This window comes from Neoarius graeffei, chromosome 19 (assembly GCF_027579695.1).
Source record: "Neoarius graeffei isolate fNeoGra1 chromosome 19, fNeoGra1.pri, whole genome shotgun sequence".
NCBI lineage: Eukaryota > Metazoa > Chordata > Actinopteri > Siluriformes > Ariidae > Neoarius > Neoarius graeffei.
This window is the reverse complement of record NC_083587.1, coordinates 6,432,848-7,368,780: the sequence shown is the minus strand read 5'-3', so window position 1 is coordinate 7,368,780 and position 935,933 is coordinate 6,432,848. Positions and strand designations below refer to the sequence as shown.

General features: G+C 43.7%; 2 protein-coding genes, 2 non-coding genes and 8 pseudogenes across 27 annotated transcripts; 6 read left to right on the top strand and 6 right to left on the bottom strand.

Annotated features, from left to right (window-relative positions):
- Positions 1–50,724: 50,724 nt before the first annotated feature.
- trnae-uuc (transfer RNA glutamic acid (anticodon UUC)) lies at positions 50,725–50,796 on the bottom strand. The gene has a single exon. It is a non-coding gene; the product is annotated as a tRNA-Glu (tRNA).
- A 26,708-nt stretch (positions 50,797–77,504) lies between these two features.
- LOC132867671 (zinc finger protein 271-like) lies at positions 77,505–883,615 on the bottom strand. Of its 24 annotated transcripts, none has more exons than XM_060900645.1 (9): positions 420,617–420,725; positions 391,279–391,891; positions 390,756–391,064; positions 390,098–390,194; positions 384,392–384,563; positions 378,248–378,519; positions 359,444–359,511; positions 359,095–359,273; positions 77,505–79,578 (listed from the first exon to the last, which is right to left on the bottom strand). In XM_060900645.1, the coding sequence occupies exons 2-9, from the start codon at positions 391,341–391,343 to the stop codon at positions 77,555–77,557; spliced, it is 3,186 nt and encodes a 1,061-aa protein (XP_060756628.1). In that variant the 5' UTR covers positions 391,344–391,891; positions 420,617–420,725; the 3' UTR covers positions 77,505–77,554. The 24 variants fall into 24 exon arrangements, with proteins under 24 accessions (XP_060756628.1, XP_060756627.1, XP_060756626.1 ...); XM_060900644.1 differs by lacking the exon at positions 420,617–420,725 and adding an exon at positions 392,585–395,563; XM_060900643.1 differs by lacking the exon at positions 420,617–420,725 and having other exon boundaries at positions 391,279–395,563.
- trnaq-cug (transfer RNA glutamine (anticodon CUG)) lies at positions 462,209–462,280 on the top strand. Its single transcript has one exon. It is a non-coding gene; the product is annotated as a tRNA-Gln (tRNA).
- LOC132868139 (5S ribosomal RNA) lies at positions 515,627–515,745 on the top strand (annotated as a pseudogene).
- On the top strand, positions 515,843–515,961 carry LOC132868113 (5S ribosomal RNA; annotated as a pseudogene).
- Positions 516,056–516,174, top strand: LOC132868144 (5S ribosomal RNA; annotated as a pseudogene).
- Positions 564,808–564,926, bottom strand: LOC132868129 (5S ribosomal RNA; annotated as a pseudogene).
- LOC132867670 (zinc finger protein 585A-like) lies at positions 662,319–772,229 on the top strand. The gene is made up of 6 exons (XM_060900642.1): positions 662,319–662,541; positions 693,202–693,373; positions 732,609–732,880; positions 763,051–763,118; positions 763,289–763,467; positions 769,477–772,229. The coding sequence occupies exons 2-6, from the start codon at positions 693,214–693,216 to the stop codon at positions 772,143–772,145; spliced, it is 3,348 nt and encodes a 1,115-aa protein (XP_060756625.1). The 5' UTR covers positions 662,319–662,541; positions 693,202–693,213; the 3' UTR covers positions 772,146–772,229.
- Positions 883,616–914,904: 31,289 nt separating the features above from the next.
- On the top strand, positions 914,905–915,023 carry LOC132868126 (5S ribosomal RNA; annotated as a pseudogene).
- A 4,350-nt stretch (positions 915,024–919,373) lies between these two features.
- On the bottom strand, positions 919,374–919,492 carry LOC132868140 (5S ribosomal RNA; annotated as a pseudogene).
- Positions 919,493–919,590: 98 nt separating this feature from the next.
- On the bottom strand, positions 919,591–919,709 carry LOC132868107 (5S ribosomal RNA; annotated as a pseudogene).
- A 93-nt stretch (positions 919,710–919,802) lies between these two features.
- LOC132868134 (5S ribosomal RNA) lies at positions 919,803–919,921 on the bottom strand (annotated as a pseudogene).
- Positions 919,922–935,933: the final 16,012 nt, after the last annotated feature.

Here is a 935,933-nt window from a genome sequence, read left to right as displayed (position 1 = left end):
ACGGTCCTGTGGAGGTCGGCGTAGACCAGCCGGCTGTCGGCGGGGAGCTGTAGCGCGGCCAGCTGCGCCTCACCCATTAGCAGGGGGAAGCGGCGCACCATGCGCTGTTCCACCGGCCAACCCCATGCCTCTGCTGCCTGCTCAAAAAGAGCAAGGAAGGCTTCAGGGTCATTGTGCAGACCCATCTTCGTTAGGGTGAGGTGGGGAGGGTCCGCGGTGGCGGTGGACCCCACCGACGCAAGCAGGTGCCGGAATGCCTGGCAATCTTCCTGCTGTGCCCGCACCAGGGCTTCGAACCGTTGTTCTTGCTCCTTCTGGAGGGCGACCAGTGCCTGGTGCTGGCTCTGTTGGGCCGAGGCAAGGGCATAGACCAGGTCCTTGAAGGGGGAGGACTCCATGGAGCTGTCTCCTTCTGCATTCCATCCCGGGTTTCTGCACCACTGTAGAACCAGACCAAGTGGGTGGAGCACAGAAGCATGGCAGGCCAGAACTGAGTTTTTTTTTTTTTTATTGAAGGATTTAAACAATACAGGTAATATCAGAAAATATTTTTCCTCCAGGTTTTTCTTTTAAAAAAACACACAAAACACGAACACAACCCTCACCCACTCTCCTCATTCACCTTTTGCAGCAAATATAGTAATAGAAGCAAAAATAAATCCAACATATATACAAATACAAAAAAAACATTAAATAAAAAAGTAAAACAATGTACAGTATACATTACTGTGTACAGTTCCATCTCCCAAATGTAGATATATTTTTTTCACAGTCATGTGTCAATATTCATTTTAAGCATGGGTCCATATATGTCCATAACCAACTAAGTGGTATAATGACAGTCATTGCCATCCCATGAGGCATTCAAAGATATATACATAGTATATCTACACATACATACATATGTACTGAGGAATTAGAAAACCAGATGAGAATAAACATTAAAGAGAAGAGTAAAGAAAAGATAAACAGGTATGAGGGATACTCAGTCCATGGGCAATTCTTTCAGATTGTCAAAATATGACAAAAATGGTTCCCATTTGGAATAGAACTTTTCCACAGACCCTCTCAGTGTAAATTTAATCTTTTCCAGCTTTAAGAAATACATTACATCTTCTAGCCAAGCAGAAGCTGACGGGGGAAAGGGGGATTTCCAACCTAACAAAATTCTCCTACGGGCCAGAAGGGATGTGAAAGCTATGATGTCAGACTGGTTTGTATTTAAACTCAAAGCCTTATCTGCCTCACCAAATATTGCTACAAGAGCAGAGGGTTCCAACCTCAGTCCAAGCACCTCACTAAGTGTTTTGAAAACGATTCCCCAGTAGTGCGAAAGTTGCGGACAGGACCAGTAAGAATGTGTTAAGTTGGCTGGAGAGAGAGAGCACTTATTACAACTATCGTCTGTCCCAGGGTGTATGTGGCAGATCACAGAATCCAGGGACACATGTCGGCCTGGGGGCATTTTGAGTTATTGACAGATTCAGAAAGTACAGTTTCTAAGTTTTCCAATGATGCCTTCCATGTGGAGATCTGACAATATTTGAAGAATGTGTGGCCTTTTGAAAGTGTATACTTCTTAAAACAGAAAAGGGAGAAAATCGCCCTCAAAGTTTTCCATCTCAGCTACTCTGGGTGTAGGGCGGGCACATAATGGTGCTCATCTGCATGACATTAAGGAAAGCCCTACCCCCTATGAGCTAGCACGATACTACTTTCATGTAAACAAAGATCACCACGTCAATTTTCCTTCCATGCAAAGTATGCCCAACACAATTATGAAGTACAAAAATAAGTCCTAAAGTATACTTTAACGTTTTGTGGTTGAAAAATTACTCACACCGTAAGAAAGAAAGATAGCACGATGATGACACAACTAACACAACACTAGTTTCATGTAAAGCCTCGGTCACAACCGGCCATATGTGCTCCTACGGCCGGTCTACGTGCAAAAAATGCAAGAAACACATGGAGAGCGCGCATGAAACGCACGAGAGCGCACGTGTGATGTGCTGATTTTTGAGCCGCAGACCAGCCGCAGAGGTTCTTTGTCATGTCAAACAAACTCTATGGGCGCTTATGTTTTTTTCAGGTTGCAAGACAAACTTACGGCCAATGCGCGTCTTTCTCCGTGAACAAAAAAAAAACGCAGCGATTTGGGAAATGCCAAAAATCACACGGCCAAAAAATCGTACGTCCGGTTGTGACCTAGGCTTAACCAAACCACAACACTCTCCGTTACATACAAAAATAACCACACAGCCTTAGATTAATAAACTTACCCCATCAGAAAGAGAAACGGCGCCTTGCACACACCAATGCCTCTGATGGAATGTAATCCTAGAACGGTCCGTGTATCATCCAATCATTCAAGTATTCCATTCAATCTGGAAAACGAGGTTGCGTTTTTTTTTTTGCTAGAAATGGTGATCTCCGATGTAAATACCGTGTGTCTGTTTGCTTCGCGGTGTTTGCTCCTCTGCGCTCTGTTTAGTAACTCATTCCATAGTGAAATCACACGCCTGTATGCAGTTAAGTAGCCATGCGCTCAACTCGGATCATACAGCTGATTCGCGGAAAAAAAACAACAAATGACTTAAATCATCATGTGAATGGCCATATGGTAATTTACCCACACCCCCCAGCAGGCTACAGTCCTGACAAAAACGAGACAATTTGCAACAAAAAATGTATGCTTTTCCAACAAAACAATCTATTATCTGAAATACTGATTGCATTCTTCAAGATCTCAACTTGCACATGATGGAAAAAAAAACAAAAATCACAAATTTCGAAAAAAAATGCTTCTTTTGAGATTATCTCGGATTCGTTTCGGCCGACATGTGTCCCTGGATTCGGTGAGGGGTCACATATGTTTGCAAGTCTCGCCTTGCTTAAGTGAACTCTATGTAGAACTTTGAATTGTATAAGTCCCAATCTAGCACATGAAGATGAGAAATTGACTCTCATCAGTGCCTTTTCCCAATATTCCTCAGGTACGTCTATACCCAGTTCCTCCTCCCACCTGCTTTTAGATTTATTTGGACTTTGATTTTGAAGAGACATCAGTTGGGAATATAACAATGAGATGAGTCCTTTATTCACAAAGTTTTGCATGAGGTTCTCCAATACTGTGTCAGCTGGGAGGTCAGGGAAAGGAAATTTACTCTTAACAAAGTGGCGAATCTGTAGATATTCAAAAAAACAACGGCGGGGGAGGTCATGTCAACCACACAGATTGTCAAAACTATCAAATATGTCATCTGTATATAAATCTTTTATGTATATGAGACCCTTCAAAGTCCATTGTCTAAATGCTGAGTTGACTATGGAGGGAGGGAAAAGGTGGTTCTTATAAATAGGACCATTAACTGATGCTGATGTCAGCTTATAGTGACGCCGAAATTGATTGAAAATTTGGAGAGTGGATAGTACTACTGGATTAGATATATATCTAGAGAGCTGTACTGGTAAGGAGGAATATACTAATGCTCGAAACCATGTGGAACGGCAGAACTGTGCTTCAAATAGACACCAGCTTATATCTGGTTGATGGAGCCAGAATAATATCTTTTGAATATTTGAAGCCCAGTAGTAGTGGATAAAGCTTGGAAGACCCAATCCGCCATCCTTGTGATGTTTTTGGAGAGTGGTCTTATTAACCCTCGGGACCCTATTCCCCCAGATGAATGAAGTTATAGATTGATCTATTGTCTTAAAAAAAGACTTGGGTATAAAAACTGGTAGACATTGAAATAAGTAGAGAAATCTGGGAAGTATTGTCATCTTCACTGAACATACTTTCCCTATCATAGTAAGTGGTAAACTGCGCCATCTTTCAAAATCAGCCTTCATTTGTTTGACCTGAGGGCCATAATTAGCTTGAAACAAAGAGAAGAAGGAACGAGTAATATGTATACCTAGATACTTGAAGCCATCTGGAGATACAGGAAAGGGAAATGATCCAGACTGAATGTGTAGAGCTAGATTATTGATGGGAAAGCATGAACTTTTTTGAAAATTTAATTTATACCCAGAGAAAGTCCCAAACCTTTTTAAAAGTGACACAATTCTGGGAACACTACTCATAGGATCATTGATATAGAGCAGAAGGTCATCTGCATATAAAGACACTTGATGCTCCATGCCCCCCCCCCTTCAACACCCTGAAATACAGGCAATGATTTAAGTGCAACAGACAGTGGCTCAATTGCAATGGCAAAAAGGAGGGGAGACAGAGGGCAACCCTGACGGGTGCCACGTTTTAATGGAAAGTAATCAGACCTAGAGTAGTTTGTTTGTATGCATGCTACAGGTGAATTATATAATAGCTGTACCCATTTCACAAATGTACTCCCAAATCCAAATCTCTTCAAAACTTCAAATAGGTAAGGCCATTCCACACGATCAAACGCCTTCTCCGCGTCCAGGGATACAACTACCTCAGGAGACGGAGAGGCACTAGGTGAATAAACTATAGCTGTCAGTCGTCGAATATTAGAGAAAGAATGGCGATTTTTAATAAAACCTGTTTGGTCGTCTGATATTATTTGAGGAAGGAGATTTTCCAGCCGACGAACTAATATTTTAGCCAGAATTTTGGCATCCACATTCAAAAGTGAAACAGGGCGGTAAGAACCACACTGAGTAGGATCTTTGTCTTTTTTAAGAAGAAGAGATATGGAAGCCTGTGAGAGGGTGGGAGGTAGACAGCCACATTCCAAGGATTCCTGAAACATTTTCATGAGAACTGGAGTGAGCTCTTTCTTAAATTTCTTATAGAATTCTACTGGGTATCCATCCGGGCCTGGGGATTTATTACTCTGCATTGTGATGATGGCATTTGTTAACTCCTCTGTTGTGAAATTTTGGTCTAATTTTTTTGATTCCTCAGAACTAAGACTAGGTATTTCTAAACTATCCAAAAAGTATTCCATATCTGTGGTATCAGAGGGGAATTCAGAGGTATAAAGAGAGGAGTAAAACTCTTTAAAAATACTATTAATTTCTCTTGGCTTATTTGTGGAACATTGATTAGTATCCTTTATCAGGGGAATATGCCTGGATGCAGCTTGACGCCTCAATTGGTGGGCCATCAAGCGACTTGATTTGTCACCATATTCATAGTAGAGACCACGTGTCTTAAGAATGAGTTGTTCTGATTGTTTGGTAGTGAGATAATTAAATTTTGCTTGTAAATTAACCCGTTCCTTATATAGTTCAGCAGAAGGCTTCTCTGAGTATTTTTTATCTAGTACTGAAATAGACTGTATTAGAGCTTGTGTTTCTTTCTTGCATTCCTTATGAACAAATGAACTATATGATATTTTCATGCCTCTCAAATATGCTTTTAAGGTCTCCCACAGCACAGAATATGACATAGTCTCAGTTTCATTCATCGCCAAAAATAAATCTATATTAGATCTAATAAACCTACAGAATTCCTCACTTGAGAGTAGAAGTGGGTCAAGCCTCCATGGGGGTCGTTGTCTAATGTTTAGAGGGAAGCCCAGGTCTAATATTACCGGTGAGTGATCGGATATAATGATAGCAGCATATTCAATCCGTCTAATCATAGGAATAAAAGAACTATCAATAAAGAAATAGTCTATTCTGGAAAAGAAATGATGGACATGGGAAAAAAAAAGAAAATTGTTTACTGTGTGGGTTCACAACCCTCCAGGGATCCACAAAACCATTTTGCTGCATGAAAAGTGAAAAGGATTTGGCCATACCCGAGGATAGTTGTTTGGGATTGGACCTGTCTAATAATGGGTCAATAACACAATTCAAGTCTCCTGAAAAAATTAGTTGGTGAGTATTTAAATTGGGTATTAAGGACAATACCTTGTTTGCAAAGTCGACATCGTCCCAACTGGGGGCGTATACAGTACATTTACCAATATAACAGGTTTCTGATAAAGGGAACCACAAACTATGAGAAAACGGCCATTGGGGTCACTGATTACACTAGAGGAAGTTAACTGAGTGCTTTTTGCAACTAATATAGCCACACCTCTGGACCTATTTGTGAATGTAGAGTGAAAGATCTGGCTAATCCAATTCCTACGGAGTCTGTTATGGTCCCCCATTCTGAGATGCGTTTCTTGTAAAAATAATATGTCAGGTTTGAACTGCTTTAAATGAGAAAAAACTTTGGTCCTTTTAACAGGACCATTAAGCCCCTTAACATTCCAAGATATGAACCTCACAGGATGGTAGTCATCATCAGTCATCGATGTTTACAAACTTAGAAGACACACAGGACCTGGAACTTAGCAATGTACGCACAGACTGTTTTAGGAACATATAATGGGTTAAAAAATATATAAAAATAAAATGAGCTGCCTAGGTGATTTCCCTGAACATCCCTTAAGAACATACCCCCCAAACATAGATCTCCTTCCCCAACTGAAGATGATCGCAGGCATCACACAATTACAAACTTCCAAAGTCAATCCTTAACCAACAAAAACATTCTGATTGAGAGTGGCTCTCCGTTAAGGGATATGTGCTATGTTTTACCACCTTCAAAGTGAGGTCCTAGCTTAAGAAAACATTATTTAAATATAAGAAATATTCGCTGTTTGACAGACATAATTATTATTATAACCCACAAATAGTCAAAAGGTAAAGTTAACTAGATTGTAGGAAACCGATGAGAAAGAGAAGAAAAAAAACTCTATGGTTATACTAAAACAGTGGGCTATCACTAGAAAAGAAGATTAACTTAGCCATGGCAGTGGATTTTGCAGTCAGTCGTCATGTTGTCCCCAGTTCAAGTCATAAAATTTTTGAGCTGCCTCTGGCGTGTCAAACCGGTGTTTTCTACCTTCATACGTGACCTGGAGCTGGGCTGGATATAGTAAAGCAAACTTGATCCTTTTCTGGTAGAGCAAAGACTTCACATCCTTGAACGCTGCTCACTTTCTCCCCACCTCAACACTGTAGTCGTTGTGGAAAAACACTCGGTGACCATGGAAGACTAGCTCCTGCCTCAGCATACTAACGCTATGCTTGTCATGGTAGTAGTGAAAGTGGACCAAGAATACCCTTGTTCTTGCCGGCTGACCATCAGCTGGTTTAGCTCCCACTCGGTGTGCCCTGTCGAGCAGCAGAGGTCTCGAAAAGAACTCAGCCCCCAGCACCTCCAGAAAAAAATCAGTCATGAATTTAACAGGGTCTGAACCTTCCAGTTTTTCAGGGATGCCGACCACTCTCTGGTTGGATCTCCGCAACCGGTTCTCCAGGTCATCTAGTTTCTTTTTCAGCCACGCATTCTCGTCTTGTAAAACAGTGATGGCAGTCTCTGCACTCACCAGACGATCGCTGTATTCACTCAGGTGATCCTCAACTCCACGAATGCGCTCCTCGTGTGATTCGTAGTATGTCTTTACTTGTTCCAACGTAGCATTTACTGGAGTCAACGCAGCTTCGAGTTCGCTTTTAAGAGCAGACTGTACTGTTTTTGTCATGTCGTTCACAAGGATCGATCGGAGTTTCCCCAGGTCGTCCGGTAATGCATCAGGGGAGGCAGCCGCTATGTTTTCCGTTTTGGTTAAGACTTCATCTTTTCCACCAGTTTTTGATTTCTGAGTTTTGAGTTTAGTTGTCATTTTGGTAGCGCTAAACAGCGTTGCACTAAGCGCATTGGCAGAGTCAAAATGAATGTGTGTAGTATGAAGGTAGATCTAATTTTAAAACAATAAAAGGAGAGCCACTCTCAGACACCTCCTCTCACTCCATGGCCCAACCCCCAGAACTGAGTTCTCAGAAACTTTTTATTTTCTGTTTTATAGGTGGCTTTTCAGCTCATTCACTCTCGCACACACATGCATTCGGGTTGGGAGAGAGCTCCCTTTCTCTGCTCTCTCTTTCCTTTTATAGGGCGCGGTCACTGGGGAAGACACACAAGCACAGGTTAACTCACATCAGGTGCAGTGATTCTGCCACTTACCTTCCCTGACTCCACCCTCCATTCATAGATTGATGCTTGACCATGCCCCCGCTGCCACATCCAATAATAAGAAGAAACCTTTATTCGTCACATGCACACTTCAAGCACAGTGAAATTCATCCTCTGCATTTAACCCATCTGAAGCAGTGAACACACGCACACACTCAGAGCAGTGGGTAGCCACACCAGAGCGCCTGGGGAGCAGTCAGGGGTTAGATACCTTGTTCAAGCAAACTCCACACAGAAAGGCCCTCACCAGCCACTGGGTTTGAACCTGGAACTTTCTTGCTGTGAGGCGACCGTGCTCACCAGTACACCACTGTGCCACCCAATAAGTGCATAAACAAGCTCCAGTTAGTTCAAAATGCAGCAGCAAGAGTCCTTACTAGAAGATATGACCACATCACCCCTATCTTATCCACATTGTATTGGCTCCCAATCAAATTTCACATTTGATTATAAAATACTTCTATTGACTTTTAAAGCACTGAATGGTCTCGCACCACAGTACATGAACGAAATTCTGGTCCTTCTGGACCCACAATGCCAACTTGGATCAAAAGGTGCAGGCTACCTGTTGGTACCTCATATAATAAAGACTACATCAGGGGGCAGAGCCTTTTCTTACAAAGCCCCACAGTTATGGAACAGCCTTCCAAGTAGTGTTTGGGACTCAGACAGACACAGTCTCAGTGTTTAATGCTGAAAACATATCTTTTTCATCAAGCTTTTTGCTAATAGTTATTAGTTAAAGGAGTACATCTGGAGGGTCCTCAGGCATACAGTGTTTTGGTAAACTGGGATGTATGGATGCTGTCGTCCCCCCCCCCCCCCCCCACTCTCACTTGGGTTTGTTGACATTGGAATAGCTGCTGCTTTATGTTCCAGGGCTCCCTCATGTCTGTGTTACTTTCTGGCTCTCCATTTCAGTTATGCTGTTATTGTTAATCTTGCTGGAGTCATTGCTTGCACTTGGAACACAACGTTTTCTTAACTATAGGTGACAATGGGCAAATGTAACAATGTCCATTTCTCTCTCTGTGTGTGTCAAGTTACATGTCACTCCTTGATATACTAGTGATGCTGACCTCTTCTGCTCTTTGGACCTGCCTGATTCATCCTGCTGCCATACTTCTGGCTGGAGTTCTCATCACTTCTCTCCTGTGGAGGATGGCCCCATATGGACAATCTAAATATACACTTTAGGACAGCAGTTGTCATGAAAAGTTTTGCACTCAAGTCTCCGTCAATGAACAGTTGATAATGTCAACAAAATAGACTTCATGTTAAAATGCTAATGAATTTCCTGGTTATACAATTGCATTTTTTACCATATAGGACACACTTATAGAAGTGAGTTATTTATAGTCATGCAGTGTCATCACCCAAATAAGGATGGGTTTCTTTTTGTTGTTTCAGGGAGTTTTTCCTTGCCACCATTGCTTCAGCCTTGTTCATTAGGGATATATTTATTCATTAATTAATTTAAAAATCTGTATTTTTCTGTCAAGCTGATTTGTGACAAGGCCTATTGTTAAAAGCATCATACAAATCAAGTCAATTTATTGGGAAAAAAAAAACCTGCACCAAAAACACAACCTCCTTGGCAGAGGTAATAGCAACGCTTTCCAATATTTCCTTTTCCACATGAGCCAAGACAAAACATGATCAGTTACGACATGATTAGGGTGACCCTCAGTGGAGGATCTACACATCTTAGGACATGTAATTTATTTTGTAAAGAGAAGACAGAATGGCAGATGAAGAATAGCAGCAAGCAGACCAACATCCTGAAAGAAGCATCAAAGCAGTGGAGATACAAATATGAATGAACCCTTTATTAAATCACTGTTGCCAGTGAAATTGACCATCAACCTGTTCTTACAGAAGGGGAACAGGACAGGAAGACAGGGATAAACGAAAACACAATAATAACATGAGGAGAGATGAGGAAAAAAAGAACCCCCACCCCACTATGCTCCTGTCAGGAGTATAGTGTGGAAACATTTAAAAACCTCTGCACATAAGCACACAATAACACAAGTACACTTTAAGACACGGGACTTGAGGAGGTAGAGGTAATCCAGCACAAGCAAGCAGCCGTCCGCTCCTGCAGCCATGAAGGCGCTGGTCACGCACCCGCTTATCACACTGGGGGTGAAAATGGCGCCAAATCATTTCTGCTCACAACTTTAAGAATAAAACCAGTGCAAAAACAGGATACAGAGCATTGTGAGTTGGGCCTTTAGCCTTGAGTTAAAGTAATAGGTTTCATTGCTGCCAAAGCTAGTTGTTAGATACACTTCTCTCTCTAAGGATCAGAGGCTTTGAGCTCAAAACCATACAATTCTTATACTGTACACATTTGAGTAAAACAGTATAAATACTGTATCTCTCAGTCTCATTCAGTACATGCAACCACAAACATGGAGAAGACTGCCGAGTTAACAGTTTTCCAGAAGACAAATCACCCCCACCTCTACAAGGAGGGTAATCCACAGGAGGTCACTGTTGAAAAGGCTGGCTGGAAAAGCTATACAAGCAAGAGGGATGACCACAGCCTTGAGAGGATTGTCAAGAAAAGTTGATTCAAGAACTTGGAAGAGCTTCACAAGGAGTGGACTGAGGCTGGGGTCAGTGCATCAAGAGCCATCATGCACAGATGTCTTCAGGAAAGAGGCTACAACGGTCACATTCCTAATGTCAAGCCACTCCTGAACCAGAGATGATGTCAGAAGTGTGTAACCTGGGCTAAGGAGAGAAAGAACTGGACTGTTGCTCAGTGGTCCAAAGTCCTTTTTTCAGATGAAAGTAAATTTTCTTTTTCATTTGGAAATCAAGGCCCTAGAGTCTGGAGACAGAGAGAATAGGCAAAGAATCCAATGTGTCAGAAATGGCAAGCTGAAGTGAAGTGAGGACCCAAGAGCAGACTCAAGACAGGCAGTGTACAGGGGAAGAGACACCCTTCTTTAATGAAGTCCAGGGCAGAGGTACAGTAGGGCTCAGGCAAAAAAGTCAGCAGTCAAAGAACAGGCCAGGAGATCAAAAACACAGAGGAGCAGGTAGACACAGTCAGGGACAAAAACAGGACAGAAAAATCTTCACCAAAACTGATGAACACAGGGATAAGGGAAATCCAGGCAGAGGAAGCAAAACACAATCCAAAAGAACAGGCAAGTAAAACAGGGGCAAACAACTGGATGGAAAATTAGACAAAAAAAAAAGGAACAATACAGGTAGGGGACCTCAAGAGCCACAATACCAACAAGCTGAAGTGAGGTGAGGAAAGTCTACTAAACACAGTCTGACAACTGGAGTAGCTCCAAACAGTTCTTATAAAGGCTCGGGCTGATGGGAGAGGAGTGGTAGCAGGTGTGGGAGTGCCGCTTCAGGAAAGTGGCCTTCAGCAAGGCAGGACTGAATTCCTGTCCCGGATCCAGCCTGGAGCCGGCGTGGAAGTCCCACAAACTCGGGCATGGATGGACTGGACCGGACTGTGACACCAATGTGTTTGAAGGCCAGTGTGAAGTTTCCACAGTCTGTGTAAATAACTCCCTGAAAGATTTATTATTTCAAGTTGATTACCTGTGCAATATTTCTGAGATGATTATTTTTTGATATTTGCATAAAGGATTGCTCATTAGTTAAGATTTCTCAGAGTACAGAGGCCTTAAGCCACCCTATGGATTAATGTGAAAAGCAGGCTTTTATTTTGATAAGGGTCAACATCATTTTGTTTACTTTTACTTGCTATGGAATACTCAGTAAGGTTATGGCGCTCATCAGAGACAGATGCATAAAGTTGAACAGTTTTACAAAGTTCTATCTAATCTAATTTACAGACCCATAAGGAGGCACAAGCTCTTATGGTGGTTGTTGTTTGCCAAGTTTATTGAAAGTGTACTGTGTTAAGAAAAAAATAAACCATGAACTTCACCAGCAGTCAAGATCATTGCCATCACATACTTATGGGATCCGTACAGTAAGAGCTTCACCTCTCCAGCTAACCTGCTGCATCGAACACTTCAATGGAGGAAAGGACTATTCCTCCGGATGAAAAGGACAAGAACAGTGGTCAGTTGAAGATGGTGTGGTGGTAAAAGGAGCGACACGGATTAAAGGACAAAAGGACAAAGGATAACGAAAATGGAGGGAAACGATGCTAATCTGCCCAGCAAGGATAAGGAGGAGCAGATCGCCATCCTTCGAAAGGTAATAGAAGAATGCAAGGAAATGCTTGAAAAGGAAAGAAAACAAGGTGCTGTCAGACATGATCTGAAAGAGACTTTACAAACCAAGCAAAAACTTCTTGCTGAACTGTTAAATGATGAACAAGATGCTACAGATTTAGCTAGGCGCTCCGAGCACACGCGAATTCCCACTGAAAAAATGCTAGCATATCGTAGAGAAGAACAGAGCAAAAGGGAAAAGAAACTTGTTAGCCTTTATGAACAGTGGAAAGCCCAAGCTCATAAAACATGGCAAGAACTAAAATCTGAGCTGACAGAAAAGCACCTGGCATTCCTTGCTGACAAGCTGGAAAAAAGCAAAACGGACATTATGAAAGTTTATGATGAACTGAGAGCGCAAGGCACACCAGACACAGAGCTAAAGTGCAAAGTTGATGCTTGCACTGCTGTAACGAGTGACATTGTTAAAATTCTGTATGAAAGACTGACTGGCGTAAATGATGCAGAACATGAAGAAAGGCACTTGCGTGAGCTGCTGGAGCCTGACTACTCCCGGTCCATTTATGGTTCTGCTTCAAAATTGAACTCTAGTTGTCACTCCAAGCACTCCAGTGTTGCAGCCAAGTGAGCAGAAGCGGCCACAGATGTAGCTGAAACGGAGGTTGAGTATAAGGTGTTACTGGAGAAAAAGAAACAACAGGAGAAGATAAGAACCCTGGAGGAGGAACAAAGGAGGGAATGGGAAAATACAAAGCTGAATTAAAATGTATGCAAGTTGAAAGAGACCTAAAGGCTGCTCAGGCCAGACTTGAAGCCTGTAAAAGAGGAGTCTGATAACCAGTCTTTTCAGTCCTTGCATGACCCTGTGCCACACAGCTACATTCCTCATCTGGCCACAACACATCTTCGGACAGCCAACGCTCCATCTTCTCCCATCGACATCGCTTGCCTAGCACAAGCCGTTCATGACAGCATCGCTATTAATAGGCTTCCAATGCCAGAGCCCACTGTGTTTAATGGCAATCCAATTGACTTTGTTGAGTGGAAAGCTTCATTTATGTCACTCATAGATAGAAAGAACATCTCCACTGCTGATAAGCTGCACTACCTCAAACGATACGTAGGTGGCTCTGCTCTCAAGTGTTTAGAAGGGACTTTCTATCACAGTGACAGTGAAGCGTACAGTGATGCTTGGAACAAGCTCAATCAGAGGTATGGGTAGCCGTTTATCATCCAAAAGGCCTTCAGAGAAAAGTTATCTAACTGGCCCAAAATCCAGTCAAAGGATGCTGAAGGACTAAGAAATTTCTCTGATTTCTTTTTTTTTTTAGTTCTCAAAACCCTCTTTTATTGTAGCTTTTCAGCTTTTACATTCACTCTCCCAGGCACCCACGTGCGCACACACACAAGTGTTCTGGTTGAGGGAGAGCTCCCTTTCCCTGCTCTCTCGAATGTCTCTATCTTATCGACATTCGGCTCCCTGAACAGCACTGGCCTTGATCAAGGCCGTTGCTAGGGCAACATTTCCCCCAGAAGGTCACTGCTGGGAGACACTCTCGCTCTTTGCATTCCTTCCCCAATTTTCCGCGGTCGCCGTTTTTCACCCCCAGTGTGACAAGCGGGTGCGTGACCAGCGCCGCTTGCATGGCTGTAGGAGCGGACGGCTGCTTGCTTGCGCTGGGTTACCGCTACCTTCTCCCCTCCCCTCCTACCCCCTTACCCCTTCCCCCCACCCCTGATTGCCCCCTCCTTCCCCCCTTTCCCCCCCTCAAGTCCCATGTTTTAAAGTGTACTTGTGTTATTGTGTGCTTATGTGCAGAGGTTTTTAAATGCTCCCACACTGTACTCCTGATAGGATCATAGTGGGGGGGGGGGGGGGGGGGGGGGGGTTCTTTTTTCCTCATGTTACTACTGTGTTTCTTTTTCTTTTCTTTTATCCCTGTCTTCCTGTCCTGTTCCCCCTCTGTAAGGACAGGTTGATGGTCAATTTCACTGGTAACAGTGACAATAAAGGGTTCATTCATCTCTCTCATTTTATTTATTTATTTTTTAATTCGTATACAATACAATTATACAAAACAATCACAATACAACTACACAAAAAACCAGAATTCAAACACAACACCGAATTTAAAATTGAGTGAAAAACCAAAATTAACAGTGAGGAATAATATGTATATGGAGATGTCCATGTGTGTGTGTGTGTGTGTGTGTGTGTGTGAGTGTATATAAGGAGTAGTACTGACTTACTGTTGGACTGGGGAGATGGAGGCTAGATCGCAGAGAAGGAGGGTTTCAAAGGAAATGAGTATTATTATCTTTATGTAGGATAATAATAAGAGAAATAAGAATAGGGATAAGAATATGAATAATTTGATTAACCGACTGATTATACAGATTGCCTGGGCACCCAAGTATAACCATGGTGTCGTCCCGATCCCACACAAGATATACCACAATGAGATGGCAGAGGGAAGGCCCTGCGTGCTAACCAGCCCATGGCCCAGGGCCCCCAGCACCCCACCCCCCCACAACCCACCACACCTCGAATCCAGACCATCACATGCCATATTTGTCCTATGTAAGACATGCCATATTTGTCCTATGTAAGAATGTAAATGGCTATATTGTGGGCTTTCTCTAATGTATTGCATTAAAAGAAGTGTGCGCGCAGGGTGAGTCTCTGCCCAGATTTCCCCCTGCACACTGCAACAACCCTGCATACTCATAGATATATGCCTCCTCTAAATTGTGTTAGCATTAAAAGAAGCGAGGTGTGCAGTGAAACACCTGCAGAGGCATCTGCATGCATGCCTCGCTTGCCCTAGTCTATTTGTTGTTCTTGTTATTGGTAGATGTATGATGTATGCAATCTAATGTGTAGTGCATTTAAAAGAGAATAAGGCATGTTGCATATTGCCAGGAAGAGGTATATGTGTGTGCGCAAAGGGCGAGTGCGCGGCGGGGGCCCAGAAACCACAAATACCCCACAGCACCGACCAACACCGGTCCCACATGGCAACCCGACAGGACCAGGCCACCCGAGCCACCCATGGGGCCCAGGCAGAACAGGGATGAGTGAAGTAGAGAGAGGCAGAGAGAAAGAGAAGGGAGGAAAGGAGAGGGAAATAAATAAATAAATGTAAATAAAAAAAGGGAGGGGAGAGGGAGATTATATATAAAGTAATAATAATAGTAAAAATCATTGTTCCAGCTACCATCCGCCACCCTATTATACAGTATATAGCTATTGACAGTGCCTTGAAAAAGTATTCATACCCCTTGAACTTTTTCACATTTTTCCACCTTACAACCACGAACTTAAAAGTTTTTTTATTGAGATTTTATGTGATAGACCAACGCATAGTACCACATAATTGTGAAGTGAAACGAAAATGATAAATGGTCTTCAAGATTTTAAACAAATAAAAATCTGAAAAATGTGGTGTGCATTAATATTCAGCCCCCCTGTGTCAATACTTTGTAGAGCCACCTTTTGCCACCTTTTGCTGCAATTAAATTCTTTTGTGGTATGTCTCTACCAGCTTTGCACATCTAGACACTGAAATTTTTGCCCATTCTTCTTCGCAAAATAGCTCAAGCTCAGCCAGATTGGATGGAGAGCATCTGTGAACAGCAATTTTCAAGTCTTGCCACAGATACTCAATGGGATTTAGGTCTGGACTTTGACTGGGCCATTCTAACACATGAATATTCTTTGATATAAACCATTCCATTGTAGCTTTGGCTGTATGTTTAGGGTCATTGTCTTGCTGGAAGGTGAATCTCCTTCCCAGTCTCAAGTGTTTTGCAGCCTCCAACAGGTTTTCTTCCAGGATTGCCCTGTATTTAGCTCCATCCATCTTCCCATCAACTCTGACCAGCTTCCCTGTCCCTGCTGAAGAAAAGCATCCCCATAGCATGATGCTGCCACCACCATGTTTCACAGTGGGGATGGTGTGTGCAGGGTGATGAGCAGTGTTAGTTTTCTGCCACACATAGCGCTTTGCATTTAGCCCAAAAAGTTCAACTTTGGTCTCATCTGACCAAAGCACCTTCTTCCACATGTTTGCTGTGTCCCCTACATGGTTTCTGGCAAACTGCAAATGGGACTTCTCATGCCTGTCTTTCAACAATGGCTTTCTTCTTGCCACTCTTCCAAAAAGGCCAGATTTGTGGAGTGCACGACTTATAGTTGTCCTGTGCACAGATTCTCCCACCTGAGCTGTGGATTTCTGCAGCTCCTCCAGAGTGATCATGGGCCTCTTGGCTGCTTCTCTGTCCAGTGCTCTCCTTGCTCGCTCTGTCAGTTTAGGTGGATGGCCATGCCTTGGTAGGTTTGCAGTTGTGCCATACTTTTTCCATTTTTGAATGATGGCTTGAACAGTGCTTCTTGAGATGTTCAGAGCTTGGGATATTTTTTTATAACCTAACCCTGCTTTAAACTTCTCCAGAACTTTATCCTTGACCTGTCTGGTGAGTTCTTTGGTCTTCATGATGCTGTTTGTTCTTCAGTGTTCTCTAACAAACCACTGAGGCCTTCACAGAACAAGTGTATTTATGCTGAGAGTAAATTACACACAGTAGGACTCTATTAACTAATTAGATTACTTCTGAAAGCAATTGATTGCACTGAATTGTATTTAGAGGTATCAGAGTACAGGGGGCTGAATACTAATGCACATCACATTTTTCAGATTTTTATTTGTTTAAAATTTTGAAGACCATTTATCATTTTCGTTTCACTTCACAATTATGTGCTACTCTGTGTTGGTCTATCACATAAAATCTCAATAAAAAACTTTTAAGTTCGTGGTTGTAAGGTGGAAAAAGGTGAAAAAGTTCAAGGGGTATGAATACTTTTTCAAGGCACTGTACATGTAGATGTAAAGTCGTGAGTTGGATCTCAGGCACAGAGGGTCAGGTCATAACTGTCAGAAGGTGATGAAGGGTGTCAAAGGGGAGGGTGTATCCTGAGGGTTGTTTAAGTTTGGAGTGGATATATTGTCCAATGATATATAATCCGTTAACAAATTTTTCCAGTGAGTGATGTGTACAGTGTTCCTTGATTTCCAGTTCATGAGGATTGTTTTCTTGGCGATAGTCAGCACTACTAGCAGTATTTTATTGCATGAGGTGCTTATATTGATAGCGGTTGTATCACCAAGTATACATAGGGAAGGGGTTGCTGGGATGTGACAGCCAAGAATGGTAGAGAGTGATTCTGTGACACTTAACCAAAACCTGTTGATTGGAGTGCAATGCCAGACAGCATGAATGTATGTGTCTGGGTTATTTTGCATGCAGTGAAAACACAAGTCAGAGTCAAAGCACATTTTATATAGTTTCTGTGCAGTGAAGTGAAATCTTGTTAGGGCTTTGCTGGGATTCAAACCTGGTTCATTGGTGTGATAATCCAGCAAACCCCCACTAGGCCACCAGGGGGATGACTCAAATGCAGAGGCGTGAGGCAGAAGTAGAAAAAGTATCAAAAGGTTTATTTACAATATGTACACAAAAAATCCAAAAAGTAAAAATCCAAAAACGCTCAGAAGATATAAGGGGAAAAAAAATCCAAAAGTACAAAAGCCAAAAAACCAGAAAAGAAAAGGCAAAAATACCAAAGCTCAGAAGATCCAAAAACACAGTAACTACTAGGTCCAAAAGAAAAGCAAAATGCAAAACAAAGAACACGGTACAGAGGAAACTGGAGATAAATATAACAGCACAAAGACTCCGTGACAAGAGGACTGAACTCAGGGGGTATAAATACACAAACTAAATTGAACACAGGTGAAAATAATCAGGACTAAACAGCCAATTAACACAAACACAAAACACAGGAACAGTGGCGGCCTCGAGAGGCCAAAACAAACATGACACGAAAAGGAAATAACAGCGGCCTCTAGAGGCCAAAACAGTCCCAGTCCTAACAGGACCCCCCCCTCTAGGAGCGTCTCCTGACGTTCCCAGGGTGATCCGGATGGGCCGAATGGAAGTCCCGACACAGTTCTTTATCTAGGACATCCCGAGCAGGAACCCAGCAGCACTCCTCAGGACCATAGCCCTCCCAGTCCACCAGATATTGCAACCCACCGCGGACCCGGCGGGAGTCAAACAGGTGATGCATGGCGAACACAGTCTGACCCTGGAAGATGCGGGGGGGGGTGTTCCTAGGGGCAGGGGCATACGTAGACGTCAGTACAGGCCGCAACAGGGAAACATAGAAAGTGGGGTTGATCCTCAGAGTCCGGGGCAACTGGAGCCTTTAGGAGACAGGGTTCACCCTGCGCACCACCTTGAAGGGGCCAATGTAGCGAGGAGCAAGCTTGCAGTTCTCCACCCGCAGCGGAAGGTCCTTAGTGGACAGCCAAACCCGCTGCCCAGGGCGGAAAGCGTGTGCAGGTCTTCTATGGCGGTTGGCCTGAGTCTGGTTGGTTCTGGAGGTCTGGATGAGGGTCTTCCTGACCTTGCTCCAGGTCTTGCGACACCGTCTCACATATTGGTTGACTGAGGGCACCCCCGCGTCCTCCTCCTGGTCCGGGAACAGAGGTGGCTGGAACCCGAATTGGCACTGGAATGGCGACAGCTTGGTGGCCGATGACTGCAGGGTGTTGTGGGCGTACTCTACCCATGGCAGCCAGGTGCTCCACGATGTCGGGTTATCCATAGCCAGGCCTCGCAGGGTGGTTTCCAGGTCCTGGTTGAGCCTCTCCGTCTGACCATTGGACTGTGGGTGAAACCCAGAGGAGAGGCTGGCAGTGGCTCCGATGACCTTGCAGAACCCGTGCCACACTCGGGAGGAGAACTGGGGCCCTTGATCTGAGACGATGTCCTGCGGGAGACCAAAGACTTGGAAGACATGATTAAACATAAGTTTTGCTGTTTCAAGAGCAGAGGGGAGTTTGCACAGTGGTATGAAGCGGCAGGCCTTGGAGAATCTGTCAACTATGACCAAAATGACCGTGTTACCTTGTGACTCAGGGAGACCTGTGATGAAGTCGACTGCCACGTGGGACCAGGGACACCGGGGAATGGTCAGAGGATGCAGGAGACCCTGGGGATGCTGTCGTGGGTTCTTGGTTCTGGTGCAAACCTCACAGGACAGGACAAATGACCTTACTTCCTTCTCCATGTTAGGCCACCAGAAGTGTCTTTTCAGGAAGTCCAGGGTCCTCTGAGCTCCCGGGTGGGCGGTGAGAGGGGAAGAGTGACCCCACTGGAGAACCTTGGCCCGGGCTTGATGTGGGACGTACAAGAGGCCCGGTGGCCCCGTCCCAGGACCGGAGTCCTGGCGTTGGGCTCGTCGGACAGCCTCCTCAATACCCCAGTGGACAGGGGCCACAATCCGGGACACAGGGATAATAGGCCTGACTTCACTCTCCCTGTTAGTGGCAGAGAACAGCCTGGACAGTGCGTCAGGTTTGGTGTTCTTGGAGCCGGGGCGGTACGAGAGGGTGAAGTCAAACCGACTGAAAAACAGGGCCCACCTAGCCTGTCGAGGATTCAGTCTCTTGGCTTGCTGGAGGTACTCCAGGTTCTTGTGGTCAGTCCAAACCAGGAATGGATGTTGCGCTCCCTCCAGCCAGTGCCTCCACTCCTCAAGGGCCAGTTTGACCGCTAGCAGTTCTCGATCCCCCACATCGTACCGGGACTCCGCAGGACTCAAGCGGTGGGAGAAGTAAGCGCAGGGGTGGAGCTTTCCTTCCGAACGTTGAGAGAGCACCGCGCCGACACCACTGTCCGAGGCATCCACCTCCACGATGAATGGTTGGGAGGTGTCCGGGAGGACCAGAATAGGTGCCATGCAGAAGCGGTCCTTGAGGTCTTTGAATGCCTTTTCCGCCTGAGGAGACCAGACATAAGATCCACCTGTCCCTTTGGTGAGGTCCGACATGGGTGCTGCTACAGAACTGAAGTTCCTGATGAACTTGCGGTAGAAGTTAGTGAATCCTAAGAACCGCTGAACCTCCTTAATGGACTTGGGAGTAGGCCAGTCCCGGATGGCCAGGGTCTTGTCAGGGTCCATTTGGAGTTGGCCTGTCCGTACAATAAATCCCAGAAAGGAGACCTCGGGAACATGAAATTCGCATTTCTGGGCCTTGGCGAACAGATTGTTCTGTAGCAGCCTCTGGAGAACCTGGCGGACATGGTGGTGGTGCTCCTGCACGGTCTTGGAAAAGATAAGGATGTTGTCGAGGTAGACAAAAACATACAGGTTAATCATGTCCCTTAAGACGTCATTGATTAGGGCCTGAAAAACAGCTGGTGCGTTGGTGAGTCCGAAGGGCATCACCTGGTATTCGTAGTGCCCAGACGGGGTGTTAAAGGCAGTCTTCCACTCGTCTCCCTGTCGGATACGGATGAGGTGGTATGTGTTCCGTAGGTCCAACTTGGTGAAGACGGTGGCGTCTTGGAGCAGGTCGAAAGCAGTGGACATCAGCAGAAGGGGATATCGGTTGCGCACAGTAATCTTGTTCAGGCCCCTGTAGTCAATACATGGTCGGAGCCCCCCATCCTTCTTGCCGACAAAGAAGAAGCCGGCACCAGCAGGTGAGGTGGAGGGTCGAATGAACCCAGAGACCAGGGCGTCTTTGAGGTATTCCTCCATGGCCTTGCATTCTGGCTGAGAGAGGGAAAACAGTCTGCCACGAGGAGGTGTAGTCCCAGGGAGCAAGTCGATGGCACAGTCATAGGCCCGGTGCGGAGGAAGAATGGCGGCCCTGCTCTTGCTGAAGACCTCCTTGAGATCCCAGTACGCTGTGGGAACTTGAGATAACTCGGTGAGATCAGGGGGCTTGGCAGGGGACACAGGAGAGCTAGAGAGCAGACAAGAGGCATGGCATGCAGGGCCCCATTCCACAACCTGGCTAGTTACCCAGCCTATGCGAGGGTTGTGGCGAGTAAGCCAAGGAAGGCCTAGAATAACTGGGAACTCAGGTGAAGGAATCAGGTGCAGGGATATTTCTTCCTTGTGACCTTGAGACTGGAGGAAGACTGGAGAAGTAACTTGGGTGACTCTTCCATCACCTAACGCTTGGCCATCGAGGGCAGACACAGACAGTGGGACTTCAAGAGGTGCAGTCGGAATCTTGATGCTTTGGGCGAAGTGAATATCCATAAAGTTCCCAGCTGCCCCTGAGTCTAACAAAGCTTGACAAGAGTGGACAGACTCACCCCAGGACATGGAGACCGGGATGTAGATTCCTTGGCCAGGGAGTCCGGGAGAGATGGTAGGCCCCGTCACAACCCTCCCTCGGCTGGATGGGGCGGTCCTTTTCCCGAGAGTTCGGGACATGATGCTCGGAAGTGACCAGGCTTGACACAGTAGATGCAGCACTTGTCCCTCCTTCTGCACTCCCTCTCAGATGCGGAGAGGCGAGTACAACCCACTTGCATGGGTTCTGGACAGTCACTGAAGGAGGTAGACAGTCTCCAGGTAGAGGTAGGGAGGCTGGGGGGGCTCAAGGCTTGGCAGCGTTCTCTAATCCTGTTGTCCAGACGAATAGCATGTGAGATGAGGGTTTCGAGGTCACTTGGGCATCCAATAGAGGCCAGACCGTCCTTGATGGGGTCAGACAAACCATGGTGGAAGGCTGACACCAGAGCAGTCTCGTTCCATCCACTTACTGCTGCGAGCGTCCGGAACGAGATGGCGTAATCTGCGACGCTTCCTCCTTGCCGGATGGACATGAGCTTTCGGGCTGCATCGGTACTGATGTCCGCCTGATCGAAGACCCGAAGCATCTCTTCAGAAAACAGCTGGAAATCAAGGCACTCAGGTCCCTGTCTTTGCCAGATAGCAGTAGCCCAGACTCGTGCCTTACCAGCTAATAAGGTTATCACAAAGGCAATCTTGCGGCGATCCGTAGTGTAGGTGGTAGGCTGAAGCTCAAAGGTGAGTTGACACTGGGTAAGGAACTCTCGGCACTCACTGTGCTTGCCGTCATACCTCTGTGGTGCAGGAAGACTGGGTTCGCGAGGTGAAGAAGGCAGCATGGCAGGAGGCACTGGAGCAGGAGCTGGATCAGGAGATGAAGGCAGAGATGTCAGCTGTGCCAGGGTTTTCCCAATTTGCTGAAGCAGTTCCTCGTGGCGAGCAAGGGCCTCACATTGGCTGGTGAGCGTACATCCATGAGCGTCCATGGTCACTCCGAAGCGTGTCAGAGCTGCCATAATTCCCTGAAGGTTGGCCGGGTAGACAGTTGAAGCAGCCTCTGCTGAGTCGGTCATGACGGAGTCTTTCTGTTAGGGTTTTGCTGGGATTCAAACCTGGTTCGTTGGTGTGATAATCCAGCAAACCCCCACTAGGCCACCAGGGGGATGACTCAAATGCAGAGGCGTGAGGCAGAAGTAGAAAAAGTATCAAAAGGTTTATTTACAATATGTACACAAAAAATCCAAAAAGTAAAAATCCAAAAATGCTCAGAAGATATAAGGGAAAAAAAAAAATCCAAGAGTACAAAACAAAAGCCAAAAAACCAGAAAAGAAAAGGCAAAAATACCAAAGCTCAGAAGATCCAAAAACACAGTAACTACTAGGTCCAAAAGAAAAGCAAAATGCAAAACAAAGAACACGGTACAGAGGAAACTGGAGATAAACATAACAACACAAAGACTCCGTGACAAGAGGACTGAACTCAGGGGGTATAAATACACAAACTAAATTGAACACAGGTGAAAATAATCAGGACTAAACAGGCAATTACAGTTTTTTTCAATTGCTAACAAGCGTTTACCCATACTTATGATACTTTTTCTAAACTCTTAACACAGACTGACACCTACGGCACACAATTGGCCAAATGGTTAATTTTCTTCTCAAAAGCACATACTGTTAAATATATACCAAAGATTCTTTTCAAAATAGAGCAAATTTTTTTTCTGTACATACTAACTTCCCCAAAACACAAGAATTCTGACTCAAAATTAAATACTTATGTCAAACAATAACATTTGTTTTCACTTCACAAGTTACATGGAGTCTATCAAAGTACACCAGGTTTCAAAATACTGGATATTGTTGACATTACAAAAAGTGCATAGACTTTTCTGTTTCAGTTTTACATAAATGTACTGTATTTGCATGCAAAAATGCAATCCACTGTTTTACCCCAAATATCTTGTATGTTGACATGTAATAGTCACATTCAAAAGAATTTCAGTAAAAAGCAAATATATTTTTTTCCTTTACTGTTTACAGTACATTCAGTAGGTACATTTGAAATACTGTGACAGAACAGAAAAACAAACAAACAAACAAAAAACACAAAAGATCAATACTTCCAAATAAAAATGCCCAGATACGTAAAGCAGAGAAACAATCAAACAATACAGCAAAAAAATCTGTCTCTAATCTCTTCTATCATCTGGGTTTGGCCACATGTTTTCATCTACATCACATCTTATGTCTTCCAAGGCAATACACCTAAGGTAAAAACTCTTTGAGTGCCGGATCCAGCCTTGGCAGTCTTCCGCTGTTATGTCCCTACAGCCAGCATCCATGGCATCCAGGAGGGTCATTTGATCATTTGGCCGATGGTCATACACATTCCACCTCCATGCCGAGAAGAATTCCTCTATCGGATTTAGGAATGGTGAATATGGTGGAAGGAAGAGGCGTACAAATCTTTGGTGGTCCCTGAACCATGCCGTCACTGCCTGTGAGTGGTGGAAAGCAACGTTATCCCACGTGATCACGAAGGTGCTGATGTTGTCACCCTCATCATATTGTTTTGGAACCAGTTGCTGGTGAAGGTCATTCATGAATGCAATGAGGCGCTCTGTGTTGTAAGGCCCGACCTGAGACCTGTGCAGAAGTAAGCCTGTATGTGCTATTGCTGCGCACATAGTGATGTTGGCACCCCTCTGCCCTGGTACATCAACTGTAGCCCTTTTTCCTATTACATTTCTTCCGCGACGACGCCTTTTTGACACATTGAAGCCAGCCTCGTCGATGAAGATAAATTCGTGAGGGACCTGGTTGGCCTCCAATTCCATGACTCTCTGAAACAAAGTTCATTTACGTAAGTCAAATTACAGTATTACTGTATACCATACTGTATTGTAATGATTACAGTAGTGGTCAGCAAACAGAATTGAATATAAAATTGAAAATACAGTATACCTGAACATACAGCCTTCGTAGATCCTTCACTCGATCACTGTTCCGATCGAACGGTGCAGTGTAGAGCTGCTTCATTCGCACTCTGTGTTTTGATAGTGTGCGTGCAATGGTAGTGAGACTGATGCTGTTGATGTTCTCAAACACTTCATTTTCGTCAACAATTCTGGCCTGAATTTCGTGCAGTCTGATTTCGTTGTTTGCAACAACCATTGCCACAATGGCCAGCTCTTGGTCATTGTTCAGGAGCCTTCCTCTTCCCCCAGAGTGAGGAAGGCATTCCATCCTTTACAGTAAAATACAGTAAAGGGAAAATACAGTATGTAAAAACACAAAATTACCACAAATACTTACTGTATACAGTAATTTACCAATGAAAATAGACACAATCCATGTAAATACGTACCTGTTGGTTTGTTGAAATATGCGAACAATACTGGCAACTGTTGACCTTGGCACATTGGGCTGCACCCTTTCACCTGCCTCTCTTAGGGACAGACCATGATTTACCACATGGTCAATGACAGTGGCACGGATTTCATCAGTCACCACCATTCGTGCAGCTCTTCTAATGCCTCCACCACGCATCCTGACCCCTCTACCATGCCCTCTCCTCTGGCCTGCTCCTCTTACTGGGCCCACACCTATTACCGGGGCTGCACCTCTCACTGCACCGGCACCTCTTCTTGCAACATGTGCCCTTCTTCCTGCAGCTACCCCTCTTCCTGCATCCCTTCCTGGGCCTGCACCTCTCCCTTGGCCCCTCACTCTTAGTCTTCCTCGTCCAGACATTCTCTTTCTACTTACTCCATTACAAGCATTACTCCACAAAGGCCTCCTTTTGTAAGTGTCTACATTTGAGCCATACTATGATCAGCTGTGGTTGGTCCAATTTACCCAATAAATATCTGCTGTCAATTATTCAATTACATATTTGTCAATCAGCTGAGATATATAGTTTTTGAACTGATATCATTGCTGAGGGAAGTGTATTTATGCTGTATGTATAGTTTGGAATATTGTTTTTGCTATTTTGAGAAGTTGTGTGTTAACAATTGTAAATAATACAAAAATAGTCTATCATTTTGTTAAGAGGCATATCTTGTCTGTTATGAAAATGTAAGCAATGAGGAAATGTGTTTACTGACTGCAAATTGTGTGAAAATGTCATGAAACGTCTGAATGGTATGGCCACAAAAGTGTGGTGGTGTGGTGATTGTGTGAAGAGTTTTGAAAATGTGCCAAATGAGTGGACGAACGCTTGTTAGCAACTGAAAAAAACTGTAACACAAACACAAAACACAGGAACAGTGGCGGCCTCTAGAGGCCAAAACAAACATGACACGAAAAGGAAATAACAGCGGCCTCTAGAGGCCAAAACAGTCCCAGTCCTAACAAATCTGTGAAGTACCTTGTATTGTATTAACTGTAGATTGCTATTTTTTGTCATGACGTAGATGTTTTTACAGATTTGGGTCCAGAAGTCGGCACCGGGAGTAATGGACAAATCTGATTGCCCAAAAATGTATTAATATTAAATAGTTCATAAAAATTACACAAAGTTCTATTTATCAAGTGTTGACATCACCTACAATATTACATTCCACCAAAGAAAATTACTTGAAATATAACAACAGTACTAAGTAGGTATGTTAATTAAAATAGTAGGTTACATGTAATAATGCATCATACCCTTAAGGCATACTTATCACAAGATGGCTGACACTCAAAAGTGTGGCCTGGCAGGTGCTGCGTATTGTTTGTTTAAACCATCCAAGCCATCTAAATTAACATCGCATCACTGGCTCATGATGCTGTATGCAACATACAGCATCATGAGCCAGTGATGCGATGTTAATTTAGATGGCTTGGATGGTTTAAACAAACAACTACTCTGCTTTTGATATCTGTTCAACATCGTTTTACCAAAGAAAACAGCAATTATGTCCTCCCTTCTGCTCAAAGGAGTTTACATCTGTTATACTCGAAGTTCTTGATCAATGGACAAATGAGGGTGCCTCCAAAGTTGTGCGAGACATCTAGCTCACAAGGACTCTTCCAACTCGCTGCAATATTATTACTGGCTGGTGATGTTGAACTAAACCCAGGCCCACAACCTACAGATGCTGCGACCATATGTTTACAGGAATATGCGATGAGGTCTACCATGTTATGGTGTTCAACTCGTAAATCCTAATAATAATCCTTTCATCAATGCGGCCATGATTTACTTACCCCCTACATTGCCAGCAACTTCAACCCTCGCTTTTGTTGGAGGGTGTTTTTCTTTGGCTGGGGGTGGGGTGGGGGGTGGAGGCTTTGTGGTCATTGGCTGTACCTGGATTGGGCCTATTAAACAGTGGGGAAGTGAGCTCGACACCGGAGCAGTTTGGCGTTACTCAGGCTTCCAGTGGTGAGTTTCCAATATTTCCATTCTTGGATTGCCATGCCACATTAAGCCCATATATTAACGCTACACCGACTAAAGCCAGGAATCCTGTAATGAAAAAACACCTTCTTTTCAACATTGAATCATGCTAAAACTGTCTGGGAGCCACGGTGTAAAGACAAAGGCTTATTTGGCGGACATTTAAATATCTGGAGTATGACATCCAAATGTGAACAACTGGAACATTTACTTTGTGACTCCAATATTGATTTTTTTTTTTGTCTGACTGAAACTTGGTTAACTTGCTCATCTCCAGAAGCCTTAATATCTATGCCAGGATATGACGTTTTTAGAAGAGACGGAGATCGAGGTAAGGGAGGAGGTGTTCTATTATATGTGAGAAATACTTTAAAATGTAAGCAAATTGAATGGCCAAGACAATGTAATATTGAATGTGTTGGTGTGTCACTGTCTACTGAAATGTCATTTACCTTAATTTGTTTATACCGAAAACCCTCGTCAAAACTAGATTTTTATGATCAATTGCAAGTTCTTCTTCTCATCTCATTGTCTCTAGCTGCTTTATCCTGTTCTACAAGGTCACAGGCAAGCTGGAGCCTATCCCAGCTGACTACAGGCGAAAGGCAGGGTACACCCTAGACAAGTCATCAGGTTATCACAGGGCTGACACATAGACAACCATTCACACCTACAGTCAATTTAGAGTCACCAGTTAACCTAACCTGCATGTCTTTGGGGGAAACCGGAGCACCCAGAGGAAACCCACGTGGACAACATGCAAACTCCGCACAGAAAGGCCCTCGTCGGCCACAGGGATCAAACCCGGACTTTCTTGCTGTGAGGCGACAGCACTAACCACTACACCACTGTGCCGCCCGAAAGTTCTTCTTAGCCATTGTAATTTTAACAAAGAGGTCATTATAATGGGTGATTTCAATATAAATTGGAATTATAACAATGCAAGGAAAAACCTCAAGAAAATAATTTATTATAATCTTACTCAGCTAGTAGAACAATCTACAAGAATAACCACTTGCTCTGAAACAAGAATAGATCTATTGTTTACAAATAGACCTGAAAGGATCATTAAGACATGCAATCTTTTGACTGGCTTGTCAGATCATCATGTACAACCGAGATTCCAAAAAAGTTGGGATAAAGTACAAATTGTAAATAAAAACGGAATGCAATAATTTACAAATCTCAAAAATTGATATTGTATTCACAATAGAACATAGACAACATATAAAATGTTGAAAGTGAGACATTTTGAAATTTCATGCCAAATATTGGCTCATTTGAAATTTCATGACAGCAAAAAGTTGGGACAGGGGCAATAAGAGGCTGGAAAAGTTAAAGGTACAAAAAAGGAACAGCTGGAGGACCAAATTGCAACTCATTAAGTCAATTGGCAATAGGTCTGTGGCAGCAGGGGTGTGGTCAAGCGTCGGTCTGTGACTGGAGGGCGGAGTCAGGGAAGGTAAGTGGCAGAATCACTGCACCTGATGTCAGTTAACGTGTGTTTGTGTCTTCCCCAGTGACCGCGCCCGATATAAGGAGAGAGAGAACAGAGGAAGAGAGCTCTCTCCCCAACCAGACGACTTGTGTGTGTGCGTGCGTGGCTGGGAGAGTGAATACTACACTGAAAAGTGCAAAATAAAGAGTTTTTGGGAACTCAGTTCTGGCCTGCCATCCTTCTGTGCTCCACCCACCCGTCCGAATTGCAATAGTGGTGCCAAAACCCAGGATTGGAGCACAGAGAAGAACAGCCCCATGGAGTCCTCCCCCTTCACAGACCTGGTCCACACCCTCGCCATGGCCCAGCAGAGCAAGCACCATGCGCTGGTCACTCTCCGGAAGGAGCAGGAGCAAAGGTTCGAGGCCCTGGTGCTGGTGCAGCAGGAAGATTGTCAGGCATTCCGGCACCTCCTCGCGTCGGCGGGGTCCACCACCTCCACCACCGCGGGCCCTCCCCACCTCACCCTAACGATGATGGGCCTGCACGATGACCCCGAGGCCTTCCTCATGCTCTTTGAGCAGGCAGCAGAGCCCTCGGGCTGGCCAATGGAACAGCACGTGGCGTGCCTCCTCCCCCTGCTAACAGGTGAGGCACAGCTGGCCGTGCGACAGCTCCCTGCTGACAGCCGGCTGGTCTACACAGACCTCCGCCGGGCTGTCCTCCAGCGTGTGGGGTGCACTCCCAAACAACACCGACAGTGCTTCTGCGTCCTGCGCCTGGACGAAATCGGCCAGCCGTTCACGTTTGGCCAGCAACTCCAGGACGCCTGCTGGCGGTGGCTGAGGGCTGACAACCGCAACGCCGTGGAAATTGTTGATCTGGTGGTACTGGAACAGTTCAACTCCCGACTACCTGAAGGGACTGTGGAGTGGGTCCAGTGCCATTGCCCGGTGTCACTGGATCAGGCCATCAAGCTGGCGGAGGACCATTTGGCGGCTGTTCCAATGGCAGGACAGCAGATCTCCTCTTCTCCCCTCTCTCTCTCTCCCCCTCCCCTTCTGTGTCTTGTCCTCACCCCATTCCCCCACCGCGGAGGCGGGGGCCGGCTCCACCCCAGCCGGCCCGCCGCACCCACGGTGCCCTCCCGTTTCCATGTCTGTCTCTTCCCCCCCTCAGGTGAGTGAGCCCCAGAGCGCCGGTGCAGAGAGAAAGCCCGGGCCGGTTTGCTGGCGCTGCGGGGAGCCGGGGCACCTCCAGCAGCAGTGCTTGGCAATGGAGGTGGGCACGGTGGTCCGGATCCCTGACGCACCAGGAGCTGCCCTCGATCGGGCCGGAGCGTATCTCATACCGGTGAGTGTCCAAGGGGATACATATCAGGTGTTGGTGGACTCCGGCTGTAATCAGACCTCAATCCACCAAAGCCTGGTGCAAGATGAGGCATTGGGGGGAGCACAATTGATGAAGGTGTTGTGTGTGCACACGGATGTTCACAACTACCCTTTAGTATTGGTCCACATTCTATTTCGAGGGGAGAAATTTAGTGTAAAGGCGCAGTTAATCCTCACCTTACCCACTCGATAATTTTGGGGACTGATTGGCTGGGATTTCGGGGAGTTAATGACTCATTTAGTGAAGAATGGGGCCTGCCATAGTTCAGCAGGGGGAAGTCCCGGTGTGGCATTGGTGGGAGCAGCTGTCACAGAGCCGTCTACATCATCTCTGCATCAGAGCGAGGAGCTGCAGGCTCCTCCTCCTTCTCTCGGGAATCCCTCGCGGATTTCCCATTAGAACAGTCGCGGGACGAGACTCTGCGGCATGCGGTTTGACCAAGTGATGGTAATCGATGGTCAAATGCTCTAGCCAAATGCCACCCCGTCCTTCTCCTATTTCTCCATTATGAGAGATAGATTATACCGAGTGATGCAGGACACTCAGACTAAGGAGACGATTACACAGCTTTTGATTCCAAAGAGCTGCTGGGAATTTATTTTCCAGGTGGCTCACTTTAATCCCATTGCTGGACACTTGGGGCAGGATAAGACACTCGCCCAAATAATGGCCCGGTTCTATTGGCCAGGGATTTGCGGCGATGTCCGTAGGTGGTGTACGGCATCCCGCGAATGCCAGTTAGTAAATCCAGTGGCCATTCAAAAAGCGCCTTTGCACCCTCTGCGATTAATCAGGACCCTGTTCAAAAGAATTGGGATGGATCTCGTTGGGCCATTAGATCGGTCAACACAAGGGTATTGCTTTATTTTAGTTCTGGTGGACTATGCAACACGATACCCGGAAGCAGTGCCTCTTCGCAATATCTCAGCACGCAGTATTGCAGAGGCGCTCTTCCGCGTCATCTCCGAGTTGGATTCCCCAAAGAGATTCTGACTGATCAAGGCACCTCGTTTATGTCACGCACACTAAGCGAACTGTATGGGTTATTGGGAATTAAGCCGATCCACACCAGCGTTTATCACCCACAAATGGACGGTTTAGGTCGAACGGTTCACTCGCACACTCAAGAATATAATTAAAAAGTTTGTTCGTGAGGACACACGAAATTGGGATAAATCGCTCGAACCCCTGTTATTTGCAGTGTTGAGAGGTCCCACAAGCCTCCATGGGGTTCTCCCGTTAGAATTATTTGGGCGTAAGCCGCGCGTCATCCTAGATGTACTGCGAGAAAATTGGGAGGAGGGACCTTCCCCGAGCAAAAATGAAATTTAATACGTTATGGACCTGTGCGCAAAACTCCACACACTCACACACCTAACCCAGGAGAATTTGTGGCAGGCCCAAGAATGGCAAACCCACCTGTACGACAGGGGTACGTGCCTTAGGGAGTTCGCACCGGGAGATAAAGTACTCGTACTGTTGCCCACATCAAGCTCCAAATTGATCGCCAAGTGGCAAGGACCCTTTGAGGTCACACGGCGAGTCAGGGACGTCGACTATGAGGTGAGGTGAATGGATAGGGGTGGGGCACTACAGATTTACCACCTCAATCTGCTCAAACTCTGGAACGAGGAGGTCCCCCGTGGTGTTGGTGTCGGTGGTTCCGGAGAAGGCAGAGCTGAGGCTGGAGGTTCAAAAGGGAATATTGACATCGCGTACCTCTCTGGTCCCCTGTGGAGACCACCTCTCCCCGACCCAACTCACGGAGGTTGCCCAGTTGCAGACCGAATTTTCGGATGTGTTCTCGCCCCTGCCCGGCCGCACCAGCCTCATAGAACACCACATCGAGATGCCCCCGGGGGTGGTAGTGCACAGCCGCCCTTACAGGCTACCTGAACACAAGAAAAAAGTGGTTTGGGAAGAACCCAAGGCAATGCTCGAAATGGGCATCGTCGAGGAGTCCCACAGTGACTGGAGCAGCCCGGTGGTCTTGGTTCCCAAGGCCGACGGGTCGGTCCGGTTCTGTGTAGACTATGGAAAAGTCAAAGCGGTGTCTAAATTCAATGCATGCCCAATGCCTCGTATTGACGAGTTGCTGGATCAAATAGGCATGGCTCGCTTTTACTTGACACTGGATTTGACAAAGGGTTATTGGCAGATCCCCTTGACTCCACTATCCCAAGACAAAAAATGGCCTTTTCCACACCGTTTGGCTTACACCAATATGTTACACTTCCTTTTGGGCTGTTTGGGGCGCCCGCTACGTTCCAGCGGCTTATGGATAGGGTCCTCCGCCCCCACGCCACCTATGCGGCTGCGTACTTAGATTATATCATAAGCTATAGTAATGACTGGCCGCAGCATTTAGAACACCTAAGGGCCATCCTTAGGTTGCTGAGGTGAGCGGGTCTCATGGCCAACCTGAAGAAGTGTGCGATTGGGCAGGTGGAAGTATGGTATCTGGGCTTCCACTTGGGCAATGGGCAGGTGCGTCCCCAAATTAACAAGACAGCAGCGATTGCGGCCTGCCTGAGGCCCAAGACCATAAAGGGGGTGAGACAGTTCCTGGGGCTGGCTGGCTACTATCATAGGTTTATACCTAATTATTCGGACGTCACCAGCCCACTGACTGATCTCACTAAAAAGGGGGCACCAGATCCGGTCCAGTGGACGGAGCAATGCCAGCGGGCTTTTTCTGAGGTAAAGGCTGCACTGTGTGGGGGGGCCACTTTGACACTCCCCTGACTTTTCTCTCCCCTTTGTGTTGCAGACCGATGCGTCGGACAGAGGGCTGGGGGCGGTTTTGTCCCAGGAGGTGGAGGGAGAGGACCGCCCCGTCCTGTACATCAGCAGGAAGCTGTCAGTGCGTGAGGGGCGCTACAGCACCATAGAGAAAGAGTGTCTGGCCATCAAGTGGGCGGTCCTCACCCTCCGGTACTACCTGCTGGGGAGCCCTTTCACCCTCTTTTCGGACCACCCGCCCCTCCAGTGGCTCCACCGCATGAAGGATGCCAACGCGCAGATCACCCGTTGGTATCTGGCACTCCAACGATTTAATTTCAAGGTGGTCCACAGGCCGGGGGCGCAGATGGTCGTGGCGGACTTCCTCTCCCATCGGGGGGGGGGGGGGGGGGGGGGGGGGAGTCAGCTGCAGGTCGGACAGCCGCCCGGCCTGAGTCGAGCGGTGGGGGTATGTGGCAGCAGGGGCATGGTCAAGCGCCGGTCTGCGACAGGAGGGCGGAGTCAGGGAAGGTAAGAGGCAGAATCACTACACCTGATGTCAATTAACCTGTGTTTGTGTGTGTGTCTTCCCAGTGAGGGGGAGGACCGTCCAGTGCTGTATATCAGCGAAAGCTGTCTGTGCATGAGGGGCGCTACAGCACCATCAAGAAAGAGTGCCTAGCCATCAAGTGGGCGGTCCTCACCCTCCACTACTACAGTGGTGCTTGAAAGTTTGTGAACCCTTTAGAATTTCTATATTTCTGCATAAATATGACCTAAAACATCATCAGATTTTCACACAAGTCCTAAAAGTAGATAAAGAGAACCCAGTTAAACAAATGAGACAAAAATATTATACTTGGTCATTATTTATTGAGGAAAATTATCCAATATTGCATATCTTGTGAGTGGCAAAAGTATTGTGAACCTTTGATTTCAGTATCTGTGTGACCCCCTTGTGCAGCAATAACTGCAACTAAACGTTTCCGGTAGCTGTTGATCAGTCCTGCACACTGGCTTGGAGGAATTTTAGACCGTTCCTCTGTAACGAACAGCTTCAACTTTGGGATGTTGGTGGGTTTCCTCACATGAACTGCTCGCTTCAGGTCCTTCCACAACATTTCGATTGGATTAAGGTCAGGATTTTGACTAGGACATTCCAAAACATTAACTTTATTCTTCTTTAACCATTCTTTGGTAGAACGACTTGTGTGCTTAGGGTCATTGTCTTACTGCATTACCCACCTACTCTTGAGATTCAGTTCATGGACAGATGTCCTGATATTTTCCTTTAGAATTTGCTGGAATAATTCAGAATTCATTGTTCCATCAATGATGGCAAGCCGTCCTGTCCAGATGCAGCAAAACAGGCCCAAACCATGATAGTACCACCACCATGTTTCACAGATGGGATAAGGTTCTTATGCTGGAATGGCAGTGTTTTCCTTTCTCCAAACATAACGCTTCTCATTTAAACCAAAAAGGTCTATTTTGGTCTCATCCATCCCAAAACATTTTTCCAATAGCCTTTTGGCTTGTCCACATGATCTTTAGTAAACTGCAGATGAGCAGCAATGTTCTTTTTGGAGAGCAGTGGCTTTCTCCTTGCAACCCTGCCATGCACACCATTGTTGTTCAGTGTTCTCCTGATGGTGGACTCAGGAACATTAGCATTAGCCAATGTGAGAGAGGCCCTTCAGTTGCTTAGAAGTTACCCTGGGGTCCTTTGTGACCTCGCCAACTATTACATGCTTTGCTCTTGGGATGATCTTTGTTGGTCAACCAATCCTGAGGAGGGTAACAATGGTCTTGAATTTCCTCCATTTGTATACAATCTGTCTGACTGTGGATTGATGGAGTCCAAACTCTTTAGAGATGGTTTTGTAACCTTTTCCAGCCTGATGAGCATCAACAACACTTTTTCTGAGGTCCTCAGAAATCTCCTTTGTTCGTGCCATGATACACTTCTACAAACATGTGTTGTGAAGATCAGACTTTGATAGATACCTGTTCTTTAAATAAAACAGGGTGCCCACTCACACCTGATTGTCATCCCATTGATTGAAACACCTGACTCTAATTTCACCTTCAAATTAACTGCTAATCCTAGAGGTTCACATACTTTTGCCACTCACAGATATGTAATATTGGATCATTTTCCTCAATAAATAAATGACCAAGTATAATATTTTTGTCTCATTTGTTTAACTGGGTTCTCTTTATCTACTTTTAGGACTTGTGTGAAAATCTGATGATGTTTTAGGTCATATTTATGCGGAAATATAGAAAATTCTAAAGGGTTCACAAACTTTCAAGCACCACTGTACCTGCTGGGATGCCCTTTCACCCTCTTTTCGGACCACGCACCCCTCCAGTGGCTCCACCGCATGAAGGATGCCAATGCGCGGATCACCCATTGGTATCTAGCACTCCAGCCCTTTAACTTCAAGGTGATCCACAGGCTGGGGGCGCAGATGGTCATTGCGGACTTCCTCTCCCGTCAAGGGGGGAGGAGTCGGCTGCAGGCTGGATGGCCGCCCGGCCTGAGTTGGGGCGGTGGGGGTATGTGGCAGCGGGGGCATGGTCAAGCGTCGGTCTGTGACCAGAGGGCGGAGTCAGGGAAGGCAAGTGGCAGAATCACTGCATGTCAACTGATGTCAGTTAACGTGTGTTTGTGTGTCTTCCCCAGTGACTGTGCCAATATAAGGAGAGAAAGAGCAGAGGAAGAGAGCTCTCTCCCCAACCAGATGACTTGTGTGTGTGTGGTGCATGGGCTGGGAGAGTGAATACTACACTGAAAAGTGCAAAATAAAGAGTTTTTGGGAACTCAGTTCTGGCCTGCCGTTCTTCTGTGCTCCACCCACCTGTCCGAATTGCAACAAGGTCATTAACATGACTGGGTATAAAAAGAGCATCTTGGAGTGACAGTGGCTCTCAGAAGTAAAGATGGGAAGAGGATCACCAATCCCCCTAATTCTGCGCCGACAAATAGTAGAGCAATATCAGAAAGGAGTTCGACAGTGTACAATTGCAAAGAGTTTGAACATATCATCATCTACAGTGCATAATATCATCAAAGATTAAGAGAATCTGGAAGAATCTCTGTGCGTAAGGGTCAAGGCTGGAAAACCATACTGGGTGCCCGTGATCTTCGGGCCCTTAGATGGCACTGCATCACATACAGGCATGCTTCTGTATTGGAAATCACAAAATGGGCTCAGGAATATTTCCAGAGAACATTATCTGTGAACATAATTCACCGTGCCATCCGCCGTTGCTAGCTAAAACTCTATAGTTCAAAGAAGAAGCCGTATCTAAACATGATCCAGAAGCGCAGATGTCTTCTCTGGGCCAAGGTTCATTTAAAATGGACTGTGGCAAAGTGGAAAACTGTTCTGTGGTCAGACGAATCAAAATTTGAAGTTCTTTCTGGAAATCAGGGACGCCGTGTCATTCGGACTAAAGAGGAGAAGGACGACCCAAGTTGTTATCAGCGCTCAGTTCAGAAGCCTGCATCTCTGATGGTATGGGGTTGCATTAGTGCGTGTGGCATGGGCAGCTTACACATCTGGAAAGACACCATCAGTGCTGAAAGGTGTATCCAGGTTCTAGAGCAACATATGCTCCCATCCAGATGACGTCTCTTTCAGGGAAGACCTTGCATTTTCCAACATGACAATGCCAAACCACATACTGCATCAATTACAGCATCATGGCTGCGTAGAAGAAGGGTCCGGGTACTGAACTGGTCAGCCTGCAGTCCAGAGCTTTCACCCATAGAAAACATTTGGCGCATCATAAAACGGAAGATATGACAAAAAAGAACTAAGACAGTTGAGCAACTAGAATCCTACATTAGACAAAAATGGGTTAACATTCCTATCCCTAAACTTGAGAAACTTGTCTCCTCAGTCCCCAGACGTTTACAGACTGTTGGAAAGAGAAAAGGGGATGTCTCACAGTGGTAAACATGGCCTTGTCCCAACTTTTTTGAGGTGTTGTCATAAAATTTAAAATCACCTAATTTTTCTCTTTAAATGATACATTTTCTCAGTTAAAACATTTGATATGTCATCTATGTTCTATTCTGAATAAAATATGGAATTTTGAAACTTCCACATCATTGCATTCTGTTTCTATTTACAATTTGTACTTTGTCCCAACTTTTTTGGAATCGGGGTTGTAATTTTCTTCACAAGAAAACTAACAAAACAGCGTTTCTCCTCAAGTAAAACTAGATCTTGCTATAATATAGTCCCAGTTAGGCAACAGCAAAATCTTGGGGCAGCTTTAAGACAGGTTGACTGGGATAAACTCCTTTCTGAGGGGAATATAGAGAGTGACAGTGATCAATTTATTTCAACAGTTAACGAAACTATGATGCCTTTTATCAAAAATATTAGCAAAAAGAAAGCAAAGGGAAATAATCTGCCCTGGTTAACTGAGGAATGTTGGAAGTTAATGAGAGAAAGGGACCAATTATTGAAAAAAAATCCCTAAAATCAGGTTTGTCAACAGACCGGCAAAAATTTACCTCCGTAAGAAACAAAGTAATACAGACTATCAGATGTTCTAAAGTCAATTTTTTTATGAACATCACTGAAGAGGCTAAAGGGAATGGGAAAAGAATTTGGCAAAATATTAACAAATTAATAGGGAGAGATAAAAACCATAATAATAAAGGACTTGAACTTAGAATTAAGAATGAACTTGTGACAGATACAACCATCCTAGCCAAAGAACTTAATATATTTTTTTATTGATTCTGTTCATGAGATAACTAAAAAGTTCAGTTCAACCATCCACACACTTTCTCCTATAAACCATGAACAATCTGTTTTTAATATAGAAGAAATAACAGAAACAGAGGTGGCTAATATTATCAATGCACTGAAAACCTCCAAGGCTAAAGATGTCTATGGGCTTGATACAAACTTTTTAAAAATATACAAAGAGTCTCTAGTTCACCCAATAACTTACCTGATTAATCTTTCCTTTAAACGTTCTGTAGTCCCATCAGCTTGGAAGGTGGCCATGGTTACACCAATATTTAAATCAAGGGAAAGAACAGAAATGGCCAATTATCATCCTATCAGCATCCTTCCCATTGTGTCTAAGATTGCAGAAAAATGGGTTGCTAAATTATTGATCAAATATCTAAATATAGGACATAATCCTTTGCACCCCATGCAGTTCGGTTTCTGTACTCATCATTCTACAGATACCATAAATTGCTTTTTATTAGAGAAGATAAAATGCCTTTTGGATAACAACTCCTATGTAGATGCTGTGTTTTTGGATTTAAAGAGGGCATTTGATACTGTTAACCACCAGGTTCTTTTGTCTAAGTTAACTTATTTTAATTTTTCTGAGAAAGCTATTCAGTGGATGAATTCTTACTTGTCTTCCAGGAAGCAATGTGTGTATGTTGGTAATACCAAATCTCCCCTTCTTGATTGCCTTGTAGGAGTCCCACAAAGCTCCATACTTGGTCCAATTCTATTCACATTATATATAAATGATCTACCTGATGTCTGTCATAGTGTTAACATCCAGATGTATGCAGATGATGTAGTAATTTATACGCATGCTAAAAACATCCAAGAAGTTACATCGACTTTAACATCTGTAATGACTCATATTCAGGACTGGCTAACTGAATCATGCCTATATCTGAACACCAAAAAAACAGTCTGCATGATGTTTTCTAAACAGGCTACTAAGTTGACACATTCAAATGTGTTCCTTAGAGGAGAAGAGCTTGATCTTGCTAATGAGTTTAAGTATTTGGGAGTAACCCTGGACTCCACATTAACCTTCAAAAGTCATGTTAAAAGGGTGCCAAATAAAGTAAAATTCAACATTCACAATTTTAGGCAAATTAGGCCATTTCTCAACATGAAAGCTGCTAAGATGTTTCTACATTCTATGATTTTCTCACATATTGAGTACTGCTTCATAAATTGGCCATTAACTAGTACAGCAACACTTAATCCAATAGAATTGCTTTTTAAAAAGGCTATAAAATATTTGCTAAGAAAACATTATCATTTCATTATTGTGATATTTAAAAAAACACAATCTTTTGGGTTTTGAGAATTTCAAGAATTATAAGTATACATGTGGCGGCACGGTGGTGTAGTGGTTAGCGCTGTCGCCTCACAGCAAAAAGGTCCAGGTTCGAGCCCCATGGCCGGCGAGGGCCTTTCTGTGCGGAGTTTGCATGTTCTCCCCGTGTCCGCATGGGTTTCCTCCGGGTGCTCCAGTTTCCCCCACAGTCCAAAGACATGCAGGTTAGGTTAACTGGTGACTCTAAATTGACCATGAATGTGAGTGTGAATGGTTGTCTGTGTCTATGTGTCAGCCCTGTGATGACCTGGCGACTTGTCCAGGGTGTACCCTGCCTTTCGCCCGTAGTCAGCTGGGATAGGCTCCAGCTTGCCTGCGACCCTGTAGAAGGATAAAGCGGCTAGAGATAATGAGATGAGAAGTATACATGTTTTATATGTAGAGCCTTATATGGGCTTGCTCCACCTCCATTAAATGAATTTTTTTAAAAGAGGTGATGGTGGCATTACAAGGGCTTCAAAAAAAGGTGACTGTATAATACCATTCAGACATAGTACTATTTGCCCAAAAGTAGTATCTGTAAAGGGTTGCAAATTTTGGAACAGCTTACCACTTACATTAAGGGAGTACCCTACATACCATCAATTTAAAGTCCATGTCAAATTATGGCTGATGGTAAACCAGAATTGCACTCATTTTTAATATGTCATATATCTGATACAGTTTTTTATTTTTTTTTAATTGCTGTTTTTGTCCTGTTTTGTTTTTTATGTTGTGCATTGTGGTATTGTTATTTTTTGGTTTTGTTTTAGTAAATGTTTAGTTGTAATGTGTGTCTGTAGATAGGCTATTTTTTGTCAACTGCCTAGGGACAACGGATGAAAATTAGCAGTTATGCTAATTCCGACGTCTTTACACTATGTATTCATACTAATGTTCATTAAGATGTAATGTCCCTATCAAATAAACCAGTAAACCAACCAATAAACAAATAAATTATATATAATCATGTCAAACAGTAAGTGAAGGTTAGTAAAAGTTCCATTTGAGAAAAAAGTGTTGACACCACAAGCAGTGTTGGATCCAACTAAAGATGACTGAACCACATCAAGTATATTATGTAAACAAGGATAAGTGAAAATATTAATAAATTATGAAGTTAAATTGAAAATCTTCCCAGTAATTTATAACAATAATTTAAATCTTATTCCTTTTTGGAGTGTTCTTTGCTGTACAAAGATGTTGCAGATTTGGCACTAGCTATAATATCATTGCTTGGGTAGCAGTTGTAGCACTCCTCATCACAGTTCATTTTAATTTGCAGATATGCAGTTAATGTGTCTGCAGACATATTTTTTCTGTAGTCAGTTTGAATTTTCCTAACCAAAGAAAAAGCCCTCTCACTATCTGCATTGCTCTGTGGGAGGCACAGCAAAGCAGTAAAAAGTTGTTTCAGCATTGGAAACCTGGCAACACCCAGAGCAGCTTTTACATCGAAGACCTTTCCCCAATATACATCTATTATTTTTCTGGTCAATAAAAGAAAAATCAGAGCACAGCAAACATGTGTTAAATTGCTTCCATCCCCTACTACACATTTTAGAGACAAGTTACCAACGGGCGTTACCACCATTACTCTTCATTCAATACTTTTCCAGTTTACTGACGACTGATGGTAGTAACGGGTGTTGGTCATCTGTGTCTACATATAATGTCTATCAGCAATTAAAATGTTTAGGGAAGCGAAACCAGAAATCGCCAGGTAACTACATATGCCGTTGTATAAACGGCGACTCTCAGGCCCTGTCCACACGGCAACGGATTCAGGTGACTCCGATACAATTGCTTATCGTTTAGGCCTGGCGTCCACACGGCACCGGCGTTTTGGGTGCCCAAAACGCAATCTTTTTGAGAACGGGTTCCAGAGTGGAAAGATCTGGCAACGTTGCCGTTGTGAAGTCGTCTGGATGAGTAGAACGGATTTGTTTACGATGACGTCACAACCACATGACTGTGAGTGCTTCACGCCGGGTAGAAGTGTAACGAATATCACCAGGATATCACCAGGAAAAAGCCTTACAGAGCACTAGTGAGAGTGAAACACGAGCTTGGATATTATTATTATTATTATTATTATTATGTTCAGTGTTAGTTCACAGTAGTAATGCAAGAAGCAGAATAGTGACAGTAATAGTGAAGCAAAAACATGCAATTGTACAAACACTGCAGCTCTACAGCAAAATATTCATTTATGAAATGGTCTGATTCTTAACACCAGTAGTGCCAATGATCTTCTCATTGCGATGCGAGTTGTCAACAAATCCTATAACTTGGTTCATGAAACGCGCTTACAAAATATTTTCACTGTGAATATTTATTGTGTAATGGTGCAATCCTGCCAGCAAAAATAGGGGAAAAAAAGGAGCGATCTCACCTCTTCAGATGTTGATTTAAGTCCGACAATACATTCCTTAAAAAGGGCGTAGAGGAGCAAATTAATCCAATTTATTCCGGACCATTAAAGACGCCGCCTTCCGCGTAGAATCATACGTCATCCTCGCCGCCATATTGGAGAGGTCAAAGCGGAGAATAAAGATTAGCTGCGTTTAACTGTACCAACAGGTTTACTGTCCAAACGAGATCATATGGGATTACCTTTCACAGGTGAGAAACAACAAATTAATTCCATCAACGTGTATCATTCACTTTATTCCGGACCATTGAAGACGCCGCCTTCCGTGTAGAATCATATGTCATCCTCGCCGCCATTTTGGAGAGGTCAAAGCGGAGAATAAAGATTAGCTGCGTTTAACTGTACCAACAGGTTTTCTGTCCAAACGAGATCACATGGGATTACCTTTCACAGGTGAGACTGGAAAAATACTTTTCATTGTATTTGGTCATTATAATGTAATTTTACAAACAGATTTTCCTGACTTTGTGGCTAATATGAAGTCTCGCGCATAATAGTTTATGCGCATGCGTCGTTACTACTTCTATTGTTCTGGTGTCTCCGAAGGGACCGTCTTACAGCGCCCCTAGGGGTGTGTCATGTGTGTCATCATTTTCAGCAAGCGTTGCGTTGCCATATGGACCTGATATTTTACTGATTGTTGCCCATTTGGACGCGATATATTTTTAAATAACATCTCGTTGCCATTGTCGTGTGGATGTAGCCTCAGTACTGTCTCCCTAAATTATCATGATAATGGAGGAAGCTTTCCTACATGCAAACAGTAAAAACTTAAAAAAAAACCCCACAATTTTCCATCCTTTTTTGGTTATGTTGTTTTCAGGACAGGAGAAGCCTTTTCCTGTTGAGGGAAGTGTTGTTCAAAAGAAGAGATTCTATAGTTCTTTTGCAAAATGGCAATTGATTCCTTGTATCTGAATGTGCCATTGAAATAACACAACTGATTGCAGGACACAGGAACTTCAAATACACACATGAGATTGCCTCAAAGAGAAGCGCTTATGAATGTTTTAAAAACTAGTGCTCCTTTTTTAATTCATCTAATTGTGCCTCATTTTGAAAGTAACTTCAATTTCATAAAATCTAAAATGTATCTTTACTTGCTTGAATCACTCAAAACCATTCAAAATAGCAGAGGGACGTTGAAACGGCGCCGATTCTTGGTCAGAATGGTCGGTTTCCGTCGTAAGTCAGAAAATCAACGCTGAAACGGCGCCGTGAAACGTCGATTTCTCCGCCGTCGGAGAAGGTCGATTTATCACTGTTGAATCACCGTGGGTAAAGGTTGATCTGTCGACCGTCAGAGAAGGTCGAATATACGATGTTGAACCATCGTCACTTTTGCCGGCCAGTTTTCAACATTGGTAGGATGAGCAACTAATTCTGGCCCGTAGCCAGGGGGGATCGGAGGGTTCGTTCGATCCCCCCCGCAACACCGCGCCCCGGACACACACGCCCCTCAAGATTAAGATTTATTCATTTGTTCATGTCCGATGAATATACATTGATTCACATTTAAATTTACAATATCAAATCCAGACTAATCAAAAAAGAAAAGTAGACTAAGTGAGGACGAGTTAGAAAAACGGGTTCATTTCTCCTATGTTTATGTTTACACGTTTTGTTCAGACTGCTTTACACCCCAATCCAGTGGGTGGCGGTAATGCCCCCATTTGACCCCTTTCACTGACGTCACCCGAAACCGGAAGTAAACAAACCCTGCGCCACATTGGAAGACCAACAAACTCGTGATTAGGGGGAAATAACGGCAGCGCGCGGTATGTGAACCCACGAGGCACTTGGTTCATCAAAAACCTACAATGGTAAACTTTTGTGCTGTGTTAGGGTTCTAACAAAGCTGATGGGAAAGGTGAAAAGAAGTCTTTCTACAGAATACCAGCTGTGATTGAGACACAAGCAAACCAAGGAGCTTTCTGCCAGGAGACAGAGAGAGGATTTAGCTGCTTTATGCAGAGCGGATCTGAATACTTCAAGTCTGTTTTGTTACTGGTAAGTCACTAGGCTAGAGTGTTGTAGAACATTTTTTTAAATGTTTACTGAATAAAAACATCCTTAATTTTATCAAATATTCTCTACTCTATATTTCATTTCTTTCTTTTGTTTTAATTTTCCTCCCTCCATCCCTCTTTGGATTTTAAATATAGTTTTTCCCCATGTCCAAATAATGAGGTAGGGTGGCATTTAGAAACCCACAGCCTACTGCTGACTTTCTTTATCAATGCTGCATCAAATTAATTTTGGTTATGTTTTTCTGTTTCCATGTACAGGTGTCTGCACCGCAGGAGGAATAGGCCACAATTATAAATTATAAATAAATCATAAAATGTTTCTAAGAACTTGTTCAAGTGTGTTCTGTTCCTTATAAATGTTAAAAGTTATGCCTCATTAGATAGCTTGACAAACATTAGGAGAGGTGCATTGTTGCATGCATTTTTATATCCTGTTGTACATTAAACAGGACGTAGCCTACGCACATTGATATAAATTAAGTTTCACTTTCATGGTTGAAGTATGCATGTGTGTGTTCATCCTAGGCAAGAGCCCCGATGCTTTATTGTTAGCTAGTTTAATTTAGCCTGTTTTGCTTAATTTGTAGCCTTCCTGTTGTACATAAAACAGGAAGTAAAGTTGGATGAATCATCGCCAAAAATTAAACTATAAATCGACCGAAATCCGTAGTTGAATAAAGGGTGAAAGGGGGTCTATTCTCTGTCGGCCACCATCCACTTTTCAACGTCGTTTCAACGCAAACTCGTATGAGCAAAGCGGTGTTGAATCAACGCCGGTGATCCACGATGATTCGACGGCGTATGGTCGAAGAACATGCCGATGATTCCCCGTCGAATCAATGCCCTTTTGCTATCTGGGATAGCGCTTACCAAAGATTCAGAAAGGTAGTAGACATTTTTAGGGTATCATTTGTGACAAAATCACAGACAGATGGTCTTCTTCTTTGTATCTTCTCTTCTTTTATCCAGCATGAATAAAAATAATAATAAAAAGTCCCAAGACAAGGAATGATCCTTTCAGCCTCGAATTTGCTCCATTTTGGCAACCACTCAGGGATTAATGCATTGGACCTGAAATGCACTGGGGTTCTTTTCAGTGCAAGTTGAAGCCTGCCTTTATGGTGTTAGCTGGTGGTGTCAACTGACCCTTTTATAGTGTTTGCCAATTAATTTCACCAAGGGTGTCATCTATTTCATTTACGTTACAGAACTTTGAAAATGAGAATGCTGTCAGATTTGTGGAAATCCCAGTTTCACAAATGTGGTCCCAGAATATGTTCGGTGCAGGACATTTGATATTGTTTTCTCATCAAATGCATGCACTTCCCCCAGAACTGCTGGTAATTAGCAGAATAATAGAATGAGGTGTGTTGGGAGAAGAGAAAAAAATAATAGAGTGCAGCACAAGTTGCTTGGAAACTGTCCATGAAGGCCAAAAACCCTTTTGCTTTCTTACACTCACAGCTAATATACCCTCCGAATCAGGGAATCAAACCCTGGGCTTCTGCGTGACAGGCAGAGATACTGGCCACTATACAAACAAGGATAAAGTTCACCACCTTGTATAGATGATGGACAGTTCCAAAAATTTTTAAAAACCAGCCCCAAGACAAGGAATGACACTTTCAGCCTTGACTTTGCTCCCTTTTGGCAATCACTCAGGGATTAATGCACTGGACCTGAAATGCACTGGGGTTCTTTTCAGTGCAAGTTGCCTTCCTTCAAGGTGTTAGCTGGTGGTGTCAACTGATGTTCGGTGCAGGAGATTTTATATTGTGTCTTTACTGACCGTTTGTCCCTGCTCAGAGAAATGCTGAAGATTGATTACTAAATTAAATAATAATGGGTCTTTTAGACAGTGCTGCATGTTGTTCTGCATGGCTGCTGACTCCCATCATGGACCCCAAACACTTTGGCACTGGCTAAAAATGGTCTTCAGAGGCTCCATTTCCTGAGGACTCTGAGGAAAGCAAAACTGCCTCAACAGCTGCTGATGAACTTCTACAGGTGCACAATACAGTCACTGATCACACACTGCATCACTCGGCCTGCACCTTGGAAGATAAGAAGACCCTGCAGCACATCATAAAAACAGCTCAGTGGATCACAGGCACTCCACTTCCATCACTGGAAGAAATCCATCACTCCCGGTGCACCCGCAGAGCCAAAAACATTATCAAGGACCCAACCCATCCTGGACACAGACTCTTTACCCCCTGCCCTCTGGAAAGCGCTACAGAACTCTGTACGCCCGCACAACCCGGCTGAGGAATAGTTTTTACCCCATAGCTATCACACTACTGAACTCACAGCACTCACTGCCTCCACCAACTAATCCACAGGTCTGAACAGCACACCTCCACTCACTTACTGCTGCTATACTACTGTGCAATACAGCCCATGGCATTTGACCGGTTCTGTATATTCTCATCTCATCTCATTATCTCTAGCTGCTTTATCCTGTTCTACAGGGTCGCAGGCAAGCTGGAGCCTATCCCAGCTGACTACGGGCGAAAGGCGGGGTACACCCTGGACAAGTCGCCAGGTCATCACAGGGCTGACACATAGAAACAGACAACCATTCACACTCACATTCACACCTACGGTCAATTTAGAGTCACCAGTTAACCTAACCTGCATGTCTTTGGACTGTGGGGGAAACCGGAGCACCCGGAGGAAACCCACGCGGACACGGGGAGAACATGCAAACTCGACATTGAAAGGCCCTCGCTGGCCACGGAGCTCGAACCCGGACCTTCTTGCTGTGAGGCGACAGCGCTAACCACTACACCACCGTGCCGCCCTCTGTATATTCTGTGCTGTATATTATTATATCAACACTAATGCAATAACATACTAGTACAATATTCCTCTATGTGCAATACTCATGCACTTTATCATATACATAATCTTACTCCTTCATTTGTACATATTACCTCAATAATTCTGAACATCAGCACTATTTAATTTCTCCTAGGTTTGGTGAGAAAAGCAAATGCTAAACATCTTTTGCAATGCTCAGCTGTAATTGTCGGGGTACAGTTTTGGTTTACCTATGATATTTTGGTCAAAAGAGAGTGTACATGTATATTAATTTATTGTAACACAGATTTGAAAAATGATAGGCTTTAACACACCATTTATTGTGAGCATTGTGTTTATAGAAGAGAAAAGGCCTGGGAGTAGACAGTGCTGAGTATGTTCATTAGAGCGCTGGCTTTATTTTGACAGATGGGTTTGATGTTTTGCATGTTGGTTTATTTTGCCCAACTGGTGAAATGAATAAGATTTCCCTGTAAATGAAACTTGGAGTTTAAGAATGAGGTCAGTGTTGGCAAAAAATGCAGCTAATTTAGAACTTTATAGATTCAGTATTAAATTTTGCATTTGAGAGAGCTGATAAAGTAAGGTCTGAGTGCAATGCTGGGTTAAACTTAACAAATCAACAAGTTGTTGTTTTTTATTGGCTCCTTGTTGTCCTTAATTAGTCATTAGCCTAACCATTGTTTATTCATTGTTAATCATGGCTAATCTTTAATGATAAATTATTGTTGGTCACTATTAAATTAAACGTGTTCAATCTGTAAGTGTTTACAGGTATATTAGATATACAGCTATACTGGCCTGTGCCAAATACTCTAATGATCTGATCAAATTGTGCAAGACATTAATTTCATTGTACCAGAAGTTTTCCCTCTCCTTTATTATTATCCAAACAAAATACATCTTATTGTGATTTCCTATAGACCCTTTGCGCACAACCTGACGCATCACGTGATAATTTCACCTGGGTGACAAACAAACACAGTCTTTTGTGCAAGCGAGGCCTGATCTGTCTTCAATATGGTTCATTTTTGCTTTTTTTTTGGTTGTTCAAATCATTCAAATCAAGAAATAGATAAAAAGGTTTATCATCTGCCTGCTATCAAGAAAAATGTTAACAAAGAGAAGCAAATGCTTCAAGAACAATGAAGAAATGAGTGGTTAAAAAGAATGCAACAAGAGGATCTAAGCCTGTGCAAATACCCACATTTGTATCGAGCATTTTATTTCAGGTAAGAACTTGTATTAAAAAAATAAAAATAGAAAGTTGTAAATCAGTATGGAAGAGTTTGCATAAGAATCTCATTTTATTTCTGTTCGCATTCAGGTTAGCTTCTTCATGAAAGTGTTCAAATTTCTTATAGGTGAACCAGCTTCCTTATTCGACAAGGAAAACCCAGATTGGGCAACAAGTGAACAACTCTTTCAAAAATTCACTTTTGTTTAATTGTATTGATATAGTGCTTTGAGCGATGAATTGACATAAATGCAACACCAACAATTCAAGAGTTCCATCAATGACCACGTTCAGATTCTGTTAAGGAAATGGTCATACGTGTCCTGTCTTTCATTTGCGATGTGATTTGCTGAACATTTTGCACATTTGTTTGACATTTGAGCATTTACAAGACAGTACATTCCTTGAGGAATATGCAGATTGGTGTATGAGAAAATGACCCTGTGGCACTCTGAACTAACATAGCTTGATATATATATACACATACAGTTTATTCCAAAGATACCATTTATTGAAATAGCTGAATGAATTAGTGAACTAATACTGATCAGATATAGCAACGATAGTTGGAACCCAAGGAACAGTTCAATATAAATGGTGATACAATATGTACAAATAAGAATCAGTAGTGTATATGATGATAACTAAGGCAGTAATGGTGATCAGAAGTAATAAGCTACAGTGGGGGCAAAAAAGTATTTAGTCAGCCACCAATTGTGCAAGTTCTCCCACTTAAAAAGATGAGAGAGGCCTGTAATTTTCATCAAAGGTACACTTCAACTATGAGAGACAGAATGGGGAGAAAGAATCCAGGAAATCACATTGTAGGATTTTCAATGAATTAATTGGTAAATTCTCATTCTCATCTCATTATCTCTAGCCACTTTATCCTTCTACAGGGTCGCAGGCAAGCTGGAGCCTATCCCAGCTGACTATGGGCGAAAGGCGGGGTACACCCTGGACAAGTCGCCAGGTCATCACAGGGCTGATACATAGACACAGACAACCATTCACACCAATGGTCAATATAGAGTCACCAGTTAACCTAACCTGCATGTCTTTGGACTGTGGGGGAAACCGGAGCACCCGGAGGAAACCCACACGGACAACATGCAAACTCCACACAGAAAGGCCCTCGCCGGCCCCAGGGCTAGAACCCAGGACCTTCTTGCTGTGAGGCGACAGCACTAACTACTACACCACCGTGCCGCCTAATTGGTAAATTCCTCGGTAAAATAAATATTTGGTCACCTACAAACAAGCATGATTTCTGGCTCTCACAGACCTGTAACTTCTTCTTTAAGAGGCTCCTCTGTCCTCCACTTGTTATCTGTATTCATGGCACCTGTTTGAACTCGTTATCAGTATAAAAGACACCTGTCCACAACCTCAAACAGTCACACTCCAAACTCCACTATGGCCAAGACCAAAGAGCTGTCAAAGGACACCAGAAACAAAATTGTAGACCTGCACCAGGCTGGGAAGACTGAATCTGCAATAGGTAAGCAGCTTGGTGTGAAGTAATCAACTGTGGGAGCAATTATTAGAAAATGGAAGACATACAAGACCACTGATAATCTCCCTCGATCTGGGGCTCCACGCAAGATCTCACCCCGTGGGGTCAAAATGATCACAAGAATGGTGAGCAAAAATCCCAGAACCACACGGGGGGACCTAGTGAATGACCTGCAGAGAGCTGGGACCAAAGTAACAAAGGCTACCATCAGTAACACACTACACCGCCAGGGACTCAAATCCTGCAGTGCCAGATGTGTCCCCCTGCTTAAGCCAGTACATGTCCAGGCCCATCTGAAGTTTGCTAGAGAGCATTTGGATGATCCAGAAGAGGATTGGGAGAATGTCATATGGTCAGATGAAACCAAAATAGAACTTTTTGGTAAAAACTCAACTTGTCGTGTTTGGAGGAGAAAGAATGCTGAGTTGCATCCAAAGAACACCATACCTACTGTGAAGCATGGGGGTGGAAACATCATGCTTTGGGGCTGTTTTTCTGCAAAGGGACCAGGACAACTGATCCGTGTAAAGGAAAGAATGAATGGGGCCATGTATCATGAGATTTTGAGTGAAAACCTCCTTCCATCAGCAAGGGCATTGAAGATGAAACGTGGCTGGGTCTTTCAGCATGACAATGATCCCAAACACACCGCCTGGGCAACGAAGGAGTGGCTTCGTAAGAAGCATTTCAAGGTCCTGGAGTGGCCTAGCCAGTCTCCAGATCTCAACCCCATAGAAAATCTTTGGAGGGAGTTGAAAGTCCGTGTTGCCCAGCGACAGCCCCAAAACATCACTGCTCTAGAGGAGATCTGCATGGAGGAATGGGCCAAAATACCAGCAACAGTGTGTGAAAACCTTGTGAAGACTTACAGAAAACGTTTGACCTCTGTCATTGCCAACAAAGGGTATATAACAAAGTATTGAGATGAACTTTTGTTATTGACCAAATACTTATTTTCCACCATAATTTGCAAATAAATTCTTTAAAAATCAGACAATGTGATTTTCTGGATTTTTTTTTCTTATTTTGTCTCTCATAGTTGAGGTATAACTATGATGAAAATTACAGGCCTCTCTCATCTTTTTAAGTGGGAGAACTTGCACAATTGGTGACTGACTAAATACTTTTTTCCCCACTGTATATGTTAGGGGTGGTGGAGGTGTGTTGAGATTAGGATCCAGAAGCAGAACACACCGACAGTAATCCAATAAATAATGAGATTTAATCCAGGGAGAGGGCATGGCAAAAAGGGTATACAAACAGTATAGAAAAAACAAATAGCAAAATAATCCAGGAAAAAAGAGACAAAAAACTTGACAAAAAACGAGGCAGGCAGGACAAAAAACACTGACTATGTGAAGACAGTTCAGTTGATTGAATGAGCCAAGTCAGGTGTGCTGCTGCATGGCTGGAATGAAAACCTGCAGCCACACGGCCCTTTATGGATCAGTTTGGACACCCCTGATCTAGAAGGAATCTTGTTTTTAGTTCATCGACATTGAAAAAGGGAAAAGGAATCCAGTTGCCTTTTCTCTTTGAAACACTGCGTGGGCTGCAGTAACTAACTGGTTCAATTATTATTACAACTCTGCGAAGGTCAAATACATTGAACTTTGGCTAAAGTCTGGTATCAATAGCTGGTTCTTTGTTCTCTGTCCTTCTGTACCGCCAATGCACGGCTTCTCTCTTTCAAGTATGGAATCCACCACCAGAGAGGGGATCCACCGCCAGAGAGACAGAATTTCGGTGCCGCCACGGGTTTAAAGCAGTCATGACATCACTGTATTTGGTATCTGGCATCGTCTCTGTCCAATACCGTTATGGGGAGTCAGAAGAATGGGCAGAGATAGAACATGGCATCGAGTACAGAGATTGGTGTGTTTAAACTGTACTGTGAAAGGGTTACTATGGTTACAGGCATGGCAGCTGCCCCTACATCAGATGTTGGAAGAACAGCTGGATGCACTGGCACCCATTTGGTCTGGTGTAGTGAAAACCCGGATGCTTACCCTTTCCCTCTGTACAGGTTTGAGCCTACAGTGTTAAAAAATAGCTGTAATGCTGAACACCGGCTGCTGTGGTCAGATTCAGAGTACAGCCTTTGTGCTTTGTTGGAGTTAACAAACAGCCAGGCCCAGGACCTTAGATGGGGTAAGAGAGAGCTAAGCTGAGTAAGCCAGGAGTGAATCCTGGAATCTTCTGCACTGTCATCAGACTTATTGTCCCATCATGACACCAAAAGGACTCATGAAAGCAAGAGCCTATAGAATGAAGATTTCACTCAAGGTCATGTGACTTGCAACTAGAGTGATACAACAAAGAAACATTCCCATACTGGGAGTTGAACCCAGGCCACCTGGGTGAAAGCCAGGAATCCTGACCACTAGCCCATATGGGACAGCCTTGGTGCATAAAGGCCACCTTTGAAGTGCTTTGGCCATTGGTGAGAACTCAGGCATTTTCCAGAAAAGTAGCTGTCAATTTTTATTTTATTTAGTCAGGCTAGAAAAGATTACAAAACCATCTCTAAATCGTTTGGACTCCATCAATCCACACTCAGACAGACTGTGTATAAATGAAGGAAATTCAAGACCGTTGCTACTCTCCCCAGGAGTGGTCGACCAACAAAGATCATTCCAAGAGCAAAGTGTGTAATAGTCAGCGAGGTCACAAAGGACCCCAGGGTAACTTCTAAGCAACTGAAGGCCTCTCTCACATTGGCTAATGTTCACAACAATGGTGTGCATGGCAGGGTTGCAAGGAGAAAGCCACTGTTCTCCAAAAAGAACATTGCTGCTCATCTGTAGTTTCTAAAGATCACTTGGACAAGCCAGAAGGCTATTGGAAAAATGTTTTGTGGATGGATGAGACGAAAATAGAACTTTTTGGTTTAAATGAGAAACGTTATGTTTGGAGAAAGGAAAACATTGCATTCCAACCTAATAACCTTTGGCTCTTTTTGAGATGTGCACATTTCTATGACAGGCATTGCCAGGCCTAGATTTAATAATGATAAGAGGGGTCCAGTGATAAAAATCCAAAACACTGATCTAATAATATAGATTCTATATATCTAAATCATAATTTATTTTTTTTCTCAACATTTTACAACTTATACAAAATATAGACCAGGCTCAATTAATCCCATCTACATGATCAGACATTCAGCGCATGTACATAATAGTTAGGCCTGCGTGGGTAGCATTATATTATACATTGCTTGGCTGCCATCAGCACACGACTTTCTACCAGATGCTGAAAGTGCATATCACGGGTAAATTCAGGAGCAAGATCAATGTAATTCTCCTATTTTATATTAAACTTTGGTCAAATATCTGTAACATTCTGCATTCTCTGCAATTTTTTTTACCTTGTGCAATACCAGAAAAAATCAGTTGAAATCAAGCCATTTGAGGCGAATTGGTCCGCCTCTGAAAAAACTTGGCATTTGGATTTTCCGGGAAACATTGATTTTCGTGACGTCATCTGCGGGACGCCTCCCTCTGAATCCTACATCAGTGCTGGTTTGTTTATGAGAAAACGACCTGGTAGTTTTCTGCAAATTTCTTCAATGTTATAGCATAATCATTAAAATGGTTATTGTAGGAGGGTGTAGCAACACCAATCTTGATGGGATTAGTACTCATCATTTTCCAAAAGACCAGACACTGAGAGAGAAATGGGAGCGCTTGGTCTACACAGGCTGTGCACTGAAACTGTGCAAGCTTGTGCTGGCGCTTCACAGGTGATGTCACGAATCTGGCTCCAGACTCCCTTGGGATTTTTCCAGACTAGTTTTATTATTTTATTTTTTTCTGCTGTAGACAGATGGCCTTGTGCAAAATTACCCTTCTGGATGAGTGTGTAAAGGGACATACTTTCATATAAAAAAAATGAAATTGGTCCAGAATATGCCCTTGAAGATCCCGTACCCAAGTACATCCAAAATAATTGTACCACGCAAGAGATTTGTAAGCCTTGGGATCATCAAGTGTGTAGTTACTCTGAGTAATTACAAAATAGTTGATGATGGCAGGATATGAAATGGATGGCAGGCGTGCGAAGTCACTGCAGAAGGCAGCTTTATCCACTTGGTCTGGGTCGATTCCTCCAGTTAGAGCAAGTTTTGATTTCTGTCCTTGTCTCGAAATGTCAAGTGTCTATGTATGCCTTAGCTGGATTTATGGTCATTGTTATGCATCTCTGAAAGTTGTGGAATGTTATTTGACAATGTAGCTACAGATAATGAAAATCCTCTTGTTATCAAAAGGCACACGTTTTCTAGCTGGTGCACAGAATCAAACTGGTGACCTTTTGGCCTCTAATTTGCTTCTCCAAGCCATAATTTAAACTCCAGTATCATTAAGAGAAGAAAACACAGATTTATTAAATGAAAGGGAACCTGTCAGGCCATTAAGAGAAGAAAACAGATTTATTAACTGAAAGGGAACCTGTCAGGCCATTAAGAGAAGAAAACACAGATTTATTAACTGAAAGGGAACCTGTCAGGCCATTGGTTTTTTGCTACCCGGGTGCTTGGTGTGGCACGGCTCTGCTCGGTGTAAGGGAGACCCTTGATACTACCCCAAACAAGCACCCAGGAACTGAAGTGAAACGAGGTTTATTTATAGTACTGAGTTCGGAAAGAATTCACCTTTAGGGAAGATAAAAAAAACCCCTTTTTAAACAGGTTTATAGGCTAAAACATGTATCCCAATGATATTTTCTGTAAAAACTAATTTGAAATTTGGACTTCTTTTGTTGTTTTTATTTCCTCCCCTGGTGTATTGTGGGCACGGGCGCAGATAGAGGGGGGACGGGGGGGATTCGTCCCACCCAGATTTAAATTCACCTCGTTCGGTCCCCCCCACTTATAGGGAGGAAAAAACGTCTATGCTGTCTTTCTTTGCATAAGGTAAACCTCACGGAAAAATCAAAAGACTAATTACCATTCGGTTTATTGAGGTGCACAGCACCCACGTGCAATGAACCGGTGCTACAGGTGCTCTAGCCCCTGCCCCTTTTCTGTTTGCTGTCCAAAGTGCCTTTTCATAGGGACTGTTTTGTTGTTGTTTTTTTAATATTTGTAAAAGATAAGTTAGCTCCAACATCAATATTCTCTACAATTTGACAATAATATATGAAATTATAGATTTATAAAATAACGTATTTCTATGTAAATGCGGGCATCAATCCGTGACGTCATGCATTCAGTGAGCCTCCGTGCAGAAAGCGCATGCAGGCGGTTGGCAGTGGGAGACAGTGCGAGGAACGGCATGGTAAGGTCACACTGAAAGTCTCCTTTCATTTCTTATCTGAACATGCAATACTGTGCAGCTTAGAACACAACAGTAAATGCGTAGGGTTGTTTATCATTTAATGAAGCCGCCTAGGCTATAACCGTTTGCTCCATCCATTTGATTAACGTGGCAGATTCGGAAACTTTGAACGACGGCGTTAATAACATATTCTAGCAGCTTCGAAAACTTAAGGCTGAATGACGACGTCCACAACATATTCTATCAAGACTATTATGTTATAGTAGCTTAGGTTAGTTGAGTTAAAACATAGGGAAACGTTTTCTAAATAAGTGAAAACCTGCATTATGCAAAGATGCCAAGGAAAGAGAGGATAAAGAAGCAGAAAGAGAAGGAGCTGCGGGAGGCAGCAAAAGGCAGTGGATCTCTGTCCAGTTGGGTCAGAAAGAAAACTACCTGTGTCAACTGCAACTGTAGAGCGTTCCTTTTCAAAGTTAAAGCTAGTGAAGACAAAACTCCGCAGCCTCATGAAGAAAGGCTGTCAGACCTTCGTCTGCTGGCAATTGAGAAAGATATCCATATTGAATACAGTGTCATAGACATTTTCAAGAACATGGCAAACCGAAGACTGCTGCTTTGAAGAATACTGCAGCATTTAGATGGATCTCACTCTCTCACACACACACACACACACACACACACAGAATGTTCATTTGCAATTGAAATTTAGTTTTGAATAAAGTTAATTTGTGTGAAAAATTTGTTCCAAGTGCCCTTTTTTGAACGTTGAGCCCCTGCCCCTCCAAAGGTCTTTGCACGGCCCTGGTGCACAGCAGTACAGACATAGTTGCAACTGTGCAGACTGCACAGGTTGCGAGCTTGAGCTTGGTTGCTATGGTTACCCACAACAAGTTTGACAGGTATATCGGGGACAGCGCCTCCTAGTTCAGGACCCCAACACGGCATGATGAAGGGTGCCAAAAGGCAGAAAACGATTGCATCGTTTTTTAAAAAAAAAAAGACTGTAAGTAATCTGTGCCTTACTTTATCATATCACCTTGCAATTTTTTGATAGTCTGTTCAAAGTAATGTCGTAGTGAAAGTAAAATCGTACGGAGTAGAGATGCCTTTCTGGTAGCCTCCTTCTTTTGGTGGTAGCCTGTAGATACAGTGCTCAGAAGGCAGTTTTAATGTTTAATCTGGCGTTCCCTGCCATAATTTCAGCGAACATATTGTTTCATAAGGAAACTTTGCGAAGAGTTGTTGACTGACTGCTGCTCACGCAACACACAGGCATAGTTAGAAAGTCAGGACACTGGTTTACACTTTACACACACACACACATAGCCCAGCCTCTCGCTATGTTTAACAGTTGGAACTTAGCGTTTTTAAAACTAGTTTTGCAGTTTCTGTGCGTGATGATAATGTGTAAACTTTGGATTTCCATAGGCTATGTTAAAATGTTATCATTGTCCTGGCCTGGAGGTAGTTCCTGGTGATGGCAGTGAGGGAGGTGAAATAACATGTATACACACTACCGTTCAAAAGTTTGGGGTCACCCAGACAATTTTGTGTTTTCCATGAAAAGTCACACTTTTATTTACCACCATAAGTTGTAAAATGAATAGAAAATATAGTCAAGACATTTGTCTGGCCATTTTGAGCATTTAATCGACCCCACAAATGTGATGCTCCAGAAACTCAATCTGCTCAAAGGAAGGTCAGTTTTATTGCTTCTCTAAAGAGCTAAACTGTTTTCAGCTGTGCTAACATGATTGTACAAGGGTTTTCTAATCATCCATTAGCCTTCTGAGGCAATGAGCAAACACATTGTACCATTAGAACACTGGAGTGACAGTTGCTGGAAATGGGCCTCTATACACCTATGGAGATATTGCACCAAAAACCAGACATTTGCAGCTAGAATAGTCATTTACCACATTAGCAATGTATAGAGTGGATTTCTGATTAGTTTATATATATATATATATATATATATATATATATATATATATATACACAAAATGGAATCATTTGCTGACAGCTCAGTCCCCCCCAGTTCAAAAATCCTATCTGCGCCCCTGACTCTGCCAATGCGTTTAGTGCAATGCTGTTTAGCGCTACCAAAATGACAACTAAAGTCAAAACTCAGAAATCAAAAACTGGTGGAAAAGATGAAGTCTTAACCAAAACGGAAAACATAGCGGCTGCCTCCCCTGATGCATTACCGGACGACCTGGGGAAACTCCGATCGATCCTCGTGAACGACATGACAAAAACAGTACAGTCTGCTCTTAAAAGCGAACTCGAAGCTGCGTTGACTCCAGTAAATGCTACGTTGGAACAAGTAAAGACATACTACGAATCACACGAGGAGCGCATTCGTGGAGTTGAGGATCACCTGAGTGAATACAGCGATCGTCTGGTGAGTGCAGAGACTGCCATCACTGTTTTACAAGACGAGAATGCGTGGCTGAAAAAGAAACTAGATGACCTGGAGAACCGGTTGCGGAGATCCAACCTGAGAGTGGTCGGCATCCCTGAAAAACTGGAAGGTTCGGACCCTGTTAAATTCATGACTGATTTTTTTCTGGAGGTGCTGGGGGCTGAGTTCTTTTCAAGACCTCTGCTGCTCAACAGGGCACACCGAGTGGGAGCTAAACCAGCTAACGGTCAGCCGGCAAGACCAAGGGTATTCTTGGTCCGCTTTCACTACTACCATGACAAGCATAGCGTTAGTATGCTGAGGCAGGAGCTAGTCTTCCATGGTCACCGAGTGTTTTTCCACAATGACTACAGTGTCGAGGTGGGGAGAAAGTGAGCAGCATTCAAGGATGTGAAGTCTTTGCTCTACCAGAAAAGGATCAAGTTTGCTTTACTATATCCAGCCCAGCTCCAGGTCACGCATGAAGGTAGAAAACATCGGTTTGACACGCCAGAGGCAGCTCAAAAGTTTTATGACTTGAACTGGGGACAACACGACGACTGACTGCAAAATCCACTGCCATGGCTAAGTTAATCTTCTTTTCTAGTGATAGCCCACTGTTTTAGTATGACCATAGAGTTTTTTTTCTTCTCTTTCTCATCGGTTTCCTACAATCTAGTTAACTTTACCTTTTGACTGTTTGTGGGTTATAATAATAATTATGTCTGTCAAACAGCGAATATTTCTTATATTTAAATAATGTTTTCTTAAGCTAGGACCTCACTTTGAAGGTGGTAAAACATAGCACACATCCCTTAACGGAGAGCCACTCTCAATTAGAATGTTTTTGTTGGTTAAGGATTGACTTTGGAAGTTTGTAATTGTGTGATGCCTGCGATCATCTTCAGTTGGGGAAGGAGATCTAGGTTTGGGGGGTATGTTCTTAAGGGATGTTCAGGGAAATCACCTAGGCAGCTCATTTTATTTGTATTTTTTTTAACCCATTATATGTTCCTAAAACAGTCTGTGCGTACATTGCTAAGTTCCAGGTCCTGTGTGTCTTCTAAGTTTGTAAACATCGATGACTGATGATGACTACCATCCTGTGAGGTTCATATCTTGGAATGTTAAGGGGCTTAATGGTCCTGTTAAAAGGACCAAAGTTTTTTCTCATTTAAAGCAGTTCAAACCTGACATATTATTTTTACAAGAAACGCATCTCAGAATGCAAGGACCATAACAGACTCCGTAGGAATTGGATTAGCCAGATCTTTCACTCTACATTCACAAATAGGTCCAGAGGTGTGGCTATACAGTATTAGTTGCAAAAAGCACTCAGTTAACTTCCTCTAGTGTAATCAGTGACCCCAATGGCCGTTTTCTCATAGTTTGTGGTTCCCTTTATCAGAAACCTGTTATATTGGTAAATGTACTGTATACGCCCCCAATTGGGACGATGTCGACTTTGCAAACAAGGTATTGTCCTTAATACCCAATTTAAATACTCACCAACTAATTTTTTCAGGAGACTTGAATTGTGTTATTGACCCATTATTAGACAGGTCCAATCCCAAACAACTATCCTCGGGTATGGCCAAATCCTTTTCACTTTTCATGCAGCAAAATGGTTTTGTGGATCCCTGGAGGGTTGTGAACCCACACAGTAAACAATTTTCTTTTTTTTTCCCATGTCCATCGTTCCTTTTCCAGAATAGACTATTTCTTTATTGATAGTTCTTTTATTCCTATGATTAGATGGATTGAATATGCTGCTATCATTATATCCGATCACTCACCGGTAATATTAGACCTGGGCTTCCCTCTAAACATTAGACAACGACCCCCATGGAGGCTTGACCCACTTCTACTCTCAAGTGAGGAATTCTGTAGGTTTATTAGATCTAATATAGATTTATTTTTGGCGATGAATGAAACTGAGTCTATGTCATATTCTGTGCTGTGGGAGACCTTAAAAGCATATTTGAGAGGCATGATAATATCATATAGTTCATTTGTTCGTAAGGAATGCAAGAAAGAAACACAAGCTCTAATACAGTCTATTTCAGTACTAGATAAAAAATACTCAGAGAAGCCTTCTGCTGAACTATATAAGGAACGGGTTAATTTACAAGCAAAATTTAATTATCTCACTACCAAACAATCAGAACAACTCATTCTTAAGACACGTGGTCTCTACTATGAATATGGTGACAAATCAAGTCGCTTGATGGCCCACCAATTGAGGCGTCAAGCTGCATCCAGGCATATTCCCCTGATAAAGGATACTAATCAATGCTCCACAAATAAGCCAAGAGAAATTAATAGTATTTTTAAAGAGTTTTACTCCTCTCTTTATACCTCTGAATTCCCCTCTGATACCACAGATATGGAATACTTTTTGGATAGTTTAGAAATACCTAGTCTTAGTTCTGAGGAATCAAAAAAATTAGACCAAAATTTCACAACAGAGGAGTCAACAAATGCCATCATCACAATGCAGAGTAATAAATCCCCAGGCCCGGATGGATACCCAGTAGAATTCTATAAGAAATTTAAGAAAGAGCTCACTCCAGTTCTCATGAAAATGTTTCAGGAATCCTTGGAATGTGGCTGTCTACCTCCCACCCTCTCACAGGCTTCCATATCTCTTCTTCTTAAAAAAGACAAAGATCCGACTCAGTGTGGTTCTTACCGCCCTGTTTCACTTTTGAATGTGGATGCCAAAATTCTGGCTAAAATATTAGCTCGTCGGCTGGAAAATCTCCTTCCTCAAATAATATCAGATGACCAAACAGATTTTATTAAAAATCGCCATTCTTTCTCTAATATTCGACGACTGACAGCTATAGTTTATTCACCTAGTGCCTCTCCGTCTCCTGAGGTAGTTGTATCCCTGGACGTGGAGAAGGCGTTTGATCGTGTGGAATGGCCTTACCTATTTGAAGTTTTGAAGAGATTTGGATTTGGGAGTACATTTGTGAAATGGGTACAGCTATTATACAGGGAGTGCAGAATTATTAGGCAAATGAGTATGTTGACCACATTACCCTCTCTATGCATGTTGGCCTACTCCAAGCTGCATAGGCTTGAAAGCCTCCTACCAATTAAGCATACCAGGTGATGTGCATCTCTGTAATGAAAAGGGGTGTGGTCTAATGACATCAACACCCTATATCAGGTGTGCAAAATTATTAGGCAACTTCCTTTCCTTTGGCAAAATTGGTCAGAAGAGGGATTTGACGGACTCAGAAAAGTCAAAAATAGTGACATATATTGCAAAGGGATGGAGCACTCTTAAAATTGCCCAGCTTTTGAAGCGTGACCATCGAACAATCAAGCGCTTCATTCAAAATAGTCAACAGGGTCGCAAGAAGCGTGTTGAAAAAAATAAGGCGCAAACTAACTGTCCGTGAACTGAGGAAAGTCAAGCGTGAAGCTGCCAAGATGCCACTCGCCACCAGTTTTGCCATATTTCAGAGCTGCAACATCACTGGAGTGTCAAAAAGCACAAGGTGTGCAATACTCAGGGACACGGCCAAGGTAACAAAGGCTGAAAAACGACCACCACTGAACAAGACACACAAGATGAAACGTCAAGACTGGGCCAAGAAGTATCACAAGACTGATTTTTCTAAGGTCTTATGGACAGATGAAATGAGAGTGAGTCTTGATGGGCCAGATGGATGGGCTCGTGGCTGGATCAGCAAAGGGCAGAGAGCTCCAGTCCGACTCAGACGCCAGCAAGGTGGAGGTGGGGTACTGGTATGGGCTGGTATCATCAAAGATGAGCTTGTGGGACCTTTTCGGGTTGAGGATGGCATCAAGCTCAACTCCCAGTCCTATTGTCAGTTTTTGGAAGACACCTTCTTCAAGCAGTGGTACAGGAAGAAGTCAGCATCCTTCAAGAAAAACATGATTTTCATGCAGGACAATGCTCCATCACACGCATCCAAGTACTCCACAGCATGGCTGGCCAGAAAGGGTCTAAAGGAAGAAAGATTAATGACGTGGCCTCCTTGTTCACCTGATCTGAACCCCATAGAAAACCTGTGGTCCCTCATCAAATGTGAGATCTACAAGGAGGGGAAACAGTACACATCTCTGAACAGTGTCTGGGAGGCTGTGGTTGCTGCTGCACGCAATGTTGATCGCAAACAGATCAAAACACTGACCGAATCCATGGATGGCAGGCTTTTGAGTGTCCTTGTAAAGAAAGGCGGCTATATTAGTCACTGATTTGTTTTTTTTTTTTTTTGAATGCCAGCAATGTATATTAGTGAATGTTGAGTTGTTATATTGGTTTCCCTGGTGAAAATAAATGAGTGAAATGGGTATATGTTTGTTTTTTGTTAAGTTGCCTAATAATCACGGCCAGATTAAAAGAATGGGCTCAAAGGGCTGCAGCCCCAGGCCTCACCACCAAGGGGGGCCTCCGGTTGCTGATGTCAAGTGACTAAAGTTAGTAGAAGTAGAGTAAAAAACAAGCGAAAATGTCGGGTCAAAGGAAACATGAGAGCGGGGCCAAAAAAAGAAAAGTACAAGCAATAAAACATGAAAGAGTGACAGAATTACTTCAGAAAACACCCAAACTAACCAATATGTGGAGTACTAGTCAGCCTGCTGTAGCGGCTACCAGCAAAGATGCAACTGTCAGCGATGGACAGCAACCAACGGCCACTAGCCAACTAACCAACACAACTAGCCAGTCTGCTAGCAATACAATCTCCTCTGAAGAAACAAGTGATGGAGAAGAACCAGCGGCAGGTAATGTAGCGGAGGAGCCTGTTGATTCTGAGGCAGGGGCAAAAACAGATACATCGACTGATGTTGCATGTTGGGGAGAAGTTAATGAGGAGATGCGTACCTACTGGGTCAGAAAGGGAATTACGGCACCCACACTTTGTCAACATAAAGATGACAATTTTTCAGCTTCTGAAAGGACTTATAAAAGTCAGAAACGATGTCTGAGCAAAACATTGTTCAGCCACTCGCTCAGAAACAGAGAAAAGGTAGCAAGAGAATGGCTTTCTTACTCCCCATCCACTGGAAACGTGTTTTGCTTTTTTTGCAAACTATTCGGTCATGAATCATCCACTTTCACACATGGATTTTCAGATTGGAAGCATTCCGTTGACCGGGTGGAGATGCATGAAGCGGGCCAGCCTCACCGAAATGCAGTGCTCACTTGGCTTGCACGCACGCAGGTACGTGGGATAGACGCGGAGCTGCAGGATCAACTCAAAGATGAGGCTAATTACTGGAGAGAAGTACTGTGGAGAATTGTGGCAGTAATTAAATTTTTGTCAGAGCGTGGGCTCACATTCCGTGGAGACAACGAAACACTGGGCTCAGTGCACAACGGCAACTATTTGGGAATTTTAGAGTTGCTGGGCAAGTTTGACCCCTTTCTGGATGAACACTTGAAAAAATACAGAAATAAGGGGTGAGGGACACCCTCATATTTGTCATCTACTATATGCCAGGAGTTTTTTGGTCTCATGGGTCAGCGAGTTCAAGCAGAGATCATTATGCAGCTGCAAAACGCGAAGTATTTTTCTCTGATAGTGGATTCTACACCGGATTTGAGTCACATTGACCAGTTAACGTTTGTGGTGCGTTATGTGTCTGAGGAGGGCAAAATCTTTGAGAGATTTTTGAAATTTCTGCCCATATTTAGCCATACAGGCGAGTCCCTTTTTGACTCTGTCACAAGTGTGCTGCAGGACATGCACATCGACATCAGAAATTGCAGGGGACAGTGCTTTGACAATGCGTCCAACATGTCAGGTGCGTACAAGGGATTGCGTGCTCGAATTAGGGAAAGAAACCCCGTTGCTGATTGGATTCCATGTGTGGCCCACTCCCTGAACCTTGTTGGGGTCTGTAGTGTGGATTGTTGCCGTGACGCCAGTTCTTTTTTTAGGCTGATTCAATCCGTTTTCACTTTTTTCGCAGCTTTGCCTAGCCGCTGGAAAATATTAATGGATGGACTTGAGTCTAACGAGAACAAACGCATGGAGACGGTGAAGGGACTTTCATCTACGCGATGGGCGGCACATGCACGGGCTACAAAATCTATCCGTTTAAATTTCAGAAATGTCCACGACACTTTAAAGGAGATAGCGGAAGATGACAATCAGAAATCAGCCACACGCGAGGAGGCGAAATCCCTGGCAAATAAAATGAATAGATTCGAGACAGCATTCCTCACCATCATATGGGATACTGTGCTGCAAAGATTTGAAATCACAAGCCCGGCCCTGCAGACAGTGGATTTGGACCTAGTTACTGCTGTGGAATTACTCCAGTCCCTCATAGACTTTGCGTCCAATTTACGCTCCCAGTTCAAACACTTGGAATCCCAGGCCAAATCACTGTCATTGTCACAGCAGTACACAGTGACTCGACCAGTGAAGCGCACCACCCGAGCCGATGACACTGACGAACCTGACCATGTGCACAATGCAGGAGAAGACCAATTTCGGGAGACATTCTTTGTCATAATAGACAAACTGATTAGTGCATTACAGCAGAGACACGCAGTGTACAAAGAAACCTGCACATACTTCGGATTTCTAATGCAACTAGACAAATTGTCCCTCAGTGAAATACGCGAGAAAAGTGTCAACCTGCAGGCAAAATACCATGAAGACCTGGCGGATGATTTCCCTGACGAACTGGGGCAGTTTGTGCATTTCGCAAAAGTTTCCACTGAAAACAGAAAGCCAAGGAACTTACTGGCATTCATTCGAGAGAGGCATCTACAAAATGTTTTCCCAAATGTCGACATAGCACTCAGGATTTACCTTACATTGCCTGTCAGCAATGCCAGCGGGGAGAGGTCATTTTCCAAACTGGGCATTATCAAGCATAGACTGAGAACATCAATGTTGGAGGAGAGACTGAACAATCTGACTTTAATGTCAATAGAGCATGACATACTGGGCCAACTGGACTTTGAGGAGCTCATTGATGATTTTGCATTGAGGAAGAGCAGAAAATGGGCCTTTTGAAATCACTTGGTGAGTCATGTTTTTTTACTGACGGGCCGCCGCTGCCTACTCAATATGCTCCATTAATTGTAAAATAGTTTTTAGCGTGTTTGTGTGCACATTTCAAATAGCCTACCCCGAATATGTTGCACCATAAATTTGCCTGTCTGCCTTCTTGCTTGGGTTTGTGAGTAACCTGGACATGTGTGTATTTTGAACATGTATTCATTGAGCTTTTTAAAAATGTTTTTAAATACTGGTCAATTACAACTTTGTGAATTACATATAATCTCTATTGACTTGTTTCACGAAAAAGGTTTGTGGCTTTTAAAATGTGGGTCACCATGAAAAAAAGTTTGTGAAACACTGGTCTACAGTACCTACAGGCTATACATATTGATTTATGCATTTATTCATTTAAAAATATTATTATTACTACTATACACGATAATGTTTCCTTTCATTCTATCTGACTAAGCTACAAGTATTGCAAAACTTCCCTTTTTTTAAATCTAAATCATACCTTAAGATAAGTTTTCTTCTATCTACCACAAATACATTTTATTACCTTTTCTGGGATGATTAGCCTAATACAAGTCACCATAAGTTTAATTTCTTAGTTTCTTTCTTCCTACATTTTTAAGTATAGGTCTATTCAGACGTATATTTTGTTTTCCATCATTATTCTGTCAGCTTTGTCAACACTACTGCAATGAGTCATGGCAATAAATCTACCCTTGAATTGAATTGAATTGAATTGAATTCATATTGCCAGTTCGCTTTAAACGGTAGTGTGTCATAGATTGGTACTGTGTGCGCTGATGTGTCAGTGCACCTGTCGTGGGTTTGTGTGAGGTCATGCATTAGGACACGGTATGAAGGGCCTCATCCTGGTAATTAGCCCCGGGCCTCAGAAAGTGCTAATCTGGTCCTGCTAATAATTATGCACAGTTATAGTCACCTGCACACACAGATATCCTCCTAAGATAGCTAAAACTAAGAAAGCCCTACTCCAACTTCCAAAAATACTCAGCTTTGATATTTATGAGTCTTTTGGGTTCATCAAGAACATAGTTGTTTTTCAATAATAAAACTAATCCTCAAAAATACAACTTGCCTAATAATTCTGCACTCCCTGTATAATTCACCTGTAGCATGCATACAAACAAACTACTCTAGGTCTGATTACTTTCCATTAAAACGTGGCACCCGTCAGGGTTGCCCTCTGTCTCCCCTCCTTTTTGCCATTGCAGTTGAGCCACTGTCTGTTGCACTTAAATCATTGCCTGTATTTCAGGGTGTTGAAAGGGGGGGGGGGGGGCATGGAGCATCAAGTGTCTTTATATGCAGATGACCTTCTGCTCTATATCAATGATCCTATGAGTAGTGTTCCCAGAATTGTGTCACTTTTAAAAAGGTTTGGGACTTTCTCTGGGTATAAATTAAATTTTCAAAAAAGTTCATGCTTTCCCATCAATAATCTAGCTCTACACATTCAGTCTGGATCATTTCCCTTTCCTGTATCTCCAGATGGCTTCAAGTATCTAGGTATACATATTACTCGTTCCTTCTCCTCTTTGTTTCAAGCTAATTATGGCCCTCAGGTCAAACAAATGAAGGCTGATTTTGAAAGATGGCGCAGTTTACCACTTACTATGATAGGGAAAGTATGTTCAGTGAAGATGACAATACTTCCCAGATTTCTCTACTTATTTCAATGTCTACCAGTTTTTATACCCAAGTCTTTTTTTAAGACAATAGATCAATCTATAACTTCATTCATCTGGGGGAATAGGGTCCCGAGGGTTAATAAGACCACTCTCCAAAAACATCACAAGGATGGCGGATTGGGTCTTCCAAGTATCCACTACTACTGGGCTTCAAACATTCAAAAGATATTATTCTGGCTCCATCAACCAGATATAAGCTGGTGTCTATTTGAAGCACAGTTCTGCCGTTCCATATCGTTTCGAGCCTTAGTATATTCCTCCTTACTAGTACAGCTCTCTAGATATATATCTAATCCAGTAGTACTATCCACTCTCCAAATTTTCAATCAATTTCGGCGTCACTATAAGCTGACATCAGCATCAGTTAATGGTCCTATTTATAAGAACCACCTTTTCCCTCCCCCCATAGTCAACTCAGCATTTAGACAATGGACTTTGAAGGGTCTCATATACATAAAGGATTTATATACAGATGACATATTTGATAGTTTTGACAATCTGTGTGGTTGACATGACCTCCCCCGCCATTGTTTTTTTGAATATCTACAGATTCGCCACTTTGTTAAGAGTAAATTTCCTTTCCCTGACCTCCCAGCTGACACAGTATTGGAGAACCTCATGCAAAACTTTATGAATAAAGGACTCATCTCATTGTTATATTCCCAACTGATGTCTCTTCAAAATCAAAGTCCAAATAAATCTAAAAGCAGGTGGGAGGAGGAACTGGGTATAGACCTACCTGAGGAATATTGGGAAAAGGCACTGATGAGAGTCAATTTCTCATCTTCATGTGCTAGATTGGGACTTATACAATTCAAAGTTCTACATAGAGTTCACTTAAGCAAGGCGAGACTTGCAAACATATGTGACCCCTCACCGAATCCAGGGACACATGTCGGCTGAAACGAATCCGAGATAATCTCAAAAGAAGCATTTTTTTTTCGAAATTTGTGATTTTTGTTTTTTTCCATCATGTGCAAGTTGAGATCTTGAAGAATGCAATCAGTATTTCAGATAATAGATTGTTTTGTTGGAAAAGCATACATTTTTTGTTGCAAATTGTCTCATTTTTGTCAGGACTGTAGCCTGCTGGGGGGTGTGGGTAAATTACCATATGGGCCATTCACATGATGATTTAAGTCATTTGTTTGTTTTTTTTCTGCGAATCAGCTGTATGATCCGAGTTGAGCGCATGGCTACTTAACTGCATACAGGCGTGTGATTTCACTATGGAATGAGTTACTAAACAGAGCGCAGAGGAGCAAACACCGCGAAGCAAACAGACACACGGTATTTACATCGGAGATCACCATTTCTAGCAAAAAAAAACCCCGCAACCTCGTTTTCCAGATTGAATGGAATACTTGAATGATTGGATGATACACGGACCGTTCTAGGATTACATTCCATCAGAGGCATTGGTGTGTGCAAGGCGCCGTTTCTCTTTCTGATGGGGTACGTTTATTAATCTAAGGCTGTGTGGTTATTTTTGCATGTAACGGAGAGTGTTGTGGTTTGGTTAAGCCTAGGTCACAACCGGACGTACGATTTTTTGGCCGTGTGATTTTTGGCGTTTCCCAAATCGCTGCGGTTTTTTTTTTGTTCACGGAGAAAGACGCGCATTGGCCGTAAGTTTGTCTTGCAACCTGAAAAAAACGTAAGCGCCCGTAGAGTTTGTTTGACATGACAAAGAACCTCTGCGGCCGGTCTGTGGCTCAAAAATCAGCACATCACACGCGCGCTCTCATGCTTTTCACACGCGCGCTCTCGTGCGTTTCATGCGCGCTCTCCGTGTGTTTCTTGCGTTTTTTGCACGTAGACCGGCCGTAGGAGCACATACGGCCGGTTGTGACCGAGGCTTTACATGAAACTAGTGTTGTGTTAGTTGTGTCATCATCGTGCTATCTTTCTTTCTTACGGTGTGAGTAATTTTTCAACCACAAAACATTAAAGTATACTTTAGGACTTATTTTTGTACTTCATAATTGTGTTGGGCATACTTTGCATGGATGGAAAATTGACGTGGTGATCTTTGTTTACATGAAAGTAGTATCGTGCTAGCTCGTAGGGGGTAGGGCTTTCCTTAATGTCATGCAGATGAGCACCATTATGTGCCTGCCCTACACCCAGAGTAGCTGAGATGGAAAACTTTGAGGGCGATTTTCTCCCTTTTCTGTTTTAAGAAGTATACACTTTCAAAAGGCCACACATTCTTCAAATATTGTCAGATCTCCACATGGAAGGCATCATTGGAAAGCTTAGAAACTGTACTTTCTGAATCTGTCAATAACTCAAAATGCCCCCAGGCCGACATGTGTCCCTGGATTCTGTGATCTGCCACATATACCCTGGGACAGACGATAGTTGTAATAAGTGCTCTCTCTCTCCAGCCAACTTAACACATTCTTACTGGTCCTGTCCGCAACTTTCGCACTACTGGGGAATCATTTTCAAAACACTTAGTGAGGTGCTTGGACTGAGGTTGGAACCCTCTGCTCTTGTAGCAATATTTGGTGAGGCAGATAAGGCTTTGAGTTTAAATACAAACCAGTCTGACATCATAGCTTTCACATCCCTTCTGGCCCGTAGGAGAATTTTGTTAGGTTGGAAATCTCCCTTTCCTCCGTTAGCTTCTGCTTGGCTAGAAGATGTAATGTATTTCTTAAAGATGGAAAAGATTAAATTTACATTGAGACGGTCTGTGGAAAAGTTCTATTCCAAATGGGAACCATTTTTGTCATATTTTGACAATCTGAAAGAATTGCCCATGGACTGAGTATCCCTCATACCTGTTTATCTTTTCTTTACTCTTCTCTTTAATGTTTATTCTCATCTGGTTTTCTAATTCCTTAGTACATATGTATGTATGTGTAGATATACTATGTATATATATCTTTGAATGCCTCATGGGATGGCAATGACTGTCATTATACCACCTAGTTGGTTATGGACATATATGGACCCATGCTTAAAATGAATATTGATACACGACTGTGAAAAAAAAAAATCTACATTTGGGAGATGGAACTGTACACAGTAATGTATACTGTACATTGTTTTACTTTTTTATTTAATGTTTTTTTTTTAATTTGTATATATGTTGTATTTATTTTTGCTTCTATTACTATATTTGCTGCAAAAGGTGAATGGGGAGTGTGGTTGAGGGTTGTGTTCGTGTTTTGTGTGTTTTTTTAAAAGAAAAACCTGGAGGAAAAATATTTTCTGATATTACCTGTATTGTTTAAATCCTTCAATAAAAAATATAAATAAATAAAAAAAAGAACTCAGTTCTGGCCTGCCATGCTTCTGTGCTCCACCCACTTGGTCTGGTTCTACAGTGGTGCAGAAACCCGGGATGGAATGCAGAAGGAGACAGCTCCATGGAGTCCTCCCCCTTCAAGGACCTGGTCTATGCCCTTGCCTCGGCCCAACAGAGCCAGCACCAGGCACTGGTCGCCCTCCAGAAGGAGCAAGAACAACAGTTCGAAGCCCTGGTGCGGGCACAGCAGGAAGATTGCCAGGCATTCCGGCACCTGCTTGCATCGGCGGGGTCCACCACCACCGCGGACCCTCCCCACCTCACCCTAACGAAGATGGGTCTGCACAATGACCCTGAAGCCTTCCTCGCTCTTTTTGAGCAGGCAGCAGAGGCATGGGGTTGGCCGGTGGAACAGCGCATGGCGCGCCTCTTCCCCCTGCTAATGGGTGAGGCGCAGCTGGCCGCGCTACAGCTCCCCGCCGACAGCCGGCTGGTCTACGCCGACCTCCACAGGACCGTCCTCCAATGTGTGGGGTGCACCTCGGAGCAGCAACGGCAGTGCTTCCGCACGCTGTGCCTGGAGGAGGTCGGCCGGCCATTCATGTTTGGCCACCAACTCCGGGACGCCTGTCGGCCGACAACCGCAACACCGAGGGAATCATTGACCTGGTGGCACTGGAACAATTCACCGCCCGACTTCCAGAAGGAAGAGCGGAGTGGGTCCAGTGCCATTGCCCGGTGTCGCTGGATCAGGCCATCGAGCTGGCGGAGGACCATTTGGCGGCTGTTCTGACGGCAGGACAGTGTGTCTCCTCCCCTCTCTTCCCTCTCTCTCTCTTCCCTTCTGTTTCTCGTCCTCACCCCAATCCCCCACCATGGAGGCGGGGGCTGGCTCCACCACAGCCGACCCGCCACACCCGCGGTGCCCTACCAGTTCCTACTTCCATGTCTGTCTTCCCCCCCTCAGGTGAGTGAGCTCTGAAACACCGGTGCAGAGGGAGAGCCTGGGCCGGTATGCTTGCGCTGTGGGGAGCCGGGGGCACCTCCAGCATCAATGCTCAGCGATGGAGGTGGGCGCGGTGGTCCGGATCCCTGACACGCCAGGAACCGCCCTCAATCGGGCCAGAGCGTATCGCATACCAGTGATTATCCAAGGGGATATGTATCAGGCTTTGGTGGACTCCGGCTGTAATCAGACCTCAATCCACCAAAGCCTGGTGCAAGACGAGGCATTGGGGAGAGCACAATTGGTGAAGGTGTTGTGTGTGCACAGGGATGTTCACAACTACCCTTTAGTGTCAGTCCACATTCTATTTCAAGGGGAGAAATTTAGAGTAAAGGCGGCGGTTAATCCTCGCCTTACCCACTCGATAATTTTGGGGACTGATTGGCCGGGATTTAGGGAATTAATGGCACATTTAGTGAGGAGTGGGGCCTGCCATAATTTAGCGGCGGGAGGTCCCAGTGTGGCATTGGCGGAAGCAGCTGTCACAGAGCCGTCTACGTCATCACCACATCAGAGTGAGGAGCAGCAGGCTTTCCCGTTAGAGCAGTCGTGAGATGAGACTCTGCGGCATGCATTTGACCAAGTGAGAGTAATCGATGGTCAAACGCTCCAGCCAAACGCCACCCCATCCTTCCCCTATTTTTCCATCATTAAGGATAGGTTATACCGAGTGACGCAGGACACTTAGACGAAGGAACCGATAACACAGCTTTTGATCCAAAAGAGCCACCGGGAATTTATATACCAGGCAGCTCACTTTAATCCCATGGCCGGACACTTAGGGCAGGATAAGACACTAGCCCAAATAATCTCCCAGTTCTATTGGCCAGGGATTCGCGGCGATGTCCGTAGGTGGGGTACGGTATGCCGCAAATGCCAGTTAGTAAATCCAGCGGCCATTCAAAAAGCGCCTTTGAGCCCTCTGCCATTAATTGAGACCCCGTTCGAAAGAATTGGGATGGATCTCGTCGGGCCATTAGATCGGTCAACACGAGGATGTCGCTTTATTTTAGTTCTGGTGGACTATGTAACACGATATCCGGAAGCAGTGCCTCTTCATAATATCTCAGCACGCAGTATTGCAGACGCACTCTTCCACATCATCTCCCGAGTCGGAATCCCCAAAGAGATTCTGACTGATCAAGGCACTACGTTTATGTCACGCACACTGCGCGAACTGTATGGGTTACTGGGAATTAAGCCTATCCGCACCAGCATTTATCACCCACAAACGGATGGCTTAGTCAAATGGTTCAACCGCACCCTCAAGAACATTATTTGAAAATTTGTAAGCGAGGACGCATGCAGCTGGGATAAATGGCTCGAGCCCCTGTTATTCACAGTGCGAGAGGTCCTACAAGCCTCCACGGGTTTCTCCCCGTTCGAATGATTATATGGGCGTAAGCCACGTGACATTTTAGATGTGCTGTGAGAAAATTGGGAGGAGGGACCTTCAACAAGCAAAAATGAAATTCAATACGTTATGGACCTGCACGCCAAACTCCACACCCTCATGCACCTAACCCAGGATAATTTGCGGCAGGCCCAAAAATGTCAAGTTCGTCTGTACAACAGGGGCACACGCCTTAGGGAATTCACACCGGGAGATAAAGTATTCGTGTTGTTGCCCACGTCGCGCTCCAAATTGATCGCCAGGTGGCAAGGACCCTTTGAGGTCACACGGCGAGTCAGGGACGTTGATTATGAGGTGCGGTGAATGGACAGGGGTGGGGCGTTACAGATTTACCACCTCAATCTGTTAAAACGTTGGAACGAGGAGGTCCCCGTGGCATTGGTGTCGGTGGTTCTATAGAAGGTGGAGCTGGGGCCGGAGGTTCAAAAAGTACAATTGACATCGCCCACCACTCCGGTCCCCTGTGGAGACCACGTCTCTCCGACCCAACTCACGGAGGTCGCCCAGTTGCAGACGGAATTTTCTGACGTATTCTTGCCCCTGCCCGGCCGCACCCACCTCATAGAACACCACACTGAGACACCCCCGGGGGTGGTAGTGCACAGCCACCCTTACAGACTGCCCGAACACAAAAAAAAGGTGGTTCGGGAAGAACTCGAGGCCATGCTTGAAATGGGCATCGTCGAGGAGTCCCACAATGACTGGAGCAGCCAGTCGGCCTTGGTTCCCAAGGCTGACGGGTCGGTCCAGTTCTGTGTGGACTATAGAAAAGTCAACGCGGTGTCTAAATTCGATGCGTACCCAATGCCTCGTATTGACGAGTTGCTTGATCGACGAGGCACAGCTCATTTTTATTCGACACTGGATTTGACAAAGAGATATTGGCAGATCCCCTTGACTCTGTTATCCCGAGAGAAAATGGCCTCCACACCATTTGGCTTACACCAGTTCGTCACACTTCCTTTTGGGCTGTTTGGGGCGCCCGCTACGTTCCAGCGCCTTATGGATAGGGTCCTCTGTCCCCACGCCACCTATGCGGCCACATACTTGGACGACATCATTATTTATAGTAATGACTGGCCGCGACACCTAGAACACCTAAGGGCCATCCTTAGGTCGCTGAGGCGAGCGGGTCTCACGGCCAACCTGAAGAAGTGTGCGATTGGGCGGGTGGAAGTACGGTATTTGGGCTTCCACTTGGGCAATGGGCAGGTGTGTCCCCAAATTAATAAGACAGCAGCGATTGCGGCCTGCCCGAGGCCCAAGACCAAAAAGGGGGTGAGACAGTTCCTGGGGCTGGCTGGCTACTATCATAGGTTTATACCTAATTATTCGGACGTCACCAGCCCGCTGACTGATCTCACTAAAAAGGGGGAACCAGATCCGGTCCAGTGGACAGAGCAATGCCAGCGGGCTTTCTCTGAGGTAAAGGCTGCACTGTGTGGGGGCCACTGTTACACTCCCCTGACTTTTCTCTCCCCTTTATTTTGCAGATGGATGCGTCAGACAGAGGGCTGGGGGCTGTTCTGTCCCAGGAGGTGGAGGATCGTTCAGTGCTGTACATCAGCCGAAGCTGTCGGTGCATGAGGGCCGGTACAGCACCATAGAAAAGGAGTGCCTCGCCAAGTGGGTGGTCCTTGCCCTCCGCTACAACCTACTGGGATTTCCTCTCCCGTCGAAGGGGGGGGGTCAGCTGCAGGCCAGACGGCTCCCTGGCCTGAGTCGGGCGGTGGGGGTATGTGGCAGTGGGGGCGTGGTCAAGCGGCGGTCTGTGAATGGAGGGCGGAGTCAGGGAAGGTAAGTGGCAGAATCACTGCACCTGATGTGAGTTAACCTGTGTTTGTGTGTCTTCCCCAATGACCACGCCCTATAAAAGGAGAGAGAGAGTAGAGAAAGAGTGCTCTCTCCCGACCCAAATGCATGTGTGTGCAAGAGTGAATGAGATGAAAAGCCACCTATAAAACAGAAAATAAAAAGTTTCTGAGAACTCAGTTCTGGCCTGCCGTGCTTCTGTGCTCCACCCACTTGCTCTGGTTCTACATTGGAATATCCAGACAGTCAGGTATTACAATAATCCAACTTAAAGTTAACAAAAGCATGAACTAGTTTTTCTGCATCATGTAGTGACATTATATTTCTTAACTTAGCAATATTTAAGAAGAAGAAGCTATTATTTCTCACATGCACAATCAAGCACAGTGAAAATTCATCCTCTACATTTAAACCATCTGAAGCAGTGAACACACACACAGAGCAGTGGGCAGTCATACTACAGCACCTGGGGAGCAGCTAGGGGTTCGGTACCTTGCTCAAGGGCACTTTAGCCCAAGGCCACCCCATGTGAACCTAACTGCATGTCTTTGAACTGTGGGGGAAACTGGAGCACCCGGAAGAAACCCACACAGACATGGGGAGAACATGCAAACTCCACATAGAACGCCCCCCCATCAGCCACTGGGCTTGAACCCAAAACCTTCTTGCTGTGAGGTGAGAGTGCTAATCACTACATCATTGTGCCACCCTATATTTCTGAGATGAAAGAAAGCTACCCGGGCTAATGTTATCAATATGAGTTTCAAACCAAAGACTGGAGTCAATGATCACCCCGAGGTCTTTTACTGCTCCTCATGAAGAAACTGAAAGGCCATCCACAGTTCTTATGTAATCCTACAACCCCAATTCCAAAAAAGTTGGGACAAAGTACAAATTATAAATAAAAACGGAATGCAATGATGTGGAAGTTTCAAAATTCCATATTTTATTCAGAATAGAACATAGATGACATATCAAATGTTTAAACTGAGAAAATGTATCATTTAAAGAGAAAAAATAGGTGATTTTAAATTTCATGACACCACATCTCAAAAAAGTTGGGACAAGGCCATGTTTACCACTGTGAGACATCCCCTTTTCTCTTTACAACAGTCTGTAAATGTCTGGGGACTGAGGAGACAAGTTGCTCAAGTTGAGGGATAGGAATGTTAACCCATTCTTGTCTAATATAGGATTCTAGTTGCTCAACTGTCTTAGGTCTTTTTTGTCGTATCTTCTGTTTTATGATGCGCCAAATGTTTTCTATGGGTGAAAGCTCTGGACTGCAGGCTGGCCAGTTCAGTACCCGGACCCTTCTTCTACGCAGCCATGATGCTGTAATTGATGCAGTATGTGGTTTGGCATTGTCATGTTGGAAAATGCAAGGTCTTCCCTGAAAGAGACGTCGTCTGGATGGGAGCATATGTTGCTCTAGAACCTGGATATACCTTTCAGCATTGATGGTGTCTTTCCAGATGTGTAAGCTGCCCATGCCACACGCACTAATGCAACCCCATACCATCAGAGATGCAGGCTTCTGAACTGAGCGCTGATAACAACTTAGGTCGTCCTTCTCCTCTTTAGTCCGAATGACACGGCGTCCCTGATTTCCATAAAGAACTTCAAATTTTGATTCATCTGACCACAGAACAGTTTTCCACTTTGCCACAGTCCATTTTAAATGAGCCTTGGCCCAGAGAAGACGTCTGCGCTTCTGGATCATGCTTAGATACGGCTTCTTTGAACTATAGAGTTTTAGCTGGCAACGGCGGATGGCACGGTGAATTGTGTTCACAGATAATGTTCTCTGGAAATATTCCTGAGCCCATTTTGTGATTTCCAATACAGAAGCATGCCTGTATGTGATGCAGTGCCGTCTAAGGGCCCGAAGATCACGGGCACCCAGTATGGTTTTCCAGCCTTGACCCTTACGCACAGAAATTCTTCCAGATTCTCTGAATCTTTTGATATTATGCACTGTAGATGATGATATGTTCAAACTCTTTGCAATTTTACACTGTCGAACTCCTTTCTGATATTGCTCTAGTATTTGTCGGCGCAGAATTAGGGGGATTGGTGATCCTCTTCCCATCTTTACTTCCGAGAGCCGCTGCCACTCCAAGATGCTCTTTTTATACCCGGTCATGTTAATGACCTATTGCCAGTTGACCTAATGAGTTGCAATTTGGTCCTCCAGCTGTTCCTTTTTTGTACCTTTAACTTTTCCAGCCTCTTATTGCCCCTGTCCCAACTTTTTTGAAATGTGTTGCTGTCATGAAATTTCAAATGAGCCAATATTTGGCATGAAATTTCAAAATGTCTCACTTTCAACATTTGATATGTTGTCTATGTTCTATTGTGAATACAATATCAGTTTTTGAGATTTGTAAATTATTGCATTCCATTTTTATTTACAATTTGTACTTTGTCCCAACTTTTTTGGAATCAGGGTTGTACTTCTAGCTGCATGTGGTCCTAATACAGGTACTTCTGTCTTGTCAGAGTTAAGTGAGATGCCCTGAGACCGAGATGCTGATCTCTTCTGCTGCTCGGCTCTGCCTGATCCATCCTGATGCCCTATGTCTGGGTGGAGTCTCATCACATCTCTCCTGTGGAGGACAGCCCCATAAGGACAGTTGAAAGTCACACTTGGAAGATGTTCTGGACACTTACAGTAATGCTTTTATGGCTGAGGACTACAGTTGACTTGCTAACTTTAGGACTGCAGTTGTCATGAACAGGTTTGCACTCAAGTTTTCATCAGTGAAGAGTCTATAACATCAACAAAACTGACTTCATGTTAAAACTGTTAAAATGTTATAATCATGTTGTCTGTTATCACCCAAATGAAGATGGGTTCCCTTTTGAGTCTGGTTCCTCTCAAGATTTCTTCCTCATGTCATCTGAGGGAGTTTTTCCTTGCCACTGTCACCACAGGCATGCTCATTGGGAATAGATTAGGGATACAATTAGCTCATGTTTGAAGTCATTAAAATTCTGTAAAGCTGCTTTGCAACAATGTCTATTGTTAAAAGTGCTATAAAAATAAACTTGACACATTCCTTAGTTTTATTAAGCTGGTGTCTCTCATCTGGCTTTGCAGAAACATATAACTGTGTGTCATCAGCATAACAGTGGAAACTAATACCATGCTTACAAATAATATTACCCAGAGGTAACATATAGAAAGAAAAAAAGCAATGGGCCTAAGACGGAACCATGTGGAACACCAAACTTTACCTTAGTATGCAAAGGAAAATTGCCATTTACATCAACAAACCGACAGTGATCAATTAAATAAGAGCTGAGCCAGGAGAGGGGTGTTCCCTTAACTCCCACATTTTCTAGTCTATCCAGGAGAATGGAACGATCAATGGTGTCAAAGGCTGCACTAAGGTCAAGCAATACAAGCAGCGAGACACAGCCCTGATCAGATGCCAACAGTAGGCTGTTTACTACTTTAACCAGAGCTGTCTCTGTGCTATGATGCTGCCTAAATCCTGACTGATACATTTCATGGATGTTATTCCTATGTAAATATGAGCATAACTGCTGTGCGACAACTTTTTCTAAGATCTCAGAGATAAAGCAGAGGTTTGGTATTGGCCTATAATTGGACAGCTGACAGGGGTCAAGGTCAGGTTTTTTTTTTTTAATCAAGGGTTTGATAACTGCTAGTTTAAAGGATTTGGGTACATTGCCACTGCTAAAAGAATATTTTTTAGAAGAGTTTTGATTGCTTCTAGTGTTCTGTTTGAAGAATAATGTAGGTAAGAGATCTAGTACACAAGTTGAAGATTTTGATGAAATAAGTGAAATTATTTCAGACTCTCAAAGGGGAGTAAAAGATGAATCATTGCTCTGATGTGGTTATAGTGTTCTGTCCACGGATACTTATCAAATTGGCTGGCTTTAAATTGATATTTTTGCCTGATATTTTAAATTTTGTTCTTGGGGGGGGGGGGGATCATGATCATTGCTACTACATATTGAAGGTGTGCATGTGTCTGTGGTGGTCTTATTCCTAGTTCATATTGCCAAAGTATAAGGATCTAGGATTATTTTTGTTATATTCTATTAGAGTAGAGAGAAAAACACTGATCTACTGCATTAAGAGCTTGTCTATATAATTCAAGAGGCTCTCCTTCCATGCTAATTGGAATACTATCAACTTTGACACCATTTTCTAACTTTGTTTTAAGCTGCATGTGTGATTATACCAGGGTGCGATTTTTTTCTCTTGAACTATTTTCTTTTAAGCGGAGCTACATCATCTAAAGTATCGCAGAGTATTGACTCAAAGCTGATAAAAGTTCTGTGGAGTTTGATGGTGATCCAAACAAGTTGATAACTAGGGGAAACTTCTGATAAATCTTCATGCAGTAGTTGGTGTAAATGTAATTTTGATGCGATGGTGTGGCAAGCTGCATACAGAATATTATTGCTCAGACATATTTTGAATCAGAGGAGAGTCTGACGCTACCTCAGATGATGTGGAAGTCAGACTATATTTTCTATATTTAATACAAGTATTAGATCAAGAGTGTGACCACCATTATGGGTCAGTCCTATGACGTTCTGATTAAACCCTAATGAATCTAAAATGGACACGAACACTGTTTTCAGAGGGTCTTCAGGGTTATTAAAGTGAATATTAAAGTCGACAATAATTAATTTTTTTGTCCAAAGAAACAACCAGTTTGAGATGAAATCCGCAAATTCAGAAAGAAATTCAGAACACAGACCACAGATCTGTAAATAATTAGCTGAATTGACTGGGTAGACTTTTTTTTTTTGCTATGTATGTTAATATAAAGACCTTCAATCATATTGAAATTTTGTTCAGGTTTTTGTATGATGTCTAGGTTATCATAAATAACTATGACGCTTTGTCCACTACCAGTTAGACAAAGCTGATACATATAGCTGAGGATGAAGCATATAGCTTCATTTGAATGTGACATTCATTTGGTTTGGTCCACATTTCCGTTAAACATAGTACATTAAACTCCTGCTCCGTAATAATTCTATGAAGAATTAGTCTCATCCTACAGTACTACACTGATAATAGTGGTACAGTTGAATCATTATTTATATGGTGGTAATTAATTACTACTTAACTACATAAGATCAAAAGAAAACATGAATAGTCTTGTTTAAAAATCACTAAGATTGTTTTAAAATATGTAGTCCTTTAATAATATGAACAATTAGGATCAAAGTACAGGACATTTTCAGCAAAAGCATGAATAAAAAAAATTTAATTTGACAACTTTAAATCATGCAATGTCTCGGAATTATTGCACTTGTGGGTTTTAAATGTAACTGAATAAGTAAAACTCTTCCCACACTGTGAGCAGTGATACGGCTTCTCTCCTGTGTGAATGCGCTGGTGTTGCTGGAGATGACTCTGACGAGTAAAACTCTTCCCACACTGTGAGCAGTGATAAGGCTTCTCTCCTGTGTGAATGCGCTGGTGTGTTTGGAGAGCACTTTGATGAGTAAAACTCTTCCCACACTGTGAGCAGTGATACGGCTTCTCTCCTGTGTGAATGCGCTGGTGTGTTTGGAGAGCACTCTGATGAGTAAAACTCTTCCCACACTGTGAGCAGTGATACGGTTTCTCTCCTGTGTGAATGCGCTGGTGTTGTTGGAGATTACTCTGCTGAGTAAAACTCTTCCCACACTGTGAGCAGTGATACGGCTTCTCTCCTGTGTGAATGCGCTGGTGTGTTTGGAGAGCACCCTGTTCAGTAAAACTCTTCCCACACTGTGAGCAGTAATACGGCTTCTCTCCTGTGTGAATGCGCTGGTGTTTTCGGAGATCACTCTGACGAGTAAAACTCTTCCCACACTGTGAGCAGTGATACGGCTTCTCTCCTGTGTGAATGCGCTGGTGTTTTCGGAGATCACTCTGACGAGTAAAACTCTTCCCACACTGTGAGCAGTGAAACGGCTTCTCTCCTGTGTGAATGCGCTGGTGTAGTCGGAGAGCACTCTGATGAGTAAAACTCTTCCCACACTGTGAGCAGTGATACGGTTTCTCTCCTGAGTGAATGCGCTGGTGTTGTTGGAGATCACTCTGCTGAGTAAAACTCTTCCCACACTGTGAGCAGTGAAACGGCTTCTCTCCTGTGTGAATGTGCTGGTGTCGTTGGAGATTACTCTGCTGAGTAAAACTCTTCCCACACTGTGAGCAGTGATACGGCTTCTCTCCTGTGTGAATGCGCTGGTGTGTTTGGAGAGCACCCTGTTCAGTAAAACTCTTCCCACACTGTGAGCAGTGATACGGCTTCTCTCCTGTGTGAATGCGCTGGTGTTTTTGGAGAACACTCTGACGAGTAAAACTCTTCCCACACTGTGAGCAGTGATACGGCTTCTCTCCTGTGTGAATGCGCTGGTGTTTTTGGAGAACACTCTGACGAGTAAAACTCTTCCCACACTGTGAGCAGTGATACGGCTTCTCTCCTGTGTGAATGCGCTGGTGTTTTTGGAGATCACTCTGACAAGTAAAACTCTTTCCACACTGTGAGCAGTGATACGGCTTCTCTCCTGTGTGAATGTGCTGGTGTCGTTGGAGATTACTCTGCTGAGTAAAACTCTTTCCACACTGTGAGCAGTGATATGGCTTCTCTCCTGTGTGAATGCGCTGGTGTTTTTGGAGAGCACTCTGACGAGTAAAACTCTTCCCACACTGTGAGCAGTGATACGGCTTCTCTCCTGTGTGAATGTGCTGGTGTCGTTGGAGATTACTCTGCTGAGTAAAACTCTTTCCACACTGTGAGCAGTGATACGGCTTCTCTCCTGTGTGAATGCGCTGATGTTGATGGAGATGACTCTGACGAGTAAAACTCTTCCCACACTGTGAGCAGTGATAAGGCTTCTTTCCTGTGTGAATGCGCTGGTGTGTTTGGAGAGCACTCTGTTCAGTAAAACTCTTCCCACACTGTGAGCAGTCATGTGGCTTTACTCCTTTGTGACTGCACTGGTTCCATTTGAGTGCATTCTGATGACCAAAACTTTTTCCACAGTCTGAGCTGTGGTGAATTTCCTTCTCCACATCATTATGAGAAGTGTCAGAACTGAAAGTATCAGTTGATGTTGGCTGACTACTGGAGTATTTGGAGGGGATTTGAAGTTCATATTTAATCTCTCTTGATTCCTGAAGTCTCACAGACTCTTCATCGTGGCATCTCTGGATGCACTGGTCAAGGTAAATTTGAGATGCACAGGAACGAGGACATGTGGAGCAGGAAAAGACTTGCAGCAAAGTGTTCTTTACTTCTGGGGAAGTGAAAGGACAAAAGTATCAGAAATTTTACATGAAATGCAACAAGATTATATAATCTAACCACAGTAACCTAATGTAAGGGAGCATTTTTACTAAACCTCAAACTTTCAAGATTCTACATGAAGACTGAGGAGAAAAAAAAAAGTATCTTTGAGGACAAAGATACAGCAGCCTCTAGCTAGGAATACTTGTAGATTCAATAAGGTGCTGGTACAACAGCTAGGCACAGCACTGGTCATAGCCCCGTGGGTCAGACTGACTAAGGGTGAGTAGTTGGTTTCTGTTTGATATAATGTTAAGTCTAGGTAATGGCAAGCCTAGCCTTATTTACATCTCGTCCAGGATTAATAAGGAGACTCAGCCCGAGCATTCAAGGTTCTGAAACATACAACAATGGGCCTTATTTATCAATCTGGTTATGAATAGATAACCTTTAACTTAGAAGTATTTACACAAGGTCTTTATTTTTACATATGGATTGTCATATTTAAAATGCTTATTAATTTAAATGAAACACACAGTTAATTAAATTAAATTTTGTGGGATTTTGTGAAACCCACTTGATTCATATTAATGTAAATGGTGAAAGAAAGAAAGCCAGCATCCATAAATTAAGACATAAGAATGGCCATACAGAATTGCAGGCATATAAAAAAAAGGGACACACTGCAACAGTTCAAATGGCATTCAATTCAGTCTGCAGTAGTATAGAGGTTTTGCACCATCACATGACCCCCATAGCAATGGTAACTACACCGCCATGACAGTAAGCATGCTTGTAGTGCTTCATTCAGATGAGTTAGTTGTTATTGATCAGTATGGGAAGGTTTTGCTGTGTTTTTGTATGTGCAAATTGTTCTGAATGAAACAGACATCAAATGTTTTAATTTACCAAAAGTAATTTTTCATCGGGGGAAACAAAATAGGGAGATTTCTACATAGAGATGAAAGGGGAGCAAAGGAAAAAACCCTGAGATGGGGGGGGGGGGGGGGGGGGGATAACATAACATGCAAAACCCTGCATTCTAGTGCATTTTAGTACTCATTTTCACTAAAACAAGTTATAACTTTTAAGGCTTTTTCTTTTATGTACATTAATGATTAACATGTCAAAAATATCAAATTTAATTCCCCTAGTTAATGAGTAATTTTCAGGAGTGCATTTAGAAAACGCAGTGATTTTCCTGGCTACACAGTTAATTACTTTGAAAAAAAAAATCAGACAGTTGAAGGTAAACTCAGCAAAATCCCAAAACGCTACTGTTAAAAAGTAAAGGTCTGTTAGAGTTTCTAAAGCTTTCAAGTTTCAATGTTGGGGACATTGAGCCTCGTTTATCAACCTTTTAGTAGAGTTGTGCGTTTGCATAAGCTAAAGTGAACTAAAAATTTCCAATTCATATTTATGTGAGTTGAAGCCAATTGTTTACATTAGTTTGTATTGTCTGTAAATTTAAACACACCAATGAATACCACATTTCTCATATAAATCAGGGGCGTAGGGTGTGTGTGTGTGTCACACACTGACTGGCAGCCTGAGTACATTATGTAACAAAACATAATTACCATTGCTAGTTTTAGGCAGCTTAGAAACCGTCTCCTCCATTCTTGCTGTTTCTTCCACGTTTTCTTGATGTTGTTCTAGAAACGGCACTAAAACTTAGCTTCCAACCCACAAAATGTAACTTTGATGGGGGGGGGGGGGATAAATAAATAAATAAATAAATAAATGTAATAAATTGCTTACCTCTCTTCACGTCGAAAGAAGGAGGAAAGTTTTGCTTGTTTTGACATGGCGAATTAACAAGAGAAAATACTCATAATTCGCAACTGAAAAGACTGCAGCTACACCGGCAGCTTGAACATGCTTTCTAGTGCGATTATGTTGCACTTGCACAGAACGGTGTCAGTCCTGAAGGCGCGCGTGCCTAACGAGCTCCGGCATGTGCGCCGTTAACAAAGAATACCTGTCTTTAATCAATGAACTATGTTTGGGCTATTTAAGGACTGCGCCCATGCAAGGATGATGCGAAGTATTACGCTGCATCTAGGAACACGAAAAATCCGAAAAATAAATTTCTCCATTCGGAAAACTGGAGATTTAAGAGTTTTGTCAAATATCCGGATTTCCGGGTCATTAGCAGAAAAAATCCGGCGGAAAATCTAAAAACCCGTAATTCCGGGAAATTCCGCAACACTTTCATGACCAGGGTTGTAAATGTAAAAGGGAAAAATGGTGCACAAACATTGGGCGGAACTCTGTCGAATGGAGAGGTAAAAAATACGATCATATGCTCACTTCATTTCCACAAAGGTAAGAATTCCAAAAATAAAAACAATTTCAAAACTGCAGCAAGGTGCTCATTCTTATACAGTGAAGTGAACATGAGCGTCAACACAGCAGCTTGTCATTGCCTAACCTTCACTGAGACTTTAAAAGTGCATTTACATTCAGGGGTCCTTTGGAGCACGTTGCGTGCGCACTTGGGACCTTGTCATTATGGGAAATGCCCGATGCTGATTTGACTGCAATCAGCATGCACATATAAGGATGCTGTTTTTTACAGAGACTTTGCAAGTATGCGGTGGTAGACAGATCTAAGTGCAGGAATAGTGTTTATTAGCAAGCATGATATTTGCAAAAATATAACACAAGCAAAACCAAAAGCTGAGTCATAAACATGGCTCAAATCATGACAGTGATTTAAAAAAAAAAAAAAAAACATTCAAAAGACTGCGTTCTTATATGGGTGTGCCGATTGTTCTCAAATCAGCATCAGGTGTTTCCCATAACAACTGGGGCCTGTGAGCGAGCGCGGCTGCTTGAGCGTGTGTAGGCGTGACAGTCAAGAGTTCACCTGCTGTGTGACCACAACTTTTAGTTTGCCTGTATATTGCCAAGCATCATCACCAAAACACCTATTTTTCATTGATAACCCATCGCAAAGCATTGCGAGTTGTAGTGTGACTGTAGCTTTACGCCCATGTTCACGTCACTGTACAAGAATAAGCACCTTGCTAGACTTTGTCTCTTATGCTCAACTCTCTGTACAAGATGAGCGCCTCACTGCACTTCATATGTTTACGAGCCATTTTCCCTTCTATGTTTTCAAATCTTTCTCATTTTTTCCCCCCGATAATGAATTACTTTTGGTAAATTAAAAAATCTGATGTCTTTTGTTTCATTCACAATGATTTACACATCCAAAAACACAGCAAAATCTTCCCATACTGATCAATAACAACTAACTCGTCTGAATGAAGCACTACAAGCATGCCTCCTGTCATGGCGGTGTAGTTACCATTGCTATGGGGTCATGTGATGGTGCAAAGCCTCTACAGGAATTTCCTTACTGTATTATGCAAAGAATGCCACGGTGTGGTTTGTAGTAATAAAGTAACCACTTACTACTTGTCCCTGAATATGTTGAAATTTTCGAGCTGAAAGAGTTTAAGGAGTTAAAAATAAACATAAAGATTCTTTCTGTATGGCATGACTTGTGGAATTATTGAATTTAATACTAAAATTAATGTTATTGCTTATTAAATTGGTTGATAATATAAATACTGTATCACGTGCTCCTGAAATAAAGCAAATGTGTTTGAATTGATTTGTATAATGCTTGATGGGTTTGACAGACAACTGCATTAGCCAATTTACAACTTTACTTGGTTCAGGCATGCTGCATGTGCGTGTTCAACTAACTTCTATCCAGCCAGCTGGTTATATTGCACTGAAGATATTATAAAATGTTTTTTTTTTTTGTCCCTCCCTCCTGTGTGTTTCTGTAATATGGGGAGGTCTGAAAGCATTGTCCTATATTGTGTGTTTGTTGTGATAGGGCATGTGTTTATTTACTCTGATTTTCTCCCTAATTTAGCCATGGCCAATTCCCACCCATCAGGCTACTCTTCCGTATCACACAACAACACCCAACCAGGGAGGGCTAAAGCTACCATGTGCTTCCTCCGAGGCAAGTAACACCAGTTGACCGCATCTTTTACTCATACAATGTCAGTGGGTGGCATAACACACTCAGAGGAAAGCCCAATCCACTCACTTCCATATGAATGTGCATGAGCTCACAGACACCCGTGACTCACTGGTGTAATTAACAGAGGAGAAAGAGAGCGCGCATGTCACCCCTCCCTCCCAGAGAGCCTAGCCAATTTTTCTCTCTTGAGCTCCCGACCACAGATGACTGTGGCATTATCAGGATTAGAATGTGGCAATCTCCCGAAAATAGGGAAGCTGATGGGGAGGATATTTTTCTGCTGCGCCACTCAGGAGCCACAGGGAATGCATTTTACGCTACTTCTGGTTAAATTGTGCATGATGAATAAAAATACAGCAGTATTTTGTGGTTTACTATATATTCAGTTTCAAACAAGTAACCCTAGAAATGGGTTATGATTTTCAAATAGTCATGAAAACATTTAAAAAAAAAATCAATTAGTTTATGCGACAATCCTTTTTTCTTGCTTTGAAAAAAAAGAAGTTTCCCCTGTGTTCGCTTGGTGCCCACTATCATCATGACCTTTTTGTTCCATTTGAGTTTTGTGAATTTTGGTTAAAGGCAGAACATGATCCTCATCAGGAAATGGCTCGAAACACAAATACAATCAACGGTATTTCAGAATAACCACCACTGAGTTTATTCAGTATGTTGAATGGAAGATGTTTGGTTATTTTTCTTCTGTCATCAGTATTAAGTTGTACTCATGAGAAATGTCAATTAATTAGCACTCTTGTGGAGAAAAGCCAGACTTTACAAAGGATTCGCAATAGCAAGAGATGTAGTGGGCTGACTTCACGTGTCTCAGAGGAAGCCGACAGACTTCACCCTCTCTGGTTGGTCATTGTCATATGATAGACAAGTCCTACCTGGTTGGTAGAACTGGCCAAAATGAGTTCTCTGGGGGAGTGCTCTGGTTATTGTAGACTCCATTGTACAACAGTATTCATCCCAGAAACAATATTAGGCTAAGAAACAGGTCACTAGATGATGCAGAAAATAACCTCTATAATCTCTTAGACTATAGTAACACCTTTCTGTCTGGTTGTTCCTGAAGGTGCAGGACTGAGTTCTTTGGTGCCCTCCTCTTCATACCACACCAAGAGCTCCTGTCCTGGGTTAATGGGTCGACAGCAACGATACAGAATTCCCCCTCGATACTGAAATGCCACAAGATTCTGTTCTTTATTATTATGGGCACAATTCACATACCTAAAAGAATGAGGCAAGATTCCAGAAAAGGTAAAAATCAGATCAGCATTACAAACTTAGAGAAAGCATGGCAGAGATACCAGTGACAGCAAGAAGATAAAGTTCTTCCAACAAATTATGAGCTGTAAAATCAAATCACTAAAAAGATCCAACAACTGGTGTATTTCTCACCTCATCCAATTCACATGCATCTCTCTTTTGGTGTCAATGTATTTTTCACACTGCATACTCCTGTATAGCTGTAGAAAAATACCACATTTACATTTTCTTCACTAAATCAATCAATCAATCAATCAATCAATCAATCAATCAATCTCTTTAAATGAGGGATACAGAAATGAGAACGATGGCTCGTGCCAATATTACATTAAGGCTCATGAAGGTTGAATTAAAGGTTCTTGACTGTATCTTTAGATTCACAAAACAGCTGACAAGCTCTGAGATGAATTTAGTAACTACAGGAAAATGCAGGCAAGGCTTTATCAGAATTTAGGCAAAGGAAAGGTTTCTCATAAAAGGCTTTACATCTGACATGGCAAAGCTGCGCTGTGAATCAAACCTCTCTGATAAATATCTGCCCATTGTGTTTTGGTCTCTAAACAGACAGCTAAAAAAAACAAAACAAAAAAACCCACACAACTATAAAGTCAGTTCTGCCACTAAATTGGTTTTATAGAAAATATTTTGGATTTGTACAAGTCATTGTTATTTGCCATAAATGTTCAGTAGGTAATGTTGGTTTAGTTCAGTATTGCAGTGTTAATTTTGAATTTAAAGAATTTTAAATTGAGACTTCATCTTGTACTGAAAATTGTAGTTTCATTTTAGTCTTTTTATTTTATTTATAAATTTTTTTTTTTCGTTTTCATCAAGATTTAAGAAGTGGAACTCAATTTTCATTTTAGTCTAACTTTAGTCAAAGTTTTAGTCATAATTTTCTCACACAGTTGCATGGTACTTGTAAAATGTTTTAAGAGGGGCTGTTGCATGAGGGGTATTGTGGGATGACCCCCCAGTATGTGTCTGTTTTTTAATTATTTTTTTTGCTATGCAGGTTATGTGGAGTTAGCCACGACTGTAATGGTGATGACCGCTATTTTCATATGAAGATGTTACTTTGTTCAGACCAATGCCATGTGTATCTGTGTCCTGATGCATATATCTGTTAGAATCGAGGAGCATTATGAAAGCCATGCGAGTAGGTGAGTGAGTCTACCAAACCAGATTCACTTCTTCCTAACTATGGTCAGGAACCTGAAAAAGAGGGAAGGCAACATACTGGAATTAATTTTGCTAAAGGATATTTCTCCTGGCTGGAAAATTCCCTCAAGAAATACGTTAGGATGTCTGTATGGACAGACCAGCTATTTTGGCTCATCTTTATTCGCCAGGGCATAATGACCAGAGATTTTGCTTTGCTGTCTTTTTTACTGGCCCTCTCTGTGGGCTGGTCATTTCGGGTTCGCATGACAGCATGCTGTGGGCATGTTCTCACTGGTCAATCACAACCATGTTAGCTAATGCAACTTAACATTCTAAACTAATGCAAAAGCAGTGCGCAGCAATGAAACAAAAGCCATGGACAAAAAAAAGGTCAAAAATTAGAGGGGCCAAACAAATTTCAGAAAAAAGCAGGCATTAGGAGGCATAGGCTTTCAAATTTAAACAAGAGTGCTCTGAGTGCACAATATCCCCCACTGGCAACTATGTCATAACTCTGGTAAAATGCGATGGAACTGAATGAAATTGCAATATGCATATTACCGACATATACAAAGAATCCTGTCAAGTTCCGTGAAATTCCACCAAAAATTGAGAGAGGAGTTGATTTCAGAAGGTGAGTATCCTTCCCAGATGGAAGGATGGACATTGCCATGACAATCCCCCTTCGGGCATTTCGGACAGTGGGAGATTTATTAAAATAATAAATAAATAATATATATATATATATATATATATATATATATAGAGAGAGAGAGAGAGAGAGAGAGAGAGAGAGAGAGAGAGTGCTGCTTGAAAGTTTGTGAACCCTTTAGAATTTTCTATATTTCTGCATAAATATGACCTAAAACATCAACAGATTTTCACACAAGTCCTAAAAGTAGATAAAGAGAACCCAGTTAAACAAATGAGATAAAAATATTATACTTGGTCATTTATTTATTGAAGAAAATGATCCAATATTACATATCTGTGAGTGGGAAAAGTATGTGAACCTCTAGGATTAGAAGTTAATTTGAAGGTGAAATTAGAGTCAGGTGTTTTCAATCAATGGGATGACAATCAGGTGTGAGTGGGCACCCTGTTTTCTTTAAAGAACAGGGATCTATCAAAGTCTGATCTTCACAACACATGTTTATAGAAGTGTATCATGGCACGAACAAAGGAGATTTCTGAGGACCTCAGAAAAAGCGTTGTTGATGCTCATCAGGCTGGAAAAGGTTACAAAACCATCTCTAAAGAGTTTGGACTCCACCAATCCACAGTTTGTGAAAGGGTTCACAAACTTTCAAGCACCACTGTGTATATATATTATATATATATATATATATATCTCAACATACTGTTTGGGCATCAGCATTTTCCTCCAGGTGCTCTGGTTCCCCCCCCCACAGTTCAAAGACATGCAGATTAGGTAAAATATCCAGCCACTGGGGTTGCACAAGCTAGTACATACTTAGTGCTGGTCCCAAGCCTGGCTAGTTTGGTGAGGGTTGTGTCAAGAAGGGCATCCAGTGTAAAACCTATGCCAAATCAAATATGCGGAACAGATCTGCTGTGGCCACCCCTAATGGGAGCGGCTGAAAGAAAAAAGTAGTTTGGGCACTAGCATCCTTAACTGACCGCAATGCTATTTTCGAGGAGCAGAATGAAGAGCTCAATATGGACATTAAAACATAGCTATAGGCTAGGCTGCATGTTCATTTAAAACTGCTGTAATTTGCCCAACCATAACTGACTCTCATATGTACCAGAGGTTTTCAAGCTTGTTGGGGCTGAGGCACACCAAATTAAGGTTGATTATTGATTATGAAGAATGTCACACACATTATGATAGGGTTTAAGGTCATTAGCAAGATTTGACCCACAGTGTACTACAGCAGACTGTCATAATTATTAAACTGATAGGTAAATCAGACAGGCCATTGTATAATTTATTAAAAACATGATGCAACGCTCATTACAGTGTTTCCCATTAGTTACAGTTGTGGTCAGACGTTTACATACAGTGACAAATGTCATGATATGAATGTCATAGCAATATTTGGGCTTTCAATGATTTCTCTGAACTGTTCTTATTCTGTGGCAGAATGATTATACAGCATACATCTTAAAGAAGAAAAAAAGGCAGAGAATTCAGTGCACAATTTTCTTTGGGTTTTCTGAAATCAACACAGGGTCAAAATTTTACATACAGCACACCTAATATTTGTTTCTTCGCAAGATTGACTTCGACCAAACATTTTTTGTTTACCATGAACAAGCTTCTGGCATAATTCTGGTTGGATATTTCATGACTCTTCATGGTAGAATTGGTAGAGTTCAGTTCATTTTTTTTCCCCCTTGGCATGGACTTGACTTTTAAGCACGGGCCATATATTTTCAATAGGGTTGAAGTCAGGGCTTGTTTTAAGCTTAAATGTTAGCCTGCTTTATCCTCCACAACCAGCTCTGATGCATGTTTGGGTTCATTGTCCTGTTGTGACTCCCAATCATATTCAAGTTTCCAATGGTTTGAGGTTATGCTGAAGAATTCTAAGGTAATCCTCCTTCTTCATTATTCCATCCACTTTGTGCAATGAACCAGTTCCACTGGCAGTAAAACAAAGTTTGTGTTGAAAGTTTGTGAACCCTTAGAATTTTCTACATTTCTGCATAAACATGACCAAAAACATCATATTTTCACACAAGTCCTAAAAGTAGATAAAGAGAACCCAGTTAAACAAATGAGACAAAAATATTATACTTGGTCATTTATTTATTGAGGAAAATGATCCAATATTACATATATGTGAGTGGCAAAAGTATGCGAACCTCTAGGATTAACAGTTAATTTGAAGGTGAAATGAGAGGTGTTTTCAATCAATGGGGTGACAATCAGGTGTGAGTGGGCATGTGATAGGTTGATTTTGATCCAGCTAAAATAATTAATTTCTTAAAAACATGAAAAGAGAATTCATTAATTCATTTAGTAAATAAATAAGTTATGATTCATAACTATATACACAGTTTTTATGTAAACATTCCGGTCCTGTAAAATAAGTTAAAAGGATGAACAAAGATGAAAAAGATCGGTGATTCTGCAATCTACTAATTCAGTCCTGGTGTCTGAGATCGATTGGTCGAGTCTACAGGGGAAGAAGGGGGCTTTCGCGCGCACTTTGCTCCATTCTCAATGAAGCTAACAGAGAAGAAGCACTGTGTCCAGCGTCTTTATTGAGATTCCCCCTTTTTCAGGTATAAAACGAGTATTTCTGCCCTTACATGATTATATGTATTGTTAAACTGTTGTGTCCAGTTTGAGTAACTTTGACCGAACTTTGAGTGATTTGGAGCATTATTTTGATTGGCACATTATTCACTGGTTCATTGCACAATACAACAGGTAGCTATTATGGCGTGGTGTGCGTTCTGATTGTGTTTAGCACTTTAGCAGATACACGTAGTGGATAACGTTGTTAATGTGTGTTGTTGAGTTACATGCATTTGAGGTAATTCTTTAAGTAGCTATTTATGATTGGGATCAAACACCATCAGAGAGAAAGATAAAATGGTTAATTGTGTTTACAATGCTTTAATTTATTTCAAATGCACTTTATTTTAGTTTAAGGTTATGTTGAATTATTAAGATTTGTACACACCTATGTTTACCTGTAGCATTTTTCCTGTAAGAAAGGGAAAGAAAAAGAAATGGGAATGTACTTACCTGAGTACTCACCTGATTGAAATCAACCTACAAGACAATTTAATAAATGACAATATACTTACCTGATTAAATGTGACCTGTAGCAAAAAAGGAGAAATGTTATTATGATACTTACCAGTGTGTTTACCTGTGAAAAGAAAAAAAAGGCTAATATTCAAATGAAACAAAATTGTGATTATGTAAATATTTTCATTCCATATTCTCAGTGAAGCTAACAGAGAAGAAGCACTGTGTCCAGCATCTTTATTGAGATTCCCCTTTTTTCAGGGTGTAACAGGCACCCTGTTTGATTTAAAGAACAGGGATCTATCAAAGTCTGATCTTCACAACACATTTGTGGAAGTGTATCATGGCACGAACAAAGGAAATTTCTGAGGACCTCAGAAAAAGCATTGTTGATGCTCATCAGGCTAGAAAAGGTTACAAAACCATCTCTAAAGAGTTTGGACTCCACCAATCCACAGTCAGACAGATTGTGTACAAATGGAGGAAATTCAAGACCATTGTTACTCTCCCCAGGAGTGGTCGGCCAACAAAGATCACTCCAAGAGCAAAGCATGTAATAGTCGGCGAGGTCACAAAGGACCCCAGAGTAACTTCTAAGCAACTGAAGGCCTCTCTCACATTGGCTAATGTTAATGTTCATGAGTCCACCATCAGGAGAACACTGAACAACAATGGTGTGCATGGTAGGGTTGCAAGGAGAAAGCCACTGCTCTCCAAAAAGAACATTGCTGCTCATCTGCAGTTTGCTAAAGATCATGTGGACAAGCCAGAAGGCTATTGGAAAAATGATTTGTGGATGGATGAGACCAAAATAGAACTTTCTGGTTTCAATGAGAATCGTTATGTTTGGAGAAAGGAAAACACTGCATTCCAGCATAAGAACCTTATCCCATCTGTGTAACATGGTGGTGGTATCATCATGGTTTGGGCCTGTTTTGCTGCATCTGGACCAGGACGGCTTGCCATCATTGATGGAACAATGAATGCTGAATTATACCAGTGAATTCTAAAGGAAAATGTCAGGACATCTGTCCATGAACTGAATCTCAAGAAAAGGTGGGTCATGCAGCAAGACAACGACCCTAAGCACACAAGTCATTCTACCAAAGAATGGTTAAAGAAGAATAATGTTTTGGAATGGCCAAGTCAAAGTCCTGACCTTAATCCAATCGAAATGTTGTGGAAGGACCTGAAGCAAGCAGTTCATGTGAGGAAACCCACCAACATCCCAGAGTTGAAGCTGTTCTGTATGGAGGAATGGGCTAAAATTTCTCCAAGCTGGTGTGCAGGACTGATCAACAGTTACCGGAAACATTTAGTTGCAGTTATTGCTGCACAAAGGGGGTCACACCAGATACTAAAAGCAAAGGTTCACATACTTTTGCCACTCACAGATATGTAATATTGGATCATTTTCCTCAATAAAAAAATGACCAAGTATAATATTTTTCGTCTCATTTCTTTAACTGGGTTCTCTTTATCTACTTTTAGGACTTGTGTGAAAATCTGATGTTTTAGGTCATATTTATGCAGAAACATAGAACATTTCTAAAGGGTTCACAAACTTTCAAGCACCACTGTATTTGTTTTCAATACTCATACACCAAGTTGCCAAGTTTTCCAATATATTATTATTTGCTTATTATATTATGGTGCTCTGTGTTGTTCTCATTTATGTATTTAACAACAGTATCAAAATACTCAGGTCTTGAAATAAATGCACGTTAGTCATGAACAATGGTAACTCCTCTCTTTTGCGTTATTTTTCACATTCACATCACATTATCTCTAGCCGCTTTATCCTTCTACAGGGTCGCAGGCAAGCTGGAGCCTATCCCAGCTGACTACGGGCGAAAGGCGGGGTACACCCTGGACAAGTCGCCAGGTCATCACAGGGCTGACACATAGACACAGACAACCATTCACACTCACATTCACACCTACGGTCAATTTAGAGTCACCAGTTAACCTAACCTGCATGTCTTTGGACTGTGGGGGAAACCGGAGCACCCGGAGGAAACCCACGCGGACACGGGGAGAACATGCAAACTCCACACAGAAAGGCCCTCGCCGGCCCTGGGGCTCGAACCCAGGACCTTCTTGCTGTGAGGCGACAGCGCTAACCACTACACCACCGTGCCGCCCTGCGTTATTTTTGACAGAAGTAAAATTCATACATGAACAAATTTTGGCTAGTCGATTTTCTGTTTGGCTAGTTACTTTGAAAGGTAACTAGTCCAGTTGGCTGGTGAAAAAATATATGAATTTCGAGCCCTGGTTATACATCTTACCTTTCACTTTTGCTGGGACTTTCCTATCATAAATGACTCCCAAAATCCTTCTCCAACTGCTCCACCCTGCCTGCACTCTCTTTCTCACCTCACTATTGCAGCCCACATTTTCCTGCACAGTTGACCCCAGGAAATTGAATTCACCAACTTTCTTTACATCATCTCCTTGAATCTTCACTCCACTCTCATCCCCATTCTCATTGATGCACATGTATTCTGTTTCATAGTCAAAACACACTTTTATGGTTTTCAATTTAAGACAGCAAACAGAAAATGTCAATGCAGAAGTTAGCATTGATAATTAGCATTCATCAAACTTTAGCTTAGTTAGGGAACGTTAACATCAACGTATCTGAATCTTATCTCATTTTAAAACAACACACTGTTGAATTTCTAGAGTTTGTTTCTAAGTCAGAAAACTGCTAACATGTCCGGTGGCACATATTTGTCATTCAAAATACAAGTGCATGTGTGGCAGCAAGGGTGTGGTTGAATGTTGGCTGTGAAGGGTGAGGAGTCAGTTTGAACCAGCAGGTAACATGTCATGAGTGACACCTGTGTCTCATTACTGGCTATTTATTAACATTTGTCTGTGTGTCTTTCAGATGGCCAGTAATGAATATGAGAGAGAGAGAGAGAGAGAGAGAGCGCCATGTTCCCCAACGTGTGTGTGTTCACAGCTTGGTAGTCACTGAAAAGTGACAATAATAAAAGTGCACCTGGAATTGTAGTGCCTGTCTCCAATTTCTCATTGTCCAGAAGTAAAGAGTTCTTACAGCATGCTCTAACCAAAGTTCAAAATAGGTCTATTTTTGGCTAAAATTAAATTGTGTGTTCTCTAGTCAATATTTTATATTTTCTAAAAAATAAACATCAACTAGTGGAACACAAGTAACCACTTCTGCTTTATTTCTTTGAGGGCTGAAATGCATGCTCCAGTTTTTTTTGTTTTGTTTTTTGACTGTTTATGAACTGTTAAACTCCTTTATCATGCTTTGTGGGTGTGACCTTTTAAGTATGGCATCATTATTCATACCTATACAATTAGGGTGTTTATGTTTAAATTACTCATGCACAAAATTATGTCAAGCAAGTTCTTCATAAATCTAAACTTTTAATTTTGCCCTCAAAGTGCACCAGTTTGATACATTTAACTTTAAAAGTGCACATCACGGGTAAATTCAGGAGCAAGATCAATGTAATTCTCCTATTTTATATTAAACTTTGGTCAAATATCTGTAACATTCTGCATTCTCCGCAAAATTTTTACCTTGCACGATACCAGAAAAATTCAGTTGAAATCAAGCCATTTGAGGCGAATTGGTCCGCCTCTGAAAAAACTTGGCACTTGCATTTCCCGGCAAACATTGATTTTCGTGATGTCACGTGCAGGATGCCTCCTACCATACATCAGCGCTGGTTTGTTTATGAGAAAACGACCTGGTGGTTTTCTACAAATTTCTTCAACATTATCACGCAATTATTAAAATGGTTAACAGATGTATCATAGGAGGGTGTAGCAACACCAATCTTGATGGGATTAGTACTCATCATTTTCCAAAAGACCAGAGAATAAGAGAGAAATGGGAGCGCTTCGTGCGAGGCACCCGGAAAAAGCCGAGGACCAAGCAGAGCCGAGAAAAAGACCAAGAAAATCGGCAATTCACATGTTGACTGTTGCCAGGGTAAGAAATAATTCGGACATCTCATTATATTCTTCATCCAAAGGTGAAGTAACGTTGCGCTCAGGTGGCGATTCCATATTTCAATGCAAAATTGCTAGCTACTAAACTTGGTCTACACAGGCTGTGCACTAAAACCGTGCAAGCTCTCGCAGCCTGCTGGCGCTTCCGCAGGTAACGTCACGAATCTGGCTCCAGACTCCCTTGGGATTTTTCCAGAAGCGTTTTATTTTATTTTTTTCTGCTGTAGACAGATGGCCTTGGCAAAATTACCCTTCTGGATGGGTGTATGAAGGGACATACTTTCATAAAAAAAAAAAAGAAATTGGTAAAGGATATGCACTTTAAAATGTACAAAATTTTCTTACAGGGGAGCCTGCCCCCAGACCCTGCAGAGCGAGGTTCACTGACCATAGTTTCACAAAATCCTGTGGGAAACACTACTATTCTGCCTGTGCAGTTTATTTATTTATTTTTTAACTGTTACTGGAACATCTCCCTGTTCTTTTGCAGGTTAGGGTGGCTGTGGAAGAACTCACTCTCTCAACTCAAAACGTAAAAGTAGGTGACCGTGATTATGCGACATACCCGAGCAAGCATGGTGATGGGTAGTGATCTACCGTGGCGAATGTGTTGCGAGACAAAGATCTCAGCTTCCCATGTAATATTTTGTGGTCTGTACATCTCATGGATTGAGGTGAAGTCGTTTTATTTTACTACAAGATGCATGCCTATCAAAATTTTGGCCAGAAGTGATCAATTACGGCAGGATTCTCTGTCATGGTGAGTCATTGCTCTTTAGTCCCTAATGCTCCCCAGCCCCTAATCCTCTCCAAGCTTAAACATTAACAGTCCTGTGGTAAGATGATTGTTAGGTTAAATCTTCTGGTATCGTAGAACGTACTAATCGAACATTGAAAGACAAACTAACTAAGGCTATGCAGACCACAGGTTCAAAAAATTGGGTAGACCTATTGCCAGCCACACTGGCTGAAATACGCATGACATCGAAACCTAGTCTCGGCGGCTATTCCCCCTACGAGATTATTTTTGGACGACCTTTCCCTCTCCCCTGGAGGAAGGGGACTCCGGCTCTGGGTACCTCTGATTTGAAGACACATATGGATGAGTATTCTGCAGCCCTTATCGATAAATTGCATGAAATTTGTACTAAGGTCAATAGTACAATATCATTTCCACCATCAGCAAACACACACCCCTTCCAAGTGGGAGACAAGGTGCTGGTGCGACTTTTTAAACGATTTGGACAATTGGGAGAACCTAGATATAGTGAGCCTGCAGAAATAGTCGCCATTACTCGTACTGCTGTCTTAACTGACCTTTTTCCACAGTGGATCCATGCCACATGACTGAAGAAGGCTCCATAACAAAGTTGTGTTACAATGATCAGTTTGCTATTAACGCTTTTTGTGTCCCTATCCAGTCTGTTTCTCTCTCTGTGCTCTACATAGATTTGACCTGTGTGCAGCCCTGGCTGACTGAGAATCGGGTTGCTGCCTGCGAGACGTTGTGAACAAAAAGGGAAGAGATCTCACGCCCAGTTTGGAACCAATCCTCCTCACTACAACCATGATGGTCCTCATCGCGGGTTTCGTGACTTCGTTGTTGCTCGGGGCAGGGCTACCCGCCCGAGCTTTTGTGGCTGCTTCATCCTTGCTCGGGGCAGGGCTACCCGCCCGAGCTTTCGTGGCTGCTTCATCTCTGCTCAGGGTAGGGCTACCCGCCCGAGCCTTCGTGACTATTTTCTTATTGCTCGGAGCAGGGTTACCCGCTGGAGCTGGACCTCGAGACAACATCTTCTGGCAATTCGCTAACTGGACTGCACGGACTCACACAAACGAAAGTTATGTATGTCATTTGATGCTGTCTTCTACTATTATTACACGCCCACCTTTGCCGCTATGCTCTGAAGCTTTATATTATGCTTGGGGCTCAAAAGGCCAACCTTTTACATTTTGGGGCCCTTTCTGTAATTACTCTCTGCACCCTTCTGCGGTAGCAAGGTTAAACCAGACTTCTTTAGCATATGGCACAGATACCCCCGATATTATACTGCAAGATTCTATCCTCACTACTCTGCAAGTAGATATGCCTTCCAATTTCACTTTCCCTCACTGTTTTAGAACGAATTACTCTAAAAAAAAAAAAAAAAAAAGTAACGTTTATTTGGGACACATTCCTAAGTCTCAATGTAAGCAGATATATGATCAGAATTCCGCCACCTCTCCATGTCCTCGCTGGGTCCCGAATTCATGCCAATGTAACCCTCCGCTAACTGATTGTACACGCAACAGTATCGGGTATATCAATAATACATGTAGGGCTCATCCTAATTGTGTTCCACCACACCCTAATAATTATCCTGGTGTTAAATTAGCATTAAACTGGTACTGCGGTAATAGTAATCTCCTTGTTTCTTTTCCCACCAAGTGGTCAGGCATTTGTGCTCCCATACGACTCAAAAACGCTATCACTGCTATCCATCCTCTCTCTGCTCATCGCCCAAAACGAGATGTCTATCATAATTTTCCACCCTTGGAACATCATCTTACTACTAGGTGGCACCGTTTTTGGACATCAATGTTTCCTCATTTTGGCGTAGCTGATCTATGGAGGAATGTAGAATTAACACATTATCGCTTAGCCAGCTTTGTTAATGAAACCATTAGAGCTGTCAATGGTATTAGGACTGAGCTAATCGCCCTGCGTCTAATGACTACTCAAAATCATATGGCTCTTGATATTTTGTTAGCAGAAAAGGGGGGTGTTTGTGCTATGGTCGGAGACAGCTGTTGCACCTTTATTCCTACTAATGATAACCCAGATGGTGAAATAGGTGCAGCCGTACATCAAATGAAACAGATCGCTCAACAACTAGAGCATGATGAACATGGGGATACGGCAGGGTGGGTGTGGTTTTCTAGACTGTTTGGTAAATGGTCTGCTATTCTTTCTATGTGTATCCCTGTAGTGGTGATTTTTCTCTTGTTTATTTTCCTGGGACCTTGCATTTTGAAATGCTTAATGGACAGAATGCATAAGATGATAAATAGTCTTACCCGCAAACCCCTGCAGAGAGAAAACAATGTATATTATCGTCCTGCTAGGGTGTAACACTAATCTAATTAAAATCTAGTTAATACTGTAATTAGTATTAAAGGGGGGAATTGTTAGGTTAAATTTTATTATATGTAGGTTATATATAGGTTTAGTTAAGTATTAATTCTTGGCCAAGAATTTAGCAAATTATTCTGTGACAAAATTATATTATTAGTTGAAATGACCTTATGTCTCGGCTGGACATTGTTTGGGAACATTTTGTTTATTTTGATATGAATGTGTATTTTTGATCAGAGATGTGTCTGAAAGATCCGCCAAGGTCTGTTCTGATGTCAGATCGACCCACACACTCACTTTGAATCTGAATTAAGTAATTCATGTTAGTTAAGACTTAGGTTTTAAAGCTGTTTTAAAGATCCTTTTTTGGACTATTGCATATACTATGGTAGTGATTTGGATTTAATCGATGCATTTCGTGATTGATGTTAGTTTTATAGTTTTAAGTTAGTTTCATAATTACATTATAATTATTGTTAAGACTTTATGATTCTAAGGGTTTTAGTTTAAAAGCATTAACCTAATTTAGTTATGAGTTTAATTCTGAATCCTGTTAGTTGTTTAATTGTTTTCTCTTTCAGACATATTCTCATTTTTCTTATGTTTCGTATGACTTTCTTGTTTAAGTTTGCTCTTATTTTTTTGTTTATTTTCTTATAACATTCTTTGTTTTAACATTGTTAGACATTTTTGTTATTTTAGTTAAGACTTAACTAATGAAATCAAGATGTAATTTACTGACTTAGCACACATTCATGTGTTAAGAAATTATGTTAGCTATTAGATCCTTTTTTGTGTAAACTGATGTATTTGACCTTCTTTGAATAGACTCCATAGACGAGACATTATCTGTGTTTAAAAATTCCATGCCCCATGTTATATCTGACCTGAAGGGGTGTACGTAGGCAGAGACTTTTAAAATCTGTCTGTACCTTGCTATCATGTCATATGATCAGAAATATATTATGATTGGTTCAAGATTTATACACACACTGATGGAGATTATTATTTTCAGATCAAGGTCCCCTCAATTGCACGCAAGTGAGGAGACGAACATAGCTGATGTCATAGGTTGACATCCCACACACACACATTTCTACACAGACGCGCACACATGCTCACACACAGGCACATTACACACACACACACACACACATATATGAAGACAAAACAAACACAGAGATAAATGGATGCTATAAGATGTTTTCAAGAATGTTTTCATTTCGACGAAGTGACTGTGAATAAACTGGCATGTGAAACCTTTCTGGTTTTCCTGTCTGTTTCTCTCGTGGTATTTCGTCCCGGATCCGAGGGGCACGAAGGCATTGGGGGTCTCGAGAAGTAAGTTGACCGTTTCCGACTGGGTGAACCCCAACAATGATTGGCGGATGAGTCAATGAAAGAGGCAGAAACCGTTTTCCAATAAAAGTGCACCTTTTTTTAACTGTCTTTTTTAAAATATTTTTTTCTTGAAAAGGTGCAAATATAAACAGTGCAATAACAAAAAATGTCAGGAAAAAAAGGCAAAATAAAAACAATACAAAACAAAAATAGCCATAAAGTTGCTAGGCTATGCTGCTAAAGAACCTTGCACAAACTTTTCACCACCTTACAGACATGCCTTACTGAGGCGATGAGGCTTAATACAGCCTAAAGCTAGCTGTAACCCCTCCAAACTGGCTTACACCATTCACAATAATCAATGAACTCAATGTCAATTCTCACAAAATAATGACTCAAATAAGAAAACAAAAACAAGAAAATAATTTTTCATTCAAAACATTTCTGTACAGTTACAGAAATGGCTGTAATATGCTAAATATTGTAATGGCTGTAAATATGTAAAATATGGCTATTTTTTAGAAGGGGAAAATACCCCTTCTAAAAATGGACCATTCCCTCAGTTCCCCGCGAAACATGCCTATTTACAGTGAAATGTTATGGTCCTTCGGTTTCCCCCCGGAACCAGGAAGTGGATGCTGGAATGAACTGTGTAGAACTTTGTACGGGTGGGTGGAGCACAGAAGTACGGCAGGCCAGAACTGAGTTTTCAAAAACTCTATTATACCACTTTTCAGAGTATTCACTCTCCCAGACACTCAGACACACGCACATCAGCCTTCTGGTTGGGGAGAGAGCTCTCTTCCTCTGCTCTCCTTATATAGGGCGTGGTCACTGGGAAGAGACACAAACACAGGTTAATTAACATCAGGTGTAGTGATTCTGCCACTTACCTTCCCTGGCTCCGCCCTCTGGTCACAGACCGACGCTTGACCACGCCCCCGCTGCCACATACCCCCACCGCCCGACTCAGGCGGGGCAGCTGTCCGGCCTGCAGCTGACTCCCCCCCTTGACGGGAGAGGAAGTCCGCCATGACCATCTGCGCCCCCGGCCTGTGGATCACCTTGAAGTTAAAGGGCTGGAGTGCCAGATACCAACGGGTGATCCGCGCGTTGGCATCCTTCATGCGGTGGAGCCACTGGAGGGGTGCGTGGTCCAAACAGAGGGTGAAAGGGTGTCCAAGCAGGTAGTAGCAGAGGGCAAGGACCACCCACTTGATGGCTAGGCACTCCTTTTCTGTGGTGCTGTAGCGCCCCTCACGCACTGACAGCTTCCTGCTGATATACAGCATGGGGCGATCCTCCCCCTCCTGGGACAAAACCGGCCCCAGCCCTCTGTCCGACGCGTCCGTCTGCAACATAAAGGGAAGAGAAAAGTCAGGGGAGTGTAACAGTGGCCCCCCACACAGTGCAGCCTTCACCTCAAAGAAAGTCCGCTGGCATTGCTCCATCCACTGGACCGGATCTGGTGCCCCCTTTTTAGTGAGATCAGTCAGCGGGCTGGTGACGTCCGAATAATTGGGTATAAACCTACGATAGTAGCCAGCCAGCCCCAGGAACTGTCTCGCCCCCTTTTTGGTCTTGGGCCTCGGGCAGGCCGCAATCGCTGCTGTCTTATTAATTTGGGGATGCACCTGCCCATTGCCCAAGTGGAAGCCCAGATACAAGTACTTCCACCCGCCCAATTGCACACTTCTTCGGGTTGGCCGTGAGACCTGCTCGCCTCAGCGACCCAAGGACGGCCCTCAGATGTTGCAAATGCCGCTGCCAGTCATTACTATAGATTATAATGTCATCCAAGTATGCGGCCGCATAGGTGGCATGGGGGTGGAGGACCCTATCCATAAGCCACTGGAACGTAGTGGGAGACCCAAACAGCCCAAAAGGAAGTGTGACAAATTGGTGTAAGCCAAATGGTGTGGAAACCACCATTTTTTTCCTCAGGATAATGGAGTCAAGGGGATCTGCCAATAACCCTTTGTCAGATCCAGTATCGAATAAAAGCGAGCTGTGCCTAGTCGATCCAGCCATGGGATTAAAGTGAGCTGCCTGGAATACCAATTCCCGGTGGCTCTTTGGAATCAAAAGCTGTGAGACCGTCTCCTTAGTCTGAGTGTCCTGCGTCACTCGGTATAATCTCTCTCTCATAATGGAGAAATAGGGGAAGTTTGGCTGGAACGTTTGACCATCAATTACTCTCACTTGGTCAAACACATGCCGCAGAGTCTCGTCTCGCCTCGCAACTGTTCTAATGGGAAATCCATGAGGGATTCCCCGAGAGAGGGAGGAGGAGCCTGCTGCTCCTAACTCTGACACGAAGATGACGTAGACGGCTCTGTGACAGCTGCTCCCGCCAATCCCACACCAGGACCTCCCCCTGCTGAACTATGGCAGGACCCACTCTTCACTAAATGAGTCATTAATTCCCGAAATCCCGACCAATTAGTCCCCAAAATTGAGTGGGTAAGGCGAGGATTAACCGCCGCCTTTACACTAAATTTCTCCCCTCGAATATTGCTGGAGCGCAACTCTGCCTTTAGATCTGAAAACAACAATCTCTACAGCACTGCCAGGACGGTGCACTCTCGAGAGAGCCATCAGGAGGGCCAAGGCAGACTACAGGCAGAGGATAGAGGGATACTTCAGTGGTGGAGACCCACAGCAGACATGGTGAGGTTCTGAATGCCTTTCTAAGTACAAAGGCAGAGGTGATATAACAACAAGCAGCAGTGATTCTCTTCAAGAGGAGCTGAATCATTTCTTTGCTCGATTTGAGGTGGGTGATGCAGAGACTAGGAAGAAGCTGATACCAACAGCGGTCACTGACACTGAATGTCAACACTGATGATGTCAGGAGAGTGCTCCATGGTGTGAACACCAGGAAAGCTGCTGGTCCCGATAGTATACTAGGGGGAGCACTCAGAGACTGCACAGACCAACTGGCAGAGGTATTATGCAAAATCTTTAATCTCTCCCTGTCTCTATGCACTGTCCCAAAATGTCTGAAGTCTGCCACTATTGTGCCCATACCGTACCTAAGACGACATATACTGTATTAGCAGCCTAAATGACTTCAGACCAGCTGCTCTTACCCCCACTGTTATCAAGTGTTTTGAGAAGCTGGTCTTGAGTTATATCAAAGCAGCTCTCCCACCCACCCTGGACAAGCACCAGTTCGCATATAGAGTAAACAGGTCAACAGAAGATGCCATTAGTACAGCACTACATACCAATCTGTTCCATCTGGAACACCCTAAAGCATATGCGAGGATGCCGTTTCTGGACTTTAGCTCAGCATTTAACATGATCGTTTTTCACTGTTATACAAGCGAGATGGCGGCAAGCACAGACACTGCGGCTCTGAGCTCTCCGTCAATGTGTAATGCACTAGTATTGTTTGTATGTGTAGTGTGCTTTAGAACATGGTGTCATGCCACACACGTCTACAGTCACACAGAACTCCTGAACATTGGACTACAATGCCAGATTGCAGTCACGAACGACTTCCAGCGGACCCACAATATTCTGCTAGACATAGCAAGAGCTCCAGCGTTTCCATGGATTGTTGTCGGCCCCTACAAGTGGCGCAGGCGGTGGAGGGAGCGCAAGCAGAAGCGGAGTTGCCGAGCGGGCCTGCTAACTAGGCTAAGGAAGTAGCCATTCAAACCCCCATTACCCAGCATCTTCTTGACCAATGCAAGATCCTTCATTTACAAGATCGACGAGCTGGAATTATATCTTGCAGTAAACCCCTCTGTTCGTGATTGTTGTGTGCTGATCATCATGGAGACCTGGCTACATCAACTGATCCCAGATACTACAGTACAGCTAGCGGGCCGTACCGCTCATCGCTATGACAGCAACGGAGACTCCGGTAAGAGCAGAGGAGGGGGACTGTGTGTGTATGTTCACAATGACTGGTGTACAAACAGTAAGATCACACACACCCATTGCTCTCCTGACATAGAAGCAGTGACCATCATTTGCAGACCTTTTTATCTGCCCAGAGAGCTGACAGTGGTACTCATTACTGCTGTTTATATTCCACCAAATGCTAACATTAGCATAGCTCTCGCCCACCTACATGACATTGTTAATAGACAGCAGCAAGTTCATCCTGAGGGAGTACAAATCATTTGCTGGGGATTTTAATCAAGTATGCTTAAAGAAAGACTGTCCTTCCCAAATTTGTACAGTATGTACAGTGCTCCACCAGAGGGATTAACACACTGGACCATGTCTATTCTAATCTGAAGCATGCTTACAGAGCAGTCCCCCTCCCACATCTGGGTCTGTCTGACCATCTCTCACTGCTCCTCATCCCTGTATACACTCCCCTCAGAAAGAAAACTAAGCTGGTCATAAAGACTAAAAACCTGGCTGGAGGGTGCACTCTCCAAGCTGCAGGACTGCTTCGCTGTCACAGAATGGGATACCCTTGAACAACAGGACTTACAGGGCTTTACTGACACTGTTTTGTCTTACATCAAGTTTTGTATGGATAATGTCATGGTGGACAAGCACATTCGTGTTTATCCAAACAGAGAAACCTGGATGACAAACGAAGTTCAGTTACTCCTGAGGGCCCGTAACTCTGCCTTCAGGACAGGTGACAAGGCCCTGTACAGCATGGCGAGAGCAGATTTAAGGAAGGGCATTAAAAGTGCAAAGGAGGCCTACAAAAGGAAGGTGGAGGACCATCTGTCAAACAACCACCCACGTCAAGTGTGGCAGGGACTAAAACACCTTACAAACTATAAAGACAACACCTCTGTGACCATCAGTGCCAACGCCTCACTGGCAGAGGAATTAAACCATTTCTTTGCCCGCTTTGAGGCAATGAGGCCTCACACAGTCACACACCCCTCACAGGCCGCAAGCTCTCACACACTCTCCAGGAACATCAAGTGAGGCATGTGTTCAGATCTGTGAACACAAGGAAAGCTGCTGGACCAGATGGAGTACCTGGTGAAGTACTCAAATTCTGTGCTTACCAGCTCTCAGCAGTCTTCACAAAGACCTTTAATCTCTCCCTGACACATGCCACTGTCCCACCTTGTCTCAAGTCGGCTACTATAATCCCCATCCCCAAAAACTCAACCACCAGCAATCTCAGTGATTACAGACCCATTGCCTTGACACCAGTAGTTGCTAAATGCTTTGACTGACTAAGGTCACATCACATTAAAGACTGCCTCCCTCCTGCCTTTGATCCATATCAATTTCACATACAGAGCAAACCAATCTACTGATGATGCCATTTCCACAGCCCTCCACACTGCTCTGAGCCACCTGGAACAGCCGGGGACCACCGTAAGGATGCTCTTCATTGATTACAGCTCAGCTTTTAATACCATCATCCCTGACATCCTTGTAGACAAGCTGGCTGCCCTGGACTTTCCCCCAGCCACTTGTGCCTGGATCAAAGACTTTCTTACAAACCGCCCACAGACTGTCAAGATTGGTACCCACAGCTCCTCCACCCTCACGCTTAGCACTGACTCTTCACAAGGCTGTGTGCTGAGCCCTCTTCTGTATACCATCTACACCCATGACTGTTGTAGCAGTTCCTGATGTGGGTGGAGCACAGAAGCACGGCAGGCGAGAGTTGATGTTCACACACAAACACTTTATTGAGCTTTTCAGCTTTCACTTACTCACTCAACACACACGCATGCGTTGTGGTTGGGAGGGAGCCCCTTTTCTCTGCTCTCTCCCTCCTTTTATACTCTATCCCTGTAACAAACAAACAAACAAACAAACACACATTAATTGACAGCACGTGGAATGACTTAGCCACTTACTTTCCCCGACCCCGCCCTCCATTCACAGACTGCTGCTTGGCCACGCCCCCGCTGCCACATACCCACACCGCCCAACTCAGGCCGGGGAACTGTCCGGCCTGAAGCTGACTCCCCCTCCGACGGGACAGGAAGTCCGCCACCACCGTCTGTGCCCCCAGCCTGTGGATCACCTCGAACTTAAATGGCTGAAGGGCGAGATACCAACGGGTGATCCGCGCATTGGCTGCGTGATTTGCTAATTGGCATTCACAGCACACCGCACACACCCGACGGACATCCCTGCGAATCCCTGGCCAATAGAACCGGGCCATTATTCGGGCTAGTGTTTTATCTTGCCGCAAGTGTCCAGCCATGGGATTAAAGTGAGCCACATGGAATAGGAGTTCCCTACGGCTCTTTGGGATTAACAACTGGGTCACTCGTTCACTAGTTTGAGTGTTCTGCGTCACTCGATACAATCTATCTTAAATAACAGTAAAATAAGGGAAGGTCGGTGCCGCACTTGGCTGAAGAGTTTGACCATCAATTACTCTCACTTGGTCAAACGCATGCCGCAGAGTCTTGTCTCACGACTGCTCTAATGGGAAATCACCAAGGGAATCCCTGAGAGAGGGAGGAGGAGCGGGCTGCTCCTCACTCTGATGCGGTGTTGACGTAGACGGCTCTGTGACAGCTTCTCCAGTCAATGCCACACCGGGATCTTCCCATGACCTACTAGTGCAGGACCCACTACGTGTTAAATATTCCATCAGTTTTTAAACCCTGGCTAATCAGTACCCAAAATCAATGAGTGGGTGAGACGAGGACTAACCGCCGCCTTTATGCATTTGGCCCTGGAAAAGAATACTGACAGACACTAAGGGATAATTGTGAACATCCCTGTGCGCGCACACACCACCTTCATCGCTTGTACTCTCTCCAGTGCCTCACCTTGCACCAGGCGTTGGTGAATTGAGGTCTGATTACAACCAGAATCCACCAAAGTGTGATATGTATCCCCTTGAACACTTACTCGTATGCGATACGTTCAGGCCCGATCGGGGGCGGTTTCTGGCGCATCGGGGATCCGGATTACAGCTCCCACCTCCCTTGCGGCGCTCTGACTCTGGAGATGCTCCGATTCCCCGCTGCGCCAGCACACCGGCCCAGGCTTTCCCTCTGCACTGGTGTTATGGGTGTCACTCACCTGAGGTGGAGACCACACAGACATGGAAGAGGGAGATGGGAGGACACCACGGGTGCAATGGGCTGGCTGGGGAGGAGCCAGCCACAGCCTCTGTGGCAGGGGAACGGGGTTGGGAGGGGGGACAAGAGGGAGAGAGAAGAGAAGCAAGGAGAGGCACCTTGTCTGCCTGTCGTTGGAGCCGCCTCCAGATGGTCCTCCACCAGCTCGATGGCTCATTCCAGCGACGCCGGGTGATGACACTAGACCCATTCCGCTGTTCCTTCCGGAAGTCGAGAGATAAACTGTTCCAGTGCCACCAGATCGATGATCTCGTCAGCGTCGCGGTCTTCCGCCCTCAGCCACCACCGGCAGGCGTCCCAGAGTTGCTGGCCAAATGCAAATGGCCGGCTGACCTCCAACGCCAGCGTCCGGAAGTGCTGGAGATGTTGTTCCGGGGAGCCGCCGACCCGCTGTAGGATGACTTTCCTCAGGTCAGCATACATCAGTCAGCTGTCAGCAGGGAGCTGCTTGTGCTGCGAGCTGTGCCTCGCCAGTCAAGACCGGGAGGAGGCGTGCCGCGCACTGCTCCAGCGGCCACCCCCACGCCTCGGCTGCTTGCTCGAAGAGGGCAAGGAATGCTTCTGGATCATCCTGCAGTCCCATCTTCCTGAGGGTGCTGGCAGCGGTGGTCGACGCCCCTACTGATGCTGAGCAGGTGCCGGAACGCCTGGCGATCTTTCTGCTGGGCCAGCATCAAGGCTTCGAAGCGTTAATCTTGTTCCTTTTGGAGGGTGATCAGCACTTGATGCTGGTTCTGCTGGGCTGTAGCAAGGGCAAGGATGAGCGCTTCGAATGGGGAGGACTACATGGGGTGGTTCCCTTCTGTGCTCCCGGGTTTCGGCACCACTGTAGCAGTTCCTGATGTGGGTGCAGCACAAAAGCACAGCAGGTGAGAGTTGATGTTCACACACAAACACTTTATTGAGCTTTTCAACTTTCACTCACTCAACATGCACACATGCGTTGTGGTCAGGAGGGAGCCCCTTTTCTCTGCTCTTTCTCTCTCCCCTTTTATGCTCCATCCCTGTAAAACACACACACACGCACGCATTAATTGACAGCAGGTGGAATGACTTAGCCACTTACCTTCCCTGACCCCGCCCTCCATTCACAGATTGCTGCTTGGCCACGCCCCCGCTGCCACAACTGTACTCCCACCCACCCCACCAACACAATAATTAAATTTGCGAATGACACCACCTAGGTGGGGCTCATAATTGGAGGGGACAAGTCGGCCTACAGGGACGAGGTGCAACAGCTGGCAGAGTAGTGTGCCAAAAACAACCTGGCTCTCAACACCAAGAAAAGAAAGGAGGCGGTCATGGACTTCAGGAGGCACAAAGCTGACCCCACTCCCCTCTACATCAATGGAGACTGGATGGAGGTGGTCCGCACCTTTAAATTGAGGACCTCGCCTGGTCAGCTAACACAACAGCCATGGTGAGGAAGGCCCAACAGCGAATCCACTTCCTGAGAGTCCTCAGAAGGAACAGACTGGAGGAGAGGCCATTGGTGACCTTCTACCACTCCACCATCGAGAGTGTGCTGGCTTTCTCCATCACGGTGTGGTATGCTGGCTGCACAGAGGCTGACAAGAAAAAGCTGCAGAGGGTGATAAGGTCAACTGAAAAGACAATTGGCTGTCCTCTGCCCTCCCTAGATGACATCGCTAACTCTTGATGCCTCTCCAGAACCAGGAAGATCATTTGTGACCACCTCCATCCCGGACACCGCCTGCTCAGCCTGCTGCCCTCTGGAACGAGGTACAGGAGCATAAAGAGTAGAAGAAACAGCCTGAAAAACAGCTTCTTTCCATGGGCTGTGAGGACACTTAATACACACATGGGTTGCTAAAATGTTCTTTGCTATTTTTATGAAGTGCAATAACTTGACTACCGTGATCTTATTCATTTGTTCCATTTTCATGACATGACCAATATTTTGTTTTTGTGTTCTGATGTATTTTTATATGTTCTCGCTTTTATGTATGCTTTTAATACAACTTCAGTTGTGGCAAGTCAATTTCATTGTATGGGTGACTGTGCAATGACAATAAAGGCCATCTTATCATACCCAGCAGAATGGAGAACAAACTGCTGGACCTGGGCGTGGATCAGCACATGTGCAGCTGGATCAGAGACTTTTTAACCAACCGTTCTCAGGTTGTCAGGATGGGGACTTATCACTCCTCCTCTCTGACAATCAATACTGGGGCCCTGCAAGGGTGCATGCATACTGAGTCCTCTCCTGTTTTCCCTTTATACACATGACTGCATACCAACCTATAGCACAAATACCATTATTAAATTTGCAGATGACACTACTGTAGTTGGTCTGATACACAATGGTGTTGAATCTGCATACAGGGACGAGGTCCGCAGACTAACAGAGTGGTGCTCCATGAACAACCTAGAATAGAATAGAATAGAATAGAATGCCCTTTATTGTCATTTTACAATCAATTGTATAACAAGATTAGAAGCTTCTCCCTTTCCAGTGCAAAAAAAAAAAATCTTAAACCCTCACACAAACATTACAAAAATTGAAATACGTATAAAAAAAAAAAAAGGTGTCTTATATCCAAGTATGAATATGGATGGCTATGTACAGAATAAATAAATTATTTGTATTGCACAGAATGTAAAAGCAGCAGTGACTTGCGTAATGTCGAAATTATATTTGTTTTCTCTTAGAGTTCAATATGGTGATGGCTCTTGGGAAGAAGCTGTTTTTCATTCTAGTAGTCCTTGTTTTAATACATCTGTAGCACCTCCCAGAAGGAAACAGCTCAAAGCTGGGAGGCAGGATGTGAATTGTTCTTAATGATGCTCCGAGCTCTGCTGATGCACCGGGTGGTGTACATGTCTGTCAGGGAGGGGAGAGGGCAGCCAACAATCCTCTGCACTGCTGCGACTGTCCTCTGAAGCCTCCCTCTGTCTGCAGCAGTGCAGCTCCCGTACCAGGTGGACAAGCAGTACATCAGCAAGCTTTCAATGGAAGAACAGTAGAAGGCCAGCAGCAGCTTCTGGTCTAGACTGTTCTTCCTGAGGACTCTCAGGAAGTGTAGATGCTGCTGAGCCTTCTTTATAACAGCTGAGATATTGATTGTCCAGGAGAGGTCGTCAGGACTCCCAGGAATCTGAAATCATGAACCCTCTCCACACACTCACCGTTGATGTAGAGAGGGAGGTGGTCAAAGTCCACAATGATCTCCTTTGTCTTTGTAGTGTTTAGAGCCAGGTTGTTTACTGAGCACCAGGTCGCGGGCCTCTGAACCTCCTCCCTGTAGGCTGTCTTGTCTCCATCTGAGATCAGCCCAACCACTGTGGTGTCATCAGCAAATTTGATGATCATGTTGTCGCCATGAACTGGACTACAGTCATAGGTGTAGAGACAGTACAGGAGGGGACTCAGCACGCAGCCCTGTGGTGAACCAGTGCTCAGTGTACGTGTGGAGGAAAGGTGGGGGCCCCAAGTCTCACAGTCTGGGGCCTGTTAGTCAACAAGTCCTTAATCCAGGTGCACATGAGAGGGGGGAGGCCTAAAATGTCCAGCTTTGTGATCAGAATGTCCGGGAGATCGTATTAAATGCCGAGCTGTAGTCTACGAAGAGCATTCTTGCATAGCTCTGCTGCTGTTCCAGATGGCTCAACACAGCATGCAGAGCTATGGCGATGGCGTCCTCCGTAGATCTGTTCGCCCGGTATGCAAACTGGTGGGGGTTGAGTGTGGGGGGGGAGACAGTCTTTGATGTGCTGAAGGACCAGTCTCTCAAAGCACTTCATAATTACCAGGGTGAGGGCAACAGGGTGGTCGTCATTGAGGCTGGTTATGGGTGACTCTTTTGGGATGGGAATTATTATGGCTGACTTCAGGCAGGTAGGGATGACTGCTTGAGCCAACGAGAGGTTGAAGATCCTGCAGAGGATGTAGGACAGCTGATGGGTAGATGCTATGAGCACCTTGCCAGGTACTCCGTCCGGACCGGCAGCCTTCCTGGGGTTCACTGCCTGGAGCACACACCTCACCTCCTGCTCCTCCAGTGGAGGGGTGCTGGGATCTGATGGGGGTGGGGGCAGGGCTAGAGCAAGTGAGTGTCACTGCAGAGATTCGAAGTGAGCAAAGAAGCAATTGAGCTCCTCTGCCAGCGACTTACTCAGGACTCCTGATGTCACATCACCACCTCTGAACTACAGGACATGGTGCTTCCGCCGCGCAACCAACATCATTAGAGACTTATCACACCCTGGTTACCATCTTTCCATTCTGTTGCCCTCCTCTGGGAGGTGCTTCACGTCCTTAAAAACTCACACCTCCAAACTTAAGAACAGTTTTTATCCAAGTGCTCTTAGAGAACTAAACTCTAAGAACTGATCTTTTGGGGTGTGCAATATGTCTTTGGATGTGCAATATGATCAGTCCTGTGAAATATGCGCTTTATTTACTGTTCTTGTGATTGTCCCCCATTTATGGCTTTTACCTCACCTTTTATTGTCTTATGGTGTTTTATTAGGGCCCGAGCCCTATGGGCGAAGGCCCTATTGTTCTTGTAAGAGTTCACTATTATTATTCTTCTTCCGTCTTCTTCTTCTTCTTCTTCCGTCTTCTTCTTCTTCTTCTTTATTTTTCTCCGCTGTTGGGCCATTTTCGGGGCGCTTGCCATGGGCGAAAACGCACGAAATTTGGCGCCAGTTCCGAGAATTGCCACCGCTACTCAGATCCAGAAGCCCAACCTTGGCCAGGGCTCAGGGCCTCTATAGCGCCCCCTAAGTCGTTGTGATTTTGGCCTCCCGCATTAAGGTGCCTGGGTGCCATGTAGTTTGTAGTAGTGGCATGCCATTTGGTATGCATATGTATCTCTCTAAGCCGGACAAAAATGTAATGCCAATGCATTAGCCACGCCCAACAGGAAGTGAGGTAATTTCACTTTTGTGCGAAATGCATGGCCACGAAGACGGCGCAACTCCTCCTAGACTGTTCATAGGAATGACACCAGAATTGATACACATCATCTACAGACATGGCTGACAAAAGTTACTAAATACGTTTCACGTAGGATAAACCGTTCAGAAGTTATACGTCAATCAATTTTCGATGCAAAATTTTACATGCTTAAAAATTCATAACAAATCTTCTGATTGCTCAAAACTGCTCATACTTCACACGCAAATCACTCATTGGGCTTCTGACATGTTACCCAATTTCTGTGATATTTCGCCACTGGGGGTGCTATTTTTGGGCAAAAATTCCAATCTTTCCTCAAATTTGGTCAAACTTCACGGCCACCCTCTTACTACCTCCCATGTCATGTATACCACGTTTTGGAAATTTTCGTCCATGGGGGGCGCTGTTTTTGGCCGACGCAATTGCTCCAAAACGGGTTTTTGGTAAATAATTCCATAATGCTTTTCCTTCACACCACTACCTTGTGATAGTACGTTGCTGTTGTAGACACTTATTTTTCCAACTCATAATCGCTCATGTACAGCATAGCGCCACCTACTGACATGGGAAAAACCAAAAAATTTATTCTTCAAAAATCTATATCTCATCTTCTATTTACTCAATTGTCATCAAACTTCATACGCAAACTCTTCATAGCTCACCTGACGTCTACGCCAAATTTTGTGCACTTTCGCCCCTGGGGGTGCTGGTTATGGCAAAAATGATATTGCAGCTTCTGATTTGTCAAACTTGCCAAGCAAACTCTTTACAAGACCCTTATTGGGGTGCTTGCCATGGTCGACAACGCACGAAATTTGGCTCCTTTTTCTTAGACTGCCACCGCTACTGAGAACCAGAAGCCCAGATCCAGGCGGGCCTCAGGGCCTCTATAGCGCCCCCTAAATCGTTGTGATTTTGGCCTCCCACATTAAGGTGCCTGGTTGCCATGTAGTTTGTAGTAGTGGCACGCCATTTGGTACGCATATGTGTCTCACTAAGCCGGACAAAAATGTTATGCCAATGCATTAGCCACGCCCAACAGGAAGTGAGGTAATTTCACTTTTGTGAGAAATGCATGGCCACGAAGACGGCGCAACTCCTCCTAGACCGTTCATAGGAATGTCACCAAAATTGATAATCATCTACAGACATGGCTGACAAAAGTTACTAAATAGGTTTCACGTAGCATAAGCCGTTCAGAAGTTATACGTCAATCACTTTTCAATGCAACATTTTACATGCTTAAAAATTCATAACAAATCTTCTACTTGCTCAAAACTGCTCATACTTCACACGCAGATCACTCATTGGGCTTCTGACATGTTACCCACTTTCTGTGATATTTCGCCACTGGGGGCGCTATTTTTGGGCAAAAATTCCAATCTTTCCTCAAATTTGGTCAAACTTCACGGCCACCCTCTTACTACCTCCCATGTCATGTATACCACATTTTGGGAATTTTCGTCCATGGGGGGCACTGTTTTTGGCCGACGCAATTGCTCCAAAACGGGTTTTTGGTAAATAATTCCATAATGCTTTTCCTTCACACCACTACCTTGTGATAGTACGTTGCTGTTGTAGACACTTATTTTTCCAACTCATAATCGCTCATGTACAGCATAGCGCCACCTACTGACATGGGAAAAACCAAAAAATTTATTCTTCAAAAATCTATATCTCATCTTCTATTTACTCAATTGTCATCAAACTTCATACGCAAACTCTTCATAGCTCACCTGACATGTACGCCAAATTTTGTGCACTTTCGCCCCTGGGGGTGCTGGTTATGGCAGAAATGATATTGCAGCTTCTGATTTGTCAAACTTGGCAAGCAAACTCTTTTCAAGACCCTTATTGGGGCGCTATTATTATTAGGGCCCGAGCACCGTACAGTGCGAGACCCTATCGTTGCCATGTGTCCAATTCTGTGCTTTGTCGCCATTGCGGGAGTAATGTCTCTTGCCGAAGAAGCTGTGGAAGGTATTTCGCGGGGACGCATGCCCCCGCCCCCCTTGGCCGCTGGCGCGAGGGCCCGTCGAGGCCGCTTGCGGCATTAATTACTATTACTACTACTAATAATAATAATAAATAATTTGTTTTTATGTGTTTTTTATGACCCATTTATGTTTTTATGTCTTTTTATATGATCCACTAGAGAAATAGAATTTCGTTGTACATTGTGCAATGACAATAAAAAGGATATTAAATAAACTTGCTTTAGGGTCTTGCTCATAAAGTTGGGGCCTTGGTCTGTTAGCACCTCATTGGGTATACCAACTCTAGAGAAGAGCTGGAGCATGGCAGTGACTAAATGTCTGGCTGTGATTTCTCTTAAAGGAAAGGCTTCAGGGTATCTTGTAGCATAGTTGCAAATGACCAAGACAAACCTATTTCTTGATCTACTCCTCTCCAAAGGTCCAACTATGTCCACCCTAATTCTCTCAAATGGAGTGTATACGGGGTATATAGGGGAATTAAACGGGCATGATTAAAACATTTACCACCTGACACTGAGGACAGGACTTACAGAAACTCTTCACAAAGCCCTGGCCAATAAAACCGCTTACTGATTCTTTGCAAAGACTTCATGTAAGTCAAGTGACCTGCCATGGTACAGTGTGACCAAGCTCAAGCACTTCCTTCCTGCACTTCTGTGGGACCATAAGCTGCAAACCTCTTCACTCTGTCTGTACAGAAGGCTATTCTGCAGCAAGTACACCTCCTTTCCCAGTGCAGGAGCAAAGACTGTACCCTCACATGTCTTCTTAAAACATGGGTCTAATGTGATGTCTGAACACTGTTCCTCAGCAAGGTCACTCAAAACATCAAATCAGCTTCAGTTAAAGGTCCAACATCAGACTCTGGCTGAATGTCTGTCTGTTTTACAATCTCCCCAATAGTCCTTCTGTGCCTCTCACCTCTCATCCCTTGTCCGAGAGGGCTCGGCTGGAACATCTTCCCCACAATAAGGCACATAGCACACCAGGTATATACCGGTACTGTACAAATCTAATCAATCCTCACTGAACTGATGTTCAAATTATATTTTGTTTGCATGTGTGAATTAATGTAAATGAAATCGATTGTGTAAAATGTCATACCAACTGCATACCCCAGCATCAAATCAACTCGCATTGTGGTAAATTTTGTGGTATCAAAAATCATTGGCCTGTTGGTGTGGTAACAAGTTTTATATTAACTTCAGCATTAATTATAGTTAACAGTATCTGTTCAAATCCTCTAGTGTCATGCTTCTCTGTTTATCCTCAATGTTTAGAAAAGAAAGTTGTTGTAAGGTGTGAATGTGTTGGGTCAAATTTTATTATATGTAGATTATGATCAGAATATGAATCAGAATCAGTAGGTTAAATCAGGATATATGTAGATATATGTAAGTTCAGTGAAATAGTAATTCTTGGCTTATTCTGTTGAAACGACCTTAGTCCGGCTGGACATTGTTTGGGAACATTTTGTTTATGAATGTGTATTTTGAACAGAGAAGTGTCTGAAGGTCTGTTTTAGTGTCAGATCGACCCATACACACTCTGAAATGGTAGAATTAAAGTTCATGATCATGTTAATTCATTCAGTTGAACCTTAGGTCATAGCTTCATAAAAAGCTATGAAATATACTGAAATATATTGAAATATACTATGGTAGTGATTTGGATCCCATAATTAATGAATGCATTCTGTGATTGTTAGTTTTATAGTTCTAGATTAGTTTCATAATGACATTATAATTATAATTAAGATCTTATGATTCTAAGGATTTTTAGTTTAAAAGCATCAACCTAATTTAGTTATGAGTTTAATCCTGTTAGTTGTTCAATTGTTCTCTCTCTTTCAGACATATTCTCATTGTTCTTGTGGTTAAGTTGTTCTTATTTTTTTATGTTTATTTCCTTATAACATTCCTTGTTTTAGCATTATTAAAAAGACATACTGTTATTTGTTATTTTACTTATGTTGATGGAATCAAGATGTAATTTACTGACTTAACACACATTCATGTGTTAAGAATTATTCCTGTTAATTATTAAGATCCTTTCTGTGCAAACTAGTGTCTTTTGACCTTCTCCGTAGACGAGACATTATCTATGTTTAACATTCCATACTATTCCATGAAAATCAGACATATTGATTATAAGCCAAAACTCTGATATCTATCTGTACCTTACTGTCAGCAAAAATGTTATTATATTATGATTGATTCAAGATCATTACACATAGACGCACACCCATTACACACACACACACACACACACACACGAAGACAAAAACACAGAAACACTAAGACGTTTCCAAAAATGTTTTCATTTTGACGAAGTGACTGAGCGAATAAACTGGCATGTGAACAACACGTGTTCCCTTGTCTGTTTTCGAGCTGTTGATTCGTCCTCGGGCCCAAGGGAAAGGCGTCAGCACGAAGGAATCCAGGGTCTCTTTCTGGGTGAACCCAAAAATTTGGTGTCAGAAGTACGATACTGCCAACCAGGTGAGTAAATTATTTTAATTTTAATTTATAATTTGATTGGTTATTGATTGGTTGCCGCCTGGTTGGTAGTAATTTCAAAAAAAAAAAAGACACCCATTATAATTCAGGTTGGTAAATCCTCGTGTGGAGGCACGGGACGTTTTGGGGAACCTTGTAGACTTTTTAGATTTTAGACTTTTTAGACTCTTGTTTACGGGACGAGACGGGGCTGGTAGAGCCACGGGATTGGACTGGTAAACCTCGTAATTTGTTTACGGGACGGTGAGCCTCGTGAAGACACTCTACGGGAGAGCTGTCACGAGAAGAGCGCGCTTTTAATCTTTGATTCCTTCGTGCAGCCATGGGGGGTAGTTGTTGTAGTAAAGAGGTACTCAGACCCGATTCTGAAGACACTCCATGGGATTGGATGAATCAATGTGATTTGGAACTCTATACTGCTCCTTGGTTAGACCTTTTGGCCGATTGGTCCGGGAAACAATTTCAGTCTCAGTTAATTTATCCTCGTGCAGGGACTTTTAGACCAGAGTATCTTGTTTCAGCACATAAACAGATATATGAAGGATTTGACAACCCAGAATGGGATTATGATTACATGACCAAAGGTTATTTAGCGTGGATTAAAATGAAGCCAATTTGGGATAATTTTCATGGAATTAAAGAGACAAAAGAACAAAAGAATTCAATATCACATCCTAAGCGTAATGCAGAGGTGAAACCTGCTTTATTTTGTAACAACCTCTGCCTTTGAAAATGCCATAGTTGTTTTCTGAAGTTTATTTCTGTTGAAGCATTCTGGCAGATTTCTCTGGTTTTTCAGTGTAATGCCTAGATCAACTACATATTGGAGTGGCGCTGTTGCGCTAAATGGCCTCCCCACTTTTGTATAAAGACGAAGATGATGCCGGTTTAATGGTGAAGCCAAGTATCCAGTTAGATGTCTCTGGAGAACTTTCCCCGTGTGTTTTTTTTTGTCGCCAGTTGTCACGATGCCATTGTCCTGGGGCCAACCGCTTCTCTGGGGATTATGCAGTATTAAAAAAAAACAAACAAAAAAAAAAACTAACCGATAATTCTGTTGTCTGCCTGGAATACGGATTATACCAGAGGAGGAAAGTTGTTGCTTGCTGCTGAAATCCTGGACTGGAGTAAGCTATGCTACGGATTTGGTAGGCTTTTTGACACTGACTGGCGTTAACACTGACTATTTTTCTTCATTTTTATTGTTGCTCCGTCTTTGAAGAGTTGACTTGCGGGGGGGTTGAGTAATTTCTACTGATTGTGGATGTAAAGACTGTGGAATGACTGTGTTTATTACGAAACGGATTTTTGGGTGAAGGACTGAATTGTATGGCTGTGAACTGAACGAACTTTTGGGTGAACTGAACAATATATTGCAAGTGTGAAATTGGGTTGCATGGCTGAGTATTCTTTCCTTGTTTATGTATTATCATTGTGTGTTGTCTTGCAAATTTCTGAATTGTTGATAAAAAAAAAAAAGGGTACATGTGGATTTCCTGCTATTTAAGCTGTATGCATTCATACATGTAATCTTGTGACGGTTTTCCGACCTGATGTGACTGAAACTCACTTTCCAAAAAAAAATTATTGGCAGTTTTAAGCTGCCTGGCACCCCGGCAAACTTTTAATACGGAAAACCGTTACATAAAATGGCACCCCAGATAATTTAACCCACTTGGTGAAGGAAATTATATTGCAACGTTTATTTTTTATATTTTAGTTTACCAGCACTATTCTGTACATTTCAGTATATTACTTTTTTTTCAGTGGCTCTCTCAGTGAGTAGCATGCCCAAATGGCTTCCAAAATGGGGTCTGTCACTCAAAGCAGCCAAGTTGCAGCTCAAGCCCCACAATTTCAGGGCTCTATTGTGCCACCTATTTTGTATCAATTACCTATTGTTCAACACTCATCTACTGCTCATCAGCCATCTGCGTTTCAATTACCATCCGCTACTCACCATGTACTCCGGGCCCCTATACCTACCTCCCTATCTTCTATTCCAGCTTTAGAAAAACAAACCATTCAACCGCCACTTTCTCAACAATCACCGCTTGTAGCTGGAGCAACTGTTGGGAATGGTCGCTATGCTACCAATCACTCTGTTGTGGATATGGAATTGCTGGATGAGCATGATACATCGATGCACTTTACAACTTCGGCCTTACCTACGTCTCAGCACTCTTCTACTGTTAACTTCCCTGCAGCACAAAACTCTTTTTCGAATTTCAGTGTACAATTGCTTTTGGATGCATGTACACAAATTGCGAACATGTCTGCAAAAGTGGCCGAGGAGATGAAACAGCAACTGGATTATGTAAGGACAGAAATTACAGCAACCTTGAATTGGCGTCTGAAACACCATCATACTGAAGTTCTTAAAGACTTTAATATGGTGCTTGCACCTTTATCCACATCATTACAGGAGATTCACTCAGGCCTTCATGATTGTTCGAGACAACTCAGTTCACTATCAATGAATGCGAGTTCCTGGAGCCCCCTGCAGGCTAACCTTGGGCACTGTACACAACGCCTGGAAGGGTTGGCCCTGGATATTGCTCAGCTCAAGTCTACAATTAAAATAGGGGAAAAAACGCATGTGTCAGTGCAGACAAATTTTTCCGCACCATGTATATTCACAACGGATGACCAATCACCAGGGAGTCAGCCCCTACAGTCTACCATGCATTCATTTCCTTCATGTTGCCCTTCTGATGACTCCATCACAACTAAGGCACCGCGAGGGCCTTATGTTGGGAAGAAACCAATTAAAATTCAATTCCCTTGTTTTGGAAGAACAAAAGACACCTCAGATCCGCTATTGTATCTTGAAAAGTGCCATGATTATTTGGCTTTACATCCCCTTTCTGATGGGGAATTGCTTGCCACACTGAGGAATGTCCTACATGGAACTGCAAGAGATTGGTGGGATGTTGGTAGGGTCGAGATTGCAACGTGGAGAGTTTTTGAGCGCAAATTTGTGTCTGCATTTCTCTCGGAGGATTATGAGGATGAACTTGCAGAGAGAGTGCGAACCCGTATTCAACGGGATAATGAGACTATTCGAGACTTTGCTTATATGTATCGTGCATTGTGTAAGCGTTGGAAGCCCGCAATTGGGGAGCAGGAAATCATTAAGTTGATCCTAAAAAACATTAACCCTCAATTTGCGAGTCAGTTGCGAAGTAACGGTGTTAAATCGGTGGATGACTTGGTCCGCCTGGGACAACAACTAGAGCAGGGGTGTCAAACCTGATCCATAAAGGGCCATGTGGCTGCAGGTTTTCATTCCAGCCATGCAGCAGCACCCTGATTTGGCTTATTCAATCAACTGACACACCCACCCTTTAATCAAGGGTGGGTGTGGCTGCAAGTATTTGACTGTGTGAAGACAGTTCAGTTGACTGAATGAGCCAAGTCAGGTGTGCTGCTGCATGGCTGGAATGAAAACCTGCAGCCACAAGGCCCTTTATGGATCAGGTTTGACACCCCTGAACTAGAGAGAGACAAGGAAAATCAGCAACAATATGAGCAAAAGGTTCAGTCTGCTCGTCAGCCCAGGTTACACAACCCTGCACCGAGTTTGCCACCCACGGCTAAATCATCTCAGCCCTTCTGTTGGCGGTGTAAAGGGACACACTCCCCTGTCTCTTGTTCCCAAATGATTCCTAGTCATAAAAAGTCTTTTAAGTCCCCTCCACCCCAACCTGGCCCGAGTGCTCCTGACACGCAAACTGCTGTTTCAGTGGGTCACGACAGTATTACAGATGACTCCCCTCCATCTGGGGCTTGGACTATGCCGTTGCAGTTAACGGTCCCATTGACAATTGGATCCTGGAAGGGCCCGGCAATTCTGGACACTGGGTCATCCTATACCCTGCTTAATGAAAAGCTGTGGCTTAATGTGCGTAAGCCAGGTGAGGAGCTCAAACCGTGGATGACAGGCCCTATTTATCTGGCAGATGGTGGTGCCCGTGAACCCCTGGGGTGGGGTGAAGTGGAATTGATGGTGCAGTCTGTTCCAGTTACTCGGCCGGTGGCAGTTCTCAGTGCACAGACACTTGCTTTTCCTGCTGTCCTTGGGCTGGATTATATTTTCTTTACTGGCCTGCAAGTGGATGTCAGGAACAATGTGTACTGGTTTGAACATCATGAAAGGTTTCCCTTTCAGAGGGAAGGCGCCTCACTCAAAGGGTGGCACCCCTCCGTTGCACTCTTTTCAGCCATGGCCCCATATCCTTTGTTTGCTGATGAAACGGATCTACTTAGCATTGCCTGCCGTGATGCTTGTCTTGAAGGGGGGGAGAGACAACAGCTAATGTCGCAGTTGAATCAGAACCGTGATGTGTGTACCAATGCTTTGGGTCAAACCAATGTGCTAAGCCACAAAATTTACGTCACGCAAAACATTCCAATTAGGCAAAAGCCTTACCATGTTTCTCCGGTGAAACAAAAAATCATGGAAGACCTCATTAGGGAAATGTTGGAGGCAGGTGTCATTGAGCCTTCATCTTCGGCATGGGCGTCACTGGTAGTTCTAATACCCAAGAAGACTGGTGGATACCGATTCTGTGTGGATTACAGAAAATTGAATTCAGTCACTCACACCGATGCCTATCCCATCCCAACAATGCAGGAAATTCTTGAGTCCCTTAGTGGAGCGGTGGTCTTTTCCACTCTTGACCTCAACAGCGGGTATTGGCAAGTCCGAATGGATGGAAGTTCTCAGGATAAAACGGCCTTCATAGCCCGCTGTGGTCTCTACCATTTTAAGGTTATGCCTTTTGGACTCAAGAACGCCCCGGCTAGCTTCCAGCGATTAATGGAGAGAGTGTTGGGTGAACTGCGAGGGAAAATATGCTTTGTTTACCTGGATGATATAATAATATACTCACCCTCCATAGAGCAGCATTTTCTGGACATCCAGGCTGTCCTTGATAAACTGCGAGAAGCCCATCTCACAGTGAATATGAAAAAAACTCACTTTTTCCGTCCCTCTTTGAAGTTTCTTGGGCATGTAGTGTCCTCAACTGACATCACCGTTGATCCTGCCAAGACCCAGGCTGTCCAGGAATTTCCTGTTCCTAGGAACCTGAAAGAACTTCAGAGGTTTCTTGGAATGGCTGGTTGGTACCATCGTTTTGTACCCAATTTTTCACAGCTTGCAGAGCCTTTAAATGCACTTAAGAGGAAGGGCGTGAAATTTTTCTGGACCCCCCAGTGCCAGGCCTCCTTTGATGCCCTAAAACAGCATCTGGTCTCTCCACCCATCCTGGGTCACCCCAACCTCAGTCTGCCATTCACTGTGTATACTGATGCAAGCGATGTTGGTTTGGGGGGCGTGCTTGTGCAGCGCACAGGATTAGGAACGGAAGAGATCTTGGCCTTTGCTAGCCGAGCCTTAAATGCAGCTGAACGTAATTACTCAGCCACGGAAAAGGAGTGTTTGGCAGTGGTATGGGGCCTTGAAAAGTGGAGATATTATCTGGAGGGCAGACATTTCATTGTGGTAACAGATCATTCATCTCTCATCTGGGTCTTTAAGACCCAAAAACCAAGCACCCGTCTCATTCGTTGGGCTCTGAGACTGCAAGAATTCTCCTTTACTGTGGAATACCGGAAAGGAAAGTATAACAACGTACCTGATGCCCTCTCCAGAGCTCCAGTTACACAGCTTGAGCTAACTGCCCTGACATGCGCTGCAGTCAGTCCTGCAGTGAAGGAGGAACGAGAGGAGCTGCCTATAACTGATGATGTCCTTTGGCGAGCCCAACAAACTGATCCAGAGATCATGAAAGTTTATGATGAAATCTCGACCTCTGGGGATGTGGCTGTTAGCTGTGCCACAAGATTTACTATCATTGAGGATAAAGTGTTCTGGGTGGTCACCTTACCTCACAAAACACTGTACCAAGCCTACATTCCAGAGGGCCTTAGACTCCAGCTCCTTGAGTTTTTTCATGCAAACCCCTTGTCTGGCCACTTGGGGCGGTTCAAGACCTGCAAACGACTACAGGCTCTGGCGTATTGGCCCAATCTTAGTGTTGAGGTGAAAAAGTTTGTCCAGGATTGCCACATCTGTCAGCTGTACAAACCTGAATGTAGGCGCCCCTGTGGAAAACTTGAGCAAACCGTTGTCAGCCGGCCCTGGGAGATGTTAGGTGTGGACTTGATGGGTCCTTTACCCAGGAGTTCAGCCAACAATATCCATCTAGTGGTTTTTGTGGACTACTACTCCCGTTGCGTGGAGTTTTTCCCTCTTCGTGCCGCCACAGCAGAGACGGTGTCTCGGGTTCTTATCAAAGAGATTTTGACTCGCTGGGGCGTTCCAGACTACATTCTGTCAGACCAAGGGTCTCAATTTGTCTCTGACCTTTTCCAAAATGTCTGCCGTCAGTGGGGATTTCTGCACAAAATGACAACGGCATATCATCCCCAGACCAACATGACGGAGAGAGTAAATCGCACATTAAAGACCATGATCTCCTCTTATGTCGGCAACCACCACAAGCAATGGGATAAACATCTCCATGAATTTCGGTTTGCATTAAACACTGCAGTTAGTGAGTCTACAGGAGTGACCCCTGCAGAAGCTAACTTCAATCGGCTACTCCATGGACCCCTGGATATGTTGTTGCAGCCTCTGGGAAGCAGCACTACTGCATGTCCTCCGGATAATCCAATCTATAAAAAGGTTGCAGAAATGAGCCAGATGAAAAGCTATGTGGATCAGAAGCTAATTAAGGCTCGGGAGAAACAAAAGGCTCATTATGATAAATCTAGGAGGGATGTGCTCTATGAGGAACAGGATCGAGTCTGGATGCGTTCACATCCCTATTCCAAGGCAGAAAAAGCCTTCTCTGCCAAATTAGCACCCAAATGGCAAGGACCTTATCGCATTGTAAGGCGATTAAGCCCTCTCAACTATGAGATTGTTTTGGAAGAAACTGTTGAAGATCTCAGAGTGACGCATGTGTCCCGCTTGAAACCTTGTTATCCTACTGCTAAAGAAATGGAAAAAAAATCAGCGAACCAAATTGTTGCAGCTCTTTATGGAAGAAAGTGAGGACGAAGAGTTTCTTGGATTCAATTCCACTCAGGTTGATGTTAAAGATTCTTTTCAACTAGGTCCTCCTCTCTCTAAGTTTGCTGATCCTATGACAAAAAATTATCTTACTGACAGGAAACGGGTATGGGAAATTCTTGTGGAGAGCAGTGACGAAGAATTTTTGGGATTTCTGAGCGAGGACCTTGATTAACACGCCTTACCATATGGTGCGCCTTTTTCCAGGAGTGGAGGAATGTAACAACCTCTGCCTTTGAAAATGCCATAGTTGTTTTCTGAAGTTTATTCCTGTTGAAGCATTCTGGCAGATTTCTCTGGTTTTTCAGTGTAATGCCTAGATCAACTACATATTGGAGTGGCGCTGTTGCGCTAAATGGCCTCCCCACTTTTGTACAAAGACGAAGAAGATGCCGGTTTAATGGTGAAGCTAAGTATCCAGTTAGATGTCTCTGGAGAACTTTCCCCGTGTGTTTTTTTTTGTCGCCAGTTGTCACGATGCCGTTGTCCTGGGGCCAACCGCTTCTCTGGGGATTATGCAGTATTAAAAAAAAAACAAAAAACAACTAACCGATAATTCTGTTGTCTGCCTGGAATACGGATTATACCAGAGGAGGAAAGTTGTTGCTTGCTGCTGAAATCCTGGACTGGAGTAAGCTATGCTACGGATTTGGTAGGCTTTTTGACACTGACTGGCGTTAACACTGACTATTTTTCTTCATTTTTATTGTTGCTCCGTCTTTGAAGAGTTGACTTGCAGGGGGGTTGAGTAATTTCTACTGATTGTGGATGTAAAGACTGTGGAATGACTGTGTTTATTACGAAACGGATTTTTGGGTGAAGGACTGAATTGTATGGCTGTGAACTGAACGAACTTTTGGGTGAACTGAACAATATATTGCAAGTGTGAAATTGGGTTGCATGGCTGAGTATTCTTTCCTTGTTTATGTATTATCATTGTGTGTTGTCTTGCAAATTTCTGAATTGTTGATAAAAAAAAAAAAGGGTACATGTGCATTTCCTGCTATTTAAGCTGTATGCATTCATACATGTAATCTTGACGGTTTTCTGACCTGATGTGACTGAAACTCACTTTCCAAAAAAAAAATTATTGGCAGTTTTAAGCTGCCTGGCACCCCGGCAAACTTTTAATACGGAAAACCGTTACAATTTAGATCCATAGCCTCTGCTCCCCCGCTGATATCCGAGGAAGCAAGAAACATTCCTGTAGATACACCGGCGAACACTTCATGTCCCGCTGATAACGTTCCTAGCGTATCTCATAACACAGGCGCTAGAAGAAAAACTGTAATGAACAGAAGAAACGAGACGAACGAATCTAATACGGATTCTGACGATGAAATAAACACAGCTTGTGTGTGGGCGCGAAGAGGAAAAGGATTTAAGATCAATCCGCCTTCGGCATCAGAATTGAAAGATATTATCAAGTTGTTGCCTTCGATAAACAACCCAATCAACTTTGTAGACATGCTCGTAAGAATGTGCAGGCACAAACAAATGGTTGGTGCAGATTATCGTTTTATCATGCATGCTGTTCTCAGTGATAGATATGATGAAAATGCATTGCTAGCCGCCGTACCTTGCTTAAAGCCCGAGAATGATGAATATGAAGTAACTGAGATGAAGGTGGAAGAAGATGGTCAAACCACGACTAAACATGTGATTAAGTTTTACTGGAAAGAGACTGATAGAGCTATGGCAGAATTAAAGGACCAATTGACGCGTTATCTGCTCTCACGAAGACAGGCTAGCCGTGATCTTTCACAGGTTACTAATTGTAAACAGGAGAAGGCTGAACTCACTTCCAAGTTTTTGACACACTTTAGCGAGACGTGGACTTGTTTGGGAAATATGCCACTGAACCAGCAGCAAAGCAATCCTCTCTTTATTTCGACATTTCTGAATAATTGTCGTCCTGATGTACAGAAGGTTTTGAAACATCATTTGAGTGACCGGAGTAATATGATAGTGAGGGCTCTAGGGGAAAAGATTAGAGTTTTGGAGGGAGATGATCTTTTGGACACCAAGCAGGTGGCCTGTCTTTCCGTTGCTAGTGGTTACTCACAACAGAATTGGGGTGATCCACAAGGCAGGGCGGGGAATAAGGGATTCCCGGGTGATAGATTGTGCTATTATTGTGGTAAAGAAGGACATTGGAAACGCGAGTGTCGAAAGAAACGAGCAGATGAAGACAGGGCACGGCAAAGAGCTGCTTCTTCTTCTTCTAATCTTCAGCGTGGTGTCTCTTCCTCCTCCTCCTCCTCTTGCTTTGCCTACGGCAAGCGTAGGCCCATATCGAGCATAGAGCTGCCTACAGAGCTGTGACCCCATGATGCTACATTGTTCTTTCGACTCTTATCTAGCTAGTGATTTGCCTGTTGTAGAATTAGCTGTGAATGGAAAGGTGCTCCCTTTCTTAATTGACACTGGTGCTACAATGTCCTCGGTGGGAAAGTCATACGAGGGTCCGATGTCTAACAAAACCATTCACTCTGTGGGAATTGATGGGGTCCCTTTTTCTTCCCCTTGCACTCCTCCGTTACTGGTAACCTGTCCCGCTGACCCAGCACTTCATAAACCTCACTCTTTTGTGTTGATGTCACAGTGTCCTTTTAACTTAATGGGACGGGATCTAATGAGTCTGTTACATTTATCCATTTCATTTCAGGGATCCAAGATGACTATTTGCACTCCTGACTCGCTGCCTCCTGCTTTATCTTATCTTTCTTCACATGTGACTGTGCCAAATATCTCTGCTGTTTGCATGACTTCTGTAAACCCTGTTATTTCCTCTACTGACCCTTCTACGGCTTTGGCTGAAATTCCCTCCTCTCTTTGGGCTGAACAGAAGGATGAGGTAGGCCTAGTTCATCGTGTTCCTTATGAAGCTAAGCTGAAACATCTGCTCCCTGTCTATGTTAACCAGTATCCTCTCTCTGAGGATAAAGTCAAAGGAATTGATGTCATCTTACAGTCTCTCCTTGAACAAGGTGTGGTGAGAGAGTGTACTAGCCCGTACAATACACCTGTCAACCCCGTGCCCAAGCCGGACGGTACCTGGTGTTTTACGCAGGACTTGCGTAAGATTAATGAACTGATTGTTCCTGTAGCACCCATTGTACCTGATGTTTCCTCTGTAATATCACAAGTTCCTGCTGATCATTGCTGTTTCTCCATCATTGATCTCTGCTCTGCTTTTTTCAGCGTTCCAGTTGGAGAAAACACACAGCCTTTGTTTGCGTTCACGCACAGACGGAAGCAGTATACTTGGACACGCCTACCACAAGGTTTTATTGATTCTCCAGCTGTGTTTTCAGCTGTAATTCGTAATGCACTTTGTGACCTCTCCCTCCCCCAGGGCTCTGTGATCCTGACCTACGCCGATGATGATCTGATATCCGCTGAGTCACCGGAAATCTGCCAAGACGCATCATTGCGCCTGCTCCAACATCTGGTGAAAAAGGGTTTCAAGGTTTCCAGAACCAAGCTCCAGTTCTGCAAGGACACTTAAGTATCTGGGCTTTGAACTTTCACAAGGTTGTTGTAAGCTGTCAGCTGATCGGGTGCAGGCGATTCTAGACACAAAACGCCCTGCCACTAAGCATGCACTCATGTCTTTTTTGGGTCTTATCAACTATTGCAGACAATGGATCCCTGACTGCTCCTCATATGACAAGATTCTCCGTTCTGCAATCTCTCATCAAGATCCACAGCGACATCCTTTGACCTGGACTGACACTATGATTAACGCTTATCACTCCCTCAAAAGCGCTCTCTGCTCCGCCCCAGCTCTGGGTTTACCTGACTACTCAAAGCCCTTTCATCTCTACGCCTGTGAACAACAAGGTACGGCGTCTGGTGTTTTGGCTCAGGAGCATGGAGGGGGGATTCGTCCGTGTGCGTTCTTATCTAAAACATTAGACACTGTTGCTCAAGGCTTGCCTGCGTGTCTAAGAGCTGTCGCCGCCTGTGCTATGATGGTTTCAGATGCAGAGAAATTGGTTTTGTCTCACCCACTGATCTTGCACTCGTCACATCAAGTTAAACAGGTACTGCAAAATTTACAGACTCAACATATGACTGTGCAGCGACGCTCCGGATATGAAACCATTCTCTTTTCTACTGACAATCTCAAAATTCGTGCCACATCCTCTAATACTGTAGGTCACGCTCTCGCACGCCTTCTTAACTCTCAGGGCGACACCTTAGAGGACACCGATCATGATTGTCTATCTGAAATCTTGCATACTACCAGTATCAGGCCTGATCTTTCCTCCAGCCCTCTGGAGACGGGGGAAGTAATCTTTGTTGATTGCTCTTGTTCTAAACCTTCAGATGGTGTTTTCCTCTGTGGCTATTCTGTGTGTTCCCTGCCTGACATTGTACACGAGGCCTATGCTCTCCCGTTCTCTTCCGCTCAGGCAGCCGAATTGTATGCACTAATGCGTGCTTGTATTTTGTCTCAGGGCAAGGACGTCACAATCTACACAAACTCTCGTTATGCCTTTGGGGTGGCTCATGATTTTGGGAAGATTTGGCAGTCACGGGGCTTCCATGCCGCAGATGGGAAGCCCATTTCACACTCAACCTTAGTACAAAACCTTATTGATTCTTGTCATCTCCCTAGGTCACTCGCCATAGTTAAGACTAAAGCGCATGCCTCGGGAAACACCCCTGAACGCATGGGTAATTCTCTTGCTGATCATACGGCAAAACTCGCTGCTGCTTCTGGTGTCATGTCTCCTGGTCTAGACCCTTCATCATGTAATGCATCTTGTCTTGCTAGTAGTCTGATCCCAGATTTAGACCTTATCTCTTTACAGGCTTCAGCTTCTCCAAATGATTCTGCCTTTTGGCAGCTACAAGATGCTTATGTCGCCTCTGATGGCCTATGGTACAGCCAAGATGGCCGCCTTTGTCTTCCATCACATTGCCTTCCCTTCCTCGTGCGTGAATTTCATGGCGTGACACACCGTGCACGAAGGGGGGGGGGGTAAAGGGGGACATGAACAAACTTTTCTGTATAGCCAATCTAAACAGTTTGGTGGATTCAATTCTCGAGAGATGCCTCATCTGCGCACAGAACAATCACTCCAAAGCAGTCGCGAAACACGAGTGTTTACCCATACTGACATCTCCATTCCTAGAATGGCAAATCGACTTCACACACATGCCTCCCTGTGGGCCGTTTAAATATCTCCTGGTGATTGTGGACAAATTCTCTAAATGGGTAGAAGCCTTTCCGTGTTCTAGAGAGAATGCAAAGGTAGTGACTCATATGCTGGCAAAAGAAATAATACCTCGTTATGGGGTTCCAGATGCCATAGACTCAGACAAAGGTACCCCTTTCGCCTCAAAGGTCACACAAGATCTGTGTAAGTATCTTTAACTAAACTGGCGTTTTTACATTCCATACCATCCTCAATCTTCTGGTATCGTAGAACGTACTAATCGAACATTGAAAGACAAACTAACTAAGGCTATGCAGACCACAGGTTTCAAAAATTGGGTAGACCTATTGCCAGCCACACTGGCTGAAATTCGCATGACATCGAAGCCTAGTCTCGGCGGCTATTCCCCCTACGAGATCATTTTTGGGCGACCGTTCCCTGTCCCCTGGAGAAAAGGGACTCCGGCTCTGGGTACCTCTGACTTGAAGACACATATGGATGAGTATTCTGCAGCCCTTATCGATAAATTGCATGAAATTTGTACCAAGGTCAATAGTACGATATCATTTCCACCATCAACAAACACACACACCTTTGTTGGTAACTCGCCAGCGCCCCCTATAACGATCCCACAATTCCTTGCGTGCTCCACCCGGATGTGACGTAAAGTGGAACTGCTTTAACTGTATCGAGAGCGCCTCGATTCGTCCTCTCGTGTTCTGACTACTGGAGTGGTCGGACGGACTGTAGGCACGCTCGCCTACAGTGTTGAGACTAACCGCTATTGTCTGAGAACAGCCTGTTCAAATTAGTTTCGGCCGAACTTTTGAACGACCCGCTAAGTTTCAGCGATATAGTGGTTTTGATTCTAAACCTTTGCAAAGTTTAACTACAGTTAAGTAGTTTTCCACGCTAAGAGGCATTTGCGGACAGCTTCGCTCCTCTCAGCTTTTTCTCGTCGACGCATCACCGGAGGTTTCTCCTGAAGCACCGTGGGCCAGCTAGGCCTCCCTCTCCCTGCTTCGTTAGCCGCGGTTGGACGCAACGCGCCGCTAACCTCCTCTCCTCGGACTGCGACCCTCAGCGCGGACATCGGAGAAAGAACTTCCATCGCATTGAGTAGGCACTTGGGCAAAATTTTAATTTGTAGCTTATTCAGATGGTTGTTAGGGTCATGTTTAAGCTTTGAGCTATTTAGCATACCCGCTCAGACACGGAAGGTGTTTGTTTTTATTGTTTGTTTGTTTGTTTTTATTGTTTGTTTTGGTTCTGTTTTTTTTTCTTTGAACTTGTTAGACAGGGTATCTTGCATGATATCTTTCCTTAACTCCATTGCTAGCTTCCCTATCTGATTAGCAGCGCAGCGACAAGTTTGTTATTTTAAGCTCCGAGGCTAGACCGCTACAAGGCCTAGTTCTCTCCATCCAACACATATACACACTCTCTCACTCTCTCTCTCTCTCTCTCTCTCTCGCGTTGAGTTCTTTGCCTAGATAGTCTGTTGGAAATTGTTAAGTGCAGTGTTTGGATCCAGCTGTAGCGTGGTCAGATTCTCCTTAGCAACTTATTGCTAGCTACCTCAGGGTGATACGCTAGCTCGTAGGCTTGTGTTCTCGACTAGGCCTGCCGGCGCCATATTTCCCGACGCCATTTTGTTACCTCCCTCATTGAGTTACCTGTGATACGACACCTAGGCACTGACCGCCATTTTGTTTAAGCATTGCCAAAGTGGCTAGTCATTAGCATCTGCCCACAGATACCTACACAAAGCACACATTAGCCACAGAGCTAATCCTTTGTTCTATTTAGCTAACATTCCTTTGTTTTAGCTAACATTCCTTTGTTTTAGCTAACGACAAGCTAGGTCACACACACACACACACACACACACCTCCACACACACGCACACACAAGGGATTCTCTTCTTCTCTCTCTTTCCCTCAACTTTATAGTCCAGGTGTAATTGTTCCATTGTTTTGTCTTGTTATTACCTTTGCCGACATTGAATGTATTTTGAGATTATTATTATTAGTGAGTAGTAGACAAATAAAAGCTAATAAAATTGAATTGCATTTTACTTGTTCCTGTTGTTTATTCACAAGGTCAACTATTTAGAACTCCTTTTTCCTTCAGAATTTAGCTTTTGTATACAACTGGGTTTCCCATCTAATACAGAGCTACCATTAATCTTGAATGTAACCATTCACGGTGAGTGTTAAGATTAATAATTTAAGATTTTATGAGACTGATCTTTATTTATAAATTGATTAATTTAATTATCAATTATTACATAATTTATAATTTAATTAATCCCAATTCAACCTACATTAAAGTGGTGCCCCGTGTGAGGAATAGTTTAATGACCTTGTGAATTTCTCAACAATAACTTGTAAACTGCTGTATACCCAAAATCAACTGCCAAGGTATAACACAGATGACTTTAATGGTGAATCATTAACAGTGTGTTAATCACAGAACTGAAATTCAGCTGCCAACCACAGTTAGCTGATAAACTGGTTTAATTGATTAGTACATTAGAGTAATATCTAATCCAAGTACTTAATTAATATTATTAATAATAATCATTATTATTAACTAATTATTAATTGAGCTAATTAATACAAGTGAAACATTAGTGAAAACAAAGTAGCTAAGAAACCACATCAATTATTTAGCAACTTGGATTGAATTAAATTCTAACCTAATCAATCCCTAGTATTAATTTCCTTTAAGTTAATTAATACATTTCGAACAAAATGTCGCGTTCCCCATCAAGGGAGTCAGAAGGGCCCCTCCTCTCGTTCTTCGACGTTGTAGGCGATTTAGGCCAAGTCCCGGAGGATAGGAGAAATTACTTCTGTGATCTGGACCAAAAGGCTTGCTTTGATGAGATACACATAGTCGTTAGGGAACTTAAGGAGCGTACTATGACTCTCCCAGAAGGGCTACCCAAATTGTTCATGATCTACTATAAGGAAATGGAACATGTGTGTATGACCCTCGAACAAGAGAAAAGAACACTAAAACGACAACTGGCCGAAGCTCAAAGGAGAGCAGAAAGCGCGGAGAGTAGCCTCGTGGGCCTGAGAGCCACACAAGATGAACTAAAGCGCGAAATAGAATACCTCAGAGAAGAAGTGACGCAAGCACGTCGCTCAGATGAGGGATCGGCCAAACCCTCCCAAGAACAGAGTTCCGCTCTGGAAGAGGAAGAACCTGAGCTTAGAACGGTAGATCAGACACCGCACTCAAGCTCAACTCGCGTGAAAGCCGCGCGGTCGCCACCTCGTGGCGCTGGGAGTTTTTACTTTACTCCCCACTACACCCCCTCGCGCTTCAATATCGCTGCAGCCTCTAGCCCGCAGAAAACGCCGCGCTACGTACCCTCAGACTCCTCTGACGGAGAGGCCGCCTACAAGCCGAAACGCAGACATAGGCGATATGAGAGCAGCTCAAATAGCGAAGACAGCGAGGACCCCTACGGGTCAAAATCAAAACGCCTCGTCGCAGAACGCAAAACTAGGATCCGCCAAATCGACGTCCTTGCGAAAGACATAGAGCGTTTTGAGCCGGAAAATCATAGACACCGAAGCGTTGATTATTTCCGGGAAATCGAGCGTAGCCTCCTGGACCTGCCAGAGGCTACGTCGCATGAAAAGGCCAGACTAGTCTGGAAAACTTTAGGTAGTGGCGTACGAGCATTCGTTGAGACCCTACCGCAGTCAGTCCTCGACAACTACAAGAAAATACGCAAGTACTTGAAAGAGGAATACTCGTTGTACGAGGACGAGACTGCTGCGACGATGGGTGCTATTCTGATCAGACAGAAACGAAGCGAACACCCTCGCGAGTACTACCGTCGGCTCCGCGCAGCGTACTTTCAGGGCAGAAGCGAGCCCGGGCTAGAGGAAGATCGCAACTTCAAGTCCCTCTTCCTCCATAACCTTCACCCGTGCATCCGTAACCAAGTAACACTCGCGTGTCGCCAGCGCCCCCATACTATGAGAGAAATGCGTCGCACCGCACAACTAACGTGGGAGACGTTCGTCCGACCCACGGACCGCCACGAGGACGATCCCAGAGTCCTCAGCCTATATGAGCAGGAAGGTCAGTCCTTAGGCCTAGAAGGGGGTGAAGCCCCAAACCGCGGGCCCCCTTGGGCGAACCCAAACCCCGGCCACCAGACGTCGAGTCAACCCAAAGGTAACTGGAAAGTTCGACAAGCTGGAGCCAAGGGGGAACAGGGCCCCAACGCCAAAGGGCAAGGTAACCGCAAACCTGGCAGTCACGGCCCTAAATCTCAGAATAGCGGACAGTCAAGGCCCCATCGCAACTCCTCTCGAAGGGAGCGGAGCCCTAAGCTAGCTACCGCTAAACAAGCCAACCAAGAGCCGCTTGGGATGGCAGAACTGATGGCTGAATTAGCACGGATTAAACAAGCCAACCAAGAGCCGCTTGGGATGGCAGAACTGAGGACCGAATTAGCACGAGTTAAACAACTGCTGAGCAATAAGAACAGGAAGGGTAAGCCGAGCAAGGACAGGGACGAACCGTCAGCATGACTAGGCCGGGACCCATCCCCACCACCACCGCGTGTCTACCTTGTGGGGTGGGGAAAGGACCCCTGCCCAATAGGCAGCGATGAGTTGAAACCACCCCCTCCGTTAGTGAAGCCTGACCCGCAGGATGCACCCCTGACGCAGTTTCTTGGAGATTTGGTTAGGAAAGGCAACGCCAAGCGTATCTATACCCCAGTTGTGGTAGAAGGCAACGTTTCCCTCCAAGCTCTCTTGGATACCGGGTCGGAAATCACCCTGATGTGTTCTAAAGTCTTCACAGAGGTTTCTGATGCGCGGCGCGCGCAAGGTAGACCCATCAGAACCGAACGTTGTGACGTCAACTTGGTTAGCTTCACCCAGAATCAAGCCCCAGTAATAACCATTGCATGGTTAGAACTCACCTTCCAGGGCATGTCCATCACTCACCCCACTTACATCTGCTCTGTTGGGGTAGAACCGTTCCTCATTGGCCAAGACCTACTAGATAGGCTAGCGCCCCTCATTGACTGTCGTCGTGGGCAACTGTGGGCCCAGGTCGCGTCCCCACAGACCCCAGATCCTCGTCGTCACGATCGAGCCTGTTGCGATGAAGTTAGCGTGGAGGCTACTCCACCGATAGCTGAGTCAGGGCAGGTCCCCGAGAACCTCGAGACCATTCCGCTCCACCCTGAGCCGAGTCAAGACGCACCAAACTCAACCGACACTCTTCTCAACTGCAACGCGCTTGATGGCCACCCGTCTTTCCTTTGCTTTCTTGGCGAATCTGCCCCAACCAGGTACTACCCCTGGATATCTGGCAACATTACTGTCAACGGCGTCACGGCACCTGGCGTCAGGTTAGCGCTTTGGTCAGAGAAGTCAGCCATCAGCCAAACGTGGTTTGACATAGTGCGTCAGAGCACTCCTTCCCCTGTCTTTGTGCAGAAGAGCCACCGGCTACTGTCAGCCGAACAACCCCAGAGCCCCATCAAAGCCACGGGCGTCTGCGCCGTGTCGCTCGCCATCGGTCAGAGAGAATTCCTTCATTTCTTGAGTGTCGTCCCCGGACTTCCTGACCCACTGGTCATTGGGGCAGACATCTTGGTCAGACTGGGAGCCCAACTGGACCTAGTCAACCGGGTCATCTGGACCCAAGCCGACGCTGCTAAGCACCCGTTCCAAGCTGACCCGGAACAAATGCGGTCAGGACAAACGATTCCCCAAGCCTGCCATGTCGCTAGCGAATTTGACATCGTCATTCCCGCTAGGACTGCTGGTTCCCCTCTTAAGCTGGTCATCATGAAAGACCAACAGTTTCGTAGCTCCCAGGCGTTCTTCCAGCCTCTCAGATTCTTCATGGAGCTTGACTTAGCCGTGTGTGGGACTCCGCTGCTTGAAATGAGTCATCGTTCCGCTTACCTCCTGGTTCAAAACTCCACGCGGGACGCCATCACGATCCCCGCCCGTCGGCCTTTAGGCCTTCTGATAGACCAGGCATTCCATGACTTTGAACTCACCATTCCAGTCATTGGTGAGCTGCCAACGCCGGACACTCATTCCGATCCAGTGGAACCGCCCTGGATCACTCTTCCTTTCCACATGATCCGCGTCGAACCTCACGACATGCTTCGCGATGAGCGCATAGTCATGACCAAAACTGACACCCCGAAACACATGCTGGTGCACGCTCTTGCCACGCAATCGAGCAACGACACCCCTGCAACTGAGGTCGTCGATTCAGCTCTAGGTGAACCGTACCCAGGCTTCGAACGAGAAGTTCAACAGCAGCTGGTGAAAGCTGACAGCCTGACCACGGACGCCCAGAGACGACAGCTCCGTGAACTGTTCTACGACTTCAAGGCGATCTGGGTGCGAGATTCTAATGACTGCGGAGTCACGGACATCCACACCGTCCGAATCCCCACAGATCCGAACGCTCCACCGACGTTCGTGCGGCAATACAAAATCCCGTTAGCCGCATACGACTCAATACAAGAAACACTGGACACTCTGCTGGAAAAGCAGATCATTCGTGAGTGTAACTCGACTTACAACTCCCCCTTATGGCCAGTGCTGAAACCGAACGGCAAGTGGCGTCTCACCATTGACTATAGGCAGCTGAACAAGCAAGTGCCCTTGTCAAGATGGCCCATGATCCATCTGGATCAAGAACTTGCCAAGGTGAAGGGTGCAAAGTTCTTCTCTACCGCCGACGTGGCGAGTGGATTCTGGACCATGCGCGTGGATCCAGCTGACCAACACAAGCTGGCCTTTTCCTTTGGGAACCGCCAGCTAACTTTCAACCGATGTCCGTTCGGCTACGCGAACTCCCCCGCTGAATTCAACATCATCTTGCATAAGGCAATGAGCGATGCCGCAGCTCGTGGCAACTTGATCTATGTCGATGACATCCTCATTAGGTCACAGACTTTTGATGCACACCTCGAAGAGATACGCCATGTTCTGTCTCAGCTGTCCAGAGCAGGAGCGAAGCTCTCTGTCACCAAAGGGCAGTGGTGTCGCACCAAAGTCGAATACGTTGGGCTGTGCGTTGGGCCAGATGGCATTGAACCCCAGTCAGGGAGGGTGCGGGCTATCCAAGACATCAAAGCCCCATCCAACGTACCCGAACTCAGGAGCTTCTTAGGGGTCTGCAACTACTCCCGACAGTTCATCGAGGACTACGCGGAGATAGCACGACCGCTCACCGAGCTCCTCCGAAAGGATAAACCCTTCCAGTGGAGTGAGCCTCAAGAACTCGCGTTCAAGAACATGAAGCAGAAGCTCTGCTCCGCTCCCTGCCTCGCGTATCCCAACAAAGACAAACCGTTCTTCTTGGAGGCTAGTTTCTCCACCCACTGCCTGAGCGCTGCACTGTCACAGCAGCATGACAAAGATCGCCGTGTCGTAGCATACGCCAGTCGGCCCCTCAGTGCTGTGGAGTTTAAATTTTCAGACTGCGAAAAAGCCCTGCTGGCCACGGTCTGGGCCGTTGAACACTTTCGCAGTTACATTGGTGGCCAGAAGGTGGTGATAGAGACCAATCATCAACCGGTCTCGTTCTTGAACAGCCAGAGGCTGAGAGAGGGAAGAGTTTCGAACAGTCGCATCGCAGCTTGGATGATGGCATTACAGGGCTACGACGTCGAGGTGAAGTACGCCCAGAACCACAAGATGGCGCTTGGCCGAGGCCTGGCGGAATGCCAGCATTGCGACTGCGAGAATAGTCCGGATCAAACCGAACTAACAACCGTACCTGCTCTCCCCTCCGACCACCACTACTATGACGAGAACGTCTGCAAAGACCTCCCCACCGCTTACATAGATGGATGCTCATTCCATCATGAACGCAAAGTCCAAGCCGGTGTCGGTATCGTATGGGCGAACGGCCCTATACAAGGGAAATACCAACATCGACTCGGTGCTAAGACTAGCCAATATGCGGAGGTAGCAGCCGTGCTCATCGTCCTGCAACAAGCTGCCCGTGAGAACATCAAGCGGTTAGTCCTCTGCTCTGATTCAAATTATGCCAGGCATAGCTTCGTCTCACACTTTCCCTCGTGGAAGGTGCAGGACATGAAAAACGCAAGGGGCAAGGAAGTGAAACACTCCGAACTCTTCCTAGCATGCGATCGACTCGTAACCGAACAGGGAATGTGCGTCTATTGGAAGAAGGTGAAGGGACATTCTCAAGTCCCAGGACCTGACAAAGTCGGTAACGATGAGGCAGATGGCCTCGCCAAAGCGGGAGCCGTAGACGGCCCCCTTTGGGAATTCCAGCCGTCATGGCTTCCCGAGACGCCACGCCATGACGTAACCGCCATTACTCACCGACAGGCTAGAGCAGGTCAAACTGACGCAGTACCCCAAGCAGGAACAGTGCAACTCGGCCGACTGCCCCAGGATGCCGACCTGGTGTCTATGCAGGAAAGGGATCCCGTGATCCACCAAATCCGTAAGTTCCTTGCGGACCCCGTGGCGTCCCCAATTTCCCCACAAGAGTTGCAACAGTCCCGAGACTTAAATCACCTTCACAATCTCAAAAATGGCTTAAAACTCGAGAAAGGACTCCTGGTGTACACACCACGCAACCAGGGACCTCCCCGGTGGGTCGTGCCCACAGATCATAGGGGGGTCATGTTGCAGTACGCTCACGACAGCCCGTGCGGGGGCCATAGGAACGCTCAGGCGACCTACCAGACACTCCAACAGATTGTCTATTGGCCCTTCATGATTCAGGACGTTACCGAGTATGTCAAAGGGTGCTTGATTTGCTGCCAATTCCGACCAGCCCAACCGTTGAACCGCGCCCCACTGCAAAGCAAAGGCATCTCATTCCCCTGGTCTAATCTCCAGATAGACTGGGTTGGACCGGTGCCGAAATCGGCTCGAGGTAATAAGTACCTCCTGACCGTCACTTGCGCGTTCACGAAGTGGGTGGAATGCTTGCCCGCCCCAAACGAAACCGCAGAGACCACCGCTCTCCTTCTTATGAACCATGTGTTCAGCCGTTGGGGCTTGCCCCTATCCATTGATTCCGACCGAGGTACTCATTTCACCGCAGAGGTCATGAGAGTGTTGTGGGAGATGCTCGGAGTCGAGGCAAAATTCCACATCGCGTATCATCCTCAGTCTTCCGGTCAGGTCGAACGCGCCAACCAAACCATCGTGAGCATGCTTCGCAAGTATGTGAGTCACCATGGCAAAGATTGGGACATCAAACTCCCTCTGGTGCTGATGGCCATTCGGTCCACTCCTCACCGCACCACCGGAGTCACCCCGTTCGAAATGATGACTGGCCGTGAAATGGTTCTTCCCTTACACCTCCTCTACCGACCAGAGGACCTAAGCGTTGCCACTGCGTACACCGCACACCAGTACGTCACCGACTTGCAACGCCACTTGCAGGCCACATTTGCGTGGGCCCAGGAACACCTCGAAAAGAGTGCGAAAGGACAGAAAGCTTACTACGACAGAAAGGCGACACACCGTGAGTACGAAGTAGGCGACAGAGTCCTATACTTCAATTTCACCAAACTTCAGGAGTAGCCAGAAAATTCTTACCCCGTTGGTCCGGCCCTTTCGAAATCATCGGTAAACTGTCCCCCGTCGCCTACCGCATCAAAACTTCGAAGCCCAGCCAGGCGCCTTCGTATAGATGGGTCCATAGCAACCAAATAAAGCTCTTTGAGCAGTCCACACTCCATAGGGGGGTGGACAAACAATAAGTTATAGCCTCCCCAACTTAGTTGCATGCCTCTCAATCCATAAGCGTGCATCTATAAGTAACCACCCTTGTTACCACTCAAATCGGAACAACAAACTCCTGTATGTTGCAGAATGGCCCCTCTCTGGATCCTCGGCATCTTCCTAGTCCTGCAGACCACATTGGCCGGTAACATAGTGGAACCAGGTCCGCCAAGTGGCATCGTTCTCCAAGATGCCCCAGGACTGCTCCTCACCAATTGCCGCGTCCATACCCAGCGCGTGTACACCCGCCTCGATCCTTGGGACGTGTACCGTAAGCATTTTAGATCGCCCACACAAACAAACCTCGAAACCGGGCCTGACTCCGAGATTGGGTCCAACATCGAACACGCCAAGCGTACCACAGTTCACATGCTCGAACAGTTACAGAAGTTCATAGTCACTGAGGAGGAACTCAGCGGCAAAACACGCCCTAAACGGTTCCTCGGAGGACTACTTACTGCTGCATCCGCCATTGGCTCTCTGTTCTCAATGGGCCTGTCTGCCGTTAACACCGTTAGCCTGACCGCGGTCAAACGAGAAATGAACATTCTTAAGGAAGAAATGCCAGAAATCCAGGGTAGACTACTAACTCAACAGGAGGAGCTGCAGGGCCTAGGCAAAACCCTGCAGGGAACCATACTAACCGTTAACATGCATTCTACATTAATCAAGAACACAGTACATGCCGTAGACAGGCTAGCAGCAATCATGAGAAGCGAAGTCAAGTATGTCCGAGTAATCCGAGACCTAATGCAGGACCTGATGAGAGAAGTAAGTAGCTCTCTCAGCACCCTGAGTGGAGGTAAAATCCCACCATATTTGATACCCCTCAGCATGGTTGACAGCATACTCCGATCTACTACCACGACTAACGTTTACTCATCACAGATTCATCTGGCTTATAGTCTTGGCAGTGCTATCCCCATTTTTGTGAACCCTCAAAACCTAGAAATAGGCTTTATCCTCAATCTCCCCGTTATTGAACGGCAAAACATATACAGGATCAAATCTGTCCTTAATGTAGGTTTCTGGAACAACGACGTACACGTACGTTTGCAGACACCTCCCACCATAGCCTATCACGATGACAACCCCTCTATCTACCTCGTCCCTAACTTAGACATGTGCACCTCTACCAAAGATATCCACTGGGTCTGCCCCAGCAATCCCTTTATCCGAGACACCACAGACCGTCTCTGTGGATTGACAAAAGTCCCCGAGCAGAAGTGTGCAGGCAAATTGTCTATTAAAGATGAAGGAATAGGAACTAGAGTAGAAAGAGCTGGTAATCGGTGGCTAATCAACACTCCCCAAACTGAGATTCTGGTATCATATGATCAACATAACACTGCCACTAGAATGAAGATCCCTAACGAAACCTCTCTCCTAAGTGTCCCACTAGGAGCCACTGTTCACGTGGGTGACATCACCCTCCATCACCTTAGCGCTGACCAGTATGAGACCGAGATAGAAATGCCCGATGCCTTCCCAGGTCACGAACTTGAGATAAACTCCACCCTCCAAGCACAACTACTGCTGGAAGGGACCAAAACCGTGCAATTCGATCTTAAGCCCACTGGCATCGCTACCACTTTCTTGAATAACCGCGCAAACCCTTCGTCCGATCAAGGATCTTTAATAAGCCGAATTGCGCTGGGATTTCTAGCTAGCGGTTGGGTTATCACAGTCTTCATAGCCATCACTCTACATAGGTACATACTGACACTACACCGCAAACTGGACAAAACGATCTACGCACCTGAGAAATTAGATCGTGGCATTGTCCGATTCTCCATCAGGCCTAAGGCCTCCACTAACTTTCTTGAAGAGTAGGCTTGCTAACACGCTAACTAACCCCTCTTTTCCATTTTCCTTTATGGAGTTTTGATTATTTTTGTTTGCTGTGTGAAATATTGTATGTAGAAGGTAGTTAAGTAGCCATAGTGTAATTGTTTTCATGTCCAAGTGCCTATGCTTTCATGCCCAAGTGCCTATGCATCTTATGGACTGTATGAAATGAATTGAACTGTTGAACTGTGTCTGAAAGACTTTTCACAGAAAGGACCCTTGGAACTACCTCATTGTGGAACTACCTCATTGTGGAACTACCTCATTGTGGATTACTAGGGACCGTGGGTCGCAGACTAAACACCATGTGCCCATAGGGTATCACTCCTTTCAGCGCCTATGGCCAAGGGGGGAATGTTGGTAACTCGCCAGCGCCCCCTATAACGATCCCACAATTCCTTGCGTGCTCCACCCGGATGTGACGTAAAGTGGAACTGCTTTAACTGTATCGAGAGCGCCTCGATTCGTCCTCTCGTGTTCTGACTACTGGAGTGGTCGGACGGACTGTAGGCACGCTCGCCTACAGTGTTGAGACTAACCGCTATTGTCTGAGAACAGCCTGTTCAAATTAGTTTCGGCCGAACTTTTGAACGACCCGCTAAGTTTCAGCGATATAGTGGTTTTGATTCTAAACCTTTGCAAAGTTTAACTACAGTTAAGTAGTTTTCCACGCTAAGAGGCATTTGCGGACAGCTTCGCTCCTCTCAGCTTTTTCTCGTCGACGCATCACCGGAGGTTTCTCCTGAAGCACCGTGGGCCAGCTAGGCCTCCCTCTCCCTGCTTCGTTAGCCGCGGTTGGACGCAACGCGCCGCTAACCTCCTCTCCTCGGACTGCGACCCTCAGCGCGGACATCGGAGAAAGAACTTCCATCGCATTGAGTAGGCACTTGGGCAAAATTTTAATTTGTAGCTTATTCAGATGGTTGTTAGGGTCATGTTTAAGCTTTGAGCTATTTAGCATACCCGCTCAGACACGGAAGGTGTTTGTTTTTATTGTTTGTTTTGGTTCTGTTTTTTTTTCTTTGAACTTGTTAGACAGGGTATCTTGCATGATATCTTTCCTTAACTCCATTGCTAGCTTCCCTATCTGATTAGCAGTGCAGCGACAAGTTTGTTATTTTAAGCTCTGAGGCTAGACCGCTACAAGGCCTAGTTCTCTCCATCCAACACATATACACACTCTCTCACTCTCTCTCTCTCTCTCTCTCTCGCGTTGAGTTCTTTGCCTAGATAGTCTGTTGGAAATTGTTAAGTGCAGTGTTTGGATCCAGCTGTAGCGTGGTCAGATTCTCCTTAGCAACTTATTGCTAGCTACCTCAGGGTGATACGCTAGCTCGTAGGCTTGTGTTCTCGACTAGGCCTGCCGGCGCCATATTTCCCGACGCCATTTTGTTACCTCCCTCATTGAGTTACCTGTGATACGACACCTAGGCACTGACCGCCATTTTGTTTAAGCATTGCCAAAGTGGCTAGTCATTAGCATCTGCCCACAGATACCTACACAAAGCACACATTAGCCACAGAGCTAATCCTTTGTTCTATTTAGCTAACATTCCTTTGTTTTAGCTAACATTCCTTTGTTTTAGCTAACGACAAGCTAGGTCACACACACACACACACCTCCACACACACGCACACACAAGGGATTCTCTTCTTCTCTCTCTTTCCCTCAACTTTATAGTCCAGGTGTAATTGTTCCATTGTTTTGTCTTGTTATTACCTTTGCCGACATTGAATGTATTTTGAGATTATTATTATTAGTGAGTAGTAGACAAATAAAAGCTAATAAAATTGAATTGCATTTTACTTGTTCCTGTTGTTTATTCACAAGGTCAACTATTTAGAACTCCTTTTTCCTTCAGAATTTAGCTTTTGTATACAACTGGGTTTCCCATCTAATACAGAGCTACCATTAATCTTGAATGTAACCATTCACGGTGAGTGTTAAGATTAATAATTTAAGATTTTATGAGACTGATCTTTATTTATAAATTGATTAATTTAATTATCAATTATTACATAATTTATAATTTAATTAATCCCAATTCAACCTACACCTTCCAAGTGGGAGACAAGGTGCTGGTGCAATTTTTTAAACGATTTGGACAATTGGGAAAACCTAGATATAGTGAGCCTGCAGAAATAGTCGCCATTACTCGTACTGCTGTTCTAACTGACCTTTTTCCACAGTGGATCCATGCCACCCAACTGAAGAAGGCTCCATAACAAAATTGTGTTACAATAATCAGTTTGTTATTAACGCTTTTTGTGTCCCTATCCAGTCTGTCTCTCTCTCTCTCTCTGTCTGTGCTATAGATTTGACCTGTGTGCAAACGCTGACTGAGTTGTGCAGCCCGGCTGACTGAGAATCAGTTACTGCCTGTGAGACGTTGTGAAAAAAAGGGGAAGAGATCTCGCGCCCAGTTTGGAACCACCCGTGAACCGTTTGGAACCGTGGAACCGAACCACCTCATTACAACCATGATGGTCCACATCGCGGGTCTCGTGACATCACTGCTCGGGGCAGGGCTACCCGCCCGAGCCTTCGGGATCACTTCCTTGCTCGGGGCAGGGTTACCCGCCCGAGCCTTCGTGGCTGCTTCATCTCTGCTTGGGGCAGGGTTACCCGCCCAAGCCCTCGTGACTATTCTCTTATTGCTCGGAGCAGGGTTACCCGCTGGAGCTGGACCTCGAGACAACATCTTCTGGCAATTCGCTAACTGGACTGCACGGGCTCACACAAATGAAAGTTGTTTGGTAATTGGTCTGCTATTTTTTCTATGTGCATCCCTGTAGTGGTGATTTTTCTTTTGTTTATTTTCCTGGGACCTTGCATTTTGAGATGCTTGATGGACAGAATGCATAAGATGATAAATAGTCTTACCCGCAAACCTCTGCATAGAGAGAACAATGTATATTATCGTCCTGCAAGGGTGTAACACTAATCTAATTAAAATCTAGTTAATACTGTGATTAGTATTAAAGGGGGGGATTGTTGGGTCAAATTTTATTATATGTAGATTATGATCAGAATATGAATCAGAATCAGTAGGTTAAATCAGGATATATGTAGATATATGCAAGTTCAGTGAAATAGTAATTCTTGGCTTATTCTGTTGAAACGACCTTAGTCCGGCTGGACATTGTTTGGGAACATTTTGTTTATGAATGTGTATTTTGAACAGAGAAGTGTCTGAAGGTCTGTTTTAGTGTCAGATCGACCCATACACACTCTGAAATGGTAGAATTAAAAGTTCATGATCATGTTAATTCATTCAGTTGAACCTTAGGTCATAGCTTCATAAAAAGCTATGAAATATACTGAAATATATTGAAATATACTATGGTAGTGATTTGAATCCCGTAATTAATGAATGCATTCCGTGATTAATGTTAGTTTTATAGTTCTAGATTAGTTTCATAATGACATAATTATAATTAAGATCTTATGATTCTAAGGATTTTTAGTTTAAAAGCATTAACCTAATTTAGTTATGAGTTTAATCCTGTTAGTTGTTTAATTGTTCTCTCTCTTTCAGACATATTCTCATTGTTCTTGTGGTTAAGTTGTTCTTATTTTTTTTATGTTTATTTCCTTATAACATTCCTTGTTTTAGCATTATTAAAGACACTTATTTGTTATTTTACTTATGTCGATGGAATCAAGATGTAATTTACTGACTTAACACGCATTCATGTGTTAAGAATTATTCCTGTTAATTATTAAGATCCTTTCTGTGCAAACTAGTGTCTTTTGACCTTCTCCGTAGACGAGACATTATCTATGTTTAACATTCCATACTATTCCATGAAAATCAGACATAATATTGATTATAAGCCAAAACTCTGATATCTATCTGTACCTTACTGTCAGCAAAAATATTATATTATGATTGATTCAAGATCATTACACATAGACGCACACCCATTACACACACACACACACGAAGACAAAACATAAACACAGAAACACTAAGACGTTTCCAAAAATGTTTTCATTTTGACGAAGTGACTGAGCGAATAAACTGGCATGTGAACAACACGTGTTCCCTTGTCTGTTTTCGAGCTGTTGATTCGTCCTCGGGCCCGAGGGAAAGGCGTCAGCACGAAGGAATCCAGGGTCTCTTTCTGGGTGAACCCAACAGAATGGATAAGTTCTTTTTTTGTGTGTGTGTGTGTGTGTGGGGGGGGGGGGGGGGGGGGGGTTTGTATGAAGCTACCATGTTGCCATGGATGCAGCAGAGTCAAGGAAAACTTGGGACAGTTTTTCTCAGCTGCATTTGGGAAAACAGACTATTATGTAATGTTGATGGAAACTATGATGATGAATAATATCTTGTGTAATAGAGGAAGCTGACCATGCTTAGAAGTAGTTATGGGAGGACCTATGTTAATGACTACCTGGGCTTGTGATTTTGTGTGATTCTTCATGAATAATTACTTTAAAATTATACAATAAATAAATATTTGCTTGAGCATTATTTCAGATGTTACTAGTATTTCTAATAGGGCTGTGCGATATATCGAATATACTCGATATATTGCGAAAATTCTGTGTGCGATACATAAAATTATTATATCGTGACTATCGAGTATTTTATGGTCATCTTCCGACTTGCGTTTGTTTCGTGTTTGTTTAAAACCTTTTCCGGTGGTTTTCTCCCTGTCCCTCAGGCAGTAACGCGAGAGGCTGCCTAAGGGTAAAGAAAACAATAACATCACGCACTCGCCAACCAATCCCGGGCGACATCTCGGTGCTGAAAGGAACTTCCGGGAAGATTTTCTAGCTTTGGTTGTGTTGCCAGATTGGGCGGTTTTAAGTGCATTTTGGCGGGTTTTGAACATATTTTGAGCTGGAAAACGTTAGCAGTATCTGGCAACACTGCTGGCGGGAAGATTTCCTGGTTCCGGTTTACAGCGCTGACTCAGTTCATGCAATCGCTGGTGTTGCATAGGCTACTGTGTAAGCTCTGGCAATTTCAGCGACAAATTACTTCCTAAAAGAACTAGTAAGGGGTCAGTCAACTGGCATTTTTTGGATATCGCGAGGAGGACGTGGAACAGCAAATGCCAGTTTGTAAAGTGTGCAAAAAAAAAAACCTGTCATCACGAAAGGCAGCAGCACTACAAATATGTTCCATCACCTGAAACTCACCCGGTACAGTATGAAGAGTCTCTTAAACTCTGAACTACTTGCCCACGAGCTAACCCCCCCCACACACACACACAAGCTAAACAAATGACCATAGCAGCCTCGTTCTCCAAAGCCACCCCATATGAGAAAACGAGTCAGAGATGGAGAGCTATAACGGATGCAGTCACTAACTCCATTGCCGAAGACATGATCCCAATTAGTATAGTGGAAAAACCAGGCTTCCAAAAATTACTAAACACACTCGATCCCAAATATATGAGTTGCCTGGTCGCAGACATTTTACAGAGAAGGCAATACCGGAATTATATACATCTGAGAAGCAGAGCCAGAAAACATTCAGTTCAAAAGTGTGCAAAGAGAAAAATTATGTTTTGCAGATCTCTCTCTTCTCTCCCTCAATCTCTCTCTCTATTGTGAATGTTCCAGTAGTTCTCAGTAGTCAGGTTAATAGCTTGGAGATCTATTTTTTAAAATAATTTAATGAAAGAGCACTTTTCTTATTTAGGCTAAATGTCTCAGTGTTGAGCTTGCACTTTACTGGTTTGAGCTCTGAGCAGCTCTGTATTGTGTTGCCCCTTTGTTGCAATTTTCAAGATTGTTTTTGCAGTTTGTGCCACATCTTTGTTGAATAAAAATAGTCTTATTTCAACGCAATTGTGATTAATCACTAACATGAAAATTTAAAATGCGTTGTTGAAAACCACCTGTAAAGTTAACCAAGAATGTTATTTAATCTGCAGGGATTGTAGTGAAAACAGTAAAGAGTAAAAGTTAGATTTCATGGGTTCCTTTAGAGGAGATTTAAATATATCGAGATATATATCGTATATCGTGAAATGGAGAAAATGTATCGGGATATTCATTTTTTCCCATATCGCACAGCCCTAATTTCTAACAGGTGAATTTCCACCATACTGGCTAAAAGAATCGATGTAGGAACTTGTGATTTAAACCCCTACTCCACATATCTTTGGCAAGAAGAAATTGATATTAACTGGAGCTACCTTCACCTAGTTGTTACTTACAAATATACAGTCTTTATAATAAATTTGTGAGAAACTCACAACCCAGGAGTCTCCACTTTTCCTGGCTTCCTCTCGGCTTACCAGCTCTCCCTGGTAGGGTCCAAAGTGTGCACCTACTGGAATCGTCTCCCCCTTATTAAACACTCCCGGGCCTGCGTCAGGAATACTGGACTTCTTGATTTCTAGCCCAGGAGGAAGAGTTTGTCTGGCTCGGTCAGAGACTCCCATGGGAACAGGAGTATCTGAGATGAAGAGGGGCAGTCCATGAACCTCACATTTGTTGAAGAAGAAGGATTTGCAAACTTCACAGTCTGGGCGTAGAGAAAACACAATAGGAAGAAATGAGGCCCAAATGTATGTACAGTGTGTGTGTGTGTGTGTGTGTGTGTGTCTCTAAGACCATATATACAGTACATTAGTATGGTACAAAGATTATCTGAAGAAAGCTTGCCAGTAAGGTTCATTGAGCATCTGGTTGAGACTAGAGGTGTCCATCAGGATTGAGATCTCACAGGACATGAGGTACAGGAGTACAAATTTTTTACTTCCTTGTGGGAGTAAACAAGGGGTCAGATATCAGTCTTGCAGGGCAAAATAAAACAAATGTTCATTAACATGAGTGTGGCACTGTGATATATTTACGGCATCCTTAGGACCTGCCTGGTCAGGGTCATGGTTGTTTTAAATTTGGCTACTTGTTTCCTTATCTTCTGGGAAACAGAATTTCCCAAATTTGTCAGGAAATTACATGCAGGTACAATCAAAAATAACTATGCACAGAATTAAAAAATAAGTAAAATGTCTCATGCACATCTTTATTTGAGCTTGCTGACAATTCTGCCATTTCTAGATCTAGGCATTTTTTCCATTCGGGTCAGCCACAATCAGATGTACCTACTTGTTTGAGATCATGTAACACTATGTAACAGCCTTCTATTTATGTTTATTAAACTATTTCATATGTTGTAATGGTAGACTATCATTGCCAATGTATGACGTTTCAAAGCCAGATCATAATTTACCACCACTGAATCCATGTTTCAGTTTTTTTTTTATCAGACAAACTCTTCCTATTGCACATTTTCACCATGTAACGCATGTTCATTTGATTTAATACCCCAGAATGCATCATTGCTGCTTAAACTTGGCAATAATTTGTCAAACACTAACTGTTTTAGTAAATCAGCAGATTTTTGAGGAACAAATTGACAGCTGAATCACAGAATTCCGATAAAAATGAAATCTTTCACAATAGTTTTGTCAATGGGGGGTGCTGAACCTAATTTGTTTTCTTTGTCACTGCAAAGTTGAAAATGGCCTGCGAAATCTTATTTAATGCATTTTAATAAACACTTTAAATTAAATACAGACATTTTATGTAGTATGTGATATGATTTGATACAAAAACCTTGTTGCTGGGGGCAGATGTTTGCAAAATTCACATGCCAAAGATTTTGCGTGTCATTTCCGTTGTTTTCTGTAGTGTCCGTAACGGTCTTGCTATAACAGAACGCTGCAGAATTTACCATTTTTGGTGATTATGACATGCATTGGTCCTGTTGGCCTCACGTAGGGCTCTAGTTACATATTCATACGTCTTTAGTTGTTATATTAATAGATATATTTGCAATATGTAGTGTCCGTAACGGGTGTAGTGTCCGTAACGCCAAATTGATATTTTGGTAAAGCCAGTTAATTGAGACTTCTTGACAAATTTAAATGAAACCTTCATGTGAGAATGACGCAAATTAATCATATTCTTCTCTCAAAGTTGTAATTGATTGAATTAAGACCCCACAGGCCAACTATTTGAACACTAAATTACTATAATCAAGATGTTACCAAGACATATTTTGACCATTCAAAATACAGCCCTGGCTTGTTAATAACATTTTTTTTTACATAATGTGCTTTTTAACACTTTTGTTTTTGAGACGGCTATTCATGTACAGTTGAACCTCGTTTGAGTGGCCTCCCCTATTGCCGGCCAAAAGTGGCCTTATAAATGGGGTGGTTGTTCACGAGAGGTCCAAATGCATCCGTGAGACAGCCAAATGTGGCCTTTCATAAGAGGTGGCTGCTCACATAAGTGACCTCTCTAGAGAGGTATTACAATTACTAGTATTTTCCAAAAGCGTGTTTAAGTATGTATAACATGTGGTGTTGATCCTGATATACTAGTATTACCTGGTAGGTTTCGCCCTGCTGCATGATGCAATGTTCGAGTAGTCACCCTTGTTTTTTAATAATTCGTTAAGATGTAATGTGTAGTAGATGCAGTGTGTCATGACTAATTGTACTAAAAACATTTCTCTGAAACACGTCCCATGTTGTGACTTTGGGAATAACCCAAGACACATTGTGTAGTGTCTGTAACGTTATGTGTAACATTGTTCAACAAGTATATAAGCTATGTAATCTTTGATGGAAAGGACAACCAACTGTCAATTAATTAAGGAACTAGTATAATAAGCCGATACTATGCATAAAATGATGTTTTGTGAGCCCAATAATTGGAGCTTTAATAAAGTGTTGTGAAATTTTGTGTTTCTCTGTCTAATATCGGGGTCCCTGATAACGTGTCACATAACTAGAAGACCCAGCAAATATATGTAACTATACTCAATTGTAACATTCGACAGGGCACTTTATGGCATAACAGTTTGTTGCCCCATCAACATTTGCTTTTGAGGTGTTTTAAGTGGATCTATCCCGTTATATCTTTTAATGTAGTGTCCGTAACGTCAACAACCTAGCAGAATGGGGCATGTATAAAATGAGGTATATTTTCAAAACGGAAAGAGAATGCTACATGAAATTTTAGGTATGGGACCCCAATATGTTCAAGCCCATATCATCACAGTTTTGACCATTTTGGGTAACCTTGGGTTTTTTGTTATTTATTTTGGAACCTATAAGGTCCATCTGATCTTGGCTGACCCGAATGCCATACATTTGGATTCAAATTTAATTACAAAAAAAATCATATCTAGTGGCAATTTAAGCATAACCAATTTGTTTAAGAAGAAACCAGTGGACCCAGAGGAAACCCATGCAGACAGGGGGAAAACTTGCAAAACTTCACACAGACAGCAACCCAAGCTCAGAATCGAATCCAGAACCTGTAATGCCCCTAAATCCGTATACAGATATTTGGACACCTGTCCATCACATCCCTATGTGCTTATTGAACATCCCATTCCAGAGGAATACTAAAGGGGCGTTCTCTCTTTCCTGTATTAATCACAGCCAATTGGGGTCTTCTGCGAGCTCATGCATGTGGAGTAGAGCCCTGCACTCCCGCGGGACCCGCCGCAAAGCAGTGCAGCGCGGGACAAATTTTGAAAGCTCATTGCGGGCGCGGGCGGGACCGGGGGTGCACATATGCAGGCGCGGGCGGGAGCGGTGATGAGCTGCAGTCCCGCTAACTAAAAACGTGTTTGAAATAAAATGTATAAATTATTAATTTATGTCTATCATATATAATTTGTGCTGGATATTTTATTTGGCATTAATAAAAACATTTTAAGATGCCTAAATTTGCAGAGAGAGTCAGATTGCCAGATTGAGTGAGGAATGGCATGTTAAATTTGCCATTGATCACCCTAACGGGAAATCCTCTGATCACTCTAATGACTCGCCGTTCACACCCAGCCTCCAGTGACCCACACTAACATGATGCCTCAATGACACCTTAGATGAGCTGGTCATCAGAATTCTGATTCTGATCCAGGAGAGGATAAATAACTCTCGTTCGTTTCTCGATTCCTTTCCTCTTCCGTGTTTGAGATCTCCGATCATGGCAGAAGAGCAGAGCTCCTTTACTGAATTGCACAGTGCTTCAAAAGTAAGTGCTGCTTTAAAAAGAGGTACATTTACCGTTAAAAAGTCAAGAGTCCTGAAATCTTAGGATGATCAATGCAAATGAAAGACAATACGTGACGGAAGCTGTGAAAGAGATGACTGAGGAGTTGGGGTTTGATGTCCAAACTGATGAAAGCGTGGAGCCACCTCCACCTAAAAAGGTCACTTTTTGTGAGTTTGAGGAATGGGAGGATGTCGGTGCTACGGGTGCTGAATCTAAGTCTTTAAACTCCGAGATTGATGATTATCTGAAAGTGAAACTCATTGGATCCGAATCACACCAATCTAAAGATATCCTGCTGTGGTGGAAAAATCACTGCTATGACTTTCCCACACTTGCCAAACTGGCACGGCATGCACTGGCCATTCCAGGTTCCAGCGCACCATCCGAGCGCGCGTTCAGCATATGTGGTCGCATACTGGAGGAAAGGCGCAGTATGTTGAAGCCCTCAACAGTGAACAATTTGCTGTTTCTCCATAGCTGTTCAAAGAACCCAATAGCCTAAGCAATAGGCTTAGTTGTTTCGTTTACCTGCGTTTGATTTTCTCGTTTTTCTTATTCATATTCAAACAAGGTCAGCTATGTTATATTGAGTTTAACACTTGCACGGAGGCTCAAGCCCAAATAGTTTTAGAAATGTGCAACCATAGCCCTATAATGGCTACAGTAGCCTATACTGTTGATTTTTTGTTGTTGTAGGCTAGGACTGTGTTTTGTTATAACATTTATATATGCTATGCTTATAGGGTATTCTATAGGATATTCTAGTTAGAAATGCTTAACAAATGTAAACTGGGTTAGCCTAATGTTTTGTATGGCTGAACAATAAATGTACCAAATTTCCACTTGGAATTATGTGCTCGCCTGTCTTTTATTATTAGGGCCCGAGCCCTATGGGCGAAGGCCCTATTGTTCTTGTAAGAGTTCACTATTATTAGGGCCCGAGCCCTACTGGGCGAAGGCCCTATTGTTCTTGTAAGAGTTCACTATTATTAGGGCCCGAGCCCTATAGGGCGAAGGCCCTATTGTTCTTGTAAGAGTTCACTATTATTAGGGCCCGAGCCCTATGGGCGAAGGCCCTATTGTTCTTGTAAGAGTTCACTATTATTATTCTTCTTCCGTCTTCTTCTTCTTCTTCTTCCGTCTTCTTCTTCTTTATTTTTCTCCGCTGTTGGGCCATTTTCGGGGCGCTTGCCATGGGCGAAAACGCACAAAATTTGGCGCCAGTTCCACGAATTGCCACCGCTACTCAGATCCAGAAGCCCAACCTTGGCCAGGGCTCAGGGCCTCTATAGCGCCCCCTAAGTCGTTGTGATTTTGGCCTCCCGCATTAAGGTGCCTGGGTGCCATGTAGTTTGTAGTAGTGGCATGCCATTTGGTATGCATATGTATCTCTCTAAGCCGGACAAAAATGTAATGCCAATGCATTAGCCACGCCCAACAGGAAGTGAGGTAATTTCACTTTTGTGCGAAATGCATGGCCACGAAGACGGCGCAACTCCTCCTAGACCGTTCATAGGAATGACACCAGAATTGATACACGTCATCTACAGACATGGCTGACAAAAGTTACTAAATACGTTTCACGTAGGATAAACCGTTCAGAAGTTATACGTCAATCAATTTTCGATGCAAAATTTTACATGCTTAAAAATTCATAACAAATCTTCTGATTGCTCAAAACTGCTCATACTTCACACGCAAATCACTCATTGGGCTTCTGACATGTTACCCAATTTCTGTGATATTTCGCCACTGGGGGCGCTATTTTTGGGCAAAAATTCCAATCTTTCCTCAAATTTGGTCAAACTTCACGGCCACCCTCTTACTACCTCCCATGTCATGTATACCACGTTTTGGAAATTTTCGTCCATGGGGGGCGCTGTTTTTGGCCGACGCAATTGCTCCAAAACGGGTTTTTGGTAAATAATTCCATAATGCTTTTCCTTCACAGCACTACCTTGTGATAGTACGTTGCTGTTGTAGACACTTATTTTTCCAACTCATAATCGCTCATGTACAGCATAGCGCCACCTACTGACATGGGAAAAACCAAAAAATTTATTCTTCAAAAATCTATATCTCATCTTCTATTTACTCAATTGTCATCAAACTTCATACGCAAACTCTTCATAGCTCACCTGACGTCTACGCCAAATTTTGTGCACTTTCGCCCCTGGGGGTGCTGGTTATGGCAAAAATGATATTGCAGCTTCTGATTTGTCAAACTTGGCAAGCAAACTCTTTACAAGACCCTTATTGGGGCGCTTGCCATGGTCGACAACGCACGAAATTTGGCTCCTTTTTCTTAGACTGCCACCGCTACTGAGAACCAGAAGCCCAGATCCAGGCAGGCCTCAGGGCCTCTATAGCGCCCCCCGAGCACCGTACAGTGCGGGACCCTATTGTTACCATGTGTCCAATTCTGTGCTTTGTCGCCATTGTGGGAGTAATGTCTCTTGCCGAAGAAGCTGTGGAAGTTATTTCGCGGGGACGCATGCCCCCGCCCCCCTTGGCCGCTGGCGCGAGGGCCCGTCGAGGCCGCTTGCGGCTTTAATTAGGGCCCGAGCCCTATGGGCGAAGGCCCTATTGTTCTTGTAAGAGTTCACTATTATTAGGGCCCGAGCCCTATAGGGCGAAGGCCCTATTGTTCTTGTAAGAGTTCACTATTATTATTCTTCCGTCTTCTTCTTCTTCTTCTTCTTCAGTCTTCTTCTTCTTCTTTATTTTTCTCCGCTGTTGGGCCATTTTCGGGGCGCTTGCCATGGGCGAAAACGCACGAAATTTGGCACCAGTTCCGAGAATTGCCACCGCTACTCAGAACCAGAAGCCCAAACTTGGCCGGGGCTCCGGGCCTCTATAGCGCCCCCTAAGTCATTGTGATTTTGGCCTCCCGCATTAAGGTGCCTGGGTGCCATGTAGTTTGTAGTAGTGGCATGCCATTTGGTCCGCATATGTATCTCACTAAGCCGGACAGAGATATAATGCCAATGCATTAGCCACGCCCAACAGGAAGTGAGGTAATTTCACTTTTGTGTGAAATGCATGGCCACGAAGACGGCGCAACTCCTCCTAGACCGTTCATAGGAGTGTCACCGAAATTGATACACATCATCTACAGACATGGCTGACAAAAGTTACTAAAGACGTTTCACGTAGGATAAACCGTTCAGAAGTTATACGTCAATCAATTTTCGATGCAAAATTTTACATGCTTAAAAATTCATAACAAATCTTCTGATTGCTCAAAACTGCTCATACTTCACACGCAAATCACTCATTGGTCTTCTGACATGTTACCCAATTTCTGTGATATTTCGCCACTGGGGGCGCTATTTTTGGGCAAAAATTCCAATCTTTCCTCAACTTTGGTCAAACTTCACGGCCACCCTCTTACTACCTCCCATGTCATGTATACCACATTTTGGAAATTTTCGTCCATGGGGGGCGCTGTTTCTGGCCGACGCATTTGCTCCAAAACGGGTTTTTGGTAAATAATTCCATAATGCTTTTCCTTCACACCACTACCTTGTGATAGTACGTTGCTGTTGCAGACGCTTATTTTTCCAACTCATAATCGCTCATGTACAGCATAGCGCCACCTTCTGACATGGGAAAAACCAAAAAATTTATTCTTCAAAAATCTATATCTCATCTTCTATTTACTCAATTGTCATCAAACTTCATACGCAAACTCTTCATAGCTCACCTGACATGTACGCCAAATTTTGTGCACTTTCGCCCCTGGGGGTGCTGGTTATGGCAGAAATGATATTGCAGCTTCTGATTTGTCAAACTTGGCAAGCAAACTCTTTACAAGACCCTTATTGGGGCGCTTGCCATGGTCGACAACGCACGAAATTTGGCTCCTTTTTCTTAGACTGCCACCGCTACTGAGACCCAGAAGCCCAGATCCAGGTGGGCCTCAGGGCCTCTATAGCGCCCCCTAACACGTTGTGATTTTGGCCTCCCGCATTAAGGTGCCTGGTTGCCATGTAGTTTGTAGTAGTGGCATGCCATTTGGTAGGCATATGTATCTCACTAAGCCGGACAAAAATGTAATGCCAATGCATTAGCCACGCCCAACAGGAAGTGAGGTAATTTCACTTTTGTGCGAAATGCATGGCCACGAAGACGGCGCAACTCCTCCTAGACCATTCATAGGAATGTCACCAAAATTGATACACATCATCTTCAGACATGGCTGCCAAAAGGTACTTAAGTTTCACGTAGCGTAAACCGTTCAGAAGTTATACGTCAATCAATTTTCAATGCAAAATTTTACATGCTTAACAATTCATAACATCTTCTAATTGCTCAAAACTGCTCATACTTCACACGCAAATCCCTCATTGGGCTTCTGACATGTTACCCAATTTCTGTGATATTTCGCCACTGGGGGCGCTATTTTTGGGCAAAAAATCCAATCTTTCCTCTTTTCCTTCACACCACTACCTTGTGATAGTACGTTGCTGTTGTAGACACTTATTTTTCCAACTCATAATCGCTCATGTACAGCATAGCGCCACCTACTGACATGGGAAAAACCAAAATATTTATTCTTGAAAAATCTATATCTCATCTTCTATTTACTCACTTGTCATCAAACTTCATACGCAAACTCTTCATAGCTCACCTGACATATACGCCAAATTTTGTGCACTTTCGCCCCTGGGGGTGCTGGTTATGGCAAAAATGATATTGCAGCTTCTGATTTGTCAAACTTGGCAAGCAAACTCTTTACAAGAACCTTATTGGGGCGCTTGCCATGGTCGACAACGCACGAGATTTGGCTCCTTTTTCTTAGACTGCCACCGCTACTGAGAACCAGAAGCCCAGATCCAGGCGGGCCTCAGGGCCTCTATAGCGCCCCCTAACGTATTGTGATTTTTGCCTCTCGCATTAAGGTGCCTGCTTGGCATATAGTTTCTAGTTATTATTATTATTATTAGGGCCCGAGCACCGTCCAGTGCAAGACCCTTTTGTTTTTGAAGGATTATTATTATTATTTTTATTATTGGGCCCCGAGCACCGTACAGTGCGAGACCCTATTGTTGCCATGTGTCCAATTCTGTGCTTTGTCGCCATTGTGGGAGTAATGTCTCTTGCCGAGGAAGCTGTGGAAGGTCTTTCGCGGGGACGCATGCCCCCGCCCCCCTTGGCCGCTGGCGCGAGGGCCCGTCGAGGCCGCTTGCGGCTTTAATTAGGGCCCGAGCCCTATAGGGCGAAGGCCCTATTGTTCTTGTAAGAGTTCACTATTATTAGGGCCCGAGCCCTATGGGCGAAGGCCCTATTGTTCTTGTAAGAGTTCACTATTATTATTCTTCCGTCTTCTTCTTCTTCTTCTTCTTCAGTCTTCTTCTTCTTCTTTATTTTTCTCCGCTGTTGGGCCATTTTCGGGGCACTTGCCATGGGCGAAAACGCACGAAATTTGGCACCAGTTCCGAGAATTGCCACCGCTACTCAGAACCAGAAGCCCAAACTTGTCCGGGCCTCAGGGCCTCTATAGCGCCCCCTAAGTCGTTGTGATTTTGGCCTCCCGCATTAAGGTGCCTGGGTGCCATGTAGTTTGTAGTAGTGGTATGCCATTTGGTACGCATATGTATCTCACTAGGCCGGACAAAAATGTAATGCCAATGCTTTAGCCACGCCCAACAGGAAGTGAGGTAATTTCACTTTTGTGCGAAATGCATGGCCACGAAGACGGCGCAACTCCTCCTAGACCGTTCATAGGAATGTCACCAAAATTGATACACTTCATCTACAGACATGGCTGACAAAAGTTACTAAATACGTTTCACGTAGGATAAACCATTCAGAAGTTATACGTCAATCAATTTTCGATGCAAAATTTTACATGCTTAAAAATTCATAACAAATCTTCTACTTGCTCAAAACTGCTCATACTTCACACGCAGATCACTCCTTGGGCTTCTGATATGTTACCCACTTTCTGTGATATTTCGCCACTGGGGGCGCTATTTTTGGGCAAAAATTCCAATCTTTCCTCAAACTTGGTCAAACTTCACGGCCACCCTCTTACTACCTCCCATGTCATGTGTACCACATTTTGGGAATTTTCGTCCATGGGGGGCGCTGTTTTTGGCCGACGCAATTGCTCCAAAACGGGTTTTTGGTAAATAATTCCATAATGCTTTTCCTTCACACCACTACCTTGTGATACTGCGTTGCTGTTGTAGACACTTATTTTTCCAACTCATAATCGCTCATGTACAGCATAGCGCCACCTACTGACATGGGAAAAACCAAAAATTTTATTCTTCAAAAATCTATATCTCATCTTCTATTTACTCAATTGTCATCAAACTTCATACGCAAACTCTTCATAGCTCACCTGACATGTACGCCAAATTTTGTGCACTTTCGCCCCTGGGGGTGCTGGTTATGGCAGAAATGATATTGCAGCTTCTGATTTGTCAAACGTGGCAAGCAAACTCTTTACAAGACCCTTATTGGGGCGCTATTATTATTAGGGCCCGAGCACCGTACAGTGCGAGACCCTATCGTTGCCATGTGTCCAATTCTGTGCTTTGTCGCCATTGCGGGAGTAATGTCTCTTGCCGAAGAAGCTGTGGAAGGTGTTTCGCAGGGACGCATGCCCCCGCCCCCCTTGGCCGCTGGCGCGAGGGCCCGTCGAGGCCGCTTGCGGCTTTAATTAGGGCCCGAGCCCTATGGGCGAAGGCCCTATTGTTCTTGTAAGAGTTCACTATTATTATTCTTCCGTCTTCTTCTTCTTCTTCTTCTTCCGTCTTCTTCTTCTTCTTTATTTTTCTCCGCTGTTGGGCCATTTTCGGGGCGCTTGCCATGGGCGAAAACGCACGAAATTTGGCACCAGTTCCGAGAATTGCCACCGCTACTCAGAACCAGAAGCCCAAACTTGGCCGGGGCTCAGGGCCTCTATAGCGCCCCCTAAGTCGTTGTGATTTTGGCCTCCCGCATTAAGGTGCCTGGGTGCCATGTAGTTTGCAGTAGTGGCATGCCATTTGGTACGCGTATGTATCTCACTAAGCCGGACAAAAATGTAATGCCAATGCATTAGCCACGCCCAACAGGAAGTGAGGTACTTTCACTTTTGTGCGAAATGCATGGCCACGAAGACGGCGCAACTCCTCCTAGACCGTTCATAGGAATGTCACCAAAATTGATACACTTCATCTACAGACATGGCTGACAAAAGTTACTAAATACGTTTCACGTAGGATAAACCGTTCGGAAGTTATACGTCAATCAATTTTCGATGCAAAATTTTACATGCTTAAAAATTCATAAATCTTCTGATTGCTCAAAACTGCTCATACTTCACACGCAAATCACTCATTGGGCTTCTGACATGTTACCCAATTTCTGTGATATTTCGCCACTGGGGGCGCTATTTTTGGGCAAAAATTCCAATCTTTCCTCAAATTTGGTCAAACTTCACGGCCACCCTCTTACTTCCTCCCATGTCATGTATACCACATTTTGGAAATTTTCGTCCATGGGGGGCGCTGTTTTTGGCCGACGCAATTGCTCCAAAACGGGTTTTTGGTAAATAATTCCATAATGCTTTTCCTTCACACCACTACCTTGTGATAGTACGTTGCTGTTGTAGACACTTATTTTTCCAACTCATAATCACTCATGTACAGCATAGCGCCACCTACTGACATGGGAAAAACCAAAAAATTTATTCTTCAAAAATCTATATCTCATCTTCTATTTACTCAATTGTCATCAAACTTCATACGCAAACTCTTCATAGCTCACCTGACGTCTACGCCAAATTTTGTGCACTTTCGCCCCTGGGGGTGCTGGTTATGGCAAAAATGATATTGCAGCTTCTGATTTGTCAATCTTGGCAAGCAAACTCTTTACAAGACCCTTATTAAGGCGCTATTATTATTAGGGCCTGAGCACCGTACAGTGCGAGACCCTATCGTTGCCATGTGTCCAATTCTGTTCTTTGTCGCCATTGCGGGAGTAATGTCTCTTGCCGAAGAAGCTGTGGAAGGTTTGTCGCGGGGACGCATGCCCCCGCCCCCCTTGGCCGCTGGCGCGAGGGCCCGTCGAGGCCGCTTGCGGCTTTAATTAGGGCCCGAGCCCTATGGGCGAAGGCCCTATTGTTCTTGTAAGAGTTCACTATTATTATTATTCTTCCGTCTTCTTCTTCTTCTTCTGTCTTCTTCTTCTTCTTCTTCTTTATTTTTCTCCGCTGTTGGGCCATTTTCGGGGCGCTTGCCATGGGCGAAAACGCACGAAATTTGGCACCAGTTCCGAGAATTGCCACCGCTACTCAGAACCAGAAGCCCAAACTTGGCCGGGGCTCCGGGCCTCTCTAGAGCCCCCTAAGTCGTTGTGATTTTGGCCTCCCGCATTAAGGTGCCTGGGTGCCATGTAGTTTGTAGTAGTGGCATGCCAATTGGTACGCATATGTATCTCATTAAGCCGGACAAAAATGTAATGCCAATGTATTAGCCACGCCCAACAGGAAGTGAGGTAATTTCACTTTTGTGCGAAATGCATGGCCACGAACACGGCGCAACTCCTCCTAGACCGTTCATAGCTATGTCACCAAAATTGATACACATCATCTACAGACATGGCTGACAAAAGTTACTAAATACGTTTCACGTAGGATAAACCGTTCAGAAGTTATACGTCAATCAATTTTCGATGCAAGATTTTACATGCTTAAAAATTCATAAATCTTCTGATTGCTCAAAACTGCTCATACTTCACACGCAAATCACTCATTGGGCTTCTGACATGTTACCCAATTTCTGTGATATTTCGCCACTGGGGGTGCTATTTTTGGGCAAACATTCCAATCTTTCCTCAAATTTGGTCAAACTTCACGGCCACCCTCTTGCTCCCTCCCATGTCATGTATACCACATTTCGGACATTTTCGTCCATGGGGGGCGCTGTTTTTGGCCGACGCAATTGCTCCAAAACGGGTTTTTTAGCCACGCCCAACAGGAAGTGAGGTAATTTCACTTTTGTGCGAAATGCATGGCCACGAACACGGCGCAACTCCTCCTAGACCGTTCATAGGTATGTCACCAAAATTGATACACATCATCTACAGACATGGCTGACAAAAGTTACTAAATACGTTTCACGTAGGATAAACCGTTCAGAAGTTATACGTCAATCAATTTTCGATGCAAAATTTTACATGCTTAAAAATTCATAACAAATCTTCTGATTGCTCAAAACTGCTCATACTTCACACGCAAATCACTCATTGGGCTTCTGACATGTTACCCAATTTCTGTGATATTTCGCCACTGGGGGCGCTATTTTTGGGCAAACATTCCAATCTTTCCTCAAATTTGGTCAAACTTCACGGCCACCCTCTTGCTCCCTCCCATGTCATGTATACCACATTTCGGACATTTTCGTCCATGGGGGGCACTGTTTTTGGCCGACGCAATTGCTCCAAAACGGGTTTTTGGTAAATAATTCCATAATGCTTTTCCTTCACACCACTTCCTTGTGATAGTACGTTGCTGTTGTAGACACTTATTTTTCCAACTCATAATCGCTCATGTGCAGCATAGCGCCACCTACTGACATGGGAAAAACCAAATAATTTATTCTTCAAAAATCTATATCTCATCTTCTATTTACTCAAATGTCATCACACTTCATACACAAACTCTTCATAGCTCACCTGACATCTACACCAAATTTTGTGCACTTTCGCCCCTGGGGGTGCTGGTTATGGCAAAAATGATATTGCAGCTTCTGATCTGTCAAACTTGCCAAGCAAACTCTTTACAAGACCCTTATTGGGGCGCTATTATTATTAGGGTCCGAGCACCGTACAGTGCGAGACCCTATCGTTGCCATGTGTCCAATTCTGTGCTTTGTCGCCATTGCGGGAGTAATGTCTCTTGCCGAAGAAGCTGTGGAAGGTATTTCGCGGGGACGCATGCCCCCGCCCCCCTTGGCCGCTGGCGCGAGGGCCCGTCAAGGCCGCTTGCGGCTTTAATTATTCTTCCGTCTTCTTCTTCTTCTTCCGTCTTCTTCTTCTTCTTTATTTTTCTCTGCTGTTGGGCCATTTTCGGGGCGCTTGCCATGGGCGAAAACGCACGAAATTTGGCGCCACTTCCGAGAATTGCCACCGCTACTCAGAACCAGAAGCCCAAACTTGGCCGGGGCTCAGGGCCTCTATAGCGCCCCCTAAGTCGTTGTGATTTTGGCCTCCCGCATTAAGGTGCCTGGGTGCCATGTAGTTTGTGGTAGTGGCATGCCATTTGGTACGCGTATGTATCTCACTAAGCCGGACAAAAATGTAATGCCAATGCATTAGCCACGCCCAACAGGAAGTGAGGTAATTTCACTTTTGTGCGAAATGCATGGCCACGAAGACGGCGCAACTCCTCCTAGACCGTTCATAGGAATGTCACCAGAATTGATACACGTCATCTACAGACATGGCTGACAAAAGTTACTAAATACGTTTCACGTCGGATAAACCGTTCAGAAGTTATACGTCAATCAATTTTCGATGCAAAATTTTACATGCTTAAAAATTCATAACAAATCTTCTGATTGCTCAAAACTGCTCATACTTCACACGCATATCACTCATTGGGCTTCTGACATGTTACCCAACTTCTGTGATATTTCGCCACTGGGGGCGCTATTTTTGGGCAAAAATTCCAATCTTTCCTCAAATTTGGTCAAACTTCACGGCCACCCTCTTACTACATCCCATGTCATGTATACCACGTTTTGGAAATTTTCGTCCATGGGGGGCGCTGTTTTTGGCCGACGCAATTGCTCCAAAACGGGTTTTTGGTAAATAATTCCATAATGCTTTTCCTTCACGCCACTACCTTGTGACAGTATGTTGCTGTTGTAGACACTTATTTCTCCAACTCATAATCGCTCATGTACAGCATAGCGCCACCTACTGACATGGGAGAAACCAAAAAATTTATTCTTCAAAAATCTATATCTCATCTTCTATTTACTCAATTGTCATCAAACTTCATACGCAAACTCTTCATAGCTCACCTGACAAATACGCCAAATTTTGTGCACTTTCGCCCCTGGGGGTGCTGCTTATGGCAAAAATGATATTGCAGCTTCTGATTTGTCAAACTTGCCAAGCAAACTCTTTACAAGACCCTTTTTGGGGCGCTTGCCATGGTCGACAACGCACAAAATTTGGCTCCTTTTTCTTAGACTGCCACCGCTACTGAGAACCAGAAGCCCAGATCCCGGCGGGCCTCAGGGCCTCTATAGCGCCCCCTAACTCGTTGTGACTTTGGCCTCCCGCATTAAGGTGCCTGGTTGCCATGTAGTTTGTAGTAGTGGCATGCCATTTGGTACTCATATGTATCTCGCTAAGCCGGACAAAAATGTAATGCCAATGCATTAGCCACGCCCAACAGGAAGTGAGGTAATTTCACTTTTGTGCGAAATGCATGGCCACGAAGACGGCGCAACTCCTCCTAGACCGTTCATAGGAATGTCACCAAACTTGATGCACATCATCTAAAGACATGGCTGACAAAAGTTCCTAAATACGTTTCACGTAGCATAAACCGTTCAGAAGTTATACGTCAATCAATTTTCAATGCAAAATTTTACATGCTGAAAAATTCATAACAAATCTTCTACTTGGTCAAAACTGCTCATACTTCACACGCAGATCACTCATTGGGCTTCTGACATGTTACCCACTTTCTGTGATATTTCGCCACTGGGGGCGCTATTTTGGGGCAAAAATTCCAATCTTTCCTCAAATTTGGTCAAACTTCACGGCCACCCTCTTACTACCTCCCATGTCATGTATACCACATTTTGGGAATTTTCGTCCATGGGGGGCGCTGTTTTTGGCCGACGCAATTGCTCCAAAACGGGTTTTTGGTAAATAATTCCATAATGTTTTTCCTTCACACCACTACCTTGTGATACTGCGTTGCTGTTGTAGACACTTATTTTTCCAACTCATAATCGCTCATGTACAGCATAGCACCACCTACTGACATGGGAAAAACCAAAAATTTTTTTCTTCAAAAATCTATATCTCATCTTCTGTTTACTCAATTGTCATCAAACTTCATACGCAAACTCTTCATAGCTCACCTGATATGTACGCCAAATTTTGTGCACTTTCGCCCCTGGGGGTGCTGGTTATGGCAGAAATGATATTGCAGCTTCTGATTTGTCAAACTTGGCAAGCAAACTCTTTACAAGACCCTTTTTGGGGCGCTATTATTATTAGGGCCCGAGCACCGTACAGTGCGAGACCCTATCGTTGCCATGTGTCCAATTCTGTGCTTTGTCGCCATTGCGGGAGTAATGTCTCTTGCCGAAGAAGCTGTGGAAGGTATTTCGCGGGGACGCATGCCCCCGCCCCCCTTGGCCGCTGGCGCGAGGGCCCGTCGAGGCCGCTTGCGGCTTTAATTAGGGCCCGAGCCCTATGGGCGAAGGCCCTATTGTTCTTGTAAGAGTTCACTATTATTATTCTTCCGTCTTCTTCTTCCGTCTTCTTCTTCTTCTTTATTTTTCTCCGCTGTTGGGCCATTTTCGGGGCACTTGCCATGGGCGAAAACGCTCGAAATTTGGCACCAGTTCCGAGAATTGCCACCGCTACTCAGAACCAGAAGCCCAAACTTGGCCGGGGCTCAGGGCCTCTATAGCGCCCCCTAAGTCGTTGTGATTTTGGCCTCCCGCATTAAGGTGCCTGGGTGCCATGTAGTTTGTAGTGGTGGCATGCCATTTGGTATGCATATGTATCTCACTAAGCCGGACAAAAATGTAATGCCAATGCATTAGCCACGCCCAACAGGAAGTGAGGTAATTTCACTTTTGTGCGAAATGCATGGCCACGAACATGGCGCAACTCCTCCTAGACCGTTCATAGGAATGTCACCAAAATTGATACACATCATCTACAGACATGGCTGACAAAAGTTACTAAATACGTTTCACGTAGCATAAACCGTTCAGAAGTTATACGTCAATCAATTTTCAATGGAAAATTTTACATGCTTAAAAATTCATAACAAATCTTCTACTTGGTCAAAACTGCTCATACTTCACACGCAGATCACTCATTGGGCTTCTGACATGTTACCCACTTTCTGTGATATTTCGCCACTGGGGGCGCTATTTTTGGGCAAAAATTCCTATCTTTCCTCAAATTTGGTCAAACTTCACGGCCACCCTCTTACTACCTCCCATGTCATGTATACCACATTTTGGAAATTTTCGTCCATGGGGGGCGCTGTTTTTGGCCGACGCAATTGCTCCAAAACGGGTTTTTGGTAAATAATTCCATAATGCTTTCCCTTCACACCACTACCTTGTGATAGTTCGTTGCTGTTGTAGACACTTATTTTTCCAACTCATTATCGCTCATGTACAGCATAGCGCCACCTGCTGACATGGGAAAAACCAAAAAATTTATTCTTCAAAAATCTATATCTCATCTTCTATTTACTCAATTGTCATCAAACTTCATACGCAAACTCTTCATAGCTCACCTGACATATACGCCAAATTTTGTGCACTTTCGCCCCTGGGGCTGCTGGTTATGGCAAAAATGATATTGCAGCTTCTGATTTGTCAAACTTGGCAAGCAAACTCTTTACAAGACCCTTATTGGGGCGCTTGCCATGGTCGACAATGCACGTAATTTGGCTCCTTTTTCTTAGACTGCCACCGCTACTGAGAACCAGAAGCCCAGATCCAGGCGGGCCTCAGGGCCTCTATAGCGCCCCCCGAGCACCGTGCAGTGCGAGACCCTATTGTTGCCATGTGTCCATTTCTGTGCTTTGTCGCCATTGTGGGAGTAATGTCTCTTGCCGAAGAAGCTGTGGAAGGTATTTCGTGGGTACGCATGCCCCCGCCCCCCTTGGCCGCTGGCGCGAGGGCCCGTCGAGGCCGCTTGCGGCTTTAATTATTATTCTTCTTTATTTTTCTCCGCTGTTGGGCCATTTTCGGGGCGCTTGCCATGGGCGAAAACGCGCGAAATTTGGCGCCACTTCCGAGAATTGCCACCGCTACTCAGAATCAAAAGCCCACACTTGGCCGGGGCTCAGGGCCTCTATAGCGCCCCCTAAGTCGTTGTGATTTTGGCCTCCCGCATTAAGGTGCCTGGTTGCCATATAGTTTGTAGTAGTGGCATGCCATTTGGTATGCATATGTATCTCACTAAGCCGGACAAAAATGTAATGCCAATGCATTAGCCACGCCCAACAGGAAGTGAGGTAATTTCACTTTTGTGTGAAATGCATGGCCACGAAGACGGCGCAACTCCTCCTAGACCGTTCATAGGAATGTCACCAAAATTGATACACATCATCTAGAGACATGGCTGACAAAAGTTACTAAATACGTTTCACGTAGGATAAACCGTTCAGAAGTTATACGTCAATCAATTTTCACTTCAAAATTTTACATGCTAAAAAATTCATAACAAATCTTCTAATTGCTCAACACTGCTCATACTTCACACGCTAATCACTCATTGGGCTTCTGACATGTTACCCAATTTCTGTGATATTTCGCCACTGGGGGCGCTATTTTTGGGCAAAAAATCCAATCTTTCCTCAAATTTGGTCAAACTTCACGGCCACCCTCTTACTACCTCCCATGTCATGTTTACCACATTTTGGGAATTTTCGTCCATGGGGGGCGCTGTTTTTGGCCGACGCAATTGTTCCAAAACGGGTTTTTGGTAAATAATTCCATAATGCTTTTCCTTCACACCACTACATTGTGCTAGTACGTTGCTGTTGTAGACACTTATTTTTCCAACTCATAATCGCTCATGTACAGCATAGCGCCACCTACTGACATGGGAAAACCCAAAAATTTATTCTTCAAAAATCTATATCTCATCTTCTATTTACTCAATTGTCATCTAACTTCAGACGCAAACTCTTCTTAGCTCACCTGACATATACGCCAAATTTTGTGCACTTTTGCCCCTGGGGGTGCTGGTTATGGCAAAAATGATATTGCAGCTTCTGATTTGTCAAACTTGGCAAGCATACTCTTTACAAGACCCTTATTGGGGCGCTTGCCATGGTCGACAACGCACGAAATTTGGCTCCTTCTTCTTAGACTGCCACCGCTACTGAGAACCAGAAGCCCAGATCCAGGCGGGCCTCAGGGCCTCTATAGCGCCCCCCGAGCACCGTACAGTGCGAGACCCTATTGTTGCCATGTGTCCAATTCTGTGCTTTGTCGCCATTGTGGGAGTAATGTCTCTTGCCGAAGAAGCTGTGGAAGGTATTTCGCGGGGACGCATGCCCCCGCCCCCCTTGGCCGCTGGCGCGAGGGCCCGTCGAGGCCGCTTGCGGCTTTAATTATTCTTCCGTCTTCTTCTTCTTCTTCTTTATTTTTCTCCGCTGTTGGGCCATTTTCGGGGCGCTTGCCATGGGCGAAAACGCACGAAATTTGGCACCAGTTCCGAGAATTGCCACCGCAACTCAGAACCAAAAGCCCAAACTTGGCCGGGGCTCAGGGCCTCTATAGCGCCCCCTAAGTCGTTGTGATTTTGGCCTCCCGCATTAAGGTGCCTGGTTGCCATGTAGTTTGTAGTAGTGGCATGCCATTTGGAACGCATATGTATCTCACTAAGCCGGACAAAAATGTAATGCCAATGCATTAGCCACGCCCAACAGGAAGTGAGGTAATTTCACTTTTGTGCGAAATGCATGGCCACGAAGACGGCGCAACTCCTCCTAGACCGTTCATAGGAATGTCACCAAAATTGATACACATCATCTACAGACATGGCTGACAAAAGTTACTAAATACGTTTCACGTAGCATTAACCGTTCAGAAGTTATACGTCAATCAATTTTCAATGCAAAATTTTACATGCTTAAAAATTCATTACAAATCTTCTAATTGCTCAAAACTGCTCATAATTCACAAGCAAATCAGTCATTGGGCTTCTGACATGTTACCCAATTTCTGTGATATTTCGCCACTGGGGGCGCTATTTTTGGGCAAAAAATCCAATCTTTCCTCTTTTCCTTCACACCACTACCTTGTGATAGTACCTTGCTGTTGTAGACACTTATTTTTCCAACTCATAATCGCTCATGTACAGCATACCGCCACCTACTGACATGGGAAAAACCAAAAAATTTATTCTTCAAAAATCTATTTCTCATCTTCTATTTACTCAGTTGTCATCAAACTTCATACGCAAACTCTGCATAGCTCACCTTACATATACGCCAAATTTTGTGCACTTTCGCCCCTGGGGGTGCTGGTTATGGCAAAAATTATATTGCAGCCTCTGATTTGTCAAACTTGGCAAGCAAATTCTTTACAAGACCCTTATTGGGGCGCTTGCCATGGTCGACAACGCACGAAATTTGGCTCCTTTTTCTTAGACTGCCACCACTACTGAGAACCAGAAGCCCAGATCCAGGCGGGCCTCAAGGCCTCTATAGTGCCCCCTAAGTCGTTGTGATTTTGGCCTCCCGCATAAAGGTGCCTGGTTGCCATGTAGTTTGTAGTAGTGGCATGCCATTTGGTACGGATATGTATCTCACTAAGCCGGACAAAAACGTAATGCCAATGCATTAGCCACGCCCAACAGGAAGTGAGGTAATTTCACTTTTTTGCGAAATGCATGGCCACGAAGACGGCGCAACTCCTCCTAGGCCGTTCTTAGGAATGTCACCAAAATTGATAGACATCATCTACAGACATGGCTGACAAAACTTCCTAAATACGTTTCACGTAGGATAAGCCGTTCAGAAGTTATACGTCAATCAATTTTCAATGCAAAATTTTACATGCTTAAAAATTCATAACAAATCTTCTAATTGCTCAAAACTGCTCATACATCACACGCAAATCACTCATTGGGCTTCTGACATGCTACCCAATTTCTGTGATATTTCGCCACTGGGGGCGCTATTTTTGGGCAAAAAATCCAATCTTTCCTCAAATTTGGTCAAACTTCACGGCCACCCTCTTACTACCTCCCATGTCATGTATACCACATTTTGGGAATTTTCGTCCATGGGGGGCGCTGTTTTTGGCCGACGCAATTGCTCCAAAACGGGTTTCTGGTAAATAATTCCATAATGCTTTTCCTTCACACCACTACCTTGTGATAGTACGTTGCTGTTGTAGACACTTATTTTTCCAACTCATAATCGCTCATGTACAGCATAGCGCCACCTACTGACATGGGAAAAACCAAAACATTTATTCTTCAAAAATCAATATCTCATCTTCTATTTACTCAATCTTGATCAAACTTGATACGCACACTCTTAACCGGTCACCTGACATATCTCCCAAATTTTGTGACGTTTTGCAACTGGGGGCGCTGTTTTCAGGCAACAATTTATATCTCGGCTTCTGATTGGTCAAACTTGATCAAACTTGACACAACAACTCTTCATAGGTCCCTTGACATGTATACCAAATTTGGTGAACTTTCACCACTGGGGGCGCTCATTGCGCTGCAGCAGTTGCAGGAGAGGTGTTTACAATCATGAGGCACCAGGAGTATGTTGTTTTGGTTGCCTTTAACACACATGACTTGTGGGGAATGGGTAGGCAGTCGGGAGCAAGTGTTGTAGCGTTACATACAGACTAATAGATGTCTAACAGAAAATAATCCTATGTAGCTATAGCTTGGTGACTGATGAGGTCAATACATTAATTTGGTTGGAAAGCCATGGCATAAAATGTTCTGTCCATGACAACATCTCAGCGCACCGTGTACTCTGTGTCCAATTCTGTGCTTTGTCACCATTGTGGGAGTAATGTCTCTTGCCGAAGAAGCTGTGGAAGGTTTTTCGCAGGGACGCATTCCCCCGCCCCCCTTGGCCGCTGGCGCGAGGGCCCGTCGAGGCCGCTTGCGGCTTTAATTAGGGCCCGAGCCCTATGGGCGAAGGCCCTATTGTTCTTCTAAGAGTTCACTATTATTAGGGCCCGAGCCCTATAGGGCGAAGGCCCTATTGTTCTTGTAAGAGTTCACTATTATTATTCTTCCGTCTTCTTCTTCTTCTTCTTCTTCCGTCTTCTTCTTCTTCTTTATTTTTCTCCGCTGTTGGGCCATTTTCGGGGCGCTTGCCATGGGCGAAAACGCACGAAATTTGGCACCAGTTCCGAGAATTGCCACCGCTACTCAGAACCAGAAGCCCAAACTTGGCCGGGGCTCCGGGCCTCTATAGCGCCCCCTAAGTCGTTGTGATTTTGGCCTCCCGCATTAAGGTGCCTGCGTGCCATGTAGTTTGTAGTAGTGGCATGCCATTTGGTACGCATATGTATCTCACTAAGCCGGACAAAAATGTAATGCCAATGCATTAGCCACGCCCAACAGGAAGTGAGGTAATTTCACTTTTGTGCGAAATGCATGGCCACGAAGACGGCGCAACTCCTCCTAGACCGTTCATAGGAATGTCACCAAAATTGATACACATCATCTACAGACATGGCTGACAAAAGTTACTAAATACGTTTCACGTAGGATTAACCGTTCAGAAGTTATACGTCAATCAATTTTCGATGCAAAATTTTACATGCTTAAAAATTCATAAATCTTCTGATTGCTCAAAACTGCTCATACTTCACACGCAAATCACGCATTGGGCTTCTGACATGTTACCCAATTTCTGTGATATTTCGCCACTGGGGCCGCTATTTTTGGGCAAAAATTCCAATCTTTCCTCAAATTTGGTCAAACTTCACGGCCACCCTCTTACTACCTCCCATGTCATGTATACCACATTTTGGGAATTTTCGTCCATGGGGGGCGCTGTTTTTGGCCAACGCAATTGCTCCAAAACTAGTTTTTGGTAAATTATTCCATAATGCTTTTCCTTCACACCACTACCTTGTGATAGTACGTTGCTGTTGTAGACACTTATTTTTCCAAATCATAATCGCTCATGTACAGCATAGCGCCACCTACTGACATGGGAAAAACCAAAAAATTTATTCTTCAAAAATCTATATCTCATCTTCTATTTACTCAATTGTCATCAAACTTCATCCGCAAACTCTTCATAGCTCACCTGACATCTACACCAAATTTTGTGCACTTTCGCCCCTGGGGGTGCTGGTTATGGCAAAAATGATATTGCAGCTTCTGATCTGTCAAACTTGCCAAGCAAACTCTTTACAAGACCCTTATTGGGGCGCTTGCCATGGTCGACTACGCACGAAATTTGGCTCCTTTTTCTTAGACTGCCACCGCTACTGAGAACCAGAAGCCCAGATCCAGGCGGGCCTCAGGGCCTCTATAGCGCCCCCTAACTCGTTGTGATTTTGGCCTCCCGCAATAAGGTGCCTGGTTGCCATGTAGTTTGTAGTAGTGGCATGCCATTTGGTACGCATATGTATCTCACTAAGCCGGACAACAATGTAATGCCAATGCATTAGCCACGCCCAGCAGGAAGTGAGGTAATTTCACTTTTGTGCGAAATGCATGGCCACGAACACGGCGCAACTCCTCCTAGACCGTTCATAGGAATGTCACCAAAATTGATACACATCATCTACAGACATGGCTGACAAAAGTTTCTAAATACGTTTCACGTAGCATAAACCGTTCAGAAGTTATACGTCAATCAATTTTCACTGCAAAATTTTACATGCTTAAAAATTCATAACAAATCTTCTAATTGCTCAAAACTGCTCATACTTCACACGCAAATCACGCATTGGGCTTCTGACATGTAACCCAATTTCTGTGATATTTCGCCACTGGGGGCGCTATTTTTGGGCAAAAAATCCAATCTTTCCTCAAATTTGGTCAAACTTCACGGCCACCCTCTTACTACCTCCCATGTCATGTATCCCACATTTTGGGAATTTTCGTCCATGGGGGGCGCTGTTTTTGGCCGACGCAATTGCTCCAAAACGGGTTTTTGGTAAATAATTCCATAATGCTTTTCCTTCACACCACTACCTTGTGATAGTACGTTGCTGTTGTAGACACTTATTTTTCCAACTCATAATCGCTCATGTACAGCATAGCGCCACCTACTGACATGGGAAAAACCAAAACATTTATTCTTTAAAAATCAATATCTCATCTTCTATTTACTCAATCTTGATCAAACTTGATACGCACACTCTTAACAGGTCACCTGACATATCTCCCAAATTTTGTGACCTTTTGCCACTGGGGGCGCTGTTTTCAGGCAACAATTTATATCTCGGCTTCTGATTGGTCAAACTTGATCAAACTTGACACAACAACTCTTCATAGGTCCCTTGACATGTGTACCAAATTTGGTGAACTTTCACCACTGGGGGCGCTCATTGCGCTGTAGCAGTTGCAGGAGAGGTGTTTACAATCATGAGGCACCAGGAGTATGTTGTTTTGGTTGCCTTTAACACACATGACTTGTGGGGAATGGGTAGGCAGTCGGGAGCAAGTGTTGTAGCGTTACATACAGACTAATAGATGTCTAACAGAAGACAATCCTATGTAGCTATAGCTTGGTGACTGATGAGGTAAATACATTAATTTGGTTGGAAAGCCATGGCATAAAATGTTCTGTCCATGACAACATCTCAGCGCACCGTGTACTCTGTGTCCAATTCTGTGCTTTGTCGCCATTGTGGGAGTAATGTCTCTTGCCGAAGAAGCTGTGGAAGGTTTTTCGCAGGGACGCATGCCCCCGCCCCCCTTGGCCGCTGGCGCGAGGGCCCGTCGAGGCCGCTTGCGGCTTTAATTATTCTTCCGTCTTCTTCTTCTTCTTCCGTCTTCTTCTTCTTCTTTATTTTTCTCCGCTGTTGGGCCACTTTCGGGGCGCTTGCCATGGGCGAAAACGCACAAAATTTGGCACCAGTTCCGAGAATTGCCACCGCTACTCAGAACCAGAAGCGCAAACTTGGCCGGGGCTCAAGGCCTCTATAGCGCCCCCTAAGTCGTTGTGATTTTGGCCTCCCGCATTAAGGTGCCTGGTTGCCATATAGTTTGTAGTAGTGGCATGCCATTTGGTATGCATATGTATCTCACTAACCCGGACAAAAATCTATTGCCAATGCATTAGCCACGCCCAACAGGAAGTGAGGTAATTTCACTTTTGTGCGAAATGCATGGCCACGAAGACGGCGCAACTCCTCCTAGACCGTTCATAGGAATGTCACCAAAATTGATACACATCATCTACAGACATGGCTGACAAAAGTTACTAAATACGTTTCACGTAGGATAAACCGTTCAGAAGTTATACGTCAATCAATTTTCACTTCAAAATTTTACATGCTAAAAAATTCATAACAAATCTTCTAATTGCTCAACACTGCTCATACTTCACACGCTAATCACTCATTGGGCTTCTGACATGTTACCCAATTTCTGTGATAGTTCGCCACTGGGGGCGCTATTTTTGGGCAAAAAATCCAATCTTTCCTCAAATTTGGTCAAACTTCACGGCCACCCTCTTCCTAACTCCCATGTCATGTATACCACATTTTGGGAATTTTCGTCCATGGGGGGCGCTGTTTTTGGCCGACACAATTTCTCCAAAACGGGTTTTTGGTAAATAATTCCATAATGCTTTTCCTTCACACCACTACCTTGTGATAGTACGTTGCTGTGGTGGACACTTATTTTTCCATCTCATCATCGCTCATGTACAGCATAGCGCCACCTACTGACATGGGAAAAACCAAAAAATTTATTCTTCAAAAATCTATATCTCATCTTCTATTTACTCAATTGTCATCAAACTTCATACGCAACCTCTTCATAGCTCACCTGACGTATACGCCAAATTTTGTGCACTTTCGCCACTGGGGGTGCTGGTTATGGCAAAAATGATATTGCAGCTTCTGATTTGTCACACTTGGCAAGCAAACTCTTTACAAGACCCTGACTGGGGCGCTTGCCATGGTCGACAACGCTCGAAATTTTGCCCCTTTTTCTTGGACTGCCACCGCTACTGAGAACCAGAAGCCCAGATCCAGGCGGGCCTCGGGGCCTCTATAGCGCCCCCTGACGTGTTGTGATTTTTGCCTCTCGCATTAAGGTTCCTGGTTGCCATGTAGTTTGTAGTACTGGCATGCCATTTGGTACGCATATGTCTCTCACTAAGCCAGACAAAAATGTAATGCCAATGCATTAGCCACGCCCAACAGGAAGTGAGGTCATTTCACTTTTGTGCGAAATGCATGGCCACGATGACGGCGCAACTCCTCCTAGACCGTTCATGGGAATGTCACCAAAATTGATACACATCATCTTCAGACATGGCTGACAAAAGTTACTAAATATGTTTCACGTAGGATAAACCGTTCAGAAGTTATACGTCAATCAATTTTCACTTCAAAATTTTACATGCTAAAAAATTCATAACAAATCTTCTAATTGCTCAAAACTGCTCATACTTCACACGCTAATCACTCATTGGGCTTCTGACATGTTACCCAATTTCTGTGATATTTCGCCACTGGGGGCGCTATTTTTGGGCAAAAAATCCAATCTTTCCTCAAATTTGGTCAAACTTCACGGCCACCCTCTTACTACCGCCCATGTCATGTATACCACATTTTGGGAATTTTCGTCCATGGGGGGGCGCTATTTTTGGCCGACGCAATTTCTCCAAAATGGGTTTCCTGTTAATAATTCCATAATGCTTTTCCTTCACACCACTACCTTGTGATAGTACGTTGCTGTTGTAGACACTTTTTTTTCCATCTCATAATCGCTCATGTACAGCATAGCGCCACCTTCTGACATGGGAAACACAAAAAAATTTATTCTTCAAAAATCTATATCTCATCTTCTATTTACTCAATTTTCATCAAACTTCATACGCAAACTCTTCATAGCTCACCTGACATATACGCCAAATTTTGTGCACTTTCGCCCCTGGGGGTGCTGGTTATGGCAGAAATGCTATTGCAGCTTCTGATTTGTCATCCTTGGCAAACGAACACTTTACAAGACCCTTATTGGGGCGCTTGCCATGGTCGACAACGCTCGAAATTTGGCTCCTTTTTCTTAGACTGCCACCGCTACTGAAAACCAGAAGCCCAGATCCAGGCGGGCCTCAGGGCCTCTATAGCGCCCCCTAACGTGTTGTGATTTTTGCCTCTCGCATTAAGGCGCCTGGTTGCCATGTAGTTTGTAGTAGTGGCATGCCCTTTAGTGCGCATATGTATCTCACCAAGCCGGACAAAAATGTTTTGCTAATGCATTAGCCACGCCCTACAGGAAGTGAGGTAATTTCACTTTTGTGCGAAATGCATGGCCACGAAGATGGCGCATCTCCTCCTAGACCGTTCATAGGAACGTCACCAAAATTGATACACATCATCTACAGACATGGCTGACAAAAGTTGCTAAATACGTTTCACGTAGGGTACACCGTTCAGAAGTTATACGTCAATCATTTTTCAATGCAGAATTTTACATGCTTAAAAATTCATAACAAATCTTCTAATTGCTCAACACTGCTCATACTTCACACGCAAATCACTCATTGGGCTTCTGACATGTGACCCAATTTCTGTGATGTTTCGCCACTGGGGGCGCTATTTTTGGGCAAAAAATCCAATCTTTCCTCAAACTTGGTCAAACTTCACGGCCACCCTCTTACTACCTCCCATGTCATGTATACCACATTTTGGGAATTTTCGTCCATGGGGGGCGCTGTTTTTGGCCCACGCAGTTGCTCCAAAACGGGTTTTTGGTAAATAATTCCATAATGCTTTTCCTTCACACCACTACCTTGTGATTGTACGTTGCTGTTGTAGACACTTACTTTTCCAACTCATAATCGCTCATGTACAGCATAGCGCCACCTACTCACATGGGAAAAACCAAAAAATTTATTCTTCAAAAATCTATATCTCATCTTCTATTTACTCAATTGTCATCAAACTTCATACGCAAACTCTTCATAGCTCACCTGACATATACGCCAAATTTTGTGCACTTTCGCCCCTGGGGGTGCTGATTATGGCAAAAATGATATTGCAGCTTCTGATTTGTCAAACTTGGCAAGCAAACTCTTTTCAAGACCCTTATTGAGGCGCTTGCCATGGTCGACAACGCACGAAGTGCGAGACCCTATTGTTGCCGTGTGTCCAATTCTGTGCTTTGTCGCCATTGTGGGAGTAATGTCTCTTGCCGCAGAAGCTGTGGAAGGTATTTCGCAGGGACGCATGCCCCCGCCCCCCTTGGCCGCTGGCGCGAGGGCCCGTCGAGGCCGCTTGCGGCTTTAATTATTATTATTGCTGTAAAAAATGTTGCGTTATTATCGCGTTAACTTGACTCAATTTTAACGGCGATAATTTTTTTTAGCGCGAGATTAACGCTCTGTGACATGATGTAGGTTTTTCATAAGCTTTTGAAACTAGTAGAGATGGGATTTATGGCTCTTTGATGGGATCCGCATCTTTGTGATCCGTTCTTTGAAAAGAGCCGTTCAAAAGACTGGCTCATTTGGCTCTTTTTAAATATTTATTCAGTTTTAAGAAGACAGCGTCTGTAAACTCAATGCTATCCCAGAAATCCTTCCTGTAATATGCAAATTTGGTCGCCTCTGATTGGACAGCGCGACGCATCAACAGGCAGAAAGTGTAAAAAGTACAAAATGTGTTAAGTGAGCTGAAACAGTAAAGATCAGATTCAATGCAATATTTATCAACGAACAACTTAAAGTTAATATAATAGTGTACTTTATATTATAATCAAGCATGTCAAGCCTACCGTCACTGTGTAACCTGTCTCTCTGATTAGAGTTGTAGACTAACTCAAGCAGTAAGTCACTTCACTGATGGTTCTCTTGCTAGCTCTGCTTTGCAATAAAAACAAACAAACAAACATTGGTACAAAGCAAGCCCATTCACTTTATGCTGATCAGAGAATTATAATGTTTTCTCATGTGACAAAAATGTGCGATTCACGATTAAATATTTTAATCGCTTGACAGCACTAATTATTATTATTATTAGAGACACTGCATGCTGAATTCAGAAACAAGGTAATTAATAAACGTTAGCTGTAGATATTTATGCTCAAATCCACTCAAAGTAGGGGGCAGGGCACCATCACGCTGTGACAAGACAAGAACTTTCCTGAGAAATAATGCGAACGTCTGCATCATGCGGGATTTGCGGGCGGGAGCGGGACAAAATATGGCAGGCGCAGGCGGGAGCGGGACTGAAAATCAATTCTTTGCGGGCGCGGGCGGGACAAAATATGGCAGGCGCAGGCGGGAGCGGGACTGAAAATCATAATTCTTTGCGGGCGCGGGCGGGACTGCACAATGCGGGCGGGAGCGGGACTGAAAAATCCGACCTGCGCAGACCTCTAATGTGGAGAAGAGAACACATAGCACTTTCCTCTGGGTGTGTTTTGCTACCCTTTGATGGAGCATGAGCTGCATCTGTAAAAGAGGAGGTTGATGGCTTCACATGTCTGGGAGGAAGCATGTGTTAGCCTTTACTCACATGGTTAGAGAGACCTGGCTGGTGGGTGGGTACTAGCAGGTGACAACATTGGGGAGAAAATGGGTGGGAAAAAAAAACTATAATCTTCTAATGTGGTGAAGACATTAGGACAGGTTTATTTAACATTTACTGAAGGAGACCCAGATATCAGTCAGTAAGTTTCCCATGATAGGGGAGTCTTCAGAACAGAGGAGTTTGTGCTTTCTGGTTTCCTCAGTCACACAAGAACTTGTATTTTTTTTTTTTTTTTGTCTCAGAACAAAACACAGGAGTGGCTGGAGAGAATGACAGACATTCTGTAATATTAAATGTAAACAGACAAATAAAACATGCAACATGTCATTCATTAATAAATTAAAAATTTAAATTGTTGGCAAATCACTGTGGTATGAGGGGAATAATACACTTTGGGCTGTTCTGTTATATGAAAATAAAAATCACCCGCCATAGATTTTTATATAACAGCATGACCCATGGGTGTGATATTCCACACTTTTTTGGTTCAGGTTAACATCTCTTCATAATGACAAATGTATTTTAAGGAAATTAAAATATTATATATATTAGGGCTGTCGAAGTTAATGCGTTATTAGTGCGTTAATGCAATTTAATTTGATCGCGCTTTTAAAAAAATGGCGTTATCGCAGGGTATTTAAACAACAGTGAATTGGGCTCATCTTGGTAAGGAACAATGCAGATTTTAGCGGGTGACTAACATGCAAAATAAAGCTAGTTATAACATTAACTTTGTGGTAAAACGTAGCTCTACAACTTGTCAAATAAACCAGCAACATGTGCCCCTTTTCCACCAAAGCAATTCCAGGGCTGGTTCGGGGCCAGTGCTTAGTTTGGAATCGGGTTTTCTGTTTCCACTGACAAAGAACTGGCTCTGGGGCCAGAAAAACCGGTTCCAGGCTAGCACCAACTCTCTGCTGGGCTAGAGGACAGAACTGCTTACGTCAGCAGGGGGGGCCGAGTTGTTAAGACCAACAACAATAAGACCGCGAAAGATTGCCATTTTTAAGCGACGAGAAGCAGCAGCTGTACAAACACGAAGTCATCCATTATTATTATTGTTGTTGCTGCTGCTTCTTCCGTGTTGTTTTTGCTTCGATATTTGCGCCAAGGTTTATGCAAATGTAGCGATGTAACTGACGTATACAGCGATGTAATGACGTATACAACGATGTAACTGACGTATACAGCGACGTAATGACGCGTCTTCCCTTAGCACCGCAAGCTATGGAAAAGCAAACTGGTTCTCAGCTGGCTCGCAAGTTGAATGAGTTGTGAACCAGCACCGGCCCCGAACCAGCCCTGGAACTGATTTGGTGGAAAAGGGGTAATGGTCAGTTAAATTGTAGTCTGCATATGCGATGCGAGTTCCGTTTACTTTCACTTTACCGGGTGAAATGTGTTGATATCTGATGGGCTACGATCGGGAATGCGCGCATTCCCTTATCTCCACCTGTAGATTGTAGGTAGCCTAGCGATTTCCAAATAGCCTACTGCTTCACTTGAATGAACTTGCAGGAGTCAAGCTACTTCCTCTTTGCTCTTCGAAATGTACCTTGCAGCTATTACAGTTGAGAAAAAAATATATAGTCTGTTATTTCTCCAAATCGTATTTTGCACATGGCCTATGCCCAACAGATGTCTAATAGGCTACATTGGAAAGAATATGCTGCATGCCTAGATCTAATATCAAAACCCGAATGCCAAGTATTTGTGAATTAGGCCTATATATTCTGTCATAGAGAAGATGAGCCTTATAATTGACATGGAGCATCAGAGCATATATTCAAATGTTTGCTCTGATGTAGAAATGTATTTGAGTACAATTTAAACTGATGTTTAAAGATTTTTTCTGCGATTAATCGTGATTAAAAATTTTAATCGTTTGACAGCCCTAATATAAAATAAAATTACTTAGTTCCTCTCACTCCTTGCTACCATATTACACTCTCTATAGACAAAGTTCACACCATCAATAAAAATATCAAATTCAATTTAATTTTGTCATAGTTTGTTGATTAAATAATCAGAGACTGAGGCTACATCCCAAATGTACTGTATTGGACTTTAAGTGCACTAGTCAGTGTGTAGGGTAGAATAAACAGTGAGTGTTACTGAGCACCAGAGAGGGCTGATGTCTTACAGAGGTGGTCTTTATTGTCATGATCTTCCATGTTAATGGAAAGACATTCAGGTGGGTTGTTGAGGTCGTCTCCATGGTTGGAGATATTCAGCTCCAGCGTCTCCTCTTTCTTCACACGGACTTCTGACGTCCCTCCATCTTTGGATGTCTGTGTGTTCATGTCTTCACACAGCTAAAGATCAAACAACAAATTTGTTAGGGCAGGACGGTATCCATCCCACTCGGGAAGGTGCTGCTCTCATTTCTCACAGCATAGCTCATAGTCTCAGAACAGGCCTAGTTAATCTGTGACAATCCAGAGCCAAGGACAGGGAGCAGACAAACAGACTAAACGAACTGTCTGCTAGCTGCACAGAGCCATCACTCAGGTTCCACTATGTTGAGACTGTGTCTGTTCCCCGAGCTATAGAAAAAAGGAGAAATACTCAAAGTTTGTTCTAGTAGTCTAATTAATATAAAATTAGATCATACTGACTGTACAGCCACTGCCAGCACCTTTGATCTAAATGTAGAACGATTAAAGGACATGGGACATGGATTTTTTTCTGGGTATAATTATGTATAAAGGACATAAGAAATGCCATCTAAATCACTGCAGGGTGCCAAAAATGTGAAAATCACCACATTATTCAACTTTTTTTATACATCAGCGTAAAACAATGATTCGTTAATTAGCTAGGTGGTCACGTGACCCGTGACGTCACAAAAACTTTCCAAGGAGCCAGCGCTTGGGAATCTAATGTAAACAGGTTACCGAAATGGACACCATCGACAGTGACATTCCCGATGTTTCACAGAGATGTGAGGTTAGACCCTATCAATTCGAACCGATAGCTGGAAATTCACATGAACATAGATCTTGTCTTTACTCTGACGGGTCAGATGATTCTGAGAGTGAGAGTTCATTCAATCCCCATGAAACTGAAAGCGGTCGGCTCGATAACACTTCCTGGTAAGTTAAAAACAATTCTGCTCAAAGGCTAATGATCTGTTGAAAGAAGTATTATTTTTGTATCATACATTGAAAGTTCATCATAGATCTAGCTAAAGTCCGTTGCAAGCTAGGTTTTTTTTGCTGATATTTTTCGAGATTGATTGAGATACAATGCTTCCAGAGTCCGAGATGAAAACATTCAAAATGGCGAAACGAGTCAGAATTATGATAATCAATACTTGATACACCCAAAATTATAATACTAATCCTTACCTCGGCTTTCAGTCGCTTAGCGAATGCACCTCGGCATTTTTCCACATGAGGCCCATGGTAAAACCACACTTCCAGGAGGGGCTGCCGTCTGCCTCCCAAGCCGGCCGAGAGCGCTCCTCATCGGGCACGGCCAGGCGGGCGAATGCCCTGGTCCGTCCGCCCTGTCTAAAAAATAATGGTACAACTCCGAGTGAAGGTATCAATGCGCTGTCGAAGCGCGCAGAAGGTGTTAGTACGCCTGTCATTATAGTGCGGACTTTCCATAGCCTAGAAAATCGCTACGTTTCAATTTGTGTAACTGAACTTGTTTCATGTCACTGGTCATATAAACCTATGTAAACAGGAAAAACGCGGAAGAGAGTTTGGTCGCATCTAACTACAGTCCCAAAAAATACCATTGGCCATGCTGAGCCTAGCTACATTGCTAACAGGAGTGACAGCGCGTCTGACTGACTGGGAGGTCGCACAAAGCTCGGAGAGGTACGGAGCAGCTCGTCTCAATTCAGATAAGAGCATATTTCATTATGGAAGTACGGGGGACTGTTCCTATTTAAATGTCCATTAATGTTACAGGATTTCTTGACTGTCTCTACAGTTGTAGGAATGTTAGGCCCTGTATATTATGGCGCTATCACTGCCTCCATGAACCCGGCTATACGGCCTCTTAAATTTGGTTTGGCAATTAATATCTCTCAGTACCTGAGTATTAATGTTGAAAGAATCCTCAGTGAAATGGTCCGAACACAGTTTGTGGGAAACAGTAGGTGCAAAGTATTTTCTATGGCAGTAGTGAGCCCACACTTTCCTCAGCTTCGGGTCCTTGGGGAATGCAAAAAAAACTTGCTCCAGGGCATTTCCCATTGGAATTATTGCAACCATAAGCAGCACAATACACCATGATGTTCAATGTACGTTAAAAGACTATAAAAACAATTTTCTTGTCATTCACTTCTCCATTCATCTACCCGCTTGTGCTGTGCCCGAAAGTTTTTGTGACGCATGATCACGTGACAGCGGTTCTTCCGGTTGCAAAATATGCATATCGGAGCTCGAGCAGAAATGCCATATAATCACGAATATAACGATTTTGCTGAATTTAATAGATGATTTTGTATTTGTTGATGCAATTAATTCACATTTTTAATGTAAAGAAACTGATATAGCGTGCATTTATGTTTCATGTCCCATATCCTTTAAATATTAGATCTCTTATATCTGAAGCGCTAATTGTTAATGAACGTATCACTGATCAGGAGTTTAATGTACTGTTTAACAGAAACATGGATGAAAACAAATGAGTATACAGCATTAAATGCAACTAGTCATCCTGGTTACAGTTATATACACACCAGCCTTGTCTAACTGGTAGAGGAGGAGGCGTCGCAGTTATTTATAATGATTATCTAGGTGCAACACAAAAACCTGGACATAAATTCAATATGTTTGAAGTTCTTCATGCTAACAACATATGTATTACAGTTAAATTATGTTAATTACTGTTAAAAATTGCATTCGGTACACATCTGCACCATACCAAAAGTCCTGTACCGAAACAGTGCGGTACGAATACATGTACCATTACACCCCTACAAGATGGTAAACTGGAGCACAGCAGGAGACAGACATAAGAAGCTGTTGCCTCCAATCAGCCACACCTGGTCCTTTCCTAGCTAGGTATTTATCGTTCCCTTGGACACAATACACTCCAGGCCAGTAGAAGGTGCGCGCGCACACACACACACACACACACACACACACACACAAAGGGTAAATACTGGCTCCAACACGTATCACTGCTCACAATGTGGAAAAAGTTCTTCTCATCAGAGCAGTCTCCGAATACACCAGCGTGTTCACAAAGGAGAGAAGCCATATTACTGCTCACACTGTGGGAAGAGTTTTACGATGCAGAGCCATCTCCAAATATACCAGTGCATTCACACAGGAGACAAGCCAGATCACTGCTCACAGTGTGGAAAAATGTTGACTTATTCAGTTACATTTCAGGCACACAAGTACACTAACTCTGAGACATTCCATGATTTAAAAGTTGTCAAATTAAATATGCTTATTATGTGTTTGCTGAAAATGACCTGTACTTTTATCCTTATTGTTCATATATGACCACATATATTAAAACAATCTTATAGTAATGTTTTCTTTTGATCTTATGTAGTCATTTCAGGGTTCTCCACTTTTCAAAAATAAAAGGTGGTGGCAGAGCCCCGGTGTGGGGCCAGGGAGGCAAAGCCCCCCTGGAGCTGACGGACTTTGGGCTTTTTTGACAGTGAAGCTGGCCAAAAAATGTATATGAAATGCTAAATCATTGTTAAAATCATTTTACAAAAAAAACAATTCTTACTGTACATATCTTTGTCAATGTGAGACTCATAACAGTGACATTTCAGTTGAGACTGATGCGTCTGTCTCCTGATGAGCAATTCCAGCGTTATGGACGTGACACTTGAACTCAAAATGGCAACAAATGACCCAGTGCATGTTTTATTGTCTCCCAGTATTTAAACAGGTGTTGCATATTTTAAGGCTGTACCATACTGGAGAAGTGATAGAACAAGAACAATTCCCATAGTACATCTAGGGCATGCCAGAAAATGCCAATAAAAGATGCGTTAGGGATGTGACAGAAAAAGTATCACTTTTCTTGGGTGACTGTACATTTTTATCAAACTCTGTGAAATTGTAAACCTAATGTCGAAATGGAGATATCCATTTGATAGAGGGGTCCAAGGTGAATATTAAAAAATCTTTGTTTAAAATATTTTGTATTTCATGCAGAGTTTCGGAAGGAAAAGTCAGCATTATGGATGTGACGAAATTCCGTTATGGATGTGACGCGTCTGAAATAGACATGGCATATGTTTAGAAAATCAGCAATTTAACCACCATAACCCTTTGGAAAAACTCTCTAAATATCAGCTAAAACTATCCAAGTTCTTAAATAATATTTAGGATGGCTATTGTTTTGCTGTTTTGTGGATTTTAACATACATTTCTGTGGCTTGTGGCAATAATATAGAATTGTACATGATCAAAGTTGATTTTAGCTTGGGTTTTACATTATAAGAAAGAAAGACTGACAGTGACATATTAGGTTGGTTACAAATTGGTTCAACTTATTCACATCTGTAAAATACAGGCCTAGGTGATATCTCTGGGAGTGGTTTTGATGTTTTACATGTTGCTTTATTTTTGCATGGTGAGGTTGACATTTACATGGAATTGCCCTGATGGGCTTCCATCACAAGTACTGACTGCCTTCTGTTTAGGTAGATTTGATGCAGCCTCTTCATTAACCCTTTTCTCCCCCTTTTTCACCAGCCATTGGCACAAATCCATTTTCAGATCTTACTTGATTAAAAAAAATGTTGGTTTTCAAAGTTTACACAACAATACTCCAGCCAGCTAGAGGCTGACTTTTTTTTTTTTGATGTGTGCTGCCTAACCTCTAGCATCTTAACGTTAAAAATAAGGAGCAAATTTTCACGCATCACAATATCGCTGAAAAGCTGCAAATATGCTGTCAGTTTCAAATATAAAACATACATTCTTGATTATTTCTGGAGCAGTTGATAATTATTTATTGATCCAAATCATGTTCTAAAATTGCATTATTTTAATGTAATAAACATTTTATTCTTGCAATGAACAGTGAACCTCCTACACATGCTGCAATCCAAAAGCTGTGGTAATTACAAAATGCAGAATCCGTAATGTATTGAGCGAAACGAGTATGACATAGCATATGTTTACACGTAAATTTTATTTTCTAAAATTATTTTTTCTGTGTGAAAAATAAATGAACTTCCATGCAAATACATACGACAGCGATAATCTCCATAAAAAAAATTTCATGGACATGCCTTCGCTCAAAACTGTTTTGCTTTTTCAATTAACCGGAAGTAATGAAATTTGCATACACAATTTCATGAGAAATTTGACTGGATATTTTTGTCACTTTGAAATTTAATGATAACGTTATTGTTTTTCATAAACCGTTCCTGTCTATGAAATTCAACAATATTTGGTCACGTTAGTCTGAAATTAATGATTCAATAAAGAGCAAGTTTACCTCTTCCAGCTACTGCAAGTTGTCTGCTTCCAAATACTTGTGCGAATTTCGATTGTTTTAACTGTAGAATGCCCTCGTATATCTGTATGCAGTCGGCTGGATGTTTTTCTATTGCAATCGCGTGGCCACTTCAGGTAGCCCCGCATGCATTTGTTTAATGGTCTGTGTGTTAAATAGTTACAAAATTATAATAAAGTGAATACGATTTATTATAATGATGAAGTTACTTTTTTTGGGTTTTTTTGACCACGGGAAGGGTGGCGGGCCAGAATTATAACGTGGCGGTATACACCACTTTAAAAAGGCCCATGGAGAACAATGTATTTAATTGTCCTTAATTATCACCATACAAGTAATAATTTAACTATAACACTATCAGTGTAGTACTGCTGCATGAGTTCAATGTACTATGTTAAACGGAAATGTGGATCAAACCAAACGAGTATGTCGCATTTAAATGAAGCTATATGCTTCATTCTCAGCTATAGTGTATGCATTAGCCTCATCTAACTGGTAGAGAAGGCATCACAGTTATTTATAATGACAATCCAGACATCATACAAAAACTTAACCAACTTTTGAACATGTTTGAAGTTCTTTATACTAACATGTAGCCAAAAAAAAAAATCTACCCAATCAATTCAGCTAATTAGAACCCCAGTTCCAAAAAAATTTGTGATGCTGTGTAAAACAAATAAAAACAGAATGTGAAGATTTGCAAAATCATGGAAACCCTGTATTTCACTGAAAATAGTACAAAGACAACATATCAAATGTTGAAACTGAGAAACTGTTTTTTGAAAAATATATGTTGGTTTTGAATTTGATGTTAGCAACCAGGCCTGGAATTTCATCATTTTAGGGGCAAGGCCACTTGGCCTTTTGTGCTGTCAATTTTTTGAGGGCACGAAGGCCAAAAGCCAGGGCACCAAGGCCATGAAATAAAACAATGATTTTAAGTTCATGTCTATAATGAATTTAATTTAAGGACTAATGACTCTTCTGAGGAAGATTGGAGTCTCAGTCGAAACTATCAAGCAGGTAAAGAAACATCTCCTACACTTATGTCTGAAGATAAGAAAATATTGAACATATCTAAACTCCTCAATCCATCACTCACTTCAAAAATTGTAAAACTATATCCTTCCATAATTTTTGTTCAATTGACACCGAATCTGCAAGAGCATCTTCAGACTACTGTACTACTACGCAGATTTTTGATTAATCAAAATTGAGCCAGGAGTACATCAAAATGTTTGACTGTAAATGGAACATATACTAGCATGCAGGCTACTGATTAACCCATAAGAGCCCAGACCGATTTCTCAGTCAAGGAAAATTATTGAGGAAATAAAATGAACTAAATAGATGACAAAGAAAACATTTCTGACCTTTTATTTTTTAAAATAGCACTTTCATGTCTCAAGATCTGAAACATTAAATTGCAAATTTGCAGAACACTGCAACACTATTACACTGTTAACCTGAAAGTTCACAAGAAACATACAATACTAGTAACAAAACAATGCTAACTGCATAGATTAAAAAAGTGGCTATGAACAGACAACAGCACATATCATGCATCATATTACGGCAAGAACAAGCAGTAGTAACATCCATGACCTTACGCTTAAAGCTCGACAAAGGAACAACTTGACAGCAAGCTAATTAGCATTTGTTACCGGCTATAGTCGGTACTCGGCACGTTAAAAGTGGGTCAATGTTGTAACGACATAACGTTACTGTACAAGCAATGCTTATTTAATGGTAACAAACTTAAGCCCTACATGTTGAAATTCCTATCTTATTCGTTCATTAATTTATCACACAGTCTTACCTCAGTCAACTTCTTTCCTCCTTCTGTGAAAATTCCACGTCTCAGACGCGGACACAAGTGGGCGGGGGATGCGTTTGATTAAGTCTCCTGGTTGGCTGGTGATAGATTGGTGTCATTATAGCACGTTGGAGCGGTTCATGCCAGGCTCGAGTCCGATCCACCACTGATGAGTTGCCCAATAAGAACCCAGACTGTCATTAAAAGACGTATTTTTTTTCTCAATAAATGCAAGTGATGTTAAAGCCTATTGGCAGTCACGAGGTAGACTACAAAACTGCAAAACCGCAGGGCATCAAGGCCACTGTGGCCTTACGGCAGATTTTTTTTTCCAAGGGCACAGGGCCAAATTGAGAGGGCACAAGGGCCATGGCCCTCGTGAAATTCCTGCCCTGTCAGCAACACATTTCAGAAACGTTGGGACGGGGCAACAAAAGAATGAAAAAGTTGTGTAATGCTAAAAAAAAAATTCATTTTATAAAATCATTTGGTTAATTGGCAACAGGTTAGTAACATGATTGGGTATTAAAAGAGCATCCCAGAGAGGCGGAGTCTCTCAGAAGTAAAGATGGGGAGGGGTTCACCACTCTGTGAAAGACTGCGTGGGCAAACAGTGCAACAATTTAAGAATAACGTTCCTCAATGTAAAACTGCAAAGGATTTGGGGATCACATCATCTATGGTACATAATATCATTAAAAGATTCAGAGAATCTGGAGATCTCTGTATGCAAGAGACAAGGCTGAAAACTGACATTGGATGCTTGTAATCTTCAGGCGACACTGTATTAAAAGCAGAAATGTGTCTGTTGTGTAAATCACTGTATGAGCTCAGGAACACTTCAGAAAAAACAGCGTCTGTGAAAACACTTCACTACTACATCCACAAATGCAAGTTAAAATAAAATAAACCCAGAGCATCAATGAAGCAGTTGCTCCAACAGCTGTACCATGAGAAACCAGACTCATTTATAACTAGCCAAGTTGCTCTTCATGAGAACAATCAGATCTTCCCAAACGTTTATAGAGTATTGTTAAAAGTAGACATCATGCAACACAGTGGCAGTGTTCTCCCCAGAGCACTTTTGTGTTTCAGGGCTGATGCGCTTTAATTTCATGCCCACACACACTAAATTTGCCAACACGCTATTTTTTTTACTCCGACACTTGCTGAAAAATCACATCAGATTTCTACCTTATGATGTTTGGGCCATATGTTGAAGGAAAATCAGTGTTTTGGACTGGTTTGCTGCCATGATGCACTCAGGCAGACCAGAAATACCCCTGGGAAATCCCCAACCACAACAAAATGCCCTCAAGCAGTTTGCTGTTGCACTGGTACCATGACACTTCAGTGCATGGGCAAGCACCACTGCAATGACATCACATTTACCTTAGCAACTGTAGCTAGGCTATGCCTGGGGGGACAAGCAAACTTTGCTTACATACTGTTCACATACTGAAGCCAAGCGAACATGTCCGGTGTCTATTGCCTGTAGAAAACTACAGCTTAAAAAAAAAAAAAAAAAAAAAGCTGTACTACCGTATTACTTGGATAATCTTTGTCAGAAAGAAGCAAAGGATAGATATATGGAGAAATTAGAGTTTATTAGTGGTTATGATCCATACAAAATTCCTCGAAATGATTGGAGTGATGGTGCAGATTTGTGGCCTAGCGTTAGCTACATGTTGGAATATACCTTCCCCCCCCCCCCCAAGAGTCCTGACACGGAAGAACAGTTTAGAAAAAAAAACAACCACACAACAGAACGTTGCAAGAGCCAAAGCATTTACTCTCAAAGGACTCCTACCTGAACTGTTGGCAACTCCTGAAAAAGTGGTCAAAGCTTTATGTTCCACTTCCTCCATGTAAAGGTTGGCCACAACAGGGGATACCGGTGAGCCCATGGCGCATCCATGCTTCTGTCTGTAGAAACTTTCATTAAACTGGAAATAAGTGGTAGTCAGGCAGAGGTCAAGCAGGGTGCAAATCTGGTCCGTGGTGAGGTTCGTTCTATCCAATAAGGTGTTGTCTCGAAGCAGTTGAGTCTGTTAGAAAATGACTCCTTCGAGACAACACCTTATTGGATAGAACGAACCTCACCATGGACCAGATTTGCACCCTGCTTGACCTCTGCCTGACTACCACTTATTTCCAGTTTAATGAAAGTTTCTACAGACAGAAGCATGGATGCGCCATGGGCTCACCGGTATCCCCTGTTGTGGCCAACCTTTACATGGAGGAAGTGGAACATAAAGCTTTGACCACTTTTTCAGGAGTTGCTCCCAGCCACTGGTTCAGATATGTGGATGACACCTGGGTTAAAATCAAAACCCATGAGGTGGAAGCCTTCTCTAAGCACATCAATGCAGCGGATATTAACATCAACTTCACTCGGGAGGATGTCAGTGGGAATAATCTACCCTTCTTGGATTGCGATGTACACATTAGACAAGACAGAAGCCTGAGCATCGAGGTCTACCGGAAACCCCCACACACAGACCAGTACCTACTCTTTGACTCTCACCACCCACTGGAACACAAATTGGGGTCATTAGGACTTTGCAACACAGGGCTCAGAATATCCCTACAATGATAGAGGGAAAAGAGAAGGAGCAGAATCACATCAAGAAAGCACTTCAGAACTGCGGGTATCCCAACTGGTCTTTCCTCAAGAGCAGAAAAAGGAACAGAACAGACAAGGAGGATAACAGGAACAAACGCAAGAACATTGTCATTCCCTACATTTCTGGTCTATCTGAGAAACTCAGGAGGATCTTCTACAAACACAACATTCCGGTACATTTCAGACCCAGTAACACTCTGAAGCAGAAACTGGTCCACCCTAAGGACAGAATACCCAGACACAAACAGGACAACGTAGTGTATGCCATTCAGTGCAGTGAGGAATGCATGGACTCGTATATTGGGGAGACAAAACAACCATTTCACAGGCGCATGGCTCACAGGAGAGCCAGTTCCTCAGGCCAGGACTCTGCTGTCTACCTTCATCTTAACAAAGGACACTCATTTCAGGATTGCAACATACGCATTTTAGCCAGAGAGGATCGTTGGTATGGGCGAGGAGTTAAAGAAGCCATTTTTGTCAACCTGGAACGGCCATCACTGAACAGAGGTGGAGGTCTAAGACATCATTTATCAGCCACCTACAATGCAGTCCTTGGCACACTTCCCAGACAACTGAATGCACACCAAAACCCAGCTGTTTTCAGTGACTCACAGGAGGACAGAGAGAATCAGCATTCCATTGATCACCCTAACGGCCAATCTATTGATCATCCTAACGACTCTCTCGAGGCTGTTCACAACCAGCCCCCAGTGACCCACACCAACAGGATGACTCAATGACACCTTAAGCTGGGCATACACTGTGCGATTTTTGGCCCGATTTTGACACGATTTTCACTCGTGCGACTATTTTGGAGATCAGGCTGAGTTTTGGCTCAATTGTACGTCTCGGATCGTGTAGTATACATGGGGTAACGACAAGCGATTAACACCTCACGACCCCCTCCCGATCGATCGGATGAAAATCAAACCTGTTTGAAATCCTGAGCATCGCATGCGAGCATCGCATCCAAGCATCGGATCGTATAGTGTGAGAACAGGAATCGTAAGCTGCATGCTGTTTACCCCTGCGATTCACTCGTACAGTGTGAGCAGCAGCTGAATACCGCAATTGAAAAAAAAAAATTATATATTATATATAAAAAATCTCCTTCTCACCCCCGGCGGGGGGGTGGTATCCATGTCATCCTCAAGCTCGGGTCCTCTACCAGAGGCCTGGGAGTTTGAGGGTTCTGCGCAGTATCTTCGATGTTCCTAGGACTGCGCTCTTCTGGACTGAGGCTTCAGATGTTGTTCCTGGGATTTGCTGGAGCCACTCTCCCAGTTTGGGGGTTACTGCTCCAAGTGCCCCCACTACCACGGGGACCACGCAACCCTTGACCTTCCACATCCGTTCCAGCTGCTCTTTCAACCCTTGATACTTCTCAAGTTTCTCATGTTCCTTCTTCCTGATGTTGGCGTCAGCTGGGATCGCCACATCTATCACCACCACCCTCTTCTGCTCTTGGTCCACCACCACTATGTCCGGTTGGTTAGCCAGGATCTGTTTGTCAGTCTGGAAGCTGAAGTCCCACAGAATCTTGGCCCTGTTGTTCTCAGCCACCTTCTGTGGTATGGCCCATTGGGACTTGGGTACTTCTATTCCATACTGGTTGCAGATGTTCCTGTATACTATCCCAGCCACTTGGTTGTGCCTCTCCATGTACGCTGATCCAGCTAGCATCTTACACCCTGCTACTATGTGCTGGACTGTTTCAGGGGCTTCTTTGCACAGTCTGCATCTTGGGTCTGATCTACTCTGGTAGATCCTGGCCTCTATGGCTCTTGTGCTTATGGCCTGTTCTTGCGCTGCCATGATTAGTGCCTCTGTGCTGTCTGTCAGTCCTGCATTATCCAGCCACTGGTAGGATTTCTTGATATCAGCCACTTCCTCTATCTGACGGTGGTACATGCCATGTAGGGGTTTGTCCCTCCAGGTTGTCCGTTCCTCCTCCTCCTCTGCACTCTCATCAGGGTTCTGCTGCCTGAGACATTCACTTAGCAGTTCATCCTTTGGGGCCATCTTTCTGATGTATTCTCGGATTTTCGATGTTTCATCCTGGACCGTGGTCTTGACGCTCACTAGCCCTCGGCCTCCCTCTTTCCGCTTAGTGTATAGTCTCAGGGTGCTGGACTTGGGGTGGAACCCTCCATGCATGGTGAGGAGCTTTCTAGTCTTGATATCTGTGGCTTCTATCTCCTCCTTTGGCCAGTTTATGATACCAGCGGGGTATCTGATGACTGGTAGTGCGTACATGTTGATGGCTCGGACCTTGCTTTTACCATTCAGCTGACTTTTCAGGACCTGCCTTACTCTCTGGAGGTATTTGGCTGTGGTTGACTTCCTTGTGGCCTCTTCATGGTTTCCATTAGCCTGTGGGATGCCAAGGTACTTGTAGCTGTCTTGGATATCACCTATGTTGCCCTCTGGTAGGTCAATCCCTTCAGTCTGGATCATCTTGCCTCTCTTTGAGACCATCCGGCCACACTTGTCCAATCCGAATGACATCCCTAGGTCATCGCTGTAGATCCGGGTGGTGTGGATCAGCGAGTCTATTTCTCGCTCGTTCCTGGCATACAGCTTGATGTCATCCATGTAGAGCAGGTGGCTGATTGTTGCCCCACTACGGAATCGGTACCCGTAGCCGCTCTTCGTGATGATCTGACTGAGGGGGTTCAGGCCTATGCAGAACAGCAGTGGTGATAGCGCATCTCCTTGGTATATGCCGCACTTGATGTTGACTTGGGCAATGGGTTTTGAGTTGGCCTCTAGGGTTGTCTTCCACATTTCCATTGAGTTCTGTATGAAGGTCCTTAGGTTCCTGTTGATCTTATACAGTTCCAGACATTCCAGTATCCATGTGTGTGGCATTGAGTCGTAGGCTTTCTTGTAGTCAATCCAGGCAGTGCACAGGTTGGTCTGTCTCTTCTTACAGTCTTGGGCGACTGTTCTATCGGCCAGTAGCTGGTGCTTGGCTCCTCTGGTGTTACTGCCAATTCCTTTCTGTGCCTCGCTCATGTATTGAGCCACATGCTTACTCATTTTTGCCGCAATGATGCCTGACAGGGCCTTCCATGTTGTGCAGAGACAGGTAATTGGCCGGTAGTTGGATGGGATGGGTCCCTTCTGGGGGTCCTTCATGATTAGGACTGTCCTGCCTTGGGTTAGCCTCAGCAGCTGGTTCATCTGTGCTGCTAGGCGTTCATGGAGTGCAGTTAGCTTCTTCAGCCAGTCCGTATGGATCATATCGGGGCCTGGTGCTGTCCAGCTCTTCATCTTTGACACTCTTTCTTGGACGTCTGCCATTGAGATGGTTACTGGTTCTTGTTCTGGGAGGTTGCTGTGGTCAGCTCTTAGGTCCACTAACCATTGGGCATCGGTGTTGTGTGATGCCTTTCTTTCCCATATGTCTTTCCAGTATTTTTCCACCTCAGCTCTTGGTGGGTCTGACCGGTTGTTGTTCCCCTGCCATTGAGAGTACACCTTGGCTGGTTCAGTGGAGAACAGCTTGTTTATTCTCCTGGCCTCTCCTTCCTTGGTGTATCTCCTCAACCGGGTGGCCAGAGCTGTTAGTCGCTGTTTGGCAGTTTCGAGTGCCTCTGGTATGGAGAGTGAGTTGTACTTCCTGGGCGCCCCTTTATTCACCATGTTCCCTTTCTGTAGTTCAGCTAGCTGGCTAACTTCTCTCCTTGCTGCCTTTATCTTGGCCTCTAATCGTCTCTTCCATGGTGGATACTGTTTGTTATGTCCCGAGCCCACCTTGTGTCCAAGCATCTCCATGATTACTGTTGCTGTACTGTGTATCAGCTTGTTGGTCTCAGTGATGGTTCTTGTGGAGATTGTCTTCAGAGCAGCATTCACATCTACTAGTAGATCTTCTGAAGGTACTTGGCAACTCAGCTTCGGTAATCGTCGGGGGCTCCAGGTTTCCAGTTGGGTCACGATCTTCCTTCTCAGGTCAGCAGCTCTTGTGTTGAGGCTGTTAGCTGTTGGGGCTTGGTACCCAATCTCTGGTTGTGGGGATGATGACATCTCCCCGCTGACCTGTCTTCCTGGCTCCCCCTTGCCGTAGCATCGTTGTTGTATTTCATTAATCTCTAGTTGTGATAGCAGATTTCGATTATGGATGTTGGAACACTGGGCTAATAGCTGTTTCTTTGTTAGCCTTGATTGTGGGTTTCGAAGTATCCAATGGTCCCACATTCTCTGCATGTATCCCCTCTCTCTGGGATTGCTTGTATAGTAGCATTCCAGCAAATCCGTATTTTCTGTCCTCGTCCATCGATGTCTTGTTCCAGTAGCCCATTTCTCATCAGTTTGCCCTGGTTCCCTAGCAACTGACGCAGACCTTGTTGACCCGGGCGACGTCTGAGCCGGTATGACTCTTTCAGTTATGTTTTCACTCATTCCTGAGGTAGGCTGATATATCATGAGGGGTTTTTGCCTAAGGACCCTTACTGGATGATGTTTTTGCCCCGACCGGGATTCGAACCCCGATCTCCTGCGTCATAGTCAGTGAGCATTACCACTGTACTATCCAGCTGATATATATATATATATATATATATATATATATATATATATATATATATATATCGCACAGTGTCTGCCCAGCTTTAGATGAGCTTTTCATCCATGAGGGGATAAATACCTGATGCTCCCTACCAGTCAGACAGAACTGAAGAAGCCTTTCGGATGAGGAGGTGAAACGTCTTCAAGAATCTTCAAGCAAGTCCAGTTGCTCTCTTTTACCACCCACAGTTTACCATGACCTGGATGACTGAGAATCTTCACAGACATGACTGAGGAATGTACATCACCATGGGATCCAAACCAGACATGCAATTAGGTTAACATGGGGCAGCCTTGGGCTGAAGTGCCCTTGTGCAAGCTACCTAACCCCTAACTGTGTCACAGTCTGGCCCAGTCCACCCATGCCTTAGATTGTGGGACTACCATGCCGGCTCCAGGCCAGATCCAGGACAGAAATTCAGTCCTGCCTTGCTGAAGGCCATTTCCTGAAGCAGCACTCCCACACCTGCTACCACTCCTCTCTCATCAGCCAGGGCTTTTTAAGAACTGTTTAGAGCTACTCCATTTGCCAGACTGTCCCTAGTAGACTTTCCTCACCTCACTACAACTCCTTGGTATTGGGTCTCTTGAGGTCCCCCTGCCTGAATTTCTCCTTGTTTTTTGTCAAGTTTTTCTGTCCATTTTTTTGTCCCTGTTTTTTGCCTGCCTGTTATTTTGAATTGTGCCTTTTGCAACCTCTGCCTGGATTTCCCTTGTCCATGTGTTCATCAGTTTTTGTGAAGATTTTTCTGTCCTGTTTTTTGTCCCTGATCATGTCTACCTGCTCCTCTGTGTTTTTGACCTCCTGGCCTGTTTTTTGACTACCGATTTTTGCCTGAGCCCTACTGTACCTTTTGCCTTTCTGCCATATACTTCATTAAAAGAAGTTTTCTCTTTACACTACCTGTTTTCTGAGTCTGCTCTTGGGTCCTCACTTCACCACTCCTGACAAACTGATCCCCTGGGTGCTGTAGTATGGCTGCCCACTGCTCTGGGTGTGTGCGCGTGGGCATGTTCACTGCTTCAGATGGGTTAAATGCAGAGGATGAATTTCACTGTCCTTGAGTGTGCATGCGACAAATAAAGGCTTCTTTTTCTTTAAAGAGCTCTTCCAAACGCTCGCCAAAAACCTCCAGCACCAGCAGCACGCCCTTGTTGCACCGACAGTCGATCAGGGCTGGTGCTTCCAGGCTCTGCTCGAAGCTAGAAGCAAGGACCCGCAGGTGATATGGAGCTGGATACAGTCTGCGGGTGCTCCAGCGATCGTCCCTGCAGCCAGCGTACCCATCCAGCTGGTGAAGATGGGCCCCCAGGACAATCCCAGCGCCTTCCTTGAACTGTCTGAGTGTGTCATGGAGGCAAGCTTGTGGTCAACCTCTCATTGGGCAGCTCGCCTTCTGCCACTCCTGTTGGGGGAAATCCAGCTCGCGGCTCGACAGATCCCGGCCACCAGCAGGCTGGAGTACCCCCACCTGAAGCAAGCCATCTTTCCCACAGTTGTGGGAGGGCATTGAGTAGCGCTTGTCCAAGGTGTTGATCATTTTCCTAAATCCCTCGTTTTGTACGGTGTTAATGGAGGCCATATCTTTGGCCAAGTGATGTGATCGCCTCTGTTATCTCCTTATACCTATGGAAGCTTGATGGGTATGGTGATGCATTGTGCAAGGTTTCGGCCATCAGTGTCTGTGCTGTCGGGCAACAGACATTGTTTCACTTGCTGTTTTTTTGTCCTTTACAGCTTCGTCATATTGCACTCTGTGGTGACGTTTAAGGTGATTGTATAAATTGGTGTTGTTACCATGTGGTGTTGATGTACCATGGTGGTGTAGTGGTCATCGCTGTCACCTTATGGCATGAAGGTTCCGGGTTCGAACCCCGCGACCAAGAGGGGCTTTTCTGTGTGGAGTCTGCATGTTCTCCCCGTGTCTGCGTGAGTTTCCTCTGGGTGCTCCGGTTTCCCCCACAGTTCAAAGACATGCAGATTGTACAATGGGGCCAGTGTAATTGGCGCAAGCTGTAGTGGTTTCCAAGCCTTAATGTATGTACACACAGTACTCAGCGTAAATGAGTAACATTTTAAACAATATCTCAATGAACACAATTATCAAAATGTTGACAAGACAAAAAGTTTAATATAACATCTGTTTAACTTATAAGGTGAAAGTAAGAAAGCACAACTTGATTCATCACACACTTGTGAAATTTCCTCTCTGCATTTAACCCATCTGAAGCAGTGAACGCACACATGCACGTGAGCAATGATCACACACCCATACCCAGAGCAGTGGGCAGCCATGCTAACAGCACCCAGGGAGCAGTTGGGAATTAGGTGCCTTGCTCAAGGGCACCTCAGCCCAAGGCTGTCCCATAAATCTAACCACATGTCTCTGGATTGTGCGGGAAAACAGAGCACCTGGAGAAAACCCATGCAGACACAGGGAGAACATGCAAACTCCACACAGCAAGGCCCTTGCCGGCCGCTGGGTTTGAACCCAGAACCTTCTTGCTGTGAGGCGACCGTGGTAACCACTACACCACCGTGCCGCCCACAGTTAATAATAAAACTTAGATTACACATTTTTTCAGTTTTACTCAAATTAGGGTGGTGCAAAAATGAATACACCCCACAACAAAAACTACTACATCTAGTACTTTGTATGGCCTCCATGATTTTTAACGACAGCACCAAGTCTTCTAGGCATGGAATGAACAAGTTGGCGACGTTTTGCAACAATCTTTTTCCATTCTTTAACAATGACCTCTTTTAGTGACTAGATGCTGGATGGAGAGTGATGCTCAACTTGTCTCTTCAGAATTCCCCATAGGTGTTCGATTGGGTTCAGATCAGGAGACATACTTGGCCACTGAATCACTTTCACCCTGTTCATCTCAAATCATCTCTAGCTGCTTTATCCTGTTCTACAGGGTCGCAGGCAAGCTGGAGCCTATCCCAGCTGACTACGGGCGAAAGGCGGGGTACACCCTGGACAAGTAGCCAGGTCATCACAGGGCTGACACACAGACACAGACAACCATTCACACCTACGATCAATTTAGAGTCACCAGTTAACCTAACCTGCATGTCTTTGGACTGTGGGGGAAACCGGAGCACCCGGAGGAAACCCACGCGGACATGGGGAGAACATGCAAACTCCGCACAGAAAGGCCCTCACCGGCCATGGGGCTCGAACCTGGACCTTCTTGCTGTGAGGCGACAGCGCTAACCACTACACCACCGTGCCACCTACTTTCACCCTGTTCTTCAGAAATCCAACAGTGTCCTTAGATGTGTGTTTAGTCATGTTCGAAAAGTGCATGACGACCAAGGGCACGGAGTGATGGTAGCATCTTCTCTTTCAGTATAGAGCAATACATCTGTGAATTCATGATGCCATCAATGAAATGCAGCTCCCCAACACCAGCAGCACTCATGCAGCCCCACGTAAGGACACTGCCACCACCATGTTTCACTGTAGGCACCATGCATTTTTCTTTGTATTCCTCACCTTTGCGACACCATACAGTTTTGAAGCCATCAGTTCCAAAAACATTTATCTTGGTCTCATCACTCCAGAGTATAGAGTCCCAAGTAGTCTTCATCTTTGTCAGCATGGACCCTGGCAAACTCTAGGCAGGCTTTTTTTGTCCCTGGGCTTTAGGAGAGCTGCTTTTGTGGACGGCATCCATGCATGCCATTCCTCTGCAGTGTACGCCATATTGTGTCACGGGAAATAGTCACCCCAGTTTGGCTTTCTACTTCTTTAGATAACTGCAGTGAACTTGTATGCCGATTTTCTTCAACACTTCTCATCAGAAGACGCTCCTGTTGAGGTGTTAACTTCCATGGATGACCTGGACGTCTGTGAGATGGTTGCAGTTCCAGCTTTCTTAAATTTTTGTACCACTTTTGCTACAGTATTCTGACTGATAAGTAAAGCTTTGCTGATCTTCTTGTAGCCTTCACCTTTGTGGCGTAAAGAAATTATTTTCTTTGGGGAATTCTGAAGAGACAAGTTGAACATCACTCTCCATCCAGCATCCAGTCACTAAAAGAGGTCATTGTTGAAGAATGGAAAAAGAAATGTTGCAAAATGTCGCCAAATTGTTCACTCCATGCCGAGAAGACTTGGTGCTGTCATTAAAAATCATGGAGGCCATACAAAGTACTAGATGTAGTAGTTTTTGTTGTGGGGTGTACTCATTTTTGCACCACCCTAATTTGAGTAAAACTGAAAAAAAATTGTAATCCAAGTTATATTATTAATCTTACTTTCACATTATAAGTTAAACAGATGTTATATTTAACTTTGTCTTGTCAACATTTTGGAAATTGTGTGTGTTCATTGACATTGTTTAAAATGTTACTTTTCAAAGGGGGTGTACTCATTTATGCTGAGCACTGTATATAGAGCTTGCTATGGTAAAAAGCTAATTAAAAAAATTGTGTCAAAACACTGCTTACAATGTATTTGAGATTGACTATCATCATCTTGCCTAAATCTAAAATATTTCCAGAACACTGAATGGAACCTTTTTTTGGTATGAGCACAGTGGGATTGTTCACTTGGTTTGCATCACTATCAGTTGGGTTTTCTTCTGGATTCATTTCAGGTTTTTTTTTTTTTTTTATTTCCTCTTACCATAAACTTTTCTCTGCTTCTCTCTCACACTCATTCGCTTTGCTCCTCTACTACCACCTTTCTGCTACACTGCACCACATGGTGAAAAGCTGCATTGTCATTGGTTGAGGGAGAAAGCCAAGATGATGCAGAATTAGGGGGCGCTTGAGATTCCCTTTGGAAAAGGAGCACTTGTTTTGATGCAGCTTATGTAATAAACTGCAGAAGAATCGTTGACATTTAGAAATGAGATTGCATAGAGGTGTGAATCAAGATTGCGATTTTATTATGATTAATTGTGCAGCCCTAGTCTGTACTGCCATTAACCCTCTCAAATGAACTCATCCATGCCCGTCAGTACCAGGCAGGTCTGTAAATGTGACGGGAAAGTGGGGAATTAGCACTTCCGCAAGGAGGCGGGGCTACTGGTTTGCATCCCCGATGCACTTCAGGCTTCCCCTGATCGAGCAGGGGTGTACAGGATAGCTGTGAGTATTCAAGAGGGTACACATCAGGCTTTGGTGGATTCAGGTTGTAATCAGACCTCCACACATCAAAGCCTGACTCCATGCGGGGCACTGGGCAATGAACGTTTGGTGAAGGTTAAGTGTGTGCACAGTGATGTACAAAAATATCCGCTGATGCCCATCACTATCCACTTGTGTGGAGAAAAGCATAGCATAGAGACCACAGTTAGTTCGAGTCTCACTCACACTGATCCTGGGGACCGACTGGCCAGGGTTTAAAACATTAATGAAACAAATAATCGTGGGCGAGTCCGGCAGTAGCATAATTCCTGGAGGATCCTGCCGCAACATTGGCTGGGGAGGCGGCCTCAGGCACTTCTGCGTCAGTTCCACGTCATGACAACACAGAGTGGGGAGAGCCCTCCTTCCTCTCTGGGGAATCCCTTAGGGAACTTCCCATTGGAGCAGGCTTGTGACGAGTCTCTGAGACACACCTTTGACCAAGTGAAAGTAATTGATGGTCAAATCCTCCAGCCTAACATTGCGCTTTCCTGCCTGCATTTTTGTATCATCAAGGATAGGCTGTATTGAGTGATGCAGAACACTCAAACTAAGAAAAAGATAACACAGATGTTGGTCCCAAAGAGCCACAGGGAACTTTTATTCCATGTGGCTCATAATCCTATGGCTGGGCATTTGGGGCAGAATAAAACACTAAATCAACTCATGGCCCGTTTCTATTGGCCAGGGATTAGTGCCGATGACCGCAAGTGGTGTGCGGCTTGTCGTAAATGTCAGCTGGTAAATCCAGTGGCCACACCAAAAGTGCCATTAAGCCCATTGCCACGGATGGAGATCCCCTTAGAAAGAACTGGCATGGATCTCATCAGGCTGAAAATTCGGACAGGTGGCTTGACCCTCTGTTGTTTGCAGTGCACGAGGTCCCAAAGCCTCCACCAGGTTTTCCCTATTTTAATTGCTGTATGGGCACAAGCCCCATGGTGTCTTAGACATTATTAAAGAAAATTGGGAGGAGGAGCCTTCTCAAAGTAAAAATGAAATTCAATAAATGTTCTTGACCTGAGAGCAAAACTCCATGCACTGAGTCACATAACCTAGGAGAATTTGCTCCAGGCCCAAGAATGTCAAGCTCACCTGTACAACAGAGGGGCACGGCTAAGGGAATTTGCACCGGGAGATAAAGTCTCCCGTTTTACTGCCCATGGTCACATGGCAAATTAGGGAGTTTGACTATGAGGTCAAATGGCCAGATAGAGGCGACGCGTCAAATTTACCACCTCAATCTCCTGAAACCTTGGAGAGCGGAGGTTCCTGTCACTCTGGCGACAGGAGTTATGGAGAGGGTGGAGCTGGGACTGGAGGGAAGTCCAAAAAGCGCAGCCCAATTCATCCCAGTCTCCTGTGGAGACCACCTCTCACCGTCCCAGAGAGCACAGGTAGTTAGGTTGCAGGAGGAATTCTCGGATATGTTCTCACCCCTCCTTGGTTGCACCAACCTCATAGAACACCACATTGAGACTCCCCCAAGGGTGGTGGTGTGCAGCCACCCATATCAGCTCCCTGAACCAGCGGTCTCAAAAGTAGCCGGTCACCGGCGGCAAATCGCCGGCTATGGCTTGTTATGCCGCCGGCTATCATCAGTCGAGTCACAAAATTTAATATTAAATATTTCTGACAGCAAAAAAAGTTGTGAACGTAAATTACATCCACTATGTCATGCATGTGCGTTGCCACATCAACTGTGTTTACATCCTCGACACAAGTGCAGCCATTCCTGCCACCTGTGTTGCCAGATTGCGCGTTTTCCCGCCCAATCTGGGCGGTTTTAAGTGCATTTTGGCAGATTTTGAACATATTTTGGGCTGTAAAATGTCAGCAGTATCTGGCAACATATTTGTTTTTACTTAATACAAGAAATTAATGGATGCCAACGTTTTTGCCAAAATGGTATTTTATTTTCCATTGTTTAGGCAGCTTCAGCATCATACTGTGAGATTCTGTTCAAATTGTTTTTTTCTTCTATGAAGCCTGAGCCATTTATTTTATTAGTTCATAACTATTGTTTAATTTAGTCTTCAGGAGAGACTGCCTGCACACAGTACTAGTATTGTGTTTTTTTCTTACATGAAAGCTGAGGCATTTATATAATATTTTAAGGTAACTTCATGTTGTGCTGTGAGGTTCTATGCACTTTAACTTTTGAACCAACAGGAACATTTGGATAAGTAAAGCCTATTTTTCTGCATTTTTGTAGTCCTGCTAATCTTTTATATTGGTAAAGTTGTTTATAGGACCATTTCTCAGTGTCTGTTTTTTTAATCAATAGTTTTTCAGTAATAACTTAATATTTAACATATCACTCAATTTTAAACAACCCCCGCGCCTCCCCCATGGCTTGCCCCTATAGTCTCCAAAATTCCTGTGGGAAACACTGGCGTGCGTAACAATGCTAATCAAGCTTAAGCTAGACGACCCGCCTCAAATACCTGTCCCGGGTAAATGTTATCCCAATTTTAGATGGCCTGTTCCAAACCTTCCCGCCCCATGAAAAATTCGTACTTGCATAGCTCTCATATATATATCTCCATCCATCCATATCCCTGCACGCTTTGCTTGCATTATGTCTGCCGCTGGCAGACATTTTACCATTTTGCACCCTGCTGTAAATTATTTGTACCCTGCTATTCTCCCAAACTTTGAAGCCCCTGCTGAACACAAGAAAAATGTGGTGCGGGATGAACTTCAGGCTATGCTTAAGATGGGAATAACTGAGGAGTCGCACAGCGACTGGAGCAGCCAAGTGGTCTTGGTACCCAAGACCGATGGGCTGGTCCAGTTTTGTTTAGACGATAGAAAAATCAACTGTGTGTAAACTTGACGCATATCCAATGCCCCGCATTGATGAAGTGCTCGATCAGTTAGGCGCAGCTCGCTTTTACACAACACTGGATTTGACAAAGGAATACTGGCAGATCCCCTTGACTCCATTATCTTGTGAGAAAACAGCCTTTTACACACTATTTGGCTTACACCAATTTGTCACCCTTCCTTTCGGGTCGTTTGGGGCTCCAGGGATGTTTCAGCGTTTCATGGACCAAATTCTCCTTCCCTACAATGCGTATGCAGCAGCCTACTTAGATGATATAATCATTACTATAAAATGACTGGGAGCGGCACCTACATCATCTGAGGGTAGTTCTGAGGTTGCTGAGCTCACAGCAAACCCCCCCCCCCAAAAAAAAAAAAAATACAGTATCTGGGCTTCCACTTGGGTCATGGGCAGGTCCATCCAGGGGCGCAGATAGGATTTTTGAACTGGGGGGGACTGAGCTGTCAGCAAATGATTCCATTTTGTGTGTGTGTGTGTATATATATATATATATATATATATATATACACACACACACACACACTACCGTTCAAAAGTTTGGGGTCACTTTGAAAAGTCCTTATTTTTGAAAGAAAAGCACTGTTCTTTTCAATGAAGATCACTTTAAACTAATCAGAAATCCACTCTATACATTGCTAATGTGGTAAATGACTATTCTAGCTGCAAATGTCTGGTTTTTGGTGCAATATCTCCATAGGTGTATAGAGGCCCATTTCCAGCAACTGTCACTCCAGTGTTCTAATGGTACAATGTGTTTGCTCATTGCCTCAGAAGGCTAATGGATGATTAGAAAACCCTTGTACAATCATGTTAGCACAGCTGAAAACAGTTTAGCTCTTTAGAGAAGCGATAAAACTGACCTTCCTTTGAGCAGATTGAGTTTCTGGAGCATCACATTTGTGGGGTCGATTAAATGCTCAAAATGGCCAGACAAATGTCTTGACTATATTTTCTATTCATTTTACAACTTATGGTGGTAAATAAAAGTGTGACTTTTCATGGAAAACACAAAATTGTCTGGGTGACCCCAAACTTTTGAACGGTAGTGTGTATACATGTTATTTCACCTCCCTCACTGCCATCACCAGGAACTACCTGCAGGCCAGGACAATGATAACATTTTAACATAGCCTATGGAAATCCAAAGTTTACACATTATCATCACGCACAGAAACTGCAAAACTAGTTTTAAAAACGCTAAGTTCCAACTGTTAAACATAGCGAGAGGCTGGGCTATGTGTGTGTGTGTGTGTGTAAAGTGTAAACCAGTGTCCTGACTTTCTAACTATGCCTGTGTGTTGCGTGAGCAGCAGTCAGTCAACAACTCTTCGCAAAGTTTCCTTATGAAACAATATGTTCGCTGAAATTATGGCAGGGAACGCCAGATTAAACATTAAAACTGCCTTCTGAGCACTGTATCTACAGGCTACCACCAAAAGAAGGAGGCTACCAGAAAGGCATCTCTACTCCGTACGATTTTACTTTCACTACGACATTACTTTGAACAGACTATCAAAAAATTGCAAGGTGATATGATAAAGTAAGGCACAGATTACTTACAGTCTTTTTTTTTTGAAAAAACGATGCAATCGTTTTCTGCCTTTTGGCACCCTTCATCATGCCGTGTTGGGGTCCTGAACTAGGAGGCGCTGTCCCCGATATACCTGTCAAACTTGTTGTGGGTAACCATAGCAACCAAGCTCAAGCTCGCAACCTGTGCAGTCTGCACAGTTGCAACTATGTCTGTACTGCTGTGCACCAGGGCCGTGCAAAGACCTTTGGAGGGGCAGGGGCTCAACGTTCAAAAAAGGGCACTTGGAACAAATTTTTCACACAAATTAACTTTATTCAAAACTAAATTTCAATTGCAAATGAACATTCTGTGTGTGTGTGTGTGTGTGTGTGTGTGTGTGTGTGTGTGTGTGTGTGAGAGAGTGAGATCCATCTAAATGCTGCAGTATTCTTCAAAGCAGCAGTCTTCGGTTTGCCATGTTCTTGAAAATGTCTATGACACTGTATTCAATATGGATATCTTTCTCAATTGCCAGCAGACGAAGGTCTGACAGCCTTTCTTCATGAGGCTGCGGAGTTTTGTCTTCACTAGCTTTAACTTTGAAAAGGAACGCTCTACCGTTGCAGTTGACACAGGTAGTTTTCTTTCTGACCCAACTGGACAGAGATCCACTGCCTTTTGCTGCCTCCCGCAGCTCCTTCTCTTTCTGCTTCTTTATCCTCTCTTTCCTTGGCATCTTTGCATAATGCAGGTTTTCACTTATTTAGAAAACGTTTCCCTATGTTTTAACTCAACTAACCTAAGCTACTATAACATAATAGTCTTGATAGAATATGTTGTGGACGTCGTCATTCAGCCTTAAGTTTTCGAAGCTGCTAGAATATATGTTAACGCCGTCGTTCAAAGTTTCCGAATCTGCCACGTTAATCAAATGGATGGAGCAAACGGTTATAGCCTAGGCGGCTTCATTAAATGATAAACAACCCTACGCATTTACTGTTGTGTTCTAAGCTGCACAGTATTGCATGTTCAGATAAGAAATGAAAGGAGACTTTCAGTGTGACCTTACCATGCCGTTCCTCGCACTGTCTCCCACTGCCAACCGCCTGCATGCGCTTTCTGCACGGAGGCTCACTGAATGCATGACGTCACGGATTGATGCCCGCATTTACATAGAAATACGTTATTTTATAAATCTATAATTTCATATATTATTGTCAAATTGTAGAGAATATTGATGTTGGAGCTAACTTATCTTTTACAAATATTAAAAAAACAACAACAAAACAGTCCCTATGAAAAGGCACTTTGGACAGCAAACAGAAAAGGGGCAGGGGCTAGAGCACCTGTAGCACCGGTTCATTGCACATGGGTGCTGTGCACCTCAATAAACCGAATGGTAATTAGTCTTTTGATTTTTCCATGAGGTTTGCCTTATGCAAAGAAAGACAGCATAGACGTTTTTTCCTCCCTATAAGTGGGGGGGACCGAACGAGGTGAATTTAAATCTGGGTGGGACGAATCCCCCCCGTCCCCCCTCTATCTGCGCCCGTGGGTCCATCCCCAAATTGATAAGATTGCAGTGATTGCAGCCTGCCTGCAACCCAAGACCAAAAAGGGGGTGAGGCAGTTCCTGGGGCTGGCCGGCTATTATAGGTAGGTCGTGTCTAACTTTTCGTACATCACCAGCCTGCTGACTGACCTCACTAAAAAGGGGGCGCCAGATCCGGTCCAGTGGATGGAGCCATGCAAACGGGTTTTTGCTCAGGTAAAAGCGGTTATGTGTGGGGGCCCGCTGCTGCATTCTCCTGACTTTTTGCTCCCTTTTGTTTTACAGACTGATGCATCGGACAGAGAGCTGGGGGCCGTTTTGTCCCAGGTGGTGGAGGGGGAGGAGCGTCCAGTGCTGTCCATCAGCCGCAAGCTCTCCATGTGAGTCGAAGTCCAGCACCATAGAAAAGGAGTGTTTGGCCATCAAGTGGGCAGTACTCACTCTCCGCTACTACCTGCTAGGACGCCCATTCACCCTCTGTTCTGACCATGCCCAGCTCCAGTGACTCCACCGCATGAAGGATACCAACGCGCAGATCACTCATTGGTCTCTAGCCCTTCAGCCATTTAAGTTCGAGATGGTCCACAGGACAGGGCCACAGATGGTTGTGGCGGATTACCTAACCCGCCTGGGGGGTGGGGGTGCCAGCTGAAGGCCGGACGGCTCCCTGGCCTGAGTCAGGCAGTGGGGACAGGCCTAGACATTAGCACTTGCCCGATAGCCCGGCGGTGTTTATGTCTTTCGGGCCACTAAATTTGGCCAAACAGTGGTCCGGGCGGGCCAGTACATTTTCGATACAAATTAATTTTATTACTCATATTTTACCCAGAATTGTGAAGAAATTGTTTGTAAAATGCACCTTTTCAATATGAGGTCTGCCATCTTTGTTTTCGTCACCCTCCGCTCCGCGGCAGGAGTGTGTCGTCTTCGTGCATCTTTGGAGATGTTCGGTGCTGTTCGGAAGCGTCATTTTGGTGGGAAAATAGCATCTTGTAGATGAAGACTGTTGCAGCAAGGAGACCATCAGAACGGTGAAATTCAAATAGAAATATGTTCAAACTCCACGCTCCCCAACCTGGCCAAAGGCCAGGTAAACAGCTTGAGCTAAAAACAAACAAACTTTTCGTCCAATCGTCACCATCTTTATACCACTTTCTGCCTCTTCCGCTAGAGAGTTCAGTGGTGTCATTCATTCATAAATACGATCGTGCATAATTTAACTATCGGGTGTTAACGAACGGTTTCATTTTGAACTCGGCAGCCAATCAGAGTGTGCGATGTCACGCTCAGTTTACAACTTGCCGAATATGGCGCCAAATCGTAAAACAGCATTTCAACACGTGCTTTAGCTTCAGATGGTGTAAAATCGTTCAGACTTTGTATATTAATATCAGAATTTCAGGATACACTGCCAAGAAATATGGCTACACATGTATATCAACTTTTAGTGATTAAAGAATGAAGTATAAATGTTGGTTGCTATGACTGAAATAGAAGAACAGATAAAATAAATGTGATAAATTAGATCTGATCCCAAATATTATTCAAATATCCAAAGATGATGAAATCTATCAAAATAGCCAAACAAAGGTCTACATTAGTTCATTACAACAAAAATAATAACTATTCTGACCCTCTCTGGTACAACCAGACCATGCTAAACCCAGTATACCCAGACATGCCAACCCTGTATGATAGCAAACTGTAATGGTTGTTTTGAGATATTTGTCCATGTCTGCCAATGGCAGACATAATGCACGCAGAGCGTGCATGGGGGGGTTCCAAAGGGGGGTGCGCCCCCCTTTGGGCTCGGAAAATTTTACAGAATGCATTCAGAAATGGTGACCTCTGGTGGCTTTTTACAGTGAAAAAGGGCAATCAGTACCATTTGAATACTTTTAATATTAAATCATACAACTTCAGTTATTCTGTCAAACTTCAAAAATATTTGCAAATGAACATAACTTTTTTTAGAATATATATTCTGAAAAGAAATCAAATGATTATCAAAAAATAACTGAGAAAACTATTCTATAACTTCAAGCAACAAGAAGTGTTTTCTCTCAAAAATGACAAATTACAATATAAAAATATCAGCAATTAACAAAACATTGGTTCAAACAGTACATCTATTCCAGTTCTACGTGAATTTGATAGACATGATCCCCATCATAACATTCTTCAGACCTTGATTAGCTAAAAAGCATGCAAACCTACTGTAAAACTTTCCACATTCATATATATATATATATTCATATATATATATATATATATATATATATATATATATATATTCATATATATATATATATATTCATATATATATATATATATATATATATATATATATTCATATATATATATATATATATATATATATATATATATTCATATATATATATATATATATATATATATATATATATATATATATATATATATATATATGTGTGTGTGTGTGTGTGTGTGTGTGTGTGAGTAAATTGAAAATGGAAAAATGCTTGAATTTGAGTACATATATAAATGAATCATAAATTAAAATCTAAAGATATACATATTGTAAGTATGACTGGTCATGACTAGAGCATCTTGTATTGCAGTCATTCAACCAAACTAAAATATAAAAACAAGTATTTGAAAAACAAGTATTTAGTATAAAACACTGTGGCAGCGGGGGCGTGGTCAAGCGCCGGTCTGAGGCACTCTTCCGCGTCATCTCCTGAGTTGGAATCCCGAAAGAGATTCTGACTGACCAAGGCACTACATTTATGTCACGCACACTGCGCAAACTGTATGGGTTACTGGGGATTAAGCCGATCCGCACCAGCGTATATCACCCACAAACGAACGGTTTAGTGGAACGGTTCAACCGCACCCTCAAAAATATTAACAAATTCGTAAGTGAGGACGCACGTAATTGGGATAAGTGGCTCGAACCCTTGCTGTTCTCAGTGCGAGAGGTCCCCCAAGCCTCCACGGGGTTCTCCCCATTCGAATTATTATATGGGCGTAAGCCGCGCGGCATCCTGGACATGCTGCGGGAAAACTGGGAGGAGGGACCTTCACAAAGTAAGAACGAAATTCAGTACGTTATGGACCTGCGCGCAAAACTCCACATGCTCACCCACCTAACTCAGGAGAATTTGCGGCAGGCCCAGGAACGGCAAGCCCGCCTGTACAACAAGGGTACACGCCTTAGAGAGTTCACACCGGGTGGGCATCGTCGAGGAGTCCCACAGTGACTGGAGCAGCCCGGTGGTCTTGGTTCCCAAGGCCGATGGCTCGGTCCGGTTCTGTGTGGACTATAGAAAAAAGTCAACGCGGTGTCTAAATTCGACGCGTACCCAATGCCTCGTATTGATGAGCTGCTCGATCGACTAGGCACGGCTCGCTTTTATTCGACACTGGATTTGACGAAGGGATTTTGGCAGATCCCCTTGACTCCATTATCCCGGGAGAAAACGGCCTTTTCCACACCGTTCGGCTTACACCAGTTCGTCACACTTCCGTTTGGGCTGTTTGGGGCGCCCGCTACGTTTCAGCGGCTGATGGACAGGGTCCTCCGGCCCCACGCCACCTATGCGGCCGCGTATTTAGACGATATCATTTATAGTAATGACTGGCAGCGGCACCTGCAACACCTGAGGGCGGTCCTTAGGTCGCTGAGGCGGGCAGGACTCACTGCCAACCCAAAGAAGTGTGCGATTGGGCGGGTGGAAGTACGGTATCTGGGCTGCCACTTGGGCAACGGGCAGGTGCCTCCCCAAATTAATAAGACAGCAGCGATTGCGGCCTGCCCGAGGCCCAAGACCAAAAAGGGGGTGAGACAGTTCCTGGGGCTGGCTGGCTACCATCGTAGGTTTATACCTAATTATTCGGACGTCACCAGCCCGCTGACTGACCTCACTAAAAAGGGGGGTGCCAGATCCGGTCCAGTGGACAGAGCAGTGTCAGCGGGCTTTCTCTGAGGTAAAGGCTGCACTGTGTGGGGGGGCCACTTTTACACTCCCCTGATTTCTCTCTCCCTTTTACGTTACAGACGGATGCGTTGGACAGAGGGCTGGGGGCCGTTTTGTCCCAGCAGGTGGAGGGGGAGGACCGCCCGGTCCTTTACATCAGTCGGAAGCTGTCAGTGCGTGAGGGGCGTTACAGCACGATTGAGAAGGAGTGCCTGGCGATCAAGTGGGCGGTCCTCGCCCTCCGTTACTACCTGCTGGGGCACCCTTTCACCCTCTGTTTGGACCACGCGCCCCTCCAGTGGCTCCACCACATGAAGGATGCCAACGCACGGATCACCCGTTGGTATCTGGCACTCCAACCCTTCAACTTCAAGGTGGTCCACAGGCCAGGGGCGCAGATGGTCGTGGCGGACTTCCTCTCCCGTCGGGGGGTGGGGGGGGGAGTCGGCTGCAGGCCGGACAGGCGCCCGGCCTGAGTCGGGCGGTGGGGGTATGTGACAGCGGGGGCGTGGTCAAGCGCCGGTCTGTGACAGGAGGGCGGAGTCAGGGAAGGCAAGTGGCAGAATCACTTCACCTGAGAGCAATTAACCTGTTTGTGTGTCTTCCCAGTGACCGCGCCCTATATGAGGAGGGAGAGTGAGAGCGGAAGGTCTCTCTCCCCAGCCAGACGTCTTGTGTGTGTGTGTGTGTGTGTGTGTGTGTGTGTGTGTGTGTGTGTGTGCATGGCTGAGAGAGTGGTGTTTTGCGTCTGAAAAGAGCAATAATAAACGAAGTGGTTGAACTTTATTCTGGCCTGCCGTCCTCTGTGCTCCACCCACACATAGGGAACCCTACAAACACATACAACTAATCTGACTAGAGACAGCAGATATTGAAAAAGTTTACCTGTACATATACCTTGATTTTGGAAAGCACCAAAAACTGGATACAAGGTACTGTATTCCTCTTTAAATTTTTGGTACACGGTCTTAGTTTTGCCGATCGTTTTTCTTGCTTTTTTCGGCGGCGGGTCAGACAGATCGGCTAAACTGTCAGCCATTTTTTGCTTCTTCTAAAGTACAAAATGTGCGCGGGGCTCCTATTGGTCGAAATTTGATAAAATTGCTGAGGTTAACCAATCAGAGACCGTGTTTCTAAAGCATTGGCTGACATTCTAGTAAGAGCGCCCTCTGCCGGGAGACTGGGAAATCACAAGTGTGGGAATTCTGACGGCAAATTTGAAAATATCAATTATGAGCAAAAACCGTAATAATCGACTTCAAAGTCGTAATAGCGTAATTGGACCACCGAAACCGTAATGATTAGGGGCAAACCGTAATGGTTGGCATGTCTGTATACCCCCAGTTGCTAGGGTATCTGCTGCTGCCATGGCAACGGTTTATGCAAAGGAGCTGAATTTGCAAAAATTTACTACTAGTTCCCCCAAGGACATATCCTGAAAATTTGGTGTTTATATCTTGTCTTATTAAAAATAAAAAATACAACATTTCACCCCTTTTTGGCTCACCTGAGCATACCTGTTAACTAGCTAAATAACAGGTAATTAGGGTTATGAATTACCCCCGAGCAGGTAAGGCTTTGCAAAAATCTCACTAGATTATTCCCCAAATTCCACCCTTTCAGGAAACGTATAGTTTGTCAATGATTCTCATGATATTTTATTAAGAAATAAAACTTCATGGGCAATAAAAATGCCCATTTAAATCCAGCATGATAAGGGTTAGTATGCCACCCTCACCTTTCATCCAGACTTGGGACTGGCCTGTGTGTGTGTGTGTGTGTGTGTGTGTGTGTGTGTGTGTGTCTTGTGGCTATTATATAAAGGTGTATTTAAAAAGTTCATTGTACTTCTATTTCTATTAGAATATCTACAGCGATGAGAATATCTACAATGTTGAGAATATATGAGCCAAACTTGAAACCATGACAAAAAAGGAAAATATATGTCTACATCACACAGGGTGGGTTACAGGCAAAGCTTATTCTATAAACAAGTTAGTTGCATGGTGATGCAAAACTTAGCTTATTCTAAAACTTATACAAACAATTGTTAATGTAAAACAGTAATCAACAGCGTGTTAAATGAACAGAGAACAAGAACAAAGGAAATTTTTAAATGTAGCTAAGAAATTGATAGAACAAGAAATGCAAACAAAGATATAATAATGTTAGCAAAAATATGAATACTTATTTTCATTAATTTCACCTTAAAATGCACCAGAATGCACGAATATGAATTGAAAAATCAAAATTGTCCATGGCAGCCATGGTTCGGGTACCGTGCGCATTCGGGCCACCACATTTTCCATTTGGGCCAGTAACTTTTAAATTCCACTGGCCTAATGGGCCACCAGTGATAAATGCTTAATGTCTAGGCCTGGCATCTGACATCATGTCACCCTCACAGTCCCCGCCCCAAAACACACACACACACACACTGAACTCAGGGACTGCATATTTCACTTTACCTCGCTCAGTTGCACTATTCCACACTACCTCACCTTAACAGCTATTAGTTTATTGTTTATACTGTTTATTTCATGTTTACCTGCTATACCTCAAGTGCCCTTGACTGTTTATGTCCCTTTGCTCCAATTTATTTATATATCAGGGCTTTACATTAGCACCCGCCAAATGCGGGTAAAATTCGGCTTTGGCGGGTAATGATTTTAGTCCCACTAGCCACTTTGGCGGGTGGTTTATTCTGTGGTATGACAATATATTTTAATTGTAGTTTTCTCTGAAGGCATCTGATATAAACAACACATTGCAATGTAATATTACGTGCCTACAACTCCCATGAGCACCTGCATAAACATTCTGACATGTTAGAATTGTTTAGAACGTTCGGTAATGTCTCAGATAAAATCAAATGATGCGGTAACCTGCGGTTAATGAACGAAGCGACAAAGTTGCTGACAACTGACAAGCGCACTGTGGCGGCATATAGTTGGAGTTTCAAACCCTGCTGCTCAGGGAAAAAGGGGCAGAAATGAGCAGGGCTGGAGGCAGCATTTTAAAATCACTGAGGTCCGTGATGTGCAAAGCGCGCGCCGAAAACTTTTTTCGGCATATTTAAATGAGAGGGGTGAATTACATGCCACACAAGAGATCGATTCCTGAAATTACTTTTAATGGTGTTTGAACTGAATATCATCAGTTTTGAAAAAAAAAAAAAAAATCATGTGGCAAGAGTAAGAATAATTTAAGCTTGTTTAATGGTTTGATCTGGCCCAAGCAATGAGGACAAAAGATACCCTAACCATGTAGCCTATAACAATCTGGCATCTGTTACACCTACACAAAAAAAAAATTCTGGGGGAGGAAAAAAAAAAAAAAGTAGTATACACCACCATGTTTTAGGCAAAGTTATCCAAGGCAAACATAAGTTGAAACTTTCCACTCTATTGCTTTGGCTTATCGAATGATTTATTTTTAAAATCACAAACAAGGTAGCAGAGGCAATTCTAGAGTCTGTTGTGTCCCCAAGCAAATATTTCCAGGGGGCCCTTCTGACCAGTGTTCATCACCAATATGTTATAAATAATCTGACACCAACGAAAAATGTATGAAACCAAAAAGTTTTTTAAATTTCAAATGTGAAAATACAATGGTAAAGAACAATAAAAAACAAAATAAATAAGCCCTCGGGCCCCGACTCTCGGGGGGCCCCAAGCAGTTGTCTGCCTTGCCTGTTCACAAGCTTCGTGTCTGCAAGGTAGGCTATAACTGCGCCGCTTTGAAAATGTAAACTGAACAGCTTGATGAAAGCGCGCTGATGGTTACCATGGAAACCCCGTGTCTCCTGCACTGCGTTCCTCCCCCGAGTCGCGCACTCATTCGCTTTTGTGTTCTTGGTCTCAGAGCCGCATGCACCAAACAGACACAGAAGACAGAATCAGCGTTTAACATAATTAACAATGCACTTTTTATGGAGACGTTTTAATGTTATTCTTTATTTTTTTTATCCAGTTGAATATTTAGCGTACAAATGTATTTTCAGCTCTTAAAAATGACCGAGGTCCGGACCGCGGGGGCCTCAGAGCTGGCTGCGGCCATGGAGATGAACAAGACGCTAATAGGAAGATAAAGACAGTTCAATGACAAATGGAAGTTCGGGCAAGATTGGCTAGTTCATAGCAAAAACGAAAATACCCTGTACTGCGAAGACTGTAGAAAGTCTGGCAAAGACAGGCACCAGCAATTTTAAACTCAAAACTATAAAGGACCATGAAAAGTCAAATGCACACATCGGTACTATAACATCAAAATAGGCGAAGACAGCTGGTTCACTACAGGACCGCATTGCTTACAGTCCCTGGCGGTCATGAAGTCGGCTGAGCTGGAGAGGATGGAGCTGCTGTTTAGAAACGTTCACACGATTGGAAAGAAGTTGATCTCGCCCCAGCTATCAACTTATAGCCTGCTAGAAGCCTCAGGTCACGAAGACCATTTTTCATGGACCATTCAGACTCATCTGATGATGAATGTAATGAGGACATTTAAATGTCTCTCTCTACACACACACACACACACACACACACACACAATTAATAGACAATACATAATATACATAATGCTTGATAATACACAATATTTGCATATCAAAACATCAAATGTTTTTCAATGATAAATGTTTTGAATTGGACTTTTAATATTAGAATCAGTTCAGTTGTACTGAATGTTATTTTTCATATTATATGATATTTCATATTGTAAGGGGCTTGAATCTGAGTTCAATAAACAGAATACTCTGTTTATATTTTTGTCTGAATTGGTTGCATGTTTTCATATAGGGAGCTACCTTAACAGCACTGAATACTTGAGTGCTACTGTAGAGATACATTATATGCTGCCATTCATAATTAAATCTAGATCTTCCGAACTTTAATGTATGATGGTGAAGAAAAAACTGCAATTTCCTGGCAACAAAATTGTGGCTAGTGAAAAGGCTGAATGGCTAGTGACTCGGGAAAACCACTAGCCACAGTGGCCGGTGAGCAAAAAAGTTAATGTAAAGCCCTGATATATATACACACATACATACATACGCTAGTGCATCTCAAAAAATTAGAATACGCTATGCACCTAAATTTATTTTGGGAGATTTTAACCACTGTGATTTGAGTAAGACTATGAGAACTTATGATCAATATGTTACTTGTACTACAACGCAGAAAATGACCTTGATTGATCTGTGCTATGGGTCAGTGGACGGTGCTTACAGCTCCATACCTATGCCTTCCTTGGGAGCTTCCTATCATAACAGTATTTACCTCATGCCAGTGTACAAACCTTCTTTCAGACGCCTAGAACACAATGAGAGAACTGTGAAACTGGTCAGAGGATAGTATCTCTTCACTTCAAGCATGTTTTGAGTGTACGGACTGGGAGTGCTTTCAGGAAGGGTCTGAGAACATTGATGAACTTGCAGACACGGTATCATCATATATCACATTTTGTGTGGATATGGTCATCCCAACTAAGACTACCGTCACTTTTCCGAACAACAAACCATGGATGACGAAAGAACTAAAATCTGTCATTAACAAGAAAAAGAGGACTTTCTATACTGGTGACATTTGGGAGATTAAAGCGGTGTGCAAAGAAGTAAAAAATGAGATTAGGAAAGCTAAAATGAAATATAGAAGAAAAGTAGAAGAGCAATACAGGGGAGGGGATCTTAGAGCCGCCTGGCGAGGAATAAAGTCAATGGCATCATTAAACCAACAAGCCGAATACGGCAGAAGGACTATTACTATCCAAGGTGTTGAGTCATGTGATCTTCCAAATGCTTTTAATTTATTTTACTCACGTTTCGAATCCGATGACTTTGGTAACAATATTTCTATGTGGAGAAACACTCTGGTTCCTAATCATGACCTAATAATATCTCAGGAGCAAGTAACAACCCTGTTTAAGAAGGTCAATATTAGGACAGCTGCTGGTCCTGATGCTGTTTGCGGACGCACACTACGTTATTGTGCAGAACAACTAAGTGGAGTTTTCACCTCCCTCTTCAATGTGTGTGCAACAAAAGGGCTGATTCCCCAAATATGGAAGAGCTCCACTATAATACCATTAGCTAAATTAAATAAACCTAAGGAGCTGAAAGACTTTAGACCTGTAGCCAGCGCTCGAAACTAACGGTGTCCCGATGTCCCGGGGACCATAAAAAATGTCATCGGGACACAAAATTATCATATCTGGGACAATGGAAAAAAATAGATCTAGAAAAAAGTTCTACATTAATATTATTTACAAAGCCGTAACACATACGTAGACATTCTCCTAATTTGTCGATTTTAATTTTAAAACGTAACAGCGAAAAATACATAGTAGCTACACTTTCGATGCACCTGCATCCGTAGGCTACAGAGCAGCGCATTCTGTTCTAGAATCTTCGGCCGGAGTCCGCATTATATGGACTTGGAATGGAATTGCTACCGCACACGCTGCGCTGACTCTTGCCAGAACAAAAATGCTTAAGTGGTTGAAGCGGACCGACCGCGGGGAAGAAACCGAAAGCCCAGACATAACGTCTCCGGGACCTTCAGGATCCAAAGTGTCCTCGCCTGGTCTGCAGGCAATGCTAGCAACTGAATGAACTTAATGAACACTGTTAGACACGTTATAAAATACAACAGGAATGATGTGGATGATATTGACGGAAGATACCGTTCAACAGAATAAGTGAGTTTTCTTGGTGTCTTTCTAGTTCAGAAAGTTTAGTCAGTCAGCAGCACAACTAGGCTCGGACCTGGCAGGTCCGTGTATCATCGTTTTCCAGATTGAATGGAATACTTGAATGATCGGATGATACACGGACCCTGGCACTATGCTGATGTTGCTAACGTTTGCACCCGGCAGCGAAAGTTCATAAAATGGATAACGGAAAGTTCATAAAAATGGATAACGGAAAGTTCATAAAATGGATAACGGAAAGTTCATAAAAATGGATAACGGTAATGGATAACGGAAAGTTCATAAAAATGGATAACAGTAATGGTGAAAATTATAAGTTGGCCTTATAAGTGCCAACAGATATTCAAGGTATAAGTAGATGAAATGAACATAAAAGGGGTCTTATTTTCAACTAAAGTGTACTGCAGATGTAGGGAGTTGAAACATTTTCTGAATGAGCTAGTTGGCCCCTTTAAATAAACAGGTATCTATTCATACAATGAGATCGCCAAAGTTTAATAAACTGAAAATGCAATAACTGTAATTTTGAAGTAGATGATGTATAGGACATGTGTCGCTTGTGTCTTGTGACTTATTGTAAAAATGATATAAAGGGTTCAAAATCGCATAGTTACAAACATAATAGTAACTTCATATGATGGGCGGCACGGTGGTGTAGTGGTTAGCGCTGTCGCCTCACAGCAAGAAGGTCCTGGGTTCGAGCCCCGGGGCCGGCGAGGGCCTTTCTGTGTGGAGTTTGCATGTTCTCCCCGTGTCCGCGTGGGTTTCCTCCGGGTGCTCCGGTTTCCCCCACAGTCCAAAGACATGCAGGTTAGGTTAACTGGTGACTCTAAATTGACCGTAGGTGTGAGTGTGAATGGTTGTCTGTGTCTATGTGTCAGCCCTGTGATGACCTGGCGACTTGTCCAGGGTGTACCCCGCCTTTCGCCCGTGGTCACCTGGGATGGGCTCCGGCTTGCCTGCGACCCTGTAGGGCAGGATAAAGCGGCTAGAGATAATGAGATGAGATGAGACTTCATATGATAATATTAACCACTGGTTATTTCAGAGTTGAAAAAAAATGGGGACACTATTGCTTCCATTCGGGACAATACAACACAGAATTCAGGACCACTGGGGGACACAAAGAAAAAAAGTTAATTTCGAGCCCTGCCTGTAGCTCTTACATCCTTGGTGATGAAGAATTTTGAAAAAATCCTCAAAAATGAAATTTTGTCCTTGGTCACTGGGAAGCTGGATCCACTACAGTTTGCATATCAAACAGGCAGAAGTGTGGATGATGCAAAACTTTTTATTTTAGATAAAATATATAAACACTTGGAGAAACCTGGCTCCCATGCCAGGCTTTTATTTGCAGATTTTTCTTCTGCTTTCAATAAAATGCAGCCGCATATTTTGATTGAGAGACTGAAAAATGACTTTCAATTACCAAATCAATTACTGCTTTTGATTTTAAATTTCTTAATAGATAGAAGTCAGAGAGTCTTAGTAAATGGTCATTTGTCTCAACCAATCACTTCAAATACTGGCTCGCCACAAGGATGTGTACTCTCTCCCCTGCTATTTATTCTATATACAGACAGCTGTAGGTCTTCCCAGCAAGGAAGCTACCTGGTTAAGTTTTCAGATGACACTGCACTGCTATCCCTGTTCCAAGGTCCACATTCCACTCATGGGCCAGCACTGACATCATTTGTGAAGTGGTGCGACGATAACTTTCTAGACTTGAACGTAGGAGCTCATAATAGATTTTAGGAGAGCAAAGGCCGAATCAAAGGCAAGTGTCATATATTGGGGGGGGGGGGGGGGGTTGAAATAGTTGATTCTTACAAATACTTAGGCACAATATTTGATAGTGACCTGAACTTTCATTTAAACGCATAGACAATTGTTAAAAAGGGACAGCAGAGAATTCATCTACTGAGGAAGCTTAACTCCTTCAGTGTCTCTAAAACCATTTTGTGTAATTTTTATCAGTCTTTTATTGAAAGTCTTTTAACGTTTTCTTTTTTATGTTGGTTTAACACTATCAGTCAAAGACAAAAACAGTCTTAGTAGTATTGTTAACACCTCATCAAGGATTATTGGAACACACCTTAACGGTTTGAGCGCTCTGTTTAACAAACAGGCAGTCCAAAAGGCTAGAAGTATCATTAGCCAACCTGACCATGTGTTAAGTGGTCAGTTTTCTTTAATGCCCTCTGGGAGGCGCTATTACTCGGTCAGAGCGAAAACAAATAGGTACTCAAATTCTTTCATCCCTGTAAGTATTAGATTATTAAATAGGATGGTAGGGATAGAGTACACCAATGAGAACTTGATTTATTAAATGCTGGCTATCACTGTCAGGGTAGGGTATGATGTTTGACTGGATGTGTGTATATTGGATGTATGTGTATATGTCTTGTGTTCTCTTAATTATTTTTAATTTATTGTTGTCTGATGGAGACTGAGCTGTAAACTAAATTGCCCATTGATGGGACAAATAAAGTAATCTTGAACTTGAACAAACTGCAATTTCCTGGCAACAAAATTATGGCTAGTGAAAAGGCTGAATGGCTAGTGACTCGGGAAAACCACTAGCCACAGTGGCCGGTGAGCAAAAAAGTTAATGTAAAGCCCTGATATATATATATATACACACACACACACACACACACACACACACATACGCTAGTGCATCTCAAAAAATTAGAATACCATGAAAAAGTTCCTTTTTTTCATAATTTAATTCAAAAAGGTAAACTTTCATATATTCTATATTCATTACATGTAAAGTAAAATATTTAAAGCCTTTTTTGCTTTAATTTTGGTGATTATGGCTTATAGCTCATGAAAATCAGAAATCCAGCATCTCAAATTATTAGAATATTCCCTAAGATCAATTAAAAAAAGGATTTACAATACAGAAATGTCCAACTTCTGAAAAGTATATTCATTTATACACTCAATACTTGGTTGGGGCTCCTTTACCATGAATTACTGTATCAATGCGGTGTGGCATGAAGGTGATCAGTCTGTGGCACTGCTGAGGAGTTATTGAAGCCCAGGTTGCTTTGATAGTGGCCTTCAGCATATCTGTATTTTTGGGTCGGGTGTTTCTCATCTTCCTCTTGACAATACCCCATAGATTCTCTACGGGGTTCAGGTCAGGCAAGTTGGCTGGCCAATCAAACACAGTAATATCATGGTCAGCAAACCATTTGGAAGTAGTTTTGGCACTGTGGGTAGGTGCCAAGTCCTTCTGGAAAAGGAAATCAGCATCTCCAAAAAGCTCGTTGGCAGATGGAAGCATGAAGTGCTCTAAAATCTCCTGGTAGATGGCTGTGTTGACTTTGGACTCGATAAAATACAGTGGACCAACACCAGCAGATGACATGGCATCCCAAATTATCACAGACTGTGGAAACTTCACACTGGGCTTCAAACACCTTGGATTCTGTGCCTCTCCATTCTTCCTCCAGACTCTAGAACTGTGATTTCCAAATCAAATGCAAAATGTACTTTCATCTGAAAAGAGGACTTTGGACCACTGAGCAACAGTCCATTTCTTTCTCTCCTTAGCCCAGATAAGACACTTCTGACATTGTCTCTGGCTCAGGAGTAGCTTGATATTAGGAATGCGAAAGTTGTATCCCCTTTCTTGAAGATGTCTGTTCGTGATGGGTCTTGATACACTGACACCAGCCTCAGTCCACTCCTTGTGAAGCTCTGCCAAGTTCTTGAATCAACTTTTCTTGACAATCCTCTCAAGACTGGCCATCCCTGTTGCTTGTGCACCTTTTCCAGCCACCCTTTTCAGCAATGACCATTTGTGGCTTACCCTCCTTGTGGAGGGCATCAGTGATCATCTTCTGGACAACAGTCAAGTCAGCAGTCTTCCCCATGATTGTGTGTACTGAACTAGACCGAGAGATACACTGTGTTCATACTGTTCTACTCAAACTCGAAATGAAATATTCTAATATTTTGAGACGGGTTTTTTATGTTTTTGTACTGTATGCCATACTGATTAAAATTAAAATAGAAAAATGCTTGAAACATTTTAGTTTGTGTAGTGAGTCTATAATATAATAACTTTCACAATATTCTAATTTTTTGAGATGCACTATATTATATACACACACACACACACACACACACACGAGTCTTTAGTCTACAGGGTTTCCCATACATAGACCATTGTGTGGCGCAGCGCCACACAATGGATTCCTATCGCCACACAATCAGACTCGCGATTTTGAAAAAAAAATTCCGTTGCCTATCGTTCCGTTCATTCATAGAGCTCTTTCTTCTCGTGCGCGCGCATACACCCACACAGAGAGAGAGAGAGAGAGAGAGAGAGAGGCGTGTACACAGGCCTGCCGTTGCGCATATACCCGGACTGTAAGTAGGCCTGTTAGGCTAATTAAAAATAACGCAGCCGTCCCGATTCGCCTTCCGACCCCTTATTTTAAAAAGGTAGCCTACGTCATGCTCGTGATGAGCTTTATCATAGCCTTCTTGGCTTACAAGAAACGGACATCCCTGAGTCAGGCTAGAAACCAATTTTGATGCATACAGTAGCAGCTTGACGCGAGGAACCGGCCTTATTGCATTATCCCATTTATCCCACTTCAGCATTCATGCAAGTTATTAATAATGGCTTGACATTCACAATAAATAAGGATTTCCCACGAGCCTAAATAAAATGTTATACTTGCGGAACGCCTAGTTGATGCTATCTGAAGCATAAAATCTGAATATTTTAAGAAACATCTTTATTAGCGAAGTAGAATTGCAAGCGGGATTTCTCAGCTATGAATAGGGCAAGCACATAAAAATTCAGTATTCCTTTATATATTTTTTTGATGTAATGGAAATTTTTAGTGCTTTGATGAAGAAAATGTACTTTTTTATCCATAGATTAAAACAGACCTCAGGAATAGGCTCCAAGGGGAACACCTGGCAGCCTGCTTACGAATCTCCATAAATGGTCCCGAACCCAATGACTTCCCTTACGATAGGGCATTTGAGTTTTTTTTTCAGGAAGCCACGTAGAATTAAATGTTCTGATAGGGCATGCAGGCTTTGCACCAATTAGGGTAATGCTTTTTCATTATTGTTAGTTGCCTTGGTGTTACCTCAGGGTGTCTACAGGTTTGTCCAAGTTAAATTTAAGACTTTTTCATACCATGTTCCAAAAAAAATTAAGAGCAAATCTAAAAAGTCACGCAAAAACGTACTCTTTTGGGAAATATATATATATATATATATATATATATATATATATATATATATATATATATATATATATATATATATAAAGGGCTGTAACAATATGCATATCAAAATCGCGATACGCAGAGCCACGATCCGTGTCGCGATACAAGGCAGAATCGCAGTACACCCTTTCAAACTTCTCAGCCCAAAAACAGAGGTGCTTCCAAACTTCAATTTATGAATACTTTACTTTTTATTTAAATTACATTTTAAACTTACTTAAATTACTTTTATTTTTTTATATCTATTAGTAAGTCGTTTTTTCGCCGACCTGCGACAATCTTCTGCGAGTCATGCAACGTCCACACTCGCCACTGGCAGAGCATTCATTTCTTTTAAGCGGTCGCCATTCTGGTTGCGACACGGGGAGCGAATCTGTAAACAAGCAGCTCATTGGCTGGCTAGGTGTGCCACAAGCCAATCACAATCACTTGACCGGAAAGGCATGTAGTGTTGCCAGATTGGGCGGGTTTAGGTGCTTTTTGGCTGGTTTTGAACATATTTTGGGGTGGAAAACCTTAGCAATATCTGGCAACACTGAAGGCATGTCTGCTTGGGCGGAAGCCTTCTGCGGTAGTTACATTTTGACACGCGAGCAATGTTCATCTCGTTATCTCTAGCCGCTTTATCCTTCTACAGGGTCGCAGGCAAGCTGGAGCCTATCCCAGCTGACTACGGGCGAAAGGCGGGGTACACCCTGGACAAGTCGCCAGGTCATCACAGGGCTGACACAGACAACCATTCACACTCACATTCACACCTACGGTCAATTTAGAGTCACCAGTTAACCTAACCTGCATGTCTTTGGACTGTGGGGGAAACCGGAGCACCCGGAGGAAACCCACGCGGACACGGGGAGAACATGCAAACTCCACACAGAAAGGCCCTCGCTGGCCACGGGGCTCGAACCCGGACCTTCTTGCTGTGAGGCGACAGCGCTAACCACTACACCACCGTGCCGCCCACGAGCAATGTTTCACTATAAAAATTCCATAATTTCCATCTGTTTTCCGCGATCACAGAAAATCATTGGCCCTATGAGAGTGAGACAGTGAGAGAGCCAATCCCCCAAAAAAATCTTAACGGATTTACACAATTTGGAAAAATGACTTTTTCAGAACCGAAAAAACACAGAGCTTCCGGCTCAACAGTATTATTTTTAGAAATAAAACAGTCTTTGGATATACATTTGTTCATTTTTGCATACATATTACTCATTCTCTGCAGTGGTCTGAATTATTTGTTATTAAATAGTTAATGTAAGTAAGTAAATGTTAAGTCAAATTTACTACTTTAAAAATACATTTAAAAAAAAATCGTGGGTCAAAAATCGCGATACGAATGGAATCGTGAGTTGGGTGTATCGTTACAGCCCTAATTATTTATTATATATATAATTTAATGTAACTTATTGCCCTTGTAAACTGTAGGTATCATGCTGCCATCTTGTGTCAGAACTACAATTCCCAGTCCACTTCCGTGTGACCTACGTCACGCGTGGGCGGGATCATCTACGTCATCATACAAGGAAACATAAAACAATGGGACAACGCTTCCATCTTTGTCTCTCACGTCTGGCTTCCGATGAATCTGGACGTATAAAGAGGCGCTCTCCACCCAGAAAGACGTCTTCTTTCTTGCAAGATCCATCACTCAGCGCGATTTTCTTTCTTACCCTTGGCAAAGGTAAACTCTAGAGTCGCGCGATCTTTAAACTCAACCTGAGTTACAACTGGTTTACTTGCATTAGAAGTGACGTCACGACTGCAGCCCAGGCAGTCAAAAGTTAAGAAGCGATTGAATCCTTTTTAACTCAAAGCGCTGTGCATCTTATTCTGATCAGAGACTTTTCCTCACGAACGCTGAGGTTCGGAACAAGAATCCTCTGCTTTCCACGGGAACCACCCAAGTGCTCCGCTGGACCAGAAAGTTTCTACGCCTCCATCACGAGCGGCTCACGTGCTCCCACGGCGAGGCCCGAGACTACACCGGCGAATAGTTCTTCATATCTTGCTAAAGGCAGGATTAAGTAAGATTTTGGCATTTGGGCATAATTAGGATAGTCTTAGGAATTTGCTTTTATTGAAATAGTGTGAATTTAAACCCAGGTTTATTGTTACACTGTTGAACACGCAGCGTGTTGATTTATTTTGGATCTATGTTCTCTCAATTGTTTTTTTTTAATAGATAGGCTGTGCATGCTTTTCTTTACTACTAACATATAGTTTTCTTATTATACATCTTGATCTCAAGATTTCAGTGGATTCAGTATGGTTATGAGCTAGTGGGTTAGCTACAGCTTCCCTTTTGTCTGCTTAGCAACACAAAGCTAATCAAGGCCTACCATGTGCTCAGCAGGCCATCAGGCCTGATAAACCACACCTCAGCTAGAAATCTACAAGCTAGCTTTTAGTTAGCTACGGCTAATACCCTTGTCTTTAGCAACACGTGCTCAGTAGGCCTCACCAGGCCTAACAAACACACTTTAGCTAGGCCATAGGGCCTTTAGCAAACTCACACTAGCAACACAAGGCTAAACACAGAGCTAATCCTTTGTTCTGTTTAGATAACATTCTTTTGTTTAGCTACCAACAAGCTAGGCCTCCACCACGTGTAGTTAGCTACACGAGGCTAAACACATGGTCAAGTCCTACACACACACACACACCCCTCACTGCTTGTATATATTGATTTATTATTTTTCTTTTTATCTTTGTATAATAAATTCATTTATTAAACAAACTGTTTATTTGTGTGAACAACAATATATACATGAAGTCCCCAATCTCCCTCGAATTCAAAAGGGTGCATATAAAAGTTATGTAATGTGGTAAGTGATTGTAATAATTTGGAAATATACCATAATTTAGCTGTTTGGTAATTTATTATTAAGCACCAGGATTAATGGTATGATTCACTAAATGATTCATTGAACGATTCACCAAATGATTCACTAAACGATTCACTGAATGAGACTGATTCTATGGTATGATTCAATTCAAACGAGTCAAAGTAAATGATTCAATGGGATTGGTTCATTTTAATTATTAACCTTCAAAATTTAATGAGACTGATTTAATGAGATTGATCACTTAATTTCAATAATTAACTGATTGCACCCACATAAACATTCACCGGAAAACACTATTCTAGTAGAAGTACTTCATTTCTTTTCCTTGACAGACATTCACACACTCAGAACACAATATAAGGATAGGATAAACTTGTAACTATGTGATGATCAGAATGCAGTCGCAACGTTTGAATCCAATGTAACAATGTGAAAATGTGAATGAAGTCTCACACAGAATCCAATGCAACAGTTTTTTTTAAATTATTTTCTCTGCTTGGGGAGTCACATTGTAAGCAGAATTGTTCAATTCCATATTTGGTCAAACAGCAATGCAGAAAACAACAGTTAAACAATGTGAATGCACATACACCTGAAACTTCGGCTCACTCACTTGAAAGGTATGCTCACTTGCACTTCTTAAAACGATACCCACACACAATACTATTCTCTCACATGCACGCAATAGAATATATTCTCTCTCTCTCTCACACACACATACACAATATTCTCTTACATAAACAACACTCTTACTCATTGTACAGTACAATACTCACTGACAATGCAACATGCTCACGCTCACACTATGGCATTTTCCTAAGATTTTCCGTTTCTTGATCCAGCTCACTCTCAAGGTCTTTCAGTTCAGCTACTTCTCCTTTGAAACGCTTTCTAAGAACATTTGATTTTGTTATTAGCTGGGCCATGAGGGTTCCCAATTTCTCCTCTGCTTGTTCAGTGCTGAATCGGGAAACATCGCCTTAAACATGTCGTCAATTCCGTCATTGGATCTATATGAATGGTGGCCATTGATAGTCCTGAGTACCCAGATCACTTCTGCCCTCAGTGTCGGAGTAGAGCCACACATTGTTCGAATGTCGGACGACGGTAGCCTCGCAGATCCATCCTCTTCTCCACGACCGTTAGTGGTGGCAGCGCTGAAGTCGGATATTTGAGGCTGATGCTCGCGGCCTTTAGCAAAAGCAACGTGCTTGGCGCTCTTCATACGAGAGTCCACCGCTCTTATCCCCATTGTGCCCAACTTAAAAGTCTTACAGCATGCTACACAGTATGCCTTGTTGGCATCTTTGGGTACAGCTTTCAGCCACCACGAGTATTTTGCATCTTGCAGCCAGTTATCATTAAATTTACATTTACCCATTGTGGCTCGGACTACCCTCCATCAACAGATCAGGCACTGAGTGGTTGTCAAGCACGCGTGTGTCTATCAACCGGTGGATTCGGAGCCTGCGTGGTATAATTGTGAGCATCAAAAACAATTAAACTTTTTCCCCGTCCAAAGTGTACCACATTTTAACGATTATGGCTGAGTAAAATCTCCATAAATTTAAGATTGAAAATTTAAGACCATGGGGTTTGAAATTTAAGACTTTTTAATGGCCTTATTTTAGGAAAATTAAATGTAAGACTTTTTAAGGACCCGCGGCCACCCTGTACCTCAAGTGGTTTCTTACATCTAATTATGATATTTTATTTTATTATTATTTTGTTGTTACATTATACTATTTATTTCATTTTAGTATTGGTTGAGGTAAGTGTGGAGTTCAATATTTAAAATAAAAACCTCCAGCTTGTTTTTTGCAATTTATTCCTTGAATGTCAACTAAAGAATGATTGAAAGATTGCCACCAAAAAGGCAAAAAAATAAGGTAAAAACTAAACTTTAACTTCAATTTTGGTGAGTAATTTTCATAAATTTAAAAAAAAGACAAGTTTTCCACCAACATCAAGCCCAGCAAACTAATGGCCTGCCCTGTAATGTAAAGTTGGGTCGAGGAATGAAATCAGGCAGGGTTCTGGTAAAAATTGTTTTAGCTGTCTTCTCTTAAAGAACTTTAAAGAATTTAGATTGAACTGAATAATCTCATATGCTTCTTGCAGCTTTAAAATAGTCCCAGCAGGTGACTCTGAAGAAAAATACTGTGTGTTTGAACACCACCCGCTGTAAACACTTTGCATACACCCCAATGACCGACTCCACCGACCGCCACGACACCACCGCGCACGATTCCCTCATCGGCACAGTGGAGCATTACAAATTGCTACCCGGTCTGTGGGAAACACTGGTCTATGTCTATTTCTTATCTAGAGTGTTTATACTGTTTATTTCAGTTATTCTATTTTTATTTATTGCATTGCCTGTTTGCACCGCGGGTCAGAGAGGACTGAAATTTCATCCGTGCTGTATGTCGAGCATGTATAGCATATTTGACAATAAAGTTGACTGGACTTGACGACAGCAATTTAATTGATCAGTCAGTTTGTTGATGTAAACTGCGATTTTTCTATGCATACTAAGGTAAAGTTTGGTGTTCCACAAGGTTCCGTCTTAGGCCCACTGCTTTTTTCTTTTTGCATGTTACCTCTGGGTAATGTTATTCACAAGCAAGATATTAGCTTCCACTGTTATGCTGATGACACAGTTGTATGCTTCTGCAAAGTCAGATGAGAGAAAAAAAAGCTTAATTAAACTGATGAATGTGTAAGAGACATTATATGCTGGATGCTTATTAACTTCCTTTTACTTAACTCTGACAAGACAGAAGTACCTGTACTAGGACCACATGCAGCTAGAAGTAGGTTTTCTAATTACATAGTAACTCTGGATGGCCTTTCTGTTTTTTCATGTGCAGCAGTAAGACCTTGTAGTGCAGCAGATAACATTTCAGAGGAATCTTTCAAATTGTGATACAAGCACCAAATTCGGCACAGATACTCCTTAGACATTATTCTTTTGAAAAAGTACGCAGGCCACTTGAAATTCAAGATGGCTGCCCATTTTAAAGATGGCCGCCATGTCCAGTACAGAAATGTATCGTTTTGCCATAACTATGCGCATACTTGTCCGATATGGATGATTCTGGCATCAAATTATACATTTTTGACCATGTAGAATCCAAATCTGGGAGAATAAAATCACTCAGAAGCTTACTTTTGCCTTATTCTTGGCCTTTTGTAAAATAGTCCACTAACATAGCTAGCATGCATGTTTGTATAGACTGTAGCAATAATTATAGTTTGGGGTGTAGGATGTAGCAGTAGAGGTAGAGGATGTCCTCATCATAGCAATCAGTGTTCTGCCTCTCCTTCAAGGGATTGGTCTGCACCAGTTGTGGGTGGCCTTTGGCCAAGGACGGAACTTGAGATGGATTCCTGTACATGACCTGCACCTCTCTTTAGGACTGGAGAAGAGCAAAGGAATACTCTTCTTCCATGCCTTCACTGGTTGCGATGTTGTATCAGGCTTCCGCAGCAAAGGGAAGAAGTCTGCATGGCAAACCTGGGATGTGTATGCTGAAGCTTCTGATGTCTTTGCCAAGCTCAGCCAGTACCCACCAACAGTAGATGATGATCTGGAGGTCCTGGAGAAGTTTGTGGTGACAATGTATGACAGGTCCAGTACAGTTGCACGTGTTGATGATGCCAGGCTGGATATGTTTGCTCGAAAGCAGAGGCCATATGAAGCCATCCCTCCAACTCAAGCAGCATTACTTCAGCATGCAAAGCGCGCTGCCTATCAAGCAGGCTGTATATGGAGTCAGTCAACACTGCGCCAACCAGACACACAAAGTCCTGCTGACTGGGGATGGACAAAGAGTGGAGACACATGGAAGGTCTTCTGGACAATGCTTCCACCTATTGCCGAGAGTTGCCAACAGCTGACCAAATGTGGATGCAAATCTGAATGCCGTGGAAGGTGCAAATGCTACCGATTCAGTCTCACCTGCACCGGACTATGTAGCTGCAAATGTGAGGACAAGTGAAACCATGCAGCTCACTGCTGGGGTGAACAGTGCATTTGTGAGCTCTGTATTTGACTCATTGCATTCTGCAGTGACAAACATTTACTATAACTAAACATTCCAGTTGTGCATTTAAAAATAAATAAATAAAATAGTTTGTAGGATATGTTCTGGTCTATGTACATTTTTCATCATATTTTTGCTAGAAATGGCAGAAAGGAGCTCCCTAGAAGGTTAAGAGTGGGATTTTTAGATTTCTCATAGTCAAAAACCTACTTTTAGACACCAAGATCATTCAAATCGGTCAAAGTGGCCAGATTATATCCCATTTTCAAGTCTGCAGCGGCGGCCATCTTGAAAATAAGCAGCCATCTTGAATTTCAGGTGGCCTGCGTACTTTTTCAAAAGAATAATGTCTAAGGAGTATTTGTGCCAAGTTTGGTGCTTGTATCACCATTTGAAAGATTTTTCAGTTATCTGCTACACTATTGGGGTGATCTTTGACTCCAGTCTTTCATTTGAAACTCATTTTGATAACATGACAAAGATGGATTTATTTCATCTCAGAAATATTCATAAGAAACAATGTCTTTACATGATGCAGAAAAACAAGTTCATGGATTTGTTCCCTCTAGGTTGGATTATTGTAACGCCTTAATGTCTGGATGTTCCAATAAGTGCATATACAAGTTCCAGTTAGTTCAAAATGCAGCAACAAGAGTCCTTACAAGAACTAGGAGATATGACCACATCACCCCTATCTTATCCACATTGCACTGGCTCCCAATCAAATTTCATATTGATTATAAAATACTACTATTGACCTTTAAAGCACTGAATGGTCTCGTGCCACAGTACGTGAGCGAACTTCTGGTCCTTTATGACTCACCACGCCTACTTAGATCAAAAGGTGTTTGCAGTCTGTTGGCACCTCATATAGTGAAGGCTCCATCAAGGGGCAGAGCCTTTTCTTACTAAGCCCCACAGTTATAGCACAGCCTTCCAAGTAATATTTAGGACTCAGAGAGACAGTCTTAATGTTTACGTCTTGACTGAAAACATATCCGTTTAGTCAAGCCTTTTGTTTGTTTGTGTATATGTATGGATGCTGTCTCCCCCCATCACCACCACTCTCGCACATTCATTCGGGTTTGTTGACTGTAGTGGCTGCTGCTTTATGTCCCAGGGCTCCCTCATGTCTGTGTTACTTTCTGGCTCTCCCTTTTAGCTTTGCAGTTATAGTTGGTCTTGCCGGACTTCCTGCTTGTACTCAGAACACAATATACACCGTTTTCTTAACAATTAGGTGACAATGGGCAAACCTAACAATCTGTGTTTCTCTCTCTCGAGTTACATGTCACTCCTGAGATACCAGTGATGCGGACCTCTCCTGCTCTTTGGACCTGCCTGGTCCATCCTGATGCCTTATGTCTAGCTGGAGTTCTCATCACTTTGCACCTGCAAGGATGGCCCATATGTACAGCGCCTGATCCATCCTGATGCCCTACTTCTAGCTGAGGTTCTCATTACTTCTCTCCTGTGGAAGATGGCCCCATATGGACAATCTAAATATATAATTTAGGACTGCAGTTATCATGATCCGTTTTGCACTCAAGTCTCCATCAATGAACAGTTGATAACATCAACAAAATAAACTTCATGTTAAAACTCTGAGTTTCCTGGTTATACAATTGCATTTTTTTGACCATATCGGACACACTTATAGAAGGGAGTTATTTATAATCTTGCAATCGGTCATCATCCAAATAAAGATGGGTTCCCTTTCAAGGTCATCTCAAGGAGTTTTTCTCTTTCCACTATCACCTCAGACTTGCTCATCAAGGATACATTTATTAAGTAATATATTTAAAATCTGTATTTTTCTGTCAAACTTGTTTGCAACAATGGCTATTGTTAAAAGCATTATACAAAAATCAAGTAAATTTATTGGACAAAAAACTGCACTGAAAACACAACCTCCTTGATAGAGGCAATAACAATGCTTTCCAATCTTTCTTTCTCCACATGAACTCAGCTAAATCATGATCAGTTATGACACAATTAGGATGACCCTCTGAACAATCTACACTTCTTCGAGGTGTAACTTTTTTTGTGAACAGAAGACAGCATAGCGGATGAAGAATAGCAGCGAGCACACCAACAGCCTGATAGAAGTATCAAGGCAGTGGAGATACAAATCACTTCTGGTCACAACTTTAAGAATAAAACCAGAGCAAAAACAGGACGCAGAGCTTTGTGAGTTGGGCCTTTAGCCTTGAATTAAAGTAACAGGTTTCACTGCTGCCAGAGCTAACTGTTAGACACAGTTCTCTCTCTCTCTCCAGGGATCCGAGGCTTAGAGCTCAACACCAAACGATTCTTCCAGTAGCGAGATCTCCAGGTTTAGGAAAACATGCCTAAAATAGTCCGCTATGATTTCATCCGTTTTCATTTTCAACGTGTAAAGCTTTCGGCTTAACATCCTGCAGAGGGGATGACGCTGCCTGACTGGCTTATATATAAATTAAAAAAAAAAACGAGGGGAAAAAAAAGTCTGTAAGAAATCAAGCTGAGAAGTAAAAGCTGTAATTGAGAGGAAATCACAATTTAGCAAAATTAATAATAATAATAATAATAATAATAATAATAATAATAATAATAATAGTGATGGAAATTAACTTTAAGTGAAGATTATTTAAATACTTTCAATATACAACTAAGCAGGTTAGCCAAACTACAGATCTCTCCTGAGTGGATGAGTAGTGCACTACCGAGAGTGCACACGGCATTATTTTATACTGAACGGAGTTCACTAAAACAGGAAAGTGAAGATATATTTGGGATCGGACCACATACCTTCAGTTTAACTTACCTCAGGGTTTTAAATCCTCAGAGTCAGACACAATAACGTGTTTTTATTTTTATAACTCAAGGGGCTAAAGCTGTTCAGGCGAGCAGCGGTTTTTTCTTCTCCAGTGTTTTCTAGCGGTTGAAGAAGCAGCTACTGGACGCGTTACCGCCACCACCTGGACTGGAGTTTCAGGGTGGAGGACGCCTATCCCAACCCAACCCTTACACACTTCTACTAACAACAATTAAAATGTCGTTTTAAAAAGTGTAATATTACATGCCTGGACCCATTTGGTTGTCTGTGCTGTTTGTTTTTTTCTGCTAGAAGCTAAAATTCTCTGTGGCTGGTTTGCTTCCAGTGGTGCAAAGCACAAAGTAGGCAGAATAATAAAGACTCCTCTAAGGCACAGAAAGCCAGCATCTATTTGAACTGCTGCTCATGTAGCATAACACTTCCCTACATATGAGCTCACAGACACTTGTTGCTTGACACCCCTCCCTTCCTGACTTTTGACAATATCAGTATTTGAAGTCACAATTTCCAGATGACAAGGTGAATGTTTTTCTATTGCACCAATGCCCAAGCAGCTTTCTATCAAAATCTTGATGTCTACAAATGGTGTCTGTCCAAGGTGCACTGTAAAAAAAATATTTGTTGTTTTAACTTAAAAAAGTTAGTGCAAGGGCTGCCTTAAAATTTTGAGTTCACTGAAATTCACATAGTAAGTTAAATTGTTGTGAACTTACTATATTAATTTCAGTGAACTCAAAATTTTAAGGCAGCCCTTAAGGCAGCCCTTGCACTAACTTTTTTAAGTTAAAACAACAAATCATTTTTAACAGTGTGATATTTAAACAAATATTAGGGATGCTGTGTGTATATGTATAAAAGTATACCCTGGAGGTATACTTTTAGGGCAGCATGTTGGTTAATGCTGTTACTCCACAGTAAGAAGGTTCTGGGTTCAAGCCTGGTGGGAGGGGCCGTTTTGTGTAAAGTTTGCATGTTCTGTCTGTGTGGGTCTTCTCTGGGTGCTCTGATTTCCTTTAAAGACATGTAATTAGGTTAACTGGCTACTCTAAATTGCCCAGACTGTAGGTGTGCATGAGTGCACAGAAAGGAACTGACCACCCAACTGCTACAATTCTGGCCACATCAACCAAACATGGCTTGGCTCAAGCTTAGATCAGGTTCAGTAGTTGACTTCAGAAAACTCAAAATAAATTAAAAGTTGTGGACCAGATTATTGGTTGGTGTCCCCCTCCCCCATTAAAGATGTATGTTGTACCATCATTGTACCACAGAAGAAATCCTTGAAAGGCTGATATTGCTATCACATTCATGTCCATGATGAGAGTACAACCCCTGGCAAAAATTATGGAATCACCAGACTTAGACAATGTTCACCCAGCTTTTTTTTTTTTTTTTTTTCGAGCAAATATGACACAAAACAAAATTTTAGCAGCTGAACTTTCTGGCTTCATGAAACATAACTCAAAATCATAAAATTAAATTATTTTAATTAATGGCATTTTCCCAGTTAAAGTAGATGGGGAAATTATGGAATCACTCAATGTCGAAATTCAAGCTATGTTTCACCAGGTGAGGGTTGCTGGGGAAGACCAAGATTTTTTTTTTCGCTTTCTCTGGTGGCCTAACGGAAACATCAGTAAGGACCATGGGCTATGACCAACAACCCTTTGAGAGAGGGAACATTTTTATTACAGATAACATCTCCACTCAGTTCTGGATGTTTTTGGTCACGATATCACTCCTGCAGCCCCTTAGAAATGGGACAGTGTAAAGTTGTTTGAAACTCCAACAAAAATCAAACCTGGGCATGGATGTGAACTTTGCCATGGAGAAATCAGCTGAGTGAAGCAAGAGATATTGTGTCTTGTTATGGATGAGAAGATTCTAGGTGTGGCTGGCGCAGCTCTCTTTTATCCCATGCAATATTCTGGATTATATACTTGCTAACAACAACAAATTTCAACCTGCTAGCCACACAACTAAATAAAATAAAAATTGACAGCTACATTTCTGGAAAACTCCAGGGTTCTCACCAATGGCCGAAGCACTTCAAAGGTGGCCTTTACACTTCAAGGCTGTACCATATGGTCTAGTGGTCAGGATTCCTGGTTTTCACACAGTTGGCATGGGATTGACTCCTGGTATGGGAATGCATCTTTGCTGTGTCACGCTATTTGCAAGTCATATGACCTTGAGTGAAATCCTCATTCCATAGGCTCTTGCTTTCATGAGTCCTTTTGCTGCCAGGTGTTGTGATGGGACAAGAAGTCTGATGACAGAGCAGAATATTCCAGGATTGACTCCTGGATTACTGAACTTACCCCATCTAAGGTCCTGGGCCGGTTGTATGTTAACTCCAACAAAGCACAAAGACTGAACTCTGAATCTGACCACAGCAGCCACTGTTCAGTGTTAAAGCTATTCTTAACACCATGGGCTCAAACCTGTACATGAGGAAAGGGTACGCATCTGGGTTTTCACTACACCAGGCCAAATGTGTGCCAGTGCATCCAGCTGTTCTTCCAACATCTGATTTCCTGGCAAAGTTTAAAAAAAAAAACATTATCAGGCTATGTTAGTTCAGAGTGCCTCAGGGTCATTTTCTCACACACCAATCTGCATATTCCTAAAGGAACATACTGTCTTGTAAATGTTCAAAATGAGCAAAATGTTCAGCAAATCACTTGGCAAATGAAATACAGGATGCGTATGACCATTTCCTTAACAGAATCTGAACATGGTCATTAATGGAACTCCTGAATTGTTGGTGTTGCATTTATTTCAATTCATTGCCCAAAGCACTATATCAATACAATTAAACAAAAGTGAATTATTGAAAGTTGAATTGAAGCTTGTTGACTGCAAACTGAGACATAGTCTCTCTGCCTTTTATTTCTGTCTGTATTTGTGAGTGCAATTACCAAAGTGGAATTGAACCAAATATGCAATGGGTTGTGGCATATTTTTCTTCATTAAAAATGAAGTGTAGAACTGATATGTATGGGGTCATCTTTATCTCATTATCTCTAGCTGCTTTATCCTTCTACAGGGTCGCAGGCAAGCTGGAGCCTATCCCAGCTGACTACGGGCGAAAGGCGGGGTACACCCTGGACAAGTCGCCAGGTCATCGCAGGGCTGACACATAGACACAGACAACCATTCACACTCACACTCACACCTACGGTCAATTTAGAGTCACCAGTTAACCTAACCTGCATGTCTTTGGACTGTGGGGGAAACCAGAGCACCCGGAGGAAACCCACGTGGACACGGGGAGAACATGCAAACTCCACACAGAAAGGCCCTCGCCAGCCCTGGGGCCCGAACCCAGGACCCTCCTGCTGTGAGGCGACAGCGCTAACCACTACGCCACCGTGCCGCCCGGGGTCATCTTTATATATGACATTAATATATAGTATTATTTGTGTCATCTTTCCCATCAAAATCAAATCAGGTTGCAAGATCTTAAAATAATTTAGGTGCAAATTTGCATTTAATAAGTACAAACTTTCTTGTTATGAGCAGAGAGAATGCAATCATAATGAAATATTTCATGATTCCATGAGCCAATGACCATTTGCAGGTGGATCTTTGACTTTCTGACAGGCAGACCCTAGGTGGTGATAATCGATAGCCACACTTCCTCCTCACTGATCCTGAACACAGGTGCGCCACAGGGCTGTGTGCTCAGTCCCCTCATGTACTCCTTGTTCGCCCACGACTGTATTGAAAAAAACAATGCCAACATCATCATCAAGTTTGCTGACGACACAACCATCTTGGGCCTCCTTATGGACAACGATGAGATGGCATGCAGAGAGGAAGTGAAGGCGTTAGCCAGCTGGTCTCAGGACAACAACCTCTCTCTCAACGTCAGTAAAACTAATGAGATGATAGTGGACTACAGGAGACAGCAAGGGAGGGCACACTAGCCCATCTCCATCAACGAAGCTGAGGTTTAAAGGGTCAGCAGCTTCAAGTTCATTGGTGTGAACATCACAGAGGACCTCTCTTGGACAATACACAGACAGTGTGGTAAGGAAAGCTCGCCATCGGCTCTACAAAAATAACCCTAGATTCCTATTTAAAATTGTTGCAAAATTAACCAGGAATAAGACCACAATAGACACATTCAGACCTGCAGTATTTAGTAGCAAGGACTTCATGAATTTTTTCAATGACAAAACTGAAAATATCTAACAAAAAATTCAAACTACTCATTTAAGGTCAGACAACTTAAGTGACAATTTACGTAACCCTGTAGATAACAATTGTAGTATGTTGAGCAGGTGGGTGGAGCACAGAAGTACGGCAGGCCAGAACTGAGTTTTCAAAAACTCTTTTATTTAGCTTTTCAGCTTTTACTGACACTCTCCCAGTCACACATGCGCACATACACTCAAGCGTTCTGGTTGGGGAGAGAGCTCCCTTCCTCTCCTCTCTCTCTCTCCTTATATAGGGCATGGTCACTGGGGAAGACACACAAACACAGATTAACAGACATCAGGTGCAGTGATTCTGCCACTGACCTTCCCTGACTCCGCCCTCCGGTCACAGACCGATGCATGACCATGCCCCCTCTGCCACATACCCCCACCGCCCGACTCCCTTGATGGGAGAGGAAGTCCGGCACAACCATCTGCGCCCCCGGCCTGTGGATCACCTTGAAATTAAAGGGCTGGAGTGCCAGATACCAATGGGTGATCCGCGCGTTGGCATCCTTCATGCGGTGGAGCCACTGGAGGGGTGCGTGGTCTGAACAGAGGGTGAAAGGGCACCCCAGGAGGTAGTAGTGGAGGGCGAGAATCACCCACTTGATGGCTAGGCACTCCTTTTCTATGGTGCTGTAGCACCCCTCCAGCACTGACAGCTTCCTGCTGATGTACAGCACAGGGCGGTCCTCCCCCTCCACCTCCTGGGACAGAACGGCCCCCAGCCCTCTGTCCGAGGCGTCCGTCTGCAACATAAAGGGGAGAGAAAAGTCAGGGGAGTGTAACAATGGCCCCCCACACAGTGCAGCCTTCACCTCAGAGAAAGCCCGCTGGCATTGCTCCGTCCACTGGACCGGATCTGGTGCTCCCTTTTTAGTGAGATCAGTCAGTGGGCTGGTGACATCCGAATAATTAGGTATAAACCTACGATAGTAGCCAGCCAGCCCCAGGAACTGTCTCACCCCCTTTATGGTCTTGGGCCTCACGCAGGCCGCAATCGCTGCTGTCTTATTAATTTGGGGACGCACCTGCCCATTGCCCAAGTGGAAGCCCAGATACCGTACTTCCACCCGCCCAATCACACACTTCTTCGGGTTGGCTGTGAGACTCGCTCGCCTCAGCGACCCAAGGACAGCCCTTAGGTGTTGCAGGTGCCGCGGCCAGTCGTTACTATAGATTATGATGTCGTCCAAATACGCGGCCGCATAGGTGGCGTGGGGGTGGAGGACCTTGTCCATAAGCCGCTGGAATGTAGCAGGTGCCCCAAACAACCCAAAAGGAAGTGTGACAAATTGGTGTAAGCCAAACAGTGTAGAAAAGGCCGTTTTTTCTTGGGATAGTGGAGTCAAAGGGATCTGCCAATAACCCTTTGTCAAATCCAGTGTCGAATAAAAGTGAGCCATGCCTAGTCAATCCAGCAACTCATCAATATGAGGCATTGGGTATGCATCGAATTTAGACACTGCATTGACTTTTCTATAGTCCACACAGAACCGGACTGACCCATCGGCCTTGGGAACCAAGACCACCGGGCTGCTCCAGTCACTGTGGGACTCTTCGACGATGTCCATTTTGAGCATGGCCTTGAGTTCTTCCTGAACCACCTTTTTCTTGTGTTCAGGCAGCCTGTAAGGGCGGCTGCGCACTACCACCCTCGGGGGCATCTCAATGTGGTGTTCTATGAGGCGGGTGCAGCCGGGCAGGGGCGAGAACACGTCCGAAAATTCAGTCTGCAACAGGGCAACCTCTACGAGTTGGGTCGGGGAGAGGTGGTCTCCACAGGGGACTGGAGAGGTACGCGATGTCAGTGTTCCCTTTGGAACCTCCGGCCCATCTCCACCTTCTCTGGAACCACCAACACTAACGCCACGGGGACCTCCTTGTTCCAGAGTTTGAGTAGATTGAGGTGGTAAATCTGTAGTGTCCCGCCCCTGTCTGTCCGCCTCACCTCATAGTCAATGTCCCCGACTAGCCGTGTGACCTCAAAGGGTCCTTGCCACTTGGCAATCAAGTTGGAGCTCGATGTGGGCAACAGTACGAGTACTTTATGCTCCGGCCCGATCAAGGGCAGTTCCTGGTGTGTCAGGAATCTGGACCACCGCGCCCACTTCCATTGCTGAGCACTGATGCCGGAGGTGCCCCGGTTCCCTGCAGCACCAGGAAACCGGCCTGGGCTCTCTCTCTGCACTGGCGCTCTGGGGCTCACTCACCTGAGGGGGGAGAGAGACAGACATGGAAGTGGGAAATGGGAGGGCACCGCGGGTGCGGAGGGCTGGCTGGGGTGGAGCCGGCCCCCGCCTCCACAGTGGGGCAATGGGGTGAGGACTAGACACAGAAGGGGGGGTAGAGAGAGGGAGAGGAGAGAGAGAAGGAGAGAGAGAGAGAAGAGGAGATCTGCGATCCTGCTGTGGAAACAGCTGCCAAATGATCCTCCACCAACTTGATGGCCTGATCCAGCGATGCCGGGCAATGGCACTGGACCCACTCCGCGGTTCCGTCGGGGAGTCGTGCGATGAACTGTTCCAGTACCACCAGATTGACAATTCCCTCGGCGTCGCGGTTGTCAGCCCTCAGCCACCGCCGGCAGGTGTCCCGGAGTTGCTAGCCAAATGCGAACGGCCGGCCGACCTCCTCTAGGTGTAGAGCACGGAAGTGCTGGCATTGGTGTTCAGGGGTCTGCCCCACATGCTGGAGAACGGCCTGGCGCAGGTCTGTGTAGACCAGCTGGCTGTCGGCGGGGAGCTGTAGCACGGCCAGCTGTGCCTCGCCCGTTAGCAGGGGGAGGAGGCGTGCCGCACGCTGTTCCACCGGCCAACCCCAGGCCTCTGCTGCTTGCTTGAAGAGCGCTATGAAGGCCTCGGGGTCGTCATGCGGGCCCATCTTCATTAGGGTGAGGTGGGGAGGGCCCACGGCGGTGGAGGTGGTGGACCCCGCTGATGCGAGGAGGTGCCGGAACGCCTGACGATCTTCTTGTTGTGCCAGCACCAGGGCCTCGAACCTTTGTGCTTGCTCCTTTTGGAGGGTGACCAGCGCCTGGTGCTGGCTCTGTTGGGCCATGGATCAGATCCGCGAAGGGGGAGGACTCCATGGGGCTGTTCTCCTTTGTGCTCCATCCCAAGTTTCAGCACCGCTGTAGTATGTTGAGCAGGTGGGTGGAGCACAGAAGCACGACAGGCCAGAACTGAGTTTTCAAAAACTCTTTTATTTAGCTTTTCAGCTTTTACTGACACTCTCCCAGTCACACACGCACACATACACTCAAGCGTTCTGGTTGGGGAGAGAGCTCCCTTCCTCTGCTCTCTCTCTCCTTATATAGGGTGCAGTCACTGGGGAAGACACACAAACACAGGTTAACAGACATCAGGTACAGTGATTCTGCCACTTGCCTTCCCTGACTCCGCCCTCTGGTCACAGACCAACGCTTGACCATGCCCCCGCTGCCACAACAATATAACTGTATCAGATTCAGATTAGCTTCTATTGTTATGCTGATGACACACAGTTGTATGTTTCTGCAAAACCAGATGAGAGACACCAGTTTAATAGAATTGAGGAATGTGTAAAGGACATTAGACACTGGATGCTTATTAACTTCCTCCTGCTTAACTCTGACAAGACAGAGGTACTTGTACTCGGATCACATGCACCTAGAAGTAGGTTTTCTGATCACACAGTAACTCTGGATGGCTTTTCTGTTTCTTCATGTGCAGTAGTAAAAGACCTCAGGGTGAATATTGACCTCAGGCTTTCATTTGAAACTCATATTGATAACATTACCCAGATAGCTTTCTTTCATCTCAGAAATATTGCTAAGATAAGAAATTTAATGTCATTACATGACACAGAAAAACTAGTTCATGCTTTTGTTACCTCCAGGTTTGATTATTGTAATGCCTTCTGTCTGGATATTCCAATAAGTGCATAATCAAGCTCCAGTTAGTTCAAAATGCAGCAGCAAGAGTCCTTACTCAAACTTGAAGATATGACCACATCACCCCTGTCATATCCACACTGCATTGGCTCCCAATCAAATTTCATATTGTTTATAAAATACTACTATTGACCTTTAAAGCACTGAATGGCCTCGCAACACAGTACCTGAGCGAACTTCTGCTCCTTTATGACTTGCCACGAGTACTTATTGTAGATCAAAAGGTGCAGGCTATTTGCTGGTACCTCGTATAGTGAAGGCTACATCAGGGGGCAGAGCCTTTTCTTACAAAGCCCCACAGTTATGGAACAGCCTTCCAAGTAGTGTTCAGGAAACAGACACAATCTCAGAGTTTCAGTCCAGGCTGAAAACATATCTGTTTCATCAAGCCTTTTGGTAATAGTGTTTATGAGGTAAGGGGAGTAGATCTGGAGGTTCCTCAGACAGAATTTTTGGTAAACTGGGATGTGTGGATGCTGTCAGTCCCCCACTCACTTGCTCACTTGAGTTTGTTGATGGTGTAGTGGCTGGCTGCTTTATGTCCTGGGGTGCCCTCATGCCTGTGTTACCTTCTGGCTCTCCCCTTTTAGTTATGCTGTCATAGTTAGTTTTGCCGAAGTCCCTGCTTATGCTCAGCACAAAATGTATAGTGTTCTTACTCATCAGGTGACTTTGGGCGTACCTAACAACCTGTGTTTTCTCTTTCTCCCCCCTCTCCCCCCATCTGTCTATCCCTCTGAGTTACATGTCAATCCTGAGATTGAGATGCTGACCTCTTCTGCTCCTCAGACCTGCCTGATCCATCCTGATGCCCTATGTCTGGCTGGAGTCTCATCACATCACTCCTGTGGAGGACGGCCCCAAATGGACAGTTGAAAGTCACATTTGGAAGATGCTCTGGACACTTATAGTAATGCTTTTACAGCTGAGGACTACAGTTGACTTGCTAACTTTAGGACTGCAGTTGTCATGAACAGTTTTACACTCAAGTTTCCATCAGTGAAAAGTTATAACATCAACAAAGCAGACTTCATGTTAAAATTCTTAAAATGTTCTAATCACATTGTCTCTTATCACCCAAATGAGGGTGGGTTCCCTTTTGAGTCTGGTTCCTCTCGAGGTTTCTTCCTCATATCGTCTGAAGGAGTTTTTCCTTGCCACTATCACTACAGGCTTGCTCATTGGGGAGAGATTAGGGATAAAATTAGCTCATGTTTAAAGTCATTAAAATTCTGTAAAGCTGCTTTGCGACAATGTCTGTCAAGTGTATGAGCATCATGGGTTTCCCACACTTGAAAGGGAAGGACTCGGACTAAGGATTCCACTCATCTTGTGTTTTATTGATTTTCATTAGAAAAGTAGAAGTAGAAGAAGAAGAAGGTGAAAAACCTTTAAACATACAAACATAAAAATAAAATGATTAACAAAAGTCCATTGTTCAATGATTCATTATTTACACTCAGCATGTATGAATAAATGCCTGTTTTTCCACAACAAAGCCCAAGTTAATTAGGCAACAAAGGCAAGTATAAGGTAAGTTAAGTATATATTAACCATTTACATTATTTATAAACCAGGCAGTTTTAACCTTTTTTAATCACTCTGGTCAATATGTTACTGAACAAACAAACATTCAACCAGGTCAATATTTCCCTAAACAAACATAAATGAACAGAAAACCATTTCTAAACTAAGAACCATTTACTTCTAACCATTTTAACCATTAGCCTTTTAACTGGCAGTTTGTGCACTTTAACTGAAGATATTTACTGCACGCCACTGAGAAAGGAAACTAATGAAATTAAACTCATCTCATCATCATTATCTCTAGCCGCTTTATCCTTCTACAGGGTCGCAGGCAAGCTGGAGCCTATCCCAGCTGACTATGGGCGAAAGGCGGGGTACACCCTGGACAAGTCGCCAGGTCATCACAGGGCCGACACATAGACACAGACAACCATTCACACTCACATTCACACCTATGGTCAATTTAGAGTCACCAGTTAACCTAACCTGCATGTCTTTGGACTGTGGGGGAAACCGGAGCACCCGGAGGAAACCCACGCGGACACGGGGAGAACATGCAAACTCCACACAGAAAGGCCCTCGCCGGCCCCGGGGCTCGAACCCAGGACCTTCTTGCTGTGAGGCGACAGCGCTAACCACTACACCACCGTGCCGCCCTGAAATTAAACTAATGTAATGAAATGAAGGACACACATTAGCAACTACCAGCAAGCTATAAGTTTACTAAACATGCAAACGCCAGAGATTCTGCCTGACTGCATTGGCGATTGAGAAGTTTAAACCATTAAACCAAACACAGGTAAGAAACAAACATTTCTCATGCCTGCGGATTACTGCGAGCGCAGTGTTTGTATTTGCAGATAAAAAAAGTTCAGTAGGCTTACCGGTAGCCTTTTTTCATCCTTTTTTCCCCGATGTGCTGTAAAGTTTGCGTTAGTAGTGAATTCTCTTTGCAACTGCTGTGCTGCTGCTTCGTTACAAACTGAACGCCAACTCTACCTATTTCTAGAAAGACCGCTGCCCTGCTAATTAGCGTTGTGATTGGCTTTACCTATTCAGCGCAGCGTGCTGCCAAGCCGTGCGCCGGCAGCATAGCACTGCGATTCAGTGTTGCAGGGAGTAGCGGAGGCAGCTGTCAATCATGTGAGCCTGCGTTCAGACACTCCTCGCAGCAGATCGCCGTGACACCTCCCACTCGATCTTGGCGTGGCGCGACATGGGAAGATCACACCCATCAGGTGAGCTGGTCTCTGCTGATTTGTTCTTCCACTGGGAGGAGGACGATGAGGCACCACACATCCCGATGCAGTGTGGTACCTTGTGGGTCCCAGGACTTTTTGGTTGGTTTTGGAGTCTTCACCTGAGCACATCCACCTGGGGGGACTTTCACATGGACATCCCGGACAATGCCTTTGGAGTCTGCATTCACGCTGACCACTCTTGCAAGCTTGAATTGCCCCCTCAGTGCGTTTTGGTCGCAGAGCCACACTATATCTCCGACGGCAACATTTCTTTTTGCAGTGTGCCACTTGCTGCGGATGAACAGGTTCAGACCTGCAAGTTGGCTCCAGGACCTCCAGAAGTGGCTAACTTGTGTTTGCATTTCTTGCAGTCTCTTGAAGGGGTAGGTGGTGTAGTCTACTGTTTTGAAGTCTCCAGTTTGTGTGGCTCGGCCAAGCAACAGTGTATTTGGGGTTATGTAGTTGATGCGGTCCTCACGGCTCTGAACTCTGGCATCGATTGGCCTTTCATTGGCAAGGTTAGCGGCTAGCTTAAGCACTGTCAGGAACTCACTGAAGGTAAGGCCTCCTCCGCCACCAAGGCTTTGCAGAGCTCTTATGGTGACTTTGACAGCAGCTTTGGCAGCACCATTCCGGTGGGGTGAGTCAGCTGGAAGGATTTTCCATGCCCAGCAGGTACCGTTTTTGGCAGCATACTCTTCAAGTGATTCTTTGTTCAGTTGTCTCAGGTAAGTATACATTTCTTCCAGGACAGGTTTCGCTCCAATGATGTTTGCTCCAGGATCGGACCAGATCTTCTGCGGATGACCACGGACAGAAGTGAACTTCTGGTAAGCAAGGAGGAAGCTCTCTGTTGTTAGAGTGTTTGCCAATTCGACATGGATGGCTCGGCTTGATATACAGCAGAATAGTACGCCCCATACTTTCATGCTTGCTCTCCTTTTGACATCAACCTTCACTTGATATGGTCCGAATAGGTCGACGGATGTGAACTGGAATGGCGCAGCTGGATTAACACGCTCTTCAGGTAAGTCACCTATGATTTGCTGACAGGTTTTTGCTCTTTCCTTCTTGCAGATGATGCAGTTGTTGACAACTTTTTGGGCCAGAATTCTTCCTCTGATCACCCAGGCTCTCTTTCGCATCTGCAGCAGAGTTCCTGCCACTTCGTCATGTCCCTCACTGTGTGCTTCATGGGCCAGGAGAGTGGAGACCCAGGCTTGGTATGGTAGCAGGGGAACAGCTTTATGTTCCTCTTTGAAGGCCTGTATCCGCCCTCCACACATCAGGATCCCAGTTACTTGATCTTTGTATACAACAAGCCTGTCAGTAGTTGTGTTTGGGAAGTTCACACCTTCTTGCGCTGCCAGGCATAGTTTCAGGAACACGTTTTTCTTCTCACTGACAGTGATGACGCCAGATGAAGGTATTGCCTCCCACTTTCCTTCATCTCCCCTCCTGGCATGCAAGAACTTCTTAGCCGCCCTCCAAATCCATACAACCGTCCCAACCAGCCGTCTTAGACTGCTGAAGCGCCTTTCGTCCAATAGATTTTGGACTGCTGCTACTGTCGGTGGTGGGTTTCTGGACTTGGATTGTGCTTTGTCCTGGACTGCAATTGGGCTCTGTGCTTTCAGCTGACTTTGGGTGAGTACAGCAGTGAATGTTTTCTTCTGCATTTTCATGACGTTGTCTCTTGCCTGTGCAGCAACATCTTTCGCTGACTTTTTTGGCCACTCACCCTCAGGAAGCTGAAGGAACTGCGGATCTGACTGCCACTCGGATTTCTCGATTAGGTCATCAGGACTGGCCCCTCAGGTGATGATGTCTGCAATGTTCTCGGCACCTGGAATCCACCACCAATCTCGGATGTCAGTGCTGCTCTGGATCTCACCAATTCTGTTTGCTTAGAAGGTTTGGTATCCATAACTTTCACGCTGTATGGCACCCAAGATGGTCTGGCTGCCGACTAGATGATACCACCTCTTGACCTTGATTCAGCAGTGCTTTTGGAAGTAGTTCTTCAGCCGTGCTGCAAAAATTGCTCCGCACATTTCTGCTTTCACAGGGTCACCTTTATGGCCTCGACTAGCCTTACGACGACACCATGGCTGCAGCTCCAACGCAGGTACAGCATGGCACCATATGCACGCTCACTGCCATCAGAGAACGTGATTGCACATGGTCTTTCAGCTGGATCTGGCAGTGTGAGAGCTCTGGGGAATCTGACTTGGCTCAGCTCAGCATACTCTTCGAGGAGCTTTATGGCATCATCTCTGAGCTCTCTGGACAAGGCAGCATCCCAGGTGTCTTCTACGCAGTACATGACTTTTGCCTCTTGGAAGGCCCTGCGGATCAGGATGGCTCCCTTCTGTTTTGCTGGGGCCACAAGGCTGAGAGGGTCATAGAGACCAGAGACTTGGCTTAACAGCTCTCTTCTGGTGAGTGGGTCGGGGGTTTGTTCTCTCACTTGTTCTTTTAGCAAGTCCTGGCCGAGGCGCATTTTTTTCTTCTTCTTCTTCTTGGAGAAGTTCACTGCAACCATGACATGTAACTTGTCATCGTCAATGGTGTAGCCGAGGCCCAGGGCTTTGTTATCCTCTTCAGTGAGTTGGTTTGGCAGGATCATGGTGTTTGACTCAATCTTCTCACCTCTCGACTTGCTCCTCCCACTTTGATCCGAGTAGATCCAGGGCTTCATGGAGAACCCTCCTGCTTGAAGGATCTGCTCAATGTTGGATGTGAGGCGTTTCAGGTGGTCGAGGTTGTTGTGGGAAGTCAATATGTCATCGACATAGGCATCCTCTTCGAGGACATGTCTCTCCTCTTTGAAGTGGTTGAATGAAGGCAGGCTGGTGGTCTCTCGCATGGCAACTTGGGCTATGCAACCAGCAGGTTTGTCTCCGATGTTGACTCTTGTTATGGCGAATTCTTCGATCTCTGCATCTTCTGTGTCGCACCACAGAAATCTGTGCAGGTGGACTTCTCTTTCCTCAAGCCAGACAGAGTTATACATTTTGCGGATGTCCCCTAAAGCTGTGAAGACACCAGTGCGGAACCTTAGCAGGACACCTCTGATTGGGTTCAGGACATCAGGGCCTTTGATCAGGATGTCATTTAGGCTGAGGCCACTGTACTTCTGGCTGCTGTTCCATACCAGTCTCACTGGGGTGAAGATTGAATGTGGATTTGGGGCTATCAGGTGACTTATATACCACACTGGCCTGGTCCAGCTCTGCAGAACCTCTTTGGACAACTTCACTGCAGCTCTGTGGCTCACCATTTCATGGACTTGTGAGGCGTAGGCCACTTTCCACTCTGGTTCCTTCGCCAGCTGCCTCTCAGTTCTGCGGAACGTGGCTTCAACTGCTCTCTTGTTGTTGGGAAGAGATGCTGGGTCTTCTTTCCATGGGTTGGCGTGCCAGTGTGGTTCAGGGCTGTGGTGGTCTCCGGCCACATGAGTCAAGCCATCCCTCACCATCTCCAACTCCCTTTCTTCAGCCAGCATCATTTCTTTCCCACCAGGCTGACAGTTCCTGCAACGACATCCTCCACATCTCGGTTCACAAAGTCAAAAGTCAAAGTAAACTTTATTATCCCAGAAGGGAAATTCAAGTGGTCAAGGTGCTTACATATACAGACAAGACGTAAGACAAAGTCGACAAAACTTAAGAACAGATAAATAAATGAAAAATAAAAAGATAGATAAATACCCCCCTCTAATTCTATTCCCCTACATACCACACATACACACACACGCACACACACACACACACACACACACCAAATCACAGTATCAAGTCCTCTGCAAGGAACTGTGGCCTTCATTAACAATTCTAATTGCAGAGGGGACAAATGACCTGCTGAACCTAGTTGTTCTTATTTTTCTTTGTAGTAATCTCCCCTTACCACATTTACTTAACTGAAATCTATCATGTAAAGGGTGGGTAGTATCTCCAATAATACTTTCAGCCTTATGTCGTATTATATCTTGAAACAGCTGAGCAGCTGATGTTAGATTGCATCCAATTATCCTACTAGCTGTTTTAATAATACGTTGCAATTTATCCTGATCTTGTTTTCGCGTACTACCAAAGACACAGACCAGGCCAAAGGACAAGACACTCTGAAGTACAGACTTATAAAATAACTCTAAAATGCAGGTGTCAACATTAAAACTATGTAATTTCCTTAAAAAAAAATTCTTTGCTGAAGTTTCTTTACTTTGACAGTGGCACATTTGTCAAACCTCAACTGATCATCAATCTCAACCCCCAAATATTTGTAGGTGTTAACTCTGTCTATCTGTATTATTGACGACTGTATTTGGTACTACTTCTGTAATATGTCTGAAATCGATAACCATTTCTTTTGTTTTGCTTGCATTAACATTAAGAAAATTGTCAGAACACCATTTTATAAAGCTCTCTACTTCCTCTTCAAAGCTGGCCATTGATGCCTCCCCTGTTTTTAAGAACCCCACCAGGGCAGTGTCGTCTGCATACTTAAAGTAGGAGTGTGTAGTCTCAAGAGCACGACACTCGTTGGTGTAAAGTGTATAGAGTATGGGGGACAACACACATCCCTGGGGAGCCCCAGTATTAATGACCTTAGCTGTTGAGATAGCCTGATTAAATCTGACCTGCTGAGTCCGGTTTAACAGAAAGTTGTTAATCCATGTGATAAGCCTTGGGTTAACACCTAACTTAATCAGTTTGTCTACTAGTAGGTGGGGTTGGATGGTGTTGAATGCACTGCTGAAGTCAATGAAAACAATCTTAACAAAGCTGTAAGCCTCCTCTAGATGTTCAAATATGCTATTAGTCATAGTCAGCAGTGCATCCTCCACCCCCCGCCTTGGCTGGTATGCAAACTGGAAAGGGTCCAAAGATGGTGCTACCTCACTAAGCAGATGTTTCAATATAATTTTCTCCAAGCATTTCATGGGCACTGAGGTTAATGCAACAGGTCTCAGATCATTCATCTCTTTGGGCCTGTTATTCTTAGGTACCGGTACAATCAGAGACTGTTTCCACTGCGCAGGGATTAATCCTGTTTCTACTGACTTCTGAAACAGCATTTGAAAAGGAAAAGCAAGAGAATGGGCACATGTACGCAGCAACTTACAGCTAATACCATCTGGACCTTGGGACTTATTAATATTAACACGTAAAAACAGTTCTTTAACCTCCTCAGTGCTGATTTGTATGTCACGAAATAGCATAGTTCTGACAGCATCCATTGCCAGTTCCTGCTGAGTTGAGTAGTCGACATTGTCAAACCTACAATAAAAAGTGTTTAAATCATCTGAAAAAGCATTGTCATCTAAAACAGTCAAGTTCTGCATTTTAGGTTTATATCCAGTCATAATTTGTAATCCCTGCCAAGCCTTTCTAGCGTCATGGTTGAAAGATGACTGAATCTTGTTCTTATAAGCAGTCTTGCAGTCCAGTATTTTCTTTTTAATATTTTTCTGTACCGATCTAATGTCCTCCTTTGAGCCTCCAGATTTGAACAGCCTCTTTTTATGGTTTAATAGTTCTTTAAGTTCAGGAGTAATCCATGGTTTATTATTTGGATAAAATTTCACGATCTTTTTTGGCACAATAATGTCCTCGCAAAAGTGAATGTATCCCGAAACTGCCAGCGCGGCATCATTAATGTCCGACGAAGCGTCAATCAGAAGTTCCCAATCAGTGCAGTCTAGACAGTCTCTTAAAATATTACATGCATCAGTGGTCCAACACTTTACCTCTTTTTTCTTTATTTTCTCTCTGCGCAACAGAGGTTGATACATTGGTGTTAGACGGATCATGTTGTGGTCCGACTTTCCGAGTCCCGGCAGGGCCGTCGCGTAGTGGGCTTTCTCCAGGTTGCCATAACATAGGTCTAGGCACGCCCCCTCCCGTGTGGGGCATGACACGTATTGATGGTAAGTGGGTAGACTCTCCGCCAGACAACAAAGATTAAAATCCCCAAGTATCAGTTTTGCAGCGTCGGGCGCTTTTGCTTCGGTCAATGTCACTAGTTCATGTATAATGTTGCCAGCTTCCTTAATGTCCGCCGAAGGTGCAATGTAAACAATAAAAAGGCAAATCTGATGTATTTCACGGGGCATATAGTAAGGTCTTAGATTTACCGATAGCAGTTCAATATCTTTAGTACAAAGTTTATGTTTCACGGTGATGTGCGCTGGGTTGCAGTACCTGTTATTAATGAACACGCACACTCCTCCACCTTTTGTCTTCCCGGAGTTTGAGTCACGGTCTGCCCTCAACAGCGTGAAGCCTTCAAGTTCAACAGATGAATCGGGGTCCGACTCAGTCAGCCAGGTTTCTGATAAACTAATCAGGCATGATTGCCGGTAGTCAGCCAGGTGTTGCGCACAGGCACGAAGTTTGTCGGTTTTATTATGAATGCTTTGTACATTCCCAAACATAATGGTCGACAAAGGTGGCCTGAATGGCCTCCTTTTAAGTCGAGCTCGCACTCCCCCTTTCCGCCCACGTTTTCGCCTTGGTTTGTTGCCTGGAGAAGATGATTTCGGTAATCCAATAAGTTCATCTCGGGGAAGAGAGGGAACCGCTTCTCTGATGTTTAGCAAGGCCTCTCGACTGTAGGTGATTTTAAGTTGAACACTCTCTGAAAGCCCAGTCGCCAGCACCGTCGCCAGCACCGTGTAGTCCAGGAAGCACAATATTAAAACTAAAAGAAGAAACACTTCAATGTTTCGCCTCATCTTGAAATAATGTGAATGTTTATACTCAATTCACACAGTTTAAAACACTTCAATGTTTCGCCTCATCTTGAAATAATGTGAATGTTATACTCAATTCACACGGTTTAAAACACAAACTAAGTCAAACAAAATGAGCAGATATACTACAAACAAGACGTACACCTGACCGTGTCGCCGCAATGAGCATGCACCAACGAGTTCCAATCCACATCCAATCCACAAGCTGCTCCAATGCTTTCCCATTTCCACCACTTCAGGAAGTCTCTGTTGCTAGTGGTTGTGTTGGACTGGGAGCTGGGATGTCTGGGAGACTGGGACTTTGCAGGTGAGTTCGGTGTATCTGACCGCTGCAGTGCGCATGGATCTTGCGAAGTGAGTCTTGGAGGTGTGGGCCGTTAAGATGACTTCTTCAAAGAGGTCCGGGTGTGTACCTCCAATGGTCTTGCCAAGCGGGCCATCCCAGAGCACCAGGTCACTGACGGAACGAACCTTCTGGGGTACCAACTGCCCTTCTTTGTGACTGATGAGGAGTTGGATCTCCTTTGATCTTGACAGATCTTCCAGGGAGATGTCTGAGAAGATTTTCTGCAGTTTTTTTGCCGGGACATGTCTGTGGACTTCTGCTATTTTGTCAAGTCCATAGCAGATGAGTTGGTGTGCTTTGAGTGTCCCTCTTGGGGTGCTGACAAGCAGGTAGCGCTTGGTTGCAACAGACACCTTCATCCCTCCAATGCCATGAACCACCAGTGTAACGTCTTTACTTCTCAGGTTCAACTTGCTTGCAGCTTTGTGCGTTATGTAGTTTGTGTCTGATGCCAGGTCAATGAGGGTCCTGACACTCTGTCCATCATTGGCAGTGACATTGAGGAGCATTAGGATGACTGGGTACTCAGTGAGGCAGTGTTCATCTAGAAGACCTCTCTCAGCAGCATTGGAGTTGAATGCCCTGGACGCTATGTTGCAGAAGGCATCTCGACACTGCTGTGCCAGCTCTGGTGTGAGTTTGGAGAGGCTCCTGGGTGTCAGTGAGTCTTCTGCCCTCAGCCCTCACTGGACTGGACTTGGGTGTTCTTTGGGACTGGGGTCTGGCAACTGGACAGAGGAGGTAGTGGTGTTGATCTTTGCATTCTGAATTCCTGCACAGGTAAGTGGTTTTCTTGCAGCTTTCACCAGTGTGGACTTCGAGGCATCTTTTGCAGGCACCGAGTTGTTGTGCTGCATCCCTCTTCGCCGATGGCTTTAGGTTGGTTCTAAACTTTCTGCAGAAGTACAGTTTTCTTCTGTGCTTTGGGTCACCACAGACAATGCAGCTTGCTGCGTCACTGTTGGACGACACTGCCGGACTGCTGGTTGCTTTTGTTCTGGCTTGCTTCAGGAACTTGGTCTTGTCCTTGACAGGTTCAACTTTTAGCTGGTCAAGTTGCTCATATATGGCTTCCTGTGACGTTAGGTAAGCCAGCAGCTTGTCAAAGCAGTTGTGACGGTCCACAGCATTACTCACGTCAGCAGCATAGGTGAGCCAGTCTTTCTTTAAAGTTTCTGGAAGCTTGCCCTCAATGGATCTGGTCACAATGGGGTTCTTTATGGCCTCGGCATTGTCCAATTCACTTAAGTTGTAGAGAGCTTTTTCCACTGTTTGGATGAACTCAATGACTTTTCTTGGCTGGCCGGCTTTGACTGGAGGAGTTGCTTGTAGATCTTCAATGATCTCGAGCGCGATGTTGGCTTGGTTCCCAAACCGGTTATCCAGAACTCTGAAGATTTCATTTGAGGAGCTGTAGGTCGACAGGTGTAGGTTTCCAGCCACCTTTTCATCGATGCTATCGAGCAGCTGGAATTTCTTGACCTCTCTAGACCCTGTCGGTTCACCCTGCTTCTGTAGAGCTTCCCACTCCTTCTTCCACCTGTAGTAACTTCGATGGTTGCCAGCAAACTTTGGAAGGGCTGTGGCTTTCAGCTTTATTGCTGGCACTGGAGCTGTACGGCAGACAGTGGGCTCTTCAGAGTCTGTCTTGATTTTTGCAGCTTTGATGAAGTGCACCAGCTGGGGAAGTTGCACTTCGAGCTCTGTCATGTGGTGATCAAAGTCTCTTTGCTCTGCAGCAGGAGCCCAGCGGTTCCAGTCATGGTGCGCTTCTTTTGCCTTCAGCACCAACATCTCGAAGTGCTTCAGCATGAACTCATATGCCTCCAGAGTCACATCGAGCTGGGCAGAGGAGATGTTCTTGCAGTCAGCTTCAGCGATGTGTAGGGCAAGGGGCAGCTCTTTCTCCCCATATGAGTCCCAGAGTGTTTGTTGAATTAGGAGGAGCTTTGCTTCTTTAGTCCTCTGCTTACAGTATGCCTCTGTCTTCTCCAGGTCGGCTTTCTTCTCAGCGCCCAGGTCCACTACAGTGGCTGCGTCTGCTTCTGCCATGTAGGCGGCCTCAATCTCTTCGTTCGCCTCAATGACTCTCGAGCTCTCTGCTGTAAGTTTGTTGAAGTTTTGCTTTAGCTCCTCCACAGTCATCTCTGAGTGTGTTCTTGTAATGCAGTTAGCAAGATGGGAGAAAAGTCTTTTGGCTGTGGTTCACTCTGTTTTCAGTTCTTCTAATGACTTCACCATTTTGTTTCTTTTTTTCCAGATGACTTCAAGCTTTATCCTCCAGGCCCCCAGGTGAAGTGTCTTCCCTCTCTATTGGGTTGTGGCATGAGTGGAGTCTTGCTTCTTGGTCATGCGGTTTTTCACTGTCAAGTGTATGAGCATCATGTGTTTCCCACACTTGAAAGGGAAGGACTCGGACTAAGGATTCCACTCATCTTGTGTTTTATTGATTTTCATTAGAAAAGTAGAAGTAGAAGAAGAAGAAGGTGAAAAACCTTTAAACATACAAACATAAAAATAAAATGATTAACAAAAGTCCATTGTTCAATGATTCATTATTTACACTCAGCATGTATGAATAAATGCCTGTTTTTCCACAACAAAGCCCAAGTTAATTAGGCAACAAAGGCAAGTATAAGTTAAGTATATTTTAACCATTTACATTATTTATAAACCAGGCAGTTTTAACCTTTTTTAATCACTCTGGTCAATATGTTACTGAACAAACAAACATTCAACCAGGTCAATATTTCCCTAAACAAACATAAATGAACAGAAAACCATTTCTAAACTAAGAACCATTTACTTCTAACCATTTTAACCATTAGCCCTTTAACTGGCAGTTTGTGCACTTTAACTGAAGATATTTACTGCACGCCACTGAGAAAGGAAACTAATGAAATTAAACTAATGTAATGAAATGAAGGACACACATTAGCAACTATCAGCAAGCTATAAGTTTACTAAACATGCAAACGCCAGAGATTCTGCCTGACTGCATTGGCGATTGAGAAGTTTAAACCATTAAACCAAACACAGGTAAGAAACAAACATTTCTCATGCCTGCAGATTACTGCGAGCGCAGTGTTTGTATTTGCAGATAAAAAAGTTCAGTAGGCTTACCGGTAGCCTTTTTTTGTCCTTTTTTCCCCTATGTGCTGTAAAGTTTGTGTTAGTAGCGAATTCTCTTTGCAACTGCTGTGCTGCTGCTTCATTACAAATTGAACGCCAACTCTGCCTATTTCTAGAAAGACCGCTGCCCTGCTAATTAGCGTTGTGATTGGCTTCACCTGTTCAGCGCAGCGTGCTACCAAGCCGTGCGCCGGCAGTGTAGCACTGCGTTGCAGGGAGTAGCGGAGGCAGCTGTCAATCATGTGAGCCTGCGTTCAGACACTCCTCGCAGCAGATCGCCGTGACACCTCCCACTCAATCTTGGAGTGGCGCGACACGGGAAGATCGCACCCATCAGGTGAGCTGGTCTCTGCTGATTTGTTCTTCCACTGGGAGGAGGACGATGAGGCGCCACACATCCCGATGCAGTGTGGTACCTTGTGGGTCCCAGGACTATTTGGTTGGTTTTGGAGTCTTCACCTGAACACATCCACCTGGGGGGACTTTCACATGGACATCCCGGACAATGCCTTTGGAGTCTGCATTCACGCTGACCACTCTTGCAAGCTTGAATTGCCCCCTCAGTGCATTTTGGTCGCAGAGCCACACTATGTCTCCGATGGCAACATTTCTTTTTGCAGTGTGCCACTTGCTGCGGATGAACAGGTTCGGACCTGCAAGTTGGCTCCAGGACCTCCAGAAGTGGCTAACTTGTGTTTGCATTTCTTGCAGTCTCTTGAAGGGGTAGGTGGTGTAGTCTACTGTTTTGAAGTCTCCAGTTTGTGTGGCTCGGCCAAGCAACAGTGTATTTGGGGTTATGTAGTTGATGCGGTCCTCACGGCTCTGAACTCTGGCATCGATTGGCCTTTCATTGGCAAGGTTAGCGGCTAGCTTAAGCACTGTCAGGAACTCACTGAAGGTAAGGCCTCCTCCGCCACCAAGGCTTTGCAGAGCTCTTATGGTGACTTTGACAGCAGCTTTGGCAGCACTATTCCGGTGGGGTGAGTCAGCTGGAAGGATTTTCCATGCCCAGCAGGTACCGTTTTTGGCAGCATACTCTTCAAGTGATTCTTTGTTCAGTTGTCTCAGGTAAGTATACATTTCTTCCAGGACAGGTTTCGCTCCAATGAAGTTTGCTCCAGGATCGGACCAGATCTTCTGCGGATGACCACGGACAGTAGTGAACCTCTGGTAAGCAAGGAGGAAGCTCTCTGTTGTTAGAGTGTTTGCCAGTTCGACATGGATGGCTCGGCTTGACATACAGCAGAATAGTATGCCCCATACTTTCATGCTTACTCTCCTTTTGACATCATCCTTCACTTGATATGGTCCGAATAGGTCGACGGATGTGAACTGGAATGGCGCAGCTGGATTAACACGCTCTTCAGGTAAGTCACCAATGATTGTCTATTGTTAAAAGCGCTATAAAAAATAAACTTGAAAACTTGACTTGACTTCCTGAGGAGGCTGAAGAAGTTTGGCATGAAGGCAAATATCATTTCAAACTTCTACAGGTGCACAATCGAGAGCTTGCTGACAAGCGGCATTACAGTATGGTATAGGAGCTCCTCTGCCTACAGCCCAAAATCACTTCAGAGGGTAGTGGAGGCAGCACAGCACGTCATTGGCAAGAGCCTCCCTGCCATTCAGGACATCTACCACCAGTGTTGCCTGCAGAAGGGACAGAGCATCGTTAAGGATCACAGTCACCCAGCATGACAGCTGTTTTTCCTGTTACTGTTTGGAAGGCGATGCAGAAGCGTGACTGCACGGACTACCAGACTTAAGAAGAAGTTCTATTTTCAGGCCATCAGAGTTCTTAACTCTAACACTTAATTTTTCCACACAGCACTGTATATTCCACACAGCACTGGATCGCCTGGACTTTTCACTTTTACTGTTTACTGTATCACATTACATGTTTATCAACATATCACAAGACTCTGTTTACATCACAAGACTCCATTTATATATTGCCAACATTATCTCAAGACTCTGTTTACATATCACCAACAGATTTACATATTTACTGTTTCCACATTTACCGACACATCTCAAAACTCTGTTTACACAGTCAGTACTTAATTTGTCTTCAACAATGTGCAGTTATTGGTTGTCGCACGTGTCAATTTTTCCAAGGTGCAATATGGGTGCTTATAGTTAGCAAGTCAATTGTAGTCCTCAGCCATAAAAGCATCCCTGTACTGGCCATTTCTATCCTTTATTGGTTGTGTTGTTTTCAGGACAGGAGAAGCCTTTTCCTGTTGAGGGAAGTGTTGTCCAAAACAAGAGATTCTCCAGTTGTTTCACAAAATGTCAATCAATTCCTTGTATCCAAATCTGCCATTGAAACAACTCAACTGATTGCATACAAATGTTTGCTGCTTTGCAAAAAAAGCAGGCAATGAACAGGTTCCCGAACTGTGGTTACTGCCCATGTTGTTGCTTTCTGGGACCATGACTGAGGAAGCAATTTTTTATTTTTAATTTATCTATTTATTTATTTTTAAATTGACAGTTGGCCAGAAGCCATTATTGATTCTGGGTGAGTGTCTTTGAATCCCATGGATAAGAAGATTTAAGTAGATGATCTTCAAGGCTATAGTCTTTTAAAACTACCTAATTTCCTGACATGGGATCCTTGGCCTGCTTCTCATTTTTTGATGCATGTTTCAGGAAGCAGATGTTGTTTCATTGTTCAGTGAGAGCAATTGGGGCAAGGTTGGAGAGAAGTGGTTCTTCAGAGCACATGTTGGCTTTTGGACCACCATGTTGAAGAAGGGAAGGCTGGTATGCATCGTTTTTTACATCTCATCTCATTATCTCTAGCCGCTTTATCCTTCTACAGGGTCACAGGCAAGCTGGAGCCTATCCCAGCTGACTACGGGCGAAAGGCGGGGTACACCCTGGACAAGTCGCCAGGTCATCACAGGGCTGACACATAGACACAGACAACCATTCACACTCACGGTCAATTTAGAGTCACCAGTTGACCTAACCTGCATGTCTTTGGACTGTGGGGGAAACCGGAGCACCCAGAGAAAACCCACGCGGACACAGGGAGAACATGCAAACTCCACACAGAAAGGCCCTCGCCGGCCCCGGGGCTCGAACCCAGGACCTTCTTGCTGTGAGGCGACAGCGCTAACCACTACACCACCGTGCCACCTCATTTTTTTTACATTGTTAAAGCTATTCAAGTTGACTTTGCTCAGTAGGTTGAATAAGTTTTTCAGACTGGATGCTGGGATTTTCATCCCCTTGTAGAAATAGTTGAGTGGGTTGAACTGATGGCTTCAAAACAATAATCAAGAGAAAAGACATCTGTTCAAGGGAAAGTCACCACCTCATCACTATTTAATGGAGCACCTCAGCAGACATATATGCTTTTGTCTTGGCCAGTTAGCTCAGTTGGTTATAGTGTGGTGCTAATAACACCAAGGTCACAGGTTCAAGCACTATACTGATCAATTTTGTTCTTTACATGTTGTGTTGTTTTCAGGACAAGAGAAACTTTTTTCTGTTGAGGGATGTGTAGTCCAAAACAAGAGATTCTCCAGCTGTTTCACAAAATGTCAATCGATTCCTTGTATCTGAATGTGTCATTGAAATGTATCTTCAGGCTACGTTTACATTACATAGAATCAGCGGATCATCAGATTAACGTTCTTAAAATGATTCGCGTTTACACTAAAACCGTTAGCCGTGCACACAGCAACGCCAATACGCGGATACGCTCGGCTCCGCAGGCATCCTGCGCTCCAAATCACTCCACCCTGAACAGCAAGTGCCCTCTGGAGGGTGCGCACTCCGGCCCTGCGCAGCTCACACAGCGCGCGAGTGAAGTGCACAAGCCACGATTCGGGACTGAGCCGCTGTGTGTGAGATCCCAGCACATATCACTTACTACTTGCAAGTGGAAGGATGGCAAGCCTAAAGACAATCATAACTACACAATGGGCAGTATTTGCATCAGTATTTGCAGTATTTTCATACTTTTATACTCTTTAATGAAAGGTGATACAAGGCGGAAGTCCGCGCCGTTTTTCAGCAGTCGCGTCACATGACCAACGCCAGCGAATCAGGAAGGTGGATGTCACAGTGACGTTGTCCAATGAGATGCCAGCTAGAGCTCAGCACAGCGTATCCGCGTATTTTGAATGTTTACACAGCACCGGAGCTGACACGATCTGGATTGAATACGTGGACACTGGCGGATTCCCGTTTCCAGGCGTTTCCAGGCGGTTTAATGTAAATGGACAGTGCATCCGCAAAGAAAACGAGATAGATACGGTCTAGTGTAAATGTAGCCTCAGTTGCTTGAATCACTCAAGACCACTCCAAAAAATAGCACTTACCAAAGGATTCAGGAAGGTAGTAGCCATTGTTAGGGTATCATTTTTGACAAAAAGACAGATAGATGGTCTTCTTCTTTGGATCTTCTCTTCTCTTATTCACCACTAAATAATACAATCGTTAGCTGGCTGCTTTTCTAGAAAGTCTGCAGTGAGAATTCACCAGTTGACCATTATTTCATTCTGAGGGGTCTGACTCAGGTGTTTTTTATTTAAAGTGCACAGGATCTGATCAGAATTTGAGATCATTCGCAGCCCAAATAAAATCCTATGTGGCAACAGAAGGTACAATGGATGGTCCATCACACCATGTGAAAGGACCAGGTGAGTTACACATTGATGGGCAGTTATCACTCTGGATTGGTTCTAGGGGAACAGCCCATTATGGTTTCCATCTATCCAGCCATTATTCTTCTCTGTGCTCTCATGGAAGGTGGTCGCATTTCTCTGCCTCTCCCTTCCCTTATCTTTCCTGCTTCTGTTGTCTCATCTGTCCATTGTCTATACTTTTGAGGCAAGGATCCCTGGAGGAGTAATACCTTTCCTGGTGGCCCTCGTGATGTCCTAGACTGCTCTCCCCATATCCAGCATTTGGTGAAGTGAACCCTGGACATGCTGTCTTGGTAATTATGGCCAACTCAAGCGGCCACTAGCCTCTCCTTAACAAAGACCGTCCGTGCGTGGTGAAGAGCCACATCCTACAAGAGGTGCCCCTGTTACCATCACAGAACACGGCGGATCTAGGGGAGCATACCCCAAAAATAAGCCCAACACGTTGTTGGTAAACGTCATCCTGGGTGGCATGTCACCCTGCAGGATGAAAACAAAACCTGTCAAAGGGCGGATGAGCTCTTCTGAGCCAACGGCCAGCATGCAACCTTAGGTAGTAGCGGCGACACACCTACGGTAAAATTTTAGCTATCAAAAGGATGGAAAGCACAACAAAAAAACACACCAGGGTTTCAGTCCGTGCCACTTCAGGTCCCACCTTGAATCAGTTCCCATGGGAAATGAATGAACGAAATCCCCTAAACCCTTCTGGGCGGAGTTTTTGTGAAAGAAGAGGAGAAACAGGACCCAAACGCTTGCTGAAATGCAAAACTTCAACAATTTACAGTACACTAAATGTCCAGACACTGTATAAAACTGGCAGATATGAGGAATTAATCCACTGCACAAAGAAACAGTGGATTGATGTCATGAGCATTCAAGAACAGATACAGAAATCCAGTATAAAACAAACAACCAGCGGATACCATCTAATAACAATTTCTGCATGGAAGAATGACCAGGGCTCAAAGATTGGAGGTGTAGGCCTACTACTGTCGCCATGAGCATCAGACAACTTACTGAAAGTGGAAAGGACATCTCCATGTATAATGATAGCAGACTTTGGCGGAAACCCAAAATCTACCGTAATTGCCTGCTACAGCCCAACAAACGTCTCCGCCGAAGCAGAAGTCACCCAATTCTACCATGAGCTGAAGGTTACGACCGATGCAGTTCCAGCACACAATGTTCTCACTGTAGCAGGGGACTTTAATGCACAAATAGGTCCAGGAGACATTGCCTTTACCTACAACCATGCAACTAATTGTAATGGGGAAATGCTGGTCGATTATGCCAAAGAGTTCCAGCTGATGGTTGCAAATACCAACTTTATGAAGCCACCTACCAAGTTATGGACATTTCAACATCCGTCTGGAAGCCGCTCACAAATAGACTATATTCTTATTAGGAAGAAGTGGAGAAACAGCATCAGGAATTGCCAGTCCTACTCGACATTTAGTAGCATTGGTTCTGACCAGGACCAGATTAACACTTTCTGAGGCCCGGGGCTAATTACCAGGATGAGGCCCTTCATATCGTGTCCTAATGCATGACCTCACACAAACCCACGACAGGTGCACTGACACATCAGCGCACACAGTACCAATCTATGACACACTACCGTTTAAAGCGAACTGGCAATATGAATTCAATTCAATTCAATTCAAGGGTAGATTTATTGCCATGACTCATTGCAGTAGTGTTGACAAAGCTGACAGAATAATGATGGAAAACAAAATATACGTCTGAATAGACCTATACTTAAAAATGTAGGAAGAAAGAAACTAAGAAATTAAACTTATGGTGACTTGTATTAGGCTAATCATCCCAGAAAAGGTAATAAAATGTATTTGTGGTAGATAGAAGAAAACTTATCTTAAGGTATGATTTAGATTTAAAAAAAGGGAAGTTTTGCAATACTTGTAGCTTAGTCAGATAGAATGAAAGGAAACATTGTGTATAGTAGTAATAATAATATTTTTAAATGAATAAATGCATAAATCAATATGTATAGCCTGTAGGTACTGTAGACCAGTGTTTCACAAACTTTTTTTTCATGGTGACCCACATTTTAAAAGCCACAAACCTTTTTCATGAAACAAGTCAATAGAGATTATATGTAATTCACAAAGTTGTAATTGACCAGTATTTAAAAACATTTTTAAAAAGCTCAATGAATACATGTTCAAAATACACACATGTCCAGGTTACTCACAAACCCAAGCAAGAAGGCAGACAGGCAAATTTATGGTGCAACATATTCGGGGTAGGCTATTTGAAATGTGCACACAAACACGCTAAAAACTATTTTACAATTAATGGAGCATATTGAGTAGGCAGCGGCGGCCCGTCAGTAAAAAAACATGACTCACCAAGTGATTTCAAAAGGCCCATTTTCTGCTCTTCCTCAATGCAAAATCATCAATGAGCTCCTCAAAGTCCAGTTGGCCCAGTATGTCATGCTCTATTGACATTAAAGTCAGATTGTTCAGTCTCTCCTCCAACATTGATGTTCTCAGTCTATGCTTGATAATGCCCAGTTTGGAAAATGACCTCTCCCCGCTGGCATTGCTGACAGGCAATGTAAGGTAAATCCTGAGTGCTATGTCGACATTTGGGAAAACATTTTGTAGATGCCTCTCTCGAATGAATGCCAGTAAGTTCCTTGGCTTTCTGTTTTCAGTGGAAACTTTTGCGAAATGCACAAACTGCCCCAGTTCGTCAGGGAAATCATCCGCCAGGTCTTCATGGTATTTTGCCTGCAGGTTGACACTTTTCTCGCGTATTTCACTGAGGGACAATTTGTCTAGTTGCATTAGAAATCCGAAGTATGTGCAGGTTTCTTTGTACACTGCGTGTCTCTGCTGTAATGCACTAATCAGTTTGTCTATTATGACAAAGAATGTCTCCCGAAATTGGTCTTCTCCTGCATTGTGCACATGGTCAGGTTCGTCAGTGTCATCGGCTCGGGTGGTGCGCTTCACTGGTCGAGTCACTGTGTACTGCTGTGACAATGACAGTGATTTGGCCTGGGATTCCAAGTGTTTGAACTGGGAGCGTAAACTGGACACAAAGTCTATGAGGGACTGGAGTAATTCCACAGCAGTAACTAGGTCCAAATCCACTGTCTGCAGGGCCGGGCTTGTGATTTCAAATCTTTGCAGCACAGTATCCCATATGATGGTGAGGAATGCTGTCTTGAATCTATTCATTTTATTTGCCAGGGATTTCGCCTCCTCGCGTGTGGCTGATTTCTGATTGTCATCTTCCGCTATCTCCTTTAAAGTGTCGTGGACATTTCTGAAATTTAAACGGAGAGATTTTGTAGCCCGTGCATGTGCCGCCCATCGCGTAGATGAAAGTCCCTTCACCGTCTCCATGCGTTTGTTCTCGTTAGACTCAAGTCCATCCATTAATATTTTCCAGCGGCTAGGCAAAGCTGCGAAAAAAGTGAAAACGGATTGAATCAGCCTAAAAAAAGAACTGGCGTCACGGCAACAATCCACACTACAGACCCCAACAAGGTTCAGGGAGTGGGCCACACATGGAATCCAATCAGCAAGGGGGTTTCTTTCCCTAATTCGAGCACGCAATCCCTTGTACGCACCTGACATGTTGGACGCATTGTCAAAGCACTGTCCCCTGCAATTTCTGATGTCGATGTGCATGTCCTGCAGCACACTTGTGACAGAGTCAAAAAGGGACTCGCCTGTATGGCTAAATATGGGCAGAAATGTCAAAAATCTCTCAAAGATTTTGCCCTCCTCAGACACATAACGCACCACAAACGTTAACTGGTCAATGTGACTCAAATCCGGTGTAGAATCCACTATCAGAGAAAAATACTTCGCGTTTTGCAGCTGCATAATGATCTCTGCTTGAACTCGCTGACCCATGAGACCAAAAAACTCCTGGCATATAGTAGATGACAAATATGAGGGTGTCCCTCGCCCCTTATTTCTGTATTTTTTCAAGTGTTCATCCAGAAAGGGGTCAAACTTGCCCAGCAACTCTAAAATTCCCAAGAAGTTGCCGTTGTGCACTGAGCCCAGTGTTTCGTTGTCTCCACGGAATGCGAGCCCACGCTCTGACAAAAATTTAATTACTGCCACAATTCTCCACAGTACTTCTCTCCAGTAATTAGCCTCATCTTTGAGTTGATCCTGCAGCTCCGCGTCTATCCCACGTACCTGCGTGCGTGCAAGCCAAGTGAGCACTGCATTTTGGTGAGGCTGGCCCGCTTCATGCATCTCCACCCGGTCAACGGAATGCTTCCAATCTGAAAATCCATGTGTGAAAGTGGATGATTCATGACCGAATAGTTTGCAAAAAAAGCAAAACACGTTTCCAGTGGATGGGGAGTAAGAAAGCCATTCTCTTGCTACCTTTTCTCTGTTTCTGAGCGAGTGGCTGAACAATGTTTTGCTCAGACATCGTTTCTGACTTTTATAAGTCCTTTCAGAAGCTGAAAAATTGTCATCTTTATGTTGACAAAGTGTGGGTGCCGTAATTCCCTTTCTGACCCAGTAGGTACGCATCTCCTCATTAACTTCTCCCCAACATGCAACATCAGTCGATGTATCTGTTTTTGCCCCTGCCTCAGAATCAACAGGCTCCTCCGCTACATTACCTGCCGCTGGTTCTTCTCCATCACTTGTTTCTTCAGAGGAGATTGTATTGCTAGCAGACTGGCTAGTTGTGTTGGTTAGTTGGCTAGTGGCCGTTGGTTGCTGTCCATCGCTGACAGTTGCATCTTCGCTGGTAGCCGCTACAGCAGGCTGACTAGTACTCCACATATTGGTTAGTTTGGGTGTTTTCTGAAGTAATTCTGTCACTCTTTCATGTTTTATTGCTTGTACTTTTCTTTTTTTGGCCCCGCTCTCATGTTTCCTTTGACCCGACATTTTCGCTTGTTTTTTACTCTACTTCTACTAACTTTAGTCACTTGACATCAGCAACCGGAGGCCCCCCTTGGTGGTGAGGCCTGGGGCTGCAGCCCTTTGAGCCCATTCTTTTAATCTGGCCGTGGTTCTGACCACCGCACCATCTCCTGCACCACTTGCTTAAGTCTTAGATCGTCTAAAAGGCCAGAGGTCAACCCAATGAAAAATATCGACTGGAAGCTGGTTTCTTCAAAAACAACCATCCGTCAACAATTTGTTATTGATGTGAGAAACCACTACGACATGCTTTCACAACCAGAGGACGATATTGAGACAATTTATAATAACATCACCAAATGTACTGAGGAGGTTGCTCTATCAACTCTGCCCAAAATGAAGAAGCAAAAATCTCTGCCACTAAACGCTCATGTTTTGGTTAAGGAAGCACAAAATGCTGTCATCGCCGCCAGAAAGCAACATCTGGGTAAACCATTATTGGCTTCACTTTGAAAGATCAACAAAGCTCAGAGACGGCTTGACGAAGCTTATGCCAATGCTGAAGCAGAATATATCCAGGGCAAAATTGATCGACTGCCACCCAAGAATGTAAATCATCAGCATGTCACTGCCTGGGATACTATCAAAGACCTTACAGGACACAAGAGCAAACCATTAATTCGTGTAAAAGGCGGCTCGGCTTCGGAAAGGAAAAAGAACTGGTTAGACCATTTCAAAAACCTCCTAAGTGCAACTCCACCAACCTCGAGTGAACAGGAGCTACCAAAGATCCAGATCGCTGACACTCTTAACATAAGCACGGAACCCTTCATCATGGAAGAGCTCAAAGCAGTAACTAGTACCTTAAAAGACCAAAAATCACCAGGTCTTGACAATATTCCTACGCTTATATGGAAAGACTCAACCTTCCATGACCTTTTGCTGCACATCTGTAACCACACATTTCTCCACCTAAACCCCCCGTCAGCATGGCGGAAGACCGGCATCATTCCCCTACCCAAAAAAGGAGATCTGACCCTACCATCAAACTATCATGGCATAGCACTGTCTGCGATAGCTTCCAAGATCTACAATAAGCTCCTATTATGGCATGTTGTCCCTGAAGTTGATCCTTTGCTGCACAAAAATCAAAACGGATTCAGAAAAGGACATTCAACAATCTCCCAAATCTTATCACTACGGCGTATCATTAAAGAAATGTGGAAGCATTGTTAGGGTTTTGCTGGGATTCGAACCTGGTTTGCTGGTGTGATAATCCAGCAAACCCCCACTAGGCCACCAGGGGGATGGCTCAAGTGCAGAGGCGTGAGGCGGAAGTAGAAAAGTATCAAAAAGTTTATTTACAAAATATATACAATCCAAGGGAAAAAACAAAAAAGAATAATCCAAAGCTCAGAAGATATACAAAAATAAAAATATCCCAAGGTTCAATGTCCAAAATCCAACTAAGAAAAGAAGAGGCAAAACCTCAAACACTCAGAAGATTAAAAGGTCAAAACAAAATCCACAAAGTCCAAAAGAAAGAAGCAAAAACCAAGAATACAAAGACACAGGCAAGGTAGATGGGACAGAGGGAACTAGCACCAACAGCATAGCATAGGAAAAAGACTCCGTGACAAGGGAACAAACAGAGGGGTATTTATACACACAATAAATTGAACACAGGTGACACTAATGAAGACAAAACAGGCAATGAAGACAAACACAAAACACAGGAACAGTGGCGGCCTCTAGAGGCCAAAACAAACATGACAAGAAAGATAACAGTGGCCTCTAGAGGCCAAAACAGTCCCAGTCCTAACAGGACCCCCCCCTCCAGGAGTGTCTCCTGACGTTCCCAGGGCGATCCGGATGGGCCGAATGGAAGTCCCGGCATAGTCCTTTATCTAGAATGTCCCGGGCGGGGACCCAACAGCGTTCCTCAGGGCCATAGCCCTCCCAATCTACTAGATATTGAAGCCCGCTGCGGACCCGGCGGGAGTCAAGCAGGCGATGCACGGTGAACACAGTCTGACCCTGGAAGATGCGGGGGGGTGGGGGGTTCCTAGGGGCAGGGGCATACGTGGACGTCAGTACGGGCCGCAACAGGGAAACATGGAATGTGGGGTTGATCCTCAGATTCCGGGGCAACTGGAGCCGGTAGGCAACAGGGTTCACCCTGCGCACCACCTTGAAGGGGCCAATGTAGCAAGGAGCAAGCTTGCGGTTCTCCACCCACAGCGGAAGGTCCTTAGTGGACAGCCAAACCCGCTGCCCAGGGCAGAAAGCGTGGGCAGGTCTTCTATGGCGGTTGGCCTGAGTCTGGTTGGTTCTGGAGGTCTGGATGAGGGTCTTCCTGACCTTGCTCCAGGTCTTGCGACACTGTCTCACATATTGGTTGACCGAGGGCACCCCCGCGTCCTCCTCCTGGTCCGGGAACAGAGGTGGCTGGAACCCGAATTGGCACTGGAATGGCGACAGCTTGGTGGCTGATGACTGCAGGGTGTTGTGGGCGTACTCTGTCCATGGCAGCCAGGTGCTCCACGATGTCAGGTTATCCATAGCCAGGCCTTGCAGGGTGGTTTCCAGGTCCTGGTTGAGCCTCTCCGTCTGGCCATTGGACTGTGGGTGAAACCCAGAGGAGAGGCTGGCAGTGGCTCCGATGACCTTGCAGAACCCGTGCCACACTCGGGAGGAGAACTGGGGCCCTTGGTCTGAGACGATGTCCTGCGGGAGACCAAAGACTCGGAAGACATGAGTGAATAATAGTTTAGCAGTTTCAAGAGCAGAAGGGAGCTTGCACAGTGGTAAAAAGCGGCAGGCCTTGGAGAATCTGTCAACTATGACCAATATGACAGTGTTACCTTGTGACTCAGGGAGACCCGTGATGAAGTCGACTGCCACATGGGACCAGGGACGCCGGGGAATGGTCAGAGGATGCAGGAGACCCTGGGGATGCTGTCATGGGTTCTTGGTTCTGGTGCAGACCTCACAGGACAGGACAAATGACCTTACTTCCTTCTCCATGTTAGGCCACCAGAAGCGCCTTTTCAGGAAGTCCAGGGTCCTCCGAGTTCCCGGGTGGGCGGTGAGAGGGGAAGAGTGACCCCACTGGAGAACCTTGGCCCAGGCTTGATGTGGAACGTACAAGAGGCCCGGTGGCCCTGTCCCAGGACCGGGGTCCTGGCATTGGGCTCGTCGGATGGCCTCCTCAATACCCCAGCGGACAGGGGCCACAATCCGGGACACAGGGATAATTGGCCTGACTTCACTCTCCCTGTTAGTGGCAGAGAACAGCCTGGACAGTGCGTCAGGTTTGGTGTTCTTGGAGCCGGGGCGGTATGAGAGGGTGAAGTCAAACCGACTGAAAAACAGGGCCCACCTAGCCTGTCGTGGGTTCAGTCTCTTGGCTTGCTGGAGGTACTCCAGGTTCTTGTGGTCCGTCCAAACCAGGAATGGATGTTGCGCTCCCTCCAGCCAGTGCCTCCACTCCTCAAGGGCCAGTTTGACCGCTAGCAGTTCTCGATCCCCCACATCGTACCGGGACTCCGCAGGACTCAGGCGGTGGGAGAAGTAAGCGCAGGGGTGCAGCTTTCCTTCTGAACATTGAGAGAGCACCGCGCCGACCCCGCTGTCCGAGGCGTCCACCTCCACGATGAATGGTTGGGAGGTGTCCGGGAGGACCAGAATGGGTGCCGTGCAGAAGCGGTGCTTGAGGTCTTTGAACGCCTTTTCCGCCTGAACGCCTGCTCCTCCTACTCAAGCGAGTAGGACGCTTCTTTGCTTTGCTCCTGCTTTCTTAATCTTTATTTCTATACTTTACTTTCTCATTGACTTTCCACTATTTTATTCTTTTTTTATTTTTTATCTTTATAAGCTTTTAATTTAATTATAATTTAATTTCCACCTTTTTTTTTTTTTAAATGCCAGGAAGCAAAAAATCCTGCAGAAAATGCATGGAATTAGAACAGAGGATTTCTATTCTGGAATCAAAGATTTATGCTCTGCCAAAGACGGACGAATTAAAAGCGATATCTTAGGAAAGGAGTACTGAAACAGTGGCTGAGAATGCAGAGATTACGCTCCGACAGATTGAGGACATTGCAGACCAAGTGGAAGAATTCATAACTCAACCTGTAAGTACTGAAAACTGGCAAATGATGGGTGCTAAGCCAAAAAACAAAAACAGAAGAGTAATTACTTCAACACCAGCTCGTTCTACAAATTATAATAGGATCTACAATCCTATGGAAAATCCACAGCCTATAAGGCTTCAGAACAAATTTGAATGCCTCAGGGATGTGGAAGAGGATTTGTCAAGTGGACAAACACATAGTAAAAAGAGATCACACCAAGATCGAAGAGCTGTGAGAAGAGGCAAAAAGCAGCTCGTAACACCACCTGATCCCACAACCCTTGTTCTTGGTGATTCCACTGTAAGACAATTAAAAGGTTATGAGATGATTATTTGTTGTCTTCCAAATGCATCCATCTCTGACACCAAAGACAGCATTTTGAAACTCATGTCCGAGCATAAAACTATAAAACGTATCGTTGTACATGTGGGAGCAAATGATGTTTTCAGAGAACAGCTGTTTGTCCAAGATGATTTCAGAAAACTTTTTTCTGAGCTCTATAAGACTGGAATTCAATCTTTTATCAGTGGCCCACTCCCAGCGAGAGGAAGTTTTGCTTTTTCTCGACTCTTCAGTCTTAACACCTGGCTTGGAAAAACTTGTTCTTCATTTGGTATGAATTTCATTGACAATTTTAATCTTTTTTGGAATCGCAAAGAATTTTACAAGCCAAATAGCACTGAACTCAGCTGGATTGGAGCCAAAGTCTTAGCAGACCACTACAAACTTGCAATCTTTTCTCAGCCAGCACCGAGGAAAACAGTTGATAAGATGTCGCAGACTGACATAGTTACAAAGCCTAAACAATCATCTTTGCAAGTCGTCATCAAGGACACACAAACATCTGATTTGCAGGCCTCCCAACATTCAAGGACAGATGATTCCACTTCTCCTCGGATGGATTTCCCAAATAGCATGAAAAAACTGCTCCCAATGGCTACACTTTCCTTTTCCAGCCCAAATCTGTCACGACAAGCAGTGTATCCAGTACATCAAAATTGTGTTCGTCCAGGACTTTCAGCTGGCTACAAATCTTTTTCACCATCCAAAAGATACATGTCATCTCCAGTCCTTTCACCCTCAAACCAAATGGAACATTTACAAAGTCTTGTTTGATGTAGTCTGGGTCCCTGCAAATGGATGTAATGTTGAAAAAAAGTTGGGACCCGATGTTGACACTATTCCTGTGTTGATAAGAAACAGAAAACATAGAGCACATTTAACCCTGGGGGTGAACCAATCTAATCTCCTTCCTGTTTTAAAACAGCATCAGAGTGCACAACCAAATATTGCTTCTAGAATTTCTGTAAAGCTAGCACTTCTGAACATTAGATCACTTTTAAACAAGTCATTTTTAATTAATGATCTTATTTGTAAACACAATCTTGAGTTTTTGCTTCTAACTGAAACCTGGCTGGATCAAGCAAATAGTGCTACCACCCTTATCGAAGCAGCTCCCCCAAATTTTAATTTTTTGGATGTTACCCGACAAGGAAAAGGTGGAGGGATCGCAAATATATTCAAAGTCTCTTTTCAATGTAAACAATCCTCACTTGGTGATTTTACATCCTTTGAACACTTATGTGCACTTGTTACATGCTCTCCTAACATATTATTATTAACTATTTATAGGCCTCCGAGACATTCAGCCAAAGTCTTTCTTGAAGAGTTTGGTGAACTGTTATCAGTCATTTGCTTAGAGTTTGATTGTCTTATTATATCTGGGGATTTTAACTTGCATGTAGATAATACTGATAACATTTATGCCAAAGAACTATTTGCAATTATTGATAACTTTAACCTGGTACAACATGTACAGGGACTGACCCACTCTCGTGGTCATACTCTTGACCTCGTCATCACAAAGGGTCTTACTGTTTCTTATACTGTTGTTGACCTGGCATTATCTGATCATTTCTGTGTTTTCTTTGAAGTTTCTATGTCTCCTCACATTCAGAATAGCTCAACGACTATAGGTAGGAGAGTCATAAATGACAACATGTGTTCTTTTTGAGCAAGCTCTCTCACAGAACTCAACCAAAATGTCAGACTCTGTAGATGATTTACTGGAATTTTTTAATTTAAATATGACCCAAATTATGGATAATATTGCTCCATTCAAAATAAAGAGTCAATGATAAGCAGAAAGCACCATGGAAGCAGTACCCGGCTGTTAAACTGCTAAAGAGAGAATGTAGAAAGACTGAAAGAAAATGGCGCAAATCTAAACTTCACATCCATTATCAAATCCATAAAGAGATGCTTTGTAATTATAATTATGAAATTCGTAAAGCAAGACAGTCTTTTTTCTCCAACATCATCAGCAGGAATATGAACAATGCCCGTGTGCTATTTTCAACAGTAGAGAAGCTAACTAATGCCCCACCACAATTAGCACCTGAACTTCTATCAGTTAATAAATGCAATGAGTTTGCATCATTTTCAAAGGTAAAATTGATAAAATAAGGCAGAATATTTCTCATAATATATCTCAGTTGCAAAAAATTGAAAAACTGCAATCACCAATGACACAGATAGATAACTTCAACACAATGTCAGAATTTTGTTTAATTGATTATGACACTCTTGAAAAAACTGTACAAAATCTCAGTTCTTCAACATCTGAACTGGACATTCTGCCCACCAACTTTTTTAAGTCTGTTCTTCATCTTATAATTACAGATGTGCTTCAAATTATAAATACATCCTTGGAGACTGGCGTTGTTCCTGTGTCCCTGAAAAAAGCTGTTGTAAAGCCCCTTCTTAAAAAAAATAATCTGGATCCTTCAGTGTTAAATAACTACAGGCCAATATCAAATCTACCATTCATCGGGAAAATCCTGGAAAAAACTGTCTTCAATCAATTAACTGCCTTCTTGATATCAAACAGCCATTTTGATAATTTTCAGTCAGGATTTCATGCCAATCATAGCACTGAAACAGCGCTGATTAAAGTTATAAATGACATACGTCTTAATACTGATGCAGGCAGAACATCGGTCCTGGTATTACTGGACCTCAGTGCAGCTTTTGATACTGCTGATCACAACATACTGCTATATCGACTTGAACACTGGGTTGGATTGACTGGTAAAGTTATCAATTGGTTAAAATCATACTTAAAAGATAGAAGCTTCTTTGTTACCCTGGGAAATTGTTCCTCAACGTCAATGCCCTTGACCTGTGGTGTCCCCCAGGGGTCGATTCTTGGACCATTACTTTTCAACCTTTATATGCTCCCACTTGGGCAAATTATCAATAAAAATTCAATTTTGTATCACTGCTATGCAGATGATACCCAAATTTATTTTTCTTTATCACCAAATGACTATGCCCCCCTTGAATGTCTCTACCAGTGCATCGATCAAATCAATAGCTGGATGTCACAAAATTTTCTCCAGTTGAACACAGATAAAACAGAAGTAATTCTAATTGGAAAAAAAGATGAAAGACTCAGGATTACCACTATTCTTGACACAAAAGGGATTAAAACTAAAGAAATGGTTAAAAATCTTGGTGTTTTCATTGACAGCGAGCTAAACTTTGACAGTCACATGAAAGCAATCACTAAAACGGCATTTTATCACATAAAAACATTTCCAAACTAAGAGGACTTATGTCAAAAAATGATCTGGAAAAACTAATACATACCTTCATCTCTAGTAGGGTTGATTACTGCAATGGCCTTTTCACAGGCTTGCCAAAAAAGGCCATCAAACGACTTCAGCTGGTTCAAAATGCAGCGGCGAGGGTTCTCACATGAACAAAAAGAACAGAGCACATTACCCCAATTCTAAGGTCCCTTCACTGGCTTCCAGTAAGCTACAGAATTGACTTTAAAGTATTGCTGCTGGTGTATAAATCTCTAAATGGTACAGGGCCCAATTACCTCTCTGATATGTTGCAGCGGCCTAACCCAATCAGATCTACCAGATCGCAACAGAAAAATTTACTATTAAAACCAGTTGTTAAAACAAAGTGTGGTGAAGCAGCTTTTAGCTACTATGCAGTACATTTATGGAACCAACTGCCAGAGGACATTAAAAATGCTCCTGCTGTTGGCAGCTTCAAATCTAGGTTAAAGACCAAGCTGTTCTCAGATGCTTTCTGTTAAATAATTAATATTTTTACATTTTTTATAACCTTTACTTTCTCTGCATGTTTTAAATTTACTTTAATTTTATTCCGCTGGTTTCTTTTTCTTTTTCTCCTTTTATCTTTTTGGCATTTTATTATTTTATTTCTACTATTGTTTAATTCTTATTATTTTCTTTTAATTCTTTTAATTAATTGTTTTAGATTAAAAATAAAATTATTTTATGTAATTTTATTTCTCTATTGTTTACTGTTTTTGTTTTTGCTTCTGTAAAGCACATTGAACTGCAATTGTGTATGAAATGTGCTATATAAATAAACTTGCCTTGCCTTGCCTTGCCTTGCCTGAGGAGACCAGACATAAGATCCACCTGTCCCTTTGGTGAGGTCCGACATGGGTGCTGCTACAGAACTAAAGTTCCTTATAAACTTGCGGTAGAAGCTAGCAAATCCTAAGAACCGCTGAACCTCTTTGACGGACTTGGGAGTGGGCCAGTCCCGGACGGCCAGGGTCTTGGCTGGATCCATTTGGAGTTGGCCTATCCGTACAATAAAACCCAGAAAGGAGACCTCGGGAACATGAAATTCGCATTTCTGGGCCTTGGCAAACAGATTGTTCTGTAGCAGGCTCTGGAGAACCTGGCGGACATGGTGGCGGTGCTCCTGCACGGTCTTGGAAAAGATAAGGATGTCGTCGAGGTAGACAAAAATGTACAGGTTAATCATGTCCCTCAAGACGTCGTTGATTAGGGCCTGAAAAACAGCTGGTGCGTTGGTGAGTCCAAAGGGCATCACCTGGTATTCGTAGTGCCCAGACAGGGTGTTAAAGGCAGTCTTCCACTCGTCTCCCTGTCGGATACGGATGAGGTGGTATGCGTTCCGTAGGTCCAACTTGGTGAAGACGGTGGCGCCTTGGAGCAGGTCGAATGCTGTGGACATCAGCGGAAGGGGATATCGGTTGTGCACAGTGATCTTGTTCAGGCCCCTGTAGTCAATACATGGTCGGAGCCCCCCATCCTTCTTGCCAACAAAGAAGAAGCCGGCACCAGCAGGTGAGGTGGAGGGTCGAATGAACCCAGAGACAAGGGCATCTTTGAGGTATTCCTCCATGGCCTTGTGTTCTGGCTGAGAGAGGGAAAACAGTCTGCCACGAGGAAGGGTAGTCCCAGGGAGCAAGTCGATGGCACAGTCGTAGGCCTGGTGCAGAGGAATAACGGTGGCCCTGCTTTTGCTGAATACCTCCTTCAAATCCCAGTACTCTGTGGGAACTTGAGATAGCTTGGTGAGATCAGGGGGCTCGGCAGGAGACACAGGAGAGCTAGAGAGCAGACAAGAGGCATGGCACGCAGGGCCCCATTCCACAACCTGGCTTGTTACCCAGTCTATGCGAGGGTTGTGGCGGGTAAGCCAAGGAAGGCCTAGAATCACTGGGAACTCTGGTGAAGGAATCAGGTGCAGGGATATTTCTTCCTTGTGACCTTGAGACTGGAGGAAGACTGGAGAAGTAACTTGGGTGACTCTTCCATCACCTAACGCTTGGCCATCGAGGGCAGACACAGACAGTGGGACTTCAAGAGGCGCAGTCGGGACATTGATACTTTGGGCGAAGTGGATATCCATAAAGTTTCCAGCCACCCCTGAGTCTAACAAGGCTTGACAAGAGTGGACGGACTCACCCCAGGAGATGGAGACTGGGATGTAGATTCCTTGGCCAGGGAGTCTGGGAGAGAGGGTAGGCCCCGTCACAACCCTCCCTCGGCTGGACGGGGTGGTCCTTTTCCCAAGAGCTCGGGACATGATGCTCGGAAGTGACCAGGCTTGCCACAGTAGATACAGCACTTGTCCCTCCTTCTGCACTCCCTCTCGGCTACGGAGAGACGAGTACGGCCAACTTGCATGGGCTCTGGACAGTCACTGGAGGAGGTAGATGGGCTCCATGTAGAGGCAGTGAGGCCGGGGAGACTCAGGACTTGGTGGCGTTCTCTAATCCTGTTGTCCAGACGAATAGCATGTGAGATCAGAGTTTCGAGGTCACTTGGGCATCCGATAGAGGCCAGGCCATCTTTGATAGGGTCAGACAAACCATGGTGAAAGGCTGAAACCAGGGCTGCTTCGTTCCATCTGCTGACAGCTGCGAGCATCCGGAATGCGATGGAGTAGTCCGCGACGCTTCCTTCTTGCCGGATGGACATGAGCTTCCTGGCTGCGTCTTTACTGGTGTCTGCCTGGTCGAAGACCCGAAGCATCTCTTCAGTAAACAGTTCAAAATCAGAGCACTCGGGTCCCCGTCTCTGCCAGATAGCTGTTGCCCAAGCTTGTGCCTTACCAGCTAACAAGTTTATCACAAAGGTGATCTTGCGGCAATCCGTAGTGTAGGTGGTAGGCTGGAGCTCAAAGGTGAGTTGGCACTGGGTAAGGAACTCCCGGCACTCACCGTGCTTGCCGTCATACCTCTGTGGTGCAGGAAGGATGGGTTCGTGAGGTGAAGGAGACAGTGTGGTGGGAGGCACTGGAGCAGGAGCTGGATCAAGAGATGCAGGCAGAGGTGTCAGCTGTGCCAGGGTTTTCCCAATTTGCTGAAGCAGTACCTCATGGCGAGCAAGGGCCTCATGTTGGCTTGTGAGCGTTCATCCATGAGCATCCATGGTCACTCCGAAGCGTGTCAAAGCTGCCATAATTCCCTGAAGTTTGGCTGGGTAGACAGTTAAAGCAGCCTCTGCTGAGTCGGTCATGACAGAGTCTTTCTGTTAGGGTTTTGCTGGGATTCACCTGGTTCGCTGGTGTGATAATCCAGCAAATCCCCACTAGGCCACCAGGGGGATGACTCAAGTGCAGAGGCATGAGGCGGAAGTAGAAAAGTATCAAAAAGTTTATTTACAAAATATATACAATCCAAGGGAAAAAAAACAAAAAGAATAATCCAAAGCTCAGAAGATATACAAAAATAAAAATATCCCAAGGTTCAATGTCCAAAATCCAACTAAGAAAAGAAGAGGCAAAAACTCAAACGCTCAGAAGATTAAAAGGTCAAAACAAAATCCACAAAGTCCAAAAGAAAGAAGCAAAAACCAAGAATAGAAAGACACAGGCAAGGTAGATGGGACAGAGGGAACTAGCACTAACAGCATAGCATAGGAAAAAGACTCCGTGACAAGGGAACAAACAGAGGGGTATTTATACACACAATAAATTGAACACAGGTGACACTAATGAAGACAAAACAGGCAATGAAGACAAACACAAAACACAGGAACAGTGGCAGCCTCTAGAGGCCAAAACAAACATGACAAGAAAGATAACAGCGGCCTCTAGAGGCCAAAACAGTCCCAGTCCTAACAAGCATAATAAGGAACTGACACTATGCTTCGTGGACTTTCGTAAGGCATTCGATTCGATAAGTAGACAAGCCATATTCGACATTCTACCACTCTATGGAATTCCTGAACCTATTGTTGAGGCTATAAAAAGTCATTATATATTAATACCGAGGCTACTGTTATTTCGCCAGATGGAGAGACAGAGTTTTTTGAGATCTCAACTGGGGTACTCCAAGGCGATACCCTCGCTCCTTTCATCTTCGTCATTGTCCTCGACTACATACTTCCCCTATCCCTTGACAATCTGAACATCAGGGGTCTACAGATCCAACCTAGGCGTAGTCGAAGACACCCGGCACAACACCTAACAGACCTTGACTTTGCAGATGGCTTGGCACTGATCACAGAACTAGTCGAAGACACTGAAGCGCTGCTCCAGTCCCTAGAAAAGGCAGCCGCCCTTATTGGGCTTTATTGTAATGAGAGCAAGACAGAGTACATCAACACTACTGAAAGCTCCCACAATCTGAAATCTCTTTCTGGAGCAAACATTAAAAGAGTACAAGTCTTCAAATATCTTGGAGCATGGATAATGGACTCTGAAAAGGACTTTAAAGTTTGAAAATCGCTAGCCTGGGCAGCTTGTAACAAGCTTCAAAAGCTCTGGCACTCAAAGTTGCCAAGGGATTATAAAGTCTTCCTGTTCCAGTATCTAGTTGAACCACTTCTTCTCTATGGTGCAGAGACCTGGACTTTAATAAAATCAACTCAAAGAAGACTGGATGGGACATATACAAACCTTCTTCGCCAGGTGCAGAATATTCATTGGTCTGAGCACGTAACAAAAGAGAGAATTTATGGAAACCTACCCTCTATTTCAGATACTCTAATGCGTCGATGTCTCCAGTTTGCCGGACACTGCTTAAGATCAGAGAGCGAGGTCATCTCAACTCTTCTGCTATGGAACCAAAGTCTCCCAATCCATAACCGCAAAATGACATACCCACAAATGCTATCAAGGGACTCGGGCATCAAAGTTGGTGAACTGATACCCCTTTTCCACCAAATCAGTTCCAGGGCTGGTTCGGGGCCAGTGCTGGTGCTGGTTCACAACTCATTCAACTTGTGAGCCAGCTGAGAACCAGTTTGCTTTTTCATAGCTCACGGTGCTAAGGGAAGCTACGTCATTACGTCGCTGTATTTGTCAGTTACATCGCTACATTTACATAAACCTTGGCACGAATATTGAAGCAAAAACAACACGGAAGAAACAGCAGCAGCAGCAACAACAACAATAATAATAATGGATGGCTTCGCGTTTGTACAGCTGCTGCTTCTCGTCGCTTAAAAATGGCGATCTTTCATGGTCTTGTTATTGTTGTTGGTCTTAACAACTCCCCCCCCGCTGACGTAAGCGGTTCTTTCCTCTGGCCCAGCAGAGAATTGGTGCTAGCCTGGAACCGGTTTTTCTGGTCCCAGAGCCAGTTCTTTGTCAGTGGAAACAGAAAACCCGGTTCCAAACTAAGCACTGGCCCCGAACCAGCCCTGGAACTGCTCTGGTGGAAAAGGGGCATGAGTCAGGCCATGAGAGACCATGCTGTGTGGCATGCTATTGTTGCTGACATCCCGGCCTCGGTTGCCGAAGGATGATGATGATACTTTTGAGAGACTCTCTCCACACTGCTCTCCAAACTAAAAATCATGGAATCGATAAACTGGTCTCTTCACGCAATTGACACAATCTTTTCGACGAGAAGCCTGGGTTCGGGGGAACCAGCCTGTCCTGCTGGAACGTTTGCAGCTGGCTACACAATGGACGCATGGGAGAGGTGGCTGGTCATGTGCCTGGTGGTTCTTTCTGTGGAGGACATTGAAGACATCTACCTATTCAGAACCATGATTACAGGACTTTTGCTGATTGGATTAGGCATTGCCCTGGTTTATTGAGGAAATCAGAAAACGGTGACAGCTGTCCAAAGCCCCATAAAGCTGCCCGACATGATTGAAGTGGTGGGCAGTGCTGTCGGCACTCAGACTGTGGCTATTCAGAACTTGAACCGCAACATGGATAACATCATGGAGAAGCTTTTGGCTTTGCAAAGGAAAATGGATCGATTCGGAGACCAGAATGGACAAACAGAGTAGTCGTGTAAAGGAATGCATCTACTCGCCCCAAGACCAAACAATCCCAATCTTATCTGCTTTCGGCTCCCTCACACAGCACTGGCCTTGGCCAAGGCCTTTGCTGGGACAACAACTCCCCCTGAAGGTCACTGCTGTGAGACTCTCTCGTATTCCACTTCCCATGGTCACCGCTTTTACCCCCAGTGTGACAAGTGGGTAAGCGCCGTCTTCAGCTGCAGGACTGGACTGCTTGTTTGTGCTAGGTTACCTATACCTCTGCCCCTCCCCCCTTACCCCCTCCCATGATTGCCCCCTCCCTCACCCCCTTCCCCCTCGAGTCCCGAGTTTTCATGTTGTAAAGTGTACTGTGTCATTTTTGTGCTTATGTGCTGAGGTGTTTTTTTTTATGTTCCCACACTGTACTCCCCACAGGAGCATAGTGTGGGGGTTGCTTTTTTTCTCCTCCCCTCCCTTCATGTTACTCTGTATTTTTCATCCCTGTCTTCCTGTCCTGTCTACTCCCCCTGTGGCAATTGTAGGTATGTGTATATGTCCGGACAGGTTGATGGCTAATTTCGCTGGTACTTGTGACTAAGTGACAATAAAGGGTTCATTCATCATCATCATTATCTGTAACTGCTTATCCTGTGCAGGGATAAGCAAGCTGGAGCCTATCCCAGCTGCCTATGGGTGAGAGACAGGGTACACCTTGGACAAGTCACCAGATCATCACAGGGCTGACACATAAAGACAAACAACCATTCACACCTACAGTCAATTTAGAGCCACCAAATAACCTAACCTGCATGTCTCTGAACTGTAGGGGAAACCAGAGCACCCAGAGGAAACCCACGCAGGCACAGGGAGAACAGACATTCTCCACACAGAAAGGCCCCCATCGGCCACTGGGCTCAAACCCAGAACATTCTGGCTGTGAGGCAACAATGTTAACTGCTACACCACCATGCCATTTCCAATTATGGTTTCACTCTTGTATTTGCAAGGTACTGCTTTATCACTCGAAGAAGGTCTGGCATGTTTTGCACTGAACGGATTGTGGAACTTTTTGAATAAATGTTCATATATATATATCTGATTATTCTAAAATTTCAAACAATGATTGAGATAATGGATTCACACTCCAGGTTGGTGACGTCAAAATTCCCTGAAACTTGCCACAAACTTGTTAGCACTGATGTTAAAATGACAGTAAATGTGCTAAAATCTGGGTAACATTCAGAGATATATTGCAGTACTCAGACAAGTTAGTAGCAGCAAATACACAGATGAGAAGTCTTCTTCCGACAATAATTAAGAAACTTGTGGAAAGACTTTGCAGCTTTCACTGGTATTTCTTCCATATAGCGTTCCAATGCTCTCCCAACTGAGCTGCTTTGCCCAAAAATCAGTAACATCTGAAACAAAAATCAGATGCTTGGTCCAGGAGCAAGGTGAATCCAATTTTATCTGATGACCACATTTGTAGAACAAGCCCAACCCTGCCACCATCAGAGCTCTGTTCTAATGCTCCCCAAGCCACCATATTGCATCCAGTGCACTGATTTCTTTAACTGCATGGGCCAAATTTCACAGCCATGACCCATTTTCATCTTTAAGAAAAGTTATTTCTTTGTCCATCATTCAAAGTGGGCAAAAATTTTTAAAGGTTCCACTGAGAATTGGACTCAAATGACTGGATTCAAAGGCCAGAGTACTAACCGTTACATCATGGAACCAAGTTATGCTCCACTTTTATTTTTCAGAAGATGAATACAGACCCAGGGCATTGCTAGTCATAAAGCTCTACTGGGGCACAGCCCCCCCATATCAAAGGTTTATGGTAGTTATTTATTTTCACCATGGCAAAACTGCATAGTTTTTGTAGCTTATATACATGCTAGTTGTTGTTGCTGTAATTTCAAAACCGGATTAATTGCGAAAGGCAAAAGGACCAGATGAATACTTTATACCATTGGAAATGTTAGAGATTGTTGTTTATTTTGATGGATGGTTTTTTGTGTAAACTCAGGAGTTAGTGAGGTATTGTGTCGACAAGAAGGATGTGGAGATGGATGCAGAGCTGTATGCAGAATATGATTAAATTTGATGTGAATTCATTGATGTTAATTTTTGCAAACCATTGATCACAGCAACTAGTGGGTAGCACCGTTGGGAAGCTCAAGTCATGTGGTTTCACATGATATATGTGTGTGATGAGTATTCCACCAGCAATTTAATAGAGACGAATGGGTGCGGTTTGATCGCATCAGTCGTATAGTCTACAACCCCTGGCAAAAAATATGGAATCACTCCTGGAGGATGTTAATTCAGCTGTTTTACTTTGTAGCACAAAAAAAAAAAATCACATATATGACACAAAATTATTTAATTTAACAGCTGAACATTCTGGTTTTGTAAAATATACCTCAAAAAAATTAAATGAATTTTTTGTAATTAATGGCACATTTTTTTCAAGATCAAGTAGAAGAAAAAATTATGGAATCACTCAATAATGAGGAAAAAATTATGGAATCATAAATAAAAATAAAAAAAATCACAATTAGTACTTTGCTGCACCTCCCCTGGCTTTTATGACAGCTTGAATTCTTTGAGGCGTGTACTTCACTAATGAAAAACAATATTCTTTATCAGTCAGGTTCCAACTTTCTCTTATAGCAGTTGACAGACCAGCTTTGCAGGATGGAGCCTTGTCATGGACTTTTTTTTTTTCCAACTTCCACCATATATTTTCAATTGGATTGAGATCCAGACTGTTTGCTGGCCATGCCATTGAGTTGATCTGCCTTTCCTGAAGAAAAGTTTTAATGCTCTTTGCTCTGTAGCAAGATGCATTATCATCCTGAAAAATCACTTAATCACCACCAAAAGTACTTTTGATTGATGGAATGAGAAAATGTCCAAAATTTCAATGTACACCTGTGCATTTACTGTAGAGGTAATGACTGCCATCTGCCCAGGTCCTTTACCTGACATCCAACCCCATATCATCAATGACTGTGGAAATTTGCTTGTTTTCTTCAGGCAGTCATCTTTATATGTTTCATTGGAACAGCACCAAACAAAAGTTCCAGCATCATCTCCTTGGCCAATGCAGATTAATGATTCATCACTGAATATAACTTTCATCCAATCACCCACAGTCCATGACTCCTTCTCTTTAACCCCTCTGTAACCTTGTTTTCTTCTGTTTACAGTAGGTGTTAATGATGGTTAACGTTTGGCTTTTCTGTATGTAAATCCCATTTCCTTCCGCCGATTTCTTACATTTTGGTCACAAACATTGACTCCTGTTTCTGCCCATTTGTTTTTCATTTCTTTTCTTGTGCATTGTCTATTTTCAAGGCATCTTGCTTTGAGTTTCCTGTCCTGATGCTTTGATCTACCTGTATGTTTCCCTTTTACAACCTTCCCATTTTGTTTGTACTTGCTCCAAATTTAGACACAGCTGACTGGAAACAACCAACATCTTTTACCACACTCCATGTTGAATTACCTTCTTTAAGGAGTTTTATAATCCTTTCCGGGGCGGCACGGTGGTGTAGTGGTTAGCGCTGTCGCCTCACAGCAAGAAGGTCCTGGGTTCGAGCCCCGGGGCTGGCGAGGGCCTTTCTGTGTGGAGTTTGCATGTTCTCCCCGTGTCCGCATGGGTTTCCTCCGGGTGCTCCGGTTTCCCCCACAGTCCAAAGACATGCAGGTTAGGTTAACTGGTGACTCTAAATTGACCGTAGGTGTGAATGTGAGTGTGAATGGTTGTCTATGTGTCAGCCCTGTGATGACCTGGCGACTTGTCCAGGGTGTACCCCGCCTTTCGCCCGTAGTCAGCTGGGATAGGCTCCAGCTTGCCTGCGACCCTGTAGAAGGATAAAGCGGCTAGAGATGATGAGATGAGATAATCCTTTCCATTGTTTCAACTGACAGCTCTCTTGTTGGGGCCATGTTTTCTGTCAATCAGCCAGGTGCAACAGCTCATTCAAGTCTACAAGCAGTCTCTTTTAACTGCAGACTAATTTGTACATTTAGGCTTGTGCGGATATTTGTTTTAGAAATGCAAGTTATAGCTTGATTCCATAATTTTTTCCTCATCATTGAGTAATTCCATAATTTTTTCTTCTACTTGATCTTTAAAAAAATGTGCCATTAATTACAACAATTTCATATAATTTTTTTTTAGGTATATTTTACAAAGCCAGAATGTTCAGCTGTTAAATAAAACAATTTTGTGTCATGTCTGTGATTTGTTTTTTTGCTACAAAGTAAAACAGCTGAATGAACATCCTCCAAGAGTAGTGATTCCGTATTTTTTGCCAGGGGTTGTATATTCCACAGTGCCAAAGACATTACTGGTTCTGAAATGTGATCAGGAATTTTTACTGGGGCACAGCAGGTATATACTGGGGCATGTGCCCCAGTAAAATGGGTTTGGCGACACCAATGATAAAGACGCATAGTGCATTATATCATTGAAGCTGCAAAGATACCGCAATAAACCCCAGGTCCAAAATTGTAGAACTTGCCCATACCCATCTTGAAGAGAACTTGTTCTATGTTAAAGTGCTAGTCTAATGAAAATTACATCAGAAAATCCCAGGTTTTCTGTGTGTGATATGCTCAAATAGGTTGTAAAGTTCACGGATAAATAAAAATTTGATTCAAAAAAAAATTTTTTTGCATCTGAATTCTGTTCCAAAAATCAATAAAAGCTTATCCGCCATAATTAGATCACAGCAATTTTCAGGTCAGTGGCACTGCCTGTGTGACATCATTTTTTTTTTGTTTCCGTTTCCGGTTGAGAGTACGTCGTGCACGTTCTGGCTGCCGCTTCTCACCGGAGCTTTTTTGTTTTATTTTATTTATTTTTCTATTTTTTTTTCTGTGTGTTTGTGTAGTTTGATGTTTGTTTGAGTGTTTTCTCCACCGGTGGTGGTGTAGCTCCGGACCTAGTTTTGGGCATCAGTTCCCTCCAGGCCTTGGTTCGCCGTGCGTGATGCCTGTGCTCCCAGCTGTGGACTGCAGTGAGCTCGTTGCTCATTTTCATCATGGTTGTCCAGTGCTCTGCGCTTTAACGCTTGGCGTGATGTTCCGAGCGATGTTGCTTGGTGGTGTCACGGTGGCTGTGCAGGCGGTTTGGGACACACCAGTGCTTTGCGTGGCGGAGCTTCTCTGCTCGCTTTGTGGATCCATGGCATGATGTTCTGAGCAATGTTGCTGACGGCGTCGTGGCGGCGGTGCTGGAGATGTGGGACTTGTTTTCGTGCGCCTTTTGGTGGGACTGTGGCTGCTACACCACGGGAATTACATCCTGACCCCTACTTGGTGGACTTTTTACTTTTTATTTTTATTTATTATTATATTTTTATTTATTTATTTATTTTTCTTTCTTTGTCTACTATTGTAAAACGTCCTTGGGTTTCTTGAAAGGCGCTATATAAATTTAACTTATTATTATTATCATTTGCACCGCTGCCTTCTTTTGTGTTCTTGATACTGATTCATACTTGCCAACCCTCCCGATTTCTGCGGCAGGCTCACGATTTTAGCCTCCATCTCCCGCCTCCCCAATCATATTTGTTAAAAACTGGATAATCTCCCGGTTTGGGGAAATCCCTACCACCAAGTTAAAAATACTCCCCATTATGTCCAATCAGAATTGTATGAGAAACACTGCTGACGTCAACTGATTTTTAACCAATCAATGAACAGAACGACAGTCACTTCCATAATGTAGGATTCACCCAGGCTGTCCGACATTTTTTACAAGCAGTCATTCATCATGGCCACTAAACCCAATATCAAACGGCAAAAATATGAACGCAAATACCAGGTTGCATGGGAGAATGAATTTCCATGGATAAGCAAATGTTCGACCAGCCAGTTACACATTTTAAGGTAAAGATACCTTAAATCAGAATATAATGGACATTCGAGTGTGAAATTAAACTAGTCTTCCATACCATTTCAGAAACAAACTGTACAACTTCTAAAGTGTTTAGTGAAATTTTGCAGGACAGAGAATGTGTTTGGTGAGTGTATTTGAATCATGTGGTAGTGTCTTAGTGCTATTTTGAATTTATGTTTGAAAGTTTTAAGTGAAAGTTTACAAGTAAATTATCTGGAAAGTGATTGATTTTGATAGAGTTTTGAGGTTTTAAGTGAAAGATTACTAGTGAGTGTATTTTGGTTGTACTAAAATTTTGCATTCAAGTGAATTTCTTTGTGGAGTATATTTTGATAGTATGGTAGTATTTATAGAGCCATTTTTACATTTTGTTTGAAAACTTTCAGTCAAAGTTTGCAAATGAGCAAATTCCTTTGCTGCATTCCGATAGGATTTTTAAAGGATTTCTAGTGCTTTTTAAAAATTCTGTTGGAAAGTGTTTAGTGAGAGAGATGCATTTTAGTAGTACTCAATTATTTATTTAATTGAGTTGTTACTATTTTGGTTAAATCTTATTAAAATGTAATTTATATATGATATTATAGTTCTCTGTATTTTTACATGACCTTACAGAAGGAAAACACATTTGATGCAATCCAATAATACTTTCATTCACTGTGACGATTTGAAGAAATGATAAACATTCTTCTAAAGCATCACTTGTGTTATTTTCTGTGGGTCTCTTCTGTATGTATACAATATTCAGGCATGAGATTTTTCAGCTCAAAATCTGATTTCAGACTTCCCTTTCATTGTTATGATATTAAAATTCAAGACAAGAGTATTATTTCAGATTTTTCACTCTGAGCTCTCTCATGCCTGATACATGAATCCCATAACCTATAGGAACTGATAGAACAATATCAACAATTCAAAAACTCTTTAATTGTATAAATTTCAAATGGTTTGCAGTTAATTGGGATCCACTATTTTTATCGTTTCAGCCGCGCATCAGACCCTCGGCCAACTGAAAATGTCGTTCACGCACTTTTCTCCCCCATGAGAATTTTGAAAAGTTGGCAAGTATGCGGATTCTTTTGAAAAAGACACGAAAGCTCTTCAAATTCATCCTCAATCATTGGTTGGTTGTCTGAGGACAATTTAGAACCTATAGCCAAGGAGAAAGAGGTGGACAAATCCACAAGCCAAGTCATTCGTGAGCAACAGCTGCTCCAGCGGTTTTCTGGAACCCAAGAAATTAATATCGTACATGGTACAAATCATCGTTTGCTTACATATAATTTTTTTTTTTTAACTGATTTGGTGTTCAACAGTTATGAAAAAGCAGTGTCTCTTTCTAATTGTCATCTTTATAACCTCACTTGGTAAGCATAAGGTGGTAGTGGGGGGGGAGTCAGCGCGCTATTACCGTTTTTTTTTGTTTGTTTGTTTTTTATTTTTTACTAAAATCATTGTATCTCTGCAACCATGATTTTTTCCCAAAAAATTCCAAACCCTATGATCTTCTTGCGGTGTCCCTTTACAGAGAGCTGATTTTAAGGTGAATTGAACCTGTTAGAAATTTTAAGGTAAAGTCCCTACAGTAATCACGGAATTGGTGTGAAGGAAAAAGCCATTGCAAGATTAATTTATAATTTATCACTCTGATAAACTTCCTGTGTATTTCTGAATGACATTATATTGCATCTAAAAACATGATTTCAATATCAAATGAATGGATACGCCATAGCTCTCTCAAATAACTCATCATTTTTTCTGTTTTTATAGGCTCTGAAAGAGATTCTCTCACATCCGAGTGTGCTATAGCCAGAACAGCTGGAGCATCTGTGTCTACTGTAGTACAAATAGCAGCTCCTCCTTCTTCAAAGACTGCATCAGGCACAAACAGAAACAGCCTTTCCACCTTCAACTACAGCATCGGGATTTTAGAGAAAATAAATAACGGTAATTGCGCACTGACCCCCAGCCACCACACACACACACACCTATACTTCACATTGTAACATCAAACAGAAAGGGTCTACATGGTCCTAATTGGTTCTGTTAGAACCAGAAAAGTTTGGTAGTTTTATGAGCGACTTAGTTTTGGAGGTGAATCCTAACAAATTCCTGGGGGTTCCGCGCCACCTGCTCCTGCAGCTCCAGCACTGAAAGGGAAAGTAAGTGTCTATTTACTGCTATTATTGAGCCTTGTATAAAACTTCAGAAATCAGTGAAAAGGATAAAAGAAGGACAACTCATAAATTCAAGCAACGGGCTAAATGCAAGCTTGACCGTTGCTGTGTGGTGAGCTCTTTGGGATGGAGCTTCTGACTTCTGTTTCCAGATGGTAGGAACTGCTCCACGTACCAGATGAAGCTCAAATCCTTCTGTGTGAATCTGCCTCACAAATTTATCTTTGTTAAAATGTATGGAACAGACACCAAACCGTCCTGTCGGCTTGAAGTTACCTCTCTGTCTGTACAAATCAAACCCATTAATTCCGCAAGTGTCCTGCTGACTTTGGGCTATAATGGTCAACATTCTCCTTTTTTTTATCAGCTTCACTTGAACAGCCTTGACAGACACACCTCTGAGGAGACATGCTTTGGTTTTAGTTTTATGAAAAGAAAAAAAAAAAAAGTTAAAACATGCTACACTTTGCAAAGCAGACGAAGGCAGAAATGCTGCGAACTTTCAAGCGTTTCGAATATGACATCATTTCCTGTGAATTAACAGTAACTTACCAGGAACGCGTTCATGTAATGGCGGACTCAAAGAGCCAAACTTACCGACGAAATAGAACATGTTCCCAGTCTTGTATTAAAATACAATTTAGAAAGTTAACTATTTAATATGGGGTGGCACGGTGGTGTGGTGGTTAGCACTGTTGCCTCACAGCAAGAAGGTCCTGGGTTCGAGTTTCAGCGGCTGGCGAGGGCCTTTCTGTGTGGAATTTGCATGTTCTCCCTGTGTCTGCATGGGTTTCCCCCCATAGTCCAAAGACATGCAGGTTAGGCTAATTGGTGGCTCTAAATTGACTGAGTGTGAATGGTTGTTTGTCTCTGTGTCAGCCCTGCGATGACCTGGTGACTTGTCCAGGGTGTACCCTGCCTCTCACCCATAGTCAGCTGGGATAGGCTGCAGCTCACCTGCAACCCTGTAGAATAGGATAAGTGGCTACAGATAATGGATGGATGGAACTATTTACAGTGGTGCTTGAAAGTTTGTGAACCCTTTTGAATTTTCTATATTTCTGCATAAATATGACCTAAAACATCATCAGATTTTCACACAAGTCCTAAAAGTAGATAAAGAGAACCCAGTTAAACAAATGAGACAAAAATATTATACTTGGTCATTTATTTATTGAGGAAAATGACCCAATATTACATATCTGTGAGTGGCAAAAGTATGTGAACCTTTGCTTTCAGTATCTGGTGTGACCCCCCTTGTGCAGCAATAACTGCAACAAAATGTTCCCAGTAACTGTTGATCAGTCCTGCACACTGGCTTGGAGGAATTTTAGCCCATTCCTCCATACAGAACAGCTTCAACTCTGGGATGTTGGTGGGTTTCCTCACATGAACTGGTTGCTTCAGGTCCTTCCACAACATTTTGATTGGATGAAGATCAGGACTTTGACTTGGCCATTCCAAAACATTAACTTTATTCTTCTTTAACCATTCTCTGGTAGAACAACTTGTGTGCTTAGGGTCGTTGTCTTGCTGCATGACCCACCTTCTCTTGAGATTCAGTTCATGGACAGATGTTCTGACATTTTCCTTTAGAATTCACTGGTATAATTCAGAATGCATTGTTCCATCAATGATGGCAAGCCGTCCTGGCCCAGATGCAGCAAAATAGGCCCAAACCATGACACTACCACCACCATGTTTCACAGATGGGATAAGGTTCTTATGCTGAGATGCAGTGTTTTCCTTTCTCCAAACAGAATGCTTCTCATTTAAACCAAAAAGATCTATTTTGGTCTCATCTTTCCACAAAACATTTTTCCAACAGCCTTCTGGCTTGTCCACATGATCTTTAGCAAACTGCAGACGAGCAGCAATGTTCTTTTTGGAGAGCAGTGGCTTTCTCTTTGCAACCCTGCCATGCACACCATTGTTGTTCAGTGTTCTCCTGATGGTGGACTCATGAACATTAACATTAGCCAGTGTGAGAGAGGCCTTCAGTTGCTTAGAAGTTACCCTGGAGTCCTTTGTGACCTCGCCAACTATTACATGCCTTGCTTTTGGAGTGATCTTTGTTGGTCAACCATTCCTGGGGAGGCTAACAATTGTCTTGAATTTCTTCCATTTGTACACAATCTGTCTGACTGTGGATTGGTGGAGTCCAAACTCTTTAGTGATTGTTTTGTAACCTTTTCCAGCCTGATGAGCATCAACAACTCTTTTTCTGAGGTCCTCAGAAATCTCCTTTGTTCATGCCATAATACACTTCCACAAATGTGTGTTTTGAAGATGAGACTTTGATAGATCCCTGTTCTTTAAATAAAACAGGGTGCCCACTCACACCTGATTGTCATCCCATTGATTGAAAATACCTGGCTCTAATTTCACCTTCAAATTAACTGCTAATCCTAGAGGTTCACATACTTTTGCCATTCACAGATATGTAATATTGGATCATTTTCCTTGATAAATAAATGACCAAGGATGATATTTGTGTCTCATTTGTTTAACTGGGTTCTCTTTATCTACTTTTAGGACTTGTGTGAAAATCTGATGATGTTTTAGGTCATATTTATGCAGAAATATAGAAAATTCTAAAGGGTTCACAAACTTTCAAGCGCCACTGTAATATGTCTCGTTTTATAAGGTATAATTTCCAGGAGCAATGTCATTTTCATAAGATTTGCACTTTAAGAATTTCAAATCCCAGAGGACCCCTTGATCTTCTCTAACAGAGGGTGGTTTTGCTTGGACATTTTTCAAGTAATCCCCCTTTTCACAGAATTTGCAATTTTGGGATTACTCTGCCTCTTGTATATACATATTAGCATACCAATTTCCACAATAAGAACTGTAGGTGCATTTGGTAATTATTAAGTGATCTCATTAATTCAGTCTCATTAAATTTGAAGGTTAATAATTAAAATGAATCAGTCTCATTTGAATCGTTTGAAGTGAATCACTCAAGTGAATCACTCAAGTGATTCGTTCAAGTGAATCGAATCAGGGAATCATTCAAAGTGAATCAGTGAATCATTCAAAGTAGTGAATCATTCAAAGTGAATCATACCATTCATCCTGGTGCTTAATAATAAATTACCAAACAGCTAAATCATGGTATATTCCAAATGATTACGATCACTTACCATATCACATAACTTATATGCACCTCTTTGAATTCTTTGGGAGACTGTGTGACTTCGGAAATATTATGCACACAAATAAATACACAGTTTGTTTAATAAATTAATTTATTATAACAATGATACTAAATCAGCAGCAAAACAGTGAGGTAGTGCATGTGTGTGTAAGAGCGCGCATGTGTGTGTGTGTGTGTGTGTGTGTGAGAGAGAGAGGGAGAGCAAGGGTGTGTGTGTGTGTGTGTGTGAGGGCTGTAAAGTTTGGAATGTTATCTGAGGTGTTGGGGGGAGGTGAATCACCTCGTGGTTTGCCTTGAGAGAAAGGAATTCCACCTACTTATGACATTATCAAATCCCCTGAAATCTTGATAATAATGAAACTAAGAGTGTTGGAAAAGATAGCAAAGAAGCATGCAGCAATCTATCTATTAAAACAACGGAGAGAGAACAATTGTAGAACACAATGATCAACTCAACACACTAAGTGTCTACAGTGTGCACAATTAAGCAGTTTGAGTTTAAATTCACACTACTTCATAAAGCTAATTCCTAAGACTAGTTTTATTATGCCCAAAATATGCCTAGCCTTACTGAGTTTTTCACCGTAAGGCAAGGCAAGTTTATTTATATAGCACATTTCATACACAGTGGCAGTTCAATGTGCTTTACAGAAGTAAAAGCAAAACAGTAAACAATAGAGAATAAAATTACATAAAATAAATGGGAAGAAATATAATAAGAATTAAACAATAGTTGAAATAATATAATAAAATGAAGTAGAAGTTCAAATAGGGGAAAAAAACCCAGCAGAATAAAATAGAATAAAAGTTAAGTAAAATTTGAAACATGCAGAGACTGTAAAAGTAAAGATTATAAAACATGTAAAGAAGACAATATAATTATTTAACAGAAAGCATCTGAAAACAGCTTGGTCTTTAACCTAGATTTGAAGCTGCCAACAGCAGGAGCATTTTTAATGTCCTCTGGCAGTTGGTTCCATAGCTGCACTGCATAGTAACTAAAAGCTGCTTCACCACACTTTGTTTTAACAACAGGTTTTAATAGTAAATTTTTCTGTTGCGATCTGGTAGATCTGATTGGGTTAGGCCGCTGCAACATATCAGAGAGGTAATTGGGCCCTGTACCATTTAGAGATTTGTACACCAGCAGCAATGCTTTAAAGTCAATTCTGTAGCTTACTGGAAGCCAGTGAAGGGACCTTAGAATTGGAGTAATGTGCTCTGTTCTTTTTGTTCGTGTGAGAACCCTAGCCGCTGCATTTTGAACCAGCTGAAGTCGTTTGATGGTCTTTTTTGGCAGGCCTGTGAAAAGGCCATTGCAGTAATCAACCCTACTAGAGATGAAGGCATGTATCAGTTTTTCCAGATCATTTTTTGACATAAGTCCTCTTAGTTTAGAAATGTTTTTTAGGTGATAAAATGCCGTTTTAGTGATTGCTTTCATGTGACTGTCAAAGTTTAGCTCGCTGTCAATGAAAACACCAAGATTTTTAACCATTTCTTTAGTTTTAATCCCTTTTGTGTCAAGAATAATGGTAATCCTGAGTCTTTCATCTTTTTTTCCAAATAGAATTACTTCTGTTTTATCTGTGTTCAGCTGAAGAAAATTTTGTGACATCCAGTTGTTGATTTGATCGATACACTGGTAGAGACATTCAAGGGGGGCATAATCATTAGGTGATAAAGCAAAATAAATTTGGGTGTCATCTGCATAGCAGTGATACAAAATTGAATTGTTATTGATAATTTGCCCAAGTGGGAGCATATAAAGGTTGAATAGTAATGGTCCAAGAATCGACCCCTGGGGGACACCACAGGTCAAGGACATTGATGTTGAGGAACAATTTCCCATGGTAACAAAGAAGCTTCTATCTTTTAAGTATGAATTTAACCAGTTGATAACTTTACCAGTCAACCCAACCAAGTGTTCAAGTCGATATAGCAGTATGTTGTGATCAACAGTATCAAAAGCTGCACTGAGGTCCAGTAATACCAGGACCGATGTTTTGCCTGTATCAGTATTAAGACGTATGTCATTTATAACTTTAATCAGCGCTGTTTCAGTGCTATGATTGGCACGAAATCCTGACTGAAAATTATCAAAACGGCTGTTTGATATCAAGAAGGCAGTTAATTGATTGAAGACAATTTTTTCAAGGATTTTCCCGATGAATGGTAAATTTGATATTGGCCTGTAGTTATTTAATACTGAAGGATCCAGATTATTTTTTTTAAGTAGGGGCTTTACAACGGCTTTTTTCAGGGACACAGGAACAACGCCAGTCTCTAGGGATGTATTTATAATTTGAAGCACATCTGTAATTATAAGATGAAGAACAGACTTAAAAAAGTTGGTGGGCAGAATGTCCAATTCAGATGTTGAGGAACTGAGATTTTGTACAGTTTTTTCAAGAGTCTCAATCAATTAAACAAAATTCTGACATTGTGTTGAAGTTATCTATCTGTGTCATTGGTGATTGCAGTTTTTCAATTTTTTGCAACTGAGATATATTATGAGCAATATTCTGCCGTATTTTATCAATTTTACCTTTGAAGAAGGATGCAAACTCATTGCATTTATTAACTGAGAGAAGTTCAGGTGCTAATTGTGGTGGGGGATTAGTTAGCTTCTCTACTGTTGAAAATAGCACACGGGCATTGTTCATATTCCTGTTGATGATGTTGGAGAAGAAAGACTGTCTTGCTTTACGAATTTCATAATTATAATTACAAAGCATCTCTTTATGGATTTGATAATGGATGTGAAGTTTAGATTTGTGCCATTTTCTTTCAGTCTTTCTACATTCTCTCTTTAGCAGTTTAACAGCCGGGTACTGCTTCCATGGTGCTTTCTGCTTATCATTGACTCTTTTGATTTTGAATGGAGCAATATCATCCATAATTTGGGTCATATTTAAATTAAAAAATTCCAGTAAATCATCTACAGAGTCTGACATTTTGGTTGAGTTCTGAGAGAGAGCTTGCTCAAAGAGAACACGTGTTGTCTTTTATGACTCTCCTACCCATAGTCGTTGAGTTGTTCTGAATGCGAGGAGACATAGGTGGGGTTTACATTAGACTGTATCAGCGGATCATCAGATTAACGTTTTTAAAACGATTAGTGTGCACACAGCAACGCCAATACACGATTCGCGTGCACACAGCAATGCCAATACACGGATACGCTCGGCTCCGCAGGCATCCTGCACTACAAATCACTCCGCCCTGAACAGCGAGTGCCCTCTGGAGGGTGCGCACTCCGGCCCTGCGCAGCTCACAGAGCGTGCAAGCAGTGATTTGGGACTGAGCCACTGTGTGTGTGATCTCAGTGCATGTCGGGCATGCGCGTCACTTACCACTTGCAAGTGGAAGGATGGCAAGCCTAAAGACAATCATAACTACACAATGGGCAGTATTTGCATCAGTATTTGCAGTATTTTCATACTTTTATACTCTTTAATGAAAAGTGATACAAGGCGGAAGTCCGTGCCGTTTTTCAGCAGTCGCATCACATAACCAACGCCAGCGAATCAGGAAGGTGGATGTCACAGTGACGTTGTCCAATGACGACGCCAGCTAGAGCTCAGCACAGCATATCCGCGTATTCTCAATGTTTACACAGCACCGGACCAGACACAATCTGGATTGAATACGTGGACCCTGGCGGATTACCGTTTCCCGGCGTTTCCAGGCATTTTAATGTAAATGGACAGTGCATCCGCAAAGAAAATGAGACAGATATGGTCTAATGTAAACTTGGCCTTACTCACACCCACACACACACAACACATTATAGTTCTCTCACACACACACACCAGCAAACGTACAACCAATAGGCATCTTTCCATATTCATACAGCCATCCATACATCTGTACATCAATGTACTGTATAAATCCACACATATATTCAAATTAGACAAATGCAAGGAGATTGTGTGCAGTCAGTAGCAGTGTAGTCATTCAACTACTTTCTCTCTCTCTCTCTTTGTGTGTGCTGGGGGATAGGATGCATTTGCATAGACTACCTACTGAGTAGTGGGGGATGAGGGTGAGATGCCTTTTAGCTTACCTGCGGTTAAAGTCTGTGTCTTTGACAAAGCTTCTTTTTGTCGTCTGCCAGCCTTGACGACATATTTGCAGGTTTTCTTGCATATTATACAGATGGCAGGAAGGACGGGGCCAGAGCTCAAGATGGGCAGACTTGATCTGGAATGAAGTTTCCTTGTCGGAGTCATGCCAGTCACTGTTGCAGGGATAGCCTCGCTGGTCTGGGGGTCTTATCATCTCCCCGCGATTTCTCTCGCACGAGACTCCTTTTTGCTCTTTCAATTTTGCGCTTGTCAATGAACCTCCACTAACATGTGGGATGGAAAGCCGCGTCTTCGGGAATTTTATCAAAATCCAAGTCAAGACAGTGTTTGTAATGTTCGGATACGTCTCTGCACTCACCCTCAACTCCAGCCACTGCCGAAGGCTGTTTCGGTAAGTATTCCACCGTATGCTGGTGAAATTCTATGTTTTTTCATGCTTCACAGAAGATATGTGCATATAACAAGTCTTACGTGTCGAAGATTTAGTTTTTTCAACAGTTTCGGCCGAGTTTTCTTCTTCTTCGGTACTGCTGGATGATAGCACTGCTACTCCGGTGGCTGCCATGCTGTTTCTGTTTACCAAACACAGCTGGTAGCTACCAGCTACCCGATTCGTCCAGTCTGACGACATTTCAACCGTGGCACCTCTCGCGAGCCAAAGTGTTATTACACCTGCCGAATACGTACATACACCTTGGAGATACTATTTCATTAAATGTTGCGATTTAAGAAATGAGCGCGATTCTGTGACGCAAACTTTTTGTTGTAATCTTACCACAACTCATTCTTTTTTATGAACTGAAGCATGTGCGGTTCGGAGAGGTCGGAGCGGGATCCCTTTTCGGAAGGACTTTTCGAGGTTCACCTTACGGCCTAATATGGTGGTGGTGGATGATCTCTCCTGCCAGGAGTGGGGAGTTTTATAGATAAAATTAGGGCTGTTGAAGTTAATGCAAATTCCTTTTAACGCCACCATTTTTTTCCCACGTGTGATTAACGCGTGCATTTTCTGTGCCTCTCCACTGTTGTTTCAGAAATCAGGAAGTGATGTAGAGAGAGCGAGCAATGTAGTGAGTGGCTGGTCGGCGTAAGTCGTGATAAAGTGCACTTATGTACAGAATCAACTTATATTGTTGCATTCTGACTGTTTATATAAAATGTGTGTATTTTTATATGCTTTTGATGGTCCAATGGGGAGAAAAGATGTGTTAAGGTGTGTGTGTGTGTAAGTGCACAGGCTGCACACTGGAGTGAGAGTGTTTTATTCTGAGAGATTTGAGAGTTATTTAAAAGTGTTTATAAATGCAGTTTTTGCTCATGAATGTTCTGTACATTTACCAGTTATTGCATTTTACTAGAAAGCATCTTTATGGGCTGTGTAGTTTAAAAAATGCATTTATTTGGGTTTTGTATTTTTATTTTCTTTATTTAAAGAGTTCCAGTATTGTTGTCCAGAGTCCACATCACATAGTTTCTTTATTTTATTGCATAGTTTGAGGTTGGAAGCTAATGTGGGTGCATTTGGGTAATTGAGTGATCAATCTCATTAAATCAGTCTCATTAAATTTGAAGGTTAATAATTAAATTAAATCAGTCTCATTTGAATCATTCAAGTGAATCATTCAAAGTGAATCATAGCATTAATTTTGGTGCTTAATAATAAATTACCAAACAGCCAAATTATGGTATATTCCAAATTATTATGATCACTTACCGTCAGGGCCGTTGACAGCTTTGGCTGGGCCCGGGACAAAATAATCTGAGTGGGCCCCCCCCCCAAATAATCTGAGTGCCCCCCCCACACACACACACATACGCGCGCACGCACATCGCCACACAGCAACCACCCACACCCAACCCCTCTTTTCACAGTCTCCATTCACTCCACCCCTTAAATAACAGGTATTCCAAGCCCATTATAACAGTCAACCATTTTATTTCAACATATTTACAGTTTGAACATTTCCTTAGTCTGCAACTATTCAGGTGCAAAATGCAATGCGCCGGACTTTTGCTGTGGCAAAGTCGTCAATAAGGTCATTGAAGTCCAGCTTCTTTGCAAGTTCGCGCTCTATAGAGAGCATAGCCAGCCCATTGAGCCTCTCTTGTGACATGTTTGAGCGCAGGTAGTTGATAAACCAAAATGATTGTTTACGGGATGGAACTGGGCCTCAATGAGAACGGAATTATGGCTTTCCCAAAATCTGAACATAGAAGCATCACCACTAGTGATGTGTACAGTGAGTTTTTCAGTATATTTTTTTGTCTTGTTTTTCATAAACATCCTTTCCGTACTCGATTTAGAATGTTACAAAAAAAATTGACACCCTCCCAACCACGTAACATTAGCCTATCTGACCTGGGGGCTGACACGTTTATTACGGATAAACCAAAAGGATTACAACGTTCCCTGGATATAGAACTGGACCGAGAAGATTTCAAAATCTTAACGTGTAAGCAACAACAATAAAACAGAGTTTGTTTTATTCATTTAGGGCTTATTAGGCTACTTTCATTAATTGCGCTTTTCATACAGGCCTATCATTTTTCACTTGAGCAAGGGAATTGTTTGAAGAGTATCCAGTCTAAGCGAAAGTTTAATGTTTTGCAACAGACTAACCTCAAAACACCCCATTTTAAGCCCATTCGTTACATTAAACTCTATCTAGCTGGCAATTTCACATGCCGTCATATCTACACGGGATGATTTCCAACAAAATAAGCTTTAATTAACAAGAGGCAGCGTTCCACGGGCTTTCAGCTAACCGGAGTCCAGCTCAGCGCAGCTCAGCAAGCGTGCCTAAAACATTTGGATATGATTGCGGGCCAATGTGCTATTCTTTGCTTCATTGAGATATATGCAACACAGTGTTATTAAACCGATATGTTTATGAAATAATTCAATGCCCTGTGCATTTCAGTGTTCACTCAGTGTACCCTGCTATCCCCTACTTTATAATTATGAATGGCGCGTTGCGCGTGCTGGGGTTACATTACGGGGCTGGAAAAAAGTTATCTGTGTCTTACCTGGCTCAGCTGCCCCACTGCCTTCACCACCTGCTGCATCATCTGAATCTTTTCTAAAATATCTATGCAGTGAGCCCCTGAGGCTCTTGGCTTCTTCATCTCCTTTTCTCTTTTCTTTGCTCCTGACTTGTGCATGTTGGCAAACGGGCTCGCACGCTTATTGTCGAAGCGTTATGATGGAATAGTGCCGTGTTATTTGGCGCCTTAATCAAAGACCAAACCATTTCTGCATTAGGGGTGGTAGGTGGGTTCTTGAATCTATTTTCGAAGACAATAAAGGCAAAAGAACCAGAAATCATTCATTGAATGCAAATATAGCACATTTTTCTCCCCCAAATCAACACATTTTGAAATGAAACAGAATGATTAATGGCATCTTCATGAGAGACCAGTTCTGGGCCCCCCCTCATGCCTGGGCCCGGGACAAAATACCCGGTTGTCCCCCCCTGTCGACGGCCCTGCTTACCGTATTACATAACTTATATGCACCTTTCTGAATTCTTTGGGAGATTGGGGACTTCAAGATATTATGCACAAATAAAACACACAGTTTCAACAATAAATGAATTTATTATAACAAAGATAAAAATGGATAATAGCAGATGGAATATATACAAACAGTGAGGGGTGTGTATATATGTGGGCTGGCTGAGTTATTAGCAGGGTGTGGTGACTCATCTAGTGCAGTTTGCTAAGCGAGCCATTGCATGTAGGGATGCCTGCAATTCCCCTCCTTAAGCCTCTGCCGCTGACCGCCCCGATGGGGTCCAGGAAGCAGTTAGTAAGTCTTCTGTGGTCAGTACATAGCCTCCCCCTCACCAAGACTCTCACTATGCCTCCTAGTGGCAGCCCACGGAAACTGGGGCCTTGCGGCCCCAGGCTGAATTGGTGAGAGATCTCGGAGCTGCAGTGGTCCCTAGAGGTGTTTGTGCCAAACACTGCCCCACTGCCACGTGGGTAAACCCTGGAAGGTGTGATGGCTAGGGGAGTAAACCCTGAACACAAATCTGCAGATGGGGACCGGCAATAGGCAGAGCCCAACAGACTGGACTACCGGCAGTCCCCTGCAGCTCGAAACAGATTGAAGGTCGTCATGAGTCTCTCATGCCACTGGAAATTATTCTGCTAGAGCGAAGAATGGTGGGAGTGAGGATTGCGCACCCACACCCTCACCCTAAACTCTTTCCTCGCGCAAGCTCCTTGCTTGCTTGTCACAAACACCACCTTCCAGATGAAAAAACACCATAAAACCACCTGGCAACATCCGAGATCTAAACACTGGCACCTTTTGGACTACATCATCGTCCGCCAAAGGGACAGACAGGACGTGATGATCACCAGAGCCATGCGTGGCGTGGAGTGCTGGACTGACCACCGCATGGTCAGATCCAAATTACACCTGGTCATTCCACCTTGCCGCCCTAAGACAGCCCCAAACAGAAGATTGAACACCACCGCTCTCTCCAACCCAGACACGATTAATGATCTCCTTCGCCACCTTGCATGCAACCTCGCTCATATCCCGGAGGAAGCTGATGCCAAAGACTGGCCAGCTCTATCTGTAGCCATCCACTCTGCAGCCTCAACAGACCTTGGCGCCAAGGCCAAACAGCATCAGGACTGGTTTGACAATAACTCTTCCCATATCCACATGACCCTGCAAGAAAAACAGCAAGCCCACAAAGCCCTGCTCTCCAACCCACAATCCTCCATGCTAAAAGTCAATTATACCAAGGCTAGAGCCAAAACACAACTGGCACTAAGGGCCATGGAAGACACCTGGTGGCTGGAGAAAGCAAAAGAAATTCAACATCTTGCTGATTGCAATGACACGCATGGCTTCTACGATGCCATCAAAGCTCTCTATGGACCAAGGAAGCAAATCTTCACTCCTGTTCGATCTGCTGCTGGAGACAGCCTCCTAAAGGACCGCCAAGAGATTCTTGAGCGCTGGGCCAAACACTTTAAAAGTCTCCTCAATCACACCAACCCTGCAGACCCAAACATCCTTGACAAACTGCCAGTTATGCCTCAGATGCAACATCTAGGCATCCTACCACACTTCTCAGAAACATGCAAGGCTATCAGGAGCCTAAAAAACAACAAAAGCCCAGGACCTGATGGTATCCCAGCGGAGGTGTTCAAACATGGGGGCTATCTCCTCACGCGCCGTGTACACCTCCTGATCACCCAGATCAGGCAGTCTGAGAAAGTACCACAGGACTGGAAGGATGCCAACATCATTGTCCTCTATAAGCAGAAAGGGGACAGAGCAGACTGTGGCAACAGTCGAGGAATATCACTCCTCTCTACAGCAGGCAAAGTCCTAGCAAAGATTATGCTCTCCCGGCTGGTGGAATAAATCTCAGAATGTACTCTCCCTGAAACACAGTGTGGCTTCCAGAAGACCAGATCCACAACTGACATGATCTTTGCTCTACGGCAGCTACTTGAGAAAAGTAGAGAGCAGCGCAAAGACCTCTACATCGCCTTCATCAACCTCAGCAAAGCCTTTGACACCATAAACCATGACATGCTCTGGGAACAACTCTGCAAACTTGGTGTACCACCCAAATTCCTCTCCATCCTGCAACAACTACATGATGGCATGCAAGCCAGAGTTGTTATGGGAGGACTCCAGTCTGAGCCCTTTAAGGTCAATGTTGGGGTGAAGCATGGCTGTGTCCTGGCACCAGTACTATTCAACCTCCTCCTCTCAGCAATCACCCGACTGTTCCACCATGCCCTGCAGCACAAAGATGGTATAGACCTGGAATACCACCTTGACGGTAACCTGTTTAACATCCGACGGCTCCAAGCTCATACCAAAACATCAACCTGCCACATCCATGAGCTCCAGTATGCAGATGACTGTGCTGTCCTGGCACACAGCCCAGACTCCTTGCAGCATGCCTTGGACACCATCTCAGTGCTGTGTCAGTCCTTCGGTCTTCAAGTAAACACCAAGATGGAGGAGGTCATGGCACAACTCTGTGCTAAACCCCCCTCATCTGTTGGCTTCCATATCAATGGCATTCCACTCAGATTTGTTCACTATTTCATGTACCTGGGCTCCACACTCTCTGCAGACTCCTCCCTTGACAGAGAAATACACTACCGGATCAACAAAGCCTCATCAGCCTTTAGGCGCCTTAGGAAAAGAGTATTTGACAACAACAACTTAAAAATCAGCACCAAAGTAGCAGTCTACAATGCAGTCTGTGTCTCCACCCTACTCTATGGGGCAGAAACATGGACCCCATACAGATGCCACATAAATAGCCTGGAGATGTTTCACATCAGAAGCCTCCAAAAAAATACTCAACCTGTCCTGGAAAGACCGCATCCCCCACACTGACATTCTGACTGCGACTGGCACCACCAGTATGGAAGCAGCTCTGGCCAACAGGCATTTACGCTGGGTTGGCCACACCATTCGCATGCCTGGCTATCGCCTCCCACGCCAAGTCCTGTATGGACAGTTGCTCAACTCCAAGCGGGCTGCTGGTGGCCAGAAGAGGCGATACAGGGATTTTACAAAAGAACTCTTGAAGCGCTGCAACATCAACCCTGGCCATCTCGAAGCACTAGCATCCAATAGACCAGCCTGGAGAGCCACGTGCAACAAAGCAGCTGAACAAATCAAGGACATCTTCATCCAAAGGAGGACCGCAAGATGTGCACAACGACACCGGCAGGCAGACCCCACCCCCCAAACATCAGGGCATGCCTGCTCCATCTGTGGAAGAGTGTGCGGCTCCAAGATTGGCCTCCATAGCCACATGAGGTGGCATCAACGCCAACAACATTGAACCCTCCCCCTCAACCCCTGGAGCAAGCGTCATCATCGGACACGATGGACAGCTTTATTTATATATATATATATATATATATATATATATATATATATATATATATATATGAGAGGCCTTGTGTGGGTGTGGCCCACACAAGAGAATTAGCTTTGTGTAGCTAACTCCACGTGTGTGGGGGGGAGGAGTTGACCATGTGGCTAGGCCTATGGCCTAGCAAAAGAAAGGCTAGCGTGGGTTGCTAAGTAGACAAAGGAATTAGCTTTGTGTAGCTAATGTGTGCTTGTGTGTGTGCCTGTGAAAGGCCCTATGGCCTAACCAAGGTGTGGTTGAGTGTGGGGGAAGGAGTGCAACGTGTTCCCTTGAGACAATACCCTTAGCCCTGGAGGCTAATGGGACAAAAGAATTAGCCATAGGCTAATTTCACTAGCTTATAACAATACTGAAACCACTGAAATCTTGATGCGGTCAAGATGTATAATAAGAGAATTATGTTAGTAGGAATAAAGAAAAGCATGCACAGCCCATCTATTAAAAACAATTGAGAGATTAACAAAATATAACAATCATCAATTCAACACGCTGCGTGTTTAACAGTGTAACAAATAAACCTGGGTTTAAATTCACACTATTTCAATAAAAGCAAATTCCTAAGGCTAGCTTAATTATGCCCAAAATTGCTAAGTTTTACTCAATATCTTCCCTCTAGCAAGGTTCTGAGAAGATGTCCGCTGTTGGAGTTTCACCGTTTGTGAAGCACGAGTCGCTTCTGTAGAAAGCGCAGAGAATTTCTTGAGTCCGGCGTGCGGTTGCTCGTGATGAAAAGAAAGTCTCTGATCAAAGTAATATGCACAGCGCTTCAATCAGGAGGAATTCTGGTCGCTCCTGATTACAAATTAACTGCTTTGACTGCAGTCCGTACGTACTTAATGAATGAAACCGGTTGTAACTCACTGAGTTTAAAATCACGTGATCTTAGAGTCTACCGTGGCCAAAGGTAAACAAAGAAAAGCGCGAAACTCTGATTCTTGCAAGAAAGAAAAGAAAAGACGTCTTTATCTGGTTTGCTCGTGGAGCGAGCCTTCCTCCTTGTGTCTGTGTTGACTCACGGCGCCAAAAGAGAAAGATATGGCGGATTTCCAGGTCCTTTACGGAATCATGGAGGATGTGATGAAAGTGATCCCGCCCCGGCGTGACGCAGGTCAACGCGGAAGTGGGCTGATGGGAAATGTAGTTTCTTAAAGAGACAGTGGATGTACCTACACTAAATAGAGAACTCCAGGAAAATATTATATTGTTTTGTTCACACTGAATTGTGCTAAACCCTCAAAATTATTAAGTTAACACTGCTTTGGGTTTGTTTTTTTTTAAATGCAGTGGGGGAATAAAATACCCACAAAAATAATTTTTGATGTGTCCAGCCTTATCCTTCCTGTCCTGGCCACATATTTGTCCAAAACTTGAAAAGTATCCCTTAAAGGTATATTTAGAACATACACACACACATTTTATATATATATATATATATATATATATATATATATATATATATAAATAAATAATGATTAATTTGAAATTAATTGCGAGTTAACTACCAATCAAAACTTGTATTCAATCAAACCCAACTCAGGAAGATAATCTAGGAATTGATTGTGAAATTGTTGTTGTGAAAATTCACATGAGGCTAAACAAAGTTAACCTCATCACTTCATCCATTTAACCACATTAATACAACATTATATCATTAAAATAATCTTTTCTCAGGACTTGTTCTCGGTTATTAAATTGCACCGAATAATACGATGTGCAATCATTTAAGTTTTCACAATCAATGAATTCTTTTGCCAAGATAAGGTACAACTATTTCATCAGCTAATAAATCTCTGTTCAGCTCCAAGGTTTCAGAAATCTGATATTCAAAGCAATGTAAAAGATGAATTAACAACTAAAATATTTTGTTTTATCAATCCAAAGACAGGCAATGCACCATTAAGTTCAGCGATAATCAGAGTCTTAACCATTAATAAACTTGTTGCCATAAAGGATGAGCCACTTGACAGAGACAACATACTGAATTTCATCAACTTCTAATCTTTGACTGAATGTATTCTAAATTTGACACCTCAGAGACAGGACCCAATTCCTTTTCCTGTGCAAAAATGGCATGGCCAACACTTATTTCATTTTATATACTTTCTGTAATTTGATTGTGGTCTACAAATGATTTGCATATATTTGTGTAGTTCAATTTTTAAGACCACTTAAAAAAATGGTGCTTAGAATGTTCTTAAAGATAGAAAACAAAGGCTCGTTTTTAGGGGTAATACTTATCAGTGGCATTTTGTTAATAAGGGAATGACTCAAGGAAGTGTAAGTCACCTACAGCTTTTTAATCTGTTTATTATTGTTCCCATTTCCAGTTGAGAGTACGCTGTGCATGTTTCGGCTGCCGCCTCTCACTGTAGCTTTTTATTTCCCCCCCCCCCTTGTTTTTGTATAGTTTGATGGTTGTTCTTTGTTTGAATGTTTTGTCCGGTGGTTGTGGCGGACCTCCAGACCCAGTTTTGGGTGTCAGTTCTCTTCAGGCCTTGGCCTGCCATGGGTGATGCCTGTGTTCCTCGCAATGGACTGCAGTGAAGTGGTTACTCTTAACATCATGGTCGTCCAGCGCTCTGTGCGGTGGTGCTTCTGTGCTCGATGCGCTGTTCTGAATGATGTTGCCTGATGATGTTGTGGTGGCTGTGCAGGCAGTGTGGGACATACCTTCGTGCGCTTTTTGGTGGGACTGTGGGTAGCGATGCCACTGGAATTACATCCTAAGCCTCTTTTGGTGCTTTTTTTTTGTAGTTGTAAAGTGGCCTTGGGTGTGAGAAAGGCACTATACAAGTTGAAATTATTATTAACGATCTTGATATTGTTGAAAATGAACTGAGTCATATAGTTAAATATGCGGATGATATTACCATCCAAGTTAAGGTATGCAAGAGCAAGAATGCTAATACTAATGAGCAGATATGTAAAGAAGTTGTTGAACAATATTTTGATTGGTTTAGGGACAATTGCCTGCCCTACAATATTAATAAAAGTAATTAATTAGTTATTTATCAGAAAACTAAGGGAGATATGAATTCAGATTGTAGCAAAAAGCAAGTAGAGAAGCTTAAAGGGCATATCATTGGTAAATGCAGGAGCAAGATCAATGTAATTCTCCTATTTTATATTAAACTTTGGTCAAATATCTGTAACATTCTGCATTCTCTGCAATTTGTTTTACCTTGCGCAATTCCAGAAAAATTCTGTTGAAATCAAGCCATTTGAGGCGAATTGGTCCGCCTCTGAAAAAACTTGCCATTTGGATTTCCTGCCAAACATTGATTTTCGTGACGTCGCGTGCGGGACGCCTCCCTCTGAATCCTACGTCAGCGCTGGTTTGTTTATGAGAAAACAACCTGGTGGTTTTCTGCAAATTTCTTCAACATTATCATGTAATTATTAAAATGGTTAACAGATGTATCGTAGGAGGGTGTAGCAACACCAATCTTGAGGGGATTAGTACTCAGCATTTCCCAAAAGACTGGACAATGAGAGAGAAATGGGAGCGCTTGGTCTACACAGGCTGTGCACTGAAACTGTGCAAGTTCTCGCAGCCTGCTGGTGCTTCCGCAGGTGACGTCACGATTCTGGCTCCAGACTCCCTTGGGATTTTTCCAGACGTTATTTTTTTTCTGCTGTAGACAGATGGCCTTGTGCAAAATTACCCTTCTGGATGAGTGTATAAAGGGAAATACTTTCATATATATTAAAAAAAAAATAAAATTGGTCCAGGATATGCACTTTAAAATAATAAGAGTAACTTTTCAGAGTAATAATAAATTTAAAGAGCATGTTAAGGGAAAACTCATAGAAGCAAACAAGTGTCTATATGACTGTAGCGCGGACAATGAGTGGGTGGAGCACAGAGGACGGCAGGACAACGTTTGGAGGTAGTGACAGCGTATTTATTAGTAAACTTTTCAGTCTAATAATCGCAGCACACAGACACACACTCAGCCTCCAATCCCAGGTCGCGCTCCCTCTGCTCTCTCTCAGCCTCCTAAAATAGGGAGCGGTTTACTGGGAAAACACACACAAAACACAGGTTAATTACAGTCAGGTGTAGCGAATCTGCCACTCACCTTCCCCGGCTCCACCCTCCTGTCACAGACCGATGCTTGACCACGCCCCCGCTGCTACATACCCCCACCGCCCGACTCAGGCCGGGCGCCCGTCCGGCCCGCAGCCGACTCCCCCCCCCTTGACGGGAGAGGAAGTCCGCCGCGACCATCTGCGCCCCCGGCCTGTGGATCACCTTGAAGTTGAAGGGTTGGAGTGCCAGATACCAATGGGTGATCCGCGCGTTGGCATCCTTCATGCGGTGGAGCCACTGGAGGGGCACGTGGTCCGAACAGAGGGTGAAAGAGCGCCCCAGCAGGTAGTAACGGAGGGCGAGGACCGCCCACTTGATCGCCAGGCACTCTTTCTCAATGGTGCTGTAGCGCCCCTCACGCACTGACAGCTTGCGGCTGATGTATAGGACTGGGCGGTCCTCCCCCTCCACCTGCTGGGACAAAACGGCCCCCAGCCCTCTGTCCGACGCATCCGTCTGCAACAAAAAAGGGAGAGAGAAGTCAGGGGAGTGTAAGAGTGGCCCCCCACACAGTGCAGCCTTTACCTCAGAGAAAGCCCGCTGGCACTGCTCCGTCCACTGGACCGGATCTGGCGCCCCCTTTTTAGTGAGGTCAGTCAGCGGGCTGGTGACGTCTGAATAATTAGGTATAAACCTACGATAGTAGCCAGCCAGCCCCAGGAACTGTCTCACCCCCTTTTTGGTCTTGGGCCTCGGGCAGGCCGCAATCGCTGCCGTCTTATTAATTTGGGGACGCACCTGCCCGTTGCCCAAGTGGAAGCCCAGATACCGTACTTCCACCCGCCCAATCGCACACTTCTTCGGGTTGGCAGTGAGTCCCGCCCGCCTCAGCGACCTAAGGACGGCCCTCAGGTGTTGCAGGTGCCGCTGCCAGTCATTGCTATAAATGATGTCGTCTAGGTACGCGGCCGCAGAGGTGGCGTGCGGCCGGAGGACCCGGTCCATCAGCCGCTCAAACGTAGCGGGCGCCCCAAACAGCCCAAACGGAAGTGTGATGAACTGGTGTAAGCTGAACGGTGTGGAAAAGGCCGTTTTCTCTCGGGATAATGGAGTCAAGGGGATCTGCCAATATCCCTTCGTCAAATCCAGTGTCGAGTAAAAGCGAGCCGTGCCTAGTCGATCGAGCAGCTCATCAATACGAGGCATTGGGTACGCGTCGAATTTAGACACCGCGTTGACTTTTCTATAGTCCACACAGAACCGGACCGACCCGTCGGCCTTGGGAACCAAGACTACCGGGCTGCTCCAGTCACTGTGGGACTCCTCGACGATGCCCATTTCGAGCATGGCCTGAAGTTCTTCCCGAACCACCTTTTTTTTGTGTTCGGGTAATCTATAAGGGCGGCTACGCACTACCACCCCCGGGGGCGTCTCTATGTGGTGTTCTATGAGGTTAGTGCGACCGGGCAGGGGCGAGAACACATCCGAAAACTCGGCCTGCAACTGGGCGACCTCCGCGAGTTGGGTCGGGGAGAGGTGGTCTCCACAGGGGACTGGAGAGGTACGTGATGCCAATGACCCTTTAGGGACCTCCGGCCCCAGCTCCGCCTTCTCCGGAACTACCGACACCAACGCCACGGGGACCTCCTCATTCCAGAGTTTCAGCAGATTGAGGTGGTAGATCTGTAGCGCCCCCTCCCTGTCCATTCGCCTAACCTCATAGTCGACGTCCCCGACTCGCCGTGTGACCTCAAAGGGTCCTTTCCACTTGGCGATTAATTTGGAGCTCGACGTGGGCAACAGGACGAGTACCTTATCTCCCGGAGTGAACTCTCTAAGGAGCGTGCCCTTGTTGTACAGGCGGGCTTGCCGTTCCTGGGCCTGCCGCAAATTCTCCCGAGTTAGGTGGGTGAGCGTGTGGAGTTTTGCGCGCAGATCCATAACGTACTGAATTTCGTTTTTGCTCTGTGAAGGTCCCTCCTCCCAATTTTCCCGCAGTACATCTAAGATGCAGCGCGGCTTACGCCCGTATAATAATTCAAACGGGGAGAACCCCGTGGAGGCTTGGGGGACCTCTCGCACTGCAAACAACAAGGGTTCGAGCCACTTATCCCAGTTACATGCGTCCTCACTTACGAATTTTTTAATAATATTCTTGAGGGTGCGATTGAACCGTTCAACTAAACCGTCCGTCTGTGGGTGATAAACGCTGGTGCGGATCGGCTTAATACCTAGTAGCCCATACAGTTCGCTCAGTGTCCGTGACATAAATGAGGTGCCTTGGTCAGTCAGAATCTCTTTCGGGATTCCAACCCGGGAGATGACGTGGAAGAGGGCCTCTGCAATACTGCGTGCTGAGATATTGCGAAGAGGCACCGCTTCCGGGTATCGCGTTGCATAGTCCACCAGAACTAATATAAAGCGGTACCCTCATGTTGACCGATCTAATGGCCCGACGAGATCCATCCCAATTCTTTCGAACAGGGTCTCGATTAATGGTAGGGGGCGCAAGGGCGCTTTTGGAATGGCCGCTGGATTTACTAACTGGCATTCATGGCACGCCGTACACCACTTACGGACGTCGCCGCGAATCCCCGGCCAATAGAATCGGGCCATTATCCGGGCGAGTGTCTTATCCTGCCCGAGGTGTCCAGCCATGGGATTAAAGTGGGCCGCCTGGAATACCAATTCCCGGCGGCTCTTTGGAATTAATAACTGGGTGACTCGCTCTTTCATCTGAGTGTCCTGCGTCACTCGGTATAATCTATCCTTCAAAATGGAAAAATAGGGGAAGGACGGGGTGGCGTTCGGCTGGAGCGTTTGACCATCGATTACTCTCACTTGGTCAAACGCGTGTCGCAGAGTCTCGTCTCGCGATTGTTCCAGTGGGAAATCCACGAGGGATTCCCCAATAGAAAGAGGAGGGGCCGGCGGCTCCTCACCCTGTCGCGGAGATGACGTAGACGGCTCTGCGACCGCCGCTCCAGCCAAAGCGACACCGGGACCCTCCCCCGTCAACCGGCAGGACCCACTCTTTACTAGGCGTGCCATTAAACCCCGAAATCCCGGCCAATCAGTCCCCAAGATCAAAGAGTGGGTAAGGCGAGGATTAACCGCCGCCTTCACTATAGATTTTTCCCCTCTAAAATATATGTGGACCGACACCAACGGGTAGCTGTGAATATCCCCGTGCACACACAACACCTTCACCCCTTGTGCTCCCCCCAATGCCTCGTCTTGCACCAGGCTTTGGCGGATCGAGGTCTGATTGCAGCCTGAATCCACCAACGCATGATATGTAGCCCCTTGTACACTTACCGGTATGCGATACGCTCTGGCCCGATCGAGGGCAGCCTCTGGCGCGTCGGGGACCCGCACCACCGCCCCCACCTCCATCGCTGCACATTGTTGCTGCAGGTGGCCTGGTTCCCCGCAGCGCCAGCAAACCGGCCCGGGCCTTCCCTCTGCAGCTGTGTTCTGGGGCTCACTCACCTGAGGGGGGGGGAGAGACAGACACAGAAGGGAGAAACGGGAGGGCACCACGGGTGCGGCGGGCCCGCTGGGGTGGAGCTGGCCCCTGCCTCCGTGGTGGGGGAATGGGGCGAGGACGGGACACGGGAGGAGGGGGGGAAGACAGAGAGAGAGAAGAGGAGACAGAAGACGATGTCATCCGTTGTCCTGCCGCCGGAACAGCCGCCAGATGATCCTCCGCCAGTCCTACGGCCTGATCCAGCGACGCCGGGCGGTGGCACTGGACCCACTCCGCGGTTCCGGCTGGTAAGCGGGCAACGAACTGTTCCAGCGCAACCTGGTCGATGATTCCCTCGGCGTCGCGATCTTCGGCCCTCAGCCACCGCCAGCAGGCGTCCCGGAGCTGCTGGCCGAACGCGAACGAGCTGCCGACTTCCTCCATCCGCAGCGCGCGGAAGCGCTGGCGCTGCTGCTCCGGCGTGCGCCCCACGCGCTGGAGGACGGCCCGGCGAAGGTCAGCGTAGGCCAGCCGGCGGTCGGCGGGGAGCTGTAATGTGGCCAGCTGCGCCTCTCCAGTCAGGAGGGGGAGGAGGCGCGCCGCGCGCTGCTCCATCGGCCACCCCGAGGCTTTGGCGACCTGCTCAAACAAGGTGATGAAAGCCTCGGGGTCGTACTGCGGGCCCATCTTGGTCACAGTGAGGGGAGACGGGCCCGCGGCCGGGGTGCTGGTGGACCCCGCCGACGCGAGGAGCCGCCGGAACGCCTCTCGATCTTCCTGTTGAGCCAGCACCAGGGCTTCGAAGCGGCACTCCTGCTCCTTTCGGAGCGTGACGAGTGCCTGGTGCTGGCTCTGCTGAGCCGTGGCAAGGGCGTGGACCAAGTCCGCGAATGGGGAGGATTCCATGGAGCTGCAGCACTGGTGCTCCACCTTTTCCCGGGTTTCGGCACCACTGTAGCGCGGACAATGAGTGGGTGGAGCACAGAGGACGGCAGGACAACGTTTGGAGGTAGTGACAGCGTATTTATTAGTAAACTTTTCAGTCTAATAATCGCAGCACACAGACACACACACAGCCTCCAATCCCGGGTCGCGCTCCCTCTGCTCTCTCTCAGCCTCCTAAAATAGGGAGCGGTTTACTGGGAAAACACACACAAAACACAGGTTAATTACAGTCAGGTGTAGCGAATCTGCCACTCACCTTCCCCGGCTCCACCCTCCTGTCACAGACCGATGCTTGACCACGCCCCCGCTGCCACAATGTCCTTAGATCCTTACATAAGGAAGGTGACCAGCAACCAGATATGAATTTTATGCTTTTTTAATTATCTATAGTTTTACCAAAAATTAACACAATTTATTTAGCGCCTATACAAATATGCTCTAAGCACTTTACAATCACAAACTAATAAATAATTCAATAACTAATTAAAAAGGCTAATAACTAAACAAAAAATACATTTACAACCCCAATTCCAAAAAAGTTGGGACAAAGTACAAATTGTAAATAAAAACAGAATGCAATAATTTACAAATCTCAAAAACTGATATTGTATTCACAATAGAACATAGACAACATATCAAATGTCGAAAGTGAGACATTTTGAAATTTCATGCCAAATATTGGCTCATTTGAAATTTCATGATAGCAACACATCTCAAAAAAGTTGGGACAGGGGCAATAAGAGGCTGGAAAAGTTAAAGGTACAAAAAAGGAACAGCTGGAGGACCAAATTGCAACTCATTAGGTCAACTGGCAATAGATCATTAACATGACTGGGTATAAAAAGAGCATCTTGGAGTGGCAGTGGCTCTCAGAAGTAAAGATGGGAAGTGGATCACCAATCCTCCTAATTCTGCGCCGACAAATAGTGGAGCAATATCAGAAAGGAGTTCGACAGTGTAAAATTGCAAAGAGTTTGAACATATCATCTACAGTGTATAATATCATCAAAAGATTCAGAGAATCTGGAAGAATCTCTGTGCGTAAGGGTCAAGGCCGGAAAACCATACTGGGTGCCTGTGATCTTCGGGCCCTTAGACGGCACTGCATCATATACAGGCATGCTTCTGTATTGGAAATCACAAAATGGGCTCAGGAATATTTCCAGAGAACATTATCTGTGAACACAATTCACCATGCCATCCGCCGTTGCCAGCTAAAACTCTATAGTTCAAAGAAGAAGCCGTATCTAAACATGATCCAGAAGCGCAGACATCATCTCTGGGCCAAGGCTCATTTAAAATGGACTGTGGCAAAGTGGAAAACTGTTCTGTGGTCAGACGAATCAAAATTTGAAGTTCTTTATGGAAATCAGGGACGCCATGCCATTCGGACTAAAGAGGAGAAGGATGACCCAAGTTGTTATCAGCACTCAGTTCAGAAGCCTGCATCTCTGATGGTATGGGGTTGCATTAGTGCGTGTGGCATGGGCAGCTTACACATCTGGAAAGACCCCATCAATGCTGAAAGGTATATCCAGGTTCTAGAGCAACATATGCTCCCATCCAGACGACGTCTCTTTCAGGGAAGACCTTGCATTTTCCAACATGACAATGCTAAACCACATACTGCATCAATTACAGCATCATGGCTGCATAGAAGAAGGGTCCCGGGTACTTAACTGGCCAGCCTGCAGTCCAGATCTTGCACCCATAGAAAACATTTGACGCATCATAAAATGGAAGATACGACAAAAAAAAGACCTAAGACAGTTGAGCAACTAGAATCCTACATTAGACAAGAATGGGTTAACATTCCTATCCCTAAACTTGAGCAACTTGTCTCCTCAGTCCCCAGACGTTTACAGACTGTTGTAAAGAGAAAATGGGATGTCTCACAGTGGTAAACATGGTCTTGTCCCAACTTTTTTGAGATGTGTTGTTGTCATGAAATTTAAAATCACCTAATTTTTCTCTTTAAATGATACATTTTCTCAGTTTAAACATTTGATATGTCATCTATGTTCTATTCTGAATAAAATATGGAATTTTGAAACTTCCACATCATTGCATTCCGTTTATAATTTGTACCTTGTCCCAACTTTTTGGGAATTGGGGTTGTATTTTAAAAAAAAACCTATAGATTAAAAGCAAGCCTACAAAAATGTGTTTACTGAAAGCAAAGGTTCACATTTTGCCACTCACAGATATGTAATATTGGATCATTTTCCTCAATAAATAAATGACCAAGTATAATATTTGTGTCTCATTTGTTTAACTGGGTTCTCTTTATCTACTTTTAGGACTTGTGTGAAAATCTGATAATGTTTTGGGTCATATTTATGCAGAAATATAGAAAATTCTATAGAGTTTGTCTGTAGTATTTCTATTATTTATTATTTCTATTATTATTTCAGTTTGTGACTAGTCCTTTTTTTCCCTGCAAGCATTGGCATTAATTACTAATCTTTTTTTTAAATTTTCTTTTTTTTCTACAAATAATTTTCCAGTATTATCTTCATTTTTATTGTACTGTCGCTTTCCTTTTTGTACTTTCCACTTTCGCTTTCCTTTTTCCTTCGGAAGAACGCAGAGACCGGAAGCTTTCTTTTTCTTCTCCTGCATAAAGACCACAAGCGGAGGCCATCCACATCGGATCTGCTTTAATGTCGACAGATCTTTGATTAAGGTACATGAATCTTTTCATGATGGCACACCTTCAGCCTGTTCAGTGTGCCGAGTGCAGGATGTTTAGTCATTCTTCCTCCGTTGCTAGCGATAGCTTTATTTGTGATAAGTGCAGATTAGTTAGCTCTCTGACGGAGAAGATTACAGTGCTAGAAGCGTGTGTCCAGGCTTTAGAGAAGGCCAGTGAGCGTGAGAACAGTGTAGTTTCTGTAGGGGAAAGTCTGAATGCTCTAGGTGGAGTTAGTAATCCCCCAATTCCGGCATTAGAGCCCTTACAGCGGGGCGAATGGGTGACAGCTCGGTGGCATAAGCGTAGAGCCAAAGCTACCGTTGAGGCTCGCCCATGGGAGCACCACTCCTCTCCGCGTCACGTGTCGAACAGGTTTGCTCTCCTTAGTGACACACCCACTAAGAAACCTGAAAGAACTCTGGTTATAGGGGACGCTATCATACGGCACGTGAAATTAGCTCAGCCTTTAGGGGCACCAGCAGCTTTAGTCAGGTGTATACCAGGAGCCAGGGTGCCAGACATAGCAGGTAATCTTAGGGTCCTAGGCAAGCACAGGTTCTCAAAGATAGTTATCCATGCAGGAGCTAATGATATACACCTTCATCAGTCTGAGGTTACTAAGAGTAACTTTGTAGAGGTGTTTAAAGTAGTGAAGGCGATGTCCAATGCTGTAGTATGTTCTGGCCCCATCCCAATGCGGCGTGGCGATATAGCTTACATCAGGTTATGGTCGCTGAACTGCTGGCTGTCCAGGTGGTGCTCTGAAAACAGTGTGGGCTTTATAGATAATTGGGCTAATTTTGAGGGCACTGCTGGCCTGTTAGGGCGGGACGGTATCCATCCCACTTAGGAAGGTGCTGCTCTCATTTCCTGCAGCATAGGTCATAGTCTCAGAACAGGCCAAGTTAACTTCTGAAAATCCAGACCCAAGGCCAGGGAGCAGACAAACAGGCTAAACCGACTGTCTGCTAGCTGCACAGAGTCGTCACTCAGGGTCCACTACATCGAGATGGTGTCTGTTCCCCGAGCTCAACAAAAAGGTAGAAATTTTAAGTTTGTTCCAGTAACCTTATCAATATAAAATTAGATCATACTGACTGTACAGCTGCTGCCTGCACCTTTGATCTAAAGGTGGGGCTATTAAATATTAGATCTCTTACATCCAAAGCGCTAATGGTTAATGAACTCATTACTGATCAGAAGTTTAATGTACTTTGTTTAACTGAAAAATGGATTAAGCCAAATGAATATATAGCATTAAATGAAGCGAGTCCTCCTGGATACAGTTATATACACCAGCCTCATCTAACTGGCAGAGGAGGAAGCGTTGTGGTTATTTATAATAATTATCTAGGTGCAGGGGCATAGCCATCATTTTAGAAGTGAGGGGGACAAATTGTTCAGAGGTCTATTGAGTGATTTAACATCCTCTTGCATTCAATTGCACCTCTCCTTAGCAGCTAAAGAACCACATAACCACAAACAGCACAGCACCAGGGAACCAACTTTAGTTCTTTAAAATGATATATCAAAATCTAAAAAGTCAATCTATAAATCTAGAAAGTAAAATTTATAAATAGAATTAAGAATAGTAGTAGTGACATAGCTAGTTATATTCTCTTCTCACCTGTGACCCTGCATAATCATCCCTGTTGGCCTCTGGTCCACTGTCTCCTCTCTCACCCTGCTCTTTCTATTGTGGCAATAAAAGATTAAAAAATATGTGGAAAGCAACATTGTGAAATAGAATTAGGAATACAGTAATAATAATCAGCAAATTCATGTGTTTTAAACTTTAACTACCACAAAAATAAATTAAATCTTTACAAAAATAACAGTCAAAGGAACACAAATACATTTATATTCTTATTTTCTACCCAGAAGTGAGTAATCTTAGAGTAGCCAAAATAGTAATGTTACTCAAGTAAGAGTATTGTTACTTTAGAATAATATTACTCAAGTAAAAGTAAAACGTATTTTGCAACAAAACAACTCTTAAGAGTACAATTTATCTAAGAAGTTACTCAAGTAAATGTAACAGAGTAAATGTAACTAGTTACTACCACCTCTAAGTTGGCTAGCTAGCTTAACTAAATAAATTGAGATCTACAGTGGTGCTTGAAAGTTTGTGAACCCTTTAGAATTTTCTATATTTCTGCATAAATATGACCTAAAACATCATCAGATTTTCACACAAGTCCTAAAAGTAAATAAAGAGAACCCAGTTAAACAAATGAGACAAGAATATTATACTTGGTCATTTATTTATTGAGGAAAATGATCCAATATTACATATCTGTGAGTGGCAAAAGTATGTGAACCTCTAGGATTAGCAGTTAATTTGAAGGTGAAATTAGAGTCAGGTGTTTTCAATCAGTGGGATGACAATCAGGTGTGAGTGGGCACCCTGTTTTATTTAAAGAACAGGGATCTATCAAAGTCTGATCTTCACAACACGTTTGTGGAAGTGTGTCACGGCATGAACAAAGGAGATTTCTGAGGACCTCAGAAAAAGTGTTGTTGATGCTCATCAGGCTGGAAAAGGTTACAAAACCATCTCTACAGAGTTTGGACTCCACCAATCCACAGTCAGACAGACTGGGTACGAATGGAGGAAATTCAAGACCATTGTTACCCTCCCCAGGAGTGGTCGACCAACAAAGATCACTCCAAGAGCAAGGCGTATAATAGTCAGTGATGTCACAAAGGACCCCAGGGTAACTTCTAAGCAACTGAAGGCTTCTCTCACATTGGCTAATGTTAAATGTTCCTGAGTCCACCATCAGGAGAACACTGAACAACAATGGTGTGCATGGCAGGGTTGCAAGAAGAAACCCACTGCTCCAAAAAGAACATTGCTGCTCGTCTGCAGTTTACTAAAGATCACGTGGACAAGCCAGAAGGCTATTGGAAAAATGTTTTGTGGACAGATGAGACCAAAATAGAACTTTTTGGTTTAAATGAGAAGCATTATGTTTGGAGAAAAGAAAACACTGCATTCCAGCATAAGAACCTTATCCCATCTGTGAAACATGGTGGTGGTAGTATCATGGTTTGGGCCTGTTTTGCTGCATCTGGGCCAGGACGGCTTGCCATCATTGATGGAACAATGAATTCTGAATTATACCAGTGAATTCTAAAGGAAAATGTCAGGACATCTGTCCATGAACTGAATCTCAAGAGAAGGTGGGTCATGCAGCAAGACAACGACCCTAAGCACACAAGTTGTTCTACCAAAGAATGGTTAAAGAAGAATAAAAAGTTAATGTTTTGGAATGGCCAAGTCAACGTCCTGACCTTAATCCAATCAAAATGTTGTGGAAGGACCTGAAGCAAGCAGTTCATGTGAAGAAACCAACCAACATCCCAAAGTTGAAGCTGTTCTGTACGGAGGAATGGACTAAAATTCCTCCAAGCTGGTGTGCAGGACTGATCAACAGTTACCGCAAATATTTAGTTGCAGTTATTGCTGCACAAGGGGGTCACACCAGATACTGAAAGCAAAGGTTCACATACTTTTGCCACTCACAGATATGTAATACTGGATCATTTTCCTCAAGAAATAAATGACCAAGTATAATATTTTTGTCTCATTTGTTTAACTGGGTTCTCTTTATCTACTTTTAGGACTTGTGTGAAAATCTGATTATGTTTTAGGTCCTATTTATGCAGAAATATTGAAAATTCTAAAAGGTTCACAAACTTTCAAGCACCACTGTATTTGTCATCTTTTAGCTAAACATTATCTACATTCAACAGCATTACTCAACTTACACGGTTTGTTTGGAAAAAACTGTCTAAAGTCTTTAGCCTCTTGGCTGGTTTGCTGAACATACAGAAGCGCTGCCCAGATCTGAATCACACCAAAGATACTCATACAATATTTTCTAAAGTGTCTCTGATCACACACAACAGCAGTGTTTGTTTGCCGCCTTAGCTCCACCTGCTCATGATGCGTTTAGAGGCGGCTCGGAAAAACACGTTTCCACATGTTAAAAATGAATTGAGTGGTTGTAATGGCTGTAAAAAGTGCCGGGGACAGAGGGCACAAATACGGGAAGTGCGGGGGACATGTCCCCCACGTCCTCTACGCCCATGTCTAGGTGTAACACAAAAACCTTGTCATAAATTCAATACATTTGAAGTTCTTCATTCCCATATAATGTATGTAGCCTCGAAAAATGAGTCTACCCAGTTAATTCCATTAGGCAGCTGGGCCATAGAAGGTTCACGCTGCACGCTGCATGCTGCACGCTACACGCGTGTAAAGAAAAGTGGACAAACGTAGCATGACTTGCTCTGGGCCATAGAACGGCGTTCACGTTGCACGCTGCACACTTCACGCGTGAAGCGAGAAATGAACATGCACACTTTTTTCTAGGCGTGAAGATGGAAATTCCAGTCAATGCATGCGGTCACCGCCGCGCCAGCCAATCAGAACGGGTCTAGGGAGATAACTCTATGCTTTCAGGGGAAAACTTCAGAAAAAATATAATTGAATGGTATAATTGAAAAATAGTTCTTCATCGGGATTGTCAAGCAGATTATAGAATGTTCGGTGAAATTCACCACGGGTTTCTCTCAGAAGGAAGTGTTCTCGGCTCCAAATTCTGTTCCTTTTTCTCTTCCTCTGTCTCAGTAAAAGCAGAATGAGGCAATCGTCGTCATCTGAAGAGTCCATATTGTTGGTTACTCGGTCAAAGTAGAACAGACGCAACACGTGAACATCCAAGCATGAAGTTTAATGGCCCAGGGTCCGGTTCTTCACGTGAACGTGTAGCGTGTAGCGTGCAGCATGCAGCGTGAACCTTCTATGGCCCAGCTGCCTTACTTATTATTTACAGGCCCCCGGGGCAATATTCTGAGTTTCTTTCCGAATTTGCAGATTTTATCTCAGATCTGGTTATTTCCTTAGACAAAGCTTTAGTTGTCGGAGATTTTAATATTCACTTCGATAACCCAGAAGACCCTTTGAAACAGTGTTTGTGTCCATTTTATATTCAGTAGGGATTAATCAGAATGTCATAGGACCAACCCATAATGGTGGTCACGCCCTCGATCTAATACTAACATTCAGGTTAAACTTAGAAAATAGTCATATTTCCACAGTCTGAAGTTATCTCCGATCATTATCTCATCTCATTCAAACTATGAGTAATAATATGCACCTCACCACGCTACTGTATTAAACGTACATTCATGTCAACTACTGCACAGAGCTTTATAAATGATCTTCCAGAGTTATCAACTTTGATTGGGTCACTGTCAGCCCCTGCATAACTCGTCCACTATAGACACATGCACACCTGTAGTAGCAACGATTTCATGATTTTTTTTTTAATGACAAAATTGAGAATATCTGACAAAAAATTCAAACTAGTAATTTAAGGTCAATGTAAGTGACCCTGTAGTTAACAATATCAGTCAATCACTTTTTTATTGTCATTGTCATAAATAACAACGAAATTCCATTGGAGCAACCCAACCATACATAGTAGGTGTAAAAGTGCATAATGTAAAAAGTGCATAGTAGTGCAAAGTTCTATAATACCCATTATAAATAGAGTCCAGTGCAGGCACAAAATGTAAACGGTCATAGTCGTAGCAGCAAAAGGTATATCGGAAAACAAATCAAGAACAGGGGCACCAAAAACAGAGAGCATGGTCAGATGTGGAGTTAATGTAATGTTGCAGCAATGCAGAGTCCAGTTCACAGTTATTGTAGGGTGAGGTGTGGTCTACTGTCCATGGGAGGAGGGGAGAGGGGCACTGTTCAGCAGCCTCACTGCCTGAGGGTACAGGCTTTGGGCCATTCTGGTTGTTCTGGCTGGTAAGGCCCTGTACCTTCTGCCTGAGGGCAGCAGGTGGAACAGGTGATGGGCCGGGTGGTGTTGGTCATGGAGGATGTTACACACTCTCCAGACAGCAGGAGGTGTAGATGGTACTGATCTCTGGTAGAGTGGTCCCCGTGATTTTACCCACTGTTTTTACCACCCGCTGGAGTGCCTGCTGTTCGGCCTTAGTGCAGCTGGAGAACCACACAAGGAAACCATACGTCAGAACACTGCTGATGGCACAGTTGTAAAAGTTCACCATCAGCTGTTTCTGGATCCTGGCATTCTTCAGTTGCCTCAGGTAGTAGAGCTGTTGCTGGGCCTTTCCTATAGCTGAGGTGGTGTTGATGCCCTAGGACAGGTCCTCAGTGATGGTCACTCCCAAGAATTTGAAGTACATCACCCTCTCCACCGCCTCATTGCCAGTAAAGAGTGGAGGGTGGTTGTTTTGTCTCTTCTTGCGGGGGTCCACAATCATCTCCTTGGTCTTCTTGATGTTCAGTATGAGATTATTACCCACACACCATGATGCTAGATGTTGCACTTCAGCCCTGTAATCCGTCTCATTATTGTTGTTGAGAAGTCCGAGTACTGTGGTGTCGTCAGCGAATTTAACAATGAGATTGGAAAGAGAAGAAGCAGAGCAGTCATGTGTAAACAGGGTGTAGAGCAGAGGGCTAAGCACACACCCTTGGGGGGCCCCAGTATTGATTGAAAGGGTGGAGGAAGTGTGCTCGTCTACTCTCACATTCTATGTTCAGTTTGTCAGAAAGTCCACAATCCAATTGCACAGTGAGATGTTCAATCCAAGGTGGTGTAGTTTGACTTGGAGCTTGAAGGGCCGGATTGTATTAAAGGCCGAGCTGAAATCGACAAAGAGGAGCCTCACATAGGTGTTCTTCTGCTCGAGATGCTCCAATAGTGAATGGAGCATGATGGCAATAGCATCCTCAGTCGACCTGTTCTGTTTGTATGCAAATTGGTATGGGTCAAGTGTTGGTGGTATTGCGCCTTTAATGTGTTTGATGACCAGTCTCTCAAGGCATTTGGCAGGAATGGAGGCGAGTGCCACAGGTCTGTAGTCATTCAGACATGTGACATTTGACTGCTTGGGAATGGGAACTACTGTAGCTGCCTTAAAGCAGGTGGGGACCCATGATGTGGACAGCGATGTATTGTAAATGGAGGTGAAGACATCTGTTAGCTCCGTAGCACAATCTTTCAGCACACGGCCCAGCACACCGTCCGGTCCGGCTGCTTTTCTGGTGTTGATGCTGTGGAGGACACGTCTCACCTCATGAGAGCTCAAGACTGGAGCAGGGTCAGAGGAAGGGGGGGGGGGGGGGGGGGGCAGCACTGGGTCTGTGTTTTCCCTGTCAAAGCGGGCATAAAAATAGTTTAAAATCCTCAGCTAAGGTGGCATCAGCTGAGGAAGATGTTACTGTTGCTTTGCTTTTGTAGTCCGTGATGGCCCTGATGCCCTCCCATACCTGCCTGGGGTTTATAGAGTTGTTGAAACAGGCTTCAATATGCCTCCTATGTTGTTGGTTGGCAGTATTGATACCTTTCCTCAGTGCAGCCCTGGCTCTGCTGTATGCCCCAGAGTCCCCAGAGTTAAGTGCCGCCATTTTCCTACATTATAACTGTATCAGATCAGCAATTAGAACGTTTTACTCCCCTAAAAGAAACTGAATTACTTTCATTAATCTCAGCATCAAAAGCCTCAACTTGCGTACTAGATCCCTTACCTACATGTCTATTCAAACAGATAATACCTGAAGTAATTGAACCGCTTCTAAAAATAATAAATTCTCTTAGGATTGGCTATGTACCCAAATCCTTTAAACTAGCAGTTATCAAACCCCTGATTAAAAAAAACCTGACCTTGATCCCTGTCAGCTGTCCAATTATGGGCCAATATCAAACCTCCCCTTTATCTCCAAGATCCTTGAAAAAGCTGTGGCACAGCAGTTATGCTCATATTTACATAGGAATAACATCCATGAAATGTATCAGTCAGGTTTTAGACCTCATCATAACACAGAGACAGCTTTGGTTAAAGTAGTAAATGACCTACTGTTTGCGTCTGATCAGGGCTGTGTCTCGCTGCTTGTGTTGCTTGACCTCAGTGCAGCATTTGATACCAATGATCATTCCATTCTTCTAGATAGACTAGAAAATGTTGTGGGAGTTAAGGGAACGGCTCTCTCCTGGCTCAGCTCTTATTTAATTGATAGCTATCAGTATGTTGATATAAATGGTGATATTTCTAGATGTACTGAGGTAAAAGTTTGGTATTCCACAAGGTTCTGTCTTGGGTCCACTGCTTTTTTCTTTATATATGTTACCTCTGGGTAATATTATTCATAAACATTGTACAACCCCGATTCCAAAAAAGTTGGGACAAAGTACAAATTGTAAATAAAAATGGAATGCAATAATTTACAAATCTCAAAAACTGATATTGTATTCACAGTAGAATATAGACAACATATCAAATGTCGAAAGTGAGACATTTTGAAATTTCATGCCAAATATTGGCTCATTTGAAATTTCATGACAGCAACACATCTCAAAAAAGTTGGGACAGGGGCAATAAGAGGCTGGAAAAGTTAAAGGTACAAAAAAGCAACAGCTGGAGGACCAAATTGCAACTCATTAGGTCAATTGGCAATAGGTCATTAACATGACTGGGTATAAAAAGAGCATCTTCGAGTGGCAGCGGCTCTCGGAAGTAAAGATGGGAAGAGGATCACCAATCCCCCTAATTCTGCGCTGACAAATAGTGGAGCAATATCAGAAAGGAGTTCGGCAGTGTAAAATTGAAAAAAGTTTGAACATATCATCATCTACAGTGCATAATATCATCAAAAGATTCAGAGAATCTGGAAGAATCTCTGTGCGTAAAGGTCAAGGCCGGAAAACCATACTGGGTGCCTGTGATCTTCGGGCCCTTAGACGGCACTGCATCACATACAGGCATGCTTCTGTATTGGAAATCACAAAATGGGCTCAGGAATATTTCCAGAGAACATTATCTGTGAACACAATTCACCGTGCCATCCGCTGTTGCCAGCTAAAACTCTATAGTTCAAAGAAGAAGCCGTATCTAAACATGATCCAGAAGCGCAGACGTCTTCTCTGGGCCAAGGCTCATTTAAAATGGACTGTGGCAAAGTGGAAAACTGTTCTGTGGTCAGACGAATCAAAATTTGAAGTTCTTTATGGAAATCAGGGATGCCGTGCCATTCGGACTAAAGAGGAGAAGGACGACCCAAGTTGTTATCAGCACTCAGTTCAGAAGCCTGCATCTCTGATGGTATGGGGTTGCATTAGTGAGTGTGGCATGGGCAGCTTACACATCTGGAAAGACACCATCAATGCTGAAAGGTATATCCAGGTTCTAGAGCAACATATGCTCCCATCCAGACAACGTCTCTTTCAGGGAAGACCTTGCATTTTCCAACATGACAATGCCAAACCACATACTGCATCAATTACAGCATCATGGCTGCGTAGAAGAAGGGTCCGGGTACTGAACTGGCCAGCCTGCAGTCCAGATCTTTCACCCATAGAAAACATTTGGCGCATCATAAAACGGAAGATACGATAAAAAAGACCGAAGACAGTTGAGCAACTAGAATCCTACATTAGACAAGAATGGGTTAACATTCCTATCCCTAAACTTGAGCAACTTGTCTCCTCAGTCCCCAGACGTTTACAGACTGTTGTAAAGAGAAAATGGGATGTCTCACAGTGGTAAACATGGCCTTGTCCCAACTTTTTTGAGATGTGTTGTTGTCATGAAATTTAAAATCACCTAATTTTTCTCTTTAAATGATACATTTTCTCAGTTTAAACATTTGATATGTCATCTATGTTCTATTCTGAATAAAATATGGAATTTTGAAACTTCCACATCATTGCATTCCGTTTTGATTTACAAGTTGTACTTTGTCCCAACTTTTTTGGAATTGGGGTTGTCTTAGTTTCCACTGTTATGCTGATGACACACAGTTGTATGTTTCTGCAAAACCTGATGAGAGACACCAGCTTAATAGAATTGAGGAATGTGTGAACGACATTAGACACTGGATGCTTATTAACTTCCTTCTGCTTAACTCTGACAAGACAGAAGTACTTGTACTCGGACCACATGCAGCTAGAAGCAAGTTTTCTGATTCCACAGTAACTCTGGATGGCCTTTCTGTTTCTTCACGTGCAGCAGTAAAAGACCCCGGAGTTATTGACCCCAGTCTTTCATTCGAAACTCACATTGATAACATTACCAGGATAGCTTTCTTTCAGCTCAGAAATATTGCTAAGATAAGAAATTTAAATGTCACTACATGACACGGAAAAAACTAGTTCATGCTTTTGTTACCTTCAGGTTGGATTGTTGTAATGCCTTACTGTCTGAATGTTCCAATAAGTGCATAAACAAGCTCCAGTTAATTCAAAATGCAGCAGCAAGAGTCCTTACTAGAACTAGAAAATATGACCACATCACGCCTGTCTTATCCACACTGCATTGGCTCCCAATCAAATTTCGTATTGATTATAAAGTGGGGGCGGCACGGTGGTGTAGTGGTTAGTGCTGTCGCCTCACAGCAAGAAGGTCCTGGGTTCGAGCCCCGTGGCCGGCGAGGGCCTTTCTGTGTGGAGTTTGCATGTTCTCCCCGTGTCCGCGTGGGTTTCCTCCGGGTGCTCCGGTTTCCCCCACAGTCCAAAGACATGCAGGTTAGGTTAACTGGTGACTCTAAATTGACCGTAGGTGTGAATGTGAGTGTGAATGGTTGTCTGTGTCTATGTGTCAGCCCTGTGATGACCTGGCGACTTGTCCAGGGTGTACCCCGCCTTTCGCCCGTAGTCAGCTGGGATAGGCTCCAGCTTGCCTGCGACCCTGTAGAAGGATAAAGCGGCTAGAGATAATGAGATGAGATTATAAAGTGCTACTATTGACCTTTAAAGCACTGAATGGTCTCACATCACAGTACCTGAGTGAACTTCTGCTCCTCTATGACCCGCCCCGCCTACTTAGATCAAAAGGTGCAGGCTATCTGCTGGTACCTCCCATAGTGAAGGCTACATCAAGGGGCAGAGTTTTTTCTTACAAAGCCCCACAGTTATGGAACAGCCTTCCAAGTAGTGTTCAGGAATCAGACACAGTCTCAGTGTTTAAGTCTAGGCTGAAAACATATCTGTTTAGTCAAGCCTTTTGTTAATGGTGTTTATGAGGTAAAGGTGTAGCTCTGGAGGGTCCTCAGACATAGTGTTTTGGTAAACTGGGATGTATGGATGCTGTCAGTCCCCACTCGCTTGCTCACTCAAGTTTGTTGACCGTGCAGTGGCTGGCTGCTTTATGTTCTGGGACTCCCTCATGCCTGTGTTATCTTCTGGCTCTCCCCTTTTAGTTATGCTGTCATAGTTAGTTGCCAGAGTCCCTGCTTGTACTCAGTGCAATATGTATACTGTTCCTACTTATTCAGGTGACATTGGGCATACCCAACAAGCTGTGTTTTTCTCTCAGTCCCCCCCCCCAAATCTGTCCCTCTGAGTTATATGTTGGTCCTGGGATCGAGACACTGAACCTCTTCTACTCCTCGGACCTGCCTGATCCATCCTGGTGCCCTGTGTCTGGTTGGAGTCTCATCGCATCGCTCCTGTGGAGGGCGGCCCCATGTGGACAGTTGGGGGTCGCGCCTGGAGGACGCTCTGGACTCTTGCAGTGGTGCTTTTGTGGCTGGGGACTGCAGTTGACTTGCTGACTTTGGGACTGTGGTTGTTGTGAACAGTTTTGCGCTCGGGTTTCTGTCGGTGGGGGGTTTATAGCATCAACAAAGCTGACTTTATGTTTGGACTGTTAATGTCATAGTCATGTTGTCTGTTGTTGCCCAAATGAGGATGGGTTCCCTTTTGAGTCTGTTTCCTCTCAAGGTTTCTTCCTCATGTCGTCTAAGGGAGTTTTTCCTTGCCACCGTCACTACAGGTGTGCTTGTTGGGGATAGATTAGGGATAAAATTAGCTCATATTTTAAGTCATTCAAATTCTGTAAAGCTGCTTTGCGACAATGTTTACTGTTAAAAGCGCTATACAAATAAACTTGACTTTCAGGAAATCCACCTTCCAAGAGCAATCCTATTCAGCCATGTACCAGAAGGGGGAAATTGGAGGGTCTTGGATGCAGATCACGAATGCAAAATTCCAAGTTCCTTCTACTTAATACTGGCTTCCTTTGCATTCTTTGTCTCATCCTGGGACTTGACCATGTCTCAGTAAAATAAACAAACAAATTAATAAATAAGTAAATAAACAAATGACTGATAAACTTAGTCTTCTGGGCAAATGCTGATATTTTTAAAAATATTTCCTTTTATTGTGAAGGATAATGTTTATGTCCAATTTATCATAGAATTAACTGAGATGAGACTGAATTGGGGGCGGCACGGTGGTTAGCGCTGTCGCCTCACAGCAAGAAGGTCTGGGTTCGAGCCCCGTGGCTGGCGAGGGCCTTTCTGTGCGGAGTTTGTATGTTCTCCCCGTGTCCGTGTGGGTTTCCTCCGGGTGCTCTGGTTTCCCCCACAGTCCAAAGACATGCAGGTTAGGTTAACTGGTGACTCCAAATTGACCATAGGTGTGAGTGTGAATGGTTGTCTGTGTCTATGTGTCAGCCATGTGATGACCTGGCGACTTGTCCAGGGTGTACCCCCCCTTTCGCCCGTAGTCAGCTGGGATAGGCTCCAGCTTGCCTGCGACCCTGTAGGACAGGATAAAGCGGCTAGAGATGATGAGATGAGACTGAACTGGCTGCATCAACTGCTAAATTGGCTGTATTGCAGGCCTCAGATCTGTAAAGTTCTTCTCAAGCACCCTCAGATGGCATGAACTATCTCGAAAGGGAAAAACGGAAATGGCAATCCATCAATGTCTTAAATCCTATAGTGAAGGAATACAATCTGTGATTTTGGAAGCCAACAAAACAAATCAGTGCGATGAAGAGATCATTTCCATCTAATGACCCACAATTACCAGATGTGCAAAGAAAGGAAATGGAACAGTGGTCTGAGGCTGCCTCAAAGCAGTGGGACAATCCCAATGAGCAACAGCAAGAAACCAATACTATGGGAACATAAATTTGTCGCCAGCCAACAATGGCACCAATGGAGGGTGAGCAGAGGCAATTCTCATATCAGCAAAGTGGTCAATATTCATCTAGTGACCTCCTTACCATCATGCACAGACAAAATGACATAACTGCATCTTTAGTGTGACAACAGTACATTGTCCCTGCCACCCCAAGAAATTCCCATATTTGAAAGGAATCCACTCCAGTAAAGGGCATTTATCAAAGCCTTTGAACAAGGAATGGAGCAAAAGGCAGGGAAGGCAGACTGCTTGTACAATTTGGAGCAGTTTACAAGAGGACGACCACAAGAACTAGTGCGCAGCTGTCAGCAGATAGCTCCTGAGCGAGGCTACAGTGCTCAGAGAAAATGAGTACACCCACTTTGAAAAGTAACATTTTAAACAATATCTCAATGAACACAAACAACTTCCAAAATGTTGAAAAGACAAAGTTTAATATAACATCTGTTTAACTTATAACGGGAAAAAGTAAGGTTAATAATATAACTTAGATTACACATTTTTCAGTTTTACTCAAATTATGGTGGTGCAAAAATTAGTACACCCCACAACAAAAACGACTACATCTAGTACTTTGTATGGCCTCCATGATTTTTAATGACAGCACCAAGTCTTCAAGGCATGGAATGAAGAAGTTGGCGACATTTTGCAACATCAATCTTTTTCCATTCTTCAACAATGACCTCTTTTAGTGACTGGATGCTGGATGGAGAGTGATGCTCAACTTGTCTCTTCAGAATTCTCCATAGGTGTTCGATTGGGTTCAGATCAGGAGACATACTTGGCCACTGAATCACCTTCACCTTGTTCTTCTTCAGAAATCCAACAGTGGCCTTAGACGTGTGTTTAGTCATGTTGGAAAAGTGCATGACGACCAAGGGCACGGAGTGATTGTAGCATCTTCTCTTTCAGGATAGAGCAATACATCTGTGAATTCATGATACCATCAGTGAAATGCAGCTCCCCGACACCAGCAGCACTCATGCAGCCCCACATAAGGACACTGCCACCACCATGTTTCACTGTAGGCACCATGCAGTTTTCTTTGTATTCCTCATCTTTGCGACGCCATACAGTTTTGAAGCCATCGGTTCCAAAAACTATCTTGTTCTCATCACTCCAGAGTATAGAGTCCCAGTAGTCTTCATCTTTGTCAGCATGGGCCCTGGCAAACTCTAGGCGGGCTTTTTTGTGCCTGGGCTTTAGGAGAGGCTTCTTTCGTGGACGGCGTCCATGCATGCCATTCTTCTGCAGTGTACATCATATTGTGTCATGGGAAATAATCACCCCAGTTTGGCTTTCTACTTTTTTAGATAACTGCAGTGAACTTGCATGCCTATTTTCTTCAACCCTTCTCATCAGAAGACGCTCCTGTCGAGGTGTTAACTTCCATGGACGACCTGGACGTCTCTGTGAGATGGTTGCAGTTCCATCTTTCTTAAATTTTTGTACCACTTTGTCTACAGTATTCTGACTGATAAGTAAAGCTTTGCTGATCATCTTGTAGCCTTCACCTTTGTGGTGTAAAGAAATTATTTTCTTTGGGGAATTCTGAAGAGACAAGTTGAGCATCACTCTCCATCCAGCATTCAGTCACTAAAAGAGGTCATTGTTGAAGAATGGAAAAAGATTGATGTTGCAAAATGTCACCAACTTGTTCATTCCATGCCTAGAAGACTTGGTGCTGTCATTAAAAATCATGGAGGCCATACAAAGTACTAGATATAGTAGTTTTTGTTGTGGGGTGTACTCATTTTTGCCCCCACCCTAATTTGAGTAAAACTGAAAAAAATAGTGTAACCCAAGTTATATTATTAACTTTACTTTCACGTTATAAGTTAAACAGATGTTATATAAAACTTCGTCTCGTCAACATTTTGGAAATTGGTTGTGTTCATTGAGTTATTGTTACTTTTCAAAGGGGGTGTACTCAATTACGCTGAGCACTGTATATTGTGGCAAGGGATCTTTTACAGGAATGCTTTGGGAATCCATAGAAAATTGCAACTGCCTATATGGAAAGAGCTCTGGCATGGCAAACAAAATCTGAGGATGTTAAATCACTTCAAGCCTACTCCTTATTCTTGCATGGTTGCTGTAATGTAATAGAGGAGCTGCCATATGTGCAAGAGCAGGACATGCCAGTGAATATGAGGACCATCATCTCAAAGTTACCTTTTAAGATGAGGGAGCAATGGAGGACTAAAGCACATGAAATAATGGAAACAACTAACCATAGAGCTCATTTCAGTGATCTGGTTACATTCATTGAACGAAAAGTCAAAATTATTTCCGATCCTTTGTTTGGTGACGTAGAGGATCCATCATTTGGTGCCATAGGGGAAAAGAATCCCAACAAGTTTAAATTGCAGCCCAGGGATCGAATAAAAGGAAATATTGTCACCACAACAGTAACATCTATGGATTTGTCTGAGGGAGTTCTTGAACCAACTTCAGATTTAGAGACATCTAAAGGAGTTGAATGTCTTTTTTGTGCTTGTGGTCACACTTTGGATGAGTGTAAGAAGTTTCAGGTGGGGTTTACATTAGACCGTATCAGCGGATCATCAGATTAACATTTTTAAAACGATTAGCGTGCACACAGCAACGCCAATACACGGATACGCTCGGCTCCGCAGGCATCCTGCGCTCCAAATCACTCCGCCCTGAACAGCGAGTGCCCTCTGGAGGGTGCGCACTCCAGCCCTGCGCAGCTCACAGAGCGCACGAGTGAAGCGCACGAGCAGTGATTCGGGACTGAGCCGCTGTGTGTGTGATCCAAGTGCATATCAGGCATGCGCGTCACTTACCACTTGCAAGTGGAAGGATGGCAAGCCTAAAGACAGTCATAACTACACAATGGGCAGTATTTGCATCAGTATTTGCAGTATTTTCATACTTTTATACTCTTTAATGAAAGGTGATACACAGAGCTCAGCACAGCGTATCCACGTATCTCAATGTTTACACAGCACCGGACCAGACACGATCTGGATTGAATACGTGGACCCTGACGGATTCCCGTTTCCCGGCGTTTTAATGTAAATGGACAGTGCATCCGCGAAGAAAACGAGACAGATACGGTCTAATGTAAACTTGGCCTCAGAGAAAGGGGCACAAGGAAAAGATAATCTTCCTGAAGGAAAGGGGAGTTTGCTTTGCATGTTTACGTTCTCGGCTTATGAGTCATAATTGCCAGCAGTGCTTGATGTCTAAAGCATGCAGTCAAACTCATCCTACTGTGCTTCATGTTAAGGGGCATCTTGCAACTCTGGAACAATCAAAGGAACCATCCAATGATCAGTTGGCCCCACTCAAAACATGTAGCCCAACAGGGGCCGGTAAGGACCGAGGTGCTCTATCCATTTTACCTGGAAAGGTGAAATTAACAAAGGGGAATCAAATTATACATACATATGCCTTCCTGGATGCCGGTAGCTTGGCTACATTTTACTCAGAACATGTAATACAGAAATTGAATGTTACAGGCAGAAGAACTAGCCTCCTGTTGTGGACTATGGGTACGAAAAGATCGTTCTAGCTTATTCTTTGACTGGTTAAGAGAGAACTGGTCTGGACAGCAATGATTTTCACATCCTTCTCAAGGTTTTTACACAGAAGGAAATGCCTGTCACTGTAGATGATCTGGTAACTCCTGAAGACCTGACTAATTGGCCATATTTGTCAAAGGTGCACATCCCAAGCATTGAGGCAAATGTTGTGCTGTTAATTGGTATCAATGCTCCCAAGATAATGGAACCTTGGGAGGTCATCAACAGCTGTGGGAATGGTCCATATGCCATTAGGACATTGCTGGGATGGGTCATCAGTGGTCCACTGGCTAGAATCGATGACAACTTGGAGCAACGGTTTCTTTTTGCTACAGCAAACAGGATTTCTCTGTCCAAATTGGAGAAAATGCTGACTGATCAGTACAACTTTGTAATAAAAAGGGGGTACATTTCTGTTTTATGTATTTTGATCATGCATTCCATAAAAAGTGGGATTTTCCTCACTGAAACAAAATTGCCTTGTTTATCCATCATTCAAGTGCAGGCACAATCTTTTACAGGTTCCACCAACATTTGAACTCAGATGCCTGGATTCACCATCCAGAGTGCTAACCATGACACCATGGAGCCAAATCATTCAGCACTTGTGCTTTTTGGAAGATCAATACAGACACATAGTGGCCAATACCATTGAAGCTGCAATGATATTGCAATAAAGCCCAGATTCAAAATTGCAGAACTGGCCCATACCCATCTTGAAAAGAAGTTGTTTCATGGTGACGGACACAAAGGGTTTGGGACATAAAAGGGCAATTCCAGCATTATGGACGTGACACTTGAACTCAAAATGGCAACAAATGACCCAGTGCATGTTTTATTGTCTCCCAGTATTTAAACAGGTGTTGCATATTTTAAGGCTGTACCATACTGGAGAAGTGATAGAACAAGAACAATTCCCATAGTACATCTAGGGCATGCCAGAAAATGCCAATAAAAGATGCGTTATGGATGTGACAGAAAAAGTATCACTTTTCTTGGGTGACTGTACATTTTTATCAAACTCTGTGAAATCGTAAACCTAATGTCAAAATGGAGATATCCATTTGATAGAGGGGTCCAAGGTGAATATTAAAAAATCTTTGTTTAAAATATTTTGTATTTCATGCAGAGTTTCAGAAGGAAAAGTCAGCGTTATGGATGTGACGAAATTCCGTTATGGATGTGACGCGTCTGAAATGGACATGGCATATGTTTAGAAAATCAGCAATTTAACCACCATAACCCTTTGAAAAACTCTCTAAATATCAGCTAAAACTATCAAAGTTCTTAAATAATATTTAGGATGGCTATTGTTTTGCTGTTTTGTGGATTTTAGCATACATTTCTGTGGCTTGTGGCAATAATATAGAATTGTACATGATCAAAGTTGATTTTAGCTTGGGTTTTACATTATAAGAAAGAAAGACTGACAGTGACATATTAGGTTGGTTACAAATTGGTTCAACTTATTCACATCTGTAAAATACAGGCCTAGGTGATATCTCTGGGAGTGGTTTTGATGTATTACATGTTGCTTTATTTTTGCATGGTGAGGTTGACATTTACATGGAATTGCCCAAAAGCTGGCTTGACCAAAAGGAGCCTTCTGTTGAGACAGTCTGTGCATGTTAGTTTGGAAGCTGCAAATGAAGGATTCACAGGTTCCACTGAGATTTGAACTCCGATCACTGGATTCAGAGTGCTAACCATTACACCATGGAACCAAAGTCAAACAGTGTGATTGTTTTAACCATCAAATTACTGGCATCAACCTGGCAAAAAAAAAAAAAAAGCACAGACCAAGATGGACACAAGCCACAGTCCTTGATGCTGAAATCTGGGCTTGAGCCAAAGATGCTTAGATTTTCAGTCTAACACACTCCCAACTGAGCTATTTCAGCAACTCCTGGGGCAATTATGTCACAGCTCTATCCAAACAGCTGGATACAAAATTTGTCCCTCGTCAAATACATACAGCAAGCTGAAATTTTGTTTTGAGATTACATTAGAATATGTTACAGGCATTTAGCAGACGCTCTTATGGGACTGTGGTCACAACAGCTCCAGTTCAAATCTGTGTGACAGCACTGCTTTTTCCAGGTCACTCTTGAATGCTGGATGAGTGGAAAATATCGATGGACAAAGTGTTTGCCCATCAAGTGGGCGGTCCTCACTCTCCGGTACTACCTGCTCGGACACCCGTTCACCCTCTGTTCTGAGCAGTGGGACCACCGCGTGGATCACTCTGGAGATCACCCTTCAGCACTTTAAATTCAATTTGGCCTACAGACTGGGGGCTACATATGATGGTGGCAGATTACCTCTCCTGCCAGGTAATGCCAGGAAAATGACAAAAGGGAGGTCATCAAGATTGATGTCCATTGACCTTCTCAGGGCTCCAAACCGGGCTTTTAGCCTACCAAACACACATTCTATTACCATCCGTGCATGGCCCAAAGACAGTCTGAAGTACTGCTCTTGGGCAGTGCTCCCCCCATTGGCATATTCTTTGATCAGATATGGGAGCAGTGAATACACGGGGTCGCCCAGTAGGTAAATTGGTATGGCCTCTTCATCAATAATTTGCCTGGGACAGGGTGGAATATTTCCATTTTTCAGGTATGTGTTTAGATTAGAATTTGCAAATATACGAGCATCATGGACACTCCCCAGCCATTTATTTTAACATGATGGTGGCACTGGTAATGGTGACAGGCAGCAGTAGCGGTTTGTGAGCGTATGAATGTCAGTGCACGTTTAAGCTCTAACCTCCTTGTTTTTTGTCTTTATCGTCATTACTAACAAGTTCGGACTATCGTTACTATTTACTGCAACAATTACAATGACTTACCGCGGTATGTTGGGCCTTCTATTTCTCATCACTTTCTTCTGTCACCTACTGAGTGGATTATGTGACCACCGAGGGCCTCTCCAATATGGCCGCGATTTCCTGCTGCTTCTACGGGACAACAATGCTGGCAGTGTGGATCCCTCATCCACCTTCCCTGTGGAGATCATCCGTCCAGTATACATCAGTGGTAACCAGGGCTGGGGTCCCAGGCCATTGAGGAAGAGGGGGAGATGGGGTAGTGTGCGCCAGAGACTGAAGAGGCAAGGCCACCGCCGGATTCCTCTGCCCACTGTCATCTTAGCCAACGTCCAGTCACTTCACAACAAGATTTGACGAGCTCCAGGCAAACGTCAATTTTTCACATGAGTATAAGAACACTTGTCTCCTTGCCTTGACTGAGACATGGCTCAAAGATCATGACCCCCAGTCCGATTTGGGGATTGACAGCTTTGGGGAGCCTGTTCGCTTGGACAGAGATCCCTCGGTGACAGGTAAATCACTGGGGGGAAGCTTATGTCTATGTTAATAAGAACTGGTGCAGCACGGTGATGATCAGAGAGTCACTATGTACCCCTGACATTGAACTGTTGTCTGTGTCCCTTCATCCATTTTATTTACTAAGGGAATTTCCACAGTTATTTGTAACACTTGTCTACATTCACCTGAAAGCTAATGCCGAGTTAGCAACCCAGGTTATAGTCAAGGTGCTGCAGTGGCTACAAGGGATTTCCCCGGATGCACCGGTCCTTGTCATGGGCGATTTTTAACCATTGTAAACCAGGGAAGTCCCTGTGCAATTTTTACCAGTATGTGACTTGTCCGACTCGCCATGGAAAATGTCTGGACCTCTGTTACAGTTCTGAGAAGGGTGCTTACAAGTCCTTGTGCAGAGCCCCACTTGGTTCGTCGGATCACAATGCCATGTATGTACTTTCGTCCTATAAACCAGTCCTGAAGGAACACAAGCCAGTGAAACATTTGATTCCGGTTTGGTCGGCGGAATCAATCCAAAGTCTACAGGACTGCTACAGCTGTACAGACTGGGCCTTGTTTAAGGAGGTCTGTACTGATCTAGATGATCTCACAGAGACTGTGTCAGCATATGTAATCTTCTGTGAGGACTTGGTTATTCCACTCAAACAGGTTTCTTTCTTTCCGAACAACAAACCATGGATTTCAAAATCAGTTAAAAACTTAATAAAATCAGCGTAACATTTGTTTTTATCAGGGGGACACTACTAAGTATAGAGAGCTACAAAAACAAGTTAAGAAAGAACTTAAGCTTGCCAAGTGTAGCTGTTCGGTTATCCCACCGAAAAGGGGCATCAAGACGCAGTAGATCGTAATAACTCTTTGTGGTTCTTTATTCCTTTTCAATTCAAGTTTAGTTCCACGTTTTCTTTAGTGGTTTCACACTTTCATTAGCTGAATTCATGTTCATTTCCACATTTCTTTAGTTGAATTCAAGGTTTACTTCCACAATCTTTAGGTTATTAACCTATAAACACAAGAGGCCATAAGGCCATGATGTAAGTGAAAGCCAAGTCCACTAAACAACAACATCAGAGTACACAAACATATATAGCAATAGACTAAAGATGAAATATGTACCCAGAATTATAAATATTACAGTTAAATTAAATCACATTATACTACATGTCTATAATGTCAACATATCAGTAAATGCACATTTAACTGAATGAGGAAAAGGCCACAATACAACAACAGCCTTGCTCTTTAACTCTAGCCACACAAGTTTAGCATTGCAAATAAACCACATAGCATAGCAGAGTTAGCACAGCATAGCAGTTAGCAATGTAAATAAACAGCATAGCACAGTTAGCACAACATAGCAGTTAGCAACATAACACAGCCATTACCAGCAAGTTTAACACTATATTTACACACTATATTTACACAAGACAAGCCCACAAATAATACTTATCTGCGCATCCAAGAGCACAAAGCCATAAATGCAATTATCAGTAAACTAATTCATTGTCAACGCAAACGTCGGATCAAATCAGATACCGCGACCAGCGCCAAGCTTACAAACAGTGGATTTCACCCAGTGGACTAAAACAGCCCAGATAGCAAAAGGGCGTTGATTCGACGGGGAATCATCGGCATGTTCTTCGACCATACGCCGTCGAATCATCGTGGATCACCGGCGTTGATTCAACACCGCTTTGCTCATACGAGTTTGCGTTGAAACAACGTTGAAAAGTGGATGGTGGCCGACGGAGAATAGACCCCCTTTCACCCTTTATTCAACTACGGATTTCGGTCGATTTATAGTTTAATTTTCGGCGATGATTCATCCAACTTTACTTCCTGTTTTATGTACAACAGGAAGGCTACAAATTAAGCAAAACAGGCTAAATTAAACTAGCTAACAAAGCATCGGGGCTCTTGCCTAGGATGAACACACACATGCATACTTCAACCATGAAAGTGAAACTTAATTTATATCAATGTGCGTAGGCTACGTCCTGTTTTATGTACAACAGGATATAAAAATGCATGCAACAATGCACCTCTCCTAATGTTTGTCAAGCTATCTAATGAGGCATAACTTTTAACATTTATAAGGAACAGAACACACTTGAACAAGTTCTTAGAAACATTTTATGATTTATTTATAATTTATAATTGTGGCCTATTCCTCCTGCGGTGCAGACACCTGTACATGGGAACAGAAAAACATAACCAAAATTAATTTGATGCAGCATTGATAAAGAAAGTCAGCAGTAGGCTATGGGTTTCTAAATGCCACCCTACCTCATTATTTGGACATGGGGAAAAACTATATTTAAAATCCAAAGAGGGATGGAGGGAGGAAAATTAAAACAAAAGAAAGAAATGAAATGTAGAGTAGAGAATATTTGATAAAATTAAGGATGTTTTTATTCAGTAAACATTTTAAAAAATGTTCTCCAACACTCTAGCCTAGTGACTTACCAGTAACAAAACAGACTTGAAGTATTCAGATCCGCTCTGCATAAAGCAGCTAAATCCTCTCTCTGTCTCCCGGCAGAAAGCTCCTTGGTTTGCTTGTGTCTCAATCACAGCTGGTATTCTGTAGAAAGACTTCTTTTCACCTTTCCCATCAGCTTTGTTAGAACCCTAACACAGCACAAAAGTTTACCATTGTAGGTTTTTGATGAACCAAGTGCCTCGTGGGTTCACATACCGCACACTGCCGTTATTTCCCCCTAATCACGAGTTTGTTGGTCTTCCAATGTGGCGCAGGGTTTGTTTACTTCCGGTTTCGGGTGACGTCAGTGAAAGGGGTCAAATGGGGGCATTACCGCCACCCACTGGATTGGGGTGTAAAGCAGTCTGAACAAAACGTGTAAACATAAACATAGGAGAAATGAACCCGTTTTTCTAACTCGTCCTCACTTAGTCTACTTTTCTTTTTTGATTAGTCTGGATTTGATATTGTAAATTTAAATGTGAATCAATGTATATTCATCGGACATGAACAAATGAATAAATCTTGAGTAATCTTGAGGGGCGTGTGTGTCCGGGGCGCGGTGTCGCGGGGGGGATCGAACGAACCCTCCGATCCCCCCTGGCTACGGGCCAGAATTAGTTGCTCATCCTACCAATGTTGAAAACTGGCCGGCAAAAGTGACGATGGTTCAACATCGTATGTTCGACCTTCTCTGACGGTTGACAGATCAACCTTTACCCACGGTGATTCAACAGTGATAAATCGACCTTCTCCGACGGCGGAGAAATCGACGTTTCACGGTGCCGTTTCAGCGTTGATTTTCTGACTTACGATGGAAACCGACCATTCTGACCAAGAATCGGCGCCGTTTCAACGTCCCTCTGCTATCTGGGAGTGGATTAAGGCCAAAAGTACAATTTAAAACCGCAGCTTGAATGAATGAAGGAAAGATGACTTACCAGTGGTGTACTGCTGTCTCGATGGAACGCCATCTTAAAACTTTGGATCTCGCGCTGGTTTAAAGCGCATGTGCAGCTCCAATTGGATGCCAAATCGGCAGCTTCAGATCGCATTGGCTCGCGTCACAACAGTTAAATTTGCCCTGCACACCAACCAGGGAAGACATCTCTCTCGCTCATTTTCTTGCGTTGCGTTGTTTTCAATTTCATTTGCCGCTTGCAACCTAGTGAACCCCACCCACTATCTCGGCCACGCACCGTGAGCAAAACAAAACAAAAGCTATAAAGATAGAGTGGAGAATCTGCTTTGTGCTGGTCGCTCCCACCCTGCATGGGAAGGGGTGAAATCCATGATGGGTATGAAAACCAAAAAAATGTCCTATTTCCCATGGCAACATGTTTGACAATGAACTGAATGTTTTTTATAACCATTTTAATACACACAACTTTGCAGTGGAACAATCCCATTTTAAGGCTGTGACAGCGGACCAAAATCCCGTCCACATTGAGGAGGGTATGGTCCGGAGACTTTTCCAGGGTGTGAAGGAGAGGAAAAGTCCAGGCCCTGATGGTATCAGTGGCCGCTTACTCAAGAATTGTGCAGATCAGTTGTCTGATATTTTTTGTTATATTTTTAGATGCTCCCTCCATCTCAATAAGGTCCCTTGCTCATGGAAAGATTCCATTATTGTCCCCATCCCTAAAAACAGAGCTCCAAAACAGCTGAATGACTACAGGCCCGTTGCCCTTACATCCCTTGTTCTGAAGTCATTTGAGAAGATGGTTAAGAATGCACTATTATCCACTGTGAAAACCGGCTTGGACCCATTGCAATTCACCTATAGATAGTTTTCACTGACGTCATGGCATTCCGGGGAACGCCCCCCAGCCACCATCTTGGTGGGCAAACAAAACGGACCATCGCCACTACTGGCTACGTTATCTCGGACGAATTTATGAAGTTATATAGTCAGTTTTCTAAAATAAAGATCAATGTCGGCAAAATCAAGCAAACAGAAGTATATAGATACATTAGACGACATCTCACAACAACGGTATGCAGCCAAACTGGCCTTGATTGGGGGAATTGACCCCTACGAAGTGGACAAAGATGCATTTTCAAGTGACTAGGGCTGCCAAAGCCTGAAACTGCCAAAGCCTGCTCCAAAACCTGAAACTGACTTCATCAAACTTTAAAGGCTGTCTGATATATACAACTTTATATATTCACAGCACGCCTTTTGGAGGATGCCGCCTGAATCGCGCAGATCCGATTTTTTTTTTAGGGGGGGCGTTGGAGTGTCTGATTATAATTTCAAAGTAAATTCTGTATTAAAATTACTAAATAAGCAAATCCGTTACAGTCCATGAAACAGGAAGTATAAGGATGAGAAAAAAAACAGTTTAAATTGGAAAGCTGCACACCACTCGGGCTGCGCAAATGTGTGCAGCTTTCTGATTTAAACTGTTTTTTTCTCATCCTTATACTTCCTGTTTCATGGACTGTAACGGATTTGCTTATTTAGTAATTTTAATACAGAATTTACTTTGAAATTATAATCAGACACTCCAACGCCCCCCCCCCCCCAAAAAAAAAAATCGGACCTGCGCGATTCAGGCGGCATCCGCCAAAAGGCGCGCTGTTTGCATCCCAAACACAAATCAAATCATACAGAATAGACCTAAAATGTTTTTCAAAAATGACCCTTGCATGAGTGAAGTGACAAGTGTCAAATAGAAACGTGACAAACAAGCGATATTAAGTGTACATTACAATGTAAACGTACACTCAGCGGTTCCAGTTAGGCATTCTCCAGAGATTGTTTACATGATGTTTTGGTTTCCAAAAACAAACTTAAACAATTGTTTATTTAAACAACTTACCACTTATAAAATGATCGGAGCAGACTTTGCTGTGTTTGGAAGGCTGATAATCCTTGCGGTTGATTCTCGCAAGCCATAGATTTCTCCTTTGTATGCTGAGTTTCTTTGTTTGCTCACCTTCGTGCTCCCGTACAGTGGAAATTCCATAAAAGCTCCACTTGACTTCATCATTTGACCTATTACGACAGCCGTGAATACAACAGGTGTACACCATTGCTAGCTTTAAATAGCCTGCTTGGGTTCTTTTGAAGACTTTGTACTCATGCGTTACAATGTGTGCTCAGTGACCCGTACGGTAAGCTAGCCCACCAAGATGGCCGCCACCAGGGAATCCCCGACTCTGTGACGTCATGTGAAAACTATCTATAGGCCAGGTAGAGGGGTGGACGATGCCATATACACTTTACTGAACTTGGTGCTCTCACCCCTTGAGGCAGCTAAGGGCCTCTGCATGCTCTTGCGACAAGGCTTTCACAGACAGCTTTTCGCAGACAGTTGTAATTTATCGTTGAGCTGGGAGTAATAGGCATGCGCGATGTTATTCACCGCCACAACGCAAGGGGGCGCGAAGTCGCGAAATCGCTAGGAGTAGCTAGTGGGTGTGGTTAGTGGAGTGTTTATCCTACGGTTACTTATAATGACTAGAACTGGAGTCGTATAGATGTACGTACTTCTTCACTTCCTCGATCAACCGCTCTTCGTGCTGCTCCATCTTCGCTCGTGTTTTTAAAAATGGCGGTCATGAAAACAAAAACCGGGAAAGTAGGGAAGCGGGAGTGCGTGTACAGCGGATGTAGAGTGGACCAATCAGAGCCCTCTTGTCTGCGACACTGTCTGCGAGGCTTCTGCGGTGGTCACAATTTTTGGGAGGTGCACGCAGAGCATCTGCGAAGGTGGGGGGGGCTACGCAGACACCATCTGCGATGCTATCTGCGAGGACTGGGTTGTCAGCATAAATTGGCCTTAACACCTTTGCATGTCTTGTTTTTATTGACTTTTCCTCTGCTTTTAACTGTATCCAGCCACATATTTTAGCTAATAGGTTAAAGAACACGCATAACATTTGACCCTGGTCTTATTTCTTGGTTGATGGATTTTTAAACCGCCAGATCCCAATGTGTCAGGGTCAACGATGTTTAATCTGATGCTCTGCTCTCCTCCACTGGTTCACCGCAGGGTTGTGTTCTCTCCCCCCTTTTATTTGTTTTATACACAAATTTGTGTCAAAGCCAGCACACAGGACGGCATATTTTGAAATTTGCTGACGACTCTGTTATTGTCTCTTTTAAAGTCAGATGATCCTGATTATGGCTCAGTGGTGTCTGATTTTATTAACTGGTGCAAGTCATCCTTTTTAGATATAAACATCAGCAAAACTAAAGAAATGATCATTGATTTTAGAAAAAACAAATTTGTCATCTCCCCTGTATATACTAGTGATCAGGTAGTTGAAGTTGTGGAGGAGTATAAATACTTGGGTACCATAATCGACTACAGATTTACTTTTGACAAACATGTAGACACTGTATGCAAGAAAGCTCACCAACGTATGCATTATCATAAACTGAGGAATTTTAACATGGACAGCAGTTTTATGAGAATGTTTTACAGTTGTTTTATTGAATCTGTTCTTACTTTTTATCTTCTGGTTTGGGTTGCTGACACAGAAAAACAAGAACCGTATTTTTAACATTATCAGTCTCTGTAGCAAAATTGCCAATACTCCCCTGAACAATATCTCCACTCTCCATAAAATCAGGTCACTCGAAAAAGCACAAGCAATTTTAGCTGACCCCAGTCACCCCCTGTTCTCAGAGTTCTCCCTTTTACCATCCAGACACAGATTTGTTTTAAAAGGTTGTAGAACCAACAGATTCAAAAACTCATTTTTACCTGCTGTAACCGTCCTTTTAAAACACTTCTTGATGAATGTTTTTATTGCTCTAATTATTTATGGTTGGTTTATGTCTCAATTGTGACTGTATTTATTGTTGGTGTGTGCTTTTTCTGCTGGCTGCAAAATTAATTGCCCTCAGGGGACATTAAAAATACCTTGAACCTTTCACCACCACGTCCATGAATGGATATTTGTAGTCACAGGTAGCTTGAATATTTAAAGTATACCTGCCTTTCCTGTTAATGTAATCTGTCGAATTGGCTGAAGGTTGTTTTATCTCTGTGTGTGCACCATCTACAGCACCTAGACACTGGGGGAGGCCGTGCACTTGCTGAAATCCGTGCACAAGCTGCTGGACAGCAATTTCTGTTGTCGGCAGTCGTATGTACTTAGGACCAAGATGTACAGTAATCGCTTTACACACTTGTCTGATTATTATGGAAACCATCGACCTAGAGAGCCCGAATGTATTTGCCATTTTCCGTATTCTACCCTCATCAGCTAAATAATATAGGGTGAAGGCTACTTTTGTCAATACACTGACTGGGCTCCGCATGACAGTTGTCTGGCCTTCAGTGTAGAGATGCAGTAACTCCGCAAGTGAGAGCAGCGATGACTGCAACATTCGGAAGTTCTCGTGCCATTCCTCCGGGAGAACAACTTCATTTGTGAAGTTTAGCCACCAGGCAGCAGTTCGCCCGGGTCGGATCCAAAAGCGGCGGTGATGTTGGTAAGCAGCAAGCCTTTGTCTTGGTGGGAGGAAAAGTGCCTGAAAAACTGTGACCCTCCTCGCAGTTCTTCTCCTCCACTCCTCATAAAGCAGTTGTAGTCCTATTTGCAAATATGTAAAAATGACAACCACCTGTGTTGCATCCATGAGACCATCAGACCAAAATATTGAGCGCCTGATGCAAATATTGTTCTGTGATGCATATCGTGACATCGGGAAAACCTAAAACTCTGTAGGTGCAATTGGTAATTGAGATCAATCTCATTAAATCAGTCTCATTAAATATTAAATCAGTCTCATTAAATAATACCATTAACTGTGGTGCTTAATAATAAATTACCAAACAGCTAAATTATGGTATATTCCAAATTATTATGATCACTTACCATATTACATAACTCATATGCACCTTGGAATTCTTTTGAGATTGGGCAACTTCAAAAATATCGGGACAACAAATAAACACACACAGTTTCAATAATTAATTGAATTTATAATAGCAAAGATAAAAAAAGAATAATAGCAATTGAAATCTTCAGCAAACAGTGTGTGTGTTGTGTGTGAGAGAGTGATTGGAATCTTATCTGAGGTGTGTGTGTGTTATCTGAGGGGTTGGGGTCACCACGTGGGAGAGGTGACCATGTGTTTCTAAATGGAACAAAAGAGTTAGCTTTGGTTGCTAGCTAAGATGCGTTTGTGAGGCCTGTGGCCACATGTGGAGACAAAGATTAGCTTTGTATTGCTAGCTAAGACGTGTTTGTGAGGCCTGTGGCCACGTGTGGAGACAAAGATTAGCCTTGGTAGCTAACTCCACTAGCTTATAACACTACTAAATCCACTGAAATCTTGATAAGGTCAAAATATGTGTAATAATGAAATTAAAGTGTTAGAAAGGAAAAGAGAGAGAGCATGCAAACCTTACCTATTAAACAAATGACTGAGAGAACATAGAGCAATTATGGAACACAAAATCAGTGTGCACACTTAAACAGTTCCTGAGTTTAAATTCACACTACTTCATAAGCTAATTCCTAAGACTAGTCTTTTTGCCCAAAAATTGCCAGTCTTACTTCAGTATCTTGCTTATAGCAAGATTATGGAGACATGTTCCAAGACTTTTGGAGTTTCACCGTTGTGAAGCACGCGAGTCGCTTCCGTGGAAAGCAGAGGATTTCTTGGTCTGAACGCTTCGTAGTTCGTGATGAAAAGAAAGTCTCTGATCAAATAATGTGCACAGCACTTTAATTAGAAGGATCCGGTCACTTCTAACCTTTTAAATTAAACTGCTTGGGCGGCAGTTCGTAACGTTACTATAATACGAATAAAAAAAAAAAACAGTTGTAACTCAATCTGAGGTTAAAATCGCGCGATTCTAGAGTTTACCATGGCCAAAAGTAAACAAAAAGAAAAACCTGCTGAATCTTTCTTCTTGCAAGAAAGAAGTCGTGGTTTCGGATGATCCGATGAGAGAGTGCCTCTTTGTATGTCTGTTCCCGCGTGGTTACAGAAGCCAAAGAGAAAGTATGGCGGATTTCCAGGTCCCTTATGGAGTCGTGGAGGAAGTGACGTAGATGATCCCGCCCAGGCATGACGTAGGTCAACGCGGAAGCTGGTTGATGGGAAATGTAGTCTCTTAAAGAGACGGGCTGTTGTAGTTCTTAGACTGTGTTACCTACATAGGTAGGAGAGTCATAAACGACAACACGTGTTCTTTTTGAGCAAGCTCTCTCTCAGAACTCAACCAAAATGTCAGACTCTGTAGATGATTTACTGGAATTTTTTAATTTAAATATGACCCAAATTATGGATGATATTGCTCCATTCAAAATAAAAAGAGTCAATGATAAGCAGAAAGCACCATGGAACCAGTACCCAGCTATTAAACTGCTAAAGAGAGAATGTAGAAAGACTGAAAGAAAATGGCACAAATCTAAACTTCACATCCATTATCAAATCCATAAAGAGATGCTGTGTAATTATAATTATGAAATTCATAAAGCAAGACAGTCTTTCTTCTCCAACATCATCAGCAGGAATATGAACAATGCCCGTGTGCTATTTTCAACAGTAGAGAAGCTAACTAATGCCCCACCACAATTAGCACCTGAACTTCTATCAGTTAATAAATGCAATGAGTTTGCATCTTTTTTCAAAGGTAAAATTGATAAAATAAGGCAGAATATTTCTCATAATATATCTCAGTTGCAAAAAATTGAAAAACTGCAATCACCAATGACACAGATAGATAACTTTAACACAATGTCAGAATTTTGTTTAATTGATTATGACACTCTTGAAAAAAACTGTACAAAATCTCAGTTCCTCAACATCTGAACTGGACATTCTGCCCACCAACTTTTTAAAGTCTGTTCTTCATCTTATAATTACAGATGTGCTTCAAATTATAAATACATCCTTGGAGACTGGCGTTGTTCCTGTGTCCCTAAAAAAAGCTGTTGTAAAGCCCCTTCTTAAAAAAATAATCTGGATCCTTCAGTGTTAAATAACTACAGGCCAATATCAAATCTACCATTCATCGGGAAAATCCTTGAAAAAATTGTCTTCAATCAATTAACTGCCTTCTTGATATCAAATAGCCGTTTTGATAATTTTCAGTCAGGATTTCGTGCCAATCATAGCACTGAAACAGCGCTGATTAAAGTTATAAATGACATATGTCTTAATACTGATGCAGGCAAAACATCAGTCCTGGTATTACTGGACCTCAGTGCAGCTTTTGATACTGTTGATCACAACATACTGCTATATCGACTTGAACACTGGGTTGGATTGACTGGTAAAGTTATCAATTGGTTAAAATCATACTTAAAAGATAGAAGCTTCTTTGTTACCCTGGGAAATTGTTCCTCAACGTCAATGCTCTTGACCTGTGGTGTCCCCAGGGGTCGATTCTTGGACCACTACTTTTCAACCTTTATATGCTCCCACTTGGGCAAATTATCAATAAAAATTCAATTTTGTATCACTGCTATGCAGATGACACCCAAATTTATTTTGCTCTATCACCTAATGATTATGCCCCCCTTGAATGTCTCTACCAGTGTATCGATCAAATCAATAGCTGGATGTCACAAAATTTTCTTCAGCTGAATACAGATAAAACAGAAGTAATTCTATTTGGAAAAAAAGATGAAGGACTCAGGATTACCACTATTCTTGACACAAAAGGGATTAAAACTAAAGAAATGGTTAAAAATCTTGGTGTTTTCATTGACAGCGAGCTAAACTTTGACAGTCACATGAAAGCAATCACTAAAACGGCATTTTATCACCTAAAAAACATTTCCAAACTAAGAGGACTTATGTCAAAAAATGATCTGGAAAAACTAATACATGCCTTCATCTCTAGTAGGGTTGATTACTGCAATGGCCTTTTCACAGGCTTGCCAAAAAAGACCATCAAACGTCTTCAGCTGGTTCAAAATGCAGCGGCGAGGGTTCTCACACGAACAAAAAGAACAGAGCACATTACTCCAATTCTAAGGTCCCTTCACTGGCTTCCAGTAAGCTACAGAATTGACTTTAAAGCATTGCTGCTGGTATACAAATCTCTAAATGGTACAGGGCCCAATTACCTCTCTGATATGTTGCAGCAGCCTAACCCAATCAGATCTACCAGATCGCAACAGAAAAATTTACTATTAAAACCAGTTGTTAAAACAAAGTGTGGTGAAGCAGCTTTTAGCTACTATGCAGTACAGCTATGGAACCAACTCCCAGAGGACATTAAAAATGCTCCTGCTGTTGGCAGCTTCAAATCTAGGTTAAAGACCAAGCTGTTTTCAGATGCTTTCTGTTAAATAATTAATATTTTTACATTTTTTATAATCTTTACTTTCTCTGCATGTTTTAAATTTACTTTAATTTTATTCTATTTTATTCCGCTGGTTTCCTTTTCTTTTTCTCCTTTTTCTTTTTGGCATTTTATTATTTTATTTCTACTATTGTTTAATTCTTATTATTTTCTTTTAATTCTTTTAATTCTCTTAATTGTTTTAGAATAAAAATAAAATTATTTTATGTAATTTTATTTCTCTATTGTTTACTGTTTTTGCTTCTGTAAAGCACATTGAACTGCCATTGTGTATGAAATGTGCTATATAAATAAACTTGCCTTGCCTACATTCCCCCTTTTGGTCTCAGGGGTATGACGGAGTCGTAGCACTGAGAGCACAGTACTGTCCAGTCCACATGTCCATAATCCTTAAGGCAGCCTTGCTCTGTACAGTCCATGGTGTCCTGTGAAAACTGTGTAAACTCATGAGTTCCAGCAAGACAGTTGGAGGCAGAGGCATTGTGGGCATATAATCACTCTATAGGCATTTGGGCATATAATCACTAACTAGGTCAAAGTCACATCTATTAAAAAAAACATTAAACATTACATAGTTATTTCATTTCCTATGCATAAAAAACAAGAAAAGAGAAGAAATGAAGGAAAGAAAAGAGGTATTAGTGTTTGGGTTGGTAAACCTAATCTTCTGGAGAGGTATTGGGTTGGTAAATGTGACTGGGAATGTCAGTGTACGCTTATGGTGAGTGAGGCGTACAAGCTAGGTGGACAGGATGGGCCTAACTATCGTTCCCCCCCCCCCTTTTGGAGTGAGGACTGTTCAAAAGGCTTGATTTGATTGTTATGGAAATCGATATGAGGGCATTTGATTAGGCCTGGATGTCCTAATGCGATACGCGACGGGGGACAGTTTTCCACAATCGAAAGGTCCCAACCAGTGTGGTAGGAACTCATATCATCTCTAGCAGCTTTATCCTGTTCTACAGGGTCGCAGGCAAGCTGGAGCCTATCCCAGCTGACTACGGGCGAAAGGCAGGGTACACCCTGGACAAGACGCCAGGTCATCACAGGGCTGACACAGACAACCATTCACACTCACATTCACACCTACGGTCAATTTAGAGTCACCAGTTAACCTAACCTGCATATCTTTGGACTGTGGGGGAAACCGGAGCACCCAGAGGAAACCCACGCAGACACAGGGAGAACATGCAAACTTCGCACAGGAAGGCCTTCGCCGGCCACGGGGCTCGAACCCAGACCTTCTTGCTGTGAGGCGACAGCGCTAACCACTACACCACCGTGCTGCCCCGTGGTAGGAACTTTTTTAGAAAAAAAAAAAACTCCTACCAGCTTGGTAAAGTTAAAATATAGGACTTTGTCGCCTATTTGATATTCGTGATGGGAGGCTTTTCGGTCGTAGTAGGCCTTTTGCCCTTTTACGCTCGCTTCTATTTATCTGTTGAGGGGTCTGACCTCTGTAACAGTCTTTTAATCTCAGCCAACTGGGCTTTTAAAGAATCCAGCTCTGAGCGGAACTCACCAGGTTGGTCTGAGTCACTGTGTCGGTCATCTCTACTCCTACGTTTAGAGCTATGGTCGGAATGCTCCTGCCGTTTCTGGCCAGAGCAGGGATGACGGTCTTGCTGCCAGCCGCCTTGTTCCCTACAACCCTTCTCACATGATGAGAGGCGGTTGCCATAGTCACTGTGGACTTGCCTTCGGTCCCTCCTGGCCTTACCTTGCCGATTCTTCCACTCACCCTGGTGATGGCTCGGCAAGGGGCGGTTCGGACCGGGATTTCTCCAGGGGGGTCCCCCTTTTGGAGCTTCGCCTCCTAAGGCTAGCAGGGGCCCGTCTGCATCCTGGAGCCTAAGGACTCTGGGTTCATCATCGTTTCTGTCTGTGGTTTTGACAATGGTCTCCCAGGTCATTTGGGCTAATTGCCTAGTTTCCCTCATCGAGTAGAAACCTTGTCGACACGCCAGTGTGACTTGAGTCTGCACGCTTGGGTGGAGGTTATGTAAGAAGAGGGATTTGGAGCCTCTATCTTCTTCCAAGCCTGGTGTGCTACTACCCTGGAAATAGGCAGTACGTAGCCGTCTATAATATTCCCGAGGCGCCTCAGACCATTTCTGTTTCATTTGTATGGCACACGATATCGCGGAGGTTTCATCCGTGTATGGCGCATATTCTTCCCTCATGCAATTACGAAGTTTCGAATAACTATCGCGAACGTTTGGGGTAGAGTCTCTAAAGAGGCACGAACGCTGCTACTGGAGGTCTTCCAGATCAGTTTAAGTTTCTCTCGCATTGTGGCTTTCAGTACGTCCATCAGGCATCGGTCAATTTCTCGTAAATAATCATTTACATTAGTTCTTTTATTGTCGGGATCGAATCGCTCAACATCTTTGGCAAGTAGGTCAATTTGCCGTAAGCGAAGGGTTTGGTGCACGCCCTTGTGCGACCTTCTTGGCTCTCCTGAGTACTCACTATCTAGGCTACTCTGGTGTTGCTCCCATTTCACACTAGATTCATAGCCTGATTCATCCGAAGATGGATCAGGGATACTGTAGCACACTGACCTGGGTGTGCTATGGTTCTGGGCTCAGGGTGAGCACAGTACGGCTCCACCCTGGCTAAACGACGAAGTCGTGTAGCGAGTTGATGGAGTTTGGCGGGGTGTCTGGTCCTCGACCAGGTAATCTACGGTGTCCGGTTCGGACACCTCTTCCCGCTCTGAGCTTCGGCGCATTGTTGGGCATCTTTCATGCCCCTCGTGCTCTTCTTTGGGGGTCTGCTTCTCAGCAGCCCTCTTGGCAGCCTTTTCGGCTTTCTCTAGCCTTCCGGCGCAATCATCAAGGGAGGTTTTCAAGAGCTCACACTCCCTATGTAAATCATTATTATCGGCTGCCAGCTTGGCGTTGCTGGTGGTCAGCCGGTCAACCTCTCCGTGGAGGCGTCTGATTTCTGAATCAGTACTTTGGAAGTATGACAGGAATAGCTTGCCTAGTGCCGCTTGGACACTAATAGTTGTTCCTTTTGGATTTCTCATATGTTTTATTGAGTTATCTATGGTTATTTTGGCATTCACTCTTACTCATGTTCCTAATGTTTGCCTTTTCGGAGGCAGAGCAGTGAATGAGGTCTGCGATGACCTGAAGGAGAGACACGTCTTGAGCATTGTCTTCAATTTCTGAGACACGAGGGGATGCCATTTTACTTAGATTGGATGTTATGTAATTAATTATTCAATGAGTTAATTTATTAATTAATTTTTATTAATTAATATTAACTATGTAATTAATTAATCAAAGTTTGGTTTTGTTTGGAAATGCTATCTCTTATCCTAAGTTATGAATAGGTTATTAGTATTTGTGATATGGTTATCATGCTACTTTTAACCATCTAACACACCTGGGGATATACCTTGGCAACTGCTGAACCAAACTGATAGTTTACCTGTTGTTGCAACAATATTCAAGAAGTCTACACCAATCTCCTCACACGGGGCACCAATTTAATGTAGGTGCAATTGGTAATTAAGTGATCAGTCTCATTAAATAATACCATAAATTGTGGTGCTTAATAATAAATTACCAAACAGCTAAATTATGGTATATTCCAAATTATTATGATCACTTACCGTATTACATAACTCATATGCACCTTGGAATTCTTTTGAGATTGGGCGACTTCAAAAATACCGGGACAACAAATAAAAACACACAGTTTCAATAATTAATTTAATTTATTATAGCAAAGATTAAAAAAAATTAATAATAGACCCCTTCACATGTTTGTAAACAAACCGACCGTTGCCAGGATGCGCGCGCAGCCTGGACCCAGAAACAATGGTGCTGCCCATAGACCAGCATTATGAGCTGTCAGATTATGCCAAACAATTGTCGTTACAAGATCGAGAATCGGGGATCCCAGACGTCCACTATTTAGCGGAATTCCGCTATTTTCTAGCGAAAGTTTTTTTTTTTTTTTAAATCTGAGCAATTCCAGTGTTATGGACGTGACACTTGAACTCAAAATGGCAACAAATGACCCAGTGCATGTTTTATTGTCTCCCAGTATTTAAACAGGTGTTGCATATTTTAAGGCTGTACCATACTGGAGAAGTGATGGAACAAGAACAATTCCCATAGTACATCTAGGGCATGCCAGAAAATGCCAATAAAAGATGCATTATGGATGTGACAGAAAAAGTATCACTTTTCTTGGGTGACTGTACATTTTTATCAAACTCTGAAATTGTAAACCGAATGTCAAAATGGAGATATCCATTTGATAAAGGGGTCCAAGGTGAATATTAAAAAATCTTTGTTTAAAATATTTTGTATTTTATGCAGAGTTTCGGAAGGAAAAGTCAGCGTTATGGATGTGACGAAATTCTGTTATGGATGTGACGCATCTGAAATAGACATGGCATATGTTTAGAAAATCAGCAATTTAACCACCATAACCCTTTGAAAAACTCTCTAAATATCAGCTAAAACTATCAAAGTTCTTAAATAATATTTAGGATGGCTATTGTCTTGCTGTTTTGTGGATTTTAGCATACATTTCTGTGGCTTGTGGCAATAATATAGAATTGTACATGATCAAAGTTATTCGTGTCATTAGCTAAAGTAGTGAAGGTGAAGGGAACAATTCTTGTGACAAATTGGTTCAACTTATTCACATCTGTAAAATACAGGCCTAGGTGATATCTCTGGGAGTGGTTTTGATGTATTACATGTTGCTTTATTTTTGCATGGTGAGGTTGACATTTACATGGAATTGCCCATCTCTTGTATATCCATTAAAAATATGTTTAAGTAAAATGACCAGCAGAATACGTTCTGATTTGGTTTGCTTGTTTAGCGATGTTTTCGTCGGCTTCGTTTGTTCTTGTTGACATTTGGGAACACTCGGAAGTTAAATTGATGTAAATATGACTGTAAGCGATAGAATGAGACAATATGGCTGTGCCCATTTGCTAGAAAACATGTTTTAACTCCGTTTGTGCTTTTGTTTCTAATGCGGTGAACTCAATTTAATTCTAATGTGTTGAACTTAATTCAGAGCACTGCAGGAACATCAGAAAAGCAGAAGGAAAGATCAGAGAAACAAAAGCAGAGAAAACTGGAGGAAAGACAGAATGCACCCCAGAAAAGAGCATCAAATTCCTTTGCAGTGAAACCTTTCAAAAAGAGAAAGGTTTAAATCAAATATCTCCAGTATTTGATGTACATATGTATATATCTAATATTACTGAATTATTGATTTCTGCTCATATTCATGATTTTTGAAAAATGAATGTGGCTTATATTAGACTAGTTTTGACATTAACTTGAAACAAAAAAAATAAACAAATGAGATGAACTATGGATACTATTGTTATAACAAAATCAGTGGAATATTTAGGCAAGTATATTCTTCAAAGCTACATTTTCGTCTAATTTTTTTTTTTTGCCACTTATGTCATTGATTACAAAATATGGCATCAAATAGATACACATTATTGTTAAATTCTGTTGCTTTTCTATGTTAAATCTATGTAAAAAATGTGTTCTATAGCATCTTTAAATGTTAAAATCTCAACAGCTTCAGGCAGCCCCCTTGACCTGATAGTTTCTTACATTCCTCTATTTTTTTCAATTACTGCTGGGATCCCTGGAGAATGCTACATAAATAAGTTAACTCTAACAAGTGGACATCGCCTACCGGATCCACATTTAATTAAAAAGAGTGGACGGACGATGTTGGTAAGTTCCCTGGTATACAATGGCCAGATATATACTCGTACCTTATTGACAAGACTTCAGTGTACACCCATGAAAAACTTCGTGCCTACAAGTCTTTAGACGCATATGATTATGTACGGGCATGTACAACTTGATTAACAATGGGACATTCATATTCATTTTGTTTTAATCAAATTATGCCAGTGATGTGATGGCAATGTGGCTTTAGCTACAACAGCAAATACCAACACTAAACAACAATTTGCAGGAGGTAATGGCATGAAAGGAATGATAGTGTAAAGAGTGCAGCTAAGAGAAATCAGAGCTGCGTAAAAAGCGAGAGGCAGAGACCAGAAATGAAACTGAACGGGGCGGGAGCTAGGTTAGAGCAGTCAACGTAAGTTGGCATTTAGAGTGAGGGCACACAATTTTACCTTTCCATCCTTGCTTTAAAATTGTGATTTTCGGCATACAGAAATAATGATGGCACAAAATCTGGACTGCTTGAGTCAAGCGAGACCTCTCCTACAAACAAAATTGCATGCAAAGTTAACATGCTAACAATATTCATTACATTGTGTAACTATGACCCAGCTAATCAGACAAACGTTACCAAAGTATTTTGCTACATCGTGGAGGAAGTGACGTAGATGATCCTGCCCAGGCATGACATAGGTCAACGCGGAAGTTGGTTGATGGGAAATGTAGTCTCTTAAAGAGACGGGCTGTTGTAGTTCTTAGACGGACTGTGTTACCTACAACTCCGTTTTCCACTATTTACACACAGGCATGAAAACGGAGTTTTCAGAAATCTCCACTTTGCCCGGAGTTTTCACAGATATCCGTTTTCAGTGACTGAAACCTCCGTTTACATGTAAATGAGAGGTGCAACTGCATAAATAAATATGCGTCTTCATAGATATCCGGCAACGTGTAAACGCACCATGAGAACGCGTGTCGCTTTATAGCTCTGCGGAACACTGGGAGCTGTTTGAGATGTGCTATCCTGGGGTTTAATATTGAAGGCACGTTCACGCTGTCCCTCTTCTTCCTTGTCACCTGCTTCCTCCTTTTCATCACTTTGTTCGCACTGAACCCATTTTATAACGCCATCCAAGAAGGCTTTGTAAAACTGAAATTTTGGTTCGTACCAGTCTGTATGATTGGCCTCTCTTTCATAGTCCTCTTTTATCAATCTCTGTACTGATGCTTGCAAGTTATTAAACTCAATGAAAAATCCCTCAAATAACTTAATTTGTTTCTCAACAGTTTCTTTATCTTGGCCGGATTCAATAAGGCTGTTGATTTCGTTACGTTTATGTGTTAGAACACCAAGCTTCCCTCTGCGTGTTGCAATTAACTTAAACAGTTCTCGTTCATTTGAGAAATCCTGGTCTTCAGTCTCTTCCTCAGTCATATTGAAACTTAACTCAAAAGCTTTAAACACAAAAGTTCATTAACTTAAAAAGGTTGAACACAGCGCAGTAGGAAAGGCGAAAGGCAGTGCGTGCACAGGCCGGTTCAGTTTGTAAAGTGCGCACGGCGGCCCGTTCAGCAGTTCAGCCTTATTCTCACCAACCAGAAAAGTCAGTCAATCCTACAAGCACGTAAATCCACATCCACGAACTCCCGACAAGTAATCCACAAGCTTGCGACAACGCAGCTTCCAATCTTCCAAAACCGTGTGCCTGCTGGCGTCTCCAAGCTTCTAAACTTTCCATACACCCTTGAGCACTCACGCGCACTCCGCTAATTAGCGCAGGTGACCCAATTAACCCTTTCATGTACCGGGCTCCACTTAAGGCCAACATTTCATATCTCTAGCTGCTTTATCCTGTTCTACAGGGTCGCAGGCAAGCTGGAGCCTATGTTGCAACAGAAGGCTTGGTTCATCTTAGAAATGGTCAATGCACGACATAGGGGATGGCATATGAATCCCCAAGAACATCACAAGAAACTAAATTGCTATAGAGCATAATTTTTTGATACTGAATTTTCCCAATTCAGGGATTATTCTTTTGAGTACAAATTCCAACCCTGGACCCACGAGAGGGAGGGAGGGAGGGTCGGGTCGGTCGGTCAAGGTCATGGATCAAGAATTAGAAGGTTTTGAGGTTAAAACAGCAATCATTGCTAGTAAAGGGGTCAAGGTATTGTATACAGAATTAGAAGGCTTTGAGTGTAAGCAGACAATTAAGCCTAGTGGGGGTATCCAGTCAATCAGACTTGTTTTAAGGGGTATTCCCCACAACCTCTACACCTAAACTTAACCGTGATCCCAGTACCTAACCCCAACCCCTAATCTCAACCACTAAAATCAAATCTTGGATCTAGACCTTCCCCTCATCCCGTTCCCGAACCCTGGTTGAGGACCATCAGACTGATCACCAACCCTTTCAACCAACATCCAGATTAAGGTACAGAAAGATTGTTTGCTCGGGAGTGTGGTGACTGGGCTGTTGGGGGTGAGAGAGTAGATGGACTTTGGACAGGCCCATGCAGAACGCAGGCCCCAGCTTTTGCTGGGGCAAAGGAAAACTCTCACCCTCCCCTAATCCTAACCAGAGGTAGCCTATTTTGGGGAGTGGGCCAAAGATAGCACCTTCTGGAACACCAAACTTTACTTTAGCATGCATACAAAAGTTACCATTTACGTATACAAACTGACAATGATCAGTTAAATAAGACCTGAGCCAGCAGAGGACCGTTCCTTTACCTCCAATGACATTTTCTTGTCTATCCAGCAGAATGGAATGATCAGTGGTGTCAAAAGCTGCACTAAGGTTAAGCAGCCCAAGCAAGGAGACACACCCCTGATCAGGAGCCATTGGTTGGTCATTTACTACTTTAACCAGTGCTGTGGCTCTGCTATGATATCTAAATCCTGATTGATACCTTTTATGGATGTTATTCCCATGTAGATATGAGCATAATTGTTATGCCAGTTTTTTCTAGGATTTTGGAGATAAAAGGGAGGTTTGATATTGGCCTTTAATGGGACAGCTGACAAGGGTTGAGGTAGTTTCTTTTAATCAAGAGTCTGACAACTGCTAGGTAAAAGGATTTAGGTACATAGCCATTGCTAAAAGAATAACTGATTGCTTCTGGTGTCATTTGTTTAAAGAATCATATAGGTAAGGGGTGAAAAAAATCCCCACAAGTACACAAGGTGAAGATTTTGATTGAATAAGTTAAGGGCAATTCCATGTAAATGTCAACCTCACCATGCAAAAATAAAGCAACATGTAATACATCAAAACCACTCCCAGAGATATCACCTAGGCCTGTATTTTACAGATGTGAATAAGTTGAACCAATTTGTAACCAACCTAATATGTCACTGTCAGTCTTTCTTTCTTATAATGTAAACCCAAGCTAAAACCAACTTTGATCATGTACAATTCTATATTATTGCCACAAGCCACAGAAATGTATGCTAAAATCCACAAAACAGCAAAACAATAGCCATCCTAAATATTATTTAAGAACTTGGATAGTTTTAGCTGATATTTAGAGAGTTTTTCAAAGGGTTATGGTGGTTAAATTGCTGATTTTCTAAACATATGCCATGTCTATTTCAGACGCGTCACATCCATAACGGAATTTCGTCACATCCATAACACTGACTTTTCCTTCCGAAACTCTGCATGAAATACAAAATATTTTAAACAAAGATTTTTTAATATTCACCTTGGACCCCTCTATCAAATGGATATCTCCATTTCGACATTAGGTTTACAATTTCACAGAGTTTGATAAAAATGTACAGTCACCCAAGAAAAGTGATACTTTTTCTGTCACATCCATAACGCATCTTTTATTGGCATTTTCTGGCATGCCCTAGATGTACTATGGGAATTGTTCTTGTTCTATCACTTCTCCAGTATGGTACAGCCTTAAAATATGCAACACCTGTTTAAATACTGGGAGACAATAAAACATGCACTGGGTCATTTGTTGCCATTTTGAGTTCAAGTGTCACATCCATAACGCTGGAATTGCTCTTAAATTAGTTCGGTCTCTTTAAGGAGTGTAAAACACAAATCATTGCTCATAGTCATAGTGTTGGATACTTATCAAATTGTCTAGTTTCAAATTAATAGTTTGATATTTTTGCCTGACATTTTCAATTTTGCCATTGAAATAAAACTTCATTAAGCCATCACAACTACATATTGAAGGTTTGCATGTTTCTGTGGTGGTCTTATTCCTAGTTAATTTTGCAAAAGTATTCCATAAAAATTTAAGATTATTTTTGTTATCTTCTATTATAGTGGAGAGAAACATTGAACAAGCAGCATTAGAAGCTTGTCTCTGGAGTTGCAGTGGCTCTCATTCCATGCTAATTGGAATACTATCAATTTTGTTTGACACGATTTTCTAATTTTACATGTATTTTGTATGTTTTAAGGTGCACGTGTGATTGTTATACCAAGGTGCTAGGTTTTTTTTCCTCCTGAATTATTTTCTTTTAAGTGGAGCTACATTATCTAAAGTAAAGCAGAATGTTGACTCGAAGCATTCAATTGTCTGATCAAGTTCTGTGAGGTCTAATGGGGATCCAATCATAGTTGATAACTCTGGGAAACTACTGATAAAACTTTATGCAGTAGTTGATGTGAATGTACTTTTGATGTGATGGTGTGCAAGGTGCACATTATTGTTAAGACATTTCAAAAAAGATGAGGTAATGGTCTGAGGGAGCATCAGACTGTGGAAGTATGACTATATTTTCTATATTTAATACAAATGCAAGTGCTAGATCGAGTGTGTGACCACTAGGAATCATACAAAAACCTGAACAAAAATAGGGTTAGGTCCTATGACATTCTGATTCACCCCTACTGATTCTGTTCTCAGAGTCTTCCAGGTGATCAAAACAAATAATGTCTCTAACACTTAATTTGTTGTCTAAAGATACAACCAGGTTTGAGAAATTCCACAAATTCAGAAACAACTTCAGAATTTAAACCACGGGTCTGTAAATAATTAGTTGAATCAACTGCGTAGATTTTTTTTTTTTTTTAGCTACATACATTAGGATAAAGAACTTCAATCATACTGAATTTTTGTTCAGGTTTTTGTACAATTCCTAGATTATTATAAGCAACTTTGATGCCTTCTCCTCAACCAGTGAGACGAGGTAGATGCATATAGTTGGACAAGCTTCATTTAAGTGCTCCGTACTCATTTGGTTTGATCGACATTTCCATTAAACATTAAAATCCTGATCAGTAATAATTCCATGAACAATTAGTCTCATGCTGCAGTACTACACTGATAAGTGTTACAGTTAAATCATTATTTGTATGGTGGTAATTAATGACAACTTAAGAGCAAAAGAAAACATTAACAGTCTCATTTTAAACATCACTACAAGGTTACATATTTTAAAACAGTCATAGAACACTGGTCTACAGCCAAAATGCTTCTGAAATAAATATAGTCAAACTTTACTAATTCTGGATCGCTGAGAACGAAAATGAAACTTAAAATTATTCATTGGCTCGTTTTCAAGATTGGTTCTATGAATAAATCTGAGTGGCTTTGGATAGTACTACTTACTTTTTTGGCAAAACAATGAATGATGCAATCTGAAGCCAGTATTGCATCATACATGACATTAGGTTATTCCTAGAAGTCACTGATGATGCATTCATAAGTCAACTGACATCACTCTGCTGAACAAACTGGTCTTATATCAGCTCAAAAAAAAAAAATCATGCAGTGCTATGCACTCGAGATAAGAGATGCTCCGTTTCATGAATACAAGAGGCAAGCTGCCAATAAATAAATAAAAACCCACTGCGTACACACAGAATAAGGACGAAACCTATTCAGTACTTATACATAATTGGTTTTTGCAATTTGGTTCATAATAGATTTCATTTATATAAACTTTTTGCTGATTTTCTAGTGTTACATAAAGGGAACAGGTGAAATATCATGTAAACGGACCATAAACACATGGAGACCTAGTTTTACAATTTATATTTAAAACATTACGATCTATACAATGTACATAAGTATAACATTTAAAATCTTAAATATCTTGGAAGCGTAGGTCGCGTTAACCGACAATTGTCCGTCATTGACGGATTTTTTTTTTTAGCTATGACGGAAAAATCTGAAGGCCGTCGGTCATTTTGACGGATGTTTACCGTTACCAATAACAGTAATAGCCTAATAATAAAACATAATGAAACACACAATTGAAATGATTGGCAAGTTGTGGCAGTTTTCTTACATACAGTATACATAGTCTTCACTGCCGTCACTTTCAATCTGAGCCGACGTTGCGGCAGTCTTGATGTTCAGTGCATAGGCTACTCATGTATTGAGGTATTTCACTCACGTGACCAAGTCATGTGATGCTGCCATTTTGGACGGCACGGCTCGAATCAGTTTGAATGCGAGGAAGGCGACAAACGAAAAACATAAAAGAAAAAGGAGTGAGATGCAGAAAACACCTTCACTATCCAGTGATGTAGGGCATTTACAGGGCGAGCAGAGGGAGAGGTATTTGCAAAAATTGAGGTTAGCAGGCTTAGAGAACGATGTTTACCTGCTTCCACCAGGATTGTTCACTGACGTACGGAAGTACACGAAGCCCTCGTCTTTACCTGACTTCGGCCCACAGGATCTGTATACCTATGTCGTTAAAAACCCATCGCCATACACAGGTATTGATCTGAAAGCGTATAAGAGTTTGGATGCCTACAAATATTTTGTCAGGCTGGGTAACATGCCTACATCAGTGGGTCGTCCCTGGAGCCGGTGGTCGCCATCTGATTACAGCTAAGGTTTGTTCACATTTTCATTTACTTTCCGTCCTCAGGATAAACAAAATGTTATTAAATGTTATTGAAATAACTTCTTAGTCTGTTGAGACATGGCCCGTTATAAATTTGCTGTTACCAGGCAATGACCAAGAACTGTATTATTAGGGTCGGTGTCTGTGTTGTAGCAGTGTACTAGCAGCTAGCCGTTAGCACTAGCTAATGTCAACAACATCGTAGCTAGTATGTTACTGTAGCAATATTTACGTTCAGTCATTTGGATGACTGTTAAAACCTTTCAGCCTCAAGTTTTTCCTTTACTGGATTTACTAGTTTACTGAGCTAGCGCGCTTGGCCGGGCCGGGAGCCATCGCGCGCTCTCCGGCCGGGCCGGGAGCCATCGCGCGCTAGCTCAGTAAACTAGTAAATCCAGTAAAGGAAAAACTTGAGACTGAAAGGTTTTAACAGTCATCCAAATGACTGAACGTAAATATTGCTACAGTAACATACTAGCTACTGTTGTTGACAGCTAGCTTGCCGTCCAAAATAGTGGACACCGGGGCGTCACGTGACCCTGTGACGTCAGGTGAAATACCTCAATACATTGTAGCCACTGCGCAAGGCTGTTCCCCCCATCGCGCTCCTGACCGCGCTCTCACTTTTCTAACCACTAGCACAGTGAGATGTATTAATGTTTCCCTTCTCTGCAGAAGACACGCCATTTTTGCTATTAAAAAAAAGAGATGCATTGGGTTGTTTGTGTCGTTTCCCTGCCTGTACGTCTTAATGCAATAGCGCTCATTTAGGCTAGTTGTTTCCTTGTTTTTAAAATGAAACAAATGCCGATTTATTGTATTCTTCCCCAGCAAGCTTAGGAACATCACTGCTCGAATATCTGCTAAACTATCATTTTAATGAGAGCACGGGTAGACAAACTAACATTTAAACATAACTTCGTTTTATTTAAGACCTTCCGTGTCAGGTTCCAGGCTCCGCCGAGCCGAGCCGCGGGGTGCAGCTGCACCACTGGTGCAGAAAGACCGCATGCTGCAGGATTTCCTCCCTATGAAGAGAGTACTAGCAGGGTCGGGAAATCCAACTTTCAGAGGCTCTTGCCGGCTTCTGATCACTTCCCTGGGAGAAATGTTTCCCGACTTCAGAACTTTGGCTGACGTGGCGCTGCTTATTCCAGTCTCCAGTGTCGCAGCAGAGCGCGGGTTCAGCCTTCATAATAAAATTAAAACGTCTATGAGAAGTCATCTGTCCGAGGCAAAGACGCAAAATTTAATGACAATTGTCTCGGCAGCAGTCTCCATTGACGACTTTGATTATGCACAAGTGAGCTCCCAATTTAAATCCATGCGGGCCAGAAAGAAGGTTTGAGCTCACGCAAACAGGTCAAATTAGATTGTCACTTAAATCGTTGTAGTGGACTGTTCATATTTTAACTGCAATTGTCTTGCTACGTTGTAAAATAACATTGTTCATATGCCCGTTAAGGCAGAACAGCCGCAATATTTTTAGCGGAGGGAAAATGGGTTCACAAGTGACCGAACGTCAGAATCTCTGTTCATCTTTTTGCATCATAAATACATAAATAAATGATTAAATAATACAAGCTTGTTCTGTGAATTAATTTTTAAATGAAAATGAGTCCATGAAAACACAAGTTATTAAATATATAGCATTTATAGCCTATATACATTGTCATTTAAAAGTTAAAATAAAATGACAGATAATAATGGACAATGACGGAATTTTTACGACCCTGTCCGTCAAAATGACGGACAATGAAAAAGTCTAACGCAACCTTTGCTTGGAAGCCATAGCTAATCAGCTGATTAACTGTCACTTCTAATTCAACACACCAAATTTCATAATAGCCGACTTCATCTCTGAAGCAGACAACTTCTGAAAAATTGTTGACCAGTGCATACATGTCAAGCTTTGGTCAATCAAACCTATATAACCAACCTCCAAAATCCTTATTTCCCTTATAAAATCCTTATAAGATGCAAATTAAGATAATTTACCTAAAATTTGAATGATAATTAACAATGATATATCCCCGTTACTTTTTATTCAATATTAATAACAATAAACATTCAGAATGAATACAAAGCTCCAATGTTTGACAAAAACACAAAGTGTCACTCTAATGTTCTGAATTGTACTCCATGACAGCTTTTTTAGCACTCTGCACCAATACCTCACTCGGCTGCATGTCACAGCAAGTGTCTGTGTTGATCTTACACTGCAGTACGCCAGGTCAGTGTGTCTGCATTCAGGTTCTTTCTGCTCTGCATCTTCCTGACTTGAGAGAAAACTCTCTCACAGTCAGCATTACTGTGGGGTAAACAGAGCACTGCCTAACTTGAACTAAAACGCCCACTACCTTGTGTTTTCTGTCTTTTCCAGTTGTTGGCATATCAGTTTTTGAGCGCGCAAATACTGTCATCAGTGGCTGATTTTGCCTTGCATTCCGCTGATGTAGTTTCGATTTGAAATGTTCCTTCACATCATACACTCCCGATGCTGCAACTTTGATGTCACGCACACACAGCGTGCAGGAGGCTGCCGGTTGGATTATGCCATTGAAAAGGTCCTTCCATTCAGGGAAAAACCTACCGCTGTATTGTGTTTTGAATTTCTTTGCCGGAGTGCCCATTCAGAATCTTTTCAGTCGCTATTGAAAGTCGCTCAGGTGGAAATACGCTTTTCAAACAAAATGTTTGAAACCACAAGATAACGCGCGATTTCATAAGACTCTTTACTGGCTGTGTTGCAAGGATGGACGGCGGTGGAGCAGACAGAGAGCCGGAAAACTACTTCCTCCAAAAATATATTTTTTATTTTTTTCTATTTTCAAAACTTTTCTTAAAATAGTACAAATATTTACAGTACACCAACCAAAGGTTCAAATTGCCAAAAAGAAAACTATACAAACAAAATAAGAAAACACAAAAATAAAGAGGCTTCAAGTTTGTCAGACTAAATTAAAAAGACCCTGAAGAAAACTATTAGTCAGCCAAACCACAGTACCTTCCAACAAGACGTTCCAACCACAGCTGAAGCTCTGGAGCTACTGCAGAGCTCACATACCTGCAGCCCCGCCCACAGTTGAGCCCAAACTGCAAAATTAATCAATCAACTAAATAATGACATCCTAAATACAAAATAACAATTTAAAGAAACAAACACAAATTATACAAACATCCAAAATAATTTTCTTTAACCAAAAACCCTTCAGTGCATAGTAAAATACATGTTTCCCCAACACCAGTAAAACACCCCCATTAAAATAGTCCGTTCTACCAAACACCCGCGAAACCCCTCCATAACAAACCAATGGTACAGTCCCTCAGTTTCTCGCAACAATGTGGAGCTCGCGTGATGAGTTACTAAAAACTATTTTGTGTTATAAAAATGCTAGAACTAAATAAACTTGATGTTAGAAATAACCGGTTTGTACATGTGTTTCCTAGACCATAGGCAATGCTTAACAGATGGGAAATGAAAATGCTGAGAAATGTGTGATGCGTTTTACATGAGTGGAGCCAAACAAATGTTACTAGAATGCCGGTAGGCCTTTCCCTGCACTCGTAACAAATGTTGCTCTCGTTAGAAACTATGGCAAACGGTGGAGTATGAAATGCTTGAAAACCAGTAATACCCATACAGAAAACAGTAATGGAAATGAAGTGCAACTCACAGCGACAGGTCAGCCAAGATGTCTGAACGTTGCCAGCAGATTGCTGCCTATGCGCTTGTGAGAGAGAGGTGTGTGTGAAGGTGTGTGCGCGCGAGCGTCACGGCTCACTCCGTGACAGGCTGTCTGTGCTTTCTTTGGTGTACAGTATGTTTGTAAATGTTATGCGCTCTTTTATCATCGTGGGAATTGATTATAGCTCTAAATAAATATTGAAGTTTTTTTTTAAAAATCCGTATAACTTTATTTGTACGCCCGTATACTACGTTTATTGAATCAAATCCGTATAAAATACGGACATTCCGTATAGGTTGACATGTATGCCAGTGTAACATGAACAATAAAGTTCAAAGTACAGGTCATTTTCAGTCAAAACTGTAACAACCATATTTAATTTGACAACTTTAAATCATGCAGTGTCTCCTGAGTTAGTGCACTTGAAGGTCTTAAATGTAACTAAACAAGCAAACATCTTCCCACACTGAGCAGTGATACGGCTTCTCTCCTGTGTGAATGCGCTGGTGTGTTTAGAGATGACTCCGCTGAGTAAAAAACTTCCCACACTGTCAGCAGTGATACGGCTTCTCTCCTGCGTGAATGTGCTGGTGTCGTTGGAGAGCACTCTGCTGAGTAAAACTCTTCCCACACTGTGAGCAGTGATACGGTTTCTCTCCTGTGTGAATGCGCTGGTGTTTTTGGAGATTACTCCGCTGAGTAAAACTCTTCCCACACTGTGAGCAGTGATACGGCTTCTCTCCTGTGTGAATGCGCTGGTGTGTTTGGAGCGCACTCTGCTGAGTAAAACTCTTTCCACACTGTGAGCAGTGATGCGGCTTCTCTCCTGTGTGAATGCGCTGGTGTAGTTGGAGACCACTCTGATGAGTAAAACTCTTCCCACACTGTGAGCAGAGATACGGCTTTTCTCCTGTGTGAATGCGCTGGTGTATTTGGAGATTACTCTGATGAGTAAAACTCTTCCCACACTGTGAGCAGAGATACGGCTTTTCTCCTGTGTGAATGCGCTGGTGTAGTCGGAGATCACTCTGACGAGTAAAACTTTTCCCACACTGTGAGCAGTGATACGGCTTCTCTCCTGTGTGAACGCGCTGGTGTAGTCGGAGATAACTCTGCTGAGTAAAATTCTTCCCACACTGTGAGCAGTGATACGGCTTCTCTCCTGTGTGAATGCGCTGGTGTGTTTGGAGATCACTCTGACTAGTAAAACTCTTCCCACACTGTGAGCAGTGATACGGCTTCTCTCCTGTGTGAATGCACTGGTGTCGTTGGAGATCACTCTGACGAATAAAACTTTTCCCACACTGTGAGCAGTGATACGGCTTCTCTCCTGTGTGAATGCGCTGGTGTATTTGGAGATAACTCTGACGAGTAAAACTTTTCCCACACTGTGTGCAGTGATACGGCTTTTCCCCTGTGTGAATGCGCTGGTGTTGTTGGAGATTACTCTGAAGAGTAAAACTCTTCCCACACTGTGAGCAGTGATACGGCTTCTCTCCTGTGTGAATACACTGGTTTTTTTGGAGATCACTCTGATGAGTAAAACTCCTCCTACATTGTGAGTAGTGATACGGCTTCTCTCCTGTGTGACTGCACTGGTGTGTCTTGAGTGCATTCTGATAACTAAAACTCTTTCCACAATCTGAGCAGTGGTGAATTTCCTTCTGTATATCATTATGGGAAGTATCAGAATGGATAATATCAGTTGATGTTGGTTGACGACTGGAGCATTTGGAGGGGATCTGAAGCTTATCTTTAATCTCTCCTGATTCTTGCAGTCTCACGTACTCTTCATAGTGGCATCTCTGGACATGCTTGTCGAGGTAAATTGGAGATGCATCGGAACGAGGGCATGTGGAGCATGAAAAGACTTGCAGCAGAGCGTTCTTTACTTCTGGAGAAATGAAAAGACAAAAATAAATTGAACATGAAATGCAACAAGATTATAAAATATAACACTAACCCAATGTAAGGAGTGCTTTTACTGAAACTTAAATCAAGATTCTACATGAATTAAGACTGAGACAAAAAAGGTTGCAGACTAAGATATAGCAGCCTCTAGCTTGGAATACTGGGAGATTCAATAAGGTCCTGGAACAGCAGCTATGCACAGCATTGGCCATAGCCCCGTGGGTCTGAGCGACCAAAGGGGAGTTGTTGGTTCCTGTTGGACATCATGTCAAGTCTAGGTAATGGCAAGCCTAGCCTTATTTACATCTCATCCAGGATTGAGAAGGAAACTCAGCCCTCACATTCAAGGTTCTGAAAGATCCAAAAATGGGCCTTATTTATCAAACTGGATATGGATAGATTTATTTGCAAATAGTTTCTAGTAGCATTTACACAAGCAAATATGTATTTTCTATCTGGATTTTTTATATGGATTAGGTTGTCAAGTTTAAAAACACTTATTAATTTCAATTACACACTAATTTCATGAAATTAAGTTCTGTGGGATTTTGTGAAGCCCCATGATTCATATTAATGCAAATGATGAAAGCAAGCCAACATCCATAAATTAAGACATATAACAATAGTCATTCAATTTAAATATAGGCGTATAAAAAAAGGGACACACTGCATCAGTTCAGATGGCATTCAAGTAGGTCTGCAGCAGTAGGAATTTCCTTACTGCAGTATTTGAAGAATGCCACTGTGTGATTTGTAGTAATAAAGCAACCAAACCTCCATGTGTTTAATTGTTCGTTAATTCATCAGACACCATTTGTTCCTTAACATGTTGAAGTTCTTCAGCTGCAAGAGTTTAAAGTGCATATCCTGGACCTATTTATTTATTTTTATATATGAAAAGTATGTCCCTTTACACACACATCCAGAAGGGTAATTTTGCACAAGACCATCTGTCGACAGCAGAAAAAAATAAAATAAAATGCATCTGGAAAAATCCCAAGGGAGTCTGGAGCCAGATTCGTGACGTCACCTGCGGAAGCGCCAGCAGGCTGCAAGCGCTTGCACGGTTTAAGTGCACAGCCTGTGTAGACCAAGCGCTCCCATTTCTCTCTCATTGTCCGGTCTTTTGGGAAACGATGAGGACTAATCCCATCATGATTGGTGTTGCTACACCTCCTACGATACATCTATTAACCATTTTAATAATTACGTGATAATAGTGAAGAAATTTGCAGAAAACCACCAGGTCGTTTTCTCATAAACAAACCAGCGCTGACGTAGGATTCAGAGGGAGGCGTTCTGCACGCGACATCACGAAAATCAGTGTTTGCTGGGAAATTCAAATGCCAAGTTTTTCCAGAGGCAGACCGATTCGCCTCAAATGGCTTGATTTCAACTGAATTTTTCTGGTATTGCGCAAGGTAAAAAAATTTCAGAGAATGCAGAATGTTATAGATATTTGACCAAAGTTTAATATAAAATAGGAGAATTACATTGATGTTGCTCTTAAATTTACCCGTGATGTGCACTTTAAGGAGCTAAAATTTAACATAATTAAAAAGATAAGTTCTCCATGGTATGACTCTTGTAGAATTATTGAATTCCATAAAAATACTAAAACTGTTATTGCTTGTTAATAACCATCACATATGCTCCTGAAATAAAGCAAATGTGTTGCAATTGATTTTTATAATGGTTGATGGGTTTGACTGACATCTGCATTATCCAATTAACAACTTTGCTTGGTTCAGACACATTGCATGTGTGTTTTCAACTAACTTCTTTCCAGCCAGCTGGTTATATTGCACTGAAGGTATTATAATGCCGCCCCCAGTGTTTCTGTAATATGGGGAGGTCTAACATTATCCTATATTATGTGTTTGCTGTGACAGGGCATTCCCCCCCGATTTCTCCCCAATTTTCTCCCTAATTTAGCCATGGCCAATTCCCACCCATCAGACTCCTCTCCAGTATCACATAACAGCTACCAACCAGGGAGGGCTATCATGTGCTTCCTCCAAGACAAGAAACACCAGTTGACCACGTTTTACTCATACAATGTCAGGGGGCTGCAAAGCACACTCGGACGAAAGCCCAATCAACTTGCTTCCTATTAAATGTGCTCTCACACACCCATGACTGGCCAGTGTAACTGACAGGGCAGAGAAGAGAGAGCATGCCATCTCTCCCTCCCAGAGAGCCCAGACAATTTTGCTCTCTTGAGCTCCCAACCACAGATGATTGTGGCGTCATCAGGATTTGAAAAAGTGGCAATATCTGGATGATGGGGAGGATGACGGGGACAACACTTTTCTGTTGTGCCACTCGGGATCCACAGAGCATGCATTTTACACTACTTCTGGTTAAACTGGGCATGATGAATAAAACTACAACAATATCTTGTGGTTTACCATATACAGTGGTGCTTGAAAGTTTGTGAACCTTTTAGAATTTTATATATTTCTGCATAAATATGACCTAAAACATAATCAGATTTTCACCCAAGTCCTAAAAGTAGATAAAGAGAACCCAGTTAAACAAATGAGACAAAAATATTATACTTGGTCATTTATTTATTGAGGAAAGTGATCCAATATTACATATCTGTGAGTGGCAAAAGTATGTGAACCTCTAGGATTAGCAATAAATTTGAAGGTGAAATTAGTCAGGTGTTTTCAATCAATGGGATGACAATCAGCTGTGAGTGGGCACCCTGTTTTATTTAAAAAACAGGGATATATTAAAGTCTGACCTTCACAACACATGTTTGTGGAAGTGCATCATGGCATGAACAAAGATGATTTCTGAGGACCTCAGAAAAAGCGTTGTTGATGCTCATCAGGCTGGAAAAGGTTACAAAACCATCTCTAAAGAGTTTGGACTCCACCAATCCACAGTCAGACAAATTGTGTACAAGTAGAGGAAATTCAAGACCATTGTTACCCTCCCCAGGAGTGGTCAACCAACAGAGATCACTCCAAGAGCAAGGCGTGTAATAGTCGGTGAAGTCACAAAGGACCCCAGAGTAACTTCTAAGCAACTGAAGGCCTCTCTCACATCGGCTAATGTTACTGTTCATGAGTCCACCATAAGGAGAACACAGAACAACAATGGTGTGCATGGTAGGGCTGCAAGGAGAAAGCCACTGCTCTCCAAAAAGAACATTGCTGCTCGTCAGCAGTTTGCTAAAGGTCACATGGACAAGCCAGAAGGCTATTGGAAAAATGTTCTGTGGACAGATGAGACCAAAATAGAACTTTTTGGTTTAAATGAGAAGCGTTATGTTTGGAGAAAGGAAAACACTGCATTCCAGCATAAGAACCTTATCCCATCTGTGAAACATGGTGGTGATACTATCATGGTTTGGGCCTGTTTTGCTGCATCTGGGCCAGGACGGCTTGCCATCATTGATGGAACAATGAATTCTGAATTATACCAGTGAATTCTAAAGGAAAATGTCAGGACATCTGTCCATGAACTGAATCTCAAGAGAAGGTGGGTCATGCAGCAAGACAATGACCCTAAGCACACAAGTCGTTCTACCAAAGAATGGTTAAAGAAGAATAAAGTTAATGTTTTGGAATGGCCAAGTCAAAGTCCTGACCTTAATCCAATCAAAATGTTGTGGAAGGACCTGAAGCGAGCAGTTCATGTGAGAAAACCCACCAACATCCCAGAATTGAAGCTGTTCTGTATGGAGGAATGGGCTAAAATTCCTCCAAGCCAGTGTGCAGGACTGATCAACAGTTACCGGAAATGTTTAGTTGCAGTTATTGCTGCACAAGGGGGTCACACCAGATACTGAAAGCAAAGGTTCACATATTTTTGCCACTTACAGATATGTAATATTGGATCATTTTCCTCAATAAATAAATGAGCAAGTATAATATTTTTGTCTCATTTGTTTAACTGGGTTCTCTTTATCTACTTTTAGGACTTGGGTGAAAATCTGATGATGTTTTAGGTCATATTTATGCAGAAATATAGAAAATTCTAAAGGGTTCACAAACTTTCAAGCACCACTGTAGTCAGTTTTGCAATAGCAAGATATGCAGTGGGCGGACTTCACGTGTCTCAAAGGAAGCTGATAGACTTCACCCTCTCTGGTTGGTCACGGTCATATGATCGAGAAGACCTACCTGGTTGGTGGAACAGGCCAAAATGAGTTCTCTGGGGAATGCTCTAGTTATTGCAGACTGCATTGTACAACAGCTTTCATCCCAGAAACACTGGTAGGCTCAGAAATGTCACGAAATGATGCAGAAAATAACCTCTATAACCTCTTAAACAAAAGTAACACCTTGCTGTCTGGTTGTTCCTGTAGGTGCAGGACTGAGTTCTTTGGTGTACTCCTCTTCATGCCACACCAAGAGCTCCTGTCCTGGGTTAATGGATCGACAGCAACGATACAGAATTCCCCCTTGATACTCAAATGCCACAAGATTCTGTTCTTCTTCATTCCGAGCACAATTCACATACCTAAAAGAGTGAGGCAACGTTTCAGAAAAAGGTAAAAAATCAGATCAGAGTTACAGACTTGGAGAAAGCATGGTGGAGATATCAATGATATGAAGATAAAGTTCTTCCAACAAATGAGGAGCTGTAAAATCAAATCACTAAAATGACCCAACAGCTAGTGTACTGCTCACCTCATCCAATTCACATGCGTCTCTCTTTTGGCATCGATGTATTCTTCACACTGCATGCTCCTGTATGCCTGTAGAAAAATACCACATTTACTTTTTTTTTTTACACGAAATCAATACAGTGGGGCAAAAAAGTATTTAGTCAGCCACCAATTGTGCAAGTTCTGCCACTTAAAAAAATAAGAGGCCTGTAATTTTCATCAAAGGTACACTTCAACTATGAGAGACAGAATGGGGGGAAAGAATCCAGGAAATCACATTGTAGGATTTTTAATGAATTAATTGGTAAATTCCTCGGTAAAATAAGTATTTGGTCACCTACAAACAAGCAAGAATTCTGGCTCTCGCAGACCTGTAACTTCTTTAAGAGGCTCCTCTGTCCTCCACTTGTTACCTGTATTAATGGCACCCGTTTGAACTCGTTATCAGTATAAAAGACACCTGTCCACAACCTCAAACAGTCACACTCCAAACTCCACTATGGCCAAGACCAAAGAGCTGTCAAAGGACACCAGAAACAAAATTGTAGAGCGGCACCAGGCTGGGAAGACTGAATCTGCAATAGGTAAGCAGCTTGGTGTGAAGAAATCAACTGTGGGAGCAATTATTAGAAAATGGAAGACATACAAGACCACTGATAATCTCCCTCGATCTGGGGTTCCACGCAAGATCTCACCCCATGGGGTCAAAATGATCACAAGAACGGTGAGCAAAAATCCCAGAACCACACGGGGGGACCTAGTGAATGACCTGCAGAGAGCTGGGGCCAAAGTAACAAAGGCTACCATCAGTAACACACTACACCGCCAGGGACTCAAATCCTGCAGTGCCAGATGTGTCCCCCTGCTTAAGCCAGTACATGTCCAGGCCCGTCTGAAGTTTGCTAGAGAGTATTTGGATGATCCAGAAGAGGATTGGAAGAATGTCATATGGTCAGATAAAACCAAAATAGAACTTTTTGGTAAAAACTCAACTTGTCGTGTTTGGAGGAGAAAGAATGCTGAGTTGCATCCAAAGAACACCATACCTACTGTGAAGCATGAGGGTGGAAACATCATGCTTTGGGGCTGTTTTTCTGCAAAGGGACCAGGACGACTGATCCGTGTAAAGGAAAGAATGAACGGGGCCATGTATCGTGAGATTTTGAGTGAAAACCTCCTTCCATCAGCAAGGGCATTGAAGATGAAACGTGGCTGGGTCTTTCAGCATGACAATGATCCCAAACACACCGCCTGGGCAACGAAGGAGTGACTTCGTAAGAAGCATTTCAAGGTCCTGGAGTGGCCTAGCCAGTCTCCAGATCTCAACTCCATAGAAAATCTTTGGAGGGAGTTGAAAGTCCGTGTTGCCCAGCGACAGCCCCAAAACATCACTGCTCTAGAGGAGATCTGCATGGAGGAATGGGCCAAAATACCAGCAACAGTGTGTGAAAACCTTGTGAAGACTTACAGAAAACGTCTGACCTCTGTCATTGCCAACAAAGGGTATATAACAAAGTATTGAGATGAACTTTTGATATTGACCAAATACTTATTTTCCACCATAATTTGCAAATAAATTCTTTAAAAATCAGACAGACAATGTGATTTTCTGGATTTTTTTTTTTCCTCATTTTGTCCCTCATAGTTGCGGTATGCCTATGATGAAAATTACAGGCCTCTCTCATCTTTTTAAGTGGGAAAACTTACACAATTGGTGACTGACTAAATACTTTTTTGCCCCACTGTATATGGCTTTAAATGAGGTTTACAGAAACAAGAACAATGACTCATGCCAATATTATTAAGCCTCATGAAGGCTGAATTAAAGGTTTTTGACTATCGTAAGATTCACAAAACAGCTGACAAGCTCCGAGATGAATTTAGTAACTATAGGAAAATGCAGGCAAGGCTTTATCAGAATTTAGCCAAAGGAAAGGTTTCTCATAAAAGGCTTTACTTCTGACATGGCAAAGCTGTGCATCAGACCTCTCTGATAAATATCTATCTGTCCCTTGTGTTTTGATCTCTAAACAGGCAACTACAAAAATACACAACTTTAAGTCAGTTCTGTCTCTAAATGGGTTTTATATAAAATATTTTTGATCTGTACAAGTAATATTTATTTGGGCGCCAATGTTGTTTTAGTTCAGTGTGGTAGTGTTCATCTTTAATTTAAATGATTTTAAATTTACTTTTAGTCTTGTGTCCTGAAAATAGTAGTTACATTTTAGTCTTTTTTTTTTTTTGGTCAAGATTATCAATGGAACTCAATTTTAATTTTAGTCTAATTCTATCAATGTTTTAATCATAATTTCCTCAGATAGTTGCATGGTACTTGTAAAATATGCCCTGCAGTTTTAAGAGGGCCTGTTGCAGCAGGGGTTTAGCCGGATTCCCCCCCAGCATATGGCTGGTTTTGTCTATGCAGAAGTTACAGTACTCAGCATAAATGAGTACACCCCTTTTGAAAAGTAACATTTTAAACAATTTCCAAAATGTTGACGAGACAAAGTTTTATAATAACATCTGTTTAATTTATAACGTGAAAGTAAGGTTAATAATATAACTTAGATTACACGTTTTTTTTTTTTCAGTTTAACTCAAATTAGGGTGGTGCAAAAATGAGTACACCCCACAACAAAAACTACTACATCTAGTACTTTGTATGGCCTCCATAATTTTTAATGACATCAAGTCTTCTAGGTATGGAATGAACAATTTGGCGATATTTTGCAACATCAATCTTTTTCCATTCTTCAACAATGACCTCTTTTAGTGACTGGATGCTGGATGGAGAGTGATGCTCAACTTGTCTCTTCAGAATTCCCCAAAGAAAATAAATTTTTTACACCACAAAGGTGAAGGCTACAAGATGATCAGCAAAGCTTTACTTTATCAGTCAGAATACTGTAGACAAAGTGGTACAAAAATTTAAGAAAGATGGAACTGCAACCATCTCACAGAGATGTCCAGGTCGTCCACGGAAATTAACACCTCGACAGGAGCGTCTTCTGATGAGAAGAGTTGAAGAAAATTGGCATGCAAGTTCACTGCAGTTACCTAAAGAAGTAGAAAGCCAAACTGGGGTGACTATTTCCGGTGACACAATACGGCGTACACTGCAGAGGAATGGCATGCATGGATGCCGTCCACGAAAGAAGCCTCTCCTAAAGCCCAGGCACAAAAAAAGCCCGCCTCGAGTTTGCCAGGGCCCATGCTGACAAAGATGAAGCCTACTGGGACTCTATACTCTGGAGTGAGGAGACCAAGATAAATGTTTTTGGAACTGATAGCTTCAAAACTGTATGGCATCGCAAAGGTGAGGAATACAAAGAAAAATGCATGGTGCCTACAGTGAAACATGGTGGTGGCAGTGTCCTTATGTGGGGGTGCATGAGTGCTGCTGGTGTCGGGGAGCTGCATTTCATTGATGGCATCATGAATTCACAGATGTATTGCTCTATACTGAAAGAGAAGATGCTACCATCACTCCGTGCCCTTGGTCGTTGTGCACTTTTCCAACATGGCAATGATCCTAAACACACGTCTAAGGCCACTGCTGGATTTCTGAAGAAGAACAGGGTGAAAGTGATTCAGTGGCCAAGTATGTCTCCTGATCTGAACCCAATCGAACACCTATGGGGAATTCTGAAGAGACAAGTTGAGCATCACTCTCCATCCAGCATCCGGTCACTAAAAGAGGTCATTGTTGAAGAATGGAAAAAGACTGATGTTGCAAAAATGTCACCAACTTGTTCATTCCATACCTAGAAGACTTGGTGCTGTCATTAAAAATCATGGAGGCCATACAAAGTACTAGATGTAGTAGTTTTTGTTGTGGGGTGTACTCATTTTTGCACCACCCTAATTTGAGTAAAACTGAAAAATGTGTAATCTAAGTTATATTATTAACCTTACTTTCATGTTATAAGTTACAGATGTTATTTTAAACTTTGTCTTGTCAACATTTTGGAAATTGTGTTCATTGAGATATTGTTTAAAATGTTACTTTTCAAAGGGGGTGTACTCATTTACGCTGAGCACTGTATGTGGAGTTAGCCACGACTGTAATGGTGATGAGCCCTATTTTCATATGAAGATGTTACTTTATTCAGACCAATGCTGTGTGTGTGTCCTGACTCATATACCCGTTAGAATCCAGGAGCATTATGAAAGCCATGTGAGCAGGGAAGTGAGCGAGTCTAGCAAACCGGATTCACTCCCGCTTCCCAACTACGGTCAGGAATGTGAAAAAGAGGGAAGGCAACATACTGGAATGGATTTTGCTCAGGATATTTCCCCTAGCTGTAAAAATTCCCTTGAGAAGTAAGCCAGGATGGATGACTGAACAGAACCAGCTATCTTGGGTCACATTTATTCGTCAGGGCATAATGAACAGAGATTTTGTTTTGCCGTGCTTTTACCAGCCCTGTCTGTGGGCCTGTCATTTCAGGTTCACATGACAGCATACGTGTTCTCACCGGTCAATCACAACCAAGTTAGCTAATGCACATTAACATTCTACACTAATGCAAAAGCAGTGTGCAACAGTGAAACAAAAGCCATGGAAAGGTCAAAAATTAAAGGAGGAGCTAAAAAAAACAAACCAGGCATTAGGGGCATAGGCTTCCAAATGTTTAAAAAAATAAATAAATCTACAAACTGTTTGGGCATCAGCACCCTGAATTGGCCTGCAATGCCATTTTCAAGGACCAGAATGAAGAGCTTAAAATGGACAGTAAAACATAGCTATAGACTAGGCTGTTGCCTCTCACAGTTACCAGAGGACTAGCCCCCCTGTAACCCTAGCTGTATAGGTGAGAGGCCGAGGGCTATGGAAACGAAGGTCAGCGCCGCCCAATGTGCCTGACTGCATGGAGCGGGAAGGACTTTAGAGATGGGCTAGGCTGCATGTTCACTTAAAACTGCTGTAACTTGCCCAACCATAACTGATTATCATATGTACCAGAGATTTCCAAGCTTGTTGGGGCTGAAGCACATCAAAGGTCAAATCAGAATGTCAAGGCACACCAAATTAAAAGTTGGCTATCGATTATGAAGAATGTCACACACATTATGATGGGCTAGAAGGTCATTTGCAAAATTTGACCCAGATTGCACGACAGCAGATTGTCAAATAATTATTAAAACAGATAGGTAAATCAGACAGGCAATTGTATAATTTATTAAAAACGTGAGGCAACGCTCATTACAGTGTTTTCCATGAGTTACCTAGACTGTAGTGACGGAAGCATTTTCAGAACACAAACACCATTTGATTTGAGACTGATAACATTAAGTGTCCACTCCAGTCATCCACTAGTCCAAACACAATACGATGGTTATCAATTTAAAACAGCAAACAGATAACATCAATGGAGAAGTTAGCATTGATAATTAGCATTCATCAAACTTGAGCTGAGAGAATGTTAACATCAGCATGTCCGACTCTCATCTCCTCGCTTTAAAACAGTGCACGGTTAAATTTGTAGAGTTTTAGCTTATTTGAGTCAGAAAAGCTGCTAACACATCCGGTAGCATGTATTCGTCATTCAAAACACAAGTGCATGCTCTAACCAGAGTTCAAAATAGGTTTATTTTTGGCTAAAATGAAATTATTCTGCATGTTCTCTATTCAATATTTTAAATTTTCTAAAAAAATAAATAAACCAGTTGAACACAGGTAACCACTTCTGCTTCATTTCTTTGAGGGCTGAAATGTATGCTCTAGTCATTTTTTTAACCGTTTATGAACTGTTAAACTCCTTAACAATGCTTTGCGGGTGTGGCCTTTTTGCTGTGGCATCACCATTCATATCGATACAACCAGTGTGTTTATGCTTAAATTACTAAAGCACGAAATTGTTTTGTACAAGTTCTTCATAGATCTCATCTCATTATCTCTATAGCCGCTTTATCCTTCTACAGGGTCGCAGGCAAGCTGGAGCCTATCCCAGCTGACTACGGGCGAAAGGCAGGGTACACCCTGGACAAGTCGCCAGGTCATCACAGGGCTGACACATAGACACAGACAACCATTCACACTCTCATTCACACCTACGGTCAATTTAGAGTCACCAGTTAACCTAACCTGCATGTCTTTGGACTGTGGGGGAAACCGGAGCACCCGGAGGAAACCCACGCGGACAACATGCAAACTCCGCACAGAAAGGCCCTCGCCGGCCACAGGGCTCGAACCCGGACCTTCTTGCTGTGAGGCGACAGCGCTAACCACTACACCACCGTGCCGCCCCTCTTCATAGATCTGAAACTCTTAATTTTGCTCTCAAAGTGCACCAGTTTGATACATTTAACTTTAAAATAAACAAAATTATCTCACAGGGGAGCATGCCCCCAGAGCGAGGGCCACTGACCCTAGTTTCACAAAATCCTGAGGGAAACACTATTATTCTGTCTGTTTTTTTTAAATAACTACTGCCAGAGGAAAAGCTACCTGTTCTTTTGCAAGTTAGGGTAGCTGTGAAAGAAATCTCTCTCAACTCAAACGTAGAAGTAGGTGACTGTGATTATGCAACATATCCTAGAAGCATGTTGATATTCAAAAATAAACTGAATGTCAGCGTTGTTTGTTTGGTGCCCAATCTAGGTTTTCCATGTCGAATGAGGAAGTTGGTTCATCTGGAAGAAAATCATTTGATTTTGTCTGAACACTTTCATGAAGAAGCCAATTAAAATGTGAGCAGAAATAAAAGGAGATTCTTAAACAAACTCTTCCATACTCTGTTGTGCCTGTCTATTTTTAAAAAAAATACATTTTAAATAGTCGCAAATTTCTCTGCAATTTTCAGGGTTAGCTCCTCTCACTGTATTCTCTTTAACCACTCATTTCTTCATTGTTCTTGAAGCATTTGCTTCTCTTTGTTAAAATTTTTCTTCATAGCAGGGAAATGGTGATATCTTTTATCTATTCCTCGATTTAAATGATTGGAACAACCAAAAACAGCACAAAAATGAACCATATTTAAGACTGGTTAAGCCTTGCTTACACGAAAACTGGTGTCTTTTCACCTGGGGGTCAGTTATCACTTGATGCATAACGTCATGTGCAAGGGGTCTATTTGTCCATTTCTTAATTGACCTGAACTGCCTGCCCAAGGGCAGCAGTTCAAACAGAGAATTTCTGGGGTGGGACGGATCTTTTAATATACTGAGGGTTCTTTTGAGGCAGCAGGAACTGTAAAGCTCTTCCAGGCAGGGAAGAGGGCATCCGATGATCATCTGGGTGGTGGTGACAACCCTCTGGAGCACTTTTCTCTCTGCTCCTGTGCAGCTGACAAACCACACACTGATGCAGTATGTATGTAAGTATGTTCTCTATGGAGCAACAATAGAAAGACACAAGCAGTTTTTGAGGGAGGTCGTTCACCATGAGGATCATCAGGAAGTAAAGTCTCTGCTGTGCGTTCTTTATCACTTGTGTGGCATTAGAGCTCCAGGTCAGCTCCTCCTCTATGTGCACCCCAAGGAACCAGAAGTCCAGGATCCTCTCCACATATTGCGCACTGATGAGAATAGAGATCTTGCATGTGACGTCACAGCCGATCCAGATTGTAATAGACGCCATCTTGTCGGTCAAACGCCATATTTCCACCTTCTACTTCTACCTTTTCTTCTGGAAAACCCTACGATATACAATTCTACTACAATGGCTGCGGCTACAAGCTCTCCCTACCTGTGCACGTTTATGTTTTTTGTGTGTATTTTTGCGTGTTGTTCGTCTGTACCGGACTTCAATATCCACTACAACCGTATGGACTTACTGGACATTGGTTTCCAGCAGAAAATGACGGTTTGTAGTGATTTCCATCGCATGCACAACATTCCGGACGAGATAGCGAGACCAGCGGGGTCTCCGTGGATTGTTATCGGGTCTGGCAGGCGAAGGAGGCGGCATCGGGAGAGGAAGCAAAAGCGAGGCTGCAGGCAGAGCTGGCCTGTTGACTAAGCTCAGAAAACAGCCACTCAAATCTCCACTGCCAAGCCTCTACCTCTCCAATGCCAGATCCATGGTAAACAAGACGGACGATTTGGAATTACAGCTGGAATTACCTTATTCTATTCTATAATCGGCTGGTCAGTGCTATACTCAATACTTAAGTGACTTACCCGTCCAATGAGGATTGCTATTTTCTTGTTTACAAGATGCCACATCTGAGGGCGGCTGACAAATCCTGAATTTCTGTAAAGATAACTGTCCAGAGATTTATAAGCATGCAGTGCTTCACCACTGAACAGCGAGGGAAAGTTAATGAGGTAATTATACACGTCTGGGTATTCCACCGCTGGCAGTTCAATATCCACTGACACGGTCGTGAAAACTATGTCCGGTAAGCGATAAGGGTCACTAATCTGTAGGTCGTTTATTTTAGACATACTGTATATCTCATTATCTGTTCATTAGAAAAATGAGCCGTGTAGTCCGTCGGTTGAAATTGATCCATGTTGTATACGAGTGCAGCAGTATTCAGCTGTGTTTTTTACCGACAAGATGGCGGCTGTTTACATTCTGGTCACGTGACTGCAAGATCTCTATAGGCTGAAAGTCTGTTTTCTTTTTCCTGAAGTCTATGATCAGCTCCTTGGTTTTGGTGGTTGAGGACCAGGTTTGCTGTCTCAGCACCACCCAGACAGCTGCTCAACCTTGTGCTGATAAGCAGACTCCTTCCCCCCAGAGATGAGCCCCACTATGGTAGTATCATCCGCAAATATGATGTCATTACGGGAGCGAGCAGGGTGCAGTTGTAAGTGTAGAAGAACAACTTGTTCAATCCTAGATAAAGCCGTGGCACAGCAGTTATGCTCATATTTACATAGGAATAACATCCATGAAATGTATCAGTCAGGATTTAGACCTCATCATAGCAAAGAGACAGCACTGGTTAAAGTAGTAAACGACCTACTGTTGGTGTCTGATCAGGGCTGTGTTTCGCTGCTTGTGTTGCTTGACCTTAGTTCAGCATTTGATACCATTGATCATTCCATTCTTCTGGATAGACTAGAAAATGTTGTGGGAGTTAAGGGAACGGCCCTCTCCTGGCTCAGCTCTTATTTAACTGATCGCTATCAGTATGCTGATGTAAATGGTGATTTTTCTAGACATACTGCATGCATATATATATATATATATATATATATATATATATATATATAAAAATATGGGCGGCACGGTGGTGTAGTGGTTAGCGCTGTCGCCTCACAGCAAGAAGATCCGAGTTCGAGCCCCGTGGCCGGCAAGGGCCTTTCTGTGCGGAGTTTGCATGTTCTCCCCGTGTCCGCGTGGGTTTCCTCTGGGTGCTCCGGTTTCCCCCACAGTCCAAAGACATGCAGGTTAGGTTAACTGGTGACTCCAAATTGACCGTAGGTGTGAATGTGAGTGTGAATGGTTGTCTATGTGTCAGCCCTGTGATGACCTGGCGACTTGTCCAGGGTGTACCCCGCCTTTCGCCCGTAGTCAGCTGGGATAGGCTCCAGCTTGCCTGCGACCCTGTAGAAGGATAAAGCGGCTAGAGATAATGAGATGATATATATATCTCAGGGCTTTACATTAGCACCTGCCAAATGCGGGTAAAATTCGGCTTTGGTGGGTAATAACTTTAGTCTCACTAGCCATTTTGGCGGGTGGTTTATTCTGTGGTATGACAATATATTTTAATTGTAGTTTTCTCTGAAGGCATCTGATATAATAAACACATTGCAATGTAATACGCGCCTACAACTCCCATGAGCATCTGCGTAAACATTCTGACAATGTTAGAATTGTTTAGAACGTTCGTTAACGTCTCAGATAAAATCAAATGATACGGTAACCTGCGGTTAATGAACAAAGCAACAAAGTCGCTGACAACTGACAAGCACACGGTGTGGCAGCATATAGCTTGAGTTTAAAACCCTGCTGCTCAGGAAAAAAGGGGCAGAAATGAGCAGGGCTGGAGCAGCATTTTAAAGTCACCGAGGTCCGTGATGCGCAAAGCGCGTGCCGAAAAATGTTCGCCATATTTAAATGAGAGGGGTGAATTACACATCACACAAGAGATCTCATCTCATTATCTGTAGCCGCTTTATCCTGTTCTACAGGGTCGCAGGCAAGCTGGAGCTTATCCCAGCTGACTATGGGCGAAAGGCGGGGTACACCCTGGACAAGTCGCCAGGTCATCACAGGGCTGACACAGACAACCATTCACACCTACGGTCAATTTAGAGTCACCAGTTAACCTAACCTGCATGTCTTTGGACTGTGGGGGAAACCGGAGCACCCGGAGGAAACCCACGCAGACACGGGGAGAACATGCAAACTCCGCACAGAAAGGCCCTCGCTGGCCACGGGGCTCGAACCCGGACCTTCTTGCTGTGAGGCAACAGTGCTAACCATTACACCACCATGCCGCCCAGATTGGCTCGTTCATAGCAAAACCGAAAATACCCTGTACTGCGAACACTGTAGAAAGTCTGGCAAAGACAGGCACCAGTAATTTTAAACTCGAAACTATCAAGGACCACGAAAAGTCAAACGCACACATCGGTACTAGAACATCAAAACCAGCGAAGACGGCTGGTCACTACAGGACAGCATTGCTTTCAGTCCCTGGCTGTCATGAAGTTGGCTGAGCTGGAGAGGATGGCGCTGCTGTTTAGAAACGTTCACGTGATTGTAAAGAAATTGATCCCGCCTCAGGTCACGAAGACCATTTTTCATGGACCATTCAGACTCATCTGATGATGAATGTAATGAGGACATTTAATGTCTCTCTCTACACATGTTCAAACACACACACACAATTAATAGATAATACATAATATCAGGGCTTTGAACCAGAATTTTTTTCCTATCGGTTCGTTCCGAACAGAAACGGAATTTTAACGTTTCCGGTTTTGGGTTCCACCATTAAATAGACGTTCCCGAACCGGTTAGAACAAAAAAATTTCGTTCCCGGAACGGTTAATTACGTTCCCTGTCAGCTGTTTAACAAATGGCTATAAAATTATGTCTGTCTCATCCAGCTTAAGCCAAATGTAGGCTAATTATATTACAACCTTCATTAAATAAGACAAGAAATAATTCAAAACAATTATTATTATTTCAAATGTTGGCGATTTGGATTCTCAGTATGTCTTCCCATCTACACAAACAGAAAAAGTGCCAAAAATGAAAGATAATTCGTTTAGTGTGTTACCAAAGGCTAGTCAGGCCCTATAGAGGGCTACCGCATGACGTCACCGCGCCGCGAGATTTTGTTAGGCGCCATATTGGAAGACCAAGTACACATCTATGCAAGTACATACATACATAAAACAAACTACACCTGAAATGTAGCCAGGGCCGGTTCTGCCCTAATCTGGACCCGGGTGCAACATCGCGCAACCCCCACCCCTCAAAAAAAAAAAAAAACAAAACAAAAAAAAAAAAACACCAATCTAAATCAGGACAACCATCACATAACTATAAACATTTTATATCAACTATTTTAACTAAATGGGCTATAATAAATAAGCCTGCAGGCAGCCACGGCGGGCTGCCTCAGAAAAGTAACCGTTCAATGACACAACTGAAAGCCTGCAGCCACGGCGGGCTGCCTCAGAAAAGTAACCATTTGTCCTACCTTAAAACTCGTTTTGCATTTTCTGCCTCCTTTTTTGTATTTTCGACCCTCTGTTTATTTTCTTTCCTTTTCTGAAAACCCGATTTGTGTCCAGACATTTTGTTCTGCTCCCAACGAACTAACTCGTCAGGTCTCGTCTCTCGAGCCCGCGATGATTCCCGTGGGAAGGGCAACAATTGATACATTTTTACAAACAGCCAATAGGGAGGTTACAACGTTCAGGCTCTTCTTTGCTCAGACACTCAGTAATGCACTTACTCACTTATTATCACGTGGAGACATGATAGTAGTCCACCTTCCCGCTCTCTCCATTCAATCCGCGAACGTCACACAGGAAGTGAACCCCAGCGGGTCATAGAAACTTGCGCAGGAGAAGAATGACTATTTGTAGGCTACAGAAACTTTGAGGAACGAAATAAAAACTGGTATTAACCGGTTACCATTATTTTTAATAAGCGTTTCTGTTCCGGAACATAAAAAATAATAAAGTTTCTGGTTTCGTTTCTGTTCCATGTGAAATAGAAAAAGTTCCCGGTTTTCGTTTTCGTTCCTTGAACCGGTTCAAAGCCCTGCATAATATACATAATAATACTTGATAATACACATAATACTTGCATATCAAAACATCCAATGTTTTTCAATGATAAATGTTTTGAATTGGACTTTTAATATTAGAATCAGTTCAGTTGTACTGAATGTTATTTTTCATATACGATACTTCATATTGTAAGGGGCTTGAATTTGAGTTCAATAAAGAGAATACTCTGCTTATATTTTTGTCTGAATTGGTTCCATGTTTTCATAGAGGGAGCTACCTTAACAGCACTGAATACTTGAGTGCTACTGTAGAGATACATTATACGCTGCCATTCATGATTAAATCTAGATCTTCCGAACTTTAACGTATCATGGTGAAGAAAAAAACTGCGATTTCCTGGCAACAAAATTGTGGCTAGTGAAAAGGCTGAATAGCTAGTGACTCAGGAAAACCACTAGCCACAGTGGCCGGTGAGCAAAAAAGTTAATAAAAAGCCCTGATATATGTACACACACATACACACATATATATATACACACACACACACACACACACACACACACACACACACACACACACACACACACACGGTGCGATTTGTCAAAAAACCAGAAGGGGGGATGTTTTTTTTTTTAATCATGAAACGTCACAAAATTAAGGTAACAATAGGCTAACAGCTCAATAACATCCGATGATGTCAAATGAATAACACTAAATGAAAACGAACACTAAACCAGAGATAGTAAATTCATCTTCCTATCTCTCTGACTAAATACACGAACACTAACACACAACAAAGTTCGCACTGCTTGTCGTGTTGCTGTGATGTTTCTCTCCCTCCGGATTAAATGGACAGTGACTCGAAAATCACTAAAATACATGAATACTAAATGAACAGTTTGCTCTCAGGGATGCAAACAGTGCGCCTTTTGGCGGATGCCGCCTTTTTCACGGCTGAATCGCGCAGATCCGATTTTTTTTTTTAGGGGGGGCGTTGGAGTGTCTGATTATAATTTCAAAGTAAATTCTGTATTAAAATTACTAAATAAGCAAATCCGTTACAGTCCATGAAACAGGAAGTATAAGGATGAGAAAAAAAGTTTAAATCGGAAAGCTGCTTTCCGATTTAACTTTTTTTTTTCTCATCCTTATACTTCCTGTTTCATGGACTGTAACGGATTTGCTTATTTAGTAATTTTAATACAGAATTTACTTTGAAATTATAATCAGACACTCCAACGCCCCTCCTAAAAAAAAAAAACCGGATCTGCGCGATTCAGCCATGAAAAAAGACGGCATTTGTTATCATCTACAGTGTATCTATTTGCTGGGGACGTTTGTGAACATCAAAGCTGCCACTTCGGGTCATTTTGAAAGCGAGTGCAATGTAGACCATAGAAAACTGTGTCACAACATGCCTGTCATGTCAACTTTTTTTTTGGTTTGTTTGTTTTATTGACGGGGTTGTCCCTGAGGATTTTTTTTTCAGCAGAGATAAAAAACAGAGGGGGGATGATCCCCACCATCCCCCCAGCAAATCGCACCCAGTAGGGCTGTGCGATATATCGAATATACTCGATATATCACCGAAAATTCTGTGTGCGATACATAAAATTATTATATCGTAACTATCGAGTATTTTATGGTCATCTTCCGACTTGTGTTTGTTGCATTCGTTTCAAACCTTTTCCGGTGGTTTTCTCCCTGTCCCTCAGGCAGTAACGTGAGAGGCTGCCTAAGGGTAAAAAAAACAATAATGTCACGCACTCACCAACCAATCCCAGGCGACATTTCGGTGCTGAAAGGAACTTCCGGGAAGATTTTCTAGTTTCGGTTGTGTTGCCAGATTGGGTGGTTTCCCGCCCAATTGGGCGGTTTTAAGTGCATTTTGGCGGGTTTTGAACATATTTTGGGCTGGAAAATGTCAGCAGTATCTGGCAACACTGCCGGCGGGAAGATTTCCTAGTTCCGGTTTACAGCGCTGACTCAGTTCGTGCAGTCGCTGGTGTTGCATAGGCTACCGTGTAAGCTCTGTCAATTTCAGTGACAGTGTGCAAAGAGAAAAATTATGTTTTGCAGATCTCTCTCTTCTCTCCCTCAATCTCTCTCTCTATTGTGAATGTTCCAGTGGTTCTCAGTAGTCAGGTTAATAGCTTGGAGATCTATTTTTTAAAATAATTTAATGAATGAGCACTTTTCTTATTTAGGCTAAACGTCTCTCAGTGTTGAGCTTGGACTTTATTGATTTGAGCTCTGAGCAGCTCTGTATTGTATTGCCCCTTTGTTGCAATTTTCAAGATTGTTTTTGCAGTTTGTGCTACATCTTTGTTGAATAAAAATAGTCTTATTTCAATTCAATTGTGATTAATCACGAACATGAAAATTTAAAATGTGTTGTTGAAAACCACCTGTAAAGTTAACCAAGAATTATTTAATCTGCAGGGATTGTAGTGAAAATAAAAGTTAGATTTCATGGGGTCCTTTAGAGGAGATTTAAATATATCGAGATATATATCGTATATCGTGAAATGGAGAAAATGTATCGGGATATTCATTTTTTCCCCATATCGCACAGCCCTTATATATATCTCCATCCTCTGGGTGATATTATTCATAAACATGATATTAGTTTCCACGGTTATGCTGATGACACATAGTTGTATGTTTCTACAAAACCTGATGAGAGACACCAGCTTAATAGAATTGAGGAATGTGTAAAGGACATTAGACATGGGATGCTTATTAACTTCCTTCTGCTTAACTCTGACAAGACTGAAGTACTTGTACTCGGACCACATGCAGCTAGAAGCAAGTTTTCTGATTCCACAGTAACTCTGGATGGCCTTTCTGTTTCTTCACGTGCAGCAGTAAAAGACCTCGGAGTGATTATTGACCCCGGACTTTCATTCAAAATGCACATCAAGAACATTCCCCGGTTAGCTTTCTTTCATCTCAGAAACATTTCTAAGAGAAGAAATTCAATGTCACTACACGACACAGAAAAATTAGTTCATGCTTTCGTTACCTCCAGGTTGGATTATTGTAATGCCTTACTGTCTGGATGTTCCAATAAGTGCATAAACAAGCTCCAGTTAGTTCAAAATGCAGCAACAAGAGTCCTTACTAGAGCTAGAAAATATGACCCCATCACCCCTGTCTTATCCACACTGCATTGGCTCCCAATCAAATTTCGTACTGATTATAAAATACTACTATTGACCTTTAAAGCACTAAATGGTCTCGCACCACAGTACCTGAGTGAACTTCTGCTCCTCTATGACCCACCACGCCTACTTAGATCAAAAGGTGCAGGCTATCTGCTGGTACCTTGTCTAGTGAAGGCTACATCAGGGGGCGGAGCCTTTTCTTACAAAGCCCCACAGTTATGGAACAGCCTTCCAAGTAGTGTTCGGGAATCAGAAACAGTCCATGTTGAAGTCTAGGCTGAACTCATATCTGTTTAGTCAAGCTTTTAGTTAAGAGTGTTTATGAGGGAAAGGTGTAGATCCGGAAGGTCCTCAGACAGAGTGTTTTGGTAAACTGGGATGTATGGATGCTGTCAGTTCCCCACTCACTTGCTCGCTTGAGTTTGATCCTGTAGTGGCTGCTGCTTTATGTCCTGGGGCTTCCTCATGCCTGTGCTACCTTCTGGCTCTCCCCTTTTAGTTATGCTGTCATAGTTAGTTGCCGGAGTCCCTGCTTGTACTCAGTGCAAAATGTATACTGTTCCTACTCATCAGGTGACATTGGACATACCCAACAACATGTGTTTTCTCTCTTTCTCTCCCCCTCCCCCCATCTGTCCCTCTGAGTTACCTGGCAATCCTGACCTCTTCTGCTCCTCAGACCTGCCTGATCCACTCTGATGCCCTACATCTGGTTGGAGTCTCATCACATTGCTCCTGTGGAGGATAGCCCCATATGGACAGTTGAAAGTCACACTTGGCAGATGCTCTGGACTCTTACAGTAATGCTTTTATGGCTGAGGACTACAGCTGACTTGCTAACTTTAGGACTGCAGTTGTCATGAACAGTTTTGCACTCAAGTTTCCATCAATGAAGAGTTAGAACATCAACAAAACTGATTTCATGTTAAAAATATTAGAATCACATTGTCTCTTATCACCCAAATGAGGATGGATTCCCTTTTGAGTCTGGTTCCTCTCGAGGTTTCTCTCTCATGTCGTCTGAGGGAGTTTTTCCTTGCCACAGGTTTGCTCATTGGGAATAGATTAGGGATAAAATTAGCTCATGTTTTAAGTCATTCAAATTCTGTAAAGCTGCTTTGCGACAATGTCTATTGTTAAAAGCGCTATTGAGGTATTTCACCTGACGTCACGGTCACATGACGCCCCGGTGTCCGCCATTTTGGACGGCAAGCTACATACTAACGCTGCAGACAGAGAGGGAGAACCAGCTTGGAAAGAAAAACGTGTTACAGACACCTAGAATAGATTAATTTGTCAGTAAGCACTCTATAAATAACCATGGTGTTTGCTTGTTGTGCTGTGGGCTGCCACAACAGACAGGGACAGCGTGCAGGACTCTCCTTTTACCGGTTTCCTACTGACCCAGACAAGAGGGCCAAATGGATTGCAGCTGTGAAAAGACAGGATTGGGAGCCAACAGAGTACTCCAGACTTTGCAGTGATCATTTAATTTCAGGTTAGTTTATCAGTCAACGCAATTTTGATAAAATATATAGCAAAAAGTAAATGGGTCAGTGTTTGTTAACCCATCTAAGCAGTGAAACAAGGCAGTGTTAATTTGTCTAGGGTTGCATGTAGCAGACATTTTGTTCTCCTGTTTGTCATGTATTATTTTCCTTTTGATGAATAAAGTTTATAAATACTACTTATATCATGTCATAGCTGGAGCTCGCTGGCACGCCAGGGAGCTCGCCGGGGAGCTCGCTGGCGCGCCGGGGGAGCTCGCTGGCGCGCCCGCTGGCGCACCGGGGGAGCTCGCTGGCGCGCCGGGGGAGCTTGTTGGCGTGCCGGGGGAGCTCGCTGGCGCGCTCCGGCTATGACATGATACAAGTAGTATTTATAAACTTTATTCATCAAAAGGAAAATAATATTCTATTCTAATCGCCCTATGATGGGTCAGTGAACAATCCTGGTGGAAGCAGGTAAACGTCGTTCTCTAAGCCTGCTAACCTCAATTTTTGCAAATACCTCTCCCTCTGCTCACCCTGTAAATGCCCTACGTCGCTGGATAGTGAAGGTGTTTTCTGCATCTCGCTCCTTTTTCTTTTGTTTTTCGTTTGTCGTCTTCCTCGCATTCAAACTGATTCGAGCCGTGCCGTCCAAAATGGCAGCATCACATGACTTGGTCACGTGGGTGAAATACCTCAATACAAATAAACTTGACTTGACTAGAGGGTGAAGAGTGGGGAGCCATTGCTGAGGCAATCAGACAGGAAGTCCTTTATCCAGAGGCAGATGGATTAAGACAGTCCCAGATCTGTCAGGTTGGACACCAGTCTGTGAGGGAGAATGGTGTTGAATGCTGAGCTAAAGTCCACAAAGAACAGCGTAGCATAGCTCTCCTGCTGCTCAAGGTGAGTGAGGGCAGTGTGGAGAGTTGTTGCTATGGCGTCCTCTGTAGACCCATTAGCTCTATAAGTATACTGGTGTCTAACATGGGTGGGGGACTTGAGATGATGCAAGTCTGAACCAGTTGCTCAAAGCGCTTCATGATGACGGGAGTAAGTGCCACTGGTCATTCAGGCTGCTAATGGTCTTTTTTTGGCAATGGAAGATGGTAGAGGACTTCAGGCAGGGTGGGATGGTGGACTGGGATAGGGACTGGTTGACTTATGTGACATCCTATGCTCTGTACATAAAATGGTTCTAGACGTTGTTTTATTTTACTACAAGATACATGCCTATCAGAAATACTGGCCAGAGGTGGTCAATTACTGCAAGAGTCTTGGTCAAGGTGGCTCATTGCTATTTAGCCCCTAATGTTCTCCAAGCTTTAACATTAACAGCCCCATGAGCCTTTGCACTCTGGCAAGGCTCCGTGGAACTGGCAACAACTAAAGTGACTGCCTTTTCTGGTCGCTACAATAATAATCCTCCTCCCTGGAGCCAAATTTATCTTCAAAATGGGATTAAAGGCCATTTAGATTAAAAAAAAGTTAAAAGTGACTACCTACAAACATTTTTAATGAAAAAGTACAGTCATTGTTGTATTTAAAAAAAATATATATTTCATGAGCCTGCATGAAAATGCATGGGGTTGCTCAAAATTCCACAGCACACTTCACTTTGTCTCACAGCACACCGGGTATATACACTGTCATCTCATTATCTGTAGCCGCTTTATCCTGTTCTACAGGGTCGCAGGCAAGCTGGAGCCTATCCCAGCTGACTACGGGCGAAAGGCGGGATACACCCTGGACAAGTCGCCAGGTCATCACAGGGCTGACGCATAGACACAGACAACTTGAGCACTGAGGTGTTACTAGTATTTTTATTAACAGGCAAGTTCCACCACACTGGCTAAAAGAACCTGTGTCGGACCGCAATGTGCTCAAACTTGCGATTTACACTACTCCACATATCATCTGCAAGAAGAAATTTATATTAATTGGAGCTACCGTCATCATATTTTGTTACATAAAAATATACAATCTTTATAATAAAATTTATGACAAACTCACAAGTGAGGAGTCTCCACTGTTCTTGGCTTCCTCTCGGTTCACCAGCTCTCCCTGGCAGGGTCCGAAGTGTGCACCTACTGGAACAGTCTCCCCCTTATTAAACACTCCCAGGCCTGCATCAGGAATACTGGACTTCTGGATTTCTAGCCCAGGAGGAAGTGTTTGTCTGGCTCGGTCAGGGACTCCCATGGGAACAGGAGTATCGGGGATGAAGAGGGGTGGTCCATGAACCTCGCATTTGTTGAGGAAGAAGGATTTGCAAACTTCACAGTCTAGGAGTAGAGAAAACAACAGGAAGAAATGAGGCCCAAATGTGTGTGCAATCTGTGTGTGTCTATCTAAGACCATATACGGTACATTAGTACTGTATAAAGATTATCCTAAGAAAGCTTGCCAGTAAGGTTCACTGAGCATCTGGTTGAGACTAGGTGTCCATCAGGACTGGGATCAAACAGGACACAACAAAGTACCAGTATTGGCAAAAAATATGGAAACACCTACCAAAATGACAAAACACCACAATTTGACCTTTTGTTCTCAAGTTCTCTTAATAAACTAAACATTTTCATCATAACAAACAAAATGTTACAAGTAACCAGAGTAAATAATTCTAAAATATTATCAATATTTGGTATGGAACCCCTTGACACTGAAGTGCATCGACACGATCAGGCATGCTATCAAAGTTTATGAATAAAATCAAGTGGAATTGATCTCCATATGTCTTGCAACACTTCCCAGAGCTGTAGCAGGTTTGAAGGAGCCCTTTTCACCTTCTCTCACTTCACGTAGTTCCAGACTTGCTCAGTTATGCCGCTTTTCCACTACAAACGCGGCTGAGTCGGGCTGAGCCGTGCCGTGCTGAGTCGGGCTGAGCGGGGCTGTTGGAGTTGCATTTCGACTACAACCGCGCTGAACCGTGCTGGCTGGAAGTGGGTGGACACACTGGGTGGAGTTAGCGAAAGTGGGTGGACGTCAAGTGATGTCGTTAAGCAGCGCAAACAGTGACATCAGTGATCTTTTAAGCGGTAGTCTCACAACCCGAATAGTAAACAATAAACATGGAGGACATGGAGTCGTTAGTATTGCTGGTCTTGGTGCTGTGGCTTGTTGTCACCGACAACGCGGACAGATACTGGCAAGAGCGTATAGATGAGGCGAGGCGGCGCATAAGGCTTCAGAAATTCTCGTAATTCGTAATTCTTCTCCTTCCGGGTTTGCGGTGTTTACAGATCCCAGCGCGCTCGCGGGGCGTGTGTGGGCATGTGAGGACACTCCTCCTCACCAATCAGTGCACAGGGGAGTGTCTGCTCACGCCCCCAGCCTCACTCGGCACGGTTTGGCTCGCTTCAGCCCCACTCCAAAACGGTGCGAGTTTTAGGGGCTAAGCAGGGCTGAAGCGAGCTGAGTCGTGCTGGTTTTTGGTAGTCGAAACGCGAGCTGTGTCGGGCTGAAGTGAGCTGAAGTGAGCTGAAAAAGGGTAGTGGAAAAGGGCCATTATATTCATGTCAGGACTTTGGGCTGGCCAATCAAGAATTGCCAAGCTGCCATCTTGTTCTTTGTTTTGTAAATACTGTTTAACCATCCCAGCTGTGTGTTTTGGGTCATTATCTTGCTGGAAGATAAAGTTGTTGCCAATGAGAGCTCTTCCAGAAGGCACAGCATGATGGATAAGGATTTGTCTGTACTTGTCAGCAGTGAGGGTCCCATCCATTTTGTAGAGATGACCAACTCCATTGTAGGTGATGGCTCCCCATACTTGCAGGACCCCTCCGCCATGTTTTACTGTGGGAGAAATACAGTTTGCCTTGTATCTTTCTCCCTTTCTGCACCTGACTTACTGTTGCATAGCGTTGCCAAATAATTCAAAATTTCTTCTCATCTGAGAACATGACCCTTTTCCACTGCTCAGAAGTCCAACTCCTGTGAATTTTTGCCCAGTGAAGTCTCTTCTGCTTATTTCCACCTCTCAACAAAAGTTTTGCGCACTGACACATGACCTTTGAGGCCTTCTGCTGAGAGCATCTTCCTAACCAGGTGTGGGGAGACATCCTTGCCTGTAGCATCTTGGAGGTCCTGTGCCAGTTCTTTGCTGGATTTCTTCCTCTCTTGTAGGGATGTAGTCTTGAGGTACTGGGCATCAACTTTAGTCAACTTTTTCTTCCTTCCTCCGCCTGAAATGTTCTTGAAGTTCCCAGTCTTCTGGTGATGCTTGAGGCATTTCCAGACAGCACTGTGGGTCACATGCAGTTTCTTTGCTATGGCTCATTATGAATGGCCCTCCTCCCGCAAAACTTTCATCCTAATACGCTGCTCTTCTGTAGTTTCTCTCTCTGATGCCATTTCTGCCTGTTGCCTGGCTGTAGTCAGAGGATAAATACTTTTTCTAATGAATTATTTGTAGAGACCACATGATTTAGTTAATGGTTTTCACCTGTGGAATAATTAGCATATCATGGTAGGATTGCCCAACAAGGAGTGATTAAGGTGGCTTTTGGGGCTAAACTAAACAAAAAGAGATACTACAGTGGGGCAAAAAAGTATTTAGTCAGCCACCAATTGTGCAAGTTCTCCCACTTAAAAAGATGAGAGAGGCCTGTAATTTTCATCATAGGTACACTTAAACTATAAGAGACAGAATGGGGGGAAAGAATCCAGGAAATCACATTGTAGGATTTTTAATGAATTAATTGGTAAATTCCTCGGTAAAATAAGTATTTGGTCACCTACAAACAAGCAAGATTTCTGGCTCTCACAGACCTGTAACAACTTCTTTAAGAGGCTCCTCTGTCCTCCACTCGTTACCTGTATTAATGGCACCTGTTTGAACTCGTTATCAGTATAAAAGACACCTGTCCACAACCTCAAACAGTCACACTCCAAACTCCACTATGGCCAAGACCAAAGAGCTGTCAAAGGACACCAGAAACAAAATTATAGACCTGCACGAGGCTGGGAAGACTGAATCTGCAATAGGTAAGCAGCTTGGTGTGAAGAAATCAACTGTGGGAGCAATTATTAGAAAATGGAAGACATACAAGACCACTGATAATTTCCCTCGATCTGGGGCTCCACGCAAGATCTCACCCCGTGGGGTCAAAATGATCACAAGAATGGTGAGCAAAAATCCCAGAACCACACGGGGGGACCTAGTGAATGACCTGCAGAGAGCTGGGACCAAAGTAACAAAGGCTACCATCAGTAACACACTACGCCGCCAGGGACTCAAATCCTGCAGTGCCCCCTGCTTAAGCCAATACATGTCCAGGCCCGTCTGAAATTTGCTAGAGAGCATTTGGATGATCCAGAAGAGGATTGGGAGAATGTCATATGGTCAGATGAAACCAAAATAGAACTTTTTGGTAAAAACTCAACTTGTCGTGTTTGGAGGAGAAAGAATGCTGAGTTGCATCCAAAGAACACCATACCTACTGTGAAGCATGGGGGTGGAAACATCATACTTTGGGGCTGTTTTTCTGCAAAGGGACCAGGACGACTGATCCGTGTAAAGGAAAGAATGAATGGGGCCATGTATCGTGAGATTTTGAGTGAAAACCTCCTTCCATCAGCAAGCGCATTGAAGATGAAACGTGGCTGGGTCTTTCAGCATGATAATGATCCCAAACACACAGCCCGGACAACGAAGGAGTGGCTTCGTAAGAAGCATTTCAAGGTCCTGGAGTGGCCTAGCCAGTCTCCAGATCTCAACCCCATAGAAAATCTTTGGAGGGAGTTGAAAGTCCGTGTTGCCCAGCGACAGCCCCAAAACGTCACTGCTCTAGAGGAGATCTGCATGGAGGAATGGGCCAAAATACCAGCAACAGTGTGTGAAAACCTTGTGAAGACTTACAGAAAACGTTTGACCTCTGTCATTGCCAACAAAGGGTATATAACAAAGTATTGAGATGAACTTTTGTTATTGACCAAATACTTATTTTCCACCATAACTTGCAAATAAATTAATTAAAAATCAGACGTGATTTTCTGGATTTTTTTTTCTCATTTTGTCTCTCATAGTTGAGGTATACCTATGATGAAAATTACAGGCCTCACATGTTTTTAAGTGGGAGAACTTGCACAATTGGTGACTGACTAAATACTTTTTTGCCCCACTGTATTTCCAATATTTTTATGATGTTTATCACACAACGATGGCCAAAACTGCTAGTATTTTCATGGGTAAAGTATAAAATTGTGGTTAAAAGGTGTCTCTGTATCTTCATAATGTATTTCAGTTGCCTTCAGTGTAGATTCTGATGTCATTTGCACGGATTAAGTATGCAAAATCGATCTTTTCCTAGGCATTTCCATATTTTGTGCCAGCACTGGATACAAGTATGAGGTTTTTTTACTTCCTTGTGGGAGTAAACAAATGGTCAGATACGAAGCTTGCAGGGCAAAATAAAACGAATGTTCATTAACATGACTGTGGCACTGCATAACGTATTTACAGTATTCTCTTAGGACTTGCCTGGTCAGGGTTGTTTTAAATTCAGCTACTTGTTTGCTTATCTTCTGGGGAACAGAATTTCCCAAATTTGTTCTGAAAATCACATGCAGGTACAAACAAAATTAACTGCAGCACGGTGGTGTAGTGGTTAGCACGGTTGCCTCACAGCAAGAAGGTTCTGGGTTCGAACCCAGCGGCCGGCGAGGGCCTTTCTGTGTGGAGTTTGCATGTTCTCCCCGTGTCTGCATGGGTTTCCTCCGGGTGCTCTGGTTTCCCCCACAATCCAAAGACATGCAGTTAGGTTAACGTGGGGCGGCCTTGGGCTGAGGTGCCCTTGAGCATGGTACCTGACCCCTGACTGCTCCCCGGGCGCTCTGGTGTGGCTGCCCACTGCTCTGGGTGTGTGCGCGCGCGCATGTGTGTGTTCACTGCTTCAGATGGGTTCAATGCAGAGGATGAATTTCACTGTGCTTGAAGTGTGCATGTGACAAAAAGTTTCTTCTTCTGTCCACACAGTAAGAAAGTAAATAAATAAATAGTCCAACGGGGAGGAGAACTTGCAAAACTTCACACAGACAGCAACCCGAGCTTAAAATCGAATCCAGGACCCCGGAGCTGTGCCACTGTGATGCCCTGAAATCCGTATATTTGGACTCCTGTCTCTCACACCCACTGTCTCTTATTGAACATTCCATTCCAGAGGCATAATGAGGGGCATACTCTGTCCCCTATTAAATCACAGCTGGTTGGGATCTTCTGCGAGCTTATGCATGTGGGGAACAGAGCACATAACAGTCTTCCAGGTGTGTTTTGCTATCATGTGACACAGCATGAGCTGCAATTGAAAAAGAGGAGTTTGATGGCTTTACATGTCTTGGAGGAAGTACGTGTTAGCCTTCACTCACATGGTTAGAGAGACCTGGCTAGTGGGTGGATACTCGCAGGTGACCACACTGGATGACAAATGGGTGGAAGAAAGAGGGGGGAAAAAACCTATAATCTTCTAATGTGGTGAAGACGTTAGGACACATTTATTTAACATTTATGGAAGGAGACCCAGGTATCAGTCAGTAAGCTTCCCAAGATGGAAGAGTCCTCAGGACAGAGGACTTTGTGCTTTCTGGTTTCTCAGTCACACGACATCCCACATTTTTTTTTTGTCTCAGAATAAAAACACAGGAGTGGCTGGAGAGAATGACAGACATTCTGCAACATTAAATGTAAACAGAAACAAATTAAACATTGAATGTGTCATTCATTCATAAATTCAAAATTGCAATAACAAGCAAATCACTATGGTTTGAGGGGAATCATACATTTTGGGCCATGCTGTAATATGAAAATAAAACCATGCAGCATAGATTTTTTTAATACACACCCATCGTGTGATATTCCATGCTTTTTTTGTTCAGGTTAACATCCTCGGTTTATAACGACTAAAGTATTTTAAATAAATAAATAAACAAACAAAGTTTCTCTCACTCCTCGCTACCATGTTACACGCTCTATAAACAAAGTTCATACTTTAATCAATAAAAAATCTAAATTTCAATGTCAATTTATTGATTAAAATTATAAGAGAGACTGAGGCTACATGCCAAATGTACTGTATTGCACTTTTAGTGCACCAGATAGTGTGCAGGGTAGAATAAACAGTGAGTGTTACTGAGCACCAGAGTGGCCTAATGTCTTACAGAGATAGTCTTTATCGTCAGGATCTTCCACTTTAACGGAAAGACCTTCAGGTGGGTTGTCAAGATCGTCTCCATAGCTGTAGATATTCAGCTCCAGCGTCTCCTCTTTCTTCACACAGGCTTCTGAGGTCTCTCCATCCATGGATGTCTCTGTTTTCATGTCCTCACACAGCTAAAGATCAAACAAATCTGTTAGTGGGATGGTATCCATCCCACTCGGGAAGATGCTGCTCTCATTTCTCGCACCATAGCTCATAGTCTCAGAACAGGCCTAGTTAATCCACGACAATCCAGAGCCAAGGCCAGGGAGCAGACGGACAGGCTAAACTGTCTGTCTGCTCCCTGCACAGAGTCATCACACAGGTTTCATTACATTGAGACTGTGCCTGTTCCCCGAGCTATACAAAAAAGTAGAAATACTCAGTTTGTTCTAATAATCTAATTAGTATAAAATTAGATCATACTGACTGTACAGCCGCTGCCAGCACCTTTGACCTACTGTAAAAGGTAAGACTTTTAAATATTTTCTCTCATGTCTGAAGCACGAACTGTTAATGAACTTCTTACTGATCAGCAGTTTAATGTACTGTGTTTAAACAGAAACATGGATTAAACCAAAGGAGTCTGTAGCATTAAATGAAACTAGTCCTCCTGGTTGCAGTTATATACACCAGCCTCGTCTAACTGGCAGAGGAGGCATCGCGATTCTTTATAATGATTATCTTGGCATGACACAAAAACCTGGACAGTTAGTATGAAGAACTTCAAATGCATTTGTGGCAGTGGGGGCGTGGCTTAGTGTCACTTTGTGAATGTAGGGCGGGGCCAGGGAAGGTGAGTGGCGAAGTCAATGCACCTGTTGTCAATTAAATGTGTGTGTGTGTGTGTGTGTGTGTGTGTGTGTGTGTTGCAGTGACTGTGGAGAACAGAAAAAGAGGGAGAGAGCAGACAGAAGAGATTTCCCCAGACCAAAACACAACTGTGTGTACGCACACGTCTGTGTACCCAAATGGACGTTAAAGCTGAAAAACAACACGAAAATAAAAAGGTGTGTGAACGTCATCTCTCGCCTGCCATGCTTCTGTACTCCACCCACATGAGGGGCGTACTAGAGTGGTGCCGAAACCCGGGAGTACAGAAGGGAACCACCACCTGAAGTCTTCCCCATTGAAAGATCTCATCCATGCCCTTGCTACTGCCCAGCAGAACTAGAATCAAGCACTGACCGCCCTCCAGAAGGAACAAGAGCAATGCTTTGAAGCCTTGATACTGGCCCAGCAGGAAGATCGCGAAGCGTTCCGGCATCTGCTTGTGTTGTCGGGGACCTCGACCGCAGCGGACCCTCCCCACAGCACCCTCACAAAGATGGGCCCGTACAACGATCCGGAAGGCTTTAATTGCTCACTTCAAGCCAGCACCCGAAGTGTGGGGGTGGCCAGTCGAGCAGCGCACAGCACGCCTACTTCCGCTCCTGACTGGCGAGGCACAGCCTGCCACACAGCAGCTCGCTGCCGGCAGCCAGCTCATATACACCGACCTGAAGAGAGCCATCCTGCAGTGTGTCGGCCACTCTCCGGAACAACATCGCCAGTGCTTCTGGACGCGGACATTGGAGTAGGTCAGCCGGCCGTTCGCATTCGACCAATAGCGGTTGAGGGTGGAAGACCATGACACCAACAGGATCATCGATCTGACACTGGAACAGTTTATCGCTCAACTTCCGGAAGGAATGGCAGACTGGGTCCAGCGTCATCGCTCAGCGTCCCTAGAGCAAGCCATCAAGTTGGTGGAGGGCCACCTGATGCTGGTTCCGACAGCAGGCGGATGGATCACCTCTTCTCCCTTCTCTTCCCGTCCCCACCCTATTCCCCCACCACAGAGACGGGGGCTGGCTCCCCACAGCTGGCCCACTGCACCAGTGGTGTCCTCCTGTATTCTCCTTCCGCATCTGTGATTGAGGAATCACACAGTGACTGGAGCAGCCCGGCGGTCCTGGTACCCAAGACTGATAGATCAGTCCGGTTCTTTGTAAACTATAGAAAAAAAGTCAACGTGGTGTCTAAATTCGACCCAATGCCTCGCATTGATGAGTTGCTTGATCAGTTAGATGCTGCTCACTTTTATTCGGCACTGGATTTAACAAAGGGATATTGGCAGATCCCCTTGACTCCTCTATCCTGAGAGAAAATGGCCTTTTCCACACCATTTGGATTACACCAGTTTGTCACGCTTCTTTTTGGGTTATTTGGGGCTCCCACCACATTCCAGCAGCTCATGGAGAATATCCTCCATCCCCACACTGCCTATGTGGCAATGTACCTTGACGACATTATCGCGTACAGCAATGATTGGCCTCAGCACCTTGAACACCTTTGGGCTGTCCTAGAGTCACTGAGGCATGTGGGTCTCACAGCTAACCCAAAAAAAAAAAAAGTACAATTGGGTGGGTGGAAGTACGGTATCTGGGTCATGGGCAGGTGTATCCCCAAATTGACAAGACTGCTGCAATTGCAGCTTGCCCGAGGCCCAAGACCAAAAAGGGGGTGAGGCAGTTCCTGGGGCTGGCTGGCTACTATCCTAGGTTCATACCTAATTATTCAGATGTCACCAGCCCACTGACTAATCTCACTAAAAAGGGAGCACCAGATCCGGTCCAGTGGATGGAGCAGTGCCAACAGGCTTTCACCAAGGTAAAAGCTGCAGTGTGTGTGCGTGTGTGTGTGTGGGGGGGGGGGGAGACTTTTACACTCCCCTGACTTCTCTCTCCCCTTCATTTTACAGACAGACGCATCGGACAGAAGGCTGGGGGCTGTTTTGTACCAGAAGGTGGAGAGCAAGGAACTGTAAATCAGCTGCAAGCTCTTGATGCGCGAAAGTATGTACAGCACCATTAAAAAGGAGTACCTGGCCATCAAGTGGGCGGTCCTCACCTTCCAATACTACCTGCTGGGGTGCCCTTTCACTCTCTGTTCGGACCACGTATCCCTCCAGTGACTCCACCGCATGACTGATGCCAATGTGCGGATCACCCATTGGTATCTCACCCTCCAGGAGGTTACATGGTGACATTCGAGGTGGTCCACAGGCCGGGGCACAGATGGTGGTGGCAGACTTCCTGTTCCATTGAAGGGGGAGTCCACTGCAGGATGGTTGGCTCCCCGGCCCAAGTCGACCGGTGGGGGTATGTGGCAGTGGGGACATGGCCTAGCGGCAGTTTGAGAATGGAGGGCGGGTCCAAGGTTTCTTTATTTGTACCATACGATAGTACTGGTAAATTCGTTGTGCAGGCAGGAATTCAGCGATCCCAATACAAAATAACAGCTACGTAAAATACATTGTAACAGACAAAGACAACAACAGTACACACATCCAAACATATACAATCCTTAAAAGTGTGATCTTTAAAAAGTGCTTCATCATCAATTGTTCAGTATGAACAAAATTATTCACCTCTGGGCCTTACTGTTCAGCAATACAATTGCTGTTGGTACAAAGCTCTTTCTATACCGTTTTGTCCTTCCCTTAGGGACCCAAAAACGACGACCAGAGCGAAGGAGCTGGAACTCACCATGCAAAGGGTGTGAGCCATCTTTAAGAATACAGGTAGCTTTATGTCATAAAGAGAAGACATGGTGGGTTGAGGCTTCCCAATTAGCCACCCAGCCCATTTATTTGGTTCAGGGAGTTTTTGTCCTGTAGTGACAGATTACCAAACCAAGACACGAAGGCAAAAGATAACAATGACTCAATAAAAGCACGATAAAATAGGGTCAGCATAGTTTTATCAATGTTAAAACGGAACAATTTCCGAAGATAAAACAACCGCTGATGTCCCCTCTTGCTTACTGCTTCGCAGTTCTTGTTAAAAGTCAATTTATCATCAATGACAATCCCAAGATACTCGTCATTATCCACGCGTTCAACAGATTGGCCCATGATGACTGTGGGATCATGGTTTGGAGCCTGATTTCTAAAATCAATAATCATGTCCTTTGTTTTGGATGTATTAAGCACCAAGAAAGAAAGATCACACCACCTAATAAAATCCTCCAAGACTGGACCATGGCTGTATTCATTATTGTGTAACAAACTTACAATGACTGTATCGTCTGCAAATTTTAAAATGTGCCTGTTTTCATAGACACTCTTACACATATCTGTATAAAGGATAAAAAGTAAGGGAGAGAGAACACATCCCTGAATGAATAAGTTTAACTAGACAATTCCCGTGGGAAATTGTGAGAGTGATGCAGTGGGCGTAGCAGTCACTATTGCAGGAGTTGTACTATGTGAATGTGTGACTTACTATGATGCTCTGATGCTATGATCATGTGTGTGTTTGAGAGAGAGAGAGCAGCCCCTCCCCCATCTGCTCCCTGACTGGAGCTGGTTGCCTTGGTGATGGTGCTCAGGTGCAGAGCAGAGACATAAGATTACAGGCAAAGAGAGCTTTTTCTCAGATTTCCTTCTCCTTGAACAACGGTGATTTACATGAAAACGAAAGGAGCTATTCACAAAATTCTCTCATATTGAGCGCTAGAAGGCTCTCATGAAGACATTGATGTAATTTTTTTGTCCCTAGTGTAAAAAATGTGGACAAGAGAGCGAGTTGAAAACAGCTGACATTTCTGATTTTTTCGTCAAAGCACTGTCGGGACTATAATGGGAGTCAATAGAGCAGTTGGGCTGTGAACCTGTCACTTTGAGGCTTCTTGTGCGAAAACTGTAAATCCTATCGTTTAGGTAGACACATCGTGTGAATCAAGACAAGTGTGACTCCAACTTTTGAGAAAATTGTGTGTGGAGAGTGAAATTTGTGGCTGAAAACAGTTTTAATGAGAAATTTAGAGCTTTTTTTTCAAGCTGTCTACACTCTAACTGGATCACCTTCACTGAAGTGCAACGCAATAGACACCCATTATAAAGTCTGAATTTCTCCAGAATTGATCATGGTGTTTGATCTGTGACTGGTCAAAAAGTATACAACCTCGCAAAAAAGTTGAATGCCAGATCCACACAGGAGAATTTTGTCTCTGTTTTAAAGTTTAAATCATGTCTCTAGGTGAAAGCATGCCAGAGCAGCGGATGTTTGAAAAACGTTGAAAATGTGCGATTTTTTTTTTCATTTATTACCATAGAAATGAAGGGGAAATTTTGCATGTTTTTTTCGCAACGTAGAATGATGAACAAAGTAATAGCATAGTGAGTCCAATCGAGCCGTACGTTTTGATGTATTGTTTGTCTGTGTGCGATGTACGGTTATTGGGTTATTCGAAATCAAAATTTGTACGGAAGATGAATAATAAGAAGAAACACACAGAAGAACAAGAGTTTGCTGTGATTTGCACTGCAAACTATTGACTCCCATATATGGGAGTCAATAGTTTGCAATGCATAGCACTGCATCACTAACTAGACAATTCCCCTGTGGGAAATCGTGAGAGTGATGCAGTGGGCGTAGCAGTCACTACTGCAGGAGTTGTACTGTACTGTGTGAATGTGTGACTTGCTATGTGGTCCTGGACCCTGCGTCCGGTAGGGTGGACACGAGTCTGATGAAACATCAACACCAAAGAAATCTAAGTCATGGCAGTTACATACTGAACTCAGCAGTTAAAAAGAAAGCAATAGATGTGACATTTCTACTGCTATTTTCATGCAGACAGTTGTCACTGTGACACAGAAGCTTATCTACTGTGTAAATACCTTCAGGGGGGAAGTGACTGGCGTCGGCTCCTCCAGGTTGCGCTTCCTCCATCGGCGCCTCGCTGCCTCAGACCCCCTTCCCTTCCTCGGCATCCTGCTGGACAGAAGACAAAAAAAAAACCTTCTTCCAAAGTTAATAGGTTAACTAACCTAAACCTTAACCTAACCACTTAATGTAAATTAAGCTAATCTAAAATAACCTAATATAATATTGAGAGTGGAAGAAAGGATGATGTGGTGATGGTGTGTGTGTAAACAAGTATCTTCTGCATTATAGCAGGTAGGGCTGCACGATTATGGAAAAAATGATAATCACGATTATCTTGATCAAAATTGTAATCACGATTATTAATCACGATTATTCTTGATGTTAGCGAAATCACTTAAATTTTATTTCACTATATTCAAACAAACAATATGAACAGCTTTCAGTGCAGAATGAAATTTTAAAGAGAAATTCTGATTTCCAAATGACAAATAAATGAAATTTATCCAAGAAATTACCAAAGGATGAAGGAACTGAAAACTCAATTGCAACAATTACATAGCATTATACTGAGGCCTACAAGTTTTTAGCTAGAAAGACCAGCCTATCAACATGCTCTGGCTTTAAACATGAGCGAAGGCAGGTCACAACATTGCCTCCAGTGCTAAATACCCTCTCAGATGGAGAACTTGTTGCTGGAATACATAAGTATTTCTTCGCAAGCTGGGAAATCCATGGGTACAGTTGCTGATGGCCTTTCCACCAGTCCAGTGGGTCCCCTTCACTGTCCAGGCTGGCACACTGAAGGTATGAATGAAGCTCAGAGGCCACGGTCTGCTGCTCCTGGAGAAGAGAGGATCTTGTTGAGTTTGCCCCAGTGTCTTTGAAGAAGCTCCCCAAAGTCTTCTTTTTCTTAGATGTACTTGGTGCATCCTCTGTGTTGTCTGTAGTCTCTCTACACGGATCAGTTCGGTCCATCTCCTTGAAAAGAGCATGATACATAAAATAAGAAAAATCTAATTCAGCTTAACTATTGCAGTTAGTTTTCAAATTCAATTTTATAGTTTTCAAATTCAATTTAACATTCGTATTCAGATTACAGCATGTCAATAATCTTTTAGCAAATTTTAATGAGCCAAGTTAACATATGTAATGTATTGTAAATTCTGTATGTATATCCACAATTATTACTAACCATTCGTGCAGATGCAACCATCTCAGATACGAGTCTGGCCTGGATTGGTGCAACCCTGTCCTCATTTACATATCTCATCTTAAAGCGTGGGTCGAGAGCAGATGCCATATCAAGCAGTTCTTGTATCTCAGGATCCTGGTATTTTTCCTCCAAGTAGGTGAGGATTTTGGTTTTGATGGTGTTGGTCAGGTCTGGAGCATCATCACTTGCCTTGAGGATGGAGGAGCTGAACAGGTGGAGGACTGGCTTCACAAAGGAAATACTAACATACTTCTCACTGGACAGTGCATCTGTGAATTCAGTCAGAGGTTGGAGGGCTTTGTTGATGGCTTCCAGGATGTCAGTGTCCTGCCACGTTGGGATGAGATGTCTTGCTTTTTGGTCAGACGCCAAGACGAGAAATGGCCCTATGCTGCTCCAGGACTCTTGAAATCATTGACTGTCTTGATCCCCACCTTGTGGGGCATTGTCTTCAGCCCATGCTCTGGAAGCTTCAGCTCTTTTTGAGCCTGTGCTAGCTCCCTTTTGTGCCTCCAGCTGTAAGAGAAACTGCTGACGAGTTTCTTGCAGATCCCCACTGCACGGTCAATTCGTGGATCTCTCATAGCATTCTCTGTAAAAGAACATGAAACTCATGTTGAATCAAACCACAACAAAAGTATATGCATATTCACGTGTTATTTTAAGATGTTGTATTCAAGTCCCTTATTTTTTTGTTTTTTTTTTAACTTGTCAATATTAATATCATTGCCCGTTGTGCACTAGGAACATGTAGTGAGCTAAAATACACGTTACTTCTGTTTTTTCACTGTTCTGTCTGTTTTTACTGCTACAAAAGAGGGCAACAAAAACATACATAAACACAAAAAGAGATGGAATACATATGCTTTTAAGGGGGATGAACACCTGTGTTTGCTTGTATGCTTCTTTTAAGGCACACTGAGAGAACGCATGTAAATGTTCAATAAGTTTCCCTCTGGTGTGGATGTTGTGTTCCTAAGTTCAGTGCGTCTGTAGATGGCGCTCCACAAATTACAAACTTGACCTGAGACATTACATTACATGGCTGATCTCTGCTGATACACTGCGAGATGAGGACAAATGAACTTGAAAAGAAGGTGTGCGTGTTTGCGTGTTTCTAGATAGTTAATTCTACCATTTAATTACTTACACACTACATAACAGCATACAGGTATTTGAAGATAACACAGCAATAATAATTTTGAGATAAAATTATATAGATATATTGAATATTAATATTTTCAGATTACATCTCAATTATGTATGCATTTTTTTAACTACTCACCAATGGCCAGATGGAGCCTGTGGCCAAAACACTGAAGCCTTGTCTACTGATTCAGAGATGCTGCCTTGACGATGTTGGCCCCACTGTCTGTTGTGATGCAGACAAGTCTCTCCTCTTGCAAACTCCAAGAAGCCAGTGCCTCTTTCAATCCCTGGGCTATGGCTTCTCCCGTGTGGTCTTGCGGGAAAAATTATGTCTGCAAGCACCGGTTTTTAATTTGGAAATCCTCATCAATGTAATGCACTGTCAGGGACAAGTACGGCTCCATGGTCCTGCTTGACCACAGGTCGGTCGTGGTAGCATAAAACGGGACCGCTGATAACTCTCTCAATTTTTCCCCGACATTGATTGTACAGTGCAGGTAATGCCACTTTCGAGAAATAATTTCTTGACGGCATCTCTATCTTTTGTCCAGCGTTTTCACCATTTTTTTGAAGGCGTCATTATTCACGGTGTTTATTGGGGCCATGGCTTTGGCTAAATAAAACGCGATTGCATCTGTTATTTCCTGGTGTCTGTGTGATGTGGGTAAATATCGTGTTGCACGGTGTAGTGTTGCTTGGATGGTTGTCTGGGTTGGGGCTGCGGGACAGGGATTTTGTGCAGTGCCAACGACGCTGGCTTTGGCTTTCATGCACTCATTATATTTTTCTACGTGGTGCTTTAAGTGATTAAACAGATTTGGTGTGTTACCCTGCGGGGCAGACACAACTCTTTGACACTCTCTGCACATCGCCTGCTTTTGTTGGACATCACTCGCCCTGAATCCAAAATACGTCCAAATAACAGAACTTGGGCCCTTTCGAGGGACAAACTCCTCCTCACCTCCCCCCGCTTCTTCAGACACAGATTGACACTGTTGTTCCGACATAGTTGGCTTTTCTCTCTCACCTCAATCTGTTACTTACTCTCACGTTATCACCCCTTGAAGAAGATACCGCTGCACTGAAGCTCTGCGCACTTGGCTTGCTTGCTTATTTAGGCGGAGTAATGAAACCTTACATGCGTCGGTTCGCCCCCTAATGGTTTGGTGGAGTACTGGTCAAAAAGTGCTTGATCAGATATGCAGCAGAGCTTGCATTTTAAATGGAAATAAATCGCGATTTTCATTTAATTTAATCGTGGCAGCCAAAATCGTGATTTTTGATTAAATTCGATTAATTGTGCAGCCCTAATAGCAGGTAACAGCATAAACCTGTTTATGCAGTCATACAATCATCAGAGCGTTACATTAAACACAGAAAAACAACTGTCACCTTTCATAACCATTATCTCATCTCATCTCATTATCTCTAGCCGCTTTATCCTGTTCTACAGGGTCGCAGGCAAGCTGGAGCCTATCCCAGCTGACTACGGGCAAGAGGCAGGGTACACCCTGGACAAGTTGCCAGGTCATCACAGGGCTGACACATAGATACAGACAACCATTCACACCTACGGTCAATTTAGAGTCACCAGTTAACCTAACCTGCATGTCTTTGGACTGTGGGGGAAACCGGAGCACCTGGAGGAAACCCACGTGGACACGGGGAGAACATGCAAACTCCGCACAGAAAGGCCCTCGCCGGCCATGGGGCTCGAACCCGGACCTTCTTGCTATGAGGCGACAGCGCTAACCACTACACCACCGTGCCGCCTCATAACCATTATTATCAATATTAATCAATGTGTTGTAATAACTGTAAACTAATTATCATCAGTGCAATTGTTATATCAATGTTCATTATTCAAAAATAATCATTAATTATCTATAATCCATGAATAATTGTTTGTATTGCTACTACTAATAGCCCAGGAGTAATAGGGTTATACCCAGAACAAATTAGTAACAAGCTGAAAATTTCAGAATATGTTCAGAATACCTTTAGGAATAACATACTAAAAGTCCCCGGAAATCCCCCTTGTGCTCTCTGAGAAATTCAAGATGGCGTCCAAAATGGCCGCCAAATGGAGATCTGCCCATATCTCAGGCCCAAAACAAAATATTAATGCAATTAAAAGGTCAGAATATATGTTTTGTAGGGTAGGAGAGTAAATTCCAACATGTGTGTATTAATTACATTGTGTATTAACATTATATAATAACAATGTACACATTATTATAACAGTATATTTGTGTATAATGTGTTCGCTTGCCATGTCTGGTTAGATTGTCATATTTTTGGCACTTCACCAGTTCACATTTGTGAATGTGCACAGTACTATGAATGTGTGTAGGTTTCATCCAGTCCGATCCTTGAATCAAGTATCAATCTTGAAATGCCCTGGCCCATAAATTCACATCCAAGAAGAAATAACAATGGACTGTTATGACAAAATAATCGTTATGGTATCATGAAGATATCTCATATGTTTTTGAAATGGCTTCAGTTCTTAATGTTTAGGACTAATAATAGTATAATAATAGTAATAATAATATACAGACTTATAATTGTAAATCTATACATGTGCTATTTAATGTACACTACCAATTATAGAGTGTGGATCCATTGGTTACTCGTTCACTCCGTATCATCCTATTCTGTTCACAAAACAACAAACACAATTACTCGGGGTTGGAGCACTTATTTTCATTAATATTAATTAAAGTAAATTGGTGGTGTAAAATGAAAAATGGCATGTTAAAAGGTCATGCTGAGTTCAGTCATTTTTAAAAGGTCATGCTGAGTTTAGTCATTTTTTGTCCGAACACACCGGCATTGCTAGTAGTAAAGACTGGCGCTAGAAACTCAAAGATTAATTTTTTTCCACCCTTAAACAAGCTTGAATAAATTCCCTACTTCATTGATGGTACAACAAAGGTCCAAGCATTACAACTGAGGCACTGAGAAGTGTTTAAGTCTACTCATTGTTTATAAGCAAGAGCTTTTATTGAGGCAGACCTTTTTGTCATGAAAGTCGCCGGAATGTTGAAGAAGTGTACTGAAACAGCTTGCCATTGTAGTTTTAGAAGATAGAGTTCTCAAATTTAATTTCCCTTTAATATTTTATCAAAGCTTAAAGATGCACTAAATATTAAGGAAATTGATGTCTAATTGTTGTCTTACATTATGTTCATGTATGTAAGTAGCCTACTAAGCTAATCTGTTAATCATGTCAACCATCAAATTCCATGTAATTTCCACATTAATGACCTTGTAATCTTGGTTAATTTTAACAGTGTGACAATGGTGAATTTGCATTGCTTGTATGACAGAACATATAATTTAACATTTTAATTGCATTTATATTATGTTTTATCCCTGAGATATTGAAAAATCTCCAATCGGCGGCCATTTTGGACGCCATCTTGAATTTCTCAGAGAGCACAAGGTGGATTCCCGGGGACTTTTAGTATGTTATTCCTAAGGGTATTCTGAACATATTCTGAAAAATTCAGCTTGTTACTAATTTGTTCCGGGTTGGACTCAATTTTGAGCTAATGCTCTTGGGCTATAATAATAACTACTTTTTTTAATAACTACTTAATTAATAAGCAGTGATTATCAAAATGTAATTTAATAATTAATTAGTAATTATCATCAACTACTACTTAATTATACTAATAATTAATAAGTAGTGATTATTAAAATGCTATAAAATTGAGTTATAAGATTATTTAAAATTATTAATTATTAGTTAAAAATTAATTAGTTAAAAATTAGTTAAAATTATTATTAAAAAAGTAGTAATTATTATTATTATTAGTAGTAGTAGTGGTGGTGATACAAACAATTCATGGATTATAGTAATTTGTTTTTAATAGTGAACATTGATAACAATTGTACTGATAACATTAACAAGTATTACTAGTAGTATTATTGTTTATTATTATTATTAGTAGTAGTAGTAGTAGTAGTACTACAGTTATATCAATGTTCACTATTTTAAAAAATTATCTATAATCCATGAGTATTTGTTGGTATTCTACCAATTACTACTTTTTAATAATTATTTGTAATAATTTTTAATAACTTAATTTTATAACATTTAATAATCCCTAGTACTTATTAATCACTAATTCATAAGTAGTAATGATTAATAATCAATATTTACTACTACTACTAATTATTATTATTAGTGGTTGTTAATATTATTCTTATTATATTAAAAACACTGTTGTAGACGATAGGTAATAAAACAAACTTTTTGTACAAATTATTTATATTGTACTATATTTAGAATTATTGTATTTTCTGTAGTTCTTTTTAATTGAGTTTTGAAATAAAGGTTTATATATTTATATTAAACTTAATACAATAAACAATGTTAATTATGTAAAAAAATGATGCTATTCATTATGCGCATGCCACACACAGCATGTGCGGTATCTGCGCATGTCACACACAGCATGTGCGGTTGTCATAAAAATAAATAGCCGTGAATTGCGCATGGATTGAAAAAGTCGCTTGGACATTTAAAAACAACTAACTGGAATTTTTTAAGACTTTATAATAATTCCGTACAGAATAACACGGTTTGCCGTAACATCGTATTTACGTAACTTTTCCATACAAAATACGGCCAATCCGTACTAGTAGGCATCTCTGTAACAGACACGTTAAACATGTTTACTTTTTGTAATGTGTGTTTGTGAGAGAGCAGAGCAGGGCCTGCTGACTTATCAGTAAACTAAATTTTTTTCCTCAAGACAAAGAATCACATTAACACTATAAATATACCACCACAAGTAATACTACTAACTTAAGCAAATGTGCAGGATTTTATCATCAAAATGTACATTAATTACTAAAAGTCAAAGTAGTCATGTATGAAAATGCTCGCTTTTCTATTTAATCAATGTAGGTTGTTAAATCATATTACATTTAAATGTAATTTCTTTCTAAGTCCATACAGAGACAGTTAATCACAGTTTATCACAAACAATCAAACAAACACGGAGAAATGTGGTTTTCCCTGGACAGAAGGAGAATGTAACAATGTAGTCTGAATAGATAGATAAATATATAGCTTTCATCTTTAATCTTCTTGTGTAGAAATACACCAACAGTTAAAAAAAATTCCACCCCCAAATCATGAGAGTAATGTCTACACCTTCAATGATCTGAATTTTATTTAAGCTTGTTTGCTTGTCAGTACAGTTCAGGCTGCTAGCGGTTGGTGAGAGCAATGGCGGCTTTTCGTGCCGTTCACCTAGCTCCGTCTAAAGGCAGTTACAGGGTTTCCCATACATAGACCATTGTGTGGCGCAGCACCACACAATGGATTCCTATCGCCACACAATCAGACTCACGATTTTGAAAAAAAAAAAATTCCGTTGCGTATCATTCCGTTCATTCATAGTGCTCTTTCGTCTCGTTCGCGCGCACACAGAGAGAGAGAGAGAGAGAGAGAGAGAGAGAGAGAGAGAGAGGGGCGTGTACACAGGCCTGCCGGTGCGCATATACCCGGACTGCAAGTAGGCCTGTTAGGCTAATTAAAATAACGCAGCCTTCCCGATTCGCCTCCGACCCCTTATTTTAAAAGGTAGCGTACGTCGTGCTCATGATGAGCTTTATCATAGCCTTCTTGGCTTACAGGAAACGGACATCCCTGAGTCAGGCTATAAACCAATTTTGATGCAGACAGTAGCAGCTTGACACGAGGAACCGGCCTTATTGCATTATCCCGTTTATCCCGCTTCAGCAATGACTTCCCTTACAATAGGGCACTGGAGGTTTTTTTTTTTCAGGAAGCCACGCAGAATTAAATGTTCTGATCGGGCATGCAGGCTTTGCACCAATTAGGGTAATGCTTTTTCATTATTGTTTGTTACCTTAAGTGGTTTCTTAGATCTAATTATGATATTTTATTTTATTATTATTTTGTTACATTATACTATTTATTTCATTTTAGTATTGTTTGAGGGAAGTGTTGAGTTCAATATTTAAAATAAAAACCTCCAGCTTGTCTTTTTGCAATTTATTCCTTGAATGATTGAAAGATTGCCACCAAAAAGGCAAAAAACTAAGGTAAAAACCAGAGATGCACCGATTGACCGGCTACTGATCGGAATCGGCAGATTTTCACGTGATAGGCCATGACCGGCGACCGGCCGGTCAAAATTAAAATATGCCGATTTTCTGCCGATCAAAACTTGTGTATCACATAGAGATGAAAGTGGAAATACTCGTAATTCACAACTAAAAAGACTGCAGCTACACTGGCAGCTTGAACATGCTTTCTAGTGCGATTGTGTTGCGCCTGCGCAGAACAGTGTCAGTCCTGCGCGCGCGCCGTTGTTAAAAAAAAAAAAATTCACTATATTTGGATATCCAAATATAGTGAATTTTTTGTGCCAGATATTGGATGTAAAAAGAAGAAAACGTTTGTGGTTGTGTGAATTTCCCATTACAGGAATTAATACGTTAGCCTATTACCAAACATCTAGTTAGATTTGTACAAAGAGAGAGAAAAAAAAATGTCTTTTTGTTTGTTTTACAACCTTGGCTGCACTTGATTCCATTGGAAATTACTCTACAAATACACATTTGACAAAGATGATAGAATGGCTATGGTATAAGTATGACTGGAAATTATTTTTGTATTTTGATATTGAATGAAGAAATGGGTTGTTCTAAGTTTTAAGTTATAAGTTTTAAGACCTAAATAGGCTTATGAAAGTGTGTTCCATAGCAGTAGGCAAATAATATATGAGGGGGAAGTTGTTTTTGTGCCAGATATTGGATGGGAAAAGAAAAAATGTTTGTGTGAATTTCCTATTTCAGGAAATAATATGTTAATACCAAACATAAAGAAAGATTTTACAAAGAACAATGTCTTTTTGTTTGTTTTCAACCTTTGAGGTGTTGAAAATTTATTACTGAAAATCTGGCAGAATGTTCTATTAAAGAAAAGATAAAAAGAAAAGTCTGTGTGTGTGCTGTGAAGTGGTTTGAAAAAATGAAATCGGAATCGGCCAAAATTGGTATCGGCAGGTCACACTCCATGGAAAATCGGAATCGGCCCAAAAAATTGCAATCGGTGCATCTCTAGTAAAAACTAAACTTGAACTTCAATTTTGGTGAGTAATTTTCATAAATTTAAAAGACGACAGGTTTTCCACCAACATCAAGCCCAGCAAACTAATGGCCTGCCCTGTTATGTAAAGTTGGGTCGAGGAATGAAACCAGGCAGGGTTCTGGTAAAAATTGTTTTAGCTGTCTTCTCGTAAAGAACTTAAAAGAATTTAGATTGAACTGAATAATCTCAAATGCTTCTTGTAGCTTTAAAATAGTCCCAGCAGGTGACTCTGAAGAAAGATACTGTGTGTTTGAACACCGCCCGCTGTAAACACTTTGCATACACCCCAATGACCGACTCCACTGACCACCACAACACCACCGCGCATGATTCCCTCATCGGCACAGTGGAGCACCACAAATTGCTACCTGGTCTGTGGGAAACACTGAGTTAGCATCGTTAGCTTTTTAGTTCGGCTTAATGTTCTCGTATAGAAACAAACCTACCATAAAATCACCAGAGAGTAATATCTAGCTTCAATAATCTCACTTTTGTTAAGGATGTATTCATATCTGTGATTGAGAGAATGTGAGACTGGCTTTTAATTCCTTGATGTCCTCATGAAGATGTTCAAGTATATCAAGTTTGTGGTTTATGGATTCCAGTAAACTGACCTCGATGGATGTAACCTTGGCGGTACCGATAGTGGGGGGAGTCTCTGGCAGGGGTGGGCGTATCAATCTGAGTAGCGATAGTATTGATACCAAGGTGAGTATCGGAATCGAATCGATACTAGCGTGATGAGATCGATACTTTCGTCGCAGTTTCGCTTCAATACGTCCAGTAAATTACTCGAATTTACTCAGAGTTCATGCGAGCGTAGTTTCTCTCTAAATCTGTCTGTGTAAACAGTGCACCTCTCTCTCTCTGCCGCTCACACCTTGCCCCTCCCCGCTTTGTCGGAGAGCGGAGAGTCAGAGCACTGACTGAGAAAGAAAGGATTTTCTCTAAGGCGAGACAGTTAATAACTCAGAGAAGTGGTGCAATAAAAGGGAAGAATGTAAACATGTTACTGTTCCTGAACAAAAACCTTTAAATCTGTTATCAACATGGGAACAGAGCCAAAAGGGCACCTCAAGGGATATTTCCTTGGAGGGCTTTGTGCGTAAAGAGCCAAAGGTTACAAGCCACTTGTAGTTTACACCTGATTTGCACTACTGACTTTATTTTTCACACAGATATGCGTGCAATGGAAGGTATTTTTTGTTGTTGTGTTGTTTATATTGTTATATTTATTACATTGTTGCTTTTGTTTACTTATTTTGCACTACTGACTTTGTTACTTTTTTACTGACTTTATTTTTCACAAATATTTGCGTGCAATGGAAGGTATTGTTTGTGTTGTTGACATTGTTATATTTTTGTTACATTGTTGCTTTTTTGTTATTTTGCACTAGTGACTTTTTTCTTAAACAATTTTGTGTAGCAGAAGGTGATAAGGGAATTTTATTATTAATATACTGTTACATTGTTTTATATTACTGTAGTCAGTTAATAAAAAACATTTTTATTTGCCTAAAATCTTTGTCCTGTGTTTTATCATACTCATAATCAACTAAAAAAGGCAAAATCACAAAATTATTCAATGATCATAACATTTCAAGTAAAAAGTATCGCCATCAGTATCGGCGATACTAGCCCTGTATTTACTTGGTATCGGATCAATACCCAAATTCCCAGTATCGCCCACCCCTGGTCTCTGGAGCCTCGTCTGTCTCAGTTGACCAGTCGCGTGTTGGGTGTTTCTTGCTGGGTTCAGATGTCATGGTGTCCGGAATGAAGAAGTGGCCGTCGGAAAAGGTAAACAGATTGGCCGGTTCTTGTTGAGAGGTAATAACCAGTTTAAACAGAAGGAAAAGAATATTCCTGTAATCCTGTGTTTACAAACGGTATTCGGCACGCCGCCATGTTGGATCTCACCCAAAGTCTCGCGATAGACTCAGTGTAACATCGTCACCTCAAATTAAAAGCCAGTCTCGCATTCTCTCAATCACAGATCGACACACTCGTATTAGAAAACAGTGAACTAAAAGGAAATGCCACAAACTTATTCAACCAGGCAACTCATCTCACTAGCGAAAATAGAATCTCATCTCATTATCTGTAGCCGCTTTATCCTGTTCTACAGGGTCGCAGGCAAGCTGGAGCCTATCCCAGCTGACTACGGGCGAAAGGCGGGGTACACCCTGGACAAGTCACCAGGTCATCACAGGGCTGACACATAGACACAGACAACCATTCACACTCACATTTACACCTACGGTCAATTTATGCCGCTTTTCCACTACAAACGCGGCTGAGTCGGGCTGAGCCATGCCATGCTGAGCTGGGCTGAGTCGAGCTGAGCGGGGCTGTTGGAGTTGCATTTCGACTACAACCGCGCTGAACCGTGCTGGCTGGAAGTGGGTGGACACATTGAGTGGAGTTAGCGAAAGTGGGTGGACGTTACGTGATGTCGTTAAGCAGCGCAAACAGTGACATCAGTGAGCTTTTAAGCGGTAGTCTCATGACCCGAATAGTAAACAATAAACATGGAGGACATGGAGTCGTTAGTGTTGCTGGTCTTGGTGCTGTGGCTTGTTGTCACCGACAACGCCAACAGATACTGGCAAGAGCGTATAGATGAGGCGAGGCACATAAGGCTTCATAATTCTCGTAATTCTCCTTCTTCCGGGTTTACGGTGTTTACAGATCCAAGCATGCTCGCGGGGCGTGTGTGGGCATGTGAGGACACTCCTCCTCACCAATCAGTGCACAGGGGAGTGTCTGCTCACGCCCCCAGCCTCACTCGGCACGGTTTGGCTCGCTTCAGCCCCACTCCAAAACGGTGCGAGTTTTAGGGGCTAAGCAGGGCTGAAGCGAGCTGAGTCGTGCTGTTTTTTGGTAGTCGAAACGCGAGCCGTGTCGGGCTGAAGTGAGCTAAAGTGAGCTGAAAAAGGGTAGTGGAAAAGGGCCATTAGAGTCACCAGTTAACCTAACCTGCATGTCTTTGGACTGTGGGGGAAACCAGAGCACCCGGAGGAAACCCACGCGGACACGGGGAGAACATGCAAACTCCACACAGAAAGGCCCTCGCCGGCCACGGGGCTCGAACCCAGACCTTCTTGCTGTGAGGCGACAGCGCTAACCACTACATCACCGTGCCGCCGAAAATAGAATCATGAAAGAAAAAAATACTAGACCTCCAATGCCGCAGCATGCGCGACAACCTCATTTTTTCAGGAATCCCACTATCAACAACTACACCTGATGATCCTGAGAAAGCTGTGAAAGAATTCATGCAGTCATCTCTGAAAATCCCATCAGAGGCAGTCAACAGGATTACCTTTCATCGAGTCCACCGTCTCACTTCCAAAGACAATAAAAAGCCACCTCCGATAATAACCAAATTCAAACACTACAAGCACGAAGAACTTATTAAAAGCAAAGGAAAATAACTGAAAGGCACATCATATGGACTAAACGACCAATTCCCACGAGAAATCCAGGAAAGAAGAGCCCTCTTGCCTGTAATGAAACAACTCAGGCAAGAAGGTAAACGAGCTACACTGTCTGTCGACAAGCTTTATGTTAATGGAACACTCTACCGCGACCGCAATATCACCACCTGGTTATAGCAGCTCATACCCCATGCCAGTATCTATCTTGATTGTAATTTTGTCACCATTCTCTCCCCCTAACTTGCTATACTAGCTCTGATGCATCGAACTCTGTCTCCACATCTTTTTCTCTTTCTAAGCCTCTCTCTCTCTTCCTTTGGTTCACTCCATCTCATTTTTTTCTCTCAATGTTCAGTGTATTTCAATGTGTTGTGTCTTTATAAGTTGGCTCGTATGTCCTGTTTATTTTTGTTCAATATGTCTACAGGCTGAATTTCAATAATCTCACTTTTGTTAAAGATGTATTCATATTACCACAGTTAGCTCCATTAGCTTTTCTTGACAACAATGGCAGCTGTTTGCGCTCCGCTCAAAGGCAATTAGTTCCGTTAGCGTTTTAGCTCGGCTTAATGTTCTCGTATAGAAACAAACCAACCGTAAAATCACCAGAGAGTAATATCTAGCTTCAATAATCTCACTTTTGTTAAAGATGTATTCATATTACCACAGTTAGCGCTGTTAGCTTTTGGCTTGGCTCAAAAAAAGCTCACTGCGTTAGCTTTTACCGCGGCTAAATATGCTTTTATATAAACACACCAACCATAAATAATTAAATACATTTCCAGAATAACGCAGAACAATATCTAGCTTCAATGATTTCACTTTTCTTTTACAATTCACAATTTCAGTATGCTAATATGTTAGCTATAAGAAATAAACTGTACACTTGCTATGATGCCATGATGACACTTGCTATGACTTGCTATGATGCTAAGATGCTATGATGAAATTTTGGCAACTACCATCGCCAAAATTTCATTTTTCACCTCATCCTGTTTTTCTTCCATAATGAAATGTTGGTGACTTGCTATGATGCTACAATGCTAAAATGATGCTATGACAAAATTTTGGCGACTAGCGTCGCCAAAATTTCGTCATAGCATCATTTTAGCATTGTAGCATTTTAGCATCATAGCATAGACAATTCCCCTGTGGGAAATCGTGAGAGTGATGCAGTGGGCGTAGCAGTCGCTATTGCAGGAGTTGTACTGTACTGTGTGAATGTGTGACTTGCTATGATGCTCCGATGCTATGATCATGTGTGTGTTTTGGGCCTTGTCCACTACCCTTTTTCAGCTCACTTCAGCCCGACATGGCTCGCGTTTCGACAACCTCAGAACAGCATGACTCAGCTCGCTTCAGCCCTACTCAGCACCCAAAACTCGCACGGTTTTGGAGTAGGGCTGAAGCGAGGCGAAGCGAGCCAAACCGAGCCGAGTGGGGCTAGGGGCGTGAGGAGACACTCCCCTGTGCACTGATTGGTGAGGAGGAGTGTCCTCACATGCCCCGCGAGCACGCTGGGATCTGTAAACACCGTAAACCCGGAAGAAGAAGAATTACGAATTACGAGAATTTCTGAAGCCTTATGCGCCTCGCCTCATCCATACGCTCTTGCCAGTATCTGTTGGCGTTGTCGGTGACAACAAGCCACAGCACCAAGACCAGCAACACTAATGACTCCATGTCCTCCATGTTTATTGTTTACTATCCGGGTCGTGAGACTACCGCTTAAAAGGTCACTCATGTCACTGTTTGCGCCGCCTAACGACATCACGTGACATCCACCCACTTTTGCTAACTCCACCCAATGTGTCCACCCACTTCCAGCCAGCACGGTTCAGCGCGGTTGTAGTCGAAATGCAACTCCAACAGCCCCACTCAGCTCGACTCAGCCCAACTCAGCATGGCACAGTTCAGCCCAACTCAGCCGCGTTGGTAGTGGAAAAGCGGCATTAGAGAGAGAGAGAGAGAGAGCAGCCCCTCCCCCATTTGTTCCCTGACTGGAGCTGGTTGCCTTGGTGACGGTGCTCAGGTGCAGAGCAGAGACATAAGATCACAAGCAAAGAGAGCTTTTTCTCAGATTTCCTTCTCCTCGAACAACGGTGATTTACACGAAAATGAAAGGAGCTATTCACAAAATTCTTTCACATTGAGCGCTACAAGGCTCTCATGAAGACACTGATGTAATTTTTTTTGCCCCTAGTGTAAAAAATGTGGACAACAGAGCGAGTTGAAAACAACTGACATTTCTGATTTTGTAGTAAAATCACTGTCGGGATTATAATGGGAGTCAATGGAGCAGTTGGGCTGTGAACCTGTCACTTTGAGGCTTCTTGTGCGAAAACTGTAAATCCTATCATTTAGGTAGACACATTGTGTGATTCAAGACAAGTGTGACTAGTGTTGTCACGATACCAATATTTTGGTACCGGTACCAAAAATGTATTTCGATACTTCAATACTTTTCGATACTTTTTCAAATAAAAAAGAGAACGCAGAAAATGTCATTACTGACTTTATTAATAGAAAATCGTAACAACAGCAATTTTAGAACAGTTAAATAAAAGGAATCAAACTAGAGTAACGAGAACCAATAAACAGTTTACACCAACATCTGTCAACTTAAACCTCACCCTAGGGCTGCTCGATATTGGAAAAAATCAATATCACGATTTTTTCAGTAAATATCGATATCGCGATTTTTAAAACGATATTTATACACCTTTTTTTAAAGCCCTGATCATCAACACCTGAGGCACCGGGCCACATTTTTATAGTACAGGCCTCATAGGCTACCTGTCAACCCTTCCCGTTGTACCCTGAAACGCCTTTTACTTAAACTATTTACTGTGCAAGCGCGTACTTTGCATAGGTCCTATAGCCTGCACAAGGCTCACGTTCTCCTCACTCAACATTTCCGATCACAGAGTTTGGAGCCAGCGCTGGTATTACCAGTGATTACTGCGTAACGTCCACACTGGCTCGTAGCCAGCCAAGGATAAAATCTCTCTCTCACACACACACACTACAACGTAAGCTTGTGTGTTGTTAAGACACCAACATTAAAACACGCACACACACGGACTGGCCATTGGGAGTAGCGGGAGTTTGTGGGCCGGCGGAGAAAAAAAAAAAAAAAAGTTGCGCGCTGGCCTTTAATATGATAAGCAATGTTAACAGTTTCTTTAAGAAACTGTTAACATTGCTTATCATATTAAAGGCCAGCGCGCAACTGTAATAAACAATGTTAACAGTTTCTTAAAGAAACTGTTAACATTGCTTATCATATTAAAGGCCAGCGCGCAACTGTTTTGTTTTTTTCTCCGCCGGCCCACACTGAACCACCGGGAAAACTCCCGCTACTCCCGATGGCCAGTCCGTGTGTGAACACGCACAATATAGAGACAAGTCCTTAAGAATTAACATACATGAAAATAGCTCAGCGGCATGTAAACATTCCCTGAAAGTGTAGGTGGCACTGCGGCTAGATGCTACGTGAAATGGCACAAGGCAAACACCATGCTTCGCTCAGTCAACAGACAAAATCCACGAACCCAGTAGTCCTCCTACTACTGTGGGTTAGTGTTCTGTGGCCAAAAACACCCCATGCACAGTCATTCCAAAACATCCCCACTAGTTGCAGGTTATGTCTCAAATACAGATATGCGTTGTGGATTAAGCGATCTATTTTCAAGCATCAGGCTTCTCTTCCTTCATCTTCCAAATGTGGACTCCGCTATCTTTTTGGCATGTCAGCATTGAAATACCATTTGCAGAGATATTTCACTCGAAAAGTAAAAGCAACACATGATTAGGGCTACATGATTAGCAGGGGGACACCGTTTTAAGCGCACGGAATTTTAAAAACAATGTAATTACATCTGAGTCCGTCTACATCGCGCAATAAACCCGTCCTTAGCAGAACCTACTTCAAAGCATGATGCTAGCTGCAGATGCACAAGTCAAAATCAAATGAACCCAAGTAAACATGCCGCGGCGGGCAACATTAATAACCAAATTGCCTTACCTTAAAACGCTGCCTTGACCACAGGACGACTCGCAATTATTCCACTTAAATCCACACGGTTTAACACATCTAACACAGCTAGCAAGCTGGATATGTGCTAATATTGTTGTGCTTGTTTTCTTCCGTAGATGCCATTTTTACATTACCCAGTCCCACATCCAAAAATATGACGTAAATATGTTAATTGTATTATTATAACTATTAGCAAGCAAATCAAACAACATATTAACAAATCAATATATCAAATCACCCGACACGTATGAAAACAGAAGAATTGATTTTTTACTGTTGCGGAGATATCGCGGGAGTAGAATGGATGACGTATGCAAGGCTACGGTGTGCCTTAGGGGACAGAAGGGTTCGTTTTACCTTACTGTCACGTCAATGTTATTGTTGTTTTATTGCCATTGTAGAAATATTGTGCACGTCCCTTTCGACAAATGACAAAAAATCGTTTCATATCGATATTATGAATTTTGATATCGTTTGACACCAATATCGATATCGCGATAAAAATACGATATATTGCACAGCTCTACCTCACCCTTCTCCCTCTCTTGCTAATTAGGGGCACTGGGTGGGGGCACTGTCCCTGGACCAAAAGCACCAGAGCTCTGCAGTGAAAATAGTTTAGCAGATAGTTTAGCAGATATTCGAGCTCGCGTGTTCCTCCTAAATGAAAACGAAATGTGCCCTATTGCCATTGCGTGAAAAGAGCAGGCAGGGAAACAACCTGCATCTCTTTATTAATGGTACAAATCGTGTGTTTTCTGGTAAAGGAGGAGTGAAAACATGAATGCATCTCAGATTGTGGTTAAAAATTCAAAGCGCGGGCAGAAGCGCGCGATGGGGGAAAATAGCCTCGCGCTCTCAGGGCTGTTATGCTGTATAATATATGCGCTTGACCATCGAGATTGCCGAAACGTCGGCTCAGATCGAAAGTTAGTGGCGGCATGAAGACTATATGTAGACTATATGTCAGAAAACTCTGTCACAACTTTTTCAATTGTTTCATTTTTATTATTGACGGCGTTGTCCTCTCGAGTAGCCTATAAAATTCATTCAGCAGGTAAAAACCAGATCCTAATTCATTAGCCCAATTTCTCTCTAAACAATGCAATGTATGCAACCTGAATTTCTAATGTAAAATAGGCATACATGGCATGAAATGTGTATCATTTACGGCTTTATTTTCCAAATATAGGTCAACCTTAGTGTGTGTGAGAAAATTCCCCCTCTCTAATTTTCCCCTCCGCTTCTTTTTAAATGAAAGCTACACTCGATTGGTCAATGTTGTATCTGCGGAGTTCTCGCATGAGAGAGTGTGACGAGATGAGGCACCGAAGGGGAAAAAAAACCTTACTGGTCTCCGTGCAGCAGCGCACGGCATGAGGGAGCGACAGACAGTGCAGCACCTACGGCTCCTAATAAGCAGCCTGCGATCGCTGCTCCCGTTATCATTTCAGAGAGCCGGTTCTCCGACACATCACTAAATTTGTTTTGTGAAAGACTACTGATCGTCTTTGAGCGAGGGTGTTACGAACTGAATCAAACTTTTTAGGTGTACAATATTGGAAAAAGTGAAATGTGGTTGGTCGCTGTGAGTGCACAGTGAATTATTAACTAGGCTACTGAGCTGTTGCATTTGAAAAGGGTAGCCTGCATGTTGCATTCTCCGCTATTGAAGGCGTATGCCGTTATACATGCAAAGTTGTGACTTTTTTGGCCTGACGTGACTTGCTCACTTCCCAAAAATATTTTAAGCTTAATGGCTTCCTGGAATTTTAAGAAAAAAAAAACATTACAGTTCATGAGTTACCTGTCGTTCCCTGAGCTCTGCATGCAGGTCTGGGTGGTTGTCTTTTAAGTGTTTAGCAAGGTTGGAGGTGTTGCCGCCCTTCGCCAGACATGTTTTTAAACACCGTTTGCAAACGGGTGCATCTGAGTTTATTGGTTGGCCTTCCGCATCTGGGGTAAAGCCAAAATACTTCCATATTGCACTTCGCGCTCCTGGTTTGTCAACTAGGGGATTGACAGGTGCAGCAGCCATTCTCCTCTCCTGCTCCACTCAGCTGTAGCCTAGTTACAACGCGACGTCACATGGTGAGTTTGCCGCGCCTTTTCAAGTACCGATACTTTACAAATGCAGTATAGTACCGTTTTAAATGCCTCAGTACCGCGATACTATACTGGTACCGGCAGGGTTTTTTCTAGAAAAATTTAGTATGAGGGCGCTCACCATGGCGAGGGAGCGAAGCGGGGGGGGGGGGGGGGGGGGGTGCGCCGGTTGTCCCCCCCTCTCCGCCGTGCAAAGCCTTTGAAAAATTGAGGCTACAATGGGACATTCTGAGGCTATCTGAGAGGGAAATTGTAACAAATTGTCTGTCAACATTGAAAAAGAAAGAAGTAATCTTCTGCCCCGGACAGTCTTTGGCTTTCTTCCGTTTCGTGCCGCGGGATGACATCTTTAAATGCCCAAGTGTCAACAAAAACAACTCGCGAACTACTTCTGTCAAAAGCTCCCGCGCCGGTGGGTGAAAGGTCATTCAGTTATCTCGCTCTACAAGTCAGCTGAGCTTGTATGTAACCCATGTCAAATCTCGCGAGAGCAGCTGCGACAAGTAAACAAACATGGCGCCTCAGTCTGGAAAACGCCAATTCGGATTGTTTTTGCACCGTCTGGCGGTGTATCTACTATGATTGGAATATTTTTGGAGTAATTATAACGTATTTGATGATCAGACACATTGTCACGTGGTGTTGCTGGGATGTTTTCACGGAGAAAAGATCGTTTTGAGAAAGACTGCATGTTGTGCAGTAGCATATAAGTGCATGGTCTAAATGTGACTTGGGGTTCAATCGGCATTTCGGTAAGGGGGCGCACGCCGAGAGTAAGAGGGCGCAGCGCCCCTGTTCCCCAGTTTAGATGAAAGCCTGGGTACCGGTATACCGTGCAAGCCTAAGTGTGACTCCAACTTTTGAGAAAATTATGTGTGTAGAGTGAAATTTGTGGCTGAAAACAGTTTTAATGAGAAATGTAGAGCATTTTTTTAAAGCTACGTACACTCTAGCTCACTCTAGCTCGACTGCATACAGGGCTCTACAGTGCGCACATTTCACTCGCATTTGCGAGCGAATTTTTCGGCATGCGAACGACAGAAAAAAAAACGCGCATTCGTGCGAGGGCTTCTTGCGGCCGACAATTTAGGAAAGCACTGAGCGCAGACGCGACGAGTTTAACATTCTAAAATGTATCAAACGTTAAACTGCAAAGTATGTAAATCCAGCGCTGGATAGCCTACCTAATATCATTTTTTACACTAGAGACAAGAAAATTATATCAATGTGTTCAGGAGAGCCTTGTAGTGCTCAATGTGAAAGAATTTTGTGAATATCTCCTTCCGTTTCTGTGTAAATCCCCATTGTTTGGAGGGAGCACTCTGAGAAAATCCTTCACTTTCTGTGTGACACTGTGTCTCTGCGCTCAGCGCGCGGGTGGGGCTGCTCGCTCTCAGAGAGACACATGCTTGTAGCCTCATGGCAGTGTAACGAGTAACGGCCTGTATTTTTGTGTGCGTGTTCAGTGTTGTGTACGTGCGTGTGTGTGTTCTGCCTGCGCCTTGCTCCGTCTGTAGTTGCGTGCATTGCCTCTGTCTTGCACTGCGGTGGTTCCCATGGTAGCTGGGGGGGGGGGGGGGGGGGGGGAGTGAAAAAGTTACAATTTTTTTTGCCGTTCTGCCATGCTAGTGCGTTTGACCGGGACATGAGATTTCAGCATTTTTATTCTTCTTGGTCTGTAGCTTGAATACGTTTAGGCTACTGAATAACACTTTCAGTTAAAGTTGAGTCCGGTGCTTTTGTGTTGACGCTACAATAGCCTACTCTCACAATAAATATCCCCCGTAACATTTCCCGGTTTCTACTCATCTTCCTGTGATTGCCCTTCTTTCCCACGGTTGTATGTTGTGGGTGTGGCATTAGGTGGGAAAAGTGCTTTTTAGCAATTCATCAGACCATTCAACTGAGAGATAACTGAGAGCTGGTTTGGACCGAGCTGAGAAATATATTCGCTATGCAGAGAATAATGGCGTTTTTTAAAAGCAATGATGGTGGAAACAAGAATAAAAGAACGGACGAGGAAGAAAGTGTAGTGAAGAAAGCTAGAACGACGGGAGAAGGTGCAGGAAAATTATATAATGAGATGGAAAGCACACACCCCAGTGCAAACATTTAGATGGGAACATACAACACAGCAGAAAAACAAATAATATACAGTATATTAGGGTTGGGCGGTATCCAAATTTTGATACCTTTAAACTGTCTCTGTGTTTTCCCGGGGTATACGGTATTACCGAGAAAAAAATAATATTTTGTTTCGGCCTACTGTGTAACGTGCGCCTATGCCTCAAATGTACTATTTAAAAGCAGCATAGCGAATTGTGTGCATTGTGGTATGGATTAAGCAGCAAAGCGAATTTTGTGCATTGATGAATGGATTAAGAGATATTTCAAAGCATCACGCAACTCTTCCTTCATCTTGAAAATAGCATTCAACTGTCGTTTACACATGTCTGCGTTGAAACGCATTTGCAGCACTATTTCACCTACTCCATCAAAAAAAGTACACGATGAGCAGGATCATACCCTTTCAAGCATGGGAAATAAAAAAAAAGAAAAAGAATCAACCAACACCCAAGTCCGTTTAGACTGCGCGATAAACCATATTCTTCAGCGCAAATGAGGCGAACCTAATTCAAATGCGTGATAGCTGCACAAGGCAAAATCATATGGGCCCACGTCATGCCATGGCGGGGAAATTAATAATCAAATGGCCTTACCTTGCTTAAAACATTGTCTTGATCACATAACTCCTTACAATTATTCCACTTAAATCCATACGGTTTAACACACCCAACAAAGATAGCAAGCGCATTGCTAATTCCCACCAGAAACCTAACAGTTTACGCTACGATGTTTTCTTCCGTTTCTTCAGTAGATGACATTTCAAACGTTTATTACCCACATCCCAAATGTCATACGTTATATTATTCTACCTTGTTGTTACTCATGTAACCTACTCAAAACACAACTCATTGGAGAGATCTCGTGGAAGTGGAGTACCCCAGGCTATGGTGTGCCTTAGGGGACATATTAGATTTTTCGTTTGGTTTGAAACCAAAATACTGCCACACTGCCGATGTTGTATTTTTTTTTGCCACTAACTCGTTATCTTGACTTGCCATCTTTCAACCGCGGTCTCAGTCTCTTTTTTTTTTTTTTTTAGATAGGACAGTATAGAGAGACAGGAAATGAGCGGGGGAGAGCGAGACGGGATCGGGAAATAACCTCGGGTCGGAATCGAACCCGGATTTATGGTACGGTGCCTTAGCCATCTGAGCCATGACACCCCCGGTCTCAGTCTCAGTCACGCAGGGTTGCCATGGTAACGACATAAACAACCCTGCACGCGATGAGAACTTCTTTAGGAAATTGATAGAATTAGTGAAAATACGATCACACAGTTATTCGGGATGATCTTCAATTTATTATTTTATATTATGACCTCATGTACTCCATATTTATTTAGATATTATATATTTTTTTTTTTAAATGATGGTAATGAGACCGATACCGTTGGTACTTTTGGATACCTCGGGATACCTTCTTACCGTAATACCGCCCAACCCTACAGTATATACAAATGGTGCATGTCACAACACAGCAGAAAAACAAAGAATATATATACACACAACTGGGCGCGTTGAATTGCAGATGTTAATTGCACATTAGTTACAGAAACTCAGATCAGCTACAAAACTCAGGACATTGCACTGTATTTGGTATTGCATTGTATTGGGTATGGATGTAAAAGTGTAGAAATATAAATATAAAATATACAAAAAGCTATGAAAACTAAAAAGTTGCTCTGTGAGGTTGCACTGTAATAAGTATTGCACTGTATCAGGTAAGTGTGAGAATATTGTCCTTTTAGGTCCTTGTTGGTGCATTGTTGCACCTGCCAGAAGTGGCATCAGTCAGTGCATGTAATTAGCCTTTTTCACATTACATCACTTGCAGAAGAACCTCACATCTGTTTTCAGCCTTTTGAATGGAAGAAGAGGCAGCATGCTAATCTGCTGGCTCAAGGCCTCTGCATGCTCTTGCGACAAGGCTTTTGCAGATAGCTTTTCACAGACAGTTGTAATTTATCGTTGAGCGGGGAGTAATAGGCGTGCGCGATGTTATTCACCGCTACAACGCAAGGGGGCGCGAAGTCGCGAAATCGCTAGGAGTAGTTGGTGGGTGTGGTTAGTGGAGTGTTTATCCTCCGGTTACTTATAATGACTAGAACGGGAGTCGTATAGATGTACGTACTTCCTCGATCAACCGCTCTTCGTGCTGCTCCATCTTCGCTCGTGTTTTTAAAAATGGCGGTCATGAAAACAAACCAAACTGGGAAAGTAGGGAAGCGGAAGTGCGTGTACAGCGGATGTAGAGGACTGCGTTGTCAGCATAAATTGGCCTTAACAAGTAGCAACCATAGAAAGTCAGTAAACTTCCTTTCCAAAACAAGGCAGATAGGTGACTGGAATGGTCGCTAACAATATGTAACGATAAACAACAATGCACAATATTATTATCAATCTTATCTGTGAATGACACAGTTTTGTTAACATATGTTGCCGCCGTATACCTCTTCTTCCATTCAAAAGGCTGAAAACGGATATGAATTCCCCTGCAAGTGACGTAATGTGAAAAAGGCTAATTGTTCAAGGTGGTTATGGCCTGTGGGAAAAAACTGTTTTTGAGTCTGTTGGTCCTTGCTTTGATGCACCTGTAACGCCTGCCTGAGGGCAGCAAGTCAAAGAACTCAGAGCCAGGGTGGGAGCTGTCCTTGATGATGTTAGCTCTGCTGAGCTCTGCTCTCTGTTTAGCTACTGTTTGTTCATTCATTCAGTTGTTCGTTATTCATTTGTTTGTTCATTCATCATTCTCAATTGAATTTTGCGTTTTGTGTGTTGGTGTGTCTAAGGTTTGCGCTGCAATAAACCTTTAAAATGAAAACCTACTTGTGCCCCCATTTTTTCCCCTGTGCTCCTAAAATTTTTAACTTAGGATAGGGTGACCAGATTTCCCTAGTGTGAAACCGGGACACTTTTGCACGTGACCATGCTCGTGCACGCACACCTTTTTTTTTTTTACGTAAACGTGACACTCAGAGAGGTGCTCTTACAACCCCGATTCCAAAAAAGTTGGGACAAAGTACAAATTGTAAATAAAAACGGAATGCAATGATGTGGAAGTTTCAAAATTCCATATTTTATTCAGAATAGAACATAGATGACATATCAAATGTTTAAACTGAGAAAATGTATCATTTAAAGAGAAAAATTAGGTGATTTTAAATTTCATGACAACAACACATCTCAAAAAAGTTGGGACAAGGCCATGTTTCCCACTGTGAGACATCCCCTTTTCTCTTTACAACAGTCTGTAAACGTCTGGGGACTGAGGAGACAAGTTGCTCAAGTTTAGGGATAGGAATGTTAACCCATTCTTGTCTAATGTACGATTCTAGTTGCTCAACTGTCTTAGGTCTTTTTTGTCGTATCTTCCGTTTTATGATGCGCCAAATGTTTTCTATAGGTGAAAGATCTGGACTGCAGGCTGGCCAGTTCAGTACCCGGACCCTTCTTCAACGCAGCCATGATGCTGTAATTGATGCAGTATGTGGTTTGGCATTGACATGTTGGAAAATGCAAGGTCTTCCCTGAAAGAGACGTTGTCTGGATGGGAGCATATGTTGCTTTAGAACCTGGATAAACCTTTCAGCATTGATGGTGTCTTTCCAGATGTGTAAGCTGCCCATGCCACACGCACTAATGCAACCCATACCATCAGAGATGCAGGCTTCTGAACTGAGCGCTGATAACTTGGGTCGTCCTTCTCCTCTTTAGTCCGAATGACACGGCGTCCCTGATTTCCATAAAGAACTTCAAATTTTAATTCGTCTGACCCCAGAGCAGTTTTACACTTTGCCACAGTCCATTTTAAATGAGCCTTGGCCCAGAGAAGACGTCTGCGCTTCTGGATCATGTTTAGATACGGCTTCTTCTTTGAACTATAGAGTTTTAGCTTGCAACAGCAGATGGCACAGTGAATTGTGTTCACAGATGATGTTCTTTGGAAATATTCCTGAGCCCATTTTGTGATTTCCAATACAGAAGCATGCCTGTATGTGATGCAGTGCCGTCTAAGGGCCCGAAGATCACGGGCACCCAGTATGGTTTTCCAGCCTTGACCCTTACGCACAGAGATTCTTCCAGATTCTCTGAATCTTTTGATGATATTATGCACTGTAGATGATGACATGTTCAAACTCTTTGCAATTTTACACTGTTTTGTGGCAATTTTACACTGCTCCACTATTTGTCGGTGCAGAATTAGGGAGATTGGTGATCCTCTTCCCATCTTTACTCCTGAGAGCCGCTGCCACTCCAAGATGCTCTTTTTATACCCAGTCATGTTAATGACCTATTGCCAATTGACCTAATGAGTTGCAATTTGGTCCTCCAGCTGTTCCTTTTTTGTACCTTTAACTTTTCCAGCCTCTTATTGCCCCTGTCCCAACTTTTTTGAGATGTGTTGCTGTCATGAAATTTCAAATGAGTCAATATTTGGCATGAAATTTCAAAATGTCTCACTTTTGACATTTGATATGTGGTCTACGTTCTATTGTGAATACAATATCAGTTTTTGAGATTTGTAAATTATTGCATTCTGTTTTTATTTACAATTTGTACTTTGCCCCAACTTTTTTGGAATTGGTGTTGTATTTTGTTGAAGCTCACATTTATCAACATCTCATATGAAATAAAACAAACAGGCATTTTGTTATCTAGTAGCATAGTGGTATACAGATCAATTAAATTATGGTCAGACAACAGATTTTGTAATGGCTGAGAATAGGCCAGGCTATGTCCATAGGCCAAATTTAAACTGATTTATTTCACCTGTTTGTGAGAACACCAAGAAGAATGCATATGCACATGTAGGCTATATCTCTAAAATTGTATGCACTATAGCATGAACTTAAAAAGTAGATATGTGACCTCAACATAGCCTAGGTCAGAATCAACCTTACTAACCATTCCCCACAACTGAATGAATAAAGCAAGATGATGTGTACAAAAGTGAACACTTTAATGGAAGGTGCAACAAGCTGTTCAACACAGCAATATGGCCAAACTGTCAGAATGGTATGTTAAACAGAAACAAAAAAAAGCGACAAGTGATTTGAGAATATACACTCAAACAAAACAGCAATAAAGGAGGAGAGGGGCGACAGCCCGAGGAAAGCCCCCACAGGAGCGCACAGCATTTGCAACATAGGCTACCCAACTCAGTACAGGAACAAAGCACAGGAACAAAGCTAAGGTGACTGTCAATCCACCCACCCTAAACAAAATGCATTAGCCTACGTATATTTACAAGAAGAGTGTAACGGTTACCACCGTGGGCTACGGAGAAGGAACACTTGCTGTGTGTGCAGTAGGCTTCGTGCGCATTGTTCTGCACGTCTCGGAGGAAGGGGTAGGTGCCCTGTAAATCTTTGGAAAAGGTACATTTTCTTTTTGGCATAATTGCTGCGGCATTACTGCTGCTAGCTGCTAGACAAAGAACATTCGCGCCAGTTCATGTTTATTTTATTGTTGCATGGCAACACGTTCTGTTGTCTGGAATAATGTGGCTAAATAAACACCCATGCCACAGGGCCAGGGGGCAGTAACCAGGAAAGTTTGCGATTCCTGTCAATTCATCAAAATAGTAAATGCAGGGCCCTATGAAAGATTACAATTTAGGGCCCCCCCGGTAAAATTTTCAAGCTCAAGCAACTGAATTTGAAGTCTGTTTTTGGCTGGCACTTCTACTTTACTATGCATGTGATCAGCTACCTAGCAAGTTTAGGTGATACAATTATTTGGTATATGAACATTTTAAATGCAGAACTGTCAGAATTAGACTGAATAGACTGTTGCCTTAAAATGAAAATTCCATGATATATATGGAAGATATTTTATATATATATTATGAGCAACTATTATTAGGCCACTCAGTAGCCTATGGAGTTCATTCAATCCAAATGTTTGTGTTGAGAGAAACTGCATGCATCACTGTATCAGTATGGATTTATAACATTCTGTATGCACATTATGGATACTCCACAGCCCTCCAGCAAACATCAATAATCAGGATTACAAAATGTTATCCTTTGTTTCCTCCATTTATTGACTTATTGTATGTGATCAAATGTATGCCTTGACGAATAACTACACTAGTTTTTTGACACAATTACAGAGTGCACTGCAAGAAATCCACTAAGTGTTTTTGGTTTCTTTTAGGCATCACGCATTTATTAGAAAACACAGCAAATGTTCAAATATTCAAGTTAAATACTTAGCAACAGTATCAATAAATCCACACATGAACAATAGCAATGATATCTATGACCACAGCTAATGTGCAAAATATTAAAGTTAAATACTTAACAATATCAACAAATCCACACATGAACAATGGCAAAACATCTAGACTTAATTATACAATAAAGATACCTATGAAAAAAGGTGATTTTTTTTTTTTCACACACAGTGTGACATCCGGACTTCATAATTCATCGCTCCTGCTTAGCAACTTCTAGAATGTTCACCTCTGTTGCGCAAATAGAAAAACTGACAGCTGATCTAAGCTGCGCTAACAGCTCTGTGCACACACGGAGCTACACATTTCACGTGTCCCGCGCCCAGAATCAGACTGTACCATTATGGCCCTTTTCCACTACCCTTTTTCAGCTCACTTCAGCTCGCTTCAGCTCACTTCAGCCCGACACGGCTCGCGTTTCGACTACCAAAAACCAGCACGACTCAGCTCGTTTCAGCCCTGCTTAGCCCCTAAAACTCGCACCGTTTTGGAGTAGGGCTGAAGCGAGCCAAACTGTGCCGACTGAGGCTGGGGGCGTGAGCAGACACTCCCCTGTGCACTGATTGGTGAGGAGGAGTGTCCTCACATGCCCACACACGCCCCGCGAGCGCGCTGGGATCTGTAAACACCGCAAACCCGGAAGAAGAATAATTATGAATTACGAGAATTTCTGAAGCCTTATGCGCCTCGCCTCATCTATACGCTCTTGCCAGTATCTGTCCGCGTTGTCGGTGACAACAAGCCACAGCACCAAGACCAGCAACACTAACGACTCCATGTCCTCCATGTTTATTGTTTACTATTCGGGTCGTGAGACGACCGCTTAAAAGATCACTGAATCAGTGACATACAGAGCATCGTGGACGAGTTCGCGGAGCGCAAGGCTCGTCGTATGCCCTTCAAATAATGCGCGCAGTAGGCTATTGATGTTTTATTATGAGCCATGTACAGTATGTCGCCTAATGTTTTTTTGTTTCTGAGTTACATGTTCGTTTGAAGGACTTAATGTACAAAATAACATAGTTGCACCCCGGAGTGTTGAAACTGGTAAACACAGTGCATTCAGTGAGGTTTGCACCGCCCTCCTTTTATTTCTGACTCTTCCTGTCACCGTTGCAACCTCTGAGCGCTCATTCGTATGCCCTTCAAATAATGTGCGCAGTATAGGCTATTGATGTTTTATTATGAGCCATGTACAGTATCCTAATGTTTTTTGTTTCTGAGTTACATGTTCGTTTGAAGGACTTGATGTACTAAATAACATAGTTGCACCCGGTAGTGTTGAAATTGGTAAACACCGCAGTTGCGGACATTTTGTAACCTAAAATGATGTTATGATAAGCTTTAATAAAATGCCGCCCCCGGCCCGGCTCTGACTTGTTCCGCCACTGTCACTGATGTCACTGTTTGCGCTGCTTAACGACATCACATGACGTCCACCCACTTTCGCTAACTCCACCCAATGTGTCCACCCACTTCCAGCCAGCACGGTTCAGCGCGGTTGTAGTCGAAATGCAACTTCAATAGCCCCGCTCAGCCCGACTCAGCTCGACTCGGCACGGCACGGCTCAGCCGCGTTTGTAGTGGAAAAGCGGCATTAGTAAAAAGGGTGGAGGGGTGAAATGACAATATCATAAATAATTCAAGAAAAATGTTATAGCAAATCATAACCAGTATAATTTGCATATTTTAACAGATGAAATGAAATATTTTATTTCAAAAACTTATACAAGGCAATACTATAAAAATAATATTAATATCCCTCACAGGCCCCCCTGTCAGTGCCAGGCCATAGAATCATCCTAACTTCCCCCCCTAGCGGCGCCCCTGACGTCGCGAGTAGCGAAAACCGGGACATATCCGTGTCCCGATAGACTTTTGTCGGGACTCGGGACACACAACCCCAAATCGGGACTGTCCCAGTAAAACCGGGACGTCTGGTCACCCTAACTTAGGAGCACGTGTGCTCCTGAAAAAAAGTTAGTGTACAGCCCTGACTGCATAGACACTCATTATGAAGTGTGAATTTCTCCAGAATTGATCATGGTGTTTGATCTGTGACTGATCAAATAGTATACAACCTAGCAAAAAAGTTGAATGCCAGATCCACACAGGAGAATTTTGTCTCCGTTTTAAAGTTTGAATCATGTCTCTAGGTGAAAGCATGCCAGAGCAGCGGATGTTTGAAAAAGTGCAATTTTTTCATTTATTCCCACTGAAATGAAGGGGAAATTTTGCGTGATTTTTTCGCGCCGTATAGAATACTGAACAAAGGATTGCATAGCGAGTCCGATCGAGCCGCACGTTTTGATGTATTGTTTGTCTGTGTGCGATGTACGGTTATTGGGTTATTCGAAATTTGTATGGAAGATGAATAAGTTTAAGAAGAAGAAACACGCAGAGGAAGAAGAGTTTGCAGTGCCTAATAAAGCCCTGCATATAAAACCAGCCCTGAGTTAAAGTAAGAGGTTTCATTGCTGCCAGAACTAATTGTTAGACACAGTTCTCTCTCTCTCCAGGGATCAGAGGCTTCGAGCTCAACACCATACGATTCTTCCAACAACAAGACCTCCCGGTTCGGGAAACCATGCCTAAAACAGTCCCCTATGATTTCATCCATTTTCATTTTCAGTGTGTAAAGCTTTCTGCTCAACACACTGCAGAGGGGGTGATTCTGCCTGATTAGCTTAACAACAACAACAACAACAACAATAATAATAATAATAATAATAATAATAATAATAATAATAATTTTTAAAAATAAATAAAAACCCCGAGGGAAAAAAAAAGTCTGTGAGAAATCAAGTCGGAATTTTGAGAAAAGGTTGGAATTGCGAGGAAGTCGTAATTTAGAGAAAGAGGGGAAAAAAACAACCCGTGATGGAAATAAACTTGAAGTGAAGATTTAAATACTTTCAATATACAACTAAGCAGGTTAGCCAAACTACAACTCTCTCCTGAGTGGATAAATAGTGCACTATCTAGGGTGCACACGGCATTATTTCATACTGAACGGAGTTCCTAAAACAGTAAAGTGGAGATATATTTGGGATTCGACCACACACGTTCAGTTTAACTTACCTCAGGGTTTTAAATCCTCAGAGCCAGACACAATAACGCGTTTTTATTTTTATAACTCGAGGAGCTAAAGCGGCTCAGACGAGCGGCGGTTTTTTCTTCTCCAGTGTTTTCTGGCGGTTGGAGAAGCAGCTACTGGACGCGTTACCGCCACCACCTGGACTGGAGTGGAGTTTCAGGGTGGAGGACGCCTATCCCAGCCCAACCCAAAAGCCAGTATCTCACTGGGCTGCGACAAATTGCGAACGTCATGCGCGAGAGAGTTTCAAAAGTGTCTTGAAACATTCGCGGGGCTTCTCAATTTCCTCGCATGAGTCGCAAAGTGTCGCTCCTTCATCGCTGATATTTTGAACATGTTCAAAAAATTAGTGTGACAAAATTTCTCTCAAAATAGCCGCAAATGCATCGTTGGTGTCGCAAGGCTGTCACGAACATAGACATATAAACATAGACACCGCATTGAGCTGGTGGCCCGTTGCTGGGATACGTCAGAGTGTCCGCCATATTGGATGTGGCAAATCTTCCCTGTAAACCAATGCAAGTAAATGGACTGAACTTCATAAAGCCCCTTTCTACAATAATATTTAACTTGATGCCTATACACGCATATATTTGGGAAACAAACAGGCATCAAAACAACACATATAACTTTTAATGTGATGGTTATAAATAGTGTGCGAAATACCCTGTACACTGCAAACTAGCGACAGATACGCGATAGATAGCTCAGGTAAGCTAATCAGTCAGCATACCGTAGCAAGCTACCAAAACCTGAGGCCACAATAACCAACCTACAAGACTGAATATGATAAATGATGGAAATAGTGGAAAAACTGGAAATAGTGAATGAAAATAAAAATTTACTGTTTTATTTACTGAGTCACCACACAGACCTACTCTCGTTGAATAAAGTGAGCTGAATGACCGCCAAACTGAGTTCGGCCAGGTTCTAACGTCATACCAAAACAAAATACATCACTGATTCCTTCACATTCAGAAAGGTTAAAAACATTCATCATGCGTTCAAAAACGTTCATCATAGTGTGGCACTGTATTATCTAATTCTCACTGCTTATAACTATACACCTACCCGGTGGAGATGAGCTGGGAAACTGAAGACTGAAGGAACAGCTCCCTCTCTGATCCTGACTGTCTGACCTGTTCTGTCAAAATCCTTCATATTAGCCACAAAGTCAGAAAAATCTGTTCGTAAAATTACGTTATAATGACCAAATACAATGAAAAGTATTTTTCCAGTAATCCCATGTGAAAGGTAATCCCATGTGATCTTGTTTGGACGGTAAACCTGTTGGTACAGTTAAACGCAGCACATGAATGAGGCATCTTTAATCTCGGCTACTGTCTAGACCATAGATTTACATAGAAGACTAGATTCCTCACCGTGTATTCCAGAACGTCCGCACAGGGCGGCCATCTTACCACAGACAAGGGGTATGAAGACTTACGCAAGCACAGCACAGCCCAGCACTCACATTATGATTTACAGGAAATCAAAGTACTGACTTTGATGACAAGATGATGTGTGTGTCTGTGTGTGTTTTAATTGTAGTTGTTTATATCAGTATGTTTAGTTTTATTTTAACTGCACATTGGAGCCTAGTCAAATGAAATTTCAATCTTCTGTGCTAACATATATTGACTTTGACATGATAATCAGCTTTGAATGTTCTTTTTGTAAATGTAAAGATATCTTTTTATCCTTGGAAGTATAACCACATGTGATTAATTAAATGCTTTTTTTGTCACAAACTACCGTGAGTCGCTGTCACTGTTTTATACTATTACTTACTCGGGCAGTGCATTTGTTATTATGCTATGATGTGAGTTTACATTTGTTATTATGCTATGATGTGAGTGCATTAGGTTTTTGAGGTGGATGAAGTATTTCTGAAGTTTCAGAAGTGAGTAAGCTGTTTATTTAACTTTAGCTTCCCCTACGGCCCTATCACATGTAAAAATATTTTCACTAAAAATTGGAAATAAATTGTATGGTTATTTGTCCTAAAGCCGCAGTTATCCATAAGTATGCAGGGTTAGGGCCTCTGCATGCTCTTGCGACAAGGCTTTCGCAGATAGCTTTTCGCAGACAGTTGTAATTTATCGTTGAGCGGGGAGTAATAGGCGTGTGCGATGTTATTCACCGCCACAACGCAAGGGGGCGCGAAGTTGCGAAATCGCTAGGAGTAGTTGGTGGGTGTGGTTAGTGGAGTGTTTATCCTCCGGTTACTTATAATGACTAGAACTGGAGTCGTATAGATGTACGTACTTCCTCACTTCCTCGATCAACCGCTCTTCATGCTGCTCCATCTTCGCTCGTGTTTTTAAAAATGGCGGTCGTGAAAACAAACCAAACCGGGAAAGTAGGGAAGTGGAAGTGCGTGTACAGCGGATGTAGAGTGGACCAATCAGAGCCCTCTTGTCTGCGAAGCTGTCTGCGAGGCTTCTGCAGTGGTCACAATTTTTGGGAGGTGCGCGCAGAGTGTCTGCGAAGGTGGGGGGGGCTATGCAGACGCTATCTGCGACACCGTCTGCGAGGACTGGGTTGTCAGCATAAATTGGCCTTTAGGCTTCTCACAGCATAGGAATTTCAGCATGCATCCTGTCTTACAGTCTGTAGTATACTGAAATATTTTCGCCAAGCTATGTGTATTTTTTTAAAACATAAAATGATTATTCATCATTAATATCATAAATACATACTTCTGTTTGTTTGTTTTTTATATAACAAACCAAACCATTTAATATCGATTGAAATTTGAGGAAGTTACGGTCATCTGAAAAGTACATATCGCTACCAACACAATGTAATGGGTAAGCCAGCTGTCTGAGGTAAGATGGCTGCCATGTGCTGCCATGGCTGCCTGACCTTGATCCCTGACCTTGATCCCTGTCAGCTGTCCAATTATCGGCCAATATCAAACCTCCCCTTTATCTCCAAGATCCTTGAAAAAGCTGTGGCACAGCAGTTATGCTCATATTTACATAGGAATAACATCCATGAAATGTATCAGTCAGGATTTAGACCTAATCATAGCACAGAGACAGCTCTGGTTAAAGTAGTAAACGACCTACTGTTGGCATCTGATCAGGGCTGTGTCTCGCTACTTGTGTTGCTTGACCTTAGTGCAGCATTTGATACCATTGATCATTCCATTCTTCTGGATAGACTAGAAAATGTTGTGGGAGTTAAGGGAATGGCCCTCTCCTGGCTCAGGTCTTATCTAACTGATCGTTATCAGTATGTTGATATAAATGGTGATATTTCTAGACGTACCGAGGTAAAGTTTGGTGTTCCACAAGGTTCTGTCTTGGGTCCACTGCTTTTTTCTCTATATATGTTACCTCTGGGCGATATTATTCGTAAACATTGTATTAGTTTCCACTGTTATGCTGATGACACACAGTTGTATGTCTCTGCAAAACCTGATGAGAGACACCAGCTTAATAGAACTGAGGAATGTGTTAAGGACATTAGACACTGGATGCTTATTAATTTCCTTCTGCTTAACTCTGACAAGACTGAAGTACTTGTACTAGGACCACATACAGCTAGAAGCAAGTTTTCTGATTACACAGTAACTCTGGATGGCCTTTCTGTTTCTTCACGTGCAGCAGTAAAAGACCTCGGAGTGATTATTGACCCCAGTCTTTCATTTGAAACTCACATTGATAACATCACCCAGATAGCTTTCTTTCATCTCAGAAATATTGCAAAGATAAGAAATTTAATGTCATTGCATGATGCAGAAAAACTAGTCCATGCTTTCGTTACCTCCAGGTTGGATTATTGTAATGCCTTACTGTCTGGATGTTCCAATAAGTGCATAAACAAGCTCCAGTTAGTTCAAAATTCAGCAGCAAGAGTCCTTACTAGAACTAGAAAATATGACCACATCACGCCTGTCTTATCCACACTGCATTGGCTCCCAATCAAATTTCATATTGATTATAAAATACTACTATTGACCTTTAAAGCACTAAATGGTCTCGCACCACAGTACCTGAGTGAACTTCTGCTCCTCTATGACCTGCCACGCCTACTTAGATCAAAAGGTACAGGCTATCTGCTGGTACCTCGTATAGTGAAGGCTACATCAGGGGGCAGAGCCTTTTCTTACAAAGCCCCACAGTTATGGAACAGCCTTCCAAGTAATGTTCGGGAATCAGACACAGTCTCAGCATTTAAGTCTAGGCTGAAAACATATCTGTTTAGTCAAGCCTTTTGTTAATGGTGTTTATGAGGTAAAGGAGTAGATCTGGAGGGTCCTCAGACTTATGGCCCTTTTCCACTACCCTTTTTCAGCTCACTTCAGCTCGCTTCAGCTCACTTCAGCCCGACACGGCTCACGTTTCGACTACCAAAAACCAGCACGACTCAGCTCGCTTCAGCCCTGCTTAGCCCCTAAAACTCGCACCGTTTTGGAGTGGGGCTGAAGCGAGCCAAAGCGAGCCGAGTGAGGCTGGGGGCGTGAGCAGACACTCCCCTGTGCACTGATTGGTGAGGAGGAGTGTCCTCACATGCCCCGCGAGCGCGCTGGGATCTGTAAACACCGCAAACCCGGAAGGAGAAAATTACGAATTACGAGAATTTCTGAAGCCTTATGCACCTCGCCTCATCTATACGCTCTTGCCAGTATCTGTCCGCATTGTCGGTGACAACAAGCCACAGCACCAAGACCAGCAACACTAACGACTCCATGTCCTCCATGTTTATTGTTTACTATTCGGGTCGTGAGACTACCGCTTAAAAGATCACTGATGTCACTGTTTGCGCTGCTTAACGACATCACCTGACATCCACCCACTTTCGCTAACTCCACCCAATGTGTCCACCCCCTTCCAGCCAGCACGGTTCAGCACGGTTGTAGTCGAAATGCAACTCCAACAGCCCCGCTCAGCCCGACTCAGCACGGCACGGCTCAGCCCGACTCAGCCGCGTTTGTAGTGGAAAAGCGGCAATAGAGTGTTTTGGTAAACTGGGATGTATGGATGCTGTCAGTCCCCACTCGCTTGCTCACTCGAGTTTGTTGACGGTGTAGTGGCTGGCTGCTTTATGTCCCGGGGCTCCCTCATGCCTGTGTTACCTTCTGGCTCTCTCCTTTTAGTTATGCTGTCATAGTTAGTTGCCGGAGTCCCTGCTTGTATTCGGTGCAATATGTATACTGCTCCTACTTATTCAGGTGACATTGGGCATACCTAACAACCTGTGTTTTCTTTCCCTCCCCCCCACCCCAAATCTGTCCCTCTGAGTTACATGGAGTCAACAGGAAATCTTTTGGTGGAGAGGGTGGAGACCTCGACTGGCTATCGTAGCCTGCAGGAAATCGGCCGTCAGACATTCTGTCGCATGTCCCAGACCCGGTGAAATGTAACTGAATTGTCTTGGCCAGCCCTAAGGGTCCCATCTGCATCTCATCATTGCTGAGGAGTGTGCTCCCATCACCCAATCAAGCATCCAGCCAGAGCAGGTCATGATATTTTTTACCATATTAACATGTCATTGTTGTGTGTTATGCCTGATGTAAAGACTCTCGTCTCTGCGAGCCTACCACACAGATTTAATACTTGTCATTTTTAGGGCATACCTAACAACCTGTGTTTTCTTTCTCTCTCTCTCTCCCCCCCCCCCATCCTGTCCCTCTGAGTTACATGTTGATCCTGGGATTGAGATGCTGGCCTCTTCTGCCCCTCGGACCTGCTTGATCCATCCTGGTGCCCTATGTCTGGTCGGAGTTTTATTGCACCGCTCCTGTGAAGGACGGCCCCATGAGGACAGTTGAGGGTTATACCTGTTAAAACTGTTAATATTATAGTCAGGCTGTCTGTTGTTGCCCAAATGAGGATGGGTTCCCTTTTGAGTCTGGTTCCTCTCGAGGTTTCTTCCTCATGTCGTCTGGGGGAGTTTTTCCTTGCCACCATCGCCACAGGCTTGCTCATTGGGGATAGATTAGGGATAAAATTAACTCATGTTTTAAGTCGTTCAAATTCTGTAAAGCTGCTTTGCGACAATGTTTATTGTTAAAAGCGCTATACAAATAAACTTGATTTGATTTGATGTGTGGATGTTCAACTTCGTTGACGGGCAACAGGGACGAGGCATCTAGTCTTCTATGTAAATCTATGGTCTAGACGCTATCACTTTGCCACATCTAATATGGCGGCGAGGATGACATATGATTCTACGCAGAATGCGGCATGTTGAACTTGTCCGGGTCTCCCTCCAGTCCAAAGGGGGAGCTGTCTGGTACTGCAACACCTGGTCTAGACAGCCGTGACAGTTCAAATACATGGCCATTCAGTGTTGGCTAGCTGGCTATTGGGGCTTTTGGTTTGGGTAACTCTTGCTTTGCGCCATGGAGGCCCTGCACGGGCCAACCAGTGCTTTATTATTTTCCTTTAAATGCTTATTATTTCTTATTTTTTAATTATGTTTAAATAAAATACCATTTAACCCGAACAACGGTGCGGACTCCCTTTATGTTGTGCTTATTTTGAGCCACGTAGGCACGATATATGGGGGCTCGTCCAAACCTTTGATAGTGAATTGGATTGTGGCATTTTGGTAGTGTAAACTTCCTGTGTGTGTTTGTGGGGAGTTTCACACCATTTGGAAGGTTCGGGGTTAAGTCCTGCCCCCCTGAGAAATGCCCTGTCCATCCAAAGAAAACTGGCCAGAAAAAAGGCTACGATTTATGATCTCTGTTTGTGTCTTTTATTGGTAGAATAAATGCTGGTGTTGATTTAAAAACAGCATATATCTGCAAAGTTTATAGCTTTAATTATTTTTTGTTATCGTGTTCACCCCTCCGTAACCTTAAGGGGCAGAACAATCGTCAAAACTGCTTTCCAGTTGGTTCGTTTGAATAGGGGGCATGTCAGTCCTCCTCCATTCAACTAGCAAGCACAACGCTGTGTGGGAGTTTACTATGCGCCCATACAGTTCCTATTTCGTTCTTCTCTGTCATCTTTTCACAAAGTAGTGGTAGTAGTTTTTGTTGAGTTGAGCTTGTTCATTTCATTTACTTGTTGATTTGTGTAGATAAGTCAGCTAGTTACAGCAGTCTGCCTGTGCTAGCCTGCTATTATTACAGGGATGCAAACAGCGCGCCTTTTGGAGGATGGCGCCTTTTTCACGGCTGAATCGCGCAGATCCGAATTTTTTTTTTTTTTTGGGGGGGGGGGGGGGCGTTGGAGTGTCTGATTATGATTTCAAAGTAAATTCTGTATTAAAATTACTAAATAAGCAAATCCGTTACAGTCCATGAAACAGGAAGTATAAGGGTGAGGAAAAAACAGTTTAAATCGGGAAGCTGCGCACATTTGCGCAGTCCTGCCGCTCAGGCTGCACAAATGTGCGCAGCTTCCCGATTTAAACTGTTTTTTCCTCATCCTTATACTTCCTGTTTCATGGACTGTAACGGATTTGCTTATTTAGTAATTTTAATACAGAATTTACTTTGAAATCATAATCAGACACTCCAACGCCCCCCCCCCCAAAAAAAATTCAGATCTGCGCGATTCAGCCGTGAAAAAGGCGCCATCCGCCAAAAGGCGCGCTGTTTGCATCCCTGTATTAAGACTAGGAGACTGTGCTAGCTAGTTGAATTGCCAGCCTAGGCAGGCAGCCAGCCACTAAGCATAACCCACACAGACGTTATTAAAACATTTTATTAACTAGTACATAACACCAAAAGATATGCATAGGTGGCTCATTAAAAAGCAGACCTTGTCCGCCCCTGTCGCTGCGCAAGCTTCTGACTCCGCTGTTGAGCCCAGCACCGCTGCTGCCAATGCGGAGCAAAGCCCTTCACAGGATCTGAATAGGTCTGCGCCATCCTGCAGTTCTGTGGCCGCTTCAGGAACTCAAAACCCCTGCATTTCACAAAGTACCCAGTCCTCCCAAACCTCTGATGTGCACGTCCCTTCCGACTTAAATATGGATAGCCCGTCCCAGCCTATTTTAACTAATTACCCCAAGCACCCATTTGGACAAACCCTTCGGTGCTTTAGTGCAAGCTGGTATCATTCTCGACCGTGGCTCGAGTATTCCGTTATCCACGATGCCAGCTTTTGCTTTGCCTGCCGCAAATTTAACATTTCACATTCGGACCGCGAGGATATATTTACCAAACGTGGCTTCACAAATTGGAAAAAAGCCCTTGAAAAAGACGCCGGCTTCCAAAAACATGCGTCGAGTCTCCCGCACGTCAGATCAATGTCTGCGTGGCAGGAACACCAGCGTCGGGCAGAGACAGGTGAAAGCATAGCTCACCTCCTGGGTCAAACGCAGATAGAAAAAAACAGGTACTATGTGAAGAGCATTGGGGAGGCCATTCAGTTCCTGGCTGTCAATGAACTGGCTCTGCGTGGTCACAATCACGAGGGTGGGGAGGAGGGACTTTTCCTGAAGTTTTTTGAATATACAGTCAAAAAAGATGAGAAAATGGCAGAAATTGTAAAACATATCCCAGACAATGCAAAATACACGTCAAATGTAATACAAAATGAAATAATTGAAACCCTCACCAAAATGGTGCTAAACAATATCCAAGCCAGATACGAGAAAGCAACCTCTCCTGGACTTTGCATTAAAAGTGATGGTACCAGAGATCGCTGTAACATAGAGAATTTGTCTGTAGTAATTAGATTTGTCCAAAACTCTGTCCCCAAGGAACACCTAATTGGATTAATTGAACTACATCAGCTTGATGCTGAGTACATTTCCGACCACATTCTTTCACATTTGACTGACCTGGGTTACAGACCAGACAATTTAGTGTGTCAGTGCTATGATGGTGCGTCTGTCATGTCTGGGGGAAGGGGTGGTGTCCAAGCTTTGTTGCAAAACAAAGTGGGGAAGTACATTCCATACGTGCACTGCTACAACCACCAGCTCCATTTGGCAGTGGTTCACGCAATGGAAGCAGAACCCCTGGCAAAGAAGTTCTTTGACTGGTCAAATTCTTTAAACACATTTTGTCACAGACATTATGTTGCACACACATACAACACACCTACACTGAAACGACTACTGGAAATACGGTGGACCAGTCATTATGAGGTCACGAAGTCCATTGTCACCAATGAGGACACAATCAGAGGGCTTCTCTCAGATGTAGCAGAGGATGACACTGCTCCTTTTGACATCAGCACAGAGGCATTGGGTCTTTCGACCCAATTAAAATGACAGTGTTTCTTTAACACAGGAAAGTTCCTCCTTCAGGTCCTTGGTGCACTGAAACCAGCTAATGCCATTCTGCAGGCCCAAGCAGTGGATATGTGCACTGCTGGGGAGGTGGTGACAGCTTCACTGGCTACTCTGAAGGAGATGAGGAGTGACTCATTCTGGCAGGAGCATTTCTCTCAGGGTGGAAGTAGGCCTACCATTTCACCCCCTCCTAAAAGAAAACGTAAAGTTAATTCACAGCTTGGTGATAGCGTTGTCTTGTCAACACTTGGGCATTCTGATGACCAAATAGCTCCTAATCAAACTTTTAAAAGGGCCATGTTAAACATTCTTGACAGAGCTATTGTAGAGATGGAGACAAGATTCTCTCAGAGAAATGTTGAACTGATGAGGTCCACATCATTTCTCCTGCCAAAATCAAAGTCTTTTCTTGAGCCCTCTCTCCTGAAACCACTTCAGGTGCTTGCAGGCACAGAGCTTAACAGCATAAGCTTGCAAAATGAAATTTCTGTGGCAAAAGCAATGCTGCTCAATAAATTGTCAACTGATGCTAACCTCTCTGAAGCATGCAAATGCATTCAGCAGTACAAAGAGGCCTTCCCCATATTGCATTCAATATATGTCACAGCACTTGTCATTGGCGTCAGCTGCATGCGAAAGCTCTTTCTCCACCTTGAACCGCATCCTCACTCCACTACGCAGAACAATGCTGCATTCAAGGAAGAAAAATTTAGTCATTCTGGCACATGAGAAGGAAATCACAGAAAATCTAGACATGAATGAATTTGTTTCAGAATTTGCTAAGTGTAACCGCAGACTTGTACTGTAGATAATGGTCCAGGTCAAAGGTCAGCTATTCATGAAGACCAGTAGATGGTGCATCCCAACATTTTCAATGTCAACATTTAAATTTCCATTCAGCATAGCCAGGCTTTTCAAAAAAAGTTAGTTTAGGTTTTTTTTCTTTAAAAAAAAAACCAAACAAACAAAAAAGCAAAAAAAAAAAACTTCATAAAAAATTCCACACTGTTAACAAAATTGACGGTCATGATTTATGCTAGTGTGACCATATTTTGATTACCGAATTGTACTATTATTATTATTATTATTATTATTATTATTATTGGACTATTAGGCCTAGTAATTTTAGTAGTGGTTTTCCACCGATTTTTCAGGTATTGTTTTCTGCCCCCCCAGATGAACTAACTGCCCACCCACACATGCCATTCTGGTCACACCATAGGCTCCAGCTTGCCTGCGACCCTGTACAAGGATAAAGCGGCTAGAGATAATGAGATGAAATTTGGAGCCTTCTGGCTTGTTATTTTGATTGTTTGGAGTGGCAGGTGTGTTTGTGCTTGCACTGCGGGGTGGCAGATCGCGGAGCTGCATTTTCCCCAATCAGAACGCGCTGCGTTGGGTTTAGGCTGCCATGGCACTGAAGCCTGGGTGAGGGCACCGCCTGGGAAATCCAGCTGAATTGGCATCTGTCGGGACAGTAGGGGAGAGCGGGGTAAGATGAGCCAGGGGGTAAGATGAGCCACCCCCTGTTTCTAAGAAACAGTAAACAAATGTGACCATGTGACCACATTCAAAGGGGGCCGGGACCATTTACTTACACTTGTGGAGAGGAGCACCACATGTCAAACTAGGTGAGGGACATATTTATAAAAATGTGTTTTTGTGCTTTCTAAGTCAATTCCATGTTTGTCCACAGTGAAGATGATTTAGAGAAGACAAAAGTAGAATAATATTTAGACACATTAGGGTTAAGTTAGTGGCTTTCTAAGCTATGATATGAATGCTAATAAAAATAATTTTGATTAGCCTAATCCCCTTTATTAGCATTTTTCTACAAAATGGTGGCCATGGGGTAAGATGAGCCATTAGATGTGGGGCAAGTTGAGCCACTGGCTCAACTTACCCCATTGGTGGCTGAGCTTACCCAATATGGATGACACTTAAGTTTTCACATTTACTGGTCATATATGACAACAACATATATATATATATATATATATATATATATATATATATATATATATATATATGACATCAGATGAGGAAGACCAGTTGTTAGATGTGGGGGATTATGTTGTGGCAAAATACACAGGGAAGAAGAAAGTGCATTTCTTGCATTTCTTCATTGGCCAGATAATCAAATTGGATGTCTTCGAAATAGAGGCAAGATTTCTCAAAAGAAGCCAGTCATGCCATGGCTCTGCAAGAAAGCCAACCTTTGTCTTCAAAGAGAAAGATGAGGCTGTCCTGTCAAGACAGGATATTGTGAAAAAATTGCCCCGCCCCTTTACTGTTGGGGGGACAGCACGGAGGGAGAGGCAAATGGTGTTCCCTTGCCATTTGAACGCTTGGAACATTGAATAATGATGAAATGATTGAATGATTGATGGAATGATTGCTGCATGTTTTAGCAATGTTTTAACCTACTGAAAGAAATAAGATTCTTTTGGCACTGTTCTACTGTTTTAGTAATTTCTATAATATAGTATATCTCTCATTCCCTCTCTAACCATCCCTCTTTCTATCTATCTATGCATATCTCTCTCTCTATCCATCTATCTATCCCTCCCTATCCCATCTCGTTCTATCACCTCTCTCTTCATCTCCCCTTCTCTATGCAACGGCCCTATCCCCCACTTGATTGACTTGACTTGATTCATTGATTGCATTTCTAATAATAAAAGTTGTTTACTTTGTTAACCTAACATGTTTTGTGTTGGCTCAATTTACCCCACACAGTGGCTCATCTTACCCCGTGCATGGGGTAAGTTGAGCCACTTGACATTTTTTTTTCAAGAGGTAATATCACTCTAACCATAAGAGCTTATCAATTATGTTTTGCTCAGATAGTAACAGTACACTTTGAAATTTGGTATGGTGTGTAGACTGGAAGCAAAAATGGCTTTAACATGTAGTTATGATGAAAAATGTAAAAAGTGGCTCATCTTACCCCACTCTCCCCTACGGGTCCAACGGTATTGGTGAGTAAATGATCCTTGCTCTGGGGCCCAGTGTGAAGACAGGTCAGTTTAGTGGGGGGTAAATGTTTAGGGGGAATCTCCGCTGCTGTCTCGTAGCGCGAGTGGCATTCCACTTTGTCAAAATAATTTGGATTTGATTGTGTTTGGATATCGGATTTGTTTGTAATTGTTTGAGGAAGTGTTTTGTTTGTTTGAGCCAGGGTTAGTAGTTGTTTGGTGGCACGCGCTGGTATCTATTTGTGGCCAGTTTGAATATTGTATTGATGACTTGGATTTGTTGCAACAGGATGAGTAATCTCGAAGCGTTTTTTAAAGCTCCTTCGGAGGCATTGTTCCTCATAATTATATAGTGTTGCTGACAACTATGGAATTGATATAGCGTTGCCGAAGACCGCATTAAAAGAGGACTTTTTTTTTTTATTCAGGGGATGTTGATTAAGAAGCAGGTGTTGCCTGCCGAGGGGCGGGAGGGAGCACGGGAAGAAAGGGGAATTGGGCTTTGATGCGAAGCCAACTTTGCCGGCTGCGCACTCACAGACGGGGACCTCGCTGTCGTATGAGCAGCAAGTGGAGTTGTTAAAATTGCAACACGAACTGAAAATGCAGCAAATTAAATTAGAAATGCAAGAAAAGGACAGGGAACGGGAGTTGGAGATGCATAAACTTAGAAATGCAGAGCAGCAGCGCGAGTTTGAGCCGCTAAATTCCAGCTGGCGGCTGAGGGGAACCTCGGCAGCTCTACGCCAACTTCCAACAGCTTGGCCAATATGGTAAAGTTCCTGCCTAAGTTTAACGAGCGTGACTCAGATGTCTTTTTCTCATTGTTTGAAAATATTGCGTCTGAACAGCACGGGAGTGATGAGGAGAAAACTTTATTGTTAAGGCCCGGTCCCACTGCACTTATGGATGCAAAGAGGATGTAAAACGCAAGGGCGTAACTTTGTGTTTAAAGTTGGTGGGGACATTTCCAGGCACGATACTTCCCTTCAAGGGGGGTCAGGGGGCATGGTCCCCCTGGAGAAAATTTAGAAAGATCCCATTTTAAGGCTTAATTTTGATGCATTTTGAGATGCGTACTATGGCCTCACTACTTTTATGAAAACCATTTCAGGGCAGGCTGTCAATGGGTATGCAGTGGAAAGGCTGGAAACATGATGATGGACCAAACAAATGTAGAACTGGGGGGGGATCCTGCCCCAGAAAATTTTGTGAATCTTCACACATAAATAAAGCAATCTGATGCACTCTGATGGGTAAAAGGTGGTAAAATACACCTACCAAATACTCTCTTGCACACTGGTTGATTGAACATACTTTACATATGAACTATATACACATTACACATTATTACTAGATTCTGTGGAAGGACTTGTGTCCTGCAGTACAACCGCTATATGAAAAAATACACAATAAACAGTATCATCTTAAAACATTAATTGCCATCTTTTTATTGTTGATTCTAGTGTCACAAAAAAACAATAGGGCCACCAACAATGCTCAGTCAAAACAGATACAAACTAAGGGGTAAGGGATAGCACATAAACAGGACTACTCAAAACTAAACCAGGACTATACACGAGCCAGGTCTAAACCAGAACTTCAATGTTTCAGCCAGGGCAAACACGGATCACATCAGGACTAAACCAAGGCTAAACCACAAACAAGAGCAAACTAAACTAGAATTAATATAATAATAAACTAGATTATACCTGGACTAAACCAGGATTACACCTAGCAATAAGAAAGGAGAACTAAAGTCAGTGAAATGCTATAATATTACGTTATAACGAGGCAATATGACATCATTACTTACATTTGATTGTTTTCGGAAAAATCTCCGGATATCAACTGGCATTTTTTCCGACATGACACCACCGCTAACCTGCCATCACCATTCAACACCACACGCGTTATGTAGAACTAGAATACCAATAGTTCTAGACGTAGCTACCAATGAGTCGTTGGTTGCTACACACATAGCAGAGAGCTGCCGCCAATCAGGTTACAGCTCCCAAAACAGCAGCTAAGCGGCGGCAACAGCGGGGCTTATCATTCATGGGATAAAACAGGGGAAAACAGTCGCGCGTGTCTCTAAACGTTCGGAAAAGGCGTGAAATGTTGGTGGGGACTGTCCCCTGCCCTGTCAAAGTTGGTGGGGACATGTCCCCACCTGTCCTTATTAAAGTTATGCCTGTGGTAAAACGTAAAAAAATCTTTGCCATCCGTTGGAAAACGCTATGCATCCGTTGTGTACTCATTGCATACGTGCTTCATATGCTCTATCCATCGAGCATCCGTCCACTGTGATTTCATCCGCGCAAAAAGTTTTGAGCTGCACAAAACTTTTAGAACGGATGAACTTTCCGCCGTGTACGATGTAAATCCGCGACATATACGAGCAACAAACGTTCTATGTCCGTTATCATCCGTTAAACGTCTGCTGTATCCTCTCTGCATCCTCTGGGCATCCTCGCAACTCACATCCGCTGCAGCTGAAAACAGAAAGAGGGAGGAAAGATAAGGTACATGAAACGTCTATTCATCGTTAGTAGCACGGAAATAGAAAGGATGTAAGCGGATGCATCTCGTATATAAAGTATTCAAAATGGACAAAGCGTTTATATCTGGGATGTATCTCGTATATTTAGGATGTCTGGAGTATGTCTAGAGTATGTAGAAGGACACCTAGCGCAGTGAACGGTCTGCATCCGATATACATCCGCGCAACATCCCCTTTGTTTCCGTTAGGCGTACGTGATGCATCCCCTTCACCCGCTATGCATCCGCTCTTTCTGCTATGCGTCCGCTTCTCAGTTATCACCGGTAACCCCTTCGGAGCTGTCATCCACTTCCATCCGCTAGGCTTCCTATGAACATGCGTTTAACATCCCCGCTATATACTACCCACGTCCGTTCTTTTCCGTTCTGTTTTCGCCAATTTTGTCCATTTCTGGAGCGGATGAAAACGGATAGAGCCACCCCCGAAATTTTGCTCATCCGCTGTGTCCTTTTTGCATACGTTTTGTGTCCATCGGCCAGTGGGACCGGGCTAGTCCGGGAGCCAAAGGCCCAAATTTGGCTGAACCTGGCTTCGTCGGTTAAAGTTTTTTTTTTTGCTGTTTGTTGTTGTCCAAGGTCTACTCATTAAGATAAGAGAGGGTGCCCAGTGATATCCCTTGGGCAATTCCGGATATTGGCCCTTTATTGTTGGATGTGCTGCAGTCATAGCCTAAATTCTGACATTTTGACATTCTTCACTTTATGTTCACCAAAGTCTATATATCATACTTATTTTTGTGTTTGTTAACATAATAGGATGAGTTTAAGGCCTGGGGGTGGGGTTCCAGCCATGGTTGGGGGTGTGGCCATGCAATTGGGGGCGGGGCTTATACCAAAAAGCCCTTTATTACTCTATTACTTTGGTTGTTAATGCGAGCCTTAAATTATTAGGCATACACTCCATTGTCATCCTTGTGTTTACTTCTGCAGGGGCATATGAGGGACACAATTAGCTAATTCAAGCCAACTTGTGTAGCTATCTTGCTAACTCTGTCAATCACACTGCCCCCAAAAGATCACAGCACGCATAAGCTAAGCAGAGAAACTATTTGACTGTAATCATGAAAGAGCAGTGACATGTACTCACTGCTCACCAGTGAACTAGACCCATAGTTTCACAACACTGGCTAGCACACCCAACTCTCACCTAGTAAATGCTAGTCACTGATTTTTTTAAGCTAATACATTAAGCTAATAGATTGCTTATTTTAATGATATTGACTGTTGAAATAGCAATGTCCCTGGTTCCCTAGTAAAATTCAGGGCATTGTCCCCGATTATCATCTCAAAAGTCTGTTAACCTTACCCTCACCCCCACTCCAAACCACACTGCTTGTGGACTGAGAGTCATGTGCACTAGCCAGTCCACTGACTAGCACGACTTTTAAAACGTTGGGCAGTAAGGTTTCCTTAAGCTAATACATTAAGCTAATAGATTGCTTATTTTTACGATATTGACTGTTGAAATAGTAATGTTCCTGGTTCCCTAGTAAAATTCAGGGCATTGTCCCCGATTCACCCCCACTCCAAACCACACTGCTCTTCCACTGACTAGCACGACTTTTAAAACGTTGGGGAGTAAGGTTTACTTAACATTCTCCTCTGTACTAGCTGGCATCCAGTACATAAGCATATTTTTACAGACACAAAGCAATGGCAAAGGGTTTAGAGGGGTTTTTTTTTCATCTGAACTCTTAGTTCTTTCCTTAAATAGTTTTTGTGTTTTGTGTGTGTTTGCATACTGTATGTAATTATTTTACATAATTATTGCTCATTAGTGTGTGTGCATGTGTATGTGTGTGCGTGTGCATGCATGCATGCATGTACATGCTTTATGTACTGTAGTTCTTGTATCAAAATTGTTAATTTTGCAAATTTATGAAAGGGTCAATTACATGTTTGACTAATTTGAATGACAGTAAAGCGTGAATACTGTACAGCCAATTTGGTTAATTGAAAATCAGTATCTTTTGCTATTCTTGTGTGCGCATGCTGTATATGCCATTTTGCATGCTGTAGTTTTACATAGTGGATCACTGGTGTGAGTGTATATGCATGCTGTATATAGTTATATTGCATGCTGTATATAGTTCTTTTACATAGTGGATCACTGGTGTGAATGTATATGCATGCTGTATATATTTCTATTTCATGCTGTATATACAGTAGTTCTTTTACATAGTGGATCACTGGTGTGAGTGTATGCATGCTGTATATAGTTCTATTGCATGCTGTAGTTCTTTTACATAGTGGATCACTGGTGTGAGTGTATACATGCTGTATATAGTTTGTTTACATAGTGGATCATTGGTGTGAGTGTATGCATGCTGTATATAGTTCTTTTACAGTAGTTCTTTTACATAGTGGATCACTGGTGTGAGTGTATGCATGCTGTATATAGTTCTATTGCATGCTGTAGTTCTTTTACATAGTGGATCACTGGTGTGAGTGTATACATGCTGTATATAGTTCGTTTACATAGTGGATCATTGGTGTGAGTGTATGCATGCTGTATATAGTTCTTTTACATAGTTATTGGTCATTAGTGTGTGTGTGTGTGCATGCTGTATATAGTTCTTTTGCATGCTGTATAGTTCTTACATAGATATTGATCATTATTTTGTATTAACTGTAGAGTTTATGTAATACTTGTATAAAAATCGCTAATTTGGAAAAGTTATGAAAGGGTTAATTAATCCACATTTGATGTATTTGAATGACAAATATAGAGAAAAATGTGAATACCTATCAGATACAGCCAACTTGGTGCATTTAATATCAGTATTTACACTGATATTATTTTTTTTGTATTTTCTTCCATTATTTGGGCATATAGGGCATTAAAGGGTTAATATATTAAATTGCCCAAGGGATATCACCGGGCACCCTCTTAAATCTTGAAGAGCTACCTCAAATCTATAAGATAAAGCAAAAAAAAAAACTTTAACCAAAAATTCCGGGTCCGACCCCATGGCTCCCGGACTAGGCCTTTACAGACATCTTTAATTGGTCGCGGACAGCAGGCATTTGTGGCTCTACCTTCTTCGGAATGAAAGGTGTACAAAACTGTTAAAGCGGCTGTGTTAAAGTGTTATGAGTTGATTCCTGAAGCATACAGACAGCGTTCTCGTTCGGGGAAAAAAACTGACAAGCAAACGTATGCAGAATGGGTCAGGGATCCAAACAGTTACTTCCAACGTTGGCTTACAGCCGAAAGCATTAATACTTTTGAAAAGCTTTGTGACCTTTTGGTATTGGAGCAGTTTAAAAACACACTGCCTGATCGTATAGCCACTTATCTTAACGAACAGAAGGTTAAGACACCATCTGATGCTGCTGTCCTCGCCGATAATTTCTCGCTCACTCACAAAATTCCATCGCGTGTTTCTAGTTTGGGTTTTGACACTTGCAAGGACCGTTGTCCTGGCAGTGGTAGCATGAATACTTCTGTTAATTCCAACACCAATTCCGTGCATTTCAAACCTTTTGGGTTTGATCCTAAAAAAGATTGCAATTATTGTTTTGGTAAAAACCACTGGAAGGCAAATTGCCCCGTTCTATTGGATAAAACAAAGAATGACGGAGGCAAGGTTAGCCTCTGTGCTTCCTCTACTCCTGCTATGTGATCAAAGGGTAACTCCAAAAATGTTCCAGTGAAAATGTGTATCAGTCACACAGTAGCTGTGCAGTGTGATGCATCTGAGTTGGTTACATCTATCTAGCAGATTATGTGCCATTCGTTACAGAGGGGTTTGTTTCACTGGTTGGTGGCTCTTCTCGTGTTCCTGTAAAAATTCATGACAGGGGCATCAGAAAGCTTTGTCAGTCTGTTTTGCCATTTTCCTCTAAATCTGATACAGGTAATTTCGTATTGATTAGAGGTATTGGTTTACAGTCTTTCCCTGTGCCATTGCACAAAATTGAGTTTTATTCCGGTTTTGTGAATGGCGAGGTAACAATTGCTGTTCGTCCCTCCTTACCCATAGAAGGAATTCATTCGATTGTAGGAAATAATTTAGCCCGTGACTGTGTGTTCCCTAATCAGGTCTCACCATCTCCTGTGGTTATGACAAAGGCTTTTCCACCAAATGAGTTGGATAAGTGTCAAAGATTTTCCAGATGTTTTCACAGCATGTGCTATGGCACGCGCACAAAACTCCAAGATGTCTGATGTATCTAAGAACACATTTGTTCCTCATTTACCAGTACCTTTGTCTTGCCCTGAAATTGTGGAAGCTCAGAAAACAGAAGAGTTTACAAAAATATTTTGATCTTGCTGAACATAGTAATGAATTGGAACACAGTTATTTCGTCAAGGATGGGTTGCTGCTGAGAAGGTGGTCACCTAATGCAGATTCTACTGTGAGAGAGCAGGTTTTGCAGGTAGTGATGCCTGAGAAATATCGTGAAGTTGCTCTTAAGGCAGCTCATGGGGAGGCAGCAGGTCACTTTGGGGTGAAGAAAACCTACAACCAGTTGTTGCAACATTTTTATTGGCCACAGATAAAGAGGGATGTTGCTCGGTTTGTCAGGAATTGTCATGTGTGTCAGGTTGCTGGTAAGCCAAGTGTTATTAAACCAGCACCTTTGCAACCGATTCCATCTGTTGGTAATCCATTTGAACATTTAATTATTGATTGTGTAGGCCCTTTGCCCCAGTCCAAGTCTGGATGTATGTATTTGTTTACTATTATGTGTCAGGCTACTCATTACCATGCTGCATATGCTTTGAGGTCCATCACTACTAGGTCTATTGTGAAATCTTTGTCTCAGTTTTTTTCGATATTTGGCCTTCCTAAAGTCATTCAAAGTGACCGAGGTTCAAATTTCACATCAAAGACTTTCGCAGCAGCCTTGAAACAGCTCCAAATACAGCATAACCTTAGCAGTGCATATCACGTACAAAGCCAGGGGGCCTTGGAACGTTTCCATGCTACCCTGAAGTCTCTGTTGCGTGCGTACTGTGTGAAAATGGGTCGGGATTGGGAAGAGGGTCTGCCTTGGTTATTGCTGGCAGCTAGGGCAGTTGTGCAGGAGAGTACTGGCTTTAGTCCAAATGAACTGGTGTTTGGCCATAAAGTTCGTACTCCTTTGTCCGTGTTGTCTGGTGATTTCAGTTCCTCTGAACCACCTAAGACCGTGTCTGAAAATGTGTATGGTTTTCGATCCAGGCTTCTCCTGGCATGTAAGTTGGCTAGTGAAAATTTAACTGAAGCCCAGGTAAAAATGAAGAACAATTATGATCGAAAGGCTGAAGTTCGTACTTTTAGTACAGGAGATCAGGTTCTGGCATTGTTGCCTATTCCTGGGTCTCCATTTGCTGCTAAGTTTTCAGGGCCTTACAGTGTTGTTCGACAGGTGTCAGCGACAAACTATTTGGTTGCTACACCTGAATGTAGGCATGCTACACAATTGTCATGTGAACTTGCTGAAGCCATACTATGCGTCTGTGCATTCTGCTACTGCTAAGGGTGGGACTGAGTCTGTTGGTTTAGTGGTGTCTGCAGTTAGTAGGTCTCCTGAGGTGGGGGATGACATGAGAGGCCCTGATGATGCTATATTACATGCCCGGTTGAATAATTCAGAGATGTTGGCTCAGTTGGATACTGTCCTGAGTCATATAGAAGTAAGACAGAGAGAACAGTTGAAAACATTAATTTTAGAGTTCTCTTGTTTGTTTTTAGATATTCCCACATGTACATCGTGGATTGAGCATGATATAGAGGTTGGTGACGCAGAGCCTGTTCGTCAGAGGTTCTACCATGTTGGTCCAGACAAACGTAAAAGCTTGGATGAAAGTGTCCAGTATCTTCTTGACAATGTTATAGCTGATGCATTGTCTCGGGCCCCTGAGGATGGTTAAGACATGTATGGTTTCTTCCCCGTCTCATATTCTTTCTATTCTATTTCCTGTTTTTTCCATTCTTAAATTGCTGTCCAGGTGCTGGGATTTGCTAGATGGAAGGCAGGGATGGGGTGGGGAATTTTGGGGGAGGGGAAGGGTGATTGTGGTCCATGTTGTTGTGAGTGTGGGGTGTGTGTGGGGTTATTAAAACTGGTCAAAATAGTAAAAAAAAAAAAGAGAATTGTTTAAAATAATGTTAATGGTAAAGAACATGTATATATGGTGATAAATAATGGTAAAAGTAAAGTTGAAAAAAAAAGAATGGTAGTTGTAATATGAAAAAAAAATGGTTAAAAGAATGGGTTAGTTTTTGTTATTTGGTTTAGTTTTGGATTTTGATTTATTTAGTCAGAAGGTGAACAGAGTCCCTTATATGGGTCTCTGTCTTTTGGAGGGAGTGATGTCACGCCCGGCTTTGCTTTGCTGAGAGTGCTCACTCCTTCCCCATATAATTATTCAACTTGAACTTGTCCGGGTCTCCCTCCAGTCCAAAGGGGGAGCTGTCTGGTACTGCAACACCTGGTCTAGACAGCCGTGACAGTTCAAATACGTGGCCATTCAGTATTCGCTAGCTGGCTATCGGGTTTTTTGGTTTGGGTAACTCTTGCTTTGCACCATGGAGGCCCTGCACGGGCCAACCAGCGCTTTATTATTTTCCTTTAAATGCTTATTATTTCTCATCTCATTATCTCCAGCCGCTCCATCCTTCTACAGGGTCGCAGGCAAGCTGGAGCCTATCCCAGCTGACTATGGGTGAAAGGTGGGGTACACCCTGGACAAGTCGCCAGGTCATCACAGGGCTGACACATAGACACAGACAACCATTCACACCTACGGTCAATTTAGAGTCACCAGTTAACCTAACCTGCATGTCTTTGGACTGTGGGGGAAACCGGAGCACCCAGAGGAAACCCACGCAGACACGGGGAGAACATGCAAACTCCACACAGAAAGGCCCTCGCCGGCCCCGGGGCTCGAACCCAGGACCTTCTTGCTGTGAGGCGACAGCGCTAACCACTACACCACCGTGCCGCCCCTTCTTATTTCTTAATTATGTTTGTCATGGTCCTACCTGTGGTTTCCTCTTATCAGTTTACATTCCACTCCTCTCCACTCAGTATTACCTGCCACGCCCGCATGCTCCTTCCCCATCAGGCTCACCTGCTGTCAATTACCATCATTAACTCTCATTTGACTTTCAGTGGCTGTCATTGGCTGTTGCCTATCACCTGCTCCCTTCCCTGTGTGTATTTAAACTGCAGTCCTTCCAAGCTTCAGTGTCAGATCGTCTTTCAAGGCATCGACTCTGTCAACTCTTCAGCCCTGGTAACCTGACCCTGCATTTCTGTCTCCATTCTCGCTACCTGACCTGTGACTCTGTGTTTCAGCCTGTTTCCAAACTCCTGTCTGTTGTGCTGTCCTGTCTGCCTGCTGAGAGCCTGCTCGCTGGGAGACCGCCTGAACACCAAGGGCTGTCAGCTTGCAGCCAAACTACTCTGACAACACCTGATCCTGTCTGATTGCAGAAGCTAAGCAGGGTTGGGCCTGGTTAGTACTTGGATGGGATATCTCAGACATCATGACCATGCTCCCACCAGCCATCCCTGCCTCTCAGTCTTCCTGCCACTCAACTTCACACACATCCTCCCAACTCCCTTTCCCCTGCTATCAATAAGTTCAACATTTAACTTGCGCTCTTGGGTCCTTGTCTGTTTGTCCTGACAGTTTAAATAAAATACTATTTAACCCGAACAACGGTGTGGACTCCCTTTATGTTGTGCTTGTTTTGAGCCAAGTAGGCACGACACTATAAATAAACTCTGCCCTCAAGCACCATTACTATCCCTATAAATAAACTCTGCCCTCAAGCATGGTTACTGTCTCTATAAATAAATCCCATTGTTCAAAAGACATGCAGATTAGGTAAAAATACCCAACCAATGGGGTTGGACAAGCCAGTACATACTTAATGCTGGTTCCAAGCCCAGATAGATTGCAAAGGGTTGTGCCAGGAAGGGAATCTGGCCTAAAACACATGTCAAATCAAATATGTTGATCTGAATGATCTGCTGTGCTGACCCCTAACAGGAGCAGCCGAAAGAAGACAACATTGTTCCAAGCATATAAATGGTTAAACAAAGTTGTAATTGCTAGAGGGAAAATTTTCTATGATACCCGAGTTGCTGAGTTGGGGATGGTGCTAAGAAACATGGTGGAAGGCAAGGCATCAATGGATGGTAAGAATTTATTTAATTTCATTTATTGCATATGTGGCAGCGGGGGCATGGCCAAGGGTCAGTTTGTGAATGGAGAGTGGGGTTAGGGAAGGTGAGTGGCAAAGTCAATGCACCTGTTGTCAAATAATGTTGTGCGTGTGTGAGCGTTTTTGCAGTGACAGCGGAGGGTAGAAAAGGAGGGAGAGAAATAAGAGAAGGGAGCTCTCCCAACCAGAACAAATGTGTGTGCATGTGTTTCTGGATAGTGAGGAAGTGAGTGAATGAATGAAGCTGAAATGTGATAATCTTGAAAATAAAGTGTGTGAGAACATCATCTCCTGCCTGCCATGCTTCAGTACTCCACCCACATCAGGGCTTACTATAGTGGTGTCAAAAGCCAGGATACTGAAGGGAACCAACCATGGAGTCCTCCCCATTCAAGGACCTCCTCTATGCCCTCGCCAACACCCAGCAAAATTAGCATCAAGCGCTGATCACCCACTGAAAGGAGCAGGAGCAACACTTTGAAGCCTTGATGCTGGCCCAGCAGGAAGATCGCCAGGCATTCCAGCACCTGCTTGCATCAGCAACGTCCCCAACCGCCACAGCAGCAGACCCTCCCCATGTAACCCTCACGAAGATGGAGCTGCACGATGATCCGGAAGCCATTGTTGCTCTTTGAGCAAGCGGCCGAAGTGTGGGGGTGGCTGGTCGAGCAGTGCGCGGCACGCCTACTGGCAAGGCACAGCTCACAGAACAGCAGCTCCCTGCTGACAGCCAACTTGTATACAAGGACCTGAAGCGAGCCATCCTGCAGCATGTCAGCCACTCCCTGGAACAACATCATCAGCGCTTCCAGACGCTGACATTGGAGGAGGTCAGCTGGCTTTTTGCATTCAGCCAACAGCTCCGGGACACCTGCTGGCGATGTCTGAGGGCAGATGACTGCAACGGCAAGGGGATCATTGATCTGGCGACACTGGAGAAGGCACTGAAGGAATGGCAGAATGGGTCCTGTGTCATTGTCCTGCGTCGCTAGAGCAAGCCATTGAGTTGGCAGAGGCCCCTTTCGAGAGAATTGCTATAGATCTTGTCAGGCCATTAGATCAGTCAGCATGAGGATATCACTTTATTTTAGTTCTGGTGGACTATGCAATGCGATATCTGGAAGCAGTGCCTCTCTGTCAATGCCTTGCACTGATGAGTTACTTGATTGGTTAGGTGCTGCTCGCTTTTATTCGACACTGGAGTTAATGAAGGGATATTGGCAGATCCCCTTGGCTCTTCTATCCTGAGAGAAAATGGCCTTTTCCATACCATTTGGATTACACCAGTGGCAGACAGACATGTCACCTCTTCTCTTTTTCTCTCTCCTTCTCCTCACCCCTCCCTCTTCTTTCCGTCCCCGCCCTGTTCCCCCACCGTGGAGACAGGGGCCGGCTTCCCCCCATCCAGCCTGCCACACCCACGGTGTCCTCCCATCTTCCCCTTCTGTGTCTTCTCCCCCCAGGTGAGTGACACCCATAACACTGGTGCAGAGGTGAAGTCTAGGCCAGTATGCTGGCGCTGCGGGGAGCCTGGGCATCTCCAGGGTCAGTGTCCTGTGATGGAGGTGGGAGCCATGGTCTGGATCCCCAATGTGCCAGAGACCGCCCCCAATCAGGCCAGAGTGTATGAGTATGCACAGAATTGTATATGTTACCCATTCTCATGAGTATTCATGTGTGTGTATATGATTGCAACTGTGTGTGTGTATGTGTTACATGTATATGAGTGTGAGTGTGTTGGTGGCGCTATGTCAGGAATATCATAGATCAATCCGTCAAAGCATTGAAAATCTTTAGCACATTTCCTGCTTGGCCAGATGGTGATACTGTGCTAGGCATGTGAATTAGACGTGTCAATATCATCAGTAGCTTTCGGTCCACTAAACAAAAGTAGTTAGGTGTCGGGGAATATTCTTTTTATGACCTACACTTGATTGACTTTATGATTCTGCAAAGCATTTTAGGGTCCGTCATTTATATCAAAAGTCCCTTCGCAATTTCTTGGCATCAGTAATATCTTGGCATCGTGTTTGCCAAGTTTGACATGAATCTGATGAACCGTCTAGGAGGAGTACGTTATAAATGACCATGTGTCCAAACGCATATAAGCCCAATTACCTCACTTCCTGTTGGGTGTGACATCATCCAAAGGGTAGAACTTTGGGTAGAACTCCAAAGTTCTACCCATTCATTTCAATGGGAACTGGAAAAAGGGGCGCTATGAAGTCCCTGGGCCATGCCCGGGGCCAAACGTCTGTGGCTGAGAAGCGGTTACAATGACTGATGTGTGTATCACATTTCATGAGTTTTCATGCATGGGAAATGCCTCAAAAAAAGCCAAGTGTGACAGAAAAATAATAATAATTAAAGCCGCTAGTGGCCTTGATGGGCCCTCGCACGTGTGGTTCCACAACCCAGGACATCCCGTCACCCAACAAAACAGTCACATGTCATATATTCATCAAATGTTCAAAGGTGATGTGCATGTTGCAAATGCCCTGACTGCTTGACGGATGAGAGATACACAAAGACTGCAAGTGTGTGTGTGTGTGTGTCCTCCCTACTGTTTACAAGGTATTCATGAAATGCCTACTTGCTCGTATTCTCCCATGGCTCGTGGATGCAGAAATTCTGTCACCTAAACTAAAAGCTTACATAGACAAGGTATGAATGAACATGTGTTCTGCCTGAAGACTGGTATTGATGACTTTAAGCATGAATCATGTAAATTCTACACTGTATTTTTGGACTTTAGAGATGCTTTTGGGACATTATCTCACAGCGTGATGCTCAGTGCGCTGGAGGAAATAAATCTACCTCAGCCCTTTCTGAATGTCATAACAGATGTGTACAAGGGATCCTTCCTTCAAGTCATCTGTGGGAAGCAACTGACAGAGCCAATACCTCTAAAGGTGGGAATTAAAACAGGCTGCCCTTGGAGTGCTGTACATTTCATCTTGGCCATCAACCAATGGTTGAAATGGCTCTGCCAGTGTGCACCCCCCCAATTAAGATCCCCAAACCCTGTGCAGGGGTATGCTGATGATGTTCAGATGTCATCTAGAGATGAGAGGGTCATCACCAATATGCTGGCTCGTACTGATGAGTTCCTGCAGTGGTCAAAACTGGAGGTGAAACCCACCAAATGTGCAGCAAACCCCCTTGCTTTACGGTCATGGGACAGCCCATCAGAGTGTACTCACGCCATGAAACATACACCTATCTTGGCCATAAGTTTAACATTGCAGGTAAGTGGGGTGAGCAGGTACAGGAGTTGTCCTGGGCCTACAAGAACAGGATCTCCTTGATCGACTCTTCCCCACTGCCTGTAGTTATGAAAATAGAGGCCATTAGAGAAGTGGCCCTAGCAAAAATACACCATCTATTTGCCAATGTCCACATTTCCCAAAATGTCCTTAAAGACCTAGACAATACAACAGTGAATGCTGTCAGAACATGGCTGGGACTAAACTCGCATACCACACGGGACATCACTTATCTGTCCCATAGAGAAGGGGGGCTTGGGGTGCCACATGTTGAGTGGACCTATAGAGGGATTTCACTGACGTCACCCGAAACCGGAAGTAAACAGACCCTGTGCCATTTTGGAAGACCAACAAACTCGTGATTGGGGGAAATAACGGCACAACAGCAAGCAGTTATTAATAAAACAGCACTGGACAGGATTGAGAATGCAGGGAAAGTTGGCAGTCCTTGACTTTGCCGACCACACTGTCTCACACTCCATTTACAGGAACACTGCTGTGGGGGAGGACATTCTCTGTTTTATTTTTAAGGCTAGACTGCAGGTGTTGCCAACAAAATACAATCTGGCATTGTGGTATCCTGAACATCATCAGCCACACTGCCTGATGCATGCTGACCATGACGTGCAGTTGGAGTCAGTCGCACATGTTGCGAATGGTTGCAGCATGTACAGTGGTGCTTGAAAGTTTGTGAACCCTTTAGAATTTTCTATATTTCTGCATAAATATGACCGAAAACATCATCAGATTTCCACACAAGTCCTAAAAGTAGATAAAGAGAACCCAGTTAAACAAATGAGACAAAAATATTATACTTGGTCATTTACTTATTGAGGAAAATGATCCAATATTACATATCTGTGAGTGGCAAAAGTATGTGAACCCCTAGGATTAGCAGTTAATTTGAAGGTGAAATTAGAGTCAGGTGTTTTCAATCAATGGGATGACAATCAGGTGTGAGTGGGCACCCTGTTTTATTTAAAGAACAGGGATCTATCAAAGTCTGATCTTCACAACACATGTTTGTGGAAGTGTATCATGCCACGAACAAAGGAGATTTCTGAGGACCTCAGAAAAAGCGTTGTTGATGCTCATCATGCTGGAAAAGGTTACAAAACCATCTCTAAAGAGTTTGGACTCCACCCATCCACAGTCAGACACATTGTGAACAAATGGAGGAAATTCAAGACCATTGTTACCCTCCCCAGGAGTGGTCGACCAACAAAGATCACTCCAAGAGCAAGGCGTGTAATAGTCGGTGAGGTCACAAAGGACCCCAGGGTAACTTCTAAGCAACTGAAGGCCTCTCTCACATTGGCTAATGTTAATGTTCATGAGTCCACCATCAGGAGAACACTGAACAACAATGGTGTGCATGGCAGGGTTGCAAGGAGAAAGTCACTGCTCTCCAAAAAGAACATTGCTGCTCGTCTGTAGTTTGCTAAAGATCACATGGACAAGCCAGAAGGCTATTGAAAATGTTTTGTGGACAGATGAGACCAAAATAGAACTTTTTGGTTTAAATGAGAAGCGTTATGTTTGGAGAAAGGAAAAACACTGCATTCCAGCATAAGAACCTTATCCCATCTGTGAAACATGGTGGTGGTAGTATCATGGTTTGGGCCTGTTTTGCTGCATCTGGGCCAGGACAGCTTGCCATCATTGATGGAACAATGAATTCTGAATTATAGCAGCGAATTCTAAAGGAAAATGTCAGGACATCTGTCCATCTCAAGAGAAGGTGGGTCATGCAGCAAGACAATGACCCTCAGCACACAAGTCGTTCTACCAAAGAATGGTTAAAGAAGAATAAAGTTAATGTTTTGGAATGGCCAAGTCAAAGTCCTGACCTTAATCCAATCAAAATATTGTGGAAGGACCTGAAGCGAGCAGTTCATGTGAGGAAACCCACCAACATCCCAGAGTTGAAGCTGTTCTGTACGGAGGAATGGGCTAAAATTCCTCCAAGCCGGTGTGCAGGACTGATCAACAGTTACCGCAAACGTTTAGTTGCAGTTATTGCTGCACAAGGGGGTCACACCAGATACTGAAAGCAAAGGTTCACATACTTTTGCCACTCACAGATATGTAATATTGGATCATTTTCCTCAATAAATAAATGACCAAGTATAATATTTTTGCCTCATTTGTTTGACTGGGTTCTCTTTATCTACTTTTAGGACTTGTGTGAAAATCTGATGATGTTTTCGGTCATATTTATGCAGAAATATAGAAAATTCTAAAGGGTTCACAAACTTTCAAGCACCACTGTATAAACCACTCTATACTGCACGTCATGATCGCATTGTGGACCTCATCGGCAGTGCTGTTGAGCCACTCTTCCCAAGTATGCACAAACATTCACGCTTGATGTCAGAGTGGTTCGGCAGCACTGAGGATGTGTTTGGCAATATCCCCAACACCCCTGACATTGTACTTCAGGACATGGATAGAAAGCAGGCAGTAGTAGTTGAAGTAGGATGTGTTTTTGATACATATATGGACATGGCCTTTTATGACAAAATGGCCAAATATCAGTCCCTACTTGCAGCTATTACCAGCCTCGGCTATTCCTGTACCCTTATTGTCCTGATATTTGGTAGTCTGGGGTACATACATAAATTAACAGTGAGTGGGTTAAGACTGGCAGGGCTTTCCAGAGTAAAATCTAAACAATTGGCGAAGTTCTGCTCGATATCAGCTGTAATAGGCAGCCTTGCAGTGTGGCGTAGGCGATGCTTTTTATATCCTTTATGTAAACCTTGATAATATTTGAATCCTATATATGTTAATTTTTAATAGTGGGTTCAAATAAAAGTATTCAAATGTGTGTTTCTGTGGTGTGAAAATGTAAATTTATATATGTACAAAACTATACGTGTCTCCTCCTTATCTCTACCTCACACTGTAATCTTAAGTCATCCTAGCTTTCCTGTGTCTGCAGTGTGTGTGTGTGTGTGTGTGTACATGCAGAGTTTTCATATGTCTGCAACAAAATGCACAATGATAGCAGGTCACTAATATATAGATTTAGGCACTGCCTAAAAGCGGAGCTCCCATCTGTTTCTGGGTTGTAGAATTTTCTTATATCCTAGCCAGTCTCTTTTGTTTTATTTCTTTACTGGCTAGCACTGGCCACTAGGCGGTGTGTATCACTGGTAATTACTAACACTGACCACTAGGTGGTGTGTATGACTGATGGTACACGTACACGGACAAACCACAAAAAATCGACTCGATGGGTTTACCATTTTTTCTTAGGTATGGTGCTCCGCTATTTTTGTGTGTGCGTGTGTGTGTGTCTGTTTGTCAGAGGGAGAGAGAGAGAGAGAGAGAGAGAGAGAGTGTGTGTGAAAGAGAGTATGCTCATAGATGTTGCATGTGCATGTGAGTGCGTACTTGTGAGAGTGTGTGTGTATGCATAAATATGCATATGACTGTGAGTGTGTGTATGAGTGTGCACAGAATTGTATATGTTATATCATCAGACTCATGATATCCAATATTTTGTAAAGTTTCAGATCAATCCATCAATGAATTGAACATTTTTCCCCATTTCCTGCTTGGCCAGATGGTGGCGCTGTGCTAGGCATCTGAATTACACATGTGCATATCATCACAATCACAATACACAATATTTTGTAAAGTGTCAGATCAATCAGTTAAGGCATTTCCTGGCACATTTCCTGCTTGGCCAGGTGGTGGCATTATAACAGGCAGGCCCATTGGGCGTCAGGTTATCATAATAATCATAATATCTATTGAAGTAAGAAGTGTCCGATCATACAGTCAATGCACTGTGGCTTTCTGATACGTTTCCTGTTTATGTGGCAAGATATTAAAATCATAAGGCCATTTCAACATATTACAAGATATTAAAAATCCCTTCACAACTTAATATCAGCGACATCTTGGCATCACATATAACAAATTTCACATGAATCTCATGAGCCGTCTAGGAGGAGCATGTTAAAATTCATCATGTGTCAAAACACACATATTCAAAACCCAATTCTTTCCTTGGCTAGTTGGTGGTGCTATACCAGACAGGCCCATAACGCCTAAAGAGTATCAGAATCATATTACAAGATATCGAGTTCAACATTCAGCAATATCTTGGCATATTATATGTTATAATATTTCAACATATTACAACATATCAAAAATCCCTTAGCAATTCAACTTGAGCAATATCTTGGCATCATGTTTGCCAAGTTTGACATGAATTTGATGAACCGTCTAGGAGGAGTACATTAAAAATGACCACTCCAAATGGCCTTATGACATCATTCCAAAGTTCTACCCATTCATTTCAATGGGAAATGGAAAAAGGGGCGCTATGAAGTCCCTGGGCCATGCCCAGGGCCAAAAGTCTGTGGCTGAGTAGCGATGACAATGACTGATGTGTGTATCAAATTTCATGAGTTTTCATGCATGGGAAATGCCTCAATTAAGGCAAAACGCGGCAGAATAATAATAATAATAATAATAATCCTTCGAAAAACAATAGGGTCTTCGCACCAAACGGTGCTTGGGCCCTAATAAATCAAAATAAGAGCACATGCACATGTTCATTCATATGTACATAGGAGTGTTGTATCAAAAAATTAAATTTGGAGGTAATGCTGCCAGTAGTAGGGGTTATACTCAATTTTGATGAAAACAGAAAGAACCCTTGGGCATACATGACTCCTGTCCTCCACAAGCATACATACATACACACATCCAAAAACAGAAGGCTGGCAGAAAATAAAAATTCTAATAATAATGGTAAAGGACACCCATGACAGGCCACTGCGGCAATAAAGTTATCTACAAGAGGAGCCCTGAAAACATTTCTAACGTTGGATAGAAGTAAAATTCATCTCAGAAAGGAACTACGAACTGGTTGGTAATATTACTCACTCTGACATTCAGTGTAACGACACTTAAAGGGCATCTACAGGGCTCCATATGAGGAGTTCAGTAGTTACTTGTTAGAAGTATTCCTGCATGCAGGAAAGTTCTTACTGATATAAGTCTGGGCTTCCTCTGGCGTCGTGAAGATCCGCTCCTGGTTGTTATGTCTGATGTGAAGACGGGCCGGGTAGATGATCCCAAAGCAGACCCCTTCCGGTCCCCGAAGTTGTTGTCTCACCCCATTGTATCCTGCTCGGGCTCTGGCCACTCATGCTGTGTAGTCTGGGTAGACTGAAATGGTCATCCTGTCCACTTTGATCTGTTGTTTTTCCCTGGCGAGGCAAAGAATGTTGGCACAGTCCTAGAAGTAGTGCATGCAAGCCACGATTACACGTGGTCGGTCACCTTGCCTGGGCGCTGGTAGTAGCAAGCGATGAGATCTATCTAGTACCGGCACCTCTGTTAGGCTGAATGCCCTCTGAAGCAGGGTTAACATGGCGACAGTGGAGCTGTCATGGCTCTCCGGTACTCCCGCGATTCTGATGTTATTCCTCCTTGACCTCGACTCTAAGTCTTCACATTTATCTTGTAGTAATTCCGACTGAGCCTTGAGGTGTGCCACTTCACATGGAAGAGAAATGATATCATCTGTACATGTTGACAGACTCTTCTCCATCTCGCCAGTGGTATTTTTCAGCGTGGCTAACTCTGTAGCAACCGAGTTCTTATAAGATTGCAGTTCAGACCTTACACTGGTAATGTCGGCTCTGAAACCTTCCATTTCCTTTTCCAGCACTCTTCTAATCTCCGACTTAATTACATCTCCAATATCTTCACGAAGCGACATAAGCAACTCCTGCCTGAAAGCTTGAGTGATTAGCGCCATGGTCTCGTCAGCTGGGGTTGGCTTATCATTTTGATCCGGGGATGATCCGGGACCGCTAGGCCTCGTGGTCAATGAAGTTGCATTACGGGTTTTTGTAGACTTGCCAGCCATTCTTTTTATGTAAGCAGATATGTAGAAGTATGATAAAACTTAAAAAGTGAAATAAAGAACTGTGCTTTGTCGAAAGGTGCCTTTTTAAAAACTTTAAAATGAAAGTTCTGCGGAGCCTGGTTGGATGCGACTACTCCATAGCTTGCTTGCTGGCGCCCCCCCTATTCCACTGATTTTAATAGTTTAGCTATAAACTATTTGACATTTGAATTAATGATTAATGAATTTGAGACTGATCCCTTTTTACATGAGACTGATTTGAGAAGTCTATTGCACGTACAATGTTTTTCAATTTTTTAGAGCCAACATGAAAGAAATCCATGTTTGTCCAACTAATGAAGCTGGATATCATGACAGGTCAGACTATCATGTGTTTTTACTGTAGGTCTTCCAAATCCATAATTCTCCTTTTTCCCTTACAAATCTAAGCTTTATTTATATATCTTTTTAAAAGTCACTAAATATTGCTTAATTTAAAAGGATTGTAAATAAATGGTGTTTGCATTCCGCAGTAATGGACCCGAACCAGCCTTGGCCGACATGTGGGTGCCCACAAAAGAAAGAAATGATAACGGCATAATTTGTTCAAAGATTCCACATATGACACATAGATGTAGAAAAAGTTTGAGATAGATATTGAAAGGATCACTAACAATGAATTTGCAGATATTTTACTGCAAAGAGAACTAGCATGAGGTGTTCATCTGCTTTAAAAAATATATAAATAAATAAAATGGATTAAAAAACATGGATTTTGGAAAGAGTGAACTGGCCCCTTTGATCAGTCCTTTAAACAGATAAATTAGACAGATTTTTAAACAGATTAATTAGAGTCTGCTTCTTTCAGCTGCTTCCATTAGGGGTCACCACAGCAGATCAATTTATGAGCCACATATTTGATTTGGCATAGCTTTCCAGCCTCAAACACAATGTACTCAGGCTTGGGACTAGCACTAAATATGCACTGGCTTGTGCAACCCCAGTGGCTGGTTATTTTAACCTCATCTGCATGTCTTTGAACTGTGGAAGGAAACTGGAGCAGCCAGAGGAATTCCACACAGATAACATGTAAACTCCACACAGAAAGGCCCCAGTTAGCCATGAAGTTTGAACCTGGAACCATTTTACTGTGTGGCAACTACACCTCCACACCACTCTGAAAGCTGCTCAGAATATAGTGATTCATTTTTGATAGCAACAGCTCTGACAGTATTTCCAGCTGCAAGCCCGAAGGTACTGGAACAGCAAGGCCAATCCTATTGTGGTTTTTTTTTTGCCATACACTGAAGACATTTGCGTTTGAGGTCAAAAGTGGGTGGCACGGTGGTGTAGTGTTGGCACTATCACGTCGCAGCCCAAGGGCAGAGTGTCTGATCGCGTTGCCACAAACTCAGTGGCGAGACATGGATTGGGCCATCCCGGCCCACTTTTGGCCTGGTGTTGTGAGAACAGTCAGCTTTTTAGTTCAGTTCAGTTCATTTTCATTGCTCATTTTATGTTAACACATGGCCAACTTGCAATGAAATGCAGTGGACCAGATAAGAACCAGAAACAAGTCTCTCAGCACTGGAGCCCGACAGGAGTTTAACAGAATATCAGTTAAAAAAAAGATTCAAAGTCCTAAAGATAAAAAAAAACAACGGAAGTTAAATTCAAGTGAAAATAGAAATAACTGAGATGTATGCATGCATTGTCTCAGGGTGGTAGTGTGGGGAGGGGGTGTAGCACAAGCACCTGTATTGCACATCGGAAAAATTGACACGTGTGGCTACCAGTAATTGCACTTTGTTGAAGACCAATGAAGTACTGACCATGTAAACAGAGTTTTGATATGTGTTCGTAAATGTGGAAACAGTAAATATGTAAATGCTTTGGTGATATGTAAACAGAGTCTTGAGATATGTTGGTGATATGTAAACGGAGTCATGTGATATAAACAGAGTCTTGTGATATGTCGATTGTGGACCTGTAGTCGTTTGAAATGATGTTTGCCTTCATGCCAGACTTCTTCAGCCTCCTCAGGAAGCATAGCCGCTGGCGAGCTTTCCTGACCACAGTGTGGAACTTGAAGCTGCTGACCCTTTCGACCTCATCCTCATTGATGTAGATGGCCTAGTGTGTCCTCCCTTGCTGTCTCCTGTAGTCCACTATCATCTCCTTAGTTTTCCTGACGTTGAGAGAGAGGTTGTTGTTCTGGCACCAGCTGGCTAATGCCTTCACTTCCTCTCTGCATGCCATCTCATCATTGTCTGTAAGGAGGCCCGAGATGGTTGTGTCGTCAGCAATCTTCATGACGATGTTGGCGCTGAATTTAGCAGTGCAGTTGTGGGCGAACAAGGAGTACATAAGGGGACTGAGCACACAGCCCAGTGGCGCACCTGTGTTCAGGATAAGCGAGGAGGAAGTGTGGCTATGGATTATCACCACCTGGGGTCTGCCTGTCAGAAAGTCAAAGATCCATCTGCAAATGGTCATCTGCTCATGAAATCATTAAATATTTCGTCATGATTGCATTTTCTCTGCTCATCCCAAGGCAGTTTTACTTATTAAGTGCAAATTTGCAGCTAAATGCTTTCAAGATCTTGCAACCTGATTTGATTTTGGTTGCTGGTCACAGCCCATGGTCAGACTGTGAGCTGAGCTTTGTCAGAGATAGCTTTCAGAAAACAGGTTTCGGTGGCCTTTTTGAAGGACGCTTTAGCTTCAGAAAATGCTAAATGTAACTCAAAGAATGTTGAACCTTGGTCCTATCTACTGAGCTGTGCAGTCTCTAAGATGAGCTATATTGAACCATAGGATATGTATTTTCTGTTAGAATGTGAAGAATTTTGTCCATCAGCTCACTTTGAAAATGTTACCAGAATTTTGTCCATCAGGTCACTTGGAAAATGTTACCATTGGAAACAGTTGGTGCATTATGAAATGCAAAATATGATAAAGGAGACTCCAAACGCTTGAGCAACTGAAATCCTATAATCAGGCAAGAATGGGACAGCATTTCTCTTTCAAAACTACAGCACTTGGTCTCCTCAGTTCCCAAACATTTACAGAGTTTTGTTAAAACAAGAGGTGATGCAGCACAGTGGTAAACATGCCCCTGTTCCAACTTTTTGAAATGTGTTCCTGGCATCAAATTCAAAATTAGCATATCTTTTTCAAACAACAATAACATTTCTCAGTTTCAACATTTGATATGTTTTCTCCACATATCACCTCCACACCACTCTGAAAGCTGCTCAGAATGTAGTGATTCATTTTTTGATAGCAACAGCTATGACAGTATTTCCAGCTGCAAGCCTGAAAGTACTGGAACAGCAAGGACAATTCTGTTTGTTTTTTTTGCCATACACTGAAGACATTTGCGTTTGATGTCAAAAGTGGGTGGTACGGTGGTGTAGTGGTTAGCACTATCATTTCGCAGCAAGAAGGTTCTGGGTTTGAACCCATTGGCCGAGGGGGACCTTTCAGTGTGGAGTTTGCATGTTCTCCATGTGCCTGTGCGGGTTTCCTCTGGGTGCTCTGGTTTCCCCCACAGTTCAAAGACATGCGGTTAGGTTATTATGGGGTAGCCATGGCCTGAGGTTAGGCTGAAGTGTCCTTGAGCAAGGGCACCTAACCCACAACTGCTCCCTGGGTGCTGTAGCATAGCTGCCCACTGCTCTGGTTATATGTGTGTGTGCTCATTGCTCACTTGTGTGTGGGGGTGTGTGTTCACTGCTCCAGATGCATTAAATGCAGAGTTTAAATTCCACTGTATGCTTAAGAATTACATGTGACAAATAAAGGCTTCTTGGCTTGCCTTCTATATCTGATAGGTCAGAATTTCAGCTTTTATTTCTTGATATTTGCACCTATATATGTTAACAGAATGGTGTTGGGAGTTTTGCACAGTCAAATGCAGGGACTTTCAAGTCAAGTCAAGTTTATTTGTATAGCACTTTTAACAATAAACATTGTCGCAAAGCAGCTTCATAGAATTTAACGACTTAAAACATGAGCTAATTTTATCCCTAATCCTATCCCCAATGAGCAAGCCTGTGGCGACAGTGGCAAGGAAAAACTCCCTCAGATGACATGAGGAAGAAACCTCGAGAGGAACCAGACTCAAAAGGGAACCCATCCTTATTTGTGCAACAACAGACAACATGACTATAACATTAAAAGTTTTAACATAAAGTCAGTTTCGTTGATGTTATAAACTCTTCATTGATGGAAACTTGAGTGCAAAACTGTTCATGGCAACTGTAGTCCTAAAATTAGCAAGTCAACTGTAGTCCTCAGCCATAAAAGCATTACTGTAAGTGTCCAGAGCATCCTCCGTGACTTTCAACTGTCCACATGGGGCCGTCCTCCACAGGAACGATGCGATGAGACACCAACCAGACACAGGGCACCAGGATAGATCAGGCAGGTCCGAGGAGCAGAAGAGTTCGGCATCTTGATCCCAGGACCGACATGTAACTCAGATGGAAAGATCGGGGGGGAAGCAAGAGAAAACGCAGGTTGTTAGGTATGCCCAATATCACCTGAATAAGTAGGAACAGTACCCATATACATATTGCACAGTACAAGCAGGGACTCTGGCAAAAACTAACTATGATAGCATAACTAAAAGGGGAGAGCCAGAAGGTAACACAGGCATGAGGGAGCCCCGAGACATAAAATAGCCAGCCACTACATCGTCAACAGACTCGAGTGAGCAAGCGAGTGGGGACTGACAGCATCCATACATCCCAGTTTACCAAAGACTCTATGTCTGAGGACCCTCCAGATCTACACCTTTACCTCATAAACACAATTAACAAAAGGCTTGACTAAACAGATTATGTTTTCAGCCGAGACTTAAATGCTGAGACTGTGTCTGATTCCTGAACACTACTTGGAAGGCTGTTCCATAACTGTGGGGCTTTGTAAGAAAAGGCTCTGCCCCCTGATGCAACCTTCACTATACGAGGAACCAGCAGATAGCCTGCACCCTTTGATCTAAGTAGGCATGGCGGGTCATAGAGGAGCAGAAGTTCACTCAGGTACTGTGGCGCGAGACTATTCAGTGCTTTAAAGGTCAAGAGTAGTATTTTATAATCAATACGAAATTTGATTGGGAGCCAATGCAGTGTGGATAAGACAGGGGTGATGTGGTCATATTTTCTAGTTCTAGTAAGGACTCTTGCTGCTGCATTTTGACCTAACTGGAGCTTGTTCATGCACTTATTGGAACATCCAGACAGTAAGGCGTTACAATAATCCAACCTGGAGGTAACAAAAACATGAACTAGTTTTTTTCCGCGTCATGGAGTGACATTAAATTTCTTATCTTAGCAATATTTCTGAGATGAAAGAAAGCTATCCAGGTAATGTTATCAATGTGATTTTCAAATGAAAGACTGGGGTCAATAATCACTCCGAGGTCTTTTACTGCTGCACATGAAGAAACAAAGGCCATCCAGAGTTACTGTGTAATCAGAAAGCTTACTTCTAGCTGCATGTGGTCCGAGTACAAGTGCTTCAGTCTTGTCAGAGTTAAGCAGAAGGAAGTTAATAAGCATCCAGTGTCTAATGTCCTTCACACATTACTCAATTCTATTAAGCTGATGTCTCTCATCAGGTTTTGCAGAACCACACAACTGTGTGTCATCAGCATAACAGTGGAAAATAATACAGTGTTTATGAATAATATCACCCAGAGGTAACATATATAAAGAAAAAAGCAGTGGACCCAAGACAGAACCTTGTGGAACACCAAACTTTACCTCAGTATGTCTAGAAAAAGCACCATTTACATCAACATACTGATAGCGATCAGTTAAATTAGAGCTGAGCCAGGAGAGGGCCGTTCCCTTAACTCCCACAACATTTTCTAGTCTATCCAGAAGAATGGAATGATCAGCGGTATCAAATGCTGCACGAAGGTCAAACAACACAAGCAGCGAGACACAGCCCTGATCAGACACCAACAGTAGGTCATTTGCTACTTTAACCAGTGCTGTCTCTGTGCTAAATCCTAACTGATACATTTCATGGATGCTATTCCTATGCAAATATGAGCATAACTGCTGTGCCACAGCTTTTTCAAGGATCTTGGAGATAAAGGGGAGGTTTGATATTGGACAGCTGACAGGGATCAAGGTCAGGTTTTTTAATCAATAACTGCTAGTTTAAAGGATTTGGGTACATAGCCAATCCTAAGAGAAGAATTTATTATTTTTAGAAGTGGTTCAATTACTTCGGGTATTATCTTTTTGAATAGACATGTAGGCAAGGGATCTAGTACACAAGTTGAGGCTTTTGATGTTGAGATTAATGAAAGTAATTCAATTTCTCTAAGGGGAGTAAAACATTCTAATTGCTGATCTGATACAGTTCTATCAGTTAACTACAGGGTCACTTACATTGTTCGGCCTTAACTTAGTAGTTTGAGTCTTTTGTTGGGTATTCTCAATTTTGTCATTAAAGAAATTCATGAAGTCGTTGCTACTACATACTACAGGTATGCACGTGTCTATAGCGGACTTATTCCTGGTTAATTTTGCTACAGTATTAAACAGGAATCTAGGATTATTTTTGTTATCTTCTATTAGGGAGGGGAGATAAGTTGATCTAGCAGCACTAAGAGCTTTTCTATACTTCAGGAAGCTCTCCTTCCACAATAATTTGAAAGCTACCAATTTTGTTTGACGCCATTTATGCTCCAATTTTCAAGTGGTCTGTTTTAAAGTGTGAGTGTCTTCATTATACCAGGGTGCTATTTTTTTGTCTCTGAACATTTTCCTTTTAAGAGGAGCTACATTAGCTTATGGTGGATAATGAGGTCAAGTATGGTGGAACGTTGACTCTAAGCATTCAGTTTCCTGATGAAGTTCTGCAGGGGCCGACAGTGACCCAATAAAAGTTGATAACTCTGGGAGATCATTTATAAAGCTCTGTGCAGTAGTTGACGCGAATGCACATTTAATACATTTATTGGTGGTGTGGTGAGGTGCATATATTATTACTCAGACATATTTTGAATGAGATGAGATAATGATCTGAGATAACTTCAGACTGTGGAAGTATGACTATATTTTCTACATTTAACCCGAATGTTAGTATTAGATCGGGGGTGTGACGACCATTATGGGTCGGTCCTATGACATTCTGATTAATCCCTACTGAATCTAAAATGGACACAAACGCTGTTTTCAAAGGGTCTTCTGGGTTATCAAAGTGAATATTAAAATCTCCGACAACTAAAGCTTTGTCTAAGTCAATAACCAGATCTGAGATAAAATCTGCAAATTCAGAAAGAAACTCAGAATATGGCCCCGGGGGCCTGTAAATAATAAGTCACCATGAACCTGTTTTTTTTTTTTTTTGGATGCCTTCTTTCCAGTAGAATATAGTGAATGGAATCAGTGTAATAGTCATAAATCATGGTGAAATAAACACAAGATTTTCTTGCTAGTTATGATAGTGGACACAGTGTAGCGTCTCTCCTGGGAATCACAGGTCCTACTCCCTAACTTGAATGAAATACCAAGACAATGAAGTTACAGCCCGTGTTGAAAGCAGTAAAATCAGTAAAGCCATACAGATTTTATGAAGAATGCATAGGTGACATGAACCTGCATTCACGCAGATATCTAATAGAACAGGGGCTAATAGGGGCTTCATGCCCCGAATAGAATGATGGCCAAGATGGCTTTTGTTTCCCCTTCACATGAGTGTTAGTGCTATTGATGCTGGTCATTTGAGGTCAAGGCCTATGTCGCAGTGGCCTCATCAATGAGGCACTGGACTCTTAAGCCAGTGTTTGTGTGTCAAATTTGATGAGAGAAAGGCTTTGTCCAGAGGCTTTTGAAATTTGCGATTGCATGTGTTTAGCAGAGAGGGGCAAGCAGATTTCTTCTAACACCAAAATTTCCAAGATCCCATTAATTGAGAGTACACACAAGGATGCAGCAGAAGCATGGCTGGCTTGCTAAACAAGAGGAAGCAAATCAGTATTAAAAATGTGTCTGCCCATTTCAGTCCAGACAAATCCAGGTGTTTCCAGTTTCTTTTCTTCTTCTGTCCCATGTCAATTTGCGCCACTTATAGGGACCATTACAGCGATAGAGACAGGTTCCTAGCACTTCATCCCCCCCTGTCGTTTGCCATCAGTCTCCTCATGTTGGACTTTTCAACATAAGTTTCACGAATGCCTCATCGGCGACGATCCATGTTCCGTTTGAAAACATTCACCGGTACAACTGGGTTTGGGAATGCCTCACCGGTGTTTGCATCATGCAACAGTCTTAGCTCATTGCACAAGTGCACGATGGACTTGTCAGGATTACTCAAAATCATTTCTGTCAACCATTGCACACTTAGTCCTGGGTCATCAATCTCAGGCAGCCCTGCTCTTATGACAAAATAGCCAAAGGGGCCCCACCAATGGTGCCAGTTGTCCGCAACCCTTTGTTGGCTGTCCATCGCTAGCAATGATGCCTGCTTCATTAGGATGCACAGAAACGCAGATGGGCCGCAAGGCCCACACCAGAGCGACAGAGTCGTCCGCAGCGGTGGCATGAATGGCCCGGTTGAGGTGCTATGGAATGTCTAGTTTCGTGAGCTGTCCTATACTCTCTTTGATGCTTGACTTCAATTTCAAACACTGAGCTTTTAACTTTGCTTCGCTATGTTGCTCTAACCGAGGCATCCCTTTCCCACGTCTGATCGATAATGACGGCATTCTTCATGTTCCTCTTCCAAACGTCTTTGTACCTCAGTTTCTGTCCTCCTTGTTTCTGTCAGCCTCTTTCCTAGGCTCAGTTCTCCATAGAAAACGGCTTTGGGTAGTCGCATGTCAAGCGTGCGCCAGATGTGTCCAGCCCAACGAAGTTGGGAGGCTGTGATAAGGGTTTCCACGCTTACTGTTTTGGCTCGCCTGAGGACTTCTACATCGGGGACCTTGTCCTGCCATCTTATTTTGAGGATTTGATGCAGGTGTCGCAGTTGTAGCCTGGTCAGATACTTGAAGTGTTTACCGTAGAGCGTCATACATTCATTGGCGTAAAGCAGAGGTGATAAGACTGCGGCATTGTATACTTTCAACTTGCTGGCTCTCTTGATGTCATGGTGAGACCATAGTTGCTTTTGTAAAGCACCGAAGGCTTTGGTGGCAACTTGAATCCAGCAGTCTACCTCCAAGTCTGATGAGTTGGTGTTGTGCATCTGCTTAATGCCTATAATATAATATAATGGAATGTGATCTCAAAAACAAATTTCTGCTTGCTGCACATATTTCACAAGGGCCAAAGGCTGTATCCAACTGCATGGAAGAAGCCATGAGTTAAAGCCTGTAAAGCATGCTGAAATAGCTCAGTAGGGAGAGCGTTAGACTGAAGGTCCCTGGTTCAGTCTCGGGATTGGTGGTTTGTGTATGCCTTTGGCCAAGTGGGTGCTAAATTTTTTGCCAGAGCGAGGTCAGTTATATGGCAGTAATTTGATGGTAAAAACAATCTTGCAGTTGTGTCTTGGTTCCATGGTGTAATGGTTAGCACTCTGGATTCTGAATCCAGTGGTCTGAGTTCAACTCTCAGTGGAACCTCTGAAGCTGTTGTTTGCACCTCTTGAATTAATATATTTCACCTGAAGGCTACTTTTGAGCAAGCTTGCATATCCCAAACCCTTTGTTTCCATCAACATGGAACAAGTTCTCTTCAAGACAGGTATGGTCCACTTCTGCAATTTTGGATCTGAGGTTTATTCCAGTACCATCACAGCTTCAATGATATTGGGCACTATAGGTCTGGATTTGGGTGCAACATGGTGGCTCGGGGAGCATTAGAACAGTTGGCGGTGGCACGGTGGTGTAGTGGTTAACGCTGTCGCCTCACAGCCAGCATGTTCTGGGTTTGAGCCCAGTGGCTGATGGGGGCCTTTCTGTGTGGAGTATGCATGTTCTCCCTGTGCCTGTGTGGGTTTCCTCTGGGTGCTTTGTTTTCCCCTGAAGACATGCAGGTTAGGTTAATTGGTGGGTCTAAATTGACTGTAGGTGTGAATGGTTGTTTGTCTTTATGTGTTAGCCCTGTGATGATCTGGTGACTTGTCCAGGGTGTTCCCTGCCTCTCGCCCATAGTCAGCTGGGATAGGCCCCACCTTGCTTGTGACCCTGTACAAGATAAGCGGTTACAGATAATGGATGGATGGATGGATGGATGGAAAGTGCAGTTGGCTGTGCCCCTAGAACCAATTCAGAGTGATAACTGCCCATCAATGTTTAACTTACTTGGTCTGCTCACATGGCGTAATGGACCATCCATTGTACCCTCTGTTGCCACATTGGATTGTGTGGGCTGGGCTGCGAACAAGTTCTGATCAGATCCTGTGTACTTTAAATGAAAAACACCTGAGTCAGTCCCCTCAGAATTAAATAGTGGTCAACTGGTGAATTCTCACTATGGACTTTCTGTCAGCTAATGACTATTATTTAGTGGTGAATAAGAGAAGAGAAAATACAAAGAAAAAGACCATCTATCTGTCTATCATACCCTAACAATGGCTACTACCTTCCTGGATCCTTTGGTAATTGCTATGTTTTGGAGTGGTTTTGAGTGATTCAAGCAACTAAAGATACCTTTTAGAGTTTATGAAATTAAAGTTACTTTCAAAATGAAGCACAATTAGATGAATTGAAAAAGGAGCACTGATTTTTAAGAGATTCATAAGTGCTTCTCTTTGAGGCAGTCTCATGTGTGTATTTGAATTTCCTGCATCCTGCAATCAGTTGAGTTACTGTATTTCAATGGCACATCCAGATACAAGGAATCGATTGACATTTTGCAAAACAACCAGAGAATCTCTTGTTTTGGACAATATTTCCCTCAACAGAAAAAGGCTTCCCCTTTCTTGAAAACAACAGGACCGGTAAAGAAGGGAACTGGCTAGTACAGGGATTGAACCTGTGACCTTGGCATTACTAGCACCAGACACTAACCAACTGAGCGAACTGGCCAGGGAAAAACAAATGTCATGGCTGCTGAGATGCTTCACTAAATAGTGACGAGTTGGTGACTTTCCCTTGAACAGATGTCTTTTCTCTTGATTATTGTTTTGAAGCCCTCAGTTCGACCCACTCACACATTTACACAGGGGGATGAAAATCCCAACATCCAGTCTGAAAAATGTATTCTATCTACTGAGCAAAGTCAGCATGGATAGCTTTAACAATGTGAAAGAAGGATGCACACCTACTTCCCTTCTTCAACATGGTGGTCCAAAAGCCACCATGTGCTCTGAAGAACCACTTCTCGCCAACCTCGACCCAATTGCTCTCACTGAACAATAAAGCAACATCTGCTTCCTGAAACATGCATCAAAAGAAGGAGAAGCAGGCCAAGGATCCCATGTCAGGAGATTAGGTAGTTTTAAAAGACTGGAGCCTTGAAGATCACCGAGGGAAAGGATTCTTCCTGTCCTGAAAACAACACATCCAATAATGGATGGAAATGGCCAGTACAGGGATGCTTTTATGGCTGAGGACTACAGTTGACTGGCTAACTTTTGGACTGCAGTTGTCATGAACAGTTTTGCACTCAAGTTTCCATCAATGAACAGTTTATAACATCAACAAAACAGACTCGATGTTAAAAATTTTATAATCATGCTATCTGTTATCACCCAAATGAGCTTCTGCAAAAAAAGCTTCTGCTCACAGTCTGACCATGGGCTGTGACCAGCAACCAAAATCAAATCAGATTGCAAGATCTTGAAAGGATTTAGGTGCAAAGTTGCACTTAATAAGTACAAACTGCCTTGGTATGAGCAGAGAAAATGCAATCATGACAAAATATTTCATGATTTCATCAGCAGATGACCATTTGCAGATGGATCTTTGACTTTCTGACAGGCAGATAATCGGACAGGTGGTGATAATTGGTAGCCACACTTCCTCCTCACTGATCCTGAACACAGGTGCACCACTGGGCTGTGTGCTCAGTCCCCTCATGTGTTCCTTGTTTGCCCGCGACTGTACTGCTAAATACAGCGCCAACATCATCAACAAGTTTACTGATGGCACAACCATCTTGGGCCTCATTACGGACAACGATGAGACAGCATGTAGAGAGGAAGTGAAGGCGTTAGCCAGCTGGTGCCAGAACAACAACCTCTCTCTCAACGTCAGTAAAACTAAGGAGATGACAGTGGACTACAGGAGACAGCAAGGGAGGACACACTAGCCCATCTAGTCGTAGACATTTTTAGGGTATCATTTGTGACAAAATCACAGACAGATGGTCTTCTTCTTTGTATCTTCTCTTCTCTTATTCACCACGAATAAAAATAATAGTAATAAAAAAGCCCCAAGACAAGGAATGACACTTTCAGCCTTGACTTTGCTCCATTTTGGCAACCGCTCAGGGATTAATGCATTGGATCTGAAATGCACTGGGGTTCTTTTCAGTGCAAGTTGAAGCCTGCCTTCATGGTGTAAGCTGGTGGTGTCAACTGACCCTTTTATAGTATATATATATATATATATATATATATATATATATATATATATATATATATATATATAGAGAGAGAGAGAGAGAGAGAGAGAGAGAGAGAGTGTTTATTCCAAAGATACCATTTATTGAAATAGCTGACATGAATTAGCAAACTAATACTGATCGGATATAGCAACAATAACAGCCAAGGAATAGTTCAAAATAACTGGTGATACAATATGTACAATTAAGAATCAGTAGTGTATATGATGATAACTAAGGTACTAATGGTGATCAGAAGTAATAAGCTACAGTATATCCAAGTTTGCAGTGTAGGGGTGAGTGGATGTTAAAAATGTGATAGTGAAACCACGTGCTTGTGGGTGTGAGAGAGAGAGAGTGTGTGTGTGTGTGTGTGTGTGTGTGGAATGTGAATGGAATGCAGCCATGCCCAAAAGGTGGATGGTCAGCACAGAAAGGGTGTGCGAAGTTGAACAAAGGAATCTGTAGTTCAAACTAGTTGGCTCGGCCTTAAACCCAAATTCTACTCAAATCCCAATGTTGAGGAGTGAAGTATGATGGAGGGAGTGAAAAAGACAGAGAGAGAACGCATGCAGAAAATAACTAAATACAGATTGTAAATAAAGTAAATCAAACAACACGTGGTCTAAGACCGACTTTCATGTGAATCAAAATGTGTACATTTAAATCATAAATGAATTCAAATAAAGAACACTGTCAACTAACTGCAAGTAAAAACTAACACATTTTGCCCAGATGCTAGCCTCACTTGGGTGATCGCTCTTGTTAGCGATTGAAGTGTGCCTTCTCCGAAGATAGCACGGGATGCAGATCCAGGATGAAGATGGTTTTGTTCCTTGCAGCTCGTCAGCTGAAGATCCTCGGTGTCCCATTGGCTGTCCGATAATCTAGAAGGAATCTTGTTTATAATTCGTCGACGTTGAAAAAGGGAAAAGGAATCCGGTCGCCTTTTCTCTTTGAAACACTGCGTGGGCTGCAGTAACTAACCAGTTCAATTCTTATTACAACTCTGCGAAGGTCAAATACATTGAACTTTGGCTAAAGTCCGGTATCAATAGCTGGTTCTTCGTTCTCTGTCCTTCTGTAGCGCCAATGCACGGCTTCTCTTTCACATGTGGAATCCACCGCCAGAGAAGAAATCCACCACCAGAGAGACAGAATTTCGGTGCCGCCACTGGTTTAAAGCAGTCGTGATGTCACTGTATTTGGTATCTGGTATCGTCTCTGTCCAATACCGTTACAGGGATTCAGAAGAATGGGCAGAGATAGAACATGGCATCGAGTACAGAGATTGGTGTGTTCAAATTGTACTGTGAAAGGGTTACTATGGTTATGGGCATGGTAGCCACCCCTACATCAGATGTTGGAAGAACAGCTGGATGCACTGGCACCCATTTGGCCTGGTGTAGTGAAAACCCGGACCCTTACCCTTTGCCTCTGTACAGGTTTGAGCCCACGGTGTTAAAAAAAATAGCTGTAACGCTGAACACTGGCTGCTGTGGTCAGATTCAGAGTACAGCCTTTGTTGGAGTTAACAAAAAGCCAGGCCCAGGATCTTAGATGGGGTAAGAGAGAACTAAGCTGAGTAAGCCAAGAGTGAATCCTGGAATCTTCTGCACTGTCATGAGACTTCTTGTCCCATCATGACACCAAAATGACTCATGAAAGCAAGAGCCTATAGAATGAAGATTTCACTCAAGGTCATGTGACTTGCAACTCAAGTGACCCAACAAAGACACATTCCCATAACAGGAGTGGAACCCAGGCCACCTGGGTGAAAATCAGGGATCCTGACCACTAGACCATATGGGACAGCCTTGATGTGTAAAGGCCACCTTTGAAGTGCTTAGGCCACTGGTGAGAACTCAGGCATTTTCCAAAAAAGTAGCTGTTATTTTTTATTTTATTTAGTCAGGCTGGAAAAAATTACAAAACCATCTCTAAATAGTTTGGACTCCATCAATCCACAGTCAGACAGACTGTGTACAAATGGAGGAAATTAAAGACCATTGTAACTCTCCCCAGGAGTGGTCAAACAACAAAGATCATTCCAAGAGCAAGATGTGTAATAGTTGGCAAGGTCACAAAGGACCCCAGGGTAACTCCTAAGCAACTGAAGGCCTCTCTCACATTGGCTAATGTTCATGAGTCCACCATCAGGAGAATACTGAACAACAATGGTGTGCATAGCAGGGTTGCAAGGAGAAAGCCACTGATCTCCAAAAAGAACATTGCTGCTCATCTGCAGTTTGCTAAAGATCACATGGACAAGCCAGAAGGCTATTGGAAAAAAGTTCTGTGGACGGATTAGACCAAAAAAGAACTTTTTGGTTTAAATGAGAAGCGTTATGTTTGGAGAAAGGAAAACACTGCATTCCAGCCTAATAACCTTATCCCATCTGTGAAACATGGTGGTGGTAGTATCATGGTTTGGGCCTGTTTTGCTGCATCTGGGCCAGCACGGCTTGCCATCATTGAGGGAACAATGAATTCTGAATTATGCCAGCGATTTCTAAAGGAAAATGTCAGGACATCTGTCCATGAACTAAATCTCAAGAGAAGGTGGGTCATGCAGCAAGACAATGACCCTAAGCACACAAGTCGTTCTACCAAAGAATGGTTAAAGAATAAAGTTAATGTTTTGGAATGGCCAAGTCAAAGTCCTGACCTTAATCCAATGGAAATGTTGTGGAAGGACCTGAAGCGAGCAGTTCATGTGAGGAAACCCACCAACTTCCCAGAGTTGAAGCTGTTCTGTATGGAGGAACGGGCTAAAATTCCTCCAAGCTGGTGTGCAGGACTGATCAACAGTTACCGCAAACGTTTAGTTGCAGTTATTGCTGCACAAGGGGGTCACAACAGATACTGAAAGCAAAGGTTGACATACTTTTGCCACTGACAGATATGTCATATTGGATCATTTTCCTCAATAAATAAATGACAAAGTATCATATTTGTGTCTCATTTGTTTAACTGGGTTCTCTTTATCTACTTTTAGGACTTGTGTGAACATCTGATGATGTTTTCAGTCATATTTATGCAGAAATAGAGAAAATTCTAAAGGATTCACAAAGTTCCAAGCACCACTGTAAGAGTGATGCAGAACTGAGTGGAGATGTTATCTGTAAGAAAATTTTTCCTCTCTCAAAGGGTTGCTGGTCACAACCCATGGTCAAACTCTGAGCAGAAGCTTCAAGCTTTGTCAGTGTGAACAACAAGTCTTGTACAAAGTGCTGTATGGGGTAAGAGAGAACCAAGCAGCAATGCGAGAAGCATCCGATCCGAGGTCACACGCACCAACCATTGTGCCCCAAGCCGACGTAAGGTTTCAAGCAGTGATCCTTTCTCATTTTGCTACCCCTCACAAGCCATGCTAACAGTTGCAATCCATGGACAAACTCAGAGATGAAGAGTGACTCAGTGAAACTGAAATTTCAGTGATATAACCCAGATTCTGGGCGGCATGGTGGTGTAGTGGTTAGCGCTGTCGCCTCACAGCAAGAAGGTCCTGGGTTCAAGCCCCGGGGCCGGCGAGGGTCTTTCTGTGTGGAGTTTGCATGTTCTCCGCTTGGGTTTCCTCTGGGTGCTCCGGTTTCCCCCACAGTCCAAAGACATGCAGGTTAGGTTAACTGGTGACTCTAAATTGACCGTGAATGGTTGTCTGTGTCTATGTGTCAGCCCTGTGATGACCTGGTGACTTGTCCAGGGTGTACCCTGCCTTTCGCCCGTAGTCAGCTGGGATAGGCTCCAATGATGTAACCCAGATTCCAACCAGGGTGACAGAGATGCCAGAACAGAATCCAGTCGCTTCCCTGATTACAGCTCTCCAGACTCTGAGTTATCTGTGATCCCCTACCAGAAAATCAGCTGCTGGTTGAAGCATTTTGTGGACAGCCAAGCATCTAACAGAGAATCTTCTAATTTGTAGTCAGCCCTGTTATCCATTGCGCCACTAGCCCAAGGAGAGCCTTGGTAAGTGAGATCCAAACTATGTATGATTTTCCATTTAGTCACTGTTCAATAGTGAGATGGAAAATGCAATGCCAAGACCCAGATTCAAGCCAGGATTGCTGCAGCTACAACGAAGAGTATAAACCACTATACTATCACTGCACACCACCTCCCAAGGCCAGAGTGCCTGATCGCGTTGCCACAAACTCAGTGGCTGGACATGGATCAGGCCATCCCGGCCCACTTTTGGCCTGGTGTTGTGAGAACAGTCAGCTTTTTAGTTCAGTTCAGTTCAATTTCATTGCTCATTTTATGTTAACACATGGCCAACTTACAATGAAATGCAGTGAATGAGATAAGAACCAGAAACAAGTCTCTCTGCATTGGAGCCCGACAGGAGTTTAACAGAATAGCAGTTAAAAAAAGATTCAAAGTCCTAAAGATAAAAAAAACCCGGAAGTTAAATTCAAGTGAAAATAGAAATAACTGAGATGTATGCATGCATTGTCTCAGGGGGGTAGTGTGGGGAGGGGGTGTAGCATAGCACAAGCACCTGTATTCAGTCCCCCCAGGATTTCGCAGGCTTTTTTTGTGATTATTGCGGGCTAAAACGTCTGATGTTGCGGGGGGGTGGGGGGCGGTTTGGTTTCCAAAAATTGCGATGAAAGTTGCAGTGTTTTTTAGGTTTTTGTTGCGATTGCATTGCAGGAGGAAGTGAAAGTTGCGAGAAATTGTTGCAATTTTCTCTTTTTTTGATTAAAATTGAGTATGTTAAATATTAAGTTATTACTGAAAAACTATTGATTAAAAAAAAAAAGACACTGAGAAATGGTCCCATAAACAACTTTACCAATATAAAAGTTTACCAGGACTACAAAAATGCAGAAAAATAGGCTTTACTTATCCAAATGCACCTGTTGGTTCAAAAGTTAAAGTGCATAGAACCTCACAGCACAACATGAAGTTACCTTAAAATATAATATTGTTAGGACTGGGACTGTTTTGGCCTCTAGAGGCCGCTGTTATTTCCTTTTCGTGTCATGTTTGTTTTGGCCTCTAGAGGCCGCCACTGTTCCTGTGTTTTGTGTTTGTGTTGATTGCCTGTTTGTCTTCATTAGTATCACCTGTTTCCCATTTATTTTGTGTATATATACTCCCTCAGTTCAGTCCCTAGTCATGGAGTCTTTATGCTATGCTGTTAGTGCTAGTTCCCTCTGTCCCATGTACCTTGCCTGTATCTTAGTATTCTTGTTTTTTGTTGCTTTCTTTTGGACTTTGTGGATTTTTGTTTTGACCTTTCGATCTTCTGAGCGTTTGAGTTTTTGCCTCTTCTTTTCTGAGTTGGATTTTGGACATTGACCCTTGGGATATTTTTGTATATCTTCTGAGCTTTTGGATTATTCTTTTTTGTTTTTCCCTTGGATTGTATATATTGTAAATAAACTGTTTTTGATACTCTACTTTCGCCTCACACCTCTGCACTTGAGTCATCCACCTGGTGGCCTAGTGGGGGTTTGGTGGATTATCACACCAGCGACCCGGGTGCAAAACCCTAACAAATATAAATGCCTCAGCTTTCATGTAAGAAAAAAAAACTATTAATACTAATTCTGTGTGCAGGCAGTCTCTCCTGAAGACTAAATTAAACAATAATTATAAACTAATAAAATAAATGGCTCAGGCTTCATAGAAGAAAAAAAATTGAACAGAATCTTACAGTATGATGCTGAAGCTGCCTAAACAATGGAAAATAAAATGCCATTTTGGCAAAAATGTTGGCATCCATTAATTTCTTGTATTAAGTAAAAAAATAATATAAAGTGCACACAGTCCTTCACTGTAAACATAACACGCTTTCAGTAACAGAATTTAAGCCTCCATAAACACTGACTTGCACATGCTGCTTCTCTTGAACAGTGTTGCCAGATACTGCTGACGTTTTCCAGCCCAAAATATGTTCAAAACCCGCCAAAATGCACTTAAAACTGCCCAAAATGTAAAATGTACTTGATGCCTGTCTTGTAAAGTAAAAATATGCAGCTAAAGATCAGTATACTATTTGTAAATCGAACAACAATGCAAACAACTTCTAAATGGCAACATGAGCCCGTCAGTGCTGGAGGTGAAAAATCTGTCTGGTACTCGGCTCCGTATGGTTGAATCAGATTATAACTTTGCAATCATCTGCTGTGTTCTGAATCCTACATGCACCAGTAGGTGACGCACACACAATATTATGTAGGCTATGTTAGGCTACAATGCATATCTAACATCTGCATTGCTGAGGTTATTTATTTTTTTATTTGTCTTTTATTTATTTATCTTTTTATTTATCCTGTTTGTTTTATTAATTTTATAGGCCTAGTTATTCTGCTTAATTTATTTTTGTCTACATCCATGAATTTTCTTCATCTGTTATCCTGATTTTTGTGGATTTGTTAGATTGTACCTGTTTTATATACTTCAATTTAAAAAAAAAGTTAGGCTATGATGCATGGCTGAATGTAACATGAGAAGAGAAAATGGAGAATGGATTGCATCATTCTTATTTACTAGTTTATGAGTTCAGTTTCTGCACTACATTACACACATTCATATTAGTCTTACAGTTACATTGACATTTTTTTGTTTAAATAATACTTAGAGATTAATGTTGATTGTAAATGATTAATTTATGCCAATGATAAAAACCCTCCGAATGAATGTCAAACCCGCCCAATTTTTGTCAACCAGCCCAAGCCATTTTTGCCCGCAAAGTAGAATTCAAAACCGCCCAGCAATCTGGCAACACTGCTCTTGAACCTATACACGGAAGTAAGGCGGAAGGTAGTTTGTCGACGTCACCTCAAGACGATGCCAACGATTGGTCAAATTTGCGGGAAAGTTGCGGTGATTGGATATAATTGCAACACCACCCTGAATTCGCGAGGGTGGGTTGAATTTGCGTTGAAGTTACAAATCGCAACATCCTGGAGGGTCTGTGTATTGGACATCGGGAAAATTTGACATGCGCGGTTACCAGTAATTGCACTTTGTTGAAGACAAATTAAGTACTGACCATGTAAACAGAATTTTGATATGTGTTGGTAAATGTGGAAACAGTAACTATGTAAATGCTTTGGTGATATGTAAACAGAGTCTCGTGAAATAAACAGAGTCTTGTGATATGTCGATTGTGGACCTGTAGTAGTTTGAAATGATGTTTGCCTTCATGCCAGACTTCTTCAGCCTCCTCAGGAAGCACGGCCGCTGGCGACCTTTCCTGACCACAGTGTGGAACTTGAAGCTGCTGACCCTTTCGACCTCATCCTCGTTGATGTAGATGGCCTAGTGTGTCCTCCCTTGCTGTCTCCTGTAGTCCACTATCATCTCCTTAGTTTTCCTGACGTTGAGAGACAGGTTGTTGTTCTGGCACCAGCTGGCTAACGCCTTCACTTCCTCTCTGCATGCCGTCTCATCGTTGTCCGTAAGGAGGCCCGAGATGGTTGTGTCATCAGCAATCTTGATGATGATGTTGCCGCTGTATTTAGCAGTACAGTCATGGGCGAACAAGGAGTACATGAGGGGACTGAGCACACAGCCCAGTGGCGCAGCTGTGTTCAGGATAAGCGAGGAGGAAGTGTGGCTACCGATTATCACCACCTGGGGTCTGCCTGTGAGAAAGTCAAAGATCCATCTGCAAATGGTCATCTGCTCATGAAATCGTTAAATATTTCGTCATGATTGCATTTTCTCTGCTCATCCCAAGGCAGTTTTACTTATTAAGTGCAAATTTGCAGCTAAATGCTTTCAAGATCTTGCAACCTGATTTGATTTTGGTTGCTGGTCACAGCCCATGGTCAGACTGTGAGCTGAGCTTTGTCAGAGAATAGCTTTCAGAAAACAGGTTTCAGTGGCCTTTTTGAAGGACGCTTTAGCTTCAGAAAATGCTAAATGTAACTCGAAGAATGTTGAACCTTGGTCCTATCTACTGAGCTGTGCAGGCTCTAAGATGAGCTATATTGAACCATAGGATATGTATTTTCTTTTAGAATGTGAAGAATTTTGTCCATCAGCTCACTTTGAAAATGTTACTAGAATTTTGGCCATCAGGTCACTTGGAAAATGTTACCGTTGGAAACAGTTGGTGTATTATGAAATGCAAAATATGATAAAGGAGACTCCAAATGCTTGAGCAACTGAAATCCTATAATCAGGCAAGAATGGGACAATATTTCTCTTTCAAAACTACAGCACTTGGTCTCCTCAGTTCCCAAACTTTTACAGAGTTTTATTAAAACAAGAGGTGATGCAGCACAGTGGTAAACATGCCCCTGTCCCAACTTTTTGAAATGTGTTCCTGGCATCAAATTCAAAATTAGCATATCTTTTTCAAACAACAATAAAATTTCTCAGTTTCAACATTTGATATGTTTTCTTTCGACTGTTTTCAATGAAAGATAGGGTTTCCATGATTTACAAACCAACACATTCTATTTTTATTTACATTTTACACAGCGTCCTCACCAGAATTATTATAGTTTTGAAATGTATCAGTTTTGTTTAGTTGGTCAGTTTGTTTTTTAATTTCAGTTTAGTTCTTCATTCATTTTACAAGCACATAGGTAGGTTTAGCTTTATTTTGAGGAATTGACTAATTTTAGTTGAGTTTTTAATTTGGTTTAGTTTTTCAGGTCCAGTCACAGATATCCCATAATAACTAGATAGGACACAACATTATCTGACTCAAGAGATCAAGGATGCAGGAAACAAACTGTGGCCGTTGGTTGAACAGGCTGGGAAAGAGGGCAAGAAAGCAGGCTTCAAAGGTCCCACTGCATACATTGTTGGTAAAAAAAAAATAGGAACAGTGAATGAAAGCAATTTTTCTATTTGCTGCCATTCTTGTGTAGTACTGCCTTCTATGGGGTTAAGCTACTAAAAAGCATGTAATATGTTTTTTTTAAGCAATATCAATCTTTCTCATTTAAATCTTTGAATCTGAGGTTTGCATGCTATACTGTTAGTCACCAGGTGATGGTGCATTCCTGTCATGATATGGTGTCACTTAAAATGAAAGAAGGAGAAAAAAACTTATTTGTTTGAAAACTCTATCAATGTGTTACTTTTATATTCAAATGATGATATTCTCCTTTTTTTCTGAGAAGGTTATATAGTGTTTGGATTTCTTCCTCATGGTTGAATTTATACTTATTGAAGATAAGTTAGCGTATATGTATTGACCTACTTGCCCTTATTGCTAAGGCTATAGGTTCATTGATCTGTTGTGGAGTTCATTTACATCAATTGTTGTGAGAAAAAGTTGAAATTCTCTATCTTTCAAAATTTTTTCATATTATTATTTCATGTCTTTGTTGTCTATCAATGCTAGGGGTCTTAAAGATAATATGAAACGTAAGGCATTATTTTTGTTTGCAAAGAAGTACAAGGCAGATTTTTAGTTGTTTCAAGAATGTCACTCAACACCCAGTGATTTAAGCTTTTGGAGGTCACAGTGGGGAAACGATATATGGTTAGCTCACAGATCTGAGCATTCAGCTGGAGTCGGAATTTTTAAATATAACTTTAATGGAAATATTATTCAGACTAATCTAGATTCCTCAGGACACTTTATTATTATGCTAATAGCCATAAATAATATTAACATTATTATCCACTCTTTTATGGAGAATACCACCCTCTTTTATACCTTAGAAGAGAAACTTTCTGACTGGTTTACCAAATATCCTATTGCCTCTTTAATCTTGGGGGGGGGGGGGGGGGGGGTTAACATAGTATGAAACAATATCTTAGATATATGGCCTCTGACTGATCACAGAGCGATCCATTTATCAATATCATTGTCTGGAGGTCACTCAGCAAGTCCAAAAGCCTTATTTTGGAAATTGAATAGTTCTCTCCTGAACTTAACACAAGTCAAAGAGCATGTCAAAGATTTAATAAAAATTTTGATTTTCTGAAAAAAAAATCATATTCATAAATCATATTCATATTCTTTGTGGGCGAACACTGTGCAGGGGTGTGTAGAACCCTTTCTGATGGTTTTTGTAGGTTCTCTGTCCACTTGCACAACTTTCTCTAAGGCCTTGGACTTGACAGCCCTGCCCTAGCCTTGGCAGCACATGCGCTGGGGAGAAAAAAAAAATTCTGAAAAAAAAAAATCTGAAATTTAAGACTCTAGAGGGGTGTGTTGAACCCAAGCCTGATGACCCCTGATGTTTTTGTGGTGCTTTTATACATGAAAAGCACATATGCAGGTGTAAAAAGCTCATGTGCTTGGTGAGTCAGCATACATGCTGACCCTGAACTGTGGGACTTTGTCATTTTTCCACCTGATGCCCATGGTAAAACTGAGCAGTGGGACTTTGCCATTTTTCAGAACTGTGGGACTTGTCATTTTTCTGCTTGATGCCCATGGTAAAAAAGTCAGGTCTTAATCATCATCAAAGAGAGAGAGAGAGAGAGAGGATTGAGTGAGAGAGGACTACCAGGAAATACAGAAAAATAAAAAGACATTAGATTACAGTGAACTAACCATAAGTTTGGTGTTCTCTGCCAAGAGAGACAGTCACAGCTTAGGCCAAAACTTTGCTGAAAGCAACCCAACCCTGGACCCTTGGACCCACTGATTAACACCTGTATACTGGCCAATATTCATATAACAAGTTTGGAGGCTTTGGGATAGATTTAACTTTTAATTCCATTTTTCAACATTTTTTTATCTCATCAGGCCATGGAACTGCAACCCAACTTGCTAGCCCAGGCTGCAACCCAAACCCCCACAGCTCTTTGTCCTGCTTAATGGCCCTTCCTTTGTTTTGGGCCCTCTGGTACATCAGTCTGCCTGCAAAACCTCAATGGAGGCCAATATAGCCCACTATTGCATTCTGGTGGTAAGAGCAGGTAATGCAGTGCCACCTCAGCTTCTTCCCTGGAATGGTCAGCAATGGTGCTGAACTTCCCGACAAAAGTGAACTGAGATTTATTGCCATCTGATGGTCAGAGCAGGTAATGCAGGGCCACTTCAGCTTCTCCCTGGTATGCTGACCTCCCCGACTTGAGTGATCTTAGATTTATTAAATGACAGTGTAAAAAAAAATCATATTCTTTTTGGGCTAACACTGTACATACTTGATCAACAAGTATGCTGAACTTCCTGACTTATGTGAGCTGGGATTTATTTAATGACTGATGGTTTTTGTGAGTTTTCTGTCAACATGAACCACTTTTTTTCTGGCCACTTTGACCAATTGGACACTTGGACTTCTCAGTATTAGTACTTGCATCGGTAGCATGCACTGGGGAAAAAATTTTGATTTTCTGAAAAAAAAAATTCATAAATCATATTCATATTCTTTGTGGGCTAACACTGTGCAGGGGTGTGCAGAATCCTTTCTGATGTTTTTTGTAGGTTTTCTGTCCAATTGCACCACTTTTGGCATTGACAGCCCTGGCCTCGAGAGCCCTAGCCTTGGCAGCACATGTGCGGGGGAGAAAAAAAAAATTCTGAAAAAAAAATTGTCTGAAATTTAAGACTCTAGAGGGGTGTGTTGAACCCAAGCCTGACAACCCCTGATGTTTTATGGTGCTTTAAAACATGAAAAGCATTTTGTTTTGACCCTTTTGTTTTGCAGATGGACATGTCGGACAGAGGGCTGGGGGCTGTTCTGTCCCAGGAGGTGGAGGGGGAGGACCGTCCAGTGCTGTACATCAGCTGGAAGCTGTCGTGCGCGAAGGCAGGTACAGCACCATAGAAAAGGAGTGCCTCGCCATCAAGTGGGCGGTCCTCGCCCTCCGCTCCTACCTGCTGGGGCACCCTTCCACCCTCTGGCTGGACCACACATCCCTGCAGTGGCTCCACCGCATGAAGGATGCCAACGCTCGGATCACCCGTTGGTATCTGGCACTCCAGCCGTTTAAGTTCGAGGCGGTCCACAGGCCGGGGACGCAGATGGTCGTGGCGAATTTCCTCTCCCGTCAATGGGGGGGGAGTCAGCTGCAGGATGGACGGCTCCCCGGCCTGAGTCGGGTGGTGGGGGTATGTGGCAGCGGGGGTGTGGTCAAGCATCGGTCTGTGAATGGAGGGCGGAGTCAGCGAAGGTAAGTGGCAGAATCGCTGCACCTGATGGGAATTAACCTGTGTTTGTGTTTCTTCCCCAGTGACCACGCCCTATAAGAGGAGAGGGAGAGCAGAGGAAGGGGGCTCTCCCCCAACCAGAACACTTGTGTGTGTGTTTGCGTGAGTGCGTGCGTGCATGTGTGGGAGAATAAATGTAAAGGTGAAAAGCTAAAATAAAAGGGTTTTTGCGAACTCGGTTCTGGCCTGCCATGCTTCTGTGCTCCACCCACCTTAACTATTTCTACATGTATGTATAATGGCAGTTTTTGTTTGCATGTTTTGGTTGATGGATCTTTCTTCTAACTTTCTCCTAACGTTTGTAAAGTGGGACCCTCAGGAGAGCTTTTGGAAAACGTTCCCTTTTGGTTGTATTAAAGTTCCCCTTTCAATTGTCATCCAAGAAAACTTTGGAAAACCTGATGACAATTTTACGGTTGGGTTCTTTGTGCGTTAGCTACAGACATACAGTCAAGAGTGAATTTGAGTAAATAAAAGTCAAATTTGAGGGTTAGATGAGGACATACAGTCAGTAGTAAACTGTTAACAGTTAACTGCCTTGGTGAATGAATATCAGTAAATTCACATTTGTTTGCTCATTGTAGTATCAGCACAATAAGCTGGCATCAAAAGGAGCAACCTGCCAGAAAAACTGCAATAACATTGGGAGAGATGTCAAGGTCAGTCAAACTTGTAAAAATGACAGAATCCTATCCCAGAGAATAATTTGTGAAGATGTAACTTAAAATTTGCCTTATTTTTGCAGATGCCCCAAAGATACTGTGCCCAGCCAAAAGTTCTGCACTCAGCCGTGAGAAGCACCAGAGGGACATCCACCAGAGGGCCTCAGAGGAACTGTGCCCAGCCACGAGATGCTTGTAAGGTACCGGACACAGACATGATGACAGGTTCACAAAGGTACCACCCCAAGCCACTCGAGGACCGCAGAGGTACTTTGCCCAGAGAGTACACAGAGCCTCAAAGGTATTACACCCAGCCACGGGTGGTCCTCAGAGGTCTTGTGGCCATTCCCGTTCATCACTGGGCACTCCCTGGTGGTCTAGTGGCTAGGATTAGGTGTTCTCACCACTGTGGCCTGGGTTCAATTCCCAGTCAGGGAAAAGTCTTGGTGTGGGGGTGTTCCCCCCCAACATTATTATTAAAATAACGTCAGACGCTTTGTTGGAACAAACACTTCCTTCGAGCCAGCAACCTAAGGATGGCCATCATAAGCCACTACAGTCTTCCGCTCTTCCAACTGAGCTATCAAAGGGTACCCTGAAGTGCTTTTCTGGTGAGTGAGCCGTCAAGCAACATCTCTAACAGCACTTGCTTTTAATATACTTCATATATATTGTTGTGTGCCAAAACTCATTTTGCACAAGCTGGCTTAACCTACCAAATTATGTGGACCCACAATACGCAACACAATGAAATAATTTAGAAAATCTATTATAAATAGTGATTTCTCTTCATTCTTTTAAGGCTGATGAAAAGCTCAGTTTTAAAAGAATAGAAACAAATGAATGGACCTTGTTTGTTTCGGGCATTTTGGCAAATGTGAAAGCAAACTCCAGAGAAGTTGTGTTGACGATGACTGTGATACTCTGTACACAAAACTCCAGTCGACCTCCAGGTTCTATTAAAACAGTATTCATTTTTAGTATTCTGGACCTTGAGGCTTTATTTCCTATTCTGATTTATTCAAATGGATTTATTCAAACGTTGTAGGCTTGTCCTCACCAATTTACCAGTGGCCTTCACAGAGATGAGAGCATGAAGAATTGCTCAGAAAGGGCAAAGTGCAAGGGCAGGAAAAGCTTCCTGGTACTTTAATGACATTGTGTGGCCATACAGTGTAGTTGCTTCTAGATATTCTCAAAAAAAGATCTGAAAATTGATCTCTGCTCATGCTGGTAATGAAGTTACTTAAAGTTGAAATGCTGACTTGTGTTTTTGTTTTGTTTTTCTTTTTGCGGCTGAGGAACCATGTGACTGCATATCACTATCATCACCATTGTTGTTTCCACAGTCAGATCTACAATTATTGTCCTAGCTCAGTAAAGAAGGTTTGTGTGATTGTCCTGTGGCTTGCTGGGATTGATTGAATGATTGATTTTTCTTTTCTTTTTAATGTATTGTGGCAGTGGGGGTGTGGTCAAGTGTTGGTGTGTGAATGGAGGGTGGAGTCAGGGAAGGTAAGGGGCAGAATCACTGCACCTGACAGGAATTAACCTGTGTTTGTGTGTCTTCCCCAGTGACCACGCCCCATAAGAGGAGAGGGAGAGCAGAGGAAGGGGGCTCTCCCCCAACCAGAACACGTGTGTGTGTGTGTGTGTGTGTGTGCATATGTGGGAGAATAAATATAAAGCTGAAAAGCTAAAATAACAGGGTTTTTGCAAACTCAGTTCTGGCCTGCCATGCTTCTGTGCTCCACCCACCTTAACTATTTCTACAGTGGTGCCGAAACCTGGGACGCAGTACAGAAGAGAACAGCCCCATGGAGTCCTCCCCCTTCAAGGAGCTGGTCCATGCCCTTGCCTCGGCCCAACAGAGCCAGCACCAGGTGCTGGTCGCCCTCCGGAAGGAGCAAGAACAATGGTTCGAAGCCCTGGTGCTGGCACAGCAGGAAGATCACCAGGCGTTCCGGCACCTGCTCGCGTCAGCGGGGTCCACCATCACCACTGCCGCAGACCCTCCCCACCTCACCCTAACAAAGATGGGTCTGCATGATGACCCCGAAGCCTTCCTTGCTCTTTTTGAGCAGGCAGCAGAGGCATGGGGTTGGCCAGTGGAACAGCGCGTGGCGCACCTCCCACCCCTGCTAACGGGCACCGCACAGCTGGCCGCGCTACAGCCCCCCGCCGACAGCCAGCTGGTCTACATCAACCTCCGCAGGGCCGTCCTCCAACGTGTGGGGCACACCCCGGAGCAGCAACGGCAGCGCTTCCATGCGCTGCGCCTGGAGGAGGTCGGCCGGCCATTCGTGTTTGGCCAGCAACTCCGGGATGCCTGCCAGCAGTGGCTGAGGGCCGACAACCACGACGCCGAGGGAATCATCGACCTGGTGGTGCTGGAACAATTCATCGCCCAACTTCCGGTAAGAACAGTGGAGTGGGTCCAGTGCCATCGCCCGGCATCGCTGGATCAGGCCATCGAGCTGGCGGAGGACCATATGGCGGTTGTTCTGACGGCAGGAAAGTGTGTCTCCTCTTCTCTCTCCTTCTGTTCCTCATCCTCGCCCCTTTCCCCCACTGCAGAGGCTTCTTCCCTGGAATGGTCAGCAAGAATGCTGACCTTCCCAACTTGAGTGATCTTAGATTTATTAAATGACGATGTAGAAAAAAAATCATATTCTTTTTGGGCTAACACTGTACATACTTGGTCAGCAAGTATGCTGAACTTCCCGACTTATGTGAGTTGGGATTTATGTGAGCTGGAAGATGCTAAGACACTACAGTATACCAGAGAAATTTGTATCGCTAATCTGGAGTACATACAAGAACATGAAATGCAGAGTAGCCCATGAAGGACAGCTAACAGAGAGCTTTGATGTGAGGACAGGAGTACGGCAGGGGTGCTTACTGTCACCACATCTTTTCCTCCTGGTTATTGACTGGATCATGAGGACAACTACTAGAGGAAAGAGCAAGGGGATCCAGTGGACACTCTGGATGCAGCTAGAGGATCTAGATATTGCCGATGACCTGGTCCTCCCCTCACACAACCACAAACAGATGCAAGATAAAACAACTCATCTGGACACAACATCAGTCAGTACAGGACTCAAAATCAGCAAAAAGAAGACTGAACTCATGAAGATTAACACTACAAACAGCACACCAGTCACAATCGGAGGGGAAGAAGTGAAGGAGGCTGAGTCCTTTGTGTACTTGGCAAGCATAGTAGACCGTCAATGGGGAATGGATAGAGATGTAACAGCCAGGACAGAACCCAAGCCTGACGACTCCTGATGTTTTTAGGGTGCTTTTATACATGAAAAGCACATATGCAGGTGTAAAAAGCTCATGTGCTTGGTGAGTCAGCATACATACTAACCCTGAACTGTGGGACTTTGTCATTTTTCTGCCTGATGCCCATGGTAAAAGTGAGCAGTGGGCCTTTGCCATTTTTCTGCCTGATGCCCATGGTAAAACTGAGCAGTGGGACATTCCCATTTTTCTGCCTGATGCCCATGGTAAAAAAAACTCAGGACTTAATCATCATCAAAGAGAGAGAGAGAGAGAGAGAGAGAGAGAGAGAGAGAGGATTGAGAGAGAGAGGACTACCAGGAAATACAGAAAAATAAAAAGACATTAGATTACAGGGAACTAACCGTAAGTTTGGTGTTCTCTGCCAAGAGAGACAGTCACAGCTCAGGCCAAAACGTTGCTGAAAGCAACCCAACCCTGGACCCTTGGACCCACTGAGTAGCACCTGTATACTGGCCAATATTCATACAACAAGTTTGGAGACTTTGGGATAGATTTAACTTTTAATTCCATTTTTCAACATTTTTTATCTAATCAGGCCATGGAACTGCAATGCAACTTGCTAACCCAGGCTGCAACCCAACCCTCCACAGCTCTTTGTCCTGCTTAATGGCCCTTCTTTGTTTTGGGCCCTCTGGTACACCAGTCTGCCTGCAAAACCTCACTGGAGGCCAATATAGCCCACTATTTCCATCTGGTGGTCAGACCAGGTAATGCAGGGCCACTTCAGCTTCTTCCCTGGTATGGTCAGCAAGTATGCTGACCTTCCCGACTTGAGTGATCTTAGATTTATTAAATGGTAATGTAAAAAAAAAATCATATTCTTTTTGGGCTAACACTGTATATACTTGGTCATCAAGTATGCTGAACTTCCCGACTTTTGTGAGCTGGGATTTATTAAATGACAATGATGGTTTTTGTGAGTTTTGTGGCATTCTAGATGTGCTGCGTGAAAATTGGGAGGAGGGACCTTCAACAAGCAAAAATGAAATTCAATACATTATCGACCTGCGTGCCAAACTTCACACACTCACCCACCTAACCCAGGAGAATTTGCGGCAGGCCCAAGAACCTTAAGTCCGTCTGTACGACATGGGCATGCACCTTAGGGAATTCACACTGGGAGATAAAGTATTTGTGTTGTTGCCCACGTCGAGCTCCAAATTGATCGCCAGGTGGCAAGGACCCTTTGAGGTCACACGGCGAGTCAGGGACATCGAATATGAGGTGAGGTGAACGGACAGGGGTGGGGTGTTACAGATTTACCACCTCAATCTGTTAAAACTTTGGAATGAGGAGGTCCCCATGGTGTTGGTGTCGGTGGTTCCAGAGAAGGCAGAGCTGGGGCCAGAGGTTCAAAAGGGAAAATTGACATCGCCCACTGCTCCGGTCCCCTGTGGAGACCACCTCTCCCCGACCCAACTCACGGAGATCGCCCAGTTGCAGACAGAATTTTCTGACGTGTTCTCGCCCCTGCCCAGCCACACCCACCTCATAGAACACCACATTGAGACTCCCCCAGGGGTAGTAGTGCACAGCCACCCTTACAGACTGCCCGAACACAAGAAAAAGGTGGTTCAGGAAGAACTCGAGGCCATGCTCAAAATGGGCATCATTGAGGAGTCCCACAGTGACTGGAGCAACCTGGTGGTCTTGGTTCCCAAGGCTGACGGGTCAGTCCGGTGCTGTGTGGACTATGGAAAAGTCAACGCGGTGTCTAAATTTGATGCGTACCCAATGCCTCATATTGATGAGTTGCTCAATCGACTAGGCACAGCTCGTTTTTATTCGACACTGGATTTGACAAAGGGATATTGGCAGATCCCTTTGACGCCGCTATCGCGAGAGAGAACGGCCTTTTCCACACCATTTGGCTTACACCAGTTCATCACACTTCCTTTTGGGCTGTTTGGGGCGTCCGCTATGTTCCAGCGGCTTATGGATAGGGTCCTCCACCCCCACGCCACCAATGCGGCCGCATACCTGGACGACATCATTATTTATAGTAATGACTGGCCGCGGCACCTAGAACACCTAAGGGCCATCCATAGGTCGCTGAGGCGAGCGGGTCTCACAGCCAACCTGAACAAGTGTGAGATTGGGCAGGTGGAAGTACGGTATCTGGACTTCCACTTGGGCAACGGGCAGGTGCGTCCCCAAATCAATAAAGACAGCAGCGATTGCGGCCTGCCCAAGGCCCAAGACCAAAAAGGGGGTGAGACAGTTCCTGGGGCTGGCTGGCTACTATCGTAGGTTTATACCTAATTATTCGGACGTCACCAGCCCACTGACTGATCTCACTAAAAAGGGGGCACCAGATCCGGTCCAGTGGATGGAGCAATGCCAGTGGGCTTTCTCCAAGGTAAAGGCTGCACTGTGTGGGGGGCCACTGTTACACTCCCCTGACTTTTCTCTCCCCTTTGTTTTGCAGAGGGATGCGTCGGTCAGAGGACTGGGGGCTGTTCTGTCCCAGGAGGTGGAGGGGGAGGTCCGTCTAGTGCTGTACATCAGCCAGAAGCTGTTAGTGCGTGAGGGCAGGTACAGCACCATAGAAAAGGAATGCCTCGCCATCAAGTGGGCGGTCCTCGACCTCCGCTCCTACCTGCTGGGGCGCCCTTTCACCCTCTGGTCAGACCACGCACCCCTGCAGTGGCTCCACTGCATGAAGGATGCCAACGTGCGGATCACCCGTTGGTCTCTGGCACTCCAGCCGTTTAAGTTCGAGGTGGTCCACAGGCCGGGAGCGCAGATGGTCGTGGCGGATTTCCTCTCCCGTCGGGGGGGGGGGGTCAGCTGCAGGCCGGACGGCTCCCCGGCCTGAGTCGGGCAGTGGGGATATGTGGCAGCGGGGGCGTGGTCAAGCATTGGTCTGTGAATGGAAGGCGGAGTCAGGGAAGGTAAGTGGCAGAATCACTGCCCCTGATGGGAATTAACCTGTGTTTGTGTGTCTTCCCCAGTGACTACGCCCTATAAGAGAGGGAGAGCAGAGGAAGGGGGCTCTCCCCCAACCAGAACACTTGTGTGTGTGTGTGTGTGTGTGTGTGTGTGTGTGTGTGTGTGTGTGTGTGTGCATGCGTGGGAGAATAAATGTAAAGGTGAAAAGCTAAAATAAAAGGGTTCTTGCGAACTCAGTTCTGGCCTGCTGTGCTTCTGTGCTCCACCCACCTTAACTATTTCTACATGTATGTATAACGGCAGTTTTTGTTTGCATGTTTTGGTTGATGGATCTTTCTCCTTTCTCCTAATGTTTGTAAAGTAGGAACCTCAGGAGAGCTTTTGGAAAACATTCCCTTTTGGTTGTATTAAAGTTCCCCTTACTATTGCAATACAAGAAAACTTTGGAAAACCTGATTACAATATTCCGGTTGGTTTCTTTGAGCGTTAGCTACAGACGTACAGTCAAGAGTGAATTTGAGTAAATAAAAGTCAAATTTGAGGGTTAGATGAGGACATACAGTCAGTCATAAGCTGTTATGTAACTTAGCAAGATGTTAACTGCCTTGGTGAATGAATATCACTAAATTCACATTTTTTGCTGATTGTAGTATCAGCACAATAAGCTGGCATCAAAAGGAGCAACCTGCCAGAAAAACTGCATTTAGGAGGAGATGAGGAGAGTGCAGAGGGAGCTGAAGAGGAGGATAAGGAGAGGCAAGGACAGCTACAGGAGGAGCACCTCAGGGGAGCAACACTGGAGAGGTATGGAGAGGCCTGAAAACCATCCCTGGCCACACAAAGGACAGTGGGAGGGGCCCTGTATCTGGGGGCCAAGACTGGGCAAATGAGTTGAATCTTTTTCAACAGATTTGACTGTGCCACCCCACCCTCCCCCACTCACCATAGTCCTGACCGGTCTGTGATATTACTCCACCCCCCCCCCATAATACCTCTGACACCAACAGCTCCCTCCTCATACCATATCACCCCCTGTAATAAAAATAAAAATAAAACCTCCAATAGAAATAACACAAAAATCTTACTAAAAAGTATGCCCCTTTCTCAAGAGTGTCAAGCTAAATTCTTAGGCGTAATAATAGATGACAAACTGACCTGGAAACCACATATAGCCATGTTATGTAATAAAATATCTAAAACTATTGGACTTATGGGAAAAATCAAACATCTTCTCACTCAACAAACCATTATCACCATATAAAATAGCTTAATATACCCATATCTGACCTACGGAAATATTGTATGGGGATGACCTACAAAACTACACTACAGCCCCTAATACTACTCCAAAAAAGATTTGTTCGTATGGCCACCGGATCCAGTTTTTATGCCCATTCTTTACCTCTATTTACGAAGCTTAAGATTTTAAATATTATTGATATCAATAGACTTCAGCTAAATATCTTCACTTTCCAATTTCTTAGAAATTCTCTTCCAGACACGTTTGATAGTTTTTTAAATCTTAATTCCCAATTTCATGCTTACCAAACTCGACAAAGTGACCAACTACATATCCCCCTAGTGTGAACATCCCTAGGTCAAAAGTGTTCAATACAAATGTGTAATTGAATGGAATAACCTCCCCCTCCACCTTAAAAGTTTTACATCCATGATTAGTTTTAAACGTAATCTCAAAAACTACCTATTTTCATTCCCCAGCCACACTTGACCTTTATCTTTAAATATAGTTCAGTCTTGGATCAAATTGTAAAATATTACACTACACCATGCACCAGGCTTCTGTTATTAATACAATATTTATTCACCATTCAAAATCAATCAATTATACTTTTTTTACTTTATGTATAGATCCTAGGTTACATTTTATTCGTTTCTTATTTTCACTCATTAACTTATATTTTGTTATCTGCAATTGACATTGTTTATGTTTATTTCAGTTATGATACCAGTTACAGTTTAATGTATAATTTTGTTACCAATTATTATATTATTATTATCTTTGTTATTATTTGTTATGATTTACTATTGTTCATATAGTTATTCTCTAATTTGTTAAATTTGTATTAATTACTTGGTAATTTAAATGGGGGAAGACTTAGAACGAGCGATTGTGCTTTTTTTCTTCCCCCAGCACGTTTTCTGTTTTTGTTCCATTTATGTTTTCTTGTAAATCTCTTTTATCATGTGCAAATAAATAAATAAATACATACATACATACATACATTTCAAAATTCTATGATATACATATTTTTTCAAAACTTTACCTCATTTTTTCTCTTCTGATTTCTTAAATCAAATTTTTAGCTTATGTGAAATCATAAATAAAAGGGTGAAATATTTATATGTACATTTTACATGTGTAAGCAGAGTGTTGACACTAAATAGCAATATTTTTCTCTCCAAAAAAAATGCAGCATTGTTTCAAATATATGTTGTGAGCTGTATTTTGAATTTGTATCAGCAAATTTGTATTATATCTGCTTATTACTAGCATGTAAACAAGGCTGTATTGTCAGAATTATTAACAGGCTCACTAACATTTGAGAGATTGCACATATAGCTTCAGTTTGTTAGTTGCTGTTACCCAAAATCTTGGGTAACAAGCTTTCTTTATTCTTGCTTTCTTTATTCTTGCACTTCAAGGTAATTTAAGGAATTCTTTTTTTGTTCTTTAACTGAAAGATTTATTTTTTTTTAAACACAAGACTTAGCACTTTTACTTGGGTAAAAAAATTGGTCTGCTTCTACCACTTCTGGTAACATGTCTGCCACAGAATGAGAATAAATCAGTTGTGCTATAATAATGAATAATACATGCATGCTTACCTTTGGCCCAGGCTCACCAGGGGGACCTTGTTCACCTTTGTCACCCTGAGATTGCTTTTGACAATATGTTGAATGATTTATCAGTGAATTGCTTCATTATGTTTGAAGATTCTGGGGTTGTTTCTTTCTCAATTATTATTATTATTATTATTATTATTATTATTATTTTATTTATTTGTTTTTTTTTTGGGGGGGGGGTTGAGAAACAGCACATTGGTGTTTAATTATTTCACTATCTGGCACCTACTTGGTTAAAATAAACAGCAACTGTAATGTGCACAGAGTGTATAAAGCGCTCCATAGTGTTCTTTTTTTTCTGCCGTCACTCCCAATGGCATTTTTTGAATATGCCACACAACAAAGCAAAATGCCCATTTCCTCTCCATGTTTTTTGAAAGAGGACAGACATTCTGCTTTGAACTGCCCTGAGTCAACAGGAAATGTTTCTGTGAATTATGTATGTGTTTTTATATCTTGTGCTTAAGAACAACATGGTGAAATATGTTAGAAAACCATGAAATCGACTGATATTTCCTTATTCACTTACCAGGATCTTTGATACTAAAACAGCTCTGAATTGGGAGTCTGAGACATGAGTAACATACTGTGACAACAACTGATACTTAGGGTGGGCATTATTTAATTCCGATAATGTCTATGTGATAGAAAGACACTGATCAATGCTAAACTAGTGACAGAGCACTGAAAATCAAGCCTCTTATGGGCAATTTTTGAGGTCAGGGAACGGTGGGCCAATGAGCTGCCTTCAGCGAATAAATTTATAGTAAGATAGATAGATGAAGTTTATTGCCTCTGCTGGGAATTTTGGGAAAAAAAACTGGAGAGAAAAAGCAACAGATGCTTTTGATCTCTGGGTTCTGGGCCCAGTGCGCTTCCGGTGTGGCACTCTGTTCACCTCACACCCGAGATTGGACTCGAACCCACAATCCCTGGCTCATGGAAAACATTGGTGTAAAATCACTCAGGACTAGCAGAGGATGGTTTTGATCCATCAACCTCTGGGTTATGGGCCCAGCACACGCCCACTGGGCTACTCTGCTCATCTCATGGCCCACCTGGGACTTGAACACATAATGCCTGGCTCATGGAAAACACTGGCATAAAAGATGCCAGAGCTAGTAGAGGATGGTTTTGAGTCATCAACCACTGGGTTATGGGCCCAGCATGCTCCCACTGCACCACTCTGCTCAGCTCATGGCCCCCCTGGGACTTGAACACATAATGCCTGGCTCATGGAAAACACTGGCATAAAAGACACCAGAGCTAACAGAGGATGGGTTTGATTCATTGACAGCTGGGTTATGGGCCCAGCATGCTCCTGCTGCACCACTCTGCTAATCTCATACCTCAACTGAGACTTGAGCCCCTACTGCCTGACTCAAGGAAAACATTGACAGAAAAGACCTCAGAACAAGCACGGAAAGGTTTCGATCCATCGGCTTGTGGGTCCAGCATGCTCCCACTGCACCACTCTGGTGACCTCACACCTCAGGTGGGATATGAACCCACAATCCCTGGCTCATGGAAAACATTGGCATCAAAGACCTCAGAACTAGCAAATGATGGTTTCAATCTCTCGGTGATGGGCCCAGCACACTCTCACTGTACCACTCAGCCCCTGTGGGACTGAAAGCCACAATTCCTGGTTTAAGAGGCTAGTGCCTTATCCATTGGGTCACCACTGTCCCCTACTGAAATAGGACAGTCACTCAGAAACTGCTAGGATTGTTCTTCAGATGTTTCTCATCTCGGCTACAGAATCTTCTTTTATGTGTACTCGATTTGCTCAGTTGAAATACTTTGCTGGGTCTGCACCAAAGTCAAACACTTGCAAAGTCTGGCTTTAATGTCAGCACATCCTCACTTCATGAATATCAATCATGAATATACATATACAAGTCAGAGCACTTGTTTAATTATGTATTATGCCTTTTTATGTCTTGTGCTTAAGAACAACATGGTGAAAAATGTTAGAAAACCATGAAATCGACTCTGATTTTTCCTTATTCACTTTGATACCAAAACAGCTCTGAGTTGTGAGTCTTAGGCTACGTTCACACTGCAGGCTGAAGTGACTCAAATCTGATCTTTTCGCCCATATGTGACCTGTATCCGATCTTTTATTGACAATATGAACGACACAGATCCGATTTTTTCAAATCCGACCCAGGCTGTTTGGTTATGTGGTCCTAATTCCAATTCCTATCCGCTCTTTTCACATGCGACTTCAGTCTGAACCGCCAGGTCGCATTCATCCGACTTCCACGTCATCAACAAGCCACAAACGTCACTATTCTGCGCTGAAGTAGGCGGCGGGTCTCTCAAAAAAAGTTACAACAACATGGCGCATAATCACGGGCACAGATAGAGGGTGGGACTCGTCCCACCCAGATTTAAATTCACCTCGTTTGGTCCCCCCCACTTATAGGGAGGAAAAAACGTCTATGCTGTCTTTCTTTGCATAAGGCAAATCTCACGGAAAAATCAAAAGACTAATTACCATTCGGTTTATTGAGGTGCACAGCAGTGTATACATAGTTGCAACAACTCACATAAAACAAAGACTGATATTCGGTTGGTTGAGCTGCGCAGACTGCACAGGTTGCGAGCTCGAGCTTGGTTGCTATGGTAACCCACAACAAGTTTGACAGGCATATCGGGGTTGGGGTTGGTTTGCTGGCAGCTTTGTCCCCCCCAGTTCGAAAAACGTATCTGCGCCCCTGCGCATGACATCAATGCGAGGGACACTTCGGGCTGTGAAGGTTCTGAATCTTCTCAATGGAAGGACGCAGAGGTTAGGGAGCTGATTTCCATTTGGGGGGATACAGCTATTCAAGCTAGATTGGATGGGTCATACCGCAACCGGGCGACGTCGTTTTGCTTAGATTTAATGATAATTTATTTTTGTCAAACCATAGTTTTAGTTTATTTATTTCAGTTGTGATTATCTCTAAAGTCTGCTGCAAATTCTCACCGGAACAAAAAATATTGGTGTCATCTGCGAACAAAAATTTCAGTTCTTTCGAAATTGTACATATGTCATTGATGTATATTATGAATAATTTCAGACCTAATATTGACCCCTGTGGTACCCCGCATTTAATATTCATGAAATCAGATTTATGGTCACCTATCTGCACAAACTATTGCCTGTTTCTTAGATAGCTCGACAGCCAACTCCACCCAACTCCCCTAACACCACACTTTTCTAGTTTACTTAATAATATATTATGATCAATAGTATCGAATGCTTTTTTTAGGTCCACAAATACTCCAATTGCTATTTTTTTATTGTCTATACATTTTGTGATTTCCTCTATTAGTTCCATTAGTGCCATCGATGTTGATCTGTCCGTTCTGAATCCATATTGACTGTCTGTAAGGAGGTTGTGTTTTTCAATGAATTTGTCCAATCTATCTGAAAAACGTTTTTCGAGTATTTTGGAAAATTGGGGGAGTAAAGAAACAGGCCTGTAGTTTGTGAAATGGTGTCTATCTCCAGTTTTAAACAATGGTATCACTTTTGCAATTTTCATTTTGTCTGGAAATGTACCTGATTGAAAAGATAAATTGCAGATGTGGGTGAGTGGTTTCACAATTCCCTCAATAACTGTCTTTACTGTTAACATGTCTATATCATTCCAGTCTGCAGAAGTTTTGTTTTTACATTTTCTTACAATTTGGATAATTTCTTCCTCATCAGTTGCAGTTAGAAAAATTGTACTTGGATTTCTGTCCCCCATATCTTCTATGTTCCCACATTGAGTTGTCTCAGGTTCCTTTATTTTTGCCGCTAAATCTGGTCCCACATTTACAAAGAATTGATTAAAACCATTCACCACATCCTTCATATTATTTATGGTCTTGTCATTTTCAGTGTAGTACTCCGGGTAATTTGTAGTTTTGGATCCATTTCTCACAATACCATTTAATACAGTCCATATACCTTTAATATTGTTTTTATTTTTCTCCACTAATTTATTATAATAGTCTTTCTTACATATCCTCATAATATTAGTTAATTTATTTTTATATTTTTTATATTTTTCCTCTGCCTCTATAGTTCGATGCTTTAAGAATTGTCTGTATAATATATTTTTCTTTTTGCAGGCATTTTGTAGCCCCTTGGTGACCCACGGACTATTTGTATATTTATGTATATTACTGTATTTCTTTATAGGACAATTTTTATTATATAGTTCATTGAATATTATTAAAAATTCCTCATATGCTTTATCAACATCTTTTTCTTTATAAACTACATTCCAGTCCTGTATTATTAAGTCATTTTTTAGTGCAATCATGGTTTCTTCAGTTTTCACTCTTATATATTTATAATTTTTAGTATCCTTTTTCTTGCTATAATTACAGTAATATACATTAAAAATAGGTAGGTGGTCACTGATGTCTGTTAATAGTAGACCGCTCTCTATATTATTTTCCAGGATATTAGTAAATATATTATCTATTAAAGTGGTGCTGTGAGAAGTGATCCTGCTTGGTCTGGTAATAGTTGGATACAGTCCCATACTGAACATTGAATTAATGAACTCTTCTGTCATTTTGTGTTTCTTATGATTTAAGAGGTCGATGTTAAAATCACCACAGATGTACATGACCTTCTGAGTTGATTTTATAAACATACTTTCCATCCAATCTATAAAAACTTCTATGCTTGATCCAGGACATCTGTATATACAGCTCACCATTATATTTTTCATTTTTTCACAGCATATTTCTATTGTAATACACTCCATCCAATCATCAACAGCTACCGTCATTTTATTATTAATTTTATATTCCAAACTATTATCAACATATATTGCCACTCCCCCTCCTCTTTTGTTCTTTCTATTGATATAATTTAATTCATACCCGTTCAGCTCAAAATCTACTCCCATCTCATCGTTGATCCAAGTTTCTGATATGGCTATTATATTGAATGGAGTATTGAACTGACTGAGATATTCCTTCATTTTATGGAAATTGGCATACATACTTCTGATATTGAAATGAATAATTGATATCTTATTTCCGTCTCTAATCTTTGCATTGTATTGATATTCAGTGTAATACCGGCAGCTGATATTGATGTTGCTGAAAAGATTATTTTCCGGATCAATATTATTTTCCATATCTTGTATTTTGTGCTCAGTATAATGGAAAGTGTCCAGTTCTTGTGTCCAGTGTCCAGTCCTTGTGTCATGATTGTAAATTGCTTTATTTGGCTCCCTCAGAATTTGTCCAGTTCCCCAATATCTCGGATGACCAAGATCTTGGCCTCTTCTGGAGATCCCTTCAGCTTGATGAAAATCTTGCAGTTTTGTGTCCAAGTGTTTTGGATTTTCCCCTGTTTCCTTAGTAGTCTCGCCTTTTTTGCAATGTCTGCATTTTTTTTTTTGTTAAGTGCTCATTTAAAAAAACATCTGAGCCTTTCAGTTTCTTCCCTTGTTTTAACAATTGCATCTTATGCTTTCTGTTGGCAAATCTCATTATTACAGCTGGTTTGCCTGTGTTGCTTCTCCGTGGGAGAGGGTGACATGCTTCAATGTTATTGCTTTTTACCTCAATCCCCTTGGAGTGCAGGAATGTTAACACCTGTTTCTCCACAGAGTTAGCATCCTCCTCGTTCAGTTCCTCTCCATCTCTTCTCGCCACTGCTCCAGCATATGAGCGGGGCTGAATCTGCAGTCCGATCACAATGATGTCATTCATCCGGGTGTACTGCTCCAGCTCCTCCACTCGATTCTCGAGAATGGCGATCCTCTTTGCCTTCTCCGTGTTCTGCAGTCTCAGAGCTTTGACCTCTTCTACCAGGTCCAGGATGGTCTTCTGCTGCATCCTGACAGCAGAGATTTCTTCCCCCAGAAAGTCGAGGGATTTTTTAATATCATCTATCTCCTCGACCGTAGGAGCTTTCTTCGGGGGCATTGCGTTTGTTGTTATTACGCGGCCCGTTCCCGCGCTACCTCTCGGCCTGCTCCCGCGCAGCTTCGCTCCCGCGCAACCTCTCGGCCCGCTCTCGCGCAGCTTCGCTCCCGCGCAACCTCTCGGCCCGCTCTCACGCAACCTCTCGGCCCGCTCTTGCGCAGCTTCGCTCCCGCGCAACCTCTCGGCCCGCTCTCGCGCAGCTTCGCTCCCGCGCAACCTCTCGGCCCGCTCTCACGCAACCTCTCGGCCCGCTCTTGCGCAGCTTCGCTCCCGCGCAACCTCTCGGCCCGCTCTCGCGCAGCTTCGCTCCCGCGCAACCTCTCGGCCCGCTCTCGCGCAGCTTCGCTCCCGCGCAACCTCTCGGCCCGCTCTCGCGCAGCTTCGCTCCCGCGCAACCTCTCGGCCCGCTCTCGCGCAGCTTCGCTCCCGCACAACCTCTCGGCCCGCTCTCGCGCAGCTTCGCTCCCGCGCAACCTCTCGGTCCGCTCTCGCGCAGCTTTGCTCCCGCGCAACCTCTCGGTCCGCTCTCGTGCAGCTTCGCTCCCGCGCAACTTCAATTCATGGAATCATTCACAAACATTCACTCGCGTCTCAGCTCCAAACCTCCTGATCCGGTATATCTGATCCGGTAACAAATGATGATTGTATAGATAATATTATAAAGAGGAATTCTTGTTCTATGTTTCTTACACCAGTAGATGAGAAGGAAATTGATATAGTTAATAAATGTAGTAATAAAATATCCACAGATTGTAATGATATTGATATGAAACTAGTGAAAACTATTATTAGGGGGATTTCTAAACCATAAACATACATCTGTAACTTGTCATTTCAAACCGGTACATTTCCAAGCAATATGAAAATAGCAAAAGTAATTCCATTGTATAAATCTGGGGACAAACACAACTTCACAAACTATAGACCTGTTTCTTTACTTCAATTCTCCAAAATTCTTGAAAAACTATTCAATAACAGATTAGATAAATTCATTGAAAAATACAAACTACTCAGTGATAATCAATATGGATTTAGAGCAAATAGATCAACAGAGATGGCACAAATGGAATCAATTGAAGAAATCAGTAACTCTATAGATGATAAATATGTCGCTGGGATATTTATTGATCTTCAAAAAGCTTTTGATATGATTAATCATGATATATTAATTAATAAGATGGAACAATATGGGATAAGGGGAGTTGTAGTAAATTGGATAAAAAGTTATTTGAGCAACAGGACACAATTTGTGAAGTTGGGTGACTCTGTCTCAACTCGTTTGAATATTGATTGTGGTGTCCCCCAGGGGTCAGTATTGGGTCCTAAACTGTTTATTCTCTATATGAATGATATGTGCAATGTCTCTCATCTCATTATTTAGATGGTATTATTTGCAGATGGCACTTTTGTTCTGGAACAAATTTACATGAGTTAGAAAACAATCTCTTCAGAATTGTGCAGGTTAAAAAGTTGGTTTGATCGAAATAAATTATAATTAAATCTGTCGAAAACAAAAATCATGTTATTTAATAATTATAAAATAAATAGGGCAATAAATGTACAAGTAGATGGTGTCGATATTGAAAGAGTTTCTAATAATAACTTTCTTGGGGTAATAGATGATAGAATTAATTGGAAATCACATATAAAATACATAGTAATTAAACTATCAAGAAGCATATCTGTGTTGAGTAAAGCTAAGCATGACCTGGACTATAATTCATTCCGCATTCTTTACTGTTCCCTGGTTTTACCGTACTTAAATTACTGCTCAGTGGTGTGGGGAAATACGTATAAATGTTCACTTCATGCAATAACTATACTTCAAAAAAGAGCTTTAAGAATAATTCATAGTGCTGGTTACTGAGATCATACTAATTCACTATTCTTAAATTAAAAATGTTTAAAATTCAGGGATATTATAGAATATAAAACTGCCTTAGTAATGTACAAAGTAAGGATTTATAAAGTGCCAAGGAATATCCAAATAATGTTCTCGGATAGAGAGGGGGGGCTATAATTTTCGGGGGAAATTGAAATTTAAAGTTCGCAGTGCTAGGACAACGTTAAAAATGTTCAGTATTTCTATTTGTGGAGTAAAGCTATGGAACAGTTTGAATGTGGAGCTCATGAAATGTACAACTATAAACCAGTTCAAAAAAAGGTATAAGGAACAGATCTTTATGAGGTATAGGGAGGAGGAATTACAATAACATGCTATTGATAATATAAGTGTATATGGGTATGGGTACATACGGATAATATTATATAAAAAGTAAAGTATTTTTGTGTATATATACACAACCCCGATTCCAAAAAAGTTGGGACAAAGTACAAATTGTAAATAAAAATGGAATGCAATAATGTACAAATCTCAAAAACTGATAGTGTATTCACAATAGAACATAGACAACATATCAAATGTCAAAAGTGAGACATTTTGAAATTTCATGCCAAATATTGACTCATTTGAAATTTCATGACAGCAACACATCTCAAAAAAGTTGGGACAGGGGCAATAAGAGGCTGGAAAAGTTAAAGGTACAAAAAAGGAACAGCTGGAGGACTAAATTGCAACTCATTAGGTCAATTGGCAATAGGTCATTAACATGACTGGGTATAAAAAGAGCATCTTGGAGTGGCAGCGGCTCTCAGAAGTAAAGATGGGAAGAGGATCACCAGTCCCCCTAATTCTGCGCCGACAAATAGTGGAGCAATATCAGAAAGGAGTTCAACAGTGTAAAATTGCAAAGAGTTTGAACATATCATCTACAGTGCATAATATCATCAAAAGATTCAGAGAATCTGGAAGAATCTCTGTGCTTAAGGGTCAAGGCCAGAAAACCATACTGGGTGCCCGTGATCTTCGGGCCCTTAGACGGCACTGCATCACATACAGGCATGCTTCTGTATTGGAAATCACAAAATGGGCTCAGGAATATTTCCAGAGAACATTATCTGTGAACACAATTCACCGTGCCATCCGCCGTTGCCAGCTAAAACTCTATAGTTCAAAGAAGAACCCATATCTAAACATGATCCAGAAGCGCAGACATCTTCTCTGGGCCAAGGCTCATTTAAAATGGACTGTGACAAAGTGGAAAACTGTTCTGTGGTCAGACGAATCAAAATTTGAAGTTCTTTATGGAAATCAGGGACACCGTGTCATTCAGACAAAAGAGGAGAAGGACACCCCAAGTTGTTATCAGCGCTCAGTTCAGAAGCCTGCATCTCTGATGGTATGGGGTTGCATTAGTACTTGTGGCATGGGCAGCTTACACATCTGGAAAGATATCATCAATGCTGAAAGGTACAGTATATCCAGGTTCTAGAGCAACATATGCTCCCATCCAGACGACGTCTCTTTCAGGGAAGACCTTACATTTTCCAACATGACAATGCCAAACCACATACTGCATCAATTACAGCAGGGGTCATCAAACTACGGCCCGCGACCCCACTTTGACTGGCCCCCCAGCCCCTCTGCCCCCCACCACTTGAACCGGCCCTATGAGGCAATCCCCAAAAGTGGTCATGGCCTATTTTTTTTAAATTGCTTTTTGGCAAATAATAACATGTCTGCATCTTGTATTTTGTTGATTTTATCAATTAAAATTGATATTTAGTTCTAAAATGAACTATTCATATTTTCTGAATTTTCATCATATGCTCACGATCAAGCAGTGACAGGCAGCGCACGCGCAGAGAACTGTCAGTGTTCAGGACAGCAAAATGGCTAGCATTAAGCGAAAAGCTGACAGAGAGTGCAGAGTTTTTAAAGAACAGTGGACCACCCGATTATTTTTTCATTCAGTGTAAGGACCATGCAGTTTGTCTTGTATGTAAAGAAAGTGTTTCGGTTTTCAAAGAATATAATCTGCGTCGTCACTACGAAACCCGCCACAAAGAGTATGCTAGTTTGCGAGGGTAAACAAGAGAAGACAGGATTCGGAGGATGAAATGCGGACTGGCTGCACAACAGAATGTATTCCTTCGCCAAACCCAGATCAACCAGGCTGCTGTCCGAGCTAGCTATAAGGTAGCTCACCTACTAGCTACCCATGGAAAGCCATTTACTGATGGGACTTTGTTAAAGTATGCATGCTTGCTGTGGCCGAGGAGGTGTGTCCCGACAAGAAAGATGCACTCAACGCGGTGAGTCTCTCCGCACCTGCTATGACCAGGCGAACCGAAGATTTGGGGGACAACGTGTATGACCAGCTGAATGAGAGGGCGTCTGAATTTGAGTTTTTTGCTTTGGCCATGGATGAGAGCAATGACGTGCAGGACATGATCACAGCAGTTGTGATCTATTGATCTATTGCTCATATTATTATAATTTCACTGTTTTTTTAAATGTATTTATTTTATAGGCCTATTTATTTGACCTTTATTAAGTGCTGCACACAATTATTATTAATATTGTTAATAATATCAACAGGCCAACCTACAATTTATAATTTTCCACTCACCTTTGCCAGTGTCAATCACCTCAACTAGGCAGATGTTTCTTACCTTGACAGCTTTGATGTTATTTTTATTAGAAAATAAATAAATGGAATATCTGTGGTATTTCAAATTAAAACAAAGTGTGAAAACTCGATTACTACTTTTGAAACCACTAGTAAAGATAAACAAATATGTGCCAGGAATCAAGTGTTGATATAGTAGTGTGGATATAGTAGTGGGGATGGCTGTGCCAGGCTAGTAATCTCTACTACACAATGAGGCCTGGGGCGGCACGGTGGTGTAGTGGTTAGCGCTGTTGCCTCACAGCAAGAAGGTCCAGGTTCAAGCCCCGTGGCCGGCGAGGGCCTTTCTGTGCGGAGTTTGCATGTTCTCCCCGTGTCCGCGTGGGTTTCCTCCAGGTGCTCTGGTTTCCCCCCACAGTCCAAAGACATGCAGGTTAGGTTAACTGGTGACACTAAATTGACCGTAGGTGTGAGTGTGAATGGTTGTCTGTGTCTATGTGTCAGCCCTGTGATGACCTGGCGACTTGTCCAGATTGTACCCCGCCTTTCGCCCGTAGTCAGCTGGGATAGGCTCCAGCTTGCCTGCGACCCTGCAGAAGGATAAAGCGGCTAGAGATAATGAGATGAGATGAGACAATGAGGCCTGCTGGTGGTCATATTTGTCTGGGTCATACAATTCTATGTTATATAGCTGACCCAACCCCGGCCCCCCATCACAGTCAGGAACGACAATGTGGCCCCCAGAGAAAAAAGTTTGGTGACCCCTGAATTACAGCATCATTATTGTGTAGAAGAAGGGTCCGGGTACTGAACTGGCCAGCCTGCAGTCCAGATCTTTCACCCATAGAAAACATTTGGCACATCATAAAATGGAAGATATGACAAAAAAGACCTAAGACAGTTGAGCAACTAGAATCCTACATTAGACAAGAATGGGTTAACATTCCTATCCCTAAACTTGAGCAACTTGTCTCCTCAGTCCCCAGACGTTTACAGACTGTTGTAAAGAGAAAAGGGGATGTCTCACAGTGGTAAACATGGCCTTGTCCCAACTTCAAGATGTGGTGTTGTCATGAAATTTAAAATCACCTAATTTTTTCTTTAAATGATACATTTTCTCAGTTTAATATGTCATCTATGTTCTATTCTGAATAAAATATGGAATTTTGAAACTTCCACATCATTGCATTCCATTTTTATTTACAATTTGTACTTTGTCCCAACTTTTTTGGAATCGGGGTTGTATTTCCTATTCTGATGTATTCAAATGGATTTATTCAAATGTTGTAGGCTTGTCCTCACCAATTTACCAGTGGCTTTCACAGAGATGAGAGCATGAAGAGAGTCAGGGCAAAGTGCAAGGGCAGGAAAAGCTTGTTGGTACTTGAATGACATTGTGAGGCCATACAGTCTAGTTGCTTCTAGATATTCTCAAAAAAAGATCTGAAAATTGATCTCTGCTCATGCTGGTAATGAAGTTACTTAAAGTTGAAATGCTGACTCGTGTTTTTGTTTTTCTTTTTGCGGCTGAGGAACCACGTGACCGCGTATCACTATCATCACCATTGTTGTTTCCACAGTCAGATCTACAATTATTGTCCTAGCTCAGTAAAGAACGTTTGTGTGATTGTCCTGTGGCTTGCTGGGATTGATTGAATGATTGATTTTTCTTTTCTTTTCGATGTATTGTAGCAGTGGGGGCGTGGTCAAGCATCGGTGTGTGAATGGAGGGCGGAGTCAGGGAAAGTAAGTGGCAGAATCACTGCACCTGACGGGAATTAACCTGTGTTTGTGTCTTCCCCAGTGACCACGCCCTATAAGAGGAGAGGGAGAGCAGAGGAAGGGGGCTCTCCCCAACCAGAACACGTGTGTGCGCGCGCGCGCGCACGCGGGAGAATAAATGTAAAGCTGAAAAGCTAAAATAACAGGGTTTTTTAACAACTGCTCGCGTCGGCGGGGTCCACCATCAACACCGCCACAGACCCTCCCCTCCTCACCCTAACGAAGATGGGTCCGCATGACGACCCTGAAGCCTTCCTCGCTCTTTTTGAGCAGGCAGCAGAGGCATGGGGTTGGCCGGTGGAACAGCGCACAGCGCGCCTCCTCCCTCTGCTAATGGGCAAGGCACAGCTGGCCACGCTACAGCTCCCCGCTGACAGCCAGCTGGTCTACGTCCACCTCCGCAGGGCCGTCCTCCAACGTGTGGGGCGCACCCCAGAGTAGCAATGGCAGCGCTTCCGTGCACTGCGCCTGGAGGAGGTCGGCCGGCCTTTCGTGTTTGGCCAGCAACTCTGGGACGCCTGCTGGCGGTGGCTGAGGGCTGATAACCGTGACGCCGAGGGAATCATCGACCTGGTGGTGCTGAAACAATTCATCGCCCGATTTCCGATAGGAACAGCAGAGTGGGTCCAGTGCCATCACCCGGCATCGCTGGATCAGGCCATCGAGCTGGTGGAGGACCATATGGCGGCTGTTCCGACGGCAGGAAAGCACAGCCTTCTCAATACATTTCTGAGAAAGGGGCAAGTAAGAAAGAGTAGTAGGCAGAGGTTAAGCCAGGGATCCCAGCAGTAATTGAAAAAAATAGAGGAATGTAAGAAACTATCAGCATGGGTCAAGGGGACTGCAAGCCCTTTGCGGGGTGCAGGGGCAGTGCCCCTGCTAGGGGTACAGGGGGCGAAGCCCCCTGAAGCTCTTGAGACTTTAACATTTAAAGATGCTATAGAACACATTTTTTACATAGATTTAACATAGAAAAGCAACAGAATTTAACAATGTGTATCTATTTGATGCCATATTTTGTAATCTATGACACAAGTGGCAAAAAAAATTATTTATAAAAATTAGATGAAAATGTAGCTTTGAAGAATATACTTGCCTAAATATTCCACTGATTTTGTTATAACAATAGTATCCATAGTTCATCACATTTGTTTATTTTTTTGTTTTGAGTTAATGTCAATACTAGTCTAATATACAGGGAGTGCAGAATTATTAGGCAAATGAGTATGTTGACCACATTACCCTCTCTATGCATGTTGGCCTACTCCAAGCTGCATAGGCTTGAAAGCCTCCTACCAATTAAGCATACCAGGTGATGTGCATCTCTGTAATGAAAAGGGGTGTGGTCTAATGATATCAACACCCTATATCAGGTGTGCAAAATTATTAGGCAACTTCCTTTCCTTTGGCAAAATGGGTCAGAAGAGGGATTTGACGGACTCAGAAAAGTCAAAAATAGTGACATATATTGCAAAGGGATGGAGCACTCTTAAAATTGCCCAGCTTTTGAAGCATGACCATCGACCAATCAAGCGCTTCATTCAAAATAGTCAACAGGGTCGCAAGAAGCGCGTTGAAAAAAAAAAGGCGCAAACTAACTGCCCGTGAACTGAGGAAAGTCAAGCGTGAAGCTGCCAAGATGCCACTCGCCACCAGTTTTGCCATATTTCAGAGCTGCAACATCACTGGAGTGTCGAAAAGCACAAGGTGTGCAATACTCAGGGACACGGCTAAGGTAACAAAGGCTGAAAAACGACCACCACTGAACAAGACACACAAGATGAAACGTCAAGACTGGGCCAAGAAGTATCACAAGACTGAATTTTCTAAGGTCTTATGGACAGATGAAATGAGAGTGAGTCTTGATGGGCCAGATGGATGGGCTCGTGGCTGGATCAGCAAAGGGCAGAGAGCTCCAGTCCGACTCAGACGCCAGCAAGGTGGAGGTGGGGTACTGGTATGGGCTGGTATCATCAAAGATGAGCTTGTGGGACCTTTTCGGGTTGAGGATGGCGTCAAGCTCAACTCCCAGTCCTATTGTCAGTTTTTGGAAGACACCTTCTTCAAGCAGTGGTACAGGAAGAAGTCAGCATCCTTCAAGAAAAACATGATTTTCATGCAGGACAATGCTCCATCACACGCATCCAAGTACTCCACAGCATGGCTGGCCAGAAAGGGTCTAAAGGAAGAAAGATTAATGACGTGGCCTCCTTGTTCACCTGATCTGAACCCCATAGAAAACCTGTGGTCCCTCATCAAATGTGAGATCTACAAGGAGGGGAAACAGTACACATCTCTGAACAGTGTCTGGGAGGCTGTGGTTGCTGCTGCACGCAATGTTGATCGCAAACAGATCAAAACACTGACCGAATCCATGGATGGCAGGCTTTTGAGTGTCCTTGTAAAGAAAGGCGGCTATATTAGTCACTGATTTGTTTTTGTTTTTTTTGAATGCCAGCAATGTATATTAGTGAATGTTGAGTTGTTATATTGGTTTCCCTGGTGAAAATAAATGAGTGAAATGGGTATATGTTTGTTTTTTGTTAAGTTGCCTAATAATTATGCACAGTTATAGTCACCTGCACACACAGATATCCTCCTAAGATAGCTAAAACTAAGAAAGCCCTACTCCAACTTCCAAAAATACTCAGCTTTGATATTTATGAGTCTTTTGGGTTCATCAAGAACCTAGTTGTTTTTCAATAATAAAACTAATCCTCAAAAATACAACTTGCCTAATAATTCTGCACTCCCTGTAAGCCACATTCATTTTTCAAAAATCATATGAGCAGAAATCAATGATTCAGTAATATTAGATATATACATATGTACAGCAAATATTGGAGATATTTGATTTAAACCTTTCTCTTTTTGAAAGGCTTCACTGCAGAGGAATTTAATGCTCTTTTCTGGGGTGCATTCTGTGATCTTTCCTCCAGTTTTCTCTGCTTTTGTTTCTCTGATCTTTCCTTCTGCTTTTTCTGATGTTCCTGCAGTGCTCTTTTGGATAGTTTCTTGGCTACCCTGTTCGCATGAGCTTTTGTTTCAAGTTCTGTATTCACCACATTCATTAATCTCTTCTTGGATTCAACTTCCTCTCTGGCTAAGCGTAACTACGCTTTCCATGACATATTGAATTAAAGTTCAACGCATTAGAAACAAAAGCACAAACTGAGTTAAAACACGTTTTCTAGCAAATGGGCGCAGCCATATTTTTTCTCATTCTATCATGTACAGTCTCGCGGTATTTACATCAACTTAACTTCCAAGTGTACCCGAATGTCAACGAGAACAAACGAATCCAACAAAAAGATCACTAAACAAGCAAACCAAATCAGAATGTATTCTGCTGGTCATTTTACTTAAACAAACATATTTTTAACATATATACAAGAGATTTAAAAAAAAAACACTTTGGCTAGAAAAATAGTGGAATTCCGCTAAATAGCGGACATCTGGGATCCATGTTAAGCGTAAGCTGAGTGGAGGCTGCGTTAGCCGCCGCTACAATGTATAAAAAAGAGGGGGGTCCGTGGGTCCTCCCCCGGAATATTTTGAAAATGTAGATGTTAAATGGTGAATTCTGAGTGATCCTGAATGCAAAATTTTATTTTTATGAAGTATAAATTATGAAGTAAAAACTTATGTATTTCAATTCTTTGAAAAACCACTGTGAGTAGCCGGCAATGGAGCGTTTGTAGGCGGCAAAATCGCCGGTTGCTGGCAGTTATTGAGAGGACTGAAAGCGTGTCTCCTCTTCTCTCTCTCTCCCCTTCTGTTCCTCGTCCTCGCCCCTTTCCCCCACTGTGGAGGCTTCTTCCCTGGAATGGTCAACAAGAATGTTGACCTTCCCGACTTGAGTGATCTTAGATTTATTAAATGACAATGTAGAAAAAAAATCTTATTCTTTTTGGGCTAACACTGTACATACTTGGTCAGCAAGTATGCTGAACTTCCCGACTTTTGTGAGCTGGGATTTATTTAATGACAATGATGTTTTTTTGAGTTTTGTGGCATTCTAGATGTGCTGCGTGAAAATTGGGAGGAGGGACCTTCAACAAGCAAAAATGAAACTGCTGCTATACTACTGATGTATTTTTCCTCTCCCATTGTGGGGGGGAGTCGGCTGCAGGCCGGACGGCTGCCCGGCCCGAGTTGGGCAGTGGGGGTATGTGGCAGCGGGGGCGTGGTCAAGCGTTGGTCTGTGACCGGAGGGCAGAGTCAGGGAAGGTAAGTGGCAGAATCACTGCACCTGATGTCTGTTAATCTGTGTTTATGTGTCTTCCCCAGTGACCGTGCCCTATATAAGGAGAGAGAGAGACAGCAGAGGAAGGGAGCTCTCTCCCCAACCAGGCGACTTGTGTGTGTGCACGCACGTGGCTGTGGCTGGGAGAATAACTTTACACTGAAAAGTGGAAAATAAAGAGTTTTTGGAACTCAGTTCTGGCCTGCCGTACTTCTGTGCTCCACCCACCCACTCTCATACTACAGACTCTTATCAAGATAAATAATGAGTAAGAGTAAATATCCGTTCACTTACCACTGTAACAACAACAGCAGTGGTGTGGTAGAAGGAATTGCAGGTAACGTAGTTGCCTGACAGGGACCGCGACGAGGACGCTCCTTCTGTGGTCTCACCACCTCCAGACAGCACCACATAAGCTCACCATAACCCCGAAGGAATCCTTTCCTTCAGGAGCAGAGGAAGCATGGCCAATTTGGTCATGTCTCAACCGCCTTAGAACAGGCAAAGGAAGATGCAAGACCTTCATGGAAAAGTGGGGTCTCAGTTCAGATGGACAAACGGCATGCGATTGCGGGCAGGAGCAGACTATGAGACACCTTCTTGTCTGCCCCCTCCTGCCTGAACCTTGCACCAAAGAAGATCTGGAAGCTCTGACCCCCAGAGGAAGGGCGTGTGCGGAGTACTGGACCGGGAGAGTGTAGCAGACTGAGGTGGTGACCCGAGAAGAAGACCACTGTAACAGAGTGGCTTGATTGATCTCCACCAGCTGAATATTTGTCTGCTGCATGACCTGTGGATTATCCAGCACCTTCTGTCGGATGTCCCGATAAGTGCGACAGATGAGAGTCCACTGCTGAACTGTGCCCTTGTTATGACGCACTGGGGACGGGTTATCAGTGCACAACTTGGTTATGATGCGCTCCATATACCGACTGCAGTCAGGCCACTGAGCTGGGCCTGTGTTTTGGCCAAGGAAACATCTACAATGAACAAATACAAATTTAAACAACAAACAATGACAGAAACCATTGTTTCTGAAGATTCTCTTTAGTTTATTTATGATTTATGATACTGCATTTTATTATTGTATCGCATATGGACCCTTCCAATAAAAATGCTAAATGTGGACCACTTACCTTTTGGTGCTTTCAACACCAGGGGCCACAGGGGACTTTGCTGCCTTAAACCTGCCCCATGCCTTGGTTTTATGACGAGGCGAGAAGCTGGTTGGGCTGGTGTCATATTCATCAAGCAGGCCCGTAGCCAGCATTGTGGAGGGGGGGGATCTTTTTTCCCCAAAAGTGGACTTCATCTGGCCCCCTACTCCCGTACCCCCCAAATACACGAGCACACTTCAAATCTTCTAATTTAGACATTTTTTTATTCGTTATAAGTTCTCTGTTGTCTAACTTATTATTGTTATCTTCCTACAACTGTGCTGTGACTTCATTGTCTGTCTCTGTTGCTCACCTCAGTTGTCTGTTGTTGCTCTCTTTCATTGTCTGTCTCTGTTGTTGCTCTCCTTCATTGTCTGTCTCTGTTGTTGCTCTCCTTCATTGTCTGTCTCTGTTGTTGCTCTCCTTCATTGTCTGTCTCTGTTGTTGCTTTCCCCTCCTCTGTCTGTCTGTTGTTGCTCTCCTTCATTGTCTGTCTGTTGTTGCTCTCCTTCATTGTCTGTCTGTTGTTGCTCTCCTTCATTGTCTGTCTGTTGTTGCTCTCCTTCATTGTCTGTCTGTTGTTGCTCTCCTTCATTGTCTGTCTGTTGTTGCTCTCCTTCATTGTCTGTCTGTTGTTGCTCTCCTTCATTGTCTGTCTGTCTCTGTTGCTCACTTCAGTTGTTGTTTATGGCATCAGAACACTCCTGATCTGCCCATGCTTTAGCATAAAAAACAACAATAATTTCTAATTGAGATAAATGTTTCAAGTAATCCTGAGATTGAAATAATATCGCACAGCCCTATAAGGACAATTGATTTAAAAATGCCCAAATGCAGCAATAGTGGGTGTTTTCACACACACTGGTCTGAATATTTTCATTTTTCAGCTAGTGCACACGTTTCTTTTCACTCTGATCCAAATGCCAAACCACTGACAGGGCGTCATGTTACCATGATGCCATGTAACCATGACGACTGAAAAACACGTGCTCTTAAAGTCTCGCATTTTACTGTCTTCACACCACACCACAGCTCCGACTTCCCAAGCTGAAAAAAAAATAAAAGCAGCCCCAGGTCCGACGCTACTAGTACCTAGCCATCAAGCCACCTAACTCATCTCTGTGTGTGCATGTCACTGACACACATAGACTGACGGACGGGCTGACGCTACCCCCCACCCCCACTGATCACTCTGACAGATCGATCTACCACTACTGTTGTAAACAAAAGAAAAACAAAGTCCTGCACTCAGCACCTTACCCATTTTGGCCCTTTTTTGGAACATGGCGCCAACATTTTGGGACAAAGTAGCAGCAGATTTCCTGCGTTTTCTGTCTTTATCTTCTTTTATAGAGGGCTACTGCGTGACGTCACCGTACTGCGAGATTGTGCTAGGGCGCCATATTGGAAGACCAAGTACATGCATATATATACATACATACAATATAAAACAAAGTACGAGCGAGAGTAAAGTGACACGATGGCTGATAATTCTGGTTATGTGAGTACATTACCAGCTGCAATAAGGGCACGGTATGTGGAGAAACTGGCTGTGATTGATGGGTTTGACCCATATGATAAGACTCGGGGCAAGGGAAAATGGATTTTTTTATTTCATAATTTATTTTTAATTTACTACTTCTCTGTTTTTATTTATATATATTTGAATTATTTGGACATGGGGAAAAACTATATTTAAAATCCAAAGAGGAATGGAGGGAGGAAAATTAAAACAAAAGAAAGAAATGAAATATAGAGTAGAGTATATTTGATAAAATTAAGGATGTTTTTATTCAGTAAACATTTAAAAAAATGTTCTACAACACTCTAGCCTAGTGACTTACCAGTAACAAAACAGACTTGAAGTATTCAGATCCGCTCTGCATAAAGCAGCTAAATACTCTCTCTGTCTCCCGGCAGAAAGCTCCTTGGTTTGCTTGTGTCTCAATCACAGCTGGTATTCTAAAGACTTCTTTTCACCTTTCCCATCAGCTTTGTTGGAACCCTAACACAGCACAAAAGTTTACCATTGTAGGTTTATGATGATCCAAGTGCCTCGTGGGTTCACATACCGCGCGCTGCCGTTATTTCCCCCTAATCACGAGTTTGTTGATCTTCCAATATGGCGCAGGGTTTGTTTACTTCCGGTTTCGGGTGACGTCAGTGAAAGGGGTCTAATGGGGGCATTACCGCCACCCACTGGATTGGGGTGTAAAGCAGTCTGAACAAAACATGTAAACATAAACATAGGAGAAATGAACCCGTTTTTCTAACTCGTCCTCACTTAGTCTACTTTTCTTTTTTGATTAGTCTGGATTTGATATTGTAAATTTAAATGAGAATCAATGTATATTCATCGGACATGAACAAATGAATAAATCTTGAGTAATCTTGAGGGGCGTGTGTGTCGTGGGGGGGGGGAAATCGAACGAACCCTCCGATCCCCCCTGGCTATGGGCCAGCTGTGAAGGATGCCGAAGAACGTCTCAGATATAGCAACATCATTGGTACAGTCAGGACAGGATGGCTTGGGCTTGGATGTGCTACCAGGCCAAGATGGAAGACAACAATGCCAACTCAGAGCAGAGAGATAGTTCAAAAAGAGGTTTGCCAGGTAGAAGAGGAGGTACACAAGACAAGAGCAGCTGCAATGAAGAAACAGGGAGGCTGGTTACATTGGGAAGGTACACGTAATCAGATGTTTTCATGGAGCATCCTTTGGCATATGGAAGACAGTCATATAGCCTTCTTGTTGAGGTCCACTTATGACACACTTCCAACTAACTTGAAGACATGGGGCCTGACAGAGAACCCCATCTTCAAGTTATGTGGTGAACCTGCGAGCCTGGAACGTATCCTGTGCTCCTGCAACACAGCACTAGCAGATGGTCGGTACAAGTGGTGACATGATAAGATACTGAGTGAAATAGTTGTAGTCATTGATGTAGCCAGAAGGAAGGTTCACCACAGAACCAAGGGGCCCACCTTCATTAAGTTTATAAAAGAGGGGGCTAATCCAGTGACTAGTGCCACCAAAGGAACTGGGATGCTCTCAACAGCACAAGACTGGGAGTTGAAGGTGGATCTGAAAGAACAGCGGAAGTTTCCTTTAGACATTGTCACAACAAGGCTAAGATCAGATGCGCTGCAGTTTTCAAGGTCAACAAAGCAGCTTATGGTGCTTGAACTGACTGTACCATGGGAAGAACGCATTGAAGAGGCACACGAGAGGAAGCGGGCTAAATACCAGCTGCTACTAGAAGAGTGCCAGCAGAAAGGATGGAAGATGTGGAACCTGCTGGTATTTATTGAAATATATTATTGCTGCTATAACATCAAATTCAATTTATAGTCATTTTATTATTTTAATTTGAATACCTTCCAGATTAATGACAGTAATTTGAATCACTTCCTGGTTCTGTCACATTCATTTGAATTACTTCCTGGTGATTTGACACAGATTTGAGTTACAGTACTTAAACAGAAAACTCTATGGTTCAAACATTCTGAAACTAGGGCATTATTCAAGAAGCCCACTGAAACCTGTGTTCTGAAAGCATCTCAAGCAGTATGCTAAGGCATTTTTTTCAGCCAGAGCAATGGGCAAATTTTGGAAACATATTACATTATGTTGTTATGAATGATAATTTGGTGAAAGAGTTGTTAGTAGAGCAATCTTATCTTGCAGCATGAGCTTGAAAAAATGGATGCTCATCATAGAGATTGGAGTCCATCTGAACGTTTCTGCATAAAACTGGGCAAAAAGCCCAGCAGCATATTATGTGACTATGATGTAATTTAAACACTCAAATTTTTGATCTGGTGTCAGACACAGATCCATTGCACCATGAAGGGAGAAGTTCCATACCATATCATCATGGGACAGAGTTGGCACCGCTCTGAAATCTGAACTTGAGTTTTTATAAGTATGAGCACAAGCTCAATACAAAAGCATAACCTGGCTGGATACCCCTTCCCAAGATATTAAGGGACATTTTCAGGATATTATGACAGTTCTCACCTCAGTGTGGGAGTGTAAAGTGGAGACTGAAATCATGAAATATTTTGTCATGATTGCATTTTCTCCGCTCATAACAAGACAGTTTGTACTTATTAAATGCAAATTTGCACCTAAATTCTTTCAAGATCTTGCAGCCTGATTTGATTTTGATGGGAAAGATCACCAAAATAATACTATATATTAATTTTATCTATAAAGATGACCTTATACATATCTGTACTATACGTCCTTTTTAATTCAGAAAAATATGCCACAACCCAAATACACTGCATATTTGGTTCAATTCCACGTTGGTAATCACACTCACAAACACAGACAGAAATAAAAGGTAGGGAGACTACTTCTCAGTTTGCAGTCAACAAGCTTCAATGCAACTTTCAATAATTCACTTTTGTTTAATTGTATTGATATAGTGCTTTGGGCAATGAGTTGAAATAAATGCAACACCAACAATTCAGGAGTTCCATCAATGACCATGTTCAGATTCTGTGAAGGAAATGGTCATATGTGTCCTGTCTTTTGTTTGCTATGTAATTTGCTGAACATTTTGCTCATTTGTTTGACATTTGAGCATTGACCAGACAGGAGGTTCCTTTACGAATATGCAAATTGGTGTATGAGAAAATGACCCTGAGGCACTCTGAACTAACACAGCCTGATAATGTTTGTTTGTTTTTTCTTTTACTTTACCAGGAAATCAGATGTTGGAAGAACAGCTGGATACACTTGTACACATTTGGCCTGGTGTAGTGAAAACCCGGATACTTACCCTTTCTTCCTGTATAGGTTTGAGCCCATGGTGTTAAGAATAGCTTTAACACTGAACAGCAGCTGCTGTGGTCAGATTCAGAGTACAGTCTTTGTGCTTTGTTGGAGTTCACAAACAACCAGGCCCAGGAACTTAGATGGGGTAAGAAAGAGCTAAGCTGAGTAAGCCTGGAGTCAATCCTGGAATCTTCTGCTCTGTCATCAGACTTCTTATCCCATCACGACACCTGGCAACAAAAGGAAGAACAGCTGGTTGAAAGTGAGAGCCTATGGAATGAGGGTTTCACTCAAGGTCACATGACTTGCAACTAGGGTGACACAACAAAAACACATTCCTATATCAGGACTCAAACCCAGGTCACCTTGGTGAAAACCAGGAATCCTAACCACTAGACCATATGGAATAGCCTTAAACTCTAAAGGCCACCTTTAAAATGCTTAGGCCATGGTTGAGAACCCAGGAGTTTTCCAGAAAAGTAGCTGTCAATTTTCATTTTGTTGAGTTGTGTGGCTAGCAGCTTGAACTTTGTTGTGGTTAGAAAGTGTATTATCCAGAACATTGCATGGGATAAAAGAGAACCATGCCAGCCACAAGCCAAACTTAGAATCTTCTCATCCATAATAAGACACAATATCTCTTGCTCCACAAAGTTCACATCCATGCACAGGTTTGATTTTTGTTGGAGTTTAAAACAACCAATGCCCAAAACTGGGTCCAGAGCTAAACCACAACCAGTGGACAAAAACACTCAAACAAAAACAAACATCAAACTACACAAACACACACAAAAAAAAAAATAAAAAAGAGAAATAAAATAAAAAAATCTCCGGTGAGAAGCGGCAGCCAGAATGCGCACGACGTACTCTCAACCAGAAGGGGAAAAAGGATCAAACCATGGAGTATAACTCTGAACAGGACTGCTCAAAGTTGAGTGATCAAACGCTCACTCCTCATGAGCTCCACAGAGCACCTGTTCTTGCTGTCAGTCTATTTATTGGGCATTCTGGGAAAGATCCTTGCCACATATACAACAGCTGTGCATAGTGGTGCAGTGGGAGCATGCTGGGCCCAAAACCTAGCGGTTGATGGATGGAAACCATCCTCTGCTAGTTCTGTGTTCTTTTATGCCAATGTTTTCCATGAGCCAGGGAATGTGGGTTCGAGACCCATGTGGAGTGACAGGTAAGCAGAGTTCCACACCAGAAGTGTGCTGGGCTCAGAACTCAGAAATCAAAACCATCCACTGCTTTTTCTTGACAGTGATGTTCTCAAAATTCCCAGCAGAAGCAATAAACTTCATCTATCTATCTCACTCTAAATTTATTTGCTGAAGGCAGCTCACTGGCCCACCATTCCCTGACCTCGAAAATTGTCCACAAGGAGGCCTGATTTTCAGTGTTCTGTCACTAGTTTGGCATTGATCAGTGTCTTTGTATCATGAAGACAAGCACTATTCTTGCAAAATAGTTAAAATTTTGAGTATGAGATTTCAAGTAACTTTGTAACAAAATGACTATTAAAACAACTTTAAACTATACATGGTCATATCATTCTGTATTCAGACTAAAATCTACTGGACTAGAACTTAGAAAATAGAAGAAAATAAAAACTCTATTAAAATATAAATCTACATCCGACAAAGCATAGGACTGTCCTTCTTATTATGAATGAAAAAATGCACATAACCACTGATTAGCAGTTTGTCACTTAATACTGGACTGCAGAGTTTCATGTAAACTGAACTCTTAATTAACTGACTGGATCAGATACTGTCAACCCTAAAACACTAGTTCAACTGCATCATGCAGTAAAAACAGTGAGTACTGAGTGTATTATCACTGTCTTATTTAGTGTGCCACTTGGGGAGAAGGAGGTGCCTGTAAATTTTGGCAGGGCTAGGACTTTCAATGGCTGAGTTATGAATTTTTAACGGCTGATTTTTTTTTTTAATTTATTAGCTTTTTGCCATATATCCATATGATCTATATATGTACATGCATTATGGCTTGGAAACCACTACAGCTTGCACCAATTACAGTGGTCCCATTGTACAATCTGCATGTCTTTGAACTGTGGGGGAAACCGGAGCACCAGGGGGAAACCCATGCAGACATGGGGAGAACATGCAAACTCCATACAGAAAGGCCCCTGTCGGCTGCGAAGTTCGAACCCAGAACCTTCTTGCTGTGAGGTGACAGTGATGACCACTACACCACCGTGCTGCCCATTACTCGATCCTGGGCTCATATTAAAAATTTCAGTGAGCAGCGCTCGTGCAGGGGTTTTGGGGGTGAATAACAGGCTGAGGAAGGGTTGTAGTAGGCCATGCCTGGGCTGGGTCCAAAGGGCTCGTGGAGAGGGAGGTGCCTGTAAATGTTGATGGGATTAGGACCTTCGGTGGCTGACTTATGAATTTTTAAATCCCTGCACGTGCCCAAGAGTGGCTGGAGCCAGGGCTCATGCTACAGCGTTCTGTGAGCTGTGTTTGCTCCTGATGTCAGATCTGGCCATGACTGGGCTTCTTGGAAAGGTCTCGGGGAGAGGGCTGTGCCTGTAAAGTTTGGTGGGGCTGGGACTTTGGGTGGCAGAGTTATGAATTTTTAAAGACTGGCTCAAGTTAAAGTTTTTCGGGGGCTCCGGGGAGAAAAGCGGGCTGAGCCACAGTCCTAGAGGGCTGTGCCTGGGCTGGTTCGAAAGGGCTCGGGGAGAGAGATGTGCCTTTAACTTTTGGTGGGGCTAGAACAAATCGGTGGCAGCGTTATGAATTTTTAAAATCGGGTCCTTGGGTGCCCCGTGTCACAGGCTGTGTTACGACATAATGTATTCGCCCAGTGTAACATTCGGAAGAAAATTTAAAAGGAGATTAGACTCCTATCTTTACAATTTTTCATGGGCCATCCGCTTTAATGCATTTGAAACGCAGACAGGCAAGTTTGAAAATTACCAATAAATGTCTGTTGGCCTGGCCTTATTTCCAACACTGCCCATACATTTGGTTATTTACGTGTCCCTGTCATTTCACTGTAGATTAATTATGGACTATAACTATAGAGTGTACGTTTTTACATCAATTAGATTGCTAATATTAGTAATTATATTGTATTTGTATGTTGTGTGCTTAACTCACTAGTGGCCACTGTCCAGAGTCACATAGAACTCATTCCAGAATAATATTTTGGTCCCAGGAGACACAACATCACCAAAATTACTCAGCCATGCAGGACAAGCTCGACTCAAACAAATCACTGACTAGCCTCTACAGTCCCATCTAACTTGGTGATAGTAACTTTCTTTTGCCATTGTTTCCTTGATCTGCATGACCCATCATTCAGAATTTAACCTAGACAGCTTTAATACAGTTATTCTGTTATAGGGCTTTCCTGAAAATCTAAGTAGAGCGTATGTAATGTGAGCATGATTTACAGTACATCTCTGTAAACTGTTAGATCTCTGTACATTAGAGATGTTTGGTATAAAGTTAGTTATGAAAAATACTATTTCCTTTAAATGTAAGTCTTCATCCAAATTCCCCTTTGCCTCCTCTTCTGCAAAGATTCATGAAAAATGAAAATAATTCTTAACTACCAACCTTTTGTTTATCATGCCGGCCTGGGACACATTTGCTTCTCTTAACTAAAATGCTGGTAAAATAATAAATTGCTGCAACAGAACTTACTGTTTACACCATTATTTTAAACACTGTGTATGTAGTTTATGAAAAGCATTTATCAAGTGCAATCTTGAAATGAAACTACAACATTAGCTCTTGGCAAGATTCACAGGTCTCCTGAGATATAACCGATGGTAGTAGAGGCAACGTGAAGATGGTGTAAGCTGTGCCAAAGACTGTACCTAAAAAGTGTCTTGGATACTCTCTTATTTGGAAGTTAGTGTTTTAAAGCAGATTGGTAAGTATTTGACAACTGGCATTTTTTCCTAATTGGGTTAGTGTGCACTGAACTTCAAACATTTATAGAAACTTCCACTGTGTGATGGCAAAATGTAAAAATGTTTTCATGGTTTTCTTGAGGGGATCATGGTATTTAATCAGTTTAAAAAACACACAGGCTGGTGGTGAAAACTGAAGAGAATGTTTATTACAGATTCACTATACAGAATTGTCTTTGCACATCTTTATGTATTTCTCACAAAAGGAAAGAAAAAAGATGAAATTCCTGAATTGTTTGTTTGTTTCTGAGTTTGCAGTAGCATCACTTGTGCAAATGCGTCTGGTGTAAAAGATGTTTGGAGTGAGGATTTCCTGCTGTACAAAACAGACACTTTGTTATAAAAAGAAAGGTTTCTGATTTGTTTGACGAGAAGTGCAGATGTGTCTCACTGCCTCTTCATTTCTTTGGACACAGGAAGGACATATCCTGTCAGTCACCTCAGCTACAGCACAGAGGAGAGAGATGGTGAGAAGGAAGATCACAGGCCTGATCAATGTGAGCAAGATGTTGGTGATGGGTGTGAGGTGATTTTAAGGACCCCCTCCCCTTCAGGAAACCAGACCCCCTTATTGAACCAGTCCCCTTTTAGGAACTGGACCCTGTCCCCCCTTCCCCTTCAGGGAACCAAACCCCGTCTCCTTTATGGACCCCAACAAGGACTCCATCCCCCTTACGGAACCTGTCCCCTTTATTGAACCAATCCCCTTTTAGGAACTGGACCCTGTCCCCTTTGAGGAACCGGACCCCAACAAGGATCCCATCCCCATTTACAGAACCTGTCCACTTTTGGGACCCTGTCCCCCTTATTGAACCAGTCTCCTTTTAAGAACTGGACCCCATCTCTGTTTTTGTTAAAAGTATCAGTGTTTAACAGTAGGATGTGTATTTATGACATGTTTTAGGAGAATGAATATTATAAATTCATAGTAATCAAACTTATACATGGTAATGGTAGCATATAATGTATTTATGTAAGTGTGTATGTATTACATTTTTTAATATTAAGGTTAAGATAAGTAAGTTTCTAAAATATGTTTGATTAAGGAATAACACAACAGACAATAAGACAAAATCGTTCTTTAAAATTGGCACACACTCCCACTGTCTCATGTGTGTGTGTGTTATTCCACTTGTACCACAGCAATTTGCTAGTGGTAAGTTTTTAATTTACTAATGACACATCATACATTTTAGTTATTTATCGTTGGATTTCTGACAGTGTAACAGAAATAGGGATTGTAACTGAAACTCCTTCCCAAAATGTTAAATTATTGTCTGCTAACAAAAAAACACCACATCAACAGTTATTAGAATTACTTGTTGAACAAACATCTGTTGATTATTAATCTCAGATTATATCCACTGTACAAGTTCCTGTGTATGACCTGTTACTATAGAAACAATAATATCTTGGAGCGAGTGCGTTAATATTAACCGTCGTTAGACCCGGAACTACCCGTGCTGTGAGGCTAAAATAATACAAAAATTTATCCAATCCGATTCAAGCATTAACTGTAGTATAAAATGTATATTATCATAAATATGTAGGTTATGATTAGATTTTTTTTGGCTTGTACATAATAAAATTAGCTTTTTGTTCAACACTCAAGCGTGTCAGTTTGAACTTCTCTGAGCTATTTAGTTCCAATTATTACAAATTTCGTCTTACCATCATTCAGTTTCAAATGATAAAGTCCCACTGCTCTGTATTACCATGGGCATTAGGCGGAAAAATGACTGTGCTAACTTTTGGTTTTCCCAGGGGCCAGTGCGACTTGGAGGCCCGCGATAGAGGGTTTTAATCCGATCCTGGGTTGGGTGGGCTTAAGAGTGGGTGCCCCCACCTGGCTGGTGAGCAAGGTTTCTTATTTTAAAGTCCAGCTGGAGGTGAGGAGCGGAGCTTGCGGTGAATAATGTCCTGAGGCACGGTCCAAGTGGGCCTTGGCCATGCTGGTTCATAGGGGTTGGTGTAGAGGGAGGTGCAGGCGAAATTTGGCTTGGCTGGGACATCCCTTGGGGGAGTTATTGATTTTTTTAAAATCCTCCCAGAGCCGTGGGTCTGATTAAAATGCACGGCAAGGAGTAGAGCTCACTCTGGGGGCAAATAGCATCCCAAGGCACGGTGATACCGAAGAGGTAGACTGCCTAGGAATACCAGGTACTGTAAGTATTTTATTTTGCCCTTCTTGCAGATATCTGTTTGAATTTCCCCTCAGGGCAGCGCAAGGCAAGGCAACTATTGAAAAAAGCCACATTTCCAACTAACTGCTGCTTATGGCCAAACCACTCTGACAACGCCTGATCCCGCCTGATCTCAGAAGCTAAACAGAGTTGAGCCTGGTTAGTACTTGAGTGGGAGATTGCCTAGGAATACCATGTACTGTGACATTTTATTTTACCTTCTTGCAGATATCTGTTTGAATTTCCCCTCAGCGTGGCGCAAGGCAAGGCAAGGCAAAAAAAAGCCATATTTCCAACTAACTGCTGCTTACGGCCAAACCACTCTGACAATGCCTGATCCCATCTGATTTCAGTAGCTTAACAGAGTTGGGCCTGGTTAGTACTTGAGTGGGAGACTGCCTAGGAAGACCAGGTACTGTAAGCATTTTATTTTGCCTTCTTCCAGATATCTGTTTGAATTTCCCCTCAGGGTGGGCTGGGGCAAGGCAAGAAAAAAGCCATATTTCCAACAAACTGCTGCTTGCGGCCAAACCACTCTGACAACGCCTGATCCTGTCTAATCTCAGAAGCTAAACAGAGTTGGGCCTGGTTAGTACTTGAGTGGGAGACTGCCTAGGAATACCAGGTACTGTAAGCATTTTATTTTGTCACACTCTTGACATAATTAAAAAAAACTGCTACCAACCTTTTCAAGCTCTTGAGGTAATTCTGCTGAGTTTGTTTTTTTAATTTTGCATCAGAGAGGTGACGTAGGTACTGTTGGAGCTTCTCTCTGTCATTGACAAACTGCAGGGATGGTGTCTCAGGGTTGACATAGTAGAGGTACCAAGAAACATTTTCAGCCTGAAAATGAAATAAACAATGTTAAATTACCTTCTAATCATGACCGTTGCTTCTTGCTTCATCTTTTATGAACTTTCTAATTAACGTTTCTAATAAACACAGTGTGTGTAATGATGGTCCTCACCTCTTGTTTGTAATGGACATAGTTGAGATCTAATTCTAGGTGTTCGGCGAAGTTCTTCAGCAGTGGATGGTCCAGAGAATGCTTCTTATAAAGGCCCATCTCAAGCATGTTGTGGTTGGCCTTGTTGGAATAATTCACATCTCAGTCACTGCAATGTGGGATAAAACTTTTGTTATAATAGTGCATAGTTATGATTTAATGTGAGCCACACTGAAAAACACACATCATCAGACAAGTTGTGAAACTGAGACTCTCACCATTGAAACACCTCGCCACTGCTGGTAGATGCCAAGCCTCCATCAAACTCTCCAGACGGCTCACCCTGGGGTCCAGTTACAGTTTCAGGTTGCCAATGCCCGGTGGCTGGTTCGGCATTGGGCAGAGAGGGTGGGATTCTAGTCACAACCAAGTGATGACGCTCCAGCTCCTCAATCATTCTTTCAGTAAGGAAAACAAGACATTTGAAAATGGTTAATGATATAAAGTGTGTGAAATCAAACTAGTAAAAGGTGATTGTTTTCATACTCAAAACTATTTTTTATGCTTTCATCACAAACACACACACACACACACACACACACAGCAGCAGCAGCAGCACCACAGAGCTATCAACCAGAACAAAAGGAGAGCCATTAACCAAAACAAAAACATTCTGCCCATTGGGAGAATGGGGAAATGTCAGTATTCTCCAAATTAGGTACATTATCCTTACAGCCCCATTATCACCGCCTTCAGTCAGATGTAAATAGGTCGTTGATTATTCAATGTTAGGAATGGCATATATGGAATAACCCTAGATTAAACAAAAAGTAATGTGGAAGCCACCAACCTGTGGATAGGATTGCCATCAGCCATTATTTGAGTAAGGACCACATAGTCGAAAGTCCTGCCATCCTTCAGGAGATGGAAAACGTCATCCTTGGCCTTTTCGACCACCATTTCAATGGCAGCTTCAGGGCTGTCTTTCATGCACGATCTGCACAGATGACTAGACAGTCACTACGTTTACATGCACATAGAGAGAATCGAATTTCTGCCGTTGCTCAGCTGAAATCAAAGTTCAAAATGCCATGTATACACCTTAATTCGGCTGAAATTGAACCGAACTTGATTTCTCGGAATCGAGCTACACGACCTAGTTTATGCGATTTCTGCCGAGCTTCTTTGTGCATGTATACCCTATCGAGCTAGTTGTCGAGCTACTTCCGGAAGTGACGAGTGACGAGACCACAAGCGGGAAACACAACAGCCTCGGTCGGCATGACAACGAATCATGACAATGGCATGAATCTTTTCTTTTTGTGGCATTGTTTGCACTGTTAAAATTTAGCTCACTTACTGTATCACCAAATACATCTGTACAGCTGTTGCATAGCTGTGAATTGTGTACATAAACAAGTCATTGTATTTGTGTGTGTATATATGTCCAACATCTGAAGAATGTCAATAAAAACAAAACCACTGAACTTTTTGTGTGTTTATTAAGACATAAGTTAAATTGTAAGCAAAAAAAATATTTTTTGTAAGCAAAAAATGGACTTTAGAAAAATATTATTGTGCAAAATAAGTTGTCTTACAAAACAGTGGTCTGCGCCGGACAGTTTGTAGCCATAGTCTGTTCGAGCAAGCCTAACAGCTTGAACACGGAACTACTAGTGTTGCCAGATTGGGTGTTTTAAGTGCATTTTAGCGGATTTGAACATGTTTTGGGCTGGGATACGTCAGCAGTATCTGGCAACACTATAGCTCTTCTTCATGACGACAACCGGAAGTGTACCAACACGATGGGGCGTGTAGCGCCACGTGTGGCTCGGCTGCACAATGCACCTTGCACAATAGCCCGATTTCACTTGTGCATGTAGGATTGGATTTCTCTGGCACCCCTGCTGGGACCCTTTGCTCGATTACCAACAGCAGCTCGATTTGGACGTGCATGTAAACGTAGTCAGTGTTTCTTGGGTCCTAAAACAGACTGGGCAAAGCAAATGGTGCCTGCGTACAGGTTTCCTGGAAAAAGAAAAGAAAGGCATGAAGTAAATGTAGTTAATAATAGGTTAATTCACAATAGGTTGAATAAAAGAAGGTGCATGAAAGGTACACATAAGAAAAACACAATTGGTCTTTTTCAAAAGCTAAGCATATACTCTGAACATTGCAAGAGCAAAACTAGCTGCACCTATTTACAACACAATATCCAAGCAAGTATTAATGTTCCTAACTTTGAATCCATATCTCAGCAGTGAGTGAAGCTCTGGACAAATTGAAGACAAAGAAGATCAAACTCTGAGCACAAGACTCAAAGGCAAGTGGCAATTAAAATTGCTTTTGTGGTAAAGGAATAAAGCTTTTTAGTAGTAGCGGTAATGGAAATATCTTCTGCAGAATCTCCAGCAAAAGGCTCAAAGGCACATAGCAATGACAATGAAATCTGGCAGAGTATTCAGCAGTCTCCAGCAGAACTTCATGGTAGAGTGGCCTAGATTCTGCCTCTGGTATTTATACTTACAGAAATGCAAATGAGGGTGGGGCTACGTACAGGTTGGACCCTCCCATCCACCTGCCGTTTTCAACCAGGTTTGTTGAAAAGCAATGTTTCAAACCATACATGACAACATACACTGGTCATACAAAACATACAGAGCAGCAGCACAGAGCTATCAAAATGTCAATGTCAATAAGAAAATGTCAACAATAAGTATAGATGTATCATCATCATTAGACCCTGCATGGCAGGGGCGTCATTTAGAGCAGAATGAGTGCAGGCAGATGCAGGGCAGGCTGAAGGCAGAGATTCCCAGTTTAATGTCTTTGGATGTGAAAATGGATGGAGCTGGACAATTTAGTTGCATTTCACCGGGTCTGGGACATGCAACTGAAAGTCTGAAGCCCCTCCTCCCTCTCATCCAAGAGACTTTTTTCAATGCACTGGGAAGCAACACTTCTTGATTTGGTGAAATAGTCTTGGTTGCAACAAAAAAAGTCACACTTCATTCCTCTCCACCCATTTCAAAAGTGCAGTGTTTGGGCTTGACGTTGGCATTCTTTTTTGAATACTGGATTAATCTGCCTGGAGTCTGCTTTCCAGGGTGGCAGTCACAGCGGCTCTTCATCACTTCCTGGCCCTCACTGGCTGTGACAACATGTCCATGGTAGCCACAGACCACCTCACCAGCGCAAAATCTGCAGTTTGCCATGATGCTTGTACTCTTCCCTTCAGAGTGCTGTATGCTAAGTCCTTTCCACTTCTGCTCCTTCACAAGTCTCTGAATCTGTTTGCACTCCATGATGTTTTCCTCAGATCTAGAGGGTATCCACCTCTCAAGAAGATGTGTGGTACCAGTTTTACTGACCCAGTCCTGCTTTGCAACCCATTCTTCGAGCTGCTCCTGTGTTGGCTGACGCCAAGGGAAGTGTGCTGTGAAAAAAAATAAGTTGTGTTAGTTAGGAAGACAATGAGTGACAACTTTGAATCACGTAATTATTTTTACATGAAAATAATATTAAATATGGAAAGAAAAAATACTCACAGCAGACACATTCTTGTTGCAGTTACAACTGCCTCTTCTCCCAACGCTCATAAACCTTTTGCCAACAAGAAACACCCTGTAAAAGTTTCTGTTTTGGTTTTGGCCCATCGATTGTCAGAGGATATTTTGTCAGTAGGTTTTGAAATGACACCTCAATTTCCTTTCCTGATTCTGACAAAGATCTGACAGCAGTAGAACCGGCAGTGTTGTGGGTACTACTGCTGGTACCCTCCCCAGCAGACTCACAGCTGGTGCCCTCCTCAGAAGGTTCAGAGGTGGCTTCCTCCCCAGAAGAATCAGATCTACAATTATAATTAAAAAAAAAAATCATAAGAAAAACATCTTTTTTCCTAAATATAGAGTATGGTGTGCTTGATTGTGCTTGTATTAATTGTGCAAAAAATGCTCACCTTGAGGCAGCACCCAGGTCCTCGTGCTCATCCTCCTTTGACAGGGCAAATGAGGCCACTTGCTGTGCTCCATTCTTGTGCTCCTTTACCCCAGTCACATAATGTGAATCACATGCTTTCCTATGAAGCCACTCCTGGACCTGTAATAAATGAGGGTTTCATTATTTTGTAGAGTTAATGACGAAAATATCAAGGGGAAATTTACCATTGTAGACCAAAATAACACAGAAACACTCACAGTCATGTTCTTCACCACACTTGGTCGTTGGAGGTGTTTCAAAATCACAATAGCCTGGAGGTAGTGCAACACAAGCATGTGATCACCAGACTCCAGGGTGTCAGAACTATTGTCAGACAGTTTATCCATAACTGCTAAGAAGTCCTTGTTGGCAACCTCCAGTACAGACAAGCAGTCTTGTGTTGACAACAGATTCATGTCCATCAACATGTCATACCTATGAGGAAAAAATGTCAAAAGAGTGAACTAATCATATTACAGCAGGCAGAGAGAGGACTACCAGCTCTTGACCATTTACATGGGTAAAATCACTGATACCTAGTTGAGAGAACCTCTTCCTGTGCAGACTTGGTAATCATTTCCTGCAAAGCACCAATGAAGGAAATGATGTTCACGCACTGTCTATGGAGTGTCACATCCTCATTTCTCAGGTTGGTTTGGACTGTGTGGAAAACCAGGAATCTGTCAGAGGAAGTACAAGGATATAATTATGTACATGTACTAACAAAATAGAGAAGCTTGTCTGAAAGGTTAATTTACAAACAAGTGACTAAACTGTTGACATCATAAAAAAAACTGCTACCAACCTTTTCAAGCTCTTGAGCTAATTCTGCTGTGTTCTCTTTTTCAATTTGGCCCCAAGAAGTCATGGAGGTACTGTTGGATATTCTCTCTGTCTTTGACAAACTGCAGGGATGGTGTCCGTGGGTCAGCATAATATACTGTAGATACCGAGCAACATTTTCAACCTGAAAATAAAAGAGATCATGTTACATTACCTTCTGGTCATGACTGTTTTGCTTCATCTTTTATTAACCTGCATATAAATTTCCTTATAAAAACTGTTTAATGGTCCTCACCTCCTGTTTGCAATTCTTATTGAAGAGATCCTCCCTGAGGTATTTCACAAAGTCATTCAGCAGTGGATGGTCCAGGGAATGCCTCTTGTAAAGGCACTTCTCAAGCATGAGCTGCTTGACCGGTTGAGAATACTGTGGCAGTTCGTAGGAGTGGGCGGAGCACAGAAGACGGCAGGACAGAACTAAGTTTTGTAAACCCTTTTATTGTGAACACTTTTCAGTGGTCTCTCAATAATAATAATCAACAGACACACGCACACGCACACACATCTGGTGTCTGGTTCGGGGGAGATCTCTCCTCTGCTCTCGCTCTCTCTCCTTAAATAGGGCGCGGTCACTGGGGAAGACACAGAAACACATTAATTAACATCAGGTGCAGTGATTCTGCCACTTACCTTCCCTGACTCCGCCCTCCGGTCACAGACCGACACTTGACCACGCCCCCGCTGCCACATACCCCCACCACCCGACTCAGGCCGGGCGGCTGTCCAGCCTGCAGCCGACTCCCCCACCCTTGACATGAGAGGAACTTGACACGCCCACTTGATTGCTAGGCACTCCTTCTCAATAGTGCTGTAGAGCCCCTCATGCACCGACAGCTTTCTACTGATATACAGCATGGGGCGGTCCTCCTCCTCCACCTCCTGGGACAAAACAGCCCCCAGCCCTCTGTCTGACATATCCGTCTGTAACATAAAGGGGAGAGAAAAGTCAGGGGAGTGTAAAAGTGGCCCCCCACACAGTGCAGCCTTTACCTCAGAAAAAGCCCACTGGCATTGCTCAGATCAGTCAGCGGGCTGGTGACGTCCGAATAATTAGATATAAACCTACGATAATAGCCAGCCAGCCCCAGGAACTGTCTCACCCCCTTTTTGGTCTTGGGCCTCGGGCAGGCCGCAATTGCTGCTGTCTTGTTAATTTGGGGACGCACCTGCCCATTGCCCAAGTGGAAGCCCAGATACCGTACTTCCACCCGCCCAATCGCACACTTCTTCGGGTTGGCTGTGAGACCCGCCCTCTTCAGCGACCTAAGGATGGCCCTCAGATGTTGTAGGTGCCGCGGCCAGTCATAACTATAAATAATGATGTCGTCGAGGTATGCGGCCGCATAGGTGGAGTGGGGGCGGAGGACCCTATCCATCAGCCGCTGAAACATAGCGGGCACCCCAAACAGCCCAAAAGGAAGTGTGACAAACTGGTGTAAGCCGAACGGTGTGGAAAAGGCCGTTTTTTTCTCGGGATAATGGAGGAAAGAGGATCTGCCAATAACCCTTTACCAAATTCAGTGTCGAGTAAAAGCGAGCCGTGCCTAGTCGATCGAGCAACTCATCAATATGAGGCATTGGGTATGCGTCGAATTTAGACACCGCGTTGACTTTTCTATAGTCTACACAGAACCGGACCGACCCGTCGGCCTTGGGTACCAGGCACTCCAGTCACTCCAGTCACTGTCGGACTCCTCGATGATGCTCATTTCGAGCATGGCCTCGAGTTCTTCCCAAACCACTTTTTTCTTGTGTTCGGGTAGCCTGTAAGGGTGGCTACGCACTACCACCCCCGGGGGCATCTCAATGTGGTGCTCTATGAGGTTGGTGCGGCCGGGCAAGGGCGAGAACACGTCTGAAAACTCGGTCTGCAATTGGGCAACCTCCGCAAGTTGGGCCGGGGAGAGGTGGTCTCCTCAGGGGACCAGAGAGGTACGTGATGCCAATGCTCCTTTTTGAACCTCTGGCCCCAGCTCTGCCTTCTCCAGAACCACCGACACCAATGCCATGGGGACCTCCTCATTCCAGAGTTTGAGCAGATTGAGGTGGTAAATCTGTAGCGCCCCACCCCTGTCCGTTCGCCTCACCTCATAGTCAATGTCCCCGACTCGCCATGTGACCTCAAAGGGTCCTTGCCACTTGGTGACTAATTTGGAGCTCGATGTGGGCAACAGTATGAGTACTTTATCTCCCGGTGCGAACTCCCTAAGGCGCGTACCCTTGTCGTACAGGCGGGTTTGTCGTTCTTGGGCCTGCTGCAAATTCTCCTGGGTTAGGTGTGTGAGGGTGTGGAGTTTTGCGTGCAGGTCAATAACGTATTGAATTTCATTTTTACTTGGTGAAGGTCCCTCCTCCCAATTTTCTCGCAGCACATCTAGAATGCCACGCGGCTTATGCCCATATAACAATTCAAGCAGGGAGAACCCCGTGGAGGCTTGGGGGACCTCTCGCACTGCAAATAACAAGGGTTTGAGCCATTTATCCCAATTACATGCGACCTCACTTACAAATTTTTAAATTATATTCTTGAGGGTGCGATTGAACTGTTCAACTAAACCGTCTGTTTGTGGGTGATACACGCTGATGCGGATCGACTCAATACCCAACAACCCATACAGTTCGTTCAGTGTACGTGACATAAACGAGGTGCCTTGGTCAGTCAGAATCTCTTTCAGGATTCCAACTCAGGAGATGACGCGGAAGAGCGCTTCCGCAATACTGCATGCTGAGATATTGTGAAGAGGCACCGCTTCTGGGTATCACGTTGCATAGTCCACCAGAACCAATATAAAGTGGTACCCTCGTGTTGACTGATCTAATGGCCCAACAAGATCCATCCCAATTCTTTCGAATGGGGTCTCGATTAATGGGAGAGGGCACAAAGGCGCTTTTGGAATGGCTGCTGGATTTATTAACTGGCATTCGCGGCATGCCGTACACCACCTATGGACATCGCCGCAAATCCCTGGCCAATAGAACCGGGCCATTATTCAGGCTAGTGTTTTATCCTGCCCTAAGTGTCCAGCCATGGGATTAAAGTGAGCCGCCTGGAATACCAATTCCCAGCGTCTCTTCAGAACCAAAAGCTGCGTGACTTGCTCTTTAGTCTGAGTGTCCTGCATTACTCAGTATAATCTATCCTTCATAATTGTGAAGTAGGGGAAGGACGGGGTGGCATTTGGCTGAAGCGTTTGACCATCGATTACTCTCACTTGGGCAAACGCATGCCGCAGAGTCTCGTCTCGCGATTGCTCTAATGGAAAATCCGCGAGGGTTTCCCCAATAGAGAAAGGAGGAGCCGGTGGCTCCTCACTCTGACGCAGAGATGACGTAGACGGCTCTGTGACAGCTGCTCCCGCCAATGCGACACCGGGACCTCCCCCTGTTAAACTACAGCAGGACCCACTCTTTACTAAATGACTCATTAATTCCCCAAATCCCGGCCAATCAGTCCCCAAAATTATCGAGTGGGTAAGGCGATGATTAACCACCACCTTTACTATAAATTTTTCCCCTCGAAAAAGAATGTGGACCGACACTAAAGGGTAGTTGTGAACATCCCCATGCACCCACAACACCTTCACCAATTGTGCTCCCCCGAATGCATCGTCTTGCACCAGACTTTGGTGGATTGAGGTCTGATTACAACCAGAATCCACCAACGCCTGATATGTATCCCCTTGGACACTCACCGGTATGCGATACGCTCCGGCCCGATCGAGGGTGGCTCCTGGCGTGTTGGGGATCCGAACCACCGCCCCCACTTCCATTACTGAGCACTGCTGTTGGAGGTGGCCCGGCTCCCCGCAGCGCCAGCAAAACGGCCCGGGCTTCCTCTCTGCTCTGGGGCTCACTCACTTGAGGGGGGGGAAAGACAAACACAGAAGGGAGAAACGGGAGGGCACCGCGGGTGTGGCGGGCCGGCTGAGGTGGCGCCGGCCCCCGCCTCCGCGGTGGGGGAACGGGGCAAGGATGAGACACAGGAGGAGAGGGAGAGAGAGAGAAAGGAGAGGGGAGAAGAGGTTGTCTGCTGTCCTGCCGTCAGGACAGCCACCAAATGGTCCTCCACCAGCTCGATTGCCTGATCCAGCAATGCTGGGCGGTGGCACTGGACCCACTCTGCAGTTCCTGCTGGTAAGCGCGCGATGAACTGCTCTAGTACCACCTGGTTAATGATTCCCTCAGCCTCGCGGTTGTCGGCCCTCAACCACTGCCAGCAGGTGTCCCGGAGTTGCTGGCCAAATGCGAACGGCCGGCCGACTTCCTCCAAGCGCAAAGCATGGAAGCACTGTCGGTGTTGCTCAGGGGTGCACCCCACATGCTGGAGGACGGCCTGGCGAAGGTCTGCGTAGGCCAGCCGGCGGTCAGCGGAGAGCTGTAGCACGGCCAGCTGCGCCTCTCCCATTAGCAGGGGGAGGAGGAGCGCCATGCGCTGTTCCACCAGCCATCCCAAGGTCTCTGCTACCTGCTCAAAGAGCATTAGGAAGGCCTCGGGGTCGTCTTGCAGGCCCATCTTCGTTAGGGTGAGGGGGGAAGGGCCCGCAGTGGTGGAGTTGGTGGACCCCGCTGACGCGAGGAGGTGCCGGAACGCCTGTCGATCTTCCTGCTGAGCCAACACCAGGGCCTCAAACTGTTGCTCCTGCTCCTTCCGGAGGGCAACTAGCACCTGGTGCTGGCTTTGCTGGGCCGTGGCGAGGGCATGGACCAGGTCGGCAAAAGGGGAGGACTCCATGGGGCTGTTCTGTTTCTGCGCTCCACTCACCCGGGTTTCAGCACCACTGTGGCAGTTCATAGGAGTGGGCAGAGCACAGAAGACAGCAGGACAGAACTAAGTTTTGTAAACCCTTTTATTGTGAACACTTTTCAGTGGTCTCTCAATAATAATAATCAACAGACACACGCGCATGCACACACATCCGGTGTCTGGTTCGGGGGAGAGCTCTCCTCTGCTCTCACTCTCTCTCCTTAAATAGGGCACGGTCACTTGGGAAGACACACAAACACATTAATTAACATCAGGTGCAGTGATTCTGCCACTTACCTTCCCTGACTCCGCCCTCCGGTCACAGACCGACGCTTGACCACACCCCCACTGCCACAAATAGTTTACGTGTTTGACATGCTCTTGACTGTCAGTGGTCCTGGATTGCCCAATAGTAGCAATGGCATTGGGCGGTGAGTGAGGAGATCCAGGTGGCATTTTGTCACTGGACGGCCCAGCTGTAGTGACATTGGGCGGTGAGTGAGGAGATCCAGGTGGCGTTTTGTTGTTGGATGGCCCAGTTGTAGTAGCACTGGGCAGTGTGTGAGCAGCTCCAGGTAGCTCTCTGGTAGATGGTTCAGCATTGGGCAGAGGGGACGGGTGTCCAGTCACAATCAAGTGATGACGCTCCAGCTCCTCGATCAATCTTTCAATCAGAAAAACAAGATATTTCAAAATGTTTAATGAACTAAAGAAACTCAATTCAAAGAAATAGCAAAATGGGATTGTGATGAAAGCAAAAAATAATAGTTTTAAGTGTGAAAGCAAGGCTTTTCACACACACACACACACACACACACACACACACACACACACACACACACACAGAGCTATCAGCCAGAACAAAAGGAGGGCCATTAACCAAAATAAAGCATGTGGCCCTTTGGGGGATGAGCTCTGGCAGGACTAAAGTGTTTACAACTAAATTCAAAGAAATATTAAAATGGGGATTGTGATTAAAGCAAAAAAAAAAAAAAATGTAGAGCTCTTTTCCAGAATGCTATAAATCCCTTTTGATTGTTTTCAGAAAAATGACATTTATTTACCCAGACCCATAAATTTTGCAAATATTTAATTTATCCTGTTGTAGATAGCTGGTTCAGTCTGAACGTTTTCAACAATAATTGACAAATCTAACAACAATGTTATTGATTATAAATCCAAAGTTTATTATATATTTTTTTCAAAATGCAATAAATCCACTCATTCTTTTTTCAAAATGCTATAAATCCATTCATTTTTTCTGTCTTTCTGTTTTTAAAAACAAGAGAACATGCTGTAGATATATAATATCAGGAACTTTCATCATACACTTAATAATAAAATCAAATAAATTATATAAACACTTAACATTCATTCATTTATGTTTAATCTTATGTTTTAAGACTGTCCACCACAGAAAACAACTAACTAAATAGCAAATGGCCAGTTAGTTCAATTTTTAAATGCAATCCATTCAGAGTGTCACCTTAAATAGCATGACAAAACCACTAATTAAATAACAATAATCAGCCCACCACCAGAATAGCAAATTTTCTTCGTTTGCGCTCGTTCATGGTTATCTTTGTTTAAACAACGTCTTCTACCACCGGGTGTAGGTCTCACAGGTTCTTCAAAACCATGAAAAGTATTCACAAGCACTATTTGCAAAAGTTGTTTGTTCTCAAGAAGCGATACAAACAAACAAAACTCCTCGCTTCTGGGTGCCGCCATGTGTGTAGAACGCTTACCGAACTCTGATTGGTCAAGAGGAAATGTCGCACCCAGCCAAGAAACAGTGTTAGGTTGAGCGGGGACTTGAACCTGGGCTGCTGGTGTGGAATCCCAGAAACACCCACTAGGCTAAGCGGAGGAATGACTTAAGTGCAGAGGAGTGAAATCAAAGCTACAGTTCAATAAAGTTTATTGCCCAAGCTCAGAAGTCCAGCAAAATCCAAAGCTTGTGAAAAAACAAAATCCACCAAGGTAAATCCAAACAAACAGGAGATACAAAAAATACCAAAGTTCCAAGAGTTCAAAAAATAGTCAAAATGTCCCAAAAGAGCAAACTACAAAAAACAAAGACAAAAGGCTAAGGCACGCAGTACCAAAGTGACTCACCATAAAACACAAAGACTCAGTGACTAGAAAGACAAAATGGGGTAGTATAAATACCCAAAGTAATAGAACACATGACCAGGTCATAATTGTCAATTAAGACTAGGTGGGGCACAAGGCACATGAAAAACAAAGAAGCACATGGCTGTCAAAACAAAAACACAACCCCCCTAGCTGTCAAAACAAAACATGACAAGACAAAAGATATAATAGCGGCCTCTAGAGGCCAAGATAGTCCCAAAGCCTAACAGGACCCCCCCTCAAGGAGTGTCTCCTGACGTTCCCAGGGCAATCAGGATGGGCCAAATGGAAGTCCTGACAAAGTTCTTTGTCTAAAATGTCCCGAGAGGGGACCCAACAGCGCTCCTCAGGCCCATAGCCCTCCCAGTCAACTAGGTACTGGAGACCGCCACGGACCCGGTGGGAATCCAGCAGGCAGCGCATGATGAGCACAGTCTGTCCACGGAGGATGCGGGGAGGCGGGGGACTCCTAGGGGCAGGGGCATAAAGGGACGACAGTACGGGCCGCAACAGGGACACGTGAAATGTGGGATTGATTCTCAGCGACCGGGGTAACTGGAGCCGGTAGGCAACAGGGTTCACTCTGCGCACTACCTTGAAGGGACCAACATAACTAGGGGAAAGTTTGCGGTTCTCCACCCATAGAGGAAGGTCTTTGGTGGACAACCAAACCCGCTGTCCAGGGTGAAAACTGTGGGCAGGCCGTCTATGGTGGTTGGCCTGAGTCTGGTTGGCCCTGGAAGTATGAATGAGAGTCCTCCGGACCTTGTTCCAGGTCTTATGACACTGTCTCAGGAAATGATTGACCGAGGGCACCCCAGCGTCCTCCTCCTGTTCAGGAAACAAAGGTGGCTGGAACCCGAATTGGCATTGGAATGGAGACAACCTGGTGGCCAATGACTGAAGGGTGTTATGGGCGTACTCCGCCCATGGCAACCAGGTGCTCCACGATGTTGGGTTGTCCATCACCAGGCTTTGCATGGTGGTTTCTAGGTCCTGGTTGAGCCGCTCAGTCTGGCCATTAGACTGGGGATGGAACCCAGAGGAGAGGCTGGCAGTGGTCCCGATCAGCTTGCAGAACGCCCGCCACACTCGGGAGGAGAACTAGGGGCCTCGGTTGGAGACGATGTCCTGTGGAGGTCCAAAGACTCGGAAGACATGGGTGAACATTGGCAGTCTCAAGGGCAGAAGGGAGCTTGCATAGAGGTATGAAACGACAGGCCTTTGAGAACCTGTCAACTATAACTAGAATGACAGCATTACCTTGTGAATCTGGAAGGCCCATGATGAAGTCGACCGCCACATGGGACCAGGGACGCAGAAGAATGGGCAGAGGATGCAGGAGGCCATGGGGATGCTGCCGTGGGTTCTTGCTTCTGGTGCACACTTCACAGGACAGGATGAATGACCTCACTTCTTTCCCAATACCTGGCCACCAGAAGCATCTCTTCAAGAAGTCCAGGGTCCTCCGAGCTCCCAGGTGAGCAGTGAGAGGGGATGAATGACCCCACTGGAGAACCTTGGCCCAGGCTTGACGTGGAAAGTACAAGAGACCAGGTGGCCCCGTCCCAGGACCGGGGTCCTGGCGTTGAGCTTGTCAGACAGCCTCCTCGACACCCCAGCAAACAGGGGCCACAATTCAGGACACAGGGATAATAGGCCCAACTTCACTCTCCCTGTTAGTGGAAGAGAACTGTTTGGAAAGAGCATCATGTTTGGTGTTCTTTGAGCCAGGGCGGTACGACAGGGTGAAATCGAACCGACTGAAGAACAAGGCCCACCTAGCTTGTCGAGGATTAAGTCTCTTGGCTTGCTGGAGGTACTCCAGGTTTTTGTGGTCCGTCCAAACCAGGAATGGATGTTGAGCTCCCTCCAGCCAGTGCCTCCACTCCTCAAGGGCCAGTTTGACAGCAAGCAGTTCTCGATCACCCACATCATAATGGGACTCCGCAGGACTCAGACAGTGGGAGAAGTATGCACAGGGGTGCGACCTTCCATCCGAGCATTGAGAGAGGACAGCACTGACGCCACTGTCCAAAGCGTCCACCTCGACAATGAAAGGTTGTGATGTGTCAGGGAGGACCAAAATGGGTCCAGTACAGAAACGGTGCTTGAGGTCCTTGAAAGCCCTCTCTGCCTGAGGAGACCAGACAAAAGACCCACCTGTCCTTTTGGTGAGGTCAGATATGGGCGCTGCTACCAAACTGAAGTTTCTGACAAACTTGCGGTAGAAATTAGCAAATCCTAAAAACCGCTGAACTTCTTTCACAGACTTGGGAGTGGGCCAGTCCCGGATGGCCAGGGTCTTGGCTGGATCCATCTGAAGTTGTCCCGTCTGTACAATAAAACCTAGAAAGGAGACCTCTGGGACATGAAATTCACATTTCTGGGCTTTCACAAACAGGTTGTTCTTTAGCAGCCTCTGAAGAACCTGACGGACATGGTGGTGGTGCTCATGCAAGGTCTTGGAGAATATTAAAATGTCGTTGAGGTAAACAAAAGCATATTTGTTGATCATCTCCCTCAGAACATCATTGATAAGGGCCTGAAAGACTGCTGGTGCATTGGTAAGTCCAAAGGGCATCACTTGGTACTCATAATGTCCCGATGGGGTGTTAAAGGCAGTCTTCCATTCGTCTCCCTGTCGGATACGAATGAGGTGGTATGTGTTTCGTAAATCCAACTTAGTGAAGACTGTAGCACCTTGGAGCAGGTCGAATGCGGTGGACATCAGCGGAAGGGGATAGCGGTTGCGCACTGTGATCTTATTCAGGCTCCTGTAGTCAATACACAGTCGCAGTCCCCCATCCTTCTTGCTGACAAAGAAGAAGCCTGCACCAGCAGGTGAGGTGGAGGGGTGGATGAATCCCGAGGCCAGGGCATCCTTGATGTATTCATCGATGGCCTTGCGTTCTGGCTGAGAAAGGGAAAACAGCCTGCCCTGAGGAGGGGTAGCACCGGGGAGCAAGTCTATGGCACAGTCATAGGCACAGTGAGGAGGAAGAGTGGCGGCCCTACTCTTGCTAAAAACGTCCCTCAAATCCCAGTACTCTGTGGGAACTTGAGATAACTCAGTGAGGTCGGGGGCTCGGCAGGAGACACAGGAGAACTAGAGAGCAGACAAGAGGCATGGCATGTAGGGCCCCATTCCACAACCTGGCTTGTTACCCAGTCTATGTGAGGGTTGTGGCAGGTGAGCCAAGGGAAGCCTAGAATCACTGGGAACTCTGGTGAATGAATCAGGTACAGGGATATTTCTTCTCTGTGACCTTGAGACTGGAGAAGAACTGGAGAAGTTACTTGGGTGACTCTTCCATTACCTAAAGCTTGGCCATCCAGAGCAGACACAGACAACAGAGCTTCAAGGGGTACAGTAGGGACATTGATTCTTCGGGCAAAGTGAACATCCATAAAATTTCCAGCAGCCCCGGAGTCTAACAATGCTTGGCAAGAGTGGACGGACTCACCCCAGGAGATGGAGACAGGGATGTAGACTCCTTGGCCAGGAAGTTCGGGAGAGAGGGTAGTCCCCATCACAACCCTCCCTCGGCTGGACGGGACGGTCCTTTTCCCCAAGAGCTTGGGACATGACACTCGGAAATGGCCAGGCTTGCCACAGTAGATGCAGCACTTGTCCCTCCTCCTGCGCTCCCTCTCAGATGTGGAGAGACGAGTACGGCCAACTTGCATGGGCTCCAGACAAACACTGGAGGAGGTGGACGGACTCCAGGTTAAAGCAGTGGGGTAGGGGATGCTCAGGTCTTGGCTACACTCTCTAATCCTGTTATCCAGGCGAATGGCATGTGAGATCGGAGTTTCAAGGTCACTTGGGCAGCCTATCGAGGCCAGGCCATCTTTGATGGAGTCAGACAGACCATGGTGGAAAGCTGAAGCTAGGGCAGTCTCATTCCATCCAGTGACTGCTGCGAGCATCCAGAACTAGATGGCGTAGTCTGCGACACTTCCTCCCTGCCGGATGGACATGAGCTTCCTGGCTGCATCTTTGCTGATGTCCAACTGATCGAAAACACAAAGCATCTCCTCCATAAACCTCTTGAAATCGGAACACTCGGGTCCCTGTCTCTGCCAGATGGCTGTTGCCCAGGCTCGTGCCTTATCAGCTAACAAGGCTATTACATATGCAATCTTGCTGTGGTCAGTAGTGTAGGTGGTAGGCTGGAGCTCAAAGGTGAGTTGACACTGGGTAAGGAACTCCCAGCACTCACCGTGCTTGCCGTCATACCTCTGTGGTGCAGGAAGGGGGGGTTCATGAGGTGAAGGAGGCAGCGTGGCAGGAGGCACTGGAGCTAGAGCAGAGGGAGGATCAGGAGGAGCAGATGGGTGAACAGGAGGAGGAGCTGGGGGCAGAGGAGTCAGCTGTGCAAGGGTATTCCCAATTTGCTGAAGCAGTGCATCATGGCGAGCAAGGGTCTCTTGTTGGCTTACAAGTGCTTGTCCATGAGTGTCCATGGTAGCCCCAAAGCTAGTTAAAGCAGCCATTATCCTCTGAAAGACAGCTGAAGAAGCCTCTGCTGAGTCAGTCATGACTGACTCTTTCTGTTAGGTTGAGCAGGGAATTGAACCTGGGTCGCTGGTGTAGAATCCCAGCAAACACCCACTAGGGTGAGTGGAGGAATGACTCAAGTGCAGAGGAGTGATATCAAAGCTACAGTTCAATAAAGTTTATTGCCCAAGCTCAGAAGTCCAGCAAAATCCACAGCTTGTGAAAAAACAAAATCCACCAAGGTAAATCCAAACAAACAGGAGATACAAAAAATACCAAAGTTCCAAGAGTTCAAAAAATAGTCAAAATGTCCCAAAAGAGCAAACTACAAAAAACAAAGACAAAAGGCTAAGGCACGCAGTACCAAAGTGACTCACCATAAAACAACACAAAGACTCAGTGACTAGAAAGACAAAATGGGGTAGTATAAATACCCAAAGTAATAGAACACATGACCAGGTCATAATTGGCAATTAAGACTAGGTGGGGCACAAGGCACATGAAAAACAAAGAAGCACATGGCTGTCAAAACAAAAACACAACCCCCCTAGCTGTCAAAACAAAACATGACAAGACAAAGATATAATAGCGGCCTCTAGAGGCCAAGATAGTCCCAAAGCCTAACAAACAAGTGTAGTGCCTATCGCGTTTTGGAGAGAAACTACAATTTGCAGCACATATAAACAAGGAAATATAGCGATTTGGCATGAATCATTAATGGAGCAGTGAATAGGCTCAGTACACAGCAGAATAGCATGACGAACTCAGTTTTTTTTTATTTGGCTTTTATCGTGTTTTGGAAAAGAGCTCTTCAAATAGTTGTGATAGAAAGTAATGAGGAAGCCACCAACCTTTGGATTGGATGTGCATCTGACAAAATGTGAATAAGGACTGCATAGTCAAATGCTCTGGCATTCCTCAGAAGATCAACAACATCCAATTTGGCCTTTTCTACAACGGCTGCAATTGCGGCCTCAGTCCTGTTCTTCAAGCATGCCTTCCGCAAATGGCATGACAAGCTCTCTTGTGTTTTGTCACAAAATGGGCAGAGTAGAAAATGTCTGTGTTTAGGTTTCCTGGAAAAAGAAAAGAAAGGCATTAAGTAAATGTGGTTAATAAAAGAATAATATGATGATTCATAATAGGTTGCATTAAAGGTGCATGAAATGTATAAACTAAAAACAAAAACACCTTACCTTGGAGCCATATGGAATGAGTGAAGCAATCTCTGGACAATTTGAAGAAGTCAGAATCTAACCAGGAGAACAAAAAGCAATGAAGTGCAATGTTATACAGACAGCTGGTGCAGTATAAACAAAAAAGACATATAGTGCAGTGTAGACAAAAAGGTAATGGTCTGAGCAAAATGCTCAAAAACAAGTAGCAATGAGATTTTTTTGGGTGGCTTCAGGAAAAAGCCAAATAAATAAATGCTAGCTAAAAGTCTGAGCAGAAGGCTCAAAGGCAGGTAGCAATGAGAATTGCTGTTTGGCTTCAAGTATAAACCTGAGGAAATAAAAGTTTTTTAGGTAGCAATTAAAATTACTTTGTGTGGCTTGAGCTTGCAGAGTTTCTGGATTCAGTCAAGAGTGATCTATCCTGTGAATGTTCAGACATATATACATATACAAAGAGAGAACCCAGTTGAAAAGGGTTATTCCATATATGCCACTCCTTACATTGAACAATCAACGACCTATTTACATCTACATGATCTTTGGCCCATTCCCCAAATGGGCCAAATGCTTTTGTTCTCCTCTGTGCTGCTGCGTGTGTGTGTGTGTGTGTGTGTGTGTGTGTGTGTGTGTGTGTGTGTGTGATGAAAGCATAAAAAATTGTTTTGAGAAAATTCATGTCCCAGACCCGGGGTTAGGGTTGTCAGGACCTAATCATCATCAAAGAGAGAGAGGACTGAGAAAGAGAGGACTACCTGCTGCTCTGAGTGTGTCCACTGCTTCAGTTGGGTTAAATGCAGAGGATGAATTTCACTGTGCTTGAAATGTGCATGTGACAAATAAAGGGTTCTTAGGTTCTTACCAGGAAATACAGAAAAATGAAAAGACATTAGATTACAGTGAACTAACCATAAGTCTGGTGTTCTCTGCCAAGAGAGACAATCACAGCTTAGGCCAAAACTTTGCTGAAAGCAACCCAACCCTGGGCCCTTGGACCCACTGAGTAGTACTGGTATACTGGCCAATATTCATATAACAAGTTTGGAGGCTTTGGGATAGATTTAACTTTTAATTCCATTTTTTGACATTTTTTTTTACCACCAGGGTCAGAGTAGGTAAAGCAGGGCCACCTCAGCTTCTTCCCTGGAATGGTCAGCAATGGTGCTGAACTTCCCAACTTGAGTGATCTTTGATTTATTAAATGACAATGTAAAATTAAAAAAAATCATATTCTATTTGGGTTAACACTGCACATACTTGGTCAGCAAGTATGCTGAACTTCCCAAGACATACAGCATGAGAGAGTGAGGCAGGCAGACAGAGAACCATAAAGTAATTAGAAATTCTGGAAATACAGGGCTCGACATTAACGCTTGTCCGGGACAAGTGATACTTTATGTCGGACAAGTTCATCATCTCAGTTACTTGTCCAATCAGACAAGAGCCAAAATACGCCGATATTCGGGTTACATATCAAATTTATCAGTTTATTCACATGATTTCCGAAGCATCTCACGTGACATATTGTTTTGATGAATTGCCAGATGTTTCTATTCTGAAAGAGCAATGTGCGCATGCGCAATATTCCACTTGCAAAACCGGCCAATACCGCTTTGTGCATGTGAGCTGAAAAGTAAATGGTCATTTATGATTGGTTTTAATCATGTCATACACATGGATTTGTTGACAGTTCTGTTGGTGGGATCATTATTCAACTGTATATTTACATTGAGTGTGTGGTAAGTTCCAAATCTTTGAATTGTTGTTGATGGTGTTCATTATATAGCCGAGGGTGTGGCGGGGTGTGCTGGGCTTGGAATGTGCACCTGCATGCGTGCGGATTGACAGGGAGTGAGGTATGAGTAGGGAAAGTTATCTATGAAATACCAAGCTGTCAAATGGCTGCTAATTAGGTTACCGGCTGTATTAATTAACTAATTAGTAATGGGAGTTTAGGGATTTGAAACATAGGGCTCTATAATTTAGATATAATTATGGATTATTTGAAATTATTAATTATCTTTTTTTTTGACCATTAAATACCATACAGGAGCCACACTGAATAATTAGACAACAACAATTAATCAGTGGAGGATTTTATGATAATGTTACTTTTTGTGATATTTGTTACTGAACTGCAGAGTACTGTGTATATATAATGGTCAGTGTTTCTGGATCTTATAGTGTAGTTATTTTGTTCTTAAAATTTTATGTTCATAATTTCTACTCTACTGGAATATATTGCTTCTGAACTTCAGCATAATAATTGGTGAATTATGGTATCAGTCTGTTTTACTATATTTTTCAACTTTTGCCTCAGTATATCAAGTATTGATTACTTTTGATTCACAACACAGCATATGTTGTGAATTCGGAAACAAATGCAATATAGATTGTTGGGTTACAAATAGTTTGTGGGTTTTTTTCTCAAATATTTCTTCGGACAAGTCAACTTCACATTCGGACAAGTAAATTTCCTTTCAACTTGCCCAACAAGACAAGTGGTTTCAAAAGTTAATGTAGAGCCCTGAAATACTCTAATACAGGGGTGGGCAAACTTTTTGGCTCAGGGGCCACATTGACTTTTGAAATTTGCCAGGCAGGCCGGGCCAGCACCAAATTCATACATATCGAACATAAACCGGAAAAGCTTTAGTGTTATTGTAAGGCCTTCACTGACAGAGACCCAAATGCAGATCAGATTGACATTTATTTTAGTTCTCAGTCAACAAAGACAGAGCAGAAAAATGTTTGCAGTTCAATAGATTGGCACTGGATCCATCCAGAAAAGTAATACACACACACACACACACACACACACACACACACACACACACATATGTGACAGTAAGAAAAGTAGCACACTTAATTCTTAAATTACATCTTTGAGCTGCCAGGATGAGTAGGATGCCAGTGTATTTGTATATTTGTATCATTTTATACATACAACTAAATTGCATATCATTAAATTGAACTAAATTGCATATCAGTACATATAATTTTTGTACATTTCACTGAACTCGTAGATTTACACCTGAGTGTTTTTTTTAACCATCCACTTCCAGCCTGCCAGTACAACCAACCACCATTAGTAGGAGAGGTACCACACCATTCCAAAATGTTTGCAGTTCAACAGTTTGGGTACCACACCATGCCAACATGTTTGCAGTTCAATGGTTTGGCACTGGATCCATCCAGCCCACAAAATCAAACAAAACAGCTCAAGAAAGCAAAAAACTCCAAGCTGGTTTTCAGGTTCAAAGTCACTCACTGAAATATTTCCAGTCCTCAAAAAATCAAAACACAGGTTCCAAACAGGTTTTCATATTCCAAAAGGCCACTCATAGATCAGAATAACCTACACAGGCAAAAGTCCAGGAACAAATATAAGCAGAAGCAAGGTCAGCTGCTCATAATACACCTATAATAGCAGACAGGGACATAAATGAGGGGTAAGAAGGGGTAAGAAAAAAGTAATTTGGAGAAAACTGAAAAACCTGAGAAAACCTCGATGTGTTTCTTTAGATTGGATGGGGAGTTTCTATAAGATAGAATTTCCATGTTTTTTGGAAGGCATAAGAGGCACTTCATTCAATAGGACAAATCCTTCACATCAACGTAAGAGAACATTGTGTTCAAATACGGCCAGGGGTGATCATCATCAGGTTCCTCTTCATTTGTAGCCGAAGTAGCTGCTGTCTCCATCTCCTCTTCCATCAGGGCTGTTGATTGCGAAGCTAGCTTTCTGCTTACTGCGTGAAGCCAACAGGTGTAGCCTATTGGTTGTCATGCGCAAGTGGTGAACAAGCCCAGGCACATCCTGACTTCGTTGCAGTCAGTGAGGTTAAAACACGTTTTTTTTTTCCTTTCTTTTTTTGTAACGAGTAACTAAACTGCTCTTTGAAAATGTATCGGAGTAAAAGTATGCAATTAAGTTAAAAATTATAGTGAAGTAAAAGTGAAAGTTCTCAAAAATTTGAAAACTCAAGTAAAGTACAAAATCTCCCAAAATGTACTTAAATACAGTAGTGAAGTATTTTTACTTCATTACTATACAACACTGAGAGTGAGCAATAAAAATGAATGAGAATGAGCATGTCTGCACAATTAATGTCTATGTCTAAAAATAACACAAGTATTAAGTCTGTGTGGTAGGCTCACAGAGACAAGAGTCCTGACATCAGGCATAATACACAATAATGGCATGTTAATATGGTTAAAAAATATCATGACCTGCTCTGGCTGGATGCTGGTTACATATTGCTCAGCCATGAGAAACAGATGGTTGGAGATTCAGAGCAGGGACATTGTAGGCAGCAGAACATGTGGGACGGAGGGGGAAAAAAATTTTTAACATTGTGAGGGAAATTTAATGGATGAACATTATTATTCTCTGTGTTTCTGTATGTTGAGCTCAAGTGACTTAGTGAACTGAGGAAGATGTTTTTCCCATGTTGTAATCGCCTTTCTGTGGCCTTGGTGATAAGCAGGGTGCCTGAGTTCTCCATAACTACACATCCGTCTGCACATACCAGAGCATGCCAGGTGCATGCTTTAACAAAGCTTCATAGAAAATCTTGAGCCAATCACATGAAGATGCAAGCAGTAAGTGAATGCCTTTAGAGTATAATAGATAACAGCCACTAAAACACAACTCAGAGTGCACGTACTCTCTGCATCATCAGAAGTGGTGTCTTCTTCTAGTCTTCTCTTTCCTTTCCTATTTTATATATCTTTTATATGATCTACGATAATAAATGACTGAAAAGACAACTGCTAAGTGTTCTGAAGTGTTTATTAGAAATTTCCATTACAATTTGGCATCCCTGGGTGGGCCCTATGCATCTGATCCTCGGACGACAGAACACTCCCAAGGCTACGGTGTGGAGCTGAGAACTCAGACGAGAGACCAGGCCATCAGGGCTCACCAAACCAGTAAGTGATAACTTTGCATTCTTGTGTAAAGAAATTAGTGGAAACAGTATTTAAAGAATGATACAAGAAATGGACAGAGATTTGTCCTAGTATTTAAAGAATGATATAAGAGATGGACAGTGATTGTCCTAGTCAATGAAGACTGATATAAGAGATGGACAGAAGTTTGTCCGAGCCCAGGAGGACTGCTAAGCTGTGGTACCATCAATATGTTTGCCGAAATGGATAAAACACAATTTTGAGACAATAAACTGCGAGTAGTTTATTGGGTTGTGTAAGAGAATTATCCGCCTAAGTGACAACTGGGTAATTGCTCGCCTACTTGAGGAGGGGAAGTACAGGTGCGTGTTTCGACGGATTCACGTTCAGCGATTCATAGGAATTGAATCTTGCTCCCTTTGTTCTGTGTGAACAACTGGCCCATCAGAGGAACGGGATAGAGAGGTTCGATCATGAAAATGCAAAGACACACCAGTGTGCACACAAAATATTGATGAATTAACAGAGTACTGTCGTCCTCCAAATTCTGAAACAGAGAAACAGATTTTGTACATGTGCATGAGTTGTCTTTGAGGTTGTTATGCTAAATGATACCTACTTTAGTTTAAGGCAAATGTCAGATAAATTGTTTACTAATAAGAACACACCTAAAGGATTGTATCGCATTTTTGGACATAGTCCAACCTGCTCTTCTTGTGATCCTGAAAAAACTCAGCCATTGTTGTCATAACCTATTGATATAACAGTGTACAATGAGGAACAGAAACAGTAAGTTAGGGAAAGAAAAGAAAAAAGCAAGTAAGTGTGAAGCTACATGTGCTATAATAAGAATTGGATGTTCCTATGACAGCCCAAACATCCAGTTTATGAAAACCTTGTATGGTGAGGATTATTTAGCACAGTTTGATATATGGATAAAGGACTTAGGATTCCCTGAAAAGGGCAGTTTTAGTTCCAGGCAGATAGAACAGTTAGAAGAAAAGTTGAAACCGAAGGAAAAAGAAGAGTCTGCAGATAATGTTAAGTTCTTAGGGGACTGGAGGGCGTTTTCTGCATGGAAAGAAAAAACACTTAAGAGAGAGTACAAAAGAGAGAAACAACAGGCAGGGCTCTCACCCTCTTCTCAGTGTTTGAAATTTCAGATGGACCCTGACCTGGAGTCTGCCCCACCACCCTGACACACACTGCCTCCTCAGCAAGGCGGAGCACCACTCCCACAAGTGCTTCACCCACAGAAAGGGGGAGAAGCTGAGACAAAGAAAAAAAAACCTGAGTGTCTGGAATCTCTCCCAGCCTACCAGCTGCCTCCAGCATCAGCGCCTCTCAGCGCTTCTCCATCACACACGAGATCTGGTCTTGCATATGGCGATAGAAAAGACACCCTCCTGGACCTGACCATGTGCTCACCAGTGGGTCCACAAGGCCGTAACCTAAAGTCTGAAGTCCTTCATCTTCCAATGGTGGAAGTGGCTGGAGCTGACAGCGTGCTTCTAGTCCGCAGACCCTGGATGACAGCTGATATGAAGGAAAGCATGGCTTCTCTTCCCAATGTGAGAGAGGTAGGAGGAAAGAGATTTGGTAATGAACTGTTGATGTTTTGCAGAGAATTCTGACCAACCACCCATGAACTTCGCCGCCTACTCATGATCAAGATGGGTATAGATTGGAACAAAGTTTCCAAAGAGTGGCCGGAAGCTGACTAGTGAACGACTACACCAGACTGGAGCGTGGCTGGCAATGGTGAGTATAGAGATACCATCACTGCTCTCTGTGCTCGTCTGGACAGTGCTTTTCCCTTGAACATAGACATGACTAAGATCAGTATGTGTAAGCAAGAAGATGGAGAAGGTGTGTCAGCGTTTCTCACCTGTCTCACCGCTGTGCATGAGAAAAAAACAAAGTGGCCTGACCAGGGCTGTGACCCTGGCTGCAGTGGAGGGCAGTCCTGAGCCTCACCAAGATCGAGCAGTAAGCTGTGCATGCAGAAAAGCTGCTGAAAGAGAAGGAGAAGACAAAGTCAACACAAAGAGACCAAGACCTACACGCCGCCACTCTCACTCTTCTCCAGACTGCTCAGCCTGGACCTAGAGGAAGAGGTCGAGGCAGGGGCCGAGACAGGACGACCTGGGGTGGCTTGTCCTGGATAAAAGGTGCAACCTGCTACACCTGCAATCAGAAGGGACACATTGCTCGAAATTGTCTCCACAGTAGCAGCCAGAGGCCCCGTGAGGAGTACAGCAAAGCAGACTGACGGGCAGACTCCGGGAATGGGCCCCACACAGAGAACAGGGGAGGTAACACACACACACACCTGATGAGACACATACACATAGACAGGAGCATTCACATAATGTTAAACACATTAGTAGCAGCACCTGCATGCAACAGCAAGACTACACAGAAACGCCCGATACACCAGTCCAAATAGATACACCTGAAGTTGCATTAAGTTTGTTAAAATACACAACTACTCCCTTCTCTAAACTCCCTTGTATGCCCCTCACTGTATGTGGGCATGTGTTAACCTTTTTAGTAGATTCTGGAGCAGCACACTCAGTGATACAACATGGGGTACTTCCAGTAGACCCACCGCTCAGGTCAAATTCTATTCAGACAATGGGCATCTCAGGATGACCTGTAACCGAAACTTTCTCAGTCAACCTCCCGTGTGAAAGCGAGGGAGGAATAGTTATGTCCCACTCATTTCTCATCTCACATACATGTCCAGTAAATTTGTTAGCACATGATTTAATGTGCAAATTAGGAGTAACTCTCATGTCCACTCCAGATGGACTAACTATTGAAGTAAGTGAAATGTGCGGTGTGCAGTATGGGTTTGGAAGCCCCCTGTATGTGTATGTCAGGCAGCTCTGCTCAGATCAACTCACACAAACTCCAAAACACCTTGTACAGCTCGCACACTTGAACACCTCATCAGTTGACACAGATTATATGAAAGAGGAAGATTTGCATTGCACAGCACATGTTCACCAAGGGCAAGATGTGGAGTTTGAAAAGACTTGGTTTGCAGACCCCCAAGCAAGCGAAAGATTGACCCTCAAAACTACATATTGGTCTAAACATTATTGTGCTGTGCAGGTCCATTTTACTCGTTGTCCGAACAGCTGCATCAATGTTCATCGCAGTGTTCTCAAACATGTTATACGCGGCCTCATGTCAGAGGACTCTGAGGTCGACTGCTGCCAGCATGATTTCTTTGACATCATTAATTCTATACCCTATGTCTCATTAGCAAAGCCACGAGCCGCCCATTGGAAAGACATGGGGGAGTGGGTCAATAAGTGCGCAGCCAATGGCAATGAATGGTCCCAAACAGAGGACCCTAGTGTGTTGTTTTGCCAAAAGCTTGGGGTCTACAAACAAAGTCATGTTAGGTGTGTGCATGTTAAGCACAGCATAATATTATCCACTGATGACTGGGATCCTGGGGTCCCCGGCCATAGTGGCCTGTTTGTCTCTGTTTCCACAGCCATAACTCCAGCAGAGGTGCACCCCCAATTGGCGGGAGTTCCAAATTCCGTTTGGGCAAAGGGTAAACATGATGTAGGCCTAATAAAGAATGCTGAACCAGTGGTGATCACCCCCAAATCAGATTTCAGGCCTAGACAGACCCAGTACCCACTCAAATCAGAAGCAATTGCAGGTATAAAACTGGTCTTTGATTCATTACTGAAGGCAGATGTAATTGTCCCTTGCCAGGACTCTCCAGTGCGCACTCCTATTTTTTCCAGTTAAGAAGGCAAGAAAACTGTCCCAGCCGGATGAGTGGAGGTTTGTCCAAGATCTGCAAGCAGTCAATGCTGCGGCTGTCCCGTGCACGCCTGACATCCCTAAAGAGCGCTCTGCAGACCACACCCACTCTGGGACTGCCTGACCCCAATAAACCATTTTGTTCAAAGTGTAGATGAAAGGAAGGGTTTTTATGACCTCTGTTCTTTTGCAGAAACACGGGGATAGATTGAGAACTGTAGCCTACTTCTCCAGCAGGGTGGATCCAGTGGTGGCTGGACTTCCTGTTTGCCTGCGTGCAGTTGCTGCAGCTGAAAAGGTGGTAACTGCCTCCAGAAATATTGTGGGGTATTCTAACCTCACCCTTTTGGTCCCACATGCTGTCTCCCTGCTTCTGTTGGAGAAAAAAGATGTCACATTTGTCAGCACAGAGATGGTTGAAGTATAACACTGTCATACTTGATATGCCTAACATCATTGTGAAACATTGTACTGTTCTGAATCCTGCCTCTCTTCTCCATACAGAGGACGATGGAGAGCCGCATGACTGTGTTGCTCTCACTAACGATTTTTGTTCCCCCAGGGCAGACTTAAAGAATGACCCTTTGGAAAATCCAGACATGATCCTCTATGTGGATGGTTCAGCCTCCAGAGACCCAGAGACGGGAAAGAACAAAGTAGGTTTTGCCGTAGTCTCAGATCACGAGGTCCTCAAGGCATTGTGTCTACCCTCAAACCTGTCGGCGCAGGCCGCAGAGCTCTGTGCCCTTATTGAGGCATGCAAATTAGCTGCAGGGCAATCTGTCAATATTTTTACGGACAGTAGGAACACATTTGGCATTGTGCACAATTTTGGCACCATTTGGAAACACAGAAATTTTCTCACTAGCACAGGATCTCCCATTGCACATCATAAACTGGTCTCTGAGTTGTTGGATGCTATTCTACTCCCTAGAGCAATTGCTGTGTGTAAGTGTGCTGTCCATACTAACAATGCTGAATCTTGTGTCTCAAGGAAATGCCAAGGTGGACACGGCAGCTAAGTGTGCAGCCTCAACTTCCAGTTCACCCTCTAATCTTGCCTTTCCTCAGGTTTCTACCCCCTGTTTACAGCTAGCGGACCTTCAGAGCACTGCCACCCAGGACAAGAGACGAGTCTGGAAACAGGCAGGCTGTATCTTTGCAAACTTGGTCTGGGTTTGTCCCTCGGGCCGTCCCTGTCTACCAAAATACATGTTCCCTTTCTATGCAAAATTGGCACATGGGCTCACCCATGTGTCAAAAGCGGGGATGGTAGCAGAAGTAACAAAGAATGGTTCACAGAGGGGTTTTCAAATTATGCTGCAAAACTTTGCAAGCAATGCTTGATATGTGCACAACATAATGCAGGTCAAGGTATCAAACTAACTCAAGCAGCACACCCAATACCAGACAAACCATTTACTCATCTCCAAATGGACTTCATTGAACTGACACCTAGTGAAGGGAAAAGGTATTGCCTGGTAATAGTTGACATGTTTTCAAAATGGGTTGAAGTATTTCCCACAGCTAAACAAGACTCAGAGGCGGTAGTCAAAGCACTCCTGAGAGATATAATTCCTAGGTGGGGTATACCTAGCAAAATCTCAAGTGACAATGGAACACCCTTTGTTAATGCAGCCCTAAAGAAAATAGGAGCATTCCTAGGGATAGACCTGAAACAACATTGTGCCTACCATCCTGCCAGTGCAGGAGCAGTAGAGAGGGAAAATGGGTCCCTTAAAAATAATCTAAGCAAAGCTTGTGCAGAAACAGGGCTAAGATGGACAAAGGTCCTCCCTGTAGTACTCACACAAATGAGGATGTAAACTAGGCCTAAACAAGGGTTAAGCCCATTCGAAATTCTGTTTGGACGAGTACCCAACACGGGGATAGGGCCAGCTCAAGGAACACTGACGGACACCACACTGTGTGATGATGCAATGTTGAATTACTGTGCAATGTTGTCCTCTGCTTTGAAATCTATCCACAAACAGGTAAAAGAAGCACTTCCCAAACCCGCTGAGGGACCTCTGCACGATCTACAACCAGGGGATCGGATAGTGGTGAAGAATTTCCGACGAACCAAGTGGAACAGGCCACGGTGGAATGGCCCATTCCAGGTCCTGCTCACGACCCCAACGGCAGTGAAGATCACAGGCAGAGTGACGTGGATCCACGCTAGCCACTGCAGGATGGTTCCTGAACTGGCTGAGCAGGAGGAAGAGGAAGGCCTAAGTGACCAGACACTGACTATAGCTCGTGAGGAAGAAAGGCACCACTACGTGGAACAGTGCGAGTATCACATCAATCAGGCACGCACCCTCAATAGGGAAGAGTATCTCAGTGTCTAGCCAATAGACAAGTCTTAGGGTTTCAAGTTTCCTCCAAGTCCCGGTGAGGTGGGACGAGGGCTGATAGGGCGTGCCCACCCTCTGAGCACAATACACATCAAGAAGGGCAAGGGTTAACTTGGTAACATCACTGAGGCACTGAACAAGATGCACAAGGTTGCTGAACAATTACGAGCAGACGAACATGGAGGAGACAAAGACAGCTGGTGGCATTGGTTCAGTGGATGGAAGACTCTGATTCTATCCACCATACTGGCCCTGGGCTTAGTGATTGTGATGCTATGTTTGCTCCCTGTTTTCTGCCAATGTTGTATGTCTGTGTTTCAGAGGCAGTTGACAAATATCGGTTACCAGATGGTGAAAATAGACCCAGACGACTTGCCTGACTGGCCTCCAAAACCCACACAAAGACCACAACCCACCGTTCGATGACATCAGCACAGTTGACATGAAACTAGTCCTGACTTAAAACACTTTCATTATGATTGTTTCCTGTTCTATTATTCCTGATCTATGTATATGGCTTGCTAGCATTTATTTAAGACATCTATGTCTTATAAAAAAAACAGCCTTAGCATTATCCCTGTATACTCAATGATGTGTTAAGTCGAATCTCTCTGAGAACTCTTGTCACTGAAACTGTGTACAGTTCTTTTCTTTTAGCAATTATTGTCCTGTAGGATAAAAAGGGGGGAAATGTGAGGGAAATTTAATGGATGAACATTATTATTCTCTGTGTTTCTGTATGTTGAGCTCAAGTGACTTAGTGAACTGAGGAAGATGTTTTACCCGTGTTGTAATCGCCTTTCTGTGGCCTTGGTGATAAGCAGGGTGCCTGAGTTCTCCATAACTACGCATCCGCCTGCACATACCAGAGCATGCCAGGTGCATGCTTTAACAAAGCTTCATAGAAAATCTTGAGCCAATCATGTGAAGATGCAAGCAGTAAGTGAATGCCTTTAGAGTATAATAGATAACAGCCACTAAAACACAAAAAGTGTTCTGAAGTGTTTATTAGAAATTTCCATTACAACATCAACAAGGGGCAGGTAGAGAGAACACTGGAGTCCTGTTATCATACTGTCAAACAATATCAATACTGGCCTTGATTGGGTGATGGGTGCACACTCCTCAGCAATGAGACAGTTGGAAATATAGATCAGAGTGAGTGCAGGCAGATGCAGTGCAGGTTACTTTTCAGCAAGGCAAAGCGAAGATTCCCAGTTTATTGTCTTTGGATATGAATGGTGATGGGGCCCTTAGGCCTGGCCAAAACAATTCAGTTACATTTCACCGGGTCTGGGACATGCGACAGAATGTCTGACGGCCGATTACCTGCAGGCTATGAGAGCCAGTCGAGGTCTCCACCCTCTCCACCAAAAGATTTCCTGTTGACTCCATAGTCAAACAGAACTTCCTCATTCACCGACAAAGTCCTGGTTGTGAGGAAAAGGATCATGTCCCTTTCCTCTCCATTAATTTTCACACTGAAGTACTTTGGCTTGATGTTGGCTTTCTTTTTGGAATGATTGATCAACCTGCCAATAGTCTGCATCCCAGGGTGGCAATCACAGGTGTCTGAGTGGGCATCAATGCACATTGACTCTCCTTTTTATTTTTGAAAAAGAAGACATATCCAGTCTCCCTCTCAGTGATGTTCCTGTGTATTTTCTGGCCCTCACTGAATGTGACAACAGTTCCATGGCAGTCACAGAGCACCTCGCCAGCCTCAAATATGTGGGTCAAAATGATCCCTCTGCCCTTCCCTTCAAACTCAGTGATGTGAAGTCCTCTCCACTGCTGTGTTTGCACCAATTTCTGTATCTGTGTGTTGTCCATGATACAGTCCTCAGATCCAGATGGTTTCCCGTTCTTAAGAACTTCATCGCTGATCTCGGCAGTCATCATCTTCCATCCCTGCTTTTTAATCCAAGCATCGACACGCTCTTTTGTTGGCTTACACCAACTGAATTGTGCTGTCAAAATAAATAACAAAAGTTTTGTTAGTCACGAATACAATAATTGAAATCTTTGAATCGTGCAATCATTTTTACTTGGAAATAATGTTGAGTAAGGCCAGTAAATACTCACAGCGGGTATGTTCTACACGCATTTCAAACTGCTTCTTCCCCCAGTAATTGTACAGCTTCCGCTGAAAGTCTTGAGACACAGTCCTATGTTCTTTCACTTCTGGCCTTTTCCCACTCAGTTTAACAGGGTGAGTTTACAGGAGAATTTCAAATGCTTGAAAGAATTTGACCTTCTCATTGTCAGGGGGGAGCCTCATCAGACTTATCACTGGCTGTTTGATGGATGAAGAAGGGACAGCGCAATGGTCACCATAGCTGGAGCTCTCCTCAGAAGACTCATGACTGGTACCTTCCCCAGAAGGCCCAGCACGACATAAAATAATAAATTAATGAGATTGTTAGAAAAACAGAAGACTTTCAGTGTGTCTAAATATAGATTATGGTGTGCTTGATTAAGTTTGCATTGTGTTGGCAAATATAAAACATGCTCACCTTGACACTTTACCCATGTTGCTCAATACAGTGGGGAAAACAAGTATTTGATCCCTTGCTGATTTTGTTGGTTTACCCACTAATAAAGACTCGATTAGTCTGTAATATTAATGGTAGGTGTAGTCTAACATGCTGAGACAGAATATCACAAAGAAAATCAAGAAATCGACTTTAAAGAATTTGTATTAATTTATTTGCATTTTATTGAGGAAAATAAGTATTTGAACCCTCTTGCCAAAAGGACTTAGTACTTTGTGGCAAACCCCTTATTAGCAAGCACAGAGGTCAGATGTTTTTTGTAGTTGATGACCAGGTTTCTGCACATATTAGGAGGAATTTTGGTCCACTCTTCTTTGCAAATGACCTCTAAATCATCAAGATTCCGTGGCTGTCGCTTGGCAACTCTGAGCTTCAGCTCTCTCCATAGATTTTCTATAGGATTCAGGTCCGGAGACTGGCTGGGCCACTCCATGACCTTGATATGTTTCTTCTTCAGCCATTCCTTGGTTGCCTTGGCTGTATGCTTTGGGTCATTATCCTGCTGGAAGACCCATCCACGACCCATTTTAAGCTTCCTGGCAGAGGGAAGGAGGTTTTCACTTAGGATTTTACGGTACATGGCGCCGTCCATCCTCCCATTGATACGGTGAAGTAGCCCTGTGCCCTGTGCAGAAAAACACCCCCAAAGCATAATGTTACCACCTCCATGTTTGACAGTGGGGATGGTGTTCTTGGGGTCATAAGCAGCATGTCTCTCCCTCCAGACACGACGGGTTGAATTGATGCCAAAGAGCTCAATTTTGGTCTCATCTGACCATAACACCTTCTCCCAGTCACTCTCCAAGTCATTCAGATGTTCATTGGCAAAGTTAAGGCGGGCCTGCACATGTGCTTTCTTAAGCAGGGGTACTTTGCGAGTACTGCAAGATGTTAGACCATTGCGGTGTAAAGTGTTACCAACTGTTTGCTTGGTGACTGTGATCCCAGCTGCTTTAAGATCATCCACTAACTCTGCCCGTGTTGTATTAGGTCTATTTCTCACCATTCTCATGATCCTGGAAACCCCACTAGGTGAGATCTTGTTTGGAGCCCCAGACCTAGGTCGATTGATGATCATGTTGTGAGTCTTGTACTTGCGCACAATTGCACCAACAGTTGTCACCTTAACGCCCAGCTTCTTGCTAATGGTTTTGTAGCCCATACCGGTCTTGTGCAGGTCTACAATCTTCTCCCTTAAATCCACAGAAAGCTCTTTAGTCTTTCCCATGTTGGAGAGTTTGGAGTCTGACAAACTGATTGATTCTGTGGCCAGGTGGCTTTTATACAAGTCATTAGTGATATCAGGTGTCTTCAATTTAGGTAACAAGGTAATTTGGAGAGTCTAACTTGTCTGTATTAACAAGATCTCTTGATGGTTACAAGGGGATCAAATACTTCTTTTTCTCAATAAAATACAAATAAATTAATATAGATATTTAAAAGTTATTTTCTGGATTTTCTTTTTGATATTCTGTCTCCACATGTTAGAATACACCTACCATTAAAATTACAGACTGATCAAGTCTTTCTTAGTGGGTAAACCAACAAAATCAGCAAGGGATCAAATACTTGTTTTCCCCGCTGTAGCTCAGAGGCCTTCACAATCAACTCAACCTGCTTCATGTGGTAATGCTTCTCGGCTGTTATGTCTGAATGGGCCAGGTATTGGGAAAGCAATGACTTCTCTCCTTCTGTCAAGGTGGTACCTGCTGTCTCAAATATTCTCCGCACCGTCTGGCTGTTCACTGACCGGAGGTTGTATCTAAAATAAAAGTTTGAATGGTATGTTAGAAATTTATCGAGACATCTCATCTGAGACAGGGATGAATGGCACATGAGGAAACATATGTAGCCCTTGTTAAATTCATTCATTCATTCTGATGGCAGGATATAAATGGATTATTAAAAAGAAGCAAGATAGGAGAAGACGACAGAGTTCATTATGTGTTTAAATGTTTAAAATACATATAAATATGGTTAAAGTACAATACAACTGCTGTAAAATGTGTTAAAATACAATTCATACTGTTTACAGTTAAAATGAAAAGTGTTAAGTTCATGTATAGTATAGTTTATGTAATATGTAGCTACATGAGCCAGCATACGTGTTATTTAGACTCACTGCCTTATTATTTATATTTAAAGATGTCAGTCATTGCTTAAGTTCCAGCCAATCCAGAAACAGCCTGAGGTAGAGGGGTGGGACGTAGCCGGGAGCAGTTGAGCGGTTGTGATGAATCAAAGGGGAGAAATGAGCTGTCCCTAGTGAGAAGATGTAAAAGTTTGTAGAGGGCAATACGTTCTTTTTTTTTTTCCTGGATGACGGATAGTTATCTGGAGTTATGAGCTGTTGTGACCTACAAGGAGGTAACTATGAGTTTATGAGCTGTTTGTGAAAGCTTTGAGTAAGTGTTTTGATGTAAAAACTGAGTGTATTGCTAATCGCAGTTAGCCATTAGCATTTAAGCTAGCAGTTTTTAGCTTTGCTCATACTCTGTTAGCTTTGCATTTGAAGTATTCAGTTGTAACAAGCTACTGCTAATTCAACATGAAATAGTGTATGGACTTGTTATTTAGCTGAGTTATCTAATTCCGGAGGAGGAGAAGGACATTTTGACGGCATAAGAGGGAGGTTTGAAGCTCCCGTGGACTACCGGAGACCTGCATTCCTCCCGCTGGTGTAAGCTGTGGACTGAGTTGATCCAGTGGACTGTGTGCTGTGATATCGCCCGCGCCCTGCCGGCGGCCATCGCTCAGTTCCCTCATCTATTCCTTTGAATGCTGTCTGGAGCTGTGAGTACACAAATTAAAGCACGTGCCTTTTATTTTTATGCTTGTAAATAAGCGAAACGGCCATTTGGTTTGAGGCCCCAACGCACCCAAGCCACGACTCAGGCCTGCAACAGGGGGTTTTGTCAACTTTTTTAAGACTGTTGCAGTGTGTGTTTGAGGGAGAGTGTGTGTGGGCCCACAATATTACTGGTTTATCCTATTTTATTTTATTTTATTTTATTTTATTTTAAGGGTAATATCCTGTTGCTTTTACAAATCTCAGTGAAAGAACATAATTGAAGTTGGGCATTATTTCTGTTGAATTTATTTTACTACTGAACCCAATATATTTTTGTTATTTATTTTTACACTGAGGAAATCAAAACTAAAGTTGGGCCGTTTGCAACTTAAGTATTGTTGTGTAGTTTCTTCATTTAATTATTTTACAGTGTAGTTAAAAGCATTACAAGGGAATATCATTTGGAAATAAAACAAGAGAACCCAGGCCCCAATCATGGGTACATGAGATGGGTGTTACACATATTGAGGTATTTCACCTGACGTCACAGGGTCACGTGACGACCCGGTGTCCGCCATTTTGGACGGCAAGCTAGCTAATGTCAACAACAGTAGCTGGTATGTTACTGTAGCAATGTTTACGTTCAGTCATTTGGATGACTGTTAAAACCTTTCAGTCTCAAGTTTTTCCTTTACTGGATTTACTAGTTTACTGAGCTAGCGCGCGCTGGCTCCCGGCTTGCCGGCTAGCGCGCGCTGGCTCCCAGCTTGTCGGCTAGCGCATGCTGGCTCAGTAAACTAGTAAATCCAGTAAAGGAAAAACTTGAGACTGAAAGGTTTTAACAGTCATCCAAATGACTGAACGTAAACATTGCTACAGTAACATACCAGCTATGATGTTGTTGACATTAGCTAGTGCTAACAGCTAGTTGCTAATACACTGCTACAACTACACTGACCCTAATAATACAGTTCTTAGTCATTGCCTGGTAACAGCAAATTTATAACGGGCCATGTCTCAACAGACTAAGAAGTTATTTCAATGACATTTAATAACATTTTGTTTATCCTGAGGCCCGAAAGTAAATGAAAATGTGAACAAACCTTAGCTGTAATCAGATGGCGACCACCGGCTCCAGGGACGACCCGCTGATGTAGGCATGTTACCCAGCCTGACACAAAATATTTGTAGGTATCCAAACTCGTATACGCTTTCAGATCAATACCTGTGTATGGCGATGGGTTTTTAACGACATAGGTATACAGATCACGTGGGCCGAAGTCAGGTAAAGACGAGGGCTTCGTGTACTTCCGTACGTCAGTAAACAATCCTGGTGGAAGCAGATAAATGTTGTTCTCTAAGCCTGCTAACCTCAATTTTTGCAAATACCTCTCCCTCTGCTCGCCCTGTAAATGCCCTACGTCGCTGGATAGTGAAGGTGTTTTCTGCATCTCGCTCCTTTTTCTTTTATGTTTTTCGTTTGTCGCCTTCCTCGCATTCAAACTGATTCGAGCCGTGCCGTCCAAAATGGCAGCATCACATGACTTGGTCACGTGAGTGAAATACCTCAATAATAGGGGAAATGATTCGCTTACTTTGAGTGCAGCCGCAGCAGGTCATTTGATGGGTTGTGAATTTTCTTCCCTGTGGATGAGACAAAGAACCTGTCTTTTGCATCCTCATCCTCCACATCCCTCTTGCGTTTCCTGATGGATCTAAGGAGATGTGGATGCACCCATCTGTAGTACGTATCAAACCACTGTTGGCAGAGGAAAAAGAGAATTAGGATTCATTTCTGCTGCTGGACACATTCTGACAGGTTCTCGCAGGAAATGTGATCTCACTGTGATGAACTTACGCACTCCTCCTCCTCTGACAGGGCAAACACGACCACATGAGTTGACGAATTCTTGTGATGTTTTACCCCAATGATGAAATGCTGCCCTTCCGGTTTCCTATTAACCCACTCAGTGACCTGTGAAAAATGAGGATATCCCATCGATTAGTAAATGTAATGGCTAAACAGTCAGGGGAAATTTATCAATAGAGCACAGTAACACTCACAGTCATGCTCTCCACAATGCATGGTCATTGGAGGTGTTTCAGGATGATGACAGCCTCAAGATAGTACACCACAAAGATGGACTCTGCATGCTCCAGCAGGCTAGAACAACTGTCAGACAGTTTATCCATAATTGCCAAAAAGTCTTGCTTGGCAGCCTCCAGAACAGCCCAGCACTCATGTGGAGTTAATTGATCTTTTTCAATCAACATATCATGCCTATGAGAAAACACATTAATTGTATTAACAAATCATATTACAGCAGGCCAGTTCTGTAGTTTAACCCATTTACTTGGGTACAAACACTAACCCCCCTCCTAGAACTGCCACCTTATTGTGGTGGAGGGGTTTGTGTGCTTGAATGATCCTAGGAGCTATGTTGTCGGGGGCATTATGCCCCTGTTAGGGTTTCCCAAGGCAGACAGGTCCTAGGTGACAGGCCAGACCAAGAGCAGTTCACCAAAAAACCCCTATGGAGAAAAAATCCAGGACCGTGACGTCGCCCGGTAGGACGCAGCCGGGGCCCCACCCTGGAGCCAGGCCCGGGGTTGGGGCTCGTATGCGAGCGCTTGGTGGTCGGGCCTTTGCCCATGGGGCCCGGCCGGGCTCAGCCCGAAGAGGCGACGTGGGCCCGACCTCCTGTGGGTTCACCACCCACAGAGGTAGCAGTAGGGGTTTGGTGCAGTGTGGATTGGGTGGCAGTCGAAGGCAGGGGCCTCGACGACCTGACCCCCGGACACAGCGGCTGGCTGTTGGGACATGGAATGTCACTTCGCTGGGGGGGAAGGAGCCTGAGCTTGTGCGGGAGGTTGAGAGGTACCGGCTAGAGATAGTCGGGCTCACCTCCACGCACAGCTTGGGCTCTGGAACCCAGCTCCTCGAGAGGGGCTGGACTTTCCACTTCTCTGGAGTCGCCCATGGTGAGCGGCGGCGGGCTGGTGTGGGCTTCCTTATAGCTCCCCAGCTCAGCCGCCATGTGTTGGAGTTTACCCCAGTGAACGAGAGGGTCGCCTCTCTGCGCCTTCGGATTGGGGAGAGGGCTCTTGCTGTTGTTTGTGCCTACGGGCCAAATAGCAGTATAGAGTATCCGGCCTTCTTGGAGTCCCTGGGAGAGGTACTGAGGGGTGCTCAGACTGGGGACTCCATTGTGCTACTGGGGGACTTCAATGCTCACGTGGGCGATGACAGTGACACCTGGAGGGGCGTGGTTGGGAGGAACGGCCTCCCCGATCTGAACCCGAGTGGTGTTTTGTTATTGGACTTCTGTGCTAGTCACAGTTTGTCCATAACGAACACCATGTTCGAGCATAGGGGTGTCCATAAGTGCACGTGGCACCAGGACACCTTAGGTCGGAGGTCGATGATCGACTTTGTAGTCGTGTCATCTGATCTCCGACCCTATGTCTTGGACACTCGGGTGAAGAGAGGGGCTGAGTTGTCAACTGATCACCACCTGGTGGTGAGTTGGATCCGCTGGCGGAGGAGGAAGCTGGACAGACCTGGCAGGCCCAAACGTATGGTGAGGGTCTGCTGGGAACGTCTGGCCGAGCACTCTGTTGGGGAGGTCTTTAACTTCCACCTCCGGGAGAGCTTTTCCCAGCTTCCGAGGGAGGCGGGGGACATTGAGTCTGAGTGGACCATGTTCTCTACCTCCATTGTGGACGCAGCTGTTCGGAGCTGTGGCCGCAAGGTCTCCGGTGCCTGTCGTGGCGGCAATCCCCGAACCCGGTGGTGGACACCGGAAGTAAGGGATGCCGTCAAGCTGAAGAAGGAGTCCTATCGGGCCATGTTGACCTCCGGGACTCCTGAGGCAGCCGACGGGTATCGGCAGGCCAGGCGTGCTGCAGCTCGGGCAGTTGCGGAGGCAAAAACTCGGAACTGGGAGGAGTTCGGGGAGGCCATGGAGAAGGACTATCGGTCGGCCTCGAAGAAATTCTGGCAAACCGTCCGGCGCCTCAGGAGGGGGAAGCAGTACTCTGCCAACACTGTTTACAGTGCGGGTGGGGAGCTGTTGACCTCGACTGGGGACATTGTCGGGCGGTGGAAGGAATACTTTGAGGATCTCCTCAATCCCACCGTCATGTCTTCCACTGAGGAGACTGAGGCTGATGACTCAGAGGTGGACTCGTCCATTACCCAAGCCGAAGTCACTGAGGTGGTTTGCAAGCTCCTCGGTGGCAAGGCACCGGGGGTGGATGAGATCCGCCCTGAGTATCTCAAGTCTCTGGATGTTGTGGGGCTGTCTTGGTTGACACGCCTCTGCAACATCGCGTGGCGGTCGGGGACAGTGCCTCTGGAGTGGCAGACTGGGGTGGTGGTCCCTCTTTTTAAGAAAGGGGACCGGAGAGTGTGCTCCAATTATAGGGGAATCACACTTCTCAGCCTCCCAGGGAAAGTTTACTCCAGGGTACTGGAGAGGAGAATTCGACCGATAGTCGAACCTCGGATCCAGGAGGAACAATGCGGTTTTCGTCCTGGTCGCGGAACACTGGACCAGCTCTATACCCTTCATAGGGTGCTCGAGGGTTCATGGGAGTTTGCCCAACCAGTCCACATGTGCTTTGTGGATCTGGAGAAGGCATTCGACCGTGTCCCCCGTGGTATTCTGTGGGGGGTGCTTCGGGAGTATGGGGTTCGGGGCTCTTTGCTAAGGGCTGTCCGGTCCCTGTACGAACGGAGCAGGAGTCTGGTTCGCATTGCCGGCAGTAAGTCAGACCTGTTCCCAGTGCATGTTGGACTCCGTCAGGGCTGCCCTTTGTCACCGGTTCTGTTCATAATTTTTATGGACAGAATTTCTAGGCGCAGCCAGGGGCCGGAAGGAATCCTGTTTGGGAACCACAGGATTTCATCTCTGCTTTTTGCGGATGATGTTGTCCTGTTGGCTTCTTCAAACCAGGACCTTCAGCATGCACTGGGGCGGTTTGCAGTCGAGTGTGAAGCGGCTGGGATGAGAATCAGCACCTCCAAGTCCGAGGCCATGGTTCTCGACCGGAAAAGGGTGGCTTGCCCTCTCCAGGTTGGTGGAGAAGTCCTGCCTCAAGTGGAGGAGTTTAAGTATCTCGGGATCTTGTTCACGAGTGAGGGAAGGATGGAGCGTGAGATCGACAGGCGGATCGGTGCAGCCTCCGCAGTGATGCGGTCGCTTTACCGGTCCGTCGTGGTGAAGAAGGAGCTGAGCCAAAAGGCGAAGCTCTCAATTTACCGGTCGATCTACGTTCCGACTCTCACCTATGGTCATGAGCTTTGGGTAATGACAGAAAGAACAAGATCGCGGATACAAGCGGCTGAAATGAGTTTCCTTCGCAGGGTGGCTGGGCGCTCCCTTAGAGATAGGGTGAGAAGCACAGTCACTCGGGAGGAGCTCGGAGTAGAGCCGCTGCTCCTCCACATCGAGAGGAACCAGCTGAGGTGGCTCGGGCATCTTTTTCGGATGCCTCCTGGACGCCTCCCTGGGGAGGTGTTCCAGGCATGTCCCCCCGGGAGGAGGCCCCGGGGAAGACCCAGGACACGCTGGAGGGACTATGTCTCTCGGCTGGCCTGGGAACGCCTCGGTGTTCTTCCCGAGGAGCTGGCCGAGGTGTCTGGGGAAAGGGAAGTTTGGGCTTCCATGCTTAGACTGCTGCCTCCGCGACCCGGTCCTGGATAAGCGGAAGAAGACGAGACGAGACAAACACTAACCTCTTTTGGGTGATCTCTTTGCTCACTAGCTTACAAGTGGCTTTCTTCAGAGAATCAATGAAGTCCATAAAGTGCATGCACTCTGTATGGAGCGCCGCGTCATCATCACTAAGGTTGGTTAGTGTAGTGTGGTAACGCAGGAATCTGTCAGAGAAAGTAGAGGGATTATGTACATGTAATAACAACCATTTACTGTACATTCGTTGTCTACACTGTCGACATCATAATAAAAAAAAATACTGCTACCAACCTTTTCAAGCTCTTGAGGTAATTCTGCTGAGTTTGTTTTTTTTAATTTTGCATCAGAGAGGTGACGTAGGTACTGTTGGAGCGTCTCTCTGTCATTGACAAACTGCAGGGATGGTGTCTCAGGGTTGACATAGTAGAGGTACCAAGAAACATTTTCAGCCTGAAAATGAAATAAACAATGTTAAATTACATTCTAATCATGACCGTTGCTTCTTGCTTCATCTTTTATGAACTTTCTAATTAACGTTTCTAATAAACACAGTGTGTGTAACGATGGTCCTCACCTCTTGTTTGTAATGGACATAGTTGTGTTAGGGTTTTGCTGGGATTCAAACCTGGTTCGTTGGTGTGATGATCCAGCAAACCCCCACTAAGCCACCAGGGGAATGACTCAAATGCAGAGGCGTGAGGCGGAAGTAGAAAAAGTAACAAAAGGTTTATTTATACTATGTACACTATATACAATCCAGGGCAAAACAAAAAAAACAAAAACAAAGAGTATAATTCAAAAAGAAAAAGGCAAAAATGCAAAAGCTCAGAAGATCCACAAAACACAGTACAAAGGAAACTGGAGATAAACATAACAGCACAAAGACTCCGTGACAAGAGGACTGAACTAAGGGGGTATAAATACACAAACTAAATTGAACACAGGTGAAAATAATCAGGACGACACAGGCAATTACACAACACAAAACACAGGAACAGTGGCGGCCTCTAGAGGCCAAAACAAACATGACACAAAAAGGAAATAACAGCGGCCTCTAGAGGCCAAAACAGTCCTAGTCCTAACAGGAACCCCCCCCCTCTAGGAGCGTCTCCTGACGTTCCCAGGGCGATCCGGATGGGCTGAATGGAAGTCCCGACACAGTTCTTTATCTAGGACATCTCGAGCAGGAACCCAGCAGCGCTCCTCAGGACCATAGCCCTCCCAGTCCACCAGATATTGCAACCCGCCGCGGACCCGGCGGGAGTCAAGCAGGCGATTCACAGTGAACACAGTCTGCCCCTGGAAGATGCGGGGGGGTGGGGGGTTCCTAGGGGCAGGGGCATACGTAGACATCAGTACAGGCCGCAACAGGGAAACATGGAAAGTGGGGTTGATCCTCAGAGTCCGGGGCAACTGGAGCCGGTAGGAGACAGGGTTCACCCTGCGCACCACCTTGAAGGGGCCAATGTAGCGAGGAGCAAGCTTGCGGTTCTCCACCCGCAGCGGAAGGTCCTTAGTGGACAGCCAAACCCGCTGCCCAGGGCGGAAAGTGTGTGCAGGTCTTCTGTGGCGGTTGGCCTGAGTCTGGTTGGTTCTGGAGGTCTGTATGAGGGTCATCCTGACCTTGCTCCAGGTCTTGCGACACCGTCTCACATATTGGTTGACCGAGGGCACCCCCGCGTCCTCCTCCTGGTCCGGGAACAGAGGTGGCTGGAACCCGAATTGGCACTGGAATGGCGACAGCTTGGTGGCCGATGACTGCAGGGTGTTGTGGGCGTACTCTGCCCATGGCAGCCAGGTGCTCCATGATGTCGGGTTATCCATAGCCAGGCCTCGCAGGGTGGTTTCCAGGTCCTGGTTGAGCCTCTCCGTCTGACCATTGGACTGTGGGTGAAACCCAGAGGAGAGGCTGGCAGTGGCTCCGATGACCTTGCAGAACCCGTGCCACACTCGGGAGGAGAACTGGGGCCCTCGGTCTGAGACGATGTCCTGTGGAAGACCAAAGACTCGGAAGACATGATTAAATATAAGTTTCGCTGTTTCAAGAGCAGAGGGGAGTTTGCACAGAGGTATGAAGCGGCAGGCCTTGGAGAATCTGTCAACAATGACCAAAATTACCATGTTACCTTGTGACTCAGGGAGACCCGTGATGAAGTCGACTGCCACGTGGGACCAGGGACGCCGGGGAATGGTCAGAGGATGCAGGAGACCCTGGGGACGCTGTCGTGGGTTCTTGGTTCTGGTGCAAACCTCACAGGACAGGACAAATGACCTTACTTCCTGCTCCATGTTAGGCCACCAGAAGCGTCTTTTCAGGAAGTCCAGGGTCCTCCGAGCTCCCGGGTGGGCGGTGAGAGGGGAAGAGTGACCCCACTGGAGAACCTTGGCCCGGGCTTGATGTGGGACGTACAAGAGGCCCGGTGGCCCCGTCCCAGGACCGGGGTCCTGGCGTTGGGCTCGTCGAACAGCCTCCTCAATACCCCAGCGGACAGGGGCCACAATCCGGGACACCGGGATAATAGGCCCGACTTCATTCTCCCTGTTAGTGGCAGAGAACAGCCTGGACAGTGCGTCAGGTTTGGTGTTCTTGGAGCCGGGACGGTACGAGAGGGTGAAGTCAAACCGACTGAAAAACAGGGCCCACCTAGCCTGTCGAGGGTTCAGTCTCTTGGCTTGCTGGAGGTACTCCAGGTTCTTGTGGTCAGTCCAAACCAGGAATGGATGTTGCGCTCCCTCCAGCCAGTGCCTCCACTCCTCAAGGGCCAGTTTGACCGCTAACAGTTCTCAATCCCCCACATCGTACCGGGACTCCGCAGGACTCAGGCGGTGGGAGAAGTAAGCGCAGGGGTGCAGCTTTCCTTCCGAACGTTGAGAGAGTACCGCGCCGACACCACTGTCCGAGGCGTCCACCTCCACGATGAATGGTTGGGAGGTGTCTGGGAGGACCAGAATGGGTGCCGTGCAGAAGCGGGCCTTGAGGTCTTTGAACGCCTTTTCTGCCTGAGGAGACCAGCCATAAGATCTACCTGTCCCTTTGGTGAGGTCTGACATGGGTGCTGCCACAGAACTGAAGTTCCTGATGAACTTGCGGTAGAAGTTAGCGAATCCTAAGAACCGCTGAACCTCCTTAACGGACTTGGGAGTAGGCCAGTCCCGGACGGCCAGGGTCTTGGCAGGGTCCATTTGGAGTTGGCCTGTCCGTACAATAAATCCCAGAAAGGAGACCTCGGGAACATGAAATTCGCATTTCTGGGCCTTGGCGAACAGATTGTTCTGTAGCAGCCTCTGGAGAACCTGGCGGACATGGTGGCGGTGCTCCTGCATGGTCTTGGAAAAGATAAGGATGTCATCGAGGTAGACAAAGACGTACAGGTTAATCATGTCCCTTAAGACGTCGTTGATTAGGGCCTGAAAAACAGCTGGTGCGTTGGTGAGTCCGAAGGGCATCACCTGGTATTCGTAGTGCCCAGACGGGGTGTTAAAGGCAGTCTTCCACTCGTCTCCCTGTTGGATACGGATGAGGTGGTATGCGTTCCGTAGGTCCAACTTGGTGAAGACGGTGGCGCCTTGGAGCAGGTCGAAAGCAGTGGACATCAGCGGAAGGGGATATCGGTTGCGCACAGTGATCTTGTTCAGGCCCCTGTAGTCAATACATGATCGAAGCCCCCCATCCTTCTTGCCGACAAAGAAGAAGCCGGCACCAGCAGGTGAGGTGGAGGGTCGAATGAACCCAGAGACCAGGGCGTCTTTGAGGTATTCCTCCATAGCCTTGCGTTCTGGCTGAGAGAGGGAAAACAGTCTGCCACGAGGAGGGGTAGTCCCAGGGAGCAAGTCGATGGCACAGTCGTAGGCCCGGTGCGGAGGAAGAACGGCGGCCCTGCTCTTGCTGAATACTTCCTTGAGATCCCAGTACTCTGTGGGAACTTGAGATAACTCGGTGAGATCAGGGGGCTCGGCAGGAGACACAGGAGAGCTAGAGAGCAGACAAGAGGCATGGCATGCAGGGCCCCATTCCACAACCTGGCTTGTTACCCAGTCTATGCGAGGGTTGTGGCGAATAAGCCAAGGAAGGCCTAGAATAACTGGGAACTCAGGTGAAGGAATCAGGTGCAGGGATATTTCTTCCTTGTGACCTTGAGACTGGAGGAAGACTGGAGAAGTAACTTGGGTGACTCTTCCATCACCTAACGCTTGGCCATCGAGGGCAGACACAGACAGAGGGACTTCAAGAGGTGCAGTAGGTATATTGATGCTTTGGGCGAAGTGAATATCCATAAAGTTCCCAGCCGCCCCTGAGTCTATCAAAGCTTGACAAGAGTGGACAGACTCACCCCAGGAGATGGAGACCGGGATGTAGATTCCTTGACCAGGGAGTCCGGGAGAGAGGGTAGGCCCCGTCACAACCCTCCCTCGGCTGGACGGGGCGGTCCTTTTCCCAAGAGTTCAGGACATGATGCTCGGAAGTGACCAGGCTTGCCACAGTAGATGCAGCACTTGTCCCTCCTTCTGCGCTCCCTCTCAGATGCGGAGAGGCGAGTACGACCCACTTGCATGGGTTCTGGACAGTCACTGAAGGAGGTAGATGGTCTCCAGGTAGAGGTAGGGAGGCTGGGGGGGCTCAAGGCTTGGTGGCGTTCTCTCATCCTGTTGTCCAGACGAATAGCATGTGAGATGAGGGTTTCGAGGTCACTTGGGCATCCAATAGAGGCCAGACCGTCCTTGATGGGGTCAGACAGACCATGGTGGAAGGCTGACACCAGGGCAGTCTCATTCCATCCACTTACTGCTGCGAGTGTTCGGAACGAGATGGCGTAATCTGCGACGCTTCCTCCTTGCCGGATGGACATGAGCTTTCGGGCTGCGTCGGTACTGATGTCTGCCTGATCGAAGACCCGAAGCATCTCTTCAGAAAACAGCTGGAAATCAAAGCACTCAGGTCCCTGTCTTTGCCAGATAGCAGTAGCCCAGGCTCGCGCCTTACCAGCTAATAAGGTGATCACAAAGGCAATCTTGCGGCGATCCGTAGTGTAGGTGGTAGGCTGAAGCTCAAAGGTGAGTTGACACTGGGTAAGGAACTCTCGGCACTCACTGTGCTTGCCGTCATACCTCTGTGGTGCAGGAAGGCTGGGTTCGCGAGGTGAAGAAGGCAGCATGGCAGGAGGCACTGGAGCAGGAGTGGGAGCTGGATCAGGAGCAGGAACTGGATCAGGAGCAGGAGATGCAGGCAGAGATGTCAGCTGTGCCAGGGTTTTCCCAATTTGCTGAAGCAGTTCCTCATGGCGAGCAAGGGCCTCACGTTGGCTGGTGAGCGTACATCCATGAGCATCCATGGTCGCTCCGAAGCGTGTCAAAGCTGCCATAATTCCCTGAAGGTTGGCCGGGTAGACAGTTGAAGCAGCCTCTGCTGAGTCGGTCATGACGGAGTCTTTCTGTTAGGGTTTTGCTGGGATTCGAACCTGGTTCGTTGGTGTGATGATCCAGCAAACCCCCACTAGGCCACCAGGGGAATGACTCAAATGCAGAGGCGTGAGGCGGAAGTAGAAAAAGTAACAAAAGGTTTATTTATACTATGTACACTATATACAATCCAGGGCAAAACAAAAAAAACAAAAACAAAGAGTATAATTCAAAAAGAAAAAGGCAAAAATGCAAAAGCTCAGAAGATCCACAAAACACAGTACAAAGGAAACTGGAGATAAACATAACAGCACAAAGACTCCGTGACAAGAGGACTGAACTAAGGGGGTATAAATACACAAACTAAATTGAACACAGGTGAAAATAATCAGGACGACACAGGCAATTACACAACACAAAACACAGGAACAGTGGCGGCCTCTAGAGGCCAAAACAAACATGACACAAAAAGGAAATAACAGCGGCCTCTAGAGGCCAAAACAGTCCTAGTCCTAACAAGTTGAGATCTAATTCTAGGTGTTTGGTGAAGTCCTTCAGCAGTGGATGGTCCAGAGAATGCTTCTTATAAAGGCCCATCTCAAGCATGTTGTGGTTGGCCTTGTTGGAATAATTCACATCTCGGTCACTGCAATGTGGGATAAAACTTTTGTTATAATAGTGCATAGTTATGATTTAATGTGAGCCACACTGAAAAACACACATCATCAGATAAGTTGTGAAACTGAGACTCTCACCACTGAAACACTTCGCCACTGCTGGTAGATGCCAAGTCCCCGTCAAACTCTCCAGACAGCTCACCCTGGGGTCCAGTTACAGTTTCAGGTTGCCGATGCCCAGTGGCTGGTTTGGCATTGGGCAGAGAGGGTGGGATTCTAGTCACAACCAAGTGATGATGCTCCAGCTCCTCAATCCATCTTTCAATAAGGAAAACAAAACATTTGAAAATGGTTAATGAACTAAAGTGTGTGAAATCAAACTAGTAAAAGGTGATTGTTTTCATACTCAAAACTATTTTTTATGCTTTCATCACAAACACACACACACACAGCAGCAGCAGCAGCACAGAGCTATCAACCAGAACAAAAGGAGAGCCATTAACCAAAACAAAAGCATTCTGCCCATTGGGGGAATGGGGAAATGTCAGCATTCTCCAAATTAGGTACATTATCCTTACAACCCCATTATCACTGCCCTCAGTCAGATGTAAATAGATCATTGATTATTCAATGTAAGGAATGGCATATATGGAATAACCCTAGATTAAACAAAAAGTAAAGTGGAAGACACCAACCTTTGGATAGGATTGCCATCAGCCATTATTTGAGTAAGGACCACATAGTCAAAAGTCCTGCCATACTTCAGGAGATGGAAAACGTAATTCTTGGCCTTTTCGACCACCGTTTCAATGGCAGCTTCAGGACTGTTTTTCATGCACGATCTGTGCAGATGACAAGACAGTGTTTCTTGGGTCCTAAAACAGACTGGTCAAAGCAAATGGTGCCTGCATACAGGTTTCCTAGAAAAAGAAAAGAAAGGCATTAAGGAAATGTAGTTAAAATAGGAATAATAATAGGTTAATTCACAATAGGTTGAATAAAAAAAGGTGCATGAAAGGTACAAACAAGAAAAGCACAATTATTCAAAAGCTAAGCATATACTCTGAACATCACAAAAGCAAAACTAGCTGCACCTATTTACAATACAATATCCAAGTAAATATTAATGTTCCTTACTTTGAATCCATATCTCAGCAATGAGTGAAGCCTTGGACAAATTGAAGACAAAGAAGGTCAAACTCTGAGCACAAGACTCAAGGGCAAGTAGCAATTAAAATTGCTTTTGTGGTAAAGGAATAAAGCTTTTTAGTAGTAGCAGTAATGGAAATATCTTCTGCAGAATCTCCAGCAAAAGGCTCAAAGGCATGTAGCAATGACAGTGAAATCTGGCAGAGTATTCAGCAGTCTTCAGCAGAACTTCAGGGTAGATTGGCCTAGATTCTGCCTCTGGTATTTATACTTACAGAAATGCAAATGGGGGTGGGGCTACATACAGGTTGGACCCTCCCATCAACCTGTGGTTTTCAACCAGGTTTGTTGAAAAGCAATGTTTCAAACCATACATGACAACATACACTGGTCTCCACAAACGGCAAAACACGTTGTCTCACTTCATGCATTTAAATTAAAACAATATGTATAGATATATCATTAGACCCTTAAAACCAAGAACTAAAAAATTAACTCATTTGGGGATGGTTTAGCACTATTGCTGACCTTCCCTACATATGAGAAAACTTAAAGCCACAAAACAGCATTTTATTCATAGAAGACATAAGAAAAGCCTCACCAGAAATCTTCAGACACCTGCTGAACAACAGCCTGCTCTTCTTTTATTCAGAGAAGCCTTACCTAGGAAACCAAACAAGAAGACACAGGATGAATTAAAAAAAAAAAAAGATGGTCAATAATGTTAACTCAAGCTCAAATGATGACAACATTGTGAAAAAGGTTGATCTTACACACACAAAAGGGTGAAATAAAGCTTATTATAGCTTAAATCATTTATAAAACTCAGCTCAGAGAACTCTATGTTTACCCCCATCGCTCAGGCTTGGATAAAATGATTTACTGTATCCATAAACCATATTAAAGGGTACCTTAAGGCCGACCTCAGGGAACATTCTTGTTCATATAGCCCTTCAGAGATCTGAAATTAAGACAGCTTTAATAATGGCTATATTCTGCTGGGTTGTAAGACCTTAAGACATGCTGTATGTCTGACTTCCTTTACAGATCTTAAACTGCCTTGAATCCAACATATTAAACACCATAATAAAGCTTAGGCTATGCCCTTTCCAACAATATCAGACTTGGGTGTACACCAACTCATACTGCTGAGTAATTAGACAATATGTGTAGGCTTATTTATGGCATTTATGAAACCCAGCTCAGAGAACTCTTTGTTTACCCCCATAGCTCAGGATTGGATAAAATGATTTACTGTATTTTTAGACTTCGATGATGATATTATTATTGTTGTAATAATAATAATAATAATTATTATTATTATTATTATCTTCAGTCTAACATATCTATCGCCTCTTTTCCACATTTCAGGATCTCTCTCTCTCTCTCTCTCTCTAGCCTGCTTTTCTCTCTGTCTTTCTCTATCTCTCTGTTAAGAAAGACAGGCAAGTTGGGCCTGGTTCTGACAGCTAAGGCCTACAACCCCTCCCCCAGAGTCAAACAAAGAGAGAGCCATTAACAGAAGAGCTGGTCTGTGCGGGGTTGGGTTGCTTTGGGCACAGCTTTGGCCTAAGCTGTGACTGTGTGTCCTTGCAGGCCTTGGCAGGGGCAGAGAGGGATTGAGGCAGGCAGACAGAAATTCAAACAGAAATCTGCAAGAAGGCAAAATAAAATGCATACAGTACCTGGGATTCCTAGGCAGTCTCCCACTCAAGTCCTAACCAGGCCCAACTCTGTTTAGCTTCTGAGATCAGACAGAATCAGGCATTGTCAAAGTGGTTTGGCCGTAAGCAACAGCTAGCTGGAAATGTGGCATTTTCCAAGGCTTGGCTTGCCTTGCGCCACCCAGAGGGGAAATTCAAACAGATATCTGCAAGAAGGCAAAATAAAATGCTGACAGTACCTGGTATTCCTAGGCAGTCTCCCACTCAAGTACTAACCAGGCCCAACTCTGTTTAGCTTCTGAGATCAATTAGACAGATTTTTAAACAGATTAAGTAGAGTCTGCTTCTTTCAGCTGCTCCCACGAACCACATATTTGATTTGGCATAGCTTCCCACCCCCAAACACTGTATACAATGTACTCAGGCTTGGGACTAGCACTTAATATGCACTGGCTTGTGCAACCCCAGTGGCTGGTTATTTTTACCTCATCTGCATGTCTTTGAACTGTGGAAGGAAACTGGAGCACCCAGAGGAATTCCACACAGATAACATGTAAACTCCACACAGAAAGGCCCCTGTTAGCCATGAAGTTCGAACCTGGAACCATTTTGCTGTGTGGCAACAGTTCGAACTACTACACCACCACACCACTCTCAAAGCTGCTCAGAATGTAGTGATTCATTTTTGATAGCAACAGCTCTGACAGTATTTCCAGCTGCAAGCCCAAAAGTACTGGAACAGCAAGGCCAATTCTGTTGTGGTTTTTTTTTGCCATACACTGAAGTAGGGTGGCCAGACGTCCAGCTTTAGGCCAGACCGTCCATCTTTTCAATGTCTTGTCCAGTGTCCGGTGCAGCATCAAGCCGGATGCACATTTGTCCTCCTTTTAGAGACAATGAGCGGAATTATATAATATCAACTTGCCAGACTGGAAGAGCAGAGTTCTAGAATAATGTTTTGTAGGGAAACTGCAGATCTGTGCTGCACACTAGTAATCTACAATAAAGAGTCTATGGCTCGATGTTTTTTGGCATGCAATGCGAACTCCGCACCGCAAGGCGTTGCGTTCTAGAACGCATTGTGCTCTATCCTTTGATGATCTTCCTGGCTCGTGCCTAGTGCCCTGCCCCCCTGGCCCTGGCTGGGACTTGGAAACACGAGTCTGTCCAGTAGACCAGCTGCTCACAACTTAACTTGTTAGGATATGGATGACAGTGCAAATGCACATCTACTATATCTACCTTAAGTTTAATTTCAGTGGTTTGTTACTCCACAATGTTTTTAATAAATACAAATATGGTGTTCTAGCCAGGCGGCACGGTGGTGTAGTAGTTAGCGCTGTCGCCTCACAGCAAGAAGGTCCGGGTTCGAGCCCTGTGGCCGGCGAGGGCCTTTCTGTGCAGAGTTTGCATGTTCTCCCCGTGTCCACGTGGGTTTCCTCCGGGTGCTCCGTTTTCCCCCACAGTCCAAAGACATGCAGGTTAGGTTAACTGGTGACTCTAAATTGACCGTAGGTGTGAATGTGAGTGTGAATGGTTGTCTGTGTCTATGTGTCAGCCCTGTGATGACCTGGCGACTTGTCCAGGGTGTACCCCGCCTTTCGCCCATAGTCAGCTGGGATAGGCTCCAGCTTGCCTGCGACCCTGTAGAACAGGATAAAGCGGCTAGAGATAATGAGATGAGATGAGATGGTGTTCTAGCCAATTAAGAGCTAATACATGAATTATAATAAGTACTATGAATGCTTTAAATCATTTTATAATGTTGCTGGTTATGTTGTGTATTTGTTCTTTGAGAATCTACAAATGTTGTGCTTTTTGGTACTCAGCACCTTAAGTTTAATTTCAGTGGTTTGTTAACTCCACAATGTTTTTAATAAATATAAATACTGTGTGTTCTAGCCAATTAAGAGCTAATACATGAATTATAATAAATACTATGAATGCTTTGACCTTACTCTTTTTTCCCCACAATCATAATCTTTAACCCTACAAAATTGCGATGTTGATTTCACCAAACTTGAGTGACTTGCATAAAAATAATCCATTCTCAATCTTGTCACTGTGGTTTACATAAAAATTTGAGAGCTATGAATCAGATGGGATTTGCCATTATTCACCTTAAAATTGATTAGAATGCAGGAAATTGCATCTAAGAAATACAAAATTTTCTGGGGGAGGGCCCCCAGACCCCCCGTCCAAATAATGTCCTCCTTTTTGGTGTTATGGAAATGGTCACCCTACACTGAAGACATTTGCGTTTGAGGTCGAAAGTGGGTGGCACGGTGTCATGGTGGTTAGCACTATCATGTCGCAGCAAGAAGGTTCTGGGGTTGAGCCCATTGGTGGAGGGGGGCCATTCAGTGTGGAGTTTGCATGTTCTCTCCATGCCTGTGTGGGTTTCCTCTGGGTGCTCTGGGTACTTGGAAGGCTGTTCCATAACTGTGGGGCTTTGTAATAAAAGGCTCTGCCCCCTGATGTAACCTTCACTATATGAGGTACCAGCAGATAGCCTGCACCTTTTGATCTAAGTAGGCGTGGCAGGTCATAGAGGACCAGAAGTTCACTCAGGTACTGTGGCGCAAGACTATTCAGTGCTTTAAAGGTCAATAGTAGCATTTTATAATTGATACGAAATTTGATTGGGAGCCAATGCAGTGTGGATAAGACAGGGGTGATGTGGTCATATTTTCTAGTTCGAGTAAGGACTCTTGCTGCTGCATTTTGAACTAACTGGAGCTTGTGTATGCACTTATTGGAACATCCAGACAGTAAGGCATTACAATAATCCAACCTGGAGGTAACAAAAGCATGAGCTATTTTTTTCCGCATCATGTAGTGACATTAAATTTTTTATCTTAGCAATATTTCTGAGATGAAAGAAAGCTATCCAGGTAATGTTATCAATATGATTTTCAAATGAAAGACTGGGGTCAATAATCACCCCAAGGTCTTTTACTGCTGTACGTGAAGAAACAGAAAGGCCATCCAGAGTTACTGTGGAATCAGAAAACTTACTTCTAGCTGTATGTGGTCCGAGTACAAGTACTTCAGTCTTGTCAGGGTTAAGCAGAAGGAAATTAATCAGTATCCAGTGTCTAATGTCCTTAACACATTCCTCAATTCTAGTAAGCTGGTGTCTCTCATCAGGTTTAGCAGAATTCTGAATCACATCATGTACGAATCAGGCTGTCAGTTTTTTCACAACTGCACATGCATATAACGCATCTCACTGAATATTGCAGTAATCACGTTATCAAATTCAATAGATGTGGCCACATTATCGCCCATTTAATCACGTGTTTTTGTTGTTTACATCTGCCAAAGCTACGTTGCAATGTGGAATTTTCTGAAAGGTGTACAGAAACCGCCAGAGACTGGGACAAAGCGACCTCAGTCTGAAGAGGAGAAAAGGGCCGCCGATAAAGCGTACAAGAAGGACAAATGACAAAAGACTTATAAGCAAACGTGGGAGCAGGGTAGGCCTTGGCTGCGATACAATTTTTATGGAATAATTAATTTTTTTCAAGTTGATTCCTAGTCAATATGAAGCTCCTAATGCTTTCTCTCTCATAAATGGTTAAATACAGAAAGCATGTTGGACATATTTTGGGTGCTATAGTCATGATAGTAAGTATATTTGTTTTCAATACTCATACACCAACTTGCCAAGTTTTCCAATATATTATTATTTGTTGATATTATATTATGGTGCTCTGTGTTGTTCTCATTTATGTATTTAACAACAGTATCAAAATACTCGGGTCTTGAAATAAATGCACATTAGTCATGAACAATGGTAACTACTCTCTTTTGTGTTATTTTTGACAGAAGTAAAATTCACACATGAACAAATTTTGGCTAGTTGATTTTCTGTTTGGCTAGTTACTTGGGAAGGTAACTAGTCTGGCTGGCTGGCGAAAAAATATATGAATTTCTAGGCCTGTGAAATAATATATTTCAACTGAAGGCTACTTTTGAGCAAGCTTGTGTAACCCATATGATTTTTAGATGCCCCCTAACCCATTCTGATGCACTGAGAGTTTGCTGATAGCCCCTAGAGCATGCGTAAGAGTGTTTAATCAAATAATAATAAGCAACTGCTGCTTTAAAACCAGACTTGAAATCGAGAAACTGGATAGACATGATTACCTTCAATACCGAGAGAGAGAGAGAAACTGACATCTAATCTATCCTTATCTACAATCAAGACCCCGAGATTGTTGGAGATCTTGATTAAGAGCAGATATCCTGACTGTTTTTTTTTGTACATCTGGAAAACCTGTGTCACCGTCGTCTTCGTCTGTGGATACCTTGGAGTCCCCCACCTGTGGTCCCCATCTCTCTTGTGTTACTGTAGCCCTGCTAGATTTTAATGCACCGCACGCGCATGCGCATAGACTCTGTCGCGCGCATCTGGAGATTGAACGTCAAGACTTTAGCTCGAACCTCACGAACCCTAGAACGTCACTTTGAACTTGTCTTGATATAACTTTTTACAACTTCTTCTTTAACATCTTATACTTCTTTCCACCGTTGAACTTCTCTTTTTCCCGTTTTCTACTTGAACACCTTTTCTCTTTTGTAATACACCTGAAGAACTTCGGTGAGTTATTCAAACGCTTTGTGAATCAGAATTTCCATAGTGAATATAATAGTGATTTAGAAGCCATAAAGGTTATACAAAAACCAATCGAAGTATTTACTCTGTAGTATAGACCCTTACCTGTTGAATATGAGTGGTATTCCCACGTTTACTTTTGTTATTCAATCTTAACATTGAATTTACTTGACGTGAATGTCCGTAGCAAATGTGTTTATGGAATATGTAATGGTATTAGCCCACCAATAAATTAATATTAGCCTGCTAATATTGTGAGGGAAATAGTAATTTGTTTGACTTCTGATCGACATTTCAGTGTATAGTGTGTATTGGTATACACTTCCTTTCATTATACATGTAGTTTTCCTTAATGATTCACATTTGTTTGCCTTGTAATTCATATGTACTGTATACGGTCCGCTTAAGCTAGTGTTGGTTTACTGTTAGCTTGCACTAGCCGTCAGCTAGCTACAGCTGAGACATTGCTATGTTTCAGGGCACTATAGCGGTACTGACTGATTGTTTACATGTTGATACTGATGGAGATACTGATGCTATAGAAAATATCACATAAAAATTTGGATTGGAAGTTGATGAGTAACTGTAATGATATTTCGTGTAGATTGGTTTTTTTGATACGGATTGATTCACCGCGAGCTCCAGAGAAAACCTGAAGATGGCGAGCCTGTCCCTTGAAACCCCCCGTTCTCTGATGCGCCTGTAGCAGTCTGGCCAACTGCTGCAGGTCGCCTTCACCAACTGTTCCTGTCTCAAGGAGTACAGATAAGACATTTAAGATACTTTTCTCTTTCCTGGAAAAAAGAAGACCCTACTTTATATACTCTAACTTGACTTGACTTTCTTTAATAGACTTGTGTGTGAATGAATGCTTTGTGAACGACTTTTGAGTGGGATTGCACTGTTACCGTATCAGTATTACTTGCACTTATTTTTGTTTGTATGTACAAAGTTGTGTATTTGGGTGAATACCCAACAATTGCCATACGGCTTTTATTTTATTCTGGTTTACAAGTTGTAAGGTCTTTTCCCTCAATTTAATAGTGAGCTGAACGGCTCACTATTATTGTTATCACTCTGATATCTGATTTGTAGTTGAACACCTGGGAAGTGAATGTGAAGTGCACTATTATTAGCGATAGTGGTTTTTTTTTTATTTATTCACTACTCCCAGAGCACAGATGTGAATTACATTCTATTACTATTTTGTTTAATTTTGTATTGGATATATACGTATCGCTTTTGCAACTCTGCCTGTTTTCTCTTCTCTAATAACTCTAATCTCTAATACTCTTCTTTTAACCGCTCTTCTCTTCTTCATACCAGGAATCTGTACAAAATAAAGTTTTACAGTTTTTTATATATTTCTAGTCATTACCTCATTTCACAACTCAGGAATCTAGTAGTCTAAATAAGTGGTAAATAGCACAATACAGGTCCAAGTGAGAGAAGTGCTACACAAATTTGGCGAGCCAGCCAGGAGAGTTGTGGCTTTAATTTGTACAGTCTCCTCTTTGATATATTGTGAATTTATATTCGTCTTGTACGCTGACTTTTTAACTTCTGAAAATGGATGTCATTAGAAACGAGAATGTCAAAGTACCGAATGCGGTGTTAGTAAGTGGACTGTCTCACTCTGAGGCAGATGAGTATGTCTTTGAATTACTTGGCATGCATGGCAAGATAGGTAGAGTTCTTAAAATAGAGAGCCCCAACCCACCTTTCCAAAATACTGCCATTGTAGAATACGAGAGTGGCGCTGCCACTGAAAGTTTAAAATATGAGCTGCCTTGCTCTAGAACATCCCCTTCTGACTCTAGTGTAACACACCACCTTCAACTCCTCTCTACTGTACTGTCCGCTTCTCTAGGTTCTTGCATAACCAGCAGCTACATAGCAGAACTTGAAAATGTTGCTAGACTAGGTGGCATAGATTTTGAATCTTTACTTAAGTCAGAGTTGGCCCGAATTCAAGGCTCTACTAAACGTGAATCTCCCCATGTAGTCTCTCGCATGAAACCCCAACACTGTAACATGACTGATGTATCCATACAAATAGAGGATGATATTGACAAAGTAAAACCCTGTTCATTCCTCAAAGAAAACATCAATAGCCCCCTCTCTTTACCCAGAGTTATAGTTGACACTTCATCCCCCAAGCACTTGTCTTTTGACCAGCAATACACCACTCCTCCAAGTGCTGCAACACACTTTCCTGTTCATCAGCTTAACACCCCCGAAGTCCAAAGGCTAGTGGTTGAGCACATTGTCAAGGGCAGCGAGACCTCTCCTCAGCATCACCGTGCCCTCAAACTGAGATCGTTCTCAGGGAAAAGCCCTGTTCCTCCCATGGAAGTTGACTATGAGACCTGGCGAAGCCACATCGACTTCTATCTCAGAGACTCCACCTTTTCTGACATGCAAGTTGTACGAAAGATTGTTGAAAGCCTCCTGACTCCAGCAGCAACTATTGTAAAGCACCTAGGCCCCCTAGCCAGTTCCAGTTCATACCTCAGTCTGTTAGATTCTGCATATGCCGATGTTGGAGATGCCGACGAACTCTTTGCAAAGTTCCTCCACACAAATCAGAATGCCGGTGAGAAGCCCTCAGTCTACCTTCAACGGCTCCAGGTCGCACTCAGTGCTGTAGTGAACCGGGGTGGGCTAGATCCAAGACAGATGGACCGTCAGCTGCTCAAGCAATTCTGTCGAGGATGTTGGAACAACAGCCTGATAGCAACCCTTCAGCTAGAGCAAAGGACTCATAACCCACCACTACTGTCAGAATTAATGCTCATGTTAAGAACAGAGGAAGAAAAACAAGCAGCGAAATCCAACCGCATGAAACAGCACCTTGGCTTTACAAAAACAAAAGCTCAATCCAACTTGTATACTGTGTTTGATCCCTTTGCCAGTGAGTCTGACATGCCCATGACATACCATCAACCCCCATCTGAGCTAGTCACTGAGACCCAGACCATGAAAAAACAAATAGCTGACCTTCAGTCCCAGTTAGCTAATCTAAAAGTGTCACAGACAAAAGAACATTTAGGGGCTAGGCCCAAACTAAAGACATCTAAAAAATCACAAGAGACAAACTCAAGTACACCCCAGAGAGCTACGGGAAAACTCAACAAAAGACCCAGACCATGGTACTGTTTCAACTGCGGTGACGATGGACACATCTCACCATTCTGTGAAAATGCCCCTAACCCTGCAGTTGTTGAGGCTAAACAAAAAGAGCTTAGGCAGAAACAAAGAGCCTGGGACGAGTTAAATTCAGACTCCACTGATGCATCTTTAAACTAACCCCTGCTCCAGTTGAGGGGCAAACAGGAGCAGCCCTGAGTACCACTAGCCCTAAGCCTAAACCTGAACACCGAACTGCCATCCTGTCACACACTGTTAAACATACACCTAACCCCAAGCCAAAGTTAGTTGGTGAGAAGTGCACTGCTATTGTAAATATTTCCGGGATTGAATGTAGTGGGTTACTAGACACTGGTTCCCAGGTCACCACAGTCTCTTCGTCCTTCTACAATGAACACTTGACCTCACAGCCTATCCAACCCTTAGAACACCTCCTAGAAGTAAAAGGTGCGAATGGACAGTTAGTGCCATCTCTAGGATATGTACAAATTAGTGTTATCCTCCCAAAAGAACTCATGAACAATGAAAAAGCAGTAGCCACTTTAGCCCTCGTTGTCCCTGATACCAGCTCAAACAGTGAAGTGCCCGTCCTGATAGGAACTAATTTGCTTGACACAGTGTACAGTGAACATCATGGGAACCGCCCCAAAGCTAAGCATTCTCCAACTAATGCCTATGCTCAGATCCTCAAAACCCTCAAGTTAAGGGAAGTCCAGAACACCAATGGACGAATTGGACTCATGACACTGAGAGGAAGAAAGCAAGAAATCATCCCTGCTGGTCAGAGAGTTGCACTGGAGTGCGCTATGAAAGTTAATACCACCCTCACTGAGTCCTGTGCACTGGTAGAGCCCCCCACACTGTCCTCTCTGCCTGGTGGAATCTGCATTGAGCAATGCCTCATCACCTTGCCCAGCCAGACACCCAACAAGTTCTCTGTGTGGGTCAGAAACCAGACAGACCATGACATAAAACTCCCTCTCAGATGTGTTGTTGCACAGCTTAGTGTTGCCGATAAAGTTCTTGCCTGCCCAAACATTGAGAAGTCTGACAGTATGCAGTGCACAGTATCCACACAAGTCTGCCCTCCAGCAAGCGGTTCCAACTTGAACTTCGATTTCGGAGACTCTCCTCTCCCAGAGGAGTGGAAGAGGAGAGTCTCTGAGAAACTGAAGAGTTATGCTGATGTCTTTTCCAAACACGACCTTGACTTTGGCCATGCCACTTCTGTAAAGCATCGCATAAAGCTGAAAGATGACACCCCTTTCAAGCAACGAGCCAGACTTATCCATCCACGTGACCTAGAGGCAGTGAGAAAGCATCTGAAGTCCCTCCTTGAAGCTGGTGTAATCCGCGAGTCAGAATCCCCATACTCTTCTCCAATCGTTGTGGTGAGGAAGAAGAATGGCGATGTCCGGCTCTGTGTTGATTACAGGAAGCTGAACTCTCAAACCATCAAGGACGCTTATGCATTACCCAACGTTGAGGAGGCGTTTTCTGCACTTACCGGTTCCAAATGGTTCTCCGTGATGGATTTAAAGTCTGGATATTATCAGATAGAGATGGAGGAAGAGGACAAGCACAAGACGGCATTTGTGTGCCCGCTAGGATTCTGGGAGTTCAACAAAATGCCCCAGGGTATCACCAATGCACCAAGTACGTTCCAAAGATTAATGGAGAAGTGCATGAAGGACATTAATCTGAAGGAAGTGCTGGTGTTTTTGGATGACCTGATTGTGTTTTCCACCTCCTTAGAGGAACATGAAGCAAGGCTGTTGAATGTGCTGCAGTGTCTCAGAGAGAATGGCCTAAAGCTTTCCCCAGAAAAGTGCAAGTTCTTCCAGTCACGTGTTCGTTACCTTGGCCACATCGTGTCTCGGGAAGGTGTTGAGACCGACCCTGAAAAGGTCTGTGCACTGAAGACTTGGCCCAGACCCCAGACCCTCAAAGACCTGAGGTCATTTTTAGGATTCTCAGGCTATTACCGTCGTTTTGTGCAGGACTACTCAAAAATAGTCAAGCCCTTAACAAACCTCACTGCTGGGTACCCTCCATCTCGAAAGAATGGCAAGAAGCCTGCCAAAACTGTCACCTACTTTAACCCCAAAGAACCATTCTCTGAGCGCTGGACAGACGCATGTCAGCAAGCGTTTGAGTGCATCATCGACAGACTGACCACAGCTCCTGTACTTGGGTTTGCTGACCCAAAGTTGCCCTACAAACTCCACACTGATGCCAGTGCCGTTGGCCTGGGAGCTGTACTCTATCAGGTGCAGGAAGGTCAGCAGAGGGTCATCGCCTATGCAAGCAGGGGTCTGTCGAAGAGTGAAGCCCGATATCCAGCCCATAAACTTGAATTCCTGGCGTTGAAGTGGGCCATCGTAGAAAAGTTTCAGGATTACTTGTATGGAAACAACTTTACAGTGGTGACTGATAACAATCCGTTGACCTACGTACTGACGTCTGCAAAGCTCGATGCTGTGGGTTATCGTTGGCTAGCGGCCTTGTCAACGTTTAACTTTGAGATCAAGTACAGGGCTGGGGCCAGAAATCAAGATGCTGATGCGCTCTCCCGAATTCCCCGTGCATCATGGGATGACCCATCGTCTGTGGAAGAGAGAGAGAGAATCCTTGAGTTTGCAGTACAGCACCTGGACTCTTCAACAGAGTTAAAGAGCCTCTCCTGCAATGTTATCGACGCCGTCTGTACCCGTCACCTGTCTGACCGGGGTGGCTGTGACCTGCCTGACATGACCCTCGTTGAGTCTCTCGCCATGGACGTCGATGCTGTCCCTGACGTCTATGGCGATGAGCCAGACCTTGAGAGATGTGTGCTCATACCCACGTACACCAATGATGAGTTGATCCAGCACCAAAGAGACGACCCCACCATTGCATGTGTGATCAAAGCTCTGGAAGCAGGAAACAGTGTACCGGGAGATCCGGCCACTCATTCCCAAGACCCCAAGCTGATGATCAGAGAGTGGAAACGTTTTGTCATGAGAGATGGCCTCCTGTACCGAAAACGGCAATGCGACGACCACCTAGCTTACCAGCTTGTGCTTCCTGAACCGTTGAGGGCCTCCGTGCTGAAGTGCCTTCATGATGATATGGGCCACATGGGGATCGACCGCACTGTCGACTTGGTGCGGTCGCGCTTCTATTGGCCCAGAATGTCATTTGATGTTCAGCACAAAATCAAGACCTGTGGACGATGTGTCAGGAGGAAAGCACAGCCCGAACGTGCCGCTCCCTTGGTCAACATCAAGACATCCAGGCCGATGGAACTTGTGTGCATGGACTTCCTTTCCATTGAGCCAGACAGTCGAAACATCAAAGACGTTCTAGTCATCACAGACCACTTCACTCGCTACGCTGTTGCCATCCCAACAAGAGACCAAAAAGCACGGACAGTGGCAAAATGTCTCTGGGAGCAGTTCCTGGTGCACTATGGTTTCCCAGAACGTCTTCACAGTGACCAGGGACGAGACTTTGAGTCCAACATCATCAAAGAACTTTGTGCTGTTACAGGAATACGAAAAGTCCGAACGAGCCCTTACCATCCGAGAGGCAACCCAGTTGAGCGTTTCAATCGTACGCTCCTGGATATGCTTGGCACTCTGAAGGACAAAGAGAAGAGTCACTGGTGTGACTTTGTGAAGCCGCTCACTCATGCGTACAACTGTACCAGGAATGAAGCTACTGGTTACAGTCCATATGAGTTGATGTTCGGCCGACACCCAAGATTACCAGTCGACATTGCGTTTAACCTGCCAGTCAGAGAAGCAACACCCCAGTCTCATTCCCAGTACGTTCAAAAACTCAAGTCTCGTCTTCAGGAGAGCTACAAGACTGCCACAGCCAATGCTGAGAAGCTAGCGCAGCGAAACAAACACAACTTTGACCAACGGGTGCGAGAAACCAAACTGGAAGTGGGAGATCAGGTTCTGGTCAGGAATCTCCGTCTAAGATGCAAGCACAAGTTGGCTGATAAATGGGAGCCTGTGGCCTATCGTGTTCTGCAGAAAATGGGAGATTTACCTGTGTACAAGGTCCAGCCAGTGAGTGAAGATGGACCAACAAGAACTCTCCACCGAGACCTCCTGTTGCCATGTGGACAACTATCTGATGGAGATGATGAGCCAGCTGCCCCAGAACCCGTCTGTCGACCACGTACCAGAGCAACTGACAAGGGAGATGAGTCAGCTACCCAAGAACCTGTTCGCCGAACTCAGACCAGAGCAAATCCATCCCTAAATGCTCAGGAGGAGCCTGATGATTCATCGGATGATGATGAGGGTCCAGCCAGCCCATCACCTTTCATTGAAAGACGGTTCACCCGAACCTGTGACGTCACAAAGACATTGCCCCTTGCTGCAACCTCTGATTGCCGTCCACTTGACAGACATTCCCCTTCAGTGATGCCACAACAGGCCATCTCAGCTCTGAACCGCCCTCAGACAGGTGTCACTGACATGCCTGTGGTGAATACATCAGAACACAATGATGAACCAATTCCTGTGACAGAAGGTGAGGTGTCCCACGGTCCTGAGGATATCCCTACTGTAATCTCCTCGGAAGAGGAGACTGAAGCAGAGCCAAACTTACCTGGTCCCAGTAGTGAACGTCAGCAAGCTGAGAAACATGCAGACACTCTTACACCCACAGAACCTGTAGCTTCACAACCCCAAAATACCCCCACAGACACTGTTACAGATACAGCAGGTGAAACCCTAGTGCGTAGGTCAACTCGGACCCGACAACCCCCAGGTCGTTTTCATTACCCCCAACTAGGTCAACCCCTAATTTCATTTGCACAAACCATCCTAGAAAGCTTTAACACTGCACTCAGTTCGATATCCACTAGTGATAATTCTTCGTTAATACTGAATGTGTAATCGAATGTAACGCATGAAGGGACTCATGCAGATTCAGGAGGGGAGTGTGTAGCCCTGCTAGATTTTAATGCACCGCACGCGCATGCGCATAGACTCTGTCGCGCGCATCTGGAGATTGAACGTCAAGACTTTAGCTCGAACCTCACGAACCCTAGAACGTCACTTTGAACTTGTCTTGATATAACTTTTTACAACTTCTTCTTTAACATCTTATACTTCTTTCCACCGTTGAACTTCTCTTTTTCCCGTTTTCTACTTGAACACCTTTTCTCTTTTGTAATACACCTGAAGAACTTCGGTGAGTTATTCAAACGCTTTGTGAATCAGAATTTCCATAGTGAATATAATAGTGATTTAGAAGCCATAAAGGTTATACAAAAACCAATCGAAGTATTTACTCTGTAGTATAGACCCTTACCTGTTGAATATGAGTGGTATTCCCACGTTTACTTTTGTTATTCAATCTTAACATTGAATTTACTTGACGTGAATGTCCGTAGCAAATGTGTTTATGGAATATGTAATGGTATTAGCCCACCAATAAATTAATATTAGCCTGCTAATATTGTGAGGGAAATAGTAATTTGTTTGACTTCTGATCGACATTTCAGTGTATAGTGTGTATTGGTATACACTTCCTTTCATTATACATGTAGTTTTCCTTAATGATTCACATTTGTTTGCCTTGTAATTCATATGTACTGTATACGGTCCGCTTAAGCTAGTGTTGGTTTACTGTTAGCTTGCACTAGCCGTCAGCTAGCTACAGCTGAGACATTGCTATGTTTCAGGGCACTATAGCGGTACTGACTGATTGTTTACATGTTGATACTGATGGAGATACTGATGCTATAGAAAATATCACATAAAAATTTGGATTGGAAGTTGATGAGTAACTGTCATGATATTTCGTGTAGATTGGTTTTTTTGATACGGATTGATTCACCGCGAGCTCCAGAGAAAACCTGAAGATGGCGAGCCTGTCCCTTGAAACCCCCCGTTCTCTGATGCGCCTGTAGCAGTCTGGCCAACTGCTGCAGGTCGCCTTCACCAACTGTTCCTGTCTCAAGGAGTACAGATAAGACATTTAAGATACTTTTCTCTTTCCTGGAAAAAAGAAGACCCTACTTTATATACTCTAACTTGACTTGACTTTCTTTAATAGACTTGTGTGTGAATGAATGCTTTGTGAACGACTTTTGAGTGGGATTGCACTGTTACCGTATCAGTATTACTTGCACTTATTTTTGTTTGTATGTACAAAGTTGTGTATTTGGGTGAATACCCAACAATTGCCATACGGCTTTTATTTTATTCTGGTTTACAAGTTGTAAGGTCTTTTCCCTCAATTTAATAGTGAGCTGAACGGCTCACTATTATTGTTATCACTCTGATATCTGATTTGTAGTTGAACACCTGGGAAGTGAATGTGAAGTGCACTATTATTAGCGATAGTGGTTTTTTTTTTATTTATTCACTACTCCCAGAGCACAGATGTGAATTACATTCTATTACTATTTTGTTTAATTTTGTATTGGATATATACGTATCGCTTTTGCAACTCTGCCTGTTTTCTCTTCTCTAATAACTCTAATCTCTAATACTCTTCTTTTAACCGCTCTTCTCTTCTTCATACCAGGAATCTGTACAAAATAAAGTTTTACAGTTTTTTATATATTTCTAGTCATTACCTCATTTCACAACTCAGGAATCTAGTAGTCTAAATAAGTGGTAAATAGCACAATACAGGTCCAAGTGAGAGAAGTGCTACATTACCATTCCCCCTTGCATGCCTCCTCACATCTCCTGTGGCTGCTCTGCCTTAGCTACTTGCCACCATCCCTTGCCCTGTGACTGTGGTAGGATCAAATTTAAACACAATATGCAGACTTGGATCAGAAATTGGACTGAGACACACATTTAACATCCCCACTCCATTCTTCTTATTTTAATTTCATATTTTTGGGTGCACTCAGTTTTCTTTAGGCTTATTTTTATTTAGGTTTTTTTGTTTGTTTGTTTGTTTGTTTGTTTGTTTGTTTGTTTGTTTTTGAGATCTCAATTGGGTTTTATTTAATATTTTGTTTGTTTCATTAATTTCTTTTATTTGTTATTTAGAACCCTAGTGCTGGCACTAATAGTGTATTGGTATTGATACAGGTTTTTTTTTACATCTAGTTACAATTTAACAGTGTTTTGGGTACACTTGTATCACATAGAAAACCCTAGGAAACAAAAGCAGCTTACCATTCACAACTTAATAATTTAACTGAGTTAAATAGATTTTAGTAGGAATTAAATAAGTCTTTAAATAGTTATTGATAAATAGAGTGGCTATTTATTCTTTATATTGAGACCTTTACTAACCTAGTTAAAACACAAATAGATTCTTCGTATTGACATGTTATTTATTCTTCATATTGACACCTTTACTAACTGCACTTAGAATACTGGTTACATGATTGAAAATTTGCACAGAGTCAATGACTTTTATTCTCTTTAACTTATTGTCTAAATAAATATTTGTTGTATTTTTTATCCGTATACCAGTGAGTGTTGTGTGTTGTTTGGGGTGAGTAATTGATTGTGGTCTAGCAAACCAGTCTCCTCAAGAACCTAGAACTTAGAATTAGACTGTTCCTGCACAAGCCCCTCCCTCGTCGTGCGGGTTACAGAAAGTTTGGCAAGCAAGCCAGGAGATTGGTTAAATGGTTTTAAGACCACGTACCACACCCCTTTGACCACACCTCACTGTAAAAATATTTCTAGTGAACTAGGCTACTTGAAAATAGTGCTCACCTTCGTCAAACATGGATCTTTGCAACCATTATAAAGTACATGGACAATGCTGCTTGATAGTAGCAGGTGTCAATCAAATATGCACTGATGAAAAATCTTGCTAATTATAGCTTTCTTGAATAAAATGGCAAGATTTCAAAATGCATTAGAGTTCCTGATGAGCCCAATCAACCTAATGGCAGGGTATTAATAGTTTATGCTTCAGAAAACTCAATAATTATGATCAACCCAGATACCCTTGGCCATATACCCAGTCCCAATGACCCAACCACTTTATGGCATGTTAGAACAGTTAGAGACATATGCCAAGAAGATTTGGGCAAAGAGCTTGCCCGACAGTACCTACTGCCATAGGTGGCAGTGCCACATCAGGATATGCCAGCATCCTGGAAGGAGAGCTTAGATGGATTCAGTCAGAGACTTCTGAGAGAACAGACAGCATTCCCACCCCCGGAGACAGCCCCATATCACACACTGAGACCAGCATGGATGTCAAAGCCACTCAGAGCATGAGCACGCAGTGCAACAGTCACTCTTTCATATCTGGAGTTCCCCCTTTGAGCACCCACTCCACTGGGTACAGTCCACTGAGCCTTGCCGATGATGTCATTAATCCTCCAAGCGTCCAAAGAGTAGTTGTAGAACATGTTATCTGGAATGATTCTGCACCACCATACACAAGCCAGACTAAAATCCGCACCTTCTCAGGAAGAGTTCCAAAGCTGAACGGCGAAGTAGATTATGAAGCATGGAAAACTCAAGTTGAGCTGCTTCTTAGTGAACCTTATGTCACAGACTCACAAGGTGAGGAAGGTTCTAGACCCGAGGTGGGCAAACTACGGCCCACGGGCCACATCCGGCCCACTGGCATTTTTAATCAGGCCCATGGAAGACAATCATATAAACGCGATTGAGCAGATCTATAAACTATAAGCTTCAGTGTTATCACGTAGACAGGTGTTCTAGAGATCCGTCTTTCCAGTCAGTCGTATTCACGCGAGATTACATTTGCAGAGTGGTGCAGTGCGTGCCATGGAAGTCATTCTGGCACCCGTGCCACTGATGATCTCGAGAACACAGGATAAAACTTTACAATGAGTGGTCCTAAAAAACGAAAAGTGGACAGTGAGTGCAGGGTGTTCAATAAAGAATGGACAACTAAATATATCTTTTTGCTGAAGTCCGATCAAAGGCTGTATGCCTTATTTGCAAAGAAACCGTTGCAGTTTTAAAGGAATATAACATCAAACAGCACTTTTCCTCCAAGCATGCTAATTATAGCCTAGGTCACAACCGGACATACGATTTTTTGGCCATGCGATTTTTGGCATTTCCCAAATCGCTGTGTTTTTTTTGTTTGTGGAGAAAGACGCATGTAAGTTTGTCTTGCAACCTGAAAAAAATGTAAGCGCCCGTAGAGTTTGTTTGACATGACAAAGAACCTCTGCAGCCAGTCTATGGCTCGAAAATCAGCACATCACACGTGCTCCCTCCGTGCGTTTCTTGCATTTTTTGCACGTAGACTGGCCGTAGGAGCACGTACAGCCGGTTGTGACTGAGGCATATGCTAACAACCAATCAGCTCAAGAACGGACGAATACAGCGCAGCGGTTGCTGAGTGAATGTGAGTATTAACACTTTCTCTTTTTAAAACTATGTTCGAGCTGTAATAAGATGGTAGTCACATGTTTACAGACATAATAATATAAAAAGTATAACTTAGTAATTTTGGTTGTCGTGGGTGGCTGCTGTAGTGCTGGTGTTTGTTTTTAAGTACCATGTGCTTTTGGGTGTCTGCTCCACACCTCATTTATGTCCCTGTCTGCTATTATTGGTGTATTATGAGTAGCTGACCTTGCTTCTGCTTATATCTGTTCCTGGACTTTTGCCTGTGTAGGTTATTCTGATCTATGAGTGGCCTTTTGGAATATGAAAACCTGTTTGGAACCTGTGTTTTGATTTTTTGAGGACTGGAAATATTTCAGTGAGTGACTTTGAACCTGAAAACCAGCTTGGAGTTTTTTGCTTTCTTGAGCTGTTTTGTTTGATTTTGTGGGCTGGATGGATCCAGTGTCAAACCATTGAACTGCAAACTTGTTGGCATGGTGTGGTACCCAAACTGTTGAACTGCAAACATTTTGGAATGGTGTGGTACCTCTCCTACTAATGGTGGTTGGTTGTACTGGCAGGCTAGAAGTGGATGGTTAAAAAAAAAAACACTCAGGTGTAAATCTACGAGTTCAGTGAAATGTACAAAAATGATATGTACTGATATGCAATTTAGTTCAATTTAATGATATGCAATTTAGTTGTATGTATAAACTGACACAAATATACAAATACACTGGCATCCTACTCATCCTGGCAGCTCAAAGATGTAATTTAAGAATTAAGTGTGCTACTTTTCTTACTGTCACGTGTGTGTGTGCGTGTGTGTGTGTGTGTGTGTGTGTGTGTGTGTGTGTGTGTGTGTATTACTTTTCTGGATGGATCCAGTGCCAATCTATTGAACTGCAAACATTTTTCTGCTCTGCCTTTGTTGACTGAGAACTAAAATAAATGTCAATCTGATCTGCATTTGGGTCTCTGTCAGTGAAGGCCTTACAATAACACTAAAGCTTTTCCGGTTTATGTTCGATATGTATGAATTTGGTGCTGGCCCGGCCTGCCTGGCAAATTTCAAAAGTCACTGTGGCCCCTGAGCCAAAAAGTTTGCCCACCCCTGTTCTAGACAGTCTGGTTGGCCCAGCCGCTGACATGGTAAAGCCACTTGGGACCACGTCAACCCCTTGTGCATATGTTAATCATCTTGAGCCAGCTTTTGGTGTTGTAGAGGATGGAGAGGAGCTGTTTGCAAAGTTCTTGAGCATGAACCAAAATGCTGGAGAGAAGCCATCAGATTACTTGTTTAGACTTCAGACCCTCCTGAAAAAAGTCATTTCTAGAGGGGGAGTCCACTTTGAAGATTCAGACAAACACTTAATCCGACAGTTTTGCAGAGGGTGCTGGGACCACTCCTTGCTTATCAGCCTCCAGCATGAGCAGAAAAAGAACAGTCCTCCACCTTTCTCCGAATTGCTGCTCCTGCTTAGAACTGAAGAAGACCGCTGTTCAGCTAAAATGGATAGGATGAAAAAGCATATGGGAAGCTCAAACGCGATTTCACATGCCCACACAGTATATGGCTTACCCACCTGTTACAGCAACACTGAAGTACCTGTAGAAAAGAAACAAAATGATACACAGAGGTTGCTTAGTGAGATATCCAAGCTGTGCAAACAGGTTGCCACTCTGTCCACTAGGAATGACATGAACTTGCAGCCAAGCATAAATCAAGTTGAAGTCAGCTGCATGGTCGCAAATGCCTCCATGCCTCGACATGACGCTCCTCATTTCCCTAAGCCTTGGTTCTGCTTTAAGTGTGGTGAGGATGGCTATATTGCTGCTTGCTGTTCGAATGCCCCCAACCCTGTTCTGGTCCATCAGAAGAATGTAGAACTAAAAAGAAAATGTGAAGCTCAGAGAACAGTGTCTGTCTTGGGTGATGTCAGGATGAGGAAGAACTCTCCACGCTCACTCTTTGTGGTTGAGTCCCCTGAAACATCTTCATTGCCAGGAGGCGTGTTCGTTGAGAGTGCCCTTCAAGAAATTCCACACAGATCATCAAGCAAGATCCCCACTGTCCTGAGGAATGTGACCGACCGAAACGTCATGCTGCATCCAAAGCAAGTGATAGCTCAGATGATGTTAGCGCAGTATGTGATGCCACCCGAACCACATGGAACAGTGTCTGACATCCCCCAGTCTCAGAACGATGGACTGAGTTTCAACCTGGAAGATTCCCCCATTCCAAAAGAGTGGAAGAAACGAATCACAGAAAAGCTGAACAACATGCCAGAGATCTTTGCTGTTGATGACCTGTCCTACGGTTATACATCTGCCGTCAAGCACCACATCTGCCTCCAGGACGACACTCCCTTTAGAGAGAGACCCAGGTCCATTCACCCCTCTGACAGAAAAGCTGTCAAAAAACACCTGCGAGAGCTGCTAGATGCTGGAATCATCAGAGAGTCAGAGAGCCCATTCGCATCACCCATTGTTGTTGTCAAAAAGAAAAATGGAAAAATTTGGCTTTGTGTTGACTACAGAAAATTGAACATGCGAACAGTGAAAGATGCCTATGCTCTTCCCAACACTGAAGACACCTTCTCTGCTCTAAGTGGTGCAAAATGGTTCTCTGTCATGGACCTGAAGTCAGGCTACTACCAAGTAGAGGTTGCTGAGGAAGACAAACACAAGACCACTTTTGTATGCCCTCTAGGCTTCTGGGAGTTTAACCAGATGCTGCAAGGCATAACAAATGCACCAAGCATTTTTCAGAGGCTTATGGAGAAATGTGTGGGAGATTTATACCTGAACGAAGTCCTAGTCTTTCTGGATGATCTCATTGTCTTCTCAGAGACATTAGAAGAGCATGAGACCAGATTGCTTAAAGTGCTTAATCGGCTCAAAGACTATGGTCTGAAACTGTCCCCAGACAAGTGCCACTTTTTCAAGACATTCCATAAATGCGATTCTTTTATTTACTGTGTATTTTAATGAAACCTGTGCATTCGTTCTGTTGAACATGATGCATTCAGTAAAATAATTTTCACACACAGGTTTATTTTATTTACGACAACACACACCAGAAAGATGAACAAAATATTTATTACAGATCTGTTTTAATTCAATTTCAAATTCATGGTGAGGTACTGAAGTTCTCAGGGATGAGAATTGTCTGTGGATCCGCGGAATTCCGCGGATTTGGAGGCCGACTGGGTCATTCTTGTGAAACGTGTAAATTCGGTATAAAAAATGTGTGTATGGGGGGGGTGAGACAATTCACTCTGGCCCCGGTCTACTAAAGGTGTGGCACAAGTGTCAATTACTCAGTGTACCAACCAGTCTGGGCTACGAGCAGCAAAGTCTGCAGCTGAGTTTAGGTCACCGCGATTTTCGATAGAAGGCACTTTGCGATTGGTTGAAAGTCGACCTACTTATCACTTGATAAGCTGGATAACAAATCAGGGATCGCAATACATTTATGGTCGATAGCACATGGCGAATGGTCTGTGAAACACTCCGTGGCCTCATCGTCATGCAGCAATGAAGCTCATCACTAAAGGGAATGAAGCGTTAGTGAAAGAAATCGATAAAGATGTGTGAAATAGATTTCGGTGGTCTTGGTTGGAGAAAACTGTGACTTTCATGATTAAAGTCAGACAAAATACACAGGAGGTTTCTGAGAAGCTGGGCGACTACATTGCAAAATGTGATGTGGCAGGGAAAGCACAGTGCCTCTAATGCAAGGATGTAATCAACTACGGATCTCGCAGATGCATTGCACTAATTGACCACACTGCGAAAGGGAAGAAACATGCTGCTAAAGTCGCCATATGACGGACAAACTATTCTTTGGGGTCAGCATTTCGAACTCCAACTAGTGATGGGGCAGCAGCACCGCTGTCAACACAAATCACCAGGCTGGGTGCAGCAGCATCAAAACCATTGGTACCACTAGCGGACAGGAAGACACATTCTGAGGTTTGTCACTATATTTAACGAAAAAATCTTTACCAAGGTAGTCTATAGACTAAAGGCCCTGATCTATTTTGAGACTATATATATATATACATACACACACGTGTGTGTGTGTGTGTGTGTGTGTGTGTGTGTGTGTAACATTGAGGGAAAAAACTGAAATGTAAAGATTTTTTTCAGTGTTTAGATTATACTCAGGCTAGCCATATCAGTTTGAATAGAATTACAACTTATGTTTCTTTCTAAAATGAAAAGAACTAAAAACAGGAAAAAAGTAATTGGATTGACACTTGGGAAATATGCAGTCAAATTAGTTGCCTGGTAATTTTTCTCATATAGTACACCATTTCAATGATTTACGAATACAAAGACCTTGTTTGTATATGATGTTGCATTTTTCTCACACAGATGCTTAATGCTGAAAAAAAAAAAAAAAAAAAAAAAATATATATATATATATATATATATATATATATATATATATATATATATATAATATTGGCTTTTGGTGTTGGTTCTCATTGTGTTTATGTGTACAATGTATCCTCTCCAGCAGACATGTATACCTACATTTATCTATAATGTCAAATGACCTTTAATTATGGAAAATACAAATTTAAGATGAAATAGACTGGATAACTGCATCATAATTCCTATGGTGTCCCAATGAACAATATTATTCAAAAGTGTACAATTATGAGTCGTTCTTAGTCCTGCTATCTGTTAGGGTTTTGCTGGGATTTGAACCTGGTTCACTGGTGTGATAATCCAGCAAACCCCCACTAGGTCACCAGGGGGATGACTCAAGTGTAGAGGCATGAGGTGGAAGTAGAAAAGTATCAAAAAGTTTATTTACAAAATATATACAATCCAAGGGAAAAAAACAAAAGAATAATCCAAAGCTCAGAAGGTATACAAAAATAAAAATATCCCAAGGTTCAATGTCCAAAATCCAACTAAGAAAAGAAGAGGCAAAAACTCAAACGCTCAGAAGATTCAAAGGTCAAAACAAAATCTACAAAGTCCAAAAGAAAGCAACAAAAACCAAGAATACAAAGACACAGGCAAGGTACATGGGACAGAGGGAACTAGCACTAACAGCATAGCATTGGAAAAAGACTCTGTGACAAGGGAACAAACAGAGGGGTATTTATACACACACTAATTAAGGACAGGGCGGGGCAGGAAACAGGCAATAAGACAAACACAAAACATAGAACACAGTGGAGACCTCTAGAGGCCAAAACAAACATGACCAAACAAAGGAAATAACAGCGGCCTCTCGAGCCCAAAACAGTCCCAGTCCTAACAGGACCCCCCCTCTAGGAGCGTCTCCTGAAGTTCCCAGGGCAATCAGGATGGGCCGAATGGAAGTCCCGACAAAGTTCTTTATCAAGTTTGTCCCGAGCTGGGACCCAGCAGCGCTCCTCAGAGCCATAGCCCTCCCAGTCCACAAGATATTGGAGACCCCCGTGAACCCGGCGGGAGTCCAGCAGGCGGCGCATGGTGAACACAGTCTGACCCTGGAAGATGTGGGGGGGTGGGGGGTTCCTAGGGGCAGGGGCATACGTGGACATCAGTATGGGCCGCAACAGGGAAACATGGAATGTGGGGTTGATCCTCAGAGTCCAGGGCAACTGGAGCCGGAAGGCGACAGGGTTCACCCTGCGCACCACCTTGAAGGGGCCAATGTAGCGAGGAGCAAGCTTGCAGTTCTCCACCCGCAGCGGAAGGTCCTTAGTGGACAGCCAAACCTGCTGCCCAGGGCAGAAAGCATGGGCAGGTCTTCTATGGCGGTTGGCCTGAGTCTGGTTGGTTCTGGAGGTCTGGATGAGGGCCTTCCTGACCTTGCTCCAGGTCTTGCAACACTGTCTCACATATTGGTTGACCGAGGGCACCCCCGCGTCCTTCTTCTGGTCCAGGAACAGAGGTGGCTGGAACCCGAATTGCACTGGAATGGCAACAGCTTGGTGGCTGATGACTGCAGGGTGTTGTGGGCGTACTCTGCCCATGGCAGCCAGGTGCTCCACAATGTCGGGTTATCCATAGCCAGGCCTCACAGGGTGGTTTCCAGGTCCTGGTTGAGCCTCTCCTTCTGGCCATTGGACTGTGGGTGAAACCCAGAGGAGAGGCTGGCAGTGGCTCCGATGACCTTGCAGAACCCGTGCCACACTCGGGAGGAGAACTGGGGCCATTGGTCTGAGACGATGTCCTGCGGGAGACCAAAGACTCGGAAGACATGAGTGAATAATAGCTTAGCAGTTTCAAGAGCAGAAGGGAGCTTGCACAGTGGTAAAAAGTGGCAGACCTTGGAGAATCTGTCAACTGTGACCAATATGACAGTGTTACCTTGTGACTCGGGGAGACCCATGATGAAGTCGACTGCCACGTGGGAACAGGGACGCTGGGGAATGGTCAGAGGATGCAGGAGACCCTGGGGGTGCTGTCGTGGGTTCTTGCTTCTGGTGCACACTTCACAGGAAAGGATGAATGACCTCACTTCCTTCTCCATGCTAGGCCACCAGAAGTGCCTTCTCAAAAAGTCCAGGGTCCTTCGAGCTCCCGGGTGGGCGGTGAGAGGGGATGAGTGACCCCACTGGAGAACCTTGGCCCGGGCTTGATGTGGGATGTACAAGAGGCCCGGTGGCCTCGTCCCAGGACCGGGGTCCTGGTGTTGGGCTCGTCGGACGGCCTCCTCAATACCCCAGCGGACAGGGGCCACAATCTGGGACACAGGGATAATAGGCCCGACTTCACTCTCCCTGTTAGTGGCAGAGAACAGCCTGGACAGTGCGTCAGGTTTGGTGTTCTTGGAGCCGGGGCGGTACGATAGGGTGAAGTCAAACCGACTGAAAAACAGGGCCCACCTAGCCTGTCCTGGGTTCAGTCTCTTGGCTTGCTGGAGATACTCCAGGTTCTTGTGGTCCGTCCAAACCAGGAATGGATGTTGCGCTCCCTCCAGCCAGTGCCTCCACTCCTCAAGGGCCAGTTTGACCGCTAGCAGTTCTCGATCCCCCACATCGTACCGGGACTCCGCAGGACTCAGGCGGTGGGAGAAGTATGCGCAGGGGTGCAGCTTTCCTTCCGAACGTTGAGAGAGCACCGCTCCGACACCACTGTCCGAGGCATCCACCTCCACGATGAATGGTTGGGAGGTGTCCGGGAGGACCAGAATGGGTGCCGTGCAGAAGCGGTGCTTGAGGTCTTTGAATGCCTTTTCCACCTGAGGAGACCAGACATAAGATCCACCTGTCCCTTTGATGAGGTCCAACATGGGTGCTGCTACAGAACTAAAGTTCCTGATAAACTTGCGGTAGAAGTTAGCAAATCCTAAGAACCGCTGAACCTCTTTGACGGACTTGGGAGTGGGCCAGTCCCGGACAGCCAGGGTCTTGGCTGGGTCCATTTGGAGTTGGCCTGTCCGTACAATAAAACTCAGAAAGGAGACCTCAGGAACATGAAATTCGCATTTCTGGGCCTTGGCGAACAGATTGTTCTGTAGCAGCCTCTGGAGAACCTGGCAGACATGATGGCGGTGCTCCTGCACGGTCTTGGAAAAGATAAGGATGTCATCGAGGTAGACAAAAACGTACAGGTTAATCATGTCCCTCAAGACATTGTTGATTAAGGCCGGAAAAAAAGCTGGTGCGTTGGTGAGTCCGAAGGGTATCACCTGGTATTCACAGTGCCCAGACTGAATCTTTCGAACCTGGTTCACTGGTGTGATAATCCAGCAAACCCCCACTAGGCCACCAGGGGGATGACTCAAGTGCAGAGGCATGAGGCGGAAGTAGAAAAGTATCAAAAAGTTTATTTACAAAATATATACAATCCAAGGGAAAAAACAAAAGAATAATCCAAAGCTCAGAAGGTATAGAAAAATAAAAATATCCCAAGGTTCAACGTCCAAAATCCAACTAAGAAAAGAAGAGGCAAAAACTCAAACGCTCAGAAGATTCAAAGGTCAAAACAAAATCCACAAAGTCCCAAAGAAAGCAACAAAAACCAAGAATACAAAGACACAGGCAAGGTACATGGGACAGAGGGAACTAGCACTAACAGCATAGCATAGGAAAAAGACTCCGTGACAAGGGAACAAACAGAGGGGTATTTATACACACACTAATTAAGGACAGGGCGGGGCAGGAAACAGGCAATAAGACAAACACAAAACACAGAACACAGTGGTGACCTCTAGTGTCCAAAACAAACATGACCAAACAAAGGAAATAACAGCGGCCTCTCGAGGCCAAAACAGTCCCAGTCCTAACACTATCAGGTTTTAATGTCTCATTTGTAGTTTAAAAAATGTTTTAGGATCTGTCATATAGCTTAATTTGGTTAACTGTTTAATTCATCTGCTATCAGTTAATGTTTTGATGTTACATACCCCTCAATACAAAAGAGATTACAAGTTTAAATCTAATTCATTTTGAATTTTTTAATATATTTTCTGTTTAGGCTCTGGTACTTGGCGTGGTCACTGAATATTCCCTGCCTCTAGCCATGGCACCCGTAATAAAGTACACAGCAAGGCAACTAGCCAAAGACCCGAAGGCCCTGAATCACTTGAACCTGGAGAGGACAACATCATCCTACAAGATGCACTTTGGTCTAGCCAAGACATGAAACCATCAGTTCACTCAAGACAACCCCATTTTCTCTGAATATCGATGAAAGCACCAGCAACAATGATCATAGATTGCTTGTTATCCTTGCAAGTTTCTACTCCCACCAGAGGAAGGCTGTTGTTGTGGAACACTTGGCATCACTGTCTGTCATCCGAGTTGACTCGCTGAGTCTCTTTCAAAAGCTGGACTCCATGTTTGTTGAACATAACATCCCATGGAACAATGTTGTATCCATATTAATGGATTCTTGCAGTGTTATGAGGGGAAGCAAGACTGGAGTAGAGACAAGGATTCTAAGTCTCAAAGCTCCTCAGTTGCTGGATGTGGATGGTGACTCTTGTCACCACATGCATAATGCATGCAAAAAATTTTGCCAACCATTTGAAAACTGGGCAGAACATCTGCAGTCCGATCTACACAACAATGTCAAGTAGTCTCCAGACCTTCGTCAATTTCTGGAGGAAATTTGCCTCATTATGGGGATCAAATTTACCTAGCCAGAGCACTTCCTCAACCACAGGTGGCTTTCCTGTTACGATGTGTGCAAAGGCAACATGGGAATGCTGGATGCCTTCAAAATATTCTATTACAGTTTCCTTGGACCTGCAGACAGAAACCTTTACCAGGCAACTGTAAGGAAAATCCTCGCTGACAGTAGGGTCTCTCCCAAAGGCATGTCACGTATAAAAGAAATCTGGCAGAAACTTGGTCAAAAGAAGTTGACACATGATGGGCAAAGACAGAAGGAACGCATTGCCATGAAGCTGATTGTTCGGGCTGAGAAGACTCTACTGACAATGAAGTTCTTTGTTGCAGTTCTGCCACTGTTGAAGGAGTATGTGTGCCTGTTCCAGTCACGTGATCCCATGATCCATATACTGCATGACAGACAAGAACAAGTTTCCAGAGACTTCCTTGCCTGCTTTGTCAAACCTGAGTATTTGGTTGGGAAGACTGCAAAGCAGCTCAAGTCTTTTAACCTGGAGACTCAGAAGGGCCAGTTTCTTGCACCAAAGGACATGTTTGTTGGGCCAGGAGTAGAGGAAATTATCAAGGCATCTCACAAAGAAGACCAGAGTGTTGCAGAGTTCCTATGAAAGGCATCAGCGGCCTATGTCCAGTGTGCAAAACACATGCAGAAGAGGCTACCTCTTGACAACAGCCTTTTGAGAGCAATGTCTGCCATTGATCCGACAGCTAGAGGCCACAGTTTGACAGCAAAAGCCATGACAACACTGGGAAAACACCTGGACCCATTTCTTTCTGTACAGCAGAGAGAAAGTTTGCCCTTGGAGGTTCATCGATATCAAGTGGATGGGAGCCTGAAGGCATTCGAAGGAGAAAAGACTGATGAGTGGTAGACCCTCATCATTGAAAGCAGCAAGTATCCTGCCCTTTGCCAGATAGTCAGAGCATGCCTGAGCTGCTTCCATGGACCCATGGTAGAGTCATCCTTTAATACAATGAGTGACATCATTGACATTAGGTCAGCTAGGATGAACATCCCAACCTTCAGTGCCATGCAAACCGTCAGGTATGGCCTGCGCTCACGAAAAAGGTCTGCCCTAGAATTCTTCAAAAAGGGAGACATAAAGCATGATGTGGTAAATGACAGTCTTTGTCAAAATTTCAACTAAGCTGCTGCTGCCTATTGGAAAGAAAAGGAAGAAAAGAAAGCAAAGAAAGCAGAACAGCTGTCACGTGTGCGGCTGCATCAGGAGGCCATGGAGAGCAGGGCACAACAGAAAAGGAAAGAACAAGCAGCAAAGGTTGCAAGACTGGCTCATCAGAAAGTACAGTGAGGAACCAAAAGAGGTGAACAGAAGAACGTCTACTGAATCTTGCTGCCAAGTGCAAAAAGAAATTGCAAATAGGAGACATATTCAAGTAGTGCATGGAAATACATTGAGAAATGTGTGGACATTCATTCAAGTGAAACTGTTTATTAAGTGACGTTATCATCTTAATCATTTTCAATATTTGTACCCTCAGATTTCAACAGGTTTATTGATAATCAAATTTGGACATTCTTAATGGCAACTACAACCCTGATTCCAAAAAAGTTGGGACAAAGTACAAATTGTAAATAAAAATGGAATGCAATGATGTGGAAGTTTCATAATTCCATATTATATTCAGAATAGAACATAGATGACATATCAAATATTTAAACTGAGAAAATGTATCATTTAAAGAGAAAAATTAGGTGATTTTAAATTTCATGACAACAACACATCTCAAAAAAGTTGGGACAAGGCCATGTTTACCACTGTGAGACATCCCCTTTTCTCTTTACAACAGTCTGTAAAAGTCTGGGGACTGAGGAGACAAGTTGCTCAAGTTTAGGGATAGGAATGTTAACCCATTCTTGTCTAATGTAGGATTCTAGTTGCTCAACTGTCTTAGGTCTTTGTTGTCATATCTTCCATTTTATGATGCGCCAAATGTTTTCTATGGGTGAAAGATCTGGACTGCAGGCTGGCCAGTTCAGTACCCGGACCCTTCTTCTACGCAGCCATGATGCTGTAATTGATGCAGTATGTGGTTTGGCATTGTCATGTTGGAAAATGCAAGGTCTTCCCTGAAAGAGATGTTGTCTGGATGGGAGCATATGTTGCTCTAGAACCTGGATATACCTTTCAACATTGATGGTGTCTTTCCAGATGTGTAAGCTGCCCATGCCACATGCACTAATGCAACCCCATACCATCAGAGATGCAGGCTTCTGAACTGAGCGCTGATAACAACTTGGGTCGTCCTTCTCCTCTTTAGTCCAAATGACACAGCGTCCCTGATTTCCATAAAGAACTTCAAAATTTGATTCATCTGACCACAGAACAGTTTTCCACTTTGTCACAGTCCATTTTAAATGAGCCTTGGCCCAGAGAAGACGTCTGTGCTTCTGGATCATGTTTAGATATGGCTTCTTCTTTGAACTATAGAGTTTTAGCTGGCAACGGCAGATGGCACGGTGAATTGTGTTCGCAGATAATATTCCCTGGAAATATTCCTGAGCCCATTTTGTGATTTCCAATACAGAAGCATGCCTGTATGTGATACAGTGCCGTCTAAGGGCCCGAAGATCACAGGCACCCAGTATGGTTTTCTGGCCTTGGACCTTATGCACAGAGATTCTTCCAGATTCTCTGAATCTTTTGATGATATTATGCACTGTAGATGATGACTGTTAGGGTTTTGCTGGGATTCAAACCTGGTTCACTGGTGTGATAATCCAGCAAACCCCCACTAGGCCACCAGGGGGATGACTCAAGTGCAGAGGCGTGAGGTGAAAGTAGAGTATCAAAAACAGTTTATTTACACTATATACAATCCCAAGGAAAAAACAAAAGGATAATCCAAAGCTCAGAAGATGTACAAAAAATAAAAATATCCAAAGGGTCAAAGTCCAAAATCCAACTAAAAAAAGAAGAGGCAAAAACTCAAATGCTCAGAAGATCAAAAAAGTTCAAAACAGAATCCACAAGGTCCAAAAGAAAGAAGCAAAAACCAAGAATACAAAGACACAGGCAAGGTACATGGGACAGAGGGAACTAGCACTAACAGCATAGCATAAAGACTCCATGACAAGGGAACAAACAGAGGGGTATTTATACACAAACTAATTAAGGACAGGGTGGGGCAGGAAACAGGCAATAAGAAAAAAACAAAACATAGAACACAGTGGTGACCTCTAGATGCCAAAAAAAACATGACCAGAAAAGGAAATAACAGCGGCCTCTAGAGGCCAAAACAGTCCCAGTCCTAACAGGACCCCCCCCCCCAGGAGCATCTCCTGACGTTCCCAGGATGATCAGGATGGGCCGAATGGAAGTCCCGACAAAGTTCTTTGTCTAGTATGTCCTGAGCTGGGACCCAGCAGCACTCCTCAGGGCCATAGCCCTCCCAGTCCACAAGATATTGGAGACCCCCGCGAACCCGGCGGGAGTCCAGCAGGCGGCGCACGGTGAAAACAGTCTGACCCTGGAAGATGCAGGGGGGCGGGGGGTTCCTAGGGGCAGGGGCATATGTGGACATCAGTACGGGTCGCAACAGGGAAACATGGAATGTGGGGTTAATCCTTAGCGTACGTGGTAACTGGAGCCGGTAGGAGACAGGGTTAACTCTGCGTACAACCTTTAAGGGGCCATTGTAGCGAGGAGCAAGCTTGTGGTTCTCCACCCGCAGCAGAAGGTCCTTGGTGGACAGCCAAACCCGCTGCCCAGGGCGGAAAGTGTGGGTAGGTCTCCTATGGCGGTTGGCCTGAGTCTGGTTGGTACTGGAGGTCTGGATGAGTGTCCTCCTGACCTTGCTCCAGGTCTTGCGACACCATCTCACGTATTGGTTGACCAAGGGCACCCCAGCGTCCTCCTCCTGGTCCGGGAACAGAGGTGGCTGGAACCCGAATTGGCACTGGAACGGCGACAGCTTGGTGGCCAATGACTGCAGGGTGTTGTGGGCGTACTCAGCCCATGGCAGCCAGGTGCTCCACGATGTTGGGTTATCCATAGCCAGGCCTCGCAGGGTGGTTTCCAGGTCTTGGTTGAGCCTCTCCGTCTGGCCATTGGACTGGGGGTTGAACCCAGAAGAGAGGCTGGCAGTGGCTCCGATGACCTTGCAGAAGCCGTGCCACACTTGGGAGGAGAACTGGGGCCCCCGGTCAGAGACGATGTCCTGTGGAAGACCAAAGACTCGGAAGACATGATTAAATAGCAATTTAGTAGTGTCAAGGGCAGAAGGGAGTTTGCACAGTGGTATAAAGCGGCAGGCCTTGGAGAATCTGTCCACAATGACCAAAATGACAGTGTTACATTGAGACTCAGGGAGACCCGTGATGAAGTCGACCGCCATGTGGGACCAGGGATGCCGGGGAATAGGCAGAGGGTGCAGGAGACCCTGGGGACGCTGTCACAGGATCTTGGTTCTGGTGCAGCCCTCACAGGACAGGACGAATGACCTCACTTCCTTCTCCATGTTAGGCCACCAGAAGCGTCTTTTCAGGAAGTCCAGGGTCCTCCGAGCTCCCGGGTGGGCGGTGAGAGGGGAAGAGTGACCCCACTGGAGAACCTTGGCCCGGGCTTGACAAGGGACGTACAGGAGGCCCGGTGGCCCTGTCCCAGGATCAGGGTCCCAGCGTTGAGCTTGTCGAACGGTCTCCTCAATACCCCAGCGGACAGGAGCCACAATCCGGGATACAGGGATGATAGGCCCAACTTCACTCTCCCTGTTGTTGGGTGAGAACAGCCTGGAGAGCGCGTCTGGTTTGGTGTTCTTAGAGCCCGGGCAGTATGATAGGGTGAAATTGAAACGGCTGAAAAACAAAGCCCACCTAGCCTGTCGTGGGTTCAGCCTCTTGGCTTGCTGGAGGTACTCCAGGTTCTTATGGTCCGTCCACACCAGGAATGGATGTTGTGCTCCCTCCAGCCAGTGCCTCCACTCCTCAAGGGCTCATTTAACCGCTAGCAGTTCCCAATCCCCCACATCATAGCGGGAGTCTGCAGGGCTCAGGCAGTGGGAGAAGTAAGTGCAGGGGTGCAGCTTCCCTTCCGAGCATTGAGAGAGCACCGCACCGACACCACTGTCCGAGGTGTCCACCTCCATGATGAATGGTTGGGAGGTGTCCAGGAGAACCAGAATAGGTGCCGTGCAAAAGTGGTGTTTTGAGGTCATTAAACACCTTTTCCATCTGAGCGGACCAGACATAGGAACCACCAGTCCTTTTGGTGAGGTCCAACATAGGTGCTGCTACGGAGCTGAAGTTCCTGATGAACTTGCGGTAGAAGTTAGCAAATCCTAAGAACCGCTGAACCTCCTTAACGGACTTGGGAGTAAGCCAGTCCCGGACAGCCAGGGTCTTGGCTGGGTCCATTTGGAGTTGCCCCATTCGTACAATAAATCCCAGGAAGGAGACCTCGGGGACATGAAACTCGCATTTCTGGGCTTTAGCAAACAGATTATTCTGTAAAAGTCTCTGGAGGACTTGGCGGACATGGTGGCGGTGCTCCTGTAAGGTCTTGGAAAATATCAGGATGTCTTTGAGGTAGACGAAAACGTATTGATTAATCATATCCCTCAAGACGTCATTGATAAGGGCCTGAAAAACAGCTGGTGCATTGGTGAGTCCGAAGGGCATGACCTGGTACTCGTAGTGCCCTGACGGGGTGTTAAAGGTGGTCTTCCACTCATCTCCCTGTCGGATACGGACGAGATGGTATGCGTTCTGTAAGTCCAACTTGGTGAAGATGGTAGCGCCTTGGAGCAGGTCGAATGCTGTGGACATCAGTGGAAGGGGATAGCGGTTGTGCATGGTGATCTTGTTCAGGCCCCTATAATCAATACATGGCCGGAGCCCCCCATCCTTCTTGCCGACAAAGAAGAAGCCGGCACCAGAGGGTGAGGTGGAGGGTCGAATGAACCCAGAGGCCAAGGCCTCCTTGATGTACTCCTCCATGGCCTTGCATTCTGGCTGAGAGAGGGAAAACAGTCTGCCACGAGGAGGGGTAGTCCCAGGGAGCAAGTCGATGGCACAGTCGTAGGCACGGTGCAGAGGGAGAATGGTGGCCCTGCTCTTACTGAAAACTTCCTTGAGATCCCAGTACTCTGTGGGAACTTGAGATAACTCGGTGAGATCGGGAGGCTCGGCAGGAGACATAGGAGAGCTAGAGAGCAGACAAGAGGCATAGCAAGCAGGACCCCACTCCACAACCTGGCTAGTGACCCAGTCTATACGAGGGTTGTGGCGGGTAAGCCAAGGAGGGCCTAGAATAACTGGGAACTCAGGTGAAGGAATCAGGTGCAGGGATATTTCTTCCTTGTGACCTTGAGACTGGAGGAAGACTGGAGAAGTAACTTGGGTGACTCTTCCATCACCTAACGCTTGGCCATCGAGGGCAGACACAGACAGTGGGACTTCAAGAGGCAGAGTCAGGACATTGATGCTTTCGTCCATGGTCGCTCCAAAGCGTGTCAAAGCTGCCATAATTCCCTGAAGGTTGGCCGGGTAGACAGTTGAAGCAGCCTCTGCTGAGTCGGTCATGATGGAGTCTTTCTGTTAGGGTTTTGCTGGGATTCAAACCTGGTTCACTGGTGTGATAATCCAGCAAACCCCCACTAGGCCACCAGGGGGATGACTCAAGTGCAGAGGCATGAGGCGAAAGTAGAGTATCAAAAACAGTTTATTTACACTATATACAATCCCAAGGAAAAAACAAAAGGATAATCCAAAGCTCAGAAGATGTACAAAAAATTAAAATATCCAAAGGGTCAAAGTCCAAAATCCAACTAAGAAAAGAAGAGGCAAAAACTCAAATGCTCAGAAGATCAAAAAAGTTCAAAACAGAATCCACAAGGTCCAAAAGAAAGAAGCAAAAACCAAGAATACAAAGACACAGGCAAGGTACATGGGACAGAGGGAACTAGCACTAACAGCATAGCATAAAGACTCCATGACAAGGGAACAAACAGAGGGGTATTTATACGCAAACTAATTAAGGACAGGGCGGGGCAGGAAACAGGCAATAAGAAAAAAACAAAACACAGAACACAGTGGTGACCTCTAGAGGCCAAAACAAACATGACCAGAAAAGGAAATAACAGCGGCCTCTAGAGGCCAAAACAGTCCCAGTCCTAACAATGATATGTTCAAACTCTTTTCAATTTTACACTGTCGAACTCCTTTCTGATATTGCTCCACTATTTGTCGGTGCAGAATTGGGGGATTGGTGATCCTCTTCCCACTTTTACTTTTGAGAGCCGCTGCCACTCCAAGATGCTCTTTTTATATGCAGTCATGTTAATGACCTATTGCCAATTGACCTAATGAGTTGCAATTTGGTCCTCCAGCTGTTACTTTTTTGTACCTTTAACTTTTCCAGCCTCTTATTGCTCCTGTCCCAACTTTTTTGAGACGTGTTGCTGTCATGAAATTTCAAATGAGCCAATATTTGGCATGAAATTTCAAAATGTCTCACTTTCGACATTTGATATGTTGTCTATGTTCTATTATGAATACAATATCAGTTTTTGAGATTTGTAAATTATTGCATTCCATTTTTATTTACAATTTGTACTTTGTCCCAACTTTTTTGGAATTGGGGGTTGTATATATATATATATATATATATATATATATATATATGTGTGTGTGTGTGTGTGTGTGTGTGTGTGTTATAAAGTAACTTAAGTCATTCTTTTCAAATGTGTTTAATATTTATTAGTTGTATTAAACATTCCCCTCTGCTTTGTAAGGGCTTGGGACCTTCTAACATTACATAAATGTTATATAATGTTAGGCAGCATTAGAATGTTTTTTGTGTATATAATAATAATAATAATAATAATAATAATACATTTTATTTGTAGCGCCTTTCAAGGTACCCAAGGACACTTTACAGTACAGAATGTTAAAATACTAGAATGTTAAAACAATAGCAAGATGGGTAATAAAACAATAAAAAAATGCAAGTCAGTAATATATGTAAAAGGAAAAGAAACAAATAAAATCAATAAGTACATGGTAAAAGGCATTGTATCATGATACAAAATAAAATCAGAGAAAGAAGCAAATAAAATAAAATAAAATAAAATAAAATAAATGGGATAAAATAATAAAATCAAAAAGATATCATTGTGCAGGGAAAGCAAGGCTGAAGAGGTGAGTTTTGAGCGTGGATTTGAATGACGAAAGGGAAGTGCATTGTCTCAGTGAAAGTGGGAGGTTGTTCCAGAGTTTAGGGCCGGCAACACTAAATGCCCTGTCAGCCATGGAGCGGAGGTTCGTGGAGGGGATAGACAAAAGAAGCGTGTCAGAGGAGCGTAAAGTGAGAGTGGGTAGGTATGGGTTAAGGAGACTAGTGAGGTATGTGGGTGCTAGTTTGTGTTGGGCCTTGTAGACAAGCAGGAGAATTTTGAATTGGATGCGATATTGAACAGGAAGCCAGTGTAATTGATGGAGGATGGGTGTTATGTGATGCCAAGGTCTGGTGTGTGTGAGTAGTCTGGCTGCAGAGTTTTGGATGTATTGTAATCTGTTGATAGATTTAGCCGGAAGACCAATGAGCAGGGCATTGCAATAATCAAGTCTAGAGGTGATGAAAGCATGAATGAGGGTCTCTGCAGTAGTGAGACTGAGAGAGGGGCAGAGTTTGGAAATGGTTTTAAGATGAAAAAATGCAGTTTTAGTGATATGTTTTATATGTGAGTCAAAGGAGAGAACAGAATCGATAATGACACCCAGGTTTTTTACTTCAGATGAGGTAGTGGTGAAGTAGCCAGGAATGGAAAACTGTGTAGTGTTTAACTTTTTCAGCAATGTCAGAGTGGCAATGACTATGGCTTCTGTCTTGGTATGGTTGAGTTTTAGAAAATTATGTGTCATCCAGTTGCTTATATCGTTGAGACAGGTGGACAGTTGTGAAAGGGGAAGTGAGTGAGAGGGTTTAGAGTGAATGTAAATTTGTGTGTCATCAGCATAGCAATGAAAGTGTAGGCCATGCTGGCGGAGGATGTAACCCAGGGGGAGAATGTAGATGATGAAGAGCAGGGGGCCTAGAACAGAACCTTGGGGAACACCATGGAGGAGGGGTGCACTAGGGGACCGGAAATCACCAATGGAGACAAACTGTTCCCTACCCGTGAGATAAGACCTAAACCAGGAAAGTGCAGTGCCAGTAATGCCCAGAAGAGTTTCTAGCCGTGTAAGTAGAGTGTTGTGGCAAACCGTGTCAAATGCAGCCGTCAGGTCGAGCAACAGGAGGATGCTGAAGTGTCCTGTGTCAGCAGCTATCAATAGGTCGTTGACAACCTTCACAAGGGCTGTTTCTGTGCTATGTTTAGCCCTGAAGCCAGACTGCAGTTCCTCCCACAGGCTACACGCCGTCATGTGGTCCTGGAGCTGTGAGGCCACAGTATGCTCTAGCAGCTTGGAGATGAAGGGAAGGTTTGAAATAGGGTGGTAGTTTTTAAAATCATCCACTATGTATACATATACATGTACTAGTGCATCTCAAAAAATTAGAATACCATGAAAAAGTTCATTTTTTCATAATTTAATTCAAAAAGGTAAACATTCATATATTATATATTCATTATATGTAAAGTGAAATATTTAAAGCCTTTTTTTATTTTGATGATTATGGCTTATAGCTCATGAAAATCAGAAATCCAGTATCTCAAATTATTAGAATATTCCCTAAGATCAATCAAAAAAAGGATTTACAATACAGAAATGTCCAACTTCTGAAAAGTGTATTCATTTATACACTCAATACTTGGTTGGGGCTCCTTTACCATGAATTATTGTATCAATGCAGTGTGGCATGGAGGTGATCAGTCTGTGGCACTGCCGAGGTGTTATTGAAGCACAGATTGCTTTGATAATGGCCTTCAGAATATCTGTATTTTTGGGTCAGGTGTTTCTCATCTTTCTCTTGACAATACCCCATAGATTCTCTATGGGGTTCAGGTCAGGCAAGTTGGCTGGCCAATCAAACACAGTAATATCATGGTGAGCAAACCATTTGGTAGTAGTTTTGGCACTGTGGGTAGGTGCTAAGTCCTGCTGGAAAAGCAAATCAGCATCTCCAAAAAGCTCGTCAGCAGATGGAAGCATGAAGTGCTCTAAAATCTCCTGGTAGATGGCTGTGTTGACTTTGGACTTGATAAAATACAGTGGACCAACACCAGCAGATGACATGGCACCCCAAATCATCACAGACTGTGGAAACTTCACACTGGGCTTCAAACACCTTGGATTCTGTGCATCTCCACTCTTCCTCCAGACTCTAGAACCGTGATTTCCAAATTAAATGAAAAATGTACTTTCATCTGAAAAGAGGACTTTGGACCACTGAGCAACAGTCCATTTCTTTCTCTCCTTAGCCCAGTTAAGGCACTTCTGACATTGCCTCTGGCTCAGGAGTAGCTTGATATTAGGAATGCAAAAGTTGTATCCCCTTTCTTGAAGATGTCTGTTCGTGATGGGTCTTGATACACTGACACCAGCCTCAGTCCACTCCTTGTGAAGCTCTCCCAAGTTCTTGAATCAACTTTTCTTGACAATTCTCTCAAGACTGCGGCCATCCCTGTTGCTTGTGCACCTTTTCCAGCCACCCTTTTCAGCAATGACCTTTTGTGGCTTACCCTCCTTGTGGAGGGCATCAGTGATCATCTTCTGGACAACAGTCGAGTCAGCAGTCTTCCCCATGATTGTGGTTGTGTGTACTGAACTAGACCGAGAGATACACTGTGTTCATACTGTTTTACTCAAACTCGAAATTAAATATTCTAATATTTTGAGATGTTTTTTTGATGTTTTTGTACTGTATGCCATACTGATTAAAATTAAAATCGAAAAATGCTTGAAACATTTTAGTTTATGTGTAATGAGTCTATAATATATAACATTTTCACTTTCTTAAATAACTGATGGAAAATATTGAAGTTTTTCACAATATTTAAATTCTTTGAGATGCACTAGTATATAGTTCTGTTTATATTCTGTCTTCTTATTGGGTGAGATAGTGTGAGCACTCATTTATTTTTCCTGTACTGTTTATGAGCAAACTGGTCCCGTCACTCCTCGTAAGAGATATCTGACGTCTCCTCACAGAACCAGTTGCCATAATACTGTCTGTGGCGCTCCTTCGTTAATGTCTATGTCTAAAAATAACACAAGTATTAAGTCTGTGTGGTAGGCTCACAGAGACGAGAGTCCTGACATCAGGCATAATACACAACAATGGCATGTTAATATGGTTAAACAATATCATGACCTGCTCTAGCTGGATGCTGGTTACATGTTGCTCAGCCATGAGAAACAGATGGTTGGAGATCCAGAGCAGGGACATTGTAGGCAGCAGGACATGTGGGACGGAGGGGGAAAAAACATCTTAAACATCAACAAGGGGCAGGTAGAGAGAACACCGGAGTCCTGTTATCATACTGTCAAACAATATCAATACTTGCCTTGATTGGGTGATGGGTGCACACTCCTCAGCAATGAGATGGTTGGAAACATAGATCAGAGTGAGTGCAGGCAGATGCAGTGCAGGTTACTTTTCAGCGAGGCAGAGTGAAGATTCCCAGTTTATTGTCTTTGGATATGAATGGTGATGGGGCCCTTAGGGCTGGCCAAAACAATTCAGTTAACATTTCACCGGGTCTGGGACATGCAACAGAATGTCTGATGGCCAATTCCCTGCAGGCTATGAGAGCCAGTCGAGGTCTCCACCCTCTCCACCAAAAGATTTCCTGTTGACTCCATAGTCAAGCAGAACTTCCTCATTCACCAACAAAGTCCTGGTTGTGAGGAAAAGGATCATGTCCCTTTCCTCTCCATTAATTTTCACACTGAAGTACTTTGGCTTGATGTTGGCTTTCTTTCTGGAATGATTGATCAACCTGCATCCCAGGGTGGCAATCACAGGTGTCTGAGTGGGCATCAATGCACATTGACTCTCCTTTTTTATTTTTGAAAAAGAAGACATATCCAGTCTCCCTCTCAGTGATGTTCCTGTGTATTTTCTGGCCCTCAATGAATGTGACAACAGTTCCATGGCAGTCACAGAGCACCTCGCCAGCCTCAAATATGCAGGTCGTAATGATCCCTCTGCCCTTCCCTTCAAACTCAGTGATGTGAAGTCCTCTCCACTGCTGTGTTTGCACCAATTTCTGTATCTGTGTGTTGTCCATGATACAGTCCTCAGATCCAGATGGTTTCCAGTTCTTAAGAACTTCATCGCTGATCTCGGCAGTTGTCATCTTCCATCCCTGCTTTTTAACCCAAGCATCAACCCGCTCTTTTGTTGCCATCACTTGTGTTTAGGAGGTGTGTTCCACACAGAAAGAAAAGTTAAGGGCTGGATCGATGAAAATGGTCTCACTTGATGCATTTAAAAGGACAACAATATGTGTAGATGGATCAAAAATTAGCCCTTAAAGCCAGGAACTCCAAAATTAACTCATTCGGGGATGGCTCAGCACTATTGTTGACCTTCCCCGCATGTGAGAAATAAAGCTTATTGTAAGCTTTATTTCGGTGTGTGATACGTTGGGGTCAAGGCAGTTTAAGATTTGTAAGGGAGGGCTGACATACAGCATAACTAACATACTGACATCTATTTGTCATCATTTAGCTAAACATCATCTACATTCAACAGCATTACTCAACTTACACGGTTTGTTTGGGGGGGCAAACTGTCTAAAGTCTTTAGCCTCTTGGCTGGTTTGCTGAACATGCGGAAGCGCTGCCCAGATCTGAATCACACCAAAGATACTCATACAATCATGGATGCAGATCCCAGGGGGGGAGGGGGGGACATGACCCCCCCTCCAATTTCTGAAAAACATGAATTGTCCTCCCCAATAAAAATCCCCTAAATTATTCAAAATTGTACAAACAAATGTATTTTCAGACAAATGATTCCCTGTGCAGTACTTTTTGAATGATGTGGTGAGCCTCTATGAAGTTGTGATTTATGGTTGCATGGTATGAGTTGCATATGGGCAAAAAAAAATCACTTTTGTGTCCCCCCCAATCCTGACATCGGATCTGCACCCCTGCATACAATATTCGGAGCTATTTGTATTTTTTCCAAGTGACGCCAGAGAGCTCTCCCTTTAAAAGCTAGGTATATCGTAATCTCACGAGATTTGGAGAGCGCGATGTTTTTCCAGGTGCTGGGCGGAAGCAGCACGCACTTAATGAGGAGGCGGAAGTTGGAGGGAAGTCCGTGCAGTTAATGGACTTAAAAGAGGTTAGAAACTGATTATAACGTTATACTTACATGAGTGCATGCTTGTTTGTCAAGAGAATGAAAGGCAAGAAAATTATACTTTTCAAAACTCTCCTGGGGGAGAAAAGTGTGTGAAGGACATGTTGAGCTGGCCGAGGGTCTGATGCGCGGCTGAAACGATAAAAACCAGGGATCTCAATTACATGGATTAAAGTTTTCCGTCGTGTGACGGATTTCCGTCAACTGAACTCTCCCAAGGCCAAATGTGAGGTTGGTGCTGATCCGAGGAGAATTAAAATGACGGGTGGTTGGGTAGAGATTGGGTTATAACACTGATGTGTTGCAACACCATCAACTATCAGCAGGGTTTATTTAACTTTTTTGTTTTTGAGCCATGCTTTGTGTTGTTCATTTCCTATGTTTGATCATGTTAAAAACGTTCGCTGTCTACGGTGCAGCATTAAAAAAACATGCGCTGTCAAAATTGGCAAAATACATTCCCATGTGCTTGGCGTGCTTGTGTCTGACCATTTCTGTTTTGTATTAAATTAAATCTTGCCAAAATGACTTAGTTCAAACCTGGACATATAGAAATAGAGCATGTAAAAAAAAAACCAAAAAAATAAACCCCAGAAAGCCCGCTCCTCTGCTTCAGCCAGACTTGAAGACCCGACGGTGCAATGCTTGCAGACTGTCAGAAGTAATTAGACCTAAATTTATAACTAACAAATCAGCAGACACCCCAACAATTATTATTTTCATTAGGCCAATGTGTAAGGTATGTTAGAACCGTGCCTTATAGCCTACGTTATATCACAATTTAAAGGACATTTGAGGAGTTGGAGGCTGCGAGCGCAATGATGTTCCGACATGCGCTAAACTTTATTCCCTGAAAATCATACACCAGTGTTCAATGCCCCAAACAGTCAAAATGTCTAGAAGACTATGGTTAAATAATAATCATAGCCTACTAAGTTAAATTACGTCAAAACATCTGTTTCTGGCCTATGAAATGATGGAGGAAAATGAGAACGAATGCAAAGTAGATAGCAGCCAACTTCACGCGATCTTTTAGGTAACTTAACACTTGTGTTGGCCACAATATTTCTCTTAATAAAATCTTGAATTGTTTTTGAAGTCATATTCAACACAAAGTAAGGTCAAATTATAATTTTAATTTTAATGTAAGCGAAGATCCAAACTTTTTTCTATATTGATGTCGAGCATAGAGGAGCATGTCATTCTGCTTTCGGTTTCGGCAGCATGGATGTGCTTTACATGAAAGAAGGCACTGATGTGTCTGCCATCGATAAAGGTGTAAAACAAGTGGAGGTGGGCTTGGCTGTACAAAATAGGTGAAAACGGAAAGCCATTTAGTTCATGGTGCAAAAAACTAAACATTCCAGGCACTTGCATTTGTGTGGTTTGCCACAAAAAAAAATATACAGAAGCAATAGAAAGAAAGTGCAATAAATTGAATATATTAATCCATTAATTAATTGATAATAAAGTTATCAGTTCTAAGTTAATCATTCTCAGAATTTCATCGAAATCCACCCATAACCCCCCCATAGAATTTCATCGAAATCCACCATAACCCCCCGTAGAATTTCATCGAAATCCACCCATAACCCCCCCCCCGTAGAATTTCATCGAAATCCACCCATAACCCCCCCCCACCCACCGTAAATTTTCAGTCAAATAATTGTTTTTGCTTTAATCCATGCACCTACCCCTTCCTCTGAGAGGTGCAGAACAATGCACACGAAGCCTACTGCACACACTGTAAGTGTTCCTTCTCCGTAGCCCACGGTGGTAACGCTGATATACAGGATCACATTAAAACTGGAAAAGATTCACTCTTCTTGTAAATATACGTAGGCTAATGCATTTTGTTTAGGGTGGGTGGATTGACAGTCGCCTTAGCTTTGTTCCTGTGCTTTGTTCTTGTACTGAGTTAGGTAGCCTATGTTGCAAATGCTGTGCGCTCCTGTGGGGGCTTTCCTCGGGCTGTCGCCCCTCTCCTCCTTTATTGCTGTTTTGTTTGAGTGTATATTCTCAAATCACTTGTCTCTTTTTTGTTTCTGTTTAACATACCATTCTGACAGTTTGGCCATATTGCTGTGTTGAACAGCTTCTTGCACCTTCCATTAAAGTGTTCACTTTTGTACACATCTTGCTTTATTCATTCAGTTGTGGGGAATGGTTAGTAAGGTTGATTCTGACCTAGGCTATGTTGAGGTCACATATCTACTTTTTAAGTTCATGCTATAGTGCATACAATTTTAGAGATATAGCCTACATGTGCATATGCATTCTTCTTGGTGTTCTCACAAACAGGTGGAATAAATCAGTTTAAATTTGGCCTATGGACATAGCCTGGCCTATTCTCAGCCATTACAAAATCTGTTGTCTGACCATAATTTAACTGATCTGTATACCACTATGCTACTAGATAACAAAATGCCTGTTTGTTTTATTTCATGTGAGATGTTGATAAATGTGAGCTTCAACAAAATGATAAGAGCACCTCTCTGAGTGTCACGTTTACATAAAAAAAAAGGTGTGCGTGCACAAGCATGGTCGCGAGCAAAAGTGTCCCGGTTTCAGACTAGGGAAATCTGGTCACCCTATAGAGGAAGACTGTCATGAACTGAGTGAACTGGCAGTTTCTCTTGTTGGGGGCTCGAAAAGATAACCATTTACTCCGGAATATCCTTGATAATCTTCTGCCCCCTTCATCTGACAAATAAGAATCCCAGTCACTATCAGAATTCTCTCCAAAACGTGATTCCATATTGAGAATGGTCTAACCACTGCTGCTCATGGGAATGAAATTGATACCTGAATTGTTACACGTGTGATGATACGTACCCGTTCAGGATCTTCCAGTTCAGTCTTGGCAGATTCCATGAAAATCGGCTGATCTTATTGATTTTCCATCAATTTATGGCCTTTTGGATCAGCTATGGTTCAAAAACACATGGTCAATCAACATAATGATTATTGCTTTGTACAAGGAAAGAAGTGTGGTTTAGGGACATTACATACATTTTAAGAATGATGCAGCCAAGTAAAACCACGTGGTCCAGGCTTCCTTTATTTTTCTTTCCAACAGGAGGTCGACGTTTTAAAGTTGAGACTCTCTGGGATTTTAACCCAACAACTCACAGCAAGATTCATACCCCTAAATCAATGAGCCAAACAAGCCAAGCAACCCACCCACAAGCTAGCATGTGCTGCTGGAATTCCATTATATCCTGCAAAAGTATATCTTTTCATGTCTGCAGGATCATGCTGAACATTTCAGACAGTTGCACTGGATATTCCAGGGAAAGCAGGTTCATGTTACATGTACCTTTGCCTTCTTCAGAAAATCTGTATGGCTTCACTGATTCTGCTGTCTTCAACCAGGGCTACAAATAAATTGTCTTGGTATGTGAGACAAATTCGGTAGCAGGGGTTGTGATTCCAAGAAGAGTCATGACAAGCTGTCTGCTATCCTAATGAACAAGAAAATCCTTTTTTGATGTGGCCATGTGTAGTATGTACCCTATGTGTGGGTGGAGCACAGAGGATGGCAGGACAGAGATCAAGGTATCAGAAGGCTTTATTGCCGTACTTTTCAGTCTAACAATTTCAAGACGTAAATACGAGACACACACACACACACACACACACTGTCATCTTGTCTCGGGAAAAACTCTCCTCTGCTCTCCCTCTGCCTCCTTAAATAGGGCGCGGTTACTGGGAAGACACACAAACACAGGTTAATTGCCGTCAGGTGTAGTGATTCTGCCACTCACCTTCCCTGACTCCGCCCTCCTGTCACAGACCGGCGCTTGACCACGCCCCCACTGCCACATACCCCCACCGCCCGACTCAGGCCGGGCGGCCATCCAGCCTGCAGCCGACTCCCCCCCCCTTGACGGGAGAGGAAGTCCGCCATGACCATCTGCTCCCCCGGCCTGTGGACCACCTTGAAATTGATGGGTTGGAGTGCCAGATACCAACGGGTGATCCGCACGTTGGCATCTTTCATGTGGTGGAGCCACTGGAGGGGCGCATGGTCTGAACAGAGGGTGAAAGGGTGCCCCAGCAGGTAGTAACGGAGGGCGAGGACTGCCCACTTGATCGCTAGACATTCTTTTTCGATTGTGCTGTAGCACCCCTCACGCACCGACAGCTTCCTGCTAATGTACAGGATGGGGCAGTCCTCCCCCTCCACCTCCTGGGACAACACCGCCCCCAGCCGTCTGTCCGACTCGTCGGTCTGCAACACAAAAGGGAGAGAAAAGTCAGGGGAGTGTAATAGTGGCCCCCCACACAGTGCAGCCTTTATCTCTGAGAAAGCCCGCTGGCACTGCTCCGTCCACTGGACCGGATCTGGTGCCCCCTTTTTAGTGAGATCAGTCAGCGGGCTGGTGACGTCCGAATAATTAGGTATAAACCTACGATAGTAGCCAGCCAGCCCCAGGAACTGTCTCACCCCCTTTTTGGTCTTGGGCCTCGGGTAGGCCGCAATTGCTGCTGTCTTGTTAATTTGGGGACGCACCTGCCCGTTGCCCAAGTGGAAGCCCAGATACCGTACTTTCACCCGCCCAATCGCACACTTCTTCGGGTTGGCAGTGAGACCCTCTCGCCTCAGCGACCTAAGGACAGCCCTCAGGTGTTGTAAGTGCCGCTGCCAGTCGTTACTATAAATTATTATATCATCAAGGTATGCGGCCGCATAGGTGGCGTGGGGGCGGAGGACCCTGTCCATCAGCCGCTGAAACATAGCAGGTGCCCCAAACAGCCCAAAAGGAAGTGTGACGAATTGATGCAAGCCGAACGGTGTAGAAAAGGCCGTTTTTTCCAAGGATAATGGAGTCAAGGGGATCTGCCAATATCCCTTCGTCAAATCCAGTGTCGAATAAAAGCGAGCGATGCCTAGTCGATCGAGCAGCTCGTCAATACGAGGCATTGGGTACGCGTCGAATTTAGACACCGCGTTGACTTTTCTATAGTCCACACAGAACCGGACCGAGCCGTCGGCCTTGGGTACCAAGACCACCGGGCTGCTCCAGTCACTGTGGGACTCCTCGACGATGCCCATTTCGAGCATGGTCTGAAGTTCTTCCCGAACCACCTTTTTTTTTGTGTTCAGGTAGCCTGTAAGGGCGGCTGTGCACTACCACCCCCGGGGGCGTCTCTATGTGGTGCTCTATGAGGTTAGTGCGACCAGGCAGGGGCGAGAACACATCCGAAAACTCGGTCTGCAACTGGGCGACCTCCGTGAGTTGGGTCGGGGAGAGGTGGTCTCCACAGGGGACTGGAGAGGTACGTGATGCCAATGTCCCTTTTTGAACCTCCGGCCCCAGCTCCGCCTTCTCCGGAACTACCGACACCAACGCCACGGGGACCTCCTCGTTCCAGAGTTTAAGCAGATTGAGGTGGTAAATCTGTAGCGCCCCACCCCTGTCCGTTCGCCTCACCTCATAGTCGACGTCCCCGACTCGCCGTGTGACCTCAAAGGGTCCTTGCCACTTGGTGATCAATTTGGAGCTCAACGTGGGCAACAGTACGAGTACCTTATCTCCCGGAGTGAACTCTCTAAGGCGCGTACCCTTGTTGTACAGGTGGGCTTGCCGTTCCTGGGCCTGCCGTAAAGTCTCCTGAGTTAGGTGGGTGAGCGTGTGGAGTTTTGCGTGCAGGTCCATAACGTACTGAATTTCGTTTTTGCTTTGTGAAGGTCCCTCCTCCCAATTTTCCCGCAGCACATCTAGGATGCCGCAGCTTACGCCCATATAATAATTCAAACGGGGAGAACCCTGTGGAGGCTTGGGGGACCTCTCGCACTGAGAACAGCAAGGGTTCGAGCCACTTATCCCAATTAAGTGCGTCCTCACTCACGAATTTTTTAATAATATTTTTGAGGGTGAGGTTGAACCGTTCTACTAAACCGTCTGTTTGTGGGTGATACACACTGGTGCGGATCGGCTTAATCCCCAACAGCCCATACAGTTCGTTCAGTGTACGTGACATAAACGAGGTGCCTTGATCAGTCAGAATCTCTTTCGGGATTCCAACTCGGGAGATGATGCAGAAGAGTGCCTCCGCAATACTGCGTGCTGAGATATTGCGAAGAGGTACGGCTTCCGGGTATCGCGTTGCATAGTCCACCAGAACTAATATAAAGCAGTACCCTCGTGCTGACCGATCTAATGGCCCGATGAGATCCATCCCAATTCTCTCGAATGGGGTCTCGATTAACGGAAGAGGGCGCAAAGGCGCTTTTGGAATGGCCACCGGATTTACTAACTGGCATTCGCAGCATGCCGTACACCACCTACGGACATCGCCGCGAATCCCCGGCCAATAGAATCGGGCCATTATTTGGGCTAGTGTTTTATCCTGCCCTAAGTGTCCAGCCATGGGATTAAAGTGAGCTGCCTGGAATACCAATTCCCGGCAGCTCTCCAGAATTAACAGCTGTGTGACTCGATCTTTAGTTTGAGTGTCCTGCGTCACTCGGTATAATCTATCCTTCATAACTGCGAAGTAGGGGAAGGACGGGGTGGCGTTTGGCTGGAGCATTTGACCATCGATTACTCTCACTTGGTCAAACGCATGCCGCAGAGTCTCGTCTCGCAATTGTTCTAATGGGAAATCCGCGAAGGATTCCCCAATAAAGAGAGGAGGAGCCGGCGGCTCCTCACTCTGACGCGGAGATGACATAGACGGCTCTGTGACAGCTGCTCCCGCCAAAGCGACACCGGGACCTCCCCCTGTCAAATGGCAGGACCCACTCTTTACTAGGTGCGTCATTAAACCCCAAAATCCCGGCCAATCAGTCCCCAAAATTAAAGAGTGGGTAAGGCGAGGATTAACCGCTGCCTTCACTATAGATTTTTCCCCTCTGAAAAATATGTGGACCGACACCAAAGGGTAGCTGTGAACATCCCCGTGCACACACAACACCTTCACCCCCTGTGCTCCCCCCAATGCCTCATCTTGAACCAGGCTTTGGCGGATCGAGGTCTGATTGCAACCAGAATCCACCAACGCCTGATATGTAGCCCCTTGGACACTCACCAGTATGCGATATGCTCTGGCCTGATCGAGGGCGGCCTCTGGCGCATCGGGGATCCATACCACCGCGCCCACTTCCATTGCCGTGCATTGTTGTTGCATGTGGCCCGGCTCCCCGCAGCGCCAGCAAACCGGCCCGGGCTTTCCCTCTGCACCGGTGCTCTGGGGCTCACTCACCTGAGGGGGGGGAGAGACAGACACAGAAGGGAGAAACGGGAGGGCACCACGGGTACAGCGGGCCGGCTGGGGTGGAGCCGGCCCCCGTCTCCGCGGTGGGGGAATGGGGCGAGGACCGGACACAGAAGGAAGGGGAGAGAGAGAGAGAGAAGAGGAGAGAAGGGTTGACGTCTTCGGCTGTCCTGCCACCGGAACAGCCGCCAAATGATCCTCCGCCAGCCCGACTGCCTGATCCAGCGACGCCGGGCGGTGGCACTGGACCCACTCCGCGGTTCCTGCTGGTAGGCGGGTGATGAACTGTTCCAGTACAATCTGGTCGACGATTCCCTCGGTGTCGCGATCGTCGGGCCTCAACCACCGCCAGCAGGTGTCCCAGAGCTGCTGGCCGAATGCGAACGGCCGGCCGACTTCCTCCAAACGCAGCGCGCGGAAGCGCTGGCGCTGTTGTTCCAGTGTGCACCCCACGCGCTGGAGGACGGCCCGGCGGAGGTCCGCGTAGGCCAGCCGGCGGTCGGCAGGGAGCTGTAGCGCGGCCAGCTGTGCCTCTCCCGTTAGCAGGGGGAGGAGGCGCGCCGCGCGCTGCTCCATCGGCCACCCTGAGGCTTCGGCGACCTGTTCAAACAACGTGAGGAAAGCCTCGGGGTTGTCCTGCGGGCCCATCTTGGTGACAGTGAGGGGGGACGGGCCCGCGGCCGGAGCGCTGGTGGACCCCGCCGACGCGAGGAGATGCCGGAACGCCTCGCGATCTTCCTGCTGGGCCAGCACCAGGGCTTCGAAGCGCCACTCTTGTTCCTTCCGGAGTGTGACGAGCGCCTGGTGCTGGCTTTGCTGAGCCGTGGCGAGGGCATGGACCAGGTCGGCGAACGGGGAGGATTCCATGGGGCTGCTGGGTTGGTGCTCCACTTTTTCCCGGGTTTCGGCAGGACAGAGATCAAGGTATCAGAAGGCTTTATTGCTGTACTTTTCAGTCTAACAATTTCAAGACGTGAATACGAGACACACACACACACACACACACACACACACACACACACTGTCGTCTTGTCTCGGGAAAAACTCTCCTCTGCTCTCCCTCTGCCTCCTTAAATAGGGTGCGGTTACTGGGAAGACACACAAACACAGGTTAATTGCCGTCAGGTGTAGTGATTCTGCCACTCACCTTCCCTGACTCCGCCCTCCTGTCACAGACCGGCGCTTGACCACGCCCCCGCTGCCACACCATGATTTATGTCTACTGCAATAATTCCATTGACTACATTCTGTTGGAAAGGAGACATCCAAAAACAGGGTTCATGATGACAGATTCATCTTCAATTTGGTGTTTTTGTTTGTTTTAATCTTATTTATTTATAACCAAGTTTATCTTGGTTAAAAAAAAACCTCCTTGAAACAAGGTCTCATTAATCAAATGGGATATGACTTTAAAATATATTTCTTTCAATTAGGTCACTTGTTTTACCATCAGATCTACTCATAACTAGTTGCAGTATCTGAGCTCCTGCCATCTGGAAAAAAGGTACCGAAGCATTCGGGCCTTCACAGCTCGACTCTGTAACAGTTTCTTCCCTCATGCCATCAGACTCCTCAACTCTGAGGGACTGGACTGATTCTCACGGACTGTTTATCACACCACTCACACTGCAGTCTTTTGCACAGTGGACAATAATGCACTCTTGCCTTATAATCAGGGCTTTGAACCAGTTCAAGGAACGAAAACGAAAACCGGGAACTTTTTCTATTTCACATGGAACAGAAACAAAACCAGAAACTTTATTATTTTTTATGTTCCGGAACAGAAACGCTTATTAAAAATAATGGTAACTGGTTAATACCGGTTTTTATTTCGTTCCTCAAAGTTTCCGTAGCCTACAAATAAAAAAGTCATTCTTCTCCTGCGCAAGTTTCTATGACCCGCTGGGGTTCACTTCCTGTGTGACGTTCGCTGACTGAATGGAGAGAGCGGGAGGGTGGACTACTATCACGTCTCCACATCTTAAATAAGAGGTAAATATTGCAGTCTATCGTTATTCAAAAACATCAATTTCAAACACGATATCAATATATTTGTCCACGTTAATGAGAGGCTCGCGAACATTAAATGACGTTAACCTCTGTTAGCCTATCAATGCATAGGGCCTGACTAGCCTTTGGTAACACACTAAACGAATTCTCTTTCATTTTTGGCACTTTTTCTGTTTGTGTAGATGGGAAGACATACTGAGAATCCAAATCGCCAACATTTGAAATAATAATTGTTTTGAATTATTTCTTGTCTTATTTAATGAAGGTTGTAATTGAATTAGCCTACATTTGGCTTAAGCTGGATGAGACAGAGACATAATTTTATAGCCATTTGTTAAACAGCTGACAGGGAACGTAATTAACTGTTCCGGGAACAAAATTATTTTGTTCTAACCGGTTCGGGAACGTCTATTTAATGGTGGAACCCAAAACCGGAAACATTAAAATTCCATTTCTGTTCGGAACGAACCAATAGGAAAAAAAATTCTGGTTCAAAGCCCTGCTTACAGTGTTTACAATGTCTCTCTCACACACAAGGTTTACATGACATGAGAGGAGAGGAGAAGAGATGGGGAGGAGAGGAAATGAAGAGGAGAGGAGAAGAGATGGGGAGGAGAGGAAATGGAGATGATGAGGAGGAGAAGAGGAGGAGAGAAAGACATGAGAGGAGAGGAGATGGGGAGGAAAGGAGATTAAGAGGGGAGGGGAGGAGATGGGGAGATGAAGAGGAGAAAATGAGAGCAAGACATGAAAGGAGAGTAGATGAGGAGGAGATGAAGAGAGGAGGGAAAGACATGAAAGGAGATGGAAAGGAGAGGAGATGAAGAGGAAAGAGGAGCAGATGAGGAGGAGAGGAGATGGAGAGGAGCGAAAGACATGAAAGGAGATGGAGAGGAGATGAAGAGGAGATGAGGAGAGAAAGACATGAGAGGAGATGAGGAGGCGAGAAAGACATGAGAGGAGAAGAGATGAGATGGAGAGGAGCAGATGAGGAGGAGGGGAGAGGAGGAGGAGAGAAAAACATGAGAGGAGGGGAGGAGATGAGGAGGACAGAAAACATGAGAGGAGGAGAGGGGAGCAGATGAGGAGAGAAGATGGAGAGGAGATGAGAAGGAGAGAAAGACATGAAAGGAGAGGAGAAGAGAAGGAGAGAAAGACATGAGAGGAGACGAGGAGGAGAGGAGATGATGAGGAAAGACATGGGAGGAAATGAGGAGAGGTGAGGAGGACATGATATAAGGAGGAGAAGAGATGAAGAGGAGAGGAGAAGAGGACGGGTGATGAGGAGGGGAGGAGAGAAAGACATGAGAGGAGAGGAGGTTGAGAGGAGAGGGGAGCAGATGAGGAGGAGATGAGAGGAGGAGGAGAGGGGAGAAGAGAAGGAAATGAGAGGAAAGGAGGACAGGAGATGAGGAGGAGAGGAGATTAAGTGTAAAGGAGAGAAGGACATGACAGGAGAGGTGGAGAAGGGATAAAGAGGAGAGCAGATGAGGAGTGAGGAGGAGAGGAGATAATGAGGAAAAGATACATTTATTTTCTCAATTTTCAATCATCCAATTATGAAAAAATAATCATCTTCAAAGCAGACACATGAAAAAAAAATCAAACATTCAATGGATCACATCAACTCCACAGAAAAAATAAATTGATTTTCTTTCACAGAACACATCACCACAAACCCCCCTTGTCAAAATGTTTTTTAGAATTCTATAGAAACTCTATAGAAAATCCTATAGAAACCCCTCTTTCTATACAATCTCTATAGAACGCTATAGAACTAATACTCTATAGAAAATAGTTTCTATAGAAGTTGTATAGAAATAGTATAAATTCTATAGAAGTTGTACTCTATAGAAAACAGCTTCTATAGAATCTCAACAGAATTCTATATAAATAGTAGTCTATAGAAAACAATTTCTATAGAATTGATACAGAGTTCTATAGAAGCTCTACTTTATTAGGGCCAACAGAATTTTATAAATTTCATAATGGTTATTTCCATAAAAACACAACTTGGTGGATTTTAAAGACCCTACAGAAATTCCAGTCTGAGACAAAAGGCCTTGCATCCAAAGAATAACTTTCGTACTTATCTCCAATAAAAATGTTCTTTATTTCATTTAGTTTATCTCACATAATAACACTTCTGATCAACAACTCAATTGATCCAAATGTAAATTACAGTTTAAGACATAATTTAATAAATGTACTTCCAAAATAAATGCTGATATATGCTATACATTAATTTTCAGTCAAGCTCAATGGCATTTGGAAGAAGTGAAACAAACGTCTTTCTTTCTATTTTCATGTAAATATACTTATTTGCTATATCAGATAAATTACATGCTATCAATTCATTAGTGATTTCAACCTCTCTAATTTGATGCCCCTTAACTTTATATATACCTGTATTTAATTGAAACATTATTCGAGTAGATGTTAAACGTCGAAATATACAGTACAATTCTTTTTTACAGTTACATATATCATCTTCACATTCATTTTTATGGGTGGCACGGTGGTGTAGTGGTTAGTGCTGTCGCCTCACAGCAAGAAGGTCCTGGGTTCGAGCCCCGGGGCCGGCGAGGGCCTTTCTGTGTGGAGTTTGCATGTTCTGCGTGGGTTTGCTCTGGTTTCCCCCACAGTCCAAAGACATGCAGGTTAGGTTGACTGGTGACTCTAAATTGACCATAGGTGTGAATGGTTGTCTGTGTCTATGTGTCAGCCCTGTGATGACCTGGCGACTTGTCCAGGGTGTACCCTGCCTTTCGCCCGTAGTCAGCTGGGATAGGCTCCAGCCTGCCTGAGACCCTGTAGAAGGATAAAGCGGCTAGAGATAATGAGATGAGATTGATTTTTACACACTGCAACCACTAACTGTAGGGTCCCAATCCGACCATCTCTTAAGTGAAAGCAGGAATTATTTCTTTCTTGTTTCTTATGCTTTAAATGTTCAGATACGAAATATAAACCATTCTCAAGAACCAATCGTTCTGTTGACTTTCTATAGGAATTCTATAAGATTTCTATGTATAATCTCTATAACATTTCTATTAAAACTCTATAAAATTTCTATGAAAACTCTATAAAATTTCTATTAAAACTATAAAATTTCTACAAAAAGTCTATAAAAATTCTATAAAATTTCATTTAGAAATTTTATAGAATTTTTATAGATTTTTTTTCTATAGAAATCTATAGAAAATTTTACCAAGGGCCAGATCATGCTGAACTGATCCAGATCCTGGTATGAGATGAGAGTTTGTCTATCCATGTGAATACCTTGAATTGATCAATCATTTAATAACATACCTGGCAGTTTTGGAAGAATTCTTCTTGCTGTTCCCCAGGGCCCTTAGCAAAAAGTAGCATACTTAAAGTTCATTTTATTAAGTATGCTTCAGTATAAGTATAGCAAGTATACTACAGACCATGTACTTTTAGTGTACAAGAAAGTATACAAATTTAATACTTTTTCGGACTAAATTGGAACATTTCAAGTTTATAAAAGTATACTTTAAAGTTCATTTTAAGTTTGCAAAAGTACACTTTAAAGTATACAACAAGTACACTCATCTATATACTATCAATGTACTTGGTATATCCCTCTCGTATGCTTAAAGTATACCACAAGTACACTTATTGATATGCTGCCATTGTACTAGTTATATACTTCAAGTCCCTATTTTTAGTTTATTATTGTATACTTTAAGTATACTCTTATAAACATTGGTTATTTCACTAGGTTACTTGTTATACTTTAAGTTTGCTTGGCATATTACTTGTAGCTTACTATTTATATGCTGGAAATATACTCCTTAAAGTATTCTTAAAGTTTACTCATACTGTATGTACACAAGAGTGTGATGCATTTACAAAATCACAAGACAGAATGTTGAAAACAAGTTTGATATATTTTCAAACATTTCAAAAACAAAGACCTATGAAATCAAGTCCTTCCTTACTGGAGAAAATGAAAGGAAAAAGTGCACATTTGCATGTAAAAATGTAAACATAATGGTCTCTCCAAGATCAAGTCCTTATTTGTAAAAAGTGGTAAAGCAAAATTTGTGCATATGCTTCTAAAAATGTAAACATAGCATCTTCAACTGAGAACTAAAGTCCTTCCTTGTCAAAAAAAGGTAAAAAAAAAAGTGCACACCTTTGGAACCAAAAATAAATAACTAGATAGAAACAAAATCTGTACTTTTATGACTTCTTTTCATTTACTTGCTTGGCATAGCTTATGTTGTTGCATTTCTTTCTTATGATTCGTCTCACATCTTGCATGGTGGTGTCAGGGAATTTCGCCTGCTTGATCAATAAAGTCAAGTCAAAAGTTTTTTCTGTTTTTGTGTATGATTTTAAGGTACATAAAGATAATGCAATTGAGCACACATACTATATACTGTAAAGTTTTAAACTCCAGCATTATATTATATTAATATATAAATTAAATGTGGGTGGCATGGTGGTGTATTGGTTAGCGCTGTCGCCTCACAGCAAGAAGGTCCGGGTTCGAGCCCCGGGGCTGGCGAGGGCCTTTCTGTATGGAGTTTGCATGTTCTCCCCGTGTCTGCGTGGGTTTCCTCCGGGTGCTCCGGTTTCCCCCACAGTCCAAAGACATGCAGGTTAGGTTAACTGTTGACTCTAAATTTACCATAGGTGCGAGTGTGAATGGTTGTCTGTGTCTATGTGTCAGCCCTGTGATGACCTGGCGACTTGTCCAGGGTGAACCCCGCCTTTCGCCTGTAGTCAGCTGGGATAGGCTCCAGCCTGCCTGCGACCCTGTAGAACAGGATAAAGCGGCTAGAGATAATGAGATGAGATAAATTAAATGTTAAGCATGAGTCAATGACTTGACCTTATTATGCACTTGGAGCAAGATATACTAAGTATTAGTACTTTGTGGCAGAAAAACGTAAAAAGTATACTAAGGTATAAGTTTTAGTATTAAAGTATAAGTGTAACTCTTAGTATTAATGTACTTAGTCTTAGACTTTTGTTTATACTTTTTAGTATAAGCCAAGTATACTTCACTATACTATTCTTAAATATATAAAATATAGTTTATAAAAAGTCAACTTCAAGTGTACTTCCTCAGTTTTAGTAAAAATAAGTATACTCATAGTACACTTGAATAAACTTCTTTTTGCTAAGGGGGTACTCAATGAGGCAGCAAACAATGGCATCCCTTTTTTATTCAGTGTTCTGGGACTGTAAGGAAGTGAATTTTAGTGAGAAGACTTACAGTTGAAGTCAGAAGTTTACATACACTTAGGTTGAAGTCATTAAAGCTAATTTTTTGGCCAATCCACAGATTTCATGCTCACAAACTATAACTTGGCAAGTTGGTCAGGACCTCTACTCTGTGTATGACACAAGAAATGTTTCCAACAAATTTAATTTCACTTTATCACAATTCCATTGGATCAGAAGTTTCCATGAAACATGATGTCATCTCCTGTGCACCAGTTCCTCCTGCAGCAAAGCACCCCAACATCATGATGCTGCCTGACACCCCCCAGTGCTTCACAGGTGGGATTGTGTTCGCAGCTTTGTGGTGTAGTGGTTACCACTGTTGCCTCACAGCAAGAAGGTTCTGGGTTCGAGCTGGGATGGGCTCCAGCTTGCCTGTGACCCTGCACAGGATAAATGGATTTATCACAATTCCACTGGGTCAGAAGTTTACATGAAATGTGATGTGATGTAATTTCCTGTGGACCAGTTCTTCCTGGTTGGAGCCCAGTGGCTGACAGGGGCCTTTCTGTGTAGAATTTGCATGTTCTCCCTGTGTCAGCATGGGTTTCCACTGGGTGCTCTGATTTCCCCCACAGTCCAAAGACATGTGGTTAGGTTAACATGGGGCAGCCTTGGGCTGAAGTACCCTTGAGCAAGGCACCTAACCCCCAACTGCTCCCTGGATGCTATCAAAGATCCTGGTCAGTGAATAAGGAAAAATCAGAGTTGATTTCATGATTTTCTAACATTTTTAGACATAAAAACACATAATACATAATTAAACAAGTGCCCTGACTTGTATACATATATTCATTCACTTTCTGTACCCTTGAGCTATCTCAGGGATAACCTAGACACATCCACACCTCTGGGCTATTGAGAGTTGTTGCTTGACCTAATCCACATCCACGTGTCTTGGGCGGCACAGTGGTGTAGTGGTTAGCATGGTTGCCTCACAGCAAGAAGGTTCTGGGTTTGAACCCAGTGGCCAGCAAGGGCCTTTCTGTGTGGGGTTTCCTCTGGTTTCCCCCACAGTCCAAAGACATGCAGGTTAGGTTGATATGGGATGTCCTTGGGCTGAGGTGCCCTTGAGCAAGGCACCTAACTCCCAACTGCTCCCTGGGTGCTGTTAGCATGGCTGCCCACTGCTCTGGGTATGTGCGTGTGTGTTCACTGCTTCAGATGGGTTAAATGCAGAGAGGAAATTTCACAAGTGTGTGATGAATAAAGTTGTGCTTTCTTTTTGGACTGGGGGAGGAACCCAGAGCATCCAGTGGAAACCCTCAAAGGCATAAGGAGAACATGCAAACTCCAGACATAAAGACTGCCGGTCATCCATGAGGCTCACTCTAGATCACTCATGAGGCTGCTTGCTGTGAGGTGACACTGCTAACCACTGCGACATCGTGCGGCCTATGTAAATTCAGTACAAAGCTGTGTTTTCCTGTGTAAAATTGACTGGCTTTGAGTGGCAGTGTACATGCCTCCAGAGAAAAGTGTACTTACTGAAGTTGGGGTAAAATTATTTGCAAGCAATTTATGATTGAAATGAGGACGTGCTGACATTAAAGACAGACTGTACAATTGTTTGACTTTGGTGCAGAGCCAGCAAAGTATCTCAACTGACAAATCGAGGACACATAAAAGAAGATTCTGTAGCTGAGATGAAAAATGTTTGAGGAACAATCCTCACAGTTTTTGAGTGACTGTACTTTTTCAGTAGCTTGTAGCAGAGCCCCAATGGCCTAATGTCAAGTCAAGTCAAGTTTATTTGTATAGCGCTTTTAACAATAAACATTGTCGCAAAGCAGCTTTACAGAATTTGAACAACTTAAAACATGAGCTAATTTTATCCCTAATCTATCCCCAGTGAGTAAGCCTGTGGCGACGGTGGCAAGGAAAAACTCCCTCAGACGACATGAGGAAGAAACCTCGAGAGGAACCAGACTCAAAAGGGAACCCATCCTCATTTGGACAACAACAGACAGCATGACTATAATATTAACAGTTATAACATGAAGACAGTTTCCTTGATGTTATAAACTCTTCATTTATGGAAACTTGAGTGCAAAACTGTTCATGACAACTGCAGTCCGAAAGTTAGCAAGGCAACTGTAGTCCTCAACCATAAAAGCATTACTGTAAGAGTCCAGGGCGTCCTCCAGGAGTAACTTTCAACTGTCCTCATGAGCCCATCCTCCACAGGAGCGATGTGATGAGACTCCAACCAGACACAGGGCAGCAGGATGGATCAAGCAGGTCCGAGGAGCAGAAGAGGTCAGCATCTTGATCCCAGGACCGACATGTAACTCAGAGGGACAGATTTGGAGGGGAGAGGGAGAGAAAACACAGGTTGTTAGGTATGCCCTAAAAATGATACAAGTATTAAGTCTGTGTGGTAGGCTCACAGAGACGAGAGTCCTGACATCAGGCATAATACACAACAATGGCATGTTAATATGGTTAAAAAAATATCATGACCTGCTCTGGCTGGATGCTTGATTGGGTGATGGGAGCACACTCCTCAGCAATGAGACAGTTGGAATTATAGATCAGAGTGAGTGCAGGCAGATGCAGATGGGACCCTTTAAAGGAACAGTCCACCGTACTTCCATAATGAAATATGCTCTTATCTGAATTGAGACGAGCTGCTCTGTACCTCTCTGAGCTTTGCGCGACCTCCCAGTCAGTCAGACACAGTCAGACGCGCTGTCACTCCTGTTAGCAATGTAGCTAGGCTCAGCATGGCCAATGGTATTTTTTTTGGGCTGTAGTTAGATGCGACCAAACTCTTCCGCGTTTTTCCTGTTTACATAGGTTTATATGACGAGTGATATGAAACAAGTTCAGTTACACAAATTGAAATGTAGCGATTTTCTATACTATGGAAAGTCCGCACTATAATGACAGGCGTACTAACACCTTCTGCACGCTTCAGCAGCGCATTGATATCTGAGCCCCGTATCAATGCCCTGCCGAAACGCACAGAAGGTGTTAGTACGCCTGTCATTATAGTGCGGACTTTCCATAGCATAGAAAATCACTAAGTTTCAATTTGTGTGAGTATGTGGTCCTAGTACAAGTACTTCAGTCTTGTCAGAGTTAAGCAGAAGGAAATTAATAAGCATCCAGTGTCTAATATCCTTAACACATTCCTCCATTCTATTAAGCTGGTGTCTCTCGTCAGGTTTTACAGAAACATACAACTGTGTGTCATCAGCATAACAGTGGAAACTAATACAATGTTTATGAAAGATATCACCCAGCAGTAACATATATAAAGAAAAAAGCAGTGGACCCAAGACAGAACCTTGTGGAACACCAAACTTTACCTCATTATGTCTAGAAATATCACCATTTATATCAACATACTGATAACGATCAATTAAATAAGACCTGAGCCAGGAGAGGGCCGTTCCCTTAACTCCCACAATCTTCATTTTCATTTCTCATTGTTTTTTTCCTTTTTTGTCAATGTTTGATTGTATTTGTGCCTTGTCTGACTTTTTCAATTAATCATAAAAAGATTTGCTGCCTAGCTCGATTAGCTTTTCAGTTATTTCTAGGCAGCATCATACTATTTGTCTGTTTTATGTTTTTGTTATTTTGTAAATTTTAGTGTTTAGTATGAAATGAAATAATTTTAGTGTTTAGTATGAAATTTTTGTCTTGTCTCACAACATTTTCTAGTCTATCCAGAAGAATGGAATGATCAATGGTATCAAATGCTGCACTAAGGTCAAGCAACACAAGTAGCGAGACACAGCCCTGGTCAGATGCCAACAGTAGGTCATTTACTACTTTAACCAAAGCTGTCTCTGTGCTATGATTAGGTCTAAATCCTGACTGAAACATTTCATGGATGTTATTCCTATGTAAATATGAGCATAACTGCTGTGCCGCAGCTTTTTCAAGGATCTTGGAGATAAAGGGGAGGTTTGATATTGGCCTATAATTGGACAGCTGACAAGGATCAAGGTCAGGTTTTTTAATCAGGGGTTTGATAACTGCTAGTTTAAAGGATTTGGGTACATAGCCAATTGTAAGAGAAGAATTTATTATTTTTAGAAGCAGTTCAATTACTTCAGGTATTATCTGTTTGAATAGACGTGTAGGTAAGGGATCTAGTATGCAAGTTGAGGCTTTCGATGCCAAGATTAATGAAAGTAATTCAGTTTCTTTAAGGAGAGTAAAATATTCTAACTGATGATCTGATACAGTTATATGGTTAACTACAAGGTCACTTACATTGTCTGACCTTTAATTAGTAGTTTGAATTTTTTGTCGGATATTCTCAATTTTGCCATTAAAAAAATTCATGGAATCATTACTATTACATACTGCAGGTGTGCATGTGTCTATATTGGACTTATTCCTGGTTAATTTTGCTACAGTATTAAACAGGAATCTCAGATTATTTTTGTTATCTTCTATTAGGGAGGAGAGATATGTTGATCTCGCAGCACTAAGAGCTTTTCTATACTTCAGGAAGCTCTCCTTCCACTCTAATTTGAACACTACCAATTTTGTTTGACGCCATTTACATTCCAATTTTCGAGTGGACTGTTTTAATGTGCGAGTGTCATCATTATACCAGGTGCTAATTTTTTGTCTCTGACCATTTTCCTTTTAAGAGGAGCTACATTATCTAAGGTATGGCGGAATGTTGACTCTAAGCATTCAGTTGCCTGATCAAGTTCTGCAGGGGCTGACAGTGACCCAATCAAAGTTGATAACTCTGGGAGATCATTTATAAAGCTCTGTGCAGTAGTTGACGCGAATGTACATTTAATACAGTAGCGTGGTGAGGTGCATATATTATTACTCAGGCATAGTTTGAATGAGATGAGATAATGATCTGAGATAACTTCAGACTGTTGAAGTGTGACTATATTGTCTATGTTTAACCTGAATGTTAGTATTAGATCAAGAGTGTGACCACCATTATGGGTCGGTCCTATGACATTCTGTTTAATCCCTACTGAATCTAAAATGGACACAAATGCTGCTTTTAAAAACATTCTAAGCTGAGCAGAGTGGCACAGTGGGAGCATGCTGGGCCCATAACCCATAAGTTGATGGATCGAAGCCATCCTCTGCTAGTTCTGAGGTCTATTATGCCAATGTGTTCCATGAGCCAGGGATTGTGGGTTCGAGTCCCAGGCTGCACATGAGATGAGCAGAGTGGCACAGTGGGAGCATGCTGGGCCCATAACCCAGAGGTCGATTGATGGAAATCATCCTCTGCTGGTTCTGAGCTCTTTTACAGCAATGTTTTCCATGAGCCAGGGATTGTTGGTTCGAGTCCTATCTTGGGTGTGAGGTGAACAGAGTGCTGCATCGGAAGCGCACTGGGCCCAGAACCCAGAGATCAAAACCATCTGTTGCTTTTTCTATCCAGTTTTCTTCTCAAAATTCCCAGCAGAGGCAAAAAACTTCATCTAACTATCTTACTATAAATTTATTCGCTGAAGGCAGCTCACTGGCCCACCGGTCCCTGACCTTGAAAATTGCCCATAAGAGGCCTGATTTTCAGTGCTCTGTCACTAGTTTAGCATTGATCAGTGTCTATCACCACATAGACAAGCACATAGGCATTATGGAAATGAAGTAATGCCCACCCTCAGTACCAATTTTGTCATAGCAGAGACTCAGATTGTTTTGCAGGTCAAGGGGCCCACAGGGCCCCTCCTGGGAAAAAACAGGGGCCCATTTCTACAACGGGGGGCCCAGTGATTATCCTTCAGTTGAAGCGAACCTAGTGAGCAAAGCGAGCCCAATGAACAGCTGGGGCAGCCCAGGGGCTGTTTTTTTCTTCTCAATTCTGTTTTTTTTTTGGTATTAGAAGCCATATGAAGCAATGTAGGTGACAAAAGTCAATGCTTCAACCAAATATATTGAGATATCGTTTAATCAGTGGCAATATTTTGGAATTCAACCACAGGCCCCTATATATCACATCTATATTATCTCCTCCTTGTAAATTATAATTTATTTTATTAACTTGTTTCCAGTTTGGTGTAGGTCTATAGTAGTAATAGTAGTCACCAGTGGTAGTAGTAGTAGTGGTTGCTGTTGTAGTAGTTGATGTTGCAGTAGTAATTGTTGTTGTAAATGTAGTATGACTAATTACCTTGGGTATCAGGGGTATCATTTTTTTTCAGGTGAATGTACTCTCTTTCTGCTAAAGAATGACAAAATAGATGTATTTTTTCTTATCCATGTTTTCTTGTCCCTTTCGAATATTCGTACATAGACCGTAAGACGCCACCTAGCGAAAGACTTGGATCAGGTTTTACTCGCTTGGGACGCTACAAACGGGGTGGCGTAAATACACGAACGGGTCTGACGTATATTCAATATGGCGGCGGTCAAAACAAATTCATCCGATGCTGAAATCTGTTGAATATCCAGATAATTATGTTGGAAGTTGCATATTTGTGCAAGATTTTCGATATTGAGACCATGAAGTCAAGTAATACCAGTCCCCCCAGGATTCAGCGGGCCTTTTTTGTGATTGTTGTGGGCTAAAATGTCTGATGTTGCGGGGGGTTTTCCAAAAAATTGCGATGAAAGTTGCGGTGTTTTTTAGGTTTTTGTTGCGATTACATTGCGGGAGGAAGTGAAAGTTGCGAGAAATTGTTGCAATTTTCTCTTTTTGTGATTAAAATTGAGTATGTTAAATATTTAGTTATTACTGAAAAACTATTGATTATAAAAACAAAGACACTGAGAAATGGTCCTATAAACATCTTTACCAATATAAAAGATTACCAGGACTACAAAAATGCAGAAAAATAGGCTTTACTTATCCAAATGCACCTGTTGGTTCAAAAGTTAAAGTGCATAGAACCTCACAGCACAACATGAAGTTACCTTAAAATATAATATAAATGCCTCAGCTTTCATGTAAGAAAAAAACTATTAATACTAGTACTGTGTGCAGGCAGTCTCTCCTGAAGACTAAATTAAACAATAATTATAAACTAATAAAATAAATGGCTCAGGCTTCATAGAAGAAAAAAAACAATTTGAACAGAATCTCACAGTATGATGCTGAAGCTGCCTAAACAATGGAAAATAAAATACCATTTTGGCAAAAATGTTGTCATCCATTAATTTCTTGTATTAAGTAAAAAAATAAAGTGCACACAGTCCTTCACTGTAAACATAACACACTTTCAGTAACAGAATTTAAGCTTATATAAACACTGACTCGTGCATGCTGCTTCTCTTGAATGGAAATACTGAAGTAAGCAGTGTTGCCAGATACTGCTCACGTTTTCCAGCCCAAAATATGTTCAAAACCCACCAAAATGCACTTGAAACCCCCCAACTGGGCAGGAAACCGCCCAATCTGGCAACACTGGAAGTAAGGCGGAAGGTAGTTTGTCGACGTCACCTCAAGACGACGCCAACAATTGGTCAAATTTGTGGGAAAGTTGCGGTGATTGGATATAATTGCAACACCGCCCTGAATTCACGGGGATTGGTTGAATTTGCATTGAAGTTGCAACATTGCAAAATCCTGGAGGGTCTGTAATATGCCATGAAACGTTCCAGATAGGGTATAAAATGCTCGCGTCCATATTGGCCCCTGCCCCTCTTGACAATGCGTTCATTATTCGAAATAGTGCATCTTAGACGCGGGCGCGCCAACAATCTGAGTCTCTGTCATAGTATGTTACTCATGTCTAATGGTGTATTCACACCCACATTGTTTGGTCCGGACCAAACGACCAAACGAACCAAATTTCCCTTGGTCCGGACCTTTTGGGTTGGTCTGAATACAAACCACCGAACTCTGGTTCGGACCAAACAAGCGGACCGAGACCGAGCTGCAAGGACCAAAGGAACCCTGGTGCGGATCTTTTGGAGGTGTGAAAGCAGACCGGACCTAATCCGATAGTTTTGCTTTTTTGTACCTCGGGAGCTTCTGTTGTTTGTCGAGCATTATGGGAAACAGAGTCTTGACACTCCACCGCAAAGTGCAAACACTGTTTCGGTTGTCAAGGGAACCTTACAACGGTTGTTCAGTCATTCAGACCAGTGGTAGGCTAGACTACAGAGTAAAAAAAATGAGTAGGGGGCAAACGTGGGCCGAGGAAGAAACGCATACCCTTGTGGATATATGGGCAGATGTCCACATATCTGAGCTTTTGGAGAGAACACACAAAAATGCCGACGTGTTTGCTGTATTCAGTGAGAAAATGAAGGAGAAGGGGTTAACGCGCTCCCCAGAACAATGTCGGCTAAAAGTGAAGAAACTCCGTCAGACCTACATTAAAATCAGGGACATTCTTTCAAAAAGTGGCGGTACTAGCGACGCAAAAAAGAAATTCATCTATTATGATGACCTGGATACTATTTTGGGGTCAAAACCTCTTGCCTCACCCGTGGACATTGTTGAGGGGACCTACGACACAGGTGGTGCTAGCAGCAGTGATGCTAACCATGGGAGCCCGCTATCACCTGAAAACAGCAGCATCGCCTCACCCCACGTTGAGGATGATGTAAATGGTGAGTAGCCTAAATATTAGCGGACTGCTGGCCTTTATGTAAAACTGACTCCTGATTGATCATTTATGTAATAGTTACTTAAAGTTAGCGTATGTAACATTTTTAGTAGTTTACTTCCAGAATTCATGCTGCCCATTCACAAATGTTATCCTTTTCATGAGTATTTTCCACCACCATCAATTTCTAAGTATTCATTATGACACTATGAAATATAACACATAATGAAGTTGAGTTGCCTGCCAGTAGGCTAGTGTGTGTGTGTGTGTGTGTGTGTGTGTGTGTGCATGCCTCTGCCTGCCTGCCTGCCTGAGTGGCCTGGAGTGGTGGCTAAAATGCAATACTGTAGAAGTGCTTAAAGAGCAATTGTGCAAAAGTGACCAGTATTGCTACTACTGTTATTTGGTTTGCCCGTGTACCTTCCTGATGACTCAAATGTGTTAACATATAGCCTACCATTGTGCAACATGTTGTCTCATGATCTGACTTTAACATCACTTATTGTTTTACTTCCCTTGACAGAAGAGCAGGGGATGCCACCCACTGAAGCCACTTCACAAATGCCGAGCATTCCTGGGGCTAAAGCCAGGCAGCATCTGGGAAGAAAGTGCAAGTCTTCACAGAGTGATGATGGGGTGCAGGCTTTCTTGGAAAGACAACATCGGCAGCTCCAGGAACTGATCAATTCTGAGCAAGATTGTCAACAACAAGAAAACTCTTACCTAGAGAGTTACCTGAGGGCACAGCGGGAGGCAGAAGAGAGACGGTTCGAGATGATGCAAGCCCAAATGAAGGAAAACAATAACATGTTCCGTCTGTTGCTCAGTGTCATGTCTAATACTTCTGCTCAACCACAGCACCCACATGCTCAACCACAGCACCCACCTGCAAATTACTGGGTGCCTAACCCCCCAGCTCCAGCGCAGTCAAACACTGCTCCTACCTGGCTCATGCCTCCGTCATCCACACAGCTGCAGCCTATGCAGGTACAACCTACAACTGGAGCAAATGAAATTTCTGAAATCCTTCATCAGGTTAATGGCAATAGCCATTTGTATGAGTTGTAATGCGGATATCCTTCTTGATTGATTATTGTTGATTAGTTGTGGAAGTTGATTATTAGTTTACTTGAATTCTGCTTTATAGAAATGTTGTCTGTACATGTAAAAACTGCAATTGCAAACTGAAATTCTATATTCTTTATAATTTTTTTTATTTTCCATTGGTAAATATTTTTACATTGACTTCAACAAGGGTTATTTCTGACTTTAATTCAATTAGAATTAAATAAATAAATAAATAAATAAATAAATGTAACATGTATTTGTTTCTCATTTCATATCATATTGAAATTACAACCTTGAAAAGTATGTACAAAGAGCATTCCGTATGTTCTGAGCCCTCCGATTTCCTGCCTGCATGCCATTCTGTCCATCATTCTCATTCTCTCCACCTTTGTCCTCCTCATAGTCCTCCTCCTCATTGTACTCCTCATCCTGCTCTTCACACAAATTGTGTAAAACACAACATGCTGCTGTCACCTGACTAACCAGAGAAATGTGGTGGTCTTGCAGCTTAAGAAGATATCTCCAGCGACCCTTGAGCTGTCCAAAGGCCCTCTCGACGACCATCCTTGCCTGGCTCTGCCGGTGATTGAAGCTGACCTGGTCAGGAGTCAGTCCTCTGTTGTCTGGGAAAGGCTTCATAAGCCAGAGGAGCAAGGGGTAGGCTGCATCCCCTAAAATGACAAGCGGCACGTTCACATCTTCAAAAGTTTCCGTCCATGGGGGTAACAGGTCATTTCTCTGCATGCGGTCAAAAAGGGAAGAAAGGGCAAAAACCCGAGCATCATGTACTCGTCCTGGCTGTCCAATATTAACGTCCCAGAATTTCATTTTATGGTCAACTACAGCCTGTAGAATAATTGAGTACTGTCCTTTCCTGTTATAGTAGTCTGCCGGTGAATCTGCTGGTGCCCTGATTGGTATATGGGAGCCATCTATAGCGCCAACTACCTGGGGGAATCTCCATTTGTCTCAGAAGGTTTGAATGATTGTTTTGAAATAGGCCAGACTGGGTGTTGTTAGATACTTTGGTTTCAGGATGGTGTTGATGGCTGTAATGACCTCCTGTGTGATGAGGCAACAGGTGGAAATGCCAATACCAAAGAGGTTAGAGATTGATCTGTATTCCAGGTTCGTTGCTAACCTCCACAGACAGACTGCAACTCACATCTCCACAGAGAGAGGCCTTCTGTATCGGGTGTGCTGGCGGGTCAAGAGGGGTTGCAGCATATCACACACATACTCAAATGTTCCTCTTCTCATTCGGAAATTTAACAAAAAGTCTCTGTCGGTCCAATTATTCATGACTAGATGCTACCAATCTTGTGACCATTGATTGACCCAGATTCTCCTAAAAACAGAACAGATGCCATGATGTCATTATTACAAATAAAAGCAATAGTAGAGTATGTAGGTTCAATACTCCAAAGTACAGACAATAGCATTAAAAATAAACATTAGTTATTTTCTGGCAGACTGTAAAATGTGAAAACAGTTTAGGAATGGCATAGATATACATGTTATGTGATTTAGGCTTAATGTTAAAGGTTTTCTGTTCATGTCACAAGAGGGCGCAACAGCACACAGAATGGCAGGTGTAGCCTAAGTACATGTATGTGCAATATGATCGACTTGACTTGCCGTAGCCTAGTATCTGGTGTGGGCAATGTCTTTGATTTTCACCATGCGAGCTCAACTATTGTGACGAGCACTTGTTTGTTCTCAATAAATAAGCCGCCAACATGGCTAAAGAAGAACACCTTCTCCATCTCTCTGTTCTTCTGAATGCACCGTGATGACTACATGCTGTGGTAAACCTCAACAAAGGCCAGTAGCATATCCCTTTTTGTTTATGTTCCATTTGAGCTTCAGTTTGGGTGTGGGTTTGATTCAGTGCTTGTGTAACAATAACGTGGAGAAATATTTCATTATTAGAAGTCTGGTTAGATTTTTCTTTGCTTTTTGAAAGAAAAACACAAACTACTTCAACCCCAGCGAATTTTACCTAGCCTACGAGGAATGTAGGCAACTTGTAGCGTATTTGATAATGAAAGCCCAACGTCAGTAAGTACATGCACGCGCACTAGGCCTACTACAATTGTATGTTGTCAGAGTGGTGTATTGTTGTCAGATGGGGGTTTTCCAGGCAAAGAAAGAAGATGGCATGCCGACTCTTTCTTAGCTAGTTGCCTAGATAAGTTAAGTGTGTGACCCGCAGTGAAACGCAAGACTGCTGTATGGATAAGGTGAATATCCCGACACATACCTCCTCCGTCTTGTGTGAAGAGCCAGAACTGTCACAACATGATGTGTGCTCATCAGCGCTATCCTCCGTAGCCGCCTTGCCCTTTGTCGTCGTCGTTGATAAATTACTTGTACAACAGCATAGTAATCGCACAATTGTGAAAACAGTAAAAACTGGAAAAAACATAGCTTTGATGACATTAAAAAGAATAACAGCACGGAAAGCCTCCATGACTACTTTTGAACTTAACGCTTTGTGCGCGTGTCGTCTCTGACCAATAGCTGAACGACCTCAGGGCGTGTGGCTTTGTTGACAGATTTTGGTCCACTTACTAAAATGTACGGTGTGAAAGCGAACCGCACCAAAATGAAAAAAAAAAAAACATTTGGTTCGGACCAAAGCAAGTGAACTATCGCACTATCCTGGTCTGAATACACCATAAGACTCACAACTCAGAGCTGTTTTGGTATCAAAGATCCTGGTAAGTGAATAAGGAAATATCAGAGTTGATTTCATGGTTTTCTAACATTTTTCACCATGTTGTTCTGAAGCACAAGATATAAAAACACATAATATATAATTAAACAAGTGTCCTGACTTGTATACATATACTCATTCACTTTCTGTACCCATGAGCTATCTCAGGGGTAACCTAGACACATCCACATAATTCATAGAAACATTTCCTGTTGACTCAGGGCAGTTAAAAGCAGAAAGTGTGTACTCTTTCAAAAAACATGGAGAGGAAATGAGCATTTTGCTTTGTTGTGTGGCATATTTAAAAAAGGGCACTGGGAGTGACGGCAGTAAAAAAAGGACACTTTGGAGCACTTTATACACTCTGTGCACATTACAGTTGCTGTTTATTTTAACCAAGTAGGTGCCAGATGGTGAAATAATTAAGCACCAATGTGCTGTTTCTACCCCCCCCCAAAAAAAAAAAAAATAAATAATAGCAAAAGAAACAACCCCAGAATCTTCAAACGTATTGAAACAATTCACTGATAAATCATTCAACATATTGTCAAAAGCGACGTCAGGGTGACAAAGGTGAACAAGGACCCCCTGGTGAGACTGGGCCAAAGGTAAGCATGCATGTATTATTCATTATTATAGCACAACTGATTTATTCTCATTCTGTGGCAGGCATGTGACCAGAAGTGGTAGAAGCAAACCAATTTTATACCCAAGTAAAAGTGCTAAGTCTTGTGTTAAAAATAAATAAATAAATAAATAAATAAATAAATCCTTCAGTTAAAGAATAAAAAAAATTGCTGAAATTACCTTGAAGTACAAGAATAAAGAAAGCAAGAATAAAGAAATCTTGTTACCCAAGATTTTGGGTAACAGTAACTAACAAACTGAAGCTATATGTGCAATCTCTCAAATGTTAGCGAGCTTGTTAATAATTCTGACAATACAGCCTTGCTTACATGCTAGTAATAAGCAGTTATAATACAAATTTCCTGATACAAATACAAAACACAGTTCACAACATATATTTGTAATAATGCTGCATTTTTTGGAGAGAAAAATATTGCTATTTAACACTCTGCTTACACATGTAAAATGTGCATATAAATAGTTCCCCCTTTTATTTATTATTTCACAGCAGCTAAAAAATTGATTGAAGCTATCAAAAGAGAAAAAATGAGCTAGAGTTATGAAAAAAATATGTACATCATAGAATTTTTAAATGTACTGAGTAAAATCAATAGAAAAATAATTGAAAAGAAATAGAGATACTTGAAAACGACACTAAAATACACATATGAGTATTTAAATATTGCAGTAGTGTAACAGCAGCTGTAAGTTCCTTCGTATGTTTGTAAAGGACATAACTAGGATATATATATATATATATATATATATATATATATATATATATATATATATATATATATATCATGAAGAATCAAAACTGTTTTATAATTTATAATTCTGCACGGTCATCATTTAAAAGTATACAATACAGAATTGTAAACTACTTTGGTTAAACTGACAGAAATTATGATGCGCTTTATATAAAATACATTTAAAATACTTGTATACACTACAATTATATATTTGAAGTAGTGACAAGTTGTGAATATACAGCATGTGAGTGATACAGTGGTGCTTGAAAGTTTGTGAACCCCTTAGAATTTTCTATATTTCTGCATAAATATGACCTAAAACATCATCAGACTTTCACACAAGTCTTAAAAGTCGATAAAGAGAACCCAGTTAAAGAAATGAGACAAAAATATTATACTTGGTCATTTATTTATTTAGGAAAATGATCCAATGTTACATATGTGAGACGCAAAAGTATGTGAACCTCTAGGATTAGCAGTTAATTTGAAGGTGAAATTAGAGTCAGGTGTTTTCAATCAATGGGATGACAATCAGAATCAGAAGCACTTTATTGCCAGGTATGTTACACACACGAGGAATTTGACTCCGGTTCGACTTAGCTTTCATAGTACAGACCAAAAGAAAGTATAGAAAACACACACACACACCGTCTCACTGCAGTGAACTCCAGGGGAAAAATTGCATTTCTACAGCGACGGCCTTGAAGGCAGTGCTGCTGGGAGAGCCAAGATAAGATTGGAATTTGTTTAGACTTAAGATGGGTAGAAGTGTCCTTTTCTGCTTAACCTGCTTGTCCATTCTGGCCACCAAAATGATCCATTTCTCTCTGCAAAGCCATCAACTGCTCCATGAAGTGATCAATGTTACGACTCAGGTGTGAGTGGGCACCCTGTTTTATTTAAAGAACAGGGATCTATCAAAGTCTGATCTTCACAAGACATGTTTGTGGAAGTGTATCATGGCATGAAAAAAGGAGATTTCTGAAGACCTCAGAAAAAGTGTTGTTGATGCTTATCAGGCTGGAAAAGGTTACAAAACCATCTCAAAAGAGTTCAGATTCCACCAATCCAGTGTCAGACAGATTGTGTACAAATGGAAGGAAATTCAAGACCATTGTTACCCTCCCCAGGGGTGGTCGACCAACAAAGATCACTCCAAGAGCAAGACGTGTAATAGTCAGCGAGGTCACAAAGGACCCCAGGGTAACTTCTAAGCAACTGAAGGCCTCTCTTGCATGGGCTAATGTTAATGTTCATGCGTCCACCATCAGGAGAACACTGAACAACAATGGTGTGCATGGCAGGGTTGCAAGGAGAAAGCCACTGCTCTCCAAAAAGAACATTGCTGCTCATCTGCAGTTTGCTAAAGATCACGTGGACAAGCCAGAAGGCTATTGGAAAAATGTTTTGTGGATGGATGAGACCAGAATAGAACTTTTTGGTTTAAATGGGAAGCATTACATTTGGAGAAAAGAAAATACTGCATTCCAGCATAAGAACCTTATCCCATCTGTGAAACATGGTGGTGGTAGTATCATGGTTTGGGCCTGTTTTGCTGCATCTGGGCCAGGACAGCTTGCCATCATTGATGGAACAATGAATTCTGAATTATACCAGTGAATTCTAAAGGAAAATGTCAGGACATCTGTCCATGAACTGAATCTCAAGAGAAGGTGGTTCATGCAGCAAGACAAGGACCCTAAGCACACAAGTTGTTCTACCAAAGAATGGTTAAAGAAGAATAAAGTTAATGTTTTGGAATGGCCAAGTCAAAGTCCTGACCTTAATCCAATTGAAATGTTGTGGAAGGACCTGAAATGAGCAGTTCATGTGAGGAAACCCACCAACATCCCAGAGTTGAAGCTGTTCTGTATGGAGGAATGGGCTAAAATTCCTCCAAGCCGGTGTGCAGGACTGATCAACAGTTACCGCAAACGTTTAGTTGCAGTTATTGCTGCACAAGGGGGTCACACCAGATACTGAAAGCAAAGGTTCACATACTTTTGCCACTCACAGATATGTAATATTGGATCATTTTCCTCAATAAATAAATGACCAAGTATAATATTTTTGTCTCATTTCTTTAACTGGGTTCTCTTTATCTACTTTTAGAACTTGTGTGAAAATCTGATGATGTTTTAGGTCATATTTCTACAGAAATATAGAAAATTCTAAAGGGTTCACAAACTTTCAAGCACCACTGTATGTTTTCAGCCGAGACGTAAGTGCTGAGACTGCATCTGATGCCCGAACGCTATTTGGAAGGCTGTTCCATAACTGTGGGGCTTTGTAAGAAAAGGCTCTGCCCCTTGAGGTAGCCTGCACCTTTTGATCTAAGTAGGCATGGCGGGTCATAAAGGACCAGAATTTAGCTCTGGTACTGTGGCGTGAGACGATTCACTGATTTAAAGGTCAACAGTAGTATTTTATAAACAATATGGAATTTGACTGGGAGGAATTTTGTATGGATCTTAACCGCTAATAAACCCTAATTTCTGCATATATTTATCCTTCACTTCTTTCTGACTTAGATTATCCAAGTAATCCGATAGTAAAGCTTTTTTAGCTGTAGTTTTCTTAGGACAACAGCAACAGATGTCGGACATCTTTGCTTGGCTTCAGTATGTGAACTGTATTTAAACAAAGTTCACTTGTCCCCCAGGACTAGGGTAGTGACAGTTGCTAAAGTAAATGTGACATCAATGCAAGGGGTTTATAACTGCCCACTACTCTGGGTGTGTGTGTGCTCATTGCTCACTTGTATGTGTGTATTCACTGCTTTAGATGGGTTAAATGCAGAGGAGGAATTTCATTGTGCTTGAGTGTACATGTGACAAAGGCTTCTTCTTCTTTGGCTTGCAAACCTAATAAAATTAAAAAGGCAATAGTTTGGAAACTATTTAAGATTAGTTTAGTGTGGGGGCAGTATTGCCAGTTGGCAAACTGAGGATAAGGGGAAAGGGGGTTTATGAAATTAATAATCTAGGGGAAGTGCTGCTGAATTTTGTTTTGCTCATTTGAAAGTAATGCCCACCCGAAAGGGAAAATTAAGTTTTTTTGTTCATGTCCAGTTTAATATCAATTCTTATTGTAATCACATCAAATTTTTAATGCCGATATACAACCCCAATTCCAAAAAAGTTGGGACAAAGTACAAATTGTAAATAAAAACGGAATGCAATAATTTACAAATCTCAAAAACTGATATTGTATTCACAATAGAACACAGACAACATATCAAATGTCGAAAGTGAGACATTTTGAAATTTCATGCCAAATATTGGCTCATTTGAAATTTCATGACAGCAACACATCTCAAAAAAGTTGGGACAGAGGCAATAAGAGGCTCATCTCATCTCATTATCTCTAGCCGCTTTATCCTGTTCTACAGGGTCGCAGGCAAGCTGGAGCCTATCCCAGCTGACTACGAGCGAGAGGCAGGTACACCCTGGACAAGTTGCCAGGTCTCACAGGGCTGACACATAGACAGACAACCATTCACATTCACACCTATGGTCAATTTAGAGTCACCAGTTAACCTAACCTGCATGTCTTTGGACTGTGGGGGAAACCGGAGCACCCGGAGGAAACCCACACGGACACGGGGAGAACATGCAAACTCCACACAGAAAGGCCCTCGCCGGCCCCGGGGCTCGAACCCGGACCTTCTTGCTGTGAGGCAACAGCGCTAACCACTACACCTAAGAGGCTGGAAAAGTTAAAGGTACAAAAAAGGAACAGCTGGAGGACCAAATTGCAACTCATTAGGTCAATTGGCAATAGGTCATTAACATGACTGGGTATAAAAAGAGCATCTTGGAGTGGCAACTGCTCTCAGAAGTAAAGATGGGAAGAGGATCACCAATCCCCCTAATTCTGTGCCGACAAATAGTGGAGCAATATCAGAAAGGAGTTCGACAGTGTAAAATTGAAAAGAGCTTGAACATATCATCTACAGTGCATAATGTCATCAAAAGATTCAGAGAATCTGGAAGAATCTCTGTGCATAAGGGTCAAGGCCGGAAAACCATACTGGGTGCCCGTGATCTTCGGGCCCTTAGACGGCACTGCATCACATACAGGCATGCTTCTGGATTGGAAATCACAAAATGGGCTCAGGAATATTTCCAGAGAACATCATCTGTGAACACAATTCACCATGCCATCCGCTGTTGCCAGCTAAAACTCTATAGTTCAAAGAAGAAGCCATATCTAAACATGATCCAGAAGCGCAGACGTCTTCTCTGGGCCAAGGCTCATGTGGCAAAGTGGAAAACTGTTCTGTGGTCAGACGAATCAAAATTTGAAGTTCTTTATGGAAATCAGGGACGCCGTGTCATTCGGACTAAAGAGGAGAAGGACGACCCAAGTTGTTATCGGCGCTCAGTTCAGAAGCCTGCATCTCTGATGGTATGGGGTTGCATTAGTGCGTGTGGCATGGGCAGCTTACACATCTGGAAAGACCCCATCAATGCTGAAAGGTATATCCAGGTTCTAGAGCAACATATGCTCCCATCCAGACAACGTCCCATCCTTGCATTTTCCAACATGACAATGCCAAACCGGGGCGGCACGGTGGTGTAGTGGTTAGCGCTGTCGCCTCACAGCAAGAAGGTCCTGGGTTCGAGCCCCGGGGCCGGCGAGGGCCTTTCTGTGTGGAGTTTGCATGTTCTCCCCGTGTCCGCGTGGGTTTCCTCCGGGTGCTCCGGTTTCCCCCACAGTCCAAAGACATGCAGGTTAGGTTAACTGGTGACTCTAAATTGACCGTAGGTGTGAGTGTGAATGGTTGTCTGTGTCTATGTGTTAGCCCTGTGATGACCTGACGACTTGTCCAGGGTGTACCCCGCCTTTCGCCCGTAGTCAGCTGGGATAGGCTCCAGCTTGCCTGCGACCCTGTAGAAGGATAAAGCGGCTAGAGATAATGAGATGAGATGAGACAATGCCAAACCACATACTGCATCAATTACAGCATCATGGCTGCGTAGAAGAAGGGTCCGGGTACTGAACTGGCCAGCCTGCAGTCCAGATCTTTCACCCATAGAAAACATTTGGCACATCATAAAACGGAAGATATGACAAAAAAAGACCTAAGACAGTTGAGCAACTAGAATCCTACATTAGACAAGAATGGGTTAACATTCCTATCCCTAAACTTGAGCAACTTGTCTCCTCAGTCCCCAGATGTTTACAGACTGTTGTAAAGAGAAAAGGGGATGTTTCACAGTGGTAAACATGGCCTTGTCCCAACTTTTTTGAGATGTGTTGTTGTCATGAAATTTTAAATCACCTAATTTTTCTCTTTAAATGATACATTTTCTCAGTTTAAACATTTGATGTCATCTATGTTCTATTCTGAACAAAATATGGAATTTTGAAACTTCCACATCATTGCATTCTGTTTTTATTTACAATTTGTACTTTGTCCCAACTTTTTTGGAATCGGGGTTGTATTTTAGCATGCACAAGAATGTTACAGGAATAATTTGCTGTAATTAGTATTTTTCTGTGAAGATTGAGAATGCTTTGTGACCATACTAAATCTTTTTTAGATGAGCTTTGGTATACGCATTGCTACCATTTCTTGTTTTAATTAACTATCTTGACACTTTTTTAAAACAACCTTCAATACCTGTGGATTGATTCTAAATTTATTCAAAATTTACTAATAAAAATCATTAAGCTGTTTTACTTTTAATCAGGTCAATGGCTTCACGTCATAGTTCAAGGCTAAGGATCCGTCTTTTAGAGACACACACTCCGTTTTACTCCATCCCCACCTCTCAAAAAAGGAAAACTGCCGCTGAGGTGACACGTGATTGGAAAGACCGACTGCAACAAAATGAACCTGAGAGATGGGCTGAATACATCCAAAGTGGCAGAGAGGCAACAAAAGCCTACAGAAAAAAATTGTTCTGAAGAAAAGGTACATTTTTCCAAAAACCTAAATCAAAGTGTGCATTAGACATATATTTTGCAAATGCATCTATTGTTGATATATTTGTTAATAAGAATATGTGTATGACAGTATAAATGAATGAAGCGAAGCATACCTGAATATTGCAATTAGTGCAAGTTTCATTTTTATGTAACAGGGTTATTCATCATAACGTGTTGAAAAGTTGCCAAATACAAAGCTAACTTTTTTGTGTGTGAGTGTGTGTGTGTGTGTGTGTGTGTGTGTGTGTGTGTGTGTGTGTGTGTGCAGGCCATTCAGAGAGAACAAAGCAGGCTTCAGATGCAGGCGATGAGAGCCTGAAAAAAAGCAGAGCAGCCAGAGCAACCTAGATTGACTCAAGCTGCTAAAGAGGAGCAGAGAGAGAAGTGGAGGCAGGCGAAGGCAAAGTGGTGGGTGAGCTTACATCCCCAGAAACAACGCCATCAGAGGGAGAAGAGAGCCCAGCCAGAAAGAGAAAAGCGAGCGAACAAAAGAGGTACCATGTATTGTCTAGTAATAATAAACTTAAATCTAGTTAGGAAAGTGGGAAGTAAATTCCACTTAGTTATAATGTTTGGTGTAAGTTGTAATTTCTCAGAGCTCTCTATTTTAAGTGACACTTAAAATATAAAGCTGTAAAAGCCATTTAATCTGAATGTCATGGCCACTACTGACATTGTTCAGCTGCTTTCTGGAAATATCTCCCATCTATTTGTGTTTACCGGTAGTGAAAAGAAAGATAATATTAACATAATAAACTTTTCTATTTAAAATATTGATTGAATGATTTTTCTTTGAATGTTCTAGTGCATGCAGTCAAAAAAAGATTTTTAAAGATGTTGATGTGAATGATTATCTCATCTCATCTCATCATCTCTAGCCGCTTTATCCTTCTACAGGGTCGCAGGCAAGCTGGAGCCTATCCCAGCTGACTACGGGCGAAAGGCGGGGTACACCCTGGACAAGTCGCCAGGTCATCACAGGGCTGACACATAGACACGGACAACCATTCACACTCACATTCACACCTACGGTCAATTTAGAGTCACCAGTTAACCTAACCTGCATGTCTTTGGACTGTGGGGGAAACCGGAGCACCCGGAGGAAACCCACGCGGACACGGGGAGAACATGCAAACTCCACACAGAAAGGCCCTCGCCGGCCCCGGGGCTCGAACCCAGGACCTTCTTGCTGTGAGGCGACAGCGCTAACCACTACACCACCGTGCCGCCCTGAATGATTATCATAATTTTTTATAAACTGTAGACTGATGGATGTTTTAGGATCGTCACTTTGTGTTATATCCTGGTTATGAAATTAATCATAGCTGTGAAATTCTGCATGTATACTGCAAATTAAACATTACAATAGAAATATATTGATGATCATTATATTTAAATAGTATTATTGAAAATATATTTTTTACAAGTTACACACTTGTGTTTCTAAAATTGTTACAAGTTTATTTAATCATTTTTACTGTTTCAGTATCTGCAGCTGCTGCTTCCCAGCCATCCAGCAGCATACCACAGGCTTCCACTTGCACCCCATTGTCATCATGGAGTCAAGGAGCCAGAAGAAAGGCAAAGGCTCGGGCCTATGCAACTTTTCCACACAGTCCTTGCAGACTCGTAGAGACTCTGAATGATATTGTACATTCCCTTGCACCTCGTAAGAAGCAGCTACACTGTAAAAAAAAAAATGGTTGACAGAACTGAAATTATCTAGGCAACGTGATGCATTTGTTTTTTTGAGTTCTCTTTACCTAAATAAGCCAAAGGTTGACACAACACAAATTTGCGAATTCTGCCAACCTCTTCACTTAAATAAGTCAAAGGTTGACACAACACAGATTTGTGAATTCTGCCAACCTTTTGTTTTTAATAATACAAACTCATTATACTAAGTTTGATCAACAAAGACTTTCAGTTTCATATGTAAAATCTAACTTCTACCAATTTTGTTTTTTGAGTTCTAACAATTTTCACCACACCCCATCATTCAACACAACACAAAGTGTAGTTAAAAAAAAACCTTTTATTCACCATTTTGAAAATTTCACATTACAATTGTGAATTCACAGACTCGTGCCCTATGAACAGGGCTTCTTGAGAACTAGTCTTATACTGTGTATGAATGTGTGAGTATTGGGTCTGAGAATGAATGCAAGATGTGCATTTCTAATTGTGTGCAAGAATACACACATTACACTTTGAATACACACATTGAAATTAACTTATGAACTTATGAACTGATCTTCTTAAGAACCGGTCTTTACTCACATTAGAATTGGGCCCAATGAACTGAGCTGCTCAAGAACTTAGTGTGTATGAGAGTATGGTCTGAGAATGAAGCTCGTTGGGCTTGTGGAGAAAGGAAGGAAACCCCGTAGTAGGCGTGTCAATGAACATAAAGTAAGAAAACTTAAAACTTCTTGTTAGAGAGTAGGACAGTCTTTAGAAATTTGAGGGAAACTAAGAAAAACTTGTTTTGCTTAATCAAGTATCTTTGTTAGTTATTTTCTAAGAAAAATGAGTTGTACAAACGTGAGTTTGTTTGTTAGATGTCAAAATTGTTTTTCTGAGTCAGTTTACAATAAAATTGTGAGCTTGAACAACAACTGTCATTTATATTTTTTACAGTGTATTCAAAACGCTCCAGCCAGAGTCATTAGAACACAGGATCGGGAAATCTGTGATATTTGAGCTGAAAAAGAACAACACCAGGCGAAATAAAGATCTGCTTCACACTCGCCATGTTCTCCTCAATACCTGTCAAAAATACCTGAATCTTCGAGGATCCAGCAGCATCCTAGCAGTCAGCAAGGGGAGCATTTTGTCACTGGCTGCATCAAAGCACATGAAACGAGAGAAGATGAAAAAAGAGATTGAGGAATATTACAAAAGTGTTTCCTGCCCCATCCCTGACAAAAAGCTTGTCTCATCAAAAACCGGCCAGGCTGCATCACTGTTGACGAAGCCCTTGAGAGAAGTCTACGATGACTTTGTTGCTGCACAACCAGCAGGGTCAACGAAGGTCAGCTTCTCTCACTTTGCCAAGTGCAAATCCAGGTACATTTATCCATGGCAAGACTGGCGGCTGAGAATGTGTCTGTGTGAGTATTGCACAAACATTGACCTGAAGCTTCGTACCCTAAATGCCATCACTGGAAAGACAGACAGTGCTGCTCGCATCAGGCATGGCGACCATGCCATCGATCTCCTGACCTGTGGTCGGGATGACGGAATATGGCAAAAGAAGTGTGCATACAGGGAGTGTGTAGAGTGTCAAGACCAGACACTGAAGCAGCACACAGCGTGGCTCCTACAACACCAGCACCCCCTGACCTGGTTGTAATCAAAATATAATTTAACTTTAAGTTGTGAGAATGATTACATTTTAATGCAGAGTGTAAATCTGCAACTTGTTCAGATGTGATATAAGTAATGATATCTTCACTGTAAAAGAAACTAGTAAAGAAAAAAAAACGTATTTCCATATTACGTGAGTGATGAAAAAGCAAACAATTGAATAAATCAATGGGATATTGTGTGACAGTTTCAAACTTTTGTCTGTGTATTACTATTATGCTAATTGATAATTTAGTACAAAATAAGGGGTGTATCTACATGATATCCTGCAGGCACAACAAAGTTTAATAAAATGTATGATAACTGATGAACATTCGAAACTAAGGAATAAAATTTAAAAATAATGATAACAAATATGTTTTTGTTTTTCTGTCCAATAATTTCATTTAAAGAAACAAATATATGCACAGAAAAAGATATTCCTTGGTTATGAAAGAGGGTTTTTAAATGCATACATGTTTCCATGTTATGCGAGTGAACTTCAGAACATCGTTAAAATTTTCCACAGTGGAGGCCAGATAAAGCAAGATGCTATCTTTATTCTTATTAAACATGACAAAAGAAACATTGAATGTTAAGTAAATGCAAAAAAAATTGTAAAATTAGAAAAAAAAAATTTTGACCATAATGTCCCAAATGAGAGACCAGTTTCTGAGATGGACCCATATACAAACTACTTGGCACTAATGTTTCCTTCAGATCATAAGGAACAGGTGCATATAAATTACAACAAAAACAAACAAACAAATAAACAAACAAACAAACATAAAACACATTTATGAGGCTCAGGCTTTTCTTGTAAATCATGCTCTTCAATTATGTTTAAAAGTTTAATTGCATCTTTCGTTTTTGTGACCTGAATGGCTTTAGTGTAAGAAAGAAACTCATTATGAAATCCACAACACCTGGGTTTCACCTTCATGTCCTTCCATCTGTGGATATAGAATTTACAAAGGATAATAATGACATTCACCAAAAAGTCATTTTTCCTGTTGTCCATAAACAATGTCCTTTTGAATAAAGTTTCCCAACTGAAAAACCTTCAGGTCAAGCCAGTCATGTCCATCCAGTCACAAGGCTTCTGCAGACATACACTGGAAAAATAAACGATCAGAGGTTTCATTATTTTCACAAAACACACAATTCCTGGTTTCAATAATTAACCACTGTCGCAACAGATCACTGGATGGTACACTCCATTTAGAGTTTGAAAATGTATTTCTCTGGCTTTGGGATTTATCAGAAATTGTACATATTTTCTTTGTAAAATATGAAGTTATTTTTGAGTAAATTTGTAAGATGCAATTTCTATAACAAATGGGGTACAACATTGATTGATTGATTCTTTATTGTCATTGCACATTACTATACAACAAAACACTGTTTGAGGGCTCAGATCACAGCAGCATATCAATAAATGATGATATATAAACACACACACACACACACACACACCCTTTTAAAAGCAGCATAATGGCATATAAGCAGTAGTATAAATTGTTAAAAGTTAAAGTCTTTCCCGCACCGTGTGGCGCCAATCTCCGTTTCCACAGCCCTCGGCCTCTCGCCTATAACATAGCTAGGGTTACAGTGGGGGGCTAGTCCTCTGGTAACCACGAGAGTTTAACTCCCCACTCGCATCTGTATTGCAGCGTGCCTTACCAGATGGTAGTAGGTACCATTTTTATGATAGTCTTCGGTATGACGCAACCGTGAATAGAACTCCCTATCACCTGATCGAGAGGTGGACACACTACCACTAGCCAGTAGTATAAATTGTAGTATGTAATTATTTAATGTAGCCAAACACAGTAAGGTGCAGAGTGTGAGTCCAAGTCCAGATCAAGCCTCCAGCAGAGCTTTTACAGCCCTGGGGAAGAAGCTATTTTGGTGTCTTGCTGTTTGTGACTTTCTAACCCTAAGCCTTCTGGGAAGGGTGTCAAAAAGACATTGTCTGGGGTGAATGCAGTCAGTCCTAATCTTTGTGGCTCTGTTTCTCAGCCTGGCAGAGTAGATCTGTTCCAGGGATTGGAGAGGGTTACCAATGATTTTAGAGGCAGTCCTGATGATCCACTGCAGATCTTTCCTCTCCTCTGAGGTGCAGCTGGAGAACCACACTATGCATCCATAGCTCAGAACACTTTGTATGGTGCACTGGTAGAAGCTGGTGAGTGCAATCCGGATCTGGGACAGGACTTCCATCTTGCTGGCATTCACTTCCTGGTCTGCTCTGCTGTGTAGAAGGGGACTTTGCCAGAACGTCTTGTTTGTTTCTTGTGCCATTTTTTTGCTTCCTGGATTTCTGCTCTTGGTGGCACGGTGGTGTAGTGGTTAGCGCTGTCGCCTCACAGCAAGAAGGTCTGGGTTTGAGCCCTGTGGCTGGCGAGGGCCTTTCTGTGTGGAGTTTGCATGTTGTCTGCGTGGGTTTCCTCCGGGTGCTTTGGTTTCCCCCACAGTTCAAAGACATGCAGGTTAGGATAACTGGTGACTCTAAATTGACCGTAGGTGTGAGTGTGAATGGTTGTCTGTGTCTATGTGTCAGCCCTGTGATGACCTGGCGACTTGTCCAAGGTGTACCCTGCCTTTCGCCTGTAGTCAGCTGGGATAGGATCCAGCTTGCCTGCAACCCTGTAGAAGGATAAAGCAGCTACAGATAATGAGATGAGCTTTCTGCTCTCTGTTTTGCCTAGTCTTGTCACAGTTTTTTGCACTATGTTTTTTGTCTCCAGTTTTTGTCAGAACTATTTTTCATGTTTTTTTCATATTAGCTCTTTGTCTACCTCGTTGTTGTCGGATTATTTTGCTATTTTTGTTCATTGACTTTTTTTGGACTTTAATTAAATCATTTTTTATTCATTGGATTTTCTGGTTTGTGTTCTGCTATTGGATCCTAACTCACCACATCTTGCTACCCTGAACAGTTTTGTTGTATAGCCAGCAGAGAATAAATTGCCCCTCACAGAGATAATAAAGTTTACTATACTATAATGCAATCAATCAAGTGGAAGTGAGTAGGGGGAGGGCAAAGTAGCTAGTTTTGGAAAGGGCCACAGAGTGCTTCCACTGGCGATGCACACAGCTGTGTGCATATTTTGCTCTCCCATACAATCCTGAGTGCTTGTACATTTTCTCTATGACTGGAGGCCTTGAATACGTACTCTTGTGTGATTATAAAATAGAGAAACTTCCCCTAATCTTGTCCAATTTCCATAAACAAATGCTCTTGGTATGGTCACTAACTTATAAATACAACTTCTCCCCACATAGATGCTTCATCTGGAATAATCAGCACATTAAATATAAAAATAAATCCTTATTTTTTTTTCAATTCTGGTTCAACAACATAACTAGTAACCCAACTACTCAATGATAATAGAAATCTGCTAAATTACTGAGTTCCTCCAAACATTTGGTATTCCTGTTACCCCAAAAGAGTTTGCCATTGTAATGGATGCCATTCCCTCTGGTATCCTAACTCTTCTCAGAGGGGCTGAAAAACCAGTTTGCTTACCATCTCTGGACCCCATATTGACCTCAGTGGGTCAGGTATGCTTCTCTGTCACACACAAGAACAATAATCACAATATTCGTGCATTATTCCAGGCAGATATCACCACTATCCCCTCTGTGGTTCAATACTGAACTGGTCTTGTTGGGGACCTGAACTGGAGCAGTGTGTGGAACCTCCCATACAGATACTTCCTTACAAAGTAAGGGAGGTGTCTTTCAAACTGATTCATAGATACTATCCTGCCAAGCATTATATGCTTAAGTTTAAGAGAGACATGTGTGTGGACTGTTCATTGTGTGAGACAGACCCGGAAACAATAATGCACCTGTTCTGGCAATGTCCCTTTACCATCACATTCTGGACAGAAATAACCCGGTACATTACAGCCAAGCTTGACTCTGATTTTTCTCTGTGTTGGAAATATGTACTGTTTGGTTTCTATAACAACAAAATAAAAAGAATTATATATAAATTTGTTGATCATTTTAGGAAAATGCCATATTCATAAAGCCAAGTTTAGTCATTCAAAACCTTCATTTATAGCCTTCGAAAAGGAAACTGAACAGGAAAATCATCTCTAACTCCAAAAACAAGAAAGCTGCTAAATTTTTTCATTTGTGCTTATTATTTAATGTTTTTATTTGAAAACTCCCCCTGGCTCTTGATTTGTTGTTTGTGTGTGTATTAATAACTATTTATATTTTGTTGCTGTTATTTTCAATCAAGATAAAAAAGAGAGTGCGCTTGTGTTGTGGGGATAATTTTAGACTGTAGGCAGCTGCTCCACTGTGTTTATCACAGAAATACCCAATAAAAAAGTAGCTTGTATGGCCATTGCCATGCTACTTGATCAATAAAAGAGTTAAGCTTCTGAAAAGCTATTTGATTCAGTAAATAGTGATGTTACTGAGAAATTTAGTTAAGTTACTCATGATGCTACTTGTAGTGATGCTACTGCCCAACACTGAATTTCCCTTTGGACGTAGCCTGGCAAGCCAGACTAAATGTGAATATTTAGTCTGGTCTTGGTCGTAGACATTTCCGAAGGGTGTGGGTAGGAACAACCTGTTGTCTTTCAAACTGTCTCTGTGCGTATAGGCCAACGCTCTGACCAATCAGCGCAACAGTGACTGTGACGTAGTCAGAGCGACAGAAAGCAGTGGGGGAGCCAGCTGGTAGATCAGACTTTTGCCATAGCTGGTCGGCAAAACAGCGAAAATGTCCTTCTTGAAAAGGAATGAGCGGAGAGCCTCTTCCTGCCCATGTTTCAATGAAAACTCCAAGTCTAATTCTTCTAAAACTGATTCCAAAGCGGAGTCAAATGAGCGCTGTTCAATAGCCGTAGCCATCTTTCCTGTTGTGCTTTCTCCAGCGTTGCGCAGCCTTGTCATCACTCCTGCAAAAGCCCGCCCAAAGAATCCAAACAAAAACCTTGCATTGTGATTGGCGGGCACGATTTGATGCCCGGGGTGTGTTGTTGATATGGTCCGAGGCTAGACCCACTCGTAGGCAAAAATATTTTTGGCTGCTAGGCGGGTGGGTCTAGTTTACTAGGCTACTTTGGACAGACACTTTTTGGAGACATCAACAAGATTTTGACAGAAAGCTTCTTGGGCAGGGGGCGACACGGTGGTGTAGTGGTTAGCACTGTCGCCTCACAGCAAGAAGGTCCTGGGTTCGAGCCCAGCAGCTGATGGGGGCCTTTCTGTGTGAAGTTTGCATGTTCTCCCTGTGTCTGCATGGGTTTCCTCTGGGTGCTCTGGTTTCCTCCAAAGGCATGCAGGTTAGGCTAATTGGTGGCTCTAAACGTGAGTGTGAATGGTTGTTTGTGTCTATGTGTCAGCCCTGCAATGACCTGGCAACTTGTCCAGGGTGTACCCTGCCTCTTGCCCATAGTCAGCTGGGGTAGGCTCCAGCTTGCCTGTGACCCTGTAGGACAGGATAAGCAGCAACAGATAATGGATGGAGCTTCTTGGGCAGTAGTGCCTAATTGGTGCAACAGAAAAGCATTCACCCTATCATCTAGAGATTGTGAGTCCAAATCCTGATGTTGTCAAAAGTCAGGAAGGGAGAGGTGTCAACTGCAAGTAACACTAGCCAAATGTCTATGAGTTCCTACATATAGAAATGGGTAGACAGCTGGTGTGTGATGCTGCATGAGCAGCAGTTCAAATAGATAAGCAATAAGAACTGGCTGCCCAAATGACTGGTCCAAATTTAAAGACCTTCGACGAAAAACCAAACAGAAGCTTGCTTGCAAAAAGAAAGATCATGCCTCCAAGCTCAGAGACTCTTTGTTTGAGAACCCCAACCGTTTTTGGTCACTTGTCAAATCATCCATGACACAGCGTACTAGTCCCACGTACCTCCATGATGGTCAAACCTTTGTGACAAACAGTGTTGACAAAGCTGACTTGCTGAATTCATTCTTCCATTCTGTATTTACTACTCATGATACAACACCTCTAAGCACGGACAACACTCCAACTGCAACATTTATTCCTCGCTTGTCAAGTGTCCAGCTCACTTTTGATGGTGTGATGAAAGCTCTATACTTGTTGGATCCAAAGAAAGCAAGTGGACCTGATGAAATCCCTGGGATGATTTTAAAGAACATGGCTCAAGCTATCGCACCATCACTGTGTCGACTGTTCAACTTGTCTCTACCGTTAGGAACAGTTCCTAATAAATGGAAATGCACCAACGTAACACCTATTCATAAACGAGATGACGCATCTATCGTTGCTAATTACAGACCGATCTCCCTGCTGAGTATCATCTCTAAAACGCTAGAATGGAGTGTCTTCGATCATTGTCATCACCATTTGTTTCCTTATCTGTACCACCTACAACATGGATTCCAAAAGAGGAAATCAACAGTGACGCAACTAATTACAGTCTACCATGATATCGTGGAAAGTATAGCTAGTGGTCATGAAGTTGATGTGGTTCATCTTGATCTATCAAAGGCATTTGATAAGGTATCACATCAATTGCTGTTATTCAAACTGCAATCATACGGGATCTCAGGATCTCTACTTCAATGGTTCAAGAGCTATTTGCATGACAGACAGCAGCATGTCGTCTTGGATGGTGCTTATTCTGACTGGTTACCCGTATCATCTGGTGTTCCTCAAGGCTCCATACTTGGACCACTTCTCTTTCTTATCTATGTCAATGATATGCCAGATTATGTACAAGGTGACTCCAAACTTGCCCTCTTCGCTGATGATTCGAAGCTGTACAAAGTTATCAAATCTGAACCATGTAAGGAATCCCTTCAAGATGACATTGATTGTATTCACCACTGGAGTGTTGACTCGCACATGTCATTCAACGCTTCCAAATGCAAAGTCGTCAACATGTCTAAGAAAAGAATCCAAACTGCTAATTACCAGTACCATCTTGGTACTGGTAACTAGTTCGGTGCTAGTTAAAATGGCGCCCCCCATGGCGAACGTGTTTGTGATGCACTCCCGACACCAATTGTCTTTATTGTTTATTTTAGTCATTTTGATTGTGACAAATGCTCAGTGCTTGTACACTAGGATCACCTACAGCAAAGACACACTTCTGGACATTGGTAAAATTCACCATGGACCCAGTCCAGTCCTTCTGGACTGTAGCTTTCTTCTCATCATTGACACCGACCGAAGCTACACCGACACCATCCGGCAGGCCGCATCATCACCAGACTCAAGTAGGCGAAACGGCCGACGATCCACGCACCCAAAACGGAGGCACAGTAAGAGAGGCAGGCTACATGCTAGACTAAAGGCTAGAGCTACAAGACCACCGCTACCTAGCCTTCTGCTAGCTAACGTTCGCTCGCTCGAGAATAAGATGGATGAGCTGAGAACCAGGCTAACATCTCAACATGAGATCAGAGAGTGTTGTGCCCTTATTTTTACGGAAACCTGGACTACTGCAAGCCTGCCAGACCCGGCCATTGAACTACAGACCCACTCCATGCACCGCGGAGACCGCACATCTGCTTCCGGTAAAAACAAAAGGTGGCGGTGTGTGTGTGTTTATGTTAACAACAGATGGTGTACAGATGTACAGGTGGTTGAAAAACACTGTTGTGCGGACATTGAAGTGCTGATGGTGAAGTGCAGACCCTTTTATCTACCGAGGGAGTTCAGTGCTGTTTTTATGCTGGCTGTTTACATCCCGCTGCGGGCTGACCGCACTACAGCGCTAGGACTACTACATGACATCATCGGCAAATACGAGCCCACACACCCAGATGCTGTGTTCATCGTGGCTGGGGATTTTAATCACTGCAACCTCAGGACTGTGCTACCAAAGTACCATCAACATGTGAGCTTTCCGACAAGGGACAACAATATCCTGGACCATGTCTACAGCAACGTGAGAAATGGCTACAAGCTGTTTCCGCTATGTACATTTGGCTGCGGCGGGCCGCCGCACCTTGATTTTTGCCGCCGCACCTTCAGGAATACCCCTAGGAGCTATATGTATTCGACTACATTATCCGTTGCTTGCCCAGTCTTTGCGTTTGGGGCGAAGCGCAGTTCCACTGGCCGAGCTAGCAGTTACTTGATTGGTTTCCACGGGTCGCTGTGGGCTCTGATTGGACAACGTTCCGCCTGGAGCAGCGTAGCCAAGCCAACCTGAGGTAAACTAACTGCTACGCGGCTGTCACTTCAGCTGTCAAATTGGGAAAGGTAAGTGTTGGCAACAATTATTGAAAAGTAGACAGCAGATGTTATGTTACCTTATATTTCCAGTGTTACTTGAAATTATGTTTCATTATGTCACATAATTACGTTATGTAAAACTATGTTAGGCCACGTTACCTACCGAGTACTGACTACTGCTGAGACATCTCGTTTCACCTCCCGGTCTTCTGTGGTAGATTAGTCCGTTCACAAATTGAGGGGATGAATATCCACATGTAAACAACTACATAGATCTTCTAGATAGACTATCGTTTTGCATTTTCCATATATAGTTCGTGAGAAATGTAAGGGCAGTTTTTTCGATTTCATTACAGTGTATCGCCAGAGCGCTAGTTTTTATTTGAGCTTAATTAAGTCGACTGATAACGTCAACGCGATATCTTTCAATTGCAGATGAGCTTGTTGAAGTATTTCGCCAAAAAAAGAAAGGCGACAGATGAAGAAACTGGACAGGTAAGATTCATTTGTGCAAAATAAAAGTCATTCGAGCTAGGGATGGGCATTCGATTACGGTTTCTTTGCCAATTGTCTTGAGAATTAACGATGAATAATCGAATAATAATTAACATCTTTATATTAAAGTAATCATAATTATCGCTATAATTTATCCCATTAGATTCCATGGTGGCCGGCGTCGGCCGGATTGTATCCCATAGCGGCCAGCGTCGGTGTTTTAATAGGCTATATAGGTGAACGGACGACGCCATCATCCCATTTACAGATAAGCCTAAATACTCTTAAGATCAATATTTCAGACCCTCTTCGATTTATTTTCATAATAAAAACACGTCTTTGTAATCAATTATTTTTAGATATTTTAGTTTTACTATAGATCTTGCAGTTTGCGAGCCGTCCTTGGATACAAACCACAGGTTCTATCTGATAGCCTATACACTAAATATCGAAACTTCAGACCCTCTTCAGTGTGTTTTTAGAACCAAAGCCATAACGTTTGTATTTAACTATCTTAGTTTTACTATGAGATGTTCCAGCTCCTTCTTGTCTGTAGTCTAACACCGAGTCGATAGTTGGAATTGAGATGAACCGCCACCGTCATTTTACAAGGCTCTGGTGTGCACTGTTCAAATGGTAGGCTACACCATTTTTGTTGTGGATGAATTGTATTTATACGCTCCATTATAGTGATGACAGTAAACTTGGACATTTAAAAATGGTCCCACGCCACACTTCGCCGTGCTGCTTCATGTTGATTTTTAAGCGATTGACCTACGCTACGGAAGCTCGTAGGTAACTGAAGCCAGGGTACGGCCAAATGTTTGTCCGTGACAGACAGCGAAATTCATTGCTTGAAGACTTGCACTACGCACAACGCAACAACCTATAGGCTATTCATTTTTGTCGATGAACATGAATGTCATTCTTCTTAATGAAATTCTTAATGGTCAATTATCGATTAATCTAGGCTATTGGTTATGTGATGTCCATCCCTAATTCGAGCATACACTGTTGCAGAAAGTACAACACCGACGCGAGTTTTTAAACACAGCCCTTTTTCCGAACATCAGTGGGTGGGTGTGATCATCTGCGAAATGCCATATCAGATCAGAAATGATCAAAACCACATTAATTTCAAAATGTCCATGTAAATGTTTTGAAAATATGAACATTTTAGGCAGGTAGCAGTAATCAAGCAGGAGAGCAAAGCAGACTGCCAGAACAGGAAAGAGAATGTGAAAAGAGGGAAGAGAGGGAAGAGAGAGAGGAGAGCAGCCAAAAGAAGGGCAAACACAGGGCCACGGGCTGGGACCCTACATGGGTTGACAAGCCCAGATACAAACCTTGGCTTTACCACACTGACCATGGCAAGTATTCTGTGGCTACTTTAATATCAACCAATTCTGCCACTCATAGTCTTTGTTGTGTTAATTAGCAATAACAAAAACTAACACTGGTCTTTACCAACAGGAATGTTCTGTCGCTTATGTCACCAGCATAAGCAGACACCAGAAACTGGCTCTCCAAAGAGGCCTTTTATTGAAGTGGGGTGCCTTGCCACCGCACCTTCAAACATTTTCTAGGGGAAACACTGGGTACAAGGCTGTGCCCCACCCCCACTTTGGACAGTCTGACCACATCTCTGTGTTCCTCTACCCAGCTTACAAGGCCTCTCAAACAAGCCCCCCCAGTGAGTAAAACTGTTAAAGTTTGGAATGAAGAGACTGATCTGGTGCTCCAGGACTGCTTCAATTCGACAAACTGGGATGTGTTTAAGACTGCTGCTTTGAGAGAAGACTGTTCTGAGGATTTAGAGGAATATGCATCTGTGGTCACCAGCTACATCAGTACGTGTATTAATGACATTGTCCCCACCTAGCGCTGCAAAATATATCCTAACCAAAAACCTTGGATTAGCAGTGAAGTACGCTCCATGCTACATGCACGCTCCACCGCTTTTGTCTCTGGTGACGCAGATGGATATAAAAAGGCCAGATATGACCTACGCAGATCCATCAGGGAAGCCAAGAGGCAGTACAGACTGAAGCTGGAAGGATATTACAACACCTCAGACTCCACATGCATGTGGCAGGGCCACATCACCAACTTCCAGCAGAAGAACAGCAGGGTCACAGCCAACCACAACACATCACCAGATGAGCTGAACGAGTTCTATGCTCGCTTCGACACCCTCAACACTAACCAACACAGAGGGATTCTACCAACAGAGGCAGCACAGAGCTCTTCACCTATTGTGACCATAACCGAGGTGAGCAAGGTCTTCAGGAGGACTAACCCCCAAAAGGCAGCCAGCCCCGACAATATCCCCGGCTGTGCTTTGAGGGCCTGCTCCACACAGTTAGCAGAGGTCTTCACAGACATTTTCAACCTGTCCCTCTCCATGTCTTCTGTGCCCACATGCTTCAAGACCACCACCATAGTGCCCCTCCCAAAGAAAAACAATATAACATGCCTGAATGACTATTGCCCAATTGCACTCACTTCAGTTGTAATGAACTGTTTTGAGAGGATAGTCATGTCATACATCAAAAAGGGCATCCCAGACACAATAGACCCCCTTCGATTTGCATATCGTCAGAACCGTTCAACTGATGATGCCGTCAATGCAGCCATCCACACAGCCTTGTCACACCTGGAACACAGGGACACCTACAGTGGTGCTTGAAAGTTTGTGAACCCTTTAGAATTTTCTATATTTCTACATAAATTTGACCGAAAACATCATCAGATTTTCACACAACTCCTAAAAGTAGATAAAGAGAACCCAGTTAAAAAAATGAAACAAAAATATTATACTTGGTCATTTATTTATTGAGGAAAATGATTCAATAGTACATATCTGTGAGTGGCAAAAGTATGTGAACCTCTAGGATTAGCAGTTCATTTGAAGGTGAAATTAGAGTCAGGTGTTTTCAATCAATGGGATGACAATCAGGTGTGAGTGGGCACCCTGTTTTATTTAAAGAACAGGGATCTATCAAAGTCTGATCTTCACAACACATGTTTGTGGAAGTGTATCATGGCATGAACAAAGGCAATTTCTGAGGACCTCAGAAAAAGCATTGTTGGTGCTCATCAGGCTGGAAAAGGTTACAAAACCATCTCTAAAGAGTTTCGACTCCACCAATCCACAGTCAGACAGATTGTGTACAAATGGAGGAAATTCAAGACCATTGTTACCCTCCTCAGGAGTGGTCGACCAACAAAGATCACCCCAAGAGCAAGGCGTGTAATAGTTGGCGAGGTCACAAAGGACCCCAGGGTAACTTCTAAGCAACTGAAGGCCTCTCTCACATTGGCTAATGTTAATGTTCATGAGTCCACCATCAGGAGAACACTGAACAACAATGGTGTGCATGGCAGGGTTGCAAGGAAAAAGCCACTGCTCTCCAAAAAGAACATTGCTGCTCATCTGCAGTTTGCTAAAGATCACATGGACAAGCCAGAAGGCTATTGGAAAAATGTTTTGTGGATGGATGAGACCAAAATAGAACATTTTGGTTTAAATGAGAAGTGTTATGTTTGGAGAAAGGAAAACACTACATTCCAGCATAAGAACCTTATCCCATCTGTGAAACATGGTGGTGGTAGTATCATGGTTTGGGCCTGTTTTGCTTCATCTGCACCAGTATGGCTTGCCATCATTGATAGAACAATGAATTCTGAATTATATCAGCAAATTCTGAAGGAAAATGTCAGGACATCTGTCCATGAACTGAATCGCAAGAGAAGGTGGGTCATACAGCAAGACAATGACCCTAAGCACACAAGTCATTCTACCAAAGAATGGTTAAAGAAGAATAAAGTTAATATTTTGGAATGGCCAAGTCAAAGTCCTGACCTTAATCCAATCGAAATGTTGTGGAAGGACCTGAAGCGAGCAGTTCATGTGAGGAAACCCACCAACATCCCAGAGTTGAAACTGTTCTGTACGGAGGAATGGGCTAAAATTCCTCCAAGCCGGTGTGCAGGACTGATTAACAGTTACCGGAAACATTTAGTTGCAGTTATTGCTGCACAAGGGGGTCACACCAGATACTGAAAGCAAAGGTTCACATATTTTTGCCACTCACAGATATGTAATATAGAGATCTTGCATGTGACGTCACAGCCGATCCAGATTGTGACAGACGCCATCTTGTAGGTCAAACGCCATATTCCGCCTTCTACTTCTGCTTTTACTTCTACCTTTTCTTCTGGAAAACCCTACTATATACAATTCTACTACAACGGCTGTGGCTACAAGCTCTTCCTACCTGTGCACGGTTTTTATGTTTTTTGTGTGTATTTTTGCATGTTGTTCGTCTGTACCGGACTTCAATATCCACTACAACCGTATGGACTTACTGGACATTGGTTTCCAGCAGAAAATGACGGTTTGTAGCGATTTCCATCGCATGCACAACATTCCGGACAAGAAAAAAAAAAACACATTCCGGACGAGACCAGATTGCGAGACCAGCGGGGTCTCTGTGGATTGTTATCGGAAGCAAAGCGAAGGAGGCGGCGCCAGGAGCCGAAGCAAAAGTGAGGCTACAGGCAGAGTCGGCCTGTTGACTAAGCTCAGAAAACAGCCACTCAAATCTCCACTGCCAAGCCTCTACCTCTCCAACGCCAGATCCATGTAAACAACACGGACGATTTGGAATTACCTTATTTTATAATCGGCTGGTCAGTGCTATACTCAATATTTAAGTGACTTACCCATCCAGTGAGGATCATTTTCTTGTTTACAAGATGCCACATCTGAGTCGCTGACAAATCCTGAATTTCTGTAAAGATAACTGTCCAGAGATTTATAAGCACGCAGTGCTTCACCACTGAACAGCGAGGGAAAGTTGATGAGGTAATCATACACATCTGGGTATTCCGCTGGCAGTTCAAAATCCGGTCGTGAAAACTCCGTCCGGAAAGCCATAAGGGTCACAAATCTGTAGATCGTTTATTTTAGACATATATCTAGTTATCTGTTCATTAGAAAAATGAGCCGTGTAGTCCGTCGGTTGAAATTGATCCATTCTGTACACGAGTGCAGCAGTATTCAGCGGTGTTTTTGACCAACACGATGGCGGTTGTGTACTTTCCGGTCACGTGACTGCAAGATCTCTATTGGATCATTTTTCTGAATAAATAAATGACCAAGTTTAATATTTTTGTCTCAGTTGTTTAACTGGATTCTCTTTATCTACTTTTAGGACTTGTGTGAAAATCTGATGATGTTTTCGGTCATATTTATGCAGAAATATAGAAAATTCTAAAGGGTTCACAAACTTTCAAGCACCACTGTATGTTCGAATGCTGTTTGTGGACTACAGTTCAGCCTTCAACACCGTCATCCCCAGCAGACTGACAGAGAAGCTCTCCACCCTTGGACTGACATCCTCCCTCTGCTGCTGGGTCCTGGACTTTCTCACAAACAGACCCCATGCTGTCAGAGTCGGTACCAGAACATCCAGCACCAAGACAGTGAGCACAGGGACCCCCCTAAGGCTGTGTGCTCAGTCCACTCCTGTACACCCTCTTCACCTACGACTGCACCCCCACCCAGAGCAACACTTCCATCAAGTTCGCTGATGACACCACTGTCATTGGGCTGATCACCGGTGGAGATGAGAGAGCCTACAGGGAGGAGGTGGCTCAGCTGGTCTCCTGGTGCCAGGAAAATAACCTCTCCTTGAATGCTGAGAAGACCAAGGAGATTATTATTGACCTGAGGAAGAGGAGGAGAGACCAGCACGCCTCACTGCACATCAACGGGACACAGGTGGAGAGAGTGAAAACATTTAAATTCCTTGGAACTCACATTAGTGAGGATCTCACCTGGACACACAACACACAGCAGACCATCAAGAAGGCTCAACAGAGACTCTTCTTCCTGAGGAAGCTGCGGAAATTTGGACTGTCCACCAAACTCCTCAGCAACTTCTACAGGTGCACAGTGGAGAGTGTCCTGACAAATTCCATCACTGTGTGGTATGGGAACTGCACAACTCAGGACAGAAAGGCTCTCCAGCGTGTCATTAAAATGGCACAGTTCATCTGTGGAGCTGTCCTCCCCCCCACTACAGGACATTTACAACACCCGGGTCACAAAAAGGGCACAGAGCATCATCAGGGACCAAACACACCCACACCACAGACTATTCAAGCTCCTACCATCTGGCAGATGCTACAGGAGTGTGAAAGCAAGGACTACTAGACTGACAAACAGTTTTTACCCCCAGGCCATCAGGCTTTTGAACCACGGATTATAATCACCATCTACCTCTATATTTCCATCAGGCTTTGATATTAGCAATTTTGCACAAGACTTTGCACAGTATATCTACCTCTATGTTTGCACATTGTTTGTTTGCCTCTCCTTTTTTAATGTTATCTTCATTTTTCATTCTACTTTTATATTTTGCATTCCATGTGCACTTTATATATATATATATATATATATATATATATATATATATATATATATATATCTCCTTCTCACCCCCGGTGGGGGGTGGTATCCATGTCATCCTCAAGCTCGGGTCCTCTACCAGAGGCCTGGGAGTTTGAGGGTTCTGCGCAGTATCTTCGATGTTCCTAGGACTGCGCTCTTCTGGACTGAGGCTTCAGATGTTGTTCCTGGGATTTGCTGGAGCCACTCTCCCAGTTTGGGGGTTACTGCCCCAAGTGCCCCCACTACCACGGGGACCACGCAACCCTTGACCTTCCACATCCATTCCAGCTGCTCTTTCAACCCTTGATACTTCTCAAGTTTCTCATGTTCCTTCTTCCTGATGTTGGCGTCAGCTGGGATCGCCACATCTATCACCACCACCCTCTTCTGCTCTTTGTCCACCACCACTATGTCCGGTTGGTTAGCCAGGATCTGTTTGTCAGTCTGGAAGCTGAAGTCCCACAGAACCTTGGCCCTGTTGTTCTCAGCCACCTTCTGTGGTATGGCCCATTGGGACTTGGGTACTTTTATTCCATACTGGTTGCAGATGTTCCTGTATACTATCCCAGCCACTTGGTTGTGCCTCTCCATGTATGCTGATCCAGCTAGCATCTTACACCCTGCTACTATGTGCTGGACTGTTTCAGGGGCTTCTTTGCACAGTCTGCATCTTGGGTCTGATCTACTCTGGTAGATCCTGGCCTCTATGGCTCTTGTGCTTATGGCCTGTTCTTGTGCTGCCATGATTAGTGCCTCTGTGCTGTCTGTCAGTCCTGCATTATCCAGCCACTGGTAGGATTTCTTGATATCAGCCACTTCCTCTATCTGACGGTGGTACATGCCATGTAGGGGTTTGTCTCTCCAGGTTGTCTGTTCCTCCTCCTCTTCTGCACTCTCATCAGGGTTCTGCTGCCTGAGACATTCACTTCGCAGTTCATCCTTTGGGGCCATCTTTCTGATGTATTCTCGGATTTTCGATGTTTCATCCTGGACCGTGGTCTTGATGCTCACTAGCCCTCGGCCTCCCTCTTTCCGCTTAGTGTATAGTCTCAGGGTGCTGGACTTGGGGTGGAACCCTCCATGCATGGTGAGGAGCTTTCTAGTCTTGATATCTGTGGCTTCAATCTCCTCCTTTGGCCAGTTTATGATACCAGCGGGGTATCTGATGACTGGTAGTGCGTACATGTTGATGGCTCAGACCTTGTTCTTACCATTCAGCTGACTTTTCAGGACCTGCCTTACTCTCTGGAGGTATTTGGCTGTGGTTGACTTCCTTGTGGCTTCTTCATGGTTTCCATTAGCCTGTGGGATGCCAAGGTACTTGTAGCTGTCTTGGATATCACCTATGTTGCCCTCTGGAAGGTCAATCCCCTCAGTCCGGATCATCTTGCCTCTCTTTGAGACCATCCGGCCACACTTGTCCAATCCGAATGACATCCCTATGTCATCGCTGTAGATCCGGGTGGTGTGGATCAGCGAGTCTATTTCTTGCTCGTCCCTGGCATACAGCTTGATGTCATCCATGTAGAGCAGGTGGCTGATTGTTGCCCCACTACGGAATCGGTACCCGTAGCCGCTCTTCGTGATGATCTGACTGAGGGGGTTCAGGCCTATGCAGAACAGCAGTGGTGATAGCGCATCTCCTTGGTATATGCCGCACTTGATGTTGACTTGGGCAATGGGTTTTGAGTTGGCCTCTAGGGTTGTCTTCCACATTTCCATTGAGTTCTGGATGAAGGTCCTTAGGTTCCTGTTGATCTTATACAGTTCCAGACATTCCAGTATCCATGTGTGTGGCATTGAGTCGTAGGCTTTCTTGTAGTCAATCCAGACAGTGCACAGGTTGGTCTGTCTCTTCTTACAGTCTCGGGCAACTGTTCTATCGACCAGTAGCTGGTGCTTGGCTCCTCTGGTGTTTCTGCCAATACCTTTCTGTGCCTCGCTCATGTATTGAGCCACATGCTTACTCATTTTTGCCGCAATGATGGGCCTTCCATGTTGTGCAGAGACAGGTAATTGGCCGGTAGTTGGATGGGATGGGTCCCTTCTGGGGGTCCTTCATGATTAGGACTGTCCTGCCTTGGGTTAGCCATTCTGGGTGGGTTCCATCCCTCAGCAGCTGGTTCATCTGTGCTGCTAGGCATTCATGGAGTGCAGTTAGCTTCTTCAGCCAGTACGTATGGATCATATCGGGGCCTGGTGCTGTCCATCTCTTCATCTTTGACACTCTTTCTTGGATGTCTGCCATTGAGATGGTTACTGGTTCTTGTTCTGGGAGGTTGCTGTGGTCAGCTCTTAGGTCCACTAACCATTGGGCATCAGTGTTGTGTGATGCCTTTCTTTCCCATATGTCTTTCCAGTATTTTTCCACCTCAGCTCTTGGTGGGTCTGACCGGTTGTTGTTCCCCTGCCACTGAGAGTACACCTTGGCTGGTTCAGTGGAGAACAGCTTGTTTATTCTCCTGGCCTCTCCCTCCTTGGTGTATCTCTTCAACCAGGTGGCCAGAGCTATTAATCGCTGTTTGGCAGTTTCGAGTGCCTCTGGTATGGAGAGTGAGTTGTACTTCCTGGGTGCCCCTTTATTCACCATGTTCCCTTTCTGTAGTTCAGCTAGCTGGCTAACTTCTCTCTGTGCTGCCTTTATCTTGGCCTCTAATCATCTCTTTCATGGTGGATACTGTTTGTTATGTCCCGAGCCCACCTTGTGTCCAAGCATCTCCATGATTACTGTTGCTGTAGTGTGTATCAGCTTGTTGGTCTCAGTGATGGTTCTTGTGGAGATTGTCTTCAGAGCAGCATTCACATCTACTAGTAGATCTTCTGAAGGTACTTGGCAACTCAGCTTCGGTATTCGTCAGGGGCTCCAGGTTTCCAGTTGGGTCACGATCTTCCTTCTCAGGTCAGCAGCTCTTGTGTTGAGGCAGTTTGGTTTCGAAGTATCCAATGGTCCCACATTCTCTGCATGTATCCCCTCTCTCTGGGATTGCTTGTATAGTAGCATTCCAGCAAATCTGTATTTTCTGTCCTCGTCCATCGATGTCTTGTTCCAGTAGCCCATTTCTCATCAGTTTGCCCTGGTTCCCTAGCAACTGACGCAGACCTTGTTGACTGAGCCGGTATGACTCTATCAGTTATGTCTTCACTCATTCCTGAGGTAGGCTGATATATGAGGGGTCTTGCCTAAGGACCCTTACTGGATGATGTTTTGCCCCGACCAGGATTCGAACCCCGATCTCCTGTATCATAGTCAGTGAGCGTTACCACTGTACCATCCAGCTGATAGATATAGATATATATATGCACACACAATATATATATATATATATAATTTCTTTTTATATTGGTAAGCATAGTTTGGTCGGGCAGTTGCAAAATAAGAATTTCATTTCCCAATAATAAACCGCTGTGTCTGTTATTGTGTATATGACAAATAAACATCTTGAATCTTGAATCAGGTCCTTGAATATGCAACTGAAACAAAAGACCTTGGTGTTATTGTGTCAAGTGACCTAAAATGGAACAAGCACATCGAGGATAAGTGTGCGAAGGCAAATAAGACCCTAGGACTGGTGAAGAGAACTTGTGGAAGACACATTAAAGAGGTGGCAATGAGGAAGACTTTATATTGCTCGCTGGTAAGATGGCAGCTTGAGTATGCCTCCAGTGTATGGTCACCATACACTGTGAAACATATCAAGCTAATTGAAGATATTCAACATAGGGCAACAAAGTTTATTCTGAACTATCCCGAAGACATGTGCTACACTGAAAGACTCTGCGTACTTGAGCTTCAACCATTGGAGCATAGAAGGAACATCACTGACCTTATTCTCCTATACAAGATAAGAAACAACTTAATTGACACTGACCTCAAACAGCACCTCCTACCTTCTGCATCCTCCTACAACACAAGGAACTTTGACAGAAATCACTATATTCAACCTCAACACCACAAGCAAACCTACTACAGAGCCACCTTCCTCCCAAGAACAGTTGGTCTCTGGAATAAGTTTCCAACTGAAGCTAAGTCAATGAAATTGAGACTATCGCAATTTAAGAAACATGCAATTAGCTACTATCATAATCAACTGTCACAGTACAAACCTCATTAACTCTTTACTTGACTATTGAACCCTATTTCATAGCCCATAAACTTTGATAATTTTGAAGAATAAGATCAAATTATATAAAGACTTATATAATTTATAGCAGAAAAGTTTATCAATTGGGACGAAAGTCCTGTAGCTTGCACCTGTCACAAAATTTAGTTTTAGAAATTTTATCATGGGCGGCACGGTGGTGTAGTGGTTAGCGCTGTCGCCTCACAGTAAGAAGGTCCTGGGTTCGAGCCCCGGGGCCGGCAAGGGCCTTTCTGTGTGGAGTTTGCATGTTCTCCCCGTGTCCGCGTGGGTTTCCTCCGGGTGCTCCGGTTTCCCCCACAGTCCAAAGACATGCAGGTTAGGTTAACTGGTGACTCTAAATTGACCGTAGGTGTGAATGTGAGTGTGAATGGTTGTCTGTGTCTATGTGTCAGCCCTGTGATGACCTGGCGACTTGTCCAGGGTGTACCCCGCCTTTCGCCTGTAGTCAGCTGGGATAGGCTCCAGCTTGCCTGCGACCCTGTAGAAGGATAAAGCGGCTAGAGATAATGAAATTTTATCATTACCTGCTTCTCGTTTCATTTTATTTATATATTGTGACAAATAAATAATAATAAAAAAAAGATGCTGGCTTTATGTGCCTCAGAGGAGTCTTTATTATTCCAGCCCCACAGAATTTTAGCTTCTGGCAGAAAACAAACAAAAAACCCCAATCCAGACATGTTCAGAACAACCAAATGGGTCCAGGCATGCAACATTACACTTTTTAAAATTACATTATAATTGTTATTAGTAGAAGTGTGTGAGGGTTAAGTCAGTATCTCACTGGGCTGCGACAGCCTGCGACTAGTTGGAGACACAACAATTGTGATAAAATATAGGAATTAGCGACAATTTTCACTTGGAATCAGACTGAATTGATATTCACATATTTTATCGCAATTGCTGTGTCTCCAACTAGCCGCAGGCTGTCGCAGCCCAGTGAGATACTGGCTGAAGAACTCGCACTTCCTGTCTCACGGAAACTGACTTGAGAAGGGTTCGTAACAGCTTTGCGACACCAGCGATGCATTTGCGGCTATTTTGAGAGAAATTTTGTCGCACTAATTTTTTGAACATGTTCAAAATATCAGCGATGAAGGAGCGACACTTTGCGACTCATGCGAGGAAATTGAGAAGCCCCGCGAATGTTTCAAGACACTTTTGAAACTCTCTCGCGCGTGACGTTCGCAATTTGTCGCCGCCCAGTGAGATACTGGCTTTTGGGTTGGGCTAGGATAGGCGTCCTCCACCCTGAAACTCCACTCCAGTCCAGGTGGTGGCGGTAACGCGTCCAGTAGCTGCTTCTCCAACCGCCAGTAAACACTGGAGAAGAAAAAAACGCTGCTCGTCTGAGCTGCTTTAGCCCCTCGAGTTATAAAAATAAAAACACGTTATTGTGTCTGGCTCTGAGGATTTAAAACCCTTTAGCCCCTCGAGTTATAAAAATAAAAACACGTTATTGTGTCTGGCTCTGAGGATTTAAAACCCTTTAGCCCCTCGAGTTATAAAAATAAAAACACGTTATTGTGTCTGGCTCTGAGGATTTAAAATCCCGAGGTAAGTTAAACTGAAGGTGTGTGGTCGAATCCCAAATATATCTCCACTTTACTGTTTTAGGAACTCCGTTCAGTATGAAATAATGCCGTGTGCACCCTAGATAGTGCACTATTTATCCACTCAGGAGAGAGTTGTAGTTTGGCTAACCTGTTTAGTTGTCTCTTGAAAGTATTTAAAACTTCACTTCAAGTTTATTTCCATCACGGGTTGTTTTTTTTCTCTTTCTCTAAATTGCAACTTCCTCGCAATTCCAACTTTTTATTTCTCAAAATTCCGACTTGATTTCTCACAGACTTTTTTTTTCATCGGGGTTTTTTCATTTATTTTTTAAAATTTTATTATTATTATTATTATTATTATTATTATTATTAAGCTAATCAGGCAGAATCACCCTCTCTGCAGTGTGTTGAGCAGAAAGCTTTACACACTGAAAATGAAAATGGATGAAATCATAGGGGACTGTTTTAGGCATGGTTTCCCGAACCGGGAGGTCTTGTTGTTGTAAGAATCGTATGGTGTTGAGCTTCTCGAAGCCTCTGATCCCTGGAGAGAGAGAACTGTGTCTAACAATTAGTTCTGGCAACAATGAAACCTCTTACTTTAACTCAGGGCTAAAGGCCAGGAGCAAGATCAGTGCAATTCTCCTATTTTATATTAATCTTTTGTGAAATATCTGTCACATTTTGCATTTTGTGCAATTTTTTTTACCTTGCACAATACCAGAAAAATTCAGTTGAAATCAAGCCATTTGAGGCGAATTGGTCCGCTTCTGAAAAAACTTGGCATTTGGATTTCCCGGCAAACATTGATTTTCGTGATGTTGCGTGTGGAACGCCTCCCTCTTAATCCTACGTCAGCGCTGGTTTGTTTGAGAAAACGACCTGGTGGTTTTCTGCAAATTTCTTCAATGTTATCGCGTAATTATTAAAATGGTTAACAGATGTATCATAGGAGGGTGTAGCAACACCAATCATGATGGGATTAGTACTCATCATTTCCCAAAAGACCGGACAATAAGGGAGAAATGGGAACGCTTCGTGTGAGGCACCCGGAAAAAGCCGAGGACCAAAGCGGAGCCGAGAAAAAGACCAAGATAATCGGCAATTCACAAGTCGACTGTTGCCAGGGTAAGAAATAAGAGAGACTATACTCTAAATTAGGTGTTCCTGTGTTTGTGTGGTACACGGATAATGTTATTTATTGACGCACACGAAAGCGCTGGGCGATAATACACTTACTTAGATTAGATAGAACTTCATTGATCCCTTTGTGAGGGTTCCCTCTGGGAAATTAAAAAGATACAGTCCACAGCCTGGTAAAAAGCAGCCAAAGTAGAGTCCAAAGTAGCATGGTTAAAGTCCCCAGAAATGATGATAAATGTCTGAGGGTGCTGTGTCTGCAGCCTTGCTGTGACAGAGTGAATCCCCTCACATGCTGCGTCTGCCCTCGGAGGGATGTAAACACAGATGGTGATGCTAGCGGCTCCAAGTCCGGGCAACATAAGACTGTCTTTATGGAGAAATGTCCCGGGTTACACCAGCGGTTGTTCACGTAAATGATGAGTCCCCCACCTTTGCCTTTCCCGCATGCTTTAATGTCTCTGTTGGCTCTCACAGCAGTGAATCCCTGCAGGTCCACGTTAGCATCCAGTACAAGGTGTGTTAGCCATGTCTCCGTAAAAATAAATAAGCTGCTCTCCCGGTAAATCCGCTGGTTGTTCAGTGCGGATAGCTTGTCGACCTTATTCGACAGCGAGTTCACATTCCCCATGATGATGGAGGGAATGGATGGTTTATAGTGCCACCGGTTGTCCGCTAGCCTAGCCTTTAGCTTAGCCTAGCCTTTAGCTTAGCCCCAGCTTTGCAGCCCCTGGGTTTCCTCCTCAGCTCTGCCAGGAGGGGGTGTCGTATCCTGGCTCGTCCCATTGTTTTCAGGGCCAGCAGCTCCTCTATCGAATAAGTGAGAAAACTGGCTCCTGGTTGCGTGTTAAAGTTAAAAATATCCATGGGATATGAAGAAAAACACACTGTCTTTGTAAGAAGAGCAGAAAAGTAAAAACATGAAAAAAAAAGGTTTAAAGAGCTAAAAACTACAGAGCTACTGGAGAGGCAGCCATCTCACACAGCACCCAAGGTCACATTTTCTTTACATTTTACTTCACATGTATCAAGGGATATACAGCGTGTCAGGGCTTAAGATCTTGGGACCTGTCAAACACATAAATGTATATCAGGCCTTTAGATTACATTAATTTGGGCACATCAAAGGAGCGAAGCGACTGCGCGAATGAGCGTAGCGATAAATACATAAAACAAAAATCTCCTTAGTACGAGTCTCATACATAACATTGAATATTTGGTACAACAAGATGATTATATCATATCATGGTCACGTGATGTTTTGGTTGGCAAGAGGCTATTTATAAATGGCCAATCGGAGTTATCGGGTCATAAATTATGGTAGTGTTGTGTTATCGGCTGTACATACGGATTTGATAAGAATGATCCCAAGAGCTTTTACCGTATTCCAAAAAAAACCTGAAGCTCGCTGAAAGCTTTGGATCACTAACAAGTGGAAACCTACTGACAATGACCGTGTTTGCTTTCGACACTTTATATCTGGTAAGACACATGACTTTTTATTATTTTGTTTTGCAGTTTCATATTATGATGCAGGCCTAGAAATTCATATATTTTTTTCACCAGCCAGCTGGACTAGTTACCTTCCAGAGTAACTAGCCAAACAGAAAATCAACTAGCCAAAATTTGTTCATGTATGAATTTTATTCATAATTAATCATTCACTTATTAACTTATTTTTGTGATAACCTTTGACTAATATATTCATTATTTTGTTTACCTTTTTCATGGGTGCGTTCTACCCTCGGAAAACACGACAAAGAATTTCGTAGATGGTAGCTGTCTGGCCAGCCTCATTTTTTTTTTTTTAAAGTAAGTTGTCTTCATGCCTTCCTTTGACAGGTCCCGGACTGTGAAGATGTCGTGTTTCTCCATAGTCCTATCTGTCGACTCGTCAAGGCCAACTCCTATAAAGGGGCTCTTCTGGAGTTCTTTGATGAGACTAGTAACAAGCACTTGCAATGTAAAAATGAATACAAAAATCTTATGGGTTGTATATCTAATATACTTTTTTATAGGATTCTTCTAGTCAGCTGAGTTGTTCATTGTCCACCTATTGTCAAAATAAACCACCTATAAAACCTAAAAAACCCCAAAACAATAGGTTAGTAATAAATTGGATATCATCAAACTAACCTTATCCAAGGAAGCAAAGTTGAATACCGTCGGGGATTCTTTCGTGCAGTTTCCACCCCCTCCTTAGGTTGATGTCCTGCACTCCATGATTTTGCTGAAATTTTAGGAAGGATGGATATTTCCTGAAAGAAGAAAATGCATTTTCTTCTAAGCAATGAGCACAAAATAAGCAATGGGCACATACCCATACTGAGAGCAGTGGGCAGTGATGCTACAGCACCCAGAGAGCAATTAGGGGTTAGGTGCCTTGCTCAAGATGGGTGGGAAGATGGCACCTGTGTGTTTGGCTGGCCATCTCCCTCTGTTGAGTGTGTTGCTGTTTTTCTTAAGTCTGTTTGTTATACGGAGTGTTTCACCGCTGCAGGTGTATGATCGCCTGACACTTCTTAATATTCATGAGTCTTTGGAAAAACTGTCGATCTGCGGCTCTGATGGACATTCAAAGATGTCTTCACCTTTTCTGGTGTTCATATCTCCACATCTACAGCATCTTTCCTGCTGGCTACCTCGCAGCAGTCGCCACAGAAGATGGGGAAAGCGAGGAGTTCTCATTAAACTTAAATCTTACCTGGCTTCTTCTCGTCACGATCCCCGTCGTTTATTAGCCGGATCCTCCATGGACTACAGGGGCTACGATCTGCGGAGTTCCACGGAGTACAGGTATCTGTGGCTCCGACCGGTTCTCCATGATACCGGGGTGCTGTTCCCATGTTGTCGGCTAGTGCGGACCTGTCAGCGGGGCTGTGTGCTGGGGAATCTTCGCTCGCTCACCCGCTCCTCTCACCAGTCTGGCTGTTGCTCAGCTCATACTGCGCTGATTAACACCAGATCTCTCACAAATAAGACATTTATTCTGAATGACTTCTTTACAACACATGATCTGGATTTCCTCTTGCTGACAGAGACCTGGTTGAAACCAGGTGAGAACAGCGCCTTTTCGGAGCTCCTCCCTCCCGGCTGTTCTTTTTTTCAGCACCCCGCGAGCTGCTGGCCGTGGCGGCGGTCTGGCTGCTATATTTGAGAGTTTCAGATGACGAATGTTAATCGCTTAAAATTCCAGCTTTGAACTGCAGCTGTTTGTGATTGACCTCGCCTGCCCCGTGCTGTGTGCCACAGTCTATCGTCCTCCCAAATTTAATAAGGACTTTATTCAAGAGTTCTGAGTTTTTGTCTGATTTTATTGTAAAGTTTGATAAACTATTGATTTGTGCAGACTTTAATATTCATGTTTGTTGTGCAGCAAATCAACTGGCTAATGAGTTTAAAGGCCTTTTGGATTCCTTTGGTCTCACCCAGTCTCTTAATGCACCAACACATGAGCATGGGCGCACTCTCGATCTTATTTCTCATGGGCTTTCAGTTTCCCTCAGAGAAATAGTGGACACTGCCATTTCGGATCACCTCCCCATTGTTTTTGATTTTGCTCCCCCCCCCCCCACCCCACCTGCCAATAAGCCTGTTTCCCCAGCTCGTAGATGCCGTATCTTTACTTCGTCGACGGCTGGAGAGTTTGCTGTTGCCTTTAGGGACCCTCAGCTGCATGCTGACAGTGGGCTGGTTCCTTCCCTTTGCCCAGAGAGTCTACTCTCCACTTTCCATTCTACTTGTTCTGCAATTCTGGATTCTGTTGCCCCTTTTCAGCAAAAAAGCATCAAAACCAAGACAGATCCCTGGTTGAATGACCACACCCGTCTGCTTAGGCAACAATGTAGACAGGCTGAATGGCCGTGGAAAAAGGACAAACTGCATGTATCCCTGGGCTGGTTAAGGGACAGTTTCGCTGCTTACCAGAGATCGCTGAAGGAGGCCAAGTCCAAATATCTGTCTTCCATTATAGCCAGTAGCTCTCATCATCCAAGACTGATATTTAATACTATTGACTCTGTTATTAATCCACTCCCCACTGTTCTGTCTGATGCCTTCGCCGCAACCTGTGAAGAGCTTGTCTGTTTCTTTACTGACAAAGTGGCATCAGTCAGACAGAATATCGGTAACATTGATGCGTCCCTTGATAACGTGGATGCTCCTCCTACACAGTCTGCTGTTTTTGACTGGTTTGAGACTGTTTCTCTGTCGTTTTTCACAAAGGTGGTTAGTGGCATGAAACCCACTAACTGCCCCTTAGATGTCATTCCGGCCAAGTTTTTGAAGGTTTTTAATTCTGTTGGGTTAAGTCTGCTTGTTTTTATAAACACTTGTCTTAATTCAGGGTCTGTCCCAGCTGCCTTCAAACTAGGGATGTTAACTGATGACCGTTTGACCGATGGTTGACCGAATCAACGTCAACCGGTTAATTTTTTTTTTTTTTTGGTTGTCTGTTAAAAAAAAAAAATCAATCATTTTGAAGCTGCCGATTTTGGAGCGGAGAACCTGGAATTCTGTGTTGTAAACGCTTGGGGCATGCCATGCGGTGTAAGGACGACAGCTGACAAATCAGAAACACCCATTCAGTCATGTCCCGCCCTCCCGCCCCAGTTGAAGACAGCTGCCACTCGGCGAAAGAAAAGTGTAGACACAGGCTTTTTAGCTTACAAATTACTATTCTGTTTTTTTTTTTTTAATTATTATTAGAAGGCACATCGAGTTTAGTCCTGCCTTGGCCAGTGCATTCTGAAAGTATGTTTCAGTCTGTAGCCAACAATGCATGTTATTGCAGATCATATCTCTCCACACAAACTAAAGGCGCAGATGCCGACTTTTTCACGGCTGAATCGTGCAGATCCGATTTATTTATTTATTTTTTTTCGGGGGGGGGGGGGGCGTTGGAGTGTCTGAATAATTTCATCAGAGTAAATTCTGTATTAAAATTACTAAATAAGCAAATGCCATTACAGTCCATGAAACATAGGAAGTATGAGAAGAAAACAGTAAATCAGAAAGCTGCGCAGCTTCCGCGAAAACGTTCGCAGCTTTCTACTTCCTATGTTTCATGGGCTGTAACGACATTTGCTTATGTAGTAATTTTAATACAGAATTTACTCTGATGAAATTATTCAGACACTCCAACACCCCCCCCTAAAAAAAAAATCAGATCTGCACGATTCAGCCGTGAAAAAGGCGTCATCCGCCAAAAGGCGCGCCGTTTGCATCCCTGTTTAAACTCCATAGGTTAACCGGCTAATGAGGCTTGGTGGTCGGTCAAGATTTTTTTTAGTTTTCGCCATTCCTACTTCAAACATGCTGTAGTTAGGCCCCTCCTTAAAAAAAAACACATCTTGACCCCTCTGTTCTGTCCAATTTTAGGCCTGTCTCCCATTTGCCTTTTCTTTCTAGGTCTTAGAAAAAGTTGTTTTTATTCAATTACAGTCATTTTTAGAGAGAAATTCTAGTGTGGTTTCAGATCCTGACATAGCACTGAGTCAGCACTGTTAAAGGTGCACAATGATATCGCTCTGTCTGTGGATGCCAGGAATCCTGCCATGCTGGTGCTGCTCGACCTCACAGCGGCCTTTGATACAGTTGACCATGCGGTCCTTGTATCTCGCCTAGAGCAGCATGTCTGCATCCGTGGCACTGCTCTCCAATGGTTTAGGTCATACTTGGCAAATAGGAGTTTCGCTGTGATGATTGGTGACCTCTGTTCTTCATATGCATCCCTCTCTTGTGGGGTGCCACAGGGTTCTATTCTCAGCCCTATTCTGTTTTCATTGTACATGCTACCTCTGGGATCAGTTATTAAAAAAAAAAAAAACAATCTGCCTTTTCACTTTTATGCTGATTTGCAGATATATTTACCCATGAGACCCAATGAAAATATGGCGCTAACTAAGTTACTGGATTGTATTACTGATGTAAAGCACTGGCTGGCACGGAACTTTTTGCACTTGAACGACAGCAAAATGGAATGTATTTTATTTGGCACGTCACCCATGTCAAATGTTCTTACAACAAACTCTGGTATTCTGGCCCCCTTTATTAAACCATTTGTACAAAATCTTGGTAACGTTTGACAGTGGGCTTAAATTTGAAGATTAGTTCTGTTAGAACAAGCTTTTTTCAGCTCCGTCTCTTGGCCAAAGTGAAGCCATTTCTCAGTCAGCAGGATCTCGAGAAGGCAATCCATGCAATCATCAGCTAGAGACTGGACTACTGTAATGCCCCTTATGTTGGCCTCAGCCAGTCTTCAATTTTACGTCTTCAGCTTGTACAGAATGCTGCGGCCTGATTTTTAACAAGCACGTCCAGACGTGAACATATTACTCCTGTGCTGTCATCACTCCACTGGCTTCCAGTCCATTTTAGAATTTATTTTAAACTTCTGTTTGCTTTTAATGCCATCAATGGCCTGGCTCCCTCTTACTTGTCTGAGATTTTAACTATCTGTGATCATGGTAGGGCCCTGCGTTCTTCGGGTCAGCTTCTGTTAGAAGTCCCAAGGTCGAGATATAAACAGTGGGGTGATTGTTCGTTTGCTGTTGCTGCTCCCCAGACTGTGGAATAATCTGCCCCCCGACATTCACACCACTTTTGATCTCGGCCTTTTTAAATCGAAGTTGAAGACCTACTTTTTTAGATTGGCATTCAATCCTGACTAGGGGAGTCTTGTTTTTGAGGGGTACTTTGTTTCGTCTGTTCTATTTCATGTACTTCTGAAAAGCTTTTAATAACCTGCAGCACTGTGGCATCTTCTGCAGTCAAAACCTGTTTTTATGTACTGTTTTTTTTTTAAAATGTATTGTTTTATACAAAACACTTGTTTTATTATGTTTTATGGCTTTGATGTAGTTTCGTATGGTTTATTTCACACCTCTGTTAGTGCACCATTGTTGGAATATTGAGCCCGCCTCATAAATTGAATTGTAACCTCCAGGTATAGACCCTTTTCAGTCACGTGACCTTCGTAAACGCGACCGCCATTTTGGACATGTAGTGGACTTCGGCTCGAATCAGTTTGAATGCGAGGAAGGTGACAAACGAAAAACATAAAAGAAAAAGGAGCGAGATGCAGAAAACACCTTCACTATCCAGCGATGTAGGGCATTTACAGGGCGAGCAGAGGGAGAGGTATTTGCAAAAATTGAGGTTAGCAGGCTTAGAGAACGACGTTTACCTGCTTCCACCAGGATTGCTCACTGACGTACGGAAGTACACGAAGCCCTCATCTTTACCTGACTTCGGCCCACATGATCTGTATACCTATGTCGTTAAAAACCCATCACCATACACAGGTATTGATCTGAAAGCGTATAAGAGTTTGGATGCCTACAAATATTTTGTGTCAGGCTGGGTAACATGCCTACATCAGCGGGTCGTCCCTGGAGCCGGTGGTCGCCATCTTATTACAGCTAAGGTTTGTTCACATTTTCATTTACTTTCGGTCCTCAGGATAAACAAAATGTTAATAAATGTCATTGAAATAACTTCTTAGTCTGTTGAGACATGGCCCGTTATAAATTTGCTGTTACCAGACAATGACCAAGAACTGTATTATTAGGGTCGGTGTCTGTGTTGTAGCAGTGTACTAGCAGCTAGCTGTTAGCACTAGCTAATGTCAACAACATAGTAGCTAGTATGTTACTGTAGCAATGTTTACGTTCAGTCATTTGGATGACTGTTAAAACCTTTCAGTCTCAAGTTTTTCCCTTTACTGTATTTACTAGTTTACTGTAATTATGATCCGGCAGCTATTTACACCGGATCCAGTGTAAATAGCTGCCGGAGCCAACGTCCGAGGTTCCGGAGCGCGCTCCGGCTTGCTCTCCCTCAAATTAAGCCCTGTACAGGTAAATAGCTGCCGGAGCCAACGTCCGAGGTTCCGGAGCGCGCTCCGGAACCTCAGATGTTGGCTCCGGCAGCTATTTACACTGGATCCGGTGTAAATAGCTGCCGGATCATAATTACAGTAAACTAGTAAATACAGTAAAGGAAAAACTTGAGACTGAAAGGTTTTAACAGTCATCCAAATGACTGAACGTAAACATTGCTACAGTAACATACCAGCTACTATGTTGTTGACATTAGCTAGTCAACAATAGCTACTACAGAAGAACAAAGAGGTTACAATGGGTTATTTTAGCCTATTTGGTTACACACTCGCCGCCACAGAATGTTAACAGCAATGTAATGCCTTTTCTGGCTAATTTTATTCGTCTTACCTCCAACAAAGTGGTCACTACACAAGCGTTGGTATGCCGAGGGCTGCCAATCTTTCCTGTTAATGGCCGCTATCCATCTTCTCCGTCGGGATCCGATAAAATGATAAACCTTGCCTTGTTTGTTGATTGTTACTACATCCAGGTGCACAACAATATAGTGGCATGATGGAAGTCTTGCTGAAAGTAAAAACTTTCTTTGCTGCTGTTCCTCAATGTTGGCTGTGGTAAACTACTGGTAGTACATGTCCAAAATGGTGGCCGTGTTTGTCGTGACGTCATGTGAAAAGGGTCTATAGCTGTTTGTGGACAGTGAAGGACCAGGTGGTCCATGTCTTGTGGTGCCTGTTGGCATTTTGGACATGTTGGAGTGTCACAATACCCCCATTGGTAGAGATTCACAGCGGTTCATCCACTTTTTGATAAAATTTTATTGGATTGGACCCACTCACGTCTTGGGAGGGCCGAAAAGCCTGGGAGTGGGTCTGTTGAGTTTGTAATTATTTCTCCTCCCTGTGGTATGTTCAAATCCCATTCTCTTTTCCAGGATTCATTTATGTTGAAATTTGGATTACTTGTTTTGAAGAATGGTTTTCGTGATTTTAGTCTGTTGGTGTTAGGGGCAGAGTCAAGTACCCTTCTCACCGGGGTAGACTCGTCCAGCAGTTGTATACGCTCATGTTGGCGCTGGGTTGCTTGTTCCCTGCGCAGGTGTGGAGGGGCGATTGATGCCATCACAGGGAGCCAGGCTGTAGGTGTGGCTTTGATGGAACCTGTGATTATTCTCATGGCTGAGTTCAGCTGAACATCTGTTTTGTTGGTATGGGAGCAGCGGCTCCAGACTGGAGCACAGTACTCAGCAACACTGTAGCACAGTGCAAGAGCTGAAGTCCGCAAGACAGACTGTGATGCTCCCCAGTTGGTACCAGCTAGTTTTCTTATTATTGCACATCGCTTTTTGAGTTTCTGTGCTGTGGCCTCGCAGTGTTGTCTGAATGTTAGCGCTCGATCTAAAGTAACCCCCAGGTATTTTGGGGTTAAGTCTGAAGGCAAAATATTTCCTCCAATGTTATCATGGACTTGCAGTGTCTGATTTGCTGAGTGTTTAAGTGAAATACAGAGCTAACAGTCTTTGTGATATTCATTTTCAGGTACCATTTATTAAAAAAGATGTGTAGTGTTTCCACGTCTCTTGTTAGGGTATTTTCTAATATTTCAAATGAACGTGCCTGTGTGGCAATAGCTAGGTCATCTGCGTATCCAAATTTTAGGGATTCCGTGGGTGGCATGTCACTTATATAAATGTTAAAAAGAGTAGGTGCAAGCACTGAACCCTGGGGGACTCCGTTCTGTATTTGTTTGGGTTTGCTCATCTGGTCAGCGATGCATACAAAGTAGCTATGGTTTCCTGTCATTTTGTAAAGCAGCCTCAGCCACGTTTTACATATGACGACAGCTTAAACATGAGCCCCTCATGCCACACTGTATCATAAGCGGCTGACAGGTCTACAAAGATGGCACCAATTTTCTGTTTGTTTTCATATCCTGATTCAATGTAGGAGGTGAGAGCTAGAACTTGTTCTACTGTGTCGCGTTGGGTTCTGAAATCTGCTTGTTCTGGTGGAATATGTACATTTAGGACAGGCTGTAGTCTAACAAGAAGTACTCTTTCGAGTAGTTTGAATCTGCAGCACAAGAGGGCAATTGAGATCTTGCAGTCACGTGACCGGAAAGTACACAACCGCCATCTTGTCGGTCAAAAACACCGCTGAATACTGCTGCACTCGTGTACAGAATGGATCAATTTCAACCGACGGACTACACAGCTCATTTTTCTAATGAACAGATAACTAGATATATGTCTAAAATAAACGATCTACAGATTTGTGACCCTTATGGCTTACCGGACGGAGTTTTCACGACCGGATTTTGAACTGCCAGCGGAATACCCGGACGTGTATAATTACCTCATTAACTTTCCCTCGCTGTTCAGTGGTGAAGCACTGCATGCTTATAAATCTCTGGACAGTTATCTCTACAGAAATTCAGGATTTGTCAGCGACTCAGATGTGGCATCTTGTAAACAAGAATCCTCATTGGACGGGTAAGTCACTTAAATATTGAGTATAGCACTGACCAGCCGATTATAGAATAGAATAAGGTAATTCCAGCTATAATTCCAAATCGTCCGTCTTGTTTACATGGATCTGGCGTTGGAGAGGTAGAGGCTTGGCAGTGGAGATTTGAGTAACTGTTTTCTGAGCTTAGTCAACAGGCCGGCTCTGCCTGCAGCCTCACTTTTGCTTCCGCTCCCGGCGCCGCCTCCTTCGCTTTGCTTCCGATAACAATCCACGGAGACCCCGCTGGTCTCGCTATCTCGTCCGGAATGTTTTTTTTTTTTTTTTTTCTCGTCCGGAATGTTGTGCATGCGATGGAAATCGCTACAAACCGTCATTTTCTGCTGGAAACCAATGTCCAGTAAGTCCATACGGTTGTAGTGGATATTGAAGTCCGGTACAGACGAACAACACGCAAAAATACACACAAAAAACATAAAAACCGTGCACAGGTAGGGAGAGCTTGTAGCCGCAGCCGTTGTAGTAGAATTGTATATAGTAGGGTTTTCCAGAAGAAAAGGTAGAAGTAAAAGCAGAAGTAGAACTAGAAGTAGAAGGCGGAAATATGGCGTTTGACCGACAAGATGGCGTCTGTCACAATCTGGATCGGCTGTGACGTCACATGCAAGTGCTCCATAGGCTGGTAGTTACTTGGAATATCAGCCTGTTTTCCTGGCTTTAGGAGGACTATTATATGGCTTTGATGTAAAGCACTTTGGGTACCTTTAGGTTATTGTAAAGGGCTATATAAATAAAATTTGATTGACTTTAAATAGCAAAATATATTAAATACCAGTAGTCATCTATGTTTAAACAAAAAGGAAATAAAGATATGTCATCCTATTTACATGCAAAAGAATCGCTTGACATTTTCTAATAATTGTGGTTGACAGTTAGGAACAAAGACACACTGGAGCAAAAGAACATTCAAAAGGGATCATAATTATATTGAAGAAAACATATATAAAATTCATTCAGTTTCATTTTTTTTTAAATCAGGCTTGTATTGAACATTCTTAAGATAAAAAGGTTAAAATGAAGGTGGTATCCTGAAAAAAGGGTTTATTAAAAATCATTGACAGTTCAAATACCCATTTGGTATCTCCTCCGTCGCAAGCCAGTATACAGATTTCAGGGCAGTGGTACAAGATGCTTTCTGATCCTCCTCCACCTGCTTGTTGGACTCAATAATGCTTCGCTGCTATGGCCGCACAGTGGGCTTCTGACACCATGTGTGTCTTAAGAGTCTTGGTGCTATAAAATAAAATTTTAAATATTTAAGAAAACACAACTTTAATATTTAGTCATGTAGTAACATTTTATACTGATAAAGCCAGTAAAATTGAGTTCCAGCACTTTTTATTTTATTTATTTTTTAACAGCTGATTACTTCATATGTAAAGATACTGAAAACAAGGTGGACACATTAATTAAATGAAGTACCTTCATTAAATAATGTCATTTGGATTGTGCTTGATAATGACAACCTGAAGTTTTTCTTTCCATCAGTCTGCCTTGGTCTCTTGGCAGAACTTTGCTTTTCCAATGGTTTCTTCTATTAAAGCAAATATATGCTTTGTTATAAAGCAAAGTTGATGGCTTTGCAGAGAGAAATGGATCATTTTGGTGGCCAGAATGGACAAGCGGGTTAAGCGAAAAAGGACACGTCTACCCATCTTAAGTCTAAACAAATTCCAATCTTATCTCGGCTCTCCCAGCCAGCACTGCCTTCAAGGCCATTGCTGTAGAAATGCGATTCTCCCCCTGGAGTTCACTGCAGTGAGACTCTCTCTCTCTGTGTGTGTGTGTGTGTGTGTGTGTGTGTGCGTGCGTGCGTGCGTGCGCTTTTAAAAAAAAAAATTTTTCTTCTCTATACTTTCTGTCTGTACTATGAAAGCTAAGTTGAACCCGAGTCAAATTCCTCGTGTGTGTGTAACATACCTGGCAATAAAGTGCTTCTGATTCTGATATATAAAAACATTTCTTAGTAATGCAGGGTTGGACTTAAAGCAGTCCCCATTGGGAAAATGCTCTACAAAATCATAAAGGACTCCATTTTTGAAAGACCATGGCAGGGATGTGATTTTTCCGCGAATTTGCGGAATTCCGCTTTTTTCACCTCAAAACTTGAAGAAAATTTTTTTCCGATTTTTCCCTCATCCACATTCGTATCCTATTCGTTCCGACTTTGTTTGAAAGATGGCGGCCTCGGATTTGCATCTTTACGCCTCGATCACGGAGGCTGCCATCTTTCAACTCTTTGTTTGAAGCGAGCTTACGTACAGGTATCTAACAAGCGCGTTCATTGGTTGTTACAGAGCGATGAGCCAATCACGTACCTCGTTTCATCTCAATGATGTAATTGCGTAAATGACGTAATTACGTCAATGAGATGAAACGAGGTACGTGATTGGGTCATCCCTCTGTAACAACCAATGAACGCGCTTGTTAGATACCTGTACGTAAGCTCGCTTCAAACAAAGAGTTGAAAGATGGCAGCCTCCGTGATCGAGCGTAAAGATGCAAATCGAGTTAAAGAAATCGACAGAATCGTGAAAAAAAAGTTCCGCTGGGAATGGTTGGAGAAAAACCGCGGCTCGCCTCGGGGCGAATTACGTCACAAAGCGTGGGGCTAGCGGGCCCTGCTCGAGCTGGTTCTTTGGGGTGTGTGTGTGTGAGAGTGAGAGAGTGTGTGAGAGTGAGAGTGTGTATGTGAGTGAGAGAGAGAGTGAGCGAGCGAGAGTGTGTGTGTGTGTGTGTGTGTGAGAGAGTGAGCGAGAGTGTGTGTGTCAGAGTTGCATGTTGACCATTAAATTGGCTTGAATTTGTTAATCATGACAAGTTTTTTCTTGTGTGTTTGCTTGCCATTTTAGTACAATTTTTAAGTCAGAAAACCCCAGAACCCAGGAGCTTCGGGGGGCTTCCCCCCTTGTCCCCCCACCAGGCCGCTGCCCTGGACCAGCTGGGGGTTGCGGCCCCCAGCCCCCCGGCTAAAATTTTCAGATAATTTCACCAGCCCCAAATCACATCCCTGCCATGGAGTCCAGGGACTCGAAAATTTGAACGTCTTAGTATTTGAATATTCATCAAAAGCAACACAGTACATCTTTCACAGACAAAATACTCATTGTTAATTTGAAATTTAGTTAAGTTCCTTTTTGATCAAAGGATTAGTGTTTTTCACGACCCAATATTTCATCTAGATTATAACGTAACAAATATAGGCAGTGTTCTGCACGGGCGCTTTTAAAGTGGCGCACCGCCACATTATAATTCTGGCCCGCCACCCTTCCCTTGGCCAAAAAAAAAAAATAATTACTTCATCAGTATGCACCAAATAAATCGTAAAGTATTTGCTTTATTATCATTTTAACTATTTAACATGCAGAAGACCATTAAATGAATGCTTATGGGGCTACGCGAAGTGGCCACGCGATTGCAATAGAAAAACATCCAGCTGGCTGCATACAGATTGTGACGCAGAGCTCTGCAGATTGAGGTCTATCCCTGCATTACACTACACCGCACCACATTACACCATACTGACACACAGTAACGTTGGAAGCTACAAGCTGCAGCTAGCCAGCAGCTAAGTAACTTTGCAGTGCACACGCAGATTGTTTGTAGCATTATTGTGCAACGGTTACGCTTATCTATCGTCTTTTCTGACCATACACCATTACAGTAATCATATAACGGCACGCACACAAGTTAAGTTCAGGTCTTTTATTTTACATATCTGTGATTGTGTAGGCGAGAACTGCATTTTCCTGTTGCTTTACTGTTTGTTTACTGCAGAACTTCCAGGTTCCTGGGTCAAAGGACCCAAACTATGAAGGCCGGGGTGGCTTTGTAGTGCCAGTCTTGGGCATGCACAAGCTGGTGCGCATGGACTGTAGTGGTTTCACCCCATTAACATTGTGTATTGTTTTTTTTAAAAAAAAAAAAAAAAGCATTTATTGTAACTGGGTATTTTGTTTATGAATTATAGAGATTATTGGCATGCACTTAGACCCGAGATTATGTAAATGTATGGTTTATGCAATGTTGGTAATATAAAGTAATTGGTATCTTCCAGTGGGTGGGGACAGGCCACTATATCTAGCCCTCTGAAGGGAGGTGGATTAGTTGGGTCATGGCACTGTCTGTTATGTAGTAGTCATGTAATGTGCATGTAATCAGGTGGTGCAAACATAGTGCAATACAGTATTCTGTTTTGTAGACAAAGTCTTTTTTTTGTTGTTGTTGTTGTAATAATTGCTTGAACTTTTATTATTATAATTTATTTTGTGTTAAATTTCTGCTGCTACTTTGGGAAACCAGACCCAATAAAACACCTTGTATTAAAAGTTCCATCTTTGGCCGTTGTCCATCAGATGATATGTACAGTAAGAATGTGTTAATTTTTTAATAAAATGATTTTAACAATGATTTAGCAATTCCTATCCATTATTGGCCAGTTTCACTGTCAAAAAAGCCAAAAGTCCATCAGCTTCAAGGGGGGGCTTTGCCACCAATTTTTATTTTTGAAAAGTGGAGAACCCTGATAGATGTCACAAAAACGTATATATTTTGCAGTACAGAGGTACTTGGTGGTCACATTAAAAAAAAAAAAAAGCCACTAAAGATTTAGACTAACCCGTTGTTGGGTCCAAGTTTGGCTTGGGGTGGAATCTTTTTTTTTACAGAATCCTTCTTCTTGTTGTTGTGATGAGTGGTGGTTTTTGAGCTCTATTTCTGCGCATTCATCATCCAAAGTGAGATCTGTTCAGTGTTTCCCCTAGAAAATGTTTGAAGGTGCGGTGGCAAGACCTGCGCTCAGACGTCCCACCCCAGCACGAGGATACGGGAGCATTCTGAGAAATTTTTTGACAAAACACACTCTAAAATGGTGACCCTTTGTAAGGGAATAAATGAATAAACCTAGCAGGGCTTGAAATTAACTTTTTTTCTTTGTGTCCCTCAGTGGTCCCGAATTCTGTGTTGTATTGTCCCGAATGGAAGCAATAGTGTCCCCGTTTTTTTCCTCTCTGAAATAACCAGTGGTTAATATTATCATATGAAGTTACTATTATATTTGTAACTATGTGATTTTGAACCCTTTATATCATTTTTACAATAAGTCACAAAACACAAGTGACACATGTCCTATACATCATCCTCTTCAAAATTACAGTTATTGCATTTTCAGTTTATTAAACTTTGGCGATCTCACTGTATGAATAGATACCCGTTTATTTAAAGGGGCCAACTAGCTCATTCAGAAAATGTTTCAACTCACTACATCTGCAGTACACTTTAGTTGAAAATAAGACCCCTTTTATGTTCATTTCATCTACTTATACCTTGAATATCTGTTGGCATTTATAAGGCCAACTTATAATTTTCACCATTACCGTTATCCATTTTTATGAACTTTCCGTTATCCATTACCGTTATCCATTTTTATGAACTTTCGCTGCTGAAACGTGGGTGCAAATGTTAGCAACATCAACATAGTGCCAGGTCCTAGCCTAGTTGTGCTGCTGACTGGCTAAACTTTCTGAACTAGAAAGACACCAAGAAAACTCACTTGTTCTGTTGAACTGTATCCTCCGTCAATATCATCCACATCATTCCTGTTGTATTTTATAACGTGTCTAACAGTGTTCATTAAGTTCATTCAGTTGCTAGCGTTGCCTGCAGACCAGCCCTATCCACAGTAGTTCCTACCTAACCATAGCATCATAAGTCATAACCTAATAATCACAAATAACTTACCACATTGACAGGTGATGACACTTTGGATCCTGAAGGTCCCGGAGATGTTATGTCTGGGCTTTCAGTTTCTTCCCCGTGGTCGGTCCGCTTCAACCACTTAAGCATTTTTGTTCTGGCAAGAGTCGGCGCAGCGTGTGCGGTAGCAATTCCATTCCAAGTCCATATAATGCGGACTCCGGCCGAAGATTCTAGAACAGAATGCGCTGCTCTGTAGCCTACTGATGCAGGTGCATCGAAAGTGTAGCTACTATGTATTTTTCGCTGTTAACGTTTTAAAATTAAAATTGACATTAGGTGAACGTCTACGTATGTGTTACAGCTTTGTAAATAATATTAATGTAGAACTTTTTTTCTAGATCTGAGCAATTCCAGCGTTATGGACGTGACACTTGAACTCAAAATGGCAACAAATGACCCAGTGCATGTTTTATTGTCTCCCAGTATTTAAACAGGTGTTGCATATTTTAAGGCTGTACCATACTGGAGAAGTGATAGAACAAGAACAATTCCCATAGTACATCTAGGGCATGCCAGAAAATGCCAATAAAAGATGCGTTATGGATGTGACAGAAAAAGTATCACTTTTCTTGGGTGACTGTACATTTTTATCAAACTCTGTGAAATCGTAAACCTAATGTCAAAATGGAGATATCCATTTGATAGAGGGGTCCAAGGTGAATATTAAAAAATCTTTGTTTAAAATATTTTGTATTTCATGCAGAGTTTCGGAAGGAAAAGTCAGCGTTATGGATGTGACGAAATTCCGTTATGGATGTGACGCGTCTGAAATGGACATGGCATATGTTTAGAAAATCAGCAATTTAACCACCATAACCCTTTGAAAAACTCTCTAAATATCAGCTAAAACTATCAAAGTTCTTAAATAATATTTAGGATGGCTATTGTTTTGCTGTTTTGTGGATTTTAGCATACATTTCTGTGGCTTGTGGCAATAATATAGAATTGTACATGATCAAAGTTGATTTTAGCTTGGGTTTTACATTATAAGAAAGAAAGACTGACATATTAAGGCGAAGGGAACAATTCTTGTGACAAATTGGTTCAACTTATTCACATCTGTAAAATACAGGCTTAGGTGATATCTCTGGGAGTGGTTTTGATGTATTACATGTTGCTTTATTTTTGCATGGTGAGGTTGACATTTACATGGAATTGCCCATCTATTTTTTTCCATTGTCCCGGGATTGTCCCAGATATGATAATTTTGTGTCCCGATGACATTTTTTATGGTCCCTGGGACGTCGGGGCACCGTTAGTTTTGAGCGCTGAAACCTAGTCTTTAAAGAACAAGCATAACCTGCAGAGCAAGGCAGTTTAGAAAACAGTCGGGGAGACTAAATTCCCCCCACACCTAACCCCTTCAATAAAAGGCCTCTTTGGAGAGCCAGTTTTTGGTGTCTGCTTATGCTGGCGACATAAGCGACAGAACATTCCTGTTGGCAAAGACCAGTGTTAGTTTTTGTTATTGCTAATTAACACAACAAAGACTATGAGTGGCAGAATTGGTTGATATTAAAGTAGCCACAGAATACTTGCCATGGTCAGTGTAGTAAAGCCAAGGTTTGTATCTGGGCTTGTCAACCCATGTAGGGTCCCAGCCCGTGGCCCTGTGTTTGCCCTTCTTTTGGCTGCTCTCCTCTCTCGCTTCCCTCTTTTCACATTCTCTTTCCTGTTCTGGCAGTCTGCTTTGCTCTCCTGCTTGATTACTGCTACCTGCCTAAAATGTTCATATTTTCAAAACATTTACATGGACATTTTGAAATTAATGTGGTTTTGATCATTTCTGATCTGATATGGCATTTCGCAGATGATCTCACACACCCACTGACGTTCGGAAAAAGGGCTGTGTTTAAAAACTCGCGTCGGTGTTGTACTTTCTGCAACAGTGTATGCTCGAATTAGGGATGGACATCACATAACCAATAGCCTAGATTAATCGATAATTGACCATTAAGAATTTCGTTAAGAAGAATGACGTTCATGTTCATCGACAAAAATGAATAGCCTATAGGTTGTTGTGTTGTGCAAGTCTTCAAGCAATCGCTGTCTGTCACGGACAAACATTTGGCCGTACCCTGGCTTCAGTTACTTACGAGCTTCCGTAGCGTAGGTCAATCGCTTAAAAATCAACATGAAGCAGCACGGCGAAGTGTGGCGTGGGACCATTTTTAAATGTCCAAGTTTACTGTCATCACTATAATGGAGCGTATAAATACAATTCATCCACAACAAAAATGATGTAGCCTACCATTTGAACAGCGCGCACCGGAGCCTTGTAAAATGACTGTGGCGGTTCATCTCAATTCCAACTATCGACTCGGTGTTAGACTACGGACAAGAAGGAGCTGGAACATCTCATAGTAAAACTAAGATAGTTAAATACAAACGTTATGGCTTTGGTTCTAAAAACACACCAAAGAGGGTCTGAAGTTTCGATATTTAGTGTATTTAGATAGAACCTGTGGTTTGTATCCAAGGATGGCTCGCAAACCGCAAGATCTATAGTAAAACTAAAATATCTAAAAATAATTGATTACAAAGACGTGTTTTTATTATGAAAATAAATCGAAGAGAGTCTGAAATATTGATCTTAAGAGTATTTAGGCTTATCTGTAAATGGGATGATGGCGTCGTCCGTTCACCTATATAGCCTATTAAAACACCGACGCCGGCCGCTATGGGATACAATATGGCCGACGCTGGCCGCCATGGAATCTAATGGGATAAATTATAGCAATAATTATGATTACTTTAATATAAAGATGTTAATTATTATTCGATTATTCGTTAATTCTCCTGACAATTGGTGAAGAAAACGTAATCGAATGCCCATCCCTAGCTCGAATGACTTATTTTGCACGAGTGAATCTTACCTGCCCAGTTTCTTCATCTGTCGCCTTTCTTTTTTTGGCGAAATACTTCAACAAGCTCATCTGCAATTGAAAGATATCGCGTTGACATTAGGGTAGATGACAGATAGACCCCCAAAAAAGTTTTTTTTGTGAAACATCATTAATAAAGATAAAAATTACATATTTATGTAGTATGAGAACCGATCTTTCAAAAAATACAAGTGGTCACAATCTTAAGACAACTAATTACCTATTTTTTTACATTTGTAATTCAATGCATGGCAAATATGTCCTTTGGTGTGACATGCAAAGAATACAGAATATATATATATATATATATATATATATATATATATATATATATATATATATATTAATACAGAGATGGCTTGAGAAAGTTTTATGTTCATATTCACACCCTTGTTATGCATTTCTAAGTTTTTATTTCACATGAAATCACCATTAAAGACATTTTTCCTACTTACAGATGGGACTTTTCCTGGAAATGCTCAGATAACTTTCTTGTCAATTGTACAATTTTGTTGGAAACTGTACTAAATTTTCAGAGGTGACTATTTTGTGTCCCCACATACAATATATAATGTTTTATAAAGACATTGATAACATTAAACAAAATTATGCAGGTTTTAAAAAATGTCACACCATAGGACATCCAAGTCACACTAAAGGACGGAGAGAAAAACAAATACAAGACTTGGAGAGATAATAGATTTTGAACTTGTTTATTTTAAAATCTGATCAGGTTTTCATTTTAATAAACAATAGGTGCTGTGTAGAACATGCAACACATCAATCAATCCAAACATCTTTGGCACTTGCATAAGTTCATGAAAGTTCATGAAACAATGAAACGACCATTGCAAACATTCAATTAAGGTATTTATAACAGTATCTATGAACATTTGTAATATATGTATTAAGTAAAACATTCATTAAGTGAAACATTCATGTATTTTAAGTAGCTTTCTTTTGAAGAATTAATTACTCTGCTCAATATTATGAATCATGAGATCGATGACCATTTCTTCAACTTTCACTGTAGATATCTTATGTTTGTATTATTCTGTAGTATAGTGTCTAAAATTATTTACCTTTGAACATTAACATCTAGGCCTTCAACTTAAACCTTGAAAGCAATTTCTGAACTGTTTAAATCATATGCTCTTATAGCACAATTTCAATCAAGACATTTTCTCAGAACAATGAGTATCAACTTGCCAGCCAGTATTACATACCGATCATACTAGACTAAACATCAACCAGTCTACATCTGTGAGTTTAGCAGAACGCCACATTGTTACTTTCTCCGTCGCTCTGCAAGGATTGCCTCCCTTCTCTGTGGATCACTGTTGATTCGGTCTCTATACTTTCTCGTCCTTTCTCTCCCACTCATCTCGCCCTCAAATCTTACTGTTCTAAAAAAGGTCACAATTCATCAATATTGTTATGAAATCTCATCAATAAAGCTTTTAATTAAAGAACACTAGACAGTCTCTGTAATCAACAGCAAATATCCATCATATATCCATAAAAACAATGCCTGTATGCCAATGGTCAATAAACAATGAAAAGAATAAATAAGATAAACTATAAATACAAAATTCAACTATAAATTAACTAAAATTACTTGTTTTCAAAGCACATTCTCAGAGATGCAGTCCTTTTGTGTGACACATTTGTCCTTTGGTGTGACAGTCCAATCTGTCACACCAAAGGACATTTAGCATTTAGCTTCAGTTGAAACCCCTGTCATTGCTAGCTTAGTTCTCCATTAGCATTTAGTGAAATACATTTGCATATTTCTCCACAACAAGGTTAATAAAAACACAATTTTTTATCAAAAAATGTAATTTCAGGGTGTCACACCAAAGGACAACAAAACTTAACACTTTCACTGATGTGAAAACATTATTGAATATTTGATCAAGTCTGACAGAAAAACTTACCATGTGAACATGTCATGGGCTTCTTTGGGGTCTTCAGAAACATACATTTCAAGGCGGAGCTTCAACAAGATATAGTTGTCTATGAAATTGCCCGTGTAAAAATAGGAATTCGGTGTTACACCATAGGACGTCGTTTTTAGTGACAACATTTCACAAATCCCTACATTTTTTGAAAAGTATGTATAGAAAAATGCATTAACACTTACTAAAATAGACACTTTCACAATTATGCCAGGGTTTTTATAGAAAGGCCTGACCTTCTTATTATTTAATTATTTAAGTTACTACCTGTTAAATTGAGCTTGGGACAGTCACACCATAGGACAATTTCAATGTTTCGCTCAATTTAGTTTTTTTATTTTAAGTATGGATTTCTTAAAGTTACTTTGTTTTATTAAATAGATAGAAGTTTAACCATTTACAACATTTTAAATTTTGAAAGAATGAATTAAAATGCATTTTAGATCGTTGAACAGCATAATTGCTATGTCACGTCAACAACCCATTATCAGTTGACATAATTAAGCTCAAATAAAAACTAGTGCTCTGGCGATAGGCTGTAATGAAATCGAAAAAACTGCCCTTACATTTCTCACGAACTATATCTGGAAAATGCCAAAAGATATAATCTATCGAGAACAGAGATTCTCAAACTGTGGTACGCGTACCACTAGTGGTACGCCAAAGAATCACTTAATTAAATATATAAATTTAAAAAAAGTGAAATACTATCCATAATATCCGAATGGATGAAAATATCTTATCAACCGATGACAAGAAAATGAAAGGAAATACAAATTAAGTTAATAATTTAAAAAAGTTTGCAAGTGCTTCTGGGTAGCCATACGTAGCATACGTACGCATTCCCGCCGGTTCCGCTGACAGACGGTTATCCGCCATTGGTAGACTAGGCTGTGATGGGAAAAGGTGGAGGCGGCTTTGCTAGTTATGACGAGTACGACAAAATTACTGTCGTGGCTTAAATCCACGAATGGGAGCGTGGATCAGGAGAGAGGGAGAACTGAAGAGGACGTGTGAGCCAAGCGCAGATGCTAACGACAGTGGCAAAACCAGCCCCAGAACTGCTAGGAAACGGCAGAAACCAGTAAGGAGGAAGTATGATGAAAAATACATAAAACGGATTCATTTGGAGCGGGACAGAGGAGCTGCCCAGGCCGCAGTGTTGTATGCGGGGACGTTCTGAGCAATGAGTCCATGAAACCATCGCATCTCAAACGGCATCTTACAACCAAACACACAGCACTAAGACAAACCAATGGATTTTTTTTACGAAAACGCGATGAACTGAAGCAGTCCAAGTCCACCATTTTGTCCCATGGTACACCTGTAGCCAAAGCACAGGAAGCTTCATATCGTGCCAGCCTCCTGATCGCCAGAGCCAGTAAGCCACACACAATCGGGGAACTGCTGTGTTTACCATTAGCCAAAGAGATGACACGTATCGTGTGGAGAGAAAGCTGCCAGAGAGTTAAACTTTTATGTGCAATTAATTTTATTTGATTCATTATTTAAGGACAGTGTTTTATTTTCCTATATTTAAACACAGTGTTACTGTTCAAAGTACTGTGTGTAATGTTACAGTGGCCAACAATATTAAATATACTTGTTAAATAAAACCTCCGCCTTGTTTTTAATGAATACTTAGACCTACTATGCTACTGTATTTTAATGTTGGTCATTATGGTGGTACTTGGAGAGCCAAGTATTTTCTGAGGTGGTACTTGGTGAAAAAAGTTTGAGAACCACTGATCTAGAAGATCTATGTAGTTGTTTACATGTGGATATTCATCCCCTCAGTTTCTGAACGGACTAATCTACCACAGAAGACCGGGAGGCCAAACGAGACGTCTCAGCAGTAGTCAGTACTCAGTATGTAACGTGGCCTAATATAGTGTAGAGGTCAGAGCAGGTGGGTGGAGCACAGAAGTACGGCAGGACAGAACTGAGTTCAAAAAAACTATTTATTGTGTTCCTTTTCAGTTAAACACACACACACAAGTCGTCTGGTGCAGGAGAGAGCTCACTTCCTTTGCTCTCTCTCTCCTTATATAGGGCGTGGTTGCTGGGAAGACACACAAACACAGGTTAATTGCTCTTCCCTTCCCTGACTCCGCCCTCCTGTCACAGACCGGCGCTTGACCACGCCCCCGCTGCCACATACCCCCACCGCCCGACTCAGGCCGGGCGCCTGTCCGGCCTGCAGCCGACCCCCCCCCCCCCCCCCCCCCCCCCCTTGACGGGAGAGGAAGTCCGCCACGACCATCTGTGCCCCCGGCCTGTGGACCACCTTGAAGTTGAAGGGTTGGAGTGCCAGATACCAACGGGTGATCCACGCGTTGGCATCCTTCATGCGGTGGAGCCACTGGAGGGGCGCGTGGTCCGAACAGAGGGTGAAAGGGCGCCCCAGCAGGTAGTAACGGAGGGCGAGGACCGCCCACTTGATCGCCAGGCACTCCTTCTCAATCGTGCTGTAGCGCCCCTCACGCACTGACAGCTTCCGACTGATGTACAGGACCGGGCGGTCCTCCACCTCCACCTGCTGGGACAAAACGGCCCCCAGCCCTCTGTCCGACGCATCCGTCTGTAACGTAAAAGGGAGAGAGAAGTCAGGGGAGTGTAAAAGTGGCCCCCCACACAGTGCAGCCTTTACCTCAGAGAAAGCCCACTGACACTGCTCCGTCCACTGGACCGGATCTGGCGCCCCCTTTTTAGTGAGGTCAGTCAGCGGGCTGGTGACGTCCAAATAATTAGGTATAAACCTACGATAGTAGCCAGCCAGCCCCAGGAACTGTCTCGCCCCCTTTTTGGTCTTGGGCCTCGGGCAGGCCGCAATCGCTGCTGTCTTATTAATTTGGGGACGCACCTGCCCGTTGCCCAAGTGGAAGCCCAGATACTGTACTTCCACCCACCCAATCACACACTTCTTTGGGTTGGCAGTGAATCCCGCCCGCCTCAGCGACCTAAGGACGGCCCTCAGGTGTTGCAGGTGCCGCTGCCAGTCATTACTATAAATGATAATATCATCTAAATACGCGGCCGCATAGGTGGCGTGGGGCCAGAGTACCCTGTCCATCAGCCGCTGAAACGTAGCGGGCGCCCCAAACAGCCCAAACGGAAGTGTGACGAACTGGTGTAAGCCGAACGGTGTGGAAAAAGCCGTTTTCTCCCGGGATAATGGAGTCAAGGGGATCTGCCAATATCCCTTTGTCAAATCCAGTGTCGAGTAAAAGCGAGCCATGCCTAGTCGATCGAGCAGCTCATCAATACGAGGCATTGGGTACGCGTCGAATTTAGACACCGCGTTGACTTTTCTATAGTCCACACAGAACCGGACCGAGCCGTCGGCCTTGGGAACCAAGACCACCGGGCTGCTCCAGTCACTGTGGGACTCCTCGATGATGCCCATTTCGAGCATGGCCTGAAGTTCTTCCCGAACCACTTTTTTTTTTTTCGGGTAGCCTGTAAGGGTGGCTACGCACTACCACCCCTGGGGGCATCTCTATGTGGTGTTCTATGAGGTTAGTGCAACCGGGCAGGGGCGAGAACACATCCGAAAACTCGGCCTGCAACTGGGCAACCTCCGTGAGTTGGGTTGGGGAGAGGTGGTCTCCACAGGGGACTGGAGAGGTACGTGATGCCAATGTCCCTTTTTGAACCTCCGGCCCCAGCTCCGCCTTCTCCGGAACTACCGACACCAATGCCACGGGGACCTCCTCGTTCCAGAGTTTTAGCAGATTGAGGTGGTAGATCTGTAGCGCCCCACCCCTGTCTGTTCGCCTCACCTCATAGTCGACGTCCCCGACTCGCCGTGTGACCTCAAAGGGCCCTTGCCACTTGGCGATCAATTTGGAGCTCGACGTGGGCAACAGTACGAGTACTTTATCTCCCAGTGTGAACTCTCTAAGGCGCGTACCCTTGTTGTACAGGCGGGCTTGCCGTTCCTGGGCCTGCCGCAAATTCTCCTGAGTTAGGTGGGTGAGCGTGTGGAGTTTTGCGCGCAGGTCCATAACGTACTGAATTTCGTTCTTACTTTGTGAAGGTCCCTCCTCCCAATTTTCCCGCAGCATGTCCAGGATGCCGCGCGGCTTACGCCCATATAATAATTCGAACGGGGAGAACCCCGTGGAGGCTTGGGGGACCTCTCGCACTGAGAACAGCAAGGGTTCGAGCCACTTATCCCAATTACGTGCGTCCTCACTTAGGAATTTCTTAATAATATTTTTGAGGGTGCGGTTGAACCGTTCCACTAAACCGTCCGTTTGTGGGTGATATACGCTGGTGCAGATCGGCTTAATCCCCAATAACCCATACAGCTCGCGCAGTGTTCGTGACATAAACGTAGTGCCTTGGTCAGTCAGAATCTCTTTCGGGATTCCAACTCGGGAGATGACACGGAAGAGTGCCTCTGCAATACTGGGTGCTGAGATATTGCGCAGAGGCACTGCTTCCGGGTATCGCATTGCATAGTCCACCAGAACTAATATAAAGCGGTACCCTCGTGCTGACCGATCTAATGGCCCGACGAGATCCATCCCAATTCTCTCAAATGGGGTCTCGATTAACGGTAGAGGGCGCAAAGGCGCTTTTGGAATGGCCGCTGGATTTACTAACTGGCATTCGCGGCATGCCGTACACCACCTACAGACATCGCCGCGAATCCCCGGCCAATAGAATCGAGCCATTATTCGGGCTAGTGTTTTATCCTGCCCTAAGTGTCCAGCCATGGGATTAAAGTGAGCCGCCTGGAATACCAATTCCCGGCGGCTCTTTGGAATCAAAAGCTGCGTGACTCGCTCTTTAGTTTGAGTGTCCTGCGTCACTCGGTATAATCTATCCTTCATAATCACGAAGTAGGGGAAGGATGGGGTGGCGTTCAGCTGGAGCGTTTGACCATCGATTACTCTCACTTGGTCAAACGCATGCCGCAGAGTCTCGTCTCGCGACTGCTCTAATGGGAAATCCGCGAGGGATTCCCCAATAGAGAGAGGAGGGGCCGGCGGCTCCTCACTCTGACGCGGAGATGATGTAGATGGCTCTGTGACAGCTGCTCCCGCCAAAGCGACACCGGGACCTCCCCCTGTCAACTGGCAGGACCCACTCTCTACTAGGCGCGTCATTAAACCCCGAAATCCCGGCCAATCAGTCCCCAAAATTAAAGAGTGGGTAAGGCGAGGATTAACCGCCGCCTTCACTATAAATTTTTCCCCTCTGAAAATAATGTGGACCGACACCAAAGGGTAGCGGTGAACATCCCCGTGGACACACAACACCCTCACCCCTTGTGCTCCCCCCAATGCCTCGTTTTGAACCAGGCTTTGGCGAATTGAGGTCTGATTACAACCAGAATCCACCAACGCCTGATATGTAGCTCCTTGGATACTCACTGGTATGCGATGCGCTCCGGCCCGATTGAGGGCGGCCTCTGGCGCGTCGGGGATCCGCACCACCGCGCCCACTTCCATTGTCGTGCACTGCTGTTGAAGGTGGCCCGGCTCCCCGCAGCGCCAGCCAACCGGCCCGGGCTTTCCCTCTGCACCGGTGATCTGTGGTTCACTCACCTGAGGTGAGGGAGAGACAGACACAGAAGGGAGAAACAGGAGGGCACCGCGGGTGCGGCGGGCCGGCTGGGGTGGTGCCGGCCCCCGCCTCCGCGGTGGGGGAATGGGGTGAGGACGGGACACAGGAGGAGAGCGAGCAGAGGAGATGCCCTCTGCCGTCCTGCCGCCGGGACAGCCGCCAAATGGTCCTCCGCCAACTCGACTGCTTGATCCAGCGACGCCGGGCGGTGGCACCGGACCCACTCCGCAGTTCCTGCTGGCAAGCGAGCGACGAACTGTTCCAGCGCCACCTGGTCGAGGATTCCTTCGGCGTTGCGGTTGTTGGCCCTCAGCCACAGCCAGCAGGCGTCCCGGAGCTGCTGGCCAAACGCGAACGGCCGGCCGACTTCCTCCAAGCGCAGCGCGCAGAAGCGCTGGCGCTGCTGTTCTGGAGTGCGCCCCACGCGCTGGAGGACGGCCCGGCGGAGGTCCGCGTAGGCCAGACGGCGGTCGGCGGGGAGCTGTAGTGCGGCCAGCTGTGCTTCTCCCGTGAGCAGGGGGAGGAGGCGCGCCGCGCGCTGCTCCATCGTCCACCCCGTTGCTTCGGCGACTTGCTCAAAGAGCGTGATGAACGCCTCGGGGTCATCCTGCGGGCCCATCTTGGTGATAGTGAGGTGAGACGGGCCCGCGGCAGGAGCACTGGTGGACCCCGCCGACGCGAGGAGGTGCCGGAACGCCTGTCGATCTTCTTGTTGGGCCAACACCAGGGCCTCGAACCGCTCTTCTTGCTCCTTTCGGAGGGTGAGTAGCGCCTGGTGCTGGCTTTGCTGGGCCGTGGCAAGGGCGTGGACCAGTTCAGCAAACGGGGAAGACTCCATGGGGCTGAGAGGCTGCTGTGCTCCAGATCCCGGGTTTCGGCACCACTGTAGAGGTCAGAGCAGGTGGGTGGAGCACAGAAGTACGGCAGGACAGAACTGAGTTAAAAAAAAAAACTATTTATTGTGTTCCTTTTCAGTTAAACACACACACTCCCAGTCACCCAGACACACACACAAGTCGTCTGGTGCAGGAGAGAGCTCACTTCCTCTGCTCTCTCTCTCCTTATATAGGGCCTGGTTGCTGGGAAGACACACAAACACAGGTTAATTGCTCTCAGGTGAAGTGATTCTGTCACTTACCTTCCCTGACTCCGCCCTCCTGTCACACACCGGCGCTTGACCACGCCCCCGCTGCCACACACAGTTTTACATAACGTAATTATGTGACATAACGAAACATAATTTCAAGTAACACTGGAAATATAAGGTAACATAACATCTGCTGTCTACTTTTCAAGAATTGTTGCCAACACTTACCTTTCCCAATTTGACAGCTGAAGTGACAGCCGCGTAGCAGTTAGTTTACCTCAGGTTGGCTTGGCTACGCTGCTCCAGGCGGAACGTTGTCCAATCAGAGCCCACGGCGACCCGTGGAAACCAATCAAGTAACTGCTAGCTCGGCCAGTGGAACTGCGCTTCGCCCCAAACGCAAAGACTGGGCAAGCAACGGATAATGTAGTCGAATACATATAGCTCCTAGGGGTATTCCTGAAGGTGCGACAAAAATCAAGGTGCGGCGGCCCGCCGCAGCCAATTGTACATAGCGGAAACACAGTCTGTTGATAGTGAACTACTAGAAGTTTCTGTAACTGGAAGATTCTTGTTAGGCAGGTTGTCTTTCTTCTTGAAGAAAGATGATATGCTTCTTTGTGCCATCATGAGAAGAAATAATCATGCAGTGTGTCTTGTGTGAATTCTTGCATCAGTGTGAAATTGGTGTGTGGGACAGCGTGGCAAAAATATTTGGGGCATGTGGTTGGGACCCGTTTGGATAGATTGGAGACCATTTTTGAATCATAAAACAGTCCATAAATGCCTACATTTTATATATAAATGTTTCTCATTTATATTTTAGATCACTACAGATTAGCATTTTTATCACAAGAATTTTCCATGGTCTGTTAACTCTGGAAAATTTTTTCCTGTGTATGCACTACAGCGCATGCACACCAACCAATCTGCTCATCAGAAATAGAAGAAATATTTATACTTACCTTTGATCTTTGGCTGGATCGAGTTGAAGTTTAAAAATAAAAAAGGCACTGTTCATCAGGGTCACAGTTCTCAAAATTGAATTGAATCACTGTCCTGAATCATGAATGGAATCACTGTCCAGAATCATCCGACGCACATAAAATCTGCGTGCCGTCTTGCAACAAGTTTTACCTCCAAACAGCCTGAACTATGTCTGACAGCTTGGCAGGCGAGAGATGACGTTCTCACACACCTTTTTTTTATCTTTGCTTTTCAGCTTTAACGTCCGTTTAGGTACCCAGACATGTGCGCATACACAGTTGCGTTTTGGTCTGGGGAAATCTCTTCTCTCTGCTCTCCCTCCTTTTCTGTTCTCCACAGTCACTGCAACAAACACACACACAACATTAATTGACAACAGGTGCATTGACTTTGCCACTCACCTTCCCTGGCCCCGCCCTGCATTCACAAACTGACACTAAGCCACGCCCCCACTGCCACAAATGCGTTTGAAGTTCTCCATACTAACTGTCCAGGTTTTTGTGTCATGCCGAGATAATCATTATAAAGAATCGCGATGCCTCCTCTGCCAGTTAGACGAGGCTGGTGTATATAACTGCAACCAGGAGGACTAGTTTCATTTAATGCTACAGACTCATTTGGTTTAATACATGTTTCTGTTTAAACAGTACATTAAACTGCTGATCAGTAAGAAGTTCATTAACAGTTCATGCTTCAATGTAATGGTACCTGTGTGATGACTCTGTGCAGGTAGCAGACAGACAGTTTAGCCTGTCTGTCTGCTCCCTGGCCTTGGCTCTGGATTGTCACAGATTAACTAGGCCTGTTCTGAAACTATGAGCTATGCTGCGAGAAATGAGAGCAGCATCTTCCCGAGTGGGATGGATACTGTCTCGCCCTAACAGATTTGTTGTTTGATCTTTAGCTGTGTGAGGACATGAAAACAGAGACATCCATGGATGGAGAGACCTCAGAAGCCTGTGTGAAGAAAGAGGAGACGCTGGAGCTGAACATCTACAACTATGGAGACGGTCTCGACAACCCACCTGAAGGTCTCTCTGTTAAAGTGGAAGATCCTGACGATAAAGACTATCTCTGTAAGACATTAGGCCACTCGGGTGCTCAGTAACACTCACTGTTTATTCTACCCTGCACACTATCCGGTGCACTAAAAGTGCAATACAGTACATTTGGGATGTAGCCTCAGTCTCTCTTATTTTAATCAACAAATTGTGACATTGAAATTTAGCTTTTTTTAATTGATTAAAATATGAACTTTGTTTATAGAGCGTGTAACATGGTAGCGAGGAGTGAGAGAAACTTATTTATTTAAAATACTTTAGTCGTTATAAACTGATGTTAACCTGAACAAAAAAAGCATGGAGTATCACACGATGGGTGTGTGTAAAAATCTATGCCGCGTGATTTTATTTTCATATAACAGCATGGCCCAAAGTGTATGATTCCCCTCAAACCATAGTGATTTGCTTGCTATTGCAATTTTTAATTTATTAATGAATGACTCAATGTTTAATTTGTTTGTTTACATTTAATGTGGCATAATTTCTGTCATTCTCTCCAGCCACTCCTGTGTTTTATTCTGAGACAAAAAAAAATGTGGGATGTCGTGTGACTGAGAAACCAGAAAGCACAAAGTCCTCTGTCCTGAAGACTCTTCCATCTTGGGAAACTTACTGACTGATACCTGGGTCTCCTTCCATAAATGTTAAATAAATGTGTCCTAACGTCTTCACCACATTAGAAGATTATAGGGGTTTTTTTTGTTTTGTTTTTCTTCTTTCTTTCTCCGGGTTTTTTTTTTTTTTTTTTGGTCCAGTATGGTCACCTGCTAGTATCCACCCACTAGCCAGGTCTCTCTAACCATGTGAGTGAAGGCTAACGTACTTCCTTCAAGACATGTAAAGCCATCAAACTCCTCTTTTTCAACTGAAGCTCACGCTGTGTGTAAATTACTCTTATTGACGGTATATAAGCAAGTTAACTACTTCCTGTAAGTTTTATTTTTGTTAGTGCCTTTTACGTTTTTGGTTCTTTTATTTTGAAGCCCTTCTGGCGTACTCTCATCTGAGACTCAGCAACTTGCCCATAGGTGTTCACACATGAACGGCAGCTAATTGAAGAGTGTACGGAAGGAAAAGGTGTTTTGAAGACGTTGCCTTGCAATGTAAAGTTTCATTATGGATAATTAAGCGCCTAGCTGGAAATGGGAACAAGGTATTGTGTGTTTCAACTTGTTTTATGACTGATTGCTGTGACGTGTTATCCTGATTAACTGCTGAAAGGGTGTTTACGTATATCGTTGTTGTATTAGCTATGCTAAGGTTAGCTTATGCGAAAGGGTGCTATATGGATAAGCTGTAATGTCATGTTAATGCTGGTTTTCTAGCTTTTCATGTGCTTTGACCAATTTATATGTGAGTGAATATTTGATAAATGTCCACGTGTGGTTAACTGGCATTATGGAAATGTTTATGCTTGTGAGAGCTAATTTTATTTTATTTATCCATCTGCAGCTCTTACGGTGTTTGTGAAGAAAGGTTGTGAAGGAAAGGAAGTATATTTGTGTGCAAATTAAGGATGACGGCTGAACATAATAAACGCTTCTTGAAACATCAGTAAGCTTCATCATTGTCTGGCTGGGGTTTGCTATAGTAAGAGCTTGCCCTCATCGATCTGACGACTTGCTGCCATTATGACGGGCCATGATGGAGGGTCTTCATGGCATGCCTGCTGCTGCTACTACTTCGCCATGTGCTGTCTACATGGATTCATCATGAACATGTCCCGACGTGTCAGCACATGATCCACTTCGGCAATCCAGGCAGTGGTTTCATGGATTCGATGCAATGGTCAAGTACGGTCACATTCACTGACATTGAAGCAGAACTGTGAGTACACACCTATATTACACAGTCTACAGACTGCAACAAGGTGAGCTCCACATGAACAGCCCTTTTAGACTGAGCCAGTGAACTTTTCATACTCATCTTCTTATCTGCAGCAAAGGAGAGAAACTGTTGCTTACACTCACACATGAACACATTCACATAGACTCTTTATTAAAGACATTTCATATTTTTTGCATACCAAGTACTTTGAGAAGTATGTTCATTACAGTACTTACCTGGACATTTCCAGTTGTTTGAGTGTCTGCATGTTAATGCAGCTCTGCTAGTTGTTCATGCTCATATTCTGATTTTTGCATTTCAAGTACTTTAAGGTTTGCCTTTATTGTAATACTTACCTGGATATCTACAGCAACTTTCTGTTTATTGCAAAGGTTCGATCATACTTGTTCAGAGGTGTCTTCTGACTTAATAATTTCAAATTGAGTTGATAATGTCAAAGTCAGGTAGCTTCAAGGAGACAGAGGAGCAGATGCCTGGTTCCCAGCACGAAGTTCAAGACTTCCAGAGTGAGCTCCACTCAGTGGCAGTTGTATCTGAGACACCTGGCCTGAAGGGCCTCGACGCTCTGAACATGCACGGAACCCGACAGAGAAAATGCGTGCACTACAAGATGAAGAGGCCAAGAAAAAGGAGCAACGGCTGCTCTCCATGTACAAAAAATGGAAGCTCGACATATGCAAAGCAAGAGATCAGCTGAAGACATGCATGTCAGAGAGTGAGCTCTGGCCTCTCATTGAAGAGCTTAAGAAAGTGAAGGAAGACGTAATGAACCTGTATTTTGGAATTCGAGATCTTGCCATACCTTCCACCGGCGTAAGAAGAAGAGTTGACACTTGCGAATCAGTTACCACAGAAATCATCACCATTGCCTACGGCAGAGCAATAGACGAAGAAGGTGAGTTTAACGAGGACATGGAAAGACGCCGCCTTCGTGAACTGCTCCACCGTGACTATGCAAAGTCTGTCTATGGATCTGCTGCTTCCTTAACAAGTCACAGCAAGTCTGACCAACACTCCACAGCTTCGTCCATGGCAGCCAAGCGTGCAGATGCAGCTGCAGAGCTAGCAGTGAAGGAAGCAAATTATGAAATGATGGAGGCAGAAGAAAGACAAAGAGAAGTCATCCGAGAGTTAGAGGAACAACAACAGAAGGCTCTGGAGGCACAAAGGCATGAGTTGGAGTGATTGCAGGCAGTGAAGGAAGTGCGGGCAGCTCAAGCTAAGCTAAAGGTATACGATAAAGAGACAGAACGCGAAGCTGCTGACTGCATTAACGATGAAAGGAACAAGGAAACAAAGAGTGTGCCTGTAACTGCAGTCCCTCTATCTCATGTTGCAACACCCCCTCACACAGATGTTTCCCCTCTTGTTCGGGTCTTTCAAGACAACGTAGCCTTAAATAGGCTCCCTGTTCCAGAGCCATTTGTCTTCAGTGGTGATGCAATACGGTTTATTGAATGGAAAGCAGCGTTTACCTCACTCATTGACCAAAGAGCAATCACACCAGTTGAAAAACTCTCTATTATCTGAAGAAATACGTTGGTGGTCCAGCATGCCAGGTGCTAGAAGGCACTTTCTTCCGGAATGATGATGAAGCCTATCAGGAGGCCTGGAACAAGCTGAATCGTCTCTTTGGCCAGCCATTCGCCATTCAGTGAGCATTCAGAGAGAAGCTCACCAATTGGCCAAGGATTCAACCTAAGGATGTTCAAGGACTCAGAAACGTCTCAGATTTTCTGAATGCCTGTCAAGATGCCATGCCTCACGTCAAGGGTCTTGACATACTAAATGACTGTGAGGAGAACCAGAAGCTTGCCCACAAACTACCAGACTGGGCAGCTTCACACTGGAACCGACAAGTCACCCAATGCCTGAACGAGAAGCAAGAATTTCCAAGTTTCAAGGACTTTGCAACATTTGTGTCAACTGAAGCTGAGATTGCCTGCAATCCAATTACATCGCTTCATGTTCTTCATTCATCGGACTCGAGCACTGAGAAGAGAAATCTCAGAGACACAAAGAGAAACAAGGCCAGTGTTCTCACCACTCACACAGCTACAGACAACACAAATCAAAGGTCAGACCAGAAAAGGGCTTAAGCTCCATGCATCCTTTGTCAAGATAACAGACACCAACTTCATGCATGTCCCAAGTTCACAGGGATGTTGTTGGCAGAACGACAGAACTACGTAAAGGAGAAGAAACCGTTACGGATGCTTAAAATCTGGACACGGTGCAAAAGACTGTCGTCGTAGTCACTGCTGCGACAACTGCAAAGGAAGGCATCCTACAGTCCTCCATGATTACAACTATGGAAAGGAAAGGTGTTCATCTGAAACAGGGATGAATCCAAGTGCTGCTGCTGCAACATCACTTATGCCCCTTTTCCACCAAAGCAGTTCCAGGGCTGGTTCGGGGCCAGTGCTTAGTTTGGAACCAGGTTTTCTGTTTCCACTGACAAAGAACTGGCTCTGGGGCCAGAATAACCGGTTCCAGGCTAGCACCAACTCTCTGCTGGTCCAGAGGAAAGAACTGCTTATGTCAGCGGGGGGGCGGAGTTGTTAAGACCAACAACAATAACAAGACCGTGAAAGATCGCCATTTTTAAGCGACGAGAAGCAGCAGCTGTACAAACGCGAAGTCATCCATTATTATTATTGTTGCTGCTGCTGCTTCTTCTGCGTTGTTTTTGCTTCGATATTTGCGCCAAGGCACGGTGGTGTAGTGGTTAGCACTGTCGCCTCACAGCAAGAGGGTCTGGGTTCGATCCCTGTGGCCGGCGAGGGCCTTTCTGTGTGGAGTTTGCATGTTCTCCCCATGTCCGCGTGGGTTTCCTCTGGGTGCTCCGGTTTCCCCCACAGTCCAAAGACATGCAGGTTAGGTTAACTGTTGACTCTAAATTGACCGTAGGTGTGAATGTGAGTGTGAATGCTTGTCTGTGTCTATGTGTCGGCCCTGTGATGACCTGGCGACTTGCCCAGGGTGTACCCCGCCTTTCGCCCGTAGTCAGCTGGGATAGGCTCCAGCTTGCCTGCGACCCTGTAGAACAGGATAAAGCAGCTAGAGATGATGAGATGAGATTCGCGCCAAGGTTTATGCAAACGTAGCGACGTAACTGACGTATACAGCGACGTAATGACGTATACAATGATGTAACTGACATGTACAGCGACGTAATGACGTGGCTTCCCTTAGCACTGCAAGCTATGGAAAAGCAAACTGGTTCTCAGCTGGCTCGCAAGTTGAACGAGTTGTGAACCAGCACCAGCACTGGCCCCGAACCAGCCCTGGAACTGATTTGGTGGAAAAGGGGTATCAGTGTAACAGGCGAAGGCTCATCCTACACATCAATGGTAATACCAGTGTGGGTGTCAACTAAAAACAATTCAACAGCTGAGAAGCTTGTCTATGTGCTACTCGACACTCAAAGCGATACAATATTCATCAACCAAGAAGTGAGCGACAGTCTAATTGCTGACAAGTATCCAGTGAAGTTGAAGTTGACCACCATGAGTGGGGAAAAAACACAGTTCTCCCAAGTGAGTGTGTCTCCGGCCTTCGTGTAAGGGGATACAGTTCTGCTATTCAGGTTGATCTTCCAGTTGCCTACACGAAGGATTGCATACCCGTTAACCATGCTCACATTCCCACTTGTGAGACGGCTAAACAATGGAGTCATCTCAGAGAACTAGCAGACGAAATCCAACCACTAAAGGACTGTGAAGTAGGACTTCTTATAGGCTACAACTGCTCCAGAACCATGGCACCAAGGCATGCCATCCTAGGAGGAGATGAGGAACCCTGTGCAATACGGACAGACTTAGGATGGACTATTGTGGGGTGCTCATCCCAAGGCCATGATCCGTTGAGCACAAGTCGCCTGTGTCACAAAATCACGGTTAAAGAGCTGCCTCTGGTAACTTCTGCCAATGCTATTCGCATTCTAGAATCTGACTTCAAGGATGGCAGTGAAGACAGCAAAGCAGTGTCACAAGACATCGCCTTCCTCCATAAGCTAGATGAGGGTATACGGAAAAACACGCATGGCCACTATGAAATGCCCTTGCCCTTCAAAAACAGACCTAGCTTGCCTGATAAAGACTCAGCCATGATACGCCTCAACCACCTGAAAAGGAAACTGCAATGGGACGAAAGGTATAAGGAGCGGTATGTCGAGTTCATGGAGGAGGTAATCGAGAAGGAAGATGCAGAGCAGGTTGAAGATGGTGGGAGTGAAGGTGAGAGATGGTACAGTCCCCATCACGGTGTTCGTCATGCAAAGAAGCCGGAAAAGCTTCGCATAGCGTTCGATTGCGCCGCCAGATGCAAAGGAACCAGCCTAAATGACCACCTCCTCTCTGGTCCTGACATGCTGAACAAGTTGAGTGGTGTTCTCATTTGCTTTCGACAACACCCTGCTGCTCTGATGTGTGACATTGGAAAAAATGTTCCATCAATTTCATGTGTACGAGGCTGATCGCAACTACTTGCACTTTCTCTGTCGGAAGCAAGGAGACTTGAACTCCCTGCCCAGCGAGCTCCGGATGAAGGTGCATCTGTTCGGTGCTGCTTCTTCTCCTGGATGTGCAAACTATGGGCTGAAGCATCTAGCTAAAGAGAATAGCAACCTCTACCCTAAAGGCTCCCAGTTCATCATGAGGGATTTTTATGTAGATGACGGGCTTGCCAGTGTTGAAAGCACTGAAGATGCTATTCAGCTTGCCAGAGAAGCTTGCAAACTGCACCATGGGTGGTCTGCGACTACACAAGTTTGTGTCGAACGACAGAGACGTTCTAGAGAGTATACCACCCTCAGAACGAGCAACTAATGTGAAAAATATGGATCTCACCTTCGACAACCTGCCACTTGAGAGAGTCCTAGGGATTCAATGGGATGTGGAATCCGACCACTTCTGGCTTAATGTCAGCCTAAAGGATCAGCCTGCAACACGCCACGGCATCCTGTCTGTAGTGGCTTCCTTGTATGACCCTCTCGGGTTTGTGGCGCCTGTTCTGATCAAAGCGAAGATCATTCTTCAGGAGATGTGTAGGCAAGGCACAGGCTGGGACGATCCTCTCCCAGACGAACTTCGTCCAGAATGGGAACAGTGAAGAAGTGATCTAGCCCAATTAGATAATGTTACCATATCCTGTACCTACTCACCTGCTGGATTTGGAAAGGTCACAAAGACAGAGCTGCATCATTTCTCGGATGCTAGCCTTAAGGGTTATGGCCAGTGAGACTTCAAAATGAAGATGTTCACTGTGCCTTAGTTGTAGGAAAGGCACGCATCTTACCATCCAAAGTCACAACTGTTCCAAGATTGGAACTAACAGCCGCAGTTGTTTCTGTGAAGATAAGCAACATGCTCAAGGACGAATTTGCATCTACTGGGACTGTGGAGTTCTGCTGGACTGATTCTAAGGTGATCTTAGGATATACCAATGATGAAGCATGACGATTCCACACCTTTTGTGGCTAATCGCATTCAGAAGATTCATCTCAGCTCGCCCCCTCAGCAGTGGAGATGCGTCCCAACCAATGAGAATCCTGCTGACCATGCTTCTAGGGGCTTGACTCCCAGCAAGCTTCGTTCATCCACCTGGCTCACTGGACCCAAGTTCTTATGGAACAAGGAAATGAATCTGCCTGTTGCTGAGATTCCAGAGTTAATGATTGGAGATCCAGAGGTCAGAAGTGCTGTCATGCTTAGCACAAGAACCACAGAATGAGTAAGCCTTGTTGATTGCTTGTCTAAGCTCTCATCTTGGTCATTGGCTACTCAAGCTGTTGCACGCATACTAAGGTGCATCAGCAAGAACAGATCAAACAGTCTCACCACTGTAACAGAACGAGAACATTGTATAATCATAGAACTGCAGAAAAATGTGTATCAAGAGGAGTTGAAACTGCTGAGCAAAGGGATCCCCCTACCATCTCAAAATCCATTATACTCGCTTGATGCCTTCCTTGACAAAGATGGCATCCTCAGGGGTGGGAGATAGGCTGTGCAGCTCTTCTCTTCCCAACTCCATCAAGCACCCTGCAATCATCCCCAAGGATCATCACATTGCAAAGATGATCATTGCTCATCACCACGAAAGGATGAAACATCAAGGCAAAGGTCTTACCATTAATGACATCAGGTCCCATGGATTCCTGGCATCAATCGGGCAGTAGCATCCTACATTTGTCAATGTGTTACCTGTAGACTGCTTCAGAAACCAATGGAAGAGCAAAGGATGGCTGATCCTACCCCCTGAACATGTGGAACCATCACCCCCCTTTACCTTCTGTGGAATGGACTACTTTGGTCCATTTTTTTTACAAAGCAGGGTAGAAAGGAGAACAAGAGGTGTATGGTCTTCTCTTCACTTGCCTTAGCTCCCGCGCCATCCATATTGAGATGCTTGACGACATGTCCACCGACGCCCTCATAAATGACCTACGGTGCTTTATTGCCATACGTGGCACTGTTCGTCAAATCAAGTCTGATCAAGGAAGCAACTGTGTTGGAGCCAAAAATGAACTCAAAGAAGCTCTAAAAGAAGTCAGTGCAGACTGGCTGGCTGCATTTCTTGCTGAGAAACAATGCGAGTTCAGCATGAATGCACCCTATTCGAGGCATGTCGGAGGGGTGTGGGAGAGACAGATTAGAACAGTGAAAGGCATCCTAAGGCCACGCTTGCTCTTTCTTCTGGTAGGCTAAATGATGCTTCGCTACGAGCTTCCCTCTATGAAGCTATGGCAATCGTCAACAGCCATCCACTGACTGTTAGCAACCTCAGTGACACCCCCCCCCCCCCCCCCCCCCCCCCCACACACACACACACAGCCTCGAGCCACTCACCCCTAATCATCTATGAAATCTGTCAAGGCCTTGCCTCTTCCAGGTGAGTTCATCAGAGAAGACATGTATAGCAAGAAAAGGTGGCGACATGTTCAATACCTGGCAGAACAGTTTTGGAGTCGATGGCGAAAGGAATACCTGGCCAACATTGCCCTCAGACAGCGCTGGCATACTCCCAGGAGAAATCTGCAAGTTGGAGATATCGTAATGATGAAAGGAGAGGATGTGCACAGGAACGAGTGGAGGTTGGGCAGAGTTTCAGAAACCACTACTGACAAAGACATACTAGTAAGGAGAGTTAAGGTCTGCCTCGGTGACAGGAAGCTTGGCAAGAAAGTGGAGCGTCTCCACAAGATGTCTGAAGTGGAGCGCCCAGTCCAGAAGCTAGTCTTGCTGCTGGAGACTGATTTAAGCCTGTTCACCCTATAGTTAATAATACCTTCTAGCTATAGCTTGTAAGCTCATAATTCATGGTTTAAAAGGGTTTTCCACCTTCTAAAGTTATTTGTATAGGGAAGGTCATTTTCAGTTTGAAATCATTCGTGTGTAATGTAAACCGTATACTGTTCCATTATTTACTCATGATTGATTGGTGGGAGTGTAAATTACTCTTATCAGTGTTGGGCAAGTTACTTCAAAACTGTTTTGCATTATTTATTACTTGTTACTGTAATTTTAAAGTAATTAGTTACATTACAATATTACTGTATTTAAAATGTAAGGCATTACACTACTATTGCATTACTTTTAAGTTACTCTCACCAAAATAGCTGGAAGTATGGATTTGGCAATCTAAATGTAGCTCAAGACGCTCAATTAGCTCATCACACATCCAGTGGAAGGTGATGTGGTATCTGACTGAGCTAGGCTTATGGTTAAAAACAGTAGAATATAATAGCCACAGTGATGGCTCATGGCACAATACAAGGAACAATCATCGCAAGAACAGACAAAAGGTGAAAGTCTAGCAAAATGTGATAGAAATACTGTAACTTTAGGCCTATTCATATTAACATTAATTGAACTGTATTGTAATGTCTAAAGATATGACATGATACAAAATTAGCACTTCTATGCCTTTATTGTTTTCAAGTTTACAGCATTAAGCATAGTTTATGCTTCATAAAAAAAAAAAAAAGATTAGCCCTAAGGGATATGACTCCATTTCAGAGATTTGACAAAAATGAACATATTATGGCAAATCGCAGCCTACAATAAAACTGGCCTGAAAAAAACCCACAAGCCTTTTAAATCATGGCTAGACAATGACTATTAGCTATATGAGGCTACCCAGTCACATTTCGAAAAACAGAATTAGAAATAACAAAATCAAAGTGCTTTTAATGATATTGAAGTGCTTAGGCATATTAGCCCTCGAAGGAAAGGCAGCTCAATCACTTTAGTCTGACTTCCGACCAGAAAAAAAAAAACTCAGTTATACAGGACAAAAACGTAAACAAACTGTCAGCATATCTTTAACAACATACTCCGCCACAAGTCTCCTAACCTCCTGAGGCTGAAGGAGCATCTCAGAGCGGCAGAACATTAATTTTGGCTGCTTTGTGATTTTATCGCCATTCTCATCCTCTGCTTGCTTCCTTGCTAACTTCATGTTACTATGGCACCTCTGTAAATGCTTAGTTAAATTACTGGTGCTATTTTGGGAAGTGGACAGTTCTTCAGGTTTAGCACACAAAGTGCATTTGACTACGATGTTCTTCACATCCTTATTTTTCACAAACTTAAAGTAATGGGCGTATGCCCATCTGGAGAATGTGCTATCCGACGTTAGATCAGCTGCAGGTTCACTCATCTCTCTCTTCTGTCTGACCAGTGTTGCCAGATTGGGTGGTTTTAAGTGCATTTGAACATATTTTGGGCTGGAAAACGTCAGCAGTATCTGGTAAAACTGTGTCTGACTAGCCTAAAGGAAAAGAAGTGAAACATTTTGCGCAGACGTTTCACTTCTGCTGATCTCGCATGATTTTGGCGAATTTGTATGAAGGGAAAAAAAAAACCCACCACTTCATTCCAGGTTAAAAATGCATTGTAACGCGCGTTACTGACATTTGTACCGAGTAAAATATTACCAATTTTTTTTCTGTAATGCCTTACATTACCACGTTACTGCAAAAAGCAATGCATTACAGTAATTCGTTACTTTTGTAACGCGTTACTCCCAACACTGACTCTTATTGACGGTATATAAGCAAGTTAACTGTAAGTTTTATTTTTGTTAGTGCCTTTTATGTTTTCGGTTCTTTTATTTTGAAGCCCTTCTGGCATACACTCATCTGAGAGTCAGCAACTTGCCCATAGGTGTTCACACATGAACGGCAGCTAATTGAAGAGTGTACGGAAGGAAAAGGTGTTTTGAAGACGTTGCCTTGCAATGTAAAGTTTCATTATGGATAATTAAGCGCCTAGCTGGAAATGGGAACAAGGTACTGTGTTTTTCAACTTGTTTTATGACTGTTTGCTGTGACGTGTTATCCTAATTAACTGCCGAAAGGGTGTTTACATATATCGTTGTTGTATTAGCCATGCTAAGGTTAGCTTATGCGAAAGGGTGCTACATGGATAAGCTGTAATGTCGTGTTAATGCTGGTTTTCTAGCTTTTCATGTGCTTTGACCAATTTATATGTGAGTGAATATTTGATAAATGTCCACATGTGTGGTTAACTGGCATTATGGAAAGGTTTATGCTTGTGAGAGCTAATTTTATTTTATTTATCCATCTGCAGCTCTTACGGTGTTTGTGAAAGGTTGTGAAGGAAAGGAAGTATATTTGCAGGGTTTCCCATACATAGACCATTGTGTGGCGCAGCGCCACACAATGGATTCCTAGCGCCACACAATCAGACTCGCGATTTTGGAAAAAAAAAATTCCGTTGCGTATCGTTCCGTTCATTCAGTGCTCTTTCTTCTCGTTCACGCGCGCGCAGACAGACAGACAGAGAGAGAGACGGAGAGGCGTGTCCACAGACCTGCTGGTGCGCATATACCCGGACTGCAAGTAGGCTTGTTGGCTAATTAAAAATAACGCAGCCTTCCCGGTTCGCCTTCCGACCCCTTATTTTAAAAGGTAGCCTACGTCGTGCTCGTGATGAGCTTTATCATAGCCTTCTTGGCTTACAGGAAACGGACATCCCTGAGTCAGGCTATAAATCACTTTTGATGCATACAGCAGCAGCTTGACGCGAGGAACCGGCCTTATTGCATTATCCCGCTTGTCCCGCTTCAGCAATGACTTCCCTTACGATAGGGCACTGGAGTTTTTTTTTTTTTTTTTCAGGAAGCCACGCAGAATTAAATGTTCTGATAGGGCATGCAGGCTTTGCACCAATTAGGGTAATGCTTTTTCATTATTGTTAGTTGCCTTGGTGTTACCTTAAGTGGTTTCTTACATCTAATTATGATATTTTATTATTTTGTTACATTATACTATTTATTTCATTTTAGTATTGGTTGAGGTAAGTTGGTTTGACCTGCGGCAAGATGGCGGCAGGTAGCCAGGGTCGGTGCGTTCGAAGTTGGACAGGTGCTAAGAATGCACCGCGAAAGCTGCCTTGTCAGCCTCCTAATAACTCAACAGGGGTACAAAAACCGAAACGTAACCAGCAAATAATTTTCAGTTTTTGTGTAGGTTTGTGCATAGCTGTATTCGTGTGCACTACCAAACATCGAGTTACCACCGGTAACGGCATCTCACTCTGCTCTCCTGCGAATGGTAGTCAACATCTACTATACTCAACTTTTCTGAAAAATGGTAGTGCCAGGGTTCCCACCATCAAATGGGACACTGGCCCAAACCGGACTTTTATCAGAAATGTGTATTTTGTGGTGACACTGCTTCTGGTTGGCGATGTGGAGTTAAACCCAGGCCCTTTACCTCTTTCTGGTAATACTGGACTATCGGACGGCGGGGGTGGAATATCTGAGGTGAATTATCCGGCTGACGGGGGTCTGGGACATGGCTCGTTACAGCAACCAGACCAAAACACTCAAGCGCTAGCAACCAGGATGCTAGCTGAGGCCTCCTATGCAGCGGAGATCAGGCGACCTCAGTTGGTAACCGGACGACGGCTAACCAACAGCGACCCGGAGCTAAACCCGGGCCCATTACCACCAGCTGATAACCCGGGACTATCGGATGGCATTGGAGGTATGCCTGTGGGGATCTCTCAGACCGGCGGGTCACTGGGTCACGGCTCAGTACAACAACTTGGCCAAAACACTCAAGCGCTGGCAGCTAGGATGCTAGAAGAAGTGGATTCCCTTGCAGTGGAGGGGAGGCAAACCAGCAGCGACCCGGGGCCACGGAGTGGAGGTGAGGTGGTGCAATTAGCCCTACCGGTGGAGAGATTTCCACAACCAGAGAACACCAAAGCGGGAACGGTGTGGGTTGGCACCGGGGTGCCAGCTGTCTCACAGGCGAGGGGGAGTAAGTGGAAGCCTCGGACTGGACACCTGAGGCGTTCACGGTCGGTGAATGACAACAACCAAGCTCCTGTACTCGGGGGATCTATGCGCTTCCCTGTAAGTCACCAAGCCCAACATTTCTCCGCATATCAGCAAATGGATTATCGTGTCGGCGAATTCCAAGCGGAGCACACTGTGACTCCAGATCAAGCACATCCTATCAGGTCAGAACGTTTATATGACAATGGCATTACACCTAGAGTTCCACTTAAGCTCATTTTTAAAAAACAAAAATCCATAAAGTTATATCATACTCTCAATCATGCCAAGATTATTTGGGACCCAAAATGTAAGCCCAAGGGACTGCTCGGTGGTCACATAAACATCCGAAGCATTATACCAAAAAGTGATCAAGTTCAGCATCTGTTAAGTGACTCAAACTTGGATTTTTTATTTATTTCTGAAACGTGGCTACACAGCAACTCTCCAATGGCTGGCTTAAATATACTAGGATACAACATTTTCAGACTGGACAGGACTGTGGGAAGGGGTGGAGGGGTAATGTTTTATGTGAAGGAACACCTCAAATGCAATCAGTTAAAATGGGTTTCTGTAAACAACCTGGAATGTATTGGCTTGAAAATAATCCTCTCTCCAGAAATAGTGCAGCGGTTAATTGCATATTTCATAAGAATCCTTCAAATGGTGACACAAGCATGAAATTCTCCACAAATATGCTTTAATGTCCTCTCTTTTAGAAAAGGGTCCTGGCCACGCCAAAAATTCAAGATGGCCACCATTTTCCAAGATGGCTGCCCGAATGTGACAATTTTTTATTTTCCCTCTTAATTTAATTTTCCAAGTGAACCATGTTTATGCTCTTATATGCTAATTTTACAGATTTTGTTGTCTCTGATATAAATTTAAGAAGGTTAGCCTTCAATGTGGTGCCCAAAATGGCTGCTACTCCTTGAAAATTATGATTTATCCATTGTAAATTGAGCATATTTAACACACACATGCAATCGTTTCTGGATGTGGATCTTGGTTGGTGTGGTGCAGATCTCATTCAACCATTTTTTATAAACTACAGTTGTGACTGTGATTGCAATTAAAAAAAAAAAAACAAGAGTGATTGTCAGCACACAACCAGGGCACACTGGTGTCAATCACTGCTGTGTAACTCGGCATGGGGTTCAGTGTCAACTGATCTAGCTTTACTAACACTGCAGTATTAGACTAGTTGTAGTAGTACACTGTGTGCACAATTATTAGGCAAGTTGTATTCCTGATGATTAATTTTATCGTTGAACAAATACAGTGCTCTCAGTCAATCCAAATTGTTAATAAACCTAAAACCAGAATGATTAACAAAGGAAAGGGGAGTTTAGGCCTTCTCAGGGGAATATATAAGTGTGCAGAATTATTAGGCAACATTTAGTGTGCAGAATTATTATGCAACTAAATGAAAAGCTTAAAGTTTCCCATCTCACTTGTTTATTTTAATTTTCAGTGTAACAAATAAACAACTCAGAATTAACAAACACTTCTAGCATTTCAAAAATATTCAGTGACCAATATAGCCACCCTTCTTTTCAATAACTGCCATGAGCCTTCCATCTAGTCTGTTAGTTTTTTGATTTGTTGACGATCAACTTTTTGTGCAGGAGCAACCATGGCCTCCCAAATGCTATTCAGAGTGGTGTATTGTCTTCCCTCGCTGTAAATCTCATGCTTAAGAAGGGGCCACAAGTACTCAATAGGGTTTAAGTCAGGTGAGGAAGGGGGCCATGTCATTACTTTGTCATCTTTAAGGCCTTTGTGGGCTCGCCAAGCAGTGGAGTACTTGGGTGCATGTGATGGTGCATTGTTCTGCATAACAATCATGGCCTTCTTGAATGATGCAGACTTCTTCCCATACCACTGCTTGAAGAATGTATCTTTTAGAAACTGGCAGTAGGTTTGGAAGTTGATGTTAAGTCCATCTTCAACCTGAAATGGTCAAACTAGCTCATCCTTAATAATAGCAGCCCATGCCATTACCCCTCCACCACCTTGCTGGTGTCTGAGTCAAAGTGCCCTGTGTCCATTAGTTATCCAGCTATGGGCCCATCCATCTGGTCTATCCAGAGTCACTGTCATTTCATCCGTCCATAAAACTTTTGGAAAATCTGTCTTCAGATATTTCTTGGTCCAATCTTGACATTTCAACTTGTGAGTCTTGTTTAGTGGTGGTCGTGTTTCAGCCTTCCTTACCTTGGCCATGTCTCTGAGCACCGAACACCTTGTCCTTCTGGACACTCCAGGTCGGTTGCAGTTCTAGAATATTGTGGCACTGGAGGATAATGGGTTCCTGGTAGCTTCATGTTTAATCCTTCTCAAGTCTTTTGTGGTTAATTTGTGTCTTTTCTTCTCCACACATTTTTTGCGACCCTGTTGACTATTTGCAACAAAACGTTTGATTGTTCTGTGCTCACATTTCTATAGCTTAGCTATTTCAAGAGTGCTGCATCCCTCTGATAGGCATTTTACAATTTTTGTCTTTTCAGTGTCTGTTAAATCTCTTTTTTTGGCCCATTTTGCCTGAGATAAAGAAGCTGCCTAATAATTATGCACACCTTAATATAGGGTATTAATGACTTTAGGTCACACCCTCCCTCATTACACAAATAAATACAACCTGAGAATGCTTAAATCCAATTAGCATTCAAGTGTATCTAGCTTGCGGTTGGAAAACATGCATAGAAATAATGGTAGGGTCAGAGTACTCACTTGCCTAATAATTGTGCACACAGTGTATATGTATAGTTTAGTGTCCCAAATGCTTTCTAACAGCCCCATATCATGTAGCTACTAAACTGTAGTTTTTTAGTTATTAGATACTAGTTAGAGAGTCGCACCTGAATTGACAGGATGTGCCAGCGCGGGAGAGCCGAGCCAAGGGTAAGGGGGCTACGCATGTCTCACCAAATGTTCATGTACTTACCCGGATGGTGTACAGATCACACGGGACTTAAATGGCACTGGATGAATGATCAGGCTAAGTGTAGGGCAACCGAACCTAGTTGAATCCCATACAGTAATGTGTGCACAATTTGATTAGGGTGGTAAAAGGATAGCCCCTCGGCCTTAATCAAGAGACATCATGGCAGAAGCGAATGTGATATCTGCCAATCGGAAAACAAATTGAAGCTTGTGTTGCCTTTGCCAGAAGGACAAAAGAGGTGAAGGCCTGACATCCACTCCGAGTCATCATGCCCCAGAACATGATGGATACAAAATGCTGGCAAGGAACATTCCCATGTTCAGTGAAATCAATGCCATTGAGAATAGATCCAAAGAGGCTGGATGAAGGTGATGGCATAGAAGCCACACTCAGGAAAAATATGGCAAAATACCATGTGAGCTGTCGCTTGTTGTTCAACAACACTAAATTGCAATGGGCACAAAAGCGCCATTCCAGTAGTCAAACCAGTGAAACTGAGACTGGAGCTTGTCAGTCAAAACTGCGGCGAAAAAGTCATGACAGTCAGACATGCATTTTCTGTGAAAAAGTGGCACCTGCATCAGACCTCAGAGAGGCCAGTACAACGGGCCTAGACAAGAGGCTGCGCGACATTGCAGAGATGCTTGGTGATGGTAAGCTTCTTGCAAGATTGACTGGTGGTGATGTCATTGCACAGGAGTTCAAGTACCATAATGTTTGCCTTCGGGCCCTCTACAACAGGGAAAGGGCACACCTAAGGAACCTTGAGAAACGTGACACTAAGTCACAACCAGATGTGTATCCAATGGTAATCTCAGAATTGGTTGCATACCTTGTTGAAAGCAACCTATGTTCTTATATAGTTATAAGATATGTATAAGATTGTGTAACAGTATTACTAATGTAGATATTAAGATAACACTAGAGGGCAGTAACAGATACGAGATAAGATAACATAGAAGTTATAGATGTCACTGTAAGTAAAACAAATCGAATCCTGTTGCTTTCTTTTCAATGCAGTTCAATGCAATTCATTTTTTTTTGTTGGATATCTTCACTGATTGCGCATAATAGAACAACATTTTCTTCTCTTCTTTATTTTCTCTGGGGCTGGAGCCAGGTTCGCCTGGTTTGGTGGCCCCATGATAACTGGGCTGTGCCCAGTGCCACTGCTGGTCTGTGGCTGGATACGGAGCAGGCAGAGCTGGGCTCTCCTAGCTCCGATAGTTTAGGTTGGACTTGGAGGTCTTCTTTGTTTAAATCTTGAATGACATGGTAGATCGTGGGAAACAGTTCATGATCACAATCCCATGATTTAAAGTTCATTTAAATGGAAAAAGCATGTTTATTTCAACAGATATATGGTCTCGGTGTGAGATTGCCAGATACTGATGGCGGCCATCTTGAAAAAAGGTCGCCATCTTGAATTTTCACGTGGCCAGGATCCTAATCTGAAAGAGTATATCCAAGAGGGTATCTGTGCAAAATTTCATGCTTGTGTCACCATTTGAAGGATTTTTTTAGTTATCTGCTCCACTAAAATGTCAAGGGACATTCCGGGGGGAGTATAGTTGCAAAGCTGAAACTTAAAGGAATTGACGGAAGGGCACCACCAGGAGTGGAGCCTGCGGCTTAATTTGACTCAACACGGGAAACCTCACCCGGCCCGGACACGGAAAGGATTGACAGATTGATAGCTCTTTCTCGATTCTGTGGGTGGTGGTGCATGGCCGTTCTTAGTTGGTGGAGCGATTTGTCTGGTTAATTCCGATAACGAACGAGACTCCGGCATGCTAAATAGTTACGCGGCCCCTCGCGGCCGGCGTCCCAAACTTCTTAGAGGGACAAGTGGCGTTCAGCCAGGCGAGATGGAGCAATAACAGGTCTGTGATGCCCTTAGATGTCCGGGGCTGCATGCGCGCCACAATGGCTGGACCAGTCCTTGTATTTTGGTTAAGAAAGCGAATGGGGGTAACCACTTTTGCACGGATTATCGGAAATTAAATACTGTAACAAAGCCTGATTCATTCCCACTTCCTCGTATGGAGGATTGTGTGGATAAAATTGGTTCAGCAAAGTTTGTTACAAAAATAGACTTGTTGAAAGGGTACTGGCAGATACCGTTAACACTGCGCGCCGGTGCTGCCAATTAGATGTTAAGACGACACGCCCACAGCTGCAATACCTGTAGTAAAAACTGAGAACAATTACAAGTAGCCCGCTAGGGCCGTCACCCCCCCCCCATAAAAGGGATCCTCCAGGATCACAAACAATGTGGGGACCAAAGAGGATTAACAAACAACGTCAGCAACTGCTCAAATCATTAAAAACATCAACTTGAATACTTAAATCAGTATTCAATAAATTCAATTACCCTATTCAATATAACATTAAATATTCAAAAACATTAACCTTTTTTTTTAAAGTAGGTCTACACAAAACAAACATCCAATAACCAACACCTGTGCCACCACCAACATTTCAGACGTATTACCCTTCTAAAGGGACACAACCATTATGCATATTCAATATAACAATTCCAAATCTGATAAACACAATTTACCAATACAATTTTTCCAATAATTTATCCTATCCAAATTACCAACCAAAAATGTTGTTTACCCAACCTATAAACTGCTGTCGAGAATTCCGGGCCCTGAAAAATAGACAACAGAATAACACATTACTCACACAAACACTAGGGGGCAGGAACACGCAACAGCGTGTCCACTGTCACGTTAGCCTTGCCCTTGATATGAATAATCTGAAGGTTATAGGGCTGGAGAAATAAACTCCAACGCATTAAACGTGCGTTCGGGTTTTGGAGGGAATTAAGAAAAACAAGTGGGTTATGATCACAAAATACAACAATGGGTGTCGTACTACCTCCAAGGTATACTTCGAATGTTTGCAAAGCCCAAATCAAAGCTAGGGCTTCCTTTTCTATAATCGAGTAATTTAGTTGGTAAGAATTGAACTTCCTCGAAAAATAGCAAACCGGACGTTCAACGGCATCATCATCATCTTGCAGTAAGACGGCTCCAGCACCGACCTTACTCGCGTCTACTTGCAGCTTAAATGGTCTATTCATTTGAGGAGCTGCAAGAAGAGGCACAGAAGTGAGGAGAGACTTTGCTTTCTCAAACGCAGACTGACAGGCAGACGTCCAAACGAATGAGCGACCCTTTTTCAGCAAGGCCATCAACGGTACCACCATGGAGGAAAAGTTGGAACAAAAACTCCAGTAATAACCGATCATGCCAAGGAACCTCATAAGTTCACGCCTATTAGATGGAGGAGGAAAGGCATCTATGGCGAGGACCTTAGCGCGCACCGGACGAACAAAACCCTGACCAACAACCTTGCCCAAATAAGTCACTGTTGCCCTGGCGAACTCGCACTTTGCCAGATTGACAGTGAGATTGGCCTGGGCAAGGCGGGTAAACAACTGACGGAGACGGTCAAGATGTGACTCCCAAGTATCACTAAATATTACCACGTCATCCAAGTAAACTGTACACCCCTCCAAATTCACTACAACTTGATTCATTAATCTTTGAAACGTGGCGGCTGCGTTTCTTAAGTCAAATGGCATCACTTTGTATGAATACAAGCCGCTAGGTGTAATAAACGAGGACACCTCACCGGCGTGCTTAGTTAACGGTATCTGCCAGTACCCTTTCAACAAATCTATTTTTGTAACAAACTTTGCTTAACCAATTTCATCCACACAATCCTCCATACGAGGAAGTGGGAATGAATCAGGCTTTGTTACAGTATTTAATTTCCGATAATCCATGCAAAAGCGGTTACCCCATTCGCTTTCTTAACCAAAATACAAGGACTGGTCCAGCTAGACCACGACTTTTCAGCCAACCCATTGTCCAACAGATACCGCACCTCATTTTCTAAGAGTTGTCGCCTCTCACCCGACACTATAGAAATGTTGCCTAACTGGGGCAGCATCCCCAACATCAATATCGTGACTGATCCAATTTGTCTGCGACGGTGTATCCGCAAACAACGATGGAAATTCTCTAATTAATGCACTTAACTCCGAAGCCTGATCTGGTGACAAATGACTCAATAACAGAGGTAAATTAGCCAGTGACTCGGAGTTATTGAGTTTTTACCCAGCAGCACCGCATTGTCAGGTTCACAGACCGCAACCCCCTTCAATGCTGCCACTACTGGAGCAGGTGCGACGGAAGATGTATGACAAGCGGCGCTGGCCCCATCCGGTGCCGCCACCACTGGATTAAGGGCAGAACTGGAAATGTTTGGGACTTTTAAAACACAATCATGATCATAGTAAGGCTTGAGTAAGTTGACATGACACAATTGCGTGCGCCTTTTCCGGTCTGGCGTGGATACTATGTAATTGTCATTCCTCTCACATCGCAGAATTTCATAAGGACCAGCGAACCTGGCTTGGAAGGGAGAATGAACTACTGGCAAAAGGACCATCACTTTATCCCCAGTTGTAAACGAACGAACTTCGGTTTTCCAGTCATAGATCCGTTTCATTTTTAACTGTGCCTTTTTTAACTGCTTCATAGCCAGTGCGCCAGCCTGATACAAACGCCTTCGAAACCCATTGACATAATCAGTCAATGACTCGGGTGGCTCACTAGTTACACAGTCATCGAACAGTGTTGACACCTGCCCTCTCACCACATGTCCGAAAACCAATTCATTAGGGCTAAACCCAGTACTAGCCTGTGTCACTTCCCTGACCGCTAAAAGCAGCCAGGGGAGACCATCCTCCCAGTCCCTGCCTAACTCAACGCAGTATGCTCGAAGCATAGACTTATACGTCTGATGAAATCTTTCAAGCACACCTTGGCTCTGCGGATGCCTAGCAGAGGACTTGTTATGCTTTACCTTCAGTACCTGCAATACCTGAGCAAACATTTTAGACGTGAAGTTGGTACCATGGTCTGACTATTATTTTAGGCAGTCCAAAAATTGATATAAACTGAGATAAAGCTTTAACTACGGGCTTGACTGTAATAGAACGCAACGGATAGGCGGCAGGGTACCGTGTTACTTGGCACATGACAGTAAGCAAATATATGCAACCAGACTTAGAACGGGGTAACGGACCAACACAGTCTATCACTAAATGTTCAAAAGGTTTAAGCGCAGGTGTAATCGGCCTAAGTGGCACAGGCTTAGGCATTTGGTTTGGTTTTCCAGTTAACTGGCATACGTGACAGGTCTTAACATGAGATACCACATCACGTTTTATACGAGGCCAATAACAATGACGAACAATTCGGTCATACGTCTTTTTGACACCCATATGACCAGCATCATCGTGAGCAGTTGTCAAAACAATTTTACGCAGTGAGCATGGTACCACTACTTGCCACACAGAATCAAGACCGCTATGAGATAGATGTTTTCACAAAAGTATTCCCTCTTTAATTACGTAGCCGTGGGTAATATCCCCGCTCTCACTGTTGGTTTTATCAAATAAAGGTTGTAACGAAGTATCTGCTGTCTGTGCGTCCATTAACTGCTTACGCGAGATGGAATTGGGCAAGCCAGTTAATAGTGACAGCACAGAACTGTCACTAGCTGCCTGAACCGCAGCGCGCTCAGCAGCCCGCGTTACAACCGAAACTGGTGACTCACAGGGAATCTGCTCCTCATCGCAAAAAGGCAGTAGATTAGGTTCCCAAGCAACCTCACCTTCTAGAGGCGAACTCTCCACCCACACCAAAGATTTGGTCAAACCATTTCCCAAAAGCATTGAAACCCCATATAGTGGAAGCGCAGGCCGCACCCCCACCAACACTTCTCTGTTGATTAAACCTGAGGATATATACACTTTATGTAACGGTACAGACACCACATTCATATCAATACCACATACATAGACAAATTGGCCAGAATCAGATTTGGACGAAAACGGTAATACCGATTGTAAAATAAAAGACTCAATGGAACCAGTATCCCTTAATATTTTAATCGGCATCTTTTTACCATTAGAAGTTAGTGACACAGAGCCAGATGAAATAAAAGGAGCGAAACTAGATTCTAAATTATTTCCAAGTTTATAACCAAGTGGACCAGACGTAGATACCGCCAGCACAGAAGAATGAACTACATCCCTAGCTGGTTTGCGGTATCTAAATCTGTTTCCATTTTTTCCGTTTCAACTTCTCACACTCAAATTTCCAATGCCCCACCCCAAGACAATAGTTACAGGTTCTAGTGGGGTCCACGGTGGTCGAAGGACACCCAGAGCGAGGGTTAACGGGCGAAGTGGCAACTGTATACGGAACTGTGCGACCCCTGTATGTGCGATCACTACGGATTGTTGGCGCGTGCAGAAACTTAGTTTTGTGGATCAGCGCATAATTGTCAGCCAAAACGGCGGCTTCGGACACAGTTGCAACCTGATGTTCACTTACATGAGTTGCAATGTCTTCGGGAAGACAATTTTTAAATTGTTCAACCAGGATCAGATTGGACAAATCTTCCTGGGATTCAACCTCTGTGGCCGTACACCAACGCTTGAACTGAATGGACAACTCATCTGCGAATTCCACATAACTTTGACTGGACTGTTTACGCATACCCTGGAATTTTTGGCGATATGCCTCCGGCACCAACTCATACGCTTTCAATACCGCTTTTTTAACACAAGAATAGGTACGGTTATCAGGAGCGCCAAGCGCTGAATAAACCTGCGCTGCTCGACCGCTTAAAGTACATTGCAACAGTAAACAGCGCGTCGCATCCTTCCAATTATACAGATCAGCCACTCGCTCAAAGAGATTGAAAAACATATCAACGTCGGACTCATCAAATTTAGGCAAAAGCCAAATGTTTTTCGTAATGTTGGAATTACTCACGACAGACTCGATTTTACCCTCTTCAATTAAGCCTAGACGCATACGTTCAAGCGCCAATCTCTCTCGTTCAAGCTCTTGTTTCCCCAGCTCGATATCGCGTTCCAACCTGCCTTTTTCAGCGAGAAAGTCTTGCTTCTTCAGATGTTGCTTGCTGTTATCAAGCTGGAGCAACAAGAGTTCTTTCTGCTGTTCGAATGTTAGGGCACTGGAAACTAATTCATCAAAGGGAACTGGAGGCAAAATTTCTCTTTTCACCAGTTCCTCGTGAACAAGTGTTTTCACCACCGGCTTCCTCCTTTTATCATAACTGCTCAAGGGTACTTCATAGTGCTCAGCTAGTAGGATCAACTGGTCCTTAGTGAAAGCATCAAACGCCTCCCGAGTGGGAGTGGCAACAAAAATGTCAATTTCTGACATGGTCACTAATAACGCCCCAAACAAATTCTACCCAATAATAAAAAAACTGAGAATCCCCCAGACACCCAAATTATGCCCACTGTTCAAAATTAGACCCATGAGTATACAACCCCATCTATTATAGCTACGAAAAAAAAAATTAACTAACCTACGTAGACCCTAGTCTTCGACAGGTACCGGTAGGGGGTTGTTACGCACCTGAAACCAGGAGAACGAGACACTCCAAAACTGCAGCCTCTCGAATCTCCGGACGTGCTCCCGAGACAAATCGCTCTACCTACCTTCCCCGTTCGACCATCACAGGTCAAAACAATAAATGAGACCCCCAGAGGCGTCTCCTATACCTACCAGGGAAGATGCTCATAAGCCAAACATGAACAGAAAAAGGGCCTAAATTAACCGATGGTATTACACGAGTGTCCAAAAATTAATATAGAAAACAAACAAAAAAAACAAACAAACCATAACCAAACTAAGTGCAACGCATGCCCTACGCCCCCACAAAAAGCAGACTGCGCAAGCAGTCAGCCACACAAATAAAATAGAATACTCCGTGGCAATTCAGGCATACTGCAAAAAAATAAAAAATACAACGGATGAGCCCCCATATTGTCAAGGCCTAGGGGACACCTTGGCAATAAAAGAGGACGGAGACGTGCGCCCAATTAATTACATTTATTTAAACAACAAAAGTAACAATCATAAAGAGAGAAAAAAAGAGCAGCCGCCTGGATGTTAGAAGCCGAACCAAAAAGAAAACAAAGGAGCCTCCCCAGTTCGTCAGCAGGGCGCTACTTATAGAAAGGCAACACTGCGCGCCGGTGCTGCCAATTAGATGTTAAGACGACACGCCCACAGCTGCAATACCTGTAGTAAAAACTGAGAACAATTACAAGTAGCCCGCTAGGGCCGTCACAGTTGTACTGGTAGGAATCTACAGGCCACCATCATCCTGCAATGGTTTTTATGATGAACTACAGGACATACTGAAAGAATGCAATTCAAAAACTAAAACTATTTTACTTGAGGACTTTAATATAAACTGGTTTGACAAAGCGAAACGAAGGCCTCTGAAAACTCTTGCAGCAAAGTTTGACTTGTCTCAGTTAATAATATGTCCTACTAGAATAACTAATACAACACAAACATGTATAGATCTGGTTTTTAGTAATAAATGTGATAGGATCCAGAAAACATACAGTCTGTTTACAGGTTTGTCTGACCACAAACTGATTCTGTTCTCAAGGAAACTGTCTAAAAACAGACTGTTACGCCCACCCACCCAAAGGAATGGACATGTAAGGATACCCAAGAGTGAGACTGAAAACCTAAAACAAGCCTTAAATCAAATAAACTGGTGTGACCATCTGGTCAATAGTGATGTTGTTAGGGTTTTGCTGGGATTCGAACCTGGTTCGTTGGTGTGATAATCCAGCAAACCCCCACTAGGCCACCAGGGGGATGACTCAAATGCAGAGGCGTGAGGCGGAAGTAGAAAAAGAATCAAAAGGTTTATTTAAACTATATACACTATATACAGGGCAAAACAAAAGACAAAAAAAAACCAAAGAGTATAATCCAAAAGAAAAGCAAAGTGCAAAAATTCAAAAGCTAAGAAGATCAAAAAACACAGTACAAAGGAAACTGGAGATAAACATAACAGCACAAAGACTCCGTGACAAGAGGACTGAACTCAGGGGTATAAATAGACAAACTAATTAAGGACACAGGTGAAGATAATTAGGCAATTAACACAAACACAAAACACAGGAACAGTGGCGGCCTCTAGAGGCCAAAATAAACACGACAAGAAAAGGAAATAACAGCGGCCTCTAGAGGCCAAAACAGTCCTAGTCCTAACAGGACCCCCCCCTCTAGGAGCGTCTCCTGACGTTCCCAGGGCGATCCGGATGGGCCGAATGGAAGTCCCGACATAGTTCTTTATCAAGGACATCCCGAGCAGGAACCCAGCAGCGCTCCTCAGGACCATAGCCCTCCCAGTCCACCAGATATTGCAACCCGCCGCGGACCCGGCGGGAGTCAAGCAGGCGATTCACAGTGAACACAGTCTGCCCCTGGAAGATGCGGGGGGGTGGGGGGTTCCTAGGGGCAGGGGCATACGTAGATGTCAGTACGGGCCGTAACAGGGAAACATGGAAAGTGGGGTTGATCCTCAGAGTCCGGGGCAACTGGAGCCGGTAGGAGACAGGGTTCACCCTGCGCACCACCTTGAAGGGGCCAATGTAGCGAGGAGCAAGCTTGCGGTTCTCCACCCGCAGTGGAAGGTCCTTAGTGGACAGCCAAACACGCTGCCCAGGGCGGAAAGCGTGTGCAGGTCTTCTATGGCGGTTGGCCTGAGTCTGGTTGGTTCTGGAGGTCTGTATGAGGGTCTTCCTGACCTTGCTCCAGGTCTTGCGACACCGTCTCACATATTGGTTGACCGAGGGCACCCCCGCGTCCTCCTCCTGGTCCGGGAACAGAGGTGGCTGGAACCCGAATTGGCACTGGAATGGCGACAGCTTGGTGGCCGATGACTGCAGGGTGTTGTGGGCGTACTCCGCCCATGGCAGCCAGGTGCTCCACGATGTCGGGTTATCCATAGCCAGGCCTCGCAGGGTGGTTTCCAGGTCCTGGTTGAGCCTCTCCGTCTGACCATTGGACTGTGGGTGAAACCCAGAGGAGAGGCTGGCAGTGGCTCCGATGACCTTGCAGAACCCGTGCCACACTCGGGAGGAGAACTGGGGCCCTCGGTCTGAGACGATGTCCTGTGGAAGACCAAAGACTCGGAAGACATGATTAAACAAAAGTTTCGCAGTTTCAAGAGCAGAGGGGAGTTTGCACAGTGGTATGAAGCGGCAGGCCTTGGAGAATCTGTCAACTAAGACCAAAATGACCGTGTTACCTTGTGACTCAGGGAGACCCGTGATAAAGTCGACTGCCACGTGGGACCAGGGACGCCGGGGAATGGTCAGAGGATGCAGGAGACCCTGGGGACGCTGTCGTGGGTTCTTGGTTCTGGTGCAAACCTCACAGGACAGGACAAATGACCTTACTTCCTTCTCCATGTTAGGCCACCAGAAGCGTCTTTTCAGGAAGTCCAGGGTCCTCCGAGCTCCCGGGTGGGCGGTGAGAGGGGAAGAGTGACCCCACTGGAGAACCTTGGCCCGGGCTTGATGTGGGACGTACAAGAGGCCTGGTGGCCCCGTCCCAGGACCGGGGTCCTGGCGTTGGGCTCGTCGGACAGCCTCCTCAATACCCCAGCGGACAGGGGCCACAATCCGGGACACAGGGATAATAGGCCCGACTTCATTCTCCCTGTTAGTGGCAGAGAACAGTCTGGACAGTGCGTCAGGTTTGGTGTTCTTGGAGCCGGGGCGGTATGAGAGGGTGAAGTCAAACCGACTGAAAAACAGGGCCCACCTAGCCTGTCGAGGGTTCAGTCTCTTGGCTTGCTGGAGGTACTCCAGGTTCTTGTGGTCAGTCCAAACCAGGAATGGATGTTGTGCTCCCTCCAGCCAGTGCCTCCACTCCTCAAGGGCCAGTTTGACCGCTAGCAGTTCTCGATCCCCCACATCGTACCGGGACTCAGCAGGACTCAGGCGGTGGGAGAAGTAAGTGCAGGGGTGCAGCTTTCCTTCCGAACGTTGAGAGAGCACCGCGCCGACACCACTGTCCGAGGCGTCCACCTCCACGATGAATGGTTGGGAGGTGTCCGGGAGAACCAGAATGGGTGCCGTGCAGAAGTGGTCCTTGAGGTCTTTGAACGCCTTTTCTGCCTGAGGAGACCAGCCATAAGATCCACCTGTCCCTTTGGTGAGGTCTGACATGGGTGCTGCCACAGAACTGAAGTTCCTGATGAACTTGCGGTAGAAGTTAGCGAATCCTAAGAACCGCTGAACCTCCTTAACGGACTTGGGAGTAGGCCAGTCCCGGACGGCCAGGGTCTTGGCAGGGTCCATTTGGAGTTGGCCTGTCCGTACAATAAATCCCAGAAAGGAGACCTCGGGAACATGAAATTCGCATTTCTGGGCCTTGGCGAACAGATTGTTCTGTAGCAGCCTCTGGAGAACCTGGCGGACATGGTGGCGGTGCTCCTGCACGGTCTTGGAAAAGATAAGGATGTCATCGAGGTAGACAAAGACGTACAGGTTAATCATGTCCCTTAAGACGTCGTTGATTAGGGCCTGAAAAACAGCTGGTGCGTTGGTGAGTCCGAAGGGCATCACCTGGTATTCGTAGTGCCCAGACGGGGTGTTAAAGGCAGTCTTCCACTCGTCTCCCTGTCGGATACGGATGAGGTGGTATGCGTTCCGTAGGTCCAACTTGGTGAAGACGGTGGCGCCTTGGAGCAGGTCAAAAGCAGTGGACATCAGCGGAAGGGGATATCGGTTGCGCACAGTGATCTTATTCAGGCCCCTGTAATCAATACATGGTCGGAGCCCCCCATCCTTCTTGCCGACAAAGAAGAAGCCGGCTCCAGCAGGTGAAGTGGAGGGTCGAATAAACCCAGAGACCAGGGCATCTTTGAGGTATTCCTCCATGGCCTTGCGTTCTGGCTGAGAGAGTGAAAACAGTCTGCCACGAGGAGGGGTAGTCCCAGGGAGCAAGTCGATGGCACAGTCGTAGGCCCGGTGCGGAGGAAGAACGGCGGCCCTGCTCTTGCTGAATACCTCCTTGAGATCCCAGTACTCTGTGGGAACTTGAGATAACTCGGTGAGATCAGGGGGCTCGGCAGGAGACACAGGAGAGCTAGAGAGCAGACAAGAGGCATGGCATGCAGGGCCCCATTCCACAACCTGGCTTGTTACCCAGTCTATGCGAGGGTTGTGGCGAGTAAGCCAAGGAAGGCCTAGAATAACTGGGAACTCAGGTGAAGGAATCAGGTGCAGGGATATTTCTTCCTTGTGACCTTGAGACTGGAGGAAAACTGGAGAAGTAACTTGGGTGACTCTTCCATCACCTAACGCTTGGCCATCGAGGGCAGACACAGACAGTGGGACTTCAAGAGGTGCAGTCGGAATATTGATGCTTTGGGCGAAGTGAATATCCATAAAGTTCCCAGCCGCCCCTGAGTCTATCAAAGCTTGACAAGAGTGGACAGACTCACCCCAGGAGATGGAGACCGGGATGTAGATTCCTTGGCCAGGGAGTCCGGGAGAGAGGGTAGGCCCCGTCACAACCCTCCCTCGGCTGGACGGGGCGGTCCTTTTCCCAAGAGTTCGGGACATGATGCTCGGAAGTGACCAGGCTTGCCACAGTAGATGCAGCACTTGTCCCTCCTTCTGCGCTCCCTCTCAGATGCGGAGAGGCGAGTACGACCCACTTGCATGGGTTCTGGACAGTCACTGAAGGAGGTAGACGGTCTCCAGGTAGAGGTAGGGAGGCTGGGGGGGCTCAAGGCTTGGTGGCGTTCTCTCATCCTGTTGTCCAGACGAATAGCATGTGAGATGAGGGTTTCGAGGTCACTTGGGCATCCAATAGAGGCCAGACCGTCCTTGATGGGGTCAGACAGACCATGGTGGAAGGCTGACACCAGGGCAGTCTCGTTCCATCCACTTACTGCTGCGAGTGTTCGGAACGAGATGGCGTAATCTGCGACGCTTCCTCCTTGCCGGATGGACATGAGCTTTCGGGCTGCGTCGGTACTGATGTCTGCCTGATCGAAGACCCGAAGCATCTCTTCAGAAAACAGCTGGAAATCAAAGCACTCAGGTCCCTGTCTTTGCCAGATAGCAGTAGCCCAGGCTCGCGCCTTGCCAGCTAATAAGGTGATCACAAAGGCAATCTTGCGGCGATCCGTAGTGTAGGTGGTAGGCTGAAGCTCAAAGGTGAGTTGACACTGGGTAAGGAACTCTCGGCACTCACTGTGCTTGCCGTCATACCTCTGTGGTGCAGGAAGGCTGGGTTCGCGAGGTGAAGAAGGCAGCATTGCAGGAGGCACTGGAGCAGGAGTGGGAGCTGGATCAGGAGCAGGAACTGGATCAGGAGCAGGAGATGCAGGCAGAGATGTCAGCTGTGCCAGGGTTTTCCCAATTTGCTGAAGCAGTTCCTCGTGGCGAGCGAGGGCCTCACGTTGGCTGGTGAGCGTACGTCCATGAGCGTCCATGGTCGCTCCGAAGCGTGTCAAAGCTGCCATAATTCCCTGAAGGTTGGCCGGGTAGACAGTTGAAGCAGCCTCTGCTGAGTCGGTCATGACGGAGTCTTTCTGTTAGGGTTTTGCTGGGATTCGAACCTGGTTCGTTGGTGTGATAATCCAGCAAACCCCCACTAGGCCACCAGGGGGATGACTCAAATGCAGAGGCGTGAGGCGGAAGTAGAAAAAGAATCAAAAGGTTTATTTAAACTATATACACTATATACAGGGCAAAACAAAAGACAAAAAAAAACCAAAGAGTATAATCCAAAAGAAAAGCAAAGTGCAAAAATTCAAAAGCTAAGAAGATCAAAAAACACAGTACAAAGGAAACTGGAGATAAACATAACAGCACAAAGACTCCGTGACAAGAGGACTGAACTCAGGGGTATAAATAGACAAACTAATTAAGGACACAGGTGAAGATAATTAGGCAATTAACACAAACACAAAACACAGGAACAGTGGCGGCCTCTAGAGGCCAAAATAAACACGACAAGAAAAGGAAATAACAGCGGCCTCTAGAGGCCAAAACAGTCCTAGTCCTAACAGATGTAAACAAAAATTGTGAGGAGTTTATGAGGGTGATAAAGGACACTATGGCGCAGTTTGTGAAAAAGGTTAAACAAAAACCTCACAAAAAGAACCATCTACCATGGCTTGATGAAAACATATGGACACTGATGAAACAGAGAGACTACGCACTCAAGACATCTCTTAAAACAAAAACTGTGCATGACAGACAAATATTTGTCACCTGAGAAATAAGGTGGTGAGGGCTCTCAGAGCTGCGAAAGCAAACTTCATCAATGTAATCAGTAGTGCTAAGGGGAATGCTCAAGAAATATGGACTAACATTAAAAAAATGACAAATAACAGTAACACACAGAGAAATTAAAGAGTTGTTGATAACACTGTAGTCCAGGATCCTAAGGATATTGCAATAGCATTAAATGTATATTTTATTGATTCTATAACACATCTAATACAGAGCTCAGGTCCTGAAATTTGTCAGATAAGTCAGATGCCCATCAGCACCACAGCACCAATCTTTAACATACATATGGTGTCGCAATCACAGGTCGACAAGGTGATCTGTGGGCTAAAAAGCTCTAGAGCTAAAGATGCCTATGGCATGGACACATTATTTAATAAAACTTATAAGCAACCCCTCCTTTCACCAATTACAAATATTATTAATAACTCTATTATCCAGCAGGTATTTCCAGACTGTTGGAAAAGTGCAGTAATTACTCCAATCCTCAAATCTGGTGACCCAATAATAACTAGTAATTATAGACCAATTAGTATACTCTCCTCTATATCTAAAATAACTGAGAAACTGGTGGCAGAACAACTCATTCAGCACCTAAATAATAGTCTTATGCTTAACAGCATGCAGTTTGGGTTTAGAAAACATCACTCAACTGAGACAGCTGTCTGCTTCTTTCTGGAAAATGTCAAATACAAACTTGATGCAGGTGGTGGTGTTGGGGCTGTTTTTCTCGATTTTAGAAAAGCCTTTGATAAAGTCAATCATCAGATACTGTTACAAAAGCTCACTCATTTTAACTTTTCTAGTGACTCATTGAAATGGATGGAGTCATACCTAACATCAAGGACGCAGTGTGTTAGAGTGCAACACACATCAACAACATGTTCAAACCATCTTGGAGTACCACAAGGGTCCATACTAGGCCCACTATTGTTCAGCCTGTATATTAATGACCTGTCAAGTTGCTGTCCTGCATCAGTAACCTGCCAGTTATATGCAGATGATGCAGTGTTGTACGTCTATGCAAAAGACAAAATTGTAGCAGCACAACAGTTAACATCAGTCATGAACAATGTGTGTACATGGTTGCAAAACTCACACCTTCATCTTAATGTGTCAAAGACTGTATGTATTTCTCAAAAAGAGTTAGCACTGACCTTGATCCCAGCGTCATGGCGCATGGTGAGAAACTGGACGTTGTTCAAGAATTTAAGTACCTTGGAGTAATAATTGACTCACAACTTGGTTTTAGGCAACATGTGAAGAAAACTATTGCCAGAATAAAATTTAATTTATCTAATTTTAGGTACATTAGGAACAATTTAACAATTGAGTCAGCTAAATTGTATTTTAATGCAATGATTGTCACATATGTTTTACTGTTTAACCAGTTGGGCATCAGCTAATGTCACAACTTTAAAAGCCATTACAACATTACACAAACAAGCACTGAAAATTCTAGACAGAAAACCCAAAACGTACCATCACTGTCATATATTGAAAAAAAACAAACTATTGGACTGGAATAACTATGTTAAATACAATGATGTTGTTTTAATGTACAAAATCCTTCATGGTCTGGCCCCTCCTCCCCTACAGACATCTATCATGAAAAGCACAAACAGGGCAACCAGAGCCAGTTCCAGGGGTGATTGCTCTGTTCCACTTAGGAAGAGCGCCTTTAGTCAGGCTGTATTCTCATACAGAGCCTCTCACACCTGGAACACCATTCCCAGCACAATCGGAGAACTACAAACGTTCAACGCATTTAGTAAACAGGTAAAATTATGGCTATTGGATAATCAACACTGTCAACATAACATAACTCTGCATAGTATGTATTTGCATTTGTTTTTTTTTTTCTTTTTGTTTGTTTTTAACTAATTTTACATTATTTACTTAATCAATGTGTGCAGTATTTTTTACTTATTTATTTTAACAACTTGTGCAATACTTGCTTTTACTTTCTTGGGGACCATCAACCTGTCTAGGGACAAAAGATGGAAATTAGCCTTTTGGCTACAATCTTGTATATTTTGCATTTTTAAAAATGTTATTAATATATGCTGTCCCTTTGTTAAATAAATAAACTTTCAAGTGTTGAGTTCAATATTTAAAATAAAAACCTCCAGCTTGTTTTTTGCAATTTTTTCCTTGAATGTCAACTAAAGAATGATTGAAAGATTGCCACCAAAAAGGCAAAAAACTAAAACCAGAGATGCACCGATTGACCGACTGCCGATCGGAATCGGCCGATTTTCACGTGATCAGCCATAACCGGCAACCGGCCGGGCAAAATTAAAATATGCTGATTTTCTGCCGATCAAAACTTGTGTATCACATAGAGATGAAAGTGGAAATACTCGTAATTCGCAACTAAAAAGACTGCAGCTACACTGGCAGCTTGAAAATGCTTTCTAGTGCGATTGTGTTGCGCTTGCGCAGAACAGTGTCAGTCCTGCGCACCTAACGAGCTCCGGCGCGCGCGCCGTTAACAAAAAAAAAATTTCACTATATTTGGATATCCAAATATAGTGAAATTTTTTTTTGTGTGCGCGCGCCAGATATTGGATGTGAAAAGAAGAAAATGTTTGTGGTTGTGTGAATTTCCCATTACAGGAATTAATACGTTAGCCTATTACCAAACATCTAGTTAGATTTGTACAAAGAGAGAGAGAAAAAAATGTCTTTTTGTTTGTTTTACAATCTTGGTTGCACTTGATTCCATTGGAAATTACTCTACAAATACACATTTGACAAAGATGATAGAATGGCTATGGTATAAGTATGACTGGAAATTATTTTTTGTATTTTGATATTGAATGAAGAAATGGGTTCTATAAGGCATAAGTTTTCAGATCTAAACAGGCTTATGAAAGTGTGTTCCATAGCAGTAGGCAAATAATATATGAGGGGGAAGTTGTTTTTGTGCCAGATATTGGATGGGAAAAGAAAAAAATGTTTGTGTGAATTTCCTATTTCAGGAATTAATATGTTAATACCAAACATGAAGAAAGATTTTACAAAGAACAATGTCTTTTTGTTTTTCAAGCTTTGAGGTGTTGAAAATTTATTACTGAAAATCTGGCAGAATGTTCTATTAAAGAAAAGATAAAAAGAAAAGTCTTTGTGTGTGCTGTGAAGTGGTTTGAAAAAATGAAATTGGAATCGGCCAAAATCGGTATCGGCAGGTCACACTCCATGGAAAATCGGAATCAGCCCAAAAAATTGCAATCGGTGCATCTCTAATCTGAATATTTTAAGAAACACCTTTATTAGCTTTATTGGCAAATTAGATAAACCATCACTGCATCACTGATACGCACACACACTGGCAGCTGAATTAAATGTTCTGATAGGGCATGCAGGCTTTGCACCAATTAGGGTAATGGTTTTTCATTATTGTTAGTTGCCTTGGTGTTACCTTAAGTGGTTTCTTACATCTAATTATGATATTTTATTATTATTTTGTTGTTACATTATACTATTTATTTCATTTTAGTATTGGTTGAGGTAAGTGTTGAGTTCAATATTTAAAATAAAAACCTCCAGCTTGTTTTTTTGCAATTTATTCCTTGAATGTCAACTAAAGAATGATTGAAAGATTGCCATCAAAAAAGGCAAAAAACTAAGGTAAACTTTAACTTCAATTTTGGTGAGTAATTTTCATAAATTTAAAAGACAGGTTTTCCACCAACATCAAGCCCAGCAAACTAATGGCCTGCTCTGTAATGTAAAGCTGGGTCGAGGAATGAAACCAGGCAGGGTTCTGGTAAAAATTGTTTTTGCTGTCTTCTCTTAAAGAACTTAAAAGAATTTAGATTGAACTGAATAATCTCAAATGCTTCTTGTAGCTTTAAAATAGTCCCAGCAGGTGACTCTGAAGAAAAATACTGTGTGTTTGAACACCGCCCGCTGTAAACACTTTGCATACACCCCAATGACCGACTCCACCGACCACCACGACACCACCGCGCACGATTCCCTCATCGGCATAGTGGAGCACCACAAATTGCTACCTGGTCTGTGGGAAACACTGTGTTCAAATTAAGGATGACGGCTGAACATAAATGCTTCTTGAAACGTCAGTAAGCTTCATCATTGTCTGGCTGGGGTTCGCTATATTGTGTCATGTGATAGCAAAACACACCTGGAGGACAGTGCTATGTGCTCTGTTCCCCACATACATAAGCTCGCAGAAGATCCCAACCAGCTGTGATTTAATAGGGGACAGAGAGTATGCCCCTCTTTATGCCCCTGGAATGGGATGTTCAATAAGAGACAGTGGGTGTGAGAGACAGGAGTCCAAATATACGGATTTCGGGGCATCACATGCCCCTTTTCCACCAAAGCAGTTCCAGGGCTGGTTCGGGGCCAGTGCTTAGTTTGGAACCGGGTTTTCTGTTTCCACTGACAAAGAACTGGCTCTGGGGCCAGAAAAAACAGTTCCAGGCTAGCACCAACTCTCTGCTGGGCCAGAGGAAAGAACCACTTACATCAGCAGGGGGCGGAGTTGTTAAGACCAACAACAATAACAAGACCGTGAAAGATCACCATTTTTAAGCGACGAGAAGCAGCAGCTGTACAAACGCGAAGTCATCCATTATTATTGTTGTTGTTGCTGCTGCTTCTTCTTCCGCGTTGTTTTTGCTTCGATATTCACGCCAAGGTTTATGCAAACGTAGCGACGTGTACAGCGACGTAATGACGTGGCTTCCCTTAGCACCGCGAGCTATGGAAAAGCAAACTGGTTCTCAGCTGGCTTGCAAGTTGAACGAGTTGTGAACCAGCACCAGCACTGGCCCCGAACCAGCCCTGGAACTGATTTGGTGGAAAAGGGGTAACAGTGGCGCAGCTCCAGGGTCCTGGATTCGATTCTAAGCTTGGGTTGCTGTCTGTGTGAAGTTTTGCAAGTTCTCCCCCGTCAGTGTAGGTTTCTTCTGGGTCCAATGGTTTCTTCTTCAGCAAATTATGGCCCTTTTCCACTACCCTTTTTCAGCTCACTTCAGCTCGCTTCAGCTCACTTCAGCCCGACACGGCTCGCGTTTCGACTACCAAAAAACAGCACGACTCAGCTCGCTTCAGCCCTGCTTAGCCCCTAAAACTCGCACCGTTTTGGAGTGGGGCTGAAGCGAGCCAAACCGTGCCGAGTGAGGCTGGGGGCGTGAGCAGACACTCCCCTGTGCACTGATTGGTGAGGAGGAGTGTCCTCACATGCCCACACACGCCCCGCGAGCACGCTGGGATCTGTAAACACCGCAAACCCGGAAGAAGGAGAATTACGAGAATTATGAAGCCTTATGTGCCTCGCCTCATCTATACGCTCTTGTCAGTATCTGTTGGCGTTGTCGGTGACAACAAGCCACAGAACCAAGACCAGCAACACTAACCACTCCATGTCCTCCATGTTTATTGTTTACTATTCGGGTCGTGAGACTACCGCTTAAAAGATCACTGATGTCACTGTTTGCGCTGCTTAATGACATCACGTGACGTCCACCCACTTTCGCTAACTCCACCCAATATGTCCACCCACTTCCAGCCAGCACGGTTCAGCGCGGTTGTAGTCGAAATGCAACTCCAACAGCCCCGCTCAGCTCGACTCAACACGGCACGGCTCAGCCCGACTCAGCCGCGTTTGTAGTGGAAAAACGGCATTAGTTATGCTTAAATTGCCATTTGGTGTGTGTGTGTGTGGGGGGGGGTTTGTTGTGTTTTTGTTTTGTTTTTTTAATTAAATATGAATCCTATATGTATGCCATTGGCGGGAAAAATGTCTAGATTTAGAAATGCCATAATTGTCAGCAAGCTCAAATAGAGATGTGCATTGGACTATTTTTATTTACTTACTTTCTTACTGTGTGGACAGTTAATTTTGTTTGTACCTGCATGTGATTTCATAACAAATTTGGGAAATTCTGTTCCCCAGAAGATAAGCAAACAAGTAGCTGAATTTAAAACAACCCTGACCAGGCAAGTCCTAAGAGAATAATGTAAATACATCATTCAGTGCCACAGTCATGTTAATGAACATTCGTTTTATTTTGCTCTGCAAGCTTCGTATCTGACCATTTTGTTTACTCCCACAAGGAAGTAAAAAAAAACCTCATACTCGTATCCAGTACTGGCACAAAATATGGAAATGCCTTGGAAAAGATCGATTTTGCATACTTAATCTGTGCAAATGACATCAGAATCTGCACTGAAGACAACTGAAATATATTATGAAGATAAAGAGACACCTTTTAACCACAATTTTATACCTTAACCATGAAAACACTAGCAGTTTTGGCCATCGTTGTGTGATAAACACCATAAAAATATTGGAAATAGTATCTCTTTTTGTTTAGTTTAGCCCCAAAACCAACCTTAATCACTCCTTGTTGGGCAATCCTACCCTGATATGCTACTTATTCCACAGGTGAAAACCATTAACTAAATCATGTGGTCTCTACAAATAATTCATTAGAAAAAGTATTTATCCTCTGACTACAGCCAGGCAACAGGCAGAAATGACATCAGAGAGAGAAACTACAGAAGAGCAGCGTATTAGGATGAAAGTTTTGCGGGAGGAGGGCCATTCATAATGAGCCATAGCAAAGAAACTGCATGTGACCCACAGTGCTGTCTGGAAATGCCTCAAGCATCACCAGAAGACTGGGAACTTCAAGAACATTTCAGGTGGAGGAAGGAAGAAAAAGTTGACTAAAGCTGATGTCCAGTACCTCAAGACTACATCCCTACGAGAGAGGAAGAAATCCAGCAAGGAACTGGCACAGGACCTCCAAGATGCTACAGAGATCTTGCATGTGATGTCACAGCCGATCCAGATTGTAACAGACGCCATCTTGTCGGTCAAACGCCATATTTCCACCTTCTACTTCTGCTTCTACTTCTACCTTTTCTTCTGGAAAACCCTACTATATACAATTCTACTACAACGGCTGCGGCTACAAGCTCTCCCTACCTGTGCACGTTTTTTATGTTTTTTGCGTGTTGTTCATCTTTACCAGACTTCAATATCCACTACAACCGTATGGACTTACTGGACATTGATTTCCGGCAGAAAATGACGGTTTGTAGCGATTTCCATCGCATGCACAACATTCCGGACGAGATAGCGAGACCAGCGGGGTCTCCGTGGATTGTTATCGGGTCTGGCAGGCGAAGGAGGCGGCGTCGGGAGCGGAAGCAAAAGCGAGGCTGTAGGCAGAGCTGGCCTGTTGACTAAGTTCAGAAAACAGCCACTCAAACCTCCACTGCCAAGCCTCTACCTCTCCAATGCCAGATCCATGGTAAACAAGACGGACGATTTGGAATTACAGCTGGAATTACCTTATTCTATTCTATGATCGGCTGGTCAGTGCTATACTAGATACTACTGATATATCTAGTATTATTAGTACTAGTACTCAATACTTAAGTGACTTACCCGTCCAATGAGGATTGTTATTTTCTTGTTTACAAGATGCCACATCTGAGGGGGGCTGACCAAATCCTGAATTTCTGTAAAGATAACTGTCCAGAGATTTATAAGCACGCAGTGCTTCACCACTGAACAGCGAGGGAAAGTTAATGAGGTAATTATACACGTCTGGGTATTCCACCTCTGGCAGTTCAATTTCCACTGACACGGTCGTGAAAACTACGTCCGGTAAGCGATAAGGGTCACTAATCTGTAGGTCGTTTATTTTAGACATATATCTAATTATCTGTTCATTAGAAAAATGAGCTGTGTTGTCCGTCGGTTGAAATTGATCCATTTTGTATACGAGTGCAGCAGTATTCAGCTGTGTTGTTGACCGACAAGATGGCGGCTGTTTACATTCCGGTCACGTGACTGCAAGATCTCTACAGGCAAGGATGTCTCCCCACACCTGGTTAGGAAGATGCTCTCAGCAGAAGGCCTCAAAGGTCATGTGTCCGTGCGCAAATCTTTTGTTGAGAGGTGGAAATAAGCAGAAGAGACTTAACTGGGCAAAAATTCACATGAGTTGGACTTCTGAGCAGTGGAAAAGGGTCATGTTCTCAGATGAGAAGAAATTTGAATTATTTGTCAACGCTATGCAACAGTAAGTCAGGTGCAGAAAGGGAGAAAGATACAAGACAAACTGTATTTCTCCCACAGTAAAACATGGCGGAGGGGTCCTGCAAGTATGGGGAGCCATCACCTACAATAGAGTTGGTCATCTGTACAAAATAGATGGGACCCTCACTGCTGACAAGTACAGACAAATCCTTATCCATCATGCTGTGCCTTCTGGAAGAGCTCTCATTGGCAACAACTTTATCTTCCAGCAAGATAATGACCCAAAACACACAGCCAGGATGGTTAAACAGTATTTACAAAACAAAGATGTCAACTTGACAATTCTTGATTGGCCAGCCCAAAGTCCTGACATGAATATAATTGAGCAAGTCTGGAACTACATGGAGCGAGAGAAGGTGAAAAGGGCTCCTTCAAACCTTCCACAGCTCTGGGAAGTGTTGCAAGACATATGGAGATCAATTCCACTTGATTTTATTTATAAACTTTATGATGGCATGCCTGATCATGTCAGTGCACTTCAGTGTCAAGGGATTCCATACCAAATATTGATAATATTTTAGAATGATTTACTCTGGTTACTTGTAACATTTGTTTGTTATGATGAAAATGTTTAGTTTATTAAGAGAACTTGAGAACAAAAGGTCAAATTGTGGTGTTTTGTCATTTTGGTAGGTGTTTCCATATTTTTTGCCAATACTGGTACTTTGTTGTGTCCTGTTTGATCCCAGTCCTGATGGACACCTCTAGTCTCAACCAGATGCTCAGTGAACCTTACTGGCAAGCTTTCTTAGGATAATCTTTATACAGTACTAATGTACCGTATATGGTCTTAGATAGACACACACAGATTGCACACACATTTGGGCCTCATTTCTTCCTGTTGTGTTTTCTCTGCTTCCAGACTGTGAAGTTTGCAAATCCTTCTTCCTCAACAAATGCGAGGTTCATGGACCACCCCTCTTCATCCCCGATACTCCTGTTCCCATGGGAGTCCCTGACCGAGCCAGACAAACACTTCCTCCTGGGCTAGAAATCCAGAAGTCCAGTATTCCTGATGCAGGCCTGGGAGTGTTTAATAAGGGGGAGACTGTTCCAGTAGGTGCACACTTCGGCCCCTGCCAGGGAGAGCTGGTGAACCGAGAGGAAGCCAAGAACAGTGGAGACTCCTCGGTTGTGAGTTTGTCATAAATTTTATTATAAAGATTGTATATTTTTATGTAACAAAATATGACTAGATGACGGTAGCTCCAATTAATATCAATTTCTTCTCGCAGATATGTGGAGTAGTGGTGTAAATCGTAAGTTTGAGCACAATGCGGTCCGACATCGGTTCTTTTAGCCAGTGTGGTAGAACTTACCTGTTAATAAAAATACTAGTAACACCTCAGTGCTCAAGCAAATATTTCTTTATTGTATAATTATTCATGAAAGTCCCATAAAATCACAAGCCCAGGTAGTCACCAACATAAGTCCTCCCATAAAGACGCCTAAACATGGTCAGCTTCCTGTATTACACAAAATATTAGTCGTCATCAACAACAACATTCCATTATAGTCTGTTTTCCCGAATGCAGCTGAGAAAAACTGTACCAAGTTTTCCTTGACTCTGCTGCATGCACAACATGGTAGCTTTTCTCTCTCTCTCTCTCTCTCTCTCTCTCTCTCTCTCTCTCCTCTCACTCACTCTGTCACACACACACACACACACACACACACACACACACACACACACAAAAAAAAAAAAACTAGTGACTAGTGGCTCTAGTCACTGTTTCTTTTCTAAATGTCAAAGATAAACAGAGAAGCATGACACTACAGGATCTGAACAGATACTGTTAACTATAATTAATGCTAAAGTTAATATAAAACTTGTTACCACACCAACGAGCCAGTGGTTTTCGAGGCCACAAAATTTGCCACCTGTGCGAGTTGGTTTGATGCTGGGGTCTGCAGTTGGTGTGACGACGTTTTGTTTCCGTGAATTCACAAATGCAGACAAAACGTAATTTGAACATCGGTTCAGTGAGGGTTGAGTTTAGATATGTACAGTATATACCCGGTGTGCTGTGAGACAAAGTGAAGTGTGCTGTGGAATTTTGAGCAACCCCATGCATTTTTATGCAGGCTCATGAAATAATATTTTTTAAAGGACCCATGGCATGGTGGTTTGTTGATGCTTTAAACGGGATCGTGGAGGCTTCCGGATGTTATATCCGCAGCCTTTCTCGAAATGAACCCTCGGAACGTAGATATAGCCTCCTGGAAGAAAGCCCCATTTCGGCCCTTTTCCCAGTGCGTCGTTTTGCTAATGAGAAGCATGGAGGCGGGGAAGGGTAGAGGGTGGGGGCATGCCATGGGGGGAGGGGGAGGGGCTGCCGTCTGCCTCCCAAGCCAGCCGAGAGCGCTCCTCGTCGGGCACGGCCAGGCGGGCGAATGCCCTGGTCCGTCCGCCCTGTCTAAAAAAATGGTACAACTCGAGCCCATGGTAAAACTGGGACTTTGTCGGTTTTTTTCAGCCTGAGGCCCATGGTAAAACTGAGCAGTTTTACCATGGAGGAGTGGGGACTTTGCCGTTTCCTCCCCCCAACTCGCCCCTGGGAGAACCGCTGCCTCCATGGGCGGCCGGTGCCGCTGGAGGGCCACCCGCGCGACCTCGGCTCCCGACAAAAGATTGGATCTAGGGCTGGCTTTCAATGGATCGCAGCGATGGAGCTGCTCTGCCACTCACGACACCCCAGCCCAGAATCAGGGAAAAATACCGCGCGCTGACATCATTAAGGTGCGACGCGAGGAAATAAAATAAATTCAACAAATGTTTGGATTTTTACTGAACAAACAAACAAATAAAATGAATGAGTGACTTAAAAAAAAGAATGTGGGTGTCTTTGTAAAAACTGTTTTGATTGGCTATTATAACAGAGGTAGCGCAGAGTACCTGGCTAACTGCAGGAAGCGGTTAGCTGCACAGCTAATGTAGCCATTGCAAACACACCGATTTTAAAACATGGCAAAACGACTTAACAGTTATACACTTACTTGTTCGGTGTTTGTGACTGATGCGGCAGGGATGCTTAGTACGGACCCAGGCTTCAGTGACAGTTGATGTGCAAAACCTGCCCTGTACTGTCCCAAGTTGTGGAAACATTCCTCAGGAAAATGCTTCCGATAAACATACACCGTCTTAGGTAGACTCGACGGCGTATTATTGAAGTAAATAAAATTAAGCCACCGCGTCTTCAGGGGCTCTCCCGTCGGCAGTAAAAACGGACTCTTTTTTTTCTGTGTTGTCACATCCATGTACAGCGCAATTTCCATGTTTCGCTCGCTTAGGTGATGCCATGTTGTTGTGTCCTCTATGGTCTCCTCACTACAACTGGGCGGGCAATCCATACGGTGGGTGGGAATCCAGAGGGGGGGGGCGTGGGGATCATCTCCCTTGCTGACGTAGTAAAGGGAAGAGCTTATCAACGGGCCGTTTTGACGCGCCATTCTCAAATGTTGGGCATAGTTTGGTTTACACATTATGAAATTTCTAGCCACTGGGGTGACTTAAGAAGGTCAGAGGAACTCATTTTAACGTTAAAAAACCTCAGAAAGTGAAAATTTCATGCCATGGGACCTTTAAAATACAACAATGACTGTACTTTTTCATTAAAAATGTTTGTAGGTAGTCACTTTTAACTTTTACATTTTTTTAAAAAATCTAAATGGCCTTTAATCCCATTTTGAAAATAAATTTGGGTCCAGGGAGGATGATTATTATTGTAGCAACCAGAAAAGGCAGTCGCTTTAGTTGTTGCCAGTTCCACGGAGCCTTGCCAGAGTGCAAAGGCTCATGGGGCTGTTAATGTTAAAGCTTGGAGAACATTAGGGGCTAAATAGCAATGAGCCACCTTGACCAAGACTCTTGCAGTAATTGACCACCTCTGGCCAGTATTTCTGATAGGCATGTATCTTGTAGTAAAATAAAACAACATCTAGAACCATGTTATGTACAGAGCATAGGATGTCACATAAGTCAATCAGTCCCTATCCCAGTCCACCATCCCACCCTGCCTGAAGTCCTCTACCATCTTCCATTGCCAAAAAAAGACCATTAGCAGCCTGAATGACCACTGTCCAGTGGCACTTACTCCCGTCGTCATGAAGCGCTTTGAGCAACTGGTTCAGACTTGCATCATCTCAAGTCCCCCACCCATGTTAGACACCAGTATGCTTATAGAGCTAACGGGTCTACAGAGAACACCATAGCTACAACTCTCCACACTGCCCTCACTCACCTTGAGCAGCAGGAGAGGTATGCTAGGCTGTTCTTTGTGGACTTTAGCTCAGCATTCAACACCATTCTCCCTCACAGACTGGTGTCCAACCTGACAGACCTGGGACTGTCTTAATCCATCTGCCTCTGGATAAAGGACTTCCTGTCTGATCGCTCACAGAGGGTGAGAGAAGGCCCCCACATCGCCTCAGCAATGGCTCCCCTCTCTTCAACCTCTAGTCAAGTTTATTTGTATAGCGCTTTTAACAATAGACATTGTTGCAAAGCAGCTTTACAGAATTTGAACGACTTAAAACATGAGCTAATTCTATCCCTAATGAGCAAACCTGTGGCAAGGAAAAACTCAGACGACGTGAGAGAGAAACCTCGAGAGGAACCAGACTCTAAAGGAAATCCATCCTTATTTGGGTGATAAGAGACAATGTGATTATGACATTTTTAACATGAAGTCAGTTTTGTTGATGTTCTAACTCTTCATTGATGTAAACTTGAGTGCAGAACTGTTCATGACAACTGCAGTCCTAAAGTTAGCAAGTCAGCTGTAGTCCTCAGCCATAAAAGCATTACTGTAAGTGTCCAGAGCATCTTCCAAGTGTGACTTTGAACTGTCCGTATGGGGCTGTCCTCCACAGGAGCGATGTGATGAGACTCCAACCAGATGTAGGGCATCAGAATGGATCAGGCAGGTCTGAGGAGCAGAAGAAGTCAGGATTGCCATGTAACTCAGAGGGACAGATGGGGGGAGGGGGGAGAGAAAACACAGGTTGTTGGGTATGCCCAGTGTCATCTGATGAGTAGGAACAGTATACATTTTGCACTGAGTTTTGCCAGAGTCCCAAGCAGGGACTCTGGCAAAACTATGACAGCATAACTAAAAGGGGAGAGCCAGAAGGTAACACAGGCATGAAGGCGCCCCAGGACATAAAGCAGCAGCCACTACAGGATCAACAAACTCGACTCCAGCGAGCAAGCAAGTGGGGGACTGACAGCATCCCAGTTTACCAAAACACTGTCTGAGGACCCTCCAGATCTACTCCTTTCCCTCAAACACTCTTAACAAAAGGCTTGGCTAAACAGATATGCGTTCAGCCTACCGGTAGACTTAAACATGGACTGTTTCTGATTCCCAAACACTACTTGGAAGGCTGTTCCATAACTGGGGCTTTGTAAGAAAAGGTTCTGCCCCCTGATGTAGCCTTCACTATGGGAGGTACCAGCAGATAGCCTGCACCTTTTGATCTGAGTAGGCGTGGTGGGTCATAGAGGACCAGAAGTTCATTCAGGTACTGTGGTGCAAGACCATTCAGTGCTTTCAAGGTCAATAATAGTATTTTACAATCAATGTGACTTTTGACTGGGATTCAATGCAGTGTGGATAAGACAGGGGTGATGGGGTCATATTTTCTAGTTCGAGTAAGGACTCTTGCTGCTGCATTTTGAACTAACTGGAGCTTGTTTATACACTTATTGGAACATCCAGACAGTAAGGCATTACAATAATCCAACCTGGAGGTAACAAAAGCATGAACTAATTTTTCCGCTTCGTGTAGTGACATTGAATTTTTTCTCTTAGAAATATTTCTGAGATGAAAGAAAGCTAACCGGGTAATGTTATTGATGTGTTTCGAATGAAAGTCTGGGGTCAATAATCACCTCGAGGTCTTTTACTGCTGCACGTAAAGAAACAGAAAGGCCAGCCAGAGTCACTGTGTAATCAGAAAACTTACTTCTAGCTGTATGTGGTCCTAGTACAAGTACTTCAGTCTTGTCAGAGTGAAGCAGAAGGAAGTTAATAAGCATCCAGTGTCTAATGTCCTTTACACATTTCTGAATTCTATTAAGCTGGTGTCTCTCATCAGGTTTTGTAGAAACATACAACTGTGTCATCAGCATAACAGTGGAAACTAATATGTTTATGAATAATATCACCCAGAGGTTATATATATATATATATATGTGTGTGTGTGTGTGTATATATATATATGAAATGTGTGTATATGTATATATGTATCTAAATCTCAGGGCTTTACATTAACTTTTTTGCTCACCGGCCACTGTGGCTAGTGGTTTTCCTGAGTCACTAGCCGTTCAGCCTTTTCACTAGCCACAATTTTGTTGCCAGGAAATCGCAGTTTTTTTCTTCACCATGATACATTAAAGTTCGGAAGATCTAGATTTAATTATGAATGGCAGCGTATAATGTATCTGTACAGTAGCACTCAAGTATTCAGTGCTGTTAAGGTAGCTCCCTCTATGAAAACATGGAACCAATTCAGACAAAAATATAAGCAGAGTATTCTGTTTATTGAACTCAAATTCAAGCCCCTTTCAATATGAAATATCGTATATGAAAAATAACATTCAGTACAACTGAACTGATTCTAATATTAAAAGTCCAATTCAAAACATTTATCATTGAAACATTTGATGTTTTGACATGCAAGTATTGTGTATTATCAAGTATTATTATGTATATTATGTATTATCTATTAATTGTGTGTGTGTGTGTGTGTGTGTGTGTGTGTGTGTGTGTGAACATGTGTAGAGAGAGACATTAAATGTCCTCATTACATTCATCATCAGATGAGTCTGTATGGTCCATGAAAAATAGTCTTCGTGACCTGAGGCTTCCAGCAGGTCATAAGTTGATAGCTGGGGCGGGATCAACTTCTTTACAATCACGTGAACGTTTCTAAACGGTAGCTCCATCCTCTCCAGCTCAGCCGACTTCATGACAGCCAGGGACTGAAAGCAATGCTGTCCTGTAGTGAACCAGCCGTCTTCGCCGGTTTTGATGTTATAGTACCGATGTGTGCATTTGACTTTTCGTGGTCCTTTATAGTTTTGAGTTTAAAATTACTGGTGCCTGTCTTTGTCAGACTTTCTACAGTCTTCGCAGTACATGGTATTTTCGGTTTTGCTATGAACGAGCCAATCTGGGCGGCACGGTGGTGTAGTGGTTAGAGCTGTTGCCTCACAGCAAGAAGGTCCGGGTTCGAGCCCCGTGGCCGGCGAGGGCCTTTCTGTGCGGAGTTTGCATGTTCTCCCCGTGTCCGTGTGGGTTTCCTCCGGGTGCTCCGGTTTCCCCCACAGTCCAAAGACATGCAGGTTAGGTTAACTGGTGACTCTAAATTGACCGTAGGTGTGAATGTGAGTGTGAATGGTTGTCTGTGTCAGCCCTGTGATGACCTGGCGACTTGTCCAGGGTGTACCCTGCCTTTCGCCCGTAGTCAGCTGGGATAGGCTCCAGCTTGCCTGCGACCCTGTAGAACAGGATAAAGCGGCTAGAGATAATGAGATGAGATCTCGTGTGGTGTGTAATTCACCCCTCTCATTTAAATATGGCGAACATTTTTCGGTGCGCGCTTTGCGCATCACGGACCTCGGTGATTTTAAAATGCTGCTCCGGCCCTGCTCATTTCTGCCCCTTTTTTCCTGAGCAGCAGGGTTTGAAACTCCAGCTATATGCTGCCACACAGTGTGCTTGTCAGTCGTCAGCAACTTTGTTGCTTTGTTCATTAACCGCAGGTTACCATATCATTTGATTTTATCTGAGACGTTGACGAACGTTCTAAACAATTCTAACATGTCAGAATGTTTACGCAGGTGCTCATGGGAGTTGTAGGCGTATAATATTACATTGCAATGTGTTTATTATATCAGATGCCTTCAGAGAAAACTACAATTAAAATATATATTGTCATACCACAGAATAAACCACCCGCCAAAGTGGCTAGTGAGACTAAAGATATTACCCGCCAAAGCCGAATTTTACCCACATTTGGCAGGTGCTAATGTAAAGCCCTGAGATATAAAAAAAAATGCAGTATGTCTAGAAAAATCACCATTTACATCAGCATACTAATAGCGATCAGTTAAATAAGAGCTGAGCCAGGAGAGGGGTGTTCCCTTAACTCCCACAACATTTTCTAGTCTATCCAGAAGAATGGAATGATCAATGGTATCAAATGCTGCACTAAGGTCAAGCAACACAAGCAGCGAGACACAGCCCTGATCAGACACCAACAGTAGGTCATTTACTACTTTAACCAGAGCTGCCTCTTTGCGATGATGAGGTCTAAATCCTGACTGATACATTTCATGGATGTTATTCCTATGTAAATATGAGCATAACTGCTGTGCCACAGCTTTATCTAGGATTAAACAAGTTGTTCTTCTACACTTACAACTGCACCCTGCTCGCTCCCGTAATGGCATCATCATATTTGCGGATGATACTACCATAGTGGGGCTCATCTCTGGGGGGAAGGAGTCTGCTTATCAGCACAAGGTTGAGCAGCTGTCTGGGTGGTGCTGAGACAACAAACCTGGTCCTCAACCACCAAAACCAAGGAGCTGATCATAGACTTAAGGAAAAAGAAAACGGACTTTCAGCCTATTCTCATCAGTGCGCAATATGTGGAGAGGATCCTGGACTTCTGGTTCCTTGGGGTGCACATAGAGGAGGAGCTGACCTGGAGCTCTAATGCCACACAAGTGATAAAGAACGCACAGCAGAGACTTTACTTCCTGATGATCCTCAGGATGAACGACCTCCCTCAAAAACTGCTTGTGTCCTTCTATTGTTGCTCCATAGAGAACATGCTTACATACATACTGCATCAGTGTGTGGTTTGTCAGCTGCACAGGAGCAGAGAGAAAAGTTCTCCAGAGGGTTGTCACCACCACCCAGATGATCATCGGATGCCCTTTTCCCTGCCTGGAAGAGCCTTACAGTTCCTGCTGCCTCAAAAGAACCCTCACTATATTAAAAGATCCGTCCCACCCCAGAAATTCTCTGTTTGAACTGCTGCCCTTGGGCATGCAGTTCAGGTCAATTAAGAGATGGACAAATAGACCCCTTGCACATGACGTTACGCATCACGTGATAATTGACCCCCAGGTGAAAAGACACCAGTTTTCATGTAAGCAAGGCTTAACCAGTCTTAAATATGGTTCATTTTTGTGCTGTTTTTGGTTGTTCCAATCATTTAAATCGAGGAATAGATAAAATATATTACCATTTCCCTGCTATGAAGAAAAATGTTAACAAAGAGAAGCAAATGCTTCAAGAACAATGAAGAAATGAGTGGTTAAAGAGAATACAGTGAGAGGAGCTAACCCGGAAAATTGCAGAGAAATTTGCGACTATTTAAAATGTATTTTTTTAAAAATAGACAGGCGCAACAGAGTATGGAAGAGTTTGTTTAAGAATCTCCTTTTATTTCTGCTCACATTTGAATTAGCTTCTTCATGAAGGTGTTCAGACAAAATCAAATGATTTTCTTCCAGATGAACCAACTTCCTCATTCGACATGGAAAACCCAGATTGGGCACCAAACAAACAACGCTGACATAATTCGTTAAAAAACCCAACAAGGAGCGACGTGCTCCTGATGTATCCTGAAAAAACAGAAAAGATTAAGAGCAAAAAGCGCTGAAGCTTTGCTTCTGTTATCAGAGGAATTCAGTCCTGTGCAAAATGTCAACCTGGAGCCAGAGTGTAGTAATGAACCTACAGTTTGAGAGAGTTCTACACAAACGCACTGAACTTTACAACAGCTGCAGGCATGTGAAATGGAAATGGGGATAGATTAGGGATAAAATTAGCTCATGTTTAAAGTCGTTCAAATTCTGTAAAGCTGCTTTGCGACAATGTTTATTGTTAAAAGCGCTATATGAATAAACTTGATTTGATTTGAAATAAATCGACTAAGGCAGGAAAAACTATTTTGGATAAAATTGTTACTGTCTGTTGCACACTTATCAACCTGTGTGACTCAGTTGTGCCTTTTGAATAGAGAATAAATGAAGAGGGAACTGAACATGAACAGTTTATTGAAATTATTATTACAAGGGTGATTATAGTTAGCTAGATGACTACAGCTGCAACTGGAATGTGCCAATTCTGTTTGCATTTGTAATTATTGTACCATCCACTATTAGATAAAATTAAAATAAAATCTTACAACATTGTTTGAAAGTCTAGAGCAAGATAACGTTATTTTACAAATAATAATACTTCAGAGATTTGTTTCTTTTTTAACAAATCATAAATATCAATGTATAAATGAGTGCAAATAGCTCTGTAACTTGATGTCCTTGAGGTTGTTGAGACATGGCGGGCCGGGAATACCATCTAGCCCACAGTTCAAGTAGTAGTCCTTTGAGAGTAAATGCTCAGGCTTTTGCAGCATTCTGTTCCCTAAAGCTGATGTCGGCAAAAATTCTTTACACAAAGGTTTTCTTGTTTATATAGTGGGGTGTGCAGTTTTTTTTTTTTTTTTTTTTTAACTGTTCTTCCATGTCCGGATTCTTCCGGAAAAGGAAAGTACATTCCACCATGTAGCTAACACTAGGCCACAAATCTGCACCGTCACTCCATTGGTTTTGAGGAATTTTGTACAGATCATAGCCACTAATAAACTCTAATTTCCATGTATCCTTCACTTCTTTATAACTAAGATTATCCAAGTAATCCGTTAGTAGAGCTTTTTTAGCTGTAGTTTTCTTCAGACAACAGCAACGGACGTCTGACATCTTTGCTTGGCTTCAGTATGTGAACAGTATGTAAACAAAGTTTGCTTGTCCCCCAGGTATAGGGTAGGGTAGTGACCGTTGCTAACATAAATGTGATGTCAGTGTAAGGGGTCTATAGACTGAAAAAGAGCTTCTACCCAAGAGCCATAACTGCACTAAACAGTGCTTGTTTTAAAGGGACCGTGCAATTAAAAAAAAAAAAACAGCAGTGTGAATGTTTTGTGCGTGTATGTCTTTTTAGAGTTTTTGAGTTGTTGATATATATTATGTGGACATTTTAATTCTTTATTTTTAATAAGCAGATGTTGCACTGGTAGGATGGCATCCAATTTCGTTGTACGATATGCAATGACACGTTTTTATATTCAAAAGTGGAGCTCTCCGTCTCATGATTTCTCCTTCCACACACACTTGCCACATTAGTTCACTACCTGTCAAGTCAAGTTAAACATGTAAAAACAAAAATGTCCAAGTCTATTGCAATACTTCATAAAACTAAACACATTCTAAGACAAAAATCATTGCACGCACTTCATAATTCTCTGCTTGTTCCATACATAACTTATTGTGTGGAGGTCTGGGGAAATGCATGAAAAACAATCACAAACCCGATCTTCATATTGCAGAAAAGAGCTATTAGGATCATACACAACGTATGTTATAGTGAACCAACCAATCAGTTGTTTATAAACTTGAATGGCCTTAAATTTCGTGATTTTGTGGATTACAAAATTGCTCAATTTATGTGTAAAATCAAAAACAAAACTATCCCTGACTGTATTCAGAGGTTCTTTCAAATCAGAGAGAATCATTATGAATTGAGAGGAACTCGTATGTTTGTTAAAACAAAGTTCAGAACAAATGTGAAACAGAGGTGTATATCGATAACAGGAGTTAATTTATGGAATGGTCTTGAAAATGAAATTAAACTGTGTAACACGCTTAAAGGCCTTAAAAAAGCATACAAACATAAGATTATCAGTAAGTACAAAACTGAGATGTGAAATATGTTTGGGAAAAAAATGTTTCGATTTAAATTTGATCCAGCTACTTGATATGTAACGCTACAGAATACGAAAACGTCAAAATCCAATATATATGTTTTGGTGTTCATTTGAAATTGAAAGCTGTAAAATTGTATTGAACAAAATGTAACCGATACTATTGTTACTATTTTTTTTTCCTTTTTGTTTCTTTCCTTAATTCCTTTGGCATAAAAAAAGATTTATTAATTTAGGAAATGTGATGAGGGTAGACGCAATAAGCTTTTGCTTCAGTCTAATCCTTTTCGGTCTTTCTTGCTGATATGTATGTAACCAGTGTGTATGTTATTGAAAGTTGAAATGACCGAAATAAATAATTAAATCTAAAATAAGCAGATGTTGCACTGGTAGGATGGCGTCCAATTTCGTTATACGATATGCAATGACACTTTTATATTCAAAAGTGGAGCTCTCCGTCTCATGATTTCTCCTTCCACACACACTTGCCATATTAGTTCACTACCCGTCAAGTTTATTTTTGAACATCAACATGCTTCTAGGATATGTTGCATAATCATGGTCACCTACTTCTATGTTTGAGCTGAGAGAGATTTCTTTCACAGCTACCCTAACTTGCAAAAGAACAGGTAGCTTTTCCTCTGGCAGTAGTTATTTAAAAAAAAAAAGAGAGAATAATAGTGTTTCCCTCAGGATTTTGTGAAGCTAGGGTCAGCGCTCTGGGGGTATGCTCCCCTGTGAGATAATTTTGTTTATTTTAAAGTTAAATGCATCAAACTGGTGCACTTTGAGAGCAAAATTAAGAGTTTTAGATCTATGAAGAACTTGCACAAAACAATTTCGTGCTTTAGTAATTTAAGCATAAGCACACTGGTTGTATTGATATGAATGGTGATGCCACAGCAAAAAGGCCACACCCGCAAAGCATGGTTAAGGAGTTTAACAGTTCATAAACGGTTAAAAAAATGACTAGAGCATACATTTCAGCCCTCAAAGAAATGAAGCAGAAGTGGTAACCTGTGTTCAACTGGTTTATTTATTTTTTAAGAAAATTTAAAATATTGAATAGAGAACATGCAGAATAATTTCGTTTTAGCCAAAAATAAACCTATTTTGAACTCTGGTTAGAGCATGCACTTGTGTTTTGAATGACGAATACATGCTACCGGATGTGTTAGCAGCTTTTCTGACTCAAATAAGCTAAAACTCTACAAATTTAACCGTGCACTGTTTTAAAGTGAGGAGATGAGAGTCGGACATGCTGATGTTAACGTTCTCTAAGCTCAAGTTTGATGAATGCTAATTATCAATGCTAACTTCTCCATTGATGTTATCTGTTTGCTGTTTTAAATTGATAACCATCGTATTGTTTGGACTAGTGGATGACTGGAGTGGACACTTAATGTTATCAGTCTCAAATCAAATGGTGTTTGTGTTCTGAAAATGCTTCTGTCACTCACTACAGTCTAGGTAACTCATGGAAAACACTGTAATGAGCGTTGCCTCACGTTTTTAAAAAATACCGTATTTTCTGGACTATAAGCCGCTACTTTTTTCCTAGGTTTTGAACCATGCGGCTTATACAAAGGTGCGGCTATTCTGTGGATTTTTCTTCCACCGCTAGGGGCACTCTAACCGGAAGTAGAATCAAAAATAAGATAGACGAAAAATCAATGCAAAGAAGAATTAGCAGATCTTTAGCAGATAGAACACGCACGACAAATTACTAACTGGTAATTATTTTCAAATCCAGCGAAGATGATTAAAGTGACTTGTGGTTTCAAACACAGGAGAAATGAAGGTAAATAAATACCGGTTATTTTCTCTTGGTTCTGTTCCGTTTTAATCAGCAAAGTTGCTGCCGTGTTAAAAGGCACTGTTCGGAAAGAATCTGTTCAGGTACATACATGAACATTTACAGTACAAAATCGTTCTGTACATGCAGTAAATATCTAATTTTTCAACATAGATATCTGCGGCTTATAGCCCGGTGCGGCTTGTATATCTTTTTTTAAATTTTTTTTAAAAAATAGAGCGGATGCGGCTTATATACAGGTGCGCTCTATAGTCCAGAAAATACGGTATATACAATTGCCTGTCTGATTTACCTATCTGTTTTAATAATTATTTGACAATCTGCTGTAGTGCAATCTGGGTCAAATTTTGCAAATGACCTTCTAGCCCATCATAATGTGTGTGACATTCTTCATAATCGATAGCCAACTTTTAATTTGGTGTGCCTTGACATTCTGATTTGACCTTTGATGTGCTTCAGCCCCAACAAGCTTGGAAATCTCTGGTACATATGATAGTCAGTTATGGTTGGGCAAGTTACAGCAGTTTTAAATGAACATGCAGCCTAGCCCATCTCTAAAGTCCTTCCCGCTCCATGCAGTCAGGCGCATTGGGCGGCGCTGACCTTCGTTTCCATAGCCCTCGGCCTCTCACCTATACAGCTAGGGTTACAGGGGGGCTAGTCCTCTGGTAACCGCGAGAGGCAACAGCCTAGTCTATAGCCAGGGTGCGATTTGTCAAAAAAACAGAAGGGGGGATTTTTTTTTTTTTTTAATCATGAAACGTCACAAAATTAAGGTAACAATAGGCTAACAGCTCAACAACATCCGATGATATCAAATGAATAACACTAAATGAAAACGAACACTAAACCAGAGATAGTAAATTCATCTTCCTATCTCTCTGACTAAATACACGAACACTAACACACAACAAAGTTCGCATTGCTTGTCGCGTTGCTGTGATGTTTCTCTCCCTCCAGATTAAATGGACAGTGACTCAAAAATCACTGAAATACATGAATACTAAATGAACAGTTTGCTCTGATGGCGCAGTTCATGTGGCCTGTTCTGCTTTCCCGTCGGTGTGCTATCCGCCGCGTTTCGCCCTTCTTTAATCCACATTTCTGCGACTTTCTCAACAGGGAAGGAACGCACATCTGGCCCATTGACAGCGAGGAAAAGAAGGCTGTCAGTGTGGATACATTCATTCTGTTGCGCTCATCAATAAGGATGTGATTCATGGCGCTAAATCCATGTTCTCACACTGGATATTGTTATTATCTACAATGTATCTATTTGCTGGGGACGTTCGTGAACATCAAAGCTGCCACTTTGGGTCATTTTGAAAGTGAGTGCAATGTAGACCATAGAAAACTGTGTCACAACATGCCTGTCATGTCAACTTTTTTTTTTTTGGTTTGTTTGTTTTATTGACAGGGTTGTCCCCAAGGATTTTTTTTCAGCAGAGATAAAAACCAGAGGGGGGGATGATCCCCACCATCCCCCCCAGCAAATTGCACCCAGTCTATAGCTATGTTTTAATGTCCATTTTAAGCTCTTCATTCTGGTCCTTGAAAATGGCATTGCAGGCCAATTCAGGGTGCTGATGCCCAAACAGTTTGTAGATTAATTTTTTTTTTTACATTTGGAAGCCTATGCCTCTAATGCCTGGTTTGTTTGGGTTTTTTTTGGCCCCTCTAATTTTTGACCTTTCCATGCCTTTTGTTTCACTGCTGCACACTGCTTTTGCATTAGTGTAGAATGTTAATGCGCATTAGCTAACTTGGTTGTGATTGACCGGTGAGAACATGTATGCTGTCATGTGAACCTGAAATGACAGGCCCACAGAGAGGGCCGGTAAAAGCATGGCAAAACAAAATCTCTGTTCATTATGCCCTGACGAATAAATGTGACCCAAGATAGCTGGTTCTGTTCAGACGGTCATCCTAGCTTACTTCTCAAGGGAATTTTTACAGCTAGGGGAAATGTCCTGAGCAAAATCCATTCCAGTATGTTGCCTTCCCTCTTTTTCACGTTGCTGACCGTAGTTGGGAAGCGGGAGTGAATCCGGTTTGCTAGACTCGCTCACTTCCCTGCTCGCATGGCTTTCATAATGCTCCTGGATTCTAACGGGTATATGAGTCAGGACACACACACACGGCATTGGTCTGAACAAAGTAACGTCTTCATATGAAAATAGCGCTCATCACTATTACAGTCGTGGCTAACTCCACATACAGTGCTCAGCGTAAATGAGTACACCCCCTTTGAAAAGTAACATTTTAAACAATATCTCAATGAACACAATTTCCAAAATGTTGACAAGAGAAAGTTTAAAATAACATCTGTAACTTTATAACGTGAAAGTAAGGTTAATAATATAACTTAGATTACACATTTTTCAGTTTTACTCAAATTAGGGTGGTGCAAAAATGAGTACACCCCACAACAAAAACTACTACATCTAGTACTTTGTATGGCCTCCATGATTTTTAATGACAACACCAAGTCTTCTAGGCATGGAATGAACAAGTTGGCGACATTTTGCAACATCAATCTTTTTCCATTCTTCAACAATGACCTCTTTTAGTGACTGGATGGAGAGTGATGCTCAACTTGTCTCTTCAGAATTCCCCATAGGTGTTTGATTGGGTTCAGATCAGGAGACATACTTGGCCACTGAATCACTTTCACCCTGTTCTTCTTCAGAAATCCAACAGTTGCCTTAGATGTGTGTTTAGGATCATTGTCATGTTGGAAAAGTGCACGACGACCAAGGGCATGGAGTGATGGAAGCATCTTCTCTTTCAGTATAGAGCAATACATCTGTGAATTCATGATACCATCAATGAAATGCAGCTCTCCAACACCAGCAGCACTCATGCAGCCCCACATAAGGACACTGCCACCACCATGTTTCACTGTCGGCACCATGCATTTTTCTTTGTATTCCTCACCTTTGTGACGCCATACAGTTTTGAAGCAATCAGTTCCAAAAACATTTATCTTGGTCTCCTCACTCCAGAGTATAGAGTCCCAGTAGTCTTCATCTTTGTCAGCATAGGCCCTAGCAAACTCGAGGCGGGCTTTTTTCGTGGACGGCATCCATGCATGCCATTTCTCTGCAGTGTACGCTGTATTGTGTCACCGGAAATAGTCACCCCAGTTTGGCTTTCTACTTCTTTAGGTAACTGCAGTGAACTTGCATGCCAATTTTCTTCAACCCTTCTCATCAGAAGACGCTCCTGTCAAAGTGTTAACTTCTGTTGACGACCTGGACATCTCTGTGAGATGGTTGCAGTTCCATCTTTCTTAAATTTTTGTATCACTTTTTCTACAGTATTCTGACTGATAAGTAAAGCTTTGCTGATCATCTTGTAGCCTTCACCTTTGTGGTGTAAATAAATTATTTTCTTTGGGGAATTCTGAAGAGACAAGTTGAGCATCACTCTCCATCCAGCATCCAGTCACTAAAAGAGGTCATTGTTGAAGAATGGAAAAAGATTGATGTTGCAAAATATCGCCAACTTGTTCATTCCATACCTAGAAGACTTGATGTCATTAAAAATCATGGAGGCCATACAAAGTACTAGATGTAGTAGTTTTTGTTGTGGGGTGTACTCATTTTTGCACCACCCTAATTTGAGTTAAACTGAAAAAAAAAAACCGTGTAATCTAAGTTATATTATTAACCTTACTTTCACGTTATAAGTTAAACAGATGTTATTATAAAACTTTGTCTCGTCAACATTTTGGAAATTGTTTAAAATGTTACTTTTCAAAGGGGGTGTACTCATTTACGCTGAGTGCTGTAACTTCTGCATAGTGACAAAACCAGCCATATGCTGGGAGGGAATCCGGCTAAACCCCTGCTGCAACAGGCCCTCTTAAAACTGCAGGGCATATTTTACAAGTACCATGCAACTATCTGAGGAAATTATGATTAAAACATTGATAGACTAAAATTAAAATTGAGTTCTATTGATGAAATCTTGACCAAAAAAAAAAAAAACACTAAAATGTAACTACTATTTTCAGGACACAAGACTAAAAGTAAATTTAAAATCATTTAAATTAAAGATGAACACTGCCACACTGAACTAAAACAACATTGGCGCCCAAATAAATATTACTTGTACAGATCAAAAATATTTTATATAAAACCCATTTAGAGACAGAACTGACTTTTAAAGTTGTGTATTTTTGTAGCTGTCTGTTTAGAGACCAAAACACAAGGGACAGATATTTATCAGAGAGGTCTGATTCACAGCACAGCTTTGCTATGTCAGAAGTAAAGCCTTTTATGAGAAACCTTTCCTTTGCCTAAATTATGATAAAGCCTTGCCTGCATTAGTTACTAAATTCATCTCGGAGCTTGTCAGCTGTTTTGTGAATCTTACGATACAGTCAAAAACCTTTAATTCAGCCTTCATGAGGCTTAATAATATTGGCATGAGCCATTGTTCTTGTTTCTGTAAACCTCATTTAAAGCCATATACAGTGAGGCAAAAAAGTATTTAGTCAGTCACCAATTGTGCAAGTTCTCCCATTTAAAAAGATGAGAGAGGCCTGTAATTTTCATCATAGGTATACCGCAACTATGAGAGACAAAATGAGAAAAAGAAAATCCAGAAAATCACATTGTCTGTCTGATTTTTAAAGAATTTATTTGCAAATAATGGTGGAAAATAAGTATTTGGTCAATAACAAAATATTTTTGATCTGTACAAGTAATATTTATTTGGGCGCCAATGTTGTTTTAGTTCAGTGTGGCAGCGTTCATCTTTAATTTAAATGATTTTAAATTTACGAGACTGTTATATACCCTTTGTTGGGAATGACAGAGGTCAAACGTTTTCCGTAAGTCTTCACAAGGTTTTCACACACTGTTGCTGGTATTTTGGCCCATTCCTCCATGCAGATCTCCTCTAGAGCAGTGATGTTTTGGGGCTGTCGCTGGGCAACACGGACTTTCAACTCCCTCCAAAGATTTTCTATGGGGTTGAGATCTGGAGACTGGCTAGGCCACTCCAGGACCTTGAAATGCTTCTTACGAAGTCACTCCTTCGTTGCCCGGGCGGTGTGTTTGGGATCATTGTCATGCTGAAAGACCCAGCCACATTTCATCTTCAATGCCCTTGCTGATGGAAGGAGGTTTTCACTCAAAATCTCACAATACATGGCCCCATTCATTCTTTCCTTTACACGGATCAGTTGTCTTGGTCCCTTTGCAGAAAAACAGCCCCAAAGCATGATGTTTCCACCCCCATGCTTCACAGTAGGTATGGTGTTCTTTGGATGCAACTCAGCATTCTTTCTCCTCCAAGCTTGACAAGTTGAGTTTTTACCAAAAAGTTCTATTTTGGTTTCATCTGACCATATGACATTCTCCCAATCCTCTTCTGGATCATCCAAATGCTCTCTAGCAAACTTCAGACGGGCCTGGACATGTACTGGCTTAAGCAGGGGGACTCGTCTGGCACTGCAGGATTTGAGTCCCTGGTGGCGTAGTGTGTTACTGATGGTAGCCTTTGTTACTTTGGTCCCAGCTCTCTGCAGATCATTCACTAGGTCCCCCCGTGTGGTTCTGGGATTTTTGCTCACTGTTCTTGTGATCATTTTGACCCCACGGGGTGAGATCTTGTGTGGAGCCCCAGATCGAGGGAGATTATCAGTGGTCTTGTATGTCTTCCATTTTCTAATAATTGCTCCCACAGTTGATTTCTTCACACCAAGCTGCTTACCTATTGCAGATTCAGTCTTCCCAGCCTGGCGCAGGTCTACAATTTTGTTTCTGGTGTCCTTTGACAGCTCTTTGGTCTTGGCCATAGTGGAGTTTGGAGTGTGACTGTTTGAGGTTGTGGACAGGTGTCTTTTATACTGATAACGAGTTCAAACAGGTGCCATTAATACAGGTAACGAGTGGGGTCGAGGAGGCCGGTGAACTCGGCACGGCGCGGGAAGGCGGGCTTGTTTTTTGTGGCGGTCCTGCTTAGGTCGAGTGAACTTATAAACAGGTCTAGCTAGCAGATTATCTCAGAGGTAGGGATAGGCTGTGTGTAGAGAATTCTGTGAGTATATCGGCCGACAGCCTGTATAGGTCCGGTATACGGTACCCTTGCAAATTCTCCGCCATGGCAGGGAGTCAAGGGGGGAGGAGAGTATTAGTATGGATGACATTAAAGATGATGATAATAGGTGGCAGTTAAGGAAAAGGTTTAAAACCACGGTGACGGGAGAAGGAGGAAGAGACGGGGAGAAGTGCTCTTTTGTGGTTGTAAGGTTTGAAAGTGGTGGCATCAAGTATATGGATCCTATAAAACTGACGAACATGCTTAAGAATCAGGTTGGGGCTATAAATAACGCCAGAGTGTTGAATGATGGTAATTTGTTGATTGGGTGTGTATCTGAAGAACAGGTTGTGAAGGCTGAAAGGTTGCAAGTTGTTGGGAAGGCAAAGGTTGTGAAAGTGATGAGGGTTGGTAATGAAGGGAGTAGAGGGGTGATATATGGAATTCCTGTTTCGATGCAAATGGATGAGTTGGTTAAGAATCTGAAAGAAAAATGTGGAGCCGTTCAGAATGCAACGCGGTTGACCAGGGGAGTTGAGAAAAAGGAGACTGAGTCGATTCTGATTAAGTTCAGTACCAGAGAGATACCTGCCGAACTTTATTTAGGATATTTGAGGTATTGAGTGAGAGAGTTTGTGCATAAGCCTTTGAGATGTTTTAAATGTCAGAAATTCGGCCATATAGCCAAGGTGTGTAAAGGGGTACAGACATGTGCAAAGTGTGGGGGAGCTCATGACTATGGGAAGTGTGATGTTGGAGCGAGACCTAAATGATGCAATTGCGGAGGAGCGCACAATGCAGCATACTGGGGTTGTGAAGTTATGAGAAGAGAGACTGAAATCCATAATGTGAAGTTGAAAAACAAAGTAACTTATGCAGAAGCTGTTAAAAGTGTGGACCAATCTAGGAATAGTGGAAGAACTGTAAGAGGAGACTTGGCTACAGTCACAGACAGGGAGGTGGGATGTACATCTGTTAAAGTGAAGGAATATGGTTGGAGGGAGAAAAGAGACCTTGTAATATTTATTGCAGGGGTAATAAATGCCACAGCAGAAATGAAATTCGAAGACAGATAGGATCCAAATTATTACAAAGGCAGCGGTCCAGCATCTGGGTATGGTGGGATTAAAGTGGGAAGAGGTGAGGGATGGGCTCTGTGTGATGCAGCCAAGCCAGGATAGTGTAGGATGATTAGTCTATGATCATTTTACAATGGAATGCAAGGAGTCTGCTGGCAAATGGACAAGAATTTAAAAATTTTTTGGATGATATGACTGTGAAACTGGATATAATATGTATTCAAGAAACATGGCTCCAACCTAGGTTTGATTTTTTGTTTAATTATATAGTTGTTAGGAGGGACCAAGTGAGAGGAAGTGGAGGGGGTTGTGCTACCTTTGTTAGACAGGGGATACCATATATGGCCCTTTTCCACTACCCTTTTTCAGCTCGCTTCAGCTCACTTCAGCCCGACATGGCTCGCGTTTCGACTACCCCAGAGCAGCACGACTCAGCTCGCTTCAGCCCTGCTTAGCACCCAAAACTCGCACGGTTTTGGAGTGGGGCTGAAGCGAGCCAAACCGAGCCGAGTGGGGCTAGGGGCGTGAGGAGACACTCCCCTGTGCACTGATTGGTGAGGAGGAGTGTCCTCACATGCCCACACACGCCCCGTGAGCACGCTGGGATCTGTAAACACCGTAAACCCGGAAGAAGAAGAATTACGAATTACGAGAATTTCTGAAGCCTTATGCGCCTCGCCTCATCTATACGCTCTTGCCAGTATCTGTTGGCGTTGTCGGTGACAACAAGCCACAGCACCAAGATCAGCAACACTAACGACTCCATGTCCTCCATGTTTATTGTTTACTATCCGGGTTGTGAGACTACCACTTAAAAGCTCACTGATGTCACGGTTTGCGCCGCCTAACGACATCACGTGACGTCCACCCACTTTCGTTAACTCCACCCGATGTGTCCACCCACTTCCAGCCAGCACGGTTCAGCACGGTTGTAGTCGAAATGCAACTCCAACAGCCCCGCGCAGCCCAACTCAGCACGGCACGGCTCAGCCCAACTCAGCCGCGTTGGTAGTGGAAAAGCGGCAATAGAGTACTGGGTATGGGGACGGAGCAGGAATATGTGGTGGTGGAAATATGGGTGGGTTCAAGGAAAATAGTTATTATAAATTATTATAACCCTTGCAAATGGTTAGAATTAACTGATCTAGAGAAGATAGAAGGACAGGATAGAGGAAATGTGGTGTGGACTGGAGATTTCAATGCTCACAGTTCATTGTGGGGTGGGGATAGAATTGACAGCAATGGTCAGGTGATTGAGGACTTGCTGAGTGAAAGGGACTTAGTTTGCTTGAATGATGGGAGGGGAACTAGATTTGATGGTAGGATGGGGCGTGAGTTAGTGTTAGATCTGACACACTCATCATCTAGGTTGGCCCCAAGGTGTGAGTGGGAAATACATGGAGTCAGTGTAGAGAGTGATCATTACCCTATTATTTGTACTGTGGATATTGACGCCAGACTTAGATCAGGAGTGAGGCCTGGGAGGTGGGTCTTTGAAAAGGCAGATTGGGAGAGGTTTAGGGAACTCAGTGACCTGTTTCTTAGGTCAGTTCCAAACACAGATAGTGTTGAAGGGCAAGAAATAGAGTTGCGCCAGAGGATTTATATGGCTGCAATGGAAGCAATCCCGAAAAGCTCAGGGAAACTGATTAGGAATGCAGTACCGTGGTGGAATGAGAAATGTGAGATGGCTATGAAAGTCAGGAATAGGGCTTTTAGAAAGTTGAGACAATCTCATAACTTTCAACGCTTTATTGAATATAAGCAGGCGCATGCGGTTGTTAGGAGGGTCATTAGACAAAGGAAAAGGGCTTACTGGAGAGAATACTGTAGCTTAATAGGTAGTAATGTGGACATAAATGAAGTGTGGGGTATGATTAAGAAAATGGAGGGTAGCAGAAGAGAGTAGGGTTATCCTATTCTTTCAGATGGAGACCAGCTGGCTGTATCTGACAAGGAAAAAGTGGAAATGATGGTGAAGACTTTGAGCAAGGTCCATAGTTCTGATAATCTGTCAGAAGAGGAAAGACACGGGAGAGAAGAGACAATGGGTATATTTGGCGGGGTTGTTCAAAAGAAAGAAAAATCAGAGGAAAAATATAATGTTCCTTTCACATTGTCGGAGCTTAAAAATGCTTTGGAGAGGTGTAGGAATTCAGCACCTGGGCAGGACGGAATCTGCTATCGAATGTTCTCATTTGAGTGACACGAGCTTGCTGACAGTTTTGAATCTGTACAATAGGGTGTGGGAGGAGGGACATATTCCAGCAGGATGGAAAGAGGCTGTCATTGTGCCTATAAAAAAACCAGGGAAGGATGCTAGTAACCCTGTCAATTACTGGCCTATAGCTTTGACCTCACAGTTAGGTAAGTTGATGGAAAAACTGGTCAATGGATGGTTAAGGCATTTTGTTGAGGAAAAGGGGTTGTTGACAAGGTATCAAAGTGGTTTCAGGAAGGGGCAGAACACAATTGACTCTATTATATGTCTTGAAGATGAAATCAGAAAAGCTCAGATAAATAGAGAAACTGTAGTGGCAGTGTTTTTGGATGTTGAAAAAACGTATGATATGCTTTGGGTGGAGGGTCTTTTGATTAAGTTGCACCTGTTGGGTATTGGGGGGAATATTTTTAACTGGGTGATGAATTTTTTGAGAAACAGAAGCATTCAGGTCAAAATAGGGACGGACATATCGAGTCGATGTTTGGTTGAGAATGGAACTCCACAAGGAAGTGTGATCAGTCCTCTATTGTTTAATATAATGATCAATGATATTTTTTCTGATGTTCAGCCCGATATTGGACAGTCCCTGTTTGCAGATGATGGTGGATTGTGGAAGAGGGGGAAAAATGTGCAACATACTTTGAAGAAGGTCCAGGAGTCTCTGACTCTTGTAGAGGACTGGGGTAGGAAGTGGGGTTTTAGATTCTCAGTTGAGAAAACAAAAACAATGTTTTTTACAAGGAAGAGGGTCTGTGACAGCCTAAAACGAGGGTTATGTATATAACCGCGGTTCTATGAGTTTCGGATGACCGCCAGAGGCGGTGCTTTCAGCACATGGATATCCATCACACGAACGTGCAGGTCGAGTAATAGTAACAACAAAGTCACGTGTGACCTGGGTGACGTCACCCCGTGACCCCGGCATAAAAGACCGGTAAACCCAGGAAGTGACCTCTTGGCAAATCTTCTCGTGTACACTCCGAGTGACTGCCAAGCTCTGGCAGTCATCCGAAACTCATAGAACCGCGGTTATATACATAACCCTCGTTCTATTTCGTTTCTCCTGACCGCCAGAGGCGGTGCTTTCAGCACATGGATGACTAATACCAACCAGGTCATGAGGAGTGCCTACCCGTACTCAGTGCTGCTGTGACGGGCCTGGAATGACAGCCGTCGCCACAGGATTATGTGGGACGACATTAAGACGGTAAAACCTGGTGAAGGTGCAGCTGGAAGCCCAGGAGGCTGCGCTGCATATGTCTGAAAGGGGCACGCCCTTCAGTGATGCTCATGAGGCCACCACGCCCCGTGCAGAGTGCGCCCTGACAGCCGGAGGAATCGGGGAGCCACTGTGCCTGTAGGCATGTAATATGGCCTTGACTATCCACTTGGATAGCCTCTGCTTAGAGAGCGCCAGACCCCTCCTCAGCCCTGTGTGGCACAGAAACAGGGCGTCACTCCTACGGAAGCCCTCTGTACGGGACACGTACACCCTGAGGGCGCGAACTGGGCACAAAAGTTCCGACCTCTCACCATGGCCCGCCTCGAACGCCGCAAGGCTAAGGGGCTGGTTGACGAAGGTAGCAGAGAGGGTCTTCGGGAGGAAAGAGGGGTTAGGCCACAGAGTGACCCCACTGTCGCCGGAGTGCCACTGCAGGCACTCCCCACTGACTGACAGCGCGTGTAATTCCCTGATGCGCCTCGTCGATGTAATGGCCAGAAGAAAAGCAGTCTTCAGGGAGAGCCATGAAATGTCTGCCGTGAGCAGGGGCTCAAACGGTGCGTCGCAGAGAGCCTGCAGCACCAAGTGAAGATCCCATGTGGGTACCCGGCTCCGTCGGGGGGGTCTCAACCGGAGAGCACCCTTCAAGAAACGTGCCACCAAGGGGTGGGACCCCACGGTCCTTCCCCCAACTCTGGCATGCTGAGCAGAGATGGCAGCTGCATAGACCTTGATGGTGGAAGGAGTAAGACCCTTATCAAACAGAGACTGGAGGAACAGTAGAATGGTCGGCAGGGGGCAGCATGTAGGCTCCTCCCCCCGAGTTAAGCACCAGTTGGAGAAAAGCCTCCATCTGTTGGTGTAGAGGGCATTGGTGGAGGGTGCCCGAGAGCTTGCAATGGTGTTGACCACTGCCGGCTCACAAAGACCTAGCAGGGGGTCCGGCCCTTCAGCGGCCACACCCAGAGCTGCAGACGGGCTGGATCCGGGTGCCAGATCTGCCCTCCCAGCTGTGATAGCAGGTCCATCCTCACTGGCAGGCACCAGGGGTCGCCGGTCAGAAGTTGCAGCAACTTGGGAAACCACACTCGGCCCGGCCACCGAGGGGCGACAAGCAGCAGCCCGTGGTGGTCCATCGCAACCCTGTGTAGGGTTGGCACGATCAGCGGCAGAGGGGGGAAGGCTAACAGCAGTTGCCTCGGCCAAGCATGCGCCAGCGCATCCTGGCCCAGGGGACTGGGGCCGTGGAGGCTGAACCACAGAGGGCAGTGTGTCGACTCCTGGCAGGCAAAGAGGTCCACCTCTGCCCTGCCAAAACGTTCCCAGATGGCGAGAACCACCGCTGGGTTGAGTCTCCATTCCCCGGGATTGGGGTTCTGGCGGGACAGCAGATATGCTGCCCTGTTGGCAGTGCCTGGCAAGTACATGGCACTCAGGCTCAAGAGATGTCGATGGGCCCACCGCAGAAGTTGGCCGGCCACTTCCAAGCACTGGAGGGACTTGGTGCCTCCCTGGTGGTTGATGTAGTACACTACCGTAGCGTTGTCCGTCCGCACCAGGACGTGTCTGCCGGCCAGGCCTGGGAGGAAGTGCTGTAGGCCGAGGAACACAGCCCATAGCGCCGGGTGGAGGTGGAGACCATTGAGCCACCTCTGAAGTGGACGCAAGTCCAGGGGCCCCAGTGGGACCAGAGAGGAGGCTGCCGTAAGCATGCCCAGCAAGCGCTGAAAGGTCTTCAGGGCGAGTGACCTGCCCCATCCGAAGCGGCCATGCAGCAGGCGGATGTTGTGGATCCTGGTCTGGGAGGGGGTTGCCATCAACGACCTCGAATCCAGGTGCATGCCCAAGAAAGTCGTCTCCTGGCTGGGCACCAGCGAGCTCTTCTTGTAATTCACCCTGAGCCCCAGCTCTGCGACATGTGAGAGCACAGTCGTGATGTCGGTGCAGGCCTGAGCTGCTGACCGTGAACAGACGAGCCAGTCGTCCAGGTAAGGCAGGACACGCAAACCCCTTGCCTGAAGAGGTGCCAATGCCGCTGCCACACACCTGGTGAACACACGGGGTGCCAGCAATATCCCAAAGGGCAAAACATTGAACTCGAAAGCCTGGCCCTCGAAGGCAAACCGCAGGAACTGCCTGTGGTGTGGCGCAATGGGAACATGGAAATAGGCGTCTTTCAGGTCGACGGTGGCAAACCAGTCGCCCACCTGGATGTGGTGTAAGACATCCATTGTACACAGCATGCAGAATCTCATGGTCTTCAAATGGGAGTTGAGGGACCTCAGCTCGAGGATCGGGCGTATACCGCCGTCCTTCTTCGGAACCAGAAAATACCTGGAGTAGAACCCACCTTGCTGTCTCTGCCTGTCGATGGGAGAGATTGCTCCTTTCTCCAGGAGGGTGGCGATTTCCTGCCGGAGGACGAGAGACTTCCCCGGATGGCTCACGGTGGTGTGTTTGACCCCATGAAAACGCGGCGGTCGGCGGCAGAACTGGATGCGGTAACCCTCGGTGAGGGTCACCGGCACCCAGGGGTCTGGGGTCAACACTCTCCAGCTTTGGAGCTGTTTGCTGGAAAAGCGGCCGACCGCCGGCGCGCTGATGTCAGCGCCGCCCAGACCGCCCCCGTCGGTCACCATGGGGGCGATGAGGAGCGGACTGGGTGTAGGGGGCAGCGCCGCGGGTCCGGGAGGTGGTGGGGCGACGAAAGTCATCAACCCATCTGGTCTCCTGGCGGGTGCGTGGCCGAGACAGAGTCGGTGTGGGCCCCCTGAAGGACTGGGCAGCGTTGCCGTGGTGATGGGCCTGGCGGAGGCCAGCGAACTGCTGTCGCGCCTGGACGACCTGGGCACTCCGGTCCAGGGCTTGCTGAGCGGCCTCGCCAAACAGCTCCCCGGGGACAACAGGGAGAGAGCGCAGCACACGGCGGTCGGGCTCGGCCAGAGGGGACTGCGCCAGCCATATCTGCCGGCGGGCGAGGGTGAGATACGACATCAGCCGGCCCAGTTCCCGCGATGAGTAGGCAAAGGCCTGGAGAGCCGCGTCGCACAGCTCCCGTGATGCCGCGCTCGTCCCCTCCAGCGTCTGGGCGAGGGCCAGCAGCAGATTGGACATGGAATTGTCAATACGACCCATTCGTGCTGCCGTGTTGTGTCCCCGCACGATGAGGTCGTCGGTCGTGCGGCATTGAGTGCGGGGGCATCGGGCGTCAGGCCGCAGAGCCTCGTTGGGCGAAAGGATGAGGGCAGCCACGGAGGGCTCAATGTTGGGCATCTGCTGGAGGCCGTAGGTAGGGGCGTCCTGCATTGCTGCCAGGGCCCTGCAGTCACTAGGGAGGTGGGAACAGTGTCTAGGGTCCGCCCAACACCTCTGTAACTCCTCGATGTATGGGGCCGAGGGCGGAACAGACAACGAGGAAGGCTGTGTGGAGCCTCTGAAGAAAGCGCTCTGATGCTGGGCCACCGGGGGCGTGTCCAACCCCAGACGGGCCAATGCAGCCCTCAGCGTTGGCTGGATGGATGAGCGTCCGCCTTCTGACACTGCCATGGTGCCATGGCTGGTGGCCTGGGAACCGGCCGGAGAGGTGGAGTCGTGACCGTCAGACCCACCGCAGTCAAAGCTCTCCGACGCCCGGATCAACAGCTCATCCAGGCCGCGTGCATCAACGGCCGGTGACAGAAGCGGTGGTGATGGCGAACGGTCGGGCTGCCAGGCAGATGGGGTGGCTGCGGGAACACTGCTGCCCTGTGGTGGAGGCTGGAGATTCGCCAGCAGGGCCTTCATCTCCTCCAGCTCGGTGGACATCGCCTCCACCTTCCGAGCCAAATCGCCTGGGCGCTTCTTTTTCGCCTTGGAAGCGGAGACGTGTGGGGGAGCCCCACGGCGCTTGCTGGGCCCTGCTGCTGCAGCTGGCACCCTGTCCTGTCCCCCCGAGGCCCGGGGGATGTCAGACGGAGGATCCATCCGAGCCAGCCTGGCGGTCCGCGCAGCCACGCTCAGGCACATGCAGTCTGTGCAGGCCATGTCCGTCAGCCCCTGCCGCAGGTGATCAATACCCAGGCACGAGGGGCACTCGCGGTGGCCGTCCTCTGGCTCGAGGGGGGCCCGGCAGTTGGCACAGCAAGAGAATAGGTCCATGACACCTGGCTGGCAGAAGGGAACTTAAAAAATAGGGCGAGAACACCCCAAGTAAGTATCCCAAAATAAACAATCAGGCGGCAACGAAAAAACGACCGGGCGAACACACCCGTGGTCGGGACGCAACTAAACAGTCACTCACTAGCGTGAGAAGACATCATACGCCGCTAAAACACACAAGACAGCCGGCCCGTGAGCAGGCCGGAGGCAAGGTTACACAAAACAAGGCGGCCGATAATATTAACAAGGATAGGCGCCATGCGCCACAGAACTGATAACAAACAGCGGCGAGAAACACCGCTTTAATTTAAATGAATGAAAACCGCTTACCTGAACGAAAGCAAGCCGGCCTCCAGCGGCGAGGACACCGCCTCGGAGGGCTAGTCAGCTAACTCCACCGAGCGAGAGCACTCAGCTTAACGGAGTAACAAACAATACGAATACAACACACAAGACAGCCGGCCCGTGAGCAGGCCGGAGGCAAGGCTACACAAAACAAGGCGGTTGATAATATTAACAAAGATAGGCGCCGTGCGCCACAGAACTGATAAACAGCGGCGAGAAACACCGCTTTAATTTCAATGAATGAAAACCGCTTACCTGAACAAAAAACAAGTCGGCCTCCAGCGGTGAGGACACCGCCCCGGAGGGCTAATCAGCTAACTCCACCGAGCGAGAGCACTCAGCTTAACGGAGTAACAAATCAATACGAATATAACGACAAGAGAAAAGAATTGGTGGACTTAACGCAGTTTCTTGGAGGATGCGTAAGCACAGCCCCAACCCTACGGGTAACGAAACTAACACAGCGCTTTGTCCAAATTCCAATCCAACTCGCAACCTGCAAACGCGAGAAGATGCAAGAGGTCACTTCCTGGGTTTACCGGTCTTTTATGCCGGGGTCACGGGGTGACGTCACCCAGGTCACACGTGACTTTGTTGTTACTATTACTCGACCTGCACGTTCGTGTGATGGATATCCATGTGCTGAAAGCACCGCCTCTGGCGGTCAGGAGAAACGAAATAGAACTATATCTTTACAACCGTCCTGTTGAAAGGGTTTCTTGCTTTAAATTTCTAGGAGTGTTCTTTGACACTAGACTTACTTGGAGAGTACATATCTCAAGAGTGGCGGATAAATGTAAAAATGTATTGAACCTGATGAGATGTCTTGCTGGAAGGAACTGGGGAGCAGATTTGGCCTCTTTAAAACTGATTTATGTTTACCTGATCAGAGCAAGGATTGATTATGGGTGTTTGGTTTATGCATCTGCAGCGGCATCTGTACTGGCTAGGCTGGATGTAATCCAAGCTGCTGCATTGAGATTATGTACTGGAGTGGTGTGATCTTCCCCAATTTGTTCTCTACAGGTTGTGACAGGAGAAATGCCTCTTGGTCTGAGGAGAAAACAGCTGCAGGCCAATTATTGGGTTAATTTGATGGGACAGAGTCCCGGTCACCCTGTTAGAAGAGTGATTGAGCCAAGCTGGGAGAGGGAGGTGGCGAATCTGGCCAGTTTTGGGTGGACTGTAGAATCTGTTGCCCAGGAATTGAATATTCTTCAGAGGACCTTTTGCCCAGGAGTATTGTGGCCGTTGATCCCTATGTGCCAGCTGGAGGTCCCAGACATTGACCTAATATTGCTTAAAATTAAGGAGCGAGATCCTGAAGCAGAGTTGATTTATAGCTTTCATTGCCATGTAGAAGACAAGTATCGTGATTATGTATTAATATTTACTGATGGATCAAAGGATCAGGATACAGGGGTTACTGGGGCAGCTTTTGTAGTCCAAGGAATGAATGTGCAGGCCTCAAAGAGGACTTCTGATCTACTGAGTGTGTTTACAGTGGAGTTGTATGCTATCCTGATGGCTGTGCAGTGGGCTGGGCAACTTCAGAATAGGAAGGTGCTGATATGCAGCGACTCTGTGTCGGCTATCAGGAGTCTTGGGAAGGGAATGTCCAAGGGGCGACAAGATATAGTATATGACATCCTTTTGGCAATTAGAGATGTGGGAAGATATGGAGTGACAGTGGCATTTTTATGGATACCTGCCCATGTGGGAATCAAGTCTAATGAAAAGGTGGATAAGCTGGCGAAAGAGGCGACTCGACGGGAAACCGTAGATGTTAATCTGTCCTTATCAAAGTCTGAAGGCAAATCTATTGTGTGGCAGCAATCTCTTTTGAGATGGCAACATCTTTGGGAGCGAGATATAAAGGGCAGGCATCTATTCTCAATAACTAGTAGTGTTGCTGATTCAGTCAATGTTTGCGGAAGTGGTAAACGTAAGGAAGATGTCATTATTACTAGACTGAGAATAGGTCATAGGTGTCTGAATGGCTCATTATTTATTTTAGGGAAACATCTGGATAGGTTATGTTCTTGCCAGCAGATGGAGACAGTTCACCATGTTTTATTGTCTTGCAGGAACTATGACTGCCATAGAAAAGTATTGATCAGTTCCTTGATGCAGATTGGCATGAAAGAGGTATCATTGAAAAGTGTGCTGGACATAGGGACAAGTGTGAAGGGCAAACGTCATTTGTTCAAGTTTTTACGAGATACTGGCCTATATAACAGAATTTAGTTCTTTGACCGGTTAATACTGTAGGTGGCAGCAATGCAACATATTGGATGCCAGCTGCTGTAAAACTCCAACGAAGAAGAAGAAGGTAACGAGTGGAGGACAAAGGAGCCTCTTAAAGAAGTTACAGGTCTGTAAGGGCCAGAAATCTTGCTTGTTTGTAGGTGACCAAATACTTATTTTACCGAGGAATTTACCAATTAATTCATTAAAAATCCTACAATGTGATTTCCTGGATTCTTTCCCCCCTTTCTGTCTCTCATAGTTGAAGTGTACCTATGATGAAAATTACAGGTCTCTCTCATCTTAAGTGGGAGAACTTGCACAATTGGTGGCTGACTAAATACTTTTTTGCCCCACTGTATTGATGTTGTGTAAAAAAAAAAATGTGGTATTTTTCTACAGGTATACAGGAGCATGCAGTGTGAAGAATACATCGATGCCAAAAGAGAGACGCATGTGAATTGGATGAGGTGAACAGTACACTAGCTGTTGGGTCATTTTAGTGATTTGATTTTACAGCTCCTCATTTGTTGGAAGAACTTTATCTTCATGTCATTGATATCTCCACCATGCTTTCTCCAAGTCTGTAACTCTGATCTGATTTTTTACCTTTTTCTGAAATGTTGTCTCACTCTTTTAGGTATGTGAATTGTGCCTGTAATGAAGAAGAACAGAATCTTGTGGCATTTGAGTATCAAGGGGGAATTCTGTATCGTTGCTGTCGACCCATTAACCCAGGACAGGAGCTCTTGGTGTGGTATGAAGAGGAGTACACCAAAGAACTCCGTCCTGCACCTACAGGAACAACCAGACAGCAAGGTGTTACTTTTGTCTCAGAGGTTATAGAGGTTATTTTCTGCATCATTTTGTGACGTTTCTGGGATGAAAGCTGTTGTACAATGCAGTCTGCAATAACTAGAGCATTCCCCAGAGAACTCATTTTGGCCTGTTCCACCAACCAGGTAGGCCTTCTTGAGCATATGACCGTGAACAACCAGAGAGGGTGAAGTCTATCAGCTTCCTTTGAGACACGTGAAGTCCGCCCACTGCATATCTTGCTATTGCAAAACTGACTACAGTGGTGCTTGAAAGTTTGTGAACCCTTTAGAATTTTCTATATTTCTGCATAAATATGACCTAAAACATCAGATTTTCACCCAAGTCCTAAAAGTAGATAAAGAGAACCCAGTTAAACAAATGAGACAAAAATATTATACTTGGTCATTTATTTATTGAGGAAAATGATCCAATATTACATATCTGTAAGTGGCAAAAATATGTGAACCTTTGCTTTCTGTATCTGGTGTGACCCCCTTGTGCAGCAATAACTGCAACTAAACATTTCCGGTAACTGTTGATCAGTCCTGCACACTGGCTTGGAGGAATTTTAGCCCGTTCCTCCATACAGAACAGCTTCAATTCTGGGATGTTGGTGGGTTTCCTCACATGAACTGCTCGCTTCAGGTCCTTCCACAACATTTTGATTGGATTAAGGTCAGGACTTTGACTTGGCCATTCCAAAACATTAACTTTATTCTTCTTTAACCATTCTTTGGTAGAACAACTTGTGTGCTTAGGGTCGTTGTCTTGCTGCATGACCCACCTTCTCTTGAGATTCAGTTCATGGACAAATGTCCTGATATTTTCCTTTAGAATTCACTGGTATAATTCAGAATTCATTGTTCCATCAATGATGGCAAGCTGTCCTGGCCCAGATGCATCAAAACAGGCCTAAACCATGATAGTACCACCACCATGTTTCACAGATGGGATAAGGTTCTTATGCTGGAATGCAGTGTTTTCCTTTCTCCAAACATAACGCTTCTCATTTAAACCAAAAAGTTCTATTTTTGTCTCATCTATCCACAAAACATTTTTCCAATAGCTTTCTGGCTTGTCCACATGATCTTTAGTAAACTGCAGACAAGCAGCAATGTTCTTTTTGGAGAGCAGTGGCTTTCTCTTTGCAGCCCTACCATGCACACCATTGTTGTTCAGTGTTCTCCTGATGGTGGACTCATGAACAGTAACATTAGCCGCTGTGAGAGAGGCCTTCAGTTGCTTAGAAGTTACTCTGGGGTCCTTTGTGACTTCGCCGACTATTACACGCCTTGCTCTTGGAGTGATCTCTGTTGGTTGACCACTCCTGGGAAGGGTAACAACGGTGTTGAATTTCCTCTACTTGTACACAGTCTGTCTGACTGTGGATTGGTGGAGTCCAAACTCTTTAGAGACGGTTTTGTAACCTTTTCCAGCCTGATGAGCATCAACAACGCTTTTTCTGAGGTCCTCAGAAATCTCCTTTATTCATGCCATGATACACTTCCACAAACATGTGTTGTGAAGGTCAGATTTTAATATATCCCTGTTTTTTAAAATAAAACAGGGTGCCCACTCACACCTGATTGTCATCCCATTGATTGAAAACACCTGACTCTAATTTCACCTTCAAATTACTGTAACTGCTAATCCTAGAGGTTCACATACTTTTGCCACTCACAGATATGTAATATTTTTATCACTTTCCTCAATAAATAAATGACCAAGTATAATATTGTTGTCTCATTTGTTTAACTGGGTTCTCTTTATCTACTTTTAGGATTGTGTGAAAATCTGATGTTTTAGGTCATATTTATGCAGAAATATAGAAAATTCTAAAAGGTTCACAAACTTTCAAGCACCACTGTATATAGTCAACCACAAGATATTGTTGTAGTTTTATTCATCATGCCCAGTTTAACCAGAAGTAGTGTAAAATGCATGCCCTGTGGATCCCGAGTGGCACAGCAGAAAAGTGTTGTCCCCGTCATCCTCCCCATCATCCAGATATTGCCACTTTCAAATCCTGATGATGCCACAATCATCTGTGTTTGGGAGCTCAAGAGAGCAAAATTGTCTGGGCTCTCTCTGCCCTGTCAGTTACACTGGCCAGTCATGGGTGTGTGAGAGCACATTTAATTGGAAGTAAGTGGATTGGGCTTTCGTCCGAGTGTGCTTTGCAGCCCCCTGACATTGTATGAGTAAAACGTGGTCAACTGGTGTTTCTTGTCTTGGAGGAAGCACATGATAGTCCTCCCTGGTTGGTAGCTGTTATGTGATACTGGAGAGGAGTCTGATGGGTGGGAATTGGCCATGGCTAAATTAGGGAGAAAATTGGGGAGAAATCGTGGGGGAATGCCCTGTCACAGCAAACACATAGGATAATGTCAGACCTCCCCATATTACAGAAACACTGGGGGGGGGAGGGGGGCGTCATTATAATACCTTCAGTGCAATATAACCAGCTGGCTGGAAAGAAGTTAGTTGAAAACACACATGCAGTGTGTCTGAACCAAGCGAAGTTCTTAATTGGATAATGCAGATGTCAGTCAAACCCATCAACCATTATAAAAATCAATTGCAACACATTTGCTTTATTTCAGGAGCATATAGGTGGTTATATTATCAAGCAATTTAACAAGCAATAACAATTTTAGTATTTTTATGGAATTCAATAATTCCCCAAGAGTCATACCATGGAGGACTTATCTTTTTAATTATGTTAAATTTTAGCTCCTTAAAGTGCATATCACAGGTAAATTCAGGAGCAAGATCAATGTAATTCTCCTATTTTATATTAAACTTTGGTCAAAAATCTATAACATTCTGCATTCTCTGAAATTTTTTTACCTTGCGCAATACCAGAAAAATTCAGTTGAAATCAAGCCATTTGAGGCGAATCGGTCCGCCTCTGGAAAAACTTGGCATTTGAATTTCCCGGCAAACACTGATTTTCGTGTCTGTGAAGATTCTCAATCATCCAGGTCATAGTAAACTGTGGGTGGTAAAAATGGGCAACTGGACTTGCTTGAAGATTCTTGAAAATGTTTCACCTCTCGTCCGAAAGGCTTCCTCAGTTCTGTCTGACTAATAGGGAGTATCAGATATTTATCCTCTCCTGGAGATCCAGGAGAGGATAAATATCTGATACTCCCAATTAGTCAGACAGAACTGAGGAAGCCTTTCGGACGATAGGTGAAACGTTTTCAAGAATCTTGAAGCAAGTCCAGTTGCCCATTTCTACCACCCACTGATTTTCGTGATGTCGCGTGCGGGACGCCTCCCTCTGAATCCTATGTCAGCGCTGGTTTGTTTATGAGGAAACGACCTGGTGGTTTTCTGCAAATTTCTTCAACGTTATCACGTAATTATTAAAATGGTTAACAGATGTATCGTAGGAGGGTGTAGCAACACCAATCATGATGGGATTAGTACTCATCGTTTCCCAAAAGACTGGACAAAGAGAGAAATGGGAGCGCTTGGTCTACACAGGCTGTGCACTGAAACCGTGCAAGCTCTCGCAGCCTGCTGACGCTTCCGCAGGTGACGTCACGAATCTGGCTCCAGACTCCCGTGGGATTTTTCCAGACGCGTTTTGTTCTTTTATTTTTTTCTGCTGTCGACAGATGGCCTTGTGCAAAATTACCCTTCTGGATGAGTGTGTAAAGGGACGTACTTTTCATATATAAAAAATAAATAAATAAATAAATTGGTCCAGGATATACACTTTAAACTCTTGCAGCTGAAGAACTTCAACATGTTAAGGAACAAAGAGTGTCTGATGAATTAACAAACAAACACATGGAGGTTTGGTTGCTTTATTACTACAAATCACACCGTGGCATTCTTCAAATACTGCAGTAAGGAAATTCCTACTGCTGCAGACCTACTTGAATGCCATATGAACCGATGCAGTGTGTCCCTTTTTTTATACGCCTACATTTAAATTAAATGACTATTATTATATGTCTTAATTTATGGATGTTGGCTTGCTTTCATCAATTACATTAATATGAATCATGGGGCTTCACAAAATCCCACAAAACTTAATTTCATGAAATTAGTGTGTAATTTAAATTAATAAGTGTTTTAAACTTGACAACCTAATCCAGATAGAAAATACATATTTGCTTGTGTAAATGCTACTAGAAACTATTTGCAAATAAATCTATCCATATCCAGTTTGATAAATAAGGCCCATTTTTGGATCTTTTAGAACCTTGAATGTGAGGGCTGAGTTTCCTTCTCAATCCTGGATGAGATGTAAATAAGGCTAGGCTTGCCATTACCTAGACTTGACATGATGTCCAACAGGAACCAACAACTCCCCTTTGGTCGCTCAGACCCATGGGGCCAATGCTGCGCATAGCTGCTGTTCCAGGACCTTATTGAATCTCCCAGTATTCCAAGCTAGAGGTCTGCGCGGGTCGGATTTTTCAGTCCCGCTCCCGCCCGCGCCCGCATTGTGCAGTCCCACTCCCGCCCGTGCCCGCAAAGAATTATGATTTTCAGTCCCGCTCCTGCCCGCGCGCACAAAAAAATTATGATTTTCAGTCCCGTTCCCACCCACGCCTGCCATATTTTGTCCCGCTCCCGCCCGCAAATCCCGCATGATGCAGATGTTCGCGTTATTTCTCAAGAAAGTTTTTGTCTTGACACAGTGTGATGGTGCCCCGTCCCCTACTTTGAATGGATTTGAGCATAAATATCTACAGTTCACGTTTATTATTTACCTTGTTTCTGAATTCAGCATGTAGTGTCTCTAATAATAATTAGTGCTGTCAAACGATTAAAATATTTAATCGCGAATCGCACATTTTTATCATATGAGAAACTATTGTAATTCTCTGATCAGCATAAAAAAGTAAACGGGCTTGCTTTGTACCAATGACGTGTTTTTTGTTTTTTTTTATTATTGCAAAGCAGAGCTAGTAAGAGAAGTGAATTGATTTACTGCTTGAGTTAGTCTACAACTTTAATCAGAGAGACAGATTACATAGTGACGGTAGGCTTGACTCAATGCTATCCCAGAAATCCTTCCTGTAGTATGCAAATTTGGCCGCCTCTGATTGGACAGCCAAATTTGCATATTACAGGAAGGATTTCTGGGATAGCATTGAGTCAAGCCTACCGTCACTGTGTAATCTGTCTCTCTGATTAAAGTTGTAGAATAACTCAAGCAGTAAATCAATTCACTTCTCTTACTAGCTCTGCTTTGCAATAAAAAAAAAACAAAACACCACTGGTACAAAGCAAGCCCATTCACTTTTTTATGCTGATCAGATAAAAGCAATAGTTTCTCATGTGATACAAATGTGCGATTCGCGATTAAATATTTTAATCGCTTGACAGCACTAATTATTATTAGAGACACTACATAACTCAATACGTAACTCAAGCAGTAAATCACTTCACTCATGGTTCTCTTGCTAGCTGGGTGTGAACTGTGAGTCATTAGAGTGATCAAAGGATTTCCCGTTAGAGTGATCAATGGCAAATTTAAGATGCCATTCCTCACTCAATCTGGCAATCTGACTCTCTCTGTAAATTTAGGCATTTTAAAATGTTTTTATTAATGCCAAATAAAATATCCAGCACAAATTATATATGATAGACACAAATTAATAATTTATAAATTTTAGTTAGCGGGACTGCAGCTTATCACCGCTCCTGCCCACGCCGCATATGTGCACTCCCGCTCCCGCCCGCGCGCACATATGTGCACTTCCGGTCCCGCCCGCGACCGCAATGAGCTTTCAAAATTTGTCCTGTGCCGCACTGCTTTGCGGCGGGTCCCGCGAGTCCCGCGGGACTCCCGCGGGAGTGCAGGGCTCTATTCCAAGCTAGAGGCTGCTATATCTTAGTCTGCAACCTTTTGTTTTTGTCTCAGTCTTAATTCATGTAGAATCTTGATTGTTTCAGTAAAAGCACTCCTTACATTGGGTTAGTGTTGTTATATTTTATAATCTTGTTGCATTTCATGTTCAATTTGTCCTTTCATTTCTCCAGAAGTAAAGAACGCTCTGCTGCAAGTCTTTTCATGCTCCACATGCCCTCGTTACGATGCATCTCAAATTTACCTCGACAAGCATATTCAGAGATGCCACTATGAAGAGTACGTGAGACTGCGAGAATCAGGAGAGATTAAATATAAGCTTCAGATCCCCTCCAAATGCTCCAGTCGTCAACCAACATCAACTGATATTATCCATTCTGATACTTCCCATAATGATATACAGAAGGAAATTCACCACTGCTCAGATTGTGGAAAGAGTTTTAGTTATCAGAATGCACTCAAGACACACCAGCGCATTCACACAGGAGAGAAGCCGTATCACTGCTCACAGTGTGGGAAAAGTTTTACTCGTCAGAGTCATCTCCAACAACACCAGCGCATTCACACAGGGGAAAAGCCGTATCACTGCTCACAGTGTGGGAAAAGTTTTACTCGTCAGAGTGCTCTCCAACAACACCAGCACATTCACACAGGAGAGAAGCCGTATCACTGCTCACAGTGTGGGAAGAGTTTTACTTGTCAGAGTGCTCTCCAAAAACACCAGCGCATTCACACAGGAGAGAAGCCGTATCACTGCTCACAGTGTGGGAAGAGTTTTACTCGTCAGAGTAATCTCCAAACACACCAGCGCATTCACACAGGAGAGAAGCCGTATCACTGCTCACAGTGTGGGAAGAGTTTTACTCAGCAGAGTAATCTCCAAACACACCAGCGCATTCACACAGGAGAGAAGCCGTATCACTGCTCACAGTGTGGGAAGAGTTTTACTCATCAGAGTGCTGTCCGACTACACCAGCGCATTCACACAGGAGAGAAGCCGTTTCACTGCTCACAGTGTGGGAAGAGTTTTACTCAGCAGAGTGCTCTCCGACTACACCAGCGCATTCACACAGGAGAGAAGCCGTTTCACTGCTCACAGTGTGGGAAGAGTTTTACTCAGCAGAGTGATGTCCAAAAACACCAGCGCATTCACACAGGAGAGAAGCCGCATCACTGCTCACAGTGTGGGAAGAGTTTTACTCATCAGAGTGCTCTCCAAACACACCAGCGCATTCACACAGGAGAGAAGCCGTTTCACTGCTCACAGTGTGGGAAGAATTTTACTCAGCAGAGTAATCTCCAAACACACCAGCGCATTCACACAGGAGAGAAGCCGTTTCACTGCTCACAGTGTGGGAAGAGTTTTACTCAGCAGAGTGATGTCCAAAAACACCAGCGCATTCACACAGGAGAGAAGCCGTATCAATGCTCACAGTGTGGGAAGAGTTTTACTCAGCAGAGTAATCTCCAAACACACCAGCGCATTCACACAGGAGAGAAGCCGTTTCACTGCTCACAGTGTGGGAAGAGTTTTACTCAGCAGAGTGATGTCCAAAAACACCAGCGCATTCACACAGGAGAGAAGCCGTTTCACTGCTCACAGTGTGGGAAGAGTTTTACTCGGCAGAGTAATCTCCAAACACACCAGCGCATTCACACAGGAGAGAAGCCGTTTCACTGCTCACGGTGTGGGAAGAGTTTTACTCATCAGAGTCATCTCCAAACACACCAGCGCATTCACACAGGAGAGAAGCCGTTTCACTGCTCACAGTGTGGGAAGAGTTTTACTCGGCAGAGTAATCTCCAAAAACACCAGCGCATTCACACAGGAGAGAAGCCGTTTCACTGCTCACAGTGTGGGAAGAGTTTTACTCGGCAGAGTAATCTCCAAACACACCAGCGCATTCACACAGGAGAGAAGCCGTATCACTGCTCACAGTGTGGGAAGAGTTTTACTCGGCAGAGTAATCTCCAAACACACCAGCGCATTCACACAGGAGAGAAGCCGTATCACTGCTCACAGTGTGGGAAGAGTTTTACTCATCAGAGTGCTGTCCGACTACACCAGCGCATTCACACAGGAGAGAAGCCGTTTCACTGCTCACAGTGTGGGAAGAGTTTTACTCGTCAGAGTGATCTCCAACAACACCAGCGCATTCACACAGGAGAGAAACCGTATCACTGCTCACAGTGTGGGAAGAGTTTTACTTGTCAGCGTGATCTCCAAAAACACCAGCACATTCACACAGGAGAGAAGCCGTTTCACTGCTCACAGTGTGGGAAGAGTTTTACTCAGCAGAGTAATCTCCAAACACACCAGCGCATTCACACAGGAGAGAAGCCGTTTCACTGCTCACAGTGTGGGAAGAGTTTTACTCATCAGAGTCATCTCCAAACACACCAGCGCATTCACACAGGAGAGAAGCCATATGACTGCTCACAGTGTGGGAAGAGTTTTACTCAGCAGAGTAATCTCCAAACACACCAGCGCATTCACACAGGAGAGAAACCGTATCACTGCTCACAGTGTGGGAAGAGTTTTACTCGTCAGAGTGATCTCCAACAACACCAGCGCATTCACACAGGAGAGAAACCGTATCACTGCTCACAGTGTGGGAAGTTTTTTACTCAGCGGAGTAATCTCCAACAACACCAGCGCATTCACACAGGAGAGAATCCGTATCACTGCTCACAGTGTGGGAAGAGTTTTACTCAGCAGAGTGCTCTCCAACTACACCAGCGCATTCACACAGGAGAGAAGCCGTATCACTGCTCACAGTGTGGGAAGAGTTTTACTCATCAGAGTCATCTCCACCTACACCAGCGCATTCACACAGAATAGAAGCCGTATCACTGCTCACAGTGTGGAAAGATGTTTGCTTGTTTAGTTACATTTAAGACCTTTAAGTGCACTAACTCAGGAGACACTGCATGATTTAAAGTTGTCAAATTAAATATGGTTGTTACAGTTTTGACTGAAAATGACTTGTACTTTGAACTTTATTTTTCATGTTACACTGGTCAACAATTTTTCAGAAGTTGTCTGCTTCAGAGATGAAGTTGGCTATTATGAAATTTGGTGTGTTGAATTAGAAGTGACAGTTAATCAGCTGATTGGCTATGGCTTCCAAGATATTTAAGATTTTAAGTTTTATACTTATGTACATTGTATAGATCATAATGTTTTAAATATAAGTTGTAAAACTAGGTCTCTTCATGTGTTTATGGTCGGTTTACATGATATTTCACCTGTTCTCTTTATGTAACACTAGAAAATCAGCAAAAAGTTTATATAAATAAAATGTATTATGAACCAAATTGTAAAAACCAATTATGTATAAGTACTGAATAGGTTTCGTCCTTATTCTGTGTGTACGCAGTGGGTTTTTATTTATTTATTTTTTGGCAGCTTGTCTCTTGTATTCATGAAACGGAGCATCTCTTGTCAAGCAAAGACTTGATCTCGAGTGCATAGCACTGTATGAATTTTTTTTTTTGAGCTGATATAAGACCAGTTTGTTCAGCAGAGTGATGTCAGTTGACTTATGAATGCATCATCAGTGCCTTCAAGGAATAACCTAATGTCATGTATGATGCAATACCGGCTTGAGATTGCATCATTCATTGTTTTGCCAAAAAAGTAAGTACTATCCAAAGCCACTCATAGATTTATTCATAGAGCCAATCTTGAAAACGAGCCAATGAACAATTTTAAGTTTCATTTTTGTTCTCAGTGATCCAGAATTAGTAAAGTTTGACTATATTTATTTCAGAAGCATTTTGGCTGTAGACTGTACTCGGGATGAGGGGGGGATACCATCCCCCCTGGAATAAAAAATGGATCCCCCCTCCCTTCCCTTGAGCAATTTTATCAATAAATGTGGACATTACTTCTATTTAACATTGGAATTAGAAATGCCATTCCACATAGCTTTGCTGAAACTGAGCATACAATAAGCTCCTGCGAGAGAGGGCACGCGCAAGCGAAGCGTTTGAGGAGGTGACATTCAGTTGGGGTTCCGTTATTTTTTATTTCATTCGGCGTCATGGCCAAGCGGAGTGGACAGCAAGACCTAAGCAAGTTCGGATTTAAGATCGCAAGAAAAAACATTTCAGGAGGTAAGTCAAGAGTTACGAATATCAGTCACAGTTTCCGTGAGCCCTATCATGCTGTAAACTTACCGATATGTAGCCTAATTTATGGGCTGCAGATAACAACACAGCTATCATAATGAATGTTAGTTTGGAGTCTAGCCAGCTATCGATAGCTTACTCAGGTTCATGTTAGCTTTGATTTCTTGTATAAGGCCATTAATTTAATCAGCCTGGACGTACATTTGTTATTCTTCAGGCAACAAAAAGTGTTAAAGACAGGAAGGCTAAAATAAACAACACTAGCAGTTTTGAAGGCTTCATTGCCTCATTAGAGAGCCGGTCACAACATGCAAGGCAGAGCAGGATTGGTGTAGGACTCTATAAAGTGTCTGCTAAAATGCAGCTTTCTTTTTCTTCGTCATAGGCTCTTCTGTCTCCTCAATGGGCCTTTTCCCCTTTCCAAAGAAACTTTCCAAAGATGCCTGCTTTTAACTCCTTTTGCTAGCTTGTATCCAATATGTATCGAATCAAAGTATCCAAGGCAGCTCCTTGGTAACTGTCAACGTTAAGGTGTCACTTGACCTAGATAACAGCGGGAATCAACGTTACAGAAAGAATCCGGTCATTTTTCAAAGCTCAAATCCTCGTTCAGATAATAAATAAATCAGAAATAACATTATAATTATATTTAATTAAATTATCTTATCCACTGCTCTTTATTCTAGATGACAGCAGCAACTGCAACACATTATGAAAGTCTTTGGAAATTTATGAGGTAGGAAAGCCATGAGAAGTAAAGCCATTTCTTTGCCCACCTTCACTCCCCCACAAAGGAGGACTTTTTTTGGTCTTTTCTTTCCATTAAAATAATAACTGGTATGGACATGTATAATTTGCATTACTCATAAGAATAAACAATAACAAAAAGGAAAAAAAAACAAAAAATGCATAATGCCTCAAACATCTTTTAGGAAGTTTAGTCTGATTTACAATTTACTGTTGCTTGTTTTAGCTTATTGGTTACCTACCTACCTCTGTATTTAACTTAATGTTCCCAATGTTCAGCTTTGAATAAAAATTCTATTGACTTGATATGAAAAGATTCAGTTGTTTATTTACATTGCCTGCTGAGGTTTTAATAAATTATTTACCAAACGATTTAAAAGGAGCCTACCATGACTATGAAGTTACACTTCAAATTTGTCATCTGCATTTCACCCTAATATGGAGAATGTGGTAGGTATGTCAGCCAGGAGACTGACTAAATATGACATGACATCCACACTGTGCATGTTTTGCAGTAAAATACCAGTGTATTATGTTTTTAACAACAATAAAATGGGTACACAGTGTGTACTACACACTTTATCAGCACAAAATACTGTATGTCTGGTAAGGGGTCATCCATAATTTTCATTATCATGAGTCATTATCATTATCATGAGTCTACAAAGAGTAGACTTTTGAGCAACCCCCCCAAAAGTGTACATTAGCGGACAAAAAAATGATGGATCTATGTAGAATAGGAATTCAAAATAAAACCATGTCTTGTATTACTTTTTATTAAAATTGTATGACAGGACAATACAAAGATTCACAGAAGAAAAGACAACGCAAGACGGGTCCAGAAGTTTTCATAGAAAGCAGGCGATTCATTTTACAGTCCCCCCCAGGATTCCGTGGGCCTTTTTTGTGATTGTTGCAGGGCTAAAATGTCTGATGTTGCGGGGGGGGGTTCCAAAAAATTGCGATGAAAGTTGTGGTGTTTTTTAGGTTTTTGTTGCGATTACATTGCGGGAGGAAGTGAAAGTTGCGAGAAATTGTTGCGATTTTCTCTTTTTGTGATTAAAATTGAATATGTTAAATATTAAGTTATTACGGAAAAACTATTGATTAAAAAAACAAAGACACTGAGAAATGGTCCTATAAACATCTTTACCAATATAAAAGATTACCAGGGGCCTCATGTACAAAGACCTGCGTGGATTTCCCACTAAATATGTGCGCACGTCAAAATCGGGAAATTTGCGTATGACCAAAAAAATCCGGATGTATCAATCAGTGCGTACGAAGGTTTCCATGCGCTCTCCTGTTGTACATCCCAATCAACGTGGAATTCGGCGCACATGCACGAGCCCCGTTCCCCGCCCCGTCTCCTCCCTCAATTATTCCACACTGAATATGTTAATTAGTATAAATAGACCTGCAGTAAGGCCCGCGTTAGGTAAAAGACATGGCAACTTTTACTAACGCGTTAATGTTAATTAAATGTTAGAAATCTTGCATTAATCAAATTAACATTTAACATTTATTATGATTGTAGTGGTGCTCCTGCGCCTTTAAGTGCTGCCGTCGCAGCATATCGCATCATGTTGACGTCATTACATGCGCCGGTAGCCTTAGTACGGCTGGGAACCCTTAAAAGCATACAGCTACCGCTACCAGTGAGTAAGCTTTGTTAGTTATACTCATACCAGCATTTGATTCGCGTTGTGTTCAGCCTGGGAGCTGTTTCAGCTGTGTAGGCAGCGTGTGGTGGGCTCATGCTCTCAATGGAAGGTATGTGGACCGACATTTCCTTGGTTAAGAGATGAGACCTAATGTTGCATGAATTTTTGCTAATGCGAGCATCTCGCATTGTTTGTTTTAGCGTCTTTATTGGGAGGCTAACTACCGTAGCCTGCTTGTCCGTACACTCATATCAGCATCTGGTCTGCTGTTGTGCCCATCCTGGGAGCTGCTTCTGGTACGTAGCTCTCGCTAACATGGGGTTCAGCTTTGTTTTTGCATTGTCCCGTGGCTAATGCTTTCTCCTTCTACGCAGGGTAACCATTTGTGGTGTGTGTTTCTGAGCATTTGGCTCACTCGGTTTCTGCGTATATTGGTATTTATATCATCGGGCTTCGGGTAAGTAATGTTATTTACTAAGACTGATGTGTATTGTGACTAGTAACATTTAATAACTAGCTTAGCTAATCTGGCAACTATTGTTTGCCTTTAGGCTGCCAGGTGCTGCGCTGTGACTGGGCCTGCCCTACGGATCTTCGTATCCACCTCTTCTGTTTTCGGCTGCTGTTCTGCTCTTGATTCATTGGGCTACGGACCTCACGCTGTAGTATAGGAACGTTGTTGTGCGGCCGCACTCGATTGAGGGGCCGCACCCCATAGTAGTAGCCGCCGCGAGTGAGTGAGGGCTCATTGTAATGAGTGTGTGTGGTTGTATGTTTATGTGGAGGTGAGAGAGTGAGAGTGTGAGTTGGGTGTGAAGCGGGTGTTAGGTGCCCACTAGTAGGTACAGTGTTTTGTGTTTGACTGCTTTGGTTTTTGTATTTATTTTGGTTTGTTTTTGTGTATTTTGTTTGTATTTCTTTTGTACTTATCTCGTGGCACATTGGTTGTGCTACAGGGTTTGGGTGGGCTTCACGTTGGTCCTCACGAATGCTGTGCTGGTTAAGATGCTTTGCTGTGCCCTTTTGGGGGGGATGCAATATTTGCTGTGCCCTTGGGGATTTGATATTTGCTGTGATTGGTGTATAGCGTGCTCTGTGTGTGTGCGATCACTTGAGTTGTGAATTGCCGATTATCCGCTCTGTGGGCTTGGCCGGCACCACGAATCTGTGTACACATTTTTTTAAAATATTTTTGTTTTTGTCCTTTTCTTTTTACTTTTTTTTTTTATTGCTGTACTGTACCATTGGTGGGCCAATTAATCCCCACCCCCACCCTGGTGGGTGTATGTGTGTGCGTGGACCATGCACTACCGACTGTTTAAAGATTTTATTAATGAGAATATTTAAAGGAAAATAAACATTTGTATGATTTGAAATAGAACCTTATCTCTGTTTGCTTTGCATGAACCTGAGCGCCTTTGGCGGGTAAACTGTGAATCTACTTTAGTTCCAGGGGGGATTTGTCTTCCCCTGGTGGCGTAGTCAAAAATATATTCTCTCGGCACTGCTGCTGCCACGCTACATTTTGGCGTAGTCAGCAGGACATGCATGAAAACCAGAGACGGGTGTTCTATTGGGTAGATCGGTTTATTATTCTAGTGATATAAGTCGGTTGTATGGTCATTATATGCAAGGGTGTATGTCGTATGGGTGTCTGAGTGAATGAGTATTGCTGAGTGTGTGGTGTGAGTTCTTTTCCCTTTGTCTAGGAGCGGAGCAGCAGCCGGCTTCAGGAGACTGCAGCCCTTTGGAGTTCCTGTTGGCTATTTCTGTAAGTCTAAACATTCTAAATTTGTTCGGTGCTTTTGTACGGCATGTCTGAGGAGGATCGCGAGCTTAGGGACCAATTGGCTCAGATGAGAGCCGAGAATGAGCGCTTAAGAGCTGCTCAAGCCGCGCACGCTTCGACTGTGAGTGCAGCCAGTTCTACTGCATCTACAGTATCCACTACCGAACGACTAGTCTTTGTCCCTAGGGAAAAGAAGTGCCCATATTTTAGGGGAAGTGTAGGTATAAGTATCGAGGCGTGGAAGGAGGAAGCGGAGGCCTGTATGCAGGTCCGTCACCTTTCTACAATTGATAAAGCCTACTTCCTCTTCAATCATTTGGAGGGCAAAGCACGGGAAGAGATTCGGTATAGGTCAAAGGAGGAAAAGAAAAACCTGGAGAAGATTCTTGAAATCTTGCAGGAGCTGTACGGTTGCCCACAATCATATGTTGCTTTGCAGGAAGCTTTCTTTTCTAGAAAACAGCAAGAGGGAGAGTCACTGCTGGAGTTCTCGATCGCCCTGATGACCTTGATAGATAAGGTTAAACGGCGCGCGCCTGAGGGTATTCTTAATGCAGATGTTTTGCTGCGTGATCAGTTTGTGGAACATGTTAGTGAGGGTGCGTTGCGTCATGACTTGAAGAGTTTCATTAGGTCTAAACCAATGGCTACATTAATCGAGGTTCATAAGGAAGCCATACGCTGGGAATGGGAGGGCTCTTCTGTACCCTCACGGCTGCGTAGTTTCTCTCTACCCTCTGGTGATCGAGTCTTTGGGGTCTCCGGTACATCTTGTGTTGTGACCAGTGGTCCTCATGGGGGGCCCCCGACCAGGTCTGATGTGGAACAATTAAGGGCTGACATGGCGAAGTTGATGGAATTGGTGCAACAACAGCAGCTTCAGCTGCAAACTCTTTCCCAAGGCGCGGCTGCACGGGAGTAGCCGCGGCGGTGTAGCCGGTCTTCTCGGGAGGGGCCCATCATCTGCAGACGCTGCCGTCAACCAGGCCATTATGCTGGTGACTGTGACGGGGAGCGAGTGGTGGGGCCTTCACAAGTCTTTCCATACCGAGACCCTAGGCCCCTAGAGGGTCGGCCTTCCCACTCAAACCAGTCATCGGAAAACTAGTGCCTGCCGGACTGAAGAGCCACAGTCCAGATGGGGCTTCTCAGGGCTCGGGCATTCAGCTTGCATCTCTCACCATTGCCAATGCTTTATTGTCCACATTTGCTTGTCGTAATGGGCGGGGTCCAGGTTCCATGTCTTATCGATACTGGGTCTATGGTGTCGACTATAACTGAAAGTTTCTTTTCGGCCCACTTTGAATCTTTGGGGCCGGAGTGTTTACAATCATGCCACTGGCTGCAACTTCGAGCCGCTAATGGCCTAGAAATTCCATACTTAGGCTACCTGGAACTGGACGTCGAGCTCTGTGGTAAGAGTATACATGACTGCGGTGTTTTGGTTGTTCGCGACCCCCCGGGGGGCATGGTTGCCAAGGTTCCGGGGGTTCTTGGCATGAATGTGATTAGCAGGTGCTACCAGGAATTATTCGGGCAGCATGGCCCCACGCTTTTCGATCTCCCGTCCATGTCTACAGCCCCACAGCCAGTGGTGGAAGCGCTGCAGCATTGCCATCGGGCCGAAGTTCAGTCCCCAATCACGACCAGTGGTGTCGTGAACGTTGGGGGTCGAAGGCCATGGCGGGTTCTGGGGGGAACTATGAAGATGGTCACTGCCACCTGTTCAGAGCAGCAATCAGGACTTGGCACGCTGTTTGAGCCGACGGACTGGGGGTTGCCAGGAGGGTTGCTGGTGTCCCCAGCTCTTGTGCAGGTGGTGCGTGGCTCAGTGCAGGTCCTGGTAGTTAATGTGGGTTGTACTGAAATTCTACTTTACCCTCGTACCAGGCTTGGGCAGCTGATCCCCGTGTTTGTTGTTAGCTTACCATGGGACGTGGTAGAAGTTCATTCAGTTGCCGCCACGACCGGTCCCCCTTCGCCTGCCCCGTTGTCAGTGGAGGAGCAGATTAGGGTGGTAGATTTGTCCCCTTTAGCTGAGGAGGAGCAGTCCCAGGTTCGTGTGCTGCTATTGAGATATTCCTCTGTGTTTTCTGCCCATGAGGGCAACTTGGGTTGTACCACTCTCATTTCCCATGACATTCCACTGTTGGATCCGGCCCCGGTTAGGCAGCGCTATAGGCGCATTGCCCCCTCCGATTACAAGGCTGTAAAAACCCACATTAACCAGCTTCTTCAGGCAAAGGTCATCAGAGAAAGCAGCAGTCCATTCGCTTCACCTTTGGTTCTAGTGAAAAAAAAAGGATGGAAGCTTAAGGCTTTGCGTGGACTATCGTCTGCTAAATGCGAAGACTCGGAAGGATGCCTTCCCTCTTCCTCGAATTGAGGAGACATTGGACATGTTGGCCGGCGCTCACTGGTTCTCTACGATGGACCTAGCCAGTGGGTATAATCAAGTCCCTGTGTCGGAGGGTGACCAGGCCAAAACGGCATTTTGTACACCATTCGGGTTGTTTGAGTGGAACAGAATGCCGTTTGGTCTTTGCAATGCGCCAAGCACTTTCCAGAGATTAATGCAACGCATGTTTGGTGACCAACAGTGCCATTCCGTACTGCTGTATCTTGACGACATCGTCATCTTTTCGTCTACTGTAGCGCAACATCTGCAGCGGTTGGAGTTGGTCTTGACACGGTTGCAAGCGGAAGGGCTGAAGGCCAAGTTAGGGAAGTGTGCATTCTTTAAACCGGAGGTTCGCTACTTGGGACATGTCATCTCCCAGCAGGGAGTTTCTACCGACCCTGAGAAGGTGGAAGCAGTCTTAAAATGGCGGCGACCTACCAACGTGTCTGAGCTTCGCTCGTTTCTTGGTTTTGACAGCTATTATCGGCGGTTTGTCGAGGGCTTTGCAAAGTTGGCAGCCCCACTACATCGACTGGTAGCCGAATTGGGTGGCAGCAGATCCAGACGGGCATCAGGGCAGAGGCTCCAGGACGCCTGGTCGGGGGAGTGTGAGGCGAGTTTCGAAGGGCTCAAAAATAAGCTTGTTTCTGTGCCGGTACTGGCCTATGCAGACTTTAGCCGGCCCTTCATCCTGGAAGTAGACGCAAGCTATAGTGGCTTAGGTGTGGTGCTTTCCCAGGAAATGGATGGTAGGGTTCGGCCGGTAGCGTACGCCAGTAGGTCCTTGAGACCAACTGAGTGAAATATGAGCAATTATAGCTCCATGAAACTTGAGTTTCTCGCCCTAAAATGGGCCATTACAGAGAAATTCAGGGAGTATCTATTGGGGCAGAAGTGCATAGTTTACACCGATAATAATCCTTTGAGCCACCTCACCTCCGCGAAGCTGGGGGCTGTAGAGCATTGATGGGTGGCACAGTTGGCGTCTTTTGATTTCGAACTTAAGTACCAGTCAGGAAAGTCCAACCGTAATGCCGACACTCTTTCGCGGCAATACTCATTGGATGATAAGGGTGGGTGTGATTTGGCTTCAGGAACTGCAGTCCCCAGACTGCTGCAGCAGGTAGCAGTTCATGGAGGCAGCATTAAAGCCACTCAATTGGTAGTTTCTGTGTTGCCGTCCCACGCCCCTCCTGACCTGTGTGCTTTACAGGCGAATGACCCTATTATTCAGTCATTCTTGATCTTTTGGAAGGACCGTAGGCGGCCGACTCATGCTGAAAGGGAAGCCCTCCCGCCCCTGGCTCTGGTCTTGCTGCAGCAGTGGGACCGGTTGATTGAAATTGAGGGGGTACTTTACCGTCGTGTCTTGCATCCCAGTGGTCGTGAACAGTGTCATCAGCTGATTTTGCCAGCCGCTTTACGGTCAGAGGTCTTGCAACAACTCCATCAACAGCATGGCCACCAAGGGGTCAATCGGACCCTGGAGTTGGTCCGGCAACGGTGCTATTGGCCACGAATGTTGGCGGAGGTTCGCCAGTGGTGTGAGGAGTGCCCGTGATGCCAGGTGGCTAAATAAACTGCTCCCTCTGCCTCTACGTTTATGGGCCATCTGCTGGCCTCTCAGCCTAACGAGACGGTGGCCGTGGACTTTACTGTCCTGGAGCCCACGTCTGGGGGGATAGGGAATGTCCTAGTAATTACGGACGTTTTCAGTAAGTATTCCATTGCCGTTCCTACACGGGATCAGCGGGCCCCAACTGTGGCCCAGGCCTTGATAACTGAGTGGTTCTATCGGTTCGGTATTCCCAGTAGGCTTCATTCTGATCAGGGGCGTTGTTTCGAGGGCATCCTAATTCAACAACTTTGTAGCATGTACGGTATCCAGAAATCATGAACGACTCCATATCATCCGGCCGGTAACGGCCAATGTGAGCGGTTTAACCGTACATTACACAACCTGCTGCGCACTCTGCCGGCCTCCCGCAAGCGCGACTGGGCCACCTGTTTGCCACATGTGCTCTTTTGTTATAACACCACCCCGCATCAGGCTACGGGGGAATCTCCTCATTTCTTGATGTTTGGGCAGGAACCGCAGCTGCCAGTGGATTTTCTTCTTGGTAGAGTTCGGCCGCCGGTTCAGGGACAGGTGTGTGACTGGATACAGGAACACCAGATCTGGCTCCAAGTGGCGTTCGATGGGGCGAGGGAACGTCTGGCCGCAGCGGCAGAATATCGCAAAAACAGGCATGATGCACGGGTGCGGGGTCCTGCTTTAAAAGCAGGACAGCTGGTGTATGTACGCGATCTTGGGGTGCGGGGTTGAAATAAAATCCAGGACCAGTGGAGTCCCTTGGTGCACACGGTAGTGCGGGCTCCTTTGGAAGCTGGGGCTGTGTACACAATTGCCCCTGTCGGGGATCCGACGAAGGTGAGGCACGTGCATCGGAGCATGCTGAAAGGACTGGTGAGGCCGTATGACCCCGCCAGTCCTTCAGGTTTGGTTCAACCAGGAGCCCAAATTCCCGCTGACTCAGGGGAGCTGTCTAGCGAAGATGATGTCCTCCTGGGGGAGCGGGCGAGTGGCTCTGGCCTGTATGTTCTTGCTGGGCTTGATGCACCACGGGGTGATGTTCACGGAGGAGGTGAGAGTACTCGGGACGCCCCTTCTAACAGCCTGGCTGCGGGCCCGTTGGTCACTCAGCCACCTGTACCTAGCCTTGGTAGTAACGAGCAGCCTCAGCGTCGCACTACTCGAGCCACGGTGGGACAACATTCTAACCCCCATCGGTTACCTTGTGGGGTAAGTACCAATAATTGGTGATGGGGCTTCATCTTTGGGGTTCCAGGTAGCATGAGTTGTATCGTCGGGCTGACGATAAATGATGGGGGGGGGGGTAGATTGTAGTGGTGCTCCTGCGCCTTTAAGTGCTGCCGTCGCAGCATATCGTATCATGTTGACATCATTACGTGCACTGGTAGCCTTAGTACAGCTGGGAACCCTTAAAAGCGTACAGCTACCGCTACCAGTGAGTAAGCTTTGTTGGTTGTACTCGTACCAGCATTTGATTCGCATTGTGTTCGGCCTGGGAGCTGTTTCAGCTGTGTAGGCAGCGTGTGGTGGGCTCATGCTCTCAACGGAAGGTATGTGGACCGACATTTCCTTGGTTAAGAGATGAGACTTAATGTTGCATGAATTTTTGCTAATGTGAGCATCTTGCATTGTTTGTTTTAGCGTCTTTATTGGGAGGCTAACTACCGTAGCCTGCTTGTCCGTACACTCGTATCAGCATCTGGTATGCTGTTGTGCCCATCCTGGGAGCTGCTTCTGGTACGTAGCTCTCGCTAACATGGGGTTCAGCTTTGTTTTTGCATTGTCCCGTGGCTAACGCTTTCTCTTCTACGCAGGGTAACTGTTTGTGGTGTGTGTTTCTGAGCATTTGGCTCACTCGGTTTCTGCGTATATTGGTATTTATATCATCGGGCTTTGGGTAAGTAATGTTATTTACTAAGACTGATGTGTATTGTGACTAGTAACATTTAATAACTAGCTTAGCTAATCTGGCAACTATTGTTTGCCTTTAGGCTGCCGGGTGCTGTGCTGCGACTGGGCCTGCCCTACGGATCTTCGTATCCACGTCTTCTGTTTTCGGCTGCTGTTCTGCTCTTGATTCATTGGGCTACGGACCTCACGCTGTAGTATAGAGATCTTGCATGTGACGTCACAGCCGATCCAGATTGTGACAGACGCCATCATGTCGGTCAAACGCCATATTCCGCCTTCTACTTCTGGTTCTACTTCTGCTTTTACTTCTACCTTTTCTTCTGGAAAACCCTACTATATACAATTCTACTACAATGGCTGCGGCTACAAGCTCTCCCTACCTGTGCACGGTTTTTATAGTTTTTTGTGTGTATTTTTGCGTGTTGTTCATCTGTACCGGACTTCAATATCCACTACAACCATATGGACTTACTGGACATTGGTTTCCAGCAGAAAATGATGGTTTGTAGCGATTTCCATCACATGCACAACATTCCGGATGAGACCAGATTGCGAGACCAGCGGGGTCTCTGTGGATTGTTATCGGAAGCAAAGTGAAGGAGGCGGTGCCGGGAGCCGAAGCAAAAGCGAGGCTACAGGCAGAGCCGGCCTGTTGACTAAGCTCAGAAAACAGCTACTCAAATCTCCACTGCCAAGCCTCGACCTCTCCAACGCCAGATCCATGTAAACAACACGGACGATTTTGGAATTACCTTATTCTATTCTATAATCGGCTGGTCAGTGCTATACTCAATACTTAAGTGACTTACCCATCCAGTGAGGATCATTTTCTTGTTTACAAGATGCCACATCTGAGTCGCTGACAAATCCTGAATTTCTGTAAAGAAAACTGTCCAGAGATTTATAAGCACGCAGTGCTTCACCACTGAACAGCGAGGGAAAGTTAATGAGGTAATCATACACGTCCGGGTATTCCGCTGGCAGTTCAAAATCCGGTCGTGAAAACTCCATCCAGAAAGCCATAAGGGTCACAAATCTGTAGATCGTTTATTTTAGACATATATCTAGTTATCTGTTCATTAGAAAAATGAGCCGTGTAGTCCGTCGGTTGAAATTGATCCATTCTGTACACGAGTGCAGCAGTATTCAGCGGTGTTTTTGACCGACACGATGGCAGTTGTGTACTTTCCGGTCACGTGACTGCAAGATCTCTATAGGAACATTGTTTTGCGGCCGCACTCGATTGAGGGGCCGCACCCCATAATAGTAGCCATCGCGAGTGAGTGAGGGCTCATTGTAATGAGTGTGTGTGGTTGTATGTTTATGTGGAGGCGAGTGTGTGTGTGAGAGTTGGGTGTGAAGCGGGTGTTAGGTGCCCACTAGTAGGTACAGTGTTTTGTGTTTGACTGCTTTGGTTTTTGTATTTATTTTGGTTTGTTTTTGTGTATTTTGTTTGTATTTCTTTTGTACTTATCTCGTGGCGCATTGGTTGTGCTACAGGGTTTGGGTGGGCTTCACGTTGGTCCTCACGAATGCTGTGCTGGTTAAGGTGCTTTGCTGTGCCCTTTTGGGGGGGATTTGATATTTGCTGTGATTGGTGTATAGCGTGCTCTGTGTGTGTGCTATCACTTGAGTTGTGAATTGCCAATTATCGGCTCTGTGGGCTTGGCCGGCACCACGAATCTGTGTACACATTTTTAAAAATATTTTTGTCCTTTTCTTTTTACTTTTTTTTTATTGCTGTACTGTACCATTGGTGGGCCAATTAACCCCCACCCTGGTGGGTGCATGTGTGTGCGTGGACCATGCACTACCGACTGTTTAAAGATTTTATTAATGAGAATATTTAAAGGAAAATAAACATTTGTACGATTTGAAATAAAACCTCGTCTCTGTTTGCTTTGCATGAACCTGAGCGCCTTTGGTGGGTAAACTGTGAATCTGCTTTAGTTCCAGGGGGGATTTGTCTTCCCCTGGTGGCGTAGTCAAAAATATATTCTCTCGGCACTGCTGCTGCCATGCTACATTAACATTTAACATTAACATTTATTCGCGTTAATCCCTGCCTTTAGCACAGTGTAATAGAATTCACATACATCACTTAATTGTTCTGTCACCTCCAATTAAAGTGATGTTCAAAGTGTATGCTATGAGCCATGCAACGGTCATTGATTGTATGCCACTGAATGTGAATGTAGCCTATACCAAGATAACGGTATGATTTGCATCGTCCGCAGTGCCTGCGCCACAATGAGTGTCTATTTGAGTTACATGGGTTTTGAAAACAAAAAAAACACCTTTAGTGCTCTAATGTGCACATTTTTTCGGGGACACCCTGTATTTGAGGAAATGTCTTCCTCTCTTAGTAGGCCCACTATTCCTAGCCACATGTAACCAGAAATAAAACGTGCACATATTTTCCATAATAGGATTTTAATGACAAATGTATTCTAGCAGGGTGCCAGGGAACAACAGGAGGCCCCCAGTCCATCCCACCCGAGCAGGAAGAGGACCCCCAGCCGAGCGGATCCAGCGTCACTGTCACCTGCCCCCCTTCTCCACCGCCTGCTCCTGTCACCAGGTCCACAGGCCGGGTGCTGACGCGCGCGGTCCTTGAGTCCCAGGGGGAAATTTTGAAGGGGATAGAGGCGATTAACGACAACCTTGAGGGAATCCGCGAGGAATTGAAGGAACTGAATAACACATTAAAAGAATATCTTAAAAAATGAATGGTGTCCCGTCTGCCCTTACCTTTTCACATTGTGGCTATTAAGCGCTGCCGGGTTTGTATGCCATGTCGCTGTGGCACCTCGTTGTGAGGCCCAGGGTCTGGGTCCTCCGGCAGGTCTCACTCCATTATTGGCACGCCGTGCCGCTGTGCCACATTGTGTAACACGCCACATGCCAGCGCAATACGGCACGCCTTGTCGGGCTGATAGAGCAGCACCCCCCCACTCCGGTCAAGGCAGCGCCACCGGCTTTTCAGGTGGCCAATGGTGCGCTCCACCACTGACCGCGTCCGTGCGTGGAGGTTGTTGTAGCGCTGCTCCTGATCAGTCCGTGGGTTGGCTAGGGGGGGTCAGTAACCATTTTTGGAGTGGGTAGCCACTGTCTCCTATGAGCAATTGGGATAGGTCCAGCATAAGCTATCCAACATGTGTATATTTCAAGTGAATTCACTTCAAGTGTTTTAAATTGCTTACCAAGTAACCACCCATCACGCACTCTGCCGGCATCCAGCCTGTTTCCCACCGAGCTGTTCGCCAGGACGAATGCATCGTGGGTCGCCCCAGGCCACCTTACCACGATATTTGTCAGGCACATTTGGGCATCACATATAATCTGTACGTTTATAGAGTGGAAATGTTTCCTATTCACGTACGCATATTCACCCTCAGATGGTGCCTTTATAGCAATATGCATGCAGTCGATCACTCCGGTTACATTTGGAAAACCGGCTATCGCTGCAAATTGCGCTTTTATCTGTGCTTGGTCTGCCACATCATAGGGAAACCGTATGTACCTGGCCGACAGTCGGATGATCCCATTTAACACAGACGGAATAGCGCGGCTGAGAGCTGTCTGGCTCATTCCCGACCGGTCGGCCAGTTCCCTCTGGAATGAGCCTGTTGCTAGGAACCCAAGCGTGGTCAGGACTTGGATAGGAACGGGTAAGGTGTGACTCCTCGCCGTCTCCCTCTCCAACCCCGGGCCCAACTCAGCACAGAGCTCCAAAAGAATGGCTCTTGGAAGTCTGAATCGGCTGATAAGCCAGTCATCATCGTGAGCCAGGAAATCGGTGTAATCACGGAACACCCGTTCCCTCCTAATCCGACCATTTGCAGCGTCTTCCAATAAGGCCAACCATGCCATTGTCATCCTATCGGTTATCGCCACATGTTGCGCATGCTTTTATATCCTCATTTAATTTGATGCATGCTAGTGATTGGTCCCCACACACCGTGGATGTGTCTGATTTGTACGCACTTGGAAATCGTTTCATATATTGATCTTGGTAATTATGTGATAAGGCTACCCCACGCAACATCAACTAATAATAATATTTCAGTCTGACACCTCGCGGCAAATGCGCGAGGAAGATCTATTAAGCTAGCTGCAATGCATGGTCCTGCATGTGCATTCTTTAATTTAATTAACCAATAGTCAATAGGAATAATATCGAAATGATATTGCTGGGGTTTCTCATTTCCCGTAATTACAATATGGAAGGGATGGTTGATGGATCTGTTGGCATTTACCCAACAGTCTCGCATTATGTGTCTCGACAATGTCGTATGACTGACATACATTTCAATTCACGCATCCTGATGTTCCGATGCATTTTTGGATGCCTCTTATCGCCATGTCATGACTCTTGACCGAGTAGGCCTAAATGTAGTTGCGTTGCTCTGCCTCTAAGTGTCGCCAAGTACCAAGATGCACCAGAAATGTGCGTACGCCAGCCATGAGGTTTGCGTAGAGTACCACACTTTTCCACACCAAGTCAATCTTTCTACATACGAATGTTTGCACAGAAAGTGACGTACGTAGCTTTTTTGTGCGTACGCAAGCTTTGTACATGAGGCCCCAGGACTACAAAAATGCAGAAAAATAGGCTTTACACAGCACAACATGAAGTTACCTTAAAATATAATATAAATGCCATGGGCGGAGCGGGGGGTGGCTTTGGGGGCTTAAGCCCCGAATGTTTCTTCCAAAGCCCCGGATCCTTTAAGTTGTTAAAAAATACTGGGCTGCCAACTCTCACGCAATGAGCGTGAGACACACGCATTTGACTGTCTTCACATGCTCACATGCCATACCTCCGATTTCTCACGCTAGAAAAAAATCTAGTTTATCTATCTGATCTAGGCTACCCATTGCGTCGTGCCAACCACTTGCGATCGATCAATTACGCCTTATGCACGGCTAAACAGGCAGAGAGGTGTTCCCTTCTGTACACACTCCCCTATGGCAGGTGGCGCATCTAATGATACTGCACTCGCCGGAAGTTGGATAATTGCCTACCATCAATTTAGAGGAAGAGGAGAGAAAAGAAGGTATCCGAGTTGAAGACGGGTGTCTCAGACAGGTTTGTACATATGCACGCCAATGTGTGGCATTACTGGCATAATTATGAACTTGTATAAAGTTTCTGAATCGTTTTAGCCTGTGTGTGTTGTGGGAATATTTAATGCCATATCAAGAACTGTGTACTAGGCATGCTAAATCATTATCGGCCTACTGCCGTGCCACAGTCTCTATCTTCCCCAACAAGCAGCACGGGAGAGCACCTCCTTAGCACACGTTTATTAAGCGCATTTTTAGTTTGTTTACTGCATGTTATCATACTTTATGACTTTATTTGAAGCCATACTGGAAATGTTGTAAAATAAAGCAAGGAAGAGATAATATTACAAATGCAAGAAGAGCCATTAGCCACCATACCTATTGTTTTTTTACAGGGTATTTATTTTTAATTATTTATGATGTATGTAATTGCTCAGTTAAAGTAAATAAAGCATGGACACCTGTAATATCAAAGAACTTGAACTTGTTGTGAATAATTAAAAAAAAAGAGAGAACAATATACTGAGGAGACATGGTTTCAAAGAGGGCAAGACAGGTAGAGAATATTTGTCAGATAACAGGCCCTGATGAATGCTCTATTACTAATAAGAAACATAGATAAGAAATAAATTAAATAAGCTATATTAATATATTTCTTATTAAGTATGACCAAAATTTTTAAGCCCAACTTTGTGTGCACATTCCCACCTATGGCCAAGGTTCAGCTTTTGTGTTTCAATACTGTTCAAACTTGATCATTTTAATGTTTCTTGTAGCACATGTACATTTTGCTTACTGTTTAAGCATTTTATTTGTTATTTTGCTGTTGATATTTTTCCCCATGCCAATTTTCTGCTGAACCCAGTGGTGGGGAAAGCCCTTAAATGCATAATGAATAGTCAGTGAGGGACAATCTTATTTTTGCAACAGTTATTAAAAACTTAACATTTAGCCTAGTTTCAATTCAGAAGGTGTTTAGGCTTAGCTGATGAAATATTTTCAAACATGAAATTGCCTTTAAATCTGAAACACAGGTCTATAGGGCTACAGGAACATTGGCAGTCATCTGTATTCTAGTGTGGGGGCTTTTAAGCCAAAACTTGGTGCTTTTGTTGGCCACAAGCTGAAGGCCTGGCAAGTCAGGGTGTGTAAGAATGTAGGTATGGCACAGCAGGCAACTCCAAAAATCCACCAGAATGCAGGAAGATCTACTAAATCCAAAATCCCCCCCCATTGTCCATCCCCAGCTGGACGACCCACAGACAAAACACCAAAATGCAGGGGGACAAGTGAATATCAAACTGAATACAAAATTGCCACTTACTGCGTGGTGTGTGGAAAAATTTTGCCGTCGACCCCCCCCCCCCCCCAAAAAAAAATCTCACTCCAAGGAATTTTGAAAAGTTGGCAGCCCTGAAAAATATGACAACCCTGACGTCACACTCACTCTAAATTACATTACAACTTATTAATGGGCAAATAGCCTACAACAAATTCCGCATTTCCCTAATTTTCAAAATGTTGCTATCTTAACGCACCACAACAAGAAATTTCATCAACAGATATTGTAGGCTACTTCACTAATCAGAATCTCCAGCATTTCAGCCTTGAAGTTCGACCAATCAGAATCAGAGTTCGGCGATCTGTGGCGTCGCCATAGTTTCGTAAATAAACTAACAAAAAGAAGAGCGACTCACCATGGCAAGCAAAAAGCAGTCGACACTTTTGGGTTTTTTAAAAAGAAAACCAAAAGGTAAGAATAGTTTTACTACTTGTGCTTGCAAACTGAAATAATAGGCTAGTTCTGTTATACTGCACAGAAAGTCCGACGCCACAGTTCGCTGAACTGACTTTGGTCTGACTGTCATTCATAACTTCAAAGTGAATGGGACGTTCGTCAGCATTGTAAAGAGCTGTGTTGTGTTTAACACAAACACTAAGATATTATTTTAGCTCAGGCCATTTATGGATGTCAAGTGTTCTGCCAAATTTAAAAGTCTCAATTTTGCCATTGATGTTTACAGAAGTCAGTAGTTAAGTGATTATTATTTCTTTCCATTAAATCGTATTGTCTTGTTCAGAATGTGCAGCTGAGAATGGAGCATATGAATCAGAAGGGATTTACGATTTGCCATGTCTAGCAGGTCACCCCAAAATGCACTAGAACGTAGGAAATTGCATCTAAAAAATCCAAAATTTTCTGGGGGAGGCCCCCCAGACCCCCCGCTGGGCTAAGCCCCGGATGTTCATGTTGTTTGGCTCCGCTTCTGCCTCAGCTTTCATGTAAGAAAAAAAAATATTAATACTAGTACTGTGTGCAGGCAGTCTCTCCTGAAGACTAAATTAAACAATAATTATAAACTAATAAAATAAATGGCTCAGGCTTCATAGAAGAAAAAAAAACAATTTGAGCAGAATCTCACAGTATGATGCTGAAGCTGCCTAAACAATGGAAAATAAAATATTATTTTGGTTAAAATGTTGGCATCCATTAATTTCTTGTATTAAGTAAAAAAAAATAATGTAAAGTGCACACAGTCCTTCACTGTAAACATAACACACTTTCAGTCACATAATTTAAGCCTATATAAACACTGACTCGCACATCATGCAGTGTTGCCAGATACTGCTGACATTTTCCAGCCCAAAATATGTTCAAAACCCGCCAAAATGCACTTGAAATCCCCCAACTGGGCGGTAAACCGCCCAATCAGGCAACACTGGAAGTAAGGCGGAAGGTAGTTTGTCAGCGTCACCTCAAGACGACGCCAATGATTGGTCAAATTTGCGGGAAAGTTGCGGTGATTGGATATAATTGCAACACCGCCCTGAATTCGCAGGGATTGGTTGAATTTGCAAATCGCAACATCCTGGAGGGTCTGTTTATGAAAATTAGGAACTGTCTTTTTAAGGGGAGCTGTTGCCTTTTGGCTTTGAAATGTTCATTTTTTATTCTTTCCAGGCAGCCTGTCCTGCCCTAACTGCCTCCTCTCAGATGAATGCAGGAAACAAATGTTTAAAAACTGCTCATACTCGTTTGAAGGAGTCTTGTGAATAGTGGTATTTCTGCTCTTCACAAATTTATAAACGCGGTCAAAATCTGGGTCAGCCATTGTTGTATTGAAGAAAGAAAGCATGTAGAGCTAGCTGGCAACACCAATGTGGCGCGAAATTTTTAACATGGCGGCCGCTGATTTGCACATTGACGGATCGTCATTTTTTCATTTTTAAAAAGTGTACGCCTGGTCATTAACCCCCTCCCCCCCGCGTACGGTTTGTACGCTCATGATAATGGTAAATTATTGATGACCCCTAAATGAACGAGGTCCACAGACCTACGTTGTGTGCAAACCCTCCTAAAAGCAAACCAGTTTCCCACCGACGGACCAACCGATGGGTCGACATGCAACTAAAAATTTCACCATCCCCCCTGGGTTGATTTTACAACTCGACCACTGGCTGTAGACCAGTGTTCTGTGATGGTTTTAAAATCTGTAACCTTATAGTGATGTTTAAAATGACTGTTAATGTTTTCTTTTGCTCTTAAGTAGTCATTAATTACCACCATACAAATAATGATTTAACTGTAACACTTAGTGTAGTACTGCAGCATGAGACTAATTGTTCATGGAATTATTAATGATCAGGATTTTAATGTTTAATGGAAATTTCGATCAAACCAAATGAGTACGGAGCACTTAAATGAAGCTCGTCCAACTATATGCATCCACCTCGTCTCACCGGTTGAGGAGAAGGCATCAAAGTTGTTTATAATAATCTAGGAATTGTACAAAGACCTGAACAAAAATTCAGTCTGCTTGAAGTTCTTTATTCTAATGTATGTCACTAAAAAAAAATCTATGCAGTTGATTCAACTAATTATTTACAGACCAGTGGTTTAAATTCTGAAGTTGTTTCTGAATTTGCAGAATTTCTGAAACCTGGTTGTATCTTTAGACAACAAATTAATTGTTAGAGACATTGTTTTGATCACCTGGAAGACTCTGAGAACAGCATCCATGTCCATTCAGTAGGGGTGAATCAGAATATCATAGGCCCTAACCCTATTTTTGTTCAGGTTTTTGTATGATTCCTAGTGGTCACACTCTCGATCTAGCACTTGTATTTGTATTAAATATAGAAAATATAGTCATGCTTCTACAGTCTGATGCTCCCTCAGACCATTACCTCATCTTTTTTGAAATGTCTTAACAATAATATGCACCTTGCACACCATCACATCAAAAGTACATTCACAGCAACTACTGCATAAAGTTTTATCAGTAGTTTCCCAGAGTTATCAACTATGATTGGATCCCCATTAGACCTCACAGAACTTGATCAGACAACTGAATGCTTCAAGTCAACATTCTGCTTTACTTTAGATAATGTAGCTCCACTTAAAAGAAAAATAATTCAGGAGAAAAAAAAACCTAGCACCTTGGTATAACAGTCACACATGCACCTTAAAACATACAAAATACATGTAAAATTAGAAAATGGTGTCAAACAAAATTGATAGTATTCCAATTAGCATGGAATGAGAGCCACTGGAACTCCAGAGACAAGATTCTAATGCTGCTTGTTCAATGTTTCTCTCCACCATAATAGAAGATAAAAATAATCTTAAATTTTTATGGAATACTTTTGCAAAATTAACTAGGAATAAGACCACCACAGAAACATGCAAACCTTCAATATGTAGTAGCGATGGCTTAATGAAGTTTTTTCAATGGCAAAATTGAAAATATCAGGCAAAAATATCAAACTATTAATTTGAAACTAGACAATTCGATAAGTATCCAACACAATGACTATGAGCAATGATTTGTGTTTTACACTCCTTAAAGAGACCGAACTAATTTAACTTATTCAATCAAAATCTTCAACTTGTGTACTTGTGGGGATTTTTTTTCACCCCTTACCTATATGATTCTTTAAACAAATAACACCAGAAGCAAACAAACCTCTTTGAAAAACAATCAGTTATTCTTTTAGCAATGGCTATGTACCTAAATCCTTTTACCTAGCAGTTGTCAGACTCTTGATTAAAGAACCTACCTCAACCCTTGTCAGCTGTCCCATTATAGGCCAATATCAAACCTCCCTTTTATCTCCAAAATCCTAGAAAAAACTGTGGCATAACAGTTATGCTCATATCTACATGGGAATAACATCCATAAAAGGTATCAATCATGATTTAGATCTCATCATAGCAGAGCCACAGCACTGGTTAAAGTAGTAAATGACCAACTAATGGCTCCTGATCAGGGGTGTATCTCCTTGCTTGTGCTGCTTAACCTTAGTGCAGCTTTTGACACCACTGATCATGCCATTCTGCTGGATAGACAAGAAAATGTCATTGGAGGTAAAGGAATGGTCCTCTGCTGGCTCAGATCTTATTTAACTGATCATTGTCAGTTTGTATACGTAAATGGTGACTTTTGTATGCATGCTAAAGTAAAGTTTGGTGTTCCAGAAGGTGCTATCTTTGGCCCACTCCCCAAAATAGGCTACCTCTGGTTAGGATTAGGGTAGGGTGAAAGTTTTCCATTGCCCCAGCAAAAGCTGGGGCCTGCGTTCTGCATGGGCCTGTCCAAAGTCCATCTACTCTCTCACCCCCAACAGCCCAGACACCACACTCCCGAGCAAACAATCTTTCTGTACCTTAATCTAGATGTTGGTCGAAGGGGTTGGTGATCAGTCTAATGGTCCTCAACCAGGGTTTGGGAATGGGATGAGGGGAAGGTCTAGATCCAAGATTTGATTTAAGTGGTTGAGATTAGGTTTAAGGGTTGAGAGGTTAGGGGTTGGGGTTAGGTACTGGGATCATGGTTAAGTTTAGGTGTAGAGGTTGTGGTTAGGTTCGGGGGTTGTGGGGAATAGCCCTTAAAACAAGTCTGATTGACTGGATACCCCCACGAGGCTTAATTGTCTGCTTATAGTCAGAGCCTTCCAATTCTTTATACGATACACTTGGCTTAATTGGCTGCTTACACTCTGAGCCTTCTAAATCTGTATACAATACCTTGACCCCTTTACTAGCAATGATTGCTGTTTTAACCTCAAAACCTTCTAATTCTTGACCCATGACCTTAACCACTTAACTAGCCATAATTGCGTTCTTAAACTCTAAATGTTCTGCTTCTTAACCCAAAACCTTCACCACTGATCAGCAATGATTGTGATTTTTGACCTCAAAATTCTCTGTTTCCCAAGCCAACCCCTTGACCAATGATGGATACAATATAGATAGATAGATAGATAGATAGATAGATAGATAGATAGATAGATAGATAGATAGATGCATGCCTGCCCGCCCACCCCCCTCTCTCTCTCTCCCTCTCTCTCTCTGGTGGGTCCAAATTGGAATTTGTACTCAAAAGAATAATCCCTGAATCGGGAAAATTCAGTGTCAAAAAATTATGCTCTATAGCAATTTAGTTTCTTGTGACGTTCTTGGGGATTCGTACGCCATCCCTTATGTCGTGCATTGACTATTTCTAAGACGAACCAAGCCTTCTGTTGCAATAGGCTCCAGCTTGTCTGTGACCCTGTAGAACAGGATAAAGCGGCTAGAGATGATATGAGATGTTGGCCTTGGCCTTAAGTGGAGCTTGGTACATGAAAGGGTTAATTGGTTCACCTGTGCTAATTCGCGGAGCGCGGGTGAGTGCTCAAGGGTGTATGGAAAGTTTAGAAGCTTGGAGACGCCAGCAGGCACATGGTTTTGGAAGATTGGAAGCTGCATTGTCGCAAGCCTGTGGATTACTTGTCGGGAGTTCGTGGATGTGGATTTACGTGCTTGTAGGATTGACTGACTTTTCTGGTCGGTGAAAATAAAGGTCAATTTATGCTGACAACCCAGTCCTCGCAGATGGCGTCTGCGAAGCCCCCCCCCCCCCCCTTTGCAGACGCTCTGCGCGTACTTCCCAAAAATTGTGACCACTGCAGACAGCCTCGCAGACAGTGTCGCAGACAAGAGGGCTCTGATTGGTCCACTCTACATCCGCTGTACACGCACTTCCACTTCCCTACTTTCCCGGTTTTTGTTTTCACGACCGCCATTTTTAAAAACACGAGCAAAGATGGAGCAGCACGAAGAGCGGTTGATCGAGGAAGTGAGGAAGTACGTACATCTATACGACTCCAGTTCTAGTCATTATAAGTAACCAGAGGATAAACACTCCACTAACCACACCCACCAACTACTCCTAGCGATTTCTTGACTTCGCGCCCCCTTGCGTTGTGGCGGTGAATAACATCGCGTACGCCTATTACTCCCTGCTCAACGATAAATTACAACTGTCTGCGAAAAGCTATCTGCGAAAGCCTTGTCGCAAGAGCATGCAGAGGCCTTAAGGCTGAACTGCTGAACGGGCTGCCGCGCGCACTTTACAAACTGAACCGGCCTGTGCGCGCACTGCCTTTCGCCTTTCCTACTGCGCTGTGTTCAACCTTTTTAAGTTAGTAACGAACTTTTGTGTTTAAAGCTTTTGAGTTAAGTGTCAATATGACTGAGGAAGAGACTGAAGACCAGGATTTCTCAAATGAATGAGAACTGTTTAAGTTAATTGCAACACGCAGAGGGAAGCTTGGTGTTCTAACACATAAATGTAACAAAATCAACAGCCTTATTGAATCCGGCCAAGATAACGAAACTGTTGAGAGACAAATTAAGTTGAGGGATTTTTCGTTGAGTTTAATAACTTGCAAGCATCAGTACAGAGATTGATAAAAGAGGACTATGAAAGAGAGACCGATCATACAGACTAGTACGAACCAAAATTTCAGTTTTACAAAGACTTCTGGGATGGCATTATAAAATGGGTTCAGTGCGAACAAAGTGATGAAAAGGAGGAAGCGGGTGACAAGGAAGAAGAGGGACAGCGTGAACATACCTTCAATATTAAACCCCAGGATAGCGCATCTCAAACAGCTCCCAGTGTTCCGCAGAGCTATAAAGTGACACGCGTTCTCATGGTGCGTTTACACGTAGCCAGGTATCTATGAAGACGCATGTTTATTTATGCAGTTGCACCTCTCATTTACACGTAAACGGAGGTTGCAGTCAGGGGCGCAGATAGGATTTTTGAACTGGGGGGGACTGAGCTGTCAGCAAATGATTCCATTTTGTGTAAATGCATATTATCTATCTAGCTATTATATATAAAATATGTGACGGGTCACAGCTGCAATGTGACGGGTTCACCTCCGCAGCGCCGCTCTACTGGTTCCACACACACCATCAGACACTTGACAGCCGGGTGGATCACAAGCTCCCTTTTATTTGCTGAAATACATTTAAAGTACAGTGGAGTCGTGGGAGTTAGCCTACAGATCGGTCTGGATAACTCTCCATTCAGTGTCCTGAACTGCTTTGTGTGTGTGTAAATGTAATAAAAGGAACAAATAAACAAAAGCAAACTGAAAGATAAAGCCTCTTACATTTGTGATCGTATAGTGATACAAAAAGTACTGAACACTTATATCTGATGTACTTAAAGCTCTTAATATCTGCATTAAGACACCTTATCTGTTGCACAGGGATAAGTAAAGTGATCCTTTTTTAGAATACAAAATGAAAACCACATGAACAGTGAGACATGAGACTCACAAATACATTTACTGGATGGTATACTAGCTGATCACCACCTAACAAGCTTAATTATGAATAGATCATAACAGTTATAACATAACCAAAACTTCTGGTAGAACCATATAACATTTAAAGACAAGGAAATCCTAAAATTATTACCTGAAATACATTTAAAGTACAGTGAAGTCGTGGGAGTTAGCCTACAGATCGGTCTGGATAACTCTCTAGAGAATGTGGGTAGAAGGCAATTAGCATGCTAGTCAAACAAGTAAATAAACCTAAAACTACTGATAGGCACATCATGGAATCATCTCAAAATAGTAAGCCTAAATCATTAACCAAACTGCATGATAAATCATGGCTTCTGTGTACTTATAATCTAGTAGAACATAGTTTATCCTGGACCTCTCTAAAACGTGACCTACTCATTCAGTGTCCTGAATTGCTTTGAGCAATTTCATGCGATCTCCCACTATCCTGTACCAGGCTACCACTAGAGGGCGTCATTGCACCATTTAAAATAATTTAACCAAGTACTCCTTCTACTCTGTTACCATATATACTAGTGCATCTCAAAAAAATTAGAATACCATGAAAAAGTTCCTTTTTTTTCATAATTTAATTCAAAAAGGTAAACTTTCATATATTCTATGTTCATTACATGTAAAGTGAAATATTTAAAGCCTTTTTTGTTTTAATTTTGATGATTATGGCTTATAGCTCATGAAAATCAGAAATCCAGTATCTCAAATTATTAGAATATTCCCTAAGATCAATCAAAAAAAGGATTTACAATACAGAAATGTCCAACTTCTGAAAAGTATGGTATATTCATTTATACACTCAATACTTGGTTGGGGCTCCTTTACCATGAATTACTGTATCAATGCGGTGTGGCATGGAGGTGATCAGTCTGTGGCACTGCTGAGGTGTTATTAAAGCCCAGGTTGCTTTGATAGTGGCCTTCAACGTATCTGTATTTTTGGGTCGGGTGTTTCTCATCTTCCTCTTGTCAATACCCCATAGAGTCTCTATGGGGTCCAGGTCAGGCAAGTTGGCTGGCCAATCAAACACAGTAATATCATGGTCAGCAAACCATTTGGTAGTAGTTTTGGCACTGTGGGTAGGTGCCAAGTCCTGCTGGAAAAACAAATCAGCATCTCCAAAAAGCTGGTCAGCAGATGGAAGCATGAAGTGCTCTAAAATCTCCTGGTAAATGGCTGTGTTGACTTTGGACTTGATAAAATACAGTGGACCAACACCAGCAGATGACATGGCATCCCAAATCATCACAGACTGTGGAAACTTCACACTGGGCTTCAAACACCTTGGATTCTGTGCCTCTCCACTCTTCCTCCAGACTCTAGAACCATGATTTCCAAATTAAATGCAAAATGTACTTTCATCTGAAATGAGGACTTTGGACCACTGAGCAACAGTTCATTTCTTTCTCTCCTTAGCCCAGATAAGACACTTCTGACATTGTCTCTGGCTCAGGAGTAGCTTGATATTAGGAATGCAAAAGTTGTATCCCCTTTCTTGAAGATGTCTGTTCGTGATGGGTCTTGATACACTGACACCAGCCTCAGTCCACTCCTTGTGAAGCTCTCCCAAGTTCTTGAATCAACTTTTCTTGACAATCCTCTCAAGACTGCGGCCATCCCTGTTGCTTGTGCACCTTTTCCAGCCACCCTTTTCAGCAATGACCTTTTGTGGCTTACCCTCCTTGTGGAGGGCATCAGTGATCATCTTCTGGACAACAGTCAAGTCAGCAGTCTTCGCCATGATTGTGGTTGTGTGTACTGAACTAGACCGAGAGATACACTGTGTTCATACTGTTTTACTCAAACTCGAAATGAAATATTCTAATATTTTGAGATGGTTATTTTTATGCTTTTGTACTGTATGCCATACTGATTAAAATTAAAATTGAAAAATGCTTGAAACATTTTAGTTTATGTGTAATGAGTCTATAATATATAACATTTTCACTTTCTTAAATAACTGATGGAAAATATTGAACTTTTTCACAATATTCTAATTTTTTGAGATGCACTAGTGTGTGTATATATATATATATATATATATATATATATATATATATATATATATATATATATATATATATAATATAGACTTGTGTTCAAAATAATAGCAGTCCAACATGACTAACCAGATCAATCACTGTGTTTGCTGGAAATTATATTACTACATGGCAAATAATTTACCAGTAGGTGTAGTAGAGTCATAGAAAACCAACAGACCCAACATTCATGATATGCATGCTCCTGAGTCTGTGTAATCGAATAATTAAGTGAAAGGGATGTGTTCAAAATAATAGCAGTGTGGAGTTCAATTTGTGAGGTCATTCATTCTGTGAAAAAACAGATGTCAATCGGGTGGCCCTAATTTAAGGATAAAGCCAGCACATGTTGTACATCCATTTCTCTCTGAAAACATGAGAAACATGGGTCATTCCAGACATTGTTCAGAAGAACAGCGTGCTTTGATTAAAACATTGATTGGAGAGGGGAAAACGTATACTGTAAAGAAGTGCAGAAAATGATGGGCTGCTTGGCTAAAATGATCTCCAGTGCTTTAAAATGGACAGCAAAACCAGAGAGACATGGAAGAAAACAGAAGACTACCATTTGAATGGATCGAAGAATAGCCAGAATGGCAAAGACTCAGCAAATGATCAGCTCCAGGGTGATCAAAGACGGTCTGAAGTTACCTGTGAGTACTGTGACAATTAGAAGATGCCTGTGTGAAGTTAATCTATCGGCAAGAAGCCCCTGCAAAGTTCCACTGTTAAAAAAAAGACGTGCTGAAGAGGATACAATTTGCCAAAGAACACATCGACTGGCCTAAAGAGAAATGGAAAAACATTTTGTGGACTGATGAAAGTAAAATTGTTCTTTTTGGGTCCAAGAGCCGCAGACAGTTTTTCAGACCACCCCCAAACACTGAATTCAAGCCACAGTACACTCTGAAGACAGTGAAGCATGGTGGTGCAAGCATCATGATATGGGGATGCTTCTCTTACTATAGTGTTGGGCCCATTTATCGCATACCAGGGATCATGGATCAGTTTGCATATATCAAAATACTTGAGGTCATGTTGCCTTATGCTGAAGAGGAAATGCCCTTGAAATGGGTGTTTCAACAAGACAACGACCCCAAACACACCAGTAAGCGAGCAGGATCAGGGTTCAAGACCAACAAAATGAAAGTTATGGAGTGGCCAGCCCAATCCCCGGACTTTAATCCGATAGAAAACTTGTGGGGTGACATCAAAAAATGCTGTTTCTGAGGCAAAACCAAGAAATGCAGAAGAATTGTGGAATGTTGTCAAATCATCCTGGGCTGGAATACCTGTTCACAGGTGCCAGAAGTTCTCAGAAACCATGGTTATACAACTAAATATTAGTTTAGTGATTCACAGGAATACTAAATCCTTAAGATTTTTTCAGTTCATACAGTAAATATTTGGAGTTTGTAATGAAAAATGCAGACACTGCTATTTTTTTTAACAGCCCAATGTTCATTTTTCTTCATTTTCTGTAAAGTAATTAAAATATTGATACATTTTTCTTCATGTTTTCTGTTTTCTTCCATGTTTTATGTCTGAGTAATAATATATGCACCTCACCATGCTACTGTATTAAACGTACTTTCACGTCAACTACTGCACAGAGCTTTATAAATGATCTCCCAGAGCTGTCAACTTTGATTGGGTCACTGTCAGCCCCTGCAGAACTTGATCAGGCAACTGAATGCTTAGAGTCAACATTCCGCCATACTTTAGATAATGTAGCTCCTCTAAAAAGGAAAATGGTCAGAGACAAAAAATTAGCACCCTGGTATAATGATGACACTCACATTAAAACAGACCACTTGAAAATTGGAACGTAAATGGCGTCAAACAAAATTGGTAGTGTTCAAATTAGCTTGGAAGGAGAGCTTCCTGAAGTATAGAAAAGCTCTTAGTGCTGTGAGATCAACATATCTCTCCTCCCTAATAGAAGATAACAAAAATAATCCTAGATTCCTATTTAATACTGTAGCAAAATTAACCAGGAATAAGTCCACTATCAACACATGCACACCTGCAGTATGTAGTAGCAACGACTTCATGAATTTTTTTAATGACAAAATTGAGAATATCCGACAAAAAATTCAAACTACTGATTTGGGGTTAGGCAATGAAAGTGACCTTGTAGTTAACAATATAACTGTATCGGATCATCAGCTGGAATGCTTTGCTCCCCTAAAAGAAACTGAATTACTTTCATTAATCTCTACATCAAAAGCCTCAACTTGTGTACTAGATCCCTTACCGACACATCTATTCAAACAGATAATGCCTGGAGTAATTGAACCGCTTCTAAAAATAATAAATTCTTCTCTTACGATTGGCTATGTACCCAAATCCTTTAAACTAGCAGTTATCAAACCCCTGATTAAAAAACCTGATCTTGATCCCTGTCAGCTGTCCAATTATCGGCCAATATCAAACCTCCCCTTTATCTCCAAGATCCTTGAAAAAGCTGTGACACAGCAGTTATGCTCATATTTACATAGGAATAACATCCATGAAATGTATCAGTCAGGATTTAGACCTCATCATAGCACAGAGACAGCACTGGTTAAAGTAGTAAACGACCTACTGTTGGCGTCTGATCAGGGCTGTGTCTCGCTACTTGTGTTGCTTGACCTTAGTGCAGCATTTGATACCATTGATCATTTCATTCTTCTGGATAGACTAGAAAATGTTGTGGGAGTTAAGGGAATGGCCCTCTCCTGGCTCAGGTCTTATCTAACTGATCGTTATCAGTATGTTGATATAAATGGTGATATTTCTAGACGTACCGAGGTAAAGTTTGGTGTTCCACAAGGTTCTGTCTTGGGTCCACTGCTTTTTCTCTATATATGTTACCTCTGGGCGATATTATTCATAAACATTGTATTAGTTTCCACTGTTATGCTGATGACACACAGTTGTATGTCTCTGCAAAACCTGATGAGAGACACCAGCTTAATAGAATTGAGGAATGTGTTAAGGACATTAGACACTGGATGCTTATTAATTTCCTTCTGCTTAACTCTGACAAGACTGAAGTACTCGTACTAGGACCACATACAGCTAGAAGTAAGTTTTCTGATTACACAGTAACTCTGGATGGCCTTTCTGTTTCTTCACGTGCAGCAGTAAAAGACCTCGGAGTGATTATTGACCCCAGTCTTTCATTCGAAACTCACATTGATAACATCACCCAGATAGCTTTCTTTCATCTCAGAAATATTGCAAAGATAAGAAATTTAATGTCATTGCATGATGCGGAAAAACTAGTCCATGCTTTCGTTACCTCCAGGTTGGATTATTGTAATGCTTTACTGTCTGGATGTTCCAATAAGTGCATAAACAAGCTCCAGTTAGTTCAAAATGCAGCAGCAAGAGTCCTTACTAGAACTAGAAAATATGACCACATCACGCCTGTCTTATCCACACTGCATTGGCTCCCAATCAAATTTCGTATTGATTATAAAATACTACTATTGACCTTTAAAGCACTAAATGGTCTCGCACCACAGTACCTGAGTGAACTTCTGCTCCTCTATGACCCGCCACGCCTACTTAGATCAAAAGGTGCAGGCTATCTGCTGGTACCTCGTATAGTGAAGGCTACATCAGGGGGCAGAGCCTTTTCTTACAAAGCCCCACAGTTATGGAACAGCCTTCCAAGTAATGTTCAGGAATCAGACACAGTCTCAGCATTTAAGTCTAGGCTGAAAACATATCTGTTTAGTCAAGCCTTTTGTTAATGGTGTTTATGAGGTAAAGGAGTAGATCTGGAGGGTCCTCAGACATAGAGTGTTTTGGTAAACTGGGATGTATGGATGCTGTCAGTCCCCACTCGCTTGCTCACTCGAGTTTGTTGACGGTGTAGTGGCTGGCTGCTTTATGTCCCAGGGCTCCCTCATGCCTGTGTTACCTTCTGGCTCTCTCCTTTTAGTTATGCTGTCATAGTTAGTTGCCGGAGTCCCTGCTTGTACTCGGTGCAATATGTATACTGTTCCTACTTATTCAGGTGACATTGGGCATACCTAACCACCTGTGTTTTCTTTCCCTCCCCCCCACCCCAAATCTGTCCCTCTGAGTTACATGGAGTCAACAGGAAATCTTTTGGTGGAGACCTCGACTGGCTATCGTAGCCTGCAGGGAATCGGCCGTCAGACATTCTGTCGCATGTCCCAGACCCAGTGAAATGTAACTAAATTGTCTTGGCCAGCCCTAAGGGTCCCATCTGCATCTCATCATTGCTGAGGAATGTGCTCCCATCACCCAATCAAGCATCCAGCCAGAGCAGGTCATGATATATTTTACCATATTAACATGCCATTGTTGTGTGTTATGCCTGATGTAAAGACTCTCGTCTCTGCGAGCCTACCACACAGATTTAATACTTGTTATTTTTAGGGCATACCTAACAACTTGTGTTTTCTTTCTCTCTCTCTTCCCCCCCCCCCCAATCTGTCCCTCTGAGTTACATGTTGATCCTGGGATTGAGATGCTGGCCTCTTCTGCCCCTCGGACCTGCTTGATCCATCCTGGTGCCCTGTGTCTGGTCGGAGTTTTATCACACCGCTCCTGTGAAGGACGGCCCCATGAGGACAGTTGAGGGTTATACTTGTTAAAACTGTTAATATTATAGTCAGGCTGTCTGTTGTTGCCCAAATGAGGATGGGTTCCCTTTTGAGTCTGGTTCCTCTCGTGGTTTCTTCCTCATGTCGTCTGAGGGAGTTTTTCCTTGCCATCGTCGCCACAGGCTTGCTCATTGGGGATAGATTAGGGATAAAATTAGCTCATGTTTTAAGTCGTTCAAATTCTGTAAAGCTGCTTTGCGACAATGTTTATTGTTAAAAGCGCTATACAAATAAACTTGATTTGATTTGATTTGATGTTTTGATGTAGAATATAATGTGCAGTGTTCCCAATGCATGGAAATAAAAACTATTATAAGGATTTTGAGCTTTACTCACGTTTTTAAACACACTGCTATTATTTTGAACACAACTGTGTATGTGTGTGTATATACAGTGGTGCTTGAATGTTTGTGAATCCTTTAGAATTTTCTATATTTCTGCATAAATATGACCTAAAACATCATCAGATTTTCACACAAGTCTGAAAAGTAGATAAAGAGAACCCAGTTAAACAAATGAGACAAAAATAGTATACTTGGTCATTTATTTATTGAGGAAAATGACCCAATATTACATATCTGTGAGTGGCAAAAGTATGTGCACCTTTGCTTTCAGTATCTGGTGTGACCCCCTTGTGCAGCAATAACTGCAACTAAACGTTTCCAGTAACTGCTGATCAGTCCTGCACACCAGCCTGGAGGAATTTTAGCCCATTCCTCTGAACAAAACAGCTTCAACTCTGGGATGTTGGTGGGTTTCCTCACATGAACTGCTCACTTCAGGTCCTTCCACAACATTTGGATTGGATTAAGGTCAGGACTTTGACTTGGCCATTCCAAAACATTATCTTTATTCTTCTTTAACCATTCTTTGGTAGAACGACTTGTGTGCTTAGGGTCGTTGTCTTGCTGCATGACCCACCTTCTCTTGAGATTCAGTTCATGGATAGATGTCCTGACATTTTCCTTTAGAATTCACTGGTATAATTCAGAATTCATTGTTCCATCAATGATGGCAAGCCGTCCTGGCCCAGATGCAGCAAAACAGGCCCAAACCATGATACTACCACCACCATGTTTCACAGCTGGGATAAGGTTCTTATGCTGTAATGCAGTGGTTTCCTTTCTGCAAACATAATGCTTCTCATTTAAACCAAAATTCTATTTTGGTCTCATCCATCCACAGAACATTTTCCAATAGCCTTCTGGCTTGTCCACATGATCTTTAGCAAACTGCAGACAAGCAGCAATGTTCTTTTTGGAGAGCAGTGGCTTTCTCCTTGCAACTCTGCCATGCAGACCACTGTTGTTCAGTGTTCTCCTGATGGTGGACTCATGAACATTAACATTAGCCAATGTGAGAGAGGCCTTCAGTTGCTTAGAAGTTACCCTGGGGTCCTTTGTGACCTCGCCGACTATTACACGCCTTGCTCTTGGAGTGATCTTTGTTGGTCGACCACTCCTGGGGAGGGTAACAATGGTCTTGAATTTCCTCCATTTGTACACAATCTGTCTGACTGTGGATTGGTGGAGTCCAAACTCTTTACATATGGTTTTGTAACCTTTTCCAGCCTGATGAGCATCAACAACGCTTTTTCTGAGGTCCTCAGAAACCTCCTTTGTTCGTGCCATGATACATTTCCACAAACATGTGTTGTGAAGATCAGACTTTGATCGATCCCTATTCTTTAAATAAAACAGGGTGCCCACTCACACCTGATTGCCATCCCAATTGATTGAAAACACCTGACTCTAATTTCACCTTCAAATTAACTGCTAATCCGAGAGGTTCACATACTTTTGCCACTCAGAGATATGTAATATTGGATTATTTTCCTCAGTAGATAAATGACCAAGTATAATATTTTTGTCTCATTTGTTTAACTGGGTTCTCTTTATCTACTTTTAGGACTTGTGTGAAAATCTGATGATGTTTTAAGTCATATTTATTCAGAAATATAGAAAATTCTAAAGGGTTAACAAACTTTCAAGCACCACTGTATGTGTATATATATATATATATATATATATATATATATATATATATATATATATATATATATATATATAAAATGTGTACTGAAGCTTCAATATACATTAGAATTGTGAGTTTTCTAACTGAATGAACATTGGTCGACAAAGGCCTACCTGGTCAGCACTAGCCATACATGATCAAATTGTTATTTGTCTGGTATGTTAATCACGCTCCAAAACTTCATGTCTTCTGCATGTTTTATTTAAACATTTGCTGATCTCAGCAGGATGAAGAATCTCATCACAGAAACTTTAACTGTAACTTCTAACAAAAAGGGAATGTCCAAAAATTAATAACAAAATAAAATTGAAATGATTCACACTCGTGCCTTCATGTAAATGATTAGAAACATAAAATGTGTATGAAAACAGAAGTATAAACACTTGAACAACAGATTCACACAAAAATAAAAAGTATTTTTTTCCAATAAACAAAATTGATCGAAAAAAAAATTCCCTCTGCAGCCAAACAAATTTACCGTCTAGAAGCAGACTCAATAGGTCCCAAAAACATCTCTCATCCTTTCATTTCCCTGAACATATTGCTGGGCAATATCTTGTCTGTCCAGTTTGTTAAGTCTGTCTTGGTGAATATGGCACACCGCAGTGCCATTGAGCCTTTTTTGAGTCATGGTTGATCGCAACCATGTTTTCAATCTGCGTAATGCACTGAAGCTGTGCTCTGCCTCCGCAGATGATATGGGCACCACCATCAGCAACCTCACTAGTGTCTCTACCTGATCAAACAGGCCACGGACTTCAGGGGGCATTTCTTTCAAAGCATGCACAGCATCTGCAGTTGTGTTGACCTTGTACTTGTTTTTAAACAAGGCTAGTTGGACTCTCAAGTCTTCTCCATTCAATTCAGGATATTTGCGGACTGCTGTATCATTTGTCATGGGAGTCAGGAGTGAGTTTTCCAGTTCTTTTAATGTTTGAATGCCTGGTTGCATAAACCTCTCAGTGATTTGTGCATCTACTGTATCTAGGACACGGTAGAACTCTGGTCTGTAAAAATCCTCAGCTAATCCAGGTGTGTATGCAGGAGCCTGACCAGAAAATCTTTTAGGGGGCCTATGTGTGCGTGGTGGAACAATGGGTCCTAGAGACAGACTGTCACACTTGTCCTCTGCCTCCTTAATGATCACCTCAAAGTGTTCAGTGTTTCTTTTGGATTTCAAGCTGTCTTGGACAAGGGAGACTGCAGACAGCATGCCCTCCATTGTCTGAGTGTTTTTCTGAAGAGATATGTTCAGAACCTCTAGTTCACTGATCACATCTAAAGCAAGCAGAAGTCCCAATACAACATTACCCTGTTGCAGTCGAACACGTAAACCCTCTGCCCGGCTTGCAGACTCAGAATGATTTACAACCATCTCATCTAGCGCATTTAACACCATCCCATATTGGCTGAGAACAGCACGGATAGCAGGTGAGCACACGGTCCACCTTGTGGGACATAAAGGCCTGATGGACACTGCTGGCCCTTCCCCTTCAGCAGCAACAATGGCTTTAAACTTGTCTTTCAGTTTACCAGACTGCCCAAAAAATGTGCCAAGGTCATGTATCCAGTCAAGTGCATTTTGCACAACATTGGAGGCTGAGCAAGCTTGTTGTGTGACCAAATTGACACAATGTGCTCCACAATGTACATATGGTGCTAGTGGCTGTGCTCGCTGAATAACAGCCTGTGCACCTGAGTGCTTTCCAGCCATATTTGAAGCCCCATCATATGCTTGACCTCCTGAGGCCTGATATTGGCAAATTCAGCCTCAACAATACGTCCAAAATGATCTTGGCAAGGTTTTCACCTGTCGTAGAAGTTGTTTCATACAACCCTATGAAGTCTTCGTGGACCATCAAATCAGCGTCAACATAACGTAGGCACAGCGCCTCCTGCTCAACACCAGAGACATCCCTTGTTCCATCCATAATAATGGAATATTGCAACACTGGTAAAGACCGGATCTCATCTGCAATTTTCCTGATAATTGTTGAACTCATCAAATTTATCCGCTCATTTTGACAATCCCAAGACATGTGCACACCTCTCTTTGCAGATAACCACCTATGTGAATGACTGATCACCTTCAGCTTTGTATTTCAAAAGCTGGTCAAGGTTACCTTGATGATGTTCATGACCCCTAAAGGCCAATCCCTGCCTCGCCAGAAACATCTCAGCTCCTATTATTTTTAACAGGTTAGCTCTGTTTTCTGCTTGCTGTGTACTGGCTGCACTGCTCAACTGTGTAGTAACAGGCCTGGTTTCATATGCAGCAGTTGTAATAGCCACTTTGTGACCTTCTGATTTCTCATGTATGGAAAATTTTTCAAGTGCTTTTTTCCAGTTTTGAAATCCAGTACTGACAAAAGCTGGGTCTATACTCTTGGCTTGTGCTGGTTTCCCTGTTTTAAAGTATTTCGAGCAGTAAAAACACAGAACACCCTCAGTACCCACACTAACATGTAGCCAGGGATACTTCTCATACCATGCTTTCTGGGATGTTAGTGTCCGCTCTTTGAGCACTTGTCTTTGCATAACTTTTGGGTCAGGTTGATTTGGCTCTGTGTATGTCATTATCATGTCACCGTCTCCCTCTGTGTCACCTCTTGTCCCTCCATGTTCTCTCCCTACATCTTCTGTCTGTATTCTTTCTGTCTCGCCTTCCTCGTGCTGTCTTTTTCTACTGTGACTGCCCCCTGGTAGATCCTCTCTCGACTGACTAGGGCCTGCTTCACTGTCATTAGGAATTGCCTGCAGGCCACGAGGACAGTGTTAACATTTTAAATCTTGTAATCTGAGTTAAAAGTTGCTTACTAAAATAACATTAATAATATAACAGCTTAAAAAGCTTGTTATTTAACATTTAGCCTACTTCAGGTAAGTGCAAATGCCTTCTTATTATTGTCAGACTAGCTACTCAACATGATAAAAATAATATCTGCCACATCTGGGAAAGTTAACAGGCAATATGATACATTGCTCGGTTTTTGAAAAAAAAACCCCCGCTGTAATTGTTTTTAGTTTTTTCATTGTTGACCCCACCAGGGATTGCCTGCAGGCCAGGAGGACAATGTTAACATCTTAAATCTCATAATCTCAGTTAACAGTTGCTGCTTAATAAAATGAGGTACATAAAAATAACAACATTAAAAGATATTCACCTACAGCCTAGAATGCTGTTATTTTACATTTAGCCTACTTCAGGTAAGTCCAAATTCCTTCTTATTATTATCAGACTAGCTACTCAACATTACAAAACAAGTATTTGTCACATCTGGGAAAGTCAACAGGCATAGGATATTTACATCTTTTGGTTCTTGAAACAAACGCTGTGATCCCCCCCCCCCCCCCCTTCTCTGGCTTAATGTGGCAGAAACTTTCTACCACATTAAGCCAGAGAAGAGGGGGGGAAAAAAAATCAAAATTCTGCCAGAAAGATCACCAGCTCAGTCATTAGACAGTTGTTTAATTGGAAGTCGGAACTTGAAGCTCCGAACAACATAACCTCAGAACTGAGCGCTTCCCAGTTTAAAAACTGGGACAACATGGAATTAGAAAAAAATGGACAGTTAATGAAATGAAACGAAAACCCCAACGTTTATGCTGGTAGATGCTAGATTTCAATACTTTTCTGACTTCAAACTTCCAACTTGTGAGTACAACTGAATGCACCATTAGTCGCAGCAGAAACACTGTTGCTATCAAATGGATCAGCTGTGCAGTGTTATTAACCGAGAATTACGTGGAAAATTGAATACCTTGCCTTCCCAACTCTGCAAGGATCTGCTCCAGCCTACACCGATTCAAGAAGGGGAAAATGTGGATTGATCACAGACAAGGCTACTGCTGCTGCCATTTCAACTTTGTGCTGCAATGTAAGTTAGCCTAACTAACGGAACATTAATCCTCACTTTTTCTACCTATGTTTGGTGCCTTATGTAGGGACGATGGGGGGGACAGATGGGGTCACTATAAATCTGGGGGGAACATGTCCCCCCCCATCCCTAGTGCCATCTGCGCCCTTGGTTTCAGTCACTGAAAACGGATATCTTTGAAAACTCCATTTTCATGCCTGCGTGTAAATAGTGGAAAACAGAGTTTTAGGTTTTCCCTACGTCACGATATGTGTCACAGAGCAATATTTGTGTCAGGTGCTCAATATTTTGGTTTGATGGTCTCATGGATGCAATACAGGTGGTCGTCCTTTTTACATATTTGCAAACACTTTTGGTTTGTTTGCATTTGAAATAGGACTACAACTGCTTTATGAGGAGCAGAGGAGAAGAACTGCGAGGAGGGTCACAGTTTTTCAGGCACTTTTCCTCCCACCAAGACAAAGGCTTGCTGCTTACCAATGTCGCCGCCGCTTTTGGATCCGACCCGAGCGAACTGCTGCCTGGTGGCTAAACTTCACAAATGAAGTTGTTCTCCCGGAGGAATGGCACGAGAACTTCCAAATGTCACAGTCATTGCTGCTCTCACTTGTGGAGTTACTGCATCTCTACATTGAAGGCCAGACGACTGTCATGCGGAGCCCAGTCAGTGTATTGACAAAAGTAGCCTGCACCCTATATTATTTAGCTGATGAGGGTAGAATACAGAAAATGGCAAATACATTCGGGCTCTCTAGGTCGATGGTTTCCATAATCATCAGACAAGTGTGTAAAGCGATTACTGTGCATCTTGGTCCTAAGTACATACGACTGCCGACAACAGAAACTGCTGTCCAACAGCTTATGCGCGGATTTCAGCAAGTGCATGGCCTCCCCCAGTGTCTAGGTGCTGTAGATGGTGCACACACAGAGATAAAACAACCTTCAGCCAATTCCACAGATTACATTAACAGGAAAGGCAGGTATACTTTAAATATTCAAGCTACCTGTGACTACAAATATCCATTCATGGACATGGTGGTGAAAGGTTCACGGTATTTTTAATGTCCCCTGAGGGCAATTAATTTTGCAGCCAGCAGAAAAAACACGCACCAACAATAAATACAGTCACAATTGAGACATAAACCAACCATAAATAATTAGAACAATAAAAACATTCATCAAGAAGTGTTTAAAAGGACGGTTACAGTAGGTAAAAAATGAGTTTTTGAATATCTTGGTTCTACAACCTTTTAAAACAAATCTGCGTCCGGATGGTAAAAGGGAGAACTCTGAGAACAGGGGGTGACTGGGGTCAGCTAAAATTGCCTGTGCTTTTTCGAGTGACCTGATTTTATGGAGAGTGGAGATATTGTTCAGGGGAGTATTGGCAATTTTGCTACAGAGACTGATAATGTTAAAAATACGGTTCTTGTTTTTCTGTGTCAGCAACCCAAACCAGCAGATAAAAGAAAAAGTAAGAACAGATTCAATAAAACAACTGTAAAACATTCTCATAAAACTGCCGTCCATGTTAAAATTCCTCAGTTTATGATAAAAATGCATACGTTGGTGAGCTTTCTTGCATACAGTGTCCACATGTTTGTCAAAAGTAAATCTGTAGTCGATTATGGTACCCAAGTATTTATACTCCTTCAACTTCAACTACCTGATCACTAATATATACAGGGGAGATGATATCTTTGTTTTTTCTAAAATCAATGATCATTTCTTTAGTTTTGCTGACGTTTATGTCTAAAAAGGATGACTTACACCAGTTAATAAAATCAGACACCACTGAACCATGATCAGGATCATCTGACTTTAAAAGAGACACAATAACAGAGTTGTCAGCAAACTTTAAAATATGCCGTCCTGTGTGCTGGCTTTGACACAAATTTGTGTATAAAACAAATAAAAGGGGGGAGAGAACACAACCCTGCAGTGAACCAGTGGAGGAGAGCAGAGCATCAAATAAAACATCGTTGACACTGACACGTTGGGATCTGGCGGTTAAAAAATCCATCAACCAAGAAATAAGACCAGGGTCAGTGTTGTGTGTTCTTTAACCTATTAGCTAAATATGTGGCTGGATACAGTTAAAAGCAGAGGAAAAATCAATAAAAACAAGACATGCAAAGGTGTTAGCTGCCTCAAGGTGTGAAAGCACCAAGTTCAGTAAAGTGCATATGGCTTCGTCCACCCCTCTACCTGGCCTATAGGCGAATTGCAATGGGTCCAAGCTGGTTTTCACAGTGGATAATAGTGCATTCTTAACTATGACTTCATAAGAAGGGATGTAAGGGCAATGGGCCTTTAGTCATTCAGTTGTTTTGGAGCTCTGTTTTTAGGGACAGGGACAATAATGGAATCTTTCCATGAGCAAGGGACCTTATTGAGATGGAGGGAGCATCTAAAAATATAGCAAAAAATATCAGAAAACTGATCTGCACAATTCTTGAGTAAGTGGTCACTGATACCATCAGGGCCTGGACTTTTCCTCTCCTTCACACCCTGGAAAAGTCTCCGGACCATACCCTCCTCAATGTGGATGGGATTTTGGCCCACTGTCACAGCCTTAAAATGGGATTGTTACACTGCAAAGTTGTGTGTATTAAAATGGTTATAAAAAACATTCAGTTCATTTGAAAGTTCATGGTCAGACATGTTGCCATGGGAAATAGGACATTTTTTGGTTTTCATTCCCATCATGGATTTTACCCCTTCCCATGCAGGGTGGGAGCGACCGGCACAAAGCAGGTTCTCCACTCTATCTTTATAGCTACACTTGGCAAGGTTAAGTTCTTTCTTAACTTGTTTTTGTAGCTCTCTATACTTAGTAGTGTCCCCCTGATAAAAACAAATGTTGCGCTGATTTATTAAGTTTTTAACTGATTTTGAAATCCATGGTTTGTTGTTCGGAAAGAAAGAAACCTGTTTGAGTGGAATAACCAAGTCCTCACAGAAGATTACATATGCTGACACAGTCTCTGTGAGATTATCTAGATCAGTACAGACCTCCTTAAACAAGGCCCAGTCTGTACAGCTGTAGCAGTCCTGTAGACTTTGGATTGATTCCTCCGACCAAACCAGAACCAAATGTTTCACTGGCTTGTGTTCCTTCAGGACTGGTTTATAGGACGGAAGTAAATACACGGCGTTGTGATCCGACAAACCAAGTGGGGCTCTGCGCAAGGACTTGTAAGCACCCTTCACAGAACCGTAACAGAGGTCCAGACATTTTCCATGGAGAGTCAGACAAGTCACATACTGGCAAAAATTACACAGGGACTCCCCTGGTTTACAATGGTTAAAATCACCCATGACAAGGACCGGCGCATCCGGGGAAATCCCTTGTAGCCGCTGCAGCACCTTGACTGTAACCTGGGTTGCTAACTAGGCATTAGCTTTCGGGTGAATGTAGACAAGTGTTACAAATAACAGTGGAAATTCCCTCGGTAAATAAAATGGATGAAGGGACACAGACAACAGTTCAATGTCGGGGGTACATAGTGACTCTCTGATTATCACCGTGCTGCACCAGTTCTTATTAACATAGAGGTATAAGCCTCCCCCCAGTGATTTACCTGTCACCGAGGGATCTCTGTCCAAGCGAACAGGCTCCCCAAAGCTGTCGATCCCCAAATCAGACTGGGGGTCATGATCTTTGAGCCATGTCTCAGTCAAGGCAAGGAGACAAGCATTCTTATACTCAGGTGAAAATTTGACGTTTGCCTGGAGCTCGTCGATCTTGTTGCGAAGTGACTGGATGTTGGCTAAGATGACAGTGGGCAGAGGAATCTGGCGGTGGCCTTGCCTCTTCAGTCTCTGGCGCACACTACCCCGTCTCCCCCTCTTCCTCAATGGCCTGGGACCCCAGCTCTGGTTACCGCTGATGTATACTGGACGGATGATCTCCACGGGGAAGGTGGATGAGGGATCCACACTGCCAGCGTTGTTGTCCCGCAGAAGCAGCAGGAAATCGCGGCCATATTGGAGAGGCCCTCGGTGGTCACATAATCCACTCATTAGGTGACAGAAGAAAGTGATGAGAAATAGAAGGCCCAACATACTGCGGTAAGTCATTGTAATTGTTGCAGTAAATAGTAACGATAGTCCGAACTTGTTAGTAATGATGATAAAGACAAAAAACAAGGAGGTTAGAGCTTTAAAAAATCGCACGGACATTCATACGCTCACAACACTCACGCACCGCTGCTGCTGCCTGTCGCCATTACCAGCGCCACCATCATGTTAAAATAAATGGCTGTGGAGCATCCATGATGCTCGTATGTTTGCAAATTCTAATCTAAACACATACCTGAAAAATGGAAATATTCCACCCTTTTCCAGGCAAATTATTGATGAAGAGGCCATACCAATTTACCTACTGGGCGACCCCGCGTATCCACTGCTCCCATATCTGATCAAAGAATACGCCAATGGGGGGAGCACTGCCCAAGAGCAGTACTTCGGACTGTCTTTGGGCCATGCACGGATGGTAACAGAATGTGCTTTTGGTAGGCTAAAAGCCCGGTTTGGAGCCCTGAGAAGGTCAATGGACATCAATCTTGATGACCCTTCTTTTGTCATTTTCCTGGCATTACCTGGCAGGAGAGGTAATCTGCCACCACCATATATAGCCCCTGGTCTGTAGGCCAAATTGAATTTAAAGTGCTGAAGGGTGATACCCAGAGTGATCCGCGCAGTGGTCCCACTGGTCAGAACAGAGGGTGAACGGGTGTCCGAGCAGGTAGTACTGGAGAGTGAGGACTGCCCACTTGATGGGCAAACACTTTTTGTCCATCAATATTTTCCACTCATCCAGCATTCAAGAGTGACCTGGAAAAAGCAGTGCTGTCACACAGATTCGAACTGGAGCTGTTGCAACCACAGTCCCATAAGGACGTCTGCTAAATGCCTGTAACGTATTCTAATGTAATCTCAAAACAAAATTTCGGCTTGCTGTATGTATTTGACGAGGGACAAATTTTGTATCCAGCTGTTTGGATAGAGCCGTGACATACTTGCCCCAGGAGTTGCTGAAATAGCTCAGTTGAGAGTGTGTTAGATTGAAAATCTAAGCATCTTTGGCTCAAGCCCAGATTTCAGCATCAAGGACTGTGGCTTGTGTCCATCTTGGGCTGTTTTTTTTTTTGCCAGGTCGATGCCAGTAATTTGATGGTTAAAACAATCACACTGTTTGACTTTGGTTCCATGGTGTAATAGTTAGCACTCTGAATCCAGTGATCTGAGTTCAAATCTCAGTGGAACCTGTGAATCCTTCATTTGCAGCTTCCAAACGTAACATGCACAGAATGTCTCAACAGAAGACTCCTTTTGGTCAAGCCAGCTTTTATGTCCCAAACCCTTTGTGTCTGTCACCATGAAACAACTTCTTTTCAAGATGGGTACGGGCCAGTTCTGCAATTTTGAATCTGGGCTTTATTGCAATATCATTGCAGCTTCAATGGTATTGGCCACTATATGTCTGTCTTGATCTTCCAAAAAGCACAAGTGCTGAATGATTTGGCTCCATGGTGTCATGGTTAGCACTCTGGATGGTGAATCCAGGCATCTGAGTTCAAATGTTGATGGAACCTGTAAAAGATTGTGCCTGCACTGAATGATGGATAAACAAGACAATTTTGTTTCAGTGAGGAAAATCCCACTTTTTATGCAATGCATGATCAAAATACATGAAAAACAGAAATGTACCCCCTTTAAATTACAAAGTTGTACTGATCGGTCAGCATTTTCTCCAATTTGGACAGAGAAATCCTGTTTGCTGTATCAGAAAGAAACCATTGCTCCAAGTTGTCATTGTTTCCAGCCAGTGGACCACTGATGACCCATTCCAGCAATGTCCTAATGGCATATGGACCATTCCCACAGCTGTTGATGACCTCCCAAGGTTCCATTATCTTGGGAGCATTGATACCAATTAACAGCACAACATTTGCCTTAATGCTTGGGATGTACACCTTTGACAAATATGGCCAATTAGTCAGGTCTTCAGGAGTTACCAGATCATCTACAGTGACAGGCATTTCCTTCTGTGTAAAAACCTTGAGAAGGATGTGAAAATCATTGCTGTCCAGACCAGTTATCTCTTAACCAGTCAAAGAATAGGCTGGAACAATCTTTTCTTACCCATAGTCCGCAACAGGAGGCTAGTTCTTCTGCCTGTAACATTCAATTTCTGTATTAGATGTTTTGAGTAAAATGTAGCCAAGCTACTCGCATCCAGGAAGGCATATGCATGTATAATTTGATTCCCCTTTGTTAATTTCACCTTTCCAGGTAAAATGGATAGAGCACCTCAGTCCTTACTGGCCCCTGTTGGGCTCCATGTTTTGAGTGGGGTCAACTGATCATTGGATGGTTCCTTTGATTGTTCCAGAGTTGCAAGATGCCCCTTAATATGAAGCACAGTAGGATGAGTTTGACTACATGCTTTAGGTGGGGTTTACATTAGACCGTATCAGCGGATCATCAGATTAACGTTTTTAAAACGATTAGCATGCACACAGCAACGCCAATACACGATTTGCGTGCACACAGCAACGCCAATACACGAATACGCTCGGCTCTGCAGGCATCCTGCGCTCCAAATCACTCCGCCCTGAACAGCGAGTGCCCTCTGGAGGGTGCGCACTCCGGCCCTGCGCAGCTCACAGAGCGTGCGAGTGAAGCACACAAGAAGTGATTTGGGACTGAGCCGCTGTGTGTGTGATCTCAGTGCATGTCGGGCATGCGCGTCACTTACCACTTGCAAGTGGAAGGATGGCAAGCCTAAAGACAATCATAACTACACAATGGGCAGTATTTGCATCAGTATTTGCAGTATTTTCATACTTTTATACTCTTTAATGAAAGGTGATACAAGGCGGAAGTCCGCGCCGTTTTTCAGCAGTCGCGTCACATGACCAATGCCAGCGAATCAGGAAGGTGGATGTCACAGTGACGTTGTCCAATGACGATGCCAGCTAGAGCTCAGCACAGCGTATCCGCATATCCGCATATTCTCAATGTTTACACAGCACCGGATCAGACACGATCTAGATTGAATACGTGGACCCTGGCGGATTCCCGTTTCCCGGCGTTTCCAGGCGTTTTAATGTAAACGGACAGTGCATCCACGAAGAAAACGAGACAGATACGGTCTAATGTAAACTTGGCCTTAGACATCAAGCACTGCTGGCAATTATGACTCAGAAGCCCAGAATGTAAACATGCAAAGCAAACTCCCCTTTCCTTCAGGAAGATTATCTTTTCCTTGTGCCCCTTTCTCTGAAACTTCTTACACTCATCCAAAGTGTGACTACAAGCACAACAAAGACATTCAACTCCTTTAGATGTCTCTAAATCTGAAGTTGGTTCAAGAACTCCCTCAGACAAATCCATAGATGTTACTGTTGTGGTGACAATATTTCCTTTTATTCTATCCCTGGGCTGCAATTTAAACTTGTTGGGATTCTTTTCCCCTACGGCACCAAATGATGGATCTTTTATGTCACCAAACAAAGGATTGGAGAGAATTTTGACTTGTCGTTCAATGAATGTAACCAGATCACTGAAACGAGCTCTATGGTTACTTGTTTCCATTATTTCATGTGCTTTAGTCCTCCATTGCTCCCTCATCTTAAAAGATAACTTTGAGATGATGGTCCTCATATTCACTGGCATGTCCTGCTCTTGCACATATGGCAGCTCCTCTATTACATTACAGCAACCATGCAAGAATAAGGAGTAGGCTTGAAGTGATTTAACATCCTCAGATTTTTTGTTTGCCGTGCCAGAGCTCTTTCCATATAGGCAGTTGCAATTTTCTATGGATTCCCAAAGCGTTCTTGTAAAAGATCCCTTGCCACTATATACAGTGCTCAGCGTAAATGAGTACACCCCCTTTGAAAAGTAACATTTTAAACAAAACCAATTTCCAAAATGTTGACGAGACAAAGTTTTATATAACATCTGTTTAACTTATAATGTGAAAGTAAGGTTAATATTATAACTTAGATTACACATTTTTTTTCAGTTTTACTCAAATTAGGGTGGTGCAAAAATGAGTACACCCCATAACAAAAACTACTATATCTAGTACTTTGTATGGCCTCCATGATTTTTAATGACAGCACCAAGTCTTCTAGGCATGGAATGAACAAGTTGGTGACATTTTGCAACATCAATCTTTTTCCATTCTTCAACAATGACCTCTTTTAGTGACTGGATGCTGGATGGAGAGTGATGCTCAACTTGTCTCTTCAGAATTCCCCAAAGAAAATAATTTCTTTACACCACAAAGGTGAATGCTACAAGAAGATCAGCAAAGCTTTACTTATCAGTCAGAATACTGTAGAAAAAGTGGTACAAAAATTTAAGAAAGATGGAACTGCAACCATCTCACAGAGACATCCAGGTCATCCGTGGAAGTTAACACCTCGACAGGAGCATCTTCTGATGAGAAGGGTTGAAGAAAATCGGCATGCAAGTTCACTGCAGTTATCTAAAGAAGTAGAAAGCCAAACTGGGGTGACTATTTCCCGTGACACAATACAGAGTACAGTGCAGAGGAATGGCATGCATGGATGCTGTCCACGAATGAAGCCTCTCCTAAAGCCCAGCTAGAGTTTGCCAGGGCCCATGCTGACAATGATGAAGACTACTGGGACTCTATACTCTGGAGTGATGAGAACAAGATAAAAGTTTTTGGAACTGATGGCTTCAAAACTGTATGGTGTCGCAAAGGTGAGGAATACAAAGAAAAATGCATGGTGCCTACAGTGAAACATGGTGGTGGCAGTGTCCTTATGTGGGGCTGCATGAGTGCTGCTGGTGTCGGGGAGCTGCATTTCATTGATGGCATCATGAATTCACAGATGTATTGCTCTATACTGAAAGAGAAGATGCTACCATCACTCCATGCCCTTGGTTGTCATGCACTTTTCCAACACGACTAAACACACATCTAAGGCCACTGTTGGATTTCTGAAGAACAAGAAGGTGAAAGTGATTCAGTGGCCAAGTATGTCTCCTGATCTGAACCCAATCAAACACCTGTGGGGAATCCTGAAGAGAGAAGTTGAGCATCACTCTCCATCCAGCATCCAGTCACTAAAAGAGGTCATTGTTGAAGAATGGAAAAAGATTGATGTTGCAAAATGTCGCCAACTTGTTCGTTCCATGCCTAGAAGATGTGGTGCTGTCATTAAAAATCATGGAGGCCATACAAAGTACTAGATGTAGTAGTTTTTGTTGTGGGGTGTACTCATTTTTGCACCACCCTAATTTGAGTAAAACTCAAAAATGTGTAATCTAAGTTATATTATTAACCTTACTTTTTCCCGTTATAAGTTAAACAGATGTTATATTAAACTTTCTTTTCAACATTTTGGAAATTGTTTGTGTTCATTGAGATACTGTTTAAAATGTTACTTTTCAAAGGGGGTGTACTTATTTTCTCTGAGCACTGTAGCCTCGCTCAGGAGCTATCTGCTGACAGCTGTGCACTAGTTCTTGTGGTCGTCCTCTTGTAAACTGCTCCAAATGGTCCAAGCAATCTGCCTTTCCTGCCTTTTGCTCCATTCCTTGTTCAAAGGCTTTGATAAATGCCCTTTACTGGAGTGGATTCCTTTCAAATATGGGAATTTCTTGGGGTGGCAGGGACAATGTACTGTACTGTTGTCACACTCAAGATGCAGCCGTTTTGTCTGTGCATGATGGTAAGGAGGTCACTAGATGAATATTGACCACTTTGCTGATATGAGAATTGCCTCTGCTCACCCTCCATTGGTGCCATTGTTGGCTGGCGACAAATTTGTTATAATGTTCCCATAGTATTGGTTTCTTGGTGTTGCTCATTGGGATTGTCCCACTGCTTTGAGGCAGCCTCAGACCACTGTTCCATTTCCTTTCTTTGCACATCTGGTAATTGTGGGTCATTAGATGGAAATGATCCCTTCATCGCACTGATTTGTTTTGTTGGCTTCCAGAATCACAGATTGTATTCCTTCACTCAGAGGTGATTCTAGGGTCTGGTGGGGCCCCAAGCAGAAATCCCCCCCATCCCACCCCACACCACATCACACAACAGAAATTCACTAGGACAAACTCTTTATTTTAATAAAACATCAACAAATTCTAAGCAATATAGTTTTTTTATTTCACAAGTTACAAATTGTGAAGTTACGAACACATGCAGTTCAATAAATCAACAACAAATTGTGAACAGTAATGTTTTTTTTATTTCACACGCTACAAAAAGTGAAGTTACAAAAAGTTACAAATAGATGTCAGCATTTTCATAAATGTTTCATAAAAACAACAATTTGTGAGCAGCGTTTTCTATATTTCTTAAGTTACTGTAAGTTTCTGTTCATTTTAACAGACAGTGCAAGGTAATTGCCAATTATATTAAAACAAACAAACAAACAAACAAACAAACAAACAAACAAAACAAAAAACTTTAAAGGCTTTTAGCCTTTGTGTATGGGCATGCATGGCACACCATGCGGTCTGTTGGAGAGCCAACTTAAGTTAACTAACTTTGCTGTCAAATTAAACCAGGCAGTGGCTGTAGTACAGTCATTAAAATCAACAAAAGAAAAGTATGGCCATGCTAACATGAGTGAAACTAGACTAGCACCATTATATAGCACTACATCATTCATTATTATTTCGACTGACTTACCACTGTCTTGCTTTCTTCTCTCCTCTTCCTCTTTTTTCTTTTTACATTCCTGGGTGGATAGCTCCTCTTCATTTTCTTCTTGATGTCGTAATTAGAAGAATAGCTGGTTTATGTACGACAGGCACAATTTTCTATTTGCAGGTTAATACGCGCAATGACTTTTCAAAACACAAGTGTCAAATCTCGACTCTCTTTCGCCACCTAGTGGATCAGGGGCCCCAAGCAGCTGCCTGCCTTGACTGGTGACAAGATGCGCCTCTGCCTTCACTATAGGATTTAAGACGTTGATGGATTGCCATTTCCATTTGTCCCTTTCGAGATAGGAGTTCATGCCATCTGAGGGTGCTTGAGAAGAATTTTACAGATCTGAGGCCTGCAATACAGCCAGTTTAGCAGTTGATGCAGCTAGTTCAGTCTCATCTCAGTTAATTCTATAATAAATTGGACATAAACATTATCCTTCACAATAAAAGGAAATATTTAAAAAATATCAGCATTTGCCCAGAAGACTTTGTTTATCAGTCATTCATTTATTTACTTATTTATTAATTTGTTTGTTTATTTTACTGAGACATGCTCAAGTCCCAGGATGAGACAAAGAATGCAAAGGAAGCCAGTATTAAGTAGAAGGAACTTGGAATTTTGCATTCGTGATCTGCATCCAAGACCCTCCAATTTCCCTCTTCTGGGACATGGCTGAATAAGATTGCTCTTGGAAGGTGCATTTCCTGAAAGTCAAGTCAAGTTTATTTGTATACCACTTTTAACAATAAACATTGTCGCAAAGTAGCTTTACAGAATTTGAACGACTTAAAATATGAGCTAATTTTATCTCTAATCTATCCCCAACGAGCACGCCTGTGGCGACGATGGCAAGGAAAAACTCCTTCGATGACATGAGGAAGAAACCTCGAGAGGAACTAGACTCAAAAGGGAACCCATCCCCATCCGGGCAACAACAGACAACATGACTATAACATTAACAGTCCTAACATAAAGTCAGCTTTGTTGATGCTATAAACCCCCCACTGATGGAGACCCGAGTGCAAAACTGTTCACAACAACCACAGTCCCAAAGTCAACAAGTCAACTGCAGTCCTAAAGTAAGCAAGTCAACTGCAGTCCCCAGCCACAAAAGCACCACTGTAAGAGTCCAGAGTGTCCTCCAGGCGCGACCCCCAACTGTCCACATGGGACCCGCCCTCCACAGGAGTGATGCGATGAGACTCCAACCAGACACAAGGCACCAGGATGGATCAGGCAGGTCCGAGGAGCAGAAGAGGTTCAGCATCTTGATCCCAGGACCGACATGTAACTCAGAGGGACAGATTTGGGGGGGAGGGAACTGAGAGAAAAACACAGGTTGTTGGGTATGCCCAATGTCACCTGAATAAGTAGGAACAGTATACATATTGCACTGAGTACAAGCAGGGACTCCGGCAACTAACTATGACAGCATAACTAAAAGGGGAGAATCAGAAGGTAACACAGGCATGAGGGAGTCCCAGAACATAAAGCAGCCAGCCACTACACTGTCAACAAACTCGAGTGAGCAAGCGAGTGGGGACTGACAGCATCCATACATCCCAGTTTACCAAAACACCATGTCTGAGGACCCTCCAGATCTACACCTTTACCTCATAAACACCATTAGCAAAAGGCTTGACTAAACAGATATATTTTCAGCCTAGACTTAAACACTGAGACTGTGTCGGATTCCTGAACACTACTTGGAAGGCTGTTCCATAACTGTGGGGCTTTGTAAGAAAAAACTCTGCCCCCTGATGTAGCCTTCACTATGGGAGGTACCAGCAGATAGCCTGCAACTTTTGATCTAAGTAGGCGTGGTGGGTCATAGAGGAGCAGAAGTTCACTCAGGTACTGTGATGTGAGACCATTCAGTGCTTTAAAGGTCAATAGTAGTACATTATAATCAATCCGAAATTTGATTGGGAGCCAATGTAGTGTGGATAAGACAGGGGTGATGTGGTCATATTTTCTAGTTCTAGTAAGGACTCTTGCTGCTACATTTTGAACTAACTGGAAATTGTTTATGCACTTCTTGGAACATCCAGATAGTAAGGCATTACAATAATCCAACCTGGAGGTAACAAAAACATGAACTAGTTTTTTCCGCGTCATGTCGTAACATTAAATTTCTTATCTTAGCAGTATTTCTGAGATGAGAAGAAAGCTATCTGGGTAATGTTATCAATGTGAGTTTTGAATGAAAGACTGGGGTCAATAACTCCCAGGTATTTTACTGCTGCACCTGAAGAAACAGAAAGGCCATCCAGAGTTATTGTGGAATCAGAAAACTTACTTCTAGCTGCATGTGGTCCTAGTACAAGTACTTCAGTCTTGTCAGAGTTAAGCAGAAGGAAGTTAATAAGCATCCAGTGTCTAATGTCCTTTACACATTCCTCAGTTCTATTAAGCTGGTGTCTCTCATCAGGTTTTGCAGAAACATACAACTGTGTGTCATCAGCATAACAGTGGAAACTAATATAATGTTTATGAATAATATTACCCAGAGGGAACATATATAAAGGAAAAAGCAGTGGACCCAAGACAGAACCTTGTGGAATACCAAACTTTACCTCAGTATGTCTAGAAATATCACCATTTATATCAACATACTGATAGCGATCAGTTAAATAAGACCTGAGCCAGGAAAGGGCTGTTCCCTTAATTCCCACAACATTTTCTAGTCTATCCAGAAGAATGGAATGATCATTGGTATCAAATGCTGCACTGAGGTCAAGCAACACAAGCAGTGAGACACAGCCCTGATCAGACGCCAACAGTAGGTCATTTACTACTTTTAAGCAAAACTCTGGAGTGAAATGCTTTTTAGGTCTATTCTTGCATCATTGGGAGTGCATATGTTGAGTTGCTATCACAATCACATCAATCGGATGTGTTCTGAAAAAAATTAGTTTTTTGTGATTTCAACCAGAAAGCACCAACACGGCAGTGTGCGGGGCATGTCTTTTTGCCGATACAAAACGCTAGTTTTAAAACCATTGCAAAGCTCAAAACAACATGACAGTTCTGTGGAAGTGAGTAGAGGGTTCCTACAAACAAAACAAGGTGTGTCTAGCTCTAAAAGTGCACGAATAGTGTGTGTAGAATAGTAAATATAAAGGCAGTGACCTTACCTGAATTTGGTCTTCCTCAGACACCATCTTCAGTGGACAGTCCGTAAAAGTCAAGTGCCGAGTGCAGAGCCCATTGTGCATTTCCAGCGGGTTACAGAAGGAAGTTAATAAGCATCCCGTGTCTAATGTCCTTAACACATTCCTCAATTGTATAAAGCTAGTGTCTCTCATCAGGTTTTGCAGAAACATACAACTGTGTGCCATCAGCATAACAGTGGAAACTAATACAATGTTTACGAATAATATCACCCAGAGGTAACATATATAAAGAAAAAAGCAGTGGACCCAAGACAGAACCTTGTGGAATACCAAACTTTACCTCAGTACGTCTAGAAATATCACCATTTATATCAACATACTGATAGCAATCAGTTAAATAAGACCTGAGCCAGGAGAGGGCCATTCCTCTAACTCCCACAACGTTTTCTAGTCTATCCAGAAGAATGGAATGATCATTGGTATCAAATGCTGCATTAAGGTCAAGCAACACAAGCAGCAAGACACAGCCCTGATCAGACGCCAACAGTAGGTCGTTTGCTACTTTAACCAAAGCTGTTTCTGTGCTGTGATTAGGTCTAAATCCTGACTGATACATTTCATGGATGTTATTCCTATGTAAATATGAGCATAACTACTATGCCACAGCTTTTTCAAGGATCTTCGAGATAAAGGGGAGGTTTGATATTGGCCTATAATTGGACAGCTGACAGGGATCAAGGTCAGGTTTTTTAATCAGGGGTTTGATAACTGCTAGTTTAAAGGATTTGGGTACTGTGGCAGCGGGGGCGTGGTCAAGTGCCGGCCTGTGACAGGAGGGCGGAGTCAGGGAAGGTAAGTGGCAGAATCACTTCACCTGAGAGCAATTAACCTGTGTTTGTGTGTCTTCCCAGTGACCACGCCGTATATGAGGAGGGAGAGTGAAAGCGGAGGGAGTCATCCCTGAACCAGACGCCGGTTGTGTGTGTCTGTCTGGTTGAATGAATTATTTTTTAACTGAAAAGTCTAGCAATAAAACGCTATTTTGAACCCTGGTCTCTGTCCTGCTGTCCTCTGTGCTCCACCCACACATAGGGAGGCCTACAGTGGTGCCGAAACCCGGGAAAAGTGGAGCACCAACCCAGCAGCCCCATGGAATCCTCCCCGTTCACCGACCTGGTCCACGCCCTCGCCACGGCTCAGCAAAGCCAGCACCAGGCGCTCGTCACACTCCGAAAGGAACAAGAACGGCACTTCGAAGCCCTGGTGCTGGCCCAGCAGGAAGATCGCAAGGCGTTCCGGCATCTCCTCACGTCGGCGGGGCCCACCAGCGCTCCGGCCGCGGGCCCATCTCCCCTCACTGTCACCAAGATGGGCCTGCAGGACGACCCCGAGGCGTTCCTCACGTTGTTCGAACAGGTTGCCGATGCCTCGGGGTGGCCGATGGAGCAGCGCGCGGCGCGCCTCCTCCCCCTGCTCACGGGAGAGGCACAGCTGGCCGCACTACAGCTCCCCGCCGACCGCCGGCTGGCCTACGCGGACCTCCGCCGGGCTGTCCTCCAGCGCGTGGGACGCACACCGGAGCAACAGCGCCAGCGCTTCCGCGCGCTGCGACTGGAGGAAGTCGGCCGGCCGTTCGCGTTCGGCCAGCAGCTCCGGGACGCCTGCTGGCGGTGGCTGAGGGCCAACAATCGTGACGCCGAGGGAATCGTCGACCAGGTGGTACTGGAACAGTTCATCGCCCGCTTACCAGCCAGAACCGCGGAGTGGGTCCAGTGCCACCGCCCGGCGTCGCTGGATCAGGCAGTCGAGCTGGCGGAGGATCATCTGGCGGCTGTCCTGGCGGCAGGACAGCAGATGGCATCTTCTCTTCTCTCCTCTTCTCTCTCTCTCTCTCCCCCTCCTCCTGTGTCCTGTCCTCGCCGCATTCCCCCTCTGCGGAGGCGGGGGCCGGCACCCCCCCATCCGGCCTGCCGCACCCGCGGTGCCCTCCCGTTTCTCCCTTCTGTGTCTGTCTCTCCCCCACCTCAGGTGAGTGAGCCCCAGATCACCGGTGCAGAGGGAAAGCCCGGGCCGGTTTGCTGGCGCTGCGGGGAGCCGGGCCACCTTCAACAGCAGTGCACGGCAATGGAAGTGGGCGCAGTGGTTCGGATCCCCGACGCTCCAGAGGCCGCCCTCGATCGGGCCGGAGCGTATCGCATACCGGTGAGTATCCAAGGGGCTACATATCAGGCGTTGGTGGATTCTGGTTGTAATCAGACCTCAATTCGCCAAAGCCTGGTTCAAAACGAGGCATTGGGGGGAGCACAAGGGGGGAAGGTGTTATGTGTGCACGGGGATGTTCACAGCTACCCTTTGGTGTCGGTCCACATTATTTTCAGAGGGGAAAAATTTATAGTGAAGGCGGCGGTTAATCCTCGCCTTACCCACTCTCTAATTTTGGGGACTGATTGGCCAGGATTTTGGGGTTTAATGACACGCCTAGTCGAGAGTGGGTCCTGCCATTTGACAGGGGGAGGTCCCGGTGTCGCTTTGGCGGGAGCAGCTGTCACAGAGCCGTCTACATCATCTCCGTGTCAGAGTGAGGAGCCACCGGCTCTTCCTCTCTCTATTGGGGAATCCCTCGCGGATTTCCCATTAGAGCAGTCACGAGACGAGACTCTGCGGCATGCATTTGACCAAGTGAGAGTAATCGATGGTCAAACGCTCCAGCCGAACGCCACCGCGTCCTTCCCCTACTTCGCGATTATGAAGGATAGATTATACCAAGTGACGCAGGACACTCAAACTAAAGAGCGCATCATGCAGCTTTTAATTCCAAAGAGCCGCCGGGAATTGGTATTCCAGGCGGCTCACTTTAATCCCATGGCCGGACACTTGGGGCAGGATAAAACACTAGCCCGAATAATGGCCTGTTTCTATTGGCTGGGGATTCGCGGCGATGTCCGTAGGTGGTGTACGGCATGCCGCGAATACCAGTTAGTAAACCCAGCGGCCATTCCAAAAGCGCCTTTGCGCCCTCTACCGTTAATTGAGACCCCATTTGAGAGAATTGGGATGGATCTCGTCAGGCCATTAGATCGGTCAGCATGAGGGTACCGCTTTATATTAGTTCTGGTGGACTATGCAACGCGATACCCGGAAGCGGTGCCTCTGCGCAATATCTCAGCATGCAGTATTGCCGAGGCACTCTTCCGCGTCATCTCCCGAGTTGGAATCCCGAAAGAGATTCTGACTGATCAAGGCACTACGTTTATGTCACGAACACTGCGCGAACTGTATGGGTTATTGGGGATTAAGCCGATCCGCACCAGCGTGTATCACCCACAAACGGACGGTTTAGTGGAACGATTCAACCGCACCCTCAAAAATATTATTAAAAAATTCGTAAGTGAGGACGCACGTAACTGGGATAAGTGGCTCGAACCCTTGCTGTTCTCAGTGCGAGAGGTCCCCCAAGCCTCCACGGGGTTCTCCCCATTTGAATTATTATATGGGCGTAAGCCGCGCGGCATCCTGGACGTGCTGCGGGAAAATTGGGAGGAGGGACCTTCACAAAGTAAGAACGAAATTCAGTACGTTATGGACCTGCGTGCAAAACTCCACACGCTCACCCACCTAACTCAGGAGAATTTGCGGCAGGCCCAGGAACGGCAAGCCTGCCTGTACAACAAGGGTACGCACCTTAGAGAGTTCACTCCGGGAGATAAGGTACTCGTACTGTTGCCCACGTCGAGCTCCAAATTGATCGCCAAGTGGCAAGGACCCTTTGAGGTCACACGGCGAGTCGGGGATGTCGACTATGAGGTGAGGCGAACGGACAGGGGTGGGGCGCTACAGATTTACCACCTCAACCTGCTTAAACTCTGGAACGAGGAGGTCCCCGTGGCATTGGTGTCGGTAGTTCCGGAGAAGGCGGAGCTGGGGCCGGAGGTTCAAAAAGGGACATTGGCATCACGTACCTCTCCGGTCCCCTGTGGAGACCACCTCTCCCCGACCCAACTCACGGAGGTCGCCCAGTTGCAGACCGAGTTTTCAGATGTGTTCTCGCCCCTGCCCGGTCGCACTAACCTCATAGAGCACCACATAGAGACGCCCCCGGGGGTGGTAGTGCGTAGCCGCCCTTACAGGCTACCCGAACACAAAAAAATGGTGGTTCGGGAAGAACTTCAGACCATGCTCGAAATGGGCATCGTCGAGGAGTCCTACAGTGACTGGAGCAGCCCGGTGGTCTTGGTACCCAAGGCCGACGGGTCGGTCCGGTTCTGTGTGGACTATAGAAAAGTCAACACAGTGTCTAAATTCGACGCGTACCCAATGCCTCGCATTGATGAGCTGCTTGATCGACTCGGCACTGCTCGCTTTTATTCGACACTGGATTTGATGAAGGGATATTGGCAGATCCCCTTGACTCCACTATCCCGAGAAAAAATGGCCTTTTCCACACCGTTTGGTTTACACCAATTCGTCACCCTTCCGTTTGGGCTGTTTGGGGCGCCCGCGACGTTTCAGCGGCTGATGGACAGAGTCCTTCGCCCTCACGCCACGTATGCGGCAGCATATTTAGATGACATAATCATCTATAGCAATGACTGGCAGTGGCACCTCGAACATCTGAGGGCCGTCCTTAGGTCGCTGAGGCGAGCGGGGCTCACAGCCAACCCAAAGAAGTGTGCGATTGGGCGGGTGGAAGTACGGTATCTGGGCTTCCAATTGGGCAACGGGCAGGTGCGTCCCCAAATTAATAAGACGGCAGCAATTGCGGCCTGCCCGAGGCCCAAGACCAAAAAGGGGGTGAGACAGTTCCTGGGGCTGGCTGGCTATTATCGCAGGTTTATACCTAATTATTCGGACGTCACCAGCCCGCTGACTGATCTCACTAAAAAGGGGGCACCAGATCCGGTCCAGTGGACGGAGCAGTGCCAGCGGGCTTTCTCAGAGGTAAAGGCTGCACTGTGTGGGGGGCCACTTCTACACTCCCCTGACTTTTCTCTCCCTTTTATGTTGCAGACCGATGCGTTGGACAGAGGGCTGGGGGCGGTTTTGTCCCAGGAGGTGGAGGGGGAGGACCGCCCTGTCCTGTATATCAGCAGGAAGCTGTCGGTGCGTGAGGGGCGCTACAGCACCATAGAGAAAGAGTGTCTGGCCATCAAGTGGGCAGTTCTTGCCCTCCGGTACTACCTGCTGGGGCGCCCTTTCACCCTCTGTTCGGACCACGCGCCCCTCCAGCGGCTCCACCGCATGAAAGATGCCAACGCGCGGATCACCCGTTGGTATCTGGCGCTCCAACCCTTTAATTTCAAGGTGGTCCACAGGCCGGGGGCGCAGATGGTCATGGCGGACTTCCTCTCCCGTCAAGGGGGGGGGGGAGTCGGCTGCAGGCCGGACGGCCACCTGGCCTGAGTCGGGCGGTGGGGGTATGTGGCAGCGGGGGCATGGTCAAGCGCCGGTCTGTGACAGGAGGGCGGAGTCAGGGAAGGTAAGTGGCAGAATCACGTCACCTGAGAGCAATTAACCTGTTTGTGTGTCTTCCCAGTGACTGCACCCTATATCAGGAGGGAGAGCGAGAGCAGAAGGAGCTCAACCCTGGACCAGACGCCGGTTGTGTGTGTCTGTGCGAGTTATTGTTAGACTGAAATGTGTGGCAATAAAGCCAATTTATAAAACCTGATCTCTGTCCTGCCGTCCTCTGTGCTCCACCCACACGTAGGGTCTCTTACAAACTCTCTAGCAGGTGAAATTGTTAATGTACTGTATATAGAGAGGGGATATGTTATGTTTATATTTTTATATGGTGGTAGTTATGAATTTACTGTAATGATAATCACTGTCTTATTTTACATTGAGGGTTTTATGGGTATGACTCCACAAAAAATCTAGCCTGTGTGGGTGGGGCGTGAGTAAGTATGCGGAAGTACGGTTGATTAATGCTGTAAGTTTCATTTTGGTGTGGATGACTGTCAGGACTGGGACACCTTGTTGGTGAGTGAGTTTCAATTAGGGTTTTGCAATGTTGTATTAATTATTGTTGAATTACATTTAGTTAAAATTTGTTTGTTTGTATTATAGGTTTACAACCTAAGTGAGTGTCTGTGTTCAATAAACACAAAAGGAAAAAGGGACATGAGTTGTATCCGCCGTCCTTGTTCTGAAAACCGTTCCAGAGGGGAGTTTACTAGACTATAGTAGGTAGTTTGGTGAAAATCTGGACAATGAGGGAGGGGCACAGAACATGCAGGCATTAATCATGTGGAAAAAAATTTGTGGTGTTAAAAGGAATTTGCATTAACACATTATTGCATTAACTTCAACAGCCACAATTTTATATATAAAACTTCTCACTCACCCCTTCTGGCAGGAGAGGTAATCCACCACCACCATATGCAGCCCCTGGCCTGTGGACCACCTCAGATTTAAAGTGCTGAAGGGCAATACCCAGAGGGATCCACATGTTGGTCCCACTGGTCAGAACAGAGGGTGAACAGGTGTCTGAGCAGGTAGTATGGGAGAGTGAGGACTGCCCACTTGATGGGCGAACACTCTTTCTCCACCCATATTTTCCACTGATCCATTATTCAAGAGTGACATGGAAGAAGCAGTGCTGTGATATAGATTCAAACTGGGGCTGTTGTGACCACAATACAGAATACTAACCACTAAATGATCACGACACTCCATGGGCAGAGTACACCCTCACTCTGACAGAAACTCAGCTGCTAGATGTGGCATGGGACGAACAGGATCACGTTTGGCCTGGTGTCATGAGAAAAGTGAATTTTTTATTTAGTCATGATTGCATTTGATATGGTGGTGTAGTGGTTAGCCCTATTGCTTCACAGCAAGAAGGTCCTGGGTTCAAGCCTGGTGAGGGTCTTTCTGTGTGGAGTTTGCATGTTCTCCCAGTGTCTGTGTGGGTTTTCTCAGGGTGCTCTTGTTTCCCCCACAGTCCAAAGAAATGTAGGTTACATGAATTCATGGCTCTAAATTGCCTGTGAGTGTGAATGGTTGTTTGTCTCTGTGTCAGCCCTGCAATGACCTGGTGATGTGTCCATCTTTCAATAGTTCACTTTTGTTTAATTTTATTTATATGTTGCCTTGGGCAATGATGTGAAATACAGGCAACACCAACAATTCAGGAGTTCCATCAATGACCATTTTCAGATTCTGTTCAGGAACTGGTTATAGATGTCCTGTCTGTTATTTACTGTGTGACTTACTGAACATTTTGAGCATTTGTTTGACCTTTGAGCCTTTACAAGACAAGAGGTTCCTTTTGGAATATGCAGACTGGTGTGTGAGAAAATGCAACTTTAAATACAATTGTAAATAAGTCACCCTGTATACCATAAACATGAGAAACTTTCCACTTTTTTCACACGTCCCTTGATGGGCTCTGTACGTATTTAGTCATATAAATGTCAAGAAAAAAAATCAACAAGCAATGACATTTGGATGTTGTACAGTTGGTAATGTCAGTTTTACAATTAAAAGTTTTCCAGTTTTACATTCTGGGGTGTTTTCAGTGTCGTAGATGTGACATTTCCACTTATATTGGAAAACAAAATGCTTCAGAGCTTAGACAAGTTCAGCATTAGTGGATTAATCTCCATAACTTTTAATGAATACAGATAAATCCTCAAAATTCATATCATTATGGACATCCTAAAATACATCATTTTTTTTGCATTATAGATGTAACATCAAACAGATATAATTCTTTGGGAGATTACAGGTTTTCTACAAACTCTGTGAATTTCAAAGACAAGTGCAGAAAGAATTATATGTGTACCATTTAAGAGACTTGACTGAACACCCAAAGTATCAATTTGAAAATTTGTTATTTTTTGGAATGAATTACTTTCGGAAAACTGGTCTTCAGAATGTGACATTTTCAAGTTATGGATGTTATACCTTATGAGCTAACAGGATATTTGTAATCATGTTGGGCAATGGATGTTAACAATAGAGAATGGGCAACTACTTCATGGCACCCTGCATTCCGGATAGTGGGCACCATAGTTTAGGATACACCTTTTGAAATCTTTCAGCTGTAGCTTCAATCATTCCCTTACCAGCTTCTCATTTTTCTCTTTCTCCTGAAGTAACCATTTCTCTTGAATCTTTTAGGCCATGGGGGAAGCTGTGGCCGAATGATTAGAGAAGCGGCTTTGGGATCAAAAGGCTGGTGGTTCAATTTCCTGCACCAACAGGAATGGCTGAAGTGCTCTTGAGTAAGGAACCTAACACCAGGCTGCTCTGGGTATGTTGTCTGCCACTCTGGATATGAGTGTCTGCTAAATGCCTCGAATGAAAGTTAATGAGACAAAAAAAGTGCAATGTGTTGTTCATTAATAAATAAACAAAATTGGAATTGTTTATATCATAATAGACAAGTTTATTTGTATAGAGCTTTTAACAATAAACATTGTCACAAAGCAGCTTTACAGAATTTGAACGACTTAAAACATGAGCTAATTTCATGCCTAATCTATCCCCAATGACCAAGCCTGTGGCAATGGTGGCAAGGAAAAACTCCCTCAGACGACTTGAGAGAGAAACCTCGAGAGGAACCAGACTCAAAAGGGAATCCATCCTCATTTGGGCAACAACAGACAGCATAACTATAATATTAACAGTTTTAACATGATGTCAGTTTCGTTGATGTTATAATCTCTTCATTGATGGAAACTTGAGTGCAAAACTGTTGATGACAACTGCAGTACTAAAGTTAGCAAGTCAACTGTAGTCCTCAGCCATAAAAGCATGACTGTAAGAGTCCAGAGCGTCCTCCAAATGTGACTTTCAACTGTCCTCATGGGGCCATCCTCCACAGGAGCGATGTGATGAGACTCCAACCAGACCCAGGGCACCAGGATGGATCAAGCAGGTCAGAGGAGCAGAATAGGTTCAGCATCTCGATCCCAGGACCAACATGTAACTCAGAGGGACAGATTTGGGGGGAGGGGGGGAGAGAGAGAGGGAGAGAAAACACAGGTTGTTAGGTATGCCCAATGTCACCTGAATAAGTGTAGGCAACAGGTGTCTATGTCTAAAAATAACACAAGTATTAAGTCTGTGTGGTAGGCTCGCAGAGACGAGAGTCCTGACATCAGGCATAATACAACAATGGCATGTTAATATGGTTAAAAAATATTATGACCTGCTCTGGCTGGATGCTTGATTGGGTGATGGGTGCACACTCCTCAGCAATGAGACAGTTGGAATTATAGATCAGAGTGAGTGCAGGCAGATGCAGATGGGGCCCTTAGGGCTGGCCAAGACAATTCAGTTACATTTCACCGGGCCTGGGACATGTGACAGAATGTCTGATGGCCGATTCCCTGCAGGCTATGAGACCCAGTCGAGGTCTCCACCCTCTCCACCAAAAGATTTCCTGTTGACTCCATGTAACTCAGAGAGACAGATTTGGGGGGGGGGGAAGAGAGAGTGAGGGAGAGAAAACACAGGTTGTTAGGTATGCCCAATGTCACCTGAATAAGTAGGAACAGTACACATATTGCACTGAGTACAAGCAGGGACTCCGGCAACTAACTATAACAGCATAACTAAAAGGGGAGAGCCAGAAGGTAACACAGGCATGAGGGAGCCCCAGGACATAAAGCAGCCAGCCACTACACCATCAACAAACTCGAGTGAGCAAGTGAGTGGGGGACTGACAGCATCCATACATCCCAGTTTACCAAAACATTCTGTCTGAGGACCCTCCAGATCTACACCTTTACCTCATAAACACTATTAACAAAAGGCTTGACTAAACATATGTTTTCAGCCTAGACTTAAATGCTGAGACTGTCTGATTCCCAAACATTACTTGGAAGGCTGTTCCATAACCGTGGGGCTTTGTAAGAAAAGGCTCCGCTCCCTGATGTAGCCTTCACTATACCAGGTACCAGCAGATAGCCTGCAGCTTTTGATCCAAGTAGGCGTGGCGGGTCATAAAGGAGCAGAAGTTCACTTAGGTACTGTAGTGTGAGACCATTTAGTGCTTTAAAGGTCAATAGTAGTATTTTATAATCAATATGGAATTTGATTGGGAGCTAATACAGTGTGGATAAGACAGGCGTAATGTGGTCATATTTTCTAGTTCTAGTAAGGACTCTTGCAGCTGCATTTTGAACTCACTGGAGCTTGATTATGCACTTATTGGAACATCCAGACAGTAAGGCATTACAATAATCCAACCTGGAGGTAACAAAAGCATGAACTAGTTTTTCCATGTCATGTAGTGACATTAAATTTCTTATCTTAGCAATATTTCTGAGATGAAAGAAAGCTATCTGGGTAATGTTATCAATGTGAGTTTCGAATGAAAGCCTGGGGTCGATAATCACCCCGAGGTCTTTTACTGCTGCACGCGAAGAAAAAGAAAGGCCATCCAGAGTTACTGTGGAATCAGAAAACTTTTCAATTCTATAAAGCTGGTGAATCTCATCAGGTTTTGCAGAAACATACAACTGTGTGTCATCAGCATAACAGTGGAAACTAATACAACATTTACGAATAATATTACCCAGAGGGAACATATATAAAGAAAAAAAGCAGTGGACCCAAGACAGAACCTTGTGGAACACCGAACTTTACTTCAGTACGTCTAGAATTATCACCATTTATATCAACATACTGATAATGATCAATTAAATAATAGCTGAGCCAGGAGAGGGCCGTTCCCTTAACTCCCACAACATTTTCTAGTCTATCCAGAAGAATGGAATGATCAATGATATCAAATGCTGCATTAAGGTCAAGCAACACAAGTAGTGAGACACAGCCCTGATCAGATGCCAACAGTAGGTCATTTACTACTTTAACCAAAGCTGTTTCTGTGCTGTGATTAGGTCTAAATCCTGACTGATACATTTCCTGGATGTTATTCATATGTAAATATGAGCATAACTGCTGTGCCACAGCTTTTCAAGTATCTTCGAGATAAAGGGGAGGTTTGATGTTGGCCTATAATTGGACAGCTGACAGAGATCAAGGTCAAGTTTTTTAATCAGGGGTTTGATAACTGCTAGTTTAACGGATTTGGGTACATAGCCAATCGTGAGAGAAGACTTTATTATTTTTGGGAGCGGTTCAATTACTTCAGGTATTATCTGTTTGAATAGACGTGTAGGTAAGGGATATAGTACGCAAGCTGAGGCTTTTGATGCCGAGATTAATGAAAGTAATTCAGTTTCTTTAAGGGGAGTAAAACATTCTAATTGATGATCTGATACAGTTATATTGTTAACTACAGGGTCACTTACATTGTCTGACCTTAAAAAATCATGAAATTGTTACTATTATATACTGCAGGTGTGCATGTGTCTATAGTGGACTTATTCCTGGTTAATTTTGCTACAGTATTAAATAGGAATCTAGGATTATTTTTGTTATCTTCTATTAGGGAGGAGAGATACAGTATGTTGATCTCGCAGCACTAAGAGCTTTTCTATACTTCAGGAAGCTCTCCTTCCACGCTAATTTGAACACTACCAATTTTGTTTGATGCCATTTACGTTCCAATTTTCGAGTGGTCTGTTTTAATGTGCGAGTGTCATCATTATACCAGGGTGCTAATTTTTTGTCTCTGACCATTTTCTTTTTAAGAGGAGCTATATTATCTAAGGTATGGCAGAATGTTGACTCTAAGCATTCAGTTGCCTGATCAAGTTCCGCAGGGGCTGACAGTGACCCAATCAAAGTTGATAACTCTGGGAGATCATTTATAAAGCTCTGTGCAGTAGTTGACGTGAATGTACGTTTAATACAGTAGTGTGGTGAGGTGCATATATTATTACTCAGACATAGTTTGAATGAGATGAGATAATGATCTGAGATAACTTCAGACTGTGGAAGTATGACTATATTGTCTATGTTTAAGCTGAATGTTAGTATTAGATCAAGGGTGTGACCACCATTATGGGTCGGTCCTATGACATTCTGATTAATCCCTACTGAATCTAAAATGGAGACAAACGCTGTTTTTAAAAGGTCTTCTGGGTTATCGAAGTGAATATTAAAATCTCCGACAACTAAAGCTTTGTCTAAGGAAATAACCAGATCTGAGATAAAATCTGCAAATTCAGAAAGAAACTCAGAATATGGCCCCGGGGGCCTGTAAATAATAAGCAATGGAATTAACTGGGTAGACTTATTTTTCGAGGCTACATACATTATATGAGTATGAAGAACTTCAAATGTATTAAATTTATAACCAGGTTTTTGTGTTACACCTAGATAATCATTATAAATAACCACGACGCCTCCTCCTCTGCCAGTTAGATGAGGCTGGTGTATATAACTGTATCCAGGAGGACTCGCTTCATTTAATGCTATATATTCATTTGGCTTAATCCATGTTTCAGTTAAACAAAGTACATTAAACTCCTGATCAGTAATGAGTTCATTAACCATTAGTGCTTTAGATGTAAGAGATCTAATATTTAATAGCCCCACCTTTAGATCAAAGGTGCTGGCAGCAGCTGTACAGTCAGTATGATCTAATTTTATATTGATTAGGTTACTGGAGCAAACTCTCTGAAAATTTCTACCTTTTTGTTTAGCCGGGGGGACAAACACAGTCTCAATGTAGTGGACCCTGAGTGATGACTAGCAGACAGTCGGTTTAGCCTGTTCGTCTGCTCCCTGGCCTTGGCTCTGGATTGTCAGAAATTAACTAGGCCTGTCCTGAGACTATGACCTATGCTGCAGGAAATGAGAGCAGCACCTTCCCGAGTGGGATGGATACCGTCCCGCCCTAACAGGCCAGCAGTGCCCTCAAAATTAGCCCAATTATCTATTAAGCCCAGACTGTTTTCAGAGCACCACCTGGACAGCCAACAGTTCAGCGACTATAACCTGCTGTAAGCTATATCGTCACGCCGCATTGGGATGGGGGCAGAGCATACTACAGCATCGGACATCACCTTCGCTAATTTAAACACCTCTACAAAGTTACTCTTAGTAACCTCAGACTGATGAAGGCATATACCATTAGCTCCTGTATGGATAACTATCTTTGAGAATCTGTGCTTGCCTAGGACCCTAAGATTACCTGCTATGTCTGGCACCCTGACTCCCGGTATACACCTGACTAAAGCTGCTGGTGCCCCTAAAGGCTGAGCTAATTTCATGTGCTGTATGATAGAGTCCCCTATAGAGACCTTGCATGTGACGTCACAGCCGATCCAGATTGTGACAGACGCCATCTTGTCGGTCAAATGCCATATTTCCGCCTTCTACTTCTGCTTCTACCTTTTCTTCTGGAAAACCCTACTATATACAATTCTACTACAATGGCTGTGGCTACAAGCTCTCCCTACCTGTGCACGTTTTTTGTTTTTTGTGTGTATTTTTGTGTGTTGTTCATCTGTATCGGACTTCAATATCCACTACAACCATATGGACTTACTGGACATTGGTTTCCAGCAGAAAATGATGGTTTGTAGCGATTTCCATCGCATGCACAACATTCCGGATGAGATAGCGAGACCAGCGGGGTCTCCGTGGATTGTTATCGGAAGCAAAGCGAAGGAGGCGGCGTCGGGAGTGGAAGCAAAAGCGAGGCTGCAGGCAGAGCCGGCCTGTTGACTAAGCTCAGAAAACAGCCACTCAAATCTCCACTGCTAAGCCTCTACTTCTCCAATGCCAGATCCATGGTAAACAAGACGGATGATTTGGAATTACAGTGACTTACCCATCCAATGAGGATTGTTATTTTCTTGTTTACAAGATGCCACATCTGAGTCTCTGACAAATCCTGAATTTCTGTAAAGAAAACTGTCCAGAGATTTATAAGCATGCAGTGCTTCGCCACTGAACAGTGAGGGAAAGTTAATGAGGTAATTATACACGTCTGGGTATTCCGCTGGCAGTTCAAAATCCACTGACACGGTCGTGAAAACTACATCCGGTAAGCCATAAGGGTCACTAATCTGTAGATCGTTTATTTTAGACATATATCTAATTATCTGTTCATTAGAAAAATGAGCCGTGTAGTCTGTCGGTTGAAATTGATCCATTCTGTACATGAGTGCAGCAGTATTCAGCTGTGTTTTTTACCGACAAGATGGTGGCTGTTAACTTTCCGGTCACGTGACTGCAAGATCTCTATAACCAGAGCTCTTTCAGGTTTCTCAGTGGGTGCGTCACTAAGGAGAGCAAACCTGTTCGACACGTGACGTGGAGAGGAGTGGTGCTCCAGTGGGCGAGCCTCAGCTGTAGCTTTGGCTCTATGCTTATCCCGCCGAGTCATCACCCATTCGCCCTCGCTGTAAGGGCTCTAATGCCGGAGTTGGGGGATTACTAACTCGACCTAGGGCATCCAGACTTTCCCCTACAGAAACTACACTGTTCTCATACTCACTCACCTTCTCTAAAGCCTGGACACGCACATCTTCTCCGTCAGAGAGCTAACTAATCTGCACTTATCACAAATAAAGCTAATAAAGCTATCACTAGTGACAGAGGAAGAATGACTAAATGTTAGAGTTGAGCCAGACACTCGGCTGAAACGAGTATCCGGTGCAGATAAAGCACTTTTGCCGAGTATGAGTATTATACGAGTAATACGAGTCAATATCTGTGCTCGGACTGAATAAAAATCCTCACACAGCGTCACAGCGCCCCTCCCCTACACACACTGCTCTGCTCACTCACACAGAGAACAGCTCGCTGTCTGTCACTCCGGTTCGCGGCTCTTTTCTGTTAATGTTTCGGGTTTCTTCAGCTTCAAGTTTGTTTATATTTCAGTTTGTACTTACTTGTAACCAGTAGAGTTCTGGTAAACGTGGGTTCATTCAGACATGGTGCTTGGTAGAAAGCGACTCGCATTGCGTCTCTGCCTGTCGGAGATTTTTTTTCCTTTTTTTAACCATCGGTTAAAAACAGTTTTTTTGACTTCACGTATTGAGTGTCTGACACTTTCTTGCTGTAATTCATATAAAAATAAAGGTAGTAGTGGTATAAGTATTACAAATTAAGCCACACACACACACACACTCCCTCTCTCCGCCGGTCATCGGAGTTTTTTTTTTAAACCGTCAGTTGGCTCTAACCAGTTTTATTTTACTTCACGCACTGAGTGTCTGACACTTTCTAGGTAGTAGTGGTATAAATAATATTACAAATTAAGCTACACCCCCCCATCTCTCTCTCTCTGTCTCTCTCTTACTCACACACACTCCCCATCTCTCTCTCTTAGGCTACGTTTACACTAGACCATATCTGTCTCGTTTTCTTCGCGGATGCACTGTCCGTTTACATTAACCCCCCTGAAAAAGCGGGGAAACGGGAATCCGCCAGCGTCCACGTATTCAATCTAGATCGTATCAGCTCCGGTGCTGTGTAAACATTGAGAATACGCGAATACGCTGTGCTGAGCTCTAGCTGGCGTCTCATTGGACAACGTCACTGTGACATCCACCTTCCTGATTCGCTGGCGTTGGTCATGTGACGCGACTGCTGAAAAACGGCGCAGACTTCCGCCTTGTATCACCTTTCATTAAAGAGTATAAAAGTATGAAAATACTGCAAATACTGATGCAAATACTGCCCATTGTGTAGTTATGATTGTCTTTAGGCTTGCCATCCTTCCACTTGCAAGTAATAAGTGATATGCGCTGGGATCTCTCACACAGCGGCTCAGTCCCGAATCGTGGCTTGTTCACTTCACTCGCGCGCTCTGTGAGCTGCGCAGGGCCGGAGTGCACACCCTCCAGAGGGCACTCGCTGTTCAGGGCGGAGTGATTTGGAGCGCAGGATGCCTGCGGAGCTGAGCGTATCCGTGTATTGGTGTTGCTGTGTGCACGGCTAACGGTTTTAGTGTAAACGCGAATCGTTTTAAGAACGTTAATCTGATGATCCGCTGATTTGACGTAATGTAAACGTAGCCTTACTCTCTCTCTCACTTACACACACACACACACACACTCCCCCCTCTGTCTTTCTCTTACTCACACACACTCCCCCCTCTCTCACTCACTCACACACACACTCCCCCATCTCTCTGTCTCTCTCTTACTCACACACACTCCACACACCCCAGTCTTTCTCTTACACACACACACACACACACACACTCCCCCCCCTCTGTCTTTCTCTTACACACACACTCCCCCCCCCCTGTCTCTTACTCACACACGCACACACACTCCCCCCTCTCTCTCTCACTCACACACACACACACTCCCCCCATCTCTCTGTCTCTCTCTTACTCACACACACTCCACAGCCCCCCCCCCCCCCCGTCTTTCTCTTACTCACACACACACACACACACACACACACACACTCCCCCCATCTCTCTGTCTCTCTCTTACTCACACACACACACACACACACTCCCCCCCTCTTACTCACACACACACACACACACACACACACACGGTCTCTCTCTTACTCACACATAGGGTTGTCACCTGTGTCTGACAAAAATCCTGGACATTTCGACCATCTAATCAATCTTTTTGCTTGTAAGCAACGGCGCCCTTCGCACATCTAACCCAAGACAAAAATCGCCCTTCTATGCTGAAATTGTATTGCTCTAATTAGTAAAAATGACGCTTTTGCTAGTTATTTGTTTAGTTAATTACTTTACATAATATAGCAGGTCTTCATTATTTTGGTTTATTTCCAACAGTTTTTGGTTGTGGACACCTGGGGGCAGTAGTGGGCACAGGTAAAAGGGGAATACATAATTAAGTTCTGTTTGTTTGCTTATGTGGAATAAAAATAAATAATCTAATTTTTCATTGTATCTAAGAATACCTGAATGTAACAATGTAAGGTGTAGTGTCAAACAGCTTACCTGATTGCTTAGAATGTGGTGTGTGCTTTGCTTGTGCTTGCCTGTGCCTCTGCTGCTCTTGGCTAAACAAATACATAGGAGGACATGTAACTGATATAACTGGGCACATACAGTACATACAGGAGTATGTACTACACTACACTATTTCATTTAATTCACCAAAACCTTACCTAATCTTCCATTTATATTTGGTGTTTTTCTTTGCTGCTGCTATGAGTCCTGGCTGATTTTCAATGAATGTCTTGAACTCAGTACAGGACAACTGAAAGTTTAGCCTGACCTGAAGCTCAGCCTTCATCATTGCAACAGAGAGTCTGTTTTTTTTTATCAGTCCAAGCATCCTCCATTGCCCCCTTTCCACCAAAGCAGTTCCAGGGCTGGTTCGGGGCCAGTGCTTAGTTTGGAAACGGGTTTTCTGTTTCCACTGACAAAGAACTGGCTCTGGGGCCAGAAAAACTGGTTCCAGGCTAGCACCAACTCTCTGCTGGGCCAGAGGAAAGAACCGCTTACGTCAGCGGGGGGCGGAGTTGTTAAGACCAACAACAATAACAAGGCTGCGAAAGATTGCCATTTTTAAGCAACGAGAAGCAGCAGCTGTACAAACGTGAAGTCATCCATTATCTCATCTCATTATCTCTAGCCGCTTTATGCTTCTACAGGGTCGCAGGCAAGCTGGAGCCTATCCCAGCTGACTACGGGCGAAAGGCGGGGTACACCCTGGACAAGTCGCCAGGTCATCACAGGGCTGACACATAGACACAGACAACCATTCACACTCACATTCACACCTACGGTCAATTTAGAGTCACCAGTTAACCTAACCTGCATGTCTTTGGACTGTGGGGGAAACCGGAGCACCCGGAGGAAACCCACGCGGACACGGGGAGAACATGCAAACTCCACACAGAAAGGCCCTCGCCGGCCCCAGGGCTCGAACCCAGGACCTTCTTGCTGTGAGGCGACAGCGCTAACCACTACACCACCGCGCCGCCGTCATCTATTATTATTATTATTATTATTGTTGTTGCTGCTGCTTCCGTGTTGTTTTTGCTTCGATATTCGCGCCAAGGTTTATGTAAACGTAGTGCCATAACTGACGTATACAGTGACGTAAGTGATGTATACAGCGACATAATGACGCGGCTCCGCTTAGCACGGCGAGCTATGGAAAAGCAAACTGGTTCTCAGCTGGCTCGCAAGTTGAAATACACATTTTGCCCATCATGTACAAAAAAACGGGACATTCAGTGTCCCAGATTTTTTTTTTTTTTCCGGGACAGACCATGAAAATCCAGGACAATCAGGAAAAACCGGGACAGGTGGCAACACTACTCACACACACTCCCCCCCCCCCCATCTTGCTGTCTCTCTCTCACTCACACACACACACACACACACACACACTCACTCCCCCCTCTCTCTCTCTCTTACTCACTCACACACACACTCTCCCCTCTCTCTCTCTCTTACTCACTCACACCTGGTGTGGAAATAAAAAAAATAAAAAAGAACCAAAAAAAATCACACTGATCATAAAAAAATTAAAAGTTAAAAAAAGAAAGTTGAGTATGAAAACTCTTGTTCATTACATTTCATTTCATAATTGCAACCGCATGTGTTGTATTCATTGTTGCAAAACTTGTTCTGTAAATAGTTCGTTTGCTATCGTGATCAAAACCATTGATCTGAAGCTCAATGCTGATGCTGTCCTGTAAATAGTTTTCTAATCAGCAATAAATATAACAATTTCTGATCAACCCATATCAATTGCATGCTTAAAATAACATACTGGTTAAAACCCCGCCCGTTTCAAGACAACCAGACCCACTTCTGGGTTAAAACCCGCCCACTTCCGGGTTAAATCCCGCCCACTCTGAGTACGGATACAGATAATTCCAGGGGTGATAGCGTTCCGGTGCCACGCTGGATTTCTGGCGTACCGTGGCTGGGGAAAAAAAAAAAAATCTAGTTCACCCATTGTCCTGTGTCATTCTGAGATGCGCAGATAGACAGTAAAGGGAATTCCGAATGGGGCTCGAACCTGGACCTTCTTGCTGTGAGGCGACAGCGCTAACCACTACACCACCATGCCGCCCGCTGAAATAATAATAGAAATAATAAATAATAGAAATACTACAGACAAACTCTTTAGAATTTTCTATATTTCTGCATAAATATGACCCAAAACATCATCAGATTTTCACGCAAGTCCTAAAAGTAGATAAAGAGAACTCAGTTAAACAAATGAGACAAAAATATTATACTTGGTCATTTTTTATTGAGGAAAATGATCCAATATTACATTGTAGGGACAGTCACAGTCTTTCTAAGAACTACAAATCCCATCAACTACCTTCCGCGATGACCTACGTCACGCCTAGGCGGGATCACCTGCGTCACTTCCTCCATGACTCTATAATAGGCCGTAAGGTGAACCCCGTTTTCGTTTCATCTCGCTCCGACGTCTCCGAACTACGAAATATTTATTTTAAAACTAAGAATGAGTACTAGAAAGTGTGGCGAAAAAAGTTCTCACCTTATAATCCTGTCAATTCCTCGCACCGAGCGATCGCGTGGCGAACTATTTTCCTCTAAAAATGATGTGTCGGGACATCATGTGACCGGTCTGGACCAATCGCGTTGCCGATTTTTGACCACAGATCAGCTGACAGCTTGCGTAATTACAGTTACATTAGTAGAAAAAGTCTCCAAAACACCCTCCAAAGTGGGTGAAATGTCTTCTAAGTCCTAAATAGTGCTTTAAATACATCACTAAGACAATATTGCATATATGTGGTATATTGAAGTGTTTATATTATTAGAATAAAAATTTTTATCACCATTATTATAGGACAAAATATGGTGTAATGGTCTATGACTAGGACCATTCATGTATTCATTCTCTTAGGTTATTAACTATAAAGTACTGATCAACCATAAAACAATTTGCTTGAAAAACAGACCTACAATGTTACACAGGCAGTAATGGAATAGAGTATTGACTCGTCATTGTGGGCTATACACACCATGGATTAGCCATAAAATGGCATATATAATATATAGGCAATGCGTGTGATTTCAGATCAAGATTTAAGAAATTGTGCAGGAAGGAGAAGAGTCCATAGGAATAATAATACACAATAATAATAATAATACAACCTATATATAGTATTGCAGTTCTATTGCTCAGTTCAGAGGCACAATGGCAGGGATTCAAGTATTCACTACCTATGCAGCGGCACAGTAGAGGTAGGTAAACGCACTAGGCAGCACTATGCACCTGCAGCAGCGGCAACAAAGAAGATGCAAGACTGAGTCATCATACATCACACAACAGAACTATGTGGCAAATTGCAAACTTTAATAGAAAATGTAAACAACAAAACAGTGATATACACACATTACAAATGCAAATTTATATAGACACAAAAAATAAATTTTATATAAAATATAATTTATATATATATATATATATATATATATATATATATATATATATATATATATATATATATATAATATTTTATATATAAAATATTATTTTTATATATATATATATATATATATATAAAATTATTTTTATATTATATATATATATATAAATAAAATATATATATATATATATAATATATAAAATAATATTTTATATATATAAAATATTATTTTATATATATATATATATATATATATATAAAATATTATTTTATATATATATATATATATATATATATATATATATATATATATATATATATAAATAAAAGTCCTGTGGCACGGTGCAAAAAGGCAGGGGTCAGCATCCAGGCAATGACCTAGGTGTCAGTGACAGAGAAAAAGGGGGGGGGGGGGGAAGATACACACACAGTGCTGTGACTAATTGTCTTCACATTGAACAGTAGCAAGTAGCATTCTATGGTCATGTATGAGAAGTTAGTACATGGCTTACTTGTCCTTCTCTTGTCTAGCAGGCTCATTCAGAAATCTGGTGTACTGCTGGTAGCAGCTCTTGTGGTACTGCACCTCCAGAGCCACACAGTCTTTGTCCTTAATGTGTACCAGAATACTGTGGTCATCTTTAGTCTCAGCAGCAGTCTGCAACTTGCCTTGCCAGACAGAAAGACATGCTTATTACCACATAGGAATTTAAGTTTGCCAATAGCATATTCACATAAAGGCACACATATGTTACATGCATACAAACATTGAAACATAACATCCATGCATGCAAACACACTTGCAGAGGGAGATAGCACTGTAGATAGTCATCAGTGATAGTGACCCTTTGTGTGTGGGGGGGCAGGGGGGTTGGTGGGTTGATCAGTGATTGTGACCCTTTGTGTGAGTGTGTGTGTGTGGGGGGGTGGGTTTGCTTACCTGCTGTTAAGGTCTCAGCTTTTGAAAGAGCTTCCCTTTGTCGTTTGCCTCCCTTTAAGACGAATTTGAGTTTGTTTGTTTTTTTTTACATATAATGCACAGGGCAGGAAGGACGGGACCTGAGCTGGACATAGGCAGTGCTGACCTGGATCTAAGATTCTTAGTGCTGCCCGATGTTGAGGGGCCAGCTTCGGGGGGTCTTGCGGCGTCTTGAGTTTCATCTCCCCCTTCTTTCTCGCGCACCATACGCTTTCCTGCTTGTTCAATAGCAAGTTTGTCCGTAAACCTGCGGTAACATGCAGGGTGGAAGGCAGCATCCTCGGGTATCTTGTCAAACTCTAAATCTAAAGTGTTTGTAGTTTTCGGCTACTCTCCTGTTCTCACCGCTCAACTGCAGCCACTGTCGGATACTGTCCCAGTATGTATTCCACCGTTTGAAGGTAAATTCCTGGGTCACTCCATGCTTCACAGAAGCTATATGCATATAGCACTGCTTACGTGCAAGAAGTTTTATCCTTTTTGCCGTTATTTCCAAACTTTCCTCTCCTCCACTGCTGCTAGACGAGGCTGTGGTGGCTGCCATGTTGGTCTCTTGTTTATGAAATGGGGCTATGTCAGCAACCGTGGAACCTGTTCTGTAGCGAAATCTTATTCCGCGGTGCCAAAATATCATTCCGTGCCGATGACATTAGTTCGCTTTTTCAAGCCTTCGTGCGAAAAATTGACAGCATTACAAGGTGAGAACTTTTTGATGACATCATTTCATAATACGTCCATTTTTAAGAATTGGATATTATGTAGTTCGGAGACGTCGGAGCGGAATCTTGTTTCTGAAAGACTTTTCGGGGTTCACTTTATGGCCTATAATGCCGCTTTTCCACTACAAACGCAGCTGAGTCGGGCTGAGCCGTGCCGTGCTGAATTGGGCTGAGTCGAGCTGAGCGGGGCTGTTGGAGTTGCATTTCGACTACAACCGCACTGAACCGTGCTGGCTGGAAGTAGGTGGACACATTGGGTGGAGTTAGCGAAAGTGGGTGGACGTCACGTGATGTCGTTAAGCGGCGCAAACAGTGACATCAGTGATCTTTTAAGCGGTAGTCTCACGACCCGAATAGTAAACAATAAACATGGAGGACATGGAGTCGTTAGTGTTGCTGGTCTTGGTGCTGTGGCTTGTTGTCACCGACAGCGCCAACAGATACTGGCAAGAGCGTATAGATGAGGCGAGGCGCATAAGGCTCCAGAAATTCTCGTAATTCGTAATTCTACTTCTTCCGGGTTTACGGTGTTTACAGATCCCAGTGTGCTCACGGGGCGTGTGTGGGCATGTGAGGACACTCCTCCTCACCAATCAGTGCACAGGGAAGTGTCTGCTCAGGCCCCCAGCCTCACTCAGCTCGGTTTGGCTCGCTTCAGCCCCACTCCAAAACCGTGCGAGTTTTGGGTGCTAAGCAGGGCTGAAGCAAGCTGAGTCGTGCTGTTTTGAGATAGTCGAAACGTGAGCCGTGTCGGGCTAAAGTGAGCTGACGTGAGCTGAAAAAGGGTAGTGGAAAAGGGCCATTAGTGACCCGGAAACTTCCTGTTCGGTCTCTTTGGCGCGGATGTGACTTGGGTCACACAGACATAAAGAGGCACTCTCTCTTTGGCTCTGTGAACCATGCGGTAACAGACAAAAAGAGACATTCTCTCATTGGACCGTCCGAAATCATGACTTCTGCCTGGCAAGAAAGAAATTCAGTGCATTTTTCATCTACCACTGGCCACCGTAAAACTACTTAAATCACGCTATTTCACTCAGATTGAGTACAACCGGTTTTTATTTGCTCATTATAAGTAACGTTACGACTGCCGCCCAAAGCAGTTAATTAAAAGTTAGAAGCGACCGGATTCCTTCTGACTTAATCGCTGTGCACATTGTTTGATCAGAGATTTTTCCTCACGAACGCTGAAGTTCGGACCAAGAAATTCTCTGCGCTTCCACGGAAGCCTCCACAACCTCTGTGAACTCCAGAAGTTTCAGAACATCTCTATAATCTTGCATAGCAGCAAGATACTGGAAGTAAGACTGGCATTTTGGGCAAAACTAGTCTTAGGAATTAGCTTTATGAAGTAGTGTGAATTTAAACTCAGGAATTGTTTAATTATGCACACTGTAGACACTCAGAGTGTTGAATTGATTATTGTTCTATGTTCTCTCAGTTGTTTTGTTAATAGATAGGCTGTTGCATGCTTTCTCTATCCGTTCTAACATCCTTTAATTTCATTATTACACATAGTTTGATCTCATCAAGATTTCAGTGGATTTAGTAATGTTATAAGCTAGTGGGTTAGCTGCTACGGCTAATTCCTTTGTCTCAGAACACGAGGTGGGTTGTCACCCTTCCCCAACACACACGCACACATAGACGCACCTTAGATAACATTCCAAGGCCTGATTTATTCCAAACTTTAAGGCGCATTTTCCCGCGCTCACATTCAAACCCTCTTTGTCTCCTCCTTCCCATACTGCGCAGTCGCGCCCGGGACACCCCCCCCCTTTTCTCTCCCTCACACACACACACTTTGCTCTCTCTCTCTCTCCTCGCACACACACGCACACACACACACACACATATTGCTGATCATATTTGAATGTATTCAACTACTATTATTCATTTAGTATCTGTGTTATAATAAATTCAATTATTATTGAAACTGTGTGTTTATTTGTTGCTCCTATATACTGGAAGTCACACAATCTAAAAGACCTCCAAATTACCTTCAGTGTGCTATTAGCTGTAGCATTTATGTAGCTTGGTAAGTGATACATTATTGCTGCGTTGGTAGTGATCATAATTTGGAATATACCATAATTTAGCTGTTTGGTAATTTATTATTAAACACCAAAATTAATGGTATTATTAATGAGACTGATTTAATGAGACTGATTTAATGAGATTGATCACTTAAGACCAATTGCACCTACATATACCTACAACATATCTGTGAGTGGCAAAAGTATGTGAACCCTTGCTTTCAGTAGACGCATTTTTTTAGGCTTGCTTTTAATCTATAGGTTTTTTTAATAAATTTATTTATTTATTATTTAGTTATTAGCCTTTTTAATTAGTTATTGAATTATTTATTAGTTTGTGATTGTAAAGTGCTTAGAGCATATTTGTATAGGCACTAAATAAATTGTATTATTTTAATTTTTGGTAAAACTATAGATAATTTAAAAAAACATAAAATTCATATCAGGTTGCTGGTCACCTTCCTTATGTAAGGATCTAAGGACATATAGAGATCTTGCAGTCACGTGACCAGAAACTACACAACTGCCATCGTGTCGGTCAAAAACACCGCTGAATACTGCTGCACTCGTGTACAGAATGGATCAATTTCAACCGACGGACTACACGGCTCATTTTTCTAATGAACAGATAACTAGATATATGTCTAAAATAAACGATCTACAGATTTGTGACCCTTATGGCTTTCCGGACAGAGTTTTCATGACCGGACTTTCCCTCGCTGTTCAGTGGTGAAGCACTGCATGCTTATAAATCTCTGGACAGTTATCTTTACAGAAATTCAGGATTTGTCAGCGACTCAGATGTGGCATCTTGTAAACAAGAAAATGATCCTCACTGGATGGGTAAGTTACTTAAGTATTGAGTATAGCACTGACCAGCCGATTATAGAATAAGATAATTCAAAATCGTCCGTGTTGTTTACATGGATCTGGCGTTGGAGAGGTAGAGGCTTGGCAGTGGAGGTTTGAGTAGCTGTTTTCTGAGCTTAGTCAACAGGCCGGCTCTGCAGCCTCGCTTTTGCTTCAGCTCCCGGCGCCGCCTCCTTCCCTTTGCTTCCGATAACAATCCATGGAGACCCCGCTGGTCTCACAATCTGGTCTCGTCCGGAATGTTTTTTTTTTTTTTTCTCGTCTGGAATGTTGTGCATGCGATGGAAATCACTACAAACCGTCATTTTCTGCTGGAAACCAATGTCCAGTAAGTCCATATGGTTGTAGTGGATATTGAAGTCCGGTACAGACGAACAACACGCAAAAATACACACAAAAAACATAAAAACCGTGCATAGGTAGGGAGAGCTTGTAGCCGCAGCCGTTGTAGTAGAATTGTATACAGTAGGGTTTTCCAGAAGAAAAGGTAGAAGTAAAAGCAGAAGTAGAACCAGAAGTAGAAGTAGAAGGCGGAATATGGCATTTGACCGACATGATGGCGTCTGTCACAATCTGGATCGGCTGTGACGTCACATGCAAGATCTCTATAGACACTTGTTTGCTTCTATGAGTTTTCCCTTAACATGCTCTTTAAATTTATTATTACTCTGAAAAGTTACTCTTAGTATTTTAAAGTGCATATCCTGGACCAATTTTTTTTTTTAACATACATGAAAGTATGTCCCTTTACACACTCATCCAGAAGGGTAATTTTGCACAAGGCCATCTGTCTACAGCAGAAAAAAATAAAATAACAAAACATGTCTGGAAAAATCCCAAGGGAGTCTGGAGCCAGATTCGTGACGTCACCTGCGGAAGCGCCAGCAGGCTGCGCGAGCTTTGCACGGTTTCAGTGCACAGCCTGTGTAGACCAAGCGCTCCCATTGTCCGGTCTTTTGGGAAATGCTGAGTACTAATCCCATCAAGATTGGTGTTGCTACACCCTCCTACGATACATCTGTTAACCATTTTAATAATTACACGATAATGTTGAAGAAATTTGCAGAAAACCACCAGGTTGTTTTCTCATAAACAAACCAGCGCTGACGTAGGATTCAGAGGGAGGTGTCCCGCACATGACGTCACGAAAATCAATGTTTGCTGGGAAATCCAAATGCCAAGTTTTTTCAGAGGCAGACCAATTTGCCTCAAATGGCTTGATTTCAACTGAATTTTTCTGGTATTGTGCAAGGTAAAAAAAATTCAGAGAATGCAGAATGTTATAGATATTTGACCAAAGTTTAATATAAAATAGGAGAATTACATTGATCTTGCTCCTGAATTTACCTGTGATATGCACTTTAAGCTTCTCTACTTGCTTTATGCTACAATCTGAATTCATATCTCCCTTAGTTTTCTGATAAATAACTAATTAATTACTTTTATTAATATTGTAGGGCAGGCAATTGTCCCTAAACCAATCAAAATTTTGTTCAACAACTTCTTTACATATCTGCTCATTAGTATTAGCATTATTACTCTTGCATACCTTAACTTGGATGGTAACATCATCTGCATATTTAACTACATGACTCAGTTCATCTCATCTCATTCATCTCATTATCTCTAGCCGCTTTATCCTGTTCTACAGGTTCGCAGGCAAGCTGGAGCCTATCCTACGGGCGAAAGGCGGGGTACACCCTGGACAAGTCGCCAGGTCATCACAGGGCTGACACATAGACACAGACAACCATTCACACTCACATCTACAGTCAATTTAGAGTCACCAGTTAACTTAACCTGCATGCCTTTGGACTGTGGGGGAAACCGGAGCACCTGGAGGAAACCCACACGGACATGGGTAGAACATGCAAACTCCGCACAGAAAGGCCCTCATTGGCCACGGGGCTCGAACCCGGACCTTCTTGCTGTGAGGCGACAGCGCTAACCACTACACCACCGTGCCTCCCTGACTCAGTTCATTTTCAACAATATCAAGATCATTAATAATAATAATTTCAACTTGCATAGTGCCTTTCTCACACGCAAGGCCACTTTACAATTACAAAAAAAAAAGCACAAAAAGAGGCTTAGGATGTAATTCTAGTGGCATTGCTACCCACAGTCCCACCAAAAGGCGCACGTCTACACTGTCTGCACAGCCACCACGACACCATCAGGCAACATCATTCAGAACAGCGCACCGAGCACAGAAGCACCACCACTCAGAGCATTGGCCGACCATGATGTTAAAAGAGCAACGACCTCACTGCAGTCCATTGCGAGGAACACAGGCATCACCCATGGCAGACCAAGGCCTGAAGGGAACTGACACCCAAAACTGGGTCTGGAGCTCCGCCACAACCACCGGACAAAACATTCAAACAAAAAGCAAACATCAAACTATACAAACACAAAAAGAAAAGCAAAGGGGGGGGGAGAAAAATAAAAAGCTACAGTGATAAGCGGCAGCCGAAACGTGCACAGCGTACTCTCAACCAGAAATGGGAACAATAATAAACAAATTAAAAAGATGTAGGTGACTTACACTTCTTTGAGTCATTCCCTTATTAACAAAATGCCACTGATAAGTATTACCCCTAAAAACGAGCTTTTGTTTTCTATCTTTAAGAACATTCTAAGCACCATTTTTTTAAGTGGTCTTAAAAATTGAACTACACAAATATATGAAAATCACTTGTAGACCACAATCAAATTACAGAAAGTATATAAAATGAAATAAGTGTTGGACATGCCATTTTTGCACAGGAAAAGGAATTGGGTCCTGTCTCTGAGGTGTCAAATTTGGAATACATTCAGTCAAAGATTAGAGGTTGATGAAATTCAGTATGTTGTCTCTGTCAAGTGGCTCATCCTTTATGGCAACAAGTTTATTAATGGTAAAGACTCTGATTATCGCTGAAGTTAATGGTGCATTCCCTGTTTTTGGATTGATAAAACAAAATATTTTAGTTGTTAATTCATCTTTACATTGCTTTGAATATCAGATTTCTGAAACCTTGGAGCTGAACAGAGATTTATTAGCTGATGAAATAGTTGTACCTCATCTTGGCAACAGAATTCATTGACTGAAAATTGAAATGATTACACATCGTATTATTTGGTGCAATTTAATAACAGAGAATAAGTCCTGAGAAAAGATTATTTTAATGATATAATGTTGTATAAGTGTGGTTAAATGGATGAAGTGATGAGGTTAACTTTGTTTAGCCTCATATGAATTTTCACAACAACAATTTCACTAAATCAATTCCTAGAGATTATCTTCCTGAGTTGGGTTTGATTAAATACAAGTTTTGATTGGTAGTTAACTCGCAATTAATTTCAAATTAATCATATATAATTTTTTATCTGTTCTAAATATACCTTTGTGGCAGTGGGGACGTGGTCAAGCGTCGGTCTGTGAATGGAGGGCGGAGTCAGGGAAGCTAAGTGGCAGAATCACTACACCTGATGTCAATTAACCTGTGTTTGTGTGTCTGCCCAGTGACCACGCCCTATATAAGGAGAGAGAGAGCAGAGGAAGGGAGCTCTCTCCCTAACCAGACAAGTGATGTGTGTGCGCATGTCTGTGTGGCTGGAAGTTAGTGGACGACTGAAAAGTATCACAATAAAGAGATTTTGTAACTCAGTTCTGGCCTGCAGTACTTCTGTGCTCTGGCCACCCGCTCTAAGTACGACAGTGGTGCCGAAACCTGGGAAGGAGCACAGAGGAGAACAGCCTCATGGAGTCCTCCCCCTTCGTGGACCTGATCCATGCCCTCGCCATGGCCCAACAGAGCCAGCACCAGGCGCTGGTCACCCTCTGAAAGGAGCAAGCGCAAAGGTTCGAGGCCCTGGTGCTGGCGCAACAGGAAGATCATCAAGCGTTCCGGCACCTCCTCGTGTCGGCGGGGTCCACCACCTCCACCGCCGCGGGCCCTCCCCACCTCACCCTAACGAAGATGGGCCCACACAACAACCCCAAGGCCTTCCTAGCACTCTTCAAACAAGCAGCAAAGGCCTGGGGCTGGCTGGTGGAACAGTGTGCGGCACGCCTCCTCCCCCTGCTAATGGGTGAGGCGCAGCTGGCTGCACTACAGCTCCCCGCCGACAGCTGGCTGGTCTATGCGGACCTGTGCCGGGCCGTCCTCCAGCGTGTGGGGTGCAACCCAGAACAACAATACCAGCGCCTCCGCGCTCTACACCTCGAGGAGGTTGGCCACCCGTTCACGTTTGGCCAGCAACTCTGGGATGCCTGCCAGCGGAGGCTGAGGGCTGACAACTGCGACGCCGAGGGAATCGTCGATCTGGTGGCACTGGAGCAGTTCATCGTCTGACTTCCTGAAGGGACCGCGGAGTGGGTCCAGTGCCATCGCCCGGCATCGCTGGATCAGGCCATCGAGTTGGCGGAGGATCATTTGGCATCTGTTCCCATGGCAGGATCGCAGATCTCCTCTTCTCCTCTCTCTCTCTCTCTCTCCCCCTCCCCTTCTGTGTCTTGTCCTCGCCTCGTTACCCCACCACGGAGGTGGGGGCTGGCTCCACCCCAGCCGGCCCACCGCACCCATGGTGCCCTCCCATTTTCCGCTTCCGTGTCTGTCTCCCCCCCTCAGGTGAGTGAGCCCCAGACCACCAGTGCAAAGAGAGAGCCCGGGCTGATTTGCTGGTGCTGCGGGGAGCCAGGGCACCTCCAGCATCAGTGTTCGGCAAGGGAGGTGGGCACGGTGGTCCGGATCCCTGACGCACCAGGAACTGCCCTCGATCGGGCCGGAGCGTATCGCATACCGGTGAGTGTCCAAGGGGATACATATCAGGCTTTGGTGGACTCTGGCTGTAATCAGACCTCAATCCACCAGAGCCTGGTGCAAGATGAGGCATTGGGGGGAGCACAATTGGTGAAGGTGTTGTGTGTGCACGGGGATGTTCACAACTACCCTTTAGTGTCAGTCCACATTTTATTTCGAGGGGAGAAATTTAGTGTAAAGGTGGCGGTTAATCCTTGCCTTACCCACTCGATAATTTTGGGGACTGATTGGCCAGGACTTCGGGAGTTAATGAGTCATTTAGTGAAGAGTGAGTCCTGCCGTAGTTCAGCATGGGGAGGTCCCGGTGTGGTATTGGTGGGAGCAGCAGGCTCCTCCTCCCTCTCTCGGGGAATCCCTTGCGGATTTCCCATTAGAACAGTCATGAGATGAGACTCTGCGGAATGCGTTTGACCAAGTGAGAGTAATCGATGGTCAAACGCTCCAGCCAAATGCCACCCCATCCTTCCCCTATTTCTCCATTATGAAGGATAGATTATACCAAGTGACACAGGACACTCAGACTAAGGAAACGATTACACAACTTTTGATCCCAAAGAGCTGCCAGGAATTGGTATTCCAGGCAGCTCACTTTAATCCCATGGCTGGACACTTGGGGTAGGATAAGACACTAGCCTGAATAATGGCCCGGTTCTATTTGCCAGGGATTCGCGGCGATGTCCGTAAGTGGTGTACGGCGTGCCGCGAATGTCAGTTAGTAAATCCAGCGGCCATTCCAAAAGCGCCTTTGCACCCTCTGCCATTAATCGAGACCCCGTTCGAAAGAACTGGGATGGATCTCATCGGGCCATTAGATCGGTCAACACGAGGGTATTGCTTTATTTTAGTTCTGGTGGACTATGCAACGTGATACCCGGAAGCAGTGCCTCTTCGCAATATCTCAGCACGTAGTATTGTGGAAGTGCTCTTCCACATCATCTCCCGAGTCAGAATCCCCAAAGAAATTCTGACTGATCAAGGCACTACATTTATGTCAGACACACTACGTGAACTGTATGGGTTACTGGGAATTAAGCCGATCCGCACCAGCATTTATCAGCCACAAACGGACGGCTTAGTCGAACGGTTTAATCGTACACTCAAAAATATAATTAAAAAATTTGTAAGCGAGGACGCACGCAACTGGGATAAATGGCTCGAACCCCTGTTATTCACAGTGCGAGAGGTCCTACAAGCCTCCACAGGGTTCTCTCCATTCTAATTATTATATGGGCATAAACCACGGGGCATTTTAGATGTACTGCGGGAAAATTGGGAGGAGGGACCTTCAACAAGCAAAAATGAAATCCAATACATTATTGACCTGTGCGCAAAACTCCATACACTCTCACACCTAACCCAGGAGAATTTGCGGCAGGCCCAAGAACGGCAAGTCTGCCTGTACGACAAGGGTACGTGCCTTAGGAAGTTCGCACCGGGAGATAAAGTACTCGTGCTGTTGCCTACATTGAGCTCCAAATTGATCGCCAAGTGGCAAAGACCCTTTGAGGTCACATGGCGAGTTGGGGACGTCGACTATGAGGTGAGACGAATGGACAAGGGCGGGGCACTACAGATTTACCACCTCCCCCATGGCGTTGGTGTCGCTGGTTCCAGAGAAGGCAGAGCTGGGGCCAGAGGTTCGAAAGAGAACACTGACTACCACTCTTGTCCCATGTGGAGACCACCTCTCCTCGACCCAACTCACGGAGGTTGCCCAGTTGCAAGCCAAATTTTCAGACATGTTCTCACCCCTGCCCGGCCGAACCCTGCCTCATAGAACACCACATTGAGACGCACCCAGGGATGATAATGCGCAGCCGCCCTTACAGGCTACCCAAACACAAGAAAAAGGTGGTTCGGGAAGAACTCAAGGCCATGCTCGACATGGGCATTGTCGAGGAGTCCCACAGTGACTGGAGCAGCCCGGTGGTCTTGGTCCCCAAGGCCTTACGGGTTGGTCCGGTTCTGTGTGGACTATAGAAAAGTCAATGCGGTGTCTAAATTCGATGCGTACCCAATGCCTCGTGTTGATGAGTTGCTTGATCGACTAGGCACGGCTCATTTTTATTCGACACTGGATTTGACAAAGGGATATTGGCAGATCCCCTTGACTCCATTATCCCAAGAGAAAACGGCCTTTTCCACACCGTTTGGCTTACACCAGTTTGTCACACTTCCTTTTGGGCTGTTTGGGGCACCTGCTACATTCCAGCGGCTTATGGATAGGGTCCTCCGCCCCATGCCACCTATGTGGCCGCATACCTGGATGACATTATAATCTATAGTAATGACTGGCAGCGGCATTTGCAACATCTAAGGGCCATCCTTAGGTCGCTGAGGCGAGGGGGTCTCACAGCCAACCTGAAGAAGTGTGCGATTGGGCAGGTGGAAGTATGGTATCTGGGCTTCCACTTGGGCAATGGGCAGGTGCATCCCCAAATTAATAAGACAGCAGCAATTGCAGCCTGCCCGAGGCCCAAGACCAAAAAGGGGGTGAGACAGTTCCTGGGGCTGGCTGGCTACTATCGTAGGTTCATACCTAATTATTCGGACATCACCAGCCCGCTGACTGATCTCACTAAAAAGGGGGCACCAGATCCAGTCCAGTGGACAGAGCAATGCCAGTGGGCTTTCTCGGAGGTAAAGGCCGCACTGCGCAGGGGGCCACTGTTACACTCCCCTGACTTTGCTCTCCCCTTTGTTTTGCAGACAGACATGTTGGACAGGGGGCTGGGGGCTGTTTTGTCCCAGGAGGTGGAGGGAGAGGATCGCCCCATGCTGTACATCAGCAGAAAGTTGTCGGTGCGTGAGGGCTGCTATAGCACTATAGAGAAAGAGTGCCTTGCCATCAAGTGGGCGGTCCTCGCCCTCCGCTACTACCTACTGGGACGCCCTTTCACCCTCTGTTCAGACCACGCGCTCCTCCAGTGGCTCCACTGCATGAACGATGCCAACGTGCAGATCACCCATTCGTATCTGGCACTCCAGCCATTTAAGTTCAAGGTGATCCACAGGCTGGGGGCGCAGATGGTCATGGTGGACTTCCTCTCCCATCGGGGGGGGGTCAGCTGCAGGCCTCGGCTGCAGGCCGGATGGCTCCCTGGCCTGAGTCGGGCAGTGGGGGTATGTGGCAGCAGGGGCGTGGTCAAATGTCGGCCTGTGAATGGAGGATGGAGTCAGGGAAGGTAAGTGGCAGAATCACCTCACCTGATGTCAATTAACCTGTGTTTGTGTGTCTGCCCAGTGACCGCGCCCTATATAAGGAGAGAGAGAGCAGAGGAAGAGGATCTCTCCCCAACCAGACAACTGATGTGTGTGCGCGTGTGTCTGTGTGACTGGAAGTTTGTGGACAACTGAAAAGTGTCACAATAAAGAGCTTTTGTAACTCAATTCTGGCCTGCCGTACTTCTGTGCTCCACCCACCCGCCTCTAAGTACAACAACCTTAAAGGGATACTTTTCAAGTTTTGGGAAGTGGGAGTGGACAAATATGTTTGCTTTATGCAAATGTATGTGGCCAGGTCAGGGAGGATAAGGCGGGACACATCAAAAATGATTTTTGTGGGTATTTTATTCCCCCACTGCATTTAAAAAAAAAAAAACAAAAGCAGTGTTCAGGGTTTTGTCTAGAAAAATTTAGTATGAGGGCACTCACCATGGCGAGGGAGCGAAGCGGGGGGGTGCCGGTTGTCCGTCCCCTCCTCCGCCGTGCAAAGCCTTTGAAAAATTGAGGCTACAATGGGACATTCTGAGGCTATCTGAGAGGGAAATTGTAACAAATTGTCTGTCAACATTGAAAAAGAAAGAAGTAATCTTCTTCTGCCCTGGACAGTCTTTGGCTTTCTTCCATTTCGTGCCACGGGATGACATTTTAAATGCCCAAGTGTCAACAAAAACAACTCGTGAACTACTTCTGTCAAAAGCTCCCACGCCGGTGGGTGAAAGGTCATTCAGTCTCGAGAAATCTCACTCTACAAGTCAGCTGACCTTGTATGTAACCCATGTCAAATCTCGCGATAGCAGCCGCAACAAGTAAACAACTAAACAACATGGCGCCTCAGTCTGGAAAACGCCAATTCAGATTGTTTTTGCACCGTCTGGCGGTGTATCTACTATGATTGGAATATTTTTGGAGTAATTATAACGTATTTGATGATCAGACACATTGTCACGTGGTATTGCTGGGATGTTTTCACAGAGAAAAGATCGTTTTGAGAAAGATTGCATGTTGTGCAGTAGCATATAAGTGCATGACCTAAGTGTGACTTGGGGTTCAATCAGCATTTCGGTAAGGGGGCGCACGCCGAGAGTAAGAGGGCGCAGTGCCCCTGTTCCCCGGTTTAGACGAAAGTCTGGTGTTAACTTAATTTTGAGGGTTGAGCACAATTCAGTGTGAACAAAACAATATAGTATTTTCCTGGAGTTCTCTATTTAGCTTCCAACCTCAAACTATGCAATAAAATAAACTAAAGAAACTATGTGATGTGGACTCTGGACAACAATATTGGAAATCTTTAAATAAAGAAAATAAAAATACAAAACCCAAATAAATGCATTTGTTAAACCACACAGCTCATAAAAGATGTTTTCTAGTAAAATGCAATAACTGGTAAATATACAGAACATTCATGAGCAAAAACTGCATTTATAAACACTTTTAAATAACTCACAAATTTCTCAGAATAAAACACTCTCACTCCAGTGTGCAGCCTGCGCATTTACACACACACACCTTAACACATCATCTTTTCTCCCCATTGGACCATCAAAAGCATATAAAAATACACACATTTTATATAAACAGTCAGAATGCAACGATATAAGTTGATTCTGTACATAAGTGCACTTTATCACCACTTATGCCGACCAGCCACTCACTACATTGCTCGCTCGCTCTACGTCACTTCCTGATTTTTGAAACAACAGGGGAGGGGCACAGAAAATCCACGCGTTAATCACACGTGGGGAAAAAATGATGGCGTTAAAAGGAATTTGCATTAACTTCAACAGCCCTAATTTTATCTATAAAACTCCCCACTCCTAGCAGGAGAGGTAATCCGCCGCCACCATATGCAGCCCCCGGCCTGTGGGCCAAATCGAATTTAAAGTGCTGATGGGTGATACCCAGAGTGATCCACGCGGTGGTCCCACTGGTTGGAACAGAGGGTGAACGGGTGTCCGAGCAGGTAGTACCGGAGAGTGAGGACTGCCCAATTGATGGCCAAGCACTCTTTCTCCATCGATATTTTCTACCGATCCAGCATTCAAGAGTGACCTGGAAAAAGCAGTGCTGTAACCACAGCCCCATAATAAGATTGTCTACTAACTGCTTGTAATGTAATCTCAAAACAAAATTTTGGCTTGCTGTATGTATTTGACAAGGGACAAATTTTGTATCCAACTGTTTGGATAGAGCCGTGATGTACTTGCCCCAGGAGTACATTAGAGAACTTTAAATCATTTTATCCATAGCTCAGGCTTGGATAAAATGATTCACTGTATCCATAAACCATATTAAAGGGTACCTTAAGGCCTACCTCAGAGAACATTCTTGTTCATATAGCCCTTCAGAGATCTGAGCCCACCTCCATTGTTTTATGGCTTAAAGTTTTCTCATATGTGGGGAAGGTCAGCAATAGTGCTGAACCATCCCCGACTGAGTTAATTTCGGAGTTGTCGGTTTTAAGGATGTAATGATGATCTATCTATACATATTGTTTCAAGTCAATATTTCCAAGTCTGAATGCCTTGTTCCTTTATTGCACTATTTTCAGCAAAAAGCCAAAGTTTTTTATATATATATAAAATTAGAAGGCACAGTCTGAATGTGAAGATTCTAAATACATGTTAAAATAAAAGTCAAAGTGCATTAAGAAGCTGTGTTTTTTTTTTTCACGTTGCAATTACATGCTGATCTGTTCTAAATTCACAAAGCATATTTTGTTGTTTGTAGATTTTGTGAAGACTGAATGTATTTTCAAATAAATTACTTGACTAAAGTATTGCAAAAGTAATAAAAAAACAGTGAACACTATTTTTCAATAAAAGTACAAAACTGCACACTTTAGTGACAGTAAAAATGTTAAATTTACAGTAATGTATTGGCAAATCTGCTGCAGTTGTTTACTGTTTTTATACAGGAAAGTAATAAAAAAGGCCCATACTGTATTTTTCATTAACAGTACAAAACCATAAACTTTAGTGACAGTAAAAAAAAAAATTATTTTACAGTAACATAATGGCAACCCTGCTGCCAGTTCTTTACTGTTATTTTACAGGAAAATATTTAACAGTGTAGCTTTTAAAGGGAGAGGGCTCTGGGGTCAGAGGGCTCTGGGGTCAGAGGGCTCTCCCTTTAAAACCAGTGGCTGGTCCCTTGCTGCAGGTGGAGCATTGCCAGCGGGTCCTTGCTGAGACATGAGGAGAGCTTCGCCATCTTCCAAATGTCTGCGATCACTGGAGGCGGTTGCGCCTTCTGATTGGTCGAGCTGACTGGAGACTCCCAATCCTAGGCACCGTATGCAAATTGCAAATTTAACTATTACAAAAATAACGGGTAGGTTGGAGACAAATCTGCGACAAACAACCGGGTTTATATGAATGCAAACACCAGGTTGCATGGGAGAATGAATTTCCATGGATAAGCACATTTTCGACTACACAATATTCAGGCATGATATTTTTCAGCTCAAAATCTGATTTCAGACTTCCCTTTCATTGTTATTAGATTAAAATTCAAGACCAGAGTATTGCTTCAGATTTTTCACTCTGAGCTCTCTCATGCCTGATACAGGAATCCCATAACCTTTAGTAACTGAGAGAACAAAATCAACAATTCAAAAACTCTTTAATTGTATAAATCTGAACCGGTTTGCAGTTAATTGGGATCCCCGGTTTTTATCGTTTCAGCCGCGCATCAGACCCTTGGCCAGCTGAACATGTCCTTCATGCACTTTTCTCCCCCAGGAGAGTTTTGAAAAGTATAATTTTCTTACCTTTCATTCTCTTGACAAACAAGCATGCACTCATGTAAGTATAACGTTATAATCAGTTTCTAACCTCTTTTAAGTCCATTAACTGCACGGACTTCACTCCCATTTCCGCCTCCTCATTAAGCGTGTGCTGCTTCCGCCCTAGTCTGGCTAATGCGACTTCAAAGCTCTGCAAGCATTTGGTCTGGCAAAGATATTAAGCCCAACCGTTTCCCAAAGTGCATGGTTGACCCGCCTCCCTGAAATGCCTCAGTTTGCTACTGGTCAAAGCCAGAAAAGGCTGTGACGAAGCTTAAACCAATCACATCACTCTTTCCTCTGACGTATGTGACGCGACGGGGCTAACTGGTAGATTAAACTCTTACCGAAGCCGGTCAGGAGCAAGGCGAAAACGTCCTTCCTTTCAATAAATACCTCCAGGGCTGCTCTTTGCTCCGTTTTCAATGAGAACTTGCTCCATGTTGGTAATGTTTCTAGTGAATGAAGCACTTCCGGCATAGATTCTGTAAACAATCTATGGCTTCCGGTCGCAGTTCTACTACGTCACTGCCTTGAACACGCCTCTACCCAGGGCCATTGGAGATGCTCAAAGTTGATTGACTCCCTATTTTTCGGGAGCTTGGAAGAACTGTAGATAGCTTGCCTGGCCAGACTAAGCTCGCAACAGGCCCTCGTGTTGCGTCACGCTTAGGATGGGCGGGCCCAGGCTACTTCCGCCCAGCACCTGGGAAAACATTGCACTCTCCAAATCTTGCGAGATTATGATATACCTAGCTTTTAAAGGGAGAGCACTCTGGTGTGACTTGGAAAAAATAGAATTGGCTCCAAATATTGTATGAGTATCTTTGGTGTGATTCAGATCTGGGCAGCGCTTCTGTATGTTCAGCAAACCAGCCAAGAGGCTAAAGACTTTAGACAGTTTTTTTCCCAAACAAACTGTGTAAGTTGAGTAATGCTGTTGAATGTAGATAAAGTTTAGCTAAAAGATGACAAATAGATGTCAGTATGTTAGTTATGCTGTATGTCAGACCTCCCTTACAGATCTTAAACTGCCTTGACCCCAATGTATCACACACTGAAATAAAGCTTATAATAAGCTTTATTTCTCACATGCGGGAAAGGTCAGCAATAGTGCTGAACCATCCCCAAATGAGTTAATTTTGGAGTTCCTGGCTTTAAGGGGATAATTTTTGATCCATCTACACATATTGTTGTCATTTTAGATGCATCAAGTGAGACCATTTTCATCGATCCAGCCCTTGACTTTTCTTTTTGTGTGGAACACACCTCCTAAACACAAGTGATGGCAACAAAAGAGCGGGTTAATGCTTGGGTTAAAAAGCAGGGATGGGGGGGCATCATGGCAGAGGTGGATAAGGCTGCTTTCCAATGGAGGTACCTCGCCTTTAAATTTGATACCTGGTGGGTGCGTAAGTTCCAATAGAATAACTAGAAACAAACAAAAGGAACTCGTACACCTATATGCCGATGTAATAATGTACTTTTATTACATATTAAAACAACCAAAAAAGTGCTACCCAAGTGAAAAGTGCAAACGTTTCGGTCACAATCAGACCATCCTCAGTGCAAACATTAAAAATAAAGACACATCCATATATAGACAAGGCCACGTACACGGAAGACAGGTAGTAGGCCTACAACCAAACTTGAATACAGGTTAGGGTGCATGGATAAAGACATCCTATCATCAGTACCGTTCCTGTTATGATTTAACTAATGACATAATTTATAGTCATGATACATGTCATAAATTATGTCATTAGTTAAATCATAACAGGAACGGTACTGATGATAGGATGTCTTTATCCATGCACCCTAACCTGTATTCAAGTTTGGTTGTAGGCCTACTACCTGTCTTCCGTGTACGTGGCCTTGTCTATATATGGGTGTGTCTTTATTTTTAATGTTTGCACTGAGGATGGTCTGATTGTGACCGAAACGTTTGCACTTTTCACTTGGGTAGCACTTTTTTGGTTGTTTTAATATGTAATAAAAGTACATTATTACATCGGCATATAGGTGTGCGAGTTCCTTTTGTTTGTTTCTAGTTATTCTATTGGAACTTACGCACCCACCAGGTATCAAATTTAAAGGTGCGGTACCTCCATTGGAAAGCACGTTTACTGATTGTTTGGGTATTCTGCTGCAACCATCTTTAGTAGATGGTTTACGAAGGCCAATTTTGCCGAAATTAACAGTCTTACGGACAATTATGCGCAAACGCACACCTTCTTAGAAGCAGATATTGAGAATATACTTTTTCCACGGACTGCTCTCACTGAAAGTTTCTCAACAGCTGCTACAACAGCGGATTTAAATTGTAAATTTAAACAGTTGTCGCTCAAGAAAACTCGCTATGTCTTACATGGCACAATACTGAGTGAGTATATGTGCGCTAAGAGGATTCCTCCAGGACTATGTATTCAGAAGCCACCAACTCTGGGCCGTCAAGACCCAGAGTTTTGCCAGCAGTGGTGCCGGATCCTTAACAAGGCTTCCTTGGACCTCACAGTCCTTATCATCGAACACGCACATAAGCAACTGGCACTCATTAGCGCGGAGATGGACAGCCTGTCAACACAGCTCCAGTCAGTCATGTCTTCAAAAGACCTGTCCAAGTTTAAGGAGGAAATCAAGACTTTGACTGAAAGATATGAAAAGGAACTGAAAAAAGAAAACTGGCTAAATTTAAAAGAGACACCTTGGATTATAAAAATGACAACATGTACCCTTGGCTAAAAGAAAACAAGGATCCAACGCATAGGCGCATCCATTCTAGAGACGCGCCAACATCTGAGTCCAGCACTTCCGAACTGCCCTCCGACTCCGACGGGGATTTTTTAGACCCATCACACGCTCGTGGAGATATACGGCCACGCCAGCTGACCTCGCAGTCCGTGCACAGGGCAGGAGGGGCAGGAGAAGCAAGAGTGGACACAAGATCTCGATCAGCCAGGTCTTACAACATTCCAACGAGGCAGAGCAACAGGGACAGGAGGTATGTGAACTACTATTCAATCTCTCAGATGTGAACTTTGACCAGGACGAGATAAGTCTTCTCAATAAAGGACTTTCCTTTGTTCCAATCCCTGTGGCCAACCCTTTTCAAATGAAAGTTGAACTTTTCAAATTCTACCGTGCCATCAAACTCAAATATTTTTTTCATAAGGACAGAATTGTTTCCACACTGCCTACTGTCACCACAGAGATGACATCTGTGACTGCATTCAGATCAAAGAGCACATTCACAGCACCAGTGAACAATGCAGCCATTGACACCTTCTGTAAGTTGGTAGATAGGGATATCGAGTCCATGTATTTGTCTGCATCTGTTACATCGAAGAGGCGTAATTGCACCAAAGAACAATTAAGCTCGCTGTCATCCCTGTCTAAGAACAATCATATCATATTCAAGAGTGCTGATAAAGGAGGGGGTCTAGTCAGCATGAATCGTTCTGATTATGAACAAGTACTTAGACAATTGTCGGTTGCTGACTCTTACAAAAAGTTACATAATAACCCCACAGCATCTTATAAGAGGGAAATTGATATTTTCCTTAATGATGCATTGGAGAAGGGTTATCTTAGTACACAAGAGAGGAAATTTCTTTCCTCAGATAACCCAATCATCCCTGTCATTTATATATTACCTAAAGTACATAAACCCTTTAATACATTTCCCACAGGTCACCCAATTGTGTCGAGCATAGGCTCATTAACTGAACCCCTCTCGAAGTTCGTTGATGCGTACTTAAGACCCCTTGTGGAAGCTTTACCCTCTTATCTCAGAGACACTGGGGATTTCATTGAAACACTGACACAAGCTGATTTAGGGGAAAGTGAAACATTTTTAATCACCATGGACGTTACTAGCCTTTATACCAATATCCCTCATGATATTGGTCTTGCGGCGCTGCAGTTTTTTTTAAACACTCGCCCTCAATGTTCCCCACCAACTGATTTTCTAACTGAAATGGCGAAATTGGTTTTAACCAAGAATTATTTCTTGTTCAATAATGACTTTTTTCTTCAGGTGAGGGGGACAGCGATGGGTGTCACATTTGCCCCTGATTACGCTAATTTGTTTATGGGTTTCTTGGAATACAAACATGTACATACAAACAACCCATTTATTGACAATATATTGATCTTTAAACGCTATATTGATGATCTGGAAAGGCACAGAAGAACAATTAAAAGAATTCCACCATTACATGAACAGCTTAGTGGACACTATTACATTCAGCTTGGAATATGATAAAAGTCAGATACATTTCCTTGATACTTGGGTTAAACGTAAAGATGGGAAACTTTTTACGACATTGTATAAAAAACCCACAGATAAAAACAGCTGTTTGCATATGTGGCAGCGGGGGCGTGTCCTAGCATCAGTCTGTGACAGGAGGGCAGAGTCAGGGAAGTTAAGTGGCAGAATCACTACACCTGTTGTTAATTAATGTGTTTGTGTGTCTTCCCAGTGACCGCGCCCTATTTAAGGAGAGAGAGCGAGAGCAGAGGGAGCTCTCTCTCCACAACCAGACGGCTGATGTGTGTGCGTGTGTCTGAGTGTGTGGGAATATATATTTAATGCTGAAAAGCTGAATAAAAGAGAGTTTGTGAAATCAGTTCTGTCCTGCCGTCCTTCTGTGCTCCACCCACCTACAAGGACTGCTACAGTGGTGCCGAAACCCGGGACCCGAGCACAGAAGACAACAGCCCCATGGAGTCCTCCACCTTCGCCGACCTGATCCACGCCCTCGCCACGGCCCAACAGAGCTAGCACCAGGTGCTGCTCACCCTGCGAAAGGAGCAAGAACAACGGTTTGAGGCCCTGGTGCTGGCACAACAGGAAGCTCGTCGGGTGTTCCGGCACCTCCTTGCGTCGGCGGGGTCCACCATCTCCACCGCTGCGGGCCCTTCCCCCCTCACCCTCACGAAGATGGGCCCGCAGGACGACCCTGAGGCATTCTTCACGCTCTTTGAGCAGGTAGCAGAGACCTCGGGGTGGCCGGTGGAACAGCGCACGGCGCGCCTCCTCCCCCTGCTAACAGGAGAGGCGCAGCTGGCCGCGCTACAGCTCCCCGCCGACCACCGGCTGGCCTACGCAGACCTTTGCCGGGCCGTCCTCCAGCGGGTGGGACGCACCCCGGAGCAACAACATCAGCGTTTCCGCGCTCTGCGCTTGGAGGAAGTAGGCCGGCCGTTTGCGTTTGGCCAGCAACTCCGGGACGCCTGCTGGCAGTGGTTGAGGGCCGACAGTTGCGACGCCGAGGGACTCATCGACCAGGTGGTACTGGAACAGTTCGTCACGCGTTTACCAGCAGGAACCGCAGAGTGGGTCCAGTGCCACTGCCCGGCGTCGCTGGATCAGGCAATTGAGCTGGCGGAGGATCATCTGGCGGCTGTCCCGGCGGCAGGACAGCAGATGGCATCTTCTCTTCCCTCCTCTTCTCTCTCTCTCTCTCCCCCTCCTCCTGTGTCCCGTCCTCTCCCCGTTCCCCCACCGCAGAGGCAGGGGCCGGTGCCACCCCAGCCGGCCCGCCGCACCCGTGATGCCTTCCCGTTTCTCCCTTCTGTGTCTGTCTCTCCCCCACCTCAGGTGAGTGAGCCCCAGATCACCGGTGCAGAGGGAAAGCCCGGGCCGGTTTGCTGGCGCTGCGGGGAGCCGGGCCACCTTCAACAGCAGTGCACAGCGATGGAGGTGGGCGCGGTGGTTCGGATCCCCGATGCGCCAGAGGACGCCCTCGATCAGGCCGGAGCGTATCGCATACCGGTGAGTATCCAAGGGGCTACATATCAGGCGTTGGTGGATTCTGGTTGTAATCAGACCTCAATTCGCCAAAGCCTGGTTCAAGACAAGGCATTGGGGGGAGCACAAGGGGTGAAGGTGTTGTGTGTGCATGGGGATGTTCACCGCTACCCTTTGGTGTCGGTCCACATTATTTTCAGAGGGGAGAAATTTATAGTGAAGGCGGCGGTTAATCCTCGCCTTACCCACTCTTTAATTTTGGGGACTGATTGGCCGGGATTTCGGGGTTTAATGGCACGCCTAGTAAAGAGTGGGTCCTGCCATTTGACAGGGGGAGGTCCCGGTGTCGCTTTGGTGGGAGCAGCTGTCACAGAGCCGTCTACGTCATCTCCGCATCAGAGTGAGGAGCCGCCGGCTCCTCCTCTCACTATTGGGGAATCCCTCGCGGATTTCCCATTAGAGCAGTCGCGAGACAAGACTCTGCAGCATGCGTTTGACCAAGTGAGAGTAATCGATGGTCAAACGCTCCAGCCGAATGCCACCCCATCCTTCCCCTACTTCGCGATTATGAAGGATAGATTATACTGAGTGAAGCAGGACACTCAAACTAAAGAGCGAGTCACGCAGCTTTTAATTCCGAAGAGCTGCCGGGAATTGGTATTCCAGGCAGCTCACTTTAATCCCATGGCTGGACACTTAGGGCAGGATAAAACACGAGCCCGAATAATGGCCCAATTCTATTAGCCGGGGATTCGCGGCGATGTCCGTAGGTGGTGTACGGCGTGCCGCGAATGCCAGTTAGTAAATCCAGCGGCCATTCTAAAAGCGCCTTTGCGCCCTCTACCATTAATCGAGACCCCGTTCGAAAGAATTCGGATGGATCTCTTCGGGCCATTAGATCAGTCAGCACGAGGGTACCGCTTTATATTAGTTCTGGTGGACTATGCAACGCGATACCCGGAAGCCGTGCCTCTTCGCAATATCTCAGCACGCAGTATTGCGGAGGCGCTCTTCCGCGTCATGTCCCGAGTTGGAATCCCGAAAGAGATTCTGACTGATCAAGGCACCTCGTTTATGTCACGAACACTGAACGAACTGTATGGGATATTAGGTATTAAGCCGATCCGCACCAGCGTGTATCACCCACAAACAGACGGTTTAGTGGAACGGTTTAATCGCACCCTTAAAAACATAATTAAAAAATTTGTAAGTGAGGACATGTGTAACTGGGATAAATGGCTTGAACCCTTGCTCTTTGCAGTGCGAGAGGTCCCCCAAGCCTCCACGGGCTTCTCCCCGTTTGAATTATTATATGGGCGTAAGCCGCGTGGCATTTTAGATGTGCTGTGAGAAAATTGGGAGGAGGGACCTTCACCAAGCAAAAATGAAATTCAATACGTTATTGACCTGCGCGCAAAACTCCACACACTCACACACCTAACCCAGGAGAATTTGCGGCAGGCCCAAGAACGGCAAACCCGCCTGTACGACAAGGGTACGCACCTTAGAGAGTTTGCACCGGGAGAGAAAGTACTCGTACTGTTGCCCACATCGAGCTCTAAATTAGTCGCCAAGTGGCAAGGACCCTTTGAGGTCACACGGCGAGTCGGGGACGTCGACTATGAGGTGAAGCGAACGGACAGGGGTGGGGCGCTACAGATTTACCACCTCAACCTACTCAAACTCTGGAACGAGGAGGTCCCTGTGGCGTTGGTGTCGGTGGTTCCGGAGAAGGCGGAGCTGGGGCCGGAGGTTCAAAAAGGAACATTAGCATCATGTCCCTCTCCGGTCCCCTGTGGAGACCACCTCTCCCCGACCCAACTCGCGGTTGCCCAGTTGCAGACCGAGTTTTCGGACGTGTTCTCACCCCTGCCTGGCCACACTAACCTCATAGAGCACCACATTGAGACGCTCCCGGGGGTGGTAGTGCGTAGCCGCCCTTACAGGTTACCCGAACACAAGAAAAAGGTGGTTCGGGAAGAACTCGAGGCCATGCTCGAAATGGGCATCGTCGAGGAGTCCCACAGTGACTGGAGCAGCCCGGTGGTCTTGGTACCCAAGGCCGACGGGTCGGTCCGGTTCTGTGTGGACTATAGAAAAGTCAACGCGGTGTCTAAATTCGATGCGTACCCCATGCCTCATATTGATGAGTTGCTCGATCGGCTAGGCACGGCTCGTTTTTACTCGACACTGGATTTAACAAAGGATTATTGGCAGATCCCCTTGACTCCATTATCCCGTGAAAAAAGGCCTTTTCCACACCAGTTCGTCACACTTCCTTTTGGGCTGTTTGGGGCACCCGCTACGTTTCAGCGGCTGATGGACAGGGTCCTCCGCCCCCACGCCACCTATGCGGCCGCGTACTTAGACGATATCATTATTTATAGTAATGACTGGCTGCGGCACCTACAACACCTGAGGGCCGTCCTTAGGTCGCTGAGGCGGGCGGGTCTCACGGCCAACCCGAAAAAGTGTGCGATTGGGCAGGTGGAAGTACGGTATCTGGGCTTCCACTTGGGCAACGGGCAGGTGCGTTCCCAAATTAACAAGACTGCAGCGATTGCGGCCTGCCCGAGGCCCAAGACCAAAAAGGGGGTGAGACAGTTCCTGGGGCTGGCTGGCTATTATCGTAGGTTTATACCTAATTATTCGGACGTCACCAGCCCGCTGACTGATCTGACTAAAAAGGGGGCACCAGATCCGGTCCAGTGGACAGAGCAATGCCAGCGGGCTTTTTCTAAGTTTAAGGCTGCACTGTGTGGGGGGCCACCTTTACACTCCCCTGACTTTTCTCTCCCCTTTATGTTGCAGACGGATGTGTCGGACAGAGGGCTGGGGCTGTTTTGTCCCAGCAGGTGGAGGGGGAGGATCGCCTCGTATTGTACATTAGTCGCAAGCTGTCGGTGCATGAGGGGCGCTACAGTACCATCGAGAAGGAGTGCCTGGCGATCAAGTGGGCGGTCCTCGCCCTCCGGTACTACCTGCTGGGACGCCCTTTCACCCTCTTTTCGGACCACGCGCCCCTCCAGTGGCTCCACCACATGAAGGATGCCAATGTGCGGATCACCCATTGGTATCTGGCACTCCAACCCTTTAACTTCAAGGTGATCCACCGGCCGGGGGCGCAGATGGTCGTGGCGGACTTCCTCTCCCATCAAGGGGGGGGGAGTCAGCTGCGGGCCAGACGGCTGCCCGGCCTGAGTCAGGCGGTGGGGGTATGTGGCAGCGGGGGCGTGGTCTAGCATCGGTCTGTGACAGGAGGGCGGAGTCGGGGAAGTTAAGTGGCAGAATCACTACACCTGTTGTTAATTAATGTGTTTGTGTGTCTTCCCAGTGACCGCGCCCTATTTAAGGAGAGAGAGCAAGAGCAGAGGGAGCTCTCTCTCCACAACCAGACGGCTGATGTGTGTGCGTGTGTCTGAGTGTGTGGGAACATATATTTAACACTGAAAAGCTGAATAAAAGAGAGTTTGTGAAATCAGTTCTGTCCTGCCGTCCTTCTGTGCTCCACCCACCGACATGGACTGCTACAGCATGCCTCTAGTTTTCACCCTGAGCCCACCAAACGTGGGCTCCCCTATAGTCAATTTTTACGTGTAAGGAGGATTTGTCAGAGGGATGAGGATTTCCTGATAGAGGCAGACAAAATGTACGAACAGTTTATCCAGCGTGGTTATGCCACTGATGTCCTTGATTCTGCCCTGGGCCAGGTGAAATCTGAGGGCAATTCAGGTCGCACTTGTCCAGGTGCGAAACCACCATGCAAGGATCCTCCTCTCATCTGCTGCACCACGTACACACCCTTCAGTAATCAGATAAAAAACATTGTTAAACAACACTGGCATGTCCTTCAAACTGATCTTGTATGTTCTGAACTTTTTTCCCCAGCCGCCTCTTTTTACATAGTCTAGGTCTTCGAACCTTAAAGACAGGCTGGTACATTCAGATGCCACTGATCACTCCAAACGCCCATGCGCATGATTGGATGATATTACTGTTTTTTTCCCCTGCCGTAATTGTGTGTCTTGCAGTAATATTCATAAAACGGACTATTTTATTAGTTTCACAACAGGAAGATGCTATAACATCAGAAAATGTATAACGTAATTCTATCAATGTGATCTACCTCCTAAGCTGTCCCTGTGGTCTACAATATGTGGGGTGCCCCCTCAGACGGTTGAGAATCCATCTCAATGAGCATCGGAGCGCGATATATAGGGGGGACTCCAAATCGCCAGTTGCAAGACACTTCAATGAAGCTAAGCATTTGGCTAATGATCTTAAGTTTGTTGGCATTGACAGAGTTCTCCCCAATCGTCGTAGTAGCTGTACTAGCCAGTCTTTACTGAGATGTGAGGCCAGATGGATTTTTTATTTAAAAACATTGCAACCGAATGGATTGAATGATGATTTTGACTTGACTTGTTTTCTATGAATAGTTTGTATACTTAGTCTTACACTTATTGTCCGATGTTTTTCATTTTTTTATTTTTATTTTTATTATTATTTTCTTTCCTTATGACATGCATCATGACTATAAATTATGTCATTAGTTAAATCATAACAGGAATGGTACTGATGATAGGATGTCTTTATCCATGCACCCTAACCTGTATTCAAGTTTGGTTGTAGGCCTACTACCTGTCTTCCGTGTACGTGGCCTTGTCTATATATGGGTGTGTCTTTATTTTTAATGTTTGCACTGAGGATGGACTGATTGTGACCGAAACGTTTGCACTTTTTACTTGGGGAGCATTTTTTTGGTTGTTTTAATATGTAATAAACGTACATTATTACATCGGCATATAAGTGTGCGAGTTCCTTTTGTTTGTTTCAGGTGGATAAGGCGCCATACCATAAATCCAGGGACCCGGGTTCGATTCCAGCCCAAGGTCATTTCCTGATCCCTCCCCGTCTCTCTCTCCCGCTCATTTCCTGTCTCTACACCGTCTTATCCAATAACGGTGCAAAAAGCCCAAAAAAATCTTTAAAAAAAAAAGCAGGGATGGAAGATGATGACTGCCAAGATCAGTGATGAAGTTCTTAAGAACTGGAAACCATCTGGATCTGAGGACTGTATCATGGACAACACACAGATACAGAAATTGGTGCAAACACAGCAGTGGAGAGGACTTCACATCACTGAGTTTGAAGGGAAGGGCAGAGGGTGTCAGGGACCAGACAGGAGAGGAGATCAAATGCACTCAAATCACAGTTTATTAATAACAGGGGAAAAGGGAGTTGGGAGAATGTGTGTGAAGTTCAGTGGCAGGAGGACTAAGAGGCAGAGATGGCTGGTGGGAGCGTGGTGGTGACATCTGAGGTCTCCCATCCAAGTACTAACTGGACCTGACCCTGCTTAGCTTCTGAGATCAGACAGGATCAGGCATTGTCAGAGAGGTGGGGCTGTAGGCTGACAGCACTTGGCTTTCAGGCAGTCTCCCAGCAGTAGTCCCTCAGCAGGCTGGAGTTAGGGAGCAGGCTGGAACACAGAGTCACAGATCAGATAGCAAGATAGGGGACAGAAATGCAGGGTCAGGTTACCGGGGCTGGAGAGTAGGGCTCCAGGCAGGGCTGCTCACACCGGGCTGATGGAGAGGCAGGCGAGCAGCAGGGCTGGGCAGGCTGGAGATCAGGCGAAGGTACAGGAGAGGCAGGCAAGAGGCAGAGTCGACAGGACAGAAGGCTGATCAGGTTACCGGGGCTGGAGAGCAGACAGAGTCAGACGGAACAGAATATTGTCAGGAGTCAGAGTAGTAGGAACACAGAGCAGGTTATCACACTGGAAGTTGCAGACAATCTGACACAGAAGCTTGGGAGGACTGCAGCTGAAGAGAGAAGCCCACAGGTAGGACCATGACAGAAACCCACCCCCAAGGGATGGCTCCAGAAGTCCCTAGCCACAGATCCACCAAGACGGGTGGGAGGAGGGGGAATACCGGTGGAGGGTCAGAATTCCTCTGACCGGTCCATGTCCAAGGCCTCAGGATCTGGTTCAGAATTGGACTCGGGGACAGTAGCGGTTGGCGCATCGTCATTCCAACCAGGGCCCTTTGGTCGACCCCTCCGGTTGGCTGGCTGGTCCGGATGCAGGCGGTGAAAGGTGCTGATGAGGGTACGGTCTAAGATTCTCCCAGCAGGAACCCACATCCTCTCCTCAGGACCATAGCCCTCCCAATCCACCAAGTATTGGAGGCCCCTGCCCCTGCGCCATGACTTCAGCAGTCGCCGGACGGAGTAGACCGGACCACCATCGATGAGACGAGGAGGAGGAGGAGAAGGTGCAGCTGGGACCAGTGGGCTCTCGTGCACTGGCTTAATCTTTGAGACGTGGAAGGTGGGGTGCACTCTCATAGACTTGGGCAGTCAGAGCCGGACAGCAGACTGGCTGATTATCCTCTGGATCGGGAATGGTCCGATGAACCGAGGTGCCAGCTTACGAGGCTCCACCTGGAGGGGCAGGTCCTTGGCTGACAACCACACCTTCTGGCCCACCCAGTAGGTGGGCGCAGGCGTCCTCTGCCGGTTGGCTCCAATGGAGTAGCTGGTGACTGACTTGAGGAGTGCAGCGCAGGCTTGAGACCAGGTGCGGTGGCATCGGCGTGTATAGGTGAGGGCAGACGGGCAGGTGACCTCTCCCTCCTGGCTGGGGAACAGGGGTGGTTGGTAGCCATACACGCAGTGGAATGGGGACAGTCCAGTGGCTGAGCTGGTGAGGGAGTTGTGGGAGTATTCCACCCACAGCAGGTGCTCAAACCAGGCCCTAGGGTTGCGTGATGCCATGCACTGAAGTGCCTTCTCCAACTCCTGGTTAGTCCACTCTGACTGGCCATTGGACTGGGGTCAGAATCTGGAGGTGAGGCTGGTGGTGGCCCAGAGTAGGTGACAGAATTCCTTCCAGAACGAGGAGGTGAATTGCAGCCCCCGGTCCGAAACGATGTCCCTGGGCAGCCCATGGATGCGGAAGACCTGCTGCAGGACGATCTGGGCGGTCTCTTTGGCCAACGGTAGTTTAGGGAGGGGAACAAAGTGTGCCATCTTACTAAAGCGGTCCACAATGGTGAATATGACAGTCATCCTGTTAGAAGGGGGCAGACCCGTAACAAAATCCAGGGAAATGTGGGACCAGGGTCGCATTGGCACGGGCAGAGGCTGGAGCAAACCAGCAGGAGGCCGGCTGGAGGACTTATTCTGATTACAGGTAGGGCAGGCTCGGACGAAGTCTCGCACATCTCTGCTCATAGAAGACCACCAGAACCATTGGGCGAGCAGGTGGTAGGTGTGAGTGGAACCAGGGTGGCAGGCTAGACGGGAGTCGTGTCCCCATTGTATAACCTGGGATCGCAGGTCTTCAGGAACAAAGAGGCGACTTGCAGGGCATGCACTGGGGCTGGGTTGGTCATGGAGGGCTTCCCGCAATCGCTCTTCGATGTCCCAGGTCAGAGCAGCAATGATACAGGGGTCAGTTAGGATGGGAGCCGGATCCTTGGAGGGGGCATCATCCTTTTGGAACTGGCGGGAGAGTGCGTCAGGCTTGGTGTTGCGAGATCCGGGCCGGTATGAAAGGGTGAAATTGAATCTGGTGAAAAAGAGAGCCCAGCGGGCCTGTCTGGGGTTGAGTCATTTGGCGGTGCGGATGTATTCCAGATTCTTATGGTCTGTCCAGACCAGGAATGGGACTACGCACCCCTCCAGCCAGTGACGCCATTCCTCCAGGGCGAGCTTGACCGCCAGCAGTTCTTGGTTGCCTATGTCGTAATTGTGTTCGGCCGGTGATAGCCGGCGGGAGAAGAACGCACAGGGGTGGAGTTTGTTGTCATCCGCTGACCTCTGTGAGAGCACTGCCCCAACTCCCACATCCGAGGCGTCCACCTCAATGATGAATTGCTGCTCCGCATCTGGCATCTGGAGGACGGGAGCAGTGGTGAACTGAGCCTTGAGGGTGGCAAAGGCTTCATTGGCAGCCGGAGTCCAGGTGAAGGGCTGTTTGGTGCTGGTCAAGGCAGTGAGGGGTGATGCAACAGTGCTGTAATTACGAATGAATTTCCTGTAGAAATTTGCGAAGCCCAGGAACTGCTGAAGCTTCTTCCTGCTCTCTGGTACTGGCCATGAAGTCACTGCTGAGACTTTGGCAGGGTCCATCTGGATGCTCCCCTCTGCCACGATGTACCCGAGGAACCCCACAGACTTGGCGTGAAACTCACACTTCTCTGCCTTGACGAAGAGGGAGTTTTCAAGGAGACAACGGAGCACTTGCTGGACATACTGGTTGTGTTCGGACAGGGTCTTTGAGAAGATCAGGATGTCGTCGAGGAAAACGAACACGAACTTGTTCAACATATCTCACAGGACATCATTCACCAGAGCCTGGAATACCGCTGGTGTGTTGGTAAGGCCAAATGGCATCACCCGGTATTCATAGTGACCGGTGGGGGTGTTGAACATGGTCTTCCACACATCTCCCTCCCTTATCCGAACCAGGTGGTAGGCATTCCAGAGATCGAGTTTGGTGAAGACCGTGGCTCCCTGGAGCAGCTCGAAGGTGGAGGTAAGCACTGGGAGAGGGTATCGGTTCTTGAAGGTGATGTCGTTGAGACCCCTGTAATGGATGCAGGGGCGCAGGGATCCATCCTTCTTTCTCACGAAGAAGAACCCAGCGCCGGCGGGAGAAGAGGATGGACGGATGAGGCCGGCAGCCAGAGAGTCACTGATGTAGGCCTCCATCGCCTTCCTTTCCGGGGTGGACAGAGAGTAGAGACGGCCCTTGGGTGGTGCAGTGCCTGGGAGGAGATCAATGGCGCAGTCGTAGGGCCGGTGAGGGGGCAAGGAAGTGGCCTTGGCTTTGCTGAATACCTCCCGAAGGCTGTGATAACACACTGGGACATTAGTGAGGTCGGGGGCAGAGCTGGCAGGTGGAGTATGAGAGGTTAGAGTGGCGGCTCATAAGCAGGTCTGGTGGCAGTCCTTGCCCCATTCTCTTATCGCTCCAGTGGCCCAGTCAAGGTGAGGACTGTGCTGGCGGAGCCATGGATAGCCCAGGATGAGAGGTTGGCCGGGAGAACGGAGCAGGTGAAACTGGATGGTTTCGTGATGGTTACCAGACAGAGTCATCGGGACAGGGGCAGTGAGGCGGGTGACGGTGCCAAGGAGATGGCCATCCAGTGCCCTGGCTGGAATGGGAGAGGATAAATGATGGCTTTGCAGACCCAACTGGCGCACAAGCTCGGTGTCCATGATGTTAGCCTCGGTGCCAGAGTCAACCAGGGCAGCCAGGGTGTGGGTGGAATCCGACAGACGAAGGCAAACTTGGAGCATAGGTTTCTGGCTGGTGGAGGATTGGAGGATCATTGAACCCAGCCGGGCCCCTCCTATGTCCAGCGAGCTCGGGCTTCACCGTGTGCTGATGACTGACTGAGTCTGGCGGGCCCTCTCTCGTCGACGGGTCTGGACCCGGCGGTCAATGCGGACGGCCAGGGCGATGGCCTCAGCAAGTGGCGACGGTTGTTCGTACGAGACCAATTCATCCTTCATGTAGTCAGCCAGGCTGTGCAGAAAGGCGTCCACCAGCGCCTGCATGTTCCACTTGCTGCGCCGGGCCAAGGTTCGGAAATTGATCGAGTAGTCAGCCACTGTACATCTGCCTTGGCGAATACTCATCAGTCCTCCGGATGCCTCTACTGATGACGAGCCCAGGTCGAAGGCCTTAATCATCTCCGCTGCAAACAGGGAGAAGGAGGCACATGCCAGTGTCTGGCGTTCATACTCAGCAGTCCCCCACAGGCGGGCGTGGCCAGTCAGATGAGTGATGACAAAGGCCACCTTCGCTACCTCCGACACGAAGGTTCTGGGCTGCAGGTCAAACAGCAGCTGGTCAGGAAAGCACGGACTTGGGAGGGGTCACTGTCAAAACGCTCCGGACTGCTGACCTTGGGTTCCAGGGTATCGAGTGCAGCAGGAGCACCTCCCAGAGCTGGCAAGTCAGCGGCGGCTATGACAGGGGCTGATGCAATGAGGGGTGGTGGTGGTTGACTCGGAGGCACAGGGGGTGCTAGGGCGGTGAGCAGCTGGAGTGCTTGGTCCAGTCGTTGTTGCTGCTGATGATGACCAAGCTGGATCAGGGCTGCAATGTCAGCAGACATCTAACTGACATCTCCTTTGGTATGCTGCAGCCGGTCAAGGGCAGAGGGTTCGAGCGCTGACTCCATGTCTTGGTCAGATCGTTCTGTCAGGGACCAGACAGGAGAGGAGATCAAATGCACTCAAACCACAGTTTATTAATAACAGGGGAAAAGGGAGTAGGTGTGTGTGAAGTTCAGTGGCAGGAGGACTAAGAGGCAGGGATGGCTGGTGGTGATGTCTGAGGTCTCCCATCCAAGTACTGACCAAACCTGACCCTGCTTAGCTTCTGAGATCAGACAGGATCAGGCATTGTCAGAGAGGTGTGGCTGTAAGCTGACAGCACTTGGGTTTCAGGCAGTCTCCCAGCAGTAGTCCCTCAGCAGGCTGGAGTTAGGGAGCAGGCTGGAACACAGAGTCACAGATCAGATAGCAAGATAGGGAACAGAAATGCAGGGTCAGGTTACCGGGGCTGGAGAGTAGGGCTCCAGGCAGGGCTGCTCACACTGGGCTGATGGAGAGGCAGGCGAGCAGCAGGGCTGGGCAGGCTGGAGATCAGGCGAAGGTACAGGAGAGGCAGGCAAGAGGCAGAGTCGACAGGACAGAAGGCTGATCAGGTTACCAGGGCTGGAGAGCAGACAGAGTCAGATGGAACAGAATATCGTCAGGAGTCAGAGTAGTAGGAACACAAAGCAGGTTATCACGCTGGAAGTTGCAGACAATCTGACACAGAAGCTTGGGAGGACTGCAGCTGAAGAGAGAAGCCCACAGGTAGGACCATGACAGAGGGATCATTACGACCCGCATATTTGAGGCTGGCGAGGTGCTCTGTGACTGCCATGGAACTGTTGTCACATTCAGTGAGGGCCAGAAAATACACAGGAACATCACTGAGAGGGAGACTGGATATGTCTTCTTTTTCAAAAATAAAAAAGGAGAGTCAATGTGCATTGATGCCCACTCAGACACCTGTGATTGCCACCCTGGGATGCATAATACTGGCAGGTTGATCAATCATTCCAAAAAGAAAGCCAACATCAAGCCAAAGTACTTCAGTGTGAAAATTAATGGAGAGGAAAGGGACATGATCCATTTCCTTGCAACCAGGACTTTGTTGGTACATGAGGAAGTTCTGTTTGACTATGGAGTCAACAGGAAATCTTTTGGTGGAGAGGGTGGAGACCTCGACTGGCTCTCATAGCCTGCAGGGAATCAGCCGTCAGACATTCTGTCGCATGTCCCAGACCCGGTGAAAGGTAACTGAATTGTTTTGGCCAGCCCTAAGGGCCCCATCACCATTCATATCCAAAGACAATAAACTGGGAATCTTCGCTCTGCCTCGCTGAAAAGTAACCTGCACTGCATCTGCCTGCACTCACTCTGATCTATATTTCCAACCATCTCATTGCTGAGGAGTGTGCACCCATCACCCAATCAAGGCAAGTATTGATATTGTTTGACAGTATGATAACAGGACTCTGGTGTTCTCTCTACCTGCCCCTTGTTGATGTTTAAGATGTTTTTTTCCCCTCCATCCCACATGTCCTGCTGCCTACAATGTCCCTGCTCTGGATCTCCAAACATCTGTTTCTCATGGCTGAGCAACATGTAACTAGCATCCAGCCGGAGCAGGTCATGATATTTTTTAACCATATTAACATGCCATTGTTGTGTATTATGCCTGATGTCAGGACTCTTGTCTCTGCGAGCCTACCACGCAGACTTAATACTTGTGTTATTTTTAGACATAGACATTAATGAAGGAGCGCCACAGACAGTATTATGGCAACTGGTTCTGTGAGGAGATGTCAGATATCTCTTACGAGGAGTGACGGGACCAGTTTGCTCATAAACAGTACAGGAAAAATAAATGAGTTCTCACACTATCTCACCCAATAAGGAGACAGAATAGAAACAGAACTATATAGTAGTGCATCTCAAAAAATTACAATATTGTGAAAAAGTTCAATATTTTCCATCAGTTATTTAAGAAAGTGAAAATGTTATATATTATAGACTCATTACACATAAACTAAAATGTTTCAAGCATTTTTCGATTTTAATTTTAATCAGTATGGCATACAGTACAAAAATATAAAAAAACTCATCTCAAAATATTAGAATATTTCATTTCGAGTTTGAGTAAAACAGTATGAACACAGTGTATCTCTCGGTCTAGTTCAGTACACACAACCACAATCATGGGGAAGACTGCTGACTTGACTGTTGTCCAGAAGATGATCACTGATGCCCTCCACAAGGAGGGTAAGCCACAAAAGGTCATTGCTGAAAAGCGTGGCTGAAAAAGGTGCACAAGCAACAGGGATGGCCGCAGTCTTGAGAGGATTGTCAAGAAAAGTTGATTCAAGAACTTGGCAGAGCTTCACAAGGAGTGGACTGAGGCTGGTGTCAATGTATCAAGACCCATCACGAACAGACATCTTCAAGAAAGGGGATACAACTTTTGCATTCCTAATATAAAGCTACTCCTGAGCCAGAGACAATGTCAGAAGTGTCTTATCTGGGCTAAGGAGAGAAAGAAATGGACTGTTGCTCAGTGGTCCAAAGTCCTCTTTTCAGATGAAAGTACATTTTGCATTTAATTTGGAAATCACGGTTCTAGAGTCTGGAGGAAGAGTGGAGAGGCACAGAATCCAAGGTGTTTGAAGCCCAGTGTGAAGTTTCCACAGTCTGTGATGATTTGGGGTGCCATGTCATCTGCTGGTGTTGGTCCACTGTATTTTATCGAGTCCAAAGTCAACACAGCCATCTACCAGGAGATTTTAGAGCACTTCATGCTTCCATCTGCTGACGAGCTTTTTGGAGATGCTGATTTCCTTTTCCAGCAGGACTTAGCACCTACCCACAGTGCCAAAACTACTACCAAATGGTTTGCTGACCATGATATTACTGTGTTTGATTGGCCAGCCAACTTGCCTGACTTGAACCCCATAGAGAATCTATGGGGTATTGTCAAGAGGAAGATGAGAAACACCCGACCCAAAAATACAGATACGCTGAAGGCCACTATCAAAGCAACCTGGGCTTCAATAACATGTCAGCAGTGCCACAGACTGATCACCTCCATGCCACACCGCATTGATACAGTAATTCATGTTAAAGGAGCCCCAACCAAGTATTGAGTGTATAAATGAATATACTTTTCAGAAGTTGGACATTTCTGTATTGTAAATCCTTTTTTTATTGATTTTAGGGAAGGGGCAGCACGGTGGTGTAGTGGTTAGCGCTGTTGCCTCACAGCAAGAAGGTCTGGGTTCGAGCCCCGTGGCCGGTGAGGGCCTTTCTGTGCGGAGTTTGCATGTTCTCCCCGTGTCCGTGTGGGTTTCCTCTGGGTGCTCCGGTTTCCCCCACAGTCCAAAGACATGCAGGTTAGGATAACTGGTGACTCTAAATTGACTGTAGGTGTGAATGTGAATGGTTGTCTGTGTCTATGTGTCAGCCCTGTGATGACCTGGCGACTTGTCCAGGGTGTACCCCGCCTTTCGCCCGTAGTCAGCTGGGATAGGCTCCAGCTTGCCTGCGACCCTGTAGAAGGATAAAGCAGCTAGAGATAATGAGATGAGATTTAGGGAATATTCTAATAATTTGAGATACTGGATTTCTGATTTTCATGAGCTATAAGCCATAATCATCAAAATTAAAACAAAAAAGGCTTTAAATATTTCACTTTACATGTAATGAATATAGAATATATGAAAGTTTACCTTTTTGAATTAAATTATGAAAAAAAGGAACTTTTTCATGGTATTCTAATTTTTTGAGATGGACTAGTACATGTATATGTAAACATATACACACAAAAAAAAACATTCTAATGCTGCCTAACATTATATAACATTTATGTAATGTTAGAAGGTCCCAAGCCCTTACAAAGCAAAGGGGAATGTTTAATACAACTAATAAATATTAAATACATTTGAAAAGAATGACTTAAGTTACTTTATAACATATGCATACTCATATCCACACTTGCATACAAATATATACATATATACACACACATATTATATATACACACAACCCCAATTCCAAAAAAGTTGGGACAAAGTACAAATTGTAAATAAAAATGGAATGCAATAATTTACAAATCTCAAAAACTGATATTGTATTCACAATAGAACATAGACAACATATCAAATGTCGGAAGTGAGACATTTTGAAATTTCATGCCAAATATTGGCTCATTTGAAATTTCATGACAGCAACACATCTCAAAAAAGTTGGGACAGGGGCAATAAGAGGCTGGAAAAGTTAAAGGTACAAAAAAGGAACAGCCGGAGGACCAAATTGCAACTCATTAGGTCAACTGGCAATAGGTCATTAACATGACTGGGTATAAAAAGAGCATCTTGGAGTGGCAGTGGCTCTCAAAAGTAAAGATGGGAAGAAGATCACCAATCCCCCAATTCTGCGTCGACAAATAGTGGAGCAATATCAGAAAGGAGTTCAACAGTGTAAAATTGCAAAGAGTTTGAACATATCATCATCTACAGTGCATAATATCATCAAAAGATTCAGAGAATCTGGAAGAATCTCTGTGCGTAAGGGTCAAGGTCAGAAAACCATACTGGGTGCCCGTGATCTTCGGACCCTTAGACGGCACTGCATCACATACAGGCATGCTTCTGTATTGGAAATCACAAAATGGGCTCAGGAATATTTCCAGAGAACATTATCTGTGAACACAATTCACCGTGCCATCCGCCATTGCCAGCTAAAACTCTATAGTTCAAAGCAGAAGCCGTATCTAAACATGATCCAGAAGCGCAGACGTCTTCTCTGGGCCAAGGCTCATTTAAAATGGATTGTGGCAAAGTGGAAAACTGTTCTGTGGTCAGACGAATCACAATTTGAAGTTCTTTGTGGAAATCAGGGACGCCGTGTCATTCGGCCTAAAGAGGAGAAGGACGACCCAAGTTGTTATCAGCGCTCAGTTCAGAAGCCTTCATTTCTGATGGTATGGGGTTGCATTAGTGCATGTGGCATGGGCAGCTTACACATCTGGAAAGACACCATCAATGCTGAAAGGTATATCCAGGTTCTAGAGCAACATATGCTCCCATCCAGATGACGTCTCTTTCAGGGAAGACCTTGCATTTTCCAACATGACAATGCCAAACCACATACTGCATCAATTACAGCATCATGGCTGTGTAGAAGAAGGGTCCGGGTACTGAACTGGCCAGCCTGCAGTCCAGATCTTTCACCCATAGAAAACATTTGGCGCATCATAAAACGGAAGATATGACAAAAAAGACCTAAGACAGTTGAGCAACTAGAATCCTACATTAGACAAGAATGGGTTAACATTCCTATCCCTAAACTTGAGCAACTTGTTTCCTCAGTCCCCAGACTTTTACAGACTGTTGTAAAGAGAAAAGGGGATGTCTCACAGTGGTAAACATGGCCTTGTCCCAACGTTTTTGAGATGTGTTGTTGTCATGAAATTTAAAATCACCTAATTTTTCTCTTTAAATGATACATTTTCTCAGTTTAAACATTTGATACATCATCTATGTTCTATTCTGAATAAAATATTGAATTTTGCAGGGTTCTTGCAGGTTTCAGTAAGTTAAATTTAAGACCTTTTTAAGACCTTTTGAGACCATTATGCCTAAAAATTTAAGACCAACACGACGCATTACTAGAAACATTCAAATTATCCCAGATATTCTCAAAACATTGCATTTATTGATTCAGTTATAGAAAAATATCAAATAAACTAATTAAACAGATAATCAATGTACTTATGGATTGGCAATAACAGAACTTCCTGACATTCATATTTGCAACACAACAGTAGTAGGCTATATACACATCCTAACCCTACAAATGTCTGAGTTCATCCTCTTTAGCACCGATCTCAGTTTCAAGGGCTTTCAGTTCAGCAAGTTTGTCTTTGTACGCCCTTCTCAGGGCATTGGACTTGGAAAGAAGCTGAGCCATCTTGGAGCCAGCCTTGCTCTCAGCTTCTTCTGCAAGTGCATCTGCTTCCCTGGCAAGGCAGGCAGACACATCTTCTAAGCTTGTCTTCCTTTTCTTCAGGTCCTCCAGAGACTGCTCAGACAGTTTTCTTTTCTGGCTCTGGGATTCCTTTTCTTGTCTGATGCGTTCCTGATCGAGAAAGAGTCGATATTTTGACCGGGCTGCACTCACAGATGCCATTAGTTCCTTGGTGAAGGGGACCTGAGTGACACCCCAATGCATTGCAACAAAGTCACATATGAGCCTCTGTGCAACAATTGTGTCCTCTTGCATGGTTTCGGTCTCCACCTCCTTGTTGACAGAAAAAACCCTTTCAACAGAGGCCTGGCCATGTGAAAGCAGCAATAACTTCTGGCAAAATTCCCAAGCAGCAGGGTCGGGATGGCTTAATCTCTCAAGCAGGAAGGTGTCTAAGCATCTTTCAAATGGTTGGAAGGCAATAAATTCTTCATTCCTTGCCTCAACAGACAGGAAAGATTCAAATTGTTGGACAATGGTGTAGGTATCATGCTGCCATCTTGTGTCTAAGAACTACAACTCCCAGCCAATTTCTGCGTTGACTACGTCACGCCTGGGCGGGATCACGTACATCATTCCTCAGGTTTCATATAAGAGACTTGGAAGACCGCGTTTTCCTTCGTCTCTAAGTCTGATCCCGAGCAGAACGGACCTAAGAAGAGACACTCACCATCAGATGTCTAAACAGCGCGTTTCCTTCTTTAATCTGCTCCTGATCAAAGTAGATATCGGAAACACACGATCATCAACTCAAGCGAGTTATTAAACCGGTTTTTGCAAGTATTATTTTCTTTTAAAGGCGTATGCAACGGCAAGTGAAAGCAATTTTATTTTTGCTTAGAAAAGTGGCTGGCCCTCCTTTTCTCTTCTTAAATCCGCGCGCGCGGCACTGCTGAAAAGACTTTCGTCATCATCCACGAAGATCTTCAAAGCAATCTCTCTCTCCCTCACCGAAGACTTCCGACCTCAGGAAGCGCACGCAACTTCCTCGAGCTTCCAACTTCAGACAGAAGATGAACTTCCTTTGCAGTAAGGAAGGCATTGGGCAGAAGTTTAAGTCTTAGGAATTAGTTATTCACTTAATGTGAAGTTATATGAAGTTAAATGAAGTGTATACACTGAATTTTGGTTCTCTATCATTTGTTTGTTGATTTAAAATTGGTTAATCCATAAGTTTGTGCATGTCTCTCTCTCTCTCTCTTATTCTTTTACTAATATCCTCAATCTCCTTAACACACATTTTGACCTTATTAAGATTTCAGGGGTTTTGATAATGTTATGAGTGTGGAATTTCTTTGTTACTTAGAAGACACGTGCTCACTAAATCATGAGGATTCCCCTCCTCCAAGATTGCAGATAAGACACCCTGGCTCGTCCTTGCACGGACACATTCCAAGCTTCACTTCCCCCATGCACACACATATCAAGATTGCAGATAACAAAATTCCTGTGTCCCACATAGCAACAAGCTAGACCTAACACACCTTTCTTTGTTTAACTCCACGAGGTGGTCCTTGGGCCTTAAGAGCCAACCCTCTCAAGAGAGACCCAAGGTGTCTCTCTCTCTCCCTCTCTTACACACACACACACACACACACACACACACACACACACATTCATATACACACACCTCACTGTATATATATATATTCCAACTGATTATCCATTTTTGATCTTTGTATAATAAACTCATTTATTATCAAAGCTGTGTGTATTCATCTGCTGTTTCGATATTTTGAAGTTGCCCAATCGCAAAGAATTCAAAGATGTAGACAATTTTATGTAATATGGTAAGTGATCAATAATGATATACCATAATTTAGCTGTTTGGTAATTTAACCAGGATTAATGGTATGATTCACTAAATGATGAACTGATTCGATTCACTGAATGATTCACTTCAAACGATTCAAATGAGACTGATTCTATGGTATGATTCAATTCAAATGAGTCAAATTAAACAATTCAATAGGATTGATTCATTTTAATTATTAACCTTCAAATTTAATGAGACTGATTTCATGTAATTATTAAAGATTGATCACTTATCCAATCCTAAATACACAAAATCATTAATTACACCTACATAGTTGGTGCCCCGTGTGAGGAGATTGGTTTGTCGACTTCTTGAGTATTGTTACAGTGGATTCAGTACTGCTAAGTATATCCCCAGGTGTGTTAAAACGGTTAACAGGAGTGTGATAACCATATCACAAATTCTAACAACCTATTGATAACTTAGGATAAGAGAACATCTCTAAACAATTAAACCTTGTTAATTAATTAATTACATAGTTAATATTAATTAATCCTAATTGATTAATAATTAACTCATTGATTGGTTAATTACCCAATACCCAATCTAAATAAAATGGCATCCCCTCGTGTCTCAGAGACTGAAGACAACGAGCAAGACGTGTCCCTTTTTGAGGTCATCGCAGACCTCATTCACTGCTCTGACTCCGATAGGGCAACCATTAGGGGCATGAGTAGGCATGATTGCCAAGCTAACATAATCAACTCAATAGCACAAATGAGAGATCCAACGAGAACAACAATCAGTGTCCAAGATGCACTAGGTAAACTATTCTTGTTACACTTCCAGGATTCTGATCAAGAGATCAGGTCCCTGTGCGGAGAGGTTGACAGGCTGACCACCAGCAATGCTGAGCTGACAGCCGAGGTCAATGATTTATCTAGGGAGCGTAGCCTCTTGAAGGACTCCCTTGATGAGTGCGCCGAAAGGCTAGAGAAAGCCGAGAAAGGCGCCGGAAGGGCTGCCAAGGAGCAGAACCCCAAAGAAGGGTGCGAGGGGCGTGAGAGACCCCCAACCATGCATCAAGGTTTAGAGCGGGAAGAGGCGTCCGAACTGGATACCGAGGATTACCTGGTCGAGCACCAGGCGCCCCACCAACCTCCATCAACTCGCTACATGACTCCGTTGTCGTCTAGCCAGGGCGGAGTCGCCCTGCGCTCATCCTGAGCCCAGGCCCGTAGCACACCTAGGTCAGTGCGCTACAGCTTCCCTGATCCGCCTTCAGGTGAATCAGACTACGACTCTCGTGCAGAACGGGAGCAATTCCAGAGTAGCTCAGATAGTGAGCACTCAAGAGAGCGAACGGGGTCGCGTAAAGATGCGCACCAAGCCCTCCGCATACGGCAAATTGACCTACTTGCCAAAGATATCGAGTGATTCGATCCCGATAATAAAAGAACCAACGTAAATGATTATTTACGAGAAATTGACCGATGCCTGATGGACCTACTGAGAGCCACAACACGAGAGAAGCTTAAACTGCTTCAGAACTCCAGTAGTCCATGCCTTTTTAGAGACACTTCCACCAAACATTCGCGATAGTTATTCAAAACTTCGCAATTACATGAGGGAAGAATATGCGCCGTACACGGATGAAACCTCCGTGCAATACAAATCAAACAGAAATGGTCTGAGGCACCTCGTGAATATTATAGATGGCTACGTAGCGCCTACTTCCAGGGTAGCAATGCACCAGGTTTAGAAGAAGATAGGGGCTTCAAATCCCTTTTCTTACATAACCTCCACCCAAGTGTGCAGACTCAAGTCACACTGATGTGTCAGCAAAATTGCTACTCGATGAAGGAAACTAGGCAGCTAGCCCAAATGACCTGGGAGACCATTGTCAAAACCGTAAACGGAAACGATGATGAACCCAGAGTCCTTAGCCTCCAGGGTGAGGACAAGCCCCCACTAACCTTAGAAGGAGGTGAAGCACCGAAAGGGGGACCCACCTGGAAAAATCCCGGTCCATCCCGTTCCTTGCTGAGCCATCACCAAGGTGAGTGGGAGAATCAGCAAGGTAAGGCCAGGAGAGACCGATGGCAAGGTCATAGTGACTATGACAACCGCCCATCATGTAAACAGGGTCATAAGGAACAAAACGGTTGGCAGCAAGACCGTCATCCCCGCTCTGGCCAGAGATGGCAAGAGCGTTCTGACTGTAACACTAAATGTAGAGGTAGAAATGAACAACACAGTGACTCGGACCAACCTGATGAGTCCCACTCAGAACTGGACTCCTTGAAGGCCTGCTTGGCTGAATTTAGGAAACTGTTACAACAACAGTCAAATTCCTCAACTGATAAAACAAAAGAGCCCGAGAAAAATGACAAAAGCTACCCACTGGCATGACTAGGCCAGGAACCACGAGTAGATCTCGTGAAAGGGGGAGGAAATCCCTTTGAAACAGCAGGTGAGGGTCAGGATGTAGGGCCCCCCCTGGTGGCGAAGGCAAACACACAAAACGCACCTCTCACATGCGCTAAAGTCTTCACCACCATCTCTGACACACGGCTCTCACAAGGCGACCCAATCCCAACTAAGCCCTGCAATATAAACTTAGTCAGCTTTACACAAATCAAAATCCCACAGTCGTTGGATCCCACAAAATATGCACCAACTCGTTGCAATGAGATTAGTGCGAACACTGATCAACCAAGTGCCACGTGAGATCAAATTTCTGATGAACTTCAGTTCATGTCTTTGCACACCGAGTCCGGTGTTGAAACACCCGACATCGCGATTCCCCCTAGTGGCCACAATTCTTTGAAAACCCTCCCTCTATCCATCGACTCAGACACAGGCACCCATTTCACTGTTGGTGTAATGGTTGCGCTGTGGAACATGTTAGGCATCAAGGCGAAACTCCATATCGTGTACCACCCTCAATTCTCTGGTCAGGCTGAGCGAGCCATTCAAACCATTGTGAGCATGCTGCAAGAGTATGTCACCCACCATGGTAAATTTTGGGATGTGAAACTTCCCTTGGTGCTAAGGGCCATCAGGTCCACCCCTCATCGCACCACTGGAGTCACACTCTTTGGGATGATGACTGGGCGAGAGATGGTTCTTCCCCCGCATCTCCTATACAAACCAGAGGACATGAGCATCGCCACTGCATACACCGCACATCAATGTCGGCGACCTACAATGCCACCTACAATCCACCTTTACAGGTGCCCAAAAGAATCTCAATTCGAGTGTAGGACACAAAGCCTACTATGCCCGAATCTTAGAGAAGTTCCTACCATCCTGGTTGAGACCTTTCGATCATGGGAAAATCGTTCCCCGTCGTGTATCACATTAGGACACCCCAACCTAATCAAACGCTCTCATATGGATGGGTCCATAATAATCGAAGCAAACTTTTTGAACAGTCCTCACTCCAAAAGGGGGTGGAGGATAGCTAGGCCCATCCAGTCCACCCAGCTTGTATGCATCACTTATCTTTAAGCGTACACCAACACTCCTGATCATATTTATCAACTCAATAAAATAAAATGAAATTAAAAAAACCCTTCTGTATGTTACAGAATGGACTCCCTTGGAATCCTGTGCATCCTCCTCACCCTACAACTGAGTCAGTCAAGTGAGGTGGTGGAGCCTGGCCCCCCCAGCTGGCATCATCCTGCAGGAGGCTCCTGGGCTCCTTCTTACAAACTGTCGCATCCACACTCAACGAGTATACGCCCGACTAGACCCATGGGCCGTATACCGCAAACACTTCAGGTCACGGATACCTTCGAGTGACGATAACGGACCAAATGGCGAGATATCTAATGTAGTTGTACACGCTAAACGCACCACTACCCACATGCTAGAACAGTTACAAAAATTCATAGTCACCGAGGAAGAACTGGGTGGTAAAACACATCAGAAAAGGTTCCTCGGGGGTTTAATTATCGGTGCATCTGCCATTGGATCCTTGTTTTCTATTGGTCTCTCTGCAGCCAACACAGTCAGTTTGAATATGCTTAAAAAAGAAGTTAGCATTCTGCAAAAGGAAATGCCCGAGATCTGAGAGAAACTGCTTATCCAACAAAACAAACTGCAGGGCTTAGGCAGATCCCTGCAGGGAACTATATTAACCATTAACATGCATACTGATCTAATCTATAACACTATGCAGACTGTAGACAAATTGGCTGAAAGAATCAAGAACGAGATCAAATATGTCAGAGAAATAAGGGATTTAATGCAAGACCTGCTTAGAGAAGTAGGTGAGTCAATCAGTTCCCTGAGTAGTGGCAAGGTCCCATCGTATCTCACACCCCTTAGCTTGGTGGAGAATATACTACAATCCACTACTACTACTAGAGATGTGCATTCCTCGCAAATACACCTGGCATATAGTCTCGGCAGTGCTATCTCCATTTTTGTGAGTCCACAAGATTTCGAGATAGGTTTCATACTAAATCTACCCATCATTGAGAGAAACAACATATATAGACTCAAGTCTGTCCTCAACGTAGGCTTCTGGAAGGACAATGTCCGTATACACATACAAACACCACCCATGGTAGCATACCATGACGACAACCCCTCTGTCTATTTTATTCCCAACCTAGAGATGTGCACCTCCACTAAAGACATCCACTGTGTCTGCCCAAGCAACCCATTTCTTAGAGACACTACAGATCGCCTGTGCGGTCTGAGGGCGAAAGCGCCCGAACAAAAGTGTGTAGGCCAAATGTCCGCAAAGGATGAGGATATGGAAACTAGAGTAGAAAGAGCTGGTAGTCGGTGGGTTGTTAACACTCCAAAAACTGAAATCTTGATGTCATACAACCAGCACCACACAGCCACAAGAATGAAAATCCCAAACCAAACGGTGTTCCTTAGTGTACCACAGGGAGCCACCATTCACATAGGTGACATCACCCTACACCATCTTAGTACTGACAGGTACGATTCAGAGATTGAGATGATAGACGCCTTCGAAGGTTATGATCTTGAGATCAGTAACACCCTCCAACAGCAATTGCTGGTTGAAGGGACTGAAACGGTGAAATTTAGTGTAGATCAGAATGGAATTTCGACCATAGTCTCCCAAAACCAGGTCAGAGGGTCACTTGACCTCGAATCTGCCCTAAGTCTGATTGTTTTGGGACTTCTTCTCTGTGGCTGGGTCTTTTCTGCTGGTATCGCATGCATGCTACACAAACGAATAGCGACGCTATATGCCAAGCTGGATAAAGGGGTCTGTGTTCCTGACAGCTTCGGCCATAGTAGTGCACGCTTTCTGGCCAAACCACCTGTTGCCGTTACCGTGCCAGAAGATTAGGTTAACCCCTAACCACTAACACTTCTTTTCTCGACTCCACTTCCTCTCTTTCCTTGTTTTATTATTTTCTTTGAGTAGGAAATGAAGTATATATATGTAGTGTTCACTGAAATAAAGTACAGTATATATATGTAGCCTGCAATGAAATGAAGTATATATGTAGTCTTCACTGGAAAAATATGTAACGTTCACTGTTGAACTTTGAGGTAACCCTAATCTAGTTAGATAGTGATTATCTGCCCAAGTGCCTATGGTGATTGTATGCTCAAATGCCTCTACCTCCAACTGTCTCACTGGAACTCACAAGTTTACACAGAATTCACAGGACACCATGAACTGCGCAGAACAAGTCTACCTCAAGGACTATGGACACGGCGATGATACGGTATGGTGCTCTCAGTGCTACGACTCCGTCATACCCCTGAGACCAAAAGGGGGAATGTAGGTATCATGCCGCCATCTTGTGTCTAAGAACTACAACTCCCAGACAACTTCCTCGTTGACTACGTCACGCCTGGGCGGGATCACGTACATCATTCCTCAGGTTTCACATAAGAGACTTGGAAGACCGCGTTTTCCTTTGTCTCTAAGTCTGATCCCGAGCAGACCCATACGAAAAAGAACAGTAAAGAACTTATAAGAATTTACCACTGTCTTAGTAGTAAAGCCTTATAAATATAAGGATAAATCTTTATAAGGATTTATAAATAAATATATATGCCATGTATGATTTACTCCTGAAAGTGGCCCATTTTGCATTTTCCTCATACAAATTTTTTATGAAAATCTAGTATGTATGAAGTGAACATTGTGCATGGTTTTTACAGATAATGTGTCTGATGAATTACACCGTCTTTGTATGCTTCATGTAATGTTTGTAGTTTTAAATTATATTTTACAGTTTAAAATGTACATGCCTTTTATATGTAAATCCAACACAAACATATGTGGATTTACATATAAAAGGCATATACATTTTAAACTGTAAAATATAATTTAAAACTACAAACATTACATGAAGCATACAAAGACGGTGTAATTCATCATACACATTATCTGTAAAAACCATGCACAATGTTCACTTCATACATACTAGATTTTCATAAAAAATTTGTATGAGGAAAATACAAAATGGGCCACTTTCAGGAGTAAATCATACATGGCATATATATTTATTTATAAATCCTTATAAGGATTTATCCTTATATTTATAAGGATTTACTACTAAGACAGTGGTAAACTCTTATAAGTTCTTTACTGTTCTTTTTCGTATGGGGAACGGACCTAAGAAGAGACACTCACCATCATATGTCTAAACAGCCCGTTTCCTTCTTTAATCTGCTCCTGATCAAAGTAGATATCGGAAACACACAATCATCAACTCAAGCGAGTTATTAAACCGGTTTTTGCAAGTATTATTTTCTTTTAAAGACGTACGCAACGGCAAGTGAAAGCAATTTTATTTTTGCTTAGAAAAGTGGCTGGCCCCCCTTTTCTCTTCTTAAATCCACGCACGCGGCACTGCTGAAAAGACTTTTGTCATCATCCACGAAGATCTTCAAAGCAATCTCTCTCTCCCTCACCGAAGACTTCCGACCTCAGGAAGCTTCCTCGAGCTTCCAACTTCAGACAGAAGATGAACTTCCTTTGCAGTAAGGAAGGCATTGGGCAGAAGTTTAAGTCTTAGGAATTAGTTATTCACTTAATGTGAAGTTATATGAAGTTAAATGAAGTGTATACACTGAATTTTGGTTCTCTATCATTTGTTTGTTGATTTAAAATTGATTAATCCATAAGTTTGTGCATGTCTCTCTCTCTCTCTTATTCTTTTACTAATATCCTCAATCTCCTTAACACACATTTTGACCTTATTAAGATTTCAGGGGTTTTGATAATGTTATGAGTGTGGAATTTCTTTGTTACTTAGAAAACACGTGCTCACTAAATCATGAGGATTCCCCTCCTCCAAGATTGCAGATAAGACACCCTGGCTCGTCCTTGCATGGACACATTCCAAGCTTCACTTCCCCCACACACACACATACCAAGATTGCAGATAACAAAATTCCTGTGTCCCACATAGCAACAAGCTAGACCTAACACACCTTTCTTTGTTTAACTCCACGAGGTGGTCCTTGGGCCTTAAGAGCCAACCCTCTCAAGAGAGACCCAAAGTGTCTCTCTCCCTCTCTTACACACACCCACATTCATATACACACACCTCACTGTATATATATTCCAACTGATTATCCATTTTTGATCTTTGTATAATAAACTCATTTATTATCAAAGCTGTGTGTATTCATCTGCTGTTTCGATATTTTGAAGTTGCCCAATCGCAAATAATTCAAAGGTGTAGACAATTTTATGTAATATGGTAAGTGATCAATAATGATATACCATAATTTAGCTGTTTGGTAATTTAACCAGGATTAATGGTATGATTCACTAAATGATGAACTGATTCGATTCACTGAATGATTCACTTCAAACGATTCAAATGAGACTAATTCTATGGTATGATTCAATTCAAATGAGTCAAATTAAACAATTCAATAGGATTGATTCATTTTAATTATTAACCTTCAAATTTAATGAGACTGATTTCATGTAATTATTAAAGATCGATCACTTATTCAATCCTAAATACACAAAATCATTAATTACACCTACAATGGCATCCCCTACAACAAAGTGCAAGAAAATAAGAAGTCAGTCAAATATGCAGTCGTGACTGAAAATATTGGCACTCCTGTCTTGTTTTCTCTGCATTTTTGTATTTTACCAAAACCAATTGTATTTAACCAAAAACAATTGTAAATATGTAGGAGTGGCAATATTTTTGACCATGGTTGTAGATCACTGTGTTACAGTAGGTAAAGACACTATCTCTAAATGTCTGCAATAACAACAAATTCCTATGTATAAAATGATGGAACTTATTCAACACATCTGAGCCACTGCACACAGAACAGGTACAGGACCATCAGAAGAGGGAATGACAAAAGTGAAACATCCATGCCCAACTAATACCCTGAAAGGACATAGGAAAAGTGTCAAATGTCTGCAAATAATGTTCTGAATAAAGTCCAATAAAAAAAAAAATTGAACAAAGTATAGTTGAGCACGGTATTCAAACTTTGGATCATAACCCCTTCCAAAACTATTCTTACCAGCAGGTGCACCTCCTGTCAGGTGCTTGTTCTTCAGGAATGTCTGGACAAGAGCCTTCATCTGATTGTTGCATCTGTCTGGGTCCCTGAACATGAGAGACGGGTCCAGACACTCCATCTGCCTAATTGTTGCATATTTCAAGGGGCTCTTCTCCTGTGCTTTTCTTATGATGTTTGAGAGGCCCTGCATACAATCCTTTCTAAATTCAAGGACCCTTAGTTCTGCACATTTACTGCCCTGGACAATAAAAAAGTCAGGTCAGTAACATTAAAATGGAGTTTAATTACCACATGGCATGAAGTCAAAGCATTGGCCAATTATGTAACTTCATGCAATGAGGTCATACAATTTCTTAATTGCTGTGCTTCACATGATCTATGTGAACCTACACTTCATTATAGGGAATCACCATCCAAAATGCATTGCTTTAAAGGAGAAAGGAATAAAAAATATAGGTTCCATATCGGGGCGGCACAGTGGTTAGCGCTGTCGCCTCAGAGCAAGAAGGTCCGGGTTCGAGCCCCGTGGCCGGCGAGGGCCTTTCTGTGTGGAGTTTGCATGTTCTCCCCATGTCTGTGTGGGTTTCCTCCGGGTGCTCCGATTTCCCCCACAGTCCAAAGACATGCAGGTTAGGTTAACTGGTGACTCTAAATTGACCGTAGGTGTGAGCGTGAATGGTTGTCTATGTGTCAGCCCTGTGATGACCTGGCAGCTTGTCCAGGGTGTACCCTGCCTTTCGCCTGTAGCCAGCTGGGATAGGGTCCAGCTTGCCTGCGACCCTGTAGAACAGGATAAAGTGGCTAAAGATAATGAGATGAGGTTCCATATTGGTCTGTACGCACAACCTTGGAAATGCACAGAATAGCAAAAAAAAAACCCTCTTCAGTTGTACATTTTATAAGCAGTCCAGTATTTTCAAATAAAATCAAACAGTTCACAACTATGTTTAGTATGCTTAGCAAAATTATACTTGCAGCGTACATACTGATCATAATTAATAAACAAAACTATGATACTTTGAATGCTACCTCAGCACCCAAGCCGATATCAATCTTGTGGGGAAGAAGGAGCAAGGTCTTGTCAGACAAATCAAGCACGGTGAGCTGAAGGGGAGTGATGTCCTGGAGGACCTCTCTCTTCACACAGCGTCTCAATAGACTCTGTCAGTAAGCAAAAGTACCATTAGCCCATTTAATTTCCTTTTATTTTGCACACAATCACATCATAATTCTAATCTAATTAATTAGGATTTTGTTAATTTAAGAAGGCAATTATCCTGGAAATACATTTGGAGACTAACCATACAACTTTTACATGCGATCCCCAAAATGTGACAAATCAGTCCCCCCAGGATTTCGCGGGCCTTTTTTGTGATTGTTGTGGGCTAAAATGTCTGATGTTGCGGGGGGTTTTCCAAAAAATTGTGATGAAAGTTGCGGTGTTTTTTAGGTTTTTGTTGCGATTACATTGCGGGAGGAAGTGAAAGTTGCGAGAAATTGTTGTGATTTTCTCTTTTTGTGATTTAAATAGAGTGATATGTTAAATATTAAGTTATTACTGAAAAACTATTGATTAAAAAAAAACAAAGACACTGAGAAATGGTCCTATAAACATCTTTACCAATATAAAAGATTACCAGGACAACAAAAAAGCAGAAAAATAGGCTTTACTTATCCAAAAGCACCTGTTGGTTCAAAAGTTAAAGTGCATAGAACCTCACAGCACAACATGAAGTTACCTTAAAATATAATATAAATGCCTCAGCTTTCATGTAAGAAAAAAACTATTAATGCTAGTACTGTGTGCAGGCAGTCTCTCCTGAAGAGTAAATTAAACAATAATTATAAACTAATAAAATAAATGGCTCAGGCTTCATAGAAGAAAAAAAAACAATTTGAACAGAATCTCACAGTATGATGCTGAAGCTGCCTAAACAATGGAAAATCAAATACCATTTTGGCAAAAATATTGGCATCCATTAATTTCTTGTATTAAGTAAAAACATAATGTAAAATGCACACAGTCCTTCACTGTAAACATAACACACTTTCAGTAACAGAATTTAAGCCTATATAAACACTGACTCGCACATGCTGCTTCTCTTGAACGTATACACGGAAGTAAGGCGGAAGGTAGTTTGTCGACGTCACCTCAAGACGATGCCAACAATTAGTCAATTTTGTGGGAAAGTTGCGGTGATTGGATATAATTGCAACACCGCCCTGAATTCGCGGGGATTGGTTGAATTTGCGTTGAAGTTGCAAATCGCAACATCACGAAATCCTGGAGGGTCTGACAAATACTTTGTTATTTTAGATAAAAGCGGCGGCACGGTGGTGTAGTGGTTAGCGCTGTCGCCTCACAGCAAGAAGGTCCGGGTTCGAGCCCCGTGGCCGGCGAGGGCCTTTCTGTGCGGAGTTTGCATGTTCTCCCCATGTCTGCATGGGTTTCCTCTGGGTGCTCCGGTTTCCCCCACAGTCCAAACACATGCAGGTTAGGATAACTGGTGACTCTAAATTGACCGTGAGTGTGAATGGTTGTCTGTGTCTATGTGTCAGCCCTGTGATGACCTGGTGACTTGTCCAGGGTGTACCCCGCCTTTCGCCCATAGTCAGCTGGGATAGGCTCCAGCTTGCCTGCGACCCTGTAGAAGGATAAAGCGGCTAGAGATAATGAGATGAGATTTTAGATAAAAGCCTCACAGGTGCATATAATAAACAAATACAATGAGAAGCTCATGCCAACAAATCATAATATGCATGGACAGTAAAATAGTGTGGCAGTTCCGTTGAGTGGGTGGAGCACAGAGGATGGCAAGACAGAGATCAGGTTTGCGTACAGGCTTTATTGCCACACTTTTCAGTCTAACAATAACTTTCCCAATAGAGAGAGAGACACACACACACACAGCGTCTCGTCCGGGGATGAGCTCCCCTCTGCTCTCACTCTCCCTCCTTAAATAGGGTACGGTTCACTGGGGAGAACACACACAAAACATAGGTTAATCACACTCAGGTGAAGCGATTCTGCCACTTACCTTCCCCAACTCCGCCCTCCTGTCACAGACCGGCGCTTGACCATGCCCCCGCTGCCACATACCCCCAACGCCCGACTCAGGCCGGGCGCCCATCCGGCCTGCAGCCGACTCCCCCCCCCTTGACGGGAGAGGAAGTCCGCCACGACCATCTGTGCCCCCGGCCTGTGGACCACCTTGAAGTTGAAAGGTTGGAGCACTAGATACCAACGGTTGAGCCGCGCGTTGGCATCCTTCATGCGGTGGAGCCACTGGAGGGGCGCGTGGTCTGAACAGAGGGTGAAAGGGCGCCCCAGCAGGTAGTAACGGAGGGCGAGGACCGCCCACTTGATCGCCAGACACTCTTTTTCGATGGTGCTGTAGCGCCCCTCACGCACCGACAGCTTTCGGCTGATGTGTAATACTGGGCGGTCCTCTCCCCCCACCTGCTGGGACAAAACGGCCCCCAGCCCTCTGTCCGATGCATCCGTCTGTAACAAAAAAGGGAGAGAGAAGTCAGGGGAGTGCAAAAGTGGCCCCCCACACAGTGCAGCCTTTACCTCAGAGAAAGCCCGCTGGCACTGCTCCGTCCACTGGACCGGATCTGGTGCCCCCTTTTTAGTGAGGTCAGTCAGCGGGCTGGTGACATCCGAATAATTAGGTATAAACCTACGATAATAGCCAGCCAGCCCCAGGAACTGTCTCACCCCCTTTTTGGTCTTGGGCCTCGGGCAGGCCGCAATCGCTGCTGTCTTGTTAATTTGGGGACGCACCTGCCCGTTACCCAAGTGGAAGCCCAGATACCGTACTTCCACCCACCCAATCGCACACTTCTTCAGGTTGGCAGTGAGCCCCGCCCGCCTCAGCGACCTAAGGACGGCCCTCAGGTGTTGCAGGTGCCGCTGCCAGTCATTACTATAAATGATGATGTCATCTAAGTAAGTGGCCGCATAGGTGGCGTGGGGCCGGAGGATCCGGTCCATCAGCCGCTGAAATGTAGCGGGCGCCCCAAACAGCCCAAACGGAAGTGTGACGAACTGGTGTAAGCCGAACGGTGTGGAAAAGGCCGTTTTTTCCCGGGATAATGGAGTCAAGGGGATCTGCCAATATCCCTTCATCAAAACCAGTGTCGAGTAAAAGCGAGGCGTGCCTAGTCGATCGAGCAGCTCATCAATACGAGGCATTGGGTACGCATCGAATTTAGACACCGCGTTGACTTTTCTATAGTCCACACAGAACCGGACCGAGCCGTCAGCCTTGGGAACCAAGACCACCGGGCTGCTCCAGTCACTGTGGGACTCCTCGACGATGCCCATTTCGAGCATGGCCTGAAGTTCTTCCCGAACCACCTTTTTTTTGTGTTCGGGTAATCTATAAGGATGGCTACGCACTACTACCCCCGGGGGCATCTCTATGTGGTGTTCTATGAGGTTGGTGCGACCGGGCAGGGGCGAGAACACATCCGAAAACTCGGCCTGCAACTGGGCGACCTCCGTGAGTTGGGTCGGGGAGAGGTGGTCTCCACAGGGGACCGGAGAGGTGCGAGATGCCAATGACCCTTTTTGGACCTCCAGCCCCAGCTCCGCCTTCTCCGGAACTACCGACACCAACGCCACGGGGACCTCCTCGTTCCAGAGCTTCAGCAGATTGAGGTGGTAGATCTGTAGCGCCCCCTCCCTGTCCGTTCGCCTAACCTCATAGTCGACGTCCCCGACTCACCGTGTGACCTCGAAGGGCCCTTGCCACTTGGCGATTAATTTGGAGCTCGACGTGGGCAACAGGACGAGTACCTTATCTCCCGGAGTGAACTCTCTAAGGCGCATGCCCTTGTTGTACAGGCGGGTTTGCCGTTCCTGGGCCTGCCGCAAATTCTCCTGAGTTAAGTGGGTGAGCGTGTGGAGTTTTGCGCGCAGATCCATAACGTATTGAATTTCATTTTTGCTCTGCGAAGGTCCCTCCTCCCAATTTTCCCGCAGTACATCTAAGATGCCACGCGGCTTATGCCCATACAATAATTCAAACGGGGAGAACCCCGTGGAGGCTTGGGGGACCTCTCGCACTGCAAACAACAAGGGTTCGAGCCACTTATCCCAGTTAAGTGCGTCCTCACTTACGAATTTTTTGATAATATTCTTGAGGGTGCGGTTGAACCGTTCAACTAAACCGTCCGTCTGTGGGTGATACACGCTGGTGCGGATCGGCTTAATACCCAGTAGCCCATACAGTTCGGCCAGTGTTCGTGACATAAACGAGGTGCCTTGGTCAGTCAGAATCTCTTTCGGGATTCCGACCCGGGAGATGACGTGGAAGAGGGCCTCTGCAATACTACGTGCAGTAATATTGCGAAGAGGCACCGCTTCCGGGTATCGCGTTGCATAGTCCACCAGAACCAATATAAAGCGGTACCCTCATGTTGACCGATCTAATGGCCCGACGAGATCCATCCCAATTCTTTCAAACGGGGTCTCGATTAGTGGTAGGGGGCGCAAGGGCGCTTTTGGAATGGCCGCTGGATTTACTAACTGGCATTCGCGGCACGCCGTACACCACTTACGGACGTCGCCGCGAATCCCCGGCCAATAGAATCGGGCCATTATCCGGGCGAGTGTTTTATCCTGCCCGAGGTGTCCCGCCATGGGATTAAAGTGAGCCGCCTGGAATACCAATTCCCGGCGGCTCTTTGGAATTAACAACTGGGTGACACGCTCCTTCGTCTGAGTGTCCTGCGTCACTCGGTATAACCTATCTTTTAAAATGGAAAAATAGGGGAAGGTCGGGGTGGCGTTCGGCTGGAGCGTTTGACCATCGATTACTCTCACTTGGTCAAACGCGTGTCGCAGAGTTTCGTCTCGCGATTGTTCCAGTGGGAAATCCACGAGGGATTCCCCAATAGAAAGAGGAGGGGCCGGGGGCTCCTCACTCTGTCGCGGAGATGACGTAGACGGCTCTGCGACCGCAGCTCCAGCCAAAACGACACCGGGACCCCCCCCCTGCTAACCAGCAGGACCCACTCTTTACTAGGTGTGCCATCAGCCCCCGGAATCCCGGCCAATCAGTCCCCAAGATTAAAGAGTGGGTAAGGCGAGGATTAACCGCCGCCTTTACTATGGATTTGTCCCCTCTGAAATGTATGTGGACCGACACCAACGGGTAGCAGTGAACATCCCCGTGCACACACAACACCTTCACCCCTTGTGCTCCCCCCAATGCCTCGTCTTGCACCAGGCTTTGGCGGATCGTGGTCTCAACATAGGTTAATCACACTCAGGTGAAGCGATTCTGCCACTTACCTTCCCCAACTCCGCCCTCCTGTCACAGACCGGCGCTTGACCACGCCCCCGCTGCCACAAATAGTTACCTTGATCAACTCAGCTAAATCTCTGGCAAGGAATGGCAGCACAGGTTCATCGGTCTGGTATTTTTTCATGAATTTGTGGAAAGTCCTGGCCACAGTCATGAAAAAGTGCATCTTTGTAGTCATAAGTGGATCGTTAATGGCTGCCTCGATGATGTCAAAAGATGATGTCTTGGGGTTTGGGAGCTGTTTCTTGTGCACAGCATCCATATACAGTGGGGCAAAAAAGTATTTAGTCAGCCACCAATTGTGCAAGTTCTCCCACTTAAAAAGATGAGAGAGGCCTGTAATTTTCATCATGGGTGCACTTCAACTATGAGAGACAGAATGGGGGGAAAGAATCCAGGAAATCACATTGTAGGATTTTTAATGAATTAATTGGTAAATTCCTTGGTAAAATAAGTATTTGCTCACCTACAAACAAGCAAGATTTCTGCCTCTCATAGACCTGTAACAAGTTCTTTAAGAGGCTCCTCTGTCCTCCACTCATTACCTGTATTAATGGCACCTGTTTGAACTCGTTATCAGTATAAAAGACACCTGTCCACAACCTCAAATAGTCACACTCCAAACTCCACTATGGCCAAGACCAAAGAGCTGTCAAAGGACACCAGAAACAAAATTGTAGACCTGCACCAGGCTGGGAAGACTGAATCTGCAATAGGTAAGCAGCTTGGTGTGAAGAAATCAACTGTGGGAGCAATTATTAGAAAATGGAAGACATACAAGACCACTGATAATCTCCCTCGATCTGGGGCTCCACACAAGATCTCACCCCGTGGGGTCAAAATTATCACAAGAACGGTGAGCAAAAATCCCAGAACCACACGGGGGGACCAAGTGAATGACCTGCAGAGAGCTGGGACCAAAGTAACAAAGGCTACCATCAGTAACACACTATGCCGCCAGGGACTCAAATCCTGCAGTGCCAGACATGTTCCCCTGTTTAAGCCAGTACATGTCCAGGCCCATCTGAAGTTTGCTAGAGAGCATTTGGATGATCCAGAAGAGGATTTGGAGAATGTCATATGGTCAGATGAAACCAAAATAGAACTTTTTGGTAAAAACTCAACTTGTCGTGTTTGGAGGAGAAAGAATGCTGAGTTGCAACCAAAGAACACCATACCTACTGTGAAGCATGGGGGTGGAAACATCAAGCTTTGGGGGTGTTTTTCTGCAAAGGGACCAGGACGACTGATCCGTGTAAAGGAAAGAATGAATGGGGCCATGTATCGTGAGATTTTGAGTGAAAACCTCCTTCCATCAGCAAGGGCATTGAAGATGAAACATGGCTGGGTCTTTCAGCATGACAATGATCCCAAACACATCGCCCAGGTAACAAAGGAGTGGCTTCGTAAGAAGCATTTCAAGGTCTTGGAGTGGCCTAGCCAGTCTCCAGATCTCAAACCCATAGAAAATCTTTGGAGGGAGTTGAAAGTCTGTGTTGCCCAGTGACAGCCCCAAAACATCACTGCTCTAGAGGAGATCTGCATGGAGGAATGGGCCAAAATAGCAGCAACAGTGTGTGAAAACCTTGTGAAGACTTACAGAAAACGTTTGACCTCTGTCATTGCCAACAAAGGGTATATAACAAAGTATTGAGATGAACTTTTGTTATTGACCAAATACTTATTTTCCACCATAATTTGCAAATAAATTCTTTAAAAATCAGACAATGTGATTTTCTGGATTTTTCTTCTCATTTTGTCTCTCATAGTTGAGGTATACCTATGATGAAAATTACAGGCCTCTCTCATCTTTTTAAGTGGGAGAACTTGCACAATTGGTGACTGGCTAAATACTTTTTTGCCCCACTGTACAGCATGAGAAATGGCCAGACTTCCAGAGCCCGTTCAATAACTGAGAGATTTTCATGCCACCTATGGCCACAAAATGGCTTGGGAAACTGTGTAGATTTTGTGACTTGTTTGTAGTCCTCTCTCCTTGCAGGAACGTTGTGGAAAAGTGTGTGCATGGCCTTTAAAATTTTATCCACATTCCACATCGAAAATCCAGCCTTGAAGGAGTTATTAAGTGTGTGGAATCCACAGCTGCCTACGGACACCAGTTGTGCATGGTCCTGTTGGAGTAGGTCCAAAAGCTTCCAATTGACATTGAACCCATCGATGGAGACTGAAATTAGCCTGCTGAGGTCCAATTGATGCAATGCCTCCTTATGAAAATAAGAAATAAAAAGATTCAATCAAACATACATTAAGATACATTAAACAGCAACCTTGCTTCTAGTATGGAGCTGATAAAACAGACATTCAACAATGGCTAGCCTACATTACTGAAATAAATTAAAACACAAAATTAACAAATTTTAGAGAGGCTGAGGAGTTTCTCTCCACAGGTGTCCTATCAAAACTATTTTAATTAAGCCTATTTGAACCTCCCTCTACATTATCTAGTTAATTAATTAATTATTATCCCAATGGAACCAACATGTCGAATTTGAATCTGGAATGCAATAGGCTACTCATTTTCACTCCATGTGTGGACAATATGCCAACTGAAAAATCATTAACGTTAGGCTTTCATTTCCGTAGGCTAGAAAATAGCTGATCACAGGACATGCATATTACAATAGACTATAGCTCATTCAATTTTGTAATGGCATATTCCTCTAGATGGGTAGCCTTTGAAATGATGTTCAAATGCAGGTTTAACGTTATTGTTATTGCATTAGCCTATCTACAAATTGCTCAGTAAAAGTAGGCCATGACTTACTTCAATGTGCTTCAGAAGGTCCTGCGCTGTCCCATGTCCCATGAACTGAGATCCCATGTATCTTGACCGCACCTCTCCATTGCTCCAGAAACGAACATGGAGGTCTAGCTGCTTGGATTTGGTGGATGAGTTGAAGCTTTCGTCGAACATCAATACATACTGTCCGCTAACGGCGTTTATTAAGTCAGCTATGCCAAATCTTGCTATGTAAGTGATTTTGTTTGGTCCGCACGTAAACGTTTTCGCAATGTTTGAGTCGGGGAACATTGCCTGGAAAAGGTCACTGATATTTTCATTACTGTTATATTACATATGTCTTGTTACTGTGTGGAGAATCCAAAGTACCTCCGATTTTGAGGTCTCGGTGGACCCGAAAGTAGACCGAAGATCATTAGGCCTAGGCCTACTTGACAAAGCTGTAACATTATTGCCCTGGAGTCCAGAGGGGCCAGGCATCAACGATGATGTAGACGGCTGGGACGGGGAACAAAACTGTGTGATGCTTTGACTCCGCTGAAGGCTTTTCATGGCAAGTTGGTGTTTGTCCGCTTTGGCATGAGACTCAAGCGCCTTCACACCCAATGTCCCTAACTGTAATATTTTCTTGCATACTTTGCAGCGAGCTTCATATTTACTGCCGGGGACAGCTTGTAACCAGCTGCAAAACTCACTGTTATTGAGCCAAGTTTCATTGAACATACACTTCCCCATGTTCTTTGAAACTAACGTAGCCTAGCCTACACGCCTAACACCCTTGACTTGCTACTGCATGAATTCAGCGGGCAGGTAGCCTAGTGGACAAACTAGGCCATTGCCTACCTGCAGTGAGCAATGGGATTTGTAGTTTTATCACCACGTAGAAAAATACAACCAACTTATGATTAGTTCTACGGTGTTTAATATTTTATTTTCTGTGGACAACGCTTCGCGGGAATGAAAGAATGTAAATTTAAGACTTGACTAATTAAAATTTAAGACCAAGGACAAAAATATGGGTGTTTTTAAAGACTTTTTGAGGCCTTAAATGTAACTTTTTCAATTTGAGACTTTTTAAGACTTTTTAAGGACCCGCGGGAACCCTGTTTTGAAACTTCCACATCACTGCATTCCATTTTTATTTACAATTTGTACTTTGTCCCAACTTTTTTGGAATCGCGGTTGTAGTTGCCATTAAGAATGTCCAAATTTGACCATCAATAAACCTGTTGAAATCTGAGGGTACAAATATTGAAAATGATTAAGATGATAACGTCACTTAATAAACAAGTTCGCTTGAATGAATGTCCACACATTTCTCAATGTATTTCCATACACTACTTGAATATGTCTCCTATTCACAATTTCTTTTTGCGCTTGGCAGCAAGATTCAGTAGATGTTCTTCTGTTCACCTCTTTTGGTTCCTCAACTGTACTTTCTGATGAGCCAGTCTTGCAACCTTTGCTGCTTGTTCTTCTTTCCTTTTCTGTTGTGCCCTGCTCTCCATGGCCTCCTGATGCAGCCGCATACGTGACAGCTGTTCTGCTTTCTTTGCTTTCTTTTCTTCCTTTTCTTTCTGATAGGCAGCAGCAGCTTTGTTGAAATTTCGACAAAGACTGACATTTACCACATCATGCTTTATGTCTCCCTTTTTGAAGAATTCTAGGGCAGACCTTTTTTGTGAGCACAGGCCATACCTGACGGTTTGCATGGCACTGAAGGTTGGGATGTTCATCCTAGCTGACCTAATGTCAATGATGTCACCCATTGTATTAAAGGATGACTCTACCATGGATCCATGGAAGCAGCTCAGGCATGCTCTGACTATCTGGCAAAGGGCAGGATACTTGCTGCTTTCAATGATGAGGCTCCACCACTCATCAGTCTTTTCTCCTTCGAATGCCTTCAGGCTCCCATCCACTTGATATCGATGAACCTCCAAGGGCAAACTTTCTCTCTGCTTTACAGAAAGAAATGGGTCCAGGTGTTTTCCCAGCATTGTCATGGCTTTTGCTGTCAAACTGTGGCCTCTAGCTGTCGGATCAATGGCAGACATTGCACTCAAAAGGCTGTTGTTAAGAGGTAGCCTCTTCTGCATGTGTTTTGCACACTGGACATAGGCCGCTGATGCATTTTGTAGGAACTCTGCAACACTCTGGTCTTCTTTGTGAGATGCCTTGATAATTTCCTCTACTCCTGGCCCAACAAACATGTCCTTTGGTGCAAGAAACTGGCCCTCCTGAGTCTCCAGGTTAAAAGACTTGAGCTGCTTTGCAGTCTTCCCAACCAAATACTCAGGTTTGACAAAGCAGGCAAGGAAGTCTCTGAAAACTTGTTCTTGTCTGTCATGCAGTATATGGATCATGGGATCACGCGACTGGAACAGGCACACATACTCCTTCAACAGCGGCAGAATTGCAACAAAGAACTTCATTGTCAGTAGAGTCTTCTCAGCCCAAACAATCAGCTTCATGGCAATGCGTTCCTTCCGTCTTTGCCCATCATGTGTCAACTTCTTTTGACCAAGTTTCTGCCAGATTTCTTTTATATGTGACATGCCTTGGGGAGAGACCCTTCTGTCAGCGAGGATTTTCCTTACAGTTGCCTGGTAAAGGTTTCTGTCTGCAGGTCCAAGGAAACTGTAATAGAATATTTTGAAGGCATCCAGCATTCCCATGTTGCCTTTGCACACATCGTAACAGGAAAGCCACCTGTGGTTGAGGAAGCGCTCTGGCTGGGTAAATTTGATCCCCATAATGAGGCAAATTTCCTCCAAAAATTGACTAAGGTCTGGAGACCACTTGACATTGTTGTGTAGATTGGACTGTAGATGTTCTGCCCAGTTTTCAAATGGTTGGCAAAATTTTTTGCATGCATTATGCATGTGGTGACAAGAGTCACCATCCACATTCAGCAACTGAGGAGCCTTGAGACTTCAAATCCTTGTCTCTACTCCAGTCTTGCTTCCCCTCATACTGTAACACTGTAAGAATCCATTAATATGGATACAACATTGTTCCATGGGATGTTATGTTCAACAAACATGGAGTCCAGTTCTTGAAAGAGACTCAGCGAGTCAACTCAGATGACAGACAGTGATGCCAAGTGTTCCACAACAACAGCCTTCCTCTGGTGGGAGTAGAAACTTGCAAGGATAGCAAGCACTCTATGATCATTGTTGCTGGTGCTTTCATCGATATTCAGAGAAAATGGGGTCGTCTTGAGTGAACTGATGGTTTCATCTTGGAATGTCTTGGCTAGACCAAAGCGCATCTTGTAGGATGATGTTGTTCTCTCCAGGTTCAAGTGATTCAGGGCCTTTGGGTCTTTGGCTAGTTCCCTTGCTGTGTCCATTATTACGGGTGCCATGGCTAGAGGCAGGGAATATTCAGTGACCACGCCAAGTACCAGAGCCTAAACAGAAAATATATTAAAAAATTCAAAATGAATTAGATTTAAACTTGTAATCTCTTTTGTATTGAGGGGTATGTAACATTAAAACATTAACTGATAACAGATGAATTAAACAGTTAACCAAATTAAGCTATATGACAGATCCTAAAACATTTTTTAAACTACAAATGAGGCATTAAAACCTGATAGCAGGAATAAGAATGACTCATAATTGTACACTTTTCAATAATATTGTTAATTGGGACACTATAGGAATTACGATGCAGTTATCCAGTCTATTTCATCTTAAATTTGTATTTGCCATAATTAAAGGTCATTTGACATAATAGATAAATGTAGGGATATATGTCTGCTGGAGAGGATACATTGTACACATAAACACAATGAGAACCAACACCAAAAGCCAATATTATATTTTATATATATATATATATATATATATATATATATATATATATATATATATATATATATATATATATATATAAATTTTTCAGCTTTAAGCATCTGTGTGAGAAAAATGTAACAGCATGTACAAACAAGGTTTTTGTATTCTTAAATCATTGAAATGGTGTACTATATGAGAAAAATTACCAGGCAACTAATTTGACTGTATATTTCCCAAGTGTCAATCCAATTACTTTTTTCCTGTTTTTAGTTATTTTCGTTTTAGAAAGAAACATAAGTTGTAATTCTATTCAAACTGATATGGCTAGCCTGAGTATAATCTAAACACTGAAAAAACCCTCAATGTTACACACACATGTATATATATACCATATAGTCTCAAAATAGGTCAGGGCCTTTAGTCTATAGACTACCTTGGTAAATATTTTTTCATTAAATATAGTGACAAACCTTGGAATGTGTCTTCCTCTCCGCTAGTGGTACCAATGGTTTTGATGCTGCTGCGCCCAGCCTGGTGATTTGTGTTGACAGCGGTGCTGCTGCCCCATCACTAGTTGGAGTTCGAAATGCTGACCCCAAAGAATAGTTTGTCTGTCGTATGGCGACTTTAGCGGCATGTTTCTTCCTTTTCGCAGTGTGGTCAATTAGTGCAATGCATCCGCGAGATCCGTAGTTGATTACCTCCTCGCAGTAGAGGCACTGTGCTTTCCAAGCCACATCACATTTTGCGATGTAGTTACCCAGCTTCTTGGAAACCTCCTGCATATTTTGTCTGACTTTAATCATGAGAGTCACAGTTTTCTCCAACCAAGACCACCGAAATCTATTTTGCACAGCTTTATCGATTTCTTTCACTAACGCTTCATTCTCTTTAGTGATGAGCTTCATTGCTGCATGACGATGAGGCCGCAGAGTGTTTCACAGACCGTTCGCCATGTGCTATCGACCGTAAATGTATTGCGATCCCTGATTTGTTATCCAGCTTATCAACTGATAAGTAGGTCGACTTTCAACCAATCGCAAAGTGCCTTCTATCGAAAACCACGGTGACCTAAACTCGGCTGCAGACTTTGCTGCTCGGAGCCCAGACTGGTTGGTACACTGAGTAATTGACCAGAGTGACTTGTCTCACCCCCTCCCCCCATACACACATTTTTTATACCGAATTTACACAATTCACAAGAATGACCCAGTCAGCCTCCAAATCTGTGGCATTCCGTGGATCCGCAGACAATTCTCATCCCTGAGAACTTCCGTACCTCACCGTCAATTTGAAATTGAATTAAAACAGATCTGTAATAAATATTTTGTTCATCTTTCTGGTGTGTGTTGTAGTAAATAAAATAAACCTGTGTGTGAAAATTATTTTCCTGAACGCATCATGTTCAACAGAACGAATGCACAGGTTTCATTAAAATACACAGTAAATAAAAGAATCACATTTATGGAATGTCTTGAAAAAATGGTACTTGTCTGGGGACAGTTTCAGACCGTAGTCTTTGAGCCGATTAAGCACTTTAAGCAATCTGGTCTCATGCTCTTCTAATGTCTCTGAGAAGACAATGAGATCATCCAGAAAGACTAGGACTTCGTTCAGGTGTAAATCTTCCACACATTTCTCCATAAGCTTCTGAAAAATGCTTGGTGCATTTGTTACACCTTGAGGCATCCAGTTAAACTCTCAGAAGCTGAGAGGGCATACAAAAGCGGTCTTGTGTTTGTCTTCCTCAGCAACCTCTACTTGGTAGTAGCCCAACTTCAGGTCCATGACAGAGAACCATTGTGCGCCACTAAGAGCAGAGAAGGTGTCTTCAGTGTTGGGAAGAGCATAGGTATCTTTCACTGTTCACATGTTCAATTTTCTGTAGTCAACACAAAGCTGAATTTTTCCATTTTTCTTTTTGACAACAACAATGGGTGATGCGAATTGGCTCTCTGACTCTCTGATGATTCCAGCGTCTAGCAGCTCTCGGAGGTGTTGTTTGACAGCTTCTCTGTTGGAGGGGTGAATGGGCCTGGGTCTCTCTCTAAAGGGAGTACCGTCCTGGAGGTGGATGGCCACAGGACAGGTCATCAACAGGAAAGATCTCTGGCATGTTGTTCAGCTTTTCTGTGATTCGTTTCTTCCACTCTTTTGGAATGGGGGAATCTTCCAGGTTGAAACTCAGTCCATCGTTCTGAGACTGGGGGATGTCAGACACTGTTCCATGTGGTTTGGGTGGCATCACATACTGCGCTACCATCACCTGAGTTATCACCTGCTTTCGATGCAGCATGACGTTTTGGTTGGTCATATTCCTCAGGACAGTGGGGATCTTGCTTGATGATCTGTGTGGAATTTCTTGAAGGGCACTCTCACCAAACACGCCTCCTGGCAATGAAGACATTTCAGGGGACTCGACCACAAAGAGTGAGCATGGAGAGTTCTTCCTCATCCTGACATCACCCAAGACAGACACTGTTCTCTGAGCTTCACATTTTCTTTTTAGTTCTGCATTCTTCTGATGGACCAGAACAGGGTTGGGGGCATTCGAACAGCGAGCAGCAATATGGCCATCCTCACCACACTTAAAGCAGAACCAAGGCTTAGGGAAACAAGGAGAGTCATGTCGAGGCATGGAGGCATTTGTGACCATGCAGCTGGCTTCAACTTGATTTATGCTTGGCTGTGAGTTCATGTAATTCCTAATGGACAGAGTGGCAACCTGTTTGTGCAGCTCGGATATCTCACTAAGCAACCTCTGTGTATCATTTTTTTTCTTTTCAACAGGTACTTCAGTGTTGCTGTAACAGGCGGGTAAGCCATATACTGTGTGGGCATGTGCAATGGCTTTTGAGCTTCCCATATGCTTTTTCATCCTATCCATTTTAGCTGAACAGCGGTCTTCTTCAGTTCTAAGCAGGAGCAGCAATTCGGGTAAAGGTGGAGGACTGTTCTTTTTCTGCTCAAGCTGGAGATTGATAAGCAAGGAGTGGTCCCAGCACCCTCTGCAAAACTGTCGGATTAAGTGTTTGTTTGAATCTTCAAAGTGGACTCCCCCTCTAGAAATGACTTTTGTCAGGACATCTGAAGTCTAAACAAGTAATCTGATGGCTTCTCTCCAGCATTTTGTTTCATGCTCAAGAACTTTGCAAACAGCTCCTCTCCATCCTCTACAACACCAAAAGCTGACTCAAGATGATTAACATATGCACAAGGGGTTGACGTGGTCCCAAGTGGCTTTACCATGTCAGCGGCTGGGCCAACCAGACTGTCTAGAACCTTCTTCACCTTCTGTGAGTCTGTGATATAAGGGTCACTAAGAAGCAGCTCAACTTGAGTTTTCCATGCTTCATAATCTACTTCACCGTTCAGCTTTGGAACTCTTCCTGAGAAGGTGCGGATTTTAGTCTGGCTTGTGTATGGTGGTGCAGAATCATTCTGGATAACATGTTCTACAACTACTCTTTGGACACTTGGAGGATTAATGACATCATCGGCAAGGCTCAGTGGGTTGTACCCAGTGGAGTGGGCGCTCAAAGGGGGAACTCCAGACATGAAAGAGCGATTGTTGCACTGCGTGCTCATGCTCTGAGTGGCTTTGACATCCATGCTTGTCTCAGTGTGTGATATGGGGCTGTCTCCGGGGGTGGGAATGCTGTCTGTTCTCTCAGAAGTCTCTGACTGAATCCGTCTAAGCTCTCCTTCCAGGATGCTGGCATGTCCTGATGTGGCACTGCCACCTATGGCACTCAATTCTTCTAGGTACTGTCGGGCAAGCTCTTTGCCCAAATCTTCTTGGCATATGTCTCTAACTGTTCTAACATGCCATAAAGTGGTTGGGTCATTGGGACTGGGTATATGGCCAAGGGTATCTGAGTTGATCATAGTTATTGAGTTTTCTGAAGCATAAACTATTAATACTCTGCCATTAGGTTGATTGGACTCATCAGGAACTCTAATGCATTTTGAAATCTTGCCATTTTGTTCAAGAAAGCTATAATTAGCAAGATTTTTCATCAGTGCATATTTGATCGACACCTGCTACTATCAAGCAGCATTGTCTGTGTACTTTATAATGGTTGCAAAGATCCATGTTTGACTAAGGTGAGCACTATTTTCAAGTAGCCTAGTTCACTAGAAATATTTTTACAGTGAGGTGTGGTCAAAGGGGTGTGGTACGTGGTCTTAAAACCATTTAACCAATCTCCTGGCTGGCTCGCCAAACTTTCTATAACCCGCATGACGAGGGAGGGGCCTGTGCTTGTGCAGAAATAGTCTAATTCTAAGTTCTAGGTTCTAGAGGAGACTGGTTTAGGTTAGGCTAGACCACAATCAATTACTCACCCCAAACAACATACAACACTCACTGGTATAAGGATAAAAAAAATACAACAAATATTTATTTAGACAATAAGTTAAAGAGAATAAAAGTCATTTACTCTGTGCAAATTATCAATCATGTAACCAGTGTTCTAAATGCAGTTAGTAAAGGTGTCAATATGAAAAATAAATAACATGTCAATATGAAGAATCTATTTGTGTTTTAACTAGGTTAGTAAAGATCTCAATGTGGAGAATAAATAGCCACTCTATTTATCAATAACTATTTAAAGACTTATTTAATTCCTACTAAAAATCTATTTAAATCAGTTAAATGATTAAGTTGTGAATGGTAAGCTACTTTTGTTTCCTAAGGTTTTCTGTGTGATACAAGTATACCCAAAACACTGTTAAATTGTAACTAGATGTAAAAAAAAAAAAAAAAAACGTATCAATACCAATACACTATTAGTGCCAGCACTAGGGTTCTAAATAACAAATAAAAGAAATGAATGAAACAAACAAAATATTAAATAAAACCCAATTGAGATCTCAAACAAACAAACAAACAAACAAACAAACAAACAAACAAAAAACAAAAAAACAAAAAAACTAAATAAAAATAAGCCTAAAGAAAACTGAGTGCACCCAAAAAATGAAATTAAAATAAGAAGAATGGAGTGGGGATGTTAAATGTGTGGCTCAGTCCAATTTCCGATCCAAGTCTGCGTATTGTGTTCAAATTTGATCCTACCACAGTCACAGGGCAAGGGATGGTGGCAAGCAGCTAAGGGAGATCAGCCACAGGAGATGTGAGGAGATATGCAAGGGGGAATGGTAACACAAGAGAGATGGGGACCACAGGTGGGGGACTCCAAGGTATCCACAGACGAAGACGACAGTGACACAGGGTTTCCAGGTGTACAAAAAAAACAGTCAGGATATCTGCTCTTAATCAAGATCTCCAACAATCTCAGGGTCTTGATTGTAGATAAGGATAGATTAGATGTCAGTTTCTCTCTCGGTATCGAAGGTAATCGTGTCTATCCAGTTTCTCGATTTCAAGTCTGGTTTTATAGCGGCAGTTCTTATTATTATTTGAGGAAACACTCTCGCGCACGCTCTAGGGGCTATCAGCAAACTCTCAGTACATCAGAATGGGTTAGGGGTGTCTAAAAATCATATGAGTTACACAAGCTTGCTCAAAAGTAGCCTTCAGTTGAAATATATTATTTCACAGGCCTACATATTCATATATTTTTTTCACCAGCCAGCCGGACTAGTTACCTTCCAAAGTACAGTGGTGCTTGAAAGTTTGTGAACCCTTTAGAATTCTCTATATTTCTGCAGAAATATGACCTAAAACATCATCAGATTTTCACACAAGTCCTAAAAGTAGATAAAGAGAACCCAGTTAAACAAATGAGACAAAAATATTATACTTGGTCATTTATTTATTGAGGAAAATGATCCAATATTACATATCTGTGAGTGGCAAAAGTATGTGAACCTTTGCTTTCAGTATCTGGTGTGACCCCCTTGTGCAGCAATAACTGCAACTAAACATTTGCGGTAACTGTTGATCAGTCCTGCACACTGGCTTGGAGGAATTTTAGCCCGTTCCTCCATACAGAACAGCTTCAACTCTGGGATGTTGGTGGGTTTCCTCACATGAACTGCTTGCTTCAGGTCCTTCCACAACATTTCCATTGGATTAAGGTCAGGACTTTGACTTGGCCATTCCAAAACATTAACTTTATTCTTCTTTACCCATTCTTTGGTAGAACAACTTGTGTGCTTAGGGTCGTTGTCTTGCTGCATGACCCACCTTCTCTTGAGATTTAGTTCATGGACAAATGTCCTGACATTTTCCTTTAGAATTTGCTGGTATAATTCAGAATTCATTGTTCCATCAATGATGGCAAGCTGTCCTGGCCCAGATGCAGCAAAACAGGCCCAAACCATGATACTACCACCACCATGTTTCACAGATGGGATAAGGTTCTTATGCTGGAATGCAGTGTTTTCCTTTCTCCAAACATAATGCTTCTCATTTAAACCAAAAAGTTCTATTTTGGTCTCATCCATCCACAAAACATTTTTCCAATAGCCTTCTGGCTTATCCACATGATCTTTAGCAAACTGCAGATGAGCAGCAATGTTCTTTTTTGGAGAGCAGTGGCTTTCTCCTTGCAACCCCGTCATGCACACCGTAGTTGTTCAGTGTTCTCCTGATGGTGGACTCATGAACATTAACATTAGCCAATGTGAGAGAGGCCTTCAGTTGCTTAGAAGTTACCCTGGGGTCCTTTGTGACCTCGCTGACTATTACACACCTTGCTCTTGGAGTGATCTTTGTTGGTTGACCACTCCTGGGGAGGGTAACAATGGTCTTGAATTTCCTCCATTTGTACACAATCTGTCTGACTGTGGATTGGTGGAGTCCAAACTCTTTAGAGATGGTTTTGTAACTTTTTCCAGCCTGATGATCATCAACAATGCTTTTTCTGAGGTCCTCAGAAATCTCCTTTGTTCATGCCATGATACACTTCCACAAATGTGTGTTGTGAAGATCAGACTTTGATAGATCCCTGTTCTTTAAATAAAACAGGGTGCCCACTCACACCTGATTGTCATCCCATTGATTGAAAACACCTGACTCTAATTTCACCTTCAAATTAACTGCTAATCCTAGAGGTTCACATACTTTTGCCACTCACAGATATGTAATATTGGATCATTTTCCTCAATAAATAAATGACCAAGTATAATATTTTTGTCTCATTTGTTTAACTGGGTTCTCTTTATCTACTTTTAGGACTTCTGTGAAAATCTGATGATGTTTTCAGTGATATTTATGCAGAACTATCGAAAATTCTAAAGGGTTCACAAACTTTCAAGCACCACTGTAACTAGCCAAACAGAAAATCAACTCGCCAAAATTTGTTCATGTGTAAATTTTACTTCTGTCAAAAATAACACAAAAGAGATTAGTTATCATTGTTCATGACTAATGTGCATTTATTTCAAGACCCAAGTATTTTGATACTGTTGTTAAATACATAAATGAGAACAACACAGAGCACCACAATATAATATCAACAAATAATAATATATTGGAAAACTTGGCAAGTTGGTGTATGAGTATTGAAAACAAATATACTTACTATCATGACTATAGCACCCAAAATATGTCCAACATGCTTTCTGTATTTAACCATTTATGAGAGAGAAAGCATTAGGAGCTTCATATTGACTAGGAATCAACTTGAAAAAGTTAATTATTCCATAAAAATCGTATCGCAGCCAAGGCCTACCCTGCTCCCACGTTTGCTTATTTGTCGTTCCTCCTTCTTGTATGCTTTATCTTGTATTCCCTTTTCTCCTCTTCAGACCGAGGTCGCTTTGTCCCCGTCTCTGGCGGTTTCTGTACACCTTTCAGAAAATTCCACATCGCAACGTAACTTTGACAGATGTAGATGTAAACAACAAAAACACATGGTTAAATGGGTGATAATGTGGCCACATTGATTGAATTTGATAATGTGATTACTGTGATATTCAGCGAGATGCATTATATGCATGCGCAGTTGTGAAAAAACCGACAGCTTGACTCGTACACGATGTGATTCAGAATTCTGCTAAACCTGATGAGAGACACCAGCTTACTAGAATTGAGGAATGTGTTAAGGACATTAGGCACTGGATGCTGATTAATTTCCTTCTGCTTAACCCTGACAAGACTGAAGTACTTGTACTCGGACCACATACAGCTAGAAGTAAGTTTTCTGATTCCACAGTAACTCTGGATGGCCTTTCTGTTTCTTCACATATAGCAGTAAAAGACCTCAGGGTGATTATTGACCCCAGTCTTTCATTTGAAAATCATATTGATAACATTACCTGGATAGCTTTCTTTCATCTCAGAAATATTGCTAAGATAAAAAATTTAATGTCACTACATGACGCGGAAAAAAATAGTTCATGCTTTTGTTACCTCCAGGTTGGATTATTGTAATGCCTTACTGTCTGGATGTTCCAATAAGTGCATACACAAGCTCCAGTTAGTTCAAAATGCAGCAGCAAGAGTCCTTACTCGAACTAGAAAATATGACCACATCACCCCTGTCTTATCCACACTGCATTGGCTCCCAATCAAATTTCGTATCGATTATAAAATACTACTATTGACCTTTAAAGCACTGAATAGTCTCGCGCCACAGTGCCTGAGTGAACTTCTGGTCCTCTATGACCCACCACACCTACTTAGATCAAAAGGTGCAGGCTATCTGCTGGTACCTCATATAGTGAAGGTTACATCAGGGGGCAGAGCCTTTTATTACAAAGCCCCACAGTTATGGAACAGCCTTCCAAGTACCGAGAGCACCCAGAGGAAACCCACACAGGCATGGGGAGAACATGCAAACTCCACACTGAATGGCCCCCCTCCGCCAATGGGCTCAAACCCAGAACCTTCTTGCTGTGACTTGATAGTGCTAACCACCACGCCACCGTGCCACCCACTTTTGACCTCAAACGCAAATGTCTTCAGTGTATGGCAAAAAAAAAAAAAAAACACAACAGAATTGGCCTTGCTGTTCCAGTAATTTCGGGCTTGCAGCTGGAAATACTGTCAGAGCTGTTGCTATCAAAAATGAATCACTACATTCTGAGCAGCTTTGAGAGTGGTGTGGTGGTGTAGTAGTTCGCACTGTTGCCACACAGCAAAATGGTTCCAGGTTTGAACTTCATGGCTAACGGGGTCCTTTCTGTGTGGAGTTTATATGTTATCTGTATGGAATTCCTCTGGGTGCTCCAGTTTCCTTCCACAGTTCAAAGACATGCAGATGAGGTAAAAAATAACCAGCCACTGGGGATGCACAAGCCAGTGCATATTTAGTGCTATTCCCAAGCCTGAGTACATTGTATCCGGTGTTTGGGGGTGGGAAGCTATGCCAAATCAAATATGTGGCTCATGGGAGCAGTTGAAAGATGCAGACTCTACTTAATCTGTTTAAAAATCTGTCTAATTGATCTCAGAAGCTAAACAGAGTTGGGCCTGGTTAGTACTTGAGTGGGAGACTGCCTAGGAATACTGTAAGCATTTTATTGTGCCTTCTTGCAGATATCTGTTTGAATTTCCCCTCTGGGCAGCACAAGGCAAGGCAAGCCAAGCCTTGAAAAATGCCACATTTCCAACGAGCTGTTGCTTACGGCTAAACCACTTTGACAACGCCTGATCCTGTCTGATCTCAGAAGCTAAACAGAGTTGGGCCCGGTTAGGACTTGAGTGGGAGACTGCCTAGGAATTCCAGGTACTGTATGCATTTTATTTTGCCTTCTTGCAGATTTCTGTTTGAATTTCTGTCTGCCTGCCTCAATCCCTCTCTGCCCCTGCCAAGGCCTGCAAGGACTCACAGTCACAGCTTAGGCCAAAGCTGTGCCCAAAGCAACCCAACCCCCCACGGACCAGCTCTTCTGTTAATGGCTCTCTCTTTGTTCGACTCTGGGGGAGGGGTTGTAGGCCTTAGCTGTCAAAACAAAAACTTGCCTGTCTTTCTTAACAGAGAGATAGAGACAGAAGCAGGCTAGAGAGAGAGACCCTCATCTCTCATCATCTCTAGCCGCTTTATCCTTCTACAGGGTCACAGGCAAGCTGGAGCCTATCCCAGCTGACTACGGGCGAAAGGCGGGGTACACCCTGGACAAGTCGCCAGGTCATCACAGGGCTGACACATAGACACAGACAACCATTCACACTCACACCTACGGTCAATTTAGAGTCACCAGTTAACCTAACCTGCATGTCTTTGGACTGTGGGGGAAACCGGAGCACCCGGAGGAAACCCACGCGGACACGGGGAGAACATGCAAACTCCACACAGAAAGGCCCTCGCCGGCCCCGCGGCTCGAACCCAGGACCTTCTTGCTGTGAGGCGACAGCGCTAACCACTACACCACCGTGCCGCCAGAGAGAGACCCTGAAATGTAGAAAAGAGGTGATAGATATGTTAGACTGAATACTACTATTATTATTACAACAATAATAATATCATCATCAAAGTCTAAAAATACAGTAAATCATTTTATCCAATCCTGAGCTATGGGGGTAAACAAAGAGTTCTCTGAGCTGTGTTTCATAAATGCCATAAATAAGCCTACACATATTGTCTGAGTACTCAGCAGTATGAGTTGGTGTACACCCAAGTCTGATATTGTTGGAAAGGGCATAGTCTAAGTTTTATTCTGGTCTTTAATATGTTGGGTTCAAGGCAGTTTAAGATCTGTAAAGGAGGTCAGACATACAGCATGTCTTAAGGTCTTACAACCCAGCAGAATATAGCCATTATTAAAGCTGTCTTAATTTCAGATCTCTGAAGGGCTATATGAACAAGAATGTTCTCTGAGGTAGGCCTTAAGGTACCCTTTAATATGGTTTATGGATACAGTAAATCATTTTATCCAAGCCTGAGCTATGGGGGTAAACATAGAGTTCTCTGAGCTGGGTTTTAGAAATGATTTAAGCTATAATAAGCTTTATTTCACCCTTTTGTGTGTGTAAGATCAACCTTTTTCACAATGTTGTCATCATTTGAGCTTGAGTTAACATTATTGACCATCTTTTTTTTTTAATTCCTCCTGTGTCTTCTTGTTTGGTTTCCTAGGTAAGGCTTCTCTGAATAAAAGAAGAGCAGACTTTTGTTCAGCTGGTGTCTGAAGATTTCTGGTGAGGCTTTTCTTATGTCTTCTATGAATAAAATGCTGTTTTGTGGCTTTAAGTTTTCTCATATGTAGGGAAGGTCAGCAATAGTGCTAAACCATCCCCGAATGAGTTAATTTTTGAGTTCTTGGTTTTAAGGGTCTGATATATCTATACATATTGTTGTCATTTTAAATGCATGAAGTGAGACAACGTGTTTTGCCGTTTGTGGAGACCAGTGTATGTTGTCATGTATGGTTTGAAACATTGCTTTTCAACAAACCTAGTTGAAAACCACAGGTTGATGGGAGGGTCTAACCTGTATGTAGCCCCACCCTCATTTGCATTTTTGTAAGTATAAATACCAGAGGCAGAATCTAGGCCAATCTACCCTGAAGTTCTGCTGAAGACTGCTGAATACTCTGCCAGATTTCATTGTCATTGCTACGTGCCTTTGAGCCTTTTGCTGGAGATTCTGCAGAAGATATTTCCATTACTGCTACTACTAAAAAGCTTTATTCCTTTACCACTGAAGCAATTTTAATTGCTACTTGCCTTTGACTCTTGTGCTCAGAGTTTGACCTTCTTTGTCTTCAATTTGTCCAGCACTTCATTCATTGCTGAGATATGGATTCAAAGTAAGGAACATTAATACTTGCTTGGATATTGTATTGTAAATAGGTGCAGCTAGTGTTGCTTTTGTGATGTTCAGAGTATATGCTTAGCTTTTGAATAATTGTGTTTTTCTTGTTTGTACCTTTCATGCACCTTTTTTTTATTCAACCTATTGTGAATTAACCTATTATTATTCCTATATTAACTACATTTACTTAATGCCTTTCTTTTCTTTTTCTAGGAAACCTGTACGCAGGCACCATTTGCTTTGCCCAGTCTGTTTTAGGACCCAAGAAACACTCAGTGCGTTTACATGCACATAGAGAAAATCGAATTTCTGCCGTAGCTCGTCTGAAATCGAAGCTCTAAATGGCATGGAAACACCTTAGCTCGGCTGAAATTGAACCGAACTTGATTTCTCGCAATCAAGCTACACGACCTAGATTATGCGATTGTAGCCGAGCTACTTAGTGCATGTAAACCCTATCGAGACACGCAGTCGAGCTACTTACTTCAGCACTGCCCCTTCCGGAAGTGACGAGTGACGAGACCACAAGCGGGAAACACAACAGCCTCGGTCGAAAAAAAACCAGCCTCGGTCGGCATGACACTTCACCTTAGCCGCCCACTTTATTAGGAACACTTCTGTTCGTACATACAAACTACAAACACTCTTCTGAGAGTTTAGAGTTTATTTTATTTTTAAAAGGGACAGTGTACAAATTAAACATTATCCTTGTGGTAAGGACAGATGTCTGTACCAGGTTATAGCAGTACATGATAATTTCCACCTGTAGTCACTTTGTTTATACTCTTGAATAGCTCTTCTTCATGACGACAACCGGAAGTGTACCAACACGATGGGGCGTGTAGCGCCACCTGTGGCTCGGGTGCACAATGCACCTCATAACAATAGCTCGATTTAAACACTGTGCATGTAGGATTGGATTTCTCTGGCACCCCTGCTGGGACCCTTTGCTCGATTACTGACAGTAGCTCGATTTGGATGTGCATGTAAACGTAGTGACTGCTTTGTCATCTGCGCAGATCGTGCATAAAAAACAGCCCCGAAGCTGCCATTGAAACGGTGGTCGAAAAGGCCAAGAATGACGTTTTCCATCTCCTGAAGTATGGCAGGACTTTTGACTATGTGGTCCTTACTCAAATAATGGCTGATGGCAATCCTATCCAAAGGTTGGTGGCTTCCACATTACTTTTTGTTTAATCTAGGGTTATTCCATATATGCCATTCCTTACATTGAATAATCAATGACCTATTTACATCTGACTGAGGGTGGTGATAATGGGGCTGTAAGGATAATGGACCTAATTTGGAAAATGCTGACATTTCCCCATTCCCCCAATGGGCAGAATGCTTTTGCTTTGGTTAATGGCTCTCCTTTTGTTCTGGTTGATAGCTCTGTGCTGCTGTGTGTGTGTGTGTGTGTGTGTGTGTGTGTGTGTGTGTGTGTGTGTGTGTGTGATGAAAGCATAAATAGTTTTGAGTATGAAAACAATCACCTTTTACTAGTTTGATTTCACACACTTTAGTTCATTAACCATTTTCAAATGTTTTGTTTTCCTTATTGAAAGATGGATTGAGGAGCTGGAGTGTCATCACTTGGTTGTGACTAGAATCCCACCCTCTCTGCCCAATGCCGAACCAGCCACCAGGCATCAGCAACCTGAAACTGTAACTGGACCCCAGGGTGAGCCGTGTGGAAAGTTTGACAGGGACTTGGCATCTACCAGCAGTGGCGAGGTGTTTCAATGGTGAGAGTCTGAGTTTCACAACTTATCTGATGATGTGTGTTTTTCAGTGTGGCTCACATTAAATCATAACTATGCACTATTATAACAAAAGTTTTATCCCACATTGCAGTGACTGAGATGTGAATTATTCCAACAAGGCCAACCACAACATGCTTGAGATGGGCCTTTATAAGAAGCATTCTCTGGACCATCCACTGCTGAAGAACTTCGCCGAACACCTAGAATTAGATCTCAACTATGTCCATTACAAACAAGAGGTGAGGACCATCATTACACACACTGTGTTTATTAGAAACGTTAATTAGAAAGTTCATAAAAAATGAAACAAGAAGCAATGGTCATGATTAGAAGGTAATTTAACATTGTTTATTTCATTTTCAGGCTGAAAATGTTTCTCGGTACCTCTACTATGTCAACCCTGAGACACCATCCCTGCAGTTTGTCAATGACAGAGAGAAGCTCTGACAGTACCTACATCACCTCTCTGATACAAAATTAAAAAAACAAAGTCAGCAGAATTACCTCAAGAGCTTGAAAAGGTTGGTAGCAGTTTTTTTTTTTATGATGTCAACAGTGTGACAAAATAAAATGCTTAGAGTACCTGGTATTCCTAGGCAGGCTCCCACTCAAGTACTAACCAGGCCCAACTCTGTTTAGCTTCTGAGACCAGACAGGATCAAGCGTTATCCGATTGGTTTAGCCGTAAGCGACAGTTAGTTGGAAATATGGCTTTTTCTTGCCTTGCCTTGCCCCACCCTGCCCTGAGGGGAAATTCAAACAGATATCTACAAGAAGGCAAAATAAAATGCTTACAGTACCTGGTCTTCCTAGGCAGTCTCCCACTCAAGTACTAACCAGGCCCAACTCTGTTAAGCTACTGAAATCAGATGGGATCAGGCATTGTCAGAGTGGTTTGGCCGTAAGCAGCAGTTAGTTGGAAATATGGCTTTTTTTTGCCTTGCCTTGCGCCAGGCTGAGGGGAAATTCAAACAGATATCTGCAACAAGGCAAAATAAAATGCTCACAGTACATGGTATTCCTAGGCAGTCTCCCACTCAAGTACTAACCAGGCTCAACTCTGTTTAGCTTCTGAGATCAGGCGGGATCAGGAATTGTCAGAGTGGTTCGGCCATAAGCAGCAGTTAGCTGGAAATGTGGCTTTTTTCAATAGTTGCCTTGCCTTGCGCTGCCCTGATGGGAAATTCAAACAGATATCTGCAAGAAGGGCAAAATAAAATACTTACAGTACCTGGTATTCCTAGGTAGTCTCCCACTTCGGTATCACCGCGCCTTGGGATGCTATTTGCCCCCAGAGCGAGCTCTACTCCTTGCCGTGCATTTTAATCAGACCCATGGCTCTGGGAGGATTTAAAAAAATCAATAACTCCCCCAAGGGACGTCCCAGCCAAGCCAAATTTTGCCTGCACTTCCCTCTACACCAACCCCTATGAACCAGCATGGCCAAGGCCTGCTTGGACCATGCCTCAGGACATTATTCGCCGCGAGCTCTGCTCCTCACCTCCAGCCGGACTTTAAAATAAGAAACCTTGCTCACCAGCCAGGTGGGGGCACCCACTCTTAAGCCCACCCAACCCAGGATCGGATTAAGGCTACGTTTACATTAGACCGTATCTGTCTCATTTTCTTCACGGATGCACTGTCCGTTTACATTAAACCACCTGGAAACGCCGGGAAATGGGAATCCGCCAGCGTCCACGTATTCAATCCAGATCATGTCAGCTCCGGTGCTGTGTAAACATTCAGAATACGTGGATACGCTGTGCTGAGCTCTAGCTGGCATCTCATTGGACAACGTCACTGTGACATCCACCTTCCTGATTCGCTGGCGTTGGTCGTGACGCGACTGCTGAAAAACGGCGCGGACTTCCACCTTGTATCACCTTTCATTAAAGAGTATAAAAGTATGAAAATACTGCAAATACTGATGCAAATACTGCCCATTGTGTAGTTATGATTGTCTTTAGGCTTGCCATCCTTCCACTTGCAAGTGGTAAGTGATATGCGCTGGGATCACACACACAGCGGCTCAGTCCCGAAAACACTGCTAGTGTGCTTCACTCGCATGCTCTGTGAGCTGCACAGGGCAGGAGTGCACACCCTCCAGAGGGCACTCGCTGTTCAGGGCGGAGTGATTTGGAGCGCAGGATCCCTGCGGAGCCGAGCGTATCCGTGTATTGGTATTGTTGTGTGCACGCAAATCGTGTATTGGTGTTTCTGTGTGCACAGTAATCGTTTTAAAAACGTTAATCTATTGATCCGCTGATACGGTCTAATGTAAACATGGGCTAAAACCCTCTATTGCGGGCTTCCAAGTCGCACTGGCCCCTGGCAAAAACCAAAAGTTAGGACTGTCATTTTTCCGCCTAATGCCCATGGTAATACAGAGCAGTGGGACTTTGTCATTTGAAACTGAATGATGGTAAGATGAAATTTGTAATAATTGGAACTAAACAGCTCAGGGAAGTTCAAATTGACACACTTGAGTGTTGAACAAAAAACTAATTTTATTATTTACAAGCCAAAAAAAATGTAATCATAACCTACATAATTATGATAATATACATTTTATATACAGTTAATGCTTGAATCGGATTGGATACATTTTTGTATTATTTTAGCCTCACAGGACGGGTAGTTCCGGGTCTAACAACGGTTAATATTAACGCACTCGCTCCAAGATATTATTGTTTCTATAGTAACAGGTCATACACAGGAACTTGTACAGTGGATATAATCTGAGATTAATAATCAACAGATGTTTGTTCAACAAGTAATTCTAATAACTGTTGATGTGGTGTTTTTTTGTTAGCAGACAATAATTTAACATTTTGGGAAGGAGTTTCAGTTACAATCCCAATTTCTGTTACACTGTCAGAAATCCAATGATAAATCACTAAAATGTATGATGTGTCATTAGTAGATTAAAAAACTTACCACTAGCAAATTGCTGTGGTACAAGTGGAATAACACACACACACGAGACAGTGGGTGTGTGTGCCAATTTTAAAGAACTATTTTGTCTTATTGTCTGTTGTGTTATTCCTTAATCAAACATATTTTAAAAACTTCTCATTCTCATCTCATTATCTCTAGCCGCTTTATCCTTCTACAGGGTCGCAGGCAAGCTGGAGCCTATCCCAGCTGACTACGGGCGAAAGGCGGGGTACACCCTGGACAAGTCGCCAGGTCATCACAGGGCTGACACATAGACACAGACAACCATTCACACTCACACCTACGGTCAATTTAGAATCACCAGTTAACCTAACCTGCATGTCTTTGGACTGTGGGGGAAACCGGAGCACCCGGAGGAAACCCACGCGGACACGGGGAGAACATGCAAACTCCACACAGAAAGGCCCTCGCCGGCCCCGGGGCTCGAACCCAGGACCTTCTTGCTGTGAGGCGACAGCGCTAACCACTACACCACCGTGCCGCCCAAGTTTGATTACTATGAATTTATAATATTCATTCTCCTAAAACATGTCATAAATACACATCCTACTGTTAAACACTGATACTTTTAACAAAAACAGAGATGGGGTCCAGTTCTTAAAAGGAGACTGGTTCAATAAGGGGGACAGGGTCCCAAAAGTGGACAGGTTCTGAAATGGGGATGGGATCCTTGTTGGGGTCCAGTTCTTCAATGGGGACAGGGTCCGGTTCCTAAAAGGGGACTGGTTCAATAAAGGGGACAGGTTCCCAAAAGGGGACAGGTTCCCTAAGGGGGATGGAGTCCTCATTGGGGTCCATAAAGGAGATGGGGTTTGGTTCCCTGAAGGGGAAGGGGGGGACAGGGTCCGGTTCCTAAAAGGGGACTGGTTCAATAAGGGGGTCTGGTTTCCTGAAGGGGAGGGGGTCCTTAAAATCACCTCACACTCATCACCATCATCTTGCTCACACTGATCAGGCCTGTGATCTTCCTTCTCACCATCTCTCTCCTCTGTGTTGTAGCTGAGCTGACTGACAGGATATGTCCTTCCTGTGTCCAAAGAAATGAAGAGGCAGTGAGACACATCTGCACTTCTCATCAAACAAATCAGAAACCTTTCTTTTTATAACAAAAAGTGTCTGTTTTGTACAGCAGGAAATCCTCACTCCAAACATCTTTTACACCAGACACATTTACACAAGTGATACTGCTGCAAACTCAGAAACAAACAAACAATTCAGGAATTTCATCTTTTTTCTTTCCTTTTGTGAGAAATACATAAAGATGTGCAAAGACAATTCTGTATAGTGAATCTGTAATAAACATTCTCTTCAGTTTTCACCACCAGCCTGTGTGTTTTTTAAACTGATTGAATACCATGATCTCCTCAAGAAAACCATGAAAACATTTTTACATTTTGCCATCACACAGTGGAAGTTTCTATAAATGTTTGAAGTTCAGTGCACACTAGCCCAATTAGAAAAAAATGCCAGTTGTCAAATACTTTCCAATCTGCTTTAAAACACTAACTTCCAAATAAGAGAGTAGCCAAGACACTTTTTAGGTACAGTCTTTGGCACAGCTTACACCATCTTCATGTTGCCTCTACTACCATTGGTTATTTCTCAGGAGACCTGTGAATCTTGCCAAGAGCTAATGTTGTAGTTTCATTTCAAGATTTCACTTGATAAATGCTTTTCATAAGTCAAGTCAAGTCAAGTTTATTGTCAAATATGCTATACATGCTTGACATACAGCACAGATGAAATTTCAGTCCTCTCTGACCCACGGTGCAAACAGGCAATGCAATAAATAAAAATAGAATAATTGAAAAAACAAACAACAATATAAACAGTATAAACACTCTAGATAGGAACTAGACATAGACTAAACACTCAGACAAACAATATAAACAGTATAAATAAACAGTATAAACACTAGATAAAACAAGACATAGACTAAACACTCAGACAGTATAAACAGTGTAAACACTAGATAAGAACTACACACAGACTAAACACTCAAACAGACAATATAAACAGTATAAACACTCTAGATATGAACTAGACGTAAACTAAACACTCATACATACATATATATACACACACACAAACAAATTGGTTCAAATAACTAAACAGTCAAGGGCACTTGAGGTATAGCAGGTAAACATGAAATATGAAATAAGCAGTATAAACAAACTAGCAGCTGTTAAGATGAGGTAGTACGGAATAGTGCAAATGAGCGAGGTAAAGTGAGATGTGCGGTCCCTGAGTTCAGTGTGTTAATGAACGATGAGATGTATGTATGTGTGTGTGTGTGTGTGTTGGGGGGGGAACCTGTGAGGATGACATGTCAGATGCTGAAGGGGGGAGTGCGAGCAGAATCTGTGACAGGGGGCAGAGGGGGGAGGAGGGGCAGAACAGGGAGCCTCCTGACTGCCTGGTGAAAGAAACTGTTCTTGAGCCTGCTGGTTTTGGCCCGGAGACTCCCATACATGTCAACCTTTGGTCAATCAAACCTGTATAACCAACCTCCAAAATCCGTATTTCCCTTATAAAATCCGTATAAGATGCAAATTAAAATAATTTACCTAAAATTTGAATGATAATTAACAATGATATATCCAGGTTACTTTTTATTCAATATTAATAACAATAAACCTTCAGAATGAATACAAAGCTCCAATGTTTGACAAAAACACAAAGTGTTATCAGCGTAGTTACGAAGGAAATACTTTGTTGTTTGGAGACAGGTTTCATCGAGCGGCTATTATGCGCAAGACTTCATATTAGCCACAAAGTCAGAAAAATCTGTTCGTAAAATTACGTTATAATGACCAAATACAATGAAAAGTATTTTTCCAGTCTCACCTGTGAAAGGTAATCCCATGTGATCTCGTTTGGATGGTAAACCTGTTGGTACAGTTAAACGCAGCACATGAATGAGGCATCTTTATTCTCAGAATCGCCACTTTGCTACATCCAATTTGGCGGCGAGGATGACGTATGATTCTACGCAGAAGGCAGCGTCTATGTTTATATGTCTATGACTTCCGGGTTGGCGGGATTCTCGCAATGCGGTGTGCGCATGATCAAAAGTGGAACGAAGTCTCGCTACCACAAGATAACGCGCGATTTCATAAGACTCTTTACTGGCTGTCGTGGGAATTGATTATAGCTCGAAATAAATATTGAAGTTTTTTTAAAGAATCCGTATAACTTTATTTATATGCCCGTATACTACGTTTATTGAATCAAATCCGTATAAAATACGGACATTCCGTATAGGTTGACATGTATGGACTCCGCAGTCTCCTCCCCGACGGCTGCAGGCTGAAGAGGCTGTGAGATGGGTGGGTGGGGTCACCTGCAATCCTGATGGCTTTGCGGGTGAGACAGGAGTTATAAATATCCATTAGAGAAGGGAGAGAGACACCAATGATCCTCTCAGCTACTCTCACGATGCACTGCAGAGACTTGCAGCAGGACACGGTGCAGGCGCCGTACCACACGGTGATGCAGCTGGTCAGAATGTTCTCGATGGTGCCTCTGTAGAAAGTGTGCATGATGGGGGCTGGGGCTTTTGCTCTCCTCAGTTTGAGGAGGAAGTACAGACGCTGTTGGGCTTTTTTGGCCAGTGATGTGGTGTTGTTGCTCCAGGACAGGTCTTCAGAGATGTGCACACCCAGAAACTTGGTGCTGCTCACCCTCTCCACTGCAGCAGCATCGATAGATAGTGGAGCATGCTGGGTGTGCTCTCTCCTGAAGTCCACAACAATCTCAATAAACTACATACACAGTGTTTAAAATAATGGTGTAAATAGTAAGTTCTGTTGCAGCAATTTATTATTTTACCAGCATTTTAGTTAAGAGAAGCAAATGTGTCCCAGGCCGGCATGATAAAAAAAGGTTGGTAGTTAAGAATTATTTCCATTTTTCATGAATCTTTGCAGAAGCAGAGGCAAAGAGGAATTTGGATGAAAACTTACATTTAAGGGAAATAGTATTTTTCATAACTAACTTTATACCAAACATCTCTAATGTACAGAGATGTAACAGTTTACAGAGATGTACTGTAAATTATGCTCACATTACATATGCTCTACTTAGATTTTCAGGAAAGCCCTATAACAGAATAACTGTATTAATGCTGTCTAGATTAAATTCTGAATGATGGGTCATGCAGATCAAGGAAACAATGGCAAAAGAAAGTTACTATCACCATGTTAGATGGGACTGTAAAGGCTAGTCAGTGATTTTTTTGAGTCGAGCTGAGTAATTTTGGTGATGTGTCTCCTGGGACCAAAATATTATTCTGGAATGAGTTCTATGTGACTCTGGACAGTGGCCACTAGTGAGTTAAGCACACAACATACAAATACAATATAAGTACTAATATTAGCAACCTAATTGATGTAAAAATGTACACTCTATAGTTACAGTGGTGCTTGAAAGTTTGTGAACCCTTTAGAATTTTCTATATTTCTATATAAAGATGACCTAAAACATCATCAGATTTTCACAGAAGTCCTAAAAGTAGATAAAGAGAACCCAGTTAAACAAATGAAACAAAAATATTATACTTGGTCATTTATTTATTGAGGAAAATGATCCAACATTACATGTCTGTGAGTGGCAAAAGTATGTGAACCTTTGCTTTCAGTATCTGGTGTGACCCCTTTGTGCAGCAATAATTGCAACTAAATGTTTCCGGTAACTGGTGATCAGTCCTGCACACTGGCTTGGAGGAATTTTAGCCCGTTCTTCCATACAGAACAGCTTCAACTCTGGGATGTTGGTAGGTTTCCTCACATTAACTCTTTGCTTCAGGTCCTCCCACAACATTTCGATTGAATTAACCTCAGGACTTTGACTTGGCCATTCCAAAACATTAACTTTATTCTTCCTTAACCATTCTTTGGTAGAACGACTTGTGTGCTTAGGGTCGTTGTCTTGCTGCATGACCCGCCTTCTCTTGAGATTCAGTTCATGGACAGATGTCCTGACATTTTCCTTTAGAATTCACTGGTATAATTCAGAGTTCATTGTTCCATCAATGATGGCAAGCTGTCCTGGCCCAGATGCAGCAAAACAGGCACAAACCATGATACTACCACTGTCATGTTTCACAGATGGGATAAGGTTCTTATGCTGGAATGCAGTGTTTTCCTTTCTTCAAACATAATGCTTCTCATTTAAACCAAAAAGTTCTATTTTGGCCTCATCTGTCCACAAAACATTTTCCAGTAGCCTGGCTTGTCCATGTGATCTTTAGCAAACTGCAGATGAGCAGCAATGTTCTTTTTGGAGAGCAGTGGCTTTCTCCTTGCAACCCTGCCATGCACACCATTGTTGTTCAGTGTTCTCCTGATGGGGGAATCATGAACATTAACATTAGCCAATGTGAGAGAGGCCTTCAGTTGCTTAGAAGTTACCCTGGGGTCTTTTGTGACCTTGCCGACTATCACACGCCTTGCTCTTGGAGTGATCTTTGTTGGTCGACCACTCCTGGGGAGGGTAACAATGGTCTTGAATTTCCTCCATTTGTACACAATCTGTCTGACTGTGGATTGGTGGAGTCCAAACTCTTTGGAGATGGTTTTGTAACCTTTTCCAGCCTGATGAGCATCAACAACGCTTTTTCTAAGGTCCTCAGAAATCTCCTTTGTTCGTGCCATGATACACTTCCACAAACGTGTTGTGAAGATCAGATTTTGATAGATTCCTGTTCTTTAAATAAAACAGGGTGCCCACTCACACCTGATTGTCATCCCACTGATTGAAAACACCTGACTCTAATTTCACCTTCAAATTAACTGCTAATCCTAGAGGTTCACATACTTTTGCCACTCAGAGATATGTAATATTGAATCATTTTCCTCAATAAATAAATGACCAAGTATAATATTTTTGTCTCGTTTGTTTAACTGGGTTCTCTTTATCTACTTTTAGGACTTGTGTGAAAATCTGATGATGTTTTAGGTCATCTTTATGCAGAAATATAGAAAATTCAAAAGGGTTCACAAACTTTCAAGCACCACTGTATAGTCCATAATTAATCTACAGTGAAATGACAGGGACACGTAAATAACCAAATGTATGGGCAGTGTGGGAAATAAGGCCAGGCCAACAGACATTTATTGGTAATTTTCAAACTTACCTGTCTGCATTTCAAAAGCATTAAAGTGGATGGCCCATGAAAAATTGTAAAGATAGGAGTCTAATCTCCTTTTAAATTTTCTTCCAAATGTTACACTGGGCAAATACATTATGTTGTAACACAGCCTGTGACACGGGGCACCCAAGGACCCAATTTTAAAAATTCATAACTCTGCCACCTATTTGTTCTAGCCCCACCAAAAGTTAAAGGCACATCTCTCTCCCCGAGCCCTTTTGAACCAACCCAGGCACAGCCCTCTAGGACTGTGGCTCAGCCCGCTTTTCTCCCCAGAGCCCCCGAAAAACTTTAACTCTAGCCAGTCTTTAAAAATTCATAACTCTGCCACAAAAGTCCCAGCTCCGCCAAACTTTACAGGCACAACCCTCTCCCTGAGACCTTTCCAAGAAGCCCAGTCATGGCCAGATCTGACATCAGGAGCGAACACAGCTCACAGAACACTGTAGCATGAGCCCTGGCTCCAGTCACTCTTGGGCACGGGCAGGGATTTAAAAATTCATAAGTCAGCCACTGAAGGTCCTAATCCCGTCAAAATTTACAGGCACCTCCCTCTTCCCAAGCCCTTTGGACCCAGCACAGGCATGGCCCACTACAACCCTTCCTCAGCCTGTTATTCACCCCCAAAACCCCTGCATGAGCGCTGCTTGCTGAAATTTTTAATATGACCCCAGGATCGAGTAATGGGCAGCACGGTGGTGTAGTGGTTATCACTGTCACCTCACAGCAAGAAGGTTCTGGGTTTGAACTTTGCAGCTGACAGCGGCCTTTCTGTATGGAGTTTGCATGTTCTCCCCGTGTCTGCGTGGGTTTCCTCTGGGTGCTCCGGCTTCCCCCACAGTTCAAAGGCATGCAGATTGTACAATGGGACCATTGTAATTGGTGCAAGCTGTAGTGGCTTCCAAGCCATAATGTATGTACATATATAGATCTTGCTATGGCAAAAAGCTAATAAATAAAAAAAAAAACAAATCAGCCTTTAAAAATTCATAACTCAGCCATTGAAAGTCCTAGCCCTGCCAAAATTTACAGGCACCTCCCTCTCCCCAAGTGGCACACTAAATAAGACAATGATAATACACTCAGTACTCATTGTTTTTACTGCATGATGCAGTTGAACTAGTGTTTTAGGGTTGACAGTATCTGATCCAGTCAGTTAATTAAGAGTTCAGTTTACATGAAACTCTGCAGTCCAGTATTAAGTGCCAAACTGCTAATCAGTGGTTATGTGCATTTTTTCATTCATAATAAGAAGGACAGTCCTATGCTTTGTCGGATGTAGATTTATATTTTAATAGAGTTTTTATTTTCTTCTATTTTCTAAGTTCTAGTCCAGTAGATTTTAGTCTGAATACAGAATGATATGACCATGTATAGTTTAAAGTTGTTTTAATAGTCATTTTGTTACAAAGTTACTTGAAATCTCGTACTCAAAATTTTAACTATTTTGCAAGAATAGTGCTTGTCTTCGTGATACAAAGACACTGATCAATGCCAAACTAGTGACAGAACACTGAAAATCAGGCCTCCTTGTGGACAATTTTTGAGGTCAGGGAACGGTGGGCCAGTGAGCTGCCTTCAGCAAATAAATTTAGAGTGAGATAGATAGATGGAGTTTATTGCCTCTGCTGGGAATTTTGAGAACACTACTGTCAAGAAAAAGCAGCGGATGGTTTTGATTTCTGAGTTCTGAGCCCAGCACGCTTCTGGTGTGGAACTCTGCTTACCTGTCACCAGGGCTCTACAGTGCGCAAATTTCACTCGCATTTGCGAGCGAATTTTTTGGCATGCGAACGACGAAAAAAAAAACACGCATTCATGCGAGGGCTTCTTGCGGCCGACAATTTAGGAAAGCACTGAGCACAGACGCGATGAGTTTAACATTCTAAAATGTATCAAACATTAAACTGCAAAGTATGTAAATCCAGTGCTGGATAGCCTACCTAATATCATTTTTTACACTAGAGACAAGAAAATTACATCAATGTGTTCAGGAGAGCCTTGTAGTGCTCAATGTGAAAGAATTTTGTGAATATCTCCTTCCATTTTCGTGTAAATCCCCATTGTTTGGCGGGTGCACTCTGAGAAAATCCTTCACTTTCTGTGTGACACTCTGTCTCCGTGCTCAGCGCATGGGTGGGGGAGGGGCTGCTTGCTCTCACACACACACACACACATGAGGGAGGGGCTGCTCCCTCTCAGAGAGACACATGCTTGTAGCCTCATGGCAGTGTAACGAGTAACGGCCTGTATTGTTGTGTGTGTGTTCAGTGTTGTGTACGTGCGTGTGTGTGTTCTGCCTGCGCCTTGCTCCCTGTCTGTAGTTGCGTGCATTGCCTCTGTCTTGCACTGTGGTGGTTCCCACAGTAGCTGGGAGAGAGTGAAAAAGTTACATTTTTTTGCCGTTCTGCCATGCTAGTGCGTTTTACCGGGACATGAGATTTCAGCATTTTTATTCTTCTCGGTCTGTAGCTTGAATAAGTTTAGGCTACTGAATAACACTTTCAGTTAAAGTTGAGTCTGGTGCTTTTGTGCTGACGCTACAATAGCCCACTATCACAATAAATATCCCCCGTAACATTTCCCATTTTCTACTCATCTTTCTGTGATTGCCCCTCTTTCCCATGGTTGTATGTTGTGGGTGTGGCATTAGGTGGGAAAAGTGCTTTTTAGGGATTCATCAGATCATTCAACTGAGAGATAACTGAGAGCTGGTTCAGACCGAGCTGAGAAATATATTCACTATGCAGAGAATAACGGCATTTTTTTAAAAGCAATGATGGTGGAAACAAGAATAAAAGAACGGACGAGGAAGAAAGTGTAGTGAAGAAAGCTAGAACAACGGGAGAAGGTGTGGGAAAATTATATAATGAGATGGAAAGCACACACCCCAGTGCAAACATTTAGATGAGAACATACAACACAGCAGAAAAACAAATAATATACAGTATATACAAATGGTGCATGTCACAACACAGCAGAAAAACAAAGAATATATATACAACTGGGCGTGTTGAGTTGCAGATGTTAATTACACATTAGTTATAGAAACTCAGTTCAGCTACAAAACTCAGGATATTGCACTGTATTTGGTATTGCATTGTATTGGGTATGGATGTAAAAGTGTAGAAATATAAATATAAAATATACAAAAGCTATAAAAACTAAAATGTTGCTCTGTGAGGTTGCACTGTAATAAGTATTGCACTGTATCAAGTAAGTGTGAGAATATTGTCCTTTTAGGTCCTTGTTGGTGCATTGTTGCATCTGCCAGAAGTGGCATCAGTCAGTGCATGTAATTAGCCTTTTTCACATTACGTCACTTGCAGAAGAACCTCACATCCGTTTTCAGCCTTTTGAATGGAAGAAGAGGTGGCATGCTAATCTGCTGGCTAACAAGTAGCAACCATAGAAAGTCAGTAAACTTCCTTTCCAAAACAAGGCAGATAGGTGACTGGAATGGTCGCTAACAATACGTAATGATAAACAACAATGCGCAATATTATTATCAATCTTATCTGTGAATCACACAGTTTTGTTAACATATGTTGCCACCGTATACCTCTTCTTCCATTCAAAAGGCTGAAAACGGATATGAGTTCCCCTGCAAGTGACGTAATGTGAAAAAGGCTAATTGTTCAAAGTGGTTATGGCCTATGGGAAAAAAAAACTGTTTTTGAGTCTGTTGGTCCTTGCTTTGATGAACCTGTAACGCCTGCCTGAGGGCAGCAAGTCAAAGAACTCAGAGCCAGGGTGGGAGCTGTCCTTGATGATGTTGTTAGCTCTACTGAGCTCTGCTCTCTGTTTAGCTACTGTTTGTTCATTCATTCAATTGTTTGTTATTCATTTGTTTGTTCATTCATTCATTCGTTCATTCATTCATTCTCAACTGAATTTAGCATTTTATGTGTTGGTGTGTCTAAGGTTTGCGCTGCAATAAACCTTTAAAATGAAAACCTGCTTGTGCCCCCATTTTTTTCCCTGTGCTCCTAAAATTTTTAACTTAGGACCACGTGTGCTCCTGAAAAAAAAAGTTAGTGTAGAGCCCTGCCTGTCACTCCACATGGGTCTTGAACCCACATTCCCTGGCTCATGGAAAACATTGGCATAAAAGAACACAGAACTAGCAGAGGATGGTTTCCATCCATCAACCTCTGGGTTTTGGGCCCAGCATGCTCCCACTGCACCACTATGTGCATCCGTTGTATATGTGGCAAGGATCTTTCCCAGAATGCCCAACAAATGAACTGACAGCAAGAACAGGTGCTCTGTGGAGCTCATGAGGAGTGAGTGCTTGATCACTCAACTTTGAGCAGTTATACTCCATGGTTTGATCCTTTTTCCGCTTCCGGTTGAGAGTACGCCATGTGCATTCTGGCTGCCGCTTCTCACTGGAGATTTTTTATTTTATTTCTCTTTTTTATTTTTATTTTTTTTTTTTGTGTGTGTGTGTGTAGTTTGATGTTTGTTTTTGTTTGAGTGTTTTTGTCCACTGGTTGTGGTTTAGCTCCGGACCCAGTTTTGGGCGTTGGTTGTTTTAAACTTCAACAAAAATCAAACCTGTGCATGGATGCGAACTTTGTGGAGCAAGAGATATTGTGTCTTATTATGGATGAGAAGATTCTAAGTTTGGCTTGTGGCTGGCATGGCTCTCGTTTATCCCATGCAATGTTCTGGATAATACACTTTCTAACCACAACAAAGTTCAAGCTGCTAGCCACACAACTCAACAAAATGAAAATTGACAGCTAATTTTCTGGAAAACTCCTGGGTTCTCAACCATGGCCTAAGCATTTTAAAGGTCTTTAGACTTTAAGGCTGTCCCATATGGTCTAGTGGTTAGGATTCCTGATTTTCACCAAGGTGGCCTGGGTTTGAGTCCTGATATAGGAATGTGTTTTTGTTGTGTCACCCTAGTTGCAGGTCATGTGACCTTGAGTGAAACCCTCATTCCATAGGCTCTCACTTTCAACCAGCTGTTCTTCCGTTTGTTGCCAGGTGTCGTGATGGGACAAGAAGTCTGATGACAGAGCAGAAGATTCCAGGATTGACTCCTGGCTTACTCAGCTTAGCTCTTTCTTACCCCATCTAAGTTCCTGGGCCCAGTTGTTTGTGAACTCCAACAAAGCACAAAGACTGTACCCTGAATCTGACCACAGCAGCTGCTGTTCAGTGTTAAAGCTATTCTTAACACCATGGGCTCAAACCTATACAGGAAGAAAGGGTAAGTATCCGGGTTTTCACTACACCAGGCCAAATGTGTATAAGTGCATCCAGCTGTTCTTTCAACATCTGATTTCCTGGTAAAGTAAAAGAAAAAAAACAAACATTATCAGGCTATGTTAGTTCAGAGTGCCTCAGGATCATTTTCTCATACACCAATCTGCATATTTGTAAAGGAACCTCCTGTCTTGTCAATGCTCAAATGTCAAACAAATGAGCAAAATGTTCAGCAAATTACATAGCAAACAAAAGACAGGACACATATGACCATTTCCTTCACAGAATCTGAACATGGTTGTGGCAGCGGGGGCGTGGTCAAGCGCCAGTCTGTGACAGGAGGGCGGAGTTGGGGAAGGTAAGTGGCAGAATCGCTTCACCTGAGTGTGATTAATCTATGTTTTGTGTGTGTTCTCCCCAGTAAACCGGGCTATTTAAGGAGGGAGAGCGAGAGCAGAGGAGCTCTCTCCACAACCGGACAACTGGGATGTGTGCGCGTGCGTGTGTGGCTGAGAGAGAAACCGATTTCCACTGAAAAGTGAAAATAAAAGAGTTTTTGCGAACTCAGTCTCTGTCCTGCCGTCCTCTGTGCTCCACCCACATCTAGTGAACGTTACAATGGTCATTGATGGAACTCCTGAATTGTTGGTGTTGCATTTATTTCAATTCATTGCCCAAAGCACTATATCAATACAATTAAACAAAAGTGAATTATTGAAAGTTGCATTGAAGCTTGTTGACTGCAAACTGAGAAGTAGTCTCCCTACCTTTTATTTCTGTCTATGTTTGTGAGTGCAATTACCAATGTGGAATTGAACCAAATACGCAGTGTATTTGGGTTGTGGCATATTTTTCTTAATTAAAAAGTAAGTATAGTACAGATATGTATAATGGTCATCTTTATAGATAACATTAATATATAGTCTTATTTTAGTGATCTTTCCCATCAAAATCAAATCAGGCTACAAGATCTTGAAAGAATTTAGGTGCAAATTTACATTTAATAAGTACAAACTGTCTTGTTATGAGCAGAGAAAATGCAATCATGACAAAATATTTCATGATTTCAGTCTACACTTTACACTCACACACTGAGGTGAGAACTGTCATAATATCCTGAAAATGTCCCTTAATATCTTGGGAAGGGGTATCCAGCCAGGTTGTGCTTTTGTATTGAGCTTGTGCTTGTACTTATAAAAACTCAAGTTCAGATTTCAGAGCGGTGCCAACTCTGTCCTATGATGATATGGTATGGAACTTCTCCCCTCATGGTGCAATGGTAGTGTGTCTGACACCAGATCAAAAATTTGAGTGTTTAAATTACATCATAGTCACATAATATGTTGCTGGGCTTTTTGCCCAGTTTTATGCAGAAACGTTCAGATGGACTCCAATCTCTATGATGAGCATCCATTTTTTCAAGCTCATGCTGCAAGATAAGATTGCTCTACTAACAACTCTTTCACCAAATTATCATTCATAACAACATAATGTAATATGTTTCCAAAATTTGCCCATTGCTCTGGCTGAAAAAAATGCCTTAGCATACTGCTTGAGATGCTTTCAGAACACAGGTTTCAGTGGGCTTCTTGAATAATGCCCTAGTTTCAGAATCTTTGAACCATAGATTTTTCTGTTTAAGTACTGTAACTCAAATCTGTGTCAAATCACCAGGAAGTAATTCAAATGAATGTGACAGAACCAGGAAGTGATTCAAATTACTGTCATTAATCTGGAAGGTATTCAAATTAAAATAATAAAATGACTATAAATTGAATTTGATGTTATAGCAGCAATAATATATTTCAATAAATACCGGCAGGTTCCACATCTTCCATCCTTTCTGCTGGCACTCTTCTAGTAGCAGCTGGCATTTAGCCCGCTTCCTCTCGTGTGCCTCTTCAATGCGTTCTTCCCATGGTACAGTCAGTTCAAGCACCATAAGCTGCTTTGTTGACCTTGAAAACAGCAGCACATCTGATCTTAGCCTTGTTGTGGCGATGTCTAAAGGAAACTTCCGCTGTTCTTTCAGATCCACCTTCAACTCCCAGTCTTGTGCTGTTGAGAGCATCCCAGTTCCTTTGGTGGCACTAGTCACTGGATTAGCCCCCTCTTTTATAAACTTAATGAAGGTGGGCCCCTTGGTTCTGTGGTGAACCTTCCTTCTGGCTACATCAATGACTGCAACTATTTCACTCAGTATCTTATCATGTCACCACTTGTACCGACCATCTGCTAGTGCTGTGTTGCAGGAGCACAGGATATGTTCCAGGCTCACAGGTTCACCACATAACTTGAAGATGGGGTTCTCTGTCAGGCCCCATGTCTTCAAGTTAGTTGGAGTTGGAAGTGTGTCATAAGTGGACCTCAACAAGAAGGCTATACGACTGTCTTCCATATGCCAAAGGATGCTCCATGAAAACATCTGATTATGTGTACCTTTCCAATGTAACCAGCCTCCCTGTTTCTTCATTGCAGCTGCTCTTGTCTGGCGTACCTCCTCTTCTACCTGGTGAACCTCTTTTTGGACCATCTCTCTGCTCTGAGTTGGCATTGTTGTCTTCCATCTTGGCCTGGTAGCACATCCAAGCCCAAGCCATCCTGTCCTGACTGTACCAGTGATGTTGCTATATCTGAGATGTTCTTCGGCATCCTTCACAGCTTAATCTGCTCGCCACTTCTGATCGGTGGGCACCACTATTCCTGCTTTCCTAACCTTCTTATCTGTGCTGTCCCTCAACATCATCACCTGGCATACCTTGTTCACCTTGAATTCCTCTGTAAGTGATGATTGTTGCAATT

Bases quoted from the DNA above. Each gene is read 5' to 3' on its own strand.
- LOC132867671 (XM_060900645.1), bottom strand. From the start codon at position 391,343: ATGAGGACAGGGTTGCACCAATCCAGGCCAGACTCGTATCTGAGATGG. The intron at 390,195-390,755 runs GTATTTAGCACT...TCTTCTGTCCAG, and splicing joins CAAGTTCTCCATCTGAGAGG to CAGGATGCCGAGGAAGGGAA. The intron at 359,512-378,247 runs GTGAGTTTGTCA...ATTTTTCTACAG, and splicing joins ACAGTGGAGACTCCTCACTT to GCATACAGGAGCATGCAGTG.
- LOC132867670 (XM_060900642.1), top strand. From the start codon at position 693,214: ATGAAAACAGAGACATCCATGGATGGAGAGACCTCAGAAGCCTGTGTG. The intron at 693,374-732,608 runs GTAAGACATTAG...CTCTGCTTCCAG, and splicing joins TGACGATAAAGACTATCTCT to ACTGTGAAGTTTGCAAATCC. The intron at 763,468-769,476 runs GTGTTACTTTTG...TCATTTCTCCAG, and splicing joins AGGAACAACCAGACAGCAAG to AAGTAAAGAACGCTCTGCTG.